Source organism: Equus przewalskii, chromosome 30 (genome assembly GCF_037783145.1).
Source record: "Equus przewalskii isolate Varuska chromosome 30, EquPr2, whole genome shotgun sequence".
Classification (NCBI taxonomy): domain Eukaryota; kingdom Metazoa; phylum Chordata; class Mammalia; order Perissodactyla; family Equidae; genus Equus; species Equus przewalskii.
Genome location: NC_091860.1, coordinates 10,928,705 through 12,082,137, shown reverse-complemented (window position 1 = coordinate 12,082,137; position 1,153,433 = coordinate 10,928,705). Strand labels below are relative to the sequence as shown.

The window sequence follows — 1,153,433 nt, the reverse complement described above, 5'->3', positions numbered from 1 at the left end:
TCCGTCCCTGGGAAGGAAGGAGCTGAAGACAAATTCCTTGGAATCTTCTTTTATGGGCCATGTTCTTTCACTCCAAAAAGACTTAAAGCACGTGCTTCCTGCTACCGGGAGTGCAAACTGCTAGAACCACTGTGGAAAATAGTTTGGCATCATCTCCGGAGGTTAAAGATATGCGTACCCTATGACCCAGAAATTCCACTTCTAGGTTTATATTCAAAGAAATGTCCACATGTGTGCACTAAGAGACACGTACAGGAATGTGCATAACAGCGTTATTCATAACAATCCGACCTGGAAACATCTATGGGAGAATGCTACACAAAGAGTGGTGTGTTCGTACACTGCAGCACTACACAACAATGAATGAATGTTGCTACCGCAGCAACGTGGTCATATCTTACATTTATAGTGTTGAATAAAGGAATGTAGATGTAAAGAAATGTCCCATGATTCTATTTACATAACATTCAAAAAGTAGATGCAATCATAGTGTTTAAGGATTCAGACCTAAGAGACAAAACTCTAAAGAGAAGAAAGGAAATAGTTACCACCAAGTTTAATAGTCATTCCTCCTGGGGGCCAGGAAGGGGTGGAGATTGGGAGGAGCCACGGGAGGGGCTCCTGGGGCACTGGCCATGCTCCATTTCCTCACCTTGGTGGTGCTCGCCTCGTGGTAAAATCTTGAGTTGTGTTTTTGATACATTTTTCTGTGTGCTATATTTCGCACTTTTTAAAATGAAGTTTAAAATTTTTATTCTACATTCTTTCCCTAAAAACAAATTTCTTACATTTGAAATGTTCTCATTTTATGATTTTCCATATAAAACATATTCATGAGCATAAGATTTTTTTGAAAAAAATCAGAAAAGTGGGGAAAAAAAATCACCTCTAATTCTTGCTCCCGTAGACAAATGCTGTTGACATTTTGGGTACATTTCTTTCCGATCTTTTGTCTATGACTAGTTTTGATGTTTTTATTTTTCATGGTAGATAACTATATTTATTCAAATTTATGTTTTAATATTTTTCACTTAACCTTGTCCTGTAAGCATTTTCAAAACGATTACAAACCCTCTTCGTGATTGTGTGATGACCACATATTTCATTCAATGATGCTTCATTAAATGCCATATCAACGTGAACAGCATTTAGGTTGTTTCCTGTTTTTCTATTTGTAAATAGAGTGATGGGAGAACTTTTCGTGTAAGTCTTTTACATATTTCAAATTATTTCCTTAGAATTGAACTCTAGAAATGGAGTTTCAAGAGCCAAAAATAGTAGCTTTCTAAGGCTTTTTATGCAAAGCATGTCCCTTTTCCAGGGTCAGAGTTCAAGGAAGTTAAGTCCAAACAGGCTTGTCGTAGGTCCATTTAGAACAGGTCTATTGCTCTTTCCAAGCTGCTCTCCCAGTTCAACGATGCCGCTGAAACGGAGTGCATGTCCCTTTCTCAGTCCTCCCACTGAGATGCATAGCTGAGTGTCACCCAGTAAGATTCCTCAAAGCAACAGAGCTATAAGATCATCATTAAGTCCCGAAATGCTCAGAGCAACAATTCCAACAAAGTTTCGGAGTCTTTATTGTACAATGAGACTATTAATGCCGATTTGGATGGAATATATGTGAGCATAAGTGAGATAATGCATGAAAAGTATTAAGTATAGTGTTTGCCACATAACAGACTGTCTAAAGTGAGTGCTGTTCTGTCCTTCTCTCCTGGGACTCATCTTTTTCCTTGAGTTGTGACAGGATCAAAGAAGAAAGAGAAAGAAGAGGGACATATTCAGGAAACAAAGTAATATTATGGAAATAATGAACTCTAACTATATTTTATGAAGTGGCAACATTTATAGAAAGTAATTAGAGAGGCATTTACCTCAAATCTTGCATTCACCTGGACTGCCACCATACCTGGGAGTCTCACTGTTTAGGTCATTCTTATAAGCTAAAGAATTGTCACCAGAAGGCTGGGTCATTTGCTTCCTCACAGTTTTTTCGGGGGTAGTATTTCTCCAAATGTGATTATCAGACCATTTTAGAATCACCTGGTTATTAGGGTAAGTAAAGCGAGATGCTGTAATAAACAGTCCCCAAATCTGAGTAGCTTACCAGCATAAAGATTTAGCTATTGTTTATCTCACAGTTCAATATCCGTTAGCAGGCTGTAAAGCATGGTCTTCCCAAACAGTTTTTCAGAGGCACAGATTCCCTTCACCTACTGTCTCTGCCATCATTTTGGGCCTTAAGAGTCCTCTGTATCCAGCTAGCACATGGCAAGAGAAGAAAATGTCAACGTAGAGGATTCCAAGAGTGGAAGAGTGATTTTAGGGACCAGTGTCAGAAGTGATGTACATCACGTTTGCCTGCATTCTATTGGTCAGGTCTCAATTACACAGTCTTGCACAGCAGCAGGAGGTCTGGGAACTGAAAGTTTTTCTCTATCCAAGAGGAAAAGGAAACATTTTTGGTGATCTCATTGCATCCTGGAATGCTTGTAAATATACATATTTCACTATATATATTTGGACTATACTCAAAAATATTTTTTTCTGTGAGTCTAGGTAGCATCCGAAATATACATATCTGATGCTACCCAGGCCTACTGAATAAGAATCTCTGGGGCCTAGGAATGTGAAGTTTGAACAGGTGTTTTTCACAGGCACTGAAGCTGGAGCATTGGCCTAGGGATGGCTTTGATGGTTCCAGCACAAAGAGTAACACCTCTTCCAAGGATAGCCCTGTCACTGGTCTTACCTTAGACACCAGGCTGGGTACCCAGAGTATTTTGGCAAATCTTTCAGAAGCTGCAACAACTGTAGTGTAAGGACCCCCAGGATTGTTCATCCTCAACACTCAGAGTCCAGCATCCCATTAAGATCGTGGGTAAGCATGGCATTTACCTGGTCCTTCACTCTGCAGTTTAATTCTTCCTCGCACAAAGGAGTGACACAAATAGGAGCCAGCCCACAGGCACAACTCAAATCTATTTGCTTTAGGGACATTATTGAGATCACTGTTCAAGATATTATTTTATGGGGATACATGGAAGAAATTTCTCTTAGGTATCAGTACCATAAATAGTTGTTTTTCTCTGAGGAACCAGTTTACTTGTATCTTACACACTTTGAATCATGACATTTATTGTCTTTCCTCTTTCCACTGGCTGCTGGGAAGTTTGGAGGCAAAACTTTAGACCATCTCTAGCAACCGTACAGAACTTAATCTCAGTTACACTTTATTTTTCTACTTTTAACCCAAATATTCTCACTTACTTATTTTCTTATCTTGCTGAAGTGTGCATATTTGCATCTGCCACTTGATATCTATTTTCCATGAGCAGGTTGTCAAAATTGACTTTTGATTATTAAATATGATATGTGAGAGAAAAGTGGACAGAAATATTGGTTCTTGGTCTTTTGACCATGTTTTAGCCCGAGGGAAATGTTCCCCACAAATGACATGCATGAAGCCTTCTTCATTTTACCCAGTACCAACTGAGTTTTCTCAGAGACCTCAGAATAGATTAATTAATTAAAACCAGATGTACCTTTCCCAGTTCCCTCTGTCCCCATCATCATCACTTTTCCTGAGATAGAATCACTCCATTTGGGCCCAGAGATAGTACAGAAGCTAAATGCAATCCAGGAGTAGAGTAATGAGTGAACAGCTCTTGGCTTTGGTAAATTTTACTGTCCGTCCAAACTTCCCCACAATAATGTTTAAATCAAATAGTGGACAGAAAGCGAGAAAGAATTCAGGTACCTTTAAGAAGTTCTAAGGTAATTATTTGGTAAAATTTGTCCAAACTGAATTTAACCAGTAAATTATGGAGGGGCTTGAGAGAAAGGTACCCAAATATCCATTCAATTAACTAGAATTTATTGAGTACCTGTTTATGTTCCAGGCACTGTGCTAGCGGCTTTCAGGTGTTATTTCCATCTTACACACACACACACACGCACACACACACGCACAGAGAAACAATCAAGCACGTGCTCTGGGAAGTATTAAGAGGACGTGATCGCATTTCTTTTGGCAGCCTCTGCCTAAGGCCGTTGATTTGAAGGAGGTTGCCTCCAGAGGCGTGGCCTTTAGCTTCAGCACCAAGGCCAGCGCACCTGGCCTGTCGGGGGTCCCCGCACCTTCCTCGTTCGGGAACTCACGTCCAGAGCTGCAATAAAGAAATGTTCCTTGTCAACGAAACGCGCCTTCCTAATTCTTAAAACGCACTTCATAAGTTACTTTCATGGAGTGGTCACTGGTACCAGCAGGAAACGTTTTTGGCAACAGGAGATGAAAATGGTCAATTTATTGGAGACCTTCTCCTTCTGAACACAGGCACGCGCACGCGCATACACACACACACACACACACACACCGCTGCCACATGGGCTGTGTGATGGTTGAGTTCCGCTCTCCTCACTCCCAGCACCTCTTGGCACGGGGAAGCAATTAGGAAGTGCATTCCTTGCCTCCTGTCCAAACACGGAGTGACTTTTGCGCAGGGACCGGGAGGGGAGGTGGGGGAGGAGCGCAAGCGCTCAAGATGCTGGTTTTCTGAGATTTGTCCTTTTAAGTACTCCTAATCCCTGGGGTTTGTGTATAGCGCTTGATTTTAGGGCTAAAAGCAAACAATAACAATCTACCAAGAAGATTCTCGTTTCCAACTAAAGTAATAAAAATGCTGTGAGGAAGACAAATAGGACATTGGTAATATTATTCCCATTTCGTGGACGAGGAAATTGAGCTCGAGAGGTTAAGCTACTTGCCCAAGATAACACAGTGAGGCAGTGACAAAAAGCCGGATTTCCAGTCTTCTTTTCTGCTGGTCTTTCCTCAGCAAGATACATATATTTGCCCCCCACCCCCACCCCCCGTCTCCCGGATCCACAATTCTGTACCCCTCCCTCCGGCCCAATTATCTGAAAACCAAAAGAGTAGAAAATCGAAAATGAGATGGGGGTCGGCAGGGACGGGAGGCAGCGGATTGCTGCCGCTTCCTTGCTTCCTTTTTCAGAAGCTGCAATCGACTCTGCTCTTCCTCGGTGACAGCCCCTGGCCTGGGGCGCGGCTCCGGACCTCGGCGGGGGTCCGAGCAATCTGGGCGCCTCCAGCTGCCCCTTCTCCTCCGAGCGTCGCCAGCCGCAGAGCGCAGGGCCAAACTGGGGCGGAGCAAGGTCTCCGGGGATGCCCGAGGAGGTGCCGCTGCCGAAGTCGCCCCGGGCCCACCGCGCCGGGCGCTGCTTTCTCTCGCTAGCCCGGAGCGCTGCTCGCCCCGGAGCGCAGCGGGCGACGAGGAGGCCGGTGGGCATCCAAGGAGCCGCGGGGCCGCGCCCGAGGCCCGGAGCCTGGGCTGTGCGGAGCACGGAGCAAGGGCTTCCCCCAGCCAGCTCCCTCCTAGGTTAGCACTCAGTGCCAGGGAGAAGCGCAGGTCTCTCCCCAACCCCTCCCCAAGCGCACGCAGGCCAGCTTCCATCTGATTAGAATGTTTCTTCTGTCCGATTAGAATGACAGTAGCTTTCAAGTCATTCATTATGAGAAGAATTTTAGGCGTAAAAGAAAAAAAGGGTCCCACTGTAATTGTGAGTTGTAATAAATGCAAACTTCTGGTGCCTTCCTCTGCAGTATGTAAGACAGTAAAAAATGTGTCTCGTCCAAAGGCACCCCCTCCCCAAGCCCATTGTGAAAGTCAACCGCTAACAAAGGAGACGTGTGAATATTCAACACCGAGTCTTTCAGTGTATTTTCCGGAATCCCTGAGTCGGCCTCCTTCTTCTTTTTTTTTTTTAATCGGCGAATACCTGTTTAAGTTTTAAAAGCACATGGAAATCGCCCGCGAGCGACCATATAATTTGATTTGCCAGGCAATCTGCAGAGCGATCGCACATCATTTATAATGTTCATTGAGCATTTTGCCTAATTGTGTCTGTCTCTGAAAGGGCAGCGCACCCCCTCCCGACCGCGAGCGGCACAAGTGGCCACATTCCCATGGAGCGGGCGCGCCGCAGCTTGCCGCATTCAGCGCGGGCGGCCGGGCAGCGCGCCTCCCCGCCCCGGCGACCGGGCGCGCCTGACACTAATAGCTCGCGGCTCAGGTACGAGCGGGCGCCGCGTTTGACTCCATTCAATTCACAACCGGCCGCGCTTGCAGGTGTCGCCTTTTGAAACCGCCATCCAGGAGGCCGCTGTTCACTTCTCGCTGCGCCGCGGGTTTTGTAGAAGCGCAAGAATGGGGTTGATTATTCCCGTGCCCACATGCCGCCCCCACACGCCCCCACCCCCATCCGACGCGAGGCTTCCCTCGGCCAAAGAGGCGTTTAATTAGTTATGGGGCCGACGAGAGCCAGCGTGGCCGACAAAGCCCGGCTCCCCAGGTAACCCCGGTTCCCTGCGGCCCCGGGAGGGGGCGCGCGGAGCCTGAGCACCGGCCTCGGCCCGCACGCTCCCCCCCGCGCCGCCGGCGTCTCCCGGCCCCCGGGCCGGCTCTCCAGCGGGCCGACGGCTCGCCTGCAGGGCTGGGGTGGCCTCGGCCGGCGGCGCCTGCGGCCCCCGCGGCGCGGCCAGCTCTCCGGCGCTGAGCCCTCTTCCCGCCTGTCTGTCCCCATTGCCAGGCCAGCTGGAGAGATGGAAGCTTGGTTGGCAAAAGACAGCGGCCGTAGCTGTCTTGTTTGTGGGTGTTCTCTCCGTTACGGGTCATTCTCCTCCTCCCCCATTTCGGGACAATGTTTAGGGGAAACACTGAAGATACTTTCCCCCTTTATTCACCTCTGCGTCTCAGCGCCGAGGGCGCTAAGCTCAGGGCGCAAAGCAGGGCCTGGGAGATGGCCAGTGGCTGCCTCGCCGCCGCGGCCGGGGAGCTCCTTTCCCAACAGCTGCTCGGGCGACCACGCTGGCCCAAAACACACTTATCTGCTGACAGCACCGGCTTAGGTCGCATTCATTGGGTCACCTGCGCCACAGGTACGATCCCCTCTCCAAACCCACCGGTCCTCGGGGGGGCTGTGCGCGACCAGCGGAGATCGCGCCCCCGCGAGCCTGGCCTTTGGGGCTGGGGCCGCGAACGCCCGGGGGCCACACGCCAGCCCCGTACCTTTCGGAGGCGAGTGGGCGTCGGCTGTGGGGCCAGGGTGGGGGGCCCTCAGGCCTTAGCACTGGATTGCCGCGAGCGTCCGAGGACGCTGGCACCCATTCGTTCCACTCGCTGCGCTCGGTGAACAAGCGCGGGGCGGGCGGAGGAGGCCGGGCTGGGGGAGGCCGGGTGGTCTCCCTCCCCCGCCCGCCCCGCCCGCCCCGCCGGCCCGGCTGGAGCACAAGTGTTGGGATTCCCACGGGCCGGCGGGCTCTGCGGCTGGAGGCCCGGGCACCCGGGGCCCGGGAGACGTGGCGGACACAGAGGGGTTTGTAGACATGGTGACCTCCGCGCTCCCACTCTGAAAGGGCCTGAAAGGAGCCGTTTATGGTGCATTACCAGTCAAGGGCTCAGGTACCAGCGCCTTGTGTCGGGCAGCCCCGGCGGCCGCCCGTCCTGCAGGTGTCAAGTCGACAAACGCCCCGGGACGGGGAGTGCCGCCAGGGAGGGGGCGGAGGAGGGGCGCCCGGCCGCGCCCACCGCTCGCGCGGTTTGGCTCTTTCTCCTCTGCGGTAGCGACAGCAGCCAGCCTGGGGCGCAGACCCAGCTCCTAGGGGGGTGGTAAAGAAAGCAGCGGGGCGGCAGGGGCCCACAGGACGTTATTTATGGGCTTCATTTGATGGAGAGGGGAGTCGGGGAGGCACTGGGCCTCTTCGCAGTCCCGACCCAGTTTCAAGGCTGAGGGCAGAGGGAGGTCACAGGAGGCTGGAACTTCCCAGCGGAAGCGAGCGCTGTGCTGGGAAAGGAGGTTTTGCCCACTTCTTGGGCTGCTTGGGCCCCCAGGGGCCTGCCCGGATTTAACTTGAATTTCCCACGTAGGTCCATCCTCTCCTTGTCTGTCTTCCCGTGCAAAGATGGGCCTGAGCCTGTGCGCGCGGTTAGCCAGTGTTCTTGGTTAAAGCAGTGGCCCCCTCCTCACCGGCCTCTCCCCAGCGCCAGAGTCACTCCCTGCCCGGGAGAAACCAAGGAAGGCACCGTACCCTCCGTGGGTCACTCCCGTGGGCCCCTCTGTGCCCCCACAGACCTGGCAGGCCAAGAACTCCACCCCCTCCAGTTGGCTTCTATACAGCAAAACCTCGAAATGCTTTTTCCGTTAGGAGGAGGTTGTTAAGGGAGTTTACTTCCTAGATGAGCCTCAAAAGCCCTTATGGGGCCGAAATACTGAAATAAAAGATAGCACCAAAAAATGCTGCCAAGATATTAAGTAATAAAAAATTAACAAGTGATGTTTAATCATTTTGAGGGCCAACTTGAAAAAGAGGATGAGGCAGACAGAAATTTTAGATGTGTCTCGAGGAAACGTCTAGGTACTCCCCAAAGTGTTAGAGGTTGTCTGCCTTGTTTCCTTCTCTAATATTACCTGGAAACTTCCTTTTCTTCAGTGCACGTGCATCACCATCATTTCTTTTACATGCATCATCTATTATTAGAGTTAGCTTTTGACTGAGTGAAACAGAGTGATTTCCTTAAACAGAGAAATTGGACAAGGAATGGTGAAAAGGATGAAGAAGATGGGTGTGTGTCTGAAAAGAATAGTTTGAAAGGAGGATGAAGGGGAGAGAATAGTTTCCTTACAAGGTGAAAGAAAGTCTTTCCCTTCAAAAAGAATTTTTAAAAAATTACCCCTGCTCTCTCTATCATCACATTCACAGGTAAATTTTTTGAAAAAGTTGCCCAGAAAATGCTTGTCTATTTCCTCTCCTTTATTCAGTCCTCAACACACTGCTTTCTGGCCCATAGTCTCACCCTGAAACTCTTTTTAGTTATTTTCACCAGTAACTTTCATGTCCCCAAGTTTAAGGACACTTTGCAGACCTTACCTGGCCTAACATTGCAGTGTACAAGCCCACCATTCACCCTGATATCAAGAGCAGCATCCTCGGTGTCACTTTTTGTTTCTCTCTCTTCTCCAAGCCCCACATTCAATAAGTCACCAACTTCTAGCAATTCTCTCCCCAAAATCTCTCTCCAGACAGCTCCGGCCTTCATCATCCCTGCTGTCCTGCTGCAGTGCTCTGATTGGTCTCCCTGCCTGACATCTTGCTTTGCTCCAATCCGTCCTCCGCACAGCAGCCCAAGTATCCTGTCCAAATGGCACACCAGTTCATGCAACCAACCCCCTGCGGAAACCCATCCCATACGTGATTAGTTAGCTGTAACTTACAAACGTGCACTGCCGTAGGGCCACTATACTAATCAAGTGCATACATTATAAAGAATGAACCAGACATACAAATTTTAAAAGCATGAGAAAAAAATACAGATGGTAATTCTAGTATTTTCTTTCCATGCCCCAGTGGATCTTCCTATCAACTCTGGAAATGACTGGTCTGTATTAGGCGAAACTCCTTGACACAGCTTGTGAGGTCGTCCTTGATTTAGACCCTGCCTATATTTCCATTCTCAGCATCTCTCTTTCCTTCCTCCTTCGTAAAGTTCTTTTTATGTTTTCAAATGCCATGATAATCATTCTCGGTCCTTATTTCACATTGATTTCAACCTCTACTCTCCATTACTGCTAATCTGTAAGTGCCATGAAAAAAAGGATCTGTTTTATTTACTTTTCTGTCACTAATGCAGGTCACAGTTGCCAGCACAGAATGGTGTTTAATAAATGTTTGTTTCATAAATGAACGTGGAATTTCTCCGAGGCAGCCATGTTTTCTATAAAGCGAATGAAAACTAGAGAAAGCTGGTCTATAGAAAAAGAAAAGAATGAAGCAGATATGCAGAGGGGGAAAGAAAGAAGCACAGGAAAGATGGAGAGAGAGTCTGGGCATCTTTCCAGATCGTGGTGTATTAACTAGGATACAGGTTAGTTTGCTCTATAAAAGAGTTGAAAAATATAGTGGTTTAAAAGAGACAGAAGTTTCTCTCTTACAAAAACAAAACTGGATAGGTATTCCAGGTCTGATGTGTAATCTAAATGATATGAGAGACTCAGACTCTTTCTATCAAGTTACTCATCCATCTTCAACAAGTAGCATTCAACTCATGGTTCAAAATGGCTGCTCCAACTCCTGCCATTGCATCTGCTTTCCAACCAATAGGAAGAAGAAAAGTGGCAATGTAGGACATGTCCTTCCCCTTCAAAGACTGAGCCTCAAAGGTGAATATCACTTCTGCTCACATCTCGTTAATTAGAAGTTAGTTTTATAGCCACACTAAACTGCAAAGGTGACTAGGAAATGTAGTTTTTATTCTCGGTGGCCATGGGCCCAGCTACAATTCTGGGATTCTATTACTAAAGGAAGAAGGAGAGAATGGATATCAGGGAGAATATTTGGTCTCTGAGACACCTGGTACTGCCACCTTTCTGAGGCCCGCTCTTGGATTCCAGGACATGGCCTGTATCCTGTGCCATAGCCCCCTTCTAATGTTTAAGACAGTTCAAGCTGGTTTCCATTACCGGAAATCAAAAGATTTAAACTAACACCCAGATTTACTGCATGCACCATGGCACAGGTGAGAAATACCAAGCGCAGCAACGCGGGGATCTCAGATACGCTGGTTATGCTGCAGCGGCCGCCCCCAAGTCTCAGTGGCTTGACACAACAAAAGTTTCTTTCTGGCCCGGGTTCCCTGTTCTAGGGGGGTTTGCAGGGGGACCCTGTTCATCATAGTCATCGAGGTCCCAGGCGGACAGGTGTTCTGCCTCAAGGTGTGTTTCCACCATCACTGGAGAAGGGAGAAGCAGGAGTCCAATCGTACAGTGATTCTTAGGCTTCCTCCCAGAAGTGACGTGTTTCCACTCATTTTTAAGTAGCCCAAGCAAGTGATATGGCTGCATCTCACCTCGGAGAGAGGAGGGAAGTACAAGCTTATCGTCTGCCTGGAAGAAGACACTAAGCATCTGTGGCTCGTCCTACTAGCAACCACGCCAGGGGGCCCACCAGGCACTTCTACTGTGGTGCGATGGTGGGAGCTTTTTAGGTTAGCTCTTATTGTAGAGTAGCCAGAAAGTATAATGAGGCCCTTCCATGCCTTCCCTTCTTCTCTGCTCAAACCTATCCCCTGCTGAAGAGGAAAAGGGCTCCCTAAGCACTGGGGACCTCTAAATGACAACACAAGTCCCTCACGGCATTTTAAATCAGAGTAGGGAAATGTCACACAATGGATGATGTGTTGGCAGCTTTGTTTCCACCCGGGATGCCCCTTAACACTCCCAGGAGTCTCTGCACACGTTCCTGGCTCCATCTGGGATTTTTACAATGGGTTTGTACTCAGGCGTGTAGGTTCCGAGCTTTTTTAAAAAATACCCAAGGATCAGGAGCATCAGAGAAGACAGGAAGACATTCTGCCACATGGTAAATCCAGGAAAATGGGCTTCCACCCCTGGCAAAGGCTAAATAAAGGCGAGATCCAGGGAGCTTGAGGAAATCTCCAACTACCCCCAAAATGCTTTCCAAGACTGAACAAGGCCACGTCTTAAAGATGCCTCCTGTGATTTAGGGCGATGCCTCGCTGTGATTCAAGGCATCACCTTTCAGGGGCAGCCATACAACCCCAGAGAGAGGCCGATCGGTTGCTACGTGTCGCTCACACCTTAGTGGAGCAGCTGTTTCCCTTTATGGCCTCTAGCTGGGATCAGTGGCCCTGAAGTAATCGGCTTTTAAAGATGGGGAAAAGGATAATTTGGAGCACTGGGCATTCTTTGAGGACACGGATCTTGGTGGGGCATATCTGTGGTCAGCATGAGGCCAGTCTGTGCCGAGGATGAGGATGGGGGGTTGGTGGAGGCAGACTGAGAAGGGAGATGCAAAATGGCAAGTGGGAATGCTAACCCTGGGCTTGCTTAAGATGGAGCCTGTAACACCCCATGGATTTGCTGGCAATTACTCCCCTAAAGCAGGGGCCACCATGGGCTATTGCATGACCTGGGCTCTTGTAAATCATTTAACCTCCCAAGAGCACACTTCTGCCTCTCCTGGTGTGGGCAGACTCCCTCAGGACTCACCCGGCTTAACATCCTTCCCTTTATAAGCCCTTCTCCTTTCCCTCACTGTCCTGCTGACTGAGCCCCTGAACGGCGACATAGCCCTTCCCCACTGGATTATAACAATCGCTCCCCTCCCTCACTACCCCCGGAATGTGGAAGTCACAGAGACTGCGTCTTATTCCTCTCTGTATTCCTAACATTTAACATGCAGCTGAACAAAGTTGATGCTCAAAACACGTTTCTTAAAGGGATAAATGAAGTCTTAAAACATGGTGTGTTTACATGTTCTCAGTATTTCCACATTGCTTATAACGTTGTATATAATAATGAGACAAACAGGGAAAATCTTAGAACTTCTATTACATTTTTACTCATCTTCCTAAAATTTCTTCTTGTGCATATTTAAAATGTATGCGATGTATTAACACAGTCTTATTTCCACACGATTTTAAATCTATACATATACATAAATTCACAGAGTACATACTCAAAAATGGCAATGATGAAGCGTGTCAGGTACAGCTAATCCTATCCCCCCCCCCACACACACACAGACACACAATATTTTTCTCTTTTTATTTGATAACATTCCAAGTTTTAACCAGGGACGTGGCCACCCAGCTCAAGACCACATTTGTCAGCTTCCCTTGTCGCTAGATGTGGCCATCTCATGGTTCAGGCTGGTTGAATGTGAGCTGTAGCGATGTGTGCAACCTTCAGCTCATGTTCTTGAAAGGAAAGGAGTGTGCCCTTCCTCTTTCCTTCTTCTTGCTGGCTGGGATGCAGACACAATAGTGGGAGCTGGAGCAGCCATCTTGGACTTGGGCTTAGAAGCCATGTTTCAGGAAGATAGAGTAACAAGTCACAAGGAAGCTGGACCCCCAATTTATTAAACCACCATATAAACTTCCAATTGCTTATGCTTGTACTATTACATGGGAGAGACATAAGTGTTACATTTTAATCACTCTTATATTTAGATATTTGTTACAGAAGCCAGACCTTTATCCAGAATAATGTAAGGTGTGCAGTCAAAAAAGTTGGTGGACAATTAACTTTTAAATTGATTCCTTTATACAGACTATCAAGGCTCAAGGTGAAAGATGCCAATGAGAGAGAACCCTGTTGTTCGGGTTTTTTTTGAGGAAGATTAGCCCCGAGGTAACAGCTGCCGCCAATCCTCCTCTTTTTGCTGAGGAAGACTGGCCCTGAGCTAACATCTGTGCCCATCTTCCTCTACTTTATATGTGGGATGCCTGCCACAGCATGGCTTGACAAGTGGATTGTAAGTCTGTGCCCAGGATTCCAACCGGCGAACCCTGGACCACCAAAGCGGAGACCATGAACTTAACCACTACGCCACTGGGCCGGCCCCAAGAACTCATTTTTTTAAATGCCTGTGCTATCACCTCTCAGGCATGTCTCTTCGTCTTCTTCTTTCTTCTATAATTGAGATATTTAATAAACAACGTATTCAACACCATATTGTATACTTGAAAGTTGCTATGAGAGTAAAGCCTTAATGTTCTCACCACCACAACACCACGATGGTAATTATGTGAGGTGAAGAACATGTTAGCCAGCCCTGGGCTCTAGCGGTTAAGACTTGGGCCTGGGTTCATTTCCCGCTGAGGGAACCACACCACCCGTCAGTTGGGTGTCAGACTGTGGTGGCTGCATGTTGCTGTGATGCTGAAAGCTCTGCCACTGGTATTTCAAATACCAGCAGGGTCCCCCATGGTGTCAGCAGAGCTTCCAGACTAAGGCAGACTAGGAAGAAGGACCTGGCCACCCAGTTCGAAAATAGTGACCATGAAAACCCTGTGAACAGCAGTGGAGTATGTCTGATACAGCGCCGGGCGGGGAGAGGATGGCTCAGAAAGACGGGGCCGGGTTCCCTCTGCTGTCCACGGGGCGCTGGGAGTTGGAGTCACCACTAACAACAACAGCAAAGATTGTGTTAACTAACCTTATTGTGGTGAACACTCACCATATATACATGTATTGAATCATCACATTGTGCACTGTAAACTTACACAATGGTGTGTGTCAATTACATCTCAATAAAGCTGGGGGTGGGGGCCCTTATTGATTAAGCCACCAAGGTAGGGGGCACAGCATGAGAAGCAGCGTTTATTGAGCGCCTACTGTGTATCAGATACTTTACACGTATCATTTCATTTACTTTCCACGCCAATCCTTACAGTAGATATTATTTCTTCCCATTTCTATTGCCAATGAAACTAAAGCTCAGCAAGATGAAACAATTTACCCAGGAACTGACAACTGTAAGGAGTAGAGCAGATATTTGAATCTGTATTCAGATCTATACGCATCAGACGTCCATGTTTTTCCATTTTCCATTGCTTCATATTCCAAACTCTTCCTCTTGGTTCTTCTCTCATTTTCCTTCGCTTCCCTTTTACCTCCCTGTCCGCTTCCTCTCTGCCTTCTAACCCCTTCACCTGAAGCCAAACATGTATTTGATAACCATCTGGAACAGTATTTCTCAAACTTGACTTTGAACATATCTGTATATTTATATGTGTGTACACATTTATATACACACATAAGCACATATATGCACTTCTATATAAAATCTCCATCCTTTTCATAGACAAACAAAATAACAACCAATAAAAGCTTTTACAGGCCCTCAGTGTCAGCTTAAATTATGATTAATATAAAATTGCTTAAATATTTGCAAATATAAAGTTAGTATAAACTCTGTATATGTGTTGCTCTTATATAACTACAAAACCAAACAGATTAAAAGTGTTTTAAAATCTATAAATCAATAAAATTCAAATTAACCTGAATTTGATGTGAAAGCTGATATGACTGTGTTGTAACGACATTTCCCACTTGATGTTGGTCCCTATCTTCAGCCCACCTGTGTCATGTGATGATTCAGTGCTCCCTCCCATTTCAGTAAACTCCCATGATAACTTTGTTATCTTGTTTTGTGATTATTTGGTCTTTTCTTGGCACAAACACAACATCTGTGTATTTTCTTTAGTCTGAAGTGATTAAAATAGTCTCTTGGGCACCACCACCATCTTAAACACCAGTGTAAACGCAGATTCAGGCTCAGAGTCAAAGGCAAGGCCAGGTTACGAGGTGGTCATCCGGCCGGACCAGAATATGCTCATACTTTATTGTCATTGTTTTTTAAGATTAGCATCTAAACGAGGTCAAAAAATTGAAAAGAAGTGTTGTAATTAACTTGTAGAGACAATTTAAAAAATACGGATCCTGAAAATCAGAGGTCCATGAAAATGAGAGATGCAAGATAGGTCCTCAGCAGGTAAATTGAACTCCTGGGTGTGGAAACAGCCCCCTTGTTATGAAGGGAGAAAAGGCTGCGCGATGGTCCACCCATTGCAGAGGCACGAGCAGACTGGGGAGGACTGTCTCCTGGAACAAGCCCGGCTTCGGTCTCCTTCCAGGCGGGGAAAGACCTCGGGCTTCTCTGCAGGGCCCGTGAGGATGGAGGAGTGAGTGGAGAAAGTGGTCTCCTGCGCTGGGGGCCTTGGTGTGGGTCTGGCGGTGTCTTCGAGAGGGACGAGGGAGATGCTGCAGGAGAGAACAGGAGGGACTGTCCTGTGCAAATGCCCCAGTTGTGTGCTGTGGTCTTGTTCCACCCCTTCCCAGCTTTTCCCTGTGGGACACACTGAGTAAATGACACTTTTCTAGCTCCCCATTTATAGCCGTGAGCATTAGCCAAAGCCCACAAACAGGCCTAATCCTAAACGCCTCCAAGAGTTGTGGGAACAGTTAAATCCAGGTGCGCTGCCTCTTCTGGTGTCAGCCGCGAATCAAGCCCAGTGTTTGTGGGGCTTTTTTTTTTAGGAAGATTGGCTCTGGGCTAACATCTGCTGCCAATCCTCCTCTTTGTGCTGAGGAAGACTGGCCCTGAGCTAACATCTGTGCCCATCTTCCTCTACTTTACACGTGGGCCGCCCGCCACAGCATGGCTTGCCAGGCAGTGCCATGTCCTCACCTGGGATCCAAACTGGCAAACCCTGGGCCACCGAAGCGGAACGTGTGCACTTAACTGCTGTGCCATCAGGCCGGCCCCATCGTTTGTGACATATTTGTCAAGACTTGACCACTAAAATCTAGGAGATTGGGTCGGGGTGGGCAAAGCCGAGAAGAATGACTCCCCTTGATTAACAGGCTCCCACCTCTCACTGACGGTCTAGACTCATCCATTCCACCAGTGCTTACTGAGTACCCACTACTGCTAACTAGCTTCCTGAGCAACCACCACTGTGCACTGGGCCTGTGTCATCTCCCTGAATCCTCCCAATAGCCCAACCAGGGGGTGTTCTTATTATTTCTTTCTGCATCTGCAGAAACGGAGGCACACATGACTTAGGCCACTTGCCCCACGAGCAGGTGAGTGGCAGAGCCACCGGAATCGGAGCAGCCAGGCTCCAGAGCCCCCGCAAGGAGCTCCACCTCCCCAGCCTGTCGGGCTGGATGTCTGGGCTTTGTTATGGAAAGTCGGGTGCTATTTTCCACGTCACAAAAACATGCTCAAGTCTCTAGTGCGGTCAAATCTGAGAGGGGTCTTGGGGTGGCAAAGCCGAGACACAGCAGAGCACAGGGTGCTTATTTCTTGGAATGCACAAGCATGAAAAGTGGACCTCCAGACTTTTTGGCAGCTTTCTCCAATAACTGATGTTTCTTGACTAACGGTACGTGCCTCTCGGCCTGAACCAGGCATGGGCTGGCCTAAGCTTCTTCCAGCACATGTTAACCCAGCTGAGGACAAGTTTTTGCTCTAGATAGGATTTTCAGGGAGAAATAATGATAACGCCACGCCGTACCCCAACATCTTCAGGACCACTGATATGAGCGAAAGCAAAGGTATTATCCATACGAGGTAGAAACAAATCTGAGGGAACCAAAACCACAGCCTGCCAAGCAAGGAATGAGTCAGAGCACAGACAGAATATGAAGATGTTCTAAGAGACGCGGAAAGTATGACCTGAGCTGCGAGTGCCCAGGAGTGAGTGGTGCTCAAGTGACAATGAAATTATCCGACGGCAAAGTCATACGATGAACCATCACGCCACCGTTAAAGCCTGTCAGGAAAGATATGGAGAAATTATGGTAAGATTCAGTCAAGTGAAAAACGCAAGATACAAAATTAGAAATACATGGAAGAAAATAGACCAAAATGTTAACAGTAGTCACCTGTAGCCTATGAGATTCTAGACAATGCAGACAATATGGTGGTCTTAATGAGTATTTAGTAACTTCAAATTTCCTTTATATTGTTGAATTCCTCTAACTTTTGTCAGATGTTGATTTCATGCAGGGAATAACATTTCACCCAATGCCATCCCATTTCAACTGTGCTGCATGTGGGACTTAGACAGTTACAGAAGTGGCCCTCCAGGACCTGGCCCACGTGCAGGGCACCTGTGCCTGGCTGCCCCTGCCAGCCCTCACTGGTCCCATCTACCACAGGGTTCTTGCTGAGTTTTGGAGACAGCACAAGCTATTATCCAGTTTCTCCAGAGGGCTCCGCCCCAGCTTGTATGAAGAGATCATAAACTCCAAAATTTTTCTTTTAAAAAAATAAGTTCACTAATTTTTAAAAAAAATTTTCTGCATCTAAGTTCACATGTTTCAAAAATCAGAAGATACAAAAGAGTATACAAGGAAAAATTCTATCATTAGCCACTTGGTTCTTCTCTCAATGCAATTAACATCGTCGCTTTCTTGTGTACCCGTCTAGAAATGTTTGATGCCTGCACAAATGTACTCAAGCATGTTCACTGTCCTCTTTTTTAAATGCAAGCGGGAGCATACTAGCCACTCTTGCTTCTTTCACTCAATGATGTATCCTGGAGATTATTCCACATCACTACATCAAAAGCGCTCTCATTCTTTTTTACGGCTGCTGAATACTCCATTACGTGGATGTACCATAATTCACTGAAGGTCCTGCAGATGGATAGGAAGCCAGAAAACACGTATAGCCTTAAGAAGAAACAAGCAGAAAAAAAGCCCAAAGTTCCTGTTTCTATTAAATTCATTTTTTCCCTTTCAGTGCTCACTATGGAGCCAAGACCCAGAAGTCTGGTAATAATGACTTGCAGTGTTTACAAGACTAAAGGTCAAATGCCCTTCAGAATAACAAGCCTGAAGGACAAGTTCAGAAGCTTTGCTAGTCATCAAATAAACCTTGGCATGTCAGAAAATGCTTATTTGGATAATTATATCAGCATTTCGGTGTTTCTCCCTCAAAAGATTAATGTTTAACAACTCGAAACATAAAAGTGAGAAGGAAGGAGGTGGGTGTTCCATATTGGGATTTTCTCCATGTCTCATGGCAGCCATGTGCCTCCTGCCCTCACTCCCAGATGGGACATGGCCCACATTTTTCTTTTTTTTAGGCTGAGCAGCCTCAGAGTGGAGAGTGTCTGATGGGAAACCCTGGAAAACGATGCTGACTTCCCACTCCTTATGCTAGAAATCCATTTTTTTCCACTTGTGGCTCCATGGTGCCAGCTGTGTCACTCCTGGAGAGTTATTTAGCCTTTCTGAATTGTATTATTGGCAAATAATAAAATACCTGCCCAGTTTATCTCACAGTGCTGGGTTTTAGGAGCAAAGAAGCGAATCCATGTGAAAATCAGCTACATTACAGGTAGAGACAAAGGAAGGGCAGAAAGATGCCACAGAACATGGATTAGACGTAGAGCCAGCCACACCTGCTGTTGAGTTCTGACCCCTTCTCTTACTGGCCATGCAGCCGAGGACTTAAGGCCGAGCCTCATTTATCCTCCGGCTGAAGTAAAGAGGACAGCTTTCGGCTTGCAGAATTACGAGGGTGAGTGATGAATATGTCTGCGAGTCCTCCAAAATGCTCACTTCCACCTTTTCTAGCACACGGGCAGTATCACTTCTTCCTATCTTAGGACAGAATAAGTGTAAGATCTTCAAACCAAACCAAGGAGCTCAGACTAGTGGAAAGGAGAGCAGGAGTGGAACAAGGAGAGAGTGCATCACGGTGTGTGAGGAAGTGAGGAGTGAATTAAGGCTGAAGTAGAGAGCACACGAGGAGGATGCAGAGGAGGGCAGGGATAGTTCAGGGAAGGCCTGGTACGCTGTTCAAGGCGCTCAGCAGCATCCAGGCCAGTCATTTCCAGGATGGAATCAAATGTCACATGATCAGAGTGGGCCCTCTGAGTGGAGAAATTGTCCAGAATCTATATGGTGTGACTTTGGGGGCCACGAAAGTCCCATGATGCCATGTTTACCTTTGCATACTTTGTCTGATGCTGGAAATTGCCCCATTCAGTGACTCCTTCCTCAGCACATCAGGAGGTGCTGTGATATCTGCAGGCTGGGAAGGTGGTACTTGGTAATCTGGGCCAGCTTAGAACTGAGCCTGGACTGACTACATTGCACATCAGTATAACTACACCTTTTATGAGTGGGCTGAAGCAGGGCTAGAGTCTGCTCTCAGAAGGCAGTGGAAAGAGCAGTGGGCTGAGGTCGATTGGGACTGACATTAACATGCTGTGTGCCCTTAGGGAAGTCACTGAACCTCTCTGGGCTTCAGAGGCCTTTCAACATAAACCCCATGACTCTATTTTCCAAATCTTTTCCTAACAGTATAGGGATAAAGGGTGGGTTGATGAGGGCACTCAAGTGGGTAGGAGAAAGGTTTCACAGAACGGGGGATGAAGGAGGAGTGACAAAGAAAGGGGAAACAGACACAGGAGAGGTTAAACCAGCCGCGTGACATCAACTGTGTGTCTAGGAGTGGGGAGGGGACACTCTGGGTCAAGAGGAATTAACATGGAGCCATTTTCAAGTTGGCAGACAGACCATGAGTCACATCCACAAGCACCTGCTTGCAAGCACTAAGCGAGGAGCGTGGGATGCCGTGAGGACGAGACGGGTGTATCTGGTCTCTGTGGAGTTTGGGCTCCAGCGGGGAGGACATATGCCCGTGGCATCGAGCACTATGGGAGGTATGAAGGGGACACTGAAGGATGGAGAGCCTGGAGGCCCCGTTCTTTGTTAGCAGTCTCTGCCCGAAATCCATCCTGGGCAGGAGCCTGAGACCTGCGCTCCCACTCTCCAGTCATTGTTCCCAAAAGCTGGAGAAAACTCTAGAAGTGTTTGATGGGAAACAAATGAACAGGTATTCAGGCCCTTGAGACTCCTAGGAGGGAGAGAGAGCTGAGAGAGAGAGATTGACAGAGCTGAGAGACAGAGAGAGAGAGAACACCAAAGCTTCCTTCATGCCTGACAGCCTTTTCTAGAATTTCTCCTGAAACGGAGAACATTGAAGATGACGTGAGGCTTCTGAGCAGCAGCCCCGAAAGAGGTATGGTGGAGTCTACCTGGCCCAGGACAACAGGTGGCACTGAGCCCCTTTCAGATGATTTGAAAAAGGCTCAAGGGTTTGTCAGGATTCGGCACTAAAAAGAAGGAAGTGCCCTCGCCCCTGCCTACCTTAGGGGGTGGAGGTTATTTATAACGAGGCAGGGGTTCTTTATAAGGTGGGGACATGTCTCCTGAGGACAGAGGCTGGAGAGGCTCACAGGTCTGGGACCAGCTCTGTCCCTCTCTCCAGGAAGTACCTGGAACCTTTTGATCTAGTCCCTCTGCCTGTCCGCCACTGCCCACTGCCCGGGGACCCAGGGAGTGCCGAGGGAGGGGCTGGAATGAGAGTTGGGGCCTCTAGCCCAGCTAGGGCTCTGTCCCAGCCATCTCCTCATCCGACCTGTTGCTTCGAGAGGCAGAGGGCAGCCGTCCACACTGTCGTGACCTCCAGTGACCCAGAGAAAATTTCCTTTATTAGCGGTGACGTCTTTCTTCTTTCTGTTAGAGAAAAGAACGATCATGTCTTACTTAAGGACAGGGTGTGTGTATGTGTGTGAGTGTGTGTGTGCGTGCGCATGCCCACACCAGCAGCCCAGCATCAGCGTCTGCAGGCCTGGCCCTGCTTCCCAACGGAAGCAGTTTGCAGACAGCCAACAATTCTGTAAAAGAAAACCCCTGGGAGTGAGGAGGCGGAGCGCGAGGAGGGTTGTGTCCAGAACAAGTGAACTTCTTCTCTTTTCCTCCTACCCCATGCTTATCCATGCAGCCCCAGTAGCTGCCCAGAATGTCCATGCCAGCTCTGCTCAGCCTCATGGCACAGTAAGGTTTCCTACCAGCAGTGGACCTCCCAGCAGCTAAGCTGAAAGCCCAGGGTAAGTTTCTGTGCCCGTTTACAGACGCGTCAAGCACATGCAAGATGACTTTCTGCAGAAGCTGACTGTGAAGATCACACTGAGTAAAAAGATACCCCGATAACACACTTACTGCCTCCCACATCCCCCCGCCTCCTCCCCAACACATCCATGCCACTAACACACTCTCCCCACAACCGCCTAGATCTGTCAGGATCCAGTCTTTCCTTCACGGAATGGTTATCGATATTTTGGATAAGGCTTTGAAGTCTGGTCATTTATTACTCTTCCAAGTCCTCAGATTGATCCGAGGGGATGGTCCCACTTGGTTTTAGTCTAACCAGGTGAGGGAAGGGGAGGCGGGCCGTCTAAATGTAAAGAGAATTGGGTGCACACCACCAGGGGGCTGGATCTCTCATCTTGAACTACCCTCCCCACCCCAAGCCCACCCTGAGAGCTTCCCTTTCTTTGAGGTGAGAAAGATAAATCTCAAAGCAGGAAATTGTGGCTCTGGGCTCTGACACAGGGACCCTCTCCACATTTGCATTCCGTTAGGAATAATTACCTCACTGTGAAGGAGCGCGGACTGAGAAGCTAACGCATGAAAGAACTTGCTGAAATCAGTGAGTGTTTGGGTTAAAATGTCTGGAGTTCTTGATAGTTCAAGGTAGGGCAATCTCTGGTCTTTTAATCTATGTCTCTTTTGCCCTTAACTTTTTGGTTTTAGAATTCAGTTAAAGTGTCATGTCTAAAACCAAGAAGCGTGTTTAAGTCGCTGTTCTTGGTCATGTACTTGGATTTTCAGAGGAGTCTGAACACCCACGAGAAGCTTCTGCTGGGACAAGTGTCTGGAAAAGGAAGCGGCTGAGCCAGGAAGACGATGACTCTCGGTCCTACGTTGAGAGAGCGCGCGCCATCGGCGGGACTTCTTAACTCTCCGGGGCTGGAAGCTGGAGCTCGGCTTTTAACGGCAATTGCCCCGACCTTGCAAGTGTTTCTTTGTTACTCTTAAACTGAGGCATTCATGTTGCATCGCAGTCGGTGATAAACTGTGTCATGGGGCAGAGAGTATACGTTCTGTGTTTGTTTTTTTTAAAAGGTCGAGAGAAAAAAATCATTCAAGGATGGTCCCGGTGGCCAGCCAGAAAGGTGAGAGATTCAGGCTTTGAAAACGGTTCGCACTCTGCCCTTTCACGTCCACGCCCTCCCTCCGGACTGCCTCGGAGCAGACGATTCAATTGACTCCTTTTGTATCCGGTTTTATTGCTCCGAACCCCCAGGGTCTCGATATGCTGCTCTCAGAAGAAACGCGCCCCACTGAGCTGCTCTCGGAGGCAGGCCCTCCCGTGTCCCCGTTTCTTTATCCGGGAGGGGGAGAGGGGGAGGCGAGGCCGGCAGCGGGGCCTGCGTCACTGGTGGCGCGGGTACCCGGCACCAGAGTCCAGCTCCCGAGCGGCGTCCCGGAGGCGCGCGCCCTTGGACCCGGCGCAGCGTCTGGAACGCCTTGGGAGCTGGACCGCGTCGCCTGTCAACCCCCCCGGCACACACTGTGCAAACTTTACAATAATCCTTGAAAGGTCCGGTGATGAGACAGAAGCCCCGAATGGAACCAGGCCTGCGCGCGCCCAGCGCATGGGGGTCGTGAAATGCACCAACCCGGCCTGCCCGGGCTACAGGCAGCTTCCGCGCCGACCCCCGAGGAGGAGCGAGCTCCGCCAGCAATCCGCTCCTGCCGTCTAGGCCGCAGGCTGGCACCCTTATGGCCTTTTGTGGCTGCGCAAAGACACTGCGCGCTGATGCCCTAGCCCCGGGAAGGACAGGCCCGGCTCTGCGCCGAGCGCGCGGGCAGGCGGCGGGCGCCTCGGGCCACAGGTGCCTCTGGAGTCCGGTGCCTGGCAGGTACAGAGCGGTCGCCAGCGGAGCGGGTGGGGAGGGGCAGGAGGAGTCCCAGACCGCCAGGGCCCCGCCTCTCCTTCGCCCCGGGAGCTCCCACAGGGAGGAAAGCCTCCCCAGCCCCCGCGCCCCCGGCCGGGCCTCCCTGCCCCCTCCCCGCCGGCACCCCGTTCTCGGTGATTGGCTGGCGCCGCGGGTCCCTGGCACGCGCCTGTGGATGTAGTTATAAGAATCCTCGCGTGCCGGCCCTCAGCTTCAGCAAGTCGGCCACAGCCCTCCCCAGCGCAGCGCGGGCGCTGGCCAGAGCGCAGCGGCCGCGGGCACTCCAGGGAGGCCCCGGGGGCGGGAAGCGGGCGGGCCGTCCTCATTGCCTCCCGCGCCAGGCCAGGGAGGGAGGGGGCTGCCAGACAAGCAAGAACTACCACAACCCACTTACAGAGAATCCCCTCGGGCCACCAGTCCCTTCGGCCCGCGGCGGCGCACAGCATGGACGCGGTGCTGCTAGAGCACTTCCCCGGGGGCCTGGACGCCTTCCCGTCTCCTTACTTTGACGACGAGGACTTCTTCACCGACCAGTCCTCTCGGGACCCTCTGGAGGATGGCGATGAGCTGCTGGCGGACGAGCAGGCAGAGGTGGAGTTCCTCAGCCACCAGCTGCACGAGTACTGCTACCGTGACGGGGCGTGCCTGCTGCTGCAGCCCGCGCCCTCGGCGGCCCCGCACGCGCTCGCCCCGCCGCCCTCGGGGGGTCCCGGCGAGCCGGAGGATGGCGGCGGCGGCTATTGCTGCGACGCGGGGGCGCCCCCCGGCGGCTTCCCCTATTCGCCCGGCTCTCCGCCCTCGTGCCTGGCCTACCCGTGCGCCGGCGCGGCCGCGCTGTCCCCCGGGGCCCGGCTGCGCGGCCTGAGCGGGGCGGCGGCGGCGGCGCGGCGGCGGCGGCGGGTGCGCTCCGAGGCCGAGCTGCAGCAGCTGCGCCAGGCGGCCAACGTGCGCGAGCGGCGGCGCATGCAGTCCATCAACGACGCCTTCGAGGGGCTGCGCTCGCACATCCCCACGCTGCCCTACGAGAAGCGCCTCTCCAAGGTGGACACGCTGCGCCTGGCCATCGGCTACATCAACTTCCTCAGCGAGCTCGTGCAGGCCGACCTGCCCCTGCGCGGCGGCGGCGCGGGAGGCGGCGGCGGGCTGGGCGGCGGCGGGCGCCTGGGTGGGGACAGCCCGGGCAGCCAGGCCCAGAAGGTCATCATCTGCCATCGGGGCACCAGTAAGTGCGTCCGCCTGCCAGCTCAGGGAGACGGGGACGGGCGCGGGAAGGGCCCGGAAGGGCTGGGTGAACAGTCGGACAAGCTGACTGACAGACAAACAGATGGTCCCTGGGCGCCGGCGACCTTGAGCGCGAGCTGGCTTTTCTCAGGTTTTTTCCACCACTTTGACCGCAGCTCGGAGGGCGCATGTCCCCGACAGACTTGCAGCTCCTGGGATTCCGGGGAGGGGGCGCTGGGGGCTTGAGGGGTGGAGAAAGAAGGTGGTTCTAAAGTAACCTAAGATGCTTGTTCTGTCGAGGCGCCCAAGAGGGGATCCTAAAGGACCGGAGGGCACCGCTGGGAATAGAGTTGGACATTCACAGTCTGTTTTCTCTTCTCACCTCCTCAGGGTCCCCCTCCCCCAGCGACCCGGATTATGGCCTCCCCCCTCTTGCGGGACACTCTCTCTCTTGGACAGATGAAAAACAACTCAAAGAACAAAATATTATCCGAACAGCCAAAGTGTGGACCCCAGAGGACCCCAGAAAACTCAACAGCAAATCTTCCTTCAGCAACATAGAAAACGAACCGCCCTTTGAGTTTGTGTCCTGAGAGGTCCCAGACCTGCCTGAGGACCTGATTATGTCTCTGTGCATATTGTACATGTAAATTATAATGTAAATGTAACTTAAGAATCACATTTTTCTAATGGCAATCAATTGTTATTTATCTATTTATTATCCTGTCGAGTTAATGAAATAGATGATCTCTTTTTAAATATATAATTTATATAATTTATCCTGATTTTCTAAAAATATGCAATAGTTTATGATTCCCCCAGCACCTTTGGCAGAACTCTGCATTGTTGGAAGAACTCTGGCCAGAAAACTTCATGCTAATTTATTGCCAGATGTGGTTTATTTCTAAGTGATGTTAATAAATACTATTTACACCTTTTTCTAAAAGTTATTTGTTTAGTACGTGATGGGGGGGTGGTTATATCTTTAAAAAGAAGAATTAACTTACTTCGTAAAAAATAGCTGAAGCGGAAAGTCAAAACGTAGCTATCTAGTAAGAACCACATTTTAGTTAGATTTAACTGAAAGGAAGTAGGTCAGAGGTTAGGCCCCCACTCTCTAAGAGCCTTCGTCCATCGGCATCGCCTGCCCTAAGTGGTACCTTTGGCCTGCTTTTTTAGCCTATCTTCCAAATACCCTAAGGCAAATGGGTCATGGAGTATTTATTATTCCCATTTTTCAGAGGGGAAAGCTAAGGCTCAGAGACCATGTTGGACTTACCCAAGGTCACCCGCACCCTGCCTAATCGTAAAGCAAACGCGCTGTGTCCGGTGGCAACAGGGGGTCCGTTTCCGGGCTGGCCAAGGGAAGGGGCCGTTCAGCTTCCACCGGCTGGGGCTCTGGAGCTGCCCCGCGACTGACACCCTCTCCAGTTACAGCATCAGGTACAAGGAACTCAGATGTATCCCTCTCAAGAGACAGGGCAGGCGACGGTGCTGAGCCCGGAGACCCCTCGGATGCCTCCCAACACCACCCAGGGTCTTTTAGGTAAGGGGAGCAGAAGCATGGTCTCTCCACCACTTCTGCGACTGGGTTACTTCTAAAACTGACTTCTTTTTGTCTGCAACAGAATCCCGTCCCCCTTGGTAAGCAGCTTGGGGAGAAGGCGAGTCTGGGCGGAGGGCGCAGGGCCGCCCCCTAGCGAAGGGGAGAGGCGCGAGGGGGCGGCTGGGCAAGCCCCGGAAGCCCAGGCTCGGGTTAGCTTCCTCTGTAGCTACTGGGCGCCTCCCTGACCCTGGGGGCGCCCCTAATTGCCGGCTGGAGCCGGGGCGCGCGGAGGCTGACGGCGGGGTGGGCGCGCGCTGGGACACCGGGGGCGCGGACGGGGAGGCGCGGCGCGGGGCCGCGCGCCAGGCGCGCACCTCCTGGCGGCACCGCTGCCCCCGCGCCGCACAGGCCGGGTCAGGCGCCTGGCCAGCCTAGGTACAATCGCAGATCTCCCCTGGTACCCACGGCCTTGCCGAAGGACAATATGTCGGCAGCATGCTAATTGCTTTAACCTAGTTTCAGCCCCACCGAGGGGTTACCCCGCGCGCTGCGGGTGCCATGGACGTCGTCCAAGAGCAATTAAAGCGAGGCCGAGAGCCCGACCCCGCAGCGCGGCCTGGCCAGACACGCGGAGATTCTGGGTCGTGAAGCTCCCAGGCGGCCCTTGGCCATGGACCCTCTCGCCCTTTCAGCCTGCGCAGCCTCTCCCGTCTCTCCTCCTAAAAGATGGAGATTTCACACTGGAGGCAGAATTTGGGAAGGAGAGAAAAATAATTCGATTTTGTCCTGTATTAGGGCCTCATTAAACACGAAAGTTGCTTTTGCACAAATGCTTCTATCAGGCATGTAATCTCATTACGCTCATTAGAAAGTCAAATGTTAGGCAGACTTCAACTTAATGGTAAGTTATGTAAGTCTTGTGCCGTTTTCTTGGGCTGTGTAGACCTGCGTTGCAATGGGATTGGGTAATGGGGCCCTCCGCGGTTAAAACACTACAATCATTGTGATGTGGCACCTTTTATTTTGCGGGCCACTTTTTGTGATTCAATGCGTCAACACATCCTTTAGTGCGGTGCAGATGGAGCGGAAGGGCCGCGCCGAGAGTGTAAAACACCAGGGTCTCTATCTTGTCATTCTTCTGTCCTGACTTGGCAAGTCCCTTTAAACACAATCTTCAAAGAGACTGACAGCTTCTTTTTATTTACTCATAATCCATTCATTCTAGTGTAGCAATTCTTTAAAAAAAAAAATGCGGCAGTAAAAGCAGAACAAACGTATCATTTCAGAGTCTCCTTTGGCGTCAGAGAGGCCCGAGCTGCGCTCCGTGCAGGAGCGGCTGTCCTTGTGGCAGCGCCAGGCTGGAGCGCCTCTGGCCTGGGGCATCTCTGGCCAGTAAACACAGCCTGGCACTGGAAGGATCAGTGTGGAGGCAGTTTGAGTGACAGGTATTCAGCGGTCCTTCTAAGTCCACCCTTTTCTTCCAACTTTAAAAAAAAGGGTATGAAAATAATTGAGTAAGCCCAGCTCCTGGATGCTGTGGAGATCTTTTGCTCAGGCCTGCTCTTCTGAGCACCCACCAGCCCCTACCCTGAAACCCAGCCTGGGACCACCAGGAGAAAGAGTTTCAAGTCCTCCCTGGCTGCCCTTGTCCATTTAGCATAATAAAGAAGCTGCAAACCCAGAACAGGGTGCACTTTGCCATCTCTACTGTCAAGCTGGCTAAATCATTTCCCAGTGGTCAAGACTCCTCTGTTGTGGTCGTAGAGGGAGGGAGTACTAGAGAGGGTTTGACAAAGTCTTCTGAGGAGAGAGTTTGGGTGGGGTCCCTTCCCTCCCCACACACCACTCTCCCTCCTGCCAAATACAAATAGTCAATTGCAGCCCATCCTGTGGTCTCCATCCCAGCTGGCTCTGCCATTTGGCCTTGGTGTCAGGGCACCAATGACTCTACTCAGTAAAAGCCCCTTTCCCCCATCCCTCTCTTTCCTGCCTTTCCAGTGGGCAGTAGGGTCAGGGTCCTCTCATGGTTGCCTTAAAAGATATTACATGTCACAAAAAGATGGCTTTCTATTTTCAGAGACTGGAACCTGAGACACCGCACCTCTTCTCTTTGCTTTTCGTCGGGGAGTTCTCAGTTTGGAGGTGAAGTAGGGTGGGGGTGGTTCGTGTGGGGGTGGGGGGAGCTGAAGGGGGAAAGGCAAGAAGAGGAGAGGGGAGCCACCTCCCCATCCTGAGCTGGGTGGCCTGTGGGTTGAAGCCCCTTTGTGGAGCCTCTTGCTTCCCATGGAGGAGACACTATGGATTAATTAAAAGTTCTCATAAAAAGTTGAAATCTGGAGCCTGTAGGTCCCATAAGGCAGAAAGAGTAGGTGGGAAAGAGAGTGAGTCTGCCACCCCAGGCTGGGAGCAGAGCGCATAAAGAGCCTTATTGGAACTCCTGTGAAATCGGCTGCGGGTGATTCCCAGGACTGCTCATCTGCCAGGACCAGGATTAACGCCCCTCGGTGGAGAGGGTGTGAAGCCTCTTAAATCCATAAACTCATCCCATTTCCATTAATGGGCCTTTGCGGTGGCACCGAGTACCAGCTGCGAGGTTGAACAAACACCAGTTGAGCACTCCCTGGTGAACCTCTCTGGGAAGAGCCCTCGCCCTCCCTCTCTCCCTCGCCCTCCCCTCCCACTGCCTTTCCAAAGCCTTCTGCAGCCTGTGGGAATGGTCCTAAATAATTCCACCACCAATTGCGTTTTTGAGATCTGGAACCACTGGGAGGAAGCGATTCCCACGACGGGATGTGAGGTCTGGCCAACAGGTGTTCGGAGTTGGCCCAGGGAGATGGGGAAACCCAGGGAGGGAGACGGGCTGCCAGAAAGCAGGCTGCTCCCGGCTTTACAGGCCGTGGAAGCCGCAGACAATCGAAATGATATCTTTATTGCTAGGTTCATGTCCTGGGCTATAACATATCAATCCCTGTCGTGGTTCTCTAGGATGCACCTGGTATTTCAAACTTGTTCTTTTTGTGCTTCTGGGTCTTGGGCTGCAGCTGCCTAAAACAAGCAAAGAGAGAGGCCCTTACAATGTCTCCAAGACGTGTTGGCATGGTTTGCCTGTCTTTAATGTACCATTAACTATTGTCTTTACACAATATGGGAACTGTAAAGCATGACATGTGTTATAATAAAACACATTTTCAATGATACACTTGGACTTGAAGCCGGGGTGCTGCACACAAACAGGCCCAAATCTTGTTTTGTCTCCCTGGCTAAGCCTACTGGCAATTAAACTTAAGACCACTGTTCCCCCCCGCTCCTGATCAGCCAATTAAATTTTATGTCTCCTAATTTTTCACATAGAAAAAAATCTCCGTGCTGGCCCCTAAAGACATTGATTTTCTTGCTATCACCTGGCGCTCAGACCTTAGTTCCATTTATCAACAAGGAAACGTCAGGCCGTTACATAAAGTGACTCTGTTACCATCAGGCTCTCACCATCCTGGCCTATTGTTTTCCCTTGTTAATAACTCATTACCAGGATTTAACAAATCAACCATTACATATGTTTTGTGTCTCCATATTTTGATCCGTACGATTAAGCAGATGTTACGATTGAAAATTGAAAAGTCCAAGGCTACTCTCCTCTGAAAGAAAGAGGGCAGCCTCAAACAACGAGCTAACAATGACATTCAGAAGATCTTCAGAAAAACATTTACCACCAATAAACAGACTCCAACCTGCTCCATTTCAACCATTGTGTGCTTTGGGGGAATAATTAAGTTTAATAGGAATAGGTCTGGAGGGTTTTCAATGCCAAGACCACAGGTGCGGGGTGGCATGATGAATGATTTGCCTGATTTTTGCCAAGCTCAAGGGCTCTTCTCTTGGACTTTCAAGCAGATAGAAAATATTGTCATTTCTTTTAATTCACAGCATTACTTTCAAGCCGAACAAAGGCCTGGGCCGGGGGGGGGGGAGGCGGGGGAAGGGCTCGGCTGTAATGAAGCGCCTCGGAGGCGGAGGTGCAGCGGAGGAGGCTGCGGCGGCGGCGGAGCGCGCTGCGGCGTTTGTGCGCAAGTGACTCTCCTGTGCCACACACAAAAGGCTTCCTTCTCCCCACCTTCTGCCGCTTTTCAGCCCTCGGGCCCCCGCCGAGCCGGCTCCCGGGACGCTGGGGGGCTCCTGGCCCCATCCCCAGGGCAGCTTGGCCTTTGGGACGTCCGCCTCTGCCAAGGCAAATCTCGCCAAACTTTCCCCAAACTCGGCGGGCTGGGGAGGGACCCTGGCCGGAGGCGCGCATGCGCCCCGCCCGCTGCTCCGCGTTCCCAGGGTGTGGGCGAGCCGGGGTGGAGTTGGAGAAGTATCCCCGGAGGCCCATCTAGCCCCTGCTCCCAGGGCAGTCGGGGTTCGTGTGTTGTCTGTCTGCCCTCGAGGCTGGAAGTGGCTGCCCGGCGCCCGGCTCTCCGCAGTTCTGCTATCTTTGCGCATGGAAGTCTCCAAGAGGCGCTCCAGGAAGCGGCGAGCAGAGAGAGGGGCGAACGGCCTGAAGGAGGGCAGGAGATGAGACGCAAGGCTTCCTTTGGGGAGGCCCGGGGCAGCTACGCCCCCAGGCCGCGCGGGAAGCCCTCGGGCGGCCGCCTGCAGAGGGCCCCGTGGCCCGGGGCGCAGGCTGTGGCGAGCTGGTTTTGCCTCTGGGCCGAGGTGCCAGCGCTACCAGTGGCAGTAGCGGGGGCGCAGGTTTCTGGCTCGCTTCTACTTTCGGGTCCCTGGGGATCTACCCTTGCTTCTCGGGGGTTCTTGGCCCTTGTCTGATCCCCGCAGCTTCGCATCAACCCCTTTTCTGGGGGGTGGGCACCTGTTCCAAACAGCCTGTTGCGCTGACATTGTTTTGGAGAGGCGCCGGCGCTTTGCTGGATGGTGGCGGTGTGTGTGGAGGCCCCCAGACGCCAGGAGAGAATTTAGGGTTCCCTGATAGTGAGAGTCACCCCCTCCCCGTCTCTTGTGGCGCGCAGCGTGCTTCACCCTTGCCTGTGTCGGGGGGACCCAAGGCGTCCTGGGCACTCTTGCGCTTTGCCCACTCTGGGGACTTCTCACGTAGCTCTTTGCAATTTGGGCGGAAGGATTAGACAAAGATCGGGATTAGAGACACACCAAGGGTTAATTAAATCCTCTCTTTTCTCTTCCTCGTCCCTCCTTCCCCCACCCTGCAGCCAGATAAGAATCTCTAGTTCCCCACCCCCACCCCCGCGCTCCTAGAGAAAGCTAGCTGCTTTCGCACTCCCGTCTTAGGGGAAGTGGCAGTTGGGGGTATTCTCACTCTTAAAGTGAATTTTTCTGAATTATTTCTAGTTTTACGATTTCTTTTCAGCGATTGCACAGGATCCCCTTTTGCTCCTTTCTTGTTTGGGCAACTGAGCGTCTCCCAGACAGCTCACCTCTGGTGTGCAAGCCTTTGGAATTGGATTCTGATGCTAAGGCTAGCTAGCGGATGTTTCTACAAGGAGTTTTACTACGAAATCTAGTTGGGCAAGCCTTGTGAAATACATAACAACAGTGCGTTGGCATTTGGGTTTTCAAAAAGAGAGGTGGGCTCGCATTGGAGCAACTCAGAAAAAAGTTATCTTCCAACTTCCATCCGTGACATGCTAAATACAAATACAATTTGTAAAAAGAGCCACTTCTAAATGAAGGACGCCGGCCTGCAGCCCCACACCTAACACTGGTGCATAAAATTAAATAGTAAGGTTCAACAATTAGCATTCGTGCCAATAGCAAGTGTGTGATTCCTCTAAGCAATTATTTGCAAGTTTTTCCATACTTTTGAAAACATACTTGATGCCTCATGTCTTTGATGGCTGCTCAATAGACACCATGAGAGCTAGCTGAGCCGCCCCCTCCCCAGCCTTCCTGTTGCTTGCACGGCTTTCATCCAGGGCCTGAATTGTGTTGTCAAAGTTTAGTAGACGAAAAAGGAGGGGGCATGAGAACTGAGGGGGGGGGGTCTTGAAAAGTCTTGGAAATTGGTATATTTTGCAGGTGTAGAATGTGCCTAATAACCATGGCTAGTGTGTGCTCCCCAATGGCGAGGGTATGACAGGGACAGCTGGCTCAGTTTTCAGTGTGAAAACACCCCCTCAGTGGACCAAACACAACGACACTGACCTTTCTGCGGGGGGAACTGAGATGTGCCTTTGACTGAATTAGCCATAAAGACGTCTTGCTATGACTTTTGTTCCCCACGAAAGCAAAGAAATATTGCGTTTAATATGAGAAGCACTGTTCACAGCTTTTCTGTGCCCCTTAAGAAATATTACAGTGCTGATTTACTGGCCCTCTTCCACTGGGTTGGCCCCGAGGCCGGGTTGGAGGGGTGGGGATGAGGCGGCAGAAGCAACGTGCTAAATTCCCTGTTGCCTTTTTCCAAAGCTCTCTCTTTGCGGCAGCAAATTTATCAATCTTTTCATCTGACAATACTTTGAAATATATCATTGTCATCCAGAGTTGTTTGATAGATTATCTCCAGGCACACAGCCTTTTCCAAGGTCAAGTTGAAGATTCTTGTTTGCTGTTTAACTGGGTTGTTTAAAAACTCAGAACAATGCCTGCCTGTTAAGTTTTCGCTTGTTCTCATGGGGCATTCCAAAGCAAGTTTTCCTATTGACCGGCTGTCGGGACATTTCATCTTCTTGAGCTTCTAAATTCAGCAACCAGGGCTTGGCAATGAAATCAACAGGAGGAGAAATGAGATTTAACATTAGCCCTCACAGACGCCAAGGAGATTAAGCCATCTTTCACATCTTCTCAAAGTGTGTACTAATTTTTCTCTGCATGTCGCGAGCTGGTTATAGCCACACGCATCTCATTGAACTTTCTGCCTTTATTCCAGTGGGAAGCTGCAAATACACTCCTCTAAAGTAGAAGTGCAAAGAAATTGTGGCCACTCTTGTCTTTGTCAGCACATAACCTGTCTCTCTAAGGACATTTTAAAATAAAGTCAGCCTCTAAATCATCGTGTTTTATGGGCATATTTATTTATGTTTTTAATGGACGGACTGGCTGCACAGTTTCCTCTATATCTGCGATGATTGATTTTTTTTTTATTCAGCCAACTTTTATTTACCTTGCAAAAATGTTCTGGACCAGTGTGATAAATTACAGATATGCAAATTTCTTTGAATGGTGTTGGAAGTGTGTCTAGCTGGAGCTGAATAACTCCTTGCAAGTCAGTCTGTGCGCGCTCAGGACCCCAGGGAGCTGATCAAAGCACCCATTCTCTTTCATCCCCGGTATTCTCCTCCAAACTATTTCGATACAATATGTTTCCATGATGCACTTAATGTGCTAGGGACATAGAACTCATTACAACCTAGCTAGTTCTGCCGACCTCTTTGTTCCGAGGCAGAAAGTCAAAGAAAAAAGGAAAAGCGCTGCCAGTTGCCAGCTTTCTGAAATGCTAAAGCGTGCGTCATTTTTCACCAGGTCTCGTCTTGATATCCTCAAAAGACAAACTATGAAACCGGCCTCAGCCCTTTCTGGCATTAATTACACTGCTGTCCAGCCGATCTGTTTTTCCTATTATATGCATTTCTCAGCAGGGATTTTTTTTTTTTTTTGCAAGACTAATGCAGCTGCAACCTAAACTACGAATGCGTTTTTATCACTCTGGAAAAAGTAAGTGAAAAGGCTGCAAAACATACAACTAAACTTTCTTAAGGCTTCTGGTGGATAACTGATGTAGGGCGGGACTTGAGAGAGATTTGCAACTCTGTAAACCTGAAATTGATTAGAGCCTCAGGCCCTTCCAGTGCGCCCTCAGCGTTCTGTGGAGACACTCACTGTGCCATTTGAAATTCCACTTTGGTACCCAGATAAATCTTGAAGGTGAAACCTTTCAAAGTTTCTGTGAAAATCCTAAAATGAAACAGTATTGCACCCAACGAGGAGGATGCTTCCAAGGAATTTCCGCCCAGGATACTAAGACACAGAATATACATTCTATTTCATTTCCTCCGTTCCTTGTAGGGTTGATTGGTTGGTGGAAATGGCTGGCAGCCAGTTCTGGGAAAGGTTCCAGACCTGACTCCGATTAACCCTCTCTGGTGAAACTCTGCTGGAAACCAACTCACCAGCAATTGCCATTAATCTACTTACTAATTAAGCCAATTCATTTCTAAAGGAGAAAAATTCCTTTCTTTAGCCAAACTGATGGGAGGAAATTTGAAAGAAGCGCCAAACTGTGTAACTGTAATTCAGCCAAGGACTGCTAAAACAAGGTGTTGATATATAGCAGCAGATTTAAAACAAGTTTCTAGGGCAACACCGCTTTGGAGACGGTGGCATATAGTGCATAGGAGATGAAGCTCGAATAATGCTCCACGGCGCTATGCCACCCCATGTACTTGCGTTGAAAGTAACAAGTCTCGCTCCAATTAAATGTAGTGCCTTTTACGCACAAATAAATCGCCTCTCTAGCTTTCTTTTGCGCCAGAATATATCAGCTTTATGTGACAGCTACCACAAATATATTTCTTGAGATTTAATAAATAGCTTTAGAAATTTGTAATCCAGAGTCTACGATCCTGAAACTGGGCTAGAGTCTGGGCCTAACTTGTAGTTAGGGGAACAGAAAGGATCAAGTTGAACATTACGCACGGAAGAAAGCAAACCAGTCTTTCAATGAATGGTACCTGACATTCCGGAAAGAACAGGTACGTGAATCTGGATCTTGATCCTTACCGAGAAGCAAGACTCTAGAGTTTCCCCACATACTAACGAATTGTTCATGGCTTTTCAGATACGGCCAGGAGCCCCGTGCGGATGTCAGAGAAGAGTGAACCGCCCTAGAGGAAATTTAACATCCCTTTCGAGGCATTACGGTTACCCTTCAGCGGGATTAGGTGGCGGACAAGGAGGCGGCAAGTCATTTGATTTCGTGTTATAGAGAGACTAGATGGGTTAGAGAGGGAGTGAAACGAATTTAGTGCCTTAAACTTTTTAATTGAAGTCCGTTCCTTCCCACCATAAGGCGCCAGGGCACACTGCTGAGCCTGGGGAACGCCGGCATGGATTTGGCGGCCCTTCAGGATCCGTGCGCCCCACTCCCCCAGCAGCAGCGAGCAAGGTGTCCTTCAGGGCCCAGAAAGGTGCGCACAGAGGGCGCGCTTCGCGTTCTCAAGAGCTGCGCTCGCGTTAGCGTACATCATCCGGAGAGACGGAACAGTTGTTTCAGAAACGCCTTGGAGATGGTATCCCTCGCCGGGGAGGCAGGCCCCACAGCCAGGATGGCGAGGGCCTTCTTTCTGTGGTCCCACTCTGCGCAGCCCAGGGGTCTGCCCCGTTACTCAGTAGCATCCATGTCGTTCACCGGGGTGTTCTGTGGTATCGATGGCTTCTCTAAAGCCTCTTTTTCCAGGGTTTCTGACAACCTCGCTAAAAATATGGAAAGATGAATAGATGTGAAATTTGTTTTGGTGACTGTACATGAACCACTCCCCACTTCTCCCCCGTAGCTGTTTGCCTCACTTTTAGCGGGTCCTCCCAGGCCTGGCCCCAGCTGGGGGGCCTCTTCGGTAACCCGGAGAAGTGGGGGTGGGGTGGGGAGATCACGGGGTCAGACCCTCCTTGACCTTCAAAATAGCGTGTGCCAGCCACGTTTTCCTCGGAGAGAGTTCTCCTGCCGCCCCAGACTGTAGAAATGGTCTTGGGTGCCTGTGACCAGGGTCAGTAAATGACCTTCTACTGAGAGTTCCCTCCCTAGAATTAGGAGCCGTGGTAAAAGAATTAAAAATGGACGGGTTGTCTTGTGTTTGGGTCCAAGAATCTAACTAAGATTTACATTTCCATTTGCATTTTCAATCTTCCCCCCATATGAAATAGAAAATTGTACACGAGAGGGAAGAAAACCAAATTGGCAGGGGTTGTGAAGTTGGGGGATGGGGAGGTTGTGTCCCCCGCCCCCCAGGCTGGGCTCCCTGCTCTGTAGGGAGGGACGTTTACCTGGTGTGTAAATTGTGAGGAAAGCGTTGGGGGTCTGGGACAGGAAAGCCACAACATGGGATGTGATGTTCCAGCTTTGAAGGGGAACAAAGGCCCTGAGCTAATGCCTGTGAAAGCCAGGAGCGTGGAGAAGGCGACAAAGAATTTCAGCCTGCGGTCACCGGTAGGTGTCAATGTGGACACTTACAGCCTGGGCAGTGGCAGAGGGGAACACAGAGCCAGGCTGTCATTCCTAGGCTCGACAGGAACAAAGATAACAAAGTGACAACCTCGGCTTTCAGCGGTTGGGAGGTTCAAAGTGGAGTGCTAGCCAGTCGATCTGGGGCAAAGCTTTTCTGAAGCGAGGCCTTGCTTTTTTCAGCCAACTATGACTCTGGGAGGTTCTGAGGCCCTTTGCTCAAGGTAACTTTTCTTACTAAATGAAGAACTCTTCAAAATAATGTCCAATTCCTCACTGCCTAAGGTGAAGAGATGGAGCTTTGAAGATTCCCCAATGCAGCATAAAGGGCATTGGTCATTGCACCCGAGAGACTCAAGTGGCCGCGTTAAGCCTTTATGAACTTGAGCAACCTATGTCAACTTTTTGGATAAAGTTCATGTATTCTTTTACACATTTAATGCAAACGAAATAACATTTCCTTTTATGATACTATGCATGCATGTGAACGAGTCTATGGGTACCATAATTTCGAAAGTATTCATCTGACAAAGAAGTTTCAGTAGTAAAATGTTAAAGGAATGATGGACACCTGGTTGAATTAAGGATGCCTGTGATTTCAGACTCACTGTTAGAAATCAGCAGACAAAGCATTTACCAACAAATGAATCTCCTCTATAATCTGAGAAAGATAATTGGAAATCTTCTAATAATGCAACTGATTAGCAAAGACTATCTTAGAGAACTAATTAATGGAAATGATACAAATTATGTTTATTGTAAGAATTCAGACACATTGTTTTCCTTAAATTCTGCTATTAAAAGCAAAATAACAGGTTAAAAAAATGGTAATGCAATAAAATTCTGATTTTCCTTAGTTGAAATAAGTCTCCTAAATAATAAAAAAAGGATGTAAATATCCTTAAAAGACTAATGACATTTCACAGGTAATGCAATTTAGAAAGAAACACTTCCATGTTTTCTTTTCCAACAATGTGCATTTTTGTAAACTGCTATAAATTGCAATTCAAAAGCACTGATCTCGCCATCCCCAATCATTTTTTATACTGATCAAATGAATGCAGATACTCCCATTTGGGAGGGGCGACATGACATTTCACTTGGCAGTTCTAAACAGGTCACAGACCTTTCACAGACCCTAAGGCAGTGGGAGGGAGCTCTTTACTAAACCGTGTAACCAAATCAAACCAATGGTTACCCCTTTTCAAAACCATTGGAATGGTTTGCACAATGCTATTCACATAGCAGCACAGAAACTGAAAGGATGGTCATCCAATGGAAATTTCTTTCCTTTTGTTTAAACTTGCAGAGCTCAAAAAGTAATACTTGAAGGAAAACAGTTGCTATGATAAAAATCATAAACAATAAACATGCATTTTTATCGGCGTGACGTGGCATAGCTGTAGTCATCCATTGGTATGTATATATATGCACATGTATGTATGTATACATATGTATATTTATTGGAGATGTGGCTTTGTTTGAAACCTTAGGCACAAAGGCACAACATGGCTGCCCTGGAGATGACCTATTGCTTTCAAGTTGCTTGAACACATCAGAATTTCCATTGTTCAGGTTGATTAATTGAAACTGATAAGTTACCATGAATAAAGATTGTTTTTCTGTTTAATGTGGTGGGCCTGATTTGGTAAATGCCTCATTCATGTAGCTTTGCAGTGCAGCATATGGGCCAGAGTCATTCAGTATCACAAACATATACAATTTATTATGCTCGTATGGGCACAACCCAAGGGCCTTTCTCTTTTAATGACAAAGTTTCAATGAAAAATTCCATTTAAAGAGTTGCTAGTAACATGAAGTGTGATTTTGTAATTTACTCTTAGAGTTTCTATCTCTGAGTGTGTGTGAATAATTTAAAAGGTGTAAAATTTAAATACGGTAAAAAACTATGCATATATCCAAATTATACCTTAGCATCAGCCGTTGGGAATACAGAAGACTTGATCTTAAATGTTAGCTGACATATGAAGAGAACGCACTTTATCATCTGCTGTCATCTTGTATGTCATACTACTGATAAAGTCACCATAATATTTCATTGAGATGCCACCAATGATAGCTCACCCTGCCCAGTTTCCAACAAAATGTAAAGGGGATTGGTGAATAACCTGTCAACTTCATGACATCTTTTGATCTTAATGAAATTGGAAGACAATATTTAAAAATAATTTAGAAACTATCACATGAAAAAACAGTGAATTTATTAATTTTTCCACAATTTAATTACTGTTAGTTTCCTTTCCTTGAAAACTGATGTCACTTTTTAAAGATTGAACTCCATAAAAACTGTAATGAATATTTACCAATAAAGATACGGTTTCTAATTTTTTGTAATGATGTTGTACAGAACCTTTTTTTCCCTTTCTCTTTTAGGGTATTCATGTAATCACCAGAAGAGTAATCACAAAAAAATATGAAAGACATGTTAATGAACTAAAGAAATGACTGTATCAAACTATCAAAGAGACAGTTACCACATTCAGCCTTTAATGTCTTATCAAATAAATTCTCTGGTCATTCATGTCCATGAAACAGTTCAAGTTCACCCAACATTTCTCAGTTAAATTAGATGGGTAATCTCAGTTCAGCTCTTCTGGAGAGTAATAAACCACATTGGTCACAGTTGACCACAGCTAGTATGTGTTTCATAAAGGACTGGATGTCCATTGGAAAGCTAATCAGTACACCCTCACTTGTAAAATTCCCTCCTGCATTTTGAAGTGATAATCTGTATCTAATTTTTAAAGAAAAATTTACTTTCCTTTCACTCTTCAGAGGCCAATTTCTTTTCTGGACCTGAATAGAGATCATTGGTGAAACAGTACCAAATAGCTTTGGTATGTGTGTAACAAAAACCCACCTCTTTGTAGAACATAACAAATTATGCAATGTTCACAGATGGGCTTCACATTGAGCCTTTTGTGAGAAAACGAAGGCCCAACTCTATTCCCCTCCCCCGTCTTTATGAAAGACTGGGCTCCCAAAGCAATCTGTCCTAATCCTAGGAAAAAATAAATATACTTAATATGGAAGCTTTAGACAGTTATTTTTAAAGGGATTTTCATTTGGACTTTTAGTCCGCATAATTTGCACAAGTATGAACTTGAAGTTACAAGCAACTATTTGTTCCTATAAACAAGCAATGACTTGGAGCCTAAGGATTAAAATTTAACTGCTCCTCTAACCTACCTTTGGCATTTGGCTATTTAGTGGAAATGCTGTTTTCATGCAATTTCATGTTTGAATTTATAAGCTACCAAAGAAATATAGTGACTTTCCAATTACAATTTTTAAAATATACACACTGAAGATATTTTATGTCTTGTTTCTATATTTTGGTTTTTTATTATCCTTATGGGGGGAAAAGGCTATTAATAGATAATCCTGAGTAACAAGCTAGCAATTTCTGCAGACATGGTAAAGAATGCAGAGAGGCTGTCTCAGGCCCACCCTACCCCATGGAACCTCTATAAATCCTGGCATTACTTTTATTGATGTGCTGGTCTTCGAGCGTCAGTCTTTGAACATAAATTGCAGGCACTGGGAAGACTCTGCACCCTTGGTGCCTAGCCCAGGGCTTTGCTTATAGGAGGTATCCATAAAGTCATGGAATGAATGAATGAACGGATTAACAAAGAGAAGGTGAAACATAGAACGTTAAGTAGTGTGGCCCCTTGGGGTCCCTGGCCTTTGCAGGTCCCTCCCACCCTGACTCTGCTCTTGGTCATCAGACTTGCAACAGGAGCAACTGTGGTGCCAGCAGAGAGTTGACCCGTTCTTGAGCATTGGAACTCGCTGTCTTCTGCTGCTCTTGAGAACCCTGAGACCACCGTGAAAGCAAGACTGGGTTAGCCTGCTCAATGATGAGAAATACAAGTATTGTTACCCCTGTCCACCCAATAGACAACCAGCATGAGGCCATTGATGGCCAGCTAACCGTAGTATATGAGTGAGCCCCAGTAAGACCAGACAGAAGATCTACCACCTAGATGAAGGCGTGTATAAAGGCACAGAAGCATGGAGTAGCACGAAATAGCAGGGAACAGCAAGTCATTTGTTATGATTAGATTAGAGAGCTCATGTAGGGGAGAGGCAAGGGTTATGAATAGTCTTGTATGCTAAACTGAAGATCTTGGTTTGATCCTAAAAGCTATGGACATCTATTGAAGGATTAAACAAAGGAATAACAAAATGTGTAAAAGTGAGCCAAGGAGTGAAATCCTTCATGACTCCAATGCTTAATACTCAGATTGGGGGCAGCATTGAGAGGAGAGGAATGAGAAGGATGCTCTAAGAAGTAAGAGGAGAGCTAGAACAGGTTGGGTCTTGGAAGTCAAGAGGAGAGCATTTCAAGAATTAAGGGAGGCTCATTAGTAACAAAATGCAGGGGGGCAATCAAGTGAGAGGAGGACTGGAAACTGTGTCTCACATATGAACGATTCTGGTGACCCAGAGAAGAGCTGTGTCAGTGAGATGTGAAGCCAGAAGGCAAGTGGAGTCACCTGGAGCTAGAGAAGGGGAGAGAGCCGGTTCTGAGTTCTCTCTGGAGGGCCAACCTTAGAGGTAAAGAGGACCAGAAGATGCTTGCTTGAAGAGGAAGAGGAGGAAAGAGTAAGAAAATGAGACGTGGACATGTGTAGAGGAAGTGGGCATTAGGACATGGCTGGACTCAAGTCTGAAGACAAATAGGGATGTTGTCAGGTTGTAACGTAAGTTCATAGCTTTTTGAGTCTGAGTGGAGTGAACTTCAGATTCAGTTTTATCAAACATTTATTGCATACTTACTGACTGCCGTGGAAGTGGCAGGCACATTTATACACAAGCCTTATCACATTTGATTCCTCAATGCTAGACAATATTCTGGAGCTTGGAAGAAGTAGCTTCCTAACCAGTTAAGGGGAAACATCTCCTTTACATGGGGAGTAAATGGCAGAATTCCTTACCCTAAGACATAATGCAAACTGGAAACATAAGGTCACTGAGCTCATGTGGGACTGTGGCTGTCTGTCCAGGTAATGTGGACATCATGGAAGTTATTAAATTGTCATCCTCTGTTAGCTTCCTAGGGCTGCTGTGACAGAGTAACATAAACTGGTGGCTTAAGACAACACATTTATTCCTTTACTGTTCTGGAGGCTGGAAGTCCAAAATGAAGGCATTTGCAGGACTGTCGTCCCTCTCAGACTCTGGGCAGAATCCTTCTTTGCCTCTTGGTAACTTTTGCTGATGGCCATAGATCCTTGGTGTCCTTGGCTTGCAGCTGCATTACTCCAGTCTCTGTCTCTGTCATTACATGGCATCCTCCCTGTGTGTCTCTGCATCCATATTTCCCTCTTGTTATAAGGACATCAGTCACATTGGATCAGGACCCACCCTAATAATAGAATCTTAACGTGGTTACATCCACGAAGACCCTAAAAGGTCACATTCACGGGAACTGGAGGTTAGGGTTTCAACATATCTTTTGGGGAGAGAGGACATAGCTCAACTTATAACACATCCTTTTCTGGACAAGGTACCTATTGCCTATTTCACAGACAGAACACCAGGGGAAAGGACTTTTACTAAGATGCAACAGAGACTTTTAAAATGTTCTTTTTTTAAAAAAACTGGTAGATATTGATAGATATTTAATACATGCTTTTGATGCATAAAATAATGATAACTATGTCCATTGTTTACAAAGGGAAATTGTTCTTAGAATAGATTGTATACATGAGGTAGGGCTGAAATCAAATGAAGGGTCTTTGGTCCAGAAACATGAAGAAGACTGGTTCCAACGCATAGGATTTTTTGGTGTGGGGAAGAGGAAGTATAATGGTGTAGTGAGTTCCCAATTTAGCACACCATATGAGCATGATAAGTAAAATTTAAACATTAAAAAACAAAAAGACATACTGGGAAAAACAAGATCAACATTTCTCTGGTAAAGATACATGAAGCAATGAACCAGGCTGTTGTGAACTGAGTTGTGTCCTTAAAAGATGTTAAAGTCCTAACTCCCAGTGCCTGTGACCTGATTTGGAAATAGGCTCTTTGCAGATGATTGAGGTAAGATGAGGTCATTAGGGGAGGTCCCAATCCAATATGTCTGTGTCCTCATAGAAAGGGGAAATGTGGACAGAGATACAGACACACACAGAGGGAAGAGCATGTGAAGACACAGGGAGATCACCATCTACAAGCAAAGGAACACTGGAGGTATCTGAAGCTTGGAGAGAGGCCGGGAGGTTCTCCCTCACAGCCGTCAGAAGGAACCAACGCTGCCGACATCTTGATTTCTAACTTCTAGCCTCCAGAACTGTGAGATAATAAATTCCTGTGGTTTGAGTCACCCAGTTTGCTGTACTTCCTTAACGGTAGCCCTAGGAAACTAATATACTGGCTGAAACCACAGGCTTGTTTGGTCCCAGCTGTAGAAAATCATACTGATAGCCAGGAATAAAGCTCCTTTTGGGTAACAGATGCTAAATGTGCTCCACATTGGGTGAAATAATAAATTCACTCCTTGAAGCCAGATGCTTGAATGAAACAAAATTGGGGGAAAACCCAGTTTCTAACCTGGGGCTATGGCTCTACAGAAAGCTATGGGTCTAGGGAGGCTCAAAGGGCAAAACTTGGGCCGGCCTGGTGGAGTACTGGTTAAGTTCATGCGATCTGCTTCGGTGGCCTGGGGTTTGCAGGTTCTGATCCTGGGCGTGGACCTAGCACTGCTCATTAAGCCGTGCTGTGGTGGTATCCCACATAAAATAAAGGAAGATTGGCACAGATGTTAGCTCAGCAACAATGTTCCTCAAGCAAAAAGAGGAAGATTGGCAACAGTTGTTAGCTCAGGGCCAATCTTCCTCACAAAAGAAAAGGGCAAAACTTACTTCACACAGGGGAACTGAACAAGCTACATGATGGCTTAGGAGCTAATAGGAGCTCAAGACCCTAATGTCACAGCAGAACAGGCACCCCCAAACTTATAAGAATTGTACACTGGGAATGAGACAGGAACAAATGGAAGCAGTCACAGAACTGTACTCAGGAAATACTGTATTCAGGGAGAGAGAGAGACAGACAGACAGAGAAAGAGGGAGACAGAGAGAGAGAGAATATGACTAAGAGAGAGAAAACCTGAGCCTAATAACCAAAGTTCCAAAATAAACAAAAACATAGAAGTACTAGGAAAGACAACAGTAAGATAAGCTGTTAGAACATGAATTCACTACAGGTAAATTTGAATTGATGAGGTAGTCTGACAAAGATTTTAAAATGTGTGTGTTTAGTATGTTCAAAGAAATAATTGATAGTATCCATTAAAAAAAGAAAAACAAATTATGATGCAAAACAGGCCAGAATAAAATAAGAACTGTTGGCTAATGAAAAGTCTTGAAAATAAAAAAGTCATGAAATGAAACATTAAAACATAGGATAAATTTGGCACAGCTGAAGAGAGGATTAGAAAATTGAAAAATGTAGTATCGAGGAATCTATACATATGCACAACAGAAACAAACATAAAAATTAGAAAATTTAGAGAAGAGATTAAGAGGCTTCAGAAGAAAATAATGCAGAGAATGTTGTACAAGCAATACTTGAAAAGATAGCAACCTCGAAATTTCTAGAAGTAAAAAAAGATATGAATCATTGGATCTAAATTGTGCTGTGAATGCTGATAAAGATAAATACACCATTGAGTACATTGTAGGAAAACTACAGACTATCAAGAATGAAGACAAAACTTTACAAGTTACCATAAGGAAAACATAAAATGACTACAAATCATTAACACATTGACAGGAGACTTCACATTAACCCTGAGCAGAGGCTCAAAGGCAAAGGTATAATAACAAAATCTGGAGGAAAAAATAACTACCAGCCTAAAATTTCATATCTTGCTAAACTACCATCAAGAATGAAATAAAAATTAAAACAAATAGAATTTACCATTAATAGCCCTCACTGAATAAATTATCCAAGTAATAATACTTTTTAACATACACACATACTAAAACAGACACATATACCTACACTAAAAGAAAAGAAATAGAACTTTTACCTTTCCCAGTAGGGGGAAAATGAAGAAATACAGAAAATATTAATCCAAAAGAAAACATGAAAGAAGACAATAGGAAGTAAAGCAAAATATCAGGAAATACAAAAAGAAGATGGTAGAAATACGTCCAAATTTATCAATAACTGCAATTTTTGAAAACAGAATAAATTCATCTGTTAAAAAGTAGATATTATCAGAGAGAACTAAAAAGAAAAAGATCCAATTTTAAGTTGCTTAAAAGAGAAAATCAAATATAAAGAATTGTAAAAAGATTGAAAATAAAAGGATGGGGAAAGAGATACAATGCAAAAACTAATAAAAATAACGCAATTATAGTGATATTTACATTAGACACAATAAAATTTAAGGCATCAAAGAATTACTAGGGATGAAGAGGAACATTGCAAGCTACGTTCTACCGAGAAAAAATAATAACTTAGGGTTCATTCAATATAGGCTTGCAATATGTTAAACAGAAACGGACAGGGAGCCGCCCCATGGCGGAGTGGTTAAAGTTCGCGCGCTCCCCTTCAGCGGGCCCAGGGTGCTGCCGCTTCAGAGCCTGGGCGCAGACATGGCACCGCTCATCAGGCCATGCTGAGGCGGCGTCCCACATGACAAAACCACAGGCACTCACAACTGAAAATATACAACTATGTACTGGGAGGCTTTGGGGAGGACAAGAAGGAGGAGGAGGAGGAGGAGGAGGAGGAGGAGGGGAAGGAGATGAAGAAAAAGAATGGCAACAGCTATTAGCTCCGGTGCCCATCTTAAAATCAAACAAACCAACAAAACCAAAAACACAGAAATGGACAGAGCTACTAAGAGAAACTGATGAATTCTTAGTCATAGTGAAATAAATATTTCAGAACTCAGAATTCAAAATAAAAATTCATATTCTTCTTTCAGAAAAATGAGATTAAGCTCAAAATAGATTAGAATAAAAAAATATTTGAACTACCAAGATGACCTAATAGATATAGAATTCTGCATTCAAAAAATAGAAAATAAAAATCATTTTCGAGTTCATATGCAATATTTACAAAGTACTTCAAGAGCAAGTCTGTACAAATTTCCAAGGATCAATGTCTTACAGACCACATTCTCTGACTTAAATACAATTAAATTAGAAATCATTACTTAAAAATAAAGCAATCTCAACAAAACATGTTTAAAAATCTCACATGTTAAAGGGGCAATGATAGTGGTAATGAAATATTTAGAACTAAGCAACAATTGAAGTCCTATATGTTACTTTATGGGACACAACTAAAATACTTTTTAGAGTCATAAATACATTTATTAAAATACAGTAAAAATGAAAAAAATGAGTAAGCTAGACCAAAAATAGAAAAATCCTTCAAAAACAGAAGGAAATAACAGAGAAAACACACAACTCAGAAAACAAAAAGTAGTAGAGTAAATCAACAAACCAAAAATTAGTGTGTTAGAAAAGATTATGCAACACGTTAGCAGCATTAAGAACAAATAATGTAAACATATAAAAGAATATTAGAGGCAGAAAAGGGGACATAATTATAGAGGATGTAGAATTCACAGAAGAAGACGATGAACAAATTTCTCTCCATGTATTTGAAAACCTAGATAAAGTGGACTAGTTATCCCAGAAACAAATGTTGCTGCAATTGACTCAATAAAAAATAGAAAACTAATAACCATTAAGGAAACTAAAGTGGTACTCAAAAATCTCTCTTGCCTTTGTAAAAGACACAAGGCCAGTTTGACAGATAAATTTTTTGTATCATCAAAGAACAGATAATACCTGTTTTATACAAATTTTAGCAGTCTCAAAGAAGAGATAGAGCTAGTGATTCTTTCTATGAGTCTAGTATAACCTTTATACCCAAATTAGGTAATGGTAGTTCAGGGGAAAAATTTATAGATGAAACTCAGAAGAAAAATCCTAAATAAGATATTGGAAAATTAAAGTTATCTATGTACACAAAAAAATTGGAAATGTAAGTAGGATTCAACATGAGAAAATTTATGATGTATTTCAGCACTAAAAGATTGAAGGAGAAATATCACAATTATTAGCTCAAGAGGTAGAGATAAAAATTAGCAATCAATTTGTTATAAAAACTCTTAGCACCTGCAAATAGAAGATAACTCTGTTGACTGGAGAAAGAACAGCCATGACAAACCTACAAGGAAAATCAGAGTTAGTGCTGACACTTTAGAAACTGTTCTATCAAGAGAGAAACAAGACAAGGGTGCCTCTAGCTGCTCTATTCAGCATGATTCTGACAATCTTAGCCAGTGCAATAAGAAAAGAAAAAATAAGAGGTACATAAAGATTGGAAGAGACTAGTCTTTAAATTATAGATGACATGATTGTCTAAACAGAAAGGACAAGAGACTTTTCAGACAAGCTATTAGAAGCCATAGAGTTCAGCAAATTTGTTGGACACAAGATCAAAAATGCAAAATTCAATAGTCAACAGTAATAGACATTTAGGATACGTCATAGAGAAAATCCATTTATGATAGTAACAAAAACTATAACTTACTTGTCCTGATAAGTTACCTAGGAATAAATCTAGTAAAAGATGTATAAGACCATTATGAAGACATTATGAAACATTAGTAAAGAAGATAAAAGAATCTCCAAATTGATGGACAGTTATATCATATTCATTGCCGGGATGACTCAATGTCATAAAAATGTTCATTTTTTCAGGTCAATCTTTAAATCAAAATACCAACAACTTTTTCATGAATCTTGAAATGGTAAACCTAAAATTCCTATGAAAAAGTAAAGAACCAAGAGGGGCGAAGACAATTTTGAAGAACAAGATGGAGATTGCTGTGTTAGATATCAAGTTTTACTTTAAAACCAGAGTTATTAAAACTCTTTGGTATTAAAGCAGAAAAGACGAATAGGTCAATTATACAGAAAGGAGAGCCTAGAAAGAGTTTATACTTGCGTGGATACATGGCAGATGTCAGAGGCAGCATTACAAATCAGAAGAGGGTGGGGAGATACATGGTGGCAGGATAATCTGCTATTCTATTGGAACAAAGAAGGTGGATTCCAAAATCATATCTTCGCAAAAATAAGTTCTGATGCCTTAAAGCACCGAAGTGAGAAAACCAAATTGGAAATATTTGTGGAAGACAACGTAGGATTATTTTTATGAACTCAGAGTAGGAAAATTTATCTAAAAAAAGATAAAAGAGTAATTCATAGGGGCTGGCCCTGTGGCCGAGTGGTTAAGTTCGCGCGCTCCGCTGCAGGCGGCCCAGTGTTTCGTTAGTTCGAATCCTGGGCGCGGACATGGCACTGCTCATCAGACCACGCTGAGGCAGCGTCCCACATGCCACAACTAGAAGAACCCACAACGAAGAATACACAACTATGTATCGGGGGGCTTTGGGGAGAAAAAGGAAAAAATAAAATCTTAAAAAAAAAAAAAGAGTAATTCATAAACCAAAAGATTGAAAAATAGAACTACATAAAAAAACACTTTATTTCCCAAAAGACATCAAAAGTGAAGTTAAAAGACACACCACAGACATTGAGAAGGTATTTGTAAAGCATAAAACTGACAAATGGTTAACATTCAGGATTTATAAAAACTTCTACAAATCAATAAGGAAAAGAAGAATAAACAAATAATATAAAAATGGTCAATTGCTAGTAACAAGTACTTCACAGAAGAGGAAACCAAAATGATCAGTAAACATACAAAAAATTATTCTCACTAGTTATTGGGGAAATTTCAAATAAAAAAATGAGATATAATTTCATGCCCGTCAGATCAGCAAAAATTAAAAAGTGTGGCAACCTCAAGTGTTAGTAAGAATATGGAGCAATACAAACTCATAAACCACTGGTATGAGTGCAAATTGGTGTAACAATTTAGTAGTACAATTTAACAGTGTCTAGTACAGTTAAAGATGTATATACTCTTCAACTCAGGTATTTTCTCTAGTGAAACTCTTGCACATATGACTATGAGAAATGTACAGGAATGTTAATAGCAGCCGTGTTTATGACTGCAACCAATTGAAAATCTCTAAATTCCTATCAACAGGAGAATGAATATATTGTAGTTTGTCATACAATGGAATATACTGTATAACAGGTAAAATAAATGAACTCAAGCTCCATACAGAAAAATACTATAATTAAATTTCAAAAACATAGCATGTGTTGGGGGGGGAAGAATACATACATTCCACTATCATTTATATAATGTTTGAAAACATGCCAAAAGATGTTATATATGTTGCGTGTGTATGTACGTATGTATAGAAATATTATAAAGTATACAAGATTGACAAATGCTAAAATCAGAGGAGTAGTTACCTCTGGAGACAGAGGGAGGAACGTGGTTACCAGGGGGCTTCAACTCTATCTTCACTGTTTTATTTCTTTTTTTTTTTTTAAGATTTTATTTTTTTCCTTTTTCTCCCCAAAGCCACCCCAGTACATAGTTGTGTATTCTTCGTTGTGGGTCCTTCTAGTTGTGGTATGTGGGACGCTGCCTCAGCGTGGTTTGATGAGCAGTGCCATGTCCGCGCCCAGGATTCGAACCAACGAAACACTGGGCCGCCTGCAGCGGAGCGTGCAACCTTAACCACTCAGCCTCGGGGCCAGCCCCACTGTTTTATTTCTTTTACGAATCAAAAGTGGCAAAATCTAACAGAGCCAGGTGGTATTCAACATATTTTCTGAATATTTGAAATATTTCATAATAAAAATAGTTTCTATATCAAATACATCCGTGAGGAAATTAAGCCCTTCCTCAATTGCATTCTTACAGCTATAAAGACACAATAATGAAATTATTTTACGACCTTTTGCTGCCTCTAGCTTACATTGTGTAGAGTTAACAATAGGCAACATACTTCTTCCTCTGACCTACTTTTTTCCACACGATTGTCGATGTTAAGATGAGGAGTCTACATTAAAGAAGTTGAATTGGCTAGGAATGTGACAGGCTGAGGAATGGAGTCCGGTGACATTTCTATACACTGGCATTTCTAAATATCTGCTTTTCTGATCTCAGTTTAGTCCTTCAAATCCCAGACTTGGGGTTCCTCCAGTTGGATGGCATATTCATATGGCATCTTTCACGTGCAAAGATGTAATTTCTAGCTCAGTTAAGGGTGCACTTGATATGTCCATGAATTTGCATGAATCCATGCACAGTATCTTGTAACATTTTGCCATTTCTGTAACAGAGACATTCTTAAATTAAAAAATTAATGTCCACTTGTCTCTACACTAATTAAACCCTTTCTTAATATTTTGTTACCACCATAAGGCTTATATGGTTTATAATGCCTCTTGAGTAATTGGGCAGCAAACGGGCAGGTTGGGATGAAATCTGAGGTTTGGGATGAAATCAGTGGCCACAGGATCCAGGGAGGCTGCTGGAATCCAACTCATGGTCCAACAACGGAACACACAGCAGAAAGCATCCTTGTCTCAGGCTTCATGCTTTGGGGAGCTCTAAGTACCAGTTTTGGGCATAATTAGGAATGTGCTTAGTGGCATTCGTTAAATGAAGCATTGTCTACATATACTTAAAAGCGTTACTAACCTGAATTAATACAAGACATCCCTCAAGTTAATAAGGTATATTTTTAGTAGGTATTAGTCTTTTTTTCTATTAAAGTTTTACGATCTTACAAATTCAAAGTAATTTGCTTGCTTACTTATTTCAAAAATTAACACCGTATTTTCAAAGCATGGATTACCTTTTGTTTTCGTTTTCACATTTTTCAACCCCATCTCTGACCTATAGACAGAGCTTCAACTAGATAGAGAACTTCTGATTTTTGTGATTAATATTCTGATCCAATTGGTCATCTTGACTCTTTTCTATGCCATTGAGAATTCTCTATATTTGGAAAGGTATATCAAGGGACAGACTGCTGATCCTCCAGGCTTTAATTTATTATCTAATAATTCTAAATCCCATGCTTCGAGTAGAAAACAATCTCTAGAATATAGGTGTAAAGAGCAAGGAAAATTCCTAAGAAAATGTAGTTGAGAATCAGCTCAAATCTCAAAGACAAGGATGACATATACAACTTAGAAATATAGCATTTGAATAATAGGTAATTGATAACAATAAGGGAATTAGTACAAAAGTTGGTGGTGGTGACATCACAAACATTTACAGACACCTTAATACATTATATATAGTAAATCAGGCTAGTCCTTGTACTTAATTCATCATTCATTGATTAATTCCTTCTTCTATCCTTTTTTATAGCCATCAATTACAGGCTAAACAATGTTATATGTTGTTTATATATGTGTAGTATATGCAATAATATTGTAAAACATGCATTTAAATAAGAATTTGAAAACTTTAGTAAATTATATTAATTATAGTTGAAGTCTGGAAACAATATATAAAACAATACTAATGCCTAAAATTTCTTTTTCTCTTTTTTCTAAGCTCCAATTTCTTGTGTGTTTTAAAATTATTTTTGTGTTTAAAACAAAAACAGGGGCAACTGAACTCCACTTTCAAGTAATATTTATTTTTATAAGTTGATGGAAAATACACAGTGAAAAAACACCTTTCAGATCCAAAGTTTCCAAGGGTAAAAAGAAAGGTTTTTAAATTATTTCAAATATATTGCGATGGAGAATTCTCCTAGCCTTTAAAATCACCTCTTCAATGTTTCTTAAAAGTCTCAGAGAATTAACAACACAATGTAATCTAGGTTTAAATTTGGCTTTCTCCCGTGTTTCAGATATTTATGTTTGAGCTTTCTCTTACCGACAAGCCACTTAAAGAGCCTCTGTTACTTTGAGATTTTATCTATGAGATTTGTGTCTTCGGGGCTCATTAAGAACATTTCCAAAGATTACAATGTCAATAGCACCTAATTACTGGACTGTGAGAAAGGTCTTCTTGAGTACATAAAGTCTGTGGCCATGCACACTACACAATGGGCAGCTCAGATCCCAAATTTTATCACAGTTAAGCAGCAAACAAATTAATAATGTTACCTGGGCTCTCTTGGGATAATTACCACTGCGTAAGAAACTGCTTTGAAATTTTGCAGACAGTATTGAACCTCATTTTTTATTCCCTTATATTAACAAGGGAACAATTATTTATCTCTTTTTACGTATTTATCTCTTTTCCTGTGTTGCCTGAGTGACTCTCTGTTGTTCTTTTTAGAATTTTTTGGGTTAAAACTTGCAACATAAAAAAAAAGTCATTTTCAATCTGCTTAGAAAAGATACCTCACTCGACATCACATTATTTTAAATTATATTTTATGTTTTATTTCACTCTTTTCAGAATATACGCTGTATATTTTGATAATAATGATAGATTTTATTCTTATACTTATGCCTGGAAGAAAATTAATTACTAAAGAACTAAAGGAGAGACCAGTTCTTTTAAATCACTAGCCTACTGCTGAGGACATTGTGGCAGTCATGCAGTGGGCTAAAATGCAGGTCTGCAGACTTTATAATAAAATATTATCAACAGCTCAGGAGGAAAGGTAGGGAGAGGGGTTAACTAGGCACATAGCATGGGTTATCTCATCCACTCCTCATCACAAAGCTACGAAGTGGGGTCACCATCCCGGTTTTACACAGCAGAGGGAATTGAGATGAAGTCACCCAGTGAGTAAGCAGCCGGAACAGAGATGGAAACCAAAGTCTGTCGGCCTGCAAAATCTTTCTGTTACATCACATGCTTTCCCATTGTGTGTTGTTGAGAATGGGACAACACGTTGTCATGCATGAGTCTTGGGGTAACTTGAGTGGTGACAAGCCTGGGCTCTGGGGCCACACTGAGTTTGAATCCTGCCACTCCAGTCACTTGTAGCGTAACCCTGGCAGCTTAGTAAACCTCTGTACCCAACTGTCTCCCCTGTAGACTGGGGGAAAGCAAGGATGCAGACCCCATGGGGTTTTGTGAAGATTAGAGCTAAGACATGACAGACATTTAAAAAGGCACCTGTACCCACTAAATGTTAGCTATCCATAATTTTTAAAAGTATCTTGGGGTGTGAAAGTATGACCTAAGAACCTCGATCTTTGATGCGACATTGACGATGCCATTAACGGGGAGGAGAAACATTCAATGGGTGCTTAAAATGTTAATATTCTGAAACACGGAACTCAATATAACAGTGACTTTACAGAGTTTGACTTGGGGTCTGCTACCAGATAGGTTACAGTAACTCCCCATGTTATAGAAAGTACTAAAGATTTGTCTATAAATCAGGTACACACTAACTATGTAGCTAAATGCCACTTTAATAATGTATTTAATTAGTGCTTAAAGTATTAATAATGTATTAAACTATTTCCGAGGGGCCCAAAGGGAATACTCAACCTTCCGAAGCATCTGGGAAGCTTGGAGTGGCTTGTGTCATGAAGACAACTTGGCCTTTAGAGTGTCTAGTGTGACTACCATCCAGTAGCCATAGCCTGAGCTTTCTAATGAGAAGATTCATTTCCTCTCCTAATTAGTAAATTTGTAATTCAACTTTCTTCCTGGCATTCATTTGTTTGTTTTGATTCGCTAAAAATTAAAAATTTATTTCTAGTAAATTTTGGATTAACTACCACCCAGTTAACCAAAAACGTTAACTGGATTCTTTCCCCTTAGTATCTTCACGGGGAAGAACATGACGTGTCAAAGTTGTATGAGAGAGTTAGTAGAAGGAAATTTCGGGAATATGTCCAGAGGCATTTGGTGTGAACATTGCCCCCTACACGCCCCCTGCAATGCATATTAATATTCAGAATGATGAGCTTTGTGGCATACTGTAAAATTATGGATCATAAAAAAGCATTTACATTCAACTTTATTAGGCAAAATTTTATTAGGCAAAAAAAGTGGGCTAATGAATTTTAGGATGATTTTCAGCAGACAGAGTGGAAATAACTCTACCTTTTGCATTTTCAGCACTGAGGAAAGGGAGTAACATTTATTTTGGTTGCGACTCCCTTATATTCCAGCTGGCCATCAAAGTTTATTTGTGTTACTTCAAATGGACCTTTGAAAAGTGGTTTGCTTGGCTGGAGAAAATGGATTTTGGATGCAAAATCCTCAAGTGGATTTTTGGGGGAATAGAATGCTGCTGTTAACTAAACTCTAATTAAAATGTCAGGCCAACCACACTTTCCAAATTCAACAATCTATATTTTTAAGCTAAATCATGAGACTCTATCTTCTCCTAATACATTATGATGTTTTAGAAATAGCTTACTGTACGGGTTGGAATTTCCAACAACTCAAGAGATCTAATCATTTAATGATTAAATGCTAATACCTTTAAAAGGTTGCCGCTCTGTAAGCTATCAGCTTCATGCTATAGAACCACTCTGGGCGTTACTGTAATTGAAGTGCCGGCCCAGGAGGCAGCCAGCATTGCGATTGCTGAAGGATTCCTTTGTACCCAGGACAGGCACCTCTGGAACAGATACTACCTATACATATAAGCACTACAGAAAAAGCCTGTCCATCACACACAGGCCCAGAAATAGGTTCCTCTCTGCTGAAGCTTAATCTAGTTTTCAAAAAGGAAACAACAAATGTCGGAGAGGTTGTGGAAAAAGGGAACCTTCATCCACTGCTGGTGGAAATGCAAACTGGTGCAGCCACTGTGGAAAAGAGTATGGAGATTTCTCAAAAAATTAAAAATAGAAATATCATATGACCCAGCCATCCCACGACTGGGTATTTACCCAAAGAACTGGAAATCGACAACTCAAAGAGACTTATGCACCCTTACGTTCATTGCAACATTATTCACAATAGCCAAGACATGGAAGAAACCCAAGTGCCCATTGACAGATGATTGGATAAAGAAGATGTGGTGTGTATATATATATATATATATATATATATATAACACACACACACACATATACAATGGAATACTACTCAGCTATAAAAAAATGATAAAATTGTCCCATTCTCAATAACTTGGATGAAACTTGAGGGTATTATGTTGAGAGAAATAAGCCAAACAGAGAAAGACAAACACCATATGATTTCACTTATATGTGGAATACAAACAAACTTATGGAAAAAGAGAATAAATTAGTGATTACTGGGGGAATGAGGGTGGAGGATGGGCACAAGGGGTGAAGGCACACACTTATATGGTGTATGACAAACTATAATGTACAACTGAAATCTCGCTATGTTATAAGCTATTATGACCACAATAAAACAAAAATAATGAGGAAAAAAAAAGGAGAAGATTTAAAAGTTAGGGTCCAGGATTTAAATTTATATCACACACTTCTCTGTGTGTGAATAAAGATTATAAAAGTCTACTTTTAAACATTCCGGGACATGAAAAACAGAAATTATTGACACCTTTTGGTTACCACCAATAATAACAATTTAAACTAATAATGTCATATTTTACTAATCCAATTTGTTTATTAGAGAAAAAGAAGCCCAGCTGCTTCCAAAAGATGTATAGAAACTAATGGACAGAGATACTTCTGGTTCCAAAAGAGTCCAATGTGATGTCCTGTAGACCGATGGGAGATAAAGTATGCTAGAGAGAGTCATACTTTTCTTCTGATTAGTAAAGTGGAAAAATAGAAATTTCACAGGAGCTTCAGGTCTGTTGGCAGTTTAATAAAAAAGAAGCAGAATTCCAACCGAGACATTTTCTAGTTTGGAAGTATGACTAAATTCATCTGCAATTGGCAGTGATCAATATTCAGAAATCCATATTAACATTCTTTTATTCAGCATATCTATGTCTTAGTTTTATAAATGGCTGAAAAAAGTCATGCATTCCCCAAGAATACCAAGCACTTCAAGACAAGGAAGAAAAGCAATGTTCACCTAGATTAAGCATCTATTCTGCGTGTAAACCTTTTTTCCAACAACAGAGAGTCTTACCTTTTGTTGAAGACACAAAGGCTATCTGATCACCGTCTATGTCCAGGTACTTGCTTTCTATCTGTAGGTAAACCAAAAATTTTCATTACTGAGGTAGGATAACATCACCTGATCAAACGTTTAATAGGGAAAAAATAATCTACTGACCAAAGCTCCATGAAAATCATTTACAGAAGTTGTAGATTCTGCCAGGTTCACTTTAGACTGCACTAATAAAGGTTTTACTTTCTGAAAGACACAAAAAGTATTCACTGTGTTATCTAGGGGAAATAATTTTCAAATCAATGAGGGTAGAATGTTCTTCAGCGCTTAATTAACGAAGGAATGAAAACTATGCTCCTAACTTATTTGCTCTAATATGGCTGGGGAAATCCTTTCCTTTAAACCCATGGAATGGGCTCCTTCCTTATTCTGGCTACTTTGAGAGAAAATTCAAGAAAAATGGTTCCCTCAATGTCTCTTCTGACTCTGCTTCCTTTGGATTATCCCTACCCCATTTGATATTTGCTATTTGCAACTGGTCAGGTGCCATAGGGTCGTCCACAGCACCTCCTAGCTCCTGAAGGCTACCGCAGTGATGGTCTTGATTCCCAGGAACTGAACCATGACAAAGCAAAACCCTAGATTCCGCGAGTTCAGAAGCAGCAACATGCAAGCAGAACTGTCACCAACACCATATATTGCAAAGGAAATCACGACATTAAAAATGTGCAGGTGGAAAAGGTCAAAGGTACACTAAGCTTGTTTACCAAAGAGAGGTCTGAGGTCCATGGATGCTCCCTGGGGATTTATGTGAGATTTTTCCCTATTCAAGGCTTCTCTCTTGTTGGTTTGTATGTATGCATATGTGCATGAACATAAATGTGTTTGCGTGTATTTTTCTATCCCCCATAGCCCACTCCCACTCCATTTGTGTCTCCCCCTCAAAGAAACTATTTAAATATTTTATGTGTATTTTTTATTTGAATATATTCTTGCAAAAATGTGTAATTTTGTGCATGTATTTTAATTTATGCCGGTAGCGTTATGTGATACCCTATTTTGTTGATTCTAAGACATAGCCTTCTGATATTTTAACATCCCTAAAATTGGGATGCATCTTAAAATAGATGAAGTGTCACAGTATCATTGGCAGCACTTTTTCTCTTTTAGAGATTTATAAAATCTTGAACCAATGTTGAGTACATCTTAGATTCAAAGTAAAAACAGTATACCTTGTGTGTTCTGTGTTCCCACTTTTCCACTAAGTACTAAGTACTTTCACCAAACACTACATTTTAAAGGTCTGTCCATTTTTCTATGTATACCTAAAATCTAGTACTGCATAGGACCTAGTACTACATAGTACTCCAGCATGTATCTGCCCTACTTTGCCCATCTACTCTACCAGGGTGATCAAGCCGTGCCACCATCTCTCACCAGCATCACTTCAAAAGCTTCCTAATCTGCTTTGTCCCCCTGCCTCTGCTCTCCATAGCTGCCAGTGTTGTCGCTTTAAAATGTTAAGTGAGATTGTCTTACTGCTCTGCTCAAATCTCTGAAAGGCTCTCAATTTTACACAGAGAAAAAAAAAAATCAAAGTCCCTATTATGCTTTGACCATGTTTATTACTACTTTCTCTCCTTTCTCACTCTGCTCCAGCCACACCAGATGCCATGGTGTTTCTCTAACATACCAGGCCCACTGCCACCTTAGGGCCTTCCAATGGTCCCTTCCCTGTCTAGATAATTCTTCTCCTAGATGTCACTACCTCACTACCTTGAAGTCTTTCATGAAAATGGTAAAAGAAGTGTGTTAAATGTATGATTGCTGGGAATTTAAGTTCTAATATAGTCCATTGTTTCATACCTTCAAGCAGCGGGTGTAGGAGAAAATACAGCTTCTATGACAGGGCTGTAAAGTTAAAATCTTCTAAAATTGGGGTCAGGAATAGGTCCTGTGCACACAGCCTGCCTTTCAAGTGTAAATGTGAAAGGGGGATTTGAGCAATACATAAGAGAATGCAGTTGATAAATTGGGTTTCAACAGATCTCACCCTGTCAAGGATGAGAAAAGAGTAAATAAAACAGAGACTACGAAAAAGCTGTAGAATCAGGTAAAGAAACAGTATCCTGAAACCAGAAGAAGCATATAGTTTTAAAAATGATCTATTATGAGAGCTAGATGAAAACTTCATTAAGCTTTTTTGCCCCAACAATACAGTACAAGAATATATGGCCTCTAAGAAATATAAGCAGAAGTCTCTGGAAAAGAATCAGCTGAGATAAAATGCAAAGGAATTAGGGATGTGATGTGGAAAGATTACTAGTGATTAAAACACAAGAGCAGAATTTAAATCAACATAAGACTTTCACTTCTTATGTTCTTAAATGTAGCCATAAGCTGAGGAAAAATCAAGAAGGCTCAGATCTAAGACTAAAAGAAGATGGAAAACTAAGCCTTCTATCCTGGAGCTACTGTCCGCGTTGAGAGCATTTGTCAAGCTTCATGATTGTACACAGGAGTTGTCACCACTATAAATCTGGGACCAAAAGGCTACCACTTCAGCAAGGGATAACGCAACTTCAAGCAAGGCTCTCCTAAGCAGTCTGCAAGGAAGACACCTGTTTCCAAGGTTGGCCCCTAGTTGAAGTAGACAAAAGATCTCTCCTGAGACTTCCTAACCATTAACTAGTCCATGTCATTTTTAAGCTGAATTCACAATTATGGTCTGAAACACCATAAGCGAAAAAATTTAAATTTTAACTAGAATTAAATCTAGAATGATGGTGCTCATGGCAACTGAAGGAAGCACATTTAAATCTTTTATAGAAGAATTCCTCTTCAATCAAGGGTTCAAAGTATTTTTTGTGAATCAGTTTCCAAGGAAAGCAAGCAGGTCATTGTGCAAAATCTGTACATACATCATGAGTGGTTGCCTGCAGAAACAAAAGATAGTAGAATTAGGCCATCTAAAACTTCAGATGCAGGAATTTTCAGTCATAGAATGTAAAATAAGTACGTATACTATGTTTCAAGAAATAAGAAATAGAAGCTTGATGGTGAATACAGTAGTCTCCACTTATCTCTGGTTTTGCTTTCCAAGGTTTCAGTTACCTGTTGTCAACCACGGTCTGAAAATATTAAATAGAAAACTCCAGAAGTAAACAATTCTTAAGTTTTAAATTGGTCACTGTTCTGAGTAGCATAATGAAATCTTGAGCCTTCCTGCTCTGTCCCACCTGGGTCGTGAATCATCCCTTTGTCCACAGTATCCATTACCCACCGGTTAGTCACTCAGTAGCTGTCTTCATTATCAGATCTACTGTCACGGTATCACTGTACTTGTGTTCAGGTAACTCTTATTTTACTTAACAATGGCCCCAAAGCGCAAGAGTGGTGATGCTGGCAATTTGGATATATCAAAAGAAGTCATAGGGGCTGGCCTGGTGGTGTAGCACTTAAGTGCTCATGTTCCGCTTCTGCGGCCTGGGGTTCGCCGGTTCAGATCTTGGGTGTGGACATGGCACCGCTTGGCAAGCCATGCTGTGGTAGGCGTCCCATATATAAAGTGGAGGAGGATGGGCACGGATGTTAGCTCAGGGCCAGTCTTCCTCAGCAAAAAGAGGAGGATTGGCAGCAGATGTTAGCTCAGGGCTAATCTTCCTCAAAAAAAAAAAAAAAAAGCCATAAAGTGCTTCCTTTAAGTAAAAAGGAGAAAGTTCTCAACTTGATAAGGAAAGAAAAAAAATCATATGCCGAGGTTGCTAAGATTTATGGTAAGAACTACTGTTCTACCCATGAAATTGTGAAGAAGGATAAAGAAATTCATGCTCATTTTGCTGTCATACCTCAAATATGCATGTAGAGGAAAAAACACAGTATCTATAGGGTTCTGTACTATCTGAGGTTTCAGGCATCTACTGGGAGACTTGGAATGTACCCCTCATGGATAAGAGGGGACTGCTATAATTAGGAAACGTATTTGAAAAGAGAACCAAACAAAATTTATTTATGCATTTTTTACAATGATAAATATAATAATTGAAATTAAAATTCAGGGGACAGTTTTAACAGAAAAATTATACATATGTGAAAAAACACAATAAGTTGAAGGACAGAATGGAATATACTATCCAGAATGTAGCTCAGAGAGACAGAGTTACATCAAATATAAAAGAAAGGAAAGGAATAGAGGACAGAGGGACAAAGTATAGCATATATTTAATCAAAGTTTCAAAAGAGAGAGAGAAGAGGGCTCAGGGAAAATATAAAGCGATAGTGACTGAAAACTTTCCAGAACTAGTGAAAGAAACTAATCTCCACTTTCAAGAATTCCAATGAGGAGCGGCCCCATGGCCGAGTGATTAAAGTTCCGCACACTCTGCTTTGGCAGCCGGGGTTTGCGGGTTCGGATCCTGGGTGTGGACCTACTCCACTCATCGGTCATGGTGTGGAGGCATCCCACATACAAAAATATGGAAGGAGCTTGGCACAGATGTTGGCTCAGCACTAATCTTCCTCACCAAAAAAAAGAAAAGAAAAGAAAAAGAAAAAATGAATTCCAATGAATCTCAAGTAGAATAAACAAAAGAAATCTACAACTAGACACATCACAGTGAAACTGTAGGATGTTAAAGAAAAAGATCTTAAAAGCAGCTAGAGACGAGAGACAGATTAACATTAAGAAAACCACAGTTAAAGAGAGGTCAAAAAGTTTCAATGGTAACAATGGAAACCAGGGGAAAGTGGAATGATATCTTCAAGTGTAAAGGGAAAGTATCATCAACCTAGAATTTTACACCTTGTGAAAATATCTTTCAATAACAGGAGCAAAAATAAAGACACTTTCCATCAAATGATAACTGAGAGTGTGAGCCACCAGCAGATGCCCAGTAAAGAAATTTAATGAATGTACTTCATGCAGAAGGAAAGTGATCCCAGAGGGAAGGTCTGAGATACAAGAAGGAATTGCGAATAAAGAAAGTGGTAAGTATATAAGTAAATCTAAACAAATATTCACCAAATGAGCCTATAATAATTATATACCATGGAAATTAAGGAAAACAGAATTAGAATGCATGATATAATAGCATAATAGACTGATAGTGGGTGGTGATGGAAATTTAATGGCTCAAAGAACTTTTAGTGTTCAGGAGGATGGTAAAGATATAGAGGAAATTTAGACTTCCCTGATAGAGACAGAGTTTAGAACTTCCCAAATGACAATGAGAAAAAAATTAACTGATTCATAAGGATTCAAGGAGAGGAGAAAAATGCATAGAAGAAGAAGAACAAACAGAAAACACAAAATAAGAAAATAGAAATCCAAATGTATCAAGGATTACAATAAATTTAAACGAACTCAATATTACAGTTAGAAGATAAAGATTGTCAAACCCGATTAAGAACAAAGTCTAAAACTAGTCATATGCTAAAAGAGTCACATCCAAAGCATAAGCACACAAAAGGTTGAAAGCGATACTGTAGGAAAAGATATACCAAGAAAATAATAACCTACAGAAAGTTAAGCAGCTGTAGTATTATAAAGCCAAAATAGACTTTAAGGCAAAAAGCATTTGGAGAGATAAAGAGGTCGTTACGTAACGAAAAATGCTCAGTTTCCCAGGAGGATACAGCAATGCTAAAGCATCAAGCATCTGATAACACAGCTTCAAATTACATAAAGCAAAACCTGATACCAATTACACGAAGAAATATGCATCTCCTCCATTAGAGCATAAAAATACAAGGTACCTAAGATTAAGTTTTTAAAAATTGCAAGATTTCTGTGCAGAAAATTCTAAAATTCTTTTGAAATCCAGCCTAAAGAAGAGATACACCGTGTTTAAGGATGAGAAGACTCAGTTCCATAAGGATGCCGATTGTGTCCAAATTGATCTGTAGATTTAATGCACTTCTAATCAAAATGCCAACAGAATTTTTTGTTTTGTTTTGTTTCTTATGTTTTTGTTTTTTTCTGTGAATATTGACAATCTGATTCTAAACTTTATATGGAAATGCAAAAATTCAATAAAGCCAAGGCGCTTTGAAGAACATCAGGGCACAGGTATTTGCCGTATCAGAAAAAGACTTATAATAAATGTGTAGATATAAAATCAGTGTCATATGGGTGCAAGAATGGACAAATAGAACAGTAGAACAGAAGGGAGAAACAGACTCACATATATATATATATATATATATATATATATATATATACACATATATACATATGTGAACCCTTAATATTGTATATAACAGGCGGAATTGTGTATCGGGGGAGAAAATAGACTTTTCAATAAATGTTGCTGGTTCCATTGATTATCTATATAAAAGAAAATGAAATCAGATGTCTTCCTCTCTATACACTAATATCAATTCTAGGTGGATTAAACCTCTAAATCTGAAAGGCAAAACAAAACAATTTTAAAGATCATAGAGAAGACCATATATATCTATATAAAAACATTATATTTATATTATTAAATGCATTAAATATATATAAATATATTAAATATTAAATAGGCATATTTAAAGGTATAATGGGCTTCTTGTTTTTTAAAGATTGGCACCTGAGCTAACAACTGGTGCCAATCTTCTTCTTTTTTTCTTCTTTTTCTCTCCAAGTCTCCCCAGTACATAGTTATATATTTTAGTTGTGGGTCCTTCTAGTTGTGGCATGTGGGATGCCACCTCAGCATGGCCTGATGAGCAGTGCCATGTCCACGCCCAGGATCCAAAACAGCAAAACCCTGGGCCGCAGAAGCAGAGCATGAGAACTTAACCACTCGGCCACAGGGTCAGTCCCAGAGTCTTCTATATATTTTCGATTAAAGTTTAGGTAAGGTTTTCTTAAGGCACAAAAACATAAAGGCAAAAAGGAAAAATTATTAAACTAACATTAAGATTAAGAACATCTATTTGTGAAAAGATACCAAAACATCATCTGTAAAGTGGGAGAAGATATTTGAAACACATATAACTGAGGAAGGACTAGTATCCAAGTTATATAAAGAATTCCTGTAAATAAACAAACAAAAGACAACCCAGGAGAAACAAAAGACCAAAACTTGAAAACTTTATAAAAGAGGAAGCCTGAATGGCTAATAAACATGTAAAAAGACAATCAAATTCATTAGTAATCAGGGAAATGCAAAAAATCAAATTACAAAAGCACACACACACACAAAACCCCCAAAACCACAGGGAGAAACAATTACACAATCATGAGACTGACCAAAATGATAAAGTCTGACAAGGTCAGTGGTGGAGACAGCGTGGAGCAGCGGAAACTTGCATCCACTCCTGGCTGTAGTGTTAATTAGTAATTCTACTTTGGAAAACGCTTTGGCTTTACCTTATATGGCAGAGACCTTTCATTTCTCTCAATATCTGGTCTTCCCTTTTCTTTTGGTAATATTTTGGTTGGGCATTTGGCTGCCCACTTTCTCAGCCTCTTGCAATGAGATCAGACAGTGGGACATGAGTAGAAGTGATGTGCGCGCCATTTCTGGGTCTCATACATTAAGGATAAACAAGCTTGCCTTGCACCTCCTGCTTCTCCTGTCTGGAACCCACGGACATGGAGTTGATCACCTTTATTGATGTGGATGAGGTAACCATCTTAGGAAATGGCAGACCAGTAAGATTGAAGGAACCTGTGTACAGCATGACTTTGTGGAGTGCTCCTCAGGGGCACTCCTGCCTGGAGCTGCTCATTTCTTCACTATGACATGAAAGAGAAGTAAACTTCAATTGTATTTAAGCCAGCATACTTGTGTTGTAGTAATCAGATCAGCTCGTCCATAGACTTGAGCAGACCAATACTTGACCACCAGCGATTCTGTTATTAGTGTAAAACCTGGAAATACTATCTGTGTGCATCAGGTGAAACTACAAGAATGTTTAGGGCAACAATGTTCACAACAACAAAAAAATGAGAACCAACCCAGATGTTGATCAGCAGCAGAATGGATAAATTGTGATGTATTCTTGCAATAGAGAACTCGCAGTGGGTGAACTACAACCACAAGCGTTGACATGGATGAATCTTAGAAATGTAATGTTGAGAATATGGAGCAAATCACTGAAGAATACAAACATTTTTTTCAATTATATTCTTTCATTTATAGAAAGTTCAAAAACAGGTAAAAGTCAGCAACATACTTCTTAGGGATACATGCACAGGTGACAAAATCTGTAAAGGAAAACTAAAGAAAAAAATTAGGACAATGGTCCCCTCTGGGAGCGAATGGACAGGGTGTGTTAATGGGCTTCTGACCTATGGAAAGAGTCATTTTATGGCCTGGGTCCTAAGAACACAGGTAGTCATGTTATTATCATTCTTTAAGTTGTACATTCGTATTTCCATTCATCCTTTTCATATGCATGGCTTATTTAATAGCAAAAACAAAGAAAAGGAAGAAAGAAACAAAAAATTCAGACTAGAGACAAAAGGGACCATCTTACTGAGACTTGACCTCAAATTAACAGCTTAAGAATGGGAAACCTTACACAAGGAGAAGAGAATGGGCTGAGAAAAAGGTTAAGATAAAAAGATTTACATAAAATATGAGGAGATTGCTAACTATGTAATAACAGAACTCAAACCAATGTTAGAGGTAGTAAAGATTAGAACTAACATTGCAGAAAATAGGGTGTAGAGTAATTTTTCCTAACCTTTAGCCTGTCGTAGTATACACAAAAATGGCATTATTTGTAGAGACCACTGGGAGAAATGGACAAGGCTGCTCCTGGGCTTAGACTAAGGGGTTAGAGGTCCAGGCCACCCCAGTAATGTCCCCCATCCCTGCCACCTGGAGGGCCAAGGACAATCACTCTCTCGGCACACCTGAAACCAATTTGCGAAAGTTTGATGAGGGGTGCCACCTGGAAAGGTTTTCCAACATGTCAAGGAAAAGGACCAAGAGAACAACATAACATTAAAGAAAATGTGATAACTATGGAAGACAGAAAATAGATATTCAACCTACAATAGTGTTTCTAAAAAAGGAGCAAAAACAAATCCTGCAGAAGCAATCATTAAAAGTGTACATAAGGAACATGTTTGAACTGAAAAAAAGACAAAGTTATAGATCAGAGAGGCTCTTTATATTCAAGGGAAATTAATAAAATAATGGTGGTTACTCACATCCTAGTGATACTTTTAAATTTCAGGGTTAAAGAAAATAGCTTATAAATATCCAAACAGGGGGAAAATAAGCCAGGTCAACTAGCAACAAACAAATATTAAACTGGCCTCAGGTCGAGGCTAGCAAGGTGAAGATAATGTTCCTTCTAGAAAAGAGAAAAAGACTCAAAGTTTATAAGAAATAAATCAAAATTAAGAACTCAAGAAGAGTGGAAGTCAGTGACTACTTTAAAAAGTAGTCTGTGAGGTTAAAAATAAACAGGTAAATATAAGTATAAATAATGGCTATTCGTGTGGTTACAAAATTGAAAGCAAAAATAAAATTAATCAAAAATACTTTTATGTGATAAGACAAATTGTGTAATAATAATGTAGTTCTCTGAACAAAATAAATTAACAAAGACTAGAAGGAAGGGAGGCATATATTGATGAAATTAAGGCTGAGATGAAACTTGGGGAAATAAAAACATACACAACTTCTTGTTTTACCCAGGGTGGGTTAAGATGGTCTGGTTCGTGTTTTCATAATTACAGAAATGTGGTGGGTATTTGATTTTACCTTAAAACTTACCTCTACAATACAGAAAATAAAAATAAGCAAAATGTGGTTCATATTACATGAGCCAGGAAACAAAGAAAAGAGCAAGCAAGTATAAAATAAGATGACAAGAAAAACCCAAATATATCGCTTATGCTGATAAATGTGTCTAGTTTGTTTCTTATTAAATGTAAATAAGTGTTAGATTTAAAGAACTAAATTCCAATCACGTTGTTACATAAAAGTTCACAACTAAAAGAAAATGACACAGCAATATCAAAGATTGAGCAAAGACAGCAATAAAATATAAACAAGAAGACATCAGAGTAACAAAATTAATAACAGACGATTTGGAATTCAAAGCTAGAAAGGCCATGAATGAAAAGCATAATCCATAACAAAGATATAACAGTGAAGGGTCTGCCTGAGCTCAGTGAGAGAGCATCATAACCTATCATTTAAAGCAAAGCCACAATCGTGGTGAGCTTTTACTGGATGACTAGGTCGACTAGTTGCCATAGATCGTAGCCTCAAAACCTAAAGAGAAATCCTTGTCGTTGATTCATTTAGACTAGGTATCTGGTAGCTATTTGGGTCTTTGGTTTCTGAAACAAATCACTGGCTAAAGAGACTCAAGAAATACAATTCAATAAAATCCCAATAAAAAATCCTAGTGGATTTTTTAAAAAAGAAATTGATTTGCTGATTCTAAAATGTATATGGAGGAGGCTGGCCCGGTGGTGCAGCGGTTAAGTCTGCACATTCCACTTCGGTGGCCAGGGGTTTGCTGGTTCGGATCCTAGGTGCAGACATGCCACCGCTTGGCATGCCATGCTGTGGTAGGCATCCCATATATAAAGTAGAGGAAGATGGGCACGGATGTTAGCTCAGGGCAAGTCTTCCTCTGCAAAAAAAGAGGAGGATTGGCAGCAGTTAGCTCAGGGCTAATCTTCCTCAAAAAAAAAAATAAAATAAAATAAAATAAAAAATGTATATGGAAGTCCTAAGGCTATAGAATTACCAAGACGATCTTGAAGAAGAGAAATAAAAGTGAAGGACTTATACTACTTGATTTCAAGACTTACTATAAAGCTCCATTAATTAAGATGGTATAGTATTGGCAAAAGGACAGACAAATAGACAATGGAACAAAATAGAGGGTTTAGAAATAGCCATATATATGTATATGTATATGACATATATATGTCAATTGAATTAGAACAAAGGAAGCAGTGAAATTCAAGGGGAAAAAGAAGATCAAAATCACATCCTAAGAAGTGTATGTGCAATGTGAGATACAGTCACCGCCAAAGCAAATGCCATCTGCCACAGAAAAAAGAGCTAAGTTGATCGTCATTAAAGTTAAAAGCTTCTGACCTTCAAAAGACGCTGTCTAAAAATGGTAGGAAAAACTACAGGTTGGGAAAAAATATTTGCCATACATATATCTCACAAAAGACTTGTATCCAGAATATATAACGAAATGCTACAACCCAATAATAATTAAAAACAGACAAAAGTGAGGGAGGGGGGATGCGGAGCTGTTGTTTAATGGGTATTGAGTTTTAGTTTTATAAGATGAAAGGGGTTCTGGAGACTGGTTCCACGACAATGTGAAAATACTTAACATTATTGAACTGTACACTTAAAAACGATTAAGGTGGTAAATGTTGTTATGTGTATTTTACCACAATTTTAAAACAAGGTCTTGAATAGTCCTTTTACAAAAGATGGTCTAAGAATGGCTAATAAGCACATGAAAAGATGCTCAACATCATTAATTATCATGGAAGTGCAAGTTAAAATGACGATGAGATACCGTTTTAGGACGGCTACCATTTAAAAGCAGACAGTATCCAGTTGGTGAGAACGTGGAGCAACAAGAACTCTCAAACACTGTTGGTGGGAGGGTGAAATGATGCGATCACTTTGGAATACTGGCAATTTCTCATAGAGTTAAACATACATACTCCTACGTCCCAGCCATTCCATTCTTACCAGAGTGTCACAAAAACATATTTCCACAAATGACTTGTTGCAGAATGTTTAGAGCAGACTTTTTGTTTTCAAAATAGCCCCTCACTGGAAACAGCCCAGGTGTCCATCAAGAGGAGAATGGATAAACACATTATGGCTTATTCATACAATAGAATACTACTGAGCAATACAAAGAAACAATTGCCACCAGTACACACAAATCACATGGATGGATCTTAAGAGCCACTATGCTGAGTAAGACAAGCCAGACATAAAAGGGTACAGACTGTATGATTCCATCTATGTGCATTTTAAGAACAGGCGAAACTAACCTGTGGGGACAGAAATCAGAACAATGTCTTGTTTGGCCGGTGATGTTGGTAAGGTATTGCCTGGAAAAGGACATTCGAGAACTTGCAGGGATGATGGAAACGTTCTACATCTTGATTAAGGTGATGGCTACACCAGGGAAACTCTTCAAATGGCACAGTTTACCATCTCTGAAACATATCTCAATCATAAGAAAAGAGTAAACCTTCCCTTTCATTGCATTTATTCAAATACATAATTTAAAATTTGATGTTTCCTGCTTAATGTTCATCTTTCCTACACGGTACATCAGGCACTATTCTAAGCTCTGCGAGTAAACAGTTGACAAGGCAGACCTGCCCAAGATCTCATGGAATGTGTAGGCTGTAAAGGAAAGAGCTAGACCTGTCATGTGCACTATTGTATTCCAAGCATGGAGCATGGTACTTGGTGCATATTTGTCCTCAATAAATATTTATGGGGTGGGGGAGTGACTAGAGTGTAGGGGATCAACGAAAAATGTGGGTGTACCCAAAACTCACTCGCTTACTCATTCACCCATCACTCTCTCTCTCTCCCTCTCTCCTCGTCTATTTTAAAAAGATATTTGCTGTCTACTCTGATGAGTGTCTTGAGGGCTTTTGTACTCTGTGGATGCATAGCTAAGGATGCGTGAACCTGCAATCCCAGATGAGCAGTGGCACATAGACGCCTCCTGGACGTGTTCTCTACTGGAGCACCATCCCGCCTCCAAAGGAAGAGAGATTGTACAATCATGTGAGGGCAGGGGCCAAGATTTTTCTCAAGACAAAGACTGAATCTATTGATAGATGCACTTGACTGGTATAATTTTGAGATTTTAGAAGTCTGTTTCATAAAGCTTGGACTATTCAAATTTCAACCAGAAAGTTTTACCAGATAATACTAAAAAAGCCTGATTTTGAGTAGCACAGCATTCTCATGGGTCCTCCAATATTTTTTTTATTTGTCCAGCTGATTAAATCTCTAAAATGAGGATTACTCCAATTGAAATTGTAACCTTTAAGTGAGAAGATGAAAAAATCAAAAGGGGAAGAAAGAGACTATGTATATTCCTATCTTTGTAGACCAGTTTTGGAACGTTTCAGGAGTCAATTATTAAAATTCTCAGCAAGGTTCAGATTACTATAGTAAATTTAGCTAAAAACCAGCAATGAGTAAATATTATCTTGCCAGTGTTCTCAAGTTCTTTGATCTCTTGCAGCAACTTAAATTTAGAAAATACTCTTAAAGTGAAAAATGTTGAAAAGAAATGTTTTGTGTGTGTGTGAGGAAGATTGGCCCTGAGCTAACATCTGTTGCCAGACTTCCTCTTTCTGCTTAAGGAAGATTGCTGCTGAGCTAACACCTGTGCCAATCTTCCTCTATTTTGTATGTGGGACACCGCCACAGCATAGCTTAATGAGTCGTGTGTAGGTCTGTGCCTGGGATCTGAACCCAGAAACTCCGGGCTGCCAAACAGAGTGTGCGAACTTAACCACTCGGCCACGGGGCCAGCCTGTCAAAAAATTTTTTAAAGGAAGTACCTTTAGATTGTAAGCCTCTTGAAGCAAGAGACCATATTTTATATTTCCTGAGCCCTTTCCCACAAACCTGACTCATGTCCCAGAGCACTTAGCATCATAGAAGATGCTCAATAGTTTATAGCATGTTAATTTACTTATTATTGGAAATTTATTGGATGTGTTTCTATACTGGGCATCATTTACCTTTACAAGCAGAACTCTCAAATGAAAACATTAGGTAAACAGATTAAATAACAGTCCCTTGGGGGCCGCCCTGTGGCTGAGTGGTTAAGTTCGCACGCTCCGCTGCAGGCGGCCCAGTGTTTCGTTGGCTCGAATCCCGGGCGCGGACATGGCACTGGTCATCAACTCACGCTGAAGTGGCGTCCCACATGCCACAACTAAAAGGACCCACAACTAAGAATATACAACTATGTACCGGGGGGCTTTGGGGATAAAAAGGAAAAAAAAATAAAATCTTAAAGAAAAAAATCCCTTGTGGTTTGGGGCTTTATCTACAGGTGACTTCCAGTATGAAAATGAATGGTTTGGTACTAGGAACAGATTCTTTTGCATTCTTTTTCCCTGTGGAAGTGACTGGCTACTTGGATCTGAAGCTTTAAGCTTTGAAATGTCCCACCTTCCATCCCAGCCCACCAATCATCAGACTGACAGACACTTCCCAGCTAGAACGAGTGACCCCTCTTCTGAAATTCTCACTTGCCTCTATCATAGCTCAAGTATATTGCACTGTAACAATTTGTTTACACATCTACATCTCACACCAGACTGAGCTCTCTGGCTTCAGGCACTCTGTCTATCCCCTCGGTGTCTAGCAGAGTGACTGTCATGTACTATCTCCAGAGCCTGTAATAACAGAGGTTCCATAAATGTTCAAAAAGAACAGAAAGACATGTACGTATAGCATCAAAGAGACAAACAGCATCTAAACATGGTATGTACTTACAACATAATTGAAAGATGTGTCAGCAACCACTGCAAATTGACGAAACAATGTGTGTCTAGTAAACATCTCGTTCTTGAGGGCATGGAAGCTGAAATACAAGAAACAGGGAAATTAAAATGTCTAGAAATCAGAGGGTAAAGCAAATCAGTATTATGTTCATGTGCTTAGGAAGTAGAATTTTCAGTGTAAAGGAAAGGAGATACAAGTAAAAATTTTAAAATATTAGTATGAACTTATTACTTCTTTCATTTTAAAAATTACGTGTTTTCCGGCTCTGAAAAGGCACAGAAGCAAAGGCAACACAGTATCAATGAGCTCCTTTGGGCCTAGACTGGGGTTTTATAAACATTTCTCCCTAAAATGAACCAGGATATCTTTCAGAAATGACTGTTTCTAGATCTAAGGCAATAAATGTACAAGATGAGCCTGGGCCATTTTATTGGTCAGGGAGTCATCAAAGATTATGTCACAAAAACATAGCCACCTTGACGTGGATCCCATTGGCTTAAAACTGGAGAAATTAAGCATCAAAAATAATGATTACGGGGCCGGCTCTGTGGCCAAGTGGTTAACTTCACGCGCTCCACTGTGGTGGCCCAGGGTTCGGATCCTGGGCGCGGACATGGCACCGCTCGTCAGGCCATGTTGAGGCGGCGTCTCACATCCCACAACTAGCAGGACTTGCAACTAAGATATACAACTGTGTACGGGGGGGTGGTTTGGGGAGAGAAAGCAGAAAAGAAAAAAAAATAATGTTACAATGTATTGAAATACAACAAATATATTAAAAGTTTGGGAAATTTTCAGCCTATCTGGATTGCAAATGATGCTAAAATTAGGGTATTCACTATCAGGAAAACATGCTCTGGAGGGAAAGCCAAGAGTATGCTGGATGACCTTTGGCTAGCAATTAAGAAGGAACAGAAAAATCACAGTATTCAGTCACCCAGAGGGCTTCTAGAAGAAATTAGATGTGACTCATTGACCAAAACCACAATGAGGTACCACTACACAGCTACTAGGATGACTAAAACCAAAAAAGAGACAATTATAAATGTTGGAAAAGATACAGAGAAATTGGAACCCTCATTCTTTGATGGTGGAATTGTAAAATGGTGCAGCTACTTTGGAAAACAGTTTGGCAGTTACCCAAAATGTTAAACATAGAATTATCATATCACCCAGCAATTTCTTCCTAGGTATATACCCAGGAAAATTTAGAATATATGTTCATGCTAAAACTTGTGCATTAATGTTAACAGCAGCATTATTCATAGTACCCAAAAAGTGGAAATAACTGAAGAATGGATAAACAAAATGTGATACATCCACACAATGGAATATTACTTGGCAGTCAAAAGTAATGAAGTACCGATAAATTCAGCAATATAGATGAACTTGAAAACATTATGCCAAGTGAAAGAAGCCAGTCACAAAAGACCACATATTGCATGGTTCCACTTGTATAAAATGTCCAGAATAGGCAAATCCATAGAGACAGAAAGCAGATTAGTGGTTGCTAGTGGCTGAGAGAGAGGGGAACTGGAAGTAACTATTAATGGGTATGGGGGGGGGTCCTCTTTGGGTTGACGGAAATGTTCTGACTTAGACAGTGGTAACATACCACTTTTGACCCATCAAAACTATGAGACCTCTATCATACAGAAGTAATAGCAATAGCATATTAAAAATACACAAGAATATTCAATGTAGCATTGTTTGTAAGGGAAAAAAATTAAACAACCTAACTAGTTGGATAAATTATAATCTAATATATAAAAGGACCATGTAGCCATCAAAATAAATGAGGTATATCTAAATGTATTGATGGAGAAAGCTGTCCAAAATAGAGTGTTAAGTGAAAAGGGCAAAGTGCAGACTAAATATGCACAGGATGATTCTAACTTTTGTAAAAATATGTTATATAGTGAATAATGCTGCAGTGGACATGGGAGTGCAGATATGTCTTCAATATGCTATTTTCATTTCCTTTGGATATGTACCCAGAAGTGGGATTGCTGGATCATTTGGCAGTTCTATTTTTAATTTTTTGAGGAACCTCCATACTGTTTTCCACAGTGGCTGCACCAATTTGCATGCCCACCAACGGTGAATAAGGGTTCCCTTTTCTCCACATCCTCACCATCGCTTGTTATTTTTTGTCTTTTTGAGGATAGGTATTCTAACAGGAGTGAGGTGATATCTCATTGTGGTTTTGATCTGCGTTTCCCTGACAATTAGTGATGTTGAGCGCCTTTTCAGGTGCTTCTTGGCCGTCTGTGTGTCTTCTTTGGAAAAAAGTCTGTTCAGTTCTTCTGCCTATTTTTCAATCAGACTGTCTTGGGGTTTTGTTGCTGTTGAGTTGAGTGTTTTCTTTATATATTTTGGATGTTAAGCCAGGGATTTCCAAATATTTTCTCCCATTCTGTAGGTTGCCATTTAATTTTGATGATGGCTTCCTTTGCTGTGCAGAAGCTTTTTGGTTTGATGCAGCCTCACTTGTTTATTTTTGCTTTTGTTGCCTTTACTTTTAGTGTCAACTCCAGAAAATTTCACCAAGACTGATGTCAAGGAGCTTATCCCCTATGTTTTCTTCCAGGAGTTTTACAGTTTCAGGTGTTAAATTTAAGTCTTTAATCCATTTTGAGTTGATTTTTGTGTGTAGTGTAAGATAGGGTTCCAGTTTCATTCTTTTTCATATGGCTGTCCAGCTTTCCCAACACCATTTATTGAAGAGACTGTCCTTTCCCCACTGAATATTCTTGGTTCCTTTGTCATAAATGAATCGACCATATATGGGTGAGTTTATTTCTGGGCTTTCTATTCTGTTCCATTGACCTATGTGTCTGTTTTTATGCCAATATCATACTGTTTTGATTACTACAGCTTTGTAATATAGTTTGAAATCAGGGAGTGTGATGCCTCCAGCTTTGTTTTTTCTCAAGATTACTTTGGCTATTTGGGGTCTTTGGTGGTTCCATACAAACTTTAGGATTTTTTTTTTCTATTTCTTTGAAAAATGTCATTGGAATTTTGTAGCGATGGTTTTGGGTAGTACGGATATTTTAGCAATATTAATTCTTCTAATTCATGAGCACAGAATATCTTTTCATTTATATGTATTGTCTTCAATTTCATTCATCGATGTCCCATACATTTCAGTGTACAGATCTTTCACTTCTTTGGTAAAATGTATTCCTAAGCATTTTATTCTTTTTCATGCAATTGTAAATGGGATTCTTTTCTTAATTTCTCTTTCTGGTAGTTTATTGTTAGTGTATAGAAATGCAACTGATTTTTGTATATCTATTTTGTACCCTGCAACTTTACTGAATTTGCTTATTAGTTCTAATAGTTTTTTGATGGAGTTTTTAGGGTTTTCTATACAAAATATCACGTCATCTGCAAATATAGACAATTTTACTTCTTCCTTTTCAATTTGGTTGCCTTTTACTTATTTGGTTTATATATTTTTAATATATTTAAAGAATGAAAAGTGTTCTGATAAATAGCAAACTGACACAAGATATTGTAAACTATAATTTACATCCATAACAATCTGAAACCCCAAATCTGGATGTTAACAGGTGGAGAGGGGGTGAAAAAGGGAAGGAAAACTCAGAGAAGTCTAAGAGCAGACTAAGAAGTTTGACTTGTTTGGGAAAGATATAGAAAGACTGATAAGCTTAACAAGTTCATAGGGGAAACATAAGGATAAATATGGAAATGATCTGAATGTCTATTAACTGATGAATGTATAAATAAATTGTGATATATCCACACTACGGAAAATTACTCATCAATGAAAAAGAACAAATTACTGACAGGCAATGCAATAAAATGGACTAGTCTCAAAGGCATTATGTTAAATGAAAAAAACAGAGATGAAAGACTACATACTGTGTGATTCAATTTGTCTCATATTCTAGAAAAAGCATTGCTTATAAGAATGGACAACAGATCAGTGATTGAATGGGGTAGACAGAGATTGGTTGCAAACGGGCATGCAGACTTATAGGAATGATGGAAATATGTATCATGTCTTGTTTGTCATGTTACACAGCTTCATACATTTATCAAAACTCTTCAAACGGTGTACTTTAAAGGGCACATTTTATTATACGTAAATTATATCTCCATAAATGGAATATTAAAAAAAAGAAAATCAGGCCATTAGGATAGCACGACATTCAAGAAAGAGTGGTAAACAAATAAAATACTAAACACGTTAAAATATCCACATAAATGTCATCTGTAAATAATAATAGTAGTTCTAATTTTTGGGGTTAAAATATTAAAACTAAAATATTGGACAACAATATGCCATAATTTGGGAGAATGATGATTGGAGCTAAAGCATTCTAAAGTCTTTACATTATTCCGGAGGAAGTTATGTGATATTTAGCTATCGACTTTACTAAGTTTAGTATGCATGGCAAATTTTCAAGGACAACACTCAGAACAGAAAGCTATAAATTCCAGTAGAGAAAAAGTGGAATAAAAAAATGAATGACTAAAACAGAATCAACATGAAAAATGGTAGCCTATCTATTTAGTTCACCAGACTAATGGACCAAATAACTATCCTGTGATAACCTCAATTATCTCAATTTTTTAAAAGTCCAACCTCTATTAATGACAAAATCTCATGGAAAACTAGAAAGAGGAGAGCTCCTTCATTTGATAAAATTATCCACCAAAAAAACTACAGCAATGAAGAAACTTAAAATGCCTTCCCCTTAAAACTGGGAGCCAAATAAGGAGACCAGGTCTTACCATTTCTGTTCTATATAGTATTGGAAATCCAGGCAAATGCAAGAAAGAAACAAGATATAAGAATTGGAAAAGAAGATATACAAGGGCCATTATTTGCAGAAGATATGATCTTCTATATAGGAAAGTGGACAGAGTCAACAGCAAGCTGACAGTATAAAAAATCAACTTACATGTAGGATTAGTGTTTTCCTACATCAAGAATAGCTAACTAGCAACTGCAATAGAAAATAAGATACCTCACTGTAGCGAAACACTGAAGTATCTAGGAAAGAAAGCTCCAGACCTTTATGAAGAAAGCTTTAAAACTCTTATTAAAGGATGTAAGGACGTGAAAAAGATATGAATTAATAGAGCCATAGCCTATGTACAGTCATGCACCGACTATAGACGTTTTGGTTAATGACAGACTGCATAAATGATGGTGGTCCCACAAGATTAGTACCCTCCAGCCTAGGTCTATAGTAGGCCACACCATCCAGTTTGTGTAAGTCACCCTATGATGGCCACACAACGATGAACTCGACACATTTCTCAGAACGATCCCCATCGTTAAATGACACATGGTTACATGGATGGGATGTCTTGCCACTATTCAGGTGTAAATTCTCCCCAAATTCTTCTTTGAATTATCAGAATTCTAATAAAACTCCAACACAATTTTTGACTACTTAATAAATCAATTCTAAAGTTTGTATAGAGTAAATATCTATGAATTACTAAGTCAATTCTGAAAGAGAAAAGCAAATAGGAGGGAATACCCATACTAGATATTAACACATACCACAAAAATCATAGGAGCAGAACAGTTTGGAAAGAAAAAATAGACAAATAGACTAATGGTCCAGAATAAGGACCAGCGACAGATTCAGGAATACACTAGAACACAGTATGTGGCAGAAACGGCACCACAACCCAATAAGGAAAGGGTGGGTCCCTTGGGAGACAGTGTTGAGGAAAAACACGTCACATTGTATACAAGGGCGATCTCCAAATGGAGTGAAGACCTCCATGTGAAAGGTAAGTCAGGGAAGCTTGTGTAAAGACGTGGGAGAATATCTCCATGGAGACACAGAAGGACCTTCTAAACACAGCCCTAAGGCAAAAATAGTGATGGGTAAAAATTATAACACAACAATCTCTGTACAATCAAGGACAGCACACACAAAGTTAATAGACTGGAAACAGATATTTTTAACACTTAAAATGAACAAGGACTTAATAAGAATACACAAATAAATTTCACAAGCTGACAAGAAGGCAAAAGATGGAAATAGATAGTTCACAAAAGAGGGAAATCCTTTGGAGGGGAAAACATCAGGGAGAAAGTCAAATACCATATGATCTCAGTCATGAGTAGAAGATAAAAACAACGACAAAAAGAAAAACACATAGCATTGGAGATTGGACTGGTGGTTACCATTGGGAAGGGGGGAGGGCAAAAGGGGTGATTAGGCTCACAGGTGAGGGGATGCACTATAATTAGTGTTCGGGTGGTGAACATGATGTATAACATACACAGAATTTGAAATATGATGTACATCCAAAAAAAATAAAAATTAAAAAAAAAACTTTTTGAAAGGCAGTACCAATTAGGACTCAATTTTTGAACTTCTCTTTTTTCCTCTACCAACACTCACTCTTAGCTGACCTCATTGAAACTCATCGCTTTACATACGATCTATACTAAGACGTCCTAAATTTATGTGTCCAGCCTAAACTTTCTTCAGACTCATATATTCATCACTGCCTATTTGACCATCTATTTGACACGTCCCCTTAGGTGACTAATAGGCATCTTAAACTCAACATATCATAAACTGAACTGATTTCTCACCAAAATGTGCTCAATTGTCTCAGTTGACGGAAGTTTCTCGTTGCTTAGGGAAAATCCTTGCAATCATCCTTGACTTCCTTCTCTCTCACTTCATATCCAATCTTTCAACACATCCTATTGGGCCTACTTTCAAAATATATCCCAAATTTAATCATTTCTCAACACCTCCACTGCTCCAGCCCGGTCAGACCACCATTGTGTTTTGCCAGAGAGAAGCGAATTATTTCCAGAACTCATAACTTTTCTCTCTGCTTTTCCTTTGGCCTCGCTCTAGCCTGTTATCAACACAGAAGCCAGAGTAATGCTTTTAAGACATCCGACCAGGTTGGGTCTATCCTCAGATCAAGACCCTCCAGGGAGGTTTTAGAGCACCAACTCATTATTCTAAACATTGATAAATGAGGGGAAAGAGTCAAGAATTCATCTTGCTTTTTCTGTATAAACTATATTTCAGGGAAACCAGACAGCTGGGGGAAATTTTTTTCTTTAATACAATACTAGCTAATAAATGCAGAAGGAAAGATAAGGTTAGAGTATCACCAATTTGCAAACCCTAATGAAATATTGGATCATGGTATGAACATTGATGGATGGTAAAATTATTTAGAGAACAGTCAATGGTGAACCTTAAAATGTATGAATTAGGCTGATAACACTGGAAGAAAATTATACAGCCAGAGACTATGTGGCTTGTGATGTGATACGATAGGAATTAGCTAGTACTTCCATTGCAGGAGTCTTGCCTAAAATATTGCACCTGAATCTAATCAAGCCTCTAGATTTAAAGACCAGTTTGTAGGAAATACAGCAGGTAGAAGGACATGTTAAACGATGTCACACATACACACCCACACATACACAGACGCGCATAAGCAATTAGCCAAATCCAGAATGCGAAACATTCTATGTAACAAACGGGCATATTTCTCTAGCAAATGAAGGGATGGGAAAGAGTGGAGAGGTAAGTGGGACCATTATAACGTAAAGATTTAAGGGAGATAACACCCAAATGCAGTGGTGCACCTTAGCTAGATCCTGATTTAAATAAACAACTGTAAAAGATTCCTTTGAGATAATCAAGATATTTGAATATGATTTGGTTAATAAATAATAGTAACGAGTTTATGTTGCTAACTTTATTAGGTGTGATAATGGCATAGTGGATACGCAAAAAAGAAAATTTTCTTATCAATTAAAAAAAAAGCTTCCAGTGATTTCCCGTTTCAGAGTGAGACTGAAACTCCAAATCTTCTGCCTCGCTGCTCTCTTACATTGCTCTCCCCTCCCTGCTCCACTCCAGCCACCTGGCTTCCCCACTGTTCCTTGAACATACCAAGCAAGCGCCTACCCCAGGGCCTTTGCACCTGGTGCTCCTTTCTTCAGGAATGCTCCTTCCAGATAATCACACGGCTTGCTTGCTCATTCATTCGACTCTTTGCTCAAACATCACCTTGCTTGAAAGGCCTTCCCTGACCACCATCTCTGAGCTAGCAACCCCTGCCCCGTCCCGCAGAGGCACAATGAGTCTTGTTTATTGTGTTTCCTCCCCATAGAAAGTAAGTTCCATGAGGGCAGAGACTTGATGTGCTTTGTTTATTGCTCTAGCTCCAGAGTCTAGAAAAGGGAAATAGCAATCTTAACAGGCTGCTTTTGAGAATGTGAACTGTTTCAGCCTTGCTGGAGAACACTCTAGCCTGCACACTGGGACGAGGGTGACCGTTTGACTTATCATCCAAATGAGGACGCATTTGAGAATGGAAGGAAATGCCATTGAGAATTATACTAGATGACCAGCTTAAACCAGGATCACGCCAGGCAAACCAGGATGCTTGGTCGTCACGATAGGACCAACCACCCCACTCCACAGGCACCAGACAGACTCGCCAAACCTGAAGAGGACGAGGGCTTACAGAGAGCTGGAGGAAAGCTGGTGGTCCACCGCTGATGGGGGCGATCAGTAACATGAGGAAGACATCCTGTGGAACACTACGCAGCGGTCAGAAAAAGTGAACCACTGCACACACGGCAACATGGTGGAATTTTTGAAAAATAGTGTGGCGTAATCTCTAATTTTATAAAAATATGAGAACTACTCCATAGTTTTAGATACAAGAGGGAAGATGCTGAGACCACTCTGCCAGTTTGAGACTGAATTTCATTTAACAACTTCGTGGTGGGCATCTTTGAGATTAACTGTTTGGTTGCACGTATATTAGCAAAGAGGACGCTTTGGATTTTTCACATAATGTAACTTTCCTCAATGAAGAGGCTTGCTTGAGAGAGGACCTGTTTCTAAATAACTAGAAGTACATCTTCTGAGAAGTAGGCTGGATAAACTGGAGACAGTACTTTGGGTTAAGATATTTAGGGGGGGCTAGCCCCATGGCCTACTGGTTAAGATCATGTGCTCCATTTTGGAGGCCCAGGTTCATGGGTTCCGATCCTGGGTGTGGACGTACACCACTCGTCAGCCATGCTGTGGCAGTGACCAAAATACAAAATAGAGGAAGATTGGCACAGATGTTTAGCTCAGGGCTAATCTTCCTCAGCAAAAAAAAAAAAAAAAAAAAAAAAGATAATTAGGAACAGATTAATATATGCCAAGAATGAAGCAAATCAGGAGGAGAACTTAGCTAAAAGGGAAGTTGGGAAATTCAGACAGATCTAAGTTCTGAGTTTTAGTTTCGTGAACTTAATAGCCTTCTCCCAACGCTCAGCCTAGGAAACCACAAGAATTGGAAAAAAGTTCTGCTGTGCCCCTTCAGAGACTCTGGACCTCTCTCCACACTCTGCCATGTATCTCCACATTAATCCGGAGTTCCCAGTTTGCACTCATTGTGGATCCTACTTCTCCGATCAGCATCTTCAGACTGATAACCTTAGTTTCGTTGTGTGCTTTGCTTTTCTTTGTCCTTTTCTTCTCTCTTTTTTTTTTAACACTTTATTTTTTAGATCAGTTTTAAGTTCTGGCATTTCTTAAAAAACCTGAATTTCCTATGAGAAGAAAATGAACGTTTTGTGGGCATGCTCACGTGACAATGAGATACATAGAGTGTTTTTATATTATCGACAACAAAATATCAAATACTGAATTCTCTTTTTTCCCACACTGCACCCTGATGGGGCTGAGAACAAAGAGGCCAGAGTCTACACCTGTTGGGTGTGAAACTAAAGAGACTGGCAAGGGCAGGTGTAACCAGGAAAACTGCTCCTCCTTCTCTGACACGGGAAGCAAGCTGGAAGCCAGAGAAGGAAAGAGCTGGGGAGAGAAGAGGAAGTAAGGAGCAGCGTGGTTTCTGTTCAGCTGAACCTCCCTTGCTTCCCGAACCCAAGGATGAGGGGGAGGAGGGCGGGAATGAACAGCAGAGTGAGCCCGCGCTTTGCACGTCCTATCTACATTTCTAATAGTCAGCAAGCTCGTGCGGTGGTCGCCTAGAGCTCCTGAGCGTGTGTGAGGAGAGGAGGGTGGGAGAAGGGATGTGTACGTGTTGCCTCTGAAATCCATGCAGCCCGGAGTGCTGTGGGAACAGCCTGTAAGTTGTCTATGACCTGGAAAGTGTGATGGGCAAAAGCAAGTCCAACCAGCCCCGGGAGCAACCCAGAAAGAACAAGGGGATGGCTCAAATGGGTGCATGTGGACCAACTCCGGGACTGAGGTGGGAGCGACTGTATCATCGTGGCATCAGCCAGATAGTGATCTATCCCTGGGCCAATGTGCCACACCTGCACACCATTTCTGCTGAAAGAAATGACAGTGATGACATCATCAGCTGTGCCAGGCATGCCCCGCTGAGAGGAAGGACTAGCTCCCACCGTTGTCAGCACAGCCTCAGCGTGATCTTCCTGGAAACAGAGCCAACTCAGCAGAGACAGAAAAAGAGCTCGGAGATGAAGCTCTGAATTGGACTGGACTGAATATAAATCCTGAATTGGCTGATAAATCATTAGAGTGGACTGTGACCTTGGCTGGCTAAGGTTTTCCTCTACTAAACAAAAATGGGTGCTCCTCGTCTAAGATCAGTTACGGTAAAATGAAATGATCGTTTTCGCACTCACAAGTCTGCGACTGTACGGTTATTCTCCACACCACACGTGCTCTGGACGTATACCCTCTATGCTGTTGCGTATGCCACCTTGAATTAACACTCGGTGATGCAACCGAACCAGAGAGACGAATGCATTATGTCCCAACATTACGTCCTTGTTAGTCGATTAAATGAGAAAACGTATAAAGCGTGTAATAATACTCCCTGCCACCCTAAATATTTAGATATTAACATAAAGTCTACAGAGATCCAAACGATGAATATGATTGTCAACATCTTGGTTAACAGCAAACCTATTTGAAGTAAAACTGAGACATTCTTGAAGTATAGTATAAATCCCACAGGGAGAGATAAATAAGGTAAGGTAAATAAGATTTAAGGCTAATAAGATTTAAGGTAAATCTTAAAGATGAAAGTGAACCCCACAGAAATAAGTAAGGCGAAAACATTCTGCTCGGTTTCGGAGGGAGTCCAAGATCCACGTGTGCGGACATGAAACGAAGTGCGTATTTAAGCTTTGTTCTCAGTCCCGTTTCACTTGTATCTATATTCTGTCCTTTTAATAACTGTGGAGGTAGTTAGGGCGGGTATTAATATGCACGTTTTTCAGAGCACAAAGTAGCTGTCAGCACAGATGTGAAACACACGCAGGAGTGCAAAGCAGGACATTTTTTTTATTATTGAGGTTACGATAGTTTATAACCTTGTGAAATTTCAGTTGTATATTATTGTTTGTCAGTCACATTGTAGGTGTGCCCCTTCACCCCTTATGCCCACCCCTACTCCCCTTCCCCCTGGCAACCACTAATCTGTTCTCTTTGTCCATGTGTTTGTTTATCTTCCACAGATGAGTGAAATCATATGGTGTTTGTCTTTCTCTGTCTGGCTTATTTCACACAACATAATACCCTCAAGGTCCGTCCACGTGGTTGTGAACGGGACAATTTTGTCTTTTTATGGCTGAGTAGTATTCCATTGTATATACAGGCCGCATCTTCTTTATTCAATCATCAGTTGATGGGCACTTGGGTTTCTCCCACGTCTTGGCTATTGTGAATAATGCTGCAGTGAACATAGGGCTGCACAAGTCTCTTTGAATAGTTGATTTCAAGTTCTTTGGATAGATACCCAGGAGTGAGATGGCTGGGTCATATGGTATTTCTACTTTTAATTTTTTGAGAAATCTCCGTACTGTTTTCCATAGTGGCTGCACCAGTTTGCATTCCCACCAGCAGTGTATGAGGGTTCCTTTTTCTCCTCAACTCCTCCGACATTAAAGCAGAACATTTTACTACCAAGGAGATCTTTCACACCATCTGGTGGTGTTTCTGTTATGTGGATTCTTTGTGCGTCATCGAGGATTATTTCAATGTAATGTGTACAGCAATGTAGAGAATTTCATACACACACATGTAATACATGGTGTTTGCTTATGAGACACAGTACAAATGTAGGGCAGTATTGTCCCGTGAAGTCGTGAGTGGGCCTCAAGCTTGACCTGTGACATCAGACCAACATTGAATCCATCTCGTCTTGAATGAAGCTTGACCGTGAGGAAGTCTTGCAAAGCAACTTCTAACACATGATAAAGAAGAGAATCTGGGAGAAATTATGGCAGGAAACAAGAGAATAGAATATAGATTTTTAACATTAACACGTTAGGACAAGGAAAAAATAGGCATTTTCTCTACTTGGCATTGCTTTTAGTCTTTTCAGAATTTTCCAGTGTTGCTTTCTCCATTTTGAGAAAGACAAAGATGACACAGGGAAGAGAAATTAAAGTGTTTAGGTGAACGAGAAATAGATCCAAGAATTAAGGGGTTGGTGCTGTTTTGTCTGGAAAAGGGAAGAGGACCTAATATATCAAGCAATTTTACAAAGAAGATAAAGACCGGTTAAGTATTATGAAGTGCGAATGAGCAGAACAACGTTTTAATAGCCAGGTCAGGGACATGACTCTGTAGGTCTCATTAAACCAGGTATCAAGAGAGTCTGTGGGGCCAACCCAGGGGTCATAGTGGTTAAGTTTGCACGCTCTGCTTCAGCAGCCTAGGGTTCGCGAGTTCGTATCCTAGTGCAGACCTACACACCGCCCATCAAGCCATGCTGTGGTGGCGTCCTCCATACAAAATAGAGGAAGACCGGCAAGATGTTAGCTCAGGGACAATCCTCCTCACCAAAAAAAAAAAAAAAAAAAAGAGAGAGAGAGACAGAGACAGAGAGAGAATCTGTCCTGTGTATCCTTTAAAGTTGAAACACTGAGGTAGGGAGTAAAACAGTCTTGAATTATTTTTTCTTTGAAATGACTTTGACTTCTCTTCTATTAGGCCAATTACTTTGCTTTTCTTGCTAAAAGTGCATGAGGGCATTTCACATTAATTAATATGTACAGAAAAATGCAAGGCTTCTAATTTCTTTAAAAGATAATTAGTCACATTTTTATAAATAAAATTTGTACATATCACCATAGTATACCTGTTCCTGAGAACAAAGAATTTCCTTTCCCAACTTTTGTTTATCCGTTCTGATTCCTTCCTAAACCTGTAACAGATTTATAGACGGTTAAATATTGTATCAACTACAAATGGGCAATGATGAATCATTGTTACCAGTACCTTTCTGACTTCTTTTTCTCATTTTCTAAATTGGCCTTTAATATTTCTATTTCCTCCTCCAGAGAATGTTTGCTTGCAGCCTTTCAATAGAAAATACATCACAAAGTTAATTACACGAACAGTACACCCTGGTTCTCTGTAAATCTGAAAGGCTATTTCTGTTACACAGGAGGCATAGACTAAGTACTATCAAAAATAATTCTGGGGAATAATGAGTTACACTGACTTGCAGATTCTCATAAATTGGAAGAATCTAAGATCTTATGCCTCCATTTCCTGTAAACGATTCACTTAAAGGCAGCCAGCTCTGGACAATTTACGAAGCGACCAATGTTATTTTCATTGCTTTTCCCCCTACCAGGTATCTCTTTTTCTAAATCTTGTTTTCCCTCTCCTACTCGTGGCCTTTCCAGCTCTTCATCATAGGCTGCAGCTTCCCCCAGTTACCCTATCTCCTCTTTCTTCAAGACTGTTCTCAGGAAAGGATCTGACTAATTCAACCACATTGGAGCTTTATGTCATTTCTCAGTATGGTTTATACTTTACAAGGGGACAAAGTTTAGCCAAAGGAATGAATCTCTAACAGTGGAATTGTAGGCATGTAAGGAATGAGAAAGATGTCTTTGGGTGCAGCAGGGATGTACCCCAGAATCATACAGTGGATGCAATCAGGTCCTCTGTCTCTTCACAACACTAACTCTTGGTATAGCTTTCAAAATCACCGCTACTTTTTAAGAATAGCCCACATCAATATAAACAATAATTAGGTTAACAATAATGGTCATTTAGTCATTATTATACCATAATCTCTGGTTCTTTCACCTTCTTTTCTTTATGTGCATTTTTAATCTGGTAAAAAAATAAACAAAGGTAAATATAACATTTCAAATCAATGCATGAAGATGAGGTTTTTTTGCAGCTTGGCGAAAGGCAACTGACACTTAAAATACACCAACCATAGTCCCACAGGGATCTCCTCTGCCTTATCTAATTCATAAATCTAGTGTTTTACACCTTGCATTTGTAATTGGACAATTATAGCCCATTAAAGCCAAACTTCTTGCTCCTATTTTTTTTAATGAATTACTCTGTCGTTATCTTTTGGTCAAATTTTACCATTATACCTTTTTTTTAATGAAGTGGGCAGTTATTACACGGTGAAGTCACAAGCCCCAAACAAACCTTTGATTTTAAATGATAATTAAGATGACTTTTCGCTACTATACCTCTCTGGGGATGAGGAAGGCAGATGGCAGTGGGAAAATATACTGAATATAAAAGTCGTATTACCACCTCTCCCTTCTCTTGATCTGTCACCAGACTCGGCCGCCTGGACTCTGCCTTGGAGCCTCTGGATCTAAGTCTGGAGCGGGGTCTGGAGCCGGAGCCCGAGCCGGAACTACCTCTGGGCATAGCAGTTAGAAAGTCCTGCAGAATACAGTAAAAGGAAGCTAGAGCTCCCCCAAGCCAACAGAACGGAGGGCTGAGAAGAGAGAGAGGAGAAGACAGCCAGGCAAGACCACAAATGGGAATGTCAGTGTGTGACAAAGGCGTGGGTGACCAGTGCCTTCTTCAATTTCAAACTTACCTATTCATAGGTGTCATGAGAGTGGGTGGTTTTAGTAGAAATCACAGAATTGGATTGAATTTAGCATTTGATTAAAGAAAATGTGAACTGGGATGGCAAACAGACCCCAGTGAGACTCAGAAACTGACTTAGTTCAGTGAAGGAAGGAGCCCAGACACAGGGACAACCCCCAGAAGACGCTGTGGGCGTCTGCAGAAACCCTGGGACACACCTTAGGCTGCCACAAGGCACAGAGTGTGGGTCTGACCAATTCAACTTATATCTGAAGGGGCAGAGAGAAGCCAGCTGACATCAGCTGCCACAGACAAAAATAACAAAATTTGTAACAACAGCCATAAAAGCTCTAATTTCTTGAATGCCTGCTCCATGCCGGGCACTTCCCATGTATTACTATTTATTTCTATACACTAATCACTTCTTCATTCATATTACTTTAGATTTTTAATGCTAGAAAATACATGCATATATTTTAAAAATAAGCTGCAAATCGTATATATGACTGTAAAACTCTCACTTTCCAGAAGCCAAGGGTTTTTGTCCAGTTTAGGTTAGTTTTTCTCATTGTTATCATCATAAATAAATAATAGCCTTTATTGATTCAGACTCCCCACAAACAAAGATTAAGAATTTAGAGGACTCCCATTCACTTCCACTTTCTCTCTCTCACACACATGCCCGATTTTTTATTTGCAAATGCTCCCCCCTTATCGTGGTTGCCTTTATTATAATTTCAATATATGTAAACTTCTATATCTTGATTTCTTAACCCCCTGCTGTGAAAGATGAGAAATTTATTTAGTCTTTTCCCCCCCAACGCTCTCTCTCCCTCAACAGCCAATTTTTAGGACTGTTCTTTTCACATTGTTAATGTCTGTAGGATTGTTCGCTAACTGTAAAGTCCTCCATGCTTTATCTACACATTAATTCTAAAAACTGAAATCCAGCAAATAGCATGTACAATGTGTTTATGTCAATATTATTCACTACAGCACCAAGTAGTGTAACTGGATCCATACAAAAGGAATGTAAACTTCTTCCTAAATTTTGCACTAAAAGGAGATTCTTCCAAGTGCTAATGTTTCAACTTTTAATTTTTTTCCAGCTTCCCTCACTTTTAAGTTATACGTAATTTCTTCTTTTTCTTTTCTTCATCCTACATATTGGATTCCTTTTATGTTTGGTTAGAATATTTCTCGAATATTCTAGAATATTTTTCTTTTCAATCCTGCTTAGTACTTGGTGGGCTTTTCCCTCTGAATATTAATGTTCTTTCCTCTTAGCTCATGGAAATTTTCTTTTATTTCTTTTATTACTGACTTACTTCCGTTGTATTTGTTTTGCTTTCTGAAAACTCTATTAGAAAAGTGTTGACCTCTTGGATCTATCTTCCGTATTTTAACTCTTCTCGCACTTTCTGTCTGCCATTTTGCACTATGTTCTAAGAGATCTTTTCTCACTTTCTTTTCCAGACTATTAATTAGCTCTTCAACCATGTCAATTTTATTCCTCAGCCTGCCCATTGCCATTTTTTAAATTTATTACTTCCAAGAAATTGTTTTTTTCCTCAGACTGTTCCTTTTTCATAGCAACGTGTCCTTGCTTATTGGATAAAAGCTTCTCTTGAATGTTTCCCAAAATCTAGTTATTTTAAAAATGTTTTTTAAGTTCTTGTCTGTTCCCTGAATTAACTGCTTCCTGGAGGGCCAATGGCTTTGTCTGTTCCCTGTTCTTTCACTCACTAAAGACTTACTGACTTCCTGCTCTGTGTCGGGAAATGTTCTAAGCACGGGACAAACAACAGAAAACAAAAAGGGCTGAAGTAGAGGAGATGGATCTGGAAGCAATTAGGAAAGAGGTAGAATTTAGGGCACTTTGTGAGTGAGAAGAGAACTGCCTGGAATTTCTTATTTGGGCAACCAGATGGAGAATGGTACCTTTCACTAAGATAAAAACATAAAAGGAATAGGGACAACTTTGTATGCTAGTTTTCCTTTTTGGGGCTAAATCCAGATTCAGACACTAGGAGTTCGAGATACTCAGGGCACATTCAAATGAAGATACACAGCAGGCAATTGGGACAAGGGCCTGGAATGTGGGAGTGGCGTCAATCCTAGAGATGTAACTGGGGAGTCATCAGTATATTAGCTGAAGCTGAAGACTTGGTTAAGGCCATTTATCAAATTTCTAGAAAGAGAACAGCAGAAGGTCAGGGGTGGAAGCCTGTGCCCAGGTGCGGCTGACTTGTAGCTCTGATTTATCCCTGGCTGATGGGATATTTCTCAGGATTGACTTAATCCTGAACCTGGACCCTAACCCATTGCTCTTAGCCTAGCTCTCTAAACTCTAACTCCAATTCCATCAGTCCCCACAGTCCGAGAGAGCCCTTTGATGGTCTTGGAACTACCCAAGTAATTGTTCCCTTAGCTGTCTACACAGTATCTCAAACTTCCTAAAGGAAACTGCCACCTACGACCACCAGGATATGGACTCAGTCCTTCCAAGGCCCATGTGACAGGAAGCCAGCCCAAAACAAAGGCTAAGATACAAAAACACCAGTTTAACAGAAACCATGCAAAGTCTTTGTTATCATTAGCCCTCCTTAGCTTCGAAAGAGTGGGGGCCACGAAGTCTCGGGAGGCAGGCACTTCTGGGGCTCCTTCCACTTATTTGTTCTCAAACAAAGGGCATAATCCACTGGAACTGCCTCTCTGCCCAGGGCCCAGGAGTACAGAGTGAGTCCCCTGCCATTGGTGCAGAAGGGACCCAGGAAATTCCTGGAGTAGAGCCCCAAGGTTTGGAGGCACGTGCCGGTATGCCAATGGGAACAAATTCACCCAAATTCTAAAAATTAATCCACAGAAAGTTAGGAAAACAAACTGGTAAAACGAAATAAGTTTCCACGTAGAAAGACATTTATATTTATTTCACTATATCCAAAGTCACATCAGTAATTGAAAATTTATAAAAAGGGAATCTGTGTTTGAATTCACGTACAGTAAAATTAGTCCCAATTTTCAAGGCTGCCTTTTCCTGACTCTCATGTAATGATCAACTCTATAATAATGAGAGATAAGACTGTGCTAAAGCGTATCTTCCACAGAGCAAATAATTATTCAATCTCTCCAAAAGACACTATCCTTACAATGATGAAGATAACGTCTTTTTTCATTTTAAAAAAAAGCACCACATGCAGACTAGAGTATTTGCTCTCTAGTTTGAGCTGAACTTTCAACTTTGCAACAAAATGTTATATTGAATCCTAGCTCTGTTCACATTAAACTGTCATTTTGTTTTGTCAGCTGCTGACGTTCCTTTTTCTCTAGAATACACACACTAGTCTTTATGTGAGGACTTCATTGACACATGCAAACATCAGACTGCTAAACTATAGATAGAGGTGAAAATGAATGGTAATATTAATACTAAAGTAGATACCTTCCTAAGTAGGAAAATGTAAATTAAATGATCATAAAGATAAAAAATTGTGATTAGAAATACTTTATTATAAATATTTCTTATTTTCTTTTGAATTTTATATCTATTTATAACTAAAAATTCATAAGATTATGAAATAAGGTTCATTTATAATAGGTTATGATTCTTAAATTTGTTTCTCATTTTTAAGCACTTAAAACATGCTTAAAAATCAACATTTGGTGAATATAATCTTCTAAATTAGGAATCAACAGCCAAGGTTTGTAATAACAGAAGTGCAGTTTATTAACTGCCAAAAATTAACCATATTCCATATCATAGCCTCTTTTTCTTATTCTTGTCAATGAAAGAATCATCACATATTTTTATTTCTCCTAATTTCCACCAACATCCTTCTTCTGAAACTTTGGCCATTTTTTTCTGGGCTTAATGCCTCCTTGACTTTCTTTTAAACCATTAAATACGTTACTATCAAAACAATCTTTCTAACATCATGAAGAAAGATAACCTTCTGTCCCTAAAATTTCAGTAATTTTGACTTTCATATTAGTATTTTGTTTTTCTTTTTACCTTCTAAGCAAACAACTGTTTTTGAACACCAGTAACATGCCGGGGAGTGGTGGTTGGTGGGGGAGAGGAGAGAAAGATCCAACCACATGAAGACAGGAGAACCAGCCTGTGGGCTTACAATCTGAAGGGAAGAGACTTGAGAATTAGGAACATTGAGAATAAAATATGAGCACTAGTCATTGTGTAGGCCAAAGGTCAAAACAAAACATTTATCTTCATATATCACTAGTGAATTTTCTTCTGACAAGATTGTTAAGCTAGGGGGTTCTTTCAAAAATAGGACATGACTCCTCATTTGATGTGCCCCATGTCAGCTGAGGCTCTCTGAAACATCTTGGCAGACAACAGTATGATGCCCTACAGAATCCATGCTGATCCAGGCTCTCGGCAAACCTCAAGCACGTCTTCTCAAAGGCCTGGAAGGCCACAAAGTCTATGTGGGCTTGGCCTCCTCACCTGGCTCCAGCATCCTAGACTTGATGTCACTGCAGGAAGTCAGGTATATGTTAGCAGCATACACATCTTCCATCAAACTATCCAACCTACAAAATCTGTAATCAAAACTCTTCTGTGTTGAGAACGTCTCTATCAAAGATGATGAAACTATTGTTTATGATAGCAAAAGAATAGAAACAACATCTCAGGGAGGTACTAGTAAACTTATAGAGATTGATTAAGGAAGTTGTGCTACTTCTGTGGAGTGAAATACTGGCCATAATTGATTATACATATCCCGTGGCATTGAACGATGTTCTTCATATCTTATGTATGCAAATCTGCATGAAGATTTATCTGAAAGGACGGTCACAGAGGTTTTCAATGATGAAAAAGAATCCTTCCACCCAGAGATAACCATTGAAAACTTCTGTGAATATCCTTTCAGACAAATCTTGAAAAGCATTCTTTTTTTTACTTTCTTTTGACATTTCTTTATTGAGTCAATTTTGTATAAGTAACAAGTAGGAATCTGTCTTATAAAAAATATTCAGACTTCTGGCTCCCACATGGGATGAAAAAAAATGCTACCCCCACACTAACAAGAAAAATCCAGATACACCATAAAATCACAACTTTTCTTGAACCCATCAGAGAACTGAGGTCACAACCGGGTAACCTGAATTCCAAAGAGGAACGGTTGCCTCCCAGGAAAGATGTGACACATGAACAGTCTCATCTACAGCAGAAGCAGCACCATGCCAGCTGCAAAACAAGCAGTAGGAAAAGTAAGCTAAAATATAAAGAACTACTGAAGAGCAAAGATGCGTTAACAGAGCAGTCTGAAGTAGCTGAGGGCACACGTTAAAAGGGGAGTTCACACTCCTGGCTTTTTCCCCTGTCTCCTACCAGATGCTCATGACAAAAATTGAGGGCAGGGCAGGAGACTTGCTGATGGTGCAGGCTTGAGAAGGGCATCAGCTGCTGTTAAGAGAAAAGCACCTTCCCTGGGCCCTTCTATCCCAGGAAGCAAAAGTCTGAAGCCCCTGGGAGAGGGGAAGAAAACTCTCTAGCCAATCAGACTCAAAGAAGGTGATCAGTGGAGAAGTGTTAGGCACTGAGCCCCACTCACTTCTCCCAGGCTATTCTTCCTGGGAAAGGAAAGCTTTCAACTGCTGGAGAGCATAGCCTCTTGCTCACAGGGCACAGGTGAAGATATATAATGACAAGCGGAAAAATAAAAGAAACATTCTCCTCCCCTGGATGAGGGGTCAGTAACTGTCTTGGGCCTTAGAATTTGTACTAATACAAGCGGAGATTTCCTACTATTGCAAGAGGGACAGGAAACTCCTACCCAAGGTCAACTTCAGATGCAAGGCAGAAGTAGACTGCCAAAGGGAGGAGGGGCTGAGAAAGCCCATCTCTGAGGGCCAGGCACAGGGCACTTCCCAAAGACCAAGTATGGATTAGAACCACAAAAAATCACCCCTGCCCTCATAAGTACCAAGCAATAGCAGTCTATTACCAAGGGAAGGATAAGAACATAGAGAGATGCCTATGCTGTGGTACAGGTGGACAGGTTCTGCTGAAAGCTAAGGGTGGAGCAGCACACAGTAAAAAACACTGTATTATTCCAGCTCCCACTCTAAGCATGTGCCCACCACAAGTCCACGTGAAGGAACCATAGCAATGACCAAACTCAGCTCAACTCAACTTCTGGAAGGATAGCTCAACCTCTTACAGTAATAGTCTGATGTAAGAAGAGGCATACCATTTTTCAGGTGTGAATACTGTTTACTTCAGTCTCTGCTATTCTACACATAATGTCTGGCATTCAATCAAAAATCATAAGACACACAAAAGTGCAAAGAGAAAAGAACCTATGGCCAGGAGACAAAGCAATCAACAGAACCAGATTCAAAGATGACTCAGATCTTGGAACTATCAGATAGGATTTTAAAATAACTGTAATTGAAATGCTAAAGAACCTAGGAGAAAAGGTGAACATGCATGATAGGGAATTTCGATGAAAAGATGGAATATATAAAAGAGTCAAATGGAAATACCGGAAATGAAAAAGACAACACCAAGGATGAAGAATGTCTTTGATCAACTTATCAGCAGACTCAATAGGGTTGAGGAAAACAATCAGTGAATTTCATGGTAGGTCAAAAGAAATTCCCCAAATTGAAACACAAAGAGGGAAAAGTAGTTCAAAATTAATGCATGTAACATCCAAGAGTTGTGGGACAATATCAAAAGTCTAACATGTGTATAACTGGAGTATCAGAAGGGACAAGAGAAAGAATGGGGCAAAGGACATAACAGAAGATAATGGGGAAGAGTTAACGAAAGACATCAAACCACAAATTCAAGGAGCTCAGATCAGGGGCTGGCCCCATGGCTCAGTGGTTAAGTTTGCACACTCCGCTTCAGTGGCCCAGTGTTTCACCAGTTCAGATCCTGGGTGTGGACCTAGCACTTCTCATCAATCCATGCTGAGGTGGCGTCCCACATAGCAGAACCAGAAGGACCTACAACTAGAATATACAACAATATACTGGAGGGCTTTGGGGAGAAGAAGAAAAAGAGAGAGAAGATTGGCAACAGATGTTAGCTCAGGTGTCAATATTTAAAAAAAAAAACAAAGCTCAAATCATGAGAGAGAGATTAGGAAACAACAAACACCCAAAGACACATTCTAGTCAAACTGTTGAAAAGCAAAAATACAGAGAAACTCTTGAAGGCATTCCAAAGTAAAAAATATATTACAGACAAAGCTAAAATTTACAGTTAACTTTTTGTTAGAAATTATGCAAGATAAAGACCATGGAGTGACATCATAGCATTAAAAGAACAGATACTGTCAACCTAACCTTAAATACTCAGGAAAAATCTGTCAAAAATGAAGGCAAAATAGAGATTTTTTTTTTCAGGCAAACAAAAGCTGAGAGAATTCATTGCTCGCAAATCTGCACTATAAGAACTGTAAAAGGAAGTTCTTCAGAAACAGGGAATATGATACTAGACAGAAACGTAGGTCTACATAAATAAATGAAAGCTCCAGGAATGGTATTAATGAAGGTGCCAAATAAAAATCTTACTGAGGCAAATTATATCAGTTTTTGTTACGCAAAAGTATCTATAATAATTTGAAAATTTTTGAAGCGTATAACATGGTAGGAACTCCAAAGTACTGTACTTTTGATGGAATCGTCGGAAAAGATAACCCAATGACATTTGGAGCAAGATGAATGGACAAACATGAATTTCATAGTGGCTTTCCGGCGCGATCTTAAGAAACACAAGCTTTACTGCTAAAGACTAAGCTACTTGGTGGGAGATTGCCAGAGGTTCCTACAAATCGTTCTGACTTCTTTCTGATCTCTTATCAAGCAGCTGCTTACGTGTTTCAGTCTGAAATCTTTTTATTCTTTTCCTAATGTTTGTTTTCCTAGCTCTTCCAATGGTTATATAAGAATCTAAAACTGTATATTGAAATGTTTCTAATTTTGATATAAATAATTACCATTAAAAATATGTTTATGCTTTATTTAATGGGAACCAGACAGAAATGTTATATATCGTAATCAGAATCCACTTGCATATTCTCAATTAGAGAGACAGACGGCCAATTGATTATTCAGGGTCTAACAAGTCTAGTGGCATGAAACCGAATATGAGTTCACCATGTACTTTCAGCCATTGGATCAACTGGACTCCATACAGTTCATGGCATTGGTTGGAAGTAACTTGTTTTTCTATTCCAAGTATCTAGATATGTGTTCATATATTCAACAGAGAAATGGCTCTCACATGGAGATTGGTGAAGATCTTCAAGCTATTTTCAAGATTTTTAAAAACCAAAATAAAAGTGTACCTTGATTCCTTAATAAAGGCTAACAAAACCTAAGAACTCTTTGGATTTGGCTGGCATTAAATCCATTCAGCAAGATGTCACTGGTCATCTAAGGTTGATTAGATATACAAGGTGGGAGCAACACGTAACGGATAAATAAATAAGGGAAAACAAATAACTTTTCTAATTAGTTCAGTATTTCTTATGATTAAGTGGAGATTACATTGAGGAAAAGAAAACAAAGGGATACTAAATGAAGAACACATTCCTAAAAAAAAATTGACATACACCTTATATAAACTTATCCCCAGGATTTGAGGAGAAAGCTAGGAGAGACTAAGCCTGAAGAGATCGGGGCTGGAGAAACTGACAAATTGGTCGAGCTGGACCCAAAGAGGGTGGCCAGTAGTCCAATGCCAATGTCCAAAGGGGTGTAGCGACCTCAGGCTTGACTCTGGCAAGCATCAATATTGAAGCAGTTCTATCATAGAGTTCACAGCACCAAGCAACAGAATTGGTATATGCAATAATGGCAGTTAGGATGAGCGAGAGCATGTCAACTGCTCAGTCCTCTGGGGGTAAGGCTCAAGTCTGGGCAGTGTCAGGACTTTGGCCAAACGACTTGGTCTTTAAGACTGGCAAGTGTTTAAGACTTAGTGTTTAAGTGTCAAGGATGACACTTCTTCTGTTACCAGCGAGGTGATTTTACATGTGGTCAGGACCTAGCATCTGTGCTCATGGCTGAGAGTCTCTAGGGAAGAATAGAAATTGACACAAAGCTTAAGTTTACAAATCTTTTCCTGATTTCCACAGTGGTATCTCAGATCCTTAAGTTAAATTATACTAAAATATCATAAACTCTACAAATAAAATGTTATAATTGTCCCCCAACAAAATAAACAAGAAGAGACAAAGCATAAAACCCCTCAAATGATTAACAAATAGTATTTTTCATTTGTGCAACAAATATTGACTATTGTTTTCACTAAAGTATTTTTAGGTCCAAATATACTGAAAGTATTTACTTAATTTATCATCAAATTACTCAGAATAAAATAGTGTAGAAAGTAAAAGCCACCTTTCAGTTGAATTTTAAGTAGGATATTATTCAGATTTTCAATTTCAATTCTTTGAGAGCAGGATATAGAGGTGAATTCCTTTGAGGGATAAATGAAAATTTTGATCTTAAAATAAAACAAGTAGTTTTAGTGTGTGATTTCAATTATTTCCACATTTTAAAGTTATTCATAGCGTGAAACAAAGATACAGTATGATAAGAAAAATTGTTTTGTGTCAACATAGTCTATCAAAATACAGTAAATATCCTTTGACAACCTCTGGAGACTATGCGTGTGTCCAGGATTGTCGTCTCTCTGCCTTATTCCACCATGCAGCGTGACCAGATCAAGAATGAGCAAAATGCTGGCTTTCTCACATTGCTTTAACAAACCAAGCCAAGGGAAAAAAGAAAGAAACAAAGAATGACACAATGAACAGATTATATTATTTTCTTGTCTGATGGAGTTTATTTTAAACTTCATGTGAAATTTAATCAAATAAAAAGTTTGTGTAGGAAAGCCATGGTAAATTTCAGATTTTTCCTTTACCCCCCTAGCCTATAATGTGATAAATCTATAATAATCATTCTATAGCTTATAATAATAATAATAATTTTTATTAAATTACTAGCTTGCAAGTGACTGTGGTCATAATTGCAACACTCTTGCAGAAATGTTTTGCCTAACAATGCTTGAGTGTTGAAAGAACAGCGTTCTAGAGTTTTTATCGAAGTCTTTCATGCTGTACAAATTGCTTTTTATTGAGTGAACCTTAAGAATGGGAACGTGATTGACTTTGTCCCATTTCCCACACAGAAGGGTCCCGATGCTTTCTGCAGACCTAGGCACACACCATATGTTGCCCCAGCACAGAGCAGGTTACCCCTTGGAAACCCAGAAGTCTTCCAGGGGAGGACGGACTGGGTGCAGCCTTAATTAACTAATTACCCTGGGGGGAGGGTTGGGGGAGACCTGGGAATCCAATTGAATCTTGTTGTATGAAACCTCCGTATCTGAAATGTTTTATAGACATCAAAAAATAAACTTTCACGAAAACACTGTACAAACACAAGTTCTATGTTGTGAAATCCTTCTTAAATAGAAATCAGACTGCGCTGTTCATATCGTGTTTTTCAGACTGGCTAAACACCCGGTTTATCACTGTGTACTCCACTGAGGGAAGCACGTGTGCTGTTCCCACCGAATGACACAGATTTCAAAAAATAAGTATGATTAATTAGATAAGTTAAATGACTGATGTAAAAAGTTCCTGCAGCGAGCTCTCCGTTTGGTCATGTACACGTGCTCAATATTATAAAACCCTTTAAAGACGATTTTTAAGAAGTCCAGCTACCTCAATAGAATAAAATATTTAAAAGAGAGAAACAGGAAAAGGATAACCACAGTGTACATACTGTGGTGGATCTACAGAAGAATATATCACGTGGGAAAGTAATCTAAGGGAGCCCATAATAATTATTATAAACAACAAAGGTGTATACGATAGCAATAATGGTGAGCTAGAACATTTCACTTTAAAATCGAGGCAATTAATATAAAGCTGTAAACACCAGCTTACGTCATCTCTCCCCTGCCCCCTCCCCGGGTACAATTTTTACTTATTGTTACACATTAACCTCAGCGTCTCTCCAGCTGACAAAATGTGCTCTGAAGCCTCGGCAACATCAAAATAACAATCATTAAAGTCAGAAGGAAGGACTAGGAGGCTAGAAAATCCTGTTGAAATGACACCTTCTCAGACATCCTGTCTGCCTTTCTCTCTCCTTTATGGAGCATTTCCCGTGGGTGAGAACAAGCGATATTTCTGCCCCTCGCGCGCTGTGACCTGGGAAGCTCAATTTCCATCTGCAAATTGAGGACCCTGGAGTTTCTGATCTGTGATTCTAGGGTTTAGTTACAGCCTCGGGCTGCTGTAGGGACTGGGGCAGCCCGCGCATGCGGCTGCTGTCTCGGGATGGAGGCTCCGTTTCTTTGTCTTGGTCACTGACCTTGCTCTGCAGGGCTCTGAGACATCCTCTCAGAGCCTCAGACCACAGACTCCTGCCCCTCGACCTGATTTCATGGCAGCTGACGGAACCTTCTGGAACAGATCACTGCCTTGGCCACAGATTCACTGAGTCCAAGGCTTAGACTAGAGCCCCTCACCCAGTATGGCTGGTTCTTCCTGCCCATGTTAGCAGGCAACACTGCACACTTAAGCCAGGGCTTTGTTTTGTGTTTTTTGGTTTTTTGTTTGTTTTGTTTTGTTTTGTGGGCCTCACCGCCTAAAAAAAATTTCCAAGACCTGGATTCTAAAAATCTTACATCTAGAACCCAGGCACTGGTCAATCATGCACCATATTTCCCCACAAATGTCATTCTCGTTCTTTGGAAATGACATTGGTTTCCAGTTGTCTAGGCTTCCTAACTTTCGGCAAAGTGGAAACGCTTTTAGAGGAGAATACTTTTTCTCAACTCTCGAGGAATGACTTCCACTCATATGACACCCTGGCCACCCGTGACCTCCTCCCTTCTCTCACTCCTCCCCTTGGTGCAGGTCGTTGGCCTAGTGAGTTGGCACAAGAGAGAGTAAGGATGACAGAGGAAGCGTGACTCTACTCTGCTCCTCCGTGCCCTAAGTGTCAGAGAGGCAGATTCTGCCCCCTGGGGGACAAGGAGAAAGAAGATTGGGACAAGTAGAAACAAGACAAGAGACAACAGGAAATCAAAACGGGCAAGTGGAGAGCCTCTCTCTGTGAAGTGCCAGACATTAGCTATATGTCACCAATTGGCTTCTAAGCTTGGAAAGTGGTGAAGGAGCTGTGACTAGTTACACAGTTCACCGTGCCCACAAGATAGATCAATTGCTCCGAGAAACACAACGATTCCCGTAGCTAAGAGCAGAAGAAAGCGCCCCAGAGGATCTTGATCAAGGGAGGTATTGTGTGGTGCTGTGAGCAGGCCTCGCCACAGCCACACGATAAGCCAATGTCAGGTTGAACATCACAGAGCTACTCATTAACATGCCCTCTCGTGCAGGCCAATCGGCCACCATAGGCTCTGTGAAAGCAATGCTGAGTATTTACGGGAAGGTGATAAGAAGAGCAATAGCACATAATTCATGCACGCATGTCTCTGAGAGTGTGAGTTCATCCAGGTGACCACTTGGAATGCTACGAGCAGATGGACTGTATACGCGCGCGTCCTTCAGGAAATAAATCTTCAGGAAGCTTCTGATAGACATTGGGCAGTAATGAGTTGGAGATCATATACCCTCGGAAGTACATGGAATGTGGCTTCTCTTTGCTAATTTCATAGAGATCCACTAAGGCTTGGTGACTAAGCTAAATATACCACCAAGCTGGCATCCTCTTGGGCGAGCTAAGGGGCCTAAGAGGGACACACTGGTGGGGAGAGGAGCAGCCAGAGCCCCTGCCCAGATGCGTACAAGGGGAAACAGGGAGAATGGGGAGTGTTGAGACTGTTGGACTTGTTGACACTGGATGTGAGGGGACGCTGCCATTGCAATGGAGCTAACAGAACAGAGCCCCTCCGCAGACGGAAGTGTCATAGGGTGTGGGCACGGGAGCAGGTCTTACCACAAGCTCCTCTTCCTTTGAAGACTTCTTTGGTGTCTTAGCTTTTTTGGTTCTAGCAGATGATGAACTGATGGAGGCAGAGTGTGGCCTTGAAATGGTTCCTTTGCTGAATTGAGTCCCGGGTTGGGAGGAGGGCAAAGTGACTTCTTTCCCCTTGGCTGATCTCATGCTCTGGCACACAAAAAAAGAACCAGTTTTGTTATTATCATTTCGTTCTTCAGATTTGGGGCCCTTTCTTTTCCTCCCCTGCTGCCCCTTGAGCTGGAATTGCAGGGTTCAGTCCTAAAGAGGATGGACCCGTCCTTGCTCCCATCCCTCAATCTCCCCGCTCTGATTTAATTGGCAGGCTAGACCTGTTTTTCCACTCCTCTCATTGATACTAGTACACTAAGAAAAACATACCCACAAACCAATGTTTTCTGGAACCACCTGGAAAGGAGGAGTCTTTGTGGAGGGCAGGTGAGGGGGTAGCTTGAGGTTTTCATCTTATTTGTAAGAAGGCAGGAAAATGGAAGGCAGGAGTGAAGGGATAGGACTCTGAAGAGATAGGGCATTGAGCCTAAGGACCAGCATCCCGGGATGACACTTCTCACTTTATTTATGCCAGGCTTGCTTTCAGCACTGCTTACCCTCCCACACTCCTTCTCACTGCCCTCCAGCATCAACCTCCTTGGCTCCCATTCACACTTCCTGCCTCGCTTTGAAGTATTTTTTCCTTCAAACTCAGACGGGGCTGGCCTGGTGGTGCAGCGGTTAAGTTTGCATGGTCTGCTTTTGTGGCCCGGGGTTCACTGGTTCGGATCCTGGGTGTGGACGTATGTACCACGTGTCAAGCCATGCTGTGGCAGGCATCCCACATAAAATAGAGGAAGATGGGCACAGATGTTAGCTCAGGCCCAGTCTTCCTCAGCAAAATAAAAGAGGAGATTGGCAGCAGATGTTAGCTCAGGGCTAATCTTCCTCAAAAAACCCCAAAAAACAAAAAACACCAAAAGAACAAACTCAGATGTTAGAAAGTGAAAAGCCTTGGTATGGTATGTATAGATTCTTCAACCCTGATGCCAAAATAAGAGAAGCAGAGAAAAAAGAACTCAAATGCAAACCTTTACGCTTAGACCCTCAAACTTCCTTCTTGTTTCCATGTCCTCTTTCTGCTTGTTCATCTGTGAAATTGAAAGTCTGTATCATTTGCAAAGATTAAAAAGGAGAATTTTCTATAAAACGTCCTTAAGTAATGAAAAAGTAGCAGTTTAAACCGTTTCACTGCCAAAACTATTATGGGAATATAAGCTATAATGTTGAATACAAATTAGAATAAAAAATAAATTTGTGCCCAGAAGAAATGCATTTAAGAAGAAGTAAACAGATATTGGGGCTGACCCCATGGCCGAGTGGTTAAGTTCATGCGCTCTGCTTTGGCAGTCCAGGGTTTCGCTGGTTTGGATCCTAGGCATGGACATGGCAGGGCACGTCAGGCCACGCTCAGGCAGCGTCCCACATACCACAACTGGAAGGACCACAACTAAAAAAATATACAACTATGTACTGGGGGGATTTGGAGAGAAAAAGTAGAAAAAAAAAAGGAGTGAACAGAAATAGATAAAATTGTAAACATTTAAAGTTATTAGCATTTGTTTATTGGTTTAGGCAGAATAGAGATTATAGAGAAATGTGAATTTTTTGCTTATGTGGCGATAATTTGTTTCATATATTACTATAATAGCTATAAATCCCAGGCCTTATCAGATGTTTTGCAGAAATTTCAGATAATTTAGTAGTCAAAATCCAATAATGAAATGAGTGAAATTTTAGTTTAAAAAGTCAATTCTAATTCCCAGGCATAAAAGACATTTTATCAAAATGTATGTATTTATAAAGCAGTGGAAGATGGGCACGGATGTTAGCTCAGGGCCAGTCTTCCTCAGCAAAAAGAGGAGAACTGGCAGCAGATGTTAGCTCAGGGCTAATCTTCCTCAAAAAACAAAAACAAAAACAAAAACAAAACAAAATATATGTATATATTTTTTAATTGAGCTGTAATTGACATATAACATTATATTAGTTTCAGGTATATAATACAATGATTCATATTTGTGTATACTGTGAAATGATCACCAAAGTGAGTCTAGTTAACATCCATCACTACACACAGTTACAATTTGTCTTTCTTGTGACGAGAACTCTTAAGAGCTACTCTCTTAGTAGTCTTCAAATATGCAATACAGTATTATTAACTAGAGTCACCATGTTGCATGTTACATCCCCATGACTTCTCTATTTTGTAATGGAAGTTTGTACTTTTTGACCACCTTGACCCATTTCACCACCCCACTCCCCACCTCTGGCAACTGTCAATCTGTTCTCTGTATGTGTGAGTTCATTGGTTTTAGATTCTGCATATAAGTGAGATCACATGGCATTTGTCTTTCACTGTCTGACTTATTTCATTTAACATAATTTCCTCAAGGGCCATCCAAGATGTCTCAAATGGCAAAAAACATATTAATGCATGCTTCGATGATATTAAGATTTTCTCATAATATGAATTTATGAGTAATGCCAGTGATTCTAATTCTGGCTAATCTTATTATGAAGTTAAACAATGATGAGAAATACATCTAACCATTAATCTCATTGGTATCTGAACAACAACTACAACAGATTTTCAAAAATATCTCTCACCTACTGATAGAACAGAATTCAATAGAAAGCACGTCTGTCTCCTGAAGTCTTAGGGCCTGGGAGGCTAGTTACTGATGTCCATGAAGGATTGTATTTAGATGGTCTCAGTGGGTTTGACCTCAAGGCTTTTATAATTAAGCTTCATTATAATGGTTTAAAAATCATCTTCTCCATTATCACTATAAGAACTTGCTGGAACTATTTAATAAATCATCCCTCATTCATTACAAACGTATTTATTGGGTGCATACTATGTGCCAGACACCATCCTAGGAGCCGAGTGTACACTGCTAAGCCAAATAGACAAAGAAGGAAGACCTGTCCAGGTGGGGCTAATTTCGATGGAATGGGCAGGAAAGCCCTCCCTTGGGGAGAGGACATTTCGGCTGAGATCTAAAGAATGAGAAGCAGTAACCAGAAAAGTGGGAGGAAAAGAAGTAGGGGCAGGCGGGGTATGGGAACTCTCTATTCCTTCCCCTCAATTTTGCTGTAACCTAAAACTGCTCCAAAAAACAAAGTCTATTTTTTTAAAAAGTGGGGAAAAGAGCATTGGAAACGGAAGAAAAAGCATGCCAAAGATGCCAGAGCAGGGAAGAGCTGGGCGGGGGTTGGGGGGGGCGGTGCTAAGATCAGGGAGAAAGTACAAACCTTGGATTTTATTGTAAATGCAATGGAATATCATCGGATCATTTTAAGTGTGTGTGTGCATGGTAATATTTACGCTGTGAAGACCTCATTCTGGGGGAGGTATGTTTCTGGTCATAACCAAATAGCTGCTATCAAACCAAGCGTCCCACAGATGACTGAAAACGCTGGAAAAAATATTAAAAAACAACTACCTGAAGACAATGGAAAGAGATCAAAACTGGACAGATTTTGGAGGGCAGTCAGCACTTCAAAGAGGGGAACAGCGTAGGGTGAATTTCCCATTGTTATGGCTTTTAATTTGACTGCAGTCCCCAGTCTGTGCTGGGTGGAGTAACTAAAACTACGATGGAAAACCTGAAGCCTTTCAGGATTGCTGAGGACAGAGTCAAGGCAACCACAGCCAATGAAAGTGAGACAAGGAAACCCCAAGGAGAGCCAGACTGGGGAGCCCCAGTTCTGTATAAGCTCTGCCTGAATCTCTGGCCGATGCCTGAACCATGCTTACAGCCAAGCTAAGGTTCAAAGATTGAACTGAGACTTAAGCTGCCACCAATTGCAGGCAAGACAGAGCTTATGGTTTGAATCCAACCAAGTTAATTGCTTGATTTTTAAAAGTAACACATAACATTCATAATGCCCATAAAATCCAAAAATACTCAGTGTACAAAGATGTAAGAATGTGTTTTCTATTCTCTAGTGAAAAGACTATTAACAGAGACCTACACTGAGATGGTGGCTCAAAGATAGCGGAATAAGATCTCTAAAGCACTGAAAGAAAAAAAACCCCACTAACTCAGAATTCCATACTGAAGGAAAATATCATTCAAGATTGAAAGCAAATGAAAAATATTTTCAGATAAAGGAAAAACAGAAGGATTTCATCACCAGCAGACCTGACCTACAAGAAAAGTTAAAGGAAGATTTCAGACTGAATGGAAATGATCCCAGAAAGAAGCTCTAACCTTTAGGAAGGAATGAAGGGCATCAGAAAGGTAAATACATAAGACCATTTTGACCTAATGTCTTTCAAACGTGTAAGGCTGTTTAAAGCACGACTTGTAACATTGATGTCAATATAATAATTGGACAGCTCTAACTTAAAGAACAGGAAAATAAATAAATCTCATAAACAAAGCTATATATTTGCAAGGTTTCTATATTTTACAAGAAATTGCCCAACATTCACACTAAATGGATTGTAAAATTTAAGGATGTAAATTATAATTGCTAGAGCAATCACTAAAAGGTAGGCAAAAGGCCAAAATGATAATAGATAAATTAAAGTGAAATTCTAAAATGTATTAAAAGGAATAAACAGAAGAAAAACAACAAAAAACAAATAGCGAAATGGTAGGCCTAAATACAATCCTATCAATAACAATAATATTGAATGATGATGGACTAAACAATCTAGCTAAATGCAGAAATAGCTGGAATGTATAAACCAGCAAGACCCAACTATTCACTGTGTATTAACAGAAGCACTTTAAATATAAATACACAGAGAGGTTGAAAATAAATGCATTGAAAAAAGATACACAATGCAAACATAAGAAAGTTCAAGGGGCTACATTTATGTCTAATATGTATAGTAGATTTCAGAATTAAAGAATTACTAAAGATAAAGAAGGACATTTCATCATGATAAAAGGGTTGATTCATGGGAAGACATAACAATCATAAATGTGTTTGTGCCTAATAACAGAGCTTTAAAAAACATGAAGTAAAAATTGGCAAAATTATAGGGAGAAATAAATAACATGCACCTCTTGGCAATTGATAGAAATAGAAAAAAAAGTTAAAGACACATAGATGACCTGAAAAACACTATCACTACCTTGATCTAATTGATAACGCCCAAGAACTGGAGAATACAAATTATTTTCAAGTATATAGAATACAGTCCCATGACAGACTATATGCTGTTTGGCCATAAAATAACTGCCAATACATTTATAAAGATTAAAATCATACAGAGAATGTTCTCTGATCACAATGGAATTAAACTAGAAGTCAATAACAAAAATATATCTACAAAAATCACTAATATTTATAATTTAAGCAACACAGTTCTAAATCACAAGGGAAATTAGAAATTAGAAAATATTCCAAACTGAATGAAAATACAGGATATCAAAATTTGTGGGATGCAGATGAGATAGTGTTTTGAGGGAAACGAATAGCTTTAATTGCTCATACTAAAAATAATAAAAAGTCTGAAGTCGGTTACCTAAGGTTCCACACTAAGAAGGCAGAAAAAGAAGAGTAAAATAAATTAAAAGTAAGTAGAAGAGGAAAAAAGGATAAAGGTCAGAGCAGATATTGATAAAATTAAAAAAACAAACAACAGAGAAAATAGAGCCCAAACTAATTTCTTGAAAAGATCAGGAAAATTGATAAAGCTCAACTAGACTGATCAAGAACATAATTTACTAATATCAGGAATGAAAGAGGATTTCATTTCAGGTCCTCCAGATATTAGAAGGACAATAAGGGAATATTATGGAAAAACCCATACCAGTAAATTCATAATTTAATTAAATGGACAAATTGAATAATACAACCTAACAAAACTGACACAAAATGAAATAGAAAGTATGAATAGTTCTATAGCTACTAAAGAAAATAAGTCTATTATCAAAAACCTTCAGAGAAAGAAAACTCTAGGCCCAGATAGTTTCACTGGTGAATTCTTTCAAACACTTAAGAAAAACATAACACCAAATCTTTTCAATAACACCACTAAAATTTGCAGAAAATACAGACGGAAGGTGTATTTCCCAACTCATTTTATGAGTCCAGCCTAACTCTAACACTAAAGCGCCAAAAACACATGGAAAAAAAGAAAGAAAATTTAGAGACCAATATACCTAAGACTATAGATTTCAAAGTCCTTCACAAAACTATTAGCAAATTGAACACGGTAGTATATAAATGTATAATAGATCACGACAAAGTGGGTTTATCTCAGGAATGCAAAATTGCTTTAACATTCAAGAACCAAAGTATTTCACCATATTACAGGATAAAGGAGAAAAAAAAAATAATCATTTCAATAGCTGCAGAAAAAAGCATTTGAAAAAATTCAACAGCCATTCTTGATAAAAACTCTCAGAAATCTAGGACTAGAAGGAAATTTCCTCATCTTGAGAAACGACTGCCATGAAAAATGTACAGCCAGATCATACTTAACGATGAAATAATAAACTACACTCCCCCTAAGATCGGAAAGAAAGCAAGAATACTTGTTCTTACCACTGCTATACATCATTGTATTGGAGGTCATTGTAATAAAAAGTAAAGGGGCCGGCCTGGTTGCATAGTGGTTAAGACCGTGTGCTCCACTTTGGCAGCCAGGGGTTCGCCAGTTCGCACCCCGTGCACAGACCTAGCACCACTTGTCAAGCCACACTGTGGCAGCATCCCAAATAAAATAGAGGAAGATTGGCACAGATGTTAGCTCAGCGCCAATCTTTCTCACACTCCCACACAAACACACACACACACACAAGAATGAAAAGGTACAAAGATCAGAAACAACATAAGTAAAACTGTCTCTATTTACAGAAGACCTGAGTGTCTACATATGAAGTCCTAAGGTGTCTACAAAATTATTATTGTAACTAATAAATGAATCTAACAAGGTTGCAGGATACAAAGTTAATACAAAATTAATTGTATTTTTAAATACCAGTACTAAACAATTAGAAATAAAATCTGAAAACAATTCCATTTACCATAGCATCAAAAATATAAAATACTTAGGAACAAATCTAAGAAAAAATGTGCAAGAGCTCTACACTGAAAATGACAACTTATTGGTAATGAAAAGTAAAGAAAACCTAAATAAATGGAGATATACACTATGCTTACGGATTTGATGACAGACTAGTAATATGTTAATATGTCAATCTCCTCAAATTGATCTATATATTTATCACAATCCTAATCATAACACGCTAAGTGGTGGATTTTGGTAAAAACGGACAAGCTGTTTCTAAAATCTATATGAAATTGCAGAAAATCTAGAATTTTCAAAATGATTTTGAAAATGAATAAAGTTGGAAGACTTACTGTTACCTGATTTTAAGCCTTATGATAAAGCTGTAGTAAGTAAGATAGGGTGGTGGTCAGGTGAGAATGGAAAAGTGGCCACTAGACTGGGTAACGGGAAGGTCATACGAGACTTTCTAAGAGCAGTTTCAGTAAACAAGGAAACTGGATCACAGTGGATTGAAGAGATGTTAGGAAATAAGGCGTGGAGACAGAGAAGATGGACAATGCTTGAAATGTTTGTGAAGAGGAAGAGAGAAATGTTTTTATAGCTAGAGAACATCTTTTAATTATGGGAGATGCTCAAACATACCAGTTTTCAGAAAAGAACGGTTGGGTAGGAAGGGAAAATTGATGAAGATTAGAGGGAAATAAACTGTGGAAACTGGATGGAGGACAACCCTTCAACACGAGACGGGAGGGGAGGAAAAGATAGGTGGAGTTATTAATATGTTAATTTGCTGGTATTTGGATCTTTCCACTAAATCAATCACTCATTCAACAAGCACGTCTTAAGCAGTGTTGTACACTAGGCACCACACTAGGATCTCAGAGTAAATAATACACAAATCTTGCCCTCAAGCATTTACATTCTGGTAGAAAATGGGCTTCTAAAACACTTCAATTTTAAAAAATTTTTTGGATATATACAAAAGATGTGTGCAATGCAAGTGTAAATTAGAAAACATACTAATAATATGACCATCCAACTTGAGAAAGAGAACAATACCAATACTGTTGAAGCTCCCTGGGTAATTGTCACCAATCCTACTACCACCACCCCTCCCAACCAGGTTACCACTAATCTGAATTTCATTTCGTGTTTGAAATGCCCTTTTCTTTTCTTGATAATTTTCATCAGTTTTATAGATTTATAGTTTTACCCCATTTGCATCCCTAAACAATATACAAATTTAATTTTGCTTTATTTTTTAACTTTATTAAAAAATTATAATGTATGTATTCTTCCTCAATCTGTTTGTTTCATTGCTTCTGAGAGTACCCTGTGTTGATACAGGATATGGTACTTCATTCCTGTTCGCCGCTGTATGGTATTCAAGAGTATGAATATAACATAACATTTATCCGCTTCTGTCAATGGACATCCGGGCAATTTCAATTTTTTTCCTTTATAGATAATGTTGCTTTGAGTATTCTTGTACATGTTCTCTCAGGCACACGTGCTGAAGATCTTTTAGGTGATTGTTACATGCCTGTGAGTGGAACTTTGGGTCAGACCTTAAGAGAATGGCCAACTTCAGAAGACAACACGAAATTGTCTTCCAAAGATTATGTACCAATACACATAGTTCCCATTAGTTTATGAGAATTCTCTCCATTCCGTATTCTCGCTAACACTTGGTATTGTTATATTATTAATGAAATCAAGCACATTTTCATGTTTATTGGTCATTGAGTTTCCTCTTTTGTAAAGTGCCTGTTAAAGACTTTTGTCCATTTTTCTATTGGATTGTTTGTTTCTTATGAGTTTGGAGGAACTAGTCATATATTCTTGAAACTAGCTTTGTAAATATACAATCAGGGTGAATATCTTTGCCAAATTCGTGGCTGGACTTTTTTACTTTCTTTGGGGGAGTCTTCTGATGAAAAGGGGCTCTTAATTTTCATACAGTTGAAATTTTAAATTTTTCTTTTATACTTCATTTTGTGTCTTGGTTAAGCAATAATTTCAACTTTGATTTTTTTCTTTACATTTGAATCCTTAATCCATACAAAATGGATTTGTTTTGTTTGAGGTAGGAATCCAATTTCATTTCAGGCAATTGTTTGAATCAATTGTCAAGCATCTTCAGTGAAAATTCCACCCTATTCTCACTGATCTGTAGTGATGACATATACCAGCACTTAGATATGTCTGGTTCTCTTCCTGGGTTTTCTGTTTTGTCCCAATGGTCTCTTTGTCAACTCCTGTCCCAGTATCATATCTTAATTGCCTTATATTTATATTAATAACTTACAGGAGAAGTTACTCCCTACTCCATCATGTCATTTATTTTACTTTATGAGTTTCCTAGTTATTCTTGACCCTTTGCTGTTTTGTATAAATTTTAAAATAAGCTTGTCAATTCCATGAACATCTTTGTAGCAATTTTGGTTGGAATTTTAGTGAATATATAGATTAATTGGGTGGGAACTAATACCTCTATGATATTGCCTGCTTATTCATCTCCATCTATTTAGTTTTGGTAATCTCATTCAATAAAGTTTTATAATTATTTTCCATTGGAATTTTTACTAATTTTTGTTAGATCTATTCAAGAGCACTTTGTAATTTTTATTGCTATTTAATTGATTATAAATTTTTATAAATTACCATTTCTGTTAATTTTTGATTGAAATACAATTGATTTTGTGTATTGATCTTGCAATCTTGTTAATTCCAAGAATTTGTGGTCAGTGTCTTGGGGAGATTGTCTAAGGGGACAATCACATCATCTTCAAATAAAACAGTCTTATTTTTTCCACTCTAATTTTTATACCTCTTGCTTTCTTTTTTCTTCTTCTACTGCATTGCTCAGAATTTCCAAAATAACTAAAAAATGGCAGTAGACAACCTTGTCTCGTACTGATCTTAAAGAGAATGCTCCTTGTGTTTCATCATGGAGTGTGTTTGCTGTAGATTTTGCTCCTTAGCAAGATAAAAAGGTTTCCTCCGACTTCTCCTGAGAGGTGGTGCTCTCTGTGTGTGTATATGTGATTGAATGTTACCCTTTCTCAAAGAATTTGCATTCCTCTATGCACAATATCATACAATTTTTCTCCTTTAATCTGATTGTGTGGGGAACTACATGAATAGTTTTTGCCCAATCTTTTTAAAACTATATGCATTCATTTGGATTTTGCAACTTTTGCCTAATATTGTTCATGAGATTCATCCATATGACTACATATCACTGTAAATCATTCCGCAACTAATTTAACTCATCCTATTTTGGATGAACATTTGGATTGCTTCCAATTTGGGGCCATTCCCAACCATGTTTCCCTGAACATTCATGAAATGTCTCCTGGTGACGCGTTGTTCTAGGTATACTCATCTTAAACATTAATAGATGATTTGCCAAACAATTGTCAAAATTAGTTCTACTAACTTTCACTCCCATTGCCACCATAGGAAAGTTCTCATTGCCTTACAACTTTGCCAACACTTAGTATTGTAAGTCTTTCATTTTTATTTTTAACCCATCAGTCTGCTGTGGTTTCTTTATGGTTTTTGGTTCCTTTATGGTTTTAATCTGTTTCACTGATTGTTAATGAGGTTGGATATATTTTTGTACATTCCTCATCTGAATTGCCACTTTTCAACTCTTCGCCTATTTTTCTATTGGATAGTATATCTTTTATTAAATTGATTTTTAGGAAGTATTTGTATTTTTTGGATACTCACCCTTTGTCAACTCTGTGACTTGTGAAATCATCACTACAATCAAGATAATGAGCATATCCGTCACTCCCAAAATTTCCTTATGCTTCTTTGAAATCCAGCCCTCCATACTCGCTTGCCCCATCACTGGACAAACACTAATATGCTTTCTGTCACTACATTTTCAAGAATTTCAAATAAATTGAACAATACAAATGTATTCTTTATTTTGTCTGTCTATTATATTTCTGGATATGATACCTAAAGCACAAGTGACAAAGCAAAAAGTAAACAAGTGGGACTACATCAAACCAAAAAGCTTCTGCACAGCAAAGGAGACCATCAACGAAATGAAAAGGCAACCTTCCAAATGGGAGAAAATATTTGCAACTCATATATCTGCTAAAAAGTTAATATCTAAAATACATGAAAATTTCATACAACTCAATAGCAAAAAAAGAAATAATCTAATTGAAAATGGGCAGATGATCGGAGTAGACATTTTCGCAAAGATAGTCAAATGGCCAACAGGTACCTGAAAAGGTACTCAACGTCACTAATCATCAAGAAAATGCAAATCAAAACCACAAGGAGCTATCACCTCACACCTGTTAGATAGGCTATTATCCAAAAGACACGAGATAACAAGTGTTGGCGAGATTGTGGAGAAAAGGGAACCCTTGTGCACTGTTGGTGGAAATGTAAATTGGTGCAGCCATTATGGAAAACAGTGGTTTTCCCTACAACAGTTTCCTCAAACAGAGGTTCATAAAAAAATTAAAAATACAACTACCATATGATCCAGCAATTCCCCTTTTGGATACTTATCCGAATGAATCAAAAACACTAACTAGAAAAGACATCTGCATCCCATGTTCACTGCAGCATCGTTTACAGTAGCCACGACATGGAAGCAGCCCATCCATAGATGGATGAACGGGTAAAGAAAATGTGTGTGTGTGTATATATATACACACAATAGAATGTCATTCAGCCATAAAAGATAAGGAAATCTTGCCATTGGCAACTACATGGATGGACCTTGAGGGCATTTTGCTAAGTGAAATAAGTCAGAAAGAGAAAGACAAATACTGTATGATCTCACTTATTTGTGGAATATTAAAAGAAACACCAACAGCAACAAAACCTCATAGATACAGAAAACAGACTGGTGGTCGTCAGAAGCAGGGGGTGGGTGGTGGCTGAAGGGGGTCAAAAGGTCCAAACTTCCTTTAAAAAACGATTTCTAGGGATGTAATGTACAGCACGGTGACTATAGTTAATAACACTGTATTGTATATTAGAAAGTTGCTAAGAGAGTAAATCTTAAAAATTCTCTTCACAAGAAAAAATTTTTTGTAATTTTATGTGGTGATCAATGTTAACTAGACATTGTGGTAATCATTTTGATTTCACAATGTATACATACTATATCAAATCATTTTGTCGTACACCTATATGTGTCATATGTACAAGGTACAATGTTATACGGCAATTAAATCTCAATTAAAAAAGACAAACAAAAGCCACTAAGTGTAGTCATCACAGGAAGATACAAAATTATTTCATATGCTTTCCCTAAGTCCAATCTAAAGCTACAATTGCTTCATATTTCCTCACTTACCTATACTTAGTGATTGTGCCTTTTTACTACCAGCTCTTTGTCTTTTTAAACTAAGCTATTAATAAGCCAGAAAATAAACTGTATTGGAAAACAGTAATAGACAAGCATGGAACAAAAACCTTCATGAGAAAGTTTTTAAATTTTTTCAAAATGACTGGTCAGCTCCACCTTCTCCCACTCCTCCATCTGGGCACAATCGCAAATCTTCATTTCTGGAAGAAAGCACCATGGCAAGAAACAAAGGGAGCTCAGCAGTCACAAAGCCAACCTCCCTCCCAGTGAGTGACAGAATGCCTTGGCGGGGGGAGGGGGTGCCAAATAGTGACCTTACTGGGCCCCAAGGTGTGCCATGGAAACCCTGGCCGCAAGAAGAACCCTGTGCATGATCCCTCTACTGAAAACATGAACCCCCAAACTAGCTCTGAGCTTGGTGTTGTGGGGTTTGTGATGCGAGATCTCGCTGCTTAGCAACAAGTGTGGTGCTCAACAAACTTCTAAACAAAAAATAAAACATGATTGGTTGCCCTGTGGGCAATATAACAGCACCGGTTAGCTGTTTACCGTCCAAATAAAGAGGCAAAGTAATACAAAAACCATGCAGTCTGTTCACAGTACAGGCACACACGCACTGATGAAGTAGTTTAATTTCTTCTCTAGTGCTGCTAACACACTGACAGTATAACATTTGCCCCCACTCTATAAACACACTTTCAATTTCAATGACAATGTGCACATTTCGTTGTCTGTTTTCAGAAGCAACTTCTGGACTTTGGAGGAATGACAGAAGAGGGAGGGGGTGGGGCAGAAGAAATCGACAGAGTATACTCAAATAATGGAGATGATTTTCATGTGCCAGGTATTTAAAAGTAAAGGGTTCCAAATAACGTGTTTGTTCACACACGGTCCCTGTGAATAGCTAACCAGCATCCTTTCCCTTGCCTGCATTCCCAAGTTGGTTTCATGGAAGGCTTTATTGTAGTCCCGGAGCATTGTTTTGCATTAATTTCTATGACAAGGAACCCAAAACCCATGGTGCTGAGAGCAACAAAACAGAGTTAGGGAAACAGTCATGACTTGGCACAAAGTGTGACAAGCTGTAAAAAAGGGAATGTTTCAATATCTGAAGTGGTGTTGATTTCCTACGAACAACCTTTTCTCTTCGAAACAGTATCATATTCTTTTCAAGCACATTTAGAACGCAAGTCAAGCTGTGTTTTATTTTTGATTATAATAAACACAGTCAGTTTACTGTAACAAAGACATACTAGTGATGATCTGTTGAAAGCTCAAGTACAACACCATAAGCTGGGCGGGGGGTGGGCCGGGGGGCTGAGGGGTGGGGAGGCAACTGATAAAATAAAAGACCAGCCGTCTGGAAAGTTCTCTTAAAAGAACATAAAAAAGGCAGTGTTTTCTTATGAGACTAACACAGAATGCCAAAATTTCTAGCTGGGCTCTTTTTTTGTTGCCACTTATGGCAATTTGTAACTAAAAATAGCAAATCCTTCAAAATATTGGGCTCTCATATTTGTCTTTTTTAATCTCCATAATAAAATTCAAAAATTTTGTACGCTACTTTAAACTGTAATACTGTTTCTTATGTAAGACTCTTTTATATAGCAAGCATATTTATTATAGCACTACTCAGATTGTTTTCTTAAAAATGTTTATAATTCTGCATGCATTTAGATTATTGACAAAAGTGAAATGAATACTTCACAGTAAACAGTGACAAAATTTATAAAGCTTCCAGGATTAAATTCCTGAATTTAAACTTATTAGGAAATAATGTAAATCACCTTACCATGTCTTGAACTAACGATTTTTCAAAATCAAGCTCATACAGTAGTCTGTCTCTACCATCCCTTAACTGAAAGAGAAGAATATTACATTTTGATTAAAGATGAGAACAGAACACTTGAAATTCTCCCTCAGTAGAATTTAGTGAAATGTATTTTGATTCTATATAGGAGACAAACAGATCCCAATATGATGAAAGGAAAAATTAACTGTCTACAGATTATCATGTAATTCTAATATATTATTATATAATCATTATATTTTTATTATATAAGCAAGCAAAATACACACATGAAATGCCAATTTACTTACAACCTTCCTCATGCCACCCCCCCAAAAAATGTGACATCAGTACATAATAAAGCAAGTCCTAGTCTGTCAAAAAGAGCAATTTTGCTTTACTCTTTATATGACCCATTTCTCTTATTTTATGATTTTGTGCTATATTTATAAGCATATCAAGCCATAGTCAGATCAATTGAAAATAGCCATCAGAAGCACATACTGCCATTGTACTCGTATGACTTGCCTCAGTATTTTAATGATTGTTTGTCATTGGTGTGTTATAAACACTGATAACATTCAACCCCTAGTTCTGATATCCATTCGATTCAAATAATTCATGTATTCATTCATTTGATAATCATATATGGAACACTTTTCAGATGCCAGGCATTTTGTTTGACTATGGACGTATAAAAATGAAGCAGAACAGGGGCCTGCCCCATGGTGTAGTGGTTAAGTTTGGCACACTCTGCTTTGGTGGCCAGGTTCGTGGGCCCAGATCCTGGGTGTCGACCTACACCTCTGTCAGCCATGGTATGGTGGCATCCCACATGTAAAGTGGAGGGAGATTGGCACAGATGATAGCTCAGGGCTAATCTTCCTCAGCAAAAAAAAAAATAAAAAAAGAGGTAGAACAGAACAGATCCCTTCCCCTGGAGCATCCACAGTATGGTGGGAGAGCAATGTGAAAAAAAAAAGACTATAATACATTGAAAAATAAAGTTAATAAATCAAATCTTCAGGCAGTCAAAACCCATAAAAATCCATATGGCATGGCAACTGTAATTATAATAGGATATGACATACCTGGTGTTAACAGGAGAAGTGCCATTTGGCAAGGGTCTTGAAGGATATGTAGAAGTTCAACAAGTTGGAGAAGGAGAAAGGCAGAGAAATGGCAAACAAAACAGCACAGTAACGGCAGAGAATCATGGAGGAATGGAGAGACCAGGAAAAGTTTGATGATGTGGGACCCAGAGAGCACACAGAGAGGAACAGCGGGAAATGACAGGAGGCGTCATGTGGGGTCTTGCTCACCACAATTAGGACTGGAAGGCAGAGTGATGTGATGTGGAGAACCGGAGTCTGTTCCAGTCAAAGTTCTGCTCCTTAGTTGCTGTGTGGGTAAGTTAATTCTATACTTCAAGTCTTAGTTTCCTCATCTGTAAAATTAGGATATTGAAATCTGCTTCAGAGTTCTTCTGAAAAGAGTTTGAGACAGCGTACGTGAAAGTGTTTAGCTGTTGCTAAAACCACCCAGTATATTTTGGCCAGCCTGATTTTATACTGAAGGCAGTGGGAACCCACTGAAGGTTTCAGCACATAAAATCAAGGTGTCAGGGAACTATGGCAGCAGTGTGGAAGCTGGATTTGAAAACGGGTGAGAGTGGAGACAGGAACCTCAGTAAGTGTCTGTGGAAAGGATGAGGAGCTCAGCAAAGTCTGGCCCTGCTGCGGAGAAAGAAGATTTGAGGTAAATTTTGGAAGGGAAATCTACTAGTGACCAACTAGATAGAAGATACGAAGGAGAGAGTAGAGAATGACTCTAGATTTGTCACTTGTTCCTCTGGATAGACAGCAATGTCATTAACTTTAATGAGGAACACAGCAGAGTCCAGATTCAAGAGGTAACGAGTTCAAGTTTTGACACTGAGTTTGATGAACTCGTAAAGCATTTTTACCCCAACTATTTTAGAGGGCTGATAACTAAGAACATAAAGATAAACAAGACATAGTTCGTGACCTCAAGGGAGCAAATAGTCCGAGGTATGAGGGAGGGCTGAGAGAGCCCCGAATAACCATAGGGGATGGAAGAGGACCGTCAAAAAAGTCTTTCCAGTGAATGTGACGTTGACATTGAGGACGAGGACAGAGCTGAAATTGTAGATGTGGTGTTCAGGGAAAACAGGAAGCTGGAGGGAAAAGTTTGGAAGCCACTGGCAAGCAGGTGTGCCAGTTATGGGAGAGTCTGAGGTCAGCCAAAGAGAAAACAAAGACCAAGGATTAATAGAATTCCCAAGAATAGCATTCAAGGCAAAGATGGAGGAGAAGCCACTGACAAATACTCTTTAAGAAGGGATGAAGAAGTGTGTGAAAAATCAGAAGCAAGCATTGCTGCAGAAGGAATCTATGACATAGGGTGTGGTCCTGTCATATACAACAGAAAATTCGAGAAAGAAAACGATTGAAAAGGACTGAGGGCAATATGAATCTCATTGTGACATTATCAATAGGAAAAACTAGCAGCAGGGGAGTAAAGAAGGGTCTGGTAAATACAGATTTCTTTTAAATGATATTTGAAGAGCAGGGAATGGTAATGGCTTCAGGGGTAGTCAGGGTCAATGGCCACCACCCAGGATGATGGCTTGACTCTGGAGGCTAGAGCTAAAGTTTTAAAGGCACAAGAGAGAAAGAGGCTGATGAAGAAGAGGAAGCTGATGAAAAGGAGGAAGGAAGAGATGGAGTCAGGCAAATGGGTGGAAAGATGAGTGAAGGCAAAGAAGAATGTCCCCTTGTCTGGTAAAGAGGAGTGAAGGTAAGCAATGTGACAGAGTGAGTGAGCAAGTGCCGAGGTGAAAAACATGCAGTGTCCGCTGTGTTCTCTGTGAATTAGGAAGCAGTGCAGAGGAACGGAATCTGGGAACTGAGAAAAGTTGTGGAGCTTGAAAGAGCTGTGGTGGGTAGTAAGAAACGGTGCTCATTACATCTGAGTGAAATGACAGATGGAGGGAGGGCACAGCTACTCTGGGTGAAAACCCCATTCCCTTGCATTGTCAACAAAAGGCAAGGATTGGCTTGTCTCCAATAGCATAGGGTAGTCCCTGGGCAGAGCTGGGGAATAGAGTGGACTGGCCAGATGGGAGCCTCAGAAGCTGAGGCAGTGGTGTGGATGAAGATGTGGGAGGTTGCACAGCAGGTTTCGAGAAAGTAAAGGAATGAGAGGTGGAAGGAAAGAAAAGGTTGTGTGTTGAGTCATCATACCTTGGTCTGAAAAGAAGCGCCACCAAGTTTCCAAGGGGTGTCAATTACCCAGACCTTCCAGCCTCCTTAGATGTCCTCATCAGTTAGCTCTGCTGTTGTACTTTTACCCTCTTTTCTTCTTTCCATCGACATCATTTACAAATACTCTAGTTTCATCTTTTAAAAAGTTCCTCCCTCGCCCCTTGTCCCCCTCAACTCGTCCCCTACCTCTCCTTGGCCATACGCAGCCAAACTTCTAGAGAGTTGCCCATGCTCACTGTCTCCACTTCTGCAGCCACCTCTCTTCTCAACTGTGTCCATGTTCCAGCAAAATGACTCTCTTTAATAATAGCAGAGTCATTTTGTTGCCAAAGCTAATCATCCAATCTTCCCTTTTTCGCCTTTAGCATGCCTGACCTCTGGGCTGCATTTGACACACTGGGAACGATTCCCTCCTTTCTGAGACCCTCTCTTGCTTGGCTTCTGTGCTGCCCACTCTCCTGCTTCTCCCTCTGCTCTCTGGCTGGTCTCATTTTCTTCTGAATGCTACTGAATGTTCTCCAGCCCTAAAGTTCTCTCTTTCTTTCTCTCTCCCATCTTCAGCCTTATCATTGACCATAGCTTTTGCTTCCTGATCATCTCTTGAATTCATCCTTCCCCTCCATCCCCAGTGTCACTGTCCTTGATCTCTTTTAGGACTTCATAGTTTCCCTGATCATCCAAGTAACCTCTTTACTGGTCTCTCTTAGCTCCAGATTTTCCTCCCTCCTATTTGTTTTCTTTCTGGAACACAAATCCAATTCTGCCCCAATGCTCAAGACACCCAATGCATTCAGAAGATAATTTAAGCCCCTCAGCATGAATGATAATTCTCTGTCCTTGTGTCCTGCCTCTCACCGCCCCATGATCTCACCTACCCTTCAGCTATAGCTTATCACATGCACCTCCCTTCCACGTGTTTCTGACCCTTCCCACCTCCCGCTCATCCTGTCCTGGCCAACTCTACCATCTCTTCCAGAGTCAGCTCAGTGTCCTTCCTCCCCCCTTCCCTGATCCCTGACTATCCGGGCTGGGCATGCTCCCACGGGCCCCCACAGCAAGCTGTGCCTCCCTGCATCCTGATGCCAGTCACACGCTGGGCTGTCATCTCCGATGGCTGGTCTGCCTCCTTCCCCGAAGGAAATTCATATTACGGTCACAGCTGGAATACAGATTCAGCTGTTACTAGATGGTTGGAATGTAAACATAAAACCTACTGAATCCCATAATTCACAGTGCTCAGCTCAGATAGATGGCAAGAGGTCAGCCTCCCCAAATTCAGTCCCACTTCCAACTTGTTTTTCATTGTATCTACAGCTTAAAAAAGGGAGCATGTGACTTATCCAGAGGCTTCTGAGCCGCTCCCTTCCATCTTTCCGTTTCCTGCTTGCCCCTTTCCTACCCCCAGACTCCCCTTTTCCTGACCCAACATAAATTCTCACCACAGCGTCTCACACATTCCCACCTCATACTCTCGCCACACCACATCACAAACAGTTCCACAGACATACCTCACACTTCCAGCACTCACATTGCGTACACGGCTCTTCCACCCTCTTCCCGGCCTGGTAAAATCAGCTGGAGTGAAGGAGAGTGAGATAGGTGTGGAACTGTTTGTGGAGCATTTCTAGAACCTTCCAGGTAAAGCCAGGCATCTCTTCTCTATGTGCCTACTTCTATTGCATTCCGTCCCATTTTGTCTCTCCCTCTAGACTTGATCTCCTCCACAGCAGAGCCATTTGTGTGTGTGTGTGTGTGTGTGTGAGTGTGTGTGTGTGTGATTTTTGTATCTCAGCAGTAGTGGAGTGCCTGGCACTAAAAGGCACCTAATAAACATTGCTGAGTTAACTGATGTAGTGAAGGATATTGGAAACAAGTCAGTAAATATCAGCTCCCATTTGTTCAACAACTCCTCATCTGCCTTCCAATTGACAAGGTACTTTCGTGTACATTATCATATTCTAGCCACACAGGGAGCCTGTGAGACCCAGGAGAGAGGAGGGTAAGGGACCGGCCCAGGGGCCATAGTGGCAGAAATGGAACAGGACTCAACGTTCTAGATTCGTTCTGCTCAATACCAAACTGTACCTATATATTACGTCTGTGTGGAGTTCCTGTGCATATAAAGAAAAAAAGAAAAGAAAAGAGACAGGATAAAAGCTGTTCTAACCAGGGGTCTGCTATATATCTCTAGAACAGAACTGTCAAATAAAAATGTAATCTGAGTCATATATAATTTTGAATTTTATAGTAATCTGTTAAAAAGGTGAAAGAAACAGATGAAATTAATTTTAATAATACATTTTACTTATTCCAAGAGTATCCAAAATATTATCATTTCAATATGTAATAATCAATATTAAAAATCATTAGTGAGGGGGCTGGCCTGATGGCAGAGTGGTTAAGTTTAGCATGCTCCGCTTCGGTGGATGGGTGTGTACAAGTTCAGATCCCGGGTGTGGACCTACACACCACTCATCAAGCCACGCTGTGGTGGTGACCCATATACAAAGTAGAGGAAGATTGGCACAAATGTTAGCTCAGGGCCAATCTTCCTCACCAAAAAAATTTTTAAAAAGATCATTAGTGAGATGGCTCACATTTCTTATACTAAGTCTTTGAAATGCAACATGTATTTTTTACTCACAGCACATCTCAATTAGGGGGCTAAATTTTCACTGGAAATACTTGGTCTGTATTTAGAAGTCATAAAACTCACAGATGAAAAATAGACTCCCATACCCAGGTTATTCAAAATATACATAAAGATTTTCCAATAACTGAAACAAATATCAGTTTTTAAATTTAAAAGAATTAAATACAATTACAAATTCAGTTCCTTAGTTGCACTAAACACAATTTGTGTCCAGTAGGCACAGGTGGCTGTGGCTGCCACTGGGCAGGGCGGATCTGGAAAGCTGAGGCAGCATTTAATTGAAATATTTAAACTCACTCACAGGGCATCTTTCTCTCTAACTCGTGGCTTCATGGGGAGGTTTCTTGTCCTCCTCACAGAGAATAGTGAGCTTACACAAGTCCTCTCTATCAGTGCCGTCCAGACCGAACAGCTTTAGACACATTTGAACAAACTGTGATGGCTCCCTTGTAAGGTATCAGGTGATACGAGAAGGCTGAGATTGCATTTTTAACCTTAGAGATTGATGCCAAGAAGGTTACACCTGTCTGGTCACAGACTCTGTTGTCATCTCTCTCCGAACGGGATTTGCACCCTCGCCATTGCCAACAGAGCAAAGCGCAAGAAAATGAGATCACTGTGAAGACCTGGGATGGAGTCACTTATCACGGAAAACGTCTCCCAACCCTGACCCAGGAGGGTAACCATTTCTTTAAAAAATTGTTCATGGAAGCTGTTTTATTTAAAACCTAAGACTATCCGGAACTGCAAAATTGGATTGCTATCTGAACCCAAGCTTAGGCACACGTGGCGACTGAGCTCTGGGAATGTGGCTGGTGTGATGGAGGAAGTGAATTTTTAATTTTACCTCATTTTAACTAATATTCATCTAGAAATGGAATCTCAATTCAGTGAGTGCAAAGCATTTACGTTTAATTGGAATAATTCAGGGATTGAAATCCACTGTTTCATGTGTAAATTTTATGAACTCTAAATACATTCTTGTTCTATGAATCAAAGAGTATTTTTAAGCGTACCAGGGATTGTGCTCAGCTCTGAGAAGGTGCCAGAGACGGAGAGACCACGGTCTCTGCCCTCGTGGGGCTGACAATACGGCAGGGAGGGCTGACCATTACAGAAAAGTGTTTTGAGACCTACAACAGAGAGGTCCAGAGAGCTAAGCAAGCACCAAAGCAGGAGCGCCTGGCCTGTGCGTGGAGGGCGGAACTGCTGTGGTCCGGCTGCATTGGACGCGCTAGGAAATCTTGATCTTCGTGATAAAAAAGGGTCCCCTGTTCTAAATGCAGGTTTCCTGAACAACATAAGCCCAGTTCATTCATATACTCAAAAATGAGCACAAACCAACATCTGATCTGAAAATATGACTGCTCACTCTTAATAATAGCACTTTTCCACAAGCACATCTTCAGACTCCCTGGGTCATATAACTTTTTCATTCCGTATGATCAGCAAGGCAGACACTCACTTATTCCAAATAAACGAGGTATCTGTAGACTAAGTCATTTTCAAGATGGGATCCTCATTCATTACTAGAGCCTCTACCCAAATAACAGGAGAGATTAAATATAAAAATCGGCTTTTCTCTGCATCACAGGACAAGCGTGATGCTATGTCACCAATTGTGCTGATATTTCAATTTAAAAGAGTCATTCATCAATGTAAAAAAGTTACAGTACCCTTTGAATAGTTTTATGATCCTTTTCTGCGATCTCTTTCAGACTTATAATTTCATCTTCTGTAAACAAAAGGAGAGAGAGACCAACCATGAAATTACAAGCTTATGCCCCTGTATTCAAAACGCCTGCTTCAGGGCAGGCTGCACACCACTGGCAGGCACGGTGGACGCGAGTCCTAGCCGGACCGTGACCTTCACAACTGCCCTTGACATTCACAGCCTTCTTCCTGCTGTTCAGACGGCTGGTCAGATAGGGATGAACTAAGTTCAAGATCTAAGTGTGGCTGAGGGCTGAGACCTTTCCATCGATACTAGCAATGGACACTTTTGCAGTTAGTCACAGCCAATACGAAGGGCTTTAGCAGGTGGCACTTTGGGACTCAGTAAGAACTATTAAAACCTGAAAACGTACTATAATACCACAGCGGAAGAGCACTGAAACTACACTGGCACGGTATAATTTTATCTTCAAGGGGTGTTGTAATAGATCTGATTTTACCAAAGTTTCGCTGAAAACTTTCTATTGCTTTATTCACCGCTTTTCATACTGCAGATGGAGAGCAACAGAATATAATTAACATAAATACAAAGATAACAGTAAGTGAAAAAGTACTTCAAAGCAATCTAGCTTGGGTGACTGAAATCCAACTTTTACTAATGTTTATGGTATGGAAAAAAGAGGGGATAAAGTACACACGTGAGAATTTGTACTGAAAATTTGTACCAAAAATTAAAAATACTTAAGTAGTAAGTAGTAGTATATTTTCCTGAAGGGCTAATTCTGTTTCTCCACAAAGCATACTCCAACATGTATGCGTTAAGTATTTAAATGTTATGAATTTTAGATAAACAATTAAGCGTATGAAACAGAAATCAACAAAAGTTTCTGTTTATGAGATTTCTAAGTGAAATAGAGCACTGATTAGCACAGTTTTTCAAAGGCCAATGCTTCGCTTAAAAAACACCCTGAGTTAAAATATTGTGGCTCCGGATCACAGCCCAAAGAGGTTCTCTGTCCCAAGCAAGGAGAGTACTTAAATGAAAACCAAAGGATAGCTATCAAACTGACCTTTTAAATGTAAATTACCAAACAAATGTATGTTTGGAAAAACACAAACATGGCTGTGAATTTTATGAAGTGCCCAATGTATAGATTTTTCTCAAAAGCGACTTTAAAATGTTACCTAACATTGAATTTTCTTTTTGATTGAGTTGCAGCTCTTCTTCGAGTTCTGAAACAAGTTGAAGCAGTCTCTCATTTTCTGCTTTGTAATCCACAGCTTCCTTTTCTAGAGGTGTTTTTGCCCCGCTGCTGTCTCTGATAAGAGATTCCTGAAAGACGGGGAATTTCATATTTCTAAGCAAGGAGCCAAGGATTTAAATATGCAACACAAGACAATACAGATACAGAAGAGCCATCATATAATTTTCTGAATTCTATTCCACACTTATAATATGAATAGTAAAAAGGAAGGACACTAAATAGAGCTTGCTAGAAGAAAGGCTGCAGTACATTCTGTACAAAGACCACAGCACATGGGGACATTTTATTGACAGGAATAATGCATAGCATACTGTTTGTGTGCCCTCATCATTCAGGTCAATTCATTATGGAGGCTGTGTCCGGGGAGGCAGCTGGGGCCCTTCCACCCACACTTCCCTCTGTGTGTGTCTGAAGTGCTGTCCGCCCGTAACTAGGCAGGCTGGGGAGACGTGGATGGGCAGCGCCAGGGGGTGGCGAAGTGCATGGCGAAGGAGGGGGGCTTGTTGCCTTTGTGGCATTTCCCAGTGTCAGCGCTGCCAGTGTCATGAGGAGACATCACATGTCAAAGTGGTGACGTTTTCAGGCTGGGAGCCGCATGGAGTCCATCAGGCACACGGATATCCACACAGTTGGTTTTCTGCTGGGTGGAGGAGCCACCCAGAGGCAATTCATATTCTGGACATTAACATGGCTTTGCATGCCTGTCACACTGGGACTGTGCAGGCGATTAATGCTATTGAGGACCTCGGCTTACATCTCTATGCAAACAGTGATTACCTTGTAAGAAGGTTTCAGGATAACTTACAACAAAAGACTTTAAAGTTATAGTTTTAGTAAAGCAAACTCATTTACATTTTTATTATGTGCGTCTTTTGTTTAAATCTTGCCATGTCCATTATGGGAGAGGCTTTTTCTTACGCGCTGGAAGCTTATTGCGACAGCTCCTCTTCTTTTCTTCTTCTTCTTCTTGTCTGTTTCAAAGCTATTGAAAACATCTGAATATACTTGCTTATGGCTGTCTAGATTTTGCTGCCACAAGTTTTAAAAAAAATTAAGATGTAATGGATTGGGGAAAAACGGGTGTAGAACTTTATACTTCGTGATGCTAAAATATTAAACTGATTATGCAGTCTCAAAATATGAAAGAGTGTGCTTTAAAGTCATTATATTATTATGCTAAAAGAGACAGGAGGTTCTATATGCCTCCCCTCAAAATTAATATAGACAATAGAAACACTTTTGAACTGTAATCTTCAGATGAATTATAACCTATTCTTTCTGTAGTAATTCCATGACTGCAAATGCACAAGAATAAAATCTCCCCTCAAAAAACAGGATCACTCTTCCCAATATACCGGTTTCCTGTTGAAATTATACTTTTGTTTAACTTCAGAGATATCTGGAAATAAATTGTTAAAATGTTTTCCTTTGTGATCATAATGTCTCAACAGAAAAAAAGTGGCTACAATGTTTCATAGTACATTAACAAACCCTTAAAACACGAGTGGCTTACTAACGTAGTTACATCAGAGTTAATTTTTAAAATAATGTTAAATTTTGCACTAAACCCAATATAAATCTTCACGATTTTGAATCACCATTCCATTTAAATTATCTGAGCCCATTTCCTTCTTAATTAATGAGAATGAACAAATCTAGCAGTTAATAAACAACAATTTTCTTACTAAGGGAAGAATTCTGGTCATTAATCGCTTGTTCCACATGGTTCAATTTAAGACCATCACAGAATGTATTTATAAACTAAAAAGGCTTTTAAAAAATAAACAAGCAAACAAACAAATAATATTTGCTTTTGTAGGCTTAAGCAAGCATTTTTAACAGTGGCAGAATATGAACACCCACGACAGATTACATGAGCACCCATGATCATAAACTAAACAAGAACTATTTGAATTAGTCAGGTGACATGTAAAATTTATAAGTGGGAGCAGCTAATACCTAAATGTGTTTTCTAAAAATCTCGTATAAAAGCAGGAAACAAGGAAAGCTCACTCATCTCGGGGATTTTTCCTCCACTTAGCCATCTCCAGCCCCTGCTCTGGTGAGGTTAACCTTTAGCTCTGTCCCCACCATCTGTCAGCTTCAGGAACTGCAAGTAATTAACTATTCAGACTCCCACAGCAATGAGGACACTCATTAGCAAAATGAACAAAGAGATAGTTCTGGGCTGCTACGGTCATCTGTTACACTCTGAGCGGCAGGTTTTGTGGTGGTGTTCCTTCTACCATCTGCCTACACCACTAGTTTTGGCTTACTTAAATCACGAGACTTCTTTAAAATAAACTGCATTGATAAACCAAGGTTAAGAAGGATGGAGATCATTAAAAGGCAGTTAACTAGATGTAGCTATTTAAAGCCACATTACAGTGGAAGAGAGAGTGTGTGTGATCCGTGATCATCCTGGAAGTTTAAATTTAAAAAGAACTTGCCGATTTAAAGTTTTCTGTTATGTTGTGAAAACTAGAACTTCAGGTGGTGTCTCACGTGCTATTTCTCTTCTGAACATTCACAAGATGTGCAGAATCATTGCTCCCAGGTTTCAGAATTCCAAACTGATCTTGAAAGAATCCTTTCTGAAAACTCAGGTACTCTAGAGCCTTGCCACTCAAGCGTGGTCCACGGACCAGAAGCCTCAGCATCACCTGGGAGCTTACTGGAAATACAGAATCTCAGGCCCCAGCCCAGACCTACTGTGGAATCTGTATCTTAACAAGAGCTGCCGGTGACTCATATGCACAATGAAGTCTGAGAAATATGGTTTGGAGCACTGCGTGTGGCTTCTTAGCCATCTTCCTTCTGCCATATTGGTGTCTCAATCCCATAGGCTCCCTGGATAGGACTCGGACATCTCAGTTTGATGCTGGGGGTGAAGTAGGGTTCTGACGCATGCCCATGATGCATGACAGTCACGGAGGAGAGCAGGTGCTTTCCCAATGTGTGACAACCAGGAAAGCGGCACACTGGGGCAGCGCAGCCCTGAAGAGCTGCCACTCTTGAATGACAGCTCTGTTTCAGAGCTGTCAGCAACAAGCAGTTATGTTCACCGATGTGGGGGGGGGAGGTGTGCATGGTTGATGGCTGCGCAGCTTGCTCATTTTGGGGTAAAGAAGAAAAAGGAAAAATCTGTCAAAATGACAACTCTGATTGCAATTTAAACACGTACGCGCATGTGAGGGCACACACCCTGACGAGCTAACTTCCTTTAGCAATTCTCAAGCGGATTTATCAACCTATGGCATGACAACCTGAAAACTACAGTGGTATGCAGTGAAGTCAAATGGTTTCCTACAGAAATTAACCTGAAAGAAGCTCAGCCCTTAAGTGAAATTGCTCTCAGGAAAATTCAACATCAAGGATGCTCTGACCTGGAGAGATGAGGCTTCTGTAACTTGAAAAACTTCCTTTTCTAACTTCCGTTTTGTCATAAATATAGTTTAAACTAGCTCTTTATTAAGTTTTCCCTTTCCTCTCACACTCTTGTCAGATTTCTCTCAAAACAGTCCTAGAGAGACATTATGACTACTTATTAACTATAAAGCTATTTATGTAATTTGACTGTCAGCAAGAAGAAACTAGAGTGCTTCCCTATTGTTTATTTCAAGGGTTTTCAAGTTATTTCCACTGCTGCTTTGAAAGTTTCTCCAAATTCTGTTTTCCAAGTCTCATTTCCGATGCTTGGTGCCTCAAGCTATTTTACACCACTAGAGGGAGCAGTTGTATAAGATGAAATTTCAAATAAGAAGGCGAATCCTCTAGAACTTAAGCGGCATGGGGTTTTAGGAAAGCTTGTCCTCAGAGGATTGAAAAAAGGTATTTCCACAGGTTTAATTTTATGTAACCCATGATCTGCTGTTGTGACATTCATGTCCCTATTCCCAAAACGTACACTAGGACTGCTCTCCATCAGGGCCTGAGACCAGGGCCATAGGTTTTGTTGGGGTCCTAAGGAGCTGGGAGAAACGTCTACATCCAGTTAATAAGGAGTATCTCACCTTCCTCAAATCTTAGGGGGTTTACAGACATTTTGATGTGATCTCCGGGGGACAAATGATAGTGAGGTACCCAGGGTATTCAGAATGCCACCCTGAGCCGGAAAGCACCCTGCTTGTGCAAGACCAAGTGGAGCCTCCCACTTCCCCTCATACTCACAAAGCCATCGCCCATCCTTGTTCTTTTCCCAGGACGTCCACACGGACCAGTTAACGGGTTGGAACACTTAGAGGCGTCAACATCACTAGAAAGACTTCATCACTAGAAAGACCGTCTCTAGAAAGACATCACCAGAAAGACCACTACTCCTTGGAGTAAGGAGCTCACTTACCGAATCGGGACGTTCTCAACAGTCCGAGGGCCGTTCAGTGCATTCCATGGAGTGTGAACCAGATGGTCATAAGCTCTTGTGCGTTTCCTCATCATGATAATTAGAATTTATATGCTTATCTTTCTCCAAAGAACTCAAAGCAATTCACATTCGATACAACTGGTATCCTTCTCATAGCTCTCTCTCAGCCAGGCAGGTAGCGCTTTCCATTTCATAAATGGGGAATCAACGCATCAAAATTGCCCTGCCCATCTATGCGGGGTGTCTTCAGCCAAGGCAGGATTAAAAGCCAAAACTGTGACAGACTTTTGCCTTTTCTATTTCATTATTTTCTCAAAAAAATAAGTGGAACTGTAGACCCAGGAATAGGTTAAGGAAAACTAAGTGCAAAAATTGGCTGTTCCTCCTCTCTAAGGCAATCAGACGTGTACAAAGAATTATTCACCTTTATTAGATCTGTGCTCATAACACAATGCCATGTTACGCAGAAGATGCTCAGGGTTCTTTTTAGAACATAAAGAACTCTAATAGATTAAAAAGCAAATACTCCACGAGTTGGTAAACAAAATCCTTTAGAATGGGGCACGTTCAATTCCTTGTTTCTTCTGACTTTGGAGTTTTAAATAAGAATACTAGTGTGGGATTTAGATAAACCAAAGATTGCACTTAAAGGGGCTGGCGACCCACAGGTGTTTCTTCCCACTGTTAATAGTTTGATGTATAACTTCTCAGATGTTTTCTGTACGTATACATGTATGTGTCAATATTTACGTGTATATATACACATGCATTAACATACATTATACATTAATTATAATAATATATATTAGAGTAATTTAATCTATTAGAATAATATAATCTATATATTTTATGTATATATAAATTACAGCCTTTAGTTTATTAATTTATCTATTAATTATAATTTACTATAAATTTATATTAATTTATGAATCTATCTTACTGTGGAGCATAAAGTTCCACCTACTTCTGCGGGCTTTGGATTCAGCTGACCTCCACTGTTTTCATGTCATCTTTATCATTGACTAGCCGTGTGGCTGGGGGAAGTGACTTACCCACCCTGTCTCTGCTTCCTCATCTATAACCTGAGCTGAGCTGAGAAGAGGTACCATTGAGGAGGCACCTGGTACCTGCTGGTGGCTAGCCAATAGATTGTTATTCCTCTGGCCTCTCTGCTAGCCTCTCCTACTCAGCTTCTTGCTCTTAGAACCTAATAATCAAAATCCCTCTATGACTCCGGACTGTGGTCGAGTCAGGGACAGCCGGTGGCTCAGAGCTGACTTCAAAATGGACCCACCCTCAGGGTCCACAGAATCCTTCAGAGCAGGGTCAACTTTCCCTTCTGCTTTCTCTCTCTTTCCAGTTTTGTTCCCATCAGTGCTTTGAGCGTTCAGGCAGCTCCTGGCTCCCATGGCAACAGGGAGAAGTGGGGGAAACCCTCAGAGAATTTTCCTTCTTAACATTTCCAAAGGTCATCCTATTCCAAGTTGGCTTCTTGGAAGCCTCTGACTTGGGGAGATTGCTTAGCGTCTTTCAGACTATCTGGATCCCAAGAAAGGGTAGGAGTCTTCAGAATTAAAACAGAACTCTATTTACGTGCTCTTCCAGACTGGGAAATTGTTTGCAGTGGGAGATAGGTTATTTCATTGTCATTACAAAGAAAAATTGAGAATAATTACTCTGCTCCTATTTATAACTTTTCATGGGTTTTCCAGAATATACCATTGAGCAACAAAGGGTTAGACTGGCTTATGCTGTGGAGAGATGGCCAAGATACATCAATCATATTTCCTTATTCTTAACCCAAGCTTTTAGATAATTATATATTTATTTACATATATTAAAATGAATTACTCTTTGCTTTGAAGCTTACACATCTTTGGAATCCAAATTCTTCATACAGCTCCAGCTCCTCTCGTAATTCCCTAATAATTTCATCTCTCTCCTTTAGTTTTCTTAACAAAATATTCATCTTGACAGCCATCGTGTCTTGCATAGAAGTCTGCTCTTCCTCCACCTCAAAATATTTCTGGGGGGAAAAAGCAGCATGAAAAATCAGATGCTAAACTGGTACCGCCAGAAACCATTCCACGTTTTATTTAAGCTACTGTCTTGTAAGTTATTTCATTTTTGTAACTTGCACACAATTTTTAGCGAATAACTATACTTGTATTGAACCATATGCTAGAGTCTCCTGGAATACAGCACAGAAATATTCCGTAACACAAAGCGTGCTGTGTTACTTGAACTGCATCAGCCACGCAAATAATAATAGTAAACCTTAATGGTAAGTCCCTTCGCATCACGACTGTGAATGTCTTACTTCAATCTTCCTCTAAAAAGAAAGAGAGCAAAACTTGGAATATGTAAAAAAAGGAAGTAAAATTTCAATGGTGCAATGAATTCCCTCAATGGTTGGGGATGGAGATGTGGAAAGAAACAAGTACCATTTCTTGGCAGCCTGTTGAAAGCATTCAGGTGCTTCCCCACATGCAGTCATTACTCTGAAGAACTGGATCTCAAAGCCAAGACAGGTCAGGAATGATTAAAAATGGATGCCATTTCTTACTTCCAGCATATAAAAAAATCTCATTTTCAACACTGACATGGAAAAACATATTGTGCATTTTGGACTCTTTTGGGAATTGCAGAAGAATTATTTTGTTTTTATTGTTTGTTCATTGTTAATACATTTGGGCACAGGCACATACAGGAAATATAGCAAAACCTAACCAGATCTGCTAATATACTTAATACTGTATTTTAAAGAGTTGGATTTCCAGACTAAAATTGTGCTAGTATTATAGGATGAATACCGGTAGACTGAGAAGAACAATATTATATTGAGGTAGCATTAAGAGTCAAGCTGGGAACGTAACACTGATGTAGTCTACACGGCCCTAGTGAAAAAAATCACCATATGAATATCCGGTAGAATTAAAAAGTGAAAATAGAATAATCCATATGACAATACCAGCTTTTCAGTTGGGTGATTTTAAAGAAGAGTATTGAGTATGTGGATCTACGCTTCACGTCTATTCTTATCTATGTCTACAGCTCAAATGCTCTGCAGAGACCGAGACACATTATTGTTGTTACTGTTTGTCACTCAAACCCAGATGCCACCTGCTCTGGGAAGCCCTGGCACCTCTCTCCGCCCACTGGCGTTCTTTCTACATCTTATCAACACTCTTCTTGGGTCACTCTGTTTATTACTTATTTATTTGCTCACGAATTTTTATGTTCTGAATATGACGGCTTTATTTTACTCTTAAAAAACAGCAAAACAAAGGTGGTTCTGACAGGTTAGCCAAGTCATCTCCTTTATAACATGGCACAAACCACCCCCAGAGGTCATTGAAACCCCCACCGGGAGCGGTGCTGAGATGCTGCCCATCTTCGGGGGTGCCCGAGGACAGGCCAGCCTCTCTGGACTTCCGTGCAGGGAGAGTCACAGTTCTTTGCAAGAACAAAAAGTTTCATTTTTGACATTTCAAAAAATAGTTGTAAGGCCCAAACACATTGGATTCCTCTCTTCATCTCCAGGCGTGTTTCTGATGTTTCACTAGTGCTTATCCAGCGGGCTGGACTCCGGGGGAGATAAGCGGAGAGCAGCTTTATTTGTCTTCACCACCCCTTGAAATCTAGTCTCCTGTCTCGTGTTTCTCACCTTCTGGAAGAACTCTTGGGAAAATGCCGTGGCTTTTTTTTTTTTTTTTCCTAACCCTTAGATAACAACAACAAAATCAGATAAAGGAAAGAAAAATAGGAATAAAGCAAAAGCCAAGAAAACAAAACAAGAGCAAAACCTCCCAAATCCCATGCAACCTACTCTTACCCATCAAAGCTCCTGCCCGCCCTCCCTCCCCGCCCCCCCGAGCTCTGGCCTCCCTGAGACATGGCTGCCTGCAGAGGGAGAGAGGGCTTGAACCTTGGCTTCCTTTTCTAGTATCCAGAGATTTGGTCAAACACCAGTCTAGATGTTGCTGCGAAGGTGTTTTTTTGTGTGAGATTAACATTTAAATCAATAGACTTTGGATAAAGCAGATTATCCTCCACATGTGGGTCCAATCAGTTGAAGGCTTTCAGAGAAAGACAGTTCCCCACAGAGAGAGGAAATTCTGTTAGCAGACTGTTTTTGGACTTGAGCTGTAACGTCAATGCTTCACTGGGTCTCCAGTCTGCCGGCCCACCTTGCAGATTTCAGACTTGCCAGCCGCCATGATCACACAAGGCAATTCCTTAAAATAAGCCTCTCTTTTTTTCTCTCTCTCTATACATACATCCTATTGGTTCTGCTTCCCTGAAGAATCTTGACTAATACAATATCTACATCTAAAGACCATAAGCTCACACCAACACCTCCAACTCCAACTCAACACCACAGTGTTCATTACGACCCATCTCCTTTCCAGAGCATAAGCCCGTCTCTAGCTAAGAGAACTGGCCCTTATGATGCTCAATGCCCTGACGTATTTGCTCCATCCTCACGTCCTCACCTCGCTGTGCCACCGAGAGCTGGGCTCCGATGTAGAGAATGTGAGGGGAAGGAGGCAGGAGTACGTCTGCAGTCTCTTCATTCACAATGGCAAGAAAATGTTATTTTGGACTTTAGTTCCTCTGGTCTTGCCAGAAGAATTAATATTTGTATTTTAATTTTTCCTTTGGCATGTGAAAGTGAGAAGCGGTTAACATTAAAATGTGGGACATAATTGTTGTCTTTTTAATATTAGAATAATTTTTGATGTCATTTTATCTCGTGGGCAAAACCTCGTGATAGACAATATCGGACAACAGAGGTGGACATCATCTGGGGTGAGCAATAGACTAGCAAGGAAATTGTCAGTATTGGATCACAAAGTGACCTTGGAGGTAACTGTTAATAATGCACTTTCCTAACTTAATGCTGAGTCTCCTGGGGTACCAGAGGTCTCAGGACCCCCAGAGGAAGGGTGGTTGGCTTTAAGGGGCTGCATCATGAAGGTGGGAGCTGTGCTTTCCTCTCCCTAAGGCTCAGATACACAGCTAGTTGATCATGGGCTAAATGGATAAGTTCAAAGTGTTAAGAGAAGAAGAAAAATCCAGGGAATGTTGTTTCCTTCCACGTGGAGTGACATCCTCCAGTCAATTATCTGAGTATGACCTTGGAAGGACAAACTTGGCCACCTTTGGACCACACCCTTCCTTGTCCCTTTCTCACTGGGGCGAGGGCTGCAGAAGCACACGACGGGCACAGCAGGAAGACACCTGCCCAGCGCTCGGCTGCCTGCGATGGGAGTTGAGTCTGCCAAATGCTGGGGCTGAGCCCTGGGTAGCCCGCTTTATCAGAAAACAAATAGTCTCCATCTGCTGGCTCCTGGCTTTATTTTTCAGCCAGTCCAGAACCTGGGTAGGGAGGAGGCGTATTATTTATCGAGTCTCATAAGCATTCCAATAATATTTATCTTTCAAGGCTGCAAATCTAAGCCCATCATGAAAACTACTTAGAATTCTACAATGATTCTTTGATGTCTTTGAGATAAAATATAAATTCCTTAGCTTCGCTTGCCTGTGTCCCCTCTCACCACGTTCTCCAGCCCTCTGCTCTGCTGGCCACACCAAATGATTTGCAGCTTTCTGACTGTGTCTTGCACCTTAATGCCTCTGTGCTGTCAAATGGTCCACTTCCCTCTCTTCCTCCCATCTTCCCTCAACTTGCCAAATATTCATGATCCTTCAAGGCTTGGTTCAGGAATCACCTCCTCTCGAAAGTCTTCCTTAACTATTCTTCCAAATCCCCAGGATGAATTAGGCACTGGTCAGTTGCAAACCTCTATTATGGACTGCAATTGCTGAGTTTCTTATCTCTCAGCACCACTAGACTATGAACAACTTGAGAGAAAGGGCTGCTCTTTTCTCTGCTACAAAATCAGACGATGGATGGATGGATGGATGAATCGACAATGGAGTGAAAGAAGAGTTAAAGCCCCAACATCATGCACTGCCTTTGTTCTAGGAAGCTTTCACTAGGCACTCAGGATCTGTTTCCGGTACCACGGTACAGGTCGAATTCTCTTGGCACCCTTCTTGGTTATATTCAGGCCTTTATTCAATAAAATTTGCCAAATACCTATCATGTGCCAGGCTCTCTGGGTGGAGCAGAGTACAAAGATGAATAAAACTCAGTCCCCGGTCCACAGGAACAAAAAGGCTAGTGTGGAGACCAATCCATAAGTAGGTAATTGTGATACAATTCGGTGTGTCAATTATCCAGGAGAGAAAGAGCATTCCACGAAGGGACATTCTGTGACCATTCCAGGGAGGTGACTAATAACTTGAGGTGTGCAGAAGCGGGCAGGTGACTGTAAGTAGCTTAGTATCACTGGAGGGTGAAGTTTTTGCCAAGAAGTGGAAAGAGATAAGAGTGGAGAGGTGTAAGGGCCTTCTGGGCCACGCTAAGGGCTTAGACGTCATCCTGCAGGTATGGAGGAGAGGCTGACGGGTTTCAAACGGGCAGGATGTGACCCGGATTTGAGTTTTGAAAGACCACTCACTTGACTGGGCAGACAACGGACTTAAGGAGACCAGATGGGATAAGAAGGTAACAATCACAGGCCAGGCAAGCCATGCTGTCTGAGCTAGTTCAGTGGCATGACAAGGGTGGATTTAGGAGGTAGAAAACTGGCAGGATTTGATGGCTCACCAAAAATAAGGATGTATTCGGTATCTATGCTGTGTCAAGTTTTACCACAAACTTGCGGCTTAAACACACACACATGTATAATCTCACAGTTTCTGTGAGTCAGGAGTTCAGGCACGAACTAGGTGGGTCCTCCACTTAGGGACCACAAGGCTGCAAGAAAAGTGTCATTTGGGGCTGTGGTCTCATCCTAGGCTCGACTGGGAAAGCATCTGCTTTCAAGTCTGCTCAGGTTGTTAGAAAGATTCACATCCTTGCAGCCGTAGGACTGAGGGCTTCTGTTTCTCGCGGACTTTCAGCCAAGGCTTGCCCTCAGCTCCAGAGGCTGCCCAAATGTTGGGGCTCCCCAACATGACTTCTTGCTTGTGCCAACCCAGCAAAGGAGAGACAGACTCTGCAAGTCAGGTTCTACACTCTTATATGACATAATCATCACAGCATCTTTGCTGTATTCTGCTGGGCAGAAGCAAGTCCATGGTCCCTTCCATTACACGAGGCTGTGAACACTTGGGGGCAGATCCTGGTGTCCAGCACAAGGAGAGACTCCTAGCTTCCCAGCTGGGGATACTGGCTGGGTTGTGGTGCCACCAACAGAGACCAGGAGACTCAGGAGACAGGGCAGAGCTGAGGAGAAACATGCTTTGTAGAGTTGGGGTCATAGTGAGTTTGGGGTGACTTATTCCGTAACTCTTTTCTATCATAGACTCTAGTTTTTTTGCCATTTCATCCAGTCAGTCTTCTTTCTCACCCTCTTTTCAATATCAAGCCTCCTCCAGGCCATCAACAGTCTTCCAGGGAAGGGAATTTCTCACAATCTGAGGGGAGGCACCCTGCCTGTGGCAGAAGCCCATCGTGGTTTCATAATTCAGAGACCAGAAAACTTAATCCCCTCCCTATACCAAAATGTTGGTATTTTATTGCATAATACTGTTATTAGGACTTTTTAAAAAATCTGAAATTAAATAATCTGATACTCAGATGGTATTTGTTGCACTGAAATTTGGAATGGAATCGAATATTAGCGCTCTCATTAGAAAGGGTTCTTCTAGTGGCTGGCCCGGTGGCTCAGCGGTTAAGTGCACACGTTCCACTTTGGCAGCCTGGGGTTCACTGGTTTGGATCCTGGGTGCAGATATGGCACTGCTTGGCAAGCCATGCTGTGGCAGGCATCCCACATAGAAAATAGAGGAACACGGGCATGGATGTTAACTCAGGACCAGTCTTCCTCAGCAAAAAGAGGAGTATTGGCAGGAGATATTAGCTCAGGGCTAATTTTCCTCAAAAAAAAAAAAAAACAACCAAAAAAAAAGAAAGTGTTCTTCTATACTGTACCCCTGCGGTCCTCCAGAGATGGAAGAGAATGACAACCAACAAAACAAAGCTTCCTTGTAAGTAGAAATACTTTCCCATTTCAAAGACTTTTTAAAACAATTTAAACATTATATCATTTTAACAAACGCATTTTTAACATGACAGCCTAGAAACAGATTCACATAATTCTGCACCGAATCTTCATCTATATTTGAGAAAATAAAGAAGACAAACCAGAAATGCTTTCCTTGAAACAAACACCGCTACTTGCTATCCATAAAAAGGTGGCGGTCCCTGCAAAACGAACAGAGTCGTTTGCAATGATCTCTTCAAAAGTGTCAAAGAAGAGATGTGATTATTTGATGATAAAGACATCGTGAGAAAGTATCTGAAGTTAACTCATAGCAGTGTTCCATCCTGCCAATTACTGCCAGTCAGAAAGAGAGCTTTGTACAAAAATTTCCTGTGGCTTGATGCTGATAAATTGACACCTGTTTAGTTTTTTCAAGATCATATTTTTTTTAAAGACTTTCTTAAGAGCAGTTTTAAATTCACAATAAAATTGAGAAGAAAGTACAGAGATTTCCCAAGTACCCCCTGCCCCCACACATGCATAGCCTCTGCCATAAGATTGCACATTTTTAAAAGGTCAGATAAAATGATCACATTTTCGTGATTACATTTTCTTCCATCTTATGTAGCACAGTTTATTATTATTACTATTATTTGGTGTATTACTTTGTTTTTTTTTTGGTTTTTGGTGAGGAAGATTGGCCCTGAGCTAACATCTGTGCCAGTCTTCCTCTATTTTGTGTGTGGGATGCTGCCACAGCATGGCTTGATGAGCAGTGTGTAGGTCTGCACCAGTGAACCCTAGGCCATTGAAGTGGAGCATGCAACCTTAACCACTACACCACTGGGCTGGGCCCAGTTTATTACTTTTTGAGTGCCATTTAATTTGCTGGTAATTTATATTAGAACTATGAGTTTGATGTTTATTTTTGTTTGCATTTGTTGTTTTAGATATGTTCATAGAATTTGTATTTGAAATATAGCGTATACTTAGTTTACTATTTTAAAAGTACCTATGAATCCTAATATTTAAAAATAAATATTATTAGGGCCAGCTTGGTGGCACAGCAGTTAAGTTTGCGCACTCCACTTTGGTGGCCCAGGATTCGCTGGTTCAAATCCCAGGAGTGGATATATGCACCACTTATCAAGCCATGCTGCGGCAGGTGTCTCACATATAAAATAGAGGAAGATGAGCCTGGGTGTTAGCTCAGGGCCAATCTTCCTCAGCAAAAAGAGGAGGATTGGCAGTGGATGTTAGCTCAGGGCCAATCTTCCTTAAAAAAAAAGATTAATTAAAAATAAATAATATTATTAATAGCACTATTTCAATTTTATGAAAAATAAATATAAAAACATACATGGCCAGAATCTGCTTCAGCCTACCTCTCCCTGTCCCCACAGCCTGTCACCAGAATAAGGAGTGCTCACTTTTCTTTGTGCCCCAGGGTTGTTTTATTTCTTTTTTAAAGATTGGCCCTGAGGTGACATCTGCTGCCAATCTTTTTCTTTTCTTCTCCTCCCCACAGCTTCCCAGTACATCGTTGTATATCCTAGTTGAAGTCATTCTATTTCTTCTATGTGGGATACGACCACAGCATGGCCTGATGAGCAGTGCATAGGTCCCCGTCCAGGATCTGAACCAGCGGCCTGTGGAGCACATGAACTTAACCAATAGGCCCAGAGCGGCCCCAGTGCCCCAGGGCTTGAGTTTTCTCAGTCACCAGGGCGATACTTGTGGTGGTTTGGGTTACATACTTATCCCACGTGTTACGAGGATGCTTTAAGAGGATCTTTTAAGAGGGATGCTTAAAACAGGATGCTGAGGAGTCTGGAATTCTCCTCATGTGAGAACCACTTAAGGAGCTGGGGGCTTAGCCAGAGGGGAGAAATATGAATATCAGCATTTTCTTAAAAAATCTGAGCGAGAATCTGCGGAAGGGGAATTAGTTCCATTCATCTTTTCTCCTGAAGGCCGATCACAGTCACGTCGAAAAGGAGAGCGTTGAGATAAAAACTTAGACATAGCAATTTGCATTTTTCTGTAATCCATTTGAATTTCACTCTAGTCTTTTTTGTCTTTCTGTTGAAATGGAATGATTATGGTGAGGCACACGAAACACTTTGCGTAGTGCCTGGGCTGTAGTAAATAATGCAGTAAGTGACGACTGCTCTCATTATCATGAATTATCTGCCAGGGAAAAGGAGAAAGTTTCCCTGAGCATCATCACTCACGTTTCTATACTAATGCCCATCACTCATGCCACCTAAGACAAAAGAATAACTAACGGGAGCTCTAGTCTCACGTTAGGTCCAAGCAGACCGGGTCTGCAGAACAGTGGACGCAAAGCTTATCCAGGGCCCTCTCGACACCTCTGTATCCTTTCCTCAATTTAAACACCTCTCCATCCCCCTCTTCTCCTCTGAACTCTCCCCAACACTCAGTTCTCTAAGGGTCCTTTGTCTATCCCAGATTTTTCTCACAGAAAAAAGAACACCCACTAAGAAGGTAGTGACTTCCTTCATCAGCTCTCTGTTGATAAAGGAGAGGGCGGTGCTTTGATGCAAGGCAATGAAATTCTGATGGTTATATTTCAAGTACTCTGGGGGTAGGGATGTGCCTGATGCTTATGAACAATGGGAAATATTCTCCTCCCCTTACCCTGTCACCCAAAGGGATGTCTTCTCCATGAAGAGCGCTGCAAGGACACAGCAGCATCTGTTCTGTAAACATTCGTATGCACAATTCTGGGCCCATCACAAATGACCCTCCATAAAAAAAATCTTCAACATCCAGTTAAGATGGAGAATAGAATAGAGCTGCCAAGATTCTAAAATTGTCCTTCAGAGACCTGGGAGAACATCATCTAAAGAAGCATCCAAGTAAATGCAGTACGGCACAGGAAATGAGCATCTTCCAAATGCTACAGCGGAATGCCATGATCTTCCATGCTCACGAGTCTGAACCGAGAATCACCTCCACCAGGCTGTCAGCCTTCATCTCAACTTCACCTTGATGCTCCTCTGCAAAGAGCCTTGTCTTAGGCTGACTCAGACTCTTCAGTTGCACAAAAGTTACAGGACTCTCCCCTCTGCCAGGAGCTACCTTCATCATGTGGAGTGTAAGGCTGGTTATTGGCTTTCCTGACGCATCAGTGCCAAAGGACTGTGTCCCCACCCCATTTCTGCTCCTTCCTTCTTGTACACATTTGACTCTTCTGCTTGACAAGGCAAGGAAACACCCAGACCCTCCCCTCGCAGGGACGAGGGGCAGGATCCATCCCAGGTGGGCCTCTGTAAAGGGACCTGATTAATCTAAGAAACGCTGTGGTTGGAGCATCTAAGAAGCCACCCTCAGGAGTTTGGTCACTTCTGCTTCATCCATTCCAGCCTGCTTTTTCTTACATTAATCTTCTCTGGTTCCCGGATCCCCGTTTGGCTATACACACTTAACATCAAACTCAAGTCCCTCTGGCTTTGTTAACCTTTTTTGACCTACTTTTCTGGTGCAATTTTGGCCTTCCCTCACAGATGTATATTCCATACTTTCTTGCCCCATGCACCAAGACTGTAGGTTCATTACATTTCTACTAACAGCCCATCTCAACGGACTAACTAGTCTGACTTCATTCCATCCAGCTGCTCCACCAAGGGATGGCTCCAATAAACTATTCCAAACAAAAGCCCATTATTACACTTAATGATGAATTACTAGTAGGATTCACATCAAATTCAGTAAAAATGAAAGAATGATCACTTTTGTTCCTATTTAATATTAATCTGCAACTTCCGTCTAGTGTAAAAAAGTGATATACATCTAAGAAATTAAGCTGTGAATATTACCATTTTCAGGTAGTATGTGTATATACTTAGAAATACAAATTAATCAACCAAGAACTGTTCAAATGAGATCTGATAATTCCGCATCTGGAAATCTATCCACAAAGTGGTTGGATAGAGTATTTATAGAAATCAATGGATTTCACACCAAAATGTCCCAGACACTAAAACGTATTATAATGTTAAAAATATAAATACAGAAAAGCAATGGAGAGCCACTATATAGATAATCTTAACATAGAGCCACAAAATAGCAGGGATTGCCTTGAAATGATGAGTTAAGTTAATGAAAAAGGAGGCCATCACTGAGATGGCTTACTACCTTAACAGTCTGCATAAGCAAACCAAAACCTACAAAAGCCTCAAGGTTAGGAAAGCAAAACCTAAGGACACAAACAGCCAACTAGGTTTTTCCAAATAAGGCAAACACTTAAGCTAAAGCCAAATATTTTCCTTGCTTTGCTTCTGCCTTTTTCTCCATAAAAGTTTCTTCCCCAGCTCTTGTCAGCGGAGCACTCCTAACCCCCAGTTTGGCATCGCCTGATTCAAATTGATTTTTTCTCAAATAAATCTTGATTTTTTTTTTTTTGTGGTGAGGAAGATTGGCCCTGAGCTAACATCCATTGCCAATCTTCCTCTTTTTTGCTTGAGGAAGATTGTCCCTAAGCTAATATCTGTGCCAATTTTCCTCTATTTTATACGTGGGATGCCACCACAGTATGGCTTGTTGAGTGGTGTGTAGGTCCATGCCCAGGATCTGAACCTGCAAACTGCAGGCTGCCAAAGCAGAGAACAAGAACTTAACCACCATGCAACCAGGCAGGCCCCTCTTAAAATTTTTAATAAGCCTCAATTTATCTTTTAACATGAGAGAAACATCATAAATCAAAGGAAAAGGAAAAGATCTTCAATGAATGATATTGGAAAAATTGCTTATTATTTGTTCATGCACTCTGCTTTGGCGGCCCCAGGTTTCGCTAATTCGAATACTGGGTGGGGACCTAGCACCGCTCATCCGGCCATGCTGATGCAGTGTCCCACACAGCACAACCAGAAGGACCTACAACTAGGATATACAACTACGTACTGGGGGGCTCTGGGGAGAAGAAGAAGAAGAAGAAAAAGAAGATTGGCAACAGATGTTAGCTCAGAGCCAACATTTAACAACAACAAAAAATGTCACATAGATTTAAAAACTTGCTCCGTAGCTGAAAAAGTACTTGTACCTGTTTCCTTAACTGGTCTCCAGAGGGCAGCAGAGAGTCATTCACGCCAGCAAAAGTTACCTCTTAACCAAATGTGTATACTTGTGTTGTTTTCTCAACACTCTTCTGTTCCTTCTTATGACTAAGCCTTAACAAACTGGGTGGCCAGGATTAGGAAGGCTGTCTGAGGTCATGGATCAAAGCGATGCCAGCAAGCCAAAGCAAAGATTCAAATAATGGCTTTTGTAACATTAAAATAATTATTTAATTGGATAAACCAACTAACCACAATTAATAACTGTTGGCTAAGCATATTTAACGAGCACATTTATGAAAAACTGATGAATATTAAGCATTTAATCGTTTTAGGACTTTCTACTCCCAGAAGTAAAAAAAATGTATATGTAAAGAGTGATAGTCACTTATTCTGCCATATTTTTTGAGAATTTGATACATACTAGAAATATATCAGTGTCCCAGAAATTGTTGACGACACAAGGATTAGGAAATCGTGTTCAAAAAAATCGTGGAATTCTGACTTACTTTCCCACTGTAAACAGCAAAAATTCTGGATAAGACAGGTGAAATGTACATATAAGCTGATAAAGGAAGGACTATTTGGGCCCAAATTAAGTGAATGCAAAAATCTGGAAAAGTACGCAGCACACTGAAGTGGTCTTCACTCCAGGGTATTGCTACACCAGGTAAGGCTGAACTTTGGTTTACACCTCTGTGCAGGGCACAGAGAAGAGACATCACCCAGGTCCTCCTCAATGAAGCAACTCTAAATAATAGGAGAGTACCCGTTAAGGTTGAGACACCAAAGGGCCCCCCTTCAGTGTAAGAACAAACTGGAAGTAACTGCGTTGCTCCCTGCACCCCCTCCCACCCCAATGAAAGTGGAATTGCCTCCTGTGTGGAAACTTGGCTCTAAGGACAGAGAAAGGGAAAAAATCTCTTCTGAGCTTTATAAGCACAAGATGGCCCACACAGTTTTGTGGCCCAAATTCACGTATCTGGGTGGTCTAAAAAACCTCAAGCTTGAGAATTAGGTTAAAATGGTCACAGACCCAGGAGCCTCACAGAAATGAACATAAATCTTCTCTACAGAAACTCATTTCTCTTCCAGGCCTCAAAGAATTCCCACAGAAATATGAGTTCACAGTCAAAAATCATGAAACCCGAAAGTAAATGACATATCATGAGTGACAGCCAGCACTTGTCAGACCCTCAGAGATGGAAGATATGGAAATTGTGAAACACAGACTATAAATCGAGTATATTTAAATATGTTTATAGAAATAACAGGACTGAAACTACCAGTAAAGAGCAAGAGCCATAAAAAATAACCAAGCATAGAGTGTCAAGCAGAACTCCTAGTCATAAAAACATTCTAGGTGATATTTAAAAACTCAATGAAAATAGATAAAATGATAATAAAGTCATCTAGTGAGGCTAAAAATAGAGGATTAAAATTTTTACATGAGAACAATAGATATATATCATTAAGCCAACAATTTTTTAGTTTAAATGAAAAGGACAAGGGTTAGACAAATATCTCACTATATCTGGCTCAAAAGGAATAGAAAACCCGAATAGTCTTATAATCGTTAAGGAAGTTGAATGAGGAATGTAAAAGATGTTGATCAATCAGTCAATTCTTCCAGGTCCAGATGGCTTCTCTGGTGATTCTAAATATTTAAGGAAGAAATATTTCCAATCTTACACAAATGCTCCTAGGGAACAAAATAGGGACAACATTCTCAACTCATTTCATGAAGATAGCGTAACCCTGATACAAAACCCAACAAGGACAGTACAAAAAAGAAAAGTGCAAATCATCTCACTGATGCATGGAGATTGAAAATATCCTAAGCAAAATATTAATACATTAAATTCAACAACAAATTTTTAAAAATATATATCTATATCATAACTAAATTTGGCTTATACAAAGAAAGGTTGATTTAACATTAAAAATCAATTAATTTCACCACATTAATAGATTAAGGGAAAAATCATATGGCCTTTCAGTAGATGCATAAAACCTACATTTTATACAATTGAAATGCATTCATGATTTCTTTAAAAAGTGTCCTAGCAAGAGAAATAGCCTGATAGTATCTACAGCAAGCATTACGTGTAATGTTGAAACATTGTATTGGGTCCCTGTAAGATTAGATATAAATAAGGATGCTTGCTATCGTCACTCCTATTGAACATTGTACTGGATGCACCACCCATGCAGGAAGCAAAAATGAATGAATGAATGAAGAAATGGTGTAAGGAAGAAAAATGAAGTAACAAAAATACAATTATTCTCAATAAAACTGTTTACATAGAAAGTCTCAAAGACTCTATAGATAAATTATTAAAATAAATACAAGCATTTAGTAAGATTGCTGGTTACAAAATCAATATATACTAAGCAACTGCATTTCTATACCCCAGTAATAAATAGTCATAAAATGTAATTTTGAAAAGGTATCATTTACCAGATCATCAAGAAAGGTATCCAGGAATAAGTGTAATAAAACTATGAAAAGTCTTCTTGGAGCTGGCCCTGCTGGTCTAGTGGTAAAGATTTGGCACTCTAACAGCTATGGCCCAGGTTCATTTCCGGGTCATGGAATCACATCACCCCTCTGTCAGTTGTCACACTGTGGTGGTGGCTCACACAGAGAACAAAACTAACAACTGGGATATACAACCATGCGCTGAAGCTTTCTTTTGAAAAAAAAATATACCTTTATGGATTTACTTGCAAAATGTTATTAAAAGCCATTAAAAAAGACATAAGGAAATGGAGAACTATATTCTGTACAGTATTGGAAGACTCCGTATGGGTGTGGTATCATAGGAAGACATTTGATCCTTGTCCCTGGTTCCTGACACAGAGCTCCTAAAACCCTTGCAATTTCCTGAGTGATAAAGGTGATAGGAGCATCTTTTGGGGAGTTGCTCAGTTTTTCTGGGTCTCTCCCGTGTACACATGCTACAAAGCTTTGTTTAATTTTCTCCTGTTATTCTGTCTCCTGTCAATTTAATTAGTTGTGCAGCCAGAAGGACCCAGAGTGGGTAGAGGAAATGTCTTCCTCCCCCTACAGTTTGGTGACTTGGACTGGATAAAATTTCACTGGCTGGACACTGCTCACTCCTGGACTGCTGCAGCTGAGAGATCCTGGACCCCTGACAAGAGCTGGCAAGAGGTAAGAGTTATTATCATGTCAGTCTCCCGGATCTCTGCCTGCAGGGTCCAGTGGAAGCAAGAGTGGTGAGTCATAACTGACTTCCCCCACCCCAAACATCCTCCTTTGTAACTGAAGATGGTATTTAAGATGAGAACCTCCACCATTTTGGAGAGTTGCTCAGGTTTTCTGGGTCTCTCCCATGTATACATGTTATAAAGCTTTGTTTAATTTTCTCCTGTTATTCTGTCTCATTGTGAATTTAATTTGTTGTCTGGCCAGAAGGACCTAGAGTTGGTAGAGGAAATGTCTTCCTCCCCCAACAAAGGCAATTCACATGGAGATGCAAAAGCAAGTGTTTGGTAAACAAAGGTTTGCTATGCCTTGCAAAGACAATGGGACATGGGGAGAACTTTGATCAAAAGGGCCTTGCCAGGTTCCTCTCTAGTTCATATCATAGTATGACACCATATTTAACATATAATACTATAGTTATCTATGGTGATAGCTCCTTCCTGAAACAGGGCTTCTAAGATTCTTTTAGGCACTTAGGGAGAAGGTCAAGTTTTCTTCCTGAGTCTTTTGTTCTTAAAAATAGTAAAGCCATGCAAATTCTGCTCCCTTACATCCATAAGGATAGATAATATAACTAATGGAATAAAAAATACCCCAAATCTGACCTACACATATACATGGAAACCTAACATATGACAGGTTATTTTCAATACACTATCTTGTGACCTTTGGGTATCCTTATGACAAAAAAAATGAACCCCTCCTTCACACCAATACTAAAAATCAATTTCAGGGGATTAAAGACCTGAATGTGAAAGATAATAATATAAAATTTTTAGAAGACTTTAAGATATAGCAGCATTTTTAAAACAAAACACAGAATGTGGAAATCATGAGGAAAAGACTAAAGTTTGACTACATTAATATTTAAAAAAAAAAACCTTTGGTTCATCAAAAAACACTATAAAAAATGGAAAGAATATTTCAAGAGAAGATGTATGCAACACATAACAACAAATAAAAGATGAGTGTCGATAATAAGTGACGAGAGACTTTCACATATTGAGGTATACGGGGTCACTTCTGGTTCAAAACTGATTTGGCCTGAACTGAAGAGGACTGACTTCTGGCCTATCACACAAACGTTGCACATCTGCTTTAACCATTAAAGACTGGACTCCCTTAAGATAAGAATTCGTATTTCCCCTATTGATAACGCCCCATTGGTCCCTTTCCCGACATCAGGGTCATGTCGACCTGCTAATTTGCTAATGAATACCTCTTTGAAACTTTGATGAATATATATCCGGGGTGTGTTTAATGTATGTTCTTTGTTCTAAAAATATATAAGAATGTACTGAAAACCACTGTTTCTTCCTTTGTGGAAACTGCCTTCCCAGATTATAATCCTCTCTCTGCCTCAAGTAAAACTCACCTTATCTCTCATCTGTGGAATGGTTACTGGTTATTTTCCATCAACACATGTTTTTAAGAACACTCATATTAATCAATAAGAAAACAAATAACAACAACAACAAAAAACTTGAATAGGCACTTCACAGGAAAACTGAATGATCAGTACATGTATGAAAAAGTGGTTAATCTTATTAATAATCAAGGAAACTCAAATCAAAGACACAATGAAATACAGTTTCATGTCTATGAGATCAACAAAAATTAAAAAGTCTGATAATATTAAGCCACAATGAAGAGGCAGAGTAACATATTTTTATATACTGCCGAAGGCAATGTCTTTTATTCAATCAGTTAGAAGACTGACATTTTCTTGTAAATATGGAAATACACATACCCTCTTCCTAACAATTCCACTCTTAGAAATATACCTTAAAATCACTCTGGCACATGTGCACACAAGACAGTACAAGAACACTCAGAACAAAACCGTAACAGGGAAAAAGTATTACAATGACAGATAAAAATATTGTGGAATAATTATGCTGTGGAATCTTATACAGCAGTGAAAATGAATGAATGATAAGTGTATATATCAAGAAGTATGAATCTCTGGAACATAATTTCAGAACAAAAGACAAGAAGAACACACACATACAACATTACTTTATATATATATATACATAAAGTTCAAAACGTATATTTAATATTATTTTATTTGGGAATAAAAATTTAAGTGCAAAAAATAAAAAAATGGGGGGATTATCAAGCGCACAATTCCTGATCATGGCTACCTCTGGGCGTGGAGAGCAGCAGAGACGGGATTGGGGAGGGGTGTAGCGAGGATTTCAAAGACACTGTTAATGTTCTTTTCCTTAAATAGAGCAGTTGTCACTGGGTATTTGGTGTGCCATGATTCTTCACACCCTATACATTTTATAAATATTCTTTCCGTATTCAAAAATTAATAAAGGCAATTTAGAAGTGATAAAATTATTATACACTCAGGTACTTTATAGAAGCTAGATATTTATCTGTAAGAAGTTAATAGTTTACATATTAAATAAGACTCAAACAACATGTGCAAAGCAGATTTAAAACATAAACATGATTTTTAAATGCAGACTATTTTCTGCTCTTCTCTTCTCTCCCTCACTTCCTCCCCCTTTTCCAGATTCAGTGGTGAGGGTGCCCCTGCCTCCCTGAGAAGACGAAGCCAGCCTCGCGCTCACTGCCAAATCTAGAGTCGCCTACAGCTGCGCGTGCACTCTGCTCGCCCTTCTTGCATGAGTGTGCTAGGGCTGCATAACACAGTTCCACAGGCTGGGTGCTCAAACCGCAGAAATGTATTTTCTCGCAGCTCTGGAGGTTAGAAGTTTGAGGTCAAGGTGTCGGCAGGGTCGGTTTCTTCTGAGGTCTCTCCCTTGGCTTGTAGATGGTCATCTTCTCCCTGTGTCTTCATATGGTCTTCCTTCTGACCATGTCTGTGTCCTGATCCGCTCTTCTCATAAGGACACCATCAGACTGGATTAGAGTCCACTGACAGGATCTCCTAGAGTCCACCCTTATGACCTCATAGAGTCTACACATAGGACCTCTTTAAAGCTCTATCTCCAAAAATGGTCACATTATGAGGTACTGGGGGTTAGGACTTCAATATATGAATTTGGGGGGGGGGGGGACAGAATTCTGCCCATAACTCTTCTGTTCAATGATGGAGAATCTCTGTTGTCCTTAAGAACAGCTCCCCGTCTTGTGCTGTGGATCGTTTTGCTTGGCGTTCTCAAGATCTCCCTCCTGCCCTTTTGGAGCTTAAACTTAATAAACAAAACCCTGGATTCTCACATCTCTTCCTCCTCCAGACTTCTCCAGTCAGTAGTGGGAACTATCCACCCAGCTGTTCAAGCCAAAAAGCTGAGAGCTATCCATGGTTCCTCCCATTAACTCCCCTCCCACATCTAATCCATTGGCAAATCTCATTGGCTTTACCTCTAAAACATATCCCAAACCCCTCCACTTCTCTCTGTCTCCGTCTCCATTGCTACCATCCTCTTCCAAGCCACCATCATCTCCTAGTGATTACTAAAAGAACCTTCCACTGTTCTTCCTGTTTCTATCTTTGCCTTCCTATAATCCATTCTCCTTGCAGCAGCTGTAGTAATCTTTGGAAAATGCAAGTCAGACATAAAGAGATACTAGACACTCACGAGAAGAGTTAAAATCTAAAATACTCATAGAACCAAGTAAGGACGTGGAGCAGCTGGAACTCTCCTACACCTCTGCAGGGAGTATAAACGGGTATGACTTTGGAAAACAGTGTGGTAGTATCTACTAAAACTGAAAATGTGCCTACTCTGTGATCTAGCAATTCTACTCCAGTGTATACCCAACAGAAATGCATACGCACATGTGTCAAAGACCACGTACAGGAATGTTCATAGTAGAAGCACCATACTTGTACCAGGCAAAAACTGGGAACAACTCAAAGGTCCGTCTACAACAGAATGGATACAATAGAATACTATACAGTGATGAAAAAGAACAAACTACTGCTACTTGCAACAATATGGATAAATCTTACCAATGTAAAGCTGAATGAAAGAAGCCAGACACAAAGAAGCAGGTATTCCATGATTTTACTTACATTAAAATTTAAAAATAGGCAAAACAAATCTATGGTGACATAAGTCAGATTGTGGTTACTGTTAGAGAGAAGGAGGTCATCACAGGGTGCCAGAACATTCTAATTCTTGATCTAGGTGATGATTCTCTGGGTATGTGCATTTTTTAAACAAAAATTTTGATTTGTAGACTTATAATCTGTGCACTTTTATGTGTGTATAGTATATTTCAATTAAAAGTTTACTTTTAAAAAGCCCTGCCTGTAAACCATTCTTGCCAAAAGGCATAAAAATTGAACTTGAATTGAATCAAGATTTTAGAGCTAAATTCTAATTTATAGGAAATATGGAAAACAGAGGAACAAGTCAGACGTCTTCTTGAGGAAGCAAACAAACAAATTCAGAATGTGGGACTTTGAAGGACAACTGCCTTATTCATGGTAAAAGTCAATTTCAAGGAAAAGAAGGAAAAAGAGAAAGGGAGGGAAAAAAAGAAATGCACTGCAACTAAAACAGTATTTCTTTTTACAACAAAGTAACACATGATGGTTATAAAAAAGTGAAGCATGATTGTTACAAAAATTGAAACAATACAGAAACTTCAAATTAAAAAGTGTTTTCTTTCTCCCCCATTCTCCAGAGTATCCTTTCGGACTTAAATATACACACACATATATTTACATATTTTGCATATATTTTCATATATACATATATGTAAATATGTGCGTATATTACTTTTGCCTTACATTTTTCACAAAATGAAATTTTACAATATTGCATTGTTCTGTTGAATTTTTTTCAATTAAAATATATCTTGGATATACACATAAATATACCTCAGTTTAAATGGGTGAGTGTTTTTCTATCATTTGCATCATTAAACAGTATTATTTCATTACTTTCTAGTAAAACCTGGATTATGATGCTGCTAGTTATCGTATATGTATTTTTATCCATTTTAGCTAGTGGAATAGATTACTAGAAGTAGAATTGCTTGGTCAAAATAAATGCACGTGTAAATTTTTACTAGAATTTGCTAAATTTTCTTCTAAATGATGGTACCAATTTGGGCTTTTACAGTATATGTGTTTGCCCATTTACCCACACCTTGCCAACACTAGACAAGATCAATCTTTTTAATTTCTGCCAATCTGATAGTTAAAAGCACTATTTTTTGTTTCACCTGCATTTGTTTATTAATTAGATTGAGCATCTTTTTATAAGTTTGTTGGCCATTTGGATATTATTATTTTAATTTCCTTTTCATATATTTTGCTCATTTTTCTATTGGGTGGTTCAGCATTATCTTAATAATTGGTAAGAGCTCTCAATATATTAGGGATATTAGTACCTTATCTGCATATTTTATTGCAAATATTTTCCCAGTTCTCCATTTATCTTCAAACTATTTTTAGTTCCTTTTCTTGTACAGAACTTTCTCATTTTATGGCTACTCTAATTTTCCTTTATGGCCTCCGGGCAGTGACTCCTGCTTAGAAAGCCCTTGCCCATTTACCTCATGTGCTCCTCCTCGCAACATAAGCTTATCTAGCACCCACTACGTCTCTACCTGCAAAGCCAAGATTGCTGCTCTCTAAAAGCGTGAACTCTACTGGGGTGAAACAGAACCATGTAAATAAATAAACTTGAACAGGGCAATTTTAGCAGTAGTAGCTGCTCTGAAGACCATAAAAAGGGCTGATGGGTTAGGGAGAGACTGGAGTGGAAGGTGGCTCCTTGAGCAGTGGGGGTCCCAGGAGACCTGCGGAGGTACCATTTGAGCTGCAATATGAAGATAGGGGCCAGAGGGTTCCAGGCGTTAACTCTGCGACAGGAATGTGCTCGGCAGATTTGAGGGTTCAAAAGCTACAGCAGAAAGAACTCAGGGATCCCAGGGATCAGGGCCAGGTCTCTGAAGGTCTGGTAGGCACAGACCAAGTGAGGGAGCCTCGAGTCCATCTTTAGCTCATATAAGACCACTGGTGACTTTAAGAAAGAGGGCTAAAGAAATAACTTACATTTTTCAAACATGTCTACTTTTTTTATGATGAAACATACACCAAAGTAGGGAAAACTATAATAGTCTGCCTCCCACTTATCTGCCCGTTTTGTGCTTACGTATTTTTACAGGAATCCTAGACATCATGTCGTTGATCCCTAAACATTTCACAGTTCATCTCTAATAATTAGGAACTCTTTTTATTTTTAACATATCACAATGCCAGCACCATGCTAACAAAATTAACAGAGTTTCTTAATATTGTTTAATAACTAGTCCATAATAAAATTTCTCCAAGTGTCTCAAAACTTTTTTTTAACAGTTGGTTTGTTCAAATTAGGATTCTAACTGGCCCCACAAGTTGCATTCGGTGCCATGTTCTAATTCTTCTAATCTAGGGCAGAATTTCTTCCATTTTCTCCCTCCCCTCCATTACCCAACCCACTGCCTTAAAGGACAGATAAAGCTCATCTCCCCATTCTTCCTCCTGTCTTCCTCCAGTAAGCATTTATGAAAACCCAAGCACTGTGCTAGGCACTGAGAAGACTCCTCGTGGTTTCTGTCTTCCTAGAACGCATGTCTGTGTCTCCATTTCTCTCATGTGTTGTTCCCACTGTCCAGGAGTAACCAGCCTAAAGGATAAGAAAGCACCTCTCTTATTCCTGCTCAGAGAATTCAAGCATTTCCCATTCTCTACAGAAGAACTTCAGAGCCATAGATGGGAACGGGACTCCCAGCTTCACCACTGACCAGCTCTGTGACCTTGAGTGAGTGCTAAATGTCGCCGAGCCTCAGTTTCCTGAACTATCAAATGGGGACACTAGTGCCAACTTTGAAGGCTTACTTCATGAGGTTGAACAAGGCAAAAGATACTGGACTTCATCTCTGGGAACCACATTTTGGATAAGCCATACGGCACGACACTTCTGTGGCAGCATAACTTCTAGTTAGCAAGAACCATAAGTCGGACTGTGAAGCTGTGAGATGGCTCCTGTTGTTAACAACACCGCTCCCTGAGCCACATCAGGAACTGAAGAGTCGATCTGGGGCCCAGTTCTTGCTACTTGTTCATTGTGAGGACTGAATAAAATAATGTATCTAAACCCTTTGTATGGTGCCCAACACAAAGAAAGCACCCAATAAAGCAGAGCTATTTTACTATTATTAATAAAGATATAAAAATAAAACAAATAATAAGATCAAACATATCTGTGCAAACTTTCCTAATTCTCCTAAGTTATTTAGTTTCACAGAATATTGCTGGGTAATCTGTGACTAGTGCAATCCAGGAACTGAATTTTTAATTTAATTTAATTTCATTGGCCACATATGGCTCGTGGCTACCCTATGGGGCAATGCAACAGCTGGCAGCACTGACCGTGTGCGGTTCTCTGACTGGGTCCTACTTGCCTTTTCACATGCTGTTGGAAGTGGGAAGTTAACTTGCTTGACTAACATCCCTCCTGCAGGTACCAGACCCTCTCTTCCATTTGGGTAAACCCTCTCCTTGATATTATTCCCTGGGATGAGCCATGTGACTACGGCTTGGCTTGGGTGGGCATGAAGGGACAATAACTCGGCCAGAGTCCATCTCGAGACTCTTGTAGGGATTATTTAGAAAGAGATATTCTCTCTGAGTTTGCTCTCACGTGGAGAGAATCTGCCTGGGAAATAAACCATCAGAGAAGGAGGCAAAGCAGGGAATGGACAGTTTCTTGATAATATTATTTGAGGACCTAGATCCAACTTTTCCTGAAGTCATTACTATCTAACTTTTCAATTGCATGAGTCAATAAGTTCTCCTTTTAGCTAATCTAGTGTGACTTAGATTTCTATCACTTACCACTAAAAATATCCTAATATACACTCTGCTGTCTATCTAGAATCTCTTCCATTTCTTGTCCACCAGCTGAGTACTTACTTTACAACTCAGCACAGATATCACCTCCTCTGTGAGGCCTTCCCAAAGTACCCCAGCAGAAATAACTGCTCCCTCTGTGGTGCTCCTATAACTCCTGGTACATATGTTTATCTCTGCACTGTACAAATTATATTGTTAGGATTTGTTTATAATCTCCTTGCCCCCAGTTCATCCCTCCCTCATCTTTGTAATGTCAGCGTCCAGTATATCGTAACGCACAATATTCGCTCGACATGTGTTGGTTAAATTGAAGATGAATTTGTTTTACTAAAAGTTATCATAGCCTAATATTTTATGTAGTTTGTCGCTGCCTTTTATTTGTTAAAATAAGTATGCTTATTGGGTGGAGCCATATGAAACTGCTGATATTTCACCCTTTGAGCTCCATAAATGGCAATTTCACATGGTGAAACATAATAAATATTGATAATGATTACAGACATCTTAAGGGCATTTTCTTATATCTGAAATCTACAGTCAGTGGACAGAAAGCTACAAGCCTAAATACTAACACAGGATAACAAAGGAGCAGAAAAAGACACCAACACCAAGGAGTGCCATGAATATGTAAAGTGCTTATTTATTTAACAAACACTTAGATGGCACTTAGCACATGCCAGGCACTATTGTGAGTGCCTCACAAGGGTCAATTCATTTCCTCCTCAGAACAAATCTGCGAGGTGGGTACTACTGTCATTCTCATTTGACAGGTGAGGAAACTGAGGCAGAGAGGCTCAGTATTTTGCCTCAGGTCACCTAGCAATTAAGTGGCAGAGCCAGGATTTGAACCCAAGTAGTCTGACTCTGGAATCCTTGTTCTAAAACACACCCTATACCAACTCCTAGCCATGATGCTATTCTGTGCTGGCAGAACTACTGGGGAAGTAATCTAGCCAACAAATGTAATTAAGAAATTGCTTATTGATGTGAGTGTAAGGATACTGTTTCAGGTGTGTATTTATTGCTGCATAATACATTTCCCCAAACTTAGTAGCATAAAACAATAACTGTTTATCATGCTCACAAACTCAGTAGGTCAGGGAATTAGGGCAGGTGTAGTGGGACGGCTTGTCTCTGCTCCACAATGCCTGGGGCCTCAGATGAAAGACTAACTGGCTGGGGGCTGGATGACTTCAAAGCTGGGCTCACTTGAGCCTGTGGACCCAGTACCCACATGCAGCTCCTCCAAATGGCTTGAGCTTCTCACAACACGGCAGCTGGATCCAGAGAGGGAGCATCCAGAGAGCAAACATTCCAAGAACAGAAGGATGAAGTTGCAAGGCTTCTTTGGACCTCGCCTCAGAAGTCCTGTAGCATCACTTCCTCCACATTCTATACATACAAGCAAGGCACTGAGGCCAGTGCAGATTCAGGGAAGGGGACTCAGCTGCGGCTCTTGATGGGGGAGGAGCAAGGTAACACTGCAGAACAGCAGGTGAGTGGGAGATAGTGTTGCCGCCATCTTGGGAAACAGTTTGGGACAGAGTCACCAAGATTGTTGACAGAGCAACCCATCCTGGGATAGTTTCAGCTGCAAGTAAGTGAACAGCTAACTAACAGTAACTTAAACACTCAGGGGGTTATTATCTCATGAAATAAAAGGGCCAGACACAGGGCGAGTCCAGAGTTACTTCAGTTGCTCAATGAGTCATCAAGGATCCTAGTGCTTTCCATCTTTCCACTCTGCCATCCTTAGCACATCCAGAATGTCTCAGTCCTTGGTTTTAGGTTGGCTGTGGCAATCCCAAGCATCAGAAGGAAACATAACAATGTCAAGCAAAGAAAAAGAAGGGGATTTCTTCCCATGAGTCTCTCTTAATTAGAAAGAATAACCTCCTCCCCAAACCTCACAGCCAGCTTACCTTCAGGTCCCATTGGTCAGGGACTTGACCTTGCCCACACTTATGCCACAGCTGAAAAGGAAGCTGGGAAAGAAAGATCTAGCATATTGGCTTCTATAATAAGAAGTGCTTCTGCTAATAAAAAAAGGAAGAGGGAGAAAGACTGTTGAGTCACCAGTATCTGCCACAGGTACAGGCAACCATCCATTCATGTAGCAATTATTAGCTGATTGCTAATGACGTACCAGGCACAGTGCTAACAGGCAGGGCACAGCAGTGAATAAGACAGACAACATCCCTGCCCTCATACGGCTTACAGTCTGGCACAGGACAGAGACACGTAACAAGCAATTACGTAATTAAACACAAATGTGTTCAGTGTTATGAAAAGAAGTATGCAATCACTGCCCAATTTGCTGTAAATAGAAGATATTTCTTTACGGAAGCATACTGAAATGAAAGACAAGATTATAGTTATAAATACTAAAAGAAGCAAGCACAAGATCTTTACTAAGCCTAAAAAATAATCAAAAACCAAGAACACTCCCATTATTGATGAGAGTGAAGCACCATGTCTGGCAGATAGAAGTGTCGCTGGCCTTAAAAAAATTACGTCATCGAGGGTCAGAGATCGCTCAGCAGCATTTACTAGAGACCTGGTGAGCTCTCTCTTGAGACCACTTGAGCTTCTTTTATCCAACTACATGCTCACCAAACAAACTTGGGATTACTTTGTCACTTGCTCAGGTGCTTTAAATCCCAGATTGGAATTTCCCAGTCCCTGGAGAGTCGTAACTGTCACCATAACGTGTTATTTTGGTGAATTTGAAGTGAGTGTGAGCAGTCTTAGGCCTGATCCCTCTTTGGTAACGTGAAAATTTGAGGGAACAGATCTTCAAAGCTAAAAACACAGACGGGGAGCCCCAGGTGAGCCCCATGCTGTGCACTCCCAGGATAGAGAGCCAGCCTCGCCCATGACAGCACTGAAAACTCACCTTGTACATTCCTTTGACGACAGCTATGGCATCAGCCAACTGCTGATTATAGCATTTTCTTATGCTATCCTCATTCTGAAACGAAAAGGAAATGCAATGAGCACCACAATGTACTTCTGAATACAATTCTCATACCTCGTAGGGAGGGACTCAGTATAAAACGATCATTCAAATCATCGCCATCTCTCCGAAACTTCAATTTATAACCATTTCTCCTGCACTACAGCTATTATGACACATTCTGTTTTCACTTATACTTAACCAAAAGCAACAGAGAGCTCATATGGATAAAATAAATCCAGATAATTTGAACATTTTATTTCATTTTACAAATCAAACTCTTTTTAGTGTCTTCCTCGAATTGCTTTTAAAAGTAGTAAAACCTATTTGTAATTCACATCCTCCTCTGGTCCTTGTACTTTTTGACATACTCATAAAAAGAAGTCTAGAGCTGCTAAGCCATAAACTAGAATCCTTTTCTGATTAATCAAATCTTTTGATCCTATCTGTTTAGGATGCCAATGATGGATAGTACATTATAAAAATACCCTTGATTCTGATATCAATTCTGATTCCAGCATGGAATGTGAACAACAAATGGGCTTTAGAGTCAGACAGAATTGGATTTTCATATCGTTGTGCCACTTACTATCTGTCTGACCTTACCAAGCGACTTAACCTTGACAGCTCAGTTTCCTTATCTGTAGATCAGGAATAGCAGGATTTCCATTTTAGGACTGTTGAGGGAGTGAAAGAGGAAATGTATTTAGAAGGCTTAGCATGAAACTTAGAATGGTGTGGTCAACAACAGATGGGTTTTTTGTTGTATAGCAGAGAAATAACAGGAATGCCTGTTCTTAATGACAGGTAAATATGCTAACCTGATCAAAGATTTTAGGAAATTCCTCAAAGTAGCACTTTCCATGTCTTTAGCTCCTATAGAGCCATTAAAGCACAAATGAGGTCATATAAAATTGTAGTTAGGAACCAGATCTCAAGCATCAAACTTTGTGGCTGGGAATCTAAACTCTGCCGGGTGTTTTTTGGGTTTTTTTTTTTAGTGAGAACGATTGGCCGTGAGCTAACACCTATTGCCAACCTTCCTCTTTTTGCTTGAGAAAGATTGTCACTGAGCTGACATCTGTGCCAATCTTTCTCCATTTTGTATGTGGGATGCTGTGATAGTGTGGCTTGATGAGCGGTGTGTAGGTCCGCACTGAGATCTGAATCTGTGGACTCTGGGCTGCCAAAGTGGAGCGTGCAAACTTAACCATTATACCACCAGGCTGGCCCCTAAATGCTGCCAGTTTTTTAACTGGTAACCTTGAGCAAGCTAATGAATCTTTCTGTGCCTCGGTTTCCTCATCTCTAAAAGAGTGATAACAATTTTCCCTACTTCATGAGGTTAATGTGAAGATTAAAGGAGTTGGTATTCAGCGTACTTACAGAAGTCCTTAATACATAGTAAAGCTATATCTACTAGCTATTATATGAAACACAACATATGCAAATTAAATTGCTCTCACAAGTTGCTAATTTCACAATTGCGTGCATACGCATCTCAGCACAAGATCAATTATACACACAAAAGAAAGGAAATGAGAGAACTTCTACCTGTTGATAATGGTTTTCCATTGCGAGGATCCTGTCATGTAGAACAGTGAAGAGATTGAAAGACTCCTCTTTAAGACGGTCCTCAAATTTCAATTGAACCAATTGTTTGAGGAATCCAAAATCCACCTGAAGAGATTTAGTTTCCTAAAAATGGAAAAACGTACTTTATTGTAGCAAGTAAGGGCCCTCTGTATAAAACATCTAGCATCTTGCCTGGTTCTGGGCATATGACCTGGTCAGGGACCTGTCCTGCCTTTTAAGGCTACCTCTCAAGTACTGTGTACATTGGGCAACTCCAGATAATCTGCTAAACTAATATATGCTAATGAAATAAGGGAGAGGAGGACGCTAGCAGTTTCCTCCCACAGGGAAGCGAATACCTGTGTTAACAACCACCCTTTGTTACACCTCAAAAGATACGGTTTTGCAGGAGAGGAAGAAATATTCCTCTACCCTCTAGGTTCTTCTGGCTGGTCTAAACATTAAATTAACATGAGAGAATAACAGAAGGAAATCAAACAAGTTTAATAACACGTATACATGGGAGAAACCCAGGAAAACTGAGTAACTCACCAAAATGGCCAAAGCCACCACCTGAAATATCACTTACAGCTAAAGACGAAGGAGGATGTTGGGGGCGGTGGTTTGGGACTTCAACGGGGAGGAAGGCAATTCACATGGAGGTGGAAAAGCAAATGTTTGGTAAACAAATGTTTGCCATGCCTTGCAGAGACAATGGGACATGGGGAGAACATTGATTAATGGGCCTTGCTAGGTTCCTCCCTGTCCACCACAACTGGATCATATTATATTATAGTTATCTATGGTGATAGCTCCTTTCTGGAACAGAGCTTCTATCTTAAATTCTTTTAGGCAGTTAGAAAGGTCAAAGTTTCTTCCTGAGTCTTTTGTTCTTAAAAATAATCAAGCCAAAGGGACACATTTTGGGGTGGCACATTCAGTTCCCCTACAGTTTTCAAGATGTGGATTTCACATCAGAAAAGATGGTCAAGAATCAACATCTGTTGTGAATCTACTAGCCAAGCACTAAAATACATAACAGTATGTTGACTAAGAACCATTTATGATCATCAGAAACATTGTATTTTTGTCTCCCACCATCCATTTAAAATATATTCACTAGGTAATCTTGCCCTGCCCTGAATAGAAACTACAGGCAATTCTGTGACTTTTCTGCTCATTCTTGGGGACAGAAAGTCCTACCATCACTCAAAACAGAGCCTCAAAATAGCATTTAGAATATGAGTATATGAGTTAAACACTTCCAACTTCATTCATAGGGGAGACTTCTCCCTGTACTCCAAGCTAAGGGCTGCAGTCGGCAGCTGCCTGTCTTTAAGGAAAAGAGTGTAATTTGCTCTTGAGCTTTCTCCGTCTCTCTCACTTCCTCCCCTACACCCCAGCTGCTGTGTCTCCCCCATTGCCAAGGCACAAGGGATAAAGAGGTATGGCTGTTCTTACCTGGTGGGATGGCTTCACCCTGGTCTGGCAGGGCATGAGAACTAACTCTTCTTCCTTTGGGCACCAACATAGCTTCTCTAGAGATTCCCATTGCTGGCACCCTCTCCCATGGATGCACATTGACCTAAGCAGCTGCTCCTCTGCTCTGGGTGGTCATTGCTACTCCTTCCTCAGTTCCTGTGAATCTAGAGTTCTCTTTCTTTTCCTTGCTAAGGGTCCTCTTTCTTTCGAGATCACTCTACTGGATAGGACCCAGAATGACCCCACATTGGCTCTCTCTTTTTCTCATAGGCCACATATGGTCCATGGGAAAACAATCACATATTCCTCACCCCAAAAACTCTGAAAATGGGGACTGACCTCAACTTAGCCACTCCATCTTCTTGTCGCAGCCATGTTAGCTTCCTTATGCATGGATCAAGCACCAGTCCCCTGAGTCTTCCAATAGCAAACATATTTCAAGTTCCATATGAGCCTGCCTTACTAGCCTTGAGTTCAGGAAGATTGCCTCTGTTTTCCCTTCCCCCGTAAAGAGCACAGCAATAGTGCTTTCTAGAGAAACTACTCCAGCAATTTTTCCTCTATACATCCTGATCACCTTTTTTATTATCTTTGATCTGATTCAAGAGCTTAGAGTCATTGATCAGATGTGCATATTCCCTTTTCAAATTCTGCAAATGGGATCTAACTCACACTCATGCTGGAATTTGATCCCTGGTGTTCTAGCATATTGAGAAGAAGCTCATTTTAGTATCCTGATACTCCGTGGAATGTTTTATTTTGCAGATGAGGCTATCAAGACTTTGAGAGATTAAGTGGCTAGTCTGCTACATTATGTGGCTGGTAAGTGGAAGTGCCCAGATTTGAACAGAGTTATGCCCGACTCATACTCTTTTTTCTTTATATTATATTGTCAACTCATGAAGGGTACTATGTTGGGAAATCATAAAAATATATATTCTAGAGCAAGTGAAGTCTTAAGGAATTCCTTAAATTCCAAGAAGAGGCAGAGATGACTTTGCTTTAGAAGAATCAGCCTTACATGGACTGCTTGCTCTGAAAAACGGAGGCACAGGAACCCTGGTATGATCTAACAAACTCTTACTGGATCACCGACTCCCACAGATACTATAAACTCTAGATAAAATATGGACAAAACACAACAACAACCTGAAGACTCTGGAGAATTAACAAAAGTAGGAGGATTCTGGAGGGGATTCAAAAGTTGGAAGAAGGAACTAATGCAGAATGAGATTCCTGTTTTAGTCTGGGACAAATGTGTTCAGTGACTTCACAAGGCGGCTAAACCTCAAATAGAAATCAGTGGGCTTTACGGCCTGAATAATGAAAGGACAGAGCAGCCAAAGCTGTTGGACGATGTTTGTGTGAGGGTCCTAGAAAGAAAAGAACCAAAGAGTAGGAGCCTAAAATCTGTATATAAACTGAACAGACTTCTGGCTGATCCCTGAAACACACACACGTGGAGCAGACTGCAAGCAGCCAACTGGAGATAAAAGAACTACACTGAGATTTGGGGTGACAACCAAGAGACACAGTTTTCAGACTGAATCCCAACAAGATTGTCATGTGCTAAAACAAAAACAACAGCAGTCTTCAGGGGAATATATATATCAGAATCTAGAAGATAGCACTCACAATATCCAGGAGATAATCCAAATTACTGATAGACATAAAAAAAAAATTCAGAAAAATGTGATTTGGTCTCAAGAAAAAAATGATTGAGACCAATACCACTATTACCCAAAGGTTGGAATTAGCAGGCAAAGATTTTAAAACAACTATTATAACTATGCATGACGAAGTAAAGAAAAATATGCTTATAATAAATGAACAAAATTGGCAACATCAGCAGTGACAAAAAATTTTCACATATTGAGGTATATGGGGTAGCTATTTTGGTTTGAACCTGATTTGGGCTGAACTAAAGAAGCCTGACTTATGGCCTATCCAACATACAGTGTATGTCTGCTTTAACTATTAAAGTAAAGAGTGCATGTAACACTATCTCAAAGTAAAAGGATGCACTGTTTGAAGATAAGGATGCATACTTCCTTTCCTACTGTGCTAGTATCAGCTCTCCTGAAGACAAGTTTCCTTTCCTGGACAGCAGGGTCGTGTTGACCTGCTAATCTGCAACACAGCATCTCTTTGAAACATTGATGAATATGTCTCCTGGGCATGTTTGATGTATGTTCTCTGTTCTAAAAAGCGTAAAACTGTACTGAAAACCACAGTTCTCCAGAATGCTTTCTTCCTTTTTTTGAGGAAGATTAGCCCTGAGCTACCATCCGCTGCCAATCCTCCTCATTTTGCTGAGGAAGACTGGCCCTGAGCTCACATCTGTGCCCATCTTCCTCTACTTTATATGTGGGATGCCTGCCACAGGATGGCTTGACAAGCTACACCTGGGATCCAAACAGGCAAACCACAGGCCGCTGAAGCAGAACGAGTGAACTTAACTGTTGCACCACCGGGCCGGCCCCTAGAATGCTTTCTTCCTTTGTGGAGACTGCCTTCCTGTATTATAGTTCTCAGCCTGGCTCAGGTAAAATCCACCTTATCTCTCTTGTCTATAGAATGGTTATTGGTTATTTGCATCGACAGCAGAGAAATAGAAACTATGATAAAGAAAACAAACAAATTCTAGAGTTGAAAAATAAAATATCTGAAATTAAAAATTTGCTGGAAGTGTTTAATAGAAGAATAAAGATGACAGAGGAAAAGAGTATGTGAACTTGAAGATAGATCAATAGCACAAAAAAGGGGAAATCATCTTTTAAATTTTAAAACTTTTAAAAGTGAACAAAGCTCAGGGACTTCTGAATTAATAATCAGAGATCTAACATGAAAGTAATTGGAGTGGCAGAAGGAGAGGACAGAAAGGATGGGGTAGAAAAAAACATTTGAAGATATAATGGCCAAAAATCTCCCCAATTTGGTGAAAGACGTAAAGATTCAAGATGCTGAACAAACCGCAGGCAGGGTAAATACACGTGAACCACACCCAGGTACATAGGCACCAAACTGTTGAAAACGAAAGATAAAAAGAAAATATTAAAAGCAGTCAGAAAAGAAAATAACAACCACATACAGGGGAATAACATTTGAAATGACTGAAGTTTCCTTATCAGAAACTAAGGAAGCCAGAATAACAGTTTAAAAGTGAAAAGAAAAAAAACTTGTCAACCCAGAATTCTATATTCAATGTAAACACACTTTATTTTTATTTATTTTTGAGGAAGATGAGCCCTGAGCTAACATCTGCTGCCAATCCTCTTCTTTTTGCTGAGGAAGACTGGCCCTGAGCTAACACCCTTGCCCATCTTCCTCTACTATGTGGGACGCCTACCACAGCATGGCTTGCCGAGCGGTGCCATGTCCGCACCTGGGATCCAAACTGGTGAACTCCAGGCCACCGAAGCAGAACGTGCATACTTAACTGCTGCACCACCGGGCCGGCCCCAGCCACACTTTAAATAAAGAAAATTATGCGAATTCATTGCCCTAATATCTTCAGTATAAGAATTGCTAAAGAAATTTCTTTGGGCTAAAAAGAAATATTACAGCCTGGAAACTTAGATCTTTAGGAAAGAATGAAAAGTATTGGAAATAGTAAATATCCAAGTAAATATAACAGACTAGTTTTTCCTCTTATTAGTTTACGATATATAGGATTGTGTAAAGCAAACATTCTAATTTGCATTTACAATGGAAGTAGAGGTAATACATATGATACCCAGGCATAAAGCGCAGGGGAGGGTGGTAAATGGACCTGCACGGTTGCAAAGTTAATACATTTTACGCGAAGTTGTACAGTATTAACGCTAAGTAGGCTATGATCTTTGCTGAAAGAAGGATCAAAGGACCTTTAGGAAGCATGGAAATTAAACTCAAAAATAAGTCCTGAGATACAGGACGCGATGGTTGGCAAAGAGACCGGTGAATGTGAGCAAATCTAAACAAACTCTAACTGGATAAAATAACATGAATAGGTAACTGCAAAAATATTAGGAAAAAAGTACAATTAAAATAATTGGCAGCGATAATGGTAAGACAGAGGGAGTGATTATAGATGACCGTCCTACATTTCTTGTGTTGTTTGACAGAAATTAGAAATTATGGTTAACTGTAGACACTATAAAATCAGGTATATATGGGGGCTGGCCCCGTGGCCGAGTGGTTAAGTTCGCGCGCTCCGCTGCAGGCGGCCCAGTGTTTCGTTGGTTCGAATCCTGGGCGCGGACATGGCACTGCTCATCAAACCACGCTGAGGCAGCGTCCCACATGCCACAACTAGAAGGACCCACAACGAAGAATATACAACTATGTACTGGGGGGCTTTGGGGAGAAAAAAGAAAAAAATAAAATCTTAAAAAAAAAATCAGGTGTATATGTTCAAATTTGAGGATAACCATTAAACAAAATGAAGATAAAATGATTAACTTAATTACTAGTAGAAGAGATAATAGGAACTAAAGAAAGTTTACCAATTCAATAGAAAGTAGGGAAGGAGAAAAAAAGAATATAGAGAAAAAAGAAGGTAAGGAAAAACTACAAAATAACATGGCAGGAAAATAAAAATATACCATTAACCACAATTAGTACTAACAGAATAAATTAGCTATTAAAAGAAAGAGATTACTGGATTGGACTTTTGAAAATCTGCTATACACAGTTTGTAAGAGACATGCCTGAGACACAATGACACAGAAATGAGGTCAGTGTAAGATTGAGAAAGATTTCCCAGGCAAATACTATCCCAAAGAATATTGATATAGCTATATTAGTATTGAATAAAATGAGCAATATGGCAAAAGGATATATATATATAGCTCATATTTATAGCATGTATACACACACTCAACAATGAACAAATACAGATTATTTTTAATTTCCCATATCCATGGCACAATGACAAAAAGTGACCTCACACAAAGCCGTCACACAAATTGCAACAAACACCAAATAATTTGTCTCACAGAGAATTTTCACTAACAACAAAGCATTGAAATTAAAGGTCAACAACATAACAATAACTGAAAAGCATGCTCGGAAACCTAACAAACTTCCTATTAAACAATGGGCCAACCAAATAAACAGAAAATTAGAGTATTTAAATATAAATGCTAGTAAAAATGCTACATATCAAAATTTGGGGGATGAAGATAAAGAAGTAACTAGCAAGAAATATATAGTCTTCAATGCTTATGAAAGAAAGGAAGGAGGCCTCAGAATGAGTGATCGTGGGCACTGGTAGCTGACAGCCCAACATCCATCACGCTGGTTCTTCCTTACTGAGAGAAACATGACTTGGTGGGGACAGAAATGTGCCGCGCTAAGATCCTCAATTCGCCAGAACTTCTTATAGTTAAAGTGGTCATGTGACACAGTTAAGGCCAATGAGAAATAAGCTGGGGTTTTCCATGGAAAGGTTTTGCTTTCCTAATACAGACACCACCACCCCTCTCTACTCCTCCCATATTCTCCCTTCCTCTGTGAAGTGCAGATGGAGGTTGGAAATGGAGCAGCCATCTTGCTACTATGAGGTCAGAAATAAGAAAGCAAAAGCGATTCACTAACAGTGGAGATCTGAAAAGGTAAAATGCATCTGGTACATGGATAACTCAGATGACAACTCCCGACCGTCTAACTCGACTTCTTATTTGATTGCGATGATATAGTTGCATTTTCTAAACATAGAGCTATATGCCATCTTAACTGATTCCTAGATCCAACTTAAAGAATTAGAAAAAGAAAAACAGGCCAAACCCCAAAATAGTAGAAGAAATTAAATAATCAAGATAAGAAATTAAATATAAAGATTATTAATTAAATAATAGATAAATAATAAAGATAATAATAAAATATGAACTAGAAAATAAAGATATGATAGAGAGGATTAATAAATCCAAAAGTTGGATCTCTGAAAAAAGTTGATGAAATAGATAACTGCCAAGATTCATTAAGAAAAAAGAGAGGAGGCATCTAGATAAAATTAAGAATTTAAAAAGAAGTATACCAGATAGAATAAAGATTTAAAAATAAGAGAATAATAACATTATCAATAAGTTAAAGATTCAGCAAAATAAATACCTTTATAGAAAAATATAACATCAAAACTGACCCAAGGAGATTTAAGAAAACCTAATACACCCATAACAAAACAACAACGGCAATAAAATAAGCACAGACAGTTTTACCTGCAAATTCTAACAGACACTGAAGAAATGGATAATTCCAATCTATGTCAACTATTCCACACTTCCTAACTCATTTTATGCAGGTACTATGACCTTGGTACCAACAACAATATAAGGAGAAAAGAAAATTATAGGACAATCTCACTTATGAACAAAGACCGAAATAATCTTTAGTAAAATAATAGCAAACAATGAAGAAATTCAAAAACAACTGTTATGGTCCTGTTGCGTTCATTCCAGGTTTACTATTCAAAAACTGAATTTCACCACATCATCAAATAAAGGAGAAAAACCATATGACTATCTGATCATCTCCATAGAGCCATGAAAAGCATTCAAATCCAGTCATTTACGATGTTTTTTTAAAAAATCCCTCTCTTAATTAGAAATAGGGGAAATATCCTTAATCTGATTTAAGCATATTGTATCAGAGTTTGGTTCCGCTGTATTAAAAAATCAAATGACAGAAATCAGTGGTGACAATGACCTAAGATCCTTCTATGTTATTACTCTGCTCAGAGTACTTGCTACTCTTACTACTTCCTCAAAAATTGTGACGCAAATGGTGGCATCCATGTTCTAGGCACAGAAGGAAGAAAAGAAAGGAAGGGAAGGAGGGAAGGAAGGAAGGAGAGGAGGAGACGGAAGCAAAGTGGGAGACAGTGCATGTAAGTAGTGTCTTAAGAAAGGTTCCCCCAAAACTGCCACACAACATTGCCATCTAAATTCTACTGACCAGAACTTAGCCATTTGGATACATCTAGTTGCAAAGGAATAAAGTTATAAAACTTTTCTGAAGGCATACAAGAAGACAATAAATTGGCAAATATGGGAGGAAAAGAGACACCTTCAAAGTTAATAGTGGGAGTGCAAATTGGTATAATTTCAATGCAGGGCAATTTGGCAACATCCTTCAAAATGACTAACGCATGCATCCTCTGACTCAGAAATTCCACTTTTAAGAATTTACACCACAGATTTACTGGCATATGAGTACATACAGAATTATTCATCACAGTCAAAGATTTGAAATGACCAAAATGTCCATCAATAGCAGAGGCTTTAAATAAATGATGCCACTTTGTGATATGACGTACTTGTGAAACAGGTGATAAGACTCCATTTGTACCAATATGGGACGATTTCGAAGTTATATTGTTAAGTGAAAAAACAGAAGCAAAGCACACAAAAGTATTTATGGTAATATGCTACCTTATGTGGCACTTTTATTGATTAGGAATTTTAATAACAACCCTTGATATCCAATGTATATGAAATGTTCTGTTTCTTTACGATAAAAAAGATCCAAAGGAAATGTGGTAGAATGTCAAGATTTAACAAAGCTGTATGGTTGGTAGCACAGTTATTCATTATATTATTCTCTACGTTCTTCTATACACCAAAAATATTTTATAATTTTTCAAAAGTATCATAAATAGAAAATGTTCACAAATGTCAAAGGAATTGTAAAGAAAGTAACAAAACACTTCACTAAACAAGTTAACATATATAGGCATGACATAACTATGACATAAATACAAGGGGTAGTTTATAGCAATAACTTTTAAAAACGCAACTGTCATCCAACTCAATTTGTAAAAGATGCTAATCTTTTAAATTTTAAATGATTTCAATTCTGTCAAGGAAGGAGTCGTAAAGGCAAATAATGTCTAAAATTATCTCAGAAGTCTCAAGATAAATCTAGATTTACCTGTACCAGCTTTTGTGTACAGGAACTCAACTCTTTTAAAGGAAAAATTTCGCTGGAATCCGTTTGAGTAGCATGGTCTGTGCTGAAAAAGCCAACCTTCAAATCATCTGAAATGTTAAGTCTGAAAAAAAAAATGGAGACTAAATGTGCTTTACATAATAGATATTGCCTAAAGTATGCGTCAGTGTGCATATTTTTGTGTAAATCATATCATATTTTCAAGATTCAAAGGGATCGGTGAAGTGACAAAACTTCTGAACTATCTGCTCATGATTTGGGGTTTTCACCAGGACTTTCCTGCGTGATCAGATTTCTTGGACTACGGCACATGGCTGCACTGATAATCATCTATTTCCATTTTCTGAGATATGATCAATTTACGAGCCTCCTTTTAATATCTTATCTACTATTTTACCTGTGCTACTGCTTGAAGCCATTATAAACTATGCACTAGCAACTGCACAAAATACGTTAAGAGAGTGCTTCTCAAAGTAGGGGCTGAGGACCCCTGGGGTTCCAGAACACTCTTGCAGGAAATCCACAAGGTCAAAATTATTTTCATAATAATATTAAGATTTTATTTGCCTTTGCCACTGTTATTCTCTCACAAGTGTTCAGTGGAGTGTTCTAGAGGCCGCAGGTCATGTGACTGCATGACAGACTGAAGGCAGAAGCAGACACAGGAGTTCAGCTGACTTCCAGTAAGCCAGGCATTGAAAAGTTCTGCAAAAATGTAAAACAATGACACTAGTCTCACTAAAGTTTTTGTTTTGAAAAATACAGCTTGGTTCTCTTTAAAATATGTTATTTATATTAACACAGAATTGGTTTATCATTATTTTAAATGAATTTCTCCTTCTAAGTTTCTAGCATGGTAACTATGAACAGATAGAATATAAACCAAAGCTCTCTGAGGTGCCCAATAATTTTTTAGACTACAAAGAAGTCCCGAAACCAAACAGTTTGAGAGCTGCTTCTTTAAGATAATACACCACGGTACTGTATTCAATTTTCAAACTCAGTTCATGAAAAAATCTTGGTAGGCCAGGAGCAAGTATTTTTGTAAACTCCTCCTATGGACCCATAACGACAGGCATCGCCAACAGTAATAAGGCGACCAGTTTTCTGGATGCACTCTCTCTGTCGATTTGATCAACCTTACCACAACTATCTGCTTCTGAAATGTCAGCTAAAAAAAGAAAACCATGTAAACCCAAGTAGAATTAGCAGACTTCTCAGGTCTGGCTCCAAAGACGGAGCGTCTGTGTTTCTACCCTCCCTTGTCTGCTGACCAGCTGGAGCAGATGGGGGCACCCCATGGCAACCCCCACCTCTTTTGACTTGCTGGCAGACCCTAAGCTGTATCTCCCACAGCACTCCAGGGAGGGTGCTCATGTTCCCAATGCCAAGGGCAGCTCTTGTCTGGTCTCAGCTCAACACACTGCGATCCCATCCTTCTGGGCAGATGTCTCACGGGTGGGCGTGGAACCTGGTTCTGGCGAGTGTGGCACAAGGAAAGATCTGTTGGGGGCTTGTGGGAAAGCTTTTTATACTCCTTCACAAGGGCACCAGGGGAGAGGTTTCCTCCGTGACTCTGGACATGGCCACATGTGGAAGTGATGCCAAGTCATCTGGTGATGACAGGAGGGGCCAGTCAGAGGGCAAAGCCAGTACGTAGATGACGAGCTTTTAAAAAGATGGAAATCATTCTGACTAATGACTCTGTTTAGCCATTGACTCCACTAGCTCTGAAACCTGTCCTACCTCTGGTCTTCGTGGAATGTCATAGAATAAATGCACCAACTGGTGAGACTTTCACCAGTCAACCGCAGCTAAAAGCATAGATAGGTGACATTACATAAATTACTTAACCTTTCTGTGCCTTAGTTTCCTCTTATGGAAAATAATAGCGCCTATTTCATAGAGTTATTGTCAGGATTAGAGTGTTAATACTTAGAAGTACTTTGAATGGAGCATGTCACATAGTAAGCCCTTAAGAAACGTTAGCCATTATTGCTGTTGTGGTGGTGGTTGTAACAACCATCACTCCTATGTTTTCAAATATCATAATTTTTTCATATTTGGAAAAAACTATGAAAGCATAGCAATATTCAACTAAGAAAGACTAAATTTAATTTTTAAAAACTTTTTAATACTCCAAATAATGATTTTCAATTCATCCCACTAAATTTTCAACCACCCTTCCACACACTCCTCAATATTATTCTGACGCCAGAGCTTGTCAACAGCATCATCCAGGCGGGGAGGGGGCATTCCTAACGTTCTATATCTCAATTTCGGTGAATATTTCTGGTGTTTTTCCACAGAAAATTATCTTTTGGATTTGGTCTAACTCACTTTAGGAGCGTACATTTTTTCTCGCTAACACAGTCCTGTGGGGAGAGGCAGCCTCCACATCTTTGAGCATCCGTGCATAGTCTTTCTGGGCATGCTGAGAAGGACAAGCCCTGACCACTCTTTCCGTGGGCCAGTCCTCAGAGTGGTGTCTGCAGCGAGCAACTCTGAAGGATGAGGTAACGTCTTTCTCTTGCCAAGAAGCAGGCTGGCTGCTCCCTACTATGAAAGTGGTGAATGCCCCAAGCTCAGGATCCTCTCCTGTAGGGCAGCTCGCTGTGTGTGCAGCCATCCATGACAGGTCTTTCGTGTCACCCCGGTGGTACTTAGGGGCACGAGGAATCACCACAAATGAACAGGAAGCTCCGGAGACTGCTTCTGCCATGACGATAGAGTCCTTTGTCTCTGACCCAGGAGTTGTGTCTTCTGCCAACAGCCATGAAACAGTGACGTGCACATTTATTAGCTTGTGAGAAGGGGAAGATCCCAAACACTGTAGAGTCCTTGACAAGGACCTGTCCATAAATCCCCCCGTAAATGCTTGTTGTACTGAATGTCTTTTTTTGTTTTAAGACTTAAGATATAGCAATCAACTGAAACCATCGTCAGTATTTAAGGCTTTGTCTATCTAAAAGCTATGACCATTTTTAAAAATCCCTTGTGAAAATCACCACCAAATTATAATTGTTTTAAAATTAAGTATGATAATGTATTGCACCATACAAAATGAATGAATCATATGATCAATTATGACAAAAATTCAAAAATACAGGGGCCGGCCCAGTGGCGCAGCCATTAAGTTCCCACGTTCTGCTTCGGTGGCCCGGGGTTCGCCAGTTTGGATCCCGGGTGTGGACCTACGTACTGCTTGGCAAGCCATGCTGTGGCAGGCGTCCCACATATACAGTAGAGGAAGATAGGCAGGGATGTTAGCTCAGGGCCAGTCTTCCTCAGCAAAAAGAGGAGGATTGGCAGGAGATGCTAGCTCAGGGCTAATCTTATTCAAAAAAAAATTTTTTTTAAATATACTTTTTAAAGTAGTTTATAACAAATAGGAGAAAACCAATTTTTAAATGGTGATGACATAAAACTTCAGGGAAAATGTTCTTTGTACTTTTCAAAGATGACAACTATTATTGATGACAAATTGTACATGTGGTAATGTTTTTTCTAGAATATGTGTTTTAAAACTTTTAAAGAAATTCTCTTTTATGATACATTTGGGAATCTTTTAAAACATGAAATAAAAATAATTCATTATACTTCTGAACAAGTGTCCCACAAAATATAGATAATAATGGTTTCCTAAAATGACTGCAAGTTGCCAAACTTGTGTCATTTTAATCTATCATTCCCATTGTCCCTAGAGCTATCTGACCAAAACCCAGGTTGTGTCATTATCCTGATGTAAAGGACATTGATAGCCTTTCTGTGCCCAAGAGAATTAAATTCAATCTTCCTGTTCTGACCTCCAAAATATGGGTGCAAAATACTTGTCAGAGCTTCACACATTTAACAAAGAAAAACTGAGTACCTACTATTAGCCAGGAGCTATCTTTAGCACCAAGGATAACAGCAGTGGACAAGGTAACGTCTTTGTTCTCGTGGAACTTACATTCTAAAGGCAGAGACAGCCAGTAAATGAGTAAATAGAAAAAGTGTTATATATTCTGAGGGAACAGTAAGTCTCAGTTCTCATTGTGTATACCCCAAGTACCATACTCACCTGTCACACCTCTTCCTGTCAAATGTTCCCAAAATACAGCTGTACACCGGCAGTACCCTCAGCCAAGATACAGTATCCCCAGTGGTCTACCTAGCAAGATCCTATGTAATCACCTTCTTTTCCATCTTCTTTTCCCTTCCATTCCCTTCCCTTCCCAGAGTGGAGGAATCAACATGGTGGTCAATGACATGGGTCAAATCCTCAATGATGGGAAAGGTTGGGAGCTATGCAGAGAAGAAGGCCAACGGTTCCAGAGGCCAAGGATGTAGGGCAATTGGGGGAACAGGGGCAGCACAGAGGCAGCAGGCAGAGGAGACAGCCAGTATGGCTGCGAGATCGGATACATTGAACAAATAAGTGAATGTACTGAAGATGATAGAAATCAAGTTTTTCAGTCCCAGGAAAGATATTACAAACATACAAAAGGAGTAAGTTATGAGGCCGGCCCAGTGGCACAGCAGTTAAGTGTGCACGTTCTGCTTTGGTGGCCCGGGGTTTGCTGGTTTGGATCCTGGGTGCAGACATGGCACCACGTGGCAAGCCATGCTGTGGTAGGCATCCCACATATAAAGCAGAGGAAGATGGGCATTGATGTTAGGTCAGGGCCAGTCTTCCTCCGCAAAAAGAGGAGGATTGGCAGCAGATGTTAGCTCAGGGCTAATCTTCCTCAAATAAAAAAAAAAGAAAAAGAAAAGAAAAGGAGTAGGTTGAAAGTTCCCTGAGACAATGAGATGAATGGGTAGTTTTAGTATGAATGCATGATTTTATAATTATATACATAGATAGTTATAGGTACATATATATGCATATGTATGTGTACATATATCATACATATGTACATATATTTACATACATTTGTTTCTAATTCTGTCCCATGTGAGAGTCTAGAAGCAATGAGCACAGCAAACTCCCAGATGTTGTTTTTTAAATACCATCCTGCACTAAAAGGAACCAGAGCTCCTTGGAAAATGGCTGATTCCAAAGCTGACACAGCAAAAGTATAAAATGAGCCTGGAACCTATTGTTATGCCAGAAAACAAGGAAATGCAAAAAGAAATGATAGGGACATGTGAAAATGACACAAAAACTAGATTGAAGAGATGCCTGCTGCTATATCTAAGACAATTTGAGCATCAAAATAAATGATGAAAGTATCTAATAGTTACCTATTGAATAAAATAGGAATCCAGCAGTCCATACTGATAGGCATGAATGAATGACAAATAAATGAACACGAGAAGTTCCAATAAATGTAGAAAAGAATGACGAAAATAGAGAATTGCCATTTGGCAACACCAAGAGGTGACTGATTAAGATGGGAGTAATCAATGATGGTGAAGGCTGGCCAGTGGAAGTTTGATTAGGAAAAGGAAATTTTGTGAAAAAATTAAAAATAGAATTACCATATATCCAGCAATTCCATTTTTGGATACATATCTGAAAGAAATGAAGTCATTACCTCAAAGATACATCTGTACCTCCATCTTCATTGCAGCATTATTCACAATAGCCAAGATATGGAAACAACCTGAGTGTTATCAACAAATGAATGGTAAAGAAAATGCAGTATATACACACAACAGAATATTACTCCATCATACAAAAGTAGGTAATCCTGCCATTTGTGACAACATGGATGGACCTTGAGGATATTAAGCTAAATGAAATGTCAGACAGAGAAAGACAAATACTGTATGATCTCAGTTATATGTGGAATCTAAAAAAGCCAACCTTGTAGAAACAGAGAGTAGATCAGTGGCTGCCGGGGGCTGGAGGGTGGGGAAACTGGGGAGATGTTGGTTAAAGGGTATAGACTTTCAGTTTTAAGATGAATAAGCTCTAGAGATCTAATGTACAGCATGGTGACTATAGTTAATAATACTATTCTGTAGGCTGGACCGGTGGCATAGTGGTTAAGTTTGTGCAACCCACTTCGGCAGCCTGGGGTTTACAGTTCTGCATCCCAGGCATGGACCTACACACCCCTCACCAAGCCATGCTATGGTGGCCTCCCACATACAAAATAGAGGACGACTGGCACAGATGTTAGCTCAGGGCCAATCTTCCCCACCAAAATAAAATAAAAAATAATACTGCATTGTATACTTGAAAGTTGCTAAGAGAGTAGACCTTAAATGTTCTCACCAAAAAAAATCTCCAAAAAACTGTGTGAGGTGATAGGAGTGTTAACTAACCTTATTATGGTAATCATTTTATGATATATACATGTACTAAATCATCCCACTGTACACCTTAAATTTAGACAATGTTATATGTCAATTATACCTTGATATAACTGGAAAAGAGGGGGCCAGCCTATGGCCAAGTGGTTAAGTTTGTGCGCTCCACTTCGGTGGCCCAGGGTTTCGCTGGTTTGGATCCTGGGCACGGACAAGGCACCGCTTGTCAGGCCACATTGAGGCGGCGTCCCACATGCCACAACTAGAAGGACTCACAACTAAAATATACAACTATGCACTGGGGGGATTTGGGGAGAAAATGCAGAAAGAAAAAAAAGAAGATTGGCAACAGTTGTTAGCTCAGGTGCCAATCTTTAAAACAAAAAAAGACCAGAAAAGGAAATTTTATAATACCTACCCATGAAACAGTAATTTATTACAAAGGGGAGAATGGTAAATTTAAGATAGAGAACCTTGGCAGACACTATCCCAACAAGGTCAAGGTTAAGGCACCAGTGGGGGAAGAGACTGAACAACACATGCCGATTGAAGCTGATGCCCTGAGAAGAGCACAGCTTCATTTCTGCAGCATTCCTGCCAGGAACGCATGACATGAATCTCATGATGAGGAAACATTAGATGGACCTGGGTAGGGCTGGTCATCCTGCAGAATGCAAAGTCTGCTTTTTAAAAGTGTCAAGGACATAAATACCAGGGAAAGGCTGAGGAAATCTCCAGATTGAATGAAGGGAAATGATGGCTAAAGACCACAAATAGTCTTAGATAGGATCCTGGACCAGAAAGGAAAACAAGAGTCATTGTTGGTACAGGTGCCACAACTTGAATGGGGCCTGTGGTAGTGTTGTGCAATGTTGATTTCCTGATTTGGAGAGGTGTGTACTGGTTCTGGAGGAGAGTATCCATTTTTGGAAAAACACACTGGAATGCTTAGGAATGATGGGCACATGTCTATATGTTCCCAAAAGGTTCTAAAAAGACTACTAATAATAAGAATATGAGTGTTTGTGTGTGTGAGTGTGTATAGCGGAGGTGGGGAGGAGGAGGAGGAAAGAAGAGAGGAAAAAACCCCAAATATGATAAAATGTTAAAAATGGAAGAATCTAGGTGAAGGGGCTATGTGACTTCTTAGTTCTATTCTGGCAACTTTTCTCTACATTTGAAATTATTTCAAAATAAATTATTTTTTAAAAGTCATACACATTCTTCAAGCAAGATCAAATTTCACCAGTTTCACCCAGTCAGAATTGCCAGTATTTAAGGCCTTAATGAACAATAAAATGAGAATTGGGGAGCAACGTATACATTTGTATGAGCTACTTCTACTTATTTTCCAAGTCATAGGCAAGACCGTCAGTTTTTATTGGAGCCCAGAGGAAGAGAAGTCTAGACTGTAGTGCAAGCTGCTCTCCCACTTAGAGTTATGATCCAGCAGAGGTGATGGCACTGAAAAGGGCCTATGGCAAATAGGGGTGATCTGCGGATCCTTTGGCAAGCACCAACACGAAAATTACAGCAGACACCTCTAGGATTTTGAAGCAGTTCTTAGGCCCTCTTGTACAGATGACTATTATCCTTTGGAGAAATAGCTTCTGGCTTGCTACCGAGCCTTGGGAGAGACAGAACGCCTAATCATGAGTCATCAGGTGACCATCTGGCCTGAGTTTCCCATGACAAACTGGGTTTCATCTGACCCAGCAAACCATAAAGTTGGACACGAGCAGCGTCAATCTCTCATCAGGTGGAAGGGGTATATAGAAGACCCGGCTCAAGCAGCAGGAAAGTCATTTACAGGAGCACGTAGCTCCCGCTGCTTTGCCTCTTTCCCCTCAGTCCACAGCCATGACTTCATGGGAAGTTCTGTATGACCAGTTGACCGAGGAAGAAAAAAACTCAAGCCTGGATAACAGATGGGGCTGCCACCAGAAGAGGGGTACCTGCAGTCTCACAGCCCCACTCAGATATGACCCTGCAGGAAGCCATGAAGGAAATCCTCTCACCAAATAGAATTTGAAGCAGTACATTTGGTTGTTTACTTTTCTGGATGAGAGATGGCCAGAATTATATATCTGTATTAATTTATGGGCTGTTGTGGAAGGTTTAACTAAATGGTCAGGAACTTGCAAGAAACAAGATTGAGAGACTGGTTAGAAGAAATTCTGGGGAAGAGTTCTGTGGATGACTCTTTAAGAATGGGCACAGGCTATAAAGATATCTGTGCCCTATATGAATGCTCATCAAAAGGCATCTACCACAGAGAAAGTGCTCAATAATCAAGCAGGCAAAACGACACTCTGTGGAAATCAGTCAATTAGTTTCTGTAGCCACGCCAGCGCTCACTCAATGGCCCTTGAACATGGTAGCCATGGTGGCAAGGATGGAGTTCAACATCATGAACTTCCCCTTACTAAGGCTGGCCTGAACATGGCAGGTGCTGAGCCCCTAATTAGCCAACAGCAGAGATCAATACTGAACCCCTAATATGGCAGTATTAACAAGCAGGGATAACTAGCTACCAGGTGGCAGGTTGGTAACATTGAATCTCTTCCATCATCTTCACTGGAAAAGGCATATATTCTGGACATGGATTTGCATTCCCTCACCATAATAACGTGTCTGCCAGAACCACCATCCACAGATTTACAGAATGCCTCTCCACCATCATGACATTGTGCACAGTATCACTTCTGATCAAGGTACTCATTGCTTAGCAAAAGAAGTGCAGCAATGGGCTCATGCCCATCACCCAGTATCCCATCACCCAGGAGTGGCTGACCTAATGGAAAAGTATATCAGGGAGGAAGAAATTTCTCCTCTATGCTTTTCTAAGTTCTTCTGACTGGTCAAATAATTAAAATGGCATATGACAGATTAACAAGAGAAAATCAGATTTAATACATGCACACAGGGAATTCACATAAGCATGAAAAATTTCAAAAACAGTCAGGCAAAATGAGGTATATATGTCATTCTTTTTTTTTTTTTTGAGGAAGATGAGCCCTGAGCTAACACCTGCCACCAATCCTCCTCTTTTTGCTGAAGAAGACTGGCTCTGAGCTAACATCCTATGCCCATCTTCCTTTACTTCATATGTGGGACGCCTGCCACAGCATGGCTTGACAAGCCATGTGTAGATGTGCACCTGGGATCCAAACCTGTCAACTCTGGGCCACCGAAGAAGAATGTGCGAACTTAACAGCTACCTTACCAGGCTGGCTCCTATTTGTCATTCTTGACTAAGGAGAAGGAGGCAGAGGTCTGAAATTCGAAAGGAAAGGAAGGCAATTCACAGGAAGAAAGAAAAGAGTAAGCATTTGGTAAACAAATGTTTGTTGGGCCACCTAAAGACAAGGGGACACAGAGAGGACTTTGATCAAATGAGTCTTGCTGGGTTCCTCCTTGTCTACCACATGTATACTACAGTTGTCTTTAGTGATATGTCCTTCCTGGAACGGGTCCTCTATCTGAATTCTTTTTAGACAGTAGAGGGAGAAGGTCAAAGTTTCTTCCCACATCTTTTGTTTCTTAAAAATAATCAGCTTAAAATAATCCTCAAGCCAAAGAGCGACATTTGAGAGTGGCAAATTTAGCTCCCCTACAGGTGGAATAGCTTATTGAAGTTTCAGTTATGGCAGTTTAGGGACAAATCCATAAAAGGATGTGGTTCTGTCTTACAGGATGCAGTATATGCTTTGGATCAGTTTGTGATGCTTCTCTCACAGCCATTGGTCCAGGAATCAAGGCATGAGAGTGGAAGAGGCTCCTCTCACATTATACCTAATAACTTGCTCCTGAAATTATTGCTTCCTGTCCCAGCAACATTATAATCTGCTGGTTTGGAGGTCTTGGCTCCCAAGGAGAGGATGCTTCTGCCTGGAAATCCAAGAACAGTTCTGTTGAATTTGATGAGATTTAATTGAACTGATATCTGGATCCTTACATCACTGAACCAAAGGCAGAGAAAGGGGTCACTCTACTGGCTGAAGTGATTGATTCTGATCACCAAGGGGCAAGTGGGCTGTTGGTATACAATAGAGTGATAAGAGACTATGTCTGGAACCCAGGGGTTTCTCTGGGGGTGCCTCTTAGCATTTCCATGCCCAATAGTAAAGATTAATGGGAAAACTCAGCAACGAAGAAAAAAGGCAGGACTTTTGAGAACTCAGGACCTTCAGGAATGAAGTTTTGGTTCTCCCACTCGATAAAGAACCTTGGCCTGCCTATGTCTTTCAGCATTTCTTGGCCACTTGACTAGCCATCCCTGTGGACCAGCTCTAGCCAGCAGCCTCTGGCAAGTTTCTGTGACCAGCCAAGTCCTCTCCCAAGAGGTCTTAATCTCAGCCTTTGGTGGGGATGAGGGTGTGAGTCTTCTAAGTTCTTAGTTCCTCCCTTGTTTACTCTTCCTCTGCCCTTGGGGGTCTCAGCTGCATTCTGCGTTCACTATCACAATACTGCTTAGAGTCTCCTTACCACCTTTACTGACTTTTACCAGTTAAAAAATCCCTGTTAATATTTAATAAGGAACAGGAAATATTTATCCCCTGTTCAAATACTGGTGAGGTTTCAGCCTCCTGTCTGGACGCTGAGTGCCACATCACTGTAATGAACACAAATGGCCACAGAAACTTAACCTGTTTCTTTATATTCCACAACACTGCATATTTGCCAGACCTCCGTGACTCATCCTTCCTTTAGAAACGCAATCCTTTACCTCCCCCATGTCAAGCAGCTCCTTTTTACTATTCAACTTCATTTTTCATTAAGCTTGAGCATGTATGTTCTTTCCTTCCCATTTTAAGAAACAGATCTATTGTGGGTGGTAGGTTTATGGAGCGTGGATAGTTTTTATTACAAATATATAATGTTATATTCAATTATATCTCAGTAAAGCTGGGACAAAAAAAGTACAAAAAACCCCCAAATACGTATATTCTTAGGATGTGATTTAGAATCTTGGAATAATGATTTCATTATTTGTTCTGGTGCCATAATATTACAATAATACAATATGACATTTTAAAGTCAAGTTCAATAACTTTATAGTCACATCCTCCAGGGTGTCTAAAAAATAACATTAGTGCTTATTTATTGAGTGCTTAACTTGAAGCTGGGTACCTGTAGATATTCAATAAGCAATTTGCTGTTTTCCTGTTTAACTTGAGGGGTGACTCAGGGGTCTCCAGGATTTGTGAGCTTGTTTTGCAGAAAAGGAGAACGCCTTTGGGGAGGTTGCAATCACCAGATGGTCGGCCCCTAGCTGCCACTGACGCCTAGAAGTCAGATTGCCCAGGGGCTTATTGGGAATGACCCCTTTGTTTCTCTCAGGCTCCTCCGGCCAAACCCCTCAGCTGTATAATCCCACCCCCCTGCTTTCTGCTCTTGGGAAGGTGGATTTGAGCGGAACCCATGCTCTCACCTTCTCATCTGGACCAATTTAAGTAACTCTTTCTCCATCTCCAAGTGCCGATGTCTCAGTGTTTGGCTTACTGCACATGGAGCACATGAACTTGAGATTAAGAAGTTTGGTATCAAATTTGTCCCATGGGCTCTGTTAAGATATATGCATGAACACACACATTGTCCCTGCAGGTTATCCTCCCAATAATTTTATAACAGAAATATTAACTTTTTTGTTTTAAAGATGTGGAAACTGAGGTTTAAAGAGAGTAAATAACTCATCTAAAACCATAAGCCTAAAGTGACACTCTTATTCTCCATCCCTAGTAAGGACAGGCCCACCAAAACAAGGTCCCCGAGTCCTACTTTTTGGATGACTGATTTAGAAGGATCTGGCTCATTCACAATCTAAGTGAAACATGAAGATTCATTCTTCAGTTTCCCATCAAATTCCAAATGTCTCTAATTTTAGATGACAACTCCACTGCCTAGAACAGAAACCCACATCCCACGAAATTAGCTACAAGGTTCCTACATGGTCCTTATTTATAGTCTTAGCAATTCAATTTCTGAATAACAGCTGGGTTGTTATGCATAAAATACAGTCTTGGAAAGATAACAATCATGTTTTTTTAATAAACTAGATACAAAATTAACATGCTAATTTATTATAGAAAACAGATCCATTAATATTTATTAACAGAATGCAATGACACTTCTCACTGAGTCCTAGAATAGTCTATCTAACAAATGCTCATTAATGAGTTAGTCAAAGAAAATGACAGTAGTGTGTTAAACTTTCACTATGGTGTACCGCTCAATTTTAAATAAGGAAAACACTGCTTCCCTTTTTTCCTCCTCAAAGAACACACAACTTTAATGTGCCCCAAAGGTTCACAAATTTCACTTTGTATGCTCACTGCCTAGGTGACCTCACTAAGTCTGCCAGCTCTAGCTACATCTTTGTGTCAATTACTCCAAAACTGAGATAGCCAACCTGGACCTCTCTTCCGACCTTCAGACTCAAAGAGTAGCAGAATATGGCATCCCAAAATATGCCTTTTTGGCATGAGGATTATTTTCAGAAATGGCAGACACAGGAGAAGCTGGGAAAACAGAGTAGAAATTACCCCTTGTAAGGGAAATTTACATATATAAAGGAAATCTCCATTTGCAAGTGTCTCCCTCTCTGTACCAGGATGATCATTCTAAATCAAAAGAGGATCTTATCAATGGAGAAGGCACCGATTTAAATATGTGTAACAGACCTTACCCTTGTTTACTGTGCTTTTCTTAGCAACCTCTCATAACTGGCCCCCCTCTCCCTCATTTTTCTTTTGTCTTTAGCTGAAGATGGTATTTAAGGTGGTGACTTGGGCCATCTTGGAGTTTTACCCATCTTTCTTGGGTATTTCCCATGAAATGAAGTATACATTTTAATAAACTTGTTTGTTTTTCTCTTGTTATTCTGTCTGTTACTGGGGGTCTCAGCCAAGAACTCAGAAGGGCAGAGGGAAAATTATTTTTCCTCCCCAAAAGACTCGTATAACTAACTACCAACTTAACAGCCTAGACGGATGTTTAACAGTCATTGCCAAGATAGGTCCAGAAGTAGGTTTATGATATTCCCCCCAAAGCAGTTCCTCTCAGTCTTCTCCATCCCAATTAATGGCAACTCCATTCTTCTTGTTACTCAGCTCGAAACCCTTGAGTCTTTCCCACTCTGTGCCCATCAGCCTTACGTCCAACACAGATCTGAAATCTGACTAGTCTCACCACCTCCAACCAGTGCTAGCACCACTCCCATCTTTCCTGAGGTGTATGTAATAGTCCCCTAACTGGTTTCTCTGTTTCTGCCCTTATCCTCCTAATAATCTATTATCAAAACAATGGCCAGAGTAATCCTGTTGGAAGATAAACAGATCATGTCATTCCTCTGCTCTAACCCCCTCCTGGCTTCCCATTTGTGATAGTGTGATTTATAATAAGAAATATATGTTTTGGTCTTCACGGTTCCTGCCTCACAGCTCCCCAAACCCTTAGAATTTCCTAGATAAGAGCAGTGAAAGCATATTTTGTTATAATATTTGGTCTTTTGTCCTCAGTTCCTGAAAGAGCTTCCGAGCAGAACAACGTGAACTGGGTGTCTTTTGTTATTTGTAACAAACTCCGCTCAAGCATACCCAAGTTTATGTTAATAAGGGACTTCTGGAAAGCCCCTAAGGATGGGCTGATGGCCAGGGGAACCGACCAGATTAGAGAGTTGGACCTTTCAGTTCCACTCCCCATTCCCACCTCTGGAAAGGGGTAGAGTTTGACTTAATTGCCTGAATCGAGTAATGTAATCAATCTTCCCTCTGTAATGAAGCCTCCATAAAAAATCCCTGAACTAAGGGATTCAGAGAGCTTCCAGAGGCTGATGAACAAGAACACATCCATTTGCCAGGAGGGTGGTGCCCCCAAAGCTCCCGTCCTCGAGACCCTTCAAACCTCACCCTGTGCGTCTCTTCATCGGCTGTTCATTTGAATCCTTTAACATCCTTTGTAATAAACTGGTAACCTCATAAGTAAACTGGTTTCCTGAGTTCTGTGAGCTGCTCTAGCAAATTAATTGAACCTGAGGAAGAGCTCACAGAACCTCCGACTTCCAGTCAGTTATCAGAAGCACAGATGACAACCCGGACTTACAATTGGCATCTGAAGGGAAAGAAGAGGGGGCAGTCTTGTGGAACTGAACCCTTAACCTGTGGGATCTGATGCTATCTCCAGGTAGATAGTGTCAGAATCGAGATGAGCTGTAAGACAGCCGGTCAGTGTCAGCTAGGAATCTGGAGAATTGCTTGGTGGTGTTGAAAACACATCAAATCATCTCACACAAAGTCAAAGCTAAAGTCCATACAGTGACCTGGGTCCCACGCTGTCTGGCAGCACCCGCTCACCTCTGACAACAGCTCTACTGCTCTCCACTCTCTGCTCCAGCCACACCAGCCTCCTTGCTGGTCCTGGGATACCCAGGCCCGCTCCTTTCTGCTTCCTGTTCTCTGCCTGGAACCCTCTGTCCCCTGATATGTCCCCCCTATAGCTCCCCCTCAAGCCAGCAGGTCTTCACTCCAATGCCGCCTTGGGGAAACCTTCCTATGCCACGGTATCTAAAATTACAACCCCCTCCCCACTCCACACAATTTCCTCTGCTCCCTCCCTGCTGTTTCTTCTTTAGCACTTACCACTACCTAACTGACTCATAATATACTTTACTTGTTCATCATTGGTTTCCTGGCTGGAACATCACCAAGGTCTGACTTTTGTCCACTTGTAGACTGCTGCCTCTCCTGTGCCGAACTCTGCCCTGCTCAAGCCTTAACTCCCAGGACCGTGGTTGGTATCTGAATCTCTCCCTCTCATACCAGAGCACCAACACAATCCCTCTAGCACTGTGGGGGAAGAAAAATTAACATGGGCATTACTGGTTCCTTTGTTTAGGCAACGTGCATTAACTGAGCACCTGGCACTGTCAGTCCGTCCACTGAGCCGAGCCAGTGCGTTTCGTTGGAGAGTTACCCACCTTGGGATGCCAAGGAATCCAGGGCAGGAAGTCATCCTTATCAGTAAACAGCTAGAACAGGTCAGACACTGTGTGCTTACCAAGAGCCATGGCCAACCTGTGCCCTTCACAACCACCAATAAACCAGGTCTTGTGTGCACTCTCATCCGTTTTGTTCTTTTAAAGATTGGCCCTGAGCTAACATCTGTTGCCAATCTTCCTCTTTTTTTTTTGCCTTGTCCCCAAAGCCCCCACCCCTACCTCAGTGATGGTTGTACATTCTAGGTGTAGGTTCTTCTGGTTGTGCTATGTGGGTGCTGCCTCAGCATGGCTTGATGAGCGGTGCTAGGTCTGATCTGAACCAGTGAGACCCTGGGACACCAGGTGGAACACACAAACTTAACCACCCTGCCACGCTGCCACCGGGCCAGTCTCAACCTGACGCATTTTAACGAATACTCCCACTTGAGCTGGGGAGGCTGAGCTGGGCAGCACAGCCTCACTGGGGCAGTCCCCAGTGCTGGGCTAGAGCAGCTGTGGTCCTTTCTTCTCACTTCCAGCTGCCCCGGTGCGCAGAGCTGGCCTGTAAGCCAGCCCATCTGGCCCCATGAGGCTCTTGGCTTAGGGGATTTTAAGTGCCCGCATCGCAGCTAACCTAGTGCCAGCCACTTAGCGATTTTTTTTTTTTTGAGGAAGATTAGCCCTGAGCTAACTGCTGCCAATCCACCTCTTTTTGCTGAGGAAGACTGGCCCTGAGCTAACATCCATGCCCATCTTCCTCTACTTTATACTGGGACGCCTACCACAGCAGGGTTTTTGCCAAGTGGGGCTATGTTCGCACCTGGGATCCAACTGGTGAACACCTGCCCGAGAAGCAGAACTGCGAACTTAACCGCTGTGCCACCGCGCCGGCCCCCACTTACCGGTTTTAAAAGGTTTTCAGAAAGAAAAATACATTTTTCCAGAAACGACAGCTCTACGATATTCAAACAAAAAAAAGCGGGGCAGAGGGAGCAAAGAAGGATTATGAAAGGGAGGAACTATATATAAAAAAATAAATAAATAATTATATTGGCAAACACGTTCCTATGTACTATGTATATAGGACGCTCTTCTAAACACGTTTCGGAGATTCACTCAGTTAACGTTCACTATGAACTACAAAGTAGGCATTCATCACCACACCACCACGGCTGTTTTCCCGGTGAGTAACCAAGGCACAGAGAAGTTAAGTAACTTGCGGAAGTTATGGGCCTGTCAGGGTCGTCAGGCTTCGAACCCAGGCAGCCTAGCTGCGGCCTCCGTGCTCTTAGGACACAGTAACACATTTAAGAACTAGCACCGCAGCCCTGGGGCCTGGAGCGAGGCCCGGGGAGCCACGGAGCGCGGGCGGGAGGCGTGGGCGCAGCAGGCGGCGGACGGGGCCGGAGAAGGGGAGGCGGCGACGGGCGGGGCGCTGCCCTGGCGCCAGTCACCTGGAATTGAACTGGAATTCTTGAATCGTGGACTCGAGGAGGTCGAAGATCTTTCGGCACTCTGCTGTCTCGGGCGAGTCGCCCCAGCTCTCCATCGGAGCCCCGGAGGTGGCCGTGCGCCTCCCGCGGAGCTGCGGGATCCGGGGAGTCGGAGTCCAGAACCCGGCGTCCGTTGCCATGGCGACTCCTAGGGAACGCGCGGGCGCGGGAATCCGTGGGCCCTCCTGCCCCTTCCACCGCCCCCTGACTCAGGGCTTCTCGACCAGGCGCACTCTTCCAGGCTGCAGCTGAAATGTCCCCAAGAAAGCTAGACCTTTGTAGATAACCCTGGGACATTCCACTGCCCTCCCAACTCTCCTGCGTTCCTCCAAGGCCCTGAACTCTGCCTTAGTCCCCAAGGGCGTGCACGGCGCATTTGGGAGGCGTGGACTCCTGAGCTGCTTTCTTTCTATGTCAACACCCCTCCCCATGCGATGTTAGACCCCAAGCTGGGCCGCCCTCCCTTTGGTGGCCTCCTGCCCTGTGCTAAAGGTCACCCTCAGGGAGGATGAAAAACAGAGCATCCATCTAATAACGATGCTCATGAGATCATGAATGAGCTTTCGGCTCTCAGAGCAATGCCACAGTAAGAGGCAAGAGGGCGGGACGATGATTTGCTTATACCTGCCACTTAGCCACAAACGGAGGTGTTTGTGGACAAAAACTTCCTTTGCAGAGATTCCACAGGACTACATTCCTATTTAATATGAAGGTCAGAACTCAGGCGTTAGGTTTTAAGCTAACCGTGTAGTGTAAGATTCATTTTTTCTAAGTTTCTACAATAATAAGAGAAGTTTCTTAACAGTGACACTGTTGTCATCCTTTATTTTAAATTACGGATCACTCACTGACATTAGGAGACATCTGTTCTGATATCATCACTGTGTCATTGCCTGGTTTTAGAACTAAGCAAACTACATTTCCATTTCCATACATCGTCTACAGGAAAACAAAATATTTTCTTCTCTCACTTATGATAATTATGTGAAAAAGAAGTGAGTTTGGTATTGGAAGTTCAAAATACAAAGAGGAGATCACTGTAACATTATCCCTGCTCCTATATTTAACGAAAAGAATGAAACGCCCCAAATGTGAAACAAGAAATCCTAATCAATGCCAAAATAATCTGTGAAGGTTTGGTTTCCTTTGGGAAGGTGAAGAGAGGAGAAAAAGAGTTACTTTTACTCCATGGTGGTTTTTTATTTTCAAAATGTAACTTTTAAGTCAACTTAGGAAAATTTTATTGTATCATCAGAAAGTGTTTTAAAAGAAATGTATATAGCTATAATAAAGTGTCTTTTCTTAGGGGAGTTTTTTTTTTTTTTTTTTTTTTTTACCACAGTACATATAAATTTTAAAAATAAAGACTAAATTTCCAAGTTAAGATAAAAAACCTGATCCATTTAGAAGCAGGCCAAAATAGTGAAAAGATGTGGCAAGCCGTTGGCTGTTTTGCTCACGCAATGCTAAATGAATATATTGAAACTGAGGAGTGTGAGCTCAGAGTAGATTTCATGAGTCATTGGTCAGCTCTGCGCACATTTGTTGACTGATATGGAGGGCATAGTTACACCATCCCACAAAAACGCATACTGAACAAAACCTCTTTGTTTGAAACCTTGCCATGGCACATGAAGGAGTTCCAGATTTCAGCGTCTGGGAGGCCAAGTTATGAAGATGATTGTTTTCAAACTATTAGCTACATAACACTCCTTTCCTTGTCAGTTACTGACAATCATCTCTCAGGTGTCCTGCCTTATAAATTGTTCATTTCAGATCCCCTTCTTGACTATAATAACTAGGGCTGGCACTGCCAAAGCATTCGTCAAGCGGCATCCAGGCCTCTTGTCTCACATGTTGAATTCATTGATGGTTTTTAGTGGAAAGCCCCTGAATGCTGGAGTAAACATTAAAAAAAAAACCCCACCACCTCTGAAACTTCCTTGCTTCAGTATTTTGGGGGAGTTATTTAACACCTCTGCGCCTCTCTTTTCTCACCAGTAAAATGTGGATAATGCACCCTTCTCAGGGTGTTTGGGAGTAATTCAGCGTGGTTGAGAGTAACCTATAAAGCAAGAAAAGCACACAGCGTACTGCATTATAAACATCAGGCCTTCAAGGAGTCCTTCCTTCTAGACCACAACTACCGAGTACACTGTTTAAAGCTTTCCATTTCTTCAAAGTTGAAAATTTCATAAGCTAAACTAATTTTAGTGCACAATTTTAAAATTTCAAATGCTTCTCTGAAACGTGTATAAAGATAATGTGTATTTACGTGAAAATATCACCTACCAATTATTAAAAGTGGTAACATCTCAGATTAAATAGCATGAGGATTTGATTAAGAGTCAAGGGCTGACTCTGAACATAGTAATTTGTCTATTCCAGTTGGATATTATCAGTTCTAGAGTCTAATAAAAGCCAAGAGGTTTCGGTGTAGGTTTGTAATTTAAATTCTTTCTCGAGAGTCATCATATGTAAAGTGCTTATTTTTCTTTTATCACTAGCTGTAATCTATGATTATGCGGTGCACGCTCTGTTATGTAAACTTGTTTCATGTCGTGCTTCATCCACAACCGAAGTTCTTAAATAAAGGGTTGGGAAAGGAAATAGCGAGGCCCTTGGCCTGGACAATATTACGCTACTACATCCTTTATGGAAAAGCTCCTGAGACTAGATGATTTTCGTGTCTTAACTTCTGCTGCAATGAGACAACAGATCCACTCTTGTAAAAATCCATCAATAAGCGTTTGTCACCTGGCTAAAGCTGAGGACCAAGATGAGAAGCACGACAGGGAGTTGGGGCAGAAGCACCCTTGATATGGAATTTGGATCTTACTGCCAAGTATCCTCGGGTGCTGTGGTAGAGATTTTCCTCTACATGGGGCTAAATTTGGGTCATCCCTCTTTAAAAGAGAGATCAGTAAAAATGTGAAGAAAGTGATACAGCTCAGCCAGCTGCAGAAACGAGGCCACCTGAGGGAATATTGTAAACCTATTGTTTGGGGACTTTCGGGAAGTCTCCAGGTCTGGTGCAGTGACCAGAGTGGCTCTTCATGCTTGGAACATAACATCAGAAATCTGTGACACAGGCATTGCAGGATATAGTGAGGTGATTCGGGAAAGGTGGACATCTAAATGGAGAGGAATCAAAGGGAAGTTACCAGATTTCATGCAATCTAAGATTTCATCCAGAGATGTGAAAAATGTGAATCTTAGAATCTGTGAAATCAGGTAGATAATAAGAATTTATCAGGGCCGGCCCAGTGGTGCAGTGGTTAAGCACTCACGCTCAGCTTCTCGGTGGCCCGGGGTTCACCGGTTCGGATCCCGGGTGCGGACATGGCACCGCTTAGCATGCCATGCTGTGGTAGGCGTCCCACATATAAAGTGGAGGAAAATAGGTACGGATGTTAGCTCAGGGCCAGGCTTCCTCAGCAAAAAAGAGGAGGACTAGCAGTAGTTAGCTCAGGGCTAATCTTCCTCAAAAAAATAAATAAATAAATAAATAAAAGAATTTATCAAAGATCTTTTCAGGGGCTCCATTTCATCAGACCATCGGGGGATCTACTCTCATGAGAAGCGGAACATTCATCAGGCTTTTCCATAACTTGGACAAAGTACCACATAGGACCTTCTACCTCTCTTTGTTCCTTTTCCAGTGTCTCAAGGCAGCTTGCCAATAACTAACTCAGATTCTCAGGTACGTAGATTCCAAGAAAGACGTGATCTAGACAGCAAACATGTGATTTCAGTGAACGTGAATATTCGCCTGTAGCCTGGCCTAAATGAACTGATGAAGGACAGTATTTAGACCTGCCTCTATGAGGACTAGACTCACAGCCAAGGTGTTCCCCACAACCAACCTCCGAGGCAGGCTTTGCCTGGACAGCCAGCTTGGCTCTGTCATTAACATCCTGTAACTGCAATATGAGGCACCCTTGATTGTCCTTCAGCTTCAAACTCTGTCTTAGAAATGTGGTACAAAAAAATTCTAATTTAGCAATTTTGAGAACTACGGGGGAACGTTAGACATAGGAGAATACAATAGCGTGTCACCCAGTAGTGCAACATCATTGTTACAATGTCTGTTTACTTACTTGGAAATACTTCAGTGTATGCTAAGAGGTATTATGTGTATGCTACATGGGTTATGCTGTAACCGAGCACATAACCAAGGGGCTGATCAGGAGCACACATCCAGGGATGGTCACCCACCGTTGCACAAGTCAGAAAGCCCACGTGGCGGAAGGGACTACTCCAAGCTCTGCTGTCAATGGTTCTAGATGAACAAGCCACACTGCGCCAGTTTTATACTGACTGTTAGCAATGGGTTTTTATTGGTGAATGTAGTGGCCTATTAACTAGCACAGTAGATATAGAAGTGGGCACAAACCGGGACCGGCCCTGTGGTGGAATGGTTAAAGTTTGCGTGCTCTGCTTTGGTGGCCCAGGGTTTCACCAGTTCAAATCCTGGGTGTGGACATGGCACTGCTCATCAAGCCATGCTGAGGTGGTATCCCACATGCCACAACTGGAAGGACCCACAACTAAAAATACACAGCTATGTATGGGGGGCTTTGGGGAGAAAAAAGGAAAAATTAAAAAAAAAATCTTAAAAAAAAAGTGGGCACAAATTGGTGAACTTAAAGATGTTCAAGATACATAGGTCAGCTAAAATAGTTCAGAAATCCTCCCAGCCTTGCAGGAACAGTATGCTAGAATCTCACAAAGGCTGTGACTCAAACTCTGAGGGATGGGGCTTGGCGCTTGGACCCTTAATATTCCTCTGTCTGTTTTGTCTTTGCTTTATAGTTGCCTGATACCTGTTAAAATGGCTTCAGGCCAGCCCTCGTAGCCTAGTGGTTAAGTTCAGCTCTCTGCTTCGGTGGCCAGGGTTCAGTTCCCAGGCACAGACCTACACCACTCGTCTGTCAGTGGCCATGCTGTGGTGGTGGCTCACATAAAACCAAAAAGAAACTAGGAAGATTGGCAGCGGATGTTAGCTCAGGGTGAATCTTCCTCCGCAAAAATAAATAAGATAAAATAAAAGGACTTAGGATCTTGCTTCTGAAACGTTATCACACTTGCTTCAAAGGAACCGTTCACCGCTGGTGGTAGTCAGAACACCTAAAAAGAAGAAGGGTGTGACTTCGTGGACCTCACCAAACAGGTTGCATAAACTGTTTGGGGTCTGCTTGCTAATGAGCATTTTTTTTTAAAAACAAATGTCTGAAACTTGCTTTCATTATAAGCTGAGAGCAAGTTTGTTGGGAAATCACTGAGCTTTACTTTCATCAAACTTCTTTAAAGGATACAGCATCTACCCAAAGAAACCTAGGACTCGCATGTGACCAAATTAGGTCAGTTTTCTGGGAAGCCAGAAGAAATAATAAAAGCTTCCTTAATATACCTGATTTTGATGTATAAAATATGTCTCTCTTTTCTATAATTAATTTTTTATTGGGGTAGCATTGTTTTACAACATTACATACATTTCAGATGTCCATCATCATATTTCAATCTATGTAGACGATATCATGCTCACCAACTGAAGTCTAACTGCCATCCATCACCTCTGCATCTGTCTTATTCGTCCTTGTATCCTCAGCCCAACCCATGCCATCTGCATAGCCGGTGTTCAGTAAGTATTTATCAAGTGACTCAATGACTGAGTAACCATGAATAAATTCTGTAAAAGAGTTGTTCCTAAAGAGCTGTGCACCTCAGTAGTTCGCAGTAGAGAACTAGACAAAATCCCGTTGGCTGCTTTCTCGAGGGGAGGTTGAGAGATTAATCCAAGCTGCCAATGCTTGATGGCTTCGGGAAGTCAAGCACTCGAGGGGAGAAGGAGACCTTCTTGCTAAGGTTAGAACTTATTGCTCTGCTGCCATGTTCTTTATGAAGAAAGAAACCCGCATCATCGATGTATAAGTGAGGAGAGAGGAAGGATTGAAAGGGAGAGTTTGCCATCAAAATATTCTGGATCCAGGTTCAAGCCACCAAGGAAGAGATTGGCCCAGTTAGGAAAAGTTCTATCTGACCAGGATGGTAAATTTTGTGTCACCTTGGCTGGGCCTTGGTGCCCAGATATGTAGGCAAACATTATTCTGGATGTTTCTGGGGGGGCTGTTTTTTGTTCAGATTAACACTTGAATTGGTGGATTTAGACTAAATTAGATTATCCTCCATAATTGAGTAGGCCCCCTCCAATTGGTTGAATGCTATAATTCGTTGGTTATACTATAACCGAGGTACTGAGCAGGAATTAAAGATGGTCCCCATCTGAGCAAGAGGGAATCCTGCAGCAGACGGCCTCAGACTTGAATTACAATGTTGGCTCTTTCCCAGGTCGTCGGCCTCATGACGATCTTCAGATTAGAACATAGCATCAGCTCTCCCTGGGGTTGCCAGCCTTCACACCCACCCTGCAGATTTTAGACTCGCCACTGTCAGGACAGGGAAGATCCCGCTTCTATCCTCCTTGTGTTCTTATGGCTGGACTAACAATAAAATTGACACAAGACCAGGCTGACAGGAGAAAAACCCAATTTAATTACATGCACATGGGAGAATCATGAAAGCAAAGCTCGAAGAGTGAACTAAGCAGGCAGTATATATATATATATATATATATATATATATATATATATATATATATACTTATATGTATATACTTATATATATATCTTTTACACGGAGACACAATAAATTTGTGAGGAATGACAGGACAAAGAAACTTAGGTTTGGGTATGTAATTAGGAGGAATTTAAACAGAGCTTACGTTTAAGGTAGTAAATTAGCAAGGTTTGTTTATGCAGCTTTTTGGCCCTGAATCGCCAGCTCTGGTGATAAGGATGCAAGGAGAGCATCTTTCACATGGAGATTCATTTCCTGCTTTCAGGGGGAACAGAGACAGGAGAGTCAGAAAGCCCTTTTTGCTTCTCAAGTAACTTTAATTCAAAATGGTCAATATGCCATTCTGAGACACTGTAGGAAGGCTTGCTCTGGTCCCCAACAGCATCCTGCATAATCATGTGAGTCAGTTCCTCAAAATCAATCAATCTATCTATCTATCTATCTATCTATCTATCTATTATTATTAAATCGTCCATTGGTTCCATTTCTCTGGAGAACACTGACTAACACAGTGACCAATGAAAAATAAATATATTAATTAGAGCATACCATTTTACTCTTGCAGTTCTTGTTATCTTATTATCAACAACAATAAATGTGATGGTTAATTTTATATGTCAGCTTCACTGGGCTAAGGGATGTCCAGATAGCTGGGAAAACATTATTTCTGGGTCTATCTGTGAAGGTGTTCCCAGAAGAGATGAGCATTTGAATGGATAGACTGAGTAAAAAGATCCACTCACCAATGTGGGTGGGCATGTCATGCAATCCAGTTGAGGAGCTCTATAGAACAAAAAGGTGGAACAAGGGCTAATTTGTTCTCTGTTTGAGCTGGGACATCCACCTTCTTTTGTCCTCAAACATCAATGCTCTTGGTTCTTGGGCCTTTGGACCCAGACTGGGACTTACCCCACTGGCTCCTGGTTCTCGGACCTCTGGGATGGGATGGAATGATGCCACTGGCTTTCCTGGACATCCAGCTTCCAGATGGCACATTGGGACTTCTGAAACTCCATAGTCATGTAAGCCAATCCCTCTTAGTAAATCTTTCTATATAGAGAGATATATAGAAAGACATATATATCTATGTATCTTATTGGTTCTGTTTCTCTGGAGAACCCTGACTAATACAATAAATATATTAAAAGGACTAAGAAGAATAATTATTACAAGTCTAAAATTTACTGAATGCCTACTATGTCCTAGGAACTTTTCTAAGAACTTAACATATTCCTCATTTAGCTGATTACCCACAACTTAAAAATGAGAAAATGGAGACATCAAGAGGTTGATTTACCAAGTTCACACAGCTTGCCAGGGGTAACACTGGGTTCTGAACATAGACAGTCTTGCCCCAGGGCTTGTACACTTACTCAATCATTGTGCCATATTGCCTCGCTGAACTGTCACGAAGAAAAATTATTTCAGGTTCTTCCCACAATGTTGGTTTTGGCAATGGTCTGAGAAGTAACTTTAAAGGTGTTGGGCACATATTAGTGACTTAATTATGAGTCTGTGTTGCTGGAATTGCTGTAGAGAATCAAATACATTAACATGCTGTCTAACTGGAACCCAGTTATCAGGGAACTTGTGCAACGTTCGTGAGAACAAGAAATTAAGCATGAAGACATGTTTGTCCACAGAGGCTACAAAGTTCATGCCTAATACCTATTTGCTTTACTCCTAGGAAAACTTCTTAAGTTTTTCTCAGACCCCATATATCCTAACCCTTATGTACAATTCCAACAGAGCTCGTGATCTGCCTTCTATCTGCACAGCTAATGAAAGTAGGGATGTATACTGACAGCTATGAAAAGTAATAGCTGGCACAAGGGCATTGACTATAAAAATCCACAACAAACATTCAAATAACATGAGAGATTTAGGCCATTGTGAAGAGCAAATCGACCTATACTTGTCACTGGCCCTGAGAACATCACTGTAAAATAACCAAGGTTCATAATAGTGACCACGAGTCATTGATTATGTTTACTGCCACTGTGTTTAACATACTCGCCTTAAAAGGCAGGTGTGTGTATAGAACAATTAGAGAATGTATTGCGTTGATTCTAAAAGTTATCCTAGCCTTATTCAATCTCTGAGGTGGTTTGATACAGCCGAAGTTTTATTTTATCCCTTCAACAAAAGGTTTTTTGTCAGTTCTTTGTCACTTGCTTGGGATTGCTTTATGTTGTTGTCATGTCAGAGTTTTCAGAGCTGAAAGGACCTTAGAGATGGTACACTTTAGTCTGCTTCTCAAAGGCACATAGGTAGCTAGGCCATAGCTAGATCTAGGATTTCTTTATTCTTTGGTCCATCACAGTGTAATAGTCATGTTAAGCTATGTTGTGTTCCAGTAACAAACAATCCCAAATCTCAGTGACGCAATGCAATGAAAGTTAATTTCTCACTCGCACTCTGAGTCCCACAGATTTGGCAGGGAGCTCTGCTCCACTCAACTACTTAGGGATCCAACTGATAGAAGCTTCGTCTTCTTGTGACAACAGCATCTGGAACACAAGGCCTCTTGGGCCACTTTACTAAGAGAAGGAAGGAGAAAGAATCAGGCACTGGCAATTAAATACATTGGCCCCTTCCACACACTCCACTGATCAGAAAGAATCACTTGACTCCACCAACTGCAAAGGGAGCTGTAAAGTCTTCTTCCAAGTCCTCAGGAAGTAACAGGAACTAATACTGGTGACACTGGTAATGTCTACCAGTGTTCTTTCTATCCGGTCACCCTTCTTAAACAACTTTGCAAATTATGATAGTGATGGAGATAATAACAATGTGATGATGTTGACGATGATGTCTGATATCTGCACAGGTTCTTAAGGTCCAGAAAATGCTTCTTTCACATATTTTATTAACTCAACCTTGTGCACTAATATCTTCCTTTTTCATATGAGAAAATTAAGCTCAGTGAAAGTTCACTTGAACGGAGTGATTTTCTTAGGATCACACAAATGAGTCTCCAGGAGATGGAATACCAGAAATCTAATCAGAGCTGCAGAAGCCCTGAGGAGGAAAGTGGGATAAGAATCTAGCTCTGGGCCAGCCTCCGTGGCCTAGTGGTTAAGTTTGGCATGCTCTGCCAACTGAGGAAGATTGGCAACAGATGTTGGCTCAGGGCAAACCTTGCTCAGCAATAAAAAAAAAAAAAATCTAACCCAGGAACTGGCCAACACAAGAAAATCCACTCTATTCTCAGAATTCACTGCTAAATTGCAGCAAAAGTGCCTTAAAGAACAGATCTTAATAAAATTAAGAAAATAGTGAAACTAATTTCTAATTATGACTTTCACATCAGAACTTGCCTGGCACGTAAGTAAGGACACAATATTTATATTAGTGTGAAGACACAGGAAAAACTCCACGTTCCCAATAGAATATATGAGGTGCTATGTAATGACACTTTTTGATTTGAAATATCACATGTAGCCTAGAAATTTAAGACATCAACTGATTGAATCTAGATATGACAAAATAAATTACAATTGTGAAATAAATTGACCCTGGACAATCTACGAGAGAACTTAATTAGGATTTTAGAAGCAAAGGCAGGCCAGTGAGAATGGCAGACCCAATCGCGCAATGAGCGTTAAGCATTAAGTTAAGCACAGCAGAAACTACAGGGGAAAGGTTTGGTCTTCTGGAAACTTACACATTAATTGAGAAGACAAAACTAATATGCGTAAAATGACACAGGTTCTTACACAAGAGCCCGTAACAAAGTGTTCTTTTGCATAGTGAATTGCAAATGATGTAGGAAATCTGAAGAAAACAATATTCCGAGAAAGAAAGAGGAAATCATTGGGGCCGGCCCCGTGGCCAAGTGGTTAAGTTCGCTTGCTCCGCGTTGGTGGCCCAGGGTTTCACTGGTTCAGATCCTGGCTGCGGACATAGCACTGCTCATCAGGCCATGCTGAGGAGGCATCCCACATAGCACAACCAGAGACACTCACAATTAGAATATACAACTACGTAGTGGGGGGCTTTGTGGGGAAGAAGAAGGGAAAAAAAAGAAGATTGGCAACAGTTGTTAGCTCAATGCCAATCTTAAAAAAAAAAAAAAAGAAAGGAGATCATTGAAAGAGGAATACTCAGTGAACATTTCATGCAAAAGCTGATGTCAAGTCAGGGCTGGAAGCCTGAGTCTAGTCTGTGCAGGGAGGAAGAAGTATTCCTCCATACTTTAGGTCACTCCGGCTGGCCTAAGAATTAAATTGACATGAGAAGAATAACAAGAGACAACAAACAAAGTTTACTAACATGTATACATGGGAGAAACCCAGGAAACCTGAGTCACTGGCCCAAATCACTGAAGCCACCACCTTACGTACCATCTCCAGCTAAAGACAAAGGAGGATGCTGGGGGTGGTGGTCTGGGACTTCAGAGGGGAGGAAGGCAATTTACATGGAGAAGGAAAAGTACCTGAAAGGTGCTCAAAGCTGTTTAGTTCACATGGTTTGAAATGTTTGCATTCACAGGGGTTCCACAAACTTTTCCTGAACCTGTTTGTTATTAACTAATTTTAAAAAGGAAGATTACATTCCTAATGTTCTTCTTCCTTAGTTACTATGAAACATTCAGACTGTAAAAGGGGACTAATGCCACGCTGGTTTGTACCACATGCAAAGTACTCAAGTAACAAACGAACATGCTTCTTTGTTACTTTTTGTTATACTATTACCTGGGGAGGAAGTTTGAACTAAGTCTGAACCATTGCCAAGCCAAGAGAGGATTCCCTCGTTCAGCTCATTTCTTGCTGAATAATTCATTGGCAAAGTCCCTTTGACCTGCAACAAGCCTAGACTAGATTTTCTTATCATGTCTCAATAAATTTTAACTGTACCCCTCCCTATCTTGACGTCATTGTTTTATTTACTACTATATTTTGACAGCTTTTAACAATTCTTCAAACTCCATAGCTTGAAACAGTTTGTAGTTTTGCTTTTTATTTTCATTGTCTTCTCAGACTGCTTAGCTCAGCTAATAAGCTAATGAGACCAATGCATCCAAAATCATGGGCGTGGCTTGTCACACCTTCTCTTGTCCTTGGCCACAGGCTGCCCTCTGACTCCCTGTGATACTGTGATTTATAATAAGAAATATAAGCCCCAGTGGCCTAGTGGTTAAGTTTGGCATGCTCTGTTTCAGTGGCCCAGGTTTGGTTCCCAGGCGCAGAGCTACACCACTTGTCAGTAGCCATGCTGTGGTGGTGGCTCATATACAAAAAGAGCAAAAAGAGGAGGATTGGTAGTAGATGCTAGCTCAGGGATAATCTTCCTCAGCAAAAAAAAAAAAAAAGAAAGAAAGAAAAGAAAAGAAAAGAAAGAAATATGTATTTGTTTTATTCTTTGCTCAGTTTCTGGCACAGAGTTCCTAAAACTTTCTTTCCCAAGTGTTAAGAGTGATAAGGGTGTCTTTTGTTATTCATAACAACCCCTTTTTAACCACACCTGAGTTTACGTTAATGAAGGGACTTGTGGCAAGCCCTGAGAACGTGGGCTGGTTGCTAGGGGAACCAATCAGGATTAGAGGATTGAAACATTCAGCCCCACCCCGCAACTTCCAGGGAAGGGAGAAGGGCTGGAGGTCAAATCAATCACCAAAGTCCAATGATTTAATCTGTCATGCCTATGTAGTGAAGCCTCCAAAAATACCCAAGAAAGAAAAGTTTGGTGAGCTTCTGGGTTGCTGAGCATGTGAAGGAGCCAGGAGGGTGGTGCAGCCAGAGAGGGCTTGGAAGCTCTGTGCCCTCTCCCCATACCTGCTCCATGTATCCTGTCCATCTGGCTGTTGTATCCTCTTATAACAAACCAGTGATCTAGTAAGTATGCTGTTTTCCTGAGTTCTGTGAGCTGCTGTAGCAAATTCATTGAACCTGAGGAGGTGGTCTGCGAACCTCCAATTTATAGCCAGTTAGTCAGAAGCACAAGTGACAACCTGGGCTTGTTACTAAACCAGGCTCATTTTGCCTGCCACACAAGATACCCGTCACCAAGATGACAAGTTTGCAGGAGAGAAAGGATTCACAAGACAGCCAAGCAAGGAGGTGGGAGAACTGATCTCAAGTCTGTTTCCCCCCAAAATGTGGATTAGGGATATTCATAGGATAAAGGGGTGGGGCGGTCCGAAGTGTGGGGATAGAAGATTGGAGGTCACAAGTGAGATAGTTGCTGATCTGCACAAGCGTAGTCAGGCTTCGCGGCTCTTCGTAGGGTGCGTGTTCACAAAATGGCAGCATTACCATGATCTGAGGGTGGAGTTTTCAGCTCCTTTATGTCAAAGGGTCACATATCGGTCATCCACACAAGGACCAGTTGACGAGTTGGTGGTCTAAACCAGCCTGAACTGGACAAGGCGTCAACTCTCAGTTCCTGAAAAACTTAAGCACCTGTTACCATGGTGACCCATGTGTCAGAGATGTTATCTGTAGGGTGGACTTTAGTAATGCGTTATCTCACTATTTTTGTAAACAGACAACTAACTGAGCATAGTTAAAGCACGTTGGACTCTGGTTTCGGACTCGTGACTGGCACCTGAAGGGAGGGCAGTCTCGTGGGACTGGGTCCTTAACTTGTGGGATCTGACATTACCTCCAGGTAGGATGCTGTCAGAATTGAGTTAAATTCTAGGACCCCCAGGTGGTGTTGCAGAACTGCTTGGTGTGTGGAAAACCCACACGTTGGGTGTCAGAAGTGAAGTAGCGTTGTAGTGAAGTACTGAGAGCAGAGGAGACACACAGGAGTGACTGTTTCCTTTGGACACCGTAACCTCCATCTCTAGAATGTACCGCCATAGTCATTCGGCTGAGGGGCTGGGTAGTTGAGGAGATGGACCACAACCCCTGAATGCCCCACTCCAAGGACTTGCCCTCTGTCAGAGGCTGTTAGCCTTTAACTTGTTGAGGACGGCCATCAGCGAGACTCTAGGGCTCAATTTCTCCCGCTTATAGAAAGAGGGGGAGGATTAATATGAATAATTACGAAGACTGTGTACCACCACATAAAAGCAAGCCGTGAGATGATTTGTGCCCTTTTGATGAGGATTTTTAGGCTGCTTAATTTTAAAATGGCTTATGATGAGGATTTTTAGGCTGGTTAGTTTTAAAACTACAGATGAGATTCAGGCTCCAAGGAGTGGAATTTGCTTGCCCCTTTGTTGGGAAACATTTACATTTCTAAGGGAAACCTCTATCTGTGAAGATGCCTCCCTCTCTGTGCCAGGAAGAAGGGGGAATGGTCTTATCTCTAGAAGCTCTTAATGGGGAAGGCAAGAACTTAAGTTGGTTGCTGTCTGGCAATCTGATGTAACTGGTTTAGGGTGGTGGCGTCTAACCTTTCTAACCTTTACTTAATCCGATTTGATTCTTGTCTAAAAGTCATGGGATCACCCAATGACCAGACCCCACCTGCACTGATGCCATTTTAACTTCTTTTTCATGTTCTTTCCTTTGTCTTGTAAAGAGATGACTCACATACCTATGCCTTAAATTTAGTCCTAACCCTCAACTCGGGGCAGCAGCAGGAGCTCTGACTGCCCGTGGGTCTTGTCCCCACACACCAGCTCTGCCTCCCCATGGGTCCTGTCCCCATGCCAGCGGGGGCAGCAGAAGCGGCGGCAGCAGAAGCTCTGACTGCCCATGGGTCCTGTCCCCATGCTGTTCCACACTATTCTCTAAATAAAAGAGCACTACTGCCAGATCTTGAGAGTCTAAGAAATCTTTCTTTCTACTCCTCGGCTCACCGACCCCGCATCACTTTGAGACCAACCATTTAAAAACGCCTGCAGTTATAATAGCCAAGAATGAAAGGGAAAACAAAATAAAAATAAAAAGGGAAAAACATTTATGTTTTACGGAGGTGGAATTATGAATGAACTTATTTTTTCTTCTAAGTTTTCTCTGAACATTGTTGTTATAAATAAACCAGATCAAAACTCCTCTGGACTGGGCTCTGACTTTCCTTTTATGTCCAAATAAAATGGTTTAATTATGCACCCCAATATTTCCCTATTTTTTTTTAATTCCCAGCGTGGCTCTGGGCAAGCTTTTATTTCCCTGATCCTTTCTGTTTGCTCGTGTGCCCGGGGCTGACGTCCATTCTCAGCACAGCTTCTCCTTGAACAGAGACCAGCTCTCCTCCTTCAACGCAAAATCACTGTTAACTCAAGACTATTCACTCATTTTTCTCTTGCTGATTCTTTAAGAAAAAAAAAGGGGGTGTACAGAACAATGTCTAACAGAAAGCAACTTGAAATTGGACATTATATCCATTTTCACCCCACCAAACATCCTTAGTCACCTTCCCCCAGAAATCTTTCTCTTCCATCTCTGACTGGATCAAACGTCCCCTATGAATATGCTTTTGCCCTATCTGTTCTTAACATTTAAGTCTGTTATAATTCTACATTTATTTGTGTGGTTACTGGGATTAATAACTTTCTCTCCCTCTGTATTATAAACTCCGTAGGGCGGGTCCGTTTTTGATTTTGTTCACCATTGCATTCAACACATCTTTGCTGAATAAATGAGCAATGATTGTTAATACTTATTGGGCACATGAGATTTTATAGCTATTGTGCTTAGGTGCTATGTATGATCCAGACATTGTTCTCAGAGTTTTATATGCAACATCTCATTTAATATTCATAGCAACTTTTGTGAGATGTACATTTTTATTATTTCCATTACAGGGATGACAAAACTGAGACACAGAGAGGTTAAGTGATGGCCCAAGGTCACACAGGTAGTAAGTAGAAGAATTGGGATTCAACCAGTCTGTGTCTGAAGCCCATGTTCCTAATCTATATGTGTGCCATTTCAAATCGATGCATCGGTGAATAGAGGCGGATTCATTGAATTATTTATCCCACAAAAAATTTATTGTCCCTCTATTTTTCTAGACATTTGGAATGAGGTACAGATGAAACAATTCCCTTCTCTCATGTAGCTTTTATTAGTGTGTGTGCACATGTGTGTGCCTGCACAATGAGATAAACAGTCAGCAAATGGATATGCGACATGTTGGGGGGTGAGAAGCACTCTGAGGAGGAATAAAGCAGGACAGGGATGCGGAGAATGACGGCAGGATTCTGCTGTTTCTCTAGTGCCGTGAGGGAAGCCTTCTCTAGAGAAGCAATCTGAGCGGCTGAGGATTAAGTCAAACAGACGATACAGAGCTGACTGGAGGAATGTTTTCCTGTTAATAGATGATTCAGTTAAGAAGATATGAGCAGATAAAATTCAAAGCAAGCACTTATTAAAGCTTCTTACAAGCCCGGGCCTGGAGAAGGCTGCAGAATATCCTGGGAGGTCATTTTGCACAGCTTGATGGTGGTTGTTCCAATTCCAGGGTAACAGAGGCAAGTTAGCCTGGAAGTACCCCCGCCCTGTCTTTGGTGGGTTTGCTGGGGTGGACCCTGCTGCCTGATCCTGGACAGGCTCCTGGTGGGGAACAGCTCTAACCAGAGTAAACAGTGTCACCACCTAAATGCACCTCGGATTCATTAAGAACGGTAAAAATAGAATATAATCTTCCGCGCGTCCCCAGGTCAGCCCAGATGCCTGCTTCCCTGTGACTTCGAAAGGAAGTGGGCTGTTTTTAGCATCTGTGCTGAGGCCAACGGAGCGAGCACTTTGCCAGATGGATGGTACATTTCCCTCTGAGGTTTCATTGATGCCCAGGTGATAGGCTAAGGACTTGGACCATCTGACTCGACGCTGTCTAAGAGGAAAGTCTTGGGAACACAGATACCTAACTGGAACTTTCGCTACCAGATCTTTGTGAGAAAATGGACTGAGCGAGATCCAGAGAACAAAATGTTGGCGAGAAGGATTCGGTGTTTTGATTCCTAAAGCAAAGGAGTTCTCTTCTAAGGAAAAAAACTCAAGTAGGTGTTCAGTGGCCTCTGCTATCACTAGAGTTTCCGAATAAGAATGAAATGCTCCCATTGGCGCTTTAGATCTCTTTACTCTGATCCCTTCTCTCCACACCTTGTCTTTTCTTGCTTTCTCTTTCTTTCTTTTTTCCTTTTATAATTCATTCAGGAGCTGTACACAAACCAGCAAAGCCACAGTCAGGACAGCTGGTTAGATGATACACCTTGAGGTTTTCGAGAACAAAAGAGCTGAACATTTCCGTTGTGCCAAAGGAGAGGAAGCAGAGATTGGCTGGGCCGCTGCGCTTTATTAAGAAGCCCATTTAGTCAGAAAGATTTCCTGACTGGAGAGATAAATCACCTGTTTAGTGTTTCCCCTATTGATTTGCCCAAAGACCATTAAGATATAGATTATATCTCAGAAAACTGGGTGCAGAGGTAAAAGTTTATTAAACTAACATTTAATTAGCAATGCAATTACCGTCTGTAACCACTGCCCCTGAGAAGGTGTCGTCATCCCTCTCTCATCTTGGAATTGAGATTAGTCACGACTCTTGTAATGTTTGGATAAACTCCCAGGTGTTGCTGTTGATGCTGTTGAAGTTAGTTCTTGTAGGGAGGAAGAACTATTCCTCTATCCTCTAGGTTCTTCTGGCTGATTAAGAATTAAATCAACATGAGACAGAATAACAGGAGAAAATCCAACAAAGTTCAATAACACGTATACATGGGAGAAACCACGGAAAACTGAGCAACTCAGCAAAATGGCCAGAGCCACCACCTTAAATACCATTTTCAGCTAAGAACAAAAGAGGATGTCGTGGGTAGTGGTTTGGGACTTCAAAGGGGAGGAAGACAGTTCACATGGAGATGGAAAAGCAAATGTTTGGTAAACAAATGTTTGTTGAGCTAGCTGTAGACAAAGTGACCTGAGAGAGAACTTAGATAAAAACAGGCTTGGCAAGGATCCTCCCAGTCTACCATACCTAGAGCTCTGTGTGCTGATGGCCTGTCCTGGCACAGGACTTCTTAATTTCTTTTAGGCAATTAGGGGAAAGGTCAAAGTTTCTTTCAGAGTCTTTTGTCTTTAAAAATAATCAAGCCAAAGAGACACATTTTGGGGTGGCGAATTCTGATCCCCCACATTCTCAAACTCTATGGTTTGATTGGAGGAGATAGAAATATTCAAGGCATCATCTCCCTCAGGCCGGATCTGGTACCTGTATCATTTTAAAGACTTTCAGGGGCCGGCCCTGTGGTGCAGCGGTTAGGTTTGCACGTTCCACTGTGGCGGCCGGGGGTTTGCTGGTTCGGATCCCGGGTGCAGACATGGCACTGCGTGGCAAGCCATGCTGTGGTAGGCATCCCACATATAAAAGTAGAGGAAGATTGGCATGGATGTTAGCTCAGGGCCAGTCTTCCTCAGCAAAAAAGAGGGGGATTGGCAGGAGATGTTAGCTCAGGGCTAATTTTCCTCAAAAAAAAAAAAAAAAGATACTTTCAGCAGCAGGTAATTGAAGTCAAGAGAGAAGATAAAAAGTTCTCCCAAGGATTAGCTCAATCCAGCAGCTCCACCTCCATGTCTCTATAGTTCTCTTGGCTCATTCTAAGGTCCAGCTCCTTCTCAGGCCAGTAGTAAGATGGCTGCAGCCATTCCAGCCTCAAGTTACATCAACGTGTGGAGGGAGAGGGAACCATGTGCAAGAGTTCTCTCAAAAGGGCACGAACAGACAACCCACAGAAAGGGCAGAATATTTGCCCATCATATATCTGATCAAGGTCTGGTATCCAGAATATGTAAAGAGCTCTTACAACTCAACAATGAAAGGACAAATAGCCCAATTTAAAAATAGAAAAAGGATTTGACTAGACATTTCTCCAAAGAAGATATATGAATGGCCAAAAAGCACATAAAAAGATGCTCAACATCATTAGTCATTGGGGAAATGCAATTTTAAACCACAGTGAGCTATGGCTACACACACTAGGATAGATATATTCAAAAGGACAAAACAAGTGCTGGCGAAGATGTGGAGAAATTAGAACCTTTGTATACTGCTGGTGTGTATGTAAAATAGTACAGTCACTTTGGAAAACCAGTCTAGCAGTTAAATATTTAACTCAAATAGTTAAATATAGATGTACCATATGACCCAGCAATTCCATTCCTAGGTATCTACCCAACAGAATTCAAAACATACATACACACAAAAGCACGTGCACAAATGTTCAGACCAGCATTCATAATATTCATAATAACCAAGAAAGTAAAAACAACCCAAATATCCATCAATTGATGAATAGATAAACAAAATGTGGTATATCCACATAGTGGAATATTATTTCACCATAAGAAGAAAATGAAATATTGATACGTGCAGTGATGTGCATGAGCCTTGAACATGTTATGCTAAAGGAAAGAAGCCAGACACAAAAAGCCATACATTGTATAATTCCATTTACATGATATATCCAGAATAGGCAAAAGAGACAGAAAGTGGATTTATGGTTATCAGGGGCTGCAGGGAAAGGAGAATGGGTAAGAAGTTTCTTTTGGGGGGTGATAAAAATGTTCTGGAATTAGAAAGAAGTGATGTTTGCACAATTTTGTGAATATGCTAAAATCACTAAATTGTACACTTTAAAAGGGTGAATATTATGGTGTGTGAATTACATTTCAGGTAACAAAAAATGAGCATGAACACTTCTTTCCCAAAAGTCTTCAGAAAACTTGTCGTTCCCTGTCAACGGCCTGGACTGCAGCCCATGAACAAAGACCAGTGTCCTGGGGGATGCTGTGTGTCAGCGAGAGGCTTGTGGGTCCTGGGCGACTCAGAATCCTCAGGGCCCACTCCCTAGAGCTGAGATCAGCCCCCCAACCTTATGGCTGCTATCAGCTCCTCTCTGACCCGAGAACAGAACGAGCCTGGGCTCCCCAGAAGTAGAAAAACATTGGGGCCGGCCCTGTTGCTGAGTGGTTAAGTTCGCGCACTCGGTTGCAGGCGACCCAGTGTTTCATCGGTTTGGATCCTGGGCGTGGACACGGCACTGCTCATCAAGCCACACTGAGGCAGCGTCCCACATGCCACAACTAGAAGGACCCACAACTAAAAATATACAACTATGTACCAGGGGGCTTTGGGGAGAGAAAGGAAAAGAATAAAATCTTAAAAAAAAAAAAAAAGAAAAACATGAAGGGGGACTTGTCTACCTGACTTTTCGGAGTGGAACCAGCTCATGTGACAAGATCATGGCATATGAGTTTTTTTGGTGTTTAAAATATGATTTTCCAATTATTCAATAAATACCAGTTTTTACCCAACTTGTTACATCAAACACACACAGTCACGTCTTCAGAGAGAACTCTTGCTTCAGTTTCTGAAATGGGAAAGAGGCATTTGGCCTGACAAATAAAAATGGCAAGTAATAGGATACATTGGAGTATATGAAGAAGCCATTTGGTGTAAACCTAATTTGGCCTGACCTTGTCTTTCCTAAAGGGCCTGACCGAGGCCGTTGAGCATGCATTGTCTATCTGCTTTAGAGATTCCCTATGGCAAAAGCAAAGGCCCTTGAGATAAAGGTGCAACTTCCCTCCCCCTCCCAACGTTGGCATCTCCTTAAAGATTAAGCATCTTTCTTTAGGCTGGGAACCGATTGCAGCGCTCATCTGTGACCACCCAGCCCAAGGCAACACACCTGCCCCCCCGGCGGCGTTCACTAAGACAGCAGACCTATCTGCCGTTTCCATCAATCGCTGTGCTGACAGAGCAGCCTCGTGACTATTGTAAAAGGGACATTTCAATCATATGTGAAACATACTCTTTGAGGGTATATAACCACCCTATGTACCCCCACTTCTTTGGAGTGCTCTGTTCCTTTGTGGAAAGACTCTCCCGGGTTATAATCCTAAAATTTAAGTTCAGAATAAACTCACCGAAATTTTCATTTATAGATTGGCTATGGATTATTTTCGTGGACAGGCCTCTTGAAGGAAAGATTAAAAGGAAATCAGGTTTTACTAATTTAAAACAGTTCTTTGAGATGGTAAGTAGGTATGGAGGAAAGGGAAATGATAGAGATAATTTATCTCTTGTTTGAATCTGAGGCCTCTGTTAAGGAGCATTTGATAAGATTGTAAGGGTCCCACCAGCTTTAATGCCTTCTAGTTGTAGGATTCATCGCAGCATAATTTGTTTCGGAAAGTATTTAAAGATAGGCCCTAGAAAATGATATACAGCTTCAATTCTTTAGCTAAAAAACTTTAATAGTGTTATCATTGATTTAAAAGAGCAAGTATACCATGAGCTCAAAAGTTTGTGGATACAACAAACTCACTAAGTAGAGAATGAACAAATCAAAGAGGGGAGGAAATTTCAAGGACAAGTTTGTGGGCAGAAAAATGACAGAGGAGCTTTAGTAAGGGCAAATAACAAGAAACACAATTAGAGAAAAATAATTCTATCTAAGTCTATAAATTCACAAATTCGGAGCTGTCAGATACAACCTAGGAGAAGGATTAAACATAACGGATATGAAAAATATATTCTCTATAGTCTATAGAACATATATAAAAATATGTGAAAAATACATTCTACAGAAATTCACACACAATTGGATGTTGACATCAGTTTCTTTATAACATTGAAAACTTGGGATTCCAATTGTTTAAAAAAGGAATTGCTTTAATAAGTTATGATACATCTATTTCAAGAAATAACATGTAGGTCTTAAAAATGACTTTGTAACAGTGAAAAAACATTCGTAGCATGTAGTTAAATTAAATGAGGCTACACAGTAATGTGTATATTTAATCCTAGTTCTGGAAAAAGAGAAAGAATGTGTGTATGCATAGGAGAGAAAAAAAGACTGGAAGGAGTTAGTGACAGACTGGAAAGTTAGTGACAGTCATCTCTGAGATTATGGGTGATGTTTTTTTTCTTTTGCCAAATTTTCAAAGTAAAGATTTTACACTTAATATTTGCCTTTTTTCTGCCTATAAAAAGAACTATGATCTTTACATTTGGGGGCAATAAAAATAGCAAACACGTAGAATACTATCAGACAAGATTCTAAGCGCTCTGCTATATGGTCTCTTGATGCTCACAACCCTATGTGGAAGAAAGGGAATAAGGAAATGAAGGAATGATGAAGAAACTGAGGCAGGTGATTTTATAAGCAAATGGTGGAAACGGGATTCAAATCAGACAGCCTGGCACCAGAGCCTGAGCTCTTAGTTTTGATCACTCTTGAAAGAAAGATGAGGAAGTGTACAGCTTCCATCCACAAGACAAGTGGAATGGCACAGATACCATCTGTTTTGTCCCTGCCCTTAATCCAGATGAATTTGGTCTAACACACAGTGTGCTCCTACATTCACAGAACCTGGAGGAAAACAGTGCAGCTGGAGAAGTTACAGCAAGGGCCCACTGAAAAGCATTCGAGATATTGGAGGGCTTCCCATTTCCACAGAGACTAACATGAGTCAGACTCTTTATTTGGAAAAATGAAAGCCACTGTGAGTGAGCAATATTCATGAAGACTTGAGTGAAATCTACAAGACCAGCTCACTCTACCTCGAATCCATCCCATGGAACAGGTGTCCCACGGAACTGATGGGGAGGAACGTGTGTGCCCCACCCAGGGCAAGGGCTTGGAAGTGGGGTCTGGAAAACATCACATCTCTTTCCCTGTTTCCCACACTGAGAGGCTTCGTGGACTTGAGATGTGTCGGGAGCATGTGGCTCTATGCCTAACAGGGCCTTACGCTTGGTTTAATGCTCTGCGGTCTTAATCATTCTATCTTTTAACTTACATTCTGTTAAGTGAAATCTGATGAGGCAACGGAACGTATGTGGAGCAGAGGAGATACACGATATACACATCCACCATGGATTTTCGTCCATCTTTCAGTTCACACATAGTGCTTGTGGAGCCCCATAAGCACAGAATGTCAGTAAACTCATGAGGATTGGGAGTTTAGTGAGACTCAAAGCTTGTTATATCTAGGGTTGAATAAGTAGGACTGCTGACAACCTTGATAGACCACACTTTCCTAGAACCAGACCTTGCTTCCAACACAGGTAGAAGGCAATGACATTCTAAGAAACTCAAAAGATCAAGGAATGACCTGCCCAGGGGCGAGGTCACATGGTTCAAACATGGCTGCAGGAACACGTCCTGTGGATAGATGGGCTGGCAATTCCAGAGAAAGGGGGTTGCTGCGAGCTAGGCAAGCATCCCAAACTTTATGTGGGATGGTCCGTCAGTGAGTAGTCCAGAACTGGGGAGGCAGTGGGGATGTTTTTTGTGCTAGGTCTCTCTCTCTCTCTTCCACCCACGGCAATGCCCAGAAAGGGACTCAGGTGGGAGTTGTCAGCACCAACATTCCCAGCAGTTGGTGGGCTGAGCCCATCAGTCCTGAAATAGCGGATAGGATCCAAGCAGGATACCATACCATCCTTTACACCCCAGTGCTTGGAAATGATACATTTTTTTAAATAGAATTCTTTTTATAGGGACTGAATGATCCTAGGAATAAGGGATAAGAAGCGCCATTCTGATCATTATCTGGAGACACCCTGGAAACTTGATGAATTACTTTTATGCGTGAAATGTTGGCCTGTGACTCCGTGAAGTTAGTCTAAGTGGCAGGTATTTAAAATAACAATAATAGGGCTGGCCCAGTGGCTAACAGTTAAATTCGCTTGCTCTGCTTCAGCGGCCTGGGGTTCATGGGTTCAGGTCATGGCACAGACCTAGCACTGCTTGTCAAGCCATGCTGTGGCAGCATCCCACATGAAATAGAGAAAGATTGGCACAGATGTCAGCTCAGGGCCAATCTTCCTCACACACACAAAAATAATAAAATAACAATAATAAAATTTTAAAGTGTGTTTGGTTACTCAAAAAGGTTTTAGTGGCTTGTCTGGGGATAGTAGTGGTAGTGCTAGAGGATTCTTTGGGGACACAGAAAAAGGTCTCTTGCAAAACCACCTGGGGGATGGAGGAACAGGCAGGAAGAGGAGGGAGAAGCTCCCTGGTAGTTTACATCTTCTTTCCAGAAGCATCCCTGAACTCCAAAAGGAAATGAAGCAGAGAGGCCAGCACTGACACTTGGAAAACCCCTCAGGACCGGGGGTCTGATTTGGTGGCAGTGCCTTTAGCAGGTTGTTCCTTTAGAAATCCAGCCCAGAGTTTACAAAATACAATTAAATAGACAACAATGCATTTTTAGGAACATGGATGAAAAATATTTCTTCCAGAGACCCCTGGGCCCACTTAGGTTACAAGCTGAGTCACGTCTCAGCATTTCCAGCAGCCTTGGAAATTTGGTATCTTATTGCTTCCACAGGATACAAGGCTCAAACGTGAAAGGAGCGAGAGAGGGAAGAGGGAAGGGACACTGAGGCATTTTCATCTGCTCATAAATAATCCGAATAAAGTGACAGCTTCTCCAGTGGTACCAGAATGATTTTATCTTGCTCCGTCTTTGTCTTGGCTGTCCAGGCAATGTATTTTATCAGGAATTTAATTGTCCTTTGCTTTCTCATACCTTCTCCTCCCAATCAATTAATAAGCAACGAACATTTATCAAGGCATTCCTGTATACAAGGTAGTGTATAAGATCCTCTGAGAAAGATGATATTGAATAAGACATGACAAGGGGATGTACATTCCATCTGAGAAAGTATGTTTACTGAGATTCCTTCTGGGTTGTTCTTATGCTACTAATACCAAAATGACGCATGGAGGAAAATGATGTTCAACTGATGTACCTAGTCCTTGCAACCCTGCAATGGCCTACCAAAACTCAATGGGCGCAAGGGTTGACCTTTCTGAACACCTTTCTATGCAAAATTATTATGCCTCCAGTCTGATCTAAATCGTATTATGTAACAAATATTAGCTACAAATGTATCCATAGCACAAACCCTGATTTTACCCAGAAAGTACATTATAATTACTAGGTTTCTCTTGGGTGATTAATCAGAGAACTTTGAGCTTGCCTTCCACAAAACATAGAGGAACACTCCCATATCATTATAGAATGCTTTGCCTCTCCTTGCAAGAATGGGTTGTATGCTTCCTTCTGTTAAAATGTTTTAGAGGCCTCCAACTCTCCCAAATTGTTTAACACCTACGTGATAACAAAAGAATTTGACTGTGTTTCAATTATAAATGCTTCAGAAGTAATCTTGTAACATGAATGTTACAAGGAAAAAGCCCACAGACCATTTATTGAAACGGATGTGAAATAAGCACACCACACAAACAGTTGCTCTGATTCATGCCACAAGCCTGTTCTGCTTAAGCAGCCTCTCAAGATCCAACAAGCCATCTGGTGACTCAGGCAACTTGTGAGCAGAAAACAAAATGCTCCGTGCAACCTGTGTTTCTGAAGCATTTATGGGTGTAGCTCTTAATGATCCAGCTGAATCCTTTTTTGCAAGCCATGCAAAGAAGAATTCAATCAACAAAGCAAAACAAGTCTGTAGCATTCCAGAAAGATTCCCTAGTCTAAATTTAAATATGCAAGTTACAACTAATCTGACAGATCACAAATGAATGTAGGGAGGATTGTGATAGACGAAGACAATAAAAAGCTAACGCTGGCAAATTGAATTGAATTGGGTACAGTTTCATCAGTTATTTACACTTGACAAAATCAGAACGTAAAAATATTTTAAAATTGTGACAGTTTGGATTAATGAGATCAACTCAATGGACAATCCGCTTCAACAAACTTTATGCATTATTAAGGTCATTAAGAAAATTCTAACCTATGGTCTGACATTTTAAAGAATAAGAACTTGAAGCATTTTTATAATTATGTCCCTAATTTTTATTGACGTTTTCACTAGTAGATATGATTACACAGGTAAACATAGATGGAATTTCTGAAAGCTCAGTGATAAAGAAAATTGTGAATAATGAGACAATGGCCGTACATTTTAATTTCTATATACTTATTTTTTCTAGTTTTATTGAGATATAATTGACATACGGCTCTGTATAAATGTAAGGTATACCCCATAATGATGATATACATCTATTGTGAAATGATTTAGTACTTATTTTTTGTATGTAATTTCTATAGCACCTAATGTCTTAGCTTGGGAAGTTTTGTATTTAAAGCAAATACTTCTTGAATGGCAGTTATTAAATTGAGAATAAGAGTGACTACAGGAAAATAGTGACCACAAAAAGAAGTTTACTTCTCTTGTTATTTCAAATAGTATATGTGTTCTTAATTATATATTGGGGTTTATTAACTGCATTGTTTTGAAGCAATTCCATGCCTCCTTCTCCCCCATTTTTATTTTGAAAATTTTTTAAAAACTGTAGAAAAATTGAAAGAATAGTACAATGAACATGTATATTCTTTACCTAAACTCACCACTTTTTAATACTTTGTCACATTGGCTTTATCTGTCTACTATCTATCTATGCACATGTTTTGACTTGATTTGTTGATTAAATTCTTTGTTCCATGTTTAATAAAAAAAGAATTCAGCTGGCTATTTATACATACAATACATATACACATACATGGAGGGAAAGCGAGGAGGGAGAGTCATCTAAGAATAAGGACATCTTTTATACAACCAACCACAATCTACTGATCATATTTAAGAAAAAAAGACATTAATTGTATAAAAACATTTAATATACAGCCCATAATTGAATTTCCTCAATTGTTCCCCAAAATGTCTTATAGCTGGGTTTTTCATTTTCCTAATCCTAAACTAAATCTTAACTGAGTTCCAACTAAGATTTGTACATTGTATTTGGTTATTCCTCTTTAGTTCTTAATTTAGAATAATTTCCTTGCCTTAAAAAAATATTTTATACTAATGACTTTTTTTCATGAGAATCTTGACCAATGTGTCACAGTCTGGGTTCCTCCACTCATTTCTTCATTATTAGATTTAGGTTAATCAAGTTCGTCATATATGCTTATGTTGCTGTCAGAACAATATTTAAAATCAAATTTTGAATTTTCTTTACTTGATATTATTCCCCAAATTTCTGGTGTGCAAATACTTTAAACTGGTTTGATTTAAAAAAATTATTCTATATAATCAATAGCATAGTTCTACTAGTAAATACAACATATGTTTCTTTAGTACGTTTTGTTTTAGTATGGACAGGAAATACGTCTTGCAGACTTTCAATTTAAGCCTACCTAATACCAAGAAAATGCTCCGTGTATGTAGTTCTTTACACTCACTGACACAGTGAGCACTTGTGAGCTTATTCATACAGCTTAGCATCTGTACTCGGTGAGTCCACAAAGGTATTGAGAGTGCTCATGGTCAAAATAAACATCAAGTAAAGAACTCTACAGATAAAGTTACACGTTAGCTTATGACATTCTGATCCTAAACAGTTTTCCTTGATTATTAAAATTGCCATGTAAGTGAATTTGAATTCTCACAATTAAATCCGTATAATATGGGGCCAGCCCCATGACTGAGTATTTAAGTTCACACACTCCGCTTCGGGGGCCCGGGTTCACAGGTTCAGATCTTGGGTGCAGACCTACACAGCGCTCATCAGCCATGCTGCGGTGGCATCCCACATAGAAGAGCTAGAATGACATATAACTAGGATATGCTACTATGTAGTGGGGCTTTGGGGAGAAAAAAGAAAAAGAGGAAGGTTGGCAACAGCTATTAGCTCAGGGCCAATCTTCCTCACCAAAAAATTTTAAAACTTAAAAGATAAATAAATAAATCTACAGAATCAGCAAAATTCCCTGTGATTTCCCCACAATTTTCTAGAGTTATCAATGAAGTAAGGCTGCAATTGGGGAGATTAAATCTTCTAATAATTAATGAATTGGTCTAAACAACAACAGACTGGCTTCTTACCTTCATCACTATTGTCATGATCGTAATTGATAACGATACGTGTTTCTTGGATTATCACGAAGTTTATTACACATGTAGATCATGAGAGTGTGATGGAGATCTTAAACGCAACTATGACATTGGAATCCCACTATTTGTAACTTAACATCAGCTATTCACTAACAGAAACAGAAAGAATCCAAAAATCATGAGGCTGAAAGAAATTTCAAGAGGGCATTGTACATATCTCTCACCATTAGGTATGCCAAAACTCTCCTATGTGGCAGTTGAAAATTTACTCTATTTGTCATAATCCTTTGCACAAGGGTTTTCTATTGCCTTGTGGGTAAAGTACTCCATTGTCAGGATACATCATGTCTAACTTAACTTCTTTCTAGACAGTGGCTCAGAGACAATAGCTGTCCTTCATTTGAAAGCTTTTCTCAAGTTCGGGCTCAAGTTCTGTGCTGCAGGCAGAATAAGCGAAGTCTCTTTAGCCTTTCCTCATGGGTCTTGTTTCCCAAACCTTTAATCATTTTTATGGCTTTCCTTTAAACTCTCTCCAAGTTTTCCGTCTCCTTTCAGATACAAAGCCCAGAATTAAATATAGTATTTGCAAGGATATGATTAGTACCAAATTTAGAGGACAATTACTGCATAGTTCTTGTATTCTGTGCTCTAAGACTTGTTAATAGTTTTCAAAAGTTATCAGACTTTCCAGAAAAACAACAAAGATTCCAAGTACTGGTCTTGAATATTATACTGTGAAGTTTTAAAACTTTTGACCGTGGTCCACTTTAGTGGGCTAAAAGACTTCAAAGGCCCACCTAGTCTCAGTTTTAGTGAGAAAACTCCTCAAAACTGCAGAAAAGTCTTAGACAGAACTGTAAGGAGAATTCATATTTGAGCCACAATGCATTCATGTCTTTAGGTGTAGTTCTTACAAAATTACAGATCTCACATAGCTGACGCAGGGGGCCCTCAACGGCAGCACTGATTCTGATGAAGTTTCACTACAGTATTTTATATTTAAAGGGAAGTTGGCCAGGAATGAAAAGTCACAATGAATTCAAAACTCTGTTGATCATGGCCTGATGACAAAGAAATCTGGAAAATTGAGAAAACTCCAGTCATGGGCAAGTATATATTTCCAGTAGGAGCTTTTGCATCATTGCCACGCATTTCATAGCAGCCCAAGTTCCTGGCAGACAATGAGGACTTTCCTTGGTAAACTCTAGCAATATGTTAGTTTTCCTTTCTAGTAATATTAGCCAAGCTATCATTTGTTGAATGCTTGCTATGTGCCGGGAAGCCTGTTATGCCCTCTGTATACATTTTCTCCTTTGAATCATATCAACTTTGGAAGGGACATATTATTATTATAGCCAAGTTATAGATGAGCAGATTGAGGCCCAAAGTTTCCTGGTTAGTGAATGTCAGTGGGGATTCATGCCCAAGTATTTCTACTGAATATAACTATTATGTTATACTGCCTTATGAATATCAAATTTCAGTAACCTAATAACTTACTAAAAGTAGAACTCAGTCTAAAATAAGACAATTTTATTTTATTTTTTTTTAAATATTGGCACCTGAGCTAACATCTGTTGCCAATCTTTTTTTTCTTTCTTCTCCCCAAAGCCTCCCCAGTAGATAGTTGTATATCCTAGTTGTAGGACCTTCTGGTCGTGCATGTGAGATGCTGCCTCAACACGGCCTGATGAGTGGTGCTAGGTCTGTGCCCAGGATCCAAACCGGTGAAACCCTGGGCTGCTGAAGCGGAGTGTGCAAACTTAACCACTTGGCCACAGGGCCGGCCCCTCAGTCTTATTTTAAAATGCAGTTCTCTGAAGATGTATGGCACTCATGTGTAAAATCAGAGGAAAGGACCAGCAGTTTTAGATGGGTTCCTTACCCCAGGAGAGCCTTTAAAAACCCGTTGCTCTACAGCACCTAGAAAGAATGACACAGAAGGCCATGTAATGACACTGCATGGTAAAGACATAAACTCGCCAAACCGCTCCTCCCCCTTTCCCTAGACTTGCTTTTGGCAGCCTTTCCTGCAGTTAACTTTGGCCGTATGACTAAGTTCTCACTGGTGGCATGGGGGCTGAAGTGACATTTGCCCTACAGATGGCCCTGCACAGACCCCCAGGCTCTTCTCCCTTCTGGCTGACTGGGACAGCCTTACCCAGAGCGACCTTAGAATTCAGTTGTCGGAGCCACCACCAGCCTAAGTCTTTAAATGACTTCATGAAGACTGAAGCCGAGCCCCTCTCCCCCTCCCGAAACTTGGAACTCTTACGTGAGGGAGAATATAAGAAATTCTTTAAGCCACTGTGCTTGGGGTCTATCTTTTGAGGCAACTTGGCCCACCCTAACTCATACACATATACACATGGTAAGATGTCAATACACGTCTGAAGTGAATATAGAAAGCTGTAGAACAATATTTAGAATATGTACCGTTTTGATGTGCGTAAGTAATCAAATTTGGAGGAATGGACACCAAAATGTTCACAGTGGCTGGCTCTGGGAAGAATTACAGGGAGGATTTTGGTTTCTACATAATATAAATTTATAATGTTTAATTCTAAACAATAATAAGTATGTCTCATTTGTAAGAAGAAAAATAGTCATATGGGAAAAGTTGCCTTTAGCTTCATTTTACAGGAGCCAGCAAGATGTCCCCTTTCCAGCAATGTCTTATAAGAAACTTGCAACACATACATGAATTTCTCCTCAGAACACAGATGGAAAACTTTAAAAGAAGAAAGATACACCTTATTTTATGGCGTAGATGTATTCTTACAATATTATCTGTGAAATATACTCCTATTTATCAATCCTTGTTTTCTCAATGTCATTCAAAATAAAATTCAAGAGATGTTTGCCAGGAAGGAAACTATAACTCAGTTAAAGAGCAAGTTCACCTCTTAATGCATCAACTTTTGAAAGCATATACTTTAAGAAAAATGGTATATTTTAGTTATAATATTAACATTCATATAAGGTAAGTAGCAGTATAATCAATCTGGTAGTTATTTTTACATTTAGAAAAATATTCAAGACTTAAAGGAAAGACCACCTCTGATAACTCCTTTGAACTTGACAAAATGAAGTTTCTGTTAATACTCTCTCCCCGGTGTCATACAGCTTGGAATTGCCCAAGATACGTTGGATTGCCCAAGATGTGTGTTCTAAAGAATTAGGGGTGCATCTGGCTTTTAAAAATGACTTTTCTGTTGTTATTTTATTTATTTCTATTTTTTAAAGATTGGCACCTGAGCCAACGTCTGTTGCCAGTCCTTTTTTTTTTTTTCCCTTCTTCTCCCCAAAGCCCCCCAGTACCTAGTTGTATATTGCAGTTGTGAGTGCCTCTGCTTGCGCCACGTGGGACGCCTCTTCAGCATGGCCTGATGAGCCTCACTAGGTCTGTGTCCAGGGTCCAAATCCACAAAACGCTGGGCCACCGAAGCGGAGCGCATGAACTTAACCACTCCGCCGTGGGGCCAGTCCCATCTGTTGTCATTTAAAAAAAGAAACAAAGACACAAAAACACACAATAGGCAAGAAATCAAATTGAGTGGTAGAAAAATAATATTTCCTGAAAGTCATCATACATATTTAATGATTTCCCTGAATTTCAATGCTGTGAATCAGATTTTCAGTGTTATTAGGGGTTTTCCCCAAAGAAAAGAGAAAATATATTCATTTTATTTTAAGCCTATCTGAGTCTCATTTTCAGATTTCTTTTTAGGTCCCAGCCAAGGAAGCTGGTCATTCTTTCCATATCAACTCTCTGCCCTGCTCAACTTCCCACCCCAGGAAATCCACTCTCCGCCCATTCATTCAGCTTCTCTTAACACCTCCTCCCTACCCTCACGCCTGAGTGGGCTTCTCTCCCTTGTTAAAAACATCTCTGATAGAAAATCTGAGAATGAGTAGAAACTGAGCTGGAAGAGGAAGAAGGAATTTTTCTTAAGAAAAGCTAAATGAGTTTACATAACAAAGAGCTGGGAGGAAAAAGGGAAGTGAGAAAGAAAAAGAAACGAAGATGGCAGGGATGAAAGAAAGGAGGGAAGGAAGGGGGAGGGAAGGAGTCCAGAGGCCTGGAGCTGGACTTTGGGAGAGAATTTGTTTCTTTCTTATTGGGGAATGTGTGGTTGGTGGGCTTTGGGGCCGTGTGAGGTGGTAGAAAACTGTGAAGACGAGAAAAGATGATTAAAGTATTATTACTAGGATTTATGCATTGGACGACATTTAATGTTTCAGAACCTAGGCAAGGTTAAAAAAAAAAGCTGGAATTCATTTTGAAGGGTCTTGTTGGCTGTTTGAAGGATGCTTCTTTGAAAGTGGCTCTGGGGACCACAAACAGTGCCTCCCGCCCATAGCCCTGGCAGGAGGGGCCTATGCAAGTGGGGAGACTTGCTCTGATCTTCTCCAGCTGGAGCCCATACATGAGGAGTGGGCCAAAGAGATGTGCCCACCCAACACCCACAGCTTCTCCTTCTTAATCATACTCCGAAGTACTGGGGACCCCGGATTTTTCTGCCCAAATGGCCTCAGTTGATTTATAGGGCTTGTTCCAGCTTCGTCTTTGGGTCCCTCTTCCCAAGAGCAGATGTGCACAGCAAGGCACAGCACAAGACCCTTCCCTCTGTGGCAAGAGGAGGGCAAGCGTGGGCCTTGTGCGGCCGCCTTCCGGCCTGTAGAGCATAACATGTAGCAGAACAACCTTTGGAATCAAACAGACCTGGGTTCCCGCTTCCTTTTATCCCTACCAAGTGTGTAATTGTGATTGAGTCTCTGAACCTCCAGGACACTCGGTGTCTTGGATTATAAAATGGCAATTAATAATAGTAACGGATTCATTGCACCATTATAAAGATTAAATGAGAAAAATATGGAAAAATGCTTGTCACACAGGAAGTTAATTATCTTCAAGTGTTATACTTCAAACTTACATTAAATTTCATTCAATATAGTATTATTTGATTGAAGTTCATTCAATAGGCAATTTCTTTAATCTACTGGGATATTTTGAACATTGATGTGGTCTGCCAAGGAAAATCAAATTTGTGAGTCATCATTTGGTACATTTAGGACAGCTACTTTCTCTAAATTGTTTATTGTTAAGTGATTGGTGCTGTTTACTGCAGAGTTGTATTAGCTTCTGCTCTGCCTCCATTTATACTGCTGGCAGATGTTTATCTTCCATCCTTGGGCCTTCAAATGTAAGACAACTATCACCCAAACGAATTCATGAAATCCTGTGTCATTTCTGGCTCCTTGTAAAAGCCCAGCAGTCACATTGGAAATCAAAGTAAAATGTGACGAAGAGCTGAGAAAAAGAGATGTATGTGCTTACTGAAGTCTCCGGAATGTTTCTTGACAGTCACAAGCCATGTCTTCCTTTCTTCCTTGGGAGCACTTTATGAAGCAGTGAACCCAAGTTTGCTCAGAAGGGCACATGGACACACGGAATTGATTCGGCCCGGAGGAATTCTGCCCAAGCAGCTTCCACGCAGTCGGGGAACCAGAGCCCTGGGACACCAGCTGACGCTGCCCTCGGACTGTGACTAGTACAGTTTGGAGAGAGAACGCGCCAGCAGCTCAGATTCGCTTTCCCTTTTCTCCTTCCTCTTTCAAGGGGATTATTTAACAGGCTGTGTGCACATCCAGCACTAGCTCACTCTAATAATAACCCGTGAGCCTGAATCATCGTGCGTCACCGCGTGTCACGTGGAGTCCTCAGCTGTTTCCATGACTTGTGTGGTTGGCTCTCAACACTATCTGGAAACCTCTCAGAAGGTGCAGGTAATCAGTGATTTTAATTTTAACCATGCATGACGTGAGGGGTCTTCTATTTATCTCCATTGACGTGTCTTTAAAATATGAGTGTAATGATGAAGGAAATTCTGGGAAAAACTTCAGTGTGACCCCCTATAAAATAATATATGTAGGTACATACAAATGAATTTTAAATATATTCGTATAAAATGTATATTCCTGCTATACGCACGATCAATTTGCTGACACAATTGAGACGAATATCTGAATAGGTTATAACTTATTTGGTGGGCTTCTGGGTGCTGACAGTGTTCAGTTTCTTGATCTGGGTGCTAATTACATGAGCATGTTCAGTTTTTGAAAATCCATTGAACCAAAGACTTATGATATGTGCACTTTTCTGTACTATATTATATTTCAATAAACAGTTCTAAATATTTAATATTTAATCTTAGTGTTTTGAGGAAAAAATTAAGCAATTGCAATAGTGTACTAACACATGAATACATATATGAGCTGTATCAAAGATCACATACTGTTTGAAAAATTTACAAAGGCCAATAAACCTAGGTCTCTCAATTAAAGGGGGCTCTATTTTATTTTTTAAAAATTTCCCTCAAAACTAAAAATAACAGTTCTCATCTCCTCATAATTATAGATATGTAATAAATCGAGCTCTAAAATTACTCCTGTCTTTGGTCTTACACATTTTTGTTGTAAAAATCTTAAAAATTAAATTGGTACACACTCTGTGCAGGGCAATTTGGCAATATCTATAAAAATACAAAACGATCATGAATTTGATCAAGCAACTCTGCTTTAAGAATTATCCCAGAAATACACTGACAAGTCTGCAGTATTTTTGATACTTAGTCATTCATACGCTCAACATTCTACTGACATGTATTTATTGAGTGTCTGTCCTGTGATAGGTGCAGGGGATGTAGCAAGTTCTGGAGATATGTTAGTGAGCAAGACAGCTGTAGTCCAGCTTTGCTGAACTCTCACGAATTCACCTGCCAGAAGAGAACATAGATATCAAACAGCAAGTCACACAATTCATGATTTTGTTACACATTTAATTTAAAATTACAAAAAAAAACCCCCACCAAGGACAACTTATTCAGATTATTTAATTAAATATTAATTAATCTGAAATGAAGGAGAAGTACAGACCACTATGCTATGAGAACATGTAGTTAAAGGATGTGGACCAGTCTAGAGAAGTGAAATAGAAAAAAATTTGGAACATACGTTCATGATAGGTTAAAAGTTCAAGGATAGCTAACACATTATGATAAATTTGTAAATAGAGTTATACACAGCTGTCACAAAGAATTAGGTAGTTGAAGGCATGCAAATATGTATATTTACATATTATTTATCCAAGGTAAACTACAAATTTGAAAAAACAAGTTGTAAAATAGCATGTGCTGTGGTATTATCCCATTTTTGTAAATGAAAATAATTGTACAGTTTTTTAATCTATAATACATAATGTATATTACGTATTATATATAATATGTAATGTGTATAGTATCTATAATAGATGCATGTGTGTGCGTTTGTGTATGGCTGGCTGTTCACCATAATCTATTCTTACCTTCTTCCTGAGCACCTGTGTGGACATTTCCCAGCCTTCCTTGCAGTTAGGCGTGGTCAAGTGGCTAAGTTCTCAAAATGGAGTATGGCTTGGATTGCTGTGTCGGTCTAGGTTCTTGGACAGTGGGCTTACCTCCTCCACTTTCTCTTCTTCCTTCCCACCAACGGAACCTGGACTCGATGGTGACCCATCTCTAACCATGCAGACGTTGACAATACCGTGGCAGAACAAAGACTTAAAAGGAACCTGGGTCCTTGAATGACCATATAGAGCAGAATTTCCCCACCAGCCTTGAATTCTCACCTTAGCATTTTTAAAAGACAGACTTTATTTTCTTCAGCAGTTTTAAGTGTATGGAAAAATTCAGCAGCAAGTACAGAGACTTCCCTTATACTCCCAAACTCCCTCTCACTTCCCCGTTATTAACACATGCGTTAGTGTGGGGTATTTGTTACAATGGATGATTATTATTAAGGTCCATAGTACACATTAGGGTTCATTCTTTGTGTTGTACATTCTATGAGTGGTGACAAATGTATAATGGCGTATTTCCACTATTACAACATCACACAGAATAGTTTCAGTTCCCTAAAAATGCCCCATGCTCCACCTAGTCATCCTTCTCTCTGCCCCTTGTCCCCACCCTGTGTCCCTGGCCACTACTGATCTTTCTTCTGTCTCTGTAGTTTTGCCTTTCCCAGAATGTCCTATAGTTGGAATCAGGCAGTATATAGCCCTTTCTAACGTTAGCATTTTTACATGAGAGAAAAATCAGTCTCTGTGTTTTTAAGGTCACTTGGTCCCTTTGTAATAGTAGCTTAACCTTTACCCTAATGAAGTTAGGATAGTCATAGAACAAATTTAGAAGACTGTAGACTACATTAAAAGACACTTTGTCCCTGGAAGGCCTTATGGGGGACTATCACTTTAGGATATTTATTTCTACTGACAAACCCTCTCTCCTTTGCTTAACTTTATTGGCCCGATCTTGGACTTCCCTCTCTGTCTTTGCAGAATCCAGTTTGAGCAAGAATTCTGCTAAATCGGTTTGTGAAAATCCTTCCTGCTTGGGATCTGATCAAATTCCTCACCCCCCCACACCCTCAATATCTTATCATTCTGGCCTGCCTTCAGCAAGAATTCTCTCGAGTTGGTCTAGTAAGAATCCCCTTGACCCTGATGCTTCCTCTTAGTAATTTTCCATCCACTGACCCCTACCTGCTCCTCACATATAAATCCCCCCACTTGTCCTTGTTGGAGTGGAGTCTCCCCTACCACAAAGCCCCATTGCGGTAGCCCCCTTGAATAAAGTCTGCCGTACCATCTTTAACATGTGTCATGAATCATTTTTACCTTAACAGTACAATGTTTGAATTAATGATTACTTATAATTTTGTGATAAGATAAATAATACATACGCACATAGTTTTGTTTTTTTTTTTGAGGAAGATTAGGCCTGAGCTAACATCTGCTGCCAATCCTCCTTTTTTTGCTGAGGAAGACTGGCCCTGAGCTAACATCCATGCCCGTCTTCCTCTGTGTTATATGTGGGACGCCTACCACAGCATGGCTTGCCAAGCGGTGCCATGTCTGCACCCGGGATCCGAATGGCGGAACCCCGGGCCACCGAGGCGCGGAACGTGTGAACCTAACCACTGCGCCACCAGGCCAGCCCCACACATAGATTTTTAAATTGTCTTCTAAAACTAAATTCAGAGGGGTCAGAAGTGATCATGATATTAATATAATATGAGTTTACTATATAGTGCTATTATAACTGATTGATAGGCATTATACAGCAGAGGTCAGGGGGCTGGCCCCGTGGATGAGTGGTTTAGTTCCCATGCTCCACTTCGTCGGTCCAGGGTTCACTGGTTCAGACTGTGAGCACAGACCTATACACCACTCCTCAGGCTGTGCTGTGGCGGCATCCCACATAGAAGAACTAGAAGGACTTACAACTAGGATATGCAACTATGGACTGGGGCTTTGGGGAGGGAAAAAGAAGAAGAAGATTGGCAACAGATGTTAACTCAGGGCCAAACTTCCTCACCAAAAAGTATACCTTAAAAAAAACCAAACAGAGGTCAAAACCTACAAATATGACTCCCATATGACTCCCAAATTTGACTCCCTGCACCCATGTGTGCAGGCAGCTTAGGGCAAGAGAGTGATACAGAGAGAAGGCTGCTTTTAGAGAAACTGAGCGGTACGATTAAGATAGAGAGGAAAAGCTGGAGAGTGTGGCAAGCAAACCTTCACTGACCAGAGGCGAATTAGCTTGGAAAGGCTTCTATCTGAAACACAGTCACACAGAGGGACTTTTTAGATGGCTAAATAGAAAGCCACTTTACCCTGGAATGCTGGCCTGAATAATCCCAATGGTGAGGCTCTAGCTTTAGGGCATGGATGCTAAATTGTTTCAAGACAGTTCAAGAAATGTGAATATGCGTCACTGTTTTGCAAATACTTTTTATCTCAAGATTTTCTTACTTTGTCATAAAGGGCTTTTTCGCTTGTTTATTTTTAATTCAACAAGGCTGGCTGACGATGCATTAAGGAAAAGATGCCTTTTAAGGTTGTTATTGATATTTGTTAATGTTTACTGTTTGCTTTGGTGGGTCAAGCACAGTACTAAGCAAGTCTTACGTGTATTGTCTCATATAATCCACACAACCTATGAGGTAGCTACTAATATTAAACTCCCGTCAATCCTCTTAACAACCCTATGAGGTAGTTACTATTATAAAATCCATTTCCCAAGTAAAGAACTTTCCCAAGGACACAGAGCAAGTAAGTGGGCAGAGCCAGGGTTGAAACTTGTTTACAGGCTAAGCCTGAACTCCTAACCACGCTGCTTTATCCATAAAGAAATAGGATAGGTTCTTGAGAGCATGACCTCAAGAAGGAAACCCCCCAGTCACAGAAGCATAAAGCCGATGCACCTTAGAGATCTCCAGACCAACTTCTTCACTGTCCAGAGAGGGAAGCTGAGTCACAGGCTTAGTAGCAGAGTGAGAGCACGGAACTAGGGTTTCCAGACTCACAGGCCAGTTGTTTTCCATTGGTCATTGTCCTTGTAGAAGTTTGTGTGGTGGTAGTGGAAAGCATATCTAGCAACAGGAGAACGTCTTTGAGCCTTCCATGACTGGTGAAAGACACTGAGCTTTCTTCACAAGCACAGTCAGTTCCTTATCTCCCACCCTTCGCTCACTTACATTGAACTTTGTGGCTATCTGAGCAAGAACCCCATGTCTACAGTCATTACTGAGATATACCCATCATCGTAAGCATCATTTAAAACATTTCTAAATGTATAATCTAGACATAATGCGCTTGGCTAAGAGCAAGTTGTTGCCATGGCGCTCAAGACAGCATTCGCGGTGCACAAACATCTTCTTAAAATAGTTTTTCTAATAAAAATAGAAAGCTGAGAGAGCAGTGAATTTAAGTAGGGTGAGGGGATTGAAAAATAAAAACATCGTTGTGTTTCTTACTGTTTTCAGTACCACTATTTTAGCTCCTGTCAGTATCACGGCAGTCATCATACGTAGTCATAATACTGATATTGACCTCTGTTTTTCTGGTGTGTCTTCGGCCTGTGTTACTGTAGCTATAATTAGACAACCCTCAAAACTACTTACTGATCAGGTATGCAGGGCACCTGCTCGGTCACTGAACGTGCCTGTGTGGTCTGGTCAGGGGCACAGAAGAGGATGCCACAGATTGGCTGAGCTAAGAGGACACTAGAGTCACCTAGCCAAGACCCTTCAACAAAAATGTGCATGTGCTTGCACACACACACAACACATCTCTTTCTATATGAAGTGAAGAGATACCTGATTGCATTGCCAATCAGTGTGTATTTTTAGAAGTCCCCCTCCGGACTCCTCACAATACAATTCTGGGGAAGATAATTAATAGTCATCCTTGAACATGCTCAATGAATACAGATTTCTCCCCTGTTGCTTGCCAAGGCAGCTCCTCATTTGTTTCCCGGAGAAAGAAAAGGAAAAGAGGAGCCCCTGACATTCAGGAGCTGTCTCGGCATTCACAGCTCGGCCACGTTATTTTGCTCTTAGACATAAACAATCTCACAGAATATCAAACTTAGACAAGCTTACTCTGAGACCAGGATAAGATGAGACAAAGCAAGGCAACTTTGTCATTTTGTCTAAGCACAGACAAAACCAGGCCACTGTACAACGCACAAAACGCCAAACGTTCCCTCTCTTACTAAGTGAACGACTGCTGTGTCTGTACACAGCCATAGAGTTGCCCCACTTTTGGCCAGCATCTGACCTGGAGCAGACCCTCACTTCCTTAGACTTTCTCCCAAATCACCCCGTCAGGTTCTTTCTAACACCCTGGCACTGAGACACCCCACAGTTCCATGGGGTGTATGTTCTCCTTGCTGCATTGAGTAGTAAACCATTTTGTTCCACTACAGGTGTGCTCCTGGTGGTCTTTGGCTGGAGGGAATTGACCCTTTCATAGCATGGACTAAATGTTGCAATTATTTTATCTGTTTATTTTTTCTCCCAACTCCTCAACTAGAAGGAGACGTCCAGAGGATAGACGCCATGTCTACCTATCCTGTCCTGTACTATACTCAAAGCACCCAGTCCTTATGTGGAATAGAGTAGACGTTCAATGTTTGCTGAATAAATTAATGAACATGGAGGAAAATGGGACTAGACTCATATCCCCTCGCGTCCATATCTCATTTCTTCCTTCTCTCTCCTCTCTCTCTTCCTTGGTGTTCCCACATACATCAAGGAAGCTGGCCTTTAGGTGGTAACCAGCTTGTGGGGAGGAACTTGCCTCTTGTAACCACTAACATACACTGGAAAATGTACGGAAAACCTCTTTATAAACCATACTTATCATGTTACTCTTAGTGGTAATGAAAATCTTCCTCTGAAGCTTGGATTTCAACTGTTCCCAACAACTGATGTGAAGAAGTTTGTGTTTTTCCTCCTCCTATATTTTATTTCTTTTTTTTTCCCTCCTTCTTCCACAAAACCCCCCAGTATATGGTTGTGTTTTCTAGTTGTGGGTCCTTCTGGCTGTGCTATGTGGGACGCTGCCTCAGCATGGCCTGATGAGCGGTGCCATGTCCGCGCCCAGGATCTGAACCAGGGAAACCCTGGGCCACCGAAGCAGAGCGTGGGAACTTAACCACTCAGCCACGGGGCAGGCCCCTTTTATTCCTTTTTAATGCTTTATTGTTTTTCTCTTCTGTTATAAAAGCAATACCTATCTATTTCAGTATTTGGAATTTGGTATTTGGAAACTTTGGAAAATATAGACAATTAAAAAAGAAAAGAAATCCATCTCCTATTCTCAAAGCAGGTTCTTTTTCCCCAAATTTAATTTACGTCACCTCATGGTTTGGAGATTGAGACTCAACATTTAAGTATTTAGATATTTAAAAAGCAATGCAAATTGTGTCATGTTTGGTGATTAAGATAGGAATTTTGGGGGGCCAGCCCAGTGGCACAGTGGTTAAGTTCATGTGCTCTACTTTGGCCCCTGGGTTTATGGGTTCGGATCCTGGATGCAGACCTACCCATGGTTCATCATGTCATGCTGTGGTGGTGTCCCACATACAAAATGGCGGAAAACTGGTACAGATGTTAGCTCAGGGCCAATATTCCTCACCAAAAAAAAAAGAAAAGAAAAGAAAAGAAAGAAAGGAATTTGTGAAGATATTTAGTGAAAGGAACTAGGAATGCCAGAATCCTGCTCTGCCAATCAGCCAATCACCTTTTCTGCTTTGTAGGCCTGCTCATTCTACCTTGAATATTGGCCACAGGAAACAAGGTTTCTCTTTATTGATTGTGTCTGAGCTCTGGAGAACCTAAGTAAAGCTGGGTTTGAATCTGCACTTAGGCTGGAGCAATGGGATGGGTAGGGGTGGAGGGGTGGAGAGGACAGGAATGGTGGTGGAGAGGTGAAGAGCGGAGCGAAGGGTGGGGTGCTTCCTCTCTCTGAAGTCAGTCCAGGTCTTGTGGCCGGACTTACAGTTCAGGATCTGTTAGCCAGGACCAGCTGGCTCAGAAATACATATACGTATTTCTACCCCAGGAATTTTACTACCCTTCACCACCAAAGACCCCTTTTCCACCCTCGGTAATTCCTTTTATTATCTTCCCCAGTGGACTGTAATCCTTTGGGCCAAAATGCACATGTTGAGAGAGCATTGGTTTCAATTGCGTATCTCCTTTTTTCCCTTGCAAAATCGAACCATATATTTGTCAGGTAAAAATCATTATCAAAAATTTAACAATATAAAAATTGCTGAACATGTCAGTGTTGTGATTCTTACACTAATAACCAAAAACATTAGTTGATACCAACGAGCAATAATGTAAGTAAAATATGGATACTTTAGCACTGTTTCCTGCTATTATTTCTCGCTAAAATTCAGCAGTCACTCTGTACTTATGTATGAAGTTAATTGTGTGTTAGATTGATAAAATTGGACTTGTTAAAACTCTAGCATGTTGTAACACTCTGGTAACCATCTGCTCCATCTAATAAATCCCAGGAATCTCTATGATGTCATCAGCAGCCAATCAGAGCTTCTGTTGCCATGTAGTCACTTCACTAAATAACTGCTTACTTCCCACCGTGTTCCAGGTATGTACTGAGCACTGTCCCAAGGAAGATGAGTGAAACAGGCCCTTTCTGGAGAGCTTATAGCGAATCACCAGTGTGATAACCACACTGTGGATATATGCCAGTAAGAAGCAAAGAAATTGATATTTAACTAGTTTGTGTAACTTTATGAAATTAAGATTTTACTCATCTTTTAAAAATATTAAAACTATCTTTAAATCTCCATCATTATATTCATGAACTCCTGGTGGGAATCACTAATTATATCTCAAATTTCAGCAAATATTACCAATGTTTCATTAGATCAGAATCTCCATTCTCAGTTTTATTATGACTTACCTGTCATAAGATATTTGAAAATGTCTCAAATACATAAAGCTCTTAGTTATAAAATGAGAAGAAATATAATAATAAACTATGACGAAATTGTGAAAACATCTGAATTAAATGGTACTGCTTCTATAACTTGAGCGAAGCAATCCTTTCTAAGTGTCAAACTGGATCTGCAGGTATTGAAGTCCTTAGAGTTTTTCTTAAGATGGCCTTGGTTGCAAAACTTCAGTTATCACTGGTACAAACTTAGAGTCACTATTTTTTTGTGTGTGTGAGGAAGATTAGGCCTGAGCTAACACCCGTGCCTACCTTCCTCTATTTTATATGTGGGACACAGCATGGCTTCACAAGTGGTGCATGGGTCTGCACCCAGGATCCAAACCGGCGAACCCTGGGCTGTGGAAGCAGAACGTGCAAACTTAATTGCTGTGCCACCAGGCCAGCCCCTAAAGTCACTCTTTAAATTAAGATACTGTTTAAAAACCTTATGTATTAGGAACCCACTTTCTTTTTTTTTTTTAGATTTTATTTTTTTCCTTTTTCTCCCCAAAGCCCCCCAGTACATAGTTGCATATTCTTCGTTGTGGGTCATTCTAGTTGTGGCGTGTGGGACGCTGCCTCAGCCTGGCTTGATGAGCAGTGCCATGTCCACGCCCAGGATTCAAACCAACGAAACACTGGGCCGCCTGCAGCGGAGCGCACGAACTTAACCACTCGGCCACGGGGCCAGCCGCAGGAACCCACTTTCTATTCTTTTCTTTTTTGGGAGGGGGATCCTGCCTAAAGGAGGAAATCCACTTTCTATTCTTGACAAATGTCATTACTCCATTCACTCAGGTATCCAAACAATTAATGGTTGAAATGACTCCACTGGATAAACACAACATTTACTGGGTAATACACTGTGCTTTTAGCTGCACAAGGTTTTCAGATAAGTCCTAGAAATTTCCCTCAAAGAAAGCACAGAAAGACCTTGAGAACCAGCACTAATTAGATTCATCTTTATCACAAAGATCTCTTCGTGAGACTAAAATGGAATTTTCTTTCTTCCCGGGAAAGACTTGACCTGAAAAAGCATTAGGGCACAGCAACGAGCGTTTGGCCTGGAGTGCCACTGCCTTGGGTTCAAGTCCCTGGCCTGCCACTTACTATATATTCTGTACCTTTCTTTCCTCATCTGTAAAGTGGTGATAATAGTGCCTGCCTCATAAAGTGGTGTGAGTTTGAACTGAACTAATACGTGAAAAATTCCTAAACAGTGCCAGGAACACACTAAGGACTCAGTAATGTCAGTCATTATTATGTGACTGACACATAATTCAAAAGTATCCAGATAAAAATGATACTTCACGAGGTGGAGGTAATCAGATAATTCTGAAGTAATGGCTTCAGACCAGGTGGGCTGCCCCCCAAAGGTTTTATTTTTTTATTTATTTGTTTTTCAATACAGGTCCTTTGATCTTGGTTTATTAATTATTAAACAGAGATCCAACTGAGAGTGCCCTCCTTCTTAAGAGGGCCTTTCAGCAATGCAAAAATTGCTGTGGTTCAAACCTTGCTTTCTCAGTCTAGTGGTTTTTTTCCAAGTATCAAATAATGACTAATACAATTAATTGGTATACTCAGAACATTCTGCCTGTGTCTTCACTATTGTACTCAGAAGGAATCCATTAAGTTAATCAATATATGCTTATGGTTGGCAAGTTGCAAAAAAAATCCAATACTTCTAAGGTTGTGGTGAAGAGACCTCGGTTTTAACAAAGCTTATTGACTCACCCTTTATCTCTGAGTCATTTGTGACCGCCCAAACTCTTCCCAGTGCTAATCCTCTGCAGAGAAAAAGTCCAAGTAAATGATACAGTGTGGTATTTTTGAGGCTCTGACCTCACTTGAAGAATCAGAGAGAGAGGAAATCTCTCTTTGGAAAATAAAAAAAAAAGAGGACGCAGAGAAAGAAAAGGCACAGTCAAAAACAAGCCCTATAGAAAAAGAGATGTTGCCATTTTCCACCATTTTGAGATTTTCTTTCCCTATCCTCCTGCTCTTTTGTTTTCTATGCTTAGCCCTGGAGAGCGTGAGTACCTGAAATGGGAGGGAGAGAGCGCATTCAGATCTTTTTAAAAAATGGACTTAGCAATCTGAAAATGTTTAACCAGAAGATGTTTTAATGAGTAATGAATCTTTTTACATTAGGGAGATTCACAGCCACGGCAGAAGCTTTGCAGGCAAATTCAGTAGAGGGTAGGTTAGGAAGTCTTATGGACTGGTAATAAGAAAGACTTGACTATACTTGGAGGATTACTCAAATATCTCTCTGAAGATTGCTTCATTTAGACTCTAAATTTTAGAACCCTAATCCCTAACACCAGAAAGAGGAATAAACAACATACTAGTTTAGTTATTTGGTTTTTATGAGAAAAATAGAAAATGGTCAACTCAATTTACTCAGGTACAGGGGACATATATTTTATTCGAGAAATATGGCCATTTAAAGGAATGAGACACATTCTGAGGAAGGAGTAAGAGGATGCAAACCTGAGTGTTGATAATATGCCTAGTAATTCATTCTTTTTTAGTGGCTTTAGTGAGCTATAATTCACATACCATGAAGTATACCACTTTAATGCATGCATTCAGTGTCTTAAAATATATTTACAGAGTTGTGCAACCATCACCATAAACTAATTTTAGAACATTTTCATCATCCTCAAAAGAAACCTTGTGCCCATTAGCAGTCATTCCCACTTCCCCATTCCCCCCTCCTCTCTCCACCCTCCAAACCTAGGCAACCACTAATCTGCTTTGCCTCTAGAGATTTGCCTATGCGGAACATTTCAAATAAACGGGATCCTACAAATGTGATCATTTATGACTGACTTCTTTCACTTGATGTTTTTGAAGTTCCTCCCTGTTGTAACATGTCTCAGTGGTTAACTGTTGTTAATTATTGGCTAATATTTCATTGTGCCAGTATACCACATTTTATTTGTCCAGTCCTCAGTTGATGGACATTTTGATTGTTTCCACTTTCGGTCTATCGTGAATAATGTTGCTGTGGACATTCATGTCTAAGTTTTTGTATAGACATATGTTTTCAGTTCTCTTGCATAGATACCCAGGAGTGGAATTCCTGGGTCATACGGTAACTATATATTTAACCTTTTGAGGAACCACCAAATTGTTTTCCAAAGTGGCCGCACCATGTTATAGTCTCTCTCACCTGTAATGTACAGAGGTTCTAATTTCTCCACATACTTGCTAACACTTATGATTGCCTTTTTAAAGTTTTATTGAGGTATAATTCATGTACAATACAATTCACCTGTTTGAAGTGTACAGTTCAATGGTTTTTAGTATATTCACAGTTGTCAACCATCACCACAATCAATTTTAGAACATTTCCATCACCAAAAAGAAACCCATTTCCATTAGCAGTCACTCTCCATTTCCCACAACCTCTCTCCCCCAACCCTCGGGTGTCACTCATCTACTTTCTGTCTCTATAGATTTGTGTTTATTTCCTTTAAAGATAGTTCAGTAAGAAGTTTGAACTAATTGTGGTTTTTGATTTAAGTTTCCCTAAAGACAAATATTGAGTAACTTTTCACATGCTTATTAACCACTCCTATATTTCCTTTGGAGAAATGTTTATTGAAACCCTTTCCCTATTTTTAAAGTTGGCCTGTCTTTTTATTGTTGAGTTTAGTGCTTTTTATGCATTCGGGATAAGTCCCTTATCAGATATGTGATTTGCTGATATCTTCTCCCATTCTGTGGCTTGTCTTTTTCCCTAGTAACTTATTTTTTGACCACTCCTTATTCCTGGAAACTCCATGTCTTCAGTCTAGTTTGAGGCTACATCTCCAGATCTGACTCCCCTTCCTTCCTCCAACTTGAGCATCTTTACTTTCAATCTTTCCCATTTTTCGTTTTCAGGCAGACAGCCTAATAACCCACTCCCATTTTTCTATACCTCTTTTTCCCTAAAGCAAGCGGTTCTGGTAAATTTGCCTGCTCTAAGCCTTAGCTTCCTTCAGACAATGTGATCTCAGATCCTGACGTGAAAGCCTATAGTCTAAAGGCAGCAGCACTCCTTTATTTGTAACAAGGAATTTAGTCAATTTTTTGCTTGGGAAAGGGTTCCAGATATTTGGTTCAAAAAAATTTTCAGAAGGCTGAAGTCCCTTCTCTCCTTTTCAGGTTTTAATTTTGAACCAAGTTATTATCTGAGTGGTTGTAACACTGTTTTCATTGAGAATACGGAATAATTTTTACTACTGAAGAGTGGAAATATAACCAGCTATGTATGGTATGTCTAAGTTAATTCAAAAAATATTCCTAGTTAAATATGATATAATTAATCACATTAGTTATTAGTTCTTATTTGAAAGTGTAAGATTCGTCTGTCCCTTTTAGTTGTAAATGGACATATGAATATTTGTCTCTCTCCTATAACAAAGTAGATTTGATTACAGGTTCCTTGGGTTAAAAAAACGCACTTATGCCAAAAGTAATTAAGAACACTATAATCATGATATTTAGGAAAGAGGTAAATTAAATATGAATCATCTTTTAAAAAATACGGGGCTGGCTCCGTGGCCGAGTGGCTAAGTTTGCGCGCTCCACTGCGGCGGCCCAGGGTTCGGGTCCTGGGCGAGGACATGGCACCACTCGTCAGGCCACATTGAGGTGGCATCCCACATCCCACAACTGGAAGGACCTGCAACTAAGATGTACAGCTGTGTACGGGGGGGGGGGGTTTGGGGAAATAAAGCAGAAAAAAAAAGATAGATTGGCAACAGTTGTTAGCCCAGGTGCCAATCTTTAAAAAAAAAAAAAATAATGTAATTCAGTTATATTCTAGATATTTTTCAATCTCAAAAACATTTTTTGAAGATGTGCTTAATGGAGAATAGACATAAAATTTATATAACTAGATGCCTACTAATCTATTAGTAAAAATAATTACATTAATACATAGTATTTATAATCTCTTCTTTGTTCCACAGTTCTTAAAGTTTAATACAGTTGAGTAAATATTCTTCCTCTGTTTTACAGGCTGTGAAATGAAAACACAGGCTGTTGCAATCTAAGATGTAAAAGGCATTTATATACTTACATGTAGTAATTAAATATAAATACATATTTCTGCTTTTTTCAGTCTTTCTAGATATATGTGAACTTCCGCAAACTGAGAGGATTGATTGTTTTTATGAGGAAAGCACAAGTTCACCTCTAAACATTGATTTTTTCCAACAATCATGATATTAGTGGAAAGCTGAAATGGAGATTCAGCAGGGGAAAGGGAGGGATCATTCTTTTTGCAGAGCTTGTGATCCAGAAAATGGGCAAGTAACCACATGGTCCATCAGTGCATGAGGCTCAGGCAGTTGTGAATGCAAAGAAAAGAGGCATCCTACCCAGGCGTGCATGGAAGAATCATCATCTAAATTGAGACCTTATGGATGAATAAGAGTCCCCCAGGTGAGGTGTTCAAGCAAAGAGAGCAGTATGTACAAGAGCCTAGAGATCAGAGAGACAGGGTCCAGTTAGAGGACTTATCTTAGTTTCCAATGACTGGAAGACAAAAGGGAGACAGATGGTGAGTGTTGAGAGATGAGGGCTGAAGGGAAGCCAAAGGCCTGGCCACCAAGCCCACTAGGAAAAGCAATGGGGAGCCATAGAGGATCTTAAACAGAGGAGGATAGCAGGATGAGATTTGCAATTTAGAGATATAATTATAATGATAATAATAACAATAATAATAATGATTGCTAACGTTTATTGTGTCCATAACACGCCAGACGGTATGCTAAACGTTTTATAGCATACACTTTCTGATATATTTTTTAAGTTAGATTACTGTAGCTGACAATAAAAGTTATATACATTGTAACTGTCAGATAGTGGGAGGAGAAACATTTTAGTTTGCTTACATAGGGCTTTGTTTTATAATTATCAGTGTGAGCGCGGCTTTATGGGAAGTATGGACCCCAGCTTTAGAGAACATAATTTGACAGTGTAAACAAACAGGATACTTTTCATTTTGAGAACATAAAACTATTTGGGAATAGTGGTTAAACTACAGAATAGCTTTTAATTAACACAGAATGAATTATGTTTAATTTATTTCTCCATAGCACAGTTTTGTGTTAGCTTACTAACTGTGTGTGTGTGGTGTGTATGCACTGAGGTAAGCGGAGATTGGTGAGAAGGCCTTGGAAGAAAGTTACAAATGTGTGCCTTGAATTATGGAAGTGTGCATAAAGTTTTTGAGAAGACATAAAACTACCAGGAGGATAGCATCTTTATACTGATAGGTTTCTTAAAGGCATTGTTGAAATGAAGAGCTATGGAAATTATCATAAAGTTAGCTGGCAAGCAACAGGCTGGACATGCTCCTAGAAGTGACATTAAAAATATTTAGTAACCAATATGATACAAGCATTGATTAATCAAAAAGGACTCATGTCACAGAGCTGGAGGCTCCCTGCTGGTGTCTGGGTACTGGGAATATCCAGGGGTGCTGAAGGAGGGACCATAGATGCTAGAGCAGCTGGGAGACCTCGGAGGTCATAGGGTCTTCACTGTTTACCAAGGAATATGGAACTATTTCAATATTTTATTACCAACCAGTATGACCATACCCATAGTATTGGCTTAATATTAGCTGCACGTGTTCCTATTTTTAGTATGAATAGCAAAGCTATATAAAGACGGCAAGATGGTAAGCATCTGTACAAGGTACAGGAAAACGTGCTCAGAGAACACTGCATTTGAAAACAATCAGTAAACTTAACATCCCTCAAATAGACTTATGTTCCAAAGAAAATGAGTCAGAACCCCAAAACAGAATATAAGCAGAGCCCAACTTCAAAAAAATGTAGCATTCATCATAATGGAGATAGATTGCGCTCAACATTGGAGGACACATAGTTTTGGTTCTTCGCTAAATAAGGACATAAAATTCTCAGAATGAACTCCCACTTTCAAATGTTTACTGAGCTCTTAGAATACACAAGAGCATCGGGAGCAAAAACAACATTCTCCTTTAGTAAGGACATCTTCCTTGTCAAAGTGTATGGAGGGAGGTCACAGAGCAGAAATCGGAAAGCGAGATGTGTCAGGTCTGCCACTTGCTGCTGGATGATCTTTGAGAAGTTAATGTATTAGTTAGTATACTGGTTTAACTCCTTTACTAGAGATCAAAGCAACAGTGGCTTGAATAAAGTGCCTTACGTTATTTCTCTCTCACTTCAAAGTCCAAGTTGGCAGGCAGTCCAAGCTGGTAAGCAGCTTCGTGTGGTCATCTGAGACGTGGGCTTTGCCATGCCATCAGGTGGCGTGTTATCCGCATCGTGGAAGCTGACTCAACACCACATCTCCGTTCCTGCCAGCTGGGAATGGAGGCAACATAGCGCAGTGGAAGGCATGGCTTTGAAAGGCATGACCTACAACTTACACACATCAATTCAACTCACATTCCATTGACTATTACTGAATCACCTGGCCATCCCCACCTGCAGAGGAGGTTAAGAATTGTGGTCACCAGTTTGTCAGCTGTGTACCCAGCTAAAACTACGGAGGTTCCAGTATTAAAAGGGAGAAGGAACAAATGGATATTGGGGAACAATTAGCAGACCGTGATGCCTTTAACTATTCCAAGCCTCAGTTTCACCTTTGCGAAATATGGAGAATTGTGTTAAATGATCAGTGTGTAGAAAACACTTAACCCAGTGCCTGGCACATGTTAAGTCCTCAACAGTAATTAGTTTCCCTCCTCCCTGTCTTCATGCAGTGGTGGCCCCGGTAGTGCTGATAGGATTCTTGTTTACAGAGGGTCCAGCTATGTAAGAGCGCAGACCTGGTATAAGGAACAGTCATGTGGTGTCAATCTAGTTACTGTTTTTCATCCTGTGCCACATCCACGAAGTTCACAAGTTTTCCCAATGCACAAGGTTTACTGGTTTACTACTTTTGTTAGTTTTACTATTAAAGGGTATCTTCCAGGCCATCCCTGGTGGCCTAGTGGTTAAGTTTGGTGCACTCTGCTTTGGGGGACTTAGTTCCCAGGTGCGGACTTACAAGGTTCGTCTGTCAGTGGCCTTGCTGTGACACCGGCTTACATACAAAATAGAGGAAGATTGGCAACAGATGTTAGCTCCAGGCAAATCTTCCTCAGCAAAAATCAATCAATCAATCAATCAATCAATCAATAAAGAGTATCTTCCTTGAGCCCCTGGATCTCTTTCCATTTTGATGAAATGAGTGCAGTGACCTACAGGAAGCCTCTCTAGGAAATGTGAAAGATCCCTCTGGAACCTCAGCTCTGAGGAAGAGCCTAGAGCAAATCCTGCATTGCCAGTCCTTCAGCTTTTTCTCCTCCATATTCTACTTTTCTAAAATATATCCAAAGGAACTAGGCTCTGCTGGGGGCCATCATTCTTTTTCTTCTGTCCGGATGTAGACGTTAGGTTCCTGAGACCCTTTCTTTGTAATTATTTCCCTGACTTGTTCCAACGGTCTCAATATACTAATCTTAAGATATCTTCCATCTCTTGTTACTTAACGGAGAAGTACTGCTCCCTTCCTAACCATATTTCCCTTATTTTTATAGTATGTAGTCTCCAAGAAGGCCCCCGGTAATCCTTACCCCATGATATTCACTTTCTTACATAGTCTACTCTCGCTCTGAGTCAGGGCTGGCCTGTGTGATCCACAGATTATGGTGGAGGTAGTGGTTTGTGACATCAAGGCTAGGTCATAAAGCTACTGAAGCATTCGCTTTGCTTCTTTTTGGATCCCTTGGTCTGGTGGACATGAGCCACCATGCTAGGAAGACACCCAGAAGCCTCTTGGGAAAAGCCCATGTGCCAACAGCCAGCGACAAATTGCCACTCACGTGAGTGAGCCAACTTGGAAACAGATCCTCCAGCTTCGGTCAAGTCTTCAGATGATTGCAGCCCCCACCAACATCTAACTCTGACCTCACGAACAATCAAGCCATGCTCTTTCTGCATGTATGATCTATATACACTGTAAGACAATAAATGTGTACTGTCGTTTTAAACCATTATGTTTTGGGGTTATCCGTTACACAACAATAGATAACTAATTTACTATTGATCTTTACTCTATACTTTTTGAAATTGTCATGTGTTTCTTTCCTCAGATCTTCTCCCACTGTATTTGTTGTGCATTTCCCTGGGTGAATCACTACAAGTCTTCAGTCAGGGTGAGTGGAGTGCAAAGCAGACTGCAATCAGCTCTGAAGAATATTAAATTTCTTTAGGAATTATTTCTTTTTAAAATATAAGTTAGAGTGGATTCAAAGTTATCAGTATAATTCTCTTGTTTGATTCATCCCAGTTTGCCTTCGCAAATGGGAGGGAAAGGACCCTTGTTGCAGGCTGCAAGACAGAAGTGTTCACGACCCATATCCTGCCTCATCCATTAGAAACAGCTACAGGTGCATATCGTTAATAGTTGTAGGGCTAAAAAGTTTATTCCACCTTTTACTTTCTTATATTCTTCCCCCCATCTCAGTATATACAGGGGAGGGTAACATTTGTGAAAATTACATATGCCATGATAAATAAACAAATAAACAAACAAATAATGATTGAGAACCCATTCTCAGACACGTGGATTAAATTTCACATACAAAATGTACTTTCTCCTGTATCCTGTTGATCATTCCCATCCACAGAGACAGTGGTGGACAGTATGTATACAAGATCACTAAACCAGACTGTGGGATGCCTAACCCAGGCGTCCTAGTAATATTATAAGCATAAATTATATAGTTGAAATGATGGTGTGAAGATACATATTAATCACCAGTGCAGTCAAATAATGAGCTTGGCCATGGTAGTTTCACACACAAATTCTGATTCTCAACACGATTGCTTACATTTGGTCTTCTAAAATCCCTTTTTTCTTTTCTATCACTTTTCTTCCCAACTTTCTCTTTATTCCCAAAAGATTATTGTTTCTTCTTTTGGGCTTCCTTCTAGACGTACCCTTATTGAATTCTTTTTTTTGTTTTTTTAAAAATTTTTTTTTTAATTTTATTTATTTTTTGATTGAGCTAACATTGATTTACAACATTATAGAAATTTTGGGTGTACATCATTATATTACAATTTCTGTGTATTTTACATCATGTTCACCACCCAAAGACTAAGTACCATCCATCACCACACACACGTGCCTAACCACCCCTCTCGCCCTCCTCCTTCCCTCTTCCCCTCTGGTAACCACCAATCCAATCTCTCTCTCTCTATGTGTTTATTTGTTGTTGTTGCTATCTTCTATTTAGGAGTGAGATCATACAATGTTTGACTTTCTGGAATTCTAATAAAGTGATAATATTGAAACCACTGAAGTTAAGTGTTTAAACGTAATCATGAAAATGTGCATATCTTTGCTGTTAAAATCAACTCTAACCACCTCACATTGTAAAAAATCTCTAGGGGCTGGCCTGGTGGTGTCACGGTTAAGTTCACACATTCGCACGCTCTTCTTTGGTGGCCCGGGGTTCGAGGGTTTGGATCCCGGGCCTGGACCTACATACCACTCATCAAGCCAAGCTGTTGCAGCATCCCATATACAAAATGGAGGAAGATTGGCACAGACCTTAGCTCAGGGCCAATCTCCCTCACCAAAACAAAACAAAAGAAAACAAAACTCTAAAATGACTAATTTTTGTTCCCCAAATCACAAACACATATCTAGGCTTAGATTTCAAGTCGTACGTTGGCTAGCCCCGTCTCACCACTCTGCTTCTGCAGCGTCCACTTTCCCACAGCAAGCTTTCTTACTCTCCTGTTGCAGCCACATCTCATGTCCCGAATAGGGGGGCTCCACTGTCTCAGAACAGACTTCTGTCCTTTAGGACAAAAATCATCTTTCATCTCCTTAATAAAACTTTACTAGACCAAACAGACTCTAGCTATGGTATCCCTCAGTGTTCTTAGTTGCAAACAGCAGCATTTACTCTAAGGAGCTTTACATACATTAAATAACCTTAAGACGTTTGCAGAAGCCACCAGGAGAATCAGAGTCGAGCTGGAACAACCCCACATTGTATCAGGAGCCACTCCAAGGAAGACATCAATTCCCTTGAATACCACAGCTTGCACGAGGGATGCTGGGAACCCTGGCAAAAGATGGCTTCCACTGTGCACCTGCTTATTCCTGCTACTCCCTTCAGAATTTAAGTCCTGGGCCTGGGGGTGTGTTTGATGCATGGAGTTTAGGACAAACCCTGGACCTTGTTTCATGGGAGGCTGGGAGAATGAATCCAGGCTTCAAGCTGGGGAGGAAGGGCTCTTAATGTAGGAGCGTGTGTTGAAAAAGATGCTGGGCAGTGACAAACACGACAAACACCCTCTGTAGTCAGTAGCTCTTAAAACTATGTGTGCTGCCTTTTATTCAACTTGAGTGACATTAAGAGTATTAACTATTAATCAAACATGATTTTAAATAGGGTCCACTTTTAACAAAATTGTGAAGTTGACAATGTTTTTAACCTCTCTCTTAACCTCTTAGCATAGTTTTCTTCAATCCCAGGCTCTCTGTTCCTCTCTCTACATGTTTTTCAGTGTTTCATCTGAGAAACTTACTCTTACCCTCTATCTTTTTTTGGCATTGTGCTTGGGTGGATAGAAGGGACTGCTCTCGAGGCCTCCAATTCTGTTATGTACTTGACTCCTTGCTCTTTGAGCCCAGCCAGGTACTGTGACTCAGGCACTTGTATTGAAATGTTCTAAGAAATTATGTTTTGGGGCCAGCCCAGTGGTGCAGCAGTTAAGTGCGCACATTCCGCTTTGGTGGCCCAGGGTTCGCTGGTTCAGATCCCCGGTGCGGACATGGTACCACTTGGCAAGCCATACTGTGGGAGGCCTCCCACATAAAAAGTAGAGGAAGATGGGCATGGATGTTAGGTCAGGGCCAGTCTTCCTCAGCAAAAAGAGGAGGATTGGCAGCAGGTGTGAGCTCAGGGCTTATCATCCTTAAAAACAAAAAAAGAAATTATATTTGGGGGAAGGCTAAAGTATTGCATAATTTAGTTACCCCATTTATACTGTAAGCTTTGTAAGGCTGTTTTCATATCATTTCCTACAGCATAAAGCCATAATTTTAAAGTTTAAAGGAATCATAGAGATCACTAAACCCTCATCTTATAGATGAAGTAATTAAGGGCCAGGGAGATACAAAGATTTGTTCAAAGCCAATCATTTAGTTTTAAAGTTGAGAGTAGCTTATCTTAGCAAATTGTAAGACTCATACACCAAATATCAGCAATCCTAGGTTTTCATGGGTATGATAGAGGAATGGGCGCTGTAGGAGAAAATAGGGAAAACTATGAAAATAAAACTATTTGTTTTCCTGTCAGCTATTGATAAAGTGACCACACATGCCATTGTATCTGGGACTCTTTTCGGATTACCCCGAATGTCTGGAATAATTATTAAAAGGCACGTCTTTCACTCTCACAAGTTTGCTGGTTCAGAACATAAATTACAGGTTATCTCACTTATTAAAAAAAAAATTGCATCACTCTTCAGTAGTCCCATTTGCTCAGCACATGTATTGAGGTAAAAGGATTGGCTTACACTCTAAATACAATGATTAACCAGAGTAAAATTGAGGCTGCAATGCAGTGGCTTTCAAATTGCAAGTCATAACCGTTGACGGGTCATGAAATGAATTTGGGGTTATAATCAACATTTAAAGAAGGAATAGAGTAGACGATAAATCAGAATGCATCACATGTAGTAAACATAAGTATTATTTTACAAACTTTTTTCAGTTATACACACATATACAGTAGCAGACTTGGTCTCAGCGTAATCTAGTTCTTATTGTAGGTTGCAATTAAAAAAAGTGGGAAAGCCACTGCATGATGAAACCCAGAACTTAGAGAGCTCTGAAAAAGAAGATGCAAGCTCGCGATGGTTTATACCACTTTGCAGTAAGCTGTGAGATGAACCGGTTGTGTCGGTTCTAAAAGGTAACTTTTAGTTACCTTTAGTTAGAAGGTAACTAAAATTGACACACTTTGAGACACAGTAAAGAATAAATACTAACGCTTTCACTACAATTATAGTCAGAGGAAGTGATGATCACCTTAAAGTGTATGTTCTTTAGTTGTCTTCATATTCCAAAGTATTATTAAATAATAACGCAATACAGATCCACCTGCTGCAAACACTATTTGGAGCTTACCTAGTACCTTATGTAAGGATGTTACAGGATTTCTAAAGGACTCAGGGATACCTGATTTATTAAAATGCTATTAGAGAAAAATGTTGTAGAAGTATATTTCTAATATGACAGATATTTTGACATATCGAGTAAAAAAACAGATGACAGCATAGTACCTTTGATATGATTCCATTTCTGTAAAAAATAACATGTATGTGCCTGTGTGTGTATCAGGGTTTGCCAGCCTCGGTACTACTGACATTTTGGGCCAGATAATTATTTGCTATAAGGGGCTGTCCTACATACTACAGCATATTTAGCAGCATCCTTGGCCTCTACCTACTAGATGCCAGTAGCAGCCTCCGCAAATCCCCACCCAGTTGTGACAATCAAAAATGTCTCCAGGGGCCTGCCCGGTGGCACAGCAGTTAAGTGCGCACGTTCAGCTTCAGCGGCCCATGGTTCGCTGGTTCAGATCCTGGGTGTGGACATGGCACCGCTTGGCAAGCCATGCTGTGGCAGGTGTCCCACATATAAAGTAGAGGAAGATGGGCACCGATGTTAGCTCAGGGCCAGTCTTCCTCAGCAAAAAGAGGGGGATAGGCAGCAGATGTTAGCTCAGGGCTAATCTTCCTCAAAAAAAAGAAAAGTCTCCAGACATCACCAGACGACCTCAGATGAGAACCACCAATATAGGTATAATTGACCAAGGAGTTGTCTCTTTAGTGGATGGACTTGTTTTTTTTTTTTTTTTTAATTTTCTCTCTTTTGATTGTTTATAGATTCTGATTTTTCTATAATGAGCATGTAGTATTTTCATAACGATAAAGCACATAAAAGTGTATTTCCATTGAAAAAAATGTATTGGTTTCTCAGTAGTTATTTTTACAACTTTGATGATTGAGATTCTTAAGCAGAAAGATGTTCCTGTGGAATCAAGAAGGAGGCTCATAATTACAGAGGCCAAGTAAGCATGATTTCTTTCATTTTGTTTTATTCATTCATTCATTCACAAAATATCTATTTATTAGCACTGTGTCTGTATGTTAACATATGACAAAAAGAGAGACTTTAAAAATACAATCATTAAGTACCATTTTCCCTGTGCCTCAGAGAAAACTGGAATTAGGAAAAAAATTAAAATGTCATTAAATATATTTTGTGAACACAGTAATTTCTAAAACAAATCAGATTCACTGGCATTCCAAACCTTCTAAGGTCATTAAATGACCTGAATGTCATTAAAAATGTATTATCATACATCCATACTTTGGAACTCTTTTCTAGACATTAAAAGAATGAGCTAGAGCTAAATATTGAGACATGAAAAATGTTCAGGATATACTAGTTAAGGAAAAAGCATACTGCAGAGAAAGTACACACAGTGTAATCCTACCATGAAAAATTTTTACTGGCACATGGATATTATAAAACATATAGTCTATATATGCTTATAAAAGTTCTAGAAATATATGTAACAAACATTAACAGTACTTACCTCTGGAACATGAGAAAGGGGAGATGCAATGGAAAGGAATTCCACTTTTATTTTTACATGTTGGCATTGCTTTAATTTTTGCAACACACATCTAACAAATAAAAATAGATTTGGAAGTGGCTTAATATCTAGACTTCATCTTTTCCTTTCTTTAAGCCTTGGCAAAATAGTTATATAATGGCTGGGCATTTTTACGATTGACCTCTTAGTCATGAAGGGTGTGTCTCTCAGCCTGGTCTCAAGTACCTGTACAGAGGGAGGTGGAGGTGAGGGTGCCTCCCTCAGCATCGGTCTGTAGGAGGGGTAAGCCACGATGTTATCACGTTCACTTATTTACAGAATTTAACTACTATGTACACATTGAAGATTGTGGATATTTAAAATGTTGGCATGCAATTGAGTTATATCTGAACCACCCTTGGCAACAGATTACTGCATTTACTGCATTGTTATTTAACATTTGTCTGTGTGTGTGTATGTGTGTGTGTGCTTCTTGTTTTCCCTACTTGTAAACAGGGGCTGCCTTAGCCTGCTTGGGCTGCTATAATCAAATACCACACACTGGGTAGCTTGTAAACAGGAGAAATTTATTTCTCCTAGGTCCGGAGTCTGGAAGTCAGACATCAGGGTGCCACTGTGGTCTGGTGAGAGCCCTCTTCCGGGTCGCAGCCGTCTCGTTGTATCTTCATGTGGTAGGAGAGACTAGGGACCTCTGAAGCCTTTTCATTAGGCACTCGTCCCATTCATGAGGGCTCCACCCTCAAGACTTAAGGCCCTGCCTCCTAATACTATTATCTTTTTGGTTTGGATTTCAACATGAGTTTTGAAGGGACAGGAACATTCAGACCATCACAGGGCCATAGGCTATATTTCCATTCCTCCCTCTGCAACTAGCAGGCTTAGTCATTATTAGGAGACCCGAGCATCACATTGGTTAAGGCAACCAGAAGCAGGCAACAGAGCACCGAATGAAATGTTTCTGGTCTAACTACTCTTTTTCTAATATCATACTAAATTGGATGAACAGGATTAAGAGAACACCTGAGGTTTTTAGGTTCCTCCCCTTCATGCTGGAATGATTCAGAGCTGTGTGGGAACCAATTAATCTGTTCAGATTATGTCATCTGAACCTCCCCGTGAATAACAGCCCTGACTTTCTTCCTTTCTCTCAATAGTCCATTGAAGCCACAAGATGAAAAATGCCATTGCATGAGCAGAGGCTTGAACCATATTGCAATCACGAGGGGAACTGTTGGGCTATTTATCAAGAGGGTCTGCACATTTTCCAAGCCTAAGCTTAGGAGTCAATGATTGCACCTACTTCCCAGTCTTTTTGCTATTTTTCGTCCTATTTTTTTTCCATACAAAAAACAAAAACCTACTGATTACTTGATCTGGTTATCATAAATTGGTTTAGATTTCCTGGAGTTACGAGACCTTTAGATGATAGGATTTTCAGTGATACTAATAAATACAATTTCAGAAGAGCCATAATTAATTAATAAATAACTAATTAAATAAATAATTAAGTGGAGCTTGCACTTCTGCCTGGCAATTTCACTTCCAGCCAGTGACATGTCAGCAGTGGTAAATGTGCTAGAGAAAGAATATTGAAGTGTTTGCATGACATAGTGCCTTTATTTATTTATCCGTTCACTTTAAATTGCCAATTTAATAGAATGAGTATATATCAACCCACACAATACTTCCCAAGATGCTTGCCTTTATGGATTATGTTCCATTTTTACTTGACAACATTGAGAAAATATTTATTAAGAGCCTGCTACATCTCAACCACTTTTCAGAATCTTTTTCCACAATATTTTAAGTTTGGTTGGTTCTACATATGGTTAAGCTGCAACATATTCCCATATGCTTTGTGTACATTAGAGCTCAATAAATGTTTGTTGAACAGAAGGCAAAATTATTTTTTATATCATGATGATTACACAGAAATTTTAAGAAAAACAAAATTATAAATTCAAATAGCATTTCCCTAGCCCAGCTCTTCAACTATCCCTTTTTTCCTGGGCATAAATAATTTGTTTTCAGTAAGCTTCAACTTATTTATATCATTTTAACAGTTACATTTAAGCTACCATATAGAGTACCATGAATTTGTCAGAAAAATCATTAGGATATATAAAATGTCCATGATCTATGCAATAATGTCACAAAGTAAGTATTGCTGCTGCTGAGAAATTTATAGATGATACATAATCATCTTTTTATCTTGAGTGCTTAGCACAGTGACTGGCTCATAGTAGGGGTTTTTTTTAGCCACTTTATTTAGGAGTAATTCACATACCATAATATTAACCCTTTTAAAATGTTCAATTCGGTGGTTTTTACTATAATCACAGAGTTGGCAACCATCAGCATAATCTCATTTTGAACATTTTCATCTCTTCAAAAAGAAATCCCTTCCCATTGATAGTCACTTCCCATTTCCCCTTTTCCCTAGCCACTGGCAACCATCAGTCAATTTTATATCTCGATGGGCTTGCCTATTCAGGACATTTCATATAAATAGAATTCTACAATATGCAGCCTTTTGTCTCTCATTTCTTTCATTAGAATAATGTTTTCAAGGTTTATCCATGTTGTACCATGTATCAGTAATTTATTCTTTTTACGGCTGAATAATATTTCATTGTATGGCTATGTCACATTTTGTTTATCTATTCATCATTTGATGGATAACTGAGTTGTTTCCACTTTTTGGCTATTATGAATAATGCTACTATGAACATTGATGTACAAGTTTTTATGTAGACATATGTTTTCATTTCTCTTGGTTATTTATCTAAGAGTGGAATCGCTGGATCATATGGTAACTCTACAGGCAGCCTTTTGAGGAACCGCCAAATTACTTTTACAAAGTGTCTGCACCATTAAAATTCCACAATCAATACATAATATTCTAATTTATCCATATTTTTGCCAGCACTTGCTATTGTCTTTCTTATTACAGTACAGCCATCTTAGTGGGTATGAAATGTATCTCACTGTGGGTTTTGATTTGCATTTTCCTAATGACTAATGAGGTTGAGTATTTTTTCATGTGCTTATTGGCTGTTTGTATATCTTCTTTGGATAAATGTGTATTCAAATGACTTGTCCATTTGAAAAATTGGGTTGTGTTCTTACTGTTGAATTATAAGACCTCTTCATATATTCTGGGTACAAGTCCCTTATCAGATATATGATTTGTAAATATAGTCCCTCATTCTTCAATTTGTCTTTTCATTTTCTTTTCACTTTTTTCTTTTTTTTTTTTTTTCACTTTCCTTTGAAGTGCGAAGTTTTCAGTTTTGATGAAGTCCAACTTATCTATTTTTTCTTTTCTGTTTTTGGTGTCACATCTAAGAAACCATGGCCTAATCCATGGACACTGAAGTTTACACCTCTAATTTCTTCTAAGAACTTGAAAGTTTTAGCTCTTATATTTGATCCACTTTGAGTTAATTTTCGTACATGTTGTGCAGTAGAAGTCCAGTTTCATTCTTTTGCATACAGATGTCCAGTTGTCCCAGGACCATCATTGAAAAGACTGTTCTTTCTCCCAGTGAACTGTCTTGGCACCCTGTAAGAGTCACTTGACCATAAACATATGGACTTGTTTCTGGAGTCTCAGTTCTATTCCACTGATCTGCATGTTTATCTTTGTGCCAGCACCACATGGCCTTGATGACTGTAGCTTTGTACTAAGTTTTGAAATTGGGAAGCACGAGTCCTCCAACTTGGTTCTTTTTCAAGATTGTTTGTCTTATTAGGTTTATAAAGAAATGATTATTTAATTAGTGAATAAATGAACACAGTTTTAAAAGTTTCATTTTGGGGGAGGGGAAGAGGTTGGGAATTTTATTACCCTTAAAGGAATCTAGCTAAGAGATGGTGGTATTCAGATGTGTGTACCTTCAAAAAACATGCCAGGATTGGTCCTATTTTACAAACATGGCTTTGGTGGCCTGGTTTCTGCTGCCTGGGTTGCAGGACAGAATGGATTTCTGAATTCTCTGTAATTGGCACCATGCTGGGAGCATACGGGGTGCTCAACAAGTACTTATTGATTAAATGCCTTGTTCTTTTGCTTTGTTTTAACCTATTGATTGTCTTTTTGCTACCTTTTGGTTGATAGTTGCTGAAATTTCTTGTTTTTCTAGCCTATTCAATAACTACGCAATTTTGGTTTAGAATACTATTTCCCTAAGCTTCTGCCGATTTTCTGCACAGCATCAAAATATGCTGGGCAGATGATATTCGAGAAAAGAACCATTAGGAATTCTTTTCAGATGGAGTATCAAGGAATTGGATTTGCCTCTCTTTCCCACTCTGTTCTCTTTACTCTCACGTGCAAGGCGGCCTTGCCTTCTCTCAGACCCCAAGGGCAGAGAATAATTCCCTTTTCCAAGGCTGGCAATGGTGCCTGCTTTGAGTTTCCTGAAGTACCATTTCCTCCAAGACTCCCCAGACTGAGATAGAGTGGACCCTGATTCTCAGTGGATATTCAGTCTTGGATAGTCCACCACTCCCACACAAACTAAAAGAAAAAAAAGAGCTGTCATGTCTGTTAAAGTTTTGAATCTTCACATTTTTGTTTATATTTGTTCCTAATTTGGTACATCAGGCCTGGCCTGTCCTCTGTGTACCTCGAGTTAATTTTCCCCCGTGTTTACCTCAGCCTGTTAAAACGCATTCTTGTTTAAGATTTAAGTTCTAATAGTCTCCTCGTCTCCCTCCAGGCTCCCGGTACGCTAGCTCTGCTAGGCACACAGTGGGTACTCACTCGATATTATCCGAGGATTAATTTATTGTTAATTGTCTTGTCTTCCGTTCCAGAACACCAGCTACTGAAAGACTACAGGCAGAGTTCAGGGTGAAGTGTTTAATACACAGAACAACAGATACCCCCATATCAGTGATGAAATCTAAGTAATTTCCCTTTTCCAGTGCGCCAGTGGCTGCTACAAGCTCCCAATAGGGCGTGACGGAAAGCTGAAAAGATGGTTAGGCATAAACATGGTCGTCTTACCACCTGAGTTGATTTACCTAACTGGAGCGACCCATGCAAAAGGCTGCTGCTGGGATCCCGCAGTCAGAACCGCCATGGCAAATTAAAAGCCCTGGCTAGGGTCAGGAGACCGGGATCATAATTCGGGCTTCTCCGCTCAGTGTCTGTGAAACCTTGGGAACTCTTTTTCCATTGATTAATTCATTCGGTAAATATTAATTCGCTCCAACTATATGCGAGGGATCTAACGATAACAGCCAACGATGGGAATCTACATTCACGGAGTCTACATTCCAGCGGAAGGGTGGAGGGAGGCGTATGCCACAACCTGCGGCTATCCGAACCCCCGCCCCCCCAGTCTAAAACAGTGGGGTAGGCTCTAGGTTCAATTTGAATTGTTAAGGCCTCTTAACTTAGTATATGATCAAAGCTTAGAGTACAGCAAAACCTGGACACCACTGTGGGCATATGAATACCCCCTATTTCCTCTACAAAGCGGGTACTACTAACACTCCCTGGAACTGCTGTCAGTGTTCTACCCCGCCCCAGAACGCACCCCGCCCCTCCGCTCCGCCCTGACCTAGGGGCAACAGCCGCACCCATTTTCAAAGGCTGCAGGCGGGATGGTATTTGGTATTCCGAAAGGCTGTTTGAAAAATTTCCTTTGGCCCAAATCATGCGTTTGCTAGTCGACATGGGTTAGGGGTGCAGAAAAGTGGGTTTGGGTTTAACAGTAGGGCAGCAAGGTGCTGGGGAGGTCAGGCGACCCTAACATTTGGACACGGAACTGCATCAAAAAGACGGCAGCGGTGAACAGAAGCCGGAATGACCCTGCAGAGGCCATGCAGGTTTCAAGGCAGCGCTCCGTCCTCCAGACCCAGCCTGGAAGCTTCTTTCCCAACGCGCGCTTTCAAGGCATTCTAGCTGGCCCCAGGCAGCGCCCACCCCACCCGCAGCCGCGCGCTCAGTGGCGCGCCGCTCAGACCTGCAGCAGAGCAGGCGAGGCGGCCAGGCCCCCTTCACTGCGCATGACCCCGGGCCTCCGCGCTCTCCTGCCGGGGCCCCGCCCGCCGCCGGCGCCGCGGGCCCCGCCCATGACGTCCGCCCGCCGGGGCGGGGCTTGGGCCTGGGGGCGGGGCGAGGCGCGTAGTTGAATGGGGCGCCGCGACGAGCCGCACATTCCAGCGGGCCCACGTGACGCGGCCGCGCGGCCTGAGGTAAACAACCGCGGCCCCGCCTCCCGGCCCGTCCGCGCGCCCCGCTCCGCTCCTCGCCGGCGGGACGCGCTCCACCGGGGCGGCCGGCTTCCTCCGCGAGTCCCCAGCGGCCGGCGCCGGCTGGAGCAGCGGCAGCGGGCGCGGCGCCCCGGCTCTGCGGGCCGAGCGCGTGGCCCTCCCCGCCCCCGCGCGCTGTGGCGCAGCAGGAATTTGGCGGGGACCCGGGCGCTATTTGCGGCTCCTGACGCGCCGGCGGCCCTCCGCTCATTTCTATTCTCGGGCCCCGGGGTCACCGCGCTCGGCCGGCCCCCTCCCCCGGGCCCGGAGGGTGTGTCCCCGCCGCAGGGCTCGCCGCGCCTATAAGGGGCCGAGCGGCGGGCAGGGCCATGCAGCTCTACAGCAGCGTCTGCACCCACTACCCCGCCGGGGCCCCGGGGCCCACGGCCGCCGCCCCCGCGCCGCCCGCCGCCGCCGCCGCCCCGTTCAAGGTCTCGCTGCAGCCGCCGGGCCCCGCCAGCGGCGCGCCCGAGCCCGAGTCCGGTGAGTGCCAGCCCGCCGCGGCCGCCGAGCCGCGGGAAGCCGCCGCCGCGCCCGCCGCCAAGATGCCCGCCTTCTCGTCCTGCTTCGAGATGGTGGCCGGGGCCACCGCCCCCGCCGCCGCCGCCGCCGCCGGGCCGCCCGGCGGGTCCTGCAAGCCGCCGCTGCCGCCGCACTACACGTCCACGGCGCAGATCACCGTGCGCGCCCTGGGCGCCGAGCGGCTGCTGCTGCCCGGGCCCGAGCCCGCCGCCGCGCCCGCCGCGCCCGCCGCGCCCCGCGGCCGCTGCCTGCTGCTGGCGCCCGCGCCCGGCGCCCCGGCCCCGCCGCGCCGCGCCGCCTCGGCCTGGCTCCTGGAGGAGCTGCTGCGGCCCGACGGCCCCGAGCCCGCGGGCGCCGACGCCGCCCGGGAGGCCTCCGAGCGAAACTTCCGACTGAGCGAGCACCGCCAGGCCCTGGCCGCCGCCAAGCCCCGGGGCCCCGCGCCGCCCCCGGGCAGCCCGGAGCCCGGCCCCGGGCCGTGGGCCGAGGAGCACCCGGCCGAGCGCAGCTGCCGCGCCTGGGAGAGGGCCGGCGAGCGCGGCGACCCGCCCGGCGCCCACGAGGCCCGGCGGCCCGAGCCCGAGCCCGAGGCGCCCCCGGGCCGCAGCGGCGACGCCGCCCCGGGCGGCGCGGCCGAGGCGGGGGTGGTCTCCAGGGCGGACCCCAGAGACGAGAAGCTGGCCCTGTACCTGGCCGAGGTGGAGAGGCAGGACAAGTACCTGCGGCAGCGGAATAAGTACCGCTTCCACATCATCCCCGACGGCAACTGCCTCTACCGAGCCGTCAGCAAGACGGTGTACGGGGACCAGAGCCTGCACCGCGAGCTGCGGGAGCAGACGGTGCACTACATCGCCGACCACCTAGACCACTTCAGCCCCCTGATCGAGGGCGACGTGGGCGAGTTCATCATCGCAGCCGCCCAGGACGGCGCCTGGGCCGGCTACCCGGAGTTGCTGGCCATGGGGCAGATGCTGAATGTCAATATCCACTTAACTACTGGAGGGAGGTTGGAGAGCCCCACGGTGTCCACCATGATCCACTATTTGGGCCCCGAGGATTCGCTGAGGCCCAGTATCTGGCTGAGTTGGCTCAGTAACGGACATTACGACGCGGTGTTTGATCACTGCTATCCCAATCCCGAGTACGACAATTGGTGCAAACAGACTCAGGTGCAGAGAAAACGCGACGAAGAGCTTGCCAAGTCCATGGCCATATCCCTGTCCAAGATGTATATCGAACAAAATGCATGCTCTTGAAGTGTCTGGACACCTACACCCTGGGAGAATCGTATACGTCATTTGTGTTTGGAGAATTATATGAACTCGAATCAGGGTAATAGCACTTTTAAACTTCTAGTAGATTTACTGTAGGTGTAATGCCTTAATCATTTTTTTGAATGTTTTCTCCTCAGAGCTGAAGGTTGCTGGGCACCTAAATGATGTTTCATGATAGCTTTGGGTGATCTTCCTGCTATTTATAATTTGCTGTATAAAGATGGCACTACTTAAGTTGCAAGCTAATTTCTCACAGTGTAAATTTGTTCATTCCTGGTAATCTATTTTCTATAAAAATGTATTTTTGCACAACATTTTTAAAAATGGGTGTACCTTCATCTATGATGTGTTCCATTTTGACAAACAGCTTTCCGGCATAAATCCAGAGAAGTGCTTTATATGAAGTTTATTATTTTGAACAGAGTTTGTGAATTTAGTAGTTATTTTATGTTGTTGAATTTGAATTTTACAGCTCTTCGGTAATTATTTCAAATGGATATTGATGCATTCATGTTACCAGATGATTGGCCCATTCCATTTTGATGAAACAAACATTTGTTGTTCTGGAAATCATTATTTTTCTAGAAATGGTGAACCTTTTAAAGAGAAGTACTGAAGGGAAGGTTGTGGGAAGAAGTTTTTTTCGTTAAGGGATAGTACCAGGTCTTACTTGAATGAAAGTCTGATATTTGCTGATGGCAGAGTGATTATTCTGTACTCTGGTTGATGTTTAGAGTAGATCGTCTGGTGCTCTCAGTTGTTTTTATTTATATTTGTCATTTTGTTATATAAAAGAATTTTAATATGGTCTAAGACTTTGTGACAAGATGAGCCTCCTGCTTTATATAGCATCTTGGATTCAACTAAGAGATTTAAAAATTAATAGCATAAATGCCTCAAACCAACTTTGGCACTTATTTTATAGCAGGAGAATACTGTCTTAATATTCTGTTCCTTTTAAATTCTTGGCAGAAGGCAAAATAGGATTGCCCTGTATTATGTACAAATAAAAATGTCTGTAAACAGCTTGTATGGTTTGCTGGGTCAAACAATGTTCCCAACCTCAAATCTATCTCATTTCCACTTTAGCTACTTTTAGTCATATTTATTAAGTAATGCAGTTTGTACTTTTTTATTTTGTAACATTTTGTGATTTTTTTGTACAATATTGTATTTGTACAATAGAGCAATTCTCAGCTGATGGAATGAATGAATAAAATGCATAATTTTACTTTTACAACGTCTTTTCGGCTAAAGTGGTTTTTAAGATATGAGGTGATGTCTGTAGAAATGTTTCTTACATGTATGCAACTTTTTATGTGTGAAGATATCACAGAATTCTGAGAGGTTTCTTAAGTTCTCACATGAACAGGGTAGGATAATTAGTAATTTCAAAGGATAAGTCTCAATGAAATATAATTTAAAAGTGGAGTAACTCAGGAAATTGCTCCCTTTATTTCTAACTATAATTCCTATCTAAAATTACAGACGTACCCATTGGCTCATAAACAGGGAAGTGCAAGTATTCTGTTAACCAGTACAATGTTTAATTAAATGTCATAGTTTTGTGTTCCACTTACTCTCAGAACAGATTTTAATGTTTTAAAGAGTAACCAAAGCAATGCCCTAATTTTTATCCAGTCTGACTTCTTGGGAATTTATTAATTTTAACGTGTTATCAGATTTGGTTGAGAAGTGCACCTGTATACGTAATGCTGGGTATGTTTATCGCAGAGTTTGGGCTTTTTACTTTCAGTTGATTATTTAGATGTCATGGTTATAGACACAACTGAGCTTGAGTTCATTGTTAACTGCCTTTTTGGAAGGATGCCATTGGTTATCAAGGAAAGACAATTTGTCAAAGGTTTAAATGTTAACTAATCATGCGTCTCTGGTCTTTTAGATAAGATAAGGTTTGCTTCGTGGCTTCACTAATTATGTAACTTGGGAAGAAAAATTCTTTTATTTGAATTACCTAGCTAAATATGGTTCTTTCCCTTTTCTCCACTTTATTTAGAGCTATATGAAATTTGGAGATCCTTCCAATTTACACAAGAAATGAGTAGACTAATTAGGCATAAATTCCTAACAAGCCTTGTATAAGCCCATTACTGTTTTAAAAAACCAGATTCCTCTGTGTTCTGTTTGGTTTTCAAATTAGGATCCCAAGTCCTTGATTGAGCTCAAGAGTGATGTGTTTAAATAAAATGAGATGGATGCTAAGATTGGGTTACATGGTAGCATGGCTGTTTGCTTCTCTTCGTAGGAGGTTTATGTCTTTCCCATCCTGTTTCTGTGGCTTAGTTTCTTTGAAGAAGCGTGGTGTGGGTCACTCCCTTATGCTCAGTGTTTATTCTCCGCTGCCATTCCAGTCTTGTGTGTTAGCTGGAGCAGTCGTGGATGACTTGAGCAGTTGAAGAGTTGGAAATGCGGTTGGTTAACTCCTATTTACTTTTGGCAAACAGATTTATTAAGCAGTTCACTCCTTCAGTTACTCTTCTAGAGCTGCTAAGAGGCTCAAAACTTATGAAGGAAACAGTTGATGCCGTGAGCTAAAGTTTCTTTAGAGTTTACTCCCTCCCCCATAAAATAGGATGCAGGAGGATAGAATCTATAAGTCAACCCAGCTGTGGTGTTTTCAGGTAGATTAGAATGAAAATCATACTATTAACTGGAAAATTTTATGAAAGTGGTATGTAGATGAAAACTCTGATACAAATAACTATTAGTATGATTTGTTTTTGATTACTGTTTCATTTAAAAACTAAAGTGGCAGGCTGGCCCCATGGCCTAGCGGTTAAGTTCAGTGCAGTCTGCTTCAGCAGCCCTGGTTCATGGGTTCTGGTCCAGGGTACGGACCTACACCACTTGTCAGCCATGCTATGAGGGCAACCCACATATAAAATAGGGGAAGATTGGCGCACACATTCGCTCAGAGCTAATCTTCCTCAAGAAAAAACAACCCCAACAAAACAAAACAGTGAGATTGTCAACAGATGTTAGCTCAGGGCTAATCTTCCACAGGAAAAAAAACTAAAAAAGTGAAGTGGTATAGTTAGTACTTCAATATTTTGGCAAAAACCTAATTCCTTGAGCTTTTTGTTTTCCTCAACATTTTTTCTCTAAGATAGGATAAAACATACTTATTTTAGTATATTTAGCTGGACTGAGTAGTAAACTGTTGGTAAGTGGCTCAAGGATATATATATATATGTGATACTTTACGTTTTTCTAAACTTACAGTTGTATGCTTGATATGGCAAAATTTTCAGTAGGTACAAAGCCGTTTCTCAGAAATCCACATTTGATAGAGGAGAGGAAATGCCTTAGAATCTTTTGAACATCAGAATTGATTAGCTTCAGCTTGACTAGATTGTCCTAGGTTGCAATATTTTCTTCATAATTGATGTACTGAAGAAAAAAAGGATCTTGAAATAATCTCACTACTAAAATGTATGTGTTTTTCCTTTTTCCCTAAAAGATGAGAAAGTTAAACTCTTAAAATTTTACTGTGGTATTTTATGTGGTCATAGGGAGGAAAAGCGTTAGAGAATACAAGTAGGTTTTCAACTTTTGGGCATCTGATAATTTGATATGTAGGTAAAGGTACTGGATAAATTCGAGAGTTTGTACTTCAAATGTGTAACATGTTTATATTTAATACTTAGTTGTCACGTGAAACATAAATCCAGCCCTTGTTTTTTTTGACGTCCCTAGAGTGTCTAGCACTGTCTCAAAGGGGCACTGAGAAAGATGACATTGGATTCCGTTTCGTTCCCTGAATCTAGCATGCTCAGTAGACATGGATTGCATTGTGTTCTCTGTGGAAACCCTGCGTTCCACCCCAGTTCCTTGCAGAGTAAATGCTCAGTAAATATTTGTTGAGTGCAGGAATGAAGTGAAGGGAAATGTGTGCTTTGGAAAATATTTAGTTGGTGGGTGTGAAATTAAATAAAAATGATTTGGTTCCAAAATAATTAGGAATTATCACTGACAAAGTAATTCTGAGAATTTTAAACCGAAATTGTGTTATAAAAAGACATTAAAGTATTGAAATCTATGATGGAAAAATAGGTGTTGAAACCAAAAATTAGAATTTATTGATTTTATCTATGTGTCATCCTCCAAACATCTTCAGAACTGAACCAAGAAAAATGATTTGAAAATAGAACTTCCATTAATCTGAAGTGATAGTAAAGGTTTTGCCTTGTCCGAAGGGACTTGCTCTGACTTCAGGGGTCACACCCATCCCAAGCCCAGTCTACAGCAATTCCTAGTTTTGCTGTGTTTTCGTACTAAGCCTGGTTGGGAAGGAAGTGCTGGACAGATTTCCAGCTTACTTTGGGACTGTCGTGGTCAGGAGTGCTGGCTGCATGCTTAGGCCGTTGGTCACTGGGGCCTGGACAAGCGGTGTGAATCAGATCACGGCAGATCTATTGGGGGAAAAAAAAGCAGTGTATTTCCTCCTACTGTGAATTAGGTCAGTGACAATTCTATGAGTAAAGGTCAGAGAGAGCGTTCACTGTCATCAGACTACTCACGGTAAAACCTTACCTAGCCTGCTTTCCCGCAAGTGAATTTTCTAAAGAATTGAACAATCCGTTTATGTGTAAAATATAAAACAACTGTTTTTGACAGAGTTCTTTAAGAAGTCACCTATGGTACACTTATTTGCCTTTGTAAAATAACTGAATCTAGTGTGATCTTCCCTTAGTGACTTAGGCTCTCCTGATGGCAGGGTATATGGCTGTATAGGGCCATGCCGGCTTGGCTGATTGCTGAGGAGTGACAGTGCCTTTGTACTTTCAAGGATCTCATTGCCGGGCCTTTTATCTTCATGGTTTGTACTTTCCCGTCTCCTCCCTCACATTCTGATTGTTCCTCTCTCCATTGTCCCTTTCCAGCCCTAATTCCGTATTGTGATTTCCTATGTTGAATTAGAGACACCAACCAACATGCTAGTCAGAATCGACTCTAAGATCATAGGAAATAGGTCTCTAATTCGGGACTAGGATGCTTTGCTATGAGGAATGTGCTTGAGCTTTAGTTTTTGGTCAACCAGGGAGCTTTTTTGCCATTTTTGCACTCTTTAGTGGTATCCTGGAAATGCTGAATTTGTCTGATTAAGGGACCTCTGAATGTGTGCAGTGGCACAAAACAAAACAGAACAACTTGTGGTTAGCTGTCTGAAATCCTCACAATGGCCGTTGATTTGTCATTGCTTGGTTAATACATTGCTTCCTCTCTGCCGTATGTAATCCTTTGTAGGATGTACCTGCCATTGTCTTCCTTTCTTTTTTTTTTTTTTAAAGATTGGCACCTGAGCCAGCTATTGCCAATCTTCTTTTTTTTTTTTCTGCTTTTTCTCCCCAAGTCCCCCCAATACATAGTTGTATATTTTAGTTGTGGGTCCTTCTAGTTGTGGCATGTGGGACGCTGCCTCAGCATGGCCTGTTGAGCGGTGCCATGTCCGTGCCCAGGATCCGAACCAATGAAACCCTAGGCCACCGAAGCAGAGAGTGTGAACTTAACCACTTGGCCCTGGGCCGGCCCCTGTCTTCCTTTCTCTTATGCATTTTTGTATTTAGTTTTCTGGTCCACCAGAGTATGCTAATTATGAAGTAATTCAAATATCAGGTCCTCATTGAACAACCCCAAATCACAATGCACATGGACAGGTCCAATACAATTGTGCATGCTCTCTCTTGAATTTCCTCTCCCTAATACTTCTTTTGATGATGTGTATCATGTCTACATTGGGTAAATAAGTTAGTCTTCCTCATCTTGGCCTTCCCTTTCCTTGACAGTATTTTTCCTTCATATTGATTAGAATGGTTGAATACATTCAGTAGGAATGTGTTACTATGCATTAATATGCTGATAAATAGAACTGAGACAATTTGAAAAAATTCCAGTGGGATACATGCATTTTATATTTTAAAGCAGTTAAAGGAGAATCCTGTCCCCTCCAACCTTCCCCCCAGCATTTGTACTTTGAATTGGAATGATGTTAGCAAGCGTTACTGCCAAGTGGATTGGCAATGCATAGAGAGGTAACCTCGATGATATTATGACTGAGTCTGATCTAATGCTCCACTTGGATTAGAAGTTCTCTGAGTAATTTTGGGAATGGACCACGTGCTTGTATGTCTTAGCTTATCAAGGTACGGAAAGGTAGTGTGCACAAGAGCTAATTGTGCAGGGAACTTATACCAATGTGTCACGTAACACCTGTGCAGCCAGTTTGTAAAATAAACTCAAACACGACTTTCAGTTCTAATGACAAACAGGAAACCTTCACACTTTTGGTTTCTTATGGTGAAATTTGAGCTATACTGATGGTGTCATAGGAATGAAAGAAGTGGAAGAATACACTCAGGAAGTTCTTAGTTAGCTGTCACTTCACTGCCTTCGCCATCTTGCTGGAAAGTGCCAGACCTAGGGGGAGTCAGCCATAATATTTTTTTTTAAATCTAAACAATGGTCATGTCTCCATAAACAGCAGGTGCCTGAAACAGAAACCTCAGTAGTTGCTGATGCAGGATCCCAGGACAAAGAAGAGAGAGATTTAAGATGTGTGTTGAGCTTTTCAATATAAAGTAGTTCTCTGGCAGATTTTTCATTACCTTTTCGTGTTACTGCTGGTAGCTGTACTACTCAGAAATTGTGGCAGTTTGCAAAGAGGTGGCAATACTGATTTAGAAGGCAATTGGACCCTGCAAGAATGGACAGGGCAGTGTTAATAGTTAAGCTAACTTGTTCTAACGAAAAGCTTATTTCTCTCTCACTTAACTGTTCCAAAGGGAGCAGTCCAGGTTGGCAGGGTGGCTCTGCTTCCCCAGGTCACTGTCACCAGGTGTGGGATCTGAGCTGGGCTCCCACTGTGTCTGGATTGTAGCTGGTGGGAAGAGCACACACCCTGAGGTGGTACAATTCACTTCTGCTCTTGTCTTGGCCAGAACTTCGTCACGTGGCCTCATCTAACTGGGAAATATCCTCCAGACTGTTCCCAAGAAGAAGGGTGAATGGATTTGGCAGAAAAATAGCAATCTTTTCCAAATCTTTATTTATTAGAAATAGTGTAGGGTTAAAATATCTTTAAGAAGAAAATTATAATATTGAGATACCTGGGAATAAACTGAATAAATATACATTCACTTGTTTCACATGACAAAGATATAAAAGTGGAATTAATAGTTGCCGTAATTTTGGGTTCCTTATCAGCTCCTCAACAGTGCATTTGCTACAGGTTAAATATATACACAGGCAAGGCCTTCCATGTTTTCAGAAGGCTGCTGTTTTTCTATTTCCTTTCCATTCTTAATTGTTCTTTAGTATATCAGAAATATCTTGAAAATCTGGCCTTCAACACAGCCCTGCCTTTTTTGGGAAAGAACGTTATGTAAAACTTCTTTTCTTTTTAGGTTTTTAGAGATCTTGCTTCTTTAGGGTATTTCTGGCTTTACGTCTCCTTCTTTATTTTCTCATTTTTTTTTTTTACGTTGTCCTTGATTTTCTTTTAGAAGAGTTTTATGTGGTCTACTCTACTTAAAATTAAGTAATCTTTACTAATTTTTACTAATTTACCAGGTCTTTAAAAGAAAATGACTAAACCTTACCCTACCCCCTAAAAAGGGGGAAAAAAACATACCAGTAGTGGGTACTTAGTAGGTGAGAGGCTCCGTAGAAGGGTCATACTTAGAATTTAAGGATGAGGCTTACCCTCTGAAGTTAAAGTTAATAAGAAGCATCGTAAATCAGTCAGAGCAGCCAGGTGTAAAGACAACACATCCCAAGAGATGCTCGCTGAAGTTCTCGTTGAGGAGAAGGGCTCCTCCCAGTTGAGTCAGGGCAGCTGTACTCCAAACGCCAGCCTTAGCAGGAGTCAGTCAGAGGTAACAGACGTGAAGAAAGCCATAACCGACCCAGGCACCTATATCCAAATTTATCTGTCAGCGTGTCTGTCCATCTGTCCTGTTGCACGAAGGTATTGTCACAAGAGAAGGGTGGTGGTCTGTGCGATGCTATAGAAGAGAGCCCAGGAGCATTGGTCCATGTGTCCCTACTTTTATCTAGGTGAGAAGGTGCCCTGGGCAAGCCACACTAATATGCTGACTCGAGAAGAAAAATAAAGGAAAATATTTGTTGGAAATAGGAAGTAAATATTCATTCAACAAATACTGACGCTGCAGAGTAGTAGGTCCTGTGCTGTGTACTGTGTCAGCGCACAGGCTGCAGGGTCACGGATACCGTACAGATACTCCAGCTTAATACCTGGGGCTCTAATAATCATATCTCACACAAACAATTTTGCTGATGAGAGGTCTTTGGAATCCAATGGGCTGGGGTTCAAATGGAGGCTGAACCACTTATGACCTTGGGTAAGTTAGTTAACTTCTTGAACCCTACTTCATCATTTCTATAATGAATATAGGTATTACATTTATTTCAGAAGGTTGAGTAAGGATTAAATGAGAAATAATACTCGATGGATATATCTCAAGCACAGAGTTAGCACTTGGTGAATATTAGCTAATTCTATAACTATGACCTTTAGGACCACAGGACCAGCTAGTTTATGTACATTGAACCTGTTTCATAGCTTGCCTTCAGGTTTAATCCTGATTTTCTATTTTGTACTTACTCTGATTTAGATGATTTTTTAGCATTGATTGCTAGACTGGTATTGTGCTTCATTATTATTAATTAAGAGGTTTTTATTTTATTCATGCAGATGCTTAATTTTAATATTTTTGTATTGGCATATTTAATAGCAAAAATTTTTTGCAAAACTTGAAAATTCTAAGTGCTTTCAAAAACAGTGATTATTGAGTAGCTTCCATTTTGCCATTTATTTATATTTTCATTTAGTCAGAACTTGTTGATAACTCCAATTTGCCTAGAAATATCAAAACTCTCTTTGAAATGGACAATTTTTTTTTTTGACTGGGGATTTTTCAGTGAAATTTTGATCATTTTGGTATGTGTGTTTAAGAACTATGGGATTCTTTCCTTTGATACAACATTCTGCTTTGGTTGTCTCATTTTTAATATAATGTCTCATCTGCCAGATTTGATGTTATAATTGGGGGGCATTTTGAATTTTGAATTTTCTAGATTCATGAATCTCATTCTTTCCTCACCACTTTTTGTGAAGGAAGAAAAATAGGGGTTATCTCTGTTCTAAAGACAATGAAATTGAAACCGAAGTCAAGTTTTCCTAGGCTGTGGTGGTGTTGGGACCAGGACCAGGAAATTTTAAACCAGGAAATTTTAGGTTACAGCACATGTGTTTTCCCCAACGGACTGGTAGTGGTTTCCAGGGGCCCTCATTTAAGAAAGTCATGCCCAGGCTTGGTAGGAGTGTCCATAAGTCCACCAGAGCAGAAGGAAGTGGCAACCCATGTGACAGATATTTGCTCTTTGTATGTTGGACCATGTTATCTACATGGCCTTTTCTGTGGATGCTTTGCAGAGTGGAGGAGAGCTTCATTTATAATGATTTTCTATGAAAGTTCAGCTTTGTTTAATTTGATAACTCTTAGAAAAAATAAATATTCATCCTTCAAATTTCACTGTTACAAAGAAGCACACAATGAAATTCTTGGTATTAAGAAGACGTAATTTTCAGGCAATATAAAGCTACATAGATGAGACTCATTAGTTTCACCAGTGGATAGATATGTATGTGTGTGTATTTTTACATTTATGTATGTATATCTTTATTATATTTATATCTGTATATATGCTTGTGTATTTTTATATGTAGATGGCATATCTTTATTCTGTTTATACATATGTATATTTGTGTGTGTGTGTGTGAGTAGAAAATGGTTCAGAGATTTAGTAGGTCTGGAATGGGGCATGGGCATTATATGTTTAAAAGTCTTCCTGGGTGATTTTGACGATCAGCTAGATTTAGGAACCCTTGAACTACAGGAAGACCTTATGAGTCTCACTCAGTGAGGGAGCAAGTGCTCTTGTGAAGTTTAGAAAGATTAGGAGAGATGAAGAATAAGAAGGAGTATGATGAAAATTCATAATATCGTGAATGCTATGAGGATGAACCTGGATATGCTCACCAAATCCCCAAATACCAAGACGAGGTAAATTTATTCAGTTTGATTCTTGTACGTGTAAATATGCCCGTAGTTGTCCACAATATGTCAGCAGAGAAGACGCCGAATTCAGAGCGTTGGGAACCTGTCAGGGGAAGCGCCAGTTGGCAGGCTCTAATCACTGGCCTTCTTTTGGGAGGTGCCCTTTGTCATCACTCCTGTGCCACTGTAGGTGGTCGTTGACAGGCGAAGGTCAGGTTCTTTCTGCTTCTTAAAGAGAAAGATGTGATATTAGGATTCTCTGGGGTGCCAATGACAGAAACTTGATCCAAACTGGCTTCAGGAAAACAAACCAACCAACAAGGGAGGGGGGTGTATTGATCCGCGTTGTGGAGCAGGATCCCGGCACAGCTCACAGAGTGGAAGAGAAAGCCTACAGGACCCCGGTCTTCAGGGCTTGGAATCAGGTCTTCCATATACAAGTCTGTCTCTTTGGCTTTCATCTCGACAAGTCTCTGCTTTTATTCAAGTGTTGGCCTCTTTCTTCCTAGCCCATGAGACATAATCAGTGTTTCTGGGTCGCCCCCAGATAGCATCTCCAATGAAAGGGGTCAATTTCCTTGTCTCTGTATCCGTAGGTCGCAAACTTTAGTGGGCATCACCTGAAGCATTAACAAGAATCTCCTGAATTGCCTGTTAAAGGACAGATTGCAGGGCTGCCTCCAGAGTTGCTGATTCAGTAGTTCTGGGTGGGGACCGAGTATTTGAATTTCTAGTGAGTTTCCAGGTGATGCTGATGCTGCTGGTCCCAGGACCACAGGGCTGTCCATTAATCCCAGAGCAGAACCTTGTCTTTCCTCTGGGCTTTGCACGTGCTGTTTGCTGTGTATTACTTGGTCTCTACTGTTTTCACAATTATAATAGTTAACCTCAGTGCTTTACCTGCTTTTTCTCATTTACCTCTCAGGATAATCCCATGAAGTAGGTATTATATTGTTGTTACCTATAAGTGAGGAAGAGTAGAGGTAGGTGCCTGGCAGACAGTTGGCCTTCCGTAAGTTTTTCAAAGTATAGATGGAGTATTAGGTTTAAAAATGGCATTTTCAACATATTTTCCACTTCTCTGTCTCAAAATACTTCCCAAAAAGAGATGGAAAAAACCCAGAATTCCACAAGAACAAAGCAAATGAGAAAGGAGGTGACAATAATAAAAGTGTGGAAACTGGAAAGAGGAGTGGTGAATGATTTAGCAGATCAGAGAGCCAAAAACTTTACCAGACTTGGGGAAAGTCCAGAAGCAGCCTCACTCTGCAGAATCCCAGAGAGTGGAGCATCGGAGGGAGGCCCCTGGCTACCTCTGCTGGTGATGGCACCAGTGAGGCTAAAAACAGGGAATGTGGAGACACAGCCACACCCCTCTCCCCGCTTAGATCTAAGTGCTGGCCGCCAGGCTTACACCTCTCCCCTCCCTCCTACACCCAGCCTTAGGCAGATTTCTTTCTGGGGAAATAGATTAAATCAAGAGAAAAGATCCACAGAGACTCTTAGTTGGGATCCTCAGTAAAACAGGCACTCCAGGTCACTCAGCGTGAAGCCACTGCTCCAGGAGCACCACCGTGCACGCACTGCAATCAGCTTTTCCCTCGGAAATATCAGCACCATGGAGCATGAGGCATTTTACATCATTTCTAGAACAAAAGAGAGATACCAACAAATGAAAAAAGAAAACGGTCAATAAAAAGGAAAGAGAAAGTAAGCAGAATGCAGTGAATGGAAGAAAACCTGAAATAAGAAAAAAGTAAATAGACCTATAGTTGATATTTTCAGAGAGAGAAGAGAAGATCTTGGATCCTGGAGAACAGAATACTATTTTTAAAAAGAACTCTTGTCAATTAAAAATAGCACAGCTGAAGTTAAATATTCAGTAGAAGTTTGGAAGATAAATTAGATGAAATCTCTCAAAAATGGAACAAGGAGACATGGAATGGAAAAGAGACACAAAATAAGAAAATGAGGAGATTAATCTAGGAAGACTGCTATTTGACTAATAGGTGTTCCAGAGATAGAACAAAGACAATGGTTGAGAGAAAAGATTGTATGGAAGATTTCCCTGTGCCAGCCCCAGTGGCCTAGTGGTTAAGTTTGACACACTCTACATCAGCAGCCTGGGTTCGGTTCCCAGGCACGGACCTACACTACTCACCTGTCAGCGCCCTTACTGTGGTGGCTGCTCATATACAAAATAAAAAAGAGGAAGATTGGCAGTGGATGTTAGCTCAGGGCAAATCTTCCTCAGTAAAAAAAAAAAAAAAAAAGATTTCCCAGGACTCAAGGATAGTAGTCTCCAGATTGTAAGGCCCCACAGAGTGTCCACAGGGTCATCATGGAGAGCCATTCAAGTTTTGTCTATGGATTAAATGGGAATAGTGCTCCCTAGAGAGGTGCAGTGGACAACCTGTATAACTGTGCGTGGCAGCCCAATGAATGCACAAAGACCCACACCATGACATTTCGACCAGAAATTTCAAAGTATTAGGAATGACTAAAAGAATAGCCTCCAAGCCTTCAGAGGGGAAATATAAGTCGTATTCGGAACCTTAGGAACAAGAATGGCATCAGACTTCTCAACAGAAACGTCACAACACCAGAAGACTATGGAACAATGCTTGCAAATTCTGAAGGAACGTATTTTCCAAGCTGCAACTCTATTCCTAGCTACATCAGTTAGTATTATTAATTGTAAACAGCAGAAACTATAGTTTAAGCAGATAAGAAATTTGTTGATCTCAGATTGCTTAGGTTGTTCATGAACTTTTCTGGTGAGCCAGAGAATGCAGCCTTATATGCCACGTTGCCAGGATCCATACCCGAAGACCACTGTCTCCTGAGGAAACATCTCCATGGCCACGCCTGGCACAGACACCACAGCTGACAGCGATGATGAAGAAGTGCCACTACTGAGCCATCCCTCCCCTGCAGGGTCGATGTCTCTATTTCCATCATTTGTTAAGAAAATGGCTCTGCAAACACCGCTCTCACGTTGCTTACTTCTGAAATGAAGTCTCATACAGGTTTATGTCATTGGAAGAGTTTAGGCTACAGACCTCCTTCCCGACTCTCAGCAGCAAAAGAGCACATTCTAGATTCTACCTTGGAAAAGGGAGACCTAAGATGTGGGAAATTTACCAAGGGAAAGGTGATTAAAAGAACTTGGGTAGGGAGCTGACCCCGTGGCTGAGTGGTTAAGTTTGTGCGCTCCACTTCAGTGGACTAGGGTTTCACCAGTTTGGATCCTGGGTGCGGACATGGTGAGCCATGCTGAGGCAGCATCCCACATAGCACAACCAGAACGACCTACAACTAGAATCTACAACTCTGTACTGGGGGGCTTTGGGGAGAATAAGAAGAAGGGAAAAAAAAAAAGATCTTGGGTGGCACCAAAAATAAACAATATTTACACCAGCCAAGCTATCAACAGTGAGGGTAGAATACACATATTTTCAGATAGTCAAGTCCCAAAAAATGTACCACGCCCTCAGCCTTTCTTGAAAATCTTCTGGAAGACGTTCTCCTACCTACCCAAGGGTGTAAACCAAGGAAAATTAAGACGTGGGTGCAGGAAATAGGCATCCATCTGAGACAAGACAAAGGGAATGCCCTAACGGTGGTGGAAGGGACCTTCAGGTTGATGGCAGGGCCACAGGTCTAGAGAGCAGCTGGCCCAGCCTGGAGCAGGAGGGCTCCAGGCTCCAAGAGGGTGGGCTGCAGGGAGATGGTGACCTGAGTGTGAGTGTGGTCGGGGGTTGACACTGCTGTTGAATGGTTTGGGGACAGATCAATGATAAGAACATAGAAGACTAGCAAATGGAAGAAAAGAAGACAATGATTAGTTTTAGGGAGAACAAAAAGTTGCACAAGAAAAGGAAATATAACCGCAATACATTAAATGTGTGTACTCAGCTGTGAAAGATAATTACACGTGTAATCATAAAATGTACACTCTGAATATTGATTTAGAAAAATGAAATATAATTATATTGGGGAGATAAGGGAGGGGAAGTATATGCATGTATGTGAGGATGTAAGAGTTAAATTCTTATCTTCTGTAATGGAAAATCAATATATATTATCTAAAAGTAAAAATCAGGAAGTATTTTAATATTTCTATTAAATATAACTATATTATATATTTATGAGTATAAATTATTTGTATTAATAATTCACATAATTATAATAACAATGTAAGCATTTTATAATGTGGAGGAAAATACCAGAGGAAAGTGGAAGAAGTGAAACTACTTACCTCTGGGGAGTGGGAGGGTTGTGACAGGGGACTATCATTTTTCATTTTAAACTGTGTTGAGCTATTTGACTTAAAAATATGAATATATATAACAATAAAAAAATAGCAATTCCAGAGTAAATTCAGTACGTTGCAGATTCTTGGAAGCTCTGTGTCCCATATTTTAGTTCAGCACTATTCCTAATGCTATAGTCCACGATCAAGACCTTAGTTCTTGTTCTAGTGTGAAATACTTGACATGGCATGAATGAGAGATCTGTGGGGAGGGGGAGAGAAAGCAGTGAATAAAGTTATGTTCGTTCTTTAGTTAAGTGAAGCTAGACTCGCATCTCTTCTACGTAGGTGATAAAATATGCTCAGGACATAAAGGTAACTGAAATTTACAGGAGAAATGGAAGAGAAAGGAGACTAGCGTGTCCAGCAGGTTGCTAATTCTGTGCTAGAGTAGTTAAGTTCCTGCAGTGGTAGTAACTGGTTACACTGAGGCATCTGAGCTGGTGGTTAGAAGATTCATACCTCTCACATAGACCTTGTGTTCAGATCTCTGGAGGGTTTCAGTATACCCTGGGGACGCAAATTAAAATACCATCAGTCCGTAAGGAATTAATAGTCTAGTGGGAGCATAAAATAATAGAGGAAATTATAAGAACACAAATGTATTAATTTTTTTTTTGTTAAGTTGACCCTTGAATTTCAGAAAAGTGGAAAATCCGTGAGATTTGAGTTATCAAAAGAGCTTCATGGAGGCGGCGGGACTCAGAGCAGACTTCGAAGGGAGGAAGGAGTAGAATTGTGAGGGGGAGAGGAGAAGACGTCTCTGGGACCGCACCTTGGAACACACAGAGGTGGCAATGAGTGTGGTGTATTCAGATCAGTAAAAAACTGGCCTGTCGTGCCTTGAGGAGGAGTTCTTGTGGAGCACGGGGAGCGGGGCCGGGGGGGAAGTGTAGGATAGGTAGGCGGGGCTATATCATAGAAGATAGAAGTCAGGGAGGAGAGTTTGGACTCGACGTGTTAAAGAAGGTAGACTTTAAAACAAGGGAATGATTTTTCTTGACGTATCTTGCCTTAAAATATAATTTTGTGGTTTTTTTCTTATTATAGAGTTAAACATACTACTTATAGAAAATACAAGCATCTTAGATGGTTTTTGGTTAAGGTCCCGTGGGACAGTTCTGTTAGACGTAAAAGAGCTTGAGATTTGAGATTAGATCTGGATTAAGGTCATGACCTTGCCACTGGTGGTCTGTGACCTTAGACAAGGAGAAAGTTCCCTATTCTGCCTAAACTTTGATTGATTTCTTCATCTTTTAAATTGAGTGAATGTGGCAGACGCCTTTTGAGTTTCTCTGGAAACTTCCCTTTGCCCCCATTCACAGGGATCAGTCACTGGGGAGCCCCAAGGATCATGGCTGATTGCCTCTGGGGTACATATCTGACCAAAGCTGGACTAATCAGCTTCTTTCTTTTGGAAATTTGGCAAATTTGTGGGCCTGGAATGGTAACATCTGAATTTAGGAGGCCATACGTGTAATCTCTTCTACAGAGTCCTGGAGAAGCAGAAAAAGTAGCTGGTTTGCAGAAAGAGAGAAGAATGAAGGAAATGTGCTGAGAGATCTGGATGATAGATGGAGAGAGAATCCTGAGAGAGTTTCATTTTCCAGTATCGACCCCTTTCTAAGGCCCAGCTGCCTTCCTGCATCCTTGTAATAAATAAACTTTTTTTCCTTAAGCTAATTCGAGTTAGTTTTCGTTACTTACAAACTAAAATTCTTAATTCACACAGGATGGTAAGAGCTATCTGTAGAGCTTATGCACTTCCCCATGTTGCCTGGCCCTACCTCCAGACTTGGGCTTTGATCCTTGCTTGATGGAGATCCCAGCCATCACCTCATCTCCTTGTACTTCCGGCTGCTTCTGCCACCTCTGAAGTGTGGCTTCAGCATGGCACCCATTACATTCGTTATGGTGAGAACTGTAGTCATTCCAGTGACATGGGATTGGAGCCCCAGAAGCTACAGCTCCTCCCTCCACTTCTGGACTCCGAGGAAATGCTGAAACAGGGGTTATAGAATCTGGCTTCTCCAGTAGCTGCCCAAAGGGCCAGGTAACCCAATCCGGTAGTGTGGTGGAGTCCATCAGTTGACTTTTGCTACAGACCCGAAAACTTAGTGCCTTTAAACGGGAAACTCTTACTTACACAATTCCAAGGGTGGCTGGGCAGCTCTGGCCTGGGCTGGCTCATCTGAGGCTGAATGATATAGAATTGAGTTACAGGTCTGTTGTTTGGCAGGCTGGTTGGTCTGGGGGTGCCTCACCCACATGTCCAGCAGTTGGTTCAATTTTAGCTGGGACAACTGCATGTGTCCCTCCTCATCCAGCAGATGAGCCTGGGGTCATTTACACGCTGGCAGAAGGATCCTAGCAGCAAGAGAGGTCAAGCCCACACACACAAGCACTTTTCAAGTCTCCACTCAGCATCGTATGTGTTAATGTCTCATTGGCCAAAGAAAGTCAAATGGCCAAACCCAGATTCAAGGGGTGGAGAAACAGACTTTTCGTTCAGATGGAGGTTGCTGCAAATTCACGTTAGAAAGGGACACCTATGTAGGAATGGGAAGAATTACTGTGACAATTTTTGTAAATAATCCACCACAGAATTTTTTTCTTTTTTTTGTGGAAGTTTAGCCCTGAGCTAAGTACTGCTAATCCTCCTCTTTTTGCTGAGGAAGACTGGCCCTGAGCTAACATCCATGCCCATCTTCCTCTACTTTATATGTGGGACGCCTACTACACCATGGCATGCCAAGCGGTGCCGTGTCTGCACCCGAGATCCGAACCGGCGAACCCCGGGCCGCCGAGAATGGGAACATGTGAACTTAAGCACTGCGCCACTGGGCCGGCCCCCACCACAGAATGCTAATGCCCAGTGGGGTGAACTTTGACGATGAGAAGACACAACAGAAAGATCAACAGGCAAAGCTCTCTCTTTTCTTTCTCCTTGGTGCACGATTCTGAGTACACTGGTTCTGCATGCTCTCCCCAGAGATGCCCTATGAGCCATGCAACTGTCTTGATAGCTTTCTCTTCCTTGACTCACTTCCCTCCTCTTGCCGCCCTGGAATTGTACTCACCGACAAAGTGTCTCATAGAGACTTTGGCTCAGGTTTGTTTCACAGCTATTCCGAGCTAAGACACTATTATATCAGATTCTTGAGAGAATTAAAGGGGATATAATGTTTCTGGGCTATGCTCCATAAGTTCTAACTTTTGTTATTACTAACAAAAATATTTTATAATAGTAAAATCTCAGTGAATTTTAAATGTAGAAATTCTAGGGGCCGGTCCAGTGGTGCAGTTAAGTTCCTGTGCTCAGCTCCAGTGGCCTGGGGTTTGCTGGTTCAGACCTATGCACGCTCATCAAGCCACGCTGTGGCAGGTGTCCCACATATAAAATAGAGGAAGATGGGCACAGATGTTAGCTCAGGGCCAATCTTCCTCAGCAAAAGGAGGAGGATTGGCAGCAAATGTTAGCTCAGGGCTAATCTTCCTCACCAAAAAGAAAAAAAAAGTTCTTGTTAGTATTAAAAAAAAAAAGTAGAAATTATATAGGCCACAGTCTCAAATCACACTGCAGCAAAACTAGAAATTAATAAGTTTAAAGAAAACATTCCAACCTGATGGAAATTAAAAACAAACAAACAAAAGACAAACCCCACAAACATTCCTACGTAGCATTTGGCCAATAACACAAACAACAGACTACAAAAAAAATGAAAAGAAAAAAATAATATTTAAAAATCTCCAGCGTATGCAACCAAAATTGTTCACACAATTAAATTCCTTAATGGTCCTGATAGACAAAAAGAGAAAATAAGACATAAAACAAGTATTCTTCATAAGAGTTTAGAAAAAAGAGCAAAAGCAGACCCAAGGAACGAGAGTACCAACACAGCAGAAGTGTGCTGGAGTCTGCTCTTGTTGCTTCTCGAGAGCTGACTGCCCAGTTTTCCAGAATTCGGTGAGGTGGGTGTTACAGCCATTATTAAAAATTGCATTATATAAGCTTAAATAAACTCTATTAAAAACAAAAGTAATAAATACCTAAGTCACCGCTTCCTATATTTCACTTCATGTCACTGAGTTGATCACGCGATCGTGAGTTTGTTCATGTCTGTTGTGTTTGTCTGGTGGAAATACCACGTGCTGTAATAGCGTCCTTCTGAGCATCTTATTCCCAGCGCTGTATTCACACATGTCACACCGGAGACCAGCAGTGGTGGGAGTACTTACACCATGGTGTTTGGCAGTGCTACCAATCAGAGCCATCGCCTTCTCTTCCGCATCCTTCTCTTCTACAGACCTGTTGTTAAACATTTACCAGCATACCAGTGGCCAGCAGTAAATAATCTTTTTTAAGGCATATGAATTTTTCAGCATGAGATTAGAATAAAAATGAAGGTAAAGCGTTAAGACACTTAAAAGTGCACACTCATTTCCGTGTTGTGGAATGCTCTGGATCTCGGGGGTGCATTTCCTGGGTTGGGATGCTTGCAGCTAAATCAATTCTAATTATGCAAGATGGATCTTAGTACTTAAGACTGACCCAGATCTCAGCATGTTTCTCTAGATTGGCAATCAATAAGGACTGGGCTGTATGGAATTTTTCTAGCAAAGTCTCTGGCTGCCTCTGTGTTCTCCAGAATCTAGAAATTGGGGGTGGGGGTGGTGGCGGGAAGAATGTATTATTGTATAAACACAGATTTTTGTTAAATGAAATACACTTATACATCTTTATTTCTATAAAGCATAAGAAAAATGTAACTAGCTTGGTGAGTTTTAGTGAAAACAACAAATAGCAACAGCAACTAAATCCTTTTTTCACTGTGGGGGTTATTTTCTTTTGATTAGAAATAATTCTTAGTAAAAAATGCTTTATAGCAATTTGTGTTAAAGACGTTTTAAACTGGAAGCTTAGTTTAAAAAATGAGTTAATGCTAGTTAAAAATAGAGAATTATGTTAAAGATTTTGGCTTGAGTAAAAACAGCTTGAGCCAGCACACAATTCCATTAGGTATCAAGAGTTTATTTCTGTTTATTTTTTCAAATTCACTAAATTTGGGAAGAAAAGGTTCTCTTAATTCACTTTGTGTACCTGGTTAAGTTTCTTTCTGTTTCACCATATTAACTTTTAAACATAATGTGGAATGGATTTTGGAGGATGAGAAATGCAGCTCTATGAAAGTTACCTGACACAGGTTTCTCCTTTATGCCCAAAATGTGTGATGACGCTATGAAGTAAAGAAAATATATTAGAGCAGTTTACCTCTATATGAGAAGTATTATATTTGAAGTCTATGCCTTAAGTTTTAAGAATTACTTAATTTGTGCATAAGTTTCTTGTGGCCTATAGAATATAGTGCATCTCTTTTTTCTTCACTTGATTTTTTTTTTCTTTCTTTTTTGGTGAGGAAGATTGGCCCTGAGCTAACATCTGTTGCCAATCTTCCTCTTTTTGCTTGAGGAAGATTGTTGCTGAGCTAACATCTGTGCCAGTCTTCCTCTATTTTGTATGTGGGATGCCACCAAAGTATGGCCTGATGAGCAGTGTGTAAGTCCACACCTGGGATCCAAACCCATGAACCCTGGGCTGCTGAAGAGGAATGTGCAAACTTAACCACTATGCCACCGGACTGGCCTTTCTTTGTTTTTTGTGGGCCGCTGCCACAGCATGGCCACTAGCAGATTAGTGCTGTATGTCCCAACCCAGGCTGCTGAAGTGGAACGTGCCGAACTTAACTACCAGGCCACTGGGGCTGGTCCTTCACTTGATTTTTTTAAGTAGCATTTGGTGTTAGATTTTCTTTTAAAACCAAGATCTTTCCTTATGCTAGTGATTATTTAAGAAATCTCTCTTAAAATAATGGTAAGATTTATTTTCAAGTCAGTTAGAAGACTTTCAACTAGAAAATAAGCCATTTCCAAAGATGTCTATGAATCATGTGTGACATCTGAACTTTCCTTTTCATTTGTTCTTGGCGTTGTTGGCTCTTATGGCAGTCCCGGGGCTTATTGGAGCATGTGAAGCTCTTAAGACTCACAGTTGATATAATAAAACCCTTTAATGTAAATTTGTCTTATTGTTCTGCATGTGGTTGCTGATTCTGCACACTTGCGTCATTCAGAGCTAGATATAAAAGATTATATTTGGAAGTAAGGAACTAAATGATCCTTTCTAATTATGTTAAAATATTTAAGCATTTGGATTTACTTTCAGTCTAGATTAAAGATCTCTTGGAAACAGGACTCTACATTTTTGTTATTTGCCTTCGAGAGATAATCTAGCTAATTTGTAACATATGTGAAAGTGAAGTTTCAGGCTGAAGGGACCTAGTGAGATTTGGGTTACTCTAGTAAGCAAAATGGGAATGAAGGATAGACAAAGTGGATCAAAGCCTAGCTGGATTATGAGAATATATCACTGGTCTGATTAAGTAAGAACTAAATTTGAGCCTTGAAGCACGATTTGAAAAGTCTACTTCAGGACTCCAGGTAGCTCTTTCACTTGTCTAACTCAGTGTAAATAAATATTTGTTAAGTAAGTGACAGGTAAGAAAATCATAATTTAGAGAAATAGTCTATGTTTTCAAACTAATTTTATATTTTTCCTTGAAATCTTTTACCGTTCTAAATGTAAGTTTAAGTAGCAATCTGGGTAACTTAATTCTCGGGTTTGCCAAAGTAAAACTGAGGGCTTATATGCAGTCTATTTTTGTATCATGATAATTTATCCGTTAGAAGCAAGTTTGACACGTTGAAGATGAAGCAGTGTCTTCTAATGAGGATTCCCAGAATAGAATCAGCGTATTAATAAACGTGCCCGTCATCCACCTGAAATCCTTTACCTGACTAGTGTTTGTCGACCAGTCACCGATCAGGCCTGTATTGACTCTTCTCAGTCTTCCAGTTTGACTGACTGCTGCCTGTTGACCGCATTAGGTGTTGTCAGTAGACCAGAAGGGTAGTGAGTTTAACAAAATGATAAGCAATGGCTGTTTACTTAAATTCCAAGAGCAAATTCTTTGTTAAAAAGGACCTTGTGTATGAATTTTAAAGATCCTCTAATTGATATAATGATCAATGAACAATCAAATCTGTCATCACTGGAACAGCTACTACTTGGTTGATTTTAACCAACAGATATCAGTCAACTGATCACCCTTAGGACAAATATGGTGCCCCATAGAGTATAATATTTGGCGAATCTATTATAGATATTATTGTAAGATTTTGCCTTGTTGGTTGTCCGTCAACTAAAAAGGAAAAAGGTAAGAATCTTTCACAAAACACATTTGAGAGTAGAGTCGGGGTGGAGGTGAGCTTGCTTTCTTTGAACACGGCAGAGATAAAGATTGATAATAGACATGTTTACCTGTATCAATTATCAATTAGCTGCCATCCAGATGAATTCATGAGGATGAATTTGTTATGTTCTAGCATTATGATTTTTGTGAAGCTATGTATCTGAAAACTTAAGAATAGTGTTATTCATTTGTTCATTCATTTATTCATTCAACAGACGTGTGCAATGAGGCATTAGATGAGGCTGGAGATGTGGGCAGGGCCAGGCCATGTAGGGTCTTATAAGCCACGGAAATGAGTTTGGACTTTATTGTAAGCCAACTGGGGGGCAGTTGGAGGATTTTAAACAGGAGAGTAAACAAATAAAACATTTGATTTACTGTCTAAAAATATCACTGTGCTGTGTAGAGAATAAAGTGCAGTAAGCAAGAGTTACGGTTATTGCAATGGTCAAGGCAGAAAGGCTGGCAGCGTGGATTAGGGCAGGCAACGGCGAGGAATATAAGCAGGCAGGCTCAGCTGTATGGGTCTAGACACTCGTAGTTGACGGAACAGAGAATTCAGACTCCACCTAATACCTAGACATTTTTTTTCGTTAGAGGAAAAGTGATCTTTACATTCTTTTTATTTTTCACCTGAAGTTTTAGAAAAGATCTCCAAAATTAATGCTATAGTTAAATAAAGTTATAGTTAAACTAAAGTTAAGTTACTGAACAGAAGTATACTCCTGAGTATGCAAAACAGACAACAGAACATATTGACCCATCAAATATTAAACAATGGTGTCCTGACATAAACTTTTAAAGTTCTAAGTGAGTAATTTTCAATGAATACGGCGAGGAAAGGCTTTCCCCATATTGAATGATCTAAGACAATTGTTGGTCAGAAACACGGTTCCTGTACGGCTGTAGTCCATTGACTATTAGATGGAGATGCATCATGCAAGGAGGTTGCGGGGAGTATGAAATCTCCATCAACAAATGATGCTGAGACTGCCTACACAGCAGTCCTGTCTTCTTCCAGGGACATCACCAAATGACTTATGATTCTGGTATGAGAATTCTGAGAAGTGAGTTTGGTTGAGGAGGTTTTCTTTTGATGAGGAAGATTGTCACTGAGCTAACATCTGTGCCAATCTTCCTCTATTTTTCTGTACGTAGGATGCCACCACAGCATGGCTTAATGAGTGGTGTGCAGGTCTGGGCCCGGGATCCAAACCCGTGAACACTGGGCTGCCAAAGCAGAGTGCGTGAATTTACCCACTACACCACTGAGCGAGCTCCTCACTTTTTTGATTTGGAGGTTTCAGGAGATGATTGTGTGAGGTTGCTTTGGCTGAGAAGAGAAGCCATTACTTCCTTTTTAAAACATTTTTATCTTTATTATTTATTTATTATAATTTCAGATGCTTTTTTTCTTTTTCTTTTTTTAATTGAGGTTTAGTTGACATATAACATTATATTAGTTTCAGGTGTACAACATAATGATTCAATATTTGCATACATTGCAAAGTGATCACAACAATAAGTCTAGTTAATGTCTGTCACCACTCATAGTTACAAAATTTTTTTTTACTATTTTTTCTGGTGATGAGGACTTCTAAGATCTACTTTCTTAGCAACTTCCGAATATGTAATACAGTGTTATTAACTATAGTCAGCATGCTGTACAATACATCCCCATGACTTATTTATTTTATAACAGGAAGTTTGACCCATTTGACCAACTTCATCCCATACCACCCCACCCCACTCCCTACCCCAGCAACCACCAGTCTGTTCTCTGTATCTATGAGCTTGGTTTTTTGTTTGTTTTGTTTTTTAGGTTCCACATATAAGTGAGACCCTATGGTATTCTTTCTTTTCTGACTTACTTTACTTAGCATAAGGCCCTCAGTTTCCATCCACGTTGTTGCAAACGGCAAGATTTTGTCCTTTTTATGGCTGAGTAGTATTCCATAGCATATATGCCACATCTTTATTCATTCATCCATCGATGGACACTTAGATTATTTCCATATCTTGGCTATTGTAAATAATGCTGCAACAAACATGAGGGTGCATGTATCTTTTTGACTTTGTGTTTTCATTTTCTTTAGATAAATACTCAGAAGTGGAATTGCTGGATCCTATAGTAATTCTATTTTTAATTTTTTGAGAAAGCTCCATACTGTTTTCTAGAGATGGTGCACCAATTTACATTCCCACCAATAGTGCACAAGGGTTCCCTTTTCTCCACATCCTCACCAACACTTGTTATCTCTTGTCTTTTTGATGACAGTCACTCTGACAGGTATGAGGTGATAGCTCACTGTGGTTTTGATTTGCATTCTTCTGATGGTTAGTAATGTTGAGCATCTTTTCATTTGCCTGTTGCCCATCTGTTTGTCTTCTTTGGAAAAAATCTATTCAGATCCTCTGCCCATTTTTTAGTTGGATTGTTTGTTTTTTTGCTATTGAGTTGTAAGGGTTACGTGTTTTAGATATTAACGCCTTTTCCAATATAGGATTACAAATATTTTCTCCCATTCAGTAAGTTGCCTTTTCATTTTGTTGATGGTTTCCTTTGCTGTGCAGGAGGTTTTTAGTTTGATGTAGTCCTACATGTTTGTTTTTGCTTTTGTTGCCTTCACTTTTGGTGTCAAATTCAAAAAATCATCATCAAGCCTGATGTCAAGGAGATTACTGCCCATGCTTCTTTCTAGGAGTTTTATGGAATCAGGTCTTGCAATCAAGTCTTTAATTCATTTTGAGTTAGTTTTTGTGTATGGTATAAGATAGTGGTCCAGTTTCATTCTTTTGCATGTGACTGTTCAGTTTTCCCATCACCATTTGTTGAAGACACTGTCCTTTCTCCATTGTATGTTCTTGGCTCCTTTGTCATAAATTAATTGACCATATATGTGTGGGTTTACTTCTGGGCTCTCTATTCTGTTTTATTGATCTACGTATCTGTTTTCTTGGCAATACTATACTGTTTTGATGACTACCACTTTGTAATATAGTTTGAAACCAGGGAACGTGATGCCTCCAGCTTTGTGACATCTCTTCTTTTGATGGCATTCCCACTGAGTGCTTAGCACAGCACCAGTACAAGGACAGACTCCATGTTTCTGTGAATATGTTTCTCTCTGTTTAAGGAGATAGCACATAAACATATGAAACAATGAACAAAATAGCTTGGGCACTGATATCACAATATGGTGGAAAGAGAACACCTTGAAGTCAGGCATAGCTTCAGTCCTACTTTTTGCTCCTACCAGCGACATGATTTTAGGCAAATTATTAACCCCATCAAGTCTCTCTCTTTTAATTTAACCTGAGGGAAAAAATAGAGATATGGATACCTTTTTTCCCTCCAGTTTGTTAGGATTAAATAGAAAAACCTGAATGGAAATTTAAAAAAGAGAAAAGAAAAAAGAAAAACTTGAACAGTAATAGGTACTTAATGCATGTTTCAAGATTCAAGAGAGTGATACTGACTTAGCGAAGGAAACAGCCTACCCATTTGTTCTGATTGTTTCCAGGCTGGAGATGGATGGCACAAAGCTTGGAAGTGTTAGTTTTGTGTTACCGAATAATCAGAGACTAGAAAACATACAATGTACAAATCATAAAGTATAGGCAAGTGTACACAGAATTAGAGATGAATATATGCTTTTAGTAAACTGGAAACTATTCTCAGAAGGCTGATAGAATGTGGATAAGCATGTGGGAGAAGGGGTGTGACAGGAAACTGGAAATATCTATTACCTTTCTCTTCTGCACTGAAATTCTCTTCACTGGCCAGGATCTGGGCTAAGGCAGCCAGCCAAGCCAGATGATCTTTCTGTATTCCTTTTCCTGGTTCAATTTCTGCAGGACTCTGACTCCCAGCCAGAGTAACTCAAAAGGTCTCTGCTTTCGGCAGTGGGTTCTACTGCCAACTTCTGTCTCCACATCTTCATGCTAGACGTTTACACTGCCAAATGCACCGGACGAAAAGCAGAATGACTCTTTGATTTCTTAGAAGCAGCAAGGTATATGGGGCTTCTATTTTATGCAAAGAAGTTTATGATGTGCTTTGTAAAATAAAGAGAACTGTGAATCTGTGCTTAACCTCAGGCATTAGAGAGCTCAGAATCTAATCTAAGAAACTGTGGTTATGTGAAATGAGATTGCCCTGAGATTCAGATGGTAAATTAATCCACACTCAATGAGTTGGCAAAGAGGGTGGTTGGCCTGTGAAATGAAGACGGATGAGACAGTACTACATGGAGTTGCTATTAGGAGTAAATGGGTAAATTCATGAAAGCAGTTAGAATGGTACCCTGCACACAGGGTGTGTTCAATAAATGTGAGCTGTGATTGACTTTAAGCAATGTTTCTTTTGCCTGGTGATAAATGTCCCAGAATTCTTCAGCCTTCGCGAGTTTAGAAAACACCACCTTAAAGCAATGGTTCTCAAGGTTTGGGTACCTTAGAGTCACCTGGGAGAGTCCTGGGTGGAGTGAAGAATCTGCATATTTACAAGAGTTCAGAGTGATTCTGATGGTAGTAGTGATGCAAAGGGGCTTTACCCCACTTAAAATAAATATCTCCTTAAAGACATTCACTGACTTCATGTCAACTATTCCCAAACTTCAGTTCTTGGTCCAAATATCAAAGTTATTGCCCCAGACAACATCCCCTGATCCAACTGGCTTCCCTAGGGCCTTCCAGCCTTTCTTGTGCCCTCTAGAGCCCCTGTTCTGTGATCAATGTGTCCCCTTTAGCCTCAAATGATCTTGTCCCATTTCCTTCACTTGCTTGGCTCATCCAAGGCCCTCTCAAAGACTATTTATTCTCTCTTTGCCTGAATGTCTCATAGTCAGGATGAGGGGAGCAGTGTCCTTCGTGGTCCTCCTCAAAGACTTTTCAAGGTCATGAGTCCATAGTGGGAAACAAATTCATCCTTCTCCTGCTCCTACTTACCACCCCAGCTCCTGAGTATCTTGGGAGACTGCAGGGTTCACCTCATGACACATCTACCTCCTGAGCCACTTGATTCCTGGATGGAGTGAATGATGTTGCATGCTTCTGAGCACATCCAGTGTCCCTAATATGTCCAATGGGAGAACAAAGATGGCCAGGCGCAGAGTCATTATTAGACCAGGCTGAATGAGTAGTACTGAAAACTACAGAGCAGGGTAAAGAGCGGCTGGCCTGAAACATTTCTTAGGGACTATTTATTTATGCTCAAAAAGCAAGCAAGCATTAGTACCTTGCATTCAGCTTATGAACTACCATAAAATTTACCTATTACGTTGTGAAAGAAGTTTTTAGGTATAGAGCAATCCTCACAGCGATGTTACCAAGGGTCTGGAGGTGAGAGTGGTCAGTCCTGGATGCAGGCAAGAAAGGGATGCACTGATGTAGAGAATTCAAAAACAATAACCAAACCAACCAAAAATCGATGTGGTTTTAGAAAAATCATCATGTGCTGGCAATTTTAAACAACTTTAGTGATAAATTATGCCTGCCCTGAAAAATCAATTCTGAACAATTGCTGTGGTTACTGTTGAGTTTGCTATGGAGTAAGCTTCCAATGAGTGCATTTTAATGACTTTAATAAACATTGTATTGTGCTGCAAGTTAATTTAAGAACTGGTAGTTATACTGTGGACTCATCTATGCTTATTTGTCCACAGAATAATTTCGTGGAGGTTTGGTATCTTTGAAGCTAGTTTTGGAAGCCTTTTCCAAGCCTTCCAAATATGTAGTATTACATATTTTTTCATTTAACCATAGGTTTGAAATGAACAATTATAACATAGGCATTGTGAAGACAAGAAATGACTTGAGTTACTTCAGATTTGCCGTTCTCTGTGACCACTCGGGGTTTCTATTTGTGTTAAAAATTTAAGAGCGTAAATTGCAAGGTGTAATATTTTTGTTTGGTAAGCGCAAATTTTAGCTCATACATGAAATATTTGATCAAATTTAAATAATATCTTTACAATTGAAAGTTCTTTTTTATTTTAATCATAAACAATTTGTTTTAAAGCTAAAGAACAAATAAAGAAAATAGCAATTGTTACTGATTATTGCATGATTATTAATTTTTGGCCTATAGAAGGGGATGTTCACAAATGATTCTCTTTGATTGTCCAATATGCTAGATATAGAAGATGCACCACTGATTCCTCAAAATGTCACTGTTAGTTTCAACTAAAATAGAACACGTTAATCAGGATAGAGAGAAAATAGACTTATAACCAACTTCTGTCTCCCTCTCCTCCCGTAATAATTCAAGAAAAAACAAGGAACCAATTAAGACCTCTGAGTATACTTTGACTTATGACCTATAAGTATGCTTTGCAGATCAGAGGAACTCTTAACTGGCATTTCAAAATTTGCGTATGTCTGTACAGTGGTAAATTCAGCAGAAGTTGCATTTTGAATATGGTTAAATATGTCAGAGGGGTATTTTAAATTTGGTGACTATCTTGTGTCAAAAATGTTCTTAATAATTTTAAAATAAGCGTATATTCTTGGCATTGAGTGGTGCAACTTAGGAAGTCGTGTAAGATGCTGTCACCAAGTTTAATTTAAATGATAAAGTGTCTTGCATGTTCTAATGGCAGCACTAGTGAAAGCTGTGTTTGGAAATGTAATTTTGTCGCCAAGCTATTTGTGAATCCGCGGATGTCTGGGGACCAGGAGTTTCGTCTCAGATTCGTCAGGCTCCCACTCCTTAGGTGCCAGTTGACCTCCTGGGCACACACTCATGCAGCCACTAGAAGAGATCACCCACATTTTTTAAATCATTTCCTCTTCCTCTCCTTTTCCCCTCTCTCCTTTCTTCTTTTCTCCCCTCCTCTGCCTTTGTGTCCTCTTCCCATTTTTACTCCATACCAACGCTTATAGCTAAATTCCCTTGATACATTCTCATAAATTAATTTGTATATGAAGCAACTCCACAGTATTTGGCAAGTGACAGTATTTTGGCTTCTATTTTCATTTCACTTGCACTAACACAATTCAAGCAACACAGAATGTAGGATTAAGATAATGTATGTAACAGGGTTGGGGGTTGGTTATGTGCTTGTTTTGCAAAATAATCTGAACTTAAAAGGCAATTGCTTTAGGACCTTGCCAAAATCAAGGATGAAAGGACTTCTCTTAAAAACCATACTTTTGATTCTCTAGAGTTGGCAAAGAACGGAACTTTCAGGGCACCAGAAGTCAACAATGAGTCAAAGGGTTTTTCAACTGTCCCTTTTGTCTTCTACCCAAAACCGTGTTAAGCAATATCTAGATATTACTCTCGTTAGTTTTCTGGCACGTACAAATGAGATATTTCTTCATAAAATCTTGGAATGATCCAGAACTCTTATTTACTTGGGCAAAAGTGGGTACAAAGAAGCCCTGCAGCACACAGCTGGGCTCTGTGACCCTGAGTGCATTTGTCCTCCAAAGGGTGGCAGTGTTCTGCCCCTTACCACCTCCTCTAGAATAGAAAATATCTGCAAGGGGGCCGGCCCAGTGGCACAGAGGTTAAGTGCACACGTTCTGCTTTGGCGGCCTGGGGCTTGCTAGTTCAGATCCCGGGTACGGACATGGTACCACTTGGCACACCTTGCTGTGGTAGGTGTCCCACGTATAAAGCAGAGGAAGATGAGCATGGGTGTTAGCTCAGGGCCAGTCTTCCTCAGCAGAAAGAGGAGGATTGGCAGCAGATGTTAGCTCAGGGCTAAACTTCCTAAAAAAAAAAAGAAAAGATCTGTGAGAAGACCTTCAGCTATCAGTCTCTTCCCTTTGGACTCATGCTCACTGGGCAGATTTTCTCTAATAACTGCCCTAACTGGCAAGGATGCACACATTTTGAACTGAGAGAAATTTCTTACAGGCATTTTGCAAACCTATCTTTCCCTTGTTGCAATATTCGTCTTCTGGGAAAGGACTTGCAGAGCCTTGGGGTAAGTTGCTTAATAGTAGCCATGGCCTGTTAATTCTGGTTTTTTTTCTCCCTAAGAGAGAGGGGAAAATATAACTGGTGAATATCAAAGTCCCCAGGCTCATACAGCGGCATTGGACCAAAGGTCTCTCAGAACAGCAGTGCTTTATTCTAAAATAAAAAATTCGCTCACCAGAGCAGGGAGCTTGACTGGAGTCCGTGGGCCCAAGGGGAGGCCTTGGCTGGGCTGCAGGTGCCGGAGACCCCTCTAAAAAAAGGCTGCCAGGCTGTTTTTGTATGTACATTTCATCAGTTTTTCAAAGCTTCTCTGACTTTCTAAAATGATCTTTTGCGTCATTCCAGAAGCTAAGATTTGCATCTGAAATTATATTGAAATTAATTCTTAATTGATAGGTGAAACTTACATGCCATTGCCTAATTCCATTTTTCAGAATGTTAAATAAAAGAAACATTCAGGAGACAAGAGTGATGCTAGAATACGGCTGACGCTTGCCCTGTTTTTCCTTCTTTTCAATTTAGTGGAACCATATTGATTTCAAGAGCTTTGCACTGAAGCGTATTGAAGTGCCCCTAATTGAAAGAGAAAGATATCTACTTAATTAGAGTAAATGTATGGTAATCTACTGGGTAAGGTTCTTGGCTTGATAAATGCAGTAAAATTCATTTACAATATTTGGTTATGTGAAAGAAAACACTAAAAAAAATTGAGTTTTTAAGTGTGAAGAGCCTTTATTTCTGAGTAGAGAAATTGAGGTTATTTTATACTTTATTTTATTGAGCTTTTCTATATTGCTTAGATAAATTAAAAAAATAGACCACTTTTCTTTATCCATGTAAGGGAAACCCTATTTTAACTGTTAGTAAATTATAACACTATTTATAGCAACAATTTCACCACATATAGTGGTGAGAAAGATTCTGAAATATTAGATAATGGTGGACCTTTAAATAGTAATTTTATAAAACTTGGGAAAATCGGTATGGAACATGTCAAAAATGATGAAAAACTGATGAAATGTCGGTTTATTGAAAGTTTGCTAGCTAATCTTTTTGTAAGTTTACATATACCTCTTGAATACTTCTATGCAAGATTTATTGCATAAAATAAATGCAATAAATGATGTCATCTCATTTTGGTTAAAAGCTTATAGCCACTCCAAGAGTTTAATGGAAAATGTTCCTATAATTAAATACATAGGTTTGTTTTTATATGGCTCCAGAATAATAACGTAATATATCGAGCACTAATGAGACTCCGGGCCCTGTGTATGCTACATGGTCTAAGAGGATTTTCTCATCCAAACCTGTCAACAGCTTTATGTGATAAGAATTAGGACTATCATCCTTGTTTTGCAGATGGAGAAACTGAAGAACCCAAATTCTGGGATTTAAGAGCTTGCACTCTTCACTACACAAAACTTATTTTAAGTTGAATTAAAAAGTAAGTAAAATAGGAAATTGCATTTTTTATTCTGGAAAACTTCAAGATTGCATAGTGAACCCTCAGGTATCCATCACCCAGCTTCAATGATCATTAGCACATGGCCAGTGTGGCTTTCTCTGTGTCCTCTATCTTCTGCCATCTCTACTACAAAGCAAGTCCCGGACATCACATTATTTCATTCAAAGGAATTTTTAAATTAAAACAAATACTCTTATCAGGATGAGTATTATGATCCCGTGTTACATAAATATTAATGATATCTTAGAATTTTTAAAGCACATTTAGGTGCATCATCTCATTTAATTCTCATAATCTCTGAATTACTAATCTTTATTCCCATGTTAGAAATGAGAAAACCACGACTTTGAGAGAGATTGTCATTTCTAAGTTATAAAACAAATAGTGACAGAGTTGGGACTGAAATTTAAGCCATCAGATTCCAAATCTTAGCCTCGTTCTCTCACACCACTGTCACTTTACAGACTGATAGTTGTGAATGAACTTCAGCCACGTCACCATGGGAGCGAGAGAGAGGGAATTTAAAATGGTTCATGCATTTTACAACCTAATCTTCCATTCTCCTGAGGATTTCTGGATTTCATCATCCTTACATCAATAATTGTGTTTTGTCCTGTGTTGTGAAATTGGACTATCAGAACCTTGTAGGAATTATTCTTAGTATGAATGAGACACTGGGTTTGGATTAGGTTGAGATGTAATTAGCGCATTCTTTCTCCTGGTTAAGTTGATTCACTTCTCTGTGCTACAGATAGAATTGATACGCTAACTCAGTACCTGAATGCCGTGTTTATGCATTTACTTTTATGCTTAAACTTGCCATGCCTTAGGGGATACCAAGATGAATAAAGCAGACTCTGGCCTCAAGAAACTTACAATCTAGTGGTAGGGAAAATATATACATAAGTGTCCATAATACAAATAAAATGCTACACGTCAAGGTCATATATAGATAAGTTTAGAAGTTCAGAAGATAATAAAAATAACCATTGTTTATGAATAACTTCCCTGTTTAAGCAACAGGAATGTGTGTAATTTATTTTAGTGTTTCAACACACAACTTAAAAGGCAAATATTATTAACCCCAAATATAGATGACAAAGTTGAGGTTCAGGTGGAAGGTGACAACTGAATTGGCCTTAAGGAATGAGCAGGCTTTGCATATCTGGTGAGTTGGGCATGTCAGGGAACAGAATTTGCTACTCCAAAATGTGTCTCTTTGGCTTAATTATTTTTAGGAACAAAAGACTCAGGAAGAAACTTTGACTTTCCCTTAATTGCCTAAAAGCATTTAAGATAGAAGGCCTGTTTGAGGAAGGAGCTAATATCATAGAAAACTACAGTATATTATGATCTAAGTGTGGTAGACAAGGAGGAACCTAGCAAGGCCTTTTTGATCAAAGTCTTCTCCATGTCTCATTGTCTTGCAAGGCATGGCAAACATTTGTTTACCAAACATTGGCTTTTCCATCTCCATATGAATTGCCTTCCTCCTCTTTGAAGTCCCAAACCACTACCCCCAACATCCTCCTTTGTCTTTAGCTGAAGACGGTATTTAAGGTGGTGGCTTCAAGGATTTTGGTGAGTTACTCAGCTTTCCTGGATTTCTCCCATATATATGTGTTATTAAATTTGCTTGATTTTCTCCTATTATTCTGTCTCATGTTGATTTAATTCTTAAACCAGGCAGAAGAACCTAAAAGGGTAAAGGAATATTTTTTTCTCCCCTACAGACATCCGAGGTGAAGGAAAATGCCACAGAGAAGCACTGAAACAGCCAGGGATCTGGGAAGCAGAGAAACATCCCAGGATCAGGGATCAGGGAAAAGCAAATGGAAAGATCAAAAGCATATTCAAGGCCTCTAATTTGTAATGATGAGGAAAGACACTGACTGAATGTATATTGTCAAGTGTAGGCTGAACAAGGACAGTGTGGTTTCAGTGAAGTGTCTGCTGATCAGTGGAATTCCCCTGGACCCTCTGAGTGATGTGAGTTTTTGGGGAGGCCGTGACCTTAGAATGTACGAAACTCTCTGATTTGTGCCTTTTATTTTCACCTGTGGTTCTTTCTCTTTTTTCATTCTAGACCGTCTGCGGTCAGCTCTCTGCTATAAGCAATTTGCTAGCAGCTGAGCTTTAGTTAAAGCCTTGTAAATCACCTATATAATTATATTACTAACAAAGAATAATTCAGCAGTGAGTTAGGCTAATGAAGACATTATTATTTTATATTGTTTAACCATCTTTGTTCCGTTTAGAGTAGCCTAAGCAATTTGTTTTTATTATTATCCAGGTGTCCCCTCTATTAACTAAATTTTATTTTCTAATGTAAGAATTAATAGAAGTTATGGCAGTGAAACTATTCTGTATGATACTATAATGGTGGATACATGTTATTATTCATTTGTCAAAATCCATAGAATGTACAATCTCAAGAATGAACCCTAATGTAAACTATGGACTTTGAGTGATAATGACGTGTCCTTGTAGGTTCATCAGTTGTAGCAAAGACACCATTCTGGTGGGGCATGTTGCTAGTCAGAGAGGGCATGCACGTGTTGGGGCAGGAGACACATGGAAAATCTCTGTCCTCTCTGCTCAGTTTTCCTGCGAAACTAAAACTGCTCTAAAAAAATGAAGTTTATTAAAGAAGTTAATAGAAGTAGAAAACTGACAAAAGCCTGAAGCCGTCTATCTAGGCAATTTCACGTGGGAGTTCAGAAGTTGGTGGTAAAGGCAGGGGTAACAGTCATAGTGCAACTGGGAGCAGGTGGGAGCCTAGGTTCTTTCAGCTGCACCGGGGGTGGCAGGAGGTTCCTTAGAAAGAATAAATTTTCCTGTGGTGTGAGAAGAGACAGCTAATGAGAACACGAGAGAGGAGAGATCTTGGAGTCAGAGCAAATATTAAAGAATTCTAGAAGCGCAGCATTCATTGTCCTGTACCATCCAGAACTGATGCGCACTGAACCCTTCGTCTATCCCTTGCTTTCCAAAAAAGACTTTTAGTGATGTCTTCCCTTAGGAATGCATCTTGATTTTGTAATGGAAGTTGGCTATTAGGTTGTTTTTTATTTTTACTTTAAAGTTTCAAACACAAAGAAAAACGTGCATGTCTAATCTAATCTGTCCAATTCTGCCAAATCTCTCTCTCTCAATATTTTGTTAGAAAATTGCGACAGTGAAATATATGTGTATCCCTGGCATATACATGCCCTTTGTTCTCACACGCCTGTTTGACCTAAGTACTTTTCACCATCACTTACTCTTCCATCTCAACTCGTTTATTTTGAGGTTGCTTTTTTATTTTCACTGAATATTTTCTTTTGAGTCTTAGTATTAAAAACTATAACATGACAAAAATCTGGAAAAAAAAGCAAGAGCACTGTATTGAGACTTGGAACCAGGTTTCTTTCTTATTTCTATATCGCTGGTTTCTGAAGGCCTCACTGTCCCCATCTTGTACATCTTCATTAGCCACAGACACATTTACATTCATTTAGGGGCCTGGTTGCTTGGCCAATAATTTCATTTCTTTAAAGAACTATATGACTTGTAATTACAGGAAGGGACTAAATAAGCCAGGAAATGAGGATTCCCGATCGATCCTTCAGTCACTTTCCTAGAGTGTTAGTGAAATCAATTAAGTCCTCTTGGCATAATTCTTACCATAAACCTGGAGTCATCCATGTCAATCTTATTAAAGACTAGGAAAGAAAATTCATATGGATCTGTTGAAGGGGCACAAAATAACTAAATATCTTGGGTTCAGCTACTATACTTTTAGCGAAAATAATAATATTTAATTTTAAAATATTTTATTGTCTAAAAGCAATCTGAAATTTTTCTACACAATCTCTTTATGTTGAAATTTACTATCTCTTACGAGAAATATAGCTTCAGAATTTTCTCTTGCATCACCATCTGCCAATCACAGAGAAATTCAGTGAATGCTTATGAAACTAGAATAATCACCTATGTCTTTGATGTCCTTGAATTCTTTTTACTTCTAGCATAATATTTTATTAATTTTTTTCCCATGCTCTATAAAATGTCTATGATGTCTCTATCTAAAGATCTTGGCTTTTTTATGTTGTGTAATTGTCTGATTTCTAATTGCTGCTCTCTTGTTAATCCATTTGCAAATATTTACCTCTGTTCTGTTCAGATTGAACATTCTGGAATTACTTGACATGTCAAAATCCTACATTTCTCTTTGGCTGTTTAAATGGTTATTATTGATCTCAAAAATGATTGCTTATAATTTAATTTTTCATTATTCTTACTTTTTAAGTAAGAAAGTAAAGTTACTTTCTTCAAAAGATAATATTTGACCAAATTTTTAAGGGAAGCAGAGATGTTTCCAATGAGTGTTTTATATATATATAAAACTGGCTCACTGAGTTACTTGCAAGGGTAACATACAATGTACATAACAGTCTATATCGTATAAGTACCAACCAAGAACAGGGCGTGGGTCTTAAAGCTAGAGAAAATTGCTGGATCATGAAGAGGGGTTCCCGGGAGAGTGACTGGCTAGCTGAAGTAGCGGTGTCAAAAAGACTCAGCTGGCCATCCATTCTATTGTTTGAAGAACTGTGTCAAGATTCTAGATTCTATCTTGATGTAGGCCAGTTGACAGATACAGCAACTTACAATACATTCTAATGAAGCAGCATGACACTGAAGAAAGAGCATGGACTACAGAGTCAGAAAGGCCAAGGCTGGATTCTGCCTTTACAGTTGATAGTTGTGTGACCCTGGGCAAATTTCTTACCCTGTGGATATCAATTTCCTTCTCTGTAAAGGAACACAGCAATGTCCTCCACGTGGGGTTGCCAGAAGGATAGGGGTAGCATGGGTGAAACACAGCACCTGGCCTACAGCAAGTGTGAAGTCGCTGAGAGTGGTTGCCATCATTCCCTCCATGTCTGTGATCCCATTCTCTCGGGCTGCTCTTTCCTCCTTGGAAAACCTTTTCCTGGGCTCTTCGTCTTCTGCCCCTGCCTTAAACATGGCTGCTCCCTGGGATTCCTTCCCACATCTGTCTTTTGTTCTCTTTCTGCACATTCTCTCCGCAATCTCATTCACCACCTTGACTTCTGCCATAACCTCAGCAATGACTTCCTAATCTGAATCACGGTTCAACATTTCTCCTGGCCTCCAAATCCAGCTTCTTACTACTAATCTCTGGTTGAATATCCTACAGGGATCTCAGACTCCTCATGTCCCTATTGAACTCATCTCAGACTGTTTCCTTACGTCTCCTAACTTGGTTAAAGTAGCACTATTCAATTACTCTCTTAAGCCAAAAACCTGAGGGTCATCTTTGAAGATTCACTACCATTTTTATACCCAAATATGTCATCCATTCCTGTCAATTTGCCTCTAAAATATCTTTTCATCCCCACTGTCTTAGTTTAGGCCCCCCTTCTTTCTCTGCTGTAAGGTAGATTTCCCAGTTTCCAACATCAACCCTCTCCAGCCTATAGCAAGGCCAAGAGAATAATTTTTTTCATGTTGCTATTACTTTCTTTTAAAAAGTTTATTATGCCCTAAATGACTATTTACTGTAAAAAGAGTAGAAAATACAAATAAATAAAAATAAGAAATAAAAAATATCTGTAATCTACCAGCTAGATGAAACAACTTGCTAAAAATTTGGTATATATTCTTTCAAACTATTTTAAACATACAAATAATAAAACACTATGTAAGGTTGAATCCTTGATGAGATAAGATTGAAAAGAAACTGAACTTAAATTTGCAGTCTGACCTGCACTGGGCAATTGATGGTAAACACACTGTGCCAATAAATTAAAGTCAGACCATTGCTTGGTGATTGACTATTGGCTGATTTTATTTTAAAGGCCCATATGGTCGAATCACATACCTTTCTTGAGGCTGTGGTTTCTCCTCAAAAAAAAAATATGTCGTTGATGTCAGTCATCCTAGCAGCGGTCAATCCTGGAGCATGAGACAAGGCAAGCTGAGGTGAGGTAAAAGGCTTTTCTCTTTGACTCCAGAAGGTCCTTTAGTCTAAACCCTGAGGAACAGGATTCCAGGGCATTTCCACTGAAGGAACAGCTATGGCTACATGGAGGAACCTGGGAGCAAACCAGCCTTATTAGGGATCAAGGGTAAGCCCTGGGAATGAGCAGTAGAAATTCTGAGTTATTCTGCGTGTGCTTCATCCTTCCCAGTATTCCCAAAACTACAGTGAGACTGGATGGAAGTTACAGCCTGCTTCCTGCTGAACTGTGGGGAAATAAGAGAAAGGTTCCATTTGATGCTTGAGACAAGATTAAATGACGAGAAAATGCGACTAGAAAGGCTGGACAGAGCCAAGACAGCCAGTAAGTAAACGTAGTCGAAATATATTCAGCACCTGGTCGGTAACAGAAAGTGAGTAAATGTAGCAGACAGTTGGCATCTTTTCAGCACTGATGGGACTTAATTTACTTTCGCTGCATGTTTTATGTGTGTGGCAATAACTTCACTGAGTGACCTTTAAAAGGCAAAATCTTCTCTAGGTGTTTGATTTTTAGCTAGGCAACAATCCTTTGAGAAAACAAGCCTTCATAAACAATAGGTGGCCATGTTTATCTGGTTCATTCATTGTTCCGAAGCTCTTCATTGTTGCCTGTCATTCATAGGTTTGTGAAATGGAGGAAGTTTCTGTGGTTAGTGGCCCCCACATGATATTTCCATGTCGCCTTCAGTGACCATGTTTCCTGGGCGCTTGTTGTATGATCTATTATCTTATGAAGGAAATTGCAGCTCTTCAGTTGAAATCTATCTTGTTAACGCTTCCTTGTTCTACTAGTGGAAAGTAGAGCTGAGATTTCCTGAGTCTCAAAATGCATTTTTAGGTACCAATTATTTTAACCTAATATCGTTGAAGACAGCAATTATAGTATAGTATACATAATAGAGTACTTAAATAGCTAAGTTTTCCCTCTGGATCTTCTGGCCTCTCAAATGTCACTGATCATGTGCATTGCATGCTACAGATCATGGGGAAGAGGTGCTCCAAATTAACGTAAGAACAAATTCTCCTTTCCATTCCTAAAGCTAATTTTATTTTACTGTTGTATTACAGATTCCAGTGGGAATCTGTTCTGTAACTTACCTTTTGTTTCTTAAGAATACTCTTCTCACAGAGTTAAGTGAAGTACCTTTTCAGTCTTCCTCTAAATATTTTGCATTCATGGATATGCAATGGGAATACTTTTAGTTTTTAAAGCACCAAGATTATGACTGGACTTTTCATAGAAGAATAAAATACACCAAGATGATTTGTGTTTTATAAATTGTTTTATGCCGATTGAATTAGATGTACACTAGTGTTTAAATATTCATGTACTCTAATATTTAAATATTTGTCTTCTCTTAAGGCCAAGATGGAGGTTATTTATACTGCTGGATCTCCAGCTTTAGCTTGTATCTTAATTGCCTAGAGAATACTGGATCCCACCCTGAGTTTCTGATTTGGTAGATCTGGCAAGGGGCCGAGAATTCACCTTTCTAAGTTTTTAGGTGATGCTGATTCTTCTGGCCTGGGGACTCCACTTGGAGAGCCACCCATTTGAACATTCAGAGAGATGCTCTTCGTAGGGCTTGCCGGGATACCGGAATGTTTCCTTGGCTAATAGGAACAGACAGGGGCCCCTCAAGGATGTTCCAGTTCTAAGTCCTTTGGTCTTATATCTCCGTTTAATTTCATGACCTTTGGAATTCTGACCCAGGTGATGGAGAGAGGGCTGATGGCTTTGGTCCCCAGTCAGCTCTTGGAGAGCAGGCAGGAGTAGAAGAGTTTGCTAGTTTAGGTTTGCACAGTTGAGTTGGAAGTCCAGGTGGAGGTGGGCTAAAGGCAAATAGAAACTATGGACCAGCGCTCAGGAGCAAGAACAGGGCTGCAGGCAGAAGGAAAACTAAGAACTTATTGATGATCCAGTGATAGATGCCTTCATTTCATTTAATCCCACAAGTCTCCTGGGGGTAGGCAATAATATTCTTTGTTTGTTTGTTTGTTTTTTTGAGGAAGATTAGCCCAGGACTAACTGCTGCCAATCCTCCGCTTTTTGCTGAGGAAGGCTGGCCCTGAGCTAACATCCATGCCCATCTTCCTCTACTTTGTATGTGGGATGCCTGCCACAGCATGGCGTGCCAAGCGGTACCATGTCCTCACCCAGGATCCAAACTGGTGAACCCTGGGCCACCGAAGCAGAACGTGCACACTTAGCTGCTGCAGCACCAGGCTGGCCCCAATAATATTCTTATTTTTATAGATGGGGAAGGAAACTGAGATTCAGAAAGGCTAGGTAACTTGTAGTTGTCTCGACCTTAAATTCGAACCCAAGTTAGTCTGTTTCTAAACTCTTTATTATATCTGTAGATGAAAGAGTTTGAGAAGGGAAGGTAGGAATAGTGTCAAATACTGCAAAAAGATCGGGTAGGATGAAGGCTGAGAAAAGGCAATTAGGGTTGCTGTTTCAAAGAAAAACTTTAGTATTTTGATTGGGGGTGTAAGTCCCCCAACTGCAGGGAGCAAGGGAGGAGAGGCAATAAGTGAAGATTCAGTTTTGAAAAGATAAGTTTTAAAAGGAAAAAGACAAGAGAATGATATCTTGAGGATTAAGGTCTTCCCTAATATACGTACCTATTACGGACTGAATTTTTGTGTCCCACCCAAATTCATATACTGAAACCCTAACCCCCATTGCGATGGTGTTTGGAGATGAAGCCTTTAGGAGGTAATTCAGTTTTGATTAGGTTAAAAGGTAGGACCCTCATGATGGGATTAGTGCCCTTATAAGAAGAGGAAGAGAGAGATCTCTCTTTCTCCATGTGCATGCACCCAGAAAAGGTCAAGTGAACACACAATAAGAAGGTGGCCATCTGCAAGCCAGCAGGAAGACCCTCACTAGAACTAGACCAGGCCGGCACCCTCATCTCAGACTTCCAGCCTCCAGTAGTGTGAGGAAATAAATGGCTTTGTTTTAGCCACCCACTACATAGTATTTTGTCATAGCAGCCTGAGCTAAGGCAGCACTGACGCAAATTGGTGGGTTGCTTATTCAGACGTGGTCCATTGCAAGATTGCTCTGAGGTTTTCGAATGCATCCAACTGGAATCCCTTGATGTTTTTTCCCATCCCTACTTCTACAGGAACCCTTACAAACAAGCAGGGTATTCCAGTCTTGTCAGGGTTCTCCTGCCAAATATGCTTAATTGTGTAACTGGGTGAGGCGTGCATTGCCTCTTACATAAGAACTGGTTTTTCTGTCGTTCATCAAGCTGGACTGGGCTGCTTTCTTGCTTGTGTGCATGTGATACGTGGGGTGGTGAAGGTGGTGTTAAAGGCATTCCTTGACTGGCTTTCAGTTTTAGTTTGAGCTTTAAAGCTGATGAGCTAAAGTTCTTAACACTAAGGAAATCAACTCTATCATATGTAAGTCTTTGAAGTATTTAGAGAGCTGTCCAAAATAAATGAAATATCCAATTATTGATTCATATAGATTAGTCCATTCATATAAAAGATAGTGTAAAATCTTTTGAGGTTACAATGGAGATAACTCACAAATGACTATAGATTTTTTTTTGTGGCGTGGCTAAAGTGATTCTTAGCTGATTTATTACCAAACGCCCAAATATTTAACAGGTAGAGCCAAGACAATGAACAGCATACTAAACAAGAAGCCGGTGTGGCTCAATTTCTTTTTAGAACCAGGTAGAATACAAAATAACCAATGCATTACCAAGACTGTAATTAGTATCTAAAAGAAAATGATATTGCTGACATCATATGATTTCTTTGAACTGAACTACGTTTTGGAAATGATTTATGGGTTTTTCTTTGTCTGAAGCATATTCTAGCTAAGTTTTCAAAACTGCTAGGCATTCTCCCTGAGGGTAAGTAAGAAGGCTGTGAAGTCGTGTTCTTCTGGTTCTTCAGTAATACGAGGACTTAAGAGTAGACACACTCTCAGACTCCCCCAAAAGTCAGCCTGTGTGTAGGTGAAATTGAACAGCTACCCCACAAGACTAGGGAACCATCAGCAGCTTCTAACATATATACATATATATATATATACATATCTTTCTAAGTCGCTTGAAAGAAATCACAAATATTAGAACATTGCTTTGGGTTACACACCAAACAGGTGAATTATCCCCTGGACCACCTGTACTTACTACTAAATTTGTTGTTAGTGCCATCTAGTCAATTCCAACTCCCACCCCTGTGGACAGCAGAGTGGAACCCTGCCAGGTCTTTTGCGCCATCCTCTTACCTTTGGTGCTGTGTCAGATAATGCCCTGCTGTTATTCGTAGGGTTTCCATGGTCAATTTTCTAGAAAGTGGATGGTCTTTCTTAGCTTGGAAGCTCGGATGAAACCTGCCCACCCTGGGTGACCCTGCTGGTATTTGAAATGCCAGTGGCAGAGCTTTCAGCATCACAGTGACACGCGGCCGCCACAGTATGACAACCGACAGACGGATGGTGTGGTTCTCTGACCAGGACACAGCAATGAAAGTGCTGAATCTTAACTACTACACCACTAGGGCTGGCCGTATATATATATATATCCATTAGCTTTCTGTGTCTCAGTTTGCTCTTCTGTAAAATGGGGATAATGGTAGTACCCACCTTATAGAGTTGTTATGAGGATTAAATATTAATGTGTGTACAGCCCTTAGCACTATACCTTCCATAGAGTAAGCCTCCAATTAAAGTAATACGTCTATTACCTGGAAGGGAAAAGGGAATAAGCCATCTTCCCCGAAGCTGTCAAAGAGTGAAAAAAAAGGAAGACACATAGAGGTGACTCAGCCAGGAGCGTTTGGCAAAGAAGAGGCAGATGGATAGCATCAGTGCAGAAGACACTGCCCAGGAGGGGCCCATCCTGATTGCCATCGGTCTTCTCTGCTCAGGGGGCACTTTCTGTGGGGTCACTGTCTCCCAGTGGGTGGCCAGTGTAAGCAGGGGCAAGCTTTTTTTTTTTGAGGAAGATTACCCCTGAGCTAACATCTGCTGCCAATCCTCCTCTTTTTGCTGAGGAAGGCTGGCCCTGAGCTAACATCCGTGCCCATCTTCCTCTACTTTTATATGTGGGATGCCTCCCACAGCATGGCTTGCCAAGCGGTGCCATGTCCACACCCGGGAATCCAAACTGGCGAAGCCCGCCCGCCGAAGCAGAAAGTGCACACTTAACTGCTGCGCCACCTGGCCGGCCCCAGGGACAGGCTTTTGAATTCCCTTCCCAGGAGCTGTGCATTTGCTTTCCGACTGCTGTCATCTCTGAGCACAAGCTCCAGCTTGGGTGGCCTTGGAAGGAAGCCACTTTCTCCCCCTCAAGACTCGGGGTCCACCTAGAAATAAAAGGGGCTTCCCATCTTTTCCATGCCTTCAACTCTTATCTCTGTCTGGGGGAAAAGCACGTTGTCTACTTCCTTAAGCATGTATGGACAGATGCTTTTCTTGATGGAACTGTCTAATGAAAGAATCTTAAAGCATCCTCCAGATATATATTTAGAAATGTTGCCACAGTCCCCGCTTCCTGTTCAGGCATCTGTCATTTGGCGATTGCAGCCTGCAGGTGAGACTCTTCCAGTAGCCATGTGGCACCATGTTTGGGGGAATGAAGAGCCAAGAAGAACCATCATTATTGTTGTCAGCAGCCTTTCCTGATTGCTTTACTATTTTACTATCACTGGGCAAGTCACTGGCCTCCCTGGGACTCCAGTCCCTCCCTATGTAAAATGGGGGCGTTGGGTGAGCCTCTAACCCCTTCAAGCTGTGATGTCATATTTGATTGATTTGACCCCAGTCATGAGAAGTTGATGAACTCTAGGGTTGCTAACATGTTTCTTACATACTGATTGTAAAAACAATTTGACAGAAGCCCCTTCTACTCAATAACAATCTCAAAGAGATTGGATCTGGTGACCCGGAAGCTGCTATTACAGTGGCTCCCTTGGGCGCCATTCCCTCTGGTCTGACCTCTCCCAACCCTCACTTCACTTGAAGCAGGCTTTGCTATTATTTACTTCCTGGAGGCTGCCAAAAGTCTAGCCAGTTTGTCATAAAAAGTCCTGGGGTCACAAAACCCCCATGGAAGTGAAAGATTCTAATTCCAGCCAGGACAGGATTGGACTGACCAGGGTGAGTCTGTTCTAAATAAGTATCATCTAGGATTCTACTGTTGCTGGCAATTGCTGATGTAATAACTGGTCGATAATACTTTGAATAGGGTCATTTTCCAGACATGATTGTGATAACATTTTTCCAGGCAGCTAGCAACCGTGGAGAGAGGGTGGGAAAGAAAATTACTATCATGGGACTATGAGCTTGCTGTGAAATTGCAAAATTGGATTTCTCATGTATTTTAGGGATCACAAAGTGACCAACAAGAGAGGTTAATGCTGACTCCATCAGTGACTGGCAAACTCTAGGGCGAGTATAAATGAGCTCGTGGATGTTATGTCTGACCCTGATGGGATTTGCTCCCTGCATATTTCTAGCAGTCAGCTGTTTAAGTGTGTGGATATTCTACAGATGACGAGCATGAACTTGTCAGGTTTGGATCCAAGGTTTCGTAAATTATTTTGTAAACTTCTTGTGGGTAGGCATTGTCTAATACAGTTTGTCTTACCCAAAGTGCCTGCCTTCATCATGCTCAGAACAGAGGTTCAGCTGCTTCAAATGCTTTTTGAGATGAAGAGAGGAGATATCTATATACAGAAATAAATTGCAAGCGTGTTCAATACATATTTTCAGTGAAAATGTGGTCCCCTTTTCTGTGAGAGAAGCTCATAGGTACTCTTGAGTAAATTAGTTTAACATGTCCCCTTTCCATTTTATCATTCTGGTTTGGGGACCCAGAGAACTTAAGTCATATCCAAATGCACAAAACAAGACATTTTCTTAAAGCAATTAATATCTCCCCCCAGTTTATTAGGCTTGAACGCTGTCAGGGAGTATTACTGGGGATTCCAAAATCTAAACTATTTCATAAAACATGCAAAATGATTTAAAGTTAGCAAGAGTTCATTTCCTAATAAGCTGAACCATTGCGTATGTGCCGCCTTCTCTTTTCCTGAGAGCTTTGCAGGGCCCAGGAGTACATATCAGCCCATTCCTCAGCACGACTCAGAAATTGTTCCAAGGTTTCAACTTGAAGAGTATGGGTGTTTGCATCTCTTTTTAGTTATTTTTTTTAAATTATGATATATTGTAGATCTATAAATAGTATAGATGACAGTATAATGAACACTCAGTGTACTGGCCACCCGGTCTAAAAAGATCACAAACCCAATTGAAGTCTCCATGAAAATTTATCACCCTCTCCCCTCCCCCGTTTTAAAAATTCTATTTCTGGCTATCTTTAATTTTTATATAGATTGTATCATACTGTATGTATCCTTCTTTAAAAACTTTTTTTGTTTGTTTAGCAAGATATTTTTGACATTTAACCATGTTGACAGACGTAGCTTTATCTTGCTCACTCTCACTGAGGTTTGGTATTTGAAGTGAATAGACCAAAAATTGTTTTCAGCTGCTCTTATCGATCAGTTGTTTCAAATCTTTCTCAGTTTCAAAAACTATTGTGTTAAGCATTCTTTAACATTTCTCCGTATCGCTTCTGCAAGAATCTCTTGAGGCATGTGTATGGAGGAGTGGGATTGCTGGGTCGGAGGGCACCCACATCTTTACCAAGACTGGCTGTTGGCAAATTGCTCTGTAAAGTGGTCTGTGCCAATTTACAGCTTTCCTGAACAGTGTCCCTATCGCTCCACATTCTCACTAGCCCTTAGTATCAGAATTTTTCATTTTTACCAATTCAGTGAATGTGAAATAGTATACCTTATTGTTTGAATACGCATTTCTCTGATTGCTACTGAAGTCAAGCAACTTTTTATATATTTTTAGCCATTCAGATTTCCTGTTCTGAAAATTATGCTGTTATCAATTTTCGCTCATTTTTTAAGGTTTTCCTCTTCTTAGGGGTCTATAGGATTTCTTTATAATATTTGGTCACTAATAATCTCCCAGCCTGTGGTTTTTGATTTTCAGATGTTCTCTCTTAATTAACAAATAATTCGTTAATTATTTTTAAAGTTTTCTGTTTAATAACGTTTTTCATAGCCTGGGATCATAAAGCTATTTCTCCAAATTGTTTTCCTAAACATTTTAAAGTTTTTTTTCCTCTCATTTAGCTTTTAATTTATCTGCAATTGAATTTTATAAATCATGTGAGATAGGAATCTAATTTTATTTTGCTTTTCCATGCAAATAACTAATTATGCTAGTATAACTTATTGAATGGAATCTTTTTAGCTGGGAATGGGTGAATTTTTATTAATTCTGTTTGGGTTGGTTTTGCTTCCTGAAACTAAGGAATCAGGTTATTATCAATTCTGGGAAAACTTAAGACATTATCTCTTTAAATATTTTCTTTCCTGCATTTTCTTTATTTTCTTGTTCTGGAACTCTTATTAGAACTATATTGGGGGCCGGCCCCATAGCTGAGAGATTAAGTTCATGCGCTCTGCTTTGGCAGCCCAGGGTTTCACTGGTTCAAATCCTGGGCATGGACATGGGACTGCTCCTGCTCCGAGGCGGCATCCCACATGACACCACTAGAAGGACCCACAACCAAAAAAAATACACAACTATGTAGTGGGGCCTTTGGGGAGAAAAAGGAAAAATAAACTAAAAAAAAAAGAGAACTATATTGGACCTTCTAATTCTATCTTCCATGTTTCTTGACTTGTTTTTCATAATTTTCACATCCTTGATTCTCTGTCTTGCCTTCTGTGCAATTTCCTCAGATTTAAGCTCTCTCTTACTAATCTTTCCTTCAGCTGTGTCTAATATGCTGGTTAACATTTCCATTAAGTTTTAATTTCAATGACTATAATTTTCATTTATATAACTTGTATTTTATTCTTTTTCAAATCTATCATCTTTTTTATAGTGTCATTTTTTCACGTGTTCAATTTTTCTTTTGTCTTTGTTTCGGCATACTGATTTTTTTTTTTTTTGAGGAAGATTAGCCCTGAGCTAACATCTGCCACCAATCCTCCTCTTTTTGCTGAGGAAGACTGGCCCCGAGCTAACATCCGTGCCCATCTTCCACTAGTTTTTATATGTGGGACACCTGCCATAGCATGGCTTGCCAAGCTGTACCATGTCCACACCTGGGATCTGAACTGGCGAACCCTGGGTTGCCAAAGCAGAATGTGTGAACTTAACCACTGTGCCACCGGGCCAGCCCCACAGCATACTGATTTTTTATCTCTGATAATTTTATGATCTGAAGTTCTTCCACCGTGTGTTGAGTAGGTTGATTTTTCAGTCTAATTTTCCTGTTTATTTGTAAATTTTGAACTGTGAACTCACCTTAAGTGCGACTTATCAGTGGGAATCTTGTACAACCTCCAGAGCAATTTTTAATCTTCTACTGCCAAGGATATCTGCAGCTTGGCAGGACTTTTTTTTGGTTATCTTTTTGGCTCAGACATCTCCAGCCAATGGAATAGGCTCATGATCATACATTTTTTGGAGAGAGAATTAATTTTTCCACTCCAAGCCTAGGCCAAGATAAACTGTCTTCTTTTTTTGGATGGCATTTTTTTTTTTTTTCTTAGTACACCTTTTGCAGAGAGGTAAAACTTCTGGAAGCTCTCTTGATTTGGGAGCCTCAGTTCTATCTCCCTTTCCTCAAAAAAGCTTCAGGCTTTATCCATGACTCACATGGTGATTAAGAACCCAACCTGTTGGTTGCAAAGACGTGCAAAACCCTGTAGAGTTGTCTAGCATTATTCGCTAATTTGTACCTTTCTAGTTTAAGTTTCTCAGTCGTTTTTGGCCACTGTAGATTTCTCTTGCCTTATTACCTTTAGTTTTATAGCAGGAACATTTTCAGGTTTCCCAACTCTCAAACTGCCAGCAACGAAAGTCTGTTTGCTTAACTCTTAAAGCTTAGGCTATTCAGATAGGAGTCCTGGGTTAGAAAGAAAAGGATTCAAATAGTAATAGAGCCAAACAATCATAGAGAATAATATAAAGGTGTTTACCTTAGAAATTGGTTTTGTGCTTTTTGCCTTCAGTAAGCTGTATTTACAGGAAAACAACTTGCTCTTGACTGAAAATGTTTCTATTCTTTCAACAGGATGGTACTAAGTGTCTAGTATCTGCATGAAAGCATGGAATACACTTCAGATTTCAGCGTATTGACTCCTGACCTATTTCTCTCTTGGTCAAAAGAGAAACAAACCCATGTTTAAATTGGGAAAATGACAATCAATGCTGTGCAGATCTTTCATGTGAAAAATGTGTCCTTAAAACAAAACAAGGAGATTAAATGGTGCTGGAATTTTGACAATGTTGTCATGAACTGCTGCCCATTAAAAGCAATTAACTGGGGTTGGCCCTGTGGCATAAGGGTTAAGTTCGCACATTTTGCTTTGGTGACTCAGAGTTCGCTGGTTGGGATCCTGGGTGTGGACCTATGCAGCAGCTGTCAAGCCATGCTGTGGTGGTGTCTCACGTGTAAAGTAGAGGAAGATGGGCACGGATGTTAGCCCAGGGCTAATCTTCCTCAAAAAAAAAAAAAAGAAAAAGAAAAAAGAAAAAAGAAGCAATTAACCCATTGTTCTTTATTAACTGGCCATGCAGTTTATGCAACTCAAAGGGCTCACAGTCTGAATCTGCTCTGATCTTGTTTTACAAGTAATTATGACCCAAGTATCTACAATTATACATATGTGTCTGTCCATTTTGCTCCCTTAGAAATAGTATCATCCTATTTGTACTTATCTAGAAAAGAAACTTTTCCAGTTCAGCGAACTTGGTTTACTTGGCAAGAGAATGCATAAGGACACCCGTTTACATCTGTTGATTTGGCAGAGAGTTAAAGAACATGGTGGGTAATGCCCTTCATCCAGGCTCATCTCTCCTGAAAGGTCACTGCAATGGATTTTGAAGCCAGGTGTTCTTTTGAGAAAAAAAAAAAATCAGAACTTAAAAAATAATTCAAATATTATGGCCATACTAGAAAGTTTCTATACCCTTAAAGGGCTGAGGGAACTCTAGGTATAAGCACCAAGTAACAAAAACTATTCCTTGAGCCAAAAGAGATCCTAGGAAGTCTGTTTAAAGGTCACTATGACCTTGAAGCAAGCTGGAGCACATCTCTCTTCCCATGGCCCCAAAATATTGTGAGGTAACTCAGAAACCACAAAGGACACCCTCGAGTATGAAGACAGAGGGCAAACATCCATTCGTGCATTGCTGTGGCATCTCTGACCTTTCTCTCACCAGTGCCTGAGATGTCCACGGGATTCCAACAGCTGAGGGTGATGGAAAAAAGTCTGTAGAAATATTTTGCTTCTCCTGTGGTTGAGTTGACTAACAGGGCTGAGAAGATGCCGTGTTTCTTAGAATTGAATTTGTGAGTTTTTTGACTCCATAAGTCATCAATGAAGGAATGACTCATTTAAAAACACTTAAAGAGAGTCTACTAAGTGCTTGGGTTGAAGTGACAGAGGCAATTAAAAATTGATTCCTGCCCTAAAGGAACTCACAGGGAGGTGCAGGAGGCAGAGAGGTCAATAAGTCAGTTCAATATGATATGATAAGAGTTAGGGATATGATAAGAGTAATGTGGGTAGAGGAGGGGTCCAGGTCCAATTGTGGGAGTGTAGGGGAGAAGGTCAGGAAGGGATTCCCAGAGGAGGTGACCTCTGACTTGAGTAAAAACAGAATTGTAGCATTAGCTAATGCTAAGGCAGTAATCATATTGCAACATATAAGTGCATCAAACCAACACCTTGTACAGCTTAAACTTGCACAACGTTATATGTCACTTATATCTCAATTGAAACAAAAGGGAATTGCATGTGTGTTTGCCAAGTGAACTCTTCTCAACCATAAGAGAAAAGCAAAACTTAGGTATCCTTTGGTTAGGAACAAGGCAGGTATGGCTATTTCTTGAAAGGAACTGTCTCATTTGATTATTCTTGTTTTGCTTTATTTTATTGCCTTGGTAACGTAGCCTTTACTATTATGTGCGGTGTTACTTTCAGAAGCAAAAGCGTTTCACCCTCTGAATAGCTTAGACGTTCCATGTCATAACGCACATCGGGGGAGTGCCTGCTCTATCACCTACTGCTGGACCAGGCCACCTGCCTGGAGGAGATGCCACGAGAGGGTGACAATGGACATTTCCATTACAGTCTGGGTCTTCTCAGGCATGATGTCAACTGGAAGAGAGAGAGTGGCTGCAGCCTGAATCCTAGCCTGAGGGTCAGGATGAAACTAAATGCACTTTATAACTGCAGTGAGTAGACCAAAGCTCTGACCAGTTGCTTTGGACTCTGCACTGGGGAGTAGACGAATGCAAACAACGGACCGAAATGAAGGGGAGCTTTAGGACGGAGGCATGGATGAGAGAGGACTCTGAGAAGTTCTGAGGACAGGGGCTTCTCCATCTCTGTTCCACTGAATTGACAATTTCTCACAAGAAGTTTTGAAAATTCCTCATTTTATCGTTGAAAGGAAACAATTTAATTCAACACAATTACATTGTTAACTCTTGTACAGCTACTATAATGAATTCTGGGTTTATATTGATGAAAAAGACTTATTTCTGCCTCAAGTTGCTCACAGTGTAGACAGACTCTTAAACAGGTAACCAAAATGCAATGATAGAATGGATTTGGCTAATTCGTGCAAAGATTCTATCCCCGTGATCTCATTACCCCTGATTCCCCGGCCAGGTGTGATAGATAAAGTGCAGGGGAGATGGTCAGGCTCTGATTTTCTATCCTAGATCTACCCAGAGCTGTTCATCATTCCGTAATTTTCTTTGCATTTCACACTTCCAGATCCCAGTCATAGTTAATAGAGTGTCAGTTTACCTCGCCACTTCTGTGGAATTTCCTGGCTGCATGCAAACTCAGCTCTCTAAGAGAATTAGGCTGTCTCTAGACCACAACTGTCCCTGAACCCCTGCCTCTGCTTGGGTCTCCTTGTCCCAACATTAACCTCGGCCCCTATTTATCCTCAATCCTTCATCTCGTCCTCTTCCCCCCTTCAAAAACCTTTTGCTCAGTTCCTGCCATTCTTGAACCCTTGTGGATTTCAGCAAGACAGAGCTAAAATAAAAAATGGAACAAACACTCAAAGGAGTTGCATCCTGGATCATTGAACCTCATTGGTGCACCTGCAAAAATAGAGCCAGGATCTTGAAAGAACGGAAGGTGGCAGTAGAGGAACGAGCATACTTTCTGGTCCCGGTGCTGAAGAAAAGCCAAATCCAGGATTCCAGCTTCACTCAATTTTCTCTCACAGATGTATTACTTCTCTTCGTGTTGTCATTTCTCTTCTTTTTATCCCTTTCTAATTCAGTCTTTCATCTCTCCTCTCTGATTCTTTCTCCATGTTCCCCCAATTGCTTTGGAAGGCTTTGTGCAAGCTGAGATATCATTTCTAGTTGACTTTTTCCAAGAAATATTAAATCTGCCATCCTTTGCCTTTTCATGCATTTAAGCCTTACTTAAATGAATGGGTTCTAGGAACTAATACAACAACTTACATTCTCTACCATCTTTAATACAAAACTTACCGAAATAATACTGGGTGGGTAAAATTAGCAAACGTGTGATTTTAGGCAATTGCCTGTAGAATTTTTAGCGAGTTGCTAAACTACTTAAGTAACTTCCTCAGGAGAATCTATATCAGGGATCAGCTAACCATCACCTGAGGGTCAAATCTGGTCTGCAACCTGTTTTTGTAAATAAAGTTTTATTGGAGCATTGCCACGCTCATTTGTTTACCTATAGCCTATGAGTGCTTTTGCACGACAATGGCAGAGTTAAGTAGTCATGACAGAGACTGCATGGCCTGCAAAGCCTAAAATATTTCCTTTCTGGCTCTTTACAGGGTTTGCTGACCGCTGCTCTAGGTGTCTGTATTAATCCACCCGCTAAGTTGTGCTGCAGAAGGAAATGATTGAAAACCGCAGTGGCTTACAACAAAGGGGCACTTCTCACTCACGTGACATGACCTTTGAGGGTCAGCTTTGATGTTTCACTCCAGGCTGCAGGCTGGAAGAGCAGACCCCATATGGAACAGTGCTGATTTAGGAAAGAGGGAGAAGAGAGAAGGCAGAATCACAATAGCTCTTGAAGGTGGCACATGTCAGTTTCACTCATGTTTCATTGGCTAAGAAAGTCGCAAGGCCACACACGTGGGGAAGGAAATATATTCCTCCTTCAGGGACTTCTGGGAGGGAGAGGCCTGGTGAGGAAGATCCAGAGAAAACTCTGGAAATAATACAGTCTATTACAGTGGCTGTTAGGCTTTTGTTAAGAGTTCAGAATAAAAATGAAAACTACAAGGTCTTAGGGCAGAAAGGCTAATCATTTTTGTCTTCTCTTCCTTTGAAGCAGGTCAAACAGTATGAGTCCTACAATGAGTACGGCCTCAGAATGCTATGTGTTCCGAGGGTGACAAAGGAAGCTCAGAGCCTCTGGATTCCTGGCAAGACCCTCCACCTCGCTCTCCCCCATGCTGGCCCTCACAGCCTCCTCTTCGCTCTTTGCTTGGAGAATCTCAGGATCCATCTCACCATTTCCCTTGCATCACAGATTGAGTTTCCTGAGCAGGAGATTTGAACACAGATGGTTCACTGGGGAGTTCTCTCAGCATCGCCAGCTGTCGGGGGAATGGAAGGCAGCAGAATGGGCCCGGGCAGAGTAGTGGCAGCAGAGGCCCGCAAAGATCCTGTAATGCCAGGAAGAGTTCCGAAACTTTGATGATTTTTTAGAGTGGCTGTGAGCAAGGTAGGCCAAGGGGCCAGGCATTTATCTCTCTCCATTGACCCGTCATTGAGGGGACTGAGTGAGCCCAGGAAGCGGTGTGACGTTGAGTGAGGGAGCTCTCTTCATCCACGGGCAGTTCAGGGAGGGGCACTCGGCTAAGAGCTGTCAGCACTGCCATCCCACAGCTGAGACATGAGTGCTTCAGTCCTGGAAAGGGGCGTGGGGATCTGGGCAGAGCGCTGCAGCATTTACCACACCTGTCTACTGCAAGCACCCTCAGAAGTGCAGGACTCAGGGCGCCCAGGTTTCCCCATCCCCTGGATTCTCATCTCCATTCAGCTCTGCACATTCTCTTTCCTGTCCCGGTCACCCAGCCCTCCCCAAACCCTGACTCTCCTACTGTGCTCTTTGAAATTGACAGGCAGTCACCAGCACTCTTGTCTATATCTGCAGATTCTTCTCTCACAATTCCCTGCCTCTTCATGCTCTAAGTGAAACCTAGCTCTTCCCCGAGGCCACTTCATCTTCAGCAGACCTTCAAAGGATGCTGCTTTCTCACCTACACCCTGTACCCCTTGGACACAGAGGTGGGATAGGTGTCCTCCCTGTCTCCACATTGCCACTTCCAGGCTTTGCTCCTTCCTGCCTCCCTAGTACTCCCAGCTCCAAATCTCCAATCAAGAGAGTGCCGTTCACCACCTCTCCGTGTTGCAGACCAGTGGGTCACTCCCACTCATTCCTTGAAGACTTTAGCTCCTGGCACCCTGTAAGTCTTACTAACACAAGTCCTGTCATCATTCTTGTGATATAAATGTCCACATAGAGGTTGCTCTTAATGCATCTGCCCCCTGATTTGTTATTTCCCCTCCTAGAGTAGTCTTTGGTTCCACTCTATCTCATCAAATTATCCTCGTTCATAGTCTTGACCTTGTTACCAATGATAACAATCCATCCAAGTTCCCGTTATAAGCACCCCATGCTCCAGCCATCATCTTGTGTCTTTCCAACTCATTTCCTCAGGGATTCTAACTCGAATAATTGACTCCATTGGGACCTCAAATACGACCTTTCCTCTGTCCCTCTCTGCCCAGCTGAGATGTCTTGGTTCATCATGTACACATTGTCAATTGCATTGCTCCCCTTGGTCCTCCTCACCTGGAAAAAGTTCAACTCTTCACCCATTGCAGTTGGGCAGGGCTTGAGAAAACCGTGCTTGTTAAATGCATGGACTGTCTTAGTCCATTTCAGCTGCTAGAACAAAATACCAGAGACCGGGAATGTGAAACATACCCAGAAACAATAGAAATTTATTTCCTCCAGTTCTGGAAGCTGGAAAGTCCAAGATCAAGGCACCAGCATGGGCGAGTTCTGGTGAAGGGCCTCTTCCTGGAGCCTTCTGGCTGTGTGCTCCCATGGTAGATGAGGAGAGGAAGATCGGTGGGGTCTCTTTTCTAAGAGTACTAATCCCATTCATGATGAGTCCATCCTCGTGACCTAAGCATCTCCCAAAGGTCTCTGAATACCATCACATTGGGCACTAGGATTTCAACATATGAATTTTGCGGGGACACAATAGCATTGACCTAAAGTGAGGTCATAGGGCTATAGGTCATAGCTATAGTTACCTAGTCTGTTTTCTTCCTGACTTTCCTGTTTTCTTCCTGACTTTCCCACTTTCTCCTTTCCCTTCAAACACCCAACATCTTCTCACTCTCAGCTGATGACTTTGTATTTTACTGAGGAAATAGAAGCAAACATAAGACTCTTTCCACATGTTCCCTCCTATCTCCATCTGTACCCATAGAGTCTGACTTCCCTCTTGATCCTACAGAAGAACAGTCTTTATTTCTATCTCAAGCCAACACCCCAAACCCGCACTTATGTGGTAGATCCTTCTCCTTTTTACATACTGAAGGACACTGTTCCAGTGTTTGTCTCCTCCCTCTTGTACGTTATCAAATTATTCTTGTCTACTATATCATGCTATCAGCGAACAGATATGCTGCCATTTCTTCCATCTTAAAATGCCTCTCTTGATCCCATATCCTCCTCCAGCAACTACATTTCTCTGTGTCTCTGGATAGCAAAACTCAGAAGAGTTGTCTTTACTCATTATCTCCTTTCCCTGTCCTTCGCCACACTGCAATCAGATTTTCATCCTCTTCCCCTCACCAATCCACTAAAAAGGCTGTCACATTGTAGCTTTGATGGTCAGTCCTCTGTCCTTATTGGACTTGACTTCTCAGCAGCATTGGACAAAGTTGGTCACTTTCTCTGTCTTGAAATACACTCTTCTCTCAGCCTCCAGAATACCACAGACTCCGGTTTTCTTTCAACATTGCTGGCTGGTCCTTCCCAGTCTCCTTTGCTTGCCCCTCCTCAACCTCCACATTGCTAAATACTACAGTACTTCAGAGATTCTCCAGCAGACATCCTCTCAGCTCTGACTATGCTCTCTCCTGGGGGAGCTCACCTGGTTCCAAGACTTTAAATGCCATATAGCTCCCAAGCTTATTTCCACACTCTGAACCTCTGCTTTGATATTCAGACTCATATATCTAGTTGCTCACTTGACATTTCCACTTGGATGTCTCACGGGCAGCTCAGACTTAATGTGTCCATCTCCAGACTCCCGATAATAGCTGTCATGTGGCTGCTTTGAGAATCAAGTGAAGCAATGCATGTGCTGTATCTTAGACTATCCGTCATGGTAAACACTCAAGAAATAGTAACATTATTATAATTGCATTGAGCAGGTACTCAAATATTTGTTGAATAAATGAATATTACAGTTAATTGCTAGGGTAATAATATACTGTCTTAGGTAGTCAGTAATAATAAGTATATGTTGATGGTAAAGAGAATAAGTAACATAGCTTGTTTTTTATCCAATAAACATTTGATGTGTACTATGTACCAGGACCAGTTATAGAATATAGCAGAAAAGACCAGATAGAATCCCTTCTTTCTTGAAGTTTACATTCTGAGGGGTGGAGGGGGAAGGTGACAAATAAACAGTATGTGTAAATAAACAAATATATACTATGTCGGATATTGAGAGACGCAATGGAGAAAAATAAAGTGGGGAAGAGAGATTGAGGGTGCTAGGGATGTGGTGGGGAGGCTGTTTTTGGTAGCATGGTGTATTAGTACATTATTGCTGTGGAACAAATTACTCCTGAACTTAAAGTAACAACAAACATTTATTATCTCCCACAGTTTCTGTGGGTTAGGAATTTCAGAGCACCTTAGCTGGGTGGTTCTGGCTCAGAGCCTCTTAGAAGTGTACAATCAAGGTGTTGGCTGAGGCTACTGCCATCTGAGAGCTTGACTAGGCCTGGAGTTGGCTCCCTCACAGGCTGGCAAGCTGGTGTTGCCTGTTGGCAGGAGGCCTTCGTTGCTCGCCATGTGGACCTCTCCACAGAGCTGCTTGCATGTCCTCGTGGCAGAGCAGTTTGTTTCCTCAGAGAAGGTGATCCATAAGGGATCAAAGGGGAAGCCTCATGGTTTTTTGGGGGGGGGGGGTTTGGTGAGGAAGATTGGCCCTGAGCTAGCATCTGTTGCTAATCTTCCTCTTTTGGCTTGAGGAAGATTGTCCCTGAGCTAATGTCTTTGCCAGTCTTCCTCTATTTTGTATTTGGGATGCAGCCACAACATGGCTTGATGAGCAATGTGTAGGTGCATGCCTGGGATCCTAACCCATGAACCCTGGGCCACCAAAGCAATGTGTGAGAACTTAACCACTATGTCACTGGGCCAGCCCCAGAAGCCTCATGTTTTCTATGAGCTAGTCTCCGAAATCACACATTGTCATTTCCACAATATCCTGTTGGTTACACAGGTCCAACAGGTTCAATGTGGGAGAGGACGACAAAAGGGTGTCAATACTAGGAAGCAAGGATCATCGACAGCCATCTTGGAAGCTGGCTACCACATGGCTGCAAATTCTTTGACACTCTATTGACAAATGGGGTCAGTATCACTCTTCTATCTTGGGAGGTGAAGAGTGCTCAGTGACTGCTTAGGCCAATAGACTATAACAGAAGTGACACTATACTAGTTTCTGAGCCCAGGCCTTAAGGACTGGGGGCTTTGACTTACTGCTTCTTGGAATGGAACACTTGTTCCATCATGTAAGAAGTCTGACTACCCTGAGACCACCATGCTGTGAGGAATCCCAAATTAGCCAGTAGAGAGACACCGGACATCTGAAAGAAGAAGCCTTCTGATGATTCCAGCTCTAGCCTCTATTTGACTGCAACTGTATGGAGGCTCCCAGAGCTATAAGAGATAATAGTAAATTGCTGTGTAAATCACCAGTTTTGTGATGGTTTGTATCACAGCAGATGATGGGAAGTCAGGGAAAGCTACTCGGAAAAGACAGCATTCCAGCAAGGATCTGGTTATTTGAGGGAAGGGCCATCCAGGGAACAGAAAAAATAAGTGAAATAGGCCATGAAATAGGAGTGTGCTTGGTGAATTTGAAGAACAGCAAGGGGGCCGATGATGAATCAAGGTGAGAGAATCAGATAAAAGTAAGTGATGAAGTTAGAGAGGTGGCTGGGGACCAGATCCTGTTGGGGCTTTGAGTTTGTTATGAAGACTTTCAATTTTAGTTGGAGAGATATGGGAAGCCATTGAAAGGGTTTGCTTAACCAGAGAAGTGACATAATTCACTTATATTTTAAGTGGCTCAGCCTGGTTGTTCTGTGGAACATAAATTGTAGGGAGGCAGGAGTGGAAGCAGAAGAGCAGTTGAGAGACTACTCCTTTATAGCCCAGGAGGGTAGAGTTGGAGGTGATGGGGATTAATAGAATTCTGGAAGTGTTTTGAAAGTAGAGTCAACAAGATTTACTTATAGATTGCATGTGAGCTGCAGTGAGAGAAAGAAATATGTCAAGAATAATTCCTAGGGTTTGTCCCAAACAACTGGATGAATCAAGTTGGCATTTACTGAGATGAGGAAGAAAAAAGGAAGAAATAGTGGCTTATTTGGGGGAGGCGAGCGTTAAAGTCCTCTTATGGACAGATTAAGTTAACTTCAAAGTAGAAATGTAGGTTAGATATATGTGTTTGGGGTTCAGAGTAGGACCAGACTTATAAATTAATGAGTTATAAGCATATAAATGGCATCTGAAGCCAGTAGACTGAGATCATCACAAGAGTGTAGGTAGAGAAGAGGTCCGGGAACCAAACCAAGTTGACAAGAACAGGAAGATTCCATCAAAGATACTGAGACCAGGTAGCCAGGGATGAAAGAGAAGAGCAAGAGTGTGCTGTTTAGAAACCAAGAGAAGGAAGATTTCAAGAAGGAAGCAATGATCATATGTGTCAAACCCTGCTGATAAGCAAGAGAAGGAATAAAAATTAATCAGTGGATTTGACCATGTGGAGGTCATAGGTGACGTCGATGAGAGCAGAGAAATGGTATAGTACCTAGAGCAAAATGTGGGGACAACAGAGATATTTTTAGATGGAAGCACGTGCAAATACTGATGAAAATGATTCAGCAGAGAGAGGAAAGTTGATGACGCAGGAGAGAGAGGGGATATTTGCAGAAGTGAAATTGTTGAGTAGGCTAGAGGGAGTGGGAGCTAATGCACAAGCACCAAGTTCATTATTATAAAAGGGAAGACAAGGTACATGGCTTCCGGTGCAAAAAGTTAGTAAATTTGTTAAAAGAGATTTTATTTTTTCTCATTGAAATAGGAAGCAATCAGCTGATCTTGGGGAGGGTAAGGGGTCTGGGAGGTTTGAGAACAAAGTGTGAAATAGTTGTTCAGAGAATAGACTTGATAAAAATGCGCAAGAATTGGCAGGCAACACGTTGTTTGTGATCATGATTCTCTAGCCATATTCAATTGTTCAGGGGCAGGTGGGGAGTGGGGGAGAGAGAGTCAGATTTGGTCAAGGTTGGAGAATTTTTTGGCAGTTATGTCTAAAGGAGAGATGAAAACGGAGTTGAGAGTGTCTGCAAAGGAGTGCTGATAGTGTTGACCACGGAATTTGAGCTGAGTATGTAGAGAAATGAGGACGTGACCACGGGGAACCAACAATGAAAATGAGGTGCCAGTACAGCCAAACATCTTTGGAGTTGGGGCAGATGGTGGAAGAAGAATGGGATGCCTGAAACTGGGATTTTGGATGGGATGCTCTTGTTGGTGATGGCGGGGACTAGGGTGTGACCATGGAGGGGTGTGGTTGAGGTGAGACGGAGGACAAGATCCTTGTTGGTGAAGAGGCAGAGATTTGGGAGGCTGATGAGTTGAATGCATCTCCTTTCTGGGGTATTGAAATCCCCAAGAATTATGACAGGAATAGTGTTAAGAGACAGTGAGTCGGGTCTGAAACCTTCAGTGAGTGAGAAGCAGTGACTGTGAGTTCTATGGGCAGCTACAATACTGAGAGGCTACACGTATCTTCTAATACTAATTTTGTGAGCTTGGCTATTTCATTCAATCAGTGTATGTCTTGGTTGATCTGTCTAAAAATAGGGAAGTTGGTTTAGGTCATCTCTAAGTTCCCGTTTGTTCTAGAATTCTATGATTTGAAAAGAATATGTATATATAACCATGTTTAAAAGCTCTTCTGTTAACTGGAGAACAGTTGAACTATAAGTTTTTCAAATTTTCTGACCATTTAAGGAAATCTATTTATTTCAGACTGTAATGTATAATCCCGCTAATTTGCAAAGGCATTTTCTTATAGCTAACAAGATAAACTAAAGGCCTTTTTGGGTTAAAAGAGGTGGAAGACCAGGGAGGGAGAGGGAAAATTCAACTCTACAAATGTTTATCAGGTACCAACTAGGGAAATTTAGAATTAATGTAGTTAGAGGTTTCACCATTAAAGAGAGAAAGCCACATGACTGTTAGTTTATGAAACGAGCCAACAGGGAATCTGACAGCAGAACTCGAACTGAATGAACCATCCACTTATCAAAGAGGATTCCTTCACTCCTCCATTCTCCCTTGACTCTGATGTCATCCTTCTAATAAAGCACTTTTCTCATTGCTACGTAGTAGTTTGATTTCTTCTCTACCTCTCTGCTTGGAATTGGAGTTCCACAAGGGGAGGATTATTTCTTGTTCATTTTTGGACTCATCTTTAAGCCTGCTATACCAGTCACTTGATAAATATCTAATCAGCGGAGGATTGAATGACTGATTGAATGTATGAATGGAAGCAGTAGCCACTCATTTATTAGCTTTAGCATCTAATAAAAAGGACCATCTTATAGGTTACAGTTACTGTACAACTTAGGTGTTTGTAGGTATTTAAAATATACATTTAAACTGGCATGTGAGAAAGTCACATAGTTGGATAGAATTGCTGGTTCCTGCTGAGTGCCATCCCTTCTTTACTCTAGGATTCTGTTGTATCTTTTTTTGCCAAGGAAGATTTGCCCTGAGGAAGATTGCCCTGTGGCCAATCTTCCTCTATTTTGTATGTGAGTTGCCACCACAACATGGCAGCCGATGAGTGGTGTAGGTCTGTGCCCAGGAATGGAACCCAGGCCTCTGAAGCTGAGCATGCCGAACTTAACCACTAGGCCACAAGGCCAGCCCCGTGGATTCTGTTATATCTTATACATGTGTGTGGCAACACCTCTCCTCGTACAAATCCTTCTGACTTGAACTTGCATCACACCAGCGAAATATCTCTAGTAATCTAGGTCTTTTGGCAACTCTGGGGCTAAGAATCCTCAAAAGACCTAAATGAAGAGCTTTGAGGAATTAACCCCCTCCTGCTGTCCTTTGTGGAAGCTCTGCACTGTGCTCTCCCACACTGAACACTGGTGTACACTTACCGCAGTTCCTTATTTCTAACTGATGCTGGACGGTGAGCCATTTGTTCCAGCCCTGGAAATACTCAGTGAAGCTTTGATGTAAACTCAAGTGGTGCTTTTTCAAGAAACCCTGTCTTTTGACAAGCCAGGCCTATTCTGGATGCGTGGGAGGGGTGAAGTGGCCACCACCAGGTGGAGCAGTTGGAACTCACCTGGAGATGAAATCATTCCCCATCTTACCTTCGCCTCTAATCGGCTGGGTCACCATCAGCAAGTTACTTCCCTCTGTGGACCTCTCTTCTCATCTGTACAAAAACAGGGTTGGCTCATGAGGACCTGAACCATCTTACCCTGCTCTATCATTCCTGAAATGCTGCAGACTTTTTCTTTCAGAACTGAAAGTAGATTCCAGTACGAGTTGTCCTTCCAGCTCTCAGTGAGCCCTGCCCAGCCACTCCCTTCTCCTCTTGAGATAATATTTTAGCAGTAATCTTCCCCAGTCTCCACCTCAGTCTTGTGCTTTTTATCTTTTGTATCATTGTTTTCTTATTCACATCTAATCTGGGTTGCTTTACAAACCTTCTGGAAAAATTAAAATCCACTTGGCATACATTTATTTAGGTATTAATCTTAATCTGAACCACATACTGGGACAGGACAAGACAGGGCTCAGCCCCCCAGGCTCACACAGCTTTGTAGAAATGCCAGTTAGCTCCATTGTTGAAGATTCAAATTTTAAAGACCCTAGATGCTTACAAACATTGCCTCTCTCTCCCACTCTGAGAATTTTATTTATGCATTTCCAAAAGGATATAAGGAAGTTACTAGTACTATAAATACAAATGGTGATGAACATTTTTCTCTTTCCTCGGTGCAAACACAATATGTACCTTCTATTGAGTATTAATTTGGTTAGACTACTTCCATTTTGCAGAATCGTTATCCTACTGTGACTATATTTTTTAACGATGGGGAAAATGTTAAGTAAAAAGCAAGATGTTCAAAGTTCTGAGGACCCAGAGTTGGAAGGGAAGCAGGCCCAGTGAGCTGTGTGGACCAGGGGTGCTGTGTGAGATGAAGGGGTGGAGGTCAACCTGTGGGCATAAAAGCACCATAGTGCCCTCTAAGGGTGAGAGTTACTGAATTACTTGGCTGACATACAGTTTACCCTTTAAAAGCTTTTGAAAAGCAAAATTTTAGCTGCACTTCTGCTCCAAGAGACTAAATTCTACCTAGAGACAATCTAAATCTATTTAAAGGAAATCCATCTATTCCCACTCAATGAAAAAGCTGAACCAGAGTGGGCGCCAGGAAATGGCAACTTCCTAGGTTTCCACAGTGAGGTCCATTTTATGACCTGCTAATAGTCACAGAACACCCAGTCGTCACATACTTCACTCGAAGCACAAAAATACTTCCAAGGAAAAATATCAGTGAGTTTCAAATGGTCCTCATCTCTTCTTCTCTCCATTATCTTAAGTATTAGAGAATTGAGAACATTATACTTTACACGCTTTATAGTTGAAATTTGATTGGTTACTTTTCCTTTCCTTGTTTTTACTTTTTGGTAGTTTTATTGTCTGATTATTAATTATTGTTGACATTTATCAGTAATGAATGACTATCCAAGAAAATCATACCAACTTCAATATGCATGTGAAAAATACTAGAAAATGTGCTTGCTATTAAAGAATATTTAACTAGAAAAAAAGTGTCATTTTAGAAAAACATCTTTCTTATGTAACATATCCCATCTTTTTGCCACTCACTATCTCTGAGCTCTTATCTCCTCTCTCGAATTACTGGGTTTTTGAAAGTAGAACAACATTTTGCTCACTTTTGTGTTCTTTCCAATTCCACAGTTCTCGCACAATGAAAGAGTGCAATAAAATGCTTGATTTAATGCTATTGATTTTAGGAAAACCTTGTGACATAAGCAATTAAGCAAATCATTCACCACTTGTTACTCAACAAGAGAGATCAAGTAACTTGCCCATGGTTGCACAGCTAACAAATGGTAGGGCCTGGATTCAAACTCAGGCCGTTTGGTTCCAGAGTTTGCCATACGTAGTCAAGGGTACATGTTGGTATACTCCCCCCCCCTCCCCCATCACACACATACACAGCTGATGTCGCCTCCTTTTCCCTTAAAAGCCCTGATTTTTACACAGGTATCCACACTTCCTGTATGCAGCCCACGTTCTGGAGGGAGTTGGTTTCATTTCTTGCTTCTGAGACGGAGCGTGTAGCTGGGCCTACACTCGTGATGCGCTCCCTTTCTCTGGACAGAACTATTGCATCAGAGGTGGACAGTAAGGCTGCAGACCATGTTTGCTGAGGGATTTCTGGGAGAGAAGTGTCCTCTCTCTTCTGGAAAAACTTTGAGTAACCACCTTCTTTCTCTATCCTTAGATATAAATGGAAATACAGCCCAGGTGGTTGTGGACAGCCAAAATAGAACTTCTAGAAGTGAAGTTGACAATGACAAGGGCAGACAGATGTAGAGTTAACCTGGTCTTGGAGGACATTGGTGAGCAACTCAATCAAATTAATCCTGAAACCAACCCTACCTCTAGCACTCGTCATGTAAGCCATTAAATCTCTTTTACTGTTTAAGCCACTTCGAGTTGTTTTCTATCTTTTTCATCTTCTTGCTCAGTGGAAGCTGTTCATGGCCATAATTTTGCAAGATAAGATTCTATCCCTTTCTCAAAAGCAAACTGGTGAGAACTTTGACCAAGTATAGTTGTTACGCTTGGTGAGGACTAATTAGATCTTGGTATTTAAGAGCTATGTGATAACTGGTTCGTGTTATATTTACAACTCTATTTTCAAATAAAGTCTAAATGTCAGGTTCCTGAATACAAACGTAAAAATCTCAGGACCTGCTGTTACTGCAGCTGAACCTAAATTATGGCTCCCTTACAGAGAATCCATACTTTTCTTTCAAGCCAAACGCAGATTCCTTCATGTACTTCCAAATAAAAGTAATAAACGGCCAAGAAAAATATTTAAAACATACCTCTATAACAGGATAAAAATTAGGGAAAGGTCATATTTGTCTGTTCCAAGGGAAAAATCATCTCTTAAGTTCCTCCTCTCTAGGATTTGCTTCTCTTCCAAAGTAGAGCCATTTAAATAATTTTTGGAGTAGAAGATTTGATTGTTGGTAATTATAAAGACAAATAATTCAAGGATAAAGATAAATAGTCCAAGGAAAAAACTGTCATCTTGGAGGAGAGTTTCCTTGAGATTTCAATGGTCCTAAACTTTAAACTAGAAGGGTGGAGCTTCTGTTGATACAACGACAGCATAGGGAACCAAGTGTCCTTAGAATAATGGGAGGGCATGTTGATTCTTCTTGGTTAGGAAACCTGCCAGGCCCTCTTATGTCAAGGTCTCTGTTGTGTTTTCCCTTTTTTGACAGAATCTAAAGGCTGAATACTTTCCTATTCAGCTTGGAGAGTACTTCTTTCATCTCCTGGCCCTGTATCTTGAACAGTCAAATAGAATTATAAGATGCACATTAAAGTTGGGAATAAGAACATCATTTTCTGCTTTTGGTTTATTCATATCAGAAAAAGCAGAGGTCCCAAGCCATCTAATGTCACTGATGCAGTATCCAGAGAGTCTCTCATTTCAATAACTTCCTATAAGGAAGACTGGTTTGATTTTCAAGGTCCCTGGACTACAGAGAACGTGAGCTCTTGCTGCAAGTCACCTGCCTCTAAGAGACATAAATAACCACAACTGGCAGAAAATAAAGCAGGCAATCTCTGGAAATGCCTGGATAAATTAAAATGAAATACAACCCAAGACTCCAGCACTGTAGACTCCGTTGAATGCTGTGTTGCCAGTCAGCAGGTAAGATTTTAATTTATTTTATTATTGCATTTTTATGACAAAGTGTAACATAATTCATTCATGTTGTGAATTAATCCTCTCTCCTTCATAAAAATGGCATACATGATGATGACCTATATTAAAGTAATTGTCTACCATGTGTAGCATTATAGTGATCATCCATAAATAATACAAAAGCTTGCAGAAAATTAAAGTAGAAAGCACATAACTGCGGAAAGAGATAAATCTTTAAATATTTGTGGTTTTTTTCCTGCTCACATATTGAGCTAGTGTTTCAGCCATTTGAGCCACCTAGTGGTAATATCCATGAAATATGATTTCTTATACAGAAAAATAATGCAAAAGCTTTAACAGTTTCCAACTTAACGGGAAAGAACTGAGTGAAACAAATCAACCACTGTGTACATTCAGATTTTCAAATTAATATTTATTTATTGGTGGAAGATTGAGCATTATAAAATAAATTATAGAAACATAACTCTTTGCTTATTTTGTTTCTTCTAGTAGAGGCTACATAGCCAAGAAAATAAAAATTATAAGAAATTACAATAGTTGATGAAGAGGAAGCTTTTGCTATGTATGACAAAGAAATAGCTATAAAACATTTAATGGACTAAAATGACTAATATATTTTAGAACTTACTGTATTCAAATGTCACCTTCGATAAATGGTCTTGAGTATAGGTAGCCATGTTTCCTAAATCTGTCTTCCAGCCAGTCATCAGTTATATTCAAAGAACAAAAGTTAATCACCAATCTGCTCAGCGGTCCGTTAGGAACGCTCCATACCCAGATTAGACGGTGGCTAATTTTAGATTTCTTTGACTGGGAATTGCAGATCAAACTCAGTTTCCATGTTGGCTCTGTTCTTATGTAATAACTTCCTGCAGAGCCAGATCACTAAATACTGTTCACATCACACGCTAGAATCCACATTCATCTTTTCCTTGTTAACTTTTAGGGAGTTTTTTATTTGTTGTTCCAAGAGTGTCAGCTTCTTTGGCTTCCTGCTTTCTTAAATTGCCATATGTCTCTAAAGAGGTTTTTCGGAAATCAGAATTAGCACAAAGAAATTATAGATTTGTCCTCTTGCTCGAACTCACCAAGCTTCCTACTTGGTAGGATTGCAAAGACATGATATGAAACCAGCAGGGAGAACAGCTTTGTTTTTGGATGATCCTGCTTGTCTGACCTCTGACCTCCTCCCTTCTCATCTGTGCTTTCATGAGGCGAGTAGAAGCCGGGTGGTTTTCATGAGTGGTTCTGGAAGCGAAGGTATCTAGAGGAGTGAAGAGTGTCAGCCTGAGAGCAGAGGAGACCTTTACAGAGTGATTGAGCAGAATAAAAATGAAACAGGCTCTAAAAGAGGGGAAGCTTCCCCGAGAGATAAGGCACCCAGGCATATATCTGGGAGAATGACGTCACTGAGGGAGGGTTCTGCTTGAGCCTATGGAGGAGGTCTATTATTGTGACTTCTTTTTTTCTCTATGAGTACTATCTTTCTGGAAAGAATGTGTGGTCATGAGGTAGACGTGTTTTCCAGCCTGGGCCAATGAGAATTTCCTCAGGTATTTTGAACTTGGTACCAGTGAGAAGAGTCCGCCCGACATCTCCTGAGGTGAAACCTGGGAGATGCGAATTGTGGTGCTGCTTCCTGCTACGTGGAGAAAATCAGTCCAAAAGATGAGAGATGGAAGCCGAGATGCAGAAACGGGCAGAGACACGGGACAGGGAGAGTGTCTGAACCATGTTTCTTGGAACCAATGCACTTCTCCTTTTGCCTCAACCAGTTTGTCGTGGGTTTCTGTCACTTGCAACCCCGAGAGTCCTGATTAATACAGAGCAGAAGCTGCCTACACACAGCCACGTAAATTATTCTAGTGTTTTAGTGCAGAAAATTGATGGAAAAGAGCAGGTCCTAGAGCCCTGAGAATCAGGTAGATAATGACCGGGAGAGCCCACCACAAGCTGGCGTTGACCATGGCAGAGTGAGCAACCTCCTGTAATCGTCATAGGACGCTGAGAGAATCTGTGCCCATGTAGGTATCTGAAGAACTTCAGGAGGACATGGAATTTTCATCTACCCTAAAATGCTCATTACAGACCATATGTTTCCTTAATTTCCTTTCTCACTGTTAAAATTTCTACTGATACATTGTGATGACTCACTTTTACAAGTGGAAAGTACCAGGATGCCTAATAATAGTTTCTGGGTTGGGGCTGATGCTAGCTATATCAATATTGGTGCCTGTTATGCCCACAGCTCCATTTGAGGGAAACTGCCCAATATATCTCTTCTTAAAACTTTGGCCCCATGCAGCCATGTTCGGTATCAGGTAGACATCAGCTGAAGCTAGGGTCTACTCCGTGTTCAATCTGGTCTTGATTCCACATCCTCTTCTCATTCTTCATGGCTCTTTGAATCAACTTATCTATTCTCATGGTTAGCTAATTCCCAGGAATGTGCTAATGGTTTCCAAATTCACTTCTCTGGTATTGAATTCTTTCTTGAAATCAAGTTCTTTATCTAATTGTGTTGGACATTTCTTGTGAGAAGTCCTGTGGAAACCTCAAAGTCAATGAATCTAACAACTAAACTCTTACTGAATTCTTCATTTTCCCTGGGTCAGAAAGTGGCATCACCATCTACCCGGTTGCTTAAGCCAGAAACTTGTGAATCCTTGGTGACTCCTTCCTCTTTTGACCCCTACATTTGACCAGTCACTATGATTTTTCCACACTATCTCTGTTACTTCCCAGGCGCATCTCTTTCTCTCCATCCCTACCACCACATCCTTAGTCAAGATCCTTATTAGTTTTTGTCTGGCTTATTAGAACAGCCTCTTAACTTTTCTCCCAGACTTGAGTTATTCACCACGGGCTATCACTTTCCTTTCTGGAGTTAACTTTGTAAATTGAAGATCTCATAATGTCATTAAACATTTTTTTCATGACTCCCCTTGCTAAATAACTGTAAGTTCTTTTGTATGGCTTTTCCTGCCTCTCCAACAAGATTTTTAGCCCTTCCCTTCTGACCATTCCACTTTCTGGCTGTGTGAGTTGCTCCCTGAATGGGTCATGCTCATTCTTGCCTCAGTGCTTGGGCTGCTCCTTCTGGGAATACCGTCCCCGCCACTTCTGCCTGCACAGCTTCATGATTCAGCTCAGTTTCTCCCTCCTTTGGAGAGCCTTTCTTTCTTTTTTTCCCCCCTTTTTATTAAGATTATGATAGTTTACAACCTTGTGAAATTTCAGTTGTACATTATTGTCAGTCACGTTGTAGGTGCATCACTTCACCCTTTGCGCCCACTCTCCACCCCCCATTTCGCCTGGTAACCATCAGTCAGTTCTCTTTATCTACATGTTTAACTTCCACCTATGAGTGGAATCAAACAGAGTTCGTCTTTCTCTATCTGGCTTATTTCACTTAACATAATCCCCTCAAGGTCCATCCATGTTGTTGTGAATGGGACTATTTTACCCTTTTTTATGGCTGAGTAGTGTTCCATTGTATATATATACCATCTTCTTCATCCAATCATCAGTTGATAGGCACTTAAGTTGCTTCCATGTCTTGGCTCTTGTAAATAATGCTGCAATGAACGTAGGGGTGCATGGGACTTTTGGAATTGCTGATTTCCAGTTCTTTGGATAGATACCCAGTAGTGGGATGGCTGGGTCATATGGTATTTCTATTTTTAATTTTTTGAGAAATCTCCATACTGTTTTCCATAGTGGCTGCACCAGTTTGCATTCCCACCAACAGTGTATGAGGGTTCCTTTTTTTGGATAGCCTTTCTTAACCTTCTTCCTCTGTGGACACTTCTACGAGAACACTTATCACACTGTCTTTCTATCATCTGCTTACTTCTGTGTCTTCCCAAATGTGCTATAAATTCCGTGAAGCTCAAACCAGCAGCTGGATATTGAATGAACAAACAAACAGAGCCTTTCAGTTAACCAGTAAGTTCAAAGAAGAATAAAACCATGAACTATTTACTAACTACCCTGTTTGGAGTTTACACTCTGGGTAGCATCAATACTGAAACAAGAAATAAGAAAAATGAAGATATTAGTATTGATAAGACACTGCAAAGGAGGAGCCTCCTGCCATTATCCACCCACTTCTAGCAGAACAGATGGGTGGGTAAGAGAAATGAAATATGGTACCCTAAACTGACAAAAACTAGGGTGGGAGGAAGGCAGTCATTTCATTCTGATAGAATAATACCTGGGTAGGGACTCTGCTCCCTTGTTAACTTTTAAGCAGCTGTAACAAACATTGGCAGGTGTCTGCATGAACAAATCTGAAAGCCTTTGTCCAAAAAAGACTGGAAAATGTTTTTCCAGAAGCAAGAGAGAAGAGAAGCTGTGTGGGATCCTGTGAGGACTCAAATGGAAGAGTGGCTAAGATTTGGATTTGTATGCCCCCGACTCAAAGGAATTGTCCAGTTAGCTGTTTTCAGTCTGTCTCCTATCGTTTTATCTATTTAGGCTGTTTCTCAATAACATTTAGCAATTAGCTAACAAAATAGCGTTTGCCGTCTTTGTAGGTCAACTAAATTAGTCTCAGGATGGCTGCCTCTTTCCTCGTGGGAGCCTGACCCAGCTGCTGGCGATGCCTTGGTGATTATCCTCCACAAAGGGGAGCTAGAGACACATTTGAGGGACATAAAACAAGGGATCTAGCATAGTGATCAAATCAGAAAATTTCAGCAGCATCTATTTAGCACCAACTCAGAAGTTGCTCCAGAATTTCTATAAAAAGGGGATTTAGGGGCACAATTTGTTTGAAAAGGCAGGGTAGGGAGGGACGGATGGAGACGCGGAGATTACGGAGTGGTAGGGTGAATGTAAATCCCTCCTGAGCTCTGAAATCCCCTTCTTGTGTTGCCGTGGTAACTATTTTCTTACTTCATTGTGCTGGACATCACAGGAGATTAAAAAAACAACAACTTGATTAAAATGAACTCTGCTCTCAAGGAAATTAGAGTTCAGCCAGAGGAGACAGAAAACTAACAGGTGTATGAGGCTATTAACCAACCTGGAAGAATTTTCTAAAGACAACTGAAGTAGAGGAAAACCCTATTGTAACTTGATAAACGAGGGTCCAAAAGTTCTGGTAGTGTAAATGCAGAGTCTACATTATTGCAAGATAAATAAATTAATTAGGCGAACCTGTGCAGCTGATTGACCGAGAGGTCTGGGCTGGACCACACCATTGAAATCCTTTGTGCACCCACATGCAATTTAGTATCAGCTGGTGGCCGTTGTGTCTTCTGGCTAAATATCGATGGAGATGATTCTGGGTTTTGGGCCTGGCTGGATTTTCAGGGCAGCAGCAGGAATTCCAGAAATCTCTGAAGCAATGCTCATCTCTTCAGCCCTTTGTAGGGAAATTGGACTGAGAGATTAGTGGGGATACGGACATGCTCCCTTCACATCCCAGTAACCTAAGATAGTGTTGCCTACACTCTCTTCCCCCAGTCTCATACCCTCATCCCACGTGTCTCCTCTCCAGAAAATGAGAACTTTGCTTGCCCTGACCCATTTGAAAAGTGGGTTTGGCCACGGTTGAAGACACTTGCCAATTTTCAATTGCGTTGTATCTGGATGCACACTATCCTGGGGCATGGTTATCCAGGGATTTTTCTACAATAATGTTCTCTTTGAGTTGAAAGAAATTGGAGTGTTGCCCTGAGGAGGAAGAATTAAGATATAATTATTGTACAAGGTGGATATGTGTGAATAGTAATAACTAAGGATTATTGAATCCTTACTATATGCCAGGCATCGTTCTAAGCAATTAACTTGTGTTATCTCATTTATTTCTCGAGGTAGCCCGATGAAGTCTTTACTACTATGATCTCCATTTTAGAGATGTAGAAATTTAGGTATAGAAAGATAATTTTCCCAAGAGCGTGTGGCTGCTAAGTGACAAAGTTGGGTGTATAAACTCAACTAGTCTTACTCCCGAGACCATATTTTTAACCACAAGGTTATTTTGCCATGGAAACATATAGGTTGTCACTTTGTTTTGTTTTGTTTTAAAACTAGCTCAAATTCTCAGCTGGACTATAATAATTAAAATCCCAGTAGCTAACTTTGTTATAAATGAAAAGAATACCATCAGGGTAGAAAAACCCTGCAAATACTTGGGATTTTGATTTCTCATGTCCAAAGAAATTCTGATTTGATTTCTAATCTTAGCCTCTTATCTTTTCACAGAGGTGTCCTGCAACCTTACTTGTTCTTTCTTTCCCTAGAATTTTCAGTTTTTGTCTCTCTTTTAATTTCTTCCTCTTTCCATTTAAATACGCCCATGTCTACTGTATCTTGGAAAAGAATCATAGGCTGATATATTCTGGGCTGTACCTCTAGTGTTTTAAAAAGACCTATTTCTCTCGTTTCCTCGCATTTCCACTCCACTTCCCGAGGGTCTGTCTCTTGAAGGCCCTGGTAATCTAGTTGTGAAGTTCACAGGCATTTGTCAGTTTCATTGGTTCTGGTTCCTTTCTCTTCTCTTATTACAGAGAGATCCAGCTCATCTGCTTCTTTTTTCTTTTTCCTTTTTCATCTCTCATCTTCCTCCTACCCACTCACTGTGGGTTCCTCCAATGCCTATTGCATAGAACTCTGCTATTCTTTTGATGCATTCTTCCCTTTGACAAAGTCATCCATTTTCGAAGTTTCACCTCTCCCTTTCATACAGGCTATTTTATATCTACCTAAACCTGAGTAATTTCCTCTAACCCAAATGTCAGTATTCATTTCCAAGTGCTTCCTGGAAATTTCCATTTAAGTATTATTCTGCTGTTACCATTGAGCTCAAAGTGAACAAGTCTTAGTTCAAAATTGATATTTCCCGTGTGGGTTCTCGTGATAATAATAATAATAAAAAATGATTATGCAGCATGTACACAGAGCCTGGCACCATTCTAAGCACATTATATGTATTAAATCATTTAGTCCTTAAAACAATTATTATCCTTCTGTTACAGATGAAAGAACTCAGACCTAGAGGTGTGAAGCAATATGCCCCCAATTGGTACCACACAGCTACAAAGTGGAGCCACAATTCACCCAGGTGGTGTTGTGTAAGAATCTCTACTTCTAACCAATGCTTTATATATCTATGCCATGTTGTCTGATTCCTCACGCTCAAAACCATATTCATCAACATTCTTTTTATCTTCTAGTCCAGTCCATAACTTCTTTACTTTTCTTTCAAAACATTTTTGTCTATATTGCTCAGGGTCTGCAAACGCACAAATGGCCCATTCAAAAAAAGACACAGAGGTATGGTTAAGGGAACCTGAAAGGGATGGAGAAGCTCCCAGGTGCCAAAACCATTGGGAAGCTGTCACCACCCCTAGGCATGAAAGGGCAGAAGGGGTAAACAAAGATTTGGGAGTCCAGAAGAAGCTAGATCTATGGAAGTGGAACCACCACCAGTTCCTAGAGGAAAGCAGCCACTGGCAAACCCTAGTGAGGCATGGGATGTGGGAAGGAGGGTGAGAAGACTAAACATCCCAACCCCTCTCTCCTCGTGGCTTCCGATTTCCCACCTGTGCTTCTTTACCTCGTGCCTGGATCGTTGCTGCTGCCTCCTCTATGATCTAACTCCGCTCCCCTCCGCTTTATCCTGCAGTCCTATCATCAGACCAGTCTCTCTAAGATCCCGCATTCGTTATGTCATTTTTCTTCTCATAACCTTCAAAGGCTTGTCATTACTCTTCAGTCTGTTGTTGGCCATTCTCCAAATCCCGAGTTCAATCTCTCTTTCAGATGTTATCTTCTGCAACTCTCCTAGCCCTTTGCTCTGATTGGCCTCCTCATTGCCATCCCCCTTTCTACAAACACGCCACTCTCATCCCTGCATCAAATGCTGTGATTCATATCTTTCCGTATGCCTGAAATACCCTTGGTCTTCTATCCAGATGCTATACATCCTTCAAGGCCCATATCTTCTGCAACAACTTCTCTGACCGCTCCTACATCAGTGGGTCCCTCTATCTTCCCAGGTTTCTGCTGAATTGTGGTAACACCTTACCAGTTAGGTCTTAATTGTTCCTATATGTTTCATAAACACATGCTTTGTCTCCTCTAACCGAAAGGTGAGGATCCCCAAACCAAAGGTGTGGTCGATTGTTCGTTGGTGTGACTCTCATTTTCTAAGCTATAGCAGCTTGAAGGGGTACAACTAAAGCAGTGTGGGGGACAGTTAACATGCCAGCAAAAAGTGATCTATGCTCTGAGCCCCTTGCTGTAAAATCAGGGCCACCCCAGCCTTCAAGTCCCTCGCTCTCCTGGCAGAGTTCCAGGTCCTCTCCTTTGCTGCTGAAGCACTTCAGATCAAGTGCCCGGAGTCATCTCTGCGGGGCTCCGTCCGTGCTACTGTAGGCTGCAGGTCTTACCGCAAATTGAGATTGATCAGTGTTCTGTGGGCATCTTTCAACTTTCCTTCTGGGGATTGTTCATTTCCATATGGTTTGCGTTCTTACTCTTTGTGATGTAATCCATCCTGTTTGCCAAGAGTTGCCTGTTGGAATGGGATTATATGGTTCACACCTCTAGAGAATTCCAGTCTACTGACCCCTAGCTAGTGTTTCTGGCTTAAGTTGGTCCATGTCAACTCTTCCCTCATGTAGGGCAATGCCTGGGAGTTAATCTTCATTTCTCTTCTTTGCTCAAGAATCTGAGTGCTGGGGCTGTCTATGAGCTCTGTTCAGCCAAGAACCCTCTGTGGAACCCTCTGTGACATGCTTGGGCACACCTGAGTCCCCTAACTAGCATGATAACTTGTTCTCACAAGACCCTTCCTTCTATTTGTCATTCACTGTGGTGTTTACATATTGATCTTTTCTCTTTCCTTTTCCCAATATCATACTTTTAGACCTTAGAATCTCCTTTTCTCTCCCTAGGAGGCTTAAAACTCATCCTTTTAAGAGTTAAGTAGAGGTGGGATGAGTTAATGAACATAAATGGACTTATTCCATTGGTCATTTGTTTGGTTTCTCTGGCCTTATATCTAGAAGCCTGTCTCACCTTTTTGTCTTTTTATACCTTGTCTTTTTAAATGAATACTCCTTAAGATGACAGGTTCTCCGATAGCTTAATCTGAACTGGAGAAATTTTAAAAAACGATCCTAAGAAAGTCTAAAGTATTTCAGAAGGAGAAAGAATTTGCATAGTGAAATCTATTAATAATGGATATCTTGGGGTCTTCTGAATTATATATGTACAGCTGAAAAAATAATTCTTTGTGCCCATTAATTTTGGAGCAAAGAAATGCAACTTTCATCCTTTTCTAATCTGCTATGGTTTGTAATTAGGTGATGAAATGCACTCTTCTCCAAAGTCAGCATCAGTTAGCTGTCTGGATGTTTCTATCTATCGAGTCAAAGCTATCTTACTTTTTTAGAGATGATCACAGAAATGGAAAGCGTCACGAGACTGGCTAAATCAAGACATAGGGAATGGAGGGAAAAAAAGAACCATTGAAAGAAACAACTGAGTCCATACAAGAACGTTCCTTTTGCAGACTTTGACATCATGAAGGACATATTTCTCTGTCTACCTCAGCTGTTATAAAATTGTATGATGTGCAAGAGAAGCTAGAACTAGATGGGAGCAGAGAAGGGGGCCTGGGCCCTTTTGCAAACACCAAGACCTTTTGTTGGAATGGAATAGAAAAAACCCACAAGCTTAACTTGGTAGGTCTGAGGGCTTGCTAATGCAACCAGCTGAAACTTTGTAAACGTTTAGCATAAAACTCATTTTTAATCTCATAAACTTAATTTTTTCCCCTAGCATATGGGATGCATAAAAAGGAAATAAAACTTTAGTAAATTGAGCCTTACTTGTGCTTTATAAAAAAGAAATTGAATTGCTCTAATGGCAGCTGCAGCTGGCTTTCAGCTTCGAACAACCAGTGTAAATCTCGTTTTTAGTGCTTGATTTAGTAAACACTCAGCTGCGAACAGGCTTGGAAAACAACTCTGAATGCAGGGTTTTCCATAAAGGCAGTTATGTAACCTCTGTGTGTTATGCCTTTAAAATCTGTGAAGAATAGCAGAAACCCTGATTGAGATATCTTACAATTATCCTTTACTCTGGATTTAAATCTGCAGAGAGTTTGCTACTCATTATGCACAGAGCGAGCACAAATGGATTCTAATAGCCCATACATTTAGATGTATGTGTAATACTCGTTAAAGATATTAAAAAAGTAGAGTACTAATAACCAGTTGAGAAGCCAGAGTTGAGTTGGGCGTGTCATCTGGTCATCTCCAAGTGACAATCACAGCTTGTTTTTTATTCTGCCCTTCTCTGAGCCGTGTCGGGCTCCTATACATTGAAGAGCCGTGAGAATTCCTGGTTTGTATTCTCTTTAGCAAAGGTTGCACGTGCCCAGCTTGCCATTTTTGCTAAAAATAGGGAGAAAATCTTCTCCCTAATGAACAAGATGAAACATCCAAGTGCTTTTAAATTGACACACAAATCACTTACGATTCTAAAGCCAGTTTATCCTAAATATTTCTAGTGACCTGGACTTAGTGGGGATTTCCGTGTTCTGGTTGTTGGTTTTCCCATCTCTCTATATACTCACTGGTAGACAAAATGAGAGTTGGCACCTTGTGGCATTCCTGCTAAGGGAATCATTTAAAATAATTCTGGCTAGGATGGCCAAGGTTAACCCTGGGCACAATTTGGAATTAGGATAAATTGATGCCTCTTTTCTTCCTCCCTGAAACATCTTCCAATCCCTCAGGCCTATTTTTAGCTGGCTGCCAACCAGCCCTGCATGAGCAAATGTGTGAAGGTACGCTATTTCTCAGGGGCATTTTCAATTTTAAAAGAGACTCTCAAATGTGGAAAAGTCGTCAGACCCCAAATCTGTGCTGTTTACATGACGGGTCCTGGGGTTGATCGTCTGGGCAGAGGGCAATTTGTTCCAAGGCTGCCTCTGGGCACAGTGGCTGGACTACAGAGAAGTAAATTCACACACAGCCTCCTTTTTCCCACCAACTGGTTGTTCGGCTGCCAGCAATTGGAGCTATTAAACACATGGAGACTTGATGAGAAATTCGAAAAGAAGACTACTGCACAGTGTGGTAGGTGGAGAGAGTCACCAGTGGGCGGTTCTACTCGTGGCTCTGCGGTACCAGCTTCGTGACCTCAGGGAAGTCACTTAAACTCTCTGAGCTACTGTCTCGCCCCACCTTTCAGGCCTGTTGCAGGATCAAATACAAACATGAGAAAGTACTTTGAAAACTGTCCCATTGGGTTTCAGAGGACAAATGTGGGCAAGTAGCAGATCCTGTTATGCCTGTGGATGGAATTCTGGATCCTGGAGAAGAATCGATGGCTGACTAAACAGTTAAAAAGGATGACAGCACTACAGAAGTCAGAGTGAAGATATTCAGGTGAAAACAAGAGGGCTATTCCAGGTGTAATCTGTATTATACCTCTCTCCAGCCAGGCATTCAAATGATATCATGACTCTTTTTAATATTCAAATTATCACTCGAGAGACTACCTGTTTATGTTGGAAGTCCAGTACTTTTGCGTTCTTTATTTTTATTTTTAAATTAAATTTTACATGCGTGTAGTTTAAAAAGTCAAATGGTAATAAAAGAGATGTTACAAAATTTAGCTGTTACAGGAGCCCTGTGGCTGAGTGGTTAAGGTTCCGCACACTCTGCTTCAGGAGCCCGGACTCACCAGTTCAGATCTCAGGCACAGACCTATTCCACTCATCAGCCATGCTGTGGCAGCAACCCCCATACAAACTGGAGGAAGATTGGTACAGATGTTAGTTCAGGTCTAACCTTCCTCACCAGAAAAAAAAAAAAAAAAAAATTGTCGCCATTACAAATTTTAGTTTCCTGACTTACCCTGTCTCACTTCCCCTGGTGCCCCCCTCCAAAGGCAACAGCTTGCAGCTCTTTTAAAACTCCTTTTGGCCTTTACACATCTCCAAAGTTCTAAAAATTATGGCTATATTGCTTTCTCTTGATTTGTCCATTAGGCATTATCTATTGAATTCTTACCATGGAAGACAGAGCTAGCTGTGTATTCTGCTGTCATTTTGCTTCTCCTTTCTCATCTTCCCAATATGGTCCTCTTAGAATTTTGGTTAAATTAGCAGCAGATTATTCTAATATTCTTTATAATTGAGTATTGCCGCATACCCTGGCTTTTTTCCCCCCTTCCTTCCTTTATATTTTTCACAAAGTTAATAACGTCTGTTTTTCATTTGCTGAGTGTCCTTTGTAATCTATTTTTAATTATTTCCATTTCTTCTAATGGCCTTTTAGTAAATATTTCCAGAAAGTCAATCAACAGCTCATCTATCAGTTCCCGTAGATATTTTTGAGATGTCTTCCCTTCTTCCCCTCTCGCCTGGCTGCATGGTGGTCATCTTTGGATTACTTTTACTCCCATTTCAGGGCTGAGTGGATTTTCTGGATTCATATCTTTCTCTTTGTTTCTCTCTTCTTCTTCATCAGAGAACATCCTCTAGTGGTTTCATCTGGTAGATGCTATAGTAGCAGAGGGAATTGGCAGCTGTGCCCATGTCGATCTCTTGAATCACATTTCATTCATTCATTCTCTTCACTTGGTGCCCTGTCATCATTAGGAATCGCTCTTCCCCATCACCTTGAAAATTCTTTTTCTCTTTCCCACTTCAAATCATCTCTTCCCTCTATCCTACAGATTCCTTCTCCACTTACTCCTTCACGCTGATGAGGGCATTTTCAACAGCCTCCTGAGAAAGCATGCATGAAAAGCATATTTTTTGAGACCTTACATTTCTAAAAGTGTTTAATTTGACCTCCTCTATAATTTAGGGCTGAGTATTGGATTCTAAGTTGGAAGTAATTTTCCTTCAGAATTTTGAAGGTGCTTCATTGCCTTCTGGATTCCAATGTTGGTGTCAGAAAGTTCAAAGCCATTCTGAATCCTGACACTTTGTGGCCGTTTTTTCCTTTCTCTAACTTGCCAGATCTTTTCTTGGTCCACAGTATAAGGAACTGAGGTGCTTCAGGGTGAATCTGTTTCTTCCACTGTGCTGGGTACTTAGCGGGCCTTTCAATCTGGAAACTGATATCTCTTGGTTCTAGGAAACTTTGCTTATGATTTCCTCTCCTCTATTTCCTCTCTTCTTTCTGGTAATCTGATAATTCTGATGTCAGACTTCCTGGAATTGTTTTCTAATTTTCTTATTTTTCTAGTTGTCCTTCTATTTATCTTTTCCCTTGTGTTCTGGGTTTTCCAACTCATTAAATTTTTCATTTGTGATCATGTGTTTAATTTTCAAGAACACTCTTTGTTCTCTGTATGCTCCCTTTTGGAGGACTCTGTTCTTGCTTCAGGAAGGCAGTATCTTTTCTTGCGCTCTTGTTTTTAAAGTACTCCTATCCTTGCACTGTTTCAGTTTCCCCCAGGTTGCTTTTTTCTGCTTGCTCTGGTCGTTTTTTTCCACATCAGGGGGTTTTCTCATATGTCTCGAAGCCCTTGATTGTCTGCTACCGGTCAAGCTTAAATCTCTGCAAATGAGGCTGGGGCTTGTCAACTTTGAGCTTCCCAGTGGGGTCAACTTCCCTTGAGTCATTTGGAGGGGAGTTCTAGGTGTTAATATTTTTAAATCTTTCTCTTTTTTTCTCTTACTCTTTTCCTAGCCTTAACAACTTTTTTTTTTTGCTACAATTTCAGTATCTACATGGTAACATGTATTGCAGCCTCTTATAATAATACTGTGCCTTTGAATAACTTTGTTGTTGAGTTAAGACATTTGTGAATCTTGTTTCTTTTGACTTTTATTGGCCTTGTAAACTGCTTAACAATAAAATGTGGCTTATTACATAGTGCCTCTTGGTATTCTAGTCTTTCTGAAAAAGAGATTTTTCCACTGAAAATAAGACTAACAATGATGTCTTTACAACAAAAGAAGTATTTCCCAGTCTCCTTCCTTTGAAACTCATGATTTTCATCAGCTGCTTTTCTCTTCTTGGCAGCAACCATTTGGAAAATGACAGCCTCTACTCACACCATCATCATTCGTTCTCCCCACCATCTGCCCACTGACTCCAAGCCAGCAGACACGTATGTCTACCTGCAAGACAAACCCAGTCAATGATTATCCTCCAACTGTCAGGCGCTGCCATTGGCACATCCATCGGCACATGAGTTGCAGATGTCACAGGATGTGGCCAAGCCAAAGTAGGTGCCTTGTCTCCCTAGCTGTTAAGTAAGAGGATTTCTGATATTAGACCTTGGGCTGTCCTGCCTCCCTGAGGCTCCCTTTCTTCATCTCTAAGAGGGGGATAATAACATTAATTTGCAGGGTGGTCACGAGCATTAAAAACAAATTATTAGGCTGGAGGCTTTAGAACAACTGACTTTTAAGGAGGTCTTTTTTGTTTTTTTGGTGAGGAAGATTGCCTCTGAGCTAACATATGTGGCAATCTTCCTCTATTTTGTTGTGGGACATCGCCACAGCATGGCTTAATAAGCAGTGTGTAGGTCTGTACCCAGGATCCGAACCTATGAACTCTGCGCTGCCAAAGTGGAGTGTGTGAATTTAACCACTGTACCAACAGGCCAGCCCCTGAAGGAGGTTTTTGAGGGTCCTGAGGCATGCTTACTCTGCATGAGGATGCAGGTGCCGCCCAGTGCCCTAAGATGTGGACTCTAGGGCATTTGTGGTTTCAATGATTACTCACTTCCAAGTATTTCCTTATGAGGTTGTTTTTGTTACTCATGCAAATTTTAATGTAGAAAAGAGAGCCAGGTAATGAGAAGCAATTGCATTTTATTCCTAGTGTTGTTGTAAGGGACAAATGGGAACAAACTAACGTGGTGGTTCTCTTCTCTCTTTTCAAGCAAGCATTCTGTCAGATGGACTCCAGTGAATGGTTTTCTAATAGTACCTACTATGAGTGCACTGACACACACTAAGCTTGCTGTGCAGGGGGAAAATCAGGGAAGATCTGGGGAGATGAGGCCATGGCATGAGAAGAGCGTGGATTCTGGAGCCAGATTGGTGTGTGTTGGAGTTCTATCTCTGTCCCCTGCCCTTTTGACCTTGTGTGAGTTTCTTATCTGGACTGCGGTTTCCTTGTCTGTAAGACGGAGTGATGGCACTTTGCAGTGTTGACGTGACTATTCAGTGAAGTTAGGATCACAAAGAACTTCGTACACAGTTGGTGCTCAATAAATATTTGTTCTCTTTTCCTTTCTTCTGTTCTAAAACAGTTTTTGTCTTATTATATTTATTTAAAAATATATTTAAATGTGTATTTATTATAAAATAATATCAATTTATTATTTTTGATAATAGTCTATGTTTCCTTGCAGACTTTTCAGACCTTGGCCTGAGGTAATCTTTCAAGCCAGGTGCTAGTTACAGTCTTCCACGCAGTAACCACCACTGTAAGTCCTAATGGTCGCTTATGGGACAAGAGGTGAGCACGTGTGGGGACAGACGGCCTCTGGCTCTCTTTCCTTGTCTGCTGTTGCCATTTCTCTGTGATCCCCAAAGTCACCACTATAGCAACAGGGCATCTCTTCTACGAAAAACCTTCTGCCCTGGGATGAGATGGACACAAAGCAAAGAAATGGTCTTACTGACTTAGTTACGAATGCATGTGTAAGCTCTCTTTCCTAGATAACACTTGTGTACTTAGTGCTTTAGCCAAAATGAACCTGATTCATTTTATTATTTCATCTCTCTGTGTATTTGTACTTTGTATTGTTCTGTCTCCCTATGCATTTCTTCCTAATTTCAGATATTTATCACGGTTCTTTTTGAGGGGAGGGTGGAGGAAAGGATTTCAATCGAGTTTGCCAGGAGTTGTGAATTTGAGAGAAACATTTGTATTGAATGTCCAATTATTTGATCTTTTAAATGAGATGTTCTATTAAAATCCAGGTATAGTGCATCTGTAGGATCCACCCCCGTCACGGAAACTCCAGCCAACTTGCCATGCACTTATCCAAGAGTGGACCAGGGTGGATGGGCAAAATATTTATTAGGATTATGTCAAATTACAATTTGAACTTTTAAGTAGACCCCCAAATATATTCTTCTTAATGTCTGCTAAAGACTTCTGCCACACATTTTTTTTTTTAAGTAATCATAGTATTTGAGAGAGTACCTAGGCTAGCTTTTTTCTTCAATAAGTTCATGTATTCTTAACAAAAAGAAAAGAGGGAGGTCACAAAAAGGCCATGAAAAACGCCATTGTGTGTGTGTTTATGAGTTGTGTGTGCTGCCCCAGATGGGCTGCATTTCCAAGTAGAGTTTCAGAATCCCCCAGGCCTTGGCAGGAGTAGAGTTTGCCAGGAGCAAGAGAAGGACAAGTGCACCGTCTTCAGTCGGCCCCTTTTTAAAGAGGCCTGGTGCTTCAGGAAAATGAGGGTCTTCGTGACTATCCCTTTGTACAGTTCTCAGTAACTCTCCAGTGTTTGGCGTCTGTTAGGCTTAGAAATAACACAACAACCATCAATCCATAAAGCACTCATTAAATACCTATAGAAAAATGTGTGGAGTACAGAAGTAGCTAGTGTTTAAAAGCATGGCCTTTGAAGTCAGAAAGATGGACTTTAACTCCATCACTAACTAGCTGTGGGGTCTTGTATAATGTTTTTATCCTCAATTTCTAGCCTAAAAAAATGGAGATAATAGTAGTCCTTGATTTACAGGGTAATGAAGAGCAAAGGGAATAATGATTATGTTATTTAACATAGTCTCAATATATAGATTTTTAATAAAAATTTAAACAAATGATTTTTATAATTTTCATTACCATATCAACATTTTATTAAATATCCCTTGAGATACTCTCTATGTACATAAATTCAAGAAGATATGGAAACCATCTTTCTATGTAAATGAAATGAAACTATACATTTTATCCTATTATCTGATTAATTCACTTCACTATATGTTCTGAGACATTTTCCAAGTCAGAGGTAAAAATCCACATCATCTTGGGGCTGGCCCAGTGGCACAGCGGTTAAGTTCGCACGTTCTGCTTCGGCGGCCCACTGTTCGCTGGTGTGGATCTCGGACCTACACACCACCTGTCAAGCCATGCTATAGCAGGCATCCTACATATAAAGCAGAGGAAGATGGGCACAGATGTTGGCTCAGGACCAGTCTTACGCAGCAAAAAGAGGAAGATTGGCAGCAGATGTTAGCTTGGGGCTAATCTTCCTCAAAAAAAAAAAAAAAACCAAAAAACAAAACTACATCATCTTTTTAAATGTCTATAGTGAGTTTTATTTAATGCATTTATCATAATTTATATAACCATCCCCTCACATGTGAACCTTTAATTTGTGTCCATTTTCTTTTTAACTAAAAATTTGTGGAATGGATATCTTTATGGGTGCCTTTTTTTGGGTACGTGTACATTTTTCTCCTCAAAGAAAATTTCAAGAAGTGAGATCACAGGCTGTTTAAATACACTTATTTTAATTAAATTGATCCATTTAAAAAAATAGTTGGTCATCTCTGCTTGAGACCAATGCAAAGTGTGGTTTTGCTATCTTTCTCAAAATATTCCTCACTAACGTATGACACATCATTGTTTTCTTTCTTTCTTCCTTCCTTTTGGTGAGGAAGATTGGCCTTGAGCTAACATCTGTGCCAATCTCACTCTATTCTTTTGTATGGGGGACGCCGCTACAGCACGACTTGATGAGCAGGGCGCATAGGCCCGCGCCTGGGATCGGAACCCCAAACCCCGGGCTGCCGAAGTGGAGCACGCTAACTCAGCCACCATGCCACCGGGCTGGCCCCTGTTCTCATTTATATTTAATTATATAAGTTATTCATAATGTTTTGGTAAAAAAATCTACCTAGATACAGCAAAAACTCAACAGCAATCTCCTCAAAAACAACCAACCACTGCTATTAGTTTCTACATCAGTAAATGGAAATCTACCCCATCCTTTGAAGCTACCGTACATAGACTTATCACGATTTAACCGCATTCCAAGTTATGCACGTTTAAAACGTTTCCAGTTTTCACTTTTGCAGGCAATACTCCAGAAAAAATCCTCATACGTGCTTGTTACATACATGTATGCGTATGTCTCCCGAACAGATAACTAGGGTTGAGTTGCTGAGCCAAATGGTATGAGTGAATAAAGCCTTAACAGAGACTGCACAATTACTCTCCAAGAAGTTTTAAAAATTCTTACTCCTACAACAATATATGAAAGTACTCATTTTCCCACACTCTTGCCCATAGGATAGTATCAGTTTAAAACAATTTTTGCCAATTGTATGCTTAAAAAATGCTGTTTTCGATTGTATTTTAAATTAATAATGAGATTGAATGATTTTGAAACTTTAATGTCCCATTCATAACTATTACTAATTTTCTATTAGGTTGTCTTTTCCTTATTGATTGAAGTTTATTTCAGTTGATTGGTATGTGTGTGAAGGTGAGTGTGTCCGTATAGCAATTCTTTTTCATTTATATATGTTGCAAATACTTTTTCTAGTTTATTGTTTGATTTTAACTTTGGTTATAAGGTCTTTTCTTACATAGTTTCCAAAGTTTCATGTAGTACAATTTATTTAAAAGTTTTTGTGTTTGCATATGTGGAAGCAATTTTGAGTAAAAGGTAATAAACATATTCTCCTATATTTTCCTTGAAGTTTTTCAGCTTTATATATTTTTAAAATAGCTTTATTGAGATATAAATCACATATCTTACAATTCTCCTAAAGTATACCATTCAATAGTTATTAGCATATTCACAGAACTGTGCAACCATCACCACAATCAATTTTAGAACATTTTCATCTGCCCAAAAAGAAACCCCAAACCCATTTGTAATCACTCTCCATTTCTCCCTAACACCTCCTTAGCCCCTCACCCTAGGTGACCACTAATTTACTTTTTGTTTCTATAGTTTTGCCCATTCCGGACATATCTAAGTGAAGTGTGGTCTTTTGTGGCTGGTTTTTTTCACTTAGCGTGTTTTCAAGTTTCATACACGTTGTATCTTTATGTTTTTGTAATTAAATCTTTAATCCATGTGAAATTTATTGATTTGAATAAATTGGGTAAATAATCACATATAAATTATTGATCTTTTTAAAAAGCATAGCCAGTTGTACCAATACTATTTACTTCAGATTCAGTCCACCCCTTTCCCACTAGTCTGCCTCGTTCATCCATACCTATGGGCCTGGTGCTGGGCTCTCTTTGTTCGTGTGTCTCTGTCACATAGCGTTAGGACTCAAACTCTGCCGTATAGTTTTGTCGTCTCGTGGGGCAAATCTTCCCTCATTTTCCTTTTCCTAACATTTTCTTGGTTATTCTTCCACATTTTTCCTTCCCTTTGAATTTTAGAATTGGCTTGTTGAGTTTGATCAAAATATTGTTCACGTTTTGATTTGAACTTCGTTGAAATTGTAGATTAGCTTTTGAAGAAATTTCATCTTTATAATATTGGGTTTTCCTATGTTTTTATTGAATTATAGCTATATTTTTTATTCATTAGAGGGAGGGTATACGTTCCATCTGGAATTAGCTTTTTAACTGGTTATTGATGTATGGGAAGATCCTTTACTAAGATAAAGGCTGCCGAGGGAGGAGCAGAGTTTGATAAAAAGATAATGAGATCTGCTTAGATTTATTCTGCCTGAAGATGTTGATGAGAAATGAAGAGGAAGATGTACGCACCAAATATTGCACCATTAATTTTGGTGACTTTTTTAGAACGGCAGTGGGAAAGCAGATGGTCCATAATGTCTTTTGAAAGAAAGTATGGTCTTTGGACCAAAAACGTTTGAAACTATTGGATTTGAAAACAGCAGAGCTTCTAACCTGTAGTTGCAAATTTCTTTTCCATAAAGAGGAAACAAAGAACAATTAACTGTTTAATTTGACTTACCTCATGTTGAGAGACTACTCATAATAATTCATAGTAATAAATAATTCCTGAACCTATAGCTGGTCATGCGCCCCACAGCCTTCCCTTCTCTCCAAGGTCTGGTTGTAGTTAGAGCCTTCCATTATCGCAGGTTTCAGCACAGCAGGTCGTAACCTGGGTTTCCTAGGCAACCTGAGTGGCTAAAAAGAAGGTGATGATAATAGTAACCAGTGATATTTCTCTTCTCTTTACACACACACTCTTGTAAGATCTTCAGTTTCTCAGTTTGAAGTCCTCCTCATATATCTCAGGCAACCCTCAGGGGCATCTGGTGTTTCCAGGCATTGTCCTCTTAGGTTCCTTGCAGAGCCTGACATCTCCCCCTGTCCTGCTAAGCCTCCCCCATGGGGACATGAGGCACTGTGCTCTGATGCCCACCAAGATACTAGGGAGGTGACTCATGGCCACATCCCATTTTGTGTCCAGCACAGGGTCACGCTGCCTTTCAGTTGAGCCACACTGACATTCAGCATGCTGTGTCAGAGACGCTGTAGCAGACACACAAAAGCCCTGTCGCATGCTCTCCCAGGGTGGGGAGACCCTTTCCTCTGTCTCTAAACATCACTCTTCTCTGCCCGGAGGAGAGCTGGCTTGGGTTCTCAGCAAACACCTGGGCACATGGGATTGGGTAGCGGGATGTGCTGAGCGAAGGCACCGTGCTCAACATCTCCTTCCTCTCCAGCTGTCCAGTTGTGCGTGGTGCCTTGACCTTGAACCCAGCTTGTGTATGATTACCAGTCTCTTCGGTCTTGATCCCACGCATATGTAGACCTCTGGTATCCCATCACTGGGACCTTCCAGATACGACCAGAAGGTCTGAATCCTACAATGACTATAGTTTAGGTTCAAGCTGGAACCCCTTCTGCTCATCTAAGGAAATGATTCAGAATCATGTATTGAGTCTGAATCATCCTGGTAGGCCTGTGGCCATCTGCTCATACTTGTAAGGAGAGAGACAAATTGTGGTTTTGGGCATATGGCTTTTGCTACTGAACCTTAATGGTGAAAATGGTACATTGTTTAAAACTAAGGAATTGTGACAGCATGTGACTAAATGTATAATGAAATGCCATATAAGTTATATTTATAATTTGGTGCTCAAACTAATGGAATAAATATGAAAGTAGGAAGGGATGGAGCATGGAGAAAATTGTGGCCATGGACAAAAAGATGATTTCTTGGCTCATCATTTTTTTTTTTTTTTTTTTGGTGAGGAAGATTAGCCCTGAGCCAGCATCTGTGCCAACCTTCCTCTATTTTTTTGTATGTGGGATGCCACCACAATATGGCTTGATGAGTGGTGTGTAGGTCTGCACCAGGATCCAAGCCTGCGTACCCCAGGCCATGGAAGTGGAGAGCACGAACTTAACCACTAAGCCACCAGCACAGCCCCAATTTTTTTTCTTTTTTGATTGGGAGTGGCAGGAAGTTGTCGGAGAGAATGCCCAGATGGTCATTTCTCCTCTTACCAGAGATGATTGTTAGTAACTACCTCCCCTCCATTTGTCTTTCTCTTCACTTCAAAGGGGTGAAGAGGTTTGGTGGCCTCAGCCTGCCTGTCTTCAGGACCTGCTGTGGATGACACTCCTTATGACTTCTCTGCTTTGGACCAATTTGAGGCATTGGCAACACACAGAAGTTAACTTCAGAGAGAAGCAGCTGGATGGTTTTAAAGAGGCTCACCCTAGTAGGCTGAGACAGAAAGGTGACCGTCAGATGCGAACTTTCCTAGCAGCTGCTCTAATTCAACCCCTGCTTTTAGACAGGACGTCCAGTCCCTTCTCATATATCTCAAAGACATCCTGTGGCTACACATCCCCATGTCTCACAGGCGTTATTAGCATTTAGGAAAACCTTTCCGACTTTTGAAACTTAAGTCAAGTTTAAGTTCCTGTTTTATTCCTGTCCTGTCTTTGTTGAAAATAACAAATAGCTATTTTAGTTTTCCTGGCCCCAAACTGCATATGGAATGGGATGTAAAGGAAAGAACATAAAGCTCTGTTGTCAGACAGACCTTAATTTAAATCCTGGCTTCACCACTTGGTAGCTGCGTGACCTTGGGCAAGTCACTTAACCTCTCTGAATCCTTCTTACTGCAATTCCAAAGTAAAGATTTAGTGCCCATCTCAGCGGGTAGTTACATGAATTAAAATGAAATGATGGATGTGAACATAGCTGGCATACATCACATGTTCAACAAAGGCCCTTGCCCTATGTGTTATTTTCAGATATGCTCTAGATCCACGTTTTTATTGATCCTGCTGCTTATGTAGCAGGTGACGTCAGCAAGGAAAGAGTCCGTTACAATCAAGGAAGTCTTTAGAGATCTAGTTACAGCCTAAAGATTGGACTGATATCCAGGAGACGGAATTATTTTGCAACCCAAGATTAGTTCAGTGAGAAAGATTAATGAGGCGCATTATACAATCGGCTCAAGCTAATGACAAATGAAAATGTTCTGGTTTTTAGCTAGAGTTGATTTAATAATATCTGTGCAGTAACAGCATTAAATTCAAGGTCTGTTCTGGTGAATTAGACTTTATGCAGAACTTTCCTCTTGGAGGCGACGTCATCCTCCTGATCTGACTGACTGCTTTGGGGGCAGCCCTCTCTGTGGTGCAGTTTTGGGGCTGCCAAGAGTCGCTCTAATTCACAAACATTCTGCTCTTCCCCCTCCCTCCTGTGATGTAACTTTTAGGTAATTGAGGCTTTCATCTATCTATTTCCACGAATTAAGTCATCTGGAAAAATCATAGATTAAGCCAGAATCAGGCATTAGTATCTTAATCGGCATTAATTTATCTGACAAACCCTAACAGGGAGTAGTCATAAGATAGGTTGTGTTGGGGAAGAACAAGTCAGAGTGGGAGACCCAGACCATCGGGAAGAAGTGGGAATCTACAGGGCTGAGCAACTACTGATAATGGGGTATTTGTTACCCTGAGCTGCCAGCACAACTGTTTCATTTAGCATTTGGGTCAACTGTGACTTGTTCTGTCATTACTGTTTTCATATTTCTGTCATTCCCATCAGGTTATAAAATCTTCAATGGAAAGGAGCTTCCCTTTCAGGTCTCTGACTTTCCCTCAGAATGCCTTCCTTGTATCTAGTAGGCACTTAATAAATGCCTGCTGAATGAATAAATAAGCCAGTGGAAGCAAAAGGGATATGCAAAGTGAATGAAGAGGCATTGAAGGAAACCTTTGCTTTTTTTCACTGAGGGCTGAACTTCATAATTCTATTTCCATTTGTTGCTTCAGGGAAACTACCCTTCGGTGAAGTCCTTTCTATTTTCTGCCCAGCTTTGGGTTCCTTTTGATCTTCATGGCCATCACCTCCGATACGCCTGACCAGGCTTACATTGCTGGTGAAGTATATGGCTGTCTCTGCTTCTTCCTTCTTACCGAACTTCTGGCATCCAGCAGATGCCACTCAGAGCGACCAGGAAGAAATCCACCATTTCACTCTACTATCCCCTGAGCCAGAAACAACCAGGGATCACCATGCTTTTGACGTGCTCTATCTTTAAGTTAACATTATAGTACAAAAATTAGTTAGTTTGCTAATAAAGACAGACAAATATTGAGCACACCAACTATACACCAAGACCGGAAATAGAAAATTATGCAAGATAGATACTGCAAGAGACTACTGAAAGTATTTTGATGAACAAAATTTTGTTGCCCTGAACAATTTTTAAACTTTGGTCTGGAATATTGGAATGACTTTATATTATAGAAAAAATCATTTCACTATTTCTTTCATTGGAATGAATTGTGTTGACTCTTTCTCCCTTTTTCCCTGTGGGAGAACAATATATTCAGATACATTTTACAATTAAAAGTTTCATCTTGAGGTAATTGTAGATTCACGTGCAGTTGTAAGAAATGATACAGAGAGAGCCCACACTCCTTTATGCAGTTTCACCCAGTGGTAACATCTTACAAAACTGCAATAAAATATCGCAACAGGATACTGATGTTGATACACTCAAGATGCAGAACACATCCATCACCACCAGAATCCTTCACATTGCTCTTTTTTAGCCACACCTACTGCCCTCCTGCCTCCCGCTTTCTTAATCCCTGGCAACAACTAATCTGTCCTTCATTTTTATAATTTTGTCACTTCAAGAATGTCATATAAATGGAATCATATAGTCTGTAATTGTTGGGGTTGGCCTCTTCCATTCAACATAATTCTCTAGAGCTTCATCCAGGTTCTTGCATGTATTAATAGTTCATTCCTTCCTGTTGCTATGATGTGGAGGTACTGAAGTTTGTTTAACCATTCACCCGTATCCAGTTTTTGGCTATTAAAAATAAGTCTACTATAAACATTTGTGTATAGGTTTTGGTGTGAACATAAGTCTTCATTTCTCTGGGATGAGTATCCAGGAATGTGATTGCTGGGTTGTATGGTAGTTGCATGTTTCATTTTTTCTTAAGAAACTACCAAAACTTTTTCTAGAACGGCTGTACCATTTTCCATTCCCACTAACAATGTATGAGTGATTCAATTTCTCAGCTTTCTTGGCAGCATTTGATGTTATTTATTTATTTATTTTATTTTAGCCATTCTGATACATGTGTAGGGGTGTCTCATAATGGTTTTAATTTGCATTTCTCTAATAACTAATCATGCTGAACATCTTTTCATAGGCGTATTTGCCATTTTTATATCTTCAGTGAAATGTCTTTTCATGTCTTTTGCTCATGTTCTAAATGGATTCTTAGCTTTTTTTATCTGTTGAGTTTTGAGAGTACCCTATATAGTCTAGACATTAGTCTGTTAGTCCTTTGTCAAATATGTGGTTTGCAAGTATTTTTCCCACAATTTGTAGTTTGTCTTTTGATCTTCTTAGTAGAGTCTTTCATAGAACAAAAGTTTTTAGTTTTTATAAAGTCCAAGTTATCAATTTTTACTTTATGGATTGTGCTTTCAATGTTAAGTCTAAGAACTCTTTGCCTAGACCCTGAAGAATTTCTACTTTTTCCTAAGAGTTTTGTAGTTTTACATCTTACATTTAATTTTGTTATAAAGTGTGAGACAGATTGAAATTTATTTCTTTGCCCGTGGATGTCAAATTGTTCCAGTACCATTTGTTGAAAAGCCTATCTTTTCTCCATTGAATTGCGTTTGCACCTTTGTCAAAAATCACTTGGGCATGTTTGTGTTGGTCTATTTCTGGGTTCTGTATTCTGTTGCATTGATCTATGCGTCTACTCCCTCACCAATATACAGTTTTGATTATTGTACCTGTATAGTATGTCCTGAAATCAGGTAGACTCCTTCCTCTTACTTTAATCTTCTTTTACCATCTTATTTTAGTTATTGTAGTTACTTTGTCTTTCCATAAAAATTTTGGTATAATCTTGTGTATGTTTGCAAAAAAATTTTGCTGGTAGAAATTACATTAAATCTGTATACTAGTTTGGAGAGAATTGACGTATTTACTCTGTTAAGTCTTTCAATCCATGAACATGGCATATCTCTCCATTTATTTAGATCTTCTTTGATTTCTTTCATCATTGTTTTTTAGTTTTTATCATACCAAACCCCATACATGTTTTGTTAGATTTACACCTGAGTATTTATTTTTTTAGTGATTGTGAATGGTATTGTATTTTTAATTTAGGTTTCCATGTGTTCATTGCTAGCATGTAAAAATGCAATTGATTTTTATATGTTTATCTTGTGAGTTTGCTGAACTCACTGATTAGTTCTAGGAGTCTCTTTTGTAGATTACTTTGATATTTCTACAAAGAAATCATGTCATGAAAATAGGGACAGTTTTATTTCTTCTTTTCTGATCTGTCTGTCTTTATTTTTTTCATTTTTCTTGTCTTATTGCACTGGCTAGAACTTCTAGCACTACGTTGAATGAGATTGGTGAGAGTGTACATCCTTGCCTTTTCCCCAATCTTGGGAACACCTTCAGTCTTTTACCATTAAGTATAATGCTAACTCTAGGTTTTTTAGATTTTTTTTACCACATTGAGGAAGTTCCCCTCTATCCCTATTTTTCTGAGACCTTTTATAATGAATGTGTGTTAAACTTTGTCATATGCTTTTTTTCATCAATTGATATGATCATGCAATTTTTTTCTTTAGCTTGTTAATATGGTGGAATATATAGACTGATTTTAAAATATTGAACCAGACTTACATTTCTAGAATAAACTCCACTTGGTCATGGTGTCTAATTCTTTTTATATATTACTGAATTCTATTTACTAATATTTTGTTAAGGATCGTTGCATCTATCTTCATGAAGTATATTATTCTGTAGTTTTATTTATTGGTACTTTGTCTTTGCCTGGTTATGGTACTGGGGTAATACTAGCTTCATAAATAAATTGAGAAGTGTTCTCACCTCTTTTATTTTCTGGAAGAGATTGTGTAGAATTGGTGCTAATTCTGTAAAAGTTTGGTAGAATTCTTCAGTGAAGATTTCTAGGCCTAGAATTTTCTCTTTGAAGTCTTAAAATTATGAATTCAATTTCCTTAATAATTATAAGGCAATTCAAAATTATCTGTATCTTATTGGGTGGGTTGTGATAGTTTGTGTTTTTCCAGGAAGTGATTCTTGTCATCTAAGTTGTCAAATTTATGTGTGTAGAGTTGCTAATATCCCTCTGTCTCTATTTTACTGTCTTCAGGGTCTGTAGTGATATTCCATGTTCCACTCCTACATATATGGGTCATTTGTATTTTTTCTTTCTCAGTCTTGCTACAAGTTTGTCAATTTTATTGAACCAGCACTTAGTTTTATTGGTTTTCTCTATTGTTTTTCCATTTTCAATTCATTGGTTTTCGCTATCTTTGTATTTCCTTCCTTCTGCTTGCTTTGGGTTATTTTTGCACTTCATTTAGGTTCTTGAGGTAGGAGCTTCGATCATTGATTTGATATTTTTCTTCTTTTCTGATGTATGTCTTTAGTACTATAAATTTCCCCCTCAAAATTGCTTTAGCTGTGTCCTGTGAATTTTGATATATTGTATTTTCATTTTTATTCAGTGCAAGGTATTTTTTTTTATTTCCCTTGAAACTTACTCTTTGACCTATGGATTATTTAGTAGTGTGTTGTTCAGTCTCCAAGTCTTGGAGATTTTCCTGTTATCTTTGTCATTGATTTCTAACTTGACTTCATGTGGTTGGGGAAAACACTCTGTAAGACTTCAATTCTTTTAAATTTTTTGAGGTTTGTTTTATGGCCTGGGTTTTTGTCTATTTTGGTATATCTTTCATAGGGACTTGAAAAGAATGTACCTTTGGCTGCTGTTGGATGGAGTATTCTATAAATGTCTATTAGATCCTGTTGGTTGATGGTGGTACTGAGTACTTCTATATCCTTGCTGATTTTCTATCTTCTTGTTCTATTAATTGTTGAAAATGAAGTGTTGAAGTTTCCAACTATAAATTGAATTCTGTCATTTTTTCAATTCTATCAGTTTTTTGCTTCACACATTTTGCATCTTTGTTGTTTTGTACAAACACTTTTAGGATTGCTGTGTCCTTTTGGAGGATTGACCCTTTATCATTATATAATGTTCCTCTCTTTCTCTGGTAATTCTTTTTGGCTAAATCTACTTAGTCTGATGCTAATATAGACACTCTTACCTTTTTTGATTAATGTATACATTAATCTTTTCCATCATTTTACTTTTAACCTGCTTATATTGTTATATTTGAAGTGAGTTTCTTACAGACAGTAAATATTTGTGTCATGTTAATTAGTTCACTGTGCAGAGATTAGTCAAATCTCTTTTAATTAGTTTTTAAAGACCATTTACATTTAATGTAATTATTAATGTGTTAGGGATTAAGACAGCTATTTTATTTTTCATTTTCTGTTTTTTCTCTTTGTTTCTCAATTTTTCCCCCTGTGAGTTACTTGAGCATTTAAAGAAATTCCATTTTGATTTTTCTGTATGGTGTTTTCAAGTGTATCTCTTTATAGCTTATTTAGTTGTTGCTCTAGATATCACATTTAATAATTAGGTGTCATCATTTTACCAGTCTAAGCATGGAAATCTTACTTCTTTTTACATTCTTTACCCTTCCTTGTTTATAATACACAGTTGATTTTCATTATTCATAGTCATTATGTTCTATAAAGTTTCTGTGAAAACTTAATTAGCAAACGCTAAATCATTGCTTCTAGGGGAAATACGGAGTTAGATTCCTGTGAGCCTCAGGTTGCGCTTTCACCAACCAATCAATACATAACCTTGTTTTATGTGTGTTTCTGTTTAAAGGCACCTACCTTATTTAACATATGTTGTTGATTCATTGATGTTGGACTCATAGCTGATGGGACTATAAGTCACACCTGGATGAAGTTTATCTAAAACATATATTTTCTCCATAAGTCACATCACAGTCTTCTTGCACTTAGGAACATGAGACAAAACTTCAGCAGTACACTTGGAAGCCATTTTAAACAGTGAACAAAAAGCACAAAAATAGTGCAGAATACATCACACTAAATAGAGTAAAAAGAGCACTTGTTTACCATATGAGAGCTAACACAAGAAGGTAGAGTTTTGTTTTGTTTGACCTTAGTTTGGAACAGGGGTATTGATAACTGAAATCTTTCACCATTCTGCATTTGTCTGTGAATGACTAAAAGTGTCACAGTGTTAATTTTCGAGTTACAAATAAATTTTAGTGAGTAGGCAAATTTGCAAATACAGAATATGTGAATGAGAATAGACTATAATTGTCTTAAATATTTCTTTTACATACATTTAGAACCACATCAAACAGTATTATTATTTTTGCTAAAATCATAAAACAGTTTGGAAAACTCAGGGATATAAGGAAGGCCTATTATATTTACCTACAGTTTTGCTTACTTGTTCTTTCTACCTTACTGATGTTCCAAGGTTCTTCTTTTATCATTTCTTTTCTGTTTAGAGAATTTCCTCTCCATCCTTTTAGGGTAGGTCAGCTGATGAAAAATTATTTTTGTTTTCTTGAATCTGAGAATATCTTGATTTCCTCTTCATTCTTGAGGAATATTTTTGCTAGGTATAGGGTTCTGGGTTGCCAATTCTTTTGTTTCAGCACTCAAAAAGTGTTGTGCCACTTCCTTCAAGCTTCCATGGTGTTTGATGAGAAATCTGCTATTGTTTGAATAGTTTTCCCCCAAAGGTAAAATTTTATTTTTGTTTGACTATTTTCACGATTTTTCTTTGCCCTAGTTTTCAGAAGTTTAATTAAGAGGTATTTTGGCATGGATTTATTTGAGTTTATCCTGATGGGGTTGACTCAGCTTCTTGGATTTATAGGTTTATGTCTCCTGCCAGATTTGCAAAGTTTTCAGCCACTATTTCTTCAAGAACTTTTTTTTTTTTTAAGATTTTTTTATTTTTTCCTTTTTCTCCCCAACGCCCCCCGGTACATAGTTGTGTATTCTTCGTTGTGGGTTCTTCTAGTTGTGGCGTGTGGGACGCTACCTCAGTGTGGTCTGATGAGCAGTGCCATGTCCGCGCCCAGGATTCGAACCAACGAAACACTGGGCCGCCTGCAGCGGAGCGCGTGAACTTAACCACCCGGCCATGGGGCCAGCCCCTCTTCAAGAACTTTTTTAGCCCAACCTTCTTTCTCTTCTCCTTCTGGGATTCAATGACATAAATATTAGACATTTTCTCAGAGTCCTACAGGTCCCTGAGTCTCTCTTCATTTTTTTCTCTGTGGTTCAGATTGGATAATTTCTATTGTTCTGTTTTCCACTTCACTAATTCTTTTCTCTGTCCTCTCCACTCTGCTGTTGAGTCCACCCATTGGGATTTTTATTTCAATTATTGTATTTTTCAGTTCTAAAGTTTCCTTTGGGTTCTTCTTTATGATCTTCTAATTATTTTCTGAGACTTTCTATTTTTCTTGCTAAGGCTTTCTGTTTCTTCATTTGTTTCAAGAGAGTTCATAATTGCTCTCTGAAGTATTTTTATCATGGCTGTTTGAAATATCTGTTAGATAATTCCAACAGCTTGTCACTTGGTGTCAGTATCCATTGATTGTCTTTTTGCATTCAGTTTGAGATCTTCCTGGTTCTTGGTATGATGGGTGATTTTTGACTGAAATTTGGATATTTTCGTATTATGTTTGGAGACTCTGGATCTTATTTAAATCTTCTGTTTTAGCTAGCAGTTTTTGAAAGAACTCTGGCAGGGAGAAGGGAAACATTACTGCCACATGGAAGTAGCAGTCCAGATTCCCCACTGTGCCTCTGTTGACACCAGAAAAGGACGCTCCTTGCTATACCTGGACAGAGATGGGAGTTCTAGCTTCCCATGGGGACTCCAGTGACACCGCAGTGGGGCAGAGCTTGTTACCACTGGGCCATAGGGAAATTTCTTTTCTTTCTTTCTTTTTTTCCTTTTAAAGAAGATTGGCCCTGAGCTAACATCTGTTGCCAATCTTTTTATTTCCCTTCTTCTCCCCAAAGCTCCTCCAGTACATAGTTGTATATTCTGGTTGTAGGTCCTTCTAGTTCTGCTATGTGGGACACCTCCTCAGCATGACTTGGAGAGCAGTGCTATGTCTGTGCCCAGGATCCGAACCAGCGAAACCCTGGGCTGCTGAAGTGGAGCACACGGACCTCATGGGACTGGCCCCTGAAATTTCTGACTTTTCATTATGCCTCCTGTGACATCACCCCAGTGGGGTATAGTCACATGTTTTAAAAAATCTTCCTTATATCTAGAACATAGATACAACTAAATTTCCGTAATGAACTCTTTAGTTTTCCATTTCTGTCATCTCCCTGCTGATGAATTCTTTTATTTACCATAAATCTCTTCACCTGTATGGATCCAGCAACTGCTCAGACACTTTTTCTTCATCCGCAATGACTTTTCATACGTGTGTCTACTATTTTCTCCCGTCTTTATCCAGGTACTTTTCCACTCCTCCTGCTGTTTGTCACAATTAATCTCCTCTGTGCCTTCCTTCTCATTGTTTACTCCTTTTGAATGTTTGTTTGTATTGTGTGTGCTCTCTTCAGAGCATTTTGCTTTAAAAAAAAAGCCAACAACCAAAAAGGGGGTTAAGTGAAAGTGTCAAAAAATGCAAGTAAATGCATCCTGAGCTGAGATTTCTCCTTCAGGGTTGGAGGTAGGGTGCGGGGCATCTCAAATTGACTGGAGAAGGGTCAATAGGAGAGACTAGCTGAGGAACTAATTTTGAAGACTAAAACTCATTTCCTCTGAGGAAAGGAAATAGTGCAAAACTATTTTAGATCATATTTCCTTGTCTCAGCCACTCGAGTTGTGTAGTGGCAATCAGAAGCTATATATAGATAAACTTTGCTAGAAGCACCTTAAAGAACCATCAGGAAATGGCTGGCCTTGTTCATGGTATTTTAGAAACTAGCATGTTAGCACCTGATACCACTATCTCTAATTTCACTTTTGCAAACATTATTCATGGAAATTGGCACCCCTTTGCCAATCTCTGGGATTCTCAGAAGTCTTCGTTTAATTAATGCCCATCCCCCCTGCTCTATACACACTTGGGCTTTTGGATGGCCAAATAGGATTTGAGTGATTGATTAGCAAGTTCTACTAATGATTTTGATTAGTTCTATTTGTTTTGCATGTAATTATCTTTTCTTGATAATTAGAATTTAGTCACAGTATTTATACTTGATATAATTTTGGATAAAGACTATCCTAGTTAAACTCAGATATATTTATCATTTCCGAGCAATTATAGAACAATCTTAACCTATAGTAGCTGTATCTTCTGTGGGAAAAAATGTTCTGTTTTGTTTTAAAGTCTGAAGTCATTTTAGCTAAGATGACTGATAACACAAATTGATTGTGTTTTTAAAAATGATGTTTCCTGACAAATTATTTCCTAGATAAAATTGATATGAATCTAGGACATAGTAACCTTTTCTTTGGAGAAGCATTTGAATGAGTTGGCCTTTTGGATCCATTTATTAGATTAATCTCTTTTTAGAATCCCAATTATGCCGTACTGGTGTCTGGAAAAGAAAGAATGCAGGTGTCCCTGTCCACCTGTGTTCACAGACTTCAATAAAACATTATATTTGTGGACTATAGCATTCAGCTGGTGTCTGAGCGGGTCTTCTTTTATCCCCTTAGGGAAAATGAAGTGGTTATCTGGATTTATCCAGGTCAACAGCAGAGCGGGGCTGAGCAGGGCTTTAGCTGATCTTTCTCTAAGTACGTGGGCAGCTGTGTGGCTCCCTGAGCCCTTGCTGAGAAGAGCAGAAGCACCAGGGCATCCTGAAGGCATGGATAGGCATGATTCCTTCCCTGGCCTGCCAGTCAGGCCAATGGGATGAAAATGATAGCCGCGTTTTTGACGATGTGCTTTCTATTAGCCATGCTCTTTTGTAAGATCTCTTTTGGAGGCAGTAATGATGAGTATGAACTGCTTCCTACAACTACTTTAAAGGCATCCTAATTGGTTGGTTTTTGTTATAAAGCCTTTCAAAGAGACTAGCTACATATTCGTTTGCTCACAGCTGCATATTAATAATACTTCCCTTGGAATTTGATTAAACCAGCTTCAACTCCAATTTTTGTATGATTTGATAGTGGTTACAGAATGATCTAAACTAAAGCTCCCAGCATGACGCAATTCCTCCAGAGACCCAGGGGGAACTTTGGCATGGAGGAATTCCCATGCATGTGCTTTATCAACCACCTGGCTGTTGTGAGTGGCAGCTCATAAGCAGGTGAAGGAGCCATGGCCAGGGGACCCATCAACATCAGCACTAAGGCTGCTACCTAAACAGTTTAACTCCCTTCTGCTTGGTTTGCCCACAGACACTGCTGACTGTGACTGCGACTGCTGATAAGCTGAGTAAGGCTGAAGGTCAACAATCTGGAGACTGCTCTTAATTATTAAAGGATCAACACGTCTTAATGCATTCGTCCTCTGAACTGGAGCCAAACAACTGGGTCTCAGGGACAGAAGTTTTCCCTTTCTTTTTAAATTAGCGCAAACAAACAAACAGACCAGTTGTTGGGGCGGGGGGAGCTAAAGGGTTTTCCCTATACTCTAATTCTAAATTTTGAACTTAAAATATCGAATAGGGAGAAGGCTCTTGATTACTCTCCAGACTCAAACTCCCGTTTAATTGAGTCTCTTTGTTGACGTGATCTACGCTTAATCAATTGAACCTTGACTCAGTCCCACATCTTGGACCCCTTGGACCCAACGGCACAGAGCCTCATCGGAACTTTGTGTGTCTGCCATGAATTAGTGCCTTCTCTTGTCCTAAATTAAGCTCATCAACATATAATTATCCATCCCACACATCGAACCTAACTCCAAGGTAAACGTTTCTCCTCAGCTAATAGCTGGTTCACAGTACAAAAAGAAGTCTTCCTCTCTCCACCTGCTCCCTGTCACCACCACCAGGCACATTGTGAGTCCTTGCTCGGTGGTCTGTCCTCAGTCCTGGGCTGCTGTAGCATTTTTAGCTTTAGTGATTACACAAAGGCGAAGGCGAGCCTGAGGAAGAGTGGCTTGTGTCCTTCCCACTTTACTTCTTTCTTTTCTTTCGTTCTGCAATTTGAGGGAAATCTGTCAAGATTTGTTAAGAGCAGTAAAGTTGCATTTAATAAAAAAAATTAGGACACCACTCAAGTGACATAGTTCACAATGTTAGCAAAGGATAAACGCTTCATAAAATTAGCAGCTGGGCGGGTTATCTCCAAAGGCGTATTGTGTATGAGATGCTGAGCGTATCCCGGAAATTCGGCTGCATGAGTCATCAGAAGTACCTGTTTCAAACTTTAGCAAGACCTGAGCTGAGCCTTGGTTTCCGAGAGTCCGCATGAGCATCATGTACGTGGCAGCTTCCGTATTTCGGCACTGTGGCATTCCACACCCGTAACAGGGATAGCAAAGAACAGAGATTTGAAAAAGCCATAGAACAAAATGACCAAAAAACATAGAAAAATGAGTTCAAACTAATTAATAAAGCAATAAGGCACCTTAAGCAATCTTTTTTTGCCTATCAAATTGGCAAAGATCTAAGAAACAATAATACCCAGTATCGGAGAAGGTACTGGGGAGTTATAGAGTCAGAGGGGCGGGTTTTGCTTCTTAGCTCTCCCTCTGACTAGCTGAGGGAACTTGGGCATGTCATTTATTTTCTCTGAGATTATCTTCCTTATCTGTAAAATGCAGATAACATTAGTAACCTCCTCACAGGGTTTTTGAGGGAATTAAGTAAAACAATGCTTATAAAGTGTTTAACATATCATCTGGTATGTAGTAAAGTGCTCAATTAATATTAGAATTATTATTGGAAGCTAGAGTCCCAAAACACTGACGGGAGGGTAAAGTGGTAAAACCCTTAAGAGTAAATATTTGACATATATGTTAAAACCTTAACGACGTGTGTACATTTGACTTAGTCACTCCACTTCTAGAAATTAGTTCTGAGAAAACAGGCACAATGATATGTTTACAAGGATATCTTTCATGGTATTTTTTATAATGACAAAATGGAAACAATTTAAATATCTAACAGTAAGGGAATACTTAAAATTATGGTTTGTCCACCTACTAGAGTTCCACTCCAGCATTGCAAAGTGTAATTTTGAAGAATATTTATTGGCTGAGAAAAATGATACTGTGTAAAAATAATGGTTTTTGGTGATCAGTGGGATTACCTGTTGTGTTTTTCCCTGATACTTATTTGTAATTTTAAACTTGTCTGTAGTCTATACACACTTCTTGAACATCTGCTGCACGTTAGGCTCCATGGCAGGTGCCTTGGATGTGGGAGTGAATTAAGCAGACGGGGTGCTGCCCTCATGGAGCTTCTAGTCTCTCCACTTGAAAATGTGTAACTTTTAGAAGAAACAAGGCTATTAATAAAACAGAAGGGAAACTATCCTAGTTTGCTAGGGCTGCCGTAACAAAGGACCACAGATTGAGTGGCCTAGAGAGAAATTGATCATCTTACAGTTCTGGAAGCCAGAAGTCCAAGATCAAGGTGTCAGTAGGTCTGGTTTCTCCTTGGCTTGCAGATAGCCGGCCTCTCCCAGTCTCTTCACATGGTCTGCCCTTTGTAACTATGTCCAAGTTTCCTATCCTTGCAAGGACACAGTTCAGATTGGATTAGGGCTGACTCTAGTGACTTCATTTTAACTTAAATACCTCCTTAAAGATCCTGTCTCCAAATACAGTCATATTCTGAGGCGCTGGAGGTTAGGACTTCAAAATATGAAATGGGGGGACATAATTCAGCTCATAACAGAAACTATTTGATACTCTTCCATGTCTGACAGTTGCTCTTCTGAGCCATGTGATAAAGAAACTACGCGCCTTTCCTTTCCCTTCAATGGGATATTTCCACCTCTTTGGAGAGCCCCTCAGGAAGACTAAGAACAGGTACCACCCTTTGAAAGCTCAGTCGTTGGCCCCAGCATGGGCAGCTGTGGAGATTTCAATTTAGATTAAGGTGACTTTAATGCGTGGTCCAACGTCACCTCTGGAAAACAATGATGTTCAAAGCTTTCCCTGGCACTTCAGGTTTGTTCTAGAGTGAACAGGGGGCTCCTGGCTAGTCCAGGGTCTCTACCTCAGCCCAGAACCAAGCACTCCAGATGGACTTTGCAGGAAGGACTTCCTGAGGGGGAGGGTGGAGCCCTAGAGTGTAACCAGATTCACATCCAGAGTCTGCAAATGCAATCTTCTGGGTGTGGCAGGGGCCACCCAAGGAGAATGAGTCATTGGTGAAGAGCAGCAGCAAAGATGGTTATGTAACTCTATAAGCCAGAAGCTTCTTTTATTACATAAATCCAATTTTGCTTTCATTAAAAGAGAGAGAAACAAAAGAGGAAATAGATGATTGTTCTCAGCTGGAGGATGATGGCAGGTTAGGATTCATGGGGAAGTGAAGTGAACCCGGAGACACCAAGTTCAACCCCTTGTTTTAAAGGCTGGGGAACTGGTCCTCCAAGGCCACCTGGATTTGCTTCAAATCACACCTCTGATGAGCAGCAAAAGCTGATCTCAAGTCCAGGGATCGAGACCCTGGTCCACTGTCATTTCCATGACACTCTGTGAGGGAGGGAGGGGGCATGTGTACTGGAGGAAACATTGGACCTGAGTTCCCACCCCAGCTCAGCCACTAAACAGCTGCATAGCAATGGGCATCCTGAGTGCTCTCTCTAGTCTCCTGTTTTATTTACCTTCAAAATGAAAGTTGGATAATACCATCGTCCCTTCTATTGCTAACGTTCCATGAGTCTTCCATGGGTACCATTCATCTTATATTCAGGCCAACAGACTTGGCAGGTGGGTGCAGATGTGTTTGGCACAGAATGTTTATGTCATGGTGCTTAGCACACCGAAGAAAAGAGCAGTGACTTCACATCTTGTCTAAAGAATTAATGAAGACTGAGAATCAGGAAGTAAAAACAATGACAAAAGGTAGAAAATGAATGGTAAGAGTTGCAATCTTGTGTTCACCTCCACTTAGATTAAAAAGCCAGGTTCCACTCCACTACTCACATATTGATTTAAATGCTGATATGTTTTGTTGCTTTCTCAGATTCCTGTAACATAATTTTTACGTCTGTTTTAATTAACAAGTAAAACATCTTCATTCCGTTGTCTTTTCCTCTTGAATCACTAAACTCCTAATTTTCAGAGTGCCAAATGTCAAGAGACTGATGAAAGTCTTTTCCACTTTTCCTTCAATTAGGGTTGGAAAACATTTTCTTCTTTTTCTCCCTCTCTTCTGTTCTCTTCAGTGTGTGATTAGGTTTATTTTCAAAAGGTGTTATAACCTTAGCAAAATTTTCATTAGGATTCCCCGTGCATCCTTTAATTAAAGGAAACTCACATTTTGCTCAAGTCACTGGAGAAATGAAAAATATAATCTAAGGCTAAACATGCTCATACTTTGTGTTAATTTAACTGGACCCCGTTCTCTGAAATAAGAACAAAAAGAAGGCCACAGACCAACACCTAGTCTCAGAAAAATTCGTACATAGCATGGTTCCAAGACTGTTTCCAATTATTTCATGTCCTTTTTAGTTTTAAAGGACAAAGATCTAAACGAGGAGTTGTACCTTCCTGCATGAAACAGAGCATTAATTGCTGACATTTTTACATGCCGCTGAAGAGTGTACATGAAGTATAACGCATATATTCCTACAGGGTTCCTGCATTGATTGTACAAGTTTTACTTGGGTTACTTGCACTAATCTTTTTATAAAATTGATGCTGCTAATCTCATTCATTTTACAAAAATTGAAATTTAAACCATCAGGCTTTCCCTCAAATATATGGAAACCTAATACACTTTATTTTACTTGTCGCATCATCTTTCATCATACATAGTGATTATGGAAATAAGGGTTCTTGGGATTTTCTGCTTCTTTCTTGTTCCACCAAGAGGGAAGACCATCTATTTTCTTTTAATACGAACTTCCATTTCAGTGATTTTAAACGTACGTAAAACTTTGCTCTGGAGTGTCAGATCCAAGAGCCTATATTTCCAGTGACCATCACACAATCACTTTCTTTTTAAAAACTGCTTTAAAAACCTTTCATTTTGGGGCTCGCCTGGTGGCATGCTGGTTAAGTTCATGTGCTCTTCCTTGGCCCGAGCTTCACAGGTTCGGATCCCAGGCATGGAACTACACACCACTCATCAAGCCATGCTGTAGCAGCATCCCATATATAAAAAATAGAGGAACATTGGCACAGATGTTAGCTCAGCAACCATCTTCAAGAAGAAAGAGGAATCAGGGCCATCTCTGTGGCCGAGTGGTTCAGTTCGTGTGCTCCGCTGCGGCGGCCCAGGGTTCGGATCCTGGGCGCGGACATGGCACTGCTCGTCAGGCCACGTTGAGGCGGCGTCCCACATCCCACAAGTAGAAGGACCTGCAACTAAGATATACAACTATGTACCGGGGTGGGGGGGCGGCGGTTGGGAAATAAAGCAGGAAAAAAAAAAAAGATTGGCAACAGTTGTTAACCCAGGTGCCAATCCTTAAAAAAAACACATAGCATTGAAGATTGGACTGGTGGTTACCACTGGGGAAGGGGGGGGGGGAAGGGGGAGGGGAGAGGGGGAGGGGAGAGGGGGAAGGGGGAGGGCAAAAGGGGTGATTAGGGTCACATGTGAGGGGATGCACTATAATTAGTGTTCGGGTGGTGAACATGATGTAATGTATACAGAATTCGAAATATGATGTACATCCGAAAAAAATAAAAATTAAAAAAAAAGGTAACTGGGCTATGAGACATTCAGATAGACATTGGAGTCAAATCCTGGTTCATCTACTTAACTAGCTGTATGGTGTTTAACAGATTACTTGGTGACTTCAGTTTTCTGATGTATTAAATGGAGATTCTAATAGTATTTACTTCATCGCATTGTTGTGAATATTAAATGAGATAAACATAAAGTGCTAAAAAAAAAAGGAAGATTGGCAACAGTTGTTAGCCCAGGTGCCAATCTTTAAAAAAAAAAAAAGAAGAAAGAGGAAGCTTGGCAGCAGATGTTAGCTCAAGGCCAATCTTCCTCACCAAAAAAAACCCTGTTTCATTTTTGTGTTCTTTTGGTTAGTGTGACTTAGAAGTTACTCAGGTTGGTGAGTAAATTTTTTTAAGATAACTCTCTCCATGTGCCAAAGAACAGAATGTTACCCAAACTGCCTGCTTGTGTGCTGTGGTTCCTTGGCAAAGAATCTTGAACTAGCCGGGAATCCACCAAGGGCTGAAAAGAATGGACAGTTATAGGCCATGACCCCTGCCCCTGGTCATAACTCCGTCTGCCCTCTGTGGTGGGCTTACAGGAGCTTGTTCTTGCCACTATTGACTGCTGAACCTGAAAAGTGAAGTAAGAGTGGTTGAAATGTCTACAGAACAAAGAGTAGGATGGGACTCCAACCAAGTCAGTTCATGATCAGTGCACACCATAATCTAAAGGCAATTCATTAAGTCATGGGAAGTCACCATCAGAGACCTGACATACTCAGAATCTGCATGTCATTCTCCCTGTGGATAGACTTAGATGGGAAGCCAAATAATAATTATAAAATTGCTACATGAGTATGGAATTAGAAATGGAGAGTTAATGGCCCCCAGCTAAAAGAGTTGGATGTATCCATTTCATAAAAGGGATGTTCTTACAAATGGGACCACAGGATTTGAAGTCCATTAGCTAAAACTCCTTCATCCCTGCATGTGCTTGTCTAGGCATTCTAGCATTTACCTCAATGACTCACTTTGTTCTACGTTTCCTAATTGACCAACTCCTTTAATGATTGATATATTCTTTATTTAGACACGTCAATACATTTAATCAAATTAGGATGAAATTAGCCCTGCCTGGCAGCCATTCTGTCTCTTTAAAATGATAGTCATTCATTCATCAAATATTTATGGAGCATCTCCTATGTGCTGGGCCCTCCATCCTGTATTAGGCATACAGCAAGTTATGTATGAGTGAGACAAGTTATACAGTCTGGCGGGGGAAATAACAATTAAACAAGCAGTTGCAGTAACGTGTGATGTGTTACAGAATGAAACGAGTAAGGAGCTATGGACCACATTATCCCTAGTCTAGGGGATTCAAGAGGGCTTCTGGGAGAAAATTATACCAAATTTGAGACCTGAAGGATGGAGTTGAGAAGGGCAGAGATAAGAAAAGTATCTTGGTAAAGGAAACTTCCTGTGTGAAGGCCCACAGGTGAGAGGGGGCAACCGACCTTCGATGCACTGGAAGAATTTCATCAGGGCTATAATATAAAGTGAAGATGATAATAGCTGGTGAGCTCAGCTGGGATCTGCATGAAAGGTCTTAGTAGACCTGTTATGGAGATTGGATTCTCTCCTAAAAGCAGTGGGGGAGACTCTGGAGGGTTTTAAGCAGGAGAATGATGATTAGGTTTGCAGTTCAGAAAGAAGATCACTCTGGCTGTAGCACGGAGAAGGAATTTGAGGGGAGAAAGATTAGAAAAAGTGAGGCCAATTAGAGACCATGGCATTATTTTGGGCAAAAATGGATGGTGGGTAGATAGAGTAGATAGAGGTAAGATTACTCTGATTAATAAGAATTGAGAAATATAATGTTTAGAGATATATTTATGGGGAAGAATAGATACGACTTGGTGCCTAGGTGCATGTGAAAGGTAAAGGTGATTATGAATCAAACATGACTCCAGGTTTTTCTGACATAGGGGATAGCTGGGGAAGACTGGGTGTGGGGAGAAGATGATGAATTCAGGCCAGGACATGTTCAGTTTGAAGTGTTCAGGAGTCTGAGATACCTTTGGATACATAAATCTGAGCCCAATAGAAATATCAGAGCTGGGGATAAGACTTTGGAATTATCATCATAAGGATACTCTTTGAAGCTATAAGAGATGAATTCACTTATGGAAAATATGGAGAATAAGAAAAGAGACCAGCATTAAATTTCAGCTGGAAAAAGTGCAGCCTGAGAGGCAGAAGGAGGTGCTTCAGATGAATACATACTTCAACCTCCAAAATCCTGTCTTGTGTGTCTGCTTTCTAGAACCATTTTCCTGTTCTACTTTTCTGAGCACAGGTTTCTCTGGAAAATATTCTAAGGCAAAGATTAAAGAAAAGTTCATGCTTTATATGGTATGTTCAAACCCAGCAAAGTAACAAGGAAGAGAAGAAAAGAAAGATGAGAATCAATGCAAAATGATGTTCAGCAGGGACCAGATCATAAGGTATCTTATTAGAACTGTTAAAGAGATTGGACTCTCTTCATGCTTGCTACCATTTCATAATGAGCAGGAAGAGACCCAGGAGGTGACTCACAGATGTGTCCCCTAAGCACACAGGAAGTCCACTTGGATGTCCCTAGATGGGCTGCAATGAAGCATCATGCCTTGGAGTAGACTCTGGGAAAGAGGAAAGTGGAGGGATTCACATGCCTACTTCTCTTCCAGATCCTATTTTCCATTATTAAGTGTTACCCTAGGTGTATCAGTTATAGTTAGCCAGAAACAGAACTAATAGGTGACTACACATACGGATTTATCACAGGAAATTGGCTTATGCAATTGCAGGGGCTGGTTCAGCAGTCTCCATAAAGCTGTCTCCATACCTGATGCTGGAGCTTTAAGTCCACGGGGCAGGCAATCTGGAAGGGACAATCATGAGCAGTCTGGAAGCCCGTGAGGATGGACTAAAGCCCACATCCATTCTTGTTGCCTCCGAACTCTGCAAAGAGGGTGGTCTTGCAGAAGCTTGTGCTCTTCGTCATGGAAATAAACACATACACCTGGCCCAGGAGTTAGAAAAACTGAAGGTGAATTGAGAAAGTGGAACAACTGCCAGCCCAGATTCTGCCTCATGCCAATGAGGGAAGTCACCCAATCAGCAACTTGCAGTAGACACAAAATGGCGGCTTCCTTTCTTCTTCCTAACAAATCTCCCAGCAGTCTCCCTGTGGCCCACCTGGGGGCATAGCTTTTCATCCAGACTGCCACCTACTTTTCCTTCAAGTCTCTTTCTGGGGCCAGTTCTTGAAAGCACAGGACCTGGCAGGAAATTAATTCTCCCCATTTCTGGGTAGCATCTTCTGGCGTCTGCAGTGTGGGGCTTCATCCAAGTCTAGAAGTTCTGGGAAAAGCCAGACACTTTGGGTAGCTGCCAATGGGGAGGACCTGGCATGTCTAGAACCAGTGTTTGCTTGGCGCTTAGCAGTAGCAGAATGGGCTGAGAGGCAGGTGTATCTGCGGGAATCTGAGGCACTTAAATAAAAGATAGCTATCTGTTGGGAAATTTCAATAAAATTGTACACAATAGGACCTTTAAGCTTGAGTAGAAAATGTTCTAAAACTGGGCCAGAGACTTTGAAAGGTTTATTTTTGTTGGACCAAGAAACATAATATTTCAGAGACCTGCTGCCTGAAGCTTGTAACTCTTACGTGTCGACTCCAAAACCTTTTGCATGACAATGTTCCTGCAAAGTCAAAGCGGATTTCATGCATACGCTGTGCTGCTTCTGGGAAGAGCTATCGAATGTTAAGGAATTATAAAACTTGTTAGATTTTATTCGTTCTTTTAAGAAAGAAAACCATCCCAGATAGAGAAGTTTACCTACAGAGCAATTTCAAACACGGTTCAGTGACAAGAACAATGCCTGGATTGGAAGTAATGAAAAGTGTGAAGATCATCAGATTATTGAAAAAAATTTAAATATTTCCCTCCGCTTCCAGGTTTCATGCATGTTCCCAATCCTTTCTCTGCAGAAACACAGTAAGAACAAATAAAAGGAGAGATGGTGCCCACTATAGTGGCATTTCTGAAAAGAGGATTTGATGTCAAGACTATAGGCATACACAGATTTATTTCCCCTACCTGATTGGTTCCCTGTGATTCTCATTCTGAGTTACTACCTGTGACAGATGATGTTTATATAAATAAAACACCCTGTGGGCTGAGGCACTGGCAGGTTCTGCTGTGGCTTTACTTAATCCCAGCTCCCTGCCTGTGATACCATGCACTTCTCTCTCACTTAAGAAATCTGGTCAGAATGCATGTAAGTCTGAGTAAGTTATACTATGGATAATGTGAACTGTTAACAATTTATTTAAAAATTAAGTAATTTTCAAATTTTGGTACTTTACCGCTAAATGTTTTTATATATATCATTGTGTCTCTCACACACTTACGTTTACAACTAAAATCCTAAAAGCTGGTTATGAGGGAGAATAACCTTCCATTCAGCTTCTTAAGTGTTCCTGTGAATAAAGCTTAGTGATAGGATTATTCCTGTTGATTCTAGAGAGTGGTTGGGGGGAGCAGAGGGATTAAAACTTGCTCACCAGTATTCTCTCACCATTGGAAATAGTGCTTTATCTTATTTTGAAGGTATCAAATTATCAGTCAATTGTCGTGACTTTCTTGTGGGGTATATATCAATTTTAATTCCTTGATTAACTTCAAGTGAAAACAAGCCACGTGGTACTTTCAGAAAACCAGAGAGCAGGAATGACCCTGGGCAGCTTCACAGAGGAGACAGGTTGTTCATATCCACCCTTCATCTCCACTTCTGCACTCACAAATCCCTCAGGTATTAGACAGGGGTGTTTTGACCGCACATGACAAGAACCTGACTTGAACTTTGTTGTTAGTAGCATCAAGTCAATTCTGACTCCTAGCAACTCCGTGTCCAGCAGAGTGGCACCCCGCATGGTCTTTCTGTGCCATCCTCTCACCTTCCAGTGCTGTATCAGACATGCTCCACTGCTATTCACAGGGCTTTCAAGGCCAACTTTTTGGAAATGAGTGGCCAGGTCCTTCCTTCTTCCTAGTCTGTTTCAGCCTGGAAGCTCTGCTCAAACCTGTCCACCGTGGGTGACCCTGCTGGAACTGGAAATACTGACGGTAGAACTTTCAGCACCCCAGCAACAGGCAGCCACTACAGTGTGACAACCAACTGAAGGGTGGTGTGGTTCTCTGACCAGGAACAAACACGGGCTGTGGCAGTGAGAGCACAGAATCTTAACCACAAGACCACCAGGGCTGGCTGACCTGAACAAGCTTAAGACAAAAAAGGGAATCTGTCTTCTATAACTGAAGTCTACAGGAGATTTCCCATGTGGCTGAATTCAGAGATTCAAGTGATACTATCAGATCTCTCTCTCTCTCTCTCTGTCCCTTTGTGTCTCTCTCAGGGTCTCTCTCTCACACATACTACACAATTTCTATCAAATCACAGCACAGCATCAACGTATAAAAGAAAGTTTACCTGATAGCAGTGGTGGAAGAGCCTCAGGGAAAAGCTGATGGCTCAGCCGGGGGTGTGCTCACCCCTGAACCCATCACCGAGTGTTGTTAGAGGATGGGTCTGTTCCAGTTGACCAACTTGAGGAGGTGGTTGGCAACCCCATTGTGTAGTAAAGAATTAACTTTACCCAAGAAGAAGTTTGGACTTTGTCCCAGCTCTTGGAAAGAAACCTCTAAACTCTTAGAATTTCCAGAGTGGGAGGAGTGTCTTTGTTATTCCTGGTGGCCCCTTGGACCACACCTAATAGTTTATGTTAGTGAGGTGACTCAGGGTGGGGGCATGGCCACACGAGAAAGACCAACAATGTGATGAGAGAGTTGGCATTTTGAGCCATGAGATATCAATCTGAAATCAGAGGAGGTGTAGGGGGTTGGAAATTGAGTTCACTCATGTCAACAATGAGTCAATCAATGATGCCTCTGTAATGAAACCCCAGTAAAAACTCGGGACGTGAAAGCTGGGTGTCCTTCCCTGGTTGGCAATATTCTTTGACTGTTGTCACTGTTTTGATGGTGGGAGGGTAATGTGTCCCTGAGTATGATGAAAGCTTCATATTTAGAATTCTCCCAGACTTCACCCCTTGTGTCTCTGGTTCTAGTTTGTATCTTTTCGCTATAATAGAACTGTAATTCTAAGTACAGTGCCTGCCTGAGTTCTTTGAGTTGTTCTAGCAAATAATCAAACCTGAAGGTGGGCATGGGAACCCCCAGATTTGTAACCAGCTGGTCTGAGGTAAGGGTGGTCTTGGGAATCTCTGAACCTGTGGCTGGTGTCTGAAGGGAGGGTCGGCTTGTGGAGACTGACCCCTTCGACTTTGAAGTTTGACATGCTCATTGCAGTTGTTGTCAGAAGTTTTGGGTAGACTTGGCAGTCTGTGACAGTGCCCTTAACCTTGAGTTTTCCTACTTCTGCTACCCACCAATGGGGAAAGGCTGTTTCTGAAAGGAAAAATGCTGGGTAAACAAAACAAGACAAAAACAAAGACAGATGCCCAGTTCTTTTTTTAAGATAACTCGTCACTCCCAGAAATATGGTGCCTATAACAATGTCCCAGGGCTACTGTTAGGGACTGAATATTTGTGTCCTCCCCGCCCAAATTCGTATGTTGAAGCCCTAGCCCCAATGTGGTGGTATTTGGAAGTGGGCTTTCGGGAGGCAGTTATGCTTAGATGAGGTCATGAGGGAGGTTCCCAAGAAGGGATTAGCATTCTTATAAGAAGAGAGAGACCAGAGCTCACTCTCTCCGCCATGTGAGGACACAGTGAGAAGGTGGCAGTCTGCAGTCGAGGATGTGGGCCCTCACTGGGAACTGAATCTGCTGGCACTTTGACCTTAGACTTCCAGCCTCCAGGACTGTGAAAAATAAATGTCTGTTGTTTAAGCCTCCCGGTCTACGGTATTTTGTTATACAGCTCAAGGTGACTAAGACAGCTACTAAGACCTTTCAGGAAATGCTTAACCAAACCTGTAACTGTGGGCAGCATTTGGTATTTTGTAGCATCCTTAACTACCAGAATAAAAATTCAAGTTTAGTTGCTAATTACGGATAATGAATTAATGCACTACCTTTCTTCCAACATTTACTTTGAAAGGTATTTAATTTTTAACCCAATTTGGAGAGTAATCCAGAATGCATGCTTCACAAGGACAAGGACTGGTTAGAAAGTTACCCAGTGTCAAGGTGGTAAATTAGGACCATGAGCCAAACAATTAGGACTTTATTCACTTACTGGGATAGTGTTGGCAAGAGGCCAAAGAGAGGGAAAGTGCCGGCTCCCCCGCTGTTCCACTTGTGCCTGGGAATGGCTCTGGGTGAGGTTCAGATGGATCAGCACACTGCTGAGGGAGCCCGGAACAATGGGCTCCTGCCGGTCTGTGGAAGGGAGGAGAGAGGCAGGAGAAGGAAAAGGGCTAGGAGTGGAAAAGCACTGAGCACTGAGTCAGAGTGCAGAAAGATGTCTTGGAGCACCCTCCCCACCATAAGGAAGCCTTGGCAGGGGAGCTGGAACAAGGTCTCAGCAGAGCCTCCTTGTCCCAGTAAGGAGGCCTCCAATTGGAGGCACCTAGCCTAGGAAGACAGGTGTGTGTAAGAGCGTGGCCAGCCAGGGGAGGCTGAGTCCTTGGGGGCTACTCCTTCCAGAGAATGCAATGCACTGGCTATGCACCAGCCCTGGTGAGGGGAGGGCAGCTTCTCTGCCAGGAAGCCTGCCAGGCGAAGCCTTGTAATTGGCCGTGGTCAGCCTGAAAGATCATACATAGGCTTTTGGCCTGGAGTCAGACTCCTCAAGGTCTTGTCTGTTTGTTCCCTGATGCATCATAAATGCCTCAAATAGTGCCAGGCACAGACGAGGTGCTCCATAAATTGTTGATTTGATGGCTGGTAACTTTGGTGGGGGAGGAGAGCCACTGGGGAGACTCCATGCTGTTCCGTTGGCCCTAATGTCACTGAAGGTTGGAGCAGCTGGCTCCCAAATTGAGGAGTTCCTGCAACACATCAGAGATGCCCAGTCCACCTGGGTCTCCAGCAGAGCAAACACAGCAAACACTGGAGTTGTGGCACGTGCTTGGGAAGTAGATGAAAGAAGAGAACTGGCAAAGGGGAAAAAAAAGCATAGAAAGGAATGAACGGCGACTGGAGGTTTGGGAAGTGCCCTTTTGTGGTCATTGTATGAAAATTTAGCTTCGTAATTCTAAACTCTGGTTGGAAGAGAGCAGATTAGGCTATAAAATTTATAACAATTCCCTGCACCTTCTGCCATTTGGCCTTTGGGCTCATTCGCAATGGTCACGATTCGCCATGGGTCAGCAGAAGAATTATTTTCCTGGCTCTGATTAGAGCATATTCTCGTTGAAGAGGGGTGTCCCCTGATCTGTGCATGCTGCTCCCCCATCTGTCCCTCCAGTTTGTGCATTTGCCCAAATCCAGAGCTATAACTCACAGTTCACGCTGTAACGTGGGATGTCTGCGGTGCTCGGTGTTAACCCACTGAATTGAAAGCATCAGAGACTAAACTTTTCTAAACAAGAAAAGCCTCTTATGTTGAGGGCTTCTTGGAAATTTGCATATTTTCATTTCATCACTTTTTAAATTATTACCGGGAAGTTAAATCTTCGGAGTCTATAAACAATATGGTGAAATGCAATTTTTCTGTCTCTAATGGATCTGTTTTTAAAGAAACAAAAGCTTGGATTCCAATGTTCCAAAGATGTTTTCTACGATCCTGTGTTATTTAAAACTCATTCATTAAACATCTTATGAATAGGTCTATTACATTTTTCTAAGCTGATTAAATGCTTATTTTGGAAGGATGGGATGAATTACCACACAATGATTTCATTGCAATACATCTTTGTAGGTGACCAGTGTTGTATCGAATTGAGTCACAATCTGCTCTACAAATTGACAGGCTAGCAATCATTATTTTTCACATATAAGCAGGAGTCTATCTTTGATCTCATCGTATTTTTCAGTGGTAGAAGAGATGGAAGTGGTGAAGCATTATTATTTTTCTTCCACAGAAAATTATTCTACAAAATAAATCATGTACAGGGGTGTCAGTACGGCTGCAATGGTTATGACAGGAAAAAAGAATAGTTATAGCTACCCTTTGGTGCACAGTGAAATAGTGAACAATTTGTTAAATATTCCCGTAGTCAATTAAACTGGCATATGATCAGTTTGGTGTCTGCCAAGCCTCGGTGGGAGTCAATTAGAATTCACCAAAAATGAAAATGGATGAATCTGGAAAAGTAGCATTAGATTTATGGGGAAAAGCAAACCCGTCATTGAGCCAAGAATAATCTTGGTGGGCATCCTCTGAAGGAGATTGGTAAATACAGGGCTGTATTGTTGTACCTTGTTCAGAGTGTTTTGAATGTTTCTTCGCTATATTTTAAGGCATCACTGCAAAGGAATTAAATTAGTCAGATTTAGCCCACACAACATGAGAGAACCATTCTGCAAATTGCAGCCATTATTAATTTTGTACCAGAAGCAGCCTTGCATGAAACATTAGAGTGATTTTTCTTTTCTTTTTGCATTTAAACTACAGATAAACACTACAGATTGCTCCAGAGGAAGGCTACGGAAATGCTGAAGACCGTATGACAATTCCCTTTAAAGTCAGGTATTCAATTGTGAAAGATGTGCGAACAATCTAATGATGGATGTTCATTAGTTCACTGCTGTCAAGACGAGTTACTACTCCACATCTCTGATACTGATCGTGTTTTCGCAGTCATGATTGAGTTGTTGAAGAAAAAACACTTCACAGAGCTCTCTCGACTGTGTCCAAACCGGCAGCAACTTGAAATATCATTGGCTTACTCAGCAGCATCGAAACCCACAAAGTGAATAGGTTAGATCCATCCAGAGACTTTTCTGCAGCAGCAAATGGATTTGCCCCTTTTAGAACAGGGAGCACAGTTCCAACGCAGTTACTCTTATTGGAACAGACTAAAGAATTTACTTCAAATGCGGTTTCTGGTTGTCCTGTGGAAGCTATGTCAGAATAAATATTCAACTACTCTTCAGAGGCGTAATTGGTTCATTCTCCCATGAAACATTTGTGCCCCATGAAGTATATATAGCCAACTGTGTTTAGATGGAGCAAAAATTCTTTCACTCTAGCAAAACTTGCATATAACTCAGGTAGGGTCCCGTTTTAATGAAAACACTTCACCGTCCAGATTTCAAAGGGGCCATTTTCATGTGCCAGATGTCCTGAAGCAATTGCCTTTGTTACTTGTGCACAATCAATTTTATTAAGGGAAAAATTCCAAGTGACAGATGTCACCAGTGAATGTCCACATCGGTTTAATGAAGACATGGCTTGGAAATCTATCATTGTAGGGTAACTATTTAAAAGCAAGGCCTATACTGTTACCATTTGACAAGATGTGATGTTTTTCAGATTTGTAGGGACAGGCACTGCCAGGTCCTCATGAGACAGAGCATATACTTTTTCCTTCATCGAATCCAAACCTTCCGGAACCTAAGACAGTTCTGAATGTGGTGAGAACTCAGGAGATGCTTGATAATGAACTATACGACAACTGTGGCCCAATGCTTTTATAGGGTTGTTTGACTGACTGAAACTAGGGTGATTCCTACAGGAGAAGTAGGAACAGGCTAGGATGTGTTGTCAAGAGGAAAAAAAAACTTTTTATGAAAATTCATTCTTTCTTTCTAAAAAATACAGTGTCTGTACTAGGTATAAAATATTAGGCTAGACATTCTAAGTGATACAAACTCACTGTGTGATAACTTGGATTTCCTGATGTGGCTTGGGCTATGGATGGTGGCATCTCCTTTCTCTGTATTGAAATTTAAGGACTACCAAGAGTGGACTTCCAGTTAATAGATGGTATTAATATTGGCTTATAATGAGCTAGAAATGAGGTCATTAGACTTGTACCTAAAGTGGAGCCTTTGGTAGGGCTTCTTCCACTCGACGGAGAGTTAGGCAAGAAGAGCCCCATGGATACTAAAAATGACCTTGGGAGCATTTACATAGGTCCTTCCCAATAACATTGCCACTGTGTGTATTTAAAGCAGCCATTGAGGGCATTTAAGGCTTATAGCTTCTATCTTATTCCTGTGTCCATTGACTCTGTTTGGAAGTGTCAACACCATTTTATACCTGTTTAAGGTAGCCTCATTTATACAGCAGCTCCCCCTTATCCATGGTTTTGCTTTCCTTGCTTTCAGTCAACTGCAATCAACCACCTTCCAAAAATATTAAATGGAAAATTCGAGAAATAAACAATTCATAAGTTTTAAATTGCACGTCTTCCCGCCTGGAACATGAATCATCCCTTTGTCCAGGGTATCCACACTGTATACCCTGTTTACCCATTCATCCCTTATTTAGGAAAAAGTATAGTATATATAGGATTTGGCACTATCTGCGGTTTCAGACATCCACTGGGGGTCTTGGAACAGATCCCCTGTGGATAAGAAAGGACTACTGTATGTCAAGCTGGAACATCCCTCTGCTGTTGGTCTCGTCCCATAGCCTGTTAGCCCCATAAGGTAATGTTCCTTGTTAGAGATGTGTCCCCTAATATCCTGGAGTTGACCAATTCCATGTCCTCACTGTAAAGGCATGTGCAATCCTTTTTCTCTCCATGTTCCCTGCCCAGCTGACACAGGTAAAGTCATGTGCCACATAAGGACGTTTTGGTCAATGACAGACAGCATATACACAGTGGTTCCATAAGATTGGTACCATATAGGTGTGTAGTAGGTGATACCACCTAGGTTTGTATAAGTACTGCAGGGGAGAAAGAAATTTTTCTCTACCCTTCTAGGTTCTTCTGGCCAGTCTAAGAATTAAATTCACATGAGACGGATTAATAGAAAAACAAAAGTTTATTAATGTGTATACATGGGTGGATCCGAGGGAAATCAAGTAACTTGCCAAAACAACCAAAGTCCTCACCTTAAATACCATCCTCAGCTAAAGACAAAAGAAGATGTTGGAGGTGGAAAGATTCAGGGACTTCAAAGGGAAGGAAGGCATGCACAGGTAGATGAAGAGGAGCAAATGTTTGGAAAACAAGTGTTTGTGTGGCCACAGAGACACAGAAGAACACAGAGGGGAGTCCAAGAAACTGGCTTTTCTTGGTTCCTCTCTGTCTGCCACCGAGTTCATGTGATGCTAAGGTGCTAGCTCGCTTCCCGAGTCAGGTTTTTTTATGTGAATTCTTTTAGGCAGTTAAGGGGGAGGTAACAAGAAAAACTTTCTGAGTCTTTTGTTTCTTAATAATAATCAGCCTAAAATAAGCCTCACGTTAAAGAGCCACATTTCGGGGTGGCATATTCTGTTCCCCTTCAGTGCACTCTATGATGTTTGCACAATGACGAAATCGCCTAAGGGCGCATTTCTCAGAAGGTTTCCCTGTCTTTAAGTGACACACGACTCTAGTCCTATCATTTGACAGGGATTACTTTTTCTCCTTAGACTTTTAAATCCTTTAAACATTTAACATATTAAACTGAGTGCTACAGTTGAGTCTCATCTTTCACTGGTATCTGGGGATAATACTGAGACAGACAGTGTTGGAAATACTTCCTTTTCAAAGATATATACATGTTTTTTGGTATCTGATTAAATCAGTGCTACCAATTTGTCACAGCATGTTGGTAACAAAACCAGCCAGTTTTTGCCAGGGCCACTCTATCTTCTAGAAAAGTCTCCAGGACACAATGAGTACATTTATCATGAGGGGATTATAAAGGTTCACTCTGATATTTCAAGGGAGACTGATTATATGTATTCTTTTTGTGAGATGCTGAAAATCTATGCATATATCAGTTATGCCCAAGGAACTACCAGATCTTGACAACTTTTCTGTCTCCAAAGTTAGACTGTGAGATCCCACAGTTAGGGAAAATTTCCACTTTTTAGCTCGGTTGGGCTAAATATTTGTGTCTCCTCAAAATTCATATGTTGCAACTTAACTCTCAAGGAGATGGTATTAGGAGGTGGGGCCTGTGGGAGATGCTTAGGTTGTGAGGGTGGGATTAGTGCCCTTATAAACGAGACCCCAGAGAGACCCTTCACTCCTTCCACTTTGTGAGGACACACAGAGAAGATAGCCATCTGTGAATCAGAAAGTGGCTCCCACTAGATACCCAATCTGCTGAGACGGTGATCTTGGACTTCCCACCCAGCAGGACTGGGAGAAATAAATGTTTGTTGTTTACAAGCCACCCAGTTTGTGGTATTTTTATTATAGCAGCCCAAACTGACTACGACGTAGCTTTAATATGGCTCCTAGTATGTTATAAATAAATGGAATTTTAAAAGCTTTAAGCAAATTTGTAATATACAGATAATTGGGAAAGCAAACATTTTTTTACAGTTTTTATTATGGAAATTTTCAAATAGTCAAAGATAGAGAGTAAAGTCTAATAAACCTACGTGTACCCAACTGCAGCAATTAGCAACATTTGGCTAACTATGCTTAATTCCCTCCACCTCTTTTTTGCTGCAGTATTTTAAAGTAAATCCCAGACATTGAGTCATTTCGTACCTAATGCTTCAGTACGCATTTCTAACTAACAAGCTCTTTTCCTTCCATATTTTTAAAGAAACAAAACTACCATACTATTATTATAGATAATAGAATTAAGAATTTCTTTAATTTCATTTAAACCCAGGCAATATTTGAATTTCCCTGATTGCCTCAAATACGTCTTTTTATGGTTGACTTACTTTTTATCAGGTTCCACACAAGGTCCACGTGCTGCATTTAATGAACATGTTAGGTCTTTTTGATCTTATAACCACACACTCCTAACCCCCCCCTTTCATTGTTGTCATTAGTTTGTTAGAGAAACTCAGTCATTTATCCTCATTTAAAATGAAAGAATGTCTAACTTTCCAGGGTTGGCCAATTGCTTCCTCATCGTGTCAGCTAACTTGTTCTCTCCTCATTTCTGAACGTGAAATTTAGGTCTAGAAAATTGATTGGATTCAGGTTGAATTTTTTTAGGCAAGATTACTTCACAGGTGGTGCACGGTGCTTCCTATTGTGTCATGTCACAAGGTGTATAGTAACCCATTGTACCAGTTATTTTAGGAATGCTAAGCCTGGACAGTCTGTTCAGGTGGTATCAGTTTAATGTCTCCATCTGCCATAAACCTTCCTCCAAATGAGCACCTTTTAATTACTTGTTTAATGACAACAGATTTATTATCGATATCTAACATCCTTGAGACTGTTTGACCCACGCTCACTTCAAATGCATCCTTGGTTCCTATGCCACTCCCTGCCTGTAGTTTTGACACCAATTTTATGCTTCAGAAAAGGCACTTTCTTTAACAGTGTTCTTTACTCTCCATTTCCCCAAATGTCCTTACATAATCCTCTTTTTCATTGACATGCACTTTTCTTCACCCCCTTCTTTTTCAAACACAGACTCATCAGTGTTTTAGAAATAGATCTTTTACTAAGGTCCGGGATGCACTTCAGCTTGCTCTCTGCAACAAAACTGCACGACTGCAATGTGGCATCATCCATTTAACGGGTCTGCTAGGCCTTCATCTGTAATGTCCTGTGGTTTCAAGTAGGTTACTTGGAGGAACTGCAGTGATTTGTGGGTGACCTGACAATATGGAACCACCTAGAACCTTCCAGATAATGAATGCTATTGAATGAATAATTTATAATTAATTAAATTTGAATTTTCATATTCCAATTGTTCATTTGATAAATAAAGAGAAAATAATATGTTTTCTTATAGAGTCCGTTGAGCTCCAGTCTCGGGAGCAAGGGATTCCTTTGCATAGGATGATATTTAGGGTGGAGACAGAAAAACATTAGGAGAAAGGGTTTGGGGTAGTAGGAAATATTCTTGCAGCAGCAATTCAACTGGACTATATTTATTTTTCAACTGAGCCCTTGCATTTCCATTACCCTGTCCCCACCTATCCATGGGGGACATTCTGGAACATTCTGTGAGTGCTTATGGGGTGCCAATCACAGTAACAGACTTCACATTCCTGAGGCTCCAAAAGATTGTTTAACTTGTGGAAGATCATCCAGGTTGCAACTGTCAAAATTTATCTGGACAGGGGTCTCTTAAATATATACTACATTGCTCTCCTGCTGGAAAATCTTGAGAAAAGCCACAATGTTTGCAGTTTCTACACTGCAGAGATTGGTACAACCACCATTAGTAACAGCAAGAATTCCCAAGACAAAAGATTGTATGCTAAGAGCTAAACTTTGGGCTGTTGCAGATGATGAGACAAACTCTTTGCGATGACATATTAGTGACAGTGCTAGAAAGCCACCAAACCAGCACTCACCAGTGAGGAGCACGTGATTAAAGAATGAGAGGTGAAGATGGAGAAGTGGGAATAGAAAATGAGATACCTGGAATGAGGACACAACTCGGGACACGTTCTTGGCCAAGGTCTTCACCACAGAGAACAAATGGGTAGATAATCCCACACCCAGGCTGGACTTTAACTTAAATTATGTGTAACTGGCTGTCTATATTTATGGTAAAATAATTAGGTTTAATGATTGTCAACAAAACTTATTTGCTTTTATACAGTTTCAAATTTGAAGACTCTCTTCAGTTGTTACTAAAGTCTACCTGGACCAGGTAGACTTCACCGACAGGTGTAGTACCAACTGTTACACCCGCATTAGAACAACTCACAAGACTAACTGGATTGCTTATTCTTAGCATCAATAATCAACATAACCATCACAAAATGTACGACTCATATAAAACTTCCTTACTTGACTACTGCAAAGATAATCCTAACAACGTAACTCCTCCCATTTTCACCTCAGTGTTTAATTGTGAGACTTGAATAGGTTCTCCCTCCAAAAAACCAAAACACTACTGACAAAGCAAAAATTTCATATTTATTCTGGGATTATAAAGTAATTCCTTCTAACAGATCTCCACAAGTAAAGGAAAGCAAATAATTCAAACGAGCTTTCTTTTTGCCACCGTCAAAGGGGAAGGGTCGAGGATGAATCCTCTGGAATTTGCCCAACTTTCTGTTTCTGCGGTGGGGGGTGCCTGGCCATGTGTTATGTTAGTTAACAACTCGTGTCTGAGGCTCACTAAAGGGAATTTCAAAGGTCGCATAGTTTATCATCCATCTGGAAGCAAGACCAGCAGGGATTCCATTTCTCAGAGGATTTGGCAGTGGCATCTACATAAAAAAGGACCAAGGAGATATTTCCTACTTTGTTTTTCTAAGATTATTTTCCTCTCTCTAGATTCTATAACCAGAATAGTATCTATTCTACTATTTTAAAAAACAGTAAAATTTTCTGTGTCATGATAGTAAAAAATATTTTTAGCCTTGTTTTTGTTGACTTTTCCGGTAGGGCTCCCGTTAAAGTATGCCAATGAGAAGAAAAACAAAATTAAAAGCTGTTCTGAGAAATGAGAAATTAAGACTCTTAGAGGCATTTTTTTTCGTATGAAAGAAAAATGGGGGTTTGAGGGTACTTTCATTATTGCTCTTCAAAAATCACAAATGGCTTTTATCTTTTTTTTCTTTCTTCTTCTTAAACTGTTCAGACATTTTTATTTTAAAATAACCTTCAGCTTAGAAAAAAAGCCAATGGAAAACGTTGACACAGCAAAGAATTCGGATAATGTGTAGGGCAGCTGTTCCCTGAGGAGCTGGAAGAGTGGGGTGGGCTCTTATATCAGAATTACCAGTGGGTTTTTTCAAACTATGTTTGCTTAGTGAGGGCCAGGCAAAATTTGAGGGGCTTGTGGCTGATAGAGAGAGAGCAGCGACCCTTTCCTGTGGAAACTGGTTTATGCTGTATTTTGCCAGAATTTTCGAGATGTTCTCAAATGAGTGAACATCTGTCCAGATTCCTCCCTCCCTTCTTCCCTTCCTTCTTTTCTTTTTGAGAGATTCTGTTGAACATCCAAAATCACTTGCTTCCCACAAAAGAAGCTAAAAAAAGCCAGGTACTTGTCCCCACCCCACCCCCGCCAGCAAAGTGTGAGAAGATGACTGGGCTTGACCAATCACACACTCTCATTAGAACTCTGCGTTGGGAGGGAGGGACATGCAGAAGCAGGGAGGCTCCAGTTCCCAAGGGCGGTGGTGGCAGCGGCCGTGCTGTGTCCAGAGCTGGGGCGGTGGAGTAGCAGCTGCAGAGGAACCCACACACTCTTCTGGTCCTGGTTCCCTGGCCTTGCTGGCCGATTTTGGGAGCTACTCAGTGGCCTTCCAGCATGTTCTTTTTCTGCTTCAATCATTCAGAGTGGGGTCCTGTCGCGAACCACTAAGATCCTGCCTGACACAGGCTCCTTCTGAGATTTGGAGAGATCTAAGTCAACTTGAGCCCCTGTCACACAGCGCAGGAGCATTCATTTGTGGAGATGGCCTTTCTCGAGTCTGACCTGCTCCCTCTCACCTGATTTCTCTCAGGAGACTTTCCTTGTCAAATCAAACACCGAGAGAGAATGATGTAGTACTAACAACTCACAGGGAACAGAGTCAAAGAAGTGTAGTTTCAAGAAAGAGATTAATGTCACTCTTTCCAACCCTTTCAACATTGCTTGAATTCCTGTTCTTTCATGGAGAACAATAGTTCTGGAAAAGGCACCAATGTCTTCAGGTATGATGTTGGGGTTCACTTAGCTAAGCCTTGTTGAGGACAAACTTGTCAGTAGCTGACAGTTACCTTTTCCTGGTCCCTTCCCACCTGCCCATTGAGCCCATTTATGGGAGGTGAAAAGTAGCAACTCAGAGCTAAGAACGGTATTACCAGCTAAGACATTCTGAGACGGAGCTTCTGAAAAGGAGACTATAATTTATCAAGCAGTGTGTGTGCAATGATTCAGAAAGATCCATATGTGCTTTTGTTTCAGCCGCCCTAATGAGAATGTGTCACCTTCAGTTCTGTTCTTCTGTTATCAGGCTCATTCCTGACAGACCCAGAGCGGCTGGAGTGCGCTTGCTTTCCAGAGAGGCATTCTTCATCCTCCGGGACTGTTGGGTTAGGACTGAGCCCTCTTCAATTCTCAAAAATCAATATATTATTTCTAGAAGGAATTTGGCAATATTCCAGCATTATTATCCACCACCAATTTTTAGAAAGAAAAGGAAAAGGTCTATGGCAATATTTTCAAGAGTGAGTGATTTTGAGGGGTGTGGGATGGGCTGGAGCCATAGCCAACACAGAACAAGATGTCACATTGTTTAAAGATGAAAAGAAAATGACATTCTTTCCAGTTTCCTGCTGAAATGAAGGTCAAGTCTTCTGGTTTGGAGACAACTGGTGTCCCAAGGGGACAGAATATTTTACAGTCACAAGAATGTTCTGTCCAGCAAGTGGATCGTGAAATACATGAGTGGCCGAGGATTAGTATAAATGTTCCACTGAAGAAAAATGATCCTCACCTGAATCTAGCAAAACTCTATGCTTTTGTACAGAAAGAGAAACCCTGAGGATAAAAATGGGAATTTTTGCGTGAAGTGTGACGCAAATAATGGTTTTTATTTTTTTCAACCCAATATCCTGTCTGCCTTAAGGGTGAAAAACACAAGAAACTTCATGGCAGCAGGAACTAAGAGAGGTGTTCTCCTTAAGTAGCTGAATATGCTCTATGTGGGGCCGAGTCTAATGCCTTATTTGTGAGGATAGTCAGTTAAGGACAGGGTATAAAGAAGACAGAAGACAAGGCAACCAGCCAGCGCCCCTCAGAATTGATTTCTGCGTCATCCCTCTTGGGGGGTCTGAAACCAAGATTCTCTCTCTGATGTTCTGGGCTGAGATTTTCTTGCTGACTTCCTCATAGGCAATTTGCATTAGACAATTTGCGATTCAGGGACAAACCTTCCCAAATTTGCTCTTTTTACTAGTAGGTGGATCTCTCTATACCAAGTCATCAGTCTCTCGGGGAAACTTTAACAATTATCAGCCGTGATGAGGACAGCACAAGTGACAGCAAAAACTTAGAGTCCTCCCCGGAAAAAAAAAAATCTGATTCTTGGATTAAAATTCCATCTGTAATTTACCTCCTCCATTTCTCTACTTTGATGATGTCTGTGTTTTCATTGACTAGTTCCTAGCGCTTCCTACTTATTAACATCCTGAGGAAGTCTTAAGATTGTTGACAGTTTTAGCAAGCTACTAGAATTTTGATGACATTTCTGTCACTCACCTTTTATGTTCCAGTAATAATAAAAATACTACTTATTATGTACCAAGAACTATGGGTGATACTTTACATATATCATCTTTAATTTTTATAACAAGCCTGCTCAGTGTCGGTGTTATCGCTCTCTTTTTTTTTTTTCTTTTGAGGAAGATTAGCCCTGAGCTAACTGCTGCCAGTCCTCCTCTTTTTGCTGAGGAAGACTGGCCCTGAGCTAACATCCGTGCCCGTCTTCCTCTACTTTATATGTGCAACGCCTACTACAGCATGGCTTTGGCAAGCAGTGTCATGTCCACACCGGTGATCCAAACCAGCGAACCCTGGACCGCTGAAGCAGAACGTGCGCACTTTGCTGCACCACCAGGCCTGCCCCTACCACTCTCATTTTAAGGGTTTAGAAAATATGGCACAGAGATCGGCCAAATAATTTCTGCAAGCTAGCTGTTTTCTTGTTTGAAGCTGTATTTCTGTTTGATTTGACTACATGTGTTTAGGGAGAGTCTTGCGGGCTTTGTGGGTTGATTAATGCCCGTTCCTGATATTCTCTTCTTCACGCACAGCTTTCTGCCCTGTCAGTAGCATCTCATTCGATTTTGTAATTGTTTCTGATCCTTTTCAAGTGAAAGCTGCTTCACTCTCCCTTCAGCAGGGTATCAAAGTTGCTGCTGGCAGTTGATAGGCATTATCAGAAGCTGCAGATCAGAAGATGCTTCATCAAATCGAGTGTGCTTTGGCTCCGAGAAAGCAAGCAACATGGGCATTTCTTTCCATCATAGTGATGGAAACTTAGGAAGAATTAACTAATTTGCTGTCTAAATGCGTGTCTTTGACTCAAAGATGTCAAACTAGGTGAATACTGCCTATTACCTAATTTGCACTTGTATTGAAATTTCCAGAAACTCTAAAAGGGCATTGCCTTTGAGCACACAAAGTTGTTCTTTTTCTAAATGCTGGGTTAGTTAAGAGGCAGAATGTACAGTATATTTATTAGATTTATTTAAAATTTGCCAACATGCTGTCCAAAAAAGAATACCAATATGACATGTATGAACCAAGAATTTTTAAATATGGATGGAAAATGAGCAGCTTAGGAAACAACTGTAAGATTTTTTAATAAGATTTCCCAAAATATAGTCCTAGAGATACTAACGCCACAAGTTGTTCCCTGGAAAAAAGAGAAGTTAAATGGTTAAATACATTTGGGAGACAATGCATACTTTATTTCTCGCTTGGAGAGTTACAACACACATTAGTATGTTGTAGAATCTGAGGCCCTCTGCAACAGGAAATCTGTACTTTCCTTAAGCCCATTGTTTCTCAAATGTACTTAACCATGGAAGATTTTATTGAGTAATACTTGGGTTTTTGTTTTTTTTTTGGTGAGGAAGATTGGCCCGGAGCTAACATCTGTGCCAATCTTCCTCTGTTTTGTATGTGGGTCACCACCACAGTATGGCTTGATGAACAGTATGTAGATCCATGCCTGGGATCTGAAACCACAAACCCTGAGCCACTGAAGAGAAGTAGGTACACCCAACCACTATGCCACCAGGCTGGCCCCTGAGTAATACCTTTTGACATCCCACAGACCACCCTTTGGGAAATGCTGGACTGTGAAAATGGAAAGAAAGAGATGAGTTTAAGCTTTTCAAATATGGAGTCTTCTACCAGAGAGATTTTGAGAATGCCAATGCCTGAAGCCAGTGTTCTTGCAGGTTCAAGCCTATGAAGGAAATTTTTGGGTCTGTCAGCAGGGGCAAATTTGTACTGATATGCACACCATCAGCCCTCGGCCACCTTCCAACAGCTTGGCATGTGATTTGCATCAGCTGTCAGCTCCACCCCACCCCCACCCCTGGATGGCACTCTCTGCCATTGGACAGGGGACCCTGTGTCCACTCCTGTCCCCTCACCAAATGCAAATGAGGGGAACAGGCCTGTGAAAACTAGGTAATCATCCTCTTGTTTATTTTTATAAGAAATTCGGCGCATCAGAGTTTTTCCCAAAGTACATCACATATACCCTTTTTTTTAAACGGAAAAATACTACTTTCGAGTATCATATAATCAGTCTTAAGGTCAGTTCCTATGTGCTGATTTCTTTAGAACAGAAAAGAACTTAAATATGACACCATCTATTGCATTATATTTGTTTTGAATATGCATATTGCATTTCACGTCCCATATGCTTTTCCACACCCTCTTGTTCCAGCCTTGGTAGGAACGATTCCAATGAGACCGCGGCCCTTTAACGCCGGCCAAGCCTGCTCCAGGAAAGGTGCTGCGTCAGTTTTCATTAGTGCTCTTGCTTAGATAACAAGCTTCCCGAAGGCAAAGATGACAGGGCAAAGTACAGGAAGGCTGGACTGTCAATAGATCAACAGCCTGAATTCTAAAAGCGATTCCGCGTCTTTCAGCTGTCCTTGGAGGAAGGAGATGGACCCGGATTTCGCATGCTTGAATTCTTGGTCCATGGCCTCTCGCCAGCTTCCTCGTAGGACCTTGCCCAGATTTCCGTCTCACCAGCAGGCTTGTGACGTGCCACCTCTGTAGACGGCTTTGTAATCTGGGCCAGTACGCTGTCCCCCTTGTTGAGATGGAGTCTGGAAGGATATTCACAGGCCTCTTGGAATCTCATTCAGCCTAATGTACTTGGAAATGAATTCGCTTGTCAGAGAACAATTGACAAAAGAAAGAAAAATCTCCATTAAATTTTGGGTCTAAAAAAAGCTGCTCTTAATCACTTCTTAAAATAGCAGCCCTCCGTTTCATCACTGAACTCGCAAAAATGTGCGGGCCTGAAATTTGGTCAGCCTTGTTTCAGAGATATGCTTGTCAAGGCTGGGCCGCACATTGCCACTTACAACAAATCACACCCACACAGCAACGAATTAACTAGAAAAACATGTATTTTTTCACAAGCCTATTCCTACAGTTCCTTGTATTACTCAGGAATAATACTAGCTTTCTTTCCAGTGAAAATATTTTACTAAGGATTTTTTAGCATTGAGGGAAATCTCCAGCCCAGAGACAGTAATGACTATGATACCATATCTGTGTCTTCAAGAGAACAGAGACACCGTTAAATATCTCTATCAGTGAGGGCTGCAAAGTGTGCTCCAAGCTGGGGGTTGTTTCTGCTGTCATTTCTACATGGCCAGGTTAACCAGTCACCCCAAGGGCATCCAGTTGGTATAGAAGGCAGAGACTAGAAACCTGCTGAAGTTAAGATTCCTGGAATCACCAGGCAAAGATAGATGGATAGACACATACATCACAACAGTACATGAAAGAAACGTGTCGCAAGTTGGGTTTCTTGGGGAACAGACTCCAAGATGGAGAGTAGTTTTCAGGAGTCTTGTTAGTGCCCTTGGGATCAATCCCTGTGGAAGGGAGGGGACGGCAACAGGACTGGGCAGATGGGGAAGCTGGGCCGAGATGCAGTGTCAACAAAGACCTCAGCCAACCCCATGGGAAGCCCTGATGCTGGGATGGTCCTTCAGTGTTGTCCCAGTGGGAGTCAGGGGACTGTCCCCTTATACTCTGCATTGGCCAGTCGTTGGATTGCTCTCCCCTGAAAGGTGAGGTGGCTCTTCAGCTGAGGCAATTTCTGAAGGGGCCTGCTAGCTGAGGGGGCTCTGCCAGCAGGATGCCCGGCAGCTGGGGGAAAGTCTTTTGTCTTGAAGGGGCACCAGGACATGCAACAGAGCTTCCACTATAAAATTCTTCAGTTTGCTTTTCCAACACAGCGGTAACTCAATGAATGAACCTAGAGAACCGGAGTTCTATTAGGACAGAATGTTTTGTTTTTTGTTTTTTTTAAAGATTTTATTTGTTTCCGTTTTCTCCCCAAAGCCCCCTGGTACATAGTTGTATATTCTTAGTTGTGGGTCCTTCTAGTTGTGGCATGTGGGATGCTGCCTCAGCGTGGTTTGATGAGCAGTGCCATGTCTGCGCCCAGGATTCGAACCAACGAAACACTGGGCCGCCTGTAGTGGAGCGCGCGAACTTAACCACTCGGCCACGGGGCCAGCCCCTAGGACAGAATGTTTTATTTGAAAGAAACCGCCATGACTCAGGAGAAGCAGCGATGGCGGACACCCAGTGGCAACGGTGGTTTTCTACAAATTGAGGACAAGCTCCTCCATATCCACAACTTCCACTCACTTGAAGGTGAGAAAGCTCTGTTCTGGTTGTGATGAGTTTGGTAAATGATGTCTCAACCTTGGCCTTGCGATCTTTCTCTGCAGCCCTGCTACCCCACGCCTCCACCACCGTGACGATCTCTCTTCTCTTTCATCCCCCTACCTCACCTTCTCCCTTTGCCCCACAGATCCCTTAAGGCACAAGAGTTTTTGTGCACATTTAACATTATTTTATTTTTAATAATATTTTTGTCTATGAACATCACTTTGATATCTTTTATATTCTATTTCACCCTTGGTAATGAAATCCTGGCAACAAAGAAAGCTATTGAACTTTTTCTTCTGTTACAAAAAAAGACAGCATACGGGGGCGGCCCAGTGGCGCAGCAGTTAAGTGCACATGTTCCACTTTGGCGGCCCGGGGTTCCCCGGTTTGGATCCCGGGTGTGGACATGACACCGCTCAGAAGGCCATGCTGTGGTAGGGGTCCCACATATAAAGTAGAAGAAGATGGGCAAGGATGTTAGCTCAGGGCCAGTCTTCCTCAGCAAAAAGAGGAGGACTGGCGGCAGATGTTAGCTCAGGGCTAATATTCCTCAAAAAAAAAAGACAGCATACGTAGAATTTAAGTGCAAACCAGACGGCCACGGTTTGAGCCTGGCGCCATCACTTAGCTGCTGTGTCCATTGGGCAAGCTGTTAGCTCTCCGTGCCTCAGTTTCTTCATCTGTAAAAGACAGAACAATAATACTTTTCAGAGATAATAATAGGGTTTTCACAAAACAGGTTGTTATAAAAATTAAATGAGTTCTTAGTAAAGTATTTAGGACGTATCTGGTACACAGTAAACAGTATACAAATATTTTCTCATTAAAATACTCTAGTCATGCTGCCTCTATTTCTTTGTCTGGAAAGGGAGGGGGTTTGGAAAGGGGAGGAAGGAACTAACCCCAGTAAAGCGCCTACATGTGCCAGAAGCTGTGCTAAGGCACATAGGTGCTTTATCTAATCCTCATGATAGCCTATCATGTAGACATGGTTCCCCTTTTACAGATGGAGACATTACCATTGGCAGAGTTTAAATGGCCCGCCATCATGGCGCTGGTGAGTGGGGAGCTGGCAATAAACCCAAGAAGACTTGACATGAATGGCTTTGTTTGTTCCATTTTGCTCTTTCCCTCTCACCCCATTCCCACTCTTTTTTCATGATACCCCCTCAAAGTGGTTTTCCATTTTCCACTGAACAAAAATGGATGTGCTCAGAAGGCACACAAACCAGAATTTCTAATTCCCATGAGAACTCCCTGTGAAACTGTTAGTTTCATTTGGTTTCTGCGAAGACATCAAACAAAGAGTAATGACATGAAAAATATGACTTGACAGCATCATTTATATTACTATTTTTCCCATATTTTGAACTGCATCCTTAAAACAATACCTTTTGTGGCAAAAATTAGCTTACTTTTGTTCTGTTGTTAACTGCAAAAATTATGCTTTAGTTTTTGGGGTTTATTTGTGTTCAAGGAACTCATGAGCAAATGTTTCTGCACGGAAGAAAACTCAAAACTGAGAAGATTAATTCATAATAAGTCAAATCTTGATGCTAAAATAGTTTGATCTGAGATTACCATTGACTACAAATTGCCATCTGTGCTTACTTGTTAAAGATGTCAAGTGTAATTAATTCAGTGGCCCCACTGCTTGACAACCTCTGTTAACGGGATTTGCAGAATAGGTACTGTATGTTAATTTTCAAATTAAACCTGCCAAGTCGTTGCTGGCTTTGTGAAAGTAGCTGCTTCCCTCATTTGACCAAACTTTGAAAGGTCCCCATAAGGGGGAAAAATGATAATTTATCAAAGACCGATTATATGTCAAGCACTGTACTAGCCACTTTTACTTACATTAGCTTAATTCATCCTCCATATGTTCATGTAAGGGGAAGTTATTAGCTCCTTCAGTGAAAAAAGACCCCTGAAAGCTTTTGTTTCAGACCCCATGAGATGCGAGAACTCTTAGGTTAGTTCTTTGTGTATAAGACTCGTTGTTGACATAAATGCACAGAATTGGTCTTCCCTTACATGTTCTGAGGGAGAAATAGAGGACAAATAGGAGACAATCGCTTTACCACTTAGGTGTCGCCCAATCACCACCAGTGGTCAAAACCCTTAGAACTCCTCAAGGGGCTTGTGTGTTTGCTTGAGGGCTAAAGGGGAGAACCAGGTAGATTGATCTTGTTGGGGGAGAAAGGCCATCTTGCGTAGAGGCAACAGGAAGCGGCAGGGAAAAGAGAGTGGTGGACTACTACTTGCGAATAATATCAGAAATAAAACATTGACAGAGGAAGGGAAAACCTCACCTAAGTCGCAATATGGAAAGAAAGGCTTGGCTCAGAAGCTTGACCCTGAAACTCTGTACCTTTTCCCCAAAACTTCCACCCAAGGTCCTGACTCATTTTCCTTATTTCCCACCAGTCCCATCATTAGCTCGGCCTGCTGGAGCTCCCACACCAGCCCACAGAAACCACCGTAAGTGTCGCGGGTTGGAGAAGGTCCCGGCACTGGTCAACCTCAGAAGGGAGAAGGGGCAGAAGAAGAGGAGGTACAGCTCTTACTGCAGCGTGGGAATAAACTCACTTCTTACATCTCAGCTTGAAACAGAATTTCCTATGATATAGTCGTAAGAAATGGTAGATAGACTCTGATATTACTGGAGCCAATTCCAGCAACAATTTGTGAGAAATAGCTCTTTTCTTTTCTTTTCTTTTTTAATGAACTGGTCCGAGGACCTATCAACCATGGACAGCATAATTTCTCTAAGAAAGCATCTTCCTAATTTTCCAATAATTTATCTTTTAAAGTATTTTTTAAAAATATTGTAAGATGAGGCTAGCTTAAAATTGAAGAGCTGTGGAAAAGACAATCAAAAGAATCTAACAAATTTCTTAAAATAGGAATATAACAATTGACAAGTGAAATTAGAAATGGCACACAAAAGGAGATACTAAAATTGACCAAAATTAGGGAAAAAACTTGCTTTACTTTGAAAGAGTTAAGTAATTTACAAAATACGTTAGTGCTCAGATTTACTCTATTGTTTATTAGCCTTTATCTCAGACAACATGCATTTACTTTGAGATAAAATACACAGCAAATATACGAACTTATCTATTTATTAATTTATTTTTATTTAAAATTCTATGTATTTGTGCTAGGCATATGTATGTAAATGTGTACTACAATTTTTTGAAACATTTACATTGTGTTCAATATTACGTCAAAGTGCTTGAATTAATAAAAAACAAATCAAGCCTCCTACTTTTACAGTTTTATGATATACCATTATACCTTAACATTTGTAGTTTTCAGTATTTTCTGAACCCACGCTAAGTGAGGGCTTTCTTTTGTATTTTTATTTCTATATTTCTCTATTTTATTGGACCTTTAATTTATGTGCAGTTATAAACCAAAAGAAAAAAAAATCCTTGCTTTCTTTCTAGGCAAGTTATGGTAGCTGAGGAAATGCATGCTGTTTCTTTAATATTTTTCTACATAATTGGATCTATTTTAGCAGTCTGAGCTACAGCAGCTATTATGAACCGAACAATGGAGGGAGACCAGTTATTCCAAAGCTGCATTTAATGGCTGCTCACCTTGCACAGCTATCTCTCTTCAAAATCAACTACAACGCAACATGCATTTTCTGAAGAATTCAAGAGGCAGGCAGATCAACGCTATTAAACAGCATCATTTTGAAGTCTAGTGGCAGACATTAAGAATCCTGGACCATCTGTACTGTTATCCTGTTTCTTAGAGTTCTTGGCCAGTTGCACTTTTAACTATATATTTAAAAATGCAGATTGATGGTTAGAAACGATCTCAAAGAATTTTTGTTCATAAAATCTTCTTTTTGAGAAACATGTTCTCATATGTCCTGTGTACTCAATATAGATAAGTTCTCCCAAAAATAGCTTCAAAACTAGCTCAAGTAAACAGCCATAAGCATTAGGGGAAATGTGCCAAGATTAAAATCTGAACAGAAGGTACCAGTTGAAAGAGACTGGAAAATTGGGTAATAAAACTGAGCTTTAAAATAGCAAGTGAATAAGGTAAACTACTATTATGACCTCTGTATGTCCAGGGGCGATGCCCCTAAAGCAAACCCAAGGCCTCCCAAGCTCTTTGACAGACTTCTCTTTGCCTTAAGAAAAATGGTGACTTGAGGGATGATGGCCTTCAGCACCTCCCTGCCTTACGTGATCCTCCATCATTGCTCACCTCAACATCTCACTTCAGTTTCCCAGGTGCTTGGGATCCTGCCACACCTTTCCCCCAACCTGGCCAGTGCCCCACATCCCCAATCTTTCCTGCCTCGTCCCCACCACAGTGTAGCTGACATGCATTCTTTTCCCTTGGGACATGTCTCCCACTGAGGTAGCATAGCCTCATTTGGGAACCAGTTAGGCTTGGATCCAAATTCTGGCTTGGCTGCTAATTAACTGTGAGAATTTGCGTGAAATATTTAACCCTTTTGAGCAACTGTATGTTCATAAGTAAAATGGGCATAATTATAGGAGTACCTAACAAGGTTGTTGTGAGGACTAAAACACATAGTATGTTTCAAATGGCTAATATGATAGTTGAAAAAAAGCAGGCTCCCAATAAATGGAAAATATTATAACTGATTTGATAACTCACAGTAAAAGAAACCCAGACTTTCACATTAGCAAAAAATCTAGCAAAAAATGTACAAGTACTCTACAAGGAAAATTATAAAAGTTTATTGGGAGAAATTAAGGAAGATCTAAACAAATGGAGTGATGTGCCATGTCCATGGATTGAAAGAGTCAATATACTAAGGATTTAAATTTTCCCCAAATCAATCTACATATTTAATGCAATCCCAATAAGAATCCCAATAGAGTAATTTTTGTATTGACAGGCTGATATTAAAATTTATAAAAAACACAGGAAAATCCCAAGAATATTCAAGACACACTTGAAGTAGAGTGATAAGGAGAGATTTGTTCTGCCAAATATCAAGATTTATTGTGGAGCTGTATCAAACATGACTGTGTAGTATCATTGCAAATAAACACACTCATGGAAAAGAATAGAGATACCCCACAAAGACTCATTCATATATTGATATGATTTGTGACAAAGCAGGTAATCCAGAAGAGTTAGGGAAATGGTGGTCTTCTCATTAAATGGTGCTAGGATAACTAGTCACCTAGGTGGGAAAAGAATGATACTGAACCCCTTCCTCACACCATACACAAGAATCAACTCCAAGTGGGTTATGAATTTAAATGTGAAAATAAAAATTTTAAAGTGTTTATATGACTATAAATTTCTTGATGACATTGGGCAGGGTTTAAAAATATGACAGGAAATGAAAAGATTGTAATGATGTTAAAATTAAGTAATTAAACTCATGAAAAGAAACCACAAAGAGTGTGAAAATACAAGCCACAAAATGAGATGATATCTGCAACACATAGTCAAGAAAGAACTTGTATTCACAAGTCAATTAGAAAAAGACAGACAACCCAATTAAAAAATGAGCAAAAGACTTGAATAAGCAGGTCATGAAAAGGAAATCCAAACACTAGTGAGAATATACTTAGATGCTCAAGTTCATTAATAATCAGAAAGTACAAGCTAAAATCTTATTGAGATCCCAGTACACACACCAGAGTGGCAAAATTAAAAATCTGCTAGGAGCAAGTGTTGGCTGGGATGTGAGGTAATGAGAGCTCCCATACACTGTTGGTGGGAGTGGAAATTAGTCCAATTACCTTGGAAAACAGTCCACATTTTCTAATAAAATTTGAGCTACACATCTTATGATACAGCAGTCCTAGTCCTGGGAATATCTCTAGAGAAATGCACGCATTTGCGTATCTGGAGACATGTATAAGAATGTTCTAAGCAGAATTTTGATAATAGTCTTAAACTGTAAGTGAAGCAAACATCCAATAACAGTAAAATGGCCATAAACATTAAGTGGATGAATAAATTGTCATACATACATTAGCACATTGAAAGCCTCACAAGAACGTAAAAAGAGGAATAGAGCTTTTTTTTTTTTTTTAAAGATTTTATTTTTTCCTGTTTCTCCCCAAAGCCCCCTGGTACATAGTTGTATATTCTTCGTTGTGGGTCCTTCTAGTTGTGGCATGTGGGATGCTGCCTCAGCGTGATTTGATGAGCAGTGCCATGTCTGCACCCAGGATTCGAACCAATGAAACACTGGGCCGCCTGCAGCAGAGCACGTGAACTTAACCACTCGGCCACGGGGCCAGGCTGAGCTTTGAGCTTTTTTTTTTTTTTTTTTTTTTTTAACAAATCTTGCAAATACAATATTGATCAAAAGAAACAAGGAACGTAAGAATACACACAGTATATTTTTAATTGATATAAGATTGAAAAATAAGAGAAACCATACTCCACAGGGGATAAACGTATAAAGAAAAGCCAGAGGAGCTAGGACAGGACCATCATAAGCATCAGAGCAGTGGTTACCTCTAGAGAGAGAAAAAGGGCTTCTATTAGGAGGAGACACAGTGGGGGCTTCAGAGGAGTGACCAAGATTCCATTTTGTATCTTGGATTTTGGTTATAAGCATATTTACTACATAATCATATATAACCTTGTTTATTTGAGTATTTTTGCATTTTTCTGTATGCCATGTCAAAATAAAAAATTTTAAAAAATACACCCACAGGAAAGAGTCATGTTGGTATCATTTTAGATTCCAAAATAGAGAGTTGTTACCAGTCTCTATGCCTTGAACATAAATCCAATATCATGCTGACATCTTCAGCAGCCTTCCAAGAGTCCATGACAAGCTGTACTTAATGTTAAATAATAAGGTAACATATAAATGAAGGGCTTATTATGCCCAAGGCAATGTGCTAAGGGTCTAGCACACATTAGCTTTTTTAACCCTCCCAACAACACTGTGAGGAAAGTGCTATTATTAACTGAGCCACTGTCCTGTTTCACTCCTTTGTTAATGGTTAGACATGGTCACTAACAGGAAAACCTTGAACATAACCTGATGACCACTATACAGAGATGGTTCCTACAGCGTGGCATTCATTCATATATTTCACAGACGTGTATGTGCCAAGCTCCCTGTTGGGCTTTGTGGCTACAAAGAGGAAAACAACACCAGCCCTGCCTTCTGGGATCTCCAAGTCCAAGAAGAGAGTCAGGTAAATGAACAAATAAATAAAACCAGTAGTTCTTGGGTGCCCTAAAGTGGATGAGGACAAACAAGTCTGGAAGAAGAAAATGTACAAAGGTAAGAGAAGCTCAGCTCTACCCAGAACTTTTTACCCAACCAACCAACCCATCCTTCTTTATTCCTTACTCCTTTACCCATCTCTAATTACCTTGGCGATAACTCCATCCCATCACTCACCTTCCCCTAGCTGGACTCCAAGTTCTTCCATTCTTTGCCTTAGAAGGTAGGATTGTTTTGGGTCCTCCTTCTCCCTATCCCCTTTTCCCCCTCCCCAGCTCCTACCACCTCTCCTCCCCTTCCTCTCCCTCCTCGCCTTCTTTTGGCTCCCTAAGTCATACTAATAGCTAGGCCTGGTGGTTAAGATTCAGCACTCTCATGGCTGTGGCCCAGGTTCATATCCAGGTCAGGGAACCATACCACCTGTCTGTCAAGTGTCACACTGTGGTGGCTGTGTGTTGCTATGATGCTGAAAGCTCTGCCACTGGTATTTCAAATGCCAGCAGGGTCACCCATGGTGGACAGGTTTCAGCAGAGTTTCCAAACTAGACAAACGAGGAAGAAGGACCTGGCCACCCACTTCTGAGAAAATTGGCTGTGAAAACCCTATGAACAGCAGCAGAGCGTTATCTGATACAGCGCTGGAAGATGAGAGGATGGCGCAAGAAGACTGGGCAGGGTTCTGCTCTGCTGTCCACAGGGTCACGAGTAGTCAGACTGGATGGCACTGACAAAAAGCCATACTAATGCCTGGATCAAATGTGCCTTTCTCTGTAAACCTCCTGATACCCACCTGGAAGGGGGCGCTCTCTTACTGACATCCTTTCACATTTTGTCTATGTCATTTTTGCAGCCTATAGCATATTTGTTCTTGTATTAGAATCATTTATGTGCGTATTTTGTCTCCACTGCTAGCGTGCAAGCTCCTTCTGCCCAGAGACCATGATTAATTTTGCTTTGTGTTCCTCCACAGCCCAGCTGAATAGAAATGGACACATAACCAGAGCTGAGAGGTCCTGGGTAGCAAGCTGACCAAGCTTTTGGAGGTTGGGTGGGTCTTTTGGAGCAAAGGTATCATGAATGGTATCATAATAGCAACTGACAGTACGTTAACATCTCAAGACTTTTTTAGTTGGGATAAATGGAATCAATAGAGAGAAGTTCTCCACAGGCCAAAGAATACTGTTGAAATTATTTATGAAAACATTTTCTCCTTTTGCAAGAAAAATCATTTATGAGGAAGCATACCTAAGTTTTCACATGTATAGAATATGGAAAGGATGACCAATCACTTGCCGATCTGTTCTATCTCGCTCATGAGTTCTACCATCGGCAGCAATAATTACGGACTTTAGAACATAATCAATATAAAATACCATTGGTTACACTATATTTATAATTGTTTCATTTTTGCTTGGTGATATGGAATAAAACCATTACAATCCTTTCAATATTTTGGTTTGGAAATTTCTTCGCTTTTCATTTCTTAGCGGATTTCTCGTCGTTTCTTATCACAGCTTTTTCTATTTTTTTTTCTCTACTGGAAAAATTTTCCACCTACCAGACCTGTAGAGTAGGTAGGAAACTTAATGAAAGTCTATGCAAGTTTCATTATTTTTAGTGTCCTCCCCTTGAAACTTCTTTATGTTTTTTAAATGTTTAACGTTAAATGGTCCCTAGGGAGTTCCGCTGTGTAGTTAACTAGATGTTCAATTTAAAACACTCAAGTTAAGTTAACCCGCTTGGAGGCGTACATACAAAAGAGAGCAAGTCACAGAAAAGGCACAATTTTTAATGCTAGCCTCAATTCCAGATTCCCCCTATCCTTGACAGTGCCTGGGGACAGCTTGCACATTCTCTCTGTGACTGTTTGAGTTTCCCTCTGAGGCTTATGGCTTTGGTCTCCCCTCTCCCCAGCCTCTTGACTTATATGGCTGTTGTCCTCATGACAGCATAGACCAAATTGGTCACTGGCCACAGATCAGGCCGTTTCTGGAGACACACTTGGGGTACCTCGTTAGTGGGGCTTCACTGTAAGGAAGTAGAGGGAGAGAAGAAGGCACAGAGAGCAGCCCCAGGTCTGAGTCTCATGGTGAACAGGAACAGAACTCCAGGGGCTGTCACTGCAGAAGCTGGCGTCTACTGCTTTGTATACGTTTCTGCAGTGTCCTCCAAACGTTTTTGATCATTCAACAGTGAAAAAATTGGGGTATGCTCCCCTCAATAAATGTATTTTTAGGTGTTCACAAATAATAACAAAGAAGAAACAATGAGTAAAGAAATAAATGTAAATAAGGAGTTCTAATATTTTCTTCTAATGCCACAGTGGGTCATCTTGCAAACCCCGCCCTGGACACCATTGCTTGGGTGCTCCACACCCAGGGTATCAGTCACCATCTCTTTTGCTGCTCCTGTAGCTAACAGCTAACTTCTCTCTATGGTGTGATTCCCTTTCGTTGTGTTCTCTGTGTGTGTCTCCACACTGGCTTTGCCTACTCTGGTGCTGATTCCCTCTGTATGTGTCACATATAAACTGCTTAAGAAAGGGATCCAGGGAGGCCCGTCAATCATGTCTGTGTGGAGCTCTCTCCTTGACAGAGCTTTCTTGCCAGGCCCCAGCTGACCAGCCTAGAAAGTTTGGTGGAGTTGGATGTTTGGCCCTGGTTCAGTCATCTATGACCAGGGTAACAGTACTATATTCTGGAATGTGTGGCATGGGAGTGGAGGGGGCCATGAGTGCGACAGTCCTGACAGGGACTGTGCAAAACTCAGTCCATGGGTGGTGGTGTTTCTCCTCTCACAGTCGTGTTTCTTTGGTCGCTGCTAGAGTTCTTGGTTAAAGAAGTTGATTTAACTCTTCCTTTCTTGTATGGTCCCCCACTTCAAACACCCCCATCCCCTCAACTATAGAGCTGCAATTTATGTATTAAGCCCACAGTGGGAAAGCCCTGCTACCTCTTTCTTCTAGCATCCCAGATAAAGAAACATTCATTTAACCTGCTCTTGGTTAATCAAAGTCCCTCTCTCGAGGCAGGTAATGTGAATTTTCAGGACAATCTGGCACATCTCAGGGTGAGTTTTCTCTGCCTAGGGAACCCTTCCCAGAAGGTAGAAGGGTGATGCTTTGCCCACCTCCCCCACCCTGTTGGAGAGTTTGAGATCTAGAATCAACTGATGGCAATCATTTGTCTGGGTAGTCTTCCTTCCTGGAGCCTATGCACATTTGTCTAAACTGCATCCAAGGCTCCTGGCCCAACCTGCCGTCACATACTACGTGTGCTAGAGACCAAGAAGACGAGGCTGCTTGTGGGCTTCCCTCCACCTGTGAGAAGCAGTGTCCAGTGGAGGCTCAAAGTGAGGACTCTGCAGCCAGGCTGTCTGGGTCTCTCATCCAAGGTCGGCCACATATTCATGCAATGATGCGAGCAAGTCACTTAGTCTCTTTGTGCCTTGGTTTCCTCAAATGGCAATAATAGTACCTGCCTCATGGGCTTGCTGTGAGGATTAGTTGAATAAATATATAAACCCTTACTACAGTTAGTATTCAGTAAATCCAAGCTTTTATTATCTAGAAGGAATAATAGACATTTTGTGATTTTTCAGACCAGGAGGGCTTATTTCACTTCTGGCTGAAACAACTGAGGATGAGCAGAGTGGACGATGGGTTTCCTTACCTGTGAAATGCACGAACAGCAGTGTGTGTCTGCCTCCTCCGCTCCTGTCTCCTCAGTACCGAGCCCATCCCTGGGACAATGCAGACATTCAATAAATATTAATTATTGTTTTAGAAAATGTTAGGAAATAGAATTATATAAAAGTGAGTATCCTTAAAGGGATTCTAACAAGTTTTTATTTGCTGAAGGAAAAGGCAATGAGGCTTATAGGCTCTGGGAATGTGCAATAATCGTTTCTGTTCACTCAATATTTCCCTCCCATCCCCCCCACCCCTGCCAAATATCTTACATAATCCTCCTAAAGTCCTCAGGGGTAGACAGTAGTAATCATGTTTTGCCGATGGGAAACTGAGCTCCACAGAGTTTGTGACCTTCATTATGATCACAGGGCATTAGGTGGCAGAAAATTGAACCAGAGTGACATGAATGGTTCTAAAGTCAGTGCCTTCTCTGCCGACCTGTTTTTACGGCAGTGAGGACCGCTCAGAGGGAGCGCTGCTCTCTGGTACCTCAAGCATCCAGAACTTGACCGTGAAGTCACTCTGGGATGGAGAGCCCTCAGGCTTCCTAGGCATGTCACTTAAACCATCCACTGTCATTCAGTTCCTACATTTGTCATCAGAAACTGGCTTTCATCTGATGAGAATTAAGAGGCAAACAAATTGCTGTACTAAATTCAAGTGCTTGATGAACTTTTCACCGTAGGCTTGTCCTGTTTGATACTTCTTATTTAAATAAAAGCAGAATCTAGTTGGTATGTTATGCAAGAAGGATCAGGAACACAAAGATGTATACAGGACTGGGGAGCCAGAGGGAAAACTGCAAAGAGCGTGGATGGGGCAGTTAATTTCTAGCTTTTGCTATCAACTGCAAAAGGAGTTCGTGCCTACTCACCTTCTAAACAAAAAGGGAATTTGCAAGAGGTGCTATTCAATGCTTTAAAAATAGGTTTTTAAATAGTTAAGATAAACGTTAAAAAAAGCCAGGCAATAAACTACTTTTAAATATTTTACAATGGTATATTGCTAATGTGACTTATATTCAGACTGTGTCCTAATCTGGATATTTCATGTTTCTACAGTTTATTCTGTAGATCAGTAATCAAAAATAAATAGTGACCATTTCTAATTACAATGATAATTTTTCATAGGCTGCAAAGAGAATGGCAATCTTAGAAATAAATGCCTTTGTTCTGAATGAATTGTCTCTGAAATAACTTGTTGCTTAGATGAGTAATTTGTGGAGATAGGTTTTTTTACATTTTTTAAATTTAATTAACTAATTATTTTGAGGAAGATTAGCCGTGAGCTAACTGCTGCCAATCCTCCTCTTTTTGCTGAGGAAGACTGGCCCTGAGCTAACATCCATGCCCATCTTCCTCCACTTTATATGTGCGACGCCTGCCACAGCATGGCTTTTGCCAAGCGGTGCCATGTCCGTACCCGGGATCCGAACCAGAGGACCCCGGGGCTCCGAGAAGCAGAACGTGTGAACTTAATTGCTGTGCCACCAGGCCGGCCCCAGTTTTTTTTATTTTTAAGATTGGCACCTGAGCTAACATCTGTTGCCCATCTTCTTCTTTTTTTCCTTCTTCTTCTCCGCAAAGCCCCGTAGTACATAGTTGTACATTCTAGTTATGAGCGCCTCTGGTTGTGCTATGTGGGATGCTACCTCAGCGTGGCTTGCTCAGTGCTGCTACGTCCATGCCCAGGATCCGAACCAGCAAAACCCTGGGCTGCCAGAGTGGAGCATGTGAACTTAATCACTTGGGGACGGGGCAGGCCCCTGAGATAGTTTTGATATAAGGGGTTACAACTAGAAATAAGGAAATGAAATGAAGCAGTGGAAAATTTGGGATGGATATCAAAAAAATAGGAGGTTTTAAACTTCTAGACTGTGTGAAATAGATTTTTGGGGGGGAAGAGAGACAAGTTCTGGTTATTTAAAATACCAGTTAAGCCCCAAAGTGATTAGGAGGCTGTTTATTCAGTAGGAAACATTTCAGTGCTTTCTAAACACCATTGAAAAATATTACCAAGCACACTTCTACTGTTATCCCTTAGATCCTGAGCAGATAAGTCTTTGGTGTCTGTGAGTAAACACTGATTTTTAATTCTACCACAAATAATTATTCCTCAAAGTAATTTTCTTTAGAAGGATAAATTGTCTAACTCTGTTTACTTGGAGGGACGGCAATTTTCATCTTGAAGAACTATGATCTGATCTGATATGAGGCTGCAGAACTGAAGGCAGGAAGCTTGACTTCTCTGGGTGAATCTGCTCAAGGTTCCCTAGACGAGAATCCTTAAGCCACATAAACACAAACATTGCCAACCCAGGTAACAATGTGGGTCTTATTCAGCTCACCTGGATGTTTTTCCAGGCATCAGGAATTTTTTCAAATCCCCCAGGTGGTTCTGAAGCGCAGCCAAGATGGAGAACGACCACCAGGACTCCTGAGAGAGACACCCATCTTTTACCTGTAGTACAGACCTGCCTCCACTCGCCTGATTCTCGAGGGACTTTGATTATTATCTCTGCAGTTTTGCCTGAACACAAGTAAAATGGCCTGTAATACCTCTACTGAGATTCTTAACTGTGAGGGTTAATTTTGTGTGTCAGTTTGAGTTGGCCCTGGGTGCCCCGATTAACCATTGCGTGTGCCTGTGAGGGTGTTTCTGGGTGAGATTAGCATTTAAATTAGCATTTCAACTGGACTCAGTAAAGCCCATTGTATTCCCCAAAGTGGTTGGGCATCAACCAATCCTTTGAGGGCCTGAAGAGAACAAAAGGGAGAAGAAGAAGAAATTTGTTCCCCTGCTTTCCTGCCCCACTGGTTGAGCTGGGACATCTTAGCCCATCTTCTCCTGCCCCCGGCTGGGAGTTACCCATCGGCTCCCCTGGGCCTCAGGCCTGTGGACTCAGACTGAGTTACACCACTGGCTTTCCTGGGGGTTGTGGGACTTCTCAGCCTCAATAATTGTGGGAACCAATTCCTTATATTGGTTCTGTCTCTCTGGAGAACCTGATTCCTATATTAATATTTTTTTGAAGACTCCAATAGACACTCTCCCAGGAATGTACTTTTTCTTGGATGCAATTTAAGCATGTTCTAGAACCCTACACTCCTACCTCTAAAAAGCCAGATTAAAGTCCCCATTTTACCTACATGGTGCCTGAAACCAGGTACCCTTATTCTTACCTAACTGGAGCTGTTACCTCCAAAGCCTATGCCTGAGCCCAGGAGACTAGGACATTTGTCATGTCCTTTCCCAAAGAAGCAGGAGAGACCACCAGTAAAGCCTGATGCTGAACTCCATTTGTGTGGCTGTTCAAAAGTGACTTAGAACTCTACAGGTATAGACACAAGAATGTAATTCAAAACAGAGCAGAATTCCAACAAGGCAACCCCACAAAGGTTACACAAAAATGTGGCAGGGTGACGGCTGGCCCCGTGGCCGAGTGGTTGAGTTCGCGCGCTCCGCTGCAGGCGGCCCAGTGTTTCGTTGGTTCGGGTCCTGGGCGCGGACATGGCACTGCTCGTCGGGCCGCGCTTAGGCGGCGTCCCGCGTGCCACAACTGGAGGGACCCACAGCAAAGAGTATACAGCTATGTACCCGGGGGCTTTGGGGAGAAAAAGGAAAAAAATAAAATCTTTAAAAAAAAAAAAAAATGTGGCAGGGTGATTTGCTTAGGACTGGTTACCAGAATCAGTCTCAACACCAAACAATGGGGATTAGCCTGATTGGTTTAGTTGGGGCTTACCCCTGCAGCTGGGAGAGAGTAGATGAACACTACGGGGGCACCTGTGGAAACAACCACAAAGTCAACACGTCTTCTCTTTGGTTATACTGCCACAGCTCTGGGGCACACCATATTAACTGCAGAACCTCCCATGACGTGTTCTTGGAGCTCACAACTCCACTGAGATGTCCACATCTCTAAAGCAGTGTTCATCGTTCGTCAGGTATCTCAATATCTACACCTACTTTCAGGCACCTTATTTAAAAACAACGGAGATATAATTGATATATAACTGCATAAATTTAAGGCTTACAGCATGTTAGTTTGATACATTTATTTATTTCAATGTGATTATTACAGTAGCATTAGCTAATATCTTTATCGTGTCACATAGTTATCACTTTTTTTTTTGTGTTGAGAACAGTTGATTTAGTTTCTTAGCAACTTTGAAGTTTATAATACAGATTCGTTGACTATAATTGGTACGTTGTGCATTAGCTCTCCAGAATTTATTTATCTCCTTGTTGTAAGTTTGTACCCTTAAGCAGCATCTCCCCAATTCCCCCACCTCCCAGCCCCTGGTAACCACCATTCTCCTCTCTGTTTTTACAAGTTTAGTTGCTTTAGATTCCACACATAAGTGAGATCATACAATATTTGTCTTTCTCTGTCTGACTTTCTTCGCTTAACATAATGCCTTTGAGGTCCACCCATGTTGTCACAAACGGCAGGATTTCTTCCTTTCTCATGGCTGAATAATATTCTGTTATACATATGTATATATGAACCACATCTTCTTTATCCATTCATCTGTTGACAGACACTTAGGTTGTTTCTACATCTTGCTATTGTGAATGATGCTGCAGTAAACATGATTGTGCAAATATCCCTTTGAGATGCTGATTTCAATTCCTTCAGATATATTCCAGAAGTGGAATTGCTGGATGATATGGTAGCTCAATTTTTAATTTTTTGAGGAATCAAGCAGCTTTTTATTGTTTCTCTGTTACTGCAGGGTTTAATTATTCATCTAAATATTTCACATAAATAATTTTTCATTTAAAATACACATGTTTATCTTATGATAATTTGAACACAATTTAATATTGAGCAAGACACATTTGAAACTGAATTGTTCTGCTTCATAACTTGCTTAATAGAGAAATGTGGTTTGAATCATAGCTCCTCCAAGTATTCCTCTAAATTGGGATTTTTTTTCCCTTGTAAAGGAGAAAGAAATAATGTTACCTTTAATCCAAACAAGGAAATGCTCATCAGTCCATTTATTTGAAACATTGAGTTTTTTTTTCCTTTTTTGGTCAACCTTTCTACTTGGCAGCACTCAAAGCTAGAAAATCGGGATGAAATATATCATAACCCAAAAGCATATTGGCTCAAAAAAAGTTAGAAAATTTGTTTAGATCATTAGCTGTAGTAGATCGTGAAAAGTAGACAAATATCAACAACTCCCCAAAGACAATAGGCCCAATTTATGGATGAGTCCTGTAAAACCTTCAAGCAACATATAATGACTATTTTAAACAGTTGAAGAGTGTTAAAAAAAAAATGAGAAGTTTCCTTATTTACTCTATATAGCTAGCATTGCCCCAGTGTCAAAATAGGACAGGTAGGCACTCAAGTAAAGGGAAATCATAATCCAGTTTGAAAATACAGATGCAAGTATGTAAATAAAACATTAAGAAATCAAATTCAGGGGCCGGCCTGGTGGCACAGTGGTTAAGTTTGCACATTCTGCTTCGGCAGCCTGGGGTTCGCTGGTTCGGATCCCAGGTGCGAACATGGCACCGTTTGGCAAGCCATGCTGTGGCAAGCATCTCACGTACAAAATGGAGGAAGATGGGCATGGATGTTAGCTCAGGGCCAGGCTTCTTCAGCAAAAAGAGTAGGATTGGCAGCAGTTAGCTCAGGGCTAATCTTCCTCAAAAAAAAAAAAGAAAAAAGAAAAGAAAGAAATCAAATCCAGTGGTAAATAAAAAATACATGATGACCAAGTAGGTTTCATCTCATGAATGGAAAGGTGGTCCAACATCAGAACACCTATTAATCTAATTCACTACATTAACAAATGAAAAGAGCAACTAAATTCAATCCTCGAACATGATAATGATTATTAAAAACACTCTTTATAAAAAGAAGAGAAGGGAACTTCCTTCCATCCTCAAATAAACCTGGTGGTGAAAGACTAAAAGCCATTTCCGCAATTGGCAAAAAGACAAGGATAACCATTGTCACTGTCACTATTCAATATTTTATGCAGGTTTTAATTATTGGAATAGATCAAGAAAAAAATCAAGTAAATGATGTGGAAAACTATTAGGACTTAGAATTAACAAATGTGATTGGAAGCAAGAACATACAAAATTGATGGCATCTACAATTACCAGTTAGAAAACTTAATGAATAAAATACCATGACTTACAATTAGCAACTCATCTTTAAAGTACCTAATGAGAAATATTAGAACTATATGAATAATACAAACAATTTACAAGACGTAAGTCAAGGCATACACACATTCTGGAGAGGAATATCCAACATTGTAAAGACATCAAATCTGCCTCAAATTATTTGATAAATTAAATACAACCCTAATAAAAATTCTATTAGAATTTTTGTCAGAAATCTGAAGTTTATCCTGAAGATCACTGGAAAGAAAAAAATGCATGAGAGTAGCAAAGGTATTTAGGAAAAAGAAGAACAGAGGAAGAAGGGAGGTTCTCTGCCAGAAAGGAAAACACATAAACATATAATTAAAAAAACGGCAAGAGAGTGGTGCAGAAATTGACATAATCAATGAAACAAGGAGTCCTGGGACAGACTCCTGTAAACATGGGATTTAGTTTTGATACAGGTAGCATTTAAAATCTGAGATGAAGAATGGAAAATTTAATAAATGGTGACTGGATAATTTCCCAGACAGTTGAAAAAACATAAAGCTAGAGTCACTAGAAAGCCCAAGTATTGACAAGAGATGGATTTAAGAAGGAAATAAAACCTTCTCTTGGAAAGCCATTAGTCAGTCCATAAAAATGAGAAAACAAAATTACAAAATGATTAGAAGGAAATGCAGAAAATTATTTTTATAATATCAAATTGAAGTAGACCTTCTGAAACAAGACAAAAATTCACAAAACACAGTTAAATCAATCTCTCTTTTAAAAAATTAATATAAAAAAGAATGTATAAGCAGAATTAAAATATGAGCAATAAGACTGAGAAAATATTTACAACATATTTAATAGGCAAAGATTACTATCCAGAATATGGAAAGAGAATATTTAAATCAAAAGAAAACACTCAAAATAGCTGGAAGAGATGAATAAACAATTCATGAAAGTGGAGATTAAAAGAAACAAATGAAAAGATTCTCAATGTCATAGGTAGCCAAAAATACAGATTAAAGTGTTAAAATATATTTTAACTATCCAACTGTCAAACTTAGAGAAAATGCTTATCTAAACTATTTGGGGAGTATATAGGAAAACATGTATTTCTATAAACTGTAGGCGAGAGTATATCTTTTTTTTTAAAGATTGGCACCTGAGCTAACATCTATTGCCAATCTTTTTTTCCCCTTCTTCTTCTTCTCCCTAAATTCCCCCAGTATTTAGTTGCATCTTCTAGTTGTAGGCCCTTTCAGTTGTGCTATGTATGATTCTGCCTCAGTGTGGCTTGATGAGGGGTGCCATGTCCATACCCAGGATCTGAACCAGTGAAACCCTGGGCCACTGAAATGGAGAGCATGAACTTAACTACTCAGCCACAGGTCTTGCCCTGGTGAAAGTATATCTTGATGCAGCCTTTTTAAGACGATTGGCCACTCTATATAGATGACAGAAAGTTCCTATCATTTGGCCCATGCATTCTATTTCTCAGATTCAAGTCTTCAGAAATATCTACACTTAAATCTAGAAACATATGTACAAAGATGTTTCAACATTGCTTCTTAGCATGAAAAACTGGAAATAATATAAATCTTCAGTAAAACCTAGTATCTCTGCAATTATTGAATACTACATAGCTTTAAAAAATAACAATAATATGAAGTCATCAAGTCACAAAACATAGTTAGTATGATGCAATTTATAAATCTCTCACTACCTAAACGTATGTGTGTATACGTGCATGTGTCTGTGTGTAAGTTCAAAGGAAAGAGTCAGGAAGGATCCACCAAGTATTGACAACCGAGATTATGTCATGAGTAGAAGACAGGGAAGGGAAAATTTCATAGTTTCTTCATTTACTTCTATTTCATTTCAGTTTTTAATAATAAGAATATATTCATATATTGAGCAATACAAATATAAAAAATAAAATAATGTGATCTGAAAAATTTCAGTCGTACCACAAAGCCCAATGACCATGAATTTCCACCTCCCACCCCTTCACCCTTGACTACGTGGCAGATGAATCAAAGTATATAACCTTCCTCTACATGACAGAATCATTCAGTTGAGCATCAAAGTACAAGATGAGATTCACAGAGTGAAAACATAAGACATGAACTTGGAGAAGATATTCACAAGGCATATATTTGGCCAAAGACTTGTATCCAGAATCAATTAAAAGTTAAATAGAAAACTCCTATGAATCGATAAACTACAATACCAGATTAAAAACAAATGGCAGAAGCACATCTGGAATGATAGAGTAAGGATCTCAAAAAATCCACTTCTCTATATAAGCAGTAAGAACACTGACAAAAATAGTCAAAAAATAAACTTTTTCAGAACTCTGGAAAGTAATCAAAGGTTTTCAACAATCCAAGGAACATTTATTCAAGAAAAGCAACTGAATCTTGGTAAGAACAGTGAGCTTTGTGGCATTATAACTTGCTTTAACTCCTTCTCCCCAGCTCTGCAGTAGCCTTGAAAAGTTAAAGCCTTTTAACCATACTTACTGTGAAAACCAGCAGCCCAGCAGCCCCTGCAGGGGGCAGAACAAATTTGGAGCCGACCAAAAAGCTCTGTCCCCAAAGAATTGTAACTATTTGTCCTATCTTGCTGCTCCCTGGAAAAGCTCCATTATCAGAGCTTGTTTCTATTTTACTAGACTCAGCCTCCTCTATGCAAATAGCCCATCCCCAAAGTGCTTGTCAAAAACAATCAGTGGAAATTGTTTAACATAGCAACTGACTGAGATAGGGATGCGAGCTAGGGCACACAAGAGCCTGATCAAAATTCTTACAAGAAAAAGCACAAGAATGAGAAGTCCGTAGGGCACTGGTAAGTACTTTTACATATTTCTGGCAATCCGGAAGGCCACATGTGTGTGAAGGGCTGTGCTCATGCTCAGGAAAAAACTGAGAAGGCCCTGATCTCTCACTTCCACCTTACTATGAGGCTCTGTGCAAGTAGGAAGTGAATATTAAGGCAGCATTGTAAACTACTGGAGCATTGAAAGTATACTGAAACACATACCCAGAACCCTCAGGCAAAGGTTGAGAGACTTACTGGTTCAAGGCCTTTAAGGAAATCTATGTCCAATCATTGGCAAACTCAGCAGAGACTTCAGTGGCAACTCTGGAAATCAGATCACCCTTCACCCCCGTGGATTGTCATTGTTGCTGGTGGTTGTAGTTGCTGCTCTTGCTTACTTATTGATTTTCCTTGACTAATTCTGTAACATCTGTATTCTTTGTTGCAGATACAAAAGAAGACAAAAGACATGAGACATATAAAGTAAAAAAAGCAAAAAGACAGACATAAATCCTACTTTATCAATAATTACACTGAACGTAAATGAAACATTCCAATCAAAGGACAGAGATTGGAAGAATGGATTTAAAAAATATGATCCATGCATATGCTATCTACAAGAAACTTTCTTCAAATTAAAAGAAACAAATAGGTTAAAGATAAAAGGATGAAAAAGGATATATTATGCAAATAATAATCAAAAAAGTACTTGAGTGACTTTGCTAATATAAGACAAAATACACTTTAAGGCAAAGAATTGTTGTTAGAGACAGAAAAGGACATTATATAATAATAAAGGAAGCAATCCATTAGGGAGACACTAGAATTAAAATAACAGAACATCAAAATACGTGAAGTAGAAACTGAGAGGACGGAAGGGAGAAATAGAAAATCCAACAACAACAATTTGAGATCCCACTTTCAATAACTGAGAAAACAACAGAGTAAAAGATCAACAAAGAAATAGAAGATTTGAACAACACTATAAACCAAGTAAATTCGACAGATATCTATAGAATACTCGACCCCAGAACAACAAAATACACATTTTTCTCAAGTGCACCTGGAACATTCTCTGGGACAAACCATACGTGAGCCCATAAAAAAACCTCAATAAATTAAAAATAAATAAACTTATACAAAGTGTGTTCTACAACTATGGTGAAATGAAATTAGAAATCAACAATGGAAGGAACCAAAATCAGAAGAAAATTTGAGAAATTCACAAATATGTAGAAATTAAACAACACACTCCTAAATAACCAAAGAAATCAAAGAGAAATTTTAAAAGTCCTTTGAGTTCATTGAAAACACAACATGTCAAAACTTACGGGGTTTAGAGGGAAATTTATAGTTGACATGTACACTTAAAAGGAAGCAACATCTCAAATCAATAACATAACCTTCCACCTTAAGAACCTAGAAAAAAAGAGCAAATGAAACCCAAAACAAGCAGAAATAAGGAAATAGATATTATAGTGGAAGCAAATGAAATAGAGAGTAGAAAAACAATAGAAAAAATCAGCAGAACCAAAGGTTGACAAATATTTACCTAGTCTGACCAAGGGGGAGAAAGCTCACTCAAACTGCCAAAATCAAGAATGAAAGAGAGCATATCATCACCTACCCTACAGAAACAAAGAGGGTTGTACGGGAATACGATGAACAATTGTATGCCAACAAAGTAGACAACCTAGATGAAATAATACAAATTCCTAGAAAGCCACAAACTACCAAAACTGAATAAGTAAGCCGGAGACGCAGGAGAGTTGATGATTTAGTTCCAGTCTAAATCTGAAGGCCTGACAACTAGAATAGCCAGTGGCATAGTTTTTGTCTGAAGGCCAGCAGACTTGAGACCCAGGAAGAGCCAATGTTTCAGTTAGAAGGCAGTCAAACAGGAAATAATTCTCTCCTACTGGGAGAAGCGTCCACCTTTTTGTTATATTCATGCTTTCAACTGATTGAATGAGGCCCACTCACATGGCGGAGGGCAACCTGCTTTACTCAGTCTACTGATTTAACTGTTAATCTCATCCCAAAACACCCTCACAGAAGGACCCCGATGATGTTTGACCAAATATCTGGGCATCCTGTGGCCCAGTCAAGTTGACATACAAAATTAACCATCACAACTGGTAAATTCTGTAAAATTCTTAAAGAGGAGCTAACACCAATGCTTTACAAACTCTTCCAAAAAGCAGTGGAGAATGCATTTTTTAGCTCATTCTATGCTACCAGTATTACCCTGATATCAAAACCACACAAAGATATCACAAGAAAAGAAAACTACAGACCAATATACTTTATGAATATTGACATAAAATCCTCAAGAAATATAAACAAATACAAAAATTTAAACATAAAAAATATAAAATAGCAGCAACACATAAAAAAGATTATACACTATGACCAAGTGGGATTGATCCCAGGAATGAAAGGTTGATTTGACATGCAAAATTCAACCAATGTAATATGCCATATTCATACAATAAAAGACCAAGAATTGTATGATCTTCTCAATACATGACAAAAAAAAATTTGACAAAATTCAATGCCCTTTCATGATAAAAACACTCAACAAACTAGGAATAGAAGGAAATTTCCTGAAACTGATAAAGGCCATCTATAAAAAACCACAGCTAACATCATACTCATTGGTGAAAAACTGAATTTTTTTCCCTTCAGATCAGAAACAAGACAAAAACTTCATCACTTCTACTCAACACAGGAGATTCTAGCCATTGCAGTGAGGCAAGGAAAAGAAATAAAAGGCATACAGATTAGAATGGAAGAAATGAAACTATTTCAATACATAGATGACATGATCTTGTACATAGAAAATCCTAAGGAGTGCACACACCAAAAATGTTAGTACTGATAAACAGGTTCAGCAAGGTTGAAAGATACAAGATACAAAATCAATACGCAAAAGTCAATTGTATTTCTATTCATTAGCAATGAAGACTCTGAAAATGAAATTAAGAAAACAATTTCATTTGCAAAAAGTGACATACTTAGGAATAAACTTAGAAGAAATGTGACATTTGTACAATCAAAACTCAAAATCTTGCTGAAAGAAGGGGCCAGCCCCATGGCCAAGTGGTTAAGTTCATGCGCTCTGCTTCAGCTGCCCAGAGTTTCATGGGTTCAGATCCTGGGTTCGGACACGGCACCACTCATCAGGTCATGTTGAGGTGACGTCACACATAGCACAACCAGAGGCACTCATGACTAGAATATACAGCTATGTACTGGGGGGCTTTGGAGAGAAGAAGTGAAAAAAAGGAGATTGGCTACATATGTTAGAGCAGGTGGCAATCTAAGAAAAAAAAATCTTGTTGAAAGAAATTAAATAAAGCTAATAAATAGAAAGATATCTTATGTTTATAGGTTGGAAGTATTAATAATAAACGGCAATACTCTTGAAGTTGATCTACAGATTTAACACAATCCTTCTCAAAATCCCAGCTGAATTTTTCCAGGAATTAATAAGCTGATCCTAAAATTCGTATGGAAATGCCAGGGATCTATAATAGCCAAAACAACCTTGAAGACGTTGGAGGACTCACACTTCCCAACTTCAAAACTGACTACAATACTATTGTAATCAAGAAAATGTGGTACTAGCAGAATAGACACATAGATTAATGGAATAGAATTGAGAGTACAGAAATAAACCCTTATATATATAGTTAACTGATTTTTGATGAGGATACTAAGAAAACTCAACGAGGGAAAGAACAGTTTTTTCAACAAATGGAGTTGCAACAACTCTACATCCACATGCAAAAGAATGAAGTTGGACCCCTCACTACACCACATACAAAACTTAATTCACTATAGATCATAGACATATATGTAAGAACTAAAACTTTAAAATTCTTATAAGAAAACTTGGAAGTAAATTTTCAGATCTTAGATTATACAATGATTTTGTAGATACAATACCCAAAGCACAGATCACAAAAGAAAGCCTAAATAAAATGAACCACGTCAAAGTAGTATGGAGTGTTAAAGGACACCATCCAGTAAGTGAAAAGACAACTCACAGAATGGGAGAAAAATATTTCCAAATCACTTACCTGTCAAGGGAAATGTATTGAGAATATATCAAGAACTTTTATAACTCAACAATGAAAAGAAAAATAACCCAAGTTAAAAATGGACAAAGAACTTGAACAGACATTTCTCCCAAGAAGGTATACAAATGGCCAATAATCACATAAAAAGATGTTCAAATCATTAGTCATTGAGGAAATGAAACTGAAAATCACAATGAGATACCAATTCACACCCACTAGGATAGCAAAATTTTTAGAAAGGGACAGGCAATAGCACGTGCTGATGAGCATGTGGAGAAAATGGAAACGTCATTCATTGCTTGTGATATTTTAAAATAGTACAGTTGCTTTGGAAAGCAGCTTGGCAGTTCTTCAAAATGGTAAACATAGAGCTGCCATATGACCCAGCAATTTTTCTCCTAGGTATATATCCAAGAGAACTGAAAACATATGTTCATTCAAAAACTTGTGCACAAATGTCCATAGCAGTATTATTCGCAACAGCCAAAAAGAGGACACAATCCAAATGTCCATCAACCAATGAATAGATAAAAATAAAGTAGCATAGCCATATAAGGGAATAGTATTCAACAACAAAAAGGAACAAAATACTGATACATGCTACAACATGGTTGAACTTTGAAGACGTTAAGTGAAAAAAACTAGTCACAAAAGGCCACCTATAACATGATTTTATTTATATGAAATGTGTAGAATAGGCATATAGACTGAAAGTAGATTACTGGTTACCAGGGGATGGGGCAGATACAGAGTGACTACCTAATGGGAATAAGCTTTCTTTTTGGAGTGATGAAAATGTTCTGAAATTAGATGACGCTGATGGTTGTACAACTCTGTAATACACTGAAAACCAATGAATTTATACTTTCATAGGGTGAAATTTATGGTATGTGAATTATATCTCAATAAACCTATTATTATTTTTGTGTGTGTGTGAGGAAGATTGGCCCTGAGCTAATGTCTGTTACTAGTCTTCCTCTTTTTGCTTGAGGAAGATTGTCCGTGAGCAAATATCCATGCCAATCTTCCTCTATTTTATGTGGGATGCCGACACAGCGTGACTTGACCAGCGGTGCTAGGTCTGCACTGGGACCGAATCTTCGAACCCAGGTTAGCCAAAGTGGAGCATGCTTAACCACATGCCACTCACCGGCCCCTCAATAAACCTATCATTAAAAAATGAAATGAGCAAAGGACTTTCACAGGCGCTTCATGAAAAAGCATATCTAAATGCCAATAAGCATATAAGAAGATGTTCAACATCATTAGTCATGGAGAAAATGAAAATTAAAACCACAACGAGATACCACTGCACACCCGCTAGAATGGCTAAAACTGAAAAGACTGATAATACCCAGTCTGGCAAAAACGTAAACCAGCTGGACTCTGATACGTTGCTGTTAGGAGTGTAAATTGGTGCAAACACTTTGGAAGATAAGTTAGAATTATATATTAAAACTAAATATATATCTACTTTAAGTTTCAGTAATTCCACTATAAAGTATATGTTCAACAGAAATGAGTAGAAACATCCACAAAAAGACATGTACAAAAATATCAGGTAGGTTTCTTTTTTTTGTACCCTTTTCCCGATATTTTCCTATATCCTTCACTCCCCAGTCCCTGGCCGCCAACTTCTTACTCTCTGTTTCTAGGAATCCAGTTTTCTTTTTTTTTTTTTTTTAAGATTCCACAAATTAGTGATAGCATGAAGCGTTTATCTTTCTCTGGTTTACTTCACTTGGTACAATGCCCTCCAGTTTCATCCACATTGTCGCAAATAACAGAATTTCCTTCTTTTTAAAAACTGAATAATATTCCATTGTAAATATATAGTATCAATTCACATTTTCTTTATCTATATGTCATTGGACACTTAGTTGTTTCCATACTATGGCTGTGTGAACAACGCTGCTGTGAACGTGACGGTGCAGATGTCTCTTCAAGATGATGATTTTGTTTCCTTTGGATATACACCCAAGAGTGGGAGTGCTGGATCATGTGATAATTCTCTTTTTAGTTTCTGAGGAACCTCTATACTGTTTTCCATAGTGGCTGCACCAGTTTACATTCCCACCAACAGTGCACAGGTTCCCTTTTCTCCACATCCTCACTAGCATTTGTTATCTCTTGTCTTTGATAATAGACGTCCTAACTGATGTGAGGTGATAACTCATCATGGTTTTGATTGATTCGCATTTTCCTGATTATTGGTGGTGTCGAGCACCTTTTCATGTACTTGTTGACATTTTATAAGTCTTCTTTGGAAAAATGCCTATTCAGGTGCTTTGCTCATTTTTCAATTGGGCTGTTTTGGGTTTGTTTTGCTATTGAGTTTATGAGTTCTTTGCATATTTTGTATATTAGCCTCTTTTGTATATTAGCCTCTTATTGGATATGCGGTTTGCAAATATTTTCTCCCATTTCATCAATTGTGGGAGCTTTTTAGTTTGAGGTAGTCAAACTTGTTTATTTTTACTTTTGTTGCCTTTGATTTTGGTGTCAAATCCAAAAAATTATTGCTAAGAGCAATGTCAAGGAGCTTACCACCTATGTTTTCTTCTAGGAGTTTTATAGTTTCAGGTCGTACATTCAATCCTTTAAACCATTTTGAGTTGATTTTCGTGTGTGGTGTAAGAGAGGTGTCTGGTTTCATTCTTTTGCATGTGGCTGTCTGGTTTTCCCAAGACCATTTATTGAAGAGACTTTCCAGAACAGCTAGACATTCTTTTCTGATTTTTCCCAAAAAGACAGAAATAAATATTTGTTTTGGTAAGCTCTCCCAATTTTTAAGGGTCGAAACTATTTCATATTCTGTTTTAAAACCACTCTGCATGCCTAACAAAGCACATTGGCAAGTTCCATTCAGATCATGGACTGCCATCTTGCAGTGTGCATGTGACATTGTTCTTACTCTCTTTTCTGGGGTTAATTATAATAGGTATCTGGATCTAAATGCTTCTTTAAAATATTCTTGTTAAGTAACTAATTGACAATAATATATAATTAATAAAATTCAATAGTACGACTTTTAGTTCAGTAAAGATGACATAAAATTAAGAGGTAATCCATTTGTCTGGGAGTTAATCCATTGTGGAGCAAAGTCATAGTCTTTCTTTTGTGAAAAATTGTAGTAAAAATATGATATATTCTTATAAGCATTACTGGCAAGTGAAATAGGGAATAAGAAAGAATAATAAGATAGGAACACCTCTAAAATAATAGCACTTAGAAAGAGAATTAGAGAAAGATAGACCTATTGACAGAATGTCAGACTTGCAAAAAGCATATGAATACTCCAGAACAGAAGAAAATACTAATTCTTTCTAGTTTTTACCCATTTCATCTAAAAATATTGCAGTTTTCTGTAAGGTAGGTTATAGTTTTCATGACTGTGTGCAAATACAGCAAAGTTTGGCAGTTACAATATATCACTCAGGTAGAATTTATCATCTGCGAGAGTAACAAAAGTTCTTCAGGGTCACATTTTGGGGAAGTGATTGAACCTGGGGAAAACAGGTGCCTCTGGGATGAGGCTGGGATGGACTTACTGAGTCTGAGATTGAGCAAAGCTTATAGGCGCTGCGGAAGATGCTTTCCAAAAGGATGAGGCAAACCATTAGAAAGTAGTGATACTGCAAGGCTGATGAATCTTACTGCTAATTAAAAGGAAGGGAGTCGATACTTTTCATGTCTGAGCAGTGCAGAGAACACAATTGAGAAGAGGAAAATGTTAAGTTCCATCACTCAAAACATTAATGGGCGAATGCAAGTGCTCTAATTTACAGGACTCATGATTATCTGTAGAAATGAAATCTCACTATTTAAGTAACTGCATTAGTTTCCTTGTGCTGCCTTAAAAAGCACCGCAAACTGTGTGACTTAAAAAACAGAAATCCATCATCCCACAGTTTTGAAGGCTAGAAATCTGAAACCAAAGTGTCAGCAGGGCCATGCTGTCTCTGAGGGTTCTGGGGAAAATGCCTTCCTTGCCTCTGCCTAGCTTCTGGTGGGTCCTGGCAATCCTTAACTTGTGGCTTCATCACTCCAATTTCTGCCTCCATCTTCACATGGCCTTTTCCCCTGTAACGGTGTTTCTGTGTCTTTAAATCTCTCTCTCTTTGTAAGGATTCCAGTCATCGGATTTAGGGCCCACTCTACTTCAATATGACCTCATCTTAACTTGATTACATCTGCAGTGGCTCTATTTCCAAGTAAGGTCACATTCACAGGTACCTAGGGTTAAGACTTCAACACGTCTTTGGGGGGACACGATTCACTTCACAACAATGACTACAGCTTGCATAACCATGTAGAAGCACACAAAAGTGAAATATAAATCTTGCCTTCAAGGAGCTTACATTACGTGAAAGATGCAACACAGACAAGGATACAATTTCAGTACAATACTATTTTTTTCAGGTGTACATCGTAATGTATTTTGAATTCCGTGTAGATTACATCATGTTCACCACCCAAAGACTAATTATAATCCATCACCACACATGTGAGCCACCAATGTCACCCCATTATCCCTTCCCCCTCTCCCCTCTTCCCCTATAGTCACCACCAATCCATTCTCTGTTGCTCTGTGTTTGTTTGTCGTTGTTTTTATCTTCTACTTATGAGTGAGATCATATGGTATTTGACTTTCTCCCTCTGACTTATTTCACTAGGCATAATACACTCAAGGTCCATCCATGTTGTCACAAATGGCTGGATTTCTTCATTTCTTATGGCTGAGTAGTATTCCATTGTGTATATAAACTATATCTTCTTTATCCTTTCATCCTTTGATGGGCACCTAGGTTGCTTCCACTTCTTGGTTATTGTGAATAATGCTGCAATGAACATAGGGGTGCAGGTATCTTTATGCATTTGTGTTTTCAAGTCCTTTGGATAAATACCCAGCAGTGGAATAGCTGGATCGTAAAGTAGATATATTCTTAATTTTCTGAGGAAACCCCATAATGTTTTCCATAGTAGCTGCAACAGTTTGCACTCCCACCAGCAGTGGATGAAGTTTCCCTTCTCTCTACATCCTCTCCAATACTTGTTGTTTCCTGTCTTGTTAATTATAGCCATTCTGACCAGAGTGAGGTGATACCTCATTGTAGTTTTGATTTGCATTTCCCTGATACTTAATAATATTGAACATGTTTTCATGTGTCTGTTGTCCATCTGTATATCTTCTTTGGAGAAATCTCTGTTCAGATCTTTTGCCCGTTTTTTCATTGGATTGTTGGTTTTTTTTGTTGTTGTTGAGACGTATGAGTTCTTTGTATATTTTGGATATTAACCCTTTATCTGATATATGGTTTGCAAATATCTTCTCCTACTTGTTAGGTTGTCTTTTCATTTTGTTCATGGTTTCCTTTGCTGTGCAGAAGCTTTTTAGCTTAATGTAATCTCAATTGTTTATTTTTTCTTTTGTTTCCCTTGCCCGGTGAGACATGGTACTTGAGGGTTTGTCATATATGGGCTTTATTATGTTGAGATATTTTACTTCTATACTCATTTTATTTACAGTTTTTATTATAAATGGAGGCTGTATCTTGTCAAATGCTTTCTCTGCGTCTATTGAGATGATCATGTGATTTTTATTCTTCATTTTGTTAATGTGGTGTATCACGTTGATAGATTTGCAGATGTTGAACCATCCCTGCATCCCTGGAATAAAACTCACTCCATCATGATGTATGATATTTTTAATGTATTGTATTCAGTTTGCTAGTATTTTGTTGAGGTTTTTGCATCAATGTTCTTCAGTGATATTGGTCTGTAATTTTCCTTTTTTGTGTTGTCCTTGTCTGGTTTTGGTATTCGGATAATGTTGGCTTCTTAGGAGGAGTTAGGAAGCCTCCCCTCCTCTTCAATTTTTGGAAGAGTTTGAGAAGGATAGGTATTAAGTCTTCTTTGAAAGTTTGGTAGAATTCACCAGGGAAGCCATCTGGTCCTGGACTTTTATTTTGGGGGAGGTTTTTGATTGCTGCTTCAATCTCCTTACTGGTGACTGGTCTATTCAAATTCTCTACTTATTCTTGGTCCAGTTTTGGAAGGTTGTATGATTCTAGGAATTTATTCATTTCTTCTGGATTATCCAATTTGTTGGCATATAGCTTTTCATAGTATTCTTTTATAATCTTTTGTATTACTGAGGTGTCCATTGTAATTTCTCCTTTTTCATTTCTGATTTTATTTATTTGAGGCTTCTCTCTTTTTTTCTTGGTGTGTCTAGTTAAAAGTTTGTCAATTTTGTTTATCTTCTCAAAGAATCAGCTCTTGGTTTCGTTAATTTTTTCTATTTTTTTTAGTCTTCATTTTGTTTATTTCTGCTATGACTTTTATTATTTCCTTCCTTCTGCTGATTTTGGGCTTTATTTCCTCTTATTTTTCCTGTTCCTTTGGGTGTACTGTTAGATTGCTTATTTGGGATTTTTCTTATTTGTTGAGGTAGGCCTGAATTGCTATAAACTTCCCTCTTAGAACTGCTTTTGCTGTATCCCATAAATTTTGGCATGTCATATTTTCATTTTTGTTTGTCTCCAGATATATTTTGATTTCTCCTTTGATTTCTTCATTGACCCAATCATTGTTCATTAGTATTTTATTTAATCTCCACATTTTTGTGGCTTTTCTGATTTTCTTCCTGCAGTTGATTTCTAGTTTCATACCTTTGTAGTCAGAAAAGATGCATGGTATTATTTTCATCTTCTTAAATTTTTTGAGACTTGTTTTGTGGCCTAATATGTGATCAATCCTGGAGAACATTCCATATGCATTTGAAAAGAATGTATATTCTGCGGTTTTTGGATGGAATGTTCTATATATATCTACGAAGTCCATCTGGTCTAATGTGTGGTTTAAGACCAGTGTTTCATTATTGATATTTTGTTTGGATGATCTATCCATTGGTGTAAGAGGAGTGTTAAATTCTCCTACTATTATTCTGTTACTGTCTATTTCTCCTTTTATGTCTGTTAATAATTTCTTTATATATTTAGGTGATCCTATGTTGGGTGCATAGATATTTACAAGTGTTATATCTTCTTGTTGGATTGTTCCCTTTATCATTATGTAGTGCCCTTCTTTGTCTCTTGCTACAGTTTTTGTTTTAAAGTCTGTTTTGTCTGATATAAGCATTGCTACCCCCGCTTTCTTTTCTTTGCCATTTGCATGGAATATCTTTTTCCATCCTTTCACTTTCGGTTTGTCATGTCTTTAGGTCTGAAGTGTGTGTCTTGTATGCAGCATATACATGGGTCTTGTTTTTTAATCCAATTGGCTACCCTGAGCGTTTTGATTTGAGCATTTAGTCCATTGACACTTAAAGTGGCAGGTGATAAATATGTATTAATTGCCATTTTGTTACTTTTGTTTTCTGGTTGTTTTGGTAGTTCTCTGTTCCTTTCTTCTTCTCTTACTCTCTTCCTTTCTGGTTTGATGGCTTTCTTTAGTAATATGTTTGATTTCTTTCCTCTTACTTATTTGTTTACTTATTATAGTTCTCTGGTTTGTGATTACCATGAGGTTCCTAAATAATATTCTATATATATAGCAGTCTATATTGAGTTGATAGTCTCTTTAGCTTGACCTCTTTCTAAAAGTTCTACCCTTTACTCCCCTCCTCCCACGTTTTATCTTTTTGAAATCATATCTAACCTCCTGTTTTGTGTGTATCTATCCATTATCCTCTTATCATTGAAATAGGTAATTTTAGTACTTTTATCTTTTAACCTTCATATTATCTTCCTGAGTTGTTGATCTGCTACCTTTACTGTATTTTTTTCCTTTACCAGTAATTTTATTGCCTGGTTGTTTTTTGTTTTTTGATAATTTTCTTATCCCTATTTGTGGTCTTCTCTTTCCCACTTAAATAAGTCCCTTCAGCATTTCTTGTAGAACTGGTTTCTTGGTGATAAACTCCTTTAATTTTTGGTGTCTGGGAAACTGTTTATCTCACCTACCATTCTGAATGACAACCTTGATGGATAGAGTATTCTTGGCTGTAGGTTTTTTCCTTTCAGTACTTTAAATATGTCATGCCCCTCTCTACTAGTCTGTAGGGTTTCTACAAGAAGTCTGCCTATAGTCTTATGGGCTTTCCTTTGTATGTCACTTGTTATCTTTTTCTTGCTGCTTTTAGGATTCTCTCTTTATCTTTTATTTTGGTCATTTTAATTATAATGTGTCTTTTTGTGGGCCTCTTTGGGCTTATCTTGTTTGCTGTTCTCTGTGCTTGTTGTACTTGGACATCTGTTTCCTTCCTTAGGTTAGGAAAGTTTTCAGCTATTATTTCTTCAAATGGATTCTCTGCCCCTTTGTCTCTCTCTTCTCCTTCTGGGACACATATAATATGGAGGTTAGTGTACTTGATATTGTCCCAGAGTTCCCTTAGACTGTTCTCATTCTCTTTAATTCTTTTTTCTTTTATCTGTTAGGCTTGGGTGATTTCCTCTAGTCTTTTGTCCAGCTCGCTGATCCGTTCTTCTGTATCGTCTACTCTGCTATTGAGCCCCTCTAGTGAATTTTTTGTTGCCAGTATTGTATTCTTCATTTCTGATTGGTTCTTTTTCATATCCTCCAATTCTTTGTTGATGTTCTCACTGTGTTCATCCAGTCTTCTCCCAATATCAGTGAGCATCCTTATAAGTTTTTGTTTGAACTCTCTGTCAGGTAGATTGCTTATTTCTGTTTCACTTAGTTCTGTTTCTGGGGTTTTGTCCTATTCCCTTGCTTGGAATGAATTTCTTTGCCTCCTCATTGTGCCTGTTTCTCTATGCTTATATCTATGCATTAGGTGAGTCTGCTATGTCTCCTGAGCTTGGAGAAGCAGCCTTATGTAAAAGATGCCTTTTGAGGCCCAGCAGTGTGCTTCCTTCTCATCACCAGACCAAATGATCCAGTAGTGGCCCTGTGTGGGCTACTTGTGTCCTTCTGCTGTGACAGGATTGCTCTTACTGCAGGTACCCAGGGAGTCTAGTCTTTCCTCTTTCTGGCTGGCTGTTTGTAAATCTGGTGTGGGGAGCCCCAGCACCATTGGCTACAAGGTATAATAGCACACTCTTGTTGCAGTTTTCCTGTTAATTGGGTAAGTACCCAGTGTAGCTAGTAGCTAGGCTCAGGGGCTTACAGTTGCTGTAGGCCTCAGGTAAGTACAATTCTATGCATAAAATATGAAGAACCATCATTGCAGAGCTTGAAGAGAGCTTCAAAATCATCTTTCCAAAGCCTTCATTTTCCATTTGAAGGAAAGTGCAGTAGTGGGCTAGAGCCAAGTTTCTTTGTTTTGTTACTATATAGAATATTTTAATTTATTGTCTAAGTTATGGATCTTTTCCTTTTTCCTTTACTATGTCTAGTAAGGTATTTCCCAACCCCAAATTATAATATTATGAATCAATATTACTTTATGATCTTATTCTTTTACACTTAAACTTTTGTATAAATCATAATATAGAATGCTAATTAATGCTTTTCTCCAAATCACCCATGTTTAACTAACTTGTTATTTCTATGCTAACTATGAATACCACAATATTCATCAATCTGTTTCTATTTTTTTCTATTTGTATCTATTTTTGAGTCACAATCTGTTTTAATTTCTGTGGTTTTACAATATGTTTTAATATATGATAAAGTAAGTCTTTTCAATCTTCTTTTTCAAACATAGCTTGGTTCCTCTCAAGTTGATCTTCAAGTAGAGTTTTAGTGGCATTTTTAAAGTTCTAGAATGATTTTGTTTGGAATTACAACTGGGGTTGCATTAGCTTATAGAGTCTTGCCAAGGGCTGTCAGAACCAGAGCATCTAAGAAGGATGCTCCCATAGAAGGGAAGTCTGGAAGTCTGCACCCAGTAGGGTGCAGAGGGAAACCATGCAGAGCTGCTGCCTGGTAATATGTGCCAAAGCCTGAGTAGGGCATGGAGGGCATCCACAGAGAGAGGACATCCACCCTACTGGGGGAGTCAGCAGAACATGGTCCACATCTATGATATTTCTTCCAAGGATGCATTAGTTGAATTCAATCATGAGGAAACATCAGACAAGCCCAAACTGAAGGGCATTCTACAAAACAACTGGCCTGTAGCCTTCTATACTATCAAGGTCTTGAAAGCCAAGGGAAGACTAAGGAACTGTTAGTGACTGAAGGAGACTAAAGAGACATAAAAATGCTGTGCATGATTCTGAACTGGATATTTTTGCTATAAAAGATTATTGAGATACTTGGTGAAACTTGCTTATGGGGTTTAATGATTAGATGGCAATAATGAATTGATAATAGTTTCCTGATTTTAATGGTTATATTCTCATTATGTAGAACATCCTTATTTGTAGGAAAAACACACTAAAGTTTAGATGATGGGGAAACAGGAAAGCAACGTACTCTCAACTAATTCAGAAAAAACAGAACTTCGTATTGTACTTCAACTTTTCTACAACTGTGATTGCTTCAAAAATAGTTTTTCAAACAGAAAACAATTATGTGCTGTAAATAAATGTATAGACTAAACTGAAAAAGAATTAATTTTTTTCAAGATCAAATCTTCCCATTCAGGATCTAACATATCTCCAGTAATTCAAGTTTTTTAAAAATATTCTCCAGAAAAGTGTTTTTTATTCTATATAGGTCTTGAATATTTCATTCTTATGCATTTTATATTTTTTGCTATTACAAATGGTATCTTTTTTCCATTTCAATTCTTTTGGGGGTTTTTTGTTGTTGTTGGCACATAAGAAATATATTGAGATTTCTATGTTTATTTTTTATCTTTGGCACACGGCTGACCTCTGACCTTTTATTAATTCTATTATATATTTAGTGTCTACTTATAGTTTATTAGTACTAAATCATATATCTGCAAATAATTTTAGTTTTGGTTCTTCATTTTATGAATGTATACCTTATTTCTTTTCTTATCTTATTGCTAGTAATTCCATAATGATGTAGTATATAGACTTAAAGGTTGATATCCTTGTCTTAATCTTGGCTTCAGTGGGAGTGCCACTAATATTTTACTGTGAGCCATAATATTTAGCATTTGTTTTTAATAGATACTCTTTACCCAGAGTAAGAGAATATCCTGTTATTCCCTAGTTTGCTAGGAATTTTTCCCCAAAGGATTGGATATTAAACTATATAAGATACCTTTGTGGCAATTATCAAGATATTCATATGCTTTTTCTTGCTTAATCCATTTGACTAATGAATTACGTAAACAGATTTCCTAAAATTGATCCATTCATAAATTCTTATAAATAGTTCAACTTTGGAATTAATATAACATTGAACTTAAGGTGATAATGTTCTATATAGGATTTTTACAACTATATTTGTAAACAATATTGGTCTTTGTTCACGTCTGTTATGTTGGTCTTGTTCATTTTTAATTTTAGGGCAATGTACATAAACCTCATAAAATTAACTTGGAGACATTCCAAGTTTTCTATCATCTATAATTGTACAGATAACATAGGAATTAATCAAGCTTTCAATGAACAGAGAGACCTTGTCTATCAATCATGTGGGCCTATAGCCTTTTCTTTTCTTTTCCTTATTATTATTTTTTAACGTTTCCAGTTTCTTTCCTGGTTATTAGACATGCAAATTTGCCATACTTTTGGGTCAGTTTTGGTATCCTACATTTCTACATGTTCTACGTAAAATCAGCTCTTTCCTATGTATGCTCCAGCTTATTTTGTCCCCTTGCCGTCTTTTGTTGCACTGACCAAGTTTTCTTTGATCCTTTTCTCTAGTGATTTGAAAGTTACATGTCTAATTTTCATTCCATTACTGGCTATTTTTACATTAAAAATATATTTTAACTTAAATTTCTCTGTCATTCTCAGGAACCAGATCGTATCTAAATACTCTCCACCCTCTGTCGCCTTTGTCCCAAAGAAAACGAAGTTAGCTTGTTTCATATCCCTCTTTCTCCAATTCTATCCTAGATTTTGTTTACCTAGCTCTGGGTTATTTTAAAATATTATATATGTTTATACTAAAAATATTTAGAATTGCTTTACTCTTCATAGTCACAGTTATGTGACTATGTTATTATTTTAAATGTTTGTTTCTTTTTAATCATCAAGTAATACAGGAATATATTCTGTCAAAATTCAATCATTGTACATAAAACTAAAGTCTTCCTTTATCACCACTGAGAATCTCAGTGCCTTCCAAAGAAGTTATTAGCATTATAAATTTGGTATATATCCTTTCAAGTATATAGTGATGCATGGCATATGTACCCAAACCATGTATTATACATGCAATATTTAGAATAAATAGTTTAATATGGCACAAATTATTATATAACTTCCCTTTTTTTAACTGACTGAAGTCTTTGAGCTTTTTTCAGGTCAGTGTATATAGATTTGCTTAATTCCTTTAACTGTTGGAACCCACAGTATAAATGCACCATAATTTATTCACCCATTCCCCTATTATTAGACACGTACGTCATTGTTTTGGAGTTTTGCAAACAAAGCTGACGTGAGCATCTTTTACGTGCCTCTTTTTGAACATATACAAGTATTTGCCAGGGCTATAGATCAGTTAGGTTTTAATTCAGGAAACAGAAAATAATCCAGGTTTTCCAAACATAAACGGATGGAATATAGACAGAAGCTCCCTGTAAAACAATTGTAAGTGCTGGAGGTCTGGAAGTCAGGGTGTTCCACTGGAACTTGACTTCAGTTTTGACCACTGTTGATGCCATGCCAGGATTAGGTGATTGCTGCTGCCACTGCTGCCAGAGCTACTATCATCACCACCATCCACACCCATGGAACTGCTGACTAGATGGTGGATTACGAAGTTTGGCCACTGCAAATTCCCTCACCCTTCAGAGCTTCCCTGTCTGTCTACACTGTTGCAGAAAGATGGTGTAACTCCTGCCTTCAGAAAAGCTCATGCAAATGTACTTATTTGTAAGAACCAAATTTATATCCAGAATCCCAGCAGCAAGAGAGTCTGAGGAAAGTTTTGAGCTTTCTTATCTCTCCAAATAGAAGAAAAGGATGAACCAGGAGTTGAGTGAGTCAAACCAACCTATCACAGTCTAAACCTTAGACTACTCAATATCTATAAAGAAGTTTCTGTGCACAGGGAGTCTTCCAAATAGCCACAATGGCAGCAACCTACTTCCACCGAACATTACGCAACTATCCCTCATACAAATAAAACATGCCCTTTTCCCACAGAAAAGGTTCAAATCCCAATACATGCTGTCTCCATCCCTGAAGATGTTCATTTCTTGTCTAGTTCAGTCACAAACCTATCTTGATATCCCATAACCTAAAAACTAAATTACAGCTAACTACCATTTCATAGAAATAGAAATAACAAATAGGAAATTGGTTAATACATACAGATATATGCATAATAAAGCAAAGAAAAAAAATATATACAGATATTATAATCCTTAATCCTGCAACAGGTCAGAAGAACGTAGTTGCTATTTATAATTTCCTTTGTCTAATACTAATTTTTTTTTTAAGATTGGCACCCGAACTAACATCTATTACCAATCTTTCTTTTTTTCTTCTTCTTCTTCTCCCCAAAGCCCCCAAGTACATAGTTGTATATTATAGATAAATGTCCTTCTAGTTCTGCTATGTGGGATGCCACGTCAGCATGACTTGATGGGTGGTGCCATGTCCGTGCCCAGGATCTGAACCGGCGAAACCCTGGGCCGCTGAAGTGAACCACTCAGCCACAGGGCCAGCCCCTGTCCACTACCAATTTTATGGATCAGTTTTCCCTCAGCTAGCAATTCAGTGGTCAGAGTTCTAGATCCAGTGGGGTGGTCCAAGTCTTGCCCTGCTAAATGACTGAGCATTCTTGGTTTTGCTTTTATTGGGTTGCTGTGATCTTCCATTACTCTTTACTACGGGATATAGAGGTACTAGGAGACACTCCAGGTGATGCTCTGGGTTATAAATGCTCCCTCTTGCCCTTGAAATGTACCAGTAACTCTAGTTCTGCTTGATAATCAAGGTCAATCACTGGAGTTACAGCAGTAAATCTCCTCTTTGTCTATTAGTTCAGCAGCATGAGAACCCCAGAGTGGCCAGGTGGCTGATTCATCTTTAAGTTCAGTGAAATCATTGTTGTATCACAGGTGGAAGTAGCCCTCCAATGGGAAATAAGACATTTAAGCCAGTAGAGTTCAAAATCATGGTAATGAGAAGCAAAAATTGTGCAAATGAGTAATTAGATACAATAGTGAGAGGAACTCACTCACACTTCACTCTCTGGATGCCCAGACTCTCATACTTTATCAGCAGGAGAATCAGCACCATATTATAGGACTGTCCCCAATATCCCAGGGAGTTATCTTTTTTTTTTAAAAAAAATTTTTTATTGCAGTTACATTGGCTTATAACATTATATAACTTTCAGGTGAACATCGTAATACATTTCAAATTCTCTGTAGATTACATCATGTTCATCACCCAAAGACTAATTACAATCCATCCCCACAAGGGTGCCTAATCACCTCTTTCACCCTCCAGCCTCCCCGCTTCCCCTCTGGTAACGAATCTCTGTCTCTGTGCGTTTGTTTGTTGTTTTTATCTTCTATTTATGAGTGAGATGATACAGTATTTGACTTTCTCCCTCTGACTTATTTCACTTAGCATAATACCCTCAAGGTCCATCCATGTTGTCACAAATGGCTGGATTTCATCATTTCTTATGGCTGAGTAGTACTCCTTTGTGTATACATACCACATCTTCTTTATCCATTTGTCCCTTGATGGGCATCTAGGTTGCTCCCAAGTCTTGGCTATTGTGAATAATGCTATGATGAACATAGGGATGGGGAGTTATCTTTTAGCTGACGCATAAATGAGTTTTCAGTGGACTATCCCACCGTTTTGTAAGGTTTTGGGATACAGAGTAACATCTATGAATCTTGTAGAATGAGTCCACTGCCTCATTTTTTAAGAAATATAAAATGAATCTCTTGGTCAGAAGGAATATTGTGTGAAATACTGTGATAATGAAAAAGATATTCAGTTAGTCCACAGATGGTGATTGTAGCAGAACCACTTGGACAGAGAAGGCAAATCCATACCCAGAATAAGATTACTTTCTGAGTTATATATGGAAGACTAGGCCTAAGCAGGTCACAAGCAATTTCATGACCTCCACTTGCAGATCTGGTAATCACCTGGTATGAAGAGGTATGGTCACATCAGATGCAAAAATATTTGGAGACCTCTGCAGTGGCTAGTAAACAGTACTTCCCTGAGCTCCTTAACTCTTTATCTTCTCCAAGCTGCCCAGCTGCCCCAGTTCTTCCTCTGAGATCCAGACAGTAGAGTGAAGAAAGGCGTAATTGATAGTTTGCATTTTTTTTTATTGTTGTCTTAGGAGCAAAAAAGGATGCAAGCAAGGGATTTCCCTTCTATTCATCTACTATCCCTGGCATTCCAAATTCAGCTTAGATCGAAACCTTCTCCTTAATAAGTAATAACCTCTGTGGTTTTTCCTGCTCTGTGTCCGTGTCATGTGACTACATAGTATGCCTTCACTGTATTTAGTTTGGTAAGTTAAAATGTCTTAATATAAACTTTGATTTGAAACTTGTCCCCATGAGTTCCAACCTGAGACTGAAGTTCAGGACTCAACTTTACCTTTCCTGGGTTTGTCCTAGACCATGTTAATGAGGTTATGGGGAGGGTAGGGCAGGGAACATTATAGACTTGACTGTCAGACTCTGGGGCAACAGACAGCGTGGGTTGGCGGGTGGGTTATCGTCCATGTCTTGCTATATCCCTCCCTAGTGTCACCCACCAACATCTCGCTGAGAACGCCTCAGTCCCAGCGTAGATGCTAGCATCACCCCCTGGTTTATGTCAGAGCAATGGAACTTGTCCTTCTATATGGCTGCTTCGCCTCAGTGGAAAAGTAGAAGGAAGGAATGAGACGAATATACTCAGGCTTCCACGTTTGTCTCAAAAAGTCTCCAATGATGTTTCCATAAAAGCTTTAATATTTATTCTGATTATAAAAATAATACATGGTCATTTAAAAACTGATATCATACAAAAATACATAAGAAGTGAGATTCTCCTTTATTCTCACCACCTCTTCCCATAACAACCATTGGCATCAGTTCTGCATTTTATACACACTCACACAAATCTACACGTATATACAGTATACCATAATAATTCATTAGTATTTTTACCAAAAGGAATACTAGTATACGGTTCTGCACTTTAAAAAATTAATAATCTATTTTTTCATTTCTCCTTAACAGGTCATCTTATTCTTTTTATTTCTTTGAACGGTGGTGTAGTATTCCACAGCTGGTCTGCATCATGATTTATTTAACCAATGCAGTATGAATGAATATGTAGTAGTTTATACGTTTTGCTTTTTTATATCTATGCACATATGGCGATAATTTTAAAAAGTTGAAATTTCACCTCTTCTTCCTTGGATCTTGGACTCATCACAAAAGTTAGCAAAATTTAGAAGCTTCCTAAATTTAGGGATTTGCCAATTAGTTTGGAAAGCTAGGCTTGCTTTTGGGTGTTAATTTAGAATCATTTTGCAGCAAAACAGGCTTCTTTATTTATTTTTGTTTGGAGAAGAGAATTGGAGAGTGTGGTGTTGGTAAGTGCAGTCTGTGTATAATTGTTCCTTAAATAAATGTGTGGCATAAAATACTTTTTAAAGAATGTGCATATTTATAAGCTACATTAAAAGTAACCTTTATTTTTGTCTTCCAAGAAAATAAAAATAATTTGTACGATGATATTTTAACTGAACACACACCCCTCCAGAAGTTGCAACTAATCTAAGGATTAGAGAGGTTTTTATACTCTATTTGTAATAACTTTAAATTTTGTAGTTACTGAACCATTCCTTCATCAATTTTCATTTCTTTTTATTTTACTTTGAGGTGGACTGGTTCCAAGTTGACTAAGTCACACATTTAAAATAATTAAAAGTTTCATATTGCAGAAGAAAAATATACTCTTTCTTCCACCTTGGAGTACGTCCTTTTCTCCATTCATTTATCACAATAATACAGGAAAAGAGTAAACGAAAGCAAGCATTTCATGTCTAACCTTCTCATCTCCAACATACAAGATGAAACTTATGAGTATACACAAGCTCTTGCATGTGAGGCCTGTATTCTTAACAAAGGCATGGAAACAACGAAATGTTTTTGAAATTACATTTACAAATAATGTTTGCATATTTGCAATATTTTGGGAAGAGTTTTTCATGCTAGCAAAATGCCTGTATACAAACAGTTTATACAAACAGTGAAGGAAGGGGAATGAAGAGAAGGGCTATGTATTGTTAAAGGCACATGCAACTTATCTGAAGACAGAAGGCGATGCCCACGGACTTAATGAGGTCGCGCCAGTCTGCGGATTCTCTTCTCTTGCAACTTCCTCCTCCTCCTCCACCCCTCCACTGCCCATCTCCATGAACTGCTCTTGGAGATGCATTTCACTCACATTTATTTCTCTAATTTTAGGTGGTGGAGACTCCAGAATTTCTATGCATAAAGAATTAAGTGCTGACAATCTTGTAGGGGAGAGAAACTTGAAGCTGGATTTGTGTTGCTTTTTATATAAAATGGAGAAAATATTGATGGTATTAAAGAATGTCCTCTCCCACCCAAAACCCAGGAATACTATGGCTTTTAGAGTGAAAAGGGAGCTTAGAGAGAGTCTTCTCTGATGCTGTTACTTCATACATGACACAGAGGCCCAGGAGTGGAAGCTAGTTGCCCAGTCTCACAGCCGGCTAATGGCAGAGCCAGTCTCCCACCTCTCCCTCCAGTCCTGACATTTAGAAAGCATATATAGAATGATAAATAATTACCACAAATTTAATATTTGGTTTTGGAACGTGTTTTATATTTATATAATTCCTGGTCTTATAGGAATTCACTTTTAAATGAAATAATCATGTCCTACAGCAAAGGCCTAATTTAGGGGGACATGTCGAAAAAATTCATTTTTTTACTCTTTCTCCCTGCAACTTCGCTTGAACTTTTCCTAAAATAGTGTTGTGGTTGAATTTCCAAGTATTCTTTCTGGTGCATAGCAATTTAATCATTTGGATGCACTAAAAACAAAGGTTCAACAAAGATAATTCGGTGGTTCATTGTAGGTTCTCTTTTTAAAAAATTGAAAAAGATCTTCTAAGAAGCTGTAATAAGCTTGAAGGTAAGATGGCTGCTCTATCTAAAATTACAGTTAAATTTTCATTATATGAGATTTGGAAAGACTAGCATGGTGGATCAAAATGCCCTCCTCTAAGGTAAAATGTTCCATCTCCCAATTAAGACATCTTCCTAGTCTTTATTTTTATCCACAGAGAAAAAACACATGGGTGCTGTAAAGGTACACCAATGACTACGTAAAGACTGATGTTAAGAACTTCAGTGCTTGCTGGCAACAACATCAAAAGTTGCTTCTGGAAGTGGATGTCCATGTAAAAATATGTTTAGGATGCCAGAGTGAAGCCTATGACATAGAAATGGTTGTTGCATCTCCTTGTGCAAAGGTCCAGAGACATAAGAAATCTTGGCCTTCTTGGGGAAGTGAAGGATATTCAGTAAAGGTGAGCAGAGCTGTGCAAGAGTACGTTCCTCAATGATGGAAATGCTCTATGTCTATGCTGTTCAATACAGTAGCCACTTGCCACATGTGGCTATTGGGCACTTGAAAATGGCTAGTGCAACTGAGTAACTGAATTTCAATTTTAATTAATTTAAATTTAAATAGCACATGAGCTGGTGGATACCATGTTGGTCAGTGCAGTTCTACAGCACAGACAAGTGGATGAGAGTGAAGACATGAGGTTGGACTTAGCCACGATAGGAAGTATGGACTTTGTCCTGTAGGCAGCAAAAAGAAGCTGAAGATGGATGGCTCATGGTTCGGGGTCCTGAAGTTGGCATAAAAAGATGAGCCCAAGGGCACAGATAGAGAGGTTAGCCATGGACTATAACTTAACACCCAGGATCAGAGGAAATGAGGCAAGGATGCTCAATTTATAAAGAGAGAAGATACAATTTATAAACGGAAGGAGAAGGGAAGGAAAATTTAAGGAAAGTCAGATCAAATTCAACTTTTTCCAGGTAGCAAGACACCAGTCTGTCTACTGAAGCTGAGAGAAGGAAAGATGAGTAGCGTGTTTGGAAAATGTGAAGAAGAGAGTAAGGTTGGTCTGAAATGATGGTTTGGGGACTGACCGACGATAACTTATAGGATTTCCTGGTGGTGAGACTGAGAGCACAGTTGAGGTCTAAGTCTGTAGTTTTGAAATAGCTAGAACCTGCAGTTCTAGAAAGGCTGATTTATCTGGGTATGGGATTAGAGAAGGTGAATTGTAGCAGGAATCCAGAGTTGTAGCCCCAAGTAATCACTGCAAAAGGCCTGGGGTCAAGGAAACTCAGTAAACTGGTGAGGCAGTACTTCAGATAGTCAATAACTTGAGGTCATAAAAGATCTGGAAGAGTAAGATGGGTCAGAGAATGGAAAATTGGAGCTGAAGCCTTCAGAGGCGTATAAAGGTGAACACAAGATCCACGGTAGGACCACAGTAATCTATGTCTGCAAAAGATTAGAGGTGAAAGTCATGGGAGTAGAGGTGCTTAATGGGCCATCTATGTTAACAATGAACAAAATGGCAAGACTTGGGATAGAAAGCGAGGACGTGAGCCAGATGTCATCAATGAATGAGTGAAGCTATTAGGACCTCAGAAAGAAATATAAAGAAGAGGGAGAAGAAGGTGGTATGATAAGATGGCATGAGCATAAAGGAGAGCATTTTTACATGAAAGCAGAGAAATAATGCCATCTTTAGTCCTAACCCGAGAACAACACTGTTGGAAGATGGGCTGTCTCTGGTGGTTGGGCTGGTGGGGAGACAGTGTTCCTCAGAGTAGAGACAAATTTCAGCTAAGAAAAGAGATAGAGTAAGTGTCCAGTGACTAAATGAATGATGTCATGGAGCTTATTTACTGGGTATGGAGAGTCCAAGAGGGTCCATCGGTTACCTATGTGAGGGGACCAGTCAGAGGAGGATCGGGTGAGAGAAATTACAATGTAGGAACACTAGCAAGGTCTAATATTGTGATAAATTTGCTAGTATGATGTACAGTCATTTTTACTGACTTTGGGAATAGTTTAGGAAAAAACAGATTTTAGACCCTATCACCAGTTAGATATGGGGCAAACAGCCTTCATCACAGACATGGGACAACTGGGCCTAGAGCGTTACTTTTTCTCTCCTCCAGAACATGGCTGTGCCTTCAGAGAGGGAGGGCATAATGCAAAAGGGTTGTTGATCTGCTTTTCTGATCATCTTCAGAAACAGGATAAATTCTTATTAGTCTCAGATGATTCAGGTGTGACCGTCTACCTGAAAGAGAAGGACAAATTATATTACCTTACAAATGCTTCTATGTTCCACTGATTTTGTGAATCTAAGCTATATCATCTCAGATTCCTGAGTATCATAAATACAGTGGAATATCACTACAACATTTTTTGAGGGTTTGTGGTGACTTTACTTTATAAACTTACAATCAGAACACATGGTCCAGCAAATAGATGTTTTCTAACCTCTAAATTGAATAATATGAAACTACATTTGATTAAACATTGAATGTGCCACCTTTACAGCAAAGACTAAAATAAATTTATACTGGAATTGTCCCAGAAAAGTCTAAGATATATGACCACTACACTCATAAGTGAGAATAATTTATCAGGTGGATATTTCAGTAACTATGCCTTTTTGGATATAGTTTAACAAATTCTCATCTAGGGCACAGAATGTCCCCGTGAGGTTCCAGTGGAGTTGTCCAAAACCAAGAAATGAAAGATACAACTCATTGAATAATTTAGATTTTTCTTCTCTATCTACTTGAAGTCATTCTGGTCTTAATCTTCTCCTGTTTTTCTTACTTTTCTGTGTTTTCAAGAAAAGAGGTTCCTTGTTTCGCTCAACTGCTCAGAAACAAATTATCTCATTTAAAATGAGGAAGCCGATGAGAATAAGTTGGCTCTATTTTCAGTGCTGTAACTCAAAGAAAACTCCTTCTGCAAATGATAAAAAATTCTCAGCATGTTTAGCCACAGCTAATCCTATTCCTTTGGGTGCAATGTGGTGCTGTACACTGGAACGTTTTAAGAGCATTTCCCAGCTAGCAATAAACATGCTTTTAAGGGCTTATCGGTAGTATGCTGACTCAAAGCAGAAATAATATCATTTTACATTTCCACCTCCTCATTCATTCTTTCTAAACACCCTTCTAGGCTTTTCAAGGTCTTTTTGCTTTTATAAGAAGACAGTTTCAGAATTCAGTTTATTCTATGATCTGAAAACAGAGCAAAACAAAACAAACAAGAAAATCTTGATATTTATTTGAAAGTTCATGAAGTGAAGAATTCTCAGTCAAGAGATCAAGCCCAGCCTTTTCTTACTGGTGGCATACCTGGAGTCACTGATGAGCTATGACTGGGACCTGTTCGTGCTGTAGAAAGCACCTTTGGTGAAAAGAACTTTAGTTGGAATTATGGGGACCGGAGGAGAGGAAAATAAAGGTGTGAGACAGGAATGAGAGGAGAGAAACCCCGTTAGAGTTGAAAGTGGACAAAGGAAGGCAAGGCCAGAGCTAATCTAGCGGCTTCTGAGAGTAGGGCTATGGAAACAGAAAGTTGTTTCTCATTACTTCTGGAATCTGACAAAAATGGATGCTTGAAATACTTATTCTTGGAAACTTGAGAGCTTTTTGTGAAGTTCCCAGACATTACGATAGTAGTTAGGAACTATAGCCTACAGATCTGGACCCAGGACATTGTAAGATTTCCTGAACTCATATAACTGCCCCAACTTATTGTGTTTTCTCCACAGAGGCACTGGTAAGCCCTCCAAGAGTGAATGGTCCAGGTGTCCATTTTGAGACCAGTATGGAAGGGTCAAGCTGAGGAAACAGTCTCTTCTGTTGCCAGATTTGGAGGATGAAGGAACAAGGAATATAGAGTATGGGCAGCTTTAAAGAAGAATGGAAAGCAGGCTTCTCAGGTGACCACAGAGGGACACCTCACAGGAAGCCAGCCAAGAACTCCTTCAGGAGTTTGAGGCTGCCATCTTGGCCAGGGGGTGACGGGAAGGCTCATGGGATCACGGGGTCTTTCAGTTGCTGCAGTACTGGAGCTAGAGTCAGCTGCTCTGTGTTTGAAGAGCTTTTGGGAAGGCAGTGTTTGGTCTTCATCTCTCTAATCTTTCATCTCAAATTAGTCCTCTCCACTTCTGTCTCAATAACATTTAAAATCAATTACCCCTACTAGTGGCTCTCTATCACCCACCAAATTTGGTCCAAATTCCTTGACAACAAATTCATGGCCAACTTCAGCCAACTGCAATTTGGAATTCTGCTTCCTGCTCTGAATATTGTAAGCAGCCAGGAATTCCATTTGAGTTTGACCTCTGCTGGACGTCAGCCTCATGGTTTTCACCTTCATGGTCCTATCTCCCTTGGTCAACTGGGCTATGATAGAGCTTCCTGTTATACAGAAAGCCACCAGGTTTAGTTCTTGTTGGCTATCTAAGTTACTCCCTACCCATGCAAACAGTTTCAATAAATTCATAAGGAACTCTTTCTGACGTTCTGTGTTTGCGTGTGGGGACAGGGAGGCAGGCTGTGGAACTGCACAGGAGGCAGTGCTTAATTCCTTTCACTGCCAGTTGTCATCATGATTCTCTTCCATTCCTTTTGCTTTTTATCCTTTGATTAGAAAACACATCTCCTCTCTTTGTGATTTCACAGTGAACTCTCTGTTCTCCAGTTTTCCAAAATCCTTGTAATCCTAATTATAACTTAGTTACATTGCTTTTGACTACTTACTGTCCATCTCTTATTTCCATTAGACAGGGAGCTCCATAAAGGCAGAGATTGAATCCATTTAAATTTGCAGTTCCAGAATCTAGCACTGTGCCTAGAAATCAATAAATATTTGTTGAATGAGTCAAATAGAATTAGAACTATCTTCCATCCTTGTAATACACGACAATGCGTTGATTAGTGACATTCTCCATTGAGTTTCCATCTGAGGTTTACAAGCTGCAATGACCACCTGTCAAATGCTTAGTCACAGACATTTCTGATCTAATACTGGAGGGTTTGGCCCTAGAGGAAAAGGAATCTGATGAGACACACCAGAAGATATTGAAGCAGCTGCTACTTTGCTCATAATGGATTTAGTGCATCCTTCCCTCTGGTCTCCTGCTCTACATCCACCTAGAGGGTACAAAATCACCATATGACCAGGCACCAAAGCCTTCTGGATAAATGGGTGCAATGTCCTTCTTGGAAGATCAGCTCCTACAGGCTCAGCTTCATAAGCCCACAAAGGGTGAACTCCGGGGGCAGTGCTGATGGGGGAAGCCTGAGTTGCCAAGTTCAAGCACAATTGCTCCAAGCTTTTAACTCACATAAGCCTCTCCAGGAGCTTGCTTCAGACCTGGCCTCCCTTCCTACCATGTTGACCCTGAGCAGGCATCAATCATCATTCCACCTTGTCCAGGGATGTTGCCATGGGTCTTTTTATTCATGACTGGGCCTCAGGGTATCCTGTTTACAATATTCTCCATCCTTCTATTTAACCTAAACAAGTCTCAGAGATGCTAGAATCCTACCTGCGCACACCCCAGCCTACCTCTCCCAGATGCTGAAGTGACAGAGCAGAGGGTAGTCTAGGTGGACAGGATGCAGGGCCTGGGCAAGCCACGTCATGCAGCTTGTCTGTACTCAACATTTGTCTTGGGGTGAAATCAGGTGAAACAAACATCAATGGCAGTCATAAAGAAAAAGACGTTATTGGAGGACAACATTTATCAAGTCCTTTTTCCATACCAAACTTTACATTTTCTAACTCAGTCTTCTTCCTAACAATACTCTGAGGCGAGTGCTATGAGGTACATCTGTGGTGAGCATGGAGATGCACACCTCCCCCAAGACCTCCACTCAGGGAGACTTGTCTCAGCTCCTTCAAGGGCCACCGCAGCTGTAAAGAGCCCCTTCACTCAGGGCACGCCCTTCCCAGGGTGGCTCACAACCAGTGACTGATCATGGTAGGGCATAAAGGGGACATTCCAATGGGCCATGAAACCTCCTGGGGAATGAAGAGTCAGCTGAGCCTTTGTCTGGCTTTGTGGCAGTTCAAATTCTGCCTCTGCCCACTCCTGCTTCCTCACCCTCCCTTCCACAGGTGTTGATCTCTGATAAGTACCCTCCATCCGAAACACCATCTTGGCACCTACAGAACCCAAGCTGTCACAACCACACTGCAGGATGCTCCCAAAGCCTACCTGATTGGACTGAGGGTGAACACCTGACCTGATCCAAGAGAAGCCAGAAAATCTCCCCTGCAGATGTGAAACCATGGCTGAGAGACTGCTGGTTAATCTCTGCAGGAGGTCAGACTTCAAATGGTAATCTGAACTCCAAGTCATTAAAAAAAGTAATGATAATGCTAACAATATTCACAGTAGAAGAATATGACCAGTTTATGGTATTTGAATTCAATTGCCCACTCTACCACATGGGTTTATGTATGAGACAATCTAATTAGAGCTTCAAAAATATGGACAGTAATATGGTAGACTAATATGTCAAAATTCTACAACAACAAGTCATTTAAAAATACCAAGAGATTTTTCAGTTTTATTTTTTTAAAAATCACATTAATGGAAGGTCAAGAAAATCACTGAGGCCAGGGACAAAGTGAGAAAGTCAGTCCAAGGCAGGTTGGGATTGCTGAAACTGTTACAATCTCTGAGAACGTCTGGAGAACCTCATGCTTAGAGCTTCCCTGAAAAGAGTTTTTTTGGTTTTGTGTGTCTATGCGTGAGGAAGATTAGCCCTGAGCTAACATCTGCCACCAATCCTGCTCTTTTTGCTGAGGAATACTGGCCGTGAACTAACATCCATGCCCATCTTCCTCTATTTTATGTGGCATGCGTGCCACAGCATGGCTTGACAAGTGGTGCATAGGTCCACACCTGGGATCCGAACTGGAGAACCCTGGGCCGCTGGAGCAGAACATGCAAATTTACCTGCTGTGTCACCGGGCTCACCCCTTGAAAAGAGTTTTAAGAAGCGTTGCTTTCTAAGAAAAATGGAGAAGAGGAAGAAAATAAGTCCAGAAGACTCAGAATGCAAGGAAAACTGTCTCAGGCTCAATTCTGAGTGGGTGTCTAAAGAGTCTCCCCTAAGATTTCCAAGGTCACTAGCCGTGACAAGAGGTTCTGGCTCTGAATGTGCACTATTTGTGCGATGTACTAAATCTCAAGATAAAGGAGACTCTGGTTAGACATCACCTTAGATGACTTCAGAATTAATGCATCCTTCTAGAGTAGAGTAGAGGAGAGCAACGCATGCCTGGTAGAGTAACACATTCTCCACCTAGCTCTCCCACTCCCCAAAAAGAGAGTCCCCACAAATACAAGCCCTTAGTTAAAAACACACAGAGAAACAAGCCAATATGCATCACAGCAGAAAACAAGCACAAAACTGGACCCACAAGAACTATCAGAAGTAGTAACAACTAAGTTTAATATCTTTAAAGAAATAAAAGAGAGAATTTTTTAAAAGGATAAGGAAAGAGAGGCTATAAAATGACCAGATAGATTTGAAAAAGAACAAACTGCAATTCTAGAAATGAAAAGAATCATGATTTAAGTGAAGAACGTAATGGAATAGTTCAACAGCAAAACAGGCATAGCTGAGGAGGGAATTAGGAGGAATACAGATTACAGAAACAGATGAGAATATGAAAGGGAGGTCAAAACGCTTGAGAATTTTCCACGATTGTAGAAAAACACATCTCCTTAAATCCAGAAGACCAAGAAATTTCTACTTACAAAAATGAAAAGGAATCCGTACCTAGAGGCATCCTAGTGAAACTTCAGAACACAGAAAATAAAGACAAATAGTTAAGAGCAGCCAGAGAAAAAAGGCAATTTACTCAAGAAAGAATAACGATTAGAATGAAAGCTGAGTCCTCAACAGCAATGACGGAGGCTGAAGACCGCAGAATATTAAAATATTAAAAGTCCGCGCAGAAAGCAACTGTAAAACAGGAATTGTATTCAGTGCAAAATTCTCTTTCACAAACAAGAGGAAAATATTTCCTGTATAATAAAACGGACAGGATGTGCCACCAAGAAATTTTCACTCGTGGAATTTCCAAAAGGTGTTTTTCAAGTGGAAGGTAGAAATCTCCAAAAGAAGATCTGAGCTATAGGAAAAAATGGTATATAAATAAAATCATAAATATTTTACTAAATCTACTCAATAATGAGAGTATAAAACAATAATGTCTAATTTATGAGGTTCACAATGAACAATACAGAGCTAAAAGACTGAACAAAAATTAAATGCTGAGGGATAGGTTGGCAGTGGCTGAAAGTAAAACTATAAGCCTCTGTCTATTATTTTGAAAGTGGGCAAATATAACTATAAGAAAGTTACAACAGTACTAAATATATACAAACCTAATACTATAGACTAAAAATACCTGAAGGAAAAATTAATAGAACTACAAGAATAAATTGACATACACTACTGCAGAGTGGGAAGTTTCAACATACCTCTCCCACTTATAGATAAAGAACAACAGCAAATTTAGAAAATTTGAACAACATAACTAGCAAGCTTGATTTAATGGACAATATGAAATTCAACTAAAGAATATGAATTATTCTCCAACAACATGGATATTTACAAATTGATTGCAAACTGAGGTATAAAACAAGTTTCAACAAATCTCATTAAACAATAATCATATAGACCACATTCTCTGACCATACTGGATTAAATAAGAAGTTAACAATAGCACAGCTTCGTGATTATAGCTCATAATACTGTATTGCATATTTGAAAGTAGCTAGGAGAATGGATCTTGAAAATTCTCATTGCAAGAAAAAAAGCTTTGTAACAATGTATGGTGATGGACATTCACTGGATTTATTGTGGTGGTCACTTTGCAATATATACAAGTATCAAATCATTATGTTGTACACCTGAAACTAATATAATGTTAAGTCAATTTAAAATAAAGAAGTTAACAATAAAAAATTAGTTTAAAAGTCTCAATGTATTTGGAAATTTAAAATAACTAAAAAACTCATGGATCAAAGGTAAATCAAAATGGAAATTAAAAAATACTGAAAACTAAATGATAATGAAAACATTCTTATTGAAACTTGGAGAATGTAACCAAAGAGATGCTTCAAGGGAAATTTAAAGCAAAAAAAAAAATAATGTATATTAAAAAAAAACAAGTTGAGAGGTAATGCAATTTCCAAGTTAGAAAATAAAATAACAGATGACAAAGGTAAAGAGAAGGGCAGAAATCAATGAAAAAGAAAACAAACACACAAGAGAGAGGATCAAAAAGCCAAATCTAAGGCGTTTGAAAATTAAAAATAGACAAATCTCTTAAGAATGTTAAAGAAAATGAGAGAAGACACAACTAACATTATGGATAAAAAAAAGAGACATAACTAGAGATACAGCCAAGATAAAGAAGATAGGAGAATATGATCAATAACATTTTTCCAATAAATTTTGAAAACTTAGATGAAATGGAAAAATTCCCAGACAAATACAACTTACTAGAAGTGAGTAAAAAAGAAATTATAATAATAGCTAAAAATCTTCTTAGAACCAGAAAGTTTTAATGAGCTCTACCAAACTTTTAAGGAACAGATCACCCCAATCTTTTACTAACTCTCCCAGATACCAGGAAACAAAGGACAATACTCCCAAATTCATTCTATGAGGCCAGTTTAACTTTGTACCCAAACCAGATATGAAAAATACTAGAAAAGATCATTGCAGAATCATTTTGCTAATTAATATAAAATTTAAAAATCCTTAAAAAATATGTATATGATCATTCTAAGGCAAAACATTTTTTCACATTTTAATGTTTCTGAATTGAAGATACTGTTTTAAAATATGTTTTCTTACTACCTAGGTATGGCAACACCAGCAGATCAGGAGACAATTGCCATTGAAAGGTAGCTTTTTACTCACAGATACCAAGAGGAGGGGCCGTACCCTGCCACAGGGGGCCACACGGGGAAGCACCAGGGTGGGTCAGGAGGAGACTAGGAGGGTAACTCGTGGGCCAGAACCTTCAGTGTCATCTTCGGAAGGAAAGGCAGGGTAAGCAGGTGTAGGGTTAGCTAGTTGGAGTAATTGCAGTGGCTCTGGAGTGTGGGGACTGTCCTGAGTTGTCTGGTGTCTGGCCAAGAGGTGATTAGGGCAGACAGACAGTGCCCCAGAGTGTGGGGTGTGAGAACTCCACAAAGGAGATGGTTGGGGGTTTGGGCTTTGGGCTGGTTGGTTTGCATGTGAAAGGCATTGTTATGGGCAAGAATTAGCTGAGCCTGCGAGAGGCACCAGGGTCAGCAAGGCTCTAGATTTCAAAGCATCAGAATACAAAAAATAAAAGACCTGGTCAACTCAGTTACTTCTTACAATCAATGGTAGTTTACAATAGCTACCAGATGGAAGTCATGGCGTAGGTGCCATGGCCTAAGTATGCACGAACTTCATTACTATTCATGACTTGGACGCTTGTGATTCCTCAGTATTTCAGTCAAGAAATCAATTATTTTGTTTAGGGGACGAAAAAAAGAATCCTTAACTATACCATATAAAAATCAACTCTAGATACACTCAATTTTTAAAAAATACTTTAGAATTTGAAGAAAATATAAATGAATATATGTCTTTGTGGTTTGGAAGGATGTGTCTAATAATATAAAATTAGGCTAAATTTGATCACATTAAAATTAAAAACTTATGGGCCAGCCCCCATGGCCTAGAGGTTAAGTTTGGCACACTCCACTTCAGCGCCTGGGTTTGGTTCCCAAGTACAAATCTACACCACTCATCAGTGGCCATGCTATGACAGAGGCTCACATACAAAACGAAAATTGGTAACAGATGTTAGCTCAGGGTGAATCTTCTCCTGCAAAAAAAAAGAAAAACATTAAAAACATTTTTAATGAAAAGATATCTTAAAGAGAATGAAATAATTAATTACAAACTGAGAGAAGTTATTTGCAATACACATGACCAGTAAAGAAAACTGGAAAAAAGATATAAATAGGCATTTCACAACAAAGTAAACATATTTGGTCAATAAACATAAAAAAAAAATGCTTAAGCTCATGAGTAATAAGAAAAATACAAGTCAAGACCACAATGAGACATCATTTTATACCAATTGATTGGCAATAATTAGCAGGTCTGACAAGATCAAGTGTTCTAGTCTCCTGGAGGAATCTCTTAGACATTGCTGGTGGGAATGCAAATTGGTAAGCCACTTGGGAAGATAATCTGATATTTTGAAAGTTGAATTCATTCAGCAGTCCCTCTCTTCGCCCTGAGCTAACATCTGTTGCCAATCTCCCTCTTTTTGCTTGAGGAAGATCGTTGCTGAGCTAACATCTGTGGCAATCTTCCTCTATTTTGTATGTGGGACGCTGCCACAGCACGGCTTGATGAGTGGTGTGTAGGTCTGCCCCCAGAACCCAAATTTGTGAACCCCGGGTCACCGAAGCAAAGCACACGAACTTAACCACTACGTCACCAGGCCAGCCTCACATGTACCATTCTTATACTACGGAATATTCGGAGTAGTAGTGTTTGTCATCTAGAAAATTTGAAGTAATCCTGTGTTAGTTTAGGTCCTCTGGGAAGCAGACACTAGGATAGAATTAGAAGTGCAAAGGATTTAGAGGGGAAATTCTCATGAAGAATAAAGGAGAGAGGGAAGAGCAAGAGGGAGAAAGAACATACCGACTGTGAAATTCTCTACCAGACTGATGGGGAGCCCCAGAGATAGCCTGGCTCAAGTACTCATATGATGCTCAGCTATTGGTTGAAAGCAACCTGGGAAAACCATGGCCTCTGTTTGAATACTGCAGTAGATCCTTCTGTCACTGGAGGATGTCAGTTAACTACAATCCTCACAGCAAGTTCTCTCTTGAAGGGAGATCTGAATGCCACACCTCCATCACTGCCTCAAATCAAATGCCCATTGATAGGAGACTAGAGAAATAAATTATGGAATATTTGTGTATGAAATACTATACAGCAGTGAAAAATAATCTAGAACACGACAATAGGTATGACTCTTTTTTTTTTTTTGGGAGGAAGGTTAGCCCTGAGTTAACATCTGCTGTCAATCCTCTTCTTTTTTTTTGCTGAGGAAGAGTGGCCCTGAGCTCACATCCATGCCCATCTTCCTCTACTTTATATGTGGGATGTCTACTAAAGCATGGCTCGATAAGTGGTGCATAGGTTCAGGCCCAGGATCCGAACTGGTGAAGCCTGGGCTGCCAAAGTGGAGCTCGTGAACTTTACTATTGTGCCACCGGCCGGCCTCTGGATGACTCTTAATTACACAAAATCAAATGAAAAAAGCTAGTTCCAGGAGACAACCTAGGAAACTTTATGAAGTCTAAAAGCACGCAAAGCTAAATGGTACATTTTTTAAGATACACATACATATGTGATGAAACTACTTTTAAAATAGCAACAAGAAAATGATTAACATAAACATCAGGGTAGTTGTTATCTCTGGAGATGAAACCAAATTATCTATGATGGAATAAGGAAGGAGTTTATAGATAGATGCAGCAATATTGATAATATCCTAGTTCTTACGTTGAGCGGCAGGTTCACTCACATACACAAGTAATGTAGGAAAACAAAACATGATAGAATTAAAATGATGCTAAATGACAATGGTATGTAAGCTTTGAGATGGGTGACTGGGTTAAAGAATCCTAAGCCCTTATATTATTTAATAGGCAGGTGAAGATATTGATTAGAGTTTTAAATGTAAACATGTTAAAATTTCAAGGACAACCACTTGAAGACCAGAAATAAAATATGTACTTCTAAATCAGCACAGGGAAAAAAATGGACCGAAAAAAAAAAAAATAACTTCAGAAGACCAGAAAGAAGAAAGGTGAAATTCAGAAAAAAGTTGGACAAAATAAAATAGAAAAAATATGGCCAAATCACAATGAATGTTAAAAGCATAGATTGATAGTCTGATTTTTAAAAATCCACCTATATGCTGTTTGTAAGTAAAAGTTGACGAGAATTTTCTTCACCTGGCTTACCTATGCTAACCTATCCCAATTATGTCCCGTCTCTGTGTACTTCAGGTGCCTAATGTAACAGAAATTCACAGATGTCTGAGCCAAGAAATGTCAAGCAAGTAAGAATTAATTTGCCTCCAAGGCTCTTGAAGACCTTCAGAGACGTGCTTTTATTTCATCAGTCACTGCCTGAGGGTGTGAGGTATTTTAGGCCAGCCCTGTAGTCTCTCTAGCAGTTTCTCTGGATCCTATATAACTGACCACTCAACCAAGTGCTTGGACAAAGCTCTTCCCAATTGGAGCATCATCGACCTTGGCATGGGACTTCAACCTCAGGATGTCATTTGGGGCCTTTTCTGAGGGCTGAATTCCTCCTTGGAGAGCCTAAGGGCTGACTTTACTAAAATCCGATTCCACATTTTCCTGTCTATAGCAACATTCAGTTATGTCAATTTCATAATGTCAGGGCCAATCTTATCACATAGGCTGGTAGTCAGCTGTCTAGGGCAGCAAAATATTACCAGCATTAAAGTGCTGGGTGACTATGTTGGCAGAAAAAAAATTCTATTTAAAAAGTCCAAGAAAACAGAGTGAAAGAGAAAACTTTCAAATCTAGGAGTTCTTATCCCTTTGCTTCCTTTAGAGAAAATAATGCTATGAAACTTAAGATCCATCCTGTGCGTCTTTCTTTCCTGAGAAACTAACAGGGCTAGCTCTATGCCTAGGCAGATTTGAAAAACAGAAAACAGCTTTCTCTTCTCCAAAAATATTATCCTGCAGGCTTCCACTCTGACTGACATTCTTACAACAGGCAACTGCAGTTAAAAGTCAAACTTGCATGGTTATTTTTTCAAATAACACATCTAATAAAAAACAGTACTCCCTTAGCCCAATACCTGAGGCTGAGCATCACAGAAGCACTGTCTTCCCTTCTTTTAGCTATTTCTTCTGATAATTACCCGTATAATTTTAAATACAACTCTCACTTTAATTTTTCAGTTTTAGATATTGTTGACTTCGTGGTATGAAAAAGGAGCATTTGGAACTCTAACAAGATCACCCCCCTCCCTCAACTTCCTCCTTCCTCTGTCCTCCCAATATACTCACAGAGAACTTTTTAATAAAATCAACAATCAGCCTTACATTTTTATAGCTATGAAAGTTTTATTCTCTGCTGAGCAAAATTTGGTTTATGATTGATTTTTCTTTTTTATGAAACTTTCTACTTGTCCTGAAGTTGATATTTGCTTCATTTCTATTTGTTTTTTTTTAAATGCTTCCATCACAAATTCCTCTCAAACTCTTCACAAGAACTATAAAACCTGTGATACTATTTTAAATACATTTCCACTTGGTAAAATATAGCAGGTAATCTATCAATTCGAGTTTGTTTCTCCTGGAGACATATTTCTTAAATTCTTCTCTCTTTCTCTTCCAATCTGGACAGTGCGATATGGCCCATTGCAGAGATGGCATCCTGGGACTTCCCTGTGCTTTACTCCTGTATTGGATTCTCTGTTCCTTAGATTTGCTCTGTTTTTCTTTCTCCCTCTTTTATTTTTCTGTGTAATATCATCCAGTAGCTTCCTGAGAAATAGCACATGGGAATTGGCAAGCAACATTTTTGAGATCTCGAATGCCTAAAAATGTGTTTATGTTACCTTTGTGCCTTTGATAAGTTGGCTGGATATGGATCTTCTTTTTCACAGTTCTGAAGGGATTGCTCCATTGTCTTCTAGCTTCCAATGTCTCTGATAAGAAGTCTAACGTCATTCTGATTCTTTACCCTTTGAATATATCAAGTCTTCTTTGCTGGAAGGTTTTTGGATTTTTTTCTTTTAATCTCTAGTGTTTTAAAAATTCATAATGACATGCTTTGCTACAGTCCTTTCTTACTCATTTTGCTGGGCTCATCATTTCAATTCTGGGAAGTTATTTTGTATTTTTTATTGACCAAATTCTCCTCTTCTCTGTTTTGTTTGTTCTCCTTTCCTGTATTACCTATTATTTGGATGTGGACTTCAATTTTCCAGAATCTTTCTTTCCTGTTTTACATCTCTTTATCTTAGGTACTACTTTCTGACAGGTAGTCCTCAATTCATCTTCAGGCCTTTCTTATATTTTTTATTTTGTTGACCCTGTTTTTAGCATCCAAGAGTTCTCTATTTTTCTCTCATTGTATCTTTTATTATTTTTTTATGGAGTCAGTATCTTCTCTTAGCTCTTTGAGGATATTAAATGCAAGTTTTAAAGTTTTTTTCAACTTTCTGCATTGTCTTACTTCCCCTGAATGCCTCTGGCTTCTTGGATGTCTCTTTATATTAAGAAGCAATTTGGAACAGGTGTGTGTGTGCAAGTGGGACATATCTACAAGGGCTTCATGCGAGTTTCCTACCAGAGGCCCAGCTGATTCAGTGAGTATTATCAAATGTCAGGATATGCAAATCTTCCCTTCATCCTCCACTCAGTCTTTTTATATCTCAAGAGAAGAGAACTCTCCAGTCTCCAGCCTTGGGGAATATGGCTGGTTGCCTGCATTCTTGAGCTGAGTCATGGAAAATTGGTGGGTGTCTCAATATTCAGTGTATAGGTTTTTAAATTTTATTTTTTAATTTAGATACAGTAGCTTTTACTCTTTTTGGTTTACAGTTTTACTAATTTTGACAAATTCAAAGAGTCACAAATCATCACCACATTCAAAAAAACAGAACAGTTCTCTAGTCCTCCAAAATACCTTTATGCTTGTCTTTTGTAGTCAATCTCCCCTCCGAGTCCTAACTGCTAGCCACCACTAAAATAGTTAAAAGAACTTTGCAAAGAAGTCCTAAGGCAGAATGCCTTATCCAAAGGACTGTGACTTAAGGCTTCTGCTTCTGATCAAGATGGAGTAACAGGTATTGTCTCCTGGCAGCAAAAACTAAAACACTAGGAATAATATACTAAATGATGGTTTGACAGACATTGGATATCAGCCAATAAAGAACAGTTTTCCATGAGAAACAGGAAACAGATGAGGTGAGCATTATGCATGAAGGAGTTGGACATCTGGGGATGCTAAGTCTGCTAAAGTTTGCAGAACAGAATCCCAGAGAGGAGGATGCTGCACAGAGAAGGAATTCTAGAGATCTCCAGAGAGTTCCTTTTGAGTATTCCGGGTATTGATAAACACACACATGTGAGAAAACTATCCAAGGCAGGGGAAAGAACCACTTAAAAAGATTAGAGGGAACATTCTTGGTGTTCATATGGGGTCTGAAATAGTGCCTGTTGCCAACAGCCAAAATAGAAAAACTTATAATTCTGGGGGCATTGGGTAGAACACTCAAGGCAATCTTGCCTAAGAAGTAAGAAATAATTAGCCTTAGAGTGCTCACTACTCTGAACCTGCCTGACAAATCAGAAATGCCAGATCCAAACAAATCAAACAGTTTCACAATAACTTAACTGCATCCAAGATCAAAGCTTAGGAAGACTTATAGGAATACAAAAATACCCAACACCCAATAAGGTAAAATTCTTAATGCCTGGTCCAATCAAAAATCACCAGGCAAGCAAAGAAGCAGGAAAATAGGATTCATAATGAAGATAAAAACTGAACCAATCAAAGTGGACCCAGAGCTGAAACAGATGCTAGAATTAGCAGACAAAGACATTAAGACAGTTACTGTAACTGTACGCCAGATGTTCAAAACACGGGAGGGAAGACTGAATAAATAAAAGCCTAAATCATACTTCTAGAATGATAACTAAAATCTCAGAGATGAAAAAATTCACTGATAGGATTATTGGCAGATTAGACATTGCAGAAGAAATGATTATTAAACTGATGACACAGCAATAACAACTAAACAAAATGAAAAACAGAAAAGAAGAAGAAGAGAATCACTGAGATGTGGGATCACCCAATGTCTATCATATGTGAACTTGAAGTCTACATAAGAAAGACAGAGATTGAGACAGAAAACTATTTGAAGAAATGATGAAAATATTTTCAAATTTGATGAAACCAAAAACCTATACATCCAAATCAATGAACCCTGAGCACAAAAAAAATAAAAATGAAGAAAACTATAGCAAGGCACATCATAATCAAATTCTCCAAACCATGATTAGGAGGAAATCTCAAAGGAGCCAGAGAAAGTAGACTTATTAAGAATTGAGGAACAAAGACAGGGATTACAGCAGATTTTTCAACAGAAACAACACAAGCGAGAAAGCAGTGGAGCAACATCTCCCCTGGAAATGTTGGAAGAAAACTGGAAGAAAAACTGTCAACTGAAAATTCTATACTCAACGAAAATAACTTTTAAAGAAAAACTTGAAATAAAGACTTTTTTGAGACATACAAAAGCTGAAAGAATTTATCACCAACAGAGACACATTACAAGAAATGTTAAAGGAAGTCCTTTAGACAGAAGAAAATACCAGGTGGAAATAAGGGTGGACACAAAGGAATGAAGTGCATTGGAAATAGTAACTACGTATGTAAATATAAAAGGACTTTTTCCTGTTTACTTAAATCTCTCTAAAGGATAATTAACTATTTACAGAAAAAACAATAATGTATTATGAAGTTTAAAAGATATGTAGAAATAAAATATGTGATAACAATAGCACAAAAGACGGGGGCTGAAATAAAAGCATACTATTGCAAGGTTCTCATGTGACGTGGTATAGCATTACTTGAAGTTAAAGATCAGCTAAAGACATATACTGAAGATAATTTAAAGATGAATCCAAAAACCCTAAAGCAACTGCTAAAATAACAAAACAAATAGTTATATCTAATAAGCCAACAAAGGAGATAAAATGGAACCATAAAAATATTTCACTAATTCAAAAGAATGCAGGCAATGAAAAAAGTGGAACAAACAGATGGGACAAATAGCAAGATGATACATTTAAATCTAAACATATACACATAAAATTAAAGGGTTTAAATACCCTAATTAAAAGGCAGAGACTTTCAGATTGGTTAAAAAAGAAAGCCCAAAGTATTGGCTGCCTGTAAGAAACCCACTTTAAATATATAGACACAAACATGTTAAAAGTAAAAGGATGGAAACAGATTTCCATGCTAATACTAATCTAAAGAAAGCTAGTGTGGTTATATTAATATCAAAGTAGATTTCAGAGCAAACAATATTATCTTGGATAAATAAGATTATTTCATAGTGATAAAGACTTTAATTCATCAAGAGGACAAAACAATCCTAAATTTTTATGTACCTAATAAAAGAGCTTCAAATACATGAAACAAAAACTGACAGAACTACACAGAGAAATAGACAAATCCACAAATGTAATCAGAGAATTAAATCTAATTGATAGAACAAGTAGACAGAATATCTGTAAGGACGTAGAAGATTTGAATAGCACTGTAAATCAACTAGATCTAATTGGTAATTATAGAACACTTCATTCAATAGCAAAAGAATACACATTTCTTTCAAATGCACATGGAACTATCTTTGCCAAGACAGATTGTGTTTTAGGCTATAAAAGAGTTTCAACAAGTTCTCTGACCACAATGGAATTAAGTTAGAAATCAATAACAGAAAGGTCTCTGGAAAATTTCTGAATGTTCGGAATCTAAATAACACATTTATATAACCCTTGAGTCAATTATGAGGTCAAAAAGAAATTAAAAGGTATCTTGTACTGAATGAAGATGAAAACAGAAAATATCAAAATATGTGGGATGCCCTTAAAGCCTCAATTAAAGGGAGATTTATCGCACTAAATGCCTACATTAATAGATGGTAAGAAAGGTCTCAAATCATTGACCTCAGTTACTATCTTAAGAAACTAGAAAAAAAAGGGCAAATTAAACCCAAAGTAAACGGAAGGTAGGACATAATTAAAGGTTGGCGTGGAAAACAGACAAACAATAGAAAAAAATCAGAGAAACCAAAAGCTGTTTCTTTGAAAAGATTGATAAAACTGATAACCCTTCACCCATATTTATCAGAAATGAAAAAGGGCTAACACTACCATAACTACAGATTTTAGAGATAATAAATGGATAATAAAGAAATATTATGAACAACTTTAAGTGAATAACTTGACAACTTTGAGGAAATTAACAAATCTCTTGAAAGCCACAAACCACTAAAGCTCACTCAAGAAGAAATAGATAACCTAGAGAGCCATATATCTATCAAAGTAATGGAATGTGTGGTTAAAATCCTTCCTAAAGGGGCCGGCCCTGTGGCCAAGTGGTTAAGGTGGTGCAATCCGCTTCGGCAGCCCACGGTTTTGCCAGTTCGGATCCTGGGCATGGACATGGCACCGCTCATCAGGCCATGCTGAGGCAGCATCCCACATGCCACAACTAAAAGGACCCAAAACTAAAAGTATACACAACTATGTACGGAGTAGGGTGCTTTGGGGAGAAAAAGGAAAAATAAAATCTTTAAAAAAAAAATCCTCCCTAAAAAGAAAATTTCCTTTTCATTGGTAAATTTTACTAAATACTTAAGGAAGAAATAATACATACTCTATATAAACTCTTCCAGAAAACTGAACCATAGGCTATAGTTCCCGGCTCATTCTATGTGGACATAATTACCCATACACCAAAACCAGAGAACTATATTGCAAGAAAAGAAAACTATGGAGCAATAGCCCTAGTGGACACAGATGCAAAATTCTTAACCAAACTAGCAAAGCAAATCCAACAACGTAAATTGAAATAAAAGATAGGGGCTGGCGCCGTGGCCGAGTGGTTAAGTTCACGAGCTCCGCTTGGGCGGCCCAGGGTTTGCCAGTTCAGATCCTGGGCGCAGACATGGCACGGCTCATTAGGCCATGTTGAGGCGGTGTCCCACAGAGCACAACTAGAAGGACCCACAACTAGAATATTCAACTATGTACTGGGAGGATTTGAGGAGAAAAAGCAGAAAAAGAAAAAGAAAGAAGATTGGCAACAGTTGTTAGCTTAGGTGCCAATCTTAAAAAAAAAAAGATAACATATTATGACCAGGTGAGGCTTAGTCCAGGAATGCTGGGTTGGTTTAACATTTGAATATCTGAAAATGGACATGATTCATCATCTTAACAAACTGAAAAAGAAACAGCATATGAATATCTCAACATGCACAAAAAAGTATTTGACAAAATCCTAAATTCGTTCCTGATTAAAATTTGTTTTATCAACTTGATAAAGGGCATGTATGAAAAATCTATGGCTGACATCACCCTTAATAGTGAAGGACTGAATACTTTCACCCTAAGATGAGAAGCAAGGCAAGGATGTCCACTCTCACCACTTCTATTCAACATCATATGGAGTTTCCAGCCAGAGCAACTGGGCAAGGAAAAGAAACAAAAGGCATCCAGATCAAAAAGGAGAATAAAACTGTATTTATTCACATATGACATGATTGTCTATGGGGAAAATCTAATGGAAATGTACAAAAGTTGCTAGAACCAATAACTGAATTTAAAAAGTTGCAAGATACAATATCAATACACAAAAGTCAATGTGTTTTTATATATTAGCAATGAGTAATCAGAAACTGAAAGTAAAAAATAACATCATCTATAGCAGCACCAAAATTATGAAACATTTGGGATAAATCTGACAAGCAACATGCAAGACCTGTACATTGAACATCCCCAACCATGCCAAGAGAAATTTTAAGAGATCTAAATAAAAAGGGAGATATATTGTGTTCATGGGTTGGCAGACTTAAAACTGATAAGATATCAGTTCTCTCCAGATTGGTCTATAGATTCAACATAATCCCAACACAGCTCAGGGCTAACATTCCACTAACACTTCTAAACCACACCACAGAGCTGGCCGTGGTTGCCATTGTTGCACTCAACACTTGACTTTGCATGGCTGCCCACAACTCACCTTGGCTTCAACTGCTCCAGCCAGCGCTGATTCCACCTGTAAAGATGCTGCCTTGCAATCACAGCTTCTCCTGAAAGCTGAAGGTCTTTGCCGTCACTCTCTCCACTAAAGTGGATGCTCCACCCAGAGGTTATTTTTCATCTTGCTCTCTTCTGAACTGAAGCCTCGTGGTGGGGGTGTAACAGACTATTGGCGCCAAGTCACCTGTCTGTGCTCTAGCTGCAAAGGAGGTTCAGCAAGTGAGATATCCTCTTTTTTCATCTTGAAAAGGTGGAACTTACAAAATGGAACATTTCCCAAAATTAGAAGGATATTGGGCAGCCAGAAACATAACATATGTCCCTTATATAGGCCAAATCCTAAAAATAATCAACATAAAATAATTGGACTTTAGGCTTATTTTACAAGAAACATCCTAAACTTGAAATCCATGAATCCTTTCATTAGTCCTCAAGACAAGAAAAGCCTGTGTTTTAATCCAGGAGGAACATCATTTCCATTTCCCCCAGATTCACTTAAGTGCCAATGTGTGTGTGCAGGTGGCAGTCAGGAAGACAAAATACAAAATCAAAAAATAGCCTAAGGGATGCAGAAAGTCTTCATCAAAAGTCTAAGGAGAAATGACCTATTTCCCTTTGCCCAGTCTGCACTGCTTCCCAGGGAGGCAGAGAGAAAATGGAGAAAGGGGACCACGTGTGATTAGCTCATGAGCAGACGAGGACCGCCTCCTTGATGCCTTTCAAGAAGAGCTAGTGCTTGAGTCTTGGGTCTTTCCCTCACCTGGTTTCCTGTTGCTGTTGTTTTAAAAAGATATGTCAGAAGTTCCAGAAAAAAAACTGAGATACCAGAGCCATTGTTAACATTGCTGTTATAATTTAAGGCATTCCTGGCAGTCTTGGGGAACAAATAAGCAAGTAAGCTTTGAAAGAATAGTACATTTCTACATAGGTGCATTGGATTTTTAAAAGAACATCTTTTTATATAGCTTTATATGGATGTAGTCTAAAAATATGTAATCTGTTTCTCCAGGCCATCAAAAGAGTGGGGACTTAGGCACACACACACACACACACACACAGTATTTATACAATTCTACTCCCCACTCTACTATAGGACTATAATTTTCCACCTAAAGAGCACTCCTTGCATCCCCCTGAGAGGTCTAGCTCCAGGGCCAAATCCTATATGGGATCTTTGCGGGCCAACCATAGGTAATTACCAAGGCTCTGCCAGGCAGGCCCCGGGGCAGGAAGCTGCCCTCCTCACACCAGACTTGGTGCACAGCCACTGCACCGCAGTTTCCTGGAGGGAGTCCCGGTTAAGGACTCGGGCCCCCAAGGCCAGCCATGCTCATCTTCATATCTGCATTCCCAGACCAGGCACCTTCATCCAGAGGCCACAGTGTGGTGGCCTCGACTGAGGCAATTTTCTGAACTCTGAGTCAGTACTTTTCCACTCGATTCCTTCCCCTACTCTCCCTGCTCCTCACCCATGGGTCCTTAAAAATGCAGGAGCCGTTTGTTCAGGGCTCCTCAACAGTGAGCCTATACCCTGCCCCCCCACAAACCTGCGCTGATCCATTTCATCCTTGCCCAGCGCCATTCCCTGGGGGAAAACGGGACATTGGGCAGCCAGCCCGGCTCTGCGCCTCGTGCTTGCACCGCCACAGGAAGTGACGAGAGGCTTGATGGTTCATTTCCGTTTGGCTTGTTGTCCTAATTGACCATCTCGGCACTTGGTTGTGCAGCAGCCCTTCCTGCGTGTCCCCCAGTTATTTCTGAACCTCTGCAGGGGTCCTCCACCAAAGGTACTGTCAGCTACCTTGGGGAGCTTGTGGCTTCCTCTTCTCTGGTTTCTGTCTGGTCCTCGGGACTGAAAACTGGCAAGTGGCCTCTGAACTTCCGGTGCTGCTGATACAGGTGCCATCTACTAGTGATGCGTTCTCCGAGAAGCTGGCCCATTGTGTCAGACCCGCCATGCTCCCACCGTGGGTACTGCTGGTGCTGTCTACTGCCCACAGTCTTCATGGGCTTTTCTACTTCTGCTGTGTTTTCTTTGCAGGAAGATTCCCTCCCTCACGTATCCACTCCCATTACGGATGCTCATAGCAGAGCTGCTTCATTTGCTTAAGGATTTGGAGAGGTTTCTGTGAAATGGCTCATTCAGTGTTTCCAGTATTTTCTCTGTAAGATGCTGACAGAGAAGACGCCGCAGGTGAGAGGATCTGAGCGATAGATATTTACTGTTCTCAAAATGACGCCATTCCCTGCTACTGACCAGCTTCACGAAACCCCTCCTCTCTCTCAGACCCAGCGAGGTCTTTCTTGGCCGGCGGGGGTTGGTACTGTTCATTGACTCACTCAGTTGCTATTCCATCCCCAGGGTTGGAGAGGCTAGGAAGCTAAAACTTCATTTCCCATGTTCCTTCACCGAAGGTTCTAGATTCAAGGTAGGATTCATTAATGAGGTAAGCTCACACATGATTTAGATGGCAGAAAGGAGGCAGGGGCCACCTTCCTGCCAGCTTTGACTGTTTCTGCGGGCAGAGAAGGTCACAGAAATTAAAATCTCCCTGCATTGGCAGTCTCCTGCTTTCTGAAGTCCAGAAACAGCTGCCGCAGCTGAGCAGACATGGAACATATTTTTGGACTCATAGCTCCAGTGGCAGCCTCAGATGTCATGGCTGGCCGGGGAGTTCAGTTCCATATTTTTTGCATGTCATTTTTGGAGTCTCGGGTCTCCAGTCAGAACGTTTTCCTCCTCATCTCCCCATGATTTTGTGAGCACCTCATTCTGGATGTTGAATTACTGCTTGCTTAAAATATCCAGAATAATTTCTGTTTCTTATCCTGAACCCTGACTGATATACCCATCTTGTAAGTGGACCTCTGGGATGCAAGTTTAAACTCAAGCTGGAACATGTCCTCTGTCACCTTAACCCCACCCATCCCTTGCCACTAAATATTTCTCCTTCGATGTATGTTTTTTTCCTGCTGAGCACTGAGCAGTATATATCTTCTGATGGTGTTTTAATGAAGAAGATGTTTAGTTTAAAACTTCAGTAGTAGTTGCTGGAGAACAGGTACAGTCATTGTACACGTCTCCTTTTATCATCTGAATGGAATGTTCTGGAAGGCATTTTGACTTACATTTCTCATTCGCCATGGTCTTTTACACACAAATCTGAGGATTAGGTCCAGACGGCTTTCTGTTTGTTTTTTTAAAGCAGCTGCAAATGAAGACATACATACCTAATGATTATTTTGGTGGATTGGACAATGTTACCAATGCTAACATCCCCCAAACTCCGTTCCATGTCCTGTAAAAATCAATGGGTTTTGCTCTGGTGGAGAGGACCTGGAGAGGCAGGATGGTTGAGCAGACTCGGCTCCTCTGCCGGTGTCAGCTCTGCAGCCAGCCGGTGGGTTCTGGGAACTATGCCTTAGGTATTTCTGCAGCAGTGTCAAAGGGATTTTTACTATGTGATGCCATATCCAATTAATTCAGAAGACTAAAAATACAGCTTGAGACACTGGAATTTTTGAGTGCAGAAGTCTCTGGCCAAGGTTTCCATTCTGGCACATTAAAATAACATTACTGCATCAGAAGAAAACCCCGGGGCAAAGAGCAAGGACGGCAGGGAGCTCTGTCTTCTTAGGCAGTAAAATGGTGCGAGGTTTTCAATTTTATGTGGTACTGCTCTTTCAACACTATATATTTTCAAATGCCATGGGTATTTTGGGCATGTAAGCTGTCTGCTTAATGATTTAAGCCTCAGTACTAACTTAATTACCTCAACCTGGCAAGTTCTTTGCAGGAAGCGATCAGTGGTGCTGGTTATTATAAACTAAGAGGCATTTATCGACTGCGTTTTCAGCAATTTCTTTGCTCTTTCCTCTGAGTTTGAAAATGAGAGGCAGTGCACCGTTTTTACAACAAAGTCGAGGCTAATTTTCTGATGGCGATTTAATCAGACAATGAAAGCTCAACCAATTTACAACTGTGGCCATTGGTAGTTACCAATGGTTGAAGCTTATGTAAATGCCCGGAGGCCCTCCATTTCCTGCAGTAAGCTAGTGGCACTCTATCATTCTCATGCTATCCTTTATGTGGGACGAATTGTACATTCCCATCTTCTTGTTCAAGTTACTCCTTCAGGATGCATCTATCTTAACCACACTTAATGCTGGCTGGCTTTTTGGGCGGAAAAGGCTGAAAAGGAGATTACTTTGAATAGTTTGCAACATGAATACAACTTAAGTATCACCCTGCCATTTCTGTATCTTAGAGGTGGGTGGAGGAAAACTGCAGGTGCATCTCTCTGCCAGAATATATAGTAACATATTTTTGGAAGATTGTATAATGTAGTGCCCATTATACCATTGGTTTCATGAGATAATTATGAAGCACTAACGCAAATCAGCATGCTAGACTGGTTGAATATGCTAACATTCTAATTTTGTATAGAGGGTGATTACTGTTATTATTATTTATAGAGTGCATAAGTGTACATAAGGCTTTATAAACACGTAGGCAGACAAGGGCTCTGCCCAAAGGTGCCCAAGTTCTAATTGCCTGAATTAGACAATGTAAATGGAAAAAGCTACTCTGCGCAAAAGTGGGAGACCAGGCAGAAAATGAGGTTCAAGAAATAAGCATTTCTGAAGGGGCGAAGGATAGACGCCAGTGTTCTTTCAGACTTAGGTTGAAGTTGCTCCATACAGTTCAGGGAGAATCGAAGTCCTGTAACTAAATCCACTTAAAAATACTTCCTGAAGACTTTTAAGAAATTTTAATTGGTTCCCACCCAGTCAGTCCTCCTCTTCTTACCTAGGTCTAGATCCCAAAGCATACCTCATCGGGAGTTCACAGGGAAAGCAAGAAAAGAGAAAGGGTACCAGACTGTAGGCTTTCGAGGGCAGGAAGCAAGTCTGATAGGTACCTGACCTTCTAAATCCATTCTCTTGGCTAGGACTTTTCTTGACTTGATACCAGCGACAGCAAACATGAAAACTGTTACTAGCAGCATTGTTTTCACACATAAGCAAATCCACATATGGAACATTATGTATGGAACACTCTTATATGGAACGTTCCTTATACAAACCCCTAAAACCTACTCTTTGAAGAAGCCCTCCCCCAAATTTGAACTGAAAACAACCACACACCCTTTGCTCATTAGGTGTTACGATGTGACAGAAATGTCCTTAGAATGAATATTATGTAATTCACAAAAAAGCAGACACAAGGGGGGCTGGCCCCGTGGCCGAGTGGTTAAGTTCGCGCATTCTGCTGCAGTCGGCCCAGTGTTTCGTTGGTTCAAATCCTGGGCGCGGACATGGCACTGTTCATCAAACCACGCTGAGGCAGCGTCCCACATGCCACAACTAGAAGGACCCACAACGAAGAATATACAACTATGTGCTGGGGGGCTTTGGGGAGAAAAAGGAAAAAATAAAATCTTTAAAAAGAAAAAATCAGACGCAAGGAATGATAATTCCTATTTGAAAATCTATAATGAAGTATAATTATAACACATGAACACATGTATAAGTAAAAAGTTCTAATATCTTTAAATATAATAACACCAGCCAAATCACATGTTCATCACAAAATTATTGCTAATCTGTAATAATATTTTGGGAGTACTATCTATAAATACATTATGGCAACTGCTTGTTTTGCTTATGACATTTCTGAAATTTGGATTTATCAGTTTCGACTTTAACTTCTTCAAAGAAATCGGCCACTTAGGTTTTTATCATTGGGGTTAACTCTACCTGGATTTGAGGGCACTACACAAGCAGTTCAAATACAGAGCTATTAATATATCATGAAGCATAAAATATTAAGAGCAAATCCAAGTCCTGAGAGAAGTTGTAGGAAAATTCCGGTGTTTAATACCAAATTTACCATGTTCTGAAAACAAGTGTTTAAAATTTTTGATCTTTTCTTTGTCATGAGCTAAAATATTTTAGGCTCTTTTTAAATGTCTCTCTAAAAATGTATCTACCTAATTGGACAGACTTATTAAAATCATTTTGTCCATAATCTATAAGTGGTATGTATATGCATATATGGATACACATGTATACATATACTATAAATACATACAAGATATATGTGTTACTGGTTTTAGGTAAGTCCTATGTGAAATAATTTTTATCCTTATTCTTTCCTTTCCTTTTTTTTTTTTTTTTGTTGTTGCAGAAAATGACATGACGTATCGTGGAGCTTGTTTTGCTCAGGAGATAGCTTCTGGAAGGACAGGATTATGAATCTCCATAGTTTTGCTAACATGTATTTGCTGGAGGGTTTGGTTTAGAGACTTTAGCGGCTATGGAGTGTATGATGAAAAGCCACTGCTATATTGAAATAGTGCCCCTCTCCCCAGGAGCACCACAGCCCCAACTCCCAACAGAGCTGTTCCTTCTTTGTAAACATGATGTTCTGGCTCTGTGGTAGCTGTGCACTGGTGTGTGTGTGTAGCTAATTTTCCACCTGGTCGCTGGAATGTACCTGATAATTGAAGTGCCTGGCCATAGGTGTCCTGCACTTGACAGCATGGTCACGCAAGCATTGGCCTGCAGCCTATCGGGCCATATTACCGTGCCTGGACGAGTGTGAGCTGTCCTCACACTGATTAGGACAAAGTCCAGGGCAAGTCGAGCTAACAGTTTTTCTTAACTTATTAGAAATGCAAACCCAACTTAAATGATATGCCGCATTCTGAACAGTGGAAAAATATTTGTAGTGCCCTTCAGACAGTGCTTCTGAGTTCCAAACACCAAACTTTAAAACATGTAAATGTCAATTGACAAACATGAAAGGATTCTCATAGGGTAAGAGCAGCAGTGATGTTTCCATGGACATTTCAAACTCCCACTCAGCCATTGACAGTTATTGTGAGAACTGATTTTTCCTCTCCTCTCCTCTCTTTTCCATTTTGTATAAAATATGTAAGTATAAATATATATAAATATATATTTTTTTGTTTGTTTCACATAGATGGTATATAAGTCAGTTTAAAACAGATTTTAAAAATATAGTTATTTTATACTCTTTAAAAAACAATTAATCAAGTCAACATATATTTATTAAATGTTTGCTATTTACCAGGCACTGTGCTGGGTCCTGTGGAAATAAAGACAACGTTCCTGTCCGGGAAGAGGTTATAGATTTAGATGGGACACAGACAGGTAAACAACCAATCACATTAGAATGTGGAAAAGGTTATCCTGGAGGTGTGAACAGAATACTATAGGAAGCCAAGGAAGTCATGCTCAGCCTGCCACATCCAATACCCATTACTTGCCATGGTTCTGTCAGCCAGGCTGTCACACCTGCTAATACAGCATCACCAACTAGCTGTTGACACTAAACACTTGGAAGCAAAGTTGTGACCCAGCTTAGAAGGTTGATATGTACCTGCATAGCTGCCACTTCACAATCTTGTTTTCAACCCATTCCTTTGTCAGCTACTTGTTTTTTCCCACACTATTAATCTGAATTATTATTTTCAGGGACAGCCATTCCTACTGAAGCATTGCTGTTTCTGAAACTCATACAACTAGGATCTAGTTATGTAATTTCTTCACGATGACAGTGTTTTCAAATTTACATATTAAAAAATAGGGGGCCAGCCCGGTGGCACAGTGGTTAAGTGCACACATTCTGCTTTGGCGGCCCGGGGTTCGCCTGTTCAGATCCCGGGTGCAGACATGGCACAGCTTTGGCAAGCCATGCTGTGGTAGGCGTCCCGCGTATAAATTAGAGGAAGATGGGTACAGATGTTAGCTCAGGGCCAATCTCCCTCAGCAAAAAGAGGAGGATTGGTAGCAGATGTTAGCTCAGGACTAATCTTCCTAAAAAAAAAACCAAAAAAAAGGACGGTTACAACAGGCCCTGGAAGCTGATACCCCGTGAACTTCTTTGAAATTCCCTTGTTCTGTGTTCTAATTAGGAACATGCTGTGTCTTTATTTATTTTAATTACTGTATCTATTTGCTAAATGCAACCAGTAGTTAAGGATATCCATAACATTGCCTACTTAGCTAGAATTCTAATTTTCAAATGTAGGAATTCCTGAGATTATTAAAGTGAGGCAGTAGACAGGATCTACTGGCTTCCACTTTGTGAAGCTTCCGTTTGAGATTCAAGATTGTGATGAAACTTTCTGCGGCTTCAACGTCGTCTGATCCCACTTTTAGTAACTTTATGAAGTTGACGTTAAAAAGTGTTTGTGACAGGGGGCCTTTTCCTTCCATTCTGTTTACTTTTCAACTCCCACTCTTCACCCTTTCCATGTTAAACAACTATTTTAATAAATAAGAGGCAACTCGGGCGATCAAACCGTGTTCTGGATTCAGGAAGGCAGAACTTTGCAGTTAAAAACCCTTGCCATCCGACGGGCGCAAAATTGCCAACCGCTCTGGGGTCCCTGCGGTGCGTGCCCGACGCCTCGCTGCTGACGGCGGCTCCGGCCCGGAGGTGGCGAGCGGGCGGCTCCCGGCTGGGCCCAGCCGCGGGGTGCAGAGCGCCACGGGCGCCCCGAGGCACGCGCTCTGCCCCAAAGATGGCTGGGTCGCTGCTGAGGGACAAACACTGCAGGGACAACCTTTAGCCATCCTAGAATGTCTTAAATATCCTTCATTTGCTGCCTCTGCTGAAAGTCTAGTATATTTTTGGCCCCCAGGACAACTTCAGAGAACGAGGAAATTTGGGTGGCTACTCAGGTCCCTTTCGAGAGTAAGGTTCTGGAGGGTGGCAAAGACTTAAACTGTGGCCTCGCCCTGATGATCTCGAGGGACTTTGCTCGGAGTTCTAACCACAGCGGCATCCGAGCCAGACGCCAAGGGCAGGGTATCGCGCACCCGGAGCCCAGCCCCTGCCTGGACCCCCTTCTCCGGTTCCGGGTGCGTCCGCCCAGCTTCTGGGGGAAAGTCCTCCAAGATTCACGCGGGGCGGGAATTAGGCGGGGAAGGCCCGGGCGCTTTGATCCCTTTGCAGCAACTTAGTGCACGGCCACGGTGGGCTGGGTGTCAGCTTCGAGAAGGCGAAAGGTGCCCTTGGCGCACCAAAGCGGGCTCCCTCCCAGGACCTTGGGGCGGGAGTGGAGGCCAAGGGGACCCTGAGAGCGCCCCGTTCACATCCCGCCTCCTTCCTACAGGAGCGTGAAAATCACCCCTCCCGCACGGTCCACTCCTCTCTTCTTCCTAAACCTCTAGCGCAGCGTTTTAAAGGCGTCCAGTGCATCCTCCAACTTTGGGGAAAGAGACACCCAACTCCCGCTCTCCCACCGCCCCGGTCGCGTTAATCCGTTTCCTTTGGTCGCATCCAAACTCGGCGTCCGTAGCATCCCCGCCCCAACCTGGAAGCGAGCGCCCCCGGCTGTTCACGGCCGCCCCTTGGCGCCTGTGTGCAGGGAGCTCGGTTTCTGGCAGGATCCAGCTGCGGTTCCGACTGGTCCCCGGTCTTGCGAGGCACACGCGCGTGTGCACACACTCCCGCGTCCTCGCTCCGTGCACCCCACCCTCTGCACCGCTCCTCCGCGGGGTGCGGGGGGGGTGGGGTGACGTCAAGACTGCAGTCCCGAGGAGAGCGGCTGGAGAGGGCTGCGCGCTCCTCGCCGAGAAGCTGGAGGCGCACTCGGGCGGCCGCGGCGCCCGCGCTCCTCCCTCTGCTCTGCACCCGCTGTCACGCTGCCCGCGCGCGGGGGAGCATCGCAAGCCTCCAGGTGAATTGAAAGTCGTTTCCGGGGGAGGACGGCGAGGGTGCTGCAGTCCTGGCATGCACTGAAACTGCAACTCGGACAGAAACGACCCAGCGGAGGAGCACGGCGCGCGGCGCGCTGCGCAGCATCCTCGGGCTGCTGGAGGCTGTCGTTGCTCAGCTCGCAGCCGAGCGCCGCGGCCGGACCTCGGCCCCGGGACGCCGGCCCTGGGCGCACTCGCCCGGACAGACCACCAGTCCTGCGCATTTCGCCGCTGCGCTCGAGTGGGGAATGCGAGCGCGGTGGCTCCAGGTCGCCGCGGAGCAGCTGCCTGGCGGAGAGCGAGGAGAGGCGAGGGGGCGGCAGCCTCGGCCCGAAGTAAGTGCAGCAGAAGTTTGCGTCGGTTTCCCCGCCGCTCCCCTCGAGCGAGTGGGAGGCAGAGCTCCTCCCCTCGTTCTCTGAGGAGACCCGGGGCAGACTTACGAGGGAGCCCCTCCCGGGGGAGAAAGTGAGCGTTTCCGGGGGGCCCAGGACCGAGAGCACAAAGGCCAGGAGGGAGCCCAATGGGGAGAGGAGGTGCCAAAAGAGGAGACCCCTGCCTGGGGTGAGGGACACGCAAGGAACCCTATCCAGGGGATCTCAGAAAGGGAGAGATCTGGAGAGAGTGCAGGTGGAGGCAGTCACACCTATTCTGGTGACCTTGGCGTGCCCCCCTGGAGCGGCGAGCCAGGGCTGATCAGAGGTTGGAAACGGGTGCGACTAGGATAGTGCGTGGCTTCTCGCCGGCGTGCGCTGAGGGCATCGCGCTCCCAGACGCTGGAAGACCAGGGCAAGAGGAGAGAGAAGGCGGCCCGAGGCGGCGACGCTGGAGGGTGGGGACGCCGGGGAGTCGGGACCCAGGTGCTCGGAGTGGGAGGTTGGGATCCTCTGGGATGCTCCAGCCGCGACGCGGGAGACCGCGGCCGGAGGAGGCGGGTGCGACGCTTTGGGTCGCTACAGTTGTTGCGCGTCTTTCGAGCCTCGGTAGCGAATTCTTGTAATTGGGAGGCTTCTCTGAGGGCGACAGCGCTCGGGGAGCAGGCTGACCGGCCGCGGCGGCGACGGGCCTCTCCGCTGCCCTCCCTCTCCGCTGCTCTCCCCGCGCCGCCTCGGATCCCCAGGGGTCTTCAGGCTGTTCCCCGCGGCCGCGAGGGCCGGACCAGAGTGGGTTTGCTCAAGTGACGTCGACTTTCTCTTCACTCTTTCTTGGACCATGTTCAGCTCTTCTTGGCTCCCTCTTCTCTAATCAGACTACCGAAGGAGGTCTTATTCTTTAACCGACCAAACTTCTAGTGGGGAAAAAAAGTTCCTGGAAGCTGCGTTGCGCCTAGGAGCAGAGCCCCGCGGTGAGGGGGCGAGGGCGGCGCGGACCAGCTCGACCACTCTTTTTACCTGGGGAAGGTTCTCGGAGAATTTTATATAAAATGTGATAAGATTATTCCGGGAAGGCAACGAAAGCATCTTTTTCTAGAGTAGGACTGTCTGTGCCTAGGAAACCCGTATCCCACTCAGCTTCTGGTACCAAGGGTACACTTTGCGGGGAGAGGAAGATGTCTAAATAAATCTTTTTTTCTTTTTTAAGTCATTCATGGTGCATCCTGATTTCATTTACTCAGATTCATTCATTTATTCATGCAAAATGCTTTATGAGGTCCAATATGTGCCAGGCCTCGTGTTAGATGCTGGGGCAATGGAAATAAATGATTGATGTATGGCCCCAGTACTCAGGGAAATTACAGTCTATAAAAGAAGGGATCTGGAAAGAAGATGGAAAAAATACATGGCCCACAGGAAAAGGCAGATGCTGCCTGGTTTTTGTCACAATGACTCCCTCCCAGCTCATTAACTATGGGACCCAAAGTCTGCTGGATTTTCTCTTCCCTGAAGGCAAGGATCATTCTTCTTTGATGCTTGGAGGTCAACACTGTGCCAAGCACATAGTAGGTCATCAATAGCCTCTGTTAAACGAATGGATGAATGGATGAATTATTCTCAGAGACAAGTGTCTTAAAGACGGTATCAGGCTGTATTTGGGGAACATGCAAAGAAGAAAGAATGTGTTGGAAGGAGAAGAAATAAAGGGAGCTGGAGAGGGCAAGAAATAAGAGAAGATAGAGTTCATAGACATTTGAAGGTACATATTCTTTAACAAACAAGTTTTGTTTTCCATTTTCACAGTGGAAATTACCAGCACCCAGCTCAGTTGCCTATCTATGAAATATGTGAATCTCTGTGGATACTTAGATTATAACTTTTTTAGAGCAGAGTCTCTGTCGATTTGCCATATGGAGATCGTAATGTCGTGCTCATGTGGATATATCGATAATATGGTGATTTGGATATGTCTAGGATAGTGGAACAGGTTGGTGAAAAAATACTGGGGAATTACCAAAGTAATTCCTTCGAACATCTCATAATATTTTGATACTTAATGACCACATTTCTACCCCTGTAGTTTAACCATAATTAATTTAAATTTGATTAAAATATTTATACATAGATTTTACCAATGAAGATTAAATACATATATGCAACCCTCCCCTTGGTTTAATGAATTGAACCCAAGTTACCATCTCACTCATATAGAAGGTGGTAAATTCCAAGGTGAGTGAGAAGGGTTTTCCCCCTATTAATTTAATTTTATTATTTTTACCAGAAAAGTAAAGCTTCATATATTCTTCTTATGTGTAAAACAGAACTGCTTACTTTTTTCAAAATTAGTATTTACCAGTGGTAATAGTAATTCAGTGATTTTAATCAAGAGTTTATAGGCAATAATCCTGGATTTAGTTATTGGAACCTTCTCAATGCTATGAGATTTGGACCCATTCTAGAATTTTTGTAAACCTCGTTTTCTCTACTTAGAAAACGAGATTATTTTACTTAAATGATTTAATTAGGCACGTATAAACAGAATGTCAATGTAGAGTGCTATTTCATTTTGGATGTTGTACTCTGTAGTTGATGTCATTAATTTAGTATACCAACACTGACAAGCAATTTATAATTAACAAATAAAAAAACCCATATTTTCCATTATTAGGTATTTTGCACATGTTTTAGGACATTATCAGAGTTTGAGGAAGAGTATTGTGATTGTGGACAATGTATGGTGATTAAAGATTATATTTTAGAAGTAATTGTAAATAAATACTAAAAAAGGTAGCTAAACTTTGGGATTCTTTAACCAAACACTGAAATGTGTCTTCTGTTGTGCATATTTGATTTGGATTGTTACCAGAATGGTACTGTTAGAGCAAAGGACTACTTAAATGAATCTTGCAGATTTGACAAAGAATGCATTCTAGAGGGCGGAACTTTATTTGGGAAATGTAGTGACGCTACAGAAATGCTGAGGTCATAGGAGTGTGGGATCTTAGATTACCGAGCTTAGAAATTCTCTAACCTCGTTTTTGCAGATGAGAAAACTGGGGCCTAGAAAGATGAAGGGTCTAGATTTCCCAGGATCACATTCAAATGGGCAAAAGAGTCCCATATGTTGTCCGTTCTAGGCTGGACAGGCAATCACGCCCTCAGGGCACATAAACAGGGGGACAATTTAATGAATCTGCTATTGTTGGATTTCCTCTTTTCTCTCATTCTCTCCACTTCACACCCTCCCCCGGCCCCATCTCTGAGAGGGGTCCCACCTGCCAACTCCCTACTCTCATTGTTCCTGCTGCCTTCAGGTCCTTCACTGGACAGAAGAGTAAAGGACTTGGTCAGGTTCCATTCTCCCAGCCTCATACACAGATTTGGGCCTCGACAGAACTGTGAAATAAGTCAAGTTTGGATTGAGTGCTCCCCACATCTTTCCTACATTTTGACATCGATGCACATCATAGAATCATAGTTTCAGAGCGAGAAGACCACAAATCATCTGGTCTCTGTATAGATCGTCTTATCGATGAGGGAACTCCAGCCCAGAAAATGTTCTGTGACAGTCATATTGCAGCCATCATGAAGAACTTCATGAATCGAGTTCTGATTCTCATTGGCTGCTGTGTTCTGTCTTCACTGAATGGCTCTGGCTGGCGTTCTGTTAATGTAAGCGTGTGGGCTCTGGAGGGAGACAGCTTGTGTTTCTGTCCCAACCCTGTCTCTCCCCAGCTATGCAAGTTACTTAAGTTCTCCAACACCTCTGTTTATCTATCAGTAAGTTTTTGTTTTGTTTTGTTTATAGGCTCTTACCTATATATAGGTATTGAAGTAGTTGCGTAATTATTTGTTTATTGTTTCTCCTCTAGATTGTAAGTTTTATAAAGAGAGGAACCGAGTATTTCTTGGACACTCACTGCATGTCCAAGACTAGCACACTGTTTGGCACACAATGGACACTCAGTAAACATTTGTTGAATAAAGGAATGAGTGAATGAATGAATGAATGAATGAGTGAATTTAGTAATGATTAGGTGAAGGAGGCATCATTTAGGTAGAATTGGAATTCTTAATATGACAGCCATATCCTTCTAAAGATGCTAAATCTAAAACAACATCACTTCTTTGATGCTCAGAGGCCACCACCATTTTCTGGGTTGACAAGACCCTGATATGCCCCTTCCCAAACCTACTTCTCTGATTTATTCCTTCTCTCAGCAGGAATGAATAAATGTGGCAGCTCCGTTTTTTTTTCAATTGCTTGAGCCAAAAACCTTGGGGTCATCCTTGACTCCTCCTCCTCTCACAGCCAGCGATTTTAATCAAGAGTTTACAGGCAATAATCCTGGGTTTAGTTATTGGCACCTTCTCAATGCTACGAGATTTGGACCCATTCTAGAATTTTTGTAAACCTCGTTTTCTCTACTTAGAAAACGAGATTATTTTACTTAAATGATTTAATTAGACATGTATAAACGGAATGTATAAACAGAATTCCATGCATTCGTAAGTCCTGTAGCTGTGCCTTTAAGATATATTCCAATCCCCACCACCTCCCTTGCTACCAGCCTAGACCAAGCCTCAGCCATTTCTCACCTGGATTATTGCAGTGGCTTCCTAACATCTCTCTCTGCCTCCATCCTTGCCCCACCCCAAAGTCTAGGTTCAACACAGAGCTAGAGCAATCCTACTAACACTTAACTCTGGTCTTAGTACTCCTCTGCTTCCATCTTCCATCTTCTCATCTTCCTCTTACACCCCATCTACCATCTTCCCATCTGTCTCAGAGTAAAAGAAAAAGTCCTTACAATTAGTTAATTAATAAGGCTCTACACTATCTAGCCCCTTCCCACCCCCCTGACTTCTTGTCCTATTTCCCCTCCAATCACTGTGCTTCTGCCACGCTGATGTCCTTCCCGTTCCTACAACACACCACGTAGGCTCTCTCCTAAGCAGCTTTGAACTTCTTTACCCTTCGTCCGGAATGCTTTTCCCCAGACACCTGCTTGACTCACTCCTTCACTCCCTTCAAATCTTTCCTTAAATTCCCCTCCTCACTGAGGCCTCTCTTGGCTACCCTATTTAAGATTATACCCCTCTCACCTTTTATTCTCCTTCGCCGTGTTAATTTCCCTTTTAGCTCTTGTGACTATAAATATTCTACACACGTCTGTTTTGCGTTTCTCTGTGCGCCTGGCACACCGTATATGCTTAATTAGTGTAAGATGTTATCATTATGGTGTCATCTCTGATCTCCTGGCCTTTTTGTCCCTCCTTTGACCAGGATTGTGGTCAGAGGCAGAATTCTTCCAGGATCCTTAGCTGTTATTTTTGGAAATGACCTTGAAGGAGTCCCAGTGGTTGTTTACATCTCCTGCTAGAATTAATTAGGAAATAAAATGCAGTTATCTCTCCAAGATATGGCCTAATCCTTTCCATGAAATACCTTCTGGCCTGGGGCTTCTGGACGGTTGCTGCTGTCAGTTCCATCCTCAGGGAGAGAGTATCGTGTTCTATCAGGCTTTCCACGCAAGCCCTCCTCGCATGGGGCCGGGTCTTCTTCCACTAAGGGATCACACTGTGTTTCTGAAATGGCAGCGGCAGTGGGAGTCTGGGAAGAGTGGTATCCCAAGGCCAAAAGTGGAGTCAGGGCCAAACTGGGAAACAGCTGTTTCTGGAACATTATTTCCTAATGCGGTCACCCAGTCAAGTCAGGACTGAGAACAGGAATGTCTGAGGGGTCACTGCGAGGAACTTCATAGGACCACTCGGGTTGGCTTTTCTTGTCTCTTGCAACTAGATTTGCTTCTTGCTTGTCTTAAGATGAATTTTCTCGTTGGTTGCCTCCTGACCCAGCAAGTTTTAGCTGAGGAGGAGTTACGAGGCCGTATCAATTAACCAATGAGACCCTACATGAGAAAATAAGAATTAGATAAAACGACCCCTGTAAAGCCATCCCCAGGCCTGGGAAGAGCATGTGTGCTACATAACACAACTTGATTGCTTAATAATTGGCTGTACCTGTTTAAATGTGCTGTTGGCTGAGCTGATAGGATGTTTTTTACGGTTCTACCAGCATATTGGGAGCAGATATTGTGCCTATGTGTGAAAGTTGGGTACCTTCTTACCCTTCTATAAAATTACCATACCCTACTCGTAATTCCTATTAGCTCAGAGCAGTCACACTTTACAAGTTCACTCAGCAGACGATATTTCCAATCCTGAGTGTACATAATGGTTTTGTCTTAACAGAGAAAAATGTTCTGCTGTGCCCATTTTTGGCTCTAGAAATAGAAAGGGAGCCCTGGGTTTAGTCCTTGTAGGTTACTAGTTCTGTTCTTAGCACGCTCTGTGACCTTGTCCAATTTACAGTGGTTTAGAGTACCTTTCTGGAGCCAGGGAAAGTCACCGCAGCAACAAAAATGGGGCCAACAATCTTGAAGTATAGCCATGAGAAATCCATTTTCTTCTAAGTCTAAGAGATGCAGCCAGTGCCACCCTTCGGGAGAGACTGTATTTTTGGGGGTGTAGCGGGTGTGTATGGCTTTTAGGATAGAAACCCAAACTCCTACAACAATGAAAAGAAAGGTGGGGTGACTTTTAGCTTTCCAAACCACTGTGTACACATAATTTTTTTTGCCTAGTTTACAAACACATTTTGTTCTGAACATTTTTCATAAGTAGGCTGTTTGGAAATTTTCTCATAGAAACAATGTTACATGTGGAATTTAGGTTCCCAGCTGCCTTGGGAAAAGCCTGTTTAATTCATTGCTGAGTATTAAAAAATGATACTATGGTTGGCTTTTTCATATGGGAAAATAAGTATTAACTTATAATTAATAAAATTCTAATTTCCATCCTTGAAGATCTAGGTTGGCATTTTTATAAGTAATCTCTCCCTTGACTCTTAGTAGTTTATTCAACAGAAAAGAATAATGTATATATTATTATATATGATCATTCAACTAAACAGACAATCTTGGATCTCCTTTATTTACCAGCTTTTGAAAACAAGTTTTATAAAATCATGTTAAATGAATAAAGCATGAATAAATAAATGCATAACCAACATTACTTATGTAGACATCGTGGAGAATTAAGACAAGTGCAAGGCAAATCTCAGTGTTGATACATCCATCAATGTCTCGTGGATTTGGAGGGAATGAGCTGCTCCCCTAGCCTCCCACCCTGAGGCCTCTGCTGTGACCCCATTCTGCACAGGACAGGGGTGCTTAGCTTGTTGGACACTTGCTGAGATTTTGAAGCCAGTTTTCTCAATCACACCTGGGTCCTTTGCTTACCAGATCCCCAAGATTGGACGCTGGCATCTAGTACCCCTTGTAGATGACACAAAACAATGATCATTTCCTCTCTCTTTGTCCTCCTTCCCTCCGACCTGCAGTGTTCATGGCTCCTCCTTCCTTTTGGCCTCATTCTCTGGTGAAATCCAGCCTTCTAGTCCCTCAAGCGCCCTTATGCAAAGTGTGACCTGCCTTCCCTCTAGTGGTGATCAGGAAATCTGCCCCTCCATTGGTTTTCTCTCCTAGGTTTGTTGAGATATAATTGACACATAACATTGTGCAAGTTTAAGGTGTACAATGTGTTGATTTGATACACTTATGTATTGAAAAATGATTACCACTATAGTATTAGTTAACACCTCCATCATGTCACATAACTACCATTTCTTGTTTATGGTGAGAACATTTAAGATCGGCTCCCTGAGCAATCCATTGCCTTGGTTAACGCCAGGAGCTCGTTTTCACCTGCTGCAGACCTGGCAGCGGGCTGCGCCCTTCCCTTGCAGCATCTCCGGAGACCTGGGAGTGGAGACTCTCCTGGAGGTTGCTCATGCATAGAATGGGTGTCCCAGCAGAGTAGGGGCAGAGGGAAGGGGGATCGGAGTCAGTGACTGTGAGATTCTGAGGGTTTTTTCCTTTGGAGGACCCCAAACCTTGCCCTGTGTGCTTCCCTGTCCATTTTGAGCTTTGTACCCTGGTGTCCCATCTACACATTCCCTGAGGTCCCCAAAACAGGTTCAAAGCTTCTTCCCTACCCTCTGATTTTTGAAAAGTGGAGAGGTGAGAAGATTTTCAGGTTTTCACTTGGAGGTGTGCTGGCTCTCTGGAGGAAGAAAAAGCCCTGATTTGTAGTGTTTGTTGATTTCTGTGTAAATATTTCCACTCTAGCCGATTTCAGCATGATGTCAACTGGCTGGCAAAACCCTTGAAAACTGAACAATTGGCTCTTGCGAATCTGTACAAGCTGCTCCCACACTCTGCTCTTCTTATTGCGGACAGTGGTGTAAAAGAAACGATAGAAGTTTTCCTCTTCTGCTCTCTTTCTCTCCCCGTCCCCCCTCGCATTTTTCACTCAGTGAATTCTAGAAAAAAAATAAAATGCATAGATCTGGGCGTCTGCATAATGGTTCTATAAAGATCCAGATAGTAAATAATTTTAGATTTTGCAGTCCACATTTGGTTTTTGTCACATCTTCTTTTTCTTTCTTTCTTTTTTTTTTTTTTAAAAAAACAGTCCTTTAAAAATGTAAAATCTATTCTTAGCTAAAGTCAAAAATCATGCTGAGGGTTAGATTGGGCCTGTGGGTCTCAGTTTGCTGACCCCTGGAATAGATGATTTGAGTGAGTCTTTGGAAATCCAAATTTCAGAGGAGTGGTGTAATAGATATATAATATATGCAAATCTAATATATTATACATTTACATAAATACATATGTATAAATATTTCTGAGACAGTCCAGACTGAGGGAGGCTATCCTGACCACTTCACCGTGGGACCCAGCCTTGGGTTTCTGTTGGAAGAATCAGAGCTCTGGGAGCTGGGAGTTGGAAGTGGTGAGGACACTGCGGATAGTGATCTCAGGGGTGAATAAGGAGGAACATGGCCTCGGGGCATCTTTTTCTTTCCTTCTTTCTTTTTTTAAACAGTCTTATTGAGATATAATTCACATGGTATAAAATTCATCTGTTTAAGTATGTAGGTCTGGGGCTGGCCCTGTGGCACAGTGATTAAGTTTGGTGCACTCCACTTCAGCAGCCTGGATTCGTGGGTTGGGATCCCAGGTGCAGACCTACAGCACTCGTCAGCCATGCTGTGGCGACAACCCACATACAAAATAGAAGAAGATTGGTGCAGATGTTAGCTCAGGGCTAATCTTCCTTAAGCAAAAAAAGAGAAAGATTGGCAACAGATGTTAGCTTGGAGCTAATCTTCCTTAGCAAAAAAAAAAAAAAAAAACCTATATAGTTCAATTTTTGTTTTTTAGTGTATTCATAGGATTGTGTAACCATCACTACAATCTACTTTTAGAACATTTCCATCTCCTCTAAAAGAAATTCCCATACCCTTTGCAGTCAGTCACAATTCCCTCCCTACCTGCCTGCCCTGCCAGCCCCTGGAAATCGCTAACCTACTTTCTGTCTCTATGGATTTGTCTATTCTGGACATTTCATATAAATGGAATCATACAATATGTGGCCTTTGGGGACTGGCTTCTTTCATTTCTTTTTATTGCCAAATAATCGTCCATTGTATGGATATGCTACATTTCATTTACCCCATGCATCAGGTGATGGACATCTGGGTTGTTTTCAGTTTTTGGCTGTTATGAATAATGCTGCTATGAAGAGTCACATACGAGTCTTTGTATGGATATATGTTTTCATTTCTCTAGGGTAGATAGCTGGGATGGAGTTGTTGGGTGGTGTGATAACTCTTATGTTTAGCATTTTAAGGAACTGCCAACTGGTTTCCAAAGGGGCTGCATCATTTTCCATTCCCACTGGCAGTATAGGAGGCTTCCATTTTCTCCACGTCCTTGCCAATATTTGTCTCTTTTTTTGGTTATAGCCATCCCAATAGGTGTGAAGTGGTGTCTCACTGTGGTTTTGATTTGCCTCTCCTTAGCGACTAATGATTTTGAGCATCCGTGTGCGTATTGGACATTTATGTATCTTCTTTGGAGAAATGTCTATTCAAAGACATTCTCTGTTTTTAAATAGAATTATTTGTCTTTTTATTATTGGTTTGTAAGTTGTCTAGATACAAGTACCTTGAAAATATTTTCTCCCTTTATGTGGGTTGTCTTTTCACTTTTCTGAAGGTTTAGTTTGCAGCACAGCAGTTTTGATATTCTGATGAAGTACAATTTATCTATTTTTTCTTTTGTCACTTGTGCAACAAATCCAAATTCATTAAGATTTATTCTTATGTTTTCTTCTAAGTGTTTTGTAATTTTAGCTCTTGCTTAATTTAGGTCTAATCCATTTTGAGTTAATTTTTGTGTATGGTGTGAGGAAGGGGTCCAACTTTATTCTTTTCCATGTGGATATTCAGTTGTCCCAGTGCCGTTTGTTGAAAGGAGTTGAATTTTCTTGGCACCTTTGCTGAAATCAATAGATCATAAATGAGAGGTTTTATTTCTGGACTCTCAGTTTTATTCTATTGATCTATCTATACGTCTTCTCTTGTGCTAGCACTACATTGTCTTGACTCCTGGGGCTTGGTAGTAAGTTTTTAAATGGGAAAGTGTGAGTCCTCCAGGTTGGTTCCTATTTTTCAAGATTGTTTTGGCTATCTGGGTCCCTTGAATTTCCATATGAATTTGAGAATCCATTTGTCAAATTCTGTTGAAAAAACCACCTGGGATTTTGGTAGGAATTGTGTTAGATCTTTAGATCAATTTGGGGAGTGATGCCACCTTAACCATATTAATTCTTCTTGTGAACGTTGGATGGCTTTTTATTTATTTAAATCTTCTTTAATTTTTTCAACAATGTTTTGTAATTTTAGGTGTAGGAGTATTGCACCTATTTTTGTTAAAATTATTCTTTAGTATTTCTTCCTTTCCAATCTGTATTCTTCCCTTCTTTCCTTCTTTCTTTCCTTCCCTTCTTCCTTCCTTCTCTCTCTCTCTCCCCCTCCCTCCTTCCCTCCCTCCCTCCCTCTCTCCCTCTCTCTCTTTCTTCCCCCCCCCTTTCTTTTTTTTTTCATCCTAATTGTCCTGGCTAGAACCTGCAGTATAATTGTTAAATAGAAGGGGTGACACTGGACACCCTTGTCTTTTTCTTGATCTTAAGGGGAAAGCATTCAGTCTTTCACCATTAAGTATAAAGTTAGCTGTGGGTTTTTCACAGGTGCCTTTTATCCAGCTGAGGAAGTTCCCTTTCTCTTTCTGGTTTATTGAGTGTTTTTATTGTGAAACAGTATTGGATTTTGTGAAATGCTTTTTCTGTGTCTATTGAGATTATCATATGGTTTTCTTCCTTATTCTACTAAAGTGATGTATTACATTAATTGCCTTTCAGATGTTAAGCCAACCTTGCATTCCTGGGATAAATTCCACTAGGTTTTATTGTGCAATCCTTTTTATATGTTGCTGGATTTAGTTTGCTGGTGTTTGTTGAGGATTTTTGTGTCTATATTCATAAGAGATATTGGTCTGTGATTCTCTTTTCTTGTGATACCTTCATCTGGTTGGGGTTCCAGGGTAATAGTGGCCTCTCCTCTTCTATTCTTCATTCATAGCACTGCTTTTCTAGCCACTTCAGGGACTAGCACAAGTGTAAGATGAGAAGAAGAGGAGGTGGATCCCAGGCAGCAGCATGGAAATGGGGAGGAAAACCCCAAGTAGAGTCTACAGAGGACACAGGGTTCTTGGTTGTCACATGGACACCAGACTGGATACCTATTATTGGGGATATCTTATGTATAGGATGTGTTCTATCCTGTACTTTTTATACATATATTCATTCAGAATATTAATTGGTCACCTACTGTGTGATAGGAAGTACATTTATTACTGATAAATTTAAATAGACACGTTCCTGTTGTATTAGAACATACAGGCTAAAGAGGTAGACAGATACAATAAAATAATAAAAAATTAATTATAACCTTATAATTGCATTCAGGACAATGAAGAGAAGTTCCTGGTGCTGTGAGAGAGAGAGGATTTGGTCTAGTGTTCTGGTGATGAGAACAACCTTCAGGAAGGCTCCACTTTGGGAATAAGTGATAGAAGGCCAAGGAGGTGGAGTGCACAGAGCAAGAGGAAGGAGAATAATGGGGAGGAGATAGGTGAGAAGAGCCAGACCACTCCTGGCCCGGAAGTCAGGCTAAAGGACTGCGTCATCATCCTCAGAGCAGTGTGTTTTCACTTTTAAAAAATTTCCTTGCCCGGATTAACTAGTCATATTTTTGTTTCAAGTTTTCCTTAAAGAAGAAAATATCACTCGTTATTTCTGCTCTTTCCATTTTAGTTTCTTACTTTTATGAGACTCCAAGTGGAGACAGGAGGGAAATGGAGCAGAGTGAAGGATGAAAAAATGGTTTCAGGCTGGTCATAGAGAAAAGGAAAGGAGAAAGAGAGGGTGACAAGGTTCTGTTTGTTGAACAGTAGAAAAAAGGATGGGAGCTGGAAGGAGAAGCAGCAGGCATCTGGTCCATTCCCTTAATTTTACAGGTGGACACACAGGCCCGGGAACACCGGCGGAATCCTTGCTCACATAGCCTGAGGGGGCAGAGCCAGAACCGGTGCCCCAGCTGCTCACCTCTCTTTTGAGTGCTCTTCCCACGGGAGTCACTCTTCCTCAAGCTGAGCTCTAAAGGGTAACAAACTGTTGGTCAGGTAAAGAATGAGGGGAGGGAGGTTTCAGGTAGAGGGCCCCGATATACAAAGACCTTGAGGCAGGAGAGAGCTTGAACATGGACTTCAAAGATGGCTGCTCTGGTTGGAGCATAGAGTGACAAGAAGACAGTGAAAAGTGAGGTGGAAGGGTTAGGTAGGGGCTTCGTCACAAAGGGTCTTGTCGGTATTGGTAAGGAGTGTGGATCCATTCTAAGTGCAATGTGAACAGTTTTAAGGAAGGAGTAACATGAAAAGATTTATGTATTATGAAGATGACTTGCTACTTTGCGGAGAAGAGATTAAATGGCGCCAGAGCAGAGGTGGACAGTCCAGGTATGACTTGGTGGAAGGTGAGATGGTGAGGAGAAGTGGACAGACTAGAGATGTGCTTTGGAGTTAGAATGGACAGGACTTACACGTTACCTTTACGGCATTGATGGGACATCCAAGAGGAAGATTAGGAAAAGGGGGCAGTGTAGTTCGCTCCTGGGGAGTTGGGTTATTCTGGAAGCAGATGTATTGGCTCTTCCTGAACCTCCTGAGAAGCGCAAAGTTTTGGGTAGTGGTGTCCATGACTTGCCCTCCAGTTTTTTTGACCAGATGTTGCCCCCCACCCCCAGCGGTGGGGGAAAATTCTCGGAGAAAAAGAAACTTCCTTCCACCTGCAATGCCCTCCCTTCTTTCCTGATGGACAAATGTTTACCTGTTCTTCAAAGCTTGTCTCAAATATTACCTCTTCTGTGAAACTTTCAAGTTATTTATTTATTAACAAACACATTTATGACACTTTTTAATGTCAATCTAGCCCTCATTACTGTGTTTGTATAACCCTTATTCTGCCTAAAGTGCCATGTTTACCTCCGTTTAATACACAGCAATATGAAGCACAGAGAGATTAAGCCACAGGGAGGCAGCGTGGCTCCACAGCCCCATGCTGTGTGGCCCACACCCACTACGCTGTGTGGCATCTTGCTGGGAGCTCTCCAGGCACAATACTGACTCCTTCTCTTGCTTCCACTGACTTCTGTTATAGCACTTTTCATCTTGTGTCAAGAATTAATTGTTTGAATGTTTTTCTTCTCTGGTAGAAAGTGAGCAAATTGAAGGCAGGAACTGTGTGTTGTTTATTTTCATGTCCTCAGTGTTGAGTACATAATAGATGCAGAATGAATGAATGAATGAAGGAACATGAGTGAATGAATGAATGGCTGAAGGAATAAAAATATACTGGCAGAAGTGGGATGGAGCCTTCTGTAACCTTATGCAGGCTGCACTTTTTGTAGGCCAAAGAATCCCCGAGCTGCATTATAATTCAGGCCAGTGTAATTTCTGGCTTTGCCATCATATTATTTTAAAATTTCCATTAGTCCTTTGATGTGTTCTAATCAAATAATGCTATTCTCAGTTAAACAGATGATGAAGCTGCTGCACTGGCAGGTATTATGCTGTCTAAACAGAGTCGCTCTTTTGTCACCAAGGACATCTTTGCATCTGATATTGATTTAAATATTCAGTTATGAATGTCGTGAAGACGACTTTATTTATAGCTAATGAGGATTGTATTGGCTGAAGGAACTGGCAGTGTGAATCATACAGCGTGTGCTTGTTAATCCAATGTGAATGAATGGAGTCACTTCATTGATCAGCATTCACAAGGCTGTTTGTTCTGTACTGCTATAAAGTTGAAAAATATTGGGTGAAAAATGATTTGATTGCATTTTAGTGTCAAGTGGTAAAAGTATTTTTGGAAAATTCATTATATTTTGCAGATAATTCAAGTCGTGTTGAGCTTTTACTCAAATATTGATTTATGTAGGTGAGTCTTGATTTGGAAAAATTGTTTTACAAAATCTGAATTGTCGAATAGATACATTAGAAACAAAGTCCATTACAAAGGAATCTTCAGGTGGTTCATCAAATATCTATGGAATGGGTATAATGAGTCTAGGGGACTGGGTCACCATCTACCCTTCTTGTTCTCCAGGGTTCTGATCAATACAGCAAACCAACCAAGCGAGATTGGCAGCCAGATGGAAAATATAAATAGTGGTTTTGCTCGTCTGTATAGTCCTCAGTGCAGAGTTCTGTGAAATCTGTATTAGAATATACACTTTAGGCCTCATCCAAAGTGGGACTTTTTACTCCTACTCTTTATCTAGAATTGAGCCCCACAAGCTCAGGTGTGCTTGCAGAAGGAAGGAGGGACCAGATCATCAGAGCAGACCCTCCTAACATTTTCTTGAACATGGACGAGGCTGGCAGTCTGCTTCCAGAAGAAAAGCGTGGTAGGCAGAATAACAGCCACCCCCAAAGATGTCCACATCCTAATTCCCAAAAGCTGTGAATATTTTTACCTTTTGTAGCAAAAGGGGCTTTGCAGATGTGATTATGTTAAGGATCTTGAGACGGGAGAGTATCCTGGAGTATCCGGGTGGGCCCAATCTAATCACAAGGGTCTTTACAAGGGGGCTGCAGGAGGGTCACAGGAGATGTGACGACAGGAGCAGAGGTCAAAGTGATGGAGCGCCACAAGCCAGGGAATGTGGACAGTCTGCAGGAGATGGAAAAGGCAAGGAAGTGGATTCTCTCTGGAGCCTCCAGAAGGAACGCAGCCCGGCCGACACCTTGATTTTAGCTCAGACAGTTCTGCCCTGCAGAACTCTAAGATAGTAAAGTTGTGTTGTTGTAAGCCATTCAGTTTGTGGTCATTTGTTACAGTAGCAATAGGAAACTAAAACAGAAGCCTTGGGGACCTGCCCAGATGTGCTTACCCCGTGGGAACAAGAAACAAAGGAGAGCCCTCTGGGTCCCATCCCAGAAAGTGAAAGATGAAGTAACCCTGCCCACTAGAAGAGCATCGTCCAGTTAACGGCGAGCTTCAGCACATCAAACCAACCACGCTCCTCTCCTGAGAATGAGGGAGTGAGAGATACAGGAGCTAATGACGGTACCTCAGAGGGGAGAAGTTTAACTGCACGAGTTAGAGACTTACACAGCCGTTGGAAGATGGGTGAGCGAGCCCAGGATGACCACTTTCAGGAAATCTGGAAGTGTGGGAGTCCCAAAAGGGTGCCAGATCTATAGATCGGGCCTCACTTCTGCTGTCTGCAAACACCTGTGAGCTTGCCTGTGGCTGCCATCGAAAAATAATACCGTTCACCCTCCAAATCTCACGTGGGGTGGACTCTCAGAGGGAGCCTGCAGGCCAGGGAGAAATGTGGTTTCTAGACTTTATCACTCCCAAGCTCAAGGACTGAACTGGACAGAGTATCAACAATATCTGACATGGAGGGTGAAGAGAAAATGATGGCAGAAGTTGGCTTCGTTATAGTTTGAGGAAGAATGTGGAAAAAGGAACATAAATGTCCCTCCTCATAACCCCCAGTCCCTTTGTTCTACTGGGGCTTTAGCCACCCTTAGGGGGCCAGTTGACGAACATACTGGCAATTCTTTAAGTTACTGCAGAGCTGAGCAGTAAACTCAGTACCCAAAAGCGAGGAGGTGGATGTGAAACTGAATGTTAACGGATACATTTAAAATGATCGTGCTGTAATTTAACCACAATTTACCAGGTATATATTTTGAACCTACCTTATTTCAAGGGCATTTTTCTTTGAAGCTTTTAACAAAGAATTTAAGCCTAATTAATATTCATTGCAAATGTCAGGAGCAGTTGAATTTTATTTTCATAGGGCCTTTGAACTTCTGTGTTTATGGGGCAGGATCAAATGTTATCACGCCATTATTTCTACTTTTTAAAATTTGATGAAGTTGCCTGTGTAACATTATCTAATTATTAATAGTTATAAATACAATTTAATTAAATAATGCAGGAGTAAACTCAGCATGCCATATTTCTTATTCCTCTCAATCAAGTATTTTCAGAAGATATGCATATTACCTATTAGTTCAATCTTTAATTGCCTCTTCAGAGTACAGAATTGCTTCTGGTATGCCAAAAGCAGCAAAGCCAGGTGGGATGGTCAGAGCCGAGTAGAGCCTGCAGGCATTGGGTTCTGTGTGTAATCTTGGAGGAGGAAGGTGGGAAACAGCCAAGGTTAACACCAGGAAGTCAGTAGGAATCTCTAGAAATTGAGTAGGGAGGGGAGCCAAGTCAACCCTTGGTTTCCAAGCATGAACTGAAGATTTGGAAAAGAGTGAGGGAGGGATGTGTCATGGATTCATGAACGTGGCAGGAGATATGAGTGAGGGAGCAAGTTGCTAGAGCATCACTGAGTAGAGCTTTTTGAAGCTCTCATACTTTGGACTGCCTTTACCTGCTCAGGTACCCCAGGTGTCTCCTGCAGGCCCATCCAGCACAAGTTCTGGTCTATGAAACTGTCTTCATTTGGCTCTTTGCCCCTGGCTATCACACTGAGTTATTTCTCCATTTCTAAGACCATAAGGCCAATATCAAGAGCTATCGGTTTCCGTTCACAGTCACTAATCATTTCAGTTTTATTTTATTACTAGAGATTTTGTTTTTGTACTTCCAACAAATCAGTCTGATTACTACCCAGGCAGACTGTTATGGACCAGAGGGTGGGTCCAAACACTGCTCTTCTCTAACACCGCACCAGTCAGCAAACATTTTAATAGTCCTTTCCATTTTTTACCAGACTCATCGGAATGATGTTTCAATAGTGGTGACCATTCTACAGATCATATTTTCAGTTAATATGGAAGTTTTGCTCTTATATAGTCTAATTTTTAAGGTTGTGCCTACTTTCTCTCTGTCTAGGAGTCTGTTCTGATTTCCATGGTGATATTATTATTAGTTAGTCTTACGCAAAACACCTAGTAAAACTCTTCAGTATATCTAATAAAGTTTGGCCCTAATTCCCACTAGAATACGTGATGTGATTCTGGAATTGAAGGCATTCTAAAAAATGGTCAGTTTAGTTTACTCTATTCCCCAGCAAAATTAATGCTTTATGATCTCCTATTTCTGGTACGTCTAGGCAATTTCTTTTATATCCTTGACTTGAAACTTACTCTCAAACCTGTTCAGCTGAGAACTCTCTTCTGAATTCAGCCTTGCATACACACTCTTTATTCAGTACTGAACCCAGCTGTTTCACAGACATCTAACGCTTGATATGTACAAATATGAAATCATCACCCCATCTTCCACTCCTTCAGATCTGCTCCCAGTTCTATATGTCCTCGCTCTCTGAGGACACCAGCTAGTTGTGCAAGTTAGATATCTGAATTCATCCTAGATTTCTTCCTCGACTTTATCCCCCTATCCAGTCGGTTGCTAAGACCTATCAATTGAGGCTTGCAATGGTGGTCCAGCCCCCAGGGTAGCTGCTTCTCCTATGCTCCCACAGCACTATTTACTGACTTCTGTGATAACAGTTATTTTATTGTATTGCAACTGTCATTTGCATGTCTGTGTCTCCTTTATGATGGTGGAGGAGAGAGACGAGATTGTTTTCATTTTCATCTCTTTGATGTTTAGCCCAATATTTGTTGAGTCAGTGAAGTGAGTGAAGGAGTAAATAAATTTGATGACAGTACTGTGATCAGAGTTTGTACATATTATGTCTTAATTTATTTATAATGAGCCTGTGGTTCCTTATTTTATTTTACTTCTTCTTTACTGTTATTATGTGACCTAATGATAAAAGTTGTATTAATTTTAGTCTCTTCAATACAGCTATAAGATTTTACATGTATTTTATGATTCACAATGTGAACTTTCAAATATATACCAGAGAGATTTTAAATGAGCATTAAGCAGATGATCAACATGTAAATTTGTGAATTTCAGTGTTAAAACATATATATTCATTTTCTCTCATCTACAACTATTATGTTCTTAAAAATAAGGTAGAACTGGTTCTAAAAGAAGTAATTGCATTATCCAAATTCTAACAATTAAACTTGCTCATGAAAGAAAAGCAAACCTTACGTAAAACTTTAACTTTTACAACATTTTCTTTAAAGGATAAGTGTCATTACTCAAAATGACCTTTAAAAGCCTGTGATCTTTTAAAAAGAAATGATTTTATTTTAAAGGGAAACACTTTGCCCCAATTTGCAAGTTAATGGTTGTATTTTTGCCTTAACAGTGAGAAGAACGCAGAAATTGTGGCACAAATGATATAAACGGCATGTTTCAATTTTGAAAGGCATTATTGTTCCTCTTATTTCTTAAATAAGCATTTATGGAAGCATTCTGACTAATGCTGTATATCAGAAATTTGTGCTCCTACTTCCATTAGGTCAGGATATTTCATTCAAATATATATACATAGACTTTGTGCACACAAAATAAAGCAAAACTGTACTCAGGGCATTTGGAAAATTTCTCCTTGTGAAATCAATGAACGACACCTTTATTTAAATCCATCTGAAACAAAACTGTGACTTATAATATAGGGCTTAGTTCTGGATCATCAAATTCCCTTTGTATTGGATTCTTATGCATGCATTTTGTGGTAGCTCTAAATATGTAAACTCATCATCGTTTGTGCGAGGCATCCCTCGTACTAAATAAATAATTGCAATATGTAAAAATCCTGGATTACAAATTATAAATGAAAACAAATTCAATATATCCAATCAGCCCTTCTTACACTTATAGGGTGAAGGGCTTTGTCTTTCCCTGAATAAAATGAAACTTGTTGGGCCTTCCCAAGTGTTAGATTTACAGCCACTTTCTCCATCTGGAGACTCTCCCCTCTCCACCTCCAGCCTGGCCCAGCGCTGAACACACAGAAGATGTCAGCATTTGATGGTGCAAGTCAATGGGGAAAGCTGATCCAGTTTACTAGGAACATCTTTTTAGGTCTGCCTCTATTGTGTATATTAAAAGATGTTTATATGAACATAACACCAACGAAACATTGATGTGGCTTTACTTGTTAAAGGCTTCTTTAAAGACAAGTAGATTGTGAATGATTGCTTTATAAAGTAGACCCCAATTTACTACCTAACATTTTATCTTTGTCATCATCTATTGTGCTTTTAGGTCCTAATTTTTCATTTTCCTCACTTCTTCAACTTCTTATATATTAGGTTTGTTTATACTTGTTTGTCATCATCCCTGTGCCTGTCACAGTGTATATTCATCATTCACCCATCTTAAAAACACACACATGCATAAACGTACATGAAACAAATAAACAAAAACCACACACAAAAATTAAATTCTCCTTCAATACGAAACCCTCTGCTTCGATTGCCCTTCTGTTTGCAGCCTGTCTTTTTGAAAGAATCGCACTTGATCTTCACCTCTATGTTTCTGTGAACTTAAAATGCCTCTTGATATTAAGAAATACGTGGAGGCCAGCCCGGTGGCATAGCGGTTAAGTTCTCACGTCCCACTTCAGCGGCCCAGGGTTGGCAGGTTCAGATCCCAGGCACAGACCTACGCACTGCTTATCAAGCCATGCTGTGACAGGCATGAAATAGAGGAAGATGGGCACAGATGTTAGCTCAGGGCTAATCTTCCTCAAAAAAGAAAGAAAGAAAGAAAGAAAAATACTTGGTTACCCCTGTGATAGTGCATTTTTAGATGAAGTAGGTTGGATTCTGCTGTTAGATGTTTTTTTGCTCTAAATTAAACTCACAAGAGGACTTGTTAGCATGCAATGGCTAATAAGAGCTGATTTTTATTGAGCACTCAACTATGGTCCAGGCGGTGTATTAAACCCTTTGCATGGATTATGTAAGTTATGCATCACAGACACATGATGAGGTCAGAATTTTGCCCACTGGTAGCTGAGGAAAATGAGGCACCATTCGTTGTGCCCATGCTCTCAAGCACAATAATGCAGGTCACTTTAAGATCATCCCAACCTTGGATATTATAGATCACTGGAAATACACCAACTTCGGTTAGGTCCTAAAATTAAAAGTTGGCAGTGGCTTGGTTAGAGCAATTCATTTCTTTATGTTCTTGCATTGTTCTTAATAGATTTTAAGTCACAGCAATAAAGATATACACCATGAGAGTAGAAATAGGGATACGAAAGCAAATGAACCTAAGATGAGATTAGTCTACAAAATGTATGCTCCAAAATCCTCTACCCTCGGAGATGTGAATCAGAAAATCGGGCTCTGAGCTCACCAGCAGCTAATGCAGATCAAAACCTCATCAGTGACATGATTCACTGTGTCTGCAATCTAAAAACAAACCAGTTGTTCAGGAAAAATGCAGCTAATCCTGATAATGAGACCCAGATCCTCATAGTAATGATCACAGGGGATTACATGTAAATCCCCTTAAAATATGTGTATCTTTTCAAAAAATTTTTCATATGGGTTTTGTAACTTTCTTAAGCTGTGTTTTAGTGTCAAAGCCATTATGATCAGACTTTCCTATGGGTTAGCCTACATTCTCTTTGTTTCCATTGTAACTGACAGTGTATGATTCAGTAGGTGTGGAATAAATGTGAGTTCTCTCTCCCTCCCCACCTTAAATCCTCAATAGAAAAAAAGTGTAGGGCTGGCCCGGTGGCACAGCGGTTAAGCACACACGTTCTGCTTTGGCAGCCTCAGGTTGCCAGTTCGGATCCCGGGTTTGGACATGGCACCGCTTGGCAAGCCATGCTGTGGTAGGGGTCCCACATATAAAGTGGAGGAAGATGGGCATGGATGTCAGCTCAGGGCCAGTCTTCCTCAGCAAAAAGAGGAGGATTGACAGCAGATGTTAGCTCAGGGCTAATCTTAAAAAACAAAGTGTGGTGCAGATAAAGTAAGTGTCTCTGAAATGGCCCTTCATCTATTAAATATCTTAATACTTACAAGGACAGTTTCGTTTCTCATTTTTTGTTCTGGAAATATTTAAATGTGACTTATGGGGTAGCAGAAATATTCTGAAGAGCCATTTGTTTATGAGCAAGTTTTGTGTCATAGGGAAATATTTTATGACTCAGGATTTGTCCCATTTGTTTTCTCCATGTTTAAATAATTCTTTTTGCATGCTTTGTTATTTATCACAAGCTTAAAACAGTTTTAAAATTTCATTATTTTATAGTTCCTGATAAATCCCTTATCTGGGGAGAAGAGTATGTGGGTGGAGAAACATCAAGACTGGTCTGATGCGGAATAAATTTGCAGAGATGGAGGCAAGGAAAATCTATCCCTTTTTTTTAAACGAAGATCTAGTTAGTGAAAGAAGATAGATGACAGGATTTTTCTTTGTTATAAAGGACCTTATTCTTGACAATCTTTTCTTATAGCAATCTCAAGGTTTATGTAGATGAAGTGGTTATTTAATAAATAGTTTCGGAGCATCCAGAGAAGCATATTAGGAGCTGCATAACTTGCAGAGAGAGAGAGAGATACAGAGAGAGAGAGAAGGAAGGAAGGAGAGCAAGCGAGCAGAATGCAAATTTAATTAAACACAAGGACTTCCCTTCAAGAAACTTGTTAAGTTAGATGAAATGCACACACAAAATAAGTGTTTGTGTTTGGCACTTCCTCAGAAAGTTAAACATTGAGTTGCCATATGACTCTGCAATTCCATCCTAGTTGTATACCCCAAAATATTGACAACAGGGACTCAAACAAGTCCACGTATACGCATGTTCACAGCAGCACTGTTTGCAATAGCCGAAAGGTGGAAATAGCCTAGATGTCCATGGATGGAGGAATGGATACACAAATTGTGGTATATCTGAACAGTGGAGTGTTAGTCACCCATGATAAGCAATGAAGTAGTGATTCATGTTCCAACAGCAATGAACTTCCAAAACATTGTGGTGAGTGAAAGAAGCCAGGAGTAAAAGGTTACATGTTGTATGATTTCATTTAAATGAAATACTCAGAGTAGATAAATCCTAGAGACTTAAAGCAGATTGGTGGTTGCTAGGAACTGGGGGGAGAGGGGAATGGGGAGAAATTGCTTAATGGGTAGGAGGTTTTACTTTGGAATGATGGAAATGTTCTGTAACTGGCTAGGGGTGGTGGTTGTGCAACATTGTGAATGTATTAAATGCCGCTGAATTGTTCGCTTTCAAATGGTTAATTTTAGTTATGTGAAGTTCACCTCAAATTATTTAAGAAATAGCCATATAGATGTATTATGTGGAAATATAGAGATGTTTAAATGCCAGATTAAACAGCTGAAAGATTCAAGTGTTTACCTCCAGGACAGAAGAATGGGGGATTGGGGAAGAGTAAGAAAGCATTGTCGTGTTTTTGTTTTCAACTTTGCAAAAGTACTTAACCTGTTCAACTATGTGTGCCACTTGATAAAATAAAATTAATTTAAAAATTTAAAGTGTTTGCTTATCAAGATTTTATAGTAATAGGCAGTTACTAATAATGAAAGATCTAAATCCTTGAGAAATGTTGAATAAAAAAAGTGACTCGAATATTGAGGGTCATTTGAAGAAATCTTTGTAGCTTAAAGTATTTTGAGAGTGAGGTGAATAGGTTGATGGCACAAATGGAGCGAGGGGGCAACAGAATGAGGTGAGACATGCAGAGGCTGAATGACTGCGGAATGATAGGAAGGACTTCCCCACAGCTGAAAGTAGAGGTAACAGGAATCCAAAGAATTGGTCACCTTTTCTTCATTTTGTTTATCATCTGCTCTAAACAGTTTACTTACATCTCTTTGCTTTCAATTTTCTAGTTGGTTAAGCAAAAGGCACACTGGAATCTCACAGCTACATGTTGGAACTACTGTAAGAATCCTGTGTTCTGGGGATAGGAAAACCCCTCCTAGATTTTATAGATACGAATTCAATGTGAGTATGTTAACTACTTTAAGCCTAGAATTATTCCACTGACATTCACCGCTTACCCGTATGGAAATGACTCATGTTCTCTAAGGGATGAAAAATCTGTGAGTCTGGATTTCGCTTAGAGAATTGAAATGAAAAGGTATGAATTCCACTGATGCTTTTTTAACTTATTGAAGACCCGAAGAATATTTTTGGACTCAGGGCATTGATAATGGCTTCTACCCATCCAATTCTGTATAAACTTCTGTCGTTTTTAAGTCTTGCTTTTTCACGTCCATTAAAAAATCATTTTTAGAGTGAAATATGTGAGAACTTCCTAAGACATCTTGGAAATTAGCCACATTCCTTGAGAGTGCCCTTGAAAAGTCAGGTGGGGCTTTCAAAGTGACTCTAGGAATTCCAAATTGTTATCAGAACCCACTCCCTCATCTCATCTGACCACTTCAGCCCCAAAAGTACAACCACTGGGCACATTGGAAAGCGCGTGAGGGCTTCCTGTTCTCAGCATTATTTTAATTTGATGTCTCAGAGCTGTCACTTTTCACCCAACTAGCTGACAGACTCCTTGTCTTGCACAGCGTATGAGTAAAATGATAGATAAAGCATCATCATCTATTGTAGTCAAGGTTACTATTATAAATAACACCTTTTATTCCTTTTTTTTAACCTATGATGAACTTCTCCTATTGCTTTCACTACTGGTGTGTGCTATTCCTTTTCAATGCTTATAAAAGTATAAGTAAATAAACAATCCATGTTCTTGGTTACTTAAGGCAATCCAAACTGACGAAGCTAATTAAAAACGTTCTCTGAGCTTGTTTGCCTTCAATATAAATAAATTGTTAAAGTTTCCTGGAAAAAAGTCCCTCATTCAGGAACCAGAGTATTTGCCTTCTGAGACAATGGAAGAAATTAGCATAAGCCCACCTGTTCAGAGTTTAAAAGAATTCAGCCGTAATGCCCAAAACACATGTCGTGGGGGCCTCTAATAAAAATTTTGAAATTTTGCTTTCCATTAAGTCAGGTACACAATGTTTCCTATATTTTATCTTCTTTTATTATTCTTGTTTCTATCCATATTTCCTATCTTTTTCACTTTTAAAATATTTTGCTATTGCTGCCCAAGAGTCCTTCAATGGATGAATGACTGGACAAAATGTGGCGTCTGTATATACAACGGAATATTATTCAGCCTTAAAAAGGGAGGACATTCTGACACATGCCACAACATGCATGAACCTTGAAAGCATTATGCTAAGTGAAAGATGCCAGTCACAAAAAAGACAAATATAAGTGATTCTGCTTGTATGAGGTACTTCAGAATAGTGGTTACGAGGGGCTACAGCTGGAGGAAGAGAGGAGAGAATGGGGAATTATTGGTTAATGGGCCCAGAGTTTCAGTTTTGCAAGATGAACAGAGTTATGTGGGTGGTGATGGTAGCAGAATAATGTGAGTGTACTTAATGCCCCTGAACTGAACACTTAAAAATGGTTAAGATGGTAAATTTGATGTCATATGTATTTTACCACAATTAATTCCTTATAAAAGCAATGGTTTTAGCACTTTCCATTAATTTTATCATTAGCTCTTGGATTAGGTTAAATATTCATTGTTGTGTTAAAGAAAAGAATCTTGCAAATATTTTTTATTAACTATTCGAAAATTCCAATAATTCTGGTAAAAATATTTTCCAAGTGTATCTAGCTTCTTAAATATAGTCTATTTATAGTCTTAGTTTTTAGAATGTGCCATCCTTTGGAGTGACAGACCACATGTAATGCAATATGCTTGAGATCTGTTTTCTCATTAAATCCTCGCAATTATCAAAGTGGAAATTTTTACCAGTGAGGAAATTGAGGCTCGAAGAAATTAAGTATCTTTCTCCGTCCCCCAGTGCTGAAAACAGAACTTAGCTTGGTCTGTGTAATAAGAAGCTTTGGAATGCTTGTAATAGAAAATCCCAATTGACATTGACTTCGACAGGGAGATAATGTAATTCATAGATTCCAGCTCCCGAGGGGCAGGTTTCAGATCTTGAATCTTGGGTCTAGCTATTCTTCCCTTAATTCTGCCCTAACTCAATTCTCAGACTAATGGCAAGTGGCCAAAGTAACTCTTGAGTGTCATCAGACAGCCCTTCAGTAGTCTTCATTGCACACCTGTTTGGCCAGGATTGGTTCACACGCCCATCCTTAGACCACTGACTGGCCAGCAGAGAATGATGAACTTAATTTAGAATTTAGGCTCAAATGCATATTGAGGAGTCCACCGTCATGACCATTTTAGCCCGTCTGTGTCTCATGTACTATGCCGCTTTCTTAGAGCTATAGACGTTTTTGATCTGTTTCTGCGCTGCATGGCCCCTACACTTTTATGCTTTTGCATGATTGTATCTGGCTTATTACAATTTCTATCTCTTGCTGTCACTGTGAACCACTATTTCCAGTTTCCATTAAGTGTGCTTGTTCCCAGCAGTCTTCTCATTTCTCCTCTGATTATTTAATTATTTGCTTCTTAGATGCTTTGCCCTGGGAAAATGAAAAAATATCACCTTATTAAGGCTTTATATAAAAATTTAAAAATAGACTAATAGTAATGACATGTCGGTCTCTCCTAAGAAAAAAAATGCATGAGCTTTAATGGGTGCAATATGTATCGTGACTTTTTGCTGTGCAGATGTTTTTGCACGTTTACTGCTTCTTCTCAAGTTTCTCAGTGGTTGAGACTGGCTCCTGAGTAACTTATAACTGTGAGAATTTGAAGTTACACAAAAGACTATATAATACTTCTACGTATTTCAAAGCTGTAATGAAATTAGTAGCATTAGAATTTTTAGCGTTCTTAAGATGTTGTCCAAGCTATTTTTCATAATCAAATTAGATTTATCAATAGTGGAAGGTAAGGCGGAAAGGTAGGTAGGAAGCTGATTGTGAAAGATTTTGATTGCCAGGCTGGATAACTTAGCAGATTCTTTCAAATATTATCCTCAATGTCCCTAAAGGTAGAAGAGAATGGAGGCATGATCTCATAACTTGGGTGGTCAGCCCTAAATGGTCCCAAAACACCCATCAAAATTTATTTGAGTCCTTGTGTTTCAGCTTAAAAATTCATGTAAATTTTGTATTTCCCTCTATAATGTGTGTAACTCTTTTAATGTAACAGTTATGCTTTGAGTACTTGTCATTGAATTAATTGACAGACCAGGAAGGCATGCCATTGTTTGCTGATGACTTTGCCTTCAAAATATCCCACACCCGGAAGGACTTGCATATCTGACCATAACCTTGGTCCCAGGGGAATGTGGAGCCCTCCAAGTCTGTTCTGCCAGCTGCTTGAAGCCATCGCCATCGGGTCGGCCTCAGTTCTACAGAGTGGGAGCCCTCCTACACCCAATATTTGATGCCAGCCTTTCTCCCAAAGTGCTGGCTCCTGCCTGCTGATCGCACGGGTTCACTTTCCTCTTATGTCTTCAACTCTCCCGCTTCTCTGTTTTGGCATTTTTCTTCCCTTCTAAACTGAATTTGGACTTTTGTGCACCCTGACTCAGCCCTTTCCATGGAGCAGGACTAAAAGCTGAAGATTTCTGTAAAATAGCGTGGTAGATTCAGAGTCTTTCTGGAAACTTGGTCTGTGCGAAGGGTTTACGTGGGGAACTACGGAGTTAAGGACACCCGTTAAAAGACCCGTAGAAGGCGGGTTTGGCAGGAAGGCTGGCATGATTCGATGCCGTTATGTCAGGACTACAGAGAGATGATGAACTAGGCCTTGAATTATCCTTTTTTACCCCCTTTTGATTAAAGACTGTTACGTGGGCGAAATCATTCATGTGAAATGTTTTAGGCATTGCCCTACATTTAACTTCATGATTGCAATCAAGTACGGGATCTATGAGAATAAGACACAATTAAACATAACACAGCAAATGAGCTAGTTGCCCCCTTTCTTCCAAGAAGAGTAAAATTCAGAACACCGTAGTTAATGGAATAATTAATATCCACTGCTGATTAGAGTGAATTCTTTGGTTGGGAACAATAAATGTCATTCTGCTTACATACAGGGCTTGTTTATTCATTGAACTTTTGACTTACGGAAACTAGCATTTTACTGTAATAAACACTTGGTTACATCTGTTATAAATTGAATACAATTGGATTTTCCAAGAATAGTGTTCCAACTCTAAACCAAAATTATAAGCAGCTGTCTGCTAATAGATATGCACACCAACTCCCCACCTTTGTGTCCTGTTGTTTACAAATGTTGTCTATACCTCAAAAGTCAAGTTCAAATTGATGTAATTTCTCCTTTGAAAAAGTTACTTTAGGGTTTTTTGTTCTTTTCTGTGCTTACTCAAAGAATGAGCCATTCTGTTTGGGGAGAAAATGGTTGTTTGCAACATTTTCCTTCATGTTGTCCTTTAAATGAATTCAACAAAATAGTTCTGTGTTAATTTTATCCACCATTCCACCTAAATTTAGCTTTATCTTTTTAATTCTTATGGGGTTTTAAATTCACCTTTTTTCTAAGTGTCTGTTTTTCTTAGTACCAACCTAGAATGTTCCTAGGACTTTGGGGAGGGCAAAACTAATTTGTTTGCAAAAGATAAGCTTAATATTTGAACATTAGTTTTTCATTTTCTTATTAACTTTCTTAAATTATAAAAGAAATATAATTCACATATGAAATCTTGGAATATAGAGAAAAGTAAAGAATTTCTTGAAGTCTTATCCAGTCAACAAAACCGCTCTTATAATTTTGGAGTATTTAATTCCATTCCTTTTTATAAGCTTATTTCTTTTTAGAAATATAGTTATCATCAAGATGTACATACGTCTTTGTGTTCTTTTTCATCTAATGTTTATTAATATGCTTTTTTGTTATATAATCTTCAAAACTATCAGTTTTAATACCAGTAAACCATTCCTTTGTGGAGATATATGATGATTATATTGCTGAACATTTACTTTACTTTTCACTGTTTTGAATAAACTACAAAAATAAGGATTGTCAAAAGTAGGATATCTGGATTAAACTGTAAGAATATTTTTAGACTATTAGAATGTTTTGACAGTTCATTTTTCGAAGTTCATTTTTTAATTGTATCCTAGTATATGGTAATTACAGGATTTCAAGTGCCCACATTTAATTATACAATAGCTAATACTGAATTTTTAAAAATGTGCCAACTTAATTGGCAGTAATTTTTGGCTTCAATTGGCATTCTTTTGGCCGTTAGTTAAGATCAAATCTTTTTCCATGTTTATTTTCTAGTTGCATTTTGTATTTTGTAAATTGTTCTTTGTTACTTGACAATTTACCTACTGAATTTCTAATATTTTTAATAATTTTTGTGTATTTCTGACTGCTCCTTATCATGCTAAGAAGTATAAAATTTTTCTTTCAAATGTTTTTATCATGTAGCATTTGATACATACAAAATATTGAAACAGACAAGTAAGTTATAAAAATAAATTTATATTATTATAATACCTCTTTAACTGGAACCACGCAACTTAACTGGAACTCTCCTTAACCAGAACATTAGCTCTCGACTTAGTAGAATCTTACCCCAACCCACCCCTCCACTGTCTGCTCCTCCCCACCCTCCTTTCGTTGGTATGCACTAATCTTTCTTTGGGATTTATCATTCTCTTTGAAGTTGTTTTTAAACTTTTATCACATATATTTGTATTCCTAAGCAACATTTTGTTTGATTTTGCTTTCTTTTGAATTTTTAGAAAATCGTATCCTACTCTACGTGATCTATGCAACTTCTCCTTTTTCTGCACTGTGATACTTCTATGAATCATCCATGTTGTTGCATTTAGATATAGTTTGTCCATATTCACCCTGGTGAATTTCTGTTGAGATAACACACCACAATTTATCCCTCCACTCTCTTGTTGAATGAGCATCTGAGGTTTTCCCAGTTTGTTACTATTGTAAATCATGCTGCTATGAGTGTTGCTGTAGGTGTCTACTAATGTGCACAGGCACAGCTTTCTCTAAACTATGTTCCCGAGAACAGAATTACTGGGTTATAGGGTATGAAGAGCTTCAGTTTTAAAGTCTAAGGCCGCACTGTGTTTTGAAGTGGCATACCATTTTAACTTTCTCCAGCAAAGTGTAAGAGTTCCTGCAGATCCGCCTCCTTGCTGATGCTTTGTATTGTTAGACTTTTTAATGTTTATGAATCTATGGAAGAAAAGCGATACATCATTATGATTTTAAAATTACATTTTCCTGATTGCTAATGAGATTGAGCATCTTCCTATATGTTTATTTGCCATTTGTGGTCCCTCTTTGATGAAATGCCTGTTTGTGTCTTTTGTCCATTTTTCTAGTGGATTATTTGCTTTCTTATTGGGTTCAAGGAGTTTTTAAAAAATGTATTATGAATACGGTTCCTTTGAATACCTTACAGTTCCTTACAGATACCTTCTTCCCATTGTGGGCTTGTCTTTTCACTTTCTTGACTGTACCTTTTTTAAAAAGCAGCTTTGTTGAGTTATAGTTGACCTACAATAAATTCCCAAAAGTTTCCTTGTGCCTCTTCTAATCTCTCTTCTGTCTCCCACACTCTTCATCTCCAAGTGCCCGCTGATCTGCTTTCTGTCACTACAGATTAGTTTGCATTTTTTGGAGTTTTATATAAATGGAATCATGCAGTAGGCATTCAGTTTTGTCTGGTTTCATTCACTCAGTGTAATTTTTGGAGGTTCAGCCATGTTGTTGTATATCGATAGTTAATTCATTGTGTTGCTGAGTAATATTCAATTATGTGGATATACTACAATCTGTTTATCCATTCACCTGTTGGTGGACAGTTGTGTTGTTTCTAGTTTTAGGCTACTAAAAACAAAGCTGTTCCTACATTTTTGTATGAACATGTATTTCCTTCTCACTTGGGTAAATACCTAGGAGTGGAATGGCTGGGTATATGGTAGGTGTACTTTTAAATTTTAAGAAAGCATCAAACTGTTTTCCAAAGTGTTGTACCATTTTACACTCCAGCTAGCAGTGTATGAGAGTTTCTTCATGGTATCTTTTTATGAACATAAGTTTTTAAATTTTAAGGTAATTAAATGTATTAATCGTTTCTTTCATTATCTCTTTCTACATGTTAAGTTCTTGCCTCCCGAGACCATAATAACATTCTCCTATTATGTTTAAGGTTTTTAGGTTTTGACTTTTATGTTCAAGCCTTTAACCCTTTGGTGTGGTGAGTGTGGAGTGTGGAGTGTGATCAGTGTGGTGTGACATGGAATCCAATTTCAATTTCCCCATATGGACTACCAATTGTCTTAGCAACATCTATCAAACGTCTCTCCTTTCCCTTGTGATCTTCAATGCCACCTCTGCCATCCATCACATTTTCCCATATGAGAGGCCCAGGGTGTCATCTCTATACTGTCTTGGTGGTCTCTCCCTAAGTCAGTGCCACACTATGGTAATTAATCAGTGCAGTTTTATAATAAAGCTTCAGATCTAGTAATGGAACTCTCTCTACCTTTTTTTCGTCAAGGTTTTCTTGGCTATTCTTGCCCTTTGTTTTTCCATGTCCTACATTTTAGAATCCGGCGTCCCACATAGCACAACCAGAAGGACCCACAACTAGAATATACAACTATGTACTGGGGGCTTTCGGGAAGAAGAAGAAGAAGAAGAATAGGAAGAAGAAGAAAAAAAGAGATTGGCAACAGATGTTAGCTCAGGTGCCAATCTTTAAAAAAAAAAAAGAATCAATCTGCCAAATTCCGTAAAAAACATTTCTGGGATTTCATTGAACTGCACTTAATTCAAAGATTAATTTGAGAAGAATTGAAATCTTTGCAAATTGGAGTATTCTGATCCATGAACATGGCATTTCCTTCCCTTTGAGTCTTTCAAAAGAGTTTTATAATTTTTTCCACACGTCTTGCACATCATTTGTTAGATTTATTCCCGGATTCTATATGTTGAAGGGAGATAGTCTCTTTTAAATTCTACTAGCAAATACATTAACATTTTAAGAGGAATTTAGTCTCTTTCTTTTCTAGTTTGCCTTCCATCACTCTTCCTCTCCCTGCCTGCAAAGACACATTGCTCTTCCATCAATTTAATCTGGAATTTAACACAAACAAACAAGTCTTTTGAAACAAAATGCCCTCTTTTTCAATAATGCATATTTGCATTCTGTTTTAGTTACTATAATTATAATAATTAAAATTATATTTGTTAGAATCTATTTTTTTCATAACAGTTAATGTATGTATTGAATCATCTCCAAGCAGTTGACTAGTTTCAATGCCTGCTGGTAGTTATTTTCTATTAAATGCCTCCATTTCTGAACTCGTAGTTTTATTAACCTCTTCATGTTGTGGAATATATTGTCAGTCAATTTTTGTAGAAAACACATTGGCTGGTAAACTTATAAAATCTTTTCATCTCTTAGCTGATATTTTTTATAATATTTTTCATCTGCAGGAGTGATTATTTAACATATGTTGTCCTAACATATTAATAACACATAAATATTTATAAAATTCTTGAATCACAAACTTTCTCCCTTCATGTGCTATGAACTGCTTTGTGGTCTGGCATTTACTGTTGCAGACGAGAAACTGAAATTAGAAAAGGGGCTGTAGTTGATTTTTTTCCCCCAGTTTTCTTGATTTTAGGACTCATTTAAAAATTCTTTAAGTCTAAAATTTTCATTAGGTTATGTCAAAATATTTATTTCTGCTCATTACATTTCTCTGGAAGATGTTAAACTATCAGTTTCTAATCTCAAATGTGCTTTTTCGGGTCTGGAATGTTTTACTCTCTCATACCTCCTATTATTGCTTTTCATCTATACATTTGTTCTTTTTTTAAATTTTTTTTTGGTGAGGAAGATCAGCCCTGAGCTAACATCCGTGCCAGTCTTCCTCTATTTTCTTTGTGGGATGCTGCCACAGCATGGCTTGACAAGTGATGTGCAGGTCTGTGCCTGGGATCCAAACTTGAGATCCCCAGGCCACTGAAGCAGAGCATGTGAACTTAACCACTATACCACTGGGCTGGCCCCATACATTTGTTTTTTTATTGGATGATTTTCTCTCCAAAGTTTGTCCTTCAAGTGTGTCATTCCCTTTGTGCACATTTTTCACAAATGTATTCATCTGGCCTTTATTCTGGGAGTGCTTCTCAAGTTTATTCTCTACAATTATGAATTGATTTCCTATATGCCTACTGATTTTATTTCAGTCACTACCTATTTCATTTTGCTATTCCTGTATCTTATGTCAGCCAGTTCTTGTTTAATATATTCTTTTCTCTATTGGGCTCAAAAAGTAGATATTCTTAAAAATGTTTTTCTGTTTCTTGAAGTTGGTGTGCGAGGGAGTATGGTGAAGAGACAATAACAGGATTCTCCTTTCAGCCTTTATACTTTCTTTTCTTGGACAGGAGAAATTTATGGATAGATAATTGACTGAATAATTCAACATATATTTACTGAGTACCTACTATGTGTCAGGCACAATTCTAGGCACTAGGGATACAGCAGTTAACTAAATATGCAAGAAAAATCCCACATTCATGGAGGACATCATCTACTGGGGAGACACAGGGAATAAACGAACAAATAGAAAACATTACTTCAGGTGGAGGGATGCGCAACAGAGAAAAATAAGGTGGAGAAAGGGGAGAGGAAGTCTTGGATAGGGATGTGTTGGCTGCTTTTGAAATAAGAAAGTAAAGATATCCGGGGAAGAGGATTCCAGGTGGATGAAATTGCTGGTCCAAAAGCCTTTAGAGGGAGCATGCCTTGTGTGTGCGGAATGACAAGGATGTCAGCATGGCCTGAGTTAAGTGAGCAAGGGGCCGAGTAGCAGGAAGTGACGTCAGAGAGGTATTGGGACCAGATCACACAGGGCTTCTTGACTTTGCCTCTTTCCTGTGTGAGATGGGAACCAGTGGGGGATTTGGGAGCAGAAGCGTGATGGGATCTTACTTTTTTTTTTACAGCCTTACTCTGGCCCCTTGGGTTAAGGATTGACTGTGGAGGTCAGAGTAGAGGGAGACCAGCGAGGTTGCTGCAGGGCCCCAGGGAAAGGATGCTGGTGATGCGGGCCAGGTGGTGACAGTGGAGAGGTGCCAGCGGGTCAGCTCTTGAAGCAGAGCTGATGGGATTGGCTGAGGCATCAGATGTCAGGCGAAAGAGAGAGGAGTTAAGGATAAGTTCAAGTCTGTTTTCCTGAGAACTGAATTGGAGTTGCCCCCTCTGAGCAGCAGAAGACAGACAGAGGATCAGATCTGGGGAAGGTGAGGGGTTCCGGTTTATACCTCTTAGATTTGAGATGCCTCTTGGACGTGTAAGTGGAGCTGACAGGTAGACAGCTGGAAGCTCGGAGGAGAGGTCAGGCTGGAGAAATGACTCGAGAGTCATCAGTGAATAAATGGTTTTTAAAACCATGATTCCGAATGACACCAAGGGAGGAAACGTAGGCAGGGAAAAAAAATGTGTTGACAGTCTCACCTGTTTAATTCACTTTTGAGTTTGACTTGTTGATCTTTTCTTATTTCTGTGGTTGTCCTCCGAGGCTGGCTTTAGGTCATCTCCTGTGTGGGTCCTTGTATGTGAGCGCACGTTGGGTTGTTTTGTTCCGTGAATGTAGAAGGTCCATCCAGGTCTGTGTGGGAGGATAGACAGAGTGGGAAGATTGTGCTCAGCTCATCACTGCTGTATCTAAGAGTTTTCTTCTAGACCTCAAGATTGTGTGCAGGTTGGTGTGGAAAACATCTCGCATTGTGCCTGGAATAAAGGAGACATTCATCAAGTCCTGGTTCGTTCCACTAGATACGGATTTCCTACTCTTTCTCCAGTTTGGTTGCCTAGCACATTGTCTGGCCCCAGCTCCGTTGCACTTCAGCAATAGACCATGAGGGTGGCATTGCACTCAGGAATGGGTAATCACATATCCCTGGACAAGGAGTCGGTCCAGTGGTGCACATATGGTGCAAGCTGGGCCGATCTGAGTCATCCCTGGGATTGATACAAGCCTGTTAGGATAAAGAAGGCTTCTTCCCACTGAAGTTATTAGTTAATGAAGTTAATTAGTTCCACTAATTAATATAATTCTGGAATTGACAGTAGTCACTCCCTTGCTTGCATGAAGGAAGCACAACTACAGGAGGAGAGAATACAGCTTTTATAAAGAGGAAAACTGAGGTGAGAAATGGGAGAGAATATAGACCCTAACAATATTTTTAAAATATCCTGGATCGAGCCATACCTGAAGTCACTGTAGGACAGCTTTCTTTCTTTCTCTCTCTCTCTCTCTTTCCCTCTCTCCCTCCATCCCCTCTCTCTCCCCCTCCCTTCCCTCCCCCTCCCATCCCCTCTTCTCCTCTTTTTTCCTTTCCTTTCCTTTCCTTTTTGGAATTGGCTTTCTGTTCACTTGCAGTTGGAAGAGTTCTGACTGATTTCATGCCTACTCAATCCTTTAGGCAACCCTCAGGCCCAGGTGTGGGAAATAAAGATCCTTCCAAGTGGTTCCTTGAACAAGGAAGCACATTCAGATGCTTATTTAATTAAGCTCCCTTCTCTGTATCTCAGAGATGGCATCACTGAGTAGTTTCAGGATGTGTTTTTCTGTGAGCACAGAGGCCGTACATGCAGAGCCAGCTCCAGGTGGCTTGAGAGGCCAGCCAAGACCGGAATGGGGGTCAGTTGGGGGTCAGTGGCGAATGAGTTGGTAAATTTCCTCCTTGTCTTTATTTTAGTGGGGGAGACAGACATCAAACAAATAAATATAATTTAAGTAATAAAGCAGAAGAGGGCATAGGGAGTGCAGGCCCAATTATGGATAGGAAGGGCCACTCTGGGGAGGTGACCTTCGAATGACACAAGAGAAAGTAAGTGCATGAGCATGGTGATCTAGCAGAGTGGGGTCCAGGTGGAGGCTGTAGGAAGGGCCCTGAGGGGGAATGAACTTGCATGTTTGAACATCAGCAAGAAGGCTCATTTGGGGGAACAGAGTGAAGGATGGTAAGAGCGGCAGTCAGAGTTGTACAGGGGGTCCTGTCCAGGCTTCAGGTGTGGTGGTAAGGATTTGGAATGTTCTGAAGGCGTGAACTCCGTCTGGGTTGGGCAGAGGTAGGGAGGGCGAAATCAGGGAGGGCTGCTGGGAGAAGGTGGCAGGGCCAGAAATGATAGCCTGAGCTCCTCCCTCCCCATCCACGCCTCTTTATGCTTCACTCCAACCTGGAGGGAAGGAGGAGAGTGGGGCAGGGCCTGCAGACCACATCCAGGATTTTGATATTTGTCCAAGAACTATGAGGAGCCACGGGAAGATTTTAAGATGCCGCATGGCATGGTTGGATCTTCATTTCAACACAGTCCTTGGAACCAGGGGAAGGAAGCATTATATGGTAGAAATCTCTTTGTTATTTTTCCCCCTGAAAATGCATTTAAGATTGTCAACTACAAGAATTAATTTTCCTCTAATCCACACCCCCATTTCTGAGTATAATGAGGAGCTTTCTGGGTGGCTTTGACCAGAGAAGTGTTGTGATTTGATTTATGCTTTAAACCATCACTAATGTTCTATGAGAACTGACTGCAGAGGCAGAAGGACCAGTTAGTGGTCCAGGTGGGAGGCGATAGTGACTTGGACCAGAGTGGTGGTGACAGAGGGTAATCAGGAGCTGGGAGATAAAGCTGATGGGCTTTGCTGGTGGAGTAGATTTGGGGTTCGAGTACATGACAGAAGTTGAGCATTGCATGTAAGGTTTTTGTCTAAGTAAGTGAGTCATTGTACCATTTACTGATATTGGGGGTGAGGGGTTGATTCTGGGAGAGGACATAACAAGAGTTCTCTTTGAGAGCTGTTGTGTTTAGATGCCACTAGACATCCAGGAGGAGATGCCTGCTGTGTGGACTAGTCTAGAATGCAGGGAAGAGGCCGGGGATGGAGGTACACATGAGGAAGTCAACGACTTGTAGATGGATTTGAGGTCATCAGACTCGATGAGAGGTCCGGGAGTGTGGGTGTGGAGAGCAAAGAAGAGAAGTTGGAGGCCTGAGCTCTGGGAAAGTCTACCAGAGGCTTCTAGAAGCGCTAGACTGGAGAGGGGCTGCCACCAAGCAGAATACTAGGAGGTTGTGGCATCCTGGGGACCAAGGGCATTTTCAGAAAGAGGGGTATCGACTTTATAAAACATTGCTGAGCAGCCAGGTACAATGAGGAGTGAGGAATGACCATTGGGTTTGCCATTGTCATCATAGCACATCAAGGCCAGGGGTTGGGAGGGATGGAAGAGCCTCCAGGCAGGGACTAACCCTTGACCCAGTGTGGAGGGGCCGTCCCTCCGATGTGCCAACCTCCGAAGGAAAGCAGAATGTGCAGAAGCTGCCCAAACCCATCCTGCCTCTGTGGAAGCGTTACAAATGACGAGTTGGGTACCTGGAAAAAAAGCCAAAATGACACCACTAACACTGTGGTAGAGAAAAATGCAGAGTGTTGGGAGTTTCAATAAGATTAAGATAATTTTATCGCCATTCTGGTATATTTGAATGAGACCTGCACAGGAAACCTGGAAGTTAAGCTAAGTAGAAAACTGAAGCTGCCTCCTGGTGGTCCCAGGTGACAGATGAATTTTGCAAAAATGAGTGAGTGTTTATGGTAGTTCTTACCACAGTCTGGTGGTAATCCCACCCAACATTTATTTCCACAATTAGCTCAGTTTTATTATTTCTTTTGCAAGTCATCTCTAAGTTGAGTACGATATGTGCTAAAATCAGCCCGAGGCAGGGAAATTTCTCTGGCATTCGAATGGATTTGACATGTGTTAGTTTTGAAAATTCCCAGCAAGAGGGGATATTTTATTAAAACATTCCACTGAAACAGATTGATAGTTGCTTGAATGATTTTCAAGACAGAACAATTCCATTTGCTCTTAGGGATGAAGGATCTGAAGAATAGAGGTGCTGAGGGTGGTTCTAATAGAAACAATTATGAATGGGGAGCTCACACTCCCTAATGACCAGTACCCACCCCACGACCACTGCACAGTAAGTTTTTATGTTTTGGAGTTCTTATATTTGAGGCTAATGTCCGATTTATGAGCTAACTAATCACGAAAAAAGCAGCTGAGCTATCTAATACCGAGAATCTCTGTTTACAAATTGCATCTGTAAAGACTGGAACAGAAAACAGGATAAGATATAACCAGTGAAACTTGCACTTTCTCCTATTTAGACTAGTTTTCTAGGACAGCTTTCACTGGGCTGATATTTGAATATTTGGTGAATATGACCATCTTTTTATGTGTCCTTTTAATCTTCAGAAGTAATATAACTGTCTCTGGGAACACAGTTCAAGGAGTAATTAATTTGTCCTGGCAGGAGTCAGGAAAGACTTCAGAAAAAATGTAACGTTTGAGGCAAATCTGAAGGGAGGAAATATGGAAGAAAGTATTCCATGCAGAGAGAAAGATGGGCAAAGCCATGGCCACATAGAAGGGCTTGGATCCAGGCCACGTGCAATGGGAAGGTGACTGCCTTGAAATTAAGGACTTTAAAGACACGAGCAAGCTTTTGTGGTGTCCGCAGTTTCCAGTTAGCACATGCATGAGCCGCTAGGTGGCCTGCTGACGGTGGGGCAGGATTGACTGCCATTCCCACTGAGACATTTTCCTGCTGCCTGTGACATTTGTATGACCTCAGCCCAGAATCCAAACTGGTATTGCTCAGATCTAAAGATTGATTTTTGATGAGGTGCTAGTGGTAGGTGCCACAAGTGGGGCTTCCAAAGGGCAGGCTTTCCTTGATGGCTATATTAACTCAGTTGGGGCCACATCCAGACTGCATCATGGAGGCCATCACGGGAGAGCCAGGAATGACCAATTGCTCCCTGGTCCTTCCTGGGAAGAATGTGATGGAGGCCACCACAGAAATGAGTATGAGTATGCCTGTGTGAGGACTGGAAACCCTTTCCATCAAAATCAGTTATTAAAATCATTTACCCTGTATTAGTCAGGGTTCTCCAAAGAAAAAGAGTCAATAGAATGTGTATATTTGTAGAATGTGTACATATGAAGAATATTATATATGCATATATTCTTTATTTCAAGGAATTGGCTCATGTGATTATGGAGGCTGGCGCGTCTAAAATCTGCAGGGTGGGCTCTCAGGCTGGAGACCCAGGGAAGAGCCCATATTGCAGTTCAAGTCTGAAGGCCATCCTGGGCTGACAGAATTCCTTCTTGCTCAGAGGAGGTCAGTCTTTGTTCTATTAAGACCTTCAACTGATTGGATGAGGTCCACCCGCGTTATGGAGGGTAATCCGCTTTATTCAGAATCCACCAATTTAAATGTTATTATCCAGAAAACTCCGTCACAGAAACATCAAGAATAACGTTTGACCAAATGTCTTCGCGCCATGGCCCAGCCAAGTTGACTCATAAAATCAACCATCACAACCTCCAAAGACTGATGGAGAAGGAGGCTTCTCTATTAGAGCTCAACATCGGCTTATTGTCTTTTTGCCACTTTCCATGTTTCTGTATCCTCGGTGCCAGTAAGATTACCTGGCCCGTGCTAGGTGCTCAAGAAGTGTTATAGAAATGAATGAATAATAGGATAAATGTTTGAGTCTATGTATTTGGAAACACACTATCTGACACTCCGGGTATTTCCATCCTGGCCAGAGTGTTTGTGCTAACATATTGTGACTGCATTGAGTTGCTCAGTATGTCTGACTTGAGCCTCTGCACCTTCCCAGACATAAATTAGGCATCTTTGGAAATTGATTAGAGCTTTTTCATATTGCTGATTATCATGGAGACATTGGGAATGGACTTCAATGCCTTATGGTTGAGTCTGTTTCATTGAGCAGCTCTCACACTAGTGAAAAACCCTAATGAATGATCTGAGGAATGGTAGCTGTTTTAGCTGTATACATATTACAGTGCTTTGAAAGAGAAAGAGAGATGATCTATTTTCTTTACCAGCAAAGCTTGAGAGGCTATTTGTAACTGTCCTTGGCCCACAGATAATTTGTAGCCCTGGAAAACAAGACTGACAGGTGTGGAAGCTCTCACAGAGCCCATGGTGAGAGGAAGGATGAGTCACAGCCTAGGGAATGGATGGGTGACCACAGGGAGATGGCACGGCCAGAGGAAGTTCATCAGGCAGTGGTGCAAATGCAAAGCTCAGTGCTTCTGATTCAAAACCTCTGCTTCTGATTCTGTCCACAGCCGATGAAGACGAATCCACACTTACATTTCCCTCCTGGTTCAGGTCTTCCCTGTTGTTTTGCACCTGTTGTATTTTGCACTGACGTTATTCTGAGGACTGCACGGAACCTTCACGGGCCACGTTCCTGCCCTTTGTTAACCTACATCCCAGGTAGATGTCTAGGGGCAGAGATGTGTGTTTACCTCTTCTATCTGGGGTGGCAAAATTATTCACATGAGTTAGAATTGGAGTGAAAACTTACAGGAGAAAATAGAGGGACACAGAGATGGGTGATGGCACTCATTCTCTGCCAGCTGCAGTGGGGAAGCAGATATGGGGATGGGAATGAAGGATTAAACAAAGGGCCAAACGAGTATCTGTGATTGGAGTGAGGGAAAGTGAAAGACTACAGGAGTGAAGAAAGAGTCAGGAGAGCTGGCAGAAGGCCTTGAAACCGCCAGGAAGGAAGCCGCGGCTGCAGGACGCAGAGGAGCGTCTTCACTCATAAGAATGTCTCATTTGAAAAGCACTTTAGCACTCAGCTCATAGGAACGTGATGTGATCAAAATATCCGGCAAGAAGAAAGCCCTCTTTGTGTCTCTGGAGAGGAAACTATTAAGAAAAAAGAAGGCGGCTGAGAAGATGACAGCAGCCAGAGTCTTGTCTTGAGGAGTGAAAGATCAAGGAAGGTGTTGGAGAGAGGACCGGCATTTTATTTCTTATAGAAATCGGGTGAGGGGCCCGCTCCGTGGCAGAGTGGTTAAGTTCGCGCGCTCCGCTGCGGCAGCCCGGGGTTCGGATCCTGGGTGCGGACATGGCGCCACTCGTCAGGCCACGTTGAGGCGGCGTCCCACATCCCACAGCTAGAAGGAGCTGCAGCTAAGATATACAACTGTGTACAGGGGGTTTTGGGGAGATAAAGCAGAAAAAAAAAAAAAGATTGGCAACAGTTGTTAGCCCAGGTGCCAATCTTAAAAAAAATAAAAAAGAAAAGAAATCAGGTGAAGATAGTGGTGCATCTTTTATTTCCTAGTCTTCTGACCCTGGGTGACTGGAGTGACTCTCTGGGGCTTTATGAAGATGAGCAGAGTGATGGGTTTCAGAAGAGAGATGAAGGCTGTCGTCTTTATGTTCAGGCAACAAAGACGAGCTCATGAAAATACACTGTCAACAGAACTGCAAATGAGCATCTTGGACTGAGCCAGAAAAAGTCAGGATAGGGTGACTCTCAAGACCATGGCAGTTGAGATAATTAAGGGAGCACATTCCTTGTTAGGAAGAAACTGAGTCTAGATCCCAGAGGAAGATTCACGTATAGTGGGGGAAATGATGAAGATGAGCATTCAAAGGAGATACAAAGGTTAGAAGGATACAGAGAAGCAAGGTCAGTGGATTCCTTCAGAAGCGTGATCTAGAGCTGGCTCGTCCCTTTGCAAAAGGTCCAGCTTCCTCCTGAGCACCAGGGGCCATTTCTGTAACAGACACTGAGGAATACATCCTCGTGCCTCCCACTGTCCTGTGCTCAGATTCCCTGGGTCCACAGTCTAACCAGGCCTAGGCTGCCTTTGTAATGAGAAACAGGTCACAGAAGCTACTCCTGTGTCCTCTGCTTGGATTCCCTGAGAAGCCCAATGAATCAGGATCTGCCCATTGGGACAAATTCCACTGGAAACTCAACAGCCTATTAGCCAGTTCCTCCAGGCTGCACACCCTTGACATTCTTAACTGCTTCTCAAAATCTAAGTCCCTCCAGAGTAGGTTACCTCTTTTGTGCAGCCCAGCCTGCTCTGTGCTTCCTTCCTCTAACCCAGCCTCCACCACTCCCTTCCTCAAAACCTGTGCACTGTGCCTTATGGAATACTGGTTCCCTTCCTCTGCCCTCCTCTTCAGTGGAAGCTCTCTTTACCGCTGGGTCTTAACTGACAGCTTCCTCCATCTCAAGGCTTTCACTTTTCCAAAACTGCAGGTTCTATGAGAGCAGAAAGCACATGTGATTTGTTTACCAAGAGTCTTCCCAGTTTCTGGCACAGCCCAAGCACTAGCAGGTACTCAAGAAATGCTTCTTGAATGAATGAGTGGGTGCAGGTAGAATTTGCCCGTTTGCCACAGCCTGTGTTCTCAGAATCAGGACCTGGAGTTGTGATCCCTTTATTCCCTCTGCATTTTACAGATAATGATTCCACTTCTGCTTATCAATGCATTCTTATCAATGTGTGCTCATCTTCTCCATCTATGCCCATTTCTAAAATGCCGGTGTTCCTCAGTGTTTCATCTTCTGCTCTTTTTTCTCTTAACTCTCCACTTTCTCCCTGTGCCATTTCTGCCACCCCTTGAATAATTATTTGCATTAGAGATGTCTTCCACATTTAGGTCCACTCAGACCAGCTGGTGAGATCCAGATAGAGACCTCAGTGCTGTGCACTGATTCATTGTACCTAAGGGGCTAATATTGACCTCACATTCAACCTATTGTAAATTGAACACATCATTTCCCAAACATCTCTCCAAATTTGCTTTGTCGCCTGTATTTTTTTTTTTTTTTTGATAACCTTCCTTGTATATCATGATTGTTTCATTCTCTCCAACTCCATTCACACAGCCTTCTTCTGGCCACCATCATTTATTGCCTGGGTTATTGCAATCCTTTCTTAAACTGCTTTCCTGGTATCTACTTCGAGCTCCATCCAATTTAATATCCAAACTGTCATCTTTCTAACACAAAAATCTGATCGTGTCCTTCTCTTGCTTAAAACCCTTCCGTTTCTCTACATTCCCCTTAATAAACGTCTAAACTTTTTGGCATGGCACACACAAGCCTTCAAAATGTAACCCAAGCTGACCTCTTCATCTCTTGCCACTCTTCTCTCTGCCCAGCCCTAACCCACAGCCCTGCTGAACTTTCAGCAATCCTGAGAATATAACAATGGGTCATTCTTTCTTTCGTGACTGTTTCTGTTGCTTGAAAACAGGCTTTTTCTCTCCTCTCTTCCAACCACTTCTTCATTTTCCAACTTACATGACCTCCTTCCCTGATCGCGTTGGTGCCTCTCCTGTGTGCTCACACCCACAATTCCTTCTTTCATGAATTGTCCCTGTATGTTGTGCTTGCCTGTTTACTTCTCTCGTTTGTCCCCCTCACTAGACAGAATGCTCCTTGATGGCAGGTGCTCAAATTGTGTCACTGTTCACTCCCCACTGCCCAGGACAGTGTCTGGCCCACAATATAGTTGTTGAGTTAATGCGTGACTAGACTTGGAGGATGGGCTGTAACTGACTAATGATGGTGTCAATGCAGGAGAGTTCCACTAGCTACATCTCGGCAGGGTGAAGGCACTGGTCCTGTTTTATATTATCATTAATATATTCAAGTACTTTTTACAGCTTGGAAACATTGGAAGTTTAGTGGTTCGTGAGCAAGCACGCCCCTTTTCTTTCTTCCTTGTAAAAGGTTGGCCATTAGAGCTCTCTCTACAACACTGTGTGAGGCGTCCCGTGCACTGGAGCCGATGTCTTGTTTGGGAGGTTTATCCACGCCCAGATTTTAATAATTTAAACTGATGAGCATCCCATGTGCTGAAGCATTTGAAATATATGCTGAAAATGTCTTCTAGTTTTCACTTCCCCACATTGTGAGTCATGAGGTCCTTGCAGGAGCTAAAATTTCTTTTGGATAATAGGACACCCTTTCTCCACCTCTTCTCTCGTGACCTTGAACTTAATTTCAGTATGAAAAAAATTCAATCTCATTCCATTTCACTGTGATGGATGAAATTAATTTGTTAGTCTGGCTCATGGTCTTGAAAATCAAAATAATTTCCTTGGTTAACAAATCTGGTTGCAGAAAAACGTGAAGACAAAGTTCTAACCTTGTGGCTTCCTTTCCTGTATCCGGAGACGTCTCCAGGGGCGTTTTGTCAGATCATGTGTCTTGAAAATATTTCTGATTAGTTATGGGCAACAGAACCTGGAAGAAGACTGTTAAGGCTCAGGTTTTGAAAAATGTTGAGATGAGGGCACATCAGGAGACATTTATTATTGTGTCTACTTTTTAAATAAATTTTCTGGAAAATTTTTTGTACAGGCAAAAAATGAGTCCGGTGAATTATTATTTATTTTGCTTTTGACAGTGGATTCTGTATTTTGCGTCCCTCACAATCCACCCTCAGGTGAGAGGGAAGACACAGGCGGTTTGTGGGTATTTGGGAGCCCTTGATAGATCCAGCTGGATGCCAGTTTCTATCATTGTTCAATTATCCTGTGGTTCATGTTATACCCAAAATAGTTTTCATAAAGAAACAGATTAAATTTCACTGTGAACATTTTTATCAATTCCTGGAATGTAAGAATGTCATTAATTAGCAGGTGGAAGTGTTGCATTATGTGTCAGGAGCAATTTAATGAATTAGAATAGTATTAACTTTGTCTCTCTTTCTTTCAGTTCCTAAGACATTTACGTTTTATTTACTCTTTAGCTGTGGGCTTAAGCAAGCTTTTTTTTAGAGTGGAAGTTATTGAACAAAATATTTGTTTGCTCCAAAGGTAGGTTGATTTTATTACTTTGAATTGCATGGGAAAAAAATTGTGCTTTGATCCAAATGTTAATTGAATGCTGAAGAAGTGTTTCTGAAAATTTGACTTTTTATTTTTTATTTTTGGTGAGAAAGATTGGCCCTGAGCTAACATCTGTGCCAGTCTTCCTCTATTTTATATGTGGGTTGCCACCACAGCGTGGCTTGATGAGCAGTGTGTAGGTCTATGCCCAGGATCTGTACTCGTGAATCCCAGGCCACTGAAGTGGAGCCCATAAACTTAACCACTGTGCCACCAGGCTGACCCCAATATTTGACTATTTTTAAAAATTTTTATTTACCTATTTATTTATTTATTTAATTGCAGTAACATTGGATTATAACAATAGATAGCTTTTGGATGTACATCATCATATATTTCGAATTCTGTGTAGATTACATCATGTTCACCACCCAAAAACTAATTATAGTGCATTCCCTCACATCTGAGCCTAATCACCCCTTTTGCCCTCCCCCCCCTTCCCCTATGGTAACCACCAATCCAATCTCCATTGCTATGTGTTTGTTTGTCCTTGTTTTTATCTTCTACTTATGAATGAGATCATATGGTATTTGACTTTCTCCCTCTTTCACTCAGCATGACACCCTCAAGGACCATCCATGTTGTCACAAATGGCTGGATTTCATCAATTCTTATGGCTGAGTAGTATTCCATTGTGTATAAATACATCTTCTTTATCCATTCGTCCGTTGATGGGCACCTAGGTTGCTTCCAAGTCTTGGCTATTGTGAATAATGCTGTGATGAACATAGGGGAGCAGGTATCCTTATGCCTTTGCGTTTTCAAGTTCTTTGGATAAATACCCAACAGTGGAATAGCTGGATCATATGGTAGATCTATTCTTAATTTTCTGAGGATACTCCATACTGCTTTCCATAGTGGCTGCACCAGTTTGCACTACTTATTATTTTGGTTGGGAAGATTGGCCCTGAACTAACATCTGTTGATAATCTTCCTCTTTTTGCTTGAGGAAGATTGTCACTGTGCTAACACCCATGCCAATCTTCCTCTCTTTTATTTGTGGGATGCCACCACAGCATGGGTTGATGAGCAGTGTGTAGGTCCGCACCTGGGATCCAAACCTGCGAACCCTGGGTGGTCAAAGCAGAGCGTGTGAATTTAACTGCTATGCCACTGGGCCAGCCCCCCAAATTTGACTATTTTTAACCAGTTTGATACAGGCTCCAATTAAAATGACCACATAGGGGCTGGCCCCGTGGCTGAGTGGTTAAGTTCACACACTCTGCTTTGGAGGCCCTGGGTTTTGCCAGTTTGGATGGACATGGCACTGCTCATTGGGCCATGCTGAGGTGGCATCCCACATAGCACAACCAGAGGGACCTACAACTAGAATATACAACTATGTATGGGGGTGCTTTGGGGAGAAGAAGAACAAGAAGAAAAAAAGGAAGATTGGCAACAGATGTTAGCTGAGGTGCTGATCTTTTTTTTTTTTTTTTTTTAAAGATTTTTATTTTATTTTTTTTTTCCTTTTTCTCCCCAAAGCCCCCTGGTACATAGTTGTGTATTCTTCGTTGTGGGTTCCTCTAGTTGTAGCATGTGGGACGCTGCCTCAGCGTGGTCTGACGAGCAGTGCCATGTCTGCGCCCAGGATTCGAACCGACGAAACACTGGGCCGCCTGCAGCGGAGCGCGCGAACTTAACCACTCGGCCACGGGGCCAGCCCCTGAGGTGCTGATCTTTAAAAAATAAATAAATAAATAAATAAAATGACCACATATAACATTGACTTTCATTTCCATTAACTCAGAATTTTGTGTTATAATTTTCCACTACTCATGCAATATTACACGTTCTCTATGTCCCTTAGGTACTATATATTTGATTACATTTATTTTGAAATGATCTTTTTTTCTCTTGTATCAAAACTATTAGTTATGACATGTTACTAATGAATGTAAGCATACAGGAGAGACACTTTTATTAAATCCTAAGCATTAGATTTTATTCAGTGTCTTTAGAGTGTTGGCTTTTAAAAAAAGTTCTATCATGAGCCAACGTAAACAAGCATTTGCTGAATGCCTTCTATGGTCAGTCCTGTGTTAAGTTACATGTGCTACCGCCTTAAACCTACAAGAGCCCTACAAAGTATTATTATCTGCAGTTTACATAGAAAGAAGCTGAGACACAAAGACATTGAGTACCTAACCCAGGTTCACACAAATAGCAATTGATGAATTTGGGATTATAGACCTTTGAAATCAGTGATGGATCCTTTGCATATTGATTCTCTGGTTTAATGCCTCTTATTTTCTGTGGGAGCTCAAATTTTTATATAGAAATCTTCTTCTTCTTTGTTTTTTTCACTGAGGAAGACTGGCCCTGAGCTAATATCCGTGCCCATCCTCCTCTACTTTATATGTGGGACACCTGCCACAGCATGGCTTGACAAGCAGTGCATAGGTCTGCACCTGGGATCCGAACTAGCGAACCCCAGGCCGCTGAACGGAACGTACAAACATAACCACTGCACTACCACGTAGCCCCTTTATAGAAAGTATTTTGTACCTAGTTGAAAAAAGATTCCAGATTTGATAAGCAGTGAGGCCAATGAAGTAGAAATCAAATAATAATAGAGGAAAAATAGGCTAAGACCAGTGGTACTGGTTGTAATCAGTGTCCATGGTCATTGCCTAGAAGCTTTATGGAAAGAAAAGATAAAATCCTCAGTGACAAGGATGAGAAGGTCATTGTACCCCCAAAAGCATGACCACTAAACTCATAGCTGTTAATGGAAATAATCTGAGAGTTTTGCATTGTAACATGCTTTATCTATTACGGCTGCTTCATCTGTGCATTTGCTTGTGAACATAATCAGAAGTCAGATAGCTACCTGCCTGTCTCTGGGTTGAAGTAGCTGTAATAATTTTAGGTAATTTAGGGTGCAAGCTAGGAACTGGATTTGGAGATTTGCAGCTTGCATGTGGCTGAGTTGACCCAACTCTCTATAATATACTCTCAAAACATTTGGGAGCAGGAATCTCACTGATTGAGGCAAGAGTTATCCAGACTTGCAGTTTCTAGAAGAATGACGGAGAACAGAAGGAGAATCTATTCCATAATAAGCAAATTAATCTTTTTTAATGATTGAAAACACCATATGTCCAAACTGCAAACTAATCTCAACAGTTGATCAATGCAAAAATAATTAAGAGCTTTTGATTTACCAACCCATCTAATATAAATTTTAAAACATCCATTTTTTTTAGAATGTAAGGGAAATCATAGATTTAAAAACTTGCGGACTGTCACTTTCAACTCTGCCTTTGCAGCTTAATTATTCTAACTCCTCCTTGTCTTCCTGATAAATTTCTACTTACCTACAAGACCCAACTCAAAAGTGCCCTGTCTGTGAATTCTCCCCTAGCCATTAACTCACTGCTCCTCCCTAATCTTCTCTGTTCTAATGGGAAACAAGATGACTGCTCGTAGGTACACGTCAACAGTCTCTTTAAACTGAAGCTTTACTACAACTCACACTTTCAATGTTCTGCCTAGGAGACTTCCAGCATTTTTCCAAGTAGTCTAACAGACAGACTCTCCCTCCTTTCTTGTTATGATCTTTGATGAACCTCATTGGATTTTCTGATTCTGACAACCTTTACTGGGGCATGATGGAGGCCCAGAGGTGGCAGCTAGCAAGGCTGCTGCCTCTGTATCATCCCCCACACCTCTTTCTACCCCTTTCATCCTTGATGCCCCTATGTCCGAAAGATAAAGTGTCCCTCTCTTTCTGATTTTGCCCTCAAGCTTCTCTTTAGGACCCTTGAATCCTGACACTCAACTTGTTAAATTTCTAAATGCTCCTTTTTTTGCTTTCTCCTGTTTCCTTCATCTCTGGGCATCCTCTGAGGGAAGAAGCTGTTGGGTCCGTTGTACCATTTCTTACAATATTTTTTTAACGAGCATTGCTAATCTTTTCCATTTGTGAGCCTTAGTCAGTGATATTTAATTGCTGCATTAAAAAAAAGGATAAAATCAAAGGAAAAGGAATTTTAAAATACCATTGGCAAATGGTTTAAAACCACCAAATTATCAAAACAATAATTAAATACAAACTGGATTTCATCGTCGTTATACAAACACGCAGGCAAATCACAGACGATGTAGCCGTCGTAGCTGACACTCATGATCCAGAGACCTGCAGCTGTACCACCCCCACACACTCTGCCAGGCCCAGCTGCCTCTGGCTGTGGCCCGGATTCTTTCCAGAGCTGTACAGCAAATGGAACAAAAAAGTTTGAAAGAGAAGATAACTTAGATCCTTGGAGCTTACTAAGAGAAATTAAATCCTGAAGAAATTCTAGGAACCTAAATCTATGGATTTGAAAAAAAATTTTTTTAAGTATATATGGCAGTTCTTAACCACTGATCTTCTCTGTGATCCAGGGAATTAAGACTCCTGGTTTAGTCTCAATTCAGTCGCCTTATAACTGGCCATATAATAATCTTGTCCAAGTCTCTTAGCCTCTGTCATCTTCAGTGATCACAGAAGTCCCTAATAGTGCTAGAATTCAATACTTCTGTGATCCTATTGGTAAGAACGTACAAAATGTGCAATGGAGAGATGAATGTAGATGATCTTTTCTCCCCAATGGCATTTAGTGAGGAGTGAAATGCTTATGACTATGTGAATGCGAAGCAGAAACAAATGAGGAACGAAAAGAGAAGAGAAGCAGAAAATAGAAGCCTCGAGGGAGAAGATTTAATAGGTTATTGTGGGAGTAGCAATACCAGCAGGAAAAAATAGAAAAGTCAATAGTCAAAACAAGTCTTTTGGCCGTGCCGTGTACCACCGAGAGCCTAATGGAGCCACTGAGAGCTGATGAGTGCGGCAAAGCTTCCTGTCGGCCTCAAGTAAACACCTATGCCTCGAGTCGTTCACCATTATGAACCAGTGCGTCATCGCAGTGATGTTTCATTTTACTTTCTAGTCATTGACACATTTATATTACCTTTGGTTATTATGTGATTCTGAGGCCTGCTTTAAAGAAGCATAAGATTTTAAAAAAAAGAGAGAACCTATAGATAAATACACAGGAATTGATGTGGGTTGATATTTTGAAAAGCAGTCTTGGGAATGCTAAAGATGAGTTTGATGGATAAATATATGGTGCATTTAGTGTTTGTTTTTGAAAGGACTGCTGTCTATTTTCAGATTATTCTTGTTTATTTTTTTAACATTTTTTCCATTGCAGTAAAATATACATAACATGAAATTTACCATCTTAACTATGTTTAAGTGTAAGTTTTTTATAGTGTTGGGTCTTACCTTTAGGTCATGGATCTATTTTAAGTTGATTTTTGTATATAGTATTAGGTAAGCGTCCAACTTCACTTATTTGCATGTAAGTACACAGTTTTCCCAACACCGTTTGTTGTGAAGAATGTCTTTTCCCTGTTGAAGGGCCCTGGCACCCTTGTCAAAAATCCTTTGACCATATATATGAGGGTTTATTTCTACGGTCTCTATTCTATTCCATTGACCTCTATATGTCTATCTTTATGCCAGTGCCACACTGGTTTGATCACTGTGGCTTTGTAGTAAGTTTTGAAATCAGGAAGTGTGAGTCCCCCAGTTTTGTTCTTCTTTCAGGATTATTTTGGCTATTTGGGGTCCCTTGAGATTCCATATGAATTTTGGGATGGATTTTTCTATTTCTATAAAAATCAACATTGGGATTTCGATAGGGGCTTCATTAAATCTGGAGATTGCTTTGGCTAGTATGGCACCTTTCCATTTGTCTATGTCTTCTTAATTTCTTTCAGAAACGTTTTGTAGTTTTCATTGAACAAGTCTTTCACCTCCTTTTTAAACTAATTCTTAAGTATTTTATTCTTTTTTTTTGCTATTGCAAATAGAAATTGTTTTCTTAATTTCCTTTTCCGATTGTTCATTGTAAATATATAGAAATGCAATTGATTTTTTTGTTGCTGTTGAATTTGTATCCTGTCACTTTGCTGAATTTGTTTCTTATTTCTAACAGGGTTTTTTTTGTGCAATCTTTAGGTTTTTTTTACATGTAAGATCATATCATCTGGAACAGAGATAATTTTATTTCTAATTTGGATGCCTTTTGTTTTCATCGTTGAATTGAACTTAGTGAAATAGCAGAGGCATTTAGTTATTACACATAGTGAGAAGTCTAGGTACAGGTAGTTCCAGAGCTGGTACACCCAGGGCACTGGGTCAAGCACTCTGTGAGGTTCTGGCCTTTTTCTTATGGATGACAAGGTGGCTGCCACAGCTCCAAACATCACACCCTCACAGCACAATGTCAAAGGAAGGAAGCAACAATAACCAGGCTACTGAGAGAGGTCTCCTGGAATGCTTTCCTGTTTTCTCAAGTATGTGGAATGTGATCAGCTACAAGGAGGCTAGGAAAGCCAGTGACTCCTCTTTAGACTTTTGGGCTCTCAAGTCTGTAGGCACAGCTTGTGGTCACTGAAGAATATTCTTTCCCGTCTGTCCTTTCCAGACACATCTGTGGCAGAGAGAATCCAGTTCTGGAGGCCAGAAGTCTGAAATGGGTCTCACTGAGCTAAAATCCAGCTGTCTGCAGAGCTGTGTTCCTTTTGGAGGCCCTAGAGAAGAATCCATTTCTTTGCCTTATAGCTTCTAAGCTGTCCGTATTCCTTGATTCATGGCCCAATTCCTTTATCTTCAAAGCCAGCATCATCAGGTAGAGTCCTTCTCATGCTGCCACCTCTCTGCTTCTTCTGAATGCCTTTTATTTCTTTTTCTTGCCTAATTACTCTGGCTAGGACTTCCAGCACTATGTTAAATAGAAGTGGCAAAAGCAGGCATCCTTGCCTTGTTCCTGATCTTATAGAAAAGCTTTCTGTCTTTCACCATTAGTATGTTTGCTGTGGGTTTTTCACAAATGGTTTTATTATATTGAGGTACATCAGTGTTTAATTTTGAATGTTGCAATTTCTCTGAATGTCTGATTTCAGAGTAAGTAGCTTTATTGTGTAGAAGGCAATAACAGAAACAACCACCACACACATAATGATTAGATAATAGTGTAGAGAGAAGATAATTATGTCTGACAGACCTTGGGGTGATTCACAACTCTATCTTCTGGCTATCGGATTTGAACAAGGTGCTTAAGCTCTGTGAGCCTCTAGTTTCTTGTCCGTGGAATTGCCCTAAAAAAATGGTATGCATCCTTTAAAATTTTCAGATTGCTTCTATATCCACACCTGCACTGTGTGTACGAAGAGTGCATTACTTTCCTGAGGAAAACTATTTCCTGCCACTTGATACCATATCATTATTTAGCTCATTTCTCCCATTTCCCTCATATTGTGCATACATCCTGCTAGGAGATCAGCCAATTTTATTTTACTCTGAAATTTTTCTCTCTTCTTTGGTTTAGAGAAGTTTTATTTCACTGCCCAGGCTTTCACATATGTTTCCAGGAGTTGACCTAGACAGGTTGGTGTGCATACAAGAGCCTAATCAAGAAGATGAGGAGCTGAAGGTGCGTTCCATCATGTACTTGCTAAGAGCATCCTCTGTTGCCCTAGGGGTCAAGCTCCCTTTCCCACTAGGCGTGAAGGGTATAAGGGCAAGATCACTGGCCGTGATGATATGCATGTTACAGTGTGTGCAGGGGGCAGATGGAAGCAACTCCTTTCACCTCAATGCTGATTGATTTAGACTAGTCCATAAAGTTCTCATACCATCTGAATAAGACTAAAACTGAAGTTAACAAAGAATTTGTGACATTCTAAGTTTGCATCAGTATGCACTAAGATGGAAACATTCAGGAGGAGCAAAGCAAAAGAGGGGAACTGACAGTGGGACAGGAATTGAATTCTAGCAGTCACAATAGGATGTCTATGTTGGCAACCAAAGATTTTTTTACCTTTTTCAATAATAATAAGAAGAAGAAAAATAGGAACAAAAAAGTTTGCAACATGGGAGGATGAAAAAAAAATGAGTCAAAAGATTGATAGTAAGATGAAGGCTCTGCATGTACTTGCGTTGAGACAGTTGACCAGTTGATAAAGAAAAGTTCAGAGAGTTGAACAAGTATCTAATTCAAGGCTGATCTAGGCCTAAATTCAGTCACTGAATCTTAAATGTTGGTTTTTTAAAAATGTAGTTGGGCAAGTCATTTAAGTTGAACTTTCTTGTTAATTACATTGTGATGTTAGTTATGATAAAGACTATAGGACAGTTGGACAGAAAACTCTTCCTCTTGTTTTCCCTTTTCCTTCTCTTCTATGTCACCTGTTTCCTCCCCCAGCAACGTGCATTAAACATCAGAATTAAAAGCATTCCTTTGCTATCCTACCTAACATAGGATCCTGCATTACTACTTTCAAATTTCTGAGTCTTGTCACGGGTACTCAGTAATTTTAATTTTATTGAATTATCACAGTAAGGGAGAATTTGAAGGTGACTTACAGAAGAACATTTGGCTAATAAGAAGGTAGACAGTAGTTAAATTTCTTTAATTAGTAATAATTTCAGAGTGTTCTTCTGCTCTGTAGGAGATTCGAGTCAGATGACAACTTGAAAATCATGTATTCTAAAAAAAACTGGGTCTTTCCCCAAGAGATTTTTATGGCTTCTAAATCAAGTGTGGTTTCATGCCCTGTTGTTGTCACTGGTGGTGTGATAGAGTGAATATAGAAAATATTGATTTTTGCTTTTGTAATGTTTGAATACTGGCTTTTATTTATGAGAAGGATCTTGAGATTCAAACAAACATTTAATAGTTTGATCAAATTTATCATGGTATGGTTTCCTCTGGGTACCAATTAACAGCAAAGAGCAGTAATTTATTTTTTCAACCCTAATGTTAACTGGAAGTTCAATCAAGAAATATTTAGGTTCAGAAGCCCTTTGACTCCTGAGCTGTGGTTACCACTCTGTGTTCAAGTTCCTCTCTGGCAACGTGTCATTCTTGCCTGTTTTCAGTCATTTGTTCAGCAAACATTTATCTAGGGCCTATCCTGTGCTGAGTGCAAGAGAAACAGAGATGGGCATACAGAGGCCTACCTCCTAAGGACCTTATGGATTAGCTGGGAGACACAGGAACATTCATGGTGGTAGGTGGTAAGAGAAGATAGTCAGAAATGATTTCCAAAAAGAGATGGACAAAGAGGGCAATGAGTGCAATGGCAGAGAGATATGAATGTGTGCACAGTACTTCCTGAAAATTACAGCTGAGGGTCGGGGGAGGAGATGGAACTGGAGAGGTCTGTGTCATGCAAAGGAGCTGGGCTTTGCTCTGAGAGCTTTGAGGAGATAGAAGGATTTCAAGCAGGAGAGCGATATGGTCAAGTTTGCACATTCCAGGTGAGAGGTGCTGGAGCCCCCACTAAGGAAACAGAGACAAGAAGGACATGTTTAAATTCTACTAGGAAAGAATCAGAAGGGCAAGGTAATGGACTGGATAAGGGAGAAGGAAGAGGCGAGGACCACTTGGGTTGGGCAGTTGGGAGATGCCATTCACAGAGAAAAGAAAGGGCTGGGGAGGCATTTGGGTGGGGCTGGGATTTTAATGCCCTTCTCCCTTCCATAGCTTCCTAACACAGAAGTGTATATGTAAGGAAAAAACTCAAATGACACATAAGCACTGCTTTAGTAATAATCAGGTAAGCATCCTACACCCCAAGACAAGCCCACAACTAAGGCTTAAGTCTGGGAACCCAAGTGGGGCTTCCTTCTTTCTTTCTCAAAGAGACAGCTGAATCTGGGAGGCAGACGCTGGGTCCTCTAATTCAGGAGACCAGGAGGAGTAGGCTGCCTTGTTGCCCCCGTGGCCAGGCCCTGCCCAGGAGCCAGGATCCTAGAAGAGCAAGACTTGGGAGAAAAGTGACCTCTGAATTAGAAAGTGGCAACAAAGTAGATGAAGCCCAATTCTGTCTCTGAAGAACAGTGACCCCATCCATTCTTAAAATGGGGCTCAATGGATATTTCAAGAGCTGACCAATAAGATTCATAACTTTTCCCTTGGGGAAGAAGTAGTGAGGGGATGGAACAGCGGGGCAGGGACATTATCTCTTGTATGGTCAGAGGCAGAAGCATAGGGACAGTGACAGAAGCATATTCCTTTCCACACAGCCACCCCAACACTGGACATAGTGACTCTGGAGGCTGTGAAACAACTGAGAGGAAACACAGCAGGAATTCTTGCTCTGGAGAGAAAGAGCTGTTTGGGATGTCATCAGAATGTTGGTGGTAGTTAAAAGTTAAAATGGGGGTGGTCACCAGGGAAAAATGTTTCATGAATGAGGAGGGAAGTGTATGGAGGATGGAATATGGGAGCACCAGTATTTAAGGGACATATCAAAGAAGTGGTGTCTAGAGAGGTAAGTCAGAAAAGAGCGTTGTCATTGAATCCAAGAGAGGAGAGAGTGTCAAAATGGAAGGGGCAGTCAGGAGGGCAAAGTTCTTTAGATGGATCAAGCCATACAGGTTTCAAAAGCACCCATTGAAGATTTCAAGTAGGGACCTCAGGTAACTCGTATAGTGTCAATGGATGGTTAGGGGAGAAGACAGGTTCTGTGCACATAGGAGGAAAGGAGAAAAGAAAAGGCTGAAAATGCAGGGGTTGGTAGAGATGAAAGAAGGAGCAAATTTCAGAGATGCTGGGAAAGGTGGGAGGGAGTCAGAGCTCCAGGTGAGCCAGAGTCTCAGATGCACCAGGATCTTTCCCATCTCAGGGACTTGTCATCTGTACTTCTTCGTACTTCCAGCTCTTCACCTACCAACTTCTGCTCATCTTACATGTCAGTTCGTCTAAATACGTTCCCCAGGAACCTCAATCTAAATTAAGTGCTTCTATTTTATTATTTTGTCACACCCTATATCTATTCTTGAATTTCAGAAGGCTTACTACTGTTTATAATTACATATTCTTCTCCATGCTTATTTGTTTAATGCTTGTTTCTCCTATGAGACTGGAAGCCACACGAGGGCAGGAATCATGTCCGGTTTTGTTCACGGTTGTGTTCTTGCCACTTAGCCTGGTGTCAGGCTCATATTAAATTCTCAGTAAATATTTGTTGAATCCGTCAGTGAAGTTTGTTGGACTACTCCTGTCTACTGAAAGGTACTTTAATTTTACTGTTCAGGAACAAAGGTATATTTGGAAACTCTTTATGGGGAAAGTATAAGCTGCCATTTTAAGGATATAGGAAAAACTTAGTCTTGATTTTTTAACCCAGTGGCTCAGCTTTACTGTGATCACAAGAGATGAGGGGTTGAGAAAATACCTGGACATGTAGCTCAGAGATGGATTAATTCAAGGATCATTGACTTGCCTATGGGCAGTCCTGGGCTGAACTTGCATATGGCAGGGCTGAGGGTGATGCAGATTTGCCTGGATCTTCTGGAGCTGCACAGATCTACAGCAAACAACCCTCCAGAATCAGATCAGAGAGTTAAACGAGCATTGATCGCTACAGTGTGCTGTTTGCACTGCCAGGCGCTGAGGGTCCTCAACTGAACAATGCACATCCCCCATTCCCACAGAATTTCAAACCTAGTGAGGACTTAGAGTAATGGAGAAGAAGGTGGGACAGAGTGTGTTTAGTCAAAGGAGTGGGATTGATGGCCACTATATTATTCTTTCATACCCTCTTTCTCACAGGTTTTGCTTTAATGACCTTAGAGTCTAAGAAGCTCTATTCAGAACACCAGAGCACATTTGGCTTTGACATATGTAATCATTGCATGCCATGAGAACTCACCTCTCTTTTACCTCAAAATTAATTATAGGCATTTATATTTTCAGGGACCAAAATGGGTGATCAGTCCTAGTTAACTGGTAATCAATCAATGCTTTTCTTCTTCCCCTATCCTTCCCCAAGTACAATGGCAAGTAAATCAAGATAATTTTGATTCTGAGAAGATTAGAAACCCTTGGGAGGCTGGAGAGAACCATTCTAACATAATGCACGGGGAATTTGATGTGTGGTTTCTACTATCGTTAACGATGTATGGTGGACATGTAGCCATCTTTCTCACAGTGCTCAAACCCATCCCCACTTGGTGGTTTTCATGTCTTCTATGGCAGAGGGTGTAGTAAAATTTGCAAATCTCATCTCTCAAGTGGTTACACACTGGATGAGTCTTGATTCTTACTATCCCTGTTGTTTAGGCTTCAGTTTGAGTTGAGTTGACTTACACGTTGTTTATGGTTGTTTAAAAGATCTTTTCAACCTAAGCTCAATTTTCACCAATACTCACAGGCAGGTAAAGTTCAGTGAGTTCAGTTGTGATGGAAGGGGAAAAGGCAGGTGTTGGTGACATACCACTTCAAAAGCAGTATCAAAATGTTGCCTCATTGGCTCCCAAGGATGGAGAAGACTCTGTGAAGAAAGTTATATTGTAGCATGGATCTAAAAAGTTAATTTTCTGAAAAAAGGTTACTATATCGTAGCATCAATCTAAAAAGTTTCTAAGAGTAGATCTTAAAAGTTCTCATCACAAGACAAAAAATTTAGTAGCTATGTTAAAAAAATAAAATGAAAAGTTAGTTTTCAATTGTCTTTTTGAGGGAGTGATAGTAATTTTCCTCTTATTCAGTACTGAGTCAATCTGGGTTCTCTAGCATCTCCATGACGCACAGGTCTTCCCAATTTCTCTAAAGTAAGTGAGTCACAAGACTAGCTTCTGTGCACAGATTAACCATTGTAGTTTTCCAGTGGCTCCCAGGAGCCCATCTGTTTTCCAATGTCATGGAACTCAATGGAGTGGGAAGCCTAATGGAATTAAGGAATGTATTGGTTACAGAATACAAGTCACTTTTTTATGACTGGCAGTATTACTGCTGCACATTCAAGCTACTTCAGGTCAAGTTTGAGATACTCCATTAATGTGACAACGTAAATTAGCATATATCAACTCAGCACTCTTTCTGTCCTCAACACTTCTCTCCTTTCATCACTTTGATGTACTTGATGTCCTCAAGTGCGTGGAAATTCTAAAGAAGTGTACCTTGTAAGAGCTGAGGTATTAATGTAATGATGCCACCAGGTTATGATATTTCTTATGCCATTGTTAGATCTACTCAGGGATGGTTTCCAAAGATGTACCTTTGCCTCCTGTGTAGTTCTGGCTGAATAAAGATCTCTCCTAATATAAATTACCCAATATGTAGAGTTTCTGCAGTGAATATTAGAGCCTAGTTGTTTCTTTACCTCATACAGCATGCTTTTGAACTACTTCCTTGTGCCAGAGGTTTGGATTTAGGAAATGCAGGCAAACTTTTAATTTTAGCATGAGTAAGAATTAGGAAAGTATATGTTTTTGCTTCTAAATCCCTTGCATCATGTCAATCCAATCCAGGCCTTAATTTATGCATCGAAGGTAGTGCTGCTTCTTGATGATATTTTGTGATGTTTGTATCATATATGGTAACCCTGGCCACTGAACAACAGATGAACTTGAAATCTTGAGGCATGAATGCTAGAAGTTTATTTCTCGGTCACATCATGTGTGCTCCTCATTAGTGGGTGGCACCCTTCCAAGCAAAGATTTGGAGACTCAACTTTCTTTCATCTTTGGCTGTGTTATTTTGGATACACAGCTTCCACGTTACCATGAAAGAGTACAGGGCATTAAAGATTGCGTGTGTTTAAGGGCCTGGCTTGGAAGTGCCACACATCACTTCTGACTCATATTTCCTTGGCCAGAATTCAGTCACGTGTGAGGAAACTGATACTGGAGTCCAGCTGTGTTCCCCGGAGGAAGAGGACACAGCTGTGGTCCATGGCTAACCCGTCTCTGTCACCATTCTTTCCTCTCTTCCTTTATATCCTCTCCATTCTTTTGCAATTTATCTTTTTTCACTTCTACACTGCAAAGTTGGCAGTATAGCCCAAATGTTGAAAATTTAAGAAAGCATCTAAAAATACATGATCCTGTCAAATATTTTGAATTTTAAACCATGTGAATTTAAAAAGTATGACTTAAATGTTAGTAAATATTAGCAGAAGCTCATTTTATGTGTAAAATTTGAAAAAATAAAATATACTGAATTTAAAACCAATCTAAATTGTATAATTTCAAAGCTGGCTGGCAAAGCCAATTGTAAAGTATTTACACCATTGACACTTGGATGCCGCACCTGGCCTGATAATGGATATATCCACCATCCTTATTAGGTATACTGTGAATCATAAAATTCTTTACATGCAGTAGAAGCTCTGATGATGATTTTAATGACCAATGTGCTATTATCTTAACATCCATGGTTATTCTAATTTAAATCTTTCTTATACCCTAAAACAGTGGTAAACAAGAACTAGTCAACTGGGTATTAGTGCCAATGTGGGAAATGTGCTTGAAAGTCAATTCATTGAAATGGAAGGTGAATAATAAGCAGGAGGTTAGAAGAGGAAAGGGGAAAGAAAGGAGGAAGAAAAGGAAAAGATTAGCTAACATTCATGAGACATTGTTCTGGTCATTGTCAGACCCTTTTACTCCACACACTAACCCTCAGAGGTAGGTAGGAGGTATTGTTACCACTCCCATTTTGTAAATGCAGAAACATAATATGCTTGGTGGAAGGCCACTTACCACCATACTATGCCATGCTGTTAATTTAGAATGGACACTCTACAAACTATTAGAGAGATTGCAGAAAAAATTAAAAGAATGAAAGCAATCTTTTCATCCTTCCCCATTCTAGAATTAATCCTATGGGATAATTAACAATTATATGTTATGACAATATAATTCTTGGAGAACACATGCCTAGTGTACAAGCAGCTGCCCTCTAACTTTATACATGACCACAGAGACACACCCTTGTGATTTCTACATCCTTTTGGATCTAATGCCCTAATTTACTGTTTCTAGTTCCCTTTCCCTCTGTGTCCTTTTGTAAAGAAGCTGTTTCACTCCCATCAATGGAGTAGGGTTTTATTTTATTTTTTCTTCCTGGAAGCCCTGATGGATTTAGAAATCCAGTAATGAGAATGGAAGTTGAGGAGGAGAAAAACAGGGGTGGGTTAGAGATAGGGAAATAATGAATTGATTCATCCATTAATTTCCTCATTCATTCATTAAGCTGTCATCAAGAGTACTTTGTACCAGGCATTGCTGTAGAATTGAGAGATTCAAAGTGGAGGGAGCAATCAAGGTCTTGGAGGCTGCTAGGGAAGAGGAGTGTTAGGAATACAAAAAAGGAACTGCAGAGATGAGTCTAATTTCCCTGGGAAAGGTCTTCACCTACAGCTTCTCCAGACACAAAGAGGTGAAAGGACCTGACATGTTCCAGCAACCAAGAAACGTTCCACGTTGCTGGTGTGTGGGTTGTGCTGGAGAACAGTACTGCCCTTCAACTTGGGTGACAGGCACCCTTGTCCTGTGTCCTGCACTTTAGAGAGTATTTCTCTGGCAAGAGGTCCATGGGGCCAAGGTAACCTGCCAACCTGGAACCCATGCCCCCTATGTTACCAGGGACCCGAGAATGTCCTGCTCAGATGGCCCCCAAGCTCACTTCCAAGGGCCTCTTCCATAGGTAGCTCTCTTGAAAGTGGGAATGCACAGTAGATGTAAGCATCTTTAACCCTGAGCTGGGACCAAGGGTGGTGTTTTCAGGGGCATGTGATTGAGTTCTGACATCAGCAAGGGGTGTCCACAGCCTGCCCATAAGGCTGTTCATGGAGGGAAACGAGGAGTGGAAGAAAAGGAGGATAGGGTGCAGGGTGGGGGCCCAGAATCTTCCTGTGCTGCTGTTTCCCATGTAAGACTGAGGAATCCAAGACTTCTAAATTCCCCTGTTGCCTCCAAGTCCCTTAAGCAGTTATATTTGTTAAGATCAAAGGCTTGAGCATATTTGCCAGTTTATACGCTTGATTTATAAGTTTTTATTCATAATACGGTATATGGGGCTCCAATTCTGCTCTTGCCCAGGCCCTACAAATGTAAGGGACCAGCTTCATGCAGGACATAAAGCTGATGAGGTAGATTGCAGTCAAATGGTGAAGATCCTGATATATCACCCCAAGTAGCAATAGGGAGCTAACAGATGTTTTTAAGAAGATTCCATGGTGAGATGAATTTTTATCAAAGACAGCTCCGAGGGTAGAGTGAGGCATGAACTGGGGAAGACTCTCAGGCAATGAGTCAGTTACACGCTGTTAAATTGATTAGCTCACAGATGACGATGACGAGGAAGTGAGTGAAGGCTGTGGAGCAGGCGGTGGATGGGAAGCTGGGATAATGAGGAGAATCTGGATGTGAGGGACATATATGAGGTAGAATCAACAAGCTTCGTTGATTATTAATAGGTTAATGGGTGGACAGACAGAATGGGAAATGGGGAGTTAGAAAAACAGTACTCAGAGGAGGAGTTGAGAAGGACTTCATTTGTTGTTGTCTGGGAAACTGTAAGGAGGGCGATGCCATTGATGGAGTTTGGGAGGTAGAGAGGATTGTGGGGGACAGGCAGCAAGTTCGGTTTCAGGTCCCCTAAGTTGGAGGTGTCTCTAAGACATCCAGGGCAGGTGTGTGAGTGTGCAGCATGGAGCATGCACTGGGAGGAGGGGTCAGAGCTGCAGCTAGGCCGTCATCCCTCCTCTCCCCCCAAGCCACACACGTGTTGTAGTGTATGCAGGTGGATCCATGTTTCATACAAAGTGAACGACCAACATTAATTACTATCTTGACTAAATAGACTAAATACTTGAGTTAATTTAAGATTTTAAACTTAGTTTATGATAGACCCAACATTTTAGATCATACTAATATTTCATATCTTGTGGAACTTCAGGGTGATTAATTGTCTATAAGTATTGCATTAAATGGGATAAATCTGCATTTTCTTCCTTTGATGTCACTGATTTGTACTGCAAGACACTTCCATCACCGACTTTTTTCTAATGGTCAGCGGTGTCTCTCCACATTTTATATATTCTTAATTTAAAGCATTTTATGTTGTAGCCCTGTGAACTTCTATAATTTCTATAACTATAAAACATAATTATCCCTCAGACGTATCAGATAATGTTATGAAAGTAACATTGAATCAGAGTGACTTTCACTGAGTCAGGTAAAGAACTCTAATGATTTCTGTGAAAATTATAGGGCAGGTCGTGTTCAGAAAGGAATCAAATATTAAGTAGAGAAATTACATTGGATCAGTGCCCAGGTTCTTAAGAGAGACCATTGAAGATGATGACATGGTTTCCTCTGAGCTTGAATCCAAATAATGTCTGCTTTATAGCACAGTCTCTGACACTAAGCCTGAGGATGAATCTCGTGCTTGCAGAATCTTCCCCAGAGGACACTGGTAACAATGTAGTTCATATCTTGATTCCTGAAGGAATTTAGTCAATGCTCACTATATGAACTTCGAGGAACTATTGGGTGTATGTGTGTGTATATATATATACATATATATAAAATATATATATATATTTTAATTTTCATCTATGAAGATGTAGATGATGATATTCCTGTGCCTACTCATTATTGCTTTATTCACACACTTATTTCATGCATTTATTCATTATATTCTCCTATGTCAGGCTCTTCTTCCAGGTGACAATTGTATACACCGTAAGGAGCATATTTGGATATAGATATTACTTGAGGCTGGTATCTCAATAAAATATTGGTATTAATAAAATCTAAAGACCTATTGTTATTTTAAGACGTATAGACAAAATTACTAGAAAAAACACATCGGAATTATTAGTATGTATATTGAATGGTATGACTATGGGTACTTTTTCTTTTTTTATACAAATCCTGTAATTTCCAAAATTTCTCCATTTAACATACTAGCCTTATATTCAGAAAATGGAAATATACCCTTTTTAAAAAATAAAAAAGATGCATGAGGGACATACATGGTTGAGGAACAGAGTGATGAAGTCACAGGAGGTCATGTAAGTCTCATGTGCAGGCACACTCATACGTTCACTAAAAGGAGATAAGAAAACCAAGAAAAGGAAAGAAAGAGAGCAGCTCTCAATGTGCTGCCATCCTTGTAGGATGGAAAGGAAATTAAATTGCAGAAAATACTTGCCTTCTCCTTAAAAAGTCACTGACTGCCAATTTTTCACTAAGGATGTATTTGTGGCAGGTTGAAGCATCAGTTGCTGCATAAGAAACATTTTAATTTCATAATTGGAAGAATTACCATCACAATTTCTTTATCATTAAAGATTTAAGCACATAGAAAAGTATAGAGAAAAAATGTGGGCCAACCCCATGGTGTAGTGGTTAAGTTCAGGGCATTCTGCTTCAGCAGCCTGGGGTTCGCAGGTTTGGATCCCAGACATAGACCTACACTACTCATCAGCCACACTGTGGCAGTGACCCACATATTAAAAAAAAAGGAGGAAGATTGGCACAGATGTTTGCTCAAGGCTAATCTTACCAAGCAAAAACCAAAAACTGTAACAACCGTAACAGCCATGAGCTCACAAGCCAGCTTTGTCAAAACTTGGCATTTTGTGAGATTTGCTTCAGATATTGTAATGGTGTTGTCAAGTAAAATATTATAGCTATAGTGGAGAGAAAGGGAAGGCTTCAAGCGTGCCTTAATTGGAGGCTGTTGGCATGGGGAAGCTGGAGGTGGGCTAACTGGAAGTGGGGCATCCTCTGGGGTTAGTTAGGGACACAGACCTGGTCCTAAGTTGGAAGTGGGACAAAAATTATGGAAGTTATTAATCAAGTCCTGGCCATTTGGGGCCAGTTGTTGCAGAAGTTATTGTGTACCCTCCTGGGTTGTCACTAAAGATAGCAGTCTGACTTCCTGCAAGTCTGACTCAGAACAGAGTGGCTTCCTGGGCTGCTTATTGGAGGTGAGGGGCTGATTTCCTGGGCAGGTGGCTGTAGGCTGTGGGTCTGAGTTGTGTTTTTGTATATGGTCTGGCCATTGTCTGTTGGTATATTCAGTCTCTCTTGATACACAAACCTCAAATTCATTCATGTTTACCTGTTAAATGGTATTTCATTGTATGACTATCCCACAATTTATTTATCCATCCTGCAGCTGATATAAACTTGGACCACAGTTTTTTTCCATCGCAAACAGTGCTGCAATTAATATTCACGTCTGCTTATAGAGAAATAACTTTTATTCAATGTTTCATACCATAACTTTCCTGATCTACATCTGTTTTTGGACCAGAAAGATATGATGACTTTTTATAACTCTTGTCTTTCCCTCAGGTCAGGTCTAATGTCCTATACTTTAAGAGCTGAATCAAAGATCGCTAGAATTAGTAAACACCGCCCAAGACTTTCACGGCCTACAGAGGTAGGCCCGCGAACCACATTTGTCTGGTGTTTAAATGCTTATGACAAAAAAATCATTGTTTCTCCTCCTTCTGCAAAAACACAAATTCCACCTCCCCTTCCTCCTCCTTCTCTTCTCTTTATCTGGAATTCGTCAGAATGGCCACTCCAGCACTTCACCTGGATAGGAACCTCTTTAAGCTAGCCATTATAAATGGTATCCCTGTTGCTTATTCAGGACATTATCTCATAAAGCTCACCCAGTGTGAAAGTTTTCAGTCCAGGCCAGGTGACCAATAGATACTTAACTAGAAGTTAAATTGACCGCAAGTTCTAAGACGAGCCTTTGGTATTGAATAATCGTCAACACTGCTATTTTATGTTTATCTTCTCCTTTAAAAGCTCTACTGTGTATTGAATATTAATATTCTAATACAACTTTTTATATGGATATGCTCTCTAGGATTTTCATAGCTTGTCTCTTCACCCCAGGTAATCACTTAATGCGCACTCATGTGAATAGTAAATATTTATTTCAGAGAAATAGTAAAAGAATAAAAACTTATAAGAGGAAAAATATGAAGCTGTGATCCTTACTTATGTGGCCAAATTTTAAAGACCCAATCTCTTAACTCACAAACGTGTTCCTTTTTGTCTCTCTCACTGCCTCCCTTTCTTGCCTGGACTGTTAAAAGCAAAAAGACACTTTCTAACAATTCTTGCTGTCTCTGGGCTTGCCCCATTTTGACGTATTCTTCCAACTGCTACCAGATTGATCTTTCTAAAATGAAAATCTAATTAATCCCCTACTTAAAATCCGTTGAGGCTTTTTATCATCTGAGGATAAAGTAACAACTACTTAGTCAGCTATGAAGGCCTTTTGTGATCTGACCACTTCTCTGCGCTCTCCCGGCTCTCTCCAGCACAATTACACAATAGGACAGCCCTATTCTCCAGCTGCAACCAGGGGTTCCCACAGATCCCATGGGCCCTAGACTCTTTGCCTGGAATATTCCTCCTTCCCCTATTGATTTGAGTAACTCACCTGTCAGGACTCACCTCCAGAGTGACCTGCTCTGTGAAGCTGTTTCAGAGTAGAATCAGGAGCCCCTCCCCTCTGTGCCCTGGGCCTACACGTACCCCCGTTATGGCACTTGAACAGTTTTGTAATTAGGAGCATGTTTGTCTCCCCTACTGGACTATGGGCTCTTTGAGGCCAAGGAGTGTCCTGAAATACTAATCTATTTATCTTTTTCAGTTTTTAATTTAAATTAAAAAATATGTACACATATATACGTGTATGCAAACATATATGTACATACATATACTTGGCTTTTAGCTCCTCTCTACCGCTTGGTTTCTGAACTGGGACATGTTATTTAACCCCAGTGCTTCAGTTTCCTCATGAGGAAGATGAGCTTAGTTAGGTTTTGGGACCTTGGAGGAGTCACGAAAAGTCTCAACCAAAGATCCACCCAAAATAAGACCATTTCTCCTAACTTCTTTTTCTGTCCTTAGCACCCAGGAAATCACCTAGCTCAATGAATGTTTGTTGAATAACTTGAAGGAAGAAAGGAGTGAAAGAGGAAGGAGAATGGGGAGGGAGGAAGGTTGGAAGAAAGGAAAAAGGGAGGAAGGGAAAGAGGGAAGGATGGAAAAGGAAAGAAGTGGAGGAAGGGAACATACAAGGATATGAGGCATTCCTTGAGATCTACATGGGCAAGGGGGATGCCTAAACAACATTGAAATTCTGTTGGAAAAGAGGAAAAAGGAGGAAACTGATGGTGGGTAGGCAGCTAACAGTGTCCACACCAAAAATGTCTTGTGGGATATAAAAATAAATCAGACATGAATCTTGACCCCAAGGAGCTTTCTCTCTAGTAACGGCATTTAAAACATGTGTTTACACAAAACTGCAAAGCAAGTGGTGAGAACCGTCTGGGGCAATAAGTTTCTGTAAAAGTCCATTGAGTGAATAAATAAATGAGCAAAGTGCAGTAAGATAAAGTTCTTGTGGGACTTCAGAGGAGTAAATTCCATCCAGCTGAGAGGCTCAGGGAAGGGAGAAGCAAGAGTTGACCGTGGCCTTGAGGGCAGGGAGGGTTTGGATAATGTGAGTAGGGGCAAGGGTTTGGGGTGATGGGAAGATGGGGTGGGAACATTCCACGTAGAGTCAAGAGTGGAGAGGAGTGAATGGGAACTGGGATTAATTTAGTTTGGCCAACCAACTCAGTTTTGATGGCTCCCAGTGAGGATGGGAATTCTAATGATTCTGATGATTTAGACATGCATTATTCTCTGATCTTGACTTTTCTACTATTACGATAATCATCAAATATCATTTCTACCTCTCCCAAGGCTTAAAAATATGTTCAGAAGTAACCAAAAGAGTATTAGTCAAAATAGTGATAAATAACTATTGCAACTCCAACTTTGTTACGTGCAACAAACATAGGCACTAGGAAACAGCTCCCAAGTGTGATGGTGGCAGAGTTTTCATAGCCTTGTTTCTTAGGAAGGATTGAAAGTTCCTTAACCAGAGTAAGCCAAAGGCCAACCGAGGTGCTAAGATTGGCAGGCACAGCGAACCCGGATAGCACACTGAAATGTGACTGTACCTCATCACGTGAAACTGCGCTTTCTGCTTATGCTGCATGGAAGTCTAAATTCATATAGAGAAAGCATATTTTCCAATCATCAAAGCTTAACCTTTAATGGTCATGACAGCTACCTTCGTGGGTGCCCATAGGTCCTCGATAGAGGAGATTGAATATGACAATAAGAAAGTGAAAAAATATTTTCTGTTTTGTAGACATTTAAAAAATGTTAAAGTTTAATAGCATGATGGTTTTCTTTCTAGGGACATTTTTTCATTTAAAGTAGATGTCTGAATAATTTTTTGCATCATAAGCAATCATATAAAAGATACTAAAAGGGGAAGTTCAATATATTTTTTAAATATTAAGGGGAAAAAAACCCAATTTCTTGGGGCCAGCCCCGTGGCATAGTGGTTGTTTGGTGCACTCTGCTTTGGTGGCCTGGGTTTGCAGGTTCAGATCCTGGGCGCCAGCCTTCACTATGCATCAGCCGTGCTATGACGGTGTGCCACATACAAAATAGAGGAAGGCTGGCACAGATATTAGCTCAGGGTGAATCTTCCTCAGCAAAAAAACAAAGAAAGAAGCAAAACAAAACCAATTTCCTGATCTTATGAATTATCTCATATTTCCAAATGTTCACCAATGACATTGATCCTCTGGGGTAATTTAAATATACAGTTTGATAAATGGAAAATCCTCTTGTTTGACAATTGAATGAGAGTATATGAGATTCTAAGAGATTTATGTTATTCAGCTTTGAATAACTACTGGTTACCTGCTACTATGTCTGGTACGAGGCTGAATATTGGTATGTAATAGAACAGAAACTTCCCTGACAGTGTCCTAGGAGAGTCAGGAGAAGCAAGCAGGGCTCACAATTTGACCCACGCAGGTAAAGATAGTAGTAAACACAAGTTTCTCCAGGAGCTTCCAGGAGGGCACCTAACCCAATCTGGAGGGTCAAGGAAGGATCCTGGAAGACTGGCCCTTAAGGTAGAGTACATCAAAGGGAAAAGTTGGAGATGATGTTCTGGACAGAATGCTCAGAGGTGAGAGAATATTGCAAGGAGTTGTGAGAAAACCAAACCAAAATCCATCACACTGCCAAGTTCCACATTCAGTGTGCCACATACGTATTGTTATCCTGAAACAGAAATAGCCTTCCTTAAATGTTATTTCTTTTCTGAATTGTTTGGTGAAACAAATGATTTTAAAGATGTTAATCTACTGTAATTCTTTTTGGACTATATTCTTTAGGACAGAAATTTGTGAAAAGTCTGTTAGTTGTTTAGTGTTTTGTCATTGGTAAATCCTCTTCTAAACATAACTGGTTATTTGAGAAAAAGGAAGATCCCTTTCCTCACCATTTGTGGATAGCATGATGGGAGAAACATGGAGTATCTTGCTGGAATTCTTCAAGGAACTCATAGGCCTCGGTGAACCGAGGTAGCCACTGAGTTCCAGATGGAGGAAGGGCCTTGCCCAAGGTCACTCAGCCTCCGAGGCCAGAGGGAGATCTGTCTACAGCTCAGGTTTTTAAATGCCCATCCAGTGCCATTCTCTTAACACTTGAAATTTAGTCCTAAATTTTCCGACAACGGTCTCGTAGGGATCCACTAGTTCTTTGTAAAGTGTCTATTATGACATTTTTCTTTGCTTCCACTTCCCTCTTCTCACATGTGGAGCTTTCAATTAATTAATGAAAGGTCAGGTGACAAATGGTTCGCTTCCTGATGGGATTTTGATGTGAATTATTGAGCGTGATTATATGTGCACATTTTAGGGACAGCATTTTCCTTATAGCACTCAATAACATGGTTAATTATTGCGCGCAGCCCTTGTGAGCCAGCTCTGCCAGGTGAGGCAGGACAGGAACAGGGAGAAACCACCAGGGACATGACGTGAAACCCCCAAAGTATGCTCTTTCATTACTGAACAATCAGAGGCACATTTTAGATGGAGCCGAGTGACTTGTTATTCCAATTCTCAAGGTCCTTTTACTTGAGGCTTCAGAGAGCCCTAGAACTGAGGGGCATGAAAGAGATGAGCTGCAGTCACAGGGGACTATTTTTGATAAGTTTCTTTACAGGAGTGGGGAAATGAACTCTCAGCTACCAATAAAATGCAAAGCTCTTTCTGCATCTCTCTAGTTCTTAATGAAACCCTTCTGAGACCAAATGAGAAAACTTTGTTTTCTCTATCTCCCTTCCTCTGATTACAAATAAGTTTATAAGTGAAAAGAGGAATGGCTTCTATTTCATTGAGTTTTTGTGTGTGTTTTTATTACACTGGACGTAGTGAAGTCATGAACATCAGATGCTTGTGATTTTTACCAGCCTTGGTGACCTTTGCTTTTAATCTTTGGTGATTCAACTTTTGTATCTTGATTCCCGAAACAGACCACTGTGTGAGTCATCTGGGATTGTACAGTATACTAATCACCTATGACAGAAAACTGCTGTTTCTAAGCTTCTCTTTTTTCTGTAGATATTTAGTTCAGAACCTCCTTTGAATGTAGGCTCTGGAATCCGACGTTTTTGCCTTCCTATCCCAGCTTAGCCTCTGTATGTCTGAAAGATACTGGGTGAGTTTACTTAAACTGTCTAAGACTCAATTTTCTCACCTGTACAATTGGGATGACAATAATGTCCACAGGAGAAAAAATAAGATTCCCTAGCATCTTTGCCAAGTGGTCATATGAGCCTTGTATGTTGTAATATATAAACATGTATTTTAAATGAATCTTAGTACCTTTCTGGGAAAAGAGTACATATTTTTAAAAATCTGGTGTTTTCTTTATCAGTTTGAGAAAACTACATTGTGCTTCGTTATTGTTTCAGTCACTGTTAACACAATATTGATGACAAAATTAGAGTTTGCTTTTTAATTAACTGTCAGGCAAAGAAATAAAATAGAACTTTGCTTTTCTCTTCTGGGGAAAAAAAAGAGAAGTGTCCACATCACAGGGTCTTGGTGAGGATTCATGAGATAAAGTGGGCAGAGCCCTTAGCAAGGTGCCTAGCCCATCATACGTCCTCAGTAAATGCTACCAAAATATAATGTGACTGGTAAGGTAGAATTTTAGAAATTTCTAGATTGCATTTGGTATTTTAATCTTTCCTAATGGCACTGACCCCGAGTTCCATTACTGAGAAATGGCCAACCTCAGTTATAGGTGCTGAAGCATGTATTTCTTTAAATTGTCAATAAGTGATCATATTGGTGATATTTGTAGTGAATGCCATGCAGAAATTTTCTTTTGATTAAAATAGCTCACTTTTAAAGAATAAGTGATGTTTCCTCATTGTACTACTAAGTAAAATGAGGGATAAAGGACTGTTTGTGAGATCTGTAAATCTCTCCATGCATAGCTTTCTTTCAAGAGTCTTGTTAATTCAGTTTATTGATGTAGACATCCTTAACCTAATAATATTATGACTTCTGCTTATAATAATGATCAAATCTTTGAATGCTGCTTTTAAAAACTTTGCATCATGAAAAATTTCAAACATATACAAAAATAGAGAGAATAGAGTTATGTCTATTTGTACCTATCATTCAGCCTCAACGATTAACAATACACAGCCAGTTATTTTTTAATGTTTTATTCTTTTTTTCCCAGCTTTCTTGAGGTACGATTGACGGATAACATTGTGTGAGTTTAAGGTGTACAACGCGATGATTTGATACATGTATGTATTGGGAAATGATTACCATAATAAGGTTAGTTAACACTTCCATCACATCACATAATTACCATTTGTGTGTGTGTGGTGAGAACATTTATGATTTACTTTCTTAGCAAATTTCAAGTATTTAATACAGTATTGTAAACTATAGTCACTATGCTGTATATTGGTTCCCCAGAACTTACTCATCTTATAACTGGAAGTTTGTAGCTTTTGACTAACATCTCCCCATTTTCCCCATCCCTTAGCCCCTGGCAACCAGAACTCTACTCTCTCTTTCTGTGAGTTCGGCTTTTTAAAATTCCACGTATAAGTGAGATCATACAGTGTTTGTCCTTCTCTGTTTGACTTATTTCCATTAACATAATACCCTCAAGTTCTATCCATGTTGTTGCAAAGGGCAGAATTTCCTTCTTTTTTATGGCTGAATAATATTCCATTGTGTATATCTACATTTTCTTTATCCATTCATCTGTCCATAGACACTTGGGTTGCTTCCATGTCTTGGCTATTGTAAATAATGCTGTGATGAACACGGGGTTGCAGGTATCTTTTTGAGTTAATGTTTTTGTCCTTGGGATTGTTGACACAATCACGATATCTATCTTTCATTCTATTAATGTGGTAAATCACATTGATTGGTTTGCATATGTTGAACCATTCTTGTATTCTGTCACTTGATCATGGTATATGATTCTTTTAATGTGCTATTGAATTGGTTTTTACTAGTATTTTTTTTTTTGAGAATTTTCGCATCTGTATTCATTAAGGATGTTGGCCTATAGTTTTCTTTTCTTGTAGTGTTCTTATCTAGCTTTGGTATCAGGGTAATGTTGGCCTTGTAAAATGAGTTTGAGAATGTTCCCTTCTCTTAAGATCTTTGAAAGAGTTGGAGGAGAATTGGTATTAATTCTTCTTTAAATATTTGGTAGAATTCACCTGTGAAGCTGTCTGGACCTGGGCTTTTCTTTTGTTGGGAAGTTTTGATTACTGATTCAATCTCCTTACTCATTGGTCTTTTCAGACTTTCTATTTCTTCATGATTCAGTCTTGATAGCTTGTATGTTTCTAGGAATTTATCTATTTCTTTTAGATTATCCAATACTTTGGCATGTAGTTGTTCATAGTAGTCTCTTATGATCCTTTATGTTTCTGTGGTATCAGTTGCAATGTCTTCTCTTTAATTTCTGAATTGATTTATTTGAGTATGTCCTTTGTTCTTAGTCTAGCTAAAAGTTTGTCTATTGTCTATCTTTTCAATAAACCAGCTCTTAGTTTTGTTAATCGTTTTTATTGTTTTTCTGGTCTCTATTTCCTTTATTTCTATTCTGATCTTTGTTATTTACTTCATGATGCTAACTTTGGGCTTAGTTTGTTCTTCTTTTTCTAGTTCCTTGAATTGTAAAGTTGTTTGAGATTTTTGTTTTTTCTTAATGTAGGCATTTATCACTATAAATTTTCTTCCTGCAACTGCTTTCCCTGCACCCCATAATTTTTGGTATGATGTCTTTTCCATTTTCATTTATTTCAAGATTTTGAAATTTTCCTTTTGTTTCTTCTTTGACCCATTGGTGTTCAAGAGTGTTTTATTTAATCTCCATATGTTTGTGAATTTTCCAGTTTTCCTCCTCTTATTGAGAATGGTATTGACCACATACCATTGTGGTTGGAAAAGAGACTTAATATGATTTCAGTCTTCTTAAATTTGCTAGTGCTTGTTTTGTGATCTGATATATGATCTATCCTGGAGGATGTTTTGTGTGCATTTGAGAAGAAGGTGTATTCTGCTGCTGTTGGATAGAAGGCTGTATATGTGTCTGTTGTGTCGATTTGGTCTCAAGTATAGTTCAAGTCCAATGTTTCCTTATTGATTTTCTGTCTGGATGCTTTGCCCATTGTTGAAAGTAGGGTATTGAAAGTCCCTTACTGTTGTCATATTGTTGCCTATATCTCCCTTCAGATCTGTTTTTGCTCTGTGGTTACCATGGGGCTTACATAAAACATCTTATAGATATTGAAATTTGTTTTACACTGATAACAGCTTAACTTTGATCATATACAAAAACTCTACCCTTTTATTCTGCCTCCCACATTTTGTTTTTGATGTCACAATTTACCTCTTTTTATAGTATGTATCTATTAATAAATTATTGTAGCTATAGTTATTTTTACTACTTTTGTCTTTTGATCTTTATGCTAGAGTTAAGTAATTGACATACGACCATCTTACAGTATTAGAGTGTTCTGAATTTGACTATATACTTTCTTTTAACAGCATATTTTATATTTTCATGTTACTAATTAGTGTCCTTTCATTTCAGCTTGAAGAACTCCCTTTAACATTTCTTGTAAGTCAGCTCTAGGAAGCCTTTACTTGTCTGGAAAACTCTTTATCTCTCCTTCAATTCTGAAGGACAGTTTTGCCAGATAAAGTATTGTTGGTTGGCAGTTATTTTCTTTCAGTACTTTGAATATATCATTCCATTCTCTCCTGGCCTACAAATTCTGCTGAGAAATCTGCTGATAGCCTTATGATGGTTCCTGTATATTTGAGGAATTGTTTTTCTCTTGCTGTTTTTAAAATTCTCTCTGTCTTGAAATTTAGATAGTTATGTTATAATGTGTTTGAGAGGATTGTTTTGGATTGACATTCTGGGGTGACCAGTTAACTTCATGACCTTGGATGTCCAAATCTCTCCCCAGACTTGGGAAGTTCTCAGCTATTGTTTCTTTAAATAAGTTTTCTGCCCCTTTCTCCCTCTCTTCTCCTTCTGGAACTCCAATAATGTGTAGGCTCTCTTAATAATATCCCATAATTTATGTAGGCTTTCCTTATTCTTTTTCATTCTTTTTTCTTTTTGCTCATCTGACTGGATGATTTCAAATGACCCATCTTCTACTTCACTAATTCTTTCTGCTTGATCAAGTCTCCTTTTGAAGCTCTCTATGGAATTCTTCAGTTCAGTCACTGTGTTCTTAACCTCTAGGATTTCTGTTCATTTTTTTTTTAATGGTTTCTATTTGTTTGTTGAACTTCTCATTTTGTTCATGCATTGTTTTCCTAAATTCTTTTAGTTGTCTATCTGAATTTTCTTGTAGCTCCCTCAGTTTCTTTAAGAGGATTATTCTGAATTCCTTGTCAGACAATTCAGAGATCTCCATTTCTTTAGAGTCAGTCATTGGAGCTTTATTAGTTTCCATTCGTGGTATCATGTTTCCTTAATTATTCATGAGACTTAGGGCCTTGTGTGAGTTTCTGCTCATTTAAGGAAGCAGGCACCTCTTCCATTTGTTACAGACTGGCTTTGGTAGTGAAAACCCTCACTAGTCAGCCCATCAGAGATTCTGGGTGGGTGTCTGATGTCATCTGTGGGCAGGTTTGTGGCTAGAGTCTTCAGCTAGGCAGGTCTGGTGCCTGGGCCAGCAGGGGGGCAGGCCTGGTGCCTAGGTCAATAGAGGCAGGTCTGGAGGTTCTCTGGAGTACCTCTGGTGCTTGAGTCTATGAGTACTGGCCTGGACTTGTGTGGGCAGACCTAAATCCTGGATCCAAGGGGGCTAGCCCAGTGCTGGGGTGGCCCAGGAACCTGGGTCTGCAGGACCCAACCTGCATGCTAGGGCCATGGAGGCCAGTCTGAAGACTGGGCATGCAGGAGCCAGTCTAGAGGCTATGTCCATGGGAGCTAGCCTGCCACTGGGATAGGCTGGGAACCTGCCTGGAACCTGGGGCTGCAGGGTCTGGCCTGGTGCTGTGGCAGGCTGGGAGCCTGGGTTCACAGGAGCTGGTCTGGAGGCTAGGTCCATGGATGCCAGCCTGGTGCTGGGGGGTGGGGGGCTGGAGCCTGGGTTGTGAGAGTTTCCTGGAGCTGGTGTGGGCCTAGTGCTGGGGTCTGCAGTGAAGTCAGGTGCTCTCTTCAGTCTCCTTTCCCTATGGGGATGATGTCTCGATCCTCGCTGAGCTGCCTGGGTTTGGGGGAAGGATGATGGGAAAAATGTGAACCTGTCTTTTCTAACCACTTCAATGCATCTTTTCTTATTTCTGTGCTCCACCCAGATGCCATAGTCCCTCATCTGGAATACTAAACTTTTGTGGAGGTACTTTTGTGCATGGATAGTTGTTCAAATTGGTGTTTCTGGTAGGGGACAAGAGCTAGAAATTTCTATACTCTCATCTTGCTGACATCACTCCACTGGGCTGGGGTCAGTCTTGTTTCACCTGAATCCCTACTCACTTCCCTCCTGCCCCACTGCACTGGGTTATTTTAAAACACATGTCAGAAATCTTATCGTTTCATTCTTAAATTCTTAGGAATGTATCACTAGAGAGTAAGGACTCTTTTGATGGAAATATAACCACAATACCATTATCACACCTAACCAAAATTTAAATTCCTTAACATCATCAAATACCCAGTCTCTTCTCAAATGTCTCCAATTATTTTTATGAATATTGTTTTATAGTTTGAGCACCATTTTTGAATAAGAGAAAATGAAAAGAAAACACTAAATAAAAAATAATTTTACTTTGCATTTATGTTCATGTGATATACTATACTAATTTCTGGCAGTTGCCTCTGATGGAGTAAAATTATACCACCTAAAATATTGAAAAATATATATTAGTTCTTGAATTTTACAAAGCAACTGCTGGATGCAACTAGATGGCAATGGCATTATCAAAGGTGAGCATTTGCATTGGGAGTGAGAAATACAGTGATGTTGTATTATGCTTCTAACAAATAAGAACTGATCTTTTCTCTCCATTATCCAGACAGTGTCATCTAGGCCCCGATGCAGGATAATTTATATTTCCAATTTTATATTCAGGAAACCTATTGAAAGATTTTCCTTTTTTTTTTTTTTTTTGGCAATTTGAGCTCCATTTGTACCACATTCTGCCTGGAAAAATATTGATATCTATAAATGGTTTCATGACCTTCATTTCTAAAAGTGGTGAGCACCCCAGAAATGAATTAAATACAAACCCTCTCTTCTGGGTGATCATTTTGTGATATGTTTTATCTTTGCAAACTAGGACAATAGAGGGCGAAACAAACATTTAACCTGTCCAACAGGGTTAGAAAAAGGCAAACCTTTTCACTTTCTGCCACAGCTATTCCAAAGGATGGCAGGTAAATCATACTTTCAGAGCCAAGCAATGCTTTAGATGCCTACAGGAGTTGATTATTTAAGGAGAATTACAGAGAATCCTTTTGCAAAATGAAGAATGTGTTGTTCTGAACCTTGAAAAACGTAGTATTAATTTAGTTTTCTTAGAGTAAGCTTTCCTATATTAGCTTTTGTCAAGTGGATGTTGCCTGAATGTCATTACTACTAAAATATTATTCTGTTCTTACTGTTTTTGTATTAAAGTGAGAACGGATGTGAGTAAAAATTGTAAGCTTCTATGGCCTTTTAATGTCTCTGTTCCACAGAATTGCATATCCCTAAGAACAGTTTGCTTTCCTTTTCTGTGAGCCAGTGTTAGGCTGAAATGGAGCTGGTGGGTATCCTTTAGCCACGTTTCCTGGTGCCTCACAGATTGCTAGACCAATGGGTTAAGTGATTGTCCAGAAACCACCACTTCTCATGTGGGAGAAGGGATGACAGTAAGTATGCCAGGTTACTGAAGCTCCCGATCATGGCCGGGAAGAAATGAGTAAAGTTTCTTGCAGAGTTCTCTTCCATTTGTTAGTAATGTGTGCATTTTATTCCCATCACTCTGCATATTCCACCACCAGGATGGGACTTCTAACTCTATTCCTACTGTGGTCACAAGGAGGACCTCACAAGTGAGCATGGCTGGCCCAGGGAACCCATTTCCACTCATGGAAAAGCAGCTCACAAGGTGTCCGACTCAGGCATTGGCATCACCTGGAGTTCCTAGGCCGTCCTCACATAGCATGTGTCCACTATCTGTTTGGCTCTTTGCTCACTCAGTTACTCCATGGTGCTAATGACTCCCTGGCTGAGGATTAGATGTCTATATGAGCCAGAAGCCACATTCCTGTTCACGCCTTCCTCTGCCTTTCCCACTTCTTCTTCCAACTGTAGTGCTGTTTTCTTCCTGGACAGTTGGCACCACTTCCAGGAGAGTATTCAGTCATTTGGTGAAGGTTTAGTGCTATTAAATGCACTTTTACTGAGCATAATCTTTGGCATGGAAGCAGTGCCTTGGCTAGCAAGCCACTGCCTGAAACATGCCGCTAGTTCCTAACCATGCACAGTTTTGCATAGAAAGTGTCTCGTGCAGAAGTGCCTGCTGCTTTGCTCTGCTTGGTGCTGGAGCACTGCTGCCTTCTGACCTCCGGCATAGGCGAGCTGCAGTCAAACACGACACAAACGCCACAGACGTGCGAGCTGTGGGCTCAAGGCCCCCAGAGGTAATTTAGGCTCTGTCAGTAAAAGCACTTAAAAGCAAAGGAGATGATTTCATTTTGACCTTTCCCCCCCATGGTTCAAATAAGGTGAAATTAATTGTAACAGTCATTCATCAAAGGCATTTTGGCTATTATTATAAAATCATTGCTTTTAAAAGTAAGCAAATGCTTATAAGAGGAAATTATTGGACTTTTAAATAGCCTTCCATTAAAAAAATCCTTTGATAACGTAAAATCATAGAATTTCTAGAGCTTCTTGAACTTTACTTCCCAACTTGCCTTTAAGCCATTTATTTGTAGACCAAAGTGCAGAGAGAAATGCATCATTTCTTCCCACCTGTTTGGGAGGTTGTTTTTTAAGTGGATGCTTCCTCATTGTCCAGTTCTTCTGAGGTGCTCATTTCTCGCTGATGGCCATGGTCACTGATCAGACAGTACTTAAATATTTTTGAGAATATCCCAACATATATGAAATGAATGATTCGGGAGGTAAAAATCTTTCCTACAGTAACTTGCCTTGTGGGTAAGTTGAGTCGTAAGGAAGCTGACCCAGTTGGTTCCGCTTTCTACCTCCTTCTCATTATAAGGGATCAAGCAAAGCTCAGGTTTTCACGAAAGGACACATTTTTCCTCAGGCTTTTGCTTACAAAGGTAGAAAAGGCTGTTGCTCGTGTTTTTATTTAACTGACAAAATTGCGGTTCTCTCTTTTAGGGGGGATTTGATTTTTGTTAACAACTGTGAGTCATTTCATATATAATGCATGCTTTGGTTTTCGTTCTGTCAAATTTCAGAACAAAATTTTAGGTTTCCTGAAATAAACATGGAATATATGATTTGTCCGAAGTAGAAGAAACCAGACTTAGAAAGCTGATTAAACAAAATAAATGCGTACTTCCTTACCTTAACCTAAAAATGCCCTGGAAAATGTATGCTGGTTTTAACGTATATGGTCGTGTCTCTTTTGATGATAAAAACATAAAGATATATTCTTTTATGTGACTGCCAGGGGGCACTTGAATATCGCTTGGTTTTAACACTTGTAACAATGTCGGGGGGCCTCTTAGTCTTCGAAGATCTGCTTCCACTTGGCCTGACTCAGTTTCCCAGTTTATGACCCCCCAGAGTCCTTTGTGGGAGAGCTGGGAGGCCCTGGAGCTTCCTTCCTCAGGGAACCTTCAGCCTCAGTGCTCCCAGGTCTGTGCAGCAGCTTCTGCTCCACCTGGCCCACCCCAGCACTGAACACAGCCTCTTCCCCAACGGGTTTTTACCAGAAAAGCCACACTGATGACGTTTCCTGATTTCAGTAGTCTTTATTGACGATTTGGGGAGCTGTGGGGAGGGCTCACTCAAGAAGTGACTTCCCTCTGATGTATGTCTGGCTCTTCCTCCCTCTCTCCTGATCTCTTCTGTCCCCCACCCCCTCTTACTGAAGAAGCGGATGCCTCCCCTTCCCCCTCACTAGTCCTCTTGCAGGTCTCAGCTTCTACCCATGGTGCTTACATAGATATCTTCCAAAGGAAATCTGGAATATGAAATGATCTCCATCTTGTTACGTGCTGCACAGAGATTTTAGCTTAGCTTCCTAAGGGACACAGTGGTGTGTCAGGAAGAGCGTTTCACCTCTCTAAACCTCAGCTTTTCCATTTGTGTGATGGAGATGGTAACACCCACGTTACCTTCCTCAGAAGCTGCCTGCTGTGTGCCTTTCACATTCTCTGGGATATCCTGGAGGATGGAGCAGCTCCAGACTCTCCACCGTCATCCACATGCCCATGGGATTACAAAATGGCGCACCCACAGGATTCTACACAGGAGCCCTTCTTCAGAGGAGCAGAGTGCTTTGGGTACAATGTCTTAAGCACTGTGTAAAATGTATATTTTAATACAAATATTGAGCATGCTATCATGTATGTCTAGAATATTCCAGCCATATCACCCTTCCCCATGAGGGGCCTGAGTAGATGTACAGATATCACGAGGCCTGAGGGATTGAGAGGGAAGGACTCTGTCTCCCTGGACAATGATGGGGGTTCTTTATTGAATACTCCTATGCCTGGTGCCACTGGGCACTTTATATTCACTATCCATTTACTATTCACAACCACCCTGGACGATAAGATACTGTTATCTCTATTTCAGAAGAAGGAAACTGAATTTCTGAGAGATTAAGCAACTTGCTCAAGGCCACACAGTTAGCAAGTATGTCTGGTTCCAAACATATGCCTGACTCCAAAACTCATGATTCTGTTAGTCTAGGTTAGGGTAGAGATGGCCATTGGTCTGCGCAGAAAATAGCATCTGTGTTTAAAACAGCTGCTTGTTCTCTTGAACCGTAGAAGGAAATTTAAACTCAGAGGAGTGAGATGCAAGAAGCCCATTAGAGTCACTGCCACCTACAGCATTCTGGGAGGTTAGGAATCCAATTCTTCATCCACAAGTTAAACTGGGTGCTCATAAAGGGACTTTTTTTTTTTCTTGTTTTGCCTCTTCCTTTAGAACAACGTTCTCTGGAGTGTGATGTGAAAGACAATCCATTAGGGTGTGGAAAGAAAACAGTAGACAAGAAGAGGAGATGGCCAGTCTCTTAAGGGCTGGCCTGAAACTAGCCTTCTGTATTCTGTTGGTCAGATGGTCCCAGCACACATATAAACTCAACAGGAGGACAGAGACCCCACCTCGGGATGGAAGGAGTGTCACAGAACATCTGGCAAAGCACCATTTGTAGGAGCTACACGCTGTGTTCCTATCCTCCACCACCTCCATCCGTGAGCTGGAGCAGTCCACCCTCTGACTACTCCATGCCACTTCAGGGTGTCTTTAAAAAGATGTATCCCAAGTTGTTGGAGCTGAAGACATAGGTGATCAATTGAGTCTGGCAATTTTCTGCTAGGAACCAAGCAGAAAAGTTAATGGTGGAGTGACTGTAGGCTCTCTAGCATTTGTTGTGTATCTTGTGAAACAAGACAGAAAGGGTGCATTGTGTCTCCGCAAATATTCTGAAATGTGTAATGATCCCCGCTGGGCAAGGCACTCTCCTTCTGTCGATTAACATCATGACAATAGCTAGCAGGTTCTTTGCAGACAGAGTCCTGACTAAGATGTTCAGTTTGGCTAAAGTGTAGACTCCATTAGAAGGAGAGATGGGAGATGATGCCAGAGAGAAAAGAAGGACAGATCATGAAGACCCTTTGTATAAGTTTGCTAGGGCTGCCTCAACAAAGTACCACCAACGGAGCAGCTTAAACAACAGAAATTTAGTGTTCTCAGTTCTAGAGGCTAGAAGTCCGCCATCAAGATGTTGGCAGGGTTGGCTCCTTCTGAGGCCTCTGAGGGAGAGTCTGTGCCCTGCCCATTGCCTAGCTTCTTGTGGTTTGCTGGCAATCCTTGGCATTCCTTGACTTTTAGAAGCATCACTCTGATCTCTGTCTTCATCTTCACATGGCGTTCTCTTCGTGTACTTCTCTGTCTCCAAATTCCCCCTTTTTGTAAGGACATCAGTCATATTGGTTTAGGGCCCACTCTAATGACACCATTATAACAATTACGTCTGAAAAGACCCTATCTCCAAACAAGGTCACATTCTGAGGTACTGGGGGTTAGGATTTCAACAAAGGAATTTTTGGGGAAACTGCTCAACCCATAACAGCCTTGTAATTAAGCAAAGGAGCTTCAACTTTGTCATCAGAGCTTTTATTAAGATTATGTAAGATAATGTTTATGAAAGCACTTCCAAACTCTGAAGTACAACAGATGTGAGCTATTGCTATGGGAATTGCTATGTGTTTTACAATTTTTCAGGCTATTTCTTCCAATTTTCTCCTGATCTTTGGACACTACAAAGCAGGCTGTCTCTCTACAGAAAGTCTGAGGAAGGCAAAATGCTTCTGCTACCACAAGATTATTAAGAAAGAGAGGAAACAGCTGCCCTTAGCATATTCTTCTAAAGAATTAGGATCTACTAATTAATTTCTGATTTTCTGAGGGAAGCCAAGAAACTTCCTCCAGAATTTTTATTGGATCTGTTAAGACTCACTCTTGTACTCCAGGGCACCGGGCTTATGTATGAAATAGAAATGTCTGTTTAAGGAAACCTAGCAGCTTCCATTCTCTGCTCTAATAAAAAACCCTGAGAATCACTCTATTTGGAATGTCAGATTTAAAATGTAGAGAAAAGTTTATATTTAAAGGACAGCAAAAAGGGTAGAGTTCTTTTAGACTAAGAATTAAGACTAAGTTAGTCCTACAAGAAATGCCTTTCTAAGATATAAACAAGATAAATTTTAAAGTGATTTCTTTTTCTTTGCCTGTATAATATTTTTCTGGGAGCAATTTTGTTTGCTTTGAAAACTATCACCACCGGGCGTCTTAGAAATCTCTTGATTGCTTTTTTATCTGCTTACAGCCCACCACTCCTCCACCATAGCCTCTTACATTTTGACAACAATAGAAGATCAAAATTCATTTAAACAGAGTGAAGAACACCCATAAAACAGAACAAATAGCATAATAGGAAACAAGATAGTCATTCTATATGGATTTGTTGCTCTGTTTAGGTGTATAATGACTTTATTCCTCAATGGCTTTGATGTGGCTCATAAAACCACATCAATTACAACAGGATTAAATAGCATCTAAGAGAACAGGGGCCTAAGACAAAACATGGGTAACAAAATATAAACTAGAGGTAGGCTCAACACAATGAAACACATACCACATGGTCCCCTGTCCTTGTGGGAGGTGGACCTTAGATGGTGCCCAGCTTCTCAGTGGCCATGGGATTCATCACAAGGAGCCTGGGCTCTCTAAGACAATGAAACTAATGTGTTCTTCACCTAAGCAGCTTCCCAGCATCCTTGTCTGCAGAGATTTCTCCCGTGGGACCTCATATAGAGGACTCTGTATGATGGTGGGCAGGGCCCGTAGATAAACAGTGGGTGTCATGCAGTTGGCCTCTTGTACCATCCATCATTGAAGGCCAATGGTATAATACTAAGGCATAATTCAGAGAAAGCCAAGTCAAAGAGAACATGGTCCAACTCAAACTTTCTGATGGTCTGACTCCATGAAGGGTTTAAATGAGAGTATCCAGAGCAGTGTTTCTGAACCTTTTTGGAATGATGGACTCCCTTAGTAAGAAGAATAGTAGCAATATAAACTGAGTACCTACTGTGGCCACGCCTTGTTCAAAATGCTTTACTTGGTTACCTGAGGTTACCTCGTTGACTCTGCATGCAACTCAGGCACAGGTACTGTCATTATCCCGCTGTTACAGGTTAGGAATTTGAGGCTCTGAAAGATAAGTAACTCACCCAAAGTCACATAGTAGGGGAACTAGATGTAACTCAGGCTGAGTTCAGCCTGCCCTTGACCACTATACAGATCATGGCAGCCTCCGGGTATTGACATATTAGGTTGCAGATTAAGGACAGGTCCATGAGTTTTTCCAGTCAGGGAAGGTATGAGTAAGGTGAGAGTCCTCTCATGAAAGCTGAAGATCATCACTGAGTGGGTGGTTGCTCTTGCTGCACAAGCAGAGGAGCTGGCCAGGGAACACCTACAGAAAACGGTTCAGTGTCTGCCCCAACACATGGACCAATGAGTGATTGAGGCGCCACAGTTTTCTGCCTACATAATCAACTTAGCCGGGAGATATTGTTCCAGTAGCACAAGGTGACCATATGAAAATTTCAATAAAGTAGCCACAGTGTATATTCCTTTTAAATGGTGTGGTTTCCTGGCAACTTCCCTAGATGAACTCTCTGCAAATTGTGCCCCCAGGTATTCGATAGACTTGACTTATTGCATAGAATTAATGCACACGAGCAATTAAAGGTTGGAGGACATCTGACAATGATGATGGGTTTTGATTTTAGAGTAGTTGACCTAACACTGCCCTTTCTACTACTCTCAATAGTCTGTTGAAGCCATATCTCCTGATAGTAAAACCAAGAACAGAGGAGAAACTTACATTTTTTCTTATCAATGACGTGGAAGTTAACCAAGGGTACCACCTGGAAAGTTTCTGAGGCAGATTCTGAGTAAGTGTTAGAAACTGTGAAGTGATAATGAGTTTACAGAGCTTTCCAAAAATCATAATGCTGGTTATAGATAATGGAGTGACAGGTACTCTTTTATGATCTTTGCATGGATAATTTAATTTATTCTGCACACCGCATGAGGTAGGTACTATTATTACTGTCCCTGTTGTACAGATAAAGGAACTGTTGCCCTTTCTACAAGGAATGCTAGCATTTTATGCCAGTCAGAATTCTCTACAAGGTGATCAACAGCACTTTTCCATTTGGAAAAGCTAGACTACAGTTGACTCACTGACCTAAGAAACCAGATTATCAGGAGGGAAAATCATAAAGTTTAGAAGGAATATCTGATAGATACTCATCACAGGAATGTCTCATAGTGATGCTGCAGTGTCCCACCCAGGCCCCCACTTTGGGCGTAAGGCCTGCATTTCCCCAGATGCCGGGAGTGTCACTGCTGATGGCTTACAGCTGAGTCCGTCTCCAGGCATTGCCCTCCCTTGCCAAGGTTGTGACCCTTCACTAGGGGCAGCATCCTATGACTGGGCAAGGCAGCAACACAAGAGCCCAGCCCTTGTGCGTCAATCTGGGGCATCTCTGAAAGGCCATCCCAGCTCCAGAGCTTCCCTTGAGATCAGATGAGGTCTCTTTTGAAACTGAAGATCATTTCAATTCCTCCTTGTGCCCTATCCTGCTGCCATCATGCCCTAGGACGTACTGCTCCCGAGGGCACTCTTCTGTAAACATCACGAAGACAAATTTTGATCTCAGAATCTGTTTCTTGGGGAAACTGACCTATGACATCTGTCTTTGTTTACAATGTTCCTTTCTTCATTTTTAAATCAATGAAAGATTGCTTTCTCATTTCACATAGGATGTCTATTAAATCAGTTTTTTTTTTTGGTATAGATCTGTTTTTCTTGTATCCCACTGCTTTATGGAAGAAATACATCTTCAATTGCATCTTGATGAAACTACCATGAGGATGATATGATTTTACTTGGTGAGTTTGTACACACACACACACACACGACAGATATTGATGAAATTCTTACAAATATATGTGTATTTATATAAAATTAAAATCATTATAGATAACTTCATTTAATATTGATATACAAATGAACAAAAATATAGACATAAAAATAAAAATATTTTATGTACATAAAATCATTATGTATAACTCCATAGACGTATAGACACAAATATGAACAAAAATATAGAGGTACAGACAAGAATATAGCCATGGACACAGATATGGCTTTTTGTTGTTGTTGGATTGTGTTTTCAGCCCAGTGCTTCTTTTTCTCTTCACTGCTGGTACCTCATCTTTATCAGGAGGACAGGTGAAGTGACACTGTTCAAATATGCCTTAAATCAGCTGCTGGGAGACTTCAGGGAAGTTTGTAATTGTAAGCTGCAGATGGGTTGCAGGATCCTGCAGGGCAGTGAGTCGATCTTTCTTTCTGAGCCCCTTGCCAATTGGCCTGCTTTCTGTAGGGGTGCACACCATAGGGAGTTGGGCGAGAGGTACCTTTGAACACTGAATTTCTTCTCTTTGTGTGAGTGCAGGGGCCAGAGGAGCTGCTCACTCAGATGCTTTGCATTTGGTTAACACGACAACAACCAAATTTTGAGAAACATATGAATAAATGTTGGAATTTTTCTTGGGCAAACTTTTTTTTTTTTCAGTTTTTAAACAGAGAATATGTGCTTGGGGAATATGAGCATGAGTCTTGTTCATGGTGCTTCTATCAGTCTGCTTGTTGCTCTGAGTTGCTTTTCCAGTGCAGTGCTGGACATACACAATCTTGCCATTGTCTCATGCACTGCTGGTGTATATTGAGGAGATGCTGGCTGAATGAAAGTGTCTAATCTGAGAGAACAGGGCAGACTGCATCATTCCTGTTAATCCTCCAGTCAACTAACCCAGTCCTTGTGTTTTGAATGAAACCTCGATTTGAACTCAATCCCAGGGCCCTGGAAGAGAACTCTATAAGGTAAATACTTTTAATTAATCTCTGGTTATCTGATCAGATGGAGTTTCCATCTTGAGAATTCCAGAGACATTCAACCCAGAGATGCCTGAGAGTTGATTGAGGTGTGTGTGCGAAAGCAGAGTGATGAGAAGGTATGGAATGGAAAAGTGTGTTGAAAAGAATGCTGTCTTTGATGAGTTATGTGACAATATTTCCACAAGTAAAAAGGATGCATATCTAAGTGCAAATTAAAGGTGATGGGTAAACAAGTCCAAATTGAAAAATAAATAAGAAATGAATGATAAAATATGAATGATTTTTTGCGTTAAATTGGCTATACTTTTGGACAATGGAATCAAACTGGAGACTCAGATGGTGATTTTTCATTTCTTCAGATCCTGCCCTAATTACTAAAACTTTATTTACCTTGGTGATGACCTTCTAATTTTACATTCATCAGCCTTCTGAAGGATACCATTCTGCATTCTCACAAATTATACTGTGAGCAAAAAATTCTCAAAACAAACATCTGGGTGGGTTTTTTTTGTTTTCATATTCACATTACATATTCTATTACTTTCCTCTGTCATCTCTTCTAGGAATAATGATTTTTTGCTAGCCGAGCTGAATCTTCTTGGGTTTGAACTAACTGTCTTTCCTCTTTTGAATGAGTTTAATTTGCACTGCTACTTTTTATTTTTGCCGACTCTTTGAAGATTGCAATCAACTCCTTTTTGGCCTTCACTGTACATTTTCAAGTTATTGATTTACTTGCTATGTAGTATATAAATGAAGCTTACAAATGCAATTTCTTTGGTTCCTAAGGTGGTTTTTTCTTATCGTTCAGTTCTCTGATGTCCCAGCAATTCTAACTCTATATTCACAATGTCTTGGCCCATTAGTGACTAGGATTTCTTTGGGCACAGGGAACTATATTTCCTTGCTCTAATGAAGCACAAAATATAACTGCTATCTTCTTATCAGGCTACCCTTTCTAAAGAGGACACAGCAAATGTTCCCTTAGAGCAGAGAGCTAAGGCCTGAGAACTGAATGAATTCTAAGGTGCTGTCTACGCGGGCCTGGTCCATCAGTATGAAACTCAGCATTTACTTCAGCTGGCTCAGCTGCTCCTGTCTCCACAGAGCTTTTCTGACCTTTTGAATGGACACTTTCACTCTCCTGTTTGGGTTTTGTTTAGTTTAGAGCATTGGTGACCTGGATGACGTAGTCAGTTATGCTTTTAAACCCCATTTTGCATTTAATGAAATGAAAGATTCACAGATTTTGAAGTATTCACAGCCTGGATGAAATATCATTATTAGAAATAGAAACTGGGCCTAGATGCCACCCCTAAATGAGGTTTCTTAAAATGAAGATGTGATGCTCATGGAATGTCGGAGGATGACACGTAGGCTGTGACTGTTGTAGTATGGGATGCAGGAATTAGGGATATGATTGCAGGTGAAGTTTGGGAGCCAGAAGCCCACCTGGATGAAGAGTTTTTAAAATAGCCAGCTAAGGAGATTGACTTTATTCTTCAAGCAAATGGGTATCCATTAAAGGCAATGTGATGATATTGTGTTTAGAAAGACACGATGAATATGACTGAGTTGATATGAAACACCTTCCTGCCCTTTCACTTCAACACACAGAAATGTCAACAAAATATAAAAATGTGCATACCTAGGCCACATTAAAAATCAAGAAATGGAAATCCTCAGCTGTCAGAAATGAAGAGGAATTCAAAGCCAAATCAGTGAGCAAGAGCTGAAACTTAAATGGATCGTGAAAGAAACAATAAAGATTTAGGCAGCTGAAGTTTTAAGGCCCATGGACAGGAAGTTGAGGCCACAGCCTCAGATCTGAGCAACCTGCACCAAACCAACAGTCACAAAGTGCTGCCTAGCATACTAAAAAAATATCTCCAAGAAAACTGTGCACTGGCTCAGAGAATTGATGATGAAGCTTGCCATATATCTGGGACCACAGGGAAAATTATCACCAGAAAGAAATTAGAACTCCAGGCTATTGCCATTGCAGAAGTAAAGTCTGGATTTATACTATGTATGTGGTAGAGAACCCAATATTGAGAAATTAACAGGAAAACTGTTCTGGAACCAGAGAAATTAGTAGACCTCTGGCAGACGCATCTACAACCATCTCATTGGTATCCTTTCCTACAGAACTCTAATGGAAAATAACCTGCACTGAAAATGAGCTCACACTCAAAAAGTACAAATCATCTGAATAACAGAACACCACAGAGAGAATTAAAACACCCAACAAGGGGGAGAACATAGGTTCCAAGAGCTAGAAATGGTAGGATAATCAGAAACATTAACATAAGTATATTTAGAATGTTCAAATAACCAAAAGAAATAGAAAAAATACAGGGCAAGTAAAGAACTGTGTAAAATAGGTGTATTTGAAAATAACCAATAAACTTTATAAAATTAGAACTGTAGCCATTTAAATAAAAGAAATAAGTGGGTTGAATAATAGACCAAACAGATACAAAGAAGTGGTAAATTGGAAGATTACTCTGAGGACATCATGGAGAATTAAATGCAGAAAGAGAGAGGTGGGAAATATATAAAAGAAGTTAAGAGGAATAGAGATCACATTGGGAAAAGTCAACACAAGTCTAATGCAAACTCCAGGAGGAGAGAAAATAAAGAATGAGAAAGAAGCAATATTCAAAGTGAAGGTGGTGAGAATATTCTAGAATTAAAGTGAAGGAGCACACTAGGTCCTGAATATGATGAGTAGATAATAAAATAAAAATATAAATCACATAAGACACATAACTGTGGACGTGCAGAATATCAATAGCATACAGAAAATTTTATAAGCTTCTAGGGAGAAATTTGTCTGACAAAGAAGGGAGGTAGAATATCAGTACACTTTACATCTGCAACGACACATGTCATGAGACAACAAAATGATATTTTCAAAGTGCAGGCTAGGATAGTATGCTCAGATAAATTATTATTTAATAGTGAGGATAAAATAAAGACAATTTCTGACTTACAAAGCATAAGAACATTTACTACTCTGACTCCACAGTTGAAAGATATACCTCAGAAAGATGGAAATTAAATCCAGAAAAGAATGATGAATGAGGAATTTTGTAAACAAGCATGCAAGTAAAGTAATATTCAAAACACCTAATTATGGAGATTTAATAAAAAAAGGTAGACTTTAAACAGTACTAACATAAGATATGGGTGGGCAGTGTGGAGAATGAAGTCCTTGTGTTACCTGCAAGATTAGAGACATTGATTAAATCTAGACTTACTAAAATTAAGATTACATGTGAAAACTTGAAAGGTAAATGTTATAAGAACTGGAATACTTAAGTTTGGGAAACCAAAGATAACAGCAGAAAAAATAAAAAGGAATAAAGAAAATGATTAACTCAACAAAAGTGAGTTAAGGAGGGGAAAAGAAATCAAAGAAGAAGCAAGGTAAATTCAAAATGCAAAATAAGATGGTACAGTAAAGCCTAAATGTGTAAGCAATTACAATTACTGTAAATGCTTTAAACATACCTCGTAAAAGACAAAACCTCTCATAGATAAGCTATAAATTAGTAGGAATTTAAAAGGTCACTAAATTGAAGTTCAATATACAAAAACTAACTGTATTTATGTAATACATTTTGGCAACAATTAAAAATATGTTTTGAAAAATACTATAGACCACAGCTTCTGGGAAGATGGTGGAGTAGCAATCGCCAGGATTCTGTCTCCTCACCAAGACAACAATTGCACTGGCAGGATCTGTCTGATGTAACTATTTTGGAACTCTGGAGTCTACTGAAGGCTTGCAACTTCCACGGGAAAGCTTGGAGAGTAAATTGTGATACATTTTGTTCAATTTCAACTCGTAGCACAGTAGCAGCTACCCATCCCTCCACCCCACCCTCTGCCCCGACCCCATGGCAGTTCACTGTGCATGTGCTTAAGAGCAGCTTATGGGAGCCAGGGTGGGAGGAAAAGGACCCTGTCCTCCAAATATCAGAGATCTGTGCTCTGATGGCTGATTGCTACTTCTTATCTCAGAGGTGCAGGCAAAAAGGCAGGGAGCCAGTTGTTGTAGCACTTCCTTCCATTGTTGCAAGCCCTTCCCTCTCTGGCTGATATGACTTCCAGGGGATTTAAACAAGTGGGGCCTGAAAATTTCATTCCCTTTCTCTTCGTTTTTCCCCTTTTTTTCCGTTTTGGGAGTCAAACATTAAAGACTGGGACATTCCATAGCAACTGCATATAGAGGGGAAATTAGAAAGTCACTGTGCTTGCCCAGGGAAAGGCATAGGCTCAGAAAAGACCTGAGAAGGACCTAAATTTCACCACAGGCTAGTGTTTAGCACAGAGACAGCCTTACAGCAATCAAGTAAACAAAAAAAAATTTTAAAAACCCCAGCAAACCCTGGGTAAGGGGAGCATTTACCCTTGATTGAGAAGTGATTTCTAGAGTTACCACATTATTAAAATCAAATGTCCAGTTTTCAAAAAGAAAAAAATCACAAGCCATACAAAGAAGCAAGAATGGCTCATTCAAAGGGAAAATAAATAAACCTTTGGAAATTGTCCCTGAAAAAGAACTGATGGTGGATTAACTAGACAAATACTTTAAAACAACTGTCTTAGACGTCTAAGATACTTTAGTTCTTAGATACTAAAAGAACTAAAGGAATATGTGGAGACAGTCAAGAAAATGATGTATGAACAAGATGGAAATATCAATGAAGAGATAAAAACTTAAAAAGATACCAAAAAGAAATTTTGGAGCTAAAAAATGTATAATTACTATGGATGGAACATTCACTAGAGGGATTCAAAGGCAGATTTGAGCTGGCAGTAGAAAGAATTAGTGAACTTGATGACAAGACAATGGAAATGATCAAGACTGAGGAGTAGAAACAAAAAAGACTGAAGAAATGTGAACAAAGCTGAAGGGCCCAGTAGAACACCATCAAGTGGGCCAACATACACATTGTGAGAGTCCCAGGAGGAGAAGAGAGAGAGAAAGGGGCAGAGAGAATATTTGAAGAAATAATGGCTGAAAACTTCCCAAATTTGATGAAAGACATGAATGTAAGTATCAAAGAAGCTCAGCAAACTCAAGGTAAGAAGAATCCTGTACCACACACTGAGACATTATAATCAAACTTTCAAATGACAGAGAATCTTGAAAGAGGTAAGAGAGAAGCTTGCCAGTTTTGTCTGAAATGCTTCATTTCTTCTTAGAAAAAAATTATATTTACAGCAAAAACGACATTGTGTTAAGCGGCATTCATTATTTATTTTCTTGTGATGTGATTTTCTGTATTTGTGTGTTTAAAACTTCTTTAAAAATGCAGTTAAAAAGGGAGGGGAGTTGGGGCCGGCCCTGTGGCCTAGTGGTTAAGCTTGGCACATTCCACTTCCGTGGCCTGGGTTTGCAGGTTTGTGATGTTCAGTTTATTTTTTTGTTTGTTGCTGGTGCTTTTGATGTCATATCTGAGAAACCATTGCCTAATGCAAGGTCACTCCCCCTTTTTAAAGAATAACTTTTATAACTATCTGTTTCATTATACTTCTTTTCTATGTGTGTATACCTTGTCTGATCTTCTCCCTCTCTTTCTGTCTGTGATTATCTATCTTTAAAAAAAGTTATTCATGTATGTGATGGTTTCATCCTGTTTTTCTCACAAAAAGTTTTATAGTGAATATTTTCCCATATTCAAAATATTTGGAAAAGATCACATAAAATGGCTGTAAATCCCACTATGTAATTTACATACCTACCATAATGTACTTAATCGTTTCCATATTCTTGCAGATTTATAAACTGCTTTCAATATTGTGGTATTACTATTAAAGGCTAATCAACATGCATATAAATATATCTTGGTCCAAGCACCTGGTTCTTCCCCTAGAATATATTCTGGTTAAAAGGTAGAGCTAGTGGGTCAAAGGGTGTGAGCATCTTTCTAGACTGAATGCAAATTTTTTTCCCAGAAAGTTGTGCCAATTCGTGCTTTCCTGGTCAGCACCTGTTTCACTGCATCCCTATGAGTATGAGTATTATTTTTAAAAATCAAGTAGTAATTGTAGGATACTTCTCTTCTTTGATGCCCCAGTCCATTCATTTACTTAAAACTGAGAACGCGGCTGCCAGTTTCAGCATAATGCATTCCCAGGGAAGTCAAAATTCTACCAAACATTTCACAGGATTTCTGTGACTTTTTGGTGACTTCACACTCCATTAAAAAAGGCATAAAACAATTACCAGGTCATTAGCAAGCACTTTTTTTAAAGGAACTTCAAAAAGTCTCTCATAAAGATGGCTTCTGAGTTGGTGATGTTTATTGTGGAAGGAATGGGGAGGGAGATGGGACAGGAATCATTGCCAGAAACGAACGTTTTAAAGGTGAGTGTCAGGTTATGGGAAGAATGAGTGGATCATCCCGCTCACTAGATTTAGGTGATCTCCTTGCTGGCAGGGACTCCAGCTTCCTCTTATAATGGGAGGCACTTAACAGCATAGTCTCCAGGCAGACAGATTACGGGGGAACCCAGGCCCTACCATTCTCTGGCTGTGTGACCTTAAGTTCACCTCAACTGTACACAAAGTACTTAGCATAGCTAAGCACAGAGTAGGTTCTCAATAAATGTAGTTATTTTCCATTATTTTTCATCTCTGTCTCCCCAGAAGGATAGAAAACACTGGGACTAGCTGGTAACAGCATTCAATACAATCGTTAAACGAGTTTATGAATGTGTTATGGAAAAACTAGGAAGAGTGTGTATGGAAGAAACCTCCCAACTTTCCAACATTTTGGACCACTCATGATCCTCCATTTCAAAATTGAGCCATCTCATGTTTGAAACTTTCCTAAGCTGTTATCCATTTAGGCCTCCTTGGTGAGATTTTACTCTGAAATAAACCATTATTTGTACCCTGTCATGTTCCTGTTCCTGCAAGGATGTGCGTTGTGCTTTAGCTCTGCTATTGTAAATCATTTAGCAGATAACACCATCACAAAAAATCACTTTGAGTCTGATTTAATCAAGAGGCACAGGATGATGTGTGAAAAATCCAGTGGTGTTCTGATGCTTGGCTTTATTGAAGGCTGCAAAAAGGTATAAATTAAGTGACCTTTCCAGGTCAGGATTTTACGGCTCTGATAAATTCCCCAGACTGAGCAGCTGTCGGTGAGAAACATGTGAGTGAGAGACTCTGTGGATCCTTTCCCCCAACTGCATCTTTCCAATGAGGAGATGAGATAATGGATTTGGAAGTGCTTTGAGAAAAGTAAAGTTTTATAAATCTAAAACAGGATTATTATAATGGAGGTGATATAGGCACAACAAAATAGGAAGGAGTTAAAATTGAGGCAAAGACTTTTTTTTTAATCGTTTCATAAGATCTTACAGTTAGAGGGACTGTTGAGGTTTTATGGTCCAAATCTCTCATTTTTATATATGAAAAGAGTAAAGTGACTTTATCAAGATCACATTACTTAAAACCAGAGTCCTATTACTCTATATAAAAATCATGGACGGTAAAAATTAAAGTTTAAAATGCTCATGAAAGACTGTATTATTTATCTTCACAATGCAAGAAAATATAATTCATGTGTTTCATTTATAATGAGTTTGTGTGCATTTTAAATGTTATCGTCCTAAGGTAAACTTAAAAATCTGAAATGAGAAATTTCAATTATGAAGGCTTCATTGGAATTGATCATGTTAGTGCTTTGAAAATGTTTTTGCTGCCTAAGCAGTGCAAAGTTTAAATTCCCAGACTCCACATGTACAGTAAGTTAGCCAAACAGCCTCTTTATTTGGAGAATTGCTTGTAAGGAGGGTGTGATCTTCCCTGGAGGCTAATTTACACTGGAATTATCAAAGGTTAATGAAGTCTGTTAGGAACAACCTTTTTTCTCACGAGGTCCCATATTTAAAGTTAAGCTGCTTCCCTTAAGCAAAACTTTAAGAAAGTTATTTCCCGTAGCCAGCATTCACATTACCTTGAGCTATCAAAGTGCTGTATGCAAAGTATTGAGTGACATTTCAAATACTCAAAAAGCAAACACTAGGTTGCAATTATTTCTGCAAATATTTACTTTGATCCTGAGGAAGAGCAGTTTCCCACATTCACTTTTGGACAGTACTGTGTTGAAAATACATTTCTCCCTTGTCCACTTCTATTTGGAAGGGCTGAAGAGTGGGGGACTGAGGAATCTAAACCACTTCAGAGAGTTCTAGAAAAACTACATTCTGCTATTATAATTTCAAGGGCAAATGGACAAGTGGTTGGAGGTTAAAGCTTTTGTATCATTTATCACTAACTGGAGAGACTAGTCGGGAGGTGAGCACCGGAAATTGTCCAGTTGAGCACTATTCTCTACGCAACAGAGTGGGGCACACACAGATTCTGGAAAAGAAGCAAAAGCAGAGGGAGGGAAAAGGGAAAAAAGATGACTCTGCTTTTCTCAGGCTCCAGCATACACTGCTATCCTGCTGCTTTGAGCTTGGGATAACAATGGGCATTGCAGAATGTGCATGGCAGAACTTCTTGACATCAGATAATCCTGCATAGCTGGGAGGCAAGATGATCCTTTTCCCCTTGCAAAAAGGCAAAGTGCTAGATCTTCCAAAAGCAGTACTCTAAGACTGTTACATAACACTCATTTTAAATGATTTGAAATAATTTTAATTGGTACTTACCTGGGAGGCTATATCACTTTTCATTTCACCAACACTCTCAAAATGGCATAGTGAATTGCTGCTCATCGGCAGCTGTGAAAGTATGATAAGACAGGATGATGTATACAAACGATTTCTTCTTCGGAAGAATTCATCCAGAAGAATTGTCAAATTATTTTTCAATGGCTGTAGTTCTTATTGAAACACTGCAAGAAAAGTTTAAAGCTTCACTTGCATTATGTGACCTTGCTATTTAGTAGTCCTATCGTAGAATTGTGGGATATATTTGAGCTGGGACATCTTTAGGGGCCATCTTTCCTAAAGCACTCACTTTTTCAAAGGAGATAAGAGCGATCCAGAGGGGTTAGGTAACTTGAAGCATATAAAGTAAATTCGAGGATAAAAGGAGCTTCAGAAATTCAAAAGATCACAGCCACTCATATAATTGATTGTGAAGAAGATTGAAGGTTGTCTCAAATGGCTTCGATATTGACAGTAGGACATTGGAGATGGGAGCAATGGAGAGAAGGAAATAGGTTGTTAAGAGGAGTATTCCATGGACTTTGGTTACAATGTTGAAATAATACTAGTCTCATTTCTAGATATTATTTCAGAAGAGCTTTTGGCTGATAGTAATGGAGGTTTTCTATAAAGTGGAGGGGCCAGGCTCTCACTCTGAACAGCTATCTGGGAAGGGCTTAAAGAGACTGATTATGTCCAAAGTGAAAAATATTTTGCATTTACTTAAAAGCTAAATTTTGAGTAACTCATGTTTTCTAGACTCCCTCTTGGTAGTCTCCCCATCATGAGGAACAGGAAGGAAGAATCAGCAATCTTAATCTCTGTAGTTTGGTTATGGAGACCAAGACACAGGGCGCTCTGTCACAGAGGCGAAATCTGAACCTCTGTCTGCTCCAGAGCATCCACTTGCTTTTTAGTGCTTGTCTGATCCTGACACAGGCGACCAGAGTCATCTGGGGAGAGTGAAGGGCCTCGGTTGCCTTGGCAATGATTTGGTCTTTGACACTGTTTGAGGGAGTAGCAAAGAGGCAGATGAGGGGGGTGGAAGGGGCTGGTCAGACCCTTGAAGAAATCGCCCACTCTCGTAAACTCTCTTGACAAGTGTCGTGACCTGGTGACTAATTTCTTGTCCTATGAGGCATTTTCTAATAGCCCCGGGGTTATTTTGCTGCTGTTAGTATCAATAAGGCAAAAATGTAAGCTTATGATAATTGCATTCTAATAAAATATTTCTCATATACCAAATGTGTTTTAAATGATTGTCATTATGCTGGTTCATATTACTTTATCCATATAAATTATAGCATTCCATTTTAATACCTGGTTATTTGCATAATATTAAGGCATTCTTTGAATTTGTTAAGATAGGGGTTGTTGATCAGAAGTTCTGTGGAAAAGGATGCTGGTAGCTCCTCATGATCATTCTCTCCTTCTTGCCTAGTAACAGACCCCTGATATTAATGGGGCACATGGCCACCATGGTAAAAGACTACATCATCCAGGGTCCCTTGCAGACAGGTGGGGCCACATGACTATGTTCTAGTTAAGATGATGTAGACAGATCTATTGTTGGAGACCTCCAGGAGGTCTTCTAAAAGAGAGGAGTGTGCCCTTTCTCTACCCCTTCTCGTTCTTGCTGGCTGAATTCAGAGGAGATGGATAGAGCTCTAGGAGCAACCTTGAACCCAAATGTAATATGGGAAAGATGTGGAGCAGAAGGGACATGGGTCCATAGCAGCCTTGAATTCCCTGCTGCTGGACTTCTTTAGGTGATAGAAAAATTAGTATCATTCTCATTTAAGCCATTATTACTTGGGAATCTCTGCATATATTTAGCCAAATATAATCCTAAACAATACACACCTTAAAATATTATGCAACATTTAGCCCGTATAGAAAAATTGTCAAGCAAAAAGTTTTGCCAATAGACACATAAAAAAATATGATGTCATTGTAAATGGAAATTTGTCTTGGTGGTTTGAAACTTTTTATGTCATAATATTGAGTTTTTGAATCAAATTCCCCCTTACATGCTGTATGGGGAGCTGTGAGAGGAATGCTGGACTAATAGTTCAGGAGCCCATGTTCTGTGCCACCTGCGTCACTTATTGTCCCTGTGCTCTTGAATACTCCATCCTGACCTCAGTTTCTCCATCTGAAAAATAAAATTCTGGACTAAGTAGTTCCCATAATTCTTCCAAGCTCTGTAAGCTGTAAATTTATAAAATTGCCTATTTTTTTAAAAAACCACTAAAACTGATTTTGGCCCTAGTGACATATACAAACATATGTTAACAAATACTTACGGAGTGCCCAGTGTGTGTAGATGATCACCCAGCTTTGCATCATATGGGATATGTGTGTATTCAGGAGAGGAGGGTCACAAAGCTCATTTTCAAGGAATTTACATTCTACTTGTGTAGAAAAACTAAGCAAACGTCAAGTCATAGGATTTTGAATGGCCTGTGTCTCCTGACTCCTAGTTCAGTGTTATCTTATCTCAGTACTCTCTCATCAATCCCATGTTCCTTCACTCACAGAACTCCACGTAGTAAATTGACCGAGGTCTGCTAGCCATGTGGTTTATAGAGCTCTTATTAAATTCCAAAAATTTTATTTAATGCCACAAAATACAGTTCTGCTCTATTATTGCCCGTCCAAGACTAAACTGCTTGCTGTGATAACGGCCATCCAACCTCTCTCTAATTAACATTTAACTGCACTTCATCTCGCCTATAAAGCTACGTGTCAAGGAGGGCAAAATATTCTATTATTAACTGTGTATCCATATGTCGAAAGAGTTGAGGGAACAATTAAATCAGAAAAGACTTTCTGGAGAAGGTGAGTTTCCATCCAGAGTTGGGTTGTCAGAAAAGTGAAGAAGTTGTCTGAAAGGGGTGAATGTTATTTGCAAAGGAACCAAGGTAGGAATGATCAAGTGGCTTGTGGCAGATGGTGCCCAGGTTGGCTGAAGGGGAGCACAGGGTGGAACTGCAGGGACTGGGACTCCAGAACTTTCCTGCCATTCTTTTTCTTCCCTGAGTCTCTTACTAGCATGAAATACTCCCTTTAAGCCCAGTGTTTGTTTTGAGTATGGAAGGAGCTCACGTAGAAGCGAGATGGATGAGAATATGACTCTGGTGGAAGTCATTTTAAAGATACAGAGCAAGGAATGACAGAATCATCACGCAAGAATGTGTCCCCTTTGTACAAAAGGGATTCCGTTTGCATATTTAGGCTTCATGCTTCACTGTGTGCATATGTGGTGTGGATGTGATAAAGTGGCAGAAGGAACTTAGAATTGCCTGACTTTTGAAAGTTAAGTCAGCTGTGACTTTCCACTAATAAAGTATCTTCATGGGCTTAATTTTCTGGTGGTTGTGTGTGTGTGTGTGTGCGCGTGTGTGTGTGTGATATTTAATGGGAAGAGAATAAGTAGGTAGCTGATTTATCAGTGTGTTTACCTGAGTGTGTCATCACTGAAATTATCATAGACATTAGAAGTGGAAACATGTCACAGCATTTAGTATCAGTTCCAGTCTCTTCCTTTTGCAGCACAGACCTGACGGAGTCACGACAGCTCCTAAGCACTGATTTGGACATTGTCACAGGAATAAAGCATGTAGCCATATGTTCAAAGAACACATCATACACTGTCTACAGCACACTGGATTGGCCGAATAAAAGGAATGCACGCACACTGCAAAGCAATCTTAGTACTGATGTATCTTTTCTATCAGAGGTGCAGAAGCAGCTCTCCATCCTGAGTCTTCCAGGCTTCTCTGAAATCTTGCTCGTGCCTGGTGAACACCCGTGCACAGCAACAACCACAACTGACCGAGCAAACCTTGAGGAGAAGGATGCAGGGCCCTTTCGCTTGTCCCTCCTTTTTATAGCTAATTTCTTGGGTGCCTTTCATCTACTCTGCCCCATCTACCCATCCACATGTATGCATATAGCTGGCACAAACCTGCTCCACAACAGCCATATACAAAAACACCACATTGCTTTATGTGTCGATATTTAGTTAAATGTCAGTTTTAGCCTCTGTTGGCTCAGGTAGGTGGACACCCAATATCTGTCATTATTGGAGGCCTCAGCACCTGAGAGGGACCCAAGAGTCCCATGGTATTCTGCATGCTGAAAAATCCAGCGAGGGCCTCCAACCTGTAGGCCACTGTGGTGACTGCTGAGATGCGTGTTGTCCAAGCCTTCATGGTCTGCTGCGCGACAGGAGGCCCTTCTAGCAGGAGGCCCTAGTAGCAAATGTGAACATGGACATCGTTCCCCATGTCAACCAATGCCACAGCTCCATGTGTTCAAGGCCCGGCATCCCAGACCATCCCATCAGACATCCTGGACGATAAATAGGAGTGTGGGCAGCTCCTTGCACTTACCACTCCAGTCTCTTCTTTCAGTTTCCAGGACATTTTCACCATCTAAACTCAAAGCCACATCCATCTCTTTGGCTAGTAATAGACTCCAAAGCGTGGGTAGGGCTGTTATTCAAGTGTCTGGCAATGTTTGTCTTCAATTCCTTAACCTAAAATTTCTGGGTACCCTGAACTCAAGACTTCTCTAGAAGAAGGGGGGCAAAATTTGCCTTATTTCTCTTAGATCCTATTGCAGTGGCAATAACAAGAAGATAAATTTATATTTTAATAGATTATCTTGGCACATACTTGTTATAGGAATTCGTGGCAGGTGGGAAGAAAAACAAGAATTTTTTGACAAGTGGAAAATTGGCAAGCTTTTTTATTTGTTTTTATTGTTGTTGTTGATTTTTCTTTGTGTTATATGTACAAGAATCTTTTTAAGGCCAGTTTCTTAAGGTCAATATGACTAATAAATTAAGTCAATAGGTAGAATTGACTGGTTGTTTCTGCATCATAGACTTACTCATCTCTTGTTCCATTTATAAATTCAGGTTAATTATTCCATTCTGGTGGTAGGTGGAGGATAGTGTGTCCCTTGAATGCTTAAAGAAGCAAAGTGTTTTGCTTAAGTCTCTCACAAGGAAGGAGAGGTATTTAGAAAAAGACAAATGAGGAGATATTTCCCGGAGAGTTTTGTGAGGACGAGAATGAACTAAGTGTTGACAGTAATGATGTGTGCTTTGAGAATGAGGCCCTCGAAATTACTAAGTTTATCCTTTGATTTGAAAACATGACAATGATTGAAAAATCAATTAGCACATGCACCATATGTCCAAATAGCCTAAAATAAAGATGAAGGAGGCAATTTTTTTTTCATTTATTAGGAGCCACTAACCCATGAACTTCTCCTCTCAAAAGTAAGTAGGGTTAAATACCATGTATGTATGTATGTATGTATGTATTATAGATAGATAGATATAGTATAGTGTGTATATATATATATAGTATTAGTTTTCTGTTGCTACTGTAAGAAATTTCCACAAATTTAGTGGCTTCAAACACCCATTTACTATCTCACAGCTCTGTAGATCAGAAGTCCTGTTATAGCGTGCCTCAACTGGGTCCTCCACTTAGAATCTCACAAGGTCAAAATCAAGCTGTTGGCAGGGCTGTGTTCCTTTCTGCTTTCAAGTACATTCCAGTTGTTGGTAGAATCCACTTCCTTGTGGGTGTAAGGCTGGGGTCCTGTTTCCTTGCTGGCTATCAGCTAGGGGCCACCCTAAGCTTCCTTTGGCTCTTTCCAGTCCTTGCACATGGACCCTTCAATAATGCGACCTTCTCATGCCTAGAATTCCTTTGAGTTGCTCTTTTGCTGTGTCTCTTCTGTCTCTAGCTGGAGAAAGCTCTCCACTGTTATGGGCTCATGTAAGTGGATTGGGCCCATTCAGATAATCCAGGATAATCTCCTCCTCTTAAAATCCATAACCTTACTCACACCTGCAAAATCCTTTTTGCCACATAATTTAGCATATTCATAGGTCCCAGAGATTAGGGCATGGATATCTTTGGGGGGTTGTCCTACCTACCAAAATGCCTTTTTGTAGAAAAAGAAATATGAAACATTCAACTTCTCTTAAGTTAAAAAGCAAAGAACACAAAATTAGTCAATAAAAGTAACAAAAAATTTAAAACTTATTTCAGTCCCAGGCATTGGCAAATTGGGATGGGCTTGGCAGGATGGCAGCAACACAGGATCCAGAAGAGAGAATTAGTTTTGAAAAGGAGAAAGGGGGAGAAGAGAGCTTCATAGATGGCGGAGGGCAGAGCCATGGCAAGAGAAGAGCAAAAGGGAAAGAGAACGAGAGGAAAAGGGAGAGACAGAACTAGGAAGAAAGGTAGAGAGGAGATGAAGGAGGGGCAATATATAAAGGTTAAGAAAGATATATGACTATCCGAAGGAAATAAAATCAGTATCACAAAGAGCTGTCTGCACCCCCATGTCCATTGCAGCATTATTTACAATAGCCAAGGCATGGAAACAACCTAAGTATCTGTTGATGGGTGAATGGATAAAGATGTGGTACCTATATATATATATAGTGGAATATTATTCAGCCATAAAAAAGAGGGAAATCCTGCCATTTATGACAACATGGATGAACCTGGATGACATTATGATAAATGAAATAAGCCAGACCCAGAGAGACAAAACTCCATGATCTCCTTTATATGTGGAATCCTGAAAAGTCAAACTCATAGAACCAGAGAGTAGAACGGTGGCTACTAGGGGCTTCGGGGTGGAGGAAAATAGGGAGAGGTTGGTCAAAGGGTACGAACTTCCAGTTATAAGATGAATAAGTTCTGGAGGTCTAAAGTACAGCATGGTGACTCTAGTTGATGATACTGTATTATAAACTTGAAGTCGCTAGGAGAGTAGATCTTAAGTGTTCTCACCACACCAAAAAACAAAAGGTAACTATGGGAAGTGATGGATGTGTTAATTAACTTGATTGTAGTGATAATTTCGCAGTGTGTACATATATCAAAGCATCATGTTGGACACCTTAAAATATGCAATTTTTATTTGTCAATTATACCTCAGGAAAACTGGAAGAAAAAGACATATGAAAGGAGAAAACAGATGTATGAAGACATGTAAATAGAGTTTAGTAGGCTTTAAAGAGAAGGTCAATTGAAGGTCTTTTGGGCTTTTAGGGCATTTGTCCTCTATTAGGGTGACCATATGCTCTAGCTTTCCTGAGACGGTTCAGGTTACACTAATTGTCCTGGCATATTTACTAGTAGCATCTTTCATTTTCACAAGTGTCCTGAATTTGGACCAAATATTATGTAGTAATCCTCCCTTAATAGGGTTCCATCTGGAAGGTACATTAACTGTTTACTATTTTTTGCATCTCTTTTTTTTCTTTTTTGAGGAAGATTAGCCTTGAGCTAACATCTGCCATCAATCCTCCTCTTTATTGCTGAGGAAGACTGGCCCTAACATCCATGCCCATCTTCCACTACTTTATATGTGGGATGCCTGCCACAGCATGGCTTGCCAAGTGGTGCCATGTCTGCACCAAGCATCCAAACTGGTGAACCCCAGGCCGCCGAATTGGAGCGTGAGAACTTAACCGCTGTGCCACCAGGCCAGCCCCTATGTTTTGCAGTTTTTAACATGTTATCAGAACACCTGCTCCACATGCGTTGGTCTCAGAATTCTGCAAAATGCATGAAATTCATCAATGACAGGCTCAGGTGTCCCAGAATCAAATTTCTTTTTTTCTTTTACAGATTGGCACCTGAGCTATCATCTGTTGCCAATCTTCCTTTTTTTTTTTCCTTCTTCTTCTCACCCAAATCCCCCCAGGACATAGTTGTATATTCTAGTTGTAAGTCCTTCTAGTTGTGGCATGTGGGACGCTGCCTCAGTGTGGTCTGATGAGAGGTGCCATGTCTGTGCCCAGGATCCAAATCAGCGAAACCCTGGGCTGCCGAAGCGGAGCTCGTGAATTTAACCACTAGGCCACAGGGCCGCCCCCAGAATCAAGTTTCTAATTCCTGAATTCATCTTCTGTTTCTCTTTGTCTCTGACATTCACTCTGAAAACACTGTAAGTGGTATTTGGAAATGGCTGTGTTTTTTTTTTTTTTAAAGATTTTATTTTTTCCTTTTTCTCCCCAAAGCCCCCCGGTACGTAGTTGTATATTCTTCGTTGTGGGTCCTTCTAGTTGTGGCATGTGGGACGCCGCCTCAGCGTGGTTTGATGAGCAGTGCCATGTCCGCGCCCAGGATTCGAACCAACGAAACACGGGGTTGCCTGCAGCGGAGCACGCGGACTTAACCACTCGGCCACGGGGCCAGCCCCGAAATGGCTGTGTTTTTTTGTTTAGACAAATTTCCTTTCTCCTCTTAATATATCATTATATAACACATAGTTTAGAGTGTAATTTTATGGTTTTTGGAGGGAGAAAAATGAAAACTTGTTATTTCTTAGATATTAAATCAAAATATGCTTTCTGGCATTTTAGTTTTTTCACATCAAAATCTCAGCTTTTCCTTATCATTTGGGTCCACTTTAACCCACTTAAGAACTTCAAGAACTTCAGGTTCTTAGAAGTCACATTCAGGTTTCCATGGTAATTAATCCATTTTGGTGAACACATGTATAAATAATGGTGATAAATAAAAGAGCGGGTGACCAGTAGAAAAGCTAACTCTGGCTTTAATGAGGCTGTATTTTAGGTTGCTTTTGGTTAATAAACCACACATAAAGCTCTTGCCTTACAGTTATTACATTCAGCAGGACTGGTTATTTGATTGTGAGATAGTTTTAATATTGGCTTAAATAAAATTCATTTTCATAGACTGCAGTTTAGTTCTGAATAACCCCTGTATTATTCTGTATTGTAATGCCTTTAGAAAATAGTGAATAACAGAAATGTCCAGTTTGTCATGGATTAAAATGGTGTGTGTGGCCCAGGTCTGGTAACATGGCAGGGTGGTAAAAGAAAGCAAACTTGGAGTTAGGCAGATGGACCAAATGCTGCCTTTGTTCCTTAGCAGCTGTGTGACCTCAGACAAGTTGCTCATCTACTCTGATATGCAGTATCTTTGTGTGCAAAATCAAGATATCAGTATCAACTTGGGGTTGGGGAAGGTTTATGCAGGTTAGATGAGATTTTTGAGAATCCCCTAACAGTTTCTGGTACCCAGGCAGAGTTCAAAAATTATTAGTTACCATCTCCTTGCCTCTTCGGGTGGCTGGTCTGCTAGGATGTTAACTTCCTGTTCATCCGTCGTCTTTAGTTTTGTGATGAAATAATTGGTCCCTTTAGATTTAATATTTTTTATATTGTTCTATTATATTTGAATTTTTTTTTCAGTTATACCCTCAGGGTCTACTAAAAAACATCTAAGTATTTTATATGATCATTTCCTAAGGCAATAATAACAAATCTTTTTCTGAAAAGATTAGAAATTTGAAATTTCATAACAGGGCCAGGAACAATCGAATTTTATGATTTACAGTAGATTTGTCATTTCAATAGCAAATGCTCCTAGTTGAAAGGTCTTACCACAAAGAGCTTAATGTTAGTCGTTCTTCTCAAGAGTTGGAAAAATCTCCTTTGTGTTGTATGTTTTTTGGACTAAAGAAAATAGCTTTGATCGGTGGTTTGGGAGCAAGGTCACTGTCGCCCTGTGATCCCTTTGGTGCTTCATTTTTGACTCCTTCGAGGTGCCCTTGTCCGTGGTGCTGACCGCCAGACAGGCTGTGCTCCAGTTTCAGTATTTGATGGTTTCTTCCATGCCGGGCACATAAAGAGCGCCCTTTGGTTTGTAGCTGCTGTTCTGTGTTGAGTCTGTTATCATTTTAAAGTTCCACTTAGACTCCCCAAAAGTTTGAAGGGCCAACTTGTTCCTGGTTACTATTTTTTAAACACCTCTATACAGTGTCTTGTTTCATGCTGTGGTTCAGCATTTTTTGAAATGTTTCATGGCCCAACTCACTTGTGGTTGTTGGGATTCAAGTCCCCCACAATGATACCCTCACTCATTCATTTCACAAACTTTTGCTGCTTCTCTACTATTTAGAAAAACCTCAGTCTTTCTCCTGTATTTCTCCTTTACTCCCGCACTACTACCACACTCATAACACTTCACATGCCAATTGCAAATCCACGTTGCCACCTGTGCTTCTGACCAACCAGCTGTAGATTACAGGTTCCATGATCCCCCTCCTTGGCTTCCAATCATTTGCTAGAGTGGCTCACAGAACTCAGAGAAACATATTACTTACTAGAGTACTGGTTTATTATAAAAGGATATACTCAGGAACAGCCAGATGGAAGAGATGCATAGGGCAAGATATGGGGAAAGGTCATGGAGCCGCCAAGCCCTCTCTGAGTGCATCACTCTCCCAGCACCTCCACATGTTCATCAACCTGGAAGCTCCTAACCCTGTCCTTTTAGGTTTTTATGGAGGCTCCATTACGTAGCCATGATTGATTAAATCATTGGCCATTGGCAATTGATTCTACCTCCAGTCCCTGGAGGTCAAGGGAGTGGAACTAAAAGTTCCAACCTTCTACTCACATGGTTGGGCCACTTGGAAATCAGTCCCCATACTTAGATTACCTAGGGTCTTTCCAAATGTCACCTCATTAACATAACAAAAGACGCCTTTATCAGTTTCATCACTTATGAAATTCCAAAGGTTTTAGGAGCTCTGTGCCAGGAACCTGAAAAGACTAATTATCCATTTCTTATTATAAATCACAATATCACACCTCCTAAGTATAGACTTCTGTCATGGGCACTATAGGAAATTAAAGGTGAATATGATTTGTACCTGACTTCAAGAAGCTTAGAATCTGGTAAGAGGTGAGAGGGAGAGATGAGTAAACAGATTAGGGAAAGCAAGGCAGAATAAACTAAGTATTGTAGGAGACATACAATCCGTGTGCTGTATGAGCCTACAGCAGTGACTCTCAACACTGCTACTCAGAAGAACCACCTGGGGAGCTTTGAAAAATCTCAGTGCAGATGCTCAATCCCAGACATGTTGGGAAGTTCTAGGGATGGAGGTCAAGGCATCAGTATTTCGAAGTCTCCAGGTGATTCCAATGTGCAGACACAGTCGAGAACCACTGGCCTGAAGATGGGCCTGACAAATTCTAATTCTAGCTGGCTCTGCAGTAGGATAATAGTAAAGTCTTTGATACCTTTGTTTCCATTGATTTCCTGCACTTGTCCTCATGCTCCATATTGAGTTTTGAGGACTACGCACTTCAGTGTTGGTAGGACCTTGCATAATTACTAAACATTAAGTACATTCATTTGTTGATAGATGAATACCCACTTTTTAAACTGCTCCCTCCCCCCATAACAACAAACATGTATTGAGCACCTGCTGTGTTTGGGGCACTGTACTAAGTGATGGGGTTAGAGCAGCAAATACAAATACAATCGTGTTTCTGCCCGGATGCTCTCTTTTCCCCACACTTCCCCACACTTCCCCACACTTTCTCTCCATCAGAACCATCTGGGGACCTTGTTAACAGAGCGGGCTCTGGGATCCCTCCCCAGCCTATTACTGAGTCTCTCTTCACAAGCTACCCAGATGATTCCTGTGCACAAGAAAGCCTGGAAGTGCTGAGTAACCATGCTTGCAAAGCCATGATGACAGGACAGAGCTGGGGGATGAGTGCTGTGGCACCACTGCAGAGAGGCTGCCTTATGGAGGAGCCAAGAGAGAGGGCTGGGAAGCGGTAGCCACTGAACTGGGTCTTCAGTGATGACTTTTTGCTCCCATGGAGGGAATAGGAGGGAGAGCATTTCAGACAAAAGAAAAACTTCGTCAAGTTACAGAGACATCAATTGAATGCAGCACATTTAGGAGTTTGGAGGCCACTGTGAAGAGCCTTTTGTAATTTTAAGTTAATTAACCTTTATTGATTTTCTACAATGTTCTAAGCACTGTGCACAAAGAGGGTGGCAAACTGCTCAAAGAACAGGGTGTTGCTGGGTTTGGCTCTGAGTTCTTGTTTGCTTCGACTGAGCGATGCACTATCAGTGCTAAGTTCTAGAAGTCTCCCAAGGACCCAGAGGGCTTCTTGATTCACGGTGTTATAAAGCCACACCCCAATGGCTTTATAACCCCAGTGTAGCGTGTCTCTGCAGGAAAGGCACAGAGTTCTGGATGGTTTAGTAAGGATCACCTGTCCCTGATTCAGCCCTGGTAGAGGGGGTAGAGACGCCCCATCTCCAACCTTCTGGAGGCTCTGGAAGGAGGCAGAGTCTGGTCTGGGAGGGTGGGCGTTGGCTGCTGAGATGCTCGTGGAGGTCATGGCTAGTGATACTGTGGAATTGGTGGTTTGGTTTTATAACACTATTAATGCCAGGCTATAGACTTTGTGAGTAAAGGAAGCTTTGATAGCCTAACCTGGCATTGTAACCACCATTTATAACATTTTGTCTAAAGGAAAGAGTAAACCAGCTTCCAAAACCTAAAATTTGTTGAATAACAATAGTTAGCTATTGTTTCTTATTAAGCATCAGGACTCAACTGCTCTGAGCTTTTCATTTACTTCTCATTATTGCTCATCCCCTCCTCTCACCAACCGTCTGAGATATGTGGTATTATTCCATCAGTTTTACAGATCATGTGGCTTGTCAGTGACAGAACTGGGATTCGAACCCAGGTGCACGTAGCTATTAGAGACTGAGGGTGTAACAACTTGCCAGGCTACGTTTGGAATGTGGCTTTTTATTAAATTGGTGATTTTTCTCTGCCTTCTTATTTTACTCACATATTTCATAGTGTCTGTAGGGGTTTTGGTGGATAGTTAAGGTAAAACAGATTGAAAATAAATTAAATGCCCCAGAATACTGTCCTTCTATCCTTCTACAAAGCTGGTTGCTATACACAAAATCCTTTCTCCTGGGTAATTTTGCTTAAGAATGCCAGTTAAAGGGGTGAGAAAATGTAAAGCTATTCAATTTGGCATCCATTGTAGCTCAGGTTGAAAAGCAGATTACTCTGCTCCAAGGAGTGTTTTCAGATACAGTCACATATCACTTAAGGATGGGGATACCTTCCGAGAAATGCATCATCAGGCGATTTCCTCATTGTGGGAACGTCACAGAATGTACTTACACAAACCTGGATGGTATAGCCTCCTACCCACCTAGGATATATGGTACTAATCTTATGGGACCACTGTCATATATGTGGTCCGTCATTGACCGAAACATTGTCATGCGGCCCATGACTGTTCAGTGGCTATAAGATAATTCTTGATCACTTGTTTTACAATTTTCTACATACTTTGGCATTTAATCCAACCGTTTTATGTTTATTCACTGGATAGTCTAAGTATGTTCTCTCTTTCCAAATTTGACTGATGTTTATCATCATTTGATATCATACAATTATATTATTTAAATAATTACTGAGTGCTTCCTGAGTACCAAGTATTATATTTGTAATCATTTTGTACATGTGGTAATTTCGGGTACCAAGGGGTTAACAAAATATTGCATAGCTGTTAGGCATTTCAAAATATTTACGGTGAAGATATGAATTTAAATGACCTTTAAGTAAAAAGAAATTAATTGAGCTCATGCTGTGAAACTAGATAAATCAGTGGGAAGAAAAATGGTAGGGTTTACTGGCAGAAGTAATTAGATCAAAGGATTCTTTTCCATTGAACTAAGTGCCTGTGTTTGTTTCTGAATGGCTGCTAATGTTTAAATCTCTGGGCTGCCAGATTCTTACTAGTATTTTGCCACCAACATTTTCTCTACTCCAAGTGTTACTGGAAAACTAATGAGATGCAATAATTGATTTAACGACAGAATGATTCAATAGTTGCAATCTTCCATAAAATCTCCCTTCTTCTTTATTCTGAAGGTAAATTGTCAACTTATGGGTCTCCCAAGAAAAACGGTTCTCTCTGCTTTCTTAAAAAGAAGAGTTCTCTGCACCCAAATTTGTTTTGGGGTAAAATGTTCTACCTATTGAGCCCTGTGCTGGGGTATAAACAGTTTGCTGACAACCAAGTCTAAGGTGGTAGTCCTATACGATAACTATATGGCTGTTTAAAATTGCATGTAATGAAGATGATGCAATCTAGATAGAAGATGATGCTTGCCTGTCGCTGTGATAAAGGTTTTTGCTTTGGGAGCCTCTGCTCTGTCTGAACTGCCTACCTAAGCCCCTAGGACCTGTTTTCTGATGGACAACATGCAATTCTCCCTTACAGGCACATGTAATATGAGGTATACCTATACACATAAATGCATATAATTATATTTATATATATGGTCAATGAGCAGAGAAAGTACCAAATAGACATGAAAACTGCAGATTTCATGTCAAGGCTAGAAGTCTCCTCCAGGGCCCGCAGGTATGGAGTGTGGACAGGGCTGGTGGTGAGGGAAAGGGACAGAGTGGGCGGGAGACACCACTCTGGAGAGCCCCGAGCTGAGCTGACCCCTCACTTCTGGAACTTGTCTTCTCTACTGCTTCCTGGACAATTGGCAGCTTCCCTTCAAACAGCTGGGGACCCTCTCAATTTCTGCATGCCACCCCAGCTGCCCAACTGGCTCCACAGCTGCTCTTTCGTATCCTCGCTGGTACAATGGAAACATGTACACTATTAAACATGTAATGTTTGCATTGATAATAAAATTGGAATAGTACAGAGACGATAATATAGAAAATAATTGTCTCCTCCTCCAACCGTATCCTCCATCTCCTCCCATTTCTGTTTCTAGTTCTTCTTGGGGTCTAATCATCCCAGGTAATGCGTAGATCCTTCTATCTCTTGATTCATCAACTTTAAACAGTACATATTGATTCCCTGCTGTGAAAGATGAGGAATTTAGCATACTTGTACTGTTTCTTCCACTTCTGAGAAGGTTTTATTCTTATTAATGATCCATTTAATTAATTTTATGTCTAAATATACGTAACTCTCTTTTTCTTCCTTATCAACCTTGGGTACCACATCTATACTCCTCGATATATCTGTAAAATGAGGATAGTTATACTTATTTTATAAGGCTGTTATGAGGATTAAGTGAGAGAATCCATTTAAAGTGTTTAGCAAGGGCCTGGCACTTTGTGAATTCTCAACAAATGTGGCCAGTATTCCATGATGGCAGTCCCCAACCTTCAGCTCCTCATTACCCTCACTAAACATCCACCTCAGTCAGCTGTGACTTTCACATTATCAGTGTTGATGTCATTTACGTTCTCAACTGCAGCTTTTCTTGTTGACGTAAAACAATTGTGTGCCTTCACCTGATCGCTAGGGTCATTCAGCTCATTAATAGCCCAGGTAGTTACATTTGAAGACATTCTCTTTGGGCCCCTTGCTTTCCCATTCTAATTTGGACTGATTACTTTCCAGGTCTGCTGAATAGTCGTCATCCTGCTTATCTTATATAACAGGATCAGGGACAGCCTCTTTGGAAAATTGATATTTTAGCAAAGACCTGAACTAGGGAGAGAATTCTAGGCAGGGGAAACAAGTGGAAAGACACCTTTCCTACTGAGGGCACCTTTCCTCCCTCAGGAGCATCTTTGCCTACTGAGGGCATAGCAAGGGGGCCAGTGTGGCTGGGGTGGGGTGAGCAATAAGGGTGGACATGATAAAGGTAATGAGAAATATTTTAAAGATACAAGTAAATGGATTACATGTGGAATAAGATAGAAAGAGAGGAATCAAGGACAATCCAGGTAATTGTATTGTAAGCAATTGGAAGGATTGGCTTGCTGTTCACTAAGATGGCGAAGATGGGAAGAGCAGATTTGGGCCATGTAGGGTAGGGAGAGATGGGGCAGGAAGGGGCAGAGAGCCAAGTTGAGTTTTGGAAATAGTCATTTAGAATGCCTACAACTTATTCAAATGGAGATGTGAAGTGGGGAGCTGGGTTTATGCTCTGGAGTTTGGGACAGACATCTAAACTGGGAGTTGGAACATGTGGTAGTTAGGCCATGAGAGGAGTGAAGTCATGGAGAGAATGTAATCCGAGAAGAGAATAAATAGGGCTGAGGGTCAAGCTCTGGGTTATGCCTCCTTTTAGAGTTGGGGGAGATGAAGAGGAGCCAGTGAAGAAGGCCAAAAGGAGAGTCAGTGAAGCATGAGAAGTGGGAGGGAGGGGTGTTTGGGAAGCCCAGTGAAGAAAGCATCTCAAGAGGAGAGAGTAAAAGAATTGCAAAGACAATTAAAAAAACGAAGAAGAGAAGAGTGATAAACCAGAACAATGTTAATAATAAGAAAAAGAATATGAGAGTTGAGAACTGACTGCTGGATTTAATAAGTGGAGGTCATTGGTAAATTTCATAAAAGCTAACTGGCTTTATTTTTTTTAGCTTCTCTTAGGAGAGAAGGGGGACCATCCCTAATCCTTGGGACATTTTTACTCCCAGAGATGATGAGCAGCCCACCACTTGGTGACATCTGCATTAGCGCTTAGCAGGGCTGTGCTTTAGCCATTGATGTTTCTGCTCTGTTCCTGGTCCAGGGTGATATTTATGTCTTAGGAAGCCTGGTTGTTTTTGCTTGCTCTTTTTCTATTTGATCACCCTGGCATGTGTTTAGAGAAGTGGGAGTGCAAGAAATCATGAATCTATTATACCGTTTTGACTGAAATATCTTTCTGCTAAATCTTTAAGTGCTTTTCTTAATGTTCCTTTTACCTCCTGGCTTTACCTGCCTCACCATTGAGGGTGTGATTTTCGTGGTCACTTTCTCAAATGGAAGTCCTTTCTCTTCCCTGCTCCATGTACAGCTAGATTGGTGCAGTTGGTGTCTCATCACCCCACACTGCCACTAGAAGCCATTTCTCTTTCACTTATGTTCATCTCATTGGATATAACTTCCTCTGTTCCTCCTAGTTTTTGTTACTTTTCAGCCTCTTGTTCACTCTCTGTTATGGGCTAAATTGTATCCCCTCCCTGAAATCCATATGTTGAAGTCCTAAGTCCCAGTACCTAGAATGTGGCTGTATTTGGAGATAGGGTCTTGAAAGAGGTAATTGAGATTAAATGAGGTCTTTCAGGTGGGCGCTAATCCAATATGACTGATGTCCTTATAAGGAAAGGGAATTAGGACTCACACACACAGAGGGAAGACCATGTGAAGACACAGCCATCTGCAAGCCAAGAAGAGAGGTCCCAGAAGAAACCTGCTCTGCCAACACATTGATCTTGGAATTTTAGCTCCCAGAATTGTAAGAAAATAAATTTCTGCTTGTTAAGCACACCCAGTGTATGTTACTTCATTATGGCAGCCCTAGCAGACTAATACACCCCCCTCATTCACAGAAGACTCTGATGTTTAGTTCACAGACCTTCCTCCCACCCAATGGCCTGCCTTCCTCCTGGCTGACTTCAGTGTCTGTAGAAACAGTTCATTCAATACCCTGATGATTTAATCATCTCTGAGGTCCTCTACACTCTACTCAAGCCAAGCACTCCCAAGGCCATTCTCTGGTTTTCACTCAGAACTGCCTCACCATTGAAATGAGACGCTCACCTTTCCAACAGTCTCACTCAATTATTCTTAATATACTGGTTCTTCTAGATTTTCTTCCCATTTTATCAGGCAACTTTTTCGTGACTTCATCCTCATGTAGCTTAGACCCCATGACTCTTCCTTCAAACAACCTCTACCAGAAGCCCCTAACCCTTAGAACCTATTCTTATGTTCTCTGATGCATCCTATAGATCATCCCTTTCCAGAAATAGTACAGGAAAAACTCTCACCTCCCCAGCTTGGGGAGCATGGCTCCCACAAACTCTTCTCCTCATCTTACAACAGATTTTTATTCCAAGATTGATGCCTCACCACAAATCTGTCTTTTTCCACCCCAGTCAAATAGTTTTGCTGAAAATGCATGTGTCCAGGTGGATATGGAAAAGAATTGACAGAAATGGATGGGGAAGGGGGTCCTGGCCTGCAACACAACATAGCTTCCGCATTTAGCTGATGGCTTCCCTCATTTTGACCAGAGAATGGTCCCAAATCTGAGGCAGGCCTGCTCCATGGGCAATGGTGGAAATCGCCCATTGTCCTCTCCTTGGGTTCTGTCAGCGCTTGCTTAGCATATCTGGTATATTCCTTCTTGTCCAATAAGACCAGTAAGTATTCCTTATTGCCAGTGCTCTTCTGATTATGTCTTTCTCTCAGTGTCATTGTGAGTATTTCAATGAGAAGGTAGAAAAGGGTGAATGTGAAACTCTGAACTATTTGTCATAGCAATATGGAAGTCTGTGTTTTTCTTAGAAGTTATAGAATATGGTTTTAAAAGTGATAGGGTTAATAGAGGTAAAGAAATATAGAATAAAGAATTAATGATCCGTTTATGTTAGCTTCAAATATGTTGTGTAAGAAAAAAACTTGAACGTGATTGAAGTTTTAGGGATGAAAGTTTTTCACCTATTTAGCACATTTTAGATTTTTTGCTTAATGGAGGTATGTTTATTACAAGTTTCCTAGATAGGAAGAATGCAATAGAAATGACAATAATTGACTTTCTTCATATTACTCTACTGGTAGTTGCATTTTTGCCATATTTTATTTCAAGAAGTAACATAGACTAATGGTCAAGAGCATGAGTTATGGAGTCAAACTACTTGAATTCAGCTTTCAGGTCCATCAATGACTAGCTACAGGTCCTTGGGCAATTTGACGTGACTTGTCTGTATTTCCATCTCCTCATGTACAATGAAGTAATAATAATGATAGATACTACATAAAGTTGATGCGAAGATATTTAATTTAAGTACATGGGTGTAGAATTTGGCTTATGGTTAGCACTATTATGTGACTTCTATTATTATTAGTTTTTTGTGATAAATCTAGGACTGTTTGGCAATTCCTGTTGTAAAAGTGACTTTTTCATGAGGTTGTGCAGAAACTAGAACGTTGAGAAGGAGCCTGTGATATTAAGACTAGAGAGAAGACCGTGCCAGAAAGAAGGAACAAGAACTGCAAAGGCCGTGAGACAGAAATGAACTTACCGTGTTCAAGGCACAGTGAGACCTGTGTAACTGCACTGTCAGGGGCAGTAAAGTGGTACACAGTCCTTGATGCATGTTTGTTGTTGGTGGTCATCCAGTCGCTTCCGACTCTCAGTGACCCTGTGTAAATTAGAGCAGAACCCTGCCCAGTCTTTTTGCCCCATCCTCTCACTTCTGGTGCTGTATCAGACGATATTTTGCTGCTATTCATAAAGTTCTCATGGAGGTTTTTTCAGAAGTGGGTGGCCAGGTCCTTTTTTCTAGTCTGTCTTAGTCTGGAAGTTCTGCTGAAACCTGTCCACCATGGGTGATCCATGGTATTTGAAACACAGGTGGCAGAGCTTTCAGCATCCCAGCAGCATGCGGCCACCATAGTCTGACAACTGAGAGAAGGGAACGAATCCAGGCCATGGTAGTGACAGCGCTGAATCTTAACCACTAGACCACCAGGGCTGGTTTGGTGTGTGTTAGTGCTATTTATAATGCACCAAAATAGTTAATGCGTGCTGCAAAGTACCCGATTTACTCGTGCCTAATACAGTATATCATGGGGATGATCTGATTGGTTTTTATCTCTTTTGTATACTATTCATGGTAAAGACAGAGCTAACTAACTATTTTTTTTTCATTATCTTCCAGTAATTTGCAAAAGAAAAACTAATACCTGATGCAAAAATAATAGCTTCTATTTATTATGTCCCAATAAGTATTACGATTTTTGGTTGTAAGAAATGGGAAACCAGCTTGAAGTAATGAAAGTCTAATGAGTAATTTATTATGAGAAGATTGGAGTGTCTCACAGAATACAAGGACAGGACTCTAGCTAACCCTTAGGTACAGGGAGAATCAGGGCCTCCCAACCCAATGGGACTCTCTTTCTTCATCTCTGCATATCTGCTTTATTCTTTCTTATCATAGACCAGTTTTTTTTTGTTGCCCAGTCAACATAATAGGAAAAAAATGGCTTCTGCCATCAGCTCCTGAGTTAACATCTTCACTATCCAAGAGGACAGCCAAGCTGCTGTCCACATTCCAAGAGACAACTATAATTGGCTGAGCTTGGGTCCAGCTGTTCAGCCTTGGACCAATTGCAGTCCTCAGAGAAAGTGAGGGGGAAAAAACAGATCCCAAAAGAGAGGGTGGTGATATAGCAATTTCCAGAATTGGAGAGCATGCTGGAGGCAAAATAATCATTCTACTATACACATGTTCTTTGATTTAATCCTTATCACACTTAAAAAGCTAGGAAATAATTTGTCCACCGTCACTCACTTTATCAGTATATAGAGCTGGAATTTAAACTCAGAGCTCAACTTCTTTATAGTGTGTGTTCTTAAGCACCATGCTACACGACAAAATTTTAACTATATGATGTGGAATGAAATGTCAGTGCCTTAATATGATTATATAAATGAAATTCTGGGCTCCAGAAGGAACTTAACCTATCTAAGTAGAAGAGTTTCCATAATGGACTTAAAAAATAATAATAATTAGAATCTTCAGACCTATTGAAAGCAAGCATAGATTTGTCACAACTATTCTAAATTTGAACATTGAGATGAAAGGAATGAAGTGGTAGGCACCAGGAAAATTACAAGAAATATTTATTTCTGACAAAGAATCAAGTAAAAAATTAACTTAGTTCATGGTGGTCGGATGTGTCCTTATGTGGACCCTGAAAAGAGCTCACCAGTCTAGACCAATGCTGAAGATGCAACTCAGCTTGAGAGCTGAGGACCTGGACCTCCTGAGCCTGGATGTGGCCTCTTAAAAGGCAAAGAAAATTCCCTAGAGTCACAAGCTGAGCTTTCATCCTCAGTGTCTTCGTTTTCTGAGTATTTCCAAAAACAAAAATCAATGGGCAGAAGTTGAGGGAGGCCTCTAGTATTGGAACATTTCATGTGAAACCACTTAGGGCTATCTGTGAAATCGAATAAACTGTCAGTGTTACCAGTGTGAATGTCTCAGGTTTACCGTTGAAAGAGACATAGTTTGAGATTTGAATAATTTTGATTTCTGTTTTTATGACTACGTAAATCTTTTATCACTTGTGCTAGAATTATCCTGTCAGTATCTAGATATTCTTTATCTTTTTTATTAAAAGGCCTAAATCTTGGTTAAGCAAAACAGTAATACCTTAAGTCAAAGTAATTTTGTAGAACATCTCTAAATCCTCCTACCCCCAAAATAGATTTTACAAACCAGAGAGTTATTTCTTTCTAATTTCTAAGCCTTTTTCCAGCTTCCAGATCTAATAGATGATTTTCATCCTAAATCAGTCCCAATAGAGATTACTTAAAATCAGTCCATATCCTTCCTTGCCTTTCTGTCTGACTCTGTCCTCTCAAGTGTTTTCTGCCAGTTTCCCGAAGCAGCTCCCACTACGTGGCCCTCCTCAAGGTCTTTCCCCTTGAGGAAGACATCTTCCTGTGGCCCCTCCAGATCTACTCCATCCTACTCACTCTGCTTCCTATCTTTGGAGGCTGATCTATCAACCAGATTCCTTGCCCTTTGACTTCCAAGCCCTTTGGCCAATAGGGATAGTCAACAAGAGATTGGAGAGAAGAATCAGACTGACAACAGGTATTTTGTTGACTGTGTTCTTCACCGTAGGGTGATGTTGGTTGACCTGTTTCCTTTGGGAAAAACCTATGTTGGTTTCTTTGAGTCATTTCTCTTGGGCTGGTCAGATTTCCCAAAGTCAGGGCTTAACTAATCTCTTCCTAACCATATCAGCCTGGCTACAGTACATATCAAGGAAGAGAATCGAAGGTCTCAACCTTCCATAAATAAGGGATTTAACTCTCCTTTATTCAACATGGTACTCTATCTTCAATTGTGCCTGGAATCCACCATCCTAGACATCTTGTGGTACCCACTGCAGAGTATAAACCTCCCATTGTGTGTTGGCATGAAGCAGGGACAACTGTACAGCTGCATGGTGTGAAAACGGGTAAATGAAGATTTAATCGCTTTTTAAATATTTTCCACCAATCCTTCTATATGTAGCAACCCCTTTCATCCTCACTTCCAAAGGGACCCTGTGTCACAATTTCTTGAGATTTCTTGTGGGGTCTGAAATGGTATTTGTGTTGCTACTTCGCTTTTCCTACCTGTTTAGGATCCAGCTTTCTGGAGTCTCCAGTGGTTTCTATCTTCTCTTCCTTTCTCCTTGTAAGTTTATGCCTTTTAAAAAAATTCTTTCATTTTGTTTTGAAAGAGAGTGGGACCAAATCTGTTTCCATCCACCGTCTTTCACTAGTGGTCTCCCACTCTCCTTCAGCCCACTCAGGATATAATTGCTGTCTCCATTATACAACTAAAATATCCCCTGCTAAGTTACTAATGACTTGTGCTGTCATATCCTAAATACAGGCCTCATTCTCATTTTACTTGATATTTTAGCAGCATTTTCTTGAATTGACTACTCTTCTTTGAAAAAGTTTATCTTCTGAATTTCAAGATAGCATGTTCTCCTGCTTTTCTCTATCTCTTTGGTTCCTTCTTTCTCCATATCCTCTACAGGATAAGGTAATAAGTGTTGGGATCCCTCAAGGCTTAGTTCTAGGCTGTCTTCTCATCTCACACTATACCATCTCCATAGGCATCTTTATCCATGCTTCTGACTTCAGTTTTCTCCCATTTCCTCATAACTTCCAAATTTATTTCTCCAGCTAGATATCACCTCTGAATCGGAATGCCCACCCAATATCTCTATTTAAATTTCTCAAAGGAATCTCAAAATCAATATATCCAAAACTGAACTCAAGAATCTCCTGTAATACACTCAAAACACACACACCACCTACCCCCAAATCATAGATCTCTTATAGCATTTCATATTTCAGTGAATGCAATCATCATCCATGCAGCTTGACAAGTCAGAGAGTCATCCTTGACACCACCCTGTCCCTCACCCCACATATCTAATACATCTCCGTTTTCTCTTGCTTTTACCTCCCTTATATATATTGAGGTCTCACTTGGAGGACAATTGTTGTCTGCCTTGGAGAATTGCGTGGTTCCACAATGGACTTTTTGTGAACAAGAAATACACCTTTGTTGTTGCAAGCAATGAGATGTTGAGATTGTTTGTGGCTATAGCATAATTTAACTCATCCTGATGAATGCAGTATATGTCACAGTCTGAAATTATGCATTCCTTTTCGTTATTAACTTGATGTCTTCCTCCCTTTAAATTGTTACCTTGAGTAACGGAGAAATTGTGTCTATTTTTTGTATCCCCAGAACCTGGTACAATCCTAGCACATAGAGGGTGCTCAAAAGTATATGTTGGATGAATGAGTAAGTAAAAGACATAAAGCTTAATGTTATTGTTGATACAGTTCTTCAAATAGCTTTCCATAAGTGTTGATAGAACAAATGAATAAAGGAGTTGATTTTGTGCTATAATTTATAGCATTTTACCAGTGAAAACCTTAAAATACATAAATCTTCAATAGAGAAATAGGAACTAATGTTGGGAATGAGCTAAAAGCTGTCATTGAGTTGTATTTTCTGGGGACCAGTTCTCATTTACACATATATGCTACATCCAAATTCTGGTAGAAGGAGCTTCAGTAGCAGCTGGTTCTTGTGGAAAGTTCTTTGCTCACCCTCTCCTCAGGACAAGGACCCTGGATCTCTGTTGAAATAAGGGGAAGTGAGGCAGTCACTCTAAAATCATCAAGAGTAGCTCTTGGTTAATAGAGTGTGACTTCGCCAGTCCCTCCTAAGGAATATTCTGAAAGTTCACATCAGGATAGCGTTCACCTGAATACAGCTGAGCCTCACACCTCACTAACTGCTTAACAGTTGCTCTCACTGGATTTTCTAATCCTTGCAGCTCTCCAGCTAACTTCCCTCTCATTCTCTAGATTGATCAGAAGACTTTCTGTTCAAACCAACTCTCCCCTGTGATGACCTAAGCCCTTCCAATGTGACGGTCTCTTAGTTGACCTTTCTCTGTTCTCTCAGGAGTCCTCTGCCAATTTCCAGGCACTTATAAACGTTCATACATAAACAACAGACACCTTGCAGTCTTGCTTGCTTTCTAACTGGAATAACCTATAAATCCATCCCTCAGAGACTGCTGTGAGTTTTTTATTGTGTGCTCAAACCAGGAGGCTATTTTTAAACACAATTTACAAATTAGGCTTTGGAAAATGAGGTGGACCAAATCCTTGCTTTTACCACAAGTAAATGTCTGAAAGTCTATCCCATTGAAGAGGTTTTAATTAAAAAGAACAGCCCACAGGTGCCTCATTGTTCTAGCATAGAGGATAATTCAGCAGCTTTCAGAGAAAAGAGAAGAGTTTGCTCCATGGTTAATGTCCTCTAGACAAAATTAACCCTAGCAAAGAGCTGGGCTAGCATTAGAGGCTAAGGGAATTTTGTTTGAAGTGTTACCAGCTCCTTATTTTCATTTCTTTAAATCTCCCAGAATAGCAAAGAAAAGAGTAATCATGGCCTCAATTATTTTCTTTCCTCTCCACACATGTTAATATGAATTTCAAAGAATGCCAGCTGACAATACCACAGTAGGGGAAAAACCAGAAGCAGAAGTGGAAATAGGGATAGGATAATTTTCCTCTTCATTACTAAACTGTGATCTTCATTAAGGAAGGGGCAGAGATTAACACACCCTTGTAGCCCTGTACCTGGTAGAGTCCATCAAACATACTAGCCTTTCAATCAATGTGTGTTGAATGAAATTTACGTAAGATGTTACAATGCTTTTAATTAATAAATTATGATCTCAGAAGGAGAAAGTCCCAAAGCTTCATTAACTGTTGATGGACTTCAGGAGTCAGTAAATTTTATTCCTCAGGCTACTAGAGTTTCCTCTGTTGCCTCTACTGAACATATGGTCCAATAGAGTTGATCAGTTCACTTTATTTGTTAAAGGAAATAGGACAGGACTGAATAGGAGGCCAGAGATAGAATGGAGTAGGAATCAAATGGTGAGTTAAAGAAAGCATTTGCTAGAAGCAAAGCTGTCATTAATAATGATGCATCTTTAGCTGTAATTAAAACCACTTTGTAGATTTATTCTTGCCTGTTTGCCTTAGAGTAGAGGTCCCCAAGCCCGTGTCCGCTTTAGAATCACCTGGGGAGTGACGGGTGCAGGTAAAAGGTGCTGAATCAGAAGTGCCAGGGCTGAGACCCAGGAATCTGCATTTCATAATAAGTGGTTTATGTGTTTCTGAAGCACAGCTAGTTAGGAAACCACACTGCCTCTAGGAATATCCAATACAATATCGGACTATCCAATTATGATATAGGACTATCCAATATGATATTCCTTTTAGGGAAGGAGTGGGGAATCTTTTCTCAAGAACTTCACATTGATGGATGAGTGGATAAAGAAAATGTGGTATATACATATTTTTCATATCTATACACACTCAATGGAATAATATTATACATATCATATTTCTTATATATACATACAATGGAATATTATACATATGTACATATATATACATACAATGGAATTTTACATCAGAAGGATTTTACTGTATTTATAGCTTCCCCTGTACATCAATCAGTTACTTTTCTCATATATATATATGTTACTTTTCTTACTTTTCTCATATATATATATGTTACTTTTCTTACTTTTCTCATATATATATATATATATATGTTACTTTTCTCATATATATATATCTTCTGTGCTCTCTCTTATATATATATAAAAGAAAAAATATAGAAAGAAAAATACCATATACATTGTATATACATAATGGAATATTATTTAGCCGAATTCATACACACACACAAACACATACATTGGAATGTTATTGAGCCATAAAAAGAAGGAAATCTTACCATTTGAGATAACTTGGATGGATTGTGAGGGCATTATGCTAAGTGAAATAAATCAGACATAGAAATACAAATAGCATATGATCTCACTTATATGTGAAATCTTAAAAAAAAGTCCTGGGGATGTAATATACAGCGTGGTGACTATAGTTAATAATACTGTGTTGTATATTTGAAATTTGCTAGGAGAATAGGTCTTAAAAGTTCTCATCACAAGAAAAAAATTGTAACTGTGAGATGATGGATATTAACTGAACTTACGGTGGTGATCATTTTACAATACATACAAATATCAAATCATTATGTTGTACACCTGAAGCGAATATAACGTTATATGTCAATTATATCTGAATACGAAAAAAAGAACTTCACAAAGAACCAGCTGTGATACATTGGAAGAGAAAAGCAACTGATTGTTGTACAGAGAAGGCTGCAGAGATGGCAAAAGTCCTTCTGACGTAAAAGTTAAGGGCAGGGAAAATAAAATTTTATTAAGTACACATCAAAAACATTTTAAACATTTCAACCTGGTTAAAAGAAGATAGATCAAGAGACCTCAAGCAGGAGACAGCAGACAGGAGGCAGGCCAACAGAATCAGATCAGGAAGAGGCAGGATGAACAAATGTGTGCTGCCAGATACAGCAGGAAAAACAGTCAGAGAAGGATTGCCCTGACCACTCAAGGAGGGCGGCCAGGGCCGGATCCCCTTCTTCCTCTGGCTGCTCCTGGTGATATCGTAGGACAAGCTTGGTCCTGGGGTAGCTCAGACATTAGCTCCTCAGGTGACCTGGGGAAAGGAACTTGCCGAATCTGTTTCCTCTCCTGAAAGATGAGAAGGATGGAGAAGAGTAGTGATTTTCAGTGCAGCACAAGAATCTCTTCATTTTAATGTCATCATGAGGAAAACAATATGTTGGCAGTTGTAATTTTAGTGACCATTGATTGAAAAATTGATGATACCTAAAGAACAACAAACTTAGAACTTCTTTTTCTCCCCAAAGCCCAAGTCCGTAGTTGTATATCCTAGTTATAAGTCATTCTAGTTCTTCTATGTGGGATGCCACCACAGCATGGCTTGATGAGCGGTACTTAGGTCTGCACCCGGGATCCAAACCTGTGAACCCTGGGCGGCTGAAGTGGAGCACATGAACTTAACCGCTTGACCACGAGGCTGGCCCCTAGACCTCCTTTTAATTAAATTTCATTTTATTTACCACAACAGCATCTATATACATTTTCAGAGTGGTTATATATACATGTTTATAGCAGCTACTGGTATTATTCCATAAATTCTGATGTATATGAAACATCACTTTTTAAAAAAATGACTTAAATCTGGCTATGAATATCACAAAAATGATTTTGTCAGTCTAGTAATTTACCTAATTTCAGTCATTGTTTGGGCTCCTCCTTCAAACCTAGGATCCCTCCAACCTTCAACCAATCCTTATTACTGCTAAAATACTCATTGTCCAAAACCACTTGGTCCTTTTACGGTTGCCTCACTTGCTGGTTCTCTGGGCGTGGTAATCTTTGCCAAGTATAAAAGTCCTGGTTGTTGGTTGGTATGCCTTCCCAGACATACCAGACATACTAGAAAACTAGAAAATTCTCTACGCCGTTGAGTCTGTTGCTCTTCCAGTCTTCTGTGCTCTCTCAAAAGACTTTCATATCTTCCTCAGTATGGAAAATCTTCCTTCCTTTGGTTTAAAGCTTCCACCCTTCTCCCCCACTCATAACTTAATTCTTCCAAGGAGCTTAGGGTTTCAGAAAATAAAATATAGGAAGAAATTCAAACTTATTCTGAGCCAATGTTGTACAAAGAGCCTGGCTACCGTCTTGTAAAGGAGAAGGGAACACAAATGATTTCAATATGTTCTAATTTAAAATGTAATAAGTGTGGGTGGATGTGTTTATGTGTGTGTGTATATATATAAATGTGTGTGTGAGTGCTATATATGAGGCTCGTTGCATTATACATTCATAGTTCCTTTGTTATGATAGCAGCCTGAAGCCCATGGATTGGGAACCTCTGGACTAGAGGTTCTGTAAGATCCATTCCAGCCCTAGTGTTCTGTGCTCCTAGGATCTCTTTGCCCTTTAGTATTGACCTTGACTGGGAGGTACTGCCTACAGCATCCAGCAATAGGTACTAATCTCTCCGTGTGTAATGACAGGAGTAACTTTGGATGGAATTGTCGTTGTTGATTGGTCGATTGGTTTTCTAACGTAAGGTGGAATAGAAACATATTCAGCGTCATGTTTGGAAAATAATGGCACCACCTTCCACTAACCACAGGGCCTGAGGCATTCTTTGCGCTGGTACCCGAGGGATAACCACTGCCTACGGCAGTCAGACTGTGGCTGTGGTGACATGTGGGCTTCTTCCACATATAAGCAGCTGTTCTTCAGTATTTCACACTTAAATCGGAACGTTATTACTTTTGGCCATGGCGTGTTGCAAAGCTTTCAATCCAAAAAACAAGTACACTGTGTCCTTCAGCAAAGGTTATATGCTTTCAGCAGAATTTCTAAATATACAAATTGACAACATTTTAGAGATGGGTTTATTAGCCTCATAAAAGCATCACTGTGTTTAGAATGAAGTGCCTGAAATGACTTTACCGCGATTTTTTTGGCAGCCGGCACAAAAACAATTACTCAGGGTCACTGACATACAAGACTTCTGCTTCTGAATTAGAATATCGCATGGACTTTCAACGGCATGTGCGCTCGCTGTCATATGCTCATCTACCTAATGGCATTTGCGGCCACCATGCTGAATGTCACTTGTCAAAGTATAAGAGGGGTGAGAGGGAGCAGGAGGACTGATGTCCGTGAGCAGCTCTGCCTCTGCCGTGCGCTGACTCCCACGGCCTCCTCGTCAATGTCAGGAGCGGCTACATCCTCACAGCCCAGGACCGGTCCTCCTTGCTTCTCGCTCTCTTCTCCCTGCCTCGCTCTTCCTTGATGCAGCTGAGGTAAATGCATATTTTTTTATCTTGACAGTAAACTCTAACTGACCTTAATGGTGAAATCTTTAAAAAATTCTCTCTCTGGTTTCCTAGGTGATAATTTAATATCATTCCTCCTTATTTCCAACCTTGGAAACTATTCTGTGTCACTTTGGTCCTCTTTTTAGTGCGATTTCCATTATATAACCCCCATCAAAGCTGACAGGATTTTCTTGCCACCTGCAAAAAGGATATCATTTAATGACATTAGTATTATGCATAGCAGTGGAATGTCTATATGGAGGACCAACCATGTTTCAACATAAAAAGATTAAACAAATAGAGTTTTGGAGTTAAGAATTGTTATTGTCAGTACTTCCTCTGTTCCTTTATTTATAAACAATTTGGGCATGCAGTGTTTCTAAGCTATTCAAATACATCACTGCTGTAGTAATCAAATAAAGAAAGGAATTGCTATAGCACTAATCATGGAGACTGTGATTGTCTTTATGGTTTGCTTTCAACTTGTTATGGGCAAAGTAAAGGTCAAGAAACATTAAATCTTTTTTAATGTTCATTTTGTTTTTTCTGGGGAAGAGTTCACCATTCTTGTGTTATACAAGGAAACTGACTCTTCAAAATTCTTGGTAGATGCTACAGACTTAATGTTCGTGTCCCCCTGAAATTCATATGCTGAAACCTAAACCCCAGTGTGATGGTATTTGGAGGGGTGGCCTTTAAGGAGGTGTTTGGGTCATGAAGGGGGAACCCTCATGATTGGGATTATTGCTCTTATAAGAGACTCAAGAGAGTTCCCTCACCCCTTATGAGGACACAGTGAGCAGACGGTCATCCATGAACCGGGGAGCAGGCTCTCACCAGACACTGAATCTACCAGCACCTTGATCTTGCACTTTCCAGCCTCCAGAGCTGTGAGAAATAAAGATTTGTTAAGCCACCCAGTCTATGGTATTTTTGTTATGGCAGCCCGAACAGACCAGCAGTGGAATGTATCTTATCTAACAACACAGGCATGAAACTTGCATGAAAAAAGGCAGACTTGGTGAAATTTCAAGTTAACTTGGATTGAACAATGAAATACACAGACACGGGGGTGTGTGGTAGTCACTTTACGGCCCATGAGCAATGCAGTAGGCAGAATGGACCCCAAAGATGTTCCTGCTCGAATCCTCGGGAAATGAAGATGTCACATTACTGGGCAATGCGGACTTTGCAGAAGGAATTAAGGTTACAGACCTTAAAATAGGGAGATTATCCTGGATTATCTGGGTGGGCCCAATCTAATCACATGAATCGTTAAAACAGAGAATTTTCTCTAGTTAGAGTCAGAGAGATGTGGCTGAAGGGGAAGCCAGAGAGATGCAAAGTCTGAAGTCTTGACCTGCCGTTGCTGGCTCCAAGATGGAGGGGCTGTAATGATGGGGATGCAGGTGCCCTGAAGGATCTGAGAGAGGCACCACACTGACAGTCAACCAGGCGATGAGGACCCTAGTCCCACAACCATGTGGAAGTGAGCTCTTTGGACAACCGGAAAGAGCCTGGAAGTGGATTCTTCCCCCAGGGCTTTGAGAGAAGAGCCCAGGCTGGCTAACTCCTTGATTTCCACTTTGAGGGACTCAGAGCAGAGAAACCAATCGAACCACCAGGATTTTTGACCTACAGAGCCATGAGAAACAAACTGTGCTATTTAAAGTGACTAAGTTTGCACTACTTGGTCATGACAGCAATGGAGAGCAATAGCAGTAGGGAACTTGGCACCAGTCTTCAGAGTTTAGCTCTAAACTGATCAACATTGTAAGGATCAAACCTCTGCCTTAGTTATGAGTAGGACCAACTCTGTTAGACTGCAGGTTTGAGTCTGGGCACCCAGATGCAATCAGGTGAATTCAGAGCAGCCCCAAAGGCTCAGTGGTTCCTAAATTGTTGGTGGCATTTTACACCTAATTTCTCATTGCCTTGTTTCTTTTGTCCCATAGTAAGCTGGATTTTTTGCCTATGTGGCAGGCAATAAAGAAAAATATTAGTGAAAATGAACATCTATTTCAGTGAACTTTGAATGTTTATAAATAGACTATAAATAGGGTTATTGTGCATTTTAAGTTAAATTTTAAAATAAAGCATTGGAGGTCAAAAATTGGGAAGCAGGGGGGCTGGCCCCGTGGCTGAGTGATTAAGTTCGCGCACTCCACTGCAGGTGGCCCAGTGTTTCATTGGTTCGAATCCTGGGCGCGGACATGGCACTGCTCATCAAACCACGCTGAGGCAGCGTCCCACATGCCACAACTAGAAGGACCCACAACGAAGAGTATACAACTATGTACTGGGGGGCTTTGGGGAGCAAAAGGAAAAAAAATAAAATCTTTAAAAAAAAAACAATTGGGAAGCAGGGGCCAACCCCATGGCCACATGGTTGAGTTTGTGGGCTCCACTTCAGCAGCCTAGCATTCACTAGTTCAGATCCTGGGCACAGGTCTACATGTGGCTCATCAAGCCATACTGTGGCAGCATCCCACAGAGAAGAGCTAGAATGACCTACAGCTAGACCTACAGCTAGGACACACAACTATGTACTGGGGCTTTGGGGAGAAAAGGAAAAAAAAAAAAAAGAGGAAGATTGGCAACAGATGTTAGCTCAGGGCCAGTCTTCCTCACCAAAAAAAAAAAAAGTGCATACTTAAAATTGGGAGGCAGGGAGAGAGAGAGAAAAAGATGTGAAAGTTGTCCATATTGACACACATGAGTTGACTCACAATTGTCCATAACTCATGTTGACCAAACACATTCTATCCTTTACCAACTGTATAGCTTTATCTCTGTCTTTGCCTCCACATGTCTCCCAGGAGTTCTATTTCCACATTACAGTTTAAAATGTAGGGAAATTTTGTGATTGCTCATTAATACTCTGTATTTATCAAAAAGATTGGAATAGTAATAGAAGTTAGTAGACAAGAAGTTCAGGTTATAAAGGTATATTGATAAATTGTCAAGGAAAAATCTCTAACATCTTTTTTTTTTTTTTTTGGTGAGGAAGATTGGCCCTGAGCTAACATCTGTTGCCAATCTTCCTCTTTTTTTTTCTTTTCTTCCCAAAGCCCCAGAACATAGTTGTACATTGTAGTTGTAAGTCATTCTAGTTCTTCTATGTGGGATGCCACCACAGCATGGCTTGATAAGCAGCACATAGGTCCACACCCAGGATCCAAAGTGGTGAACCCCTGGGCACCAAAGCAGAGTATGTGAACTTAACCACTCAGCCTTGGGGCCGGCCCCTCTTCTCTAACATCTTACCTGTGCACATGGACATCACAGCTCCTCCAGGCCACCTTTGTGTGCTCAGGGATTCCATTTGGGGTGAACGAATTAGCTTTGTGGTTCTCAATCTGGATGCATTTTATAAGCAACTGAGGAGCTTTACAAACTTATCAGTGCCCAGGTCCCACTCTCAAAGTTTCTGAAATAATTGGCTGGGGCAGGGCCTGGCCACGGGTATTTCTCAAAACTCTTCCAGTAACTACAAAGTGAAATCAGAATTGGAAACCACTGGCTTCTCCAGTAACTAAGGCATGAAATGACACAAGAGTGACTTAGGTGAATTTTCCATTGCTCCTAAATACAAGTGTTGTAAAACTTCATCAGTGTTTTTTAATCACATTGGTTGAGTTCTCTGTTTTATTTATAAAATTTCTGGAAACTTGTTGGAGGAAGGCAGTGCATAAGTCATATATAAATAAAAGGAATGGGCAAAAGCCAGTTTTACTAGAGGAATTTCTACAGTGTTTTATTGTGTGTGTGTGAGGAAGAGAGACAAAGAAAGAGAGAGAAATCATTAATAATGTATTCTGAGCCCTCCAGAGAACTGATTATCTCTGCATGACTTTCTCTTTCAACCCTCCCTCACCCCCATCTTCAGATACAACATTACTCATTCCTCACTTACACTTCCCTTCTTGCAAATCCAAGATCCCATCCTCTTCCAAAAAAATCTCACTTGAGCCTCTTCGCTCGTGCAAAGTGTTTCCTGGTTGACCTCAACCCACCATCTATTCTATGAGGCTTGTGTGCTCTGTTTTTGCACTATATTAACTTGTGCACTTGTGCTCATGTTAATATTATATATGTGTGTGCATGCGTTGTGAATGCACAATTAAATTATGGTCTTCTTGGGAAGAAGTACGCAGCCTCCCAGCTTTATTTCTTAATTCCTTTAACAAATCTTTATGGGGCTCCAACAGGTATCAACAAAGGTTCTGGTTGCTGGAGCTGTTATAAGGAAAAAAACCACATCCCTCTCCTCATGGAGCCCATATGTGGTGTTGCGAAGCAAACACTAAACAAGTAAACATTTGGTGATGGTGATGAGAGCTATGAAGAAAAAAAGCGAGAAGGACAATGGAAAATGACAGGGGTAGAAGGAATGCTGTTTTGGATAAGCTGTTCAGGGAAGGCCTCTGACAGGGAGACAAGACAGAGACATAAGTTAAGAGATGCTGACATCCAGGGGAATAGTGGTCCAGGCTGAGGGAACACGAGAGTGTGAATTCCGCAAGTAGGAGAGTGTGTTTGTACCAGGAACAACAAGGCCAGTGAAGCTGGAGCACAGTTAGCGAGGCAGAGAGTAGCAGGTGATGAAACCAAAGTGGTAGGTGGGCACCAGATCAGATGGGACCTTGTAGGCTGACTAGGGATTTTGTTTTATTCTGAGGGAGCTAGGGAGCCTTTGGAGAGTTTCAAATGGAGGCAAGACTTTATAACTGCCTTCCTATCTGTCTCCTGCCTTTGGCTGTTACATTTCTTGAAAAAATATTCAATATTTACCATTTCCTCTTATGTACGCTCTATTCTTAAAGCCATTGAACTCAGACCCTAACAAGGATGAGGTTGCCTCCCGATTGCCAAATCCAATGTCTTTTTTCAGTCTTTATCCTCCCAGACTCTTGGCAACCCTTCACGCCTTTAACCGTGTCCTCCATTTTGAAATTCTCTTCATCTCTTCATAACCCAGTTCCAGCAATTGTTAGCTCTGTGACCCTGAGCAAGTTGGTTAATGTCTCTTTTCCTCAGTTTCCTCATCTGTGAAATGGGAAAAGTAATTGTAACAACTGTGTAGGTTGTTGTGAGGGTCATAAAAAATAAGCACTCAATAAACATTAGCTATGGTTATGTGCCCAAACTCCTTATTGTATATCCTTCTCCTAAACCTGCTCCTCCTCCCTTAGGAGCATCACTGTCTAATCCAGAAACTTCAGCAGCATCTTTGATATTGAAATAATCTTATAGATTTCACCTCCAAGATCCTCCCCTCCACTCGTTCCTACTGCTACCGCCTCTTCCCTCTGAGCTTGATGGCCATGCACACGTGCCCACGCACGCTCACACACACACGACTTTCCTTACGTTACTTGGGCTGTGTGGATGTACTCTACCAACCACCGAACCACTCTTTGCAAATTTAACTTGGGCTCTTTCAATAGCTCCCCGGTAATCTTGCTGTCTCTATCTCTAATAACAACAAAAACAATGGTAGTAATAGATGTGTTTGCTCTGCCAACATAAAGCATACTAAGTGCTTTTCAAAGGTGATCTTATTGGATACTCACAGAAACCTTGTGAAGTAGGTATTATTACTCCTACTTTATAGATTAGGCACTACAACTCAGAGGAATTAAACCATATATAAAAGATGACACTCAAGTAAGTGGTAGAGCTAGGATTTGAACCCAGATCTGCCCGATGTGAAAGTGTGAGCTCCTGAATGCTCTGCTCCCACTGCGCCCAGAAATGAGCCTGTCTTGGCAAAGTGTCTTCAGATCACTGTTATGTGTGTGCTTCAAACCTTTGATGACTTTCTGTTCTGTTCAGGGTAAGTCAGAGCTCTTTACCCTGGTGTGAAACCTTATGCTATCTGGTCCTCATTCATCCTTTTAAAATATAGTTGATTTAGGTCTTTATTTTCATGCATGTTCAATTTTTATATACTTGTGGTTTTATTGTACTTTCTTTTATATTATGCTACTTCCTTTTTTCTCTAGATTTTTTTCCCCTTTCTCTTCTTCCTAAATACACACGTATCAGTATTTTCAGCTTGGTGCAAATTCTTCTTCAATTTTCCTCATGTTCATACAAACTTATACAAACATAAATACACATGTATAGAGTTTGTCTGTAGCTATGGAAAAACTATATGCATATATTAGTTAGGCTTATCCAGAGAAACAGAATCAAAAAGATGCATATACACAGAGAGAGAAAGAGAGAAGGATTTCTTTTAAGGAAATAGCTCACATGAGTGTGGTGGCTAGGAAGTTTGAAATCCACAGGGCAGCCTGGCAAACTGGAGACCCAGAAAAAGTTGATACTGCAATCATAAGTTTGAAGGTAGCCTGGGGTCAGAATTCATTCTTCCTTTGGGGACCACTGTCTTTTTCTTTTAAGACCTTCAACTGATTGTATGAGGCCCACTCACGTTATGGGGAGTAATCTGGTTTACTCAAAGTCTACTTATCTACTTAATCACACCTAAGAAATACCTTCACAGGAGTGGCATGGTATATTTAAAGTGATGAAAGGAAAAAATCTACAGCCAGGAATACTCTACCCAACAAGGTTATCATTCAGAATGGAAGGAGAGATAAACAGTTTCGCAGACAAGCAAAAAGTGAAGGAGTTTATCACCAAGAAACCAGCCCTACAAGAAATGCTAAAGGGACCTATTTAAGTGGGAAAGAGAAGATCACAAATAGGAATAAGAAAATTATCACAAGAAAAGCAATAAAATCACTGGTAAAGGCAAAAATACAGTAAAGGTAGCAGATCAACCACCTATGAAGATAATATGAAGGTCAAAAGACAAAAGTACTAAAATTATCTATTTCTATGATAAGAGAGTAATGGGTACACACACCCACACAAAGGAGTTAGATATGATATCAAAAATGTGAAATGTGGGAGGAGGGGGTAAAAGAGTAGATCTTTTAGTAAGAGTTCAAATTAAAGACACCATCACCTTAATATAAATTGCTATATATGTAGGTTATTATATATGAACCGCATGGTAATCACAAACCAGAAACCTATAATAAATACACAAAAAAGAGAAAAGAGCACAAACATAATACTAAAAAAGCCATCAAACCACAAGGGAAGAGAGCAAGAGAAGAAGAAAGCAACAGGGAAGAACTACTCAAACACCAAGAAAAAAGTAACAAAATGGCAATAAGTACATACTTATCAATAACTACTTTAAATGTCAATGACTAAATTCATCAATCAAAAGGTATAGGGTAGCTGATTGGATAAAAAAACAAGACCAATTTATATGCTGCATACAAGATACACACTTCAGACCTAACGACACTCACAAATTGAAAGTGAAAGGATGGAAAAAGATATTCCATGCAAATGGCAAAGAAAAGAAAGCTGGGCTAACAATACTTACATAAGACAAAATAGACTTTAAGACAAAATTGTAAGAAGACAAAGAAGGACACCACATAATGATAAGGGGGACAATCCAAGAAGAAGGTATAACACTTATAAATATCTGTGCACCCAACATAGGAGCACCTAAATGTATAAAGCAATTATTAACAGACATAAAAGGAGAAATGCACAGTAACACAACAATAGTAGGGGACTTTAACACTCCACTTACACCAATAGATAGATCATCCAAATAGAAGATCAATAAGGAAACACTGGCCTTACACAACACATTTGACCAGATGGACTTAGTAGATATAGAAAGAACATTCCATCCAAAAGCTGCAGAATACACATTCTTTTCAAATGCACACAGAACATTCTCCAGGATAGATCACATATTAGGCCACAAAACAAATCTCAATAAATTTAAGAAGATTGGAATAATACCAAGCATCTTTTCTGACCACAGTGGTATGAAACTAGAAATCAACTACAGGAAGAAAATCAGAAAAGCCACAAATATGTAGAGACTAAACAAAATGCTACTGAATAACCGCTAGGTCAATGAACAAATCAAAGCAGAAATCAACAAATACTGGGATCAAATGAAAATGAAAATACGACATGACAAAATTTATGAGATACAAGCAAAGCAGTTCTAAGAGGGAAGTTTATAGCAATACAGACCTACATCAACAAATAAGAAAAATCTCAAACAAACCATCTAACAGTGTACCTAAAGGAACTGCAAAAAGAAGAACAAACAAAGCCCAAAATCAGCAGAAGGAAGGAAATGTAAAAATCAGAGCAGAAATAAAGGAAGTAGAGACTAAAAAGAAATAGAAAAAGTCAATGAAACTAAGAGCTATTCCTTGAAAAGATAAACAGATTTGAAAAACCTTTAGCTAGATTCATTAAGAAAAAGAGAAGGTTGAAATAAATAAAATCTGAAATGAAAAAAGAGAAATTACAACAATCTCAGAAATACAAAAGATTATAAGAAAATACTGTGAAAAGCTATATGCCGACAAATTGGAAAATCTAGAAGAAATGGATAAATTCTTAGAATCATACAACATTCCAGAATGGAATCAAGAAGAAGTAGAGAATTTGAATAGACTGATCCCCAGTAAGGAGATGGAAACAGTAATCAAAAACCCACCGAAAAATAAAAGTCCACAATCAGACAGCTTCCCTGGTGAATTCTACCAAACATTCAAAGAAGACTTAATACCCATCCTTCTCAAACTCTTCCAAAAAATTGAACAGGAAGGAAAGCTACCTAAGTCATTCTATGAAGACAATATTACCCTGATACCAAAACCAGACAAGGACAAGAGAAAAAAAGAAAACTATGGGCCAATATCACTGATGAATGTCAATGCAAAAATCCTCAACAAAATACTAGCAAATCAAATACAAAAATACATTAAAAAGATTGTACATCATGATCAAGTGAGTTTCATTCCAGGGACACAGGGATGCTTCAACATCCACAAATCAATCGACATGATACACCACATTAACAAAATGAAGAATAGAAATCGCATGATCATCTCAATAGATGCAGAGAAAGTATTTGACAAGATACAGCATCCATTTATGATAAAAGCTCTGAATAAAATGGGTATAGAAGGAAAATAACTCAACATAACAAAGGCCAGATATGACAAACCCATAGCTAATACCATTCTCAATGGCAAAAAACTAAAAGCTATCCCTCTAAGAATAGGAACCAGACAAGGATGCCCACTTTTACAACTCTTATTTAACATAGTATTGAAGTCTTAGCCAGAGCAATCAGGCAAGAAAAAGAAATAAGTGGGATACAAATTAGAAAGGAAGAAGTGAAACTGTCACTATTTGCAGATGACATGATTTTATATATAAAAAGCTCTAAAGCATCCACTAAAAAAACTTTTAGAAATAATAAATGAATACGGTAAAGCTGCAGGATACAAAATCAACATACAAAAATCAGTTTCATTTCTATACACTAACAACAAAGTGGCAGAAAGAGAAATTAAGACTACAATCCCATTTACAATTGCAACAAAAAGAATAAAATACCTAGAAATAAACTTAACCGAAGAGGTGAAAGATCTGTACACTGAAAAGTATAAAACATTGTTGAAAGAAATTGAGGAAAACACAAAGAATTGGAAAGATATTCCATGCTCTTAGATTGGAAGAATCAACATAGTTAAAACGTCCATAGTTCCTAAAGCAATCTATAGATTCAATGCAATCCCTACCAAAGTTCCAACAACATTTTTCACAGAAATAGAACAAAGAATCCTAAGATTTATATGGAACAACAAAAGATCCCAAATAGCCAAAGGATTCCGGAGAAAAAAGAACAAAGCTGGAGGTATCACACGCCTTGAATTCAAAATATACTACAAAGCCATAGTAACCAAAACAGCACAATACTGTCACAGAAACAGACACACAGATCAATGGAACAGAATCGAGAGCACAGAAATAAACCCACACATCTATGGACAGATAATTTTCAACAAGGGAGCCAAGAACACACAATGGAGAAAGTAAAGTCTCTTCAGTAAATGGTGTTGCAAGAACTGGGCAGCCACATGCAAAAGAATGAAATTAGACCATTATCTTATACCATACACAAAAATCAACTCAAAATAATTAAAGACTTGTATGTAAGACCTGAAACCATGAAACTTCTAGAAGAAAACATAGGCAGTACACTCTTTGACATCGGTCTTAGCAGCATATTTTCAAGTACCATGCCTGACTAGGCAAGGGAAACCATAGAAAAAATAAACAAATAGGACTACATCAAACTGAAAATCTTCTGCACAGCAAAGGAAACCATAAACAAAATGAAAAGACAACCTAACAATTGGGAGAAGATATTTGCGAACCATGTATCTGATGAGGAGTTAGTATTCAAAATATATAAAGAACTCATGCATCTCAACAACAAAAAACTAACAACCCAATTAAAAACTGGGCAAAAGATCTGAACAGACTTGTATCCAAAGAAGATATGCAGATGGCCAACAGGCCCATAAACAGATGTTCAGCATCACTAACTATCAGGGAAATGTCAATCAAAACTACAATGAGATATCACCTTGCTCCAGTCAGAATGTCTATAATTAACAAGACAGGAAACAATAAGTGTTGGAAAGGATGTGGAGAAAAAGGAACTCCCATACACTGCTGAGGGAGTGCAAACTGGTGCAGCCACTATGGAAAACAGTATGGAAATTCCTCAAAAAGTTAAGAATAGAAGTATCATATGATCCAGCTATTCCACTGCTGCGTATTTATCCAAAGAACATGAAAACACTAGTGTGTAAAGATATCTGAATCCCTATGTTCATTGCAGCATTATTCACAATAGCCAAGACTTCGAATCAACCTAGGTGCCCATCAAAGGACGAATGGATAAAGAAGATGTGGTATTTATACGCAATGGAATACTACTCAGCCATAAGAATGAATGAAATCTGGCCATTTGTGACAACATGGATGGACCTTGAGGGTATTATGCTAAGCAAAACAAGTCAGAGGGAGTAAGTCAAATACCATATGATCTCACTCATAAGTAGAAGATAAAAACAACAACAATCACATAGAAGCAGAGATCGGATTTGTGGTCACCAGAGGAGAAGGGGGGAGGAGGGTAAAGGGGTGATTAGGCACATGTGTGTGGCACACTGTAATTAGTCTCTGGGTGGTGAACATGATGTAATCTACAGAGAAATCAAAATATAACAATGTACACCTGAAATTTACATAATGTTATAAAAGCAATGTGTAGCCTGGTGTTTGACCAAATATCTGGACAGCAGAGTCTAGCCAAACTGACACTACAATTAACCATTAAAATGCATTTTTTAATAACTGGCTTTTTCTCACAAACAAGGTGCCATTGATCTCCTTCCATATCAATAGCTACAGATCTAGCTTGTTCTTTTTAATAGCCACATAACATTTCATATTTTACATACTTTTAACAGTATTAAGTACCATAATTTGTTTAGCCATTTGTCAATTGATGGATATTCAGGTTATTTTTAGAGATTTCTTTGGGAGGGAGGTTTCTACAAATAATGCTACACATTGCAATTATTTTACTAGGTATTATTGGATTACTTTCTTAAACTATTGTATCCATGTTTCCATCAGCAGTATTTGGGAGAAATTTTTCTTTTGTCCTGGCGGGCATTGAGGATTACTATTCTTTGTAATTAATGCCAATCTAATGGATGAAATATGGCATCTTTTTGTAGTTTTAATTTGCATTCTCCAGACTATCAGTGAAGTTGGGCATCTTTTCTTTTATTTATTAACCATTTGGACTGTCTTTTGTGAATTGTATTTTAAGAATTGAACCATATTCCTTGCCCATTCGTATTAATTTCTATGCCTTTTTCTTATCAATTTATATATTATAGAATTTAACTCTGCATCTTTCATGTGATTTTCAAGCAAGTTTTACCATCTATCATTTGTCTTTTCACATTGTGGATTCATTTATCATTGCAAACATTTTTTAAAAATTTCTTTTAATCATCAAAACTGCCTTTGCTTTATAGCTTTGATCATTCCAATTTTGCTTCAGAACTCTAAGCTGCATTTTGTTTTTTAATTTTTAAACATGTAAATCTTTAATTCATCCAGAATTTATTTCTGTATTTGCTGTGGGATGAGATCCAAATTTGTTTTCCTCAAAATGGTTAATGATGCCAGCAAAATCCAACCTTATTAAATTTTATTTTAGAGGAGAAAGGACTAAATAAGCCATCATTTCTCCTCTGAATTAAAGTATCACTTTTGTCACATGTCAATTTCTCATGGCTACTCAGATTTTTTTCTGGATTCTCTATTGATGTATCTGTTGTCCCTGTGTTGGTTTGATCAAAGAAACTCTAAAATAAGTTTTATAGCTGGTAAGGCAAATCAAATCCTCAGCCTCAAATACAACATGCTCTATTTCCATTTCTCATAATTTCATAATATTCTCTAGACTTATTCTTCCATGCAGACTTCAATTTACTTCATCCAGTTCCAAAATAAAATAAGTAAAATAACCCCTATTGTACCAAACCAAACACACAACCTTCTAGGATTCTACTTATAATTGCATTATATTATATGTTCTTTCAGGGAGAAACATTGCTGTCTTCATAATATTAAATCTTCCCGTTTCAATAAAAGTTGCTTATTTGCTGAACCAATATCATAATAGTTGCTTCAAGTTGATCAAGTCTCAAGGAAAACTCCCCCATTGGGTCTGGATGGTTCTGTGTCATTGATTAAAAAGTACTAAAATAAAAGTAGATGAAAATTTAATAAAGTAAAAATTTATAGTTTAGTAGGTTTCTCTTTGTTAGATAAGGACTAATATTTCTTGTTGTTATACCCACCCCTTATTATTACAAAGAGCATGAAACGCTCTCCTAATGAGAGCCCACCTGGTCGGGGGAGTCATTTTAATCTTGCTGATTTCCTAGGGGCTGCTGCATCCCTGCCCCAGGTGTCTTCCTCTAGAGGGAGGAAGGATGCAGCCTCCTGGGCACCCAACCCAGGCTTAGGAGGGAAGATGCCCCAGAGGTTCCTGTTGCCTCTCTCCCTCATCTTGTTCAGCTGAGCCTCCTGGGCTGGCTGCACTGTTTTCAGACCTTTGCATTCTGTAGGAGATAGGTCTTCATGCCACAGCATAGGTCACACGAGCAAGCCTGGCACCAGGCAGCTCTTGTCCTTGGCACAGTCATGGTGTGCACTTCACATGCTTCCTCATTTCCCTCCGCTTTAGGCCTGTTTGTTTTTTGGTTGCTTTTTACCGTTTCTCAACTCATAAAAGACCTCTGGACCACGTGGTTTTCTTTGTCGCTGGGAAAGCAGCCCAGATGGATGGCTGCTCAGTCAAACCAGTCTTGGCATGAAGGATTCGAAGATAGACCAGCAAATAGGCTGAGCAAAGCCTGGACAAAGGCTGCCCTGACCCCAGGGCACAGTGACAGTCAATGCACTGCTCACATTATGCCTGGGGCCTGGGGCAGAAGGGACAAGTGTATTTGCCTAAGTGTCTTCCTTGTCTGTATATCTCTTTGTTTGGTGATTTAAAAAAAATTTTGTCCTTCTGTCACCAAACCATGACTCTCTTGGCCGTCTGCCTGGGTCAAGCTGCAGTGGTTACTTCCTTGTTCCTTCTGAAGGCTGACATTTTCCAACATCTGCAGCCTAGATATTGAGCAAATAATTGGCTGTCAACTCACTCAGGGGGAAGATCCCTCATTTCTCTTGTGACCCAAGACGGGGACACATGGCAGGGCCTGAGCTGTCTGTCTTCTGTATTACCAAACTCTCCCAGCTCTCAGGCCTGCTACATGGTCAGGAAGTTTGCAAAAGCATTTTACCGGCTGGAGTAGCTAATATAAAGTTATCACTTGCTATCACAGGTTAGGGCTACCCTCTCTGTGCATATTTTCGAATAATATTTGAAAAAATATCTTCCCTTTGGAAAAGCTAGAATATCTTTTATAAAAATAGACCTGTTCCAATGTCAATTTTCTGCCTGAGTAAAAGTGAATGAATATTAAACATTGCTGCAGGCTGCCTTGTCATTGGAATTGAAGATTCTCTGCTATAATAAATAATTCTGTAAAAACACAAATTTTGTCTAAGCGATGTTAGGCCTAACTTTTTTCTAAATGTATTTTCAGTGCAAGGTACATATATTTGCAGCTTAATGTGTGAACATGAGACGTAGGTTTTAGAATAAGTAGCATAGTTTTTGAAATAGCAATATAGCCACCCACGTGGTAAAAGGTGGTCCAGAGGCTAAACAGGGAATAGACGGTTTGCCCTGGAGGGGGGAAGTGGTATATATCTTGGAGGAAAAGTGAGTCACACCCAACACTACTAAATTGTTATTCACTTGAATAACACCGTGGGCCTCTGCTGAGGGAAATGTGATGTGTCATGTAAAAAGAACACTGGACTCAAATCAGTAGACTAGGTTTCAAGTGGGTGGTGGCATCGCTACTTGCTGGCCATGTGACCTTGAGCAATTTGCTTATGCTTTCTGAGCCTCACCTTTATCCACTACAAGAGAGAAATATCAGACTAGGTGGGAGTTCTAAACCACATTATGGTACATACTGGTGTGTCTGGATCGATTCTGAGGTAAGTAATTTATTTCTACTAGCAATAAAGTCCTGAGGTTTGCAAACAATTTATGGTTGTAGTGAAGATAGATTTAGCCCTGTGATGTCATTCTCGCTAACTCGCCTTCTGAAGTGGTTTCTTGAGAGGGAGAGAGGAGCATGAATTGTGGCTGCCATACCGGTACAACAAGTGCCACTGCCACAAAGAACTTGCAAATGACCAATTTCGCTATTTCTGTGCCTATAAAATGTCCTCATGGATGTCACTCCCCAAACCCTTCTGGATATTTGCCTTATTTCCATACGAATATTTCTTGTCAATTTTTTGTCAACGTTTATCAACATCTGGGCACAGCATGAAGAAGGGCTTCTCTTAAATATGACTCACCACCTGTGAACAGCTGGATGGATTTTCCCTGGCATTCCTTCTGGTTAACTACCCTCTTTAGAGGAACAAGTGAGGACTTCCACGCATCCAAAGTCGGGGGCTGAGGGAACAGACACTGACTATATCCAGAGATGGGAATGGACCTAGAGGCAGGAGCATCTCTAGAATATTTCTGCTGCATTTCTGATTCTGTTTTTGCTGCTGGCTGCTTGATCATGGAGACTGACTTCCTGGGGATTGAGTACTTTGAGTTTCAAATTCTGTATTTTCATATTCTAGATTCTCTTTGCTTCAAGGCATCTTAACAAATACATGATATGAATCGAGCTATAATGAATCTCTCCCCTCCACCGCTGTCCACTTGCTCCCACCAAGCATACACACTTAAAGAAACACTGGTAAATGGACAGACAACACAAAGGAGTGGTCATGACAGACAGGGTAGGGAGGACGCAGCCCAGCTCTGGCCAGGACTTTGTTGATGCTTACCCTGTGCTAGACAGGGGGTTACCTTTTACATACTTTAATTTGCTAATTCTCATAATTCCATGAGATAGGTAATATTAATATCTGCATCTTACAGGTGAGAATGCTGAGGAACCAGAGAAATTAAGTAACTCACCCCAAAGATACCAATTGCATGAGATTCACGCTCAGGCAGTCTGGATCCAAAATCAAGGCTCTTGACCACTCTTCTATGCCATGTCATCAGTACCCTAAGGGAACTGAGCTTGTGCAAGTTACTTTCACGTAACTGTCCTCTGCTGTAGCTCTTACGATCCCGATATTGTATTTGAGGAAGCCAAGGATGGGTGAAATTAAATAATGTGACTAAGTCCACATGGCTGGAAATATCGATAGGCAGCAAAGGAGCTGAGATTTGCATCTAGGTCTCTGACTGTAAAGCCACACTCTTTCCTCTGTTTCCCATTGTTTTCAGTATAATAAAGCAATCTAATGGAAATGAATGTGAAATGCTCCCAGAATTTTTTTTCTGAAAACATTCGTCCTAATAGTTTGAAGTCTTCATCTATAGTGGGGCATCCTTTTTTAGTCGCTTGATAATTAGAATTTTGCCAAGCACCAGGTTTTGAATATTTGTTGGAGTTACCTTTACTAAGACTTGGAGCATACATTCCAAATAGAACAGACTGCTGTCTCTATCTTCCTTAGCCCCATTCAGGTGTGGATGACATTTACTACTCAGGCTCGGCCCCTTCAGTCCTGAGCTGATCAGAATTAGGTAAGCCAAACTAACTCTAGCTCCCACCCACTGGTAGGCGGGAAGACCTAGCGCACTGTCAGGCTTGGTTCTGATTGGCTGTCAAGCCCGACAACCTACTAGGTCTTCCCGCCCACCAGCAGTGGGAATCCGGAGCTGGTCTTGCTCGCCTAAGGTGGCTCCGCCAGTTACGGCTTCCTTCCCGACCCCTGGGGGTGACCGTGGGCAAGATGAAAGTTCGTCCTAGTTCTTGATTTTCAGTCAGGTTCTTTGGTGGAACTAGACTCTTGCTCTTAGCCTTTGGCCACTGAAAAGCCATTAGCATAGTTCAGCTCCCCTGCTTTGAACAAGGATTGAGTCGCTTATCCTTAAAGATTGGCTAGGATAAACCCAAACATCTTCCCCTTCCATCTCCACACCCCAAAATTGGTCCATTACAAGTTCACCATGCTTTCCTAAGTATGGGGGTTTGGATGACACCTCAGTTACCATCCTTTCAATGGCAAGGTCTTTTCAAGCCTCTAACCCTAATATCAGGTTGTTGGGAGGATTCTAGAACTACTATGAAAACTCAGCAGCAATCAATAACCGTTTGCTAATAGCAGCAAGAGTTAATAGTAGCAGCAGCACCAATATGCCATTTTAAATTTCCCATTCAAAGTAACATGCATGGAGTGTCTCCAACATGTCAGGCAATGTGTTTAGCCCCAGGGATCAATGACAATGAGTCCTGGATTGTGTCCACATGCACTTGCAGACTCGTTTGCGCCAGCAGAGATGCCTTCTTCTCCAATTTTATTCAGCTTTTCTGAGGTCAAATGACCTCTTTGTTTCAGAATCTTTATATGATTGCATTTTCCCATGTGGAGAAAAAATACTCAGCTTCCAAAATTTAATTCAGAAGAGATAGCGTAAGTATTTGTGGTCAGAAATTGTAGGAGCAACAGAGTGAGACCATGTGGCCTGGAAAACTTAAGAGGAGCGGGAGGGAAAGTGATCATTGTTACTTTCCCAAAGGCAAGCAAGGACGTGCCAGGAGCAGATGAAAGAACACTCTTTAGAATGAACCTGGAAAGGATAGATTTTCAAACACTTAGGAGAAATAGAAAGTGGAAGAAGTTTAACATGACTGCTAAGCTTCATGTTCAACTTGTAGGAAAAAAGTTTGCTCTCAGCATCTTGAGAGCGAAAGCTGCAGGGGCTGACTGTACTGTCTGCCTCGCGCGGACTGTCCCCCCAAGTCCCTCCCTGTGTCGTGCTAGCCTTGCCAAGACTGCAAAGAGTTTCATTTACCAACGCCACCACTACCATATCTCCACTAGCTAGCGTTCACATTAAGGGAAACAATTATCAAGTTAATTATTTGGGTTTTTTCTTTGCTTTTGTATTCTCAAAGTCCCATTGCCTTGATCAGTAGCTTAGGCGTTTTGATGTTCTCCCCGAGCTAGCTTCCAGGGTTCTCAAAGCAAGGTTGGTGAAAATATAGCATTTCAGAAAAGCCAGCCAACTAAAGTGAGAGTTTAATCTTAATGACTAATTTCTGATTTCTCAGCAGAAGCTCTTTATACATTTATATACAATTAGTTTTGGAACAGAAATAGAAATACAGATAGATTTTCAATTGTTCTTCCCAGAGTTTATCATTGGCATTAAGGTCAGATCTCCAGCATTTTCAGAATGAAACAAACCTAGAATAAGCAAGTAAACAGCCTGAAATGAAGTATGAGTAAGTGACAAAAGTCTGTAACGTAGCTCATGCATTTTCCTCAATTAGAAATGTAGAGCCTCTCATTGGCTAGAAATTATATAAAATTAGAAGCAGGATAGGGGCTGGCCCCGTGGCCGAGTGGTTAAGTCCGTGCGCTCCGCTGCAGGCAGCCCAGTGTTTCGTCAGTTCGAATCCTGGGCGCGGACATGGCACTGCTCATCAGACCACGCTGAGGCAGCGTCCCACATGCCACAACTAGAGGAACCCACAACGAAGAATACACAACTATGTACCGGGGGGGCTTTGGGGAGAAAAAGGAAAAAATAAAATCTTTATTAAAAAAAAAAAAAATTAGAAGCAGGATATTCTGATAGTGAAAATCAAGGTCAGGACAACACAGTATAAGAACACTAATCTGGGGTCATTAAATGTGGAGACAATAGCTTTTCATACCTTAATTTCTTTTCAGAGCAGCACAGCTCTTAGATGAGTTAACTGTTCTTCCTATTCTTCTCAAGAATAAAATCTAATTATGTTTAATATACACTAAAAAAAGTCATGATTAATGTTCTTTATAAATAAGTCAATAAAAATTTTTCTAGAAGATGACTCTGAAAAGAATGTAATTTATGTAAAAAATGAATTTACATGGAATATCTCTTCAGTTAAGATGCTAGATGAAGCATTAGTATATTTCATTGAGCAAGTTGCATCCTACCTTACTTCTGAATTAGGTGTTACACTCCAAATTTTAAGATGGGACAGTGAGTCATAGTAGGGAGGTTGGATATCAGCAACATTTGAGCATGCCAGGGCCAATCCAAGATGCCATCACCTCTTCTCCAGTTACTGATCTCATCTATGCAATTGGCTGAGAAGGTAGGAGGGAGACAGGGAGAGCCCACTGCTATCCTCTTTTGGTCCTCCAACCACCCTCTCTTGCTCTCTGTCATTGCTCAGAATTGAATTGAAAGTTAAACTACTCATTGCCTTAGGTAAATGCTGATTACAAAATTTCAGTCTTATACCATTGTACGGGAAGAAAAGGGGAGTACACATGCAACATGATAGTAAAGCATTCCAGTTATATGAACTAGCACAGTCCAATTCAGTTGGATTTTGTACAGTGACAACAGTGACGTGAAGCAGTACCTGTCATTAATTGAGCACGTACATGGTAAGAACATATCCAATATATTCTTTACTTCAATGTGAAGAAAATGAGTAATATTTATGGAACCATTCTGTAATTCACCCAAGCTTGGATTCCATTTGATATTAACCAAGTCAAGTTGGGTTTTTACTCTGATTTTCACCCCTTATGGTTAGTTGTCACACCTCAAACCCCCAATTTTTCCTACAAGTCTGCGGTGAGCCATCATGGAGTGATCTAATAACACCTCGTTGCATTAACTTATTGATTGCCATATGTTTTGTATTTTCTGAGTAAAGCTGTCACATCCTTTTATTTATATTCTAAGATCTCTCTCTCACATCAAGAGATGTCCCATCACTGTTTAGTTAGTCACATGATCATGAGGCCATATGACCAGAGTCCTGGCTCTGCCACTAACTAGTTTTGAGATCTTGATTGATTCACGTAGCATCCGTTGACTTTGGTTTCCACACCACTGTAACAAAAGGTGGTCCTCAAGCTCTCTAATATCCCTTCCAACTCTAAAATTCTGTTAGTTTATGACCCAATTTATACCCTTCATGATTCCATAATCTTTACCCATATGTCCTTTATCTAGAACAGTGCCATAATTACGTATACCATCATTTGGAGATATTTTTTAAAATACCTGATGCTGGGCTCCCACTCCAGACCAGTTAAATCTGAGGGTGGAGTCCAAACATCATATTTTCAAAAGCTCTCCAGTTCGTTCCAATCTGCAGCCAGAATCAAGAACTACTAGTCCTCACTAAAGCATCCTGATTTTATCTTTGACATCTCCACTGGTCACTATTACAAGTAACCAGACAGAAGGAAAAGGGGAAAATGTTCCAAGATCCCTCTTAGTAGAAGCAAGGAGCCAGGAATCTGACAGGAGGAAGGTAGCCAAAAGCAGAGGAGATAGCACGGCTTTGAAAGATACTGTACAAGAGCCGTTATTTTTCTAGGTGCAGAATATAACCCTTCAATGGCTTCACTGGTGGAGTTCCAGGACAATAGAGAAGAAGAGTGGTTGGTCTCCATTCTAACCACTGTTTCAATTTGTTCTAATTGGTTTTCCCCATGAAAACACACCTCCAGTTTTACAAGGCACAGTTGCTGATAGAGTATGCTTTACAAATATGCGTTGAATATGAATATGCTGGAATGGAGCTCTTGCACAAACATGGGGTGTGCACACATATGTTCTGATTCTGGCCTGTGTCCCATAGTGCATGGCCTCCTCTTTCATAAATTCCATTTCCTTGGAAAGCCATTGTGTAGCAGTTGAATTGGAATCTCTAATTCAGTGCTTTTTTTCTTGACTATGAAACTTTTACTTGTCTTCCAATAGAAAAGAAATGGTTAGATTTAAAGCAATATGTGCTTAGGGCTGAGACCCCCATGAAATTCTACAACTATACTGACGACATCGATCAGGGATGAGTTATGATGAGTTGAGTTGGGGTGAGAGGCAGCACAGTGAAGTAGAGACACCAGCTCATGTGTCCCTCAGTCTGGAAATTAGTGATTAGTGACTCTGCCACTAAGTGATTTCATCTTGCCGAGTTTTTTTAACCTTTAAAAGTTGTTCATTTTCAAAACTGTGGAATGAGGGCACATGACAAGATCATCTCTGTGGTCCTTTTCTGTAAGGGTCAGGTTCTATAGTTTTAAGTTTATGTGTCACCAGCTGTACTTTCTTTGGCTAACAAATGGATTGTCTATCTAATTTTCCTCTTTACGTGACACTGAAGTTTCTAGACTTTTATGAGATGTGATCACATGTAAGGCAGAGGGCCCAGTGGCCATCTCCTTCATAGCAGGCATTAGACCAGAGGACTTGATCAACCCCAGCTGTATTATCGCATCTTGTTTGATTCTCCACTTTAATTTCATATAGGCTTTTATATCTGCAGAAGAAAATTTGTTTTTTATATGTCCTGATTTGTGAAATTCTATTTATTATTTTTAAGATTTCTAAGACATTTCCCCTGGACCCTCAGTCTGATGTTTTCCATCCGCGAGCAAAAAATTTTTCCATAGCTAGAAATGTTGAAAATTGGGTGAGTGTGACAAGTCTATAATCGACATGTTTGTATTAATGGTGTGGATGCCCTCGTATCTTGAGAAGTTAATATATTTTTGCCTAAAGTAATTACAGCTTCTCTAGAAGGATATGGTTAGGTTTCAGTGAGCCATCTATCTTTTGCCCTGTCAGACATGCACAATTGTCTTTAAAAATTAGGAGGCTAATCCTCTTTGATAGCTTCTGAATAAATGTTCGCTCTCAAAGGCTTTAAGTTTAGATATAAATTGACACGAATATAAAATAGGCTTTAACAAAATCTCTCTTCTCACTTGGCTAGCATCTATTTCGTCATATACCAAATAAACACAGGTATATAAAAGACTCATACTGTGATGCCAATGTTCTTGATAGAGGGTTCACGGACATGGTGAAATCTTGATTTGTAGCCACATAAAAGCATCAGTTTTCCACTGTTTCTTGTCAAGCTCCTGCAGAGGCACCATGGGAGCCAAATTACCTGGGGCACACGGTTCAGCTGCATCTACAACGAAGGCAGAGAAGTTACCGGTAACACAGATGCATATTGTCACAGTAAAGAGGCACAAATGCCCTCTGCTTTTTTCCTGGCAGGAAGGCTCTGAAACAAGAAGACTGACTTCTGAGACAGCTTGGCTCTGAGCAGTGCGAGACACTGAGTCAGATCATGGCAAGAAAAAACCCAGACGTGATTATATTGAAATAATATACTCTTCACATCCAGCATGTTTTGGAGGAGGCATCCTCCTGTGCCAAAATGTTTTATCCATATCACCATACCAGTAGATCGCATCAAAAGGTGGTGTTCCAGTCGCAGTTTGGGTCAGCTCTTCCTTCTTGCTTAAAAGGATCACACTAGTTTTGTCTTGACTCGGTTATATAATTGTATTTCCAGAGGAGTTTGTTTGCTAGGATATAAAAGATTCAATCATTCATTCAACAAATATTTATGTTCATGTTCCAGATTCTATTTCAGATGCTGGGCCCTCTTGAGCCTGTATTCTCAGGGAGAGACTGAGTTAATAAACAAATCAGTAAAAGATGTGGTGTGTCTGATAGTGATAAATGCAAGGGAGTGAGATAGAGCAGAATGGGGATGGAGCATGCAGTGTGAAGAGAGGGTGCTGTTTTAAATACTCTGGTCAGGGAAGCCTTCCTTGAGTAGGTGATATTTGGGCAATGAATCAGAGGAAGTAGGGAGCAAGCCATGTGCCTGTCTGGGGAAAAGTGATGAGATTTTGGAGCAGGGCGGTAGTAACAGAGGTGGTGAGAAATGACAGGTTCTCAAACTATTTTGGAGGTAGAAATGACAAGATTTTCTTCCAGATTGAACGTGGGTGTGAGAGAAGAATGACCATGATGACTCCAAGGGTTTTTGGCTGTAGCAACTGAAAGATGGAGCTGTCTTTTACTGGCATGGAGACTACAAAAGCAAGTTCAGAGAGGGTAGGATTAAGCATTCTGCTTTAGATCCATGAAGTTTGAAATGCTTAGTAGACATTCAAGTGCAGAAGTCAAGTGGGCGGTTGGATATTCGACTGTGGCGTTCAGGGGCAGGATCTGTGAGGAAGACATCTGTGTGAGGGTATCAGTTCTCAGATGGCTTGCGAGGCTGTGAGACTGGATGAGATCATTTAAGGCAGTGATTCTCAACTGGTACCCAACTCTACCCTTAGAAATTCTTCTCCAATTGATCTGTGGTGGGTCCCAGACATTGGTATTTTTAGAAGCCTTCCCAGATGATTTGTATATGCAGAGTGGGTTAAGTACAGCTGACTTGTCCAGGGCATGCTAACATTAGAGGCAAAGAAGATGAGGAAGAACCAGCAAACAGAAGGAGCTACTGAAACAGGAGGAAAATAAGGAGAGGGAGAGGTTCCGGAAGCCAAGTGAATAGTGTATTAAGGAGGAGGGAGTGATCAACTGTATCACATGCTGTGGACAGGTCAAATTAATGAAGACTGAGAACTGGCCATTGGATTTAGTGATGGGAGGTCATTGGTGGCTTTCATAAAAGCTGTAACAATGGCCCAGCAGGGCAATAGCTTGGTTGGAATAGATTCAAGAGAGAATAGGAGGAGAGAAATTCGAGTGAGTCCTTATAAGACAACTCTTTTGACAAGTTTCTCCATAAAAGGGAGCAGAGAGTAGGAAATTAGCTGAAGGGAGAAGTGAGACTAAGAAAGTTTTATTGTTTTAAGATGGGAAAAATAATAGCACAGTTGTATGCTGTGGAAATGATCCAGTAGAGAGGTGAAATGATGATGTAGGAGAAAGAAGGAATTGGTGGAACAATCCCATTGGTTAGGCAAGAGGGGGATGCATGTGCAATGGGTGGTTTACTCTGCCTGGGGACATGGCAAGTTGCTCCATAGTAACAGGAAGGAAGATTTGAGTACATAGGCCGTTTGCAGATAGGTGAATGCTTCTGGTGGCAGGTGCTGGAGGATATTTTCTTCTGAGTGCTTCTGTTTTCTCAGAGAAATAGGAAACAAGATCTTTAGATGAGAAAGGGGATGGGTAGGAGAGATTAGAGGCCAGAGGAGAGAGCAAAGTACGAAATGCACATAAGGAAAATGAGTAGGTCAATTGACAAGGGAAATGTAGAATTGATGAGCAGTTCAGGGATCACAGGTTTGGGGTGAGATCAGCAACATGGCGATATGTGTATTTTCCAGCCACATTCAGCTGCTTGCCTGGTGCAGAGGACCTGGATCTCTGGGTTCAACCAGGGTGGAGTCTTTGCCAGGTGACTAAAATGAAGGAAGAGTGGGTCACAGAGTTGCAGCTACATGCAATGATGTGATTATAACGATGAACCCCTGCAAGGTATGCTAGTGGGGGAAGAGAGGACAGCAGAGGGTGAAGCATAGTGAAAAGATGGTAGGATTAATGGATTGGAGATCTAGATAGGGTCAAAAAGTTGCTGAAGACATGGTTCCAGTAGCTCCTCATGGTGTGAAACTACTGTCTATTTTGATGAAAGGTAAGCGTATTCATCACTGAAGCTGACTTTAGTTTGAATCTACTTAATTCAGTTTTCCACAATTCAAATTAGTTAAGTTATGCAAAAAGAACCACAGCTTTGAACATTAGTATGCATTCTTTCACTTACAATTATGAAATGAATATATTAGTGTATAATCTAAAAACAATTAGTGATTGCTAGAATACAGCTCAGTAATCTTTCTCTTGTAAAGTAATAAATTGCCAAAGACAGAATTAAACTATCTTGATCACTTTTTAAATATTCATGCTTCTTTGTAACCCCAGTGGCTTGGGAAAATGATGACAAACAACATAATGTATCTCTCTGCCTATTTTGTAAATCACTTTAATTTTGCTAAATTGCTGAAAAGGGATTTACTGTGGTTAAGAAACACTCCTCAACAATCTAATTGATAAAATTGTGTTATATAAGACTGATGCCAGAGCTATAAAATACTTGACTTTGATTAGATTTTGTCCATTACACTTTAGAATTTCTATGTGTGAATGAGGATTTAGCTATCCCACAACCTAATCTAATGACCTTTTACTCCATTGACTGGAGAGGGCAGCTCTGATGCCTTACGCCATGCCCTTGTCCCATGATTGAATGGAGAGTGCCAATTTCCTCTAGCATGAGGACCTGTCAGCATGGTGGACTCATGTACAGCTACCCTCCTCTGACACAGCCTTCTGGCCAGGTCGCTTTCCACCAATTCCATTCTGATTGGTCCTGGTTTATCTTCTGATGTCTGATGCTGGAGCCCCCCATCCACCCACCAAGATATAATCACCTTACAGGTGTGAGGGACAACATGAACTTGTGTCATTAACCTCTTTCTTTAGGAAAAAATACAGTCTCCAATTCTGCAAAATGGAGTGCTCTTTGTGGTCTCAAAAGTGTTATAACTCACTACCATCAAAGACTAAAATTTTGAATATATTTTGAAACAATAAAAGCACATACAAAAACCCCCCACAATTTTAAGGTTTACTGAATTCCTGGTTAAGATGAGATGCTCAGTGTTGCTTCTTTTTCTCAATTTGGGAAAATTTTCAATTTTCTCAGTCTTCTCTCACACTCAATCTCTTGGTCCATTCCAGTGGCACATGTTCGAGATCGAGTTCAAAGTACTCACTATTATTCTCAAGTTTCTCATGTCCAGACCCATCAACCATTCTCTCACCCTCTAATGGGATCAGTCTGGAGCCTCAGTGAACGTGCTGAAGTGGCCCTGAGTTCAACCACACATCCAGTCCTCCGTTGACTCTACTTGACTTTCTACCTTGAACTGCAATGTTTAGATACAGGTCTTTGACAAAAGTAGTATGTCACTTGCATATAGCATATAATGCAATATGAGTTGGATGTCTTAAACTTTCCTATTCAAATTATGATAGAAGAAAACTACTATTTACACATAAAATGTGTTCCTGAATATGTGAGTATGTGAAAAATCAAATGTGGGAACATTGAAAAATAGACATATTTCACAAGGAATTCCTATTTCTACAGACATTTAAAAAATTAAATCCCTAATTGCATTTTACCTGTAATCCTCAATGATATGGTTTTAATATTCAGATGCATTTTAAAATTTTGTTCTTTCTTCAGAATTAGACATTTTCTTAGTTCTAGCAGGTGTTCAGTTGAGGCTAGAGATTTGCTGTTTTGTTAAACAATCTGTGTTCCTTATCAATACTATCAGAGCTTTCCTTTTTCTGTTTTCCCTTCATTCCTATAAAATAACCTGGACAAAATGGAATATCATATTTACATTCCCACATAAACTTTACTGTACAGATGAAGGTAGCAATGTCCCAAACCTGAGCCATTGTATAGCAGACACTTGCCTTATGCAATGATTTGGGGAGGTTTCTTCATCCACCGAATATCAAAGTATGGCGCTTTAGATGATGAGTGTTGCGTGAAAACCAGACATATCACCACCAAGGAAGGACCCCTCACATATTTGTTAAAGCAGACCCCATGGATAAGGAAGAGGAAAGCATTGAAGGGGAACTAGGACACATGGCTGAGGGAGGATGGGGAAGAGGGTGCAAGCTCTGCAAAACTCACCTCCCTGTCCATTGAATGGTGGTTGGGAAACATGGGTCAATACTCCCTCACATTTGAATTATGTTTTGTTTCACTTGGAATAGCATCTGGGAATACTTTGTACCCATTTTATTGATTTATGTTTATTGATGGACTGATTGATTTGCAATTGGGAAACAAATTGTCACAATGATTAAATAGAAACAAAACCTGGACTTAAAGTTATGTTCACCGCTCAAGGCAGCCAATGCCTTCTCAGGGAGTTACTCTAGTAATATTTCTCATGCCGAGTATTAAATACCAGAATGTCTCCTACTTCACTTTGGGTTTAGCATGTTTATAAATCCTCTTCTTTGTGAGGCATTGTATAGATTGGAAGATATTTGTGTGATTCCTCATGAAAATGGGTTAAAGAATAAAACTGTGGCTAATATCGCAATTAATAAATAAATTAGAAAACAATCCAAAAAGCTTGGGAAGAGATGATGAGAGACAGAGCAACAGTTAATTGCGGTGGGAGAGTTTACTCTTTTAGAATGGTCTTGGCCAGAGGGATATGCCTCATGAAACTCTTACATAGAATATTTTGCATTATAGTAATAGCTGCCTCAGCTCATGCTTCATTTTTTTTTTCTTTAACAAAGCCAAGGATCAAAGACAGGGACCAGGGACAGAATTTTTACTTGAGTTATTAAGGTCACTTCAAGAGCTAACCAAATCATACTATGCTTTATTGAAATTACAGTCTCTGGAACTGAGCAAAATTGTGATAATACATTGACCTGAACCTTAAGAATTGAATTCTAGATCCTGTCAATGTCCTAATTCACTCTGGACCTGAGGCAAATAATCTAAAGGCCGGGCATGAGACTAGATAATACATCAGATTCTAGCTTTCAAAATTTATATTGTGCAAAATAAAAGGTGGGATGCAAGTAAGTTATTTTTGCCCTTTACTTAAGAAACTTAAATAAAGCTTTGCACCTGAGTATTGGTTGCTGTATACAAAAGAAATACTGGTATACTTGTCTTACCCATTCATAATTATTCAGGAGCCTGAAAGTGTGCTCTGCGAGTTCCCAGAGATGTCTGACCACTGGACACATAATGACAACGGGAAAGGAAATGTGCCATCAATCTGGTGACTGCCTCCTTGTCCCTTCTCCGAGCAGCAAGCTGGCAAGCCATAGCCTTAGTTCACGTCATCTTCATCTTTTAAACCAATGTAGCCTGGTAAAATGCTGTCAGTTAATAGTCTCAGAAGCAAAATTATTTTTCAAGGTAGGGAGGCCTCTCTCACCAGTAGCCAGACTGTTATCCAGGGAAAAATAAAATTCAGCCACTACAATACATAGTCTCTTGCATTTCCAGTTGCCTCTCTAATTATTCTATCACAGGTACTAGTACATGGGAGAAGTAAAAGAATTATTCCAGCAGATTTGCCCTTCGCTGCAGGCTTCGGGTTTGTTCCAAGTCACTCACATATTCGCATCCTGTTCTTGGGAATAGAAGATGCTGTGGCACCTGCTGTTGTCCCCAGGATGCTAATGACCCCAGGTTTCCACAGTTCCTAATTAACTGTAGTAGCCAGTCCTCAACTCATTGCCTGGAAGTTTAACTTGAGACAGAATTGTTTGGGATGGGTCACCCCTGCCACCTTGTCTTCTCTCCTCTCTCTTATCACACTGCACTATTCTTTCCTAGTTGCTTAAATTGCTGTTTTAGGAAGAAACCATTTCTATTTCCTCCAGCCAAAGAAACTGGGTGTTCTTTGAGTTTTATACTTCACAGTGTACTGTTTTAAAGCACCTAAGCTGAAATCTCTAGAGAGGGACAATGATGGAGAGAGACTTGAAGATGAGGGACCTCACCAAGGGGGAGTCTCAGATGGAGGCAATAGAAGGGGCAAATCGGAATGACAAATGCTTCTCTCACCAGCTTGTTTATAAACTTGACCTCTATAAGGTCAAGAAAAATGTCCCGTTCATCTTTATATCTTCAGCATGTAGCCCTGTCTTTTGCATTTAGGAGATACTTGAAAAATATTTGTGGCCCTGAACAGAACACAGATGCACACAGCTGAACTGGGGATGGAGGTCAATTAGTGACTGAGTGCCATTGATGATGGAGCGATGGGAGAAGGAAGCAAATAAACCTCTCGCCCCTGCTTTTATCTCCAAATATCTCTCGGCTGAACCCCTCTGTGAAGCCGTGTGCTTGTACAATCCATTTTCACAATCAGCTCTAAATCGAGCTGTCTTTTAAATTGTTGAAATACTAAAAATTGTTGTACCCGTCTTTAGTGGATTATTTGTGTAACCAAAGGTGCCCAGACGAAACAGTCATTTCCCGTAATCACTTCACCAACGTGAAGCCTTGCCTGCTATTTGAAATATAATGACTTCTATGTCTGCCTCCATCCTGGATTTGATGGTGCTGGTGATGCCTTCAGCGCCTACGGTGACTGTAGAGTCTGTAGCTGTTAGTAGATAAATCATTATCCTGATGTTGGCTCCTGTTTATCACCTGCCTAGCCTTTACAAACAGTGAGAAAAAGAAGAGAAAAGCTGATACTATAGTAACACTGTCGTAAGCTTCTCTGATTCCCAGTCATGAGCACCAAATATCCCTCTCATGGCTAACTTTGTGGGTGTCAACACGGGTATCTTTGTATTTGGATCAGAAGGCACTATTTTTCTAAAACACGTTTCTTTGAAAATCTGGCATCTCATATTCATTCAACAGGATTGTCACCAGTGTACACGTATGCCTGACCCCACCAGTCAGTTACTTTTTTGTCAAAGCCCTTTCTGAATGATAAAAGCTCCGTGTTAAGCACGCTTTGGAACAGCAATTGCAGAAGTAGCCACATCAGTCAGAGGCCCACGTGCTCTTTCAGATTAGGGAGTCAGACAGAGGAATCTGTCGGGATTTGGTAAATTTATTTCATTTCTAACATGTTCACTGGGGTGCAGCAGTGAGAAAAAGTTGTGTGTGTTCTCTGGGGTTGAAGATTTCTGCCACTGAAGGCTGAAGGACTGACTGAAATCAAGAACCGTTGAATGAACGGGAGAGACACAAAGTTCAGATTCAGGTTCATTTACACGTGTCCGTTATCTGAAAAGACACGTCTTCTGCTAGTAATATTGCCTCTTAGAGACTGGGTGGTTATGATCTCTATTATAGTTTAAAAATAGTTCTTTTCCCTAAAAATTGGATTTGATAACAGACTAGGAGTTATAAAGGTGCTAGGAACTAGGGATATTTTAAATTGATTTTTGGTTTTTAAAGGAATGTACAGCTAGAATGTTAATCATTTGAATTTTGGACTCAAATTCTTCAACTGCTGTACCAGTAGAGAACATAATTTCCCATGTCTTAGCTTGTAAGTCTATCAATAATGAAAGGGATTTGAGGCCTTTCCTAGTTTAATCTTTCCAGGAAAATATTTCAGGCTATATTTGATAGAGAAACAGATTGAGTCAGGAATCCTAGATTTTAAATTTGGCACTGCCATTGTCTAGCTTTCTTACCTTGGGGATATCATTGAATCCCTTGGAGCCTCAGTTTCCCCAATTGTAAAAAATGAAAAGATAGTATCTCACACCATTGTTGAAGATTATATCCAATAAATTAGTTTAGAGTATTTCTAAAAAATGTGAAGCATTATATAAGTATTTATATTTAAGACAAAATATGGATGAAGAAGATGGATTCTATAAATGCTGGGGGGGTGGTGTTTGCTTTTAATCTCTAAATCACATTCCTTTGAAATTTTTCCATTACTGATGTTCTTATAACAGAGTTGTAAAAAAAAAAAAACGAAAGAGAAAGAAAGAGGCACAGCTATAGGCAACTATTAGGATAAGTTAGAATCTGAGTCTAAAGAATGTAAGTCTCTTCACATCGCTGTCCTGAGGGGTCAATATCTGCAGTCACACAAGAAAAACACAATTTTATCTGTTCCTACAAGCCAGTCCTGAAATTTGCTTATACTGACAGTAATCAGGCTATAAAAGTACTCATTTTTAGTTATCTCTTTTATATCACATTTTCTTGGTTTCTTTTAAGTAAAAATCTACCTTGTCAGGGTTCTGTGAAGATCCAGATGTGGTTGGCCTATAAGAACCTGAAATTTAAAAACCACTAAGAAATTTTACCAAGGACCTGGATTTTATTGGTTGGAAAACCTGAAGCAAATATTATCCAGTTGCTGGTCAATATTTATTTCGTATATATGTATCTTAGGAAGTAGTTCTCTTTGTGATGTTGTACAAGTCATATCAATTCTCATCAATTTTTGGTACTTTTTTTCAGGATTTTCTTCATAGACCAGATTGTTCTCTGTAAAAAGAGAACAATGTCCTATCTTCACAATATCTTTAGCAGATGTTTACATTTGCAAAATGGAATACAGTCAAGTTTTAAATTATTTTTATGCCCCTTTCCAAACATTTCCGCTTGTCTCGCTGAGGATGTCCAAGCCACGTGCAGGGAGTAGCTTACTAAACTAATTGTTCCATTTACCAGTTTACCATCATTTTGCCAGCCTCCACCTTTCTGGAATTAAACCTTGGGACCAAGTTGAAGCACTTGAACTAATACTAATTTGATCTCATTCAGTCTCCATCAAAAAAGATACCAAGACTGAAATCAGGATAGATCTTTTTTTTCTTTCTCCCCATTTTTATCAACATCTCTCTCTCTCTTTTTTTTGGCTCTTTCTAAGGAGAAATAAATGAGATGTCCTATTCTTTTTGGGGGGGGGGGTGAAAAGGAGAATCATCTTTTATTGTCTTTGCCAGGTAAAGGGAGCATGCAGCAGGCTAATGCCTTAAGAACTACTGGCTCCCTGTTAAGAAGTGGGGAAAGGGCTTTAAAGGTTTTAAGGAATATGGCTGCTTGTAGGGAGGGGATGCATATGGCCTTGCTGGTTGGCACTTTCCCACCAGCCTGTGTTTGGCCTTGTGAGGCTGCTTGCTGGGAGGGGCATGTGAAATAAGGGAATCTGCAGGTGGATGTCCTTGGTTGTCTGCCTCCATGGTAGATGGTGGATTCTGGTGCCAGGAAGTCGAGGAGTTGGGGCCTGTGAAGCTTCAGTTTCTTCATATTGTCTGGACATCAGTTTCCCTGTAATAAACTCACTTCCAGAAAACATTGCATCCCCCAAACCCTGAGGCAATAGTTTTCCGACCCCACATCACAAAAAAAAATTTTATGAATGTAGATCATTCAAGTTTCTTCTCTAATCTTCATCTTCTGCAAATAACTTGCCAAGCAGGAAAGTCTATAGTATCCTCTGACCACAAAAACCATAAGCAGCTCACCCTAGTGACATCTCCTTTCTTACACACCTCCTGTTCCTCCAGTTGGAAATATATACCAATCATTTCCACCATCTTTTTCTTTGTTTAAATTCTTAACTTCTATAGGCTCAAAACTGTAAGGATTGTCTTAAAGCATTCTCCTAAAGTTTGTAGTTTCAAAGTTTGATATGTTTGATATAGTTTGATAAGAGAGATGTACTATTCTTGAATGGCTAGTTATATACGGGATCATGCATCTGAAATCATCCGTCTGGATTTTGAAATTCAGGGATAATGTTTAGTATGTTGTTTCACGTTTAACATCTGGCTAGACTTTTTCTTAGAATTCGGGTGTAGGAAGCCTAAGGAATGTGCAAAGGGACAGATGAGATTGAGAGGACTACCTAGTATTTTTTAAGTGGAATACATTGTTTTAACTGACTTTTGTGCAAACCAACTCTTGTGCAAAAGTAGTTCTGCTAACTGCAAATTAGTCTGTACTTGGAAAATTTTTAATGAACTTTATTGACGTATGATTTACGTAGAGTAAATGCACCCATTTCAAATGTACAATTTAATGAATTGTGCCAAATATACAGGCCCTTGTAACCAACACCTAAATCAAGATATAGAAGATTTCTATAACCCAGAAAGTTCTCTCTTGCAGACTTTCAATCAATTCAATACCTCTCCCCACTTCCAGCAACCACCGATTTGATTTCTAGCACTATTGATTAGTTTTTCCTGTTTCAGAGCGTCATATAATTGAATCACACAGTACGTACTCAACTGTGTCTGGCTTCTTTTGCTCAGCATTATATTTTTGAGATTCATCAATTTTGTGACACATTTTAATAGTTTTTTCCTTTTAATTGCTGAGTAGTTGCTATAGACTGAATGTGTCTTCCCCAAAATTCGTATGTTGAACCTAATGTGATAGTAAATAGGAGGTGGGGCCTGTGGGAGATGATTAGGTCATGAGAGTGGAGCCATGAATGGGATTAGTGCCCATATAAAAGAGGACCTGGAGAGCTTCTTCACCCCCTTCCACCACGTGATCTTACAATGAAAAGATGGTGATCTGTGAACCAGGAAGCAGGCTCTCACTAGACCTGGAATCTGCCAGCACCTTGATCTTGGACTTCCCAGCCTCCAGAACTATGAGAAATAAATTTCTGTTGTTTTGCAGCTACCCAGTTGATGGTATTTCTGTTACAGTAGCCTGAACCGGCTAAGACAATAATAGTATTCTATTTTATGAATATACCACAGTTCACCTTTTATGGACATTTGAGCAGTTTGCTGTTAGGAGATATTATGATTAAAGCTACTCTGAATTTTCAGCACAAGCAGTGATGTTGATATATGTTTTCATTTCTCTTGGGTGAATACTCTTGGCCATAAAGTAAGTGCATGTAATTTTACAAGAAATTGCCATATTGCTTCTCAAGTGATGGGGCCATTTTGCATTCCTACCTGTAATGTATGAGACTTCAGCTGTTGTACATCGTTGTCAACACTTGGTATTATTATTATTACTTTGCTATAGACATTCTAAGGAGTATGTATTGGTATCTCATTGTGGTTTTACCTTGATTTCCTGTTGACTAATGATGATTAGCACCTTTTATTATTATCCATTTACACACCTTCTTTTTGCGCAATGTCTGTTCTCGTCTTTTCCCCACTTATCACGTTGTCTTCATATTACAGATTTGTAAGAGTTCCTTATACATTGTAGGTACAAATCCTTTGCCAGATGTGTGCTTTGTAAATATTTTCTCCCAGTTTACGGTTTGCATTTTAATTTTCTTAAAGGTATCATTTGAGGAGCAGAAGCTCTTAATTTTAACAACTCCATTTTATCAAGTTTTCTTTTATGGCTAGCATTTTATTTTATTTTTTCCTATCTAAGAAACATTTGCCCACCTCAGAGTCAAAAGGGTTTGTTGGCCTATGTTTTGTTCAGAAATACAGTTGATTTTTGTCTTTTGACCTTGTATGATTCAACACTGCTAAATTCAGTTATGAGTTCTTATTAATTTTTGATACATTCCTTAGGATTTTTTTCACAGACAATCTTGTTGTCTGTAAACAGAAACAATGTAATATCTTTAGCATGTTTTGATATCAGGTTAGTACTGTTACTTGGTTAATACTGATTAATACTGGTTAATACTGGTACTTGTCTCAGAAAATGAGTTTGGAAGCGTTTTCTCTTTCTCTAATTCCTGAAAGAGTTTGTGTCAGATTGATATTAATTTTTTCTTAAATGTTTGATGGAATCCACCAGTGAAATCATGTGGAAGTAGTTTTCTTTGTGGGAAGCTTTTGATTATAGATACTAATTCTTTAATAGATATAGAGCCATTTAGATTTTATCTTTCTTCTTGAGGTAATTTCTGGCAAGCTGTGTCTTTCAAGGAGTCTATCCATTTTATCCACATTATCAAATACATTGGAATAAATTCTTAATAATATTCTCTTATTAATTCTTAATAATAATAATTATTATTCCTTTTATAATCTGTAGGTTCTATAGTGATAGTCCCTCTGACATTCTTGACTTCAGTAATTCATGTTTTCTCTCTTTTTTCATAATTAATCTTGCTAGGAGTTTATCATTTTTAATGATCTTTTCAAAGACACACTATTTGTTAATATTCTCTGTTTGTTTTCTTTGATTGATCTCTGCTCTTTATTATTTTCTTCCTTCTACTCACTTTGGAATTAATTTCTTAAGGCAGACACAGATAATAAAATTTAAATCTTTCTCTTTTTTGAATTTAATTATTTAAAGTTATCAATTTTTCTCTAAGCACTACTTTACTTGTATTTTGCGTATTTTGATGTGTTGTGCTTCATAATCATGTATTTTGAAGTGTTTTCTGATTTGTCTTTTAATCTTTCTTTAATCCATGGATTATGTAAAAATATTTTGTTTAATTTTCAAACATTTGGGAATTTTTAGATAGTTTGCTGTTACTGATTTCTAATTTAATTCTTTTATGATCAGAACACATGTTTTGACAGTTTTCAAATTTTTGCAACTTATTGAACCTACTTTATTGTTCAGCATATTGTCTATCTTGATGAGTAGTTAATGTGCTATTGAAACAAATATGTATAATGCAGTTGGATAAAATGATCTGTAGATGTCAATTAGATGGAGTTGGTGGAGAGTGTTTTTCAGATCTTCAGTATCCTTACTGACTTTTTGCTTATTTGATCTATTTACAGACAGAGCAATAGTAAAAACATTCCAACTATGATGTATATTTCTTTCCTTAATTCTGACAATTTTAGCTTCATGTATTTTGAAGTTTTGCTATTAGTGCACATGCATTTAGGATTGCTACGTCTTCCTGATGAATTGTCTTTTCTACCATTATGCCCCATCTCCCCTTTACTCAATTAATACTTTTGCCTTGAAGACTATTTTGCTATTAATATAGCCTCATCAACTTTCTTTGTTTTTTTTTTTCAAAGATTGGCATCTGAGCTAAAAATCTGTTGCCAATCTTCTTTTCTTTTTTTCTTCTTCCCCCCAAAACCCCCCAGTACATAGTTGTATATTCTCCTTGTAGGTCCTTCTGGTTCTGCTATGTGGGATGCCACCTCAGTATGGCTTGATGAGCAGTGCTAGCTCTGCACCCAGGATCCAAACCAGAGAAGCCCTCGGCCACCAAAGTGGAGTGTGCAAACTTAACCACTTGGCCACAGGGCCAGCCTCACCTCATCAACCTTCTTATTCTTACTGTTCACATGGAAATCTTTTCCAACCCTTTTACTTTCAACACATTTGCATATTACATTAAAATGCATCTTTTGAGTTGATAAAGTGTATTACCTAGTTGGATCTTTCTTTTACATACAGTCTAATAATCTCAGCCTTTTAATTGGGTTGTTCAATCTATTTACATTTAATGTAACGATTAATCTTGTTATGTTTAGAGTACATCTTCCTATCTTTTTTCCATTTGTCCCTTCTATTTTTTCTTCCTCTGCTATTTCTTTACTGTCTTCGTCTGGATTCATTGAAAAATTTTCAATTTAATTTGCCATTTTATTTCTTCTCATGGTTTTAAAGTATTTCTGTTTTATTATTTTTAGTGGTTTAATGGTTATCAGTATTTCTTTAGTTTCGTTATAGTACCACTTCCCATTCTCTTCCCACTTTCCTCTTCCTATAGACACTTCATGCTCTTCCCTTCATAAATTTAATTGTCTTACTTCAGTAGAATTCCACATAACTGTCCCTCTCAGTACTTTAAGCTGTTATTTTCATTTCTTTTACTTCTATATACATTATTAACCCTATTTTACAATGACATTATTTTTACTTTAAATAAACAATTGTCTTTTAAAGAAATTACAAGAAAAAAATAGCCTTTTATATTTACCCACTTATTTCTCATTTTTTTGTTATTCATTCCTCTGGGATGGAAATGAGTTTCCATCGTTTTCTACCAGTTCTTAGTTTCATCTGGTATCTTTTCCCCTCAGCCTGAAGTAAATCCTCAGGTCTGCTGGCAATGCTTTCTCATAGTTTTCATTTATATTAAAATGTGTATATTTCACCTTTGTTTTTGAAGCATATTTTTATTGGATATAGAATTCTGAGTTGACAGTTTTATTTTTCTTTCAATACCTTAAAGATGTTTTTCCATTGTTGTCTGCTCTCTATTTTTTCCTGTTGAGAAGTCAGCTATAGTTTGTGTCATTGTGCCCCAATATATCTTTTTCTCTGACTGTTTATAAGATTTTCTCTTCCTCTTTGATTTTTAGCTATGATGTGCTTAAGTGTGATTTTCTTTGTATTTATACTGCTTGGGGGGCATGCTGAGCTCTTTGGATGTGTTTGTCAGTATTTTCAATCAATTTTGAGAAGCTTTTGGCTATTATTTCTTCAAATATTTATTCAGCCCTTTATTACTCTCTTCTCCATCTGTAATTCCAGGAACATATACATTAGGCTATTTGATATTGTTCCACAGGTCCTTGAAATTTCGTTCATTTTTTTACTTCAATCTATTTATGCCCTGTTCTTCCAATTGGACATTTCTACTGGTCTCTAATCAAGTTCACCAACTCATTTCTTCTTCCATCTCCAAATTGCTGTGAATTTTTCATTTTGGTCATTGTTCTGTTCAGTTCTAGAACTTCCCTTTACATATAATTTGCATTTCTCCTGTCATATTCCTCCTCAGTTGACTTATTATGATCATCTTTTTCTTATGTTCTGGAACATATTTATAAAAGTGGTTATGAAGTCTTTGCTAATTCCAACATGTAGGTAGTGTCAGGGTCTGTTTGTTTTGATTATTTTTTCTCTTTACCATGGGAGACATTTTTCTGTTCCTTCCCATGTACAGTAAAGTCTGACCAATATTGGAAATTGTAGATGATATGTTGTAGAAACTGGATTCTGTTTTCTTTCTCTAAAATATGCTGATTTTTGGTCTTGTACGAAGTTCAGTTTCTGAATGATCATGTTGAACTTGTATTAAGCTTTTTTACACTTTGTTAGATTGGGTCTATGGAAAGGCTAAAGTGTTTCCTAAGTTCTTCAAGTGGACAAATCTTCAAACTCTGTCTCCCCTGTGGATCTCGATGTGTCGTGGTTTTAGAGTTTGTAAAGACAGGCAGAGTGGAAGCCTTACTTTAAGTTATGGTCCTTTCTCCTCAGACATACCCTTTCTGGTGTTTCAGCAGTGTCAGTATTGTATACTGGGTTATAACTAAGGTCTCTCTCATCTGATTGAGCCAGAACACCAAAATCTCCGGGCACTGCTTGAACTCAGTATCTCTGTTTGACTTGCAACTGGGTAGTGGCAGCCTTCTGGTAAACCTTAAGTATTTCTCAGTGCATGAACAGCCCAACCCTGAGCAAAGAACTTGTGGGGAACACATATCTAGACTTCTGAGTCCATTTCCCCTACACCCTGGCAGCTCTCTACCCTCCAGGACCTAGCCAGTCAGGTTTCAGTAGTTTCAACAACCTCAAATTTTGATCTTTGCCTCCTCAAATCAGCAGAACTGTTATGCTTTGCTTGGGCTCCAACCCCTTGAGTGAGTGAGGGAATTGTCCTCAGGCAGACTTCCAAGGTAACTATGGGGCTCACCCCATTCATGGGTTTCTCTTCTCTGAGGGGTTACATTCTTGTATTTCCTCTCATCTATTGCCTAGAAATTATTGCCTCATATGTTTTAGCTAGTTGTTTATGGAAGAAGGCTTGGTCTTTGGTTGAGGTTAGAAGTTGACATCTCTAAATTCTTTCTGTAAGTTCCTTTTATCTGTTTTCCCTTTAACCTCCAGGTGTTAATTTTCTCTTATTTATTACTTTTTCAGTTATTTTTCTATTCTCAGAACAATTTTTTTATACTTCTTAATTAAAAAAATTAGTTTCCCTCTGAATTCTTGTTTGATTTTAAAAATGAAAAACCACAGGAATTATCAAAACATCAAATTATACATATATATATGTTTTCAAAGTAAATGCCATTCGTTTCAATAAACCGTTAATCAAAATATAAAGAAAAGATTATTATTATTAAATGCTTTAATATCTGTTCAATTTGAAAATTCCCTTTTAAATATTGCTTGTCAAGTTGTGATATATAAAGAGGTCTCTTTTATGAGAACATGGGTAACATTTAAGCAAACAGTGCCTTTTATGAGATTTTCCTTTAGTCTGGTTTCTTCTAACTAGTGGAAATAAAATTATCATTACAGTAAATGGGAAGGCTGTTTCTAGTCCCCAATAGCATGTTTCAGAAGCCTTGTTGAGTTTTGTGGTACATCTGGTACAGCCAAGTGAGTCATCTTTCATAATATGTTCAGTGTCTGTTGGCCTCAGGACTAGGAGTCTGCTGATGAACCTAGGCCTCTCAGTAATAGGAATCAGCGTTTGAATTAAGTTATTAATGACACACATTAAGCATCAGTTTTCATTTCCTCCAGGAAGCAGAAATCTCATGAACAATTTGCACAGTGTACCTCATTTATTGCATTAAATGTCTTTTAATAATGATGGCTTACTTTTTAATATTATTCCAGATTCACAAATTTGAGAAAGTTGTTTGTTCTATATTATAAATAAAAGAAAAGATGCCTCAGTTAAGAATTTTGATAGTACTTGGGAAAAAAAATAAACTTGCAACTTAAAATAGGTAATACCATCATCAATGAACCATGGCCTGGTGGTTTCTCTGTTAGGAGCCAGCGCTGAGGATGGGAGCTACAAATACTGGTGGTTTTAACCAGCTGTGGAGCCAGGGTGCATGGGTTGATCACAGTCCTTTCCATGTTGAAGATGTTTCTATTTAGGCCCCTGGGTGCTGTGAGAAATTCAGAGGAATGGAAGCTAACTGGCAACTGAAAGCCCTTCTGCTGTCTTCAACCTTCCTGAATTCTGAATGTTTATAGGGCAACGATTTTTAGTTTTATTTGACGTGAGGACAAATCACTGTTCCATGTAGAACCGAAAAAGGTTATTCTCTCCTTAAATATGAAAAAAACTCTTTAAACTTCTAGAGTGTATTATAAAAATTTAATTTCTTAAAATAATCTGATGTGACGTTACATTTTATTTAATAGTAAACAATTTTTAAATTTTTTTTTAAGAGTTCTCTCCTGGATCCTCAACTTTCCTTTTTTTTGTGAGTAGAATTCTATTTTTGGGTTAGGCTAATAGCAAGAGTTTAGAGAGAAACTGCCAGAGCATCTGTGATATGGCTATTTTCTCTGGTGCCAGTGCTTAGCTGTTGCTAGGGGAGTATAAGAAAACAGTGGCTACTCATATTTTATTGAACAGGCTGCACATAAATTCTGACTCTAACCAGGAGATTGGGTGTTTTATTGCAACAGAATGACTTTCCAACCTGGAGCTGGGTTCCACATACTCCATCATGCTGATCTCAATTCTAACATTCAGACCAGAGCTTTTTAGCTTGAAAAAATAGTTTATATATTCATAAGATGTATATATTATGCATATACAACCATCAAACTATATCCAACACAACTATCATCATTGAAGACCCTTACAAGCCCTTTCTCATTTCATGGCGTCATCTTACTTTTTATTACCACCAATGTTTGTATCTCTAAGAATTATATGGGAAGTTGCAGGTGTTTGAGATTCATAAAAATTGAATTATGTCCTGTGTATTCTTCTGCAATTTTCCTTTTTAAATTTTTAAAAAAATTTTCACTGTGGTAAAATATGCAATTTGCCATCTTAACTCTTTTCAAGTGTACAGATCTGTATTTTTAAGTATATTCATATTATTGTGCAACCAATCTCCAAAACTTTTTCATCATGCAAAACTGGAATTCTATACGCATTGAACAAGAACTCTCCGTTTTTTCCTCCTCCAGCCCATAGCAGCCAGCATTCTACTTTCTGTCTCTGTGAACTTGACTACTTTAGATACCTCTTATAAATGGAATCACACGTTAGTTGTCCTTTTGTGACTGGCTTATTTCACTTAGCATAATATCCTCAAGGTTCATTCATGCTGTAACATGTGTCAGAATTTCCTCTCTTTTTAAGCCTTAACACAACTTTCTTTTGATCCACTCAGCATTAAACTCATGGGCCAAACTGTATTGGTATATATAACTATTGTTGATTAATTTTCACTGCTATATGTTATTCCGTTATATAACTGTTTCATAACTTATTTACCCCTTCTGTTTTTTTCTAGACTTTGAGATGTTTCTGGGATTCACTTATTTACTTTATAACTAATTCGCCTGGATCATCTTTCTCATGGCATCTTGTTCATGTTGTGTGTACCTATGCAAGAGTTTGATATTTTTACTCTAATTTATTCTAGTCTTTTTTCTTTCCTTCCTTCCTCCCTCCCTTCCTTCCATTCTTTCCTTCCTTCCTCTCTTTCTCTTCTTATTTCCTGCCTGATTGGCACCAACTAAATTGACTTCACAATCCACAAATGTGGTGGTTCTCAGTGGGGACAATACTGCTTCAGGGAAAGTTTTGGATATTTGAGAAGGTTTTCATGGCATTTATTGGCCAGGAACCAGAGATATGTTGTATGACACAGTCCCAAACAATGAAGAACTATTCTCCATATCATGGAACTTTCCATATTGCTACAGGTGATCATTACATATTCACGTAGATTTTAAAAAAATTATTTACCTGAGAAAGAACTTGGTTTCACCAAGTACATTTTGCATTGTTTTAATATACAATGTATACTTCTATTATAGGACTTATGTCAGTCTGTCTTATAAAATAGTGGTCTGACACCTGCTCAAATGGAAGCTCCTTGAAGGCAGGACTGGTGTAGCAGCAGCATCTGGGTAACATTACAAGTGCCTGGCAAGGGGCCTCATGTACAGGAAGTAGGGAGGCAATACAGTGGAGGAGTGAGCATACAGGCTTCAGTTAGAGAAAGACTTGATTTAAATTCCAGCCACACCAGGTCTCGTTGTTGTGGATAAGGGTAAATTATGAAGTTTCTCTAACCATCCATCTTTCACCTGCAAAATGAATCAGTAATACACATATCATAAAGTTTCTGTGGGGATTAAGTAATATAATGTTTGTAAAAGTACAGATAGTAGGTGTTCAAACTATCATAACTATTGTCACTGGTAAAAATTCTTTTCTTTTGATAAATGTTTGTTCCATTGACTTTGACCCATCTTGTTCAAATATGTTTATTTAACCATAATAAAAGAGCTAAAATTTGTTGAGTGCTTGCTTTGTGTCAGACATTGAAGCTTTATAGTGTTACTTTCCTTAGATTAATATCTGCTAGAATCCTCTTATAAGGTAATTATAATTGTTATCTAGCTGAGAAAATTTAGGTAAAAAGAGGCTAGGCACCTTGCTCAAGAGCTCACCATAATGAGCAAGGAAGCCAGAATTTGAACCATGGAAGTCTTATGTCAGCATCTATGTTTTAACCATTTTTCCATCGTTTGCTCATATAAAGAGCTTTTCAAAAATTCCACTACAGTCTTTCACTTCAACTGGCTTCAAGTTTGACAAATCTTTGATCCTATTCTACAGAAAATAAAGTATACTGATATAAATAAAGCAGGAAACCAAGCCTATGCCCAAGAACACAAACACAAGAAAGTGTGTAAAATTGCTGCAAAACTAACTTGTTTCGGAAAATAAACATCTAGCTCCAAAATTTAATTTGTGGCTTAGGACTGAATCTATTGTGGAATCTTGTTTCTCTAATCATGCCATTTCATTAATCAACTAAGAACTGAAATATTAAAGAGCCAGCATATTCAGATGTGAATCCAGATGACAGACTTAACCAAAAGGTCCACTTTAGGTGGATATATAGACCTTCTATATTGAGTTTAGCATGAAGTTCAGTGCTGATGGGCCCAGCGTTTTGTCTCAGTTCTCTGTGTGCTGGTCAACAGCTCTCTGACCCATGGGCGTGAAGGAGTTGTATTTTTCACGACAGCTAAGGATCACATGTAAGCCTGTAATTTTGTGGAGATGGTGTGAGAAGTCTGGATGGATGGATATGAAAACATTACCACAATTGGAAACACAATTCAAAGTACCCAACCTCCTGAGGTGGGGTCAGGAGCTTCTTGCTTATGATGTATTCTTGGTACAAGCTGAATTTATGCATGAATGTAAGTAGGAGGGCATGGTGCCATGCTAAGCTCTGAACCAGTTCACAGCAGTACTTAAGAGGCAGCATCAGATGGCAGATAAGGCCATGCCTTACACAATCAGCCCAGCAATATTGCATTAGTGCTCATTACAATTTAATGTTGCTGAAAATGACTTATGACCAGTTGTTGAAGTGCCATAAAGTTACAATAGGAGAAAAGAAACACTCACCAGAGCTGAGGTCTGGGCATAGCTGCAGAGCTGCTCCACTGATTTGGCCAAAAGGTCTTTGAGCTCAGGCAATCATAAGGTCCAAGTGGCCCACAGCTCAGAGGATATTGTGGAAGGAGAATGTTAGCAGAACAGCTGAGGGGAAGATTAAAATCGTGACACAAAGACAAAACCTTGAGGCATAGGGGTGGGGGATGTTAATGACAAGAGGGATATTAAAGTAAAGTGGAGAAGTTGAGACCGGGGCCAGTTTCAATGAAAGCTTTTTAGTTCCTTTGCTCTGTAAGGTGGGTAGGACAATGAAACCCCCATTTTCTTACTCTAAGGTGCTTTTTGTCATTAGTCCACACACAAATACCAGAAATGGGGATGGAGATAAGGAAATTTCTCTCCCATGCCTTTAGTTTGTTGTTGTTGTTATTAATTAATAAAATTAAATCAATTCAATTTTTGCTATTTTAAAAATTTGCCCATGATGGACTTACTTTCTTTCAGGTATGGGTGATTCTTTGATGGATATTAGAAAAAACATCTAAAAAGTCTTTCTAGCCCTGGGGTTTGGGGACTGTGCATGATGCATCCCTTATATATTTTTTTTTATTGAGGTGTAAATGATATATAACATTATATTAGTTTCAGGTGTACAAAATAATGCATTGATATTTATATATATGGGAAATGATCAGTACAATAAGTCTACTTAACATCTATCACCATACATATTGAGAAATTTTTTTTTCTTTTGATAAGAACTTTTAAGATCTACTCTCTTGGCAACTTTCAAATATGCAATACAGTATTATTGACTATAGTTGTCATGCAATACATTACATCCCCAAGACTTATTAATCTTATAACTGGAGTTTTGTACCTTTTGACCACCTTCACCCATTTTGCCCACCCCACCATTCCCTGCCTCTGGTAACTCTCAATCAATTCTCTGTATCTACAAGCTTGCATATTTTGGGGATTTTTTAGATTCCACATATAAGTGAGATCATGGGGTATCTGTCTTTCTCTATCTGACTTGTTTCACTTAGCATAATGCCCTCAAGGTCCATCCATATTGTCACAAATGGCAAGATTTCCTTCTTTTCTATGGCTGAATAACATTCCATTGCATACTACATTTTCTTTAACCATTCATCCAACAATAGACACCTGGGTTGCTTCCATATCTTGGTTATTGTAAAAAAATGCTGCAATGAACATAGGAGTACATATATCTTTTCAAATTAGAGTTTTCATTTTCTTTGGATAAATACCCAGATGTGGAATTGCTGATCATGTGGTGGTTCTATTTTTAGTTTTTTGAGGAAACTCAATACTGTTTTCCATATTGCCTACAACAATTTACATTGCCACCAACAGTGCAAGAGAGTTCCTTTTTTTCCACATCCTCACCAACACTTGTTATTTCTTGTCTTTTTGATAATAGCCATTCTAACAGGTGTGAGGTGATATCTCATTGTGGTTTTGATTTGCATTTCCCTGATGATTAGTGACATTGAACATCTTTTCATGTACCTGTTGGCCATCTGTATGTCTTCTTTGGAAAAATATCTATTCAGATCTTCTGCTCCCTTTTTTTTTTTAATTGTTATTTTTTGTTTTTTATTTTTTTGAGGAAGATTAGCCTTGAGCTAACATCTTCTGCCAATCCTCCTCTCTTTTGCTGAGGAAGATAGGCCCTGAGCTAACATCGGTGCCCATCTTCCTCTACTTTATATGTGGGACGCCTGCCACAGCATGGCTTGCCAAGAGGTGCATAGGTCCACACCCAGGATCCAAACCGGTGAACCCCTGGCTGCCGAAGCAGAAGGTACAAACTTAACCAGGCCCACCTCCTGCCCATTTTTCAATCAGATTGATTTTTTGCTATTGAGTTGTATGAGTTCTTTATATATTTTGGATATTAAACTCTTATCAAATATATGATTTGCAAATATTTTCTCCCATTCAATGGATTGCTTTTTCATTTTGTTGATGGTTTCCTTTGCTATACAGAATCTTTTTAGTTTGATGTAGTTCCTCTTGTTTATTTTTGCTTTTGTTGACCTTGCTTTTGGTGTCAGATCCAAAAATTATCACCAAGACTGATGTCAAAGAGCTTACTGCTTATACTTTTTCTAGCAGTTTTAGGGTTTTAGGTCTTACATTCAAGTCTTTAATCCATTTTGAGTTAATTTTTGTATGGTCTACTATAATGGTTGAGTTTCATTCTTTGACATGCGACTGTCCAGTTTTTCCAACACCATTTATTGAAGATTATCCTTTCCCCTTTTATATTCTTGGCTCCTTTGTCATAATTTAATTGATCATATATGTGTACATTTATTTTCAGGCTCTCTATTCTGTTCCATCAATGTGTGTCTGTGTTTATGCCAATATCATACTGTTTTAATTACAGTAGCTTTGTAATATACTGTGAAATCAGGGAGTGTGATGCCTCCAGCTTTGTTCTGCCTTCTCAAGATTGTTTTGGCCATTAAGGGTCTCTGTGGTTCCATACAAATTTTAGGATTGCTTGTTCTATTCTTGCGAAAATGCCATTGGAATTTTGATAGGGATTGCCTAAATCTGTAGATTGCTTTGTGTAGTATGGATATTTTAACAATACTAAGTCTTCCAATCCATGAGCGTGGAACGTCTTTCTATATATTTATGTCTTCTTCAACTTCTTTCATCAATGTTGTATAGTTTTCAGAGTACAGGTCTTTCACCTTCCTGGTTATATTTATTCCTAGGTATTTTACTCTTTTTTATGCAATTGTAAATGAGATTGTTTTCTTGATTTCTCCTTCTGATAGTTTAGTATTAGGGTATAGAAATGAAACAAATTTTTGTGTATTTATTTTGTATCTTGGTGCTTCTCTTATATTAAATGAAGGAGAAATGATGCCAAACAAAATCAGTCAGGTATTTTCAGATTATCAAGAGTTAGCAAACTAATTTTCTCCAATAAAGTTTAGAATTCCTGTGCTAGAATATGCAAATTCATTACCGTGTAGCTGTTGAAGGAGATTTTTTTTGTATATTCTGAAATATTTTTGTTCAGCCTCTCTCTGCTCATGACCAATGGTAACCTAGAGAGTTCCACAAAGTGAAAGACTTTTTTGTATGAGGACTCATCATTAATGTTTCCAAAGGGTATGCCAAACATAAATGGAATTGCTTTATTTAAGATAGATTGGGGTTTTTTGGCCAGGAAAATTGTCGCCAAGCTAACATCTGTGCCAATCCTCCTCCATTCTGCATGTGGGATGCCACCACAGCATGGCTTGATGAGCAGTACGTAGGTCCACACCTGGGATCCAAACCTGTGAACCCTGGTCGTCTGAAGTGGAGCATGCAAACTTAACCACTATACCACCAGGCCAGCCCCTACTTAAGATATTTTAACACCAGAAAGAAAGTTTTGCATATGTATTGCCTGGAATAATATCAGAAGCACAGTGGGTGCTCTGTAGACATTTGGTCATGGGAATGAGATGATGAGAATAAGCTACCTTAGTAGTCCAGATATGTTGTCCTCTGTTAGGTATTTATAACAGGATCTTCATAGATACTTGCAATAACCATAATTAACATTTATACAGCATGTAATATTTGGCAAAGATTTCTTATATGTATTGGTCAAGGTAGGCTAAGTTTTGCTGTATTTACAGCAATCTTCAAAATTTTCTTGGCTTAACACAACAAAGGTTATATCTCCTTCTTGCAAAGTCAGTCACAGGGTGAAGTGCCCTCTAGAGCTTGGGTCAAGGCTGCTTTTCCTTGGGGCACTTCTATATCCATGTGCACTAGCAGAGTCATCACAGCAGGCAAAGAGAGAAGATGAAAAATCATGTACTGACTCTTGAGTGCTTCCACCTGGACGTGACCCGTGTCCCCCTTGCTCAAATTCATTGGCCAAAGCATGTCACGTGGCCACATCTAACCTCATGGGAATGGGCAGATGCATTCCTGTAACCCAGAAGGAAATGAGAAAATGAAATATTGGTGATCAGCAGTAATGTCATCACACCTACATTATCTTATTTATCCTTTAGTCTTTCAAAGAACTAATAGTCTCTTTTTATCTAGACACTCAAAATTTTAGAATTCTTGTTTTGCAGATGGAAGAAAAAGGAATGAGAAATGTTAAATAGCTTGCCCACAGTCACCCAACTAGTAAGAGTTGGGCCAGCATTCGACCCTGGTCCTTGAACCCCAAAATCCCTTATTCTTTCCATCTACCACAGAGTAAAGCTTATTGCTGAGAGTGTTTAGAAACAGGCTTCGGGGCCGGCCCCCTGGTGTAATGGTTAAGTTCTTGTGCTCTGCTTTGGCTGCCCAGGGTTTGTAGGTTGGGATCCCAGGTGCACACCTACATGCTACTCATCGAGCCATGCTGTGACGGCATCCCATACCCAAAGTAGTGGAAGACTGGCATGGATGTTAGCTCAGGGATCGTCTTCCTCAAGCAAAAAAAGAGGAAGATTGGCACCAGATGGTAGCTCAGGGCCAATCTTCCTCACACACACACACGAAAATAAATAAATAAATAGAAACAGGCTTCACGTTGACTTGGGATTTTGCAGAGTAGCCGCCATATTGCCAAGCATGTAGTGGTACCTAAAGTAGCAGTATGTGGCCTATCATCTGAACCTGATCTCAGGAAGGGGCTGGTTATTGTGTTGCTGTTGAGAAAGTTCCTAGGTGGGGTAGGGGAAAATCTCCTGAGAGGGTCTGAACAGAGGGAGTAGTTGGAGCTTGGCTCTACATGTCTCCTCACATAGGAGCTGGCCTTCTGTGTATCCCACGGCATGACCTGCACCTGTTTGGGGTGTGAGTCTTTATCTGTGTGTACGTGAGTACTGCCAATGAGCCTGGAGATAAAGGAGTTCAGCTGGCCTTCCTTCAGGGGCCATACTTTAGTATGGTTTCCACTTTATAGGTAATGACAGCAGGTCCTCAAAAAGGTTCAGTCACTTGCCTAAGGTCATAGAGATAAGGGAGTTGGGGACAGCTCAGGACTCCATGATTCTCAGGGAGCCTCCTTTGATTGCCCCACACAGCCTCTGAAGGAGCCCCACAAAATGCTTTGCTGCAGACCTGTGAGAGCAGATAACAGGCAGGAAGAAGGGTATAGATTGTACCCATGAGCTGGAAAGAGCCCATTCTTTGGTGAAAAGGGGGAGGAGTTAATGACTATCTCATTAATCAGAGAGTAGTAATATTATCATCCCCCAACAACTTTGAAACGCTTAACAACAAATGTGAACCATTCCCCTGAAATTCCAAGACTCAGGTTGCCACGACAGAGAAGTACACATGTACACACACAGAAACACATAGGCCCCAAGCATATAATCAAGGTTTTTCTCATGATGTTATGTTCCTAATCTCTTCATTACTCATCGCTTTCTTAGAATAACCAGATGTAAAATGGAGCATATTTAAAAAACAGATGAGAGGTGGAGAAAGAAATTATGTTTAAAGATATTTGGGGTTTGGGGTTGGTATTTATGATTTTAGTTTTTTGTTTGGGGGAAAATGATAATTAGGGTCAATTTTTATTTTGATTTATGCAAAGTAGTCCTAATTCCAAAAACATTTCACAAACTCCCCAATTTGCAATTTCTTCTAAAATTTTATCTAGGAAAAGAGTTCTGGGTGGACTGCTTAAGAAAGCTGGTCATCTCCAGGACTGAATCCCCAGCATGCATTTAGCTTCATAATTGCCATGAGGTATTCTGGAACATATGAGAGCAGTTCGTAGGGTAAGCCAAGCAAAACTGCTGTTCTTATTACTGGAGCCCAACAGGTGCGTGGACGTCAGAAAACAGACAGAAGTCATGCTATAGGGCTGATGTGAAATCCCCTCATCTTGGCTCAACTTCTTTGTAATTAATGATCCTCCAGTCCGGTGCCACCATGACTGAGTTCCCTTACACTATACGAATGCCTTGTTTGAGCACATGTGCAATTTAACGTGCTAAATTCTATCACGGAGAGAATGTTTATGAGAAAAATAACAGCCTTCCTCAATGACTTAAATATTTATACACTGAGGTATTGAGAACACAGTGTATATGAAGCTGTCCCAGCCAGCTTAAAGGCCTTTATGGATTTCTATATATAAATAATTGACATGAAAACTGCACACCACTCTCCCATGTGTGTTAAAGCAAATGGCCTAGGGATCTTTATTGGACTGCTGCTTTGCTTGAGTTATTCAAAAAATAGGCTTATCTTTCTTTCTCCTTCCTTCTTTTCTTCAACAAATTATCACTGAGGGCTAACTATGCGCCTGCCCCTCTTCTAGGCTCTGGCGAAACAGCCATGAACAAGGCATAACTCTCTTCTCATGGAGTTAACGTTTGGGAGTAAAGGCGAAGCACGCAACAAGTGTATGAAGATCATTCGGGGAGTGCTGAGCACCGTGTGGTTAATGGGAGGGCTTGTCAGTGATGCCAGCAATGCAGGTAGTCAGGGAAGGAGTCACATTTGAAACATGAGCAAAAGACCATGAGAACCCTTGGAGGAAGAGAATCCCAGGAGGAGGGAAGAGCTGAAGCAAAAACAGAAGGCAGGGGTCCAAGCTTCGTTCAGAGAGCCTGTGTGGCTGGGGCCAAGACAGAGACTGTGGGCAGGGTCCTGGTGGCATAGGGGTTGTCTGCTGCTAAGGAATTCAGATTTAAGAAGCTATCGGTGTGTTGTTTTGTTTCAAAAGTTTTCCAAGATTTGGATTTCACCCTCTCAGCTATACTTCCTCCAATTCCAAGGCTAACACTTTCCCCTTCAGAACTGGTGCCCATTCTTCCCTGAGGCTGGTGGCCTCACTCTCGCCTCATTTTCTTTCCCCCTCTCTGACTGCTCTATCTCTGCTCCTTCACTGACTCTTTTCCTTGGAAAACCCCTTAGGTGTTGCTGTGCCATGTGTGACCCTCAACTGTCTTCTGTCTCTGGATACCCTCCTGGGGTGACCTCTTTTGTAACATGGTTTCTATTACCACTAGTTCTCCAACCCAGCCCTGACTTCTCAGCTGAGCTTGTGGGCCAGCTGGACTTCTCCACTGGGAGATATCCAGTCTTTTCAGTGTCAACTTTTTCAATGTCTCCATATTCAGAAGGATAAAGTCAAAGCTCCTGAATGACCCTTATTCTGTGTCCCTGCTCCATCTTCAACCTCATACCTGCATCTTCCTCCCAAGGCTGTGAGACATGAATAGGGCAGCTTGTCAGGTACTCTCACCAGCCCAACTCTTTCCCCAAATGCGACTTCACTGACGAGCTTGTTTCATGAACCTCTGGCCACCTAATGTGTGTCAGGTGGTACCCTGTGAGCCCAGCACACAAAGATGAACAGGACCTCCTGGATTCATAGGTGAGGCTGAGGAAGTCACCGATGAGGATGATGGAGTTTGGGGAAACCAATAACCTCTCAGAGGAAATAACTGAAAGTGAAGAATGTGCTTTAAAATTTTAAAGGGTCCATCAAGTTTTTTTTGAAAAAGGAAATTGAGCAAAAGCATGATTTAGGGAAAGGGAAGAAGGGACAGGAAAATGGTTAGAAAATAGAAGTTATGTAGGAATAAAAGCTAAGGAAAAAGTGGACAAACTATTTCAGAACCTTAGGTGAAAATGCCTTCTGAAGAAGCAGGGGAAAGTGGGAATTTCTAGATAGGAAGAAAAGAATAGGCAGACTCCCAGGGAAATCTCCACATGGCCTCAATTAGATTGTGGGCAATGGGTCCAGTGGCACCTCTGATGTTACCGTCTTCACCAGTGGAAGAAAAGTGATGTGCCATAAGCTAGGGGAGACCTCCCCTGAGAACAAGCCTCAAGGTTAAGTAAAGGGAAATGAAATACTCTAAGGAAGAAAATTCAGTTCTCGGTAATGAAACTTGAGGTGTGACAAATGACAAGGAAGATAAAGATAGCCTGAAGCTGTTTATTTCAGTAGGACATTAGGTGTAAGCTGGTCCCTCTGCTATGAACAGCCACAGGTCTGAGAGCTGGTCCGTGGTGGTGATGTCTGGCCCCAAGCAGCATAAAGGAGACTGGCCAAGAGAGAAATCAAACCCCTGGTCCAGTCTTTACCAGCAAGATGCTCCAACCTGATGGGTCCACCAGCATGGTGTTGTACATGGTGATCTTCAAGACTCCTCCAAGGATCGATGGATATGTGCTACGCAGGATTGGAGTCGGGAATGTATATGCTAAAGAAAAATTTATTTATAAAACTGTTTAAAGATGCTAAAGAAGACTTTATTCAAGGAGGACTACTACAATGGGGTTTTGCAGTAAGGGAGAGAGATTGTGCTCAACTCTGAATACGGTGAGGAAAAGTGGGGATTTACAGCCAAAGAGCAGGGTTTGGGGTTGGCGGATGGGAAATTACTTGTTATATGTAACCTGTAATTTCGGGCATATGGATGGCCATCCCTGGTCCCCAACACAATTTAGATTCCACCAACACTTAAAGAATATCTACAATGTGCAAGGTGCTGTCAAGTACTTCCACATATTATTTCATTTCATCCATACAAGTATCCTGTGATGTAGGCATCAGTATCCCGACTTCAAAGGTGAGGATATTGAAAGGAGAAGCAACCAGCCCAAGGTCACATGTCTGATAAGTGAAAAGCCAGGATTCAATCATCTGGCTCCAAGTTCAGAGGTATTTCCATGGCTTTGTAACTGTCCACAAGGTTCTAGGGCTGACCTTATTATCTGCCTGCCTCTGGGCCCTTTATCACTTTGAAATGGTAAGAAGACACCCAAAACAGCCTCAGTTCTCCACACATGCCCAGTGGGTACTTCAAATTAGAACTGTTTTAATCATTGACAGCTTTCTAGTTTCTACCATTGAAATGCAAACGATTCACTCTTTTCATTTTGCAATCACACATAAGAACAGATGCTATAAACAAAGGCTTTTTAAATGTATTTGTGTGTGCCTGTGTGTTTAGAAGTTTTGTTTCTCTGACCAACCATTCTCTTCCCCACCCAACTCCCAAATTAAAAATAAGCAAATGATAGATTTGAGAAGGAAATTTTATTTATTGTGTTTATGGCAAAACTGGACTGACATCACCCGGAGTTTTAGCAAGGCATTTGATGGAGGTAGTCTTGTCTTCCCTGATAAGGGTGCCTGTCTAGGCCTGACATGAATGATCATCCAGTTCAGACAGCAGAGGCTGTGCAATGCCTTCAGCTCTGACTTCCATGTAGAGCAGCGCTTTGCAGTCGGTCAGGGGTTGGAATGAGACGTCCTTGTCAATAAGCGCCAAGCTCTATGCAGCTGTAAGTTGAGTTGTGATAGCATGGACTGCTCTAGGTAAGGATGAACAATGAGGATGGGCACAAAGAAAACCCTCCACTTCGCCTCTCGCATCATCCTAGGGGGCAGCCACTTACCTGCTCCTGGGTGGTATGCTTCCTTGACATGCTTCCTCCTCCATTTACCTGCTTATCGATGCTGTAGGTTCCATTAACAAAAAGTAAGGCCCCCTCATACCTCAGTTTTGAGGAGAGCTTTAAGTGTAAATACGCTTGAGGGAGGCAACACGTTGACCTAAATTGACATGGAGGTGATGACTCCCGGTGGATTAGGCCTCAGGTTCTGAGCTTTGGGGAGCTGTTGTCCACCTTTCTACACCCAGATTTAAATGAGCACTTAAGGTAGTCTATTAGAGAGGATCTGACAGCACCAGGTGAACTGTCCAGAGGATCTCGGGTAAGATCCAGGACAGTGTGTAATAAAATAAAGAAGTCACTTGCCTGTCAATGTGATTGGAAGAATGGAATACACGCCCCACTGGACAGAATTTGAGAAGCAGAGTAAGAGCAGCAGAAATACAGAGCAGGCATTTAAGTACTGGGTGCAAGAGATTGGGCACCCCACCCATCTTAGCGCCACTTCATGGTCCTTTGTAAATACAGTGACACATTCTCGGCGCTGTTCAACAAGGCCGGCACTGATGTTTTCCTTAGAACATCACTTTCTCTCCGGAGTTGTCTGTATAGCGTGCAACATAGCATGGCCAGTAGGAAGGAACCAAAGCAATGTGATTTTCATTCATTTGTCCTTAGGAGCAAAGGTCACCCCTGGTAACTGTCCTTTCCTAAGACAGCCTATGAGTTCACAATGACTTGTGACAGCCAGCCAGAGTCTTAATGGAGACCTTCCTTTTACTGAGAAGAACTCCCCCGAAGGCTCTGCATTAGCCTCCTTAACTGCAGGCAGATAAAGGAGTTGTCATCCTGAATCAGGCCCAAAGAACAGACATCCTCTCTAGTACATGAGCTGATACTGGCAGGAAGACTAATGGAGCCCCATAATCCTGGTTTCTTACCCAGTGCTTTTCTGTTCCTAAAAAAAGGAAAAGGAGGTGTTCCCCTCCTCCAGTATTACCCCAGTCCCCACAACTTGTCTTAGAACTTACTTGGGGGTCTGGAGGGATTTTTGGATGAACATGGTGGGGGTGGCAGGGAGGAGAGTAGGAAGATGTATTTAATTAGAGGACCAGAAGCTGGAATGAAGAGATAAGTGAGGTGGGTACCCAGAGGCCACTGGAAAGTTTGGGAAGGTGGACCATGAGGCAGGCTGCCAGGGAAACTCCTGCTTCCAAAATAGTGTTGGCACTCCTGCCTGGCATACACTCCAAGAGAGACACCTCAGCCAGATTCTTCAAATAGACTAATAAAAATAGGACTTCTCCCATCCCTTTTCTAGTTCTGCCTTTACATACTGGGGAGGCAGATAGTCAAATGGAGAACCATCTCTGAGGGGTTGGGGGGAGCAGGTAACTGCTTCCTGCTGCTTTGATCTGTCATCCTCACACACGCCAGGCCAGGCATGGCTGGTCAATCTGCAGTCACTATTCAGCCCTTCACTTAACCAACATTCATTGCAACCTCCTGGGAGCCAGGCACTTCCTAGGTGCTGGGGATGCTGCAGTTAACACAGATGGATTCTCTCTGCCAGCAGTGGCCTGGGACGCAATGCTAACCCAGGAGTGCTAAGTTAGGAGAGGGGACCCAACGTAGTCCGAGGGCTCAGGTAAGACTGCCCTAGGAAGAGGACGCTTAGGCCAAGATTGAAGGATGGGTGGGCCGTGGCCAGCTTCCAGGCAGGAAAGACCCTTCCAAATGAAAGAGAACTCCTTCTTACAGGCAGAATGCAACTTACAAAGTGGGCTTGCACGAGGGTGTGATGAAGACACATGTGAGGCCAGTCACCAGTGCACACATTTCCAGCTTTTCCCTCTATCTTCGGAACAAAATACTGATGTCAGCTCTTACTCAGCCATCATGGCTCTGTGGGCATAATCAGATGTCATAGCAAGTTATGCTCCCTCACCTTTATGTCACCCCAGCCCAGGCTCAGGGACAGTGTGAAGACCTGTGCCACCTTCTGTGCTTAGGTCCAGGATGGTTCTCCATTTCTGTGAAATCCATTCAAACAAGGAGGAAATAATTTCCTGGTGAACTGCCTGTTTTGTTATATGTGACAATCACTCTGTATCGAACTTAGGTACAATCTAAACTCCCAACCCAAGAGCAGGATAGGACATGGTAGAATGCTCTCAAGGTGGGAGACAGTGGGCTGGGCCCCAGGAATGGAGCAGGGAGAGGAGGCAGCAGAGCTGGGCTTGAGCTGCCTCGGGGGCAGGCTGGGGGCTTTTGTAGATATGCTCTGCTTCTTTGATGCTCAAGGGGGGCTTGGGGTGTAGATGTAGGTTTGAGTCGTATGATCTATTTATTAATGGAAGAATTGAGTAAGATCTCTCAGCAAGAATGTCTTGAGTGAGAAGAAAAGAAATTATAGATCAGACCTAAGATGACCAACACTGAAGGGAGAGCCGAGAACCTCACAGAGAAAAGAGCAGGGGAGAAGAGGAGGGAAGAGAGGGAAGGAAGGAGGAGGAAAAAAATATCTGGAAGGGAGGATGAAAATTAGGAAAGCAAAATTGCATGGAAACTAGGGGAAGTGGCCAATGTGGCAGACAAGTCGTATAGCTAAGAAAAAAGAAGTTGTCCTTGGATTTAGAAACAGGTGGGTCATCAGCAACGTGGGCAAAGTCATTTTAGTGATTGCAGTGGGCTGAGCTGTAAACAGTTTATCTGTGAGGGCGGGAACTGAAGGAAGTCATGGATTTGGGGCAGAGGCTTTTATTGTTTGTTTATAATATTGTGGAGACCTGGCTATGCTAAATGCTATTAGGAACAGATAAAAAGGAGATGAGAGCACAACTGGCGAAATCCAAATAAAGTCTAGAGTTTAGTTAGTAATAATATATCAATGTTGGTTCCTTAATTTTGGCAAATGGACCACGGTAACGTAAGATGTTAACATTAGGGGAAGCTGCGTGAAGGGCATATGGGAACTCTCTGTACTATTTTTGCAACTTTCCTGGAGATCTAAGATTATTCTAAAAGAAAAGATTTATTTTAAAATAAGCTGTTGGGAACCTGCTGCTAGAGATGGAATGAGAAACCAAGAAGAGAAAAAGGAGCAAGATTGGTAGGAAGGCAGGGCCAATGACCAGGCCTAGGAGGAAGGATTGGGCAGAGAGAGAAGAACATTTGTAGCTATGATGGTGGGAAGTTCAGGGCCATCTCCTTGATGGCATTTGCTTTCTCTGTGAGGGAGAAAGTTCCTTCACTGGCTAATTTGAGGGAGGAAGGAAATGGAATTTTAGGGAGTGGAGATTCTTTTAAAAGCCACAGTGTATAATGGAACAGAAAGAATGCCTAAAGCAATGTAGAAGAATATTTGAGTGCCATTAATGGGTTTTAGGCATTTTATTGTATGCTGGTTATCAATATTTTATTCTGTCACTTAACAACATTTAGCCTCTATTGCATATACCACAGTCCAGTTACTATTGTCTGATTGTCTGCTTGCTTTATCCTAATGAAAAAGCTCACTTAAAGTAACTTTATAGATTGATTGATGTCTAATGAGAGTGAGCTGGACTTTCAATTGTCTAGAGTGATAGTAACTGACAGACTGCCTATGAAGCTTCATATAAGCTGTGGGTTTGAGAGAACTTAAATTAATGCTTATTCATCCTTTGCTTCCCTCTTTGGCTCTGAGCAGTTCCAACCCAACAGGCTCAGATGGTCCCTCCTCTCAACTTAACCACATCCCACTAGGCAATGTTGGTCACTTCCTTCACTGAGCACTCACACCTCTTCATATGTGCTTCAGCTAGAGGCAGCATTATCGCATTGTATTGCAATCACTTACTTGTTTATTTAATGCTTTGGAGCTAGATTAAAACAAACACATCATACCTTTCAAAAGCTCCATATAAAAGTGTTTCCTTGCAAAGGTTGCTAGACGTGGTAACTTCTAGCTTAGAGGTACCCATGTAGCTTAGAACCATATCCTGGTAAACTGGAATTGGAAATGTTTGACTTAATATTTCTTTTCTCTCTCTTCTTATAGAATAGAATATATGCATACAAGTTGGGCCCTAAAGTTTTAACGCTTTCACATTTTAGGTCATACTTGCAGTTCATTTTAGTGTGTTAATGACACCGTGGTGGCTATCATGGCCAAGTTAAGCAAGTGGAGAAAAATTCAGATAAAGACAGCATTGCATAGAGACTCTAAATTGATTCAATATGAAGAATGGAAGTCTTGCTGCATTGCAGTTTCCAAAACCACTGTTACTCACCAAAAAGAAACCACTAGGATTTCAGTCCAGCCAGTAGCCAGAGCAGTAGAGCTTCCAGGAAAGGGGAATACTCAGATCTTTATTTCTTGTTGTGAAACTCAGAGTGCTTGTCCTGTGAGAACTTGTCAGCCTACATCTGGTCAAAAGAGGGCACTAGAAGTGGGAAGTGGAGATTTCGGGACTGCCGTGGGGTGGGGGCAGGGAACAGGTGTGTTTGGGAGCCACAGAGAGAGAGAGGCAGCAAGATTAAGTAACAGATCAGAGACCTGGAGCCAAGGACTCGGGCTGTGTAAGTGGAAAGTGGCTTGAGTTTTAGCTGGGAAATGTTATTCCCAGAGCTTGTCTGTCACAGGCAATATGAAAGGTCAATGAAAAGGAACTAGCAAGAGAGTTCCAAGTAGGTAACACAGGGCTCTCTCCAACTGTCCACACAGCTGTAGTGACAAATGATATCTGGTTCCTGCTGCCACAGCTCATCCCAGGTGTGATCAGCAAGAGAGGATGAGGAAATGGATTCCGTTGCCTAAAGCTTAGGAAGGGCCAGTGACTCCATCTTGCCTTTGCTGAGGTTCCATCAATTGACTACTATGTTTTTAGGGTGGTATGTATTGTGTATGTCTGTAAAGATATATGTGTGTATAGAGTGAGCTAGCATAGTTTTTTTTTTTTTAAAGATTTTATTTTTTTTCCTTTTTCTCCCCAAAGCCCCCCAGTACATAGCTGTATATTCTTTGTTGTGTGTGGGTCCTTCTAGTTGTGGCATGTGGGACACTGCCTCAGTATGGCTTGATGAGCAGTGCCATGTCCGCACCCAGGATTCGAACCAACGAAACACTGGGCTGCCTGCAGCGGAGCGCCCGAGCTTAACCACTCAGCCACAGGGCCAGTCCCTAGCACAGTTTTAACTTAAATATTTTTGATAGGATTTATTTTTTCAATTGAGAAGTAACACGTTTTCTATTCCACAATTCTTAAAGAGAAAAAACCCAAGAGGCTAATGAGAAATTGGTTCATCTCATCCATGTGAAAAGTGAATGGAAAAACAAGCAGTCACAAATGGATCTTGTCATGATAATGTAACATAACTGACCCTTGGCCAGTCCTTTTGGGAAGCTGTTTTTAGCCATGATAACCTTTGGCTGAGGGCTGCTCCAGGGCTGGGTCATGGCTGAGATCCCTTGGGAATGTCGCTATTCCCATGGTTGCTTCAGCAGGAAGGCAACTATAAGAGCCCTTGCTTGATTGCAGACCTGCTGTCAATGTCGGACTGCCACCAATCCTGCTCAGGACAGAAACAGAGAAGTTCAGAGTGCTCCCAGCACTGAGTAGAACATGAATAATTTTGTGTCCCATGTATAGGGGCAGTTTTTTGTTCTTTAAGAATTTAAAGAAGAATGTGCAGTCCATGGCAATAACAGGACCAAAAAAAAAGCTCTCAGAGCAAGTTTGCTAAGAGCACATGTCAGGATAGCTTTTTCGCCAGTGAGGCTATTACGGAGCCAGAGCTGGGTATCCCCGAGCCTGATTAGAAGCCACCCATACAGGTCTTAAGCACATGGGGGTTGAAAGCAGGCATCTGAGGAATAAGGGGGCAGGGCCGTGTAGCATCAGAAACTGATGCAAATGACTCAACATCAGCTTGTGATGTTGAGAGAAATACAGTCGTGCATCACTTAACGACAGGGATCTGTTCTGAGAAATGAGTCATTAGGTGATTTCATCACTGTGTGAACTTCATAGAGTATATTTACACAAACCTAGATGGTATAGCCTGCCACACATCTAGGCTCTATGGTACTAATCTTACGGGACCACTGTTGTGTATACCATCATTGACTGAAACTTCGTTACGCAACCCATGACTGTCGAAATGATTTCCCCACCTCCACCCCGACTCCGTCATTCAGTGTTTATTGTCGTTGGTTTGGGACTATCTGAGTGAAGATTTGTCTCATTGAATAGCAATCCCGGAGTGTCTAACCAGGAAGGTGCCAAATGTCAGGTGTTAGCCATGTATGTTTGAAGCTAGAGTCACAGTCTTTGAAAAATTTATCCACTTACCTTGGCTACAACCTCTCTCCACTAAATCTATAATAGGCTATGGCTATGCAGCTTCCCTCATTCATTCAACAAATATTTACTCACATTTACTAAGTGATCAAGTACTGTTCTAGGCTCTGGGAGCAAATGACAATGTTTATTAACCCAAAACTTTCATCTCAATTCCATTCTGCTGGAGCTGGCCAAAGAGAACTGACCTAAATCTAGAAGAGTCTCTGTAACAAGATAGAGAAGACCTCAAAATCCTGCCCCATGCCTCCTTTCCCTTGAGCACTTAGTTCCTATGTGGCTTCTCCATGGCAGAGCACAATCTAGAGCTTGCTGCCCTCTCAGAAGCAAAGAGTTTTATGGGACACATCTAGAATGAAAGGGCTTCCAAGAAAGACCAACCCAAGGATCAATCCTCCAAGACTCCAAATAAGGTGACCTCAAAGAAGCCTTGCCACATGGACATGAAGGTCATCAACCCTGCGCTCCACACGCAGCAACTCATGGACAGGAAGGTCCTCGGCATTGGCCCAGCTTCATTCCAGTGCTTCCACCAACACAGTAACTCTTGGACCTTTTTTTGCCCCAATGCATTTTAGGGATGACTCAGGTGAGAGGAAGAGGGCCTATATGTTCTTTTCCAGAATCTCCTTTGGGACCATCCCTGGGGATGCTGATTCAGAGGTGACAGTTGGACGCTTTCTCTTTTAGTCTCTACTTATTCCATTCCAGCCTAGCCTCTCCCTTGGGAATATCTCTGACTGGCTGGGTTGATTAAAGTCTACTCCATTTCTAGATTGATGAAGCTTTGTTTTGAAGGCACCTTGAGCTTTTTGCATAGCCACGGAATACACTGGTCTCTCATGTTGAAAATTAAGAAGAGTTATCAGGACACTTTAGACTTGGCCTTAGAGTGATTAACCATCGAGTTTGCAAGAAACTTCAAGGACATTAAGTCTAATTATCTTCTCCATTTGTTGCTTGAATTCCCCTTTGACACATTCCTAGAGATAGTTATTTGGCTGTTTTTTTGGCATAGTCAGTGATGGGACTTCTCTACCTCAAGATGGCCCAGTCTACTGATAGTGCTAATGGAAGTTCTAATTATGTGAATCCAGTTTTAGTTTATATTAATTTGTTTCCATTTTAAAGACAAAGCATTGTTTCTTCTTTATATAGGACCATTTCAACAACTGGCACATTTATCGCTGGTGAAGTGCATATGTTGGGATTCCTGTACCCAACAGGAAACAAATGATTTCTCTACAGAATTGGGTCAGAGAGACAGAATACTCCCACTGCAGCTGGAGCCCAAAACAGACAACTGCTGGCTCCTTGTGGTCCTATTTTCTGATCCAGTGAGCAGATTCCATCAGGGAGAGCACTTTGGTTTTTCCTGACTCCATCTGCTTGAAAGATTTAGTTTGAGATTCAAGCACATTGTTCTCATTTCCTTCTCTCATGGTTGATATATCTGCTGTTATACAGATATTTCTTGTACGGGGCAAGAATATCTTTTAAACTTTGCCCGGGGAAATCAGAATCTAGCTACCAGTAGTTTCAATAGCCCCTGTTTAAAATGTGTGATGTTTTGAGATGGGTGCTTAGCATATACTTTGCACAGTCCAGTGATTTTCTTCTGGGAAGATGTTCCAGGATGAGCAGATTCTCCTTCGCAGAGAAGGGAGAGTCTTACAGAGAAGTGCCAATGGCCTTTTCAGAACAAGTGCCGATGTACTTGGTTCATAGCATGATTCCTAACTGATTATTCGCAAAACATTGTTATTTACTGGGTTGTGACTACATGTATCCTTGACTCAAGAGATGAGAACATCAGAGTTCAATGGATATTAAAGAGTATAATGGGCTTATTTTAGTGATAGAGAATGTTACTAAGGAATATGCCTGTGTGGGACAAAGTAAAGGAAAACTTAGCCAGAAATAAGGGCACAAGTTACAAGAAAGAAGGGAGTCTGTCCAGGCTGTTATAACAAAAATGTAAAGTAGGTGGCTTATAAAGAGCACAAATTTCTCGCTTACAGTTCTGAGAGCCCCCATCCGGGTTTCAGAGTGCTTACTTCCTGTTGTATCTTCCCATGGCAGAAGGGGCAAGGGACATTTCTCAAACCTGTTTTATCAGGGCACTAATCCTATTTATGAAGGCTCTGCCCTCATGGCCTAATCACCTCCCAAGGGCCCATCTCCTAATACCATCCCCTGGAGGGGTAGGATTTCAACATATGAATTTGGGGGGTACATAGACATTCAGATCATGCAGAAAGGGTAACATAGTACTTTAAAGAATACAGTAAAAAACAGTTTTGATGCAGATTATAAAGTAAACCAAGTAAGACTTTTTAAAATAAGAATTCTGTGCTCAGAATGATGAGAAAAGCGTGCTGCAGTAGGCTGAATAATGGCTCCTAAAGGTGTCTATGTCCTAATCCTGGAACTGTGAATGTTACTTTAATATGGCAAAAGGGACTTTCCAGCTGTGTTTAAATTGGGGATTTTGAGATGGGGAGATTATCCTGGATTATGCAAGTGGGCCCGAAATGTACTTTCAAAGGTCCTATAAGAGGGAGGCAGAGGAAGATCTGACTACACAGAGGATTTGATGATGGAAGCAAGATGGAATCACGTGCTTTGAAGATGGAGGAAGAGGTTGTAAGTCGAAGGGTACAGGTGACCATTAAACGCTAGAAAAGGCACAGGAACAGTTCTCCTCCCAGAGCTTCCAGAAGAGACAGGCCCTACTGATACCTTGACTTTAGCCCCGTGAAACTGATTCCAACTTCTGACCTCCACAACTGTAAGAGAATAAATTTTTGTTGTTTTAAGCCACTAAGTTTGTGGTAATTTGTTACAGCAGCAATAGGAAACCAATATACATGCCTTTAAGTACGTTTTCAAGTGATTAGAGGAAAGCTGAAAATCTTAGAGACTGACCAAAGGAAATTATAATTACCAGAATGACCAAAGAACAAATGGAAGGTTCTAATCATGAGCATAAGGTGTACTTATGCTCTGCCTAAAGAAAATGTAAGATTAATACTTGTAAATTGTCAGAGGAAGATATAAAGATTATACAAATTTTGTGACAAAATGAGAATAGTGAAGAGTGGTAGAATCAGAGTATTTTAGAAGGAAAGTGACCTTAAAGGTCATCTTATGCATCCTCCCATATTGTGGATGAAAGGATTTAGACATAAAGAACTTCAAGAACGAGGCCAAAGTCACACAGCAAGGCCATAGCAAGCCGGAACCACATCTTTGCTTCCTGACTCCAAATCTCTCCAGGGAATTTTCTCCTACTCCATGATATTTATAAGCCTGTGAATAATCTGTAATGAAAAGAGAAATGCTGTGGATGAATTAGGTGCACAGTGCCTCAGTAATAGGGCTGGGCTCAGTCTTCATTATGACTCTGTTATTGGGTCTGAATGAGGGAGGGGGAGAACATTATTGCAATCTGCAAATGCTGCTAATGAGGGTATAGAGTTCATTGTTAGGGAAAAAATAGATAACAAAGAATTTAGGAATATGCTTTCAATTTAAACATTTTCAAAAGTAGACTGACTTAGAGAAAAAAAATCTCTTTTTAATTTGCGGGGCAAAATAGCATTATCCTGAGAGATCTAGAAACTTGACATGTTTTCCCCACTATCCTGACCTGAAAATGTCTTTGAGGTGAAATATCCTAAGTTTTTGGTGCCAAAATATTAAAATTACTTAGAAACGTAGAAGAAGGAAGAAGAGAAAGAGGAGGAAACAATTTATAAAGGATGGTAATTGCTCACTTCCCCCTTTCTCCTCCAGGACACATAGGCGTACACCCATTGAACAAGGATTTATTAAGCCAGAGCCACACCTGAGCTTGGCCCTAGGGAGGCACTGAGAACAAAACTGCTAGAGCTTCTCTCCAGTGGACAGACACGCAATAAATTGTAGACTGATTAAGGGAAGATTCATGCCAAGTCCTCCTCTCCTCTCCCACCCCTCCTCTATCCTACATTTTGCAGGATCCATATCTTCAGACTATCTCTAGCCTGTTCCAGTTTACTTAATAATTTCCTAAGTTTTGAAAGAATTTCTTGAGTGAATTGCAGTTTAACTAGCTTTGATGCTGTGTTTCATGTTTCCTAGGCACAAACCTTGGCTTCTTGTGAATCCTTAATCATCTTCCAGAATTTGCCATCTGTGATTGAGATGCTGTCCTTATGTATTCCTGGAGTGAAAAAGTGGAAGGAACCCTGGGCGAGTGTAGACAGGCTGGGTTAATTTCTGATCCCTGTCTCTTTCTAGCTGTGTGACCTTAGACAAGTTACTGACTATCCCTAAGCTTGGGGTTTGGGATTCACGGAGATCTGATAAAATAGCATGCCTCTTTCCTGACTGAGTTTTGGTCAACTGAAAATTGAAACAAAGTAGAAAGTGGATGGGTGTCAAAACCACACCTATGTTCTGGGTAAAGATGATACAGGAGAATTTGGATTATATCTCAGGCTAGTAGACTTTCTTATGGAATCTCAGGATGTGTATACTCACCCACACCCCATCACAGTGGTGCAAGGCTCAGGTAGAACTCCTCCCACCAGGGCAGAGCCGGCTCCTGGAGAAGTAGGGTAAAAACTGGGCCGTATAGTTTCACTTATATGTGGAATCTAAAAAACAAAACAAACGAACAAACAAAACAAAACAGAAGCAGACTCACAGATACAGGAAACAAATTGGTGGTTCCCAGAGGGGGAAGGTGTTGGGAGGCATGCGAAATTGGTGAAGGGGATTAAGAGGTACAAACTTCCAGTTATAAAACAAATAAGTCATGGGGATGTAATACACAGCATAGTAAATATAGTCAATGACATTGTAATGACTTTGTATGGTGACAGATGGTAACTAGACTTGTAGTGATCATTTTGTAATGTATATAAATAACAAATTATTATGATGTACATCTGAAACCAATAGGACATTGTATGTCAATTACACTTTTAAAAAAAAGAAAGAAAGAAAACTGTGCTCAGGGACATCCGTCCTCGGGAAAGAGAAGGCAGAAGAGGCAATTCTGTTCTGCTGGGTATCTCCTCCAGGCTCCTCAGTGAGAGTGCATCACATCTCCCCAGGGCAGGTAGCAGGGGACAGGGGAGGGTGCGGGGTTGGGGAGACCCAGGGGCAGGAAACAAGGCTCACTGCAAATAGAAGGAAGCATCAGAAGTGTAGAGAGGTCCAATCTCTGAGCTTCTCATCTTCGAAATGGGGTCAATACTCATCTCATGTGAATACCATGCCTATGAAGAGGCGCATAGGCAATGCCCTATATCGAAGTACCTGGAAAATTCTTACCTGCCTGTCTCCCTTCCTCCTTTCCTTGCTCCTTCCTCCTCGCCTTCCTTCAATCCCTGTCTCTCTCCCTCTCTGTTTAGTGGAAGTTGTTTGAGAAAGGAATCTACCCTATTTATTTTAACTGCCTGAAAATTTGTACTACAGATGTGTTTCTGCTCTAGGTAGAGTACCATTTTCTCTCATATGGCTTTCCCTAGCAAGTCACAAGAAAGGAGTGTGTGTTTGTGTGTGTGTGTGTGTGTGAGTGTGTAGGTAAATGTTATCTGCAAGTCAAGGTTCTCTTCTTGCAATATTACTGGTAATTATTCTATATGAAGTATAACATAGAAATAACATGAGAATTAGTGTTACATAAAACTTCCAATAAATTTAAGATAGAATTTTGAGGCATCAAAATCAAATTTTGTGTTACTATAAAAGAAGGGTGGGATCACGCAGGGGGATGCTCAGATGTGATCTGCAGTGAGGATGTGAGCTCATGAAAGTAAAACCTTAAGGAAGATAAAATGATTATGCATTAGGCTTTTGGGCAAATATATTCAAGATGGGATTCATAAACCTCTGTTCTTTCCCAGAATAAATGCTTCTGACTGTTTTCTTGCTTTATGTCCCCTGAATGTCACCTGTTTGTGGTGTCGTGGGTTCTGTAGCACAGTTGCAGGTATAAACAGATGTGCTGTTCTGGCCTCCAGAGACGGCGAAGTTCTTTTTCAGGCTTAGCTCTGAAACTGTTGTGTGATAAACCAAATGTCACATTGAACATAAGCCTGGGAACTCATGTATGAAAATAAGTATTATGATAATCACTAAATGATTTTGAAAAATTAACTGAAAACCTGCCTAATCCAATCAGTGAGGACTGGTGCTGTTAAACTTTAGGTCAGAGGCACCAACTAGTCCACAGCAAACCAGTCAACGTGAGTTCCTGACGCGTGTAGCTTGCTCTCTGTTTAAAAGCATAACTTCAAAGAAAACACAGTTACGCTATTGACCTCTGCAGGCTGAGCTGACTTCTGCATAATCCTCAAGCGGTTCAGAACCTCTTTGAGACACTGTGCTTTTGTGTTTCTCAAGCAAGCCACATCTGGAAGCTCCTGCCACGCGGCATGGGGTCCCCTGAGAGCAGGTTAGTCTTGGGAAGGCCGTGATCCAGATCTACGTGGTTTCCAGCTCTTCATTTTTGAAGCAAACACCACATTCTAGTTGAAAAGATTGCCTTTCAAACCAGCTGAGAAAGTAGCTTCCCAGAAGTTGCAATGTTAAAATTTTAGTTTTTAGTAGCATGATAGAACTTTCTCTTTGTTAATGATCGTGTATTTACTGGTCTGTTTGTTCATCTATTTATTTACATAAATGCGTATAGTCATCATTTAATAGTAGTTATTGAGTATCTGGTCCATGCCAGGCATTATTCTAGGCTCTGGGGATAGAGTATTGATAAGACATAAAAAGGTCCTTGTTCTAATGGAACGTAGAGCCTTCAGATGTGAAAAATAGTCAGTGAACAATGAATTATGCACACACATGCTTACTATGTGTCATGCTCCCAATAATGTTATGAGGTAGATACTGTTACTATCTGCATTTTACAAATGAGGAAATTGAGGTCCTTGCAGCTCAAGGGCCCGTACCAGTAGTAAGGAACTTGAACACAGGTGATGTGGCTCCTCAGTCTGTTTTCTTCCCTTCCACGTGGAAAATTAAAACATGGTGCGGCAATAGCCCCCGAGTGGCCACTTTAAATGGAGAGATCTCAGCAGGCCTCTATATTGGAGGAGACGACCTGTAAGCTGAGGTCTGAATAACGAGAAGAAGTCAACTGTGCAAAGAGTGGAGCAAAGAACAGTGTGTACAAGCCTCTAAGGCACTAATACACTTCGCATGATAGAACTTCGAAAAGAAGACCAGTGCGGCTGGCAAGTCGGAGGAAAACAGTACAAGATGAGGTGGCTATGCAGCGGCCAAATCAGGTAGGGCTTTGTGAGCCAAGAAAAGGAATGTGAACGTTTATTTTCTTTTTAAATATTGCTATGCCAAAAAAATAAAATAAATTTTAAAACACAAAAGCCTTTCATTTACTGCTGATTATTCATACAGTTTTTTTTTTCCATAGCTAACCACCATGAAGTCTGCACCAGTTATAAAGAAAAAAATATGGACACACTGAAATAAGGGATTTTAAAATCAACCCCTGAATCTTTAAAAATAAATACAGAAAAACATCAGACCTCTGTAAGGTCTGCTTCTGTGTCATCTTACATAGTTATTGTCTAAATATTCAAAGTGGAAAATGGTTGGAATTCCTAGTGAATGGCAGTTAAGCTTCAACAAAAGCAGTGTCCACATTTGTTCTGTATCATACACTTTTTGATCTCAATTCTACAGCAGACATTTTCTCACATTTGAGTGTTTTCAAAATTGGTTTGCATCTCACAATCAAGATGTCCATGTATATACTACCAAAATAATTGGCAGGGTCTTTCAGAAATTGTAATTTCTGCATCTTTCTAGGAAAGAGCAATATGAAAATTGAGCTATTTACAATTTCAGCAGGAGTCAGGGTCAGTGAAAGAGATCTTTGCAGTGTATCCCTGACTCCTTGGGAAGGAGTTAGACATTTAAAGATGTTCTACCTTTTTCTTCAGTACACTCTAGCTCCATCTAATTCACGAAAGTTAGCTCAGGGTAAAGATGGTGTTCCTAAAGTTAAGGCCTGGATTCCACGCCTTCAAGAGTCACTTGGTCATGTGTGTTTCACAACCATAGAGGACCCCTTGGTACTGGTCATTCCTCAGATGTGTCCCTCTTTCTGGTCTCTGGAAAAATCCAGACAATTATATGGAACTTCTAGTTCAAACACTTCACTGTCTTTCAAAATTAAGTGACACATAACACATCCTAAGTCTGCTGGTCGTATCATTGTTGTATAGAATGTAGCAGCAGAATATTATATTAAATGCTTTTCTGTACTTCTCTACACTCCCTATTTTTAGGCTGTGAGCTGACCTACCTTGCCTGCCTCTGTTGGTTATCACTTATGATAACAACAGCCTTTATAGAATGCTTCCTAAGAGTCAAAGACTGCATTATGTTTCTTATTAGGATGTCTTGAGTAATTCCCAAAACACCCCTGGATGGCACTGGTGTCTCCATTTTATAGATGAACAGAGTCCAAGAAAGAGTGAGTAACTTACCCTTGGTCACATAACCAGTCAATGGCAAACCTTGGATTTGAATCTAGACAATTGTATGTTTGTCCCCCACTCACCTATGCCCTTGCCTTTCACTCCTGTACCTAGAGATGCCAAAAGAAAGAAGATTCACTGTGTCAGGGTCACTCCAGCTAACACTTACCTAGACCACTAACTAGACTGTGAACTCCTTGAGATGGGAATGATGTCTTATTGTTTTCCTGTGCCCTGCCCAGTGCCTGACACGAAATCTCTGCATGATAATTATTTGTGGATGCAGGATCCCTCTTCAAGGGTAGGAAACCTTATCAAATTGACCTGAAAGTATTTGTTCACCTACAACAAATGAGCACCATTTTCCTTCTTCATTGGTAGTGTTGGATTTATCTTCTAATATTTTGTTTGAATATATGGCAGATCTGCAATTTCTTAGGAATTTGTGCATCCGTCAGAGTCCTGGCAGGAAACAGATGATTCGCTCAAGCTGAGAAACAGGAGTGTTTACTAAAGGGGCTGTTTTCCTAAGGGGGTGGGCCGAGTTTCAAGGCACACAGAGAAGGATCGTGCAGTCCTCCAGGACTAAATGGCTTTAGGGGCTGTCATCACCCATCCACCTGAAAAGGCAAGGGGGGCCCAGGTACTGGATCCCAGAAAGAGACCTGAATGGAGGCCATTAGTAGAGGAAAACCACCACAGCAGCCCAGCAGGGAGCGACCAGGAGCATAAACACCTTGGCTTCACCCTCTCCCACCTCCATCTCCCATCAAGCCTCCCTCCTATTGCTGAAGGTAGCCAGAAGCAAGCGCAGGTGCAACAAAACTGGAAGTGAAGGCCAAGGGCATGCTTCCTGCAGACTTAAAGGCCCTCTCCTGGGCACAAAGTGCAGAAGGAAGAGTGTGCAACCGGTGGAGCAGGCAGACAATATTCATTACAGCTTGCAAGAAAAGCCAAGAGCGTAGCCTGTATAGTTCAAAACAGTATTGATGACATAGTATAACTCTCACTTGCTCCATACATATTCATTCATTGGACAACTAGTTGTTGATGGTCTCATATGTGCTAGGCAAAATAGATAGATTGAGCTAGATTCTTCTAGTTTTTAAAGTGCAACTTTAGAGAATCTCAGAAACATTAACTCTTCAAAGATGCTTGAGCAATATAATGCATCATCAACTCCAGGGGCTTAACACACAACTTTGAAGACATTTATACATGGGGAGTGTGGAATAACTATAAAATTTTACACACACAGAACTCCCACAGAGACTATTGAATCCTGTCCTCATGGAGAACTTTCTTTATGATTTTTACATAGTAATATTTTAACAGCATTTTTAGTTTATACTGTTGATAGAAAATTTTCTTTTACACTAAAAAACATGAGTTCTGAAGTCATTCGGTGTTGTCTTTCTTCACGGTAGCGAAATAGATGGTGTTAACCATTGCTGTTTATTTTTCAGCTTATAAAACAACTGGTTGCACATCGCAATGAGTGTCTTTAAAGTGTGTTAGTCTAAATTAGTAACTGAGATAATGATGAAGCAAAAATTTAAAAATGAATAAAGTTGCTTAGAAGAATTAATAAATATTAAGGCAAAATTAGGGCCATTTGTAAGTAATGCCCTTGTTTTCTGGCCGTTACTTTGACAGGCAAATTGAAGATCCTAGGAACCTGTTATGAGCAATTCGTTAGTCAATTAGCTAGAACCACAGACAGTTTATAATGTAAGTACTGTAGAGGCATTGTATTGGCATTTGAACACTTCTTATGATTGCTATTATTTTGCCCATTTCACTTCCTGTATAATAAAATCAGCATATTCTTTGCTGAACACTGTGGAGCTAAGGTCTGTTAGCATATATTCCTTGTTTACATCTTCTCTGCAAGCTGTTTAATGACACTCTGAAGGGAGAGCTGATGATAGCAGTTGGTAGAATTTCAGACTAGCAGATATTATTTGAAAAGCCTCACAGAGCAACACTCTCTTCATGTGAAGGTTGAATTAGTTTCTGAGCTGAACGTTCTGCTTTGGACTAGGGCTCCAAGGATGCAGGACATGTGCTTTGCTAGATGACCCACCCTTTTGCCTAGAGTAAGGCTCTAGTCCCCCCGAGCCTTCATTTCTTCAGTCGTAAAATCATTACACTAACTTTTAAGGGTTACCAAGTCACTTTCCAGCTCTAAAGTTCCATAATTTTCTGCTAACCAAAATATAAAGTAGTCTTAGGGCGTATTTTTTAAGTTCTTTAGATAAAGCATATTCAAAACAAATACACATTAATTTCTTCAGCCTCCAAAGATGAAGTCTACCATGAATATTGACCAGAGTGTGGAACTGATGACTTTACAAATCCATGGGCTGTCCATATTTTCCTCTGCCACGTTGGTGGCATTTCTTGTTAAGGTAAGTAAGGTCTATATTCCCTAGGAAAATGAGTGACAGTGCAGAGGAAAGGAGGGTACCTCCTGCATGTTGAACTCTTGGTCTGTCTAAAAGCTGAGAAAGCCCAGAGAATCATAGGGAGGCATTTAAAGACCGTGGTTTTATTGCTAATTATTAAACTGACTTCAAGTCAATATGGACATGTTTATCCAAATACCAGACTTCTATCAACCCCAGACCACTGAAGGAAAAACATCTGAGCATTCAGAATAGTTGCGCGCAAATATCTGCACTTAAGCCATGAACTTTATTTTGTCTGTCCTCACTCAGCATTTGTCGGCTCTAATTTAACCTGGAATTCTCAATTTGACATGCAATTTAACCTGAAATCCTACAAACTAGATTATTTGGTCTCTCAGACCAAAGTATAAATAAACTAGGAGTTAAGTAAAGGGAGGAACTTAGAAATACATATAATAAAGGCAAAGGAAGTGAGGTTTCAAAGTCTGGATCTGAGGAATAGATAAAGTAATAAAAGGTAGACAGAAAATTGTATAATTGCAACTATAACTAATATTCACAATAAATTCCTGTATCACTGATTACATATTGAGTTATTTGCACTGGCATTCATTTAAGAAACTATGCATTGGTTTTCATCAATATGGTTAGTTTTTCTAGTTTTGATGCTGTAAGAGATGAGGTACAAATATATATATTATTTAAAAACCACTTGTTTAGAAGAGCTGAAGCCCAAGTATGGTGGATAAATGTCAGGGACCCAATAGGAGACAGATGGCACACACAAATTAGGATAATTCTAGATGGCTTGTTAATAAAGGGACTGATTACAGACTGTAAGATAGACTGCAGGAAATATCAGAAGCCAAGCTATCCCCACTCCTTGTTCCAAAGAGCAGGAGGAAGAGTTTACTGCAGCTGGGAATGAGACAGAGTCAAGTAGAGCAGATGATCTGGCAACCTTCTGTCAAGGCGCACGGCAAGGTGGGGGTCACTTCACAGAAGGGAACCAGGTGGATAAGTTCTCTGGCTTCGCTCTTCTCAGTCCCTCCAGCCTCCTCCTGGGGCTCTCCATTCACTAAACCCAACTGAAAGCCAGAGGTCATGGGAGTCCATTGATGTAACCCCTATAGGTCAACCTCCAGGGGCTGAAAGAATGGAGAGAAGAGTGGATCATAGAATTGACAGTTGGAAGAAGGCATCTGACACACTACTTGTGGTGGGTTGAATTGTGTCCTCGAAAAAAGATCTGTTCCAATCCTAACCCTGGTACCTGTGAATGTGACCTCATTTGGAAATAGAGTCTTTGCAATGACCTCAAGTTAAGCTGGTGTCTTTATGAGAGAAAGAAGAGGGATATTTGGACACAGAGACACAGAAAGTACACACAGGGAAGAAGAAGACTACACAACAATGAAGACAGATTGGAGTGACGCAGCTACAAGATAAGGAACCGCGAGGATTGCCAGCAAGCCCTAGAACCTAGGAAGAAGCAAGGGAGGATTCTTCTCTAGAGCCATCAGAGGGAGTACTGCCCTGCTTATACATGGATTTCAAACTCCTGGACTCCAGAGAATCAAATTTTGTTGTTTTAAGCAACCCAGTTAGTGTTGATTTGTTACGGCAGCCCTAGGCAACTAACACACATATAGCAGCCATATTGTATAGTACCATTGTAATACAAATATAGTGGAATTCTCCTTCATTTCATCCTTTTTGTCAAGTGGTCACAACCTCAAAGCTAAGTTACATAGGATATAATCATAGGGGTGGAAGTATTTGGAAGTAAGTGAGAGGTATACCTACTAGGACTAAAAAATGGTGTTCTAAGACTCCTGGGTTGGATAATAGCATGCTCACTCAAACAGATGCTCCCCTATCTGACTAATTTGTGATACAATGACCAACCAGCCTTCTCTTGGGGTTTCCCTGGGACTCATTCCTGGACCCTGCCCTCCCAACTCCCTGTGGCAGACCTGGCTTGTACTTGTCCTCCTTCTAGATTCCACCGTCTTCACCACAGACATCAGGCAGCGCTGCCTCAATTCTGTTCACCAGAATCTGTGCCTTTCTCAGCCCCACTAACCAAGGTTTCATATGCAGGTTTCAAAACAAATCCAGGCTGCAAAAGATTGCTGACAGGAAGATCCATAGACTAGCCAATTAATCCCTCCTTTGCTTCCCTACAGCACCTTGCTTAATTTGGCATCATTATAAATAATAGGAACTTCTGCTGTAGGCCAAATTGGAGTGACAGGTCCCAGGTATCCTTTTCCTTGTTCCTAAACAACTAGTTTGAACAACTAATAAACTAGGGGAAATATAAGAAATAATGGTTTTCAGATATTGAACGGGGGCAATGTAGGGCAGGGATTCCTGAGAGAGAAGAAATGAATAAGATGAGTCTTACCATTACCCCAGTTTATTTCCTGGAGTGAGTTTCCAGACTCCAGCACAAGGAAAGGAAGCCCAGGCAAAGCCCAGAGATATTCTTGAGTTGAGAAGATAGAGTTGAGAGTTCGGGCAGACGAGGTGGTTAATGTTAACAGGGCAGGGTATTGGAGAGGGAAGAGCTGCTCAGAGAGCACTGCAGATCTGGAGAAGATCCCTCGCAAGTCTTCTGCTGAGAATGTTCAGCATACACGTGTGAAGAAAATTCCTAAGGTTGGAGAATGGACCACTCAAAAATAGCAAACAAAAATTTATTCAGAGTTCACATAAGACTTGGAAGAGTTGGTGTTTCCACCAGGCAGAGTAGGAATATCTCATAACACATGGGGCATTAGATGGAGTGCTCAGACAGGTATTGCGTCAGTAGCGGGAAAAAAATCAGCCTTAGGTTAAAGTCTGCTCTGATCCTACTAACTAACCTTAAATGCAATCCTGGAAAGAATCAAACTGCTTCCAAATGACTAAACTATGTCCTAGAACAAAGTTCGTATGTACATGTGTGTGTGTGTATATATGTGTGAGTGTAAGTATATACAGTACTCAACAAGGTAAAGTTCACAATATGTGATATTCAATCAAAATGTAACAGGCATATTAATAAATCAGGAAAATATGACCTATAATGAGGAAAAACATCCATTTAAATCAATGCATAGAAGACAAAGATGATAGAATTAGCAGATAAGGACATTAAAACAGCTATTATAACTGTATGCCATATGGTCAAGAAAGTAGAGAAAATAGGGATGTAAGGAGAGATATGGAAGATAGAGTGTGGTAAGTTAAAGATATATACTATAAACCCTAACATAGCCACTTAAAAAATAAGTATAGCTAATAAGGCAACAAAATAGTTATAATGAAATAATAAAAAATAATTAGTCCAAATGTCAAAAAGGAAGAAAAGGGAGCAAAGAGCAAATGGAACAAATAGAAAAAAATAGCAAGATGGTAGATTTAAACCCAACTATATAAAAATCGCATTAAATATAAATGGTTGAAATATCCTAATTAAAAGAGATTGTCAGATTGGACAATCCTTATATATAAAAGTGTGTGTGTGTGTATATGTTTAAATTTAAAGACACAAAAAGATTAAAAGTAAAAAGATAGAAAAAGATATACCATGCTAACACTAATCAAAAGACAACTGAGTGGCTATACTATATTATATATTATATATATACTATATTATATATACTATAGTATATATTATAATATTTATAATATATAAATATTAGATGCAGTAGATTTCTGGGGAAAGAATATAACCAGGGATAAAGAGATTCATTTCTCAAAAACAGATGGGTCAATCATTAGGAGGACATAATAATCCTACATATTTATGCACCTAATAACAGGGCTTCAAAATACAGGAAGCAACAACTTGTAGAACACACACACAAAAAAACAGGTAGACAAATCCATAATTAGTCATAGATTTCAACAGTTGCTCAATTTTTTTTTGTATTTTTTTTATTGCAGTAACATTGGATTATGACATTATATAACTTTCAGTATTTCGAATTCTGTGTAGATTGCATGATGTTCACCGCCCAAAGTCTAATTACAATACTTCACCACACATGCGAGCCTAATTATCCCTTTTGCCCTCTTCCCTCTCTCCCTTCCCCTCTGGTAACCACCAATTAATCTCTGTTGCTATGTGTTTGTCATTGTTTTTATCTTCTACTTATGAATGAAATCATGTGGTATTTGACTTTCTCCCTCTGACTTATTTCACTCAGCATAACACCCTCAAGGTCCATCCATATTGTCAAAAATGGCCGGATTTCATCATTTCTTGTGGCTGAGTAGTATTCCATTGGGTATGTATACCACATCTTCTTTATCCGTTCATCCTGTGATGGACATCTAGCTTGCTTCCAAATATTAGCTATCATGAATAAGGCTGCGATGAACATAGGGGTGTATGTATCTTTATGCATTTGTGTTTTCATGTTCTTTGGAAAAATCCCCAGCAGTGGGATAGCTGGATCATAAGCTAGATCTATTCTTAGTTTTCTGAGGAAACTCCATAATGTTTTCCATAGTAGTTGCACCAGTATGCACTCCCACCAACAGTGTATGAGGGTTCCCTTCTCTCCAAATCCTCTCCAATACTTGTTGTTTCCTGTCTTGTTAATTATAGCCATTCTGACCAGTGTGAGGTGATATCTCATTGTAGTTTTGATTTGCATTTCCCTGATAGTTAATGATGTTGAACACATTTTCATGTGCCTGTTGGCCATCTGTATATCTTCTTTGGAGAAATCTCTGTTCAGATCTTTGGCCCATTTTTTAATTGGGTTGTTGGTTTTTTTATTGTTGAGATGTACGTGTTCTTTGTACATTTTGAATATTAACCCCTTATCTGATATATGGTTTGCAAATATCTTCTCCCAGTTGCTAGGTTGTCTTTTTGTTTTGTTGATAGTTTCCTTTGCTGTGCAGAAGCTTTTTAGTTTGATGTAATCCCATTTGTTTGTATTTTCTTTTGTTTCCCTTGCCTGGTCAGACATAGTACTTGAAAATATGGTGCTAAGACCGATGTCAAAGAACGTGCTGTGTGTGTTTTCTTCTAGAAGTTTCATGGTTTCAGGTCTTACATTCAAGTCTTTAATACATTTTGAGTTGATTTGTTTTGCATGGTGTCAGATAATGGTCTACTTTCATTCTTTTAAATGTGTCTGTCCAGTTTTCCCAACACCATTTACTAAAGAGACTCTCCTTTCTCCATTGTATGCTCTTGGCTCCCTTGTTGAAAATTAGCTGTCCATGTATGTGTGGGTTTATTTCTGCACTCTCTATTCTGTTCCATTCATCTGTGTGTCTGTTTTTGTGCCAGTACCATGCTGCTTTGTAGTATATTTTGAAATCAGGGAGTGTGATACCTCCAGCTTTGTTCTTTTTTCTCAGGATTCTTTGGCTATTCAGGGTCTTTCATTCTTCCATATACATTTTATGATTCTTTGTTCTATTTCTGTGAAAAATGTTGCTGGAACTTTGACCAGGATTGCATTGAATCTATATTGCTTTAGGAAGTATGGACATTTTAACTATGTTAATTCTTCCAATCCAAGAGCACAGAATATCTTTCCATTTCTTTGGGTCTTCTTCAATTTCTTTCAACAATGTTTTATAGTTTTTGATGTACAGATATTTCACCTCTTTGGGTAAGTTTATTCCTATGTATTTTATTCATTTGGTTGCAATTGTAAATGGGATTGTATTCTTAATTTCTCTTTCTGCTAATTCATTGTTAGTGTATAGAAACACAACAAATATTTATATGCTGGTATTGTATCCTGTGACTTGATTGTATTCGTTTATTTTTTTCTAAAAGTTTTTTAGTGGATTCTTTAGGGTTTTCTATACATAAAATCATGTCATCTGCAAAGAGTGACAGTTTCCCTTTTGCTTTTCCAATTTGGATCCCTTTTATTTCTTTTTCTTGCCTGATTGTTCTGGCTAGAACTTCCAATACTACATTAAATACAAGTGATAAAAGTAGGCATCCTTGTCTAGTTCCTGTTCTTAGAGGGATAGCTTTCAGTTTTTCTCTATTGAGAATGATATTAGCTATGGGTTTGTCATATATGGCCTTTATTATGTTGCAGTATTTTCCTTCTATACCCATTTTATTTAGAGTTTTTGTCATAAATGGATGCTGTATCTTGTCAAATGCTTTCTTTGCATCTATTGAGACGATCCTGTGACTTTTATTCTTCATTTTGTTAACATGGTGTATCATGTTGATTGATTTGTGGATGTTGAACCATGCCTTCATCCCTGGAATAAAACTCACTTGATCATGGTCTATGATCTTTTTAATGTATTGTTGTATTTGATTTACTAGTATTTTGTTGAAGATTTTTGCATTGATGTTTATCAGTGATATTGGCTTGTAATTTTCTTTTTTTCTTTTGTCCTTGTCTGGTTTTGGTATCAGGATAATGTTGGCTTTGTAGAAGGAGTTAGGAAGCCTCCCCTCCTCTTCAGTTTTTCGGAAGAGTTTGAGAAGGATAGATATTAAGTCTTCTTTGAATGTTTGGTAGAATTAACCAGGGAAGCCACCTGGTCCTGGACTTTTCTTTTTTGGGAGGTTTTTGATTTCTGTTTCAATCTCCTTACTGGTGATTGGTCTATTCAAATTCTCTACTTCTTCTTGGTCCAGTTTTGGAAGTTGTATGATTCTAAGAATTTATCTATTTCTTCTAGATTATCCAATTTGTTGGCGTATAGCTTTTCATAGTATTCTCTTATAATCTTTTGTATTTCTGAGGTATCAGTTGTAAGTTTCTTCTTTCACTCCTGATTTTATTTATTTGAGCCTTCTCTCTTTTTTTCTTGGTGAGTCTAGTTAAAGGTTTTTCAATTTTGTTTCTCTTTTCAAAGAACCAGCTCTTGATTTCATTAATTTTTTCTGTTGTTTTTTTAGTCTCTATTTCATTTATTTCTGCTCTGATTTTTATTATTTCCTTCCTTCTGCTGATTTGGGACTTTGTTCTTCTTTCCCCACCTCCTTTAGGTGCACTGTTAGATTGTTTATTTGGGATTTTCTTGTTTGTTGAAGTAGGCCTGAATTGCTATAAACTCCCCCTTAGAACCACTTTTGCTGTATCCCATAGATTTTGGCATGTCGTATTTTCATTTTTGTTTGTCTCCAGGTATATTTTGATTTCTCCTTTGATTTCTTCATTGACCCAATCATTGTTCAGTAGTATTTTGTTTAATCTCCAAATTTTTGTAGCTTTTCTGATTTTCTTCCTGTGGTTGATTTCTAGTTTCATACCTTTGTGGTCAGAAAAGATGCTTGGTATTATTTCGATCTTGTTAAATTTATTGAGACTTGTTCTGTGGCCTAATATGTGACCAATCCTGGAGAAAGTTCTATGCACATTTGAAAAGAATGTGTATTCAGCAGTTTTGAGATGGAATGTTCTATATATATTGATGAAGTCCATCAGGTCTAATGTGTCATTTCAGGCCAATGTTTCCTTATTGATCTTCTGTTTGGATCATCTATCCATTGGTGTAAGTGGAGTGTTAAAGTCCCCTACTATTATTGTGTTACTGTCTATTTCTCCTTTTATGTCTGTTAATAATTGCTTTATATATTTAGATGCTCCTATGTTAGGTGCATAGATATTTACAAGTGTTATATCCTCTTGTTGGAGTGTTCCCTTTATCATTATGTAGTGTCCGTCTTTGTCTCTTGTTACAGTTTTTGTTTTAAAGTCTATCTTGTCTGATATAAGTATTGCTACCCCCACTTTCTTTTCTTTGCCATTTGCATGGAATATCTTTTTCCATCCTTTCACTTTCAGTTTGTGACTGTCTTTAGGTCTGAAGTGTGTCTCTTGTATGCAGCGTATATATGGGTCTTGTTTTTTTATCCAATTGGCCACCCTATGTCTTTTGATTGGCACATTTAGTCCATTGACATTTAAAGTAGCTATTGATAAATATGCATTTATTGCCATTTTGTTACTTTTTTCTGGGTGTTTTAGTAGTTCTTCTCTGTTCCTTTCTTCTCTTGCTCTCTTCTCTTGTGGTTTGATGGCTTTCTTTAGTATTATGTTTGATTTTGTTCCTCTTATTTATTTGCTTACTTATTGTAGGTTTCTGGTTTGTCGTTACTATGAGGTTCCTATATAATATTCTACGTACATAGCAATCTATATTGATTTAATAGTCTCTTTAGCTTAACTTTTTTCTAAAAGCTCTACTCTTTTATTCTCCTCCTCCCACATTTTATGTTTTTGAAATCCTATCTAATCTCTTGTTTTGTGTGTGCCTATCCTTTACCCTCTTATCATTGAAACAGGTAATTTTAGTACTTTTGTCTTTTAACCTACATGTTATCTTCATAGGTGGTTGATCTACTACGTTTACTGTATTTTTGCCTTTACCAGTGATTTTATTGCCTTTTAAAAAAATAATTTTCTTATCCCTATTTGTGGTCTTCTCTTTCCCACTTAAATAAGTCCTTTCAGCATTTCTTGTGGAACTGGTTTCTTGCTGATAAACTCCTTTAATTTTTGCTTGTCTAGGAAGCTGTTTATCTCTCCTTCCATTCTGAATGATAACCTTGCTGGATAACGTATTCTCGGCTATAGGTTTTTTCCTTTCAGCACTTTAAATATGTCATGCCACTCTCTTCTAGCCTGTAGGGTTTTGGCTAAGAAGTCCACCAATAGACTTATGGGCTTTCCTTTATATTATACTTGTTGCCTTTCTCTTGCTGCTTTTAGGATTCTCTTTTTATCTTTAATTTTGGACATTTTAATTATAGCGTGTTTTAGTGTGGGCCTGTTGGTATTCACCTTGTTTGGTGTTCTCTGTGCTTCCTGTACTTGGAAGTCTGTTTCCTTCCTTAGGTTAGGAAAGTTTTCAGCTATTATTTTCTCAAATAGATTCTCTGCCCCTTTGTCTCCCTCTTCTCCTTCTGGGACATCTATAATACAAATGTTAGTGTGCTTGATATTGTCACAGAGTTCCCTTAGACTGTTCTTATTCTTTTTAATTCTCTTTTTTTTCTTCTGTTCACCTTGGGTGATTTCCTCTAGTCTTTCTTCCAGCGCACTGATCCATTCTTTTGTATCATCTACTCTGCTATTGAGTCCCTCTAGTGAATTTTTCACTTCCAATATTGTATTCTTCATTTCTGATTTGTTCTTTTTTATATTTCCCAAGTCTTTGTTGACGTTCTCACTGTGTTCATCCAGTCTTCTCCCAATATCAGTGAGCATCCTTATGAGTTTTTGTTTGAACTTTTTGCCAGGTAGATTGCTTATTTCTGTTTTGTTTACTTCTTTTCCTGGGGTTTTGTCCTGTTCCTCTGCTTGGAATATAGTCCTTTGCTTCCTCATTATGCCTCTTTCTTTTCTCTATGCTTATATCTGTGTATTAGGTGAACCAGCTATGTCTCCTGATCTTAAAGAAGTTACCTTATGTAGGAGATGCCTTTTGAGGCCCAGCAGTGTGCTTCTCTCTCGTCACCAGACCAAATGATCCAGGAGGGACCCCTATGTGGGCTGCTTCTGTCCTTCTGCTGTGGCAGGGTTGCTCTTACTGCAGGTACCCAGGGAGTCTAGTCTTTCCTTCCATGGCCAGCTGTTTATAAATCGGGTTTGGGGAGTCCCAGTACCGTTGGCTACAAGGTCTAACAGCACACTCCTGTTGCAGTTTTCCTGTTAACTGGGTAGGTACCCAGTGTAGCTGGTTGCTAGGCTTAGGGAGTTATAGTTGCTGTAACCTCAGTCCTGCAAGGCTGTTCTCATCTCTTTTAGGGTTGCAGCTAAATGGGACCAGCCCTAGGCATGGGGGCACCCAATTGTTTCAGGCTTTGCAAGGTGTGGCTGATCCTTTTTGTGGCTTTTTGTGAAGCACAGGCCTTCTGCCACTGATAAGTCCCACCTCCCACAGGCCCACACACACCATCAACACAGCCCTGGTCCACGCACAGTTCCTGACCCTCTGGAGCATAGCCAGTCACCTCACTGCAGAAGCTGCCACCTCTTCACCAACATCCCCGACAGTTCACCTGGTCCTCACACAGGCCCTGCCCCAAAGAGACGGACACACTTGCCTGCCTGTAGAGGATCAAGGCACCCAGTCTGTGTAGGCCAACAAGTAGTCTGAGGGTTTGCTCTTGGTTGGGGCCATTCCCTAGGGTGGGCTGACTATCCTGGCTGAACTGGATTAAATCTGTGCTCTCGTGGGTGTGGCAGACCTCTGGGCTATCAGGCCAGGGGAAGAACTTCAATGGTGTCTGCCAGCGTCTGTGTCAGCATGCCTGTACTAGGTCACAACAGTGGCTGCCACCAATGTCTCAGTCTCTGGAGAGGTCTCCAGAGTCTACAGGATGCACACAGAGCCTACCAGGTGAGTGTCTTTTCACCAAAGGACTGTGCAACTTTCTTTTTAGTGATTTTAGGTTGCTCTCTGAGTCAGGTGAATTTGTGCATGGGTCCTTTAAGAGCTGTTTGTTTTTTTAGCTTTCATCTGACAGCTTTTCTGGGGGTATTCCCTGGTGTGGTTAATAGCCAGCAAAGCCAGATAGTAGGACACTTGTCTCAGTTGTGCTAAGTCTGAAGGATGCTTATAGAGGTAATATGCCCCTGCTAAGGTCCCCACTTCTCCAGGGAGGGCTGCATACCTTAGGGTGGCTCCTGCCCAGCTGGCTGTGAAGCTCTGCCACTCAGTAAAGTGGCTTTTTTCTCTCCAGAAGGAATTTCTGCCTCTTCCACCTCAGTCAGAACTGTCCCTTGTTGTCAGGGTTCTTTTTATGCAGTTTTCAGTTTTCTCTCGTGTGTAATTTTTCCAAGAATAATTGTAACCTGGTTGTGTTTGTGAGAGGAAGTGAGTTCAGAGTCTGCCTGCACTGCCATCTTGACGAGATCTCCTCAATTATTGATAAAACAAGTATATATAAGACTTGAACAAGACTTTGTCCAAATTGACCTAATGGACATATATAAAATACTCCACCCAACAGCAGAATACACATTCTTTACAAGTGCACATGGATCTTTTTCTGACATAGGCCATATTTAAGGCCATTGAACAAATCCCACCAAATTAAAAGGATTCCATCATAAAAGGTATGTTCTGTAACAACAATAGAATTAAATTAGAAATCAATAAGAGAAATATATTTGAAAACCCCTATCCAAATAATTGGAAATTAAATAGCATACTTCTGAATAACTCATGTCAAAGAAAAATGATAAATGTATAGGTATCTATTCTATAAAGTCTTCTTGATCACTGTAATCACATTCAAACTTTTTATTTCTATTTCTGTTTATGACTATACCAAACTAAATGAAACAATCAAAACATAATAATTCCCAAAAGAATGAACAAGCAACTTCTCCCAAGTTTTGTGACAGAGCAGCTCTGTCTGCAGGTGTCTGTATATGAAAATGGTTCAGGTGCCTACAGGCTTGTGAGAGGTTTAGGTCATTACATCCCTGTTAATTAGGCATAGACAAAGGTCTGGAGGGGGAGAATTTAAATTTTTAACTATGGTTTTTTGGGTAGTGAAATCATGGGTAATTTTTGTTTTTTTACTATTATTTTTGAATTTCCAATATTATTCTGCAATGAATTAATCGTATATTTATAAAAAGCGGGGGGGGGGGAATGAAAGATCATCCTTATTAAAAATAAATGTGGAATAATTTTGGGTCCACTAATGGTGTAGTAGATTGGATTGGACTAATCATTCAATATAATAAGTTTAACTCCTGACGAAATATGAGCAATAACTATTCAAAGTCATTCTTCAGTGACCAAAAGCAGGCAGAAACTGGAAGAGCTATGAGCCTGGATAAAGAAAACCACTTTGAATCAGACCAACATTTGTACCACTTTTGTCCTAAAACTACTCTCTTGCTGATTAGAACTCAAAATATAGCTTCATTCATAGTGGCTTGATTTGTCACAATGGCTGGAAATTGAGGGAGAAAATTCCCAGAGGAGGCAGCCACAGGATGTGGAGCCTACATATTTGCATATAAAACTTCAAATTCTTGGTTGACTCCTGACCTGAACATAGATGAAGGAAAGTCCAAGGACCCCAGCAGAAGGTAACAGGTGAAAATCTTAAAAAGCTGAATAGTTCAGATACTGCTTAGCACAGAGGAGATAGTTTGGAACTTAAATTCAGTCATGTTAAAGGGTTTGGTAGATGTGAAAAATTTCTACTGAAACTCCAGAAGAGCCAAGCCTTAGGAGTCAAGTCAATATCCTAACTCTAAGGATTCATCCTAAGAGTAAGGGTAAAAGGTGAAACAGCCTGCCCTGACAAAATGAAAAAGCAATGCTTCACAATGTCAAGACAGTCAACCAGTAATTCAACTGCCTGCTAGAACAAAGATCTACACTCTTCAGAGGAAGAAAACAGAATTCAAAGCCACTGAAATTTGTCATTGACAATGTCCAGTATATAATCAAAATATACTAGACATGTGGAGGAACAAGAAAAGGTGACCCAGTTATCAAGAGAAAAAGTAGTAAATAGAAACAGTTGTTGAGGGGCTGGCCTGGTGGCATAGTGGTTAAATTCGTGCACTCCACTTTGGCGGCCCAGGGTTCACCTGTTCAGATCCTGGGTGCAGACCTACTCACTGCTCATCAAACCATGCTGCAGCAGCATCCCACATAGAAGACTAGAATGACCTTCAGCTAGAATATACAACTATGTACTGGGGCTTTGGGTAGAAAAAAAGAAAAGAGGGATATTGGCAACAGATGTTAGCTCAAGGCTCATCTTCCTCACCAAAAAAAGCATACCTTAAAAAAAAAGAAACAGTCACTGAGATGCCAAGGATTTGGAGATTATCAGAAAAGGACTTTTAACGAGCTTTTATAAATATGTTTAAGTACATAAAGCAATAATGGCAATAATGAATGGAAAGATGAGGAATATCAGAAGAGAAAAGGAAAGTTTGAAAAAGAATTAAATGAAAATTCTAGAACTGAAAACTCCAAAACGGAAGTGGAAAGATAGGCTTAATAGCAGATTGGAGACAGAAGACAGAGTCTATTAACTTAATTTCAGATCAGCAGAAATTATACATTATGAAGAGCAGAGAAAGAAAAATAAACAAAACTTCAGCCGGAGAAAAAATGGAGCAGAAAAAGTGTTTGAAGAACTAATGTCCCCCCAAAATCCCTAAGTTTATGAAAAACAGTAACATACAGATCAACAAGTCTCAAGACACCGATTCTGATCAATCAAACACATACACACACTTAAGTCCATCGTAGTAATGTTGCAAATATCAAATATAAAACCCGGAAAGCAACCAAAGGAAAATGATACATTATATACAAGGGAGTAAGAATAAACAAGGATATTTAGTCTTTCCACTTTTTTTAGTTTGTTTTTTGATTTTGTTTTCAATAAAACTTTATTTTTAAGCTCTTGGGCGATATTATACATTCAGAATCTGTATAAAAGATGGTCATAAAATTTGATGTTAACTATTCTCCACGTCTATTCATTGTACTGGAGACCCTAGCCAATGCAACATGGCAGGAAACATATATATTCCATGTAGTTTAATGTATTTTAATATGGTACTTAAAAAATGGAAATGTGAGAAAAATAAGAGAAGGGTAAAAACTGTCTATATTTATAGATGACATGATTGTTCTTTAGAAATTCCTGAGCAATCTAAAAATCAACTACTAGAACAAAAAATTTACCAAAGTCTCAGAATTCAAGGTCAATATATAAAAATCAATTGTATATCTATATAGTAGAAGCAAACAATTGTGAAATTTTTATGTCAAAAAACATAAAATAATTAGAAATACATTTAACAAAATCATGTAATACCTGCACAATGAAAACTACAAAATATTGCTGAGAGAATTTACAGAAGATCTAAATAAATGGGGAGATAGGTCATGCTAATGGATTAGAAAGTCAATATTGTTAAAATGTTGATTCTTCCAAAATTTATCTATAAGTTCAGTGCAATTCTGGTCAAAACAACAATAGGGCTTTTTTGAGTAGAAATTGATAAATCAATTCTAAAACTTACATGGAAAAGCAAAGGCCTTACGTTGGTTTAAAACATCTGGAAGAACAAAGTTGGAAGAATGACACTATATGATTTCAAGACTTCTATAAAGCCAAAATAACCACGACAGTATGGTAGAATGGTAAGGATAGATAGAGAATGGAATAGAATAATCCAGAAATAGACCCATAAATGGTTGGTTCAATTATTTTACCGAGGCACCAAGGCAATTCAATAAAAAAGAAAGTTTTATCCACATATGATGTGGGGAAAACAATGGAAGACTAAGCTGACATCTACTTCACCCTATTAAAAGAAATTAATATTAGATGGATCTAAAAATAAAAGCTAAAACTGTAAAGCATCTAGAAGCCAACATAGCCAATTTCTTCACTATTTTGTTTGACAAAGTCTTTAGAAAGGATACCAAAAGCTTTAAATGTAGGAGAAAAAATTGAAAAACTGGGCTCTATCAAAATTTAAAACCTTCTGCTCATCAAAAGATGACAAGCATTAAGAAATAAAAAACTGCATTCTCTATATGTAATAAACTCTCTAAAATAGTAATAAAAGACAAAAATTTAGTGAAAAATTGGGAAAAGACTTGAACACATACCTTATCAAAGAAGGTATACAAATTACCAATAAACACATATAAAAGTGGTCAACATCCTTGGTCATCAGGGAAATGCTAAATAAATCAACAATAAGGTATCATTTCATACCAAATAGAATGGCTAAACTTAAAAGATTGATGACACCAACTGTTGGTGAGAATATGAAGAAATTGGAACTGTCAGGCAGTGCTGACAGAAGTACACACTGGAAAAGAGTTTGGCAGTTTCTCATAAAGTTAAACATATATCTACTCTATGATCTAATAAGTCCACTTCTAAGCATTTAACCAAGAAAAATAAAACATATATCCACAGAAAACATTTCTACAAGCATGTTCATAACAGCTTTATTCATTATATCCACAAATAATGTAATTGTCGTCAATAGGAGAATGGATAAACAAATTGTGATACATTCATACAACGGAACACAGCTCAGCAATAAAAAAGAATGAAATATTGATACTTGCAACCACATGGATGATTTTCAAAACCATTAAGCAGAAGAAGCTGGGCACAAAAGACTGAATATTATTTTAATTCATTAACATGAGGTTCAAAAAGAGACAAAAACTGATTTGTGGTGTAGAAATTAGAACAGAGGCTGCCTATGGAGGGAGATAGGAATTGATGCAAATGGACATAAGGCAACTTTCTGGAGCAAGGGAAATGGTCTACATTTCAATTGAGGAGCTGGTTACAGGAGTATATACATTTATCAAAACAACAAATTTTACATGTAAGATCTGTGCAATGTGAATTTTATTAAAAGAGAGCTCATCTCAAGGAATTCTAAGAGACTATCAAAATTCTTTTATTATGCAGGAGAGACATTTCTTAATTTACAATAAGTGGTGTATTTGCTGGAACTTGGAAATGATTCTCCCGTATATTTAGTTTCTAATAGTAGTAATAGTTATTATTTTAAGGGTCCATTTCTGTAGGATTCCACACATATGAAATGACAGGACTATTAGCAAGAAAGAAGTAGAATGTCTATTCTGACATGTGAAGGCCACTCCCAGCTGCAGAGAGCTCTGCAAAGCCTTGTACTTATTTTCGGCTCTTGGCTAGCTGTAGAGCCTGTTTTTAAACCCTGAGAATATTTGACTGTGGAACTTAGCCTAGTGGCTAATGAAGCTCTGTGTAGATAATAGTTGTAAACCACACAAATTCTTTTTGGCCATACTCATTTTATGAAACCCTGCTAACTCTTCTTCTGGGCAGCTTCCCATCCATCACCACAGGCTTCTGCCTGAAGAAAATACACACAGGCTGTGAGCCTCCAATATCTGTTCTGTTAAAAAGAAAAAAGAAGTCAGGAAGCTATTTGGCCTGTAGAAGGAAAGATCAATAGAAAAACAACCTGACTAAAATCTCAGTCAGCCTTCCTGATTTATTTCAAGGGCTCAGATTGTGTCAGTGTTTCTTTAATTATATATGTATTTGTTTTAAATTCATGTTTTACCTATACACGTAACCACTTTTAAGTTGAAATTCACCTGTCCATAACAAACAACTCATTTTCAAGAAAATACAATTGATGTCTTCAGCTTCCAAATTAAAAAACAGAAATATGAAACAGCACTGTGTAGAAATGATCACTGCGAAGTGTTATTTTCATCTTTCTTTTCCTTTTTTATTATTCTAATACTTAGGGGACAACATTATCATCACATAACCGTCTACATATAGACTCTTCAAGAGTTTATAAGAACCCATCTTTACAATGGTAAAAGGTTTGGATAACAGTCTAGTTTGAAGAGATGGGGAGGAACTTCGGAAAGACCACTTTATTTGCTCCTAGTAGAATTAAAATATAAGGATCAAATGTGTATATTTGTATCATGAAACATTTATGACTGGAAAAAAATATCGTTGCATAAAAATAATTCAAGAGAGACTTTGTTGAGCTGGCCAAAATCAGGATTATGACTTTTAAGTGATGAATATTGATCTCATTAACTAATTCTCTATTTCTATGACTTGTAATTAGGGTAATCCCATTATGTGCAATCCATAGACAAACATCCCAAGCCTTTCTTTTAGTTAATCCTATAAATTTCATCCCATACCAAAGCTTTTCATCTAATTACTCATTTCCATAAAAGTAACATTTTTGAATTTCATTATCTTTCCTCTCCTCTCTTTTTTCAACAAGAGATACTAATAGAAGGTGACTGCAGTAAAGTTAAAATTGTGAAATTACCATTAAATTCCTCCATCATTCAATAAGTTTTTACTGAGTGCCTTACTATGTGGCTGGCACCATTCTTGGCAAGGAGATGCAGCAGGAAACTAAATGCACAAAATTCTGCCCTTATTGGGCTCATCCTGTAGTTCAGGGATACAGACAATATACAAGATAAGTACATATATGACATTACAGATGGTGACCATTAATAAGGGGGGGAATTAAGAAGAAACATCTAGAAAAGGGGAAATGCACTTAATCTAATTTTGAATAATTGAGAAATTACTGTGTTCCTGTCATCGCCCAGCCCTGACAGAGAAGAGGATCTTTTCCTTGTCTGATTAACTCAGATCCTTCCAGCACTGGTCATTTACTTAGTTACTTTTCACTCAGTGCAACATGAGTGCAGAGACTTTCCAACATGTCTGTGACCTAATATGATACCTTGTCTGAGTTCTTATGTATTTCTCGTATACAAAATTATTTGACATATTGTCAATTTGTTTGCCTTCATGAGTTTGGTTGGACTGAGTGTTTGCCGCTGGTACCAATGGAAACCCAGTAGAAACATGGGAAGTTAGTCTATTAGTAGATCAGAGCATAGATGCTAGGGAAAACTGCCTTGGTTCAAATCTCATCTCTCACCAGCTGTGTGGCCATGGGCAAGATACTGAACTTCTCTGTGCTTCACTCTCTTCAACTATAGAGTGAGGATGATAATAGTACTTACTTTATAGGGTTGTTGTGTTAATGTATATACAAAACACTTAGAACAGTGCCTGAAAAATTATTTATTACATAAAACCATACAAAGAAGACCACGTTGGACACTTGTTCACCTGGATTTCAAATTTAATTCGAAATTATCAGAAAAACTTCATTTGTTGTTTGTTCTTTATTGTAATTTTCCTTCCTCTAAAAGATAAGCTCCTTGAGGGCAGGGATTTTATTTTTATTTTGTTTACAGATGTAACAAGTGCCTAGCATAGTGTTTGGTTCATGGCAGGCATTCAGTACATTGGGTAAATAAATGAACAAAAGAATGAATGAATGAATGATTGAATGAAATACAATGTAATTAGAAGTGTGAGGAGCCAGGTGTAATTCTGGCTTAGTCCCTCATCCCAATAGGTCTTTATTACTTGCCTATCTGTAAAATGTCTTCATTTTTGGAACTTTTATTGAATGCCAATCTACAAAAAGTGATCTGCTAGACTGTGAGTGCTCAACAAGCTCACAATTTGGTTGCATAGATAGGAAGGGAACATAAATAAATGACACAAGGTAGAGAGAGCTAGATGCTAGATATTCTGAAAAGAAAAAAGAAAAGTGGGAGAGGGAAGTGGAGAGATTGGGGGAGATTCCTCACTGGCCTTTTATCATTTAGGAATTCTTGGGCTGCTTCATGACATCCCCCGATGAAGTCTTCTTAAATAAATCTTTTGAAAATTAAGATATTTTTCAAGTTCCCAAACCTGTGAAACCCTGACAGAAAATACATGGGGAGCTCTCGTAAAACAAGATGCCCTCACGTACAAAACAAACAAGCAGTGGAGAGGATGGTTGTTTTCTAGGGGACTCTGATGAAATTTTGTAAGTCTGATTATGTTTCAGTTGATTCATGTATATTTACACTTCCAGTTGTTTTGTTACCTCTCAGAGTTATTTATGTTATTTAATTTGGAGAAATACCCAAGATTTGTGGCCTATGCGTAGTGAGAATTTGTTTCTCTGACAATGATTACTTCTATTTGTATAGAATAACATTACAAATGCATTAAATCCAGCTATCCAAGAGAAATGGCAGCTATGAATTTCATTTACCGAAAAGCAGACATCATTTCCTTTTTTTTTTTTTTTTACCTTTTTCAGATTTAATCTTTATAATATTGAAGGAAAGATTGCCGGATTTTTTTAAAAGCAACTCTACTGCCAGTCATTTGTGATCAGGATAATGCAAGTACTGTGAATGAAATTTTTACTGTAAAAAGTTGAAAAGTGTTCAATTTTGTAGACATAAAGTAATCAAGAAATATCAAAGTGAGAAATTATAACTTCTTTACAATTAAAATTCTTTAGTTTGTTTGCTAAGCCGTCTTCAGTTGCATTATGAAGTGAATAACGTGGGATAGCATGACAACCTTAAATCCAAATAATAACAGCCAACATCTATTGAACACATCCTCTAGGTCAGACTCTCTTCGAAGGTTTTTACATTTGTTAACTCAGTGGATCCTTATAACAAATGCGGGAGGCTGATGATTTCATTATCTCAATCATATAGATCAATAAATCAAATGAGAGGCATTAAGAGAATTGCAATCTTTGAGGGCCAGTAAGTGGCAGAGCAGAAATTTGACCCAAGACCCTTCTCCCCCTCACTTTACAACCCTGAATGACCCTTATCCCAAGTGTGTTGACCCACCAGGCAAATAGTGGTTATATGGTAGTTGTAACCATACCAATGATCCAGCCCTTTTCTACAAAATTTGGGGCTGTTTTTCACGTAAGAATTTTTGGTAATCATTACATTGAAGTGCTGTAAGAATTCTATCAATGCTTTATGAGAAGACAGCAGCTAAGATAAAGTTCAAATGCTGAATGTTGGAGTATTTCAGCATTTTTTCTGAAGTTTTTATAGTGTTAACTTTAGATCTCATCCTTTCTGATCCACTGAGGTTTGCCTCCGTGGTGGGACCTTTGCTGGCATTATCTCAAATAGTACACAAAGTAATTCTATTACTCATTTGTTCATTAATTCGTTCATTGGAGATGGTAATAGAAATGAATTTTAAGTGAGAGAATTGTAGATGAAAATGGGGTGTGGCTAGAGATAGGGATGAAGCTGATCTTGGGCCCAGGAGACAGAAAAGGATGGGCTGGAGATAGTTTGGGATACAGGATGAGGATAGGATGGGTTGAAGACAGTGCATCACCATCCGACATATTGTATATTTTGTTTATTCATTTATTGTCTCTTCCCCCTACTAGAATATAAACTCCATGGAGGCTCAGAATATTCTGTGTTTTCTTTATTGTTGTATTTCCAGGGTCTAAAACAAGGCCTAACATGTAGCAGGAGTCAATATTTACTGAATGAATGAGTGCTTTCATACATATTCACTTTGCTATGCCAGTCACTTCACTAGTGCTCATTGTCCATGATAAAAGAAAGTGCTCTTGCACTTAGTAACCTTGCTGTTGAGAGATGAACACGGAAACAGGATGTTGCCATTTATGTAAAAGGCACTACTGTGAAGGCAGGAATCAAGAAGCACCTAAGCCAGTCCTGAGGAGGCAGAATGTCCTCGGAGAAGAGGCAAGAGCATCTAAGCTGAGACTCAAGGCAATATAGGAGAAGGGAGGGATGGGATGTTCCAGGCAAAGGAAACAATAAAGAACAGACTGATGGGTGAGAGGAAGCATAGCAGTTCAGGGGACTCAGGTTGCTGTTAATGTCCTCGTGTTAGTTTTGTGAAAATTGAAGGTCAGAAAGTGAATAACTGGCCCAAGGTCACAGTGAATCAAGACCTTGGTGATTCACATTGAATCAAGTTTCCTATTCAGTTTTGTCCGCTTTCAAACGCCACAGCTTTTCCCACCTGCCATACGCATATGACCTCACAGACCAGAGTCCCCTAGTGTATCAAATGTCCTCCTCCTGTTTATGTGACTATAACTTTCCAAGTGAAAATTATTAGTCTCATTTCTTACCATTTAACACATTCCTCAGAGAACCACAAAGCTAACTTTTCTTTTTTTCCCATGTGATGTAGACTGGGACCAAGCTAAATGTTTAGAAACTTGTGTTCACTTTCTTAGGACACCAGAGATTCATTTTGTGGACTAATATGTACATTGAATCAATGTAGCCTAAAGGGCTAGAAGAATTTATGTGCCTTCCAAACAGGCTGATTTTCTCCTGGGAAATAGCTTGCACACAGGGGTCATCATCCCTGTTCCCAGAGATTAATTGTTCAACAACTGTTGGACCAAATTTTGTAATAAGTATCGACTAGCTGATGGAAGATTGGGCTTGTGTCCAGCCAATGCCATCTGCATTTCCAGCACTCATCCTACATTGTCACTTAGCCAGCTTTGCCTTCTTCTGGAGACTTCCTTTGCCCTTGCCCGTAGAACCAGACATTTGCTGAGTCGGAAGTGTTTCTGTCCTCTTATCCTACATCTCTGCTATAACCATCACCATCCTTGTACTCTAGATCTTTCTGTTCCCCTTCTTTCTTGTGTGCTCGGTAGGTACCTCACAAAGGTAAGAACATAGTGAAATTCAAGTCTGTAAAAGGCAGCCCTATTGCGATCTGTTCTTGGAAACATGGGGGGCTGTAATAATGTCCACTGCTAAGAGAAATTACCTCTGACTACGGGCTACAAATAGGACAATTCTAAATACCTGGAATCAGCTGGAGATTCAAGAGTTCTTCCATCACAGCAGTGTTAATAAGACTCTTCAATACTCTTCTTGGCCATTTTCTCCCATCTGGGAACAAGGTACTAGGATTTGGAAAATCTAAATCTCAGCTTTAGCTCTGCCATTTAGAATTCTTGGTCTTCTTGAGCCTTAGTTTCCTAATCTGTGAAATGCGGATAGTAACACTGGACTTGTCATAAGGAACAAATGAGATAAATTGTCTGCACATAACTGTAAACCATAAGACTTCCTGTAAACGTAGCTGTTGATGTTATGATGATGATGATGTACGGATTGAGATACAATTGGATGTTTCATTTCAGCTCTCTGACTATGACCCACTATCATTTCAAGCAAGAGGACCTGGCTGAGCGATGTAGAAACATAGTGCTGAGCAGCAGTAGCGCCTCCGTATCACTTGGACTTCCTTCATTCACAAAATGAAGAAGGACAACACTACAGATTTCAGGGATTTCACACGAGGGGTTCTATTGTCTACTTTCTGAGAGAAGACAGTTGAGACATTCTATAGTTCTATTCAATGATATCTTAAGTATTATTAAAAGACTATCTCTGGGACAGGTCACTTAGCAACATGAGGTAAATGGCCTGGAAGGTATCACTCAATGGTTAAGAGTTTGGGATCTGGAGTCTGCCCAATGTTCTAACATGGTGTTTTAGTTAGGATTGTACTAGAACAAGTACAACAGAAATAAGCTACAGAAACAAGTTAATCTTGAAATATCAGTCGTTTAATGTACTGTAAGTGTATTTACCTTTTATGAAAAATCTGATGCAGGTCAATAACAGTTTTTCTTCATCCAGTATCCCAGGAATTCAGGCTCCTTGCAAGTTGAGACGTTGCTATCTCAACACAAGGCTTCTAAATTTGCCAAGGTAAGGGAAAAAATTAGTACAAAATTGACACACCAGCATTTGAATGCCTTAGTCTTGATGTGTCACCCATCATATCTATTCAGATTTTGTTGGCTAGAAGATCACATGACTTTGTCTAACTACCAGAGTCTGGGTGGTGTAGTCTTTCTGTGTTGCCAGGAAGTAGAGGAGAACCAGCAGGAGAAGCATTAAGGGTCTCTACCATACTCAGCTCCATCCCCTTCTTAGCCTTAACTTGGGCAGGTTAAGTTTCCTCACATGTAAAATAGCAGTAATGATAGTTTCTACCTCATGTGGTTATTGTGCAGATCCAACGAGATAATGTACATAAAACATCTAGCATAATACCTGGCACAAATAAGTGCATAATAAACGTTAGGTATTATTATTGTTGTTATTGATGAACTGGTTGACCTAATCGTCAGTTGTATTAGGAGTCTATGAAGGCACTCCATAGCTTACCTCTGAATTACTTGGAGGAGAGTCTTCAGCACAAGAACCAGCTTATTTCTAAAAGCCTTTGAGATTTTTTCCCACAACTATTAAAACATCATGAGTTTTATCATTTCTGGTTGGAACTCTTCTCTTGTTATGAAATGAATACTCTCTTGATTTAGGTCAATTTTATCCAAAGACCAGATGAAAATGCTTTTGTGTGATAAGGTGTCAGCCCCTTGAAGGGTCTGCCATCTTCTGCATCCATTACACAAGACCATGGTGTCATTTTTTCAGGTGGCTGTTTTGTTTGTATTTAAAATCATCTGGAGCTTTCTTCCTCTAGTTAGTCAATTGCCAGAAAGGTTGAAGCAGATGTACCCAGCAGACAGGAAAATTCTTAGGAGTCCTGGCCACTGGTTCAATAGCCTCAATGAAGGTGGGAAAATCAACATATACTGATTACCTGCTTGACACTGAGCACTTGACATGTCGTTTCATTTAATCCTCACAGCAAATTCATGAGGTTGGTACTCTCTCCAGTTTACAGGTGAGAAAGCTGAGTCTCAGGAGGGTCCAGTTAACTGGTCCAAGGTCTCAAAGGGCTTGGCTCCGAGTCACACTTTGAGGAAGGGGCAAAATAATAGAAAGAATATATTCTTTGAAGTGAAAAAGAGCTGAGTTTGAATCCTGACTTTGCCAATTACTGACACTGTGTCTCAATTAAGTTACTTAATCCAGCTTATCCACCCATATACTGAAGATAATAATAATACTGCCAACAATAACAAGTAACACCTATATAGGGCTTTCTGGCAGGGATTTTTGTATAGGGCTTCCTATGCCAAGTCCTTTTGATGTGCTTTCTATATATTAACCCACTAAATCTACACAACTATCTGATTAAGATGCGGAACATTATTACTCTTATTTTACAGAAATAAAACTGAAACACTCAGTGATTAAGCAACTTGCCCAGGGTCACACAGCTAGGAAGCAGCAGAGCATGAATTCAAATCCAAGCACTCCAGCTCCAGAGTCTGAGTCCTTAGCTACTAGGTGTCCTCCACGGATAATAATGCCATGCAGGACAAATGGGAGAACACATAGAGTTCAGTACCTGCCCCTGGTTGGGCCTTAGCAAATACACATCATCCTCATCGCCTTTCCACTCGACAATACTGAGATATTTCCAAGGAGGCATCGTCCCTCTGAGGAAGGATGATCTAGCCTGGGACCACTGACCATTGGCCCAGCTATGAATGAGTCTTCACCTCCTTTGTCCATAACAAGGCTCCTCTCCCACCCTTTATATTGTCTTAGGCTTTATCCTTCCATGGATCAGGTATGTGCAATTTCTCTGATTCTAAGGAAATCAGTTTGGGGATGGGACCACCCAGTTGCCATTAGCCTGTGATGGTAGGTTCTTTGCCCACTAGGAAGGCTGTGGGTGATGAAATGTGAGAAAATTAAGGAGTCAAATCATGGTCTTTGAGAAGACCATCCATCAAATGGTGAGTTAGCTGGATAGTATAATTGCTTAGAGATTTTATCATATATTTGGGTTTTGCTAATGGAGGGCCTAAGTGTAATCCTCTTAAATTGGTTAGCCATTATTCCTGTTGTTAGGCCAAGTTGTTAAGAATCGTTCCTCATTTCCTTTCACTTCATCTTATCCCAGAAATCTAAGAGATGAAGAGAAGTTCTATTTTCAGATGAGCAGTTAAATGGACAGGAACAATAAGAGAAAATGTGAAAGGCCTGAGATCTTTAGATTGGATACGGCTGTCTGATAAATTTGGAAGAAATGCTGAAAGAGGGAACAACTTGCTAGCTGAACAGAAAGATGATTAACTGCATTGACTATAGCGAGCAGTCATAGTAAGTTACTGTGAAAATATTTTCCAAACCTCCAGGCAAAAAGCGCAGACTCAGTGAAGACAAATGGCTCTCAGAGTCGTTTTGTTAGGTGAATCCATAAGGGAGCTACAACTTATGAACTCTCTCTAATGGCCTCGTTTTAATCTTCTTCCTCTCTAACACTGAATAAAATAAAGTAAAAGTCGAGGTTAAGTGAGAAAGCAATCTTTCATGACACCTTTCTGTTCCTATATCTTTGGACAGATTTTTACCTCAAACTTAAGACCTAAAAAATATGTGTACTCATACACACACTCACACATTCATTTTAGCATTCTTGTATATCATATGAATTGCTGAGTGTCCTTGGGAACTTATGGGAACATTACAGTAGTTTAATTCAATATACATCATTGAAGACATATTATGTTCAAGGCAGTAGGCTAATTACCTCACTCCATTAAAAAAAGATGTCTGCGGGAGTCACCTTGATGCACCTTCTAACCCCCATCTAATCAAGTTAGGAAGTCCTGTGGACTCTCTGCAAGGCCCGCCCCCATCACCACCTCCCCGCTTTCCAGTTACCACCATTGTCTCAGGCCTGTACCTCCACACCAGCTTCTCATTGACCTCCCCAGGCCTCTTCCTTTCCTTTGAACAGCAGTCTGTTCTTTCAAATGTAGATCTCGTCATGCCACTCCTGCATTGAGAACTGATCTGTGGTACCCTGCTGCTCTCGGCTTGATCAAATTCACCTGATACATTAGACGGCCTTGCGTGCGCTGTCCTCACGTATCCAGTCTTCCTGTTCAAGCTGCACCGTTCTCCAGTCTCACTTGCTCTCGGTCATTTCCTCGAACAAGCCTTGTCCCTTCCTTCCCCACATCCTTTACACATCTGCTGCCTCTGCCTGCACAGTTTTGCACCCTGGCTTCACCTACCTAACTCCTATCCTGCTTTCGAGCACTTTACTTTTTTCACCTGTCTCTAGCATCACAATTTATTTACATACCTGGCTGTGTACTTAGTTGCAACCCCAACAAAAACAAACTCACAAACCTTCATAAGGCGGTGGTTGATTGCTGTATCCACAGGTTCTAGCACAGGGCCCCATATAGAGAGAAGCTAAATATTTGTTGAACAAATAAATGAAGTAACTTACTCTTCTTGGAGAGAAAAAGAATATTTGCAACTAACTGAACATAAAAGAAATACTGTGGAGGCCGGATAAGAGAGCCATTTGTTCCCTATAGTTGGACTGAGAAAGTCTCCATAGATTTAAAGTGGACTTTTAAGGATACGCAGGATTAAGATATGCAAAATAGAGGGACAGTCCTTCCCGTGCAAAGATAAGCACTTGGCCAGAGGCACGCAACACAGGACACTTCTTAGCATGGGAGAGAAGTCTAATAGAGCTCAAACATAAGGGGCTATGGTGGAGATGGTGGCAGGTGGCTGGAAGGGGAGGTGGATTGGAAGGTGGCCTTGAGTGCCACACCAAAAATTCAGGGCATGCATGTAGATAAAAGACAGGCTTCGTTGTCCTTGCGAGGGAGAAGAGCATGACCCCAGATGATTTTAGCAACACTTTATGGGTGGGTGAGAACAATCTAGGCGAAAAATACTGAAAGCCTGAACTGGGATAATGGTGAGGTGAATGAAAGCAGGGAACGGATTCAAGAAATAGCGCAAAAATTGAGGTTTCTTTCCACAGTGAAATCAAATACGTGTTTGATATAAGAGTTTGTTGAAAACAACAGTAACTTTTCCCCTGTGACTGAGTCATTCATTTGAAATGACTCTTTCTAACTTTTCTGGGAAATGAGAGAAAGAGAGAGACAGAGAAAGATTGTTTGGTTGACTGTTTTGGTTGCAAGGAAGATTAACTTAATCAGTTTAGGCAAAATGGGGAATGTATTGGCTGTCATGCCATAGAAAAGCCGCGACACCGCTGGATGCTCTCGATCTGTCATCTTTCATCTCTGTTTTGCTTTGGGTATGCGTTCTGCTCTCTCAGACAGGCATTGTCTGAACTTTTTCTAGCAAAGGTTGTCACCACACGTCCTTTACGTGCTATTAGATAACTTCTGGAAAAGGGCTCTAGGTGACCTGGTTGGGATGCCCATCTACTCCTGGGACCTGGAAGAGGTGTTCTATGCCAGCTGTTCTCTAGAACCATAGGCCCGACATTATCTGCTGGCAGAGATCTCTAAGTCAAGAAAGGGTCCATTACGGAAAGAAAGAAAATATCTGGTGAGACAAAGCAATAGATATCTACTACATATACCGTGACATGCAGCATCAGAAGTGCTGATTATTGTCACATATTTGGGGACCATAGATCAGCATGGCTACTCACATGTCTCTTCTTGGTGCTATTCACTCATCTTATAATAATTCAAAATATCTTCTCCAGCATGCGTTGCTTGCAATTTGAAGAAAATAGAAAGCCTTATTTTTCCTCTTATGGATCTTGGGTTTGGTTAACTGATTATGTTTCGCTTTTCATGAATTTGGAGAGTGCTCTTTTCATTCCTGAAATGAAAGAATATTTGTGTAGAAAAGGAAATAGCTGAACACAATATTTCTGCTCCTTCTGATTCTACCTTACTTCATAGTTGGATAATGTCCTAGATAGCCAAGGGGAAATAAATAATGGAACCAATATTTCACTTAGAAATTTAAACAAAGCAAAACAAATATCCATTAAAATTCTGGGACTCTAACTCAGTTTGACACACCCTAATGGATTCATTGTCTTCATTCCTTATATAAGTTCAGAATACGCCATTAAAAAAAAAAAGATGAATATGGGTAACTGCTTAATAGTTCACCTTATATTTCCTGTAATCACTCTCACATTATTTTATAATCACAAAATTGGATTCAACAGCTGTGGATTTGAGCAGCTATATCTAAGGACAGATAATTTAAAGCACATTACATTTAAACGAGATATCTTGATACTATTAGGAAATCAAAGTCACTAAAATATGAAATTACAATGCCTTAAGAATGTTGAAATTATATTTTTATGGATTATAAATTGCAAGATTTTTACAAAGCCTCCAGGGAATTTTAGAATTTGCATCGGAAGCCATTCTATGGAATTCCATAAAACACTTTAAAGGTAGTAATTTTCATGGGTCACTAAGGATGTGTGTAGGGCCCCATAAAAGTGCAATTTCCATAAAATATCATATTAATACGTTTTAGTTTATTTATCTTTGTGCCTTTCCTCCAGCTGTAACGTAACAATCATTCCATCTTTTACTTATGTGACTTGCTTGCGATTATACTCAGATGTAAATCTGTACATTCATTATATTTCATGAAGCCTTTTGAGGACCACGTTATCCAAAAATAATATTTGAAATGGCACCGAGAAACGTTTTTGTGAAGCTATCAGCCAACAGTGCCATGGGTCGGGAGCAGGTTGAAACAGAGACTTTCAACATTTCTAAATAAGCTTATACACCAACAGATTACATGACAGCGTCTATAATTTTAAAAAATTATGCAGCAAGGATTGCATTCATAGTCACCCCTGGTTCTCTCTGTGTGTACCACAGGTTGGCTGGTAAAATCATCCTTCTTCATGTGTTATTTCACCTATAAACTGTCTTAAAAATAACTCCTAAGCTTTTTTTCTTAATGTGACAAATAAAACTATATGGATCTTCGTAAGCCTATGAAAACTTCTTTTTGGTAGCAACTGAGCTAACATGGCGTATGAGTTGGCTAAGTCTGCCATAACAAACTGTCACTGACTGGGTGGCTCAAATTGTCTCAGCGTTCTGGAGGCTGGAAGCACAAAATCATGGTGTCGGCAGGGTTGGATCTTCCTGAGAGCTCTGACCGAAGGATCTGTTGCAGGCCTTTTTCCTTGGCTGGCAGATGGCTTTCTCCATGTCTCTTCACCTCATCTTCCCTCTGTGAGTGTCTGTCTCTGTGTCCAAATTTCCCCTTCTTGTAATAACAGCCATCATATTGGATTAGCGCCCACCCTAATGACCTCATTTGAACTTTATTACCTCTCTAGAGACCATTATCTCCAAATTCAGTCATATTCTGAGATACTGGAGGTTAGGATTTAAACATGTGAATTTTGAGGGCACCCAATTTAACTCATACCAGATGGGTTGACCTGGCTGGCTGACCATGCAGGCGAGCACTGGTCAAGGACATTGTAAGGCATTAGTCTCTTAGAGAGTGGTTAGCAGCATAGCTCCTGGGGTTGAGGGCCTGGATTAGAATATGGCTTCTGACACTTGTTACCTGTCTGACTGGGACTAATACTTAATGTCTCATGGTCTCAGTTTCCACATCTGTAAAATGAGGGTAAAACAGAACCTGCTTCATGAGGTGTTCTGAGGCTTAAATGATATAATCCAGGAAAGTGCTTAGCAACTAGAATAAATAGCCACTCAAATAGAGTTCCTCCTCTTATTATTTTTATCATCATCACATTATCTGACTATTTCATTGTTGCCCTCTTTTATTGGAACTTATCGATAATAATGCTTTTTATAATTATGTTAACAAAAAAAAAGGAGTTCCTTTGGTCTATTTACATATTTTTAGCTCAGATATGCCTCAAGGAACTTGGAATGAAAAGTACTATGGACTGGGCCTGAAATCTGATTATATTTAGAAAACTAGTGGCCAATGGAATGGTCCCTTATCCCACCCCAAGGGGTACATATACAATATTCTGATTCGATCTATGACTTAAAAAATTCTTTTGTGCGCACAGGACTGGGCTGGAAGATAAATGGACTAGAAATTCTAGTCCAGATTCTACTATCACTTCTCTTCTCTGTGTTTGTTACCTTTTCTGCACAAAGAAAGATGCTGGACTTGAGGCTAAGATTTTGTCATTTAGACTTGAGCAGGAATGACGACTCTTCAAACATGGCCACTTGTTGTCTGTCACCAGACAGAGCACAGGAGGAGGTTGGCGCCCAGGCTCAGATCTTACTTTATCTGTGTTGGGTATTTTACAGACAAAATCTCACTAAAATATAAAATCTCTAAAGAGAAAACAGAAAAGATTTTCAGGTTCCAGTTAATCATCTTCTTAACTCAAGTGTTAGGTTGAGCTACAGCAGAACCAACAATATTTGACCTTTTTTTTGACCCACAAAAATAGCAGTTTCATGGTTGAGTGGGATCACTTCTTTTGGTGGCAAAAGAACAAAAATGGCTTCACCGCCAGCTGTGTGTTAAAAGGGAAATACAGACACATGAGCTATCACTATTGTGTTTGACTCTTTCTCAAACAGAGACTTGTAAATATTGTAAGAAGTATTTCTGTGATTAGGACCAACCTGAATTAGTGAAGATAAAATGACAGCCACACATTTATAATTCTGGAATGTCTTTTCTGAAAGAACTTAAGCCGTGTCTAGACACATGAGTGAGCATTGTGCCCCATCCAGGAAATGTCCTCCACACGTGTCCTCTGGGAACGCGTGAGCTGTGGATGCTGAGGGTTGCACTGACGCATGCCTCATCCCCACCTGGGCATGGTCTCATGGGCACAAGCCCCACAAGGCGTCCTGCTCCTAGGTCAGTCAATGGCTGCAGAAGAGAGGTTAGTTTAGTCACTGTGAATAGAGGGCCCTGTGTTTTGGATGCCTTTCCTGTTTTCAGCTGGTTTCCACCTTAGGGTCTGGGTATCAACCTATAGCTGTGTATGGAAGGGGCCGGGGTCACACTGAGGTGTAAGTAACTGGAACTGTGCCACGTATTGTATGATCACATCAGAAACTCACAGCATTGCCATCTCAAGGGTGCTTATGAGGTCTGTGCAGGAAGTGAAGGAAGAGAGCAAAGGTGACAGCAGCAAGTGGGCTTTTTAAACAAGCCCTAGCTACACATCTTCAGCACAGCGTAGGTGGGAATGCAGCCTTCAGGGTAACTGGAGTTCCATAGGGTGCGGTTTCTGCTCTTGAGGCTCAGGATCTGTGGGAAAGGAACCCTCTGCCTTATGCCCACAGGGCCTCTGCAGAATTTACCTCCTGTTACCCTGATATCTTTAAAAGATACCCATTCATGTACAACAAGAGAGTCTTGTAATCATATCCCTGTAATTGACAGTGTCCTTGTAAGTGACACTGATTTAATGGCTTGTCCCTGACATGCCATGATCCTTTCTGAGCCATGACATCATGGCACGTTTTAGCCAACATTGTTCCTGGGACATTGATTAATGGTGGTGGCAGAGCTGGCTTCCTGGGCGTGTGGCCTGAGCGGTCTCACAGAGCCCTGTGCTTAGAAGGGCCCCACACCTGGTTTAACGCTCTGCTGTCTCCATCTAGGGATTCTTAATTTTTGAACAGGGGCTGCACATTTTCATTTTCCACTGGGACCTGCAAACTCTGTTGCCAGTGCTGACTGACGGACAACAAGCCTCCGTGGGCCCCATCTCTGGGGAGGTCTGAAGAGCCTGAACGAATGCTGTAAGCATTGTGTATGGAACTGAAATGAATCTCAAAGACAGGGCGTGTAAGTATGAGTGTAAAGTCTGTGAGGGAGCGGTGTTCTGCGAGAGCCTCATGGAAGAGCTTATGGGGAAAGGCAGTATCGCCAGTGTACCCCTAAACCCCTCCAGAGTGGACTGCTGCCCGCAGGACCCCTTTGAGCCCACTCTGCCTTCTCAAGGAGTAGCAGCCAGACTGCCTTGACTGACCCTTCTGCTGTCCTGCTGTCTGCAGCCTCCATCATGCTAACCATGAGGCAGATGTTTGAAGCAAGAAAATAAAAAGGTGCTGTTGTCTCTTCTCATATACAATAATGACTGTTTACCCAAGCTCCATTCTTTTCTAGACCTTCTTTTGTCTTCGAGAGAAGGCTAAAGATGATACATTTGTGATCGAGACTGATGAAGTCCTCTCTAACTGCTCATCCCAGTGAAAGTAATCATGTAGTCAGAAACTTAGGAAATGACTACAGAATTATATAATTAATTCTCTCTGGAAGGGCAGTAAATTGAATAATATTAAACCATCCCAGGCAGTTTCATTCTCATTCCCTTTAGTAGGCAAGCCATGTACCTCTTCTAAAAGGGTAGAATACTTGATATGACAGAGACCCCTTTATTTTTAAACTAAATAAATGTTGAAAAGTCACCAATTTCATGGAATCGAGCTTGATAAGCAAAGAATCATTAACTTTTTAAAAGGACAACCATTTGGAAATATAGAAACACCTCTTCTAAACAATTCTTCAGTGAAAACAAGTAACAAAATAGGTAGAAAATAAAAATTGTAGAAACATGACATAAGACTAAATTTATAATCCCTAATGCTTTCACATTTAAATCAAATAAAGGAAAATAAGTGAATTAAGAGTCCAATTCAAGAAATAGAAAAACAGCTATAAATAAACCTAGGAAAGCAGAAACAAATAAATAAGAAAACAAAAAATAACAGAATTAATAAACTCAAGGGTAATTTTTTTTTTAAAGTTTGGCACCTGAGCTAACATATGTCGCCAATCTTCTTTTTTTTTTCTTCTTCTCCCCAAAGCCCCCCAGTATGTAGTTGTATATTCTAGTTGTAGCTCCCTCTGGTTGTGCTATGCTGGACACGACCTCAGCATGGCCTCATGAGTGGTGCCATGTCCTCGCCCAGGATCTGAACCAGTGAAACCCTGGGCTGCCGAGGCAGAGCTCACGAACTTAACCACTCGGCCACAGGGTCGGCCCCAAGCATAAGTGCTTTAAAAACAAAAAAACAAAAGGATAAACCAATGATTGTTCTATTCAAGAAAAGAAAGTAGGATGTATAATTCACAAAATTAAAAGAGAAATAACCAGCTAATCAAAGAGTAATTTACATGACTTCACAAATAAACTTGAAATCCAGGATGAAGTTTTCTAGAAAAATAAGCGCTGCCAGAATTGACCTCAGGAGAGAGAAAAACCAAAATAGACTAAGAAACCCAGAAGAAATTAAGATTATCAATGCGTCTCCCTCTCATTCAAACACATGCACACCATTAATGTGAAGTTTGGCTGAATTCAAACCTTTAAAGAATTTGTAATTTGATGCTCTATAAGCTTTTCTAAAGCATAGATAAAAGAAACTTCCAAATTCTTCTTACAAGGGCAAGAACTAAAACTTGCTGATGATAGCAAACACAGAAAAGAAATCTGCAGACCATCCGTGTTTGTAAATATGAGTGTACAATATGAACTACAGTCCTACCGAATGCAAGTCAGCAGTGCATTAAGGAAACAACTTGCCACAACCAAATGAGATTGATCCCAGATTGCAAGGATAGTTCAATATTATAAAATCTAAACAAGCAAAACTTAGTTTTCCCTTTTACCATATGACTAAAATATAAGCTATATAGCTTCAGGGAGCTACCCCAAGAAGAAGGCAATCACCTTCCACAAGAAGTGAGAAAATAAACAATGGCTTCAAAAATGTGCCTCACATCAATCTAAAGACATGACAGCAAAAGTTACTTTTCACAGGGCAACTGTCTCATGTGCTGCAGGGTGAGAAGAGCAGGAACTTCTCTGAATAATATTGATTGAAGGTTTTCTAGAAAAACACTGAGGAAGACAGCTAGACATACGTATTCTGATCTTATGCTTAATATAGAATACAGTGGCATTTTTATTGAAGATAGAAACAATTTAAGAAATCCCATAGTTAATATTACTTTTATTTACACAAGAGAATCAGCAAAAAAAAAATTAACATCAATAAGGTAATTCAGAAAGAGGGCTAGTTATAAATTCAAAATCCATAAAACATAAGTATGCATGTGTATTTTCCCATATTCAAGCCAATCATCAGAGGATAAATATAATGGAGAAATGGAGAAGATCTCATTTATAATAACAGGAAAATGCTTAAGAGCAAACTTCAAAAGAAATGTACTGGATCTACATGAAGGAAACCCTACAAAGTCTATCAAGGGACATTTAAAAAGTTTGAATACATGTCCTTAGGACAAGTCATTATTAAAAAATATAAATTCTTCTTAAATATCAGGACCAACAATATGTTTTTCTGGGACCTTAACAAAGTGAATCTGGAGAAATAAACATGTGACCTTAGCCAGGATATTTCCGGAAAAGAAGAGTAATGAGAGGGACTATCAGATATTGACATATTCTGAAACTTAAGTGCTGAAAACAAAATAGATAGAAGAGCATTGGGATAGAACAGTCTAGAAACAGACCCAAATTGATAGAGTTTATGAAACGTTGTTCAGGCTAAAAATAGAATTTCAAATAATTGAGTAAAATTGGGATAGGTGTTAGCCATTTTAAAAAATAAATAAAGCTGAATCTCTATCCCATTTGTTACATCACAGCAAACTCCTCATGTATCAAAGTTTTAAATGTGAAAAATAAAACCATGAAGGATCAAAAGAAAGCTCAGGTTTGTTTATTTCTAATCTTGAAGTAGAAAAATCCTTTTTAAGGATGGTATAAAACTTAAAGCCATAAAGGAAAAGATTAACAAAATTAACAGCATAAGGTTTTAGAAAATTATACAGCAAATTATATTCTAATAAAAATAGACAACTAAAGGAGACATATTTGTAACATGGATATCAGGAGAAGCATGAATTTCTTTAATGTTCTACATAAAAATTAATAAAAGAACAAGGAATTCAAAGAAAAAGAAAAACAAATGTCCAATACATAAATGAAATGATGCTTAGACTTTTTTTATAACCAAAGAAATTCCACTTAAAACAGAAATGCATTAGAGCCAGCCCTGATGGCCTAGCAGTTAAAATTGGGAGCTCAATGCTTCAGCAGCCCAGATTTGTTTCCCGGGGGCAGAACCACACCATTCATCTGTCAGTAGCCATGCTGTGGTGGTGGCTCACACAGAAGAACTAGAAGGACTACAATTAGAATATACAACTATGTACTGGGGCTTTGGAGAGGAAAGAAAAAATGAGAGAGGAAGATTAGCAATAGACACTGGCTTAGGGTGAATCTTTCCCAGCAAAAAAAAAAAGAAAAACTCTTTAAAAAAAAAAAAAAAGCCAGAAATGCATTAGCTTTCACTTATTAGAATTCTAGATAGTATTGACAAAGATTTGGAGAAATAGGCATCATCCTCCACTGCTGGTAGGAATATAAATTGGTGCAAATTTTAGAGCCAATTTGGTACTATAATTCCCCTTCAAAGAACTAATCCTATGGATATACTTACAAAGAGATACTCCTAAAACGATACCAATGTATGCACATAATGAATGTATAAAAATATACAAATATAAATATGTACATATATGCTGCATCATCAAATTCAAGGCTGGAAGTATTCTGTGTCCATGATGAAGAAAATAGTTAGATATATGATAGACAAGAATGCCAAAGAGCTGTGTAACAGTGAATGAAGTTAATAGGTATATGATTAACAGGGAAGGCTCTCCAAGAGGTATAGCTCATTTACTTTCATTTCTTGGCTTATGTAGACTGTCTTCATGTAATGTGACTTTTGGAAAGCAGCCAGCACAACTTTCTTTTTTGTTTTTGTTTTTAACAGCTCTATTAAGATATAATTCATATGCCCTACAATTCTCTCATTTAAAGTGTACAATTCAGTGGTTTTTAATATATTCACAGAGTTGTGCAACCATCACCAATTTTTTTCACACTCAGAAGAAACTCTGTAGCCATTAACTGTCACTCCCCAGTACCAACCAACCTCCCAGCCCTAGGCAGCCACTAATCGCCTTTCTGTCTCCACACATGTGCCTATTCTAGACCTTTCATATAAATGAAATTATACAGAGTGTGGTCTTTTATGACTGGCTTCTTTCACTTGGTGTAATATTTTCCAGATTCATCCATTTTTGTAGTGTGTATCAATACTTCATTCTTTTCATGGCCAAACAATATTCTATTGTACAGACATATCACATTTTATTTATCAATACTTCATTCTTTTCATGGCCAAACAATATTCTATTGTACAGACATATCACATTTTATTTATCTATTTGTCAGTCAATGGAGATTTGGATGGTTTCCACTTTGGGCTATTATAAATAATGATATTATGAATATCGGCGTACAAGTATTTCCTTGGACGTATCTTTTCACCTTTCTTGGGTACATATCTAAGAGTGGAATTTTGGAGTCGCAAAGAAACTCTATGTTTAACATTTTGAGGAACTGCCAAACTGTTTTCCAAGGTGGCTGTATCACTTTATGTTCTTATCAGAATGCATGTGTGTTCTAATTTCTCCACATCCTTGCCAATACTTGTTATTATTTATCCTTTATTATAGCCATCCTAGCATGTGTGATGTGATAGCTCATTGTGGTTTTCGTTTTCATTTCCATGATGCGTGTTGAGTATTTTTCCACGTGCTTCTTGGCTATTTTTAAATTTTCTTTCGATAAATGTCTAGTCAGAACCTTTGCTCATGTTTCAATTGGCCTATTTTTTTTTATTATTGAGTTATAAGAGTTCTTTATATATACATATTCTGGATACAAGTCCCTTATCAAATATATGATTTTCAAATATTTAATTCTATTTCATGGGTTGTCATTTCACTTTCTTAATGGAATCATTTGCAGCACAAAAGTTTTTCATTTTGTTGAACTCCAATTTATCTATTTTTTTTCTTTTTGTTATTTGTGCTTTTGGCATTGTATCAAAGAAGGTTGAATCCATGGTCACAAAGATTTACTCCTGTGTTTTCTTGTTAGAGTTTTTTATATAATTTTAGCTCTCATATTTAGGTCTATTATCCATTTTAAGTTTTACTTATGGTGTTAAAAAGGGATACAACTTATTCTTTTGCATGTGAATATCCCGTTAATCCAACTCCATTTGTTGAAAACACTGTCCTTTCCCTCATTGAATTGTTTTGCCAGAAACATTTTCTGAATATTCTAGAAGCAAATGTTAATTAATGTTGATGAATTTTTATGACTCTTTTTGTTTAACAAAAATTTCCATCCCTGTGAGAGAATTTACATAGAATTTACATTACATTTCAAGAGAAAAATCACCAGATAACTTCTTGTTACACTTCAGTTTTCACACACATTTGTCAGTATTGATTCTGCTTGAATTGAAAATGCTCAGTTTAAAAGGCTATATGTCTAAATACCTTTGATTTTTCTCTATCATTTTAAAGTTGCAATATCACTTTGTCAGTTGATGCTGATGAAACAAAAGTTTTTTACATCTTTATAATTTAGGTACACAGAGAATTAAGTATAGGAGAAAAAAATAGCTCTGGAGAGGGAAAAGGGAATTATTGAAGAATTTTATCTTGATCCTTAGAATGATAGCTATCATTTATTGAGCACTTTCTTTGCACTATGTATGTTATCGGATTTAATCCTTAAAGCAACCTATTTTACAGATTAGGAAACCAAGACTAGAAAGTTTAAGTAAGGGGTGGGCCCGGTGGCACAGCAGTTAAGTTCACATGTTCCGCTTCTCGGTGGCCCGGGGTTCACCGGTTTGAATCCCGGGTGAGGACATGGCACCACTTGTCAAGTCATGCTGTGGTAGGCATTCTACATATAAAGTAGAGGAAGATGGGCACAGATCTTAGCTCAGGGCCAGGCTTCCTCAGCAAAAAAGAGGAGGACTGGCAGTAGTTAGCTCAGAGCTAATCTTCCTCAAAAAAAAAAAAGTTTAAGTAATATCCCCAAAGTCACCTATTTATAAATGGTAGAGTGAGATTCAAAGCCAGGTCTACTTGAATCCAAATTTCAAAGACAGCTTATTGCCCACTCCTGAAATGATTCCCAGCCTCACAGAGGGATCATGCTGAAATTCTATAAAATGGCATTATGGGGCCCAGCCTGGGAGCACAGCAGTTAAGTGCACACATTCCTCTTTAGCAGCCCAGGGTTCACTGGTTCCGATCCCAGGTGCAAACATGGCACCACTCGGCAAGCCATGCTGTGGTAGGCATCCCACATATAAAGTAGAGGAAGATGGGCATGGATGTTAGCTCAGGGCTAGTCTTCCTCAGCAAAAAGAGGAGGATTGGCAGCAGATGTTAGCTCAGGGCTAATCTTCCTCAAAAAAAAAAAAAAAAAATGGCATCATGCATTAAGGGAACAAATACAAGTATTTGTCCAGATAAAAGACAATTATTTTGTCCAGGTCAAGGAAGACCAGATAGCAAATTTCATAACTTGCTGAACATACTTCAAACAAGTACACTGTTCACTTCTGAAAAGCGAAGAGGAGGAAAAATAATCTTCTTCTACCCTCCTGGGTTCTTGGCTCAGACCCCCCTGTAATAAACAACAGATTAACAGGAGAGAAACAAGCAGAAATTTAATAACATACACACCTCCTGTATACACGGGAGATACCCCAGAAAACTGCATAACTCTCCGAAATGACCCAAGCCATCACTTTAAATACCATATCCAGCTAAAGACAAAGGAAGATGGGGGCAGGAGGAGCCATCTATGGGAGGTTTTCAGGCAAAGCACAGGGACAGAGGGTGGTGTTAGGCAGATTTAAGTCCTTACCTTCTCTGTTGATAAGAGTTTCTGGAGATCTGGCCATCCCCCTTTCCTGGTACAAGAGGGAGACACCATTACAAATGGAGATTTCCCTTATAAATGTAAACATCTCTTACAAAAGAGTAGCTCCTACTTGGTTTTCAGAGCTTCCCCTGTGTCTGCTATTTCTTAAAAATAAACAGTCTAAAATAATTCTTATGCCAAAGATGCTTATTTTGGGCTGGCAAATTCTGTTCACCTTCAAAAGGCTCTTCCTTATCACAGGCAATTAGAGGTAATGATGAGAAACCGTGATTCATGCTGCAAGCCTAAGAGCTTCTCTCAAGTCTTAGCTTTCACGCTAGTCTCTGTCAGCAATTTTTTTCCTATGGGACCAACTTCTCACCAAGAAACAATGACTTGGAAAAAACTTGCATTTCACCTCTGGAAGGAAATGCAGTAACATTCCCACTGATCTTGGGATCAATTTCAATGCTCTGTAACAATCCTAGAATCAGATGTTCATCAAACAGCCTCCAAGAACTCAACCAATTTTTTAAAAGTGGAAAATGAAAAACGATGTGACTGATATAGAAGACAAATTGGATTAACTCATTGACCATAAGAAAGAAGCATTCATGTTGACTGTGTGTACACCCCAGATTGAAAAACACAGATTTAAAGGCTGAGCCCTTAGTTTTAAGGCACTTCATTATTAAGTGTGCTGCATGATTAAGGTTGTATACCAGGTAGAGGAGTAAAAGCACGTGTTGTGAAGGACTGGGTGTGAAGTCTATGTCCAACAATTCCTACAATGCTAATCTTGGAGAAATTGCAAAGCTCTAAATTACCCCTTCCTTGTCTATAAAATGAGGATGCACTTGTAACCACAGGCCCATTTAGAGTCAGTTTGAACAGACCCCATTTCTTATGAACAGAGTGATTAAGAAATTGTCTTTCAGAAAATTTGCAAAGTCACAGAGCCAGAGCGTGTGTGGAAGAAGAAATCTTGACCAGGACATGACAGGAACTTGAAAGTCAGGGTCTTATGAAAAGCAAGAGGTCAGTCATTCAGGAAGGTCTGGGGTTAAAATTCCTTCCCTATCTTACCATAAGTGTTTTACAACCTCATCGTGAATGTTTAGAACATTACCATAAATGCTTGAAGCCTGCCAATCAAAACCTGTCCCACCAGCGTTTCTGCATGCCTGCCTATTCTCCCTAACCTCTTAAATTTCACCCCAAATCCTGAATCAGGGAGACATATCTGAGGGCACATGCCCCTGTCTCCCTGCAGATTGATCTCACAGAATAAAGCTGATTTCTTTTCCCAAAAGCTGACACCATAATTAATTGGCTTGGTTATGCATATTGGGTAGGAGAACCCTATTTTTGTTTGGTAACGCTATTTATTAACTGTTAGACATGTAGTCTGTATAAAGATCAGGAGACTGGGCTTTGTACTTATTCATACCAGAGTCCAAGTCCTCATTCCTTTTCTTATCAACTTTGTGATACTGGGTAAATAGCTAGCCTCTCTAAACCTCAGTTTTTTCTTATGTAATGGAGTTATTAACACAGAAGTTTAGTGAAGACGAAGTAAGATAACACGTACCAAGCACATAAAATTGAACTTGGCTCCTACTACATGCTAAAAAATACATGCACCATTTGTTGTTTATTATCACTAGTATTACCACTGCTATATGAAACACCCAGTACAATGCCAATCATGAAGCAGGAACTCAATATATGTTACTTCCCTCTCCTCATTTCATAATTTGAAATAATATTCATAAGTTTAATGATTATCCTTCCCTCCTATGGACAAGCATTTCCTCTTCAGCCATAGTGTAAATGTAGAAAACTTCTGGCTCCTTTTCATGAGTTCTGAGTATAGCTGTGCTATTTCTTTCTCCTTAGCAGTTAACTTCAGAGTTTAGTTTAATTACTCAAAGCACATTGCAGAAAGTGTGCCTTTCCTGGGTCAGTGGCTCACACAGCTGATACACACAGAAGTAAAAGAGCTAGGGCGATGGCTTGTCAGTGCCCTTTCCGCTTGCACAGAAAGTGCATTTTCAATTAAGAATCTCCATGGAAGCCACTGGCCCCAGAGGCAGAGACTATTTTTATCTGAAGAAGTTGGCCCCTAAAACTTTCTTTGCCATCTGATTTTACCTCACCCTCACTCCTCTTGTCTGGCTCCCACATTCCTTTCCCACTGGAAGTGAGATCTAGTTTCAGGGAAACGCTTGGCTGGCAGGCAGGCAGGACACATTTTATAAAAAGCAAGTATCTGAAATTAAGATTTCAACCTGTTGTCCCCACAGCAGCTTCTTCCAGCTTTTACTTTCTACCCTGAAGTGAAATTAGAAATACCAAAATTTCTTTGGAAATAAAAGGTAAAAAGGGAAGCACTTCCTTGGTTCTGATTAAAATGCTCAGACCAGTGCTTCCTTACCTTCCTTGTATGAGTCAAAGAGAACTCACAAAGAGGAGTTCAAATCCCTTACCAGAGTGGAAGTGACTTCCTGTGGAAGATGCTGTTGGTGGGAGGAAACGTGAAGATCACCTATTCCTCGCTGACGTTGAGACACCAACGATTCTACTCAGAGTCCCACAGGTGCAACAGCCCCACACCTCCACAGAATGACACAACTCCATATTATGTTTGATTTTCTGAAGTAAGGGACCTCTATCCTCTTGCTTTCCTTCACTTTCGAAAATGTCACAATGGATCCCTGTAATACAAGTCACTTATTTAGAAATAGAGATGGTTCCATGTGATTGTTACAATCCTATGCCCAACTCCCTTTTTGACCCATTGCACCCATTTTCCAGGCAGTTTATTAGGTCTGGCCACGCAGATTCTAGGAACTCACCTCTCTATGTAGGGGTGCTCCCACTAGCAGTCTATGCCTATCTTTTGATCCATCATTCACAGATCCAGAATGAATTCAGAGACTCCAAGCTCCATGTCAGAACGACATAGGAGCCCATGATCACTCAGTCACATCCACTCATTTTTAGCTGAAGGACTGAATTGAAGCTTAGGGAGATAAAGCAATTAACACACAGTCACCCAAGCAGCTGTGGCAAAACTGAGACTAGAAGTCAAGATCTTTCTTTGTCATTTCAGACTGTTCCTCTTCCTATTCCTAAGCAGTGGGACTTTACTGAGTAGCAGCTTAGCTGGACGTATTCTTCCTCAGCAAGATTATAAATGGTCTATTCTCAAATGGACTGCAACTGTTAAATTGTTAATAACAATTTAGGCATATTAGAATATGATAATTTGTGCCCAAAGGCACAACTTCTATTTCTAGGCAGATGACACATGCATCTATGCCAAAATTCTCCCTCTTGACTCGGGCTCACATAATATTCTGTGTACAAGATAATATTCCTCAACACTCAACCAGTGCATATTTAATGAGTACCTCCAATAGGCTCAGCACTCTTGCAGGTGCTGTAGAGATTAGAGGGGAAAAAAATTGTCAATACAGATGTAGAAGAATGAAGATGCCTATGGAGGAAATTTAGAAGGAAGGAGTCCAAAGGCTTTGGTTTCCAAAGACATGCTGGATCCAGAAGTGTCAATGGCTGCTGGTGGTCAACTGAGGGGGCAGAGATGTTATGTAGAAGCCCACTGAAGATGCTGTTATATCACACCGACCAGGTCAAGGGAAAACTCTTGACATTTCAAGATGAAATATACTTTGCTTAAATCAAGACTCTGTGTGTGGGTTTAATTTATACAAAAGGAGTACAGGGGCAAAGTCATTGCAGTCAGAGAGCTAATAAAACCCCATGAGACACCACTTTCTTTCTCAGCAGAATAATAGCTAAAAGTTAAAGACGGTTATGACTTAGTCTGTGAGCCATTCTGCTGACAGATCTTTTTCCTGTGTTTTTTATATCTAAATGGAATGATGGGTACCCTTGAAAAAAATGCTGCCTAATTCTAGAATTAGATCCCTCTTGGTTCCATAAGGATGATTTGTGATTTAAGGTTTGAAAAGAATTTTGATTTAGTGATAAGAAGAAACACCCATCATGAAATGGTTTCGAAGTTTGTCAGATTTCTTTTCCTTAATGAATCAAATGCCATCTTCCACTTCCTAGTTTTTAGAATGCCATAAATTTATATAACTCTGAAGTTTACAAAGCACTTTCATTTCCCCACTTAGAGAGGAAAGGAGAGCCAGTATCGTTACCTTCATGTTATAGATGAAGAAACTAAGCTTCAGAGAGGTTGGGTGACTCGCCCAAGGTTATACAGCTAATAAGTGGCAGAGTTAGATAAGGGGTGAAGTCTTCACTCATTTCATCCAATGACCTTTCTGTCACACTCGAATGGCCTAGTGTTAAAAGGAAGAAAAGGAAAAGGAAATAAGATTAAGGCAAGTGTTAGGACTCATGGATACTTCCTAAGGTAACCCAGCTTCCCAAAAAGTAAAACAGTTGGAAGAGAAAATCCACTCCATTTTTATATGTTTTAAAGCCCTCGCCAGTGTCATATAAAATGAAAAATTAATGAACACCTGTAAAAGATTTCATTGCCCAGATCTCTGGGGTCACGATTTAAAGTTAATGTTATTTTCTATATTAATAGCTGCTCCCAATGATGTTTCCTTTTAAATTAATGCAGATGCCAGGTAATTTGGAAGAGACCAAATAGACCAGGAGGAGCAGCTCAAATTGCTCACTCAGCAGCCCTCTAATTTGAAAAGAGAGCTTCAGGAACAGTTACTACCTTTGGGGCCTCGTCTGGGGTCATTACAAGCACACAAGTTACTCCTTAAGAATAACAGCCCCTATTTCTTATCCTTCAGAAAAACGTGGGCACTCCTAGTAATGGCAGAATAGAATTCCATTATCACAATACTCCTACTGAGTTTCTCTTCCACTCTTCATTTTTCAAACATTTTCCTTAGATATGACTGCTGGCTCCAGCACCAATGAGGGAGTAGGATGACACACTCTGCTCATAAAATGGCCATGATCATCATCATGGCGATTTCAGATGAAGAATGGAAACATCCTACGTCTGAGACCCAGGCTTAGGAGTCAGAGACTGCTCAAGACGCAGCAAGCTCTCCAAGTCGTGTCTTTATTCTGGAAGAGCTGAGGCGGCGCCCCAGCCTCCTTGAACCTTTAGCCAGACCTCCCTCAAGGAAAAGAACCTCCCAAATGTTCCCAGGTTCGTTGCTCCCCGCCTCCTCTGATCAGAGACATAATTATTTCTGTGAACAGGAAACAAAGGAAATGTGTGGGTGTCTTTCCTGACACTGGTTTGAAGTTATTCTAATATATTAGCCGGGATAAGAGTGGAATTCCTCGGGCACAGTGAACATTTCAGGTGGAATTCATGTTGAGCCTTCGTATGGGCCTACTCCTTTCCTCTCAGCCTCTAAGTTTGCTTTTGAAGCACAGTCTTATGGAGAATTAATGGACTAGCTGTAGAATTGATGGACTCCAAATATTACCAGTAACAGACCACCTCATATAGATAATGTATGCATGCTGCTCTACCAACACGTGCTAAGACACAACATGCATTTTAGCACATAAACAGAAACTGCAACCTAAAAGATAACTAGAAATAGGAGTTGTATTTTTTCTGTACTTTAATGAATCCTCTTAAGTCCTTCTTTAACCAAGGTTTAAAGCACTCTTATGAGGCCACTGGACTAACCATCATGTTCTACCCGCCATTTTTTCTCTGGTGGCCCTGTTGGGTATGGTAGGGAGAGCAGTCTTAATGTACTTTGCTTGAATGAATTCTTTCTGCTTCCTTGTTACCTGGCTAGCAAAGCGAGCAGGGCACATGGATGGTGGCAGAGCCTCATGTTTCATGTTCCCAAATACTTGGAACATCAAGCAAAGAAGAGTGGGACAGAGACCCAACTGTATCTTTTCCTCAAAGGCATGTCTCCAATGAACGTCTTTAAGTTTTGATTAAATTACTCTTATATAAAGTCACTTTGAACTACAGAAAATAGAAAACGAGAAAAAAGTATTACTCTTTCCAACATTCCTTAGAATTATGAACTTGAGATATTAGTAGAGTCTTAAAAGTAATTTTGCAGGTGGTTCACTGAGTCCCAGAGAGGTGACAGGACAGGCCCAATTTTACACAGCCAGTCCCAGTGGATGGCAGATCTGGTGCTCCAAGCCTTCTAAGCTCATTTTCACTCTAGTAGAATTTATGTTTTAAGGTGGCAAAGCATTGGATTCCCAGGTCATAGACAATCCCACCTTTTATGCCCCCTTAAATTTTTTTTCTCCTCTTGCTTTCCTTCAAGGAAAATATATTGTAATAAAGTTTCATATGTGGCTTTCTCTTTTTCTGATTTAAGATTCTTTTTTTTCACATTTTATTGTAAAATAAAACATAAATAAACCCACACAAAACATATTTTGGGGTTTGTTTTCCCAAGATGGACTGGGAGCATTCCTGTCTGTCTCTTGCAGCTTAAGCGTGCTTGCCTTTCTCTGCCCTGACTTTCTCGCCCACCTTTACCATCCACTCCCAGCTGGTGCTCCTGTGAGGAAGCTTGCTCTCAGGATTACTCTCAACCCGACTCCATCCTGGACCCCTCCATCCTCCTGTTTCTGCATGGGCTGCTGCAAAGCTCTCGGTCTGGAACATCCCTTAGCTGATTTCAACTAATTTTCTATTTTTAAAAGAATTCTTTGTTTCTTATTTCTCATCTCTTTGCTCTGCTTTCTGGAAGATTCTCTGAACTTTATCTTCCAGCTTATCATTTTTTTAAAAAACCTTGGCTATTTTAATTTTATTTTCCAAGAATTATTTCTTATTTGTCAGTTGTCTTTCCTTTATAGCATCCTGTATTTTCTCTTTCAGTCTAATGATAGGGTTGCATATATTTAAAGTTTTCCTCTGTTCTTTGCAGTTTGTCATTTTCTGATGTGATCTTGCTTCCTGGTGTTGGTTTTGGTCCGTCTCTTTCGGGCAGGAAGCTTTGCTCAGTGTCCGATGACCTTGGCTGTCTGTCCTGTTGGAGAGTGGGGCCCGGAAAGTTTGACAAAGAGTTCATGTTGGGAGTGCCGACTGGCGAGCTTCACGTCAGGTCATTGGGGGGCTGATCTAACAAATGACAGACGGCGTTATCTGGACACTGTCTCTCTGAGGTCTTAAATTTCCTCAGAGCAGAACCATCCAACTTAGCTGACGGCCAGCATTCTGGAAGCAGGACTAGGAAGGTATCTGAGGACTCTTCCATTCAACATTGGAGTTTCACTTCGTTACATTTTGAGTCCTCCACTCCCCTTCACTCTGCTTGGTGTTTTGAGTCCAGAGTTCATCCAGGGAGGGTTCTTCAGATTTCCTGTGGGCAGGGTCTGTTGGCAGCACAGGGGGCGGGGGACGACCGGACTGTGGGTAGAGAAAGGAAGGGATAGCCATTTTGTAAAGTATCACAGAACCCCACTGCTCTTTCAGCCATCTCCCTGCTTTGGCCTCGTCCTCCTTCTGTATCCCTCCGCCTTCCTGGCGCCTGGTGTTTCCAAGAACTTTCCTTTCATTGGTCCTGTAGGGCATACCAGCTGGCTGCTTATTGACATGCCCCTGGGCGGGCACTTGAGCCATAATTCTGCTCTGCTCAATCTGTTATCACTTCTTCTTCCCCTTCCCTTCTCTGATACTTGTAAAACTTCTCATCCATTGCTGTCTCCTCCAATTTTCCTTGTGCATATGGTTAATGCCTTTTTAGGTTTCGAGAAAGCGAGGAGATAAATGGATGTGGTTAACTTGCTGTTTTAAAACCTGATATCAGTAGGCTTCATTTGCCTTCTCAATGTCACCATAAAGTAACTTCAGTTACACGGTCAATTGTTCAAGGTTGCTTAAAGTTTTAAAATAAATCTATATTTAGACCAAAGTGTAGAGAAATTTTTTTGATGCACCAGTGGATCCATTTAAAAGGCAGGAGATTTATTGTTTCCTCAAATAGCAATGATTTTAAACTGCTGAAGTCCTTATCAATAACATCCAAAAGAGATTTCTTTGGGTACTTTTTGAAATTATAAAGAAATTTTGTTTAATTCAGATATTCATTTCAAATTACAGCATTTTAGATTAAGTCTTCATTTTAGAGAATATTTTTCTCAAGTAATTTCTTGGAAGTTTTACCAACTTCCTGTCAGAATTATAACCATAGCTGTCCTCTTGAGAAAGCATCTACCAGATTGACTCAGCTGAAGTTTTATCTCATGCTCCTTGCGCGATTGCAAAGTCCCCATGTCCTTACACATAAGAGAGCTATTGGTGACCTTTAATTCAGAGGTTAATTTTGATTTTGCAAGTCCTTGTCACGTCTATGAGCAGGTGAGGGTCATATTCAGAACATATAATAACTTAATAAGGTGAAAAACCCATTTGTTACTCTCTGCAATGACTCTAATATTAATTTTTTATAGTCACAGCAAAGGACCTTGTTATTCTGCCTGAATTTCTTGTATTCTCCTCCTGGAAATTGATATCTTTCTTCACACACTTCAGGCCCGGTACACCATCTGTACTCTAATGGACTTGCGGTACCGGCAGGGGCTGTACGTGGCCCTGAACTTTTCAGTACCAGTCATTTCTTGGGTTTGCTCATGAAAGTTCCAGTTAAAATGCAAATATATGAGTATTTCAGCTACTGCTGTCCTGGGATAACCAGAGCAACTGAATTCAACAGGGCCTTAAGAGACTAGGACAGGTACATTTTAATGGGACCAAACCAATGAAGATGATGGTGTGTGAAGCGTTATCCGGCACTGCAGAAGCGAGAGGTGAGAAGAAGTGGGAGTCCCTCAAAGCTGCCTGAGAATGGATCGGGCTGCCTCTGGGTAGTGAGCCATGCCCCTGGAATAATTCACACAGATGCCAGATGAAATCTGGCAGAAATCCTGTAATAACAATAGCTCCCCTGGTTATGTAGCACAATACTATTTTCAAAGTGTTTTCACATCCATTATCTCCTTTCCTTTACTCCCAGTCGTCCTATGAATCCTATGAAATAGAACAAGTTATAATTTATAAAGAAGGAAACTGGATACCAGAAAAACTATGTAACCATTCCCAAGGTCACACTACTGATAATAAATAAGTAGTGGAACCAGCATTAGAACCCAAGCTTCCTGACTCTGGGCTGGGGTTCTTTACTAGACAATGTTTTTCAAAAGATTGCCTGAAAACTCCTAACATCAGTGGAAGTGACCAGTAACTCTGAGGTCTAAAACTATTGTCTCAAAAGGCCCAAGGAACGGTGACTTCCTTGAAGTCTTATGTTTTATCTTAAAAAATAGTGGGAAGGTTGTATTTCGCTCTGTATTAGTCTGTTTTTTCTTCAAAACAAGCTACTTCAATGATCTCAGGCCTTAAGATAATCAGTATTTCTTTTCTCACTTACGGGTCTGGGGGTTGGCGGTGACTGTGTGGACCTGGCTGAGATAGGCCGGCCTTGACCCTCGGCTGTGTGTTGGGGTCAGATCTGCTCTGCAGGTCTTCTCATTCTCCTTGGACCAGTAGTGACCCGGGGCATGTTCTACTCGTGGCGGATCAAATGAGTGCAAGAGGAGCGAGCAGAAAGAGGCGATGCCTCTTAGGGCAGCTGTCACCTCCAACCTCCTTCTGATGGCTGAAGCATGTCATACAGCTGAGCCCAAAGTCAGTGGGGCAAGATATATTTTCCATTTGTTCTGCTGTACTGCAAAGTCACTTGACAGAGGAAATGAAGAATTGAGACATGCAATCCAGTCAACCACAGCCTTCCCTCTTGACCACAGTTATTCACCCCCAGGTGTAAAATATATTCACCTCCAGGCTAAGACTCCCAAAATTCTCATCTAATCCCAACATTAGGCTTCAAGTCCTGAATCTCATGATTGACATCAGATCCAGATGCAACTTCTCTTGCTATGGAGACTTATAACCTAAAAAGACACGTTACCTGCCCACCCCCATGCCTTTGCATACATCACTTCATACTTAATGTAGAATGGTGGGAGAGGGAGAGGCTGAAAGCCAAAAATATTTGGCAGACCAAAAATGAGAGGCACACAGCATTCAGTAATCCACTGTAATTCTGAAATCCCATTGGGAAAATGTTGCCAGGTCATAGATAAGGGAGTATTTCTTGATTGGGCCCAGTTCTGCCCCCTGGGAGCAGCCCCCAAACATTGTTCTCTGTTGATCTTGGCTCTAGCTCCCAGGAAGTCCTTCCTTTTTGATCGTCTTTTATGGCCACGCCCCACAGAAGAGGGTTGTGGTGAATATGTCCTTCCTGGTGGCTGAGCAGATTTCACAGAGTGATTCTTGCTTATGGACTGTTTGCTGCCCCTGGTCTTTTTAGAGCTAAACAGTCATAGGCTTTTTCAATTAAGACTGGCAGTAGTTCTGCCAATATAATCATCTCAAGAGCATTGCAAGTTTTCCATGTATTTGATTTCAGTCAATTCCATGGGCCTAAGCCACACCCACCATTCTTTTTGGATATAGATCTCTCTATAGACTTATTATAAATCCTTTGAGCTTAATAGGCTTCTGAGGGATCATACCCCTAGTCTATGTAGAAGCACTTTTTTTCCAGTTAAAACCTTCTATAGGAGCCATTTTAATCCTTTCAGATGTCTTTAAAAAGGTGTGACTACCAGGACCTTGATTACTGTTTGCCTTTAAGGACAGTGCCCTGGATCAAGTCATTTCCTGAGGCGGTGTCTTGATGGCTTCATCTTTAAGAAACAGTTGCATTTCCTAACCCTACAAGTCCCCAGATTTATGAGCTCTCTACTCTGTTTGGAAACTGAGTTTATCTTTCTTATAGTACCTAACTAAAGGAACCAGCTCATTTTATCAACATTTTGCCTCAAAACGCTGACCCAACACCACGTTATTATGAATATTTTCTGCGTTCCGAGTTACCACAGAGGACAGTCTTACCAAATGGTTTGTCAGTTACATAACATAGGTCACAATTTTTCCATCTTCTATAATAATTTCTGTATTTTCTGTCAGTTGATCTCACAGCCAATCTTCTAGAGATTTCTTTCACTAGCACTCTAGTTCTAGGTACCAATGTCTGTATTAGTCAAAGTTTGCCACATAATAACCAAAATCAAAATCTTAAGGGGTAAACCAATAAGTATGTATTTTTCTTTCTCGTGGTTCTTCAGGCTTCCTTGGCATGGCTCCAGGCTTTATGCTGGGTTCAAGTTGTCCCTACACATCTTCTTATTCTCTTTGGACCAATGGCTACCTGAAGCATGGTCTCATGGCAGATCACAAGAGGGGTACTCAGAAATCACTATCACTTCTGCCTCCATTCTCTTGTCCAAAGCACGTCACACAGCTAAACCCCAAATCAATGCGTATTCTACTGCTCTGCAAGACACATGACAGAGAAAGGCATAGAATTGAGACAAATAAGCTAGTTATCATGCATTTCATAATGTACCTTTGTTTTAACTTAATTTTTAAAGTATACTGGAGACTTCAAATAAAATTAATATTCCAGGATTATTTCATGGCTTTGAATACTCCTGACATTCTACCAAGCGCCCCTTAGGGGGATATGCTGTCCAATTTGGAAAGCAGAGCTTCATAAAACTGTGCCTCAAGCATTGAGAGGGATGATGATCTTGCAGGTCCTTTCCAATAAGGATTTCCTGATTTTATGACAAAGGATAGGGGGACACTGAACCCTTCACCCAATTCACGCTTTTGCCTTAGGCCGATCTGAATCAACTTTTGTCACTTTTGCAATATGGTCTCACCTGCTCCCTATCTTCCAGCAACAAAATTATGAGAAGGATGGAGAATGAATGCAGGAGGAAGTCTTCCTTTGAAAACACGGGCAGATTGTTGCCTATAGGCATTGCAAAAGGAAGAATGCAAGAATATAATGTCCTTTTACTGATTAATTCATTCAACAAGTATCTTTTATGCATCTATTGTGTGTCAGATAATGATGCTAGTGGCTAAGGTCTGAATGTCCCTGAGGAATTTTCAGGTGGACTTCCCGGGCCAAACTGTTTCCATGTTAATGCTAAAAAGTATTTTCCATTTTTCACTCTTGTTCTTAATATCTTAATAGAAGATAAACTATCGCCTATTATGCCAGACATTAAAAAGATTTCCAAAAACATAAAACAATGCCACTCTTCTCACTACTTTTGTTTTACTCATTTCTCATAAGAAAAATACAGTCATTTCTCATAAGAAATATCATATTTATGTTAATATGTAATGATTTTATTATTGTTATTTTTAAATGAATTAATAAATTAACACTGTTAACTCTTCACAATTTTCATTTCCATTATGGGAAATATTGATAGGTATAACCCGCATAAATGAAAGCTCTCAGTGGTGTCCTCAAAAAATTTTAAGAGTGTAAGATATCCTGAGACTGGGAAGTTTGCAAACTACTGTGAGAGTGAATGGAGGCAGCATGGTCCTTCTCATTCAGAGCTTGTACTGAATTATCTATAGACTGCCGAGCAACGCTCCTCCCTTCCATACGCTGCTCACTATGACAAGGGCTGGAAGCCTGAGAACTCATTTCCTAGAATCCCTTGCCAGGAGGGTTTCAGATTAGATTCTGCCAGTGAGATGCATTCTCACGAGAGTTTGAAAATAGAAGCCAACTTGTTACTCCATGGGCAGGCGTCTGGGCTTCAGCAGATATGAGGTTTTTCGGCAGCTCTGGGTATTGCTGTAATCGCTGTTTCAGGGACTCGTGCAGCTATGATTATCACCCATGACTTTTTGTGGTTCCAGAAAGTTCCTGACTCTCTGAAAGCCAGCGGCAAACTTTAATTGTTCTCCTTCCGCCTTTTCAACATTTTTGTAGTCATCCAATTCGCTAATTTACATCCCTTTCTGCTTGGAATACTTGGAGAGATTTTGTGTTCCAGAACCAGCTTACCTTGTTGTTGGAGAGTCAAACAAAGACCAAATGAACAAATAAATTACAAAACACACCCGGGCTGTGATGAGTACCACAAGAGAAATAAAATGAGTGTTGTAATGTAGACTCGACTTTAGGTTAAAATATAGAGGCTCTCCTTTAGGTTAAAAAATCTGTACATCAGAACTGTATAATCTACTCATTCATGTTGATGATTATGTATCTGTTTTTTGTTTTCTAAAAAAAGCATGTGTGTTTTTTTTTAAGTTTCAAGGCATGAAGAAATAAAATCCTAAAATTATATTAGAAAAGTGACATTGACTTTAAGAAATTAGTAGCAGTGCTCCTCGCCTCCATGATTTGTGAATGTGTCATAAAGTTTTACAGACTCTCACCATATGGAAATATTTTACACAGAAATGCTTGGGAACATAATTTAGAATCTTGTTACATAACAGCTTGATATAAAACATTGATTTGCTGGTGTGATTAATGAAAAGCAAAATTTCCATTAATTTTTATTTAATTGCTGAGAAGTTTTCTACTTCATTAACTCTTCTGGAAATATCACCATAATCTGAGTCCTAGGAAACACAACTTCTAGTGATTGGAGCAGAGGCCTTAGTTTGCAGCAACAAAATTTATCATACCTCAGTTATGCAGAAACAAGCAATGTTCACCATTAGTAATTATTTAGTTTAAATATTTTACCAAAGTTGTAAGGAAGACATAAATGTTGAAATTGCATTCATCAGATGAAATGGGTGTGAAGTGTGTGCGTGTGTGTACAGTAGAATTAGATTTCCCTGAAACTTCAAGCTGTCTTCTTAGGTCTGTAAGACAAAAAAGGATGTGTTGTGGATACACACAAGTTTGTCATTAGAAAAAGCCTTAGAAGTCAAATGCTAAATCAGTTCCTTTTCCAGATTTCAAACACTGCTAGGGCTAGTGACTTGTCCAAGGGCACATCTAGAATGCAGCTACTGTCTGGGCTCTAGAGCAGTTAGTGAAGCCCAAGACCCAGTGGCTATGGAGAATTTTCCAGAGCTCAGCTTTCTGGAATTTGTATTATGAAAACAATAGACTTTTTTTTTTTTTTGAGGAAGATTAGCCCTGAGCTAACATCTGCCACAAATCCTACCCCCCGCCTCCGGCTTTTTTTTTGCTGAGGAAGAATGGCCCTGAGCTAACATCCATGTCCATCTTCCTCTATTTTATATGTGGGATGCCTGCCACAACGTGGCTTGACAAGTGGTGTGTACAGAACAGTTCCAACACCCGGGATCAAGCTGGTGAACCCCAGGCTGCTGAAGCAGAACGTGCAAACTTAATCACTGCACCACCAGGCTGGCCCTGAAAATAATACACCTTTAAATCTCAATATAAAATTTACTCTAATGTCATAAGTAGTTTTAAATAACTCCATATTCTTCCCTAGAGATGATTGCAAGTCTCTCCCTTCACAATCTGACCCTTCCAGAGACAATTTCCCCAACTTGAGACTTTTAGAGGAAGCAGTCTTTAAAGAAAGGGAAGAGGAATTAACTTGAAAGAGTATTTCTCACACTTTTTATTAGGGATTCTTATTGAGGAAAGACATAATAGGAGGCAATTTGGTGTCAGATCTACCTTCAGATAGCGGTAAGTTACTTAAGAAACTCACGTCTTCTTTGTCCTGTAGCCCTTGAGAAGAGGGCACTAAGGTTCAGGGAAATCTAATTCCACTGTTCACGTGAATAAGTGCTAGTTACTCAGCTTATTGAGCCTCAGTTTCCTCATCAAGAAAGGTGTGATCATACTGAGCTGCTAGGACTGTAGCAGGAGCTAAACCGAAATGAATGTTAGATGCCTTGGGCAGTAGAGCACACAGTAGACACCTAAAAAGAGTAGCTCCCTCACACAGTCACCTTGGACTACAGTGGGCACAAGCTGTGAAAGTAAGTTGATCCTATGTCACTCTTCTCATCATGTCACATATAATGAAGTTTAGAAATACTAAGAAGTTGAGCATGTTGCACATTTATTTACTGGGATGAATTTACTGGTTATAAGCCATACAAAGAGGACAGAAAAACTATTTGATTAAACCTCGTCTCCTAACCTCAAAAGTGAATCATGGCACTTATTTTCCAACCAAGCAGATGCTATAAAAAGCACTACATAAGTCAAGGGATTGGATTTGTATCTTTTTATTTGTGAATTTTATTTAAATCTTTCCCTTTTATTCTTCTTTTCAGTAAAGCCTTTAAAAAATCACTTTTAGATCTTTCCAATAAGTATCAATATAATATCCTTCACCATTATTAATAACCTTTTTAAAACATAGTGGCCCTTCTGTATGTATTCAATCAAAGGAATCCACATTCTTTTCCTAATTTGGTTTCTAAGGGTATCCCTTCCCTCCTCTAATGATGAGTCATATCTGTGGGTGCTGAAAAAAAGACGGAAGTTATCTCAAATATATCTCAGAAAAGCATGCATTTTATTTTTTTCTGAGATTTTTTCCCAAAGGAGGCACATCTGTTTAAAGTACCACTAGCTTAATAAAAACTAAATTGCTACAGGAAGAATGACAGAGTCATGATCAAATGAAAACTAAGGAACTGTCTTAGTTATTTTTAAATTGCTGCTGTGTACCATTTTGACAAGAGGCCCTGATCAACAGACAAAATGGCTGCCTTCTTTACCTGGTAACAATGGGTGTTAATGGACAATTAACTGATGAATGGGGTGAAAGCCGGAGAGGAAAGAAGGGGTGGTAGAGACAGAAAGTGGGTTATAAGGGTTGAGGATGCTGGAGGTGGAAAGAATCTTGGAGAACAATCTAATATTCCAAACCCCTCGTTTTATAAATGAGGAAATTACAGGCAAATGAGATAAAGTGACAATCAAACTGAGAACCTGCCCCTGGAAAATCAAGAGTTACAGATGACTTGTCTGCATAGGAGAAGCCCAGAGAGAAATGGAAGCCCTTCTCTGTGCTCAAATTAGGTTTAGAATTGGAATTGTCAAGTTGTGCTCTCTCTGTTGATTGGGTCATCAAACTAATCGGCTCTTTTCCTAATCTCTGCTGAAAGCTGTGCTTTGCAAACCCAGCCTGTGTGTGCACAGGAAAGTAAAGGTCAGACCTTGCACCCCAGCAGCTACCTTGACAGCTTTTAGCACCGGTTTTGTGCTGAGAAAATACCTTCCTGCAATACTGTCACATCAGCTTCTCTGTTATTTTTCCTGTAGTCCATTGTCTATTTACCAAGCACCCAAGATATGCACAGCCCCGGGTTGAGTGCTTCATGGGAATATTAAAGTACAAGGCGAGTTCCTTTAGGAGCCTACAGTCTAATTAGGAAATAAATAGATGGATGGAGAAGTGAAGTGACAGATACGTGCCTGTGTGCGTGAGGAGTCAGGGCTATGGCTCAGCAAAGCGGTGACTTCTGTACAGTGTCCTGGATTTGATCTGGAGCAGGAAATGTGGACACGTTCTAGATGTAGGAAGGAGACTGGGAACAGCATTCTAGGAAAGGAACAGCATGTGTGTACACTTTAAGTTGGTAATAAACACCATGTATATCAGGATCGAAAAGGAAAATAATCTGTTGAGGGAGCAGGGATTCATGGTGAAGAATAGTTAGATAAGTATGTTTTACAAGGACTTGAGTACCAGGCTGAAGCACTTTATATTTATCTCATTAAACACAACAATCCTGGGCTGGCCCAGTGGCACAGTGGTTAAGTGCACATGTTCTGCTTCAGGAGCCCCGGATTCACTGGTTCGGATCCCGTGTGTGGACATGGCACTGCTTGGCAAGCCATGCTGTGGTAGGTGTCCCACATATAAAGTAGAGGAAGATGGGGACAGATGTTAGTTCCGGCCAGTCTTCCTCAGCAAAAAGTGGAGGATTGGCAGCAGATGTTAGCTCAGGGCTAATCTTCCTCAAAAAAACACACACACACACACACACACAAAATCCTACTCATTACAAGCCTATGAGTAAATAACCTATTTGTGGTGGAAAGTAGAGAAGATAAATTGCCTTGTGATCCATTAAAATAATGACATGGAGCCAATTTTCCAGATTTCCAAAAAGCCCATGATTTTATGAGCTACTCCTCTAGTAAAATTACCTTTCTGACTCCGCAACAGTAAAAAAGAACACTCTCCAAACCACAATACTGAAACAACTGGGGTGTTTTGGGTTTTCTCCACATGTGGATTTATAAGTCTTTATTACTATTTCATTGTGGAAATTGTTTTGGCAAATATGTGTTTGGAAGTATGGTCTGGGGCTGACCCCGTGGCCAAGTGGTTAAGTTCTTGTGCTCCACTGCAGCGGCCCAGGGTTTCGCTGGTTCGGATCCTGGGTGCGGACATGACACCGCTCATCAGGCCACATTGAGGTGGCGTCCCACATGCCACAACCAGAAGGACCTGCAACTAAGATATACAACTATGTACCGGGGGGTATTTGGGGAGATAAAGCAGGAAAAAGAAAAGATTGGCAACAGTTGTTAGCTCAGGTGCTAATCTTTAAGAAAAAAAAAAGATTGGCTACAGTTGTCAGCTCAGGGGCCAATCTTTAGAAAAAAAAAAAAGATGTTCAAAAAGCAAAGGCTTATGAGGGGAAGAAACCAAAAATGTAATGGATCTGACAGAGCAACAGAGAAATAGAATGATGAGGTCTGAATTTCCATTAAATATATTAGTGTTTTGTATGACTGAGCCAGAAGGAGATGCAGTACCCTGCCTGCCCCCTAGAAACCTCTTAAAGGTCGAAATGAGACCCGTGAGAAGCAGAGAAGAGATGGAGGCTGCTGAAGGGAGAGTGACTAAAGGAAATAGCTTTGAATAGTCTCACGGCCTGATTTGAGGTTGAGGACACAGCAGGACAAGGGATGGTCCACGTAAGATATGTTTATTTGGCAGATAACAAAGGTCAAGGGAACCAAGCTCCATCATTTTTTCTAGGATGCCCTCATGCTGGGATAAGAAGAGCATGTTCCAGCCAATGATGTTGAAGGAGCTTTTGATGTCAGGATATGAGCTGTTGTGGGGTCCCATGGTTCTCTATCACTGTCAAGCTAGGCATCCCTGTTGGCTCCTACAAATGGTCCAGAAGAGTTTGTTTGGGGTTGTGGTAGGGTCACACAGATTGTCCTGCTCTACTGAGCGTGCAACTCCAGAGGGGACACATATGGAGTGCGGGTGGGGGGAGGTGGGGGGAGGAAGAAAGGGCAAACCCACTTAACCAGCCAAATCAACGGAATCTACACTGCAGGACAATGGAATCAGTGATGTCACCACCAGCTTCACTTCACCCCTCTTTGTGTGTATGTGATTTAGGAACCACTTGCGGTCACTTCTCATGGACTCTGATGGCTTTATTTTCATCCCTACCTGCGTAAGTTGGCTAAATAGCGAGGCTTAGGGCTCCCTTTATGGCCTCTTGTCCTTTCTTGTCCTGGGCTAGTTGTCCAGCCCCTAGTACTGGCTAGAAGCAGCCAGCACCTTCAGGAACTCCTTGTGAAACTCTGGTGACCAGGTAGCTGTCCAGCCATCTCAAATGTCTCCGAGTTCAAGAGTTTGGCTGTGTGTAGGCAGCCTTTTCTAGAGAGATGCTGGATGGGGCAGGTCTTCTGAGTCTACCCGGGTCTCAGCCCAGGCTCCTAGGCATTTAGGGGAACAAAGAAATGGTGCCAAGGTTAAAAGTCCTCCTGCTTCCCCCAATCTGGTGGACGGGGGCACGTGCCAAGTTTACCAACGGCTCCAGCTCCTGAGTGGATTTGGGGATCCATGGAGGGAAAGGAAGAGATGTAAGTGACATAACCAGTTCCCTTTGGATTAACCTGGTAATGACTGTGTTGTATTCTTAACCCAGCCTGGCCTAGAAAAACTCTCACACTGAATAGCCTTTCATGGTTTCTAAACCACAAATTTGTGACTGCTGAAGCTAAACATGACCTCAATGGTCTTTTAGCTGCCTTATCATACCTGGGATGGGAGCATGGATATGTAGGAGTCTCAGGGATCCCGATAAGGGATCAAGGGTGGCAGATAATAGGAAACTTCCTTTGTGCTGGTTTTAGGACTGACACCGTCTCACACATGGGCCATCAGGGTTGCTGTGTTCTCTGCTGGAATCTTAACATCCTCCCATAAGCAGTTTGCCTTTCTCCCTGCCACCCAGGGCAAGCTTTGGAGAAATGGGGCAGAGATAATATGTGAAAGTTGAGCAGGGGTCTCAGACTAAGTCTATAAGTCTAAACTCAGGAGCCTTTCTTGAAGGAGTTGCTATGGAAGCCAGAGATGAAGTCTGGGTTTTACTCCAAGATTGATGAGGTTTCTGAGCATAGTTAGCATGACACCACGAGGGGGCACTGTGAAGCTGTGGCCATTACTCATTTCGCTCTTGCCCAAAGTGAAATTTAAACCCGGCAACATATTCTGTCTCTGTACGGGAGCTTCATGCAAGTCTTTAGGTAGCATTTAAACTTTAAAGCTGTAGGAACGTTTAGTAAATCTGACAGCATCATTACGAGCAGGCTGGATTTCCCTCCTTAAAACCAATACTGAATTCAATTTTACTGGGAGTTTGTCACTGTTCATTTTCTCCTCTGAAATGGCCACTTTTCAGTGGTTTCACCATCTGAAGTAAGAATGTGTTATTGAAAATTATGTTATGCCCTTGCTCTAAGCTGTAAAATAGGAAACTTGCTTTCCTCTGTCTTGTAAAGCCTTGCCTTCAACCCGCGTGATTAAAATGTAAAAGCATACAAGGGCAGCGTAGTACCAGAAATGGATTCACGCCCAGATTAAGTTTTTTTCAGCTCTGGCAGTATGAAAAGCATTGCCCTGGGAATGACGTAGCTCCTGCCCTCAGCGGGCTTACGATCTCCCAGGGAATCTGACACAATAACAGAAGAGCCAGTTCCTGGCACACTGTTAGTTTTAAGGGAAAACCTGGTCAATTTGGAAAATGGAAAGAAGAAACACAATAGAATCATTTCTGAAACCATCACAGTTTAGGGAACTTGACATGTCCATAATCTCAGATTTGGGGGCAATACCCCCCAGGTGAGTTTTCTACTTTATCAAATCCATTACAGTTGATATGGCATGTGTGTGTTTGTGTATGTGAGTCTCTCTCTCTCTGTCTCTGTGGAACAAAATTAGGGTAAATGACATCTCCATTACTGAGAGAGCATTTTCCCCTTTTCCTAAAGTTTTCGTTAGTTTCTAAGTAATGTTTTCCTCAGGGCAATTTTGCAAATATGTGATACATGGGAATAGGCACAGGTTGAAATGGTAATCCAGGGACCCTCTCATAAAAATGTTGCAAAGTTTGGAAGAACATTGAGTTTTTAGATTGAAACAGCAATAAAATAATGTTGCCGTGTTATGAACCAGGTGCTGCCTTCTTGCCTAATGTGTCTTAATTCTAATTAGTTAAACAGCAAAATCGAGCCCTTCTTTTTTGGCAAGGTTAAGCGTATGGTTGAGAGCGCTCAGCACAGGATGGGGATTTATAAACTCTGAATCCTGGTCCCAGGTCTATTATTGACTTTGGGAAAGTCATTTAACCTCTTGTTTCTTTTTTCTCTGGAGTAACAGGGAGGTAATAAAATGGTCCATCTCACTGGGATGCTGTGATTAATGTCACAAATGATGGAAATATATTTTGCAAATTCAAGTTGGTATTGCAATGCTGATGCGAAGCCCTAGCAAAGGGGGCATGTGTCCTGTTTCAGAGAGAAAGAGCCCCTGGCCCTCCCTCTTTTGCTCACCTCCATCCTCAGAATATGTCCAGAAGCTCCTAGAATGTCCCCCAGCCCTCCTTGCCTTTATGTGAAGTAGAGACATGATCATTTCAAAGACATTTAGAAAGTGTCTTATTTTTATGTTGAGGAAGCAAGGTCTGCTAAAATCAAGTTATTACAGTGCTTGCTCCCCTTCTTGCCTTAGGGTGATGGGGAAGGTATAGGGATTGGGGAAAATAGGGATAAAATAATTTTATTATGTAGGAAAGAGACAATTTCCTTACAAGAGATGGAGGGCATTGGACCAGTACCTCTTGCAATGGCTTTCTCCTCACTAGAGAGCATAAAAGCAGGAACCAGGCTATTTTCTTTTTTACTGTGTCCCCAAGAGCTGGCAGAGTCCCTGGCACAAAGTAGCCACACAATAAATGTTTGTGGAAGGAATGGTGGAGAAAAAAATCAGCTGGTTCCCTTGAAACTACTAATAGCCACACCAAAGTGCTTAGTAGCTGCATTTTCGTGAAGACTTAAATAATAATCATGAAATAATAGGAAATAACCACTAAGCAATTTTATCTCAACTATGCATAAAATAAAAATTTAGCACATTCAAAAATGAATTTTAACTTTCATCTTTGTTATTTTTTGTTTTTTGTTCTTTGTGGTTTCTTAGCGGTCAAATTTTTCTAGAAGTCTGAGCGTCTAGAATACAAAAGAATGAAGAAAGATGCTAGTTGAAACTCAAGATACATTGTGGCCTTTCCAACTAAAGTTAAAGTAGTTCACATGGGAAAATGTAATTTCCGTCAGATGGATTTTATTCTTGTTTACTCCTAAGCATCCAAAATATTTTTACATGTAAAGACAGGAAGAATAGATGCAAATGCCTTCAGAGCCTACTGTTATCTCTTAGAAGCCCCGTGTTACCTGAGAATTGAAAAACAGCATAGCTTAGTCGTCTAACCTTTTTCAAATTTAGAAGTAATTCTCAAGTCTCACCTACAGATGATTCGTGCTGGGATTTCAGCAATTTATTCTTTCATGCACTCTCAGGAAGAAGCTGCCACATTTCAAGACTTTCTACTTACTTCCAGAAAGTTCTATCATGAAAAGAAAAGTGAATTTGGTAATACTTCAGGAGAAGAGTTACATTCTCTCAGATTACCACGTGTCCCCCAAAAGCTATTCTTGGAGGGCAAAATAGATTATTGCTTGAAAGAAAATGTGGGTTTAAAGCCATTTTCAAAAGAAATGCTTTATGTTTTTAAATGAATTGGATCCATATTCAATAAAGAGCTTTGCTGATCGTTTTTTCTAATTACTTTGGCTAACTCATATTTGATGGAAAAAAAATATTTTGAAAACTGCAGTGAAGTGCGAGTTGCTCTCCCATGTAATTAGTTTGTTCTGGGAGCTCATTTTTATTATAAAAATAATTTGTGGTTGGTAGTTATAAGGGAGAGCTCAAGCTGGAAAGCTTCAAGATAATATTTACTATAGGAAGACTTCTCTACCATGACAATTCATTTTACTCCTTGGAAGTCAAACATATACTTTATATCTAATTCCAGATATACAGACTTAACAGGCTCAGGCCCCGGACTGTCAGACAGGGTTTCCGTGGCATTCCATTCACGGAGGGAATTAAAGGCTTCGGGCATCAGTGGCCATCTGTTTTCTTCCAGAGAACCTATTGCCGGGGCCCTGTTTCTCTCTCCTGCCTCTCTTCCTTCCAGCACTAATCTGATTGCATGGAAGATACAGGGGCTGGTGGAGGATGGAGGGAGGGGAAAGCCATGCTCATAGCTGGAGTAACATTTGGGGACATTGACTGGTTTTGCTCCTGGTTCCCTGAAGCTATGAGAAAGGGTGGGGTGGGGATGCTTTCATTTTCTTTTAAAACCAGTCCCTCTGCCAGTGCTCTGGATCCCATCCATACCAGCCCCCTAGGAACTTTCAACTATTTTCAGTTTTATCCTCCATTTGGATCTTTCTCCTTTGCCGTCAAACATGACTAAGTTCATTTGTATTTTAAAAAAAAAGGCTTAACCTTACCAAAGTCTTCAAACAAATGTTCTTTCCCTGGTGCTTTTCTTTCTTTGTGATCCACTTTCTGGCTTTTATGTACTTTGCAGTCTGGCCATATCCTGAAATACCTTTATGTCTAAAATGTTAATTCAAGAAAATCATACCTCAATACAGAAAAGAACCCCAAGAGATGATCTGATCTCAATCCACAACTTCAGGCGTCAGTGGCCATGTATTTTTTTCCCCACAGAACCTACTTCCAGGACCCTGTTTCTCTTACCAACGTCTGTCTTCCTCCCAGTGCCGGTATGATTGCATGAGAGACAGATGGAGAGAAAGCTGTGCTCTGCCCATACCTGCAGTGCTTCCCCACTTTGTAGACAAGGCCCTGGGGCCAACAGCCAGAGGAGGCCATGTCTCTGGATAAATCTTAGGGTGCTTTCCCATGCTCTTCAGTTTTTCGACTATGTTTGATACAGTTGAAAGGCCTGTTGAGTTTCCATGACACTGCTTTCTGAATTGAATTCTGAACAACAAGGGAGTATTGGTTGGGGAACTGGAGCTTTATAAAAGGTCGCAATGATGCTGTGGACCAGCAAAGAACTGTCATAAGCAGAGGGCCTTCATGTTACAATGAAAAGCCTTGTATTCTGTGAGCAAAAGACCAGCACATTTCTAATGGAGAAAGGTTACTGACTTAAAAACAATTCCGAGCTGAATGCGAGTTCAAGATTCAATGTTTGACTAAGGGTCGTTATTTAGATTCTAGAAACATGTCCAAGAGAAAAAGGCATTGACTGAGTTACAGTATAACAGACAGTATATTTCATATGTATTCAAATATCCAAAATTGAATCTCTCTCATTGGGATAGTTATGTTCTTATTTCTGAGACTAGCTCTATCACTAAAATAACCATATATAATTTTTTCCTATTTTTTCTACTTTTCTTGTAGCCGCTAATATTGAACAATTGATAGGAAACACTGCATTTCATCTTAAAATGAGAATACAGAGGAAGTGGATTGCATTGTTGGATGTGTCTTTGGTGGTGTTTGCTATGTTTAGTTTATTGGTTGATTTGTACAGGAAGATTCAAAAGAACAAGATGAAGGCTGTGTATTTGCTCTGGGAGAGTTCCTAATTGTGAGAAACAGAAGCAGAGCTGAGCCAGGAGACTGAGGTTGACAGACTCTGAGTAGCTGTGGCCAGGCTTGGACCATGGGCATAACTGGGTAGGGTCTGATCATAAAGGATGGGGAGCAATGTGACCAGTGCAAGGTCACTGCCCTCCTTTGCCACCACCACTCCATCTAAACATCCTGTTGAGTTTGAGTCGTTCCCTTGGGGTTTAAAGAGGAGCCCAGGTCACCTGCCTGGACCCTGGCTACCAGGACTGCTGAAAAGTGATGGGGGAAGGGGAGAGAAAAACCTGAGAAGGATCTGACTCTTTCAGCTTCCCTAGATTGGAGGATGAAGGGACAGGTTCTCTCAACGAGTCTATATATCAGACAGAATTTCCTAACAATGGAAAGAGACCTTGGATTTTGGACAACTCCCCTTACCTCTCTCCCCAGTCCCCCATATTCATTGCAGAGGGAAAATGTATTAGAAGACTCTGCCTAATAAAAATTCCATATGCCCTCTGCAGATTTATTAAGATTACTACAGAGTTCAGAACACCATTCTAAGCATGGCTAATATATTGTAATAATTTCTTGCATTGAAGACTTTTTTAGTCCAACTCAGTAAAAGTATACCTTTCCATCATTGGCCTCAAGCATTGAGGAATACAACGTGCATGTTGTAGGGGGCGATGTCATTTCTTCAGCTTCACAGGTCACCCTTGCTTCACATTAAACCAGCAATAACCAGCAAAGGGTTTAAATGCTTTTTAATAGGAACCAAATTAACCAGACCCCTTGACCCTTATACTCTTCAAATCATATTTCTTTAATTCTGAATGTCACCAACTGTTTCACATTTAGGAAAAATCTCATCTTGCATTCTTGTGTTCCATCTAGTTATGCAACCAGTTTGGATTTCTCAGATGAGAAGATTTGACTGGTAGCCAGAGGACCAGAGGGAGAAATTCTGTTGCAAAAAGGGGTGGGTTTCACAATTGATTTTCTCATAAAGATTTTGCTGGCACAGAATAACCCTCTGGTGATCAACATGCCATTCTGAATCACAGGATGTTTTCCATAATTCTGCTACTAATAGTAATTTGCTGCAGTTAATAAGATTTCATTCATTCAGACTCAGTAGTTTTCATATTTCTCTTATCTCAAAGTCTTTCAATTTTGAAATAATTTGACGTTCAGTTGGTTTGAAGTTAATATTTACTAAGTAAACTCTCTCTTCCAAAATCTTACAAACTGGGTAGCAATATTCAAAATATTTCAGGGGCCTTTTTATTTTATCAAAGACAAGATTTTCAGGTAACATCCAGTATTTTGAAGGTACTCATTTGTTTTTTAACAATCCAGTGATTGCAAATATTCTTATTCATTCATTATAACAAAATCAGTAAGAATTTCCACTTGGCCAATTTTAGTAGAGTAACCGCAGTTACTCTGTTTGTGTGAAATAAGTAAAACTGTAACTATTTGAAAATATATTATAATACTCTTTTTAATTACCTGCCCCAATTAGTCTGAATTCACCAGATTTGACCCCATGGAACTTGTTTTTTGTATGCTTTTATGCTTTTTTAAAATTTTGATGAGAAAGATTGGCCCTGAGCTAACATCTGTTGCCAATCTTCCTCCATTTTTTTTTTCTCCCAAAGCCCCGGTACATAGTTGTATATCCTTGTTGTAAGTCCTTCGAGTTCTTCTATGTGGGATACAGCCTCAGTGTGCCTTGATGAGCGGTGCATAGGTCTTCGCCCAGGATCTGAACCGGTGAACCCCAGGCCACTGAAGCAGAGCACGTGAACTCAACTATTTGGCCAAGGGGCTGGCCCCAGACCCTATAGAACTTTTCTACAAAGATCTCCAAGCAATGGCTTATTATCATTATTACTTCTCAGCAATACCCAGTGACCAGCAAACAATTCAGGATGTATTTTCCTGTCCTGTTGCAACATCTGCTCTGTTCACACACGATTTGTCTGTTTGCTCATCTATGACTTTCTCATATTGCCCTTCTTTTCTCGCACATGCGGTGGTATGAGTAGGAAGGGGAAGGGAGAGAGAAATGGCAGCCACTGGGACAAAGGTTTCTGGGAAGAGGAGCAGAAAAGACTAATACCAATATTTGGAAAAGGGATAGAATTGGGCAAATCCTGTGAGGAGGTAGGGCCGTGAACCTCAGAACTAGGGTGGACGGGGAAACTGGTGTGGTGTCGCTGGAGACCGGAAGGGAATGGTTGGATGACGGGACTCAAGGAAAAGGGGGAGATGTTGGGAACAACTTGGGACTTTTTGTCCCAAACAGTAAACTGATTCACACAGAATTGTAAACTCTCACAAATACAGAAACCAGGTAGCCACTGAGAGAATGTGCTCTAGAATTAGGCTGACATGAGTTTGAGATCAGGCTCTGACACTTACGAGGTGATTGTGGATGACTCATTTAACCTCTGTGCACAGCCTCAGCATGCTCATCTGTAGAATGAGGCTAAGAATGCCTCACTCATAGGCTTATCATGATGATTATGTGACCTAGTGGGGGGGACCTTATGGTTGTCACTCAATATAAGCTAATTATTGTCTTTATTAATAAAGCAATCAAATAGCTATGTGGAAAATATTTTATTTAGTAAAATAATCATTCGTTGGCCTGGTTAGCGATTTGTGTAAGTGGAAGGATCCCAGACTTTGAAGTTAGGTTGACCTGGGTTCAACTTGGGCCCACTCCTCGCTGGGAATGGAATTTTTAATCTGGAGGCTCTCTTTCCTTGTGAGCGATGGGGGATCGAGTCTGCTTTTCTCAGAGAGTTGTCGGTGGCATTTAAAGTGACACTCATGGGCTCAGTAGTGTGCTTTATTAAGGTGCCAGTGAGTTGGCATAGCGATTTTCAATTTTCAGCATTTCATAATTTTTGTCATTCAGTGGCTGGAGGAACTTAACATGGTGAGTGGAGGAAATGCTGTCACAAGTATTAAACAAAGGAAGAACTCAGAGTGGGTAAGAATGTGCATAAAGTTTCATGATGAGGTAGTAGGGGAGTCAGCACGAGAACCTGGAATGTAGATTAGCCGAGTGGAGGACTCTTTTCCATTATAATAGCATTGATAACTAATTGATCTCAGCGCAAGAAATAATCTAAATTGTATGGACATAGCCAATATTTTAAAAGTTTCATAACATGGCTATTCCAGGGTCAAAACTCAATAATATCTTTGTGATATATTTTAATTGGGGCATAGTTCAAATTTTAATAACATGCCTATTTTAGGGTCAACACTCAATGTGTTTGTGACACACTTTAATTGGGTTCAAAGACTTTTTTTCATAGTTTCATCCATGATTTTTTTTCCACTTAGAAATGTATTTCTCTGGATCTTAAGAAGCATTGATATAAACAGATTTCCATCTGGGGCAACATTGTTCTAAAGGGTTGTACTATTCTGTGTGTGCTCCGTTCACTAGCATCAGCTGAACTCCCCACAGCTTCTGGCAGCATGCAATCTGCTGACGGTAGGGGCAGATTGCAATGTCAAGCTCAGTTTTCTGGGGCTCCTCGGTGATCTAGAACCTTCCTCTGCAGAAGAGGTGCCTCTCAGCCTCATCCATAATTTCAAAATCACTATGTTGGGAAACTCATGTTCATCAGTGGCCCAGCCTCCCCTACCCATCCTCAAGCCCATTGTTTCCCATGTGGTCCAGCATATGGAATCCAGGCATTTCTGTGTAGCAGGCTCTTCAAATGATACAGCAATTGCAGCTGCCCGGTCACTCCCTGACAAAGGAGCAGAGAGGCTAATGGGGATGGTTCAGCCTTTCATTTAGCGTTTCGATTCTCTATTGGCTTCTCCTGATTTCCTTCCACCCCCAATTCCATCAGCTTGCTCTTATGATCATGGTTGGTCTAGTTTAATGTGTTTACCTTCCTCTGTAATGTCCAACTGATGTTTTGCGGAAAACTGGAAGTTAAAAATCTCTAAATTTAGGTATCCTATATAGAAGCACAGGTGTGATCACCATGCATTCTGTGCTGCATATTAGGTATGCATTTTACTCCTACTCCTTCCTGTGTTTTTTGGTTTTTTTGAGGAAGATTACCCCTGAGCTAACTGCCGCCAATCCTCCTCTTTTCCTGAGGAAGTCTGGCCCTGAGCTAACATCTGTGCCCATCTTCCTCTACCTTATATGTGGGACACCTGCCATAGTATGGCTTGACAAGCAGTGCATAGGTCTGCACCTGGGATCCAAACTAGCGAACCCTGGGCCGCCGAAACAGAAAGTGCAAACTTAACCACTGCGCCACTGGGCTGGCCCCCTTCCTTGTTTTTTAATCAGCATGAATTCCTAATTACTCCGTTTGCAGTTACTTGGTGGAAACAATGACATCATTATTTGTATTTTACAGATGGAGAGACTGAGATCCTAAATTCAGACTGATTGCGCTGTGAGCTCCCTTGTCCTGGAGACAGAGCTGGAGCCCCAACCCAGAGTCCCTGGGTGTCGCCTCAAAAGACTGTGCTGCTTCTCCATGGAGCACTCCTCTTCCTCACCTTCTTTTTAGGTAAGCCCTATCTTTTTATTAAATCATAAAATGATCATTTGTCATCTTGACAGTGAATGAATTATGAGCTAAAGTCCTATCTGTGAAAGTTGGCTTCTGTTGATTGCCTCCCCGAATCCTGTGGAACCAAGTGCCTGAGTCGAGCCATGCGATTTTCCCCCAATGTGTATTTGTTCTGAGATGCAGCTGTTTTGTTTTTTTAGCCATTCTTCCTTGAGTTCGCAGGCAGCACCATTGACATATGTGTTACTTCTCAGGCCATGTTTTATTTTCACGTCTATGCTTGTCTTTATGTTCAGACTCTGGCTTGAAGCCATCATGATGACCAAAGAATGAGAGAATGCTCAAAAAACATGAACTTTTGGCAAATGATATGTGGACCTGTGTAGGTGTCTGATGACTTTCTGTCTACGGAGTGAATAGAGTGAATCAAAATTAACAGTCCAAGTCAGGATCCCACAAAAGTGGCAAAATAAATTTGGCAATTTCGTCGAGATCCTTTGGCTTTGCCCAGATCAGCCTTTGTAGGTGGCCTCAAGCATCTGGAATGGTGGGATGACCAGACTGCCTCTCAGCTATAGCTGTATTCATTTGGCCCAAGTTCTGATCATAAATCCACCAGTTTGATATCTTATACTAATAAAAGGAATCTCCATTTTGAGTTTTCTCCCGTTACAGAGGTCCTCGTGCAGCCCTCGCCATTTCAACATCACATTGTCAAATTTTGGTATTTGATCCAGAGGAAGATAGGAAAGAGAATAGATAGATCCTATTCCAGGACAGTCTTGATTCAACTTGGATTTTGCTTTGGTGAGCAGCGCGAATCAACGCTCAGCCACACTGCAGAGCACCAAAGAGATCACCATCTGAGAATCACTGACAAGAAGTCATTGAACTCAGCTTTAACAACTTCAGAATCAGGAATTCCTGGCTTCCATGTTTGCACCAGCTCTGACACAGGAAGTTCGCTGAGTCAGGCAACAGTCATACTTGCAAAACAGCTTCTGAATTCAAGGAACCAAAGAGGGCATTTCTCCTCTTTCTGTAAGGTGACAGTGTTGGAACACCTTCAGATGAAAGAGGGCGTGTGGATGCTGGATTTTGTACAGCTAGAGAGCTGGTTAGTAGGTCCTGTTTATTCTCAGCCAGAAGCTGAACCAGCCTCAGAAAGTGAGTTCAGGAGTCCTCTTAGCTGCCGGTGATTTACTCTGATTTCCCTTTACAGGCATATGGAGTCGATTTTCTACTGTCTCTATAAATACTGTTGTGTCTGTCTCTCTGCCAAACCAGCTACCTTTCTCACCCCAGGGAGAAGCCAGAGATCAGACATTCCTACACTACAACCCCATTAGACCCCAGAAGGGGAGGGAGCAGTTTTGGCAGTCAAAATGATGTGTGTATTTGAATCTTGAAAGAGCCAGGCTAAACTTAGAGTCAGTGGGCCCCCATAAATAACCTGTGTCCCTCTCTCTTTGTGTGGTTTGGACTGGAATGCCTTTCTCTTTAAAGTCGTCCAAGCAGCCAGAGATCAAACAGTCAACCCGTTTATGGATGCATAGTTCATTACAAAATCATAGTGCTCCGCGGGAGCACTCTGGCAACAGCACAGATAATTTTCTCCTGTTATTATTTTGTTACATGGGTTGGGGGTGGAGGGCACGAAAAGAACTTGCAACTACTTTAAATAACTTTTAAAAGAAAAGTAGAGATGAAAATTCGCTTGCAAAGGAGGGTTAAAACTTAACTGGCATCTTTTTAGGGTATGGAATGTGGTAGGAGGGAAAAGGAAGTAAAGAAATTGACCCATTACCACGTGGAATGTGGTTCGAGAAGAATGATAGAAGGCAGAACAGTATCCTGTGTAATTGACTTACCCTTGGGTAAGCATTACGGAGAGCCTTTGATAAGCGGAGCAGAACATACACAAGGATTTTTTTTAAAGCTCAAACTAGATAATGTTTTTGAAAAACAGGCTTTGAACTAGTTTGCTGGAATGTAAAGTATAATATGTTTCAAATTATAGCATTGGTGATGTTAACAATCTCGGGATTGTGGATAATCACAATGGTACAAAATAATGACTACTATTTATTCAGTGTCAACTGTGCGCCACGCGCTGTGCAGTGCTCTTACCTTTTAATCCTCCCGACTATGCCCAGGGAGGTGCTGCTGTCCCTACTGACACCCAAGGAAACAGGACTCCACAAAGTTTAAGTGCTTTGCTCAAGGTCACACAGTCATTAAGTAGGGAGCCCAGGATTGGAACTGAGTTCTGGAATGAAGCAGAAACACTCCCACTTCGCCTGTAGTTAGGGTTTCTGGCTCCCAGCTCCTCCTCTGGCCTCTGTTGCAGGAGCTGTTGGAGCGCTTCTGTTTTCTGAGCTGGGGAGCTTTGCTCTCAAAGAGCTACCTCACTCTGTGACTGCAGCTGTTCAGACCAGGGTAGAGCCTCTCCGAGTTCAGCTTCCCTCCATTCTCATTTCCCTTACCCACACAGTCGCACTCTGGCTTCTAGAACCGCCACTGAGCACACACAGGCCTTCAGCCAGGAGCATTCCCTTAATATGCGATGAAGAAAGCACTTAAATGAAATAATTAGTCAGGTCTGTTGCCCTTTCCAGGGGCAATAAAAGCCTTGTTGGACTTCTTTTTTAATTTGTATACAGTTATAAAATACTTTTTTTCAAAGAAAACTCCAGACAATAAATGAGTCTGTCTGTGTGTGGGCCGTGCTGGTGTGTTGTCTATAGACATTCAGACTTGATCACTGACATTTCATACAACATATCTCATAGGCAAGGTCCTTGACCTGCTGTTTTTTGCATGGATGTCAGGGACTATATATCTAGTGGAAGAACTCTTGTCACATGCTGGATCAGTTGCAGTGATAACTGAAGAAACATTTTCTCAAATGTATTATTTTCAACAGGAATCTTGTTCTGATTTCCCATACTTTATGTGAACTCTGTGAATCTTAAAAAAATTTGAAAGTAAGGCAGATAGTATAGTGTAAAGAACGCAATGATTAGAGTCAATATAAAGTCTCAGTGGCCATGTCGTCCCTGAGAGCCCTTGTCCTTATCATTGATAAAGTGACATCACAGGGGTGCCACAGGACCACATAATTCAGATGATTGGAACACTACAACACGCTACAAATGTTACTTTCTTTCTGTTCTTTCCAGTGTCATTAACTTGTTCAATCCATGTCTTCATACTGCTTAAAAAATAGTTCAAAAGGGTCAGAAATAGAAGCAAATAATTGATCGATTCTTTTTTTACCTATTTAATGGGAAAGCAATTGAGAGCATCATCCAAAATCCAGTGGCTCTTCGCCCCTCCAAGTTTTCTTGAAAGATTTCACACGTGCAGTGTAAGGAATTGTGAGTCAGCCCCCTCTCATCCTGACTTGAAGAGTTGCAGAAATCATCTGCCAGGCAGCACATATGTTCTTCGTTCCATGAGAGGAAGAAAACACATTTGCTGAAAAGAAATGGAAACTTTAAAACCAGTTGAGTTGTAATAAAGACACTTTGCATTTTGCTAACTTCTTTTTCCCTCAGGTGCCTGACTGCTTTGCTGGCCCTGGACAGGTTCTTCTGCTCATGAGGCATCTATCACCCCAAACACGCCCTCCCTGGGGTGTGGGCTCTAGGTGGCCATGGATGGGAGGCACGGGAAGTGCAGAATGACCACAAGATGGGATTATGATGCAGAAATAATAAATCAACAGTGACCACTTCTTGAATGGAAGGCACTCAAATCCTGTAAATCCATTCTGTTATCAAGATCTTGTAACAATCCAATGTGATAACAAACTTTGGGAATCCTCAGTCTGCACTTGAGAAGACCTCGCCTCAGCAGGCTGTCACTCGGCCGAGGTCACACAGCTAGTGAGCCAGGCAGAAGCGAACGAAAGCCCTCTAAGTGTAGTATTGCACGTGTAGCATTACACACGGGACCTCCAGGCGTTGGAGTTATTTTCTTCTGGGCAATTGTCTTCAACAAAGCATACACATGAGCCCCCATCCCTAAGAGGCAGACAGCCGGCAGGTACTATTGCTTCGATGTTAATGTTGTAGAAACCAGATTCAAGCAAGTTGTGGGCTCCTCTTGAACCCAAAGAAATCAGTTACAGGGAAAATGAAACTCTCAACTGAGTGCTCTATTTAAACTCATTTCATGGTGTTTTCCCCCTTCTTCACCTCTCGCTGAAGCAGTTCTGTTTTTCAGTAATTGGGATCTGCTTGTTCGTGTGGATTGTCGGTTAGCATGTTTTTATTCATTAAATTGTGTAAGTAAAAATGGATGTGCTAGAAGCAGCAGAGCAGCCTCGGCCACAGAACAAAGCCTTTTCTAAACCAGCATTTCTCCCGTAACATCTGGGCGGATGTTTCATGTGGGTTTTCTTTCCCTATGTAGCCAATGCGTGATTCTATGTTCAGGAAGAATTGACAGTGACATTTCATTGACCAAAAAAGGAAAAAAGAAAGAAACATTTAACAAAATCTAAAGGCAACTTGAAAAACACTTTGAAAATTTGTTTCCATTCTGCGATCTAAAGCAGACCTAAGGTGTTTCTGCAGACAGGCGGTGCCAGGCGCAGTTCTGCCGTGAATCCTTGTGAAAAGGATCATGTTGACCTTCTGAGAATATTTCAGGCTTCTTCATCATAAAGGACTTTGAAACATGGTTTTAAACTCTCATTGGAATGGGTCACGAGGTAAATCCTAAAGAGAAAACCAAGCCAGGGAAACCCAGGATTTTGGTTCCATGTCAAACCTCACAACTGGAAACCCCAGCTTATACTTCTCGAAGTTCTCTGAAGCGGACTTCTTTGAGCCCATCCTCCCCACAGCCACTGACCCTGTGGCTTCCTTGATCCTGCTAAAAGTCAGCCAGGAAGCAAAAGTTCACTGAGTGCCGTTTTGCATGAAACTATCAGGCAGGATGGAATGACAGCAGTAAGAGAAGAATTCCTGAATCGTAGAAAACCAAAGTGTTTGATGGTAAGACAGTAATCTTTTCCTTCAGGATTAGTGGGGGAAATTCTCCTTTGTGCCTTTGAATGAGGGATTTCCCTGAAGACAATACAAAATTCTCTGTTTAGTTGCTGGAATCCTGCAGCCCTGGGATTAAAAAGAAAAAAGTCCGAACTTCGGAAGAATATAATGCACACTATGATGCACTGTAATTTAGAAGCATCCCGTAGACACAAGAGAATTTAAGGCTTTTAAACACGGTTTTAACAAAACTTTAAACTTCAGCTGGATTAAATTGTCCCTGATTTCCACATTCCTCGATCGGCAGAAAATGTACCTTTTAAAACAGGGAACTTTTTGGGGGGTTACTGTTAGCATCCTGAGCCGTAGCATTTTTATGATTGAAATAGAGTGAGTCCTCATTATTCCTAGATTCTATACTTGCAAATTTGTCTCCTCACTAAAATTTATTTGTAATCCCCAAATCAATATTTCTGGCGCTTTCACAGTCATTCCCAGACCAGAAGAGAGCGGCAAAAAATTTGAGTCGTGCAAAATGCGTGCATGTTCCCAGCTGAGGGGACAAGGCAGTGCCCTTCTGCCTCTATGTTTCAGCTCATACTGTATACAAGCATCCTTTTCATGGTCTATTTGATGCCACATTTTTCGCATTTTTTGTGCTGTGTGTTGATGCTTTCACTGTTTAAAATGGTCCCTGAGCAAAATGCAGAAGTTCTCTCCAGCGTTTCTAAGCACAAGAAGGCTGTGCCATGCCTTAGAGAGAAAATATGTGTTAGATAAGCCTCATTCAGGCTTGACTTATAGTGCTGTCAGCCATGAGTTCCAAGATAATGAACCAACAATATATTCTAAATAGCGTGTCCTTAAACAGAAACACAATGAGGCAAAGTTAGGTATTGACGATCAGTTGATGAAAATGCTGTGACCAGAGGCTCTCACGAATCAAACCCTGTATTTCCCCTAGGAGCAGCGGTCCAGCATCCGCTAATTCAGTGTTGGCACAGATATTATAGAACTTAACTACTGAAAAAACAAAAATTGGCTGTATTTGATTGAAAGCTCTGTGCCGTCTGCTTACTTGAGTGGCTGTGTTGTGTGTAGATGGTCTTTACTTATCATCTCAACTGTGACTCAGAAATGTCCTGCTATGTTTGGGACTAGGTTTCGAAAGAGTCAGGAGTTATGTAGACCAGATGAGAATCCAGTGAATTTTATATATGAGGCCAAGAAAGGGAAGCTGGTAATGGAATGTAGGCAGAGAAGGGAAACTTGGCCATTGGCCATGGCAAGGGTTGCCATAAGGGTGGGAGATGGAGGCGGAGGAAGAAGCTGAAGAGAGAAACCTGATGGTAGAAGAAAAAATGGGTGAGATCATAGTGAAACTGAGAGTCAGTACCACGAGAATGCTCTTAACCATGGGATGTGGCACTGTCTTAAAGTATTCAACATCCTCCTCCCACTGAAGTATAGAACAGGAAAATTAATGTGTGTAAAATGTCATCTGTTTTATTTTCCTGAGAAGCAGTAGGTAAGATGCCAATACATTCTGCAGAGCGTAATGACACTGTTTTTACACAAATTGAGTTTTGTTTATTTGTTTTTCCTGTCTCGTGTAAGGTCATGACTCTTTGTTTCATGGCTACCCAGAAAAGACAATTTTGATTTGGGATAAATAGTATCTGTAGAAATGTTTCTCTTAAGCCAGCAGTACTTGCATGCACTTAAGTTAATGGATTTTAATAACCTACTTAATACGCTGTGGCAAGAGAGAGAGTTTTACTAGCTAACTTAGAGAAACTATGTGTTCTCATATTTTTGCAAAAGATAATTTGTTTTATAGGCAGAAAATAGAGTTTACAGTCTGAAATATACAAATCATTACTTTAAACAGTGTAAGAGAAAGTACACTACTTCAAAAATAATTGCTTGTTTACATGCATTTGCTTGTTGGAAACAAAAGACTGAAATGAGAGCTCCTCTAGCATTGGTCTGTTATGTGAAGAAACGAGAAAGTATACACAGGGACCCCAAGCAGTAGAGAGAATTTCCCATAATTCCATGTGGACATGACAAATTGTACCATTTTGCCACTTAATGGTATATTAGATCAATACAGCATCTAACTCCTGAGCTTCAGTTAGAAACCTCAAGTCTGATGGAAAAGTTTTTTTTGATATTTCAGGAAAGATTCTCAAAACTTTAGGAAAAATCAGTGCTGATGAAATATAGCCAAGTTGTATCTTCACATACGAAAAATGGACTATTTTTTCCTAGGCGATTGAAAAACATTTTGAGCACTAGGAGTTTTTTAAAGCAGTGTTAAAACCACATTGAATTGTTGCCAACAAGTAATAATCATACCCATCTTAAATATTTTTGAAAATTAAACAAAATAAGGCACATAAAATATGTAGAACAAATTAATGCAAATTGTTTGATAAATATCAGCTATTATAATAATATTGTTGTTATAATGAATGTTGACCCTAAAATGGTATATAATTGTCAATTTGTCCTAAGCAAAATGTCATTTTCTTTTGACCATCATACAAAGGACCTCGTCACTCTTGAAAATCCCTACAACCAACAAAGTAAAAGATAGGAAACAATGAGGGAAAAGGAAATTTTGAGGGCTACAAAGACACTTTTCTGAATCCTCCAAGACACCATCTATAAAGGACTGTGCAATGATTTTGCTGGTCTGCATTCACATCTGTTTCGTTAGTCAGGGTAATTAAAACTCACTGCGATAACAAGAAACGTCAAAATCTCAGTAGTTTAAAACAATAAAGATTCATGTATTGCTCGTGTCATAGTTACACAAGAGTCAGATGGCTCTTTGAGGGGTTCTCCTTAGATGATTTCTTCTATCCCGTATCTTCCTTGGTCTAAGTGAAAGAGAAAGAGTTTGTATGATTGTTTGGGAAATCTATGGCCAGGCCTAGAAATAGCAAGATAACTTTCTCTCTCTTTCTTTAATCAGAATTTAGTCCTAAGGCCACAGGGTAACTTCAAGGTGTTCTGGTAACTCTTGTCTTTCTGTTACCATGGGGAAAAGAAACAGAATGTGCTTTCTTGATTCTACAGAGATAATAAAGCTTTGAACTTTCTAGTATGCTCAGTTTATTTCTTAGCATGCCATTAAATGGGGTTAAGTGTTTATTATAAGAGAAAAAAGCCACCATTTGATGCCCTAATTTATGTTCCTCAGCATGCGGTTGCGGTTGGTCTTGAGCACAGCTAAAGTTCCAAGTCTTTCAAAAAGCTTCCCTGATCATCTCACCACGCCCTGTAGTGATCCTCTTATCTATGCTGTTACAGTGACATTTAGCAAATATTTCCCTGTGCAATAGTACTCCCTTATCTGCAGTTTCTCTTTCCAGGGTTTCAGTTACTCAGGGTCAACCACAGTCTGAAAATATTAAGTGGAAAATTCTAGAAATAAACAATTCATAAGTGTTAAATTGCATGCTGTTCTGAGCAGCATTATGAAATCTCACACCGTTTTGCTCTGTCCTACCTGGGACATGAATCATCCCTTTGTCCAGTGTGTCCACACTGTATATCCTACCCATCCATTAGTCACTTAGAAGCTGTCTTGGTTATCAGATCAACTGTTGTGGAGTTGCAGTGCTTGTGTTCAAGACACCCTTATTTTACTTAATAATGGCCCCAAAGCACAACTGTAGTGATGCTGGCAATTCAGATATGCCACAGAGAAGCCATAAAGTGCTTCCTTTATGTGAAAAGGTGAAAGTTCTCGACTTAACAAGGAAAGAAAAGAAATTGTATGTTGAGGTTGCTAAGATCCACAGTAAGAATGAATCTTCTTCCTGTGAAATTGTGAAGAAAGAAAAAAAAATCGCACTAGTTTTGCTGTCGTGCCTCAAACTGCAGAAGTGATGGCCACAGTGCGTGATAAGTACTTAGATAAGATGAAAAAGGCATTAGATTTGTGGGTGGAAGACATGAACAGAAAGCGTGTTCCAACTGACGGCAGCATGTTGCGCCAGAAGGCATTGAGCCTACACAAAGACTTGAGCAAGGGATCCCGTGAAACGCGTGACACCAAGCTGTTTGCTGCATGTGAGGGATGTGTACACCCATTCAGGAATAGGTTTGGACTGAAAGAGCAAAAGACCACATTCACATAAATGTTATTACAGTATATTGTTATAATTCTTCTATTTTATTATTAGTTATTGTAAATCTCTTACTGTGCCTAATTTCTAAATTAAATTTTATCATAGGTGTTCATAAGAAAAAGCATATTACATATAGGGTTCATCTGCAGTTTCGGGCAGCCACTGGGGGTCTTGGGATGTATCATCTATGGATAAGGGGGAGCTACTGTAGTCTTTGTTCTTTCTAAATATTGTCTCTACTATCTTCCTATTAGACTCCAGCTTCTCACACATAATAGGATAGTGTAGTCTAGTATCATGTAACATCGTATCCTATAGTATCATATCATGGTCAAGAACGTTGGCTCTGCAGTCAGACTGGAAGGATTTGAATCCAGGTTTCGTTACTTACTGGCTATTTACCTAACCTAATTATTTAACCTCCGTGTACTCCAGTTTCCTCATTTAAAAATAAGCATAGTAACTAAAGGACATACCTTATATATTTGCTGTGAGAATCACACGTGATAAAATATATAAAAAGCACTGAGAGTAGTAAGCGTTTAAACCCCCATAGTGAGTCCTTGGGAAATGTTAAATATAATTACCAGTGCAATGAAGAACTATGACTTTCTATTCTCGAATCCTCTACTGCTGCTAGCATACAGTCCTGCCCACAGCAGGTCACAATAAACGTTTGCTAAAAGAAATAATGAATACTTTTGATTGGTGAAGTACAGAGCCTTCTACTTCTGTGTAAGAATCCTTTCCCAGTATATTTCCTCCAGTTCCACACTGATGCCAACATTAAGACATAATCTTTTTCTTTATAATTAGGAATCCACCTTAAAATGTAAATAAATCTGGAAAAGTGACATATCGGCTTAAATTAACCCTATATTTTTCCATTTAAGCAATAGGATGTGCTAAATTTTAAGTGAAATGCCTCCTAATATAGGATACCTAATATCCTGGATAAAATAAAACACCTAACTTTTTTTATGTATTCCCGAGCTGTTATGAAAGTGAAAGAATTCCTGGAAAAGCTAGAAATTATATGAAATTGTAGTTCCATGGAAGGGCAGGCATTTACTCTGGGGTGTTTCCCTGTATTTGCTGAGTATTTGCTATAAGAATCACTCATGATAAAATATATCAAAAGCACTGAGAGTAGTAAGTATTTAAAACCCACATAGTGAGTCCTTGGGAAATGTTAAATATAATTACCAGAGCAATGAAGAACTATGACTTTATATTCTGGAATCCTCTACTGCTGCTAGCATATAGTCCATACTCAGGGCTCAAGAAACACAACCTAGGACCAGAGCAGAGTGGGAGGATAGATTGGAGATATAGATAAAAAGCAAGAAAGAGGATCAGTGTTTAAAAATGCACATTTCATAGAGAGTTAATGGAGATAATTGCTTGCCTCAGCCTTCACTCTGAGAGGAGCAGGAAAGAGAAAATACCTGCCTTCAAAATGACTAAGCTCAACCCTACCAAGTTACCATGATAGCCAAAAAAGGGGCAAAATTTGAGTTCAAAGTAGCATCGAGTGTCCCAGCTGAGACAAGAGAAATGCAAATCCTTTCAGAGAGAATGCATTTTAAACTTAAGCCTCACATTAAAAAAAGTTCCCAAGGAACATGAGCTCACAAACAAAAATTACCAAACACAAGGAAATAAGGTACCACAAGGAAAAACCAAGAGAAATAAAAAAGTGAAGAATTTTGGAACTGTAATTTTTATACTGGGAATATATAATGTTTTATTTCTTTAATATGTTCAAGAAACTAAAAGCATGTAGTTACATGACAAGTAACAGAAAGTTACATAACATGAAACTGAAATTTGAAAAAAATTAAACTGGAGATGAGAAATATAGTAATTGAAATTAGAAACTGCTTTACACATCAGATTAGACTCATTGAAGAAAGAATATATGAACTGGAAGATAAATTAATAGTAATGATTAAGAATGCCACTTGGGCAAAGAGGAGTAAATCTGAAAGAAGGGTTTAAAGATGAAGAAAATATAATGGGGAACATAGAACCCATGTCAAATTGGAGGTGCAGGACAAGAGCAGGCAACTTTTTCTGTAAAAGATCACATAGTAAATATTTTAGGCTTAGTGGGCCATGGGGTCTCTGTCAGAAATACTCAACTCTGTCATTGCAGTGCAAAAGCGGCCATAGATAATGATGTAAACACATGAGCCTGACTGTTTTTCAGTAAGACTTTATTTACAAAAAGACAGCAGATTAGATTTGGCCCATTGGCCATAGTTTGTCATATCCTGACCTAGGAAATAATATAAAATCAGGGCAGAACAGATTTGAGAAGATAGTGGATTATATTCAATCAAGATGCCTTCAAAAATAAAAAGTAAAGCAAATAAATCTCAAAAGAAAAAGGCACGATAAAGCAGAAAAAAAAAAAAAAAAGAGTGGCTACAGTTGTTAGCCCAGGTGCCAATCTTTAAAAAAAATAAAATAAAATAAAAATAAAAATAAACAAAAAGCATATTATAAAATTCAGCAATCATTCATAGGGAAAACTTTCAACAGCTAGGAATTAAAGGAAACATATTTAAACTCAAAAAAGAATATCTATAAAAAACCTATAGCAAATATTTTAATTACTGTTTAAATAGTAAAAGAATTATCTTTATATTCAAGGTAAAACCCAAATGCTATCACCATTTCTTTTCAGCATTGTACCAGTGAGCTTAGCCATCACAATAAGACAAGAAAGAGAAAAGGCATAAAGATTAGAGAGGAAGAAACAAAAATGTCGTTATTTGCTGATTATTTACCTAGAAAATCCAAAAGAATCTGTATGTTATTAGAAGTAGTAAAGCAGTTTAGTAAAATTGCTACCATGTAAGACCAAGCTACAAAGTTACCTTTCAATACCAAGTATAACTGAGCATTTGAAGAAACTGGAATTCTCATACTTTGCTGAGCAAAGAGTAAAATTTCACAACCATTCTGGCAAACTATTTGTCAGCATCTGTTAAGCTAAATATGATACAGGCAGTCTCTCACCATCAAGACGTTAGCTGTGTTTTATATCGACATCTTTTATCAGATTAATGAAATTCTCTTTTATTCTTAGTTTACTAAAATTTTGACATATGTGTTCATGATAAATTTTAGTGGTTTTTTTTTTCTTATAACTTATGATAGTAATTCAGCCTCATAGAATGAGTTAGGAAATATTTCCACTGCTTCTATTTTCTGAAAGAGTGTGGATAAAATTTGTTCGATTATTTTTTTTTTAATGTTTGGTATAATTCACCAAGGAAACCATCTCATGCTAGAGTTTTCATTATGGTAAGATTTTTAATCACCAATTCAATTTCTTTTATAGATATAGAAATATTACCTATATCTTCTTGAGTGAGTTCTGGTAGTTTATATCTCTAAAGAAATCTGTACATTTCGTCTAGCTGGTTGAATTTATTGTCACAAAGTTACTCATGTGTAGTTCCTTTATGTAGTGATGAGCTCTCTTTCATCCCTATTATTGGTAATCTGTGTAAGTCTCCTTTTTCTCTCGATTAGCTTGGCTAGACTATTATAAATTTAATTGATCTTTTCATAGAATTAGCTTTTGTTTCCACTGATTATTCTCCATTGCTTTTTTATCTATTTCACTGATTTTTGTTCTTTATTGCTTTTCTCTTTAGTCGTATTTTAGATTTAATATTTTTCAAGATGGAAGCTTAGATTACTGTTTGAGAGTTTTCTTGTTTTCTGGCAAAAATATCTATAATATATCATGTTATAACTTTCCCTTTAAGCAAGCTGTAGCAACATCACTCAGATTTTTATATGTCATGTTTTCACTTTCAGTGAGTTCAAAATATTTTATAATTCTCCTTGTTATTTCTTCTTTAACTCATGGGTTATTTATATGCTTGTTGTTTAATTTCCAAATTTTGGGGATTTTTCAGCTATCTTTCTGCTATGAGTTCTAATTTAATTCTGTTGTGATCAGAGAAAATACTCTGGGTGTTTCTGTTACTCGGTGTAGCACCCTCCCATGATATTTTGCCCTGAAAATTATGCCTTTGCCTCCCTGAACTTTGACAACTGGCCTCCGTTTGGGTGTCCCTTCCATTCACTATGACCTGGAAACTCTCCCAGGCAGGAACCTGGGACATTTGTTGGGCTCACCTCACTTGTTAGCATTCTCTCAGGAATCACTGTCCTCTGCTGTGTATTGTACGATGTCTGAAAATCATTGTTTCTTATATTTTGTCTGTTTTCCTAGTTGTTTGAAGAGGAAGGGCAAATCTGGTTCCTTTTACTCCATCAATGTCAGAAGCATGACAATAACTGTTTAAAGTCAACTGTGTTTCCTCATAACAGTAACAAACAAAAAATGTAAGTTTAAAATAACATCTTTTTCAGTAGCAGAAACAAGAACAGGCACTTAGGAATATATTTAGCAAAAGATGTGTAATTTGTAGAATATTATAAAACATTGTAAAAGTACAGTATATAATACCTAAATATGTGGAGAGAAACATCATGTTAATGGATAGGAAGACTCAATAGTATAAATTTATCTATAGATTCAATTCAATACCAATGAAAAAATTTTTTTCCAGCTTTATTAAGATATACTTGATGTACCACATTGTGAAAGTTTAAGGTGTACAATGTGTTCCTTTGATCCGCTTACATTGCAAAATAATTACTACCATAGCATTTCCTTTGCTGTAGAGAAGGTTTTTAGTTTGATGTAGACCCACTTGTTTATTTTCACTTTTGTTGCCTGTGCTTTTGGTGTCAAATCCAAGACCCGTGTCAAGGAGCTTACCCCTTCTTTTCTTCTGGGAGTTTTACAGTTGTAGGTCTTATGTTCAAGTCTTTAATCTATTTTGAGTTGATCAACTATTTTGAGTTGATGTAAGATAGGAATCTAGTTTCATTCTTTTGCATGTGGCTGTCCAGTTTTCCTGGTGCTGTTTATTGAAGAGACTGTCCTTTCTCTATTGTATATTCTTGGCTCCTTTGTTGGGAATCAACTGACCATATATGCATGGGTTTATTTCTGGGCTCCCTATCCTGTTCCACCAGTCAATGTGTCTGTTTTTTATGCCAATATCATACTATTTTAATTTCTATAGCTTTGTAATTGTAGTTTGAAATCAAGAAGTGTGAGGCCTCCAGCATTGTTCTTTCTCAAGATTGCTTGGCTATTTGGGGTCTTCTGCAGTTCCATACAAACTTCAGGACTGTTTTGTTCCATTTCTCTGGAAAATGCCATTGGAATTTTGATACAGATTGCATAGAATCTGTAGATTGCTTTGGGTAATGTGGATATGAGCGGGGAATATCTTTCCATTTATTTGTGTCCTCTTCACTTTCTTTCATCAATGTCTTATAGTTTTCAGTGTAAAGGTCTTTCACCCCTTTGGTTGAATTTATTTCTAAGTATTTTATTCTTTTTGATACAGTTGTAAATGCGATTGTTTTCTTAATTTCTCTTTCTGATAGTTCATTGTTAGTGTATAGAAATGCAACTGATTTTTGTATATTGATTTTGTATCCTGTGACTTTACTGAATTTGCTTGTTAGTTCTAACAGCGTTTTGGTAGAGTCTTTAGAGTTTTCTATATAATACCATGTCATCTGAATAGAGACAGTTTTACTTTTTCATTTCCAAATTGGATGCCTTTTATTTCTTTTTCGTTCCTAAGTGCTCTGGGTGGGGCTTCCAGTGCTATGTTGAATAAAAGTGGAGAGTGTGGCTGTCATTGTCTTATTTCTGATCTTAGAGGAAAAGCTTTCAACTATCCACAATTGAATATGATGTTAGCTATCGGCTTGTCACATGTGGCCTTTATTATGTTGAGGTATGTTCTCTCTATACCCAGTTTGTTGAGAATTTTTATCATGAAAGGATGTTAAACATTTTCAAGTACTTTTTCTGCCTCTGTTGAGATGATCATAGGATTTTTATCCTTCATTTTGTTAATGTGATGTATCATCATGATTGACTTGCAAATGTTGAACCATCCTTGCATCACAGGAATAAATTCCACTTGATTGTGGTGTTTGATCCTTTTAGTGTACTATTGAATTTGGTTTGCTAATATTTCATTGAGGATTTTTACATTTATTTTCATTCGCAATATTGGCCTGTCATTTTCTTTTTTCATTATGTCCTTGTCTGGTTTTAGTATCAGGGTAATGTTGACCTTGTAAAATGAGTTTGGGAGTGTTCCCTCTTTTTCTTTTTTGGAAGAGTTTGACATGGACTGGTACTAATTCTTCTTTAAATATATGGTACAATTCACCAGTGAAGCTGTCTGATCCTGGACGTTTCTTTGTTAGGACCAGTGAAAACTTTAATAGTTTTTGTTTTGCATGGAATTTAGCAAGATGTGTATAAAATTTTCATGTAAGAGCAAAGGTCTAAGAAGACCCAAGACATTCCATAAGAAGACCCATTTCCCAACCAGATATCATAATGTATAATACGAGTCAGCTTTGCACAATCTCTGTGGATAAATTGGGTTTCTAATCCTGCCTAGGTACCTACAATTTATTTCTCTGAGCCTCAGTTTTCTCATCCGTATAATAGTAAGGCCCACCTCATAGGGTAGTGATAAGGAATAAATTGGTTACCACTGTGAAAAGTGCCTAGAACAGTGTTTGACATATCAAAAATGTCAGCATGTATTAGCTATTTTTTTTATTATCTAGCCCTAATTATTAAAACAAGGATAGACAAACAGAGAAACAAAACATGCTCAAGAACCCGGAAAAGACTCACACAAAAATGGAAACTAGTAAGTGACAAAGCTGACAGTTCAGATCCACTGGAAAAGATGGATCTTGGTGTGGTGGAATTGATTGATTGATTATCCATTTGGGAAAAAAATCAAAATGGGTCCTTCCCTCACACGAAAAACAAACCAAATATTCATCAACTGCAAGATGTAAGTTGCTCGTGCATTGTAATATATTCTTGTCGTGGACCACTATACAAAGTGACAGTGAGTGAATTACAGTATGGCAGGTACACACATATATGAATCTCAAGAAACATATGCTGTTTAGAGATATATACACATTTGTAAAACTGTGAAGAAAAACAAAAGAATCATTAAAACTAAATCGGGGGGCGGGGGAGCTGGCTCACTGGCGTAGTGGTTAAGTTTGCATGTTTTCTGCTTTGGCAGCCTGGGGTTCGCAGGTTCAAGTCCTAAGTGTGGACCTACACACTGCTCATCAAGCTATGCTGTGGCAGCATCCCACATACAAAATAGAGGAAGATGGGCACAGAGGTTAGCTCAGGGACAATCTTCCTCAAGCAAAAAGAGGGAGATTGACAACAAATGTTAGCTCAGCACCAATCTTCCCCACCAAAAGAAAGAAACAACAGCAACAACTAAATCCAGGGAAGCTGTCACATCAGGACACAAAGGGCATGTGGCCAATTGGAAACAGTTGGAGGACTTCAAATTCTTCAAAGGTAGTGTTTTATTTCTAAAGCTTGGCAATGGGCTCGTATGTATCCTTTGTATTATTTTTATCTGTACATTTTAGTATATGTCCTTTTTATGTTGGCTGTATTTTAAAAATTTTTTAAATTATCTGAGGAGTACCAAAAAAATCTAAATATTATTTGTGGCATATCAATAATTTTCTGCTTCCATAAATAAGTATTATATTTGTTATTTTTAAATTGCCTTAACCTAAAAAATATTCCAAGTTATAAATATCCCATGAAGAGCCTTTCCAGAAAGCAGGCTTTCAGTGAATTAGAATTAGGGGTCTCCTGAGGACATAAAAAGAGATGTCAAGGAGGAAGCAGGAAGTGAAGGGAGCTGAGAGCTAAGATATAATGGAAAATAAGCTTGTATTTCACAGTTTTCTTAACTGCCCATAAATGGATACATTTTTTTGTCTATGAATTTTTTTTCTATGAATTTTTTTTTAGGGAGGAAAAGAGTCATCTGACTAATCCTACTTCGGATTGGAGATGCAAAACAAATCAAAAAGAGTCTTTTAGAGGCCTGTCTGGTTTTGTAAATTAGAAGTGTCTAAAAGAGGGGACACACCAGACCTCTCTTTAAAATATATGCTGCTCTATTTCTCTACATAAATATCTCGATTGCCTTGTTTGTGAACATGAGTCTTCAGAGATAAGAGAGTGATAGACTATTCTCATGCAGCATGGCATAAATTCTTCCTTTCATTCACTCGAAAGAGTGCTCAGGGACTGGCGCGAGCTGCTTTTTCTTCATAAAAACAAGTGCAGCCTGCTCAGTAGATCTTTATTTATTCATTTAGAAAAAAATGGAACACCAGTATAGGAGCCTCTATAAAATAACTGAGGGCAAATTTTGGAAGGTCAGGGACAAAGGATTAGCTAGCAAGGATTCTGAAGCCGGAGGGGGAAATCTCTCCCTGATTTTGAGGAGGGTTTGCTATGCTTTTCAAGAAAAAGAGATGCTCTCCAGGGAGAACTTAAGACCAGTGCCAGAGAACCAAAGAGCCAGGAGACAAGTTCTGAAAAGTTGGTTTAAAAGTCTTTGTGAGGCAAATCCATCTCTAGGCTTGCTCATTACTATTTAGAGCAGTAGTTTGCATTTGTCGTTGTAAAAGTCGGGGAGAGAGAAAGGAAGTAAGTTCCCTTACAAGGGCTTTGCATCTTCTGCTTTGCAATGTGGCTGTGTGACAATGAGTCACATATTGCTTTGCAGTGTGGCTGTGTCACGTTGAGTCTGCCGAGCAGCCGTGGTTAGGCCTCAATGAGAAAACCACGTCTCTCCTCTGGTAGCAGAGTGACTCTGACCGTCTCCTTAAATCCACCTTGTGAACCCAGAATTTGCATCTAGGCATTGCCCAGGCTACGGAAAGCTGGAGAGAGGGAGAAGATGGAACATTGTCTAGCCCTTGGTACACAAGAAGAAAATAGAGTACCAACTGTGTGCAAATATGAATTTGAATATCTCTTCATTGTAAGAAAATATATATAACATAAAATTTACCATTTTGGCCATTTTTATGTGTACAGTTCTGTAGCATTAAGTGCATTCACATTGTTTTACAACGATCACCACCATCCGTCCTCAAAACTTTTTCATTTCCTCAACTGAAACTCTGCACTCATTAAATGCTAACTCCCCATTCCACTTCCCTTCCAGCCCCTAGTAACCACTGTTCTTTCTTTTTCTATGTATTTGACTACCCTAGGTATCTCATATAAGTGGGATCATACAATATATGTCCTTTTGTGACTGGCTTATTTCTCTTGGCATAATATCCTCAAGGTTCATTCATGTTACAGCATACGTCAGAATTTCTCTCCTTTTTAAGACTTAATAATATTCCATTGTATGCATATACCACATGTTGTGTATCCATTCACACGTCAATAGACACTTGGGTTGCTTCCATATTTTAGCTATCGTGAATAATGCTGCTTCAAATGTGGGTGTACAAATATCTGCTTAAGTCCCTGCTTTCATTTCTTTTGGGTATACACTCAGAAATGGAATTGCTGGAAAAATATGGTAATTCTGTGTGTAATTCTTTGAGGAACCACCGATACCATTTTCCATGATGGCCGCACCATTTTACATTCCCACCAAGAATGCACAAGGGTTCCAATTTCTCCACATCTTTGCCAACACTTGTTATGTTCTGATTTTGCTTTTTTTTTGGTAATATGCATCTTAATGGGTGTGAAGTGGTATCTCATTGTGGCTTTGATGTGCATTTCCCTAATCATTACTGATGTTGAGCGTCTCTTCATGTGCTTACTGGCCTTGAATAATGTTTAAAGCTGTACTATCTCAGGTTCAAAGAAAAGAGCTATTTCTTAACTTCACTACTTTTTTGTGTGTATATGGTTTCTTTATTACTTTTGTGTAAAATTTACTGTGGTTTGGATAAAGGGAAAAGGGAAATAGAATCTTTAAACACATTTAAAAACAACATTTGTGTTGTCTGTATTGATGGATCGCATGTCTTTCAAAATGTTTAATGGGTGCACTTTCTCCTCACTCCTCCTTCATCAAAAGTTAATTGAACACATAGAATTTCCCCAGAAGGTTTCGCATATTGTTAGTTTTATTCAAATTTGCTCATTCACATCATGATTTCTCATACCCCTCCCAGTGCCATTAAAGCAGAGCATTTCAATGCCTATGGGAACCAGGAAGGATTTCTGTAGGTTTCTGAGAAAAGCAGCAGGTGTCTGTTGAACGAAATGTCATTCCATGTTTCCACAAGTGCCTGGAAATTCTGAAAAAACCTTCTTACCTTTTTCTCTTTTAAGATTTGGCTTTTACTAACCTGGAAAATTCAATATGTTGGATGTTTTATAACCAAGAACTTCAGTAAGATAATTTGAAATTATGCAAATAAAGCCCCATCACCTTTATAAGTTACAGTGAGAGAATTAAGAAACTCATCCACTTTGCATTTTAGGCTGAGTAAACGGTACTGCCTGTTAGAATCACAACTATGTAAAACCTCGTGGATAAACCTGAATACACTATTATTACTAATAAGTCCTAAGAATAGCTTTTAAGTTACTCAGCGTTTTCACGTTATACTTTGTTATATTTTCAATAACATCACTGAAGTCCAGCTTAATAAGAAATAGCTTATCTTTACTTCAGGATTCTACTCAAACAGAAAATTTTAACTTGCGCTTAGAACTGATATAATTCTTAAAATGGCACATGGAAAACCGTCTGTGACTACAGAATTCCAGCCTCCATAACAACCTGGTTGTCTAACACATTTTTGTACAACTTTTCCAAACTCCTTCCAAATCTACTGTTGGTTCAGAGAAGTCGATCAGTCTTCTATGTATGGGAGTGTTTTGCGATAGAAACTAAAAAAGTTCTTGGCACTGACAATTTTATAACATACCAAAGCATGTCCTAAATAATTTTAAGATTCTTGTACAATATCGAAGTACAGATGGGTGACATCATGGTTTAAAGCAACTTTTATTGGACTCATAAAAATGCTTTTTAAAGGATTCTTAGAAATTAGAGTTGTGAAATCAAGAAATCTCTGTAGCGTTTAACTAGGAAATTGAGGAATCTTTGTCTTGAATCTACCAGCCTTTGTCTTGAATCTATGAAGCATGCAAAATTTTACAAGATAAGTTCAGACCACAGATTCTGTCATCTTAGGATTTAAACCATGCCTCCCTACGTGTGGCAACCTAGATAAATTAACCATTGGTAGAAAATTGTAGACCATGATATAATCCGGGTAGCCAAAGAGGTGGGTGTTACTCCTGTCTCAGCTGCATTCTGTAATTGAGTTAGAATCAGCATTGGCTCTTCATGGAAACCATCAAGAGCCTTATCTCAAGTCCCTGAATGCGACCTAAGTTCCAAATAGAAGAGCGAGGTAAATTTCAGAAATTGTTCATATCTGGGTTTGGAGCCAGAACATGGTGCCCTCCTCTAGACACAGTGAGACAAGCAATCCACGCGACAGGTTTTAGTCAAGGAGACAGGATCAGAATGATAGTGTCACTCACAATGGGTTAACTGGCTGCTGTAGAACAGGGGTGAACAGAGTATGGCTGACTCTGCCTGGCCACCTGTTTTTGTAAATAAAGTTTTATCAGAACACAGCCTTGCCCAATCATTTACGTTTTATCTGTGGCTGCTTTCACACTCCGATGGCGAAGGTAAATAGTTGCAATGGATCACATGGCTCGCAAAGCTGAAAACATCTCCTGTCCGGCCCCTTACGGAAAGTTTGCCGACCGCGGCTATAGAAGACTCTGCTTGGATACCAAAGTAGTCTTTAGGCAGAACAAATAGGAAAATTGGTACTTTCTAACCACTGAAATTATTACTGTTAATTCATGTTATTTTACAAATGTTGAAGTGCTTTCACATTCATTATCTCACTTGATTGTTGCAATAACCCAATGATATAAACAGAGCAGATACCATGACACCTTTTCAAGGTGATTTGGTCCTGAGAGGTGAAGCGACTTCTCTGGGATAACATAAATTGGGGTATTCCATTCTAGGAGTATGGGTAGGGTAAACTCAGAAGTCAGACAAATCTCATCAAGTTGTTTTGCTTGACATCTGGCCAGAAAGCACGATCAGGAGGCAGGGATGGGGAAAGGTCAGGAAGCCTGGGAGATTCTGACGCTCAGGCACCTGTACTCCTCATGACAGCTTGGCTGCCACCTTCAAGCTCGTTTTCTCATTGACCTTCTCCGAGGGCTTGCTGGCTCCACGTCGGAAGCTGCTCGTTCACACCCTCCAGACTGCCACTCTCCCCATCTGCTCCCCAGCACAGGATGCTGTGCTTCCAGACGGGAGCTGCTTGATTCTCATGACACTGAGCTCAGGCACACATCCCATGCAGGGACTCTTGCAGCCACACGGATGTGGTGCATTTGGGGGTCTGGTGCATGACATCGAAGACGGCAGGAGCCCTTTTCCCAGGTCACAGCTGTGACCAAACAATCACTGTCAGTGAATGTTCACACTCAGTGTGTGGTGTGGATCGCACCAGACTTTTAGATTTCTAGAGAAGAGGACAGACTCTGGGGCCAGATTGATACAGTTCAAATCCTAGCTTCAGTGAGACCCTGGGTGAGTTTCCAGCCCTGTGAGTGCTTCGGTTTGCTCATCTGTAACATAGAGATAATAATAGCACCCCTTAGGGTGACTGTGAGGGATAAATGACTCAGAACAGTGCTGGATGTATAATAAATGCCCAACAAATATTAACTATTGTTATTAATGCTCTTTACTGTCTCAAGGAGAGCTAGGGCCCTGCAGTAGCATTTTCATCTTGGGTGGCATCTTTACTGTCTTGGGGTACCTGTTGCCTTTACATCTCCAACTGGAAGTGAATAGTCTCATACATTTCCTCACTCACCCAGAGGACATCCCGCAGGTTGGGAAGAAGATAGAATTTAGGAAAACCCACTCCATATCTGCAACACCAAGTGTAGGTGCACTGGGAGGACACTAATCCTTCCAGCTTCTGAGGCAGGATGGCTGCCTGGGAAGGTGGCCAGGGCCAACTCTAATCTCCAGATCACGGGCAAACCCCAGTTAGACAGCACACAGAACTCTCATCATGCGAGGTCTCTCTTAGGGATCAGGAAGAGATGAGGGAGGGTATTCCCTTCTAGATGATCTCAATTTCCATGTCAAAACAACAAGAAAAAGTTTGTTTGAAGCCCATAGGAGGGGTTTGGGTTAGCTATAAGAAAGAACTAGTAAGCAGGGAGATTTGGGGCCAGTTTATGCCTTCAGGATTTGGAAAACAGAATAGACTCAGAGAGGTGCAAGGAAGCTCTGAGTCAGGCTTCGGTGAACCAGATTACAGGAGATGTTGTCCTAAGAACCAGACTCCAGCTGGATCAAAGGACAGTCATGGGTGGGTAGCCACTGGTGTCAAATTCTGATGGGAAAGTGGAAGCTGCAGATTAACAGGTAGAACCCTTTGTAGACTGAGAGTCTGGGTGACGGCCAGCCAAGTGCAGGGTCTCTGAAGGCCATGACCTTGAGCCAGCCTCCAACAGTGCCCCAGCAGTGCCTGCCTTCACGGGGCAGCCAGAAATCATCCTTGGGCCAAGGCTGCTCAGGCAGTTACAAAAGCAGAATTCAGGAGCTATAGCACAAGGTCAGATGCCAAGAGGAGAGTTCGTGGGAAGAGCTAGCTGATTTACTCAAGTCCCATACTCCAGACTCATAATGTTGTCTCTTTAGTGAGGAATGACGTCAGCAGAATGTGGATTTCCAAGGAGGCCTGGGGAGCTACAGGCATCCAGACATGATGGTAAATAGAGATATCCGTGGGGAGGAGATCGGGGAGGGACACAAGAGCAATGAATAATTCCATAGTGATAGCACTAAAAGGGGTTCAGCAAGATGTTCTAATGCTGAGAAAGCAATGGGTGGCTGGGTTTGGAACAGACAGGGTAAGTGCTTGGAATTTTAGAATAGGAAGGAAGTTTCTGTCCCCATCCTTTCTGATCAGGCCAACTCCAGAGGAATTGATGGTGAGATCATGTGACTCAGGGAGAAAACCTAGGGCCCCCTGGGGGACAGACACTATCACCAGCATGCATAGAAGGCTTGTTACTTACAAAGAGTCTTAAGGAAAAGGCCAATGTCAAGGGTCAGAGTTTGAGTCACTCTGTGATTAGATCATCGTAGGGAGAGAGTTACCAGGAAGGTGAAGCAAACAGGAATAAAATCCAAGAATTCAAAGTAAATCCAAGTCTAAAACCACAGTAGGAAATGACCCTGGCCTGAAAGTGTTAAGATCTGGGGTAGATGGGCAAACTGCATCACAGGAGAGACACTGTCTACTGTAGATCAAAGCAGCATTCTAGGATTAAGCTTATAGGTGTGTGCTATTTCCCAGAGTGAGGCCAGGTTTGTTCTGTAGGGGCAGGTCTTTGCCCTGAGGTCACTCACAATTTGAACAAGATCTTTGTGATCCAATGGCACCTTCCTAATCTTTGGAATCAAACTAGTGATAAAATAACATAAACTCTACACACTCTCTTCTTTCTCTTTTCGCTTTGGTGCTAGGAAGCTCAGAGCCAAATTTGCTATCTGCTGTTAGTATGGAAATACGTTTCCATGTTCTGACTTTTCCTCCAGTCTCTATTATTCGTTTCTTATTTGAACTTCACATTAAGTTCCTTCTATTAGTGTACTTATTTTGTAAGCCAACTCAGCTCCTTTTTAAGGAATGAGGCAAGGATAGAAAAAAATTCATAACACCTCTCCTCTTTATTTTCATCTTTCATTTTCAGAGGGGTTTTGTTGGGCTGGTTCGGGGTTGCATGCCCAAGCTGATGCTTCTGTGTTAACTTTCAGTTCTTTTCTTGGTTTAAAATAAAAACATACCATCAGTGTTGACGAAACTTTTTGATGGCCTGAGGGTTTGATACATACTAAATGACAAAGCTTTCCAGGAAACTTCCAGAATGGAGAGGAAAAATACTGAACCATGTGACGCTTCAATGTGCTTTAAAGTATTGGCCTTGTGGACGCTCCACCGTTATTTAAATGGATGCCTGAGTGTTGGTACGACGACTGATGTCTATTTCTTGAGCGACTGGGGAGTACACTTAGCCCAAGTATTACAGCTCGAACCAAGCATGTTTACTGAAACCCTGGTTAAGTGACAAATGAAACGAGTTTGGTGTTCTCAGACAGGTTCCCCGGATCCCCATAAGGGACCCACTACACAACCTGTTCACGGAAGGTAGTCTACAAAATAGAAAGAACAAATGAGCAGGCAGCCTGCAGGTGACCCGCCCCTCTAAGGTGCAGCAGCACCCAGGAGGGCAGCCAGGAAAAGCCTGACCCACCGGCAGCTACTAGCGTGAGCACAGGGAAGGGAGACATCAGTGAGGGACTCCCCTGAGAGTTGCTTTCGTAAATTTCTGAGAACCCCTGCTGAGCTGTTCCCCAACATTTGAGTCCACTGGGCCTGAGATGGAGCCTCAGGAATGTTCACTTTTAGTGTCTCCAGGTGATTCTATAGCCTCTCAGATCTAGAAACCACCATGGCCTAGAGACAGCTGCCCCCAAACACCCCCGCGCCAGCAGTCCAGGCATCTGTCATAGCAAAGCTTCCTCTGGTGGAGGGAGGGGCACATGAAGGTGAGAGAGAATGGATCCCACATGGGGGCCACTTCCTCAGTAAGGGATGATGGTGGAGGCAGGGCCCCTGTTTGAGGAGGTGTGAGAAGGGGGAGGAACGCCCTGGCCCCCATCACGTATCGGGGTAGTAAAGAAGAGAAAAACGGCAGAAAGACAATATGTGGGGCCTGGAGACACCTCCACACTCAACCAGGTGCTGCAGCACCAGCTTTGCCCTCTGTGATAAATGGGGACTCTAGAGGCTTCTTCTGCTGCCCTGAAGGGACGATTGTAGGAAGAAGAGGAAGGTACGTTTCTTTTTTCTCTCTCCTAGAGGTCCCATCCTATGGTGGAGTTAACTGAATGGGATTTTAGAACACCACGTTTTGGTCACACATTGGAACCAAATGCTGTGTTGAGGGAAGTTGTTTACATGGCTAATACACACTTACTATTTAGGGGAACAATAAAAATCCTACCTTCTCTTCTTGATGTGGTAGGTAGCTTAGTATGGCAGTCTCCATGGGTTGAAAACCTAGGAAGGATATAGTTTAATCCCTGTGATCATAAATTTAAATGCCAACTTGGCTAGATTATGGTACCCAGTTGTTTGGTCAAACACTAGTCTAGGTGTTGCTCTGAAGATATTTTTTAGATGTGGTTAACATTCAACTCAGTAGACTTCGAGTAAAGCGGATTACTCTCCATAACGTGGGTGGGCCTCATCTAGTCAGTTGAGAAAAGACTGAGATTTCCTGAAGAAACAGCAATTCTGTCTTAAGACTGCAATATAGAAATTCTGCTTGGGTTTCCAGCCTGCAGATTTTGGACTTAAGACTGGCACAGCAACTCTTCCCTGAATTTCCCTCTTGCTGGCTTGTTCTAGAGATTTCCAACTTGCCAAACCCCACCATCACATGAGCCAATTCCTTAAAATCTCTCTCTCATGCATATACATATGTATGTATGTGTGTATGTATATGTATACATATATTCTCAGAATCCTCCAGAGAAACAGAACTAATTGACAGGAGATGTATACATATACACACCCCAGTAAGATATATGTCATATGTGTATATGCATATATACACATGCATGTGTGTGTGTGTGTATCTCCTCCTGGTTCTGTTTTTCTGGAGACCCCTGATTAAGACAATCCTTACCTCTATAAGTGGCCTGTTGCTTCATGTTTTCCTTCTCCTTCAAAAAATGGGTCTAATTATACTGGGCTCTCCCAGAGAGTGAAAATGCACTATGAAGAGCCACAATTCCCTTCCTCTGAAAGCTTCTACCCACATTGTACAGGCAAACCACCAAACCACCAATGCCGAGGGTGTTAGGACGCAATCACACTCCTTTCCTGGCCCTGATCCTTCCACTTGGCTTTCCAGGCTACAGTCTCCTGCCGTGTACCACAGGTCTTCAGCAGCCCTGTGATTTGCAAACCCCACGGTCCAAGAGATGTCATTCTTGGTCATTGTTCTGAGGCATGAATTTAAAATGTGAGCCTGCCTTTGGAGTGGTCATTTGGCTGGGGACTGCTGGCTCCTCCATCGCAGCACAACTCAGATGCTCTCCACTTGACTATCTATGAAGTGGCTGAAGTTAGTTTCTTTAGAAATCTGTTCCTGAAAAGAAAGCCAACTGCTAGAGTTGATGAAGAAAATGGAACCCAAAGAGGCCTAAGAAATCAATGGTTCTCAGGTGGAAGTAAAAGATGATTTGGGTAAACTAAAGCATGGACTATCCTATTTGGACAGAACTATTAAGGGGGAAGTGGTCACTTAAACTTGGCACTTATGCTTTCTAGTATTTAATGGAGCAAATTTCACGACAGAGCAGTATTTGCAAATGCGTGGTTCATTAAGTTCACAGGACACGTTTCTCGTAATATTAGGGATCTGCTCTCGCATGGCTTCTCCCAGATCCGCTGGTCTGAAATCGGGGCTGTGATCTTATCGAGGTCTCTCTGGTCTGGCTCAGGATTTGATTTCATAACTCTGATGTTCTATAAGGCTGTACTAGACCCATTGGGAATCTTTAAAACTGTGAATTTTTAGAAGGACAGGATAAGGAAATTCAAATTTTTTGAGGGTTACCATGTACTGGACAAGGTACAGATTTGTCACTTCAGTTGATCTATGTAGTGAGCATATGAGGCAAAATCACAACCCCAATTTTACTGATGAAAAAAGCCCAAGAAGGTAACTCGCCCAGGGCTGGGCCCATATTTAGAGGTAACTTCAGGTTCAATTGATTCCAAAATTTATGCTCTTTCCAGCACATAATTCTGCCTCTGATAATGTGCTAAGTAGCTGTGCATATGTCAGCTATAAATGGGGGATAGCGCGGTATTTACACGTGGAGTGGGGTTGTGTGATCACATACTCCCAGATACTTTTTAGAGTTCATAGAGAGTTTGTGTAGACTCTCCTTAAGGGGACACAGAATAATTGAGCTGGAAAATAGCTTAACCCCAAGTCATAAAAGTCACTGACATGGGAATCTAAGAGGAAAATGGTTGCCCTTAGTGGGGAAGAGGTTGTGCGCTCCATACGGGCTATGTGTTCAATTGGTGGAAGGAATGTTTTCAGCCTAGAAAAATATGACCCCTTGAACACACTTTATTTTTACACCACTACTATTGGTCTTTCAGAAAGCATGGTAATTATGAATATTCATTTGCTCATTAGAATAAAGTCTCAGCTCTTTAAAAGGTAAAATAATTTACATCTCTTCCCAACTCCTCACACCTCCCACACACATGCACACGCATACACACACATCCTACACCACATCCCACAGACACACGACTCCTTATCAATTAGGAGGTACCCCATGGCAGTCCAAACAGGTATGGAAATTACATTCTTCTCTTTTCCTTCTTTTTCATGGTGCTATGCATGTTCTATAAACAGCAGGAGAAGTAATTATATAGGTGGGCATTCGTTACACAGTCAACTCCTGGAGTATAATATAGGAATGTGCTAAGGTGAAGAAATATTTGCTTGAACTAATGCCTGGAAACTGAGGGTGGTATGTACTTCATAGTAATATAAGCCACACAGCTGGGTTACTTTCATATGTTGTACCTGAGTGGGTGGGTAATACTTACATTCTTTTTCCATGTCCAGGCTGTCCAGTGTCATCTACTCCATGCATGCTAGGAAGTTCTGTGTGTGTGCGTGTGTGTGTCTATTTTACGTTGCCTATTCCAGCATCTGCCGTTGACTCTGAGTTGGAGCATTTACCATTGCAAAACTGTCACCAGCATCTTCGAAACACGCATTTACATTCCACAGGTCTAGTAAATGGGCTCTGTGGCTGCGTGATGCCTTTTGTTTAAAAGAAATCCAAGTGGCAGCCCGGCACTTTCCATCCAGCTGCACTTTATACTGTAACTGTGGCAGCTGAAAAGTAAAGCTCAAAAGATTTTTCAGAATCTGCTGCCCCAGCAGGTAACATTCTGGGGTTGGTTCTTTTTATTGTTGTTTTTTCTGCTGTTTAAAATGTCCAAACCTTCTCGCTTGGCTAGACCTTTCTTCGCTAACGCGGCTTCTAAGCTGTCATCATCTAGAAGGGACGATTTGAACAGCAAACAGAAAAAAAACAGTTTAGGTGAGAAGATTTTGAAAACTGGGAGTGAAGGAAATTTGGTCAAACAGCAGCAGGTGCCAACAGCAGCCAGTCCGGCTCAGCAGAAGGCTGCACCACACAAAGGTAATGTTTTAAATCAGCTGTTTTGTCAGCTTATGCTTAGAAACTTCTTTCTTAATAATACTGCCAGGTAATTTAAATGAATGAGATTTTTTGCAGTTCCAAAAACTTACCCGTTGGCGAGTGCAACATTTTTTTAAATCCGAGAGTGTGTTGCCAAAACAACCAATAATTAGGAAGATGGAGGTAATCAAACTTTCTTTCATTAATTAAGGAATGATAAAAGAAAAACCAATTGTTTTCACTTCTCTTTGAAAATGACAGATTTTCTTCTTGGTTGTGTTTCACAGTCTTTCATAATCCAGGCATACTTGCATGAAGTTTCTTTTTTATTGCTTATTTATATCAAAAGAAACAAAAAAAGAAGGAAACTGTTCTAAAACCACATCATTAACTAGCAAAAGAATTTTTATATGTTTAATTTTTTGCAGCCTCTTTTAAAAATGAATTTGTATCCAAAATGATAATCTAATGATAGGGTCCCTTGCCAAGCGTGACAAAAATCTTTGCTAACATTGTTACCTGGAGCATTTAAATGAATCTTCTCAGGTGAATATCAGAATGTTTCACTTAGTAAAAAAATTGTTGAATATTTGACATGGAATTGAGAAATGTAGTAGCCAAATAAAGCTATCTACTGTTATTGTGGGTATAATCACAGAGGGCAATGAAATCATAGTCTAAACTATAACAATAATTTCCTCCATTATACCAAGAACTACATATTGAATCACTAACAACATTTATAATAGTTATTTTAGTACATTTTGTGCTCACTACCAAAAACGTAATTTTTGGCCATGAGATTTTATATTGAAATAAAAAATTGTTTTAATATTATCATTCTTATAACTGGAAGTTTTTATTTTATAGAAAAAATAAGGTCATGGTACAATTTCAATCTTGACCTCGTCTCTATTAAAAACTATTACAAGTCAATATGCAGTGATGTATCTTCACACCATGTGCTATTTCAAAGACTCAAATTTATTTCTGGAAAATTTTAATTATTTCCTTAACTTGGCTTATTATTGTTTTATCCAGAATGATCAATGAAATGTTTGTACAAAAAACAATGAAATGCTTGGTCAAAATACTTGGTAAAAGACACATACAATGAACACTGAAGGACTTTGGAAGTATTGATGAAAATTGCTTGATAGACTGAATGTTGGCTGCTTAAAAGGAAAGTTCTCTTTGATGTTTTGATATGTGTGAAAATCTAAAAAGTTATTCTAAAAAGGAACGTCAACCACCTCAACCTGAAGAGGGTCCAAACGTTTATATGGTGTATATCTCTTTGTCTGGGTAAGGTATGCCAGGGAGGAAGTCTTTAAACAAACAATCCAAGGCTAAATGCTTATTCCAAAGACTATTCAAAATGCTGACCTTCTTCTGGCAGCCTATGGGGGCATCTGTGAATAGACTTAGCAGGTGAAAATAGTTTTTCTTTGATAACAGATTTAGTTTGGGGGTTAGTTAAAAGTCATTTGAAACCAAGGGTGATTATCAAGGTACGAGGTCAATATAGATAAAGCATATTTTTGTGAAAAATAAACTAGGGGCAGATGATAAAATAATAAGGTGGTGTTTCCTTTTGTCTCCCCGAGAGGGTTCAGGCTGGCCAAAAGGAAAAGTTCACTGAGAGAATTTTGAACTTGGCAGCAGGACTGGGTTATTTTGAAAGACAACACTCATCAGCATGTGTGTTTGTTTTTATTTTTAAACAGAATTCACTTTTCCCAGGCACACATCGTGTCATATAGAACCAGTAGAAGTACTTAATTGTTGGAGAACAGGACTAAGACTCTCTTTATACGATAGTTGTGTTGTATGAGGCTTTTACTTAAAGTGGTTGTTATAAGATCACGAAATCCAAATAATAGTCGTGCTGTCTTAGGCTGGTGTTGAGTTAGGGTGCATTCTTGCCCACAGCATGAAGATCTTAGTGTTAGGTCTTTAGAATGTTTATTTCATTTGATCCACAAGGTTTAGTTCAGTCTCTTTATATAGGTTCTCGTGAATCTGACTTCCCTTTTTTCCCCCTTGTGTAATTTATTTAGTAACATAAATGTATTCCGGTACATTTTTAATGTTTGGTTTTTTTTAAAGTTTGTTTCCCATTTAGTTTATTTCTTAAATTTGTGCACGGACCTTTCCCTCACCTGTTTTCCAGCCCTCCCTCTCCATTTCTTAAATTTTATCTTCTGTATTTTTTCTTATTAAAAAGGTTGATAATTATTTTTTATAGTAATTAAGTCTGCCACGGTTTATTTTGTGGGCTAATTCTAAAAGTTGCAAATCAGTAAGGTATATAACTAATAAGATGTCATACATATTTTCATTGCCAAGCCAAAAAATGTGCTATAGTCATTTTCTCTTATAGTCTTAAAGTCCTTAGTCTTCCTCTCTCAGCATTTCTAATTCTCTCAAGGACAATATAGATTTGATCATATTCACAGAACCCCCTTTTCTTCTGGATACTTCTCTCCGTGGCCCTCAGGTCTTTTGTCTTGCTCTTGCCTGACCGATTTCTAGAGCACCTGGACAAGTCTTTCTTCTTTTGACTCTTCATTTTGCTGATGTGCACTCCCAACAAATTTCCTAAGAGAAGCTAAACGGGAGGTAAACTTTGAGTTTTTCCATGTCCAAAAAATATCTTTATTCTCTTTTCACATTTCAATGATAGTTGGAACAGGCATAGATTTTTAGACTGAAAATAATTTTCTTCCTCATAATATTAAAGGCTTTTCTCCATTACCTTTTAGGATCTAGAAGCGTTGAGAGAAGTCCCATGTCGTTCACACGTTCATACATTCCTTTTTAGTTGATTTTTTCTCTCTCTTTCTTGAAGCTTTGAGGATATCCTCTTTATCCTTGATGTTCTGAAATTTCACTGAAATATTTAAAAGTGTGGGAGTTTTCCTGTTCATTTTAGCTGGATACTTGATGGACCCTTTCGATTTAAAGAGTAATGGCCTTCAGTTCTGGGAATTCTTTTTTATTAATTCTTTGATAATTTCTTCCTCTGTATTTGCTCTAAATTTTCTCTTTGGTTATCCAGTTATCCAGTTATGGTTATCCAGTGAGCTGTCTATTGAATCCACTGCATCCATTTTTTGATACTTATTTTTCTCTTATATTTTCTAGTTCTGTCTTTTTATGTTTTCCAGATTTTCTTGACCTTATCTTCTAACTCTTCTACCGTCTAATTTTGTTCATCATCATATTTTTAGTTTTCAAGAGACTTTTCTTACTCTGATTATTTCGAGACTGAAACAGATAGTGCTATTTTCTGTATATAAGCAGAAGATCTGTGTGCTTTATTTACCTAATGCAGTTACCTTTCTCTACTCCAGTTTTACAGTACCATGCATCCATGTTTAGTGATGTGAGTAACCAAATCACTCTGATGTAGCTGTACTTTTCATTCTGAGCCAAAGGTCCAGATTAACCCCTAGAACAGAAGAGCTTGGCAATCAATAAACTTTAGGACAGCAGGATTAATATCTAATTTTCACCCATGAAGAACTGGCTTCATGATGACAACCCACTAAACGGAAGATGAATGTTGAAGTGTGTGTTGATATGTGCCCACAATTTTATTCAGGATGAGGATATGAGTCAACATCTGAGAATGTGATGTTTCTTCCTGAGTTTTCTGTATTCTCCCGAATTCTGTTTAGGTATATTTCCCCAAAATAGTTTTGTCCTGAGTTTACTTATTTGACCTCTTAATTGTTCTAAATAAAGAAAAGCATTTTTTTAGAAGTGGGCGTGAACACTGACCAGTAACTTACTTTGAAAAAATAGTTTTCACATGCTGTGTATTTGTAATGATGATGATGATAATATCTAAGCTCTATGGAGCTCTTCCCATGTGTTCAGCACAGTTCTAAGTATATTGTAACTATATTGTCTCATATCATCCTTATGACAATCTTATTACGTAGCACTATTACTGTCTCTATTTTGCAGATGGGGAAACTGAGACAGAGAGTTTCAATTGTTTTTCCAAGATCATACAGACAGGAAAAGGTAGAATCAGAATTCTAATTTTGGCAGTTTTGACTCCTGAACTTGCACATTTCACCACGATGCTGAAGTACCTTTTTATAAAGAAAAACAATTCGTTCATCAAAGTGAATAAAATCTATCAAAACTTTGTGATTGGACAGACTGATCCCTGAAAAAACTGTCTGGTGACATTCTGGAGTTCAGAATGTGCTCTTCTGGCTTCAGCCTTTTTATTTGTTGCCTGGGGTTGTTGTTTCTTAGACAAAACAAAGAATTGAAAAAGGAAGAAAACAAATTTCAGAGTTAATAAATTTATCACAATACTGTAAATGTTTTTCTAATTTTGAGAAATGAAATGGTATGTTCAATATAGGACTTTGCGCTCCCAATATGTACACTCATGCCTACAGACTTGAGTGTGTATGCACACACACACACACAGAGATACACAAATACTCTGCATACAATTCAAGAAAGACTCTTCCATCACACATGACCTGGTGGTCCAAGTACAAGCCTGTAGGCCAAAAATCACTCAAGTCTAATTCTTTTCTAACACAGGCTCCCTCTGTGGCCTTGAGCAAGGCAATTATCCTTCCTCACTGAGTTTCATCAACCATTAAGGCATAATAATATGAGGTTTATGGGGAGAAGCAGTGGTGAGGATTAATGTCTTAGTTAATGTGTGTCCAATGCTTTCAAGAGCACATGTTTCGCGTGAATACTCTAAGTCAAGCACAATGGGGTCTCTAGTTACCCTCAGTTGCTGTAGAAGCTAAAAACTTATTCTCTCACAAATATCACGCATGCACCTACACTGGAAAAACTCTGAAATAAAACGCAATTGCATGCCCCACGCTATTCTTTATGTACAAGGGTAACCTCACATGCGTCTTGTTTGCCAAAGCACATATTGATTGAGATTGTCTATGAATACCTGGAACTCAAAATTGTTCATGTCTATAAGTCTATGATATTAATAACCGGAGCACAAAAAGTATGTTTTCTCTTTGTCAGGGTTCAAATTCATTCTGGACACTACTGCCGACTGCAATGATGTCAAACCCTTGCGCGATGAGGTAGCATGGAAGGTAATCGTGGCTATGGACAGGCAGTGTCTCTAATGCTTTTGCCTGTAAGAAGCTGATCATACCAGTAAGCAGTCATTACTCACTGCAGGGCCTGAACGTTGCCTGGTATTTTCCAGAAGCAGCAGCGAGTTTGTACTGATCATGTATGTTCCTTTATCTGACTGCCTTTGTGACCAATATCACTCATTTCTGAGGAGAGCTAAGGTCAAGGGCACAGTATTTCTTCAGCAGAGCAATGGTAACTTATGCTCACAGTTACTAAATTTACGCTTTTGGCTCATTATTGATACTCGTTAGTCTGGAGTTATGCATTACACATCTGTGTAGGCCGGAAAGTCTCTCCATCCCCTTACTAAAACTCACGTGGCTTACCTTGGACGGTTGTTTTAGAAACAAAAACTAAACATACTGAACGCTGCTTACCAGCATTTAATGGCAATTTTTCTCCAACTAGCTACAGTGTGAATTATGACTGTGTGAGTATTGAAAATTAACAATTTCTTCTAGAGTTCTCCTGATTTTCCTTTACTAACTTAATCGTTATTTGTCTTCTTCTATCTAGTAATAGATGAGAAGTAAGAAATAAAAGTACCACGTGTTCCCATATTCTATTTGCTTACTTGATTCTGTTAAAATTCAATACATCGGAAAAGGACTATAAGACCACCTCTCAAAATTAATCTAGTGTTTTCTTTGAACTAACCCATGCATTTTCAGTTACTTAGACACAGACCTCTTAGCCTAGTGAGGTCAATAACTCACAAGTCTGATCAAAAATTAAACGCACCGACATTGGAGAAGCGTGGGACACCGAGGAAAAAGAGAATTAACAGTCTCAGAATTTTAGAGTGCAATAAAAACTTAAAGGTCATCCAATTTATCTCTCTCTTTTGATACATATAGAAAAAGTCTAGTTCCTTCTTTTGATCAAGACTAAAGGTGCACTGGCTTGCGCCAAGGTCTTCTGACTCAATGGTTTTTTCCTCTCTTATATCCTCTGCAGAAAAGGCAAAAACTGCCAGAACACCTTCAGGCTTCCTTCAAATGTTCACTTCCTTTAGCTGGACTCCTGTTAAGCTCTGGTACATAACATCTCTTGGACTATGCTTCCTACACTCTTGGTTCTCTGTTGTTACTCGCTTACTCCAAGTTCAAGATAACTCGGCAGGGAATTGTGCTGATCTTTACTGCATTTTATCCTTGTAAATAATCAGAGATCATTTAATGCTGAAAAGTTGTGAGCAGCATTTCTTATTACATTTATAACACACAGGTTTGCCTTTGGTTGCTTAACTCTGATGAACCTGATAAAGGAATATATTTCTTAGCTTGATAAAGTTAGAAAATCATAAAACGATTTGCTGTTTCTCCTTTAACGAGAGTTGAAACCTAAAGTAACAAACTTTATTTTTACAAATATTTTTCTAAAATCTGTATTTTTCAGTACCTTCCAAAATTTAGATCTGTGCCCCAGTGAAATTTTTCCTCTGTCAAGAACTCGAGATTGTATACAACCACAAATGAGAAATTTTGCCAACCTCAGTAGAATACTTACTACCTGGACTGCTTCTTCACTTTCATGCCCTGTAGTCAGATTTTCGCTTTGTTGGATATGTTCCTTTCAGCTTTAATTTTTAAGTCCACTGAGCCACCTTATTTTCAAAATGTGTATATTCTTTTGGATTCATTTAAGAAATCAGAATTTGGCCTTTTGAAAAATAATCAGAATTAGTATAGATGAAAGAGTGTGTGGTTACCTTGTCCTTTGGGGATGTATTTATAAAAATTCTCCAAGTGAGTAAATCGTCTCTATACATCATTACGTGCTGTATATGTTCTTAAAAATGGTTTCATTAACCTTGGCTCTTTAGGAGCAAACTATCATGCATCTCTGCTGTCTGTCTGCTTATAAGGCTTCTTGTCTCTTCTGTAATCACATAACACTGACCTTCTGGCTCATGGCCAGATATGGGTAGGATAAATGTCTGGGAATTTGAAAATCTAGACAGAAGAAAGCCTTTCTTCTTGCGATATTGTGGTACCTGGTTACCTATTATGGTTTCTTGAGTTAATGATCTCTAGTGTCTTATATTAAGTCACAAACTCTACCTATGTGGTTTTCTCCCCCTTTGCAACAGGAAAAAAATCTCAAATGGGTTCAGGTTCATTTTATTTTCCATGTTTGCAAAGTGTACAACTATATTTCCAAAATAAACTAGAGAAAACCACAAGTAAGTAAAGAATCCTTTCTTATATAAAAAATTTCAGTTGAATATTATCTGTCAAGAATACTGATTTTTTTATTATGTGTTGTATTTCTTGATAATTTATCTTTGCAAATACAATATACAAGTTATACTTTAAAGGAAATTCATTATTTAAACACAATTATTTCTTCAGATTATAGAATATTATGCTTGTATCTGGCTGTTCATCATATGCATTATGAATACATAAAATACCGTGCTCATATGTTACATATCATATATAGTCATTATTTTGGAATTAATAAACTTAGGAAGTTCCTTTTGGATATATATTAGATATACATTAGGTTGGCTTTGATTGAGTCAATGTTTTAATGCTTGATCCTGATGACTAGGTTGTTTTCTGAAAATATAATTGCTACAATGCCTTTATTCACCCCCCTGCCCACCAAAAAGCCCTCAATGACGATCTACTATGTGTCTTGCATTACATTAAATACTGGAAAGTTACAAAAAAAGTAAAACATGGTTCTTAGCCTTGAGGAGGATCATACAATGACTGGCATATCCAGCTTATTTGGAAATCTAAATAGAATTTTATGAAGGATTTATGTACAAAATTGTATGAGTGCATAGAAAAAAGCAGAGCAGGCTATTTCCCCAAGGTAGTAGGAGTTTACTAGGTAGGGGGGAAAGCAAGCATCATAAAAGACCCTTTTGCATTTAGGAAATGGCAAAGCAGACCAGAGTTGATGGAGTAAAAGAGAACTAGTGAGAAAGAGGTGGAGGGAGGGAGAAGGCTATTTGGAAAGATTCCAAAAGAGAAAAGGGTGTTCATTTCTTCATTCCTTCAGTGAATGATTATTTGGCCCCTACTGTGTGTCAGGTGTTGTTCTAGGCTCTAACCAAGTTGAAGGCCATCATAGACGAAGGCTTTGGCTCCATGGGGCTTACCTTATCATGTGGGTTCTCTGACAAACATTTAACAAGGTAAAGTGATGAGAGTAATAGAAAGTAAGGCTTCTGGGGACTGAGAAAGTCAAAAGTTCTGTTTATGATGTGGATGTGGTCTAGCTATTAAGTATTCAAGAGGCAATGCTGGATAGGAAGTTAAAGACCTGGATCTAGAGATCAGGGCAGGGCAGGGACTGATAGAAAAAAGTGGGTCACCAGTATATAAATGCTATTTAAAGCCATGAGACTGGATGAAATCACCTATGGAGAGTACAGAGAAGAGAATGTAGCCCAGGACTGAGGAGAGAAGGTGGCCCAGGACTCTGGGGCTCTCCAACACTCAAGGGTCAAAGCAGGAGCAGGAGCAGAAGCAGGAGCATGTCTTAAGGCTCGTGTACACCAATTTGAGAACTTCCCTTTAAAACTCCAGGCCAGAGGATTCTAAACATTCCCTCCCAACAAAAACAAATGCATTCATGCCCCTTCGGTGGTTTCAAACAAAGACTCCAAGTATGAATTCTCTTTAAAGTGTTTTATATTTAAAATTATCCAAGTCTTGTACTCTAGCCCATAATATATTGTTTATTTAATATAACATCATGTTTAACTTAATTACCATCAGAATTAAAATGTTTCTGACCATGTTTAATTTATAGCTTCAGATACCTACAAGAGCCATATCACTGGGGGTACCACATGTATTCCACTTTGAGAAGAAAGACTCAACAATGGGGAGCTATTAAGAAGCATTCAACAGACTTCTATTTTTATTTGTAATTTAATATTTACATCACATAATTATTTTATGTGATTTGTTAGTGTTTGTTTGGCTATCTTTCATATATTCCTGAGAATGGAGTTTTATGTTTGTTGATTATAAACTTCTTTCTCAGAAGGTGAGGACTAATTTGCTACTTCAATTTCTAACACAATGTAATATGAATTTTTTTTATGACGAAACTTCTATTTACATTCTTAGGGATTCATGAAGAAGAGTCTTGATTATTTAAAAATAATACACTAGGAAAATCTCAAATATATTCTATTTGGGCCCTGTTTATTATAGTTATTTCCCAAGGATTTTTAAATATCTATAGCTAGAAGAATCATCAACAAATAATAATGGGAAAAGTACATAATAGATGTTCAGAGAACACCCTCCCAGGAGAGTAAAGCTAAAAACACTGGATTTTTTAAAAATACCATATATATCTTTTGTAATGCCAAGTTGATCTGACAGGAGGGTAAAAGAATTCCTCTGAGGCAAAAAAAAAAAAAAAAACCCGAAAAACAGGAAAGCTTTACTGCAAAGGAATAAGTGAAAGCTGGAGCCATCATTTGTGTAGTGGTCTGTATCAATCCCTTGTGGTCTAGGGAATTTTAATAGACACATTCAGTGGAAAGTAAGTAAATCCTGATGCCAAGAAGAGTGATGGTCATATCAGAGGCCTCTGCACACAGCAAGGATGACACTTTCAGTGGATGGACAAGGAAAAATACCTGCCCTGCAGAGGGACACCTTGGGTAAAGCTTTTGACTCCACCTCTGCCCTGGGTGGAGACAAATGAAGGAAAAGAATATTGTGAGAATGTCTAACCTCATGTCTTCACTCATGTGGTACTGGAGTCTGAAGTCATATTATTGTAGAGTAGGAAAAAAAACAAAAACCAGAAAAAGAAAAAGCCGAAAGTATTATTTAATGGTCTCAAATTGGCAGCATCCTTGGCTGCTTTGTGGCAGAAGATAAAAATCCTCTTGGAAAGAATGTACTTTATATCCAGGCCTTTGAGAATTCCCACAGATGAAAGCCCAAAACCATATGCTTACAATAAAAATTCACCAAATACATAAGGAAACAAGTGACCATGAACAAGATTCAGGAAGGGAAAAGAATCCTACAGAATCAGATCTTCATAGACTGCCAATATTGGAATTGCAGATATGGAACATGATATAAATGTATTATACATATTTAAAGTACAAATTCTAACAATGTTGACCTGTCATATTTAAACAATAGATCTTCTAGAAATGGAAAATATAGTAACAGAAGGTAAAAACTCAATGGAATTTCTTAAACGGTGAACTAGATACAATGAAGAGAGAACTGGTAAACTTTTAAAATTCCTAATAATAGAGCACTGAGTACAAAGTAATGGAAAAATGAAAGAAGTGTTAAAAGATATAAATAGTAGAGTCAGAAGGTCCAACATAAGTCTAACTGGATGTCCAGCAGGAGATCATACAGAGACTAAAAGAAAAATATTATTTAAAAAGATAATGGCTGAGAATATTCTGGAATTGATAAGACATTAATATCTAAAGTCAAGAAGCCCAATAATTCCCAATAAAGATACATTTTAAAAAAATAAAGCAAAGTCAGCCTTGATGGCCTAGTGGTTAAAGTTTGGCACTCTCACCACTTCGGCAGCCTGGGTTCAGCTCCTGGTTGTGGAACCACACCACTCATCTGTCAGCAGCCATGCTGTGGTGGCAGCTCACAAAGAAGAACCAGAAGGACTTACAACCAGAATATACAATTGTGTATTGGGGTTTTGGGAAGGAAAAAAAAAGAGGAAGATTAGCAACGGATGTTAGCTCAGAGCACATTTTTCCCAGCAAAAAAAAAAAAATAAAGCAAACATAAAACTCTCACCCAGACATATAATAATAATAAATACTGATTTAGTTTTTATATTTATATATATAAAATATAGCTATATGTAAATATAGATAAATATATATCCATATATAGGGTTATCAAATAATTAATAAATTGGTACATGACAGTTAATCAATTTTAATAAAATATGTACTCTGTAGACATGTCTATGGATAATACATTAATATATAAATTAGTTACTAGTTCTTGTTTTAACTGGGCCAAGCACATTTGAGAAGTGTGTGTTTTTGAACCAGCCAGAAACACAATAGTAGTTAAAACTCTCGACATAAAGTTTAATAGCCATATCCTGTTTTTTCAGTGGATGGGGAGGGGAACATCAGTCCTGATTTGTCCAATTTTTGCTGAAAGTGTTTTCAACTCACTTCCATTTGCCTATTATCTATGGAGAGAAAGGTCGTAAAAAGGGGAAAACTATTTAGAGAACAATATGCAAATGGGCATTAGAAAATAGAATTCTAGAAGTTTGTTGTTTTATAATCAGAGCATGTATGTATCACTGAAATTGTGTCTCTGTGAGATCCAACTAGCATTCACGTTGCTTGGATGTCATTGTAGCCTTGTTAATATTTTTAGAGATATTTCTATAATCATCATTTCCTGAGTATTTAAGAAAGTTGGTACTATATCTACTAAATAAACCATTATATCTGTTAGCATACCTAATGGGACCAATTAAAAGGACCATTGTGCCATCATCAAAGGAATTAGGACTTCCATTAACAGATAATCCCCAATTACTGAAGATAACAGAAAGCTTGCTTCTTTTTTCGGTTATCCATCCAAAGAGCTAGAAATTCTAAAAACTGTGCAGGTAATTATGTAATCCTCTTCTCTAGGAGGGAATCAGAAGGGGACAAAATATTGCAAGTTTTGTTTGTAAAACCTTCATTGGAGAAAAATTGGTTTGAGAAGTACTTTGTACTCACTGGTTCATCTATATGTTTAAAACTTTATCCAGCTGAGCTTAATGCACTTAACCTTGGCTGTCCTAAAGCTAGCTTTCCTCTTCCACCTGTACTTAGATAACCTTAGTATTTCTCCAGATCTGAGCCCTAACTGCACAGTGAAATCAGCATAAAAAGAGAAGAGGTTTAGTATTTTTAAGTCTTTCCTTATAACTTATTATTTAATTAAGCAGACACCATGCTTAATGATTTCTGATTTTGAAGCACATCTTTTGGGAAGTCTGGTTTCTGCTTCGTTGATCTTTTGATGCCAAATGGTGAGTGAAAGATCAAGTCCAGCCGGCTGTGGACTTATATATGATGAAGAGTATATTTACACTTAACTAAATGCCTTCAGTTACTAGATGACAATGACTGCGACAATGACCCTGAAAGGCATTCTTGCCCATCATTGCCACAAAGTAGGAGAAAAATATGGCCAGTGTTGAGACAGTAATGGGGAAGTATGGCACAGAGGGAGAGAGAGAGAAGAGAGATGAGAAAACATATTTGGAAAATGACAAAGTAATAGAATATTATTTTGCTTATTATTTCACCATCTTTTAAGTCAGTATACAAAATCCTTGAGTAAGCGGTGCTTCCTCAGCATTATTTCTTACAAATGTTACTGAAAAATAAAAAGGGAAAATGTTTACTGTGTTTTAATAATAAAAACCCAGGTCCGGAGGAGAGAGATTTTGAGAAGCACTAATTTAGCGCAGACATCCTAAAGGGAAGATTGGTCAATTTATCAGGAAAGAAGAAATAAATATTGTTCTTTCCTAAATGTATAAGGTAAACATAAACAATAGCAACATGACCATTTTTGTGCTACTATTGAGATGTTTAAACTCAGGCTATCAATAACGTGTTACCTTTGTAGGATCTGTTGAAGGGGCAGGTGTGCTGCATGACAAATGTGATCAAATAGCTTCAAGGGTCATTAGGCAAGTCAAAGGTCAAACGGCAAGGGTCATTATTGAGCAGCCACAACCACAGAAGCCTAAGCTATGCTTAGAACACTGGTAATCCAGCAAGACTTCGAAGAATGTTGAGTAGGGGGTGAGCGACATGATCAATTTTATACTAGTCAGGCAACTTTGGAAACATTTTGAAGGACTGGGAATGAAGATTAAGAACACAGGCAGAGAGGAAGTGAACCTAACAAAGAAAGACAGAATCCTGTCAGAAAGAAGACTCAGTTCTTCACATGCCTCAGCAGCCTTGGGCAAGCAAAATAGAGCACATTCACTTCATAAACGTTTAGCTGAGGTCTGAACTAAGGAATGAGCGGTGGGGCGCAAGAAAAGAAATATGAAGGAAGCGTAGTTGATGACTTTAGACAACAATGGGACAAGGAAGGTGAAGGAGAAGGAGGGTTCTAGATTTCTGCCTGAGGCAACCAAGTGGTGGTGAGCCATTCACAGAGCCATGGAATAGGAGATGCCTAGTAACTACGTGGAGAAGGTGCTAGAAATAGTCAGGGGCATATAGGCCTTGAGATATCTGAGGAACACCCAAGTAGATGTCCAGGTACCAGCTGGATATATGGAGCCAAAATGCAAGGATTCTGGGCTGCATACATAAATTTGGGGGTCATCAGCTATTTGATCTTTGGGTATGGATAAAATTGCCCAGAAAACAAAGGCTGAGGACTGGAGCCTGGGGATTTGAGATGGTTTAGTTCTAGCTGCTACAGTTTGGAAGAGCCAATGATAAACTAGAGCAACCTTATGACAGAGGAAATGATTCGAAGGGCTGGGGGAACTAAGAGGTGAATGCTATTCCAGTATGAGTGTGTTCCACAAGGTGTGGGCTCCTCTGGACTTCCAGAGAAGGGCTGGTGCCAACCAGGGCAAGTTAATGGAGGGAGCTTTGAGCTTAAAACACGAGACCAAATGAGTAATTAGAGTGCCCCAGCAAACAATCAGACAGCCTCCAGAAGTCGTGAGCTTCCTGCCACAGGCCAAATGGGGAATGAAGGGGAGCAGAGTTTCTGCATTTGGTGGCAAGCAAAATTACGTGGGTCTTTCTGCTTCTTCCCACTCTCAGAGTCGGGGATAAACTCTGTGCTGTAACAGAATGGTATACTGCAAGATTTGGGTATCACAGAAAATAAGTGGCTTGTTCCTGGAAAGAAGAGTTTGAGGTCGTTTTTGAAAAATAGACTTTAAAAGAGCTTTTGGTATTGCAGACATTTTCGTTTTCTGTCTGTATTTACCTCTATTGCCCAGTTCCTCTCCGATTCTCTGATTCTCTCCTCTCTCTTCCTCTTGCTCTCTGTAAGAACGTGTCAATAACAAACTCAGTTTTTGTCACATAAAAAATGTCAAAGAAACCAAATAAAAAAGGAAAGAGCAAGGAGAGGTAGGTCATACGACATCTCTTTGAGGCTCAATGTCTTCCGTTTTTTTTTTTCTTCTTTCTGTTCGTATTATCTGGAATTCTCATTTCATCTCCACTGCCTGTCAGGGGATTGCTCTACCCATTCCTCTCCGCCGTCTCAGAGCTGTCTGTCCCTCCCGTGGGCTCGAAGGAGCTGGAAACTCTTTCTGCGCCTCCTATTCTCACACACCACTCCCCCCCCCACCCCCGCCACGCACACACACACACACACACACACCCCTTCCTCGTGTGCTCAGCACAGCCTGAAATTTCAAAGTAGGCACTTTATTCTCTGAATTCAGGCAGTCCTCCCACTAAAACACAAACCATTGTGGAAGATTATCATTCCAAATGATTACTGGTTTTTTATGCCTCGTGTGAATGAATGTTACATCTCTCTAAGAGCTATTTCTTAAGAGGGAGAGAATACAAGGATGCTGAAGTTTAAGGAGAGGGGACTGGGTGGAGCCGTTGCGGCAGATCTGGGGATACCCGGGGACACAGGCTCTCTGCCCCTTCCCCGTTGGTCTTCAAATGCCACCACCAGATGTATTTTAGGAACTTTGCCTCTGGTAAAAAGACACGTTACCAACGTTTTCATGACTTATCTGAGTCATTCTTTCTAGTTTCTTCCTCTTCCTTAATTTTCACAGTGGTGACTCATTTCAGTCAGTGATATATTGTTTATATTTATTGAACAATGTAGGTCCTCAATCTGACGATTTTATGTTTATGCTATTGTCTCTTTCATGGTTTCCCTAGTGATCTGAAAATGGTGGTTCTGTCCCCGAATCTAAAAGCATTTCGTCCATTCTTATTATTGTGCTTATTAACTAATGTTAGTTTTTTTGAATCCTGAGAGGTCATCCCTGAAGATGCATTAGCCCCTGACAGAAGCTTGGGAACTCTTCTCTTATTGAAGGCAGTTAGAGACATTTTCTGTAGGGAGCTTTTTAGGGTAATAGGGCCTTGGGGGGCATGAGTGACAGTGAGTGGGACCTCATCCATGTACTGGTTTCGAGACCTGAGGCAGAGATTGATAGCCAGCTGGTGATACCCTTCAGTCACTCCCAATCTATCTTGGCCAGCCCATGAGTCATACCAGGCCGTGGGGCAATTTTCCTGCTGAGCTAATCTAAAGACTGATATTGAGCAATTAAGCCATGTTTAATACTGAACACCCAGCGTCTACTGCTTGGAGAACTTACTGAGCTTAAGCAGAGTGGAGACTCTGGGGCTGCCCCATTACCTGGCAATGTGACTGACTGTGGACATAAACAGACACTTTGGTATTGTGGCCATGAAGAGAGGCACCTACCCTGGGGATTTTTTGTCTGGGCCTCTTCCCAGAGCCCAGCCAGCTGATGCTCGTGTTTCTGGAACTTAGGGTCTAAGCAGCTCAGGATGCTGGTAAGTGAATCCTTGTCTTTGCTCTCTTAGGGAGCAGGAAGATTCCCTGCTTCTGCCTCCTGGTGAGTCTGGGAATCACGTTTGCTTCCATGTGTACAGAGTACCTCTTTCAATTTCCACAACGACCCCATTTTACAATGAGGAAACTGAAAGAAAAGTAAGTGCCTTATCCAGGGGTCTCAAAATCAGAGAGTTGCAACCCAACACAGGGTCTTCTGTCTCCAACATCCATGCCCTCCCCTGTCCTAACCAATTATGTAAAATGAAGACCTGTTCTCTTCATTAGGCCAAGAGAATACCAGAGAAAGAGGCAGAGAGACTCAAATTGTTGTAAGTTCAGACATTTTTAAAAGAGAAGGATGCTACTATACCCTCAGACCTATTAAGCAAAAACTACTATTTAAAAACTAATAGTAAAAATACTATTTAAGGAGACTCAGATGTAAAGGACTTTGAGCGTTAAGAGAAGAAACATTGTCGAGGGAAGAATTTGGCCCAAGGGTGTGAACTGGGCCTTGGGGTTTGAGGACTGGCTCCTCTTACAGAGCGGAAGCCCAGATGGAGCAGTGCTCTGGGGACCTGAGAGGTCAGGGCAGCTGGAGATGGGTTGAGCAATCAAGAAGGAAGTTGTTCTTATTACACAGCTTTAACTGTGACTAGCAACTTTCTAGAATTTCTCTCCAGTGAATCCATTCACTTTAGACTGCACTATTTTTCTCTCAAGTCAGGAATCTTACACTGGACACTTACCAGCAATGCTGACGTGCAGACAGGTACTTGGGTTCTAGTCCTCACGTTCCCTCCGACTAGCTGTGTGACTCTTCACCTCTCTGAACCTCAGTTCTCTTATGAACTGCAGAGGCACGGTAGATCGCTGTCTTCTGAGTTTCCTTCCTCATCTTTCTCATTCCATGAGACAGTGGTCAATGCCATGGCCCTTTGGCTTCCTCTTGCATATGGAACACACTGGAGAGTTATGTGAACTCCCTTTCCCCCTCCATTGATAGATTGACTCATGAAAGGATCTCTCAAGGGTCCATAATGGGCAGGGACTGTGGGAAGAGACAACTATGAAAGATACACGAGTAAAGAAAACAAACACTGAAATGCAGAGAAGAGGAGATATTCGGTGATGTGTAGCTGTGAGGTTTGGACCCAGAGGCACAGTTCAGGGGAAATGGGAGAGCAGCAGTCACCTACACCCCCATGGAGGGCCATGTGAATTGACTGTAGGGCCATGAGGCAACTGTGAGTACCAGAGTTGGGTTTGGGCACTTTCTGTTCACACCATTAAGCAGTCTTGGTACACTGTTTATCAAATGGCCACCTCTTATAATTTTCTCTCTGTATGAGCTGGATAACAATCTCTATTTCCCTTAGAAAATAAATGGAGTAATACCATTTGCCCCTTCATGGTATTATATTGTCATTAAAAGGAAATAAGATAAGCCTATTTAAGTACAAATAAGATATCTGATTATTTCCATTCCTTTGAAATACTGAAACATGCTTCCTGCAAAGGTCAGTGGTTGATCTTGAATAAGAAATTATCCATTCCATGATAGAACATTCTTTTGAACCCAGATGAATCTTTTGCAAAGAGGAACGTCACCCCTGACACTGGTCATGGATAACTTTTGGGATGATGGCACAGCCCACATCTACATCCTCATCACCCACAGACATGGCCCTCTGTCACAATATTTGCATCCCCAATGCCAGGCTGTAGATGCCACAACTGAAATGAAACACTGATATAACAGATAATCTCTTCTGAGAATATAGAATTGGGTCTGTTGTTACTTAAACCAGAACATCCCCACACATCCATCTTTGGCCCAGTGTGTAGAGAATCAGAGAAAAATGGTTTATAGGGAGAAAAAATAAAAATAAAGAGGCGTGCAGAGAGAGACAAATGAGAGAGACAGAGACAGATGACATTGCTGAGTCAAGACTCTCACGTGGTGCGTCTCTGCTCCCTACCTGTGTCTTGAAGGCAATACCCCCATATCCTATAAATCCTCTTTTATGTTTAAGCTAGTGTCAGTGAGTTTCTGTTACTTACAACCAAAGGATCCCTAATTAAATGTCCTGATTTCTAAAACCTTCTTCTCTGTTTTTATTTTTGTTTCAAGTTTCTTGTAGGCGCATCAGATCTGGTGAAATTTTAGCAGAGAGAGAGATAAAAACACGTACATTCCATTTTTAATGGCTGCTAGCTGAGCAGGCTCTTTTAAACTCTCATGATACCGTAAGCTGTTTGGTTGTTTATCCAGTGCTCCTGGGTCACTGTTTGTCCTTGGTTTTGTTTAAGAGGCTGGAGGAGGAAGAAGGGACACTCTGTCCTTGGCATAACCAGTATTGCTCAGTGGCACATCTGTTTTCCTAAGGCATTAATGGATCCTTCTGGAAGCAGCCAATCCTTCCTCAAGCATTAGATCACCAATCCTGATTAGAATCAGCATCAGCCACCCTTGAAACGAGAAGCTTCTCTTGTGATTTATTATTACAATAAAACCTCACTAATTAACCATAATTAGGAGGAAAAGCCCATCTCAATTTTGAGATTCTAAAAGAAGCAACATTTTAATTTCTTCCAACTTGGCCTAGTGATTTAAATTAGGTTAACCATGTATATTTGACTTAATGTATAAATAAAAGTGATTTCTAGAGAGCACATCAAATTAATATATACATTTGGGGTATGTAAATGGTCTTGAAGGAACAGCTTTTTCTTTCAGGCAAGCAATTTAAGCATTCTACTTATACTTTTATAGTATTAATAGTTTAGCAAATGCTTTTTTCCCATTGAAAACAATGATTAACTTAATCTTAACACTTGTCAAAATTATTTTTAAATAAGTAGAGTCTGAATTGCAGAGATTATTGTATTTTTGGATCAATACAACAATGATTAAGGGAACAAATGGGATGAGTTAGAGTGCCATGAAAACCTGTTTTAAAGCTTTCTCCATCTTTCACAGGGGGTTGTACTGCAGTCAAAAGTGAAGTTGATTTATTTAAGAGGAATGAATGTGTTGTGAATGTGCTGAAACTCATTTCTCCTGCGTGTTTGATAACGCTACGATCTTTACACCATGGTTCCAGTTTACAAAGAGACAAGGGCACATGCAAATCAGCCTGTGATGGGATGTTTGGGGCCCTGGATCATTTCTCCTGATTGTGTATTTGCTGTTTATGAAGTCTAAAGAAAATCAGCTGAGAAGCCCAAACTGATGTTGTGAATAGAGATAGCTTAAATGGCTACACTCATTTCAAGCTGGCAAGAATGTCCCTTTAGGACACCTGATGTCAGCTGCATTGGGCTACCAAGGCACAGAGTTTTCATTTGTCTTCTGTGGGGGCACCCGTAAGAGTTGGGGTAAGAAAGCTGGCACAGTGTTTGGGTTGGTCCTGAGACAGCACCTGCTGAGGAGTCGGAGAGAACCAGACTCACACCGGCCATTCATCTCCTGGTCGAGCCTCCTCCCCCTGGTCCCTCTCCCTTCCTGTTACACTGGATGCTTTCAGCTTCCTGCCTTTCCTTTAACCTGAGCACATAAAACTATCTGCATTGGCTAGTGGGACGGAACATGCCTAAAAACGAAGGCAGGTTTTTAGACTTGTTGGAAACTGCCTACCTTCTGGTGTTCCTGCCCATAGAAGTAGAAGCTGCAGCCTTGCCCAGCTGGGCCCAGGAGTGCGTCTCTGACTCCACAGGGTCAAGTCTGCTAGAGGCGGGCCCCTGGTAATTAAAAGACTGGACTACACACGGCATTAACGTTGCCAGAGTTAGTAACGGAAGATGAAAAGGAGCTCTCCATGGTTGCAGGCCATGGTGCTTGTCCCACCCGTAGTTCAGCCTCTGGACGGGAGTGACCGATGGGCTGTGGGTAACTCCACCCCTGAGGAGCTCGCTGTGCTTGCCCAGGGCACCAGTGTTGTCCCAATTCTTTTGGGCTTCAACACTTTTGAGCGTTTCTGTTATTGCTTGGCATCTTTGCTTCCTTTTTACAATTTCTCACTTTATATAAAAATAAAGTTTGTATGAGATAAAATCAAATTTTCCTAAAGAGGAAGGACAGGAAAGAAGCAGGACCTGGTGGCATGAGCACAGCCTTTCGCCCAGTGCTACTCCGTGACTGCTGCCTCTGAGACCACAGTCTGTGTCTATGCCTCCCTCCCACTGAGGCCTCCTGATCCCAGTGGGCACATGACCTGAAGGATGTTCCTAGTGCAGAGTACCTGGGCATCTCCCCACCCGAGTTCTAATCCAGACCCTACTATTTACTATTTGTGTAACCTCGGGCAAATTGCTTCATCTCTCTAGGCCTCAGTCTTACGAGAAATACAATTAAGTAAAATCAGAAGAAGTGCTCAATAATTGCCAGCTAGCTTTGTGACATAAGATTTAGGGTAATATGCGGGCCTTTATATATCCTGGGAGAGAATTAGTCTCCACGTCTTATCTAGCTCTTCCTCGCAGTAGAGGAACAGCACTTTACATTTCAAAGTACTTGGACACACATCTCTCAATATTTTGTCCATTGAATGTCAATTAAATTATGCTTGTTTAATAGGTGAGGTGGTAGAGTAAATTTAAAGCCAAATGTAAATCTAAAATTACAACATTAAGAAGTTGCAGGGGCCGGCCACTTGGTTGAGTGGTTAAGTTTGCGCTCTCCGCTGCAGGCGGCCCAGTGTTTCATCGGTTTGAATCCCGGGTGCGGACATGGCACTGCTCATCAAGCCACACTGAGGCAGCGTCCCACATGCCACAACTAGAACCCACAACTAAGAATATACAACTATGTACTGGGGGACTTTGGGGATAAAAAGGAAAAAAATAAAATCTTTTAAAAAAAATTAAAAAAAAAAAAAAAAAGAAGTTGCAGCTAGTGGCGGGCCCCGTGGTGTAGTGGTTAAGTTTGGCACGCTCTGCTTCAGTGGTCCAGGTTTGCAGGTTCGGGTCCCAGGTGCAGACCTACACCGCTCATCAGACATGCTGTGGTAGCAACTGACACTGGAGGAAGTTTGGCACAAATGTTAGCTCAAGGTGAATCTTCCTCACAAAAAAAAAAAAGGAAGAAGAAGTTGCAGCTAGTCAGATATAGGGGAGAAGGGAGGGAGGAGGTGAGGCTGCCCCCGGGTTTCTGCCTCATGCGGTAGGTGGATGATGGTACTATTCACCCAGGCAGGGATCGTGAGGGAGGGCTCGTCAAACAGGGGGAGGATGAGTCTATTTGAGGACCTGATGAGTTTTAGGTGTCCATGGAACATCTAAAGGAAGTGTCTAATTAGAGGCTGGACCTTGGGAGAGAAACTTAAGAGCTAATGTGTTATAATTAAGAGTTGTTGAGGCCTTGTACTTGCTGGCTCTCCTGTCTGCAACATCCTTTCTCTGGGTATCTGCACCATTCGCTCCCCGTCTCCTTCAGAGCTTTGCTCAAAATGTCATCTTTACAGTAAGACCGTCCTGGTCACCCAATTTTAGGTGGCAAATGCCTGCTACCAAAGCGTTCTTTGTCTACTTTCTCTGCAGCATATTTTTCCATTGTATGTAGCATTATCAAATTACTGTATATCTTACTTACTTTTACTTATTTCATTTATGATGTTACACCTTAGAGTGTAAGCTCCGTGTGGGCAGGGATTTTTGTTTGTTTGGCTTACTTCTGTATCCCCAGCAGCTACAATGGGCCTGGTCCACAGAAGCACTGAATACATAGCTGATGAATGAGAGAGGACCCCTTACTGTGTGCCTGACACTAAGTGCTTTATCTCTATTATCTCAATTCATCAGGCTAGAGAAAGAAATTCAGGAGCTACGGCTTTATAGTTAGTAATAAGAGCCATGAAAATGAATGAGAGCTGCGGGGTGAGAGTTTAACAAAAAAGAGAAGAGAACCTAGAACAGAGAAATAAAGAACATCGTCTTTTTAGAGACAGGCAAATGTGGAAATGGACCCCCCCCCCCCCCCCACCCCGTAGGAAACCAACAAAAGCCGCTCAGAAAGCAGGAGGAAAACCAGGCTGCTGTACTGTTGTCAGACCGACTGAGGGAGCCTTTCAAGAGGGAGAAAGCACTCAAAGGTGTCAGATGCTACAGGGAGGTCGGCTTAGGTAAGGAGCAAAAAGTGACTAAGAGAGATGAACTGGCAGTCTGACCACCTTGGTCTCCTGCATCTGATTCATTGCCGACTAACCTCTTACCAAAATGGGTAGATTTGTTTTTATTACTATCTCCTCTGACAAAGCATATTGCAAGGATATAAATGGCAGCGTTTGCTTTTAAGCAAAATGTAGATGATGATGTATGCAGTTCAGTGGTTTCTAGACTTTGGTAACATTTGAGAAAAAAAATGAGTCACTGAAATATTAGTCTGCCTTGTCAGTCATCTAGACATTTCTCTCGGTTCATAAAGAGCAATCTGACCACAAGGAGTGAATAAATTAAGAATCATTTAGGAAACATGAAACCCAGACAGCAAGATCATTTTTGTTGGCTTGGCTTCTGGTCCTCAGTGCAAATCAGAAATCTGTTTGGAAAAGGTACAGCTTCCAGTTCTTTGCCACCAACTTGCCTCATCATGGGCACTATTGTTTGCCCTGCTGCATCATTTGCCATAACTCACAACTGGGACAGTCTAGATTGAATTAGAAAAAAAGCAGCAGTCCTTGGCCAGCCTGAAGGCCTCGTGGTTAAAGGTCAGCATGCTCTGTTTCGCCAGCCTGGGTTCAGTTCCCGGGTGCAGAACCATACCACTTGTCTGTCAGTGGCTTTGCTGTGCCAGCAGCTCGCATAAAAAAAAAAAAAGGAAGACTGGCAACAGATGTTAGCTCAGGGCAAATCTTCCCCAGAAAAGAAAAACAAGGGGCCGGCCAGTGGCATAGTGGTTAATTTCATGCACCCCTGCTTCAGCAGCCTGGGGTTAGCAGGTTCAGATCCTGGGTGTGGACCTACACACTGTTCATCAAGCCATGCTGTGGCAATGTCCCACATACAAAGTAGAGGAAGACAGGTGCAGATGTTAGCTCAGCAACAATCTTCCTCATTCAAAAAGAGGAGGATTGGTGGCAGATTTTAGCTCAGGGCTAATCTTCCTCAGGAAAAACAAAAAAACAAAAAAACCCAGCAATTCCCAGTAATGCCAAAGAGAAGCTTGAAAAGTCTTTAGCACCTTTAACTAGTAATCTCCATCAGCCTTCCCACCCAATGCCACAAATAAATATACAGCCATATAATCTCAATTTTAAAATGTCTTGGTTATGTCACTTTAAGGCAAGTCCCCTGGCTGCCCTCACTGCTCCCCCCACCTCACACACACACACCTGGCACTGGGCAGGTGAGATTCTATGTGATATGGTGTCTGGTGTTGGTTGTTAATGGAGTAAGGCTTTCAAAGAGGAGATTACTAAAACCGGGGTGGAAGTGACTCTAAAAAGAAGCCTCAACAAAAGAGGCTTTTACCAGGGCCAGCTCTGCCTCCGGCAGTTGAGCAAATCAAGCATTCCTTTTGCCTCTGATGGTCTTTCAAACCAGTATAGCCTCCCCTATTTTTGGAGAGTACAGATACTCGTTCATTATCAGATTGACATTAGCCAGAATATCTTAATGTCAACAAAGACATGTGAATGATTGTTAGCCTAATTATTTCCTACAGCCCCTTTGGAAGTTTCCATGTGTACGGGATTTTAAATAAGGAGTATGTCCAGATTGACTTTTTGTTGGTGTTCTTGTAAGAATCCTGAATTTTATCAAGGATGCAATCCAAGGGAACTTGGAAGAAAGCTTTAGTTTCATATTTTCTGGCTAATGTTCCATAAATGTCATAACTTTGTTGTTTAATGGGAAGCGTGTTTTTTAATGTAACAGATACACCCAACATTAATGAAGGGAAGAAGAGAGAGAACAACAGAGAAACGCCATCTCAAGCTCAAAAACATCAAAATGAGCCATAAAAATAGAAGTTTCTTATCACCAGGAATGAGAGGGAGATAGCCACAGACATTAGAACAGACACAGCCGGGTCCTTGCTCCCAGTTTCCCATGAGGGACTCATGGGGTGACCTTGACCCATAGTTCATCCGCCTCGTGCCTGTGTTCTTCCTCCATTTGTTCAGTGGGGACTGTAGGACTGCTTTGCCTAAGTGACACTGAGGTTCCAGCTGGTGCAGGGGTGTTGTGACAGTGCTGCAAGGACATGGCCTTAGGTCATCCTTGTCACTCCACTGACCTCTAAGTCTTGGGGTAGAGTCCTTCATCTAATGTGGAGATTCACGCATGATGTTTGTGCTGTCCAAACCCAGCAAATCTGGTAATCCTTAAATGCAAGCCACGCTGAGGAAAAGTTTTAGTACCACCTATGACTCACGGTAGCTGAAAAAGTCAGTCTGATTTAGTTAGAAGTATGAAACATAGAAAAATCTTAGGAAGTGTGGTTTTATTACTTTGAAAGATTTATAGTAACTGGGATTAGGTTAAATCCTGACCTAACAGCAATTCTTTCAGAAACACTTAGACACATCTTTAAGAATGATCTGTTTTTAATGTATTGTCTTTGTGTGCTTCTAAAGGTACTTCTAACGAGGGTTCTTGAAAACCACTATCTTACATAATTAGAGCATTCTTCTGTAGCTATATCAATGTTTCATTGGTTATTTATTTCGATGTTAAATTTTATGTGCTTTCTAAGTGATTCTCAAATTCTTAACTAAAGGGGTCCAAATAGATGAAGTTTTATTATTGTGGTTATCTTCTCTTTCATACCAGTTTTTCTCTGCTCATACACTGCTTGGCAAACGTAATAAATAGAACATAATAAATGTTTGAATGAATGAGTTGCTACATGAATGAATGGCAAAAGGCCATAGATTCAACCCTCCTCATACTCTTTAGCTGGCTTCATTTTATTCCATGTGCAGAGACAGAATCACTAATGCTGTCTATTTAATGCCATCTGCAAGGGCCATTTGTCCAATCCAGGCCACTATCTTAGTCTGGTCTGGCTGCTATATAAAAGTACCGCACACTGGGTGGCTTATAAACAACAAAATTTATTTCTCACAGTTCTGGAGGCTGGAAGTCCAAGATTGGGGTGCCAGCACGCTTGGGTTCTGGTGAGGCCCCTCTTCTGGGTTGCAGACTGTCCCCTTTTCACTGTGTCCTCATGTGGCGGAAATAGCATAGAGCTCTCTGGGGTCTCTTTTCCAAGGGCACAAATCCCGTTCATGAGGCTCTGCCCTCATGACCTCATCACCTCCCAAAGGCCCCACCTCCAAAAACCATCACACTGGGGGTTAGGATTTCAACATATGAATTTGGGGGGACACAAACATTCAGTCCATAACAGTCACAAAGGAAAGCATATTATTGCTATGTGACATGGGCTTGATTCCATCATGGCTGAATCTCCTTACTCACAGTGACAGATCTCAGCACTCTTTTCACATTCACCTGTTTAGGAATTAGGGGTCAGCAGGTGTATGTGCTTCCTGGCTGCACAGGAGTTAGAAAGTCTGTTGTGAGCAATTTTCTTTGATATCAGACCACAGCTCTGTCAGGCTCCCGTAGCTTCCCATGATGGGATGTGAATGGAACAGGGCATACACTGGTTTCCCAAGGCAAGTAAGTAGACCATACGCTGTTGACAAGGGAGCCCAAACATCCTTTCTCTGGGCTCACTGCTCCATTCCCATTCCACATCTCTCAGCTGCCCTATAACTGTGCTGCCTGGGATAAACTCCAAAAATTAGGCAAAGAATGACTCTTCCCTGGGGAAGAGGCTTATGGCTTTGGGAAGTCAGAAATGCCTGTAGACACATGGCTCTCCTCCAGCCAGGCTTAAGGAGTCGTTTCCAAGCCACGCTCTCCAAGTCTCTGTGTTTTAACGCATCTTGACCGCTCTGCCTTGACCTTGCTCTGCTCTGCCTCCTCCATCAGGAAGATTCTGCTCATTCACTGAGTTTCAGTAGATATAGACGCTTTCTTAAACCTATCTTCCCTAGACTTTCCTAACTGAGCTAATTTTCCCTTTCCTGTGCTCCTGATGACACAAATCACATTGGATTCTACTCTCTGCATTCGGGTCTCTCCCAAGAGTAATTGAGGGGACGGACTATCTATAATCCCCGCTGGACCCCCAGCCCCCAGCACAGAGTGGCGGCCCTTTAGAAGTCTGTGAGTGATTCACAATCAAGCAACAACTTTATAATCACAGAGCTATTTCCTAACATGCTTAACCCTGCTTTAATAGTGCTAAGTGTTCTAGAAGGAGTTTCTCAAAAGTACAAGCAAATTTATTTATAGTATGGCAGCCCTGAAATACATTACATTGTGGGCTGAGAAAATCAAAACAATAACCAAAAGTCATTAAAATACTCATCACCTGTGTAGATTATATCCGGATTCACAGCCCGAGTTGCCATCTGCAGAATTCTTCCCTGATTATATTAGACTTATGACTGTTTCCAAGCCTTTCCAAAAACAAGAAATTATGTTTCCTGACTTTAAACCCTTTTCAGGTACATTAAGATGAGATTACCAAGCACGTTCTTTTGTGCAGAACTGTTCGGCAAAGCATTTATCGGTTCCTATGAGTTTTTAAGGTATTCAATCAGATATCCAACAACTGACGGTGTTATTATCAGTCCCAGCTCACAAATTGCTGTGTTCATATCAGAATGAGGCTTTATGAGTCTGAATCATTGGCTGGAGTAATTTCAGATATTCCCTGAAGATCTCAAAACCGTAATTTCCTCAACAACATACCCAACGACTTGCATCATCATCATTTTGGTTAATATAAATGCTATTTTTCTTATTGTGTCATTATTGTTACTGTTATCTTCTTTTTAAGGGTAAAAATAGGTGAGGAAAAAATATAGCCTGTTTTACTCATTAATGAGTCAGAGGAAAAGTCACCACTGCTTCTAATTATCAGGGTCAAGGTCAGGGTCTCTTACAAGGAAACGTGTTTATATTATCAAGAAAGCTAACTCATGTGCCAAACTGTACGATGTTAGGGGAATTTTCATGACCACGTCACCTGCCCCCGAGTCCTGTTCATACCTAGGTTCTATGACCTGTGGGCTATTTGGTGATCTGGTGGTTCTTTGTGACATTCAGATCAAACTTTGGCTATCAGAAGAGTATTTTTGTAGAAAATGAGGCAGAACATCCCTCTGGAGATAAATATTAACAATTTGCTGAACTTGTGGCTTTGCTTCTTTTCCTTAGCAGCTACTCTGTCACTGCTGGACTAACAAAGATGATCAACTGCCACCGCCAAGAACATTGATTGGCTCTTACGGAAGAGCGTGAGCATGTGGTAATCATGAGACAGCCTGGTTGGGATCAAGGGTTTATGCAGGCAGGTAGTTTGAAAGGTCTGAACTTGTCTTCTAGCATCCCCTATATGGTCACGTTATGGTCAGACTAGGGCTTTGAAAGGCTCATTGCTTTCCTGCCCTCTTAGTAAAACAGGGGGTGTACCTCCTTCTAATCAAAAGCCAGTCCCTCCCACCCTCTCAGCAACCTTACTATCCCCTCCTCCCCCACAGCCTTCTCTTTGCATTATCTTCAACTTCTCCCTGTCTGCTTTCTCTTTCCACCCTTCATTAAACATGCTCAAGTCTTTTTTATCTTTGCCAAACCCTCCCTCCCTCCACCTCATGGCCACCTCTAACTGCAGCCGTGTTCACTGTCTCCATGTCAGCCAGAATTCTCCAAAGCATTGCGTTTGTTTACTGTATCCACCTCCTCACTTCCCTCTTACTTCTTAACCCTCTCCAATTCTGTTTTGACTTTACCACCAAAACTGCTGTGATCATTAAGATGCTAAGGATTATAAAGCTAAATATAGCCTTGCCATATAACCCAACAAGCTCACTCCCAAGAGAAGTGAAAACTTATGTTCAAACAAAACCCGCATGCAAATGTTTATGACAGCTCTATTCATAATCAACAAAAGTGGAAAATAACCAACATGTCCTTCATGTGAATGGATAAACAAATCGTGGACTATCGGTGCAATGAAATACTACTCAGCAATAAAGAAGAATGAGCTATTGATTCATATATGAGTCAATAATAACATGAATGATTCTTAAATATATTTTGCTAAGTGAGAAAGTCAGACCTAAAAGGCTACATAATGTATGATCCCATGTATGACATTTTGGAAAAGACAAAACTCTAGGAATGGAAAACAAATCTGATTTCCAGGAGTGAGAAAGAAAGGCTGAGCTACAAAGGGACAGCCTGAGGACATTTGGGGGTGATGGAACTGTTCCATAGCATGACTGTGGTGGTGAGTAAATGACTCTATGCATTTGTCCAAACCCAGAGACCTCTACAGCACAGAGTGGATTTTACTGCATATCAACTTTTTAAAATATCAGCCAGGATGTAGGAGAACCCCAAAATGGAATACAAACTAACAAGTGAAAAAAACAAAATGATGCTAATGGCCTCCAGAGCTCCATGGGGACTCAATAGTCCTTAGCATACTGCATTCAACATGGTAATACTCCCACTCCTCGACATACTTTCTTCCCTTAGCTGTCCGAGCACCGCGCCCTCCCACCTTCCTCCTAGTTGACAGGGTTCTCTTTCTCAGACCCTTGCACTTTCTTCTCTACTCAATCCTTCCATGTTGCTGTTCCTTGAGCCTCAGGCCTGGGCCACTCTTCTCACTCTAAAAGTTCTCCCTAAACAACCTCATCCACTCCCATGGTCTCAATCACCAAATATGCCAATGAATCTCCAATAAATAGCTCACACTGGGACCTCTCTTCTGAGCGCCAGCCTGACGTAGGCTACTACCTACTAGAGGTATCCACTTTGGATTAAACTGCCCAAGACTCAACTTGACATCTCAGTCTTCCCACACCCACACCTGCTTCTTCTCCTGGGCCCCCAGCCCCTTAAAGACAAAGAACTTGGACATCATCCTTAACTTACTTCTCTCTCTTTCCTCTTCCTCACTGCTGATCACTACATCACATCTATCTTGAATCCATATATTTTCTCCTTTTCCACTGACTCCCATTGCACTGCACTGGTCCAAGCCACCACCATCTTTTTCTACACTACACTCTTACTTGGTCACCCAGCAGCATCTTCAAACCTTCTCCAGTTTGCCGCTGGGGTGACCTTTTTAAAACAAAATAAATCATTGCATTCCTCTGCTTCAAATCTGCCTGTGGTTTCCCATTGCTTTTATAATAAAGCCCAAATTCTTCAACATGTCCTACCAGGCTCTGCATGGTTTGGCCCCCGGTGACATTTGGCCTTTACCCCCCACTGTACTTCCCCATGTCTCCCTGCATCCAGCCACACCAGGCTTCTTTCTTCCCACAGACCCATCAGGTGCTCTCCCACTCCAGGCCCTTTGCACATCCTTTCCCTTTCACCTGCACTCCCCTAATTAATCTTCATTCACCCTGAGGCCTCAGCTTAAATGTCACTTCTGGGGAAGCTTCCCATGACCCCAGAAATTACCTTTGCTTCCCTCATCATGGGCTTTCATAGTTTCTCTTTTTGAGCATTTATCTTTAATATCAACCTCCTTCTCTAAAAGGCAAACAGGAAATGGGTCTGGCTCATTCACTGCTGTCTCCCTAGAGCTAAGGATGATGTAGAGCACACTGCAGGTACTCAATAAATGTCTGTTGGAAGGAAATAAAAATTAAGTTAATAAGTTCAGTATTGCACAGCACAATGTGTTGCATATAGGTAATAGGGAGCTATTGAAGGCATCAGTGCATGCAAAGACAAGGTGAAATGTGTTAAATGGTACTAATTTGGTGGTCATTTCTAAGGAGATTGGAGAAACCTAAGACACAGAGACTATAATGTAATAGGCCTGGCATGGAGAAGTAAGAGTCTGGATTAGAATGATGACAATAAGAATGGGGAGAAAAAAGTTATAGGATTTGATGACTAAGTGTATTTGGAAGTGAGATGGGAAAAAGTAGATTCAGAAATTAGAGTCAGGTGATTTCTGATATAAAAAAATTAAGAAGAGAACCAGGTTTCAGAGGAAGCTAATGATGCCAGGTCAATAAATTGCCATGGAGTCCGTGAGGCTTCCAAAGAATTCCAAGTGGCCGAAAACACAGAAGTCATATTTCAAAGACTGTCTGCATACCTTTTCCAAATCAGGACCATCTGCAAGGAAGCCTGCAGTGAAATCGTTGTTGATGCAGATGATTTTCTCTGCAGGTGGTCTCCTTTTCTTCAGGGGGCGTTGTGTGAAGCCAGACTATATTTCATGCACAGGCATGGCCACGACCCCACCGGGGAGGTAGCTACATTCTTCTAGGCGAACTGCCTGGGACTGCACCCTGCAGATCTCCCCACTCCAGGGGCATCATACCTTCCTTCTGCCTGCGTGCCCTCAAGCTGCCACCGATCTTTGGCAGAGTTGACCTGGAAAGAAGGTCAACGAGCCCCAGACGACAATGCAGTGACATGTGAGTGTGTGGGTCATGGACCTGCTGGACTTTGGTTCTCTGAGGCAAGGGGAGAGGAGTAGCTATCAACAAGCCGCATGGGATTCTGTGGAAACAGAGATGCTGTGAGGACCCTAGGAAGTGTGGGAGTGGAGGAGAGATTTTGGAGACCTGTCATCAGTCACCACTGAGGGGTTGAGATCTCACCCAAGGGCGGAGGGGATGGAAATGTTCTGTGTAACTTAAACTGAGAGAAAAAATAAAGAGTGGTTTTAGACTACAAAGCATGGAGAAAGGAGAATGTCTGAAATATGGAACTGAAGTTTGCAAAAAACCAAATAGGAAGGAAACAGGACTATTCAGTGATAAAGGCCGCCTGAGGCCCTGGATGGATTGCCCCTGGTCTGGGGTGGGGAAGGGTGTGCCCAGCTACATCCACAGAGACCAGAGGCCCAAGTTAAGGGCCCAATGTACTGTAGTGGAGCAAGATCCAGGCCAACCACTTTCTGGCAGCTCTAGAACCATGACAATTTCTCTGAGCTCTGGGAGGAGAGAAGAGGTTTAAGGTGGGGTCCATAGGGTCAATCTCTGTTCAGACTCCAGATTATTTGACTATCTATTAGAGAGCAGCTTGTAATTCTCATCAGATTGAGTGTGTGTGTGTGTGTGTGTGTGTGTGTGAGTGTTTGTGTAAGAGGGAGATACAGAAACACAGAAAGAGAGAACACTCCCAGCTTGAATTTGCCAGTGTCCATCTTGGCAGGGGTTCAAGACCAGACTTAACCCACTTTGGTCCACCCACTTCTACATGGTTGAAAAAACAAGAGCAGGGAAAGCTTTACCGCTCCCTCTGTGATCCTGATCCTGAATCCTACCCTTGTTTGGGCAAACCCATTTCCCAGCTCACAGGAGGAAGAAGGGAAGGCCTTTTGTTACTCACTGCAGAGGTCGGAATTTACTGTTCTGCCATTGGGGAGATTACTCCCACTCGAAACACTACCTAGCTTCACCTGCCTTAAAAGGAGGCTTGATTTCATTTATCTGTGTCTCATTTGCCTGCCAATAACATCCTACCTGATAAGAGGGTAATGGTAGCTCTCTTAGACTTGCATTATTAGGCCTACCCTATCTTTATTCATCCTCCACTTCTCTTTGCCCCTGTCTTCACTCTAGCAACCAACCTGCAAATCATTGTGTCTTATTTCAGTGGTCTTCAAATCTTTTAGAGCTTTTTGCATCCCTCCACCAGGAAACGGGGGTATGAGGCTGCTATTATGATAGTTATGTTGGTAACAAGCCCAAAGTTGTTACTCTACCTGGCCAACAACTTCTGAGGACAGCAGGGTGCGTGCACATCTGTTTCATGGGCTAAGAATAAAAGATTCCCTGCAGAGGGCAGCCTTTGGGGTGGAGTTCTCCAGAGAGAACTCTGTAACTCTCGGTGCCAAGTCATGGAGGCAGCTATAGTGTGGAAGTAATGTGGAGAGGGATAACATCCCCAAATATCTTCCATACCGTGAGCACAAAAATTATCAAAAAAGAATGACAACGAAACAAACATAACTAAATCTTGCCAAATTAAACTATACCCTGTCTCAAATCTATCTACTGAGCCTCAACTTTTCCTGTAAATAGGATGCTCTGTCACTCTTATATAAGGCTAGCTCTTAGTACTTAAAGTGAAGATTGCTTTTAGGAAGAGTGTCATTTAGTCTGTGTTCTGGCCCAGTTTAGACAGTTGCCTTAAAGGCAAGAAATATCATTAACTCTTCTCTTTCCAGACTATTTTAAAAGGACATCAATTTGTATAATAAAGATATATTTCTAGTATAGTGTAATTTGTATTATATGGATCTAATCGTCCTAGATATTTCGCTTCTCCGTTTCTTCCTTTTAGCATCAGTTTTAGGGAAATTGTTTTTCTGACATTTTACTCACAAAATGGGCTAGGGAAATAAAAACTCAGCTATGTAACCCTATTATTAGCTTCTCTAAGAAAACACGTGTAAAGAATACGTCCAAGGGACCTGGGGTGGATGTTTAGTATCAGGAACTTCCTGGCCATTTTGTTGGAAATTTTAGCCCCGCTGACAAGCATTCTTTAAGCTTTTATGGTTTTTCTTTTTCTCCAAAAAAGAGAAAAATTCCACCTTACTGTTTCTCAAAAGAACTGAGACAACAAACTGCAGTTTGTCTAATCAAATTGCAATAACAGTCAAGGTTAAAATATAGTCACAGCTTGGAGAAAACAGCCTCCCTGTGTTAATAGCAGACATTGCTGCAGAAACCCAGCTGATGGTCATCTGAGGAGATGACTAGCAGTGGGCATGCCATATTGGCACAAGGCCCATGTTTTTTCTCTAATGGTTACTAGTGGGGTTTTATAATATGTTTACAAATTATTCATGAAATTCTCTAACAAGTTTAAATACTGTTAAAAAAAAGTTTTCTTAAAATAAGTTTTAAAAATAAACAAGTGGGAATTCATCAGACTAAAGAGCTTCTGCAACGCAAAAGAAACTAGGATCAAAACAAAGAGACAATCCACCAACTGGGAGAAAGTATTTGCAAATCGTATATCTGACAAGGGGTTAATCTCCATAATATGTATGGAACTCACACAAATGAACAACAAAAAAGCAAACAACCCAATCAAAAAGTGGGCAGAGGAGACGAACAGACATTTTTCCAAAGAAGACATACAGATGGCCAAAAAACACGTGAAAAGATGTTCATCATCACTAATCATCAGGGAAATGCAAATCAAAACTACACTAAGATACAACCTTATGCCTGTTAAAATGGCTATAATCACTAAGACTAAAAATAGAAAATGTTGGACAGAGTGTGGAGAGAAGGGAACCCTCACACACTGCTGGTGGGAATGCAAACTGGTGCAACCACTATGGAAAACAGTATGGAGATTCCTCAAAAAATTAAAAATAGACCTACCATATGACCCAGCTATCCCACCTCTGGGTATCTACCCAAACAATTTAAAATCAACAATCTAAGGTAACATAAGCACCCCTATGTTCATAGCAGCACTATTCACAATAGTCAAGACATGGAAGCAACCCAAGCGCCCATTGACTAATGATTGGATAAAGAAGATGTGGTATATAAATATATATACAATGGAATACTACTTAGCCAGAAAAAAAGACAAATTCATCCCATTTACAGTAACATGGAAGGACCTAGAGGGAATTATGCTAAGCGAAATAAGCCAGTCTGAGAAAGACAAACACCAGATGATTTCACTCATATGTGGAATATAAACAAGTACTTGGACAAAGAAAACAGTTCAGTGGTTACCAGGGGAAGGGGGTATGGGGGGGGGGCACTGGGGATGAAGAGGAGCACTTATGTGGCGACAGTTAAGAAATAATGTACAGCTGAAATCTCACGTTGATGTAAACTATTATGAACTCAAAAAAAAATTAGTTTTAAGTACTTGGATCCCCTTTCTGTGTATGCTTAGGAAACCACCCAAGACATCCATTCTTATGGAGATATGTTAGTGCTGGAGGATGCTCAAATTCAGTTCTGGCATGTGCTTTATAAAATGTTTGCAATTTTCATTTTTTCTTATTTTGCTTACACGTTATTGTTACTATGCTTGGGATCTGACTTTAAGTTGAATTGAAGGCTATAGTCATCAAGGTATTCTGAAACAGTTCCTTGATTCAAGCACACCGATGCGAATGTTAGATTGACCCTATGAAATTGCCACCATTAGGTCATTTTGCCTATAAAAATGACAATTTCATAATGTTTAGTCTAGTATTTTTCTCTTAGAAATTGGTCATATAGTGCTTTGAATTATGTTTTGTTTTTCCTTCTGTACTTTTAAATTTTGTCACAAAAGTTTATTTATCTTGGATGTTGGCTTCTTTGTGTAAAATGTGACCACCTGGGGAGTAGGGAATGAGAAGTGACTGTTAGTGGGTATGGGGTTGCTTTTTTGGCTGATGGAATTGGTCCAGAATTAGATAGTGGTGATGGTTGCAGTTTTGTGAGTATACTAAACCACTCCAAATTGTACAGTTTAAGAGGGTCAACTTTATGGCATATAAGTTATATCTCCACAAAAAAATTATCCAAAGGTATAGATATTTGCAAGGAAGAAATAAAATTGTCTTTGCTTGCAGATAACCTGATTGTTTATGTAGAAAATCCAGAAGAACCAACAAAAAAAAGAAGCCCTGGAACTAATAACAAGGATTCAGAATACAAGGTTAATATACAAAAGTCAATTGCTTTCCTATATACCAAGAGTGAACAATTGGAATTTGAAATTAAAAACACAGTGCCATTTATATTAGCACCCTCCAAAATGAAATACTTAGGTATGAATCTAACAAAATATACACAAGTTCAATATGAGGAAGACTATGAACTCTGATGAAAGAAATCAAAGAAAATAAATAAATGAAGAGATATTCCATGTTTATGGATAGGAAGACTCAATATTGTCAAGACGTCAGTTCTTTTCAACTTGATCCATAAATTCAATGCAATCCCAATCAAAATCCCAGAAAGTTATTTTGTGAATATTGACAAACTGATTCTACAGTTTGTATGGAGAGGCAAAAGACCCAGAATAACCAACACATTATTGAAGGAGAAGAACAAAGTTGGAGGGTTGATACTACATGACTTTAAGACTTACTATAAAGCTACGGTACTCAAGACCATGCGGTATTGGTGAAAAATTAGACAAACAGAACAATGGAACAGAATAGAGAGCCCAGAAATAGACCCATATAAGTGTAGTCAACTGGTCTTTGACAGAAGAGCAAAAACAATACAATGAAGAAATCAAATGATGATGGAACCACTGGACATCCACATGTGAAAAACACGAATCTAGACACAGACCTTACACCCTTCACAAACATTAACTCAAAATGGATCATGGACCTAAATCTTAAATGAAAAACTGTAAAATTCCTAGAAGATAACATAGGAGAAATTCTAGATGACCTTGTGTTTGGCAATGGCTTTTTAGATACAACACCAAAGACATGATCCATGACAGAAATAATTGATTAGTTGGACTTCATTAAAATTAAAAACTTCTGCTCCCTGAAAGGCACCGTCAAGAGAATGAAAAGACAAGCCACAGTCTGAGAGAAAATATTTGCAGAAGACATATCTGATAAAGGACTGTTATTCCAAATATGCAAACAACTCTTAGAACTCAACAATAAGAAAATGAACACACCAGTTAAAAAAGGGGCCAAAGATTTCACAGACATCCCACCAAAGAAGGTATACAAATGGTAAATAGGCATATGAAAAAATGTTCAACATCACATGTCATTAGAGAATCGCAAATTAAAACAATGAGATACCACTATATACCTATTAGAATAGTGAAAATCCAAAACACTGACAGCACCAAATTCAGGCAAGGACGTAAAACAACAGGAACTCTCATTCATTGCTGATGGGAACGCAAAATGGCACAGCCACTTTGGAAGACAGTTTGGTAGCTTATGACAAAATTAAACACACTCTTACCATATGACCCAGCAATCACACTTCTTGGTGTTTTCCCAAATGGGTTGAAAAGTTTTGTGCACATAAAAATCTGCACACAGATGCTTATAATAGTTTGATTCATAATAACCAAAATGTAGAAGCAACCAAGGTGTCCTTCAGTAGGGAAACAGATAAGCAGTGGTAGATCCCTACAATGAAATATTATTCAGCACTTAAAAGAAATGAGCTATCAAGTAGTGAAAAGACATGGAAGAAACTTAAATTTTGCTAAGTGAAAGAAACCAATATAAAAATGTATACTATATGATGCCAACTACATGATATTCAGGAAAAGGTGGAACTGTGAAGACAGTGAAAGATCAGTGGTTGCCAGGAGTTGGGGGAAGGAGGGATGAACAGGCAGAGCAGAGGATTTTTAGGGAAGTGACACTCTTCTGTATAATACTCTAATGATGTGTTGTCATACATTTATCCAAACCCATAGAATGTGCAACACCAAAAGTAAATCCTAATGTAAACTATGGATTTGGGGTGATAATGATTTGTCAATGTAGGTTCATCAGTTGTAACAAATGTCGCACTCTGATGCCAAAGTTGACAGTTGGGGAGGCCATGCATGCGAGGGGACGGGGCTAAATGGGAACTCTCTATACTTTCCACTCAATTTTGCTGTGAACCTGATTGCTCTGAAAAAAAAAAAATCTATCTGAGAAATTTATCTGTATCCAGTCAGAAAAATGGTAAACTTGGGCTTTTTTTATTGGTAAAGCAACATTTGTTAAGGTTGCTGTGTATCTCACTTTGCTCACTGCAGGATCTTGCCTGGCGTAATCAGAGGGGTTCCCCTAAGACACATTCCTATCTGTTTAAATTTTTGGAATAGCTTTCTACTTGGAATTTTATGAAGACACCAAAGAGAGTGTTGAAAATAACTAACCCCCCCAAAAGATGATAATTATACACATTTTATTTTATAGTTATGTAAACATAAATATACATGGCCGACTAACTAGAATACAACTATGAAATCCAAGGTTTGGGTCCAGGTTGAAATTCTAGGGCCTCAAAGAGGCAAAACATTGAGAAGCAAGAGAAACCCCAAGAGACAGTCCCAGAGAAACAGACTTAGGAAACACCAGGATAGTACAAAGCGTCAAGTCCCAAGGAGTGCTGGTGGACAGCGAAAGCAGAAAGGCTCAGCCACAGGGGTCAGCCGGACAGTAGATCCAGGAAAGGAAAGGGCAGTTGGAGCCAGAGAACACACTCGGAGACATTCACATACCACAAGTAGCAGCTTTTAATGAGCCCTTCCTCCAGCTCATCCCGTAGGTGAGAACAGAGCCCCTAAAAGCAGCAAGCTGGGCCAAACATAGATAGGCTTCTAGTTCCTTCTGCCCAAGAGACCGGTCGTGTCTGTCCTCATCTAGAGCCAAGATTCTTTTCATTCCAGGCCCACTGAAATCTGAGCTTGCTGTAGGACTGCATTCCCTCTGTGCAGACTAGTTTGACTCATTTTTCAACAAATCTTTATTGAATGCCTACAATGTCCCAGGCACTCTTCTGGGATATGATGGCGAATAAACAAATGGAAAGACTAAGTTCCTGCCTTCATGGGGCTTGCAGCCTGGGATGGAAGCCACGGCAGCCACAGGCCAGGAGTCAGCCATGCACGTGGAGAACTTCCCCTGGGCAGAGCAGTGGGGAAGGAGAGGCATCTGGGCTCTGCCATGTGGAAGGAGGGCCTCCATCCAGGCAGGACTGCTGTCCCAGGAAAGTGAGGAAGGAATGAGGCCCAAAGGAAGCGTAGGAGTTATTAGGGAGCTGGAGACCAATTCTAGGCACAGGGAACATCGCAACGGGATGGACCTTTGTGCAATAGTTTTAACAACGCCACTGCCACCCATCAGGTGGTGGCAATTTATGTGACATGCTCTATATTAACCACTTCCAGTACACTGGGGTGGCAGAGGCAGTTAGTTGTCTACAGTAGAATTTTGCCTCCTTGGAACAGAACCTTGATTCTTGGCTGGACACAATGGCATCTGGAGAAAAGATTCCATTTTGCAGGTTTCCTTGCAATTAGTTTGGCCATATAACTATAGTCTCATCAATGAGATGTATGTGGTCTGTTGCATGGGACTTCAGAGAAATATCTTTAAAAAGAACATCTTCCTCCCCTTCCTTCCTCCTGCCTAGAATGCAGATTTAATGGGTGGAGTTCCAACAGCTATTTTGGGCCCTTAGTTGACTTGGAAGCCAGAAAACTGGCTCTCACATACTACATTATAAAGATAAAAGGAGACAGTGTCCCTGATTATGTGGCTCTCCCATTCACACCCGGAATTACATAGGAGTTGACTTCTGTTATGACAGAATAAAACCCTTGTCTGCTTATGCTTCAGTTCTGGAGGTGAGGAATCTTAGCTACCTTTAACTGAACAATAAACCAGAAAATAAGATGTCATTGGGTATCCCAGCTTGTCTCACCTTTCTGTTTTCAAGTATTCTATGCCAGATGAACAACAGAATACATTTTAATCTGCTCTGATCAGGGTACATATTTTTCTGCTTAAATGGGGAGGACAGGACCGAATCCTCTGGCAAAGTCCCCACCAGCTATCTCAGCACCGGTTCTTAAATAGTGTGTCTTGGAGGTGAATGTCTTGCCACATCACATCTCCTAGCAATAGTTAACAACATATCAGAATCTTTTTCCTTTTAAAAGGCCCTTGCATTCACTCAAAGGGTGAAGAATATTGCTTAGTGTTGCAAAAAGGAAGAGCAGTAGTGGCGAAGGGCTGGCTGGGATGTCATCTATAAGTTACTTTCTGTTAGTCGGGGAACTATAAAGTGAAAGAGAAAAAGATAAATGAAAAATTAATGATGTGATCGTGTTACTCTGCGACATGGTAGGGGGTGGAATGGACTTGCCCAAGCACAGGCAGGTCTGGGGTTTCATCTAGGAGCAGATTTTCAGAACACCCAACAGACCTCACATGTCAAGGCAGGGAAGAAGGAAGAAGAGAGAGATGCCATAGGAATAAGCAACAGGAAGTTTCCAGAAGCCTGCAGGTGTCAAATTTGACCCCTCATCCTAAGGCAGGCTATTTTATTTTATCTACTAGGTGTGAGCAACTGTGTAACCGTAAGGATTCTTTATAAAAGAAAGAAATCACACATCTTCAGAAAAATACTAATTTTGATTGAGCAGGGGCAGAAATGCTAGGATTACCTCACCGCCAAAGATATTTAGGTGGCAAAAACAGAGAGGGACACCTGATAGTCATATTATTAACTAGAATTCAATGACTGAAGGGTTCTTAAGATTAAAAAGATATAGTATGTTGTATACTAAATAAGAACAGAGGAAAGAGAAAAAATGTGATACTTTTAGTTTTAAAGGTTTTATCAAAATACAGCTTAGAATTTACTGCCCAGAAAGTCTAGCTTAAATCTCTTGTGAAGTAGTTGAACAACTATTAAGAGAAACCTTTAAGCCAACTAAAGTTTAGAAAAATGAGGAGTAGAAAACATGTTTTACTAACTCAATTGCTTTTTTTATAGAAAGATAAAATTAATGGACACAGAGAATACAATAGAACTTTCTAGAAGCAGCTTTTGCCATGTCACCGAATTTTACTCAATAAGTCAATTCAAACTTGCCAAGATGTGGATATGTTCCCTAGATTAAAAAGTACATGGAAATCTGGGCAACATCTAATGATGAATAATGGGGAGACTTGAGAAAGTAAAGTGCTCTCAAAACTGGCCGTAGCTTGAATTTCACTTTATTCGTCACTCTTTTCATTAATGATCAGAGAAATGAGATCAACACTATGAATAAAAACAAAACAAACAAAATGCTATTATGGATATTTAAATTACTTAATGTCACAAATGGAAAGAAACCTTACTAACTTTTTTGTCTATTTTCCTAGTTGCCTTTTTAATTTTTCATTGTGATAGCTACCTTGTTTTATGTAGCTAGTTGAGGTTATCAACTTTTCAGTGGAATTGTGGTCTTCTTTTTTAGGCATACTTGAGTTTGCTGGATAGAGTACTGAGCAGCATTTACATCGATCCACAGCTTTAAGGTCTCTGTACAGCTCCCACCTGCCATCAGTAATTCTCTGTGTGGATTAACTGCACTGGAGAAAACCAGTAGAAAGGTGACGAGACGGAGACTGAAGGTAGAGTAGAAAGTGAGCTAACCGGGACCCGAAATCAACAGAAATCCAGATGGACATTCAGGGAAAAATGAAAAATATTGGAAAAGAGGGAAAAGGGGTTAAAAGTTAAAGGAAGAATGATGAAAGGAAAGATTGACCCAGGAATAATTACAAAAAGAATCAGGAATAAAAAGTAAATGTTTTGGGGGCTGGCCCCGTGGCCGAGTGGTTGGGTTCGCGCGCTCCGCTGCAGGCGGCCCAGTGTTTCGTTGGTTCGAATCCTGGGCGCGGACATGGCACTGCTCATCAAACCACGCTGAGGCAGCGTCCCACATGCCACAACTAGAAGAACCCACAACGAAGAATACACAACTATGTACCGGGGGGCTTTGGGGAGAAAAAGGAAAAAATAAAATCTTTAAAAAAAAAAAAAAAAAGTAAATGTTTTGGCAGGGGGAATGGGTATAAAAGATATAGGAAGAGCCCAGGAGTAGCTGTCAAAGGGATCCAGGACAGCAACAGAGAGTTTGGGTTGAGAACAATTTGGGGTTGGTAATTATTGAAATAAAAATTCCATTTGATTGTTGTTGATAATGTATGTATTTTTTGTTCATTCACAATTTTTTACACACCGATCAATTGCAAATAGTTCTGGTGTAACTAAGGATAAGAACTGGTTTTTGGGACAGACTTGAGTTTGCATAAGAGAATTGTGGTTCATAATTTACCTTTTCCATGTTGGTAAATCCCTTCGTCTCTGTCTTCATATGAACACAGACTAGTTGTATCTTTGTATCAATCATGAGAAAGTGAAGTATGAGCACATTTCAGAGCTCGCCTCTATCTATATGAGAGAACCATTGAGTAGGATATTCTCTGACTTTACTCTCTGTTAGGGAGCAAAACCAAGAGGAAAAACATAAAGATTCATTTTCCAAAGGAGTTCACGTGCACTCTTAATGGTTGCTATGATTAGACAATAAAATCATACAAATTTAAGGTATTTGGAATCCCTTTAATGGTGAAATAAAAGTATGTAATTACGTGGCTAGAGAAGAAAAATATATGTAGATTGAGGCATACTTATGCAAAGTCCTGACCAATAGCTTTGTTCCGTCTTTCTGCGCCTCTGATTCCTTCTGTGGGTCTAAAATACAAATCTCAAGTGTTTTTGTCTTAATTTCTCCACCTAAAGTGAATGGATTTTAAAGCTTTGTTGAGAAGTGTTACAAGAAATAATTCATTAATAAATGTGAAATGTTACGAAATGGCAAAGTGGCATATGTTTTAAGTGCCTATTATGCCAGTAATGTTTCTGTATTGCAAAATTGGATTTTAAATTATATGGGGACAAATACTTAGGTTAGAACAATGCAAGTTTTAGTTTCCTCAAAGCGCATATGAAAAATGAACTAGTTTAATAGCTAACCACTAAATCTATTTTCAAGTTATTTTTCAGACACGACATATTTTTAGTAATTTTTTCTTTATGCATTCTTATAACTTAAATATTCAGATTTTTGTAGCTACAATGAGCTTTGGATTAATACTTTTGGTGACACATTAATGTATGCCAAGAATGGTTGTGTTGTGTGGTTTGCTTATACCCATAGTTATTTTCAATGTTAGTTACTTGGTGTAAAATACAATTCTTACACATTATGGGAACATAAACTTTATTGCTGTATCATTACCATGCAGAAGCCAAATATGAGCAAAAGAATATCATCCTCTATTAATCTTCCAAAGATTGGTTATGGATAACCCAAGTGATTACATTATAGTTTAATTAATGGAGTAAGAAGGGAATAAATAGCTTCAGTGCTGCCTGATAAATGTAACTCTCTCATGGCAAGATATGTACAGCAAAAAATGGTAAATGAGTTCTGATGGCATGGCTTTTTGTGTAGTTCATAATGCAATCTTTTCTTCCAGGCCTGTAAAAAAAAGATACCTCCATCCTAAGACTATATTTTGTAGTGTCATTTTAGGCCTTCATTTTTGGGGGAAAATTACTTGCTTCTTCAGCTTTAAGGAATTAGATCCCATTGAACTAGAAAAAAGTATCTAAAATAGCTTAAATTGTTTTTTGATTTGGAAATGTAAAAAGTCGTCACTGTACATGAGTGAAGTGACATTGGTTTCAATGGCTTTGCCTGACATTTTTCTCCTCTACACAAAAGCTTGTCCTTCGCGGAGGTTACTGTGGAAATTCTCATAGGTAGAACAAAATTGGAGGGGTGCATTCATGGGGGAAAAATTTTAGATGAGGGGTTGGTATTTTTGATGGTTTATTTTGGGTAAATTATCGACATTTCCCTGTAACTTTAAGATTTTCCAAGTGCATTGGAAGAAACCCAGATGTCCCTTCATATTTGGACATGTCCTGAATGGTAGGATGTGTTTGAAGGTAAAACAAACTTGCCACTTCTTTCACTTTCTTCCACAACAGTATGGTTATCTCTAACTCCTTCTAACCTCACATGTCTGTAGCAGGTTGGTTCAGCGGGCCAGGAATAGACAGCCATGAGGCCAAGATGTTTGACCTCTGTGTAGACCAGATAGCTTGATTTGGTTCTACAGGCTCAAATCTATACCCTGGTGTAGTGGGTTGAATAATATGCCCCTCAAATTCACATCACCCAGAACCTCAGAAGGTGATCTTGTTTGGAAATAAGGTCTTTGCAGATGCAATTAAGTCAAGATGAGGTCATAGTGGATTAGGGTTGGCCCTAAATCCAAAGACTGGTGTCCTTATAAGAAGAGGAGAGATACAGAGACACATGGAGGAGAACGCCATGCGAAGACTGAGGAGGCAGAGATTGGAGTGAGGAACGCCAAGGAAAGCCAAGGCTTCCCAGCAACCACCAGAAACTAGGAGAAGTGGCACAGAACACATCTCCCTCAGAGCCTCCAGAAGAAGCCAACCCTGCCACACCTTGATCTGGGACTTTTGGCTTCCAGAGCTGTGAGAGAAGAAATTCCTATTGTTTATGCTACCCAGTTAGTGGTAACTTGTTACAGCAGCCATGGGTCACCGAGGCACCTGGACAGACATATTCCACCTGTCACGTGGGCATTCAAGTGAGACTGTAGACAGGCTATGATTCTAGGTCACCAGTGGGAAATCAGCAGTCTATCAGTAAGGGAAAGAATGCATCTTTACAATCAAAGGGTGCAACTGATGTACACAAGTCCATCCCCACTAAACAGCAGCTCGGCCTCTCCGCCTCATAAAGAGCATGTCCAGAACATGGAATCTCAATATTGCCGCGAAATTCTACCACCTCAACAGTACAAAGTCTGATGATAAAACAGGAAGAAAGCTCTTTAAGAAGCCAGCTTGTTCCTCCAAGTGTGTCCTTAATTAGGGATGAATATTGCTGAAGATAGCAGCATCCACTCTGTTTTAAACAGAAAGAGAATTTTGCTTGCAAAATTCTTGGAGAGCTGGAGGAGCAGAATCTAGGCTGGGCCTCCAAAAATGCCTCCAGAGACAACACCTGCGAGCAGAGCTGGCCTCCCTCTGTCATGACCAGGAAGATGAGGACCATGGAGCCACTGTCCCAGCTATTGACTCCTGGATCATGGCACCCGAGGCAATATCCAGAGAACTGGAGGCTGTGGTCATCCCTGCTGGCTCTGGGAACATCTCACCATAGCTCCCTCCAGAGTGGAGGAGGCTGACTCCAGAACCATCGGCAGGACTGGCTACGTAATCTGTGTGGCCTGGTGCAAAATGAAAATGCAGGCCGCTTGTCCAGAATTATTAAGAATCAGGACAGCAACAACAGAGCATTAATCCAAGTGCAGGACCCTTCCAGACATGGGGCCTTGTGTGTCTGCTCTGGTCACAGACCATGAAGCTGACCCCAACTATTGGCTGCAGAGTCACGCTGACCTGCTGATCTGCACCTGCAGAATGGATGGATGCATCCTGTACTATTGCTCTTCTTGACTTAAGTCAGGACCAAATTCAAGTTTGTCAGAATGTGTAAGGCTGGCAGAACCCTGGCTGCAAGGGTGTCTGAAAAATGTCCCCAGCTGTCCATGCTTTAAGGTGAAGGAAGCACTCCAGAAGGAGCTGGAAGAAACGCTAAGTGAGCTGATCTACTGTATCCACCCAAATGTTCAAACTCCAGAAGCAAAGATAACTTTTTGCAGAGCTACGTGTTCTCTTCTCACTTTGGGATTTCCAGACCCACCCGACTCACTTGTAGCTTTTTGTTCACAATATCTGATGTACAGCTACCAGAATAACATGCGTCCCTTCTGTGTGTGAGTCATGTGCTGGGGACACAGTGGTGACTAAGGGAGACCAGGTAGCTGCTTGCTGTGGGTGGAAATGAGAAATTAACATGTGGACTTCAGATGACCATTTCTGAGGGGAGGAGTTGGTGGGCCTCCAGAACACATCTCAAACCATTCTCTTCCCTTGAACACTAATGGCACCATTTTATCCCAGCCAACACCCATCTCTCAACGGATCTCCTCATTTCCACTCTTACCTCCCTCCAATCCACTCTCAACAGGATGGGTAAAGAAATCCTTTTGAAAACATAAATCAGATCACAGACATTCCCCTGCTCAAATCCTTCCCGTGGCTCTGCCTTGCCCTTGGAAAAGATCCAAAGCCCTCCTCATTCCTGCAAGACCACACACCATCTGCTCTCTCTCGGTCTTTAGCCCTCCACGCCACTCGCCCACTGTGCCACACCGCTGTCCTTCTGCTTTTTGGGGCATGCCAAGTTCTTCCTTACCTCTCTTTCACTGGACAGCCCGCTCCTTCTCAGCTTCCAGCATTTGGCTAAAATGTCACCTTCTCAGAAAGGTTCTCTCTGACCACCCACTTAGGATAGAATCCCCCCACCCCACAGGTAGTTGACAACACATCACTGTGCTTATTTCTCCCAAAACATTTATGAAATTATCCTGTTTATATGTTTCTGGGTTCTCTTTCCTCTCTGTGAGGCCAGAGACCTTGTCAATCTGATTCAGTCCTTCACTCCAAGCTCAGCACACTTCCTGGCACATAGTAGCAGCTCAAGAAATATTGGTTGATGGGCTGACTTACTAACAGGTTGATGAATGAAAAAATAACTCCATTCATGTGACCTAGAAAGTTGAGTGAGCATTCACTATTTAGGAAGAAGGAATTAAACTTCAAACCCGAGCACTATTTGGGATGGCTGTGGAGTATGGGAAAATTAAAGCAGAGAGTTCAAAGTAAGGGGCAGTAATCAAATTGTGCAGGTCAGTTATTCTGAAAAAAAAATGCAGGCTGGCTTTGGGGTGAAAAGGTCAGGCCAAAAACGGCCCAGTAGGACAGATGATCTCACACTTGTTTACGGGTTGTTTGGAGGTTACGCTCTTCCTGTTCACACGGGGCAAGTTCTCACAGTGAGATCACTGACTCACCGGGAACAGAGACCCTGTCTTCCTCCAGGGGCCCCTGGTGATCCCCAGGAGCACGAAAGTGGTCCCCTGCTTCTTACCTAAGCTCTCTAAGGACAGAAGATCCCCAGCACTGGGAAGGTATGGCTACTGCCCTCCAGGTTTTTCTTTTCAACTTGATTTCCACCTCTTCCTGCACAGCCCCAGCAGTTAGGGTGGCCAACAGTCCAGAGTCCTTGGGACCAAGGAGGTTCCCGGATGCAGGATCTTCAATTTTAAAACTGAGAAAGTCCAAATTGGGACAACTTAGTCACCCTTCCACCAGACCACCAGAAAGAAAGTGTCCAACATCCTTATTTTTTGCTCAAGGTCTTAGTCCTAACAGCTTGCTCCAGCCGTTTCATACTCCATATCCTGACTTGTAATAACCAATCTCCATTATTTTCTCCTCCATATATGGCTTTATTGTGCTTCTCAGTTCTCGCTCTCAGCCTTCTTCTCTGGCTTCCCTCCTTGATGATGTCTGAATTCTGCTTCTGACTGTGTCATCCCGCAACACCCCTGTATGGTCTGATCCATTTTGTCTCCTGGGAGCTTGGGGTTTCACCCCCGCTTCATACCTCTAAGAAGCTCTCCTGGTCGCATCTGCTCTGGGAGTAGTGAGAGGACATCTGAGTGATCAGCATTCCCTCAAATACAATTATAATGGTACTTCTGACTAGACAATGCCAAAAAAAATGCCTATGGATTTGTAGTTACCTAGTGACCCTCTATCATGTAGAAGAGGAGTCTGCGAGCTTCTAAAGTAAAGGATCAGATAGTAAATATTTTAGGCTTTTTGAACCACACAGTCTCTGTCATAACTACTCAGCTTTGCCACTGTAACAGGAAAGCAGCCATAGACAATATGTGAACAAATGGGTGTGGCTGTGTTCCGGTAAAACTTTATTTATGAATACTGGCAATGAGCAAGATTTGGCCCCTGGGCCATATGTGGGCCCCTGATGTAGAACATCCTTCCAGATAATTTCGAAAATTTTTAAATTAAGCCCACAAAAGTTTTCTTTGTCCCCACCACCTAGATAGGTCCTAGTTCCACATACAACTTAAACATCTTCTTCCTCATACCCATCTCTACTTCTTTTAATCATTCACGCTGTCACTTAGCTCGGCTTGTACAAACATTTCCCCCACACAATTAATTCTTGCACCAACACATTGACTTGGGAAGAAAGACCACATGAAGCTTATTTCTAGCAGGATATTTAACACCAGTTTGTAATATAAAAGATGGATATGGAGATCGAGCGAATTATTAGGATAATTGAGATTAATACATGGTTAATGCTTTGCTAATGGAGTTGCTGGATTAATAGGGGAAAAAACTCCTCTGATGAATAGTAGTACCCTCACTGTCGGTGAGGGGGAGGGAGGTAACCCCAAATAGTGCTTTTAAAGGTAGGTTTTAAGATATTAGCTCTTTTTGTTTTTCTTTTTCAAACTAAAAAGTATTAATCCGCGGGGTCAGTAGGCAGGCCTCCCTAGTTGTGAGGGGTTTATGTAGAGTGATGTTTTCATCATATGTGCAATTGACTATTCCTGCCAACTGGTGTCTTCATGACATATTTTAAAGTGTGCTGTCCTTAGAAGTGTACTTTCAAATGGGGGAGGGGGGAAGGAGAAAGAAGACGTTGGTAACATTTCAAATTAATTTGGGGGAATGTGCTCACAAAGTGCACGTACCTGGAAACAGCTTATCTCAGATCAGAAATCAGGAGGTAAATGTGAAGAGACACGGAGAAAACAAATGGGAAAAGAAGCCTGTCCTTACGTACGTTTCTCTGGTCTTAGAGGTAAGAGGTGATTGAGACACAGACTGTGACAAGCAGGGCGCTAACATACCATTGACCTGCATCCTGCGAGTCATCTTTGCTGATGGGGTTATTGCAGAATAACAGAGTTCTCTTCAGCACGGCAGCAGCCCATGCAGGCTCATTGCTGAGCAAAGACTGCTGAGTCTAGAAAACGGAGAGCCTTAACAAGTAAATTCCACACCCCCTCGAATTTGTGCCTCAGTAGGGAATCCTCAGCAGGAAATCCTCCATATGTTTTCCTTTACTACAAGGAACTTCAGAGAATGAGTTCATTTCTCTTCAAACATCCTCACATTGCTGTAAAACAGCACTGACTGGGTGATGAGAAATGTCACCAGGAATACGGGAGGACGCCTTCAGCAGAGAGAGGGGAGCAGTTATGCTTCTGAATTAGATATTAGCTTTGGAGAGGTTTCATTTTTCTTTTGTTGCTTACATTCTGGACATCGTGAGTTTTTTTTTTTTTTAAGGACAGTCTTTTGTTTTTCACTCCTTCCTAGTAGAGCTTGGATACTTGGAGAAATAAATATAAAAGGAAGACTTCTCAAAGATTTGTCCTGTGGAGGAATGGAGTATAGACTCTGGACCAAAGGGTTATAGCTCAGATCAGAGTCTTTGCTCTTAAGCAAAAAAGCCAAATTTGAAATTCAGGATTACTTTAAAATTATCATTGCAAGTAAGTACTTTATTGTTCTCTTTTCTTCCTTCTTAATCCCCTAATAAGCATCGTTTTTGCATTTTGTAATCTCAGTGAATCTATCAGTTGGACCCAAAACATAAATAAAACGATTTGCCAACTTGTAAATTAATTACAAGACGAGGTACGGAATGTTCTGCTCTTAACACTGTTTAGCGGGTAGCAGGTAATATTTATAGTAATGTTTATGTGTTTATGCTGAGAATCATTTAATTTCATTAATGGTTTAAGTGAATATCTCTTGCCTCATTTCCTGCAGTAATATAAACTACGTTTTAGATGGAAAATAAGCAAGTAAAAATTTCTTCTGAAAAGAGCATTGTTAGCCTAGCAAGTAGTACAACTTTTGTTGACTTGTCTGGAATATTTAGGTAGATTTGCTGAAGAACCTGTAAATCTAGGGAGTAAGATTTGCTAAAACCATGACTCTTGTGAACCTTTTTGAAAATGTCACGACATCATGTTGGAAATGTGAAAAAAAAACTGACTCCATGGCAAAAGGGCATTGAAACATTAAAATATTTCTGCTGCTGTTACCTTCCTTAATTACGCTATGAAACTGAGCGACAGCCATGCCTGTGTTGGTGCCTGCTCAGGACTCCAGGAATCTAGAGCTGTCAAGCTGGCCTGGCAGGATATGGTTAGACGATGCACAAGTAATCAGGGAGGCAACTAGAAGTAGCCAAAATGTCCTGTTCCCCTCTAGACTCCTGATTTCCCACACCCATCCCTCAGCCCTCCCCTCCTTAGGTGGTAGCTGTCAATCACGAGTTTGCTGCTGGAGAGGTCATGCTTCTTTTCCCAGCAATCATTTGGGGGAAGAACTGGCTGCTTTCAAAGCATTGCCTGGTTGATATTGGGGAAGAATGAACATAAGAATGATCTGTGCTTCCTCTGCACCCCACTTCCCCGCTTCGCTACTAAAGCCATCATCCAGGCCACGGCTTTCTACAGACCAGCTGATCTGAAATGATGCATTCAGCAGAAAGATAAGGAGTGAAAGCCCCTTGCATGGGTGGAGAGTGTTGCATTCTTCCCTCTACCTCCCCCTAGTCTTTGGATCCTGTCTTCCTTGTCCTCTAAGAAACATGATTCCTGTTCATCGTTGGTTGCCAAAGCCAGTGCTCCCAGAACTGGCCTTGTTATTGCTTAGCCTGTCAGTTAAGGATCATTATCTGCCAGGCCATCTGTTATTTTCCCTCAGGAGAGTGTATGATTTCAGTTCTATAGGTGTGCTTTAAATTTCCCCCTACGTGTTGTGTAGTAGCTAGATGACTTCCAAGAGTAAAGTCCTGTTGTGAACAACAGGAATCTGTGGCCCACTTTTGAAAGTGTTAGTGGTAATGGTGTAATCTCGCGTGGCCAGAGAGGGAGCGGGGGATCTGGGAACTGCGTAAAATGAAGCCGAATGAGAGTCTGGTCTTTACCCTCCACAATGGTTGTTGCTTTCAGAGGAGTTACTTGCTTTCTGATTCAGTTGTGCTCAAGCATTTGTGCTTCTTTCTAGGGTGCTTAGTGTTGCCCCCCCCCCGCCTTATGGATGCTTGACTGCTCATCAGCTATGGTGATTTGGGGGCTCAACCATTAGAAAGGAAGACCATGAAGAATGTGAGCTTTCCTCCTCTTCATGCTCCTCCTTCACCAGTTAAGAAAATGTTCGGTAGATTATGCCTCTTTAAGTGGCCTCTTATCTACCTGCTAAGTGAGAGTGAGCCTCTGTGACTTCTTTTCCCCCCAGTGGAAATTATATTGCTGAATTTCAGAAGACATCAGGTCATCTCTGCAACCTTGGCAACTTTCCTTTGTCAAGAGAATGGTTGCTTTGAGCAGTTCTTTTATAAACCTATGTCTAGGACAAATCTGAAGCACCATGTCCTGTGGCACTAGCAAGTGATAATGATGATCGTGATGATGACCATGATGATGACATCCAAGTATTGACCGCCATCTTTTGCCAGGTTTGACAGTAAATATTCTATGACACTCATGACATTAAATCTTCCTTATCTTACCTGTAGTAAGGTAATGTAGGCAGCCTTATTCACATATTTCAATGGATGAGGAACAAAAAAGATCCAAGAATGTTCTTCTCAATTAGCATCCTGTATTCTTTTTGCCTGTTGTCCTTGTTGTTTCTTTCATTCAACTGTCTAACTACCAAGGTTGTGATTTGTCCAGGCTCCTTTCTGTATTACTTTTAATTCACGAATAACATTTCTGGCAGAAAATGGGTAACCTAGAACAGGTAGCAGGCTGGGATGGAGTGGGAAGAGAAATTGGGACTTCAGCAGAGAATTTTTGGTACATGTTTTGGAAATGGATTTCATTTCTCTCTGCTCTGCATTAACCTCTACGCAAAGAGTGACTTCACCCCACGTCATGCTTCTCTGTGCTTCACTTTCTGCAGGGTTATGGGGATAATTAAACCTTGTTGGCTAAAAGCATCAAAATCCTGGGGAGAAAACAGCACATTAGTGAGCAAATGTGTTTTAGTTGTCTGTGTTGGGCCAGGTTCTCATTGGGAGCAATTAACATTTGGAAGATAGAACAAAGTCTTTCAAACTATCAGAAGTTGGGAGCCGTGGAAGGGGAGAATTCAGACTTTTTGCAGTCCTAAAGCATATATTTTGAGCAAAGTTTACTGTAACATCTACTGTTATAAAATTTTTATTAACATATAACAAATTGGGATAAGCTGGTTTGTAGATAATCACTCGGGACAAATGACATATGAAATAATCAATGAGTAAATGAATAAAGAAACAATCCATTTATAAATTTGGGAATGGAAGTCATTGGGGGTTTAATAACACTTTTTTGGTGTTTTTATATGGTTCCTAATCTGGGTCACGGAAACATTTTAAGCTAATTTGCCACATTTATTACATCTTTGATTCAATGATTGTTTATCGAATATCTCTTAGGGCATGACTTTCTGGAATAGTCCATGATTATACTTGGGAATAAGTGTACTGCTATGTGGTGAGTGAGTATATACTTTGAAGATGATGTCCAAGGAGACAGAAAAATTGAATTCAGAAATACTATTCTCTTACAACCTTAGTCTCACAGAAATTTGAAACTAGAATAGATTTTGGATCATCTTATCCAACTCCTTAACATTACGTATGAGGAAACTGAATCAGTGTGGTAAAATGATTTACACATCACTAATTAGTTGCAGAACTAGGATGAGAATTCTAGCCTCTGGCCTCCAAATCCAATGCCTTTTTTGTTTACTTTTTAGTTCTATGTTTTTAAAATATTATTGTGGCTTTTGAATGATTAAAAAATAATAAAAACATGCCCCCATGATCATACTAATTATATTGCTCTTTTGCCTTTTAAATATTTTAACATAAAATATCTCAAACATACAAAAATAACATAACTATCTGCAAACCCACCACCAAGATTAAATATAAGTTATTTTGCCATTTTTCGTTCAGATAATGTGTAAAATCAAACGAAACACATTACAAATGCAGTCACAGCAGTACCCTCTCCTTTTCCCCCTCCCTCCTAAGAGATAATTATCGTAAAATTGCTCTATTTCACTTCCATATGTCTTTTAGTATTTTTACTATTTGTGTATTTGTGTGCGCATGTGTGTGGGGGGGTGTTAGAGCCAGACATAGATATCGCTATATGTGGTTACAGCTAATATCTGTTTGTGGTTCTATTATTGCTGTGTGTTCAAATTTTAAAATATATAAAGCATCATCCATGTTCTTTTGTGCCTTTTTTGTGTTCAACATGGTTTTGGAGATGTATCCATGATGATATATAGGTATCTGGTCCATTTGTTCTAGCTGCAGGATAGGATCATGTGGCATAAATAATCCAAGGTTCACTCATCTGTTTTCCAACTGAGGAAATTTGGGTTGTCCCTGTAGTGTTGCTATTGCAACAGCATTGCAGTGGTCCACATACATACCTTCTTACACTCACACTAGAATTTCTTGAGAGGAGTTACTCAGAAGGTGAATTGTTCAGTCACAGGGAGTTGAGTCATATTTTCACGTTTCTAGATATTGCTAACTGGGTCTCCAAATTCTACTGGTTTAGTGGGACACCAACAATATTGAGAAGTCCTTCCAAACTGGTTGCAGAAAGAATCACCTGGGGAGCTTTTTAAAATTACCAATGCCTAAATCCCAGCCCAGACCAATTGAATCAGAATCTCTGGGAACGGGACCCAAAACTGGTATTGGTTTTCAAGTTCGCCAGGTGATTCTGACGTACAACTAGGGTTAAGAACCACTGATTTAGCATTTCTCTTTCCCGACATCTTTTCCAATGTTTGGTATTATCAGACATTCTGTTTTGCTAATCTCTTAAGTGTAAGGATTTTCTAATTACTGGTGTAGATGAGTATATTTATATAATGTTATTGAACATCCCAATTGAGAATTATGTGTTACATATTTTACCCATTTTTTCTCATTAACTTTCTTTTATTGTTGATTTATAGGTGCTTTCTTGATATTCTGGACAGTAATCACAAGATGGGGTATAGAATTTGCAGATAGCTACCCCAGTCAATAACTTATCTTTCCACTTATCTGTGGTCTCTCTTATCATATATAGAAGTAAAATTTTTAATATATTTAAATCTGTCAATATTTTCCTTTATGGGTTGTACAGTGGGAAATCTTAAGAAATATTGTCCCGCATGATTTAATAAAACTATTTTTCTGTCTTTTCTTTGAAAAGTTTTACAGTTATACTTTTTTTCTAATGAGATCTCTAATCCATCTAGAATTTCTATTTCTGTGTGATGTAATGTCTTGATCAAATTTTCTTTTTTTTATATGAATAAGCAATTGTCCCAATCTAAGTTATTAACTGGCCCATCTTTTCCCAGGGACATTTAATGCTATTGAGTCCCCATTTGTCTTTTTTCCAATCTATCCCTGTATCAATACCACAGTTTTAATTATTATAGTCTTACAATAAATGAACGCTCCTTACTATTTTTCCACAAATGTGCCTTGACTATTCTTGAATATTTGCTATACCATATGAATGTATATGCATCATCATTTCAGGTTACATGAAAAACAATATTGGGATTTTGTTTATAATTGCATTGAATTTATATATTATTGGGGGGGACAGTTTCTATATCTAAATATTGAGTCTCCCCATTCATAGTTCTAGCTCTCCATTCATTTAAGCTTACTTTTATGTCTTTCAATATATTTTATAATTTTCCCTATAAAAATCTTCCATATTTTTGTTAGATTCATTACTAGGTACCTTATAATTATTGTTGAAGAGGTTTATTACTACTGTAAATTGTATTTTTTTCTTAAATATTCTAGCTATTGGCTGATGGTTCATAAAAACATAGTAGACTTTTGTTTAACTCTTGTTTTCAACCCTGTTGAACTCTATTAGTTTTAAAAGCTTGTAGCTTATTTGGATTTTCCAAATAAACAATGATTATATATGCAAATAATGACAATTATATTCATTCTTTTGTAATATTTGTATATTTTATTTTAACTTATTTAAATAAGTGTGAGTTCAATATTTAATATATTTATATTTATATTTTGTTTCTTTCCTCCACTTGCTGTCATTGTTGGGACCTCTTGTGCAATGTTAAATAGAAGTATTGACAGCAGGCATCCTGTTTATATGAAATTTTATATGAAATGCCTCTGACTTGTCACCATTATTATATTTTCTTGGGTTTTTAGCGGATGATGTCTTTTATCAGGTTAAGAGAGTTTCCTTCTATTCTTTGTTTGCCCAAAGGTTTTATCAGGAAAATGTTTGGAAGTGTATCAAATACTTTCTGCATTTATTGGAAAGAACTTATGGTTTTTCTCTTTTAATGTGTTAATTGATGAATTATATTCATACATTTTCTAAAATTAAACCATCCTCTATTCTGGGATAACCTCTACTTGATCACAATTTTTAAAATGTTCATTCTAAGTTTAGTTTGCTAATATTCTATTTAGAGTTATTATACTTATAAATGAGATTGGCCTGTCATTTTTCAGGTTTTCTCTTCCATCTTGAGTAATTGCAAGGACATTTTACTTAATTGTCCATTTTGGCTAGATTTTCAAAGGCATTGACATAAAATTATCCCTGATATTCTCTTTTTAAAAATCTCTACCCTATCTCTTGTTATGTCCCTAGTTTTTTCCCATACTGATATAGTCATCTGAGCTTTCCCTTTCTCTCTCTTTAAATGAATCTTACAAGAATTTTGTCTGTTTATTAGTTGGTTTTATTCAAAAAAAACAATTTTTCATTTTCTGGGATCTCTCTGTGAATAATTGGCAAATGCTCTCGATAATTCAGTTGGGTATGTTATTTTAGATTTGCCGTTATTTTCTCCCCTTTCTTTAAAAATATTCCACTGACTTCTGTTACTTGTCTTTGCTTTTGAGAAGTCTGTTGTCTGGTTGCCATCCCTCAGTAGGTAACATATCTCTTCTCGTTAGTTGCCTTTAAGATATTTTCTGTCTTTGTTCACATTTTCACAACAATATATCTCACTGTGAATTCGTCTTTTATCTTGATTTCTTCCTAACTCATAGAAATCATATTTAATCAATTCTGGGACGTATACAGGCATGTATCTTTGAATACTGATTCTTCCATAATTCTATTCTCTTTCTGAAATTCATATTAGACGTTGAATTTTTTGGTTCATTTCGTGCTCTCTGTCCCTTACCTTTATATTTCTCTCTTTATCTCCCAGTGCTGCGTTCTGAGTTGTTCCCTTAAACTTGTCTTTCAGACATTGATTGTCTTCAACTGTGTCTAAACAGCTGTTTCACCTCTCCACTGAGTTTTTCATTCAATTGCTACAGTTTTCAGTTCTAGATAATCTGCCTGGTTATTATTTTAATACTGTTTTTCTTCTCATACAGCTTGTATTTCCCTTAGTCTTAGTCACTTAGAATTTCTCATAAATACTCTGTTATTTTTTTCATTTATCCAAAGTTCTCAGGATTCAGAGTCTCCTATTTGTTGTGTCTGGTCATATGATTCTTCTGGTGGATTGTTTCTTCACGTGCTTTGCAATTTGAGACTATGAGTTCATCATCAATGAGGAATACTATGTAAAAATATGCAGTCAGAATGTCCCCTTCAAAGACATTTTGCATTTAAAATATTGTCTTAGGGTAAATCCTTATGCTAATTTCTTAACTCAGGTATTCCTGGATCACACACATAGCCCTGGTTATAAATTCTGAGTGGATACTATCATTGCCCTTCACTTGGTATCTAGATAGAGACAGACAACCATCATTACTGTGTGCATTTGCTGGAACACTTGCACCTGACCCCTACTCCTACATAGGAATTTAAACCCAAGCTTCTAGGTTGCTGAGACCCATAAGCCTCCTCAATGCAGATGAGTATCTGTTTGTACCCTTTCCATGTTGCTGTTTAGGTCCTCATATCTTACACCTGGCTCACTCTTGCTTCATCTCTGTCTCTCTCTCTTGTTCGTTCTCCCTCTTGCTCTCTTTTTTTGCAAGCTCAGTAATGCATTTGAAAGAATGATATCTTTTTATATGTTATTTCTAAGCATTTGTAGTGGCAAAGTTTTCAGGTTGTCCTGAGAATAAATTCAGAAGAAGAAGTCCTACTTTGGCCTTTTTGACACTAAAAAAAGTGTAAGAATTTCACAAATCATAATCACTATGCAAAGTTTCCTTGCTAGCTTTTGTAGAAATGTACAATGTCCAAAAATCAGCTTGAAATTTATTAAACTAATGTAACCCTTAATTTTCGCTATCTAACTGCTGAGGAATTGCATTCTTTTGACCTTTTACAGTAAACGCAGCCACGGTCTGGTGTGTTGAAAATAACAGGGCGAGGGGGGAGGGGCTATATCCTACTTTGAGAAAATTTTCAGGGAGGAACAAATAATATTTTCTGTAATAGTGCAAACATCTTTTGCTTTTTCTTATTGAGAGACCAAGAGGACCTGGTTTTTAAAAGGTTATAGTGAAAACCCCAAAGCCCTTGCTAGCTCTAGAATTCTATGATTTTTCTACAACCTTGAGACATTTTTCCAAACAAATCTTATAGCCTATGTACAGCTTTGTAACCAAATCCTGGGTATCAAAGTCACTTAATCTTCTCAAGATGCTCTCTTGTTCTCTCTACCACTTGCCAAAGCACCCCAGCAAGTCCATAGATATAAAGGGGACGGTGTTCAACTTTTTCTCTGCTGTTAATATTTCTCTGATCTCATTTGTTCACATATAATTTTTATGATATGTCAAAAAGTATGTTACCAAACAAAATAATTATTTGATTAAAGAGAACATTAATTTTTGAATTCTGTCTAAACATGACATATTTCAAAATATACACTGCTGGAAGTTTTTATAACTCCTATTGAACATGTTATAATTTTGAGATATTTTACCCCAGAATTCTCTTTGGAAGCAGCAATTTGGTAATATGACACAGTTTGAAATAAAAACAAAGGATTCATTTCTTAAAATATAGCAAATATTTGCTCAACACTTGATACCCAAAGTTATTTTTGAAGCCTCACCATATTATTTTAGATTAAATGTCTTAAACAAATTATTACGAAAATAAATCCATCTCTTTGCTGAGTTTCATCCTGTGTTTGGATTGAGGTGGAGTCAGTTGTTAGCTGCATGATCAGAGCACAGACGCTGAGTCTTTTTATTTTCTTAATTAAGAATTACCGTTTCAAATCCTCGTCAGTGGTTTACAATGGCAATAATTCCTACCAAAACAGTTGTTCCTCTAGATCCTAAGTGGTTTGCCAGAACATTAACCTCGACATGACCCCTCATGGTCACAGGGGAGATATGCAAGAGTCAATAACCATTTCTAGAAAACTATCAAGCGTGGGCTGTATCCTAGATTATGTAACTTGCCTTTAAAAATAATGATAATGTGTTTGTCACTTAAAATGACTAGGATCAGCAAGGCTAATGAAAATGTTTAAATCCTTATCAGTCGGAATGAAAAGGGCTGGCTCCAGAAGGTGCTGACCTCAAAATTTTTGAGCTGCTTTTGTTGATCCTGTCTGCTGATGCACATGATGTCCCGATGTGTGGCTTGGCACGCCATAGAGACTTATTCATCCATGCCGTATGTGAAAGGGGCTTCCGGGCCTCTACATGTGCTGTGGCACATTCCTCTAGTTCCCCAACAAAGCTTTTAATTGGTGTCTGTGACTAATGAGCATGAAGTCCCAGGAGAAATGCAGCACAGTCTTCCTCCACCCATTAAGACAAGCTGTAAGCTCCACACTTATCAAGCTTGAACCAGGAGAAGTTGGGGCCAAGGGCTTGAGATAAAACAGTCACTAATAGTTGCATAAACTGCATTAATAATTCTTAGCCAAATTGCAGTGCACTGTTATTACTAAGCTATCATATCCAAGTGTGTCACTGGCCCTGGCCATTAAAGGCAACATACTTCTTTCAAGAGAATTTGAATTAACCCTACTTTTAGCTGAAGTTTAGCCTGAGGAGTAAAGTAATCTTTTCCCTCTTTGTATAGGGAAGTAATCTCATTCTGCCTCAAGTCATGTGGGACAAAGTAAGTGCTGCAGGTGGGCCGTGTTGAGCTGGAGAGAAATATAAAGAAAGTCCTGATGCAAATGGTTCTACCTTAGGATTTTTATTATTTTTGTTTTTTAATTTAAGCTTTCAGTTACGTGGCTTGCTGCAGTGTAACAGAGGAATAAATGGATTAGAGGAGAAGCAGGATGAGGAACTCATAGTCATTACCTACTATTTGTTATATTTGGTCAAGGATGTCAGAAAATAAGGTCATTAAAACTCAGTAGGTTGCTGGAACCAGGGGGGTGGATTATGCTCTGTCCCTAAAATCTTGGCATTAATGTTTGAAAGGACACTTGATCTATTATTTGGCCATTAATATATTATAGACCTCATACTTCTAAGTGGCATAAGTGACTCTGAAGACATATTTGATAAAAATATTTTAAATTTCTTTAAAGTATATAATCATTAATTGTTCATTATAAAACTGTTATATTCGTCCCCACTCCCATTGTTGATTTTAAATAGTCACCTCTCTATCATATGACTCTACTATTTCTTGTCCTACATGTCTGTGTCCTACCACTTCTACTTATCTATCTCCTTTGCTTTACAATTTCCTCTCACCCATCCCTCAAAACTTTGCTTGAACTTCTTATCATCCTGGCCATCTAGTCTTCAGTTTTTCATTGAGCTCTTCTTTCTTCCTCCTTATGTGGTGTTCCGTTGGCTCATTATTTCTGTTACTCAGTTCCCGATTCACCATCTCAGGTCTCATGGACCTGATACTGAACCTCTTATTCTCAAGTTCATGTTCCCAATGTCCAGTAAACCAAACACTGAGACACTGGTGCTCGGAGATGGAGAAAGATTTTTTCGAATAGGCCAAAATGAGATGGCAGGAAGATAGGTTGTCTCAGGGGCTAGCCACGTGGCCAAGGGGTTAAGTTCGTGTGCTCTGCTTCAGCAGCCCAGGGTTTCCCCGGTTCAGATCCTGGGCATGGACATGACACCGCTCATCAAGCCATGCTGAGACGGCATCCCACATAGCACAACAAGAAGTACCTATAGCTAGAATCTACAACTATGTACTGGGGAGCTTTGGGGAGAAGACTAAAAACCAAAAAGAACAAAACAGAAAGAAACAAAAAAAGATAGATTCTCTCAAATCCGCTTTAATAAGAGAAGAAAGCAGGGGTGTTTGTAGAGCTAAAGGGCTTTGCAGGAGGAGTTTCAGAGATGCAAAGGGGAAATCCATGTTTCTTTCACTCCTGATAAGCCCCTGGGCAATCTGACTTCTGGGCATCAACAGCAGCTCGGAGCTGGTTATCTGGTCATCTTTGAAGGCATTCTTTTTCTTCTGTAATATAAGCTCATAAATCCTTGTGACCCTTGAGCCACTATCAAGAAACAACAAATTGACACTATCAACTTTTTTTATAATGAAGTTGAAAGGTAATCTTATCAAATATTTAGAGTAACCCTCAGGTACCTGGCTTCAGATCTCTGCCCCTGTTCCCTGTTCCACCTGCCCTCTTCTACCTTGATTCCTCTTGCCTCCTTTCTCCTTTCTAGTAAGACCTGCAAGCTTAGCATCTACAGACTTTTTTTGGACACTTGTTAATCATTCTCCTCTGCCATCTCTTACACAAAAATGTGTCTATTCACATCCCTTCTGCCCTCGGTGTATAAGTTAAACTCAACTTTTCAATGAAATCTCACTTGATTGGAACTATTGGGTTATTTGAAGTATAACTTGAGTATAAATTTCCTATATTAAAATGTTTAACTGGCATGCATTGGGAAGGATATGTTTCATTATTTTGCTGGATACCAGATTATACACTATTTTAAGATAGTTACCAGGTTTCATGTTCTGTAGCATCTTGTGTGAATCCTGAACCCTTAATCTGCATAATCAATATCACAGCAGCTAAGGATGGTAGTAGTATCCAAATGCCTGTGTAAAATGAACTTCTAGCAAATGTCTGCCTGGAACATAGAGTTGGCAGAACACCATAGAGTTCCTACATTGTACTTTAAGAACTGAAAATTATAAAGAAATAAGTATCCAGGAACCACTCAAAACAGATAAATCATCCAGCTGCTCATAAAAATCAGAACAATATCTATTAGAATTACCTTTTCATGTACCTAGTAACTGGCGTATGGTAAGTTCTCAATAAATATTGAATTTACTGTCATTGGCACATGTTTTCAATACCATATGATTCATCACCATCATCAACTTTTCCAGCAGTTTTTCTATAAAATCTCTAGCTATTTCACGGTTACCTCTGGAATCCTAAAGGCCATTATGAAATCAGTGCAGCAACTGGTGGTCACGACTCTTTCAAGTGAAGTCCTTTAATCTAGGGATGCAAGCTTCTGTCTTCCAAAAGATAAAAAGTGAAAGTTTTTCGGGGCTGGCCCCGTGGCTGAGTGGTTGGGTTCGCGCGCTCCGCTGCAGGCGGCCCAGTGTTTCGTTGGTTCGGGTCCTGGGCACGGACATGGCGCTGCTCGTCGGACCACGCTGGGGCGGCGTCCCACGTGCCACAGCTGGAGGGACCCACAGCAAAGAATATACAACTATGTACCAGGGGGCTTTGGAGAGAAAAAAAAAAAAAAAAAAAAGTGAAAGTTTTTCAAGTCTGATAAGATGGTAATAACAGTTCTTTCTCATGGAGGAATGAGAATACACATCTTAAGATAATTGTATGAATGATTTAATTAAAACATAGAGAAATATGACAGCTCAGTGTTATTGAATATTGAAGCCGATAATAGCAGAGGATATGCAATCACCTTCTTTACGTTTTATTAAAAATATGATAACACACTGAGATTCAAGGTGGATTTGGAGATTAACTTAATCCCTACAGATCTAGGATTTTACGTTTATCAATGATAGCTCTCCTGTTCTTTGATTACATGGTGTTTTTTTCAAGGTATTTTTAACTTTAGAACACCAAAGCCAAGATGTTCAAATTCAACCTTGGAGTTAATACATCATCTTTTTCGCCAGAGACATTTTTACTGATCCTGTGTTATTTAAAGGCCAAATGGAAGTGTTATGGTGAAAATCTGAAAAGAATGTCAGAACTAACACAGTATGGAGATCACATTTTCACAGAAATAATGATTCCAAGTCTTGTAATTTAATTTGCATGGTTGAATGAACTTATCTTTCTCCTACTCCAAAAACACAGCCTACCACATCCTGAACTACAGCCCTTCAGAAAAGATGCCAAGTCCTTAAGATAGCATTCCATAACTGTGCCTACTGCACACCTTCATTCTCAGTAACAATTTTTTAATTAAAAATGAATTCTAAGCCTATAAACCTGTCCTTTCTGAGAAAATGATGGGAGAAGGAAAGAATTCCTATATATTCCTTTTAGCTAAAAATGAAGTCACTTAACCTAAAAAGAGCAATGAGACATATTTCAGTTGGGGGTATGTGAACTTTCAAAGAAAGAATAGATCCTGTTACCTGGAACCCAAGGAAATACTATACTTTGGGCACTTGCTTGGGAGAGTTGAGAAAATTCTTCCTAGGAGGTTTTCCCTAGCTTGCTTTCCTGAGTATTTTATCAGAATCTAGCCCTCTGTGTTAGTGGGCACAGTTCTATAATAAACAATCGCCACATTTCAGTGGCTTATCACTATAAAAGGGTGTTTATTACAACATAGTCCAGCAATGTGAGGATGAGGGCTCTGCTCCAAACAGTCATTCAGGGACCCAGGTTCCTTACAATGTGTGGCTTTGCTATTTCTAGGTTTCCTACCTTCTCTGCATTCAGCCCACCCATGGGAGCAAATCACAGGGGACTTCCCAGGAGGCCTTCTGGGGCCAGATCTGAAAGTGGTGTGTATCACTTCTGCCCTCATTCCATTGGCGGGAACTCAATCATACAACATCACCTAACTATGAGGGAGACTGAGAAATGAAGGCTAGATGGCTGCCAAGAGGAAAAAGAAATAGAATTTGATGAACACAGAGCAGTCTCTGTCACATCTTCAATAGTTTGAATTGGGCTTAATTAACAGGGTATGTGAAAATAGCCCCATGGCTGGTCCTGAATGCTAGTAGCTATAAGAAAATATAGGACCAACTGTGCCCATTACAAGAAGCTGTAGCTACATGTTCCCTATTAGGGAGAGGGCTCAATTTTAGATGCTGTGAGGGATATGAGTTGACTCAGATATTGTCTTTGCCCTCAGGCAGTCTACAGTCTCTTAAAGGAGCAGGATATCTGTACAACTAGCTGTATTATAGCTTGTATAACAGGACGTTAAATTGAAAGTTTCTACTGAGGCTCCGAGTTCTCATAGATGTAAAATCCCAAAGTGAAATATCAGATCTAGGTGCAAATTTTCAAAGGAAAATCAAAAATGGGTTCTATAACCTAAAATTTTCTCGTCTTTGAAGAGGATATAAAAGATCTCTCAGCATGAAAGTTGAGAGAGGATTTCATGAGGAGAATTTCTATTAAAAAAATTAATAAAAAAGAAATTTTTTAAACCATGCTTTCTACCCACATCCCTAAGGACAAGGGCTGGGGGCTGTCTGCCTCCTCACCTAAATTATAGTAAGGCTGACTTCAACAGGACCATTTTGAGAACTTGACACCCACTCCCTGAAGTTGGGAGATGTGACACAGTGGACTGATGTTGCCCTCAAACCTGAGAAATCCGAAGGAGGATACACCATGACTGGCTAGCTGTTCTGGTGGCAGGAGCAAAGGAAAGTTGTTGCCAGGTTGAAATCAGCCTGCCCTTCCAGAGTTTGTTTGCTAAAAGCATGGAGGCCATCTTAGATTCTGTCCAATATGGCTGCCCAAAGGGCAATGGGACTTCAGGAGAGAAGCGCTGGAGGTGGAGCGCTAGATACCTAGGTGCTGAAAATGAAGCAGGCTAGGCTAGAACTGCACTGCCTGGGTCAGCAAGTCAGCAGAAGACCTCAGAGTGGGAGAATCTCTGAAGAAGCCACAAAAGTGATCTTAGAAAGAGCCAGGTTCAAATATTGGCCACAGTGTTCTGTGATTCTATTGGTAAGAAATATCTTTCCTGTCCCTCTTATCTCTCTTCCATACTTCACCTGTGGGGATGGAGGTTGGTCAGAGACAGCAGTTAGGGAGTGAAGGAGGATGGCAATGGGAAAGATACAGGAAGCCAAACACTCCCTTTATGTTGGAGACAGCAGCTTGCCTGCGGGCAGCCTTGGCCAGGAGATGGTGAAGAAGTTAGCTTTGAGTGATGGTTCAAGTACCAATGAACATTAGGCTGGCCGTTCTCGTTTTCGAGCTGAGACTGTGTTTTGTATCCTGCAGTGAACATAGAACTTTTTCTTAACTAGCAATGATCAGAAAAGTCATAGTTTTGCTGGCGTTTTCATCAGGGACGTGGGGAAGAGCTAATCCCTTTGATCAGGCTTAAAGGGACAGTGACACGCAAAAAGACTGTTCTTTTATGACTACAGCTGACATAGCTGATTTGTTCAATGTGCCGTGTATGTTTGAATTCTGATGAATTGCTCCAGGAGAAGTACAAACAAAGTGCTCTGAGAGGTCACATAAAAAGTGCTCGTGTCTAGCTCGAGCGGAAGTGTGCCTAAGGAAAGGCTGCGTGGAAAAGAAGGCATATTCAGTAGACCTTAAAGATAACAGGATTTGAATGTGCAGAGATTTGGGATGGGCCAGGGAGGATAGGCAGCTGATGGAGCTTTGTTAAAGGCATTGGTAGCATAGCAAACACAAATAGCAAGACATGTGTCAGCGTAGGTTTATCCTTGGTAAAAAATGTAACATTCTGGGAAGTGATGTTGATAATGGGAGACGCTATGCACGTGTGGGGACAGGGGGCATGTGGGAAGTCTCTGTACCTCCTTCTCAATTTTTGTCATAAACCTAAAACTGCTCTAAAAAAAATTGTCTGAAAAAAAATCAAGGTGACAGAGAAACATAGCAGATGCAACTAGAATAGCAATTAGTTCCATTTGACTGAAGCCAAGCATGGGGCAATAATGAAAAATAAGGTAGAAAGTGTTGGTTTCTGGCTTGGGTAAAAGGCACCAGGCATGCTGGAAACCTCAGCAGGGAGTCTGCAGAAAAGGCATGAAATCAAAGATGAGGCAGGTGACCAGGTCAAAAAGAGAACCCCTGTAGTGGAGCTGACCTTCATGGTAGGTAGCCAGATGTCTACCTTATAGGGACAATGAGGTATGGGGCATTTGTTTTTATCTAGATAGACCAGGTTGATCTCCGGGGGGGGCTAATGTGATCAGTAGGGTGTGAAAAGGAATTGTCAGCAGCGGGGATGATAAATTCAGTAAGATGTACTTGAAGGTAGTCATTTCATCTTGAATAGGTTTGGGAGTCAAATCTGTGTAGATGGGAAAAGCTTCTTTTCAGACAGGCAATTCCATCACACCAGTTCTATGACGTCCGACAAGCAATTTGACTTCTCTAAGCCTCACGTTTCTCATCTATGAAGTAGTAAAAATAATATGTAATAAGACAATCCACACACAGATTACCCAGCATGTCAGGGACATATTTGTCAGGCACATATTTGGGGACCAGGAAAAGCCAACTCCTTTCCCTTTCCTTCAAGGGGAAAAGGATGGAGATTTCCTGATGAGCAGGCTGCAATTCAGGTCATGGTCACTGTCTCTGCGAGGGAACTACAGAAACAATCCAGAAGCCACAGCAGATGCTCAGTTTCATGGACCATGTCATCAGTGGGAATAGGGGGAGGCTTTAGGTCAGTGGGTCTTTAGATCGTCTCAGTACTGAGCGTAGGACAAGAAACACCCACCCTATGGCAATTCTGGGTCTGCTGGCCTTGGATGGGACTGGCTCAGGGACTGGGTGAGGCTAACTTTGTAGGTTCTAAGTCCTCAGTGATTTAAGGTGGTCTGGGAGGCAGGAGAAAAATGGAGAGTGGGGAAGGTGTGCAAGTCTCTCACAGGCTCTTAAGGAGGGCAGAGCTGGAAGAGGAGAGAGACCTGAGACTTCACATGTCCATGTAGCCATAGAGATGGCAAGATGGGCAGATGGGGCAGCCCAGAGAGTGAAAACAGCATGAACCAAGGCCTGAAGCCAGAAAGGGATGGTAAGAGTCGGGAGAGAGGGCTCTAGTCATAGCTCTGCGGCTCAGCTTGCTGAGGCTTGGTTTCTCCATCCATCCCAGGGGCTTACAGTGACACTTCACTTACCCGTAGGCTGTGATCTGAAACCTCGTCTATCCAAAATTCAGCCAAAACAGAAAAGTAGATAAAAGTGGTCTTTGGGTAGTCAGTGTAGACATTCTTACACCTTCCTGCTGAAAATATGAGACAGTACCCCTCTCCAGTTTATTCACCAAAGACTATATACTGAATTTGAACACAATTTTAATATGTTTGACATTCTAGTTACTCTTCCCAGAGAACGGAAGATACAAATAAAGAGGGTGTATGAGAGTATGAGATGTGGATAGGAACAAGCAAGGGTGGAAGAGGAGATAAAAGGAGGAGGAGATAAAAGGAAGCAAAGGAATTTTTTAAAAAATAGCAACATGGATCTATTCAGTGTAAGGACAAGGAATATACACATCTCCATATGCTCCGAGGCCTATCCATACTTGTGCTACAGTTTCTGGATCTGCAAACATCATGAGTAATTGATACTTGCAAAGATAAGTCTGAGTCATCAAGAAATGGGTAAATTACTTCCAGAAGCTTCTATTATAAAAGAGACAGGGGAGGGGACTGGAATACTGTTTTTTTTTTTAAAGTTTTATTCAAAGTTATAGAATTTTAAAAATTTGAGCCTTTCAAGGGGCAGGTCTTCATTATATGAACATTCAGTTATCCGATATTTATCTTTCGTAGGTCACAGTATTCTTATAAACACCCACTGTGACTATAAAGTATGCAGACTGCTTTAAAGAAAAACAAGAGGAAACATATGCCAGAACACAGTCAAATGAATAGTCATCTAGAAGGCTATAAACTTACCCTGATGATCCTGCCGTTGCTGAAAATATTTTTGTGATTTGTGTTTATTGTCTTTTTAGTGAGTTTATACTAATACAAGGCGACAGTCTCCTTCATTTAGAATCTCAAGTTAGTATTTACAAAGAAAACCACCACCACCAATAACAACACATTTTGAGCCTGATTCTTCTAGAAAATATTGTTTGAGCATTTAACTCTATGCCATAAAAAGGAGACACTGGCTGGCCCTAGAAATTAGCCCAGAGTGAGGCTGAATTATCCATATTATTCACTTTTTCAGAGCTTACAAAAACATTAGGCCTACCTTAAAGGTCAAAAAGGTTGCCCCCATTGAAAAAATTTTTTTAAATGTGTCATAAGCTCTGGTGTCAAGTTCCCAAGTGGAGTATCAGTGGTGGCTTGAGTGATGACAGCACCATTAAAATAAGGTAACTTATTTGAAGGAGACAATACTCATTTAATACGTAAATTCTGGCATTTTTTTTTTAAAAAGTCATCACATGGAATCACATTTGAGAGGGCATTGATGTTAATCCCTTTACAGAAGTAAAAATACTGCTGTCATCATCGTTCTATTGGAAGCTGCCTTGGAGCCTGGAGATTGCAGACTTGAGTTCACCCTCACTGCTGTCTGCAGGATCACACTTCTCTGCCCCTGGCAGCCAGGCGGGTTGATGACTGAATCCTGCTGAGACCCAGGACTGCAGATGCCCAGGCTTGTAGCAGAGCGTCCCTAGGCCTCAGGAGAGCACTCTCCCAGGGTGATTCAGAACAGAGAATGACACTTTGCAAACAGCATTATCTTCTGCTCCAACCCAACTGTCTTCGAAAGGCCACACAACATATGAGCCAACCTGCCTTTCTTGAGATGTCTAGCACCACAAAGGTGGGCCTAGAGCCAAAAGTTTTTGCCCAGACTTTGAAATGGTTATGAACTGATTTCATCTTTTCAGCATGTAGTTTTAAAACAGAGTAAAATCATATTATTACACGAAGTATTATAAGCCATTTATAACTCTACTGGGATGTGCCAAGCCTGAACTTGAAAACAATAAAGACAGTATGTTGTATTTGGGGAGATTTCGGCATCAAAAATATCCTATTCATCCTAATGACTATGAAGTACTAAGATTTAATTATCTGTTTATTCCTTTTTTAAACCGATGTCATGACATCTTATTAAAAACACTCCTCGTCTACTCATAGTCATAAAACATAAGGGTTTAAGTAGACAAGTCAGCTCATATTCAGCAGTTCTTTCAAAAGCACAGATGAATTCTGTTGGGGGCTTTTAATAGCAAAGGATGTTTGTTTTGGTTTAAATAACATAATTTAAAATATAAAAGTAACATATTATTAATGGAGATTTGAAAAATGCAGAAAAATAGATATTAAGAAAAAAATCTAAAGATAACCACTATTAAGAATTAGAATTTATCAAAAATTAAAACTTTTGCTCTGCAAGAGACACTGTTGAGAGAATGAAAAGGCAAACTACAGACTGGGAGAAAATATTTGCGAATCACATAGTTGGCAGAAGATTTGTATCCAGAATGAATAACAACACTTAAAACTCAACAGTAAGGAAACAAACAACCCAATTAAAAAACAGCCAGATGACGTGCACAAACAGTTCACCATAAAACATATATGGACAACAAATAGGCATGTGAAAATATGTTCAACATCATAAGTGCTTAGGAAAATGCAAATTAAACCGTGGTAAGATACCACTATGCACTTATTAAAATGGACAAACTTTAAAAGACTGACAATACCAAGCACTGGTGAGAATGCAGAGCAACTGAAACTCATACACTGCTGTTGGGAGGGCAAAATGATGCAGCCACTCACCATGGAGAAGAGCTTGGCAGTTTCTTATAAGGTTAAACCTACTCTTACAATATGATTCAGCAGCCCCACTTCTAGATATTTACCCTAGAGAAATGAAAACTTGTGTTCACATAAAAACTACTACACAAATATTTATAGAAGCTTTATTCATAATCTCTAATAACCGGTAACACCCAAATGTTCATCAAAGGGTGACTGGTTAAACAAACTGTGAGAAATACATGCAGGGGAATGGTCCTCAGCAATAAAATGGAAGGAAAATTGGATACGCGCAGCAACTTGTATAAATCGTAAAATAGTTAATGCTGATTGAAAGAAGCCGGACAAAAGAGTTTACCTAATATATGATTTCATTTCTCTGACATTCTCAAAAAGACAAAAGTATAGTGACAGAAGATCAGAGGTTAGGGAGTAGACAATGGTCTGACTACAACTGAATAGCAAGAAGTCGGTGGAATTTTTAGGTATCCGGATTGTGGTAGCACTTACATGAAACCGTCCATGTATTTAAATTTATAGAACTGTTAAATTCATAGAACACATACACCGTCACACAAAAGTCAATTTTATTGTATATTAATTAAAAATAAAATAAATAATAGCACGAGTAGGCATATGTAGTGGGATTTTTATGAGAAAAACTAATTTTTCTATTAAATTATGACAGGATAAATAACTTTTAAAGTCGTTCCAGAATTTTGGCTGTCTTCATAATATAGGTTACAGCATTTTTGCAGAAAATAAATTTTCCTTTCCTCCCCTTTCTCAACTTTGAAATCTTTGCTTTGTAGTATTCAGGAGATCAAAGAATGTGTCTAATCACTCGTTCTAACCTTTTTTATGCAGTCACTGAGGAGTGCCAGTATGTAAAATTTGGTAACAGAAATGGTTATTTGATTAAGAAATTGCCTCCTTGTTCAAGGGTCTCCTGAGGATTCCTTCAGCGATGGGAACAAAATGACCCAATGCGCAAACAGGTGGAATGCTCACCTTCCCAGGTTGTAAGTGGACAGAGGACAATAGACAGGACAGAGGACAGGGGAGGTAAAAGACAGCCCCTTGGAAACAGGAGGAATGATTTCTGAGTCAAAGAATCCCCCATCCAAAGTCCATGGGTTTCCATCGTGTTGAGGATTAATCGTACCTCCTTGATGCGAAATTGCACAGAGGGAAGTTTTTTGGAGGGAGAAAGGATGACTTAGTGAAATACAAATTCTTACACTGAAATAAGATGATTTTCTGCCCTGGCTATGGACTCAAGCCATGAAGTCTTTAGTGGGAAAGGTCTTTCAAATCTCTGCTGAAGTATCTTCTAGCTAGAAGTCTTGGCTTGGCGGAGGCCTCTGGCCCCCTTTGAGTTGTAGCTCTGGCACGGGTGACTGAGCCCTCACACCTCTGTGATCAGGCTCTAGGGGCCTTTGTGCCTTCACAGCAACCACGCTGAGAAACGAGAACTGGTTGGTTCCTTGAGGGGATGCTGAGCCTTTGGGTATGGTACTTTGGCAGATTTTTAAAACCACAAATAACTCAAGGAAAAATAAACTTCAGATGTATAGTGCACAAGAATGAAAACGACTCTTTTTCTAGAACAAAAGATTAAAAAAAAAAAGAGGAAGGGAGAGTTAGTATTGCTCTTGCTACAGCATTTAAATATCTGCACTGGTTGGGTAAAGACTTCATTAGCATTGTTCTTAACCCTCAGATGGTTATTAGCATCGTAGATTAGCATTGTTCTTAACCCTCAGATGATTGCAGTTGGAGAGGTCAGATCGTGACTCCAGAATATTTCCACTGAATTCTGAGTCCAGTCACTGGATTGAACAGCTGTGGTCTAATTACATTCAGCTGCTGTTCTTTAACAAATACATATCTGGGGCTCATTGAACTTGTGATGCCAAAAAGAAATAGATGATAAAAGTAAATTGAATCTAATGCCTACTTCTGATCATTTGGAAAGAGCCAGGATCAACATATATGTACAGTACAAGCTTACAGACCTATTATATTTATTTTTAATTGACTTATTAAAACTTAGAACCAAGTAACCCATAACGATGATGTTAATATAAATAATGGTTAGATTCTTAGGCTATCCTTTGAGGGTCTATTTAACCCATAATATAGCTGCTGGACCACAGAAACTTATCACCACACACAACCTTGTTTCTCTTGGAAAAGGAATTACAATTTCACACACAAAATGGAAGGCACACATCTCTCCACCCAGACAGCTAGAGAAAGTTCCCTTCACCCACTGACTGCGTTATCCAGTGGGCAGACTACACATTTCCTAAGGGTATAAACAAAGCAGAAACACTAAAATCTTTGCTATGGTCTGAATATTCATGTCCCCGTGAAATTCACATGTTGAAAGCCTAAACATAAACATCAAACCTTGATGGTGGTGATGGTTTCATGGGTATGTACTTATATACCCCAACTCATTGAGCTGTATCCATTAAATATGAACAGCTGTTTACATATCAATAACACGTCAATAAAACGGTTTATAGAATTAGACCCAGAAATTGACCAGGAGCAAAAGTTTGATCCAGATATTAAGAACCAAGGTTTGATTTGGGGGGTGTATTCAGAAACCAGCCTATTGAAGATGATAGTGATTTGGTTAGAAAACAAACAAAAAAAAGACGCAATTTATCTACTATATTGAAATAAAAATTTAGTCGTAATGAATATTCTCCCATTTCTCATGACTGGGGTCAGTTTACTTGCCAAAGAGAGGAAATTTCTACTTAGGACCAGGTAGATTCTGTGCGTATGCACCAGCTCTCCTATCTAGACAGTGCTGTCCAATAGGAATATAAAGTGAGCCACATATGTAATTTTAAATTTTCTAGTAGCCACATTAAAAAGTAAAAAGAAACTGGTGAAATTAATTTTAATAATATATTTTATTTAACCCAATATATCCAAACTATTAGCTCAGCATGCAATCAGTATTTAAAAATGTTAATGAAAAATATTACTAAAATATTAATAAGATATATTTTGCTCTTTTCTTTACAAACTCCAGTGTATATTTTACACTTCCAGCACAGCTCAATTCAGACATTGTTTTCATCAGAAATACTTGATCGGTATTTAAATTTCATAAAATTTACCATTGAAAATATAGATTCACATGCTCAAGTTGTTCCAAACATTCCTAAAAGTTTTCCAATAAGAAAATCAAGTATCAGTTTTTAAATTTGTTTATAAATTGAGAGGTTTGGACGAGGTGATCTCTTCCTGCTCTAGTAGACTTTGGCTCTATGTTTTGCTAAATTATATGATTCAACATTCTTAGGCACAGGCTTCATATAAGTAAGAGAGCATCAAGGTGTAGGTGGTCTTGATGTATATCAGAAAGTTCCCTGAGTCTACAAAGCTGAGAACAGGAGCAAATGGGACACACAGAAGAGGAGAAAGATTAAAGACTCTGCAAAGAAGATGCTAGGGCTTTTGTTAGAAAGAAAGATGAAAAAGAAAAATACTCCTCAGACAGGAGCACAGAGGAGCTGTCAAACTTCAACACTGCTGAGAGTGTGAAAAGGATAAACCAGTTTGGCCTCCCATGGTGTCATGTGACCAAGAACTGTTACTGAGAAACTTCACAGTTGTCCCTGTGAGTTTAATAAAAAGAAAATGACCAAAAAAAAAAAAAATCTGAGTACTGTTCTTGGTATTAAAAAACAGGCATATATACAGAAAGAGAAAAAGAATTTATTACCAACGTCAAAGATCAAAACTACAATAATTCCACAGCAGGGGAAAGACATTAATCTATACCGTGCTAAACAGTTTTCTACTAAAAAGTAGAAGGACAGAGAAGAGGAATAGCAAGGAGCAATTTGCTGGTTGTCTCAGGTAGATTCTTGAGGGTTGCAAAGAGCAAAGAGATGTCAGTTTACCTTAGTTAAAGAAAACTCAAACAGAGAAATAAGGAGGGAAGTGTCTCCATGGCTGCAGAGAAACCTCGTGCAACAGGAAAGCGGCGCAGGATGCAGCTGGAGTGCAGTGGCCCTCTGGACACAGCAGCTGTAGTGACCCGGTTATCCTGTCATCCCCTCAGCTCCAGACGCCCATTTCTCCTAAACCTGTGCCCCACCATTTCAGGGACTCGGCTACCTTCTACTTCTGCTCCTACTGATTTTGCTGGTGTCACTTACTATGTGCCTCACATTCAGTCTAAGAACTAGGGTTTGATTGGTTCAGTCAGTTACCACTGAGCTGGAGCAGTCTTGTTGACATATCTGGCCTCCTCCTAAGCCAGCTGCAAGCTTTTGGATCGGGAGCTGATCCCTGATAAAAACAGCTCTGGCCAGGACCTCAGGATCACGTGGAGCAGAGCATCTGCCTTGTCATAAAGAACTGAACTATTGATTTCATCAGAAGGGAATTCTGGGCATGGCAGACATCCAGCGCATCATGGACGTCTCAGCCAACTTAAGGTCAAGTCTGTAATCCAATTCTATAAAAGTTAATGCATATGTTGGCTATCTGCATCATTAGACTAGACTTAAATCTACGTAACCTGGATAGAAAAGTGAGAAAACAAAGATCCAGCTATAAATAACTAAAACTAATTGGATCAGAGAAAGTTTTATTAAACAAAAAATTTTATTTTTCTTCATACGTGCGTTCAAATCTTAAAGTACTTTTCAATATTCAGTGAGGAACTAAATTTTCAAAGTTTGCATCTCACTTTCTGAATCATCTCGGACGCGTGAGTAATTCACAAGCCTTTAATTGATGAGTGTTAGGAAAACCAAGCAAGAGAATATTTTTACAGCATCTCTTGTTGTAAAGCAAAAGGCAAAGAGAAATAAAAGAGAAGACACTAAGCAAAAATTAATGTAGGGTGAGCTCTAAGTGTAGAAAGGAGGCACATTTGAAGATGTGTTTGCAAGTCTTGCATCTTGCGCGTCCATGGTTGGTTGCAAAAATGAGAGGCGCAACTGTTACTGACTCAGTTTTGTGATTCATGTAAATTCTCAACAAGAAAGCAATGCAACATGAAACTGACCTTTTAAAATAAGAATTGAGAAATCCTGGTCTAAGGACCAGCAGCACAAAGCAGGATGTGTAATCAGTATCTTTACTGAATAGATAGGAAGGAGATGCATTTTTAAAAGATGCCTTTTTATACATCTGACTTGAAATGGCAGGATTTGGAGTACAATGGCAAATCGAATATCTTTAGGACCATTTCCTACAGTCCTGCTATTTTTAGATGTTTTGTGCTTTCTTCTTCCTTAGGTCCTCGTGGGCTGCCTTTTAGTCCTCCAAGTGACTCAGGGTATCTGCGTTTCTCTATTTAACACCACTTCTCTCCTTCCTTACTCACATTCTTTATGATTTATATATCCTGTTTCTCTGTGAGTTTCCCAATCTTAGACAAAGTTATTTACAGCTGCCAAATGGTCACAATGGTTTTGTAAACAAGGAACTCATTTGAGTTAATGATTATCTTATTTCACTACAGATCAAATGAAATCAATTTGGTATGAGATTGAACATTTTAGAGGCTCTGTTTTGGAGATGCAGAGAGAAGAATGCAAGCAAAGTCTCCCCCAACGTGAACTGGCTCATGTTCCAAGCGTCTACCTGTGCACTTCATATTTGTTTTCTCTCTGCCCATCTCCAGCAGTTACACAAACAGGTCTTGAATTGTTAGAAAATTGAGATAACAGTTTGGTCAAGGATACCTCTGTTCTCCCTTGTCTGTTTCACTGTGACTTTGAGGCCCCGCTCACAAACATGTCCAGGTGTTGATTATCTGAGGTTAGTCAGGGGTCTAGATTAAGCATGGTACACATCTGTGCTCATGAACTTCCAACAAGGGCTATTCTGGCAATTAATTGTTCTAAAATAATCGTATACAGTAAACAGGACTTCAAGAAAGGCAAAGCTAGAAAATAAGTGTTCCCTGAGTAACCAGCATATGAGTTGCTTTTTTTTTTTTTTTTTGGCCTTGGTTAAGAAATTCAGCATTTCCCTGATGAAAAGAGATAAGCATCTACTTGTAATAGGAATCAACCACTATGGGTTGCATTCGTAACATTTGCTCACGAGAGATACAATGAGGGGTCACATAAATGCTCCCCCTGCACATGTATTTTTCTGTTTTTTTAGCACCTCACAAAGTATTTGGTATGAATACCCTTTGAAGTTTGAAGAAAAGTCAGAAGTTGCTCATTCTCATTGGTGGACTGAGATCCTAAGTTATATGAACTACGTAGACACACGTTCTCTTTTTAGAAATTGATATCTTGAAGAGAATCCAGGCACTACTACAAGAACTGTCAACTCGATCTGTAGAGGAACCGAGTCTTAACTGGACACAGTCTGATCATTATCAAAAATTTATTAATTCCCTGATCAAAATATCGAACAAGAAGAATACAGTAGCCCCGATCTTTGTTTGCTAAACCCTGGTGGGAGAAGATAGGCCAAGATCACCCACTTTTCCACCTCCCAAATGTCCCCACCCCATCTCCCAAAATGGTGGGAGAAAGAAGACACAAAACTGCTATGCAAAAAAGAGAGAGTTGTTTGGAAAACACTTGGTGCTTCTATGGGGTTTGAGGATTGCTCCGTCCCTTCAGCATCGCATGCCGTGGCTGACACATTTCTGTGTACCTAAGAACCACTTAGGGAGCCTGTTAACCAAACTTCCCCAAGATTCTGATTCCAATTCAAAAGACCTGGTGAGGCCCCAGGAGCTGCAGTTTTAACTACCCTCTCTCTGTAATTCTGGAACAGTCTGAATAATAGCTTCCAATGATTGATAAATGTGGAACATCTTGTTCTTTTCTACCAGTGTTTTCATCGCAGAAATCAAATGAGCACCCTGTTTCCTTTGACAGTTGCAAATTTAATATTTTTCTTTTTGTAATTCAGTGGGGATGAGGACAGGAGAAGAGTGGACTGTCTTTCTTTCTCTAAACACATTCTGTTTTGAGGAAAAGAAAAACTCTTTGAAGTGACCTGTATCATCAGTTCTTTAGGGAGCCTCTCCTAACCTGGAAAGCACCACTTTGGGAATCCTTAGAGGGTCCAGTTAATGTATTTGACTTTTAAAGAGGGGGTTGTCCAGCAGATGTGTTCTGTCTCAGCAGTGGTAAAGTACTCATAATGTCAGAGATGCATGTTGAGCAAAATCATTATTCCCTTAAAAAAGTGAACTTACTACTCTGCCTAAATTCACTTTGCAATGACTATCAGAAAATGCAAAGGAAAAGCTATTAAACTTAGTATATGTATTACCAAAACACTGGTTTTTAAAATATCGGGTTAAAATATTGTTTTAAATATAGTCACTTTTGAACTTGTAAGTCCAAGAAAACTAAAAGGTTTTTTTCTCTAGCTCCCTAAAAATAAGTTGGCTTTGAATAAAAACCATATATGGAATATTTATCCCTAAAGGAGACATTTTTCTTTCTTGGTTTTAAATTGCTAAGACTATTTTGCATTCTTAAGTACAGCATTCATTACTATGAATAGATTTAAATTTTTTCTTGCGCATATTTGAACTGAGTTTTATGGAACACTTACGTAGTATTATGTAGAGTTGCTGCTTCTGATGCTAATCTTTTACATGTAAATAGAAAGACACAGTTTTCTAAAGCTAGAAGAAAAAAACCCTAAAGTTAAACTTCATATTTTTCCCATTTGCTTATATTTAATTGTACTGAGAAAAGACGTATACTATTTTTTTATCTGAATATATGTTTTCATTTCCATAAAATGTTCATTCCTGACCCTCAGACCTTAATCTATTTTGTGTGTCTTCAAATAATATGGAAACTGAAGTGAGTTTTTATTCTTGTCGACAACATATAAACTCAAATCTTCGTGTTCTGTATATATATACTCTGCTTACCGCCTGGTGTTGCGTTCCCTCATGGAGTCGAAGTTAGAACCTCCTGGATTCTACAGATGCATGGTGTGAATGATTTGATAGGACTCACAGATTATAAAAGAGTATAAAATCAGCAACAAATTTTTCGTCCTCAAAAACAGTATTTTTTTTTCAGTAAGAAAATAGAGAAGCTTGTGTATAAACACATATTGGATTTCATGTGTAAGAGATTGAAGTGTCTTGAGGTAAGAAAAAAATTAGGGACAGATTTTCTTTTTAAATAGAACTGCAAGATATTCTGTATCTTTCTAAAACATTCATAAGCATTTTTCAGAAGGTAGTAAGATCTTGTTGACCAATGTTTCTATTTAAGAAGAGAGCCAATATTGCATTTGTTTAAGAGGACGGTCAGGTCTCCAGATAGCACCCAGACTTTTGGTGGTGAACACGACTTAGTCTATCCAGAAATCAAAATATAATGAGGTATACTTGAAGTTTATATAATGTTCTAAACCAATGTGACCGCAATAAAAAATAATAATAATAATTTTAAAAAGGAGAGAATGGTCAAGTCTTGCTTTCCTATTTCCAGGCACTGGTCTGATTCTAGTTCCATTGGCAGCGTGGGCCAGACTAGGGAAGAGCTATGGGGACAGAAGGGCTTGTTTAGAAGCAATTCTGGAGGTTCCACTGATTTCCGGGTCTATCTTTTCCTCTCTCTCTTCCTCTACTCTTTCATGTGGTCTTTGAATTGTCTGGCTAGAGTATTGTCTGGCTAGGTATCAAGGCTCTCTCACTTGCCAGGAGCAGAAATCAACATAAATTGGCCCAGGGGTGGGATGGGGTAAAGATAATCAATTGGTTATGAAATAAAATGACTAGGGATATATCAGCATCAGGAATGGCTGTATCCAAGGTAGCTGTCAGCAATCTCTTCTCCCTCTACCTCTAGGCTCTTTGTGCCTTTTCCTTGGCTTCATTCTCAATAACTGAATGATCTGACAGAGCTGACAGCTTAAAAAGGGGCATAAGTTTGCCATGAAGTTATCAATAATTGGAAGTGAAAAGTGTTATCCTTCCTGGGAGACAGAGAGGCAAGACTGGCCTGGTTGGCAGCTTTGCAAATTCTGGATTCCAGCTCACACCTGAAAAGGAAAAGCATGTTATCCAAACAGGCCAGGAGTAAGATGAACCAGAGTGAGCCTCGGGAGGCTGGAGAAGCTGAGATCAGACCTCCAGTCCCTGGAGACAAAGCTAAAGTGTCGGAGGCCAGGTGTGCCTGGAGCTGAGCAGGGAGAAGACATACCTGAGGCCATTGCTGGAACTAAGTCTAGAAATGCCCTAGTTCTTGATCTGTTGTTTGTTTACTCTTTGGTTGTAGAGGGTTGGGGAAAGAGCTTACTAAACACAGGCGTCACACACTTTACAGTTTCATAGTAGTCTGGGCTATTTTGCATATTTTGCATCATTGAATTAAAACCTTAGAGGTAGCAACTGTTATATCATTATCCCCTTGTTAAGGATAAGGAGACTGAAGCTTTAAGAGACTAAGAAAGTTGCCCAAGGACACTTGCCTCAGGTAGGGCTAGATTCTGGCCAGAGGAGGGGTTTTCCTAGTGTTCATTCATTGAGCATCTCGCATGTGCCAGGCATGCTTTGAGGTTTTATGACGGAAGAAGGATGGGAGCTGGAGAATTCCCCAACCGTACAATGCCATGATACATGTTATGGAGGGGCAAACAGTGCTAAATGGAGCTTTGTCGTCGGGGCTGAGTACTTCATGAGGACTTAAAGTCCCTCCGGAAAGAGAATGCTCTCTCGTCTCAGGAAAGAATGTCTGCCTTCCTATCTCCTTAAATTCCTCCCTAAATTTTGCTGAGTGTCACAACATGGAGGGCCCTGTGCTCCATGCACTGCCAGCTTTTTGTGTCAGAGAATCACAGCCTTCCAAATCCCCCTAGACCCCAGGGAAAGATTCAATCTGATCCCCTCATCTTCTAGGTTAGGGAATGAGGGCCAGAGGGGACCAGTGGATGGCTCAAGGTCACACAACCAACTGTGAGTGGCAGTGCTAAGACTTGAATCTAATCTAATTCCAAATCCTCTATTCTTTCCATACTAACCCCAACCGTCTGAGTTTCATGTTTAAATATCCAAATAGAGTAGCAGTCCCTTGCTGTTAACCAAAGTAGTTAAGTTTTGTGACCGTAGGTCAGACCTGACATTTTAGGTTAGAATAGCTTTCAAACCGCCTTTCTCCCTCCCTCCCTTCCCCTTACTTCTTAGTTTCCACTGTTTCAAGAATGCTTAGCTTCTTGGATATGGACAATAAAATCTCTCTCGGTCTCTTTCTCTCTCTTTCAGCATTTAGAGTATCATGCGATGAGTGTATGATTTTCCTCTGATGTGGTTTTATGTATTTTAAACACTGGTTTGACTAGTAGACATTTGCTGTAAATGCCCAGATTGCCAATGGTAGGGAAGTGCTATAAAAATAAGATGTTATTATTGTAGTAAATATCCACAGAATGAGAAGGAGCACTGGTTCCCAGCTCCATTTCCTCTTCTTCTCATTGATCGGATAAGTACTTAGCCTTTGAAAAACCTTTCTGTGCGAATCAGTGTATAAAATGTTTGCTGCATGTGTCCAAACTGAAAGTTAATGAATTACAAAATATTCTGATTTTGTGAAATGGCATTTTCGGTCTCTTTATGCATAAAGTACACAGAAATAGGCAGTGGCTTTAAGTGTGATGATGGTCTTTACAAAGCAGAGATTATGTTACCTGTGTGAGACTTCCAAACCCCCCCCCCCCCATCCTTTGGACTAAATAAGGCAGAACATATTATGCCTTTTTCATCTACTTTCTAACTCTTAAATAAACTTTACTGTCTTGTACTTTCTTTTCCCTTCAAAAAAGCAAAAGTTCTCTTTGTAAGGAAAGATTGTATTGAGTTATTTGAAAAGCAATGTCAAATCTTTTAGCAAGACGGGAAGACACTAAGGTTGAATTGGGGTTTTTTTCTCCTCATTAAAAACAATCTCTTTCTAGAAATTGTGAAATGCCTGCAAGATTATTTAATAATGATTAAGTCTCAAATGACCAATATAGAAAAGGAAAGAAATTCACTCATTCTGGAGTTATGAATAAACCTCAGAACAGTTTTGCTTAGAAAAAAATAAATCCTTGAATATCTATAAGGCTGACTTACTCAGAAGGGTGTCTGCTGGGTACAAATCCGCTGTTTGGGGGCTTGACGGCCTATTGTCGCGTTCATGAACGGCTACCGTTAGGCCAGTTGGCCCATCACAGCCCCTTGATTCTTTCCACCATGAAGTCTGGCGGTGGGACTGTCTGGTTCACTCTGGGGTTGATTGGCGACAGCTGGTCTTGGAAGCAAATGTCTCTTCATATAACATCTTAATGTCCTTAGACTGCAAATTCCTACACCCTAGGATTCACCAACTGCTGAAACGGCAGCCGAGAAAGGGTTAGTTTATGCTTTTGAGGGTAACAACACCACTTGTGGTTATGTCTGTCTGGAATCTTATTCTGTGACTTCTAGAGACGTTGAACTCTAAACATTGGAAGTAATAAAAACATACACTGTGGCTACATGGTACTATACTTCTTTCAGAAGGAGCTTGGAGCTTTACATATTTTATCTAACTCATTTTTATTTCACCTTGGCTTTAGGAATGAAGTGACATAAATAAACACACACGCATAATTGATAGAGATGGGGAGACTGAGCCACTAAGGTTTTAAGTAGCCTATTACAATCTAAACAGGACCGGGAGGTGAATGAATTCCACTGTGTATTTCTTCTCGAACTTCTGTCCTTCCTTTGCTGGATCGCTGCCTTTTCATTGACTGTTCTATCATCTGATTACAGCATGGAAGGACCAGGGCTTTGGAACCAGCTGACCTATGTTTCAGTTCTAGCACAGTGATGTCTTAGTTGTGTGATATCGAGCTTCCCACTCAAAGCCTTAGTTTGTTCACAATTTTAAAAAAAAGGATAATTCCTACTCCTCTGGCTTATGGGGAGGATTAAATTAGATAGATTAGATAAATTAGATAGATTAAATTAGATTAGATTTAGTGCTGTATGGTTACACTTATATGAGGCACCTAGAGGAGTCAAATTCATAGAGACAGAAAGTAAAATGGTGGTCGCCAGGGGCGCTGGGGGGAGGGAGAATGGGGAGTCATTGTTTAACGGGTACAGAGTTTAAGTTTTGCAAGATGAAAAGAGTTCTGGAGATGGATGGTAGTGATGGCTGCACAACAATGTCAATGTACTTAATGACACTGAACTGCACATTAAACATGGTTAAGATGGTATATTTCTTATATGTATTTTCTATAATTAAAAAAAAGCACTTAGTGCATTGCCAGAAAACCTTCGTTAACCTGCCACTTTCTGCCTCCTTTCCTGGTCTTCCTTTTGCCCTTGGCAAATGGCTGACAGTTGCTGGAGATCTGCTCAGGCGTTATCTGGAACTCTCTGAGCAGGGAAAGTTGAGTAAAGCCACATAACCCTGAGGAGTGAAGTTAGGATCCACTGCTCAGAAGCACAGAATCACAGAATCACAGATTGTCAGAGATGCGTCAGCTCAGAGAACATCTAAGTGTCACATCTTCATGCTAAACACAAGAAAACTGAGGTCTGGAGAAACTGAGTTTTTTGCCTAAAATGACAAAGCAAATCAGTGGCAGAGCTGAAACCCAAAGCCAAGATTACTAACTCCTAGTCCAGTTTGCTTCCCAAGAAATCTTGGATCTGCAGGCATCTCTGGGCATCATCTGGACCACTCTGTGACCTCAAATTGGGCTAAGGGTTTTCTATTCTCTGATTAGATAACTTCAAAGACTAGGATATAAAACATTTCCTTGATGGGCAGTTTGTTTTAAATAGCTTTCTTTATTGAGATATAAATGACCTATGGAAACTGAACATCTTTAATTGCACTATTTGAAGACATTTGGAATATTCAATTCTTTATACATTGAAACCCGTCAATCTTTTCCTCAGTGATTTGTTCTCCCACTGTGAGTTCAGAAAGTCTTTCTCTACTGGAGTTAATTAAAGATGTATTTCATCTTCAAAAAAAATAAATTGTACTATTTGATAAGCCTTGACATATGTATATACCGTGAAACCATCACTACAATGAAGATAATGACATATCCATCAGCCCCAAAAGTTTCTTTGTTCCCTTTTTTAATGATGCTCTCTATCCTACCTTATCACCACTCGACCACTGATCTGTGTTCTGTCACTATAAATTAGTTGACATTTTACAGAATAAATGGAATCAGACATACTCAATTTTTGTCTCCTTCCACTCAGCTTAATTATTTTGAGATTCATCCCTGTTGTTGCATGTATCAATAGTTCATTCCTTTATATTCCTGAGTAGTAGTCCATTGTTTGGCTGTGCCACAATCTGTTTATCCATTTAGCTGCTGACATATATTTGGGTTGTTTCCAGTTTGAGGCTATTACAGATAAAGCTGACATGGACATTGATGTGAAGTCTTTGTATGTACATGTAAGCATGTGTTTCTGATGTTATGACATCTGGGTGCTCTTGGAGAGGCTGCCCCTGCCTTCAAATGTATCTTTCATATGCAAATTAACCAATCCAGAGCACATACCCCAACTGCCTCTCTCATGGGGCTCTTACACTCTGAGCCATTATCCACCAGTATATGAGAGTTCCAGTAGCCCCACTTCCTCACCAACACTTGGTATGATCAGTCTTTTTAATTTTAGCCATTCTAAGAACTATGTATCTCATTGTAATTTTTTATTTGTATACTCTTAATGAACAATTATGTTGAACATTTTTGTATGCTAATTTGCCACACATGTCTTTTTCAGAGATGTATCTATTCTAATCCTTTATTCACTTTTTTGTTGGATTTTTTGTTTCTTATTGTTGAGTTTTGAGAACTCTTTGTATAGCCTAGATATGAATCCTTTATCAGATATATGATTTGCAAAGATTTTTCCCCAGTCCCTGACTTATCTTTTTGTTCTCTTAACAGTGTCTTCTGAAGAGCAGAAGTTTTAAATTTTGATGAAGTCCATTTTGTCAATTTGTTCTTTTATGGATTTTGTTTTTGGTGTCAGATCTAAGAAATCTTTGCCTGACCCAAGGTCACAAAGACTTTTCACCTTTGTTTTCTTCTAGAGTTTTTTAAGTTTCACAGATCTATGATATATCTAGTACTATTTTTTTAATCTGGTGCAAAATACCAACTGAAATTTGTTTCTTTTTTTGCGTATAGATATCCAATTGTTCCAGCATCATTTGTTGAAAATACTGTTCTTTCCCATAGAATTGCCTTTCCACCTTTTTCAAAAATCAGTTGCTCATATATGTGTAGGTCTATTTCTGGATTCTCTATTCTGTTCCATTGATCTATTTGTTGATCTTTCTGCTAATTCTACACTGTCTTGATTACAATGGCTTTATAATAAGTCATGAAACCAGATCGTGTTAGTCCTCTAACTTTGTTCTTTTTCAAAGTTGTTTAGCCCATTGTAGGTCATCTTCATTTGACATGCATTTAGAATTATTTTGTCAATTTCTACAAAAAAAAACCTTCTGGGATATTGATCGGAATACATCAATTTGGGAGAAAACTGACATTTTAATAATACTAAATCTTCCAACCCATGAACATGGTTTAATCTCTCCATTAGTGTAAATCTTCTTTCACTTTTCTAAGCAATATTTTGTAGTTTGCAGTGTACATGTATTGTGCATCTTTTGTGAAATTTATCCCTAAGTATTTCAAACGTTTGATGCGATGTGAATGCTATTCTTTTCTTAATTTCAATGTCCAATCAGAAAAAACCTTGTTCCATCAAACTTGAATGCTCTGTTTCCAAAGAGGACAGCAGAACAATGGTGTCCCTGTTCTATTTTGGTCCCCTTTCTCTCTCCAGAAGTTCTACAAATGGATTTTCCCCTCAGTCTTTCAAACTAAATGCCACGAGTCTTATAATGAGGTTGAAAATGTAACCATGTTGCCTAGAAGGAGCTAACTGTGCTGTCCTTGTTGGCAAAATCTGCTCAGCAAACTGAGTATATGAGAGACACAAGTTTCTACGGCTTGTGAGGGTTCTGTCAACTGTGGTTAATGGGGATGAATTACTCTGGCCATGAGAACTTCAACTTTTGCACTTCCTGACTTCACGATGGCTAAAATTGAAATACCGAAGTGGTTGTCCCCAAACGGCTTGAGTTCAACAGCATTAATTACCAGGCCCCCACACGTCCATAAATTCTTATTTAAAAACTCAACTATTCTATTTGTAATTCCTGGGAGTACTTAACTTTTAGCGCGTTACCAGTAAGTTTTTCAAAAAGCAAACAACCTCATCTCTGATGTGAAATCCTTTTAAGGAGTGAGCAAGCAGCTCTATGTCCCCAAAGAATGGCTGTCCTCAGGAGGTGTCTGAGGGTCGGAATTTGGCTGGATCTCATCTCCTTCTCTTCCATTAAACTCTTATTCTCTCAGAGCCCTGAGGAAACGTATTCTGGTAAATTCCTTCAGCATAAAATATCAAGAACAGAGAGAGCAGGTTAACACTCCTAAGAGTATTTGCATCTCAAAAGACTATAACTCTAATGCAGAGACATTTATTGTAACAGTGGATTTCAGTCACTGTGGGAGGGAAGGACAGAGAGAGAAAAGAAAGTCTTTCAATGTCCTCTCTGATCTCATTGTTAGTCATGGCTTTTGGTAATTCTGATCCACATATGAATTTTTTTTTAATTGAAGTCACATTGGTTTATAACATTATGTACATTTCAGGTGTACATCATTATATTTCAGCTTCTGGTTCACTACCGTTCCGTCCACCACCACACCTGTGTGCCTCTTTACCCCTTTCGCCCTCCCCCTACCCCTCTTCTACTCTGGTAACCACCAATCTTTTTCTGTATCTGTGTGTATGTTTGTTTGTTTATCTTCCACATATGAGTGAAATCATACATTATTTGTCTTTCTCTGTCTGATTTATTTCGCTTAGCATGATACCCTCAAGGTCCATCCATGTTGTCACAAACGGCATGATTTTGTCTTTTTTATGGCTGAGTAGTATTCCATTGTATATGGTAGTTCTGATCCAATCTTCGCCTCTGACTTTGTGAAGATTGGGTTCTAACTACTGAAAAATATTACTAACACACACACAATTTTCCTCTCCCTATATGCCACTATGTAACAATGGGTCATGGATTTCTTTTACATATATACATATATATATGCTTCCCTCACAGGACAGTTGAGAAGATAGAACACCATATGCAAAGTCACACTAAAGAAAGTTCATGTCCAGCTTGAGCTGGTATTGTTACCATTATCCAACTCCTTCCTTACCATGCCAGACTCTTAGGCACTGGCATGATTTGGTGACACGTATTAAGCCCCTACTGCTAAAAGTCTTGAATGTCCTTCAATACAGAGAATCAATGTGGCGATCCAGGAAGGATACCCACAGAGACAAGGGCAATGTAGACCCAAGTTGAGCTCTACTCAAGCATGAGGACTAATGGTGAGAAGCAGATGGATAAGAAATGATACTGACTAGACAGAATCACTTGAGAAAAGCTTTATAAATCTCATGAGCTCAAACTTAATGATGAGCAAGGAAAAAGACACAGTCTAGCAAAGAAACAAGGTGGGGTGACTCAGGTGCCAAATGGTCCCTTTAAGACTCAGGAACACCAGCATAAGTATATCCCATGCCTTAAATTGCTAGTATTTTAAAGAGTCCACATTCCTAGAACTAGTAAAGAAAATATGAAATTTGGGTTCACTGACGTCTTCAAAAATCTTTTCCACCAAATCCAGGGCAGGGAAAGGGCAGCTTCTGGAAATTTCAAATTCTCCAAAGGCATGAAAATAGCAGCAAGAGATTGTGCGTGTTTAAAGGAAGTCTGCCTAAAGCCACGCTTTGTATTCAGTCTTCTCTGTGAACATCAAACTACCGCCATGCCTTTGTTCCAGGTTTTCCAACGGAAGTTTAGCACAGGCTAACACCTGCCATGTGATGCCCTTGAGGAGGCGTTGTTGGCATTTGGCAGAGCCACCCTCCCATTTCTTTACCCCTGTTGACAGAGACAACTGAGACAGGTCCTGGATCAGAGCCAGTGTCTGTCTGTCTCTCCCCTGTGTGAGAAGGGGCAAGAAGATGAAGTTGTCTCTGAGTGATGCAGACCATCGCATGGTACTCATGATTTAGAAGAGTTAAAGCACTGTGCCTGTATTAGTTATCTATTGTTGCACAAAAAATTACCCCCTAAAATAGAAGCCTAAATAATAAATGCTTACTCTCTCACAGTTTTTCTGTATTAGGAATTGGGGAGCCCTTTAACTGGTTAGTGGAGGCTCAGGGTTTCTTGTGAAGTTGCAGTCGAGCTGGCTGCCGGGACTGGAGTCGCATGAGGCCAGAGGATCTGCGTCTAAGCTCACTCATGTGCTTGTTGGCAAGACTCGGTTTCTTGCTAGCAGTTGGTTGAACATCTCACTTCCTCGCCCCGTGAGCCCTTCCATGGGCTGCCTGAGCATCCTCACAACATGGCAGCTGGGTTTCCCCAGAGCAGGTGATCTGAGAGAGAGAGAGACTAAGATGGCAGCCACAGTCTTTTATAACCTAATCTTGGAAGTGACATACTATCACTTCTGCCATATTCTGTTGGTCATACAGACCAACTTTGGTCCAAAGTAGGAAGGGACTGCACAAAGGTGTGAATCAGGAGGTAGGGATCGCTGGGGGCCCTCTTGGAGGCTGCCTCCCACAACACCTCTAATCTAACAGTGCTGAGAACACAGTTGGCCCTGATCTTTGATATAATGTCTGTCAAGTAACACGTCTTAGCTTAGAGGCCCTATAAAACCGTGGCAAGACTAGTGGACTGGGAGTAAAGAGGTTTGGATTCAAATTCAACCCTGCAATTATAAATGCTATGTGATTTTGGAATACTGCTTAGTCTTTTTGGATATCTCTTATTTCATCTGTAAAATGAGAGGATTGTCATTAAAGATCTCAAAGATATCTTTCAGCTCTAAAATTCCATGCCACTAAGAAATATGCCATTTCGGGCATGAATGTTATGAAGGCAATTTTGTTTAACAAAATGGGCAATTCCAATGAGATTTCTCTTATTTCGATGTAATAAACCAACTGGAAAAATGGCACTCCAGAGCTTTCTTGGATCATATTTCTTTTCCCTTCATTATCTGTACTTTATTCTAGTAAGTGAGCCTCACAATAAGCTATTTTTAATTGTATCACACTTTAAGGTGTAATATATGAATTTTAATATGCAAATGAATTCATTCATAAATCCCATTAGGATACCTTCTGGCACCTGATCCACGTAAATGAATGGAAATGCTCCTTCATCTCTAAAATCTCAAAGTCTAGAGAGACAGCTGTAACAGTGTGGCATAACCAGGGTGGACTAGCAGTGGAATAAACAGGGAAGCTCTTTATCTCGTGTGCTAGCCTGGAGCAAGCAGAAGACAGGGAAATGCATCTTGGGAGGTTGAACTCTAAGATGAGAATGGGAACACCACCCATTGCTTACCTTAAATTCCCTGGACATGTCCAACAGGCTCCCTCTTCAGGGCGTTTGCATTTGCCTTGTCCGGGAATCATTTAGGTCCAGTTCCATGGTCTCCCATTCAGATAAGCCTTCTCCAGCCACAGTCTGAAGTGGCACCTTTCCTTCCCCCTCAGTCTACACTGCATTTTACTCTCTCGGAGCACTTAGCACTATCTAAAGTCATCTTGCTAGCATACCTGTTTAAAGTGCTCACCTCCAATAGAAGGGAAGCTGTCTGAGAGCGCTAACTCCGTCTGTCCTGTGTGTTCCACATCCCCAGTGCCTGCAACAGTTCCTGGGGCAGAGCAGGCACTCGAGAAATATTTGTTAAATGGATGAATGAACTGACCAGTGTGGAAAGGCTTGTGGCTTGTTGGAGGTGAGTTTCAGGAGATGTTTGGAGAGGAGGGTAAAAGAATATTAACTGGGCCTTTTTCCTGTTCCCTTGGGATGAGCAACGAGGGAGCGAATCTGAGAACAAAGTGGCTTCAAGGATCCTGCACACTAAAGGTAAACCCCAATAGTTGGGAGCAGACACGGTCCACAGGTTTGGAGGGGAATGGGTCCTGCCTCTGGAACCAAAAAGGATGCCCCAGGAAGGGGAGAAAAGGAGACAGGGGTATTCCTGGAGTATCTGGAACCACTCCATGAATGCCGTGCTCGTTGTGACAGGGGAGTCTCTCACCTGGTGACAGGAGGGGTGCTGTCCCCTTCGTGAAGCCAAGGGAAGACTGCCTTGAAGAGAAGTGGGCTGGCCAAAAGGCAGACTGGCACCTCTTTTGCTGGCTGGATGTGTTCTTAGGTGGCAGACCTGTGCCTTGTCCCGGGGAAATGGGGCCGTAGAAAGATGGCAGAGCAGCACAGAGCAAAGAACTGGCATGAGCCCAATGATACCGTGCGTGGATTGATGAGATTCTTGAGCGGAACAAGGACGGGCTAGCACCATCTTGAAAGTTCTCTATCAGCAGAGTAGGGCTCCCAAGCTTCTAAGAAGATGCAAGGAGGGGTTGGGGGTGGTGCTGCTGGTAGCAGGAGCTGTGTTGGAGTGGGAGAGGTTGAACAGGGGCCTGATCTCCCACCTCCAGCATCTATGTAGACCCTGCAAAGCAAGCCAAAAAATTTAGTCAGGTACCCAAGAGCCACATTTGGATCCTGTCACATGGTGGATGCTAAGAGCTTTTCAGCATCAGCCCAAGAAACAAAGCAAACTACCCAAAGACGATTCACCTCATCTCTCCTCACTGCCCCAAACCCACGGAGGAGCCAGAGTTTGAAGAAGGGTGGAAGAGGAGGTGCCCAGAGGTACACCACGTCCTGTCCCCATGGGGTGTCTTTAGAGCACAGCTCAGGCTGCACTGGAGGAGGGAAGGAGATGAGCTTTAAATTGGATATGAGATTCAAGTTTTAAGTTGGCCTGGACGTTTGATACTGAAGAGTGGCCAGAAGTTTACAGAATCTAGCTGAGATATTAAGGGACGGGAAAAGGCATTTGACAGAGCATGGTTGAAGGCAAGAACTGGGAAAGATAGATAAATAAAACCATTCTGTGTTTTCAACACTGAGTTCAAACTCTCCAATCCCCTAGTTACAGCAAGAAACAGGCAGTTTGGTGGACTTTGAGGAAGAGAGTTTTTCAGGCATTTGCTTTTGCTTTGGGTGAACTATTGCTGGGTTTTGTCAGAGCATAAGGTAACAAGACAGTTTATAAAATCCACGATTCAAGACTCAGTTACTCTTTGGGGCCAGCCCGGTGACCTCTTGGTTAGGTTCAGCAGCCTCCGCCTCAGCAGCCCAGGTTGGGTTCCTGGTGCTGACATACACCTCTTGTCTGTCGGTGGCCATGCTGTGCCAGTGACCCACATACAAAATAGAGGAAGATTGGCCACAGATGTTAGCTCAGGGCAAATCTCCCTCAGCAAAAATAAAAATAAAAATAAAAAAATAAGACTCACTTACTCTTTCTTGTTTCATGGACCCTCTCCCTGTGAGAGCACTGAAAGCTAATTTTATGAAAATCATTTTCCTGAAGCTTCAAAGGATTTTGTAGACCTTTGGCAAATCATTTAAAAAATTTCAAAGATACTTTTTCCTGAAACTGAGTGGCTGGATTGAGAGAAAAACACCGCCCTCACTCCCTCCTTCCTTGATAAATAAATCCCCAGGAAGACCTGTGAGATTATCCTGAATGGGTGGATGTCCTGGGAAGGCATTTCCTGTTGCTGTTGAAAGCTGGGTCAAGGCAAGACCTACTGAAATCCAGGTTCAGGATAGCCTGGGTCAGAAGAAACAGTTTGGTTGTTGATTGCTGGAGAGAGCCTTTTAGAAAGGAATGACAGTCGAGTAACTTAAAAGTTAAGTATATAGCTTCGGGTTTTACAAGATCTATTGTTAAAAGGAAAATACATTTTTTGAATGGTTAAAAAAAAAAACCAGAAAACACGCTTACTTTTAACAGAAAAAAAAAAAAAGATGTCTAATGACAGTAAACCAGTAAAACCCACTTTGCTTGGCCCTCTCTCATCTTTGTTTCATGGTGCCTCTGCTGCCAAGAACCCCTTTCATCTTCCTGATAAGAAGCACCAAAAAACAGAATAGCATGCACCTAGAGCTGTTAGAAAGGTTGTGTGTGTGTATTTGTGTGTGTGTTACTTGCGAAAACCCATGGCTTTTCCCACCTTTGCCTGACATTGACGACTGTGAGGACCTCACTGGCTTTCCATTGCATGGTTATATCCATCAACCAACCGCTTTCCTCACTGCCCTTTCTCCCCCCCACACACAAAACCAACATTTTCTAGTCATCATTAGACCAAGTATGGGAACTAGGTTTTATCTCCTTTGATGATTGCCATGTATTGTTAGAGGAAGCTGGGGGTGCTGTGTTGAGAGGGACTCTGGGCAGGATTTTGGCTGGGACTCAAGGATAAAGAGGAACATGATGGATTGACAAAGTCCTGGAGCAGAAAGTAGCAACATGTTCACAGACAGTCTATCCTCCCTGGTCTAGGCACTTCCTTGAAACTTGACCTTTGTTAACAGATAGAACGTTGGGATCCTAATTCAGGCAGATTCTTCCCTCTCTACTGCTGCTGAAATTGAATCCGGGGGGTCTCTGGGGGGGGGGGTGGCACAGAGACCTAAAAACTATCAGATTTGAATTATTATTAATAACGGTAATAGAGTTATGACCATCCATGATTAAATTTCTACTGGATGCAGGGGAATATATAGATAATATATACGAATATATAATTTTCAATCCTTAAAGCATACTTATTAGGAGGGAATTATTATTTTTTCAGAGGAGGAAACTGAGGCTTGAAGAAACTATGTAACTCGCCCGAGGACACAACCACGTAAGTGGATAAGCTGGGATTCAGTCTTGAGTTTGACTCAAGCATGGCCTCTTTCCAAAGAAAACTTTTAAGCAGAAGCTGGAGCACGGCAGGCCATTTCCGCCGTGCTATGGAGAGCTCTCGTGGAGGGGCTGGGATGTGGAGCATCTTCTCCCTATATGGGATCCCCGCATTTTCTTTGTAACAGAAACGTGGCAGACTCAATAGCTGATTAGTAACGAATTAGGTTCTTTTCCGTATGATAAAGTGAGGCGAGAAGAAAGAGCAGACTCGCCAATAAATCAAAGGATGGCCTTGATGTCCCCCGCACCAGTGGAAGGGGCTGCTCCTGTGACATGCGTTCCCTGAAGCCAGCCTTGGGCTCTCCCTGGCCACGGCCTGACATTATCAGGGTTCACGTGTCTTAGCCTCAAAGGACACCCCGCATTCCAGAGCACCCGCCTCTCAGTTCCTGGAGAAATTGTTTTTCTTCTGTTAAGCAAAGGAAAGCCCCACTAAGGAGGCCGTTTTGCATCTGGATCATCAAGTAGCGGCTCTGAAGGTGTCTTGAAGTCACTCTCAGATGTGCTTGCCAAGCTCACAATGTGGGGGCTGGATTCAGGGGCATAATTCATGAGATTCCAGCTGCCAGCGGGGCCTGGTGAGCCTCGCAGCAAGGTTGGCTGATCTCATGAGCATAGTTAACTCTTCAGAAGCATGCAATGCAACAACATTTCCAAAAATCTTCCATACATCAAATTGTTTCTTTCTTTTCTTTTCTTTTTTTTTTTTTGGTGAGGAAGATTAGCTCTGAGCTAACATCCACCACCAATCCTCCTCTTTTTGCTGAGGAAGATTGGCCCTGGGCTAACATCTGTGCCCATCTTCCTCTATTTTATATATAGGATTCCTGCCACTGCATGGCTTGATAAGGGGTACAATAAAGGGTGCGTAGGTCCGCGTCCAGGATCTGAACCTGCAAACCTGGATAACCGAAGCAGAGCATGCAAATTTAATCACTACACCACCAGTCTGGCCCCTGTACATCGAATTTTTGTGCTGAGCCTGCAGTTATCTTTATTTATTTATCTTTAAATTACCAAGGATGTTAAAACACAAAGCTTTGGGGCAAGAAGGCTCTCAGTAAATACACCATCACTTCTTGGCACACTTGGCATAAAATCTTACAAGATCCTAATGGTTTGGCCAGTGCTGGCTCTTCCTGTGTTCTACTACTCTTCCCTGTATTCTCTCTGCTCTAGATTCTTCTAGAGACTTCCTTGGTACACTGCGTATTTATCAAAAATGTTTTGCTGTGGGGTGTTTGCTGTTTCTTCTTCCTGGAACATTTTTCCTCTAGGTAACTGCACGGCTCGTTTAGGAACATGGAGCAACAATGTTACCTCATCAGAGACACATTCCCTGGTCACTGTCCCCCAGCCCACAAGTAACACTGCCACCATTCTCTACTCCTCATCCTGCTTTGATTTTCTTTGCTGCCTTTGTCAGTGTTTGTTTACTGCTGTCTACACCACTGGAAGGCTACCTCTACGAGGATGGGAAATTCATTTTGCTCCCTTCTGTATCCCAAAGCCTAGTAGTTATTCAGTAAATCCAAAGCTCATGATGAATTAATGAATGCATGAAATATAGACCTGGAAAAGATGATGGTACTCAATTGATCAGTAGGTCCGTCCGATTTTACTGAGTCCCTAACTTGTCCTACGTCCCCTTTGCTAGGGGCAGGCAACTGAGGTTACCAGGACTCTTCCAACAGAAAGGGTCTTCTTTTAGATGGGATAAGTTTCTCTTCTCGTCTCAGTCACCATCTTGTGTTGATGGCAGGCCATACATGGCACTTCTGACCCTCAGCAATTTATGGGAAGTAAAGTACCCTACGCTCATAAAACAGTACAACTCTAAGCTCACTGCATTACTATTTGGGGAGATAATTTACTAATACTCAAAAGGTTTTAAGGATTTTTTTTCCAGAAGGAGGCCATATTTAATAGCAATGGTTGACTATATTATGCGGGTCCATCTCTCTGCTAGCTGTGGAAAATGTACAGATTTTGTCCTAGGATAGAGACTACTGGGTCTGATTATCTACACATACCCATTCTTTATACAAAAATCCAAATTAAATTAAAGATAGCATTTTCCAATGCCAGTTTGTTTCTGTCCTAAATACAGCAGTGCTGAAAAAGACTTTATTTCATCTTCAATATTTTGCGCATTTGCTGCTCTTTGCCTGGTGGCAAGTTGAGACTTCAGAAATAGGAAATAGAGTTGCTCCTGAAGGCAAGAGAGGAAGGGGAGGGTCCCAGGGGGAACTGGCCTTTGTGTTTGATGAATGAGTCTTTTTCAGGTATTTCTGTTCTTTGGTTTTTAAAGGAAACAGAGACCCTTTCCTATCTGTCGCCAAGTCCATTGTGTGAAATTTGCCTCGTTTGGGGACTCCGTTGTTTTCCTGGCTATGAAATGGAGAGCCAGTAGGGTTTCCAGGAATGTACTGTCTGAAGACATTCCCAGGGGAGGCTCTTCTTTGGCAGCCTTCCTCATCCCACAGTCTGGGGATGATGCTCAGTAAATTAGTCCAAGTTCCGTGATACAGAGAGGACAAAGGCAGTGATGAATGGATATGATGGTCAAAAGCCCCTCACCACTTTGGCGTTTTGTTGATATCTCTACCACCTCTACTGCCCGTGTAACAAAAGGTTAAAGTTGGCACCATCCATTTCTATTCTGAATTGACTGGAGTTGTATATAAATCTAAAAGATGCTCTATAAACTTGAAGGAAAGTCTGCATGAATTGAAAGTTAGAAAAATGAAAAATAGTATGGCTCGTAGCTGCAAGATATCCTCTGATGGAGATGGCAGAAACTTCCCCCTACCCCTCTTGAGTTCTTTTGGCTGGTCTAATAATTAAATTGACACAAGATAGAGTAACAGGAGAAAAAACAAATTTAATGTGTATGTACAGAGGTCACATAGAAATGGAACCTGAAGAAATGACCAAAGCAAGTAGCTTTTATACTATCTAGACAAGGAAACAATAAATTTGTAAGGAATTGACAAGACAAAGAAACTTAGGCTTTGGGGGTTTAGTTAGTGAAGAATCGAAGCAGAGTTTACTTACATAGCCTTCTCTGCCCTGAATTCCCTGTCTCTGACGATAAGGATGTCTCTCCACTTCCTGGTGCAAGGAGAGCACCTTTCACATGGGAGATTTATTTCCTGCTTTCAGGGGGACAGAGAGGAGAGTGAGCGTGTTCTCACATTGGCCGTTTCTCAAGTAACATTAATTCAAAATAATCAATATGCCACCGTGGTACATCTTGGGGCAGCCTGCCCTGAGCTCTAATACCTCCTTAGAACTATTTGTGCATAAAGAGGCTTCATGTCCCCTGGGTGCTCTGGCTATAAAATCCCCCTGCAGGGGGTTCCAGATGGATCTGCTTTTGTCGGGGTAGAATTCTGCCCAGTCATGACTCATGGAAAAGCAAAATTCCAATGCAGTTTTCTAAACACTCTTCTCTGAACTGCGTCAGCAAAGCTGAGCCTTCCCAGCCTGTACAGGAGAGCTAAAAGCTTAGATTGACAGCATCAATCTGCCAAGAGCAAACAAAGAGTAAAGTACTTCATTCACTCAGAGACTTCACTTCATTCAGTCAGAATCACCCTCAGCTGCCTTAGATACTGTTCCAATGTGAATGCTCAAAGTGAAAAGGTTTGTCATTGTCTTCATCATCATCATCATCATCATCATCATTCTCACCTTCCTTATCATTTTATAATGAATTTATAACACCAAAATATACATCCCTGATAAGAAAAGCTCCAAGAAACGTTTTCATTGAAAAGATCTCGAATAGGGAGTATAGCATGACTAAAAGAGACTTCACTAGTCTAGATATTTACAAAGATCTCATGAAATGTTTTTAAGTGAAAAATCTTAATAAAAAGCATTTAAAGTACTTAAAATCAAACGTTTTCCCTTCAATAATAATGATGATCAACTTCATAATCAAAATCATAGCAAATCGCTAAGGGTTATTGAAACGTTCCTGCAAGCCAGGAACGGTGGAGAGTTTACATGCATTGTTTTAATTTAATCCTCACGACATCTTCTGAGGCTGGTGCTATTATATTAATCCCCATTTTACCAAGGAGGAACTGAGGCTCAGAGAGGGCAAATGGCTTGACAAAGGTCATATAGCTGGTATGTGATGGCACCAGAATTTAAACCCAAAACTGTTGACTAGTGTACTGAATGTGTAATTCACACGAGTGGTACAGAAACAAATTGGATAAATTTGAAATTTTGAATTTCTATCGAGACAGCAGCCATTTGAATGGGAACTAAGCGTTTGCTGTGACTTGCCCTGAAGTGGTGAAAAAGGAGAAACATTTTAAAGGAAAAGCTGTCAAATGATTTCTCATTCCTAGAGAAGCCAATTTCCTGCGATCACTGTGCCAAGAGGGTATTTTCTTCATGTCCAAATTCATAAAGACAAAATAAACAGCCTGCTCCAGGATTCGGAAAGAAGACAGCTAAGTTACCGTTTTGAGAGGCAGTCTATGCAGTTCTTAAGAGCACATACCCTGGAGCCAAACTTTCTGGATTCAAGTTCTGGCTCCAACACAGACTAGCTGTGTGACCTTAGAAAAGTTATTTAGCCTCTCTGTGCATCTATTTTCTCATCTGTAGAATTGAGACATGTATTCCATTGAGTTGTTGGGAGAATTAAAAATGAGTCAACGTTTGTCCAGTGGTTAGAACATCCTTGGCCCATAGTGAGTACGTTGTAAATGTTGGCTGTTACTAGTGCCTACATGGGAATAAGCCTTGTTTAAGACCCATCAGTTGACCAAAGACGTCAGTGCTGTTCATGATTCCCTGTCTGTCCACAAGTTCAAGCTCAGGCTCTCCACACATCTTGTTCTTAAAGGAGTGGAGGGTCTATGTATCCACTTCCATTTTCTCCCTTTGACGTAATGCTCCAGTCCTGCTCTTGCCTTCCTGGCTCATTCTTAAATGAATGATAGACTTTCCCTTTGTTCTGCAAGCAGAATAGTAAGTTTCAATGAAGTTAATTAACAACATAATTCACAGAAGTATAATACTCAAAAGTTACCGAGACTTCTTAGATGATATCATAATAGTCACAGAACCTAAGAATTCAACTTCTAAAGTGACCTGGTTCAATCCTCTGTCTAAAGGATGGTTCACCTCTGTCACATTAGAATGTTCTATAGACACTCAAAGTGGAAACTGATTCTAAAAATGGAGTTTTTCCTAGATAATTATAGAATTTAAAAAGATTAAAATACAACCTGGTCCATAGGAAGTGCTTAATAAATATCAACCGTATTATTAATATTAGTGTTAGTTTGAGTAACTCAAGTCTCAATGTGACAAGAGAGTCACATGGCCTTTTCAATTTCCAATTATAAAGCCTGAGCAGCCTCTATTTGCATGAGTTTACCAATTTCCATGTGTCCCTCAGGCATTTCTGAACATCCCACTGGGGCTTTCTTACACCCTCAGGAACATGTCCCTTGTGACACCCGTCATGTTCTACTAGCTGTGGCCACCATGGCCTCAGCTTCTGTAACTTACCTTGGAAATGTCCTATCTCTGGGCCCAGCTGTTCTCTGCAAGGTCACTGTCAAGTCCACCACTACCTTGCCTCTGGAGAAGGGCCTCAGGGCTCAGCATGTGCAGGACCTCCTGTGAATGGAAACAGGCTTCCTGGACATTCTGTGGAAATATAAGGGCAGTGTGACACGGAGCATGAGTTATTGTTACTCCTGCTCAGAGCCCACAGACCCAGAGCTTTCCAGGTCTGTCTAGCTCCTGGCTTGCTGCCTTTTGACCTGGCCAGCTGGCTGCCTCATCACAAGGTGTGGTCCAGGCATCTCTACAACCACCACCAGGCCACAGGAGAGAGGAAGGCATCCTCCACCCCTGCACTGCCACATCCATCACACACACGCATGCACGTGCACACCCACACACCCGAGACTAAAGCTATACCTTGGAACCCAAATCCCTATCACAGAAGATGATTCTTCCAGAAGACTGAAGAGCAAGAAGCCTATTTCCTTCTTAGGGAAAACACATCTTCCTAACGAGAGGCTGTTCTTGCCTTGTGGCCCCAAGGAAACAACTTACATGAGAACGTATTGCTTCAACATAGCAGATTTGGGGTCACAACTCTGCTGAAATAGTCAAGTTATGTAATCAGACCAGTGAACAGCCCAGTCTGAAAGATCTGCACTCAGGCACTATTTTAGTACACTTTTGTCTTTCCCTTGCTTACATTTCATTGATTAAAAAGCCCATCGTCTGCCCTAAGGTAAATTTAAGTCTCCACTCTAAGGATCTATGAATGGCTTATAACTTTAATTGATTAATTTAATTTCTATAAGTTAGAGTGCAATCTCAGGGAATCCCTTTAGAAAGGACAAAAAAAATATGTAACCACCCATGCACACACATGCACATGTGGAATGAGTAAATTAACAGAGAATATTGATGACTTGACATGATGACCTTAAGAGTCACTATAACCTTCTGCACAGGGAGATGGGTTAGCAGGCTTTTCCTACAGTTTACATGGGAGGAGATGGTGACTTCGACAAGGCGGGAGCAGTGGAGGTGGGAGAAGAGTCAAATTTGGGGTATATTTTTAAGGTAGAGTCAAGAGCTCTTACTATGTAAACTGGCTTTAGGGTGTTAGGGGAAAAAATTGATTTTTGTGGAATATTATTTAGCCATAAAAAAGAGGAATCCCACCATTTGTGCCAACATGGATGGACTTTGAGGGCATTGTGCTAAGTGAATTAAGTCAGACAAAGACAAATACTGTATGATTTCACTTATAGGTGGAATCTGCAAAAGCCAGACTCATAGAAACAGTGTAGGTTGGTGGTTACCAGGGGCTGGGAGTTGGGGAATGGGGAGATGTTGGCCAAAGGGTACAAACTTCCAGTTATAAGATGGACTACCAGTGAGGAGACAGAGCACCAGGAGAGGGTGGTGTCCCAGAAACCAGGTGGAGAAGGTGTTTCAGGAGGAGGGAGGGGACCAGTGATCCTTAATGCTGCAAAAGGTCAAGTAAGACCAGGACTGGGAGTTGACTCTTGGCTTTGTCAAGGTGAGGTTGGTCATGCCGACCTTGTTGAGAGGGGTTTCAGGGGAGGGGCGTGTGGAGATGGAAGCCCGAGGGAGAGAGATGTCAAGGGACCTATGGAGTCTTCTTAGTGAAGGCTCCCCTACAGTCTCTAGCTGAAAATCAGAATTGTGAATTCACATGGTCTTAGGGTGAATTTTCCATAATCCTAATGTTTCTTTTCTTTTCTTTCTTTTTTTTTTTTTTTTTTGCTGAGGAAGACTAGCCCTGAGCTAACATCTCTTGCCAATCTTCCTCTTTTTGCTTGAGGAAGATTCGCCTGAGCTGACATCTGTGCCAGTCTTCCTCCACTATATGTGAGTTGCCGCCATATCATGGCTGACGAGTGATGTAGGTCCAGGCCCGGGATCTGAACCTGCAAACCCAGAACACCAAAGTAGGGCATGTTGAACTTAACCACTACACCGCAGGACCAGCCCCCCTAGTTATCTGTAATACAGGTAAAGCTTTTTAACGTCTTGTAGAGGTGGTACTTTGTTGTCACTAAAGCACACAAAATACATAATTTTTTGAAATGTCAGGAGTGAACATCATTACTGAAATTTTAGAAGTAGAGGAGTTAGATGAATGAAAATGAAGACACTATTACCCCGAGTCACTGTGTGATGACCCACTGGGATATCAGATGGGGTGGGGGAAGTCCTTAAAGGGGTAATCTCCCATCTGTGCCCACTCTGTCCTCCACCTCCCCACCCTTGCCTGGTGAGGGCCTGGCTGGCTCACCTTGCACAGGAAGGAGGTAAGACTTCACATCTCAGAGGTACTGGCACACGGGTGCCTGGGGTGGAGTTGGGACTCCCCTGTCTGGGGACTGACTGAAAAGCTGCACAGCTGCCCAGTTGTGTGACCCCAGAGGGCAAAAGTGAAGGCATGTTTGAGGTAAAATTTGGAGGTAAGGATTGGGAACTGAAGTGTGTCATCAAAAGGGGGCCCAGAAGCCAGAGGAAAAGTGGATTAGAAAAGAAAGGAGAGGGTGAGAAGAGATTCCCGAGATGGAAGGGAGACATACTGAGAAGGGTTTTTGTGAGCTCCAGACTTTGGCCAGCTGGGCCCATGGAAAGGGACCCAGAGGAGGGTCTCCTATAGAGATGGTATTGGGAGACAAGGCTCACACACACCTTACAGGATCAGATTTGTGCTGTTTGGAACTGTCACGGGTGGTATTGTGTACCCAAAAAGGATATGTTGAAATCCTAACCCGGATCCATACCTAGGAATGTGACCCTGTTTGGAAATAAGGTCTTTGCAGACGTAATCAGGTTAAGATGTGATCATACTGGAATACAGCGGGTCCTAATCCAGTACGACTCGTGTGCTTATAATAAGAGCAAGATGTGGACACAGACAAACACAGAGGGAAGATGGCCCTGAGCAGGTGAGGTGGAGAGTGGAGCAATGTGCCACAAGCCAACCCAGCCTGGGGCTGCCAGCAACTGGAGGAGGCAAGGACGGATCCCAGTCTCAGAGGCTTTGCAGGGACCTGGCCATTCCAGCCACCTGATTTCAGACCTCTAGCCTCCGGAAGGGTGAAAAGGTAAATGTACCTTGTTTTAAGCCATACAGTTTGCAGAACTTTGTGACAGCAGCCTTCGGAAACCAACAGAGGAACTGTAGACACTTTTTGACATATTACACGTATATATGTAAATCTGTGATACAAAAATATTTTTTTGCAACTTTTTTACAACCTTTTTTTACTTTTTATAAACTTTTTTTTTTACTTTTTATAAACGTCTAAACGGATGACATTTTTAAAAAGCCCAACTCAGAAAAAAAAAATGCACAACATCCAAATCAATGCCTATATTTATTTTTTTCTCCCAAGTAATTAAACGAATTTAAGGTGGTGGCGGAGGCCAGCTTCGCTTGATTTCCAGTGAATAGTGTTGATGAGTTCGGGCCGTTACATCCCTCGGAAAATGCCCCGTAAAAAGCAAAATCTGAGTGTTGTGTTTACTAAAGTGATACCATATGTTGGTTGATTAACAAGTTGTCAGAATATTAGAAGTTCTTGGCTGATTGCGAGAAGGAGCATCTGTTTTCTGAATCTTTTATCTAATGTGTGTACAGATATCTCCAGGTTTGGCACTTTTCCTAAATATCAGATATAAATTCCTGCAGTATTTAGTTACTCTCCAAAGAGAGTAACACTGATGTACTGTTAGGGTTTACGATGTTTTATTCTCAGGAAAGCAAGTGAAATGAGGCCAAAGAGATGAAGTACACACCTAAGAGTGTTATGTATCATTCAGAATTGTTTTCCCATTATACCTTAAATTACCTACTACAGCTAATGCTTGCTTGAATGTCACTGGCACAGTAATTTAAGAAAAGAAAGATTAAATCTCCTTTAGAGCCAATTAGTGCTTTCCTCATTGATAGAATTTAATAATGCCTTATATTTATAAAGCGATTTAGAGTCTGCAAATGCTGCCACACTGGATTCTCATAACCCTGTAAAGATGGTAAGAAATCACATCCCCGGTTCACAGATCAAGAACCTGCAGTTGAGTTGCGGTAAATCTATCTGGCCTTGGACATGGTGAAACCAGGACATAAAGCCAGGTTCTCGGAGCTCCATCATGGCAGATTCCACATGCAGAAGTTGAGGAGCTGGCTGGAGGTGTTACAACAGGGTCTAGTCAGGGTGAAACTCTGGAGTTCTCCTTTGTACCTTTTCACAACCCCTCTTCCATTCAGTCAGCCGCCGAATATTGGATTGTGCCGTTTTAACTTCAGCAAGTAGATCCTGTTGGGGAGGAGAAACTTTTCCTGTACCTTTTTAGGTTCTGTGACTGGGGCCTGTGAATTCAAGTGACAAACAAAACAGATTAACAAGAGAAAAGGAATACAAATTTTAATAATATTTTACATGCATGGGAGTTCTCAGAACAAAATGAAACTCAAAGAAGTGGTTAGACTCAGGGGCTTATATACACCATTTTAACAAAGGTTTTTCTTTGTTTGGGCTTCGAGGAATGATAAATCGTGGGAAAGTGACTTGAAAATATGTGGGGGAAACTAATGGAAGACAAGGGTTATTTTAGAGAGGTTTGTTTGTGCAAACTCATCTCAGTGCTGACTCTCCGTCGCCGGTAATAAGAGTTGCTCTCCTCTTCCTGGTACAGGCGTAGGGCATGCCTTCACCAGGTGAAATTTATGCCCTGCTTTTAGTCAGAGAGCTGGAGGGGACAGAGTTTCTCCTATGTCTGCTGTTTCCTAATTGCTTTCAGCTCAAAATAATACTTACACCCAAGTGGCGTATTTTGGAGTGGTGTATCCTGATCCCCTTCAATTCCTTTCCACCACTCATCAAAGCAGACAGGAAATAAGTAAGGTGGAAAAAAAGAACTCTTCTTATATTAACTGAGTTCAAAGGTAGACTTCTATTTCAGTCCTTCCATTTCCTTTGAAATTTCTAAGCACTCATGGTCTTAGAACTAAAGTGCCTCCGTGACATGACGTAAATGTCGCCTTTTTCTTTAGCCTTGATTTTGTGTCCTATATTCTTACCACATACACGAAGGCTACATTATGGAGATGTCTTTTAGTGCTTCAGAGAAATGAGGCGTGTTATGAAAAGAGAGTATTTCCTTTTAAATATCCCAAATTTTAGCCCTTTAAATTGCCAGTCAGGTGTTACTTTGGGGAGTTTCTTCCTGTCATTCTTTTGCTTAATGTAGGGGAAGGAAAAACTTTTCCTCCACCCTCTTATGTTCAGTGACTGGGGCCTGTAAATTAAACTGACAAAAGATAGATTAACAGGTGAAAAGTTTTATTTCATATGCACACAAATGGACTTGATGTAAAAGAATTGAAAACTTCTAAAAGTAGGAAGGCCTGGAAGATTATGTACCATTTTAACAAAAAGTGGTAAATTGTGGAGAAGTGATAAGACAAAAGAAAAGAGGTTTGGGCTTCTAGGCAGAGTTAATCATGAGAAGGTAAATATATGGGGGCAACTAACGGAAGATAAGGATTCAGTAAGGTTTGTTATGCAGACTCAAGTCAGCACTGTCTCTATTGATAGGAGTCATCTCCTCTTCCTGGGACGAGAGAGGGGAGAGGGGACACCTTCACAAAGAGAAATTTGTGTCCAGCTTTTAGGTAAAAAGAGGGAAGGCAGAGAGTTCCTCCTGTATCTGCTATTTCTCAATTGCCTTCAACTCAAAATAATTCTTATGCCGAAGTGGCATATTTTGAGGTGGCACATTCTGATCCCCCTCATTAACTTCAAAGAGCTCTGCAGTCAGGCCCTTCCCTCTATTTCCAGTCATATCCCCAACCACTCAATTTCTGAACCGTCTTATCAGCCTAGGGCCTCACTTCCTGCTCCATACCTCCCTTCCTCTGGACTCATGCTCCCACTTGTCTGTCTCCAACACCATTTCCCTCCTCTCCTTCTTTCCCACATTACCCATCCTATGGCACAAGCTCAAATTTATTTTCCTATTTTACTGTCTCCCCAGACATCCAGCCACTTCGGGTGGCACCTTCTTCTAAACGTTTTGGGCTATCATCGTCTGAGGAATTAAGCTGACAATCTACCATTTAGTCCTACAGCTCTTCAGTGGTTGTCTGAACAGTTGCATAAATCTTCTGTTGTTAATTAGCTTCCCAGGTTTGGCTGCCTTTTGTCTCTTTAACCTCAATTCTGCTTCTCTCCCCTTGTTCTCTGTATCCTGGAGAATTGCTTTCCAAAGTATGAGCCAGGACAACCTGCATCAAAATCCCCCAGGGTTCCTGTTGAAAAGGTAGATTCCTGGGACCCATCAAGGATCTGCTGGCTTGGCTTCTCGGGTGATTCTTCTGCATAGTGAAGTTTATGAATCACGGATTGAGACAGCACATGTCATTGATTAATTTATTCATTCGACAACTATTTGAGGACAACTTAGGAGCTAGGGACCTGAGATACAGCAGTGATTGAGGCAGACAGGTCCCTGTTATCTTGGAATTTCTAACCTAGTTTGGGAAACCAACAATGAACAAGGATTTGAAAACATGATGTAGGTTACAAAGGAGAGATGTAGGGACGGCCCGGTGGCACAGCGGTTAAGTTCGCACGTTCCACTTCTCAGCGGCCCAGGGTTCGCAGGTTTGGATCCTGGGTGCAGACATGGCACCACTTGGCACACCATGCTGTGAGAGGCATCCTACGTATAATGTAGAGGAAGATGGGCACGATGTTAGCTCAGGGCCAGGCTTCCTCAGCAAAAAGAGGAGAACTGGCAGTCGTTAGCTCAGGGCTAATCTTCCTCAAAAAAAAAAAAAAAAAACACACAAAGGGGAGATGTAAAGAGCTGTGGCAGTATCCAAGAGGCAGACTTAATCTAGCAGGGGAAGGTGTCAGGGAATCCTCTCCTGAGGCTGTGGAGTGGAGACCTGAAGGAGGGGCAGGACTTGGCTTGGAAGGGAGAGAGGGAGGCGAGGAGAGGCAGAAGGAACAGCATGTAAAAGCTCTGAGGTGGGAAAGAGCATGGCCTCGTCTTTGGAAAGACAGGGAGCAAGGTCAACATGACTTGAGCTCTCAGGCAGATGGGAGAAATGACAGGAGGAAGGGCTAGAGAGGCAACAAGAGGCCAGAGCATGCAGGGCCTTGAGGCCAGGCGACAGAGTTTGGAACATAACCTCAGGGCAGCTGGAAGCCATCGAAGGGGAGGAACATAACCAGTCTTGTCTTTCAGACCATTTTCGCTCTAGAATGGAGCAAGAGTTGACCTGGAGAGAATAACTGGGAAGTGTCCACAGTTGTCCAGGGGAGAGAAGATGATGGTTTTGTCCAGGGTGCTGGTGGTAGGACACATTCAAATGGTACTGAGGAGAGAGATTAGGCGGGACTTAGTTATCATTGCATATTGGGCTGAAGGAAAGGGAAGCGTCAAGGATGTCTTTCATTTTCGTCTTGACAACCGTCACTGGGGCCGTGTGACACTGAGAGAGGACCATGTTGTGAGGACAAGAGTGCAAGTTCAGCTCCCGGGGGTGCCATGTTGGAGGACCAGTGAAATGTGCAGGTGAAACCCGTCATGTGCTTTTTCATATTTCCCATGGAAGAGGTGCAATTTAAGTGCATTGAGAGAACTATGGAATTTAGATTAGTACCAACGGGAACCCAGTTAGAAGACCACAAATGTTTATCCATCAAGTCTTTTTTCTTGATATTTGGGATCAGTTGCGTTCACAGTTCTACGTTGTTTTAATATGTCTTCAAAAGTGATTCTTTTCTCCAAGGAGAAGATGATGGCTTTGTCTGTTTGTGTTAATTTTTTGTTTAGGAAGTGAATGGGTCAACAGGGCTCTTTACACGTATTTATGTTGGTTCCCTTGGTTGGGGGCGGGCTTAGCGGTGGAGTCAATCTGTAAACACAGTGTGTATTTTAATTAATAGTGTATTACCCAGTTATGGATGAGCTCAGTTCAGATAGGCTGGAAGATAGGAGAGAACTTCCATGAAGAGAACAAGTAAAATCAAGAACTTCCTCATTTTGTGCCTACGCCGTAGTGCGGCTGGCGAAAACTCACGTCCAGAGAGAGATTCTAGGAGATTATTCGCGGGGGTGAGTTGGTCTTAGACAAAAGTGCACTCTAGTTATGCAACGGTTTCCATTTAATATGACTATTCAAATATAGCCTGATTTCCAAGGAAGAGAGGATCACGGAAAGCCATGGATTCCCCTATCCTCCTTTCTCTGATTTTCCTTCCTCTTTTTCTGCTCATCATCTGCTTCTCATTCATCTTCACAAAAAAGAAGAATGAATACACATTGGGACTAAATTATTCTCAGGGTCCTAAAAATAATTACCCCCAAATAGTTATTCTCTAAGTTTCTCAAAAATTAAACAAAAGGCTTTAAACCAAACACAAATGCTAGAATGTAAAAATAGGTCATTTGGTCCGTCCTACATTCCAGAATGAGAAACCTCCCCACGCAATTCTTGAGCAATGCTCCACCCGCCTCTACTTGGTTATTCTTAGTGGCAGGGAGCTCCCCCTCTATTTTAGAAATCAACCTATTTTGTACTAAATCCAATTAGACAGAATATCTTTCCTGTAATGAATCAAAATGAGCACACTCGCTGGCATTGGTTCTGCACCTCACAGCCACACAGAATAAATCTATTCTCTCTTCCGTGTGACAGCCTTTCATGTACACTGAGACAACTGTCGTGTCTCCTTAAGCTCTCTCCTCTGCAGACTAAATATCTCCAGGTCCCCATAAGAAACACGTTTCTTCTCGGACACTGTTTCTGCATTCTTCATCATCTTTATCAGAACGCGTCTCCTCCGGGCTCTCTCAAATGGCGGTCACCCCCTTGTGAGGGACAGCCGCACTGACCAGGGCCATGTACAGCGGGACAGCTTCCTCCCAGTTGTTCCTGTGGTTATGTTTAATGACAAGCACTTGTTTTAAACAGAGGACAATGAGTGGATACTGAGGGCTGTGTGGGTTGTGTATTGTTTTTAGAGCTCTGACACCTTCCAAGGTAGGTGGAATATTTACATTCGGTTTATAACAGAGCGGCTTTTCATTTGTGGGACTTGAAATGTGCTGAATCCCAGTGGAATTACTGAGTAATAAATGGGAGGGGTTTAAATTCCATCAGAGTAAAATGGGAAGATGGTTCCCTTTTTCACTTTTTATGTGGCAGTTGTACCTTAATCTGCTTTCAGGAACAGCTGTTGTAACAGATGTTCATTTTAGATGGTATCATTTTTTTTTTAGTATACCTAGCAAAATCCTTTTCATGAAGAGATGTTTATGAAGACCCAGACCTTTTTTTTAAAGCAAATAAGCTTCCATTTGTATAGCACCTTCAGACTGTCACCCACCTGATTAAGGACCTTCGAGGGCACAGTCCTCTATTCCGTGTTATAGGGGGTTTCACATGAAGCTAATGCTCCTTCCTCACTCAAGAAACTTCCAGTTCACTGACTGCTGTCCAGCACAGGCTTCCAGCTAATGCAGAGTCACTGGTCAACAGAGTGGGTTTAATGGAAACAGGAAAGTCAGCCCCATACCTGGGAGTATTAGACTCAAAACCTGCAGCAGCATAAGACTGTTTTTTCCCTATTCATCCTCATTACTAGGTTTTGGGCCTTGACCCCATAGACAGTCATTAAAACAAGATGGAAATGACAGACGTCCTGGTGAATCCTGCTCTTCACTAGTGCAGAAGCAAAAACTATATTATCTCAGAAAAAAATGATTGCTCTCATTTACACATAGTATCTAATATAGATATGAGTCACACTTATAAAATAGGTGTTTCTGTATGTAAAAAGAGAAAGAGACACAATGCTGAAATAATATTTTTCAAATCACTGACCTGGAGGCTTGACCTGAAACGAAACAGGAGGCCCTCAAGAAGAGGTGTCTCTGCTCTCCATTTATCTATGATCTAAAAGGGGGAAGTCTTTGCTAAAGAGTAAACTCTTGGAATCACCATCTACCCAACTGTCACTGTTGTAAAGTCTTCACATTTTCACTGTGTACCCTGTAAAACCACAGGTAACGTTCCAATACTTAAGTAATATTGATGCTCCAAGAAGATCTGCCACGTGTTAGCCCAGCAGCGTCTGGAATTCCAGTGGAGCTAAGATACCAGCACATGTACTAGGACAATACTCAGTTCCATAGTTTGGCTGTAAAACCTTAATGAGAATCTCCCCCAAGACACTCTCTCTAGCATTCTCATTGCAAGTCCTCAAACTCTTCCTTTATTATAAGTACCTGTTATTTTATTATTTTAAATTTACTTTAATAAGCAATCTGTACACCTGATTAAAAACTCAGAGTTCTAATCCATACTTCTATTACCTGATTTACCAGCTTTAAAGAATGCATTTTATCTTCCATTTGCAAACATCAGGAAATCAACATACGTATTCTCGCTTCTCTTCCCTCTTCCCCTCCATTTCCCAATACTTGTTAGCAATACTGTTACTTTTAAATGGCCATTGCTGGTAAAATTTAAGTTCTGAAATTATAGTTCCGACAGTTGTCTTAGTTTTAGTACTAAATGTGTTCCGTCCTCAAGGCAGCCCTTTTCCTCCGGCTTTTTCAGTCCTCTCTGGGATGACTAGGATTTGGTTTTCCAATATTTCTTCAAAAGGGCTAAAAGGAATTACTTTCCTGTGTTCTTAAAATTGAAAAGCCTTTGCCTTTATACTTGAATGACAGTGTTGAGGGTAAAACTCTTGGGTCACTCTTGACGTCTCTGAAGTCTTTGTACTCTTACCCACTGCCTTCCAGAATTGACTTTTTTCCTCTTAGGATTTGATCTGTATCTGTTTTTTCTTAGTCTACATTTCAATTTGTAGATTCAAGTCTTTTATTTCAGAGAAGCTTCTTGAATTATCTTTGGATATAGCTATGCCTCTGTCTCTGATTTGGTCTTCTCCAGAGATACCTATTATTTGGAAGTTGGATCTCCTTTGTTACCCTCAGCTATAAGTTTTTATCTAATTACTTTTCACTCTTTTCATCCTGAATTCGTTTTACCTGGTTTCCTCAACTCTATACTCTGTGACTCAGACTGTGCTTCCAGCATCATCTCTCCTCCTCTTTTCCTCTTCCAGGGTTGTCTCATTTCTCAGATAGCTTCAGTTATGTGCCTTTGAAACTTTCCTCACAACCCTGATCCACCAGCCCAGCCAGTGTCTTTAGGATCCGTTCATAAACAATTTCTGAAAACCTGATTAAGGATCTAACCTTTCATTCAATTTTTCCTAACCTGAGCTTCCTCCCTTGTTACAACATTGTGGGCTCACTAAACCTTTTCTCTCACTTTTTTATATTTGCTCACGTAACTTTTGTAGCTGACTCAGCTAACCATAATTAAGCTCCTCGTAGTTTCTCTCTCTGCCCTGCCTCCCAGGTCATCTGTTTCTTTCTCAATCTGGAGGGTCCAGCTTCTAGAAAATATCACTATCTATATGTGTTTATCTCCCTTCAGTAATTAATACATTCTGTGCTCTTTAACTGTTTCCACATAGTTATGTAGTAGCCCCTAGCAGAAGAAAAAGGAGAACAAGGACTCCTGGGAATTCTAGGGTGTAACCTTGAAGGGGTTGGCCTCATGTGAGCAATTTCTTTGAAGTGCAGCATTTTATCTTAAAAAAAGAAGGCAATGTTTTTATTCAACTCCGCAATATCTGCATTCGTATTAAATGTTTGTTTGAAGTGTTTTAAATTGCTTAGCTATCAAATTGCTTAATTCCCCCACCCCACTGCCAATCTTTGAGTAAAATTGAAGCCTCAGAGAGATAAGCCCTAATAACAATGAAGTTTCAAGTACTTTCTAGCATTCCATTGGGGATCCTCAGGGGTGTGAGGATCACAGCCATGAATAATCACATGTTGAAAAGGGCCCCTCATTTGCATCTTGAATCTCTGGTCTCTGGCACAGGACCAGGAGCATATTTGGCATGCAGTAATTGTTTGCGGAATTGACTGGAATTGAAGTCGCAAGATTTCTTTACTATGTTCAGTAGGCTGCTGCCTATTTTAGCTTATTCTTGGTGTCATTGTAACTCAAATGCAATTGTTCTTTGTCCTGAAGGAAAGATGGAGGTGGGGCCTTAAAGAATCAACTGTCATGTGTGTTTTTATTGGGTCGTCAGGAGTCAGCTATTGAAACAGGTGTTTTCTGATTGCCCCTCCCAGCCTCAAGGAGAGCAGACCCTTGTCTTGAGCCCCACTGAGGGAGTACGCAGATCATTCGGGAGCATGGACTCTGTAATCAAACTGCCTGATTGCGAACCCTGGGATCACCCATGGCATTTGGGAGTCCATGGGCTTGTTATTTGACCTATCAAGGCTTCATTTTCCTCATCTATAATATGGGGATGATAATAATAACTATTTCATTGAGTTGTTGAGAGGAATAAATGATGCTACCTGTGAAAAGGTCCAACATAAATCCTGAGACAAAGTATGCACTCATTAAATGACAACTGTTCTTAATACTAAATGGTTGACTAAAGGGATCCAGAGATCATAGGATGAGCCCAAATCATTTTGTTTAAAAATGCCTTGAAAATCTGACCCAGAGACTAGGGAGTGGCTCTACAACATAATTCATTGCCTTGGAGTAAAACTCCATAATTCCCACAATGAATGTAATAATTAAAATCTTTTCCCACTCCCTTCCCCTCCTGCACACATGCGCATACACTCTTACCCAGAAATAGGAAAATCGTTAAGTGAGGAAGGTTTTGCCTACAGGTCTTGGGCTTCAGCCATTTCTCATCCTTCTAAAGCCTGCACTCCCCTAAACAGCTTGGTGCACACGGGGTGTTGAACCACCTACTTTGGGGGACAATGGTAAGCAGCCTGGGGTCCCACTGAGCTTTATAAGTTAGCTTTAGGGCTTTCCCATAACAGAATTTCCCTGGTTGGCAAACATAAGGAGCCCAGAAGTTTCTCCTACCCACAGATTCCTCCATTCCCCCATATGTCCTGGGAAAGCCCAGTGCTACCCAGGAATTCCAAAACTAGAATGAGCCGTCGGGGATGTCGTGTTTAAGGGGAGGCAGTGTGCTGACTAGTTATTTTCTTAACGTGTTCCCATCCTTTGGCATTTACTCCAGGAAACACCAGCCAGAACTCTCCAATTAGCTCCCATATGGGTAGAATCTATAAGAAAACAATGTATAATCTATATCAGTGAAGTGGTCTGATGAACAGATGATTTCATGGGGAGAAAAGGCATAATGAGGATGAAGGCTTGTCATGCTGTCCTCTTAAAAAGTCGTTCAGGCAATCTCGCACCAGAGTCTATTTTTTCATAATGCAGTTTTGCTCTGTTTAATGTGATTTAAACACCCGAATTTTTATCTGTTTGGTTTGGTTAGGAGTGAGAAACATTAATGGGCAGAATAGGAAAGTTCTCCATTCAGGAGAGATACTTACGGTTTTGAAATTCCTCTGAAAGAAATCCGGATGAGGATTGAAGATGGAGGCAATGAAACAATCATTGTGACCTATTTTCCAGCACCATCCCCCCTAGGTTAAGTGCTTCACGTCGCCCTTGTTCCTGGCCCAGGCTTCTAAGAGGATATTTGAGGCTTGAAATGGGGCCACGCTAGGGCCCTCCAACCAGAGCTAAAGGTCACACCCAGATAAGGACTAGCAAGATCCCTAATGGACTGGAGAAGAGCACAGGGGTCAATGAATCCATTCTATGTTTGTGACCAGAAGTGGCATTAACAATGGCTGGAATAGGGCTTACAGCAAGACCTTGGGACGCTCACATTGATAATGACTAAAAAGCTCTGGCTTCGGAACTCCCTCAGGTAACGTTTTACTTGTCTTAAATCTTATAGCCGTGATTTTCTCAGAATCCTGTGGACTTATCTGGAGAGAATACTTGCTGTGAAGTGGTAGATGTCTGATACGAGATTTCATGCCAGTGTCCAATTCAACACCTCCTTGGCAGTGTCCCTCCATGATCCAAATGCTGAGTCCTGTGTAGACATTTGCTGTCATGTGGCTCACCGTCTGTCCTGCTGAGTTATAAATACTGCATTAGAGACTTCTTCTTCACCTTCCCCATGGTCAGGTCTGTTAAAAACAAGACAAAGGGCCCAAAATGGAGTCACTTATGCTAAGCCCCACATCACCAAAACGAGACTTTGCTTAATTCTAGTATCGGCCTCTCCCAAAAATGGAATCTTAAAGCAGTCCAGCAGGAATGGTCAGCACTAATGAGGTCATCCACCACATGGAGCCCTGCTGTGACCTTGCCACAACCAATCCGAATTTTGCTAGTGTAACTTCCTTGTTCCCCCTCCCTTCTGTCTATCAAAGTCTCCCATTTTGTCCAGCTCCATAGAGCCCCTGTCTATCTGCTAGATGGGATGCTGTCCAATTCATGAATCATTGAATAAAGCCAATAAGATCTTTAAAATTTGCTCAGTTTGGGGCTGGCCCCGTGGCCGAGTGATTAAGTTCGTGTGCTCCGCTTCAGCGGCCCAGGGTCTCACTGTTTCAGATCCTGGGCATGGACGTGGCACCGCTCATCAGGCCACGCTGAGGCAGCGTCCCACATAGCACATCTAGAAGGACCCACAACTAGAATATACAACTATGTGCTGGGGGGCTTTGGGGAGAAGAAGAAAAAAAAGAAAAACATTTGCTCGGTTGAATTTTGTTTTTTAACAGGCCATAGAATGCTTGTCTTCCCTTAGCTATAGGGGAGAATTCTCTACCTTATTGCTACCTAATCTGAACAAGAATGATGGCTTAAATAGTTTCTCCTTGAGGAAATAAGTGAGCTTCCAGATGCTCTAATCCAGATAGCCCTCTCCCTGTCAACAACAGAGGAGAAAAAGTGTCCAACTCTTAACAGCTAAGGTATTAGAGCAGATCTCAGCTCTCAACAGGTGCATTTATTTTTTTCCTGGTGTTTTCTCCCTCTTCAGTGTTTTCTTAACAAAAAGAAGAGTCCTGTGCTTTGGTTTGTTGATTTAAAGAAAACTTAAAGTAACTTGGTTAGAAAAAAATGAGAAGATTAAACCAAAAGAAATCCTAGCAGAGGGCACATAGCCTGGAGGTAGTCTCTGGGCTCTACAGCCAGACAGCGAGTTTGAATCCCAGCTCCTCCCTCCCCAACTGTGTGACCTTTGTCGAGCTAGTGAATGTCTTGTTTCTTCATTTGCAAAATAATAATAATAATAGCACCTTCTTCCTAGGGTTGCAGTGAGGATTAAACACAAAAACACACATAAGAAATTTAGAACAATGACTAATGCATATAAGAGGATAGATTGTGGTTGTAGAGGACCCCATTTATAATACCACTTTCCCTGCTCAAGTTTGGAGCAAATTAAGAAGTAAATAAAAGAGTAAGACAGAAACAGACTAAAATATCAGCCTGGTTACTGATAAAGCCAGTGCCAAAACATAGCTTCCAGTTAGGGCAGCAGTGGGCTGCACCCCAGAATTAGGCTAACTTCCTCACCAGTTCCAGACACATATTGTGGACCACACAGACCTCCCAACGTGGGGGCCCAGAGAGAGAGAGAGAGAGGCTGAGAGAGATGTTTGACTGGGCATGTCCTATTCCTCTCTAGGAAGGAGTCAGGAGTATGGCAAGAGGGTTTGGGAGAAATCCTTCCTTCTGAAAAGTCAGGGAATGGGAAGAAGTACCTCTCTGCCAAAGTGGTTGTTACCGAGCCCAGGTTCATTTTTGCCCATTGCCCAGAAAGCCAAACACCGAGATGTCAAGATTGCAGCAGAGAGAGGATTTAATCACAAGGCAGCCAAGTGAGGAAGCAAGAGAAATGAGTCTGCAATCCACTTTGCCAAAAATGGGGACTCAGGGGCATTTATGGGGTAAGGAGGCAAGGTGGTCTGAAATGTGGAGGTAGATGGTTGGAGGTGAGGAGAGGTGAGGTAAATGACGATCTGTGCAAGTGTATCCAGACCCCATGCCTCCTCATAGGACGCAGTTCACCAAATGGCAGCGTTAGCATGATCTGAGGGGGGAGTTTTTAGCCTCTTGACGTCAAAAGGTCACCTATCAAATATCTGTGTGGGTCCAGTTGATGAGTTGGTGGTCTTAACCAGACTGAAGTGAACAAGGGGTTCTAATTCCTGAAAAACAGCTCAAACACCCATTACCATGGTGACCCAGGCTCCAGGGCGATGTTATCTATAGGAACCTAGTGGGAGTCAGATAGCATAGTGCCTAAACAGCACAGTTAACAATGGGTGGGGGACAGCTAAAAGCTATAATTAGTAATTGCAAAAAGGAAGAAAAACTTCAGTTACTAGCTGCTTAATCATCCATGGCTAATGGATTGAAATCCACATTCATGGATTGTGGGTTTCAGTCCCCCCTATTCTTTGGTCATTCCTCATTCTTGAGGGATTCTGGGTGACAACCGATCTAACTACTTCCTGCTGAATTTAGGCATAGATCTGGGTTAGAGGAATGAAACTGCTTAGCACTCATTTAGAAATATTCTCTTATTCCCAGCTTCAAGTTGACATCTTGCATTATTAGAATTTTGTACCTTGCTCAAGAGTTTTGGGAAAACATCTAAAGGCATGTTTTATAATCAAGTATTCATCCAGAAGGATAAGAAGTATAGACAACCCAAATTGTAACAGTCCCTGAAAAATAGACCTAATCTCAGTGGGGCCTCCATCTGATCTCCAGGCGGGGGCAGACATCTGGTCTTAGTTCCTGATAGTCTTTGTTTTGCTGGATATGCATCATAGACCAGATCAAGGCCCTATACACTGATCCTTCAGTTGTCATTGATGATGGCGATCAACATAGACTTTCTGCCCAGGGGTCATCACATTCCTAAGGAACTCAAGGGAACAAAGTCATCAAGTTATACTGGCTGGGTGGGGACATAAAATCTACACAGCATGTCTAGGTTAGTTAATCAGAGGTCATCCAATGTTACAATACAGTTTCTTTGCTACAATATGGCTTCCTTTATGTCAACCTTGTGTTGAGCTGGTATCATGGTTGTTTGGTGTGAGCAATTACAACTGAACTGTGGACATTTCATGTTTAACCTGCATTCTCATGTAGTTGAGCTGGACATAGTAGGCCCTTGACAAGTGCTTCTGAAGGAATAAGGAAGGAGGGCTATGCATTTTGCTGTTTGTTTTTATTAAAAATCACCTCCAAGGAGACCACAAATAACTTGCCAAACCTTCTATGCCACCTTCCCTGCCAATTCTGGCCTTTATTTTTGCTGTCTGCTCAACTCCCAATCCGGGTGTCTATATAGCTCCCTTGGTTCTTAGCACAGGCAGCCTGCATTTGTATTGACTTTACGTACTTGCTCTTTCTCTCCAGCCATCTTACTCCTCCACGTTCCTCAACACCCTGTGCATCGTGGGCTTCACATCATTTCCCCATATTTTGTGATATTTTCCACTCCATGCAGAGGGCAGAGGGAGACATTGGACTTGTCTCAGGGAGACTAGAGCAGAAGTGGGGACCCATCCATGGACCTTTCTGGACCGTGCCCACTCCATTCTGCACATTGCTTCTACTACCTCAAAATTGGTGAATTTGCTATTTAATTCAGTTCAACAAACACTTCACAGAAACTGAAGGCCAAAGAGAAGGAGCCGGGCTCACTCCTTCCCCAGCCCTCTCCCTGCCAGGTCTCCCTATGTGGGCTCTTCTCCTCTGGGGAAGGCCCCACTCTGCCCAGCAGCCCTCCCCTGGAGCTCTCTCTCCAAGGCTGCAGTAAGTCCTCCTTCCTCTTGCTCCTTCAGGGCTGGGGTATGTAAGAGTCTCCGTCCCGATCGCATTATCCCTTGGAGCCTGTTTTGAACTCTGCCCACCATATAGAAACATTGTGGTCCCTTTATTAATCTCCCTTCAATTACCAGCTTCAGGTTGCCACCTCTTCTTACCCTGGACCCTGCTGGAACAAAATATTAGGCAGATGGCTCAGGAGCACTTGTCTTTGTTTAGACTGCAGCCCAAGTTGTCTTTGGATGATGAATCTGAGCCTGTCAGCTGCCCAGTTTAAGGCTTTTATGGACAAGGCAGCTAGGAGCCTGTCCTGTCCTGAAGGCCCTCTGAGTATCCATTTTTGAGATCAGGGATAAGGTGTTTTGTTCTAGGGCATCCACTTCTGGAAAAGAGGTTAAAAACACAGGGGAGGTTGCGATCAGAGGGCAACAGAGCCAATAAGGTGATGTGTGAAAATGCCGTGAGGAAAGTAGGAAAGTTGGAAAATTTGATGACAGCAGGGCGTCAAATGTGTATTCTCCTTCATGGCTTGGTGAAGAAGTGGTGAAGCCAAAAGAGAAAATGAGGAGGAAGGGGAGAAGAGGGGGACTAAGAGATAAAATATGCCAGAAAGGGAACAATGGAAGATTTCTTCCTTTTTTATTTTTATTTTCTTACAAAAAACTAGGGCTTTGCTGATTATATTATTTTAAAAATATGCAACTGTGTTGAGTTTCTGCTGGGAGCTAGTCTCTGTGCTGGGCATACGGACGCAAAGAGGAGCAAGAAACACCCTGTAGGCCCCACCCTCAGGGGCTGGTAATGTAGTGCAGTGTTGCCAACCCTGTCTTTGCTCCCATACACAGGGACAAGGAAAACGACGCCTCCTTGTAGGTGATTGGAACTTGTCCCCTTCCTTCTGGTCCCCACTGTGAATCGCCGATGCCATCACACACACACACTTACCTGGAAGACTAGGCAGGCGTGATCAGTGCTGTATCACACAGCTAAACGTGGCCCTTCGGCAGCACAGAAGAGGAAGCAGGAGGTAACATTTAAGCCAGACCTTGAGTAAGGAATATGACACAGGTGGTGAAGTGAGTAGAGGAAGACCATTCCAGATGGAAGAGATGGCATGAGGAAAGGCAGAGGAATCAACTTCACCTTGTGTGTCCTTGAAGTGTCTCTGTGCTCCATGCAGGGACAGTTGCCAGATTTAGCAAATAAAAATAACAAATATTCATTATTTATCTGAGACTCGAGTTTAACTGGGCATCCTGTACTTTACCTGGCACCCCTTCCTGACTGGGAGGGCCTCTGGGCACAACTCCTGGCCATTCCAAGGAGCATGTCCAGCCTCACAGTTTCTGGGCAATTGCCCCAGAGGCAGCTCAAAGCAGTGGCCTTACCCAGTCCTGCTTGGTCAATCTTGGGAAATTTTCTGGATTGTTTTCTGTTTTCATTTCAAGATTATTATTAGAAAAAAAGGAAAGCATTGTCAAAGGTGGAAATTTCAAATTGCACGGGAGTGAAATCTTACAACGAGTTCTGCTGTACCACGTATTGGGAACTATTAGTAAAAAGTAGCTGAGGATGCTACAGAGGAAGCTTGGAAGTTTCCCCCTTCACAGGGCAATGCTGACGTCCAGAAGCAGACTTTTGACTCTCTTGCCCTCTAGCGGCCAAAGGCCTAAACAGGGATTTGCATTCTTACTCGTTACAGTCTCTCGTCCCCTTGGACTCCTCCATTGTGCCAACTCTGCCGGAAGTGACGTCATTAAGAAAGCCGCAGGAAGATGCAGGTGCCTGCAGATGCTAAGCCCCCAAACCAGCTTTCCAGGCCCTTCCACCTTTCCAGGGAAGTGGTGTAGATTGCTGTGCTGCTCTTCTGTAGCCTCTTCCTACTTCATGATGTTCCTGGGCAAGGCTTCAGGCCCTACAGATGGAATCTGCCCACAGTTGCCTTTACTTTCATTCATTTATCCAATGAATATTTCTGGAGTGCCTACTATGGGCCAGGCAGGGTGCTGGATGCTGGGCATAACGTCTGACGTATTTCATTTTGATTTGGAGTTAAACGAAAGAGTGTGCACAGAGCTCTAGAAATTGCACCCAAGGCAAATTGAACACATCTCCAGGCATGGGAATTTTAGAACTCTAAGGGGTCTACACGAGTCATATATTTTTAGTTGACCTCTAATTTCCCTGCCACATTCCTTCTTTATAACTCATAAGCACAGCGTCTTTTTGATAAATGGTCATTAGACTTCTTGACAACAATTTATAAGTTGGCACACAATAACTAATCAGATTGCATATAATATAAAATTAATGCCATGTGATGGCCCTAGAGCTATTCCTAACTTTATGGGAAAAAAAGAGGGTCTTGGCAGAATGTTGGATTTTTTCCCTTTTCTGGGACATGAGATGCTGAGTTACTGACATTGAAAGAACATACCAACAGAAACCTATTAGAGCAATGAAGTTGTTCTGGAAATGGTTGGCTTAAACGAAATCAGTGTAAAATCCTAGGTGAGATGTTGATGTTTAACCTAGTTTGCTCAGCTGTATGGGTCATCTTCTCAACTTCTGCCAACTAAATTTTTTTTCTCAAATCTGCATTTTTTTATCCTTACTACCTCCTTAGTTCAGATTCTCGCATCTTTTTTCCTGAACTATGATAATAGACAGTTTAGTTAGTCTGTCTTCCTGCTTCTCTCAAATCCATTCTCCACACATATTTATCTAAAATACAAATCTGATCATGTCACCGCTGTTTTTATCCTGTGCACGAGTCCACACTGCTTACAGGATAAAGCTCAAGCCTTTTGTGCATTGAATGCGTGGGACCGCCCCTTGTCCAGCCACATCCTCTGTCACTCCATCATCCTTCGCATCACGTCCCTGCCAGGGTTTGCGGGCACTCTGTATTGGTTTGTGGACCTGTTAAATGAACATCCAAACATATAAATCTACTTCTGTGCTCTATTGCTTATAGGTTTTCTCCTTCATAAAACCAGGTAGCCCTGAGGTGACTGAATCCCATTCTGAACATGTTATGAATTGGTACTGACTGTGTTTTAAGAGTGCTGTTATGAGTGAGTGATATGTTTATCAGATTCCAGAGGCTTCCTGCCCTTCCCTTCCCCCACCCCTCAGCTGTGCAGAATTCTCTGGCTAATTCTGTCTGGGTTCCAGGGTTGTGTTAATTAGATTTTGACCTCAACATGGAGTAGAAATGCTTTGGTTACAAAGGCCTATTGTCTTTTTTGGAAAAGTTACTGGTGGGGGTGAGAGTGGGGAGCCCCAGTCTTTCTAACTAGGGGAGCAAGTTCATCCTTGGCAGATGCTTCCTACATAGTCTATCTTTCTACACAGTCTAATTTTCCATAATACCACTGGGCATGCCACATCCAAATCTATTCTTGATATTTCTATTATGTTTAGATTCCTAAGGTCACTGCATTTTATTTTCGTTCAGAGCACTATAGACATTGAAGAAAAGTGCCAAAACAAATTTCTTGAATCTATTTTGAAGCAGAGAGGAAATAGCTATCCATGTCACCATGTAGGAGTAAACCAGTGACTACTAAGGGATCTTGCTGATCTGCCCAGCAATGTCACTTTCTACTCAGACCAAGAGACCAGAGAATATTTAATCACCTGTCTGGTCTCTTAGGGATCATGACCCACATTGGGATGATAAAGGTTGGTTTATCGTGTTATGACCCAGATTGATGGAATTGCCTAACACATTCTGTTTATTCACTGGCTCCACTTAAATGGCACTTAGAACATGCCACACACTGTTCTCCTTTTAACCTCACAACAACCCTATGAGGGAGGTACTATTGTTATTTCCATTTTATAGGTAGGAAAACTAACATACCTTTCCCAAGTTTGCACAGCAAGCAAGTGGTGGAGCAGAGATTCAGGCTAGGACTCCAGAATTTGTACTCTCTCCTCCCTGACGCTCTTGCAGAAATATCAGCTGCTCAAGGTGGCTAAAATCATGTGGCTCCCCTTATCTCAGAGTTCAATGTGCTCTTCCCTTGGCCTCTGTGTAAAGCTGAGGCCTCAAGAACGAGGCTGTAACCTGGTATGTGTGGTCAGAATTTGAGCTCAAGGAAGACTACTGAGAGTAAAGCATAGATAACTCCCTTCTCCCTTCCATTAGTAGAGTGGGGCAGCCCACGGAAGAGCTGCTTAGGGAGGGACGAGGCCTCAGCGTGAATTATCTTGCAGTACTAATAGGAACCTGGGTTGTCTGGAAAAGATATAGTAGAACTGAGACATAATGTCATAATTGAGAGAGCTCTCAGAGTTTATCTAGCCTGAAGCCTTCATTTGACAGATGAGAAATGCCAGGGCCCAGAAAGGTGAAATAACTAGTCATCCAAGAACACACAACTCAAGAGTGAACATGTGGTTGCTTCTGCATAAATCGAGAACTTGAATAAAACAGCACTTTGTTAATTACTAGTTTCCCGCCTCTGTTTTGTTCTCTTTGGATTTTTCATTCACCAGGTCACATCTGTTGTTGTTGATTTTTTCTTCTTACTGGATAAACATAGATGCTGGTTCAATCGTCTGCATAATTTCTGTGTAATAGCGATTCAAACTTGCGTGTAATGGATGAGCTTTAACTTGGGAGAATATTTAAATCAGAGTGGGCAGCTTGTAGGGCACTTGCTGTTGTGTGTAAATACACAGAGCAATGGAGGGACAATGTCCTTGACTCCAGCAGACACACCCCACGAAACAGTGCGTGTGTCACAGCTCCTGATTGTTCTGCTGCCCATCCCCCACCTCCTCATTCAGTACAGCCTCCATTGCGCCAACAGAATCTCTCTTCTGAAGTCCAGATTTGGTCCATTCTTTCCTTGTTGTTGACTGGAGACAACTGAAACTTCTCATTGGAAGTGCAAGAACCCTCAAAATTGGCCCTCCCTTATTTTGTCAATCTTCTGCCAATTCCCGTCCCCACCATTCATTTTTTAAAATGTCTTTACTTTCTGCCATTATTTGCCTGCCACACACACGCTCCCTGACAAACACATCCCACTCATACTCTCTCAAGGTATTAGCCATTGCCGTTGGGGTCCTTGGATTGAAAGTTCTTTTCCCAGTGAGTCACCTGGTAAAAGCCTATTCATTCTTTGAGACCACATGTCATCTTCCCTCCCAAGACTTTCCTGTTCTTGACAAATATGGCTGCTCTTCCTTCTGTGTTTTTTGTTTATATCTCTACTAGAACTCTTCCCTTCTTTTCCCAATTAAGTGAACATAGACACTATTGTCTTAGTCTTCATGATTTCATCATTCTTTAATTGATCCTACCAGGCAAAAACCATTTACACAGCATCTTGGTGTGCCCAGGACTGTGGCAGGAGCTGAGGATTCAAAGATGACTAAAGCTATTCTTACTCCTTTGAGATCTCACAATCTTATGAGAGAGGCTCATATATAAGCAAATAAATACTGTGCAGGGTGATAAAGGTCACCAATCTTGGCTTGTCTTATCAACTTCAGCATACTTAGCATCCACCAATGGCAAATTAGTGCTCCATAATTTTTGAACAAATGAAGGTGTGAATGAATGATGGGATGGGTGGATTGGTCATCTTTAGCCTAAACTAGTACTCATCAAACTGCAGCATCTTATGAGGCAATTTTCAGAGCTATATGGACAAAATATTTTACTTTTTAAAAGTAGTTATGTATTTACTATACTGTAAAAAAGTAAGAAACTATATCATTGTTTTATTAAACCCATACTTTTAATATATTATAGATGAGAAAAAGCTTAATCTTTTTAAGTGAGTCAATATACAGTCAATACTAATATAATTGGTGACAACTTGATGACAGAAAGCAAATTGCCGAAGTTTGAGAAACACTGACCTAAATGAGGTAATTTTCACTGTTTCCTTTTCCTTAGGTTTTGTTCTTTTTCTGACTCCAGTCTACACAAATTCACCTTTAGAATTTTTGGAACCTCCTGAAAGAAATGTTTTTACTATAAAAGCTTGCAACCAAAAGCAATTTTTAACTAATTTAAATCTTTAAAAGATTAGTACAAAGAACATTGTGTGAGTTGTGAAAATGAACCAAACCATACTTATTATTTATTTTGTCTCAGAAGTTTTGACTCTATAAACCTTCCACTTGGATGTCCTGATTTTCACAAGCTGTGACCTGTGCAGATGACAAAGAATAGACCTACCCATAGGTTGGGTTATTCTTTATATGAGGAGTTAGGAAGAACAGGAAATGGCCTCCTGAGCAGTTGGACATGGTTCTTTGACATTTAGGATGCAGCAGGAGCTACATGAGGATGACAGCAATTCTGGGAAACAAACAGGAATCTGTCCTTGTCCCTCATTCCAGCTGTTGCATGCCTGCTTCTTTCTCTAGCTGCTGCTGCAGCATACTATTCCTCTCTCTCCTTCTCTCTCTCTCTCGCTCTCTCCATCATGCCTTTTGCTTGCTAAAGTCTCTGTTTGCGGGTCTCAGCTTTTGCCCAGCATACTCCCTGCATCTGGGGTGACGAACTGAATCCAGTTTTCCCAGGACTATCCTGGTTTTAGCGCCAAAATTTCCACATCCTAGGAACACCCAATGTCCTGGGCAAACCGGGAATGTTGTTCACCCTAGCTGCATCCCTTTTCTAAACATCTCATATTCAAATTCTGCAAGGAAGAAGAGGGAAGATCTGACTGGGTCTCTTAGCCCTTCTCCAGCCGAGAGCATCCCAAGCTCTCCCACCAGGACCGCTCGAAGCTCATCCCTCCTGACTGGACCAAGGGCAGGCTTGGGGGTGGCATAGAGAAGCTTCCTGGCACCTTCCTCAGAAGGGACTTGTGAGCAGGGCAAGCCTGGAAATATTATCAATTCTTCTCTGGGGTCCATTTTCTCATTTTGCACCTCAGTTTGTCACTCATCAGGGTCCAGGGGTTCTTATGTGGTGGGGGAGGGGGTATGAGATGGGGGATATGCATATATGGAGAAGAAGGTGGAAACTACTTATTATCATTTTATCCTTTTCACTTTTTTTTTTTTTTGAGGAAGATTAGCCCTGAGCTCACATCTGCCACCAATCCTCCTCTTTTTGCTGAGGAAGACTGGCCCTGAGCTAACATCTGTGCCCATCTTCCTCTATTTATATGTGGATGCCTGCCACAGCATGGCTTGATAGGTCTGCGCCTGGGATCCGAACCATCAAACCCTTGGCTGCGGGGGCAGAGCACACAAACTTAACCACTGTGCCAGGAAGCCCCTATCCTTTTCACGTTTATGAATTCAGTCATGTTATACAAATTAGACTCCTAATATAGTGTTAGCCAGCCCTGGTGGTCTGGTGGTTGAGATTCAGCCCGCGTTTGTTTACGGCTCAGGGAACCACACTACCCGTCTGTTGGGTGTCAGGCTGTGGTGGCTGTGTCTTGCTTTGATGCTGAAAGCTCTGACACCAGTATTTCCAATTCCAGCCGTGTCCCCCATGGTGGGCAGGTTTCAGCAGAGCTTCCAGACTAAGACAGACTAGGAAGAAGGACCTGGCCACCCACTTCCAAAAATTTGGCTGTGAAAGCCCTGTGAATGGCAGTGGAGCATGTCTGATACAGCGCTGGAAGGTGAGATGATGGAACAGAAAGACCAGGCAGGGTTCTGCTCTGCTATATGCAGGGTGCTAGGAGTTGGAATCTGCTCATCGGCATTAACAACAAAGCACATGGGGATGAGCACCAATTCACCGTGGCTGCAAAGCGGAGAAGCTGAGGTGCAGAATAGTTGGCAAATGCCAGAGGTCTTCTTCTTCCCCCAATTTCAGCACCCCACCCACCCACCGAGCTCCAGAAACTAGGCCCTTCACTATTGAAGCCGTTTTTCCCATCTGCAAGGAACAGAAGTTCTCCCCTCTCCTTAAATTCTGTGGACTGAGGTGGAGAGAGAAAAATGAAATCCCTGTGAAAACACTTAAGTTCTGAAGCACATGATTGGTTTTCAGGAATTGACTATAAAACTGGAGGGTGCGCCTGCCTGATGGGGAAGCTGGAGAGCGGTGGCTCCGGGAGGCGGGGAGCGCAGCTGCAGGGCCTGCTCCCTTCCAGCACCCCACGCCCGGCAGCACCCTCCGTGCACTCCCTGTGCACTTGCGCTGGCTCTTCCATTCTCTGTTGCCTGTGTCTCTCTTAAAAATAAAGTTTGTGGCTGTTACTTACTAGAGCTGAGAACGGATGAAAAAGTGGAGAAACAGAAAACTAGATGCATTATTGAAACAAGGTCTATTTCAGGGTTTATTTAGCAGAGGAGCATATAGAGGCGATCGATCCAATTTCAAATGTGTTTCAAATGTGTTAGGAGCTCTGAGTTCTAGAGGTGGGGGCAGCAGAGCAAAGGCTCAGGGGAGGGAGCAGTAAGGGAAGCCGCCCTTCAGGACCCCAGGAGGCACATCAGGGACCTCTCTTTCTGCTGTTTCAAGGTCACCTCTAGGGCCTGGCCCTCAGGGCCCCCAAACCTGCCCCTGTGCTGCACCTGACCCTAGCCTTCATAGCCACGCCTGCACCCCAGGCTCTTCTCCTCATCTGACCATGTCCAGGCTCCTCCTCATTAGCAATGATGGCTGGTCCCAGCCTCCCCTCCTCTGGGAAGCCCTACCCACCTGGGATGATCCATGGCCTTACAGAACCAAGACATGGGCTAGCACCACACCACACACCAGGTCTCAGCGAGCAGCGAGGGCATGCAGCTCTGGGGAGGCCCTTGGTTACGGCTGTAGTTGAGTTGTCTGATGTCTCATGGCTGGCACAGCAATGCCCCCAAGTAGTACCAGACCCAATTCTATGGTTGGTGGGAGAAGGATTTTAGAAAATAGGGATGGGGGCTGGCCCAGTGGCATAGCAGTTAAGTGCACGCATTCTGCGGGGCGGCCCAAGGTTCACCGGTTCGGATCCCGGGTGCGAACATGGTACCACTTGGCAAGCCATGCTGTGGTAGGCGTCCCACATATAAAGTAGAGGAAGAGGGGCACGGATGTTAGCTCAGGGGCAGTCTTCCTCAGCAGAAAAAGGAAGAGGGTTGGCAGCAGATGTTAGCTCAGGGCTAATCTTCCTCAAAAGAAAGAAAAGAAGGATACTCCCCTTTACCAACTCTGACTTTATTCTCCATTTAATTCAGGATTTGGAATAATTGATGGGTCCCCTAGGGCAGTTGTGAGAAAAGAGGTTAAAAGATCTTAAGCATTCAGCAAATGCAACAGGGTGATGACTGACTGACTCCAATTAACTCTCCAGGCCTCAGTTTGCTCATCGGCAAAATGGGGGAGGCAAGAGGGAGAAGTGAACCCCATTATCCCAATTTCCCCATAGTTAGTGCTCTCTCCACAGCTCACTGCAGCTTTGAGGGAGGGCATGTGGAGAAGGCCAGGGGCAGAAACAAGGCCAGGGAAGTCCCTTCCAGTGAGGCCTCCCAAATAGTCTATATTGAAAGGACTCATCATGGCACCATTGGGTAAACTGAGGAAGCAAATGGATGCTGGGATCTGAGGAAGTTCTCACATTCTTGTGGATTCCACCCCAGGGTGCCTTTAGGAACCCTGTGGAAGGCATCAGGGTTTAGCTCACTCTGGCATAAAAGGGGTGAGCGTCTGCGAGTTGCAATTTTCACTTGCAAGCTGCCACCTGGAATCCAGACTTGGTCTGCAGCAACCGGACAGCAGAGCTGAGCGCCAGCTTCTCCACAATGTGCTGCACACATGGCAGCTCCAGCTACAGGGGTTGGCAGACGTGGTGGTTGCTCTCCAGCATCTTCCTACTTAAAAGAGATAAAAGAAACCCCGATAAAAATGAACATCAATGGATTCTCTTGAAAAGAAAGAAAATATGCTTAAAGTATTAACACATTGGATCGAAATGTAGTTTATATTTATAACCGCACGAGGAATTTGTATGGGGCAGGGGAGGAAAGTTCCAAGACTTCAGAACAGAGAGTCTTGAGTGGAGGGGCTCTTGGCCACTTCACTCTCCTCTTGGCTGGCAGGGTCTCCTTGGAGCAGCTGGCATTTTAAGGATTGCAGGCAAGATGAGAAAGATTGGTGACCCTCTGCAGAAAATGCTGGTGATATAAATGGTGACCTGATCACATCTATAAATGGTTCCGTCCCGGTCACACAGAAAGGAAAATTCTGTTTTGATCGATGAATCGTGCAGAATATCATATCGTGGAGTTTGTGTTTTCCAATGTGAAATTATTGGTGAGACTTGTAATACAGCTCTAATGAGTTCACACCTTTAATTAATGCTTAAATTTCTCTTATGAGGTCTGTCGGGGGAGCTCCAACAGCATTATTTCGCATTTGGAAACCCGTGGCGCATGTGGGGCTATCTTGGACTACACAGAGGTAACCATCTGTGCTGGTTTGCCAGGAAGAGTCGTGGTTTCTGCATCTTGCCTTACTGTAATTATTAATAGTGTCCCCTTTCTCTGTCACAAATGCTCTGGTTTATATTTAAGTATAAGGCCACCCTAGCCAGCTGACACACTGCTGGCACAACTAGAATTGAAGATCCCACATTTCATTCACCACATCATCCACTGAAGCAAATGTTTTCCCAGTTGTCAGAAGTCCTTTATTTTTGAGTGACAGGGTGACACACAGCAGCATGTCCCTTAGAAAAGGCAATGCGTAACACATCAAACATGACGTCTCTGGTGAAAACATTTTTGTTGTTTTTCCCTTTGCTTTGTTTTATTTTCACAGTTACCAATGCCTTTGAAAATTACATTTTATGACTTCAGCAAGCATTAATTATTCCTTTTGTGTCCTGATGTTATTTTAAGCTATCTTGTTCCTAATAGGATTTAAAGTTTTAAACAAAAATTGAAACACATATCAGGGTTATGCTACTTATGCTTGCTTCTGGAAATGATTTCTCTCTCCAAAAACTTACATAAAGGAAGTTGACACGCTTTCCACAGCCCTGTAATTAAATAGGTCTGCTGAGAAGTTGCAGGTAATAGTTTATGATTCTTGAGATTAATGCCCATCATGGCGGATACCCGTTTAAGTTGCGTTATCAAAACCAATAACGACCCAGTTCTGTAATAGGTTAGCACTGACTGCAAAATCACCATTTGCCCTTATAGCTCTCTTTTATCTCATCACTTGTCTTTCCTTTTAAATGACACTTTTTTGTGTGTTAGCTCATTCTGAGTCAACAATTGCCAACATATGGAGCCATTAACCAAGAAATAGTATTGCACCTTCTCTGGTTAAGAGAAATGGAGTTGAAAATTTCGCCCCCTGGTATCATTATGGTAGCTCTCTATATGACTGGAGGAAAATCACATTTCAAGTTCTTCTCGCTTCCCTTCTGCCTTTCACAGCAAATTTCAAAGAATGGCAGGAGGCAGATTGGTTTGTAATAGCAATTTTTAAACCCCCAAATTAAATTAAACCGAAAAGCATGGTATACTTCTAGTTTAAATAGCGTTTCTTCCAGAAAGAACATCTCCACAGTAACAGCAATGACAACAGTAGTATTTTTCACGATCTGAGTTACTGAGCTTATGCAGATTGCAGAATATAGTTACTGTTTTCCAGAGAAACTGACAATCAGCGGAAAGTTCTTAGTAAGATCTGTGTGCTTCCAGGAGAGAGCTGTGGTCGTCCAATGACATTAGCACAGTGACTTCTCAAATTGTTTTCAGTTCTCTTCCCCAAGGAGGAGGAACAAAGGGCCAGTAACTAGTCCAACAGAAGCTTTTCCCCATAGAATGGTCAGAAAGTTTAACTATTCAAGACAACATATTTTACTGTAAATCTCTGTCGAGATTTCATGGTCCTTAATGATTTATGTTAATTTTTTTCACTGGTAATGCCTTTTTCTTTTGTGCATTCCACAAAGAGTTTTGCTCGGAGGAAGAGCCACAGAAGCTGCAGTCTGCTTTGCCGGTGGGGGAGGGGAGGGTCCGAGCAGCTTGAACAAGTAGTCCGCTGAGGCGGCTCCTTGGGCTGCCTGGAAAGGAACCAGAGCTCAGGACTGGTGGGGAAGCTGCCCCCACTTTGCCTCGCTGGGGATCCACGGGGCCCTGAAGGATGGCTCTCAAACTTTCCAAACAGCCCCAGGAAGCACAATCTGCATCTGAAAATGAATCTTTTCCGCCTGGATTGAGCTAGCCAGGAAGGCCCAGGGCAGGGCAGGGCGCTGTTGGTTGGAGCCGACTGCCCTTGGAGGTGTGCTGTTGGATCCTTCATCCTGGGGGGTTTGCCTCTGTCCTGTGTCAAGTGACAGGCAGGAGTGGCTCTTTGCACGCGGAAGCAAGTCCGGTTGGTGCCAGAGCCGCAGGCCCAGGGATATCTGGTTTGGGCCACACCCTGGTGCTGCAAGGTTGCGCTAGCTCCTGAGCTCTCTCTCTCTCTCTCTCTTTCTCTCTTCTGTACCACTTCCCCCCGCCCCCACCACGATCCTTTCAGGCATTAATAATTTGAAGACAAATACACAAGAGCTATCCAAGGATCAGCATATTCTGGTCCTGAGGGCCTGAACACAGATTCCTTCCTTCGTGAACATCTTGTACCTGAGGAAACAGTAACGATAAGACGAGAAACATCTGGCATCTGCCCGCCGGCCACCAGTGCAGAAACTATGCAGGATTAGTTCCTCCTTAAAGCAAGATTACCAAATAATTCCGTTGTCAGGTCCTGGAGACCTAGAGTTACCTGCCCTGTCAACCCGACTGCCTGTATTCATGCTGCCAGGGGCGGGCTTTAGCTTTCTGGAAGATTCACCACATCTTGGATTTCAAGAGAAATCTTCTTAGGAGTTGAAGGGTCTTTTCCTCCCTTCTCCACATGAAGTTCACTCCCTGGCAGTATCTACTTTCCCTTTGGTTTACCTCCTTTGTCCTTAGGGCCTTCCGCATCTTTTTGTCTTAAGTGCCCCAAATATGTCTCCCACACTGCCAAAACACACAGGTGACTCAAGGTCAGAACCTGGAGGCTTGGCCAGCCATTGTTCTGCACACATTCTTCACCCAAATTAATCTAAACCCCGGGCTAAATGGCCCGTAAACTGGGTCAAGGTATGGTCAGCAGGCCAACCATTGTCCTTTTTTTCCCCTCAAATGATGGGGCCACCACAGATGAAAATATCCCGCTCTTCCTACTGGTGATCGTGTTACTTTCAGATAGCTGAAATAGCAGGGCTTGGATTAGTTTCCCATCCTTTTTGTGTGGACACGGTGCCTCCTTTTTCCACTTTCTGGGAAATTTGCCAGTTTTTCAAGGACTGGGTAAAGAACAAAATAAATATTTGTAGGTAGTTTAAAAGGAGAATGAGTCTGTTGGATGTAACTCTGACTCTCCAAAGGAAAGCATTTTAATTGCTGTTCAGAGACTTTTAAGTAATTAACTTGAGAGATTCAGAAAATCGATTTTACTGAGTTTACTTTTCAGATCTATGGTCAAGGTTTGTGTGTGTGTGTGTGTGTGTGTGTATGTGTGTGTGTGTACGCGCGCGCGCGCGCGCGCGCGCGCGGGGGGGAGCGGAAAGGGGATGAGTCAAAGTGTAGGCGAATGAGTATAAACTCTTTATAAAGTCCGGCTTAAGTGATCGAGATAGTGTGGAAAGTAAACAACCTTTTTGTGTTTAGTAATCAGGCTCCCAGTCAGTGCCACAAAGTGTTTACTCAACATTCCGCATATAATCTAATTTTTTTTTAAGGGATTTCACTGAAATTTGGGACCTTAGGTGGTTGGTTGTTTATTACTAGTCTATCATTTTGGGGAGGCTCGTTCTGTGTCTGAGATTACAGACCAGAGAACTGGATTCCAGCAAAGGTTCCTGCGGGGGCCCCTGTGTGCCATGCCTTCCATGCCTGGCTGCGGAGCCTCCGCGGTTCGTGGCGGTGGCAGCAGGCGGCCTGGGTCCCGGGGCGGGAAGCCCACCACCTGTTGGGGCCGCGGGAGCGCGCGGCGCGGGGCCGGGCCGGGCACAGCCCCCATCCCTCCCAGGCCAGTCCGGCCAGACGCGGGGCGCGCGCGGAGGGACGGGGGAGGCCCGGCGCTGGAATGCAGCGTTCTCGGGCGCGAGAGACTTTGCACCGGAGTCGAGACTCGTTTGGGGTGGGGTTTCGCCCGGTCTCCTCCTCCCCACCCCTTGGGCCCCCTTCCAGGCGCTTTGTGGGAGCTTTCAGAACCGCGCTCGGAAGTTTAAAGCGCAGCGAGGAGCTTGTGCCGTAGGCAGGGACAATGGAAGAAAACGAAAGCCAGAAATGTGAGCCGTGCCGTCCTTACTCAGCAGACAGCAGACAGATGCAGGGTAAGTAACAGACTCATTCAAAGATGGAGTTACAGGTCCTCGCGCCCCTCGCCGCCCACTGCTTTTTATAGCTGGAGACAGGGCGCATGGCGAAGAAAAAGCGTGACTTCTTGGGGTGGTGCGTTTTCAACACTGAGTGGAGAGCTGTGATTTCTTGGGTTTGGCTTGATCTCTGGCAGGATTTTCTGGAGCAGCAAAAGCAGTGGCGTGGTGATGTCACATTTGTCGCACAGTAAGCAGTCAGTATGTGCTGTATCTCTAGGCAATGACAAATGTATCGCAAAAAGCAGCTTTTCCCACTCGCTGCTCCAGGCGTGGGAGCAAGGAGCTGCTTCTGTGTACTTCTCCCTGGCTCTCTGGGACGGCAGCATTTCCATTCATTGGTCAGGGGGTTCCATGAGGCAAATGCATGTTGAACGCAGTTTTGTGGTGTTTTAGAGCTAAATCGGGGTTGAGAGGTGTTTTATTTTACAGATCAGAACAGCGGGGGCGCATTTTGTACATCTGGACGATAGATGGAACTCTGTGAATCTTCTGTGTGCTTTAATTCAAAAGTTGGGAGTTGTTAGGCAATTTTGGTCAATTTTCTCCAGGCAGTTTCCCTTTAATTGTGTTTATAATAGACTTGTCTTTTCCGTAGGGAATTTCCAGAAGCTTCTCTTGTTCCAAAGAAATTTCGCAGTGGGGCTGGTGGGGAGAGGACTGCTCTGCTCTCCAGCGTCTGACGTCTGCGGTGCCCGGGCCTGTGCTGTTGTATCATATAGGCAGCGTGTTCAGAAACCGCACGATCCAGAACCACCCCCGCCCACCCGGCCCCAGGTTCATCCAGGGGCCAGTTAGTAACCAACTAGGAGACGTGCTTGCGGGGCGCTGCGTGGGCGTAGGGATTATGCACAGGGGAAAAGGTGTGTGTTTGTGAAAAAGGCAAAAGGGAAGTAACAAATGACTCATCCACACTGAAAAGGCAGAACTAAGCCAGACAGAAGAAAAAGCAATTACGAGAGATAGAAAGAAGCCCCCAGTGAAATGCAGGCAACTTTAAGCTTAGTAAACCCTGGAGAATCCCTGAGTCTGACAGTCATCAGTCTGGCTGTCTGTTTGTGCTTCCAAAGCAGAGCGCTCTCCCTGAGGGCGCCTGGTCAGTGGAGTCCTGCAGGAGATAAGGCTCCCTGCCCTCCCTTCCCCCGCTGATTTGATGGGACGGGATCCTGCAGCGCGAGTTCAGCCTCTGGGCCTGGCTGAAAGAAATCGGTCAGAGCCTAAAGGGGCGATTAGATGGGACCAATTTAAGGAATCACTTTCAAACAACCACAGCAATTCGAAGATGCTCTAGAGGCTGAAGATGGTGAGACTGAGGGAATGTGATCACTTGATTCATGTATTTATTCATTCAAGGAATATTGAACATCTGTTATATAGTAGTCCCTGTTTTAGCTGCTGGAAATCCAGCCGTGAACAAAGTTGACTAAAAATACTTGCCCTCATGAAACTTATATTCTAAGGGCCAGGTTTTGGAGGAGGAGGAGGAGGTGGTGGAGACAGATAGTGAACAAATAAGCAAAATATGTAGCCTGTTACATGGCAAGGTTGCCAGATTTAGCAAATAAAAATACAGGATGCCCAGTTAAATTTGGATTTCAGATAAACAACAAATAATTTTTAGGATAAGTGTATCTCATGCAATATTTTGGACATACTTATACTAAAAAATTATTTGTTTATCCGAAATTCAAATTTAACTGGGCATCCTGTATTTTATCTAGCAAGCCTATTAGATGGAAATAAGGCTGTGGTGAAAAATAAGGCCTGGAAAGGCAATAAGGAGTGTAGGGGGGGAAACTGTAGATAGCATTATGAGGGAGAGCCTCACCAAGACCCGAAAGAGGAGAGGGAGGGAACAGCACGGATATGCTCAAAGAACAGCGAGAATATGGGAGACAGATGGGACGAAAAGAGTTTGAGGTAATCCCAGGCCAGAGCATGCAGGGCCTGTGACACGACGGTAAGGACTTGGGCTTATATTTCAAGGGAGGTGGGAGCTGCTGGTAGGTCTGACCTGTCTCATAAAGGGTGATACTGGGTGCTGTATTGAGAATAACCCAAGTGGGGCTGGGGGAAGGGCAAGGAGGCTAGCTAAGAGGCTTCTTCAGTAAAACAGGCAAGAAATGGCACCAGTTTGGACTAGGGGCAGTAGAGCAGGGGATGATAAGAAGTCAGATGCTAGACGTACGTTGAAGGTAAAGCCAAAAGAATTTGCCAAGGGATTGGATGGGGGATATAAGAGAAACAGAGGAGTCAAAGATGACTTCAAAGATTTTGATGTGGGGCCTGCCCTGTGGTGTGGTTAAGTTTGGTGCACTCTGCTTCAGCAGACTGGGTTTGCCGGTTTGGTTCCTGGGTGCTGACCTACACCACTCGTTTGCAGCCGTACTGTGGTGGCGACCCACACATAAAGTGGAGGAAGATTGGCACAGATGTTAGCCCAGGGCTAATCTTCCTCAAGCAAAACAAGAGGAAGGTTGGCACCAGATATTAGCCCAGGGCTAATCTTCTTCAGCAAAAAAAAAAATAATAATAAATAAATAAATTTTGGTCTGCACACCTGGAAGGATAGAGTTGCCATTAATGTACTTAAATGGGAAAGCATTTGAGAGGACTAGATGAGAGGGTGTTTATGGTTTCAAATGGGTGGAGTGCAGAAAACCTTTTGGGTTTGTTAGGATTGAGAAGTTTATCAGGCATCCATGTGTAGATGTTGACTGTGATTTGGATATTTATGACTGGAATTGAGGAGAGAGGACTGGGGCCTCTGATGAGAGATGGGCTAGGATTGGGTCTCTGTGGGGAAGAAAAGATCCAAGAGATGCGCCCTGGGGCACTCCAGCATTTAGAGGGTAGGAAGGAGTGGCTGGAGAGATGGTGAAAGAGGGATAAGAATCCAGGTTAGCTTTTAAGATCCCGTTGAGTTCTGGGTGAAAATGATGCTGTAAAGGATGTGGCTTTGTTTCCAGTTCTTCGGTCAGCACAAGGACCACACATGGGAGGCTCTCTGATGCAAACATCATCCACAATACTACATGTCCTTTCCTGTCATTGCACTATCCATGGATGATGTTTGTTTCTCTGTATGTTTCAACCAGTGACCACGTGGTACTCCAGGGCAAAGACCACATCTTCATCTTTATGTCCCTGGCACCTAACACAGCGCCAGGCGTGCAGAAGCCCCTCAAAATAAATATTTGTTGAACAAAAGGTTAATTATACCACCCAGGGCTTTGAGTTGATCAATCTACTATAGATAAGGGTCCCTCAGTGATCGTGTAACTTTACTGTCCAAACCAAGACACTTCTGAGAGTGAAAGCGAACGCTATAAATAATTTCGCTGGGACAACGGTTGTAACCCAGAAGTGTTTTGGCAAACTGGGCCATATGGTCACCTCAAGAATAGCTCTAATCGATGAGGTGTTTGTGACTGAATAGGCAGGCCGCCAGGTAAATAACAGTGTGACATGTGCTGCGAGGTGCATTGTGAGTAGGCGCTCAATAATTGGTTGGATTTGAATCTAACTATATCATGCTCCCTTTGACGGCCATGGGCTCCTGAGATTGGTCCTGCAGGTTCCTTGGGATGCATCTATGTGGCCACAGCAGCCTGCGGTGTCTGCTTTTGCTCTAGCCCCTACAGTCTGGACGCCCTGTGCAGATGAAGTGCTGTCAGTGCACCTGCCTGCCTCCCCTACTCCCTGATTCACCAGCTTTTAAGATACTTAGTATTTGCTATGGTGGCAATCATTTTGCAATATATAAGTGTATCGAATCAATACATTGTACACCTTAAACTCAGACAATGTTATATGTTAGTTCTATCTCAATGAAGCTGGAATAAAAAATAGGTATTACTGGCAGCCTGACAGAGTGCAAGCTTGGGGAGTCCCAGGCATTCAGCTCTTTCTCAGAAGTCTCCTCTAAAATTGCCCCGTCCGTCTCTGTCCCTTATCCTGTTTTATCCTTCAGAGCACTTATTACTACGTGACATTTATGTTGCCTATTGTTTGTTTGTCATCTACTCCCTAATTATAATGTAGATCTTCTATGAGAGAAGAGAATTAAGTCTGTGTTGATCACCACTTCACTACATCTCCTAACTCCTTTCAGTGTAGGAGAAAATACTCAATAAATATTTGTGTGAATGAATGAATGAGTCAATTAACTAACCAGCACTTGAGACAAGAATGTTTTTCTGAGTGAGTGAGAGGCTGTTCTTATTTTGCGTAAAATCTGTACCAAAAACCCTCTTCATCACTTACTTAATTTTTAAGAGTTTTTTAGAAGAATACAGTGGTCTGGTTTTGGCTGTAATTTCTGTACCAGGTTGTATATGGTGGTGATCTTTCTGATATTAACAAGGGAGCTGGAAATCTGAGGAAGCCTGTGGGCCCCCAACAGAATATGTGACATATATTCGTCAAATAGGCTGATTGCTCTAACAACCCCCTAATCTCTGTGGTTTAGCATAATCAAGGTAAACTTTTTGAACATAGTGGAATGTGGACATTCCTGGCCAGGTAGATGTCCTGGGTGGCCCACCTCCAGGCTGACTCTGGGATTCAGGCTCCTTCTGTCCAAATTGTGACATTCCACAAGGCCTTGTAGGCTTCTGCTGGAGCTTTTGCATCCAACTAGCCAAAGAGGAAAGAGAAAGGGTTTGGAAGATTATTTAGGAGGTCCGGGGCCACATCACTTCGGCCCACATTGCATTCACTAGAATTAGTACAAGGCCCCAACTAGTCCAAGGGGACTAGAACATGTAGTCTTCCTGTCTGTGCAGCAGGAGGATATTGTTCGAATTTGTAGCCTGACAAAATTCTGTCACTACCGTGGTAGGGCCAGTAGGTTATACAGCCAGACAAAACAGCAACTCCCCACAATATTCCTATGACAAGAGACCATCTTGGCACAATTTAAAAAGCTGCATCTCAGAGACAGCTAACACCAGAAGCCGCTATGAAGGAGTGAGGGATTGCTTCTCTAAGAAGCTGTGGCCTACAAATCTCGGCCCAGGAATAAGATCTCAGGGAAGCCCTCAGCCCCGTTGCTGGCTCTCAGCTACAACGCAGCAGGGAATGCCTGAATGATACAAGGCCCCAGGTCTCTTGCTGCAGGTCAGCTGATCCAACACAGCAGCCTGAGTTGTGGCCTAGAAGCCAGCGCCAGCAGCTCCTGGGATCACCTGCCTGCAGGATGACTTGCTGTGTGCACGACTCATCTTCCATAATCCTCTGTCTACTTGGTACCCACCCCAGATCCCACTTTCTCCTTTCACTTTCCAGAATGTCTACACCCCACCAGGAATCCCTTTGAAACACGGGAAGTCTCCCTGTGGCACTTCTGCCCTCCTCGTGCCCACTTCTGCTCCAGGAAAGATTGGAGGGGTTGTTCCTGCTGGAAGCTCCTGGTTTGCTCTTTGCCCTGCTGGAAGCGAGCTACAAGGAGGAGTCGCTCTGGGCTGTGCAGAGGCTGGGAGGGGCAGGAAGGGGAAACTGGAAGCCTTGTCTTCAGGCGACAGCTTCACTATTTGTTTGACACGGATTCCCAGAATAGCAAACAGCTAGACACACCCATATTTAAATGTTAGCACCAAAGCGCATTCCAGATGAGAAATAGAACTGTCTTTCTGTTTTGATGGCTTGGGTACTCTATTCATGCGGCTAATGAGGAGCTGGCGGGCCTGAGATCTCTGACTCCATGGCTGTGGAATTGTGGCTAAACCTCCTTTGCCCGCTCCCTCTCTTGTTTGTTTCTATCCCTGCTTAGATTTTCTCCTCAGCTGAGAGACCACATTCTCTCCAAATGACTGGGATGGGTGGGTTGTCCTTCTTCCTCAGGCATAGGAGTTGGCAGCTTCCAGCCAGCTGAGTCTTACCGAGGAAAAGGCTCAGGTGACCAGGATGCTCTGTGTGGAAAGTGGTGCTGGGTTGCTGGGGGGGTCTGGTTAAAGTGGAGCAGATGTGTGGTGGTGGGATGGGAGGCAGTTGGGGCCGACAGAGAGCTGGGGCATCAAGGAGCCGGCTCCTAGGGCAGTTACACATCTCCCAAGGGACTGTGTGTTTAGCTGTTGGTGCATCAACCACTGGTGCTGTTTGTTCCTTTCCTCCAAATCGCTTTAACCTGTTAAGCCACCGGAGACATTTTAGAAGTATCCACAGGAAAGAAAAAATGGAAAAGTAACGTTAAGGTTGACATGACCTTCTCAGTGCAAAATTAGGAAAGATGGGGCTTTAGAGAGTCAGGAAGTCAGGGCTGCCTGAAGGTGAATGTTGACAGAGGACTGACTCTAGACTCCAGCTCTCCACCCTCCTTGCTTCTTTCCCAATTTATTTCAAGGAAGAAAGTGGAAAACTCTTTTCAGTCTCCAAGCGGCTACTGTTCTGACTCTGTCGACCTCTTTTGAGGATCCCTGGATGAAACAGAACAGTTCGTGCGAGTCTGCGTGGTGTAGAGAGGCAGAATGGGACTCATTGGTATTTGGGGTCCATGAGCGTTTATTCATATGGGTGGATTTGGATGTTTGCGTGTTATGCCCATGTAAAGAAATCATCTTTCCAGAGAGTCAATCCTGCTAATTAACCTAACCGTCCTGGATGATTTTAAAAAGATATTATTTTAATGATATCCAAAGTAATCTTTTGACAACAAAAAAAGTGAACAGTCTGATCAAAAAATGTGCAGAGGGTATGAGCAGAAGTTTTCCCAAAGAAGGTATGCAGGTGGCCCACAGGCACATGAAAAGATGTTCAACATCACTAATTATTAGGGAAATGCAAATCAAAACTACAATGAGATATCACCTCACACCTGTCAGAATGGCTATAATTAACAAGACAAAAAATAGCAAGTGTTGGAGAGGATGTGGAGTAAAGGGAACCCTCACACTGCTGGCGGGAATGCAAACTGATGCAGCCACTATGGAAAACAGTATGGAGATTTCTCAAAAAATTAAAAATAGAAATACCGTATGATCCAGCCATCCTACTACTGGGTATGTATCCAAAGAACATGAAATCAATAATTTAAAGAAATTTATGCATCCCTGTGTTCATCGCAGCACTATTCATGATAGCTAAGACATGGAAACAACCCAAGTGTCCATCAATGAATAAATAGATAAAGAAGATGTGGTATATATACACAATGGAATACTACTCAGCCATAAAAAAAGACAAAATTGTGCCATTTGCAACAACATGAGTGGAGCTTCAGGTTATTATGCTAAGTGAAGTAAGTCAGACAGAAAAAGACAAATAATGATTTCACTCATATGTGGAAGATAAACACATAGATAAGAACAGATTAGTGGTTAGCAGAGGACAACGGGGCGGGGAGGACGAAAGGGGTAAAGAGGCACATATGTATGGTGACAAATAAAAACTAGACTATTGGCGGTGAATATGCTGTAGTCTATATAAAATCTGAAATACAATAATGTACGTCTGAAATTTACACAACATTATAAGCCAATAAGACCTCAATAAAAAAAAAGTAATCTTAAAAATCCATTTAAAAGTCAGCAGAGTTAGGTCAGGTATACAGCAATTTTGGCTAGTACAAAACTCATACGCACACGCACATTCAAAAGTGTAAAGCCAAACCTCTTCAGATTGCACACATATTTACCAACCTGAGACACGGCATTTTCTGCATCTAGCTTTATTCAATAGATCCTGTTAGTTCTGTATTGTTAAAGAAGACACCACAAAACAGGTAGCCGTCATGTGAGTTCATGCAATGAGAGGGTAACCTTCATAAATGAAATTACGGTTAATCTCCCAATATCTTTTAAACCAATAGTTCTGTCTTCTTCCCCTTCTAAACTTGCTGCTGAAACTAATGAAAAGTAGAAGTCCACTGATCTGGCTGTTTTTTTCTCTGCCTTTCCTCATCAGTGTCTGATGGAGATGCTCTAGGTAGCAATGTAATGAGAAGTGAAGGGTAGACAAGAATTATTCCCAGAACACACATGTAAAGGTAAAAGACGGGAACAGGAAGACCAGCCTGGGAATAAAATATTTTCTATGCCTAACCAAAGCGCGTCGGACCTAGAGTTCTACCCGCAGACGTTTCTAGGCAGAGAAAAGGGAAATGTGGTGGCGGCATCGCCTTTAGACGAACTGGTTTACGCGTACGTTCTGGGCCCCTGTTGCTTTGTGTCACTGCTGTGAATGTTGGTTCTCTGTTTATCTGGGACTCAAATCTAGAACTCTCAAATATTGGATCTCTTTTTCTGCACATAAGTTGTAAACATAAATAATTGGCAAACAAACTGTTACTGGAAACATTTTTTTAAAAATAACTTAGAGTAGATTGAAAGGATTTAGAGCTAGAAAACTCTTTGCATATCTAACGCTAGTCCCATCATCCTCATTTTGTTAATGAAGACAATGAGGCTGAAAGAGGTCGCATTGTTTGTTCCAGGTCTGGGATTAAAGGCAGGACTCCTGCAAGCCACCCCAGTGCCTCGTCCAGGGAATTATGGACACAGGCGTCTTATCCTGCCTCACTGTAATGCTGTAGGAGAACTCTCCCCATGAGGAGAACTGGACAGTTTCTGGATTGCTTCTGAATGTTCCTTGCTTTCTCTTCCTATTCTGGTTTTTCAGAAGTAACTCCCTTTTCTCAGTTAACTGGAATCTTCAAACCTGACAGCCCATTTGCCATCATTGAGAACGAGTGGAGATTCCCTCTCCGTGTCCTGCACTTGAAGCATTGTCCTTGCCTGCCTCGGTTGCTCAGTTCTCAGTAGAAGTCAGCTTGTTCTTTAAAGGCCAGGTCGAAGGCAGGGTGTCTAGGGCAAGGCCTTCGAAATGTTCCATATCTCTTCCCTTTTCATTGTGTGTTTCAGATAAAGTCTACTTCAAGTAAGATGTGTCAAAGCCTTTACATCCCCTCGGTTATTCCCTCTAATAATATTCTTATGCTTACTTGGTTTATGTGAATGAAGAAAATAGAATTTTCAAGTGGTTCACATGCCAATGATTATAATAGCTGTTTTTGGTCTTGGAGATGAAACAAATGTTGCAGAAATCACCTTCAGATTATAAAAATATAAAAATCCTGTTACCAGGATGAAACTATAACCAGGATCACTGGCGTTAACTTGTCTGTAGTTACAGATGAAGGTAAGCCGTAACCCAGTTTGCCTGCAGACTAGTCTGCCCAAGTGTTCTCATTTTGAATAACCTCAGAGAAAGAGTCAGGAGTAGCAGAGTTTTTGCTGCAATATCTTTATTTCTAAAGTGCGATTTTTCCTATTCTTTTTGATTGTTGATTTTTTTCCCCTTCTTGCCTCAAAATTTAAAACTCTGCTAAGTAACAGTCATACATTAACGGCTGCCACAGACCTTCTTGGTGTTCTGTAAATGAGATTTCTAGTGTGAAATCATTAATTGTAAACTGTCTTTGTTTTTTTTTTGGCTTTCAGAACAAGGAAAAAGCAATCTGCATGGAACATTAGAAGATGCAGAATGTCGCAGAACTAAGGAACGCCTTCCTAATGCCAACAGTCGGGTTTCAGGTTCCAAGTCATCCCGCAATATCCCAAGGAGACACACTCTAGGTGGGCCCCGAAGTTCCAAAGAAATACTGGGAATGCAGACATCTGAGATGGACAGGAAGAGAGAAGCGTTCCTAGAACATCTAAAGCAGAAATACCCGCATCATGCCACAGCAATCATGGGCCACCAAGAGAGGCTGAGAGACCAGGTACGGATGTGTCTCCATGTCACTCTGCAAAGCTTGTTCTTTAATGAACATGAGGGAAAGTGAAGTGACTTGCAGTTTAAAGGGGGAAAAATGGTCGAGTGGGCTGAGTCCACCGTTGAGTTCGTCCAGATGTCTTCTGGGGCTCGGGAGGAGGGATCAAGCTGTCGAAAAGCATTGGCCTGCCAGGTAGCCTTCTTTTCCAGCACAGCAAGAGAATGGGAGGCCAGAGAGGAGAGACCCAGAGAGTAGACACTTCCCCAAAAAGTGTCTCCATATTCAACCAGAAATACAGCCAAAGTGCGGGCATTGAAGGGGTATGGTTTGACTCGGTAAAGCTTAGGACCAACTACTGTGCACTCTGATGGCACTGAGTGCTTAGCATAGTGAATGAATGAATACAAGAATACATTTTCAGGGTGAAATAAAGCACAGAGAGATAGACTTATGATAAACCCCTATTCCTTAAGAAGCTGACTTTAGGGTTTTGTTTCTGCTCGTTTTTTTTCTTTTTAACCGGAGATGTTTTCTTTTTGCATGTGTGGCTTTCTGCTGCCTTCAGCTACCTGTTTTCTCAGGTTATCCTGACAGCCAGGCAGATATTACCCAACTGTGGCTCAGGGTATTTTTATTTTGTGGTTGTGTGTAATTACAGTTCAGCAGATGGCGCAGCTTTGGGGTCACAGGAGATGGCAGGCCTCCTCTGTAGCCCTCATAGGCGTGTTATCAGATTGACCTTTGAGAATGGAGAACATCATAAAGGAAGCAGAACACTTAGTGATATGCATGTCAGGGATTTCCACACTCTGGGTAGAGAGGCAGGTTCCGTGTTTTAAGTCTGCTAGCTTGCCAGTTGGTTTGTTATAAAAATGATCTGTAGGGGCCAGCCCTGTGGCCTAGTGGTTAAGTTCAGTGGGCTCTGCCTCGGCAGCCTGGGTTCGGTTCTGGGCATGGATCTACACCACTGGTCAGTGGCCATGCTGTGGCGGTGACCCACATACAAAATAGGGGAAGACTGGCAATGGATGTTAGCTCAGAAGAAAAAAAAATTCTTCAGAAGAAAAAAAAAAAGGTATCTCTAACTAACTCAGCTTTTGATCATCCATGGAAACGGAGATTGGCATCAGCCTGAATAATTTAGATCTATACTTTATCCTCAATCTCATTTTCTCCCTTATTCAGCCTTGTCTTCTATGAAGTATTTTCCAGAGTGCTTAAAAGTGAGATGTGCTTTTGAACTTTATGTTTGCTTTTTGCTCACATTACCAAAAGGCAGTAGACCCAGAGAAGAGAAAGGAAACAGGAATCTTGGTTGATGTAGAGATGAGTGGATTAATTCTTCAGCAATTAGTAAAGGAAGGCTATCTTCATTCAAGTATGTATAGAAAATAACCCCTATTTTCTTTAAAAAATTTTTTTTTCTTATTTTTAAATTTTCCCTTAGTTTTATTAAGATATAATTGATGTCTAGTAGAAATTCCCCTATTTGCTGTTGGCGGCAGGGTCACTGTCCACTTAAGTAATGGAATGAATGTATGCCTCTCCTCTGTCATTTTTGTGAGGTGCCATACTTTATCCAAAGTGGTTCAGATTGGGGAAACTCAAACTCAGTGTAGTTACAGTTACAAAATTTGCTATGGAAAAGTTGAAATTTGAATCTGGTCTGAGCTCAGAATCCTGTTTATTCCACTATTCTGTAAGTTGAAGATCTTGCTGATAGAGCAGATAATATGGTCTGTACATGGGGTATAAGGGATGTAGTGAGGATGTGTGTGTGTGTGTGTGACTATGGAGACAAGGGTCGGTGAAGGAGGCTAGAAAATTGATTATGTGTTGAGTGAGGAGGGAGAATATATTTTTTTAGAGTTAAAATGTATTAATTTTGCTGAGAAGTGTAGAAATTAGTCTGTCAAATGGTGTATTTTCCATGTTAAAAATATTTCGATTACTATCATTACTAACAATGACAATTATTATTGTACTATTATTCATGATGTCATAGTTAGTGCTACTAGCCAGCTCTGGTAGTCTAGTGGTTGAGATTCAGTACTCTCACTGCCTTGGCCTGGGTTAATTTCCATGTCCGGAAACCACACCACCCGTCTGTTGGTTGTCACACTGGTGGCTGCATGTTGCTGTGATGCTGAAAGCTATGCTACCCTTATTTCCAATACCAGCAGGGTCACCCTTGGTGGACAGGTGTCAGCAGAGTTTCTAGGCTAAGACAGACTAGGAAGAAGGACCTGGCCACCCACTTCCAAAAAATTGGCCATGAAAACCCTGTGAATAGCAGTGGAGCATGTCTGATATAGCGCCAGAAGGTGAGAGGATGACGCAGAAAGACCGGCAGGGTTCTGCTCTGCTGTCCACAGGGCGCTAGGAGTCGGAATCCACTCCATGCACTAACGCCAATTATTGCTACTACTATGTTGATGGTAGCTTTGGCTAAAACTATTATGTGGGGAGCCTAAATATAACCAGAAGGTCGTGAAGGGTGCGTGATATCAGATGACAGGAAATAATGAATGTGACTTAGCAGCCTCAGACTCGGATCTCCTGTCACATAATCTCTGCCATAGGTGTGGTCCGGCCATGGCCGATCAGCTGTCCCTTCGCTGTGTAAATCAAGATGAATTCTTTCGTATTCCAAGCTGAGCGTCCAAAAGGGGAAAGATTTTGTTGCATGGATCTGTGTACACATTTTTCACTCCACTGCTGTGTTGCAAATGAACCCTACTTAGCATTGTAAACATCAGAGATAAGCTTAGGCAGTGGTGTAGAAAATTCTTATGGACAGAACATCACCTTCTGTCTTTTTCATTCTTTTCTCCTGCTCCCCATTTCCGCTTTCCTATCCTCTTCTCCACGAGGCCCTTTGTTCCTCCCTGACCTTTTGACAATGGATTATTCCCATACTTCCTTTGCAAGAAGATCACATGACCAGCCATAAGGAGGAATTCCAATAACCCAAACCTGATGGATTTCTCCAGATCCTGAGGTTCTAAATTCCATCTACTCTTCTGGTGGCTGTTTTCCTGGCTGCCTCCCAGAGAAGTGGCTTTAGTGAGAAGAGTGCCAAGGAGGGAGATCAAGGATAAGATGTTGAAAATGCTGCACATAGCACCTTACATGAAGTATCTTGGTACTAAGGGAATCTAGCTTCTAATTCCTTGGTATTAAACCTAAGGAGAATTACGGCATGCCTTATGTTTTGAAATCTGAATTCAAATACTGGAAGATTCATGGTTGAAAACTTTTATTTGAGTCTTTGAAAATAAGTCAGTCAGGAATTTTCTTCAGTCTAAATTATTGAAAAGCAAAGAGGTTTCCTTAATGCTCTTCTACTTTCTTTAGAAAATGCACATGACCGTTACTGCTGCGTAATGCTTATCTGCCTAATAGTAGCTGTAATGTACTTGTGTGGGGCGATCAGACTGAAGTGCGTCATCTGGCAGCCCAGGGCTGGGCTCTGTGGTCAGGCAGGACTGGGTTGGAATCCAACCTCCACCATGTGCTAATTGTATGATTTGCAGCTAATGACTTCATCTTCCTGTTTCAGTTCCGTCATTTGTCCAAGGACAGTAGCACCTATATCACAGAGTATTGAGAAAGAAAATGATAGAATCTCTTACTGTCTCAATGGCAGCTCTTGGTGTCGTAATATTCTGGTTTATGGTGTCCTAAAGAAGAGTCTCAGGGGCTCTTATTTTCAAATTAGTGTTTAAAGTCATTTTACTTTTTTATCAACATATATTTGAGTACCTGAAGAAGTTTCTTTTTCCCATTGTCAGAGCGTAGTTTTATTTTATTTCTGAAACTTACTTGTATTTTTCCTTCATTAAAGGCTTAAAATTTTGGATTTCTTTCACTCATTCATCCCATACATATTTATTTGGCACCTACCATGGTAAAGGCGTTGCGAGGTTTACAAGGGATGAGCTATAAGGCAGTGAAAGAAATAAGGTATCTGTGTACAGAGACTAATCCTTCAAGATCCAGCCCCAATGTCACACCTTCTGAGCTGGTCATAACATCTTGCGTACCTGTATTGTAGCATCTAATCATGCCTTTATTGTACTTTCATTTATGTTTCTTTCTCCCATCTAGAATATGCTTTTGGAGGCCAAGAACCTTGTCTTAATCACCTTTGTAAATTCAGCATTTAAAGGAGCACACAACCTAAATTAGGCGTGATCAATTTTTGTTGAATGAATGAGCCAATATTTCTAATACATTAGAATTTGATAGGTACCATAGAGTGGTACAGATGTGGGGTGTTGGGGGGGAATCCAAGAATTAAGAAATTGACTGCAGTTTGGGTAGTCAGCAGAGATTGAAGCTAAGAAAAGCAAAGAAAGGCTGAGTAACTTCCCTCAAGTTAAGAAGCCAGCATTTGAATGAGGGTCAGAATTTCCAGTGTCTGTGATCTTTCCATTCGTTATTGACCTTGGGGTTTGCTGCCTCCACATTTAATTTCTCTAAAGTTTTGCTAACAAATTATGTAGGTCACAGTGAATCAAACAATACAGACATTCCATTGTCATTTCTTTAAAAAGATAAATCTTAATTCAATTCCAAAGCATGTGAGGTAACCATAGCAAATAGATTCTGGTATATATTTTACATTGAAGGAAAGTTACTTTTTGGAAATAGCTCTGAATCCCTTAAGGTCTGTAGGTCAGCAGTCTCTCGGTCATGGTCACTCTGTAACTATACATGTGGAAATGCTCTTCCTTCATGTCTTCACTGATAAAGAAGCATGTCCAGCTGGCCTCTCACCTGCAGAAGCCAGCTCTTCACTGCTAGTCTCAGAAACCTTTCTGAAAATAATTTTTCGATCTTTATTCCCTGTTGCCCACAGAATTTCTATTTAACTAACTAGAAATATAGTTCCTGCTTTGTAGTTACAGTTAATTTCTGTGTTTTCTTATATCTAATGTGGTCAAACTGATACCGAACCTCAATCTCAAGTTCGCATGCCTGATGTGCGGTAAGCCAGTCACTGAGACTTGGTGCTTGGAGATGGAGAAAGGTTTGTTCAAATTGGCCCAAATGAGAAGGTGGGAGGATAGGTTCTCTCAAATCTGCCTTAACAAGAGAAGGAAGCAGTGGGTTTTATAGAGCTAAGGGGCTTCCCAGGAGGAGTTTTGGAGAAACAAAAGGGAAATCCGTGTTTCTTTCACTCCAGGTAAGCCCTTGGGCAATCTTACTTCTGGGTACGTGGCAGCTGGGGCTTGGTTATCTGATGATCCTTGAAGGCATTCTTTTTCTTCTGTAAAATAAGCTCATAAATCCTTGTGACCCTGAGTCACCCCTCAGGTTAAACAAGAAAACAGCAAATTGAAAAGATTAACTTCTTTTCATCCATGTCTGTGTTGGGAACAAGGTGGAAAGGTAATCTTGTTCTTATTGAATATTTACAGTAACCCTCATGTTACTTCAGAACCTTAGGAGGAAAGACCTGCCCTCAGGCCAGGGCTGTGCTGCTGTTGAGTGCCCCTCAGGCCTCCCCAGTGCCCCCTCATCAAACCAGCCTTTGTGTTTGTAGGAAATAGCACTGGAGCTGTCTTCTCAGTGCCTGGTTAGTTTGGCGCCACTTACCATTGTCTACTGTAGTCCTGGTGTATCTGGTGCTGAAAGGTAACTATGCTGCCAATTATGAAAATGGAAATAAAGCAAATATCTATCAGTCTGTTTATTCATAAACACCCCAAGTTTCAGTTCGTTCTACTCTTTTTTTAACAACCTCTAAAGAACTTTATTTATTGGTGCAGTTGTTCTATGGAATTTGGAACTCGTGGTTTTGGTTCGGATTCAACAGTATCCATTCCTTTGACTCACATCTCCTTTAGAGAAGATATATACAGTAGCCCCCTTTATCTGCTGGGGGATACATTCCGAGACCCCTAGTGGATGCTTGAAATCACAGATAGTACTGAACCGTAACTAATAACAAAATAGAACAATTATAATAATATGGTGTAATAAAAGTTATGTGAATGTGGTCTTTCTCTCTCTCTCTAAGTATCTTATTGTACTGTCCTCACTTTTCCTCTTGTGAGGATGTGAGATGATACAGGGCCCGCGTGGTGAGAGGGGGGAGGGACATAGGCCTTGTGATGCAGTGTTGGGCTACTGTGGACCTGACCATATGTCAGAAGGAGGAGGACCTGTTTGGGGACCGCAGTTGACCTCGGGTAACTGAAGCTACGGAAAGCGAAATCTCAGATAAAGGAGGACGACTGTACTCAATTTTGTCAAGAATCGTGGAAAATTGGACAAAAACAGAGAACAAAAGAAATCTTAACCGCGTTTGAATCAGAAAAATAGGCCTTACGAAGTAATCACTCCAGAAGCATACACTGCTTCCAGTTGGTAGAAAACGGCGTTTTGTTCCTGTTGCCTCAGAACTCACTGAAAACGATTAAGGGTATTAACAATGGAAAGGGAGAGAGAAAAAAACTCCGTCTGGAGCAAAACAGGGAAATGATGAGGACCCACGGAAAGGCTTGGGGAGACCAGGAGATGTCTTTCTGGAGACCCAGTGAAAACAAAATGTGGGAAGAGAAGGTAGAGTTAAAGGAGGAAAGGACGCTGCCATCAATTTGTGCAGCCTTGACCTCACCTTCAACAGATGAGGCTTTTTGGATGAAAAGTGGGGTTAATAGAAGAGGGGAGGCCGTGATTACCAGATCTCAATACATCCAGCCACTGAAAGCCTGTGATTTAAAGGGCTTTGCTGTGCACCACACAGACGTCGAATGCCACACGCTGAAGAGTGAGGGTGACACACTTTTAGGGCAAAGCAAGTAACATATTTTTGTGGAGAGGGCTTTTGATGTCACAAACTGAGACTAGAGTGCCAGCTGCCTCTGCTCACTCCTCCCTTCTGTGTGCTAGTTTTCTGTAGCTAGCTGGCCCCATTCAAATGTGAGCTATAATAAGAAAGGAGCCAGTCGGAGGTGTATACCTTAAAACTGATGTATTAATCAGGACAGTCTTGATTATGCTGCATAACAAATAAACGCTGTTGGGGTGTGTGTGTGTGTGTGTGTGTGTGTGTGTGTGTGTGTGTGTTATGACACAAAAATATTTTCTCACACACACAGAGTTTGTTGTTTGGGCAACTCTCCTGAGAAGTTGTCCTTGCAATAACTTCATGATTCAGGCTGCTTCCATCTTTTAGTGATGCCATCTTGACACATGGATTCCCAGTCGCCATGACAGAGAAGGAAAGAGTGCTAATGGGTTATGAATAGGCTCTTAAATATGTTGGCCCAGAAGTGGCATCTACCACTTCCCTTCCTTGTAGCATCTTGGTTCTAGCACCTACTGAGATGTTTGGTTTATCCAGATTTTGGCTGTGGAATCTAGTTCAAGAAGGAAATCCCCCATTTTCTTATATCAAATGTCCTAAGTGCAATTAATGGTTTCATTGACTTTGCTGCACGTAGTACTTCATACCTATCTGGACAATAGCATCAATCACATTTGTATATAATATAAATATAGTAACTATTTATAACTATGTGCCATGGCATCTTTATGACTTATTTTTGATGAATTTAATTATGTCATAGCAGAACTCCTATTGCATTGGATTACTCTTCATCTGTACATCTCAGGATATCAGTTTGTAGTCCCTCCGTCATTTGTAAAAAACTCCAAATTAGTCAGGTTTTGTCTGTCACATTTGTCTTAACTCAGATCAACCTATATATGTGAAAATGTTCAGAATTCCCAAATATGCATCTACGTTCATGGATATATGTATCAGCAAAGCCTGGAAGGTGAGGCTAATTGGAACTAAGGATGTGCTAAGACCATGCACCATTCAGTTAGTGGAGGCCTTAGGTCGTGGGAGAGGTCTGGGTAAAAGCTGATGGTGTAGAGGGGTAGGTTTTGAAAAATCGTACGTGTTTTGTAAATAACACAAATGAAAACTTTATAAATTATAGTAAAGGAAATAGACCCATCTAAGAATTTCCTCTTAGAGCTATTAATTTATTCTAATCCAAAGGGGAAAATGATGGGAGAATGACCATGTTTAGCAGCAGAAACAGTTTAGCTGTTTGAACTAATGATGGAATATGAGTTTACAGACCAATTTTTTACCTAAACCTTTAAGGAAAAGCAAACAACTTCTTGACAATTAAGAAATCAAATACAGTGTATGTGGAGCAAATAATAATAATGACAAATCACTATAGGAAGAGGAAAGAAATATCCTACACAGACTGCTGGAGAATTTTGTCAGATGTTCAGCATTTTTTTTAGCACTATTTTCTCAAACTATGATTTATAGTGGTGAGAAAGTGGAAAAGATTACAAGGAGAACATATTATTGGCATCAGCTAAAACTGTGACACTATTGCTGTTTATATTTATTAGCATATTCCATCCTCCCAACGAGTCTATGGGATAGGCACTGTTATTAACTCTCCTTAACAAAATGGGAAACCGGGGCACAGAGCAGTTACATCTTGCCCAAGGTGACACAGCAAGTAAGTGGCAATGCCAGGATTTAAATCTTGTTATCTGGCTGTGGGGGCCTTGCTCTTAACTTCCAGATTACGCCATCTCTCTGATGGATGACGGAATCAAGAGATGTTCTAGAACACTGAGGAAATGGAGAAGGACCAGAATGGGGGACCAGTTTGCCCAGTGTCAGTAGGTATGAAATTTAGTAGTGATCCCGGAATGGCTGAAATGCCAGCCTCCTGATTAGATCAACCTTTAATAATTCGGGAAAGCAAAGCAATTCGGCACTAAAGGGGCAGTGGCGGGGGCCGGCCCAGTGGCACAGCGGTTAAGTGCGCCCGTTCTGCTTCGGCGGCCTGGGGTTCACCGGTTCAGATCCAGGTGCAGACATGACAACGCTTGGCAAGCCATGCTGTGGTAGGTGTCCCACGTGTAAAGTAGAGGAAGATGGGCATGGATGTTAGCTCAGGGCTAGTCTTCCTCAGCAAAAAGAGGAGGATTGGCAGCAGTTAGCTCAGGGCTAATTTCCTCGGGGAAAAAAAAAAAAAAAAAAAACCCAGGAGCAGTGGCGTAAATAGTGATGAGCATCTGAGAAAGGTAAAAATTGAGAAGATGTTACTATTGCCAGAGCAACACCTCCCAATGGAAGGAGCTTGTGTCATAACAGAAGTACACATTGTTCTTAGAGAATTTATACTAGTGTATATGTGAGTGTGTGTTTGGTGAACTACTGGATGCCTGTGAATAAAGAACGCGATGGGATTGAAAATCAGTATAAAGAATTTCTTGTTCTCAGAAATTCCAGATCATCTTGGATATGTCTAAGGGAAATCAGACTGTGATCAGAAACAATAGTCATTTAACTTGGGGTATGATGAACAACTATAGTAAAAATAAATAAGCAGAAAGAGCAGTGTAGTACTTAACAGATGGTGCTACTCAGGGACCAGATGAAGGAGCTAGCCTGGAAATGTTTCCCAGAGGACTGATATTTTGAGTTGTGACCTAAGGTGCGGTGGAAGTGCATTTCAGAAGATTTGGAATATTACATAGTAGGACATCTTGTGGTGGGGACTCAGTGATTGAAAAGACTAAATTCAAGGGGTTGCAATTTTCTTGCAAAATTGACTTTAGGTTGACATTAATCATACCGAATACAGAAAAAGGAAACAGAATCCTACATGAGGATCATTCATAACACATGGCTTTTAATCCATCTTTAATTGGGTGCCATCCACCCCTGCGTTAGCTCTCATTTTAATTAGTGGTGTGGAGGAACGAGAGAACGCATTTTGAGAACAGCGCTATATTAAGAAGAGCTGTGCCAAAAAATCAAAATAAGATTCCACTGGAAAACCTGTTAAAGAGTGCCTGGGAGGAGATGGGAAAGTCAGGGGGAGTCAAGAACCAAAGTGTCATTACGCAGTGGCAGGAGACACCTGGAAAGTGGCAGTCAGCAGAACCTAGAGGAAATTGCCACCAGATTAGATGGAAATTTTCAGTATTGAGGAATCTAAGAAAGACCAGTGTGATTCAGTCCAGCATGTCGATGCAGAACTCATATTGCAAACGTCTAAATTGTCCTTCCTCCTCTCACTCATCAAGCTCATTTCTTTGCTGTTATTCGTTCTTTCTCCTGCAGGTGTTTCTTTGGATTAATTCAGTCAGTGGTTATTTATCATGGACCTACACTAGCCCAGCATCAGGCAGTGTATAACAAGTAGACAGTACTTGCCCTGCCAAGGATGCATGTCCTTAGTGGAAAGTATACCAACTTTTGGGTCCAATGTAACTGAGTTTATGTACGCTGGGACACCCTTAACTGTGCGATTGTTGGTTGAGTCAGTCCATTTTCCTGAAGCTTCTTCTTAACCAAAGAAATGAGACAGACAATACTGTTGTGGTGAGGATTAGATGAGATAATACATCTGCCCTATAGCGGGTGTTGAATGTGTGTCAAAACTCTTCTCATTAAGGGGAAATCATTCGGGTTGGGAAGTCAAGGCCAGGACACGTTAGGGCAACATGAAACAGTGTACATTCTCAATGGCAATGATCTAGACTGGTGTTTTGTAAGAGTATGTTCTACAGAATCCTAGAGCTCTAGGCTGTTAAAAGCTGTTTGATGAATGGGCTAAATGTTTCTAATTTGGGACATTCTTGGTCAACCAAGGTTAAATTAATTTCTACACTGCAGGATTGCTCAGATCTCTTAATATGCTAAATGACATTGTGAATCTCAGGTGGGCATTTGTGAGTAGGTGGGTGAGGAATGAAATATGCAGGATTTCCCCAATCTATTTGACCACAGAATGATTGTTTTGGGGACTCTTGTTTTATGGGACACATTAGGAAATAGTGGTCCGTAACTCAAAAGCTTGCTGGCATTCAGAGCAGTGAAGGAAGATTTCACATGGGAAATCAGAATTTGAATGGAGTCTCTTGGAATGATTGAGGGTTCCAGAGACAGGAGACTTGTCCTAATTATCTCTGTTTCCTCAGTGCCCAGTATGTAGTAGCTATTCAATAAATATCTATGGCAAGGATATTGACAGATTACAATTTAAAAAAAAAAATTTATTGAGGTCATATTGGCTTATAACTGTGTAAATTTCAGGGTGTACATTACTATATTTCAGTTTCTGTATAGACTGCATCGTATTCACCACCAATAGTCTAGCTCGTATCCATCACCATGCATAAGCGCCCCTTTACCCTTTTCACCCTCCTGCTACCCACTTCCCCTCTGTAACCAGCAATCTGTTCTCCTTAGACAGATTATAATCTGAATGAATAGAATGAAAGCGTAGAGGCATTCCGATGGAGGAGAGAAGACAGGAAGGGACAACACTGAGACAAGAATGGAGGCGGCTTCCCTGTGAATCAAAGGGTAGGCCCCTCCAAGTGAGGCGGAAGTGTCATTTGGAGAAGAGGGAAGTCAGTGGACTCAAGTAGAGGAAAGCAAGATTGTGTTGGGTCTTGAAAGTCAAGCAGAAAGCTCAGTGGCAGACACTGGGCACCACTGTAGCCTTGAGTAGGAAAGTGCAATAAAAGCAAAGTTTACAGGTTAGCTTTTCAGTGCTACGCAGGGGGAACTACGAGTAAAGCCTGGCTGCTGGCCCAGAAGTGGCTGTGGTGTCCAGGCCGCATTGATAAGGCCCAGGATAGGGGCCGTGGGAATGGAGCTCAGCCAGAATTGAAGGAGGCCAATCTGAAGAAGGACACATCAGATATTCAAAAGAAAAATGGGAATGACTTGTTGACTGATGGGAGAAGGATAAAGGTACGAAGGGCTGCAGCAGGTGTAGCAGAAAAGGCAAGAACGTCCAGTCAGGCACCCCAAGACCTGGATTCTGGTCTCACTCTATTCCTAACTGTGCAAGACCTTGAGCAAGTCACTAAGCTCTCTGTGTCATCTGTCCGTATTGTGTAGAACCACTGGAGGGCTAGAGAACTTCCACTGAAGTCCCATTAGTCATGATCATGAGAGGAGTGGGTGGAAAAGGGCACCAGTGTTAACTCTTGGCATGTGCTGATGGGGATGGAATTTGGGGAAAAAGATCTGGTCTGGTGCTCAGTGGATTTTTCAATGAAATTCTGTAGTGTCTTCTTTTTGAAACACTCTCTGACATGTCCTCTAAGGGCTCCACTTTAGCAACCAACCTCATTTTGCATTTCCACCTCAGCGTCTTAGTCTTACCAGGCTTGCCCTTTCTCCTTCCTTCCATTCACCTAATCCGAGGTTTTCAGGGGTGTGCTGCAAACCATGCGCACATATGAAGGTGAATTGTGAACGGTGTATAACCTTGTGGGGCTATCAGGGGAACTTTGAATTGAGGCATTGGTTTTGACCAAATGTGGAAAGAGGTGCAACTTACTACAATAGGTAAGAGGCTTTACATTTCGTCATGCTTGCACCGAGGAAATATTTTTGAATTTAATGAAATATGTAGGGTCTTTGCTTCATGAGTCCTTACTATCACAGCTGGGGCAGTAAACATTGCTACTCAAAACAGCACCAAGATGCTGACGGGAGAGCAGGTGGATGGTGTGGTACTATAGATAGTGGTTGTCCATAGTGGGAAATCAACGGGTAGTACGTGCCTAGTTACCACTTACTGATTCCATCTTTTGGGTTCTTTGTCCTCCCTCTGTCCCTCTTCCCTTCCTTTGTTCCTTCTTTCTTTCCTTTTTGTTCTTAAACATTTCAACTGAACCAGAACATTCTCCTATACAAAAGTGTGCTAAGTATTAAAAGTGTGAGAACCATTGCTCTTCCAAGTCGAGCATGTGTGTGCCCCATCTCCATGATTCTTTCTCCAGTTGCTCCATCCAGCATCTATTTTACTTCTAGTTAAGTACCAAGAAATTTAGTGCCCATATAAGCTTCTAGAGAGCAAATGTCATTTTTGCACTCTCTCGGGTTTATCCGTTTTACTAATTTCTTCAAAGAATCAGTTTGCATTTATCTATCTTTTTTAGATTATTGTTTGCTATCTCATTATTTTCAACTTTTATCTTAACTAGTTGCCTTTTCTTAGTTTTTAAACTTATCTTTGTTGTCTTTTATAATTTCTCAAAATGAGTATTAAGTTCATTTATTTTTAGTATTTTTTCTTCAATAATGAAGGCATTTAAGGGCATATATTTCCTGACACCAGCTTGGGCTGTGAACTGTCTGCAAAGTGTGTATTTGGTATCCTGCAGTTTTGTATGAAATACTTCCTCTTTTATTTCTTTAAATAAAATTGAAAATTTCAATTTTGATTTTTTTCTTTGATTTAAGGGTTGCCCAGGAATATTTCATTTCCAAGTAGTTGAGATTATCATTATTTATTTATAATGTTCTTGGATGTGACCAGAGAATACAGTCTGTAAAACTCCTACTTTTTCTTTTGGGGGGGGAAGATCAGCCCTGAGCTAACACCAGCTGCCCATCCTCCTCTTTTTGCTAAGGAAGACTGGCCCTGAGCTAACATCTGTGCCCATCTTCCTCTATTTTATATGTGGGATGCCTACCACAGCATGGCTTGCCAAGTGGTCCCATGTCCGCACCTGGGATCTGAACCAGTGAACCCTGGGCTGCCAAAGCGGAACGTGCGAACTTAACTGCTGAGCCACTGGGCCGGCCCCCTAAAATTCCTACTTTTAATTTAAGGATTTGTTCAGCAAATTTTTTTTTGAATAATCAAATACACAATTGATATGTGTAAGTGTTCCATAAATATTCATTAAAAATGATCTATTTTACAGTCATCATATATACACATACGTGCACACACACATGTATATCAGGTTTGTTGTTTGTATCATTCATTTCTTCTCAGTCCTTATTTTATTTTTCTAGTGCTGTTCAGTTCTAAACAAAGGCTCACTATATTTGTATATTATATATTATTGTACAATATTGTATATTGTAATTAAGGCTCACTATAATTTTCTTTTTATCCTGTTCGTCTTGCATTCCTAGTTTTTAGTTGTTTTGTTGTTTGTTGTAAACAAATTTATGATGATCATCCCTTCTTCATAAATTATGTCTTCTTACATTACCAAATGACCCCTTTTTCTGTTTAATGTTTATTAACTTTTCCTAATATTAATCTTATCACTCTTGCTTTACATTTGTTTGCATTTGTCTGGTATGACTTACTATCCATTTTCAACTTTTCTTTATTAATAACGAGTCTATCTATTAGAAACTAGATACAACTAGGTTTTTTCTTTTAGCACAAATCTGTTAGTCTTTGTCTTTTAATGGGGAAATTCAGTTCATTGATATTTACTGTACTAATCAGTGAATTGATTATATTCCTTCATCTTAATTTGACAGCAAATATGTCTATTCTTCTTTATAAAATACAGTTCATCCTCAATAAATACTAAACAATCGCTTGGGTTTCAGTCTTGACAAGCTGCATTTGAAATTTCAGTAGGTATTTCAAGTGAAAATAACTGTTAGATAATTGGAGTTAGGAGACAGCTGGAATCTAAGCCAGAAAAGAAGACTGGACACATACATATTGGCATCATCTGCTCTATTAATCAGATTTCTCCAGAGAAATGGAACCAATAGGTTAGGGAGAGAGAGAGAGAGAGAGAGAGAACTTGATTTATTTTAAGGAACTGGCTCACACAATTATATGGACTGGGCAAGTTTGAAATCTGTAGAGCAGGCCCATGGTCTGGAAATTCAAGTAAGAGTTGATGTTGCATCCTTGAGCCCAAGATCTGCAGGCTGGAAACTCAGGATTCTGATGTCACATTCTTAAGTCAGAATTCCTTCTTTGGGAACTCTCAATCTTTGCTCTTAAGGCCTTCAACTGATTGAATGAGGCCCACCTACACTGTGGAGGGTAATCTGCTTGACTCACAGTCTACTGATTTAAATGTTAACCACATCTTAAAAATACATTCAGAGCAGCATCCAGAGTGGGGCTTGACCAAACAATTGAGCACCATAGCCTAGCCAAGTTGACACACAAAACTGACCATCAGCTCAGCACCATAGCAAAAGTTGACTAAATGTGAATGGATAATTTCTAAAGCAAACAGCAACCACAAACAAAAACCGAGTGAAAGTTCAAGGACTTAGCATTAGGGAATGACCACAGTTGGTTTCCATTGTTTCACTCAAAAATTCAAGTGCCCAGGGCCAGCCCAGTGGCATAGTGGTTAAGGTGGCACGCTCTGCTTCAGCAGCCCAGAGTTCACTGGTTCAGATCCTGGGCATGGACCTACACACCACTCATCAAGCCATGCTGTGGCGGCATCCCACATGGAAGAACTAGAAGGACTTACAACTAGGACTCACAACTATGGACTGGGGCTTTGGGGAGAAAAAATAAAAGAGGAAGATTGGCAACAGATGTTAGCTGAGGGCCAATCTTCCTCACCAAAAAAGCATCTCTTAAAAAAAGAAATTCAAGTGCCCTTATTCTTTTGGTGATACAGTGTGTTCTTGACATATAAAATGTATACTTGTTTTTTTCTTTTTGGTGTTTGTCAGTTTTTCTTTAATCCAGAACTTTAGGTTGCAGACCTTTCTCGGGAGTCTGCTGTTTCATTAGCCTTATCTGCATTCTAGGGGCCTATTTGTCCTGGGGTTATGAGCTGTAATATGTTAATCCTACTCTGTTCAGTCCTTACAGGCCTCCCTATAGCCCAAAGCCACATAAATGCCACCGCTGTGCTGATAGACTCTCCCCATCTGGACTATTCTGGACCCTGGTCCCATCTGTTGACTTGATGTATCTCGGTGGATCTGCAGAAGGTCCATGTTTACCCTTTGCAATCCAGTATGTACTTTCAGGTTAGTCTACTAAAGAAACCCTTCAGCATGGCTTGCTTAGTGAAGATTGCAGTATGTCCGATGATGAGCAATTTTATTAGACTAGGGATAACATCCGTAGTGGTTAAGCACATGTGTTTTGGATTCAAATCTCAGGTCTCCCTGGGTTCACGTGGAGATTCCGACACTTAGTGGTCACGCCAACTTACTCAACTCACCCAGCCTCTGCAGGGCTCGCTTTCTCCACCTGTAATATGGGGATAAGAATCATCCTTGCATTATACTGTTGTCCTGAGGCTTAAATGCCGTAAGGATTGGTTATTTTAATTCTAAAAGTATTGTTTTTTTTCCTACTCAGAGAAGTATTCCTTTTCTACGTGACAACTTCTAACTCATATTTTTTTAAGAAACAAAATTTCAGGCCATAAAGGGTTAAGTCCAACGTCTTTCATCAGTTACTTTTATTCTTATATTTTCATGGGTCTTTTCTACATCTATTATGAGCAGCTTTTTATCTGTTATAGGAGTTTTGTTGAAACAAATTCAAGGGAAAGAATCTTATTTGCTATCCAAGTCCATCATTGCTACTTCTGAGGTTGCTAAATATAGAAACAAAATAGCCCATCTCTATGCATATTGAGCTCTGACTTGGTTAGTGTGGTACTCTGTAGCTATCGGGCAGATCTCAGTGCTATAAAAGCTTGATCCTGCTTGATATTTTCCTCATTTGGGGATGGGAGGAAAAGTCATAACTGGGCTGGTCACCTCTAAGCAAGCCTTGGGATTTCTGTCCAGCCCTCGCATGTATTGTTGTTGCTGAGATTGTTGTCCAGAACTTACCCTGCTCTAAATATTTCAAGAGCCTCGCATCATCATAGTGATGTCATTGTTGGTTACCAACTCCTCTGTCCGGTGTTTACCTCGCCCCCCTGCTGATGAATGGGTTAATCGGCTGGCTCTCACATCTGAGTTATTTTGTGACAATCTCCATTTGCCTGACTTTCAGATTCTGACTCTTCTCACCCTCATTTCCAAACTTGAATTCAATAAGTAAAAGCTGTGATATTGTGATTTCCTAAATAACCCAAAGGGAAGATTTGGTGTAATTTATAACCACTCTGACTGCTGAATCAATGTCCACATGCTTCTCTCTCTAATGGAACTTTGAGGAATAACCGTAATTGAATAGTGCCTCCGCCCTACCTTCAGATTTCACTGAATAAAGCCCAGATCGGGTTGTATCTTGTTTTTGTTTGTTTCACATTGTGTGGGTGCCCCACTGGGTAAAGCACAAGTGTAGACTTCGTCTGGATGTATTTTCATCTCACGGAGGCAGTAATTGAATCTCTCACAATAGTCTTGCCTCTGAGGAGTGTTCCTACTCCGGCTGCTGTGTTAAACGAGAGTAGTTCCCGGTTCCCTTGGAAGGTACTGTCCCATCTCTTGACTGTGAACTATGGCAATGCGAAACTCAGAATCGTCAGAGGAGGGGATCAAAAGCATTTAGGATTCCTTCTCTGAAAAGAGCCGCTCTGAGAGCTTTCACGAATGATTGCTCTCTCTGCAAATACCTGGGCCGGCTCAGCAAGGTGTGGGGGTTAAAACTTGCTCTCTGACCTTGGAGGTCAGACGCTGTGAGTCTGTTGCGGTTTGCAGCAGGCTCTGTGGCAAGTTAAAGCAGGCTGCATTTTCAGCTACTGCCGCTTCCAAGACTGCCGTGTTGGAGCAGATTCTGCTTGAGGCTGCCTTCCAGTGCTTCCCGGTTCCCTGCTCAGTCACCCTGAAGAACTTTCTGCTATGGCGTTTGACAGCCATTTGATAACATCATTACAAACTCTCATGGGTTTAGAGCAAATCCCATTCAAACCTTTCTGGTCCCTTGAGGTCGGCAGACTTAGACTTGGAGTGTGAGGTGTGTCCTGCGGTAAATTTAGAGGTGAGAAGAAAGAGAGCTAAGCCCAGAGTCACCTCCACCTACAAGAGGAGTTGGGCACAAATTTGGCAGAAATTTGTCCAAAGATTTATGCAGATATTAGGGATTTGATAACATTTGGTATGGTGAAAAGTGAGTGAATAAAAGAGAGTTTGAATGTCTTAGAGCCTGTCGACCATTCGCAAGAAAACCCAAGATCATTGGCTTTGATGTTATTCTGGTAACTTATGCCAGCTAGGACAAAAAAAGATGTGCGTGTGTTAGGAAAGAGTTAAAAAATTCTCAACACCTTCTCCTACCACCTCTGCAACCACAGAGGCCAAGAGAAAATGCACATACACACACACACACATACAGACATGCACACACATTCCAGCAAGGAACCTGTTTTGCAAGTTTTGCTGGTAAAAAGTAGGAAGGGGGGTTGCCGGAGAGCAGAGTAGAAAAGCCTTAGAAGTATCAATTGAAGGTTTTTCAAAACCTACATTTTCAACGTAACTTCATCCTGCAGAGAGAGGCACATGCTGCTCTGTGGGGTTTTCTTCAGCCGATTAAGTGCGTTGTTAGATGGGGAGAGGCGGATTAACGAATGCCTATAATTTTGATCATTGTTTTCTGCAAAACAGCTCAGGCTTTGAAAAATGAAGCCATCACTCTTGGCTAAGTTTCTGCCAACAGCACAAATTATACCGTGCAGGGATCCAAAGCCCCTAAAAGGGTTTCATTAATGAACAATTTCAGACGATTGTTTAAGTCTTTGCCTGACAGGTAACGTTGGCATGTAGGCAGGTGGGGTTAGGGTTTCTATGGAGATTTATGATGTCATGCTTGAAAAAGCATGTCAAGACAGCCAATTTAACAAGTAGCTACTCAAAAAGTCCTTATAGGCTAGAAGTAGGTTTTATGCAAATGACAAGAGTTTCGCTGGGAAAAATTGCAAAAGAAAACGGTGGAGACATGGAGGGGGGTTTTACCTGACAGCTCGGAAGGATGACCCTGGAGTCCTTTAGAGACGAAAACTTCCAGAAGATGAATTAGATTTTCGACTTTACCTGTGGAGCTCTGGGTACTGGTAAATATGCGTTTTTTTTTTTCTTTCGAGTTATTGCCAAAAATTATTTTGGAAACATTGAGCTCTGTTTCTCTGCATTGTTCTGTTGGCAGGAAAACTGAATCAGTACGCAGAGCTTTCCCACCGAATGTACGTGCTTTGGGGCTGTTTTTTTCAGAGCTTTTTTATTGAATGAACAGAGATTTTTGAATAGAGCTGAAAAACAAGTGATGCATTATGCATTATGCTGATTATACCCTGTGAATAATGCTATAAAAATGCCACAGATAAAGGTTAGAAGGATGATCTGAGGATTGATAGAATGTATGTATTTATGGATTATTCCCAGATGCTGGTTTCTTTCTTTTTTTAACTCTTAGACCTGAAGTTGGGACTATGAGTATTTCTGTATTTCCAAGTTGTAAAATGGCAAAAATAAAAATCCACGAAATGTTACAGAAACAGTCAGGTTTGTGAACATTGCACTTTTTTTCCCCTTAAGTGTGTCTGTTTACTTTTCTCACAAAGGCATTTTGTGAGACTTAGAAAAATATCCTGTTTGCGATATCAGGGTTTCTGGACTTTAGGAAAGGAGGACTTGTGAATTCTAAGAGGACAGATAAAGGCTTCTAGGGTGAGGAGAATGGTTGATAAAAGTAGTTTTTAAAGGCTGCTTTAAAAAAGGAAACCTCGCTTTGGTGGGACAGGGTTTCTGCTGGTGAGACTGAGTCAACAGTCTTGTCAGCCATATCCATATGATAACAATCTCTAAAGGGAGCTGTAGACCCGAAAAGTTGACTTAAAGAGGTTAATCTGGGGACATTGGGCCGTGATGTGAGTAGTTAGCCCGCCACCAAGCTTAAAGAGACGTGAAAAACATATTTGTTTCTTTCACACACTGTGGAAGGTTCAAGCACAAAGTTAAGAATCATTTAAAGATACCTGGCAAAGGGGAATTCGGGCTGTTGAAACCAAAACGATTTAGGAGCAACTGAGCAGGTATGAAAATATTTGTAAAACTGTCTAATGTGTGAGAATGCGAACCTCCTGAAATTTCGCAGTCAAGTAATATGGATTCGCGCCGGAACTGATATTCGTAACAGATTATTGTGCTCCCGCTGTGATTGAAGAACAGTTGGGCGACAGAACTGTGCCCCTAACACCAGGAGGCCTGGGTTTGGGTCCTGGCTTCACCACTTACCACTTGTGTAATTTTGGGAGAGGAAATTCATGTCCTTAAGCCTCAGTTTTCTCCTCCATAAATTGGGGGTGATAATAGTGGCATTGTGAGGATTAAATGACAAAATAGCTATAGCTGCACTTCTCAGAATTCATGCCCCACGTGTTAGTGATTGTTTTTATTTACTGCTTATGTGGCACTGGACTGTTTATAAAGTGTTTTCATATGCTTTACTTTATCTTATCATTGCAACAGCCCAGTAAGATTAGCAAAATCGTTTTATTCCCACTTTCCAGATGAAGAAACTGTGGCTCAGAGAGATACTAAAATAGACAACGCAATAAACTGTCCTTCTACATTTCCTGATTGTTTTTTCCTTATTTTAGGGTTCTAGAAAAAAATTAACGTGTTAGTGACATAACTCCCAGCAGCAGCAATTATTTCTATAAGTTAATTAAAATACCAAATGTTGTGTGTCAAAGGAGGTAGGATATTTGTGTTTTTACATTAATTATGTTTGTGACACTTTTTCTAGACAGGTTAGAGAAGTGATATCAATTTACTTTGTGCTGGCACCTGTTGGTAGGAGCTCAAGTCCCTTCACAGACTTACACCTTTTTAACTCTTACCTGCCTCCGCCATTTCTTGGCCTATAAGGAAGAGTCAGGTTTTGCTGTCCCAGGGTTTCTGAGCAGGAAACCAAGTCACCAAGGGGCTGTGGGAATCGCCACAGGGAGTGAGGGGTTGGACAGACTGTCTTTGCTCCTTTTGTCTTCCAGACCTTGGCACCTCCTTCGCTTTTCTACATCCCAGACCGAAACAGCCCATAATTATATTCTACAGCCATTGTATGTAAGAGACAATATGTTTTCCATTGTGTTATTTTTAGCTGCCGTGTTCCTAGCCAGGGAAAACACTCTATTAGTCTCAGGGTTTTCCTAATGGCTTTTCCAATGTTTCCAAGTCAGACTGTTCGGCAGCGTGCAGGTTCCGGCCTCCTGGAAGAAGGAGCACCGGCTAGGCTCATCGAGTGGGATTCTAAAGGTGTTCTAACCTCTGAGCTGCTTGAGGTCGAACTCATTTTGTCCCAGATAACATATAAATGAATTAAATGTGGTCACATGAATGGCATCAGGCTGCATTGTGGACTCCAGTGCCCAGCGCTGGTTTGGGTGCTGAGCAAGCTCTGGTTATCTCAAGGGCAGATCTGTGAGTCTGAAAGCAAATATTTATTTCATTCAAAGTTCAGCTCCAAATGGGAACCACAAAGCAGCAAGTTGAAGGTAAAAAGGGTCACGAAATCAAACAGCCATAGGGTGCCAAAATTCCAGATAGGTTCAGAATCACTAATGAATATTTTATGCATTTTTTTTTTTTTTTAACCCACAGACCCTGTTTTGGAAGTCCATTAAAGCTTTTTATTACACTTTATTGTTGCATTGTTCAGAGCTTATCTGTTGATCAATAAGTAGTGATTGCGTCTAGAAGCGTGTTTTGTACCTAGCGGGGTTTAGTAAAGGTTAGTTGAGTCAGAGAGGCTGCGTGCACAGTGATTCAAGAGCCGGGTGTCTGGGTTCGAATCTTGCCTCCATGACCTCCTAGTAACACAGGGTTTCCATTGAAGAACGTATGTAGGTCTGTTCGTATTCCAAAAAAAAATCTAGCATCTGATTTCTAAAAGCCTCTTAAGAAAGGAATTAGTGATCTCTAAAAATCATATTTTTTCCTTTTAAAAACTTTTTGGAATTTCTATGGAAATTATTTCTTCAGAAAGAAAGGCCCTGGAATCTCCCAGTTTGGGAAATGGAACTCGCGCTTCCTGCGGGACAGGCCGTTGGAGAGGTGGAGAGTTCATCTGAGTGGGAGGGAAGCTATTTCTAGAAGCTGTTTAAGGCTCAAGCCCTTGTCACTGCTATTCGTCAATTTAACTTCATCAGAAACAGTCTTGTGTTGACGCTGATGGGGAGTAAGTTTCCAAAACTCTATTTATTTCCACAAAAAGTCATCCTGAAAAATTGTGTCCTCCCAGATAACGTTGCTTTTCTTCTTCAGATGTGTGGTGGCTGAGGGATGAGCAGGGGAAGTGGGCCGGGTGCCTTTCTCCTCCAGCAATCAAACTTTTCTCTTGCTTTTCTTTCCTCAACTCTTTCTTAAGCAGCTAAAAACGTGATTTAGTAGAAGCTAAAATTCCTCAGGGGACCCCAGTTTGGGATCTGTTTTTATTATGAATTGTCAGGTACCATGAATGGCCTGTGAATTTTGGCCAGTTTGTATTTCAGGGTGGAATTTCCTTGAAAGTCATTCCAATATTGATTGCCTTCCCATAAACTTTTTCTGGAGGCATGATATTAAGGTGGGCAGGATCCTGAGGTTACTAAATCTGCTGTCCCCTATAATACCAAAACAACAGGTCCTCCTTGGTTCATGGTGACAGTTGTGTGGCTTCTGGGCAACTGGAGGCCTTGGAACCTGTGGGCTGTGGTGGAGAGAGTGGAAATCTAGACAACCTTAGCTAGGAAGGGATGAAAGATGGAGGTTGGGATGAGCTTTACTCTAATGACAGGAAGCTCTGCTGCTTTTGTTTCCAGGCAGTGGGCTTATAGGCAGCGGAAAGAAGTTAGAACTACCCATTTGTATGAATGATGAGAGCAAATGTGAAATATTATACATTTGGAGAAATCCTTCTCTAGAGATCTAGGAAGCTGTGCATTCCTTTCTGTAAGAATGTACCTGTGATGGCATGAGAACAGTCCATCCAAAGTAAAGGCAGGTGATAGCTTTGTGGCCTCTTACAGCTCCAGGATTCCATATTATGGGTTTCACTTCACACCTTATGTGCCGTTGCATGGGACTCTTAACTTGCACTCCTGTCTGCTAGCACATGATGAAGCAAGAGGAGTGGTAATGGGGTTTCCCACCAGTGGTTTTACTAGGTTAGTAAATGCAGGTGGTAACCTTGGTCCCCATAAACCCGATGGTGGGACTGTCCTCAGAGCTATGAGCCCTCCCTGTCTGGTTGTCCTGCTCTGTGCTCTGCTCAGATCATGCAAGATGGAGAGAGCAAAGACCCCCATCCCAGAGTGTGTGGCCCTGTGAACTTTTCAGAAAGGACTTTCTTTGGCCTGGCCACCTGGCACCACATGTTTTTTGGGACAGCTGAGAAAGCAGCGGTTCAGGTGGGCCCTTGGTGATTTTCAGTCTTTGGCATTAAGAATGCTTGTCAACACCCCTCAGAATGTCATGTGGATGTCAAATCACATTGTCATAGTAGTCATTAGTAAGGTAAATGTGTCACCACCATCATTCAGCCTGCTGTTCCAAAGGGACGATTTTTTTTTAATCTGTTTAAATTTTGCTGAAGGAAAGGTTGTATGGACTCCATCCTTAAGTGTAACTTTATTTGGACCTTTTTCAGGGTAAGTTTTAAGACTGCAGCAGAAAGCAACGCCAGCCAAATGCCTCATAAAAGACAATTTTCAATTTCTTCTTTGGGGACTGTGTGTGTGTGTGCACGTCTGTGTGTGTGTCTGTGTGTTTATGATGGTGAGAATAGCACAAACTCTGATTTAAAACTATTCTCTTTTGAGAGCAATTATAGCAGTGCCCTCATAATCTATTAACTTGACCCCTTTTAATTGCTGTTTTGATTGCTTCTTTCTCTTCCTGTTAGGAAAATACTGCAATGACCTTGTGTATCTGTGCACATATCAGCAAATCTGAGAAATAAATTCCTAGATGTCAAATTACTAGTTTACTACTACTAGTTTGTTAGGATTGCTAGTGTCAAAAGGTATTGCTCAATTTCCTCTCAAAAAAACTCACCAATTCGGTCTGTCACTATGAATGTCTGAGAGTATGTTATGGCGCATTCAGAGAAGCCGCTTCACTGTGGTCATGACAATATATGAAATAGACCCCGTGTGCAGGTGTGGACACATAGCCCAGTTATAGTAAATAAACATTACAATTTACAAAGCAGTACAGAGAGCATGATCCCATTTGTTTTAAAAAGGCTGGATCCTATTTGTATGAAAAAGCATATTCATTTTCTGTATACATATCTACACGTTAAAAATTTCTAGAATGATGCCTGATAAATCAGAAAGAGGGCCTAGTGGGCTAGTGAAGACAGAAGCTTTTATTTTTGACTTCTGGACTTCTCTCCTATTTATATTTTTATCATATGCCTATAATACTTTAAAATTTGAAAACCAGTTTACAACAGAAACAGTTGTGTGGGGTGTGGCCTGTGTTGTTCGAAGGGAGACCGCCAGTTTCCAGGTAGACTGAGAAAGCGACTCTCTTCGTCTCACACACTGACCTGGGAGCATATTTGTGCTTTCATGTAGTTGTCCCTTGAGGAAAGTGGTGATTCTCTGCTTTTCCTTTTCCTTCACAGGGACAGTCAATTCTCATGCCATTAGTAGTCTCGTTCCCAGCAGAATCTTCCCTAACCGAGTTTATTCCGGTCAGGACCCCCACCTTTCCCATCAGTGCTGTTTTGGGTTCTCAGCATCAGGTGTGTTTGGATTAAATATGTTTAAGCTGCACGAGCTTTTCAATAAAAGCAGTGAATTCACCCTCCCAGGTCAGGCCATCTTCTGACCCATTGTTTAAAATGTTCACGTGAAAATACTTGATGACTAGACCTTGCCCCTTGCCAGCTTACTAAGGATCAATTTTGGATAAAGGATTACTTAGGCTTCCGTATGATGTCTGTAACGATATAATAATGATTCACTTTCCTAAATGAAAACGAAAATATTTTAATATACAGGACATTTAGATTTGTAAAGACTTTTCTTTTACAGCAAGACAAGTCAAAAATAGCAGGCATACCGTTGGAGGATGCCTTTTGAAAGAAAAGAAACAACCCATTTGATACTTCAGAATCCCTGAAGAAAGCTTTAGACATTATTTTCAACTCCAGCTCCTTTTTAATTCAGATGCACAGAATGCATTACCACAAATACAGTAGATTTGATTTATCCATTCTTTTGCACAAGTTGGTATGTACGTATCTTCATTGAAATTAGACTTTTCTTCTTTCTCCTTCTCAAAAGCTCCTTTTGAAACTTCACGTTTTTCCCAGATATGTACTTTTTTGACTTCATAAAATATCTCCATTCTGCAGCTAACTGCAAATATTTGCAAAAGGGAAAAAATATAAAATAAATGTCTCTTAATGTGGTGTGTTTTGAGTAAACATATGCTTGACGTTAGTTGGTTAACCTAAGAAATAATGAGGAATCACTATGCTTAGAGGAGAAAGGGTAGAGTGGTGGCTGTGATGTGCAAAATAAGGAGAGCCATAATTTAAGCAATTCCATTAAAGAGACTATAATTACTGTAGCCTCAGGGTGGTGGCCGGTCACTTTTAAGCCTAATTGAACTTTTTCTGTATCATTAGAAAAATGGACCAAACTTTGTGTATGGTGGGATAAATACAGTATTTTCTTCCTACACATATTAAATACCACTGACTTTTAAAGACGTATACGTCTAACTCTTGAACGCCTTCATGCACGCCAACACAATGCAATAAGCCTTTCCCTGTATGCAGGCAAACCACTGCAAATAAATCCTGGAATGCCCACAAGTATTATTACGCGCTGTATGCCAGAAACTTTCACGCAAATTATCTCATGTGACCCTCTGAAGAAATCCTACAGAGGAATAAGTATAAATAAGGAAACGAAGGATTAGAAGAGTCTAGAGACTTCATTCTGTAGGCTACAGAGCGGGCGTTTGAACCCGGTGGTTCTGACTCAAGCCCAGGGCATTTTTCTGGGATCCCTGAGGTGTTCGCTGTGAACACTGTTGTTCATTTTACGAGCCTGGATTTGCAAACACTGTAACCACGCACCGAATGATTTACTCCTTGCCTCTGTAGCCTCGCGTCCTCCTTGTGCCTCCTACCTTTTATTGCCATTTTAACATGACCCCAAAGGGTGGACTTGAAGAACGGAGGAGGTTGCAACAGCAATCGGTTTTGCTACTTGTCAGCAGTGCCTCTGAAGTCAAGCCTGCAGCTGACTTGTCAGGAATGCACACCTTCCTCCTGGCATCAGCGGCCGAGAGCTGCAAGCTTCGATCAGATCCCTCCTTCAGAAACCAGCTCTCTGTGAGCAGACCTTTAGAATTCGCCCGAGAGAAAGAATGCCCAGTGGTTCACAGCATGGCCTTGTGAACACATTTTGCATAGTTACCCCCAAGCACACGCACTCCCCTTGCCAATATTCTGCGTGTGATTGCAAAAACTCTCACTGGACTTGATGGGACAAATTGGGCAGCTTTCACAGGTGACTTCCTTGTGCAGGCCAGGATAAATATAGATCAGAGGCACCAGGCCTGGGCCCAGGTTGTCCAGAAAGGCCAGCACAGTGGCCTCTGTACGTTTTGATAAGCCACTGGAACTTTGTAGAATCGGAAATTTTTACATAAAAATCAAATTTCTTACATTATAAGGGAAAAATCAGATGATTGGGAAATGCTGGGCTCAAATTCCTTTGTTAAAACTGCTTCTAGAGCTAAGTAGCAGCTGCCCCATTAAGATGGGGGATCCAGGTTCCCGGGTTCACCATAGTCCCTCACTCTCCGTCCTACCCCTGTGTCCCTCACCTGCTTGACTGCTCTCGCAGCTTCCATGTTTGTAGGCCTGCTCCGTGAGGCACCGTAGTGAAGTGGGAGGAATCTGGCCTTTGTCCTTGGACAGACTTAGGGCTGGGAACTGGTTCTACCACTTACCTCTTTGTGTGGTCTTGGGCAAGTCACTTGATCTAAGGAAGCTTCCGTTTCTGCAGCCAAGTGGTTTGCAGATTGCAAGTGTGTGAGAAATACCTAACCCAGTACCCAGCATGCGGTAGATGCTCCATACATGGAAGCCCCTACAATGGAAACATCTCACAGAACATTCTGGGAGAAAGGATAAGAGTCTACCAATCAGAGTTTTAAATATTCGTAGGTTGTTCACAGGAGGGACCTTAGAGCTGCTACAGAAAACGTCCTAGCTTTATGGAGAAGGAATCGAAAGCCAGGAGTTGACAGTCTAGTCCAAGATTACTCAGTTACTCAAGGCCAACAGGTCCAGAGCCAGTGGCTTTCCACTGAACCACAAAAAGTCTTCGGAGTATGGTTTTGAGGATGAAGTATGTGAAAGTGCATTTTGCATTTGAATTGAATTAGGCAATTTCGGTTAGCATGAAGATGGTACAGCTGCGTGTGATCATCAGCTTTGGAAAGAACGGAGTATCATTGACTCATTCATTCCTTCAGCATTGACTGAGTCTCTAGTGTGCACATTCCTGAGCTGGAAATCCAGCACTGGGCCTGCTGGAAGGGCCACCGCCTTCGGAGAGCTTCGACCTCACACGGGGAAGCAGAGGAGAAGACAGATAAGCAGACGATTTCAGGTGGCCATGGATGCCGGCAAGGAAAGCAAGAGGCTTTTGTGAGAAGCAGCCAGTCTTGCAAACAGCCAGGCAGAGCGTGGGCAGGTAGGAAGTGCAGGGACCCCGAGGCAGGAAGATTTATCTCCTAAGGACCCAGGTGACCTGGGAGAGGTGCCCAGAGGCTAAGGAAGCCAGGATAAAAGTTTGGATTTTATTCTTAGGGTAGTGCAAAGGATTTTAAGCAGAAGAGTGATAGAAAATATTTAGCTTTTGTTCAAACACTATTTTACACAGAAGCCCCTTTCAGGGTGGGGTTGGAGAGAAGACTTTTAGCTGAGCCAGTCTCCCCTCCCTCCAACTCTGTGACTGTCCCCAGGGGGTCCTTTGGCTCGCCAGAGCTCCCTATAGTGCACTGTGGAGACCTCCAAGGCAGGCAGTTTTCAGAATCCGGAGAATCTGTGACTTGCCCACCTAGGGTCCCATGCCCAGTGTCCAGAAACACAATGCAGTGTTCTTGTCATTAACCCAAAGGCTGATTGCTGGTATTTCTGTTCTTTTTTTTTCGTTTTTTTCCTAATTCTCAACACTTTTGTTGGCTCTCATGTATTCACTCTTGGGTCACTAGAATGTTCCCTCTCAACCACAAAAAAACTATAGGTTGGTGCATAATGTCTGAAACGGGATACACGTGTCAGATGTCCCTGAATTTGAGTTTTCCAATGACATTATGATACAGCTAACTTTTGCCTTTTTCTGTGCTCTCAACTCAAAAAAGAAACCATTCATTTGTATTTCAGTCCAACTCAGTTGTTTTCGTTTTGTGGTGGTTGATTTGAGGTAAGATGTTGCCAACGGTAGAAACCGCCAGCTCCCACACGAAGCCCACCCTGAGCTCCCCCTGCTCCTAGCACAGGCCGGGCCTTCAGATCCTACCCAGCTAAGGTTGGCTGAACAGTGCAGTGTAGACGATGACAGTCCCACTAGCACCTTTAATTCTGGGCATTGTGTACTTTAGGCTTGTGTGTAAAAATTATGGAAGTGCTGGAAAGGGCAGGAGATAGCATTGAGCGCCTTCATTTTACAGGTCAGGAAACTGAGCCTCAGAGAAGTGGTGTGATTTGGGTCAACCTCACAGCTTGCAAGGGCGAGAGCAGGTCTGGGATCCAGGCTTCTGACTCCTCCGAGTGACCCTTGCACACCAGCACGTGTGCTTTGAGACCAAGTTCTGAGCATGGTCAGGCAGCGTGGGTGGCACAGGTCATGCCATCAGGAAATCGGGGGCATATTCTTGGGTAGTTCTCAAGCATTTGTGTGTCATGGTCTCACTCCGCCCCCACCCTCTGTCTTTATTCTTTATTCTGTTGTTCTAGAAGTTTCTGCCTGGTGGGTTTTGGGGCCAATGTGGTCACAGAATGAAGCATCCTCACCATGACCGCATTGCTTTTCACCATGAAGCAGTTCGACCAAACGCTGATGGTGAGACCCTTGGCAATTTGGGCTTTGCCTCATGATGGTAGAGGCGCAATAAACAAATTTTGATGTGAACTTAGTAAAGATCTGTCTCTTTTTAATCTGAAACTGCACAAGAACGTTAACTGCCCAGATGTGTGCTGGTGAACTTTAAATGGCTCCTGCCCGCTCTGTTCCCTGTTTGACTTGAATTTTCTTGAACAAGTGGTGTGTGGGTTCAGCCCATTTGGCCGAGTGAGAGGTATGGGAAAGAGGTACATTTGCACCCTCCTTTTTGGTGTCCACATCCGGATTTACCTAAACCCCACCCAGGTTGCATTTGCGTAGCAATGAAAAACCAGTATTTTCGATCCATGAATCACACTATAAATCCTGGGCCTCTGTCTGTCAGGGGTGCGTCAGGCCAACTCGCAAGAAGGATGGGCACAGTTGAAGGCGAGCTGCGTGCAGATGGGGAATGTCCTGCTGCCTGGGGGCCCGGCAGGTGACTGCTGATGTCCACTTGTGGATCTGGACATGGAGCCATCTGTGTGTCCTCCTGTAGAAAGGCCGAGAAAGGACGGCAGCTTCCTGAGTTTCTGCTGTCGGGGACCTTGCAGTGCCGCAGACAAGAGTAAGGTACAGAAGTGGCATGCTCCCGGGGGTTGCCACCCCTCCTTGGGCTCTCTCATCCGCTGTGCAGTGTGTCCCCTCCTTACCTGGGCAGCTCACCTGGGCTGAGCGGTTCCTGGCCGTTTACTGCTGCGTGGGAGCTGGAGAGGGCTGTGGGTCACAGGGTTTCTTTTAAGTCAAATGGTGCTTCAGTGCAGAGGATGGTTGCCCGCAGCAGTTAAACCTTGTTTAATGATAATTAAATTGCTTTTCTTTACCCTGAAAAATCTCTTCATTTTCTGTACAAAGGCAGGAAGCATTTCTCTTTGATTACACGGAAGGTCTCTGGGTAAGGTGTAATCTATTTTACCGTCCTGGATGCTGAGATAATGAGTCTGCGGGATCCTGATTTGTAAACGCCACAAAGATTAGAAAACCGAGTGCTTCCAGTTAAGAATTTTCTCAGAAACCAAAAAAGCTGCTTTTCCCTCCTTCCGCCTCTCCCTTAGGTTCTGCCTTAATGCTTGGGTTAGGAGTCTCTTAAAACCCCCATGGCTTCTGTTGAACCGGTCTGGGTTACCTTTTCAAAGAGTGGAGGAGGTGTGGCGTGTCCCATCTTGCTCCTTCCTGACTTAATCCCTACTCACTGACGTCGCTGAGCTGCCCCAGGAGCCCGCGGAGCTGGAACAGTAGAAACCTCACCTCTCCCAGGCCTTGAGGAGTTGACCAGCCCTTCTTCCTGGGAGGAAAAGGTTTTCAGACAGTGGAGGCCGCAAAGAAGAGACTTTGGCTGAAGGCCACATGAAGAAACAAGCAAAGCTCCAAAAATGAAAAGCCCTAAAACAGGACTTCATTTGCTGAGTCTTTGTCTGATCTGTCGTTTCATGTGCCCGACTTCCCACTGTCAGAATTAAGATGTTCTGGAAAGAAAGCTTAGGAAATGTGTTTAGGAAAAGCTTGAGGTAGCGAGAGAAGGGAGGGAAACCATGAATTTTCCTGAAGGAACTGAACCAAGTTTGGTTTTAAAAGCTTGAGTTTTAAATTTCAGTGGAAACGTTTGGCAATATGAGGATTTGTTTGTGCACTTGTGTGTGTTGTGTTGGAGCACTGGAACATTTTGGCTCACACTGCTGTTGCTCTCGCAGTCTTTGAGGTTGACTCTGTGGCCTGGCGTGCCTCGTTCAGACATCTTTGTGCTGAGGTGACGCCGAGCTGGCAGCGAAGGGCTGGGGGTCGAGGTATGGAAAGTTGGGCCCATGGAGAATAATGACAGCATAAGTCACCGAAGGCCATAGGTCAGAGAAAGCAGATGCTTGTCATGTCCATGGAGAAAAGGAGAAAGGCCCAGGGTCTCAGGACTGTAAAATTTGGACGAGGCAGAGCACAGGGGTTTGGGTACATATAAATGTGTTTAACCAAGATAATCAGAAAAAAGCTTTTTTCAAAGATGGTTTGAGTAGAGTGAGGCAAGGAAATCCACAGTCTTGGTATTGGTGGGCTTGCTAAGGAAGGATGGGTCATGGCTTCTACGTGGAGACCTGAGTTCTGCTCCTGCCAGAATGGAGGATGCAAGAGCATTCTGTTTTGGAGAGGCCCCCTCAGTTTCTACTTGGTTTGCTAATGACTTTTTAAAACTTGGGTCTCTGAGGACATGAAAAGCAAGATAACATGTATTAGAGAAGTGACTGGCAGGAAGTGCCACGTTTATTCTTGAGACAGGATGCAGCCGCATGGGAGGGGAGGGGCCCTTGAGACCGCTCTCGGAATTCCCCTGAGCTGATCAGAACAGGTCCACAAGATTCGCCAGACATCTGAGTGTAGCTCAGATCCAATACAGGACCCTTCTCCTTTCTTGCTTTCTTCTTCTCTCCTCGATCCTGGATCAAACTGTCCCTGATTCCCTCACACAATCCCAAGACAGTTTTCTTGTTGAATTCCTACCTCGTTAAGTCTTCTTAGTCTTGATCTGAGAAACAAAACTAATTCAGATCAAAATCTAACTCAGAGAATCAGAGCTGAAAGATGTTTCTGGCCATCCCCAAATGACACAGGAGGTCCTGAGGCTGGAAAGCTTAGGTGACTTATTCAGGGTCACAACTCAGGCTTCCTGAGAACAGTCCCCAGCCTGTAGTTTTTGGCCCTTCTGGAGGAAGGGCAGAAGGATATGCATGAGGCGGGATAGCATAGGAGTCCCAGGTGGCTTGGGCACGCACCCTGATGGCTCCCCTCCTAGTGTCCTCATTTCTGTTATGCCCGGGCCATCAGGCTCTGCCTCCTGATTCCTCTTCTTGCTCTCCCTTCAGTGGACCACACCAGGCAGCATGGAGGAGCTGAGTGGTGGCCCCTCCCAGGCAGCATGCATCCCAATGCCTAGTATCACGCTGTTAAAACTCTGTGATGGGGGCCTGGCCCAGTGGCACAACAGTTAAGTTTGCATGTTCCACTTCGGTGGCCTGGGGTTCACGGTTTGGATCCCGGGCACAGACACGCACACCACTTATCAAGCCATGCTGTGGTAGGTGTCCCACATATAAAGTAGAGGAAGATGGGCATGGATGTTAGCTCAGGGCCAGTCTTCCTCAGCAAAAAGCGGAGGATTGGTGGCAGTGTTAGCTCAGGGCTAATCTTCCTCAAAAAAACCAAAACAAAACAAAACACAAAACTCTGGTGATGAGTACGGTCTATGACAAGTCTTAGAGGCCAGACAGATTCTGGATGGGGGAAAAGGAAGTGAATGTGAGTGAAAGGGAAGATCTCATACTTGATTATGTATTGTATTCTCCAAACCCCAAAGGCAGAGACACGCACACACACACATGCACACACAGTGGGATGGGATATTTGAAACCCTGACAGGCATGGAAAATCTAGGGCTAATGGTTGACCTAAGTGAAAGGTGATAAGAAAAAGCAAATTTTTGAAAGATCCAGCCTGAGAATGGGGACCTGTGACTCGCCTCGGAGCACCGCCAGGTGAAGTTAAGCATTATGATGACTGAGGATAGAGCCAGCCCAGGGTGCGAACTCGCTCAGAAGCAATTCCTGTCATCCCCGGGCTTACGTTTTAATGAGCCTGTAGATGCCTGTCAGCATTGTGTCATTGCAAAAGTGATAGCTTTTTCTGGAAAGATACTTTTCCCTCCAAGCCCTGGGCTCAGAGGCAGCTCTTCAAAGACAAACTGCTGTCTGATTCGAGCAGATGCAGATGGGGCGACGTTAAGCTGCTTCTGCCCCATTCAACTGTGATGAGATTCCAGCTAAAGTCAATATTCAAGAGACTGTGCTTGCAGGGGACTCTGGTGTTTTTAAAAAATAGAACGATCTGTCTGTGTGGCTGTATTTGTGAGTGTTTCTTTCAATAGAAAATGAAAGCGCATTTTTCACAAATTAAACTTTGGCCGTTTCTCATAGATAGTCTTTCCTAACTGAAAGCATGTTTGTCAAATCACCTGGAATTACCTTCATATGAACTTTGTCAAAATACTTGGTGCTGAAAATGGGCTCTGCTTGGGGGTCTCTTCTGGAAAGTTCTGGAGTCTGGAAGTGAATTCTGTGTTTTCCCTACTCCCTCCGTCTAGAAGCCTGAGCACCTTTGAAGATGACAGACACACAGGGTAGCCTGATGATGGCCCCCCTGCTGGGGTCCCACCTCCAACCGGGGTCATTCCAGAATGTTCTGTCTTGGTTCTTTCCACTCCCTTCACCCCTTCTTTCCCAGATGGAGAAAAGGGAGAGTGTGAGAGGAAAAGCAAGCAAACTTCCACTTCCTTCCCTTTCCCCCCAGTCCAACCCCCAACACACACACACACACACACACACCCGGGGCTGGGACTCTCTCTCCTGTGAAACTGAATTCTGAAAGGCCAAGCCATTCCATCTGTGTTTTGGCTCAGTTGCTCCAAAGAGCTCAGGTGTCTAAATTTGGAATTTTCCCATGGCTTTAAAATTCTGTCCTGCAGATCTGTCCCCTGTAGGAAACCGAGGGGCCGTCCTTGGGTTTGTTTTTCTCACCCTGTAAAGAAAACAGAAAGGTTTAGGCCTTGTGGTGAGGGCTTAAGTAGGAAGGAAAGATAACTTAGATCAAAATACTCTCATTGTGGAATCGTAAGCCTGGGTTTCGTGTGTGTGTGGTGCCAGCTGGAAAAATGAAGACGAGAGTCAAATCTCTTTGGAGGGTTCGGGAGGGGATGCAAAACCCAGCCCTTTTCCTTCAGGAAGCATGTTTTCATACAGGTTTCTCAGAAACGCTCTCCAAAAGTGGTGAGGGAACCTCAGACTGAGAGAGACACCACGGAAAACAAAACAGAAAGTGTTTGTTGTAATCGTTCATGACACAGTCAACTTTTGAATTGTGCAGTCATTATACACTGAAAGACACAAGCATGTATAAAAAGACAGTTTTGAGACATAAAATAGCTCACTAACAGCTTTATCTAGACTACAACTTTTTCTCTAGACTTGACAGAAATTGTTTAATGCTGGAATGTTACATTATTTATCTTGCCTGACCTGTTCTGTCTGTGAACGGAGATGTCTGTTTTTTACCTAGTCTGCAGGACTGTCACAAGGAAAGTAATAATAGAGTCACAGTATCAGAGGTCGAGGGGTCAAACGCCCCTTCCTAAAAGAGCCCAGAGCTATCTGAAGTCACTGTTTAATGTCAGTTCTGAGTGGAGGTTCTCAACGCCACAGACACCACAGACACTGTGTATCAACACCTCTCTGTCATTGTGCATATGTGCTTCCCCAAATGACTGTTTGTGCCCATAAAAGTTTATGTTTTAAGCTGGTTGTGTGGAATTTGGCACCCGTTTTCCAAATAGCCCCACAGAAGTGAATTTACTCTGCAAATTAACTGACCCACTGTGCTCTGAGTTTTCTGTTGTTTCTATGGGAAATGGATCCTGAGTTCTCATTCTGTGTTGGGACTTAGTGAACACTTCTCTCCCAGGAGGGGAGGATGGGGGTGAGGGAGGGGGATGGGGTGTGAGAGGGGACCCATTGCCCTGTGCTGTGGGTGGAGAGGCTGTGCTGTTAGTGAGGGCCTTCCTGGGATGTATGACAGAGTGAGAGAAAGAAACTTCTGCAGTGATCTTTCTCAGCATGGGTTGGGGGAAGGGGTAGTGGACCCCACCTGCAAAAAGGGATAGGTGGGGGTGAAGAGGGCAGAGTGGGGTTGCTGTGTGGAGTTTGGGGATGCGGTGGTGTAAGCTTGGTTGTGGTAACCGGGACCCAGTGGACGGACTCGGGGCAGTCAGTGTCTGGGAAGCGTTGCAGGGCCTGCTGCCATGCACATTGCATGGAAAGGACATTTGCCTGAGCTAAGCCATGGGAAAAATCTAAATTTAGACACCTGAGCTCCTTCCAACCACTGAGCCAAGACACAGTAGACAGAGTGGTTTGGCCTTTGAGAATCTGAGTTTTGACATACAAGGATCCAATTTCACAGGAGAACGAAATTCCTCAACTCTTGTGTTTGTGTGGAAAAAAATTGGCATATGAGGATCATTGGAGTGTATTGGCTCCATATCCAAGTGTTCGGCCCCGTTTTAGTTATCACAGAGGATTCAGGGAGGAAAAGGTGACAAGCGATAAAGGAATGGAAAGGTGAAAAGAATTGGGTTGTTACTGAAGAGAAAGCTGATGGTGATGGATCTGTTGTCTGGAAGCATATGAAGAGGATGCACATATCATTTCACGTGTCCAGAGAGAGCCACACAAGGAGAAGAAGACTTTAAGGTAAAGTATTGGTTGATCAATATTTTGTGAGAGTTGACATGACAAAACATTGACCTGTGTTACCAGCTGGGGGATTAGGTTGTTGCTGTTTTAGAGGCTGGACGGTTCTCTGCCTTAAAGAGTAAATAATTGTGGAAGTCCCAATTTAAAGGCCTAGGGAAAGTGGGAGTTCTTCCTGAGGCTTCCTTACGGGTAAAATATTAATATTAAAGAATTCCTGAGTAACTTGCATGTCCTGGACGAGGGCCAAGGTGCACTCATATACAAAGTGCTCTCGGTAGGAAGGCTCTTCTGTCTGTGTCTTGGCACTTCCTCGTGCTGAGGTCATCCTTCTAGTCGTCCTGCTTCCCTGTTCCCAACTTATATGGTACGTGAGTGTGTGCATGTGCATGCCAGGGCTTCTCCCAAAGCCTGGCACGCTCAGCCTCCCTCCCTCCCTCTTCCCTCTCGGTCCTTCCTCCTGTCCTCTTTCTCTCTGTATATGTAAATACCCACTGAAGATTAGCTTCTACTTATAAATTTTCCAATCATACTTCCTTCATAATGATTCACGGCTACTCCTGTTTGTTGGTGACTAGGAGAGAAGTGTCTACAGCAAGGTAGCTTACAATTGAAAGAGTGCAAAATGCTAGGCCATCATGGGGAGCAAAAAAGGCTTGAAAGTAAAGGCGTCGGTCATTCCCTTGTGCTTATTAGCTCTTGTGGGAAATGTGTGCCACACCGCCCTGCTGTGTTGTCCCCTGCCTGGGTCTCAGCCCGCTACAGTAGAGTGCGGATGGTGTCTTTGATGTCTTACAGAAGGGACTCTGGGTTCTTGGAGGCCAGAACTCCCTTCCCCTTCTGCCACTCACTTCTGCCTTCGCTGACTCATCTTGACTCTCAAAAGGCATTTTAACCTCTCAAACCTTGTTTTCCAGCCAAAGACAGATGGTTATTTGTCTCCCATGTGTGTTTGGGAGGCTAACCACTAAGCATTTAGCTTTTTGGATTTGAAAGCTGTTTCTTTCTGAGGACTGCCTTGTTACTGACTGGCCTTACCCAACTGAGTGGAGTTATGTTTACATTTCTGTGGGGAGCCTCTAACCTGTTTATTATTTTTTTGTCCATTGGATAGTAGGTTTGGGAGGAATATTTGAGGTTTTGTCAGGTAATTATAGATTTCGTGCTAGACATAATCAATCAGACAGCTCAAATCCATATGACAAATACAGGGTGATTTTTCTTTTTCTGCTCTGAGGTGAATGGGCTGGATAGAACATATATAATAAAGGTCAAAACTGTGTTAGAGTGCTTGAAATTCAGTCTTTCCCTATTTCGTTATATTTCTGAGACAGAGAGAGGGACAGGAAAAAGCTGCCTTTTAAAAGGATCTGCTAGTGAACACATACCCGAATGGTAATTTAGGAACCATGTGGGCAAGATGAGACAAAAGCAGACAGGTTCAGATTTTATCAGCTCGACACAGTTGTGTAAGGAGATGAAAGGTGAAGTCTGTGATAATGTGTTGAACTAGTAATACCGGCTCTAGAGTTAAAAAAAGAGAAGAAAAGCACAAACACAAAGGGAGTTGCATGGAACATTCCAGGAAATCATTGAACTGTGAGCGATAACATGTTTCCTTTTCCTTCAAAGATGCGTTTCAGAGAATGGCTAGGATAAGAACTCGTACTATAAAAACAATACAGGGAATTTGTCAAGAACAGGGAAAGGAATTATCTGACATGGCATTTATCATCACCAAAGTTTTTCTTAATTTAATTTAATCTGAACTTACTGTCGTGTTGGTCTTGACATTTCAAAAACATTGGCCATGGCCTTCATAATGTATCCGGACTTGAGTACTTCGTACCTTTGACCATAAGTAATGCTTACATTGGGCTCACACGTGGTTTCAGATCCACCAACATTTCATTCAGGTCCAATAACAATCATCTGGATAATGCCACTATGTATGAGTGTGGTCCTTTAAAAAATCTTCTGTAATGGACAATACTTCATCCTCATGTTAGTGCATACTCCTTCATTCCACAGCAACATCTACTGTTCCCTATGCAGTCTTTCTTACTTAAGACTTCTTGTCTTAGTAGCTTTCTTACTTAAGCTCTGGTCTTTATCCCTCAATATCTGAAGAGATGCTTCTTTCTTGAAGCAGCTCAGTTAGAAAAGTGGAGGGGGAAGGGACACTGACCTGCCAGCCATAGCTGCCTGTTTCCCATCTTGATATCATTGTCTCTCCCGTCTTCTTGTGAATGTTTTTCTTTCCCTTCTTCCTTTTTCCCTCCGTTCACTGAATAAAGATATTGAGTATCTATTTTTGTACTGGACACTGCTAGGCCATAGATGTACCTCAGTGAGCAACATGGACAAGGATTCCATCTTAAGAGGAATAAAACATGAAATAATTACAAGCGTGGTGAGTGTTAAGAAAAGATAAGGGATGTTTAATGGGGGAACTGACATAGTCTGTGACTGGCAGGAGGGGTGAGGGAAGTCTGAATAATTAAAGCCATAAAAGAAATCAAAGAACTCTAGGATTTATCTCTAAAGAAGGGGAAGGAGAAAGCCATAAAATTCCAAAGAGAATAAGGCAGAAAGATGCTCTGTTTTATACAGAACATTGGAGGCCACATTATATTCAATTCGAAATCTGTGAATTCATGAAGACTCATCGTTTCTTATTGGTTATCCAAACACTTCATCTTTCCTCTTCCTTCAATGCCATTTGCTACTTTTGACCATTGTGCTACTCATCAACAGCTCCCCCTGCGGCTAGATATAGGAATAAAAAAAAAAAATCTGCCAGTATGCTATCGTTATCATGTGACTATCTGTAATAGGAGGTGAAAAGTTTGGAGTTGAAATTTGTCAGTTTTGATTACAATGAGATTGAGGTTTTTATAACTTTCTGCTTTTCGTCTTCTCCATAAATAGAATTAAATAAATTCTCATTAAGCGTCCACTAAGAGCCAGGAATTCATGTAGCTAATGGGAATATAAGATTGATAAAAACCGTTTGTGTTCTCCAGGAACTTCAGTCTACCAGCAGAGATTCACGTATACAGACCGCGTGGGAACAATCTCCTGCCGGGAATATGAGTAAAGCATTATAGGAACGCAGAGGAGGGAAGAGTTCGCCCCAGGGGAGGGACCCTGGAAGGACTGCAGAGGGGACCAGATATCTGAATTGATCTTAGAAGAATGATTAACTGCTAATATAGCTAAATAGGCTTTTTTAAAAGAGTCAAATTATTTTTGTAGTTAATGCTTAAAATGAGTAGTAATGCTTTAAAGAGAGAAAAAGCACCAATTGAAGCACACCTGCTTTCTTTCATCTAGGTATCATACTTAGCATATGTTGGTCAAGAAACAACTTGATATTCTACTCACATTGTTGCATGGCTTACATAATAAGTGGAGTCTTGAAATTTGGGCATGGGTTGAATTTTCAGAAATCAAATCTCGTTTCCTACCATCTTACATTTTATTACAGAGATAGTGTGCTTTCTGGAATTGGCAGGGGTGGCTAACCCTTAACTCTGTTTTCCTGCCCTAAAGCTCCCTTCTCCGGCAGTTAGTTAATTTCAGTGCACGGACGTTAACATTAAGTTAGTAAGAGAGATGCTATTGAAAATTAAAACACAAAAAAACTCTGTTCCTGAACAGGGAAGGATTCTGGTGCAAATCATTGTTCCCTAGTTCATTTGGGTAGAAAGGTCAGATTACTTATATTGGATTTTCATAAAACCAGGCAAACTAACAGTTCCCTGCGTACAATATGTCAACAACCTATTATATTTGAAATTACTCTTTAAAATGAAGTGTAAAACGGCACTATGCTTTCTCTCTGCCAATAATTGACTTGCTAACCTCCTGCCAAGGTCTGTCCATTTTAAAAAGGATTTAAAAAATATAAAAAATAAAAAGGATTGCTTTAAACATTCATCAAAAAGCATATAGCGAATTATACTTTGGCAGAAACACGAAGACTAATATCTGGATCTGCGCATCCATCCGCTTGCGGCTTATCACACTGAAGGGAAAATGAGTGGCGCTGGTTTTCTCTCAGAGAAATGTTGCCCTGGGACAAAGACCCTTTTTGTTCTGTGCAACCCAGCACTGTAGAATAGGTTTGGTTACCTCAGGAAGTTCTGTAATGTGTTCAAACAATGCAGATATTTATCAAGGGGCACTTTTAGGAGTAGTAAAATGCCAAACCATCCCCTCTGCCTGAAGTTTAGGGCCCCATGCTACATAAAATACTCAGTCAATCTCCGATTCTGTGATTGTAAGAGACAGTGAGAGGGCCCCTCGTCTCTTCCCACCATCTCATCATCAGCCACAGGCCCACGTCAAATCAGCACGAGTAGGAGAGAGTCTCTACCACCACATGGGAGAGCAGTGGGTGGTGGAAACGGAACTCAGGTCAGATTGCTGAGTGCTGGTTCCAGGTCTACCCAAGTCCCTGGACACCTGGTCTGTTTCTCTAACTGTAGAGCAAAGGTGTTGGCGATGGAAAATCCTCAATATGTTCTTTAACTTCCAAAAGAGAACAATTGGTTTTCGTCATCTGCCTTAGTAAATCGTTCACCTTTTGCACCATTATTCTGGACCCATACCCAAGATTGTTGTTGACATAAAGAGTAAGTTTGATCACAGAGCTTTGTCCCTTCCAACTCTGTGACGCTTGCATGGATTCTGTCCTAGGGGCTCGCACTCGCCCACTCACTAGGTTCTGATGATGTTCTTGTTACAAGTGGGCTGTTAGATAAATACTTACAAACCATCCCTCCATCATCATAAAGGCAATTCATGTGCACATACTCCATGGAAATAGAGTACACTGTTGCTAAGTTGCATGAAGAATGGCATCTTTGTTATTCTCATCTTTTTGCCAATTAGCAAGTACGAAAAATGAAGGTGATGAATTAAGCTACAGCACTGTGAAGTGTAGTGTAGATTTCTTTCTTTTGATGACACTCAAGAGTAATCCTGGCACATACCACACCCCCCCCATTTCCATTTTAAAGTAATATTTCTTTGAACTACAAAGCACAACATACAGTTCTCTGTCTACTGAAGGGAAATGGGTGAGAATGCCAGATTTCTATGAGAATTATAGGGTTTTCAAATCATCATGGAAAAAAATTACTGTGGTTCAGTGTCATGAGAAAAAAACATATTCTTAACTTGCCTGAAATTTTTCTTTTAATTGGAACTTTGGTTCTGTTTTCAAAGCACTTTTAAAGCTTTCTTGTCCAATTTGGCACCAAAGTTACTTTAAAAATATGCTGTTTAATTGTAGAATTATTTTCTATTTTGATTGACATAAAATATATCATTCTGCCCAGAAAAATGACAGTGGCCTACCACAAACTAAAACAAGTGATAGCTCCTATTGAAATTGCTGTATCAGATGTGGTATCTTTTCTAGAAAAGATTAATTTTATGTTCTTTGATTTTTTAAAGAAATGAGTGAGAAATAAAATTAAGTGTAAATTTTTTGGGGATCATTAGTTTAAAAAAAATCATCTGAACACCATAATAAAGTCTTACCCTTGGCTCATTAAAAAAAATGATATATATATATCATTCTAAAGGGAAAAATATTAACACATTTTTGGGTAAGGAGCTGAGTAATATTAAGCTTTGTAATCACCTCCCTAGGAATGAAGTTTAGTGGCTATAGGTATTAGGAAGACCTCACAGTCTAACCAACATGCTCTCTGAATCTTGGTTGAGAGTCCAGACCATAAGTGCTAATTTTGATTCTAATGATAACCGTTTCATTAGTCAATACTTGCTTTTTCCTAAGGGAATAAAGAATAGGGATAATGAAATTGGATCCACACAGGTCTTTTCACAAACTTTTCTCCTGTGCATAGCTCATTCTCACTGTATATATTCCTTGGACTCCCCCCACCCTCCTTCACAGGAAAAAGTTTCATTCTAAATATGTGTTTCATTCAAAAATAGGACTTGGCCACACCTAAGGTAAAGTAATGCTCATTGCCAGGATCGTGCAGAAGTCACCTCCATTTTAGGCTGATCACAAGAAGCACAGAGAGACCAAGGCCAGTGGAGATGCTCGCAAGAGTCAGAAATATGGTGGGCTCTGGGCTGGGGAGGCAACCTGGAATTTCTCTGCCCTCCGCCTAGCAGTGACATTAAAAGTCCCTCAGGTCTTTTTCTCTCTTCCCTCCACATGATCAGGGGCCCATTCCTGTAACAGAGGGCGATGTGGTTAGGCAGTAAAACTGGATAAGGGGGAACTACCAGGAAAATGACTATTTGCTTAGGGATGGCATTGATGCTCGCTACAGATGCAGGTTAGTGATGGGGGCCCCGGACCAGGAGGTAGGAGGGATCTTTTCTAGCCTAGGCCTATTTCTAACTCGATGTGTGACCTCAGTCACTTGTTTTTTTGGGCCTTGGTAATCTTATCTATTGGTAAAAAGATGATGAAATGATATCTGAGGTTTCTTTCAACTCTAAAATTCCTCGAGTGAGTGACTCTTTGAGAAGAGTGTGAATTCCCAAAGCCACCCTCTGGGGAGCCCCACCTTCACCAGCACCCCCCCCCCCCATCATTGTTGAGAATAAAATGCTGAGGTTGTCAAATTCCAGTCAAATGTACATCCGCAAATTCCAGCCACATTCCAGCCAAATTGAGATAGCTGTTACAAGAGTAACGGGTTTATTGAATAATTGTCTTTGAAATGTTTTAGTTATTTCTTTCAAGGTATCGTTAACAGCCATCTTGGAATTTCAGCAAAAATCTGTTTTTACGTACTCTTCACTGATCCCTGTGAAATAAATCATACTGAAGGGGTTTTTCCCCCTTAGGAGGTATTTGCCTGGAGGAGAAATTCTTAACTTTCTTTTTCTTCTAAACGCACGTTGGAATAAAGTCTCCTTTGAAAAGGCGTAATGAAAAGAGCAAACATGGGACTTGCTCTCATCCCATTTCTTTCCGGGGATGAGAATGAAGTCTCTGATGGCCAGAGGAATGGCAGAGCACTCCTGCTGTGAAGGAGTTCACGCCTTCTCCTCCTCAGATAGTTAGTCTGTTGACTAGTTGTGGAGAGCAGCCTTTGGGAAGAAAAAATATTAAAAAGTAGTTCGTTGCCTATTAGTTATTTTAGCATTATGTTTGGAGACTGATAAAGATCCCTACGGTTACTCTCAAGAGAGCAGACTCTTGTTAACTTTTGCAAAGTGGGAACAGAGAAGAACATTTGAAAAATAAACATCAAATTAAGTAATACTCTCTCCTTTATTCCCCTTTCTCTAGAGATATTCTTAGGCAGTCCACGCTGGGCATTAACAGTCATCTTTGACGCAAAATAGACCCTTGCTTCTGTCGTTTCCTGGGTATTTTTAGGTCCCCCCTTTTGGACCACTTGAGGCAAATGGAGTGGCAGAATCCCTCACATCCAGCTCGCTGTCCCCACCCAGTGAGGATCCCACATAAGGGCTCTGCTTCCCTCTGTGTGCAACTGTCCCACCCCCCATCCTTAAAAAGAACGCCAGGTTACCTTGGAGAGGGATGGGGCATCCCCTTCCTACCTGAATTCCAGAACATGGATAACATCCCAAACATAAAAATGTGTCATCTGGAACCCAACCAGAGCAGATATTTAATGCAGTGAATTTTCCAATACAGTACCCATGAATTACAAATACGTACCTTAACCCCCAAAACAGGTGAAACCTCATAAACAATAAGGTCATAGTTTATATTCCACATATTACTAGATTAATTTTAAGAGCACACATAGATCTCAACTGATTTTACAGAAATAACTAGAAACTTTTCTTTTTTTTTTTTGAGGAAGATTAGCCCTGAGCTAACTACTGCCAATCCTCCTCTTTTTGCTGAGGAAGACTGGCCCTGAGCTAACATCCATGCCCATCGTCCTCTACTTTATACGTGGGACGCCTGCCACAGCATGGCTTTTGCCAAGTGGTGCCATGTCTGCACCCAGGATCTGAACCGGTGAACCCTGGGCCGCTGAGAAGTGGAACATGCGAACTTAACTGCTGCACCACCGGGCCGGCCCCCTAACTAGAAACTTTTGAATTGGCAAGACCTGAGGTGATTGATGCTTATTTTCAGATTGGTCCAATATTATTGGATAATGTGGTGGAATAATGAATGTTTTGTAAGACTTGGTGATAAGAAAATCTAACTATTGCTATCTTTAAAAACTTTGCAGGGGCTGGCCCGGTGGCACAGTGGTTAAGTTCACGTGCTCTGCTTTGGCGGCCTGGGGTTCACAGGTTTGGAGCCTGGGCACAGACCTTCACATGGTTTGTCAAGCGATGCTGTGGTGGTGTCCCACATAGAAAATAGAGGAAGATTGGCACAGACGTTAGCTCAGTGCCAATCTTCCTCACCACAAAAAAACAAAAAACCCAAAAAAACTTCGGAAGTAGTTTTAACAAAGTGGTACTCAGGCAAAAGTAAATTGTTACAAAGGCATTTCACACTGTGTTAAATAACTTTTACTTAGTCTATATTAAGAGGATTTGTGTATTTTATTCTAACAACCTAGTTGTTGAAATTTAGCTTTCCGTGAAAAATAGGTCTCGGAGAACTATGACAATGTGACCTAGAGTAAAAACCACAGTGCTCCTGAGTGGAAGCAGGAGCCTGGGTAAATATCACCTTTGCAGTGTGAGCATATACTAGTCTTGGTTTTTAGAGTATGCAAGACTAGATTTGACGTCTTGAAGTCTTAACTCTCCAATGAATATGAACAGTACACCTGTAAAATCCTCATTGTGAGGAAGCCCATTTTGCAGGTGAAGATGTGTAAGTTCTTTTTATTTTAAGGTGAAAATATATATTAGGTTTAGGAGTTAATCCTAATAATTATGACTAATTTCTAATAAAACGTCTCAATGAATAGAGGACCAAATAAGTACTAGCTGGCTATGTTCTCCTGTGCATCCCCAGTGATGAGAAATTGTCAAATTCTTAAATCTTCAAAAAAGTAAAAAAGATGAACCTACTATATGTAAATATCCTTCACTTCTTTCCTACAAGTCCTGTTTTACGTGTTTATGGCCTTTTTACTGTAGTTTAAAAACACAGTTGATTCTCGTTATCTGCAGTAGTTATGTTTTATGAAGTCACTGAAAACATTCCATTAGTGAATACTGAACTTATTAGTGAATACTCAATTTCCAAGGGTTAGATTTTTGTGAGCCTCTGGTCACGACATTTTTGTCGCTCAGTCAACATGAAGCCTTGTTTTATGTGTGTTTCTATTAAAAACCACCTTATGTCATATGTCTTATTGATTCATTAACATTGAACACCTGGCCAACAACACTATAACGCAGGCCTGAAGGAAGCTTACTGAACATACAAATTATATCCATAAAGTACATCCCAGCCTTCTTGCTCTTAGGATCACTAGGCAGCACTTCAGCACACACGGGAACCATTTTAAATAGTGCAATCACCAAACAAAGCAAAAAGCATAGCACTGCACAGACTACGAAAAGGACACTCGTTTCCAGTATGAGAGCTGAAACCGGAAGGCGGGCATCACCTTGTGGGGTTTCAGCTGGGAACGTGCTCGTCAGGAAACTCAGATTGGCGACTGCTCTGCACATGTCGGTGAGTGACTGCAGAAGTGCTGGGAGTATTAATTTGTGGCTACAAATAAATTTTAGCAAGGAGACAAGTTGGTAAATATGGAATCTGTGAATAGCGAGCACTGATTATATTATAATATAGCAGCTTCTAGTATCTTTTTTCCCCACTAAGCCTTTGCTTAAGATGCAGGTGAATGATGTACACTTTAAATATCTTACAATTTTATTTGTCAAATATACCTCAATAAAAAATGGTTTTTTTGACCAGGAAAAGAAAGGCAGGTGAGATGGATGCTACTGGCTTTGTTGACTTTTAGCATCAGTGCGATTTGGTTCATGATAGAATTTGCTAAAGTAGAGTCTACTCACCATTACAACATGGCAGGAGCAGATGACAGCAGGAGTCCTGGCCATCACTTCCACCTCCTTGGCTCCTTTGATATTCTTTTTGAACCCGTCCTTCCAGACTCAGCCCTCCGGTGGACTTGGCAATGTTGTCATGAATGTTGGGCGGAGGCAAGCTGCTGCCTTAGTCCTGACTGTTTCTCTTTCTGCCCAGGCCAGCTCAGAATGTGGAAGAGAAGCTGAATTGAATTCAACAGCTTGAGTACTATCGATTTTGCTGTTGTTTACTGAAACCATGATTGAATCAGGCTACAAGGACTTTGGAATCAGTGCTGTTTCGTTTCATAATGATGTTCCATGTTATTATTCTAACAATAGTACAAATGGAGGTGGATGCTGTTTCCCAGTCATCCATCGTATTGATAGCGTTGAACGGAATGGAGAAACACGAAGGGAATTAGACGGCATCTCAGCTCTGATGTCCTTTGAAAAAGGAAGATCTTTCCAGAAATCTAAAAGACGAAACAACTTATAATTCCATCTACTTCTTCCTGTTTGGAAGCATCCCTCACCATTTCGGAAAGAGCTGCTAAATCCTGTGGAAATCTGGGTTTGGATTTTTCAGAAACTTAAACCAATAGTCAAATGGTCTGTCCTCTTACAGCCCCTTCCCCAGTTTCGTAGATTGGAAGTTCTTGCTCTGTTCAAACCAAGTCAGTGGAAAGCTGGCGACTTTTCGATACAGGCTGTGTCAGCTCTCAGTCTGGGCTTGTCACTCCAGAGAATGGCTTTTTCTGGATTGGTGAATTGACTTGCAGTAATTCAGATGTTTCTGAGGTAGACCCTGCAGTGGCCTCACATACAGTGGAGCTAGCAGGCCTGGGGCGGGTCTCCCTTCCAGAAGAAGCCTCGTAGCAGAGTGGGTAAGACACCACGCTGGGTGGCCTCTGAATAGGAAGACAGAAGCCCGCCTACTGTCTAGGTTATTCCCAGTCAGCTCTCTGCCTGCCCCTCCCCTGAGGCAGACCAGAGGTAATGGGCAGTGGTGGCACGGCCAGCCCCCAGCTGGGCCTTGAGTCCACTGTCCCCTGGAATAACTCAGTGCACTTCGGCCTTGCTTTGTGATGTTTTTGGATGGCGGCTCTATGATCTGTGCCTTTTGTCCTGTTGATGCCTAGTCTTGGCAGCTCCAGGAAGCTGTCATGGGTGAGATGCAAAGCGTGGTAACATCCTCTCCCAGGTTCTGTGTGAAACCAGTGAGGAGAAGCAGGCTCTGACGTGCCACTTGGGGAAGGGATATAGGCACCATGGAGAAGAACGTTCAAACCACAGTGGGCGTGCGGAGGGTCAGCTTACCACCCGGCTTCTGGAAAGGCTTCATTTTTGAAAGACTGTCAGGTAGAAGATGGATTAGAATTACTCTGGGAGGGCCCACGCACAGAACTCTGCTCATTGTGCACAGACCACAGGGACAGGCAGTGTCGGCAGGGAGATAAGCAGGAATTTTGAAGCTATGCAGACCTAGTTTTCAATTTGCTTGTGAGCTGTGGGACTTAGAGAAAGTATTTAATCCCACTGACCTTCATCTGTAAACTGTCCAAAAATAATACAGCGTTTGCAGAGTTGTGTGGATAAGGGATAATCTTTTCAAAGCACCTGGCCGGGGGCAGCCATGCCATGGGCATTGGGTAAGTGGCAGCTCCCTTATATTGAGTCTCATTCAACCAGTGAATGAATGTTGGGTGCTGACTCTGGTCTGGGCATTATGTGAGGCACCGGAGAGACAAAGGAATAAGAGGGACAGAGTGACCTGGTGCCTACAGTCTAGTGGGGACAGTGAAGAAACAGATAGTTAAAATAGACCAGGAGAAGTCCAATGATGACAGAAGAAGCTGTTGATGAAACAGAGAGGGTACTCCTAATTCATGCTTATGGGGTAGGGAGCTTTTCCATGAGGAAGAAACCTCTCCACGGAGCTGGAAAGATGAGCTGGCAGGCGGGGAGAGGGAAGGCTGGGCTTCCAGGCACACAGAGGAGCATATGCAGAGCCCTGGAGAGAAAAGAGAGTGTGGATCTTTAGTGGAATGGAACAAAGTTCAAGGCACCTGAGCGCAGGTGCCACAGGATGTTTTGGGCATCAGGGCATAGGTGGAAGGAGATAGAGAGAAGATGAGCAGAGACGGGAGGCTGTGTCAGAGTCTAGATTTATGTTAAGGGCAATAGGGAGCTGTCGAAGGGTTTTAGGCACAGATTTGCTTTCAGAAAGGCCACTGGCTGCAGAATGGAGGTCAGATGGGAGAGCAGGGAGGGGGAGGCAGTTGTAAGACACCAGGTGGGGAGACTTGGTAGCAGGCTGTTGCTGTGGTCCATGGGAGAGATGAGGAGAGGCTGCTTCGGGGTAGAGGTAGTGGCAGGGAGAGAAGCAGATGGATTCAGGGGTGTTAAGGAGCTGAGATCAGCAGGACTTGGTGAATGGAGGAGAGGAAAGAAGGAGACTGACTCTCTTCAGTTTCCAGCATGAGCATCAGGGTGGATAATGATGTATTTCACAAGATGAGGGAGCAGTTTGAGAGGCTGAAGTAGATAAGGAGTTTGATTTTGGCTACCACGTTTAGGATGACATAGGACATTCAAGGGGAGATGTCCATTAGGCAGTTAACCAACACAGGAGGGAGGTGTAAGCTAAAGGGATTGAGTTGAGACTCATCTGCATGTAGATCATTTGAAGCTGAGGGAGTGGATGGGATGGCCCAGGGGAGCAGGCAGAGCAAGAAGATAAGGGCATGGGACAGACTCTGTAAAAGTGGTGCCCAACCAGAAAAGCTGAACACTTACCCAGAGACCTCTTTGCATTTTGCCAATTTTGATTAGTTATACCAATCAGCTAGTAAGGGTAATTTTCTACTTTTTTTTTGGTGAGAAAGATTGTTACTGAGCTAACATCTGTGCCAATCTTGCTCTATTTTGTATGTGGGATGCCACCACAGCATGGCTTGATGAGTACTGTGTAAGTCCATGCCTGGGATCCGAACCCGCAAATCCCAGGCCGCCGAAGCAGAGTGCACGAAATTAGCCACTATGCCAACATTTCTTTTAAAAAGGTTAGGGAATTTTCTACATTTTTTTGTTGGCTAATAATAGCAAAAATAAAACTATATTTCGATAAAGCAAATTTTGACAGTTTAGAAACACGGTGAGAAGGACTTTATAGAGACAAAATATTCTAAGAAAGTAAGACATTTCTGAAGGAAGCTATTTACATAGAACAAGACCCAGTGACAGCAAAACCAATGTCTAATTGCCGAAGGCCTTTGCAATTACACGTTCTTCAGGGGACTGTGAAATTTGTCTCTCAGCGTCTAGGATTTGAGCTCTCCAAGCTATGCCTTGCATCTCTTACTTTGCAAATAAAACAGAACAAAAAGAGTCTGATTCTGGAAGTAAATCCAGTTGTTTTTAATTGTGTAAGTGTTCTCAACAACATGTTTTAATCTACACCTCTGGAGTTCTCTAGGTTCACAGAAAAGGTGGAGGAATCAGCATTAATGTTTGAGATGCTTACATTTCTGCTTGCCTCTCAGTCTTGAGATTTCCTGGATGATTAGTCATGAGGATAAGTTCTCTGTGTGCACAAGGAAAGGGACTTTTTGGCATTCGCGTGTGTCCAGTTTCACAACATGTTAAGTCTGTGCTGCCGTCCCTGGGTCAGGAAAGGCTCAAAAACCATCCAAAATGCACCTTGGGCAAACTATGTTCTGTCTTTGAAAATTTACTCTTATCTTATTATCTCTAAATTGCATTTCTATTCGAGACACTTTATTTAAAGTAGTTTCTGCAGAGGAAATTGGCACAGAGTTAATGACCTAAATCTTGCAGAAAGCTAAGAATATAAAATGAATGTCGTGTCCAACACACACTTTCATTTCTTAGGAAGGTAACTCGGACTAGAAGGGCCTCCCAGTACTCTGAGCCAAAAATCACCTACTGTGCCTCGAGTTATAAGTTAATGGCACCATAACATAATGGGATTTAACATCTTGCTAATTTACAGTGAGTGTGTGGTTATATAATTAGATGTTAGTAAACAGGTTCGAGATAAGGCAGTGCTGCGTTCCTCCTGTATGTTTGAGGTTTTGGTGGCTGTGAAGCCCACGCCAACTCTTTCTTGAGCCTTAAGCAGCATCAGTCTCTCTCATATGGAATCATAAGTTATTTTGGGCAGCTTCTGGGCCTTCTGTGCCAAGAAACCTATGCCCATACATCCTAGATGAGAGCAGTTCCTGAGTTATATCTGTTTGGGCAGAATACTGAAATGCTGTGGATTTTCCTGAAAGCCAGCATTCATCTTGCCAGCTTCTGCCTGTCATGTGGACTCGAGGCTGTGCCTTTTGACTCTGCTCACACTCTCTCTATCTGAGTGTACCTTCTCACGCTACATTCTTTCTATTCTGGCTCTCCTACCCAACATAATAGGCATTTCAGACGGACTTGTTCTAAGTCTCAAGATTCAGTTTTGTTGCGGTGGACCTCACTAGGTCTTGTGGAATGGGATCAATGCTAATTTTTAAAGTTTTCTTTATTCTGGATTGAAAAGTTGGAAAAATGTGAAAAATACTCCCCCATAAACCTACCCCCAAGAAGCAATTCTTGTTCACATTTTTGTTTACAATTTTCAGTATTTCATCTATGCAGAGATATTTTTAGATAAAAGTAGCATCTTTTGGTACACTCTAATCTTTTAAATTTGTCAACATTTCATGAGCATGTTCTCAAGTCATCAAAATAAGGAATATAAATTTTTAGCTTCACTCATATCCTCTTAAAACTGAAAATTCATCCTTCTTCAGCTCTCTAATCTCTTTGCCGCTGCTCGGCAAACCCCAACCTTAGAGACTGTCTTCAAGTAATAAATGTACAATTACCTTGTCATAACACCTTTAGAAATATTATAATTCTTCTATCTCACTTGCATCAGAGATGTCAGGTTAGCTATGTGGTGGACAACTAGAGTCCATTATTTAATTCATTCAGTTGTAGAAAATACCAGTTGGATATGTAGCATGCCATAACTGTCACCATCGCCATCAGAAAGCATTAATTAATCATGTAATTTACAAAGTATCCCATGGTTAATAGGAAAACTACACTGCGTAATCTCTACCTTCAAGGATTTACCACCGCAGGTGAATCAGCTCCTGGTTTTACTCACTGAAATATATGACTTTGACATAACAGAAGCCATCATGGCTCCATCACACATAGGTGGTGGTCGGCTATTGTAAGTCATTGATGCTAGCTCTAGCCATGACGTATGTTCCAGAAAATCAGGATTGAACCAAAGCACAGTGGCTTTTATTATTATTATTATTTTTGCTTGAGGAAGATTAGCCCTGAGCTAATGTCTGTGCCAGTCTTCCTCTACTTTGTATGTGGGATGTCTCCACAACATGGCTAATGAGTGGAGTAGGTCCACACCCAGGATCCAAACCCATGAACCCCGGGCTACCGAAGTGGAGCACGCTGAACTTTAACTACTTGGCCACAGGGCCAGCCCCCAAAGCCCAGTGATTTTTGACTCCTCTAATTCCAACAGCCAGATACTCCTTACAAGATGAATTGGGTCCTACCACCAGCATGATTTACATTGTCATACCAGATAGAAATTTACCTCCATCAAGTAGCCACCCCTCTCTTTTGTTTTTAAATAAAACAGGGGTTGAAGATTGCTTACTGTGAAGATATCACCAAGGAAGAACTGAGGCAGTTGAATCTACTGGGGGTTGGCTCAAATTAATGGAGATAAAGATTGAGGATAAGACAGAGTAGGAATAGGAATTATGCTTTCCCCTTCCAGTCCCTTATGTCTGTTTTGTATATGTGTCAAAAAAAAAAAAATTTGCACAGTCCATCATATGCTTTGCTAGAGCCAAGAGCATAGTAGCATCCTTGAGTTCAAAGTCCTTCATCATTGATAACATCTGACTCAGTCATAATTGCCTTTAATACTTCGCTATGAAATCTACAGTATTACTCAAGTGGAGGTATTACCGTTTAACTGGGAGATATTACTGATTAATGAGTATGTGGAAAATTTATCTAGAAAATGAAGTGTCTGTGAAAAAGAATGAAAGGGTTTTGCAAAAGACCATATGAGAATGATATTATAAACCGAAGGTTTATGAATTCTACATATTAAATAGAAGCAGCTATTAAAATATTTATTTTACTACAATTAAAAGGAGTAATTGAATTAGAACCTATCATTAAGAATCCGGAATTTATGTGAAAACTTATAAAACTGAAATGTAATAAATCCAAAATAGAAAAAAATTTCACCAATTAACTCCGGTGAAAGCTTTTCTCTTCTTCTTTTTGCAGTACCAGAGGGAAAAAATTACTTGGAAAACATATTATAATAAAAAAGTGAAAGTAATATTGCTAGTGTGGACAGAGGTTCAAGTTCATCTGGTGGTTGCAGCTCTGATGCTCTAAGGGGTTCTGTACCATGTGGTTCTCCAAGTTTTATGTTTAAAAGTTCATATTTAAGATCAAGGATGCTATTGTGCTCTTGGCTTTAGGAAAGCAAATGATGGACCCTGCAAATCTTTCTTTTTAAGACTAATTTGAAAATTTATGGTGTGCAGGGCTCAGTGAAGACTCATCTCATTGAAGAAATGATTCTCTGAAATAAAGTGAATGCGTGGGTCCTTTATTATCTTTAATGGGATGGCGTGCTTGGGCTCAAGCGTAGGTTTAAAGAGGTGGATGATCTTCCTCTGTGCTCAGATTATCACAGACACTTCTCTAAAAAGGAATGTTGAAGTCTTTTAGATGGAATTATTTGAAATTGACCTTTACATATGTCAAAAACAGTCTGACAACTACAGTTTCATCTAATTCATGCTCATGAATTCTGAATGGGACTAAGACTGTGAGTTGTCTGAGTTGGCAAGAAATGAGGCTCCACATTTTAAGGACAAAACAATGTTTGCAAAAATGTAACAGAATATCAAAAGAACCAAAACACTTTTGCTTTTCTGGAATTTCTGGAATAATCTGGGGTACAAAAGGTGGACTTTGGGTGATGATGATAGCTCAGTGTAGGTTCATCAATTGTGACAAATGTGCCACTCTGGTGGGGTTCTGTAAACTAAAATGAAAGGGTGCTGAACTTCACCGCTTAAGTTGAAATTTGCCTAGATTCTGGGTTGAAAATGACTCTTTCCTCATATGTAAGCAAATTATTTCAATGAAAGAATAAACCTCATTATAATTTTTCAGTTTAAGATAGATATTTTTCTATTTAGGAAAACATATAGTTATCAAGTATTTGAGAAAATTTTGTGCTTCTGTTCAAATAGTGTAATCTTGACACATGTGAAGGACAGTATTCCTTAGGTTGGTGTGTTGATAGCTTATTTCAAATCAATATTCTTGATTTATTAAAACGAGATTGCCAGTAGGCAATATTTGGTAGAAAATAATGTAATTTTCAAAACTTGACATATATTTAAAACAAACTTTTTACTTTGGAATAGCTTTAGATTTCCAGAAAAATTATGCAGATAGTGTAGTTCCCTTATATTCCCCTACAGTTTCCCATTATTAACATCTTACATAGTACATTTGTCACAATTAATGAACTAGTGTTGATAGATGTTATTGTCTACAGTCCATAGTTTATTCAGCTTTCCATAGTCTTTACCTAATGTCCTGTTTCTGTTCCAGGATCACACATTACATTTAGTTGTCATATCTCCTTAGGATCCTCTGGGCTTCGACAGTTTCTCAGACTTTCCTTGTTTTCAATGACCTTGACAATTTGGAGGAGTACTGGTTAGGTATTTTGTAGACTGTCCCTCAAATGAGACTTGTCTGATGTATGTTTTAAATTTGTTTGTTTTTTATTAGGACAGTATTTTTAGAGCACTTTTAGGTTCATAGCAAAATTGAGGGTAAGGTACAGAGATTTCCCCTATGTCTCCTGCCCCCATACATGCGTAGCCTCGCCCATTATCAACATCACTCAGCAGAGTGGTACATTTGTTACAACTGGTGTACCCACACTGATACATCATACTCACCCAAATTTTGTCCATAGTTTATATTATAGTTCAGTCTTGGTGGTGTACATTCGATGGGTTTGGACAAAAGTATAATGATGTATCTACCATTATTGTATCATACAGAGTGTTTTCACCACCCTAAAAATCCTCTGTGCTCTGCCTAATCATCACTTCCCCGACCCTCCACCCCTCTTAGCCACTGATCTTTCTACTGTTTCCATAGTTTTGCCTTTTCTAGAATGTCATATAGTTGTAAGCATACAGTATGTAGGCTTTTCAGGTTGGCTTCTTTTACTTAGTAATATGCATTTAAGTTTCCTCCATGTCTTTTCATGGGTTGGTATAGCCACGATAGCTCATTTCTTTTTAGCATTGAATAACATTTCAGTGTCTGGATGTACCACAGTTTATTTGTCTGTTCATTTACTGAAGGACGTCTTAGTTGCTTCAATGTTTTGGCAGTTATGAATAAAGCTGCTATAAACATCCATATGCAGGTTTTTGTGTGGACATAAATTTTCAGTTCCTTTGGGTAAATACTAAGGAACACAATTGCTATAGCATAGTGTAAGAGTATATTTGGTTTTGTAAGAAACTTTTGAACTGTCTTCCAAAGTGGCTGTACCAGTCTGCATTCCCACCATCAGTGAGTGAGAGTTCCTGCTGCTCCACAGCTTCACCAGCATTTGGTGGTGTCACTGTTCCAGATTTTAGCCATTCTAGGTGTGTGGTGGTATCTCGTGGTTTTAATTTGCATTTCCCTGATTACATATGATGTGAAACATCTTTTTGTATGCTTATTTCCCATTTGTATCTCTTCTTTGATGAGGTGTCTGTTTGGATATTTGGCCCATTTTCTAATTGGGTTGTTTGTTTTCTTATTGTTGGGTTCTAAGAGTTCTTTGTATATTTTGGATAACAGTCCTTCATCAGATGTGTCTTTTGCAAATGTTTTCTTCCAGTCTGTCTCACTGTCTTCTTTTTCTTTTTTTTCTTAAAGATTGGCACCTGAGCTAACAAGTGTTGCCAATCTTTTTTTTTTCTTCTGCTTTTTCTCCCCACATCCCCCCAGTACATAGTTGTATATTTTAGTTGTGGGTCCTCCTAGTTGTGACACTTGGGACGCCGCCTCAGCATGGCCGGATGAATGGTGCCATGTCCGTGTCCAGGATCCAAACCGGCGAAACCCTGGGCCGCCACAGCAGAGCATGTGAACTTAACCACTCGGCCACGGGGCTGGCCCCTGTCTCAATGTCTTCTAATTTTCTTGCTGTTATCTTTCACAGAGCAGTTTTTAATTTTAATTAAGTCTACCTTATCAATTGTTTTTTTCATGGATCATGCCTTTGGTGTTATATCTAAGAAGTCCTCTTCATACACAAGGTCATCTAATTTATCTATATAAATTACTTGGAATTCTTCTGCATGAGAGATTTGTCTCTTCTGCTTTTATTTATTTAATAATTTGTTTATATCCACATAGAGTCATGGATATTTATTTATACTTTGAGTTTTAATCTAATACTACTTTATCATCTTGCTGAAATTGTTGCAACTTTGGCCATTGGGAGCTCCTTCAGTTGGTCCCTGTGTTCTTTTGATAGACTCTCATCTTTAGGTGTGTGTGTGTCTGTGTTTCGAGCACTTCTTTACTTCACAGCACTAAAAGATATCCCAGATTCATCTTACACGTTTCCTGCCACAGTCCTAGAACCAGCCATCCCTCTAAGAAGTTTTGGTTCCTTTTATTGGAAAACGGTATTAGAAACCGAGATTTGCTCTTTGCTCCTGGGGTGTTTCTTCTTTTAAAGCCTCTCAGTGACATAGCAAGGAACTATATGTGTGGGAAGTAAACAGTGAATATGCACATATCTATGATATTTCCATATGTAACCATCTCTTTCTATATTAAGCTAAACATGAGTTCATACTGATGTTTCCAACTCTGATCCGTAACCACATGGATCATTCTTTCCCTTGCTCATCTGTGACCTCCCACTCCAACAGTGTGGAACCTGCCTCCCACCATCTGCCATTCATTTACTTAATCATTCAATTCTAGTATACATGACTAATGGTATCAGAATTGTTAGCCAGTGCCCCATGGGAAATAACTTTTTCAACTAGAGTGCAGTGCTTATGTACAATTTCTTTTGTCTTTAGTCTTACAGATTTCACTCCTTCCCCAAATTAATTAGGTCAGCACCTCCCCTGCCCCTCCCACACCCCTTCAGAGAGTTGTTTCATAAATTTGCAATGCATTAGACTGTTTTATCACATTCCTACATTCCATCCTAGGGTCCCCTAAACTCCTAAATGATTTAAAAATTTATATACATTAAGGTTAACCCTTTGTGCTATAAAATTCTGTGGGTTTTGACAAATGCATAGTGGAATGAACCCACCATTACAGTATCATATGGATTAGTTTCACCATCCTAAAAAAAGTCCCCTTTGCTTTATTTGTTTGACTCTTCTCCCTTGCCCCAAACTCCCAGCAACCACTGATCTTTTTATCATCTCTATAGTTTTCCCTTTTCTGGAATGTCATATAATTGGAATCATACTCTATATAGTCTTTTCAAATTGGCTTCTTTCACTTGGCAATATGTATTTAGGATCCATCCATGTCTTTTTGTTGCTTGATAGCTTTTTATTGTGAAATAGCAGTCTCTTGTTTGAATATACCACAGTATCATTGACCCATTGAAGGACAACTTTGTTGCTTCTGGTTTGGGAGATCATGAATACAGCTGCTATAAATATTTGTGTGTTGTTCTTTGTGCGGACATAAGTTTCCAGATCAGTTGTGTGACTGCCTAGCATCATGACTGCTGGATTGTTTTTGGTAAGACTATGTTTAGTTTCATAAGAAATGAACAAACTGTTCTCCAACATGGCTGTACCATTTTGAAGTCCCCCCAGCAATGAATGAGAATTCCTATTGTTCTCTATCTTCACCAGCAATTGATATTGTCAGTTTTTTGTATGTTAGCTATTCTCATAAGTGTGTAGTAGTATCTCATTATTGTTTTAATTTGCAATTCCCTAATGACAAATGATATTGAACATATTTTCATATGCTTATTTTCCATCTGTATATTTTCTTTGGTGAGATAGCTATTCAGATCTTATCTGTTCAGACCAGCTCATTTTTCAGTTAGGTGGTTTGTTTTCTTTTTTTTTTTTTTTTTTTTAAGATTTTATTTTTTCCTTTTTCTCCCCAAAGCCCCCCGGTACATAGTTGTATATTCTTCGTTGTGGGTCCTTCTAGTTGTGGCATGTGGGACGCTGCCTCAGCGTGGTTTGATGAGCAGTGCCATGTCCGGGCCCAGGATTCGAACCAAGGAAACACTGGGCCGTCTGCAGCGGAGCGCGCGAACTTAACTACTCGGCCACGGGGCCAGCCCCAGGTGGTTTGTTTTCTTAGTGTTGAGTTTTAAGAGTTCTCTTTATAATTTCACTTATTTTTCAAAACCCAAATACTCTACGTAGTTTAAGAGACCTTAAGTGCTATCATCAATTTCTCAATTCTACAGGATTTCTTATTAATTCAGAAAAAGGTTTACACTTCCTCCATAAATGTAGATTAGAAAACTTATTCATTTAGTTTCAACAAATATATATATTTGTACACATCAAATAGGCTAGACGAGGACCCTGCTTTTAGAAGTTTATGATTCAGGAAGGAAGATTCAATGGGAGGTATTATTATAGATTTAATTTGATGGGAAATAAGGCAGCAAGTTTCGAGGACATTATCCCCTTAACATCCTCTTCACCCTTTGCCGATTCTGGCTTTAGAGAGACTTCAGAAGTCTTCCGGAGAAATTTTTGCATTCTCTAAAGGAATGTTCAAAATCCTAATTCTGGGGTAATTTTGTTTTACTCCAGATTCTGAGTGCTAGGGTTCTGTTCTGTAGATTCTCACCAAAACATTCTGTCCCTTCCAGGAAGGGAAGCATTGGTGAATAAAAAATGCCCATGCTCTGTTAATTTTTCTACGTAGCACTAATTGGAACGGCCACCTAGTCAGACCATTTCTTTCACTTTAAATCATAAGATGGAGGATTATAATTATATTTGATTCCATGAAATAATGAAATAATTCCCAAGTCCATGCCTATGGATTTGAATTTAAAAGCATCCTACCCTTTACCTCTCAGAAGCTTTTCTCACTTGTTTTCAATTAGGATGCTTGGGTCAGTGAGAACTTCTTGTGAGTCGAGAATGACCACATTCATATTTGAGAAGACTTAGGCCAACATATCAAGTTTTTAATTACAGGAAATAATCACAAACTACTGTAGATGCAATTAAAGACATTTTTCTTTGGGGGAAGCTTATTTGTCTTTTATTTTTTTTTTCCCAAAGCTCATTATAAAAAATACTATACTCTTTCATGTGTATCACCTGAACTGTATAACTTCCTGCTGTGAATATGGAAATGAATTTTGTTGAAATCAAAGAAATTAGTTAATAGGATTTTTTTTAGCCTGTTAGAAGTGGTTTAACGTTTTTAAAGAAAATATTTGCTTGTTCATGATTTAACTGAACTAAACATCTGACTCTGATATCTATGAAATCCCACACCGCTCTTTCTGCCACCGATGAATTGTTTTAAATTCTACGAATTGAGAATTGATGAAATAAAACCATAATTCGATTCTCCAAACTGTTTAGAATTCAAATGTATCAAGTATATCTCACTTGATAACATGAGAGTTTTTTGTTTTTCTTTGTAAATGTTTGCTCTGGTATTCGGCAGCCACCAGAGAAAGATTTGGGTTTGGAAAGGCATTTTAGGTCAATCCTAAAAGCCTGGAGAAGAACTGAGTTGGCAGAATATAATCCTGCCAGCTGATCTTTAGCCAGCCTTTGAAACTTATTCTCATCTGAAAAGTACTACAGGATTTTTAAATAATGTAGGAGCCATGCTGCCTAGGAGCCCGCTCCCTAATATTTCTCTCATTCCTCATTTGCCAAGATGACTTGTTGATTTGAAAGATATTGGAATGGGGGCTGGACTACACATATTATGATCACTTTTCTTCCTGTGTATTATTTTAATTTGAAAACGTCAAAGTATATTACTGAGTATTTTCCTATTTCACAGATTTGTAGACTGAGAGAGATGATTTTGATGGGCTTAAGCTCTCAGGGCTAGATCTCCATTTGGCCTTATCTTCTCCTATTCACTACCGTCCACACAAGGCAGCTGCACTACAGAGCATTCTCTTTGAGTCCTGCTTCTGCTTGCCATTCCTTCAACAAATATATATTGGACAGCGACCACATGCCAGGTAACGCAACTGCGAGTGTGGACAACACTCAGCTCTTCACCTTGAGCCTAGTGCGAGAGATGGTACACAACTGCTATACAGGATGTAGGTGCTGGCTTGAGGGACAGAACATGCGGTGGGACCCGAGGGATGGGGGACTTAACCCTGGAGGAGCAAGGAGATGAGAGGCGATTTGGATCAGGGAAGGTTGCCCAGAGGAGCTGACCCTGAAGCTGATTCTTAAAGAATGAGTCAGAGTTTTCCAGACACAAAAGAGTCAAGTGGAAGCAAAGAGATCATGGTGTTCCAAGAAGTCGCCTGCAAATAGTTTAATGAGCCTGCAGCACAGCAGGTGGGGGAGCGGCGAGGGGGCGTGGCATGCTGGGAAGTGAGAGAGCTGGGGCAGGTCAATGAAGTGTCTGGTACATCAGCTTAAGAAGTGCAGACTTCTTCCTGAGGAAGATTGGGAAAGATTATAATTAGGGAAGTGACATGACCAAATTTGCATTTAGGCAAATCCAATGAGAAGGGTTTGAGTTCTGTGTTATAGAAAGCTGCTGCTAGATGCCCTTCACATTTATACAACTACCCTGTATTAATCCTCTACTGTGTGCCCAGGCATGCCCATATACTTTTTCCTCTACTCTTTTTCCCTTCTCTGTTGGCTCTTATCTGCCTCATCCCATGCCAAGTTTATAAACATGACTAAGTCCAATATTATAAATCAAATAATAATACTAAGGCATTAAGGTGAGGATATTGCTATCACTGTTGGATTCAGCAATCAAGAGGTCATACAGCCTTGGGAAGAGCCAGTTCAGTTGAGGCACAGGGGCAGTGGGTCAGGAATTGATTGGGAGGTCTGGAAGGTGAAGGGGCTGGGGGTGGGGATTGGATATAGATGCTTTTTCTGGAAGCCTTACTGTGAAAGGAAGGAGTTAACCACAGAAGATTGTAAGAAGTGTGTGGTCCCTAAGAAAGCCTGAGAGGATTGAGCTGAAGGCATGGAGAAAGTTGGTGGGTGGATTTGCTTTAAATAAGGGAAAGAGTTGGAGGAGGGATGGAAAGATCTTTTCAGCTGTCAATGAGGAAGACTGGAGGTTGGGGCTGACATAGATGAGATTTTCTGTGGCGGTGTAGGAAGTTGGAGAAGTCTTGCTGCCTGCCTTTGATTTTTCCAATGGAGATCTTCTACTGAGCATAGCAGAAGAGGCTGGTGAGGAAGGAGCTTGAAGAGTCTGGCCAAACTTTGAGGGAATGTTTGTGTGGGAAGGAGAGGGGAATGTTGAGAAGAATTATCACCGTGGCCCTGTGTGAGGCCAGCCCAGGATAGAGACTGCAGGTAGGCAGTGGCACCTCACAGCAAGGCTGGGGAATCTTCTTCCGCGCTGACCAGCAGCCCAGTGAGGAAACACAGAAGGTCAGTACTGGGAGTGACGGGAGATTGAGGTTTGGCTGTGGGGACGTGGGAGAGGCTAAGTGGTCAAAGGAGATGAAGGTTTTGAGAAAAGTGTGAGGAAGTGATAGATAAGTCATTCAGTCTTCTTAGGGATAAAGATGTAACCAGGAGGGGACTGAAAGAAGACGAGGAATGGCCAGAGTAGGTGACTGTGAGAACCGAAGGGTTGTGATCAGAAGTGAGGATGACAGAGTGAGAGCTGAAGATTTCAGACAGTTGTGGGCAGTGCTAAGCTCCAAAGGATGGCCATTAACATGGGTGGAGTGCAAGCAACGGTCCTCTAAGGTAAGGAGGCCAAAGAACCTGGAGGCAAAGGTGTGAAAAGCTTGTCCTAAGGGCACTGAAGCCACCCAGGGTGGTGGCAGAAATTAGAGTGAAGAGAAAGAGTGGGAGGAGAGCTCCAAAATCATCATGAACAATGGAGTCCTTATCTGAACAGGAGTAAAGATTAATCTAACCGGAATGTGCTCCTCTGTAGAAGAAAGCTGCTTACTTGCACTAAAAATATTAAAAGTAACTCTTAAAATCTGATAGTAATCACAATTTCTCACAATGGATTTGAGGGTCTTGGAAAAGGTCAAAAGTGCCCCAAAGTAGGAATCTATTGGAATTCTGAAAGTATGCTGCAAACTATGCCGGTAAATAGTCCCTGTCATTCATCTCTCAGGTGAGGCTTTATAAGTTCCCCAGAAAAGCAGTAGTTCTTTCTCCTTTTCTGAGTTTCACCTACCACAATAACACAACAGGAAGAAGGCTTTAACAAAGCAGAATAGAACAAATATCTCTCTTAAGACCTTTTGTTTGGGGAGGATTAAAATAGATCAAGCAGGGATAGCAAATTGTCTTCTCTGTCCAAAGCTTGTTTTCCATCCTTCACCTATTTGAGTTGTCCTGCTCCATATTAAGTTTTATAATGCTCCCTGTCCATGGACCACAGTGGTTGCCAGGATAAGAAGCACAGCCCTCTAAGCTGGTCTCGTGGACAAGGAGAGCCAAGCTACCTTTTCTTGCCATATACCCATGGGCAGGGCCGGAACCCGGTCCCCCATGGGAAATTCCCACCAGCTTTTATCTTAAAAAAACTTTGACCAACCATTCCACTTCGGCTTGTCGCATTCCTCCTTGGAGTGTGGGAACACTTCTATGGAAGTCTGTGGGGACGGTGACTTTTATGTTGTGTCCTGTCACTAATGGGCTCTTATCAGAAGTATCTTTTTGGTCAAACCACACCATTTCTGTGTACTGCCACAGAATTGACAAACAGTATTAACCATTTCTTCTTGCTTTTCTATCCCAACTTGAAAAAGAATCTTACTAAGGATTATGTTTCCCTTTCGGATTTTTCAAATCTAGAACTATTTAAATACAAGGGATCCCAGAAGTCTAAGACTGAAGGCTTCAGGTTCATCTTCTGTGTGCTGAATTCTCCCATTTCTATACATGAGGCTTTAGGGAAAACAGTAAATGTGTGGTCCCAACCTCTGTGGCATACACAGAGAATCTGTATCCTGAAGTCAAATGAAACAACACTGGAGGATTTTTGTTATTGGCTTAAAATTCAATAATACTTGAAACACAGTGTCCAGGTCTCTACCGGAGACGCTTGGATGAGTTCTCTGGCTCTTTTCTTATCAGGAAAGGCACAGTGGAGAATTAAGGGTGAGAAAATAAAACAGTCAAAACAATGCAAAATTATTCTGGATTAGTATGATAGTATGAAAAAAGAGGATCCCAAAGGATTAAGTTGACGTCGTTTGGAGTTACGGCTAAAGTATCATGACGGTTTGCTGTGGAAGTTGTTTAACTGATGGAAAACTCCAGAAAATGGGCCCAGGAACTGAATTGGATGAGTCTGAGTCTGGACCAATAACCTGGAGCTCAGTGTTGCCCATTGTATTCCTCCAGTCACAAACTCTGCTCATCCAAATCCCCGGTGCTCTGCCCTAGCAGCTCAGGCTGGTCATGCAAACTTCCTGGAAGACTGCTGTGGTTCTGGCTCTAGAAGAAGTCCACTTACCTCACTTGTCAGACTTTACATAAAAGGAATGTATTCTGAGTAACTGTGAACAGGTTAGGGAGAAGGGTGGGGAGGCAGTGGGTGTTCTTAACATTCCATCTAGGGTTAAATGATCCTGTTAACTTCTTAAAACTCTGGCAGAATTTGCCCCAGACTATTTACAGTGCAATTCATATCTACTACAGAATTTCTTTGTAGCTAATGTGCTGACTCCAAAAATGGGGAAATCCATTGCCCTGCTCTGTATTCTTTTTTTTTTTTTTTTTTTTTTTAAAGATTTTATTTTTTCCTTTTTCTCCCCAAAGCCCCCCGGTACATAGTTGTGTATTCTTCGTTGTGGGTTCTTCTAGTTGTGGCATGTGGGACGCTGCCTCAGCATGGTCTGACGAGCAGTGGCATGTCCGCGCCCAGGATTCGAACCAACGAAACACTGGGCCGCCTGCAGCGGAGCGCGCGAACTTAACCACTCGGCCACGGGGCCAGCCCCCCTGCTCTGTATTCTTGATAAGGAAAAACTACCAGGTTGTGGTTGAGGTGGACTGATGGAGATGTCAAAGTCTGGGTCAAGTTAAACACTTAGGATATTGCAGACAAATGCGAGACACTGCCTAGTGCAGCCACTTCTGGAAGTTCTTCATGGTGGGTGGAAAGAGGATACAGAGCACTTCTTTCCGTTAAAAAAAAAAAAGTGGTCAAAAATTTTCTTATTTAAATAATCTCTGGAAATATACAGACATCCAGGACTTCAGTTGCAGCATCCTGTGAACCAAGAATGTGACTCCTACTTGCTGTGTGCTGGGAAGTCTCCTTTAACGGCAATAACTAGATGAACTCTGTCTTGCCTTGGCTGTTCCTAAACTCCCCATCCCTCCACCCCTTCTCCTCCCCTTCCCTTCATCAGAGGAAAGCACCTGGCATTTAGCTTCTTTCATTCTACACCCAGGAAATGACAGATATGCTCAGGGACTTTTCCTCTCACTCGCACCCAGGCATGTTTGTTGGGCTTGGCAGCCATCAGGCCTACACCGGCTCAGCATGAAAGCTTCCGCGTTGATCTCCACTCCGAGCATGCGCTGCGGGGCTTAGCGGTCCAGGATGTCTTGTGTGCGCGCTTCTGAAGCTTCATGTTGTCTGTTCTTCGGGTGGACTACATCACCAACAGTGTCTTCAATTAATAGCTTCTCTCTGCTGGTAGTTTACCTGCCAGAGCCGACACAGGGTTTCTCAGTCCTGAATGCCCATTAATGAAACTAACACCTGGGACGCAGAAAGCCAGGCGGGGTCTGCTTTGCGTTGGGGCATCCTGGCATGAAGAGTATACCACAGCTGTCCTTGCTATAGTCCTTTTCCACCGAGGGTGGGGATGACACTGGCCACCTTAGGGCCCCACCTTTGCCTGCTTGGTCCAGCCAGTTTTCTCCTATTTCGTGTACATTTCGCTTTTTCTCTCTTAATGTAAATGCCGACTCAGATATATACTTCTTTTAATAGTTATCTAAAGACTCCAGTTTTTTTTTATATCAATGAGATGGAGACTGAACAACTGACATGGCACATTTCCCATCCAGCGAGAGGCGTGCCATTTGCTGTGGCCACAAGCTGCTTCCATTAGGCAAGTTAATGGCAGTTACATACACTCACGCCGAGGAGAAAATAGACTACTGAATATGTATTTCGTAACAGAAATGTAGTCTGCACATCTGTTTCCTTAACAGATCATGGTTCTGCTGCACTGTACGGTTCGATAAACTGCTTCAGAGTGATCTTATTCCTTAGAAGAATTTTCACTTAATGAGGATGTAGAAAGGAACATGGCAACTGTAAGATCTCCTTTTGGTCTGCTGCGTATTTCGGGGGCTTCTGTTGTCTTCTGCTGAGATGGGAAAAGTCAGTGGTTTGAAACTTTAAGATCCAAAGTTAAGCACAATTTGAACACTGTCCACGTTACCAGGGTGTCAAATCACACACACTGAGCCTGGTAACGTGGGAATTAGGGAATTTAAAATTATGTTATTTTCCACCTTGCATTCTCCCTCGTATTTGGAGGCAGCCTCCCTTCCTCTGTTTCAAAGCAGAAGCTTTTCTCTGGAAATACATCTCTTTTTGGAGTGCCCTAAAACCAGTGCAGTGCTGGGCATTGCAATAAGAGGAAATGTGGTTAATGATACTAAGACCACCTCTTCTGAGAATGAAAAATGACCGAGTATTTTGTGTTAGGTGGGACATTATTCATTAATAGCAAACTTAAATCTTAAGTCTCTGAAAAAGAATTACAGCATTTCTTAGTTATTTCCAGTATAACCCAGGGGTGAGCACTCCAAAAGCGTCATTTTATAACTTTTAGTTAATGTATCAGTTTTTTCAAAATCCATTAAGAAATGCTAGTAACTTTGCTTGTCAAATCAAAAGAAGGTAGATCATTATTCAAAGTAAAAAGCCAATATAGCAAATTCAGGTATAAATGGCTCAGCATTTTTTTTCTTATGAAAGATTTATGACTGTCTCTATTTTAGGCCTTCTTTATCTCTTTCCTGGACTATTTCAATAGCCTCTTCATCAGTCTGTCAGCATCTGTTTCTCTTCCTCTGCCCCTGCGCTCTGTCCCTCCCACTGCCCTGTGGGTAATTGTCATAAGCTCGGTTGTAGATTTCCTGACTTCGTGTCCTGAGTTCTTCCAGGCTTCTCTCAGGCCAACTTGAAACCCCAACTCCCACCATTTATTCACACCTCCTACAGTCATTCCCTCCAAACGGGACCTCTCCTTCTTCACCTGAGCATGTCACACTTTTTAATTCTGTGCTTGTTGACGCTGATCCCTGTTCCTTCTCTCCCTCCTTGTGGCCACATACCCAATCCTATCTTCCCTAGGGAACCAGCCTAAATGCCGTCTTCTTTCTTCTTCATATCTTCCCAGACAGCCAACCACTCCCAAGCCAGGAGTCATGCTTTGACCTTGAAGAGCAGTTTATCTGTTGTATTACTCATAGCATGTGGGTCTTCTGTTTATTTGGAAGGTATATATCTCCTTATCTAAACCGTAAGTTCTTTGAAGGCAGGGTCCATGTTTAATTTAATTCTTTGATTCCCTAAAGTGCCTTGTTACTCAAAATGTGGTCTGCTGACCAGTAGCATCAACCTTACCTGGGAGCTTGTTAGGAATCCAGAATTTCAGTCCCCATTCCAAATCTGATGAATCAGAACCCACATTTTAACAAGGCCCTCCAGATGATTACCCTGCACATGAAAATTCGAGAAGCTCTGCTGTGTTACGTCTCGCAGAACCTCATGTGAAGCAGTTACCACATGGATATGTGTTGAATGACTAATGAATGAAGAACGTTGAAAGCTGAGGTTGTTCTCATTGACTTACAGGAAGATGATTTCATAACTAAATACAGAAAATGTCATCCAGCGTACTTCATTTTTCTGTGACCATTTGCAGTCTTAAATCATGGAGACCCTTTTCTGCCTTTAAAATCTTTGATTTGTTACTTTCAGGTCACTTTTGGTAGTTGTTTGGGCTTTTTCGGTTTTGTTTTCATTTTTTTTAAATCCCTTCACAGGGCAATACTGGCCTTAGGTAGATAAGTATAGAGAGAAATCTTGCTAATTAGGTCTAAATATAGATTATGTGCAAGAAACAATTGCTAGCTTCTGAAAAGAAGCACTCATATGGCGTGTATCATTTTGTCATCTTCACTTCTGTGTTCTTGAGGACCAAGTGAGTGGCAACTAAAGGCTAGGAGTGTATTCTCTGTCACTCTGTCAAAAGCCAAGTGACCCAGTTCATGGGTGTTTGCTAATAACCGTGGAAGGAGATGACAATATAATACACTGGGATTTTTGAAGCACTGAAGATTTGATATTAATGTCTCCCTAGCTGTCTGGGAATAAAAGGAGAGTGAGGAGAAACTTGTATGGTATGGAGGAGTGTTGCCTACAGCTTAGAGGAGTCAAAAGTACCACCCGCCGTGGTGTATTGTGGAAACTTGTGGGGCCATTTTGCTTGTCCTGGTCATTGGGGGGTGACATTTTCATGGGCACAGGCCAGGAATACTAGATGCTCTGCGATGCATAGGATTGTCTCACACCTTGAAGAATTGTCCCATATGAGGCCATGACTTCAGAATGTCTGGCCAGTTTGTGGGTGAAAAAACATTTATATTACTAGGATTACTAGACTACTCCTAGAATACACACATACAAAGAGCATTTTAAATACATGCTGAATTTTTGAATTTTCCAGGAATGTGACCACCATATTAATTGAGAGGATATTGTTCTTTGCTTAGTACTTTACTGTATGTTTATTTCAGAAAAATAACGTCACTGCTCCCATCAATCTACACGTGTAGCTATTGAATTCACAGTGATCTTCCCTAGAGGTGTAAGCATCTGCCTCTTACGTCTTTTGGTGTACTTGTCCCTGAGCATTTATATATTGAAGTGCATCTCATTTGTTATAGATATCCTTTTGTTTCTCCCTTATGTAATAGTTAGGACATTATATTGATTTAAAAAAGTGTATGTGACTAGGCAAGTTTTTTTATTTATTACGTCTCAGCATATAAAAGGAGACATTGGACCTGATGGGTTTGAGACCCTGTCTGATGTAGACAGCCTCGTTAGTTTTTGTCTGAAGACAGAGGGTCTTTGTAAAGGCTCAGGCTGCATCCGAGTGTGTCAAGAGGAAGAGTCGCATCGCACGTGATGAGAAGCTGCGGGAGAAGCACAGGATTTGGGGTTGCTGCGGGAGGGATGTACGTACAATTGGGCAGAAGGGGCAGAGCTTGGTCCAGAGGGGTCACCACACCTGAGTGCCCAGCACCCCCCCCCCCCCCCGCCACTGACTGCTGGATGGCCCTCATCACCCTCCTGACCTCTGGCTTCTGTGGATCTTTGCGGGGTCAGAGTTGAGTATGAGAGATTAATGGCCTTAAAACACTTGGCACAGAGGTGCAAAAATCTTACCAATTGTAAATAATACATATGGTGACCCTAATATCATGTGACTCTCTGAAAATGGAAACCCAGGAAGCTATATCATTGGCTTCTGGAGAAGCTGAGAGTTTTCTGTGGTTCTTGAGGGCTGGATTGTGTCGAGGTTCCAAAGTCCAGGTTCTTTAGGTTATTATGACACCGACGTCCAACTGCAAGCAAAACTCCTGACTTGAACCACTCTCTCTCTCTCTCAAATTCCCTAGCCTCTTTTGGTTTTGTCCATGTGGGCCCCTTCCTTCAAATTACACCAAACGTCAAATAATCTGTACAATCCCTCACGCAAACCTGTGACTTTCCCATGGCAAGTTCAGTGTCTTCCACACATGTTAGTTGTTTTTTTTAATAGTCACTATAATTTTATGAAGGAAGAAGAGATGAAAAAGGTATTTCTCCTGGCACTCTCTCAGTCATCGCAAAACTCACTCTGTGCCGGAGCCCTGCCCGGCCACCTGCCAGCTCCTTAGGAGACTGAACTGGAGGGTGTCTCCCTCCCACTCCAGCTTCCCTCCCCTACCAAACTATTTCTGCTCTCCTCTTTATGCCCCCAGAACCTGTGTGAGCTTTGAATCCAGCAACACTTTTTCTTATAGGTCCTTTACTAGCTTGTTTAATTTCAGGTATAAGAAGGATGGACTTCCTAAGCATTTCTCATCTTTTTAAGAAGGGTTTCCATGGTGGCTATACCAATCGGCATTCCCACCAGCAGTATATAAGGCTTCCCTTTTCTCTACATCCTCTCCTACACTTGTTATTTCTTGTCTTTTTTTTTTTTTTAAAGATTGGCACCTGAGCTAACATCTGTTGCCAATCTTTTTCTTTTTCCTTCTTCTTCTCCCCAAAGCATCCCAGCACACAGTTGTATATTCTAGTTGTAGGTCCTTCTGGTTATGGCATGTAGGATGCTGCCTCAGCATGGCCTGATGAACAGTGTCATGTCCACGCCCAGGATCAGAACCAGTGAAATCCTAGGCCTCCGAAGCAGGGGAGCACATGAACCCAACCACTAGGCCACGGGGCCGGCCCCCTCTTGTCTTTTTAATAATAGCCATTCTGAGGAGTGTGAGGTGATATCTCATTGTAGTTTTGATTTGCATTTCCCTCTTAATTAGCGATGTTGAACATCTTTTCAGGTGCCCATTGGCCATCTGTGTATCTTCTTTGGAAACTAGACTTTTGGTGGTGAATACACTGTAGTCTATACAGAAGCGGAAATATAATAATGTACACCTGAAATTTACACAATGTTATAATCCAATGTGACTTCAATAAAATAATTTTTTTTCAAAAAAGATAGTTTCACTTTTACCCTAAGGGAGAGTCACCACCCCTCACCCGGGTACTGATGCTAAGGTTATGCAAATAGGGGTGCTTCCCCACCGGTCCACCTTCCTCCAGGGACATCTGGGTGAATTATTGGAACATCTTTGTAAGACATGCGACTTGTATATTTTGCATTAAAACCTCTTTTAAATGATGATAACGAAATGAATGCCCGCTTTGCAGGGTAAAGAGATCACAGCTCAGTCAGTTTCCTTTTGGAAGAATTATTTCAGATTTCTTTTGAATGTTAAATACCTGTCGTTAGGAAAGTGACCATGTGGCCACTTGAGTCTATTCTAACCTTTCCGTCAATTTTTTCTCCTCTTGTCGGCCTTTTTATTCACTTGTCACAATGTGTTCACAGAGGTTCCTTCTGTTCTTGTCTTTGGCATGATTATCTTTAAGTGCGGTATAAATAGAGCCCTCTCCTGTCCTATTATAAAGGCCTCTCTCTTAGCATTTCATGCATGGTTTCTTTAAGCTGTTGCCTGCCTTTTGGGTGGCATCTGCCTTCTTAATACTGCTTTTAAGCTTTGGTATCTCAGACAGTAAAATGCAGCGCATCTGGGGCAGATAATGCCCTCTGTCCTGACATTTCTCTTTGGTCTTGGAATGTTAAAGTTAGACCAAGGTCATTATTTTTGTATCAATGACATTTTCATAATGCACTAAATAATGAAGTGTTAAGAACACCAAAAAAAAAAAAAACCCCTTAAAAATGACTAGAGCATTTCCTGAAGCATTTAATATTAAGGGTATTAACCTTTCACATCTCTTTTTTTAATATAAATTTGATTATGAAGCATATTCAGTGACTTCAAACTGAGGTATTCAGTATCTGGAAAATTGAAATTTAATTGCAGTCTGCACCACATCACCCCAGTCCCACGCCCAGCTTAGCCCTCCGTGCTGCAGGCACCTTCCACTTCCATTTCTTGGCTAGTCGTAGGTCTTCTCTCCTCACCTTGCTCCAAAGCCCAGCCTTCTCCACCTGCTGCAAATTGAGCCAGGTCCGTGATGTCCTGAGCTGGAAGTAATTTGCTCTTCTATCAATTCCAAGAAGCATTTTGCTTGCAAAAAAGGCAACAAAGCTTCCACATTCAATATTTTGTGTTCACGCTTTTTCTTCCTGTATATAATACAGTATAGACTCTCTGAGGCAGGCAATGAGTAGTTGATCTTTCACTCTACAGTTTGCCTAATATACTGCCTGTCACCGTCACTGCACAGTGTTTTGAGTAAGTAATTAGATATCACTTCCACACTAGCTATGCATAGAGTTGTGTGTGAATTGACTTTTTAAAATGGAATCCTATGAGAGCGATGCTCATTGTTTAAAAGAAACCTTCAGGGAAGGCAAATGATTCTTCTTTTAGTATGAAGAGTCCTTACCTAAATGAACTACCGTTGATCTGGCATTACAGTTATTATGTACATGTCCTGCTTCTCTTCCATCCTTTCATTTCTTGAGTGTATATAATAAGGGCATATTATGTACCACTCTCTGGGTGTGGGAAAACAATAGTGAACAGAACAATCTGCCTGCCCTCTCAGCACTCACGTTTCAGTGAAGAGAGGCAGGTGGTAAACAAGGGTGAGAAGTGACATGTGGTATAAGGGCTACGAACAAAAGTAAGGTGGGGTAAGGGATATAGAGAGACTTCAGGTGATTTTTACAGAGAAGGCCTTTCAAATGAAAGGACAATCTGAGCAGAGACCAGGGAGAAGTGTGGGAGGCAGGCAACTAGTGCGTGGATTCGTCTAGAGGAGTAGCTCAGTCTACAGAGGAAACAGCAAAAGCCTGGAGGTGGAAGTTCCTCTGTGGAGTCGGAGGAACAGGGTGCTGGGAGCTAATGTGGCTGGAGTGGACTGAGGGACTGGTGCAGGGTTGAGTCTGGGGACATAGCTGGGCAGGGTCAGGTCGGGCCTTACAGGCCGTGGGAAAGACGAGTTTTTACTCTGAGTAAGAGCGGAAGTCATTGGAGGGTTTTGAAGACCTACATACTTTTTTTGAAAGAATGATTTCGGCTGCTGTGTAGAAGAGTCTGTAGCAGGATAAGTCAATGTGGGAGCGGAAAGACCCTTTAGGAGGCTCCGAATAGCCTAGTGGGAGGTGACAGGGGCCGTGAGTAGGGTGGTGGCTGGCAGGCTGACCAGTCATTGGATCCTGGTTCATAGAGTTGATGGAATTTGCTGCTGGGCTGACTGTGGAGGCCTGTGAGAGAATGAGGGGAATCAAGAATGATTGTCAACAAGGTCTGTGGCCTTAGCAGCTGGAAGATTCATGTTGTCATTTACTGAGATGGAGAGGTCTGAAGCAGGATCAAGTGTGAGGGACAAACTCAACTTGGGTTTCGGATGTGCTGTGTTTGAAGTGCCTGGTGGACATCCAGGGCTCTTGACTCTGAGTCTCCCTCACAGATGTGTGAGTCCTTGAGTTCACGATCATGTCTTGGTCATCTTAGTATTCTCCAATTAATATGCAGGAGTTCTTGCTCATGGGACACCAAACACTTGTGTATGAGTTAATGGATTCAGATTTGCATACGTGGGATTTTCTGAAAGTGGCCTGCGGTTTCACTGCGTCTTCATATTCTTTTTCATCATAATCTGTAAAAGCAAAGAAAAGACAATTGGAAAAAAATGCTGTATGAAACTTGCTGAAAGTGGGCAGAACCAGAAATGATGCTGACAGGAGGTTTAGAAGTGCAAAATGGAGAGTACTCAGGCCAAATATAAGTAAATTAGCATAAATCATCATTCTCTGATTTCCATGCCTATCGTACCCAAGTTGGCTGACTCAACAGCTGCTTCTGTGACTACAGCTGTGCAATTCCTCCACGTTTTCTTTTTGCATGGAAAAAGTATTCCAGTTTGTCACTGCTTCATCACTTGCAATTTTAGATTAAGTTCTTTTTTTTCGGCCTGACCATATGGTTAAGAAAAGTCTTGCAACTGTCCTCCATTCTGTTGAACCAACTGTTTCATTGTTTTCACTCGGGGTTTTGTTTGAGATCCACTTAGAGTTTTATCATTTGCCTTTGGGGCCCTCCAGAAAGCTCTTCTTAGATGTTTGGAGATGCTTCTCTCAGGAAACTTCCTTCTACATAGTTGAGCCTTGTAGGATGGTGGGGGTTCCAGGTGGATAAAGACCTCATGGGCAGAGGGAAGAGCAAGTGCAAAGACCTGTGTCCTCTGTGAGGGCAGGTGCCTAGTTTGGTGTGGCTGCAGCATGGGCTTCATGGGGAGTGCAAAGAGAGTTGAGGTAGAAAGAACAGGTGACAGGCAGGTAATAAAGGTCCTTATGGGCTATGCTAAGTAGTAGAGAAAATGGGGAGTATCAGAAGTTTAGAGTCTGGAAGTACTGTGATGAGACAGGTATTTTTGGGCAAAGCTACTGCCATAGGAAGGACAGAAGGGAGGTGGGGGAGACTGGTAAGAAGGTTCTTGGTGATGAAGGGAAAAGATCATGAAGGTCTCGTAAAGCTCTTAGAACAGTGACTGGCACACCTTCAGTGTTATATAAGTGTTTATAAAATAAGATTCAAGAAATGAAAGCAGAAACATTTGTGATGGGGAGAACGCCAAAGTAGAGAGACATCTTACAGGCAGGATTACAGCATCTCCTTGGATGGGCAGTGATGTCATTCCAGGACAAGGAGCAGGTGGGTTAAGTGGAGGTTGACGAGGGGCCATAGTTCCATCCGGGCACGTCCTCTTTGTGAAGCCTCTGGAGCATCATTAGGCAGCTGGAAATACAGCTCTGAGACTCAGCTGAGACCTTGGCCTGAAAGAACACGTTTGGAACACATTTAGAAATCTTCACCATCTAAATAGGAAAGAAAGAAATCAGCCCAGGAAAGGAAATAAAGCAAAGGGAGAAAATGGTCAAAAATGGAGTCCTGGGGAATCGGTGCCCATAGGATTGAGTCTCTGTGATACCGGTGGTCCTACCGCTGATGTGGGGGTTAGAAAAGAGGAGCAAGTTATCTTCAAATTTTGGTTTATTTAATCTCTTATGAAGATTTTCTGGCTAGCTAACTGGTAAGTGTCCCAGGAAATATTACATTATTTTTGCTTTGTTAACAAAAAAAGAATACAAACTATTTGTTTACCCTTCAGGCAGTGCCAAACGGTGTCAATGAACACATCTTAATAAGGTGCCCTTTCTATGGTGAAGATCTACCACAGTCCACTTCGAGGTTCAGTCATCGTAGAGGATACCGGCATGTTCCGGTTTCCCCAAAGCATCAGTAATTTGCAACTTTGGGCATAAATGTTCTGTTCTTAATATTTTACAACGCTCAGTGGTATTGAGACTTTTGGAGTCTTAAGGAGTTGAAGTAAAGCGTCATTTTGCCCCCAACCTAGATGCCACAATAAAAAACCAAGCAGCCTCCTCTTACCAGCAATATGGATTCCTGAAAGATATGAAACAATAATAAGTTCCTGCATTTTTTGAATTCTCTCCAAAATGGCAGGTCCTTAGCATGGTATTTAAAGCTGTCTCTTTGGCCACTTGGTGTGTCTTGGTGACTTGCAGGCAGCTGTCAGCCTTTAGTTGGAGTTATTCTCTGAAGCCATAGAATGCATCAGGGAAGTCTGGACGCATGTCACATACATGCATGGCATCTTTCCGAAACAGCATCTTCCAAGTGATAAAAATAACTCACTTTAGTCGGTGGCCGTGAAGCCAAGTGTCCCCTTTCACTTCCTGTTCTCTGTTGGTATTCTGCAAGGGAACATCTTGTCTTCCGCAGTTTGGAATGTGATGTGTCTAGTCTTGCTAATTTAACTGTCTAATATCTGTCTGCTTCTCCTGTTGTCTAATATTTTAAGGGTCCTCACCTCTTAAACGCTTGTATTTTACATTCCTCATGGCTGTTGTTCATTCATACAGCAAGAGTTTGACAGCTACCTGCCAGGCACTGGCTAGCATAGATGTTTATACTTTTTTGTCATTTCCCCACTTTTTAGGCCTAAGCTGTTGAATTACTGGGCGACAACTTTCATGTCAGTGATTCTCTTAAAAGTCTTACTTTATTTTATTCCCCCATCACAGAAGGTTCTTTCAGGTCCGCATTACTGATAATTAATGTATATCCTGCAAAATATTGGATCATCTTTTAGATTTTGAAGCTCTTCACAAGTCTCCTTTTTGAAATCTTTATTGACTAGTGAATATAGTTTCTTTTTTCCATTAGCTCCAGGCTGAGCTCCTTCTCAGAAGCTCTTTACGTTATAAAACCTACATCAGCGAGCATCCAAGGATGGGTGGTGGGTGTTATTCATCATTGAAAGATGTGGCTGCCGGTGGTGTTATTTCCTGTGTCAGGCTTCCCACTGTCAGACCTGGCAAAGAGCTGCACTGCTGTAGGGACTGCCTTCGTGCAAACACTGCTGACCCCACACTTTCTCCTTCCGGGCGTGACAGAATGGCATACGTCTTCACCCAGGATGCCGGAGCAGGCCGGCTTCATCCCTCACCACAGAGAAAAACCTCCCGTGTACCTGCTAACAGAACCGCTGAGTGGTTTGCTATTGGCGGGAACAAGGGAATGTTAAGTCACTGCCTGAGTCATAGGCTCACTATCCGAGCTATAGAAAGTTCTTGATTTCGGCAGCCATATTTAACTGACCAATTACATTTAAAGCTGTAAAAGAAAAATGTAGCCTAAGATCATTGGATACCATAAACCAATGTATCTTATCTGTTATTACATATAATAATTGTTGTTTGGGGACCAGGTTTTTTATTGCTAAGCAGGGTGAGGAGCCTTCCTTTTCCACTCTCTCGGCTCTTCTTCTCCATCATTTCCTCAGCCCTGTCTCTTCTCAGTCTCTTCTGCTAACTGATAGCACATGTGTTCCAGAGTGGAACCTGGAAAAGGAATGTGTATGGAAATACCGTTCCAAATTCCATACGCCATTAGATAATACACTGGCTAGACCATCGAAAGTCACCCCAGAAAGGGGGATTTAGATTGGAAAGGAATCAAAGGAACTGTGGGGCTCATATAATTGACTGCAGTTAAGCAGTAATGGGGTGGTCTGGACAACTGGACGGGGGCCAGGTTCAAAATCACAAGCAATACCCCCTACCCCTTTAGAATGAGGTGAGTTCTATGGAATGGAGAATACAGCAAGTCTTCAACTTGCTTAGGGTTTAACCCAAATGTGGGCCCTGAGCTTTGTCTTTTGTTCTCTGAAAGGGACAAAGATATTGATTCCAGCCGGAAAAACCCATGCTTATCCATCATAAACCTCCACACAATTACTTCTTTTGTCCCCCTTGTCTTTCTCTCTCAGAAACAGGGTCTGAAATAAGTTCTTGGTTGTCTGATAAATATCAGTTGATGTCCATGATCCCTTCATCTCCTTTGTCCCCAGCATAATGTCTACCATAACATATTTGTTGAATGAGTGAATGAATGAAGCGCAATAGTGTCAAAAAACAGAGAAAGTGTTAGTGAGTGGAGGAAGGGTGAAAACAACAAATCCTAGTTTTCAGGGTAAGGAGTGTGCCTTCCATGCCAGGGGGAAGCGGTATGGTATGAGTGAGGGGTTACCCAACCCTGTATTCCATGGAACAGTAGACCATGACAAAGTGCACACACACAGACACACAGGCTTCTGTGATCTGACGGATGTTGCACACTGTATCACACTGTGGGATCCATAGTATATATTTGCATACTGAAGTCTCTGAAAAGACCAGCAAGGAAGATAACCTGGTAAATCTTTATTTTACTCAGCTTTTCTCCCAACATATTTGGCCGTGGAACTCTCTGGTTTACGTCTTTTATATCCAGAACCCACTGAACACACTTTGGCCAACACTGGTGGAAATTTACAAAATCCTCACAGACTTGAGACCAGCTGACCGGGGTTTGAATCATCGTTGATCACTTACCGCGTGATCCTGAGTCAAATTAAGTAAACTGTGGTCCCCTGTATCCTCATCTCTAAGATGAGGGCAACGTTCATTTCCTACAATAAGAGAATTAAACCAGATAATGCGTGTAAACCATCTTCTGTGCGCCTGGCACAGGGTGGACCCTCCCTGGTTATTTATTTCCACGCTGATACACTGCATTTCTCTGAACCACACTGGTACCCATAAATAGGGGCTTTTTGGGAAACAACCTGTTGTCCTTAATCTCTGTGACCAGTGGCAGACAATTGTTATTTGCGCTTTTAAAATGTGAATAAACTAGCCTTTTTTTAAAACTGCTTTCCCACAGGAGAGGTCTGGTGAAAGGCTCAGAGCTACTTTGGTATTTGTTGGTGCTGTTGCTGCCTGAGTCCTGGCAACATTGTTTCCCTGTTTTTTTCTTGACTCCCTCTGGTTCTTCTAAACTGGGTATTCAGAAGGAAAATGCCTTCTAGAAATGTCTTTTATGAATCTACCAAATAAATGGCCATCCAAAAGCTACCTGGAACAAAAATAACGCACGAATGCTTATTTCGCATGTACCAGGCACAGCTCCAAACTCTTTCTGTGTATAACTTGTTTAGTCCTCACCACAACCCAAGGAGTGTGCGCGGGGTTAGGTGCATTTTGCAAATGGGGAAACTGAAGCTTTAGGAGTGATGTGGCTAAGGCCACCCAGCTAACGAAGTATGATGGTGACTCTGAGTGATGAGAGCTCACGCAGACTAGCACAGACAAGGACAAATTGAAGACTGGAAAGCCACCTGGTGGAGAACCTCGAGATTTTTATTTTCTTGCCACGAGCAGGTGAAAAGTTTTCATTTTTCAGGAAATAAAAGTTATGTAGCCTGTATTAGTCAGGGTTCTCCAGAGAAATAGAACCAACAGGATTTAGATGTATCTAATGAAATTTATTACAGGGAGTGAGAAGCCCCAAGATCTGCAGTTAGCGAGCTGGAGACCTAGGAGAGCCAGTGGTAATAAGTTCCAGTCTGGACGCTGGCATGCTCGAGACCCAGGAAGAGCTGATGTTTCAGTTCAAGACCAAAGGCAGGAGAAACTCATGTCCCAGCTCATGCAAGCAGGCAGGAAGAGTTCCCTCTTACCTATGTGTGGGAGGGTCAACTTTTTTGTTCTATTCATGCCTTCAACTGATTGGATGAGGCCCACCCACATTAGGGAGGGCAGTCTGCTTTACTCAGTCTACTGATTCAAATGTTAATCTCACCCAGAAAAACGCGCTCACAGACACACCAGAAAAGTGTTTGCCCAAATATCTGGGCACCTGTGGCCCAGTCATATTAACACAGAAAATTAACCACCATATATCCCAAAGTTGTAAATCACAAATTAGGCATCCTCCTCTCTAGTGTCTATGTTTTCAGGCAAGATCAACAGAACCCAGTGGGGTCCTGCTGAGTTCGTCCACCCCATTCCACAAGTTCCTCCAAAACTCAGCCCCTTTCGTGAGAAAGGGCAAATATAATTGAATATTGTCAAATATTCAAATGTCAGTTACTATTAACAAATACTTAAAGTTTGAGCAGGGGTCTCTTTAAAGTCAAAACTGCTGTTTTCCCCCGATACCAGCAGTCATAACAGGGGACCCCATGCTCTCTGGGGTGATTGTGAGTGACCCAAATTCAGAGCTTTGTGCTCTGCATGCATAAAGCAGCCCCAGGATCAGCAATGTATCAGGTCATAGCCTGTGTCCTGTGACAGTGAGGAGAATGAGTGACACATTTATTTTTGAAGAGGTGAGAACGGAGCCCTTCTTTCGCCAGCTGCTCTGCTGTTGTCTAAGCATCTCAAGGACAGTGAACGGGTCTTAGCTGGACTCGTCTCTGAGCTCCACAGCTTGCCTTGCATGCAGGAGTCAAGTAGTAAATACTGGCTGAAGGCATCAGCAGATGTTTGCGAAGCCACTATGTGCTCTCTGATATTTGCTAGAAAAACAGTGACGGGGGTGGAGATCTGAGGAGCAATAGGGAGCTGCTCTCTGAGTGAATCAGGTTAGCTTTCTTAGCCCATGGTTTCAGCTCTATGTAACTATTTCTACCTTATTACCTGAGATGATGACCAGCAAACCCTGAAAACTGATCCCGTGCTGGATGGTTCTGTAATGGTGGCCTCTAAATTTGAGTTAGGTCTCCCTGTATCAAATAAGAGGCACTTAGGAGGCTAGACTCAGGGTGTTAAAAATCATTTGGGGACTTCTTTTTATCATCTAGGGGAAAAAGCCTCTTCCATAAAATTTAGAAAGTCTCCTTTTTACTCTCAAGATGAAGAAGAAATGCAGTTGAGATGGATGGGGGCTTCTTGTAGATGACAAAAGAGAGGGACTTGACAGGTGACATCTGAACTTTGTTCAGCAGCGGAGAAAGGAGGAAGAGGGCAGGAACACAGCTGTTTTTTCAAGACTCACTGACCCTTTGGCCCATTGATACGAAGCTCTGCCCTGCAAAGTGGACTCTCCTTGCAGTGGAATTTTATTTTCCTCCCTGGGCTGGTGTTAGATTCTCTGGATACATAAGGTGACATGAGGAGAAGCAGATGATATCAACATCACAGTTTATTTGTGGAATCTGGGCCTCCTCAAGGGCGATGATTTTCCTCCAAAGGAGGAGGCACTTACTGATGCCCAAGATGCCTGCTCGCTCTCTGAGCCTTTGGGCACAAAAGCAAGAAGGAGAGGAGTCCAGCGAGTGGAGTCCGGTCCACAAGTCATTTCAGGAAAAATGGATGTAAATAGAAATGGCTGGAAGGCCGAATGTGTTTTCCGCTGGGGCAAGGTTAACGGGGAACCCTAAATCATAGATTTTCTGAAAATTAGTATTTTTGAATACACCAGGCCTGGAAACTGGCAAAAGATAACTTTGGTTTCATAACATATGAAGGGAAATCTAGCATCGCCAATCCTCTCCTTCCAATTAACTTCTTGATGAAAATCAATAGGAGAGCGGGACATATTTTGCAGTGTTCTGGTTGATTTTTAAGGAACCTGGGAAGGTAGACTTATAAACGTTTCTTTGAAGATGGTGACAGGAGCCCCGGCAGAGCTAGCAATGAAATCGTAGTCCTGTTTGTTGACAAGCACTGACGTAAACGCAGGACAGGCTGCTGTCGTTGGTAGGCTTGAGGAGAGCAGCCTGTTGATTAGATGTTCTTATCTGAGAGTGAGCAGCGTGGCTGCGTTCAGCGGAGCCCATTATGTTGAGTGCAAGGCCCATCAACAGTCCAATTAAGAGGAAAGAGAGGGTGGCTGTGGAAATATCAGTGGGTTGTGTTGCTGAAGCTGTCTGGGTTTAGAGCCAAATGGGGCTTTTTAGGATGAAGTCGAGATGAAACTCTTGTTGTTTTCGCGTCAGATGCCCTCCTACAGAGGGGGCTGGTTTTAGATAATGATTGTTTTTGCTTCTCTGGGATACCACCTGCAGAAATGTGTTTATTTTGACTGTTTAGAGACTGCAGAAAGCTGCCGAAACCGCTTGGTGAGAGGATTCTTTGGATGGGTGTTTTCCATCTGATGACAATACCCAGCTTGGAATTGCCAGCGGGCTAAAGGTTACAGGCCATGATATCAGAGCTCAGTGCTGGTTTACAGACCTGCTGTGCGTGGGCGCCCTTGGAAACGCTGGAGCCAACATTATTCAATTCCGAAAGACAGCTTAATCCTTAGTGAGAGAGCTTCAAAAACACCTATTATTCCATACTTTCCTTTAAAAAACAAATCCTGGGGCCAGCCTGGTGGCGCAGCGGTTAAGTTCGCAAGTTCCCCTTCTCGGCGGCCGGGGGTCTGCTGGTTCGGATCCTGGATGCGGACATGGCACCGCTTGGCAAAGCCATGCTGTGGCAGGTGTCCCAGTATAAAGTAGAGGGAGATGGGCACGGATGTTAGCTCAGGGCCAGTCTTCCTCAGCAAAAAGAGGAGGATTGGCGGTAGTTATCTCAGGGCTAATCGTCGTCAAAAAAATAAGCTGCTGTCCGACAGCTCCAGTTAGTTCCCTTGTTTGTTGATGGAGGTTCACGTGTGGTATTTGGTGATCTCTACAATCTACAAAATAAAGCCATCGTTTACCTGAGAACCCATGCCTGTCTAGTGCCTCTTGTTGCTGACAGTCTCTAGCACTGAGGGTCTTCTGTGGGACCTGAAAGTGCCCAGAGGTATCTCTGGAAGATTGATGCAGAGAAAGGAGAGGCCTTGGAGAAGTTGGGGATAATCTACAGGAAACTTATGAAGGGGAGGAGGTGCTACAAACCCCCGGCGAGCACCAGCTCCTGATGTTAAGGATAACTGCAGAAATCAGTGGTGCTACCTAGAAGAAAGGGGGGAGCGCAATTTGAGGCCAAGTGAGTTTTTTCCAAATGTGAAAACGAGCCCAAGAGTTTCACAGGAACTCTTCCCTGCCTTTGCCAGATCTCCTGCTTCAAAAGTGGAAATCCTCTAGGATAGGGGCTGGATTCACCAGGTAAACGATGTGCTTCTCCACCTGTTTTCTGGAGAGTGGTTCTGAGTGATGGAGACTATCTGAAAGGAAGGAGGTGGAGCTTTGACTAATTGTGAAAATAGCACTTTTCTGTTTTCAGAGGAGACAGACTCCTTCCTGTGTCGTGAGGCCTCAGGGGCACAGTGTTTCAGCCAGATCTCCTGCCACTGGGCTCTGAGCCTTCGTATGTTTTCAAATGCAGTATCCACTGATGGAAATGATTGTAATTTTGTCTGTTGCCAGAAGGGGAGTTAAATATTTTTAAAACACGAGCATTGAAACGGTAGCAGTGTATGCTTCACGCGTTTTGTTATTTATGATGGTTTAAACTTTTGATCATATAAACAGGGACTGGGTGAAAGTTTATCTTGATATTATCTAACAGTAGGGGGGATAAAAAGAGCTTATCAAAACGAGATCTGATAGAATGAAGATTATAAAGAAGGACAGTTACCTATTAAGCTGAAAACGCTTTCTTTAAACACTTAGGTATCCCTTTCTCCCTCAAGGGTGAGCGTGGAGCCCAGTCTAGAGCACCGTGAGCAGCGCTTTTATACATACACATCCTGGTGATGTAGGAAACGCCAGGTTGTTTCACCTGCTTCAGGTGACGTGTCTACTCCAGTAGGTACTGCTCAGTCCAAGCTATCCGTCAGTTGCTGCGTTACTGTGGTTGGAAACACTTCACAGTGAAATGGGCCGCCAGCAGGAGCTATCTTATAGTATCAGTGGAGGGTAGGGTAAGTAACTCTCCTGTCCCAGTTTGCCAGCACAAAGGGGGTTCCCGGGATGTGCGACTTTCAGTTTTCACACTGGGAAAGTCCTGGGCAACCCGGGATGAGTTGTCACCCTGTGTGGGGTAATGGATTTGAGCATAAACTTCAGCGTTACATTTCAAAATATTAAGCAGTTGGTATTCTGAATGTTCCCAAGCCTATTTTACAGCACAGAGTGAACTTTTTCCCGAAAGACCGTGTGTGCACGCTTAGCTGACCCTGTCAGTTCTTGAGGTTCTCCTTCTTGAAGGGGACCCCAAAGTGGTTTCAGAATGTGTCTCATTCTGCTTCACTGGCTCTGTGTTGCTGCAGACTGGGGCAGAGCAAGCTCAGACGACCGGATACCCCTCCTCACCCTGTTTGTTCCCTGGCCTCCGTCCCCCTCCTTCATCCAAGACGTCACACTTTTATCTATCAAACAAAATGCTTCACGGCTCAAATTTTAAAAAATAATATATTTCCAAGCCAGTGGCTAGATGCCTGCCCAGCTCTTCCGGCTCCAGCATTCTGTGGTCTTCTATGGAGAATTGCTAATTTTCTTAACGCTTTCAATGGAAAGAATTTAAAGAAAACTGCCTGTTCAAATGCTTCTTGTGATAGCGAGAGATACTAACTGTGTGGTCCTTTTATTTTTAGTAATAGTGTTGGAAGAATCAGGTTATGTTTATTCTGAGTGTCTGGGGGGGCTGGTGTGATTGTGTAGTCTAGAAAATGCTGGAATTATAAATTATTATAAACGTTGACCGGGTGGGGAAATTCATATACCAAAAATACTACAATATATGAGTCAGTCTATAGATTTTTCCCCTAGTTCATTGCCCAAAAATGTATACATTGGCTGAAGAGAATAAACCAAGAAAGCACTTTCATGGAAAAATATAAATACGTTTAACTGGGCTGTTCTTTCGTCAAATTTGTTTTCATTTCAGATTTCTTGCTTATTCAAAAAGCCCCAATTTGGGGTTCATTTATTTTTTGCTGCCTTCCTTATAAATCTCATAGTGTGGACTTGTTTTTCTGTTAGATAAATACATTCAAATTGTAATACTTGCTAGTTTTTAGCATTAATCAAATATTTTCTAGATTTTCTCGGAGCTATTATTGGTTGTTAGCCTTTTGATGTTTGTTTTCACTAGAATATTGAGTTTTCTGGAGGGCTGCCTACCTGCTGGCGTATGTTGAGGGCTGGCGATAGCGACATTCGCTCAACTGGAGCCAGAGACCCCATTTAAATGGATTGGGTTCTTTTTATGGCCAACCAACTGTCCTCAATAAATAATAAGTTCACCTTCTCAAGAAAGAAAAACCACATTGCCTTGCTATCTCAGGAGGGCAGTTCCATAAATATTATTATGCATGATGGAACAGCATCTTTATTCAATAGAGCAGATATTGGCAACAAAAATGAAATAATAGAGGAAAGAACTTCTAGTGGTTCCCAGCTTTAATTATGAGAAATAAGTGAAAAAGAGAGTTTGCAGTCAAAGTTTTTTGCACGGTGATCGTTGGCTGTCTTTTATTCTCAGGGGCATATGCTCTCAGGGGAAAATAGATAAAATGAAAATTTCTTTTAAACGTTTTCTGCCTTTGGTTTTTGCTTTATAAGGTCAAATGTTACACTTGGTTTTAAGCCACCCACAGACTCAGCTATTTGGGTAGGGCTGGTCTCATCACCGGGACAGAGGCCGGCTCAAGTTTATTATTATGGGATGGCCTCGCCATATCGAGACTCATTTTAATGAAATTTCTGCCTACAAAATGTTTCCTTAGAGGCAATGTTTTAAAGTGTTGTTTTTTTCTAAATCAAGGAGAATTTCCCTTATAAAAACACCCTTATTTATCACTGGGCTGAGTACTTTTCCTACCCTATCTTGACAACTTTTTCTAAGTATGAAGACATGAGAGAGGTTAAAAATAAACATTTCCCCCTGGAAAATGATAAACCTTCAATTTCTGACAAGAGCTTTAATCTGTCTGTATTTATTCTATTTTTAAAATAAAATATGACATAGGTGAAAATCAGTGTATTACACTTCCAAGGAATGCCATGACAGGCGTGGGTGGGGATAGTTAATGGGGAGGAGAGGAAATGAGGATTGAAAAATACATGGCTGGAAGTCAGATCGACAGTAGGTTTGGTGGAAGAAATAAGAAATCGAGTTTGAAACATCTGAGGTGAGGTAAATGTGGGAATTCTCCTCTTGGGAATATACATGTATATTGGCATGCGTTTAGAATATGCATGTATATTGAAATGAATTTAGAATATGCATGTCTGGAATTTGGAAATACAATCTGGGCTGCCGCCGTCAATGTATAGGTCTGTTCTTTTTTTGTTTTTTTAAAAATTTTATTTTTCCTTTTTTTCCCAAAGTCCCCGGGTACATAGTTGTGTATTTTTAGTTGTGGCATGTGGGATGCCCCCTCAGCATGGCTTGATGAGTGGTGCCATGTCCACGCCCAGGATTCGAACTGGTGAAACCCTGGGCCACCGAAGCAGAGTTCGCGAACTTAACCACTGGACCACGGGGCCAGCCCCCTAGGTCGGTTCTTAAGCTTTCTCTGTTCATGGCAGCTCAGTGCTGATAGCCAAAAGAAATACCTACCAGTTCTGTTTATTAAGTGGTAAAGCCCCAGCAACTTAATAGGTATTTATGTTCTAACAACTCAGTGGCTGATTGAAATACAATCATGTAAATTGAAAGGAAATGTATATATATACAATTTCATTCTTAAGTGATAGTTAATTTTGTGTGTCAAGTTGGCTTGGCCACAGTACCCAAACATTTGGTCAAACACCAGTCTGGATGTTGCTGTGAAGCTATCTTTTAGATGAGATTAACATCGGAATCAGTAGACTTTGAGTAAAACAGATTACTCTCCATAATGTGGGTGGGCCTCATCCGATCAGCTGAAGGCCTTAGGAGATAACTGCTGAGGTTGCCTAAGGAAGAAGGAATTCTACCTCCAACCTGTCTTCAGACCCCAGCTGCAATGTCACCTCTTCCTAGGTCCCCAGCCTGCTGGGCTGCCTTTCAGATTTTGGGCCTGTCAGCCCCTACGATTGCATGAACCAATTCTTTAAAGTCTCTTTCTCTCTGTGCACACACACACACACACACACACAATTCTATTGGTTCTGTTTCTCTGGAGAATCCCAACTAATATACTTACCAATGGGATGTGTGCACCTGTTGGGACTGCACAACTTCTCAGACCTTGGAAACAGACTAAACACCATTTCCTGTTCCACTTTGATTTTTATACTGTACTTACTTTTTGTCACAACTACCTGTGAGAGCCCCGATTTGCAAAGATGACGTCATCCAAATGACTGTGGGTCACCTGATGTTGAAACTATGAACGTCCTCAAGCTAGTAGTTTGCACAGTGTCCGGCAAGTGCCAAATACGGCTGTGTTTCCCACACAAATTTAAAATATCTCATAGAGCCTGTGTGAGCTCGCTGTGGCATCCCAGGGCACCTTGGCACACAGTTTCAGAACTGCAGGTATACATGGTGTCATGAGTCCTGGGGAGTAAATGAGCTTGGGCAGAAAGAGCACAGAAGGAGCAGAGAGCAGAGATGAGCTCCAGGCAACATGCGGAAGGAGAAGGCAGCAGAAGAGGAGATTTTGAGAGCAGATTCTGAATGGAGACTAGAGAAATAGGAACAAATTGATAAACTATCTGAACAGAGCAAGGAGAATATGATTACAGCTAAGAAATGAATCTAGGTATAGGGAAGAGGACAGAAGGAAATATTTGTTAAAGCTTGCATGGTTGGTTGAGTTAGGATAGTGGGGCTATGGTAGTATTTTCACCCTTTTCTCTCTTGTCCAAAACTTTTTTGCATGTGTATGTCTTCATTGTATAATGAAAGATTATATATTGATAACCATGGAAAAAATATTGCTGGGCCAACCCCAGTCGCCTAGTGGTTGAGTTTGGCATGCTTCACTTTGGCAGCCGGGGTTCGGTTCCCAGGTGCAGACCTATACCACTCGTCAGTGGCCATGCTGTGGCAGCTGCTCACATACAAAATAAAGGGAGACTGGCAACAGACGTTAGCTCAGGGTGAATCTTCCTCAGCAAAAAGAAAAAGAAATCGTATATATATATATATATATATATATATATATATATAATATATATCTTGCTTTCTAGCTCTGCTGTCTCTCAATACACTTGATCTTTTTTCCTTTTCATGCACCATGTTTCTGTTCAGTTCCAGCATTGAGCTGGGGGGGGGGGTAAGGATAGGAGGAGATAGTTAAACCAAGAGTGTTACAGAAAAAAATACTTCCAGGTTTCCTCATGAAACATTCAGTAGAGTCAGAGAGTTAAGACGTGAAGCAGGTTCTCAGGAGACCACGCAGTGAAGCCTCAGAAAGAAGCCACAGCCACATGTGCAAGAGCAGCAGATCAGAGGTGTGCAGGGCTGGAGGGGGCCCTGGGGAGGGCGGGAGAATCGCACAGGTGAGTGGAGCCGGGAGCAACACCTGGCCTGAGTCTTAGCACAGCACATGGGCAAGACCCAAGCAACCGACCCTCAAAAGCGTCTGAAACGACAGTGTGTGGCCCGGCTTTATTTCACAGTCTCAGTTTTCCCCAGCCAACCTTAAAACCACCAGTCTTTGCCAAAGCCCCTTAAGTCTCTTGGCATTTGTTGAAATTAATTTGTCTGTAAGAAAATTCATATATCTGGCTTTGTTAACTGTGCATTCAGGTAAAATGTTTCTGTGAGATAACTAAAGCCCATATTTATGATACAACAATATGACAAAACAAAAAGGTGACATAAGTATATAAAACTCAAGATTTTTTGCAATTACTATCATCCTATACCTGTTTGTTCCATCAGATAAAAACAGTGATTCCAAGAATCATGTGGGCAGAACCAGTGGGCTTATGTGGATGATATGAAACACTATTTGGCGTCTATTTTTTTTGGGGGGGGGGAAGATAAAGCACAAGGAAACATCCTATTCCAAGTTTCCAAGAGTGTTATGTTTTTAATTCTGCATCAGAGAAAATGCAAACAAATTTGTAATTACACTTCATGCATGGAGCTCTGTAGAGGAAAAATAAAGTGGTACCCAGATACCCGAAAGCCATCAATCAGACATAGAATGGCTAATCAGATATAAAGTGTGTGCTGGTGCTGATGACCTTCTCCTCAGTGTATTCTATACAATTAAGAATTTAGATTTTAGGCTGGCTGTGTGGTTTTTGAAGTAGGACTCAAAAGCACGAAGTTGATTTTTAAACTCTCCTAATCCTGGTTTGCACTTTTAGTTCCTTTTTGGTTCCAGTAGTATCTTCGCGAGGCCCATGTTAAGTAATAAGGACCGCCTTAGACAGTTTCCAGAGCACAACAGCACCCACCCGTGATTTATCAGAATAACCAAAACGCCTGATGGCTGAGAAAACACAACCGTTTTTGCTGTGTAAAAGCAAAACAATTTTCAGTGGCACTTGTCATTCATTGATTTCATGGGATGGAGCTGGTTCTAATGGGCCCAGCACTTGTTTTCTGCCTTCCCATTCTCATTAGAGACACCTTGGAACATCTTAAAAGGAACATTCGGAGGAAATGGTACACCTGCTATGAAAACAGTATGGCAGTTCCTCAAAAAATTAAAAATAAAATTACCATATGACCCAACAATTCCACTTCTGGTTATTCAGCCAAAAGAATTGAAAGCAGGATCGTGAAGCGATATTTGTACATTCCTGTTCATGGCAGCATTGTTCACAGTAGCTAAGAGGCGGGAGCAATCCACAGCTCTATCAGTGAAAGAATGGAGACACCAACTGTGGTATAGCCATACAGTGGAATATTATTCAGCCTTAAAAAGGAAAGGAACCCTGCCGTATGCTACAACATGGGTAGACCTTGAGGGCATTATATGAAGTGAAATAAGCCAGTCACAAAAGGACAAGTACTGTATGATTCTACTTAAGTGAGGTACCTGGAGTAGTCAGATCCATAGAGATAGAAAGTGGAATGTGGCCGCTGGGGGCAGGGGAAGGGGAGTAATTATCTCATTGGTGTACAGTTTCAGTTTTGCAACATAGTAAGAGTTCTGGAGACGCATGGTGGTGACAGTTGTACAACAATGTGAGTGTACTAAATGCCATTGAACTGTACGCTTGAAAATGGTTAAGATGGTAATTTTATGTCATGTTTATTTTACCACAATTGAGAAAACAAAAACGACAGAAGAGTGGGCTCCACCACAGAAATTCAGTTCCAGTTAGTCTGCAGCAGACGCCTGGCAGCAGTGATTCTGGTCCAAGGCGTGGGGTGATCTCTGGAGTTAGATCTCTGGGGTTAGACCCCAGGGAGCAACCAACAGCAGAGGCCCATGCTGCTAGATGACAGGAGGGGAGAGCTGAGCACTGGAAAGAGAGAATGGCAATGTGATGGGCAGGTAGACTCCAGCAAGAAACAAGACCCTGTACACGGGCTTGGCCAAGGAATTATTCCAGTGAGGGAATTTCAGGCATTGTGAGTAATTTGTTCATGTGATCCACAAGGGTCTTCCAATCATATCTGGGCTACTGTCCTTCTAAGCACACGGAGTCAATGGAGGTCTGTCTTGCCTCCAAGAAGGACCAACTCTGTCCTGGGTGTCACCTCACCTGCTGCTCAGGAGAGTCTTGAAAACAGTGGACACACATCTGCTTAGAGTGAAGCAGAGATAGGAGGAAGGTGAAGTGAATGGACCACATTGCTTTTCATCTCAGCGATTCATGACTGAATAAAACAACTTTTTTAGATGCTTAAAAAAAAGACTCGGTGATGTGGCTTCCAAGCGATCCTCCATTCTTTTATTTGTGAGGATGGGAACCTGGGTTCAGCCCTTTTGTTTCCTCAAGAGCTTGGACTTCTGGCCCAGAAGCACCTTACTGAACGTTGGGTTAATTCAATTTACACACCTGCACGGGGAGTTTTATGCATGCTTCAATGGCTCACCAAGTAAGACAAACCATAGTTCAGTTGAGTAAATCCTTCCATGCCATGAGAAATCTCTGATGGTGCTGAATTGCTCCTTTTCCAGAGAATTTATGGCAATCAATAATAGCTCATCCTGGTGGCCCTACTGAAGCTCTTGATTGAGTACAATTCATTTTGAATGACCTTTACTTTTCAGTAATACTTCCTTATTTGTGAAGTGCAGATTGCAAACGGTCTAATCAGCCCTCCAGCTTTGGGCTATTAGCACTCCATCTGCTTTCTAATGCTCTTTTAAAACCCAGCTGTGCTGGGAAGGAAAAGAGTATTGACTGATTCTTTTTTCTCTGGAGGAAAAATTTGTGTAGCCTTAAGATTATCGAATGGCAATGTCTTCTTTTGGTTGTGTGTGTGTTTGACTAACTTAAAGTGTTTGTCGTAGTTCATGTTAATACCTGTGAGTTCATGTGCCCTCCTGAATGTTAGAATTATGAACAGAAAAGTTTCTAAAAAGCAAAGGAGGAATAATAAGTTTAACAATAAAGTGTTACAAGTATGCAATGTTAGTATAAATAATAAAATGTTATAAAGTTAAGCATTAGGTCTTAAGCTGAGCCACTGTAAATATGAAGAAGAAAATATGGATAAGAGGTTGAGCCCAGGGTGACAATATTAGTAAGAATTATTGGATCTTTCTTCCCAAGCCATGGCTCATTAGTTATTTTGTAGTTCTGCTTCTTCAGTAATCTTTGCATCTTAGATTCTGCTTTTTAAAAAGATGATGTTGCTACTTGTTTGTATGCTGGTCTTGTCAAGTCTTGCAAACTTGTACTGCTGTTGTGCTAATTTCTTGGCTAGGAGCCAAAGATTATCATGTGTTTGTAATAATGCTTATCCTTGCTTTTATCCAGAATCTGCTACAAAGAGCCTTGCCTTCCTGGGTTAATCATGAGCTTGACCCCTCTGATACTGGCTGGAGAACTTGAGCTGGAGAAGGTATAAGTAGGTGACCATCGAGGTGCTGGTCTTGTTACCACCTTCTCAAATTGAAATAATGCTAGAAATTCTCATTTCCATTTATCGAAGAACAATGCCAAAGCCACCTAGAAATAAGAAGTCAATTTAAATTGAAGCTCAGTTTTCTCACTTGTCTTCATTCTTTCAATATTTCCTCATTACAGAAGCATGGGGCAATGATTTCCAAATTCTTTGAAGGTGGTGTTTTGTTAGGATTTTCTTTTCCCTTTCAGGTTTGGAGCTTAGCTCTTTGATTTCAAGGAGGAAAACTCAGGCAGGCTGTGGCAGTTCAGCTTTCTCTGCTCACATTGCTTCCTGGAGTTATGGATGAATTGGAGAATTATTAGGAGGAATATATGGAAGCAAGATGGAGTAAGAAAGAAGGCTGTGCTTGGTCCCTGTGTGGGCATCTAAGACTGAGAGTGGAGAGTGATCTTGGTCTTGACCCTTCAACCTACAGATGAGGCCCCAGAGAGAACACAGGGCTCTCAACCAAGGTCTCAGATGGTTGCAGGCAACTCAGCCGCCATACCCCTTATCAACTGCCTTTCACACCACAGTATAGATGGATTCTCTTAAACCTCTCAGACAAGACTAATTACAAGCAACCAGTTGATCCTATAATTCACCGATTTGTCTGGTCTGGCTGTGAGACTAGAGAAAATTATGTTCTTGATGCAGAGGGAGGGAAAGGGAGTTGGTAATGGGGCGGAAGTTTTGCTTTGCACATGGATGTGCATGGACATGTATGGACGTGTTTGTACACTTTGAAGGAGTGATGAAGAGAAGACAATGAAGAAATCTGCCAGTTTGCCAGTTTCTTTCCTAAAGTCAGTTTCACTATTTTGTAGGCTTTCTACTCAATGCTATTTTTTTATGAGTTTATATTCTGTGGATTAGATTCTATAGGTCTAGCTTTGGGCTTCTTGTTCCTCAAATCCAGGGTTCACAGAATTATTTGAGCTTACAAGAGGGGGAAGTATGTGCTGGTTAAGTCACTTGCCCACTCTAGTTGGTTGCATTGCTGATTACAATTGAGGCTGTCAGTAACAAAGGTAGATTATTGCCCGCCTCCCTCCCCGACACACTCTTTTGGATCACTCATTGATTGGTACATTGCTTGAGAAAGTCTGATCCTAGAAATAAAAGTGGGTAAATATCAGGTGTTGTTTGTATAACTTGTTTACTGAAAAATTGGCTCTAAATTTTAGCCATGCCTTTATGAACAAAAGGAATTTATCCTGGCAATGAACAGTATTCCGTAAATTGGAATCTAGAGGAGATGGCATAAGGATGAATCCTAGGATATGAAGTTCTCTCCCTTGTCCCTTGTCTGGAGTTGTGGTCTTTTGTCTCTCTCTTTCACAAGTCGTGGGCCATAGTGCCCAGTCTTCTTTTCATGCATGCTATGTATGCTAGCATCTTTCAGGATTGTCTCTCTCCCAGGCAGCCCTAGGAGAGTAGGCAGGTCCAGATCCCAGACTTGTTCAAGAGGTTTCTAAGAGAACACCATTGTTCCTTTTTCCTAGACCCTCAATCCAGAATGAACGGAGGGTGCCACTCCCAACCACCCCAGTGATTTATCCTGCCTCCTTCTCAGAAGGTTTACCCATCATGGCATCCATGCATCTGAGAGAAAAGCTACTCTCTCTAAATGATCACTCCAATGAATTTGTAAGGGAAAACTCTCTTTGGGGAAACCAAATAATTACACTCACATTTTTGTTTTAAATTTTGTTCATACTATATGCAGTCTTGTTCCATTTATGTGTTACATTATTAGTGAAATAGCGTATTCTCCAGCTAAGTAATTTCCTGAAAATTGCTTGGTTTTCATGTACTCAGAGCTACTCAGCTGAAGGATAGGTCATCTTCATAACCGCTAAAATTTCTTGGTTTCACTTCATCTCCTATTTCATCTATTATATCATTGCATTATATACTTAAAGGCAACATGAACATAAAACTATCACTTTTTGTTTTTAAGATGAGCAAAATTAAGGCAAGCTTGTATGCTCATCAGAATGATCTAGAGAAAAGAGAGGGACAGTTGTAGGAAGGAAAACACTGAGCAGGCCAGAGGGTTGGGATTTAGCATCCAGTGGAGGGCTGGCCTCAGGAGCAGAGACAACTTTTCCATCTTAAGAGTAGGAAAGGCATCATGTGGGTACATAAATTTGGTGGATTTGAGGGTGAGGGGAGGAGGTAGTTCTTGTCAATGACAAACCAAGGGAGGTGAGCAGCTGAGAGTAGGAAGAGCATGTTTGCAGTGTGAGGAGAGAGGAAAAACTGTGAAATAGATGGTCATACTGGAAAATAGTACAGTGAGATAACGAGGAAAGTGTTGAAGAATCACTTAGCAGAGTTGAGTCTAATTGGAGATTTGTGATAATGAATTTAAGGTAGGACCATTAAGTGTGGGTGTTTTCTTCTAGCAATTTTAGCTGCTCACTTGCAGATGGTTAGTTAGGTTGAATCTGTGTTGATTGTCAGGCTGGTATAATGACAGAAGAGAGGGGCAAGGCAGATGAAGATATTTGCAAGGAATAGATCACAAAGTTGAGCCACACCATCTAAGCTGGGCATGGAGGACAGTGGGCACATGAAGTGATAAGGTCCACGTGGGGTCAAGGAATCACTAGAAAGGAGGGGTTAGGTAAGTATTTTTGACCGGTTTAATCTTTACGTCTTCACTTTGAATGTGTGACTGTGCATTGTTTAAACTATGCTCTATATAGCCAACTGTCCTGAAAGCACATGGCAGGGTGAGTGATGGGGAGGAGGTATGTCTATAGGTCCAATAGCCAAACTCTCCTATCAGGGAAAAACTTGGGATCAGGGTTTTTATTTAATAGACTCTGTTAGCCTTTGAAAGATTATAGAAGTTTCTTTTGTTTATCAGTTTATCCAATTTGCGTTAATAATTTTTTTAAAAGCTCAGCTGTTTTTTAATAGATTTTTTTAAAAAACCTGTCCCTTTTAAAAATTTCTTTCTTTCTTTCTTTTTTTTTTTTTGCTGAGGAAGGCTGTCGCTGAGCTAATGTCTGTGCCAGTCTTCCTCTATTTTGTATGTGGGTGGCCACCACAGCATGGCTGATGAATGGTGTAGCTCTGTGCCCGAGATCCAAACCTGCAAACCCAGGCTGCCAAAGTGGTGTGCACAAATTTTACCACTGCATAAGAGAGCATCTTCAGTTATGGGTATACCAATTAAAGGGGCCATGACTTGCCCTATCAAGGTCTTGTTGGAAGCACTGTCTCTATTTCAGCAAGTTCTAGGACTGTCTGGAAGAAAGTACCATTATGAAGGCTTTGGATACCTGGGAAAGTAAAAGAACCTTACTTTATATCCACTTTTTACTTCATCTTTCTCATCAAGCTCTTTCATCCTAGAGTACTGTGTTGATACTGTTAGATGTTATAAGTTGTAAAGTTTCTTATAGGCTGTCATTTTACTCGTCGTATCTCCTAGGATCATTCATTTCACCCAGGATCTTAAAATTAACCTCTTATAGTAGAAAACCTTAAATCAAAAAAATTCTGCTTGCTTCCTCACCCCCCCACACACACCCTAAGAATTAAAAAACGTGCTATTTTTTAATTTTGATGGCAGACTACTTTGGCCTAGCTCAAGGAATACAGATATTTGTGGTAGCCTAGTTTAAGAAAAACAGACTGCAGCTTTTCATCACACAGGTGTTGTAGTTAGATAGTTCAATTTTTCCAATGTGCTCTAACATTTCTCAAATCTGAAGGTGTGAAGGGCATGGTTACCAAAACCAAATAGATGTGAACGATGCTGTGTTATTAAATGTCATGCTTCTTGATTTATCAGTCATGTATTATCTCAAACAAAAATGGATTTTCCTACGCCTCTGCTTCTGTGTCTTCTCAACTGGGCTAGCCACTAAGAGGTTTGTGGCATTCTTATTTTCCAGTGAAGAACACAAATCTAAATTGCTTTTGGTCCCTTTCACAATTATATAAATTAATTCTGGCCCGCAAAACCCTTATCCATAGGAAAGGTACACTTGAAGTAGAATGGTGTTTTGATGGTAACTAGGGAAGAAATTGATCTGAAATAGCGGATGGTGTGTAAGTGATTTGTAATAATTTAAGCAGAGAAAGGTAGTAAATTGTGTCCATGTTGGAAATGTTTTGCATACACCACTTTTAGTTTTCCTTTCATTGAATTATACTTACCTCTTGGTATTTTCAAAAGATAGCATAAAATATTTGTTTTTGAGTTGTTTTCTGGAAGATAAGATGAAAAGTGCAAAGTTATCGTATTTTTATTGGAATGGATGCAAGTTAGTTGCCGTCTTCCAAACTGGTATTGCTTATCCTTTGGCAAGAGCTAGGCTGGGTAGTGTCAGCATTTTAGAAAAACATTTCATGGGTGCTGTCTTCACAAGGTCAGGTAAGATGCCAAATATGGAGGTTTCCAAACTATAAGTTCAACAGGTTAGTATCACTGGTACCCAGACCAATCCTGGCATATCACGTAAGTGAGACGTTTAACAATCTCTCCCAAAATATGGTTACCTATATGATTTTAAGTGTGTTTTTGCTATTTTATTAATTGATGCAAAATCCCCTTTCTCTGTAAACTTAAGGGGATTGCTCATTAAGTCCTATGAGCTGTTCATGTAATAAGGCCTCCCAAATACCTTTGAGATATGTAACTTTATTTTTATTCCCATTTTACTAATGAGGAAATAGAGGCATAGAGGATTTATATGACTAGCCCAGGATCGCAGCCAACAAATGGCAGAGCCAGGATTCAAACTCTGGTTCCAGAAAGTATAATCATAAATCTATGTGCTGTTATTTCCTTCAATCCCGAGACTCTGGGAGATAACGTTCTTCATCTGCTACATATTATCATGGTGCACCCTATTCTGAAGGCAGAACATTAATGTCATCTCTGTGTGTGAACCCGAGACTCCCTGATTGGGACCCAGACTGGGCCACTGAGCCATGAAACAGCCCTATTAATAGAGATCTTAATGTATTTATTTTTTATTTCCTAGGAGTAAATTAGGAATTCGTATGTTTTGATCGTTAGTATATTGCCATAAGGAACTTGGCCGGGTCTGGAGAATCCACCATTAGCAAAGAAATCGTAATGGCAAGAGGCTGCACAAATGCACTAAGCCAGTCCTGTTTTATGGGTTTGCCTAAAATAAAGGAAATAAAGGAAAATGGGGGCAAAGAAATCCCTCTTCTTGACCCAAACCTTGCTTGACTTGTCTTATGTATGGCTTACCTGAGAATTTAACAGTGCGGACTCTTTAAGAATAGGTAGGGACTTGAAAGTAAGGGTATGTTACCATTTGTACAATTCTTCTTGTGATTTAAGAGGATGTAAAATGAGATCGTCAGGCAGAAAGTTTCTAATTTCAGCAGTAAACTTTTAGAAAAAGCAAAGGGAACCCTTTCAAGGAATTTCGAGGTAGATCTCTCATTTAAGAGAAGCCGTGGTTGGGCTTTCTTAACATCTGACCAAGTCAAACACTTGGATGGTGTCAGGGATCTCGTTGCCCTCTTCTGCCTTATAGGACCAAATAAACTCACAGAGAAACAGTGGGATCATTTTGGAGAGAAAGCAGAAGACTCAAGGAGGGTGGCTGCCCCATTTGAAATTATCGATTACAAATGAAGGAATTAGATCAGTATCTGATTGGGAAAGATGTTTGTATTTCTTGGGATCTTCAATGGCCAAAAATCGGCAGTATTAATAAAGTTGAATTTGTGAAAATGGATTCCAGGTATTTAAAAGGAAACTGTCACTACAGACATGGAATAGAAAAAGACATGAGAATCCAGCCTTAATGAAATTCAATGAAAGGAAACAATGAACTAAGGTAGGGAAAGTAGGAGGAAACCCCACAGATGGAATAAAGAGCTGCCTGGATAGCTGAGACGCGAACAAGAATGCTACAACCAAGTAGGGAGGATGGCAGAGGGCCAAGGAGGAGTACAAAGAAATAGCAGAGTCAAGTCGGAAAGCTCAAGCAGGAAATGAGAAGCAACTTTCAAAACACATCAAGGGAGACATTCTTTAAATACATCAGAAGCAACAGGACAAGGAAATGTCGCTTCTCTGTTCAGCAGAGGAGGGAGTTGGTTTTAAGTGACAGCAATGGGTCAAGCTGTCTATTTTTTTTTTTCTTTCAAAAGCAGAACTTCTTTGTTTCAAAAGAATCTGGTATTGTTGACTGGGAGTCGGGGGAGGAAGCAAGATTATTAGAAGAGCTGGCAACAGGCTGTATGAAAATCGGTAGGCACCGATGGATACTGAAATAGTTGCTTAGAATGATGGCCTCACAGAACACCAGTTGTGGAGAGAATATAGAACTAGAAAAGGAGCAACATGCTATTTCTGTGTAACATGGAGGGGGAATGACCTTGAAATGACAAATCTGAAAGCTTTCACGACGTGGAAGAAAATGGGAGAGCGGAGAGAAGTAGCAGATACCATCACAAAATTGGACATACCTTGCAGGCTGAAAGATAGCGAGTATGCCAGGGTGGTTTGAAAGAAAGCAGATTTTGTGAGACTGACATAGGCGCTCTCTGTGACAGGGTGGCAGCCCGATAGACTGAGGGAAAATGGAAGAAATGATTTAATTTGATTTTGGGGAAAGCTAACGATGCTCCTCCGCCAGTCTCACTTACAGGACCTCAGAGAAGTGATTATTTTTCTCTATACCATTCTTTGAGGGGCTACCTCATTGGAACACATTGAAAGTGTGTTTAATCAGGAATTAATGTTCATAGCGGAGTGGGTAAAAAAAGTCATAGCAAGAAATGCTCTGAAGTGATCAGTACTAGATCCAGTGCTTATTCAGAATGTTCTATAACCTGTAAGATATGCAGGAAACGCAGAAAATGACCAGGGATTTAGGTCAGGATGATTGTGGGCATTTGGAGGCATGGCCAAAACCTAAGTACTAGAAGGTAATGTCAAGGGCAGAGGGTAGGGCATAAGAGAATGGATACATTTTTGTATGTAAGTATCATGATGATCTTAATTTGAATGCATGCTCAGAAGGCATACATTTTGAGTTTATCTGATAGTGGTGTTTTGTCCCCAAAAGAACATTGAAGTAGTTTCTTTCTGAACCCTATATGTTGGTCCTTTCTGGACCGACTGCCCTTTTAGTAGGGTGAAGAGAAGGCCTTGTGAGTATAAACGTCAAAATCAACAAGCCAACATACAAGGTCAAGTAACAAAGTACCCTGTACTAAGTTCAGGGCTTAGCCTTAGGTAAGCAAGGATCTGCTCTTAGGTATGCTAGTAAAGGAGTGGTCGGAGACCTTGAAAAGAGTCATAAAGATGGTTTACAGGTTGGGGAAAAATAAGGCTTCCAGGCAAAACGAAGCTTGAATTCAGTGTAGAAAAGTGTTGAGTGATAAGTTATTAATGTTAAGTATCTAAAGGACTCCTAAGAGCGCATTGATGGTATCTGTTCTATATTCCATTTGATGGCAAACTAAGAAAACAAAGACTTACCTGAATAAAGGCTTGGAACAGATTTAAAGGGAGATGGCGTGACCCTTATTAAACATTGAGGTAAGGTAGTGAGGAAGAATGTGTGTCTCTTTCCTAGAGGTCTTTAAAATTATGAGCAATTACCTTTTGGGGATGAGTACGTTTTATACATTTATAAAATGTCTGAGTTTGGACTTAAAAGTAGGCAACGAAGGAGATGAGCCCTCTGATCTCTTTCAAGTGTATGTCGAAATTTGTATGTTTTGAAGGACTTAGTCTTTTGTAAGAAAGTTTTAATTGGCATTTTCCTCTTCCTACTACAACTGTGTATTTAGCTCTCTTCTAATTACCATGTAATTCCTTTATGTTAGTGTTATAAGTTTTTATTTGCTTGCTTAATTAACAGTCTCCTTGGTGCCTCTCAGCTTTGTAAATGGACCATGTCTGTCTTATTCACCATTATAACTCCAGTTCCAACAGATTATCTGGCACACAGTTGTAACATTTGTAGGATGAATGATAATGTTGAAAAAAGTATGACATCGAAGGTTGTAGGCTTAGAGTTGTCATTTTCAGAATGATTTGTTGGAGGCTGGAATATTGTTAAAATATATTTCTCAATCTTGAGCATTTTATAGAAGTCCCACTCCTGGAATTGTGTGTCATTTGAATAGAAGAACTTCCTCTCTGATCATCTTCTTTTAAAATGCAAGTCGAATCCACACAAAAACTTGTACGTGAATGTTCATAGCAGCATTATTCATAATTACCAAAAAGTGGAAATAACCCAAATGTCCATCAGCTAATGAATGGATAAACAAAAGGTAGTATATCCATAGTATAGAATAATATTTGAGTCTGGGGTGCGCATCCCTCCCAGAACATGAATGACTTCTTGTTCACCAATGCAGAAGCTCTCCAAATTCCTTTGGTTAGGGTTTTTATGGAGGCTTCACTATATAGGCATGCTATATTAAATCATTGGCCATTAATGATAAATTCAACTTCCTGCCCCTCCTTCCTCCCTGGAGGTTGCTGGGTGGGGCTGAAAGTTCCAACCCTCTAATCACATGGTAGGTAGGTTCCGCTGGCAACCAGCCCCCCATCTTAGGGGCTTCCCAGAAGTCACCTCATTAGCATAACTCAGGTGTGGTTGAAAAGGGCTTGTTATGAATACCAAAAGATGCTCCTTTCATCTTTATCACGTGGAGCTGTTTCAGGAGCTGGAGACAAAACCCAAATATTATAACAAAAAATGCTCCTTTGGCTCTTATCACTTAGGAAATTACAAGGGTTTTAGGAGCTTTAGCCAGGATCAAGGGACAGAGATCGAGTATACATTTCTTATTACCTTACAAGTTGAACAGACATTTCTCCAAAAAGGATATTCAAATGGCCAATAAGTACATGAAAATGTAGTCAACGTCATCTGTTATTAGAGAAATGCAAATCAAAACCACAATGAGATAGTACTTCGCACTCATTAGGATGGCTATTAGAAGGAAAGAAGGAAGGAAGGAGGGAGGGAAGGAAGAAAGGAGGAAAAGAGAAAGACAGAGAGCATGCTCAAGCATAACAGTTTGGTGAGGTTGTGGAGAAATTAGAACCCTTGTGCATTGCTGATGGAATGTAAAGTGGTAGCGGTGCTGTGGAAAATGGTATGGCAATACCTCAAAAAATTAAACATACAGTGACCATGTGAGTTAGCAAGTCTGCCTCTGGGTAGATACCCAAAACAAATAAATGCAGGGACTCAGACAGACATCTGTGTAGCCATGATCATAGCAGCATTATTCACAATAGTAAAAGGTGGAAGCAACCCGTGTTCATTGCTGGGTGAATGGCTAAACAAAATGTGGTGTCTACACACAATGGAATATTATTCAGCCTTAAAAAGGAAGGAAATTCTGACACATGCCACAACATGATGAACCTGAAGATATTATGCTGAGTGAAATAAGCCAGTCACAAAAGGACAGATACTCTGATTCCTGTTATGTGAGGTTTCTAGAGATGTCAGATTCATAAAGACAGAAAGGAGAACGGTGGTTGCCAGAGACTAGGGGGAGGGGAAACGAGGAGTTCTACTGTTTAATGGGTACCAAGTTTCATTTGCGAAAGATAAAAAGGATGATGGTGATGGTTGCACAACAATATGAATGTACTTAAGGCTGAAACTGTACACTTAAAAATGGTTAAAATGGTACATTTTATGTTTTATATTTTTACCACGATAAAAAAATTATTATTTTAAAATGATGGTGTTTACTTACATAGAGTAGTCTGCCATAAAAGTCCATTGTCGCCTCTCTCAGAACAGATATCCTCAGTTGCTTCTTTTAGAAAATAGCGAGCCCAGTAAGCATAGCCTCATTTTGATTCTTTTACAGCTTCTATTTCAGGATTACTGAGAGAACCAAGCAGTAACTGACATTTTCAATAGTGCTTAATACACTATTGAAAAACCTGGGGTGGGGGGGGGGTGCGGGGGCGGGGCCAGCCCTGTGGCTGAGTGATTAAGTTCGCATGCTCCACTTTGGTGGCCCAGGATTTTGCCAGTTCAGATCCTGGGCGCAGACATGGCACCGCTCATCAGGCCATGCTGAGGCGGCGTCCCACATGCTGCAACTGGAAGGACCCACAATTAAAAAAATACGCAACTATGTACTGGCAGGCTTTGGGGAGAAAAAGGAAAAATAAAATCTTCAAACAACAAACAAACAAAAACCTGGGATACGTTAGTCATTATCTGGGCCAAACTCCCTGAGATTGAGAGTGTTGCTTTTTTATTGTTGTTCTAATAATTTTTCATACTAACTTATTTGATTCAGTAATTTAAAAATATATTTATTAATATAAATTAATTAATTTATATTATTTAATTAGTAATTAAAAATATATTTATAAATAATTTATAAATAATGTATTTTTGAAAGATACTACTACATCTCATGAGCTATTTCTTAGTAGAAACCAAAGATTTCTTCACAATGGTGGAATGCAATTTTTTTCTTTTCTTTCTGGTTTTCTTTTGTTGAGGAAGATTGGTCCTGAGCTAACATCTGTGCCAGTCTTCCTCTATTTTATGTGGGACACTGCCACAGCATGGCTTGATAAGCAGTGTGTAGTTCCGCCCCCTGGATCTGAACCTGCGAACCCCAGGCCACCAAAGCGGAGTGTACAAACTTAACCACTACGCCACTGGGCCAGCCCTTTGGAATGCAAGTTTGATGCTGGAACATCAATGCTGTGTGCACATTATTTCTTCTGTGACCTATGGCTTACCATCTTGGGTTGGACTGCCCATGCAAACCTCATTTCAGGGGAGCATGACGCAGAAATTTGTTGATCTAGACTTAACATTTTTGCAGTTGCCTTTTTCCTAGATTTTTGCCCGTTTCAGCAATAGATGGGACATTATAATCTCTCAAAATGTTTCCTAAATTTAACTGAAGTGAGTTTGTAGTCTAGTAGGCGACCAACATGTCCCCAATCTGTCATAAAAGTCTCAATGTCCTACCAGCCTCTCTCAATTCCCCTTGAGTCCTTTTGTCATCATAAGTCAGGAGTAGTCTTTGTCCCACTGTGGGTAATTTTCTAGCTTCTTCTGTCAAGGCTGTTTTCAGGGTCTCTTCCCAGGTTATTCCAGTGTCTGAAGTGCACCTTTCAGAATACTTAACATCCCATTATGGAGGATCTGGACCTTAAGCAACTTTCTTAACTCAAGTCCGCCAGTCCTGGAGGGTCACCCCTCTGTGGCCCTGACACAAATGACATCAGTGGGCCCTTCCTTCCAGAGGACTCACAGAGACTCTTCAAGTTCTGCAGGATGTGGACAGGCTGCAAAGAACCTCATGAAATTATTCATGCGTTCAAGCTGGGCTGAATTTAATCCTTCAAAGAGGCAGCTGTCAGGTTTTGAAGATGTCGAGTCTATTTTACAGTTTGGACCGTGATGCCCAAGATAGTCCTCTGTGTCCAACCTAAACTTTGTTTGAAATGGATTTTCTTTTCACACAAGATAAATGTATCTGTTTTTTTCCTGATTCTAGAATTAATACCTGTTCTTTTTAAAATATTGTCAATTTGAGGCATTTTAAGTTTATTTCCTTTGTTCTTTTCTTGTGGCTATGAAATTTAGACAGAATTGATTCTTATAATACAGATGATTCTTAAGAAAGAGTAATTTCATTTTAACAGAATCATGTTGGAACTATCTTATAGAGGGACATATAGAAATATATAAACTAACGTTTCTGGGGTAAATTCCATTTACACAGAGAAGGCAGACTTTGAGTTAAAGTGACTCACATTTTGATCCAGGTTTATGCCTGAACCAGCCTATCTTAGCAGGTTTTTGAAGCTGGGTTTCCTTATGTGTAAAATTGAAGATACCATATTTTTTTCAGTGTTAATGTGTGGGTTGAATAAAATACTACATGTCAAAGAACCTAGTAGGTATTTGGTAATCATAGTAACTTCTCAAATAATATCTCCTCCCATACTTTCTTCTCTATCTCAACTTAACCTTTTTTTCTTACATACTATCTCTGTATAGATATCTCTTTATGAGCACAGAAAATATATTTACTTAGGGTTGTAATCATTGCAATTCAGTCATTGAATATATGTTTCCCCTCATGTGGCCTTGTCACTCAGTTTTCGACCCTTGAAATAAATCTTCCTTTATCATTTATTAATTATTACCTAATTTCAATCGAAAAAAAAATTAGTCTTCAGAATGGAAGGGAATCCTGTGCCATCCTTTGTAAAGGATTCACCTTCTTGGTGTCAAAGTAGCACATTTGTGCCTAGGCCTCAACCTTACACGGGCCTATTGAATTACTGGGTTCAGAAGCAAAGGTGAGATGATAGTCAGGAATTTGGATATTATTCGTTTAGTAACTACTCTGGGCCAGGAACCAAGGCAGGTGCTTTGCAGATGTTTTCACACTTAATTTCACAATTCCCCAATGGGTGTTATTATCACAATTTTACGGGAGAGGAAATTAAGGCCAACAGAGGTTGGTTGGCTCACTCAGGATGGCACACTAAGAATGTTCTGGACCAGTGTTGCAGCCGGGCCTGTCTGCGACTTTTAGTATTTTCCACAATTTAATTGCATTTAGGGGCCATGATTATGGGGAGCCATCTTTTCACATATAGAATTTTAGTATCCCTCCACAGCCAGTGTTAGCGTCTGTCTCACGAGACAGATTCTTTCCTTTTCTCCAAGTCTGTCCTCTCTCCCACTCTCCCTTGCCTGCCAGGGACACAGTTTCACTGTTTAGAGTGTGTTAGTAAACATAGCTAATTCCAAGGACTCATAGTGTCATAATATCAGGGAAGAAAACCTACCGCAGGCCATGCAGTTCCGGGTAGAAGGAAAGGAGAATCTAATCGAGACTTAGTCTCCAGGCCTTTGGGGGTTGGGTAGGAGGGAGGACTGCCAAGTGTGGCCTCTGTTCTGGAGGAGCATGAATCCCACACTGCCACCATTGCTGTCCTCTTCTAATTAGCACTGCTGTTGTTCCCTCCCGGCGCCCACTGTCCCCTCCCAGCCCTGTGGCACCCATCATGGGGCTGGAGGCAGGCAAGACTCTTCCGACCCAAGCCAACTGATTCATAGTGAAGTTTTCTCTTGGGAACTCTCTTTGGCCTTAAACTGCCACTGAAAGAACTATCTAGACGGCTACCTTCTGTAGTTGACTACCTCACATTTGCTGCAATGCTCTTTTCTTCTGAGAGATCAAGCTCACAAGGAATCATAAAATTTGCTTGGAAATTGTTTTCAAGTAAGCAAAAATACTTCAGCATTCAGTCAGCGTTCTCTGAGTGTGTGTCTGTGTGTGCGCGTGTGTCTGTAAATGTGTCTGACACATGTTATATGGAGATAGTTCTCTGTCATGTAATCCTAAGAAATGCAAATCCTTTTCTTTGCTTGCTTTGCTCTCTCCTTTCCTGTAGATGTTGTTTTGTGCTCAATAGGCTGCTGAGTCCATATGGATTAGAGCTGCTCGGTATCCTTCCGCTATTCTTGTCAAAGTAATCAACCATATCAGTGCAGAAGGAAAACCAAGAAATGCCTGTATTCTTCCAGTGCTGAAATGAGACTCAGAGCCCCACCTTGCGAATGGACTGTTTTTTATTTCTTTCTAGAAGCATTCCACAGTTGTATGTAATAGAATTCCCTTTTTCACATCTTCTGTGTGTAAGCAAAATCTTTATTAAACCCTTGTTGAGATGGCAATCAAGAGATTAGCTGGAAGATTTTCATGACAAAATGATTCCTTCTCCTCCATTCCTAAAAAAGCGACCTCACAGAATTGTTTTCATTTAAATTGAGTGTTTTGTTAATCACTATCTGGAGCTGAGTTCTCCGTTGCTTTCCTCTTCTGTGGCGACTTGATGTCTATTTCATCACTTCTGGTGCTAGATAAGTGTAGCATCTCCCCGAGTCAACCCTGATGGGCTAGTGGTTAAAGTTCGGTGCTCTCACTGCTTCAGCATCCCAGGTTCAGTTCCTGGATCGGAACCACACCACCCATCTGTCAATAGCCATGCTGTGGCAGTGGCCCGCATAGAAGAGCTAGAAGGACTTACAACTAGGATATACAACCATGCACTGGGGCTTTGGAGGGGAAGAAAAAAAAAAGAGGAAGATTAGCAACAGATGTTAGCTCAGGGTCAGTCTTTCCCTGCAAAAAAAAAAAAAAAAAATCCTTTCCTTTCTCATAAAAAAAAAAAAAAAGCATAGCATCTCCCCTATCTGACCCCAACACTCCTGGGAAAACTTTAAGAAACTGAAACAGGAAAACAAAGTGTGTTTCCTTTCATGTTCTATGTCATTTCCTTGTAGACTCCATGGCTCCTTTAATGTGTATTTCTATGAGCTGAGGTTGTAGTTTAGATTTCCTGAATATGGTTTTTAGAGCAAAAAGCAATGAAACTGGCATTCGGGAGATCTAGGATGTTCCACTGGCTCTCCGCTTGCTAACTGGTGACCTTAGACAAGGCATTCAACTTTGTCTAGTTTCAATCTCTTAAATGTGGGGGTTGACCTGGATAGCTCAAAGAATCCTTCTGGGACTCTGAAAAAAAGATAGTTGCATAGAGTAGGAACATCCTTATTTGTTCCTAAAAGACTGTTCTATATAATAATTGATGTTGTTTGAAAGAAGGACCAATATACAGATCTTGGACAAATAATTGAAATTTGGGGAAGTCTACCAGATCGTTCTTGCTAGGATGAGACGATGCTTCAGGGAATAGCACTGTGGCCTCTTCAGCAGCCAGCTTGTTTCTGAGAAGTCCCATCCACTGTAGACATCGGAGTAGCCAGTGAGCTCTGTGTGCAAATGCGCGCAAGGCCACAAGCACAGAGAGCAACAGCCACAAACATCTGGAAAATCGCCGTAAATTCAAATGTGGAAAAGAGACAGTTGAGAAACAAATGATTGTCATTAAGCCTAAGCATTTTAATTAGAGGGACAACCATGTACCCTACATACTTGATCAATTTAGTAGAAGACTATGACAACAGAAAAGATGGCAGCTGACAACAGAAAGAGGACTAATTCTTTTTTATGCTTTGGTTCTTTTTTGTGAGGAAGATTGGTCCTGAGCTAACATCTTTTGCCAGTCTTTGTAGTTTTCCTTTTTTTTTTCCTCCCCAAAGCTCCAGTACATAGTTGTATATATCCTTGTGGCAAGTCATTTTAGTTCTTCCATGTGGGATGCCACCACAGCATGGCTTGATGAGTGGTGTGTAGGTCCGCACCCAGGACTAATTTTTTTGATTAAAAGTTTTAAATGAAATGCAATATGCGTACATTGCAAAATCTTCATATCATTCATTAACCATGCCTACACCCATACAACTAAAATCTTCTACTCTCAATTCTCAGTCTTTCTTTCCAAAATTAACCATTGTTAATAGTTTCTTATAAGATCCTTTCCAAAAACGGTATGTGCATATCCCAGTAGATATATGCCTAGCTTCTTTTCACATTTATGTAAATTACCATATTGTACGTTATGCTTTTCTTTAATGATGCACCCTCAAGATACCCCACGTTAGGTCATACAGATACAACTCGCTTTCTAATGACTATATTGTTTACCTCTCTGTAGGTTATCATAATATTAAATTAGTCTCCTATGCAAATTAAATGATCATTTCTCTTGTTTCCATCTTTCTCAGCCTACAACACTGACATTTCAGTCATTGTTCTGTTTCTGAGGAAGGCAAAGCTGCATTGAGCATTCTGTTCATATATTTGGGTTTTTCCCCCCAGCTATTCTATAGGATAAATTTCTAAAAGTGGAATTGATTGTTCAAAATGTTTACAGATTTTACCAGAAAGGTTGTACCAATTTAGATATCCCTGCAACATGTAAGAATTCTGTTTTCTCTGCTGTTGTTACCCTGGATATGAAATTTTGAAAAATTTTGCAAGTCTAATAAGTGAAAAAAGACACTCATTATTTTGATTTATCTTTTTAAAATAAGTGATGTTAAGCTCTATTTTCCTATTAATTTGTTGCTTTTTTTGTGTGTCTAAGGCTCCAGTTTATGTTATTGCCAATTTTTAATTGGATGATTAGTCTTTTTCATATTGATTTGCAAGAGAATGTCGTAAATTAAGGAATTAACTTTCTGTCATCCTTGTTGCAAATATTTCTCCAGTCTGTCTTTGGATTTTGTGGAGATTTTCTCCCCTGGAAGTTTAAAATTTTCACGCAATCAGATTTAGAAATCTTTCTTTTTGTATTTCTGGCTTTAGAGTCATGTTTTTAGGAAGGCTTTCCCCATTTGAATATTACATATTAAAAACTTGTTTATGTTTCATTCTAGTGCTTTTAGAGTTTAACTTTCTTAAGTTGTAATATTTGATCCATCAGAGGTTTGTTTTGAGGTAAGGAGTTTGGTAGAGAGCTAGCTTTATTTTTTTTCTATGTGGCTAGTCAGTGGTGCCACTACCACCGACTGAATAATTAATCTTTTCTCTACTGATTTGAAATGCCACCCTGTGGGATCCAAATTTCTGCTTGTATTTGAGTTTATTTCTGAGCTCTATGCTTGGTTCCATTGAACTCTTTTTTCCTTGTCTAATTCCACTATGTTCGAGTTACTGTATTTTTAGATATGAGTCAAGCCAGGGGAAGATTAAGATTGATTGTTCTGCTCAGTTCATAGGCACACTGTTTGGAGGCTACTTAATGAAGGGACTTCTGTTTTCAATTTCTCTATTAACATCAGAACCAATGTTCATGGCAGTGTATCATCTAAAAAGAATTAACTTTTGCCATTACACGAAGCTTAAAAAGATAGAACATATGCCAAATGAAAAATAAATAAGATGATTTTTAAAGTGGCATTGAAAAAGATATATTTTTAGTATCTTCTTTGGAGATCTCACTTCTGTGACAAGGTTCCATAAATAAGACATTACTGTAGCTACGCACACACGCATTTGTAGGGGATCCGCCAGAAAAGCATTTGTGTTTCTTGTGCTCCATGTTTAATATGTGGCACAGCAGATAGACTTATGGGTTGCCCTGATCTGATGGATTTCATGGAAAGGTCTTTGCTTTGGCAACCGTTGGGACCTCTTCACTCTCTGAGGTAAATCTTCTTGCAGAGCAGGAAGCTGAGGTTTTGGGGTAGATTCCAAGAGTTCATTCTGACCTTATTGTTGGGGAATGTGGAAACCTTCTGTAGTTAATAATGTGAATAGTGAAGGATCTTTTTCCCGCTGTGCTAATTAAGTATTTTCTAAAAGAGGATGAACTTTTAATAATAGGAGCGTAGCTTTTCATTTTACACAGATCTGTGCTTAAACATGTCAGAGAACAGCCGCTGCTTTAAAATGTCCTTATTTGTACATGTTATAGTTCAAAGGAGAGACCTTACTATTTATGCAGAGAGAAAATAAGTGCGATTTCTTTCTATCTGTGTTCCATATGTTTAGTGGTAAGATTCTCTCTTGGATCCTATTTTGAGTTAAAACAGACTGTGGATTCAATGAGTCGCTACAATTAAGAATCGTCCTTATCTCAAAATTAACTCTGCGTTCTATCTCAGAGAATCAAATATCAACTTTGCAGGGAGAGCCTTCTTGAGCTGAATGGGCAGTTTGGTTGTTTCTTTTCAGTTGAACGAACATATGCACTCATTAGTCCCAGATTCCAGTCAGAGAAGCGATGTGGGTGTGTGGAAAAGGTACGTATATTCTATTGTCTTGTCTTAAAATATGAGAAAACTTTTTGTAGTCCAACCAACTTGAGACACCAAGCATAGTGATTTCTTCACCGACAGCGCTGAAAATGAACAACCACATCTTCCTTCCATAAGAGGGGCTGTGAAAAGCTACGGCAGATGGCACTTGAGGGAGAGTGGTGCTTGTGGCTTGAGTCCACTCAGCATCCAGCACAGAGCTGCCCACTTGGTACGAGTGTGGCATTATTTGCCTACAGACAGCACTCTCCCCAAATAAGAAGGGAGGGTAGACTAATTGCAGTCTGCCTCAGCAAGCATATCCAAAGGGCATCGGTGTATAGTCCAGCATCTGAGAGAAGAGTGTGGTTAAATAACCCGAGGGATCAAAAGATTGGGAAATTACCAAAGGGACCATTTGGCAACATGAAATATAGCTAAGAACTTCATTCAGACTGATCAAGTCCAGGGCCGTTCCCCTCTGGAGAGAGCCATTAGGATAAGACTTAACTTTGACTAAATGTAGAAGCAAGGAATTGCCCCCACATCACAGATGATGTGCTAAGAATAATTTGCCATTTGAGCCCTCCTTATATATTTAGATACTTTGTAGGGAACCCAGGCTAGGAGTTGTTCTTCTTATTCATTTTTTTTTTGGCTCTTTTATTTGATTTATATATATTGACTATCAACAGTATTTTATTATTATTATTATTTTTAATTGTGGTAAAGTGCACATAGTATAAAATTTTACCATCTTAACCATTTTTAAGTATACAGTTCAATATTGTTAAGTATGTTTGCACTATTATGTGACTAATCTCCAGAACCTTTTTATCTTGCCAAACTGAAACTCTATACTCATTAAACAACGCCCCAATCCTCTTTCCCCCAGCCCCTGGCAACCACCACCCTACTTGCTGTCTCTATGAATTGACTACTCTAAGTATCTCACAACAGTGGAGTCATACAATATTTATCTTTTTGTGACTGGCTTATTATTTCATTTAGCATGATGTCCTCAAGGTTCATCCATTTTGTAGCATGTGTCAGAATTTCTTTCCTTTTTAAGGCTGAGTAATATTCCATTGTGTGTATACACTGCATTTTGTTTGTCCATTCATCTGGCAATGGATGTTTGGGTTTTGTTCACTTTTAATCAACAAAATATACATACACTCCCATTATCCATGTGACTATGTCTCAACAAAATAATTTTAGAATCTGAAGATATTTCCTGGTTAGACTTTTACTCTTGTCAACACGTGTGAGTTGGCTTAGGGAGCATTAAGGCACACAATAGTGCTCCCAAGGATTGCTTTAGAAATAAATTGCAGCAGTTGATCACTAATCTTGAGACCTTAAATCTTCCCCACTTCAAGTTCAGGCAGCTGCAGGATCCTGAAAGAAGCTGAAGGGCAAAGGTGACAACCACTCGGTGAGGGATGTTTGCTTTCTTGAACTGATTTCCCTCCACCCAGGATCCAGAAAGGTGTGTTTCTCATGGCTATTTTAGGACTCTAAGCTTGAGATGTGGGTGGATTTTTCCTCAAAGACACAGTATGTGAGCTTTCTCACCAGACTCTCTCAGAGGCTCCCTTAGATATACTCTCAGAGGTCCTGAAAATGGGAGTAAGGGGAGCCACTTAGGTTAATTCACATCCTCTTGCTCTGGAGTACTTTCCTTACTTGACACTTTCCTCACATTTCTCAGAGGAAGAAAGAAATGGAAACTTGGTACATTTATTTTTTACATATGTGCCAGCTTTGACCACTCTTGGCTCTGGGTGAGGAGGAGATTAATGATTGGGGTTATGCCATGGAAAAAGCCATGAGCCTTCACATCACGATTTTTGTTTTTAAACCATTTTGTTTTCATAGCTGGGGATTACTGTTTTGGCATGGGGGGAGAATGAAAAAAGTATAGTACGATAAAAGAGAGAGCACTGATTAAAAGAACAAAATATAGAGTACATATACATTTAAAAAAAATAACAAATTCCCCATCAGTTTTGTGAAGAAATGATATGAGTTTGAGGTGAATAAATAGGATATTATTGCTACGCATATGCCATTTGCATATCATTCCTTCCCTTAAGAAAATTGCTGAGTCACTAAGAGGTAATTGACTGACCCAATGAACTTAGGGTATGATTATTCTTATCCTAAAAGGATTACCAATAAATTTACTTCTGAGATAAAAGTTACTCTAGTTCATTTCAATAGTCACATAATAGACTCAACTTAATTTTACAGCTGTACTTTAAATGGTAAAAACTTAATTGAAGATAAATTATAAATGAAAATAAAAGCTTTGGTGTAATCCTCATATTTAACCAATTAAGAAATGAAAAGTATAATCCCATTAAAAATCGTTTGACTCATATGCAACCCTTTGAGAACATACTTGCTGTATAACTTGATATACACAAATAGCTAGAAATGTGTGCACACATGTTCATTTCACTGTCAGTGGATGCAGTGGCTTCAGAATAGCATATCTGGCATAGTCAGCAAGTGGACACATTTACTGGCCCTGAATATTTACTCACAGCAGATATTTCTTTCCTTTTTACTCTGTATTTATAATGAGATCTTTTAAAAATTATTTTGCGTTTTTGATAAAAATTACCTAAAGATAAAGAGAAGTTATTAAATTTTGTTTTAAATTAGTGAGGTCTTAGGGAAAAAGAAGAAATGTTGTATACAGGTCAGGAAAGCCACCTCCTGTGCTGTCTATAGGATCTCGTAGACAATGGAAACCAGAAAAATCTAAGTTAAGAGTAGATCTCGAGAATAAGTGGGCTAAATTCTCATACCCATTCCCTGAGCAGTGAGTTCAGGGAAGATCACTGGCTTTGGCGAGAAATACGGGGCCCTAGCAAAGAGTAGTTGGTGCTCTGAGCAAGTGACTGCCGCCACAGTATAGGCCCCGTCATGCAAAATGAGGTGGGGTCTAATATTTTTCTAAGGGGTTACTTTGATTATAAGTGGATATATATTAACTTAGTGATTTTATAAAGAACATGTCACCTTCATCATTTGAAAGGGAAAAAAATGACTGCCAGATTCAGCCAATGTGTAATGTAGAAAACAACCCCCCTAGCCCAGGGGATCCCCTAACATCTGTGCATATTTGAGTAGAATTTTTGAAGACAGGTTGGAGAGTGAGCAAAGCGAAAGTATTTGTTGAGCATGGACCAGTGCCTGGCATGAAAGTTATTTTATTTTACTCCTCACTGAAACTCTGAATAAGCTACATGGTGGTATTCCCATTTTACAGACGAGAAGACTGAGGCTCAGTCAGGCTAAGTTATTTGGTAGACCATGTATGTGGGACAATCTGAGTCCTAGATTCTTATTCTACCAGACACATCCATATGGAGCCTCCCTATGTATAACCAGAGGCTGTGTTACCTTCTCTGCATTGACTGGTGCAATTGTAAACGTTGGAATGTGCATGCCAATATCTGAAAGCTATTAAGGAAAATGAGTCACTTGCTGGATGCAATGAAGTTCTTTCGAGCATGAGAGCTTCATGGAGGAATAAAGTACCAAATCATTTTCCTCCTTAAAAAGAATTGAATCTCTCTCCTGAGTAGAGATTGTTGGCAAGTTCGTGTGTAGTCATGGTCAGCAGAAAAGAAATTTAAGCAATAATGAAAAGCTTGTGTACTCGGAATGCCTTTAGCCCCCAGAGCTGAAGAGCAGACCTTTGGGGGAATCTTGGTGAAAGGAGGTAGAATTGGGGCATGCAAAGAATTCTGGTCTTGGAGGAAAACACAGGTAACAAAAAATGAGGTTAAAAGCAGGCATGAGAGGTAGTTACTCTTCATGCCTGGGCGAGGCGGTGTAAATTGGTTTTGTTTCAACCCCTACCCCCAAAATAATTTTTTTTAAAGAAAGAGAAGAACATATTTTTGAGGTAACTCATTACCTTTTGGCTTCAGGCCTAGAAACCTCAGAAGTTGGAAGTAATTTTATATGCTGCAGATGCTTCCTGGTTTTAAAACCGTGAGCTGGCTCCTAAACCATGATGACATCAACGCTGAAGGGTAATATTCTTCCATATCGTGTAATTCCAGTAGTAGCCGTGGCGTGGTCTTTATGAAATTAGGGGAAGAGGAGGCAGTCTGATTTAGATCGTGAACTAACCAAAGAAAAGTTAGTTAGTGTGACTGCTATTGTATGTAAAGATAATCTTTTACCGTGTTCCAGTTCTGAGTAGATAAACCCATCTTGCTTGTTTGTATTTTAAAATCTTCGTGTTGATTACATACTTTTGATGTGTTTTCATAATCAGTTCAGACTCCAGAGCCATAAAACACCAATAATTAAGAAAAACTCTCCCTCAGGGAAGAATCAAGGAAACTCTGCTTCCGTTATCTAATTTTTGACATCTCTGGAGGGACACAGTAAACTCTGTTCACCCATTAGTAGTTGACCTTGAAATAGGATATGTATTTCCTCTATAGTCTGCTTGTGAGTCTCAGTTTTATTCTTGTGAGCATGAGGTTAAGTGATGGAACCAAAAGAAACTTCATAAAACAGATTGTTTCCATATCCTGTCCTCCTACATTCATTGGAGCTAGCTGACAGTAGATATGTGATTTTTATGGTTGATCAGACCTAATGGGCCATGCATTTCAACTGTTTCTTTTTGGAAGAATGACTATGTGGCTTGTAAATAGATTTTTGGAATCTAACTCTTCAAAAATTTCTATCTGGCTTCCTTTCTTCTCCTCTAAGAGTCCCCATTTTCTTGCCTGCTCTGGGCTTCATTCTTTTCTAAAGCTCCTACCAGTCTCTCTAACCATACCCTTCACAGCACAATCCAAGGTCAGCATCCATTCACGTCTTCATGTGGTCATTCAACAGTGTGGGTGGGTGTAGGCGTGCTCCACCACTCCTGGCAGGAGAGAGCTGCTAACAGAGTCTCAACCACAGTCGGACCCTGCTGCTCATTGTAAAATGGGGAGGTTCATCCTGTGGGAGAGGGGGAGCTGGAGAGCCAGTGGGAATACGAGACTTTTCCCCACCTCGTGTCCAGGCTCGTGAACCCATGAAAAACAATGAAGTCAGGAATAGTTGCCTTTGCACCAGTTACTTCATTTCTGGATCTCTTCTCCTGCATTTTAATCAAGATCTCCTCTCAAGAAAGACTCTACTAAATTACTGATACTGAGTCTAACTATCTGATAGGGCTGCTGTCGTTTCTCTCCCAGTGGGGTCTGCACTTTTGGTGATGGAGTCCGAAGCCCCTGCTTAGCTAACCAAGGAGCTGTCAATTTGCAGGGTTCATCTGGCAGGTTGGTGAGGTGTTCCTGGAACAAGATAGCTCCTTAGTTCACATGAAATCACCCTCCTCCCCCCAAAATGCATCCACAAGCTACTACCCTGCCTGCTCACATGTCTGATCCTGCCCTTGCGGTTGATGAGCAGGACAAGAGTCTACACACGCTGGTGGCTGGTAACATGATAGGGAAGAGCTGCATTCTCCTGCCTGGGGGTATAACACAGCTCAGGGCCAGGAGTGGGCCTTCCAGATGCCCTCGGGATGGATCACTTGCCCAGCTGGGCTGTTTTTCCTCATCCCTGTTGTGCTGGCCATCAGCATGACTGCTCTGTATGTCCCATTGAAGTCTGCCTTCCGCCTCTGCAGCACCGTTTGCTCCACTGCAGTGGGAAAGAGGTCGGTAGACGAGTCTACAGCAGAGCTAATCATTGGATTACACTTTCACCCTAAGTCTTTTCAGCTGACCTAAGAACTGCGTTAGGAATGAGGAGGAGGGGTGACTCAGAGATAATCCTTTAAAGAGAGACTGAGCCCATAGAAAGTCTACCCTCTTTCCAGGGTTCCACATGGAACAATCATGGGCCACGTAACAGTTGTGCATTTCCATGCAATTAATTGCAAGGTCTGTGCGAACATTTTAAATATAAACTTAAAAACAGCGCTTGACCCTTCTCATAAACGGGTGCTGATCTGCTTATGATAGATTATGGTGGCCAGAGCACTACTGTTCCATTAAAAATAGAATCTTTTTTATGCTAACCAGTCAGATGCTCTATCTGTTTAAACTCTGTCCTCCATTTTGGATTTTAAAGCTCTTCAGTGGCATCTCAAAGTCAGCCCTATAATGAGAAGGTCAGTGTCAAACTAGGAGTAAATGCAGAGTCAGGGTTATTCTTGCTTTGCGATCTTGCCTTGAAAGAGTGAGTTCCTGTTCCCAGAGGCAAAGGATCTACTGCTGTGCCTTAGTTGATGATATACACATGGGATTTATTAGCTTTGAGAAGTAGAAAGTCTTCATGATACTTGGTAAATTACGAGGAGGGCCAAGGGGCCAAAAAGGAGATGAGCAGATTCTGTGCCAGACATCCCTGGCTAAGAGTTGAAATACCATGGAACGAATAGTCTGACAATTATGAGTGATCTTCTCAGGTTCGTCCTAAACCCTCACGCCTGGGGATGCAAACCAAAGGAGGGAAGGTGGCTTTGCCGGGATTTAGGATGGGGGGATGGCAGCTGGCCAGTACTCCAGGGAGTCCTGGAGGGTGAAATGGTATTGAGGCCTCCCCAAGAGCCCCAGAATGACCCCATATGCCTACACATCAGCCTCAGACCCACAGCAGCTTCCCGGGCAGAAGAGGAGAGAGAGATGTGCCATACAGGATGTATTCAGACCAGTGGGGACTGCTCATCTCAATGATGTGGTTTCCTCTTTGCTCCCTGGCTGCAGGTCCCCCATCGCCTCACTCCACCTCAAAACTGCTGAACCAGACCTCTTTCAGAGGAGGGAAAATAAAGCCACTTCACCCCGTAGCGTTAACATTCCAGTATTGCACCTCCCCGATGTTCTAAAGGACAGGAGATGGGGCAACCTAGGCAGATGGTCCAAATGGAAATGGCTGTGAAATAATAGTGTCATTCCAACACTTATTTGGAGCTTATTTATGGTAAAAAACCACCTTTACAATAGCACTGCACAGTCACGCGTTGCTTAATGACGGGGACACGTTCTGAGAAATGCGTCGTTAGGCAATCTCATCGTTGTGTGAACATCTTAGTGTGCACTTACACAAATCTAGATGCTATAGCCTACTACACACCTAGGCTGTACGTCGTAATCTTATGGGACCACCTTCCAGTATGTGGTCCATTGTTCCAAAACCTCTTTATGCAGCATGTGACTTCTTTTTGTGAGTAGCAGTTTTCTGTTTTTCTTTCTCTCTCGACGCATTCCTCATTAGGTTTGTTCCATCAGATGTTTTCAACTTATTTCTTTATGAAGTTTAGATAGGAGGAGTGTCAAGGAAGTTCTGCATTAGCTTTTTTTTGCCCTTCTCCTCGAAGGGCAGTTGGCAATCTTAAGTGTTTTTTTAAAAGCCTTTTAATGGCACTACCCACTGCCCTGCTGATCATTTGTGAACTGTGGTTGCATCCCAGCTCCAAAAATTCCATATTTATGAGGCTAAACAGGAGCTATACAACTTTTAATTTATCTAAGGGCCTATTTTCTCTCTCTTGATTTCACTCTCTGTTTTTCAGTGTTAGGGCCAGCCAGAGGCTGTTTTTGTACTTAGAGATGTTTTCAACTTTTGTTCCTGCTATTTCCAAGCAATTAACAAAGTCTGTTTAGAGTTGAATTGTTATGTGCACACATTCCATTTTATATGTGTTGTAATTAGAGGGACGTGTATTAAACTTCTTCGAGAAGAACTCCTAGAATTCCACCTTCTGTTTCAAAAGACTAAAATCTTTACTCATTTTATGAACAATAGATTTGACTGAATATTAAAAATGACAACCAATAGTATTCACTCAGCTGGGAGAATGTATGAATGCTACTCCAGTAACTTCAAAATCATGCTAGAGAGCTATAGCTGGGTTTGATTTTGTTTTTCTTTTTGCTCCTCTACAGATTATTTTCCTTAATTGCAAGGTTAAAAATACTAATTTGTAATTATGGTCCCAGTTATGCTGTATTTCTTATAATGATGATGTTTCATCACAGAAACTAGCAATTGATGATGGCTCGTGTTCCTCGTCTGTTTAAATAGTATCAGGCCATCTTTGAATTTAAGCAAGGGCATCATTCTCTTATTTAATTGCTATTAGCAGTGAAATGGAACTGTCTAGAATCGTCTTTGTCTAAGAAGGCATTTTTCTTTCAATAAAACTTATCAGCTTTCACAATAATTTTCAGCCCCCAAAGTTTATTTGGCTGTTTCCGGAGATTTGTAGGCCAGAAGCTGGGAAATGAGGCCAAGGTCCAGCTTTGAGCTCTCCCCACTGATGTGGGCTGGTGAGGGCAGGCGGGTTGGTTGAGCCGAGTCCCTGGGGCTCAGCACACGCATGGCAGCAGAGAACCGGAGATTAAACAGTAATTAGCTTGGGGTCAGGGGTTGTTGCAGATCCCTGGGTGGATGGGCCTCAGGACCTCAAGACAGCAAGTCTCACATCACGACCCAGGCTCCAGCTGGGGCTGGGGACGCTAACATCTGCCAGCATGATTTTCACTGGCTCAGGAATTAAGGCTACATGTTGAAGGTCTCTGTTCCTGCAGCTGAGCTGGCTGCGGTGGGCACAGCCAGACCTCAACCTTTAGCAGCAAAACGTTTCAGGAACTTTTTTTAACTGTGCATGCCTCAAGCTCCTTCTTCTTAATAATAACACTGCTGCTTTATTATTTTTAGAGCTTTACAGCCAACAATGCTTTTGTCCAGTTTACCTCACTTGTGCTCCTTGGTGACCTTGCAAAGTAGGCGGAACAATCGTCGCCATTTTGCAGATGTGGAAAGTGAGATTTAGTGGCTTAATGACCCACTACAAATCCTCATGTTGGGTTAAGTAATTTATTCCAAGTAAGAGAGCTAAGGCGTGCTGCGCCTAGGTCTGGAACACGGGTCCTTGTGACTTGAGCTTCTTCCCACCTGCACTTCGAGCTTTGGAGCTGAGGGGCTGACAGCTCTGGCCCTGCACGCCAAGCCTTCCTCGGTAATGACTCTGTGAGGGGAGCTCTCTGGTGTGGCCAAGGATGTCAGGAGGCAGTTGTGTCTAGAGCAACCCAAAGCTAAGATTTGCCCTGGAGGTTGAATCTAACTCTTCATTTTACACATAAGGAAATTGAGGACCAGGCAAACACCTAAGTTACACTGAGTGTGAGGCAGGGTCTGGGCTGGAACCCACGCTCCGATTCTCAGCCCAGTACTCTCTGGACCATTGAGCCTTACCTGTCCCTCAGAGTGGCATCAGTCATCATTCTGCAGATGCCACCTTTCTATCACTACCAGCTGTGATGGAAGCTTCCAGAGTAGATGTTGTGTGAAAAGGCGAGCCCCTTCTCATTGTAGATAGAGAAAGACAAGATGTTCAGAGGCATCCTTCAGCTGGGCTGGGTGCCCTTGACAGGTGGTGTGAATGACCTTGCTTCTGATGCAAGTTAAGGGGAATCGGAAGTTCATTCCCAACTAGCCTCAATAAATGACTCCATTTCTCATCCCATCTTTCCTCCCTATTATTATTAAATGATCCCACCTCTCCTCTCTATTAAAATTCCTAGCTTTGGTCAGGTCTTGAGCGTGAGCAGGCTGCTCCTACAGCGAGGTCTGGTCAGATCGCGGCCCAGGCAAGTGTTAACTGGCACCTTCTATCACAGAAGGAAGCATAATTCCTCTGCAGCAGTTTACCCACGGGCGGCCACCGAAGCGAGGATGGAATGCATTACAAAGCCTTTGTAATAATGAGGGAGAAATAGAAACCTGGGGTTTGGACGCTCTTGTTTTCTTGAGGGGTTTTGAGTATTTTTGTTTAACTGGAGTTTAGTGTTCCAGGGGAGGAGGGTTTTGGTGAAAATTGAAGAGAAACCCTGCCAAACAGAAATTCCATATCAGATGGAGATTTTCCTCGTTTCAAGAAGGTGTGAGAGCAGCCAAGGAGCATGAAAGCACAGGGGAGTGGGGAGTCCGTGAGCCTGGAATGCTGTCGGAGCGAGTGGTGGCTGGAGATGAGGAATGCTCTCGATGGAGCAGGCAGGTGGTCTGGGGAGGCTGATATGCGTGTTGGTGAGCTTGCAGGCTGGCTCCCAGTGTAGTCAAAGCTGCCTAGCCACACATCTGAACTCCTCAGACCCGACGAGGTAGTTTATAGTCAAGAGGTAGACCCTCAAATCAAGCAGGCTGCCAAAGCCACAGCTCCCCAAGGACCATTGCCCCTTCCAGCCTTTCATTCATTCATTGGAGACGTGAAATCTGGGCACTGGAGAGACGCCTGCCTTCCTGGTGCTTACATTCCCGGGAAGGAAGGAGGACAGACAAGAAACAAGCAAGAAAGCAAACTGCCTAGTGTGTCAGGGGGTTCTTAGTGCTGCGGAGGAAAAATAAGCAGAATTCTCAAGGAACTGGTCACCCCATTGTCCATAGGCTGCACCTGGTTGGGGCACTTGCGAGAATGTCTGTCACCTTTGTGGAGATGACCTGCATCAGCTCTCCTAGACACTTTATATAACTCTGGGCAGGGACATTTCCATGTCTGCTTCCTGCCTTTTCTCTCTTCGTTAAGCGGAAACATGGAGGCTCAGGAAAGAACTGAGATCTGTTCCTCAGACACGAGTCATCTTCTCACTAGTTCTCCATGCGTTTGTTTAGCCTGAGGCCGCCCTTCACTGGCATGAGACCGAACTCTTTCAAATGTCTCATAAATCTATTGCATCACTTCAGTCTCATACTCTATGAGGTAGGAGGGGTGGATATTGAAACACAGAACTGAAGATGAATGACCAGGGTTAATGTTACAATATTTACCAGCTGCTGTGGCACGGGCTGCCAAGTCGGAACAGCGGCCATAAACCTTGGTGAGGCTAAAGGAGGAACAGGCTGAATGTCCACCCTGCATATGGCAGGGCTTCTAGCTTACTGTGCGCTCTGTTTGCTGCAGACATGACAGATTATAGAAATAATTGTGTCCCCCCGCAAACCCACTACTTTGAAGGCCTGCACTTCATTGTGTGCATAAGGATACAAAGCATATTTGGTTTTTGGTTTTTTAAAAAATCAGACTCCTTACTTCCATTTGACTCGGAGGAACCCAGAGGGATTCAGACAATTCCCTCGGCCACATACCGGCACAGGAGCGGTGGCAGTCCTAATATTTATCAGGCTCTTCCTATGCCAGGGACTGCGCTATTGTACGCTAGGCACCGGGTTTAGCATTTCTCATAAGTTATCTCATTTTAGACAACAAACTGTAATATAAGCAATATTGTTACGATTTGTACTATCTTATGGATGAGGAAACCGCACGGGAAACATGACCAGGGCAGCATTTCCAAGGTAACATGCCCATAGTAACATGCCCACAGTAGTAACATGCCCATAGTAGTATCATGCCCACAGTAGTAACATGCCCAAGGTAACGTACCCATGGTCTCACTGATACTAAGTGTTGAAATTGAGGCTCAGGCCCTGTTCTGTCTCTTTCCAAAAGTTGTACCCCCAGTCACTGTCCTAAATTCACCATAGGATCACTTAGGGTACCTAGGAGTGAGAAAGTCTTAGGACTTCTGCCCTGAACTCCTCTTGTTAGATGTTGCAGCCTTTTTCATTTGTTTGTTTACCCTTGAGAGTCCCTCAGACTGTATCCTTTATTTTATTTATTTATTTTTTGTGTCAGGAAGATTAGGCCTGAGCTAACATCTGTTGCCAGTCCTCTTCTTTTTGCTTAAAGAAGATTGTCCTTGAGCTAACATCTGTGCCAATCTTCCTCTACTTTATGTGGGATGCTGCCACAGTGTGGCCTGATGAGCAGTGCTGGTCTGTGAAGGGGATCCGAACCTGCGAACCCCAGGCTGTGCAAGCGGAGTGCACGAACTCAACCACTACACAACCAGGCCAACCCCATCCTTCATTTTAAGATTGTTGTTATATCAATTATAAATCTTAGCGTGACTTACAAAGTCTCACAAGGCTACCTAATGTTATTCCATCTTTAATATTTTAAACATTCTTAGAAAAGGAGTTATACTACAATTGGGTTTCTCAGTTGAGTATCTTTTTTTCTTTTTATCCCAAATAACCTGAAATTTCTTTGGTCCCCAAGTTACTGATAGATGTGTCTCTTTAGGATAGAATTGCTTCTGAGACGATTTCCTCAAAATTTGTTTTTGTCGTGTTCTTTAGTTTTGCATCACAGGAGCTGCTGATTTCTGTCTCTTCAATGGCAACTTTATTAAATCTATTAGACTTGCGGAATCAACTCTCTCCCTTCTGTGTTTGGTGTTAATGACACATGCGGTCAGCCCACTGCAGTTTTTGCACAGACTGGTTACCTACAGCCGAAGCGGGCTGCACAAAGGACTCGGGGAGGCATACTGAAGGGGATGAGGATTGACTCAAAGCAGTCAGTGTGGAGCGCATCTTGTTTCCTCCCCGGTTTGCGATTTCAGCTGCTTCCATCACGCCAGGCTGTCCTGCTGTACTTGCTAAGTTCAAGGCGCCCCCTCGTGGTGCAACTGATCCATAATCAACGTGAGAAAAAAACGCCGAGATTACAAATGATAAAGAGGCTATGCATTTAGATACGATCTTATTGTTCTTCTCATTCTTAAGCCTCCAAATGAATAAAATCTTGTTTTAAACTCATCAGTAGCTATTTATATCATACTCAATGCTAAGTTTTATTGGAGGTAGAAACGAATCGGAAAAGCAACCACAAATAATTTGATGCCAAATCCCAGGTGACGTTTAAAAATATTTTTTTATTACAAAAGTAGTCCATGTGTGTTCTAGAAGTGCTAGAAAGAACAGATAAAGACTAAAAGAATCATTTACGATCTCATGACCCACATGGATTAACATTTTGGTGTATATCTTATTTTTTTCTAGGCAAATAGATTCAGAGAAAACCAAACACGTACCGTTTTTTCTAACATGATTTTTTTCCACTGACTTGGATGTGTGAACTTCATTATGTGTTGTTACAGAGTCAGCTTCTTCATCATTGTTAGTGGCTGCTTAGTTTGATTGGTTTCATTGTGTACATCCTTGTGGATTGTTATAGATTATTTCCTTAAAGTCAGTTGCACCGAATAGAATGGCTGAATCAAAAGGGTAGGCAAAGTTTTAAAGCATTTGGTATTTATTGCCTGGTTATTTGTTAAAGCAAAGCATCTTTTCAAGAATGCATTTTTTTGTCTTCACGTTTCTAACATTTATTTGCATTCTTACTCAGTGCCAGGAATTGTGCATCATGATTTACCTGCATTTGTCTCATTGAATACTCACAACAGCCTTGTGAAGTAAATACTATTATTGTCCCCACCTTACAGATAAGGAAATTAACTAGCTGTTATGTGATTTCAAATGCAAGGAGGGGCCGACCCCGTGGCCAAGTGTTGAGTGCGCATGCTCCACTTCAGCGGCCCAGGGTTTCGCCTGTTCCGGTTCTGGGCATGGACATGGCGCCTCTTATCAGGCCAGGCTGAGGCAGAGTCTCACATAGGGCAACCAGAGGGACCTACAGCCAAGAATATACAACTATGTACTGGGGGGCTCTGGGGAGAAGGAAAAAAAAAAAGCAAGGAGACAGTAGGTTTTCGGGAATTTGATAAAAATAGCACTTTATACTCCTTGAATCTTGAACTAAGTGGAAACTAATACTGATAATTCTGCATTTGTAGAATAAAGAACAAGAAGGTTGACAGTAAGAGAGGAGGAACAGGAAATCTGCTTCCATAAATTTAGAAACATGGATGAAAATCTCGGTGAAGGCTCTGGCAATTAGATCTCCATGTTAGAAGAAGATACGGTGGACGACTCCATGATTGCTGTCTAATTACAAACTCTAAGGACTCCTAATATAGACGTGTTGCCACTAGATCTTATAATTTTTCCCTGAATGCATTTTCTTTAACCACAGTTAGTCTTCAAACTGATTAAATTGCTCCCAAATAGTCAAAAGTTGCTAGAGGTAAAGTGATATCAGAAAATCTTCCATTTCTGAACAGAACCAGAACCTTCTGTGCGTTTGTACATTTTAACAGTTTGCAGTGTTCCTTACAGTTTCTCTCATTGTTCACTAGAGACCTACATTTCAGTCTTGCCACCTTTAACAACACTCTTTTCTTTTTATATTGTCATCTGTGTTATAGAAAACTCAGAGAGAGACATAGCGAAAGAAAGAAAATAAATATTGCTCATCGTTCGCTGTTATAAATACCGTATGTTTGCTTTTTGTTTGTGGTTCTCTGTGCCACATCTGTGCAGTGGACATTTACCTGATGTGTGCTATTCCCCATCGGCTCTTTTCAGGCTCCTCAGCATTGTCTTCATCCTTAGGAAGGAAATTTTGAACCTGTTTTCCAAAGATTCCTGCCACACTTAACCTTTCAAAGAGATCTCAAGTACCCTTCAGTATAACGGCAACATCTGTTGTTTCTCTTTGCCGTTTTCCTCTTATGAGAGCCATTGGATTTATGTGTAGTCTTTGAAATAATCGAAGTGTCCTTCTGTTTAATTTTTATGCATTATTATTTTTGCTGCTCCAGCTGTTTCCTTGAGGTGGCAAGTCTTGCATTTTCTGTTATTCTCTCTTCATCTTGCTGCAGCCTCGATATATGGATAAACTACTTGATCATCAGTATAATTCTCTGAAGTGACTCGGAAACACACAGCTCCTTTCCCACCCACTCTTATTTTTTTAGGAATAATTTTCTATTTTAGAGTCAAATCCATAAATCAGTCTTGGAAGTTCTACACACTTGATTTAACAGGAGTATGTGAGTGGCCTAAGGAAATCCAGTTTTCTTTCTCTGCGTTCTTACCAGAGGGCTCAAAATCTGTGGGGTTCAAAACAGTTTCCACGCAGATGGAGACTGCTGAGAAGTGAAAAGTCTTTCTGTGAGTTTAATTTTGTAATCCTGAGAAAATTTATCTGTCACGATGAAGGCTGATGTTCCTGTGGCCTCGAGTTCTGAAGCCCTTTCTCTGTAGGAGCCATGGATCTCTGAGAAGGACCGCCTGCCTCTCCAGCACCCGCGGTCCCTCCTGCTCTGATGCTGGGAGACGCTTCCTGCTTCTGTGTTTTCTTGACCTCAGTCAGTGAACATAGAGAAAGATGCAGCCAGTGCTCCAAGTTTGAAGGTTCTGACCACTCGTGTCTTTCTCTTGTTCCTATTGTCTTTTCTTTTGAGCTGATGTTGGTTTATAATATTATATAAATTTCAGGTCCATATCGTGATGTTTCAACTTCTGTATAGACTACATCATGTTCACCACAAAAGTCTAGTTGCCATCCATCACCATATGTATGTGCTTTTTTTTTTTAAAGATTTTATTTTTTCCTTTTTCTCCCCAAAGCCCCCCAGTACATAGTTGTATATTCTTTGTTGTGGATCCTTCTAGTTGTGGCATGTGGGACGCTGCCTCAGCGTGGTCTGATGAGCAGTGCCATGTCCGCGCCCAGGATTCGAACCAACGAAACACTGGGCCGCCTGCAGCGGAGCGTGTGAACTTAACCACTCGGCCACGGGGCCAGCCCCCATATATACGTGCTTTTTTAACCCTTTCGCCCTCCTCCCATCTCCCTTCCCTCTAGCAACCACCAGTCTGTTCTCTGCATCTGTGTTTGTTTGTTTGTTTGTCTTGCACATATGAGTGGAGTCACAAGATAATTCTCTTTTCTGTCTGACTTATTTCACTTAGCATAATACCGTCAAAGTCCACCTATGTTGTCACAGATGGCACGATTTCACCATTTTTCTGGCTGAGTAGTATTCCATTGTATATGTATACCACAGCTTCTTTATCCATTCATCCATCAGTGGGCACTTAGTCTGTTTCCAAGTCTTGGCTATTGTGAACAATGCTGCAATGAACATAGGGGTGCACGTAGCCCCTACTTTCTTGACTTTCAGATGATTCTTACCTAAAGCAGTTGTTTTAGCGACTTCCTTGTCCCATTGTGTCCAGGTATTCTATTCTTGTTGTAGGTTCCTCTGCTGAGCATCGCCTTGCAGAGAGAGCTTGTGGTCTCCGCCCCTCCTGGCAGCCTTGTCGTCAGGGGGCCAATCTCCTCCAACCCCTCCATTTGCTGTTGTTTCTGCAGGGCTGTCTCCCCTGGGTTCTCTGCCCTCAGCCCGTTTTATTCCCCGTCGCCTGGGGATGGAAACTGATTCTCTGTATCCTTTTTCCCCTTGCCTGTCCACGGCAGCACCTCACATCTCTCATCCTGTTTTTATCTTGCACTTTTATTTATCGCGCACCTCCGGGGCTCTGAGATATGTCCTTCATAGTCGATGAAGCCTGTAAAACTCGGAGCAGGAGAATTGGAGGCCCTACAGCAACGCTCGTCTTTCTAGCGAGAATATATTCACCTCGAAAAGGGCTCTTATGAGGTCAGTCTAGCTAATAGCTCTTCTAACGGTGTCACTCCCCTTTTCTCTTAAAAGTCCTTGCGAGTTCTTTTCCTCTTTTTTAACTCCTAAGTGCATTCTGGGTAGAATATTTCAGTATGGTTCTTGTCTGGAGGCCTGTCTGTTGGCTTTTGGGCTTTTGGATATGGCCCTCTGTATTCCGGTGATCTTTGTCTTGTGGAGATTCATGTCTGATAAGTGTGTGAGACTAGCATCCGAATAATATAAAGTTACTCAGAAATAAAAGAAACACACATATTTTATATATATGCCTATATCTGCATCCATAATGGTGGTATGGATCATGGATATTTCAGATTCAGTTTTGATGGTATTTAGGGCCTCTGCGTCTGTCGGTCATCCATATGGACACATCTATATGCATGTGCAGTAATATATGAAGTCAGCTGCCAAGTCATAACATCTCATTGGCTGATTATTTTCCTGTTTTTTTCTTTTTCATTGTGGTAAAATATGAAGGGCATAAACCTACCATGCTAACCATTTTTAAGTGTACAGTTCAGTGGTGTTAAATACCTTTGCATTGTTGTGCAACCCATCCCCAGAACTCTTTTCATATTGCAGAATTGAAACTCTGTATGCCTTAGACCATAACTCCCCCTTCCCCTCCACCGCCCACCCCTGGCACCCACCATTCTACTTTCTGTCACTATGCATTGTCTACTCTAGGTACCTCACAGAAGTGGACTCCTGCATTATTTGGCTTTTTGTGACTGGCTTTTTTCACTTTGCATAATGTTCTCAAGGTTTGTTCATGTTGTAGCATGTGACAGGACTCCTTTTTAAGGCTGAATAATATTCTACTATATGTATATACCATGTTTTGTTTATCTGCTCATCTGTTGATGGACATTAGGGGTGCTTCTCCCTCTTGGCCGTTGTGAATAATGTTGTATGAACATGGGTGCATAAATATCTCTTTGAGATCCTGCTTTCAATTCTCATTGGCTGATTTTGGATGCAAGAATAAGTCATTCTTCTTTCATGGAGATTATGAAAATTTTGTTTTCTTAAAACACAAAAATATCTTCCCACTATGATTTTTTAAAAAACAAAGCCCCGTGGCCTAGTGGTTAAGTTTGGTGAGCTCTGCTTCAGTGGCCCAGGTTCAGTTCCTGAGCATGCACCTACACCACTCATCAGCAACCATGCTGTGGCAGTGACCCACATACAAAATAGAGAAAGATTGGCAGTAGATGTTAGTTCAGGGTGAATCTTCTTCAGCAAATAATAATAATAATAATAATAATAATAATAATAATAATAAAGTCCAAAAATTAGTCGGTGGATCAAAAAGAATTGAAATATTTATTTATTTATTTATTTATTTTTTTGAGGAAGATTAGCCCTCCTCTTTTTGCTAAGGAAGACTGGCCCTGACCTATCATCTGTGCCTATCTTCCTCTGCTTTATATGTGGGATGCCTGCCACAGCATGGCTTGTCAAGCAGTGCGTAGGTCTACACCCAGGATCTGAACTGGCGAATCCCAGGCTGCTAAAGTGGGACATGAGAACTTAACCAACTGCACCACCAGGCCAGCCCAGGAATTGAAGTATTTAAATACTGGCACAGTACGCATAGTAAACTGAAGGCATTCTCCAGGGTCAGCCAGGTTCAGGTGTCAGAGTTTCTTTCCTGAATTGTGATTCTGATCTTCTGTTCCTGTAAGTATACACATTGGGTCTAGTCATAAAAAACTCTTGTCATCCTATGTGGCAAAGCACAGACACAGAGCACTGTGTCACAGGCCTGTCTTTGGAGAGCAGCCCAAAGCAAGATGGCAGGCTGGGGCTTGCCACCAGACTGCATTCTGACTAAGGAAGGTATTTTCTTCTGGTTCCGGTAACTGCCCTGCAGCCTTGGGACAACCTCAGGACAATAGGCCAGTGTGACATATTCTCGGACAACAAGGTGAATTGAGATTCTCCTGTGGCAGGATATTTTGGGGAAAACTCGTTGCCAGGCGGGACTTGCTTTCAGCGTTTCTCTCTATAACATAAGGATGGAACTGCCACCATCCTTCCCTTCTTTGAGGGGAGGGGGTCACCTGTGCCACATTGTCATCATGAACGAATAGATGGTCCATTGGGTCCAGCTATTCTTTTTCTATTCATGTTTTCACCCTTTTTCTTTTCTATTTCTCTCTCTCTTTTTCTCCTGCCACACAGGCTTTGCAGTGCATGCTGATCTCTCTTCAGGCAGAACTTGACATTCAAAGGTACTTGATGAAAATTGAGTCATCCCAGCGAGTTAGTACTCTACCTTTTCTTTCTCTGCATTGGGTTGCTCCTCACCTCGTGCCTTTTTCTCAACCGCGTGTGACATTCTAATCAGTGTCAGCCACTAAACCAGATGGCCTGGACGTTTCCCTGTCTACCCCAAGCCCTGATTTAAACCTGGCAAAGCCAGACGCTTGCAGCCTTCTGAAACACGTGCATCGTTTTTAAACTGTGAGAGTTAATATTACACTGAGCACTAATTGCATGCTTGCTTCGAAATATTTCCTTGACTTCCCACAAATTGCGTTGTGGAATCCACAGTCATGAGGCAGTGAGTCAGAGGCCTCTGCTCCGTCGTCTGAGGAGTGGGGCTGTCTAACGGGAGACTCCGTCCTCGCCAGCTGACTCAGGGCAGAACAGTCGTGGAAGTAAAGTAGAAGCCTACATCATTCGAACAGTCTCAGAGCTCTGTGACTCCTCCTCCACTCAGTTCCAGTAAACCCAATATCTGGTCCAGATCGTTTTCCTGGCATATATCTTAATACTAAAAATGATGGGAATGAACACGTTTATATAGAACTTACTATGCGCCAGGCACTGTTCTAAGCGCTTTACGAGTATTAACTTCTCTCAGCCACCTCATGAGGTAGGTGTACTGTGGTCTCATTTTAAAAATGAGGAAACTGAGGCACAGAGAAGTTAAGTAACCTGCCCAAGGCCACAGAGCTAGTAAGTAACAGACTTGGGACTGGACTCCAGGCAGCCTGGCCTCAGAGTCAGTTTTCCACATATTTTTTATTTGCCCGTAATTCTCAATGCCCTCTGGTTCTTAAGAGGTCAGGATAAACCTGGAAGGGAGTGGGGCGAGTTTCCAATCCCTTGGCTTAACTTTGGACACCTGTACCAACTGACCCTTTGGCACACACCTCTTGTGCCCTGACCATGGACTGTTTCTGTATCGTCTCCTGAGCATGCACAGGGCAGAACGTGTGGTCTTTTCCGTGAGGCCTGAACCATCCTGTGCTTCCGAAGCATCCAGCAACCTGGCTTTTGTACAAAGGTGACTTCTTTCCCATTCGGTCGGTCTTCAGTGACCACACTGACCTCTTGGGCTTTTCTTTCTTTATATTCAGTCTCTTTGATCTTTTTTTAAGAATAATAAGCTCAAATGGGAAAGCTCCTGCCCAAACAAATCGACACAGAGGTAAAAGTTGTGTAGACATACTACAGAGAATCACCGTCATGCCCTGCGCCATCTCAATTCTGCTGGGCCGGGCACCTTCAGTTTTCTCTAGGAGTTCTTAATTGTTTTCACATTCGTATAATTCATGCCAGATAGAGGCATCTTTATGATTGCCTTGCACACACACTGTGCACTAAATAGAAAGGCAGGAAGGGAAAAGAACGTCATGAGGAGTTCTTCCCTACAACTCGATACACTGCCATTAACTCTTCCTTTCTAATTTTGGAACAGAGATTTGACATGATGATGTGGGATTTTCCGTTATCAAAAGTACAGAGTCTGGGGTCCTCCTTACTATTCCTTTTTTCCTTATGTTTGAAACAAATAAATTCTCAGGCCTGACTTTTTTTTATTTTTTGGCATCTCAGCAAATAATGGGATATTTGAGAAATTTTTCAAGGTTCTTTTTAAGCATTTATACGCAAGTTACTGTGACAGTGGTGTTTTTTGGAGAAGGAAGGAGATGAAAGTTAGCGTTGGAAATAGAAGGTGTTCTTTCTCCCCTCTGGGAAGGGAGTAACTCTCAGAGCGGCTGTGGATGTCAAATTCTCTGTTTTGAAGTTGGAGGTGACCATTTACCAACTTCGGGCAAGGTGGACACAGTGAGGAGTGCAGTAGGGAGCCAAGCCCCCTAGAACCACCCTAAAGAGAATGGTTCTACCGAAAGGTCACTACACACTTCACGTCATTTACAGTTGACAAATTCCTGTGCACTTTTTCTCCTCACTACAACTATATCAAGTAGATATTCTGATTCTTTGATAAAAGTGAGAACTAAGGTTCACAGAGATTTCCTATGAGGTCACAGTGTCAGCGCATGGCAGGACTGGAGTCTGCATTGTGTAAGAATAGCCTGATAAAAAGAGTTAAGTCATGGGGCTAGCCCAGTGGTGTAGTGGTTAAATTCACACGCTCTGCTTTGGCAGCCTGGGGTTTGTGGGTTGGGATCCCAGGTGCAGACCTACACTCTGCTCATCAAGCCACGCTGTGGTGGCATCCCACATATAATATAGAGGGAGACTGGCCCAGATGGTAGCTCAGGGCTATCTTCTCACCAAAAAAAAAAAAAAGGAGAGTAAAATCCTCTCATTCTAAATCTTGTCTTCCTTCCATCTCTCCAAATGCTGGTATTCTTTCCTCTAGCAGGACTAGAAGAAAGGAGAAACTTGGGCCTGAAAAGCTAGTTGGAACTTTCGCAAGGTGTTTTTTCATTTGAAAATCACTCCAGTGAAATTGGGATGGTGGTTGTGGGAAGCGGGGTGTAGGGAGGGTGCATGTTTTTGGAAATGTGAGTTTGAAAGTAACAGCAAACTCTACTCCTCCGATGTCTGGAGAGGGTCTGGCTACAAGCACCGGAGCCTTGGCGGCCTCGGGCCCCACAGTATCCTCTGTGACCCAGCTCTCTGTGGCGCCTTCGCTCTGGGGGGTGGGATGGATGTCCTCACATCTCCCACGATGCCTAGGGAGGGGGCCTCTGCTACCAGGAAGAGCCTCTTTGGTTTCACAACAATGCGGTTAAGCTCTGGGGACACCACCCCTGGCCTGGGGCCCCCACATCCTCTCCAGAAAGAACTGAAGTCTGGGCCACAGGGATGAGCTTAATCACGGCTTTTGTTCAGAGGTCGTCTAAGGTGCATATTTAGCGCTAAGTGTTGTGCTGGTTGTATTTTGCTTGAAATTTCAAAGCCTGCAAGCAGGTCCGTTTCCTTTCATCGCTGTAATAACAGCAGTCCTCACAGGGACACCTTTTCTTCTGAAGCTTTTAAGTGCATTCCTGGCTCTCTGAATTGCAAAGGCATCCGCTGCCTTGCTCCAGCCTCTCCCAGTGAGGACTGTGGGAGCCAAAGCCTGTGAAACTGTTGGTTTGTTTATAATGCTCATCTTCTTGTTTCAAAAATAAAGAGACTGATTGAGTCAAGGTAGCTTGCAATAAAGAGACATCTACCTGAAGGTGGATTAACTAAAAGTCAAGCCGTGAAACCTCGTAGGAAGAGGAAACAAATCTACAAATATAGCTAACTATGATTGGCTTGAACATTAAATTTAACTTCGACCTTTCTGATATACAGGATATTTTATACACAGTCATGCACCCCATAACGACGTTTCAGTCAATGACGGACCGCGTTTACGACAGTGGTCCCATAAGATTAGTACTATACAGCCTACGTGTGTAGTAGGCTACACGATGGAGGTTTGTGTGAGGACACTCTGTGATGTTCGCATAACAAAATCACCTAACAATGTGTTTCTCAGAATGTGTCCCCGTCGTTAAGCGACACGCAACTGTACTCATTATAAGACAAAGTAGTACTTGTTACTCCTTTATGAAGCAAAATTATTTTCCTTGTTTTAAATTCTAAAGGAAACATTGTTTGTTCATGCTTTCGTAAAAGGGACATCAATCAATTGACATAATAGACAGGGTCAACAAGAAAACAGCAGTATTCTTAATCTGACCTTTTATTTTGTGTCAATTCCTTCAAGAGGAAAACACAACACTAAATAATACTTGCAGGAGCTGCAGTGTCTGAATTGGGTGAAGTGGGTGGGGGGCTAAGTTCCCGAGCTCCAGATTGGGAACTTGCTGATGTGTAACTTTCTGAGTTGATGGAAGGATGCGAAAGAGAGAGGGTGGCAGGCTAGGCCTTATCTTCTTTCAGTAGCCTTTATCTCATCCTGGCTTTGGAGGGAAGTCAGAGCAGCAAGTTCAAGGTGCTATTTCAGAAGCAAGTCTGTGTCATGTTACAGGTAGGACACCAGGTGGACAGGTGGCAGGTTGACATCTATTCCCAGAAGTGGAGAAGGCAGCCCTGCATGCTGACCTGGTGAGGGGCCCACCCTCTGTCTGCAGGCCAGCAGGCTTCAGCTGCTCCTCGAGGCACAGCCAAACCAGTTAAAGGAAAAAACAAGGACAACTGTAATTTTAACAGCCTTAAAATTAAGTTACTGTGATGGTATCAGAACTACAGATATGAGAGTCTGTCTCTTTAGAAGGTGAAGTGCATAATCTGCGTGTCCAAAATTATTTGATGACCTTTGCCTCTTCTTTCTTTTTTTTTTTGTTGAGGACAGTTAGCCCTGAACTAACATCTGCTGCCAATCCTCCTCTTTTTGCTGAGGAAGATTGGCCCTGAGCTAACATCTGTGCCCATCTTCCTCTATTTTATATGTGGGACACCTGCCACAGCATGGTTTGATGAGCGGTGCGTAGGTCTGTACCCGGGATCTGAACCTGCGAACCCCAGGCCGCCGAAGCAGAGTGTGGGAACTTAACTGCTGTGCCACCAGGCCTGGCTTTTCTTTCTTAACTGTATCGTTTTTGGAATTGGAAGTCCATGCAATTCTGGATTCCTGCAAAATTTTGCATTGCATGAAAATGAAAATGGGTCTTCCTTCCTGTGTTTTCCTAAAATTTGTGTCCTCATTTCAGGGGCCGTGTATAAGGACAAATCTTTTTACCTGGTGTTTAATCATCTGGAATACACATGAGAAGACAGGAATGGGCATGAGTATTTTCAGGTCGCCATCAACAAGAATCTTTCTAGATTTTGTGAGAAAGTTTACCTTTCCCCTGATCCACTCTTTGAAAATATGTTTATTCAGTCATTTCCTGATTTGCGAACATAATATATTCTCATTTTGGAGAAATAAAGAAAAAAGCATGTCGCTCATAAATATCTCTTATAAAGAAAATCAGTGCTAGTATTTGAGTGTTGCCTCCATTTAAATTATGAAAAAAAATCCTTAAAAAATCTTGATTCTGATTACCTAGTATTCCATAGTATGACTACATTGTAATTTGTTAACTGGTCTTCTAAGTCGTTTCTAGATTTTGTTTATTCTATTAAAGGTGTAATAGGTACACATTTTGTCCCTGACATTCTAGTACAGGAAGTATCACTTTTTAAATTTTTGCAAATCTAATTAATCTGGCTTGTCTTCAGCAACTATTGAAAATTTTGTTCTCATTACTTGGGGGTCATTAAGAAATCCTAAGGGGTCTGGCCTGGTGGTGTTAAGCTCACGTGCTCCACTTCGGCGGCCCAGGGTTCGCCAGTTCGGATCCTGGGCACAGACCTACACACTGCTCATCAGGCTGTGCTGTGGCTGCGTCCCACATAGAAGACCTAGAAGGATTTACAACCAGGATATACAACTATGTACTAGGGCTTTGGCGGGGGGGGGAGGAGGAAGATTGGCAACAGAGGTTAGCTCAGGGCCAATCTTCTTTACCACCCCCCGCCTCCAAAAAAAAGAAATCCAAGGGAGTGTGTCTAGTCCATAGAACTGGGCAGGCCCTGTTGGTCTCCTAGGACTCAGCAAATGGCCTCCCATGCTGTCTGTTGCAGTGGGCTTGTGGGACTCTCTGCCAAGCCTCTCAAGCTTGGGCACCCAGTTTCAGCCGCTGTAAGCATGTCACACATCCTTCCTCCTTGGGGGGAAGAGGCCACTCCTTGTAAATGGAATCTGGGTGTCAACGATTCAAGAACACTGTCACCATCACCTCACCACCAACAAAACTAGCATCCTCTTCCTGGCCCTGGAAAACCATTCACCCCCTCTTCCTGCCCAGTTAGCAACATCCCTCCTCTCCCATTCTGGCGGCCACCTCCAGATTCATTTTCCAAATGCCTTTACCTTCTAAGGCCAATCTAGGGAGAAGGTCTTCAGGGTGGCCTCTATAGCATAAGGACACCGTTAACAGCCCTTCTCCCCAGGAAGACCTTAGAACACAAATGCTTGGCAGTTTTCCCAGAAAGTTGGGGTGATAGGAGAGATGTTCCATAATTTTTTTGTTTTTGTTGCTGACAACTATGAGGACAAGATAAATTAATAATATCTCAAAAGATTAATCTGACACGTGAACAACTCAAAACAGAGGATCTGTGTACTATACTGCTTCTTTACATAATGAGAAAGCATCCTTTTCTGCAAAGAGGTGTCCTTGTCATTTCTTCCTTGGCATCTGTAAGATGGGGCTTTGCATGGCAAGAGTGGGTTGGCAGAGGGGTCCCACTCAGCTCTCTCGGCTCATTGCAGTGCCTGCCTCACCGCATGTATGCTTGTGGCCATCTCTAGACAGGGAGGCAAGGGGCAGTGACTACTTGGCATCACCCCCTTGTCATCTTTCTGATCTGATAATGAAGTAATACACACAGTGAAGGAAAATGTGGAAACAAAAGACACGGTTGTACTTTGCTCAGCTGCTGAATCATCTGATTTTACACCAGACCAAACATCTCTCTGTTTGCACAGGTGAAAATCATGAAAAATGTCTGGGTACTCTTTGGGTGGAAAGAGGGAGGAAGGGGTTGAAATCGTACCCTTGAAGAAATAGGGAACAAACTGAGCTTATCAAGGATAATTCATCAAAATAAATCCCAGAGAAAATGCTTCGCCTTTGTCCAAGCTGGGGAAGGGAAATACTAATTTTCAGAGCTAAATGTAAGTCTCTATGAGGATCTCAGATATGCACAGTTGGAAATTGGCATTAGAATGGGGTTTGGTACATATACATCCTTCTCGCTGTAAAGCCCAGAAGTTCCTGGTTACCAGTAAACCTGGCATGTGTCCACAGACTGCTCACATGAAGTGCCCAGATACACACTGGACACTCAGTTGTGTGTCTGTATTACCAGCAGGACTTTTTAGAGCTTGCACCCAAGTTTTCTATTAAAAACAAAAGCTGATCTTCTCCTCTAAGTCTTTAGCATCAGGCCCACTCAAAAGTTTCGTAAGTGTTATAAAACTAAGTACAATCTCTCTTAAATTTGTATTGCACTTCTTACATAAATCTTCCATTTCTAGAACCACAGATGTGCTTAGTCTATTCCCCAGATTGGCCATCAGCCACAGAAGTTGTGAGAAGCAGCCAAAAAGCCATGTGGGGACCAGGGCCCACTGCTGCAGAAGCACACCTGGCTGATGGTCCTAGGACTCACCTGAGAATGGCAGGTGGCCGGCCCAAAGGGAGAGGATCTCGGTTGATGTGGCCACCTGGGATGGGTTTATTAAGGATGGGAGGTGGGATGGAAAGCGGGTATGCCTTAGGAGGGCTCTTTGTCTTTCTTCCCATCCGCAGACCCAAAGCCAGCATAGGTTTTAGACTTTGGAAACGAGGAGAATTGTGGTTCTAGAAAGGACTCTATAGGCAAATTTAGAAGCTTAAACCTTCCTAGTGACAATTTGCTAATTCTTCTGATGCTAGAGGATTGTGGAGCAGGAATGGTGGAGGAAACTAATGTCTCGGTATGGTCCCTTGTTTAATTTCTGATATCTTGCTCTTTGAATCTTTTGAACTGGAAAGTTTTCTTTGGTTGAAGTCAGAATTTTGACTGAAATTTTGAGTTAAAAGCTTCATGAGTGCAAGAAATGGGGTTGACGTGTCTGACTGTCATGATTAAATGAACCACGTCAATTAATGAGTACTTGGTTAATGAGTCATTCTGAACATATTTGCGTGCGGGAAGCTTTACTCTATTTCCAAATTCTCTGTGGCAGACTGGGCTTTAATTAGGATGAAGTAAGACTTCAGTAAGGCAACGTCGAGTTTTCTTTTCAAAATGTAACATAATCCGAGGCACAGTGTACACACTGGCTAACCAGACACCCCACCGTTCCCGACAGTTAGCGTATTACGAAAAGCTCCATTTGCAGGTTTTATTTTCTGGACCTGGGCATTTCAATTTAGGGCTTAAAAATGGGAATGAAGAAACATCATCAATGCCTCTAGCTCTACCTTTCTTTTCTCTTTGGCTTTAGTCTCCAAATACAACAGCATTGTAAAGAACGAGAATAAATTTGACCCCCTGGTACATCATCAGGCTCATGGTGAACATTTCAGCCAATACTTGTTCATGATGATAAAATGCAAGCACAGCAGTCTTTTAAAAATTAATGCTGTGCAACTATGTTGCATGCACTTGAGGATGTAAATGCAGAAAACTAGATCTTAGTTCTAACTAGCTACTTATTTCTATAGAGCAAGTGCTGTAGGGTCAATAATTTGAGGAAGTCTCAGTAAAGTTTTCTGGGTGACATGATTTTTTCTTCTTTATGTATATCTTAGGGTTATACAGTTTTAGTCCTGAAAGGATTAACTACCAACTAGTTCACCCTCTGGTCTTACGGATGAGAAGACTGTGACTTAGTGAGGTTGTATGTTGCCCAGTTTTTGGTAGAAGCTGACTAGCACCAGCATCTCCACACTCCTGGTTAAATGACCTTACCCCTGAGTGTCAGCTCTGGAATCCTGCAGGCTCGATCCCAGTTCCTTCACTTGCTAGAATTTTGGGCAAGCTGCTCCCATGATTTGTTTTCTCAATGGGAGCGAGAATGATGAAGTTGCATAAGGGTTAAACAGTGTCACCTAGCACAGTGCAGAGGCACTCAATTTGTTTGTCCCTTTCTCTCTTCTCTCACCTCTTCATTAGGAAGAGAATCCTTCTAGAGAGCTGGTCTGCACGTGTTGCAGATGAAGCAGAGGGGGGATCTGCAGGAAGCCTGTTACTCTAGTGTCTCTAGGTGATCAAAAGCCCTCTTTGAAGAAAAGAAGACCAGAAGGGACAAGTGAGGTTCAGATGGGCTTGTTACCCAGACTACCCCTTCCTGCACGACCCCAAAGGACTTCCCATTGGGCTTTAGGTTTGGGGGTCATGTGATGATTTGGAGAAACTTCCAGAAGGTTGTGATGGAAACAGAGAGAGATTGGTTGGTGTCATGGATCTCTGTGAAGCACCAAGGGAAATCCAGCCTTCCCCATCCTTGAGTCCTGCTCAGGTGGCTCAGAGAGCATCTCCACCATCCCCTGCTTCATGCATCTTCTCTAGTTAGGGGCACTTCTCCACTCAGCAACTTAGGGAAGAGGATCCAAACGCCACTCTGTAGACAATGCATGACCAAAAACAGGCTTCACCTGAGCCCAAAATGAGAACAATAACTCTCAACATAAAGACTTTTTTTTAAAAAAGATTTTATTTTTCCTTTTTCTCCCTAAAGCGCCCCAGTACATAGTTGTATATTTCCAGTTGTGGGTCCTTCTAGCTGTGGCATGCGGGACACCGCCCCAGCATGGCCTGTTGAGCAGTGCCCTGTCTGCACCCAGAACTCTAACCAGCGAAACCCCAGGCCGAGGAAGCGGAGTGCGAACTCAACCACTCGGCCATGGGGCCGGCCCCAACGTAAAGATTTTTTTATTAGGCCAAATCTGAAATTGTGCCAGTATCCTGCTTCCCTCTTTTTGGCATTAAAATATCTTTCCTTTCTCATGGTAATAATGATACCACAGAGAGTGATACTTTCAATAGAAAGGGCATTTTTGGATGCCTCAAACTTTGCAAAATAAAATCTTAACCCTATATTGTACCCTCCCCCATAATTTTTTTAAAGAAAATTTAATCTATGAAATAGAAAATAATGGAAACTAATGCTCTGGAGAGTTTCGCTTTCTCCATGGGTATTGCTAACATCATGAACCTGAGAGCCCATAGCAGCCTAGGCAGGGTTGCTGTTACAGTTGCTCTTTGTCAGTGATGGTTTACTTGCAAGGCGCAGAGTCAAAACTAGTTTAAGAACAAAAATGGAATTGATTGGAAGGAATTAATCAGAAGGGCCTCACAGTGTACTGGAATCAGGAACTGGGACGCCCAGGGGCACAGGTAGCTCTTTTCTTTATCTTTCGGGTTCTCCCATTGTGGCCTTGGGGATCTCTCGTCTCCGTTTTCCTATGCAGATCTGCTTCATCCTTTCTCTGTACTCTTCTCTATCTGTTTCACGTTCCCTGACCATTTCAGCCACAGCTTCATACGACCTCCCAGTTCAAGTTCTCAAAAGACACTGATTCATAGCTCCTCCATCCCAGGTCTGCATTTCCAGGGGTAAGAATATGATTGGTTCAGCCAAGATCAGGTGGCTACTGATTGGTCCAATCAACTGAGACTGGGCTGGGAGTGGGTTATCATACACTTTGTTGCTCAAACCAGTATACACTTGAGAGTGAAAAGGGGTTAGTCTTGCTAATTTCACCAGGACTGCAGGTGCAAAGCAGGACCATCCCAGGGAAGCTGTGATGTACACTCACCCTTGATATGGGACATGGGGCTTTGGGGGCTTATCCATGTGCGCAGAGAGGAATTGCTCAGAGAAGCGGGACATTGTTTAGGGGCCAGGAACTCTTTCAAAGATGGCTAAGTGTCAAGTCGAATAATAAAAGTAGAACTTCTCCACGTATTCAGTATTACTGGAGAAGCTTACAGGAGGCATGATCCCATCACGAGGTTGCCTGTAAAAAGAGATAACTTGGTACTCAGCTGCTTTTGGATGACGTTAGCTCAGTTGAGAGAGCAGAGAAAGACTTCAGGCTCCCATGCCTCAGATTGTGTGCAGGGGTCAGGGGAGAGACTCCTTTCGAGGCCGGCATTTGTCCCACCTTCTCCTCCTTGTCCCTGAGTGCACGAAGACCAGAGAACATGGGTGAGTGACTCAGCTCAGGGCATCATCCCATTGCTCTTCCTCATCCCTCCCTTAGCTCCCCCCCGACCCACCCTTCAATGTCAGCAGCTATTCCCCCAAACCCTTCTGCCCTGCGCTGTCACCCTGACACACCTCTTAGCTCTTCTTATCCAACGGTTACATGTATATTATCCTTGACCCCAAAATGCACCTTAAATGCATTATGAGTTCAAGAACCACCTTCAGCACTTCTAATCCCCAGAGCCTAGCACTGCTGAGTACTGAGTCTCTGTTCCAAAGGCTTTTTGACTTTTTTTTTCCATAGATCAAATCACAGGGTATCTGATATTAGTATCAGCAATTTCCATTGTCTTTTCTCTGCACTAAATGATGTCTCAGCAGCAAGCTGGCATCTGAGGGGAGGGTACCTTGTGAGGAGATTGTTAATATGAAATGATGGTTTGCAGTGAGAAAGCGAGTGACATAAAAACAAGAGGAGCTTATATTTAGAACTGAGTAGCTGTTATAGGAAGTTTAAAAACAAGATTTAGCCCTTACATCTTTATTTTTATATATACTACCACCACGGTGACCCTGAACAAGAAATAGAAATTTGATTTTGATTTTCTTCAAGGATTACTGCCTTTTGCAATGGAAAATGACAACTCATCAAATGGGTCATGTCTGCTGTAGGTTGCAAAGATGACCAAACAGCAGAGGTTTTAAATGTAGCCATGTTACTTTGAGTCATATTATTTCTCGGCTGTTTTGCTAAACTAAATGCGTCCTTTTTTTAAGTCAAGGATGAGGACATCTTAGCTTGATATTCTGCTGAACAGAGTAACCAGATTGCTACTTCCTTGAAGACTGTATGAATTTATGTAAATCTTGGTGAGCTGGGAAGCGATTTAGGGTTGATTTTTCTAGTGAAATAATATTCTTAAAGGGTGCCAATCTCTGTAACAGAAGCAGACTTTATGAAAAATAAATCTAGGGATAAACCACTTGGAGAGCTTGCACAGCAAAAGTAACCCGAAGAGAGAATTTAACTGTTAATGGGTGTCCTTTCTGGCCTTGATATTGGCATGTAATCTGAGCTGAGAGATTCCTGTGGAACACCCAGATTAGACACCTCCCCAATGCCACATCTGGCACTTAAGGGGGTACAGGGGACTATGTGCTGACTTTATTCCTCTTACCCCCTATGGAAAGGTCCTGAGAGGCAGAGCAAGGTGCAGTGTCTGGATAATGCAATAGTACTGCTGTCAAGAGGGATGTCCTTGTACTTCTAGCAAGAAAGAGAGGAAAGAAGCTAGTCATCCCACCCTCAAAGGCTCCCCCTAGAGGCTCAGGCACAGCTGGGGCATCATGTCTGAAAGAGCTCTGTAGCCGAAGCGGAGGCGGGGCTGGCTACATCATTTCCAGTGGACCTTGTTCCAAAAATGGTTAAGAATTTCAAGGCAGCCGTAGCCGAGCATGAAACTGAGCACGGAATCCTTTTAAGGGTGGGGCTGCACGGGCTGGACGCCCAGGAAGCTGCTCCTGCTTTGAGAGTTCAGTGCCTGGTGCTTCAAGATGCTCTGGCATCCTTAGGAAGACTTAAAGGAAATTAAGGAATGTAAACAAACCAAAAAAGTGGCTCCCAGGGACTGCGTTTATCCCACGACCTGCCCGTCGGCACCTTTGGCATCTTAGAGAAAATTCACCTGCCTGATTAATTCAGCTCAGTGTGCCTTCTGGAAGGTGCCTGGAATCACGTCATGCAAGGCCGGGGGCAGACAGAGGGAGAGGGAAAAGCTGAGATAATGCATTCATTCAGCCTAATCCCCCCAGTTTCGCTGACTCCCTTTCTCTGACCTTCCACAGTATAATCTATCTTCATACGATAGCTCAAGTGATCTTCTAAAAAATGCTTCTGATCCTGCCCCCTCCCTCCTTTCCCTGCCTAAAATACTTCCATGGCCTTCTGGTGCCTTAGAGCCAAATTGAGAATTCTCACCCTGACTCCCAGGCTGTGTGTGAGCTGGTCTTTGCCTGACTCCAGCCCCACGCAGCCTCCAGTGTTAGTCACTTCCTTCGACTTCAGGGACTTTGCACATGCTGTCCCCTCCACCTGGAATGCCTTTCTCTCTCTTCATCCCTACCCTCTGGTCGCTCCCTCCTCCCAGCTACCCTCTTCCTGAAGATCCCAGATTACGTGCTTTTCCAACTGTCCACCCGTGTACACCCCCTCGCCAATCTGGGCTACACACGCTCATTGCACTTTTAATCGGTCTTCAGTGTCTGTCCCCTGACTAGACTGTAAGCACCAGGAGGGCAGGATCACGTCTGTTTTGTGCATCGTTCTATCCCCAGGACCTAGCTTAGGTCCTAGAACATAGTAGATGCTCAATAGGTGTCTGTTGAAAGGATGAATGGATGTACCACACGGTTCATAATTATACACGATCTTGTATTACTTGCTGTCCTTCACTAATTTCACCAATTAGTTCTGCAACTCTTTGACATCAGCAACATGTTGTCTATTTTTCCAAATCTCCCACAATGCTCAACCAGTAGTCTATGTTCATGGAATGGTATTGACTAATAGATGATGAGCATTTACATATCCAATCCCCTGCTATTACAGTATAGATAACTAAGAGAGAAACCCAATGAGGTGGTGTGCTTGTGTGGGTAAGTTGTTATCGATACTTGCTGCTGATTGGCAAAGGAAGTAATGACCAAACCAGACATAATCTGACCCATGGGATTTCTGCCTCAAAAGAAAAAATTCAACTGTGATATAAATATCTCCCTCACAATTTTAGTTTACTGAATTTGGAGACAGTCTTGATAAAGCCTTTAAAGAACTGGATGTGTTTAGTGTACTCTGGCGTGAGTGCAGTGTCCACTTAGGGATATATAAATGCGCGCAGTTCCATCTGTTGCCATAACTGCTGTTAGAATTTGTCTAGCTCAAGGAATTGATTTGCCATCCTTCTTTCTTATAATGTGGCTTGTCCTCAACTCCTCGCGTGAAATCGCATTTGTACAGTAGATGTCCAGTGATAAAAATCTCAGTGGAATGCTCAGGGACAACAGATCTTTTTCAATAACTTTCACAACCGATCCTGTGACCCACTGGGTCTTTAGTTCTCTACATCCAGTCCTTCTGATGGACTTCCTTCCCTGCCATATTGTTTTTCCAGATTGGCACACCTTGATGGCATTGAAAATATTTTTAGCATCATTAATAATAGTCTGTTTTCCCACTTTCTTTCAAATGCTTTTTGCAGACAAGAAGCCCCAAACTGTCTCACAGTCCCCAACCTCCCAATTTGGGCGACACGGTCGAGCATTTATCAGAGGCGTCTGTTGATTCCTTGGAAGCCATGTCTGAGGGAGACGCTCCAAGTCCTTTTTCCAGAGGCAGCCGGACTCGAGCCAGCCTTCCGGTGGTGAGGTCGACCAACCAGACGAAAGAAAGATCTCTAGGTAAGCTTCAGAAGGTAGTTTCCGATGCCCCTTTATTACCTCGTGTGTGTTTTTATAGTTGTTCTGTTAATTCGATCTTGATTTGTAATTAATGCAAGTACTCGGAAACTTCATTGATGTAACATCAAGCAGTGAGGATGCAGCTGGTCCAAGCTGTCTTAGGGGCTGGGCACGTTCAGAACTGGCAGGGGTGAGCCGCTCCAGCAAAAGGCTAGTAGTGCTTGCCTATGTTCCTGATATAGGGAATAATGAGGGACAGACCGCAAGAATGAGCCTCGTTTCTCAGGAACCTCCTCCGAAGTCCCAGAAGCCTGAGCAGTTGGGGTTTGAGCCCTATGATGTGGGTTCGCACCAGCCCCATGTCTGACAGTCTCGGGGAAGGATATGAATGGCTCCAGAAAAAAACAGGTGCAACGTGGCCAACACCCCCATGACAGGCAATGAAAGCCACAAACACGGGGCTGTTCTCCCCACCACACAAAAGGATGGAGGGGCTTGGCCCCTGTTAACATAGATTTTCCTTCTAACGAGCTTTTAAGAAAAGCAGGAGGATTCTTTCTGCCTTACCAGTTACCATTTGCTTTCTCATATGGGATATTCACTTTCTACCCTGCTCTGCTTTTTCTTTTTCTGGCCCTTTAATAAAATGTACAGGTCATGAGGGTTTTGACCTCTCTGCCCACTGGGCTGGTGCTTCATACCCTTAACCTGCCATCTCAAGGTTCCAACTCGGTACCTGTGTTTGCAGACAATTCAGGTTAGGGGCAGGAGAGGACAGGAACAGGGTCAACCCACAAAAGGCTTCAGGGTCTGGCCCCTGCAGAAGATGGCTCAGTTCTGCCTCCTAAAATGTAGCAGGTGCTTGCTTGAAGAAGAAAAGAGAAGAAAGATGTGGGGTGGAATCCTGATTTTGTTTCCTCAGAGCAGACTGGGTTCAGACATTGACCTAGCTGTCCTTAAAAAAACCCTATTATCATTTTCATGATCAATATTAATTTTTAACATGAAATGTGGTATACTTCGTCTTAGCTTAGTCCTCCAGGGTCCCTCATTTTACCAATAAAAGAAAAAAACACAGAAAAATAAGCTTTTTTTCCTTTTTTTTAAGGTCAATAGTTAATTAAATGGCAGAAGTGGGAATCTAGGCCTCCAGTTCCTATTGGCCCTGTTTTCAAATGAAGGCACAGGGACGCGTGGGGACGTGTACACCCACGGAGCATACTGGGCCAGTGTATAGGGAGCAGTGTCAAGATGACAGCTTCCCCACTATCCACAGCAGGCTGGGGCTTTCCATCTGGATTACCGAGTCCTGTGCTCTCTTAGCCCCATTCTGGCTTGAGGCATGAGTGCAGGAGCCAGCCAAGGAGTGGAATTTCTCCTTTGTGCTCTGCAGGAAATGAGTGAGGTTCAGGTCTCCGTAAAGATAGCCTGTGCTTTGAGAAAGAAAATGAAGATAAGAATAAACGCCTCTGCGCCTTCCCCCCTACCTGGAGACTATTGAGCCTGCTGGAGAATGGACCCTTTGTCTTGCAGGCAGGAATTTCCCCTGCAGCCAAGCGCGGTTGGCAGTGCACCGAGATACTGGCAGCGTTCAGGAAGCGAGCTCTGGGCACAGAGGCGGCAGCATCCGGTGGCATTCTTGCCCTAGGAATTGCTGAGGGTGGCTAGTGTTCTCTCAGGCGGTGGCTGCACTTCTGCAAAACGCTCGGTTTCACTCTGAGCACACCTTGCTGTGAAGTTCTGGCGAGTGCTGAGTCACAGCAGATTAAAAAATGCATCCGAGGTGCTTCTTCTTCCAGCTCCATGAGGGGCTTTTCGGTCTGTGATTTTCACAACTCCTGGATGGAAACAAAGGAACACTGGGAGAGGAAAGGAGAGAAACCAGAAGTTTGCCCAAGCGCGGGGAGCCCTGGTTCCAGAAAATCAGGCTGGCACTGGGCGCTGCCCTTGACCGCCTCCTTGTGGCCGATTTGGGAATGTCTGCCCGGTCGCACCAGGCCTTGGGGCGTGATGCAGTTAAGCTGCGATGGGAAATAAACAGGAAAGTGCGAGTCAGGGGGAATCTAAACACAATGTCCCTGCCAGAGCCTTGCTCAGTGTTCGGGAAAATCCCCGTATGCCTGTCTTTATTTCACACGCAGACCCGGGCTCCTGGGAAGAGCAGTGTCCCCAGAGAACCTGGGTCAGGAGCAGCCCTTGGTGGCAGGCAGAGAAGCGGAGCTCTGACTCCAGGGCTCAGAGGCTGCCAGGTTGGAGCCTGAGCTGTGACCTCCTGCAAATCCACTATTGGTGCCATCTGGAAGCTCCGGTTTTCTTTTAGGATCTGTACGTTGTCATTTTATCTTAATCCTCAGAATTTTAAGATCTCCTCTGAAACCTTGTTGATCCTGTCTTTATTTAAAATTTTGCTAGTTTGTTCATCGTGGATTTTGCATTTTAAAAAATATTATATTGAAATATTATTTAATCTTGATTACTGAGTTTTGGGGGGGGGCGCCTTAAATTTTACACCCGAGGAGAATGCCTCACTCCCCTGACCCCAGTGGCTGCCCTGCGTGTCACCCCGGGAATGTCACATACCATCGGTGTGGCCTCCAGCCACAGAGCCCGGAATGAGGCCGGAGTGGGAAAGGTCAGAGCCCCAGCTACTCTTCTGCACATGCGCACTCTGTCCCTCAGGCCTTTCCCAGTTCGCGCAGGGCTGAGGGGGAGACCGGGGCGCCCTGAGGGCGGAGCGCCCGCTGGACAGAATCCTCAATCCTCTCCTGCTCCCTGGAGGGGATGAAACTTCCCCTCGCTTCAGGCAGGCTGTGCTTGGAGATAAACCTGCCTGCTTAATCACTTTTCCACTTGACTAATTCCTCCTTTCTATTAGTTTTGCGTATTTGGGGGATGGGAGGAGCGCAGGGAGGCTGGGCATGGTGCATTTCGCAGAGGCTGTTAGAAGACACGGAGGACAGAGAAGGGAGGGCAGGAAGCCATCTTTTAGCACCGAGAAGCTAGCCATCGCTGGTGCCTGTGTAATATTCTCCCTTAGATGCTGTCCTGCGTGCGGGATGTAAGCTTCTTATTTGGGAGAGGCATTCTGAGACTGCAGGCAGGACCAAGTGACCGCAGAGCACAGCAGTCCTTTCTGATGTTGGGGGCCAACTAGCCCTTCTTGGAGGTTTACAAAGCAGAAAGGTAAAGAAAGGAGTTTGCTGGGCGGCTCTGATTTATAACATGACCAGGTCCCAAGGATTGCCCACCTCTGAATCTTCACTTCTGCAGAGCGATGGGCTCCCTGCCGGCTCCACCCTCCCGGAGCCCGCACGAAATTCTTCTCAGTGGAATTTATGCCGTTGCTCCTTCTCCGTCTCAGTGCAAATGGAGGCCATTGGGAGAAAGGAAATCTACAAAATAAAGTAAAAGCCGCTTTGCAGCAGAGTTTGGCTTTAGAAATAATTTCTGTGAAAAATTGCCCCACTAGGGCCAGCCCGGTGGCCGAGTTGTTAAGTTCTCACGCTCCGCTTCCGCGGCCCAGGGTTTCGCTGGTTCAAATCCTGGGCCAGGACGTGGCACCTCTCATCAGGCCACACTGAGGCCACATCCCACGTGCTACAACTAGAAGGACCCACAACTAAAAATATACAACTATGTACCCTGGGGTATTTGGGAAGAAAAAGGAAGAATAAAAATCTTGAAAAAAAAATTGTCCCACTGATGTTAGGTCTGGGTCTTCATGATGGAGTCTTTTGCTTTTCATCATCGCTGTCTTATAAATGCTTGTCTGGAATGCGAATGTGGCCAGGGGCTGGTGTCTTGCTGCTGTGCGGCCAGCATTGGGGAGAGGGTAGCCACAAGCTGTTCCCACCCTTCCGTGTGCCCTCAGGAATTTAAAAATAAAACTTATGTGAAAACAAGACCAGGGGCAGCAGCTTCCTTCTGGAGGCAGCCAGATGCCTTTGTTGACCGTGTTCTGAATGGTTGGCTTTAGAATGGAGACCTCCCTTACCAGCCCAGCTGCCAGAGGTGCTGCCATTTCCGTAACAAATTTCCTCTTAAGTGTTCCCACTCAATAAGCAAGAATGATTTTAAATGGCTCAAGAGGATTTTAGGCTAATTGAGGGAGAACTTCCCAATGCATGTGAATTGATAAGTATCTATGTGGCTGTTCTTTTATTCCAAGGTGGTAACAATGATGGTGATCGTTCTGTAACAGGGATTTAAGGAAAGAAGGTTCATGGTTTCCAGAATCTTCCCTACGCATAAGAGTGGGTAGAAGGTTAGGGCAAAGGATTGAAGAAACCTCCATCCACCGAGTGGAAAGCCAAGAAGGTTTAGAGGCAAAGACTGGAAGACTCATATTAGATTGTCTGATTGTGGAGTAAAACCTTTCAGTGCTGCAGCTAGAGATATGGGGTTAAGTAACACCATTGAATAGTTAAGAAAGAAATACATTTCAGAAAAATGAAAAGCAGTATTGCTCTATAGAATAAGTGAAACATTTATGAAATCTGTTTTCCTAAGTACTAGTAGCCATTAAAACGTAATGTAAAAATTTACAGGAGAGAGTCTCGTAGTAGATCAATAGGTTGGGGCACATTCCTGACCTTTTTAGGGCTGTCAAAGAAAAGGTCAGAGTATTTTCTCTAGCACAGGCACCAAGTGGATGGAGTGGGTGCATATGGCAGCTGACAGGCATTGTCCACTCCAACCTCCTCCTAGGGTGCCTACACTTACTTCAGAGACTGGAAAGCAGACTCATTCTGGAATATCAAATGTGCTGGGTTCCACAAGGTAGGAACCAAAGCATTTGTGGAGGCTCCTGGGTTTTCTTTAGCATCATTTGCCAAGGTCTCAGGGCATCGTCTCTGCCTTGATAGCATCGAGAGTCGGGGTCTAAGGCGTCCATCTTTCTAGTTCTGAGGGCACGGGTGTGCCCTGGCTCTGCGAGAGTACCTACCAGCAGCTTCCTGCTCCAGGCAGCCTGGGTCTGGAGTCACAGCTGGCCAGAGTGGCAGTAAGATTCCTCCTGGTCAAATGGGTGCGGTAGTATCCCAATTCTACAGTGAAAATTCAGCCCAATGATTCTGAAAGCCATTTAATACATCCATTTTGGCCTGAACTAGCTGAAGTCAGTTCAGTTCTCTGCAACTGAACTCTGACTGATACAAGGGGTCTAATTTACTGTATTTGTAGAAATTAAAGTGCCGCCTGTTCAGAAAATATGAGGAGTCCTTGTAGGTACAGACTGATGACTTCTAGAGACTTGAGGGTGAACTGGAGAATGAACTGGAGGTGTGGTTTTCTAACTGTTCTCAGAACTCTAGAGTTCTGTGGAATTTTCTCTGCTATAAATATTGTGGTTTCGTATAAGATGTCATTTAAAAAATGAGCTATGCTAAATTGCTCGCACACAGTAGAAACATTAGGTAGACCAGAGGTATGGGGGAAGAAAGAAAGAAGTTATGAAGAAATTTCCTCTGTACAACAGGAGTCCTCAAGTATTTGAATTTGGCAAAATTGGGTGAGTCGGACAGATGGCCTCTTTGCTTTCTTGCACTTGACGTAATGAATGTCGTGAAACGTAGTTTTTGTAAACTGAATCAATCTTTAAACCAAGAAAAGAAAAATGGATTCAGGGCTGGGAATTAACCACTGAAAGGAAGATTTTCAAGAAATTCTTTGGTACAGTGAAACAGTTCTTGTGATACAAGTAATCACCCCTAATTTTCCTTTGTAAGCTTGGATGTTCATACATGAGGTTTTCTGAAAGAAGGGAGGATTTATTCAAGCTTACCCACTTGGCTCTCAATTCACCCGTAAGAAAGAATGTTCTTGTAAAAGATCGTGTGGACTCATGATTTGTTTGTGCTTACTTTGAAAAATAAAGTTAGAGGTCTTTCGAAATTTCTCACTGTTAAAATTCCTGGGTTGAAACTCTAGAACAGATTTCTGAGACTTTGAAGAAATTGTTTAGTTAATGTGGTACCCAAGGAGTTCTGTGCCGTTTACCAGTATCTCTACGATTACTTTGCAGACAGGACGCAGGTAGGAAAAGCATCAATGAGGTGAATAGAGATTTGACTGATTCTAAGGGTCAGAGCCCCCCCAGCACGACCATTATTTTACAGGGTCTCTTGGTGGTGGGCAATGGAGTCTTGGAGAAGACTTGGGTTCTGCAGTTTCTCCTTCTTCCTTTATGGCCAGGGCATTGCTAAACCTGGATTACAGGTCATCTTTTCATAAAGTTCACGTAAAACCTTTCAATACTGCAGGTGGAGCTATGGGGTTAAGTAACTGGAAAGCTGACTTCAATTTCCAAAACCATTTCGGAGAATCAATCTGCCAGCCAGCCAGAGTGAAATACTTCTTTCTCTCTCTGTGACAATCGTGATACCCCACCCTACCCCAGACACCCAGATAATGTTGATGGGGTGTTTTTCCTGATGTAAAAAATACTCTTATTCAAAAAAGAACTCTTCATCAAGTTTCATAAGACAACATAGAAGAAAGTAAGGCAAGTTTTATCTGTTATGTATACCGCTCTACATCTGATATAGATTTAATTTGACTTATTTAAAATTAATAAAATTATACAAGAACCTTTAAAACAAGAATTAATACAAGTAGCAGTGGGGCACAATATGCATGCCCAAAATATTAAAATAAGAAGAATTGCTGTAATTGCAGCCAAGACAAAAAAGGAAGATAAAAAGAGAAATATAATGAGTCAAATGGGTTTCATTATTTAAGAAGAGGTTTATGCCAGCTTATTAGAAAAAAAAGACTTTAAAGCACTATAATGCAAGAACTCCTATATCTCAATGTTGTTGACAGCATATAGTGTAATAGACAGTTATATTTATCAGTCGTTTTATGAAAAGGTTTTTCATATAAAACGTCAAAATCCAAGGATGTGGTGTGAAGCCTTGTTGTTAGAAGGCATGTTTTTGGATTCTCTAGGTTTCTGATGCTCTAATCTGATGCACGGAAGGAGTTGATATAGTCTTGGTGATTGACCTGGCCCTCAAATGATTGGCCCTTGGCTATTAATTGTCTCATCAGGGTGGGTAACTTCAGATAGAGAGGAAAATCTGAGGAGCAGGTCATTGTTGAAAACTTCAGTGGCAAAAGAGAGAGAAGAAATCTCCCTGTGGTGAGAAAATTCCAAATTTTTAATATGTTCTAATAATAGCAGCTATTATTGTACACTCTCTCCAAGAATGAAATTGGAAGTATCTGGATTCAGGTGACATACTTGGATATAGTCTGCTACGGTTTGGTTAGAAAAACAGAGGAGTCCAGAAATGTTGCCTGAACTACTTATGGGGGAAAAGATTTATGTTATCCATCAGTCTCTTTTGCTTTCCTTTGGCATGAAAATTCTACCTAAAATCTGTTGACTGTGCCTTGCTCTTGTTTTGGTAAATGCAAGATTCGCAGCACATTTAGTTTCTTGCCACGTTAATTTGTTCTTTAAAAGCTGACTTTAAAATATAATGTTTTATCTTCAACTAATTCTCTAAGAGTTCCCACACATTTTTTGCACCGGCTTTTACAGAATATTCTATGAAATGCTGAAAAAGAATATTAAGGTGCAAGCGAGCTTTATGTTCTATACTCAAGTAGAGCTCTATTCTTGGTGCCCTCATCCTGGGAGTGGCCTCCAGAGGGCCACCTGCTGCTATCTGGAAACAGGGATTTTTGGCAATTTATGTTTTGAGAGGAGTACAACAACACAAGAAGGCTCACATTCTGCATTGCTAGAGGGTAGATGTGTGTCTTCCGAGGTGAAGGAGTCAGTGAAGGGTCCCGGTCAATTCCCATCCAGATTTCTCAGACTCTGGGATTTGGGGCTATGACTAAGCAGCCTCGGGGTCTGGAGACAAGGTCTGTCTGGACCACCAGGGGACTCACTTTCCATCCAAAAACTGCTTTTGAAGCATGATGGTGGTGCCTCAGTTCTTCTTAGTCTTAGCCGCTCTCATAGCAGCTGTTGTTGGCCGAATTGTGTCCCCCTAAATTCATAAGTTGAAATCCTAACCCCCAGGACCTCAGAAAGTGACTGTATTTGGAGATCGAGCCTTAATTTAAAGAGATAAGTTAAAATGAGGTCATTAGGGTGTGCCCTAATCCAGTATGGCTCGTGTCCTTATAAGAAGAGGATATTTGAACATGGATAGGTACAGAGGGAAGACCATGTGAATACATAGGGAGAAGATGGTCATCGACAAGCCAAGGAGAGAGGCCTCAGAAGGAACCAACCCTACTGATGCCTTGATCTCAGACTTCTACTCTCCAGAACTGGGGGAAAATAAATTTCCATTGTTTAAGCCCCCTGGTGTATGGAACTTTGTTACGGCAGCCTTAGTAAACTAATACAGAGGCTCAGGGCTCTCCTGCTCTCTACTTCCTTTCTCATTTGAGGGGACAGTCAGGCTGATGGCAGTTGCCACAAACTTAAAGTGTTTCTTTCTTCAAGATAGTAAAATTAGATTCGTTAAGTTTTCTGTTTATTTTAATTTGGTTTTATGCTAGTCTCTTAACCTTATCACAGTCCATCAAGTTGGGTTCTTAGCATTATAAGGGGGAAATTTTAAAACCCTTGGTACAGATTCAACTTCCATCCCTACTTTTCTGCTTGGCATCTCCCAAGCCCCATCCTCAAATTTAGCAAATCAAAGTGGTTTGACATCTTACTGGTTTAACTGTCTCCCATCAAGAAAAGCTCTTATTTTCATCATGCTGAGTTTGAGTTCTCAAAAGTTTGGTAATGTCATTAAAAATTATACTCCCACCAACTTTTCACTTTTAGAATTTTTCCTAGGTGTTAATTGGCTTTCAGACATCTCTGGCTAAGTGTCTCCCAGTAATATAAAGCTAAACGTGATAAAAATAAGTCCTTCCTTTTTTTCCCTCCATAAATTTTGCGCACTTCTCAATTTTTTTCTCTATTCATGTATTTATGCGTTTATTAGGAATCTATTCAGTTTCTGGCGCTGTTGAAGATGCCATGGTGAGTTATTTGAAATCTGGTTCTTGTATTTAAGGAATTTTCAGTATAACAAAAGACACATGGTAACCATCTAAGGACTTTAAAATATACATAAATCAAAGACTACCCAGATGAAGCTGTGCATACGCCAGCCATGCTGGCCTCCCAGCTTTTCCAGCGATCTCGCACCTCAGGAACTATGCCCATGCTGCTCTCTGTGCCTGCCTTCAACCCCCTAGTCCTGGTCCCCCCATATCTGCATGGCCCCCTCCTCACTTCATTCAGACCTCTGTTCAAATGGCGCTCATCAGAGAGCTCTCCCCTAGTAAGATAGCATCCACCCTGCCAGACTCTATCAATTTACCCTACTGCCTTCTTTCTCATGATACTTATCATTTAGGATGGTGGTTCTCAAACTCTAGCAGAGAACTTAAAGCAGATTTCTGGCTCTACTTCTTGAGTTTCTGATTCAGGAGATGCATTTGGGCCCTGAGAACCTGCATCCCTAACAAGTTCTCAAGGGATGCTCTTGCTGCTCGGCAGAGGATCGCTGATTGAGGACAATATTAAGTCCTGGGGAAGACAGCGTCATTACAACATAGCACCACATGAGGGCATTTTACTCAGTCCCCAGTAGGCAATGGAAAGTCGTCATTGTACTTTGGCAGGAAAATATGGAGACCTTCCATGTCTGGCCTGGATCCTGTCCTTAAACTGGAGTATTTAATCCCAGCACATGCGACTTGCAGAGCCCTCCCCAGAAGTGTGGGGATACACATCCTTCTCGCAGTGAGCTGTGGAGCCATCCTGCCCATGTAGGTCGGCGTCGCTTTCTACTCTTTGCTGTTCCTATTTTTGATCCTTATTTGATCTCTGAACCATCTTTATCCACCTTCTCATCCCCCAGCTTGACACACTTAGAAATGCGGGAGATAGACTCAACGCTGAAAAGGTGGCTGGCCTTTTCGTCTACTTCACGCCTCTCTGCACACACATCCCAATTTCCTGAATTCAGGGATTTCCCCCACCAGTGTCCTACCCTTGTCTGCCCCAGGGGAACTCTGGCTCCAGCCACCATCAGTTGACACCCAGACATTGATATTGCTCCCGGTGGTGACAAGGCCTCAGAGGCAAATGGATGAGGCCAGTGCAGCTGAAAATGTCCCTGAGGAAGAAAGTTTCCTTGGGACAGATGCTTTATGCTTTGATCCAGGGATTGGTTTTGCACAATTCTAGGGTTATGTACTTTCATATGCTTCCATTTGCCTTCATAAGAAGACTCAAGTAATGTAGGAGCCTTTTGAAGAGCAAAAGAGTTCAATTTAACAAAATATGTATTAAATACCTACATTGTACATGGTGCTATGATGGGTGGGAAGAAAGGAAAACCATTCTTTTAATAGTATATACTGAGTACCTACTAACGCACTCTTGGATGCAGTCAACAAAAGAGTCACAACCTTCTGATCTTCTCTTCTGTTGGGAGAGGCAGATGATAAACAAATCTAATATATAACAGATGGTATACGGGCTATGGAGAAAAGTAAAGGAAGGGAAGAGGTACAGAGATGAAGGTAGGAGAGCTGTCATTTTAAAAAGGATGGACACAGAGAGCATCACTGAGAAAGTGACATTTGAGCCACATGCTGGGGCATGTGAAGATGTAAGCCATTCATATCTGGAGGGAGAGGATTCTAGGCAGAGGGAACAGCCAGTGCCAAGGCTCTGAGCAAGAGCATGCCTGGAGCATTCAAGGAACAGCAAGGAGACCACTGTGATTGGAGTCATCCAGCGCCAGAGGAGTAGGGAATGAGGTTGGAGGGGCAACATGGGTGAACAGTGTAGGGCTTTTCCAACAGCAAAGACTTGGGCTCTGCTAGCCATGAGAATGGCTATATTGCAGAGTTATGAACAGTGACATCACCTCACTTTTAAAGATTGTATTCTGGCTGTGGGGTTTGGCTAAAGTGGGCTTGGGGAGAAGTTGGGAAACCAGTTAGGAATCTTGCAATAATCTAGGGAGATGAGAGTGTTAGCAGTGAAAGCAATGAGCAGAACTTGCATTCTGTAGGTTTTCGAAATTAGCATAAGATTGATCCCTACCATCCAGGAGTTTGTGTTCTAGTGAAGGAGGCATATCTGTAAGAAAGCATGAATGCCAGTGTCATCATAGCAGCTAATTTTGCTAAGCACTTGCTCTGTACCAGGTAATATCTAACACACAAAGCCAGGATCTGAATGTCAGCAGCCAGTTTCCAGAGCCCACAAGTTTAACTACTACACTGTACTGCAAAGAGAAAGAAGGAAATCCCAATTCTGATAACTTGGAAAGTTTTTAATGAAAAGCAGCATTTGAATTAGACTTCGAAGGATGAATAGAAGTTGGACAGTTTGAAATAAGGGCAGTAACCAGAATAATAACTGCCGTATATCGAACACTTGAGTGCCTCCAAAAGCTGGGCATGAGCCACAGTGGTGAACTTCTCTCTGTGGTATTCACCCCTGCCCTGGGCCATTCACATCTGTAGCTGCAGCGCCCCCTCCCCCTGAAAAAAAGGCACTGAGGGTGACAGAAGCAGCCGCTGTAGTTATTAGGGCACCTCATCTGGACTCCATTACTTTCCTGGTGTGTGCCTTGTGGCAAGTTATCTAATCTCTGAGCCCCTTCCATAAATACGTATCTCAAGAAGAGTTGTAAAGAGCAATCGAGATCATATAGCGTTCTTAATACGGTGCCTGGTATATAGTCAATACTCCATCAATTTACTGACGTTCATAGTGATGACCTGAGTTATAAATAAAATTGTCACTTACATTTTGCTTTCTAAGGTAGAACGTTATGAATTTCATTTAGAAATATTCACATCAAAACAGTTAAAATCAAAACATTGCCCTTTTGACACTTACTCGCTTCTAGCTTACTCTATTTACCTGCAAAGTTAATTCAAACAGATCACCTCAACTTGCCCACAATTCAAAACAAATGCCCCATCATCGCCCTTTCATGTTATATTTCATTTGCTAGGTTTGGTTTGTAAGTTATTTTGCAGTAAGTACATTTTCGGCTGGCTGAATTCTCATAGTCTTTACTTTTACCAGTCACTTGCCTTTAAATTACATTTTGGGCTACATTGTTCCTAGAATTCCCCTGGAGGCAGCTAGCCTATCCATGACGTCCTCCCTCTGTTTGATTGTTAAGTCTCCTCTCTGTTTGATTGTTAGATGTCATCTCTAAATTCTAGTGCCCCTTCCATTTCCATTGTTCATCTGGATCAGTATCTTTCAACTCCTTTCTTCATCAGCTCTGAGTGTGTGACCCAGCCATCCCAGCAAGGAAAGAGCTGGTGTTAAGCTGAAAGTGGATAATGTTTCAGAAAGAGTCCAGAAAATATAGAAATTGTGCTTCTAGAGAAGAATGAGGTTAGGGAAATTGGCAGGTGAAGGAGCTTAGCATGCCAACAGTCCCTGCCTTACTACAAACACATGGAAACACAGGATGGAATATAATAACAACAATAAAAAATTAATGTATGGGCCAGTTTGAAAGAGAAGAGAGGAAATTTTCAGGTTCCAGAAATGAAGAAGTGGAAACAACGGTGAACATGGAAATTTCATAAGTGGGCATTGGTCCCAGGCCTTTGGCCGGAACGCTGATACTTATATAGCAACAGGAAAATGAGCAGAAAGATGAACTAATGGCCCCTGCAAAAATAGCCTAGGGGTTCAAATAGCTGGTCATTTAATAAAATGGGATGGAGGTAGGGGAAGACCTTACCCACAGCCCAGGAAAGCAGCAAAGAAATTTGCCTTCTCACCTGGACATTGGGTGGAAAAGTAAAAATTATCTGAGAGAAAGAAACGTTCTAGACATGAACAATGCATAGCATGGAGCCTGAACTTAACAATACCTGCATTTTCGGGTGCTCTCCAAGTATGTCAGTCAGCGTAGGCAACGTAATGCTGCAGTCACAAACAGCCTCCAAATCTCAGTGGCACTTATCTCAACCAATGTCTGTTTCTTGCTCAAACTGCATGTCCAGTGCAGTTGGCGGGAGTATCTGCCTATCAGAGCCACTCAGGGACCCATGCTCATAGAGGCTCCATTTCAACATGTCACTGAAGCAGGATAAGGGGAACATGGAAAGTCCTGCTCTGTCCCTCAAAGCTTCTGCAAGCAGTGGTATTTCAGTTAAAAGCCACCAGGCCATGCTCAACTTCAAACAGGACAAGGAAGTGCGAACCAACAAAGTGCCTAGAGGAGAGCTAGAATATTTGGGGAACAAGACCAATGACAACCACACCAAGCCTATAAATTTACACAGAAATGATCAAGATCATCAATACCCCTAGAGCAGTTATACAACCGAAGAGAGAAATAGTCAGCTAGAATATAAAACTTAGGAAATCTCACAACCTGAGCAGAGATAAAAAGAAAGAAGATGTCAAAGGGCAATTCAGAGACACTATAAAATGACTAAGACTGTCTACATCTAATAGGAATTCCACAAAGACTAGAAACAATGAGGGGAAGACAATTGTAGAAGATACGGTGGATGAGAACTTTTCTAGAACTGAAGACAGACCTGAGCCTTAAGATTGAAGCATACCACAAAATCCCAAGCAAGATTTAAAACTGAAATCCACACAAGGCCCACTGTGGAGAAACTTCCAAACGTCAAATATCAAAAGAAAACAGAAGCAGCCAGAGAGAAAGGACAGGTTATCTATAAAGAAAAGAAAACTACACAAGAGCATGCTTTTATAAGCCAAGAAGTCAAAAGACAATGGAATAATATCTTTGAAATCCTGGGGAGAAAATCCCTTTCAACCAACATTTCCTTAACCAGCAAAATTATCACTTAAATGTGAGGGCAAAAAGAAGACATTTTCAGATAAACAAGATTTGCGTACTTAGCATGCGTACTCTTGCTGAAAGAACTAATGGCACATGTATTTCACACAAAGATTCTCAACAAAATATTAGCAAACCAAATCCAACAATGTCTAAGATGAATAATGCATCACTACCAAGTAATTTATTCCAGGTATGTAAGACTGGCTCAACATTTGAAATTCAATCATGTAATCTACCATATCAATAGGCTGAAGAGGAAAACTCATATGGCTATATCAATTGACAGATTGAAAGCATTTGAAAAATATTCAATACCCAATCATGATTCAAAAACACCCCAAAATAAACCCAACTCCCAGCAGACTAGGAACAGAGGAGAACTTCCTCACCCCATAAAGAGCATCTACAAAACACCCGCGGCCAACATCATACTTAATGATGAGAGACTGAATGCTTTGCCCCTAAGATTGGGAGCAAGGCAAGAATGTCCGATCTCACCACTCTTATTGAACATAATTCTGGAAGTTCTAGCCAGTGCAATAGACAAGAAAAAGAAAAGAAAATGTATGCCATTTGGAAAGGAAGAAAGAACTGTCTCTGTTTCCAGATGACATTGCCTAATAGAAAATCCCAAAGAAGGTACCCAATATAACCCTCATAGAAGTAATACGTTAAGTCCAGCAAGATCACAGGATACAAGATCAACACACAAAATCAGCTGCATTTCTATATACTAACAGCGAACTATGGGAGCCATAATAAAAAACACAATACCATTTGCAGTCGCTCTAAAGCAAATGAAATACTTAGTCATAACACTAACGGAACATGTATAGGATCTGTATGCTGAAAGTTACAATATGCTGATGAAAGAAATCAAAGACCTAATCATGGAAGAGACAAACTGTTTTCATAGATTGGAAGGGTCAACAAAGTAAAGATGTCAGTTCTCCCCAAATTGATCTATAGGTTTTAAAACAATTCCTATTAGAATCACAGCAAGGTTTTTTTAATAAACATAAACAAGCTTATTTCTAAAAATCATATGAAAAGACAAGGAGCCAAAATCGCCAAAGCAATTTTGACAAAGAAGAATAAAGTGGGAGGAATCAACCCACCTGATTTCAAGACCTACCATAGAGCTACAGTGATCAAGACTGTGTGATGTTGGCAGAGGGATGGACTCATAGATCAACGAAACAGAGCAGAGATCACAGAGTTACACCCACACAATTAGGCCCAACTGATTTTTGACAAAATTGCAAAAGCAATTCAGTGGAGGAAAGATAGGTTTTTCAACAAAGGATACTGGAGCAATAGGACATCCATAGGCAAAAAAATAGAACTTTATGGGGCCGGCCCGATGGCGCAGCAGTTAAGTTCGCACGTTCTGCTTCAGTGGCCCGGGGTTTGCCAGTTCGGATCCCAGGTGCGGACACGGCACCACTTGGCAAGCCATTGCTGTGGTAGGCGTCCTACATATAAAGTAGAGGAGGATGGGCACGGATGTTCGCTCAGGGCCAGTCTTCCTCAGCAAAAAGAGGAGGATTGGCAGCAGATGTTAGGTCAGGGCTAATCTTCCTCAAAAACGAAAACAAAAACAAAAACAGAACTTTAACCTGAGTCTCACACCTTATACATAAATTAATTTAAAATAGATCATGGACTTAAATATAAAACCCTCAGAAAAAAAATAGGAGATATCATTCAGGACCTCGAGCTTTGTGAAGAGTTCTTAGACATGACACCAAAAGCATGGTCCATAAAAGGACAAATTGATAAAATAGACCTCATCCAAAAAAAAACCCCATTACAAAGATGAAAAGACAAGCTACAGTCTGGGAGAAAAATATTGGTAGTCACATAACTGACAGAGGACTAGTATCCAGAGTATATAAAGAACTCTCAAAACTCAATAGTAAAAAATCAAACAATCCAATTAGAAAATGGACAAAATACGGAAAGAGACATTTCACTGAAGAGAATGTATAGATTGTAAATAAGCACATGAAAATGGGTTCATCATTAGCCTCTTGGAAAATGCAGGTTTAAACCACAAGGAGATGTCACTACACACGTCAGAATGGCTAAAATGAAAAATAGCGATAACGCCAAATGCTAGCTAGGGTGCAGGGAAACTGGGTCACTCAGACATAGCTGATGGGAATGTCACATGGTACAGCCATCTAGAAAATAGCTTTATGGTTTCTTTTCAAACTAAAAATAGCCTTACCATATGACCCAACAATTGCACTTTTTGGCGTTTATCTCAGGAAAATGAAAACTCATCTTCACCCAGAAACCTGTCCATGAATATTCACAGCAGCTTCGTTTGTAATCGCTGAAAGCTGGAAATTGCCTAAATGTCCTTTAGTGGGTGAATAGTTAAAATGTGGTACATCCATAGCATGAATACTACTACAATAAAAAGGGACAGAGTATTGATGCATACAACAAGTTGGATGTACGTGTAGGGAATTATGCAGAGTGAAAACAAAAAGCACCAATCTCTGAAGGTACTATTCCGTTTTTAGAAAACACTATTAAAATAAAATTATAGAAATGGAGAACAGATTAGTGGTTGCCAGGGATGATGGTGGAGGAGGAGTTGACTACAAAGGAGAAGCACAAGGGAGCCTTGTTACAATGGTACAATTACTACTGTGACTGGGTCGTATTTACACAGTTAAATTCCATAGAACCATGGAGATACATTCTGAGAAAGTGTCGTTAGGCGATTTCGTCATTGTGCGAACATCACAGTGTGTACACACACAAACCTAGATGGTATAGTCTACAACACACCTAGGCTGTCTGGTACTAATCTTATGGAACCACTGTTGTATATGTGGACCGAAAAGTTGTTATGCAGGACATGACTGTACAGGAGTGCATGTGTCAATCTGAGTGTGCTCTGTGGGTTGTAGCCATTTCAATGACCTGGTTTTGTTATTGTATATGATTATATGAGATGTCAACATTGGTGGAAACAGAGTGAAGGGTGCATGGGACCTCCCTGTACACTTCTTTGCATCTTCCTGTGAATCTGTAATTATTTCAAAATAAAAAATTTTTAAAATACGTATTTACTAAGAAGCATAATAAACCTAGGAGGAAGGAGTGGAGTGTGTGACGTGATGGTGAGGAAATAAATTGGTAAGCATGTTTTTTGGAAAATCTAAATAAGCATCAATTACAATGAGTGATTTAAGGGAGTTAAAAGCAAGATGAAATAAAACTGCCAGATACAAACAATGTGAGACCAGAGAGGGTAATCAGACTGAAAGCATTCTAAAATCCTCCTATTGTCTAGGAGGAGGACAGAAAACCATATGTTTGCAATATCTTTATGAGAAAAAGGTAGAATGGCATCTGAACCAACAGATGTTATTTTAATTCATCCTAAAATCATTCACTGGGTATCTGCTGTGTGTCTGGAAACCTACTAGCATCACTAGGTTCTATTATAATCCTGAAAGCAGGTGGCTTTATCCCCTTTCATTGATGAAGAACAGAAGAGGCAAAGTGGGGCGAATAACATATGAAAGGTCATAGCAGTGAGTAGTGAAGCCAGGATTTGAACCCAAGACTCGCTGATACCCAAGCCTCTGTTCTTTTAACCCCACTGTGCCCTCCTGGGTATAACGAATGTTGAAGTGAATTAATTTTCTAAAGAGAATGCCTGCAGTGTTTTGAAGGTGAAATATTTTGACCTTTTATGGAATGAAAAATGAATCATCTCCAAACTATGGGTAAAACAGAAAGCTTTCATATCTACCTTTTGCATTTCCTTTCATTGCCCAAAGCATAGGCAAGCTTACTACAAAACAGAAAGCTTTCCTCTCTTCCCTTTTCCTTTGTGAACTCTAAACGGTCATTGGGAAGCTGTGTCGCAGGAACCCCACCTTCAAGTAATTGAGTTACCTAGAAGCAGGAAGAGCATCAGTTAACACTCAGATTTAGTGTTTTCTCAGTAAAGCAGAAAGCATAGAAATAAAATGTTTGATCTTATCCTGTGTGGATGAGAAAAGGAGGTGATTGTTTTGAAAAGCAAGGAAAATTACATGTCTCTTGAATTACTGGTTAATTTCCCATTTGTAAATCTTGTTTGTTTCTCCTGATTCTAAAATGATCTTGAAGTCCAAGTATACTACATTCTCTCACACACATGTTCACAGAGCATGTGGGGAGAACACACACACACACACACACACACACACACACACACACACACATCGGTAATGAGTCCCTAGGAAAGAAGTAAAGAAGTATTTGGACTCAGTTGCTCATGTTTGCCGACAGGTTTGAATAAAAGAAACCTGAAGATTCGTCTCTGATCTATCAGGCTTTTTCTCTTTCTTTTAGGCTGGAATAAATGACTAAAGCTCTCCATTTTATAGGATTAAAAAGAAGTACTTTTATCTTGAAACATTGTGAGGCAGAAGCTTCTATTTACTGGCTCATAAAAGATTTTATGCCTCATCTGTTGCACTTAGGATGACTGTAGAGAATGTACCAGAAAAAGATTTGAAATGTGTTGCCTCCTGAAGTCAGAATTATAATCAGGTGTATTATTGAACAGTCTGACTTTCCTTAATGTGTACAGATTTCTGCACTGGCAGGAAGTATTGAAGAAAACCCAAGTAGAACATTAAGCAAAATATAGTGTCAAAATCTAAAAACATGTATGATTGCCCAACACTGTGTGTGCAGACTTCAGAATGTGTTTGCCCAGCTCTTTCGCAATAGTTCCATCTGATGAAAGAACAAAAAAGCACCTGTCCTGGGCTGAGCTCCCAACCTTCTATAAAAACATCAGGAATGAAGTTCTGATCCCAGTGACACCATTCTAGCTCTGTCATGGAGTAACTTCGAGACCCTGGGCAACTCTCGCTCAATTTCCTCATCCATCACATCCTGACCCATTTCCTAGGAGATCTCAGAGGAAGATTGGCGCTAGAGAAATGTTTATAAAAAGCAAGATGTCTCCAAGAAATTCCTAGTGACAATAAAACAAGGGACCATTGATTTATTTTGTAACCTTGATAGAGTGAAGAAAGCTACCCTTTTAACAAGGAGAAACGAAAACAAAAGTACCAGAAAAAAAATTCACCAAAAGTCAGGCAGTTGTGACCATAATGCTCTGAATTCTTCATGCCCAGCCCCATTTTGGCATCATTGTTTTTCCAAAGGGTTACCTTCGGTGCAGTCTTTAACAGCACTCACCGTTAACATGGTCATGGTTATGGAGAGTGGCCAGGTAGCTCTGCCTTATCCAAGCGGACCTATGAAAAGTCGCTCCACTGAAATTTGGTTTATCTTCTTAACGAAAGATCGAAAGGTTATTTCTGAAATTTTTGTTTGAGACAAATGTTTCAATGAATTTCCATTATAACATTTGTTTCTCAATGTTTTGATTGGTCGTTTCGCCAGATCAAAATAGTTATTATTTCCCTAATACATTAACCTGGAGAGATGATATAGCATGTGGTTAAAGTAAAGTGGAGACTGAAGTCAGACTGCCTGCAGTCACATCTCAGCTCGATCATCTACAACGATGGGATGTTGGTTAAATTACCTACCTACTTCTTGCCTCAAATTACTCATCTGTACGTGGGTATAAAAGTCGAACCTACTTCATAATGTTGTAAGGATTACATTAGTTAATTTATGTTTATTACTCAGTCTAGTGCCTGAACCATGGTAAGTACTACATAAGTTGAGAGTCTTGTTATTATTAAGCATTTCTTAAAACCAATGTGAGAAAATAAATCATGAGTTATTGGCCCATCTTCAAAATGTATCTAGGACCTGACTGCGTCTTACCTCCTACACTTCTAGTTCACCACCACCTCTTGCTGGGACTATTGCAGTAGCTTCCTGACTGGTTCTTCTGATTCCCTCTTGTCACCAAGAGTCTCTGTAGGGCAGCCTGAGTGATCGATCTAACCCCTGAGTCACATCACACCACTCTTCTCTTCCCTGTGCTGCATGGCCCGTCATCTCATTCAAAGTACAAGGCCATCTACCATCTGGATGAGTACAAGCCCATCCACCATCTGGTATCATCATCTGCCACCCTCCCCTCGTCCCTCTGCTCTAGCTACTGGCATCTTGGTAGTTCCTTTAACAGCCTAGCTTATTGCTATGTTAAAGCCTTTGTACTTTCTGTGTCCTTTATCTGAAAGGTTCTTCTCCTAGACATCTGTGGGTAGGGTGGCTTCTTCATTCAGTCCTTATTCAAATGTCATCTTATCTGAAGTGGGCTTCTCAGGCCACCCTTTCTGAAATATCTTTTCCTTTCTTGTTAGGTTTACCCCCAACCTGCTTTATTTCCCTGCAGTGGACTAATTACCATCCAACATAGTATGTGCACATTTGTTTGTTGACATAGCCTTGTCTCTCCCCAACAAGCATAAAAGGTCCATGAGAGCAGGTGTCCTGTTTCGTTTACCGCTCTTTTACCAGCTGCTACTATGGTGCCTATATAGAGTAGATACTCAATAAATATGTGATGAATAAATTAGTGAACTGGAGTAGATGATAGAGTAGCTCATATTTGATTGTCAAAGCGCAATCACAGGGGCACGCAAATTGCTTTTTTGCACTTATACCTATAAAGAGTGGGTCAGATCCCCAAAAGATTTCTATGGTGACAGAAAGCAGAGCAGTGGCTGCTCGGGGAAAGCGAGGATTGCAAAGAGTATGAGGGAACATTTGGAGGCAATGCAGATATTCGTTATCTTCATTGTGGCGGTAGTTTCATGGGTATATGCATATATCAAAATTTATCAAACTGTGCACTTTATTGTATATTGTACAATTTGTACAATACTTTATTGTATATTAATTTTCCTCAGTGATGCTGGTTTTTTTCCTGAACTTATTTATTTTTTTGAATACATGAGAGTTTATCTTTTTTTTAACTTTCAGATGTACATGATAATATATTTCAAATTCTGTGTAGATTTCATCATGTTCACCACCCAAAGACTAATTATAATCCATCACCTCACACATGTGCCTAATCACCCTCTTGCCCTCCTCCCTCCCCACTTCCCCTATGGTAACCATCAATCCAATCTCTGTTGCTATGTGTTTGTTTGTCATTGTTTTTATCTTCTACTTATGAGTGAGATCATATGGTATTTGACTTTCTCCTTTGGCTTATTTCACTTAGCAAAATACCTTCAGGGTCCATCCATGTTGTCACAAATGGCTGGACTTCATCCTTTCTTATGGCTGAGTAGTATTCCATTGTGTATATACACCACATGTTCTTTATCCGTTTGTCCCTTGATGGGCACCTAGGTTGCTTCCAAGTCTTGGCTATTGTGAATAATGCTGCGATGAACATAGGGGTGCATGTGTCTTTATGCATTTGTGTTTTCGAGTTCTTTGCATAAATACCCAGCAGTGGAATAGCTGGATCATATGATAGATCTATTCTTAATTTTCTGAGGATACTCCATACTGCTTTCCATAATGGCTGCACTAGTTTGCACTCCCACCAGCAGTGTATGAGGGTTCCCTTCTCCTTCCATCCTCTTCAACACCTGTTGTGTCCTGTCTTGTTAATTACAGCCATTCTGACTGGAGTGAGGTGATATCTCATTGTAGTTTTGATATGCGTTTCCCTGATAGCTAGTGATGCTGAACATGTTTTCATGTACCTGTTGGCCATCCGTATATCTTCTTTGGAGAAATCTCTGTTCGGATCTTTTGCCCGTTTTTTAATTTGTACAATACTTTATTGTATATTAATTTACCTCAGTGCAGCTGGTTTGAAGAATTCTTGGGTAACTAGCCTAAGGTCACTCAACATTTTTCTGGCAAAGCTTGACTAGACCCCACATTGGCGGATTCCCAGTTGTTCCCTGCCCACCAGGTGATAGAGACCTGGGTCTTTAACAGTAACAACCCCAATTTACAATAACATTTATTTATGTATTCTCTGTATTGAAAGGGGAACTTTGACTTTGCAGTTTAGAAGTGCTCTCTCTCACTTACATAAGGTTCCTTACCTTAAATTAAGTGAAAATCAAATCGCCAAAAGTAATTGGATGGTATTTGAGGAAGTGCACGTTTATAGAACTCGTAGATGAGCAAACTGAGAGAACTCAATGGTTTGACCGCTGTCATCTGGAGCAGCCGCTTTGGCACAAGAATTAGAAACTGGATAACCGTGAATTTTGTTTTTCAGCATAAAAACCACATTTCTCTTCTTTCCGTCCTTTATTGGCAAATTGTACATCTCTTTTTTCCAAAGTACTGAAAATATCTTTTCTCAAAGTCCCTCATGCCTGTTTTCTTTTTCTCTCTTGTGAATGAGGCCTAAATGCCTTCTGGCACACACAGGACTCACTGTTATGGTTTCTTGTTTTTTTTTGATTTAGCATGTAAAATAGGCACCACCTACTGAAAATAATATCAACAGAGCTCAAGTCAGTAAAGATTATCAGCAGGATGTGCATGGCAGAGTAAGTTAAGGCTAAAATTCTACCTATTGTGGTCAAATGGGCCACACTTTAACTAATAAATCTGTTCCTGACAAAGCAGTTACTTTCAAATTGATTAATACTTTTCTATTCAAATGGACACATTAAAAAAAATTTTTGTACTGTCTGCTATTGAATACCTACTTAATGCTCATCGACCCAGAAGGATGCAAAGATTAGGTCAACCCAACTCTCACGTAGACGGAATAGAACAAACACACAAGTATTTTGTGTTGCAAGGAAAGCCCGCTGTTTTTGAGATTCCTAAGACTATTTTCTTTGTTTTGAACTATTAACAAATCTTTACATTTTAGCTTTAAATGCATTAGCTTATCCCCTTTATTGCCCTTATATTTCCAAGAGCCTTGGTCAAATAATTTATGATTGCGATTTTTAAGTGCATTTGGATACTAACTACTGCTTAAAGGGTGTGCTTGGTGAATTCGTTTATAATATTAATAATTACTCTTTGGTTTATCTATTATGAGAAATTATGTGTGTGTGCATATGGATATACACGTACATATATATACTCACACACATGTGCTTTTCTTAAATCGGGACACCGTTTTCCATTATATTTGCAAGCATCATTAAGTAATCTGAGGCAAGCCTATTCTGGCAGAGAGAAAGAAAACAATGGAAAATTAAAACTCCAATGAGATTTTTTTTCGTTTGCATCATTCCCCACATCTAACCAGACACTAGTATGTTTCCTTGAGTCTAGCTGTTAACTTTGTTGAAAATTTTTCATTTCGCTTTGGCATTTGGAGACTGGATGCTTTCAGTAGGAAGTTGCTGATGGAAATTGATGCTTTTGCTTCTGGCCAAGCATACCGCAGAGATCACAGAGGTACCATCCACCTCGTGCACAGGGCGTGCCTTATAAAACAAGAGAGGTCCTGGTCGAGGTGGGTTAGGAATCTGCATCACAGTGAGCTCTAGATGGATTGCCAGATATCGCTGTGACCAAAAGTTGTTTGTCTGCAGAATTCTAAAAGAAAGATCCTGCACAGTTTTTATGTTTGTTACAGTTTTCCATTAAGCTTGTAACAATGCCACAAAAATGGTCAAAAGGAAAAGAAATTTGAATCTTTTAAAAATATTTCTATTATTACTGGTGGCACTTGAGCAGTGTCTCATCTGACTTGCTTGTCGGTCTTCAGCAATCATTTGGGACTATTTTGAGACTGGATTTTCCACTGCTTTAGCTTAAGCTCCCCACATTTTACAAAATCCTGTTGCAGCTACTGTGCCATTATGACAGAATGACTAGAGAGTTGTCTATAAGCACTGCCTCCAATTCCTCTCCTGTGGCTTCTCTTGAACCCTTCCACTCAGACTTCAATCCCACCACGCCATAGAAACAGCTCTGGTCAAGGTCGCCAGTGACCCCCATGTGTTAATCAGCCCTCCTTGTACTTGACCTGCCAGCACTTGGCATGCTAGACCAATTCCTATCCTTAAGACACATACTTCTCCTGGTTTCCTGGACACCCCTCACTGTCAGCAGTCTTCCCACCTCTTTGGTCTCCGTTGTTAGTTCCTTCTTGTTTTGTTACCCATAAACCTTGGCCTCAGCCCCCAGACATCATCTGTTCTCAGCCATTCCAGCGCCCAAGGTGATCTGATCTAGCCCCGTGGCTATGTGGTTGTGTTATTCAGCTCTAGCTGCCATAACAAAATACCATAGACTTGGTGACTTAAACAATGGAAATTTATTTCCTCCCAGTTCTGGAGGCTTGGAAGTTTAAGATCAGGGTGTCAGCATGGTCAGGTTCTGGTGAGGCCTCTTTTCCTGGCTTGCAGATGGCCACCTTCTCACTGTGTCCTCACATGGCCTCTCCTTGGTGCATGTGCCCGGAGAGAGAAAAAGGGCAGGCTCTCTAGCGTCTCTTCTTATAAGGGCGCTAATCCCATCATGAGGGTCCCACCCTATGACCTCATCTAAACCTACTCGCCTCCCAAAGGCCCCACCTCCAAATACCATCACACTGGGAGTCAGGGCTTCAATGTATGAAATTTGGGGGTACACAAACATTCTGTCCATAATAATGATATGACCCGTCTGACCCAGACCTCTCCCCTAAAGTCCAGATTGATATTTCGGATCACCTACTTGACCTCTCACCCTTAATAGGCCCAAAGATGAACTTCTAATTCCCCCCAACAAAACCTACTCCTCCCAAAGTCTTCCCCATAAATTGTGACCCCATCCTGCCAGTTGCTCACACTGAAACCTCACCATTCTTCCTGACTCCTCTTTTGATCTCATTTTATAGCCAATCTGTCAGGAAATCCTATTCACTTTACTCTCAAAATATATCCAGAAATCTGACTGTTCTCACCATCTCTTATCACTCCACCCAGGTCTAACCCACCGTGTTCTCTCTCCCGGATTAGTGCCTTAGGTTCTCGTGGCCTCCTGATTTTAGTCCTTGTGTCCCCTTAGTCAGTTCTTAACAAAGCAGCCCTGATAAATAAATCTCATCTTGTCACACCTCTGCTCATTAGCCCTCTGTTGGCTTCCCAGCTCATCTCCAGTATAAGGGCCTTCACGGTCTGACCACCTGCTACCTTTCTAATCTCACCTCACCCCATTCACCATCTCACTCATTTTCCTCCAAACACACAAGCCCTTTGCTCTTCCTGGAACACATGCTCTTTCCTCCGGAAAACTTGCCACTCCCTCTGCTTGGATTGTCTCTCCCCCAGATATCTGGGAGGCTTACTCCCACACTTCTTTTAAATGTCTTATCAGAAGGACATCCAACACTGTGAATAAAATGGCAGTCCACCCACTCCCACCCCATGCTCTGTATCCCCCACACCCTGTTTTATTTTGCTCCCTATTAACTGGCACACTCTATACTTTCTTAACTATGAATTTATTGTCTATTGTACATCAGTAGATGCTAAGATCTCTGAGCTCACTGTTGAATCCCCAGCCTTTGGAAGACCCAGTGGCACATGAAGGTACTCAATAAATAGCTCCAGAATGAATGAAATCCGTCTTTTGTGGTTCTAATTCTGCTTAAGTGAATGCAGGCTGCTGCTCTGTAAATCTAAAACAGCCCTGAGTTCCATCAACATTTCTCTATTCCTAAAGCTTTTCATTTAAGGATCAAAATGACAGTTCAATCTGCTTAGTTTTTAGTTGTTCTAACTTGCATAAGCACACTGTGCAGGTTGAATTGCTTGTCCTGTGGAAAAAGGACATCGTCTCTTATTCTCCCTTTTGTTATGTTTTAAAGCATAATGTTTATATATCAGTTGAATTGCTCTGAAAGAAGATAAAGCCAAGCGAATGCACAGATGCCTGTAAGGGATAGTAATTGGAGCTGGGTCTTGTTTCTCCATGTTTCTTCCAGCCCAGGGTAGGCACTCAACCTGTCTAATGCATGTGATGCTGGGGGCAGCCCAAGATAACAGCTTTGCTTGATGAATTCTTTAGCTCATCAAGCACAGTGCTTCCTGCTTCTTTCTCAAAGCTCTAGTAGGAATGCCAATCATTGTCATTTTGATCTTGAGAGACTTAGGGAGGACTCTTACCTATGAACGTAGGGACAAAGGGACAAGGTTATTTATGGTGAATCTGGAGGCAGGGGCTGTATTTTACAGGTAGTGATGGGGAGACCTGGGGACGTGGATCTGCGCAGGGGCACTTAGTCACTGTGGTCCCTCCCCACCCACCACTCCCAGAGCTGCCTCAGCCACCCTCAGACATTAGTTCTTTATTGCGACCGACCCTGCGGTTGAGAACAGAAGCTACTCTTAAAAGGCAGCCGCTGAAACTTCAAAGGAAGCAGCGAGGAGGAAGTAGCCATGTGTGATGTCTCTTAAGTACCTCTTCAGAAGCTAGCAGGGGGGAACAGAAGATAAAGGTACAATAAAACATCTGTCAGGGTCTTTTAAGGGCAGGTTGGAAAGTTCGTTTTGTCCAGCCCAGCCCCAGAGATTTACGTCATGGGAACTGGTGCCCTGGAGCCAGGCTCTCCTTGGATTCCCCGCATGCTGGAGGCGAACCGTTTGAGGGAGCGACTGTGATCTGATCTCATTACCCTCCTGCACCTGGAATTCCACTGGCACCAACTCTCTGTTCTCACTTGCCCTTAAACAAGAACTGGCTTACAAGGATACGCTTCACAAAGACTTTGTAAAAGCCCCATTCTCCACCAGGACAGGTGCCATCAAGTGACCAGAACACTTGACCCACAGATCGGCCTCACCCACCGTTCTCTCTTCTCTCCTTCTCATACACCCTTGCACACTCGCAGGCACAATTGTGCTCCAGAGTACCTATCCCAGGCCTTCGAGAATTGGGGCACTTTCCACTGCTCTCTCTTTGGATTCTCCTAGACAATAGCTCTCTGGAACCCCTTTATTCCTCTGGCCAGAGCTGAGGGAAGGACATTCCAGATCTCCCCATAGGGGCAGTGTGTAGAGGGGCAAAGACAGGAGACACAGAAGAGGCTTGCAGAAGCTCCACACCCTCTGGCATGGGCCCGAGGACACAGGAGGAGAGATACTGGAGCAGCAGGGAAGACACAAGGAGGAGCTGGCGGGAGGCCAGGGACAAGCCTCAGAAGGGACTCGCCCACCTCGCACTCTCACTGCCCACTTCAGGCAGGAGTCTGGCTGGAGTTTCTGGAAGCATCCACAGGACAGCTGTGGCCTGTCACGGTGGAGGGAACTTTTATAACAGCCCAGGAAAGCCTATTGAAAGCTCCAAAGAATCAGATCATGAACAAATAACAGAATAATTAGCATGTAATAGTAAGAAGAGAATTTTAAAGCTTAAATAGTAGCAAAAAGCACTTCACCAACATGTATAATGTGGAGACGCAAAAAGCAGCTCGCCATGACTCGGCGTTTCCTACCAACATGCAACCGAAAATAGAGTAACCAAATCTCTGGAGACAGAGAGGACACTCAGGTACCCGCCTCCAGTAGGACAACCCACAAAATAAGCCTAGGATCACCGTTGATAGAGTGGACAGCGTACCAACCGGAATGCCAGCAGGCAAAGAAGGTTCTATTCCGAGCTTTGACACCAATGTTTGGGAAATGCTCCTAATCTTTCTGTGTCACACACAAGTCTGCCTGGAGCAAGAACACAGAGGCTCATCCACCGTCTGCCTACGTATTTTTAAAGCTATAAATCAAGCTGACAAACTAAAGTATGTTCCATCCTCATACTTTGACCAGTATATCCTCGCAACAACCTAGAAAGCCAGAGTTGATCTTAGAAATTCTCAGAAGTTCTGAGTTCTGTGCTGGGTCGTGAGACCATCCCCACCTGGCAGTGGCCCCCCTTTCTCTTCATTCTACCTCCAGCTCCCTTTGCATTGCACATGCCAGCGATTGCCCAACCTGCGTGGGCGAGCGCCCTCCACACACCCTGCAAACAGTGGTGCCTTGCGCCCTGCTCAGTACTTGGGGTGCATGCACCGATGTTGGGGTTTGGGGGACTCTAAAGTGTAGGGCCCCGGGCAGGGGCCCCTTTGCCATGCTCCTCCTCCATCACACACTTTGGCCCTTATTCCATCGGGACTTACCCTCATAAGCCCTGCACTTCCATCCAGTCACAAACATTAAGGGGAGCTGATCATTCCCACGAGAACCGGCCTTGGGTGGATTAGGTTACTTAATGGTTTTCACATGATAGAGCAAGTCTGTTTTTTTTTTTTAAGAGCTTTGAAATGAAGACCAGTGAGATATGAATTCCCCTAACTGCCCACACCCTCTTTCTCACCACTCTGGAAAACTTCTGAGCCTCCCCCTCAGACACCTAAGAAGAAGCTGAGAAAAAGCAGCCCAGGAGAGGAACAGCTGCTCTGCTCGTGCTGCACCCTCGGTCGGTCACGTTTCCCTCTATTGCCTTCTCTAGTAGACCTGGAGAACAAAAAGCAAGGAGTAAAATTTGAGTGTTCCTCAGTATCCCTCAATGGCTGGCTGTGGCTAGAGTATCACCTTTTACCTAAGGCATGTGCCTGTTGGACCCCATGACGTGATTGGCTGCACACCTGGGCCCGGCGGTCGCAAAGGCCAGCTGTCTGCAAATTGATGGTCATTCTTTGCCCAAAATATTTTCCTGAGGTCCTAGAGAGTGGATGAGTTCCAAGAAAGTCACACACTGATGGGATCCGTACTTGCTGGGCTGAGAGCCCCTGTGAAAGGCTCGGCCTTGGCAAGAGACCAAGGTGTGGAGCCCAGGAATGAGTGAGAAAGGGAAAAATGTGGGAAGAGGTGGCACCAAAGGCTCTTTGGGGTCCAAGATCCCACGTTTACTGCTTTTTAAAGATGAGCTTGAAAAAGTAGAGAGTCTGTCGTACGAAAAGGAACCCCACAGATACAGATCTACTGGCGTTTGTTTACGACATTTGTCATCGAAGGATGGTTTTCATTTTTGTGTCGTTAGCATGACTTAGGGTGTAAATGTGTAAAGAAGCATCACTGTTCTCATTTACCCTGAAAGTTTCCTCTGGAAACTCTTGATGATCCCGAGGTTTAGTCACCAGAGGAGAAAAGAGGTTCATTCCATTAACAAACGCCTCCCCATGTCCCTCTCCGCCGGCTTGAGGATCAGTTTGTACCTTTTCCAGCAGAATAATTTTCACATAACAGTAGAAAAGAAAAGAAACCCCGAACAATAAAATTCATAATACTATATATTGGTGTTTTTTTAAAAATCTGCATGTAAATTATATAAAAGCCAATATTTCATACTGGAAAATTTTCTGAAGATACATTCATTCCTTCATAATAATTACTGGTTATTATTATTTAAAATACTAATAATTTAGCAGGGAAGAATATAAACTTGGGATTAACTCAGCCGTTTTCTCGCTAATTTCCATAATCTCTGTGCCTAAATCTGCTGATTGGTGTGATTAAAGAAAATGCCAAATGTATAAATCTGCTAGTGGGAGTGGTTATAGACTTTTTAAAAATTATAGTCAATCTTTCTGGTACTTGGAACTGTAAAAGTTGCACATTTCATATTCCTAAAAGGCCAATCAATGTTTTTCTGGGATCACGAGTATTGTGCTTTTATACTTTCCTTCTTATTTTTACAAAAATCTTCTTCTTCTTCTTTTTTGGCCTTTACTCCTTGCTTTGTATTATAGAATTTCTACATCCACCCTTTCAGTAAAAGCCAAGGAAAACTTCCAAATTTCCATAACTACATCCAGGTTTAAGCTCCTGGGTCAAATCTGGGTGCTCTGTGGAAGAGCCACTAGCTTGACAGCATTATTTTGATATTCTTTTTCAAAAGATGATTTATTCTTTAACTTTTTGAATGGGAGAAGTATAGAAAACAACAATAAAATAGATGTTACTGAAATTAAACAGGTATTCACATCTCTTTAAGACCTGAGAGGCAGCGTACACAAGGGTTGAATCATTAGCTGGGTGAGTCACACCCTGCTAGTCATACTTCTCTTTGCCTCACTGTTCCCCATCTGTAAAGTGGGGATAACTGGGGAAGCCACCTCATAAAGATTAAATGAGTTAATATTTGGAAAGGGTTTCGATCAGTGCGTGGCACGTAGCAAGTGCTATATGAGTTGTTGACAAATTTTTAAAAACATGTTTCTAGAATTGCTTCAAGCCTCTTACGTTTTTAAAGAAGCAAAATATTGCAAAACCCCATCTCCTTTCCTTCCCCCTCCTTCTTTCCCAGAGCTGACCACATGCTGAAGTTGGAGGGTATGATTGCCAGGCAGATTTGGGTGCTTCTCCTGTATTTGGTGCCTTCATAAATAATGTGTATTACCATTTTGTGTGTTATAAAACTTTACATAAGTGGGATCATCCTGCTTGTATCCTTTTGAAACTTTCTGTGTTCACTCAACTTCATGGTTTTTTTTGAATTTTTTTTGTTTTTTTTTTAGTTCATATTTTTTTATTAAGATTATGATAGATTACAACCTTGTGAGATTTCAGTTGTACATTATTATTAGTAATGTTGTGGGTACACCACTTCACCCTTTGTGCCCTCCCCCCACCCCCCCTTTTCCCTGGTAACCACCGATCGGTTCTCCATGTCTATATGTTAACTTCCACCTATAAGTGAGGTCATATAGAGTTCGTCTTTCTCTGTCTGGCTTATTTCCCTTAACATAATATGCTCAAGGTCCATCCATGTTGATGCGAATGGAACAATTTGGTCCTTTTTTATGGCTGAGTAGTATTCCATTGTGTATATATACCATATCTTCTTTATCCAGTCGTCAGTTTCTGGGCAGTTAGGTTGGTTCCACATCTTGGCTATTGTAAATAATGCTGCAATGAACATAGGGGTGCATGGGATTCTTGGGATTGTTGATTTCAGGTTCTTAGGATAGATACCCAGTAGTGGGATAGCTGGGTCATAGGGTATTTCTATTTTTAACTTTTTGAGGAATCTCCATACTGCTTTCCATAGTGGCTGCACTAGTTTGCATTCCCACCAACAGTGTATGAGGGTTCCTTTTTCTCCACAACCTCTCCAACATTTGTCACTTTTGGTTTTGGATATTTTTGCCAATCTAACGGGTGTAATGTGATATCTTCATGTAGTTTTGATTTGCATTTCCCTGATGATTAGCGATGATGAACATCTTTTCATGTGTCTATTGGCCCTACTTCATATCTTCTTTGGAGAAATGTCTGTTCATGTCTTCTGCCCATTTTTTGATCAGGTTCTTTGTTTTTTTGTTGTTAAGCTGTGTGAGTTGTTTGTATATTATGGATATTAATCCTTTGTTGGATAAGTAGCTTGTAAATATTTTTTCCCAATTAGTGGCCTGTTTTTTTGTTTCAATCCTGTTTTCCCTTGCCTTGAAGAAACTCTTTAGTCTGATGAAGTCCCATTTGTTTATTCTTTCTATTGTTTCCCTCATCTGAGGAGTTATAGTGTCCGAAAAGATTCTTTTGAAACTGATGTCAAAGAGTGTACTGCCTATATTCTCTTCTAGAAGACTTATTGTTTCAGGCCTAATCTGTAGGTCTTTGATCCATTTTGAGTTTATTTTTGTGAATGGTGAAAAAGAATGGTCGATTTTCATTCTTTTACACGTGGCTGTCCAGTTTTCCCAGCACCATTTGTTGAAGAGACTTTCTCTTCTCCATTGTAGGCCCTCTGCTCCTTTGTCGAAGATTAGCTGTCCATAGATGTGTGGTTTTATCTCTGGGCTTTCAATTCTGTTCCATTGATCTGTGCACCTGTTTTTGTACCAGTACCATGCTGTTTTGATCACTGTAGCTTTGTGGTATGTTTTGAAATCGGGGATTGTGATGCCTCCGGCTTTGTTTTTCTTACTCAGGATTGCTTTAGCAATTCGTGGTTTTTTGCTGCCCCATATGAATTTTAGGATTCTTTGTTCAATTTCTGTAAAGGATGTCCTTGGGATTCTGATTGGGATAACGTTGAATCTGTAGATTGCTTTAGGTAGTATGGACGTTTTAACTATGTTTATTCTTCCAATCCATGTGCATGGAATGTCTTTCCATCTCTTTATGTCGTCGTCAATTTCTTTCAAGAAAGTCTTGTAGTTTTCATTGTATAAATCTTTCACTTCCTTGGTTAAATTTATCCCAAGGTATTTTATTTTTTTAGTTGCAGTTGTGAATGGGATTGAGTTCTTGAGTTCTTTTTCTGTTGGTTCATTGTTAGTGTATAGAAATGCTACTGATTTATGTATGTTGATTTTATCTCTGCAACTTTGCTGTAGCTGTTGATTGTTTCTAATAGTTTTCCTATGGATTCTTTGGGGTTTTCTATATATAAGATCATGTCGTCTGCAAACAGTGAGAGTTTTACTTCTTCATTGCCTATTTGGATTCCTTTTATTTCTTTTTCCTGCCGAATTGCTCTGGCCAACACCTCCAGTACTATGTTGAATAGGATTGGTGAAAATGGGCACCCTTGTCTTGTTCCTGTCCTCAGAGGGATGGCTTTCAGTTTTTGTCCATTGAGTATAATGTTGGCTGTGGGTTTGTCATATATGGCCTTTATTATGTTGAGGTACTTTCCTTCTATACCCATTTTATTGAGGGTTTTTATCATAAATGGGTGTTGGATCTTGTCGAATGCTTTCTCTACATCTATTGAGATGATCATGTGGTTTTTGTTTCTCATTTTGTTAATGTAGTGTATCACGTTGATTGACTTGCGGATGTTGAACCATCCCTGTGTCCCTGGTATAAATCCCACTTGATCATGGTGTATAATCTTTTTGATGTATTGCTGTATTCGGTTTGCCAGAATTTTGTTGAGGATTTTTGCATCTATGTTCATCAGTGATATCAGCCTGTTCTCCTTCTTTGTGTTGTCCTTGTCAGGTTTGGGGATCAGAGTGATGTTGGCTTCATAGAATGTGTTAGGGAGTACTCCATCTTCCTCAATTTTCTGGAATAGTTTGAGAAGGATAGGTATTAAGTCTTCTTTGAATGGTTGGTAGAATTCTCCAGAGAAGCCACCTGGTCCTGGACTCTTATTTTTGGGGAGGTTTTTGATTACTGTTTCTATTTCTTTACTTGTGATTGGCCTATTCAGATTCTCCATTTCTTCCTGGTTCAGTTTGGGGAGGTTGTAAGAGTCCAGGAATTTGTCCATTTCTTCTAGGTTGTTCAATTTGTTGGCATATAGTTTTTCATAGTATTCTCTTATGATCCCTTGTATTTCTTTGGTATCTGTTGTGATTTCTCCTCTCTCATTCCTAATTTTATTTATTTGAGATTTCTCTCTTCTTTTCTTGGTGAGTCTGGCCAAGGGTTTGTTGATTTTGTTAATTTTTTCAAAGAACCAACTCTTTGTTTCATTGATCCTTTCTACTGTCTTTTTAGTTTCAATATCGTTCATTTCTGCTCTTATTTTTATTATTTCCCTCCTTCTACTGACTCTGGGCTTTGTTTGTTCTTCTTTTTCTAATTCTCTTAGGTGTTGTTTGAGGTTGCTTATGTGAGCTTTTTCTTGTTTTGTGAGGTAAGCCTGTATTGCAATGAATTTCCCTCTTAGGACTGCTTTTGCTGCATCCCAAATGATTTGGTATGACGTGTTCTCATTTTCATTTGTCTCCAGATAATATTTGATTTCTTCTTTAATTTCTTCAATAATCTATTGTTTGTTCAGTAGCGTGTTGTTTAGTCTCCGCATTTTTGCACCTTTCTCTGCTTTATTCTTGTAGTTGATTTCTAGTTTCTTAGCATTGTGATCAGAAAAGATGCTTGATATTATTTCAACTCTCTTGTATTTATTGATGCTTGCTTTGTTTCCCAAAATATGGTCTATTCTTGAGAATGTTCCATGCACACTTGAGAAGAATGTGTAGCCTGCTGTTTTTGGATGAAGTGTTCTATATATATCTATTAAGTCCATCTGGTTTAATTTTTCATTTAATTCTATAATTTCCTTGTTGATTTTCTGTCTGGATGTTCTATCCATTGGTGTTAATGGGGTGTTGAGGTCCCCTACTATTATAGTATTGTTGTTGATGTCTTCTTTTAGTTCTATTAAGAGTTGCTTTACAAATTTTGGTGCTCCTGTGTTGGGTGTGTATATATTTACAAGTGTTATGTCTTCTTGGTGGAGAGTCCCTTTTATCATTATATACTGTCCCTCTTTGTCTTTCTTTACCTGTTTTGCTTTGAAGTCTATTTTCTCTGATATTAGTATAGCAACACCTGCTTTCTTTTGTTCCTTATTAGCTTGGAGTATTGTCTTCTATCCCTTCACTCTGAGTCTGTGTTTGTCTTTGGGGCTGAGGTGTGTTTCTTGGAGGCAGCATATTGTTGGGTCTTGTTCTTTGATCCATCCTGCCACTCTGTGTCTTTTGATTATTGAAATGTGGGGGCCTACCGCTGCCATTTTATGTCTTGTTTTCCAGTTCTCTTCAATTTCCTTTGTTTCTCGTCCCATGGTTTAGTCTGTTCTGATGGAGAGCTGCTACTCTCTGTTGTTGTCCTTCTACTTATCTCCTTTGCTCTTGGTTTTGTAGTCCCTTTCCTTTTTTTGATTTTTCAGGAATGAGGGTTTTCCTGAGCATTTCTTGAAGAGGAGGTTTGGTGGCAATGAACTCCCTTAATTTTTGTTTATCTGGGAAAGTTTTTATTTCTCCATCGTATTTGAACATATTTTTGCTGGGTAGAGAATTCTTGGCTGCAGGTTTTTGTCCTTCAGATTTTTGAATATATCATTCCACTCTCTTCTAGCCTGTAAAGTTTCTGCTGAGAAATCTGCTGAAAGCCTGATGGGGGTTCCTTTGTAGGTTAATTCTTCTGCCTGGCTGCCCTTAGTATTCTCTCCTTGTCGTTGACTTTTGCTAGCTTCACTACTACATGTCTTGGGGTTGGTCTACTTGCATTGATAAAGTTTGGAGATCTATTGGCTTCTGTCACATGAAGTTCCATCTCTCTCCCCAGGTTTGGGAAGTTCTCAGCCATTATTTCTTTGAATAGGCTTTCTGCCCCCTTCTCCCTCTCTTCTCCCTCTGATGTACCTATAATCCTTAGGTTGCCTCTCCTAATTGCATCAGATAATTCTCGGAGAGTTTCTTCATTTCTTTTTAGTCTTAGCTCTCTCTCCTCCTCTGCCTGAAGCATTTCTATATTCCTATCTTCCAAATTGCTAATTCTTTCCTCCATATTATCGGCCCTACTGTTCAGTGCATCTAGATTTCTCTTAATCTCCTCTATTGTGTTCTTCATTTCCAGTATTTCTGTTTGGTTCTTCTTTATAGTATCGAACTCTTTTGTGGCATAGCTCCTGAACTCGTTGAGTTGTCTATCTGAATTCTCCTTTAACTCATTGAGTTTTTTAATGATGGCTGTTTTGAAGTCATCATCATTTAGGTTGTATATTTCATCGTCTTTGGGATTGTTTTCTGTGTGTTTGTCATTTTCCTTCTGTTCTGGAGATTTAATGTATTTTTTCATATTGCTTGATGGTGTAGATTTCTGCCTCCTCATAGAGATAGAGTTTAGTTACTGCTTCCACTTGTTTCTACTGGTGTGGTGGGGGGACAGCTGTTTATACTGCTCCAACCAGGAACCCTATCAGCTGTTGCTAACTGGGCCTGGGCCCCTCCTCGCAGTCACAGTGATCCTGTGGGTTCCCTCTTCAGCTGTGGAGGCCGTCACAGGGTGGCTTCAGACTGCTGGTGCCTACTGTTGCAGACCACCTAGACGTGGTCCCTCCTTAGGTTCTGCAGCAGTGTTATGGGCTTTCCCAGCGGCCAGGGGCAGGATCACTTATATCTGCAGCTCTGTCACTGTCGGTGCCCACAAAATCTCGCTTGTCCACTATGGGTCACAGCAGAGCTATGGGCATTTTCTACAGTCTGTGGTTAGCTCACCTAGCTATGCTACTTTTGTCCCAGGGTCTTCCAGCCTTGTGGTTGCTGTATAGGTGCTCTCTACTAGTGCTGTGCAGAGGCTATCGCTGAGGCTTCTGTGAGACTGTAGAGCTTCCCCCTGGGCCACAGAGCCGGTTTGCTGGAACTCCACCCAGCCCCAGTTCTCTCCCCTAGGATCTCGGGGAGCCCATTGCTCTGTCTGGGGGATAGCCGGATACCTTGAGTTCAGTGGCAGCTGGTCGGCTGCTGCCCTGCCTGGGATTCTCCTCTTTGGGACCCTCCCAGCATGTGGATGCTGGGCGGGGCCTCTCTGATAATGGCCGGTAAAGACTTTGCCTGCTGCCAGGACGGAACTCTAGAGTTTCTCCCCCGGGCTGCGTAGCCAGCTGCTGGAGCTCCACCCAGCCCCGGTCCTCTCCCAGGAGATTTCCGGTAGTCCCAAGCCCCTCCTGGGTGAAAGCCCAGTCAGTGGAGCTGGCGGCGGCAGCTGGCGGGCTGGCGCGCCTTTTGGGATTCTCTCTGGGAGCCCCCAGGCATTGTGGGTGCTGGGTGGGGCCTCTCCAGTAATGGCAGGGAAAGACTCTGCCTGCTGCCGGGACTGAACTCTAGAGTTTCTCCCCCAGGCTGCGTAGCCAGCCGCTGGAGCTCCACCCAGCCCCGGACCTCTCCCAGGAGATCTCCGGTAGTCCCGAGCCTCTCGGGCGAAAGACCGGTCAGAGAAGCCGGCCGCAGCAGCTGGCAGGCCAGCGCGCCTTTTGGGAGAGCCCCCAGGCATTGTGGAGGCTGGGCGGGCCCTCTCCGATAATGGCAGGCAAAGACCCTGCCTGCTGCCCGGCCGGGACTTCAGAGTTTCTCCCCCAGGCCGCGTAGCCAGCTGCTGGAGCTCCACCCAGCCCCAGACCTCTCCCAGGGGATCTCCGGTAATCCCGAGCCCCTCCCGGGCGAAAGCCTGGTCAGAGGAGCCAGCGGCGGCAGCTGGCTGGCCAGCGCGCCATTTGGGATTCTCTCCGGGAGCCCCCAGGCGTTGTGGATGCTGGGCTGGACCTCTCCGCTAATGGCGGGTAGGGGTTTTCCCCACCGCCTCCAGTGTGTAACTCTGGAGCTTCCCTCTGGGCTCAGGTGTAATTGCGGGGGGCTTAGGTAGGGCTCTGTTCACCTGTTTCCACCGTCACTCTTCTGGTGTGCGCTCCCTCCTGCCCTTGGCGTGCAGCGATGTTCTGGGGGCATCCGCTGGAAGAAAGCCGCCCGCAGGCTCTAGGCTGTTCGGGGGTCGGGGTTGGAGAGTTTTCACCTATCTCCACCTCCTCCCGGAGGGAAGTCCGTCGGCCTTCCGATGTATAGCAGTGTGGGTCTCTCTGACGTCCTGAGATGCTATATAGATATCCTTTCTCAAGTGATGAATGTCCAATTAGTTGTAGATTCGAAGGGGGAGAGACAAAGAAGTCTGCTCACGCCACCACCTTGGATCTCAACTTAATGTTTTTGAGATTTATCCATGTTGATAGATGTGGTTCTACGTCATTCATTGTAACTGCTCTTACTTTCCATTATATGAATAAACTAACAAGAACAAATCAGTGAGAAATGGTGCTCCAATGAGCATCCTGGAATAAGTGTGCACACATGAGATTTTCATCTGTGATGGATAATTTAAAAGAAATAGCCAGGTTATGGGATGCACATCTTCAGCTTACTAGGTGTCCCAAAGTGATTGTGCAAATTTACACTCCCACCAGCAATGAATAACAGACGCCATTTTCCCATGACCTTGCCAATATTTGAGGTTATTAGATTTACTGACTTTTGCCTAGCTGATGAGTATAAAATAGTATGTCACTGATTCAATTTTTATTTCATAGTTAGTAGTGAGGTTGGGCATTTGTGTGTTTATTGGCTGTTGAGGTTTCTTCCTCTATGAGTTGCCTATTTGTATCCATTTTGGGTTATCCATTATTGTCCACTTCCTATTTTCTTATTGATTTATAAGGGTTCTTTAGTTATTCTGAATACTGCTCCTTGGTAGAGTCTGTGAGTTATAAATATCCTCCCTCAGACTGTGGTTTGTCTTCTTTACTTTGTCTACAATATCCTTTGTAGTACAAAAAATTCATTTTAATGTAGTATAATGAAGCACTATCTTTCTCTATGGTTTATGACTTTTGTTTCTTTTAGAAGTCTCTCCCTATATCCATATGCCAGGAGACGACACCATGTTTTGTTTTTTAAGTTCCATAGTTTAACTTCTTACACACAGGTCTTTAGTCCGTCAGGAATTTATTTTACTTATGGTGTAAGAAAAGGATCTGTTTTTTACTTTTTCCATATGGAGAACCAATTTTCCTGACACTATTTATTGAATAGTCATTTCTCCATGGATCTTACCACCACTTCTGTCCTATATCAAGCTTTCGTAAAACCTGCGTCTTTTTCTAGGCTTTCAGTTTTGTTCTGTAGTTCCCATTTGTTCTTTCCCTGTGCCAGAACCACACTGTTTTAATAGTGTTGATATTTGGTAGGGCAAGTAACTCCCTCTTATTGTTGTTCTTTGAAATTGCCATACTGTTATTACAAATGATCTATTTTTATTAAACTATACTTCCTAATTTTTTCTAGTATTTGAGGTTGCTGTTGAGTCTATACATTGATTGTATATCAGTCAGTCATATTGAATACTTATTAGTTCTAATAGTGTGTCTACAGGTTTCCTTGCATTCTCTGTTATATCATCTGAGAATGATCACAGTTTTGATCCATATGCCTTTTATTTCTTTTTCTTTTGCTGAGGAAGTTTCACACTGAGCTAACATCTGTGCCAATCTTCCTCTATTTTGTATGTGGGTTGCTGCCACAGCATGGTCACTGATGAGTGGTGTAGGTCTGCATCCGGGAACCAAACCTGGGCGCGTCGAACTTAACAACTAGGCCACAGGGCTGGCCCCTATTTCTTTTTCTTCTATTAACTGTGCTAGTTAGGACTTCAGATGCAATGATAGCGAAAATTCTGAACTTAAAGAGAAGGCTCCTAACATTTCATCATTAAGCATTATGCTTGGTGGAGATATCTTTTCACCAAGTTAAGAAAGTTCTCTTTAATTCTTAAATTATTGGCTTTTGAAAAACTATGAATGTGTTATAGGTTTTCCTTAACATTTTTCTGACACTATCAAGATTGTTGCATAGTTTCTCTTTACTCATTTGTTATTGCAGAAAGTATTGAGATTAAACTTTCTAATGTTAAACTATCCTTACATCCCTGAGATAAACTCTTCTTGGTCATGATATGTTTTTTCATACATTGCTAGACTTGCTTTCCAATATTTTACTTAGGGGTTTGCATTTAAATTTGAAGTCTTTTCTTTTACTACTTTCCTAACATCCAGCCTTAAAAAAATGAGTTGACACTGCCATGTTTAATGTAACCGACAGTTCACCTTAAGTGTAAGAGAGAATTCAATTACGGTTGTAGCACGCCCACAATCAGTTACAGTGTTTCTCACAGCGTTTGCCTATGATGCTTTCTACTTGAATTGTTGAATAACCTTTAAGATTAAATTACTGACTAGGTTGATTTTGCTGTAGGTTCTGTAGTGACTTTGCATTGTACCTTCTTCATAGACAAGTTTCTCCCTATCCACGTAAAAGGACAGTAAGACTCGTTGGGAATGACCGGGATCGGAGCACCAGAAATCAGCATCTTAGACATTAGGGTCTTCACCACAGCTTGAATCCCAGAAGTCATCAACAAATTCTTGAAGGCATTTTTTTAGAGAAATGCCTTGGGATGCTCACTTCAGTGGTATTATCATTTCACTTGAGTCCCAACTGTACCAATTGGTCTAGAACAAAACAAAGTTAAAGGATTAAGCACTCAGGTGCTATTACTAAGACTTTGTGTTGAGAATGCCTCCAAACAGGGTCTCTGTCCAGTGACTGCTGTCTGTCAGGTTAGTGGATGGAGCAAGACTCTACCATATTTAACTTCCTACAAACTTATTGTTTTTAATATGTTCTTTCATGATGCTAACGCAGGGTGCTCCACAGTCATGACCCTTTAAAGCATATTCTAAATTAGAATTTGGCTTAGAATTGCTATGGCCTGAAAGTTTTGAGTCCCTCTCATAAAGACTCTCCTTTAAAGACTTTCCAGAGGGTCTCCATAGTTCCTCAGTTAAAACTAATAGAAGACAATTAGTTAAAAAACTTGAAGCCTTACGTTGTCTTTGAATATCAAGTATCTGAGTGAAAACTAATAGAAGACAATTAGTTAAAAAACTTGAAGCCTTACGTTGTCTTTGAATATCAAGTATCTGAGTGAAATAAGAAAATATCTGATTGATAGAGTCCTTTTCAGATGCTGCAGCAAAGATTTGGTGTTTACTCAAGGCAAAGATACTGAAATCTGAGAGTAAAATCATTCCAAAAATAAAGAGCATCCGGACTTTCCGTGGAGAATAAATTTTCTATTATCTTTTTCTTCCTTGCAAGGCAACCTTCACCGTCCTGCTTTGTCACTTACTTGAAAAGCTATTCCCTAAGAAGGGACGTGGCAGTGTAAGTTCTCTCTAGGATGTGAAAATTTCCCGACATCAGAGGGCATGCTGGATCTTTTCAAGGAACAGACATGGCCTTGTCTTCAAATTGCTGCTGTGTCTGAAACAAACTGTCAGCTGGTGTTGGGCATAAATTGCTACCTTCTAAAGAACAGTGTCATTTATGGAACCACAGTAGGGGTTAGAACACAGGGGGTGGCCATAAGTTTATCCAGTACCTCCCATTCCTGGCACAGTACCTGGCACACCATAGGGGCTTGTCCAGAGTGAATGAAAGATGCCATTTCTACAGGTCCCTCTAAGGTACCTCTCAGTGCATTACACTTTTTTAAAAAATCTTAAGACTTTTGAATTCAGTCTCTTAAGAATACACCACTGTATTAACTATACTGGAATCTTTTGCTTATTAAATACCAATATCTTCCCCATTTCAGATGCCAATTTACATTCTACCACCTCCACTGAAAGTTTTTCTATGAGCAGCCTCCCCTGACCCATCTCTTCTGGCTTAAAAAAAATTAGCCAGTTAACTGAGTAGGATCCTAATTGGCCAGTCTCTTTAGATCTGCAGGGATTATCTTTTAAGATGATCAAATCAAAGCATACTTGCTTTGGAAAGTATAGCAGATCCAGAAAAGCATAAAAAAGAGAACATTATCACCCATGAACTCGCCACCCAAAGACAACCACTCTTGACATTTTGGTGTACATTCATCAAGTAGGTAGACTCAACCGTGAGCCTGATGAAACCAAGGTTCGGGCCTCTATAATAAGTAAGTAACTTTCATACTGAATTTTATGTTTCTAACTTTGTATTCTTGTTCTTAAAGAGGTCTCTCAAAACTGTATAAGTTTCAGGCCCCACAAAACCTGGATCCATCACTGCCATCAAAGTGACTAACTGATTTTTAAAAATCTAGTTCCTCCACAACTAGAAGGACCTGCAACTAAGATATACAACTATGTATAGCGGGGGTTTGGGGAGATAAAGCAGAAAAAAAAAAAAATGATTGGCAACAGTTGTTAGCCCAGGTGCCAATCTTTAAAAAAAAAAAAAAAAAAATCTAGTTCCTTTCTGTTTTATAACATACTTTGCCACTTAACAAAATGAAATTTTTTTCTCATTGCCATGTTCTTTTAGAATTCCCTTTAATAACAGCATAGTATTCCAATGAATTGGTTTCTTAAATGAATCCTCTAATGTTGAGCTCGCCCCCATATTATTCTTACAAATGATGCTTTGTTGAGCATCCTGGTGAGTACATCTCTGTGCATAAATGTGCAGAAGTAGAATTACTGGCTCGAACCATATGTATATTTTGGGGGCTGTTGACAAATATTGACAAATAACTCTTCAGAGAAGTGGTATCAGTTTACTTTCCCAATAGTAGTATGTGAGAGAACTCATTTTCCCAACCCTTGTCAACACTTTATTTTATTGTAAAAATCTTTGCCAATTCCATAGGCGTAAAAAGCTATCTTATTATTTTAATGTTTATATTTTTCTTATTAAGTTGAAAACTTTTCGTTTCCCATCAGAAAGTACTGTAAGAGCTCCTTAGATTTTTAAGGCATTAGCCATTTGCCATAGTTGTAATGCAAGGATTGATTTGCATAATCTTAAGTGAATTTGGAGAAACTGAGGAATTTAGGTCATTTGGAATTGTCAACATCATCTGCCTGCGGAAAATGCTGTTTAGGGGAAATTGTAGAAGGCGTTCCAGAAGGCAAGCATACATCATATTAACTTGGCCATGTTACAGGGAGAATTGAATTCATTTCAACTAAAAGAGATTTGAGCATCTACTGTGTGCCTAACACTTTACGATATATTGCCATCTGATGAATTCAGCTAACCAGAATGCAAAATTAGAAGCCATGCTTGCAATTTTAGTAAAAAACAACGTGAGAAAAATTAACTCTTCAATTCTTAATGGAAAAGTGGTGGAGGAATGTTTAGGGAAGACTGCTCAGAGGAGGTGATGTGGGTGCCAAACAAAGAAATGGTGGCAAGGTCACCCAAGCCAATGGCACAGCATGGAGTGTAGATGTGTATAGATCTGGTATCTGCAGGGAGCCCACTTCCTGGTTTGCAGATGGCCATCTTCTCATTGCATCCTCACATGGCAGAGAGCAAAGAGAGAAAACAAGCTCTTCCATGTCTCTTCTAAGGGTACTAATCTCATCGGGGGGCTCCACCCTCATGACCTAATTACCTTCCAGAGGCCACACCTCCAAATACTATGCCACTGGGGACTAGGATTTAACATGAATTTTGGAGGAGCACAAGCATTCCATCCATAGCAAGGTCACACTGTGAAAATCCTTGCATAGCATATTAAGATAAAGAATATTTTAGATGTCCCACATTCTGGAACTGATTCTGAGATTCAAACGATTATGAGGATGTATATCGCCTAAGTGTGACCTGCCAAGTGTGCTTGGTTTTTTGTAAAAGGAAGCCAAGAGTTCTTGGTGAAAAATGCATACTGCCTTTGCAGAGCCACTGAGGTAGAAGAATTCTTGAGTTTTCAGGCTTCGCAGGGGGGCCCCCAGTGTTGCGAGGTTCATTTCAACACTCTTGCTTTCAGAGCTCTGCGCCTTCGCCCGCTCGCCCCAGCAGGTGGATCGTTTCTAACCGTGTGTCAGCATTTACTTCAGTTGACTTAAAGACAGGAATCTTTTTTCTGAGCTGCCCCCATCATGCTTCAACATCTTCAAGCAGATGGTCAGGCTAAAAGTGTGAGGACAGCTAAGATCGCCCAGAGAGAAGGTTGGAGGAGATGGATGTGGCTAAATGCGGAATTTCAGAGGCTGTATGCGTCAAGGGAGAGATCATGGGTTCTGCGCATTGACAGAACTGGATGTATAAGTTAGTTAAACCATTTACTAGCTGTGACTTTTAGGAAAGTTACTTGGACCTTCTGAGCTTTCTTCTCCCTATCTGTAAAAAGACGTACCACCACCCTGACAAGAGATGCCATGCTGATTAAATGAAAGACATGCGTACCATTTCTGACACATAGCAGACATCCCATAAATGCATTTCCCTGTCCTCTTGCCTTCATCATAAAAAAAGAGTTTATGATCCAACGTCCTTCAGACTTCCTCTGTGAGTCTGGAGCAGCCAGCACTAACTCAGAGCTAGGGATATGTGCCAGAACATGCAGAATGTCCTCACCGTGCCAATAAAACGCCATCGTATATTAAGAGAATTCCTTCTGAGTTTAAGCATTTCTAAATACCTTTCCTGAATTGAGAAAGCAAACTGAAGCAAGTGTCAAAAGTCTACTCTGCTCTGTTAGTGAAGGCTTCTTTCCCATCTTCTCCAGATTTTCATGATCTCTAACTGGACTTGTGTATCCAGCTGGCAGCTGCACCAGCCAGACCCTGAGGTAACCATAGTTTAGGCCCATTTTTTTTTTCACCCGGAGCCTACAAATTCTATTTCAAGCACACACACGTACAGAATGCAGATGTGGGGCTGACAACCAGGCCCTTTGGCCGAGTGAGGCTGGGATAGTTGACTGTAGTGAGGCCGTAAGTGGCCCATCTGTAGGGGCCTCACCCAGGCATGTTTGGGACCCAGACCTCAAGAGTGGCTTTGGCCTTTTGATGTGCATTAACAATCACATGGGACAGTCACCACATCTCCTCCTTGGGGAGAAAACATTACACCATCTGTGATCAGACAAGCTTGGAAGTTTTTTTCTGTGCTCTGAAAAATGTGTGACAGCATGGACATCCTGTAAGACTAGCTCCCTGAAGAAGCTGAGGGTCAATACTGTGATGGGTGGAGAGGGGAAATTGAGCTGCTTATGCTCGATGCAAAAGGACCACTCCAGTCAAGGAAGCAGCCACTTCAGAATGTATTTCTAGTGTGTATACAAACCAGGAATGAGATTACTAGGCTGTTTATATCATGTAGCAAAAGCTCTTATAGCTTGGGTAGATCCCAACTGAACATTCCTTTTGGATATTGAAATGACGTCATTCATTCATTCATTCAACAAACACTTCTTAAGAACCTACTACATAACAGTATCACGGGTACTAATGATACCGTGGTGAAGAACAGCAAAAAAAGTTAAAAAAGGAATCCCTGACCTCATGAAGCTTACATTCTAAAGGGAGAGGCTGACAATAAACAATAGCAATAATTAAAATATGAATTGTAGTGTATAGTGAAAAGTGCTCAGGAACAGAAATGAAGCAAGGATGGGGTGTGAAATATTAGGGAGAAAGGGTGCTGAAATTTTGGATGAGGTGGTGCAGGAAGGCCTCACTGAGAAGTGGACTTTAATAAAGGCCTGATTGATTATTTGGATGGATGTGGACCTACAATCAAAAGTATTTCCTCCCAGATTTTCGAGGCTGTTTCTCCCTTGCCTTTAGTTTCTGGGTTGCTGTTGAGAAAACTAATGCCTTTCTGACTGCTGATCCTTCCTTTGTGACTTTTCTCCCCATCCTCAGGAACTTGTAGGAACCTCTGTTTTCCCTCTGCCATCTGGAATGTCTCAGTGACAAACCTGGGTGTGGTGAGCATTTCATGAACATTTTCAATTTCCAAGCTTATATCCTTCAGTTTTGGGGGAAAAAATTCTTATAATACTTTTTGTAAAACTTGTCTGTTTTTCCTGATCTCTTTTTTTTGGTTTTTTCTCTTCAAAGCCCCGGCACATAGTTGAATATCCAAGGTGTAAATCCTTCTAGTTCTTCTACGTGGGACACCATCACAGCATGGCTTGATGAGTGGTGTAGGTCTGTGCCCAGGATCCAAACTGGCAAACCCCAGGCCGCCAAAGCAGAGTGCACAGACTTAACCACTACGCCACTGGGCCGGCCCCTTTCCTGATCTCTTTTACCCAAATCCCCATTATAAGGAATTGAGATGCTCTGAAATAATTCTCTATTTTTCTTACAGGATTTCACCCTTTTCTCATCCATTAGTCTTTTTACTCCACTTTCTGAGATTTCATCCACTTTTTCTTCTTCACTGAATTTTTCATTTCTGCTCTCGTGGTTCCCAGAGCTCGCTCTTGCTTTCCAAATGTTCTCCTTCTGTTGGACTGTCTCATCTCTTCTGAGTTTCTGTTTTCTGTTTACTTTCATCTTTTCTTTCACGTTAGAGGCTTTTATGAAATGTCTGTTAGTCCCAGGAGTCTGTTAATGTATGTGCGAGGCACAGTTGTAGAACAATCTGGAAGCTTTTCTCTATGATCCAGGCTGCTTCACAATGGATGACCAGACAGAACCTGAACATCACCCTCAAAAATCTGCTGGTTTCTTCTGGTTAGCTAGTCAAGAGGGTTCCTCCGGTTTCCCGACTGAGGCATCAGCCCTTTGCCACATTCTGTCAGAGGACACCTCACCCGCCCTCCCCTGTGCTGTTGAGCTAGAATCCAGTCTGTTTGGTTTGACCTCTTCAATCTTCTGTGGATACTGAGAGTCGCTTGGCTGAGTGGGATAGAAAGGGAAATGTAGGCAGGTTGCTACACCATTGGAAAGAAAACAGAAAGTTCAATCCAGCCCTGTATTGTCCACTCACTCTGCATTCCTACCTTCAGAAGGATCAGGTGCCTCATGATCCCCAGCTTCCCAGGCCTGCATGTTTTATGTGGAGTTCTCCCCTTGAAGACTTAGGTGTCAGCTTTCTCCCGGCTGCTATTGTTTCCCCTCTCATTCCCTCAACTCTTTGATTTATGCCTTTTTATTCCTCGTTGTCATTTTAATGGAATTTCAGGAGGAGGTAGAGATAAATTTGTTACTGCCATATTTAACCGAAAGTCCTATTCTATTTTCTTTCGCGTCTCCCCTGCCAAAGCCTACTCTGGTGATGGTAAATGCCTCCTCAGCAGGTTCCCACAGGAAGTAGGATTCGTATTAAATGTCAGCATCTTCGATAGTTGTTTCAGTTATTTATTTCTGAATAATAAGTAACCCTAAACATAGTGACTTAAAACAACAACAGTTATTTATTTGCTCATGATTCTGCAACTTGGGCAGGGCTTGGAGAGGGCGTCTCATTTCTGTTTCATGTGACGTGGGGCAGCTAACCTGGGCTGGGGCTTCCCCTCCCAAGATGGCGCACCCACATGACTGGCCAGTGGTCCTGGCTGTAGAATGGGTACTTAGTGGGGGCTGTCCGTCAGGGCTTCCATTCTTCTCCATGTGGCCTCCCTATGTGGCTCAGTTGGACTGCACAGAAGCTTGGCTCCATGAGGGAGCATCCAAGACTACACTCACCAAGAGGACAAGCTCTAGTATGTAAGCAATTATCAAGCCTCCATTTTGCATCACACTTGCTAATGTCCCAATGGCCAGAGCAAGTCACATGGCCAAGCCCGGATGCGATGTGGGAAGATACTACACTCCACAGGGACATGGATACTGAGAGACACAGTTCAGTGGGAGCCACATACCCCCTGGAACTCTAAAATGCTCTGATCCTGTGCTTGTGTTTTTCTTTGTATAACTGACTTGTTCCATTTTCTACCTTGAAATGTTAGGATGCCAGACTCTTTTCTTGTAAATAGTTTCATATGGTATAAATATTCGATAAATACGTATTATAGCCATAGAAATATTGTAGCATTTCCACTTAAAATGTTTCTGAATGGACTGTAAAGACTTAAACTACGTGTCTTAACCATTGTTGTAATGAATGTGTTTCTAGTTAGTGAAAGACATGGAAAAAATCACCCTATGAGGGGATCACATTCCTAAATACACCTTTCAAGGGAATTAAGTATTGCCTTTTGCTTTAGGCTACCCGAGGTTAGCGTCTTGTCTTTTTGGTTTTAAAACAGTTGAAAATTAGCCTCTTTAACACCTGCCTGGACTGTAAGAGAAAAAGTGGGTATTTATGTGATAACTAGAGAGTGCATTCCTTGGAAATTCCAAGCAATCATCTCTCGTTACATGCTTTCCGAGCTTGTCCTGAACATTCCTGCCTGTGGTAGGACGTAGGTGGCTTAGCTTGTGCTGCCTGTTTCGTGAGTCTTGATCTTGACTGATCGCTGTGCTCATTTTTCATGCAGGGGTTCTCTATCTCCAGTATGGAGATGAAACCAAGCAGCTCAGGATGCCGAATGAAATCACAAGTGCAGACACAATCCGTGCTCTCTTTGTAAGTGCCTTTCCACAGCAGCTCACCATGAAAATGCTGGAGTCGCCCAGTGTCGCCATTTACATCAAAGATGAAAGCAGGAATGTCTATTATGAATTAAATGATGTAAGGTGAGTATTCACATCGTTTGCGTGTGTGCGTCCACCACATTGCATTTACCATCGCCACCGTTTGTACCCAGTCCTAATCTCTCCGTGTCCCATGAAGAAAGCATAGCTATTATCCTGATTGGCGGGCTTACCTTACACAAGTGTGAATTCACTATCTTGTTTTCTATGATTCACTTACAAGGTGTGGTTTCCAAAGGTGAGGACAGACTTTTCCCACACAGGTCTTTGCATGTTACATATGAAAAGAATGTAAGAAATGATCCAGTCCACTGTTTATCTAAGAGTTAGGGAAACTAAGGCCAGAAAGGTGATGGAGAGACTTGATCAAGATCCCAAGAGTTGAAAGCCATACTTACGATGAACTTTCCCAATTCTTTCTCCAGTGCTCTTTTCCCTCATAGACAAGATGTTTTAGGTAATGATACCATGGAGCCATTATTTACACTAACAAGTTAGAATAAAACAGTGGACTCTATGCTATTGTCCACGAGAAGAGAGGCTGAGAAACATTCTTCCTTTCCATTCATTTCTTAAATAGTTGGCCATTCCTAAAGGATCTCATCTTCCAGGTGGGCTTTCTCCAGGGCCCCTAGTAGAATGTATTCTAAAATGAGACTGAATGGACTCATGCTATTGCAGGTGGCGTGGATAAAAGCATCTTTTTCGACTGTCGTGGTGTTGTGTATAGAGCAAAAGGGACGCAGCTGATCTCTCCCAGCCAAAAACCCTGAGAAAAAAGACTGAAATCAACACAAACAAGCAGTCACTAGTATAGCCTCTAAACATTTTAGAACTTAAAAAATCATTTAGTGAATAATCCAGCCCTCTCCTTTTATGGGGCCAGAAACTCAGATGCGTCAAAGTTCAGGGACTTATTTAAGATCACACAGCCAGTTCATTTCCAAGCCCAGCCCCAAACCTGACTGTCCACATTCTTGGTCAAGAATTTTTCATTCCCTCAGAATGTTCCTTCCCCAACTCGTCTGGGCCACAGGCTGGATTTCTGGATCCCTTCCCCGTGGAGACAGCAGGCTGCCCTGTTTCTTCATGATGGAATTAATGGGAACCACTTTTTAAAAGTATGCCTCTAGTGCATAATAAATGTAAACTGATAAATATCTGACAATGATCACAAATGACATATTTAGGCGTGTGCCAAGGTGTGTGAGTAATTTAGGGCTTTCAAAGTTTGACACATGCCCTCAGGTGTGGGTGCCACCTCTGTTGCACAATACCCCCTGCTTTTTAAAAACATGTTAAATATTCATGTGTAGCAGAAAATTCATGTTTGTTTCCTGAAATAAATTATTAATCAAGCTGTCACCAAAAAAATTCTGAATTTGCAAAGCATAAACTGAAACATGAAGTAACCACATTATATATAAAGAATGTGTTTGCAGTAACAAAATCCCATGGAGAGTTTTCACGTGGACGTGCCATTTCACTGTGTTTGTAGTTAGAGCAATCGAGGGAATGGGTAATAATAAATACACATGGAACTACGTGGAGCTACTTTTGATTATGGAGCTCAAAGCTGATGAGGTTATTATGAACCATTGGACCCCACTGTCTTGCAGAATTTTTAAAGTATGACAGTGAGTCACGATATTCTAGAAGCTTCCCAAGCCTCAGAGTATTACTCCTAGGACTTCCTGCACACATTCTTCGAGAGTGTCATGAAGTAGTCATAGAGAGAAGTGGGAGGGAGGAGAAAGAAGAAGAGGTCCCCAAAACTTCCAAACCGAAATGGTCCTCCTTAATGCAAACTCAGTTGATAAAATAGATGCAAGCAGTGCTTGAGAGAAGCAATCAAACATTAATAATCTTCAGTTAATATGTCTATATTTGCAAAATTGATCCTTACACTGCAGCACGAATAGCCTGATTTCTTTTAAATCTCATTTAAAATGTCTAAGAGGAAAGTCATTGATTTATAAATTTGTCTATAATTTTATTTTTCAGTGTTTTGAGTTACATATAAGAATGCATCTAAAAGTATTTAAGTGGATCAAATGTTTTTATTTGGTGATGACTATAATGTTTATGCTAGATGATCAGGTGCATGTCCTTTCCAGAGAATTATTCTATTCCTCTGCTTTTATGCATAAAATGCCTGTTATATTTTCTTTGAATTGTAGAGTAAATCCTCATCATCAGCATCATATAGAATGTCCCCTCCCTGCTAAAAACCTGTATCATGTAGATTTTAACTGAAGCCAATGGCTTTAATCCTCTAAACCCAAAGATAAATTTCCTTTCACATCCTTCAGTATTTTTGAAGTGAGAGTATATTTGTTAAACATTTGGCTATTTCATTATGGTGTTGGGGTTTCCGTAGGAAAAGCTACAGAGCGTTCAGGTTGAAATTCTGTGTTGTAAATGTTGCCATGGTAAATGCAATCTGGGCCTTTCCTGTTGGTTCATCATGGATGAACATGTTTCTAAATTAATCATAAACCAACCTCATATATTTTAAATACCTCTAGAATCACGCTAAGTTTTTTTCGTGGCTCAAGTAAGATTTTCACTTTCTTCATATCATCACTTGTGTCTTTTCCCCTCAGCCACAGGGTAAGTTCCTTTAGTCAATCTCCACATCCTCACCTTCTGTGACCTCTCCCCTCCATGGTAATCTGGCCCCGTCTAGTAACAAGGACTGCATGCTCCCCCTTAAGCAGACTTCTAATGAGCTCATTGAAATCTGGAGCAACCGTGCAAGCTTGGGCTAGTCGTGGCTTCAAAGCAATTACTGACGGATATTTAAAGAAGGAAGCAAGACTAGTCCAAGAATCCTCCACTTTGTTTAAAACAAAAACATAACCCAATAATCCCACCGATTGCGATCAGCCCACAAAACGTGTGGCTGCACCTGGAGGAAAGGAATGCATCTTCTTGCACACACTTCCCTGAGCTCATCGCGCCCGCATTGGAAGGAGTTACAGTGTAGATGGGGCCGAAAGTGCCTTGGGTGGCCCTTGTGTTGATGAAAGCTGAATACGGAGGGAGAAGGACTTCATGGACATTCATATGTCTTAAATAAGTTAAGGTAGGCTCTGAGCAAGATGTGGGACCTTTGCCCTTTGCCTGAGGTATGACCAGGGCTCTGAATGGTGGGTTCAGAAGCAGAGACAGACAAGTGAGAGAATTTATCTGCTGCTACTCCTTCTAAATACCCTGCACGTCCAGTAATTCAACTTGTCTGTAGAAAAGTATTTTTAAAAACTCACTATGGAAGAAAACAGCCATTGTAAAGGTACTAGTTTTGGTCTTTGGGCGACTTTTTTTTCTGGACAGCAGTTACATTTTTTTTTCCCTTCCTGAAATCGTTTGAAGGAAAAAAAGCATTTTTCATTTGTGTGCATTACATGAGATAAGCAGAAAAGCAGGTGTTTGGGCAAAGTAAACAGTTAAATATTTAAATATTAACCAAATCTCTTTGAATGTATTGTAAATATTGGAGCTTTATTGTTTCTTAAAGTGTTAGCTTTCCTCGCTCAGAATCTTGAAAGAAAGTTCACGCTGCCTGATATTTATGGGTGGAGAACGACATGGAAAGAAAAATACTTTCCTGAAGAACAAAAAAAAGGAAAGAAAAGCTGAAGTCATTTTTCTTCTTTTCCTCATTTATTGTTGCCTATTTTATGATAAAAGAACATTTTGTCTGGTTGATTGCAGACAATCACCGGATTGTCTGTTGATGTCTTTTACCCGATTCTTGAGGGCTGGCAAAGGAAATGCCCAGAGTAAGGCTCCTTTCATCTGCCATAGTGATTGATGCTTTTGATTCCAGGAACATTCAGGATAGATCGCTCCTCAAAGTGTACAACAAGGATCCCGCACATGCATTCAATCACGCACCGAAAACTATGAATGGAGACATGAGGGTAAGTGCTCCTGTTCTATTTTTTATTTTATTCGGTGGGTCCAACCATCCCTTCTTCTGGCATGTGCTCCTGATGTAATCTCCCCCCACTACTAGGTTTTAGGGGTTCTCGTCACTCATCTCGTCTAATGACTCATTATTTGTTCCTTGGTAGAGAAATCAGATTTCCTGGTCTTTGGGGGCAAAGGGATTGAAATAGGGCCTGACATAGCCCCATCCATCTCTAAGCATGGAGTTTAGTTATGTCCTCACTCCAGGGAGATCCTGAAAATCTTTACATAAAAGGGTCCTTGGTCTATAATACATTAACTCACTCAAAGGATCTCTTGCTATTTTTTCTCTAGTTAAAGGAAAATAATATACAAAAAAAAAATGGGGAAAGAAAAACTTGTGCACAATTGCCTGTAAAATCTATTCATGTTCTTACATCAGTTATTCCAAGTCCTAGCATTCTAATTAAATTATTCATCTTCTAATTCACGACTGTTTGCTGCTTTACTGTTTTAAATATGATCAAATCTTATCTCAATCGTGTTGAGGGCATAGTACAAAAATATACACAATTTGTGAGCTAAAATTCTCTAGATTTAGATCATCTCAGAAAATTACCCAAACATTCAAAGCATACAGGGATGTTTTGAAGAAAAAAGAACAGAGAAACTGAAAAGGCAGATTTTAAAATCACATGAACACAGGTCCACTCGGAAGGGATTGAGTTTCTAACAATAGAGCTGCATTTCTCTGCAGTAAAAATGGAAGGGAAAAAAAAAAGATTAGCTTCTCCAGCTGTACCTAACCTCCCCCCCGCCACCCCGCCTGCCACACACACAAATTTAGAAGGTGCCATGCCATTTTATATCATCTTTTCTGAGGATCAGCACTCAGCTGGATGCTGGAGTTTAACCAGAAAAAAATAAATTAATAGGTTTTATGGCCAAAGAAACACAGGAAATGTCTATCCCAGAGTTGTAGTAGAGTTCTTCAAGGGAAGCTGTTTCTGATTTCTGATGGTTTGTATCAGTTTTCTATTGCTGTTGTAACAAGTTATTACACATTTTGTGGCTTAAAATGACACAGATTTACTATCCTTCAGTTCTAGAGGTCAGAAGTTCGACCCGGGTCTCAGTGGACTAACATCAAGGGAGCATCAGCATTCTTTCTGGAAGCTCTAGACAGAATCTGTTTCCCTTTTTTCCAGCCTCTAGAGGCCGCCCGCATTCCTTGGCTTGCAGTCCCCTGCCTCCATCTTCAAACCCAGCAAAATAGCATCTCTCTGACCCTGCCTCCATCCTCACACCTCTAACCCTCCCTCTTACACTGTTAAGGGCACTTGTGGTTACATTGGGCCCACGCCATACTCCAGAATAATCTCCCTATTTAAAGTCAGCTGATTAGCAACCTTAATCCCCCTTTCCCCTGTAGTTAGAAATTTCAAGGATTAGGATGTGGGCATCATTGTTCTGCCTACCACACAGGGTATGTGAGTTTAGGACCAAGGGGCCAGGAGGTCCAATAGAAAGTGCTGGAAGAATTTCTCTGTAATTCTGGACTGGAATATGAGTGATGACATTGTGGGATCAGAGCCTACACTTGTGGAGGAAAAGGGCTCTTACGGACTCAACTGCTGCTTTTTTATGTGAGAAACGATGTGTGATTTGAAGTGAAGCCTGTGTTGCTACTTCAGAAAAACCTAGGATTTGGCGGTTTATTTTTAGACAGTTACGCTTTCAGTGCAAACCAGCACCAGGTGTAGACAGATTGAGTCATGCGAATCACGAAGCAGGGACTGAATATTACGGTATCCTTTGCCTTTTATTGCTGCGTTATTCTCCTTCTCGGTGACATTCTTAAGAGTCTTGCTCCCTTGGGTATCTTTACTTTTCGATATGTCTAGCCTTCAAACTGGAGTTTTGTGGTGCTCAGAGTTCTGTTTCTGTTACACGGAGCCTACTCAGGGGCCCCAGCATCGCCTCTGAAAATTCTATTTATGCCTGGGGAGGACACCTGTTTTAACTCTTAAGCAGATGTGGTCCCTACATAAGGACCAGCAGCGAGCATGGAGAGAAGCAAATATTATCCATCTGGATGAAGCCTCTTAGGATTCAGAACTTTTGCTATGGGTTTCCGTAAAGTTGTTCTGTTTCTACTTTTAGACAAGACCCTGGTGGTCACTTTCCGAGTTACCCACAGCCTACTTGAGACAGCAAGTTTTTATCTGAGAAAATCAACTGTTGTCCCAGATGAGCAGACAACAAATGTTCACCATCCAACCCACAGGAAAGCTTTAGTTTCAGTGAAGACACTTAGAAATGAGAAAGAGAATGCAGTGTAAAAGCCAACCAGGTGTAATCACGCCTGGAGTTAGTAACTTGGCCGCTATTCGCAGATTCCAGAAGCTAAGAGACATGGAATTCCTTCAGCCTCACCTTTTGGCTCTGGAGGTTGGAATTCTCTCTCCTTCGATGAAGGTGGCTGCCTTGCCATTAAAGGGAAGGAAGCTTTGTTGAGCCCTGTCTGAGTGCAGCTGCATAGCTCCATCACTCGCGGTGAGGAACAGAAATAGAGACCAGAGCCAGGACCAATTGGTGTAGACTAAACCAAGCTGCACGGTGGGCTTAGGGGAGCTCCATCCTCCCATAGGTTTGCCATGTGCGCATGGCCCAGAAGGAATTTATGATAACTACTCACATGAGTCCGTCATGCAGCCCTGTGCCTGATGTCATTCAGCTTTACTCACCAGCCTCCATAGGCAGCCTGGGACAGACCTCCCAGCTGCCCGCTCATTACCGATAAACACGCCTGTCATGAAAAACATTGGTTGGACCAAGCAGAGGCGAAACAACACACCACCAGGACTTTGTGGTGGCCTCTGAGACTTTCCTTAAACAAGGAATTTAATATCTTGCCCGCAAGAAATGAAAATGTAAGCCTCTAGATCTACAACAGTCAGCCCTCCAGAGCAGTTTCATGATGGTGGTGGTGTTACACAGGAACCATGATAAACTAAGGTGTTGACTCCAAGGCTGTGGGCCTTGGAGCATGCATGCACTACATGCTTGGTGAGGAAAACGTGGGTCCACTTTTCATTTAGCATCTAGCTGAGTGCTTTTAAGGCTAGGCTGTCTAATGAGACTTGTGGTTCTCTGCTGGGAATGAACACATTCAGCTCCTGATTCTTTACACGTGGGTGCAAATCACCCCCATCTGATTTAATTGTCTGGCTTCTGTTTCATTATATTAGGTAGCAGCTTTGATAATTCAGTTTCTAAGGGACTGAGCTCACCTTATGGAACAGACCCTTTTGCAAAAATTATGAATGTACTCACAGGGTTTGTAATTCACAAATGCACAACTCAAACATGAGCCATTCCCTTCTGTGGCTCTCAAAAGGTACCAATGACTTCCTGTTCATCAAACCAGTGGCTTTTTCAGTTTCTGGGCTTCTCCACCTTCTTACGTACTTTAAGATTATTGCCTGAGATTCTCTGCTCCCATCATTCAGTTCTCTCCCTCTTGTATGTCTTCAATTTTTACTTATATGTAGACAGCTTCCAGATTTGCATTTAGAACACATTCTCCAGGATTGGCCCTGCGTCTTAAATTACTTCCTAATACCCAAATCAGTCACTGCCTCCAAGACCTCTTCTCTCTGAGCTCTGCATCTGACACCAAGGAGTGGTCTTACAGACCCTAATTTCCATACACTATCATTTCTAAATTCCTTGCCTACGTTGAAACACACCTCAGCCCCCTTCATTCACTAACTTCTTCCTCTTGACCCCTAAATGGGCTTCAGTGTATTCAGGCAGGCTTCACCAGTTTGTATGCAGGGATTTTTTACTTTGCTCTTTTTTTTTTGTCTGTACCTTTTCACTTACTATTTTTTGTCTTACTACTGAGTTAACTATTATGTCAAAGTCGATGACCCTTGAAACTATATCCCTAGCTCTACCATTTGTCTGGAGTTCAAGACCTAATCGTTCAACTTCCAAGTGGTTGTCTTCACATGGATAATCTTCTAGTGTTCCCAGTATATCCTTTTGAAGAAAAACATCCTAATCTTTTTCCCCCCAGCCTTTCCTCCTTGCTTCTCTATCTTTGTGAATGATAGAGTGACTGTGATGGTGTGTGTATGTGTGTGCACACATGTGTGTGTGTTTTGAAGGGTGGGGAAGAAGAGATTTAAAAAGTTGAATTATCAATGATTCTTCAATTGCTTAACTCCTGTTTCTCAACATATCCCACCAGTCATCGGAGCTGGTCCATTCCACTCTGCAAGGCCTCTTCCAGGAGACCCTCCTGCCATTGCTTGTACCAGTCCTCTTACAGTAGCTAACTTTTTAGGGCACTGACCAAGCACTTTCACTGGTAATTTTATTTAATCCTCAAGACAGCATTTTGAGGCAGGCATTGGTAGTGGTTTAGGTATGTTAAGAAATTTGCCCAAGGCCACACAGCTTGAGGGTGGAAGAGCTGAGATTTGAACCCAGCAGCTGGGATCCAGATCCCAAGCTCTTAGCAATGCTGCTCTGCTGTTGTAGTTACAGCACTTATTATTTTTCTACTGGTCAGTTATGCAACCGTTTAACTAGCCTCCCCAGCTCTAGTCTAACAGCTACTTCCTAAGACATGTCCCCAAGCCCAACTCCCCATTGTGCAAAGAATAGCACAGGCCAATAGTCAGTATCACCTCAACCCTGACATCCCAAGCACAGCCACCTCCCAGTTCCTACTCCAAGTATCTGAAATGCCCCCTCCCTCCCCATATAGCTGCCTTTCAAAATTCCGCCCATCTAACATACTACAGGACAACTGCCCGATTCCTTCAACAGACTGCAGGCATGAAAAAGGGGTGGGAAGAGAGAGTGTTACTGTGTTTCTCAGGTCCCCTGTATACCGTAACAACCAAAGCCCATGTGTGCGCCTTCTTTGGATCCTGATTGGAACTAACCAACTGTAAAAGACATCTCTGAAACTATTTAGGAAATTTGAACATGTGTTAAGAATCAGACGATATTAAGGGATAACCGGTAATTCTGTTGGGTATAATAATGGCTTGGTGGTTATGATTTTTTTTAAATGAGACACACTAAAGTATTTACAGGCTAAATGGCATGATTAATGGGATTTACTTTAAAATGCTCCAGCAAAACAAACCAAAAAGTGGAAATAGATGAAGCCAAATTGGGAAAATGAAAAATGTCAAAGCTGGTTGATGGGCATTCATGATATTATTTTTCTCTACTTTTTTTATGGTTGAAAATTTCCATAATGAAATGTTAAAAAATAAAAACTTGCTTTTAGAGGCCAAAGAAAAGACTGCCTATTCCATGAAGCTTTCCCTAATGCTCTGTTGGAGTTAATCTTTCCCTTTGCGGGGCACATTGCACGTTCTCCTGATGTTATAATCATTCAGGTGCATGTTCATCTCATTCTCAAGACTGTAAGTTCTTCAAAGGCACAAACCAGCTCGAGTCTGTCTTTGTATCCCTCAGAAAGCCAGTCGTGGTGTCTTCCCCATGATGAATATAAACACTTGTTAGACGGGGTGCATTGAGTACTATAATGATAGTGTCGCAAATGCTCTATTATTCATTTTCTGTCATTAATGAGAACCCACTGTAAAAATATCTCTCTGTTCTCATCACCAGAAATAGTTGTGCTTCTCCCAGTTTATTTTTATCATATGGACACTTTGAATCTTGTAAGTGATCATTTTCCCTCTTTGTGCTGCTAATCTAAAGCTTAGAATTAAATTTGTGGCCCACCCACAGCCAGCGTACAGGCATTTGTGGAGTGTGTTTTGTGTGTTGGCTTCGTTCCTGGCCTCTCTTTTTAATTTTCCTACTTTCATCTTCTTTTTTGTCTTATGTTCCACTTTGACTCTTTTTTTTGGCGAAATTGTAATAATTTATGTGAGCTCTACTAATTTCTTTGTGGAATCAGGATATAAGTAGTATTCATTCTATATCATTGTTTTTCTGGACATAAAATAATAGACCTTTTTGTGTGTATGTAGAAAGCAATGTGTTAAATACTTTACGTATTACATAAATTAGTCAACACTTCTGCAAGGTAGGTATACTGACTCAGTTTTTTTACGGATGATACAACTGAGGCCAGTGATGTCCTTCCCAGGCCCACACAGCTGGTAAATGTAAGACACTGGATTTGAACCCACTTCTTTCTGACTCTTTGTATTCAGCCCACAGCCTCCCTTCCTTGATATTTCCACGTAAGTTTTGCAAGTTTTGAAATGATGCTCCTAATGAGATTTTAGAACACATAAAATATCTTTTCTTAAGTTTTTGTATCACTTAATTCTGTTGTGTCTATTTCATGACATCTTTTTATATTTAAATTTACTCCATTCTCTTTTCTTCTAAGTTAAAAAGATATCCCACCAAAAAAAAGAGAGAGAGAGAGAAAGAAGTATGTGCCCATTTAGTATGTATGTCTGAAGTGGCCGGGCTATGAGCTGTTTTTTCGAGGGCAGTGTTCTTGTTGAGAAGAAGGGTTTGGGATTAGGGGGTGGGGGATGGGGATGAAAATAATCCTGTAGAAATGGAAGAGAAGAGAATCTCACAGAAATGGAAGTTTCAGAAAACATTCTTAGCTAATTTTCTTTCATTCATTCAAGGTCCTTCTTGACCCAACCACCATGGTATTCCTTTCACTCGCATAACGACAGTGATATTAATAACTAACGTTCATGATATACTTACTCAGTGCCAGGTACCATGCTGAGCATTTTGCTCATTTGATTTTCAGAACAGCCCAGTGTGAGAAGAATTCTTATTAGCCCCCTGTTTCAGATGTGGAAGCTGAGGATCGGGGAGGTTAGAGAACTTAATCAAAGCCACACAACTTGTCAGAGGTAGAGTTGGATTCAGAGCCAGGCAGACCAACTCTAGAACTGACCTTCTTAATTGTTCTCGTGGTCACTGCTGTCTTCATCATCGGTGTCCGTGCCACCCAGTTTTGAAGACCTATCTTCATCAATCCTTCCCTTACTCATCTCTCCTCCAAGCCTCACCACTATCCCTTCTCTGAATTTCCACAGAATATTACCTGTCTACCTTCCTCTCTCAGCACACCCACTTTTTCCTGCCTGCGTTGTAGTTGTTGATGTACACATCTTAAGTTCTTTTCCAATCTCTAAACTTCTTAGGGGAAAACTCCCCATTCCACTTATCTTCACGTTTCCTCTGTTTTCCTGCGACAATGTCCTGCTCTGAGGAAATTCTCATCAAATGTCTTGATGATGAGGGGGCTTTCTTTAGACTTTTCCTATTACAGGCTTTCAATGAATGCCCTCTCTACTAAGATCAGTGCAGTGATTTGTAAATGTAATCATTTGAGGTTACAACACATTCCCTCATTTATCCCGGTAGTAGTTTTAACCAAAATGAGAATTAAGAATGTCTGTCTGTCCTAACAAAATTCCCCATCCTCTCAGTATAATTTTGTTGCAGTTAATAACCTTAGAGTTTAAGATGAGAATAACAGATTTGTCAGATTAAAGTTAAATGTCAAATGCACAAATATCTGCCATTTTTAAAAATTTTATTTTCAGGAGTTAATTCATCTATGATGTAGGTGAATTCTACATCTATGGTAGAAAGTCAGCTCATCTCTGGATAACAAATTAAATAAGACAGATCTTGTTTTGCTGTCTGTGTAACTCAGTAGGACAGATCTTGCTTTTAGGTTGAGTTGATAGTCAGTATGTCAGATACCTCTGAACTTATAAAGGAGGAGTGATGATTTTGGAAAGATGACTAATTCCATTATTGTGAAATTTCACTGGTTCACTCGCCCAAGCCTTATGCACTGAATCCCTCCTCTGGTTCAGGCTCTGGTGCAAGATTCTGGAGATATAATAGTGAGCAAAGATGGTCACTGCCCTCACAGATCTTACAGTCTAGTAGAAGAACAGAAAGTTAATAATCAGTAAGGGTACAAACATCTATAATTTTCACATCAGTTCCCGGCTATGTGAAATCCTTGCCTTCTTTCTATTAGTTGCTTAAGTTAACGCTACAGAACTCATTTATGAGTGATGTACCTACTTATGTCCCTTTTATGTCGTGTCTTTCTGACAGCAAAGAGATGTTTCTATTGCAATTGGTAAGGAATTACCCTTATTGAAATGATTAGCTAGACAAACACATCTTAATACGGTGGTGATCCAGAACAAGGTCGAATTTTCTTCCTCCCTCGCTGCTTCCAGTTTTACTTTCTTTTCTTTTTTAAGAAGCAAGAAAGGGTAAGATCTGCTCATCTGTTACGCAGCTTCCAAGTGATACAGATCTCATCTTTCCCGCTGTGTGGCTGCTTGCTTTTCTTTGCACTTTTTTTTTGTCATTGAGAGGTTATGACAACATGAGCCATATTGTATTTATAAACATCACGTGTTTCCTTGATATGGCTTGCAGCTTCTGCCAGACGGAACACATGGAAGAAACATTTCTTGTTAGCTCAGCATTGGTTTTAGTTATGCTGATTTCCGGGACAGGAAAAATGCCTTCCTACTCAGATTTAACTTTCATAGAGTAGAAACAAAACCTCTGAATGTCCGTGAAATAGTTTTAACAAGGGTGGATACTGCTCCTTGAAACCACATATTTTGACTAAAAGCTTCCTTCTGTAAAAAACCCCAAGCCTTGCTTTTAGTCACCATAAAGACAGGCAGAGCTGGCAGCTTTCGAGAGATGGGTGGTTTCAAGGTCTCTGCAAGTCTAAAAAGTTTCTTCTAGAAGAGAAAGGTTCATGGAAGATGTAAGGTAAGAACTGTGCCTTTATAACAAAATACAATTTTCAGACTTGTTTTTGTCATGCCATGACATATTTACATTTAATGGAGCCCATTTTTCTGTATTCAAGTTCAATTCAATGAGGAATTTAAATTTTAGATTTTTATTTTAACTTCTTGCACACTCTTTAGAAGGAAACTTCTTTATTATTGGCATTAATCTGTTTTTTTAAATCCACTTAAATTGCATTGGGCTGTCTCCAGTTTATAAATCCTGTGATCTGGTTTCTGTTTAACCTTATAATTTAGAAAAGGATTTAAAATGTCAACATTCATTGTTTGCTAGTACAGATCTCAATGATTTACGTGTTTTGTGACAATTTTCAGTGGTTTCACGAAGATGTTGACCTCCATTCAGTTTCTGAGACGAATGTAGAAAATCTGAAGGTTTGAAATGGGGGGAAATTAGTATGTGTCTTTCAACATTCTAGGGAAAAATTATTTGTTGTTTTTTCCTCTTTAAATTTTAAAATAAAAATAACTCTTTTATCTTGGTTTTGAAAATTTATTAAAGAAGTATCAACTTAAGACTAATGAATACCATTTAAGACATCTACAATTTTTACAGAACAGATATAAGCCTGTTATATCAGGTTTAATGCTTGCCTGAAAAAGTCTTTGGCAGAAATTATATTTGCTTGAGATAACTATTCTCTCTTACTCTTAGAATAGTTCAGCCACAATATTTTGCATTTATTTCATTTAAAGGAATTTAATGAGAGCAATGTCCCTTTAAATCAATCCATTTCCTTTTAAAGGTAAATGTGTGTATGGATCTGCTTATCCATATCCCTGTGAATATCTTTATCCCAATTTATAGACAAATTAATATGCATGCGAAGTTGTTATCCGACATGGTCTAAATAACGTGTATATATATGTATGTATCAGTCATCATAGTAACCCTATGGCATCGGTACTATTATACCCATTTTAAGATTGGAAAATTGAGGCTGAGGGACATTAAGCAACGAGATTGCACACCAGTAAGTAGCAAAGCTGGCATTCAAACCCAGGCCAACTGTCTCTATAGTCCTTGTTTTAAAATCCCACACTGTGCAACCTTACCAGTAGCTTAGAGCTGCAGGTCTGAAGTCAGATGCAGGTAATTTATCTTGAAAGTGATAATTATAGATAAGTGATGCATATTTGACTTCAAGATAAATTATTTTGTACAATTTTGGAATTTTTCCTTTTTAAATCTGTAGCATCTAAAAGTTCGTATCTGACTGGTTGTTTATCCAGGGACCTGGTTACAACTTACTTGGAGTGAAATGAAAACAGCGAATGTCAGATAGTGTGGGGAAAGCAGAAACCACTGTGGATAAACTACCCTTCCCTCTTAACTGCTTTCTTCTTTGCCTCGTGTGCTGTATCACTCACGAAGACTGTTTTCATGGGATAGGGTGGGAAGCTTATTCCTGAAGTTGATTTGGAAGGAAGAAAAGTGTCTTTGAGTGGTGACTGCCTACATGTGCCTGCCTGCTGCCCTGTGAGGCTTCTGGCAGAGCTGTTAAGAGACAGACAGGAAGAAAGTTAAAGGACATTGAAGGTGAAGGATTCTGGAGTCAGGGTAGCTAGCACAAAGACTGTTGCTTTCCTCACCAGCCCCCCCACACTTCCCAAAGATTGAGACATCCACTCAGCTGCAAAAATATCCTGGTGATTTGTGATGCGAAGTAATTACTGCCAGCAGCATCAACAGAGGATGCAGCTGCTCATCGCCGCACTGCACTTGGGCTTCAGGATTGAGGCGACTTGCTTCCAGTCCCATTTCGGCATAAAATCCGGGGCTGGTTAAACCACCAACACAATTGGAAGTCGACTGGGAGCAGGACCTTCCTCCTGCTTCAGTGGGGACTAGGGTTAGCTCCCCAAGAGTTCTGTGCTGTTGCTGGAGAGTTCAAGGGGAGGTTTACGCCACACCCACAGCCCTGGGATAGCCAAGCCACATCCTTGTCTTGGCTCTTGCAAATATAGATGTTAGCGGAAATTGCCTTTGACTGGGAGCATATGTCCCGGTGTTTTCAGGTTGTAGCCCTTGTATCTACGTGCTGTTTTCTTCCTGGGGTTTGCTTTTCTGTCTCCTCTGTGGGTCCCCATCAGGGTAACCCAGACCACAAGAGATTGTTTCCCATCACATCAGCACAGGTCGCCTCGGTCCAAGGTCCGACCCTATAGAGGGCTGCCAGGTGACCATTCTTTTGTTTAAGCTTTTTCTAAAATTTCTCAGGTAAGCATGTGTTGTTTTTATGTAAATTTATGGGGGGGGGGCACATGTTAATTTTTAAAGAGGAAAAAAATGCTTTTAAGACACATATCATCTGGTGGTCTCTCTGCTCTGCTTCTTTCCCATGGGGTCTGTGATTCCATTGCTTGCGTGTAATTTCCGGGAGTGACTCTGTCTGCTTCTGAGGCATGAGCTGGCTACTGTAGATTTGTGACTGAGGAAATATACCTGACCCGCACCGTTGGCGCTACCTCCAGAAACAGGCCTGACTTATTTGGAATCTAAGGGTTTTAAAGGTGGAAACAAGGTCTTACACATCATCTCTTGTAACCCATTCACCTGTCAGTTGACCCTCAGGAGGCCTAGCGTGGTTGGACTGACTTGGTCAAGATTACAAAATAAGGAAGTGACAAAAATAGGAGCCGAAGCCACCGGTCCCTTAGGTGAGTCCTTTTCCATCTCCAGTGCCCTCCAGCTTTTGTTCTCACCCCTCTGGGTCCCACAAAGTTTGTTTTCTTGATTGATTTAGGAAAACACTATGTATCTGACCTCTTTTGGCCATCCATGGCTGTGGTTGAGAGTGGCCAGATTTCCCCTCCAGAGAGAAGCGCAGCTCTGTAGTGAGGCCAGAGCTCACTAATTGGAAATGCATGGGCCTCGACCCAAAATAAATGGATTTTGAACTAACCAGATTTAGATTATCCAATATTTTTATTGAAGGAGAATAGGCCATCAAGTCAACTGGAAAACATCAGCTGCTTCGAATTACGAGATGCTTTGAATAAAACAATATTGGCTTAAAAGAGTTGTGTAGCATTACAGCGTTATTTTCAAGTCAGCCTCTTTGCTAAGGCAAATGGCTCCTATGATAACTCTGTTTGAAACTTTAATGTATTACTACTCGAACTACTTTCAAAGCTGTTTTTCACTTGGAGCCGGTGACTTTAGTTAGTACATAGAGAAACAGGTTTTTAAATTTTAATAATTATATAATATCATTTTAAAGAGTGTTGCAAAGATAATTAGCAGAAAGAACTTGAGAGTTAATGAATATTACTACTTCATCACAACAAAGTAAAAAAGAAGTCCACTTAAAATTGACTTAAAGAAAAGCATTAAATGAGTAATAGTACAATTGGTGTAGGGAGATAGCCAAAATGGTGACCATATCTTGTTATTGAGTGAAGTGTAGAAAGCCATGTAGAAACATGGCTTTAAGATAAAGACCATGTCAAGGATTCGTGGAGGGGATAGAGGAAAACGTTAAAGATTATATAGTTGAAAAAAATGTGCCATTTTGATATCATAATCAAATCTAATTCTTGTTTAAGAGTTCTCAAGAACTCCGGTATCTTGTTATTTGCCCCAAAAGAAGAGCTGTTGGATAAATTATTTTTGTGCCCATTTACTTATAGAAGGCCTCTCCGGATAAAAGGTGTGAATGTCCAGTGTGTCACTTAAGCTGGGGGACCCCTTCTCATTGCTCAGGCAGCACTAACCCACTCCGTATTCCTGAAATACAGAAAATATGTTTCGCTCAGTCGTTTGATGGACACATGTGCTTGATTTCTTTCTCTTTATTTTTTTCTTTTCCTGTGAAATCAAAGGTCACGCTTTGCCTTGTTCTGATTTAACTCTTTGAACCTGCTCCTTTTCATTTGCCCTTGATATTGTAGGAAGAGCTGCCAAAGAAAAACCCAAACAATAAGAAATTGGCATGATGTCAGTGATGAGGCAATTCAGAAACAGCAGCCACCTGATCTGCAGTGTGTTAAACTTCAATGCATACTTTTCATGTAACGCACTTCTCAAGCGTTAGGCGTCACGGTCAGTCCGATAGGTTCATTACGATGAGGTCTAGTACTGTTCCTTGCACTCACTTCCCAGGAGGAAGGTGAATGAATAGAACATTCCGTCGGTGGTTGATCCCTTGCAATAGGGACGGAGGGAACATTCTAGATACAGATCCACAAAGTGGATACCATTTTTGCTTGCCTTTAAAAGACAATCTAAAAATATATTTCCTAGCAGCTGTGTAACTGCAAAACAAAAAAATCTGCTCCACTGCAGCGCAAATTACTCACTGGGTTCAGATCTTAATGCTTCAGAAATTTGCTGCAGATTTTACTGTATATATTTAGACCAAGGAGCCTATTAGCTTGCGATCTCTGAGAGCCACTGCATTCTCATGAAAATGAGAAATGTGCCACTGTTGGCAACCTTAGGCTATAATTATGTTAATCTGACCATTTTAAGACTGAAATATGTTGTTTTAAAATGTTTCTGTGTTTTTATTATTCATAACAATGATCTGAAGAAATTTAGTGAAATGCTAATAAGTTTCTATTCAGTATCACTTTGTGACTAGAGTATAAAAATGAGCCAAATGTGGTATTTTGATATTTTTAATTTTGGCAGAGAATTTTTATCTACAGTTATGTACTCATATATAGAGAGAGCATCTTAATAATATAAAAACTACCCAAATAATATTTTTATATTTTAAGTGTAGATATAGTGAATGTATGTGCAAGGCCATCTCAGCATACATGTTCAATAACAAAACATTTTTACATTTGCATTAAATCACCACATTTTGCTATACTCAAAAAAGCCAAAAATTTATTTTTTGAGCAATACTGCGAGATTAATGTTTTTTTAATCAATAACTATCCTAAAGCATGCAGATCCCCGTTTTGCATACAAATGTGGGACTGGACTAGAAAGGACTATATAGTTGAAGTTCTGGGAGCATCTAAACCCTTGTCTTTACTGATTGGTCCAGCCTGCTCCTCACCAACAAACACTTTCATTCCAGCCTCAGGCAAGTGATGATGTGGATTCTCTTTTCATTCCCTAACAGAGTTTCTCCTGGGCGGTGAGATGGGAAGGGAAGGAGAATGCTCCAAAGCAGAGATGTGGATAACCGCCCATCTCATAATTTTTATAAATAATGGATATTTGAATCTACTTATCATACCAATGTAAAGTGGTTGGGGAGTCTTTTATAGGGCCTGGTCTGGGTTCAGAATCACCAGTTAATTGGAGAATGGGAATAAGGAAAAGCACCTTCTTGAATGTGAGTCCGTAACATATAATTGGACTTTTTTCTCAAGGATGATGTCTTTGGAATATAATACAGCATGGTGCTCTTACATTCAGAATCTCCATTCTTTCCTGAGCTCTTATCTCGAAAAGAGTGTGTCATTCTCTTCATCCTCCTATGAATATATTAAAGTAGACATTATCCATTCTATTCCTTTTGCTCTCACAATTTATTGAGTAAGCCCATGAATGCTTATTGGCGATATTTGTAATAACTCATGTGGATCACACTTTTCTGCATGCAAAGTCATGTAAGCATAATTTAGCTCATTTGCTGTGCACAGCACCAGGAGGGTGAGTACAGAAGGTATTCCTGAACCACTTAGCAGCAGAACCAGAGGCTCAGAAAAGTTCAGTGGTGGGAGCACAGTGACGGCCATGAGACCACAGCCGAAGAGCTCCTCAGGAGGAGAAACCAAATCCTTTCATTCATAGTCCAGCGCTCCTTCCACCATACCCTACTCCTTCCTTGAGTATCGTGACTGAAGTAGAGTACTGATTGAAGAGGATGATTAAACCCTTAAAAAACAAATTGGAAACTAATTTGTAGGCTTCAGTACATTGGAGAAGAAGGTGAGAGTCTTGAGGGTCATCGGAATCCAGCCAATTTCTTGCTGCCTAATTTAACTCTTTTTGTCTGTTTATTGGCCCGTATCTTCCTGTCGTCTCTGGGAGAGATTTGTGCCCCAGTGTTGTTTTTCAGAGGAGGGAAGAAAAGTAAGAGAAAGAATAATACAACACAGAAGAAAAGAAAATGCTAGAGGTTGGATTGGGCAGTGGGGGAAGATGGGTTCCTTGGGGTCAGCCTGGAACCTATTTCCTTTTGAAGTGAGTTGAAAGCTCTTGCTACTTGTCGTGAACTTCCAAAGGTGCTCCATAGATTACAAAGCATTTTCTTCACATGCCTGTGTGGCAGAGGATTCTTGCCTTTCAAGGGGTAGTATGCGGGGTGAAGGCAGACAGCTAGACCATGTCTGCCCCCTTGCCTGATGTGGGCATTTCGTCATATGGAGCATGACTTCTTTAGGTGGAGTCACTGGGCCAGTAGCTGTCTGTTTTGTTTCTCGTGAGCTACTCAGTTTCAGGAATGCAGGGCTTCACTCGAGTGTAGGAATGCTCAAAGGCCTGGCAGTTTGTCACTGGGACGCAAGGAAGCAGATCTCGTCTCTGAGAAAGAGACTCCTGACAGTGTTGGAACCTGATGGGGAAGTAGCGACTAGCTGATGACTGGCTTAAATCCCCCGGCTGTCAGTGGAGGGCAAGGCATGATAGGGTGTGGGGAGAGAAGCTTGCCAAGCCCAGCCTTGGGGTATGCACGACTCCCAAACTAGTTGTCTTTGAGGCTGTTATTTATCCAAATAAGGAGAAGCAGTGGTTTTGATGACCATCTCAGATTTCCAAGCCATGTCCGCTGGCTGGCTGGCTGGCTGACTTGATATTTGAACTGAAAACACAAAGGTATTCCTTTGAAATGGAGCACCCTTGTGGGGCTCATGGATATCCTGGAGTCATCATTTGGAAGGCAGTTTCCCCCCACATTTGTAGATAACAGTAATGTGGTCTGGTCTGTTTTACTCTTCTCTTGTGCCTCTTGCAACATTCAATACAGATGACTTTGTTCAGGTATTTCTGGACCTGATTTTAGACAGAAATAATACTGATCTTAGCAATCCTTGAACCATTGCCCTCCTTTGAAGAGTGTTCAAAGAAGGTCAGGCCTTTACACTGACTTCTTAACACTAGAGTGCAAGATCGTTCTGACTCTGTTTTTTGATTTTGGGTAAGACACTTGAAGTCTCTGGGCCCCGGTTCCTCATGTATAAAATGGGGATTATAACATTTATCTGATAGGAATAAGCTGGGGAATTAAATAAAGTAATTTTGCAAAGCATTTAGTAAATAGGAGGTCTCCACAAATATTAGTTTCCTTTTCCTATCTTCTCCTGGCAGATGTAGTTGAAAATATTTGCTGATAGAGCGATTCTAGGTAATCGTGATTGCCACTCGAAGTTTAATAGGGTCAACTTTCCAAATTATGACTTAACCAAGCCCACAGTGGAATGGAGATTTTGATGTGAGCTTACCATTTCCCTCTGGTCCCCAGAGCAGTGGTTTTCAAAGAGTGGTCCCTGGAGCAGCAGGTCAGCATCCTCTGGGGACTTGTTAGAAATGCAAACTTTCAGGCCCCACTCAAACCTGCTAAATCAAATACTCCAGGAGTGGGGCCCATTAATCTGTGTTTTAGCAAGCCCTCCAGGTGATTCCTGTGCTGAAGTTGGAGAACCTCTGCCCTAGAATAACTTGCTGGTTGGGTCCGAGGTCTATCCATTGCACCAGGGCACTTAGCACTTCCCCACCCCTTGTCTCAAAGCAGGCCTTACTTCGTGCCTGGAATACCTAAGAAAGCAAACTCTTTCTTACCTACTGAAATTCTGCTCATGATTTTTGGACTCACTTAAATCTTACCTCTTTAGAGAAGTGTTCCTCAACTCTCCCAGCCAGGAGAATCTTATTCTTCTATAGAGTCCAAGAGGATTGTTCTATTGCACTCATTTGACACTTGCCAAAGTTATTCTTGCTTCGTCGTATTTTGAATATTCATGGACCTGCCTCATTTTTCCTCCTAGATTGTAAGCTCTTCAAAGGTAGGAATTAAGTCTTACAGATCCTTTTTCCCTCATCATCCTTGTCCCTGGGCTTTGCATACATAGCGGCTACTCAATAAATATTTCGTGGGCCCACAGAATTTTGTAATTGGAATGGGCCTTGGAGACAGTCTAGATCAGACTTGTTTATAGATAAAGAACCTGGCATTAACACCTGGACCAGAATGCAGTTTCCATAATATCCTGTTTAAGATTCTTCCTCCTTCACCATGCTCCACTGACTGCTAAGACACACCCTGAAGGGAGGCATTCGGGGCCATTGGCCTGGTCCAAACTAGCAGGTTGTCCTTGTGTTCTCTGCCACAGACTCCGCTAAACCCAAGGAAAACAGATGGGTTTTCAAAGGTATATTCATTTAATTTAAAAACTGGAACCTTTTAGATTCTATCATAACTCGTGAGACCTGGGAAAGTTCACGAACCCATCTAACTATACAACAAATGTCATCCATTCCCAGTCTTACACGAGAGAGTTCTCCGAGCTCACACACTCAATATACTTGGGATACCCAGGGAACTTTTTTTGGTTTCAAAAGTTGCTGTTAAGAGGAGAACAAGTGGCTCTTCTGAACCCAGGAAGAACTGGCGCAAGGGCTGTTTTGACCTGGCTCTCCATCACTGTTTTTTCATGTTTATTTTGAGGGAAAATTGAACTTGGTGGATTTGTTGAATTATTGTCCTTCACTGTTATCCTCTGGGGCTCTTTCCTCATACTACCTTTTCTTCATTTGACAGATTAGCTAATATTGTTCAGCCAAGGATCAAAATAATGGCACAACTAAAAAGCCTTTCATCAGAAGCCATCCATAAAATTCCCTTTAAAATTGGCTCTGCTGACATAGCTCACCATGTGTTGTGTGTTTGTTCTATTATTTGGTAATGGAACCAGCACATATTCTACTCCAGTCGATAGGAAAACAGAGCAGAATGCAGGCAATGGGATGATTCCAGGAGGAGGGCCATAATTATGACCCAGGTCCACAGAGTTGGTTCCAGAAAAGTTGTAAGGAAAAAAAGAGAAGAGGTACAGGGAGACATGAGCCAGGCCTGAAGGGGTAACGCCACCTGGGAACACTTGGTGTTAAGAAGCTGAGATGGCTGGAAGTGTGGTAAGAAAGGGGTTGATGAGAGGAATGAGAGTCCTGAGATTTGAGTAGCTACATTGTAAGACAACAGTGACAGACTAAGAATAAAAGACCATTTGTTTTCCAACGTGGCATCTAGCATTCATCAGTGTGTTTACCATTATTTTTTCCAATGGTCTCTGAAAATTTTCTATCCTTTAAGCTGCAAGTGTAGAGCCTAAAATTCTAAATAGAGCATTATCAATTCGTTGTTTACAGATGTTGAAGATATGTTATATCATCAACCTGAATTTTTTTTAATTCTTACATTATTATGATCATCCTAAAACTATATAATGTTGTAGCAACTTTTTTCACTTACAACGTAATCAACTTGCTCGGTTTCCATAATAAAGGTAAGAGGGGCATAGGGCACAGGGACAGAGATGTCAGTGATTCATGCATCTCTGAGAGGTGTGGTCCCAGGAACGTCACCCAGTAGCAGGATTGCGGTCATAATGGTAAGGAGTGTTAAGCAGATAAGGCCCGGATATTTTATCCTATAAGTAATCTCGTGTCTGTGATGAATGAAAACATATGTGTGTATATACATATTTACACATATATAACTAGTGATGTCATGATATCTATATAGTGATAATTAGTGATACATAATATATAAATATATGTAAGTGTAATATATATAAGAATAATATATACTAATATGTGTATTGTTAAATATAACGTATAACTAGTTATATAACTAATTTCAAAGTGAGAAGATAAATACTTAATGGTTAAGCCAAGAGAGTATCTGAATAATTAGATCCTAAGCCCACTGAGATGTCCCAGTTACTCTTTTCCTTTGCTGTGAAAATCTAAGCTTGTGAGTAAAGCAAGCGAGAGATCTCTCAAATAGAGTTCACCATGCTGAAGGTCAAAATCAAGCCAGTAACCCCCCTCAGTCATTCCCGTTGGGAAGGCCTTGGGAGCACGACTCCTCTCAGAGCAGCTCCCCGTGTCCTGGAGGACCCGAGATTTCACACTTCCATGGTGAAGGAGACAGTGACACAGTGGCCAGGCTGTGTCTTCTTGCTGCTTCACTACTTAGTAGCTTCGTGAAGTTGGGCGAGGTTCCTAACTCCTTACATTTGCATGTCCTAACCATTCAAATGGGTATAGTAACACCCAACTGTGTATCCCACGGAGTTCTGAGACCCATGAAATAAAACCACAATTGAAAGCACCGTGTAAACTGCAAACTGCTGGATGACTAGTCTGTGTGTGTGAGTGTGTGTGTGGGTATAGCCATCTAAAATCCTTTGTAAAATAAGAAATGTTGTAAATACATAAAGCAATATATTATACGTCACGGTATGGACGTTGACAAGTTAAATAGCAGTTTATAAAAAGAAAAAGAAAATCTAAGGCAATAAAAAGTTATATTTGAGTGACAGAGATGGCTCACTACTAACAGCCAATCTAGAAACACCAAAAGGGAGTCACCTAGAAAAGAATAGTGTCCGTCCAGGAAATGAGCGGATGTGCGGAGACAGAGATAAGTAATGAGGAGTTATTTGTACCATCTGTTGCAAATGGTAGAAAGAAGATATTATTTTATAAGCTGTAACTATTTTAGGTACAAAAGGAGGCTGACCTTGGCCTGGATAATACATGAGTATCCCAATAGAAGATTGAGTGGACATAGAGAAGGACATTTTTCTTTTATCTGTCCTGCAACTTCACACAGTTACTGATTGTGGCTTGGAAGTTAAATGATTTATTTAATGTTACTTCGTTATTCTGTTCTGGACTGAAATCTTTAATCACCATTGGGCATAGTGCTAAGTCAGCCAGGTCTGGTATGGGGAGAGCTCAGCAGAGTCCGCCATGTCAAAATACTTGTAGAAATAACGCTCATCTTAAATATAGCTATAAGCTAACCACTGAAGGGACCATCTCTTTCCTGAGAATTAAATAGCTTTGGCAACAGTCTGTCTGTCTCATGTCTGGGAGACATTCCATTTACGATCAAATGAAACATTAATAGGTTCGCTGATACCTCACAAATGACCGTCTTTCCAATTTTAACAAGGTAAGCAAGATGAATTTAAAATTTTTCCAGCATCATAATCACTTCCCTTCACAATATCATCTTCATGTTTATAAGCACATTTTAGATTTTCTTTTAGCATATGTAATTTTCTTAAAGCCAGTAAAGAAATGAATAAGAAAGGGGAAATTGTGATAAATTTCACAAGACTCTTAGCCTTACCAGAGCATAAAAATGATTTCCTCTTAAGGTAATGCTGCATATTTACTAGCATGTCCTTTCTTAGTACTAACTCAAAAGAAATAAATGGCTTCCACTTCACTTATAGTGCCAGGCCATGAAAGGAAGAAGAAGAATGAATAGTGGGACATTGACTACACTCCTGGGAAGGACTAGTTCACAAAGGGTCTAGCATCATCCCCAGGAAGGCCAGGCTGAGGAGGAGCTGGTGAAGAAGGGAAACCAGAGCGTGGGGTGTCAGTGACTGGGCACACCCAGAGTGAGCCAAACTTTGTGATGAGGTAGCCTGAATGAGCTGTTCCCTGAAGAGCAGGAGCCACTCAGGTGAAGCCCAGGTCCTGTATCGACACCAAGATGTTCTTCAGATTAGCTTACCTAAGCCTTAAGATAGGGAACCTCCCTTCTTTCTTGGGTGAGCTGCATGCTTCTTCCTAGAATGTTTAACTCATCCTGATTCACAGCAGGATTGGACCAGCTTCCAACTCCTGAGAGGGAATGACTGCTCTAGTCATGACAAAGCCATGCGTGTACTCTCTAGACGGTGCCCTGCAGCCTTTTGAAAGTGAAAGGAAATTGCTGTGAACATGGCTGGAAGGAAGAGATGGGGAGGTAAACCAAGGTGGGAGGTCACCTTGCACCCACCGACTCGCATGGTAGCAGAGTCCACAGAAGCCACCTGTCTCTAAAGCAGCTGATGTGTGGAGCAGGGCGTGAATCACTGAGCCAGACAACAGTGAGAGCTCAGTGCTTCTGTTTTCTGGGGGGCCGCCAGCCCAGACACTTCACCTTCCTTCACTCTTACAAGCTGTCCTGCAGGTGTCAAGAGCAGGTAAGTCAGTACAGGAACCGTGCTACTTAGGACATCTTAGGCCATAAATCAGGGTCTCAGGGGTTGTAGTAGGGGTGGAATCATAGCTTAATCAGACAAGGATGACCAACCCTCCATCCCCTTCCTGGAAAGCATGCATTTGACTGAAGAAAAAAACCCGCCAAATGTATCCCACATGCGCCAGGCCCCCAGTGTGTGCCTGCCATACTCCGGTGAGAAATAACAAACTCTCGCTGATTCGATTAAAAATCCAAACAAAGGTTTTCGCATTCCTTCTGCTCCTTTCTGACCTCTTAGGTGGCATCTGTTGTAACCACTTCACCCAAAAGTTGTTTCTAATGAGACATCTTAGGAGGGTGGCGATGTCATGTGCCCCGTTTTCTCCCTCTTTTAAGAACCACAAAGTGTTGAGATGGCAGTAAACAGTTTTTTTAGAAAGCCTGCAGCGCTGACTGGATTTGAACTTGAGACATCATGGAATTCTTTTGGTCAACAAGAACAACCTCTAAAAGCCTTAAAATGTTTGAAAAATGCACAGGCTGCCCAGAGCATGGTCGTGGGGTGTGGCGAGAGGCCAGCAGGGCTTCCAGCCCAGCATTTTGGCTGACTTGTTTCTGAATTCCCACTTGGAAAGCTTTCTGTTCCACTCGCTCCCCGAGGGCTCAGAAAGCATGATGGTGATGGAACAGAGCCTAGCTGGGAGCTGAGGAAATGCTTCCTCTCTCCCTCGCCTTTTGTTAGTGATGTGTTAATACCTGTCCTCCCCGGAGCGTGGCACAAGCCACTTCTTGTTGGAACGCACGCCTCCTTGTGCCTGGTCCCCTGGAAGAGAATAGCTGCGTTGACAGCGGTTGCCCACGGAGTTCTCTGGAGACTGCCCTGGCCTGCTCCTCCATCTTGTTGAGGGTGGGGCAGAAGGGCTCCAGTTTCCTTCTTGAATGCCCTCTGCGTAGCATTGTCTGGCCCTCTCTCTCCTTCCCTCTTCTTTCAGGTATGTTTTCCAGTTGCTAGCCTGGTGCTGTGCAGGGCTGATTAATGGCTGCTACCCGAGGTTCAGCTTGGTAAAACCAACCTGGTTAATTAATAGACAGCCTCCTTGTTTTCCCTCTGGGGTTATAAACCAGGGGAAGAGGCTCACATTTCCGTCAGTTGCCAATCCACAGACTTGCAAAGTCTGGCAGCAGAGTGGGTGTTGGGGGCTGGTCCGTCTAGGTTTTCCAGCAGCGAGCACCCTTCCTCCACAGAACACTGATCTGAGAGTTGGTTCCGGGGGGTAATTAACATGTTGGGTTTCCCGATAGTTTCGTTGGTGGCTGGTTGTTGGTTTGTTACAGTGATCCTGTTTGCTTTAGTAAAATTTATTTTGTCCTGTTTCTTTCATTGTTAACCCATTTACCTTGGCCTCTCAGAGTTCGTTCATTGGTGTGTGTTTTCCGTGTAAGCAATTGTTAAAGGACTGAGTCACCCTGAGTAGCCTGTGGTTGGATGTGGGCTGAGGTTATTCAGTGACTAATTTCCAAGGGGAGGAGAAATTGGCTTATCATGGGGAGGACTACTTTTTATCCATGCCCGTGGCAGCTTTGCTCAGAAGACTGGGTAAAACAAAATGGTCTTTACTGGTTGAGAACACTCAAGCTGGGGAACATTTTAGGATCTGTGTCCTTTGTCATTTCTTCTCTGAAGAGAAAGCTGTGTAAAATATCCAAGAGTGGAACTGAGGATTTAGATGGAGCCAGCAAACAAAGGAGTCGCGTAATTGGGAACTGAGCCAATGTTCTTTTTCACGGAATTAGTTATACAGGTGATTTCCTTGAGAAAAAGTAAGTGGCTTTAATTCTTTGAGGACGAAAGAACCTCATAAGAATCCTTTTCAGTTTTGTCCGATTACTTCATTGTGTGGTCTGATTGAGTGGTATGTTTACAAATTCTAGACTCGGAAGGGTGGGGTTTGAAATACAATCAACTGTACGTAATACTCCCTTTCCACAAAGAATACATATATATTTTAAATGCTCCACAAAAGGACGTGATTACACGAGAGAGTTTCCCAAAATGATTTGAAAGAAACATTTTTCGTGCTAGATTTTTTCCAGAAACAGTTTTAAGATTTTTTTCCCCCTCTTATATTCAAGAAGCTTCTAAATGAGTATTATTTGGTTTAACTTACAGTGTTTGGGGGAACTGAAATATAGATATATATGTTAGGATTCCTAACTCAAACTTTAAGTAATTCATTTGAAACTACCCCAGATTTTTTCTGGTCTTTGGGAAGTACAAGCTAAGCAGCTTACTGAACTATGTGCTGTGGCCAGAGACAGCAGCCTCTCAGCTGGGGCCATGGTACTCAGGCTCTGGAAGAAACTTCGCCGTTCACAAGAACTGGAAGGACTCAACCAAGAGACAGCACTGGTTTGGGCAGAAATGGAAAGTGGGAGAGACGATACCCAACCAAGTAGATGAGCGGTGGAGAATAGCCCTGTTGACTCATTGCCAATAGATACGGTGCAGATAAATGAACATTTTCTTTGTCTAGGCCGAGGTGCAGGCCAATAAATCACCATGTTGTATTCTGGTAGGGTGTTAAAAGAACCTTTATTTTTGTGTTTAGGTCTTTTCTTGCTGTAAAATGAAGTTTGTTAAAGCTCACATAAAGACATTTGTGTTGAAATCTTCTGGGGCAAAAGTGTCGATGATATAACATATCCAGATACTTTTAACTTCCTAAGAGAAACGAGATAATAGAGAAGATTAGTGGCATCAGAGAGGTTGGTGGGAGAATAAGGGACTTAGATATATTAAGCTGAATAGCAACTGTATGTATGTGTTTTGCTTATTTATTTTACCTTTAAAGTTTAATATAGTTTTCTCTTAAATGGTCTGACTTTGAGTGCTAATGCAAGAAAAATCCAGTATGTGTTTAATGCCATTTCTTTGCTTATTCATCAAAAAATAGTTAAAATCAAAACAAAACTGTGTAGGTGCCTGATTCTAGGAAAATATCTCCATGGAAAGAACACTAAAGGCTTGGATTTTTTAAAACTATGAATTATCGAATCTTAGTCATCATTTGGGTTCAGTCAATCAGACCATGAGTACCTCTCGGAGTACATAACATCTCCTTGTGCTGCAGTAGCAAGCTGCTTCCTTGGGAGGTCTCGCTGAAGACTTGGAAAAGATTCTCTCTTGGCACCCCAGCATACCTTCCACCTCATCCCAAGAGTGAATTGTCTTTGGTTGATCCATATCCTTTAGTGTGTGAATCCAACTTATCTCACTTTAAGAGTTCATTCTAGTTGTAGGTTTAAAACATTTTCCCACTGTATAATGGGAACATCATGTCATTCTCTTCTTGGGCTCTATGTAAAGCTGAAGATGGAATTATCAGGGTTCTTTTTAAAACTCAGTCTTGGAGAGTCAGTCGATAGCTTGGCAAGCCAATGTAAGAATTCTGCCAAAAGCTTCCAACCTCTAAATCACCCATACTGACGGAGACATTCAACCTTAGATTACCCGTTCTGTCACTGCTGAATGCTTGTATTCACCTCCACTGTGGGTAACTCAGGAGGACAATGATTCTTTCAGTGACCCTGTTGAATGATGGCAAGATTATTTTGAAGTGGACAAGGCAGGGCTGATATACAGCATTACCATTAGGTACACGATGCTGATCGCTTATGGCTGGGATCCATCCTTGTTGGCTGAGGTCCCATTCTGATAGGTTGGTACTCTTGTGATACTGGTTACTAGATGTTAAATATTTTGGCTGTCACCTCCATTCCCCATATGAATAGACAGCATATCAGAATTATTGTTAATTAATTGTTACATTTCTTTCTGAATTCATTTACACCAAGAAAGTCTAATGAAATTTTTTTGTGTGTTTCATTTTAAAAGTTAGTTGTATAATGTATCCTAACCCTTTCTTTTCATATCACTAGCTATATTTTTAAAATACTTATACAGGCATGTCTGTTGTTTTAAAAGAAATTTACTCAACTTTTTGTTGATTAAAATTAATTTTGCATTTTCATTTCGTTAATATTCTTTATCCTTCTAAACAGTTCTCTACTCCTTAGAATCTTGACATCTCTTTTAATTCTCTTGCCAGAAAAAGGGGGTGTTAATTGGGATCAGGATCCCCAAATCAAGATGTAATCTGAAGCCAGATAAGGAGGGAAAAGAACAGGGAGTGGTGACTAACCTTGTCAGGATCATTGTTCATCCTAAGAGGTTTCTAGACCTTTGAAACCCTTTTTTACGTTTTTGGAATTAATAACAATGACAGTAGTACCTACCATTCGTTTGCACCTGATCCCCCTTGAGCACTGCGGTGTACTTTATACACAGTGGCATCTTTGAATAGATATGATGAATTTATCTTTATGTTCATTTGGGTTGATTACTGCATTGTGTGGTCTGATTGTGTGGGGCATTTGGCCAGCTATGCACTGGGACAGTCCCTCTTGTCTTTTGTGAGCTGGGTATGACCTGGGAGGCTCTGCATTGTTTACCACTCAGCCAGATCTTTCCTTTCATTGTGCCCTGCCTTGTGGAAGACAGAGTGGGAGCGGTATTTATAGAGGATCCATGTTGATCTGCTGCAAACCTTCTGAAACGCGGTTGCTCCAGCCATTCTGGAATGAGAATTGGGTATATTATCACACAGTGACCTTGGGAATGCCCTTAGATGATCAGGTCTAAGGCCCTGGGCACCTGACTCATGAGGGTGTCAAGTGAGTGAGCAGAGAGAGGAGTGCATGGGCTGGAGTGTCAGGGCTGGGCCATGTGGAGCAGACGCACCTGGATCCCAGCCTCGAGCTCGGCCTCACTTTGGATCCACAAGGGCTAGGAAATGGGGAGAGAGTCCCAGGGGTGAGGACAGCTTGAAGATATCCCAAGTTCAGTTTAGAGGGGGGAATAGACTAGCCTATGTGGTGGGAGTGTGTGTGGATGTTGGGGAGGTGGGGGTAGTGGAGATAAAATTGTGATTGCGAGTGAGGGGACTGCATACTCTGGGGTCTCCAGAAACAGCTCCCTAAAGGGGCTGAGGAGCCAATTCAATGATGCTCAGGTAATGTACCCTCAAAGGGTTCCTTTTGGTTGCTATATATTTCCACTTTGCTTGCATTTTTTATTGCTCATTTCCATTATAAAATCCATCATAATATGTAAAACTCCTGGGTCAGGGATTCTGCGCTGCTGGATGGTTCCAGAAACAAGATAAGGAAGCTGTGGGAGTCCTGCCGGTTCTTCCCCTGATTCTCATCTAAGAGATGTACCTTCTCGAGGGCAGAGACTCCGGTGGCTTGTTTAGAGCTGTATCCTAGAATAATGCCTGGTTCTTAGCAAGTGCTGCGTAAATACTGTTTACTAAATGAATAAATTTATAGGGTAAGGAATCAGTACGTTTTCAGGCCATTGGGCTCTGTTTCATTTTCAACCTTTTCCTGTTGCATCAGCTTTTTCTTCTCTCTTCCCCCATCACCCACACTGTGGTTCTCTCAGCTGCTCATCTTGGTTCTGGTCCATTTGAGCCCACCTCCTGTCTCTTCATTTGAGCCCCTACCTCACCCACCCCCCAACCATTATGCCCTCCTTGTCGTCACATCTCCCAAAAGTCCGATGGGAATGTGGCCTCCTGTGATAACACAAATAGAACTTGAAGAGTAGGCTTGGGAGACTCCACAATGTTGAGGTCTCTATCAGGTATATTCATTTCCTGCGTTTGGTGTAACAAATTACCACAAACTTGGCTTAAAACACCACCAAGTCATGATCCTACAGTCCTGAAGATCAGAAGTCCAGACTGGGTTTCACAGGCCAGTATCAAGGTATTGGCAGTGCCACAGTCCCACTGGAGAGGCTCTAGGGGAGAACGCATTTCCTTGCCCTTTCCAGCTTCTGGAAGCTGTCTGCATTCCTTGGCTCATGCTTCCCTCCTCCATCTTCAGAGTCAGCAGTGTAGCATCTTCCAGTCTCTCTCTCTCTGACCTTCTTCTGTCATCACATCTCCTTCCCTGACTCTGACCCTCCTGCAACCCTCTTTCACATATAAGGACCCTTGTGATTGCATTAGAGCCCAATCCAAGATAACCTCCTCATCTCAACATCCTTAAGAGGGGACACGTGCAAAGTCCTTTTTGCCATAAAAGGGAACATAGTTAACAGGTTCCACAGTTTAGGGTGCAGACATCTTTCAGGGGCCATTACTCAGCCTCCACATCAGGGAAGCCACTGTCACATTGAGACTTCTCTAAAAACATGAATATCAAAGTAAATTTTCTAATTACTGTTTTATTTTCAGATGCAGAGAGAAATTGTTTATGCAAGAGGAGATGGCCCTGGTGTCTCTCGACCTGGATCCACAGCTCATCCACCCCATGCCATCCCAAATTCTCCACCGTCCACTCCTGTGCCCCATTCCATGCCTCCTTCCCCATCCAGAATTCCTTATGGGGGCTCTCGCCCAATGGTTGTTCCTGGCAATGCCACCATCCCCAGGGACAGACTCTCCAGCCTGCCAGTCTCCAGATCCATCTCACCCAGCCCAAGCGCCATTTTGGAAAGAAGAGATGTAAAGCCAGATGAAGACATGAGCGGCAAGAACATTGCAATGTACCGAAATGAGGGCTTCTACCCTGAACCTTACCTTTATCATGAGGGGCGGATGAGCATCGCCTCTTCCCACGGCGGGCACCCGCTGGATGTCCCTGATCACATCATCGCATATCACCGCACAGCTATTCGGTCAGCGAGTGCGTACTGCAACCCTACCTTGCAAGCAGAAATGCAGATGGAGCAGTCACTGTACAGACAGAAATCAAGGAAATATCCAGATAGCCACTTGCCTACTCTGGGCTCCAAAACGCCCCCATCCTCTCCCCACCGAGTCAGTGACCTGAGGATGGTAGATATGCATGCTCACCATAACGCCCATGGGCCCCCTCTCACCATGCAGCCAGACCGGGTCTCGCCAAGCCGCCAGGCCTTCAAGAAGGAGCCAGGCACCTTGGTGTATATTGAAAAGCCACGGACCACCCCGGGATTATCTGGCATTGTGGACCTCGGCCCTCCTCTCGTTGAGAAGCAGGTGTTTGCTTACAGCACCGCCACAATCCCCAAAGACAGAGAGACCAGGTAAGGTGGGCAGGGTGGCCGGGGCTGATCTGTGCCTGTGTGTCGTCAAGGGCTGCTCTTCAGAGGTCAGACCAAGAGAAGAGATGTCAGCTGAGCACCAGCTTTGTGCAGTGTGCCCAGTGGGTGCTGCTGAGGGCATAGAGTAGGATCAAAGGTCATCCTTGTCCTCAGAGAGTCTCGAAATTGGTGGTGGTCAAGTGAGGCAGACCAATAGCTGTGCTAAGGGAGGGCAGACACACCAGCAAAAGTGGTCAGGGTGTGCCTCCGGAGCATGCCTCTAACAGCATCATCGTTGATATAAATCTGAATAATTCAGAAGAAAATTCTGATTAGCAGAAACCATTCTGACAGATGGATCAAGAGCTTATAGTAGGGGCCGGCCCGTGGCCAAGTGGTTAAGTTTGTGCACTCCGATTCGGCGGCCTGGGTTTTACCAGTTCAGATCCTAGGCGTGCACGTGGCACCACTCATCATGCCATGCTGAGACAGGTGTCCCACATAGAGGAACTAGAATGACCTACAACTAGGATATACAACTACGTACTGGGGCTTTGGGGAGAAAAAAAAAAAAAAGAGGAAGATTGGCAACAAATGTTAGCTTGGAGTCATTCTTCCTCAACAAAAAAAAGCATACCTTAAAAAAAAGAGAGAGCTTATAATTATTGATCTGCCATTGAAAATAAGGAGTGAGTGGTTCAAGTTTTAACTGTTTGAAATGGCAATTTGTGTTTTTCCTTGTGGAGTACAATCGTGTTTTCTCATCTGGTTTTGGAAAATGGCAAGAATGTGTCACTGTCTTGTCATCTAGGGTGATAAAAAACGCGAATTTGCGTAAAGATAGGACGGTTTTAATACTCATTCAGGAGTGGTTCTGTGACCAGCAAAAATTTTTTAGTGAATGAGACACTCTCAATATTTAAATTTCTTTTTTAATATGCATGTTTTTATAATTTATAATTTACCAGCCCACAACCTTCCTACTGTGTCTTAAAAACTCTCCAGGGGCCAGCCCTGTGGCCGAGTGGTTAAGTGTGCGCACTCCACTTCAGCAGCCAGGGGTTTCGGCGGTTCGAATCCGACATGGCACCACTCATCACCCCATGCTGGGGCAGCGTCCCACATGCCACAACCAGGAGGACCTACAACTAGAATACACAACTATGCACTCGGGGGCTTTGGGGAGAAGAAGAAGAAAAAGAAGATTGGCAACAGTTGTTAGCTCAGGTGCCGATATTTTAAAAAACAACCTCCAAAGTTCCTTTAATAATAGAAAAGCTAATTTTGATAAACGGGATTTCTCTTGCCTGAACTGGTTGAAAGAAGTCAACATAATAATTATAACCATAAAAATCTAGTCAAAGAAATTGAGTCCAAAAGAGGTTAAGAATTTTACCTGTTGTCATATATGAATTCAGAAGGCATGTGAAACATAAGATTCAGATATTCAGTTTTTAAGCACCTTGTTAGAACCACTGTCTCCTGCTTCTCACCAAAAATGATAATATCCCTTACTGTAATCATAACTTTATTTTAAAAAGGCCAAAATTGTGGCCAGAATGTGAATCATCTGTCTTACTTTTTTCCACACAAATCAGAAAGCCTTGTTTTCATGAGCAGGATTTTATCGTGAAAGGGCCATCTCTCCTTATCTGTTCAGTCAACAGCAAAAAGATTCCAGGAGGATGGAAAGAGAATGAACATGGAAGTTTGGGGTCAGTGATGCAACAATGAATTCTAACCCGTTCACACAGCTAAAAAAACAGCAACGGTGACTGGCTTGATGATGTAGGACCGAGAAATGGATTGGAAACTGGTATTCATTCTCTTCTTTCCAAAGGCCTTAGAGGGAAATTCTAAGACTCAAAGAAAGACGCTTCTCATGAGCACAGACAGCTGAGGGGTGTGGGATAAACACTGAGGCTCCTTGGAACAGACTAGTGTCACAGCTAGAGGGAAATCTACCAACACCCGCCTTAAGGCTTGGAAGCTTGTGCCCTGTGCTTCAAAGAAAGGGTAACACGTCTGCTGTCGTGGGCTGTGAGGGGCTGGTCGGGGAATGTGTGTCACTGAGAGGGTTAGTGTGTCACTAATGTCTTAGAGCCATGAGGATTTGGTCCAGGAAACAATAAAAACTATCCATCTCTAGGATATGATGTTGACGGCCAGAATCCATCCTCCCCACTGTCCCCACCCACCCCCACGCTGACCCACCTTGTAGGTAGAAGAGGATTGAGAGCTTGATTCTGCCCTGGGTCATATGAAGCCATTTCCACTCTGCTGGTTTCTAGGCACGTCTTGGCCAGTGATGGTGTCTGACTTCTTCCCCAGCATCTAGCTCAGGGTCGTATGTGCAGTTGCCACACATATGTAACTTAATGAACATCATTAAACCCAGCTTTTCATGGGATCTGGTTATGGGAGAAAACAAAATGAAGGAACCCTCTGCTTGCAAGTGGAATCTTCTAGATATCACTCTCTGATTAAAGTCTTGAAGAATTTTAGCTTTAAATAGCATCACTGTTCTTTCGAGGCTTCCATTTCCTTTTTGAAAAGGATTTGCCGCCCTCAGAGATTTCCATTTTACTGAAGCTCAGAAAATTCTATGGATTTCTGTTTTGCATATTAAGAATCCTTTTTAGGAAATCCAAATTATCTCATTTCTAGTATTAAAAAAATTGACTAAAAAGGTTCATGTTCACCTAAAATATACTGTCATTATCACTACCGTATTCTGACATATGATTGTAATTATGAATGTAATTTTACATGTTCACATATTTTCATGTCCCGTAATGTGAAATAGCAGAGGAAGAATTTTATCTCTCACGTCTTGCCCAGGTGATTCCTCACCTTTTAATCAGCTTATCTCCAGAGGGTGGAATTGGAGTGCAATGCTGGCTCGATTTCCCTTCTTCTGTAGCCCTACACACACACACACACACACGCACGCACACACCTCTCTACATTTAGAGTTGCTGTTCCTGAAAGACCTAAACATCCCCACTAACTCAACCCAGGCACGTGACAAATGTGTGTATAGAATGATTCTCTAATAAAAAGAACTTGAGTCTGGAAGTGTGGTTATCAGCCCTGCCATCCATCACCTCATTGTTACCTAGATAGATAAGAATGTAGGACAAACGAGCAAGTGCCATGCTGCCTGGGTACTGCTGGGGAATATTAGAAGAAGAAGAAGAAGGTTGATGGTAGCTATCATTTATTGAGAACCTTTTCATGAGCTAAACACTGTGTTAAGTAGTTTTCATCCATCATGTGATATGATCCTCATGATGACCCAGTGAGTTATGTTCTATCATCATCCTCATTTTACAGATGCAGAAATGTAGCTCAGAGAGGTTAAGTAACTTGCCCAAGGTCACAAAGCCAGTAAGTAACAGAGAATGTCCAGGTCCCTTAAGGAATCCATACTTTTTACCAGTGTGCAATATTCTGCCTGATGAGTGAGAACCATGAGCCATACCACCCAGCAGAGAAGTAAATTCAGGAGTGAATTCTGAGCATTTCAACCAAAATTCTTAAAAAATTGTTTCAGGACTGGATGCAAAGTAACTGCCCCTGGAGATGTTTACGATCTTAAACATGGTAGAATTTGCATAATTATGCTGCTAAATATATACATGTCGTTTAAAATATAACTGCCTTAGCTAGTATATTAGCACAATTATGCAGAAATAGGGAAAGAAATAAGAGAACATTCTTGGTAGATTTTATTTTCAAAAAATGAGTGAAGACTGTCGGACAAAATCTTTTAAAATGAGAATTCCAGAAACAATTATTGAAGCACAAGATTATAGTGCATTGCCTCACCTATACCATGATGTTATTTTAGAAATATTTGATCCATGTAAGTGTTTTCAAAGAGTCTTCAACTCCTAAAAGTCTAACTTCGTGAGTACAGGGCCCTATAAAGTGCTAAACCAATTTCTGTGGCAATTTTATAATATTAAAAAGCAAATCTGAGAGTGCTTTTTATATGAAACGCTCAAGTGGAATTTTACATCTGAGCTGTGAAGCTACAGGAACACAGGAGGGAGACTGAGAAATCCATAGTGATACTTTCTTATGGGCACTGCTGGATTCATGTGCTGTTCAGAAGGGCACGTCTATGAAATAGTCCAAATAATTGCAAGATGTGCAAAATCAGAGAGCAAAATTCTTCCTTTCCCATCTGTACTTAGGAAACTTCCAACGGTAGCTTTTTTTTGTTGAGGGAACATGATTTTATAAAAGCTCTATTGACTTGAAGAGTTAAAGATGAGGTAATTTCATCTTGATTCTTTTATTTAGCCATGTACCTTAATCTAAAGAATTTGACCTCTATTTTCCTATAAAGACGCTTCCACAAAGCATCTAGTGATGACAAATTGTATATAGACGATCTGGAAAAGATGATGTATATGGTAGAACATGTGTGATGGTAGAGCTGTCTACCCAAGGTGGCCATGGACTTGGGCTAGAGCAACAGATGTTGACTTTCAGGATAGCAATTCTCCTGTCTGAACTTCTAGAAAGAAAATGATCTTGAGTGACGAGGTGGCTTTACCCAGATGACTTCCCTTCAGCTGGGACTCCAAGAAAAGAATGGATCCATGTGACTGTGAAGGACTGCCAAGGGAGACGTTGTGTGACAGATGACTTAGTGCATGAGGTTCCTTCTTCCCTGGGTTATAAAATTACTTCATTAAACAGCATCACTCTATCTATGCATGGAGCATAAAACAGCCCTTAAGAATTGTAAAATTCTAGGACATTTATGTTTTGCTTTTTCCTGTTTAGAGTTTGGATCATATAATGTAAAATATCTTTACTGAAATAACTTTCAAAATTCAAGGGTACTCATTGCCAAGTGTCTAATAGCTCTCCTTCCAAATATATAACAGATTCTTCCAAATGTAATATTTGCAAGACATGGTAAATGAATTGAGATCGTATTTTTACACTATTCTGCACCTACGGTAGCTAAATTCAACACACTAGTCAAGAATCCACTGGGGAGCCAGTTCTTGCCCTTTCTGGGCATATATATCTGGAGAAAGAGAAGCCACATGAGATCTCACTGTGATTTCTAAGGCATCACAGACTTAGAGGAAGAATCCTTGCCTTGGGCCAATCAGAAAGAAAGAGAAAGAAAACTTCTGTGTACAGGAGGAAGCCTGCATAGTAACTGGTAGCTTGTGTCTGTTCTTAATCATTTGACATCACTTTCTCATTTTATGAGGATTACGTGTTATTGTGTTGGTAGCTTCCAGAGGGGAAATACATCCTGGGTTTAACAGTTGATTGAGTGAAAGTTGAAATTCAGATTTATGTCCTTTAAAAATGTTCACAGTGGCTGGCAGACCATTGAAGATTGTCTAAACTATGCTTTATCCTGCCAGAGAGGTGAGTCTGAATGATTAAAATAGAAGGATTAATTTTTCTCCTTTTTCTGCATGTGTAGTCAAAAGTGAGCTACATCAGAGATCTCCTAAGTAGTTGGACTTGGGATCTTTCTAGAGCAAGGTTTCTTAATTTCTTCACTATTGATATTTTGGGCCCAATAATTTCTTGTAGGGGGAGTGCTCTCCTGTGCATTGTAGGATATTTAGTGGCATCTCCAGCCTCTACCCCACTAGGCGCCAGGAGCCAACTACACTCCTCTAACCCTACCCCAATCAGGACAACCAAAAACAGCTCCAGATGTTGTCAGATGCCCCCCAAGGGGCAAACGTCCCTGGTTGAGAAACACTGTTCTAAAAGAAATGTGGACTTTTTCTACTTAATGAAGCAGAGAAATGAAAGAATGCCCCACGCTCAAGGAATGTAAATTGTGACATTCTTAAAACATGGATCTTGACAATTATCACCTCAGTTCCGCCCTTGACCTCTTGATAACGCAACTTCATCATCGTTAGAATTTGCTGTTAGTACCTCCGGTTCATCAGTCTGTGATCAGTCATTTATTGAGAGGCAATAATGTGCAGTGTTAGGAACGTGGGCTCCAGAACCAGACTACCTGGGTTCAAATCCTGATTCTAACACTTGCTACCAGTTGGGACCTGTGGCAAAGTGCTGAATCTTTCTCTGCCTCAGTTTTCTCGTCTGTAAAATAGGGACAATAATAACGTCTGCCTCACCAGATGGAACAACTCATTGCAGTTAAGTGCCTTGTGCCAGGTCTGCCACATAGGAAGCATGCTCTACTACATGCTACTAAACAGAGCGATTAATGCCCAGAGATGGCTGGGACAAAGGACTGTGCCTGAAGAAGCAGGAGACAAATCGTTGACTATAATACCAGGAAGAACATAAAGCAGGTGGGGGTGTGGGAGAGACTAAAACTCAGTGTGAACAGAGAATGGAATCAGCCGGGCTTAATGATCCAAATTAGGATGTTTAGAATATCAAAGCCACTTTTCAGTCCACTTCCGGAGAGCAGTCAGGGTGGCCCCTCTTCTTGGGTCAAGGAGCAAAAAGACAAGCTGGGGGGCTGGCCCCGTGGCCGAGTGGTTAAGTTCGCGCGCTCCGCTGCAGGCGGTCCAGTGTTTCTTTGGTTCGAATCCTGGGCGCGGACATGGCACTGCTCGTCAGACCACGCTGAGGCAGCGTCCCACATGCCACAACTAGAAGAACCCACAACGAAGAATACACAACTATGTACCGGGGGGCTTTGGGGAGAAAAAGGGAAAAAAAAATAAAATCTTTAAAAAAAAAAAAAGAATAGAGTTTAAAAAAAAAAAAAAAAAGACAAGCTGGGATTAGGGCATCCTTTTAAAATTGCACCTGAGCTAGATGATTGAGGAGAAAGACACCTAACCAGGTAGAGTCGAAACTGCCAAGTGATCTGTTTTGATGCCTAATAGTGCCTGACTGGTTCGGCTGTTGTCTGAATTGCTTTTCCATGTAGCTCTAATTATCAATCAATAAATGTTTATTGAGCTCCTCGTACGTGCTTAGCTGTGGGCTGGTTGCTTTGCAGGATACAAAGAAACTTAGACGTGGTCCCCGTGCACAACAAATGTATAGGGGGAAGACAATGACAAAACATTAAAAGCATAATATAAATGTATAAGCTATGCCACGGTTAAGGACAGGAAGCTTCTGAGCTACGAATGCCTGCTAAATAACTGTTCTGCAGGAACAGCCACAACATATGATTTCATTTGTGGGTGATGCCCAGTGATGCTCCTCTTGTCACCCTGAGAGTGACAATGTCTCCTAGTGAAGCAGAGAGAAAGGAGGCGGCCATGCCAAGTCCCTAAGGGGTAGAGTGCCCCTCCCTGAGGCTGGAGCTCCATGGGGAGATGTGTTCCCGACATCTCCAAGTCCAGCTGGAAAGTCAGGGCACGTTTTCCTCAAAAACAATGGAGAACAATGATAGGACTAATAATACATTATAGGGTAAAGAGCCTTCCGTGGGCCAGCTGGAAATCCAGCCACCGTTTATTCCAAGTTCTAAACAATGAAAGTACAAGTAAACTTTTCAATTACAAGCCTATCATAATTTGGGAACTGCTTGTACACAATTAATTCTAAAGAAGTGATTACAGACAGTAATTGCTATGAATTCAGAACTTTTCCGAACTTATGCTGGTCTGGGAGCTTTCATGAGAATGTCAAAATGGACTAGAATTTAAGGGATATACTTAAGGGAATGAATGGATATCATTTGGAGAGACAGACTGACCTTTATCCAAAATTTGCTATATTTCTACCATTCTGATGCCTATAAAAATGACATCTGGATATGATGTTTTGCCAGTCTTAGAAGTCAAATAAGTGCTGGTAAATTAAATTATTACTTTATTCGTGGGAATATAACATCATGGTTAAGTATATTTGCTAGTCATTCCTTCAGCTGCTGAGTTCAGGCAAGAGCTGACTGATAAACAAGATACTTCACCAACTGACAAATGTGTGAAGATAGGCCTAGTCTTACACAAGGGATATTCTATCAAAAATACCAGTAGCATGACTGTCACGAGGTCTGTGTTGCTTTAAACAAACCAATTTCTCAAAAGGGAGAGCCATCATCTGTCACTAATTAGGTGAAATTAAAATGCACCCCTGGATGACCTTTGAATATTCATGAGGTGCTGTCAATCAGATGCCTTAGGTCTAAAACCAGAAGCTAAGCCAGAGTCACCTTGATACTGTGAGATTCAGATAATCCCCTTTCCTTGACGACTAGAACCTCCTTCATTAAAGAGAAAAGGAGTAAATGCTTAGGTGCAGGCCTCCCCGAAACGTGGCCAGATCAACGCAATGCAGAGTCAGTGTGGCTGCCACCCAACCCGAAAATGGGGCTCGTCTAAGTGGCCTGACAGTCCAGCAGCTGGATAACCTGGGCTCTCGTGATGTCCAGGCCTCATTTTAACATCTTTTGTAGTTAGCTGTCCTTGTGTCTGGTGGAGAGCACAAAGAGTACACTTGTCCTTATTTGATTTTGGACTTTATTTTTCATAAATGAACTAATTCCAGTATATAGCCAGGTCTAAGCATGAATCTGAAGTTTCAAAAATTGCAAGTCTGAAAAAGTCTGTATTGCCCACAACACTCATGTAGGGCCGGCTGGTATTACCAGTAAATACCTACTCTCCCTCCTTGGCCATCTTCAGAGCTAAATGGATCTTAGAGACCGCTGTCTTCATAGCCGACTTTCCAGGAGAAACATACAGGAGACTTCCCTAAGCTCCAATGACGGGACCTTCTCTAGTCAAATGGTGTTTTCACCACTGCGCTGTCGCAGCATTTTTTTGTTTTTATAGTGCATCCCTCTGTCTTCCAACAAGCATGGTTATCTAAGAAGACAAAATTTAAAAAGAAGCACGCAAAAAAGGCCAAGTATAGGAAATGTCTTCTTTCTTTTTCGTAAGTCACCAGCTTTCGAGTCCACCCTAAGATTTTACAAATCAAAAGCAGATGGGAGTGGGGAGCTTCTTTCCAGGGCTCCCTTAGGACCACTCAAGAGACCGTCTCTCTGTAGCCTCTGACACCGTCTCTTGTTGGAAGGTAAATTACAGGCCCTGCATTCAGGTAGTCGGAACCTGAATGAACGGCTATTCATACTGGTTCGTACCTGTGCAAAAACTGAGATGTCACTTCCAGAGCATGAATAGTAAAAATTACCCTCAGGGACAAGAAAGAAAATGCAAAGTAAGTGGTTTATTAGAGCAGGGTGTGGGCTTGCCCTGGGGAGTGAAAGCTGTCGTCACCGGGAAGTGGAGGGCCTCACCCCAGACATGAGTCACCATGGGAGGCCACTCAAAGCCATGTGGGCTGAGGGTCTGCAGGAGACGTAGGTGTGCTCCCTTAGGCCTCGCTAAGCTTCAGTGTCCTTTGCTGTCAGAGTGGATGGTAACCACCACCTCTTAAGAGGTGTATGCAGTTTAAGTGAAAATGGGTGTAAAATCACTTTGTGAACTGGAGAGTTCTCTATCAATAAGAGTCTTTTTGACATAAAAGCATGAAGCCATAGCCCCTTACAGAAAGAGCAAGGCTGTTGGATCTGGCCATTTGGATCTGAGAGACTGTGTGTCCTCAGGCCTGACTTGGGACAGTATTCTGGGCAGAACAGCCTGCCCGGAAAGTAAGTTGTGAAATCGAGTAAAGGCTCCCTGGAGCATTGCCAAGGACAGCTGCTGTGCTGGGCAGAACGCTGTTGGAACCTTGGAAATCAATGACCGTGCACATTGGAGCACAGGCCTGGGTGTGGCTGAGCTTTGCCCGACCTGCCAGGCCTGTCGTGCCTTTTTTGGCTTCAGTCAAGATCACGGAACCAGAAAAGAATGCTGTGGGGACTAAGGAAGTTCCCTTCAACTAGAAAATTATATGATTCTAGAATTCTATGTGGCAGGATTTCAGAAATGGTGTTTGTTGAGTGTTGGGTGTAAAAGAATGAGCACCTCTATTTAACAAAGGGTGGGAGCCCGAGGAGGCCCTGTTTCCTCTGCGGGCCAAGAGTTCATTCAGCCTCTTACACTGCCTGGCAAGAACTCCTCCAGCACTGGTTTCCTGTGTTTGAATTTGTTGGGACTCTGCATTGTCTCTTCCTCAGCTTCATGCACCCTTCTAGCACATGTCCACCTGACTGGCTCCTCGCCAACATTGGAGTTTCACTCAAACGCCATCAGCTCAGAGAGCCCTTTTCCCACCATTGTACTGGAAGTTGCAACACTTACACACACACACACACTCACACACACACACAAAATGGTATAATTAAGTAAATTTTAGAAATGTATCTGAATATATATGTGTTCATGTGTATACTTATATATACTTATATACTTATATTTGTCTACTTATTTAGTTTGCTGTACCATTATCCTTACCCTCTAAAATGTAAATTCCACAAGCCCTTGGTTTTATTCACTGCTGTAGTCCCAGCACCTGGAACTGTGCCTGGCGCACAGTTGCTGCCAGAAAAACATTTGCTGAATGAATGAAGTTGAAGGGGTACAAGGAAGCCTTGCGCATCCATATGCTTTGCAGTTATAATGTGCTTGCACATACCTTCTCTCCTTTGCCCTCATTTTCTACGTCTCTGTAGAATGACAACCCTGAGAGACAGGGAAGGAAGTTGTTATCCTGGTTTGACGGTTGGGGAAACTGAGGCTCAGGGGCATTCGGTGATTTTTGGGTGCAGATTGATCTCCCCTTGGAGGTCCATTGCTCAACCCCAACTCAGGACATCCAAAAATGAACTCCTGTCTTTCCATCTCAAGGATGAAAATGTCATTCATCCATTACTAGGTCAAAGGCCTTGGCGTTGTCTTGATGGCTGTCTCTCATACTCCACATTTGGACAACCAGAGGACGCGGTCAGATCTGTATCTGAAGCTCCCCTGACTCCAGCTGTTGCTCTCGGCCTCTCGCTGCCACTCTGCTCCAAGCCACCACCACTCTCACCTGATCTGCTCCGACGGCCTCCTACCTGGTCTCCCCACCTGTCCCTGCCCACCTTCTGTCTGCTCGCAGCAGAGAAACCAGAGTGAGCCTGTTAAAATGCAAGTCCTTTCCCATCCCTCCTCGGCTCAGACCTCCACGATGGCTCCGATCACATTCGGAGTCAAAGCCAGAGTCCTTAAAATGACCTGCAGGTAGGGAGAACACACTTCCCAGTTGGACGGGCACAGTTCCAGTTTATCCCTGTGTTCTTCTGCAATAATCAATAGCTCCCTTTGACTTTCAAAAGTATCCTGGTGTGGAAGATTAAGTTATATGATCCCCTTTAAGCCCTGACAAGGTCGACCCTCTGCTACCTTTCTGACATCATCTCCTACTACCCTCCCTTCACTTACTCTGCTCCAGGCACACTGGCCTCCCAGCTGCTCCTCCCAGCCAGCATGTTCCAGTCTTGGGTGTGTGCATCTGCTCCTCCCGTGGCCTGGAATGTTCCTTCCCTGGATAAAATACTCATGGCTTGCTGCCTCACTTCCTTTAGGTCTTTATTCAAACGTCACTTTCTCAGTGAGGTCCTCTCTGGTCCCTATCTAAAATGTCAAATCCCCTCTATCCCCGCTCTGGGCTTTGTTTTTCTCCTTCATATCATTAATGTCTGAGATCAGTTATTCATTTTGTTTATTGTCAGTAGAACATAACCTCCACATGGACAAAAGTTTTTATCTGTTTGTTCACTTCTGTATCCCCAGTGCCGAGAGTATATCGTAGGTGCTCAATAATGCCTGTTGAATTGATGGGTGAAAGAATGGTCACATGGCTGTAAGTGACGGAGTCAGGGCACAAATCTACGTTAATTCCCGGTGCAGTGTGTTTGCTTCCATTAAATTTTATTTAGTCTAATGCTTCTGCCCTTGCCTGGAACTCTCCTTAGAACAGTCTGTTCTACTCTCCTTCCCCTTCCCCCTCTGGCTAAATCCTACCATTCTTTTTGGCTTCATTCACAGTCTCCTCTTCAGAGGAGTTGCTCTTCCCAACTGACTGCTGTGTCTCATCATCCAGGAGCACTTGATCCCTAAGAAGACATGCATCCTGCAGAATCCAACCAGCTGTGCCCGCCCAAGCTAGGTCATCTGAAGTCTGGAGTCAAGAAGAAAGACCTTGGCATCACTTACCCCCAGTCCTATCTCATCGTTCACACTCAGTAGCGATTGTTGATTTGAATTGAAGGTGTTGGTAATCAAATGTCAGCTGAGGCATTTAGGGGACCAGCATTAGTCACTAATAAGTGAAGAACTATTTATTACAGGGAATACCATCATTGCCACAGCATTCTCTCTTCACATCCCATAAGCTCTCATTCTCTCAATGCCTTTGGTGAATTTATGAAGAAAGATTAGAAATAGCTTTTTTTCCCCCCAGATCCTTGTAAATGGGGCTCCATTTTTACCCATTTCTTTATGGGTGTCATTAAATGTGTATATCTTCATGGATTGTAAGTACAACGAGAGCATTCCAGATGAACACCTTCGCTTTGGTCATTGTCTGTTCCTAATTTGGAGAAAACCTGGTTGCCTGAAGAGAGAATTCCACACTCTTCTCCTTGAAGCATCACCAAAAAGAAGTGATATATGAGGAAATAGAAGGGACACAAAGGGGCCGATTCTTCTCATGTATTCCCCTGCTCAGTCAGTCAGAAGGCAAAGTCAGTCCAACATAGGAACGGCAAGGCCAAGAAAGAGGCCAGAAGCAAGAGAATCCACTCAGGACAGTGAAGAGAGTGTGTGGGTTCCACACACGTGCGGAGGAGGAAAATTAAAAGGAATTTCCAGACAGTATTGATGGTTGGAGATGAAGGTTGTGAGGAGGCAGGTAAAGAGCTGGTTTGTGTAAAGAAGGGAACTGAAGACAACCAAAGACCGCTATACTTACAGGGGATTCTGGAGTTTCAGATCTAGACAGTAAAACCCTACCCAGTAAGACTCCAGAGTATGTCTGAAGAAGACACTGAGGATCTATAATGCCAGCTTTTGAAAAGGTTATCAGCACAGATGTTGAAGCTACAAAAGATGATGGACTGGGGTGTGACAGCCAGGAGGCCAGCTTCCCATACCGAAGTCATCTAAGGATGTCAGGGAATTTCCTGGATGCTGATAGGGAATTTATGGATGAGTAATTCAGAATTCAGAAGCAGGGAGGTTGACAGATGATGGATTGAAGTGGCAACAGGGAACATTGAACATGCCCAGTCTTCCTTCTCCATGAGCAGAGGGCGGGGGTGGGGAGGAATAGCAGTCTTCAAGGTCAAGGTTATAAATAATATTTCTTCATGACCCTCTGTGTGCCCAGTCCTCACCTAAGGACTGAGAATGCAAGAAAAAGTGCAGGACATGGACATTACCCTAAGGGGCATGCGATGGTAGCAGGACGGTATTAATGCACACGAAAAATTTAGAGGGATGTATCATTGGTGGCCCCGTTGCACTTACCACCAACTCCATCAGTATCTCCTCGGTAAATCTAGATGCCTCAATGAGAAGGTAAATTCATTGGGAATTTTAGGAAGAATGTCTTTAGTTATACAACTCTTTCATCAAAAGGTTAACATTGGGCAGAAAAAGAAAGTTGATTGCTCAGAATCCTTTTTGAAGCTATACCACAAATTCAGATCATTTGAATTCCAGTGTTCTGTTGAACTCATCTGAAAACAGTGTCTTCAATTACTTTGGTCTTTTTCCTCATACCAGAGAATCAAGCCATGAGCAAACAAGGGCATAGCTTTAAACATGTTCACTATTCAATTCTGGAAAATGCCTTTGGCACTGCCAAGACTAAGGGGTTTAGCTCACTTAGATTTCTCCCTCCCCCAAAAAGCTGATTTTGTGAAAGGCAGGTGCTGCTTAAGAACAATGATACTTTATTCACTGCTGTGTCCACAGCAGCTTGCATAGCTCCTAATACATATTAAGTGCTCAAAGGTATTTGTTGATGACTCATTGTGGTCTCACTTTCTGGGTGGGAGAGAGATGACAGGCAATGAGCAAGAACCAAAAAAAGATCACAAAATATTAGAACTAGAAGTGAGTTGATCCGCCACCTAGTAAGTAGTCTCTGAATGCCAGCCCTGGTTACCATAGTTGTTACTGACTGTCCAGCACCACTAGATGTCACAGTTAGAAACTGGTTAGAAAAGTGAATGCCTCTGACTAGGGGCTAGTCACAACAGCTCGGCTGGCTGGTTTCCGCCAGCTCCTCAGCATTCCTTTTGGATATTTAAAAACATATCCTTAGGGATTCATTATAGGGGAATTACCAGTCTCGTACTTGTTAATGGCACTGACTTGTTTTTTAATAGCCATTAATTTACTTAGATATACAATGGTAAGGACTTAATTCAGGCTTAATGAGGCCTCGGTCAGTACAAAGGCAAGTCCCCAGTCAAAAACTGTTGAAGGTGAAAACTGGCATCGGAAAGTTCTGTCAATGGAGTTACTGGCTAAAACACATCCTGCTAATGCGGACTTTTTTCCTTCCCTGGACTCTGAAGACAGAGAGAGGAGGCCACGAGCAGTCTGGGTCTGGCTTCATCTTCACAGACAGACCCAGGAATGCTGGTTGTAGCAGCAGGAATTCAAATTCTGGGATCAGCACTTTCCCTGGATTGGACTAGAATTTTTTATTAATATTATGCTTGGGCCCCAAGAAGATTCATTCAGCCAGGCTGAGTTATGGCACTAAATGACTAGTTAACCATACCTACTAATCACATAAATATGGTTTATGGAATGATATAAAATGGCTTATGAAATCACTTTTAAACCATCTTTTCAACGGTAATTATACCAGTCCTATAATACCTTAAACCAAACGATATTGGCACGAATTAGCTTAAGCATCTTTAATATTCTAACGATTATCATACAAAATTGCCTCTGCAATAAAATGACAGGGTCGTATTTAATGTCTCCTCTTTCACTGCATTTCTCTTTCTTCCCCGCTACATTAAAACATGCTTCATAGCATTTCATCATGGGAGAAGGCTGCATAAGTTTCCAGTTGCTGTAATTTAGTTAAATCATAAAATTGTTTCCAGATTACCAACCATGAAATGGACAGACAATCTTATTTATGAATTTATAAATCAGATAATCTCCCTCAAATGAATCCTGAAACCAGAAACACTTTGATGATTAAATAGGAGGGGAAAAGTTTTTTCATTACCATGTGTCAAAAGAGTTCTATTTTTGTAAAGCGGTTTTGGCCGAGATGGTGGGACACGCGTGTGCCGTCATTGTGGCGTGTGCTGCTGCCCCAGCCACACTCGGGCCCTGCTGTTTCCTGGGCAGTGGGAGAGAATGGCTCCCCCTTGACCGTCAAGCTCAAATGTTCTGAACTTTCAAGGCTCTAACAGATCATGTCTCCTTCCTGGTGGCCTGGGCTATGGTGATATAGCCCAGAGGAGGCCACCCAGGGGCATTCAGTCCCATCCTCACAGGTACAGTGTGGACACCTGGATAGAATATAAGGTTTGGCCACAAAGCATCCAAACTCTCGTCCCAGGCAGCTCTGCAACTATGTCAACACCATCTCGAGGAGTAAGGAGAATGCGATGCTATTTGGGGATGGTCTTTCTCTGCATCCTAAAACCGTTGTCTGGGGGAAGCCAAGTACCCACTGAGCCAAGGAAAATGCCAAAGACTCATATGAAACCCTCTGGATGCCAGTGTGGAGATGACTCAACCTGTGCTGTGACACTCTGCAGTTCTAACCTTGGAGATGAGTCAGCTGAAGATCAATGTCCTGAATCTGGGATGATGCAGGTGCTTAGTTTCGGTTTTTAATTCTACTGCTGTCCTTTGGTAGACCAACTGATGAAAGCTGTGGACCAGAGAGGGCCCAGAAAGAACGCTGCTTTGGTCCTAATCAGGATTGTGCCTAGAACCAATGCTGGCACTCCTTCTGCCACTTCTTTCCCATCAGATTCTCATTTCCTCTGCAGCCGTAGATGTATCGATTTCTTACATTTCTTAATATTACTGTTTTCTGTGTGGACTTCAGTTGTCACCACACCTTCTTATCCCATACTCCAGCTTCACAAGATCCCTTAAGCCACTTCCTAACCAAAGCTGTCTAGACCCTAAAAATGTCATGCCGCTTATTTTTTTTTTTTAAAGAAAGCCTTCACATTTGCCTGGGATTGAATAAGAGCAGAAAACTAGTACAGCTGGAGGTAGCTCTGAATGCACCTCCACTCCTAGGGTCATGAGTTTGACTTCCAGCATTATGGGGAAGAATAGGGACACTGGACAACTTTCACGCGGTACCAGCAGGTCCCCTCGGAAGTCACTCATTTCTCAAGAGCCTATTTGTGTGGATCTGTGTTTCCCACATGGCAGGTATATGATCAACCACCACCCCAACGTTCTGAGACACCATTGCAACTCGGGTCTGATGAACTTAGGATTTCTGTTGTGTGTTTACTAACCTGTTTTCTTGATTGGAATGTCTTACTAATTTTCTCTTTGGCACATGCACTGATGGCAGAGAGGAAGCCAAGAGCACAGGTGTGACAGAAAATGCTCGAAGCTCAGAGGTTTAGCATTTGCTGCTTTGCCAGGGAACGCCTCTGTGGAGAAGCACTTCCACTCTCACTGTTCGAGATTTCTTCTTCCCATGCCATTAGAACAAAGAGATCATACTATTAATACTTAAATTGATTTTTTTCCTTAGTGGGTTTACAACCATTAACTATCCAGACTGCATGACTTACGTCCAAGACACTCGGTATTGTGACAGAACTATCCATTTTAAACTAAAGAAAATGCCTGGAATTCTGAAGTGAGAAGCTTGTCATTGTGAAATTAAGCTCAGTGTTTCACACAGCACTCAGGCTTATATTCCCAAGGCAAAATGCAAGGCCAGAAACTTGTGTATGGACAACATCACCCTTGAAAATCCTCTTGATGGCCATGAAGTTCAAGATAGAGATATAGGATCTCTCGATTATGCCAAATTAACCAGTTATTTTTCTCCAGTGAAAGAACAGACCGCCGTGATTTTTTCCATTGGGGACCAGATAAAGTAGTGGGCTAGTATTCAAAAGCCACAATGTATGAATATGCTGTTTGTGGCACAGGAATCACCATCGCTCACACCACGAGAGGCCTGTGGGCCTGAGACCCGCAGTGAAGAGTGAGGTCACTTCTCTGTCCCACGCTGATGCTAGGACTCCTGCTGATGGGGACAATGGCAGGCCAGGTGCCCACACTGTTCACACTGTTGTCCCCGCTCTCCCATTATTGCTTTTAACCACTAAGTAAGTGTAACTGAATGTCTACATGGTGACATGTGTGCTGCCCTCTGCACTTGGTCAGTAGAGGTCACTTTGTCGGGGTGGTGTTTTTATAATGTGTTGAAAATAATGGTCATAGTTCTGTGAAACTACCATTGTCTGAGGTACAGAAATGCAAGCCTATTTCAGAAGCCAAATGAGTTGCGACATAACAGAGAGCCCTGAACAGAGAGATGAAGTATCTGTGCACAGTAACTAATTGGGAGGATTTTTCATTCACGTCTTGAGATGACCCAATTAGAGATACTCGTTTTCCTGCTTGATCCTGTCAAAGCCCGAGGTTAAAATTCCTATGACATTCGATTGAGGACACTCCACCCCCAAGTCCAACACTGATTTCAACCTTATTTTTCCTTGGTCTTTAGAGACATTCGTTTGAATTGCTCTTGGACTGTAAAACAAGAACATCTCCTTCATTTACACCAACGCCAGTCAGCAGGCTCCCAGCTGAGGAGTCCGGCTTAGAAGGGTGTGCCACCAGGCCACAGCTGGCCTAGGACACCGCTGGTGCCAGAGGTAAAACAGCGAAAGCAGGGCAGAAAGGCTCCAAAATCCATGACATGCAAACAGTTTTATTTCCAAGGGAGATGTTTTTCAGTTTTCCAGGAGGCTCTGCTGGTCTGTCCGGTGTCTTTCCAGTGAGGTCATTGGGTTAAAACTCAACTCTGATCATTGAATGATCACACGGAAGATTTGCAAGCTTTTCACGTTCCCTGAGCCAAGTTGGGGTGAAATAGGTGGTATCTTTTATAACCCTCATGTGATCATTCACCTAGACAAACCAGTCTGAAAGTCAACATAGATTTAACAAATAATCTTCTTGTTTTCCAGAGAGAGGATGCAAGCCATGGAGAAACAGATTGCCAGTTTAACTGGCCTTGTTCAGTCTGCGCTTTTTAAAGGGCCCATTACAAGTAATAGCAAAGATGCGTCTAGGTAAAAAAAGAAAGCAAACCAATGAAAAATAATTCAGTCTGTTTCTCTTTAATCATTAAGATCATTCATTCAAATCCGTCTCCTTGTAATCATTCCAAGGCTGAAAATATTCACATCTCTATGAAGCATGGTTGGTTGGTTTGTTTTTTTCTTTCTGGTAATTCTTGGTCGAAGGTTACTCTTTGGCCCAAGAAGGGTAAATGGGCTTCCCAGTGCATGTGGCTTCGTGGACCACTGTGCAGCGCCCGCAACCACCATCCACACATGTCCACATTCACCATCATCTGAAAGTCGTGAGTGCTCCTCTGCTGCATTCCACCTGCAGTGTCAGATGCACACCTGGGAAGCCTTTTCCATCCTGGCCAATCGTGGTGCTGATGCTGCAATACCCTCATTGCTTAATATCATCACTAGCTGCTGCTGATTGCTTAGAAATGGTGAATGGAAGGGGCAAAAAAGGGCATCTTGGAAACTATGCAGCTGACTCTCTTTTTCTTTTATCCAGCGAGAAAATGATGAAAACTGCAGCCAGTAAGAACCACACAGATAGTGCAGGTAAGTGTTCTCCGCAGCTCCAGGAGGCCTGCAGGCTACCTTTAATTAGCCCTGGCTTGTTTCCAGAAGTGTTAACCTTTCCTAAGTCACCGAGGTGGTACGATTTCAGAGGCTTCTGGGGTAAGTCCCTGCGCCACCACTCCTTCCCTGTTTAATGCTGGAATTCCCCATTTGTCATTAATTCGAGGGACCTCAGCCCTTCAGTCCTCTCCCTTCAGTCTTCATTCATTTACTTATTCATTCATTTATTCCCTTGTATGGTCATACATCCAACAAATCTTTGTGTGTCTGATACTGAGCAAGGACAGTGGGCATCATTCAGATGGGGCTGCCTGCCTCCTCGTCCTGTCAGGAAAATGGATACGGGACAAGTAATTATATGTGCGTTGAGTGTTAAGAATGTTTAACTAACAGGTCTAGCCTAGACCAAGAGCACTTCCCTGAGGAAGGGACACAAACAGAGGCCTGAAGGAGGTATTAATAGGACTTAGGTAAGTGAAGAGGGAAAGGACGAGCTGTCGAGGTAGAGGGAGAAGCACATGCAGATACCTTGGTAGGGAACTCAGATGTTACTCTAAGTGCAAAGTGAAGCCATTGGAAGGTTCTGCACTGGGGAGGACCTCAGCCTAGCTGCAGTGTGGGCATGGATGAGCAGGGACGAGAGCCGATAGGGAGCCACCAGCGATTAAGGTGGGAGAAAAAGGCATACCTGAACCAGGGCCCGCTTTTTAAGTGCCAGCATTCCCCCAAAAGAGGCCCCAACTGTATTCCCCATGGAGTTTATTCGCATCCAGGTATATTTGATGTACATCTTATCCTGCAGGCTCAAGGTGCATCTCTCTTAAGAATATGAGGTCTTCCCTCCTGTTGGTAGAAATAGAAATGGTTACCAGGATGTGTTGGGCTGCTGAATGACACAGGAAGCATGTGGCAAGTTGGGTGAAACCCTTAATTTGGGGAAGCCACAGAGTGTTGTGCAGCATGACAGAGAGGACAGAATTGGGGACTTAAGTTGAGACCTCTGTGGGTCCTGGTTCCGCGCCAGCCGAGTATGGGCAGTTCCGCTGTAAAGCCAGCGTGGCTGGCTCTTGCAACATTCCCAGTCCTCATGAGATTTGTTGGTTTCCTTACAAATCAAGCAGTGACCTTGGCTGCAGCCAGATAATTATTTCATGGAAATTGCTAAACTTGTCTTCAGAGCAACTGCCAGTTTGTTTTAGAGATATTCATTCATTCATTTATTTTCTGATTTATTATGAACTTAGGGAAGAAAAGGAACCTACTGAACTTGCAGAAACAGAGTGGAAGAGTGGTTGCCAGGGACTGGAGGCAGGAGAAATGGGTAGTGGTTGATCCAAAAATACAAACTTGTAGTTCAGAAGATGAATAAGTTCTGGGGTTCTCATGCGCAGCCCTGTGGTTATAGATAACAATGCTGAACTATATACTTGAAAATTGCCAAGAGGCTAGATCTTAAATATTCTCACCACAAAAAAGAAATGGTCATTATGTGACATGATGGCTGTGTTAGCTAACACTATGGAGGTGTTCATGCTGCGGTATAGAAGTGTATCAAGTCAACACATTGTGCACCTTAGAGTTACACAGTGTTATATGTCAGTCATAGCTCAATAATGTTGGGGGAGGGGCAAGAACTACTCAGCACTAAAACCTTCCATTCCTTTAGGTTCTGTTCTCGAAACGGTTAGTATCCAATACCATTGTTCTAATCAATAGGTACATGCTATTTTGTATTCTCCTTTTATTTCTTTTTACTTCTGGTGACATAAGAAGAAGAAGAAGAAACATTTAGTGAGCATTTTCCGTGTGCCCGGGATGCGGGATGGGATAGGTACAATCATTATTCCCATGTTCCAGGTGAGGTAACTGAACACATGTCCACACACACGTGACACAGATCAACATGATCCACCCACCTGTCATTTTATGTCATTTCTTTTCTTTTAAGGTGCCCTAGTCCCTTTGAAGATATATGGGTTGTTTCATTTCTTTGTTTTGAAAAATTGTGTAAATGTCCTTATGGGAACGTGGGGGAAGGAGCAGGTGTAATTTCCATGGGATGTTATTTCCCAAAGTGGAATCAGTAAGTCCAAAGGGATGAACAGTTGAGTGGCACTGGCCAAACGCCTCCACTTTTCTGTTCTGAAAGGCTAAGCCCATTTGCGATGCCACTAGCAACACGCGTGTGTGTTTGCTCCCCCACGTCTATACTGAGTTTGGTCTTTCTCATGCTAATGTGTCAGGGCTAGATGTGGTCCACAGGGCTTTAGTTGCCATGGCAGCTGCATTTGGTGTGCAAAATATATTAATTCTTCCGGAATCCTAGGAAGTGAGCTACAAGAGAAGTATTATCCCTGTTCTGTAGACAGGTACATGGAACTGTCTAGAAGTGAAGGAGCTCATTTGGCCAAGGGTAAATGAAAAAGGAAAACCCAGACTTCCTGTTACTTTAGGATATTTGGTATACTGTGGATGTAGGAGAACAGAAGGAGCCTCCCATTTTGAAGGCACACCATGGACAACCCTATAAGAAGGTGTTAGCCACACTGCTGTTGAGTCATAGCCAGGCTGGCAAACCCCCAAACCCATGTTCTTTCTGTTACAACAGGATACGTTAAATTCACATCAAATTTGCATTTAATAAGATTCTTATTAAGATATGCTCAACTAAAGTAAATTACCTAAGAGAGGATTTGGTAGGAGAAAGGAGAGGCCTTTGCCTGGAGAGGGGGACGTGCACAGAAAGGCCTGAGGTTCTGAAGAGGCACTGCGCGCTGACTCTCCTACTAGACTAGAATGGGACTCCCCGTTTGTGGGTGTGGAGAGCAGATCCCAGGTGCTGTGAATCTAATCTGAAGGGGAACTCATTTACCACTCGGGGCCCCGCCCACCAGATCCAGCTCCACCCATGGACTTCAGGGCACCTGCTTGTAGGTCTCAGCCTGTCGCTGTTGCCACCCCCAGCCTTCTGCACCTGCTGACACTCCAGGTGAGGAGAGAAGCTGGCAGAGGCACCTCCTGCCCACTCTGCTCAGAGAACTAATAATCACAGCTAACCACAATGAAGGGATCCCTCTGTGCCAGACAGTGGGCTAAGCAGTTTACTTGTGTTAATTCCATTATGCCACACAATAACCCTTATATCCATTTTACAGATGAGGAAGCTAAGATGGTGAGAGAGGTTAAGGCACTTACCAAGGTCGCACTTCTAGGATGTAGATACTGAGAATGATTTCCTGGTTTCTGGTTTAAATTGAGTGAATAATAGTGTCACTGGCTAAAATTAGGCCTATAGAGTTAGAGGTTTGAGGAAGATGAGCAGAAATAATGAATTGGGCCTGCTTGTAGAAGAGTCCAGTAACGATGTGAAGATGTTGCTGTGTGGAGCTGAAGATTACTGTACGCTGGAGACAAAGATGTGAGAGACCTTGGCAGGTGGTGGTCGTGGAAGTGGCCTCCTTGGAAAGCATGTCCAGCGAGAAGAGAAGCAGGCCCAGAACAGAGCAGGCTAGGGTTTGTTTAAAAGGTTGACCGAGGAAGAAATCAGAAAAGAGACTGACCAAGATGGAGCTGCAGAGAGGGGAGAAGATGAGAGAGAGGAAAGTTTCAAAGTGATTGAGAAGAAAAGAAGTGAGTGACAAAACCCAACGTCAATCGAGGAGTCATGTCAGTCCAGCCTCCATTGGGTTGACAACTGATCACTGGCCACCTTAAAGAGCCATTTCAGTGAATGATGGATGGTGTTAGAAACCAGATTGATGGGTGTAGATTCCAGAAAGAAATTTGATTGTGAAAGGTGTTTTTCAAGTCACTTATCAGCATTTGACTCTAACAGATGGTGTGGAGACTCAAGCCTCTCCTCCATACAAGGGATTGGTGAGGTACACTGGTGCCCTCAGAATGTGTAAGGAGAAGAAGGGATGCAGAAGGATTATGGGCCTTCATTTGGCTGAAGAATTAGCAAAATAGCTCTTATTACCAAATAGGAGAAGCTAGCTAGTGCAGAGTCATTTTTGTTGGAGAGAGACCCCGACAGTGTATCATTTGTTGTACAAATGGTGGTGTATGGCATGAGTATGGATTTGCGTATGTGTGTGTGTGTGTATGTGTGTCTGCATGCATGTACACATGCGCCTTTGCCTATGGATATCAAGTGATGATAAAGTAACTTGACCAATTCTAAAAGAAAAACTTCCAATTTATTATGATCACCCTCAGAATATTTGATCTTGAAGATGCTGTGTCAGCTCTGACATGCTGCTGTTACTGGAAATGTCACTTGGTGTCCTTCCACTGAGGACCTTTACAGTTGGAGACTATTCTTTTGAACAATTGCAGAGATGGCTATCTTGCTCCTTTGAGGGTGACTGATTTGGGGAGGAACAGGCAAAAGTTGGTCAGAGCCATGACTGGTGCTGATGGGAGTGGTCAGTTAAGCTCATAAAAATAAAAAGCTCACTGTCTGCTCTGCAGGGATTCTTTTGGAAATCCTTCAAATGCTTTCTCATTGGCTCGCCTGACTTCCCCAAGAGGGCCATGGGGAGGCTGGGAGACTGGTTCTCTAAAGATGAGGAACCACATGTGCCATCAGCTCTCTGTTCGAGTTGCTGAGGCCAAGCAAGTAAGAGGACAATTGTGCGGCACACCCTTGCTCCCTGGCCTTCCACCTACATCCCATAGCCGCAGCTCTGTGAGGTTTGCAGGGCTGTGTGTGCCAGGGAAGGAAAGGATCCAATGGATGTTGGGCCAAGATGGAAAGAGAGCCCGCTGCACTGTCACCACTCCAGGATATGCAAAGCAGCGACAGGGTTGTGTCGTGCAGGACCAGCCTGGCCTGTTGCAAAGCTTCCACTTTGTCCTTTACAGGAACAGCCCCTTCAGAAGCGTGTGTGTGCGTGTGTGTGTTTGTGTATGTGTAATGTGGATTCTACTCTGGAGGCCTATTCCATAGAATTACATTGTCCTAAAAAGGCATTCACAGCTCCTTTTGTGTTCTCCACCTTGCTGGTCCTAGAAGTGCTTCTTGGGGTCCTTTTTGAGTCATTTTTAAAGCAAACTTGTCACATCAGGCCCTTCCCAGATGGACTTATAAAATACACAAGGCTTATTTAAGTCGGATTCAAGGAACCAAAGTTTATGACAGCAAGAAAACTATTTAGGAAAAGTTTCTTTCTGCCGCCTTTGTCAATTCCTCTCCTAGAGAATTTTCGCGTCATGCTTGATTTTCTCACTAAAGGACATATGGGCAGAGGTCCTCCATCTTCTGGTTTGGAAACCCAGAGGGATTCAGGAGAGCACCCAGTTCTTATTAATTTCCCCTTGGCGATCAGCCAAATCTCTGCCCAGAACTCAGTGCATGTTCTTGGGGTACAGCTTCCTGCCAGGACTTGTAACAAAGGCAACCTGTGTTAAGTCCCAGAGTCTTAAAATTATTTTCTCTATTATAAAATTATAGATATTCACGATGCAGATTTAAAAATACAAAAAGCGGTAATATAAAAAATATAAAACTCATAGCATACCGCCAGCTGGAGATACTGTTAACACTGTGTTATATGTACATCTAATCTTTTCTCTGTGCAAGCCTGTGTGTTTCAAGAAGATACACAGATAGGTAGACAGACAGACAGCTAGCTTCCTTAACGTGGCATCATGCTGGACATACTGCTCTGTGATCTGCCTTCCTAGGGCACTAAATTCTAGAATATGACTTTTACACATGCAGCCTATAATATGGCTGGAATGTTCCATAATTTATTTAAACCCACTTCCTTATTTTTGCCATTTAGAGGACCAACATAATTAAAAATTTTTTTCATAGTGAAGGAATTGGGCATTTTTAGAGTTACCAGTAGTCTGTATTGGGATGTCTATCAGACTTTCCTCTGTGGTGTTCTTAGGGACTTTGCTGCTCTTGTCTCATAGGAACCCCCCATGTTCCTGGTGGGAAACCTCTCAGCGCCCTGGAGTCCACGGGACCCCCCAGCCAGCCCCTACCTGCTGGCGCCTCGGCCATCCACATGAGCCTGCTGGACATGAGACGCAGTGTGGCCGAACTCAGGCTCCAACTCCAGCAGATGCGACAGCTCCAGGTACAGACCATGTTCTTTGGGGACCATGTCCACTGACTTACTTGCCCAAAGTCAGCTTTCTCCCCCTATTTGCCTCCTCCCACATCCCTAGCCCCACAGCACCTTCCAGGGTTCTTTCCACCATCCTTTCCTGGGGGGTAACCGAAGACCTGGATAACAGAACTGGACCAGTCTGATTTCCTCTCACACACGTAATTTGGTCTAGAGCCTTCCACTGTAACTATAGTCAATCTATACCCACTTGTTTAAGCTGTGCATGCTTTTACACATGAAAAAACCATTAAACATCTGCTTTTTGGAGGAGAGCTGAAAGGCAAGGAGCCCCGTGGAGCATCCAACAGCCCATTCAGACTTCCTGCCTGCAGTGTTTGACTCTTTGCTCCTCCCCAATGGGTGTGCACAAAGGTGAATCGTCCACTAAGCATTTTTTTGTAAGGAACTGTGATGTATTTAGAAATGTGAGTTGAGACTAGAGGATGAATTCAGAAAGAAAAAGCAGCCACCGGGGATGATTTATTGAGAAAAACGTCTGTGTTTTATTTGGAGAGTGTGTTGCATAATAGTTTCCTTACCCTTTTCCATTGTTAAGGAATATGTGAGCTATATGGGACTCAAAGGGGAGGCGAAAATGACCCTTTGTGTCAAAATCTTGGTAAACAAATCCTATAAATCTGGCGAAGCAGAATAACGTACCTTCTGGTTCTGGTACTGAGGAGCTGGTGCTGTGTATCTGTACGAGGTCATACGTCTGCTTCGGGTATCAGCCCCAAACCTCCCTGCCTTTGGTGGGAGATTGGGCATTGAGCATGTAGTGCTGGCTTAGACTAGAAGCTCATAGTCCAAACGTTGGTGAAAGGCAAACCCACCCAGGAGCCTAGAGCAGCCACACAGGTGTGGTGTCCTCAGGAGCCAGTGGGATGCAACCTCCTGAGCTGGTGACGTCCAATAAGGAAAGGGCTTCAAACCACAGTTTCTCTCCCTTTAACTCGCAGAGGGCCTGAGCCCTACATTTTTCACCATCTCATTAAAGCTAAGAAGATGATTTCCCCTCGCTCTTTACCTGCCAGAGAACAAACAGAGAGCAGCTAGGCTGGGAGACCCGCCCTGAGGCCCTGTCACGGATCCTGAGAGCTAATGGGATGGGTCACACTGCTCAGTGCTCAGGTCTCCAAAGACGACGTCCCAGACACCTTGGACACCCCATGCAAATTCATGTAAATCCTCTTCTGAAGCAGGTTATCTGCAAAGTCCCCCCCCCCCTTGCATTCACCTGTCCTTGCTTTGCAATTTTAAAGACACTTTGCAATGAAATGAAGTGTTCAGGTTAGGCGGAGGGTGTGTACAGGTGTGACAAGTCCAATGCCCACAGTGTCCAGGTAGTAACTTAACAAGTGAAGTGGAGGAGGGACAATGACACGTTTGCACCTCTAAAGGGTAATCACCACTCAGCTCCACGCAGCTCTTAGCCTGATAGAATTGAAGTCCAGCGTTTCCAGATGTTTCAATATTTTAGGAGAATCTGGAAATACAGATTTTATCTGAAATATCTGTATTCATTCTAAAAATGTTGTAAAGTAATTAAAAAACAATTATTTAGTACTCTGCAGGCCAAAGGACACATGTGTAGGCCAGAGAGGGACGGTTGGCTCCCAGGTTCTTGCCTGGCATTTATGGAGAGTTAGCCCCTTCTCACACGGCTGCTGCCTTTTAGTGCCACCTACTGGCCATTTGGAAATTGTGCGATCCCCTTTGGACCCTCACAAGAGAAAAAATCGTAAATATATGGTTTGTATGGTAGCACCTACTGCTTTCAAAAGTGAGCGTTGTTGGTTTGGGGGCAGGGATGGAATTGCTGTAACATAAACACCATTCTTCCGCTGAAGCATGGTGAATTTGATACCCAGGCTGTACGTCTGTGGCTGTGGCGTCACCCTGTTGGTGGCTGGCATCGTTTGCTCCTCTGGCTGGCTGGGAGGGGTCTCCCACTACTTGCCACTCCTTGTAACCCTTGAACTGTGGCAGCTCGGTTACCGAATCATAGCTTCGCAAACAAAGAGGCTCTTCGGTCAAGGTCTGGGAATGCTGTCTTAACCACACAAGTTCCTTCATTGCCCCAGAACTGCTCAGCTTTCCTGGCTGGCGGGGTGTAAAGAACAATGAGCAGCTGTGCTCTTGAGCTTAGAAGTTTGTGCAGTTCTAAAGAGCAGACACGGAGGGAAAGATACACATTTTCTTTCCTAAACTGGCTGCAGTTGTTGCTACCTCAGTCTGCGTATTCTCTGGTCCCCGTCAGCTTCCATCCCCCCCAGCCTCCACCTTTCAGTCAGGGGAATCTATTTAGGACAAAACCAGCTTAGAAGAATTAAGCCATCTCAGCATCACTTCTCCTTCAGCATATGTATTATACACCAAAAGTGAAGAACAAGCCCAAAGAGATTATGAGTCCTCATGGAGCTATCATGAGAGATATACAAAACCCTGTAGAATGGTCTCAAAAGAACAAAAATTGAATTAGAAATTCAAATATTCTTTGAACTGTGTTATAAAATAGTGAAACTGAATGAAATCTTTTGTGCTTGGCAGCCGGCTCCAGTAATTAGATAATTAAATCATTGGAAAATCCTAGACTGTAGAGCATATCCTATTTGAGCATTTCATTTTCAGAATTGATGGGTTATTCTCAGGAATGGAAATCTGATGCAGACACAGTGGAGTGGGTAGATTTAAAGGGGGCAAAAAGAATGTCGCAGGAGGCCAGAGGAGCCTAGGCAGAAGATCAAGAAAACCATTGAAACTCTGTTCATGTAATTTCCTGCTCTCCAATTTCGCATGAATTATCAGTCTAAGAGAATGCTTCTTAATCCTGGCTGCCCATGAGAATCACCTGAGACCTTTAACGAAAGTATTGATACCTGAGAAGCATTGCCAGAGTCTGACTTCATTGGTGTGGACCAGAGGCTAGGCAGTGGTGATTCTAGAATGTTTCAGGGTAAAAACTACTGCTCTCAGGTATTTTGAATGCCCCGTCCATTGAGATGCCTCCTGGAAATGTTGAGCTCTCAGTCAGCTATCACAAAGGGTGAAGCAGAAACAAATGGGGTGTCCACCACCTTTGAGAAAGACACACCCAATAACTTCAAACAGTGCGCCTCATTCCCAGTAGTTAATCAGATGTGTTCTCTACTTAGTAACAATTGAGACAAGAGCTATACGGAAGTTTTATGTTGTCATGTTCCCATTCCCATGTAGCAGCTGGGTCTGCAATTAGCTGGCAACAATGCAAAAGGAGGCAGGTGAAGTCTTGTACCTAACAAATGTTCCCTTCAAAAGATGATTATCTTTGTTTATTACCTTTTCTGGTATGATTTAGAAAAAGCCTACTTTTTCTAAACGATGAGCTGCATCTTTTTTCCAAAATGCCGTTGTACTTGGACTTTATCAAGGTAATCCCACATCCACAGACAAGACTACAGTTCCGCCCTTTTCTGTGGGTTGAGGGGAGGGAGAAGATGGTTCAAGTTCTGTAGGGGCCAGATAAGACTTGGCCTAAAGAGAGAGTGGGTATATCCTACTTCTCTAATTCCCACATATTTTTTTCTTGGTCCCTTATCTCCCTATTCCAAGTCCTGATAAATAAAAAATGGGATTATTCTGAACTTAGTGTTCCATGTTTAAGATTAGTGAGGAGGCAAAACATCATTATAAAAGAGAAATATAGCAGTACACAGAGTCCTTGTATTTGAAATGATGTAATTCAGTACAGTTATCTTAAGGTGTCTTTTTATAAGAAAGTGCCTCATAGAAATGTGCCGGAGTCTCATTAATCTTCTTACATCCAAAATAATGGTCTTGGGAATGAGAAAAGCACACTGAAGGTTGGCGATGCTGAGCAGACCTGTTTTCCCCTACCGGGCAGAAATAATAAATGGAAGTAGTACAGGGTTTGGCAGGTAGACAGCCATCAAATGTCTCAAGTCCTAGTTGAACCTTCACACAGAGGTTGTCTAAGTTGGGGAGACTTCTCCTGGATAGCATGTAGTTGTGGCCAGACATGCTTTCCCTTGTTCCTTACAGCCCAGCAAACTTATCCAGGTGGTCAGGAGTTATTCTGGGGTCTGGATTCCATTATAAAACTTCATGATTTGTTGAACAACCACTGTTCAATGTCACGACTTGACAGCAAAATCAGTTCAGTTATACTATGCACCATTGGCAAGACCAATAGTCTTAGATTTTATGTAAGAAATCAAGATTGAGTATGTGAGGTATATGTTCATTTTGAGGTGGGTAGAAATAGGTTTAGGTAGTTTCCTAGTTACTTGATGAAGTTGATATGAATTACTTATTGGATCCAATTACATTTTTGTGGCCAAGAATATATTTCTATTGAAGTATTTTTATAAAAATATCAAGTATGGAATTTTCAATAAACTTATGTTTCCAGCAATAAGGGTGTAACTACAACTGTACTTGCCTTCCCACTGTTGACAGCAAGAAAACTGAAAAGTAAATAAATGTATGAAACAACTCTTTTCAGACATCCAACAACAGGCAACACAGGATGGTGATCTTAAGGAGAATGGAAACAAAGGAGGTGAAACCTACATGTGACTCAGCTTTCTGCGTGGGGGGGTCTTTTCAGATCATGATGCAGAAAGGGCTGCCTAAGCAGAGCACTGACAGTCTTACTGAGTTGAGGGGATAAGATCAAAGTGTAGAGAGCTGAAGCAGCTATGATTTGTGGAGTACCAAGTAAGAGGAAGCTCCGTGGAGGAAGAACTATATAAATCTGTGAGTCTGTTATAGAATACTAAGCCAACCACATGTAGTTGAAAGACCGCTAAGCCAGGCAAAAACAAAGTGGGAGGCTATAAGCTAAAAAATTACCAGAGCTCACACAGGGCTGGGAGATGCTCATGGTTTTTTTTTTTTTTTTTTTTAAAGATTTTATTCTTTTCCTTTTTCTCCCCAAAGCCCCCGGTACATAGTTGTATATTCTTCGTTGTGGGTTCTTCTAGTTGTGGCATGTGGGACGCTGCCTCAGCGTGGTTTGATGAGCAGTGCCATGTCCGCGCCCAGGATTCACACCAACGAAACACTGGGCCGCCTGCAGCGGAGCACGTGAACTTAACCACTCGGCCATGGGGCCAGCCCCGAGATGCTCATGTTTTGACAAGCAAGAGTAAAGAGGTTTTATTGATCAATTGAGTCATTCAGTAGAGATTAGAGAAGGACCATGTTTCAGTCTTAGGACTAAACTAGCCCCAGAGTAAAAACTACCCTAGATTCACCCTAACTAAGGTTAAAAACAAGTCTCTAAAGAACAAAAATAATTCACAAGTAGTTGAACTCTCTGCCAGAGAAAGTCCAACAGCTGTAAAGGAAAACAACAAAATCCTGAACACCATGTCCAGCATCCAGTCAAAAATTACTAGACATGTGATGATGCTGAGAAATGTGACCCGTAGGCTTAAGAAAAATCCAGTGGAAACCAACCAGAAATGATAGGAATAATGAGATCAGCAGCAAGGACTTTAAAACAGCTATTATAATTATTCTCAAGGATTTAAAGGCAAACATGAACACAATGAGACAAGAAATGGAAGCTATAAAAAATATCTAAAGAGAACTTTCAGGAGCTGAAAAACACAATATCTGAATGGACTTAATAGAAGATTAATCAGTGCTGAAACAAAATATCAACCAATTTGAAAACATAGCAATAGAAACTGCCCAAACTAAAGTACAGAGCGAAAAAAACCTGAAGAAAACCAACTGAATCTTAGTGAATTGTGGAACAATATTAAGTGGTAAAGAAGATGAGAAGAATGTTAGAAGGAATAATGGCTGAAAGTTTTCCATGTTTAAGGAAAGGTGTAAATCCACATACCAAAAAAGCTCAATAAAGCCTTAGAATAGTAAGCACAAATAAAACTACACCAAAGCACATTGTAATCAAATTGCTGAAAATCAGGAATAAATAGAAAAATCTTAAAAGCTGCCAAAGGGGCAAAAAGATACATTGCATGCAGGGAAACATAAGTAAGAATTATCACTGACTTCTCATCAAAGACAAAAGTTAAGTCAGGAGACAATGGAATGGTATCTTTTTTTTTTTTTTTAAGATTTTATTTTTCCTTTTTTCTCCCCAAAGCCCCCCAGCACACAGTTGTATATATTTTAGTTGTGGGTCCTTCTAGTTGTGATACATGGGATGCCACCTCAGCATGGCCTGATGGGTGGTGCCATGTCCGTGCCCAGGATTCAAACCAGCGAAACCTTGGGCCACCAAAGCAGAGCACGTGAACTTAACTACTCGGCCATGGGGCCAGCCCCTAGAATGACATCTTTAAAGTATTGAAAGGAAAAAACTCCTTCAGAAAATAGAGGACACTTCCCAACTCATTTTCTGAAGCCAGCTCTACTCTGAGAGCAAAACCAGTCAAAGATACTATAAGAAAAGAAAACCACAAACCAATATCCCTCATGAAAATATATGTAACAAATCCTTAACAAAATAGTAGCAATTGAATCCAGCAATATATGAAAAGGATAATACCTTTTCCTGGGTATTATGCCAGGAATGAATGCAAGATTGCTTTAATAAAAATTTTTTAAAAACCAATATATTTGACCTTATTAGCAGAATAAAGGAGAAAATCATATTGTTTCAAAAACTACAGAAAAAAAGTGACAAAATTTAATACAACTGATAAAAACATTTAGCACTCTAGGAGTAGAAGAGACTTCCTTAACCTGATAAAGGATGTCTGAAAAACCCACAGAAAACATTATAGTTAATGAGGAAACACTACACACATTCCCTGTAAGGTTGGGAACAAGACTGAAGAAGCCAGCTCTCGCTTCCATTTAGCACTGTACTGAAGATCCTAGCAAGTGTGTTAGCTCAAAAAAGAGGTAAAAGCCATACAGATGGGAAAGAAAAAGTGTAATTGGCTTTACTCACAAATGACATGATTGTGTACATATAAAACCAAAAAGAATCTACAAAATAATGCTACCAGAAGTAAGTGAATTTAAGCAAGATCACCATAATCAAGTCAGTGTGTAAAAATATAAAAATTTCATTACATACAATGTACTTAATCATACATGGATTTATCCATGCAATGGAATACCATTCAGCGTTAAAAAGAATGAACTCAAGACTCAACAACATGGCTGAATCTCAAAAACAATATCCTGAAGGAAAGATGCCAGACACAAAAGATTACATATTGTATAATTTCACTTATATGACATTCTAGAACAGGAAGAACTAATTTATAGAGACAGAAAACAGATTGGTAGTTTCCTTGGGCTAGAGGTTGGAAGATTGATTGCAAAGAGTCAGAAAGAAATTTTCTAGGGCGATAAAAATTGTTGTCTAGGGGCTGGTCTGGTCGTGTAGTGGTTAAGTTTGTGCACTCCACTTTGGCACCCTAGGGTTCACAGGTTTGGTCCTCAGTTGCAGACCTACACATCACTCATCAAGCCATGCTGTGGCGGCATCCCACATACAAAATAGAGAATGATTGGCACAGATGTTAGCTCAGTACAATCTTACTCAAGCAAAAAGAGGAAGATTGGCAACAGATGTTAGCTCAGGGCCAATCTTCTCACCAAAGATAGATAGATAGACAGATAGATAGATAGATAGATAGATAGATAGATAGATATAGTCTATCTTTTTAGTGGTGGTTACATTGGTGTATACATTTGTCAAAACTCATTGACCTGTGCACTTAAAATGGGTATATTTTATTGTTTATAAACTATACCTTAATAGAGCTTTTTTTTTAAGTCCACAATTGAAATGTAGGTATCACTGCTAAGCAAAAATAAAGGCAATGATTGGATGTGCTGATGACTAATTTATTTGAAGCATTTAGAGAGAGATGTTGACCTACATCCTGCCTTCAGCATCATTTTTATGCACTGTTAGGATGAAGTGCTGGAGACAGTGGCAAGACCACCAGGCAGGGAGGGTGAGGGACCAGAGGGAAGTAGAAAGAAAACTATGCCCATGTTTATTCCTCCACGATTAACTCATTGTTGCTCACGTGCCAGCCAGTGTGCTATGGAAAATTCTCTCTTTAGTCCCTCCAGCTGTCTCTGGTAAGCCCCTCCTTCTGGGAAGGGGGATCGTACAGCCTAGAACTCCAAACAAGACCCTCCCTCCCCTCCTCTTTGAGCGGAATAATTTGAATGTGATCTGACCATGTTCCCAGTTGAATAAATTGCGTATTACATGCAGTTGTGTTCTTCTGACATGTCCGTAGGCTTCTCAGAAACGATATATGGAGTCATTCATACAGCAAATGTGTGTCGGGCACCTACTGTGTGCCAGCAACTGTGCCTGTGGCTGGAAATAGAACAGACGTGCTCCCTGCCGTGCTCTCTGGCACTCTCTATCTAGCAGATGGTGGTTGAGAAATGACTGGATTGAATTAAAAAGACCAATTCTCATCCTGCTTCTGCCCTGCAGTTGCCGAGGGACTCTGACCAAGTCACTTAACCTCTCATGGCTTCCCTTTCCCAGCTCGCAAGCTTCAATTTTGAGGATTTTAAATATTCCAACAACACAATTTCCAGCTTGATAGACACTGTTGATATCCACTGCTAACTGGACCATAACCTTATTGGAGCTCGTCTGTGAAATTTGTGCAAAAGGGCTGGCTGCAGAGAGCTGTGCCACACAGCTCTTGGCACAGTGACATCATCTATCCATTCAAGAGCCCTTTTCTTAGACCGTGATGCTCATCTTTGGTGGCACATTAGAATCATCTGAGGAGTTTAAAAAATTCCCAGCGCCTAGGCTGCACCTCAGACCAATTAAATCAGACTCTTGGAAGTGGACCCAGGTGTCAGTCACTTTTAGACACCCTTAATCATCTCCTTATTTGTCCCTCACATACCCATTATCACCCATCGCCTTTCTGCCCCCCTAAAGGAAATAGCTCTGTGGTATTTGACGCATGGCATGGAATTTGTGTGTACCATTTGGTATCAGGTAGTGTCACTGTGTATATTTAACAACAACTGCAGACAGAGCAAGTAAGCGCATTAGCGCTGACCCCAGGGCATATCTGAGCCCATGGGTCTCCCCATATTTCTACCATCTAGGAAAGAATTTTGGATTCTCCATTGTCTGTTGTTAGCAACATTACTGCTTAATTCATGCATTCAAGACATTAAATGAAGGCCTGCTATGTGTCAGGCACTGTGTCCTGGAGATCTGTGGAGAGCTGAAATTTACCAGGTGGAGGGAATACCATATGCAAAGTCCCTGTGGCAGAAAGGATCTCGGTCAGTCAGAACTGAGAAGATGTTCATGTGGCCTGAGCAGGGAATATGGCTGCATCCCAGTGCAAGGAGGCTGGGAAGTGGGAAAGGACCAGACCCCCCCGCACCTTGTGGGCAGAGCTGCCGCTGCAGAGAACATAGGAGGAAGTTGACCTCTGTGGACTGTCTCCAAACGTGGTGCCTTTCAGCCATATACTGACTGGCTGTTTTTAAGACCACAATAAAAAGACATCATTAGCCAAAGCAGTGAGAGAGCGTGATCATGAGTCATACAGAGGAGGTAACCCAAGAGTGGCACATTTTTATTTGGTTTCCTCCCAGACAAAACCGCAGGTCCCACCCCGAGGGTTATGCTCCCTGATAACAATAGCTGGTATGTACTGGGAGCCAGGTTTGTGCCAGGCACTATCGTAAGCCCTTTCTTGCCTCACTGACTCTCCGTTACCAGCCTATGGGATATGAGCTATGACTACCCCTTCTTATGGATAGACACAGAGAGATTAATAACTTGCCCACAGTCACCCAGCTATTAAGTGGTAAAACTAGGAATCGAACCCAGGCAGGGTCTCTCCGGATGGTCAGTTGATCATGGTGCCATGCTGTTGTTGGAATGTGGTGGTGATGGTGGCTCTGCTGGTGGCTTGTGTTGAAATGTTTTATCTTTATTCAGAGAAAATGGAAGCCATGGTGAGGTTTCAAGCGGGTGGTCACGTGGTCAGATGGCATTTCCCCCCAATTTGCACAGATAATGGGCAGTTGACTGAGACATCACTCCTATGAGCTGATCTACAGTAGTTGTAGAAAAGACCACGAAACCAGAAAACAAAGGAAACAATAACAGCTAATTGGAATTTCAGGGGAACCTTAGGTATAATATAATAGGTATAACATAATTACTGTTTTGGAGGCTGATGGAATGAATTCACATGATGTGTGTGCTGTCAGAAAATTATCCTACCCCAGGGAAATAGTAAACACCTTCCCTTGCAAGTGTTTGACTAGATTCTTCTGAAGCCTTAATGCAAATTCGCATATCCTATACTCTCCGGGGTGAGAAACAAGAGTGCTCTGGAAACTATATGAAAAATTATATGGAAATTGTGGTCTTACACATGCAGGCAGCCTACGTATACTCCAAGGAAATTAGTAAATTGCCACACACCTTGGGCTCATCTGAAATCATTATTGTTGCCACCGTCAACATGAAGTACTGGGATTACACAATATTTGGTACATGGACCCATATAAACACGAGGGACACAGACTCTTTTTTAAGCGATATGCTGAAGTAGTCCATAGCCAAATGAACATTTGTTGAGTGCCTCTTCTATACCAAGCAGTATCTCATTTAATGTTCAGACTAGCCCTGCACGGGGAAGTGACTGCTCATCCTTGGAGATAAGATAATGGAGACCAAGAGAGTCGAAGTAATGTGCCAGTCTCACAGTAGCAGGGAGAGCGTTTAGGGTTTGATCCAAAGTCTGCTTGGCTTCAAAGCCGGTGCTGTTGGCTGCTCCCGATAAAAACGTGTCAGCGAGGGTTTATGCCCATTGTCCATGATGCTCTGACCAGAGTATAGAAAGGATCCAATTTTTTGCAGACACAGACATGAAAGTCTGGTTGTCAGCTGGCTGCTAAAACTCAGATGTTGGCTGAGTATGATATACAGTTTTTGCTCCCTTCCCTTTCTCATTGAAATGAAGAAATCCTCAGCTGCAGGGCCATTTATCCAAACCCACTGCTGAAGACTGCCAGGCGTGCGGTTGCCACGATGTCAGTCAGGCAGAGCCAGCTGAGGTTGATTTCTTCTGTTCCAACAGCTGCAAAACCAGGAGCTGCTGAGGGCGATGATGAAGAAGGCTGAGCTGGAAATCAGTGGCAAAGTGATAGAAACGATGAAGAGACTGGAGGATCCTGTGCAACGACAGCGCGTCCTGGTGGAGCAAGAGAGACAAAAATACCTGCGCGAAGAGGAGAAGATCGTCAAGAAGCTATGGTGAGTGCCGGTCACTTGCGGCATATTAGCTGTTTCACCTAAAAAGGTAGCCTGTCTTTGCCAATTAGGAGGCCCTTCCTCAGTGATGGCCCCCCACCCTTTATTGAGCACCCACTATGTACAAGTTCACGTTCTGCTGGTTCTGGGTATCCGCATACACTTAGCGCCCTTCCATCCAGGCCCAAAAAATTCAGCAATCCTCAGGTGCACCATGTTCTTCTGTAGGGCTCAGTAACATAAAATTAAAAGGAGCAAATGGCAAAATCTAGTGGTAAATGGGAAGTCTGCATTTAATCTCAATAAACTAAAACGAGTAGCCAAAATAATGCAGCACTAAAATTACCATCCTATTATTCAACTGTAGTTAAAATCACGAAAGAAGAATTTAAATACAAAGGATGTCCGATCCAGGATGAAAGATGCTTCCTTGAATGTTACTAATCTTATATGAGGTTCTTATGGAAAGCATCTATCAAGTCCCACTATTGAAGTGAGCAGGGTTTTATTACTTCCCAGCCCGTGGGGCAGGCAATCTTTTATGTTAATGTATGTTTTTTTATGCAACGAAGGTTTATCATAGAACTATTTCACCTTTCAGTATAATGAATGCTAATTTTTGTGGGTTCTTCTAGTGTTGGTATTTCTCTCGTTTCTTGGAAAGCTCAAAGCTTCCAAACTGGGATTGTAAGGGACCAACCTTCAAATTCTTCTCATGACCAGAATCACCAGAAATTTCCATGATGGAAAGTGTTGTTTTCTATCACCTATTTGATTTTGAGCTGTAGTTTATGTCACTTCAGATGCCAACCTAATGTGTCTGATTAAAATTAGAATGTGCCTTTCAGTAGCAGTCTAGAGGAAAAAATATATTTATTATTTTCCTAAAAAATTACATTTGACCACTGTTCACTGACATCTCAAAATAGCTTCTAAAATTTTGTTTAGTTCATGGATTTATAGACAGCTAATCACCCACCATGAGGTAATAAGGCTATTATTTGTCTGAAATGTTTTTGTGACAGCCCGAGTTGTCTAAAACTAGGTCTGAAGATTCTTCTTGAAAACTTCTTTAAAAATAGATAGCCTTTTAATAATATTTTTATAAATTTTCCAATTAAATTATGAAAAAGTACATTTCCTTCCTTTAAAAGTTGTGACTATTGGTTAGCTGAGGAGCCAGTTGATCCTACACAAAGGAGAGTTTGCTTCTGGCCCCAGGGATCTGGAAAACAACCTGAAATAAGTTCTTCTTCATATGCCCCCAGGCCAAGCACAGTGCCATGCGCACAGTAGGGTCTCACAAATGGTTTGTTAAACTGAACTGAAATGGCCTCGAAGACAGGTGGGATTTCATCGGTGGAGGCTAGAGTGGGCGATGTCCCAGGCAGAGGAACAAGTCTCAGGACCCAGAAGCCACAGGACATCCGTGGAGAACTGGGGGTAGTTGAGTTTGGCGGGAGAGTTGTGTACAAGATACTAATCCTGTCTCGTATTTGGGTCTCACCATTTCCGTTTGCGTCGTCCCTGCCCATATCTTAGACCATACTCGCGTCCTCCATGCCTGCTTGCTATCTGTCTGGCCTGTGTTAACTGAGATGGCAAGATCATGCAACAGAAATCTGGATTTCTGGCTTTTCATGAAAGTTCCTGGGTCCAGCCCCAGATTCAGAATTTCTCTGGAGGGAGCTTGGGAATGTGCATTTTGCAAAGGGACAGGGGAGATTCTGAAGCACCTTCCCCTTTGTGAGTCACTGCCCGTCCTCATGAGGAGGTCACTGAAGTTTTTGGATCAAGGAATTAGAGGAGTCAGAGCTGTGTTTCAGGTTGGTCCCTCCAGCGATCCCGTGAGGGACTGATTGAGGGGGCAAGATTGGCGTCAGGGAAACCGTATTGGAAAGAACTATCATGGTCCAGACAAAAGCCAGTAAGGCCTGACTCAAGCAGTGGAAATTGGAATGGGGAAAGAAATCAAATGCAAAATGGACTGATCGGATGGATCAGAGTGGTGAGAAAGAGCCCAGTGGTGTAGTGGTTAAGTTCGCACGCTTTGCTTTGGCGGCCTGGGGTTCGCCAGTTCAGATCCCAGGCGCAGGCTTACACACCACTCATCAAGCCATGCTTTTGGCGGCATCCCACACACAAAATAGAGGAAGATCGGCAGAGGTGTTAGCTCAGTGACAATCTTCCTCAAGCAGAAAGAGGAAGATTGGCAACAGATGTTAGCTCAGGGCCAACTGTCTTCACCCAAAAAAAAGAAAAAAAAAGAGTGGGTTACCAAAGACAGCGGGGAAATTTCAACTCAGGTACATTAGGAAAACAATGCTATCTCCCTTCCTCCTCCCATTTGGCCTCCCCCTGCCCTTCCTCCTCTCTTGGTCCTCCCCATTCTCCTCGCCCTGCCTCTCTCCTTCCATACACACACACTGGAAATTAAGTTCCCTTGGGGATCCTGATAAGTTGCTGGTGAGCCATTCAGATGGCAGAGGAATGAAATTTGGGTCTAGAACTATGGAAAGAAATTGGACGAAGATAATTTCTCTTTGGTGGGTTTCTACATGGAAATGATAGTTGGGCTTCTTATAACAGTCAGATGAGCTAGATTTCAACAAATTAATGCTTTCTTTTTAACTAAGGTAGAATGAAAAACAACTTCAACAAATAGAGTGGATTTACCTGTAAACCATAGCATCTGTGAACATCTGACATTTTTTTGAGCAGAGTTCACATCTCAAAAGTCATATTGATTACTATAATATTGAAAATTTATTCTTAGTAGTCATTTTAGTTCCATGGTCTCTTTTACATCTTGAATGAACCAATTTTATCTGAATGCTTCATCTATAATAGATATCATAAACATATAAATAGAAGTGACATTGTTGTGTACAATAATATCAGTACACATTTGTGTACGTTCCACAATCAATAAAGGAAAAGCTGTGACATTTAAGGGTTTCCTGTATGCAGGGTTATGAAATCCAGGAGGCACACTGTGTAGAAGAGATTAAAATAGAATTTTAGGCAGACTGACTTTGGGTCAGATGACAGCTCCTTGCAGTGTTAATTGCAACCTGGCAGGCTTGTGGGTTGTTAATGGAACCATGATAAATTTGGGTCTTAGCTTTTCCATCAAAGCTTAGGAGGATTGGACAATGTGTCCAGTCTACACATTAAAGGAATTCTGTTCGGTGATGAAATGGAAGAGAACTTTTCCATACAGAGTTACTATACTTAGTGCTCTTCAGAGGGATGGCACACATTCTCTCCGCCTCAGGGATGTGCCAGCTGTAGGAAGTTTCCTGTGGGCAGGGTCACATAACACCGGGTGCCCTTCTGTAGTTTGCAGATGTGGACAGTGAGCAGATGAGGCTTTCCCTTTTGGTCCTGAAGCTGCATCATTTCATCTGAAGGGGTCATAGGCAATTTTGGTCCATTTTCCGTAACAGGATGAAAGATAGCACCAAAAACTCCATCCCACTTCGTGAAGGTGGATGAATTTGTTGTTCACCTCGTGGTCTTTATTGAACATGTGCAATGTCCTGCCTGAATCTCCTGCAGCTGCCATGCCATCCATAGCTCCATCTGCTTGCCCACCTAGTAGGAGGGTCTTGGTGGGCCGTCTTTTTGCAGAGACGCTGTGCCTCCTTTCCTCTTCCCACTGCCTGCTCTGCACACACAGCTCCCGCAGGTGGACTAGCTGGTCACTTACTGCCACCTACTGGTCTTCATCTCTCAAAGTTCTTTCCCTGTTTCTTTAAGACAGGTTTTCTGTTGTCTGATTTGCGGGCAAACTGAGAAGATATAAACGTGTGTTTAGGATGGGGTTATTAACATGCCCAGGAGATAGGATGTTGTTGTTGGTTGGTTTATTTGGTTGGTTTTTTGAAGTGAAAGATCTTAATTTAGTTCTATTGGGACTGGCAGTACCCTAAGAGATGTGTGTATGTGTGTGTGTGTGAGAGAGAATACCACACACACACATACCCGAGAAATCAGATCTGTGATCATTTTGCTCTTTGTAGCTTAGAGAGGAAAGTCAATCCTTATTGCTGGGACAATCACTGTAAACCAGAGGTTCTTGGTCAGGGGCAGGTTTGCTCCCCTCCTCTCCCCCAGGGACATTTACCAATGTCTGGAGACATTCTTGTTTGTCACAAGCTGGCGACTGGCATCTAGTGCGTGGAGAGCAAAGGTTCTGCTAAACACCGTACAATACACAGGACAGGCCCCTACGAGAAAGAATTGTCCAGCCCAGAACGTCAAGTTCCAAGGTTGAGAAGCCTGATATAAAGCAGTCCAGGCTCCTCGTTCTACTCCACTACAGCACGCACGCTCTTTCTCTTTCTCCTCTGTCGTGTCACAAAGTGCGTGCGCCCCTCCCTTAGTTGGCATCCGCACCACTGAAAATGCAGCGTGGGTCCTTTGTCAGCCCGCCACTGTCTTCCCTCTGGCCAACCTGGGCCTCCCCATGAACAGGCCCTGGGAAAACTTCCTCGCCCTTGCCTTACACCTCCAAATATTTCAAGCCAAACCAAGCTACTGTTCTAGGATGTGCTCCTGTCATCTGAGTAGAAGGCAAGGGGGGCAGGGGCTGGGACACAGTACGCAGCGGGAGGCCGGCAAGCCCTTTGCTACAACAGCCATCCTTTTTGAGGACCTCAGTGTTCACTCCCATCCACTGGTCTGCTCGCTCCCGCAGTGAGCTGGAAGACTTCGTTGAAGATTTGAAGAAGGACTCCGCATCGGCTGGCCGAGTGGTTACTCTAAAAGACGTGGAAGATGGGGCTTTTCTCCTGCGACAAGTGGGCGAAGCTGTCGCTACCCTGAAAGGTGAGTGTCCTGCTCGAAGGGAGAAGTGTTTCCTGGGGTGTTGAAAAATCTGTTAAATAGTGAAGGATTTATTCGCACATACCTGCATGTATTCATCAAACACGTGCATGTGTCAGGCACCCTTCTAGACACTGGGGATACACCACTGAACAGAACAGGCAGACGCCCTTGTCTTCTTGCATATGTTGCGGTGAGTGCTGTAAGATTTGGGACCAAATGATGCCAGTAACAGTTTCTGTTCTCTGGGCTCTTATTTGAGCCTGTGCCAAATTCATTAAAAAGAACCCTAAGGGACGGTTGACCTTATGCCAAAGACGCAGGCAGGAAGTAAGGCCTAGAGCTCTGCCCTTGCCCAAGGTCACTTTGAACCCAGTTGCCTCTGAACTTGTCTGCCTCGTGATCACGCGTGAACCGCACTGTGGCTGCTGAAGCCCACACTTCTCAACCCTCTCCACGGCTGGGATGCAGGATGGGGGCTTGCTCTTCTGGCTTTTTCTCCCACAACTCACCAGCTGCTCTCGGCCCACAGGAGAATTTCCAACCTTACAAAACAAGATGCGGGCCATCCTGCGCATAGAAGTGGAGGCCGTGCGGTTTCTGAAGGAAGAGCCACACCGGCTGGACAGTCTCCTGCAGAGAGTGCGGGGCATGACCGACACCCTGACCATGCTGCGGAGGTGAGCGGCTTCCCGAGGGGCACGAGGGGTGGGAGCACGTGCTGGCCAGGTTGGGGGCCAGGTTGTGGACTCTCAGGCTTCCTCCGTGCTCCTGGGACCTGTCTCCATTGTTGCGACGAGTCATGTCTTATTTCCAGTGTTCTGAGGAGAAACCATTTCTCCTTCCCACCTGGGACATTCTACTGCAATATGGCTTGAGGTCTTCATTCTTCAGCACAGGCTTGCTGTGCTGGGCACATCCTAGGGCTTAAAATAAGTAAACACAGTAAACATTTTTAAAAAAAAATCATTTGAAGGAGATTCTTTTTAATAACATTTTGAAGTTGAAGAATGGATCAGAATATTTTATTAGCCTCTTTCACTTCAGGGGCATAGAGGACTTCGTTAGAAGAGAATGAATAGAGGGGCTGGCCCACTGGCATAGCAGTTAAGTTCGCACGCTCTGCTTCAGCAGCCCAGGGTTCACCGGTTCAGATCCTGAGCGCAGACCTACACACAGCTCATCAAGCTGTGCTGTGGTGGCATCCCACATAAAAGAACTAGAAGGACTTACAGCTAGGATCTACAACTATGTACTGGGACTTTGGGGAGAAAAAAAAGAGGAAGATTGGCAACAGATGTTAGCTCAGGGTTGATCTTCCTCACCAAAAAGCATACCATGAAAAAAAAAAAGAAGAAGAACAAAATGAGTAGAAATAAAGTCTTTCTTGAATTATCTACTTAAAGAGTATCTGAGAGGTTGTTGGTCCCATGTAGAAAAGAGAAATGAACCTGCCGGAGTGGCATAGGCCAATCACTCTTACCAAAGACGCACCTGCTAGTAAAAGAGGGTCACAGTGGAGGAAAAACTAAAAGAAATCTCTGACTCATCCATGACTGTCATCAGAAAGAAAATTCCAGAACTCCATACCCACATAAAAAGTGCTGACATACACACATGCAGGATTTGTGTTGCCAGAAGCACCTCTGTACATGACATCTCATACCATCATATATTGTGTCTTCAGGGGACAATTAGAGCTCTTTCTTCTCAACATAATCATAACAAGAGTTTACATCTATGAGCACTGTCTATGTATCAGGTGCTGAATGAAGCCATTTTATATTTTTTAGCTCATCTGGTCCTAATTAAAAACCCTAGAGGGTAAGCATCGTTACTTCCATTTTATAGGTAGAACCTGAGGTTTGAGGAGGTTTTCTGCAGGTCAGAGAAGGGTCTGGAATGTGAACCGAAAGTCTGACTCCTGAGCTGCTGTGGTTTGGATCTCACAGCCAGGCAGGCAGTAACGTTTGGGCATTCGCTCTCTTCCAGCCCTGGTGCTGGTTGTTAAGATTACAATAGTAAATATGACAAATAGGACCCTTGCCCTTTTAAAACTTCCCCTCTCACATGAGAAATAGACACAACTACCCCAAATAAACTACTTCCTGGCAGTGGCAGTCCCTGAGCATTCAGTGTTTTACTAGAACTAGGCAATTGCAGAGATGTTATCCTTAAAATCTTGGGCCAGATTTGAGAACAAGTCACAGACAGAAGCAACATATAGGAAACTTTCTTATTTTAATCCCTAACTAGAATCATTTGGTCAAATTTGTAAGAGAAATATATTAAATGTGCAGTTGACTTTTAGATGCATTATTAACCATAAGGAGCAAGTGAAATTCTCCTAGTAAGGAATGACCTCGAGAAAGAGCCTCTTTTGCTAGGATGACACTACAAAGCAGCCGTATAATCACTTGCGACAGTTCCAGGATGCCAAAGGAAGTCTGAATTAACCCAACAATGGCCTCCTCCTGCAGAGATCACATCTGACTGGATACAGGAAAAAATTGTACCTGAATTACATTTTCTCATGGGTTCACTCATTTTAAATAGGCGGAGTGAACTTTTTCTTCCAGCAGGATAGAAACCTGTTAAAAGAATTCTTCGTTAAGCTCCTACCTAAACAAAGTAACCCAGCCACAGAGCCTAAAACACACCACCCTTCTCAAGTGGAAACAGATAGCGGGCCGGCAGGGAGTACTGCCCCATTCCCGCCTCTTCCCTGGAAAACAGCGGAAAGACATTCTTAGAGCCAGCACAGAGTGATGAAGCTCAGTATTTGTCTTATCTCCAGGGAATGCAAGTTCTAAAAACAAGATGGGATTGTGTGTTTTCATTGTTAGAGGTCTTTTTGTCCCATAAATGTTCAGTGGTGAGAATGATAGATAAACCCAGTTAAGTAACTTTGAAAATAAAAATAAAGGAAATTTTAGCTGCCATCAGGCTGCCCATCACAAGCCTTTATATTATTAATTTTTTCTGGGTATCTTTTGGGTATAATGTGCTGAACTCGGCACTGTGGAAGCATAAGGAGAAAGGTAGGAATATGCACACCCCCAAGGACAGGTATAATTTTTTTCCTGTACCCAATCAGATGTGGTCTTTGCAGGACTGTCCTGCCATGGCGAGAAGATAAAGCAGGTGACAGTCAGAGTTCAGAGCAACTTAGCAGCTTGGGGAGATGCTGAAGTGGTTTGGTAGCTGTTGAATTTGAGTTGCTGGAAGGATATCCAAATAGAGAAACTCAATGGGCACTTAGAAATGTGGACTGAAGATCAAGAGGGATTTAGAGTGGGGTCCCTGCCTAGCTTGGAGGGAGGTCAGGAGGGAGGGAGAAAGATTTAGAACTGGAAGTCGCCTTCATGAAGATGATTATTGAAGATGGAAGAGATGGCATGATAGAATGAGGAGGGAGGAGGGAACAGAGCCTTGGCATCCTTGGGGATTGAAGGGACAGGTGGGTAAAGTAAGCAGCAAAAGAAACAGAGAAGCGAGTAGCAGAGGAGAGTCATAGAATGCAATGTCTTTTTGCAATCAAAAAGAAAAAAGAGAGCATTTTAATAAGAAGGGAATGAGGGACTAATTAAAAATTATGCGTCAGGTACCATCTTTGACATTGTCTTACATATAACCACATTGATCCTAACAACAGCCCCTCAGCACAGCATTGGAAGGCATTGTCATCATCACTGTCATCATTATCACATTCTACAGAAAAGTATCTGAGGCTCAAAAAGGTGAAGTTCCTGGCATTCCACAGCTAGAACATAGTAGAACTGATATTCAGACACAAACACCAAAGGCTATGTCTTTTCCACTGCGCCATGGGTGGAGATCAACAAATAGCATCAGATGACTCCATAACGCAGAGGAGGATGAGGATCAGCCCAGCTGTTAGATTAGGAGTCACTGCTGACCTTGCAGAACGGCTCGGTCGAGTCCAGGTGGGGAAGCCAGATCACACCAGGCTAAGCTACAGGAAGAGCAAGCAGAAGCAACTAGAATATAAACTACCCTCCCAGGGTGTTTGGCAATGAGAGAGGCAGAGTGTGGACTGTTTAGGAAGCTTTTGGGGTTAGAGCTGAGCATCTCAAGAGCTGTCCAGGCCAGGCTCAGGTAGAGCAAGTATTGTTAGACTCCTGTGTTCAATCATGCCACCACCACCCAAACAGTGACAGAACCTCGCCAGTCTGGGCACAACCGTGCTAGTGGAAAGGGAAGACAGCCTATCTCCTGAGGGAAGGACTGAGTCAGCAGCTGCCAGAGATAACTAGGAGGCAATTCAAGGCCTTTAGGAAGTTGCTATGGAAACCCTCAACCCTGAGCTTCTATTTTGGGTTTTAGAATGTTTTAATTTTGCAACAAAATCTTGCCTGGCTTTGGGATGACACAGCATCCAAGTATACCATAATAATAAAATGAAAGTTACCTATTTTAAAAGTTAATGCTGCTGTGCATGGTTTCTCCCAGACACGTCACCGATGGGCTCTTGAAAGGTACAGATGCAGCCCAGGCCGCACAGTATGTCGCTATGGAAAAGGCCACCGCCGCAGAAGTCCTGAAGAACCAGGAGGAGGCACTCCACACCTCAGGCCAGCCCCTCCACGGCGCAGGAGTCCCAGGCGACATGAAGTCAGAGGTGATGCCCTTGACAGTTCACCATGCACAGAGCTCTCCCGTGGTCATCCAGACCTGCCAGCTCTCCTCGGCCCTGCTGAACCCTGCCCAGCACTTGCCTGGGGGCACTGGCCCTTACCTGGCCAGCTCTCCAGCTGTCACACAGGAGGGGACCTCTGCTCTGCAGTCGGCACAGGCTCCTCAGTCCCCACAGACGCCCGTGAATGGTTCCACCATGCAGAGCTTGTTCATTGAGGAAATCCACAGTGTGAGCGCCAAGAACAGGGCGGTGTCTATTGAGGTAGAGTCCTATTTCCATTTTTTGTAAACCCATAAAGGAGTGTAACTCATGATCCTTTCCCTCAAAGAGATTACAGTCTGGTTGTAGAGATAATTCATGTAAGTGTCAAAGATACAGTGTTACCAAAGATAGATAGACAGATAATGTCTTTTTTTAAACTACAAATGGGTTTCAATAGCCAGATGAAGAGAAAGGTCATCAGATTTCAGAGAAGGGCGAGACACCTAACCTTTAGGAAGGTGAGACAGTGGTGTGCTGGTAAGAGTTTAACCACTGGCTCTCTGGTGGGAAAAGCCCTAATTTGTAGCATTTGCCAATTTCCATGGAAGATTCCCACTGCGGCCGATTTTGAGTTACAACGTGACGTCATTAAACGTGCACTGGAAGAAATGTGACAATCAGCTCTTCTGAGTCCGTGCGCATTGGCTCAAGCACACCACTGGTGAATGCAGGCCTGGGGAGGATTTGCCACCAATCTTGAAAAATAAGTAGAATCTGGGTCAGCAGAGAAGAGAGGTGAGGGCATTCTGGGGTAGAGGAATGCTGGAGCAAAGGCTGGGACCATGAGGAACCTGTGTAACTGGAACAAGAGAGAGGAGATAAGGCTGGCAAAATAAGCTGGCACCTGATTTGGGAGAGCTTGAAAGCCAGTCCAAGAAGTCTAAAGTTTATTGTGTAGGCATCTGAGAGATGCTGCAGCTTGGACCAGTGAGTAAAAATGGCATCTTCAGGAAATTAATCTGGAAACAAGATAGTACAGAATTGATTCAAGTGGTAGGTCTAGATTTAAGGGAGCTGCATGGGAAGTTCTCACGGTAATCTCAGTGTGAAAGGAGGAGGCAGTCAAAATGGAAAGAGAAAGCGAGGTTTTGAGGTCACGACATAGAGAGAAAACACGCTGTTTTTAAATATCTGTTTAATCAAGAGCTGGTATCAATGCTCAGATAATACATTTGCTCCCCTAGCCCTCTCCTTGCTCCGACCCCACGGCACCCCATCCCCAGCAACCTGGTCCTAACCATGCCTGCCTCTCTTGCAAGTCAGCAGTGGATAACTGAGGTGTCAACAGGAGATGACCTCTTAAAACTGCTAAGGCCACAGTCACAGCTACTGCGTCTCTGAACACTAGGTAGCTTCTCTCTGTTCCAGAGTCAGTGCTGTGCCCCCAATCCAAGTCAGCTATTTACAAAATGCATACCACAGGAGGGTGTGGAAATGTGATTGACAGATGATGATTCTATTATATCATGCTTAGTGGGGTAGGGGAGAAAACTGAAATTACATTTCCTCGGATAATTAGTCATCTGCCACTTTAACCATCTCCATATTTAAAGGATGTCAGTAGGATGACTCTTTAATTAACAAATATCTATTGAGAACCCACTGGGCATAGTTATCATTTTTGTGTGTGTTTTAAGTTTTAACGGGGGACTTATGAGTCATCTCTGAAGATGACCTGATCCACACTAAGAAGGCCCGGGCCTTCCTGCCACCTCCGCCACTGACAAATGGGGTGAGCTTCACTCACTCAACAAATATCACTGAGCCCCACTCTGCCCAAGCCCTCAGAGGCTCAGAGGTTGGCAGTGAACAGAAGAGGCAAAGTCTGTGCCTTCGAGAAACTTAGCCACCTGTAGGGACAGACAGAGAACAAGTGTATGTCAGGTGATAATAAACGCTAGGAAGAACAAATAAAGGAGAGTAAGGATGATAACACCAGTGGTTAAGATTCGGTGCTCTCACCTCCGTGGCCCCGGTTCCTTTCCTGGTCAGGGAACCACAGGATGCTGAAAGCTCTGCCACCAGTATTCAAATACCAGCAGGGTCACCCAGGGTGGACAGGTTTCTGTGGAGCTTCCAGACTAAGACAGACTAGGAAGAAGGACCTGGCCACCCACTTCCAAAGAAATTGGCCACGAAAACCCTGTGAACAGCAGCAGAGCATGTCTAATAGAGCGCCGGAAGGTGAGAGGATGGAGCAGAAAGACCAGGCAGGGTTCTGCCCTGCTGCAGAGTCAGAATCCACTCCACGCACTAAAAATAAAAGGATGGTGACAGTGGTGGCTCTTATTCATAGAGAGTGAATCTTGGGCAAATCCTTCATCTCACTGGGCCCCAGTGTTCTCCTGTGTAAAATGTCTTGATTCTGTGGTCCTCCTGGGTCTTTTCCAGTTCTTATATTATGTTCTTACCTTATGGGGTTCCACCAACCCTGGTGCTAATTTCCACCCCACCCTCCTGGAATGATTCCTGTGCCATCGCAAAATCACAGGAAAATGTTCTCTTAAAAAATGTACAGGTATTTAAAAATACCTTTTGTGTATTTCTCCCTATTGTAAAACTTAATGGAGCTTAGAGGTCATCTAAATAACCCTCCATTTTATAAGTAAGAAAATTTGACCCGGAGGCCATATGGCGATTCTTTGACGAAAGTGGAACTAAGACCTAGGATTCTTTGTTCCTAGTGAGTGTTTGGGGTTCTGTTTCTGTTTGTTTGAATATCTCCTCCACATTGAAAACTCAGTTTAGAAAACAAAAACTTGGTTATGGTTTTGTTTGCTTTGAAATCATTTCTCTGTGTCCCTTTTTGTTAGTATTGGTAGAAGTATGGAGTAAGTGCTCAGTAACAATTTAATGAATGAATTTGGGTTTCTGAGCCTGCTTCTCTGTGAATGAATTCACTTGGGCTTAAATGGCAGCCCCTTTAGCTATAGAAGATGGAGCAGACAGCACAAGGGTCAGATTCTTCTGATGTGCAGTGGTGTCCTTTGGCATGGAAACCGGAGCATCATTTTACCAAGACTTTAAGTATGTTCTACCTCCTCTCACCCCAACATGAAATCTCTAAACTCTGAATTACCTTTTCCTTCTGGTTTTTAAATTTTCTTCACTTACGATTGTCCTTCAGAAAGCAGAAAGGAAATGGGAAGAGAAAAGGCAAAATCTGGACCACTATAATGGGAAAGAGTTTGAGAAGCTCCTGGAAGAAGCTCAGGCCAATATCATGAAGTCAATTCCAAACCTGGAGATGCCACCAGCCTCAGGCCCACAGCCAAAGGGCGATGCTCCAGTGGATAAGCTCGATCTTTCAGGTAAGGCACTAACAGAGCTGTGCGGGCTGGCTGCCCTCAGATCAGTGTGGGGCCACCCGCCTGGGCACGTGCTGGCCAGCAGGACCAATCTCTCAGTTCTTAAGAGTCTTGGAAAATTTTAAAATTCGAAGAACAAATCCTCAGGTGCCCCTAGATTCTCACTATTTTTAACTATGACCATAGCAGGGAGACTGTGTTCTGCGTTAGGGTATAGCACAATGCCCAATAAGGTAACATTTAGATTCCCAGCTTCCGCATTCCTCTGACTTTATGACACTTCACACTCCCAGCTGGGAGAATAAGAGGCCTGCATTTAAAGTAAGAGCTTTTCATATGCTGCAGAAAGAAAATGCTCGCTTTCATGAGCTCCCAGGGGGATATTAGATCATAAGGTGAAACCACATTTTGTTAAAATTGAAATTATTAGACTGTATATTTAACCAACTAAACTATGGGATCTAAGCATGAGTGTGTCAATAATAACATAAAATAACTGTCAGAAAACTCAGTCTACTAAATTGCCAGCCAATTACAAGCCAGGTCCCTTATTCTGATCTTAAAATAATGTCCAAAGACATTATTTTTCTTGCAGCCTAATGTCTCTCAGAGCCACATTCAGTGATGCCTCGTCCAGTAACTAAAATTAATTTGAAAAGGAATCGCCGTCTTGACTGGCATGTCAAGGCACATGAACATGGGTCATTTAACCACTGTAACATTCTCCTCCCAGGTTTTCATTCCCCAAAGCCGTTCTAAAACTCCACTCACTGAAACCCTCTCTCTCAATCTGCTAAATTTTTCACCTCCTTCCCCACCTGCCAGCTCTGTGAGGCCTGTCTAGAGCCCCTGGAGGGTCAAGCAGCAAGTGCCCAGAGAGGGAAGGGCCCTCGGAGAGGCAGCTCTGCTCTCACAAAGATAGCTTTTCTCCCAAAGTTCCCATGGAGAATTTCTGACGGATAAAATTATCTACCTCATTACGTTTCTATCTGGCCTAATTTGGCTCTCCCCGTTATTAATTTTATCATAAAGCCCTTGGATGTTTTATAATTATGACTAAATTATAAATAAATTATAATTGTTCCTTCTCATGATTATACAACAAAACTAATGTTACATTTTGTTAACTTACCTCATTTGGGCCTTTTCTTCTTTCAGATTACAAAAATTTTGCATAAATTATTTGTTAAATTACTCCCCAAAGCATTTTTAATCCGTTAAAATGTTCTTATTGTTGTTTTTTTGTTTAACACATGGCCTAATTTCTTGTCAGAAAGAGTCCACTGATGTATAGGCCACCATAAATATGTAAGAGTATCATCCATTATCTGTAAACATTGGTTTCTATTATTTTTATTTATTTGTCGTGGATTGTTATTGTTTTTAATTTATTTTTGTTTACTAACAAGGTAAAATTGTAAGCTTGGGTTTTAAAAACTATATGTACTTCCTCTTGTGTGAGTTGTCTGAATACTTAGGTAATGGGGAAAGATGGAAAAATCCAAGAATCCTCCCAAAAATCAATGGAAAATTTGGAGGATTTTGGCCTCAGTAAATGTTAAAGAAATTATTCACCAGGAGCAAGAAGACTTTTTATAAGACTATTGCAGTGGGGGAGAGAAACTGGACTCAGCTCTGAATACAGCATATCCAGGGCAGGGGGACTCTTGCAAAAGGCAGGCCAAGGACTTAGCTATGAAGGGTGGGGAATGAAAAGCTTATCAGATATCAAGAATGGGGGCATTCTTGCTAACTGACCTAGCAGGATTCTTTACTGAAACTGGGCTGAGCAGACCAAGGTCAGGGCCTAGTGTACGAGAGGGCTCAAATGAGCCTGACTAGTTGGTCAAAGCGGGAGTCTTTGTCATTACACAGGAGAGGAGACCCGGGCCCACTTCCATGCTGGTCAGCCCATGCCAGTCCCTGGAGGGACCCAAAGCTCAGGCAGCCATCCCGAGGCTGGGCTGCCGGAGTGGGAACCGGCCACATGGCACGATGCTGCCGGGGCCCTGTAACCCGGCGCCCTGATGCATGAGACAGAAACCGTCCGCTACAAATAATCCCTGGCATTTCACCCTGGTGATTTACCCACGTCTTCGTTCCATCTTTAAGAGGAAACTCCTCAAGCCTTTCCTCTAAACAACTCTGTCTAGGTTGCTCAGAAAAGACAAACACAGTCCCAGGAGGCCGGGCCATGTCCCTAGAGAGAGTTGGGACATAGCCCACCTGGAGGGCTGATCTTGCATTTCTGGTTCTCCCGCTTTTGTGAGCTGTTGGGCAGAGTGCTGGTAAGGGGCAGAAGTGCGGCTGTTTGTTGAGTTTTTGTTAAGAAATGCCTTTTCTGGGGAAAGCTGAGCAGATATCTGCATTTCCTAACTTTTGATGTCAGTACTAATTTCTAATTCTTTCATTTCTGCATTTGCTGCCTCCTTCCGTTAGCAGAGGACATTTCCAACCACATAGCTGTGACCCAAATCCACTTTCTCCCTGACTTTGTTCTCTGCTCCCATCTGCCTCCCACTTTCCCCTGGCCCTTCCCTGGCCAGACACACCAATCACTCCTGCCAATGCCACGTGCCTTTCAGACTCAGGGACAAAGGCATGGAGGCGATGCAGGGGGTCTGAATTTGCCTTTGGGCACTGAACTTTCATCTCTCCGAGTAATACTCAGCTTTTTTGTGTAAAAACAATGGCTGATACTTGCTTAGCATTTACAGTCAGCCAACAAGCACTGTTCTTTGCATATGAAGTCATTTAGTCCTCATAGCACCCCAGTGGACAGGATATTATTGTAATACCCATTGAAAAGATGAGGAAACTGAGGCAGAGAGAGGTTAATTAACTTGTGCAGGGTCTTTCTGGGATTTCAAGCCAGTTGGGCTTCAGGGTGTATGCCATTAATCGTTGCACTATGGAGAGCAGAGAGAAATTTTTAAGTCAGATTGCATCGAGTTTATAGAAATACACTGTTCTGGATGTTCTCTTGCAAAGAGATTATTTTGCAATGACATACTGTTTTCCAGAAGACTCTTCAAATTCAGAACAGGACTTGGACAAGCAGGGGGGTAAGTCCCCACCTCCTCCTCCCCCACCCCCACGGCGGAGCTACCTGCCAGGATCGGGGCTCACCACCACCAGGTCCGGCGATGTGGTCTACACCAGCAGGAAGGAGAACATCACCACTAAGGTCTGATGGGTTAAGCTCTGGTAAACTGGTCTCTGAGTTCCGACGATGCCCTTAGACAAAGTGCTCTCTATTCTCGTTTGGAACATAAAAAGTGGTGAGGCAGAGAATCGAGTAAACTAGAGCACCAGGAAGCACCACAGATGGGAAAATGTCAGCGATGCTATTGGACTAGGCTCAGCACCACAAGTTTTATCCTTACTTGACTTTTAACTGCAACTATGTGACATGCAAATCACAAGCTACTTTCCCAGCAGGGCATCATAAGGTTGAAAATGAGGGTTAGAGGGGGAAGCCAAAGAAAGACCATCTTCCAAAGGGAACTGAGTTTAGGTAACACAGTTGTGGGAGTCTCTACAGAAGGATGTTCAATGAGCTTTAGCTTCCACTTAACTTGGCAAGTTTTGTCTTTTGTGTTAAGTGTAAAATACAATTTCCAAGGAGATGCAGTGTGGGAGGGCCTTTCTGACAGGCACTGAATGTTGGGGAGTTACAATTTTATTATAATTCTTCAATCCGTTCACTAAAATGGCAGCTTGTGCAAACAAAAGCCTGAACTAAATGCAAGGGGATCAAATAGCCTTTCAGCTCGACTTGAGGAGCTAGGAAGCCAACATACCGGATCGTGAGGGAACGTGGGTTTGTCTTGTGATCTGTCCCTCTTTTTGCCAGCACCTGGGGTGTTAAGCCAACATCTGTGGTTTGAATCTCCCATAGGCAAGCAGTGAAGATGCTGGACCAAGCCCGCAGCCTAGAGCCACAAAATGTCCAGCAGAGGAGCCTGCTTCAGCCTGGACCCCATCTCCACCACCAGTCACTACGTCCTCCTCAAAGGATGAGGAGGAAGAAGAAGAAGGAGATAAAATAATGGCAGAACTCCAGGTATGTGCATGAGGTGACTGACTGTGGCTTCCTGCCTTCCTCTTTGGAATTCTCTGGCTACGTCTCTCACAGATTCATTAGCTAACGGGGGCTGGCGAAGAGCTCCATGGACCTGGACCCTGTAAGCGGCATCTTCTGGCCTTGGCCTCCACTTGTCCAAGATGGCGCTGAACTAGGCTCTCAGGGCACCCTTAAGATGTATGTGAGGAATGACCATTTCACAAAACAACTTCAGAAAGTTGAAACGAAAAATCAGTTGCAAGCTCTCCTAGCTGTGGCGTGCAGGATTTCCTTTCCTTTCTTTCAGTTTTAATAGTCTTGCTTCATTTCAAAAGCAGTTAAGATGGGGATTAGAAATCCTGGCCATCACCTTGTCTTGATAAGGACTGATTAAAGCCCACTGCAGTGTTTGTTCCATTCTTTGGATTTAATACTAAGAATGACTGACCTTGAGTCATGTGGCCTCTTGCCCTCCATACCAGGTTCCCACTCAGTGTCAATGTCATCTTCTCAAATATTCTGAAAAGCTGAAGAATTCTGTTTTTCATTTTCCTTGGCCTATTTGAGAAATGATCCTTTATTTATTAGTTTTTTATTTTTTTAACTAATTGCCACAGTTTACTCACAGGATTAAGGGGGTACAGGGGGTATACCCAAAGCTGATCCCACATTCAAATCATGGATGCGAATCTTCCCTAGGTGTACATTCTAAGACCTTGTCTAATCAGGGACATCCATACAATTCCTAGACCAAAGTCTGTTTGTAGAATATTTCATTTGGCCTATGCTTATTGTAGGATTTTTTTGGCCATTAGATGGTCAGATCACAATATCCATAGGGCTCCAAAACTTGTTGCCTCTTCACCAATATCCAATGTCCAAAGATCTGCATTCTTCATTTGGAGTAGGGAGAACTTTCAAACCATGTCGTCTCCACTTCAGCTGTTCTTTCTGCTTTCCATGGCAATTACCGCCAACCTTGAGCTGCTTGGATTTTACGGGGAAAACCGGGCTGCTGGTTGGGTGTTGTATGCATGAGCCCCGCCTAGCCTCACTAAAACTCGCAGACAGGCCTGGGACATCCCCTCCACCAATGTTGTTCACAAGTTTTTAGAATGGTTGGAGAATTTCATGCATAGGATGAAATTATGAAGTTAGTGACTCATAAAACAGTTGAGAACATGCAGGCATCTGTCACTCAATTATCCAGTGAGGACCCTCTGGCTAATGACACAGGCATGTCAAGGCTGCTTGTTGTGGGGATTGATGCTTGTCCTAAGAGGTGTAGGCAGATTCTGGGGGCATTCGTTGTAGCACGTACCCCTGAATTATGGTGTGAATTGATCATGGCCCAGTTTGGTTCAAATGGATGACAAAGCTCTGGATAATTTTCACTCTGTACAAGGTGAACAGTCACTAATAATCAAAGTATAGACTTTTAGGCTTATGAGTAATCCTGCACCAGCTCCCTAAGAGAAGTAATTTACTTATTCCAGCCTCTTAGAGTCTATCACTTGAGAAGATCTCTTTCCATTGCAGTCTAAATATCTTTGATGCTTTCTTCAACAGAAAGCTTTACAAAGGGTGAAGTATCTGGCTTCTTGTTACTTTATTGGTAGTTAGGTCGTAGTGGTGAATGAAGTACTCTAGTCCTAACTTAACCAAACTCAGTTAGCCCTCCTGCTGGGAGACCCAACCTCCTGCATCAGAAAGTCCAACGGCCAGTGGTCGGCTGGTTCCTTTGCCTCCACAGGCTCTGGAGTTAGACGCGCCCCCCTCCCCCCACCAAGGCAGGACCAGGAGCAAATGCAGCCCCCTGAATGTAATTGTGGAATGACTTTCCTGCTCCGTGTCACCAGGCATCAGAAGAAACCACAGGCTCCGAAGTCCAGGGTCTAACAGCCCAACGGAGATGGCTAGTAGCCTTAGTAAGGAGAGCCCTGGGCATCTCCAGGGCCAGCTAGGACTGGGGTGTCTAAGGGACCATGCGGGAGACGGTGTGGTGAGAACTGAGCAAGCACGGTAATGGAAGAGCAGGCCAGAGCAGGTCCCCCCAGGCCTCAGCTCCCATCGTATTTTAGGACCAGTGCTAAAACGTTCACTTGGGGAGGGCGTCGGTTAGTCTTTCTGCCTGCAGAGTTATTTACAAATGACAATATTTGACATGAAGAAAATAGGAGGCAGTTATTTGAGATTATTCATTTAAATAAGTGGTCTTTAATCCTGGCTGCACATGAGAATTACGTGGGGAGTAAAAAAAAGTCCTACAACCCAGAGGTTCTGACTTGATTTTTCTCTGGGTGAGGCCTGGGTAGTAGTTTTTTTGGTTTTTGGTGGTTTTTTGCTGGGAAAGATTCACCCTGAGCTAACATCTATTGCCAATCTTCCTTTTTTCCCCTCCCCAAAGCCCCAGTACCTAGTTGTATATTTTAGTGGTGAGCCCTTCTAGTTCTTCTGTGTGAGTCGCTGCCACAGCATGGCTACTGACAGATGAGTGGTGTGGTTCCGTGCCCGGGAACTGAACCTGGACTGCCCAAGCGGAGCATGCCAAACTTTAACTGCTAGGCCATCAGGCTGGCTCAATGGTATTTTTTTTTTTTTTTAACTGGCTGGTATGTAGCCTGGTGGAGAAGCACTGATTTCAAGAAGCTTGGGTCCTTGCATTCTCTGTCTCTCCTACTCTCATAATCATATTGTCACTTCCTTTCTGCCCTCTGGACACAGCTTGTGCTTTCTGTCCATCTCAGAACTGGCCTCCCTCACTCAGTGTTCACATGAGCCGGCTGTGGGTTCCTATGACAATGGTCATTAATTTTGGGACCAAGCTGCTCAGGCAGCTCCTAGGCCACTCAGCATCACCTGGGGGCCAAAGAGTATCACCATATTCTAAATGAGCCTCAGAACACCTCAGAGCACAGGAGTACCTGTTACTATTGCAGAAGTGTTGGTAAGGATCTCTCTTATTTTAAGGTTTAAAGGTTTGCAAGATCTTGTGCCCTTTTTTCTATAATCTCAATGAAGCTGGCCAAAAAACATAATCAAGAAAAAAGAAAGGGAAGATAGCCTCTTGTTTTGTTTTAATTCATTTACATATTCAACATTTTTGAAAGGTCAAAGCAAGAAGGCCTACTAAGTGCCAATCAGGTTCACAGTGGATAGGAAGAAAGGGTGTTCTTTTCAAGGGCTCTGTCCGTTTTTTTCTTGGCGCGGCCCAGAAGCAAGGAAGTCTTTGCCCTCTGCGCAGTTCCCAGCTTTGCCAGCAGGGGGCCAAATGGGGAGCTGGCTTTGAAGACGCTGCCTCCCCGGCCCCAGTGGGACCTGCATGCAAGATCAAGCTGGGGTCTCCAGGCCTCTGGATTCCCCACCTGTTCCCTCCTTCCTCCTCTCTGCACTTGGATTCCTGTTAACCTCAGTATTTTAATTCCTTAGGCATTCCAGAAGTGTTCCTTTATGGATGTAAATTCAAACAGTCATGCTGAACAGTCCCGGGCTGACAGTCACGTTAAAGACACTAGGCCGGGGGCCACAGTCTCACCCAAGGAGAAGAAGGTAACGTGGCAATTACTCACCTGCCACACAGTCGGACGGTCCTTCTTTCCTTGCTCTGACACTAACACCACTCCTGCACTTGATTTTCTGTGCCCTATCGGTTTTTTTCTCTCACTTTTTTTTTGTTGTTTTTTTTAAACCAATGGAGGAGTTTTAGGTTTAGATCAGAGATCCCTGGCTCAGATTTCCAGAGCAATCGCTGTGTTCCTGTGCACAGCATACAAGAGTATATGCAGAATTGTGGCATTATCTTCCCAAACTAAAGAGTATACACTTTTCGAGATTTTCTGGAACAACTCTAGACAAAAATAGAAACATCAACCAAGCATGTAGCACTTTTCCCAATTTTTAACATGTCTTCTGGACCAAAAAGGTCTACATTAAAAGTAGGTAAGAGCCTTTGATTCCAGGAAATATGAAAGCCTTTGATTCCAGGCAGAGCCGTCTACCTTCCACCATTCACAGGTGTGGCCCCATGGAAACACACACATATGTATTTGCACACATGTTTAAGCATGCCACACAGAATTTTTGTTAAGTATTACAAATTCTCAAAGTCCACCTTCCAAGACAGTAAGTTCAATATCGTCTTAGCGCTAATATACTTCATGGCATTCTAATGGCTTCAAAACACATGTCCAGGCTCAGAAACAAAGTTTGCCGTCATTACATAAGTACTCAAGGCAAAGGACATTAGCCTGAATGTTTGAACTTCAACTTTTTAAGGTAGATCTAGAGCTTTTACGATTTTTGGATATAGAGCCATCTTAGATGACTGAAGCCTCTGTCTAAATTTCAGGATAAAAATCTTATCATGATGTTTTTCACCAGGACTTTATATTTCAGAATTCAAAGGTTCTAGCTTCCTTTAAATAAAAATCAAACAAATCCTCCATAATGTAGCCCAATAGCTACTCCGAGTGGTACCTCAGTCCATGTATAAGTAAGCTCAGTGATGGAGATTCAGGATCACAAAATCGGAGGGCTATTCTAACACAACATTTCAAAAGATGCAATCTTGGGACTTACAGCTCCCAGTCCTGAGGCCCTGCCGAGGAGACCAACCTGGTCCTCCCTGGCTCACAGCCATCACAGAGCCCTTGTGTAAACTACGTCTGGCGTAATGTGTCATGTAACTGACAAATGAAACTGTTAACGCGGCAGTGGGGGATCTCTCTATGCACCAAGGAGATTATGAGATTATTGTCGATAAATCTTTCTCATGAAGAAAACCTCCTATTAATTTGAATTGAACCTATGACATCACATTAAAAATATATTGCTTTTTCAGTCTGTGGAATGTCCTTATGTGGCCTCATTTAAGTCCATTCATGGAAGGCCCAGGCATATCCTGAGTTACATGGCATACTCGGGCCATTGTGACTGTTTCTGTCTAAAACACTGGGAAGTGGGAACTTCTCAAAGATCTCCCTGGAGATAATCATTGTCTCATTGTGGAATTTTGCTAATTGGCTAAAAAGTTGCCCATGAGATTCCTTGCCCTGTAATTAGAAACCCATATCCCGTCAATCTCATTGATCTCAATCAAAGGTCCATCAGATAATAAGTGGGTCTGTACTGAGTGTCCAACACTGGGTTTAGTCACAGGTGCTTATTGTGGATAATTATTCCCAGTAGATCGATCTACTTCATAATAAGCATGAGTATCAGACTTGTTCCCAAGTTTTTGTCATTATTAACCTCTTCCTGGGCTATTCATCTACTCTTCTATAAATCAAATGTTTCTTCAAATTTTTCTCCTATCATCATGAAACACTAGCCAAGTACTTCACTTTTATGCAATTTTCCTGTAACTGTGTCTCTCCTTTTGGTCTATTACCCATGTGCATATTGAGCCTACTTCACCAGTTGTCTGAACAGTACAGATCTCGGGGCCTATAAACAGATATTAATGAGGCTAATTTCCTTTAATGCAGAGTCTTGACTATCTAAGATATCTTTGTGAGATTACATGACGATCATGACCGAGTTACCCTGGATAGCATTAATGCACTTGCTTTGATACATTCATTCTTTTTTCTGGCCCAGTGATAAAAATGACAGGTCATGTAAAACCTAACCTTGACATCTTTATCCTCCTGACTTCCCATTGGAGTATTTCCGCTACTAGATCTGTTTTGAAATACATGTATCACCTGATGGCATTTGAAATATCTAACGATGGGTGTGCCATGGGCCCTGACCAATCAGAACAGATGCCAGGCCTGATCCCCAGTACATGGAGCCACCAGAACATCAGTGTGCAGCCTCTTCTTTAGGTTACCTGCCAATTCCTTCTTTGATTCAAGGGTAAATTCTCGCTCAGGTCCTAACATGCTAACTTCATGTTTGGAGTTGAAACCTTAGGCCAAAACCTCATTTATTTTTCTTCTTGAAACCTTTTACCTGATGTATGAGTTGTTTGATAATCTAAATTTAAAATCCCAGAAAAGAAATCATGCTGTTCAACCGCAGGCGCTGAATTGTTGCACTGGTTCGGGAGCCTCCTGGGGTTAACAGGAGGTGTTTGGTGTTTACTGTACCTTGTATCCTGTGCGATATTTCCATGTGATTAATACTGACTTTGTCGTTTGTGTGTGTTTCCTTGAATGTGTATGAACGTTCTTTCCCTTTTTCACCAGGGCACTAGGATCACTCTGGGTTGACTTTGGCAGAGTCTGGGTTATTGTGCTTTGTTATGTTGTCATTGCTTTAACCGAACAGCCTTCTTGGGATTATGTCCCATCCGGCTATAATCACCTCTTCCTCTTGGGCTTCTGCAGCCAGAAGAAAGGTCAGCAGGGCCTTGGAAGTGACAAGGCATGGCTAGTGTTAGTTTGTGGCAGGGCCCGAGGCTATGGACCCCCATACTGGAAAAGGCCATGCTCCCTGGTGAAGCCCTCTCCATGCCTGGTCGTCATTGCTGAGGTCTCACACTCTGAATCTGGGTGAAGGCCTCAGAAATGTATCTTCGCTCTGCATCAGGGAATATAGAGAAGGAAAGCTGAATCATGATGCGATGGTCACCGCTGTAGCCTCAAAGATCTGTTCTGTAAATGTTTAGATGATATTTTGGCAGCAGTATCATTCTGACTTTAGATTTGATCATCTTGGCTATGATTAGTTGGAAGGTTATTTTGACATTTTACTTGGCAAGTGCAAGTACAAACTGCCAGTATGTTTTTAATCTGTCATTTGACCAGAGAAACATAATGTTTTTTTCATCTCAAAGTACCACACCCAACCCATGCAGAGGCCTGATAGGGCTATTCCCATAAAAGAAGCAAAGACAGGACTGAAATAACTAGCTGGAAGGGACATGAAAAATCTCCTGGTCTAGTTCCTCGGTTTATAAATGAGAAAACTGAGACCCAGAGAAGTGAAATGATTTGCCCAAGGTAACACAGTTAAGTGGCAGGTCTGGATTAGAGTCAGAATCTTCTGCCTGCTGAGACAGTGTGCTCCCTACAAGGCCACACCACTCTTCTGGTTTTAGATTCTGCTAAGCTCCCAAGGAGATGAGGAAAAGAGGACGCATTGATACAGAATCAGTCCCTTTATTCTCCTAACTGCTCCCCCTACAAAATTTGAAATACTTGAAATATTTTGCTAATTGAGATTTTCATCTTGTGCAAACACAGGGCATTTTTGGAAGTTGGAGAACAAAGCAGCCCAAGGTAAACAGAGCTTAGGCTTTGGACTGGTGTGTAACAAATGTGCTTGGCCCGCATGTTTTGGAAGTGTAATTAAAGAAACAATGTAGTTATAGTCCACTTTGGGGGGGGTGTGGTTTTGTGGAGTAACATGTCCTACACTATTCTACCAGAATTTGGAATTTTTCCATGAAGACGTACGGAAATCTGATGTTGAATATGAAAATGGCCCCCAAATGGAATTGCGAAAGGTGAGTTCACCAGATCAGTGTTCCAAATGATACCACGCAGATTAATTACCTTCCTTTGCAGATCCATTTCTGATTAATGTGTGTGGTTTCCCTCCTCCACTCTCCCTCTCAGGTTACGACAGGGGCTCTAACACCTAGTGACCATCCTAAGTGGGAAAGAGGAGTGGAGAATAGTATTTCTGAGGCATCAAGAACATCCGAATATAAAACCGACATCTTAATGAAGGAAAATTCCATATCTAATAAGAGTTTACTTAGAGACAGTAGAAACTACTCCCAGAAAAGTATGTCTAAGGTCAATTCCAGTTTCCCTGGCATTAGTTCATCAGAAGATGAACTAAACAAAGGGCCTAAAGTCTCGGGACCGCAGCCCCCTGTATCTGACACTGAGATTCAGAAGATGAATTATGGAAAGACAAAGGAGATGACTCAACAAGGACAGGAAAACACAGATAAATGTCACCTTCCGTCTCCCGCTAGATCAACTGAACTGAGTATCCGTGACGTCAAAACTCAAGATCAAGAGGTTCCCATGACAGAGTTTGGCCAAGTTGTTCTAAGACCCAAGGGGGCTAGGCATGCTAATGTGAACCCTAATGAGGACGGAGCATCAATGCCAAGTTCTCCCACTGATGAAAATGCAACCACCGACAACATTGCTTTCATGATCACCAAAACCGAGGTCCAGGTCCTGTCCAGCGGAGAGGTCCGAGATATAGTGAGCCAAAAGGGAGAAGATGTACAGACAGTTAACATTGATGCCAAAAAAGAGACGGCTTCTCAACAAGAAGGAAGTGAAAATGAAGAGCCTGTCGTGTGCCTGGACAAGAAACCAGTGATCATCATTTTTGACGAACCCATGGACATCCGATCCGCATATAAGAGACTTTCAACCATATTTGAGGAATGCGATGAGGAATTAGAGAGGATGATGACAGAGGAAAAGATAGAGGAGGAGGAAGAGGAGGAAACTGGAGGAGACCCTCTAGCCCAGAATAACACTTCCCAAAAGTTTCAGAAGAAGGTTGCCACTGGCAGCCTCGGATCAGGACAGCAGGCTGAGAGCAGCTTACAGCCACGCTTCCTTTCAGCAGAGACCAAAATACCAGGAGGACAGGAAATGAATGGTCCTGAGCCGATCAAGTTCACTCAAACAGATTCTCCAAGTTCAGAAAGCAAGTGTGACGTGACCGATGACCAATTTGAAAGCCCCAAGAAAAAGTTTAAATTCAAGTTCCCTAAAAAGCAACTCGCCGCTCTCACTCAGGCAATTCGCACAGGAACCAAAACGGGGAAGAAGACCCTGCAGGTGGTGGTCTACGAGGAGGAGGAAGAGGACGGCGCTGTGAAGCAGCACAAAGAAGCCAAGCGATTCGAAATTACTAGATCTCAACCCGAAGACGCGCCGAGAAATATGCTCAGGAGACAAGAGCAGCCCAGTCTAGACAGCACCTCTCCCATCTCAAGAACGGATGAAATTAGAAAAAATACCTACAGAACGTTGGACAGCCTGGAGCAGACCATCAAACAGCTTGAAAACACGATCAGTGAAATGAGTCCCAAAGCCCTAGGTGACACCTCATGTTCTTCCAACAGAGATGCTTTTGCAAGCTCATCCCACATAGCCCAAGAGGCCTCTCCCCGAGCCTTGCTAGTTCTGGATGAAGCTCCCTCTGCCCTAGAGCCCCCCTCGTCCATACCTTCAGCTTCACGTAAGGTATCTTGGTCTGATGGAAAATGAAAAGACCCAGCTGCTTTCTTAAATCTGCCATAATCACCATTAGCAACAGGTGTCTTGTGATTGACTCGCTTCCTTTCAGGTGGCTAGTTTTTTTTTTGTCTGTTCGCCATGATCCCTTTCTCTCACACTTTCTCCCTCACCTTCAAAACAACGACTAGGTGTCTAACAGCTAATTGATTCTGTTTTTTTACCTCTGTTGCTGATCGGTGTTGGGTAAATGCAAGGACGCTGGGTCAGCCGTTTGCTGTTGAAATGGTTGCTTGGATACTCACATTAAAATCCGTTTGATCAGTAGTGGAGCAGTTTATTCTGTTTGATTCTTTGGATTAACCCCAGTGGTGTCTCCTGATGTCCGTCTCCTAGATTCTGTCCTGCATGTAGGGCTGTGGCTTCTCACGTTGAGCTTCTCTGCACACAGTGGGGCAGCCTGGGTGATAATCTACTCATGAGCTTCTCCTTCTCTTCCCCCTCTCGCTGCTCTTCCCCACAGGGCTCCAGTGGGACCCCGCAGACGAGCAGGATGCCAGTCCCCATGAGTTCCAAGAATAGACCCGGAAGCCTGGACAAACCCGGCAAGCAGTCCAAATTGCAGGATCCCCGCCAATATCGTCAGGTAGTTTTACCTTAAACCCAATTTTGGATGGACACTATTGCAGTTAAGAAGCAAGTCACTGACTTAGTTTATACCAAATATTGTGTTTTCTTTGTAAGATATGGTTTACGTAGACATCCTGGATCTGGGGGCATGAAGAAAGTCTAAAAACCTGTGTTGAACTTTTCACCACGCTTTTGCATGCTTGCAGTAAAACATCCTTTACTTTGTGACTCCAAAGTTTAACTGTTAACACACGGTGCCACACCCATTGGCTTCTCTCTGGTAAACGTAGTGGTTCTTCAGAACACCTTGGGAAACTGAGACAGACAAACCTGGTGTTGAACTGCCCTGAAAGTCACCAGTACTAACGTATATGTTGACTGCATTGCATTAGAGGCACATTAACTGTCCATCACGATGCCCCACCCCCACCCCAATAATAACCCAGACGCATGGCCGACCTAGCACCGGAAACGGTAGTGGGACGATGGGCCTGTTCTCACAAACGCTGTTCTTCCTTTATTCCTGTTCTGTACGTCCTCTGCTCTGTGCTTTGGGGTTTCTACCAGGTCCAGTACAGCACAGCAAGACTTAGCTCAGGCCTTGAACTGGTTTGGTTTGGTTTGGTTTCTTTTATTTAATTATTCTCAGAAGGGCTGTGTTGCCAGACCCTGTGGGTTGATCATGTGACCAGCTTTCTGACAAACTGTCTCCTGCCGTCTTTATTTGCAGGCTAATGGAAGTGCTAAGAAAGCTGGTGGGGACTGTAAGCCTACTTTCCCCTCCTTACCTGCTTCTAAGATTCCAGCCCTTTCTCCCAGCTCTGGGAAAAGCAGTTCTCTGCCCCCTTCTAGTGGTGACAGCTCTAACCTCCCTAACCCTCCTGCTACTAAACCATCGGTTCCTTCTAACCCTCTCAGCCCCCAAACAGGACGACCTGCTCCCTCTGCCTCCCTCATCCCCTCTGTCTCTAATGGCTCCTTAAAGTTTCAGAGCCCCACTCATACAGGTAAAGGTCACCATCTTTCATTCTCACTGCAGACTCAAAATGGCCGAGCCGCCCCTTCCTCCTCCTCCGCCCCCCCCTCCCCCGCCTCCCCCACCTCACTGAATCAAGGTGCCAAGAGCATCAGGACCATCCATACTCCTAGCCTCACCAGCTACAAGGCACAGAATGGAAGTTCAAGCAAAGCCACCCCATCCACAGCAAAGGAAACCTCTTAAAGGCCAATTCTATTAGGCACAAGTTGGAGTTACATTTAAAAAAGAATTTTTTTTAACAGTCTTCAACAACTGTTTTCACAAGAGAATGTAACATATTGCTGTACTGTTTGAGGCTTTAATGCTAAGTATGTGCTAAATCCTGGATTAATAGATTTCAGTACCGCTTGTTTGTTTCTTTACTTTGTTGCTGTTGTAATAACATAGTGTTTACAGTCTATATTCAATACCTGTTAAATGAAGTAAGCATGTGTTACGAAGAGAGTGTGGCAGGAAAGAATGCGTGTGTGAGACAGGAAGAAAATGTATTAAGCATGTAAAACATGTATGATTCCAGAATTTTAGTATGTTTTGTATAAAAATATTTTTCATTACGGAGACTCGAAGTGAACAGAGAAATACACAAGTGTGACTATACAAATTGTAAAACAGATACTATAATATTTCCTTTTATTTTAGTGTTATTTAGCTTTATTACAGATTTCTATTTTTGTCAAAAACTTCATGGTTCCTTTCAAGATCTTTTTTGCCAAAACATTTTGATACTATAGCATTGTACATTTGAAAGTAGTATGCTAGAGAATAAGCCAATGAACTTCTATACAGGCCAACCAGAGGCGTATGTAGAAGGCAATTTGACAAACCTATTGCACTGCCATGAAAATGATGTATAATAATTTGCCAGCCCAAGCAAGATAGTTTTCTTTGTTTTTCTTTCTTTCTTCGTTGTTTAACATATTAGGATTCTCTAGTTGTTTTCCTTGCAGTATCTAACCCCTTCCTTTTTTTTCTGAGACCTGGTACCCACACTATGGCATTGTGGATTTTAAAATGTACACTTCTGTACGGTTCTGTAAACTGATCAACTTTTGTAAATATATAAATAGACATAAAAATACTGTATGTGACAGCACATAGAGTAGTTTTCCCACACCAAAGTTAATTTTTATGCATGCTTTAAAAATATATATTGGGATGGGCAGAAATGGGACTCTCCATACATTTTTAAAAAGCAACAAGTTTGCACAGCTAGAGTGTTTTGTAAATAAATGTATTTGTATAACACAGTCATGTAATATACAGAACTATAAGCAGAGACTTTGCAAAACTAAATAAAGGGCTGCATGCTTATTATTTTTTGTATCTTGTGACTATAACTACTTGCTCGTCAAAGAACAAACGTAACTATTACTAAGTGAAATGGTTTAGGCTTTGAGGGCATTATAAGGAACATGCAACCGGCCACAGACTGGTTTTCTGAAAGCGCTGGGGTGACTGATGATGAGTTCCAGAGAAATTCATTGCAATGTGATGCTTTCCCGTGTAACCTGCTGACTCTTCTCTGTGGCTTATCAAGGTGTAGAAAGCAAACCTGGATACAGTTTCCACCCTCCTGTCCCAGAAGGGCTCTCAATACTTTCTCTTTCTTTTTTTAATCTCCAGTAGAAGTAAAGCAGAAATAAAATGCTTCTAACACTAGGATTTTTTTTTTTTGAGTTCTCAATTTTAAAAAATATTATTGGTCTTGAGAGACATGCTAGCTAACGTTACACTACATATATATTCCTTTAAAAAATAGGGAGAAAACTTAGTGAAAATAATACCAAGATTATGAAATGACAACTACAAGAACAATCTCAGGAACCCACTTTTCATTATTTTTTGGCCTCCAAAATGCTTAACTTGGTGGTTTGATGTAAAGTACAAATATTGTTATTACTTTCGTCCCTGGTTGCCAGCTTAGTGTTCACAAGCTGTGGGCTTCCTGAGCTGGGACGCCTTCACCGGAAATATTTTATTACATCTCTACTCACTATATCAATTGTAGTCACGTGTTTCAGCCACTCGGGAAAGTCATTGTCTTATACTTTTTAGGTACAAAAGGTTCCGACATTTCAATCATGTCCCCTAATCCCCTCAATAACTACGTCATGGTAAAATGTAAAGTAGTAGCTGGGTGATTCATGCCAGTTTACTTGCTCCTGTGGGTGGACAAGCTGAGAATTCTTTGTAAGGTTCTAAACAATAGATTGTGGCTCCTGCTTTCAGTGTAACTTCAGACTCCCAGAGCTCTGGCAGGATATACAGGTGATGGTCAATTTCAGCCAATGTGATGAAGGACAGAGCCAGATCCATCCAATGGCCACCAGGTAAGGGGAAAACTCAGCATGGACCCAAGCATTATCCTGCCTGAGACCCAGCAAAGTACCACCTGCCACTTCAGGAACATGAAGAGGAAACTACCATAATTGGAGAAACTGAATCCAGGTGTACACAGGCTGCCTATGACAACACTTACTTAACACAAAGGCATCTCAGTTCCTTTAACACCTAAAGTGGGTGAGGGGCCGGCCTGGTGGTGCAGCGGTTAAGTGCGCGTGTTCCACTTTGGCGGCCCGGGGTTCGCCAGTTAGGATCCCAAGTGCGGACGTGGCACCACTTGGCATGCCATGCTGTGGTAGGTGTCCCACATATAAAGTAGAGGAAGATGGGATGGGCATGGATGTTAGCTCCGGGGAAGTCTTCCTCAGCAAAAGGTGGAGGATTGGCAGCAGTTAGCTCAGGGCTAATCTTCCTCAAAAAAAAAAATAAAGTGGGTGATGTGAGGCAGGATGAGCTGCTGGATTTTCAGATTTTGGTAAACTACCATTTTCTTTTAAGCTCATCATTCAATTAACAGATTGTCGCATCTGAAAAAGATTCTTAGAAATAAACCATTGGAGCTTCTCAGATTCATTCAACAAACCATCAATCAATGTCGCTTGCTGGTTGAGCAGCCTTGGGCATGGCTCAGTTTCCTCATCTATTAATGGAGACTAATAATGGAACCTACCTCACAGGATTGATGGGAGGAGTAAATGTGATGTACAAAAAATCCTTAAGACAGAGCCTGACAGATATTGCACCCTCAATAAAGCTTTGTTAGGATTGTTGTCTTTATCACTGCTGCAATGATAACACAGTTCCTGCCCTTCAAAGGTTTTCGGGCTATTTGGGGAGGGGGTGGCATCACCACCAGCAGGCAGGAAAGAAAGCCAAGTCTAACAGTAGCAGCAGGAGTCCCGAGGAGAGGTCATTTCATGGAGCTGATGGCATTGGGCCCTCGCAGGTACAACACAGAACTTAATAGTTTACAGCATTCAAAAGGCTGCTTTTCTTTTAATGCTGCTTGTGACCAGAATTGTTTCCAAAGTAAAAAATAGTTGCACAAACTTGGAGTAAAGCCGATGCCCTGGAATGACGGCTACAGAAGAGTGGTCCTTTTGTTTGGCTGCATTTTCAGGCTTGGGAGAAGGTGCTCCCAAACCACCCCATCCCTGAGCTGAGCGCCAGGGGCAAACCCATGAGGAAAAGTGGACTCACCCATGGCGCCGGGGCCAAGAGCAGGTTTGGCCAGGCCCCTCCGCAGCCAGATTCATGGCAAACCCAGGCAGCTTCCGGACTGCCCGCCCTGTAATTCAAACTGACTTCCTCCCTTCTCCATGGCTCTGTAAATGCAAAGGCATTTGAGACCCACAGGAAGCTTTCATGGGGGGAGTAGAGGAATGAAGACTGCTTCAAGCAAAAATTCAAGAGGTCATTTTGCAAAAGTAACCAGGTGACATTATCCAGGAAAACACACCAGCCCCCACATGCAGCCCTGCACTCTCTGATCTATGCTCCCGAGCAGATAATGTCCAAAAGAAGTAAAGTGATCACAAGAGCACTTTTGAGGAGAGAATGCCAGAGCCTGCCAGGGCTCATGGGAATCTAGAGACGAAAGCTCACCCTGATGACCCGGAGCCAGGAAGGTCAAGTTATGCTCAACACACTCCACCAAGAAGGCAGGGGAGCTTACAGTGCATATCTCGGATTTATAGAAAATGCTTAATTTGTTTAATGGCCTAGCATTTCGGGGGAGTCCTTAATCCCCGTGTCTGTGAACACATCCACAATAGCCGCCATCTGTTGCCCATTATGGGCCAGATATAATGCTAAAGCGTTTTGCACATAGTGCCTTTTAATCCTCACAAAACCCTGAGAGAAAGTTACTGTCATTATCCCTCCCCATAGCACTGTAGAAAAAACTGCAGGACGCACGGCTGGGATGAGGCCGAGGTGCAGGCCCTTGACTGCTCCGCTCTCCGTGGGGGCCCCTCTGGTGGTCTCTTTGAAAGAAGAAGTTAACAGGCGGTTTTTCATTCCTGGACCAAACGAATTAGCATCATTCAAAAAATCGTCCAGTTAGGGATTATTAGATTGCAAATTTTGGCTGCCTCACCTTCAAAAGATGAGTAGGTAGAGAGGCGCTCTGCTCAGGGGGCGAATATTCTCATCCAACGTCACTTGGAAGGCAGGTGAAGCTGGGTCGATACCTGAGATCGCGGACTCCTTTTTTCCTAAGCACCAAGAGGGCAAACCCGGAAGGCTTGCGGCAAGGACCACAGGGAAATCGGTCTACCTGCCAGGAAGGCCCCGCCCTGCAGGGTCAAGCCCCGCCCCCCAGCCCCCGCCCACACCACGCCCCGAGCTATCAGGCTCCACCCCCAACCCCTCCAGCCCAGCCTCTCACCCGGCCTGCAATCCTCCAGGTACCGGGTTGAACTCCACCTTCTCTGGTCCCGGGGTTAAGTGGTTCCCAAGCGTCCTCTAAAAGGTGTTTTCGGGGTTTTGCTTCCCGAGGTTTCCCAGGCACCGACTTGTGAGTGGGCAGTTCAGCCCCTCAGAGACAGCCTTTGAAATGCGAGTGCAAAGGTCTCAGTCCTATTGGATCCCTCGCTCCCGTTTAAAGTTCAAACGTTTTGTACGAGATAAAATTATTGATGATATATCCTACCTACTCACTTAGTTTCAAAAACAAAACAAGACAGACTATAATGCGCTGACGGTAAGCTGACGAAGCCGTCACATGCCAGCACCGATCAGCAGAAGGCAGCGACGAATGCACTCGCTGCATCGGAGGCTCGAACCCCAGGAACGGCTTTGCTGATGTGACTTTTCCCAAATAGTGAAAGACTAAAGCTTCAAACAAAGCAAAATACGATTCTCCTTCAATTTACACGTTCTTGGACATTTTACTGCATATTTTAAGAATGCAAAAAAACTTGTTTATATGTAAGACAGAGCTGGCCTCCAGGCTCGGATCACTACTTATGTAAACGTCCAGTGAGACACGACCAGCTCCTGCTGAAGGGGACAGTTCTTCCTCGGCAGCTCATTGTAGCACACCCAGCATCCCTGGCCCACACCCACTAAATGCCAGTTTTGCCTCCATCATTGTGACAACTAAAAAACTCTCCAGAAGTACCTACAATGGCTTCTTATGGGCAGTACTGCTGTGGTCGAGAACCACTGGCCTAGAATAATAAAGACAGACCTCACTGTTGACAAAGTCAGGGCAAATCCCAAGGGCATAGGGACTATCCAGCCTAGTGACTCCTTCTTCATAAGATAGCAGCACTTAGGGGACACATGTAGAGCATGAGGCTACCTGCGTGTCCTTCTGCCCTTCTGGAACTTCTCACCATGCCTCTGCCCCTATTAGCATTTATGCTCTCTTCATTCATGCCTGGAAGAGCAAGCGATTAACAAAAGAAGAAACCCAGCCTCTTAAGCCGTTGTGAGGAGGAGAGGGCCAGGAACTCTGGGGAAGGTGGGTGGGAATGGATTTCTCTTTCCTAGGTGCTGAACCTCTGGGTTTAGCAAAGGGCTGAATCATTTAGGATCAGACAGCATGCCACAGACATCCCATGACCTAACGTGAAAAGATGGGACACAGGGTGATGGCGAGTGGGATACACCCCAGGAGCGGAAGAACCCAAGAATGCCCCATCTTGCATTTGGGATAGCCTTGGCTTGGGTTCCAGGTTCTCAAACTTGGCTGCACCCTGGGATCACACGGGAAGCTTAAAAAATGCTGAGGCCTGGCTCCCACCCGCAGAGATTCTAAATCAGAGGCTCAGAGGGGCTGCCTTTGGAGGGGATTGTCAGATCTTTCCAGGTGATTCTAATGGGAAGCGGGGGTCTGACAACCACAGTCTTGCATGAGGAAAGCAGCAGACCCAGGATTAACAAGCAGATGCTGTTTCTTAAAAGGTGACTACTACCACGTGGCAGCAGATTCACACTTGAAAAGTATGGCTCAGCCACCGCCTTTGATTTTGTTTCCAACTTTGCAAATGTTAAAAAAAAAGTTAGTTGGAATTTATGAACACTCTTTTGCCCTCCCAGCAGATATTGTCACTTGGTGCATTTTAGAGTTTTGCCTATGTTTTGCCGCTTCTGGTGCTGCTGGGCTCTTCCAACACTGGCTCAGCTTAGGTCTTGTTTTGTTTGCAGGTAGCTGACATTTATAGTATTCACGTGGAGTTGGAGTAGCTTAAGGATCCTTCAAGGAAATACAGATGCAACTCCTCCCTTAGCCTCTGGAAATTCTGGAAGTCCCCAAAATGGTTCCCAATATTCGGTTAAATGAGACATTTCAAGTGCACTTGTTCCAGAGTTCCCACCTGATGGTGACTATCATTTTAGTGATGTATTTCAAATGTTGCATCTAGGTCTCTATTTGAAATATGATGAATGTATAAAGCCGGGAAGCAGAAGTGCCGAACCACTCCCTTTTGGGAGG

General features: G+C 41.1%; 4 protein-coding genes and 6 long non-coding RNA genes across 69 annotated transcripts; 4 read left to right on the top strand and 6 right to left on the bottom strand.

Annotated features, from left to right (window-relative positions):
• The first annotated feature begins 23,436 nt into the window (after positions 1–23,436).
• On the top strand, positions 23,437–25,358 carry PTF1A (pancreas associated transcription factor 1a). The gene is made up of 2 exons (XM_070600969.1): positions 23,437–24,432; positions 24,822–25,358. Exons 1-2 carry the CDS (start codon positions 23,655–23,657, stop codon positions 25,022–25,024), a joined length of 981 nt encoding a protein of 326 aa, XP_070457070.1. The 5' UTR covers positions 23,437–23,654; the 3' UTR covers positions 25,025–25,358.
• Positions 25,359–34,944: 9,586 nt separating this feature from the next.
• C30H10orf67 (chromosome 30 C10orf67 homolog) lies at positions 34,945–180,152 on the bottom strand. Of its 10 annotated transcripts, none has more exons than XM_070600796.1 (18): positions 179,626–180,031; positions 162,934–163,054; positions 153,520–153,663; positions 151,906–151,980; positions 126,679–126,834; positions 120,366–120,513; positions 119,183–119,241; positions 111,570–111,635; positions 98,477–98,536; positions 97,374–97,544; positions 84,120–84,257; positions 83,631–83,678; positions 82,830–82,909; positions 82,690–82,755; positions 69,559–69,646; positions 55,238–55,318; positions 55,091–55,151; positions 34,945–35,397 (listed from the first exon to the last, which is right to left on the bottom strand). In XM_070600796.1, exons 1-18 carry the CDS (start codon positions 179,802–179,804, stop codon positions 35,306–35,308), a joined length of 1,833 nt encoding a protein of 610 aa, XP_070456897.1. In that variant the 5' UTR covers positions 179,805–180,031; the 3' UTR covers positions 34,945–35,305. The 10 variants fall into 10 exon arrangements, with proteins under 10 accessions (XP_070456897.1, XP_070456898.1, XP_070456895.1 ...); XM_070600797.1 differs by having other exon boundaries at positions 84,123–84,257; XM_070600794.1 differs by lacking the exon at positions 162,934–163,054 and having other exon boundaries at positions 179,626–180,152.
• Positions 150,690–151,065, bottom strand: LOC139080412 (uncharacterized). The gene is made up of 2 exons (XR_011534894.1): positions 150,932–151,065; positions 150,690–150,802 (listed from the first exon to the last, which is right to left on the bottom strand). It is a non-coding gene; the product is annotated as an uncharacterized lncRNA (long non-coding RNA).
• Positions 180,153–212,774: 32,622 nt separating the features above from the next.
• LOC103543761 (uncharacterized) lies at positions 212,775–314,899 on the top strand. The gene is made up of 9 exons (XR_011534991.1): positions 212,775–212,868; positions 275,213–275,297; positions 277,052–277,307; positions 281,519–281,671; positions 295,268–295,515; positions 295,777–296,169; positions 306,351–306,468; positions 307,618–307,802; positions 314,804–314,899. It is a non-coding gene; the product is annotated as an uncharacterized lncRNA (long non-coding RNA).
• Positions 228,378–230,130, bottom strand: LOC103543753 (uncharacterized). The gene is made up of 3 exons (XR_542985.2): positions 230,055–230,130; positions 228,641–228,798; positions 228,378–228,552 (listed from the first exon to the last, which is right to left on the bottom strand). It is a non-coding gene; the product is annotated as an uncharacterized lncRNA (long non-coding RNA).
• Positions 242,591–245,439, top strand: OTUD1 (OTU deubiquitinase 1). Its single transcript, XM_008510671.2, has one exon. The coding sequence runs from the start codon at positions 242,729–242,731 to the stop codon at positions 244,175–244,177; it is 1,449 nt and encodes a 482-aa protein (XP_008508893.2). The 5' UTR covers positions 242,591–242,728; the 3' UTR covers positions 244,178–245,439.
• Positions 314,900–441,975: 127,076 nt separating the features above from the next.
• Positions 441,976–1,147,960, top strand: KIAA1217 (KIAA1217 ortholog). Of its 50 annotated transcripts, XM_070601008.1 has the most exons (24): positions 441,976–442,480; positions 699,176–699,331; positions 864,058–864,338; positions 989,047–989,127; positions 1,003,072–1,003,270; positions 1,050,534–1,050,732; positions 1,054,523–1,054,616; positions 1,081,921–1,082,753; positions 1,100,839–1,100,943; positions 1,101,449–1,101,498; positions 1,107,445–1,107,611; positions 1,118,738–1,118,913; positions 1,123,613–1,123,743; positions 1,124,273–1,124,420; positions 1,128,214–1,128,661; positions 1,131,570–1,131,753; positions 1,134,774–1,134,937; positions 1,135,652–1,135,816; positions 1,139,246–1,139,365; positions 1,143,007–1,143,042; positions 1,143,192–1,143,269; positions 1,143,382–1,144,986; positions 1,145,501–1,145,623; positions 1,146,338–1,147,960. In XM_070601008.1, exons 3-24 carry the CDS (start codon positions 864,225–864,227, stop codon positions 1,146,827–1,146,829), a joined length of 5,712 nt encoding a protein of 1,903 aa, XP_070457109.1. In that variant the 5' UTR covers positions 441,976–442,480; positions 699,176–699,331; positions 864,058–864,224; the 3' UTR covers positions 1,146,830–1,147,960. The 50 variants fall into 50 exon arrangements, with proteins under 50 accessions (XP_070457109.1, XP_070457112.1, XP_070457116.1 ...); XM_070601011.1 differs by lacking the exon at positions 989,047–989,127; XM_070601009.1 differs by lacking the exons at positions 441,976–442,480; positions 699,176–699,331 and adding an exon at positions 775,010–775,591.
• LOC139080460 (uncharacterized) lies at positions 889,015–890,990 on the bottom strand. The gene is made up of 2 exons (XR_011534989.1): positions 890,890–890,990; positions 889,015–889,406 (listed from the first exon to the last, which is right to left on the bottom strand). It is a non-coding gene; the product is annotated as an uncharacterized lncRNA (long non-coding RNA).
• LOC139080461 (uncharacterized) lies at positions 1,068,055–1,076,507 on the bottom strand. The gene is made up of 2 exons (XR_011534990.1): positions 1,076,372–1,076,507; positions 1,068,055–1,070,400 (listed from the first exon to the last, which is right to left on the bottom strand). It is a non-coding gene; the product is annotated as an uncharacterized lncRNA (long non-coding RNA).
• Positions 1,078,190–1,084,452, bottom strand: LOC103566093 (uncharacterized). Of its 2 annotated transcripts, XR_548417.2 has the most exons (4): positions 1,084,330–1,084,452; positions 1,082,266–1,082,390; positions 1,079,912–1,080,250; positions 1,078,190–1,078,337 (listed from the first exon to the last, which is right to left on the bottom strand). It is a non-coding gene; the product is annotated as an uncharacterized lncRNA (long non-coding RNA). The 2 variants fall into 2 exon arrangements; XR_011534988.1 differs by lacking the exon at positions 1,079,912–1,080,250 and having other exon boundaries at positions 1,084,330–1,084,445.
• Positions 1,147,961–1,153,433: the final 5,473 nt, after the last annotated feature.

Excerpts from the sequence above, each read along its gene's own strand:
- PTF1A (XM_070600969.1), top strand. The coding sequence starts at position 23,655 with ATGGACGCGGTGCTGCTAGAGCACTTCCCCGGGGGCCTGGACGCCTTC. Across the intron at positions 24,433-24,821 it reads CATCTGCCATCGGGGCACCA|GGTCCCCCTCCCCCAGCGAC; the intron begins GTAAGTGCGTCC and ends TCACCTCCTCAG.
- C30H10orf67 (XM_070600794.1), bottom strand. The coding sequence starts at position 179,961 with ATGTCCCAGGGTTATCTACAAAGGTCTAGCTTTCTTGGGGACATTTCA. Across the intron at positions 119,242-120,365 it reads AAAAGAAAATTCAATGTTAG|AAGATGAAATTATAAGTCTG; the intron begins GTAACATTTTAA and ends TTTTGTTTACAG. Across the intron at positions 98,537-111,569 it reads AATCGTTAGTTCAAGACATG|ATGAACAAGCAGAAAGAGGA; the intron begins GTAAGGTGATTT and ends TCAATTTCACAG.
- OTUD1 (XM_008510671.2), top strand. The coding sequence starts at position 242,729 with ATGCAGCTCTACAGCAGCGTCTGCACCCACTACCCCGCCGGGGCCCCG.
- KIAA1217 (XM_070600996.1), top strand. The coding sequence starts at position 727,609 with ATGTCCAAACCTTCTCGCTTGGCTAGACCTTTCTTCGCTAACGCGGCT. Across the intron at positions 1,118,914-1,123,612 it reads AAGATCGTCAAGAAGCTATG|TGAGCTGGAAGACTTCGTTG; the intron begins GTGAGTGCCGGT and ends TCGCTCCCGCAG. Across the intron at positions 1,131,754-1,134,773 it reads GGATAAGCTCGATCTTTCAG|AAGACTCTTCAAATTCAGAA; the intron begins GTAAGGCACTAA and ends ACTGTTTTCCAG.